At 36.4% G+C, this 991,900-nt stretch overlaps 2 protein-coding genes, 1 non-coding gene and 5 pseudogenes across 17 annotated transcripts; 5 read left to right on the top strand and 3 right to left on the bottom strand.

Moving 5' to 3' along the window:
* Positions 1-4,464: 4,464 nt before the first annotated feature.
* Positions 4,465-4,650, bottom strand: LOC140497959 (U2 spliceosomal RNA). The gene has a single exon (XR_011964955.1). It is a non-coding gene; the product is annotated as a U2 spliceosomal RNA (small nuclear RNA).
* A 988-nt stretch (positions 4,651-5,638) lies between these two features.
* LOC140533962 (protein SYS1 homolog pseudogene) lies at positions 5,639-5,977 on the top strand (annotated as a pseudogene).
* A 14,809-nt stretch (positions 5,978-20,786) lies between these two features.
* On the top strand, positions 20,787-601,023 carry CCDC91 (coiled-coil domain containing 91). Of its 15 annotated transcripts, XM_072654443.1 has the most exons (15): positions 21,379-21,483; positions 75,552-75,662; positions 125,323-125,366; positions 131,381-131,523; positions 140,666-140,744; positions 234,884-235,053; positions 236,826-237,029; positions 249,123-249,227; positions 300,256-300,333; positions 336,718-336,825; positions 387,896-387,988; positions 388,082-388,150; positions 394,423-394,599; positions 453,403-453,516; positions 600,687-601,023. In XM_072654443.1, the coding sequence occupies exons 6-15, from the start codon at positions 234,910-234,912 to the stop codon at positions 600,840-600,842; spliced, it is 1,248 nt and encodes a 415-aa protein (XP_072510544.1). In that variant the 5' UTR covers positions 21,379-21,483; positions 75,552-75,662; positions 125,323-125,366; positions 131,381-131,523; positions 140,666-140,744; positions 234,884-234,909; the 3' UTR covers positions 600,843-601,023. The 15 variants fall into 15 exon arrangements, with proteins under 15 accessions (XP_072510538.1, XP_072510542.1, XP_072510545.1 ...); XM_072654444.1 differs by lacking the exons at positions 21,379-21,483; positions 75,552-75,662 and adding an exon at positions 20,881-20,927; XM_072654436.1 differs by lacking the exon at positions 131,381-131,523 and having other exon boundaries at positions 21,261-21,483.
* On the bottom strand, positions 21,173-77,358 carry LOC140531963 (cyclin-dependent kinase 11B-like; annotated as a pseudogene).
* Positions 313,919-315,040, top strand: LOC140533961 (putative olfactory receptor 5AK3; annotated as a pseudogene).
* LOC140533958 (probable RNA-binding protein 19 pseudogene) lies at positions 339,895-342,733 on the top strand (annotated as a pseudogene).
* A 119,735-nt stretch (positions 601,024-720,758) lies between the features above and the next one.
* LOC140531367 (large ribosomal subunit protein uL3 pseudogene) lies at positions 720,759-722,003 on the bottom strand (annotated as a pseudogene).
* A 40,636-nt stretch (positions 722,004-762,639) lies between these two features.
* On the top strand, positions 762,640-763,110 carry LOC140531366 (large ribosomal subunit protein uL23-like). Its single transcript, XM_072650335.1, has one exon. It carries the CDS (start codon positions 762,640-762,642, stop codon positions 763,108-763,110), a length of 471 nt encoding a protein of 156 aa, XP_072506436.1.
* The last annotated feature ends 228,790 nt before the right edge of the window (positions 763,111-991,900 follow it).

Raw genomic sequence — 991,900 nt, 5'->3', positions numbered from 1 at the left:
GAGGAGAAGTAGACTGGTGACCTGCACAGCCCTCCGTCACTCAAAAACAAAGTCAAGTGCAAGTCATGTCATTATTTCTCTGATGGCATAACCTTCTTCAGCAATGAAAGACGAACACACACATACACATATAGTTCCTGGATTTGTCTTGTTAGGTAGAGTCCCAATTATTTTACATTATCTACAGTTATCTTAAAGGAAATTTCTCTTCCTATCTCTTCCTGCTGGATTTTGTTGATAATATATAAAAATCCGGATGATTTATCATTGGTTTATTTTACATGCTTCAACTTTGCTAAAGTCATTAATTATTTCACCTAGTTTTTATTGTTAATTCTCTGGAATTCTCGAAGTATACCATCCTATTGTCTGCTTGTCTTCTTTTGGCACATTGATGATAAAGGCTTCCAAGGTGTCGTAAACTTTTTCTTTGATCTCATCAGGGTTTCTCATAGTGGAAGCATACACACCAATGACAGTGGCATGTCACTTTTCTGCAAGTGGCAACCTCACTGTCATGAGTCCATTATTCACTTCTTTTGGGAGGTATACAAGCTTGTTGATCAGATTTGATTGATTGTGAAACCTATACCAGTTTCATGGTGCTCCTCATCATGGTGACCACACCAGGAAAATGTCCATCCAGCTCTGATTTAAGTCAAGCGAGCCTTCATTTGACAGCATTATTTCACTCAGGGCTGCTATTTGGATGTGATACCTACTGAATTCTCTCAAAATATGAGGTGTTCCTGTTTTAGGTCTACTGGATTTTGTGTTGTCCATAAGTAAGTAGACATTCCATGTACCAATGTTAAGTAGAGTCATCTTTGCAAAAGTTTTTGTAAATTTTTTTATGTGTGTTCCAACTACAGGGTGTGAACTGCCTGCCTGCCCCAGTAACACACCAGGGCTAGGTTACATTTTTTTAGGGCAAATTTTTTAGCTCTTTTCTTGCCCTAGGAGGTAAGCAGTTTGGTTCTTAAAAAGGCGGTTCAGATGTCCAGGGGGTTGCCAAATTCCACTGCTGCTTCAGTACATTGAGAATATGACCCTATGCCCTGGGCCAACTGTGTGCAGGGTTGTGACCCTGTGTTCCCAATGTATTTTCACCTTCTACTTCATCACTAGCCCATTGCCATAGAACTTCAAAGTAGATAAAACAGTAACACAAGAAAATAATAAAATAATAAAATGGTAAATGGTAAAATAGTATGAGTGATGCCTTTTGACTTGCACGTAAATTTGATTTTTGTTGAGTTGAGTTGAGCTAAATTGTCAGTCTCACTCTCTCTTCCAGAATCATTGGAGTCCAGTGGCAAGACAAATGTCAAGATGATTGGTAATGGCTCGGGATACAATAGAGGACCTCAGTAACTTTGATGTCTGATCAAATTCTAAGCACTTCACAGTGCCTGCTTCCACCACCTTCATGGTCTGTTGGAAAAAAAATGTTCACATCTGCCTATTCCACCAGGGAAGTCTTCATATGCATGGAATAGACATTCCCCTCACTCAGCAATGAGAACTGTCAGTTACTCTCGACCTGGTTTAGCTCATCTGCTGAGATGGTTTACTGGGGTGTTGCCACTGTGTATGTTGTTGTTTCTTGGAGACACAGGTGAGAACTGGGTGTCAGGTAGACACCAAAGGTAGATAAAAAGCCCTGGAAAGTGCTCAGCAAGCCCTCACACCAAAGGTGCTAGTCCTCCCTGAAACACTACAGGATGATTAGCTCATTCATTCAAGATCACACAGCAAGTGGTGGAATCTTACCAATAAAATACAGAGATGCATTGTACTATGCTGATACTGTTGGACTTGGAATCAGGGAGACCTAAGATACTTGTATTTTCAATGACCCTGAACCAATAATTTAACCTCTTCATGTCTCAGTTTCTTTGACTGTAACATGAGAATAATAAGAACCCTTCCCACATAAGAGTGTTGAGAGGATAAAAAATGAAACCTTAAAGTGCTATGTAAGTGTGAGCTCCTAATAATAGTGATATCATCATCATCATCATCATCATCATCATCATCGTCATCATAATAGTATTGCCTTTCAAGGTCTAACCCATCTCTCTTACCATGTCAAAGACAGACCAATGGCAAAGTAGGGGAATTCTAGCCAAGATGATGTACTGTAGGACATTAAGACCACAATGTTCACTGTGAAAGCCTTCCAAGAACCCTGAAATGCTGATAGATTGGGATCTGGTGATTCAAACGATTTAGTATCTTAGTCCATGTGATTTGACTTTTTCTAAGATTCAAAGAAATAGATAGAAAGACATAGGGCTGCAGGTATGTCCTAGTAAAAATGGTTGTTATGATCTACTTGACAAGGAGGACTGCAGCATTAGTGATGATCCTTCAAGTGATGTCACCACAAGAAAGTAAGGTACACCAGAAAAAATAAGAAATTCCAATATCCAAGCTAATAGAAATGTTAAAGTACAGATGGTGACTACCACTAGTCTGGGCAAATCACAATGGTACATCAAATGAACTGAAGAAGTGGATACCTTAATTTTGTGCAGAAACAATATTAAAACAAAATTAGAAACAAATTTTCCCCCTTTTATAGACAAGGGCTTCACAGTATTTTTTGTCAGCTATCTTCAGCTCCACATCATATAATTAATTGCTAACTAGAACAGGGCAATTGTAAGGAACAATTTCATCTTAAACTTAGAATAGATAAATATGATATGACAGTGACAAGGCACTAAATATGAAGATGGAAATATTGGTGTTTTTAAATCATTGAGAGTTGTTACTTAGCAAAACTCCATAAACCATAATCATTATTACACAACAAAAGAGATGACAAAACACCACCACTCTATCAAATTATTTTAAAAAGGAGATGCATATACTTAGATTGACATTTTGGATAGTGTCTTTTGAGTTTAAATTCATGAATCCAGATAGCAAATGAATTATATAAAAAAGATTAATTTTTAAAAGACGCTGTTTACTCTGACAATGATGAATGAATTCATTCTCCCACATTTGACAGAAAGCTTAGATACATTTCAGTATCTGGACAATTGTTTATGTAGCAGGTGTTGTCACAGTAAAAACTACAAAAGTTAGAACTATCAAGAAGTAATCCAAAGGACAGATATCAAAGGACACCATGGCTGAAATAACCTAAGTGAACTATTGAAGATCTGTGGAAAGATTTTGGAAGATTATGTCAATATCTAGCTATCATGTAGGGGAGAAAATTTGAATGTCATATCATCCAAATTAAAGTCTACAAAAAAGAAAGATGTGCAACTTAATCTAGAAAATAAATTAAACAGTTTTGATAGCCTCTCCCATAGTTACTACATTTTGAAGAACTAATGGAATCCCAAGAAAGTTTCAGTCAACAAGCATTTATTAAATAATGTTAAGTGTGTCAGACTTTAAATGCCAACAGAAGATTTTATTGTTGATCTGGATGTAATCAGGAGCCATTAGAAGGGAATAAAATAGGGTGGAAGATTAACTGTCATTCTGGAGATGACATGACCATGATGGAAAAAAAGAAAAACTGTGAGAACGTAGAGATAAACGACTATGAGAATGTATATCCTGAGAGAACTCAATTTTATCTTTTTTTTAGGGAAGAACGTGGAGAGAATTGTTAAGAAAAGACTCACTTGATGTTTGAGGAGAAATAAATGGTGGAACTATGTTTCCAGAATTGAGAAGTAAGCTGCTGCAAGTGATGGTTAAAAGTGACTTAACTATGATCTTTCTCACAGCTGATGACAGTAAATAATTTCTCACAGTAAATAATTATTAAGTGTTTGTTTTATTGTTTGCTACACTGTTAATAACAGTATAACCAGTGACCTTGATGTTTCTTTAAGTCTAGTAGGTTAGAAGGCTTGATATAGAGAGATGAACTTATGGGGGAAAAGTTTCCTCAATTTATTAAATGAATAATATTTTATAAACTGAGTGGAACTAAGAGTTAATCATTAAGTTAATAAACAAGATGTTACATTTTAGTAATATGCAAATATCAAAACATACTTCTTGATTGCCTTAAACTACAGGTAGAAAATTAATAAGGAAAACGGGATAGTATGCAGGAATTACCAACCCACCTTAGCTATATGTGTGCAGTGGCCTGCTTGTGTGGGGACTCATATATAGGATATTTGCATTTTTTATGTGTACTTTCTCTGTTACTAAAACCCCACTGATAAGATAAATGCAAAGTGTTTGATAGTGCTATTGATAAATAATAATGTTCATTTGCTTGTTTTAATATTTTATTAATGCATATGAGTTACTTTGCTGTTTAGTCCTGTCTGACTCTTTGTGATTGCATTTGGGATTTTCTTTGCAAATATAAAGAAGTGGTTTGCCATTTCCTTCTCCATCTCATTTTACACATGAGGAAATCGAGGCAAACAGGGTTAAGTGACTTGCCCAGTGTCACGCATCTAGTAACTGTCTGAGGCTGGATTGAACTCGGGGAGATAAGTCTTCCTGACTCCAGGCTCAGCATTCTCTTCACTGTGCCACCTAACTGCCTTCCAAAAAAAAATCCCTGTTCCAAAAATTCATTTAATATATTGTCCTTGGATAGAGAATGTATCAAATATTAAACTGATGAGAACACATACTACACATAATCCATTATTTCATTGTTCATTACTGTATATATTGTATTTCTTGATTTGCTTAGAATTATGTTTGTTAAATACAATTTTATAGAACTATGAGAGACAGCCAAAAGTTAAGTTTCCACAGAGTTACTAGTTGATGAAGTCACAGAGAATGTCAGATAATAAGAAAGCTAGCAGATCACAGGTAGACTCAACTAATTAGGAGACAGACAGTGGCCTTCAGAAAGTCAGAAAATTTTTTATAAGAAGGTCCAGGCCTGGAACCAGCCTGAACCAGTCAAGGGATATGACCTAGAATAACCTGGAGGAAGTTTTTCTTCACTGCACTTGCTTAATGAACTTCATGTATGTAAGCAGACACACCCCACATAAAATTACCCCTCCATTTTCTGATCATGGGTCCTATGACAAAGTATGTTTGGGAAAGGGGATCACATCAAGGCTGGTTACGTGATGTAGAGAAGATGGCGACCTAATGGAGAATGGACTAATCCATCTCCAAGTGGGAGGATCTGTCTTGAACTAATGATATGTAGCTCATCTCACTTCTGTACTCAGTGCTCTTCCTTCCTAAGGATGGGGTTGAGCCTGCTTTTGGTTAAAGGTATTCAATTCCTCCGACCTCTACTGTAATAAATGTTCCTTGACACCTTATTAGGGTCAAGCATGTCTCTAAGAGTACCATTCTTTGATAAAGTGAATTTATTATACTTAATAAATGTTTTGACATTTTAGAACTAGAAACTCATAGGGATCTCTTTCTTTTAAGAGTTAAACCAGAAGCGTTAGCTCTCTTTCCCTACTGGGGCTGGGACACGAAGGATGCTTCCAGTGATCTGCGCCACTCTCAAAGCTACATGGTGACACCAGCCAAGCTACTGGTCCCACAGTCCGAAGCCGGCTGACAGCCCCTTGGGCCCCGCCCCCCACACTTCCCCTTCCCATGGCCTGGACACACGTGGAGACCACTGCGGGAGAGAGGCGGCAGAGGCGCTGAAGCTGGAGGCTGGACCTCTGGAGCCCTGGCCATGGCCTGCCAGTTCCGCAGCTACGTGTGCAACCCTATCCTCATCGTCTCCCAGATCATCCTCATGCAGAACGTGTACTATGACTCTCTGGGTCTGTGGTTGGCACTGGTGGACAGCCTGGTACAGAGAAGCCCCACTCTGGACCAGATGTTCAGATCCTGGGCTTCTCTACTCCTCCTGGCCATCTCTCCTTGATGGCCTTCATCCTCAGTGCCCTTACCTGTGCCCCTGGTTTGTTATACTTCATCCGTTGAGGGAAACAGTGCTTGGACTTCACTGTCACAGTTCATTTCTTCCACCTCCTGGGATGCTGAATCTACAGTTGCCATTTCCCTTCATCACTGACCTGGTGGCTGGTGCATGCTGTTTGCATTGCCCTCATGGCTGTGATTGGGGAGTACCTCTGTATGAGGACAGAGCTCAAAGAGATCCCCCTTAACTCTGCTCCCAAATCCAATGTCTAGGAGATTGGCTTCTGGGGCCACGCATACCCTCTAGTCTTTTTGCTGGCACTGAGAGGGACTTGGCCAATGTGAAGTTGACAATGGTGTGAGAGAAGCAGGTTCCACCAGTCAGTCAGGAGCAGCCAACTGGCATATGCTGAGGCAATGATGTCTGCAGGGAAGAAATGCATTGGGAAGAGAACCTTTCTTATGGGCAAAGGCAGTGAAAGGAGAAAGCAAAAATTGGAGATGTCTCACTTTTTCCACTATTCTTGTCATTTAAAAAAAAAAATCAAGAAACTCTGATTGGAGAAAATCACCTGCCTGGCTATTCACTCTGCCAGCTTGAGAGAGTTATAACTTCTCCAGTTTTGCTGGACCAAATTAGTTCAGTTTGGGGTAATACGTATTTCAGTGGATGGAGAGGTCATAAAAATGGTACAGTTATCAAGGCCATGATGGAGGCATGGAATGCAAGTGAAATCCAAAGCCTGCTACCCTGAGACACACATACTAACCAGCGACCTTCCTTTGGCTCCCTCTTGTCTGTCTTATCCCTTGCCCCTGGTGACTATGAGAGGCAGCTCCTAGGACCCCTAGAAAGCACAGACTGGCAGTTACTCCCTCCTTTCCTTGGAACTATAGTACAGATGGGAATACAAAGTTACTTCGTGATGGGACAAGCCCAGTGTTCCACCCATCCAGGGTTTTTCTCTTGCCAGTTGGGGATGATGTGTGTAGGAGGAGAAGGAGGTAGTACTTCACTCTGGAGATGCTCCTTTGGGAAAGGATTTCTAGTTGGAGTGACTGACACCTCCTTGACTTCCTTTGCACATAAATACAGTATTTTCCAGTTCTGCTTGTGTTGACTTTGTGTTACTGTGATAAGCTATTGGGAAGAGTATCTCACAAAAGGACAGACTTCTTGTTTCCTGGGTTGAAGGAACAACCTTTCCATTGTACTAGCAGAACAGTATGGTAGAGTGGAAAGGGCACACGAGCTGGAATGAGAAGGATTCTAGTTCTGGTTGGGAAATGTGACAGAGGGCTATTCTCTTCCCCTCTTGTAAGCCTCAGTTTCCTTATTTGTAAAATAGGGATAATAATACTGGTCCAACCTGACTCACTGAGCTGTTGTGCTGACTGCATTTTGTAATGCCTTAAAGTGCTATCAAAATAAGAGTTATTAATAAATTTGCAAAGAACCAGTAACACAGAGAACCAAAATAAGGATATTTAGAGATACTGAAAGAAAGCTCAAAGAATTAGCTCATAGTAAGCTCAGTTAGTATTCTGAAATAAGTTACACTGAGTTGGAAAATGGCACTTGAGAAATAATTTATATACTTTCTTCTGAGGAGAAATTGATCAGAAGAGTGAAATACTTTATGAGAAAGAGAGGATTGATTGAAAGGAGAATGGATGGCATTCTAAAATTAGAAAAACATATCTTTATGAGAAAAACTAGAACCAAGTCCCTTGTAAAAGGAGAGATAGCTCAAATGTGGGAGACTTGAGAGCTATATCCCATGAATTAAATAGGGATACAATACTTATGTACTAAGCAAAACAGTATATATCATTGCAAAGGGATTTTTTTTTAACTTTTATTTTAGACTCAAACACCAGAAGACAAACATAGAACAGAGAAAACAAACAAAAACACATCAAATATTGGAATTTAAATACAAAGTAAGAAAGGGATAAAAAAGTATGTCATGTACATAGCACAGCATAAGAGAGGATTCAAAATATGTAATAATAAATTTTCATTTCAAGAAAACCTGTGTGATAAATACTACATGTTGTGTTAAGAGCTATCCATCTTTTCTTTGTTTCTTTGTTAGTTTTGTTCTTGGCTATGCATTTTTTTTTTACTTTGTTCTTTTTTCCCCTTTCCTACTCCCCCAGAAGGTCACAATTAAGTGTGGATAGATTTCTCTATATGTACATACAAATATAAACATATACTTTCCCAAACAAATTCTACTCCTGATCTTTGTTTTTATGTTTCTGCATATCTCCTGTTTCCTATCCCTCTGGCTTCTTCTACTTTACTTTGACCCACTGCCTTGACCTCCTATTACTTGTCTATCCCCTCTCCCCAACAGGGATCTCTCTCCTATGCTCCCATTCCCATAAATCTAAACATTCTTCAATAGCCCCCAATCACTTATTCCCTCACCCTCCCCTCTAGAGATCCCTCCCTTATCCTCCCATTCCCATTGATCTATACCCCCCCTTTACCCATTCACTTACCTTCCCTTCTAAGGATCCCTCCCTTGCCTTTTCTCCCTCCCTTTCCCCTTACCTTTTTATTTATTTATTTTGAATTTAGGAAACTTATACTCATTCATATATATATATATATATATATATATATGTATATATATATATATATATATATATATGTATGTATGTATGTATGTATGTTGTTCCATCTTAAAACCATTGCTGATGACAATAGGTTACCAGAACTATCAGCTCTCTTCTCCCATCTAATTCCTCTATGTTAATGCTACCTGTTATACCTTATCTTTACAAAATGATTACTCTTTTTAGCTGTTCCTAAATGGTTTCAGTTTTTAAATTCATATCATACTCAGGTTTATGCCAATATTTTTTTATGAGCTACCCAATTATTAATAAGAATCTTAGACATACATTTTATCTAACTACCCAAATAATGGGAAAGGTCTTATGAGTTACAAATGTCATCTTCCCATGTAGGCATGTAAACAGTTTAACAATTTGTCTCTTATGATTTCCCTTTCCTGTTTTCCTGTTTATGTTTCTCTTGAGTCTTGTATTTGAAAGTCAGATTTTCTATTCAGAATTAGCCAAATGGAAAAGGAGGTCCAAAATCTCACTTAAGAAAATAATTCCTTAAAAATTAGAATGAAGCAAATGGAAGTTAATGTGGCTAATGACTTTATGAGAAACCAAGAAAGTATAAAACAATTCAAAGTATAGAATGATATAGTAATAATACATTTTATTAAGTACATAGTATATAGTACATATAATAGTACATAGTTTAAATAATTTTTATTCTTTTGGTTCTGTTTTATACTTTGAATTGTACTATTATCTGTTTTACTATATTTTATTTATTTGAAAAAATATTTCTCCATTACATTTTTTTTACCTTATAATCCATTTTTAATGATTTCCTTGTATTTCTTCTGGATTTTTATATTAAATTTTCCCTAGGTTCAATCTTCTTATTTACAAATACCTGAATATGTTTCAACTCAATGAATGTCCATTTTAAAAATTCAGGATTAAACTGTATCTTTTGTATTTTAAAAAATACTAATTTATTTATTTTAGTCAACTTTCATTTCCATAAGATTTTGAGTTCCAAATTTTCTCCCCATCTCTCCCCTCCTCCCAACCCCATGATGACTTGCATTCTGATTACCTATTCCCTCAGTCTGTCCTCCCCTCTCTCATCCCACTCTTCTCTTATGCCCCTCCCTCTCACTTTCTTGTATGGCAAGATAGATTTCTATCTTCCATTGCTTATACATCTTATTTCCCAGTTGCACATAAAAACAGTTTTTAACATTTGTTTTCAAAATTTTGGGTTTCAGGTTTCCTTCTTTCTTCCTCATTCATTCTCATTACGAAGGCAAGCAATTCAATATAGGTTACACATGTGTATTTGTGCAAAACACTTCCATAATAGTCATGTGAAAGAACATATTTTCCTTCATCCTATGCAGGCCCCCATTTATTCTATTCTCTCTTATGACCCACTTTTCAAAAATGTTTGCTTCCTACTACCCCCTCCTCCAATTTATCCTCCCTTCTTTCATCCTCACCTCCTTCTTACCTCTGTCCCCTTACTTTTTTGTAGGGTAACATACTCAATTGGGTCTGTATGTAATTCATTCCTTAAGCCAAATACAAAGAGATTAAGGTTCACTCATACCCTCTCAAGCCCCCCCCCCTACTTCCATTCCATTGTAAAAGCTTTTTCTTGCCTCTTTTATGTGAGACATTTTACCCCATTCTATCTCTCCCTTTCTTCTTCTCCCAATATATTCCTCTCTCATCCCTTACATTTTTTAGATATTATCCCTTCATATTCGACTCACTCTGTGCCCTCTGTCAACTACTTGCTAAAGGAGACCCAAAGAATGCTGAAGAAAATATCGCTTTAAAAAATAGACTAACGCAAATGGCAAAAGAGATCCATACATGCATGTGTGTGTATATATATATATATATATATATGTATATATATATATATATATATATATATATATATATATATATATACATATATATATATATATATATATATGTATATATACTTTCTCCTTGACCTGAGAACTCTGCAATTTGGCTACAACATTCCTAAGAGTTTTTTTTTCAGATCTCTTTCAGGTGGTGATTGGTGGATTCTTTCAATATTTATTTTACCCTCTGGTTCTATAATATCAGGGCAGTTTTCATTGACTTTTTTGGATCTCTTCTGCCATTTGGGTTAGTCTATTTTTTAAAGTGATATTTTCTTCAGCATTCTTTGGGTCTCCTTTAGCAAGCAGTTGACTCATTTTTCATGATTTTCTTGTATCACTCCCATTTCTCTTCCCAATTTTTGCTCTACTTCTCTTACTTGATTTTCAGAATCCTTTTTGCACTCTTCCATGGCCGGAGATCAATTCATAGTTTTCTTGGAGGCTTTGGACGGAGGAGTTTTGACTTTGTTTTCTTCTGTTTGCATGCTTTGGTCTTCTTTGCACCAAGTAAAATTCTATAGTCTGATTATTTTTTCTGGTTTTTGGTCATTTCTCCAGTCACTTGACTTTTGAGCTCTTTGTCAAGGTAGTTCTCTGCTTCCAGTGGGGGTGGGGGGTGTACTGTCAGCTACTTGATCCTCCCCAATCTGTGGACCTAGAGCTCCAGAAACAGTGGTTGCAGCTGCTCCTGCTGCTGCTGTGGCTGCTGTGGGTTTCTCAGTCCTCTGCACCCTCTGCCACCCTGGGGCTGGGGCTGGATCACTCCATTCTCCTGCAATGGTCCCATGGGTTTTTCCTGCTGACCTTCCAATTTATCCTCAGTGTTTTGGGGTCATGAAGTCTGGGAACCATGACAGGTGTGAGAGATTCATTTTCCCCAAGGCCTGTTCAGGTCCCCTCTGTGCACTCACGGCTCACACTGAACTGTGCTCTGCTCCTAGTGTGGCAAGATAGCAACTTACTGGAGAATGTCCAGACTGTCTTGGACTGAAGATATGCTTCACTCCCTCATTCTGTAGATTCTACAGCTCCAGAATTTGTTTAGAGCCATTTTTTACAGGTATTTGGCTAGGCTTGGCAGGAGTGCTCTAAAAACTCCCTGCTGTTACTCCATCATCTTGGATTCCTTGATAATTTCTTGAAAGATGATATCTAAGCTCCTTTTTTGATCCTGACTTTCAGAGAGTCCAATAATTTTTAAAATGTCTCTCCAAATCTATTTACAGGTCAGTTTTTCTTCCAATGAGATATTTCATGTTGTCTTTTATTTTTTCATTCCTTTGGTTATGCTTTGTACTTTCTTGGTTTCTCATAAAGTCATTAGCTTTCATTTGCTCCATTCTAATTTTAAATGAATTATTTTCTTAAGTGAGCTTTTGGACCTCCTTTTCCATTTGGCCAATTACACCTTTTACAGCATTCTTCTCCTCATTGGCTTTTTGGACTTCTTTTGCCATTTGGGTTAGACAATTTTTAAGGTATTATTTGCTTCAATATTTTTGGAGGTGTCTTCTTTAGCAAGCTGTTAACTCATTTTTCATGATTTTCTTTCGTCACTCTTATTTCTCTTCCCAATTTTTCCTCTACTTCTCTTACTTGCCTTTCAAAATTCTTTTTAGCTCTTCTATGACTTGAGACCAATTCATATATTTTCCTGGAGGCTTTAGATGAAGGAACTTTAACTTTGTTGTCTTCTTCTGATTGTATGTTTTGATCTTTTTCACCAAAGTGAGATTCTATAGTTTGAATTTTTTGTGGGGTCTATTCATTTTCCCAGTCAAATACTTGACTTTGTTACTCTGCTTCCAATGGGGAAGGGGTGATGTACTGTCCCAAACTTTAGGGGTTTTGTGCATCTCTTTTCAGAGCTACTTCTAGGGGTCTGCAAATTTTCAGTTCTTCCAAGGTGGTATGATCAAAGGAGAGGTGTTTACTCCTTTCCTGGCATGTGCTCTGGTCTATGAGTGACCACAAGCACTCTTTTTTTGTCTTGGAACTATGAGGATTCCTTCTCAACTGCACCACAAGCTCCACCACACCAGTGCTCCTCCTCACTCCAGGATCACCACTTAGTACTGTGACACAGATTCAAGTAGGTCAACACAAGAGAATCCTGCATCAACACCAGCTAAGAGATCCATCTAATTGCTCTCTGATCAGCTGCTAGATTTCCACACCATCTGTGGGTCCAGAGCCCCAGAAGCTGTTGCTGCTATTGCTGCTGCCACTGAAGCTACCACCTTGTCAGCTGCCCTGTGCTGGGGCCAGGATTTTGTTTCTATTTCATTCAGGTCTAACAGAGTTTTCCCAATGACCTTTTATGCTATCTTTGGCGTTTGTGGGCTGAAAGGTCTGGAAACCCCCACAGCTGCCAGTCCCCTGAGGTTTTCCAGCCCCATCTATCCCAGCACTGCCCACAGTGGACTGTGTTCCACTCCCAGCCCAGTGTGACAGACCCTTCCTGTTTATCTTCCAAGAAGTCTTGAGCTGGAGACTTGTTTCACTCTGTCATTCTGGGAGTCTACATCTCCAGAATTTGTTTAGAGTCATTTTCATAGGCATTTGGAGGGGTTTGGGGGAGAGCTCAAGCAAGTCCCTGCTTTTACTCCACCAACTTGGCTCCCCTCTCCCCTTCTCAATTACATTTTAAACCAATTCAGGCTGTACTTGAGAGTGTTGTAGGCTTTCAAGGTATGTGTTTGATACCTTCATTTTAAAATATTGTGAACTCAATGAATTGTATAAAACAAAGGACTGAAGAAAGATGAAAATAGTTGTATATTAAATATTCTTCATATATTAAAAAATTGTCAGGTTTATTGTATGATTCAGTACATTTAATTATTAGACTTTGTTCTAATTTGCATAAATCTACATGTGTGCTTTATGCAAAGTAGCCATAGCTTGTGTTACTAAAAAAACATCTACAACCATTTATAAAAAAAAGAGAAAAAACTCAACAACCCAATATATTGGCAGAAGAGCAAAAATACATTCTAAAAAGTTCCTGAAGCATAAAGAACAACTTATTTTAAAATTATTATTATTGTTGAATATGTGCCCAAATTGTCATAATGTCTAAATTTCCATATTTGACAATTACAAAGCCTTTGGATTGGTCATGTATTCATATCTTATTTAAATATGGCAAGTGTATAAAATCAACACAAACAGTGAGAACACTGGAGTCTTTGAGGTCTACATGGAAATCTGTTCTCTATTTACAACATACTGCCTGCATAATAGAAGTGAAGAATAATTTTTTAATAAAATGTGACACTTTCCAGGAAGATTGGTCGAGTCTTAAATCCACACTTTTCTTAAGTGGTATTGAATATTGTTTCCAAGTTAAAGAAAGAGTCTAACCACATATCTTAATTACTTGAAGTACACAATGACACGAAGCTATATGGCCCCACTGACAAACATTGGACTGTTTAAATGCATAGAATCTTTCTCTTATGATATCAAAATGTCATCTGGAATCTATAAGTATAACATCAATTAATTAATAGCTATAACCTGTAGGTATAACATTAATGTATAACAAAGAAAGACAGAGACTAATGAATTCATGAGAGTGAATGTGGAGGGCACAATGAACAAATGGATGACAGCAATACCTCTGTATTCAAGGAGAAGGCTGTGGTTAAATATGTTTAAAGACTTACAGGTATTCTAAAATAAGAACTGAATGGGAAGAACATATTTGAAGCAGTACCATTTAATACACAGCTTAAGAATTTTAAAATAGACCACAAAACATTTGGAAAGAGTCTAAACAAAATCCATAAATACTTTTTCTCAATGACCATTAAACCATCATGACCAAAACAGAGGTAGTGATTCAAATGAATCTTTGCTCAATATCGTTTCCCTAACATGGCTAATTAAATCTCTATTAACTGATAGATGATCTGTAAATGTTTCATTTCTGAACCTGAAGCACTAGGTCAGCCTAAGTCAGGCCTGGTCTGCAATACCCCCACAATCATTCCCTTTGGCTCTGATCTTTATTAAGTCTCAATTTAGTATTTTCTTCCCAATCTCTGTATTATTTGATGCTATTAATCACTTCTTTGAATTTTCATGTTACTGCTCTACTTTGGTTTCTCTTGGTAGTCTCTTTCTCAGTCTCTTTTTCTGGCTTATCATATGTACAATTCTTTCTTAATCTGAAAAAAAAATCCCCTTCTTTAGATCCTTCTCTTTACATCCAGTTCACAGTCACTTTCCTAACAAAAGCTGCATATACTCATAATTTCTAAATTCTGTTTTGTTATTTCTCAATCCCTTCCATTCTGGCATCTGACCTTATGTCTCAACTCAAACATCTTCCTCCAAAATTACAAATTATCTCTCATTTTTCAGATCCAGTTTGCTTTCCTCAATTCCCATTCTTTCCAATTTTTGCAGCATTAAAAAAAAGTTGATCACTTTCTTCTTGATACTCTCTTCTTTAGGTTTCATGATATTTTTTCTACCTTGGTTTCTCTTACTTATTGGAGTACTCTTTCTCAGATTGTTAGTTACGGACACCATCTATATTTCAAGCTGGATGACCCACAGGCATCTCAATTTCACAATGTCCATACTGCATTCTTTACTTTTCTCTTCCATACCATCCCTACTTCTAGCCTTATCTTTCTCTTCCCAAGGCACCACAATCCTTTTAGTAACATAGATTTAAAGTAAAAAAAGTGTCCTTGCCTTCTCATTCTTCCTTACTCCAAACATAAAATTAGTTGCCAAATCTTTTTCTTTCTTCCCCAATATCTCTTGCTTTTTCTCTTCCTCCCTTTGTTTGGTATTTATTTAGTTTCTTATTTTTCCCAGTGATGTGTAAAAACAATTTTTAACATTTATTTTTAAAACTTTGAGTTCCACATTCTCTCTTTTCCTAACTCCATCCTTGGACTGAGAAGGCAAGCAATTTGATATAGGTTATACATGTGCAGTCATGCAAAAAATACGCATAATAGTCATGTTGTGAAAGAAAACAAACAAACAGAAACTCAAGAAAAATAAAGTTTTAAAAAAAGTATACTTCAATCTGTATGCAGACACCACCAGTCGTTTCTCTGGGGATGGATAGCCATTTTTCATCATAAGTCCTTCAGAATTGTCTTGGATCATTGTATTGCTGAGAATAGCTGTCATTTATGCCTAATCATCTTATAAAGTTGCTTTTACTTTGTACACCGTGCATTTCACTTGGCATCAGCCCATGCAAGTCTTTCCAGGTTTCTCTGAGAGCATCCAGCTCCTCATTTCTTATAGGACAATAGTATTCCATCATAATTGCCAGCCATTTCCCAATTAATGGGCATCACCTCAATTTCTATTTTTTTACCCCAGAAAAGAGCTGCTATACATATTTTTTTTACATATAAGTCCTTTTCCTTTTTATTTTTTTAAATCTCTTTTGTGATACAGACCTAGTAATGGTATTGCTAGGTCAAAGGGTATTCCTGGTTTTATAGCCTTTGGGCATAGTTCCAAATTGCTCTACAGAATGATTGAATCAGTTCACAACTCTACCAACAGTGCACTAATGTCTCATTTTCCACCACATCCTCTCCAACACCTTTGTCATTTACCTTTCTGTCCTGTTAGATAATCTAATAGGTCTGAGGTAGTATCTCGGAATTGTTTTAGTTCAAATTTCTCTATTCAATAGTGAGTGAGAATATTTTTTCATATAGATAGCATTGGTTACTTCATCTGAAAACTGATCAAATTTTTTGATCATTTATCAATTGGCGAATGAATCTTATTTTTATAAATTTAACTCAGTTTTCTATATGCTTGAGAAATGAGGCCTTTATCAGAGAAACTTGCTTCAAATATTTTTTTCACAGTTGCTATTGCTAACTATATTTCCTTCTAGCCTATTCCCTCCACTCCATTTATTTTATTCTCTCCTTTCACCTTGTCCCTCCTCAAGTGTTTTGCTCCTGACTCCCCCTTCCCCCCAAATTCCCTCCCTTCTATCACCACCTTCCCCTTTCTCTTATCCCCTTTTCCTCCTACTTTCCTGTAGTGTAAGATAGATTTCTATACCCAATTGAGTGGTTATATTATTTTATTTTTGGGCCAATTATAATAAAAATATGTGTAAGGTCAAGTAAAGTAGGATCTTTTGGCTTTTGTTTCACTAAAATTGCCTCCGAATAATGTGATTAAGGAGGATCTTTCCCACTCATTTTAAGCTTTGGGAAGATTTGTAGGAAAGTTCACACCTTTTGTTAATGATGCACTGGTTCTCAAGGGATGTGATGCCCTCTGACTCTAAAACGTTTATAAAGACTCTGAGGCATGGTTTTATTTTGGGGTTTACTGACTGCAAGTGTTTGGCCAGATGAGGACTCTGGGAAGCTGCTAAGAAGCCCCTCAGCTTTGGAAAGCCAGATGTCGGTGCTTCCCTCTGTGGTAACTATGGTCAGACAGTTGGACCTGTCAGTTGAATTGTGATGTATGTATTGATCATGGTTAGGCAGAGGAAGTCATGTCTGTTGATCTTTGATTTCTCTGTATTTTCTTTGAAGTTCAAGGTGCTGACTCCCTGAACTAGGTGAATGATATATGTACTTGGTTAAAGGAATGCTACATGTGCTTGATTAAAGTGATTGCTAACCCCTCAAAAACTGCCTTTCCTTTCATGAATGCAGATCTAAGAACCTGTGATAGCAGGCCCCCTCTGTGTATGTTAGGGTGTTTACTAATACAATATGGTTCACTCATTCCCATTCAACTCCTCCCTCTTCCCCTCCACTATAAAAGCTTTTTCTTGCCCCTTTTCTGTGAGATAATTTACCCCATTCTACCTCTCCTTTTCTCTTTCTTCTAGTGTATTTCTCTCACCCCTTAACTTTATTTTTTAATTATCATCCCTTCATATTGAACTCACACCTCTAACCTCTGTCTATATATACACACTTTCTAGCTTCTGTTCTCTTCTTTGCTAACATGGGTCCTACTCTAGTTCAGGTCCTCATTATTTCTCATCTAAATTATTACCATTCTTAAAATTGATCTCCATGAAATGAGTAACTCTTCTCTCTCATCCATCCTCCACACAGCTGCCAAAGTAATTTTCCTTAAATGTAGGTCTGATGATGTCAATCCACATCTCAATAAATTCCAGATCGAATATAAGCTCATTGATTAGCTTCACTCTTTAGTCCAGTCAAACTGCTCTTCTTACTGTTCTTCATACAAGATACTCTCTCTTTGATCTTTGTGGTTTTGCATTACTGTCCTCTCATGTCTGAATTGCACTCTTACTTCACTAGAATTCTTTATTTCCTTCAAAATTATGTTCATTTATCCATAAAGTTTGTATTTATTTATATATGCTTGTTTGTATATGTTTTCTCCTTGTATGTGCAAACTCTTTGAGATGAGGGACTGTTTTGTTTTTCCTTTTTATACTCCCAGCACTTAGCGTAATGCCTGGCATATAATAGGCACTTAAACAATTCCATTTGGAGGTGGAATTGAGGAGACTTGGCAACTAATTGCAAATGAGGAGGAAAGGAGAGGAAATAGCTGAGGATGACTCTGAAGTTACTTTCGTTCTCCTCCTACGTCTCCCTACTCTGTCTCATTCTCCTTTCCTGGCTGAAATTATAGTCCTAAAATGTGGGTGTCAGGTTCTGTTCTAGACTCTCTTCTCCTTTCCCTTTACACTTTTTTGGTGACTTCATCAGGCCTATTGGACTTAACTATCATATCTAAGCAGATAAATCACCAGTATTTGTATACAACCCCCATCTCTTTCCTGAACTTTAGTCCCTAAACTACAATTACACACCTTAAACTCATGTCTAAAACTAAACATTGTCTTTCCTAACAAACTCTGCCCTTTTCCAAAGTTCTTGGTTTCTGTTGAAGGCACCATTATCCTTCTATTGTCTCAGGTTCATCTCAGCATTATCCTGCATTTTCCACTCTTCCTCCCCCCACAATATCCAGTCATTTGCCAAATCTTGTCATTTCTGTCTTCACAGATCATTGGCATATGATTCCTTCACTCCACTCACACAGCTGTCACTTTAGATCAGGTCTTTGTTATTCCTCTTTTCAATTATTTTGACAGCCTCCTAAGTGATCTCTCTGCCTTAAGTCTCTTTCCACTTGAGTTTATTCCACTGCTGCCAGGATAATTTTTCTTATGTGCAAATCTAACCACATATGATTCTCCCAATCAAGCAGTCCTATTGCTACTAGAACAAAATATAATCTTCTCTGTTTAATTTTCAAGCACACACCTGACATCAACATATCTTTCCAGACTCAATAATCCTTTTCCCAAACTCTTCAATCCAGCTGCAGACTTTCACACATGAGACTTCCATTTCCCACCTCCGAGAGAGAGAAAGAAAGAGAGAGAGAGAGAGAGAGAGAGAGAGAGAGAGAGAGAGAGAGAGAGAGAGAGAGAGACTGAGATGGATTACACGTATGATTCAGTGATCCCATCATGTCCCTGGACAAATTTGAAATTTTAGAGATTGTTGAAAATGGACCTCTTCTGTCTGTGATTGTTCTTTTTCTTCTGGTTTGAGGTGAGATCTTGCTCCCAGCTGAAGAGCTAATTAATTTTGTGTATTATTTGGTATGTTCTAATATATATCATATCTGTTTGCTGTTTTGCTTGGGAAAATGGAGTTATTTCATTTTCACTATTTTTGATGGTTTCTTGTTTCACCTTGAGTTTCGTGGGATGGAGCTATGTTGATAAATGAAAGCTAAATTCTACTCTTTTTGAGAGTGAATAGGGAATCAGCTTTTGTTCTGAACTATCACCTCCTAGACTAACAATATTCAAAGAATGGTGGTGGTCAAAGATATAATTCTAGGCCTATATGCTTCTCATAGGCTTGAGGAATGAGCACTCAGTTGTGGCTGCCCTTCCTGGGTCTATCTGTTCTTTCCCCCAGCTAGCACACTAGTAGCACATATATGTGCTTACCTCTCCAGACACTGGTCAGATCTCAAGATCATATGTATCCATGCTATCCATGAACTATGCTTATACACACACACACATGTTCTTGTCTTCCCTATTAAGTTTCTTGTGAGTAGGGATTATTTCATTCTGTATATACCCACCCTACCACAGTGCGTGGCACATAGTTGGAACTTTTTTCTGGTATATGTATAATAATGAGGATTCACTTGAGAGTTGATAATGTAAATTTGCAGTGGATCCAGGTAGAAAAATTGTGACATCTTCCAAAGACATTAAGAAGTACCTGGACATGGTGATGAGTGTTGCCAGGACAACGAGACAAGAGATTGAAGAATCAAGGAAAACATGAAATTGAATTTATTAATTAACAAGAGTTGAGCTTATGAAGGGAGGAAACTGAAGCCAGAATAGAAGAAAAGAAGGGTAGAGTGTCTGGAAGTAGTAGTGAGGATAAATATTGGGTTTCAGAGGATAAATGGAAAGCTGGAAAGATATATTTTCTAGTAATATAAAGACATTTCAGAGTTTTTGAGAGGTGGAATATTTGAGATTAACAAAGATATCAAAGGTATGACAATACCTTTTTGTTTCTGAGGTGGATAAAGGTTTGGACCTTTGGAAGCGCGACTGATAACCTGTGAAGCAAGACTACTTGATGTGGCATCAACATATCAAGTGAAGTCCTCAAATATAAAAGCAAGAGCTGAACTCCTTGACAAAGAAATGATGATGATCTGGGAGTCAGTATCCAAGAGTCAATCCTGAAGGGTGAGGAGAGGTTATTCCGTGAAAGGTAGTAGAGAGAATGGGAAAGGAATAAACATTTATCCAGTGCCTCCTATGTTCGACCATGCGCTTTTACAAATAGTATCTTATCTGAGTCTCACAATAACCCTGCAAGATGTGTTACTACTTTACAGAAGAGGAAACTGAGGCAAACGGAGGTTAAATGACTTGCTTAGGGTTTCACAGCTAGTGTTTGAGGTTAGATCTGAGCTGCCTGGGGGAGGGTCAGAAAGTGAAGTAACAACTTCATCTGACAGATGAGGAAACTGAGTCATAGAGTGATCTCATTGGTATGAGTAACCAAGCTCAGGCTCCAACTCAAGTCTTGGAAAGGATTTCAAGTCAAGTTTCCCAGACACTTGGACCGCACTGCCTCTCACTGGGTGGCACTGGAGAATTTTATGAAGTCTGCAATAAAGGAAAAGAATAAAAATGGCCCAAAACAGTTGTTCAGTTTGAACGGAAGGGAGCCAGTGAAGAAAAAGGAAAAGATCCAAGGGGCAACATGGTAGTCAATAAGGGAGGTGATTATTCAGATACCTTGAGGTACAGCAAACACCCCCCCTCCCCCCAAAGCTGTGGTCTGGAGGGCAGGGAAGGACCTGCTGAAGCCCTGACCTACTGGCATCACGTGGCGCTCCAACCTCGTGGAGGTTCAAAAACATGGGGGAGGGGTTCTCGGGCCGGGATTCCCCACAGCCAGGAATAAAGATGACCAGGTTGCACATGTGAAAGGAATCCTGGGAAAAGAGGGCCTCTAGGCCAGGGAGAAGGAGGATGGCCTGCGGAACAAGATGGGAAGATGATGGAGAGTGAGGAGGGACAGGACAGAGGAGAAGGGAGGGGAGAGGCAGGAGGAGAAGGGAGGGGAGGGGCAGCAGGAGAAGGGAGGGGAGGGGCAGGAGGAGAAGGGAGGGGAGGGGCAGCAGGAGAAGGGAGGGGAGGGGCAGGAGGAGAAGGGAGGGGAGGGGCAGCAGGAGAAGGGAGGGGAGGGGCAGCAGGAGAAGGGAGGGGAGGGGCAGCAGGAGAAGGGAGGGGAGGGGCAGCAGGAGAGCACCTAAAAGTCCGTGAGCGCGGAGGGTGGAGTTTCAACCTGAAAGCCACGTGACATGCATCCGCCGTAAATGACGGCTTCTGCGGAGGGCGGGGCTTGCAGGGAAATCAACTTCCGGGAGGCAGAGGTTGGCTCGAGGACCTTCTCACCCCCCCCCCCCCCAAACCCCGACCTGGGGAACCAGTGGGAGACAGCTCCGCCTCGAGGGGCCCAGATTGGGTGCGTGTGGAGGCCGGGGGAGGGCCCGGGGTGGGGGGCTGAGCGGCCCAGACGCCTGTGACTGCGGCGGCAGCGCTCGCGGCAGCTGGGAGCAGGTAAAGAGACACTAAGCCCAGCCCTGGGCGTTCCACGGGTCTCGGAAGTGAGGGGCGAGGCGGGGCCCAGGCTCGCCGCCGCAGGGGCGGGTGGGAGAGGACCCGGTGCGCGGCCGGGCTGGCCCCTCCCTGAAGCTGGGAGGGTGAAGGGGGCGTGCCCACGTCTCCCTCTCACATTCGCTCCCCCCTAATCATGGTCGCGGTCTGCCCGGCGCTGCGGCTGGCTGGGTGACCCCCGAAACGCGGGAGAGTCGCGCCCCAGGACGCCGGGCGGCCCTGCCCCTTGGTTCCGGGGCTCTGCCCGATCTCATTCACACTCACTGTGGACCCGGCGCAGCACGCTGCCTTTCAGGGCTGATGCGGAAGGCCGTGTCCTTCCAGCCTTCGGCTAGTTCATAAAGTGTCACTTCAAAGTTCCCCACCCCACAATAAAAACGCTTTTCCATTGGCCAGAAGCCCTGGACGTTTTGGAAATTAATCCAGTTTTTGGTTTCGATTTAAAGACTGGTGACTATTAAAAGCAGCACTTAATGTCGTTGGGCAGGAGGGTGTAGCTGCCCATGTTTCTCTTAGGAGAATGAGGGCAGAGCCTGATTTCCTGCAGGGTAACGTCCTGGCCACCGCTCTGGGTTGAGTCAGCGGCCTCATGCTGAGGGACGAGGTTCCTCCTCTTCCTTCTTTCCCCCTTCCCCCTCTCCGCTATGCTGATAAAGAGCCGACCTTCCTTTCCAAATATTTATTCAGGCTGTAGTTGGATGGTGGCCTTTGGAAACAAGTTTGAAGTCTTTGGGGTGGGCTGACATTTCATCTGAGAGACTTAGGGCAAAAGGCAGAATGTTTAATTGGGTAAGCTGATAGGTCTTGACAGCTAACTTCATTGAATATTCCTTGTTGCCTGTGAGCCAGACACCAGTTTATTCCTTTGCTAGATGTTACTTCTGTTTTGTGCAAAGTCTTTATCTTGCACCTGTTTTGAAGCTAGAGCCAGTTGTGCCGATAGAGAGAGCCTCCATATGGTGCCACCTGTAGCAAAGTTTAACGTCTTTGATACAAGCCAGGAGTTTGTGTTGTGGGCTGAGAAATTCTATGATGAACGTGTTTCCTGGCAACAATATAAGCCAAGTGGAATACACACAACAGCAGTAGAAAGTGATGAAAAGTTATAACATATTTTTTCCTTTTTTAAAGGAAAAAAAGAACTTTGAGAAGTCAATTCAAAACTAATAAACCTTTTTTTTTTTTGGGTGTGTATTTATGATTTTAGACAAAGGAAAATGGGAAACGCATCATGGTGTCCATGGCAGCAGTACTAGACTTGGATTTGAATACCGCTTTAGATACTGTCTGGGTGTCCCTGAACAAGTCACTTATCCTCTTGGCCTTCAGTTATCCTATCTGCAAAATGAAGAGGCTGGATTCAGTGACTTTGGAGGTCCCTTCCAACTCTAAATCTGTTATTCTATATTGTTCCTTCATATTGTTTTTTTCCCTCATTTCATGTAACTTAGAAAAAGTAGCTAACTTAGAATTTGCCCCATATAAACCCTTGATTTTGCATTTTAGGATTTAGGTCTGGACATGTTAGAAATTAGTCCATTTTCCTCATTTTACAGATGAATTCTAGAGAGTCTAAATCTCTTGCCCAAGTTTAACCTGAGTTGAGATCCAACTAGCTTTAGATCTAGGTTTTCTAACAGAAGAACCAGTGCTTTTCTCAATATGCTAAAATGCCTGTGATATATGTTGGCACATGTAAAATTTTGAAAATATGTAGGATTATGGCATTTTTACTATGATTAAAGGACTGATGGTCATTTTTAGTTTTTCATGAATTGTCATTTTCAAATAAAAATTCTCACTGGATGGCCATTGTACTAGTGATGTGCCTTTCAATACTTAAGTAGGTTGGTCCTTGGAAGTCAGAATTAGTCTGTTGCCAGGGTTATCCTTGAAATCTTTCCAGTATGGTAAAACCTGCCAGAGCTCATACTTTGTTGGCATCACCATGAAGTATCTGATATCATCATGATGTAATGGTATAATAGAAATAGGGCTTTGTGTAAAGTTGAACAGGAGAAAGATAATAGATTGAATAGTCTTTGGGAAATTTCAAAGCTGCTGTAAAGACTTCAAGTTTCCCATGAAAGCAAAGGCCTGTCTTTTTAATACCAGCACTGAATTGTTACCCTTGATATACTTTGAAGAATAAAAAATAAATATCACTCAGAAGGCAATGGACAGGCAAATGATTGGTGTGTGCTGGCTGTAGTATATGACCTTTGAGAAATTGTGGAGGAGAATAGGAATGATATAGAAGGAAGAGAAGATGGGCTGGTCACATGGTAAGAACAAGGGATGATGAGTGGTTAGTATTACACTGGCATCCTCTTGATGTCAAGGCAACTCTAAGAAGGCCTCCAGTACATTAATCCATCCCCTGGGATAATGATGTAGGGAAGGACTTGGATAAGAGTCACCCAGGATGAGTAGGCATGGATAGATTTGTGGTATACGTATTTGGAGAAAAGGGGAAAGGAATAAACATTTATATAGCCTCCCAGGAACTGGTACCAGGGAACTTGGGAATTGTTGAGTGTCTCATGAAATCTTAGAATTATTTAATTTTCATTTCTCTAATTATTATTAATTTCTTCCTTTGAAAATTACCTATCTGTAGTTTTGGCCATTTATCTTTTTGAAAATGTATCTTGTTTTTATAAATTTGAATTAGTTCCTTGTATCTTTATAATTATATATATATATTCTTATATGCTGTTATCATATGAGATAACATGTAAAGTACTTTGTAATCCTTAAAGCATCATATAAATGCTAGTTGCTGTTATTATTTTTATATTTTGGATATAAGACCTTTAGCAGAGAGATTTTTTTCCAAATATTTTTCTAGTTAACCTGATTCCTTCCTATTTCTAACTCCATTGGTTTTGTTTGTGCAAAAATTTTATATTTTATATATTCAGAATTCTTAATTTTATGTTCTGTGATCCTCTTTATATCTTATTTGGTTATTAAATCTTATCCCATCCATAATTCTGAAAGCTATTTTCTTCCTTCTTTTAAATAATTAACTTTAATCATATTAAATGTGGGCCTTTAATCTCCAAGTCATGGAACTTAGCTTGGTTTATGACTTGAAATATTCATGAACACCTAACTTCATCCATAATGTGATTAAGTTTTCCTAGTTGTTTTTCTTCTTACCCCAGGGGTTGGGTCTTTGGGGTTATTGAGCACTCTGCTACTACATTTGTTTTCTTCTGTATCTTGTATTTCTAATCTCTTCCCTTGATCAACCTCTCTCTTTTTAAACTAGTATCATAGCATAGCTTTAGATTAGGTATTGCTAGGTTAGCTTCTTTTTTGCTTTTTTGTCCCCCATTATTTCCCCTGAGATTCTTGACTTTGTTTCTCCAAAAATTTACTATTATTTTTTTCTGGCTCTGTATAGTAAATAATCTTTTGCACAGCTAGGTGGCATAATGCCAGGTCTGGAGACAGGAATCTCCCTGAGTTCAAATGTGACCACAGTTATTAGTTTTGTGACTCTGGGCAAGTCACTTAACCCTGTTTGCCTTAGTTCCATATCTACAGATGAACTGGAGAAGGAATTGGCAGACCACTTGAGGATCTTTGCCAAGAAGACCCCAAATGGGGTCACAGAGTCACGCAACTGAAAATAACTGAATAACAACAATCTTTTGGTAGTTTGATTGCAAGAACATTTATTAGAATAATTTAGACAGTATTGTAATTTTTATTATACTGTCATATCTACTATGAGTGATTAACATTTCTTCATTTATTTGGTTGTTGTTCTTTGTTGTCGAAGAGGACCAAAATGACATCACCATTGTAAAGTGAAATTTCAGTGTGTCTGACTGTAACTGATCAGACCAATACAAGCTCGAAATGCTCTACCACAGGTTGGGCACAGATGCTTTGTGCTGCCTCAATTTTGCTTTGCTCAAAGAGCAAAGCACCTTTTTTTATGTGGGCGTGCCATGCTGAGCAGTCCTGTGCCAGTGTCTCCCATGTTGCACAGTCAAATCCAAAGTTCATGAGAGAGACCTTGAGAGTGTCCTTGTATTGTTTCTTCTGGCCACCATGTGATTGCCTGCCCCATGCAAGTTCTCCATAAAATAGCCTTTTTGGCAAGCGTACTTTTTGCATTTGAACAATATGGCCAGCCCTTTGGAATTGTGCTCTCTGAAGCATAGTTTGAATACTTGACAGTTCAGCTTGAGCAAGGATTTCAGTGTCTGGTACCTTATCCTGCCAGGTGATCCTCAGAATCTTCTTAAGACAGTTCAAATGGAAGTGATTCAGTTTCCTGGCATGGTGCTGGTAAACTGTCCATGTTTCACAAGGATATAACAATGAGGTCAGCACAATGGCTCTGTAGACCTTCAATTTGGTAGTCAGTCTAATACCTCTTCTCTCCCAAACCTTTCTTTGGAGCCTCCCAAACACTGACCTGGCTCTGGCAATGCATGCATCAACCTGTGTTGCACAGAAAGGACCAGTACCTTTGGTGTGATGGCTGCCAAGCCCTTTTCAGGGCTCTTTTCACCTTTGGTGTCCACCTGTTCCACCTAATTCTCACCTGTGGCTCCAAGAAGCTGCTGCATGCACAGTGGCCACACCCTGGTAAACCGTTTAGGCAGATGGCCCAAACCAGGTGGAAGGTAACCAAAGGTTCTCAAATCCATTGGTGAGTTAGAGGGGTGTGTACCCCAAGCATGTGAAGACTTCATCTGGTAGAATGGGCAAATGAATACAGTTTGTTCATATATTTAGGTCTGTATGTAAAGAATGTTTTATGGTTGTATTAATATGGTTTCTGTGTATGTTCTGGTAGGGAGACTTCCAAATATTTCATACATTCTTTATCTATTTTGAACGAAATTTATCAGTCTGTTTTCTTTCTGCTGGGTTTGTTGGTAATATAAAGAAATACTGATGATTTGTGTGTATTTATTGTATATCCTGCAAGCTTGTTGAATTGTTTGGCTAATTTTTATTTGATTGACGAATTAGAGTTGTTTTAGTAGATCATATTATCTACAAAAAGTAATACTTTTTCTTCTTTTTTTGTGTTTCCTCTTTTGATTTGTTTTCTCTTTCATATTACTGTGACTAGCATTTCTACAACTAGATCAAAAAACAGTGGTGATAATTGATATCCTTGTTTTAGCACTGGCTTTATTATGTGTAATATAGGTTCTTGGTTTTTACTTACCATGTTAAAGTAAGATCCATTGCTTCCTAGGTTTTCTAATTTTTTTTTTTTTAGGTACAGAAATGTGTATTGGATGTCATCAAAAGTTTTTTTTAGCATTTATTGTTATAATTGATTTTTTAAAAAATTATTTTTGTCATGTTCTTGTATGTTTATAGTTTTCCTATATTGTGCCAACACTGCATTCTTGGTATAGATTTAACCTTGTCTTAGTATATACTATTTTTAATATGTTTTTCTATAGCTTTTTTACCAATGTTTTACGTAATATTTTGCCATTATTGTATATAAGTCTATAGTTTTACTTTTATTGTCTCTTCCTGATTTAAGTATTAAGTATCCTGATATAAGCCCTTTCCTTCCTTCCTTCCTTCCTTCTTTCCTTCCTTCCTTCCTTCCTTCCTTCCTTCCTTCCTTCCTTCCTTCCTTCCTTCCTTCCTTCCTTCCTCCTTCCCTTCCCTTCAATCTCTCTGTTTCACCCTCCCTGCCTTCTTTCCATTTATCTAATATTGGAATTAAAAGATCTTTGAATCTAGGTGCTAGTCTAATTCTGTTACCTGCTATGGTATGTAACTCCTTGTGAATTTTGCTCTACACTGGTTTGCCTCTCCTTAGAGCTTTTGCAGAAATTTGGTAGTCATTTTGTGTAATCCTGTATTAGACAAAACAATTTATAGTTGCTACTCTTTTGTACACTTTATCATTGTTTCTTTTGATTCTTTTTCAGAACCTTCCTGCAGTGTTTCGCGCTCTCTCTCTCTCTCTCTCTCTCTGTGTAATTTGTCATTCAAAGATGCTTTTATTTTCCCATACTTCCATGGGTTAACATGTAAAGTGTGATTTTCTACCTAACTGTATGTGGAAACTTTAACTGTTACTTATTGAGCCTATTTTTACCGGTTTATTTCTGTATTACACTCTTTTGAATATTGTATATACTTAACAGTTATTTATTTTCTAGGCCTAAAGATTAATAGTAATGCTCAAAATTAATTTGCTAAGCACATTTTAAAATAAAACTAGCATGGCAGAGAGTAGTTTAGTATCAGGGTTTTAATGTGTGAGAGACAATGTGAGACTTATGGTTATTTTAAAAAATTATAAATATATTTTGTTTTTATATCACCTTTATTTCCATATATATGCATGTATATGTATATGTGAATATTTGTATATCTAACAACAACAATACACATGTGTATTTCTAATTTCCACCAAGAGAGCCATTCCCTTTAACAAAAAATAAGAAAAAAGGAGGAAAAAATACAGTTGAATTAAACCAAGAAACAAGTGAAGCAGACACTTGCACAAAGTTGTTGGCCTCACTCACTCTTTCCTCCAGAATCATCACAGTTCAGTGGCAGGATAGAATTACGATGAATGGTGATGATGGCTCAAGATGCAGTAGATGGCCTTGGTGTCTTCAATGCCTAACCAAGCTCTAAGCACTCTGCAGAACCTGCTCTAGCTGCCTTCATGGCAGTTGGAACAGATAGTTCTCATCTACCCATGCCACCAGGAAAAGTCTTCACATGCTTGAGGTAGACAACTTCCTAACAAACAGGTTTGACACCCCTTGTTTACCTTAAGCCTGGTTTAGCCCATCTGCTAAAATGGTTTATTGGACTTTGGCTGCTGCGCATTCTAAAGCTTCTCTGAGCTACAGGTGAGAGTTTAGTGGAACAGTTGGACACCAAAGGAAGAAAGCAGCCCTAAAAAGGGCTCTTAAGCTTCACACTAGAGGTACTAGTCTTTCCTGAACACCCTACACCCCAGTGCTGAGAAAAAGGTATCTATCTCCATTCAACTTTCTCCAGAGGTCTATCATATCTAACTTTTCTAAAATTTGATTCACCTCCTTAGATTCTTTCTTGTTTATTTTGTGGTTAGATTTATCTAGTTCTTAGAGGGGAAGATTGAGGTCCCCTACTTGTTTTCTGTTTTTTCTTGTAACTCACTTAAGTTCTCCTTTAAGAGTTTGGATGCTAAACAATTTGGTGCATATATATTTAATATTAATATTACTTCATTGTCTATTTCATTGTCATTTTAGCAAGGTGTGGTTTCCTGCCTCAAGTCTTTCAGTTAGATCTGTTTTTGCTTTTGCTTTGTCTGAGATCAGGATTGTTACCCCTGCTTTTTTTTAAATTTTAACTGAAGCATAATATATTCTGCTGCAGCCTTTTACCTTTACCCTGTGTGTGTGTCTGCTTCAAATGTGTTTCTTGTAAATGACATATTGTAGGATTCTGATTTTTAATCCACTCTGCTATGTGATTCTTTTTTTATGGGAGAGTACATCTCACTTGTATTCACAGTTATGATTACTGTATCTTTCCCTCCATCCTATTTCTCTTCCCCCTTTATACTTTTCTCTCTCCTTTCACCCTTTCCATCCTCACCATTGTTTTTCTTCTCACCTCTGACTCCCTCAGTCTTCCCTTCCTTCTATCAGCTCCTCTACCTTTTCCTTTTCCTACTACTTCTTCCCTTCCTTCTATCCACCCTCTCCCTTTTCTTTCTCTTTTCCATTCCAATTTCCATATGTGGAAAGATAAATTTCTATACCCAATTGAGTGTGAATGTTATTTCTTCTTTGAGCCAAATCCAAAGAGAGTAAGGTTTAAACAGTGCTCACCCTATTCTCTTCTCTTTCTACTGTAATAGGTCTTTTTCTGCCTCTCCCTGTGATATAATTTATTCTATTTTGCCTCTCCTTTTCTCTTCTATATGATCGTTTTTCACCCCATAATTTTCTTAATGTCATCATATCGGAATCAACTTAATGCCCTCTGTCTCTGTTTTTACCCCTCTGTCTATATCCTCTGTCTATGTTTATACCCCTCCTCACTGCTTTAATAAAGATATAGTTCTCAAGAGTTACAAGTATCATCTTCCCATGTAGGGTTGTAAACAGTTTAACTTTATTGAAACACTTGCTTTTTTTCTCCTTTCCTGTTTATTTTTTTGTGCTTCTCTTGATTCTTGTATTTGAAGATGAAATTTTATATTCAGCTCTCATCTTTTCAGAAGGAATGATCGAAAGTCCCCAATTTCATTGAATGTCCATTGTTTCCCCTGAAAGATTATGCACTATTTTGCTGGATTGTTGATTCTTGGTTGTACTTCAAGTGCTTTGCCTTCCAGAATATCATATTCCAAGCCCTATACTAATCCTTTAGTATAGAAGGTGCTAAGTCCTGTGTAATCCTGATCGTGGTTCCATGATATTTTAATTGTTTCTTTATGGCTGCTTGCAGTATTTTCTTCTTGACCTGTTAATTCTGGAATTTGACTATAATATTCCTTTTATTTTGGGATTTCTTTCAGGAGGTGATTAGTGGATTCTTTCAATGACTGTTTTACCCTCTCTAGGATATCATGGCAGTTTTCCTTGATAATTTATTGAAAGATGCTGTCCAGGCTCTTTTTTTGATCTTGGCTTTCATGTAGTCCATTAATTCTTTTTTTTTTAAATTTATTTATTTTTAGTTTTCAACATTCATTTCCACAAAATTTTGAATTCCAAATTTTCTCCCCATCTCTCCCCTCCCTCCACCCAAAAATGCCGAGCATTCTAATTACCCCTACCACCAATCTTCTCTCCCTTCTAACATCCCTCCCTTCCCTTATCCCCATCTTCTCTTTTGTCCCGTAGAGCAAAATAAATTTCTATACCCCATTACCTGTATTTCTTATTTCCCAGTTGTATGCGAGAACAATACTCAGCAGTTATTTCTAAAACTTTGAGTACCAACTTCTCTTCCTTCCTCTCTCCCCATCCATCCCCACTGGGAAGGCAAGCAATTCAATATAGGGTATATATGTGTAGTTTTGAAAATGACTTCCATAATAGTCATGTTGTGTAAGACTAACTGTATTTCCCTCCATCCTATCCTGCCCTCCATTTATTCTGTTCTCTCTTTTGACCTTGTCCCTCCCCAAGAGTGTTGACTCCTAATTGCTTCCTCCTCCCATTACCCTCCCTTTCATCATCCCCCCCCCCCACCCTGCTTATCCTCTTCTCTCCCACTTTCCTGTATTGTAAGATAGGTTTTCATACCAAAATGAATGTGCATTATATTCCTTCCTTGAGAGTAAGTTTCACGTTTTCCCTCTCACTTCCCCACTTTTTCCCTCCATTGAAAAGTCTTTTTCTTGCCTCTTTTATGAAATAATTTGCCTCATTCCATTTCTCCCTCTCTCCTCCCAATATATTCCTCTCTTACCCCTTAATTTTATTTTTTTAGATATGATCCCTTCCTATTCAACTCACCCTGTGCTCTCTCTCTCTCTCTGTTTGTGTGTGTGTACGTGTGTATGTGTGTGTGTGTGTGTGTGTGTGTGTGTGTGTGTGTGTGTGTGTATGTGTAATCCCACCAACTACCCAGGTACTGAAAAGGTTTCAAGAATTACAAAAATTGTCTTTCCATGTAGGAATGTAAACATTTCAAACTTTAGTAAGTCCCTTATGACTTATCTTTCCTATTCATGTTTTCATGGTTCTCTTGATTCTTGTGTTTGAAAGTCAGATTTTCTATTCAGCTCTGGCCTTTTCATCAAGAATTCTTGAAAGTCCCCTATTTCATTGAAAGACCATTTTTTCCCCTGAAGTATTATACTCAGTTTTGCTGGGTAGGTGATTCTTGGTTTTAGTCCTGGTTCCTTTCGCTTCTGGAATATCATATTCCATGTCCTTAGATCGCTTAATGTAGAAGCTGCTAGATCTTGTGTTATCCTGATTGTATTTCCACAATACTCAAATTGTTTCTTTCTAGCTGCTTGCAATATTTTCTCCTTGACCTGGTAACTCTGGAATTTGGCCACAATGTTCCTAGGAGTTTCTCTTTTTGGATGTCTTTCAGGAGGTGATCGGTGGATTCTTTCAGTAGTTATTTTGCCCTCTAGTTCTAGAATATCAGGGCAGTTTTCCTTGATAATTTCATGAAAAATGATGTCTAGGCTCTTTTTTTGGTCATGGCTTTCAGGTAGTCCCATAATTTTTAAATTGTCTCTCCTCGATCTATTTTCCAGGTCAGTTGTTTTTCCAGTGAGATATTTCACATTATCTTCCATTTTTTCATTCTTTTGGTTTTGTTTTGTGATTTCTTAATTTCTCATAAAGTCATTAGCCTCCCTCTGTACCATTCTAATTTTTAAAGAACTATTTTCTTCAGTGAGCTTTTGAACCTCCTTTTCCATTTGACTAATTCTGCCTTTTAAAGCATTCTTTTCCTCATTGGCTTTTTGAATCTCTTTTGCCAATTGAGTTAGCCTAGTTTTCAAGGTGTTATTTTCTTCAGCATTTTTTGGGGTCTCCTTTAGCAAGTTGTTGACTTGCTTTTCATGATTTTCTTGCATTTCTCTCACGTCTCTTCCCAGTTTTTCCTCCACCTCTCTTACTTGATTTTCAAATTCCTTTTTGAGCTGTTCCATGGCCTGAATATTTATTTTGGATGTTTGGGATACAGAAGCCTTGACTTCTATGTCTTTCCCTGATGGTAAGTATTGTTCTTCCTCATCCAAAAGGATGGGTGAAGATATCTGTTCACCAAGAAAGTAACCTTCTATAGTCTTATCCCCCCCCCCCTTTTTTGGGCATTTTCCCAACCAGTTACTTGACTTTTGGGTCTTTTGTGAAGAGTAAGGTATACTCTAGGGATGTGTAAGATCTCAGTTCCTCCATGGTGGCACAGTGAAGCGTGTACACTGGTCTGGGAGCAACAAGAAACTTTTGTGCCTAGAATTTGTGAGTAGTAAAGTTTCCTCTCCAAAACAACCTGGTCTCCAGTTCCACCAAGACAGCACTGGGGGCTGAGATTCAGATAAGCTGCTCAATTCCCCCAGGGGCATTCATCAGGAGCAGGGCTGCCATTCAGTGTGAGATAAAGACCAGCTGCTCAATTCCCCCAGGAGCATTAGGTTGGGACAGGGCTGCCACACAGGGCTGAGGTATAGATCAGCTGCTTAATTCCCCCAGGGGCTTAACGATCCAACAATGAATGCGGGCTGCTGTGGGAGCTGCTGCCATGCTATGCAGCCTCTGCCACTGCCGCCACCTGAGGCTGGAGTTATGGGAAGACCCTGCCCCCTTCTTGGCCAGCTGAAAAATCCCTCTCACTGACCTTTGGTATCTGTGGTTTGAGGGATCTGCAAACCGCTGCTACTGCTGCTGGGGATTCTGCCCCACAGGCCTGCTCAAGTCATCCTCCTGGCACCATGTCATACATCCAAGGCTGGGCTGGGTTGGGCTCTGCTCTGAGTCTGGTAAGACAGACTTTTCAGGTCACCCTGGGGTGGAAAACTCCTCCACTCCGTTGTTCTGTGGCTTCTTGCTGCTCTAATTTGTTGAGTTTTTCTTTACAGGTATTTTATGGGCTGTAGGGGAAGACCTAGTGTATGTGTATCTTTCTCCTCTCTCATCTAGTCCATTAATTCTTAAATTATCCCTCTTGGATCTGTTTTTCAGGTCAATTTTTCCAGTGATATGTTTTACATTTTCTTCTATTTTTTTTGTTATTTTTGATTTTATTTGACTGATTCTTTATGTCTCACAGAGTCATTAGCTTTCACTTAACCAATTTTAATTTTCAAGGAATTATTTTTTTTAGTTAGCTTTTGTATCTCCTTCTCCATTTGGCCAATTCTTCTCTTAAAAAGAGTTATTTCCTTCAGTGTATTTTTTTTTCAATTTTGCTCAATTCTGTTTTTTTATTGAATTGTTTTCTCAAGTCTGTTTTTGTCCTTTTTCCAAACTGTTGATTCTCTCTTTCATGCCTCTCGTTTCTTTCCCCAGTTTTTCATCTCTCTTATTTGACCTTTAAAATCCTTGAGCTATTCCAAGAATGCTTTTTGGCTTTGTGACCAATTCATATTACCCTTTAAGGTTTTTCACGTAGGCATTATGACAATGTTGTCCTCTTCTGAGTTTGTGTTTTGATTTTCCTTGTCACTATAATAGTTTTCTATGGTCAAGGTTCTTTTTTCCTTCTTGCTAATTTTTTTTCACTTATTTAATGGCTTTTAAAGTTGAGCTCTGCCCTTGGGGCAGAGGGTACACTGTCCCAACCTTCTTGTGCTGGTGGCTTGAGACCTGGTCACTGGCTGTGTGCACTGGGGCCTCAGGTGCTGGTGGCTTGCTCACTCCACTGGGACTGGAGGTCTCAAAGCTGGGCTGCCGGACCACTGGACTGCTGAGCCAGGACTGAGGAACCTCTGTTGCCGATCTGTGTTGTGACTAAGAATCTCCTGCTGGCTTGTCTGTACACTGTCTGTGCTGGTCTTTGTTCCTCTTTTACCCAAGTGAGATAGACCTTTCCTGAAGTCCTTCTAAGTTATCTTAAACTGAAAAATTGTTTCCTTCCATCTATCTGTAGAGTCTTTCCCTCCAGAATCCATTTAGAGGCTTGATTTAATGTTGTTCCTGAGGGAAACTGGGGAGAGCTCAGGCAACTTCCTTTCTCTACCATCTTGGCTGTACCCTTTACCCATCCACTCCCTTTCCCCCACCTCTGCAATCCAGTATTTAGTTTTTGACTGTTTGCTCTTTACAATTGTGTAGTTGTAGTATTGAAGAGCTTTATGCCTGACCAAACATTGAGCATTCACCCCTCAGCTTGCTGTTTCACTTGTTATCATATTTACTCTTTATGTTTGGATATATCTCATTAATTCTTAACATTTTCAACCCTTTTCTCATTAATTATTCAATATTCTCTGAACTCTTGGCCTAGTTCACAAGTTATTTAGTTAGTAAACTGTATACTCATCTGCTTATATCTCTCTCTGTAGCAGAACCCTTAATCTTCCAAACTTAATCATCAAAGTTACTGCCTATCCAGTTTGTTTACAGTGTTCCAAATAATGAAACAAAGACATAAAAATTACTGTGTTTCAACTGTGAGAAAAATCACTACCAGAGCACCTCTCATCATTAATTTAACTACTGCTTTCTCCTAAATTCTAGAATACAGTGCCATATTCTGATTTCTTAGAATAGCTGCCAAAAACATTGTCTTTATAATGTTTCTTCATAATAAAAAAGTTAGCTTGGTGAGCTACTGGAATTCAGGAAAGAGGTTCTCCTCATGCTCTCTTTCTCTCTAAATCTTCATCACTCACTCTTTAGCCATTTCAGATAAACAGTTTTTATAGACAAAAGTTAAATGACTAATCTCTCATGAGTCTCTCATAAAGATAGATATGATAACGATAGAAGTAATGTTATCTGTAATCTCTGTGGGGAGAGACTACTGAAAGTGTTGTTAAAGTGTGTATTGTACATATTATTTTCCTTTTGTCAGTTTCTATCATTTCATAAAAGAGCTGATGGTGATTTTAACAGATAGTATTGATCGTAAAGATTGGGACAGCTGATTAGTGGTATCTGCTTTCCTGATTGGTACGACCCTGGCCTGGATTGCCATATCATGATGTTCACTTCATTTATAGCTCAGCTTGATCTCTGGACTTTTCCACCTCAACAACCCCCTCTTCGCCTTCTCTACTTCCTCATTTATATTTTATCTTCCTCGTTAAAATGTAAGAGTGCTTTGCACATAATAGATTCTTTTTTTAATAAAATGTTTTATTTTTCTCCAATTACATGTAAAAACAATTTTTAACATAATAAAAAAAAAAATTTGAGTTCCAAATTCTCTCCCTCTGTCCCTCTACTCCTTGAGAAGGAAAGCAGTTTATTATAGGTTATACATGCGCAGTCATACAAAACATGTATCCATGTAAGTCATGTTGTGAAAGAAAACCATAAAAAAAATTAAAGAAAAAGTGTGCTTCTATCTGCATTTAGACTCCATCAATTCTTTCTCTCGATTTGGATAGCATTTTTCATCATAAGTCCTTCAGAATTGTCTTGGATCATTGTATTGCTGAGAATAGCTAAGTCATTCAGAGTTGATCAGTACACAGTATTGCTGTTACTGTATACAACATTCTCTTGGTTCTGCTCATTTCACATTGTATCACTTCACATAAATCTAGGTTTTTCTGAGAGCATTCTGTTCATTATTTCTTATAGCACAATAATATTCCATCACAATCATATACAGTGGCTTGTTCAGCCATTCCGAAGTTGATGGGCATCCTATCAGTTTCCAGTTCATTTGCTACCATTAAAAGAGCTGCCATAAATATTTTTATATATATAGGTTTTTTCCTTTTTTTTTTTTTTGTATCTCTTTGATATATAGATCTAGTAGTAGTATTGTGCGGTCAAAGGGTTTTATAGTCCTTTGGGCATGGTTCCAAAACACTCTACAGAATGACTGAATCTGCAAGCTCTGGTGTACTAATTATCCTCTTTGTCCTGGGACTGAGACTCAGGACTGTGACCTAGATACAAGTATGGGCAGCGAAACAGAATTCTGCCCTAGATACTAGCATAGGGGACCCCTGTGATCTCCTTCTGACTAGTTGGCTCATTTTGCCATCTGTGTGCTGAGAAGTCAGGAAATTGCCACTTCCGCCACCAATTCAGTTGCCCCCAAGGCCTACTGCTGGTTTGCTTGGGTGTGGCCTGTGCTAAACTGTGCTTCACTCTTAACTTTGGTACAACAAACCTATCTTGGTTGTCTTGCACAGAAAATTGTTTCACCCTGTCCTTTTGTGGATTTTGTCATTCCAGAACTTGTTTAGAGACAGTATTTAAAGTTTTTTGGAGGGACTTTGGGGAGAGCTCAGGAGAGTCCCTGCTTTTTCTCTGGCATCCTAGCTCTGCCCCTAGTACATTTTTTTAAAATAAGTTTTTATTGATATCTTCTGTTTCTGATATCTTCATAACATCCCATTGTACCAATGTGATATTCACAGCGCCTATAAATATACCAGCACAGTTCTGAATTGCAAAATATAAGACTCCCCACATGGAAGACAGAACCCAAACCACCAGAACCAAAAACATCAGAAAGCTGGATCTCAACACCAGAAAACCAAATACATCATAGCAACAAAGAAATCTCTACACAATAACAATGCAGGGGGCACTACTGTCTCCAAGCCTTCCCTCTGTAAGTCTTCCCTCAAACCAGCTCCCTTAAACAAATTGCAAACAGGCTCCCTTAAACAAAATCACAAACGATCTTTCCCACTCAAGCTAGTTGCTGCCTGCTTTCTCTTTCTCAGCTCTGACTCACTTCCTGATCCACCCCTTCCTGCTTCACCTGTTCAGCAAACTCCTCCCACTACAGGCTCCATGTGACTCAGACTTCTGTGTGACCCAGGTAGGTCACATGGGCCTATTAATGGATGGGAAAGATTTTCCCATTTAAATTACCAATACACCCATGTATTCCTCTCCCTCATGCTTCCTAAGAGGCATCTCATAGAAAGGGAAAAAAAATCAGTACAACTGATAAATACATCGAAAAGGTCCAGAAGTATGTACAATGTATAACACCTGTGTACCTCCTGCTTCATTGAAGTAGTATGTTGGATGTGTCTTCTTCATTTGCATCCCACTTTATAATTTTGTTTTATTTACTTTTGATTGTTTTTGGTTTGTTCTTTACATTTACATTATTGTAGTCTCTGTATGTATCAATTGTTTTCTTGTCTCTACTTACTTTGCTTTGTTTCAGTTCTTATTGATCTCTCCATACTTCACTGTATTAATCACACGTATCATTTCTTACAGCACAGCACATTCCATTAATTCATGTACCACACTTTGTTTAGCCATTCTCCAATTAATTGGTATCTGTTTTGTTCCCAATTTTTAGCTATCACAAAGAGTGCTGCTTTTGAATGTATGGGAACTTTTTTCTTATCAATGGTTTTCTTGGGGTATGAACCCAGCAATGGAGTCTCTGCTTCAAAGCTTATGGATATTTTAGTTACAATTTGCATAATCCCAAATTGATCTCCAAAATGGTTGGAGCTCCTCCAACAATTTGTTAGTATGCCTATCTTCCCACAACCCTTCTCATGTAAAGTGTTGCAATTTGCAGGGTGTGAGGTTAAACATCAGGGTTGTTTTGATTTGCATTTCTCTTATTATCAGCGATTCGAAATATTTTTTTTATGTGGTTATGAATACTTTGCAGTTCTTTTGAGAACTGTTTTTTCAAATCCTTTGAACATTTATCTTTTAGGGAAGGCTGTATTTAATGTGGTGTAGGGTATGTTCAGGTTTCAGCTGAAACAGGCTATGTGGAATGCTTAGAGCTTGATTAGACATTGAAGATGCCAAGGTCATCCACTACATCTTGACTCATCACCAGTTGTCTTGATTCTGTCTCTGGAGGAGAGAGTGAGGCTAACTACCTCTGCTTCACTCAAATCGAATTTATGCACAAATTAAAAGACATCACCCATACAATTTCCGCATTTTCTTAAACCTGTCTCAAAATCCTATAGCAATAGGCAAATGATGAAGCAGTAAGTGTGTATACTCTAAGACCTGTAGTCACAATCCTTCACACAGGTGGCCCAGGCTACAGGTATTCTCACTGGAAGCAGCAGTGAGATTTGGCAGCACCCTGGATGTCTGAGCAGCCTTTTAAGGATTGTACTGCTCACCTCTTAGTATGACAAAGAGCTGGAAAAGGTATCCTAAAAATTGTCTGCTTATCCAACCCCAACCTGATTACTGTGGCAGGTGGGTATCCCACCTTGTGGTTGAAATACAAAAAATGGTACACAAAAATCTGCAAAGATGATTCCACTCACCACCAGCACATGAAATGTGTGCACATAGATAACTATAAACAGCACAAAATCAAAATCCACTCGATTTGAAAAATGAACAGCTTTTGTTACAAGAGAACTCAGCATGTATCACATTCAAATAGCATCTAGCAGTGAAACAAGGCTGACAAGTGAAGGCCAGCTCACAGAGGTTAGCACTGGACACATGCTTTTCTGGAGTGGCTGCAGTGAAGGGGAGTTCTGTAAAATCGGTGTAGGTATTGCATTCAGAACTAATCTAGTTGATAAGCTTGTCTGCCTACCAAAAGGTGTGATGACAGATTTGTGACAGTGCGATTGCTACTTGTAAGAAAGCATCATACCACCATCATCAGTGCCTATGCTCCCACCATGACAAACCCTGATGAGGTCAAAGAAAAATTTTATGAAGACCTGGAGACCCTTATCATCAATGTGCCAAAAGAGGACAAGCTTATAATTCTGGATGACTTTAGTGCTTAAGGAGGCTCAGACTACCAGATATGGCAGGGAGTCTTTGGGAGGAATGGAGTTGGAAACAGCAACAGCAATGGTCACATATGTATCTCATGACCTTCTAATTACTGTCTTCTGTTTGCCTAAATGTGGATATGCCTCGGCAACAAACATTGGCATTTAATAGACTCTGATTGTAAGAAGAAGAGACAGATAAGGATATGAGAGTGATGAAGACAGTGTGTGGTACAGAGTGCTGGACTGATCATAGACTTATCCTCTCCAAGCTAAACAGCCTTCAACTATCCTTTTGGTCAAGTTCTCATTGTGGAGTTCTCATTTTTTATTTCATGGCTTCTTAATTTCCCCATCACTTTTGTATTTCCTGTATATTTCACTGTCATTTATGAAGATCTGGAGACCCTTATCATCAGTGTGCCAAAAGAGTACAAGATTATAATTCTGGGTGACTTTAATGCTTGAGGAGGCTCAGACTATCAGATATGGCAAGGAGTCCTTGGGAGCAATGGAGTTGGGAACAGCAACGGCAGTGGTCACTTATTACTCAAGACTTGTGCAACTCATGACCTTCTTATAACTGTCTTCTGTTTACCTAAATGTGAATGCACCCCAGAAACAAACATTGGCATTCAATAAACTCTTTGACTGTAAGGAGAAGAGACAGAAAGGATATGAGAGTGATGAAGGCAGTGTGTGGTCCTGTATTCTCTAATAGTCTTCAAGCTAAATTTTCATATCCAACAAAAGTGGCAGCTTCAAGGCAAAATAACTACCAGAAGAACTAATGTCAACAGCTTAGAGCTCTTCTCTGAGTGGAAACAGTTTGTTGCCAAATAGGAGGGGAAATTGAGCCAACATACCTTGGCAACAGTGGAGCAGAAAAGAAGTGGGCAGCTTTCAGAGATTTTGTATATAGCACTGCATTTGCTCATCTGGGTCTGAGCACTCACAAACATCAAGGCTGGGATGACAGAAATGGTGGGGAAATTAAGAAGCTGCTAAATGAAACATGAGAACTCCACAGGATTTACCAAAAGGATAGTTCATCCATCTCTAAGAAGGCAGCATTTAATTCTGTTAGAAGTGAAGCACAAGCAAAGCTTAGAGAGATGCAGGATTCTTGGCTCAGTAAGAAGGCAGATAAAATTCAGTTTTATGCTGATACTAATAATCTTAAGCACTTTTATGGTGCCCTGAAGGCTATTTATGGGCCAAAGACCTGTGGTGCATTTCAACTAAGTGCTGATGGGAACCACATTGATTACTGATAAGGACATGATCCTAGAAAGATGGGCTCAACACTTCCATAATGTTCTCAACAGACCATCATCAGTCAGTGTTGAAGCCATTATTGACTGTTTACCTTAGGTTGAAGTCAGTACCTCCCTAGCTGAAGTTCTAACTGAAGAAGAGGTTTTGAATGCCATTAGGCATTTTTGTGTGGCAGAGCACCTGGTGTTCTTTCTAGTCCAGATGAGATTTACAAGATTGGGGGGTCCATTGCTCATACAAAAATTGACTGCAATTTTGTAGGTTATATAGCAAGAGGAGGTTATCCCCCAGGAGTTTAAGGATGCCTCCTTTGTCAATCTCTGTAAAAGTAAAGGGAATAGATTGTCCTGTGATAATCATGGGGGGCAGGAATCTCTCTCTTAGTCATTGCTGGCAAGATTCTTGCCAAAGTCCTCCTTAATAGCCTGATCCTTCACCTGAAAGAAGATCATCTATCTGAGAACCAGTGTGACTTCAGAAAGGGCCAGGAAACAGTCGATATGGTGTTTGATGCCTAACAAGAGCAGAACAGAGGTCTGTACACATTTGTTGATCTGACCAAAGCCTTTGATATTGTCAGTTGTAAAGGCTTATGAAAAGTTATGTCAAGATTTGGTTGCCCAGAGAAGTTCATCAACATTATGCATCAATTTCATGATAGCATACTTGCCTGCATTCTAGATAACGGACAATGCTGTCATGTTTTCCCAGTCACCAGTGGAGTGAAACAAGTCTGCTTTCTTCCATGCTTTTTTAGCATGTTGTTTTCAGTGATGTTGTCAAATCCTTTCAATAAGGATGAACATGGCATGAAGGTCAGCTACTACACTGATGGTAAATTCTTCAACTTGGAAAGGCTACAAGCCAGGACCACAGTGGAGGAAATATTGGTGCATGGTTTTCTGTTTGCAGATGGTTGTGCACCCAGTGCAGCTTCTGAAGCTGAGATGCAACAAGGTATGGGTCTGTCCTCTGCTGCTTGTGTTAATTTTGGCCTAACAGTTAGCACCAAGAAAACACAGGTGCTCCATCAGCCACCATCACACTATCCATTCATGGAACCATCAGTTATAGCAAATAGAAAAGCTCTGAATACTGTGGATAAGTTCGCTTATCTTGGTAGTATACTTTCTGGGGATGTACATATTGATAATGAGATTGACACATGCTGTGCCAGAGCTAACTCCCAAGGAAAGTGTGGGAGAGAAGAGATTTTAAACTGTCATACTGAAGGTCTACAAAGCTGTTGTGCTGACCTTTTGTATGCCTGTGAAACCTAGACAGTATACTGACTCCATGCCAGGAAATTGAATTGCTGCCGTTTGAATTGTCTTAGGAATATTCTGAAGATCCCTTGGCAGGATAAGATACCAGACACTGAGGCCCTTATTCAGGCTAAACTTAAAAGCATTCAAACTTTGCTTCAAAGATCACAGCTCTTTGTGGTTATGGGTCAGCCAGATTCTTCAAGTGTACAATATATGCTTGCCAAAAAGACTTCTTATGGAAAATTCACACATGGTAAGTGTTGATATGTTGGTCAGAAGAAGAGATACAAGGACACACTCAAGGTCTTTCTTAAGAATTTTGGAATTGATTGTGTGACGTGGGAGATACTAGCACAGGACCACTCAGCATGGTGAGCCCATATTAGAGAAGGTGTTATGCTCTATAGGCAAAGCAGAATTGAAGTAGTTCAAAATAAATGTGAGATGCACAAACTTAGAGAATCCACCCCAAATGTTCACACTGACTACTTATCTACAAGGGTCTCAGTTGCACAAGCCTAGTACAGACTGTCTGGCTCTGCTCTTGACTTCCAAGGGCATATAGGAAGTCCAGCTTAGGATGCAAACAACAAACTGTGTCAGCAGGTGGGGTGGGTTGGGTTTCATCTTTGACACATTCAGGGCATCCTGGATGCTCTGGGAAAATATGGCAACTCAAAAAGACAAGTTCGAAGGATTTCTTAACAGTCCTTAACATCAGGAAGCTCCATCAGGGTGCTTATGCTGTGTAGCTGAAGGGTATCTCTGGTATGGTAAATAGAAAACTTCACTTGCCATTTGTTATACATCGGCACGGAACAAATTCATTTGTTTACTATTGAAGAAAAAATTCCTTGACCCAAAAGCCAAAACTGGTTAAGTAGAAATAGATGGAAATTTTTGGGACAAGTCTTAGAAGTCATGATGAAGAAGAGGAAGGCTCAATACATTGTGCTGTGTTACTTAGATTTTGTGAGAGCAGATTTCAAAAGATACAAAGAAAGGATAGGTAGGATGCAGTGGCCTAAAGTTCCCAACTCAGTTCATTCTCTGGACTGCTCATTCTTCTCAGTAGTAGCCTTGTGATGCTTCTCCCCTAGTACCTACTTTCCTGATTGATGAGTTTCTGACCCAAATTGCCATTTCATGTGGGTTATGTCCTATGCTCACTTTAATGCCAAATAACTCTTTCTCCTGACTGTTCCTATTCAGCACTTCCTCTCCACCTTCCCCACTTTCCTCTCAATTTATATAACCCTATTAGAATGTAAGAATGCTTTGCACATAGTAGATTCTTAACATATTTTTAAAAATTTGTATTGTAGTAAGCTACTTCTCTGTGATAATGTAACTAAATGTCAGAGAGAGAGTTCACACCCAGATCCCAGAGACTTGACTCCAAGTCTAGTGTTCTTTCTGCTCTGCCATCCTATTGTAGTTTTACTTTTGAAAAGACAAGAAAGCCTAATTTGAATTATAGGTGAATGATGTGAAGAACAAAAATAAGCTTTACTATTTTAAAACTGTAGCATAGTTTTAGTATCTACCGAATAACTTGTTTACCTTCCTAGGGGATATGGATTTAAGTTTTTACATAGTTCATTCCAATAGGCAATTTATGTGAAATTGACATTCATCTTACCTTGAGAATGTCAAATATATTTTTTTCTTAGTAGGTTTTCTTGAGAAGAGATTGACCTTTTTCTTTCCTTCAGCCATCTGTGCCAACCAGAGGCCATATGTATTTCCTTCATAAAGCAGGTCAAGGTAGTGAAGGGACTAATTGCTTGTTGTGTTTAGCCCTGTGGTAAAAGGGTGGGCAATACATAATCATTTCAAGTTACTTTAATTTTAACCTTGCAGTAATAGCTGGCATATTATAAGATTCCATAAGACCTTGTGTGGCAGTTCCATGGACTGATGGTACTGTGATATTGCTTAAGATCCTTGAATCTTTTTGGCTAGTGTAGGCATGACCTTACATGAACAGCACCATAAAACTGCATATGCACACATCAATAAAAAATAATGAGAGGTGACATTGAGTAAAGGTGAGATTAGGATTCATTATTTTAATTGTGAATTTAATAAATATTACTTATAATATGATTATACCTTTTATGTACAGTTTGCTCAAATTACTTGTGAGAGACAGTAATAGAAAACTGTTGAAAGCTCCATCACATTAAATGGACCACCTTGATTCAAAAGAATCTATTAAAGGAATTACTAATTGTTTTCCATTCTGTTTTACATCTGTTATTGTGTGGGAAGAAAATGGACTTAAAGTTGGTACTAGTTTTCATAGGATAGTTGGATATTTTAATTTTTTCATGGATATTTGTAATGAGGGAATGAGGCATAGTGAATAGTTACAGTTTTGGAACCAGGAAGACCACCCTGAGAATGGAGGAGAAAAGCCAGATATCTTTAAGAACCACTGGAATGATAGAATCTTGGTCTAGAGTATTATTTCTTTTCTCTCTTCCTCCCATACTTTCTCCCTCTTTTTTCCCTTTCTTTCTTTCCTACTTTCCTCTCATCCTTACTTTCTTACTCCCTCCCTCTCTCCCTTTTTTCCTCTCTTCTCTCTTTCCTCCCTTCTTTCCCTTCCTTCCAAGATACAGGGTACAATTGTAGGAATGCGTGAAGTTTTTTCTTTCTTTTTTTCTTCCATTTAATGTTCATTCCTGATGGCAGTAGACTATGGTATTTATAGTAACAGCACCTTCCAAGGAATTAAAGGACATTTTCCTCCCATGGATAGATAGACCTTTATGAAGATCCAGTGTCTTGGTTGGACATTATGTACAGGGTGTGAGTCGTTCTAGGTAGAACTTGCTGGTGAACAGACAAACAACATTATATTAATGCTTCATAGAAATCCAGAATAATCTCATTTATCAATTAAAGATGTGTTTATTGTTGTTCTTTAGTTGTTTCAATTGTGTCTGAACCTTCCTGACCCTATTTAGAGTTTTCTTGGGAAAGACAATGGAGTGCTTTGCCATTTCTCTTTCCTGCTTATTTTGCAGATGAGGAAACTGAGGCAAATAGGGTTAAGTGACTTGCCAAAAGCCACATAGCTAATAAATTTTTGAGGCTGTATTTAAACTCATGAAGACGAGTCTTCTTGACTCCAGACTGGACTCTTAGCTGCCCAAAGATATGGGTCAACTGGAAGACTAGCCCACAATATCAATTTTGATGCCTCTGAAGAGTCAGGATGTGGTAGGCAGGAGAAATGCTATTCATTCTCCAAAACCTTGAAGATTTCTTTTACAGTAGGTCCTATAAAATGGGAGCCTCTATCACTAATAATAGAGGGATATCAGATTTGGGAATAAATTTCTTTTTTTAAATTAGCTTAATTATTTGTTTTCAGTTTTCCACAATCACTTTCATATATCCTAGATTTTCCCCCCCTCCCTCAATTCTCCTTTCCCAGAATGGCATGCAATCTTATATAGATTCTACACATGCATTCTTACTAAATTCATTTTCTCCTTAGTCATGCTGCATAGAAAAATTAAAATGAATGGGAGAAACCATAAAAAGAAAAGAAAACAAAACATTACACAAGAGAAAATTGTCTGTTTCATTCTGTGATCCAATTCCATAGTTCTTTCTCTGGATGGGGAGGTTTTTTGCCTCAAGAGTCCATTGGAGATTTTTTAGGTCCTTGCATTGCTGTGAAGGACTAAGTTGACCAGAAAAATTCTTTGCACACTGTGGTTGTTGCCGTGTACAAAGTTCTCCTGGTTTTGCTCCTTTCACTCAGCATTAATTCATGTAAGTCCTTCCAGGCCTTTCTGAAGTCTTCCTGTTCATCATTTCTTATAACACAGTAGTATTCCATTATATTCATATACCACAACTTGTTCAGCCATTCCCCAGTTGATGGGCATCCCCTTGATTTCCAGTTCTTGGCCACTACAAGGAGAGCTTCTATAAATATTTTTGTACATGTGGGACCCTTTCCCATTTTTATGATCTCTTTGGAATACAGTTCTAGAAGCAGTATTGCTGGGTCAAAGAGTATGCACATTTTTGTAGCCCTTTGGTCATAGCTCCAAATTGCTCTCCAGAATGGTTGGATCAGCTCACAGCTCGACTAACAATGAATTAGTGTTCCACCTCTCCCACATCCTGTCCAGCATTTATCATCTTCCTGTTTTGTCATGTTAGCCAATGTGATAGGTGTGATGTGATACCTCAGAGTTGTTTTGATTTGCATCTTAAATTTCCTGAAAAGTTCTGGAAATTATAACAGTATCTACTTTCTTACAAGGAAAAACTTCATTCTGTTCTGAAGCAAATAATTATGAGTATAGTTAAAGAAGAATATACTCTTTGACCCTGTAATTAGACCTATATGCCAGAGAAATCAGAGAAAGAAGAACAGGACTCCTTTATAGAAAAATATTTATGTTAGCTCTTTTTCTGTTAGCCAAAACTTGGCAACTAAGGGATTTTACCTACATGTTGGAGAATGGTTAAACACGTAGTGGCATATGAATGTGATGGAATATTATTGTGCCACAAGAAATGACTAAGTGATTACTTTTGGACGAAACCAATAATACCTCTGAATTGATGCAGAGTAAAGTGACTAGAAATAGAACAATCTATATGACAACAACATTATAGAGAAAAGTAACTTTAAAACTCTTATTGAGTCTAGAGGACTCAAGATAAGAGACTTCACTCACCTCTAGCCAGAGAGGTGCCTTTTAACCAAAGATGATGGACTTAAAAAGGTAGAATGAAATATATGTGTTTGGATATGACCAACATGAGAATTTGTTTTGTTGGACTTTGTATATTTGTTAGGAGAGTTTTATTTTTTTAATTTTTAATTATTTAATTTTTAATGTATTTTAAAATTTATTTTATTTTTCAAATTTAATTTATAATTTGATTTATTTAGTAAGGGGAAGTATGAGGGAGAGACAGTAAATGCCTGTTAAAAAGTTTCTTTCAAAAGAAAAATAATAGCATATAATCAAAAGAAAAGAACTAAATTGTTTCATAAAATTTGAGTCTGAAAATCATGAAGTGATCTTTTACAGGTATGTTTAGACATGACTTTATTCAACTCTGATCCTAAAAAGGTGGAGTAAAAAGTCTTTCTGGAATAACCAACTTTATGTATTATAATTTCACATTATTTAGGATATAACAGCTAGGTTCATGGTTTGATGAGTGAAAAATTGTTGAGGCCAAGAAGCTGAACAGTGGGAAAAATGGGTTTTGGGAGGATTCCATCACTGCTTTTACACTTACCCTAAACTTTGCAGCACCTATAATGTATATGTGTGTGTGTGTGTATGTATATATATGTATACATATATATGTATGTATGTGTACATACACATGTATATACACATATATACATATATATATATATATGTATATACGTATATGTCCACCTACAATTCAGTTAACATTTGGAAGTACTAGACAGTGCTCCTTGTAGGAAATTATTAGCATTTTCCCTTTGGTCAACTATTTTGATAATATTCCCATTAATGCCTTTTCCAGAATGAAAATGAGATCGCAAATAATGGATTTGCTAGATCTAAATAGTTTTTTAAATTATTTGTTTTAAGTTTTCTATAGTCATTTCCATAAGTCTTAGATTTTCTTCCCCTTCTTCCACCCTCCCTCCCCAAGATGGCATGCAGTCTTATATGGGTTCTACATATACATTCTTTTTAACTACATTTTCACGTTAGTCATGTTGCATAGAAGAATTAAAATGAATGGGACAAACTATGAGAAAAACCAAACCAAACCAAAACATAACACAAGAGAAAATAGCCTACTTCATTCTTCATTCCAATTCCGTAGTTTTTTCTCTGAATATGGATGGCATATTGCCTTGAGGCTTTGCCTCAAAAGTCCTTTGGGAGTATTTTAGGTCCTTGCATTGCTGTGAAGGGCTAGGTCTACCAGAAACATTCCTTGCACACTGTGGCTGATACTGTGTACATTGTTCTCCTAATTCTGCTCCTTTCACTTGGCATTAGTTCATATAAGTCCTTGCAGGCCTCTCTGAAGTTTTCCTGTTCATTATTTCTTATAGCACAATAATATTACATTATATTTATATACCACAACTTGTTCAGCCATTCCCTAATTGATGGGTATCCCCTCAATTTCCAGTTCTTGGCCACCACAAAGAGAGCTGCTCACACCTATCAGATTGGCAAACGTGACAAAACAGGAAGATGATAAATGTTGGAGATGTGGGAGAGTTGGAACACTAATTCATTGTTGATGGAGCTGTGAGCTGATCCAACAATTCTGGAGAACAATTTGGAACTATGCCCAAAGGGCTACAAAATTGTGCATACCCTTTGGCCCAGTAGTATCACTTCTAAGATTGTATCCCAAAGAGATTATAAAAATGGGAAAGGGTCCCACATGTATAAAAATATTTTTTAGCAGATCTAAATAGTTTTAAGAGATTCCATTTTACATTTTAAGTTCCACAGTGTTAACATTAATAATAGGACATCACTTTTTGTTCATATCTTATGTAGTATACTGTATAATAATATAACATTGAAAAGATTCATTATTTGGTCTTTTTTTCTTCATTATATTTTATTTTTAGTTTGTAAAGCACAAAGAAGGCCTTTGCTGGCAATATTTTTCTTTATTCTCCCTTAAAAATTTTTTTTTTCACTTTTCAACATTCACTTCCACATAGTTTTGAATGTCAAATTATCTCCCCACCTCCCCTCATCCCAGGACAACATGTATTTGGATTACCCTTTCCTCCAATCTGTCCTCCCTCTATCACCCCCTCCCCATCCCCTTCCTTTCTATTTTCCTGTAGGGCAAGATAGATTTCTATATCCCTTTGCCTATATATCTTATTTCCTAGTTGCATGTAAAAACAGTTTTTAACATTCAATTTGAGTTCCGTATTCTTTCCCTTCCCCCCTCCTCACCCACCCTCCCTGAGAAGGCAGTCAATTTGACATAGGTTATATGTGTGTAGTCATGCAAAACACTTCCATAACAGTTATGGTGTGAAAGACTAACTATACCCTCTATCCTGTCCTGCCATCTATTCCGTCCTCTCCTTTGACTTGTCCCTCTACCAAAGTGTTTGCTTCTGATTACCCCTTTCCCCAATCTGTTGTCCCTCCTATTTTCCCCTCTCCCTTATCCCCTTCCTCCCTGCTTTCCTGTAGGGTAAGATAAACTTCAGTACTCAATTGAATGTGTATGTTATTCCCTCCTGATGGCAAATCTCATTAAAAGAAGAGTCACTTATTCCCTCTTACCTTCTCTTTCTTTCCTTCAATTGTAAAAACTCTTTCTTGCTTCTTTTATGTGAGATGATTTACTACATTCTACCTTTCCCTTTCTCTTTTTCCTAGTACATTCCTCTCAACACGTAATTTTCTTTTTTAGATATCATCCCTTCATATTTAGCTCACTCTCTGTCCTCTGTTTGTCTCTCTATGTACATACACACATACATGCATATATTCCCTCTAATTTTCCTAATACTGAGAGAGGTTGCATGAGTTACAAATATAATTTTTCCATGTAGGAATGTAAACAGTTCAACTTTAATAAATCCCTTATGCCTTCTCTTTCCTGTTTACCTTTTCATGCTTCTCTTGATTCTTGTATTTTAAAGTCATATTTTCTATTCAGCTCTGGTCTTTTCAATAAGAATGTGTAGAAGTCCTCTATTTTATTGAAGTTCCATCTTTTTCCCTGAAGTATCATACTGAGTTTTTCTGGGTAGGTGATTTTTAGTTTTAATCCTATCTCCTTTGACCTGTGGAATATCATATTCCAAGTCATCTGATCCTTTAATGTAAAAGCTGCTAAATCTTGTGTTATCCTGATTGTGTTTCCACAGGACTTGAATTGTTTCTTTCTGTCTGCTTGTAATATTTTCTCCTTGATCTGGGAACTCTGGAATTCAGCTACAATAATCCTAGGAGTTTTCCATTTAGGATCTCTTTCAGGAGGTGATCAGTAGATTCTTTCCATTTTTGTTTTACTCTCTGGTTATAGAATATCAGGGCAGTTTTCCTTGATAGTTTCTTGAAAGATGATATCTATGCTCTTTTTTTTTTGATCATGTCTTTCAGGTAGTCCAGTAATTTTAAAAGTATCTCTCCTGGTTATATTTTCCTGGTCAATTGTTTTTCCAGTGAGATTCTTCACATTGTCTTCTATTTTTTCATTCTTTTGGTTTTGTTTCATAATTTCTTGATTTCTCATCAAGTTATTAGCTTTCATTTGCTTCATTCTAAATTTGAAGGAATTATTTTCTTTAGTGAGCTTTTGGACCTCTTTTTCCATTTAGCCCATTCTGCTTTTTAAGGCATTCTCCTCATTGGCTTTTTGGATCTCTTTTACCGTTTGGGTTAGTTTAATTTTAAAGGTATTATTTTCTTCAGCATTTTTTTGGGGGGGGTTTCCTTTAGCAAGCTGTTGACTTATTTTTCATGATTTTCTTGTATCACCTCATTTTTCTTCTCCGTTTTTCCTCTACTTCCTTATTTGGATTTTCAGAATCTTTTTTGAGCCCTTCCTGGCCTGAGACCTATTTATATTTTTCTTGGAGGCTTTATATGTAGGAGCTTTGGCTTTGTTGTCTTCTTCTGGTTGTATATTTTGGTCTTCTTCATCACCAATGATGTAAGAAAATACCTCTTCACCAAGAAAGTAAGAATCTGTAGTCTGTTTCTTTATCTTCTGTTTGCTTATTTTCCCAGGCAATTACTTGACTTTTGAGGTCTTTGTTAAGTTAGGGGCTCCAGAAGCAGTTGCAGTTTCTGCAGTGGCTGCTGCCACCTTGGGGCTGGGGCTGGATCACACTCCCCTCTCAGCCAGATGAGAGACCCTTCCCACTGACCTTCAAAGCTTTCTTATATTTGTGGGTTGAGAAGTTTGGAAACTTCAGGCACCGCCAGTGATTCAGTCCCCTAAGGCCTGTTCCAGCTCCATCCATACTGGCAGCCCATGCTGAACTGCACTCCTGTCCCAGCCTGGGGTGACCAATCCTTCTAACCGACTTTGAGATTGTCTTGGACTGGAAATTTGCTTCAGTCTGTCATTTTGTGGCTTCTGCTGCTCTAGAATTTGTTTAGACTCATTTTTTACAGATTTTTTTGAGGAGTTTGGGTGGGGACAGCTCTAGTTGGTCCCTGCTTCTACTCCACCATCTTGGCTCTGCCCCCCCAGCACTAACTCTTTTTAAAACTGATACTGAGTTGACTTTTAAGCTTCCCTCTTCTCTTAAAAACTGTTCATTCTTCTTAAAAATTAGATATTGCTGTATAAACACTGATAAAACAAATACCTTTGCTGGCATTCATACACTTTCCCATAAAAAGGTCAAGACTCTGAAATAAAGTTCTTTGTATTCTTTGGAAGCCTCCATGTGCTAATTGAAGAATCTCCCTCTGTTTTATTTTATGTTGTAGATTTAAAGTGTTTTCCTTTCCTTTTTAATTCATTATTTTAAAATGTTCCTCAGGAAATTTAGTGGTCTTGCCCCTATTTCCATTTGTCCAGAAAGTTGTGTCTTAGGAGAATAACGAAATTATATATACTGGAATTCTTTTGGGGAAAATGGAGCTTACTTAGTTGTCCCTGTTGCAAATACATGGGAGTGACTAGGAGAGGTCTATTCAGGGTATCTTTTCTTCTTTGCTCAAAGCCTCCTTGTCAAGCCCTGCTCAGGTAAGACTGCTGAGGTGAGATTTTGAGTCTTGACAGTTTACCCATAAAGCCAGAGATGACAGGGAGAGAAGGGATGATCATTATAGTTTTCAAAAAGTCTTTAAGGATTGTTTGCTTTTCTTTTCCAGAAAGATAGCCTGTTGGTTCATGGGCTATGCAGGAATAGAGCCTGCAGTGACTTCCAAACTCTTTAGAACTTCTTAAGGATACAGACACAGACACACACATACACACACGCACGCACATGCACACACACAAGCACAAATGTATATGCTTTGGGTGTATGTGGATCCCATGGATAGCTACCCTTCATAGGTATATGGGGTAGTTTTTTAAAGGATCTTTTTCAAACCCCTTCATGCCTCAGATTTCCTCATCACTAAAGTGAAGAGATTGAACTTGATCTCTAAAAATCCTTCTAGCACTAACTTTGGTGGGATCAAGGCTTTAAAGAGAAATGACTGGCTGAACCTCCTGTGCAGTCTTTGTCTTGGATTTGTGACAAATGCAACTAAGCATCCAAAGGGGGAAAAAAAAACACCTCATAGCTTACTGTTTCAGGAAGAGGTCAGAATTAATATATTCTAAAATGTCCAGCCAGGGAGAGATCAAGAGATAGAATTACCTCCCACTGATCATATAGGAAGGTTAATTAATCCTCAGGAAAATACCTTGTTATTTTTGAAGATTTCTGAATTTGGCTTTTCAGGCACATAGTAGGGCAATGTCTTTCTTTTGTTCAGGCCCAGATATGGGAGCAAAGACAGGGGCATTTAAAAAATTCTGTTTGAAATTAGCAAACTTGGAACAGTGTGTATGGCTGCAAAAGAACATTGTATATGATATTACTTTGCAGGAAATAATGATAATGTCATTGAAGTGAAGACACAAGGGTCCTTTCTCTTTGCCTCTATAATGCGAAGGTGGTGATTTTTTCAAGGTTCATAGCATTAATGGGTGTGGAAATATGGAAATAATAATTGCTCAAATATATATCCATTAAGATTGTAAAATGTAGAAATGAGTGGCAGTATTTTAAGGGAACGTTTGCTCAAATGTCTTTCTGAGCTACTTTTGCTAAGGATTTTAAGAGTGCTATTAAATTGAGTGAGGCGACAAAAAATTCTCTGCAAGAGCCTTGAGTGGAGATATTTTTGGCATTATCCAATAAAGATGACATTTATTAGAGAATGAATGAGAAAATTCAGTGAACACTGTGTTCCATACCAATGGAACTAATGTGATATGTTGTATTTGGTCTTATTGTTTGTTACTTAAGAATTTTAAATGGAACTTTGGTTTTGTAAGCGTAGAGAAGTACTCAGTGACTTCCTGCAACTTCCAGTCTTAGAATGTGCCCTAGGAGCACTTAGAGAATCAGTGACTTGCTTATACAGACAGTTCTCATTTTATATAAATTTGCATTACACAAATTCAACTTTATATAAAGAATTCTGAAAGAAGTTGGCATCCCTTAAACTACTTATTCTAACTTTACTATACAGCAAATTCTCTCTCTTAGCTTCTCCCCCTCAGCTCGGCACTCTGCAGCCTTTCACCCACTCCTCCCCTCAAAAAAAAAAAGACCTCCAAGTGAAAACAGAGGAAAAGACCACCACTGGCACAGGATTATAGACTTGGCTTGAAATCACCAGGGCCTAGAGAGAAGATCTTTGCTCTGTTGTGCCCATCCACTCCCCTGCATGTCTAGCACCCACATGTCTGTCTTCTGTTCATCTGTGCTTGAGTACTGGGTGTCTGTCCTTGACCCTTATGTGTTGCCTGTCCTCTCCTGTCTGTGTGCACCCCTGCTTATTTCTCTTCCTGCTCTTGCTTTTCTTTCTCTGTCCCTTAGATATTCTTGAAGTGTGTGCTGGTTCTGTGTGAACCCCCACTCTCCACAGACCTGTGACCCCATCCCTCTTCTCCTTTCTTTTTGTTTCCCTCCTTCTTTCTTTTTGCATCTCCTAGGCCACATTCACATTAGGCAAAGCAAACTTTCTTTGGTTAAAGGCCTGCAGACTGGTGCAGTCATGCATGTAAAGCAAGAACTGTCTTTAATCACACAGCCATGTGGGTCATAGGTGGGGCTTGAACCTAGAGCTTCTTGATTCTGAGGCCAGTTCATTATCTGCTGTGTCATGCTGTCTGTTTGTATACCAATTATAGAAACAATGACAGTGAGAATAAGAATATCATCTTAACATTTTATTCATCAAGAGGAGTAGATTTCTAGTTAATGACTGAAATATCTCCATTCCACAACATATACCAGAGCTAGTTTGATGAAGAAATGAATCATATAAGGAAAGCGATAAAGAAATTGGAGATGAAAGAAATAATTATTTGAGACCTTGACCATTTGGATGAAGTCAGTTTGCAATGTCATAGAAATCAGAGTGTTGGGGAACTGTTTATGGCTACCAGATTGGTTTTTCCTAGTTGACAATGAAATATCAGAAGACTAGACTGTTAACTTAACAAAATACAGACAATAGGATTAGATCATTGTATGTGTATCTTAAAATGACAAGTTTAAGTCCAAAGAAATAGTTATGTGGTAATTGCCCTTAAAACTTGGAGACATCTCTGCTTTTGGTTTAAGATAGGAAGTGGAGAGTTTTAAGTCAAAATTTATTTTAGAACTCATGTCTTTTGGTTTTTGTTTTCATGATTCAAAGCCTTTAGGAATCTATATAGACTTTTCTTAAGTGTTTGCTAAATCATATGTGATTCAAATATTTGCTTCTCAGTGCTTGAATTCTCTTTCTGGTTACTTGTAGTATTTTATCTTTGACCCAGAACCTCTGAAATTTGTTTATAATGTTCCTGAGAGTTTTTTTGTTTTTGGGTGGGGATGGGGCAAGATTTTCAGGAGTTTATTGGGGAATTCTTTCAATTTCTAGTTTACCTTCTGGGTCTAAGCTATTGGGACAATTTTCCTTTATAATTACTTGAAAAAATTATGTCTGGGCCTTTTTGTTTGATCATTTCAGGGAGTGTAATAATTCATTAATTGTCTCTCCTTGTTCTGTTTCTAGGTCATTTGTTTTCCAATGAGAGGTTTCATATCCCGTCCCTCCTCCCCTTTTTCATTATTTTCATTTTGTTTTATTGTTCCTTGATGATGTTTCATGAAGTCATTAGCTTCCTATGTCCAATTCTAATTTTAAAACAATTATTTTTGTCAGGGAGCTATTGTGCTTTCCCCCCCGTATGTCCGATTCTGCTTTTTAAAGAGTTCTTTTCTTCAGTGAATTTTTGTGCTTCTTTTTACCATTGACCATTAGGTCAATTCTATTTTTTACGATGTTATCTTCTGCATTATTTTATGCCTCTTTTACAAAGCTGTTAATTCTTTTTCCACAATTTTCTTGAATCACTGTAATTTCTTTCCCCAATTTTTCCTTTGCCACTCATTTCTTTCTTTAATTCTCCTAGGAATTCTTGTTGAGCTTGTATCCACCTAGCATTTTTCCTTTGCTTGTAGCTGATTTTAAGTGTTGTCTTTTTCTGAGTTTATGTCTTAATCTTCCCTACTGCACTGGTAGCTTTTTATGGTTGAGTTCTTTTTTTGTTGTTTGCTCATTTTCCCATCCTATTTCTTGACTTTAAGCTTTATGTTAAAGCTGGGCTCTGTTTACCTTGGGCTGGATAGGCAGTATCCCAATCTCCAAGTTTTTTGTGTTGCTGTTTTCAGAGATAGTTCTGGGTGTCTGCAAATTTCTGATACTTCCAGGGTGCTGTGATCCAGGGAGAAATATAGTCACTATTCTCCTGGTCTTCATTTTGGTCTTTATCCAGGAAGCACTATTGTTGCTTTCTCAGGGTACTGATTATTGTATTCTTCTAGAATCTCAGTTCCTACTCAGGCTGGGCCTTGCATGTTTTCATTGCATCCAAAGCAATCTGATTCAGGGTGAAACCTAAGCACTGCTCTTGTCTGAGCTCTGCAAGTTGCTGACCTGAACTGAGTTTGAGCAACATAACTGTGTGCTCCCTGTTTGGAGTTTCAGTGAAAACTCAGGAAAACCTGATTTTATATTCAGTATCAGACACTTACTGACTTTGGGACTCTGGGCAAATCACTTAACCTCTGCTTACCTCAGTTTCCTCATTTGTAAAATTGGACATGCTTTTCAGGGTTGTTGGGGGACCAAATAAAATAAAGTAGTTAGCATAGTATTTGTCATGTAGTGACCACTATACAAATGTTATTATTTTTATTCTTTAGTAGACTACTGCTAGACTCAGGCACCTTCAGTCAGCTGAATGTTATGTAGGTTCAGAGTGAAAGACTGTAAGTTTCTCTTTGGTCTAGTTAAGGCCTGGATTTGAGATTCATTTTTGCTTCTGAGATTTAGAGCCATATAGCTACTGCTTGCTTTTATATTTGTTCCTTATCCATTACAGAGTTTTTAGCCTAAAACTATTGCTTGCCCTGACCCCCATTACTCCCCCCACCTGATCTCCAAACATAGGTCTCGTCTTCATTTACACTGGATCTGTGACCCAGCAGTGGATAGTTATTGACAATGCTACCAGTTGGCATATTTTCCTGCTCCCTGCATAAGATCAGGCCCCTTTATTCCAGATCTAGGGTCACTTCTTACCTTAATGTAAAACGAGGAGGCAGGCTCTTGTTCATTCATTGTGTTGGAAGTCTCCATGTAATATGCTTCTGGATCGATATGGTTTCAAGAGTCTATAGATCTCTCCATGTAAGCAAACCGGGGCTTGAAAATTGACTCACTGATTTTCTTATTACATTTATCAAGTAGATGTTTTGAGTTTATTTTCTAGATCTTTGTGACATATTGTGAGTGATAGCTTGGGTGTCCTTCTCTGCTGTCTTGGCTGGTCTTTCTGCCTCTCCCATCCTTTTAAAAAAAATCCACTTGATTGGATCATTACCACTGTTCTCATCCAAATCTTTCCCTCTCTTTTTGGCTAAACTCAATGAAAAAGCCATCTACAGAAGCTGCCTCCACTTTTTCTCCTCTAACTTGCTTTTGACTTCATTATTCTACTGAAACCGCTATCTCCAAAATTACAAATGATCTTGTAAATGATCTTGTAAATCTAATGGTCTTTTCTCAATCCTCATCCTTGAACTCTTGGCAATTTATGAAACTTAACCACTCTGTCCTCCTGGATACTCTCTTTTCTATTCTGTTTCTATTCCTATGTGTTTTTCTCTTCTCCATTTGTGTGTGTGTGTGTCTCTCTCTCTGACAAAAGAGCCTAAAATGTTGAATAACATTATATCCATGGAACAAAATAAGCATTTTCATAATACAGTACAATAAAAAAGATGATTGTATATGAAACTATAATCTGCCATGTACAACTTACTATTCCCTCTAAAAATACAAGGAAGTTATCATGTAAATTTCTTTTTTTTCTCTCCTCCACCCACCATTTATCTTGATGGGTCTTCATCTGCTGCTACCTTTCTAAATACATTCTTAGTCTGCTTTTATGGATATTCATCCAGGTCATCTCTATTCCATATAGGTATTCCCTCAGGGTCTGCCCTGAACCCTTTTCTCTTCTTTTATACTATCAAATTTGGTGATTTTATTTTCTTTCATGCATTCACTTATCATTTCTAAGCAGAGGATTCCTACATCTCTTTCACTAATCTTACTCTCTTTTATGAATTTTTCCTTCACCAGTTGCCCATTAGACATTTCAGTCTATCTGTCCTATAACTATCTCAGACTGATCATTTTCAGAACAAAACTCATTATCTTTCCCCCACAAACCTCTTTTTTCCCCATATTTTTGAGGTTGCTAACATTCTCTCAGTTAATAGCTTTAGTTTTATTCTCTCCTCCTCCATCTCACTCACTCCACATATCTAATCTGTTGTCAGTTCTAGCTTCTGCCTTCATAACATCTTTTGTATATGTCCCTTTTTTTCTACTCATCTAGTCACTATCACCTAGCTTTCTGGTTGGTTTCTACCCCAAATCTTTCTCTATTCACTCTAATGCATTCCCCACTCAACTTTTAAGTGATTTCCCTAAAGCAGCCTGACCACACCACCTGTTTTCTCCTCCTCATCCCAATAAATTGCAGTGACTCCTTGTTACCTCCAGGATCAATATAAAATGTGCTCTTTGGTATTTAAAGCCCTTCATAACTTCATAGCTTTCTATCTTCTAAGACTTCTTACACTTTATTCCCCTCCACATTGATTCAGTGACACTGACCTTCTTGTTGACCTTTGAATTTGACACTTTTTGTCTCTTCACTAATGCTCCTCTATGCCTGGAATATTCTCCCTCCTCACCTTTGCTCCCTGGCTTCCCTGATCTTCAAAACTTAGCTCAAATCTCCCCTTTGCAGGAAGCCTTTCATGGTCACAGCCTCTGTTGCTTTACTTCTTTTTCTTTTGTCTCCGTTTGTCACCATTCTCTCTCCTTTCCCCCAAAGTCCCTCATGCTTTTCATGTTAAATTTCCTTCATGTATGCTGATATGCAAATCTTGTATATATATAATTATTAGCATGTGGTCACTTCTGTTAGATCATATGCTTTTTGAGGGTAGAAATTGCCTTTCTTTGTATTCTCAGCCCTTCACACAGCGTAAATATTTAAAAAATACTTGTTGATTGAATATACTAATATATGTGAATGTGTATGTATATGTGCACATATATACACACGTGTTTATATTTGATTTTTTTTTTTAAAAAGAGAAGTTTGCACATGGAATAGTTGTGAAAAACCATAGGGTTTCCTCTTTTGCAGAAACAGTTTTTATGGAAAAGAATAGATGTTTGGATACTTTCAGCATCTAAATCTTGTTAATTACCACAAATTCTTTCCATTGTGATTGTATAACTATGCTGAGGTCTGGAAACATCCAAATCATCTTAGAGTTCTCTTTCATTGGGCTCCTCCTAAAATGTCTTTTCTCTGCCTCTATTGTTGGAGAATGTGGCCAGCAAAGTCTGGGTTAGTTCTCCATCTTGAAAATGTATAAACCCTCTCTAAGCAGAGTGAATCTTCATCTACTTTGTAATTTAGTAACTGACAGGCCCTGGTAGTTTATTAAAATAGTGTCTCCCTTGAAAAGTCACAACACAAAATGTAGCCCAAGTTTTTCTGGCTCTAAAATCTTTGCCATCTTTTTGGGAACCTGTGTGTAATTGATAGTCTTTTGGCTTACTACATCCTTGTAACAGAAATTACCAATGGAAATGCTGCTGATTGGCCAATCCCAGAGAGGCCTAAGTTAGGGAAAACTGAAGTTTTTGTTTTTTATAGTGTCACTTGTTCTTGTCCACATTTAAAATAAGCTAGTGGAAAGAGGGGAAAAGATAATGCTATTTTGGTAACTTTGCAACCAAGAGACTAGAATTGTTATGTTTATTTTATTTTTTGAGTCACTAAGGAAAGATAATGAAAAATCATTGTAGGACCTTTTTATTTTCTACCTCTCCTTATGTCATTTCACAGTATTAGAGAGCCAGAGTTCAGTATTATGTTTATACTTGATATATTTTAAAAGGTGGGTAGATTTGAAGGAGTGCAGCATTTTCCCTATTAAATTGTATATGCTTCTTAAGCTGTAAAACAAATTATTTTGATAAATTTAAAAAAAATGAAAAAAATGTTTTTGTTCACTTCTCTATATTTGCATTATGGGAAAAATGCAGTCACATTAAAATAAGTTCTACCATCCAGGAGAGTTAGCAGACTGTTTCCTTGAAGTAAATTTTGGTCTTTCAATGGGGAAAAAATATGATTCCCCAGGATAGAAAAAAAAAAAGATTAGAAGGTTTAAGGCATCTGATATTTGGGAATTCTCTATTAAAATATGAATATTCTTAGAGAGGTAACTGTTAAGATCATTACACACCACTGGCACCTAAATTATTGAATTGATTTAATAGATCATCCAGTCCAACTGTTGTAGGCTAAGTTAGTTTTGATAGTCAACAAGCATTTTTAAGGCTTATTGGGTCCCAAGCACTGTGTTAAGGACTGGTGTGACAAAGAAAGGCAGAAACAATGCCCTTTACAAAAGGAGCACACATTCTACCCAGGAGAAGAGGTGCAAATGACTGTACATACAAGATAAATAGTAGATGGAAGGTATGCCTGATAGAATGCACTAGCAGGTGACCTCTTGTAGAAGTAGGAATTTGAGCTTAATTTTTTGCAGGAAAACAAAGGACAGATGAGAAAGGAGAATATTTCAGGCCTGGAGAGCAGCTGATACTATGATACAGAGTTAGGAGAAAGTGTCCTGCATGGGGACCAGCAAATAGGTCAGTGAACCTGGATCACAGAATACATGGAATAGTGTTAGAAGATTGAAAAGGTAGGAAGGGCCAGATTATGGTGGGCTTTGATCACTACATAGAGAACACACACACATATGTGTACGCACACATATGTATATACACACGCACGTGCAACACACACGCATGTATGTGTATGTATATCTATATCTACCTGTCTGTGTATTTGTCTTTCTATGATTCTAGAGGTAATAGGGAGCCAGTAGAGTCTTACAGAGGACCTTTGCTGCCTGTAGATAATGAGTCTTCATTCTCTTTCATTCTACTCCCCGGGGCTAACCTTTTCCAGTTTATAGAAGATCATTCCTAACAACAATGTATCAGAGAGCTACTCAGTGATGGCCACCTACCCTCTTGTTTATGGAAAATTCTTCCTCTTTGAAGGGACTCAGAGAGAGACTTGTCCATCATTTGCTGGTCTCTATGATTGAGCAGCCTAACCCCCTGAGAGAACATAGACTTGCAGTCGAACCCCTAGTGATGTAATAACCCTCCTGAACTCATTTGTCTAGTTATATCCTCCTTTTTTCAATGATCCTGAATGCCAGGTTATCTTTATATAAACCTGTTCTACATCCTGCACCACCTACTCTCTTATTCTCATCTTCTTCACATTCTCCCTTCTCTAGTGTCATACTCTTAAGCCACCCACTTTTTTCCTGCACTCCACAGAATATACATACCTTAGTAACAGATTTTCTTCTTTTCTTAATAGTATTTTCTTTTTTTCCTAATTACATGTCGATATTTTTTAGCATTCATTTAAAAATTTTTCTGTTTTTTCCCCATCTTTGTTTAGTATTTTCATTTTCCCCAGTTACATGTAAAAACAATTTTTAACATTCATTTAAAACTTTTGAGTTTTAATTCTCTCTCCCTCCCCCAGCCCTCTCTCTCTTCACCCCACCCCCAACCTCTTTTATTGAGAAGGCAAGGAATTCGATATAGTTCATACATGTGTAGTCATGCAAAACATTTTCTAACAATCATATTGTGAAAGAAAACATAGACCAAAAAAAAAAAACCCTCAAGAAAAAAAAAAAAGCAAAAAAAAAAAAGTAGTAGGCTTCAATCTATATTCAGATACCGGCACTTCTTTCTCAGGGAATGGATAGCATTTTTCATCATAAGTCCCTCAGAGTTGTCTTGGATTATTGTGTTCCTGAGAATAGCTATCATTCACAGATTCATTTTTATTAGATTTTGAGTTCCATATTTTTTCTCCCTTTCTCCCTCTTCCTTACGGTAGGCAATTTCATAAAGATCATACATGTATTATCACTTAAAACTTTTTTATTAGTCACAGTTATGAAAGAAGAAACATCAAAAGAAAAAAACATGAAAAAAATAAAGTAATTGAAAAAAGTATGCTTCAATCTACATTTACAAGCCATCTGTTCTGTGTCTGAATGTGGATAGCATTTTTCTTTGTGAGTCCTTTGTACTTGTCTTGCTTACCTGTTGAAATCCTAGCTATTTTTTATTCTTGGTGTAATACCACTTCCTTGAGGTAGCTGTTAGGGGAATTTTTTATTTTCTCTTTCATAAGTCATTCCTTCTGGATTTTCTAGTTAACGATAAGTCTACTTTAATAGTAACCTCACTTCAACAAAGGCTTTCCCATGGGACATAAAAATTTATGCAAGAGCCACCATGAGGAATCAGTCTAATGTAGTTAACAAGCTTGTATGCCTCCCAAAAGGAGTGAACTACAGGCTCGTGACCGTGAGATTGCCACTTGTAGGAAGTGCTATGACAAGGTCAAATAAAAATTTGATGAAAACCTGGAGACCTTCATTACCAGTGTGCCAAAGGAGGACAAACATTTTTCTTTTTTAAGATTAAATATTTTTTCACAATTGTATGTAAAACAGTTTTAATATTTTTTTCACATTTTGAGTTCCAAATTCTTTCCCTCTCTCCCCTCTCCCCTCATTGAGAAGCTCACCAATATATATATATATAGTCATTTCAATGCAAGTCATTCTGTGAAAGAAAACACAGACAAAAAACCCCCAAGAAAAGTACAGAAAAAGTATCTTTGATCTGCAGTCAGGCTCTACCAATTCTTTCTTTGGAGAGGGTGAGCACCTTTCATCGTAAGTTGTATCGAATTGTCTTGGATCATTGTATTGCTGAAAATAGCTCAGTTATTCGTAGGAGATCATCATACAATATTGCTTTTAATGTGTGTAGTGTTCTCCTGGTTCTGCTCATTTCACTTTGTATTAGTTCATGAAATCTTTCCATGTTTTTCGGAGAGCATCCTACACGTCATTTCTTAAAGCACAGTAGTGTTGCATCATAATCATATACAACAACTTGTTCAACCATTTCCAAATTTATGGAAAGCCCTTCAATTTCCAATTCTTTGTCACCACTAAGAAGTACTAAAAATATTCTTCTACACAGAGGTCTTTTTCCTTACCATTTTTTATCTCTTTGAGATACAGGCTTTGTAATGGTATTTCTTAGTTAAAGGGTATGCATGGTTTTATAGCCCTTTGGGCATAGTTCCAAATTGCTTTCCAGAATGGTTGAATCAGCATGTAACTTTACCAATAGAACATTAGTGGTTTAATTTTCCCACATCACTTCCAAAACTTATTATTTTTCTTTTCTGTCATATTATCCAATCTGACAGGTGTGAGGTAGTAGCTCAGAGTTCTTTTAATTTGCGTTTCTCTAGTGATTTAGAGCATCTTTTTTTATATGACTGTATGACTAAAAGATAGCTTTTATTACTTTCTCTGTAGTTCCAGACAAATGCCTGTTTATATCCTTTGACCATTTATCATTTGAGGACTAACTCTTATTTTTATACATTTGACTCAGTTTTCAATATGTTTGAAAAATGAAGTCTTTATTGGAGAAACTCATTGTAAAAGTTATTTTTCACAGTAATGATTACCAACTATGTATTTCCTTCCATCCTATTTTCCCTCTATTTACTCTACTCTTTCTCCTTTTATCCTGCCCATTCTCAAAAGTGTTTTGCTTCTAAGTTTTATCTCCACCAAACTGCCCTCTCATCTATCAGCCTCTCCATGACCACCCCGTTATCCTTTTCTCTTCTTACTTTCTTGTATGGTAAGAATGTTTTCTACACACAACTAAGTATGTGTCTTATTCCCTCATTGAGCCAACTCTGAGGAGAATAAGGTTCACGTGCTCCCCTTCAAGCTTCCCCTTTTTTTCCTTCCACTGTGAAATCTCTTTCATGACCTCTTTTATGTCAGATGATTTATCCCATTCTACCTCTCCCTTTCCACTTTTCCCAGTGCATTCTTTTTTTCTTATCCCTTAACTTCAGTTTTTTTAGATAATCATACCATCGCATTCAACTCACATCTCTTTTCTATCTATGTATGCTCCACATAAGTTTTAGGAGTTATAAATATAATTTTACCATATAGGAAAATAAGCAGTTTAACCTTATTGAATCCCTTATGATTCCTCTTTCCTTTTTACCTTTTTATGCTTCTCTTGAGTCTTGTATTTGAAAGTCAGATTTTCTCTTCAGCTCTGATCTTTTCATCAGGAATGTTTGAAAGACCTCTGATTTGTTGAATGACCATTTTTCTTTCCTACTGAAGTGGAAAAGTTTTTGCTAGGTAGGTGATTCTTGGTTGTAATCTTTGCCCTCCAAAATTACATATTTCAAGTCCTCTGATCCTTTAAATGTAGAAGTTGCTAAATATTGTGTTATCCTGTCATCCCATGATATTTGAATTTTTTTTATTTTTGATTGCTTGCTGCTACATTTTCTCTTTGATCTGGGAGGTTTGGAATTTGGCTGTAATATTCCTTGGAGTTTTCATTATAGAATCTCTTTCAGGAAGTGATTGGTGGTTTTTTTTTTAATTTGTGTATTACCTACTGGTTCTAGGATACCAGGGTAGTTTTCCTTGATAATTTATTAAAAGATAATGTCTAACCTTTTTTTTTTTTGATCATGACTTTCAGGTAGTTCAGTAATTCTTAAATTTTTTTTGCTGGATCTATTTTCTAGGTCACTTGTTTTTCCAATGAGATATTTCACATTTTCTTCTATTTTTTCATTCTTTTGATTCTGTTTGGTTGTTTCTTGGTGGCTCATGTAATCATTAGATTTCACTGTCCTAATTTTAACTTTTTTTTAAGGAAATGTTTTCTTCAGTGAGCTTTTGTTCCTTCTTTTCCATTTGGCCAGTTCTGCTTTTTTAGGTGTTCTTCCCTTCCATGAATTTTTGTATATCTTTTTCCATTTAGCCAGTTTTGCTTTTCAAGGCATTCTTTTCTTCATTGCATTTTTAAAATCTCTTTTACTATTTGGTGTATTCTGTTTTTTTAGATGTTATTTTCTTCAAAAGTTTTTTGGTACTGTATTTTTTTTTAAGGTGTTATTTTCTTCAGTATTTTTTGGTACCTCCTTTACTAAGCTGCTTACTCTATTTTCATGATTTTCTTGCATCACTCTCATTTCTTTTCCTCTACCTCTCTTACTTGATTTTTAAAATCCTTTTTGAGCTCTTCTATGATCTGAGACCATATTTTTCTTCATATTCATACTTTTCTTTAGTGCTTTGAATGTGGGGATTTGGACTTTGCTGCCTCCTTTCAGTGTTTGTTTTGATCTTCCCGTCACCATGGTAACTTTCTTTGCTCAAATATTTTTTCTGTTGTTAGCTCTTTTTCTACCTTATTTTTTGACCACTAAAGAAGGGCTCTGCTTTCCAAGTATTTTGCCCTCTGGTTTTTGGACTTCTGGGCAGTTTTCCTTGATGATTTCTTGGAAGATATTGTCCAGGCTCTTTTTTCCGTCATGGCTTTCTGGTCCAGGTTCTTTTTTCATCATGACTTTCTGGTAGACCAATAATTCTTAGATTTTCTCTCCTGATCTATTTTCCATGTCAGTTGTTTTTCCAGTTAGATATTTTACATTTTCTTTTATCTTTTCACTCTTTACATTCTGTTTGACTGATTCTTGATGTCTCATAGAGTCATTAGCTTCTACTTGCTGGATTCTAACTTTTATCAAATTGTTTTCTTCAATTAACCTTTGCATCTCCTTTTCCATCTGCCGTATTGTTCCTTTTATGGAATTTTTTTCTCCAGTTCCATAATTCTTTTTCCATTTTTCCAGTTTTCCCAGTTGTTTTGTGCTTCCTTTTCTATTAATCCAATTTTCCTTTTAAATTATTGTTATTTCTTTTTTCATATTTTCAAAATGATTGCCCAGTTTTTCTTCTACTTCCCTAATTTGGCTTTTAAAATCTTTCTTGAGCTCTTCAAAGATGCTCTTTGGGCTTGATAGCAGTTCATATTCCCTTCTGAAGTTTCAGATGGGAATGCAGTCTCAATGCTACCCTCTTTGGTATTTGTGTTTTGGTCCTTGTCCCCATAGAAAGATTCTGTGGTCTTATTTTCTCTGGTTTGCTTCTTGCTCATGATGATTGCCCGTTTCCTGGCTTTTAAAGTGAATCTCTGCTTCTAGGGCACAGGAGGCACTGTCCTGCTGTTCTTGTGTTTAGAACTTGAGGCTTTGTGTGTTGTGACCTCTGGTTCTTTCAGCTAGAGGCTAGAATGCTGTAGCTTACCTGGTGTTGAGCTGGCTGATGTGCCAAAGCAGAGGCCAGGTGAAGTCTTTCTGAGATTCCCAGGAGTTACCTTGGAGCCAGCTGTGTTAAGTGTGTGGAAGGGGTGGTCTGGCTACAGGAGTTCTCCTTTCCTGAGCACAGGTAGACTCAATGAACTAGTGATTTGCACTAGTGTCTTCCCTATTCCTCTGACTATGCTGAGGCACACCTGGGGTCCTGGTGTTGGGCTCCACCTCCCTGGGACTCAAGATCTCCTCCTGGTTTGCTGAGTTATGGCTATCCGGGACAGTTCTGGTCCTGCACTTGTCACCTTCAGCCACAGCAAGAGGGACTTCCCTTTGCAATTTTCCTAGATTCACAGGCTGAGAGACTGTTTGTCCCTTCGACTGATCCCACTATTCCAGGATTTTTCCTGGGGAAATATTTTATATATTTTTCAAGGTCAACAAGGGGAGGGGTAGAGCATTTACCAATAACTCCTCCATCTTGGCTCCAGGAAGTTCAAGTAGGTGACTTACAGACATTTAATCTGCGGGCTGATAATCTCAGGAGTGGCTGCTGTAGTAACCTGGGGTTCTGCAGTTCTGTCTCACTCACTTCCACTGGACTCCTGTCCTGGGCTAATATACCTGAGATTCTGCAATGCAGCCACTGCTTCAGACCTCTTGGGGCTTCCTGGTTGGCCCTACCACTGAGGGGTCTGCGCTGGCTCCTCCAGCCCCGTGCATCAGATCCTTCTCATTGACCTTCCAATCTGTTCTGGGCTGGAAATCTGTCTGTCTCCTGTTGGATTCTGCCCCTCCAAAATCCATTCAGATTCTCTTTTTTAGAGGTACCTGAAGGAGTTTGTCATAGAGATTAGGTGAGTAGTTGCTCTCACTCTGCCTTCTTGACTCTGCCCCCTCACGAAATTTAAATCTTATGTGACCAGAGAAATCACTTTAGGAAGTTTACAATTTATTGGTTTCTTAAGTTTGCGCCCTATGGAAAGTCCAGTTAAAAGGTAAACTGGCAAGTGCATGCTAAAATATTTTGTTTGCCTTCAAAAGACCCACTAAATTTTAACTCACAGACAGCATTTCCAGTTTATTTATCACTACTCATATACAAACCCCAAATTTACAACATAAAAACTGCTGTTAAAATTTTTTCAGCAATAGTAAGTCTGTGGAAATTTGTTCCCATTTTCTTTTAAACCTTTTTTCTCCAAATCTCCAAGATTCAGCTATTAAAATAGTTTTAAGCTATTAAAATTTAAAACTGTACTAAGACTTTTGAGACATGCTGTGTTTTTAACCTCTAAAAATGTATTGGATTCATGTATACCAAAATCAGTCATTCAGTCTAGTGCCCTATACTACATTACAAGGTTTTTTTCACAGTCAGTGAAACCGTGAACTGAACAATTGTTGGCATTAATTTGTAAGACAATCGTTAATGCAGTAGGATACTAAAATTACTATACTTGATGCTCAGTTGTTTAGAAGAATTAGAGAATATGAACCCATTCAATTATGAAAACCTGCCTTAAGAAATAAACATTTTGGTCATAAAGGATCACTATTGGTAGTCACTAAATTTCAGTTAGAAGAGACTTAGAGTCTAGTTCAGCCTGCACCTGGGCAAAAATTTCATTGACATTAGGCCTGAGAAGTGGTCATTCAACCTTTTCTTAAATATTCCTTGCTATTCAGTTGTTTTAGTAATATCCAACTCTTTCTTACCGTATTTGGGGTTTTCTTGGCAATGATACTTGAGAGGTTTGCCATTTACTTCTCCAGATCAGTTTTTTCAGATGAGGAACTGAGGTAGATAGGGTTAAATAAGTTGCCTAGCAACTAGTGTTTGAGCCTAGATTTGAATTCAAGAAGATGAGTCTTACTGACTTTATTCTATCTACTGTGCCACCTAGCTGCCTATTCCTACTGATAAGGAAACTTGTACCTCCCTAGATAGCCTTTTACAGTTTTGGAGAGTTATATCTTTAGAAAGTTTTTTTCCTAACATCAAACCTAAATATATGTCTTTGCAGCTTCCACTCACTGTTACTAGTTTTGTTCAGCTCTTGCCAAATAACCACTTTGAATTACTCTCCCCATCCTCCCCCCATCTATCTCCTCTTCTTCTACTGTTGAACTGCTGCATGGATCTAAAGTTACTAGACCATGCAACAAAGTCTGCTACAGTTTTATGTTATATAATCTCATTTATTATAGCTTAATAATATTCCATTACATTCAAAACAGTAACAGAGAATATAATTTGAGGTCTAGGAGTGTTATAAACCTTTATCCCTACCTTTTTCATCATTTACCTTGATATTCTAGATATCTTTTCTTCCAAATTAATTTTATTTTTATTTTAATAAGTTCTCCAAAGTGTCCCCTTTTTAACACTAAGGTTGTAAATTGTCTTTGGTAATATTGTCATTCTTATTATATTGGCGTAGCCTATTCATGAGTATTAAATATTCCTCCAGCTATTTAAGCTTTGTTTTCTTAAGGATCATTTTAAATTGAATTTATGCAAGTCTTTTGTGTGCTTTGGTAGATCTATCCTTAGATATTTTAGGACTTTTATAGTTTTTTAGAATGAGATTCCCCTTTCTGTTACTGTCTTTTGGAATTTGTTATTTTATAGAAGCATAGTTGTTCTCCTGAGGTTTTATTTTGTAGTCTGAAACTTTGATGAAGCTTTTAATTTTATCAGTGTTTTTGCTGATTCCCTAAGATTTTTTTAAGCATAGTCATATCAGAAAATATTGATAGTTTTATCTCCTCTTTACATATTTTTATGCTTTTAATTTCTTGTTCTTCTCTTATTGCTATTGCTAGGATTTTCAGAACTAGTGTGGAAAGTGGGCATCTTTGAAAAGGTTCTGTTGTGTATCCCCATTGTATATAATGCTTACTTTAAATTTGAGATAGATGCTATTGATGATATTTAAAAAGTCCCTCTCCCTCTTTGCCCACATTTTGTAGAATTTTTAACAGAAATGATTGCTGTACCATGGCAAAGGCTTTTTTTTTTTGGTATCTGTTGATACAATCATATGGTTTTGGATGTTTTGGTTTTTAATATCATTAATTATGTTCATACTATTAATATCTACCACCCAATCAAAATCCTGGTAGTGGTTGTCAACAGACACCCCCCACCCCCACCCTCAGGTCATTCCCCTTACTTTCTCAATGAGTTCATTGCCTTGAGTACAATTTTTATCTCCTCCCCAACTTCTGCCCTCATAGGAGGATACTTCAACATACATTTATTCTCCCTCAGATACCTTAACCACATGATACTTTAGCCTATTCACCTCCCATGATCTCAGCCACACACAAAACTATTCATAACCTTGATCTTGCTATTATCCACAAATAGGTAATACCACCACAGTGTTCAAGAATTCTGAAAACCTCTTAGTTGACCATAATCATAAACCAATTCAATGTTCCACTAGTTTCCTTTCTTGAATCCATAAGCCCCATATCATATCGTCAGTTATGCCAAATCCAAACCTCAGCTTTGGATCATTCCCACCATTTGTTTTCTTTCTTCACTGTTGGTGAATTTAAGGTGAAGAAAAATCACTCAACCATTCTGACTGGATCCTCACTGCTGTTAGACAATCCTACTATACTTCTTTTGTCAACTCATTAACTGTGATGGCTATTCCATAACTTTTAATACCTCCTCAAATCTCCCATAGTTCCTCCTCTCCCTACTCTCTCAGCTGAGAACCTTGCCTCATATTTTAGAGAAAAAAAATTGAGGTCATTTGCATTGAACTCCTTCTTCTTTCTTCTTTCTCATCTTTTATCACTCATGTGATTTCCCACTGTCTCTCACACCTCGCATCCAAACTATAGCCAAAGCCTGTTGATTTCACTTTGACAGCATCTCTCAAATATGTCCCCTTCTCTTCTCTAACATTGCCTCCACTCTGGTGCAGATATTTATCACCTCACATTGAAATTATCGAATAGCCTGTAGGTGGTTCTGCTTGTCTGAAGTTTTTTCACACCCAACTCTGTCCTTCACTCAGCCACTTAAGTGATTTTCCTAAAGATCTGGCCTAATCGTGTTACCCCTCCTACTCACTAAACTTCAGTGGCTTTCTATTGCTTTTGGGATCAGATTCAGAATATTCTGTTTGACATTCAAAGCCCTTCATAACCTTGCCCCCTCCTATCTTTCCAGTCTTCTTATACTTTCTTGACACCTACATTTTGATATAGTGACATTTGCCTCATGACTGTTCCACAAGGAAGACATTCTATCTCTGTGCCCCCTGCATTTTTCCTAACTGCTCCCCATGCCTGAAATACTCTTCTTCCTTTATCTGACTGCTGACTTCCCTAGCTCCCTTTAAGGCCCAGCTAAAATCCCATGTTTTATAGGAAGTCTTGTCCAATTTTCTCTCAGCTATTTCTTATTTAGCTTGTATATAGCTTACTTTTTGTATATTTGTTTACTTGTTTTCTCCCCCACTAGATTATAAGCTCCTTGGAGGCAGATACTTTTTTAACCTCTTTTTATGCTCCCAATGCTTAGCACAATGCTCTTTACACATAGTAGGTGCTTAATAATTGTTTTTGATTGATTGATTGATAGTATAACCACTTAATTTTATAGGTGAGGAAAAATGACACCCATAGTGGTTTCACCATAATGATCATAATGCTCTTTCCATTGTATTTCCTTTCTGCCTTTTCCTTCTTTGAAAAGGATTGAAAAGGCTATTTTTAGACAAATGGAAATTCTTTACATCTGTCTTTTGTTTTGTTTTGTGTCATTTCCTAACTCAGATTGTTCAGCCTTTAGGACATCAAATGGGTAGCCTCTGCCCATTTAATTAACAAAGACTATGGAATTGTACTTAACAGATCATTATTGGCATATTGTTGTAAAAGAATATACCATTTCATAACTTGACTTTTGGAACCATCTATTTTTCTCTCTTTTAAAAATATTTCATATCCATAGAGAAACTAGAAAGAAACTTTTAAAAATACTTTTTGTCAAAAGTTATATCATATAGCCATAATCTGGTAGCCTGCTTTCTAATAATGTGTCATAAAAAATAAACTTGTTCATACATAAAGTAAAACAAATGTTTAAATGTCTTAAGTACTTAAAGGCAGTATTTATTTTTTCAAAAAACACTCTTTTGATGTATGTTATCATTAGATCCTAAGGAAGAACACACAGGTCTATATTTAACCAGGTTATACTGTAAATGAGTATGAACCATCTGGAGTAAGGAAAGGTGATGAAGGATAGAATGGGGGTGGTAACTTTATTACAGTAGAATTTACTGTGTAGTTCTTTCTTATTAATCCACTTCTTGTTTCCTCGTTATGTTTGAGTTACAGAACTGCATAATGAAAAAGAGAGAAAGAGACATGGATAGGAAGAAAAAATGCTCAAGAATGTGCACAGTTGGAATTAGTTTTATTCATTTGACAAACTTCTGCTGCCATTCAGAATCCCAGTGATAGACATTCAGCCTGCGATGTGAGCTGGTTTTTTGTTAAGTGGACCAAGTATGAATTTCATCCTCCTAAAGGCAGTTGTGAAAACTGAAGTTGACATTTTTTAAAGTAAAAAAAATAAACAAAACCAAAAACTTCTTTTCATTTCACTTTGTTGCTTAAGTTACATGTGCTGTTTTTTGATGCAGCAATATACACCAATGGAAAATAGTTGTTTGTTGGCAGAAATGAGTCATTCTGTTACCTGTGACATATATTGAAGAAGAGTAACTAGTTTTCTTTAATAAGAAAACTTAATGGTATAGGTATCTGGTAGAAAAAATGAGGGAAGAGGCATTCTAATTATTTCTGTAGAGAACCTTTAAATCCATATTTTTGATAAGAAATACATACCAAGTTCAAGAATTTTAAAAAATTGACATTTGGGAGTATCCTGTAGTACTGTAATGATTTTTGTTATACTTTGGTGCTGGAAGTAAATGAAAATGAATTTGAAAAAAAAAGGGGAGAGGCAGTGTGGCATAGTATGGATAGAGGGCCAGCTGAGGAGTCAGAAAGACTATACTTCAAATTTTCCTTCTTACATATGTGTGATTATGGGCAAGTAACTTAACCTTTGCAGCAGGGGGATATACATTGGGAATGGCCTCCATCTATGAAATCACAGGTCTGGTTTCCCCGTCTCTCTCGTAAAAAAGTCAAGATAAATTATTCCTTGAACAAAGTAAGCATAGAGATTTTTTCTCTCTCCTTATAGTTGCTTTTTGGATATTGGTAGCAGCTTTCCAAATGTCACCAAGAGGAACTCCTTTCAGATGTTGATTTTATTGTACATTTCCAGTGGTTCTTCTCTTTAAGCTACTCTTCCCAAATTGGTAAAGTATGGTTATTGGGAATGACTCATTAACTTGCTTGTGAACTTTTATTCTGTTGCATAACTTTAGGCAATAAAATTATGATTCTTTTTAGTCATTTTCTTTCCTTTGTGTGTATAAAAATGTTTATTAGAAACTGTGGGAATGACACATAGTTTTTTTGTTAGTGCCCTAGGGAGTGAATAGCATTTATTCTTGGTTATTTGAATGTTTTACATATTTGAGTATTTTACATATAATTTTTTGAATAGTAGTAGCATGAAAACTATGCATTGCATGCTTCAAAGTGCTTTTGTATTGCAGTTGTAACATAATTTTATTGTTTAATTTCATGTCTTTATTTGGGAGAAGCATAGCAGAGTTGATATTTCTGAAATTGGAGATAAGTAAGATCTAGGTTTAAATCATATCTCATACTATCTTTGGGACCATGGGGAAGCCGCTTTTACCTCAAGAGCCTTAGTTTTTTTAATCTATAAAGTTAATATTAGAGTCACCCTGCTGAGTACTGGGGATATAATAGTCTATGTACTCAAGCAATTAATATTCTGCTGTCACTTAGAATTTTTGTATTTAGTTTTTTCTTTTATATATGAACTCTACCTTGATTGATAACCAAAACCACTTGATTACAGCTTGAAAATTTTAGTAGTCGTTGATATTTTATTTATTTATTTCTTTTTTTAAAAAAATCTTTATTTATTTAACTTTTAACATTCATTTTCACAAAATTTTAGGTTCCAAATTTTCTCCCCTTTTGTCCTCTCCCCCCACCCCAAAACACCGAGCGTTCTAATTGCCCCTGTCTGCCAATCTGCCCTCTCTTCCCTTTCTGCCCTTATCTCCATCCTGTACTCCTTTACCTGTATTTCTTATTTCCTAGTGGCAAGAACAGTACTCAACAGTTGTTCCTAAAACTTTGAGTTCCAACTTCTCTTCCTCCCTCCCTCCCCACCCCTTGCCTTTGGAAGGCAAGCAATTCAATATAGGCCAAATCTGTGTAGTTTTGCAAATGACTTCCATAATAGTAGTGTTGTGTAAGAACTAATTATATTTCCCTCCCTCCTATCCTGCCCCCCATTACTTCTGTTCTCTTTTGATCCTGTCCCTCCCCATGAGTGTCAACCTCAAATTGCTCCCTCCTCCCCATGTCCTCCCTTCCATCATCCCCCCCACCCTGCTTATCCCCTTATCCCCCACTTTCCTGTATTGTAAGATAGGTTTTCATACCAAAATGAGTGTGTATTTTATTCCTTCCTTTAGTGGAATGTGATGAGAGTAAACTTCATGTTTTTCTCTCACCTCCCCTCTTTACCCCTCCACTAATAAGTCTTTTGCTTGCCTCTTTTATGAGAGATAATTTGCCCCATTCCATTTCTCCCTTTCTCCTCCCAATATATTTCTCTCTCACTGCTTGATTTCATTTTTTTAAGATATGATCCCATCCTCTTCAATTCACTCTGTGCACTCTGTCTCTATGTGTGTGCACGTGTGCGTGTGCATGCGTGTGTGTAATCCCACCCAGTACCCAGATACTGAATAGTTTCAAGAGTTACAAATATTGTCTTTCCATGTAGGGATGTAAGCAGTTCTTTTATAAGTTCTTTTATAAGATTTTTTAAGTCCCTTATGACTTCTCTTTGCTGTTTATCTTCTCATGCTTCTCTTCATTCTTGTGTTTGAAAGTCAAATTTTCTTTTCAGCTCTGGTCTTTTCATCAAGAATGCTTGAAAGTCCTCTATTTCATTGAAAGACCAATTTTTCCCCTGAAGTATTATACTCAGTTTTGCTGGGTAGGTGATTCTTGGTTTTAGTCCTAGTTCCTTTGACTTCTGGAATATCCTACTCCATGCCCTTCGATCCCTTAATGTAGAAGCTGCTAGATCTTGTGTTATCCTGATTGTATTTCCACAATACTTGAATTGCTTCTTTCTAGCTGCTTGCAATATTTTCTCCTTGACCTGGGAACTCTGGAATTTGGCCACAATGTTCCTAGGAGTTTCTCTTTTTGGATCTCTTTCAGGCGGTGTTCTGTGGATTCCTTGAGTATTTATTTTGCCCTCTGGTTCTAGAATCTCAGGGCAGTTTTCCTTGATAATTTCATGAAAGATGATGTCTAGGCTCTTTTTTTGATCATGGCTTTCAGGTAGGCCCATAATTTTTAAATTGTCTCTCCTGGATCTATTTTCCAGGTCAGTTGTTTTTCCAATGAGATCCTTCACATTATCTTCCATTTTTTCATTCTTTTGGTTTTGTTTTGTGATTTCTTGGTTTCTCATAAAGTCATTAGCCTCCATCTGTTCCATTCTAATTTTGAAAGAAGTGTTTTCTTCAGTGAGCTTTTGAGTCTCCTTTTCCATTTGCCTAATTCTGCTTTTGAAAGCATTCTTCTCCTCATTGGCTTTTTGACGCTTTTTTGCCAATTGAGTTAGCCTATTTTTCAAGGTGTTATTTTCTTCAGCATTTTTTTGGGTCTCCTTTAGCAGGGTGTTTACTTGTTTTTCATGCTTTGCTTGCATGTCACTCATTTCTCTTCCCAGTTTTTCCTTCACCTCTCTAACTTGATTTTCTAAATGCTTTTTGAGCTCTTCCATGGCCTGAGCCCATTGAGTGGGCTGGGATACAGAGGCCTTGACTTCTGTGTGTTTCCCTGATGGTAAGCATTGTTCTTCCTCATCAGAAAGGAAGGGAGGAAATGCCTGTTCACCAAGAAAGTAACCTTCTATAGTCTTATTTTTTTTCCCTTTTCTAGGCATTTTCCCAGCCAGTGACTTGACCTCTGAATATTCTCCTCATACCCACCTCGCCTCCTGATCCTCCCAGCCAGCGCTTGGGGTCTGAGATTCAAATGCTGCTTCCCAGCCTCAGGGCTTCTGCGGGGGCGGGGCTGCCATTCAGTGTGAGATTAAGTTCAGGTGCTCAGGTGGGGGCAGGGCCGCCTCACGGGCTCAGTTCCCTCAGGGGGTTTATGCAAAGACCTTCAACAATGGATCCAGGCTCCTGCCTGCTTGGGGAGCCCTGGTCTGCTCCTACCTCCACTGCTGCCTCCCGAGGGGGCCTGAGTTATGGGGGCACCCCACACCCCTCTCAACCTGCCAAAGAGACCCTCTCCCCGACCCCTGTCACCTGTGGGTGGAGGGACCCATTCGGCCGCTGGAGATTCTGTCCCTGAAGCCTGCTCGGATCCGCTCCTTTCCATGCCGGGCCGCCGAGGCAGGGTTGGGCTCTGTTCTGGGTCCGGGGTGCGAGGGACCTTTTGCGAGAGGTTTTCAGGCTCTCTGGAGCAGAAATCTCCTTCACTCCGTTGTTCTGTGGCTTCTGTTGCTCCAGAATTCGCCAGTGGTTCTTTTTTTACAGATATTTTATGGGCATTGGGTTCGGAAGTAGCGTATGTGCGTCTTTCTACTCCGCCATCTTGGCTCTGTCCCCTATTCATTGATATTTTAAAGAAAACAAATTATTTGGAAATTAATCTTATACATAGATAGACAACACTGATTTAGAATTATAATGTATGATGTATTATTATATCTACCTTGTTGAAATATTTTCCTATTGTTGCCAATTCAGTCCTCTGGAACAAGAAAACCAAGTCCAGTCTTTCTTCTACAGAGTGACCTTGAAAAGTCACCTTCCACATAAAAACATCTGTTTTGACTTCCCTAAATTATATCTTCTCCAGGCTAAACATTCCCAGTTCTTTGAATATATCTTCATTATGCCTGGTTCCTAGGCCCTTTACCATCCTAATTTTCTTTAGCCTAGCTATAACGTGGCAGCCAGAATGGAATATAATATTCTGGATGTCTGATTAGACCAGAGTATAGTGGACCTCAGAGCTGTAACTTTGTGTTGAGACTTAGGGAGTGGGGGGGTGGGGGGAGGGGTGAGATTGAGACAAACTATAGAGAAAGTGTTAAAACTTGATGTACAGGGCCCTTTGGAGGTAGGGATAGAGACTCCAGTATATTTCTGTAAAAGAAAACCGTGGGCATTGACACTAGGACACCATTCAGGATAGGAAACAAAGTGGAGCAAATACCTGCAAAACCTGCTATGGATATGGTAGGGCATGGAAATCCAACCATTGTTCTTTATGTTTCTCTGTGTTGTCAGTGATCAAGCACAGATGAACCAGGAAAGCAGGTGGCTTGTTTCCCTACGAAGTCTGTTCACTCTGAAACCGACTGGAAGTGGAAAAGGAGTAAGCAGCAGAAGGAGAGCAAGGTAGAAGGGATAAGGCAAATGTCTGCAGGTAGTATTCAGGGGCTTGGTGAAGAGCAGGGATACTTTCATGGCATGAAACTGGCAGCATTTATTAAATATTTATTTACTATGTTCCAGGCACTCTGCTAAGTGCTGGGGATGCAAATGCAAGCAAGAAGAAAGGCAGGCCTGCTTCTAAGGAACTTACATTTTCATGCATGTTCTACTTTAGTCTTAGCTTATAACCTTTTCAAGTTAAATAATTTGTCATCAGTGTGGTAGCTGACCTTGATGTCATTTATCCTCATTGAAGGCATCTAATAACATTACCGAAAGCATCATGCTAAAAAGTATGGGAGCAAGCACACAGCATGACTTCACTCCATTGGTGACTGAGAAAGAGTGTCAATCGTCCATTATCCAGAACCTGGACTAGAATGCTATAATAAAATTGACATGCAAGACTGATTTTTTACTTCTCTTTTCACTGACAATATTTGGGTGCTGAGCTTTCAGGATGTCATTTATTTCCTTGAGGGAGATAATTTAGAAGCCTTCTTTCTCCTTTTTTATTTTCAACCATTTCAGAGACAGTTTCATCAGTCTTTATATCCTTTAATTTGTATACCACAGCAAATGAGCCTTCTTCATTTCACGTTCAGGCTCTTATCTTCTCTGGGACTCTGACAACCCTGAAGGGCAGGGTTTTTGGGGAACTCCTGCTTCAGCTCAGTGAAAGATGACGCTGGAAAATTGGGATGTAATCTCCTTTTACCATGGGGTTGAATTGCATCATACCCTCTCCCACTTCTCTCTGTCTCCTAAATCTCAGTCAAACCTTGACTCTGTAATAATTAACATATTGTTTCCATCCTCTTGCTCTTCCTCCTCACTCATTTCTTCTTCACTCCCTTCTTTAGCAGACTGCTCAGATACTTCCTCAGAATTACTTCTGTTTTCCTCCTCTGCCTCTTGTGATTCCTAACTCCGGTTCTCTTCTTCCTCCTCAGAGCCAGATCCTCATTCTGCTGATGAGGACTCAGCCAAGCTAGTCTTCCTCTTGCTGTTGTGGCTATCTTGTAAATCAGAAAGGAAATCCCTCTCTTCCAGTTTCTCCCCTTTGATTGGCTTCCTGTCATTCCCTACCAGAAACTCTTCTCACTTTTTGCTCTTTGTACCTCTCAGAGGTCTCTCCTATTCCTTTTGTTCCCTTCCTCCTTCTGATGCTCCAGCATTTTCCATGCTAGTTCTCTCTTTAGCTCAAGCTGTTGAAGATGAACCCTCTCGCTCCTAGAATGTTCTGAAGCCATCTCCTTCCTTGTCTGCCTTTCCATTTCTACCAAGCTTTATCCTGCTCCTCTCAATCCATTTTTCATGCTCATGTTCTCCTTCTCTTCTGCTTCAGTCTGCTGAATGACTATGATGCCCACTTTTCTCTTTCCTTTTCTCATCTTTTCTGTGATGAGCTTTTTTTGTTATGTGACATTTGCTGGGGTGGTTTGATGGTCAAGGAATCACCTTCTTCACCTCTATATTCTGTAGAATCTGTCTTCCTATAATGTGAATTCCTGATTGTTATCTCTGTGTGGTGATCTCTCAACTTCCCCTCTTCAAGCTGCTGCTTACCCAGAGACTGGGAAAAGTAGCATTGAGTGCAGGAGTAGTATGTTACTTCTAGTTTGACATGACCTGGTGATGTCAGATTCAAACTTTTCATTTTAGCTTTTTAAAAAATTTTAATTTATTTATTTGGTTTTAGTTTTCAACGTTCACTTCCACAAGAATTTGAGTTCCAAATTTTCTCCCCATCTCTCCCTTCCCCCCACCCCATAACATCTTGCATTCTGATTAATTCTTCCCTTCATCTACCCTCCCTTCTATCATACCCTTTCCTTCCTTTATCCCTATCTCCTCTATTTTCTTGTAGGGCAAGATAAATTTCTATACCCCATTACTTGCTTATCTTATTTCCCAGTTGCATGGAAAATCAGTTTTTAACATTTGTTTTACCTTTGAGTTCCAACTTCTCTCACTTCTTCCCTCCCCACTTACCCTCACTAAGAAGGCAAGCAGTTTGATATGTTATACATGTGTAGTTATGCAAAACACTTCCATCACAGTCATGTTGTGAAAGACAAACTATATTTCTTTCCCTCCATCTTATCCTGTGCCCCTCATTTATTTTATTCTCTCTTTTGACCCTATCCCTCCTCAAAAGTGTATACTTCTAATTACCCCCTCCTTCCATTTGCCCATCCTTCTATCATCCCTCCCCACACCCTGCTTATCGCCTTGTCCCCTACTTTCCTGTAGTGTGAGAGATTTTCATAACAAATTGAGTGTGTATAATGAGATGAGAGTAAGGTTCACTTTTTCCATCTCAACTTCCCCCTCTTCCCCTCCATTTAAAAAACTTTGTCTTGCCTCTTTTATGTGAGAAATAATTTGCCTCATTCTATTTCTCCCTTTCTCCTCTCAATTTATTCCTCTCTCACCCCTTAATTTTATTTTTTTAGATACCATCCCTTCCTATTCAACTCACCCTGTGCCCTCTGTCTATATGTATATAATTCCTTCAACTACCCTAATGCTGAGAAATGTCTCAAGTGTTACAAATATTATCTTTTTATGTAGGAATGTAAACTGTTCAATTTTATCAAGTCCCTTATGATTTCTCTTTCCTGTTTACCTTTTCATGCTTCTCTTAATTCTTGTGTTTAAAAGTCAGATTTTCTATTCAGCTCTGATCATTTCATCAAGAATGCTCGAAAGTCCTCTATTTTGTTGAATGACCATTCCCCTCCCCCCTGAAGTATTATACTCAGTTTTTCTGGGTAGGTGATTCTAGCTCCTTTGACCTCTGGAATATATTCCAAACTCTCTGATCCCTTAATGTTGAAGCTGCTAGATCTTGTTTTATCCTGATTGTATTTCCACAGTACTCGAATTGTTTGTTTCTGGATACTTGCAGTATTTTCTCCTTGATCTGGGAACTCTGGAATTTGGCTCCAATATTCCTCAGAGTTTTCCTTTTAGCATCTCTTTCAGGAGGTGATTGGTGGATTCTTTCAATATTTATTTTACATTCTGGTTGTAGAATATCAGGGCAGTTTTCCTTGATAAGTTCTTAAAAGGTGATGTGTCTTGCTGATTATTGATATAGCACATTTGAAATTTATTTCCTTCTTAACCTCATAGCCATTGTTGAGTATTCTTGTAAACACTATAGCATTGTGATATATCTTTCCATTGTCTTTTTGAATGGCACAGCAAGATATTGCAGTCATGTGAATAATCAAGATCATCTGATGCTAGTTTATGTGAATTGCTATAACAATTCCAGAGCTTTTTTTTTTTTAAGATTTAGAATATCATGTTTTTATCATGTGGCCCATCATAAAGAATCTAAGAATCTGCATGTAGCATGCTAGTATAACCCACTATAACTTGCATAGAAGTTGGTATACCAGAGTTGAGCAATTGAGACAATGTCTGTGCTTTCATGAAACTTCCAGTCTGGTAAAGGATATAACATATACAAAAAAAAAGAGATAACATATACAAAAGAATAGCTGTATCTGATGGTAGACTATAAAAGTGTAGTAAGGCAAATTATTTTATTTTAGAAATACATTTTATTGGTTTATTGGTTCATTTTGTTTTTACATCATCCAAATTTCTCCTTGTATCTTTTCTCTCTGTTTCAAGAGCTGTCCTTTATGACATAGACTTCTTTTTTAAACAAAAAAGAAAGACAGGAAGACTTAAAATCAGCAAAATTGTGAAAAACAATCTGATAGTATATGCAGTCTTCCTTATATGTGAACATTCCTCTTCCTTTTATCTTTTCAGAGGAGTAGGGAGAAGTGTAATGCACTTGATGTATTATATTAGAAGTAGTATGTTGTGGCCTTGAAGTGAGGAAGACTCAGCTTTAAGTCCAGTCACTGACATATACTGGCTTTGGGATTCTGGGCAAGTCAAGAAACTCTAAGAATTTAAGCTGGAGAGAAGATACTAAGCTTTTATATTCTCTCTAAATGTTAAATATGCATATGTATGTGCATATATATATACACATATATATGTATATGTATATATATGTATATGTATATATATGTGTGTGTGTATGTGTGTAAATATGTTTTCTTCATTCGAATAATCTTTGAAAATAAGGAAATGTTCCTATTTTTGTCTTTGTATTTCTAATGCTCAACATAGAGTCAGCCTATAAGGTACTTAATAAATGCTTGCTGATTGATCTGCATTGGTAGTGGAATTTCCTCTCCTGGGAGCTCCCTGTACTGATAAAATGACAGGTTGGGTCAAATAATAACTACAAAGTACTTGGTACTTTAGAGGAGAAGAGTTTATTTTCAGTTGGGGATAGGTTATAGAATGAAGAAAGGCTTGGAGTGGGGAGATTGGGGATTTGAACTGGGTACTGAAAGAAGGAAATAGCATTTTGTACTTCAGTTTCCTCATCTTTAAAATGGGAATGATAATGCCTAAATTAAAATGTTGTAAGAATCAAATGAAATAATAAATGCAAAGCACTATATGAATCTTATTTTTAATAAAATGTTTATGGATCTGTGAAATAGCACCACTGATTATAGTAAAACTCTTCCTGAAAGCAATTTAAAATTATGCTAAGAAAGTTATTGAAATGTCTATACTCCCTTGGCCCAGAGACTAAAATCCTAGATGTATGTGATAGGACCAGGTTCCACCATTTTTGCGCAACAGGAATTAGTTTTCCTTAAAGGGTAACAAAGCAAAATATACCTTCCTCCCTCTTTTTTCTAAAAACTGAATTGGGGATTGTGTTACGGAAAACTACATATGCTGTTGGTTTTGGCTGATAGGGTTAGTTTAATTGAATTTTTTTTTCCTTTTTTTTTCTTTCTTTGTTATAAGGGAATATAGTCCTCTAGGTTGGATGTGGAGACAGTTATACTGCAAAATGAAGGTGATAAAAATAAGAGATATAAATAATTTTAAAAAATAATCCTTAACTGCTTTTAAAACTTTGGTGCCATGTCCTTCCCTACGTGACTTCTTTCCCCATTCTTTCAGTTATTATGGATCAATATTTTGCATAATTTTGAAAATATTTTGTTTACTTATACATGTAGAGGCTGTGTCTCTCTATGTTCCTCATGCCTGTAATGCACCTCCTCCTTACGTCCATTTCCTCGTTTCCATGTACTCATTTAAGATCCAGCTCAAATCCCAACTTCTATAAGGGTCCTTTCTTCCTCCTCTGTACACATCCTCTTAACTTCTACCCCTTCATGCACACACACTGCTTGCGCCTTCCCTCTGTGGTTACCTTTCATTTACTTTGTATATATCAAGTAAGTACATAGTTATTTGCATGTTATCTCTTCAATTAGAATGTGAGCTTCTTTAGGTCAAGGATCTTTTCTTCGTCTTTTTTGTATTACTATTTGCACAATAGTAACCACTTAATAATTGCTTATTAACTGACAACACTGATCACTGAGAAGCAATGCAGAATGAAGTAAATTTTTGGACATGGTTATCATGGGAATTTGTTTTGCTTGACTATATATTTGTCACAAGTTTGTCTTATTTTTTAAAGAAAGTGGGGGATTGGTAGGGGATATAGTTTGAATTTCAAAAAAAAAAAAAAAGAAAAAAAGGAGAGAATAGAAATAAAACCAAACGGAATCATAGAAAAGCAGGACAGTTTTGAAAGTGCATGTTGAATTTATTATATACTTTAAATGAAATCCAACCATTACATAATAGTAATTCCATTTTATGTACAATTCTCACTGTCTATTCCACAATGTGTATAGAAATGGTCAAGTTATTTGGTGTTTGTTAAATTTAAATGAAAAAAATTAATGAGGACATTAAACATGAGGTCCCTCAGCTTCTGTCTTTTCCACCATCTTCTCTATATTTCGCCTACTCTCTTCTTTTTCATGATAATATGCGCATAGCAGGTGCTTGCTGACTGACTGACTGATTGATATTTATGCTTGTATACTTAACTTCATGTAGTTCCACCTCTTTTGGGATCCTACTCTCTGTAAATTCCATCTCTTTCAACCATCTTCAATTTTTATTTCTCAACAGGCTGCATTTGAATGTCTACAAACTCAGATTTGCCTATTGTATGTACAACAAAACAAAACAAATGCAAATACTTACCTATGTCTGAGTCTTTGCCCTCTCATCTCTTCTTCTGTGTTGGAGAAAAAAAACTGAAACCCCTGTAATTCATAGTTTATATTCAGTATTTTTTTAAATCATTTTTTTTAACTCTGCAGTTTTGCTTTTGTCCTCAGCATACTTTTTAAGTTTAGTTTTTTAAAATCAAATGAACACGTCATGTATACTGTAGAGCAGTAAAAGATTGTATATGAAATTGTGAATCTCTCTTCACATCTTGCTTTTCATTTGAAGTGTAAATTTAACTGTTACTTTCTAAGTTGCTCTGCTTTCTGTGATTTCTTCCAGATTGCTTTTTTTTTGGTCTTTTCTATGACTTTACAAAAAATGCTTTCATGACTTTCTTTTCTTTATTTTTGGAGCACTATCCCTATTTGTCTTTTTTCTGTCCCCAATTCACAGCTGTCAAAAAAAGAAAAAGAAAACCCGTATAACAAATATGCATAGCCAAGCGAAACAAATTCCCATAATACATGTGTCCAAAAATATATGTCTTATTCTGTGGCTTGAATCCATCAGCTCTCTGTCAGAAGGGAGGTATCACCATGGGTCTTCTGGAATCATCTTTGGATATTACATTGGTCAGATTTCTTAAGTATTTCAAAGTTGTTTGTCTTTACAATGTTGTCATTATGTAATTGTTTTCCTGATTCTATTTACTTTACTTTGTTTCTGATCTTCTCAGGTTTCTCTGAATCCATAAATCATCCCTTTCAAAATTTCTGATGGTTTAATAGTATTTCATTAGTTCATTTACCATAATTTATTCAGTCATTCTTCAACTGATGGGCACCCCATAATTTCTAGTTCTTTGACCCTCTTCAAAAGAGCTACTATAAACATTTTTGTACAAAATAATCGTTTTCTTTCTTTGATCTCTTTGCTTTTCTTTAATTTCTTTCAATTAACAAATATCTATTTTCTCTTCCACCCCCCACTGGAAAAAAAAGAAAAGAAACCCTTGTGATAAATGTACATAGTAAATAAAATCATATTTCTGAATTGTCTAGGTTCTAAAATATATATCCCATTCTGTACCCTGAATGTATTTGTCATGAGGATGGCATGTTGGAATTGTGGTTGGTTGTTGCACTGATCAGAATTTTTAAGTATTGTTTTTTTCAAAATATCAGGATATTTAGCTGGTGCATCTTCATCTACACTGGCTACTCTAGCCATTTTTAAATTATGCAATTAAACTAGAATTTTAAAGTGATCAAGCCAAGTAATGCTTGCAAGTAAAGTTCTATACTCTCCATTTCCATTTTCTTTCACTGCTTTAAATAAACTTGAAACTTTTTCTGAATGACTGCTCTTCTAAGAGGAAATCATTTGTGATTATAATCATCAGTCTATGCTATTGTTATTTGTGAGAATAAACCCCCAAGATTTGAAGTAGCTTTATAAAGAAATTTATTAAGTCATTTGGTAGAGGCACCCACGGCGCTTAAATCCTACTTACACAGGTAAGCAATTTGCTCAGAGAACAACTGCATCAAAACGCACATTAAGGTGGGCGCATCACAAGTTCTGGGTATGGTAACCCAAAACAAGAATGAGACTGATAGGAACATAACCAAGAGAATACCTAGAGTGGGGATTGTATCTAGAACAACAGGACCACTGCCAATGTTAGAACTGCAGAGAAGTCAAAAAGGATGAGGATTAAAAAAAAGGCCATTAGATTTGAAAATTAAGAGGTCATTGGTAGCTTTGACCTTTTACCTAATGAGGAATACTACTTGGTCTTTTAAATTTGAATGTCCTCATTATGAATACTAAAAATAATAGGTTTAACCAGAAGTTTTTACTTTCTTGAAAGTTTTTTTTCTAATTCCCATTGATCTAAAGACCATTCTATATACCCCTTTAACTATTCCTTCACCCTCCCCTCTAAAGAACCCTCCCTTGTCGTCTCTCCCTCCCTATCTGCTTACTGTTTTATTTCTTTTGAATTTAAAAGACTTTTATATTCTTCTAAATATATATGTATTGTTTCCTCTTAAACTTATTCCCAATGAAAGCAGGTTACAAGAACTACCAGTTCTCCTCCCCCATTTATTCCTCGGTATTGATTCTTCCTCTTGTAACTCATTTGTATAAAATAATGGTTCTTTTTAGCTGTTCCTAAATGGTTTTATTTTTTAAATTCATATCATACCAGGTTTACCTCAATCTTTTTTTCTTTGTTTTCTTTTTCTTTGTTTTCTTTGTTTCTTTCAGAGTAGAAGAGGATTTGTACCTCCCTCATTCTGGACAGGATACCTTTTTTTTTCTAATTTATTTTCAGTTTTCAGTATTCACTTCCACAAAATTTTGAATTTCAAATTTTCTCCCATATTCCCCCTTTCCCCACCCCAGGGTGTATTCTGATTACCCTATCCTCCAATCTGTCCTCCCTCCTATCACCCCCTCCCGTGTGTGTGTGTGTGTGTGTGTGTGTGTGTGTATGTATGTGTATTCCTTCCAACTATCCTAATATTGAGAAAGGTCTCATGAGTTACAAATATCATTTTTCCATGTAGGAATGTAAACAGTTCAACTTTAATAAGTCCCTTATGGTTTCTCTTTCCAGTTTATCTTTTCATGCTTCTCTTGATTCTTATATTTGAAAGTCAAATTTTTTATTCAGCTCTGGTCTTTTCAACAAGAATACATAGAAGTCCTCTATTTCTTGAAGTTTCATTTTTCCCCCTGAAACATTATACTCAGTTTTGCTGGGTAGGTGATTCTTGGTTTTAAACCTAGCTCTTTGATCGTCTGAAATATTATATTCCAAGATCTATGATCCCTTGGTGTAGAAGCTACTAAATGTTGTGTTATCCTGATTGTATTAACACAGTACTTGAATTGTTTCTTTATGGCTGCTTGTAATATTTTCTTATTGACCTAAGAACTCTGGAATTTCTCTCCAACATTCCTAGGAGTTTTCCTGTTGGAATCTCTTTCAGGATTTGATTGGTGGTCTTTTTCCATTTCTGTTTTACCCTCTGATTCTAGAATATCAGGGCAGTTTTCCTTGATAATTTCTTAAAGATTATGTCTAGGCTCTTTTTTGATCATAGCTTTCAAGTAGTCCAATAGTTTTATAATTATCTCTTCTGGATTCATTTTCCAGGTCAGTTGTTTTTCCAGTGAGATACTTCACATTGTCCTCCAATTTTTCACTTTCATTTTTGTTTTATAATTTCTTGATTTCTCATAAAGTAATTAGCTTCCATTTGCTCCATTCTAATTTTGAAGGAAGTAGTTTCTTCAGTGAGCTTTTAGACCTCCTTTTCCATCTGGCCAATACTGCTTTTTAAGGCACTCTTCTGCTCATTGGCTTTTTGGACCTCTTTTGCATTTGAGTTCATCTAATTTTAAAGCTGTTATTTTCTTCTTTTAAAAATTATTTTATTTGTTTTCAGTGTTCTACAATCACTGCCATATATCTTAGATTTTCCCCTCCCTCCCCCTTCTTACCCCCCCCTCCACTCCCTCCCTGAGACAGCATACAATTTTATATAGGTTCTACATATACACCTATTAAATACATTTTCAGCTTAGTCATGTTGCATTAAGGTTGAATTAAGATGAATGGGAGAAATCATAAAACAAAACAAAACACAATATAAAAGAAAATGGTCTGCTTCATTCTGGGATTGAATTCCATAGTTCTTTCTCTGGATGTGGAAGGCATTTTGCCTCAGGAGACTTGCAATGAAGTACTAAGTCTACCAGAAAAATTCCTCACACACTGTGGTTGTTGTTGTGGACAAAGTTCTCCTGGTTCTGCTCCTTTCACTCAACATCAGTTCATACAAGTCTTTCCAGGCCTCTCCAAAGTCTTCCTGTTTATTATTTCTTATAGCAAAATAATATTCCATTATATTCATATACCAAAATTTATTCAGCCATTCCCTGATTGATGGGCATCCACTTGATTTCCAGTTTTTGACCACCACAAAGAGAGCTACTATAAATATTTTTGTACCCTTTCCCATTTTTATAATCTCTTGGGAAGCAGTATTGCTGGATCAAAAGGTATGCACATTTTTGTAGCCCTTGGGGCATAGTTCCAAGTTGCTCTCCAGAATGGTTGGATCAGCTTACAAGCTGTTCCTTCAGCATTTTTGGGGGTTTCCTTTAGCAAGTTATTGACTCATTTTTTTCATGATTTTCTTGTATCACTTTTACTTCTCTTCCCAACTTTTCCTCTACTTTTCTTACTTGATTTTCAAAATCCTTTTTGAGCTCTTCTGTGGCCTGAGACCAATTCATATTTTTCTTGGAGGCTTTGGATGCAGGAGCTTTGACTTTACTGCCTTTTTCTGGTTGTATGTTTTGATCTTCCTTGTCACCAATGATATAAGAAAGTACCTCATCACTGAGAATGTAAGAATCTATAGTCTGTTTCTTTTTCTCATGTTACCTCATTTTCCCAGACAATTAACTGACTTTTGAGCTCTTTGTTAAGTGGAATGCCCCAGAAATGGCTGCAGCTTCAACAGCGGCTCTCCATATTCTGTGGGGCTGGGGCTAGGGCTGGAGAGAAGCCATGCTTCCCTCTCAGGTGAGAGACTCTTCCCACTGACCTTCGAAGCTGTCTTTGTTGTTTGTGGATTGAGAAGTCTGGAAACTGCCGCAGCCACCAGTGGTTCAGTTCCCTAAAGTCTGCTCTAGTTCTGTCCGCACTGGCATGGCCCATGCTGAACTGTACTCTGTTCCCAGCCTACTGTGATAAATCCTTCCCATAGACCTTCCAGATTGTCTTGGACTGGATATTTGCTTCATCCATCATTTTGTGGCTTTTGCTGCTCTAGAATTTGTTTAGAGTCATCTTTTACAGGTTTTTTTGAAGGGTTTGGGGGGAGAGCTCTAGCAGGTCCCTGCTTCTAATTTGCCACCTTGGCTCCACCCCCACCCCAATATTTCTAATGAGCTACATAATTATTAATAGGAATCTTAGATATTCATTTTGCATTTTACATATATGAAAAGGAAACACTAGGTCTTGTGTGATTCTAGTTATGACACCATCATATTTAAATTGTTTTATTTTTGTTTTTAATATTTTATCCTTGAGCTGAGCAGTTTCTGATTTGACTATAATACTCCTATGAGTTTAGCTCATAGGATCTCTTTTAAGTGGTGATTGATAGATTTTTTTTCTATTTCTACTCCCCCCCCCCTTATTGTAATGCTTCATGACAATTTTCTTTAATTATTCCTTGTATGTTGTATCAAGATTCTTTTTTTGATCATAGCTTTTAGGTAGTCAGATTATTTTTATATTTTCTCTTCTTCTATTCTGCAGATTATTTGTTTTGCTTATAAGATGTTTCACTTTCTCTTTTATTTTTTTCAGTATTCATATTTTGTTTAATTATTTCCTGGTCTCTCATAATTTTGCTATCTTCTCCTTGCCCAATTCTGATTTTCAAAGAATCATTTTCCTCCTTAAGATTCTGGTTGACTTTACTTTCATTATCTTCCTGTTTTTATTGGCTTATTCTTACTAATTTACTTATTAGTTTTTCCTCCATTTCTGTCATTTTATTTTTAAAATCTTTATAAAGATCTTTTATGAACTTTTTTTGAGTAGGTGACCATTTGATGCTATTCTGTGGGAGTTTCTTTACTTTACTATTACTCTTATGAAGATGCACCCTGGTCTTCTCTATTCCCATAATAGCTTTCAGTGGCTGAATTTTTTCTCCTTTATGCATTTTTTTTGGCAATTACTTTAATTTTTGTAATCATCTCTAGCCCTAGGTTATGGGAAATGGTGCCTCTAGCCCAGATCTTCAGTTCTCCCCTGTAACCTGAAACCAAAGCCAAACCTCCAGTCTCTTGTAAGTGTCCACAGCCAGGGGCATTCTGCCTCATTGCTTCTGCACTCGCCTGGTGTGTGCTTTTCCCTTCTCTACTGCTACTCTTCACAGCACATCTGTGTCTGGAGTTCCTTGGTAGGTAAGGTTCCCTTGATCTTCCAGTGCTTAGATGCCCAGCTCTCCTCACTGTCCTGGGGGTATAAGGTCCTGTGGCTGGAGCTGAGGCAGCCACTCAAACCACTGCCTCTTGTACAATATTATGAACCTCTGTCCATAGCTCTTCAGTCACTCTTTCTACTAGATTCAATCCATTAAATCTATTTATCACCTCTACTTCATGTTCAAAAGGGATGTTACTTATGTAATGCACATACAGTCAGAAGATTTTCCCTACCTTCTTCAGTCTAAATCTACATTTTGCTATAAGAAGCTCATGATTTGAGCTGCAGTAAGCTCCAGGTCTTGTTTTAACTGACTATAAAGAGCTTCTCCACTTTTGGTTGCAAAGTACATAATCAGACTCCATATTAACCACCTGGTGTTGTCCATGTGTAGAGTTGCCTTTTGAGTTGTTGAAAAAGACTTTGTTATGACCACAGTGTTATCCTGACAAAACTCTATTAGTCTCTGTCCTACTTCATTTTGTACTACAAGGTCAAGCTTGCTTGTTATTCCAATTATCTTTTGATTTCTTACCTTAGCATTCAATCCTCTATGATTAATGTGACATCTTTTTTTGGTGTTATTTCTAGAAGATGTTGTAGGTCTTCAAAGTACTGATCAACTTTGGTCTCTTCAGTACCAGTGGTTGGAGTATAAACTTGTATTACTGTTATGTAGAACAGTGTGCCTTAGATTTGAAGAGATACCATTATATCATTTTTGACATTATACCTAGTATTGTTTTTCTTGCTTTTATTGATTAGGAGGGCTACTCCAGCTCTTTTTTTAAAAAAAAATTAATTAATTTTAGATTTTCAACATTGAGTTTTACAAGATCTTGCATTTAAAATTTTTGTTCTCTCCTCTCATTACTCTGCAAGATGGTCTGCAATATGATATAGGCTAAACATGTACAATAATAGTACATGCATTTTTTCCACATTAGTCATGTTTTGAAAGAAGAATCGGAACAAAAGAGAAAAATCATGAGGAATAAAAAAAAGAAAGCGTGCTTTGATGTGCATTCAGACTCCATAGTTCTTTCTCTGGAGGTAGATAGCATTTTCCACTGTGAGACTTTTGGAATTGTCTTAGATCATTGCATTGCTGAGAAGAGCTAAGTCTATCAAAGTTGGTCGTCGCACAGTGTTGCTATTACTGTGTGCAATGTTTTCTTGGTTCTGCTCACTTCACTCAGCATCAGTTAATGTAAGTCTTACCAGATTTTTCTGAAATCTTCCTGCTCATCCTTTTTCATGGAGCAATAGTATTCCATTACATCCATATGCTACAACTTGTTCAGCCATTCCATAAGTGATGGGCTTCCCTTCAATTTCCAGTTCTTTGCCACTGCAAAAAAGAATTGCTATAAATATTTTTGTACATATGAGTCCTTTTCCCAATCTCTCTGGGATACAGACCTGGTATTGGTATTGCTGGATCAAAGGGTATGCACAATTTTATAGCCCTTTGGGAGTAGTTCCAAATTGCTCTCCAGAACGGTTGGATCAGTTCCCATCTCCATCAGCAGTGCTTTAGTACCCCAATTTTCCCACATCTCCAACATTTGTCATTTTTCTTTTCTGTCATATTAAGCAAACTGATAGGTGTGAGGTGGTACCTCAGAGTTGTTTTAATTTGCATTTCTATAATCATTGGTGATTTAGGAGCATTTTTTCATATGACATAGATAGCCATAATTTCTTTACCTGAAAATTGCCTGTTCATATCCTTTGACTTTTTATTAATTGAGGAATGATTTGGATTATTATAAATTTGACTCACTTCTTTATATATTTGAGAAATGAGGCCTTAATCAGAGATACTGGCTATAAAAATTGTATCCCAGTTTTCTGTTTCCCTTCAAATCTTGGTTGCATTGGCTTTGTTTGTGCAAACTTCTCCATTTTTTATAAGGGATTCTTGACTGCAGTAGGATATGTAATGATCACCTGAATTTAATTTACCCAATTCCCATCCATTTAAATTCATTGACATCTAAGATGTTGCTATTTAAACTTTTCATCTCCTGTTGGACAACATCTAATTAGCTTGGTTCATAAGTCTTAGATTCTGGGTTCCTTTGCAGTATTGATCTTGGCAGGTTTTTACATTTCTTTAATCACCAGACATATCTATAGCTTAGTTTCCTTTTGACTTTCACACAGCTGCTTCATTCATTCTGAACCTACTTGTTGCAGAATTTCCCTCTGCTGTTCCCTTAGTAACATGTTGGACACCTTCCATCCTGAGGAGCTCATCTTTTGGAGTCATATCTTTTATCATTTTAATACTGTCCATTGATACTTTATTTATTTAACATACGCAAAGTTCATCATGTGAAATATCAGGCTGGATGAATCAAAAGCTTGAGAAATTTCAACAATCTCAGATATGCAGCTCTGATGGCAGAAAGTGATGAGGAATTAAGAATTAGCTTCTTGATTAGAGAGAAAGAAGAGAATGTACAAGTTTGGTTGAAGCTTAACATTATAAAAACCAAGAACATGGCAATTGGTTGGTCCTATCATTTTCTGGCAAACAGAGGGAGAAGAAATGGAAGCTGTATAAGATTTTATATTCTTGGGCTCAAAGATCACTACAGACAGTGACTGCAACCATGACATGAAAAGACACTTGATCCTTGGAAAGAAAGCCATGGCAAATCTGGGCAGTGTACTAAAAAGCAGAGATATCACCTTGCCAACGCAGATCTGTATAATCAAAGCTCTGTTTTTTTCCAGTAGTAATGTATGCCTATGAGAGTTGGACTATAAGAAAAACGTAGTGCCACAGAATTGTCACTTTCAAATTGTAGTGATGGAGAAGACTTTTGAGAGTCCCTTCAACAGCAAGGAAATCAAATCAGCCAACACTTAAAGAAATTAATTCAAACTGCTCATTGGCAAGACAAATGCTAGAGCTGAAGCTTAAATGCTTTGACCACGTAAGGAGAGGATGGAACTCATTGGCAAAGACCCTGATGTTGGGAAAACAAAAGGAGAAGGAGATGGTAGAGAGTGAGATGTATAGATAGTATCATAGAAACAACAAACATGGGGGGAGGAGCCAGGATGATGGAGTAGAAAGACACACATATGCTAGCTCCGAAACCCACAGCCCATAAAATACCTGTAAAGAAGAACTCCCAACAAATTTGGGAGCAGCAGAAGCCATAGAACAATGGAGTGGAGGAGATTTCTGTTCCAGAGAGCCCTGAAAAACCGATGCGAAAGGTCTGTTGTGCACCAGACCCAGAGCCGAGCCCAGCCCTGCCTTGGCCACGCGGCACTGAGAGGAGCAGATCCCAGCAGGCTTCAAGGACTGAATCTCCAGCAGCCATGCAGGTCCCTCCATCCACAGGTGCCGAAGGTTGGTGAGAGGGTCTCTTTGGCTGGTTGAGAGGGGAGTGGGGTGTCCCCATAACTCGGGCCCCAGCAGGAGGGAGCAGCAGAGGCTGCAGCAGAGGCAGCAGGGGACAGGGGCTCCCAAAGCAGGTGGGAGCTCAGATCCATTGTTGAAGGTCTCTGCATAAACCCCCTGAGGGAAGTGAGCCCCATGTTGCGGCCCTGCCCCCACCTGAGCACCTGAACTTTATCTCACACTGAATAGCAGCCCTGCCCCCGCCCAAAGCCCTGAGGCTGGGAAGCAACATTTGAATCTCAGACCCCAAGCCCTGGCTGGGCAAATCTGGAGGCGAGGTGGGGGTGGAGAGGACACTCAGAAGTCAAGTCACTGGCTGGGAAAATGCCCAGAAAAGGGAAAAAAAATAAGACCATAGAAGGCGACTTTCTTGGTGAACAGGTATCTCCTCCCTTCTTTTCAGATGAGGAAAAACAGTGCTTACCATCAGGGAAAGACACAGAAGTCAAGGCTTCTGTATCCCAGACATCCAGAATAAATATTCCATGGGCTCAGGCCGTGGAAGAGCTCAAAAAGGATTTTGAAAATCAAGTTAGAGAGGTGAAGGGAAAACTGGGAAGAGAAATGAGAGAGATGCAAGAAAAGCATAAAAAGCAGGTCAACACCTTGCTAAAGGAGACCCAAAAAATGCTGAAGAAAATAACACCTTGAAAAATAGGCTAACTCAATTGGCAAAAGAGGTTCAAAAAGCCAATGAGGAGAAGAATGCTTTCAAAAGCAGAATTAGCCAAATGGAAAAGGAAGTTCAAAAGCTCACTGAAGAAAATAGTTCTTTCAAAATTAGAATGGAGCAGATGGAAGCTATTGACTTTATGAGAAACCAAGAAATCACAAAACAAAACCAAAAGAATGAAAAAAATGGAAGATAATGTGAAATATCTCATTGGAAAAACAACGGACCTGGAAAATAGATCCAGGAGAGACAATTTAAAAATTATGGGACCACCTGAAAGCCATGATCAAAAAAAAGAGCCTAGACATCATCTTTCATGAAATTATCAAGGAAAACTGACCTGAGATTCTAGAACCACAGGGCAAAATAAGTATCCAAGGAATCCACAGATCACTGCCTGAAAGAGATCCAAAAAGAGAAACTCCTAGGAACATTGTGGCCAAATTCCAGAGTTCCCAGGTCAAGGAGAAAATATTGCAAGCAGCTAGAAAGAAACAATTCAAGTATTGTGGAAATACAATCAGGATAACACAAGATCTAGCAGCTTCTACATTAAGGGATTGAAGGGTGTGGAATATGATATTCCAGAAGTCAAAGGAACTAGGACTAAAACCAAGAATCACCTACCCAGCAAAACTGAGTATAATACTTCAGGGGAAAAAATAGCCTTTCAATGAAATTGGGGCTTTCAAGCATTCTTGATGAAAAGACCAGAGCTGAAAAGAAAATTTGACTTTCATATACAAGAATGAAGAGAAGCATGACAAGGTAAACAGCAAAGAGAAGTCATAAGGGACTTTACTAAAGTTGAACTGTTTACATTCCTACATGGAAAGACAATATTTGTAACTCTTGAAACTTTTCAGTATTTGGGTAGTTGGTGGATTACATAGACACACACACACAGACACACACACACAGACACACAAACACACACACAGAGAGCACAGAGTGAATGGAATATGATGGGATTATATTTAAAAAAAAATGAAATTAAGCAGTGAGAGAAATATATTGGGAGGAGAAAGGGAGAAATGGAATGGGGCAAATTATCTCTCATAAAAGAGGCAAGCAAAAGACTTTTCAGTGGAGGGAAAAAGAGGGGAGGTGAGAGAAAAACATGAAGTTTCCTGTCATCACATTCCACTAAAGGAAGGAATAAAATGCACACTCATTTTGGTATGAAAACCTATCTTACAATACAGGAAAGTGGGGGATAAGGGGATAAGCAGGGTGAGGGGGATGATGGAAGGGAGGGCAATGGGAGGAGGGAGCAATCTGAAGTCAACACTCTTGGGGCAGGACAGGATCAAAAGAGAATAGAAGCAATGGGGGGCAGGATAGGATGGAGGGAAATATAGTTAGTTTTATACAACATGACTATCATGGAAGTCATTTGCAAAACTACACAGATATGGCCTGTACTGAATTGCTTGCCTTCCCAAAAAGAATGGGTGGGGAGGGAGGGATGAAGAGAAGTTGGAACTCAAAGTTTTAGGAACAACTGTCTAGTACTGTTCTTGCTTCTGGGAAATAAGAAATACAGGTAATGGGGTGTAGAAAGTTATCTGGCCCTACAGGACAAAAGAGAAGATGGGGACAAGGGAAGGGAGGGATGATAGAAGAGAGGGCAGATTGGTGATAGGGGCAATCAGAATGCTTGGTGTTTTGGGGTGGGGGGAGGGGACAAATGGGGAGAAAATTTGGAACCCAAAATTTTGTGAAAATGAATGTTAAAAGTTAAATAAATAAATTAAAAATAAATAAAAAAAAGAAACAACAAACATGGTCTTGGACAGACTTTCTTGAATATTGGAGAAGTTTCTGGTGTCCATGGCATTATGAAGAATCAGACACTAGCAAAGAAATCAATAATAGCAGTCATAAAATTTAAGAATTACATAGATAGAGAGACTGGGGGGCAGAGCCAAGATGGTGGAATAAAAGGATGGATTTGTAGAAGCTCTCTCCTCACAGCCCGTAAAACACCTGTAAAAATGACTCTAAACAAATTCTAGAGCAATAGAAGCCACACAACGACAGAGTGAAAGATATTTCCAGCTCAAGACAGCCTGGAAGGCTGACAGGAAAGTCTATCGCACCAGGCTCAGAGTAGAGCACAGGCCAACCTTGACTACGCCATGCAACAGGGACAGGACCGGAGCAGGCTGGGGCATAGGATCCTGGGTATCAGTTGTGGTTCCCAGATCCTCACAAATGACAAAGACAACTTCATAGGTCAATGAGAAAGCTCTTTCACCTGGGTGAGAAGGGAGCAGGATCCTGCCCTAACCCCATCCCCAGGCAGCAGCAGTGTCCATTTTTGGAGCCCTTGGCCCAAAGACCCTGGGGGAATTGAGCACCTGATCTGGATCTCAGCCCTGAATGATGGTCTTGGGGTGAGGAGGAACATTGGCCTGGTGGAGCTGGTGGAGGCTCTGGAGAGGCAATTCTGCTTGCAGATCCTGGACAGATAAGAATGCCTGCGGTTGCTCACACAGCAGAGTGCAGGCCATGAGAGGAGTAAATGCCTCTCCTTTGATTATGTCACCTTGGAGGAACTGAGAACTTACATGTCTCTAGAGTATACCCTCCTCTTGACAAAGGACTCAGAAGTCAAATAACTGACTGAAAAAAGTGCCTCCAAAAGGGAAAAAAAATAAGACTATATAAGATTACTTTCTTGGTGAACAGGTATTTTCTTCCAACCTTTCAAATGAGGAAGAACAATGCATATCATCAGAGGAAGACTTCAAAGTCAAGGCTTCTGTATCCAAAACCTCCAAAATAAATATGCAGTGGTCTCAGGCTATGAAGAAGCTCAAGAATTACATAGGTATTTCATGTTCACTAATGGGGGAGGACATAATGGCAGGATGTCAAGATTCCATTCTTTGAGTTTTCTAGGAGAATTCAAAATGATAAATAACAGCTTCTGACAGACCACTCTTTGATTCACCCTGACTGATCAAGTGTGTGGTTCATTCTACATAGAATTAAATATTTTAGAGTATTTCATGATCTAGCCCATACTGAAGAATCTGTCTATGAAAATAGTGAAATGATTTGTGAAAATCATTAGTCAGTATAACCATCATTTGTTCATAAAGTATTTAGTGTGATCCTTTTAGTTGACAGTTTTAAAATAGTTTTTATTGTTAGTGTTTTATGCAAAAAAATCATATATATTTAAGAAAGAACTTGTCTATACTGTTCGACTGTCAGTTCTGAAGACCAGTTTCTCCTCATGTTTTAGACCGAAAGTCATGAAAGGGGAAACCAATTGAAAGGGCATAGGGCAAAAGCAATCAAAAAGTGTGATTGTCAAAAATGCATAGTGAGGCCAATGTATTATGTCCAGGTTCAGTTTTACTCCATAGTATGTATAGGTCAACAGTGCTTTTTACTTTTTTTCTTTTATGAAATGGGGAAAACTAGTACAGATCAGTCTTATGGAATCATTGTGAAGAATAATTAGTTTTAAAAATAGTGTGCATAAAATTTCAATTGCTGTAGACAAGTGTAATACTGAAGTTTGGTGGGAATCCAATTTTCAAAATCATTTTAGAGGAAGCAACAAAGTAACCATTGGCACTGATTAATTTGGAAGTGGCTCTGTATTATGAGTTCTCTTTTTCTGGTAATAGGTTAATAATGTGCATGTGGATTATGTCATTGTTCAACCAAGTGCTACAGTTAATAGAAACAGCTTCAGTTTCATGTGATTATCTGGCAGAGATATCTTTCTTTTGAACACGGACAAGGTCATAAGAGGATCTTGGTCAATTGAAGAGGAGTAGGGCAAGTGATGCTTTGTATTAAGGACTAGTGCAAAATGTGTGTAGAGATAAATGGTAGTAGTATTCTGTTGTATACTCCTTGTCAGTAGTATGTTGAAGTTGATCTTGTATGTAAAATTATAGCATTCTGGGACTATATCTTCTCAGCTCATATCTTAATAAGTTATGTGTGTGTATTTTATATTCTGTTCCTAGATATATTGCCTAAGCTATTTGGAGCTTACAGCTACAGCCAAATTTTTCTCCCCCTGAAGCTTATGTAATTTACTATTCTAGTTTGTTATGTTTAGTTGAGAAATGACTAAGAAGGCTATTCTGGATTGGACAGCTGGATAGAGGTGCATGATAGTAAATTATACTTGGGAAGAAACCCATAACTTGTTTCGCTGTAGTTGTGAGTTAAACACCAACTCTGTTTATCAGAACAGATATGACAGTCTTATAGACTGATCTCATAGACAGTCTTTTAAGGTGAAAATTTTCTTTTTTTATATTATACTGAAATGTACCTGCTCTGTCCAGTTATTAAAATTTGAAAAGCACAATCTGATTAAAAGATTTACTATTGTTGAAAAGAGCAATTACTATCTCCTTTTCTCTTTCATTTTTTCAATACAGTTAACCTCATATTTGTGGGGAAAACATTTTTGAGTAACTTAAAAACCCCAGCATTTTGTTAGTCAGTAAATCCTAATCATGGTTTACAGATAATGATTATTTGCTTTCGCATATTAAAGCAAGAGCTATCCATGTTTGCTTATTCTTCAGTTTGTTCTTCATGGTCTTTTTTTTATTTCATCCTCTAGTTTGATAATGAGATTTATAACAGTAGTGAGAGTTCTAAAATATTCTTACTGACAATTATCAGGTTATTGGTATTGGGTACTGGTGTTTCAGGAGTGCTTGAGAAATAAAGAAAGTAAAAAATTTTTACTTTGTTGGTTTCTTAGATATATAGAATGAGAAGATACATCTCATGAATTTCCCCTATGAATTGCTGCTCCATTGGATCTAGCAGTTTTCTTTAATGGTTTCCTAACTTTTTTTTTTCCTAACAGTGGTTTTCTGACTTTCTGTAGTAGTATCTTTTTCTTACAAAAAACTGTGCCTGCCTACCATTTTCATAAAAGTTATACAAAATAATTATCTTTAGACATGTTGTTTCTGCTGTCCTTTAAATACCATACTTGCTTCTACCAACTGCTGTAGCTATAATCATATTATTCTTTTACCCTTAGCTAAACTCTTTAGAAAGCCATCTGTGCTAGGTGCTTCTATTTCTTCCCCAATCACTTGTTTTTAAACACTCTTCAGTCTTACTTCCTGGTCTCCTCATTTAATTGAAACTACTCTTGCCAAAGTTATCAATGACCTCTAAATTACTAAATCTAAAGGTCTTTTCTCAGATAGTTAAATGGTGCAGTGGATAGAGTGCTACACCTGTAATTAGGAAGATGGGAGTTCAAATATAGCCTCAGACACTTATTGCCTGTGTGACCCTGGGCAGGTCACTAACCCTTTTGTATCAGTTTCCTCATCTGAAAAATAAGCTGGAAAAGAAAGTGACAAACCACTCCAATATCTTTGCCAAGAAAATCCCAAATGGCATCATCTTGAGTCAGACACAATTGAAAGGACTGAACAGCAAAAAATGGCCTTTTCTTAGTGCTCAACCTTCTGAACCTCTTGTAGCATTTCATAGTATTACTATCTCCTCCTGAATTGTCTTTCTTCTGTAGGGTGTATGACATTTCCCTTTTCCTGTTCTTTTAACCACCTGTTTCATGTCCTCTTTAATGGCTCCTTTGCTTGATTATACCCACTAACTCTGGGAATTCCATAAGGCTTTATCCTTGAGCTCTTTTCTCTATTTCTTCTGTAAAGATTTTAATAAATTTTTTATTAATGTTTTCTTTTTTACATCATTAGACTTTTCCCAAGTATCCTCATTCCCTTCCAGAAAGTCATCCCATATGATAAAAAATATTTTTAAAGGTAAGAAAACAAAGAAAAATGTAAAGAAGAGGAAAAATCAGCACAAGTTTTCAGTACTTCAAAATGAAAACATGTATAATATTGATATCTGTGGCTCTCCAACCAACACAAAGGGTTGAGTTGGGGATGTTTTTCCATTCACATTGTAGTTATTGTGTATGCTGTTTTCTTCACTCATTAATTTACTCTACATCAGTTCATGTAGATCTTTCCATGCTTTGTATTCATCACATACTTAATTTCTTTTTTTAAAATTAGTAGTATTTTATTTTTTCCCATTTACATGTCAAGAAAATTGTTTACCATTTATTTTTACAAGATTTTGAGTTCCAATTTTTTCTCCCTCCCTCCATCACACTCCACTTTCTGAAGATGGTAGGCAGTTTGATGTAGGTTGTATATGTGTTATCATGTAAAAAAAATTCCATATTAGTCACAGTTGTGAAAGAAGAAAAAAATCAAAAGAAAAAAATGTAAGAAAGAATAAAATAAGTGAAAAAAACATGCTTTGATCTACATTCAGAGTCTGTCAGTTCTTTATCTGTATATGGATATAATTTTCCTTTGTGAATGCTTTGTACTTGTCTTGGAACATTGTGTTGCTGAGAGCAGCAGAGTCATTCATAGTTGATCATCTCACAGTGTTACTGATACTGTGCATAGTGTTTTCCTGCTTCTGCTCATTTCACTTTCCAAGTCTTTCCAGGTTTTCCTGAAGTGTGCCTGTTCATCTTTTCTTATTGTACAATAGTATTCCATTACATACATGGATCACAACTTATGCAGCCATTCCCCATTCAGTTTCCAGTATTTTGCCACCATGAAAAGGGCTGCTATAAATATTTTTGCTTATGGAGTTCCATTTCCCTTTTTTATGACCACTTTGGAATACAAACCTAATAATAGTATTGTTGTATCAAAGGATATACACAGTTTGGTTGCCCTTGGGCATAGTTCCAAATTGTTCTTCAGAATGGTTGGATCAGGTTACAGCTCCACCAACGGTGCATCAGTGCCCCAATTTTCCCACCTCCTCTCCAACATTTAAATATTAGCCAATGTGATAGGTATGAGGTGGTACCTCAGAGTTGTTTTAATGTGTATTTCTCTAATCAGAAGTGATTTAAAGCACCTCTTCATATGCCTGTAGATAGCTTTGATTTCTTCATCTGAAAACTATGTGTTCATATATATTTGAGAAATAAGGCCTTCATCAGGTAGACTTGCTGTAAAGATTGTTTCTCAGCCTTCTACTTTCCTTCTACTCTTGGTTGCATTGGTTTTGTTTATACAAAAGCCTTTTAATTTAATGTAATCAAAATTATCTCTTTTTACATTTTGTAATGCTTTCTATTTCTTGTTAGGTGATGAATTCTTCCCCTACTCAGAGATCTGACAGGTAGACTGTTCCTTGTCATTCTAATTTGCTTATCATGTTGCTGCTTATGTTTAAATCATGCACCCATTTTGACCTTATGTTGGTATAAGGTGTGAGATATTGGTCTGTACCTAGTCTTTGTCCTATTGTTTTCCAGTTTTCCCAGTAGTTTTTGTCAAATAGTGAGTTCTCACTCCAAAGGCAGGGGTCTTTGGTTTTATCAAACATTAGGTTACTGTGGTCATTGGCTACTTTGTCTTGTGTAACTAATCTATTCCACTGGTCCACCACTCTGTTTCTTAGCCAGTACCAGATAGTTTTGATGATTAATGCTTAATAATATAGTTTGAGATCTGGTATTGCTAGGCCATGATCCTTTGTATTTCTTTTTTCATTAATTCCTTTGATATTCTGGATCTTTTGTTTTTCCAGATGAATTTTGTTGTTATTTTTTTTAGGCTTGTAGCACCAATGCTATATTCACAGTGCCTACAGTGGCCTTGAATATCTCAGTGTGATTCTGAATTGTGAAATACCACAGACTCTCCACATGGAAGGCAGAACTAAACATTTATTCAGATACCAGAAAGCCAAATCCAACATAATAACAAAATTCTATATACGTTAACAATGCAGAGAACACCACCATCCCCAAGCCTTCCCCCTGCTAGGCTTCCCCCTGCTAGGCTTCCCCCTGCTAGGCTTCCCCCTGCTAGGCTTCCCCCTGCTAGGCTTCCCCCTGCTAGGCTTCCCACAAACCAGGTCCATTAAACAAATAGCAAGCAGGTTCTCTTAAAATCACAAACAAGTTTTTTCACTCACACTAGCCAGTAGCCTGCTTCCTTCCTAGCTCTGACTTCTCTGATCAGATTTTCTCTCAGCTCGGCTCTAGATCTGCCTCTTCCTGTTCCACCCTTCCTGTTCCACACATTCAGCAAACTCCTCCCACCACAGGCTCCGTGGTACTCAGACTCGTGTGACTTAGGCTTCCATGTGACTCATGCAGGCCACATGGGCCTATTAATGAATATGAAAAATCTCCCCATTAAACTTACCATTACCTGTGACCGCACAATCTTTTGTATTAATTACATAGGTCAGTGGGGCAACTGGTATCAACAGAACTGTAACAGGGATGACAGAAAATAAATATATAAAATATTATCTTAGACAACTGATGTCAGCAGAACTTTAAAATGATATAACAGGGATCCCACAAAATAAGCACATAAAATATAATCAGGGTGGGACTTCAGCACAAGCACCCCATCATTCCTCCTCGAATGGGGTCCAGAATATTGGGGTAAGGGGTGAAGGTCTCTTCTTCCATAGCTACTTTCTGCTAAGTTTGGATGTAGAGCTGTCCTTGCCCCAAGAGGTCCCATTTGAGGGGTCAGTTCTTTAACTGGCATCCAGAGCTTGGTCCACACTAGGTTCAGGGGTGACACATCATTGTTGTGGACAGGGGATGACATCTGACTTAAGTAATCAGGTAGGCATCTGCAGATGCAAGGTACCCAAAAAACAAATCTGACAAACAGGGTGAACAGACAAAAAGCCAAAAGGAAACAAGGAGACGGTAACCAGAAGCAGGGTAGATATAGGGTCAGCCATGCTTCTGGAGTCCATGAACCCATTATTATAACCTCATTCACTATTGTTTACTGTTTTCCAACTTGCAGTCCTGGGATCATCATTCTGGTTAGAGGTACACTCTTTTTGCTCTGAGCTGGGGCTTGGCCAACCCGCCATTCTCCCTGCAGGTGTTACAAACCTGCATATAATGTTTCAGGAAGATCTGTAGGGGCAGTTTCCACTTCTCTGCTCATTCTAAAATCAAGCGTCTTTCTTCAATACATTTTATGTAGTTCATTAGTTGGTATGCCATCTATTCTAAAATCTACCCCTGCTCTCAATAGAGCAGTAAACAATTCTTTTTTTGTCAGTCTATTCTCACTTTGAATCCGTTGACTATTTACTCCTCTCTCTCAAGGAAATTTATCTTTTTCACTGATTCTCACCATCCAAGGTACCAACGATTCTCCTATCCCAACTCAAAATATCTGTAACCTCCTGCTGAGTAAAATCCTCAATTACCTTCCCAAACACTGTGGGGGCCCTGATTCTCCTCCTCCCACACATCCTCCTGGCCTGTGTTTAGGCCTGCGTCAAGCCCACCTGTGCAAGGGCTGCATTCACTTTCCTGTTGTTGACTTTTAGCCTCCTGTGAGCCAAACCAACAATAGCTTTTTCTCCTGTGACCTGACCCCCTCCAGTTTGTTCTGCTAAAGGAGAGTTTGAATGCTGCAGCATAGAAAGCCTCTCATGCAAGCTAGCCAACTCCATTTCCATCTTAGCCTTCTCCTTCAGCAGTTTGTTTCTGCTTTTATATATAATTTGATAGCTTATTAGTAAGGACTAGCCTCTCCTACACACCCTTGCCATTTCTTTCCCTGGCTCTATTCTTGTTCCCTGAAAACATCTTTCTAAGTCTCTGGGTTCTCCCTTCTGTAACCTTGGTTCCCAGTTTTCACAAAGTCCTGTGCCTGTAGTCCATTCTCTTGCTAGGGAGGAAAAAGGCAAATTTTCCCACCCTGGGACATCTATTTCTTCCTCTGTCTCCTCTGCTCTCCAAAATAATTTTTTGGTTCTTTGATTGGTATGTATGGTCCTGAATAAGTAAATTAGTTCAGGTAGAATTGTCATTTTTATTACCCATGAGTAATGGATATTTTTCCATTTGTTTAGTTCTTATTATATTTGTGTGAAAAGCATTTTGTAATTATATTCATATAGTTCTTGGATTTCTTTGGATTTGTAATTATGTTCATATAGTTCTTGGATTTGTCTGGACAGGTAGACTCAAATAGTTTTACATTATTTACAGGCATTTTAAATGGAGTTTCTCTTTTTATCTCTTGCTGCTGGGCTTTGTTGGTCACATAAAGAAATATTGATGATTTATGTGAATTTATCTTATATTCTGCAACTTTGCTAACGTTGTTAATTTTTTCAAGTAGGTTTTTAGTTGATTCTCTAGGGTTCTCTAACTATACCATCATATCATCTGCAAAGAGTGATGGTTTTGTTTCTTCATTGCTTATTCTAATTCCTTCATTTTTTCTTCATTTATTGGTATAGGTAACATAGCTAACATTGAATAATAGTGGTGATAATGAACCTCCTTGCATTACCCTTGATTTTGTTGGGAAGGCTGCTAGCTTAGCCCCATTCCATATAATGCTTGCTGATGGTTTTGGATAGATCCTGCTTATGTTTTTAAGAAACATTCCCTTTATTCCTGTGTAATCGTGTGTGTGTGTGTGTGTGTGTGTGTGTGTGTGTGTGTGTGTGTATGTGTGTTTTAATAGTGCTGCATTTTGTCAAAAGTTTTTTCAGCATAACTGTCTGATTTCTGTTGGTTTTGTTATTGACATGGTCCATTAGATAGTTTTCCTAATACTGAACCAAAGGTCTGTCTTATCCAATGTTTCTAATATCTTATCTACCTTCTTATTTTCTTTCTTTATTTTTATTTTCATTGGATTTATCAAGTTCTGAGAAGCAAGAGTTGAGGTCTCTCACTAGTAGAGTTTTGCTGTTTTTTCTTCCTGTAACTCACTTAACTTCTCCTTTAAGAATTTGGATACTATATCACTTGATGCACATATGTTTAGTATTAATATTGCTTCATTGTCTATGTTACCTTTTACCAAGATGTAGTTTCCATCCTTATCTCTTTTATTGAGGTCTATTTTTGCTTTTACTTTGTCTGATATCAGGATTGTTAACCTGGCTTTATTTTTTTTTTTTTTACTTCATCTGAAGCATAATAGATTCTGGTCCAGTCTCTTATATATACTCTGTGTCTTTCTGCTTCAGGGGTGTTTCTTGTAAGTAGTATATTGTAGGATTCTGGTTTTTGGTCCACTTTTCTATCTACTTCAGTTTTATGAGAGAGTTCATCCTATTCACAGTTATGATAACTACCTGTGTATTTCCCTCCATCCTATTTTTCCTCCGGTTTGTCCTCTCCTTTCGCGCTTTTCTTCCTCACTGGTGTTTTGCTGCTTTCTACCCATTCCTCCCGTCTGCCTTTCCTTCTCTCAGTCCACCCTGTCCCAACCTTTTATTTGATGTCCTCTGCTATTTCCCTGATGAGTTAGATAGATTTATGTATTCAGTTGACTGTGTATATTTTAAAATCTTTGAGCCAATACTGATGAAAATAAGGTTCAAACGATGCTCATCGCTCTTCTATTATAAGTCTTTCTTGCCTCTTCATGTGAAATAATTTATCTCATTCTACCTCTCCCTTCCTTCTGTACCCCTTGTATTCTTCTTTCTCTTCCCTTAAATTCTTTTGTGTCATTCCCTCAAATTCACCATATACCTATGGCGTTTGTCTATCTATATTACTTCTAGCTGTACTATTAGTGATACATGTTCCATAACCTCTGATCCTTAAATATTGCTGCTGCTAAGTCCTGTGTAATCCTGATTGTGACTCTTCAATGTATTTGAATTGTTTCTTTCTGGCAACTTGTAGAATTATTTTCCTTGACCTGATAGTTCTGAAATTTGACTATAATGTTCCTTGTTTTTATTTCAGGATCTTTTTCCTAAGGTGATTGGTGAATTCTTTCAGTGTCTATTTTGCCCTGTGATTCCTGGACACCAGGGTAATTTTCTTTGATAATTTCTTGAGAGAGGTGGTCTAAGTCTGCATTTTCATTATGGTTTTCAGGTGATCCAATGATTCTGATGTTGTTTCTCCTACACAAATCCAGATTTTTTCCACCATGAATTATTTTACATTTACATTTTACATTTCTCTTCCCAATTTTTGCTCTACTTACTTGATTTTCAAAATCTTTTTTGAGGTCTTCCATGGCCTGTGACCAATTCATATTTTTCTTGGAGGTTTTGGATGTAGGAGCTCTGACTTTGTTATCTTCTTCTCTTTGTATATTTTGGTCTTCCTTGTCACCAAAGTAAGATTCTGTAGTCTGATACTTTTTCTGGTTTTGGTTCATTTTCCCAGCTGTTTACTTGATTTTTGAGTTCTTTTGTGAAGGTAGTTCTCTGCTTCCCATGGGGGTGGAGGGATGTGCTGTCAGCTGCTTGATTCCCCCCTCCCCAATCGGGGTGTAGAGCTCCAGAATCAGCTGCTGCTCCTTCCCCTGCTGCTGCTGTGGCTGCTGTGGGTTCCTCCACCTTCTACCCCCTCTGCCTCCCTGGGGCCCAGCCACTCTACTGCCTCACACAGGTCTGACCTTCCAATTTGTCCATTGTGTTTTGAGGTTGTGAAGTTTGGAAACTGCCACAGATGGCAGAGACCTCCCTCTCCTCACGCCCCCCCCCCCCCCCATCCTCACCGTCACCTGCTCAGCTCCTGTCTGTGCCCATGGGGCCCACCCTGGACTGGGCTCTGCTCTCAGCATAGTGGCATAGACGCTTCCTGTTGACCTTCTAGGCTATCATGTGCTGGAGATTTGCTTCACATCATCATTTGTGGCTTTTGCAGCTCCAGAATTTTATTTTTTTATAGGTATGTGGCTGGGCTTGTGGGGAGAGCTCTGGCAAGTCTCTGCCTCTACTCTGCCATCTTCTTGTCTTTCCATTCTTAAGATCATGAAAATATATGGACAAAATAATTCTGGACAGATCTTGTCTGACGATGATGTAGTTCAGGGAGGAAACGTATTATCTTCTTATATTTGAACATAAACAGTTTTTCCTTGCTGGTTCCTTTTCATTTGTGGTAGCGTGTGTGTGTGTGTGTGTGTGTGTGTGTGTGTGTGTGTGTGTGTGTATCTGTGTCTGTCTGTGTTGTGGGTAGCTTTTTTATGTATCTCTGAACTTGTGTTTGAACTTCAGCATTTCATCATAGCTCTTGTCTTTTAATAGGGAATGCTCAGAAGTTTTCCATTTCATTAAAGATCCTTTTTCCCCCTGTACACAATTTTTCTGAGTACAAGTCATTTTTGTATATATTTTTTGCCTTATATACTTTGCCTTCTGGGACATGTATTTCAACCTCACTGCTCTTTTATACTGGTACCTATTAAGTCATTTGTATTATTGACTTTGACTTCTCAATGCCTGATTTTTTTTTCGTTCTGGCTACTTGCAACTTTTTTTTTTCTTTGAGCTGAAATCTCTGAATTTCATTTTGGGGTTTCTTTTAGGATGTTACTGGTACCTTTGTCTTTCTACTTTGGTTCCTTGGTTCTATGACATCTGGGCATTTTTTCTTTTAATATTTCTTGATGTATAATGTTTAGGTTCCTTTTTATCACAGTGTTCACAAGACACAGTGATTCTTACATTTTTTCTCCTTGATCTGTTTTCCAGGTCATTTGTTTTTTGCTATGAGATACTTTACATTTTCTTCATTTTTCAGACTTTTAACTTAGTTTTCATATTTCTTTTATCTCATGGAGTGATTAGTATCCATTTTGTCCTTTCCAATTTTTAGGCAGCTCTTTTGTTTGGATAAAGTTTTGTATTTCTTCCAAGTTGTTACTTCTTTTTCCAGTTCATTCTTCCTTAGCTCTCATTTCTTTGCTATTTATTCCCTTTAGGGCTCTCATTTTATCTATAAAATCATCTTTAAATATTTTTTTTAAAACCCTGGCTTTATTTTTCTGAGAAATTTTAGTTGTTTGTGGTCTCGCTGTTTTTTTTTTTTTTGAGGCTTTTTTTGGGTAGATGTTTTGGAGTCCTCCTTTGTTGGGTTTGTGGCTTGAACATCCTTGTTACTATCATAGCTTTTATGGTAGGATTCTTTTTTTGTTTGCCCATTCCTCAAGCATACTTCCTGCTTTTGGACTTTATCTTATTGCAGGGCTCTGAGCACTTCTGGTGGGAATGTCTAGCCAGGAGAGGGGAACCTGCAGGCTTGATGCCACATGTGACCTTCTAGGTCCTCAAGTGTGGTCTTTTGACTATGTCTAAGTTTACAGAACAAATCCTTTTTTTAAAAGGGGATTTGTTCTGCGAAGTTTGAGTAGGTAGGTTGATCCTGATGCAGATTGGGGAGTGGGAGTTGTTGAGAACTGTGGTTTTTTTTTTTCTTTTGATCTCAGGAACATCTGATGCTGGAGACCTGCAAGCTTTCAGTGTTCCTAAAGTGGTCCAAAGGCTAATTGCTCCTCCTTCCACCTTCTCAACCCTGCAGTTTCTCAGATTTGAGTCTCAGTGACAGTAGGTTACTTTTGGATTCAACCATTATCAGACAGCTTGCATGATTCTACTCGTTTGCTTACAGAACTGAAGACTTCCTTTCTGTCTGGGATCCTGTTTTTCTTATTCATCTACAAGTTTCAGACTAGGTTAGAGACTGGAAGTGAGACCTCATTTTATTCCAAGGGTCTAAGATACCCTGTCAATGCTTAGATAAGAGCAAATCTATTTAGGTAAGTTTGGATTCAGTCAGAGGGCTGCTACTTGACAACCTAGAGGACCACATGTGGCCTCTAGGCCTCAGGTTCTCCGCCCCTGACTTGGAGGCTAATTTCCTATCTTGCTTCTCTATTGGTACAGCGCTTAGGACCATCAGCTGTTCCATACACTGGAATGGAAGGGATTGATACCCTAAATTGCAGGTCCTCTCTTAATTACATCCTGGATCTGTTACTTTGAGTTAAGTAGTGCCTGACAAAACTGCCACTTGGCATCTCTTCCTTTTGTTGGGCCCTCTTATAGGTCTGGGACCTACTTTTGTCCTGATACAAAGCTTCTTCCTTCTGCTGCAGTGTTCCAAGCTGCAGGCTCCTGACTCAGCTCCATGTCTAGTGTCTAAATACTTTTCTCTCTGTATCTCTTTGATGATGTGGGTGAGAAGTATGATGCACTGTGACTTTTTCTTGCATTTCCCTATCAGGATTTGGTCGGGTGCATTTTCTAGTTTTGTTTGGAGGAATTTTAGGGTCGAGCTCACTGAACTGCTTCCTGAAACTCTGCAGTCTTCATTTTTCTCTTCCAAACCTCATGACATTCAATGCATACCAACTAAAATTTGATCTTATTTGCTCATTAAGTAATTGCTGTACATCACTATCAATTAGAGTGAATTCAACATACTGTATTAATACCACTTGTTGACTTTTTAACTTTTCATCAAAATATTGATGTATTTTATGTCAGAGTTATAATAAAAACTATTAAATAATTTTGATCATTGCTTCATATTGGATTCTGAGAGGGAGATGTCTTTTGCTTCTAAGCTGGGAAAGGGTCAACCTACAATTTGCCTTGCTTTGAAAAGCAAAAGAGTTTGTATATAATTATTCTTATGTTATTGCATCATTTGTTACATTAATGTATGTAATTATATACAAGCTCTTCCTACCTTTACTTTAATTGGTGATGACTGATAATGTTGTTTGGTTAAGTTGCTATGGAAAATTAAAAAGGAGCTAGGGGAGCTAATTTCTTCTTGTAAAGATTTAATAAAACAAAAATGTTATACACTTTCTCTAGCAAAATAGATATACCCTAATAGAGGGCTGCATTTAGATTTGGATTTACAGGGGCACTAATAGAAATAGTCTTGTGTTAAGGAGTTCAGAGGGTGTTGTTGCTTTCTTGATCTTACCTCCTTAGGCAATGTTATTTGGTTGCCATAGGAAATATAAATGCTGGAATTCTGTTACCCTGTTGACTTTTTTATGGGCCCATTTGGAATACTTAGGTTGAATTACATTTATTTTGAGAGAAATAAAAAATTAACCTCTCCCCAATTTTTTTTCTTTTTCTTCCCACAATTTTTTTTAAGGTTGATCAGTTTTGGATTTTAATTCCATCTTTAGGTCACAAAATTTAGGTTCCTAAAGAGTATATGTATTAATATAATACTGAATATTTCTTGAAAGAACTTCACTGAGCACATGGGAATCACATATTAGAACATGAAATTTTTCCTTTATAACTTTTGTTTAAAGCAGTAAAAACTTTTGGTTAACATCTATTAATAAGTGTTACATTTCTTTGAAGTTTAGCAGTACTAGCACATGATAAGTGCCTGGTGAATATTTATTAAGTGATAGGTAAGTTATATCAAGGACTACCTTGGGAAGTGGTTAGTGTCAAATGACCCTGAATTCTATAGCTAATAACTTCTTCTGGCTATACCCCCTACATTCCTTTACAGAGATGGGTGAGCATGTGCATGCTTACACACACACACACACACACACACACACACACTCACACACACACATACACACACACACACACACACATACACACATGCAACTAGGACTAATAGAGCTATTTTTTAAGTAACCAGAGAATTATTCATTGTGAGGAGGTATTATTTCAGCTTAAAAAATTAGAAACAAGAAGATTATGAGAAAATGTCAGAGTAGGTCAGAGAATTCCAAACTCTCCAGATTTCCCCAACAAACAAGACAAAATAATATCTTAGGGTGAATGTAGAGCAGTAAAAATAAACAAGAGTTGAGGCAGCGCAGTGGTCCTCCTGGGACAACTGGGAGATGATCAGAAGAAAAATTCCATTAAGGAGGTTTGGTCCCTTTGAAGAGTAAGCACCTCTAGGCTACCTCCCCTGAAACAGCAAGCAACTGGACCTGAGGCTAGCTGGGTTGAGAAGTAATCTTGGCCCCAGTAACAAGAACTTTTACTTCAGGAACAATGTTAGGACTATGCATCAGGGAAGATTAAAGGAAACTGATAAGGAATACCAGACCCAGCTGTGCTGCCAGAATGTCCCTTGGCAAGAAGGAACCAGCACATGCCTACTGGGCCTGCTGCTGGCTGTGGGCAGTTACAGGAGGGTAAGTGAACTTGGTTTCAGTTCCAGGCCAGAGGGGAAAACTGAAGGACTATCTGAGGTCAGAGGCAACATCCCCAACACCCCAGGATTAGAAGTGATTCTAATAATAAGACTAAAATAAAAAAGATGGGCAGACAAAGAAGAAAGAATCCAACCATAGGAAGTTACTGAGAATAGAGAAGACCAGGGTTCATCTTCAGAGGAGGATACTGAAGGAAAAAAGACTCTCCTGACCCAGAGAGTAAAGTTAAATGGTCAACTGCCCAAAAAGAATTTATAGAACTTTAAAAAGACTTAAAAAATCAAACAAGAGAGATTGAGGAAATTTTTTTAAAAAATAAGAACAAAACAAGAAAAATAATAAGACTGTGAAAATAGAGTCAGCCAGTTAGAAAAGGAGATTAAGAATCTTAAAGAAGAAAATGCCTCCTTGAAAATTAATATTGGGGGATTCAAAGAGCCAAGATGTCAGAGTGATCAGTAATTGCTGTCTCCCTTCCCTTCTTGACCTTGACCAGTGCAGAAATTATTTCCCTAGAAAAAACCTGGAACAGTGGGAACAGCAGAAGGGGTAAACAGACTCTCAGCACAGGAGGCTGGAAAGATTGCTAAGGAGGGTTCCTCTTGCTATGGCCAAAGGTGACCAGTGCAGGATCAGAGCTGTCCTAGACAGTCCCACCTCAACAAACTGGGTGAAGATCCTGAACCCCAGCAGGGTGAAGCCAGCAACTGCTAACACCAGGACTGCAGATGTACCTCAGCACCCCAGTGGAATTGGGAAGATATTAGTACAGAAAGCTGAGCTTGTCTACGTTCTAGGTCAGCAAAAGAACCTCTAGTATCCAGACCACCCCTCCTTGACACGTAATGAGCTACCTCGAGTGTAACTGCAGGGACACCCAAAAAAGACCTAACTGGCTATTGCTTTCAAACACCAGCCAGCTCAGCATCAGGTAGGCTGCAGCTTTAATTTCTAGCTGAAAGAACTAGAGACTAAGACATAAAAAGCCTCTAGTTTTAGGTACAAGAACTGTGGGACAGAGCTCCCTGTGCCACAGATGCCGAGATCTACCTTAAAAGCCAGGAAAAGGTTTATTATGAGTAAAAAGCAAAGCAGAAAAGAAAAGACCATAGAATCTTTTTATGGGGACAAGAACCAAAACGCAAATACCAAAGAGGTCAGCATTGATATTTGTACTCCCATCTGAAACTTCAGAAGGGAATATGAACTGGTCAGAAGAACAAAGAGCCTTCTTGGAACAGCTCTGGAATGATTTTAAAACCCAAATTAGAGAAATAGAAGAAAAATGGACCAATAATTTTAAACATATGAAAAAGGATTTCACTGAAGAGAACAGCTCCTTTAAAAGGAAAATTGGACAAACGGAAAAGGAAATATAAAACCGAACTGGTGAAAATAACTCCTTAAAAGGAACAGTTGGATAAATGGGAAAGGAGATGCAAAAGTTAACAGAAGAAAACAATTTGATAGAAATTGGAATTGGGCAAGAAGAAGTTAATGACTTTATGAGACATCAAGACTTAATCAAACAGAATCTAAAGAATGAAAAGACAGAAGAAAATGTAAAATATTTAATTAGAAAAACAACTGACCAGGAAAATAGATCCAGGAGAGAAAATCTAAGCATTACTGGGCTACCAGAAAGCCATGATGAAAAAAAAAGCCTGGACAATATCATCCAAGAAATCATCAAGGAAAATTGGCCAGAAGTCCTACATCCAGAGGGCAAAACAGTCATTAAAAGAATCCACTGTTCACCTCCTGAAAGGGACCCCAAACTAAAAAACACCAAGGAATATCATTTCCAAATTCCAGAACTATCAAGTGAAGGAGAAAATACTGCAGGCAGCCAGAGAGAAACAGTTCAAATATTGAGGAGTTAGGGTCCAGATCACACAGGACCTTGTAGCTTCTACATTAAAAGAATGAAGGAATTGGAATATGGTATTCTGTAAGACAAAGGAGCTGGAACTACACCCAAGGATTAATTACCCATCAAAGTTGAGCATAATATTTCAGGCAAGGAGATGGACATTCAATGAAATAAGGGATTTGGAGACCTTCCTGTTGAAAAGACCAGTACTCAACAGAAAATTTGATCTTTAAGCACAGGTCTCAAGAGAGGCATAAAAAGGTAAACGGAGAAAAAAAAAAAACAAACAACTTGTTCCATAATATGGGCAAACGGTTTACATATCTGTAATGGAAGATAATACTTGTTAATCTTGAGAATTGTATATTTATTATGAAATGTAAAAGGGATATACATAGAGGGAGTGGGTATAAAGTAAATGATGTGATAACAAATGTGATTTAAGGGTGTGAAGGGATTGTAAAGGAAGATGTGAAAAGGAGGAGGCAGAAAAAAAATAAATTCCATCACAGGAAGAGGGACAAAAATATATTACAGTAGAGGAAAAGAGGGGAGGGAGATGAATATTGTTTGAGAGGTACTCTAATCTGATTGGATTCAAGGAGGGTACAACAAACTCAGTTAAGTATAGAAATACAGCTAGGTCTATCAGCATTAGGAGGGGAAGGGGAAAAGAAAAAGAGGGTGGCTAAAAGGGAAGGAAGAAGTAGTAAGGGTAAAGGGGATTAAAAGGGAGGGGGTCTGAAAGAAGGGAGAGAAGACTGAGGGAGGCTGTGGTCGAAAATTAAAATGCTATTGGAGAGGGGAAGGGAGAAGGGAGAACTAAAAGCTTAAACAAGGGGAAAAGGGATGGAGGGGAAGACAAAAATAGTAATCATAACTGTGAATGTGAATAGGGTGAACTCTCCCATAAAACGGAGATGGGTAACAGAATGGATTAAAAACCACAATCCAACAATATGTTGCTTACAAGATAAACATTTGAAAAGGGGAGATGCACATAGGGTAATGATAAAAGGCTGGAGCAGAATTTATTGCGCTTCAACTGATGTAAAAAAAGCAGGGGTAGCAATCCTAATCTCAGACAAAGCAAAAGCAGAAATAAATCTAATCAAAAGAGATAAGGAAGGAAACTATATCCTGCTAAAAGGTACCATAGACAATGAAGCAATCTCGTTACTAAGCATGTATGCCCCAAGTGGTTTAGCAACCAGATTCTTGGAGGAGAAGTTAAGGGAGTTACAGGAACAAATAGACAGCAAAACTATACTAATGGGAGACCTCAACCTCCCCCTCTCTGAACTTGATAAATCTAACCTTAAAATAAACAAGAAGTTAAGGAGGTGAATAGGACTCTAGATAAGGTAGATATGGTAGATCTGTGGAGAAAATTAAATGGGGATAGAAAGGAATACACATTTTCTCAGCGGTACCTGGCACATATACAAAAATTGACCATGTACTAGGCCAGAAAAACCTCACAATTCAGTGCCAAAAGGCAGAGATAGTCAATGCATCCTTCTCAGATCATAATGCAATAAAACTTGTATGTAATCAAAGACCATGGAAACATAAACCAAAAACTAATTGGAAACTAAACAGTCTAATCCTAAAAAATGAGTGGGTTAAGCAACAAATTGTAGAAACAATCAGCAAGTTCATTCAAGAGAATGACAATAATGAGACAATCAACCAAATTTTATGGAATACTACAAAAGCAGTTGTTAGGGGAAGTTTTATATCTTTGAGTGCCTACATGAATAAAATAAAGAGGAGATCAATAAACTGGGCATGCAGCTGAAAAACCTCGAAAAAGAACAAATTGAAAATCCCCAAGTAAATACCAAATTAGAAATACTGAAAACCAAAGGAGAGATTAATAAAATTAAAATTAAGAAAACTACTGAACTAATAAATAAAACTAGGAGTTGGTTTTATGAAAAAAAAACAATAAAATTGATAAACCTTTGGTCAATTTGATTAAAAAAAGAAAGAAGAAAACAAAATTACCAACATCAAAAATGAAAAGGGTGAATCCACCTCCAGTGAGGAGGAAATTAAAGCAATAATAAGAAATTACTTTGCTCAACTGTATGCCCATAAATTCGACAATCTAAATGAGGTGAATGATTATTTTAAAAGATACAAAATGCCCAGATTAACAGAAGAGGAAATTGAATACTTAAATAATCCCATCTCAGAAAAAGAAAATTGAACAAGTCATCAATGTACTCCCTAGGAAAAAAAATCTCCAGGACCAGATGGATTCACAAGTGAATTCTATCAAACATTTAAAGAACAGTTAATTCAAATACTATATAGACTATTTGGGAAAATTGGGAAAGAAGGAATCCTCCCAGATTCTTTTTATGACACAAATATGGTTTTGATACCTAAACCAGAAAGAGACAAAACAGAGAAAGAAAGTTATAGACCATTTTCTCTAATGAATATAAATGCAAAAATTTCAAATAAGATTTTAGCAAAAAGAATACAGCAACTAATCATGAGAATAGTGCATTATGATCATATAGAATTTATACCAGGAATGCAGGGATGGTACATTATTAGGAAAACTATTAACATTATTGATCATATCAACAGCAAAACTAACAGAAATCATGTGATTATCTCAGTAGATGCTGAAAAAGCTTTTGACAAAATACAGCATCCATTCATATTAAAAGCACTGGAGAACATAGGAATAAATGGAACTTTCCATAAAATGATAAGCAGCATCTATCTAAAATCTTCAGCAAGCATTATATGCAATGAGGATAAGCTAGATCTCCAGTAAGATCAGGGATGAAACAAGGATTTCTATTATCACCACTCTTACTCAATATGGTACTAGAAATATTAGCTGTAGCAATTAGAGAAATAAATTGAAGGAATTAGAATGGGCAAAGAAAAAATTAAGTTATAACTCTTTGCAGATGATATGATATGATATACTTAGAGAATCCCAGAGATTCAAGGAAAAAACTACCTGAAATAATAAAGAACTTTGGCAAAGTTGTGGATTACAAAATAAACCCACATAGATCTTCCACATTTCTATATACTACTAACAAAGCCCATCAGCAAGAGATGAAGACATCCCATTTAGAGTTACGGTAGACACTGTAAAATATTTGGGAGTCTACCTGCCAAAACAAAACCAGGGACTGTATGAACACAATTCCAAAACACTTTTCACACAAATAATGTCAGGTCTAAGTGGGTAGAAAAACATCAGTTGCTCGTGAGAGGGCTGAGCCAATATAATAAAAATGACAATTCTACCTAAAATAATTTACTTATTCAGTACCATAACAATCAAACTATCAGATAATTATTTTGTAGAGGTAGAAAAAATAATATCGGAATTCATTTGGAAGAACAAAAGGTCCAGAATATCAAGGAAACTACTGAAAAGAAATGCTAGGGAAGGTGGCCTAGCTCTATGAAATCTCAAATTGTGTTATAAAGCAACAGTTATCAAAACTACTTGGTACTGGCTAAGAAACATAAGGGTAGAACAGTGGAATCCTTTAGGTACCCAAGGCACAGTCGTGAATGAATGTAGCAATCTGCTGTTTGATAAACCCATGAACCCCAGCTTCTGGAATAAGAACTCATAGTTCGACAAAAATTGCTGGGAAAACTGGATAACAGTATGGCAGAGACTAGGCATAGACCAATACCTGACACCATGCACAAGAATAAAGTCCAGATGATCCAGGTATAAAGACTGATACTATAAACAAATTGATGGAGCAAGGAATAGTGTATTTATCAGATTTATGGAGAAGGGAAGAATTAATGACTAAACAGGAGATCGAAAACATTATGAAGTGTAAAATGAATAATTTTGATTACATTAAACTGAAAAGCTTTTGCACAACCAAACCCAATGCAACCAAGATCAGGAGGGAAGCAAAAAACTGGGAAAGAATTTTTGCAACTAGTGTCGGGTAAAGTCTGATAAAGAATACAAGTCATTCCCCAGTTGATGAATGTTCAAAGGATATGAACTGGCATTTTCCAGAGGAAGAAATCAAAGCTATCTATAGTTATATGAAAAAATGCTCTAAATCGCTATTGATTAGAGAGATGCAAATCAAAGCAATTCTGAGGTACCACAACACACCTATCAGATTCGGTAACATGACAAAACAGAATGATAAATGATGAAGAAGATGTAGGAGATTTGGAACACTAATTCATTGTTGGTGAAACTGTGAGCTGATCCAGCCATTCTGGAGAGCAATTTGGAACTATGCCTAAAAGGCTACAAAAATATACATACCCTTTGACCCTGCAATATTGCTTCTAGGACTGTATCCCCAAGACATTGTAAAAATGGGAAAGGATTGCACATGTACAAAAATGTTTATAGCAGCACCCTTTGTAGTGGCCAAAACCTGCAAATCAAGGGGATGCCTATCAATTGGGGAATGGCTGAATAAATTATACTATATGAGTGTAATGGAATACTATTGTGGTGTAAGAAATGATGAACAGGAGAACTTCAGAGACGTCTGCAAAGACTTACATGAACTGATGCTGAGTGAAAGGAGCAGAGTCAGGAGAACTTTATACGCTGCAATAACCACAGTGTGTGAGGATTTTTTTCTGGTAGACTTAGAACTTCATTGCAATGCAAGGACTTAAAAAATTCCCAATGGTCTCTTGAGGCAAAATGCCTTCCACACTCAGAGAAAGAACTATGGAATTCGATCGCGGAATGTAGCACATCATTTTCTTTTGTATTATGTTTTGATCTGTGTTATGATTTCTCCCATTCATTTTATGCAATATGAATAAGGTGAAAATGTATTTAATAGGAATATATGTATAGAACCTATATAAAATTGTATGCCAACTCAGGGAAGGAGGGGGAAAATTTTAAGTTATATGGAAGTGATTGTAGAACACTGAAAATGAATGTAAAGGAAAATTAATGTTGGGCCAGAGGGAGCCAGCAAAGTTATACCAAGAATTAATAAAACAAACTATATAGAATAAAAAAAATAGAACAGTGTGAAACATCCCATAAGAAAAACAACTGATTTCGCAAACAAATCAAGAAAACATAAGAGTAATTAGACTATCTGAAAGCTGTGATAAAAAAAAAAATCTTGATACATTGACATAAGGCATGATTAGTGAAAGCTGTACTGAAACATTAAAACAAGAGGGGAACATAGAAATAGAAAAAAAAAACACTAATCACTTCCAGAAAGGTATTGTATGAGGAAACCTATAAGAATATCATAGTTAAGGTAGACACTATAAAATACTTAGGAGTTTACCTGCCAAAACAAACCCAGGGATTATATGAACACAATTACAAGACACTTTTTGCACAAATAAAGTCAGATTTAAGTAAGTGGAAAAACATCAGTTGCTCATGGGTAGGGCCGTGCTAATATAATAAAAATGACAATTCTACCTAAATTAATTTACTTATTTAGTGCCATACCAATTAAACTATCAGATAATTACTTTCTAGAGCTGGATAAAATAATATCAAAATTCATTTGGAAGAACAAAAGGTCCAGAATATCAAAAGGACTAATGAAAAGAAATGCTTGGGAAGGTGGCCTAGCGCTACCAGACCTCAGATTGTACTATAAAGCAGCAATTATCAAAACCACTTGGTATTGGCTAAGAAACAGAGAGGTAGACAAGTGGAATAGACTTGGCACTCAAGACACAGTAGGCAAGGAATACAGCAACCTCCTGTTTGATAAACCCAAGGACCCCAGCTTCTGGGATAAGAACTCACTGTTTGACAAAAATTGCTGGGAAAACTGGATAACAGTGTGGCGGAAATTAGGCATAGACCCATACCTGACACCGTACACAAGAATAAAGTCCAAATGGGTACATGATTTAGGTATAAAGATTGATACCATGAATAAACTGGAGAAGCAAGGAATAGTGTATTTATCAGATCTGTGGAGAAGGGAAGAATTTTGTACTAAAGAAGAGATAGAAAGCATTATGAAATGCAAAATGGATAATTTTGATTACATTAAACTGAAAAGTTTTTGCACAACCAAACCCAATGCAACCAAAATTCGGAGGGATGTAGTAAATTGGGAAAGAATTTTTACGGCTAAGCTCAGGGATAAAGGCCTCATTTCTAGAATATGTAGAGAACTGACTCAAATGTATAATCATACAAGTCATTCCCCAATTGATAAATGGTCAAAGGATATGAACAGGCAGTTTTCAGAAGAAGAAATTAAAGATATCTATAATCATATGAAAAAATGCTCTAAATCACTTTTGGTTAGAGAGATGCAAATCAAAACAACTTTGAGGCACCACATCACACCTATAAGATTGGCAAACATGAGAGAACAAGAAAATGATAAATGCTGGAGAGGATGTGGGAGAGTTGGAACACTAATTCATTGTTGGTGGAGCTGCGAGTGCATCCAACCATTCTGGAGAGCAATTTGGAACTATGCCCAAAGGGCTACAAAAATGTGCATACCCTTTGACCCAGCAATATCACTACTAGGACTATATCCCCAAGAGATCATAAAAATGGGAAAGGGTCCCACATGTACAAAAATATTTATAGCAGCACTCTCTGTAGTTGCCAAAAACTGGAAGTCAAGGGAATGCCCATCAATTGGGGAATGGTTGAATAAATTATGGTATATGAATGTAATGGAGTACTATTGCACCATAAGAAATGATGAACAAGAAGACTTCAGAGAGGCCTGGAAGGACCTATATGATCTGATGCTGAGTGAAAGGAGCAGAACCAGGAGAACTTTGTGCACAGCAACAACCACAGTGTGCGACAGTTTTTTCTGGTAGACTTGGAATTTCGTAATAATGCAAGAACTTATTAAAAAAAATAAAATCCCAGTGGTGGATTTCTAAGGCAAAATGCCTTCCACACTCAGAGAAAGAAATATGGAAGTCATTTGCAGAATGAAGCAGATCATGTTTGTGTGTATGTGTGTTTTTGTGTATCATGTTTTGATTTGTTGTATGATTTCTTCCATTTATTTTAGTTCGACTACATAACATGACTATAGTGAAAATGTACTCAATAGGAAAGTATATGTAGAACCTATACAGAACTGTATGCGGTCGTGGGGGGGAGGGGGGTAGTGGGGGGTAGGTGTGGGGGGGATAAAATCTTAATTTTATGGCAGCGATTGTAAACCATTAAAAAAAAAGAAGAAAAAAAGAATATCATAGTTACATTCCCAAATTCCCAGGGGTCAAGAAAAAAATGTTTTGAGAAACAAGAAAAATTTAAATTTAATTTTAATATGGTAGTGCCACAATTAGAATCACAGAAGCACTACCAGTGGTGACACTGAAAGACTGCAGGGCTTGGAACACTCTATATTGAAGAACAAAAAAAAAAACAAAACTGGGATTGGGGCTGAAAATATCAAAATTAAACTTAATCCTGAAATAGACATTTAATGCATTGCCAGTCTTTCAGAGTTTTGTTAAAAACAACACAATTGAACTTAACAGAAGATTTGACATAGAAGAGCTTATATTTGACATATCAGTCATATATATTTAACATATAAGGTACATATCAAAGACTAATTACAAGGGAATCAGTAAGCACAGACTGTTTACTTCTTATATGAGGAAATATAAAAAATGTCTTAAGATTGTTATTAGTAATTAGGTAGTTCAAAAGAAAGATTGACGTACACCTGAGTATGATAGGATTCTGAAAAGAAACCATCTAGGAAAAGGTAAAAAGAGTAATTATTTTATACAAGAATTGACACAGAGGAATTAGATGGGGAAAGAGGGCTGGTAGTTCTGTAACCCACTCTTATCAGAAATGGGTTTAAGAAGGAACAATACATATATGTTTTGAAGGGTATAAAAGTCTTCTAAATTCAGAAGCAAAGAAAAGAATAAGGAAATGGGGGAGAGGATAGGGAAGGAATTTTTAGAGGAGAGGATAAAGGAATAGGATAAGGGGAATGTAGATGGGTGTTTAATAGGAATGGGAGGACAAGGGAAGAATCTTTGTAGAGGGTGTAGATTAAGTAATAGGAGGGCAAGGTTGCTGTTAGAAGTAAAGTAGAGGAGTCAGGAGGGATAGAGAATAAGAGATACACAAACAAAAAAAAGGAGTAAAATTTATTAGGGGAGAAATGGATAGTAACCATGATCTGAGATAAAGTAAAAGCTAAAATAGATTTAATCAAAAAAGAAATGTAAAGAAACAGCACTATATGTCAACCATATTAATCAATAATGTTTTAGACTGTGCAAGTAGATAGTATGAGGTTAGACTATTGGTGTGGTGTAGGAAATGAGTACTTGATGGACTTAGAAAAATGTAGAAAGACTTGGACTTCTGAAGGAAAAGGTTATCCACCCTCAAAGAAACAAAGAACAAATGAGTATAGTATAGTCTTGCTCAGAAATACATGAATGTATATGTCTATACATGAATATGAGTATAGTTTTTTTACGTGTATGTATGTGTATATTACATGTTACATGTATGTGTATATTTGTATATATGTATATGTGTACATACATATATATATATAAATATATTTGCTCTTAATTATAGCCTTCTTGGGGGAGGGAGGAAAGAAGGGGGAAAAGAATAAAGTAAAAAATGCGAAGAGAACAAAAGAAAATTTACAAGGAAGCAAAGAAAAGATGGACAGCTCTGAACACAGCAACATAGTATTTATTACATAAGCTTTCTTGAAATGGAAAGTTCTGGTATATTTTGAATCCTCTCATGTTTTGCTATGCATGTAGCAAAGCTTTTTTCTTATTTTGCATTTGTTTTAATATTTAAGTTTATAATATTTTTTCTTTCGTGTATTTAAATTTCAATATTTAAATTTAAAATGAAAAAAAGTTGGAAAAAATTAGAGACAACAAAACATTACGGCATAAGTTTAATGCTTCTTGCGCATCCTAGTCCTTTAGATATATAATGTCAGTTGTTATGTCCCCAGTAAGTTTTTTCTTCTCTAGAATCAGTTCTTTTATGATTGGATTTGTAATGCTCTTCCCGTTCTATTTTCCCTGCTCTAGATGTACTATAAAAACTAATAGTATTCTTTCTAAAATGCGACACAGTTCTCCAGTCCAGGATGGAATTATCTCTTTCATTATCATTTAGATAACTTTCATCCTATTTTAATACAGCCTTAGATTACATTGACATTTATTACACCCTGTAAGACACCAAGTATATTTACATACAGATTTTTAGTCATCCTTCTCTTGTTCTCTAGTTATAGGGTTAATTGAGAGGCCCTGTAGGTAGTGGAAAGAATTTAGGATTTGGAATTAGAGTAAATGGGTTCATGTCTTGACTCTGTAGTTTCCTTGTCTGTACAATGAGAGTTTAGACTAAATGATCACCCAGGTCTCTTCTAACCTTAAATCTTTGATCCTATGGGCCCATGATTTTTAAACCTATTTTTGGTGTTCCTCTTATAGTTTGTCATATTTCAGTATCGAAATTTTAGACCTGTCATTCATAGATGCCTGAGCTGGTGTTCTAGATCTGGAAGCTGTATTTTCTTTTCTTTTTTATGTTTTTATCCTGTTTTCATCTATCTGTCTGTCTCTCTATTTCTCTGTCTGCTTATGTTTAAGGTCTTTGAGTTTTCTTTTACCTGTAATCTTTGGTAATTTCAGTCTGTCTCTCTCCCCTTCCCCCCCAATTTTCCTCTTGAGGAAAATTTTCCACAGTTTTCCCTCACTTTCTGTGTCCCCTCTCAGGGTGATTTCTTTCAGGATTGGATATCACAATGTCTTAGCCTCTTCTCACAGTGTGTCTCACCAGCCTAGATCCCCAAGGGACTTTTAGGTGATAACAGGCACCCTGTCCCTCACCTCCCAACCCCGTATTATTCCATCCCTCTCCTTTTTCACAGTTCTGTAGCTCAGCAGCAGCAGTTCAGAACTTTACAATGCTGATGCTACAGGGTTGTCTACCATGTTGGGGCTGTCTACCATGATGCTGCCTGTCTGTTCTGCCACCCTTTCCCCTTCTGCTTCTGAAGGGCTACAGCAGTCCCAACAAACTTCTGTAGCCTAGAGCTAGGGTTTTCATAGCACTGGGAAGCAAGAGTGGGACCTGGGGTGTGGGAGTTTTGTTGCAAGCCCTTATGTTGGGTGTTTGAGTCTGCTAGTAAAACCTCTCTGCTGGTAGTATGGGAGGTGGGGGAGGGGTATTAAGTTTAGGGAGATGTGAATTCCTTTTTTTTTTTTTTAACCTTCTTTTGAATTCTGGGTCTCCTGGATGATAGAGACAGCTGAAGTTGCTTTATCTTTGATGCATAATTTCTGTTTTGGAGAGGTTTGAGAGCTTGTGAGGATCAGAGAAAATGCCTGGTCTTCCATCTTGTTGGTCCTATGACCTTGATGTTCTACTACCTGACCTTTCAATATTCCCTAATAATCTAATACTTTTTAAGCTTAGGTGTGTTAAACATGTAAGATCACTGTATTTATAGTTTTTTCTAAATCTTGGTTTATTAAGTGTACATACACACACATATGCATATAAATCCTTTATTTATTCAGGGAAATGATGACGTGACTTGCAGCTGACTTTGATTTCAGTGAGGGAGGGCTATGTAAGGTCACCAGCCTCACTTTCTCCTCCAGAGCTATCTGGGTCCAATGGCTAGATATTTCTCTGAATGACTGGAGATGGTCCAGAAAGTAATGGGAGACCCTGGTCCTTTTAGGCTAAGGCCTTTTCAGGTATTCACTTTGAGTGAGGTTATACCCATTCAGTGAATAAGTCTCTTTAAGAAGTGAGTGAAGGGATGGCCACTTTGATTAGGAAAAAAAGAAAAATCAAGCTGGGAGGGCAAAATCCTCAGGATTGCTGTTCCAAAGACAAACAAGTTACCATTGACATTCACTTGAATCCGAGAGGGACCAAAATACAGCCATTAAGTGTAGCTTGGGCAGGAGCCTATTGTGGTCCAATCTATGAGCTTCATAATGAATTGAGTTTAAGGTTTTGTGAAAGAAGGAAGGAAGGAAAGAAGGAAGAAAAAGAAGGAAAGAAAGAAAGAGAAAGAAATGTAGCTAGTATACCCCAAGTTAACTGGACAGCTTCTGGCCCTCAAAATTTACCTTCCTTCAGAGAGAAACCTGTGAGTAGACCAAGCTGCCTGAATGGGGACTTAGGCAGTTGGATAACTCAGCTTGACCTCTTCTTGTCCCTGTCCCTCTCCTCCTCTCCAAAGTTTTTACTTTGGTAAATGGTTTTTACACCATTTCCATGCATTCTCTGTGTTGTTGATATTTTTTTTTAATGGTACAGTAAAATTTAGTTATCTTCCTGTACCGCAGTTTATCTAGTTATTCATTCAACTGATGGTTATCTTCTTCATTTCCAGTTCTTTAGTACTTATCTTTGGTGCATAATTTCTGTTTTGGAAAGGTTTGAGAGACTGTGGGAATTGGAGAAAATTTTTGCATCTATGAGACCTTTCTTTTCTTTCCTTGGGATATATGTATAAGAAAAGTAATTTTGACCATACGTAATTTATACATTGTGCACTAACTTTAGAATCTACCTTTTTGTACGATAAAACCCTACTGTAATGTGTAACATGGATATTTTAAAGAAATTTTAAGTGAATCTTTTAATAAAGTTATTGACAACATATTTTAGTTTCTTCAGAGCCTTGTATTGCGCTGGTATGAGCACTGTATTTGGAGTCAAAGGACCAGAGTTCAAGTCTGCTGCCACTCCTGTGACCTGTTAAATAAGCTGGGAGGGAACTGACCTTATTTGCATATTTTTCACTCTAAGTCCATCGTCTTATGATGCATATGCACTGATGATAATCAAAAACCCGTACAGTATTTCAGATCTAAAACATATGGAGATTATTCCTTTACTTTTTTTTTGATAATAGTCACAACATAATAATGTTTTCAAGTATCTAAATACATATTTGTTTTGTGTCCAAAGCAGGGTTGATGTCTGTGAACTTTATAAAATTTTTTTTCTGTAAATATCTTTCAATATAATTGGTTTCTTTTATAAAACTACATATTCAAAAACATCATTCTGAGAAGGGGCCCATAGGCCTCCGACTGCCAGAGGAGATCCATGACAAAAAATGTTAAGTATCTTCACTCTGAAGATTCCTTTGAAGGAGTTACTAAGAAAGAAGACATAAATATTTGAATTTTAGTATACAAATGTTGTTATCATATGGAAAATATTAGTGATTACTAATATGTTCTTTTAGTAGGGCTAAATTTGTCCTGCTCAGATGATGGCATTGTATTTTTATTTCACAGCCAAGTGAGCTGGAACAATTACCACCCATCCGTGTTGTTGTTTTTTTTTTCCTTGTGGGTATTTTACAAATCACTTATTGAAGTGTGAATTAACAAAACACATAGAAACATTACAATAAAAATTCCATTCTGTTGAAACTGTATTAATTTGAGTGCAGCATTCATGGAAACCAAAAATAGTTATTTTAATTGTCTCTGGAGATTTATGGGATGGATACATGTGGAAAAGACAAGTTGGACTTTTCTGTTTTGGCTTGGTTATATGTCACTATTCATATCAATTTTCTGCCGTAATTTATTCATAAAATTTAATCACATACAGATTTCTCTTTGCTCGCAACTCAAAATTAATGTGAATTCCATTTCAAACTAACTCCTATAAAAAGTTTCTGAAAGTCTGGTTTATATATATTTTTAAAGTGCTATATGAGGATGATTTGCTTGGCTTTAAGTTTTTGGAGACGTACTTTTTTCTCTCATCAGATTGTTAAGTTTTGGGTAATAGTGACAATGATGGTATCATATCATATCTCACTTTGATGCTGTTCCCTGAAGTAATGGGTAACTGTCTGCATACTTCATTTTTGCAACATTTAGTATCATATTTCTGTGAAAAGAAAAGAGACCCTGAAATTCATCTAATTTAACAATCAAAAAATAACTCCCATGGCAAAATGTGTTTCTCATGACTTTTCATTTTATGCCCTTTAGCATTTTGGGAACCCTAAATTACAATTATAAATAGGGAATAGAAGTATGATTTCATTGGTATAACGGGCACCTGCTGAAACTTTTCTTGATTGATGCAAGTTGGCATCATCTCATCTTAAAGAAGCACTGAGAGTTTAGTGACTTGCCCCAAATGACAAAGCCTGTGTCTGTCAAAGGTGGAACTTGAACCTAGTTCTTCCTTACGTCAAGGACAGCTTTTTATCTTCTATGCCACACTGCCTTTTGTAATTAATGTTAATTTAAACATGCACCCAAAACATGGAAAGAGGAGTATCTACTCTCTGATTACTTATACGAGGATTCTATAGAAATAACTTGTGGGATCAGTGCTTTTCTGACTTACTTGTTTGATTTTTTTGAACCTTACAAGGAAGTTGTGCAGAATAACTTGCATTGAGTGTATTTTAGATGGTATTAGGTATTTCACAGTTTATTGGTGCAGACTCTGAGATCACTACTGTTTAAGATAGTGCCCATTTTTAATAGCTGGAGGGACAAGTTGGCTGAAATTGGCTACTTCATCACTTGTGGGTACCAGCTTGTGGGTATCAATCAACTCTACATTAGGCCAAATTCATGGACTAGCAGCAGTTATCTACCACTTTGTGCTTTTTCCCATTTTCTTGGTCACATGTAAATAGGTACCCTTCTCAATATTTCAAGTGTTCCTTAATTCCTTAGATGAAAGTCTCTTCTGTCAGATATTTAACTTAAGTGTAGTACCAGTTACTTTTTTTTAATCGCTTTTAATGCTACACTTAGGATAAGCAAAAGCATCTCCTATCTGTCTGCCTATCTATTGGCATATATTTAACAGGAACACCCATGAAGAGAAGAATTTGGGGGCATTTTTAGGTATTTCTCTTACCCTACTTTCCCATGAGTTAGTCTTTCATGTCTTGATTTATCTTGATCAGCCTAGTAACTTGCTCCATATTTTTCCAAAGATGCAAAGCAGTTTCAGCTAAAAATACACATATCAAAATCTTCCAAAAATTGTGGCCTCAGCTCAAAAATGCTGATCAATTTTGAAAAACTAAATCAACTCCGGCCATGAAACATAGGGAAGAACCTTTTGTGGTGAGGACATATTTCCAAAAATTTACCACAGCCCTGTTCTTAGCTGGGGTTTGTGCTGATGTTGCCAGACAACTGAGGAATAGATGCAAAAAGCAGGAAGCATTATTGAATTGAATTCCAGCGCCAATTTGAGAAAAGCAAATTAAAATGTAAAATAATATTTTTTCCACTCTTGAGTGCTCAACATAAAACTTCAAAATACATGACTGCTGAAGAAGTTACAGAAAAGCCTAATCCTGCCAGGAAGTTAAAGACTATTGTCTTTTTCTTTTAAAATTAAAAAATTTACATTAATCCTGGTGAAGACGAAATTGCTTACTGTCATCACAGATAGTTACAAGTTGTAAATCAAAATATGTTTATACTCTTGTAAGTAAATTAGAAATATTTTGTTTTACTGTATTCTGTTGTTTTCTAGGTACCACTTGAAAAATGGATGATGATGATTTTGGTGGCTTTGAGGTATGTAATATTCTTGATTTTATTACTTGGAGATATATATGTATATACACATATATATATATTAAACCAATATAGCTTTTATCTATAGGTAGATTTATTTTATTAATGTATTATTTAGCATTTTAAGTTAGTTCATTTTTTGATTATTTATGTTTAGTTTTGGAATATGAGGCCAAAGTCAAAGAAAATTCATTCTAAAAAAAAAAAAAATCCAAACCAAACAATTCTTTGCAACAACTAACCAATTAATTATCATTCAACATTTTGTCTTTCACGTAGGAAAGGCTTAGGCAGAGCTATAATTAAGTGCTATCAGTGGATCAATTATAAAATAGCTTTCTGAGAAATTGTTAGCAGATGGTTTTATTGGGCTACATCTCCATTAGGAAATACTTGTGAGATGACAAATAGGTGTTGAAGATCCTGCCACATGTTTGTATGGTTTATACCTGCAATGAGATATTTTAGTATATTAAATACAAGGCCTTTTTGTGGTTTAAAGAACTAATTAGTGTGCTTGTGTTGTTAGGTTATTTTCAGGTTTTGGTTTGATGTTCTGTAAATGGAAAGTATTAGCTGAGGAGGCAGTTTTTCCCTTAATGTTTTTCATTGTGTTTTCATTTTTTGAAATATTTTATAACTCACTTATTTTTATGATGCCAGTGTAGTCTTGGAGAAAATTTCTTGATTAGGATATAGAACACCTGAATTTTAGTCCAGGTACCATCAGTGAATAAACTATGTGCTTTTTCTGCAAACTCATGAACTTAGGAATTTTGGTTAAAAAGGGAATTTACAAAATAGGGAGTATAATTTCCAGGATTGATTTGTGAAATAAGATAGTATTCATGAAGTGCTCTGAATACTTTGAAAGGAAGATGTAAGGTATTATTATAGTAATAATAAAAAATTTTCCTATAGCAACTATCAAGTTGTAGATATGAAAAACTTTGAACTATCTTATATGTTGCTCTTCATTCATTAATAATATTGTTAATACATTTGGAAACCTGACTTATTCATCAAATTTTTGTCTTCAAATTCTGAATCTTACTGAATACAACAAAGCTAGTCTGACATAGAAAAATAAAGACAAACCCTCAATGTTGTGTTTCTTTGAGTGATTTATTTATTTTTTAAATTAAAATGAAATGAAACTTTTCAAATGATCAATTCTTTCCATTTTGAGGAAATAAATTATGTTTAAAATATCATCCCATATGATTTATTATTTGGAAGTTGTCATTTATTTGAAGGTTTGGTCCCAGAATTGTGTTCTTTTATTGAAACTATGCTTGCTATATTATATCAACAGAAAAACAAATTGGTTAGTTCTTTTCTTGAGCAAACCATTTCCAATTCCATATTTTACTCCAGTGGTCTCCAAACGTTTTCTCTTGTAAGTCCCATCGATACAAAATGTTTGAGGACACCTTCAGTGTATATACATTATTTAGTTGTAAATTGTATTTGTCCTACTGAAGTAACATGTTATATACATTATGAAACATACTTGAAATAAATTTTAAAAAATAAATATTTAAAAAGTAATTTTGATTTTATTTATTGGTGGCACAAATATCTTTTGCTGTTACTCAAATCATTAATGACATTTTTCCCAAGTACAAATGATTTAATATGCCTTTTGAAAATTTTGATTTAATTCTTTATAATTCATCATTGATTAGTCATCCATTAAAGTTCATTTCTAAGTTCACTTTATTTTAATGCTTGGTTTTTATAACTATTGTATTCAGTTCAATAGTTCATGTTTTAGATTGGAATGAGATAAGAGAGTTGTGAAACATCTAAAAGTTAATAAAAGGAAGTTTATTCAGTCATTACAAGGGAAGGATATTAAACAAGAATATATTGGTTCAGTTGAGCATAGCCCCCTGCTTCTATGTTGCCAATGCTGGTCTGATAATCAGAAGCTTAAGAGAACTGCTAACACCTTGTGACCTGACTTTTTTCTACTCAGACTATTTGGATGTAATCAATAATTGCTTGATGTGTAGTTTCACGAGCCATTTAAGTCATGAGGACAGTTTCATGTTTATTTAAAGAAAACCAACCTAGCATTCATGGTGCCTGCAGGGCCTTAGGTTGTGCTCTTGCTAAACCTGTTCCGTAGTGGCCAGGTTTCTTCTAGATAGCTTTCTACTACTTAACAGGCTTTTGTATGGTTACAGCATAACTCTGATCTTGTGATCTCCCTGGTACAGGCAGCACTAGAGAAGGAAAAGAAAGACTAAAATAGAAAGGTCATGCCTAGAATCCCCCTCCCCTCTTTAAAACAAAACAAATATAACAGCCTCCTGAAGGAATGCCATAATATATGAAGAGAACAAAGACCTGAAATTCCAGCCTTGTCTGCACTCTTCAGGACTGAGTCTCAGATCTTCATGATCTAGTGATGCCATGTCTTTTTTAGTTTTCATTGATTCTCCTGATGCAAAGTGGTAATGGGCAGAAATAGACCATGAACATTGAGATTACAGTACAAATGACACTTTATGCGTAGTCTCCAATCAGCATCATGAGACTGAGCCATTTTCATTAAGACACCCAAGGGGTGAATTACCCTCTTGAATGTATCCTGTCTCAGGACCTAGATCAGTACTGAGACTTGTCCTGTATCACCAGTCATTTAGCATCAAAAAGTTTTTGCCACGATTTACCTAAAAATGATCTGCATTCCTACTGACCTTTAAAAAGTGGAACAGTTACTAGAGACTTGGTCAAGGCAGCTAGCCCTTAGGAGTGACACTGGCAGAGTTTATCAAATTACAGGAAGGGTTTCTTATTCTCTACTCCCCATGACAACATGCAGTGGTTGAGGGTCTGGTTGCCGGTGGAAAAAGTTATCAAGAGGAGTTGAAAGAGAGGGAATTAGCCCTGGAATACAGATAAGAGGTAAGCAGAGATTCTGAGCCTGGTGAGGAATAGTATGTGCATACAAGAAGAGAAAGTACCTCAGGTTCCTGCATCACCAGGGCTGTGAGTTGTTTTGGGCACAAGTGTTCCCAAAGAATGCACCTCTCAACAAGTGTGTACCTGTAATTCCTATTGGTACTGTATTTTGGTGAGAGTATGCTTCAGGTTTATGCATAGATTGTTTTTTTTTTTTTTTACTATGGTTCATGATCTGCCATTTCAGGAAATACCTTTGCTTTTATTTAATTGTGCTAACTTGATGATGATTGGAAGCAAGCCAATTGTGGAGCATTATGAATTTTAGTTTTAGAAGTACATACATACAGTGTCCCTTAATCCTGGCAGACATCTCTTAGGTAAACCAGCCTACAATTTAGGAGGCAGTCCTAGAGCTGCTACATTATTTTTATATATCCTCTTCTCTATTATGCACTTTCCTTACCTGCATCCATATATTCATATATTGGGGCGGGGGGGGGGGGGGCGGAAACTGGTTGTGAACACTGAGGAATAATCAGTTTCTATCTTGTTTATAACAGTGATAGACCCCAGCAGGGCCAAATGGGCAAATACCTCTATGTGAACTCTTATGGTATAATTTTTTGCAGTTTTATAACTTTCATCTCACCAATATTAAAAACAATACCATTATTGTTCCTTATTTCCCTAACACCCATTCGTTGCCACTGGAAATAGAAAACTTGATTTTGTATCTTTTTTAGGACTCCTGCCCTATTACAAAAACTAATAGGCCCAATTTTCTAAGCAAGTAAAAGTCATTAGAAAAAGTAGAAGAAGGAGATGGGAGTAGGGAAAAGAGGAGCCCTTAATGATCAAGGGAAGGGCAATACCAGGAAAAACAAAACAAAACAAGGCCTTCACACTTCATTCATGTGCAGAACTTTGTTTTTCTTTTTTCAAATGTAAAATTAAGGGAATTTGAAGATGTTCTCTGCCCCTTAATAGGCCCATGTGACCTGCTTTGAGTTTTGACCCAGCCCACAATTTAAGTCATATGGAACCCATGATGGAAGGAGCTTTCTGAGTTGGTGAAGCAGGAAGAATGTAGCAGGAAGAGAGAGTGGAGTGGAGCTGAGAGAGAGAGAGAGAGAGAGAGAGAGAGAGAGAGAGAGAGAGAGAGAGAGAGAGAGAGGCAGAGCAGAGCAGAGCAGAACAGTTAGTGTGAGTGAGAGAGGGCATGATTTTGCCTGAAAGCTTGTTTGTAGGGAGGCCTGATGGAGGGAAGATGTGGGGATGGCTGTACTCCCTGCACTGATACTGTGTATAGATTTTCATGTTACCATGATGGATTTGGCTTTCTGGTATTTGAATAAATATCTTGGTTTCATCCTCGAGGAAGAGAGTTTATATTTTGAGAATTTACCCTGGAAATATACATGCATATCTATAGCACCTGCTGTGGGTATCACATTGGTGCTACACCACATGAGACATATCTCCTTAGGACCTTGCCATTATAAACCAACCTTATGTTTATGCTTCTTGGACAAATCAGTCAAATCAAATTTGACTTAATAAACATTTACTAAATACCTATTATGTACAGGCATTCTGCTAAGAATGCAAAGAAAGGCAAAAACCAGTTCTTGCTCTCAAAGAGCTCACAGTCAAATGGAGGAAGAGAACATGCAAAGATCTACTTACAAACAAGATGTGGACATGATACATTGCAGATAATTCCAGAGCATTAAGGTGCTTTAGGAAAGCTTTTTGCAGAAGGTAAGATTGTAATTGAGATCTGGAGGTAGTTAGGGAGACTAAAATGAGGAGGTTGACCATATCAGGCATGGGGAGACAGTGAATGAAATGCCTTGAGACTGGAGATGGAGTATCTTGTGTGAGAGACAGCAGAGGCCAGTGTCACTTTATCATGTGGAGGGGAATAAGATTAAAGAGGACTGGAAAGGCATTAAAGAGCCAAACTATTAAGGGCTTAAAAAGTCATTAGTAGGAAACTATTAGAGTTTATTGAATGTGGGGGGGTGGGGACAAATGAGAAGGACGTGGTAAGATCTGTGCTTTAGGAAGTTCATCCTGTGGAGGATGAACTGGAGTGGGTGGTGCGGTGAAGTGACTGATATCTCCTCCAGACTTACTAAAAGCATTGGAAAAAGAAAGTTCCTGGATATCTTCTTATGTAATTTTGAAATATAGATGCAGCATAATTTTGTGGATAGAGCAGGCATAGGGAACTTGTGGCCTTGAGGTCACCAGTGGCCCTCTGTATCCTCAAGTGTGGCGCTTTGACTGAATCCAGGCATCAAAGAACAAATCCCCTTAATAAAAGGCCACACAGGTTCCTCACCCCTGGGGTAGAGTGGTGAACATGAAGTCAAGTTCAAATCACAGTTCAAATCATGTCTCTGACTCTTATTATCTGTATAACATTAGTCAAATTACTTTTTACCTCTTTATTTTTTATGTTATACTCCTTTATTTTATATATAGAATTTATTTTTTGTATTTTTGTTATTTTCCCCCAATTACACTTCAAGAAATTTTTAGCATTCATTATTACAAGATTTTGAGTTTCAGATTTTTCTTTCTTCCTCCATACCTTCCCCTCTTTGTAAAATGGTAAGCAGTTTGATATACATTATACATATGATGTCATATAGAACATATTTCTATGTTAGTCACAATTGTCACACAAGAAACAGATCAAAAGGAAAACAAACACACACACAATGAAATAAGTTAAGAAAACGTATGCTCTGGTCTGCATTCTGAGTCTGTCATTTCTTTAACTGAATGTGGATAGCATTGTACTTCATGAGTCTTTTGTACTTGTCTTAGATTATTGAGTTGCTGAGAAGAGCTGAATCATTCATAGTTGATCATCATACAGTGTTGCAGATACTGTGTACAGTGTTTTCCTAGTTTTGCTCATTTCACTTTGTATCAGTTCATACAAGTCTTCCTAGGTTTTTCTGAAATCTGCCTCTTCATCATTTCTTATTGTACAATGGTATTCATTCATATACTATAGCTTCCTCGGTCATTTCCGAGTTGATGGATATCCCCTCAAATTTCCGATTATTTGCCACCACCAAAAGGTCAATGGGAAGCACCTATCATGCTGAGCTGGAAGAAGAGCACAGTCCAACATGGACCTGAGAAGGCTGCTGGGGAACTGAATATCTGACCTGTGGTGGTTTCCAGACTTCAAGACCCCAAAATGCTGAGGACAAATTGAAAGGTCAGTGGAAAAAACCTGTCAGACTTCTGTGAGAGTAGAGTGGTCTGACCCTGATCCTAGGGTGGTAGAGGGGGTGGAAGAGTCCAACAGTCATAGCAGCAGCATGGGCAGAGGCTTCAGCTGTTTCTGGAGCTCTAGGCTTACAGATTGTAGGGGGATCAAGGTGCTCGCATAACTCCCCCTTCCTGCTGCCCCCCCCCCCCATACACTGAAAGCAGACAACTACCTTGATAAAAAGCTCAAAAGTCAAAACTGGGGAAATGAGTCAAACCAGAAAAAGAATCAGACTATAGAATCTTACTTTGGTGACAAGGAAGACCAAAATATATAATCAAAAGAAGATAACAAATTCAATCTCCTACATCCAAAACGTCCAAGGAAAATAAGAATTGGTCTCAGGTCATGGAAGTGCAGAAAAAAGATTTTGAAAATCAAGTAGGAGAAGCAGAGCAAAAACTGGGAAGAGAAATGAGATTGATGCAAGAAAATCATGAAAAAACAATTTAGCTCCTTGCTAAAGGGGAACCAAAAATGCTGAAGAAAATAACACCTTAAAAAGTAGACTAACCCAAATGGCAAAGGAGGAGATCCAAAAAGCCAGTGAAGAGAAGAATGCCTTAAAAAGCAGGATTGGCTAGATGGAAAAGGAGATCCCAAAGCTCACTGAAGAAAGTAATTCCTTAAAGATTAGAATGGAGCAGATGGAAGCTAATGATTTTATGAAAAATCAAGAAATTAAATAAAACCTAAGGAATAAAAAAATAGCAGATGACATGAAATATCTCATTGGAAAAACAACCAACCTGAAAAATAGATCTAGTAAAGACAATTTAAAAATTATGGGACTGCCTGAAAATCATGATAAAAAAAAAAGAGCCTAGACATCATCTTTCAAGAAATTATCACGGAAAACTGCTCTGATATTCCAGTACAAGAGGGTAAAATAGATATTGAAAGAATCCGCCAGTTGCCTCTTGAAAGAAATCCCCAAAGTAAAACTCCTAGGAATATTGTAGCCAAATTCCAGAGCTCTCAATTCAAGGAGAAAATATTGCAGGCAACCAGAAAGAAGCAATTCAAGTATTGCGGAAGCATAATTAGAATAACACAGGATCTAGCAGCTTCTACATTAAGGGATCAGAGGGCTTGGAATATGATAATCCAGAGGTGAAACAAGCTAAGATTAAAACCAAGAATCACCTACCCAACAAAACTAAGTATGATACTTCAGAGGAAAAAATTGTCATTCAGTGAAATAGAGGACTTTCAGGAATTCTTGATGAAAAGACCAGAGCTGAATAGAAAATTTAACTTTCAAACACAAGAATCAAGAGAAACATGGAAAGGTAAACAGGCAAAAGAAATCATAAATGACTTACTAAAGTTGAACTGTTTATATTCCTACATGGAAAGGTAATATTTGTAACTCTTGAGACTTCTCTCAGTATTTGAGTAGTTGGAGGGATTATATACATATAGACAGAGGGCACAGGGTTAGTTGAATATGAAGGGATAATAGCTAAAAAAATAAAATTAATGGGAGAGAGGAAAATACTGGGAGGAGGAGAAATAGAATGGGTAAGTTATCTCTCACATAAAAGAGGCAAGAAAAACCTTTTTTAATGGAGGGGAAGAGGTGGGAGGTGAGAGGGAAAGGATGAACCTTATTCTCATCGGATTTGGCTTATGGAGGGAATGATGTACACATTCAGTTTGGTATGAAAATCTATCTTACACTACAGGAATGCAGGGAAGAAGGGTGTAAGGGGGTTGGGAGGATAATATAAGAGATGGCAAATGGGAGGAGGGGATAATTAGAAGTAAATACTTTTGAGTAGGGATAGGGTCAAAAGAGAGAATGGAATAAATAGGGAGCAGAATAGGATGGTGGGAAATATAATTAGTCTTTCACAACATTACAGTTATGGAAGTGTTTTGCATGACTACATATGTATAACCTATATCAAATTGCTTGCCTTCTCAGTGGGGATGAGTGGGGAGAGAAGTTGGAACTCAAAGTTTTAAAAATGTTATGTTTACTATTGTTTTTACATGTAACTGGGAAATATGATATAAAGACAATGGGGTATAGAACTCTTTCTTGTCCTACAAGAAAATAGAGAGGAAGGGAATAAGAGAAGAGAGGGGTGTGTGAGAACAGAAGGCAGATTGGGAGAAGGGGAAATCAGAATGCATACTGTCTTGGGGTAGGCAGAGGGGAGAGATCGGGAGAAAATTTGAACTCAAAATCTTCTGGAAGTGAATATTGAAAAGTAACAAATTAATTTTAAAAATCTGAAAAAAATGCATTTTGAAGCTATGCCACTTAGTGCATATATGTTTAGTATTGATATTACTTTATTGTCTGGGACCTTTTAGCAGGATGTAGTTTCTTTCCTTATCTCTTTTAATTTGATCTATTTTTGCTTTTGCTTTTTCTGAGATCAGGATTGCTACCCTTGCTTCTTTTTTAACTTTAGTTGAAGCATAATGTATTCTATTCCAATCTTTTGCCTTTATTCAGTATGTGCATTCCCCTGCTTCAGATGTATTTCTTGTAAACGTATTGTAGGATTCTGGATCCTACTTTCTGCTATCTTCTCTGGTCTGCCTTTTCTTCTGTCAGTCTTGCCTGTCCAGCCCTATTATTTGACATCCTTTCCTCCTACTTTCCTGTGGAGTTAGATTTCTGTACTCAACTGACTGTGTACATTATTCCATCTTTGAGCCAATACTGATGAAAGTAAGGTTCACATGATGCTCATTGCTGATTCTCCCATCTTTCCCTCCATTATAATATGTCTTTCTTGCCTCTTCATGTGAAATAATTTACCCTCTTCTATCTCTCGCTTTCTTCTGTACCCAGTGTACTCCTCTTTCTCATTTATTAGTCATTTTTAATGTCATTCCCTTAAATCCACTTTATACCCGTCTCCTCTGTTTATGTATATTCCTTCTAGTTGTACTATTAGTGATACAATTTTTAAGAATTACAAGTATCATCTTCCCATGCAGGAAACCAAAAAGTTCAACTCCATTGAATCATTTAGATTTATTTTCCCCCTTTACCAGGCCTTGACATTGGAGAACAAATTTTTTGTTCATTTCTGATCTTTTTCTTATGAAACTTGTAATCCTTCTATTTCACTCCATGGTCATTTTTTTCTCCTTGAAGCATTATGCTAAATTTTGGTAGATTGATGATTCTTGGTTACAGTCTTAAATTTTTTATCTTCAAGAATACCATGTTTCATGATGTCTGATCCTTTAATGTTGTTGCTGCCAAGTCCTGTGTAATCCTGATTGTGGCTCCCTGATATTTGAATTGTTGCTTTCTGGCCACTTGTCATATTTTTTCCTTGATTGGTAATTTGTAATTTCCTTCATCTGTAATTTTTCTTGACCTGTAATCTGTAATTTTCTTGTTCTGTGATTTGACTATAACGTTTCTTAGATTTTTTATTTTGGGTTCTCTTTTCTGAGTTTATCAGTTGATTCTTTCAGTTCCTATTTTGCCCTCTGGTTTCAGGGTATTAGGGTAGTTTTCCTTGATAATTTCTTGAGTGATACTGTCCTGGTCCTCCTTTTGATTATGGTTTTTAGATAGTCCAGTGAGTCTGATGTTATCTCTCCTATTTTCCATGTCTGTTGTTTTTCCTATGAGGTATTTTACATTTTCTTCTATTCTTTTCATTCTTTTGAATTTGTTTGATTGATTTTTAACCTCTTCTATACTATTTAGCTTCCAGTTCTTGTAACAATGAGCACCCCACGGTACACAGGGGTGCCTGCTATCACAGTTTCTTAGATATGTATACACAAAAGAAAGCAACTTTCAAGGGGTTAATAGCCACTTTAATCAATCACATGTATCATTCACCCAGTTCAAGTGAGTCAACACCCTGAACTTCAAAGAAAATACAGGAAAATCCTGGCTTCCTCTGCCTGAATTCAACAGACAGGTTCAACTGTCTGACCATAGTTACCAGAGTGGGAAGCACTGACTTCTGGGTTTTGAAAGCCAGAGGGCTCCTTTAGCAGCTTCACAGAGTCCTTATCTGGCCAAACAAACACTTTCAGTCACTAAGCCCCAAAGTAAAACCTCAGCTCAGATTATTTATACCTTTTTTAAGCCAGAGAGCATCACAACCCTCTAGGACCCATACCTCATTAACAAAAGGTATGGACCTTCCCACAAATCTTCCCTAAACAAACTCCCCTTAATAGGCAAGCCTGTTAATGGGTGGGGAAGATCTTTAATCATATTAAAATAATTAATAATACAAATACTGTTTCTAGTTAAATAAATTCTTGTTTCTGTACTTTACTGCTAGTAAAAACTCTTGATTGATAAAGGCAGGATTCAATCAGAGACACTTGATTATACTAAAACAAAAACAGCAGAAGATCCTATTTTGTTTGCCATCACAGTTGTCCAGTTCTAACTTTTAGACAGTTGTTTTCCTGTTTTTGTCCTTCCTTTTTTCTCTTTATCCAGTTGTACTTTTTAAGGAATTCTTTTCTTCAGTTAACTTTTGTATCTCCTTTTTTATTTGGCCAATTCTACTTTTTAGACAGTTATGTTCTCTTTCTTGGCCGTTGATTCTTTTTTGATAATTTTATTGCATCATTCTCCTTTCTTTTCCAATTGTTCTTCTACTTCTCTTGCATGATTTATTAAAACAATTTATTTATTTCTAGTTTCTATCATTCACTTCCATAAGTTTTAAATTTTCTCCACTTTCCTTCCCACCCTCCTTCCCAAGAAGGCATGCAATTTCAATAGAGGCTCTAAATATATATTCTTATTCAACATACTTTCACATTAGTCATGTTGTATAGAAGAATTAGAACAAATTGGAGGAACCATGAGAAAGAAAAAACAAAACCAAACAAAGAGAGTAAATAGTATGCTTTGATCTGCATTCAGACTCCATATTTTTTTCTGCATGTGGATGGCATTTTCCATCATGAGTCTTTTGGAGTTGTTTTAGGTCCTTGCATTGCTGCGAAGAGCTATGTCCATCAAAGTCAGACATTGCACAATGTGGCTGTTACTGTGTATAATGTTCTCCTGGTTCTTCTCATTTGACTCAGCATCAGTTCAAGTAAGTCTTTCTAGGTATTTTTGAAATCAACCTGCTCATCATTTCTTTTACCACAACAGTATTCCATTACATTCATATACTACAACTTGTTCAGCCATTCCCCAATTTATGGACATCCCCTCAGTTTCCAGTTCTTGGTCAGCACAAAAAGAGCTGCTGTAAATATTTTTGTATGTGTGGGTACTTTCCCCATTTTTATAATCTCTTTGGAATACAGTCCTAAAAGAGATATTGCTGAGTCGAAGCATATTCACATTTTTAAAGCCCTTTGGGCATAGTTCCAAATTGCTCTTCAGAGTGGTCTGATCAGTTTACACCACCAGCAATGCATTAGTGTTCCAGTTTTTCTACATTTCCAACATTTATAATTTTCTATCTTGTCATGTTAGCCGTCTGATAGGTGTGATGGGGTACCCAAGAGTTGTTTTGATTTGCATTTCTCTAAACAATAGTGATTTAGAGCATTTTTTCACATGATTATACATAGTTTTAATTTCTTCCTCTGAAAACTGCCTGCTTATATCCTTTGATCATTTATAAATTGGGGAATGACTTGAATTCTTATAAATTGGAATCAGTTCTCTATATATTTTAGAAATGAAGCCTTTATCAGAGACACTGGGTATAAAAATTCTTTCCCAGTTTTCTGCTTTCCTCCTAATTTTGGTTGCATTGACTTTGCTTGTACAAAAACTATTCAATTCAGTGTAATCAAAATTATCTACTTTGCATTTCATAGTATTCTGTTATTCTTGTTTGGTCATAAATACCTTTGATCTCCATAAATCTGATAAACAAACTATTCCTTGCTCTCCTAATTTGCTTATAGTATCAAGTTTTTATGTCTAAATCTTTCTTACATGATTTTTTAACTCCCTTCCATGGATTCTTTTTGGGCTTGAGACAACTTCCCATTTTTCTTTGAGGTTTTGCCCTTATGTGTTTTGACATTGTTCTTCTCTTCTGAGCTTGTGTTTTGTTCTTCCCTTTCTATTGTTAGATTCTTTTTTTATTGCCCATTTCTTTTAGCTATTTTCCTTTCTTTTAAATTTGATCTGTCTTCCTGGGGTTTTTGGGGCACTGTCTCAGGCTTCTTGTGTGAGGGGCTGCAGGCTCTGGCCATTTACCTGGTGTGGCACTGAGTTCCCTTGAGACCTATGGGTTAACTCCCATGTCTGGTGCTGCACTGAGTGATAGGGTGGAGGATTTTTGGTGCTGTTGGAGTCTCTAGGTGTCTGGAAGCATGCCTTTTGCTGAGCCAGGATCCTAGTGCTGGTATGTGCTGAGTCAGGTGTTTCTGCATTTCCCCAGCACACGTGAAAGTCTAGCTGATCAAAGTTGCCTGTTTTCATTAAGCTAGCTGAAGCATATGAAGGTTTGGCTTCTGGAGGCTGCCTGATTCCCCAGGGCTGTGGTGAAACATATAGAGATCAAACCACTAGAATCTGCTTGTTTGCCCTGAGTTATCCTGAAGTACATGGTTGTTCTTAGGAACTGGAATCTGCAAGTTCCCCTGGCTATGGTAGTCATGTGATGGGCCTTGTTGGTGTTTTTCTGCTACACTACCCTGGGGCTCAAAAATCTCCTGCTTGTTTGCTAAGGTTGGGCTTTCTACTTTCTTGCTGGGACACTTCCTGTCCTGGATTGTGCTCTCCTTTTGTCCAAGTGAGACAGACCTCCTCTGTCTTCCAAGTTTCTTGGAGGTAAAAGATTGTTTCATCCTGTGCTGGCTTTTCTATTCCAAGATTTGTTTTTGGAGGTGAATATGAGAGAGTTATGACAATTTACTGATTATTCCTCCATCTTGGCTCCTGGAAGAGTCTACATTTATCTCTTTAAATCTCAATTTTTTCATCAGTAAAATGAAGGTTTTGGACTGGATGACCTCTGAGTCACTTTCTGCTCTTAAGTTTGATTCTATGGATGAGAAAACTTAAAACCATATCTCTTTAGATTTCTTTATCATTGTCTCTTCTGATATTATTTTAGAACTTTTCTAGAATATTTGTGTGAAAATCTTTACTTGATCTTTTTATTCCAGCTTACTATGGTCCTTTACCTCTTTTGCCCCTTGTAGTAAAATACCTTGGAAAGGCTGTCTGCGATAGGTGACTTGATTTTTTTTCCTCCTCTTCCTCTCTTCTTAAACCTTTTGAGTTTGGCCTTTGACCTTATTCTACTGAGACTGCTCTCTCCAAAGTTACCTTAGTTGCCAAATACAATGGCCCTTCTCAGTGCTCATTCTTATTGACCTCTACAGTTTTTGACACTGTTGATCACTCTTTCTTGATACTCTCTTCTCTTGGTTTTTAGGAATACCACTCTTTCTCAGTTTTCCTGCCTATCTGACTGCTCCTCAGTATCTTTTGCTGGATTCTTATCCAGATCATGTTCTCTTAACTGTAGGTATCTTACAGGACTCTGTTGTGGGTCCTCTTTTCTTCTGTCTGTATACTACTACTTGGAGATCTCATGAGTTCCCATGTATTTAATTAATCTCTATTATGATAATTCTCCTGTCTACCTATTTTGTCCTATCCTTTTTGCTGACTTTCAGTCTCATACCTCAAACTGCCTTTCACACATCTTAAACTGCATGGCTCCCCTAACCCCAATCTCCACTTTTCCTATTACTGTTGAGGTCTCTAACTTCCTCCCAGTCCCTCGGACTCAAAAAGTAGATTTCATCCTCAACTCCTCCCTATCTTTTACTGCTCCCCCTATCACCACCCACAATCCAATCTATTGCAAAGACCTCTTAATTATACCCCCTTCTCTCCCCTGACACTGCTACCATTTTGGTGTAGGCCTTCATCACCTCATGCCTAGACTATTGCAATAGTCTTCTGGTGGATGCCTCAGGTCTCTCTTCATTCCTGTCCATCCATCATTCCGCCACAAAGTGATTTTCCTGAATCTCATGTCTGACCATGTCAACCTCTACTCATTAAACCCTAGACTATAGCTTCCAAAATCAAATACAAAGTCCTCTGTTTGGTATTCAAAATGTTTCATAACCTAGTCCCCTTCTACCTGTCCAGTCTGGTTGTTTTACTCTCCACAACATATTCTTTAATCAGTGTCATTGATCTTTCTATTCTAAGAAGAAGACACTCCATCTCTTAGCTCTGGGCATTTTCTCTGACTGACCCCCCTGCCTGAAATTCTGCTCTTTCTCAAGTCTACCAGCTGACTTCATTGGGTTTCTTTAAGGCCCAACAAAATCTCATTTTCTACAGGAAGCCTTCCCAACTCCTCTTAATTCTAGTGCCTTCCCTTTGTTAATTGTTTCCTATTTATCTTGTATATAGATTGTATATATTTGTTTGTGTATTGTCTATTTCATTAGATTATGAGCTCGTTGAGGCTAGGGACTATCTTTTGCCTTTTTTTCTATCTCCAGAACTTAGCATAGTGCTTGGCAGATAGTAGGTGCCCAATAAATCTTTATTGATTGATTGAAATCTTGGTTCCTTTTGTTGTTCCTTATTTAGAAGTGACCTGTCTTATGGTGTTAAACTCTTGAGAGAAAGGGTTTGCTGATTATTGTTGGTTGTTGGAATTCTCAGCACGTTCAGATATCATGATATAAGATATCAACACAGATATCATGTCTTTGCAATGAATGAATAGGATCCATCTCTTTAAATTGTTCTCCATGTAGTCTGGAACCAATAAAAAATTCTCATAGATAGTTTTTTGGTTTTTGGATATTGGAGAGAAGAATATATTCTTTTCTTTCATGAATGATTTGTAGTTATAGTTACATGGGGCATTTTGGTTCAAATATCAACTCTATCTAGCTGAAAAGCTAATTCAGGGTTTTAAAGCTGAAAAATTCAGTGGCAGGGAGTGCTAAGGGCAGATAGAATCTGTCAGTAAATGGTCTTAAAAATATCCTTAAGAATTTGAGAGAGTGGTAGAGAATTAGGGTAAAATTTGCATGCTGAAGTGAGATCTTTTGTTTCTTTGTTGTGCCTTAAGTGGAAATTTCTCTTAAAAACTTCCATAATAATCCTCATTTTCTGTTTTAGGCAGCAGAGACCTTTGAGACTGGAAGTGGTGAAACCCACACTACCTCTCCTGCTATTCCATGGGCAGCATTTCCAACAGGTATTGATTTTTAATGATTGGCAACTGTCTTACATTTTCACATATATTCTTATTATTTTTTTTAGTTTTTTCTGTACCTTATTGAGGCACTTATTCTCTGGGTTGGAAATAGGATGTTGAATCCATTCTTTAACTTATTTCTTATGTAACTAATGTGCAGTGTTGCTTGCAGATTGATTCTGAAGATGGTAAAGTAAACATTAAATGCATCTTGAGTTCTATTCACATTCTATAAATGGCCTGAGTTTTAGAAAGCAAATGTACCAAATAATTTTTCACTGTTTATTCACTTTAATGGTAAGAGAATCTCTCTGTTCCTCAGAATAAAAGAGATTCTCCATTGTCAACATAAAAAAACATGAAGTATATTTATTATGAATTTAGAGAAAGACCATTAAAAATATTAAAAATTAGAATTGATAATGAAGATGAAAATGTACTTGTTAAAAATCATATATAAAAATTAATTCCAGTAAGATGGACTAGTTGAAAGATCTAAGGAATGGCAACTAGCTTTCATATACATACTGCTTTGTACTTAGTAGATGAATAGTGGGTGCTATTATTGATATTAATAAATTGTTATTGGTTATTGATAATCTTTACATAGTATTTTAAGACACTTTTGTTCAGCCATCCAAGTCAGCTAAAAGGGAGAAATTGAATGCAGAGATTTTCTTTCCAAGCGTCTTTGCTTAAAATACTTAAAACATCTTATAAATATTAAGGCCTATTTATTCAACAAATATTTATTGAATACCTGTGTTCAAGATACTGTGATTGATTTGGGGAATGTAGCAAATAACATCTGTACCCTCAAAACAAGAGAATAAATGCATCTTAAGTATGGTATAAAGCATCATGTGGTTAGTGTCATAAGAATAATGTGAACACTGTGGAGGAGAAGATCACTTGCAACTGGAGAGATCATGATTGATCAGGGTTTCCTAACAGAAGTGGCATTTGAGGTGGACAATGAATTTTAATGCATTTTAAAAGGCAGATATTGGAGAAGGAGAACCACCTAGGAAGAGTAAAACAAGTTCTCCAGAGTTTGGAGAGATCATGTGTTTAATATGCTCATAATGTTGAGTAGGCAGCTAGGTAGCAGAAAGAATAGAATGTTGACCCTGGAGTCAGGAGTACTGTGACTGTGGGCAAGTCACTTAACTCTGCTTGCCTCAATTTCTTATCTGTAAAATGAATTAGAGAAGGAATTGGCAAACCACTCCAGTATCTTTGACAAAACAACTCCAAAAGTGGTCATGGAGAGTCAGATTTAACTGAATGACTTAACAAGAATGGTAAAAAAGATTGACAGAAGGAGAACAATTGAGCAAGAAAGCTGGAAAAGCATATTGAAGCTGTTTTATATGGAGTCTTGAATGCTAAGCTTACTAGTTTCTACATTATTTGGTAGACAAGAAAGAACCATTAAAGGTTTTTTAATTAGGGAATTAAACTTGTAAAGCTGTACTTGAAAATGAAAAGGAGTGAGAATGTTAAGAGAAAATTTTGAAGAAAGAATCAGTTGGATTTTGTGGCTGATTAAGATGTAAAAAAGAGAAAGAATAAAAAAAGAGCTTATATTTATAGAGGGCTTTAAGGGGTGTGAAGCATTTTACTCATGTTTTCTCACTTAATGCTGACAACAACCAGTTGAGGTAGATAATATTATTATTGCCATTTTTTATGATGTGGAGAACAATGAAAGAAGGTGACTTAATGACAATCACAGAACTAACAAGTATCAGAGGTGGAATTTGAACCCAAATCACCCTGACTTTAAGTCTCTAGAACCATTTACTATGCTACAATGATTAAAGATTTGAAATTTGATTTCTTCTTCTGAAAACTACCTATTAGATCCTGTGAACATTTATCAGTGGCAGAGTGGCTCTATTTTTATAAATTTGTCTCAGCTCTTTATATATTTGAAAAAATGAAATTTTTATCAGAGAAACATGCTCCAGTTTCCCACCTCACCTCCAGTTTCCTGCTTTTCTTCTAATTTTCACTGCAATGGTTTTGCTTATATAGCTTTTTAAAAAATTTTATGGAATCAAAATTATCCATTCTGCCTCTGTGGATCTGTCTCTTGTGTGGAAAATGAACTCTATCACTATTCATAGATGTGGCCTAGTCACTGCCCTCCTTGTATATCCTCTTTTCTTTACCCAGGTAAGACCTCTGCTCTCTTTTGACTACAACCACTGCTTTCTGGCTTGTAACTATGACCTGATCCTGTCCCTAGTGCTAGCACCAGAATCTCTGTTTGACCTTTCAGTCCCTTTATTGTACCTTTGCATTACGCATACATGGTGGTATCACCACTGCTGCTACCATTGCTGCTTCTGCCACTTTTGCCACTGTTGCTGCTTTTGCAACCTTCAAGGCCCACACCTGGTACCACTTCCACTGTGCCACATTCCTAGCCAGCTGCCACTCCAGTGTCAACAGACCTGTCTTTCTGTTCTCCTAAACTTTCCTGGGTTGGAAAAATGATTCACTGTGACTTTTTGTTGGTTATCCTGCTCAGAATTTAGTGTGACAAATATTTTTAAAGTTGTTTAGAGGGATGTGTTGGGAGAACTTGGCAAAAAAGAGTGATCACTTTATTCCATTGTCTTGGCACCACACCCCATGATCTATGATTTCAATAATGTGTGTACTACACCCACCAGACAAATCAAAATCCCTCCATGCTTTAATACACAGTTACATAAATTTCATAAGGGACAAAACCAGATTTATCACCTAGTAGTCAATATTCTAGTGATGAAGCTCCTTTGACATAAGTAGCCTACTAGTTGGATGAGAAATATGTTTAGTATTTTGTTATTCATCTTATATTTGATGTTTTGGTGTTTGATCTTGAGCAGAGTTTTCAAAGATTTCATTTACCTCTCTTCAACAATGGGACATTGTCATAGGACTTTAGTGACATTTGGGAACATGCTAGTAATAATGATAACTTCAGATATTTTAAAAATTTCATTTCTCAAAGTAACCCTACAAGGGATAGAATAAATAGTCCCTTATATCATTGAATCATTGAAGTGAAAGAGATCAATGAATATCCATGAATAAATGATCTAATTGTGAGTGACTATCTTTAACATCCTACACATCCACTTATCATCCTGTTTACCTTCTAGACAAACTCCAGCTTGTTATTATCCATGCTAGATGAAAAGTGCCGCTTAGAACTAGGCATAATCCTTCAGCTGTGATCTGTCCACTGTGGAGGAGAGCAGAAATATCAGTTCACACATTCTGGATGATATGCCTTTCAGTATTGCCTTAGATTCCTTTCTCTCTTCTTCTTTAATGTTTTTATTCTGAGTATCTCAGATTCTCTTAGTTGGATGGGATTTCATAGATCATATAGTCAAATCCAAACCTGTGCAAGAATCACCTCTACAAACCACTTAAGAAGTGGTGATCCATCCTTTGCTTGAAGATCTCCAGTGAGGGGGAACTTTCTACCTCTTGGAGTAATTTGTTTTTTCTTTTTTCTTTTTTTTCACTTTAACCTATACCATTCACAGCATTATACTAGAAACAAAAGAAATAGACCAGAATGGACAAGTCATTGATCCTTTTCCATGGAACTTAAAATATAAAGTCCTAACTTCACTTCCATCTCTCTCTCTCTCTCTGTCTCTCTCTCTCTCTCTCTCTCTCTCTCTCTCTCTCTCTCTCTGTCTCTCTCTCTGTCTCTCTCTCTCTCTCTTCATATAATATGTGTATGTATGCATATGTATATGTAAATCTTTAAAACTGAATAAATATAAGATTAAAATTAAAACATCTACCTCCAAGTCTTCTAGCAGTTGAAGTTCACTTGTCTCAAAAAACCGTTTAGTTTTATAGCAGACATTCTTTTTGCTGGGTTTTAGCAATGAATTCTAAAAATGGAAGGAAAAGAAAATTTCTAAAGGTCACTATGAAAAGTAAGGTACAATAGGTTTATATATAGCCAAAAAGTTTTCAATATATGAAAACATGATTTGATTTCCTCTGTCTGATGGAGAAGTCTGTTTCTCACTCTAGAGTCTGGAAAATGTTTATATAAGAATGATATGAACAGTCTGATTAGTATAATAGTCTAATCACCTCCAGACTAAATTCTGTTAGACAAGATGGAAATCCTAAGCATATAAAGTTGATTCTTTTAATACTAATAAAAGAGAAAAGAAAGCAGCTTTTCTCTGTTATGTTGTCTGCTCTTCTGCCTATTTCCACCTAGGATAATAATTTAAAAAAATATTTTTTTTATATTCAAAAATTTTCTTATAGATCTAAAGCCCAGGAAGAAGCGTAAAAAAACACAACAGACCAATGACATCTCCCCTCCCATCCCCAAGTTACAATCTCCCCTCCCTATTTCTGAAAAGAAAAGCCCTCGTTCTTATAGGAAGAATGTGAGAGTTTTCTTGTCTTTCAAAGCAAAAGCAAAAATAAAATAAAAGACATGAAGAAGGTACCTCATGCTGAAAGGTACCAGAGACAATGAAGTAATATCAATACTAAACATATATGCACCAAATAGTAATAAATTTTTGAAGGAGAATTTGAATGAGGTACAGGAGGAAATAGACAGTAGAACTGTACTAGAGGGGAGTTCAACTTTCCCCTGTCAGAACTCCATAAATCTAACTGAAACAAACAAGAAAGATGTTAAGGAGGTGAATAACATTTTGGAAAAAATTAGATATGATAGATCTCTGGAGAAAATTTGAATGGAATAGAAAGGAATATCCTTTTTTCTCAGCAATACATGACAGTACATACATAAAAATTAACCATGTATTAGGACATAAAAACCTTACTGCCAAATGCAGAAATGGTAGATGCACCCTTTTTAGATTTTAATGCAATAAAATTTTATTCAGTAATTGGCAATGAAAAGATAAATTAAAGTTACTTGGAATCTAATAGTTTTGAAATAAAGATCATAAAAGGCTAGTTCAGTAACAGTGATAATAATGACAAACAGCTAGCATTTATATAGCTCCTGCTATGTGTCAGGCTGCGTGCTAAACATTTTACAGATATTATTTCACTTGATCCTGTGTCAGGCTGCGTGCTAAACATTTTACAGATATTATTTCACTTGATCCACACAACTCTACTGGGAAATACATCCCATTGTTATCCCCATTTTACAGTTGAGGAAACTGAGGCAAATGGCACAAAGTGAATTACTGAAGGTAACACAACTAGCTAGTATCTGCGGCTGGAGATAAATTCAGGTATTCCTGATTGCAGATTTAGTGCTGTATCCACAGTGCCACCTAACTGCCTCCTAGTTTATATAGTTTCTAGTTGAACAACATTTGTGTATAGTTTGGGGTGAATTTGGGAAAACCAATAATTTTTCCAGTGTTATAGTTTATACCTTGAATGTGACTTGGTATGAGTAATATATGAATAAGAGCTCTGACTTTGTTAAGTAGATGTGAAGTTTTTGCCCAGCTTCCCTGGATTTTCTTATATAAGATAAATCTAAAGTAGAGCCAACTGTTTGTATAAAAACAGTACAAAAAAAAAAAAGAATACTAGGATGACTCTTGATTATGTGTTCTTGAACTTACAGCCACTTGCTAGTTCTATTTCTTTAGGTAACTCATCTTGCCTCTCAGAACCTCTGTTTTCTCATATGAGACAGAGAATAATATCTACTACTTCCTCTGCTGTTGTGGGAATCAACTAAGTCAGTAAATAAGAAATATTATGTAAATGTGATGTATCAGGCCATTCAGTATATTCCTTCTGTGCCATCCTATATAGGCAAAATAGTATAGTATTTAGAATTCTGGTCTTGGGTTCAAATTCTACCTCTTACAGTTACTAGCTCTAGGACTCTGGGTCCAAGTCCCTAGAGTCTCCTTGGGATTTGTCTTTGAAGTCATAGGTGGGTTGCTATGCCATTGATAAATGGTATTCCTATTTCTGATTTCCTTTTGCTAATGAAATCACAGACCCTTAGTTGGGTTTTCCCAGGTCTGGATTGGATTTCTAGATTCTTACTCAAAATTGGTTTCTGACAAGGATCAGTCATATATCTTGGTGAGTCTCATCTTACCATAGGCAGTTTTATTAAAGCAGTAGAAATAAATGTGAGCGTAGATATGTCCTGGTAATTCTGTCTCTCAGCTAATAGACTGCTCTGTATCAGTTATATTAAATTAATTGAATTATTTGATATTACATTAAACAAAACTTAAGATCTTTGAGGACAGGGCCATTTTGTTTTTATTTCTGTGTCCTCAGTACCTAGTATGGTACCTGGTGCATGGTAGGCAATATATGATTCTAAACTTCATGTATGACTGCCTGGCAGTCTTAATAGGTTAATGGGAACTGCTGAGGGAGAGGAGGTATCTTCATAGATAATTCCTGCTATATAGTGGTGGGATTTTGTTGTTGTTGTTGTTTTTAACATATAACATTCAGTGACTTCATGGTAATAAAATCAATGTTAAGGAGAATTGAAGTTATTCCTTCAGGCCAGAGAAGGATCACTGAGTCTTAGAAAATCAGATTCTAAACTGTTGGTTTTCCTGGTGGCTTTTAGAATAGAAATGACTCAGAACAGGTACAGACAATAGACTAAGCAGAGTAGAAGTTTCAGATTCTGTCCAACTTAAACCTTTCTCAGGGTTGAAGGTGAGTGGATAGACCTTCTGCTATAATTCCTAGCAGGGTAGAGGTGAGGTGATATTGTTGATACATATAAAGAACTATATTTCATTTTGTGTGACTCATCTAGATAAACAGTTAGATTGTAAAGAAGGTAGTAAGTACTACTACCTAATTACACAGAAAATCAAACTAGCCTATAGTAATAAGTAATCTTTAATTTTAAATCCCATTTTAGAACTTTAATTTGGCAATAGTTCAGTTGGGTGGGATGATATGCAAAAAATGAGATGCCTACTATGTTAATTTTAACATATAAAGTAGTAAATTAATATGGAATCTGAAGATAATTTTGATGATGCAGACATTTAAATATTATAATTAGTATTATTAATCAGTTTGGTTATTGATAAGTGTTAAAATCAATAGTTTTTCTTTTACTAATTGTTTCTTAAAAACTGAATAAAAGTTTGTCAGATAATTTTTTCTTTAAATAGTATTTGTTTTTCAACTATATGTAGAGACAAATTTTAACATTCATTGTTTAAATCAAACTTTGAGTTCCAAATTTTCTCCCTTCCTTACTCCTCTCCCTCCTCTCTAAGATAGTAAGCAATTTGATATAGGTTATATGTATCATGTAAAATATATTTCCATATTAGTCATGTTGTGAAAGAAGAAACAGAACAAAATGAAAAAAAAAAGCTACAAAAAATAAAGTGGAAATGATATCCTTCAATCTGCATTCAGACTCCGTCAGTTCTTTTTTTGGGATATGGATAGCATTTTCCATTCTGAGTCTTATGGAACTGTCATGAATTGTTGTATGACTGAGAAGAGCTAAGTCCATCATAGTTGATTATGGCACAGTATTGCTGTTTCTATATATGATGTTCTCCTGGTTCTGCTCACTTCACTTTGCATCAGTTCATATCAGCTTTCCAGGATTTTCTGAAATCTGCCTTCTGATCATTTCTTCCAGCATGATAGTATTCCATTATATTCATATGCCACAACTTGTTCAGCCATTCCCCAATTGATGGGGACCCCCTCAATTTTCAGTTATTTGCTACTAGAAAAAGGGCTGCTGTAAGTCTTTTTGAACATATAGGTGATCCCTTTCCCTTTTTAAATGACCTCTTTGGAATGCAGACCCACTATTGATATTGCTGGATCCAAGGGTATGCACAGTTTGATTGTCCTTTGGGCATACTTCCAAATTGCTCTCTAGAATGACTAGATCAGTTCACAACTCCCCCAACAGTGTATGAGTGTCCCAGTTTTCCCATATATTCTCCAACAGTCATTTTCCTTTTCTACCAGTTTTTGCTAATCTGATAATTGTGAGGTAGTACTTCAGAGCTGTTTTAATTTGTATTTCTCTAAGCAACGTTGATTTAGAGCATTTTTTTCTTATGACTATAGAGAGCTTTTATTACTTTATCTGAAAATTTCCTGTTCATATCCTTTGACCATTCATCAGTTGGAGAATGACTTGTATTATAAATTTGACTCAGTTGTCAATATGCTTGACAACAGAGGCCTTTATCAGACACTTGCTGTAAAAATCATTTCCCAGATTTTTGCTTTCTTTATAATCTTGGTTTTATTGATTTTGTTGACACAGTTAAATTTCAGAATGATTTCTTGTACACGTTGGGAAGATTTATGCATTCCAGATAACCTGAAGCATGAATTATATATTTCTACAGAATCTCAAATCACTATAAACTCTTAAGTATTCTGTTTTATTTCCTTTGAAATATAAGATGAAATATAAATACGTTTTATATTCTTTTGAAATAAAATAAAATACTTAGAGTTTATAAATATTTCATATGTCTAATATAAATTTAATGCATATTGGATATCCTTCATTTTGATCATTTTACTGGAAGATTTGCTTAATTATATTTTATGAAAATTTTATTTGTATATTTTTCAATTAACCACTTTAACCAGTGTTTGCTCACTTCCCCCAAAGAAAAGCAAAACCATTGTGAAAAATATGCATAATTCAGCTAGAAAATATGTATTTTCACATTGCCATGTAAAAAATATTTCTCATTCTGCATCCTGAGTCTGTCTCTCTTAGGAAGTAGGTAGCATTTTTCATCATCTTCTGGAGTTGTGGTTTGCAACGTGTTGATTAGAGTTTTTGAGGCTGTCAAAGTTGTTTATCTTAACAATGTTCTGTCTTCTTTTGATCAGTTTAGATGAAAGTGAGGTTGAAATGTCACTTTGCTACTCTTCTCCATCTTCCTTTTTTGTATAGTCTTCTATTTGCACACCCAAATTGTGTATGAGTTCATTTTTAAAAAAAATTTTTGCAATTACACGTGAAAACTGTTTTTGTATTTTAAAAACATTTGAGTTCCAAATTCCTTCCTTCCCTAACCTCTCCCCTCTTTGAGAAGGCAAGCAGTTTTAAATTATGCATGTGTATTCATACTAAACATATTTCCGTATTAGCCATATTGCTAAACACGAAAAAACCCACAAGAAAAATAAAGTTTAAAGAAACATGCTTCAATCTGTATTCATACACCATCAGTTCTTTGTCTGAGGATGGATAGCATTTTCCTTCAGAGTTGTCCTGGATCACTTATTGCTGAGAATAAGTAGGACATTCACAGTTGATCATCATACATTATTGCTGTTACTGTGTATGATGTTATCCTGGTTGCTCATTTTTATGTGAGATAATTTCCATCATTCTTCCTACCTCCTATCCATTCTCACAGCATGTTCTGTTTATTGTCTCTTTATTTAAAATCATTAGTTTATTAAAGAAACACTCCTAGGTCCTATCTAAATAGATTTCTATAATTTCTGACCATCTTCAGTTATTAGAATGTGAACAATTCATCGATATTTAGTCACATGATTGCTTGCTCTTATTTACCATTTTATATTTCATTTGACTCCTGTGTCGTTCTATAGGATGATTGTGCACTCAGTGCAGCCTTTGAAACTGAGATGCAACAAAGTGTGGATCATTTCTCTGCTGCTTGTGCTAATTTTGGGCTAACAGTTACCACCAAGTGCTCCATCAGGCGCCACCACACCAGCCATACATGGAGCCATTGGTTATAGCAAATGGAGAAATTTTGAATGCTGTGGTTATGTTTACTTACCTTGGTGTAGTGTACTTTCCAGGGATGTACACATTGATAATGAGGTTGATGCACGCATTGCCAGAGATAGCTCATTGTTTGGGAGGCCCTTGAAGGAAAGTATGGGAGAGAAGAGGTATTAGACTGATTACCAAACTGAAGGTGATTGTTATATGCCTGTGAAATCTGTACAGTAGGCCAGGGCCATGCCAGGAAACTGAATTGCTTCCATCTGAATTGCCTTAAGAAGATTCTGAAAATCACCTGGCAGGATATATCAGACACTGAAGTTCTTACTCGAACTAAACTGCCAAGAATTGACACACTACTTCAGATAGTGCAATTCTGATGGGCTGGCCACACTGTTCAAATGCAGAATTTATACTTGCCCAAAAGACTGTTTTATGGAGAACTAACACAGGGCAAGTGTTCACATGGTGGTCAGAAGAAATGATACAAAGACTTTCTCAAGGTCTCTCTTAAGAACTTTGGAATTGATTGTATGACGTGGCACAGATATTGGCACAGGGCCATTCAGCATGGCATGCCCACATCAGAGAAGGTGCTGTGTGCTCTGTGAGCAAAGCAGAAATTAAACAGCTCAAAGGAAATGCAGAATGTGCGAATTTAGAGTTCCCACCCCAAATGTTCACACAGACTATTTGTGCCCAACCTATGGTAGAGCATTCTGAGCTTGTATTGGTCTGATCAACCACAGTTGGACACTTGACTCTAGCAACGTGATGTCATTTTGGTCCTCTTTGAGAATGAATGACAACAACCAATCAACCAATCATCTTGTATTGTAAAGATTCCATACAACTCTGGTCTTTTCATCATGAGTAATTGGAAGTCCTCTATTTCATTAAAATTCCATTTTCCTTTTGTAGGATTATAGTCAGTTTTGTTAGGTATATAATTCTTTGTTGCAAGCCTGTATTCTTTTCTTTTTTGTAATTTCATAACTCAAGCTTTCTGCTGCTTTATAGTGGTACCTGCAAAGTCTTATGTGATCATGACTCTAGCACCTCAGTTCTTTCACTCTTTTTTGCTTTTTGCAGATGTTTTCTTTGATTCATGAGTTCTGGATTTTGTCTATAATGTTCCTAGAAGTTTTCATTTTGGGATTTCTTTCAAGGAGAGACTGGGGATTCTTTCTACTTCCACTTTGTCCTCTGATTCTAAGAGTTGGATTTCTGTTTATTCTGTGTTTTACTTTGAGACTTTGATTGTAAATGTTTTAGTCTTTCTCCAATAGGTTTGTATCTTGAGTGTCCCTGTGACAAAAATAGCTCCTTACAATGAATTTCTTTGATTATTTGCTCATTCTTCCAGCCTTGCTTCTTGATTTTGGACTTTTGCGTTAGGGCCAGGCTCTGTGGACTCCTCAAACGAATGTCAGGGCCTAGCTTGGTCCAGTTTTGTTTCCTATTGTATCCTACTGCTGCTTTCTTAAGATATTGAGTGTTATTTTATTCCAGGAATTCAGGAACAGCTCATACTTAGTCCTTGCAAGTTACATGAGTTAATTTTCTTTATGCTGAAGTTTTTCAGTTTCATGTAATTGAAATTATCTGTTTTATCTTTTGTAATTGCCTTACCCTTACTGGTTAAAAATACATCTTACTGTGAGAGATATGTAAGCTGCTTCTCTTCCAATTTTTTATTATTTCATATATATTTACATATTTATGTATGTTTTAATAGGATAATATAGTTGTTAATAAGGATGTCTAGGTGACAGAGAAGATAGTGATTGGCCTGAAGGAGGACTCATCTTTCTGAGTTCAGACTTGGCCTTAGGTACTTACTAGCATTGTGATCCTGGGCAAGTCACATACCTGATTTTGCCTCAGTTCCTCATCTATAAAATGAGCTGGAGAAGTAAATGGCAAACCACTCTAATAGCTTTGTGAACATAACCCTAAATGAAGATGGTTTGTGAAGAAAGTCGCATATGAACTGAAATGTGAAACAACAAAAATAGTTATGAATGGTTTTCAAATTTTCTTTTGAGAGCAGTTTGCTTATATTATTTGACTTCTTAACCATTGGTCTGTCAGTGAAATAATCAGTTTATCTTGAATATCAGACCTTATTCAGAGATATTTGATGCAAAATGCCAACACCCTGCCTTTCACCTCTCCTCTACAGCTTCTCTCCTTATTCTGACTTCACTGACATGATTTATGCAAAGAATTTTCTACTTCATATAATCAAAATATCTGTTTAAGATCTAATCTTGCTAGTTGTTTGTTTAAGAATTCTTCCTCATTCTATTTTTCTCAGTTTTTAAAATCATGTGACCGTTAATATTTGTCAGGTATCCATTTGGAATATACTATGGTATATGATATAAATATTTTGTCTAAACCTATTTTTTCCTTTTTTTGATTATGAAAAGAAGACATTTGTTTCCCATGTATTTGCAAGTATATGTAGCAAAAAATGTGTGTACAAATATAAACTATTATGTCATAATAAATTTTGTGTCTCATTCTTTTCTGTGTTAGCATAGTTTCTGCTTGAGATCAAAACACCTCTTAGCTCTGTTTTTTTATTTGAACACATCAGAGTTATTATTTGAAAGTTATTATTTGAAATTTATTAAGTAATTTATTATTCATTATATTATATATGATATATATCATTTATTAAGTATTTATTAAGCCATTAAACATTTAATAAGCACTTACTATATTCCGGGCAGTGTGAAGATTTAAACACAACTACGTTTAGTGAAGTTTTGGAAAAAAATGAGAAAGAACAGCTTTGCTTAGTTTCTTTTTTTTTTTTTCATCAATGTGAAATCTAAATGAAAAAATTGTAGATTTTATATTTTAAAGGAATCTGAAAACATTTTCTAGGTCATTTTATTTATAATAGTCATTAAGAGTAGCCTTAGATAAACCTATTTTGTTGTTTTACTAAATTATTTTCTAGATTTCTCAGTAGTTCTTTTTGAATAGTAATTAATTTGTTTTTGGGTTTATTGAATGTTCGGTAATTGTGTTTGATTATATCTAATTCTTACTCAGTTTGTTTTACTTATTTGCACTTCTATTTTTATTTTAATTAGGAGATAGGGATTGGTCCTGGGATTTGACTTGGATATGGAAGGCTTTGATGAGAAAATGCTCTCTATCAATGCAGGTCTGCATCTTTTTCTGCAATTTATAGTCTTAGAGAGTTTCCTAGAACACTTAGTGGTTGAATCATTTGATTAGTGTCACCCAGCCAACATTTGTCAACTGGGACTTGAACCTAGGTCTTTCTTACTTAAATATCAGTTATCTATCCATTATGCTACCCTTCCTCTCTTCTTAACCACTACCAAATGGCTTTGTTAACAAATCCTCAGTAATATAGTGTGGGGTCTGGAGCTGCTATTTATTTTCCTTTATTCATACCTTTTGAGCCCCCTAATTTCCAGTAGCATTTTAAACCTTAACCAGATTAATTTTATTATATTGAGTAGGATCCTCGATATAGAGCCAGAAAGGAACTTAGTTCAGCCATCTTATTTTATAGATGAGGAAACTAAGACTCAGAGAGGTTGTGTACTTCACAGGGTTTCACAGCTAGTTAATGGTAGAATTTGTATTTGAATCAACTTTTTCTGACTCCAAATTTAGCACATTTTCTACTATTCCAAGCTAACTAGTAAACACCCCTTAGGAGGTATAGCACTGAAGGTGTAAATCAATTTCTATTATATGACCATTTTTTATTATGATGGTCAATCACAAGCAGTGAATAGCTTTCCAATTTTTTAATTCATTGTTGATTTAAGTAGCATTTTGTAATTGTAAATCTGGAGTGTATTTTAGTAGACTGACTCCCAGGTATTTTGTGAATTTTTGTCACTAGACTGCGATGACTCTGAAAGAGGCATTTCCACAACTCTGCCTCACTTAAATCTAATTTCCTCATGAATCAAAAGGTATCACCCATAATGTTTTTTGTCTGTCTCAAACTCCAGTGGCAACAGGCAAGTGATGAAGCAGCAGGTGCGGGTACACTGAGAACTGTAGTCACAACTGTGCACACAAGCAGCCTCGTCCATACTGTCATCTTCAGCACTGGGTTTTGGCAGCCCCCTGCGTTTCTGAGCAGCCTTTTAAGGATTTCACTGTTCAACTCCTGCTGTGAGGAAGGGGCTAAAAATGGTACCCTAAAAATTGTCTGCCTACTCAACCCTGGCCTGTTTACCATTGCAGGCAGGGATCCCATCTTGTTTTTTTATTCTATTTTATTTTATTTATTATTTTGTAATGTTTAACAATCACTGCCATACAATTGAGATTTTATCCCCCCCACACCTACCCCCCACTACCCCCCTCCCTCCCCACGACTGCATACAATTCTGTATAGGTTCTACATATACTTTCCTATTGAGTACATTTTCACTATAGTCATGCTATGTAGTCGGACTAAAATAAATGGAAGAAATCATATAACAAATCAAAACATAATTCACAAAAACATACACATACACAAACATGATCTGCTACATTCTGCGAATGACTTCCATATTTCTTTCTCTGAGTGTGGAAGGCATTTTGCCTTAGAGAACCACCATTGGGATTTTTTTTTTTTTAAGAAGTTCTTGGCGTTATTACGAAATTCCAAGTCTACCAGAAAAAACTCTCGCACACTGTGGTCGTTGCAGTGCACATAGTTCTCCTGGTTCTGCTCCTTTCACTCAGCATCAGGTCATATAAGTCCTTCCAGGCCTCTCTGAAGTCTTCTTGTTCATCATTTCTTATGGCACAATAGTACTCCATTACATTCATATACCATAATTTATTCAGCCATTCCCCAATTGATGGACATCCCCTTGACTTCCAGTTTTTGGCAACTACAAAGAGTGCTGCTATAAATATTTTTGTACATGTGGGACCCTTTCCCATTTTTATGATCTCTTGGGGATACAGTCCTAGTAGTGATATTGCTGGGTCAAAGGGTATGCACATTTTTGTAGCCCTTTGGGCATAGTTCCAAATTGCTCTCCAGAATGGTTGGATGCACTCGCAGCTCCACCAACAATGAATTAGTGTTCCAACTCTCCCACATCCTCTCCAGCATTTATCATTTTCTTGTTCTGTCATGTTTGCCAATCTTATAGGTGTGATGTGGTGCCTCAGAGTTGTTTTGATTTGCATCTCTCTAATCAAAAGTGATTTAGAGCATTTTTTCATATGATTATAGATATCTTTAATTTCTTCTTCTGAAAACATATCTTTTGACCATTTATCAATTGGGGAACCCATCTTGTTTTTGAAGCATAGGAAAATGTAGAAAAACTTCCGTAAATATGGTTCCACTCATTGTTGGCACATGAAATGAGCACACACCCCTAGACAACACAAAATCCAGTAGAACTAAAAGAAGAACAGTTCTTGTTGCCAGAGAACTCAGCAAGTGAAATAAGGCTGGCAAATGAAGGCAAGCTTACTGAAGTCAGAGCTGGATACCTGTTTTTTTGGAGGGGCTGCAGTGAAAAGGAGTGCTATGAAGCCAGTGTAGCTATTGCAGTCAAGACTAATCTAGTCAACAAGCTTGTATACCTAGCAAAAGGAATGAATGACAGACTCATGACAGTGCAGTTGCCACCTTCAGAAAAATGCCAAGCCACAATCATCAGTGCCTATGCTCTCACTATTATGAACCATGATGAGACTAAAGAAAAATTTTATGAAGATTTGGAGATCCTTGTCATCAACATGCCAAAAGAAGAGAAGTTATAATTCTGGGTGCCTTTACTGCTAGAGTAGGCTCAGACTACCAGACTTCGCAGGGAGTCCTGGGGAGGAATGGGATTGGAAACAGCAACAGCAATGGTCACTTACTACTGAAGACTTATGCATCTCATGACCTTCTCACCACTGACATTGTCTGCTGTTTATCTAAACATAATAATCCTTCGTGGATGCATCCTGACAGCAAACATTGGCATTTAATAGACTCTGTGATCATAAGGAGAAGAGACAGATAGGATGTGTGAGTAATAAAGACCAGAGTGCTGGACTGGTCATAGACTTATTCTCTCCAAGCTAAATATTCACATTCAACAAAAGCAGTGGCCCCAAGGCAAAATGACTACCAGAAGAATTAATGCTTAAGTTGGTGCTAACTTGGAGGAAATGTTGAGCCAACTCACAGTTGGCAACAGTGGAGCAGAAAAGGAGTGGGCAACTTTAAGAGATTTGGTGTTCAGCACTGCATTTGCTCATCTGAGTCAGAACACTCGAAACTATGAAGACTGATTTGACAAAAATGATGGGGAACATAAGAAGCTGGTAAATGAAAAATGAGAACTCCACATGATTTACCAAAAGTATCGTTTATTCATCTCTAAGAAGGCAGCATTTAATTCAAAGTAAAGTGTAAGTGAAGATTAGAGAGTTGCAGGATTCTTGATTTAGTTAGAAGGCAGATGAAATTCAGTTTTATGCTGATAATGACAATCCAAAGTGATGTATGATGCCCTGAAGGCTTATTTATCGGCCAAAGATCTATGGAGCATCTCAACTAGTCAGTGCTGATGATGCCACGTTAATTAGTGATAAGGACATGATCCTAGAGAAATGGCCTGAAAACTTCCATAGTGTTCTCAACAGATAATCATCAATCAATATGGAAGTCATTGACTTTTTACCTCAAGTTGAAGTTAATCCCCCTCCGTAGGTGAAGTTGCAAATGAAGAAGAGATTTTAAAGCACCTGATGCTGATTGTCTTCCAGCTGAGCTTTACAAAGATGAGTCCATTGCTCATGCAAAAGCTGATTGCAGTTTTCTAGGTTATATGGCAAGAAGAGGTCATCCTCAATTTTATATCTTTACATGCTTATGTGAATAAAATAGAAAAAGAAAAAAATCAATAAATTGAGCATGCAACTAAGAAATCTAGAAAAAGAACTAATTAAAAATCCCAATTAAATACCAAATTAGAAATTCCCCTAAGAACTGCTTTGGATTCATCCCATAAGTTTTAAATCACCACTTTTTCTTTATGTTACTGACAAAGCCCGGTTACAAGAGATAGAAAGAGAAATTCCATTTAAAATAACTGTAGACAATATAAAATATTTGGGAGTCTACTTGCCAAGACAAATCCAGGAATTATATGAACACAATTACAAACCACCTCAAAGACACCAGCTATTGGTATAAGAGCTCACTATTTGACAAAATCTCCTGGGAAAACTGGAAAAATAGTATGGCAGAAACCTGGCATAGACCAACATCTTATACTGTATACCAAGATAAAGTAAAAATAGGTACAAGAGTTAGATGTAAAGGGTAATGCCATAAGCAAATTATGAAAGCAACGAATAGTTTACCTGTCATATCAGTGGAGAATGGAAGAATTTATGATCAAATGAGATAGAGACCACTATGAAATTCCAAATTGATAGTTTTGATCATATTAAAAAGCTTTTGTACAAGCAAAACCAATACAACCAAGATTAGAAGGAAATCAGAAAGCTGGGAAAAATTTTTTATAGCCAGTGTCTCAGATAAAGGTCTCCTTTCTAAAACATGTAGAGAACTAAGTCATGTATAAGAATACAAGTCATTTCCCAAATGATAAATTGGGAATATCAGTCAATCAATATCAAAGGATATGAACAGGCAGTTTTCAGAGGAAGAGATTGAAGTGAACTGTAGTCATATAGAAAAATGCTCTAAATCACTATTGATTAGAGAAATACAAATTAAAACAACTCTTAGGTACCACCTTACACCTATCAGATTGGCTAACATGACAAAACAGGAAAATGATAAATTTTGGAGAAAATTTGGGAAAATTGGAACACTTCTCCAGTATTGGTCATGTGTACTGATCCAACCATTCTGGATAGCAATGTGAAACTATGCCTAAACGGCTACAAAACTATGCATATCTCTTGATCCAACAATGCTGCTTCTAGATCTATATCGCAAAGAGATAATAAATATGAACCCACATGTGCAAATATATTAATAGCAGTTCTTTTTCTGGTGGCCAAGAATTGGAAATGGAGGGGATGCCCATCAATTGGGGAATGGCTGAACAAGTTGTAGTATATGAATGTAATGGAATACTGTTGTGGTATAAAAAAAGATGAGCAGGCAGATTTCAGAAAAACCTGGAAAGACTTACATAAACTGTTACAGAGTAAACTGAGCAGAAGTCATAGAAAATTTTATACAGTAACAACAACATTCTGTGATGATCAACTTTTGATAGACTTAGTTCTTCTCAGCAATATGATGAATGATCTAAGACATTTCCAAAAGACTCATGATGGAAAATGCCATCCACATCCAGGGAAAGGACTATGGAGTCTGAATGTAAATCAGAGAATACTATTTTCTCTCCCCCTTTTTTCTTTCGTCTTGTTTTTCCCTCTTGTTCTGTTGCTTCTTTCACAACATGACTAATGTGGAAATGTTTAATATGATTGTACATGTATAACGTATATCAGGTTACTTGCTCTCTCGTGGAGAGGTTTGGGGAGGGAGTCAGCAAGAAAAGAATTTGGGACTCAAAATCTAATTATAAAAAGTGAATGTTGAAAGCTGTCTTTACATGTAATTGGAAAAAAACTATGAGGTTGGAAAAATAAATAAAATACACATCAGAGGAAAAATAATTGAAGTAATATTTATCGTTCATTGGTATATAAAGCCAATGTAATAAAACATGACACTTTTACCTTATTAATATCTTTATGTAATGCCATCCCAATTAAATTACTAAAAAAAAAAATCTTACTGAGTTAGAAAAAAACATTTTATTTAGGAGATCATAAGATCGGAAACTTCAAAAAAACTAGGAAAGTAGATGTAAACAATGTAGATTTAGTAGTATCAGAACTTAAATATATTATAATGTGAGAGTATTGTTAAAATTTAAAATAATAATGATTATCTAAAATTAAAATTTTCTTGTATAAATAAACCTTATTAAGCTAAGAATAGAAGGACTTTAGAAAATTGGATAATTTCTCAAATTGTGTTTAATTTTGTTGAAATAGTGCTGTGATGTAGGAAATAATGAGCTGATTGATTTTTAAAAACATGGAAGAACTTGGACTTATGAAGGGAAGATGCTGTCTACCTTCAGAGAAACTGATGACAAGTATAAATATAATATGATCTCGCATACATGTGTCTATATCTGTGTATCTGTGTCTGTATATGTGTATGTTCATAGATACCTATGTATATATGCAGAAGTGTTCCAATTTTCCCACATTTTCTCCAAAATTTATCTTTTTTCCTGTTTTATCATTTTAGCTGTGTGTACACGTATCTACATATGTATACATATATATACATAGATATATATGTATGTGTGTGTGTATATATACATATCTCCATGCTTAATTGTAGCCTTCTTTAATGTGGGAAAGGGAGGAGAAAGGGAAAAAATAAAGTAAAAAGTGCACAATAGAATTTCACAAAAAGAAAACCTACAAAGAAGCAAAGAAAATTGGGTCACCTTTGAAAATAATGTGTAGTATTTACTATATATGCTTTCTTGAAATGGAAATTTGTTGTTTTATATTGAATCCTCTCATATTCTGCTCTATACATGGCACTATTTTTTTCTCTTCTCATTTTCTTTTTCTTTTTTTGTATGTGTTATGATAAAAAAATGAAATATGATAGAATTGGTTGGTTGTTCATTGAAAAAAATCATTCATTTTTATTTATTTATCTATTCATTTATTTACTCATTCATTCATTCATTTATTCTTAGTTTTCAACATTCACTTTTATAAGATTTTGAGTTCTAAATTCTTCCCCTCTCTCTTCTCTGCCCTCTTGCCCAAGATGGCATGCAATTTGATATAGGTTATACATGTGCAATCATCTTAAACATATTTCCACATTAGTCATGTTGTGAAAGAAGAATTGAGCAAAATGAAAACACCATGAGAAAGTAAACATAAAAAGCTAAAGAACAATAACAAAAAAGATATGTGTTTGAGGATGAGAATGGAAGAGGAAAAGAGATCTACTCTTATTCTGCTGTCTTTGCTCCTGTAAGTCCTCCTGTGTCCCCTTTTCTATTTAAGTTTAAAATAAAAAAAATAAGTTTAGCGGCTTTTCCAAAGTATCATGGTTACTCTCTTAGGCCAGCTTTTCATTATTCTGCTCCACATCTAATATTATTAATACTAATTTTTAATTAGTGTTTTAAAAGCATGTATCTTCTTTCCCCAAATATTTTGAAGGCATCTTGACTATAGGGACAATAATATTTTATGCATTTTAAAATTTTCCGACAATGAAGATATTTGTAAAGTACTTGGTATAGTTCCTATCACACAGCAGACATTCATTCCCCCTTCGTTCCCGCATGCCCAACCAAATTCTCTATGCATAGTAGGTGCTAAATGTTCATTACTGATGGTGTTGATAAGGAGACTATCCCTACCAATTGTTTTGATCCCTTCATTTCTTTCAGAATTAAAAAAACATTTCTCCAATTTACAAATTAAAGGAATAATGACTTAAACTCCCTTTTAACAAGACATATTAGTGATTTAGAGCTTGCTTGTAAATAAATTTCCATGATAGCAGTTTAAAACTTTTTTTCCCTCTTGCATCATGCCCATTTCAAACACTATGGAAATAGGATTTTAAAATAAAACTATGTTACCATGGAAAGAACACAACCCTTTATTCTCCTCTTTCATTTTACTGTGCATCAGCAGGAAAAGAAGTCAGGTTCAGAATATTATATTTCTGGGAGCAGTACTAGTAATGTCATTTCTCTCTCCTTTTTCTCCTTTCTCACAATTATAAACATAGTCCAAGGGAGAAAAAGACATTCTAGATTTTGCCAATTTAGTTTCAAGGCAATTTTAGGGTTGACTAGAAGTCATAGTCTATTTTTTTAGCTGAACAAATGAATTAAAAAAAAAGAACACTACAGAAATACCAAACAATGAAAGCCACAATTTGGGTTGGGAAATTTCTTGACCTTGTTTGAAATATAGTCATTAACAGATCTTCACCATTTATAGATCTTTCAGTAATTTTATTTCTGTAGTTTAACTTTTTCATCCAGGAATATCTAATCGTGTTTATTCACTTCTCAAAATCTGTAATTACATTTTGAATTCTGGAGAATTTAGTACCTTACTTGCCCTTTTTAACATTCACTTTCTTGGGTTAAAAGAATTTAGCAGTGCCAACAGTGTCTGTCACATTTACAAATACTTGAATTCCCAGACTTCGGCATTTCTCAGGAACCCTTCTCCTCAGCAAGATTATGACATTTTCATTTCATGAAATCTACAGTAAATAGAGGGGAACATTTATATCAGTGAAATATTTCTAGCAGTTTTTGAGAGCAATTGATAGATATATTTTCACAGGTAATACAGGGTCATGTTTCTATACTGCACTGTGTATATAAGTACAATTTTTGAGCCAAATGATTATTTATTATTTTTTATTGCCTGAAATTCAAGAGGGAAGGAAGAGTTTTGATTGTTCTTTTCCAATATAATTCTCAGTTCATCATAATAGTATATAGACCACAATACAATACATTGGCTAACAAAGGGAAAAACACAAATGGCCTAGATAGAGACTTTGATCCAAGTTATATCCATCAAAACCATTTAAAAAGAGAGCAAACCAAACTGTCTGTCAGATTGGCACAGAAAACAGAGACATCAGAAAGGGTAATGGGAATTGGACCAACAGATGTTGAACCAAATAACTTAGATGTGGTTCCTTTGCATCTGGAGTTATTTGCATACAAAGCCAACAGAAAAGTTCAAACATTTTTCTTAAGACATTGGCAGAAAGAAGCCTGGAAGACAGATGGCTTTTTGATTCGATAGTTCAGTTTTTCCATCCTCCTTTTTCTTGACCAGGAAACCCCAGGACAATAGTTGGTCATCCTATGAATATATCATGATTATCCATGCGAACAGTGATTTTCCATTAAAATCTTTTACATTCTAGAGATTAGATTTTGTCTCAATACACATCAAGTTATTAGGAAGAAATTGCTGATATTGGAATTATAGCTTTCAGAATAATCGGTCTTTATATATTCTAACCATATTTTATTAGTCAAACTAGAAAATTCTATTAATCAAATATATCTTAATGGCCTATAGTTTAGGAGAAACATATTAATAAAGTACACTTTTATTGTATGATTGTACTAGAGAGTGACAATAACAAAGAAATGCTCCTTTTTCTTATTTTTAAAATTTGGATTCAATTTGAATGATTTTCTTTTCAGTACTTTATGTGTATGTAGTAGACCTGTCCTTATCTGAGGATATATCATATTTTAAAATGTAGTATGATGGAAAGAGTGTTGGCCTGTAAGTCAAGGAACCTGCATTTGAGTCCTGAATGTTCTGCTAACTACTTATATAAGGATGGACAAATCAGTTAATCATCTAGGCCTTATTTTTCCCATCTGTAAAAAGATGGTTAGACTGTATATTGTTTCAGCTCTAAATTATGATTTTAGTGTATGATTACATGATGCTTGGTTTTTTCTCCTTCCTTAACCCCTTTCCTACCTTCCCCTACATCCTGTCAGTTGTCAATTTATGTCTATTCTACTTCTATAATGTCTCCTTTTCTCTCCTTCACACAACTTCTGCACTAGTTCACATCCTCATTTCCTGTCTTCTGTCTACTTACAACAATCTCCTAATTCATCTCTTGATGGCTCTCAGATTCCCTTGCCAATCTGTCTTCCACAAAGCTGCTAGATTAATATTCCTAAAATATCGATTGGACCTAATCAGTTTTTAGTGGTTCCCTGTTGCCTTTAGGATAAGATACAGAGTCCTTAGTCTGACATTTAAGAATTTCTACAACTAAGTTCCCAGTTAACCTTTTCAGGCTTATTTCATTACTCCACTACACATATTCTCTGCTCCAATTAAGCCACCCTCCTAATTCTTCACTTTGTATAAACTCTATTTCCTACCTCTTTACCTTTGCACAAATAATTTCCCTTGTCTGGACTTTTTCCTCTGTTTCTTAGAGTAGTGCTTCTTAAATTGTGGGTTGCAACCCCATACGAGGTCGCATAACTGAATGTGGGAGCCCTGAAAAATTTGGCAACAGCAAAAGATTTCTGAATAATCACTGACCAAGAATTAATTAAAAATCCAAACACAAAATAAATCTGAATTGTTTCTGGCAGCATTTGCCCATGTTGCCTCATGCAATTTCATTACAGCCTTGCTTCTGAACATACAATATGTATACTTTGCATCGTGCATGCTGTCATGCCATGTGCCAGCAAACACTGCTAGAAACACCACAGTTCAGATTTGAGACTATTGTATGTTATAAATTGCGGTGTTTTTACTGTACATACAACATCATTACATGAATTTTGGCTTAGGATTAGGACAGAATTTCCAACAATTTCTGAAATGGCCCTAAGCATACTTCTGCCATTTTGTATTTATGCAAAGAAACCTTCTCTGCATTGATAATTATAAAATTAAACATTGATCAACATTGAAAAACATTTAAGATGCTCTACATCCTGCAGTATTAAATATTCCACCAAGATCTAATTCTAAATTTAAAAATAAACACATCCATCTCATTAGTATGCAAATTTTCTTTCATGTTTAATAAATGGGTTAATTATATATATATATAAAATATATACCAAAGAATTCTTTTAAAATAAATTTCTTTATGATTTATTATCAGTAAATGTTGGATTAGTATATTTATTTTATATACCTATATACCTGGGGTTATGTAAAAAATTTCTTGGTTGAAAAGGGGCCATAAGTGGAAAAAGTTTAAGAAACCCTATCTTAATGTCCCTGTCTTCCTTCATCTTTTTTAAAAATTTATTTATTTAACTTTTAACATTCATTTTCACAAAATTTTGGGTTCCAAATTTTCTCCCCATTTCTCCCCTCCCCCCACCCCCAAACGCCAAGCATTCTAATTGCCCCTATCACCAATCTGCCCTCTCTTCTAACATCGCTCCCTTCCCTTGTCCCTATTTTCTCTTTTCACCTGTAGGGCCAGATAACTTTCTATACCCCATTACTTGTATTTCTTATTTCCTAGTAGTAAGAACAATACTCAACAATTGTTCCTAAAACTTTGACTTCCAACTTTTCTTCATCCCTCCCTCCCCACCCATTCCCTTTGGGAAGCAAACAATTCAATATAGGCCATATCTGTGTAGTTTTGCAAATGACTTCCATAATAGTCATGTTGTATAAGACTAACTATATTTCCCTCCATCCTATCCTGCCCCCCATTGCTTCTGTTCTCTCTTTGGATCCTGTCCTTCCCCAAGAGTGTTGACTTGAAATTGCTCCCTCCTCCCACTGCCCTCCTTTCCATCATCTCTCCCACCCTGCTTATCCCCTTCACCCTCACTTTCCTGTATTGTAAGATAGGTTTTCATACCAAAATGAGTGTGCATTTTATTCCTTCCTTTAGTCAAACTGATGAGAGTAAGCTTCATGTTTTTCGGTCACTTCCCCTCTTTTTCCCTCCACTGAAAAGTCTTTTGCTTGCCTCTTTTATGAGAGATAATTTGCCCCATTCCATTTCTCCCTTTCTCCTCCCAATATATTTCTCTCTTACTGCTTAATTTCATTTTTTTTAAGATATGATCTCATCCTATTCAATTCACTCTGTGCTCTGTGTGTGTGTGTGTGTGTGTGTGTGTGTGTGTGTGTGTGTAATCCTACCAACCACCCAGATACTGAAAAGTTTCAGGAGTTACAAATATTGTCTTTTCATGTAGGAATGTAAGCAGTTCAACTTTAGTAAGTCCTTTATGACTTATCTTTGCTGTTTACCTTTTCATGCTTCTTTTCATTCTTGTGTTTGAAAGTCAGATTTTCTTTTCAGCTCTGGTCTTTTCATCAAAGAATGCTTTTAAGTCCTCTATTTCATTGAAATACCATTTTTTCCCCTGAAATATTATACTCAGTTTTGCTGGGTAGGTGATTCTTGGTTTTAGTCGTAGTTCCTTTGACTTCTGGAATATCATATTCCACACCCTTTGATCCCTTAATGTAGAAGCTGCTAGATCTTGTGTTATCCTGATTGTATTTCCACAATACTTGAATTATTTCTTTCTAGCTGCTTGCAATATTTTCTCCTTGACCAGGGAACTCTGAAATTTGGCCACAATGTTTCTAGGAGTTCCTCTTTTTGGATCTCTTTCAGGAGGGGATTGGTGGATTCTTTCAATATTTATTTTTCCCTCTGGTTCTAGAATCTCAGGTCAGTTTTCCTTGATAATTTCATGAAAGATGATGTCTAAGCTCTTTTTTTTTTGATCATGGCTTTCAGGTAGTCCCATAATTTTTAAATTGTCTCTCCTGGATCTATTTTCCAGGTCAATTGTTTTTCCAATGAGATATTTCACATAATCTTCCATTTTGTCATTCTTTTGGTTTTGTTTTATGATTTCTTGGTTTCTCATAAAGTCATTAGCCTCCATCTGTTCCATTCTAATTTTTAAAAAACTATTTTCTTCAGTGAGCTTTTAAAGCTCATTTTCCATTTGACAATTTCTGCTTTTGAAAGCATTCTTCTCCTCATTGGCTTTTTGAACCTCTTTTGCCAATTGACTTAGCCTATTTTTTAAGGTGTTATTTTCTTCAGCATTTTTTTGGGTCTTTTGGCAAGGTGTTGACCTGCTTTTCATGCTTTTCTTGCATCTCTCTCATTTCTCTTCCCAATTTTTCCTTCACCTCTCTAACTTGATTTTCAAAATATTTTTTGGGCTCTTCCATGACCTGAGCCCATTGAATGTTTATTTTGGATGTTTGGGATATGGAAGCCTTGACTTTTATGTCTTTCCCTGATGGTAAGCATTGTTCTTCCTCATCTGAAAGGATGGGAAGAGATATCTGTTCACCACGAAAGTAACCTTCTATAGTCTTATTTTTTTCCCTTTTTTGGGCATTTTCCCAACCAGTTATTTGACTTTTGGGTCCTTTGTCAGGAGTAGGGTATGCTCTGGGAATCTGTGAGATCTCAGTTCCTCCAAGGTGGCACAATCAAGCATGTACTGGTCTGGACACAGAGAGGGATTTTTATTTCCAGAATCTTTGCATATACCTCTCCACAGCCACTTGGCCTCCACTACCCAAGTCAGCACTGGGGGCTGATTTTCAGATAAGCTGGAATGGCAGGGCCACCATTCAGTGTGGGACAAAGACCAGCTTGGCCAGGGCCTCCACCCAGGGCGGAGGCAAGACTCAGCTCTTCAGTGCCCCCAGGGGTTTTTACACTCCATCAGTGGAGCTTCCCTGCGGGCTGCTGTGCAGGCTCTGTGGCCGCTGCCTGCTGCTGGAGCTGTGGGAAAGCCCTTCTACCTTCCTGGCCAGCTGAGTAAACCCCGTCACTGACCTTTGGTGCCTGTGGGCTGAGGGATGTGAGGCCCCGCTACTGCGACTGGAGATTCCGCCCCCAACGTGTCCTCCTCCCAGAGTCTCGTAGTGCTGCGCTGCAGGGCCAAGGCTGGGCTGGGCTCTGTTCCGCGTCTGGTGCAACTGACATTTCCGTGGGCCTTTCAGGTCACCGTGGGCTGGAAATCTCCTCCACTCTGTTGTTCTCTACTTCTACTGCTCCAGAATTTGTTGAGAGTCTCTCTCTACAGGTATTTTATGGGCTGTGGGGAGGACCCTGCGTAAGTGTGTCTTTCTAGTCCACCATCTTGGCTTCGCCCCTCCCTATCTTCCTTCAAAACTAAGCCCAGGGGCCCCCTTTGATAATGATCCCCTCCAGTCTTCCCCTTTTGACATTACTTTTTATAAGCTTGCATTTACTTAAATTTATACAAGCTATATAAATTCATACCAACAGTAAAGGTTAAGGACTGCTTTATTTTGATTTTTTAATCCAGTATATACCATCATGGTTTTCACCCATAGTAAGTTCTTGGTAAATATATCTTGAATTGATTTGGATTACTTTCATTTTTTACTTTAATGTATCACAAATCTCCAAGTTTGAATTTTGTTTCTGCTTTGTTTGCTGTTCGTTCTATTTGCCAGATTTCTTTTCTTTCTAGATATAGTTGCCCTATTTTTTTAAACTTATTTTCTGCCATTCCCTAGTCTTCCTCATCTTATAATCCAATCACTTTTTTACTCCACATGACACACAGCTCTACTCAATTTCTTTCAGCTAGAAGAAAGATGAGATCTGTGTTTGTGCAAGTCTACATATCTGTGCTTACTGGTTTGCCAGGAGAATATTCTTTATATTGGACTGTTTCTCCCTAGTTTTTGAAGTTTAAACTTTTTAAAAAATTTCTTTGTATCACATCTCTTAAGATCATCAATATAAAGGGGAGGGTTGGAATAATAGAAGGACTTTAAAGCCCCCTCTTCATTCTATATTCTATGATTCTGTGATCTTTTAGTACCTGTAATAATACTAATACTAGTTATAGCTTAACTTTATTTAGCTCCTTAGATACATCCTTCAGTACAGTCCTGTGAAATAAGTAGCCTTTCCCCTATTTATAAATTAGTAAATTGACTTTCAGAGCGTTAGTAACTTGCTGTAAGACCTAGATTGTCCTGACTTCTAGGCTAGGATATTTCTACAATATCATACTGGTTGTTATAATGTGTTGGTACCATGATGTTAGGCACCAGCATACTCCAGAGAAGGGTAAGGAACATAAATGCCAAGAATTCAGTTTTATCATATTGAATCAGCCCTTGGGTATATGTTATGCCTTAAGACCCTCATCATGTTGTAATACAGCTCACTGCAGGAAACATTTCTCAGGGATATATTCAACATAGGAGAATACAAACAGAAAGACATAGAAAAGCTACTCATTTAATCAGATTTCCCAGAGCTTTTGCTGGGGTTGATTTTCATTCCCACTTTGCAACACTGCTTCATGTGGAAAGTTCACTTCACTTATCTTTCTTTTCTTCATTACAGTTTCTTCAGCCCTGCTGCAGTATCAACCATGACATTTGGATTTGGCATAGTTAATCTTTTTTTTTCTGTAACAGAAGAGAAAGATTATTTAAAATTAGTCAGCAAATCAACCATTTTCTTGACTGACATTCATAGGAAGCTACACTACTAATTCTATGTTCATAGGTCAGTATATGTCATTTTTATGCATGAAAAGTAGATTGAGAAACCTTACAATACGTTATATGAGTACATAAGAATTTATACACACAGAAAACCCATAATGTGGGCAGATTAGCAGTAGCCTGTTAGGTAAAAATGCTTTTGAGTCATAACATTTTATTTTATAATTTAGAAGGCTTTAAAAAATTGGATTCCTAAGCAGTGTATTACTTGGTTTCATATTTGGTAGAATAAATCTCTAAATCAGGAACTAAAAGTTTGTACCTATTATTAAGGCATTCTATTGAATAAGCCACATAAACTAATTATAGCCATAAAACCACACATAAATTTGTCATAACTGTTATGCCTACACATGCCTTCAACACATTCTGTTTCATATGATTCTGTCAGCCTATCACCAGTATATTGTATAGTTACCTTTCTTGTCAAGTATCACTAAGGTGACAAAATGATCATTTTTGGTCACAAAGCATTATTACAAATATATAAAGCATTTCAGTTATAAAGAATTGTTTTTAAATTCAGACTTGGGAAAAAAAACTTGACTGTGGACTGGGGAGGAAAGTTGGTAAGGTAAATAAGGTAAGGTCTTATAAAACTGGTTAGTTAAGAAAGGGAATATTCCACAAATTTATATAATAAATGACAGAAGTTATTTAAAACATACTTTAAAATGAGAATAGTAGAATGTGGAAGATTAATGAGAAAAACTTTTGTATTTCAGATAGATTTTGAAATTGTCATTTAAACCTTTTCCTGTTTATAGAATGGTCATGAACTACCTATCGTTCTTCATACCTGAAGGATTGTATATGATTTGGTCTGCTGGGGATGGAAGCTCAATTCCATGTGGACAGTCTCGGGCGGGTAAAGGTGGGAACTTCTAAATCTTAGAGTTCTCACGAGGCCCCCCCAGGAAACGACTGGGAATCGAGGTGAACCGAGCTATCTCATGTATTTCCGCCTCTTCCCGTGAGAGACGTGATGGGAGAGAGCTCTCCCCGCCCTCGAGATTGTCCCGGATCTGGGCACACCTAACAGCACGGTATTCAGATGCAAACTATGCGGCTGGAGAGCTTAAGTAGGATCAGGAAAGTCTGAAAGTTCTCTTGGGCGGAGGGGCCACGTGTGAGGACAACAAGGCTCTGCTTTTCCTCTCTCCTCTCTCCCCTCCCCCTCTCTCCCCACTTATACTTCTACTTCCAATCTCTTATTGTAAGATCTTTGCCTCCTTGGGAGATCTTTCTCTCTCCCTCCTAAGGAAGAATTCCCCTGCACTTGTAACTAGACCCTGAAATAAAGCTCAACCCTTGTTCGACTCTGGAACGTCCTTTCTCTCATACGAGCATCTGGTTTGGCCAGCCGAAGACCTCCGATAGAGGTAAGGGAAGACTCGGGTAGCCCACAGGCCTCTAGGCCTGGCATTGGTCTCTCTTTAATCTGAGATCAGGAGAAGAGAAATGGGACTAATCTGAGTCAGTTGATGTGTATGAAAAATATATTTCAGTTTAGGTGACTAACATCGTATTGACAATAGAGTGAAACCAAACATTACGTAAAGATTGGTTTTTAAGATGCCTTTAAGGCAACTAAATCAACGAATTTTTTTCTTCAGTCATTTTCTTTGCATCATATGAATATAGTTAAAGTTAAGCTTAAGAGAATAATGTTACTAACAGTAAAAATGATTCGTTTTTCTAGTCAAAAAGCATTTGTTGAGCCCATATTTTGTGCTCATTGCCCTAAAGTAAGAGCTAGGATTATGACACTATTGTCTTGAATCAAAAGCTTGATCTGGTCAGCTATATGAGTATGGGCAGATCACTTTCCCTTTATTAGTCTCACTTTTTCAGAGTAAAGTGGTAGAACTTTGGGGTGCCTTACAGTTTTAATATTTTATTTAAAAGGAAATCCACTACGAAGTTGTTTTTTGGGTAATCTGTTCTCTAATTTATTATATGTTATGGATTTTAGGGAGACTTTAAATGTCAACTTTTCTTTTAAAGGGCTAATAATAAAAATCATTTATGTGTATTACCAAAAGCATTCCAAATGATACTTACCAGTAATTATTTTACTAGTAAAACTGGGAGTGAGAAATTGATGTTTATTTCATAAAGTTGCAAGCCAAATTACATAGACTATTTCAGAACATCCCTTTCACCCATGTCCCTTCCCCCAAATGCTGAATGAGTTTGCTTTTCATACTTGTCAGATATTGATGGAAGAAATTCGTTACTGTAGTTTTCCTTATTTTTAAGTAACTAAAAATTCCACTTGATCAATAAAATGTAACTAAAAAGCCACAACAGTTTTAAAATCAAATAGTACAAGTGCATTAGAAAATAAAATATTCCTTCTACTTTTCTTTAATTAAAGTAATGAAGCTGTAAAGCTGACAGTAAAATCCTCTAGCATCATGCTGCAGTAGAAAAAGCACTGTACTTGGAGTCAGAGAACCTGGGTTCAGATGTCACTTCTGCCACTGGGCATGCCATTTTGCCTCTTCTGGTCTCAGTTTCCTCTCCTGTGAAGTGAGAAGGTTGGATTAGATAACCTTCCAGATCTATAGCTATGAAACTATGATCTATGATTTTACAAATGATATTCTAATCTGTTTTTGAGGGATTTGGAAAATTGATTTCTTTAAAGAAAGAGAATCAGTCTTTAAAAGATCATTTGGGGACAATTTCTGAGTCATGTAATCAACAAAATGGAGGATTAGGCATTGTCTTAGAGCCCTTTGACCTCTCAAAACTTCTCCCAAACAAGAATTATGTGCCAACGATTAAGCAACTTTAACTGTCTCCATGATTTAGGACACCTTCTGAAAGAAGTTCAGACAAACACACAGATTTTACTGGGCAATCCTCCCCCATCTCTCATGTTTCCTACAGCAAGTCCTTCTGATTAATGATCCAACACATATGCTGGCAACAAAACCCAACCCACACCCAGATCCTCTCTTGTGCTAATGAGATCCCACCTCCAGACTGCAGAAGTTTGCGTTGGTCATCACTGATAGTGTTGTGGCATTACTCTGGGAGTAGATGCTTGCTGAGGCCACAGCATGTACAATTGTCTTTACTGCAAATGACCCTGTAGATAAGTCAGGAACAGATGGAAAGGAACTGGACATGTTTTTTGAAGTAGAGTTGAACACTCCCCACAAACTACAGAAACCAACCCACTAGTACAAGCATGTCACCCCTCTGAACCATCCAGAAAATGAAGAACAGAAGAAGAAGGACAAGTCACTGGAACATACCAGGTATGTGTGGGGTAGTCTATTCTACACTCTGCCACGCCTAAGAGAAGGAACTCAGCATTCAGCTAGGTCCATTTCTGTTACCCAAAAGTAACTTGGGGCAGAGATGTAGGTTGAGGAACTGTGAGTTGCCCAGTGTAGGAGGAGGCTGACGTGCTTTGATATCCATCCCCCAAGGAGACCACCAGCAGAGAAGACACAATCAGAAAGTGAGGATTGTGGAAAATTAGAAGGAAAAAAAAAACCCTAAAATTACCAAAGATTGCAGGAAGAAGAAAACTCAAGACCTTGAACATAAGTAGGTAAATCAACAGGGAAAACATTAACAAAAGAAGAAATATGCTCTTTAGATCTAGTGTACCATTTCAGGTACAGATATGAATAAATATTGAAAAACAAAGTAAGACAATCCAAAACTTGACTCTGGAATATGAGGAGAGTATAGAACCACAACATGCTGTTCCTGAATTGTTCAGAAGAGAAAGGAGAATCATGAGAGTAAAATTTACAAGACGTAAAGTAAAAATAATGGGCAGAATAGAAAAAGTGGAATCTACAATGGCAAGTGTCACCAAAGAAACAGAAAAAAGTGGTTAGAAATTCAGATACACAAAAGTAAAATCCAGGCGAGAAGAGAAGCTAACAGCAACGACAATATTAAACCATGATATAAATATCACCAATAATACAAGAAAACTTCCCTGAATTTTTGAACATAGAAAATCAAATGCCAGTTGAAATGATTCATTAATCATGTGCTGGAAAAACAAAGCAAAATAAAACAAAAACCAAACCCAAGGCAGCAAACTCCAGAACACATAGGGGTTAAATTTGGTAATCCACTGTGAAGAAAAGAGTCTGTACCATTTTGGACAGAACATGGTGACACCCTGCCTACAGGCAAATAAATGTGTTTTGTGGGACTATATAACATAAGGGCATTGTGAATGAAAAGGAGGGGGGGAGAGCAGGTGCATAGAGAGAAATATTTGATGTACTTGGATTAAAATAAGAGCATGTATTGAAGGGGAGGTGTCTCGTGTTCTGAAAAAGAAAAACAAAGTCTGTAGATTAGGGGTAGAGGAAGAGGGGAAAGTTTAGAAAAGTAAAGAAAGGAGAGAGTCCTTGCTTGGGTTATGGGAGGGCTTTTCCCAAAGGAATGATACTTTAAGTGAAGAAAAAATGTTCTGTGAAAGGAGATGGGGACCTTAGTTTAGGTATGGTCTGTGGAATTTGGGATTTGAAAAGACCACTTATTCTACTTTTGAAGGAGGTGGGGTAGGAGTTGGAATTTTTAGGGACCCCATCATCTGGGAGCACATGAACCTAGAAGGCAGATTTTGAAGCAGATGGAGAAAAAAAGGGTAACTAGGAAAAGAATATAGATCAGTGATGAGCTGCATAATCAGGTTGGGGCACGGTCTCTTCTGTTGTCTCCAGGAACTGGCTTTGTTCTAGGAGTGAGGCATCATGGAAAAGGATAATCCACAGAGTAAGTTATACAAGAAAGCAGCAGAAACTGCTGAGGGTGGAGAGCCCATAATGGATACCTTGGAAGTTTTGACTACATGAGGAATACAGGAATTAAAAAAAGATAATTATAGGGTTCATTAATGAGAGAATGAGTGTTTAGAAGAGACAGAAAGGATGAAGAGAGTGAGAGAAGTCCTCCCTGAACAGGGGAAAAAAAAAGAATGATGATATATTTGGAAAATCCTGAGGAATCTACAAAAATACTAATTAAGAAAATATCTTCAGCAAAGTTGCAAGTTACAAAATAAACTCTCAAAAATCTATAGCATTTATATAAAATGACAAAGTGCAAGAAGAAATAATAGAAATGGAAATCCTGTTCTAAATTACTAGAAAATGCATATAAACTGTCTTGCGATCTGCCTATGAAAGTCTACGTAAAACTTATATAGATTCAATTACAGAATGCTCCTTAAGGAAATAAATAATACCTTAAATAGCAGAAGGGATATTCAGTGCTCATAGTAGGCCATGCCAGTACATTAAAAAAAAGATAATATTACCAAAGTAAATTTATACTTTTAATGCACTACCAATGAACGTAGCAAGGATATATTTTAGAGAATTTTATAGTAATAATAATTACATAAATTAAATTAAATATTAACAATAAAGTAGTAAAATTAATTTAGAAAAATAGAGAACCTAGAATAGAAAATAAATTTAAAAAGAACTTGAATATAAAGGGAAATGATCAAAAAATGGGGACAAAGTAGAGAATAGCTTCAAACTGTATTATAAAGCAACAGACGTCGAGACCATCTGGTATTGGTTTAAGAATAGATAGTCAATAGAATAGACAAGATAAAAGAGAATGAGAAAAAATGGAACTAAATAGCCCAGTTCTTGATTAAATAGAAAACTTAAATTACCTAGGGGAAAAAAAACCAAAAAACAAAACTTTCATATTTGATAAAGTTACTGGGAAATCTAGAAACCATTCTGGAAGAAACTAGTTTTAGATCAGTGCCTTATAAGATATCACATAATACATTTTAAATGGATAGATGTTCTTTATATTAAAGATCAGACAAAAGAATTAATGAACAGATCATATACTTCTTACAGTTATGGGTAGGAGATGTATTCTTAATCTAAAAAAAAGATTCTGGCAATTACAAAAGAAAAAAATCTTTGATTATATGAAACTGAAAAGCTTCTTCTGAGACAAAATTAATGCATCTAGCATAAGAAGGAAAGGGGTCTGATAGGAAAAAGTTATGTTTTTCAGCTTAAAATATACATTTAAGTTATTTTCTAATAACAGATAGATTTGTACATATTATAAGCACACTAATGTTGTTATTAATGCTCAGAAGATATTCTCTCCTGGATATGCTTCTAATTTTCCACAATTTTACAACACCATGACAACAGTTTTCTTGCTCTTTAGACTCATTTCTAGGATCTTTCTTCTGGTTGGTGATTTTCTGCCTAGCACCTCAATTTCTTTCTTTTTTTAAAATGTATATATTTAATTTTAATTTTCAACATTCATTTTTATAAGATTTTGAGTTCTAAAATTCCTTCCATCCCCATCCTCTGCCCCCTCCCCAATATGGCAAGCAATCTGGTGTAGGCTATTCATGTACAATCATATTAAACATATTTCTACATTGGTCATGTTGGGAAAGAAGAATCAGAGCAAAAAGGAAAAAAAAAACATGAGAAAGAAAAAAAACAAAACCCCAAACAAAAAAGAGAAAATAGTATGCTTTGATCTGCGTTCAGACTCTATAGGTCTTTCTCTGTATATGGATAGCATTTTCCATCATGAGTCTTTTGGAATTGTCTTAGACCATTGCTTTTCTTAGAAGAGCTAAGTTTAACAAAGTCAGTCATTGCACAGTGTTTCTGTTACTGTGTGTAACATTCTCTTGGTTCTGCTCACTTCACTCAACATTAGTTCATGCAAGTCTTTCCTGGTTTTTCTGAAATTGCCTACTTATTATATCTTATGGAAAAATAGTCTTCCATTACATTCATATACCACAACTTGTCCAGCCATTCCCCAGTCAATGGGCATCCCCTCAATTTCCAGTTCTTTGCCGCTACAGAAATAACTGCTATAAATATTTTTGTACATGCAGGTCCTTTTCCCTTTCTAATAATCTCTTTGGGAAACAGACCTACTAGTGGTATTTCTAGATCAAAGAGTATGCACAGTTTTATAGCTTATTAGGAGTAGTTCCACATTGCTTTCTAAAACGGTTGTTTCTGTTTACAGTTACACCAACAATGTATTTGTGTTCCTGTTTTCCCATATCTTCTCCAACATTTGTCATTTTCCTCTTTTGTGATGTTAGCCAGTTTTAGGGGTGTGAGGTGATATCTCAGAGTTGCATTAATTCACATTTCTCTATTCAGTAGTGATTTAAAGCATTTTCAAATGACTGTAGATAGCTTTAATTTATTTATCTGAAAACTCAGTTCATATCCTTTAACCATTTGTCAACTGGGGAAAGACTCGTATTCTTATAGACTTGATTCAGTTCTCTATATGTTTTAGAAATGAGGCCTTATTCAGAGACACTTCCTGTGAAAATTGTTTCCCAGTTTTCTGCTTCCCTTCTTGAAAGTCTTGGTTGCATTGGCTTTGTGCAGAAAAATTTAACGTAATCAAAATTATGCATTTCATAATGTTCTCTATCTCTTGTTTGGTCATAAATTGTTCCTTTGTCCATGGATCTGAGAAGAAACTATTTTTTGCTCTCTTAGTTTGCTTTTGGATCTGTTGGGTTACATGGAAGCCTGAATCATGTAAGTCTATGGTGGGGGAGCTTGCTGAACTGGGTGGAACAGGAAGAGGTGAAACTAGAGCAGAGCTGAGAGGAAATTGGTCAGAGTAGTTGAAACTGAGGGGAAGAGAGAAAGCAAGCAATGGGTAGTCTGAGTAGGAGAGTTTGGTTGTGATTTTGTTTAAGGGATTTTGTTTGTGATTTGGTTAAGGGAGCTGGTTTGTGGGAAACCTAACAGAGGGAAGGCTTGGGGATGGTGTTGCCCTCTGTATTGTTACTGTGTATAGATTTTTTTGTTACTATGATGGATTTGACTTTCTGGTGTTGGAATTTGGCTTTCTTATGTCTGAATAAATGCTTTGGTTCCATCTTTCATATGGAGAGTCTGTTGTATTTCATGATTCAGAATTGCATGGACATATTCATGGCTGCCTTGGCTCTGAATATTGTGATAGCGCTACAACATCCTGGTCTCATCCCTGATCATATTGGAAATGCTTCTAGCTTATCCCCATTATGCAAAATGCTTGCTGATGGTTTTAGACAGATGTTACATATTGTTTTAAGAAAACCTCTTTTTATTCCTATGCGCTCTAGTGGTTTTAATAGGGATGGGTATATTTTGTCAAAAGCTTTTTTTCTGCATCTATTGAGGTAAACATAATTTCTATTAATTTTCTTATTCATTTGATCAGTTATGCTGATAGTTTTCATAATATTGAAGCAGCTTAGCATTCCTAGTATAAATCCCACCTACTGTGTTGTGCTTTGTGATAGGTTACTGTAATCTCTTTGCTAATATTTATTTTAAAATTTTTCATCTATATTCATTTGGGAAATTGGTCTATAATTTTCCTTCTCTGTTTTGGTTCTAAGTTTAGGTATCAGCACTATATTTGTTTCATAAAAGGAATTGGATAGGACTCCTTTGCCAATTTTCTCAAGTAGTTTATACAGTATTGGAATTAATTATTCTTTAAATGTTTCATAGAATTCACTTGTAAATCCATCTGACCCTGATGTTTTTTTCTTAAGGATTTCAATGATGTCTTTTTCAATTTCTTTTTCTGAAATGTGGTTATTTAAGTATTTCATTTTCTCTTATGTTAATCTGGATAATTTGTGTTTTTGTAAACATTCATGCATTTCCCTTAGATTGTCAGAGTTTTTGGCATATTTTTGGGCAAAATAGATCCTAATCTTTTAGTTTCCTCTTCATTGGTGGGGAATTCACCCTTTTAATTTTTTTGATACTGATGATTTCTTTTCTTCTTTCTTTTTTTACATGAAATTTCCCAAATGTTTATTTTGTGTTTTCATAAAAGCAGCTCTTATTTTTATTTATTAGTTGAGTAGTTTTCTTCATTTCAATTTTATTAATCCCTCCTTTGGTTTTCAGAATTTCTGATTTGGTATTTAATTGAGGATTTTAAAATTTTTCCTAGCCTTTTTTTTTTTTTAGTTGCATACCCAGTTCATTGATCTCCTCTTTCTCTATTTTATTCATGTAAGCATTTAGAGATATAAAATTTCCCTTTAGTACTTCTTTGACTATATTACATAAGTTTTAGAATGTTTTCTAATTATTGGTTTTCTCTTTGATGAAGTAATTGTTTCTATGACTTGTTGTTTAATACAATCATTCTTTAAGATTAGGTTATTTAGTTTCCAATTAATTTTAGTCTATCTTTCCATGGCCCTTTATTACATATAATTTTTATTGCATTATGATCTGAAAAGGTTGCATTTATTTTTTCTCCCTTTCTGCATTGGATTGTTAAGTTTATGCATAAAGCCCTAGTACGTAGTCAATTTTTCTGTAGGTGCCATGCACCCCTGAGAAAAAAGGTATACTCCTTTCTATCTCCATTCAGTTTTCTCCAGAGGTCTCCCACATCTAACTTTTCTAAAATTCTGTTCACCTCCTTAACTTCTTTCTCATTTATTTTTGTAACTAGATTCATCTAGTTCTGAGAGGGGAAGATTGAGATCCCCCGCTAGTATAATTTTGCTATTCCTTTCTGTAACTCATTTAACTTCTCTAAGAATTTTGATGCTATACCACTTAGTGCATATATGCTTAGTATTGATGTTACTTCATTATCTATGGTACTTTTTAGCAGGATGCAATTTCTTTCCTTATCTCTTTTAATTACGTCTATTTTTGCTCATTACTGTGTCTGAGATTAGAATTGCTGCCCCCCCCCCCTTTTTTTAAACTTTAGCTGTAGCATAATGTATTTTGCTCTAGCCTTTTACCTTACTCCATGTTAATCTTGGTTTCAAATGTGTTTCTTGGAAACGACATATTGTGGGATTATGGTGTTAATGCACTGTGTTCTCCTCTTCATTTTTTATTGAAGAGATTGTCCTGTTCACATTTAGTTATTATTACTAGCTATGTCTTTCTCTCTATCCTATTTTCTCCCCCATTTATGCTTTTCTCTCTTCTTTCTCCCTTTCCCTCCTCACCAATATTTTGCTTCTCAATCTGCCCTCCTTTCTATTAGCCCCCATCCCTTTTCTTTCCCTTTTCCCATCCTAATTCCTAAAGGGTAAGACAGATTTTTATGTTCAATTGAGTGTGTATAGTATTTCTTCTTTGAGCCAAATCTGATGAAAGTAAATTTCAGGCAATACTTACATCCTTCCTTTCTTTTTCTCTACTGTAATTGGTCTTTTTACCTCTTCATGTGATGTCATTACCCTTTTTTGCCTCCTCCTCCCAGCACAATCCTTTTTTTTCACCCCTCAATCAATTTTTTTATCTTCACATCAAATTCAGCTTATATCCACATGCTCTGTCCATGTATACCCCTTCTAAATGTCATAATAGGTACAGTTCTCAAGAGTTACAAGGGTCATATTTCCATGTAGGGATATGAACATTTTAACCCTATTGGTTTTTTTCTTTTCCTTTGTATCTTTTTATGCTTTTCTTGTGTTGTGTATTTGAATATCATTTTTTTCCTGCTTAGTGATGGTCTTTTCTTTTCTGTCAGGCAAGTTTGCAGGTCCCCTATTTCATTTAATGTGCATGTATTTCCTTGAAAGATGATGTTCAGTTTTGCTGAATAGTTGACCCTTAGTTGCAGTCCACGCTCCTTTGCCTTCCAGAATATCATATTCTAATCCCTTTGATCCTTTAATGTAGAAGCTGCTAGGTCTTGTTTATTCCTGATTGTGCTTCTACAATATTTAAATGGTTTCTTTCCGGCTGCTTCTAGTATTTTCCTTGGTCTGAGAGTTCTGCTATTTATCTATAATATTCATTGAAACTTACTGTATATAAGCTGAAAGCTCCAGAAGCAGCTGCTATTGCTGATTCAGTCACTCCCAAGATCTGTTCCTTATTTGTTGGTGCTGGGTCTGTGCTGTGGTGGCTTGCACTGGACTGAGCTCCAGTCTCATCCAGGTGCTGTGGTCCTGCTAACCTTCTCAGTTGTTTTTGGCATCTGTGCACTGAGATGTCTGGAAACTGCCACTGTTGTCAGTGATTTAGTCACTCTGACATATGATTTGGCTTTGTTGGACCTTGGTCTTCTCTGGCACAGTCTGTCCTGGACTTTGCTTCTCTCCCACCCTGGTGCAGTAGGACTTTCTTATGACCTTCAAGTTTCCATGGGCTGGAAATTTGTTTCACTCTGTCTTTTTGTGACTTTTGCTGCTCTAGAATTTGTTTAGAGTATTTGGAGGTGTTTGGAGGAGAGCTCAGGTGAGTCCTGGCTTTTGCTTCACCATTTTCTCAAGAAGGATTTTGACATTCACACAAGAGAAGTAGAAGAAAAATTGGGAAAAGAAATGAGAGGTGTACAAGAGAGTCAGCAGCTTGGGAAAGGAAGGACAAAAAGGTCAAACTGATTGAAGAGAACAATTCCTTAAAAAATACAGTTGGCTAAGTGATACAAAACTCAATAAAGGGAACAGCTCCTTACAAAGTTAAAATGGGTCAAATGGAAAAGAAGGCCCAAAAGCTAACTGAAAGAAACAATTTCTTAAAAAATTAGAATTGGGGAAGTGGAAGCTAAAGACTCCATGAGACATCAAGAATAGGTCAAGCAAAATCAAAAGAATGAAAAAAATAGGGGAAAAAGCTTTGGATCAGATTTTCTAAGTGATTGGTATACAAGATACATGAACTGTCTATGTCTGTGTATTAGCTGTTCCTCATTAAATAATATCCTCTCATTTGAGAACTTAAAGGTATATGAACAAATGATTTTCAAAAGACTTGGGGTTTTACTATGTGAAAGAGTGCTCTAAATCATTAATAAACTCAGAAAACAACAAAATCAAAACTGCTACATACAAAGCCTACAAGAAAAATGTGATTTGGTCTCAGGTACCTAAAGTGTTTAAAAAAGGATTTTAAAAATCAATTAAAACAGGTAGAGGAAAAACTGAGGAAAGAAAGAAAGTGATGTAAGACAAAGATGCAGAAATAGTAAACAGCTTGGTAAAGGAAACATCAAAAAATACTGAAGAAAACACCTTAAAAACCAGAAAAGGGTGAATCTCTGGTGGCAGAGCCAAGATGGTGGAGAAAAAACAGGGACTTGTTTGAGCTCTCCCCCAAACACATCCAAAGACCTGTAAAAATGACTCTAAACAAATTCTAGAGCAGGAGAACCCACAGAATGACAGTGAAACAAATTTTCAGCCCAAGACACCCTGTAATTTCAGCAGGAAAGATCTGTTCCACCAGTCTATGTGAAAAGTACAGTCCAGGAGTGTAGGCCACACCAGCACAGACCATGTTGGAGAAGTCATTGGGTCTGAATCACTGACACCTGTGGCATTTTCTAGACTTCTCAACCCCAAAATGCCAAAGACAACTCACAAGATCATTAGGAAATGTCTGTCAGACCTGTGTGAGAGAGGAGCATGGCCTGACCCCAGCCCTGGGGCAGTGGTTACAATGATTGCAGCAACAGCGTCTGCTTATGGAGTTCTCGACCCACAGATGGTGGGGGACCAAGTGGCTCAGCAGAGGGGGTTACCGGGATCTCTTTGCTGGCACTGAGTCTGAATTCTCTTGCTTTGCCAGTACTTTGATCTCGGTAGAAGTCCTGGGTGTCAGTCCTGTGGTGAGGAGGAGTGCTGGCTTGGTGGAGCTTGTGGTGGAAGTGAAGAGGGAATCCTCCAAGGCAGTTCCAAGGCAGAAAAGAGTTCTTCTAGTCACTCATAGACCAGAGTACAGACCAGGAGAGGAGTAAACACCTCCTCTTTGATCATAGCACCTTAGAAGAGCTGAAAATTTACAAGTACCTAGAATTATCTCTGAAAACAGTGGCACAAAATTTCTGAAGCTTACACTGCCCAACCCCTGCCCCTGGAAGAAGAGTTCTGCCCTGATAAAGAGCTAAAACGTCAAGCAGTTAGCTGGGAAAATGAGCAAATAGCATAAAAAAAATACTCTGACTATAGAATCTTACTTTGGTGACAATGAAGATCAATACATACAAGCAGAGGAAGACCACAAAGTCAAAGCTCCAACATCAAAAACCTCCAAGAAAAATATCACTTGGTTGCAGTTCATGGGAGAGCTCAAAAATTTTTTTGATATTCAAATAAGAGAAGTAAAGGAAAGAGAAATGAGAATAATGCAAGAAAATCATGAAAAATGAGTCAACAGCTTGCTAAAGCACACCCCAAAAATTTTGAAGAAAATGACACCTTAAGAAACAAACTAGGGCGGAGCCAAGATGGCGGAGTGAAAGCAACGACTCACCTAAGCTCCTGGAAAAACTCCTTTGGATATCTCTGGGGGGAGAGTCTGACCAGACTTTGGAGGTGTAGAATCCAGTGGGAGACGGACTTTGACAGATTCGGAGCCCAGGCTGGACTGGAAGGTCCACGGGAGGGATCTGTTCCGCGGGGGTAAGACCCCGGCGCACAGCGCAGCGCGGTCGGCGCGGCAGGGCGGAGGCGACCCGAGGGGCCCAAGAGTGGCGGGCGAGACAAGCGGAGCAGGAGATAAGCCAGGCCGAGCCAACGATATCAGCGCAACAGCCTTTGAAATCTTCAACCTAAAGACGGGACTTCAGTGGGTCACTACTTGAACATCCAGAAGCTGGGATGCCGGAGTGATCAGTAAGTGCTCTCCCCTCCCCCCCATGACCGTGAGGGAACCATAAAATTCTTCCCCAGATTGATCCTGGATCAGTGGGAGCAGCAGAAGGGGGCGGGTGGTCTCATAACACCAGAGGCTGGAGAGGTGGCAAAGGGGGATTCTTCCTACCGTGGCGGAGGCTATCTGGAGGGACAGACAACCCAGGGCAGAGAAAAATTCGCACTGAGACCCAAGCAAGCCTCAGCCCGGGAGACGAGCCCCAGGAGGGGCGGGAACACGCATTAGCCTCTAGGCGTGCCCCAGCCCTCCAGGGGAAAGGGAAGACAATAGGGAAGCTGGGATCACCATCCCCCGGACCTTGCCTTTGCCTCAGGCCAGCTGAGGAGATATCCTGAGACCAGACCACCCCTCCCACACACCTATCAAGCTAAACCCAGGGTTGATCTGGGAAACAACAACAACAACAACAACAACAACAAAAAAAGCCTGCTTTTAGCCTAGACAAACATCAACTCAACTTAAAAGATCTGTACCTTCTGACTGAAAGAACCAAAAGCTACAACACTCAGCCAACATCATGAATCGGAAAAAGCAGACGAAAAGTGAAAAAACCATAGAATCTTTCTATGGGGATAAGGACCAAAACACAAACACCAAAGAGGTCAGAGCTGAGTCTGTACTTCCATCTGAAACCTCAGATGGGACTATGAATTTCTCGCAAGCACAACTAGATTACCTGGAACGTCTGAAGAAGGATATAAAAGAAAAACTGGCCAATGATTTTAAAACCATAAAAAAAGAATTCACTGATGAGAACATCAATTTGAAAAAGAAAATTGAAGAAATGGAAAAGGAAGTTCAAAAATTAACTGGAGAGAATAATTCCCTAAAAGGAAGAGTTAATCAAACGGAAAAGGAAACTCAAAACCTAATAGGGAAAATTGATCAGATGGAAAAGGAAACCCAAAACCTAACTGGGAAAATTGGTCGAATGGAAAAAGAAGTACAAAAATTAAATGGAGAAAATAGCTCCTTAAAGGGAAAAATTGGTCAGATGGAAAAGGAGATGCGAAAGCTAACTGAAGAAAACAATACGATCAAGATTAGAATTGGGCAAGTAGAAACTAATGACTCAATGAGGCAACAAGAATCAGTCAAGAAACAAACTAACCCAAATGGCAGAAGAGGTCCAAAAAGCCTAAGTAGAAGAATGCCTTAAAAAGCAGAAGTGGCCAAATGGAAAAGGAAGTTCAAAAGCTCACTGAAGGAAATAATTTCTTCTAAATTAGAATGGAACAAATGAAAGCTACTGACTTTAGGAGAAATCAAGAAATTCTAAAACAAAACCAAAAGAATGAAAAAATAGAAGACAGTGGCAAATATCTCATTTGAAAACCAACTGACCTGGAAAATGGATTCAGGAGAGGTAATATAAAAATTAATGGTCTACCTGAAAGCCATGATCCAAAAAGAACCTACACATCATCTTCCAAAAAGTTTTCAAAGAAAACTGCCCTGATATTCTAGAACCAGAGGTTGAAATAGAAATTGAAAGAATCCACCAATCTCTGCTTGAGATTCCCCAAAGCAAAACTCCTAGGAAAGTTTAACCAAATTCCAGAGTTCCTAGGTCAAGGAGAAAATATTACAAGCATCCAGAAAGAAACAATTTAAGTAGTATAGAAACATAATCAGGATAGCATAAGATTTAGCAGCTTCTACATTAAAGGACAAGGGGCCTAGGAATATGATATTCCAGAGGTTAAAGGAGCTAGGATTAAAACGAAGAATCACCTACCCAGAAAAACTAAATGTAATAATTCATGGGAAAAAATGAATATTAAATGAAATAGAAGGCTTTCAAGCATTCTTGATGAAAAAACCAGAGCTGAAATAAAAAATTTGCCTTTCAAATACAAGAATTAAGAGAAACATGAAAGGTAAACAGGAAAGAGAAATCATAAGGGATTTATTAAAGTTGAACTGTTTACATTCCTACATGGAAAGACGATTTCTATAACTCATGAGAACTTTCTCAATATTAGGATAGTTGGAGAGAATGCAAATATATAGTGTATGTGTGTCTATATACACACATAAATGTGTATATGCACACATATTTACATACATTCATAGACATATACATACACATATACATATACAGAGGGCACAGGGTGAGTTGAATATGAAGGGATGACATCTAAAAATAAAATTAATGAATGAGAGTAATATATTGGGAGGAGAAAGGGAGAATTAGAATGGGGCAAATTATCTCACATAAAAGAGGCAAGACAAAGCTTTTACAATGGAGGGGGAAAGCGGGGAGATGAGAGGGAATTAGTGAATCTGACTCTCATCATTTGGCTTAAGGAGGGAATAACATGTTTTCAATTGGGTATGAAAATCTATCTTGCTCTGTGTGAAAGGGGGCAGTAGGATAAGGGGGGATGGTAGAAGGGAGGACAAATGGAAGGAGGGGGGAAGAGAAGTAAGCACTTTTGAGGAAGGAGGGAGTCAGAGGAAAGTGTAGAATAAGTGGGGGGACAGGATAGGATGGAGAGAAATATAGTTAATGTTTCACAACATGGCTGTTATGGACATATACATGACTGTACATGTATAATCTGTATCAAATTTCTTGCAGTCTTAGTGGGGGTACATGGGAAGAGAATAAGTAAGAGAATGTGAAACTCAGTGAGAAAATGTTAAAAATTGTTTTGATATGCAACTGGTAAATAAGACATATAGGCAATGGGGTATAGAAATCTTTCATGCTGTACAAACAAATAGAAGGGAAGAGGATAAGAGATGCGGGGAGTGTGATAGCAGGGAGGGCAGATTGAGGGAAGGGGTAATCAGAATGTAAGCCATCGGGGTTAGGGGGAGGGGAGAGATAGGAAGAAAATTTGGAAATCAAAATATTGTAGAGGTGAAAGTTGGAAACTAAAAATAAATTTTAAAAAACGTTTTTTTAATTAATTAATTTGTTTTCAGTTTTCTACAGTCACTTCCACATATCTTAGAAATTTCCTCCCCTCATCCCTATCTTCCTACTTTCCTCCCCCCTTCCTCCCTGAGACAGCATTCACTATTATGTAGGTTCTATACATACATTTTTATTAAATATTTTCGCCTTAGTCATGTTGTATGGGAGACTTAAAATGAATAGAAAAAAACCCATGAAAACAAAACATAACACAAGAGAATATGGTCTGCTTCATTCTGTTATTCAATTCCATAGTTCTTTCTGTGAATGTGGAAAGCATTTTGCATTGAGTCCATTGGGAATTTTTTAGGTCCTTGCATTGCAGTGAAAGAACAAGTCTACCAGAAAAAATCCTCACATACTATGGTTGTTGCTCTGTACAAAGTTCTCCCAGTTCTGCTTCTTTTACTCAGCATCAGTTCATATAGGTCCTTCCAGGCCTCTCTGAAGTCTTCCTGTTCATCATTTCTTATAGCACAACAGTATTTCATTATATTCATATACCCCAACTTGTTAGGCCATTCCTCAATTGATGGGCATCCAGTTGATCTCCAGGTCTTAGCCACCACAAAGAGAGCTGCTGTAAATATTTTTGTACATGTGGGACCCTTTCCCATTTTTATGATCTCTTGGGGATACAGTCCTAGACTGCTGGGTCAAAGGATATGCACATTTTTGTAGCCCTTTGCACATAGTTCCATATTGCTCTCCAGAATGGTTGGATCATCTCACAGCTCCACTAGCAATGAATTAGTGTTCCAACTCTCCCAAATCTTCTCCAACATTTATCATCTTCCTGTTTATCACGTCAGCTAATCTGATAGGTGTGATATAGTACCTCATAGTTGTTTCGATTTGCATTTCTCTAATTAATAGTGATTTAGAACATTTTTTCATATGACTATCAATAGCTTTAATTTCTTCCTCTGAAAACTGCCTGTTCATGCCCTTTGACCAGTTTGATCCATTGGGAAGTGACTTGTATTTTTGTAAATTTGACTCAGTTCTCTCTATATATTGCAAATGAGGCCTTTATCATAAATACTAATTGCAAAAATTTTTTTCCCAGTTTTCTGCTTCCTTCCTAATCAAGCTTGCATTGGGTTTGTTTGTGCAAAAACTTTTCAATTTAATGTAATCATAATTTTCCACTTTGTACTTCATAATGTTCTCTATTTCTTGTTTAGTGAACAATTTCTCCATTCTCCACAAATCTGACAAATGCACTATTCCTTGCTCCCCTAATTAGTTTATAGTATCAGTCTTTATACCTAGATCATGTATCCATTTAGACTTTATTCTTGTGTGTGGTGTTAGGCATTGGGCTATGCCCAGTTTCCACCACACTGTTATCCAGTTTTCTCAGCAATTTTTGTCAAACAGTGAGTTCTTATCCCAGAAAGTGGGATCCTTGGGGTTATCAAACAGTATATTGCTATGTTCATTGACTGCTGTGTCTTGAGTGCCTAACCTATTCCTCTGGTCTACCCCTCTATTTCTTAGCCAGTCTCAAGTGGTTTTGATGATTGCTGCTTTATAATACAATTTGAGATTTGGTAGGGCTAGGACAATTTCCCTAGCATTTCTTTTCATTTGTTCCCATAGTATTCTGGACCTTTTGTTCTTCTAGATATATTTTTTCTAGCTCTGGTAGTTTGATTGGTATGGCACTGAATAGGTAAATTAATTTAGGTAGAATTGTCATTTTTATTATATTAGCTTGGCCCATCCACAAGCAACTGATGTTTTTCCACTTGCTGCGATCTGACTTTATTTGTGCAAAAAGTATTTTGTAATTGTGTTCCTATAGTCCTGGGTTTGTTTTGGCATATAGATTTCCAGATATTTCATAGTGTCTACCCTAGCTTTACATGGAATTTCTATTTCTATCTCTTGCTGTTGGACTTTGTTAATAATATATAGAAATGCAGATGACTTATATGGGTTTATTTTGTAATCTGGAAATTTGCCAAAGTTGTTTAAGTAGCTCAAGCTTGTTTCTCTGAGATTCTCTAAGATGATCTGCAAAGAGTGATCACTTAGTTTCTTCTTTGCAGATTCTTATCCCTTCAATTTCTTTTTCTTCTCTTATTGCTAAAACTAACATTTCTAGTACCATATTGAATAACAGTCATGATAATAGATGTCCTTGTTTCACCCTTGATCTTACTGGCAATGAATCCAGCTTATCCCCATTGTACATAACGCTTGCTGATGGTTTTACGTAGATATTGCTTATTATTTTGTGGAAGGCTCCGTTTATTCCTATGCTCTAAAGTGTTTTCAGTAGGAATGGATGTTGCGTTTTGTCAAAGGTTTTTTTCTGCATTTCTTGAGATAATCATATGGTTTCTGTTAGTTTGTTGTTGATATGATCAATGATGCTGAAAGTTTTCATAATATTGAACCAGCCCTGCATTCCTGGTATAAATCCTACCTGAAAATAATGTATTATTCTCATGATAAGTTGCTGCATTCTTTTTGCTAAAACCTTGTTTCAAATTTTTGCATGTATATTCATTAGAGAAATTAGTCTATAATTTTCTTTCTCTGTTTTGGCTCTTCCTGGTTTAGGTATTATAAACATATTTGCATCATAAAAAGAATTTGGTAGGACTCCTTCTCCAGTTTTCCCAAATAGTATTTGAAGTGCCTGTTCTTTAAATGTTTCATCGAATTCACTTGTAATTCAATCTGGCCCTGGATATTTTTTTTGCTGGGGAGTTCACTGGTGACTTGTTCACTTTCTTTTTCTGAGAAGGGTGTTTTTAAGTATTCAATTTCCTCTTCTGTTAATCTGGGCATTTTATATTTTTAAAAGTATTCATCCACCCCATTTAGATTGCTAAATTTATGGGCATATATAGGTGGGCAAAATAATTTCTGATTATTGTTTTAATTTCCTCCTTGTTGAAGGTGAGTTCACCCTTTTCATTTTTAATATTTGCAATTTGATTTTCTTCTTCTTTTTTTATCAAATTGACCAAAGGTTTATCAATTTTATTGGTTTTCCACAAAAGTAACTCAGTTTTGTTTATTAGTTCAATAGTTGTTTTAATTTCAGTTTTATTGATCTCCCCTTTGGTTTTCAGTATTTCCAATTTGGTATTTACATAGGGGTTTTCAGTTTGTTCTTTTTCCAGCTTTTCAGCTGCATACCCATTTCATTGATCTCTTTTTTCTGTTTTATTCATGTAGGCATTCAGTGATATAAAGTTTCCCCTAAGAACTCCTTTTTCAGTATCCCCTAAGTTTTGCTGGGTTGTCTCAGTATTGTCATTCGCTTGAATGAAGTTGTTGATTGTTTATATGATTTGTTGTTTAACCCACTCATTCTTTGGGATTACATTATTTAGTTTCCAATTAATTTTTGGTTTATCTCTCCGTGTCCTTTATTACATATAATTTTCATTGAATTATAATCTGAAAAGGATGCATTGACTGTCTCTGCCTCTCTGAACTGGATTGTGAGGTTTTTGTGCTATGGTCCATCTTCAGTTTTTGTGTATGTGCTATGTACTGCTGAGAAAAAGGTATATCTCTTTCTATTCCCATTCAATTTTCTCCAGAGATCTATCATATCTACCTTATCTAGAGTTTTATTCACCTCCTCTTTCTTGTTTATTTTGAGGTTAGATTTAATTTTTACCCACTCCCTCTATGTATATCCCTTTTATATATGATAATAAATATGCAATTCTCAAGATTAACAAGTATCATCTTCCCTTACAGGGATGTACACAGTTTGCCCATATTGAATAACAGGTTTATTTTTTCCTTTTTTCCTTTTTTGTGCCTCACTTAAGACTTGTGTTTGAAGATTGAATTTTCTGTTAAATTCTAGCCTTTTCATCTGGAAGGCCCCCAAATCCCTTATTTCATCGAATATCCATCTCCTTTCCTGAAATATTATGCTCAATTTTGCTGTGTAATTGGTCCTTGGTTTTAGTCCCTACTTATTTACCTTATAGAATATCATGTTTCAGTCCCTTCAGTCTTTTAATGTGTGATCCTGTGTGATCCTGACTGTCGCTCCTCGATATTTGAATTGTTTCTTTCTGGCTGCCTGGAGTATTTTCTCCTTCACTTGATACTTCTGAAATTTGGCAACAAAATTCTTTGGTGTTTTCCGTTTGGGATCCCTTTCAGGAGGTGAACAGTGGATTTTTTTAATGACTATTTTGCCCTCTGGATGTAAGAACTCTGGGCAGTTTTCTTTGGTGATTTCTTTGAAATTATTGTGCAGGCTCTTTTTTTTTCCATTATGATATTCTATCAGAATAATTATTGTTAAATTTTCTCTATTTGATCTATTTTCCAAGTCAATTGTTTTCCCAATGAGATATTTTACATTTCTTCTGTCTTTTCATTCTTTTGATTCTGTTTGACCGATTCTTGATGTCTTATTGATTCATTAGCTTCTACTTGTCCAATTCTAATTATTATTAAATTGTTTTCTTCAGTTAACTTTTCCATCTCCTTTTCCATCTGTCCAATTGTTTCTTTTAAGAAGTTATTTTCTTCAGTTAATTTTTGTACTTACTTTTCTGTTTGTCCATTTTTCCAAGTTAGGTTTTGTGTTTCCTTTTCCATAAGTCCAATTTTCCTTTTAAGTTCTTCCGTGATTTCTCTTTTTCCATATTTTTAAAATCATTGGCCAGTTTTCTTCTACTTCCCTAATTTAGTTTTTAAAAATCCTTATTGAGCTCTTCCAAGAATTCTCTTTGGGCTTGAGACTAGTTCATATTCCCTTTTGAAGTTTCAGATGGGAATACAGTCTCAATGCTAATCTCTTTGGTGTTTGTGTTTTGATCCTTGTCCCCATAGAAAGATTCTATTGTCTTTTCTGGTTTGCTTCTTGCTCATGATGATCACTCTTTTCCTGGCTTTTAAAGTGGATCTCTGCTTCTGAGGCACAGGGGTCTCCATCCCATGGTTCTTGTGCTTAGAATTTGAGGCTTTGTGTATTGTGGCCTCTGGTTCTTTCAGCTGGAAGCTAGGATGCTATAGATTACCCGTTACAAAAGTTTTTTAAAAGAAAGAGCAAACAGAAGAGGCCAAATGGTAATGAAGCACAAAAATTCAATGAAGGGAAGAGGACCCTAAAAAGCACAATTAACCCAATAGAAAAGATCTACAAAAATTACTGCAGCATTCCTCAAAATGCAGAATTGGCCAAATGGAAAAAGATCATCAAAATTTACTGAAGAGAACTTCTTAAAAATAAGATTTGGTCAAATATAAAAGGTAGTATAAAAGTTCAATAAAGTAAATAATTCTTTAAAAACTAGAATCTGGTAAGTGCAAGGGAATAACTTTTTAACACATGAAGAAAAAATAAAATCAAAAGTGTGACAAATAAAATAAAATATGAAATATCTCATTGGAAAGACAACTGACTTTGAAAATAGATCAAGGAGAGAAAATGTAAGGGTTATTTGACTACTGAAATCCATGATTAGCAAAGAACCTAGACAGCATCTTTTGAGAAATTATGAAAGAAAACTACCCAGATATCCTCGAAGCAGAGAGTAAAATGAAAGTTGGGAGAATCCATCAATCACCTCCTGAAAGAGACCACAACATAAAAACTCCCACGATTATTATAGCCAAATTCCAGAGTTCTCAGGTCCAGGAATAAATATTGCAAGCATCAGTATGTAAAAGAAAAAGGAGAGAGGAAGAGAAAGGAAGGAATTGAATAAAATGGAGGAAAATGTAGTTAGCAATCATAACTCTGAAAATATTAAATATTAAAAATTTAAAAATATTAAAAAAACTGATTTGTAATTGGGGAACATGAAATATTAAAGAAATAACTTTAAAAATTATTTGCATATGATTTGTATTTAAGGCTTGTATATGTGGCAAAGCAATGAAGACGACTGAAATTAGTGATATTTCAAGGTTTGTTTCAACTATTAGAGTTTATTTTTAATATCAGCGTTTGAAATTTATAATTAAAATTTTCAGTCATGTCTCTTAACAGTTTGTGTCTCATTTTATTTGCTGGTGTTATGAATGAAAGTACTTGATGCTAGAATGAAGTATCTAAAATTCTTCCCTAAGTGATTCTTTTAACTGATAAAATAGTTTTGTGATATTTATGAAACTTAAATTTGCTTCAGTTTTGCCTGGTATCACATCAGTATTCTCACGGTTAATTATGAACTTAATTGTACTTAAACACATTGGGCTTTTAAACAATTATTCCTTTTTCTTAGGTCCATGAAATGTATAAACCATAAAATGTCAGTATTTCATAAACTTTAAGCATAATTAATGTCTCCTTGAAAAATTTAGTCATGTAACTTTAAAATTTAACATTTTTGAATGTTATATCTTTAGGAGGAAAAGGCAGTGACATATACAGTAGATCTGGTACTAATATCAGTGCCTGACATTATTTAGTATTTCCTTTCCTAGTACTTATATTGAGTCTTTTGACTTCATTTTATCCCAGTTTGTCTATTTAAGCAATCAGTCTCTTAGCCTTTATTATGCACCCACCATGGCACTATGTGCCAAGCACTGTTCAAATCCTGGGGATACAAAGAGAAAAGAAAAATAAGAAGCCCCTCTGCTCAAAGACAAATAAGCCTTACATTTTCTCTCCTTGATCTATTTTCAAAGTCAGTTGTCTTTCCAATGATTGTATTTTACTTACCTGCTAAGGTTTATAGGAAATTAAATTTTAGAGATATGGTATCAGTTTTCCAAAGGCTAATTGATGCCATATGCCACAAACATACCTTATTAAAAATATTTATGGTTTTTCTAAGGAATATCAACATTTCTCTGTGAGCATATATAGTAGTTTAAAAGTGGGCATTTAAGATTAATGAATATTATAGAAGTGAAATTAAAAAAAATCTTATGTCAAAATATAGCATTATGTGTTTAAGCCATAAATATTGTTTTTCTAAAGTACTGATACATAAAAGTTCTAAAAATATCATAGTAATAAAAATAATTTGTTGTAGTGGTAGGAATGCATATGACATAGCAAGGGGTGTTTGTGTGTTGTGTGTTTATGTATATGTCTATAAGGTGTTTTTTTTTTTGCAAAGTTTTACAGAAAAATAATTCTTTCCTTTAGTATTCTTTAGTTGTAGTACCTTGATTGTGAGAATTAACAGTTCTTTGGTAAATCTTGGTTATTTCAACTCAACAGACATGTATTGTGTACTTAGTATGTTTAAACTGTATTGAGGGGATAAAATATATATGTACCTGAAACATAAAGAGTGCTACAAGTACATGGAAAGGAAAAGTAGAGAAAGATAGTTGGTTGGTTGGTTGTTGTCCTTCATCTTCATCTTCGTCTTTGAAGTGGACCAAAACGACATCACCATGATAAAGTGAAATTTCCATGTGGCCAACTGTGATCAGACCAATATGAACTTGGAATGCTCTACCACAGGTTGGGCACTGATAGTCTATGTGAATAATTGGAGTGAATATCCCAAATTTGCCCATCCTGCATTTACTTTGTGTTATCTCCGTCCTGTTTTGCTCAAAGAGCATGGCACCCTTTCTTATGTGGGCATGCCATGCTGAGTGGTCCTGTGCCAGTGTCTCCCATGTTGCACAGTCAAATCCAAAGTTCTTTAAAGAAACCTTGAGAGTGTCCTTGTATCTCTTGTTTTGGTCACCATGTGATCACCTGCCCCATGCCAGTTCTCCATGAAATATTTTTGGCAAGCGTACACTTTGCATTCAAACAATGTGGCCAGCCCATCAGAGTTGCACTCTCTGAAGCACAGTTTGAATACTTGGCAGTTCAGCTCAAGCAAGGACTACAGGGTCTGGTACCTTATCATGCCAGGTTATCCTCAGAATCTTCCTAAAACAGTTCAAATGGAAGCGATTCAATTTCCTGGCATTGCACTGGTTTCACATGTCCATGTTTCACAAGCATATATCAATGAGGACAGCACAATGGCTCTGTATACCTTCAGTTTGGTAGTCAGTCTAATACCTCTTCCCTCCCAAACCTTTCTTCGGAGCCTCCTGAACACTGAACTAGCTCTGGCAGTGTGTGCATCAACCACATTGTCAATGTATACATCCCTGGAAAGTACACTACCAAGGTAAGTGAACTTATCTACAGCATTCAAAACTTCTCTATTTGTTCTAACTGATGGTTTCATGTATGGATGGTGCGGTAGTGGCTTATGGAGCACCTGTGTTTTTTTGGTGTTAATTATTAGGCCAAAATTAGCACAGACAGCAGAGAATTGATCCATACTTTGTTGCATCTCAGCTTCAGAGGCTGCATTGAGTGCACAATCATCTGCAAACAGAAAATTATACACCAACATTCCCTCCACTGTGGTCTTGACTTGTAGCCTCTTCAAACTGAAGAACTTAGCATCAGTTCAGTAGTTGAACTTGATGCTGTGTTCATCCTTTTTGAAAACATTTGTCAACATGGCTGAAAACATCATGCTAAAATGCATGGGAGCAAATACACAGCCCTGTTTCAATCCATTGGGGACTGGGAAGGCGCGAGAGCATTGTTGATTATTCAGAACCTGGGCAAATATGCCATCATGAAATTGACATACAGTATTGATGAACTTCTCTGCACAACCAAATTTTGACATAATTTTCCATAAGCTGTCATAACTAACAGTGTCAAAGGCCTTGGTCAAATCTAGAAAAGTTGTGTACAGACCTCTGTTCTACTCTGGCATTTCTCTTGGAGTTGTCGGGCAACAGATACCATATCAACTGTTTCTCGGCCCTTTCTGAAGATACACTGGCTCTCAGGTATATGGCCATATTCCAGGTGAAGGATCAGCCTATTAAGGAGGACTCTAGCAAGAATTTTGCCAGCAATGGCTAAGGGAGAGATCCCCCTGTGATTTTCGCAGGACAATCTATTCTCTTTATAAAGATGGACAATGGAGGCATCCTTGAACTCCTGGGGGATAACCTCCTCTTGCCATATAACCTGGAAAATTTCAGTCAGCTTTTGTATGAGCCATGGTCCCCCTACCTAGTAAATCTCAGGTGCAGTAGAATCAGCATCTGGTGCTTTGCCACATGAAGGAGCCTAATGGCCTTCAAAACCTCTTCTTCAGTTGGAAGTTCAGTTAAGGAGGGATTGACTTCAACCTGAGGTAAACAGTCAATTGCCATCATCATTGATTGATGATGGTCTGTTGAGAACGCTATGGAAGTGTTCAGCCCATCTCTCTAGGATCATGTCCTTATCATTGATCAATGTGACTCCATAAGCACTGGGTAGTTGTGATGCACAGTAGGTTTTTCGTCCATAAGTAGCTTTCAGAGAATCGTAAGAGCTCTTTGGATTGTTACTATCAGGATTAATCTGAATTTCATCTGCCTTTTTACTGAGCCAAGAATCCTGCATCTTGTTGAGCTTTGCTTGTACTTTGCTTTTGATGGAATTAAATGCTGCCTTATTAGAGGTGGATGAAGTATCCTTTTGGAAAATCCTGTGGAGTTCTTGTTTTTCATTTAGCAGCTTCTGATTTTCCCCATCATTTTCATCAAACCAGTTTTGGTGTTTGTGAATGTTCTCATCCAGATGACCAAATGCAGTGCTGTACACCAAATCTCTGAAAGCTGCCCACTCCATTTCTGAGAATGCTACAAGTACATGGGAAAGAAAAAGTAGAGAAAGATAAAAGATATGGGAAGACAGGAGGACTTCTGAGACTTTTCTCTGACTTTTCAAGAAAAAATACTGATATAACGTTTGTTAGTATTTTGTTATAAAACATTAAATATATTTTTAATCTTGGCATTATCCTTTATACTTTGCTCTTCCTCACTCCACATCGTCATTTCATTGGCCTGTTATGTTTATGCCTTCACAACATCTCTTGCATCCATTCTCTTCTCTCCGTTGACATGTGTGATGTATGACAAGTTTGATAGACATAATTTCTCAGTTACTAATCATTTTATTAATTATGGCTAGTGAACAGTTAGTAAAAGGATGGTCATTTGGCTTTCTCTCATAAACCAAAGACCCCTCATAGAGGCCTCTTGATGCTTGGAAGTGTAGGTCTTCCTGACAGGCAGAAATCTGTTCTGGTTAGCAATTAATGAGAGAATGAATATTATAATGAGAGGTGCGCCTTTTCTAATGAGCAACTGGGTGACAATGATCATATCATTCATGGATAAAGACTCATTTTAAGCCAATCTACTCCCATCTTGGCAATCTATAAAAGGGATCTGTCCTCCACCTAGTCAGTGAACCATGAAAGATGGTAGGTTAAGTAGTCCACTTAGATTAGATTCTCCTTGTAAGGTCTTCTAGTTGGATGGAGCCCTACCCAAGATCTGAAAGCATGTACTCTGAGGACTTGAGCAATCTAATCTATCAGCAATGTCCTTCAGATGCTAGCTCAATAACCTACTAGGGGCTGATTTCTGAATGAGGAAATAGAAATGGAAAAATCTTAATCTCAGTAATTGGTTATTAATATAAGAAAGAAGTAATCTTTTTTCTCACATGGTCACTGCCTTATTTCAGGCTTCTTGTCACTTCTCATCAGACTGTTTGAATAGCTTCTGTCAAAATATTTTGGACACATCCTGTTTCCCAGAGCTATGACCCAGAAATAGGCTGTGCCCTGAGCTTGGCATAACAACAATCCTTTGCACTCTGGATGATCTCACCCTATGGCAGTGACTAATTCCAGTTGTTCACTTGAGGGATTTATATCCCCTATTTCCTAGGGACTTGAGAGCCAATGTGCTGCAGCCTAAAGCCATTTATCATGTCTTTTGACATGCTCACAAACCCTGTGCTTGTGTGACAGCTAAGTGAATTGAACCAGGTATTGCACTCCTCTTCCTGCCACATGAACTCTGGTTCTGTTTGTGTCTGTGAGACAGTCAACAGTGTCTACACATGAGCCTTCTGTGGGAACAACTACTACTGATTATTTAGTGATCCAACTCACTTATGTATATAAAGCACTGCCTTGCCCCAGCATATTAAGCCCTCCTTCTTTGGGGAGGAGAGGTGGTTTGTGTTCCACTTACCATTTTCAATAATTTCCTCACTTGAAATTAAACTTCTGTTTGTGTCCTGACACTCCTGCCTCTGGGCTGCTTTGTTTGGCTTCAGCCACCCACAGGTTAGAGGCTGATTCCAGTTCCAGATAATACTTTCATTTAAGTATTTTGCTTTCATGGTGCCAATTTGTGCACTAGAGAAGTGATTTCTAGTAGATTGAAAAAATTAAGTGCCAATTTCATATTATGAATAGGATCTAAGTTTCTGAAACTCATATGTTATGTAATAAATGAACTACATTCATAAAAATGTTATAGTAATTTCATTTCAGAGAAAGTTTTTAAAGACTGACATGGAGGTTATTTTGGGTACATGCTTTTTCATGTGGTAGAGTTGTTCATTTATCTGACTTTCTATTAGGTAAATAGGAATTGGGAAGTGAAATCCATAATCTATACTATCCACCTGTACCACCATTCCCTTCTTCTGACCAAGGATGGGGTTGGGGTCATAATCCACTAGATGTTCTGGCTGAACAGACCCCATAATGCTAGTTGAAGCCAAACTTCCCATTTTGAAGAATAGTAATGCCACAGCTGTAAAGTTCCTTTGCTAGTTTGGGCCAAAAGCATGTAAGTTGGATATGAGTTATGAGGCTAAAGGGCCAGAGTCAGAAAGTGCTACCTGAAGTGAAGGCAGTGTTAAAAATAAAGTGAGGAGGATATCAAGAGGTGAAATCCTTGATTATATATCTGGGGCTTAGTAGTGAAGTAAAGTAGACTAAATTAAAAAAAAATAGTTCTCTCAGTATATTTTCCTCAGCAGTCTGTGACCATATACATAATTATATGCCTGTATGTGCTCTATCATTCAGCGTCCTCTGAATTTATATTAGACTGCTAGTTGGTACTGCCACTCTCATAATTCTTCATGGTAATGGAAGCAGTATACAGAGCCTTCAACTTTTGTACCTTTGTACCTTTTGTACCTTTGCCAAATATTTCCACGTTATATTGAAGAGATACAGTAGAACCTCATTTTAACACTACTAATAGGGTTGTGAAGAGTGTAATTTTGTACCTCTGTTGACATACATTTAAAAAAGTCATGTTCTGATGTAACATGGAGTTGTAATAAGAAAAGGATGGGATACCTGTAAAAGAAGTGAAGTTGTGAAATTGCCTCAGACATGTACTGATTAGTGTTTAAAGAAAATGTTATGGAGAGAGCTTGGAAAAAGTTACTCAGGTAAACCAATTATCTCTTTATTATTGGAAAAATAACGATAGTGGAGTTTCATATAGAGTAGTGGTGCATCACATTCCTGGCAGCATAGTTTTATATTACCTTTATCAACTGAGTGATTTGCAACTCTTAATTCCCTCTTCTTTCGTTTTAATCTCTCATCTATTTCTAAAGAAACCCTCTTGCTAATCCTCCACCATATTCTAAAAAGAAAGAAAAAAGCAAAAACCAACATCCTCCACTTGAAACTTTCTTAAAGGAATCAAGGCCTTTATGCATATTTTAAAGTGGATTTCGAATGTTACAGAAGTTTTAGTTATAGTCTAACAATGATTTCCTTACACATTACTATATCCTGTAAAGACTTTTGACTGGACTGCTGTAAATATTCAAACACCCATTGTTCAGATCTCAGTGAAAGATTGATTAAATTATTCAGAACATTATTTAATTTTGCCTACACATTTATTTTTATTTCTATATAAACAGTGTTTTGTAGGTAGAATTGGCAGGGCTTAGCAAATGATTAGATGTAGGGATGAGGAAGAGTGAAAAGATGAAGTTGACTTCTAAAGTTGTGAATCTAGGTTATTGGAAGGATGAATTACCTATGAAAGAACAGAGGAAATTTGGAAGAGTGGTGAGAGAAGTTAATGAATTATGCATCAGACATGTTGAGTTTGAGATGACTATGAGACAAGCAAGTGGAATGAACTGTTTTATTGTTTCTTGATTTCTTATAGACATTAGTTTGCATTTGCTCCATTTTATTTTTTAAGGAATTAACTTTTTTCAGTGAACTTTTGGGCCTCCTTTTCCACTTGGCCAATTCTGCATTCTTCTCCTTATTGACTTTCTGGACCTCTTTTACCATTTGGCAGTCTGTTTTTTTACAGTGTAATTTTCTTCACTATTTTTCATGTCTCCTTTACTAAGCTGTTGACTTGTTTTTCATGATTTTCTTGCATCACTCTCATTTCCTTTCCTAATTTTTCTTCTGCCTCTCTTACTTGATTTTCAAAATCTTGTTTGAGCTCTTCCATGACCTGAGACCTATTCATATTTTCTTGGATTCTTTGTATGTAGGAATTTTGACTTTGTTGTGTTCTTCTGAGTGTGTGTTTTGATCTTCCTTGTCACCATAGTAGCTTTCAGTAGTCAGAGTTTTTTTTCCTGTTGTTTGCTCATTTTTCCAGCTTATTAGTTAACTTTTAAGTCTTTGTTAAAGTAGGGTTCTGCTTCCAGGGTGGAGGGTGTAGTTTCCCAAGTTTTAGGGGTTTTGTACAGCTGTTTTGAAAGATACTTCTAGGGACCTGTAAACTTTCAATTGTAAGGTGGTATGATCTAAGGAGAGATGTGTACTACTTTCCTGGCCTATTCTCTGGTCTGTGAGTGATCACAAGCACTATTTTCTTCCCTGGTTGCTGATCTGTTCTGTGGCTTAGAGCCTACTGCTGGCTTACCTGGACACCACCTACACTGTACCACACTCCCCTTTAATGAAATGAGATAAACCTTTCCTGAATTCCTTATAAATTATCTTGGGCTTGAAAATTGTTACACTTTGTCTTTTTATGATTTTGTCACTTCAGAATTCTTTTAGAGGCTTGAATTAACATTGTTTCCACAGGCAGTTGGGAAGAGCTCAGGCAACTATCTGGCTTCTCTCCGCCATCTTGTCTCCCCATTAGCTTTTCTTGGCAAAGATACTAGAATGTATATTAAGGCAAACAGGTTAAGGGAGTTGTCCCAGGTCACACAGAAAGTAAGTGTTTGAGGCTGAATCTGAACGCAAGTCTTCCTGACTCCAAGTTCAGCACGTTATCTACTGAGCCATTTTGCTTTCCCACAGGTAGAGTAGTCACAAGCAAAACAAACTCTCTTGTCAGAGAGTGAAGTGTGATAGGTGATTAAAAGAAAAGAAAGAGAAAAACCTGTGACTAGAGCAGGACAAGGGAAGTGAAGGAGAGTAAGGGAATAGAGATATGTCATTAAGGTTAAGCAGTTCCTTTTTTGACATCTACTTCTTTGTAAAAATGGATGAGGGGGCCAAGTGAGAAGGAAGTATATTAGAATAAAGGAAGAATAATTAACATCACAGTCATAAACATCAATGGATGAACTCACCCATAAAATGGAAAAGAATTACAAAATGCATTAGAAAGCAGAATCTGATGTGATATTATGTATCTGAAACACGCTGTAAAGATAATGGATTACATGGAATTAAAAGCTGGGGATGAATCAAAATCTGTTATGCTTCATGTGAACTTCCCTCTCCTCCCCTCTCTTTTTTGCTCTCTTTCCCTTTGGTCAAAGTAACAGGGATAACTATCCCTCCCAGACCTCATTTGGAGTTTTGGGTTTAGTTCTGGGTCACAGTTTAAAAAGAACATTGATATGGTGGAGAGAATCCAAAGGAGGGTTACCAGGATGGTGAAAACCCTTAAGTAAGCCATATGAAGATAGGCTGTAAAGGATGGTAAACTTGAAGAGGAGAAAACTTGGGGAATTGTGGAGAGATTGATAAGCTATATTGCATTATTTGATGGGCTCCCATGTGGAAGAGGGAATTAAAATTATTTGGTTGTAGAGGGAAGAGCCAGAAGCAAAGGATGAAATAATAGTTAATAATAATAGCTAAAATTTACTTATTGTTTTAAGGTTTGCAAAGTGATTTGGATGTTATCTCATTTGGTCTTCATAATAACTCCATGATGTATATGCTGTTGTTATTCCCATTTTACAGATAAGGAAACTGAGAGGTAGAGACATTAAGCAACTGAAGCAACTTGCCTAGAAATTGCAAAGAAATAAATTTAGTCTTAATACTAGGGAAAACTAGAATTATTAAAAAGTAGAATGAGCTGCTTTGGGAGTTATGAAGTCCTCCTCCTTATAAGTCCTCAAGCAGAAGTCAGATGACTAATTGTCAGGTATGTTATAATGAGGATTCATTTTTCACTTATGAGATAGATAAGATGACTCTTGAATTCCCTTGCAACTTTCAATTCCTGTCATTTAAAAAAATCTCCTCAGAGGTTAGGTGAGATATTATTGATGACTTTAAAAGTTGCCCAGCAAAGTCCTTACCTTTTATCTCTGAAACTCTCTGAAACTCTCTCTCTGAATCAAATCCAGAGTGAAGTCATGAAAGAATCATGATGTGCTTTTGTAGCGGTAGTGGAATGACCAGAGCACTGGACAACATGAATTCCTCTCTGACCTCCCACTAACTATTTTTTTGACCTTAGACAAATTATAGCTTCTTTGGTCCTTAATTTTTTCCTAATTAATTAATTTATAATAGTTATTTATGAATATATTTTAATATACATACTTATGACTATACATAAATTATTTATAAGTAATTAATAATTATTTACTTTTAGTTTTCAACATTCACTTAAGATTTTGAGTTCCAAATTTTCTCCCCATCTCTCCCTTCCCCCAACCCCAAGATAGCATGCATTCTGATTATCCCTTCCCGCAATGTGCCCTCCCTTCTATTACATCCCCCTTCTCATTTCTTTCTCCTCTGTTTCTTGAAGGAGAAGATAGATTTATATAGCCCATTGTCTGTATGTCTTATTTTCCACTTGCATGTAAAAACAACTTTTAAAAATATAATTTATCTATTTTCAGTTTTCAACATTCACCTCCACAAGATTTTGAATTCCAAATTTTCTCTCCATCTCTCCCTTCCTCCCACCCCAGGACAGCATTCACCCCAACCACACCTTTCCCCAGTCTGCCCTCTCTTCTATCACCCCACTTTTCCAATCCCCCTTCCCTCTATTTTTCTAAAGGACAAAATATATTTCTATACCCTATTGCCTGTACAACTTATTTTGCAGTTACATGCAAAAACAGTTTTTAACATTCATTTTTAAAGCTTTGAATTGCTCATTCTTTCTCTTCCTCCCTCTCTACCCACCATCACTGAGAAGGCAAGTGATTCACAAAACAGTCATGTTGTGAAAGACTAACCACATTTCCTTCTATCCTGTCTTACCCTCCATTTATCCCATTCTCTCTGTTGACTTGTCCCCACACAATAGTGTTTATTTCTAATTATCCCTTTCCCCAATTTGCTGTCCATTTTATTATTTTCCCTCTCTTATCCCCTTCCCACCTGCTTTCCTCTGGGGTAAAATAGATTTCCATACTCAGTTAAGTGTGTGTTTTTCCCTCCTTAGGCCAAATTCCATGAGAGTTAGTTTCACTTATTCCTTTTCATCTCTTCCCTCTTCTCGTTGATTGTAAAAGCTCTTTCTTGCCTCTTTTATGTGAGATGATTTGCTTCATTCTACCACTCTTTCTCTCCTAGCACATTCCTCTCAACAATAAATTTTATTTTTTAAGTATTCTCTCTTCATATTCAGCTCAGCCTGTGCCTTCTGTCTCTGTCTGTCTATGTATGTATATGCACATACACATATACATACACATTTACATGCCTACACATATATAATATACACACATATATGTGCATGTGTGTATATATATATATATATACATATATATATATATGTGAGTGCATATTTATGTGTATATGTGTGTGTGTATGAGTGTGTGTATTTCCTCTAACTACCCTAATACTAGACAAGATCTCAGGAGTTACAAGCTAACTCCTTTGACCTCTGCAATATCATGTTCCAAGACTTCTAATGCCTTAGTGTAGAAGCTGCTAAATCCTCTGTTATCCTGATTGTATTTCCACAGTACTTGAATTGATTCTTTCTGGCTGCTTCTAATGTTTTCTTCTTGATCCGCAAACTCTGGAATTTGGCTACAATATTCCTAAGAGTTTTCATTTTAGGGTCTTTTTCAGGAGGTGATCAGAGAATTCTTTCGATTTCTATTTTACCCTCTGGTTCTAGAATATTAGGACAACTTTCCTGGATAATTTCTTGGAAGATGATGTGTAAGTTTTATTTTTTTATCATGGTTTTCAGATAGACCACTAATCTTTAAATTATCTCTCCTGGATTTATTTTCCAAGTCAGTTGTTTTTCCAATGCGATATTTTGCTTTGTCTTCTATTTTTTTCATTCTTTTGGTTTTATTTTTGTGTTTTTTGATTTCTCATAAAGTCATGAGCTTCCATTTCCTCCATTCTAATTTTGAAAGAATTATTTTCTTCAGTTAGCTTTTGGACCTCCTTTTCCATTTGGCTAATTCATTTTTTAAGGCATTTTCCTCATTAGATTTTTGAACTTCTTTTGCTATTTGGATTAATCTATTTTTTGAGGTGTTCTTTTCTGCAGCATTTTTGGGGATCTCCTTTACGAAGCTGTTGATTTGTTTTTCATGACTTTCTTGCATCATTCTCATTTCTTTTCCCAATTTTTCCTATACTTCTCTTACTTGATTTTCAGCATCTTTTTTGACCTCTTCCACGTCCCAAGACCAATTCATTTCTTTTTGGAGGCTTTGGATGTAAGACCTTCAACTTTGTTTTCTTCTTCTGTTTGTATGTTTTGATCTTCCTTTTCACCAAACTAAGATTTGATAGTCTGATTTTTTCCCCTAATTTTTCCTAATTTCCCCAACAAATTTTGTGCCTTTTGAACTCTTTGTCAAGGTATTTCTCTACTTCCAGTGGAGGTGAGGGAGTATATTGTGAACCACTGGATCCCTCCAGAATTTATGGGCCTAGAGGTGCAGCTGCCAGTGCTTCTATGGCTGTCATGGGCTACTCAACCCCCTCTGCTGCCCTAGAGGTGGGACCAGACCACTCCACTCTCTCACATAACTCCCACAGGATTTCTTCCACTGTCCTTTCAAAGTTGTCCTCAGCATTTTGGAGTTGAAAAGTCTGGAAACTATCACAACTACCACAGATTTAGTTCCCCAAGTTCTACTTAGACCCAGCTGGCATGACCCACACTGGACTGTGCTACACACCCAACACAATGCAACTGATGTTTCCCATTGACCTTCCAGGATGTCTTAGGCTGAAGATTTGTTTCACACCATAATTCTATGGGTTCTGCAGCTCCAGAATTTGTTTAGAGGCATTTTTCACAGGTATTTGAAGGTTTTCGGGGAGAGCTCAAAGAAGTCCCTGCTTTTATTCAACCATCTTGGCTCCACCTCTGGGCCTTAATTTCTTTATTTATGAAGGGAGATTAGACTAGATGATTCCTTATAATGGCTCTTACAGATGTCACTTTTAGTGATTTGTAGCTTTGAACTCTTTACTCTTAAAATGGGACATTGTTTTTAGAATTTCCCGAGCTAGCAACTTAATTCCCTAGGGGTATGAAATCTTTTATTTTTCATGGAAGATTATATTCATAGTGACTTCAGTTCCTTTCTACCAGCACAATCAGATCACAAATCTTAATTTCATATTGTGTGTCCTTTTTGATGTTAATATAGTCATCTGTAATTGTATGAGTACACCATGTTATATATTCTTGATAATGTTTAGTTATAAATGAAGTAACTTTACTTTTTTAACCCAATCCAACTCTTCCATGTTATTCCTTCTTCTCCCCAATTTAATACAAAAATTCATCCTAGGATTAAAATATTACTTTTTCTTAGAGGTAAAACTGTATTTTACAGTATATTTATTTATAAGAATTTAAATAGTACTGTAAGAATGACTTCATTTCACTTGTTGTGTGTATGTGTGTGTTTGTCCTTCGTTGCCAAAGAAGACCATGAGATCAGAGAAATAATGACATAACCTGCACTTGACTTTGGTTTTTTTTGAGTGAGGGAGGGCTGTGCAGGTCACCAACCTCACTTCTCCTCCAAAGCCATCTGAATCCAGTGACCATATATTCATCAGGATGACTGGAGATGATCCAGGATGAGGCAGTTGGGGTTAAGTGACTTGCCCAAGGTCACACAGCTAGTGAGTGTCAAGTGTCTGAGGTGAGATTTGACCTCAGGTCCTCCTGACTCGTGCACTGGAGCTCTATTCACTGTACCTCGTAACTGCCCCTCATCATTTCACTTAAGGCAAAAACTAAGTAAATATTACTTAAACTTTATTTAAAGGCAAAAGTAGTCATTGTGGGAAACTAATGAGCTGAATGGGTCACACTACTCAAAAGAAATTTTTTCTTTCTTAACTGTATACCGTTGCTGACCTTAAAATATTAGTATTTGCTAATGAAAATTATGATTTCATTTCTTATTGTACAAATAGTAAAGTTATCTCACAATATTTAACTCACTAGTATGAAATTAATGTTCAAAATTTTAGATTGCAATTGATACTTACCTGTATGGAAACACTTAGACATTTTTAGACTTTATTGCATAACTTTATTTCTTCCCTTCCTGGCCCCCTCATCCCAAAAGTATAGGGTATAATAGAATTAGAAGAACATTCTCTGTTTTGCAAGTTGGATTGAAATTGTGGTATTTTATTAGCTGAACTGCAAAAGTATGCAGTCTGATCTTTTATGGTTAATTGCTCAACATCTCATAAATGTATATTATTTATTACAGCACAGAAAATTGTTTTGTTTCAAGTTGCCTTATTTAAGACAATTGTTTGTCTGGTGTGGAAATATTTTTAAAAGTTGATTATTGTCCCTTGAGTTCTCTGGGTGGCCGAAACATTAATAAAATGGCACCATGTTTATTTCTTCTAACTTCTATTTTGTAATGGACATTGGCACTCTCATCAAAAGATCCAGCAGAGCTACTTTTTAATAGACTTCATCTGTTAGCAAGGTTTCTGTAGAAGATATAAAAAAGTGTAAATAAAATACATATATTTAATCCTTAATTTTTCTAGAATACTTCATGAAATAACATTAAGTATTTCAAGAATCTGGTTGATTTTGTGTTTTTTTTTGTTTTTTTTGCTGGTATTCCTTCTTCCGCTAATGCTGATTGCAACTACTCTTTAACTTTGTTGATAGTTGCTCTGGCTTGATATTGGTTAGAACTTGTTCTCTGCTGGCAATCATCTGTACAAAGCAGGGAGGCATCAGGAACAGGACTTTCATCGAAGTTATAAATTGAAAATTCACTATTTACCCTGTATTGTGTTTCACTGAATTTGTAATAGTGAATACGATTTATCCTTTTGCAAGCATGTACACATAAGACGAATGTGGAGTAATGATAAGTAATTCAAGTAATATTTTCATTTCTATCTCTAAATAGGTGTGTGTTCCTGTTCAGGCATTTCAGTTGTGTACAACTTTTTGTGACTCCATTTTGGGTCTTTCTGACAAAGGTACTGGAGTGATTTGCCATTTCCTTCACCAACTCATTTCATAGGTGAACTGAGGCAAACAGGGTTGGTTAAGTGACTTGCTCAGGATCACACAGATAGTAAGTATCTGAAGTCAGATTTGAACCCAAGAAGATGAATCTGCCTGATACTGTTCTATTTGTGTTCTTTGGTAATTTTTTTTCTTTTTTAATTATTGATTAATTTATTTTTAGTTTTCAACATTCATTTCCACAAGCTTATGAGTTCCAAATTTTCCACCTCCTTCCCTCCCCCAAACACAAGATAGCTTACATTTTGATTACTCTTTCCCCCAATCTGCCCTCCCTTTTATCACACCCCTGCATTCTATTATCCCCATCCCCTCTATTTTCCTGTAGGACGGGACAGATTTCTATGCCCCATTGCCTGTTATGTCTTATTTCCCAGTTGCATGTAAAAATAATTTTTAACCTTCATTTTTAAAATTTTGAGTTCCAACTTCTCTCCTTTTTTCCCTCCTTACCCATACACAATGAGAAGGCAAGCAATTAAATATAAGTTATATATGTGTAGTCATGCATGTAGTCACTTCCATAACACTCATGTTGTGAACGACTATTTCCCTCTATCCTAGACTACTCCCCATTTATTCTATTCTGTCTTTTGACCCTGTCCCTCCTCAAATGTATTTACTTTTAATTATCCCATCCTTCCATTTGCCATACCTTGTATCATCCCCCAACCTTACTCCCTTTCCCCCTACTTTTCTGTAGTTTAAGATAGATTTTCATATCAAATTGAATGTGCGTGGTTATTCCCTCCTTAAGCCAAATGTAATGAGAATAAGCTTCACTCTCTCTCACATCGCCCCTCTTCCGCTACATTGAAAAACTTTTTTTCCTTTTATGGGAGAGAGAAATTCCCCCATCTGTTTCTCCCTTTCTCCCTCTCCGAATATATTCCTTTGTCACCCCTTAATTTTATATTTTTTAGTTATCATCCCTTCATATTCAACTCACCCTGTGCCCTCTATCTGTATGTATCTTATCCTTCCAACCACCCTAATAGTGAGAAAAGTCTCAAGAATTACAAATATGATTTTTCCATGTTTACGTTTGTAAACATGTCAACATTAGTAAGTCCCCTATGATTTCTCTTTCCTGTTGACCTTTTCATGCTTCTCTTGATTCTTGTGTTTGAAAGCCAAATTTTCTGTTCATTTGTGTTCTTTTCATCAAGAATGCTTGAAAGTCCTCTATTACATTGAATGACCATTTTCCCCCCTGAAGTATTATACTCCCTTTTGCTGGGTAGATGATTCTTGTTTTTAATCCTAACTCCTTTGACCTCTGGAATATCATAGTTCAAGCCCTGTGATCCCTTAATGGTGAAGCTGCTAGATCTTGTGTTATCCTGATTGTATTTCCGTTTCTTTCTGGCTACTTGCAATATTTTCTCCTTGATCTAGGAGCTCTGGAATTTGGCTACAATATTCCTAGGTGTTTTCCTTTTTGAATCTCTTTCAGAGGGTGATTGGTGGATTCTTTCGATATTTATTTTACTCTCTGGTTGTAGAATATCAGGGCAGTTTTCCTTGATCATTTCTTTTTTTTTTTTTTGTATTTTATTTCTTTTCAGTGTTCCACAATCAGTGCCATATAACCTAGATTTTTCCCTACCTCCCCTCCTTCTCTCCTCTTCCCCCCTCTCTCCTCGAGATGGCATACAGTTTTATATAGGTTCTACACATACGTTTCTATTAAATACATTTTCACCATAGTCATGTTGCATAGAAGAATTAAAATGAATGGGAGAAATCATATAACAAACCAAAACATAATACAACATAAAATGTTCTGCTACGTTCTGTGATTGAATTCCGTAGTTCTTTCTCTGGATGTGGAAGGCATTTTGCCTTAAAAGACCATTGGGAATTTTTTAAGTCCTTGCATTTCAATGAAGTTCTAAGTCTACCAGTAAATATCCTTGCACACTGTGGTTGCTGCTATGTGCAAAGTTCTCCTGGTTCAACTCCTGTCGCACAGCATCAGATCATATAAGTCTTTCCAGGTCTCTTTGAAGTCTTCCTCTTCATCATTTCTTATAGCACAATAGTATTCCATTACATTCGTATACCATAATTTATTCAGCCATTCCCCAACTGATGGCCATCCCCTTGATTTGCAGTTTTTGGTTACCACAAAGACTGCTGCTGTAAATATTTTTGTAGATGTGGGATCCTTTCCCATTTTTATGATCTCTTCAGGATACAGTCCTTGAAGTGGTATTTCTGGGTCAAAAGGTATGCACATTTTTGTAGTTCTTTGGGCATAGTTCCAAATTGCTCTCCAGAATGGTTGGATCAGCTCACAGCTCCACCAACAACTCTCTCACATCTTCTCCAATGTTTATCATCTTCCTATTTTGTCATGTTAGCCAATCTGATAGGTGTGATGTGGTATCTCAGAGTTGTTTTGATTTGCATCTCTCTAATCAATAGTGATTTAGAATATTTTTTCATATGACTACAGATATCTTTAATTTCTTCCTCTGAAAAGCACCTGTTTATATCCTTTGAGCATTTATCAATTGGAAATGACTTGTATGCTTGTACATTTGCCTCAGTTCTCTATATATTTGAGAAATGAGGCCTTTATCACAGATACTAGTTGCAAAAATTCTTTCCCAGTTTTCTGCTTCTCCCCTAGTCTTGGTTCCATTGGGTTTGGTTGTGCAAAAACTTTTCAATTTAATGTAATCAAAATTATCCATTTTGCACTTCAAAATGTTTTCTATCTCTTTTTTAGCCAAAAATTCTTCCCTTCTCCATGAATCTAATACTATACTATTCCGTGCTCCACTAATTTGTTTATAGTATCAATCTTTATACCTCAATCATGTACCCATTTGGATTTTATTCTTGTATGTGGTGTTAGGCACTGTTCTTTGCCTAGTTTCCGCCACACTGTAATCTAGTTTTCTCAGCTGGAGTCCTTGGGGTTATCAAACAGTAGATTGCCACATTCATTGACTACTGTGTCTTGAGTACCTAGCATATTCCACTGGTTTACCCTTCTGTATCTTAGCTAGTACCTAGTGGTTTTCATAATTGCTGCTTTATAATACAATTTGAGATCTGGTAGGGCTGGGCCACATTCCGTAGCATTTCTTTTCGTTATTTCCCTTGATATTCTGAACTTTTTGTTCTTCCAGTTTAATTTTGGTATTACTTTTTCCAGCTCTAGAAAATAATTATCTGATAGTGTGACTGGTATTACACTAAGTATGTAAATTAATTTAGGGAGAATTGTCATTTTTATTATATTGACTTGGCCTACCCATGAGCAACTGATGTTTTTCCACTTACTTAGATCTCACTTTGTTTGTGGGAAAAGTTTCCAGACATTGTGTTCATATAGTCCCTGGATTTGTTTTGGCAGGTAGACTCCCTAATATTTTATAGTGTCTACCCTAGCTTTAAATAGGATATCTCTTTCTATCTCTTGCTGTTGGGCTTTGTTAATAATATAAAAATGCAAAAGATTTGTGTGAGTTTATTTTGTAACCTACAACTTTGCCAAAGTTGTTTATTATTTCAAGTAGTTTTTTGCTTGGTTCTCTGGGATTCTCTAAGTATATCATCATATCAACTGCAAAGAATGATAATTTAGTTTCTTCTTTGCATCTTCTAAATCCTTCAGTTTCTTTTTCTTCTCTTATTGCTACAACTTAAATTTCTAGTACCATACTAAATAACAGTCATGATAATGGACATCCTTGTTTTACCCCTGATCTTATTGGAAATGCATCTAGCTTATCTCCATTGCATATAATGCTTGCTGAAGGTTTTAGGTAGATAGCACTTATTATTTTATGGAAAGTTCCATTTATTCCTATGCTCTCCACTGTTTTTAATAGGAATGGGTGTTGTATTTTGTCAAAAGCTTTTTCTGCATCTATTGAGATAATCATATGGTTTCTGTTAGTTTTGTTGTTGATATGATCAGTAATGTTAATAGTTTTCCTAATATTGAACCAGCCTTGCATTCCTGGTATGAATCCTACCTGATCATAATGTATTATTCTCTTGATAAGTTGCTGTATTCTTTTTGGTAAAATATTATTTAAAATTTTTGCGTCTATATTCATTAGAGAAATTGGTCTATAATTTTCTTTCTCTGTTTTTTCTCTCCATGGTTTAGGTATCAAATCCATATTTGTATCATAAAAAAAATTTGAGAGGACTCCTTCTTCCTCAGTTTTCCCAAATAGTCTATATAGATTGGAATTAACTGTTCCTTAAATGTTGATAGAATTCACTTGTAAATCCATCTGGCCCTGGAGATTTTTTCTGAGGAGTTCATTGATGTCTTGTTCAATTTCTTTTTCTGAGATGGGATTATTTAAATGTTGAACTTCCTCTTCTGTTAATCTGGGCAATTTATATTTTTTAAAACAATCATCCATCTCATTTGGATTGTTGAATTTATGGGAAAACAATTGGGCAAAGTAATTTCTAATTATTGTTTTAGTTTCCTCCTCACTGAATGTGGGTTCACCCCTTTTATTTTTGATATTGTTAATTTGGTTTTGTTCTTTCTTTTTTTTAATCAAATTGACCAAAGGTTTATAATTTTATTGATTTTTCCATAAAACCAACTCTTAGTTTTATTTATTAGTTCAATAGTTTTCTTAATTTCAGTTTCATTAATCTCTCCTTTGGTTTTCAGTGTTTCTAATTTGGTATTTACTTGAAGATTTTCAGTTTGTTCTTTTTCTACCTTTTCAGCTGTATGCCCAAATCACTGATCTCATCTTTCTCTATTTTATTCATGTAGGCATTCAAAGGTATAGAACTTCCCCTAAGAACTGCTTTTGCTGTATATCCCATAAGATTTGGTAGGTTGTCTCATTATTGTCATTCTCTTGAATGAAGTTGTTGATTGTTTCTATGATTTGTTATTTAACTCACTTCTTCTTTCGGATTAGATTATTTACTTTCCAATTAATTTTTCGTCTGCCTTTCCATGACCTTTTATTACATATAATTTTTATTGCGTTATGATCTGAGAAGGATGCATTGACTATCTCTGCCTTTCTGCACTGAATTGTGAGATTTTTGTGCCCTAGTACATGGTCAGTTTTTATACATGTACCATGTACTGCTGAGAAAAATGTATATTCCTTTCTGTCCCCATTCAGTTTTCTCCAGAGATCTATCATATCTACCTTATCCAGAGTTGTATTGACCTCCTTAAGTTCCTTCTTGTTTATTTTAAGGTTAGATTTATCAAGTTCAGAGAGGGGCAGGTTGATATCCCCCACTATTATAGTTTTGCTATCTATTTCTTCCTGTAACTCCTTTAACTTCTTCTCTGTGAATTTAGATGCTATACCACTTGGAGCATTTCTGTTTAGTAATGATATTGCTTTGTTGTCTATGATACCTTTTAGCAGGATATCATTTCCTTCCTTTTCTCTTTTGATTAGATCTGTTTCTCCTTTTGCTTTGTCTGAGATTAGGATTGCTACCCCTGCTTTTCTCACATCAGCCGAACACAATATGTTCTGCTGCAACCTTTTACCTTTACCCTGTGTGTATCCCCCCATTTCAAATGTGTTTCTTGTAAACAATATGTTGTTGGATTTTGGTTTTTAATGCATTCTGCTCTCTCCCTTTTATGGAAGCGTTCATCTCATTCACATTCACAGTTATGATTGCTATCTGTGTCTTTCCCTCCATCCTCTTTCCTGCTGATTGTGCTTTTAGTTCTCCCTTCTCCTCCACAATAGTTTCAATTTTTGACCAACACCTCCCTCAGTCTTCCCTTCCTTCTTTCATCCCCCCTCCCTTTTACTCCACTTTTCCCTTACTACTTCTTCCCTCCCTTTTAGTCTCCCCTCCCCTTTCTTTACCCTTTCCCCTCCTTCTGCCTATAGAGCTAGTTAGATTTGTATAGTTAATTAAGTTTATTGTTCCCTCCTTGAACCAAATCAGATGAGAGTACCTCTAAAACATTGCTCATCTTCCTCCCTTCTTTACCTCTACTGTAATATTATTTTGTACTTCTTCCTGTGATGTAATTTACCATTTTGTGCTTTCCCCTTTTCACATCTCCTTCTACAATCCCTTTGCATGCTTAAATCAAATTTTTATCATCACTTCATTTACTTCACACCTGCACCCTCTATCTATGTATATTCCTTTTATATTTCATAATAGATATACAATTCTCAAGATTAACAAGTATCATTTTCCTTTATGGGGATGTAAACAGTTTGCCCAAATTGAGTAACAAGTTTTTCTTTTCCCCTGTTTACTTTTTTATGCCTCTCTTGAGGCATGTGTTAGAAGATTGAATTTCCTATTAAGTTCTGGCCTTTTTATCAGGAAGGTTTGGAAATCCCTTATATCATTGAATGTCCATCTCCTTGCCTGAAATGTTATGCTGAACTTTCCTGGGTATTGACCCTTGGTTATACTCCTAGCTCCTTTGCCTTATGGAATATCATATTCCAATTCCTTCGATCTTTTAATGTAGAAGCTGCAAAGTCCTGTTTGATCCTGACTGTAGCTCCTCCTGGAGATTTGCTTCATTCCTTCATTCTGTGGGTTCTGCAGCTCCAGAATTTCTTTAGAATTGTTTGTTTATAGGTAGTTGACTGTTTATGGGGAAGATAGCTATAGAAAGTACCTGCTTTTTCTCTCTCATCTTGGTTCCACCCTCATTCTTGGGTAATTTAACCACTCTCGGCTTCATTTTACTTAATTGTAAAACTCATTAGATCTCTGAGGTCCTTTTTAGTTTTAACATTGTGTGATATTCGTAGTTCCATGTTAATGGTTGAATTTCATTTATTATGACTAGGCATGTCTTCTGTTTGAGGTGCTGCCATTTTTTTCTTTGGTTAAAAAGGTATCATGTATACCACTTTTTATTCTGTTAGCTATGTATGTATGTTGTTATCTTTCTTGATGTATAATTATGATGAAACTTTTCTATGTTTACTGTTGGGAAATTTAAACAGGTATGATATTTGGTGGCCATTGTTGGTGCTTCTAGCCTCTTGTCCTATCAGACTGTGAAAAATACCACCTGGAGAACAAATTTTAAAGTTTGTGCCATTTTTAGAATTATTCCTGCCTTTACCTTATGGACCAAGGTGTCATGACCGTGCACATATTAACTCTGATAATACATGCATTCATACATTTCTCAGCCATTTTTTTTCAGTGAATTGTGAAACAACTACTACCATCACCACCAACAGCAGACCAAATTGCAACTATTGAAAAACAATTATGATAATAGATGCAGATTATATATATACATGTGTGTATATATATGCACATACATATGTATGTATATATATATATATACACATACATATTTACATATACATACACCCATATGTATACATACATGCATACATATGTAGGCATATACTTTCCCCAGCAAATTCTACTTCTGATCTTTGTTTTATGTGTGTACATTTCTTTTGGTTCCTATCCCTCTTAACTCCTCTACTTTACTTGAACCTACTATCTTGTCCCTCCTATTATTTAACCTACTCCCACCACCAGGATCCCTTCCTTATCCTCCCATTCCCATAAAGCTACACCCTTTGACCTATTCCCTCACCCTCCCCTCTAAGAATCCCTCCCTTTCCTCCTCCCCCATTATCCCCTTAGTATTTTATTTCTTTCTGAATTTAGAAGACTTTTATATTCTTCTGGTATATGTGTACTGTTCCTCCTTGAACCTATTCCTGATGAAAGTAGGTTTCCAGAACTAACAGCCCTCCTACCCCATATAATTCCTCTGTGCTTGTTCTTCCTCTTGTACCTCATTTGTATAAAATAATTAGTCTTTTTAGCTGTTCCTAACTGTTTTACATTTTAAAGTTATATTGTACTCAGTTCTGCCCAAATCTTTCTTGTGAACTCTCCAATTACTAATAACAATCTTAGACATACATTTTGTATACATAAAAAGTAAACTGTCCTTATTTAATCCCTTGTAATTAGTATTTGGTATGTACCTTATATTCCTCTTGACTGTTGTATGTCAAATCTTCTATTAAATTCAATTTCTTTTTCTTAACAAAGTCCTGAAAGTTCATTAAATGTCCATTTTTTTCTTCCCATTCAGGAATATGCTTAACTTTTCTGGGTATGATATTTTTGGTTAGAACCACAGTTCTTTTGCTTTTCATTGTGTTGTGTTCCAAGACTCACAGTCTTTTAGTATTGGTGCTGCTAAGTCTCCTGTGACTCTAATTGGCGCACTGCCATATTTAAATTGTTTTTCTTTCTTGTTGTTCCTAATAAGATCCTAATAGGAAAGAGATCATAAGATCTCTTTCAGGTGGTAATGGGCAGATTTTTTTTTCTAGTTCTTCTTTCCCCTCTTGTTCTGATGTTTCAGGACAATTTTCTTTAATTATTTCTTGTATTATTGTATCAAGATTCTTTTTTTGATTACAGCTTCCAGGAAGTCAGATTATTTTTATGTTTTCTCTTCTTGATCTTTTTTTCCAGCTCAGTTGTTTTCCTTATGAGAAGTTTCACGTTCTCTTTTATTTTTCATTATTTGTATTTTCTTTTATTATTTCTTGATCTCTTATAACTTAGTTAACTTCTTCTTTTTCCAGTTCTGATTTTCAAGGAGTTATTTTCTTCCCTAAGATTCTGTATCTCCTTTTGTAATTGGGTGACTTTGCTTTCATAATCTTGTTTCTCTTATATTGTTCTTTTCTCTTTCTTGGTTTTTCCTCAGTCTCATTTGATATTTAAAGTTCTTTTTGAGCACGTGATCATTTGATTTTAATCTTTGGAGTAGAAGAGAGTTTCTTTGCTTCAGTGTCCTCCTTTGAAGGACCTCAGTCTTCTCTATTACCACAGTAACTCTTTGTGGTTGAATTCTTTCTCATTTGCCTGTGCATTTTTTTTTAAATTTGTACTTGCTTAATTTTTATTATCACCACTAGTTCTTGGGTATGGGGGATGGTGCATCTGTCCTCATATTTCACCTATGACCTGGAACTGGAACAGAGACTTTCAGCCTCCTATAGGTGCCCACAACCAATAACATCCTCACCCTATTGCTACTGTAATCATTGTGTGTGTGTGCTGGTTCCTTTTCACCCCTGCCATGTCCCCGCAGTGCAGTTGGGTGTGAAGTTCTTTATCAGCACAGGTTTCCTAGATCTTCCCCAACTAAGGTGGTCAGATGCCCAACTCCTTTCACTGTCTTGGGGGTAAAAGTTCCTGTGGCTCTGGCCAAGGCAGCTCTCAACCCAGGTGATCTCAGGACTTGCTGCTTGTTGTTTAAGTGGAACTAGGAGCTAATCTGGAGGTATTTATTCTTTACAGGGATCAAATCTCTTCCTGGGACTTTTCTTTAGATTTTTCTGATTGTCCCAGGATGACCTCTGTTCTTCCCCTACTCTCATTAATTTTTACTACTCTATATTTGCCCTGAGGTGCTATTTCATCTCTTTTGTGGGGGAAAATAGAGCTTGGAATTTTCTGACCTACTCCACCATCTCCCCGGAATCCTCTCTCTCTCTCTCTCTCCCTTGCAACTTACTTTCATGATTAATTGTAAAATCAGTAGAGGAGCTTTGAACAAACTTGGCTTAACTTCATTAAATTTAGTTCTGTGCTTTTGATTTTCTTCTGTACATTTTTGGTTATGGTTATTGGTTTAAAAAAAAATCTAAATTTATCATTTCTCAAAATGACAAGTGTGAAAGAATGGAGGGAAAGGGAAACTTTTTAATGAAGAGAATGTGTTTCTGGAAGATAACTAAAATAAATGTGACCTGCAAATTTCATCAAATGGAAAGAACATCAAAAGCCCCTTTTCAGGAAAATGACTTCTTATTTCCTATTTTCTTATGTCAAGCTATCCCTTATATTTAGATTGAATTAGAATTAATTTCATTATCCCATGATCCATGTCTTCTGTTAAACGTAGTTAAAATTTCAGATTTCATCAGAAGTTTTTCTTACTTAATCCAATCTAGGGTCTCTAAACTGTTTTGGTCATGAATCCCTATCAATATAAATAATTTTATGTATGCAAATACACACATATGTGTCTATAAATTGTGTAGCCACTGTCATTTATGTATTACAAACACGTATTTTAAAATACACAAAATAATACATTTTCAACATAATAAAGATGAAATAATTAGTTTTTCTTATTTATTAACTTAATTGATGAATAATATCATATTGATTTCACATTTTGGAAACAAGTACGATTGAATATTTTTCATTTTGGGGGAAAATTTCCACATATGATTAGGGAAGATTTATAAAAAATAATTACTTATTAGTAAATATTCAGTTATATTTATTTATCATTATAGTCATCTAAACATATGCATTTCTTTTAAAATGCTTTTTAATTGAAAAATATAAAATAAAAAAATTAGATAAATTGTAACAGTCAATGAATATAACTTTTCAGCAAGTGACTGAATTTTCTCTGTGACTGAATTTTCATTAAAGTGAATTGTTTTTTATTTCAAATAAACAAAAAGCTTTTGATATAAACACATTTTTTTCCTTCATGTAGTTTAATAGATTTTTGAGTCCTGCTTCTTTTGTTTTTGAATCATTGGGTTGATGAAAGGGGAAGAAAAGAACATTTCTTTGTGTAAGAAAAAATGATAAAATGTACTTGTGAAGAAAGCATTCTTGTAGAAAAAAAAAGTGAGGAGAGATACAAACTGTTCTAATGACTGGAGAGAGAACTTCACCTCAGTTGAATATCCTGAGATGATTTCTTTGAGGAAGGAAAGAGCAGTGACTTGTGAAAATATCTGTAAAAGACTGGTCCAACAATTAATTTACATGTGACTTTTTAAAAGAATTCTAATGCTTCAAAACTAACAATATTATAAATCTTTTTAAAAATCAGAACTATGTAAAGATTATATTAAGGACTCCTGGGTTCATACTTTTCAGAAAGGTGCTTTTGTGAATTTTACTTTCTAAGGAAAAAATGAGCAACTACCAAAAATCTCTGATTTGAGGCTTTAGAGGCAGTTAAAAAGCCAGCAGGACTGGGTTTAAAGAGCCAGTAAAAGAAACAGCTTTGAAAACAAGATGTAAGCTAAGATAGGCAGAAGACATAGAAAAAGACATAGGAAAAAAGACATTTTTAATGAAATAGCTACTAATCTAGCTGCAAATTTGCTGAATGGAGGAGTTATTGCTTTGCTTCTTGACTGGAGAAAGACTGGACTAGCTGCTCTAAGTTCATTGGCTGCAAGTAAATTCAGATGATTTATGAAGGGCTTTTAAGCTTTTTGCTCTTTGATGCCATCTAATGCTTGAGAGGGAGAAATCTCTCAAAGGTGTTGTTTTGCTCTCGTTACTTTCTTTTTGGCATGGAGAAACTAAGGGGAAAAGACAGATTTTGTATCTTTTGCTATAAGGAGGCTTCGAGCTGATTGGACAAAGCAGAATCCCTTGGTTTTTGCCGACCTGAAGAAATCTGGCTTAAGGAACAGCTTGTACCTGAAAGAGTGTAACACTTTTTTTTTTCAGTGCCTTATTGAGTATGATTGTAAACAAAAAGATTTTGTCAATGCTTCATCTTCTTGAGAAAAGAGGAGATTGACCTATTTTTCAGTCAGTCAACAGTTAATTGAATGGATACAACATGCAAGCAACCATATACAAATAAGATATAGGGGATAAATTGGAGAATCATAGAGGAAATGCACTTGCATTAAGAGGGATAAGGAAAGGCTTCTTGCAGATTTTAGTGGAATTCTAGTTTAAACTTGAAGCTGGGAAGCTGAGAGGCAGAGAAGAGGAGGAAGACAGTTCCAGGTATGGGGACAGCCAGTGAAAATTCATTGAATCCAAAAGAATAATGAAGAATAACATAAGGTGCCCAAGATAAAGAAGAATCATGGATACTCCTAATATGTAGGTCTAGTGGTTTGTGATTATAGTAATACCATTTATGGTACCAGCAAAATTTTAAATGAAAAAGTAATGAGATGTTAATTTTGTTAACATGTTAAATATTAATTTTCAGATGTGGCAGAAGAGCCTACTAGAAATATCCTATATTCAAGTGAAGAAACTGAGTCCAGTATCTGTAGAGCAGATGACAGATCAGAGCTTATCATGTAAATCTGAGAGTCAGATGAATTAGATAGTAATTGAAGCTTTGTCGATAGATAAGCTCTCCGAGGGGCATACTATATTATATGTGAGGGAAAAGACCAATAACTGAACCTTGGACCAGAGAAATATGATGAGATGATGATGATGATGATGATGATGATGATGATGATTCTCGTCTCTTTTGATTGGTGTTCAGATAAAAATGTCATGAGACAAGTTTCTATTTTAATTGAGTATTGCATAGAAGGAAAAAATAACTTTGGGAATAAATGATAGGAAATAATATAGCTTTGGAAAATAGAATAAAAACATTGGAATGTCAGCTTATCTTCTGTAGGCTCATTGAAAGCATCTTTGGGTCATCCCCATGAGTAAGAAGGAAAACAGTGAGGATGATGTGGTACCACCTCATCTTGTTTCCACTCGATTTGTTTTTTTTCTTTTGGTCTTTATGAGACCTTTTCATTGTATGACATTTGCAAATTGTAAGTATTCTATATAGTGACAGCTAATAAAAATGTTTTCTAAATGGTTTATGAAGCAAGTCTTCTTCTTCTAGGCAATTGTGGGCAACAATTCTATCTATAATGAACTGAGTTAGAAATCTTCCTCAGCTTATCTGTATAGCTTACCTATTTGAGCTTAGCAGTTCGCTTAGACTCTCACAGTCTTAGTTTCCTCATGTGAAAAATGGGGTTGATAATAGTACCTGCCTCCCAGGGTTGTTGTAAGCATCAAGATAACATATCTAAAGTGATTTGTAAATCTTAAAGTATTAGCTCTAAATGCCTAGCTATTCTTGCTATTGTTGTTGTGGTGGTTGTTAATGATACTTGAAGGCATATTGGGGGTTGTATTTGTAGTAGGGAAATTTGTTGTGTTAATTCATCAGGTATAACAAACTTCTCATGTATTATCCTAGTTACCATATCATATCTTTCTCAGTATCTGGTAGATGTTAATTTTTGCAATATGCATTGATATATTGCATTATTTACTCTGTTGTACAATCTGCATTGATTAATAAGTCCATGCTTATTAAGGATAACCACCAAATTTCTGATGGAAATGATCTGACTCTGAATCACTGTTGTAGTCCTGTCCATTTCTATAAAGAAATCTTAATGACTTTATCTTTTGTTTGATACATCTTCTTTGTGAAGCTGTTGGTTGAGTTAATGTGGATGTCATTTCTGAATTTTCTTTCAGTTTGGCTTATGGAATTTAAGCCATTTCATGTGTTTTGTTTGGAAATATATCACTTCTAGTTACATTTGCTAAATCAAATGGTATAGACTCATTGTCAGCCATTTCCTATTCCTATGTAAAGTGAGCTGTATTTCTTTCAAAAGTATTTCTGGAAATTTTTAATCAATTTAACATGTGCTTTGAGAGTATCTATCAATCCTCTTAATCCTGTTTGACTGGGAAATATCAATTGTTTAATAGTTGCCTTAGAGTGATAAGCCCTGTGTTTTATTAACATTGTGTAGGTTTTTATTTGAACTCATTCTAAATCACTTGTCCTCTATTTTCCTATACCAAAAGTATATACTAATACTGTTAGACTGCTTACTTTTGCCTTAGCCTATGCAATATATAGGTTAAGGAAAACGTATATCATCTAATTAAGGAAATTCACTGAAGAACAAAGCCAGGAGAGGAAATCAAAATCAAACTTTACTCTTCCAAAAGTAAGATTCATACTGAGCATACACACATATACATGTATACTAAGTGCTCAGTAAACAAATGCAAACAAAAAGACAGTGTCTGCCCTCTGGGAGTTTAAATTCTAGGGGAAGAAGATGACTCCCATAAAGGAACTGAAAAGCTTGGTATAGGTAGGGGGAGAGAAGAAGGTAACCAGGGCAGGGACATGATTTTAAAGTCCAGAAAGTCAAGAGAAGGCAGAGGAGGGGAATGAAAGCAAGCCTGCCTGGGCTTTTCTACAAAATGGAAGCTCTAAGAGGACTTTGCTATTGGAGAAGGGTGGTAGGCCTTGCAGAGGAATATTCCGTAGAGAGAAAGACAAAGGGGTGATAGAATGTTTCAGGTTGAGGAGGCCCTAAATGCTGAGGTAAAGTTTAGGATGTGGTAGGTATAGTTTCAAAGTCCAGAAAATGAAGAACAAAGCCAGGAGACGAAAGGAATTTTAAGAATCACACATCATGAGCAGGAAAGGATGGCATTTTGAGTTAGCAGAAAGTATTCACTTTGATGAAATCATCAATCCATCAAAATACTGAAGTAGGTTTGGTAGTATGTATTCCCTAATACAGGAGTCAAAAATGAAATAGTATTCCTAAAATAAAATGGTGAAAATATTACCCCAAGTTTTTGAGATAATTATATATACTTAAATTTTAGATGATTCAAAGGATAATTAATGGATGAACCTAAGTCTGTAATAACTTCTAATCAAACCCTAACTGGGGTAACTAGGAGGCACAAGTGATAGGACACTGGCTTTGGAGTCAGTAAGACCTCAGTTCAAATATGGCCTCAGACACTTACTACTCAGTCACTTACCCCCATTTGCCTCAGTTTCTTCATCTGTAAAAAGAGCCAGAGAAGGAAATGGTAAACCACTCCAGTATCTTTGTCAAAAAAATGCCAAATGGGCTTCGAGGAGCCAAGATGGTGGAGTAGAAAGATACACATATGCTAGCTCCCAACTCACAGCCCATAAAATACCTCTAAAGAAGGACTCCCAACAAAATCTGGAGCAGCAGAAGCCACAGAACAATAGAGTGGAGGAGATTTCTGTTCCAGAGAGACCTGAAAAACCAACACCAAAGGTCTGTCACGCCCCGGACCCAGAGCGGAGCCCAGCCCTGCCTTGGCTGCTCAGCACCAAGAGGAGCAGATCTGAGCATGGAATCTCCAGCAGCTGCGCAGGTCCCTCCACCCACAGGCACCAAAGGTCAGTGAGAGAATCTTTTTGTCTTGCCAAGAGGGGAGCTGGGTGTCCCCATAACTCAGGCCCCCTCAGGAGGCAGCAGTAGAGGCGGCAGCAGATAGGGGCTCCCAAAGCAGGCAGGAGCTCAGATCCATTGTTGAAGGTCTCTGCATAAACCCCCTGAGTGAACTAAGCCCCGTGTGGCAGCCCTGCCCCTACCTGAACACCTGAATTTAATCTCACACTCCCGGCTCCACCAAAAGGCCTGAGACTGGGAAGCAGCATTTGAATCTCAGCCCCCAAGCACTAGCTGGGTGGATCTGGAAGCCAGATGGGTGTGGAGAGGAAACTCAGAGATCAAGTAACTGGCTGGGAAAATGCCCAGAAAAGGGAAAAAAAATAAGACTATAGAAGGTTACTTTCTTGGTGAACAGATATCTCCTCCCATCCTTTCTGATGAGGAAGAACAATGCTTACCATCAGGGAAAGACATAAAAGTCAAGGCCTCTGTATCCCAAACATCCAAAATAAATATTCAGTGGGGTCAGGCCATGGAAGAGCTCAAAAAGGATTTTGAAAATCAAGTTAGAGAGGTGAAGGAAAAACTGGGAAGAGAAATGAGAGAGATGCAAGAAAAGCATGAAAAGCAGGTCAACACCTTGATAAAGGAGACCCAAAAAAATGCTGAAGAAAATAACATCTTGAAAAATAGGCTAACTCAATTGGCAAAAGAGGTTCAAAAAGCCAATGAGGAGAAGAATGCTTTAAAAAGCAGAAATTGTCAAATAGAAAATGAGGTTCAAAAGCTCACTGAAGAAAATAGTTTTTTAAAAATTAGAATGGAACAGATGGAGGCTAATGACTTTATGAGAAACCAAGAAATCACAAAACAAAACCAAAAGAATGAAAAAATGGAAGATTATGTGAAATATCTCATTGGAAAAACAACTGACCTGGAAAATAGGTCCAGGAGAGACAATTTAAAAATTATGGGCCTACCTGAAAGCCATGATCAAAAGAAGAGCCTAGACATCATCTTTCATGAAATTATCAAGGAAAACTTCCCTGATATTCTAGAACCAGAGGGCAAAATAAGTATTCAGGGAATCCACCGATCACCTCCTGAAAGAGATCCCAAAAGAGAAACTCCTAGGAACACTGTGGCCAAATTCCAGAATTCCTTGGTCAAGGAGAAAACATTGCAAGCAGCTAGAAAGAAACAGTTTGAGTATTGTGGAAATACAATGAGGATAACACAAGATCTAGCAGCTTCTACATTAAGGGATTGAAGGGTATGGAATATGATATTCCAGAAGTCAAAGGAACTAGGACTAAAACCAAGAATCACCTACCCAGCAAAACTGAGTATAATACTTCAGGGGAAATAATGGTCTTTCAATGAAATCGAGGACTTTCAGGCATTCTTGATGAAAAGACCAGAGCTGAAAAGAAAATTTGACCTTCAAACACAAGAATGAAGAGAAGCATGAAAAGGTGAACAGCAAAGAGAAATCATAAGGGACTTACTAAAGTTGAACTGTTTACATTCCTATATGGAAAGACAATATTTGTAACTCTTGAAACTTTTCAGTATCTGGGTAGTGGGTGGGATCACCCACAGACACACACACACACACAGAGCACAGAGTGAATTGAATAGGATGGGATCATATCTTAAAAAATGAAATTAAGTTGTGTGAGAGAAATATATTGGGAGGAGAAAGGGAGAAATGGAATGGGGCAAATTATCTCTCATAAAAGAGGCAAGCAAAAGACTTTTTAGTGGAGGGAAAAAGGGAAGGTGAGAGAAAAATATGAAGTTTACTCATCACATTCGACTAAAGGAAGGAATAAAATCCACATTCATTTTGGTATGAAAACCTATCTTACGATACAGGAAAGTGGGGGAGAAGGGGATAAGCAGAGTGGGGGGGATGATGGAAGGCAATGGGAGGAGGGAGCAATTTGAAGTCAACACTCTTTGGGAGGGACAGGATCAAAAGAGAGAATAGAAGCAATGGGGGGCAGGATAGGATGGAGGGAAATATGGTTAGTCTTACACAACACGACTGTTATGGAAATCATTTGCAAAACTGCACAGATATGGCCTGTATTGAATTGGTTGCCTTCCCAAAGGGAATGGGTGGGGAGGGAGGGAGGAAAAGAAGTTGGAACTCAAAGTTTTAGGAACAATTGTTGAGTACTGTTCTTGCTACTAGGAAGTAAGAAATACGGGTAATGGAGTATAGAAAGTTACCTTTCCCTACAGGATAAAAGAAAAGATGGGGACAAGGGAAGGGAGGGATGATAGAAGAGAGGACAGATTGGTGATAGGGGCAATTAGAATGCTCGATGTTTTGGTATCAGGTGGAGGGGATAAATGTGGAGAAAATTTGGAACCCAAAATTTTGTGAAAATGAATGTTAAAAGTTAAATAAATAAATTTAAAAAAAAGAAAGAAAATGCCAAGTGGGGTCATGAAGAGTTGGACATGACTGAAAACAGTTGAACAATACGCAAGTAATATAGCAAGGGTATTTAACAAGGATATAGTAACACTTAGTTTTGGTAGATGTACACCTTGGTCTCCATATATAAATGCATCTGGTCCACAAGGCAGGGTGTGGTGACTCACATGGTTTCAAGATACCTACCAAGTTTGAAGGCTAGTAATCCAATGTGAATGGGACTTTTATGTCCTTAAGTGATTGAAATTCCTTCCTTTTCCAGTCAAGTCTTGGCTTTGTTGACTTTGGGGGAAAAATCTGACCTAATCATATGGAAGATGGGGAAGGGATAATCTTGGTATGTATTGATCTTAACATATACTACCACCAAAGTAGCAAGGTTCTAAAGAATCCTCTAGAATGTAGATGTCAAACATGCCCTGTGACTGTGGCTCACAATACAGAGTACTTCTTATTGTAGCTCAAACCATACATCAAATGTAATTGGGGAATATTTAACAAAATAAATAACACAATAAAATGGATATATTAAAATTTAAAACTAAAAATCATAAAATTTTCTTTGAATTTTATAGTATGTATAATTTTATTATTTGCAAATCACAATCTGATTTGGTGAAAAAATTCAGAAAATAGCTTATTATAAAGAACTTTCTTATTTTTAGTTTAGATATTTTGATATGTATTTTAAAAATTAAAGATATATTAGATATTTATAAGAGATATTTTGATATTTGAAGGGGCATTGGTAAAAGTAGAAATGCCACTTTTCCTTTGCATTGTTAACTGTTATTACGATGTATTGTTGATTATATACTACCGTTTGACTTAAGTGCCTTGTAGCACACTAAACACTTAAGCCATGCCCTCCATTTCTTTGCATAGGTAAGGATCCTCTTGTGCAGTATTGAAGTATATAAGGGTGAGGCAGTTTTCACTTTTATGTTAAAGTTTCACTCATGTTAGTGAAGCAATCTTCTGGAAACTGAGCAGATGAGAAAATTAGAGAAACCAAAAGTGTAAGCATGGAATGGCACTTCCTCTTCTCTAATTGCTGTTTTCCTCATGGTATGTTCTGCCTCTCTTGTACCATAGGAAGTGTCTATTGTATTTTGAAATTCTCTACCTAATGGAGGAAGATATTGCACCTACATAAGTACATTCTGCCTTTGAAGTTCTTAGAGGCACAATTTTGGTGCAGTTGATCTATAGTTTTGATCCGTGAACTACTGAGGTTCATTTTTGCATTAAATGGAATGGAGGACATGATATTGTGCTGTTTTCACATTTGAGTCTACTTTAGGCAAAAGGGTTAAGAGAAAAAAGAATTTTATTGCATTTTATGTAAGAAGAAAATTGTAAATTTATTTGTAGCTAGAAGTATAAAATTATAAATTATTTATTTTTAAACTTATTTACTTTAATATTTATTTTATAAGAAGTATATACATCATGTCATATCCTAAGATCAGCAAGATAAGATTCGTATTAAGAAGAACATAGAATTTTTCAGACTAGATGGTAACTAGATTATTTCTTTATGGAAGTTAAAACAATATGTGTTCATTTTATAGACACAACATTAGTGTCCCCAGGTAATATTGGTTCAAATATCACCATGAAATACACTCTTCTAAGTATTATTGATACATAGGTAAAAGAGAAAAACAGAAGTTAAGAAATTTGAAATCTGCATTTCCAAAACAGCAAAAGGTTTTTACAAAAATTCACAAAAGCAAGGAGAGGGTGGTCAAAGTTAGGTATGTCTTTTTAGAACTGTTAGCTAAACATTAAAAGTGGTTTAGAGAAGAGGAGTTTGTGAAAGAGTGTATGGTGAAAGCCATTGAAATTATTTGTTCTGAAAGAGTTAAAACCTTTTAAATAATATTTTATCACAAAATGATGCTTAAGAAAGAATTAATGAAATCACTGCTGACTTCAGGGAAAAACTTAAAGTTGGGAAATTAGTTTTTTTGATTGTTGTCAATGAAAGTGTAGGTATTAGTGGACTAGCTCAAGTAATTGGAGTTATTCATGTATGTGACAAAAATCTTAGTATGAATGAAGAAATGCTTAATATTCTTTCTCTTAATGTCATGACACAGGTGAAGATATTTTTAAGGAAAAATATAGAGTTTTAGAAGAGTCTAACCTTCCATTATCAAAACTAGTATTTGTGACTACAGACAGGACAATTCAGTAGCAGTGATAGGGGAGAAAAGTGAAATTGTACCAAAATTATTGGCTGAGCAGCATGAAATTACTCTTGATGGTAAAATTTCATCATTAACACTGCATTGTGCACCAAGGAACTGTCTTCTTCAAAAGTAGTGAAAAATGTAGTGTGTATTAAGTTTGTTAAGAAAACAGGACTTTTTGAAGATTGAATCAATGATGATTTTCCTCTCTTAGAAACTGAAAGTGAGTACTTTATTGTATAGAAGTTCATTGGCTTTTATTTCATATATAGTTTTGAAATGATTTTGGTAACTTTGTTATGAAATCAAAATGTTTTTAGAAATGAGAGCTACAAAAACAGCTTAATAATAAGAATTGGTTTCAGGATTTGGCATTCATTGTAGATATGAGGTATTTAAATGAGTTAACTTTAAATTTCAGAGTTGAAATCAGGTTGTATGACAACTTGGTGTTTTGGAAAGGAAGTTAAAATTGTGATTTGACTCACTTTTTTTTTTTTTTTTTTTTTTTACTTTCCTATTGAGTATATTTTCACTATAGTCATGCTATGTAGTCAGACTAAGATAAATGAAAGAAATCGTATAACAAATCAGAACATGATACACAAACACATACACATACACAAACATGATCTGCTACAATATGTGAGTGACTTCCATATTTCTCTCTCTGAGTGTGGCAGGCATTTTGCCTTGAGATCCTCCATTGGGATTTTTTTTTTTTTTTTTGGTAAGAAGTTCTTGTGTTATTACAAAAATCTAAGTCTACCAGAAAAAACTCTCACACACTGTGGTTGTTGCTGTGCATAAAGTTCTCCTGGTTCTGCTCCTTTCACTCAGCATCAGGTCATATAAGTCCTTCCAGGCCTCTCTGAATTGACTCACTTTTTTACAGCTAAAATTATCAAGAATCATTTAGTTTTTGTAATTTCAGCAATTTAACCTCAAATATTTAGGAATTCCTGTTTGAATTTAAAATATTTCATTTGAAGGATTCAGAAATGTATAATGAAGGTAGTATTCCATATTTTTATTTAATCAATAAACATTAAACACCTACTGTGTGCCAAACACTGTGCTAAGTGCTTACTTGGCAAGACATTTTGTTGAAATGCACATTTGGAGATTGCTATTTTGCCAGGTTGGGACAGGTTGAGAGATGCTTGGATTAGGTGGGTGCCTGAAAAGGAACTAAGAGCTTAGCTGGACAGGAATTACTACTTTATTGATAGTTAAGATAATCATATAATACTATGTCCAGCATAAAATGGTTTGTCTGTATTAGCAATGGACCTATTCCCTAGTCTTTGCTCTTTTTGTAATGACTACAACCTGGTTGTTTATTTAACACATGGCATGTCTGATGGATACTGACATGCCAACAGACAACTGTATGTGGTGGGAGGCATAGACAAAATTCCTCCATTGGTCCTCACGTCAAAGGAGTGATTGTCCAAGTCCTGTGCTCTCCGAGCTCAAACCACTTGGCTAGCCCCATAGTTACTTCATAGGAATTAATATGCTATGTGATCTTCTTTGCCTAATCATCCCTCAAAGATCTCTCATATATCAGTCATGCATATTAGAGCGCAGTGCACTGGGAAGACTTACCAGGACCCCCATATCCTAAGATATCTCCTATTACTAGATTAGTGGCTGCTGAAGTCCAGTTATGTATGACTGTCCTGTAACAGATGGAACCATTGGCAAACCAGGCAAATTGGCAATCTACAGGAGTCACGTCTTTATAGAGAGGGGCCCGTTATGCTAGTGTGGAGACAGGAGTGTGGGGCTTGAACTGGAGACTTCAATCTCTGGTATAGTTGCCACCTGTTTGTGAAGAACATTAACACCAGAAGGACCTAGTTAAGTGTGATTTTGGATGCACTATTTCTGTTTAACAATACAAGTTTTTTGAATGTTGCCTAGAATTTTTGGAGGTATAATTTTGTATCATGCAATTCTGGAAAAAAGAGTGTTTTTCTGACTCTGTGTTGTTTGTCCAGTAGAAAGTAGGGCCCAGGCAATTAACTACTTTTCAGAAGTGTTATATTGAATGGATGCTTTGGGAAACTTGGAGTTCTAGATTCCAGATAGTCACTTACTCTAGTCACCACTTGGTGCCTGAAAAAGGCTCTATTTAGTCTTGTTTTTTATGGATAGAGACTTCCCCAAAAGATTTACCCTATAGGGTTATAAGGGCCTAATGAGAGAGGTGGGGCAGCTTGTTTTAGATTTTCCAGGGTTTCCAGGGTAGAGTCTGTTCTGAGTTACAAATGAAAAAAAAGTAGACTTCCAGGTGACTTAGTAAATCAGGCCCATTAGGATACCTTCCTAAGAAATACAGGTTTTCTAAACCTGAAGAGTATAATAAATGTCTTGGCTTATCATGAGGCCAAAACTTGACTGAGTGGTCTGGACCCTGGATTTTCTTAGGGTTTATTTCATATCATTTGTCCTTTATCAGGGTAACCATCTGATCTGCCACTGTTTTGGCTTGGTGAAAATAATGCCAAATGTCAATGTTCCCAGGAAGGGAGGCCTCTTTAGGGTTTATAAACACCATAATGTGTATGAGGGAGATTTCAGGTGTCCTGGGGAAAGACCATAAAAGAGCACTGGATTCTTACACTTTGCCAGGTGAGATCAAAATGCTCCTGACTATTTTCAGGAATAGAGAATAAAGCTTTGGTGAGGTCAATCACTACGTACCCCTCACACTGGAACTGAATTAACTGACTGGTCCATGACATTAATGAGGTCAGGAACAACTATGGTGATGGCCGTGAGACTTTGCCTCCCTCATAGAGGCAAATGGTAGTGCAATGGATAGAGCACTGCTCCTGGAATCAGGAAGACATATCTGACCATACATACTCTATATGACTTTGAGCGTCATTTAACCTGTTTGCCTCAGTTTCCTGAACTGTAAAATGAGGATAATAGTAGCATCTAATCTACAGGGTTGCCTTGAGCATCAAATCAAATGATATCTGTAAAAGTGATTAGCAGAGAGTTTGGCACATAGTAGATGCTATTTAAATGCTTATTTCCTTTCTTCATTTTTCCACCTCTACAGCACAATTAATTGCCTAGCACCATCTGCCTTCCTTATGGACAATAGAAGGGTGTTGTAAGGGAAGTTGCTCTGAAGAAGTGTAATATAACTTCCTTCATTTCCATCACTAAAGAAGAAATATTTGTCCCCTTGAGATGTTTTGTGTTAATTGCATGGAATGTTTCAGATAATGCCAGGGGTTTTCATTTGTCCCTAATCCCAGACATATGGTCATTACTGAAAAGGACTAGATGAATATTTACTCCTTCTTTCCATGGTTTGCCTTCTATAGCATCCTCTTAATTGTTTCAAATGGGGCAGGAGTTTCAGAAGATGCCTTAACCTTTGGTGGAGTTTTACCAACACTCATTCTGGCCATCAGATACTTTATTCAGTGTTTTAGGGTCCATATCCACAGCTCTTTCTCAGAGAAGGTTGTCCTCTGCGATAGGATATTGGGCTTTGTGACTCTTCTTCCCATTCCCAGAGCACTTATTCTCACTGATCACAGTATTTGTCCAAGCCACTGCTGTTCCGACTTTTTGCTCCTATTTTACCAGTTAATCAGCCCACACCTATATATTGTGTGACATGAGTGATTGATAGCATTTTGAACGGGGTTCTACTCAGAGGGTGGGATCTGATTGTCCCTGAGGCAAGATGATCATTTCTTGTTTTCTACTGTAGGAAATCACTCTACTCCTAAGAGCAATAATAAGACCAATTTAGGGTTTTTAAAAAGTATTTATTTATTTTTAGTTTCCAACATTCACTTCCATAAGATTTTGAGTTTTAAATTTTCTTCCCCTTCCTGCCCTCTCCCAACCCCAAGATGACTATGTAGTCTTATATAGGGTCTACATATACATTCATATTAAATATATTTTCACATTAGTCATATTTTAAAGTAAAATATAATCAATGGGAGGAAACATGAGAAAGAAGAAACAAAAGAAAATAACAGCAAAAAAAAAAAAAAAAAAAAAGAGCTAATAGTAGGCTGTGATCTACATTCAGTTTCCATAGTTCTTTCTCTGAATGTGAATAGCATTTTTCTTCACAAGTCTTTTGGAATTGTTTTAGATCCTTGCATTGATGAGAAGAGCTAAATCCGTCAATGTTAGTCATCACACAATGTGGCTATTAATGTGTACCATGTTCTCCTGATTCTACTCACTTCACTCAGCATCATATAAGTGCAGGTTTTCTTGAGGTCTTCCTGCTCATCATTTCTTAAAGTACAATAGTATTCCATTACATTCATATACCCCAATTTATTCAGCTATTCCTCAATTGCTAGGCACCCCTTCAAATTCTAGTTCTTGGATACCACAAAAAACTGCTATAAATATTTTTGTACATGTGGGTCCTTTTCCCATTTTTATGATCTGTTTGGGATATAGATGTAAAAGTGGTATTGTTGAGTCAAAGTGTATGCACATTTTTGTAGTCCTTTGGGCATAATTCCAGATTGTTCTCCAGAATGGTTGAATCAGGTCAAAACTCCACGAAAAGTGCATGAGTGTTCCAATTTTCCCACATCTTCTCAAAAGCTTATCATTTTCCTGTTTTTGTCTTGTTAGCCAATCTGATAGGTGTGAATGTGGTACTTTAGAGTTGCTTTGTTTTGCATTTCTCTTATCAGTAATGATTGAGCCTTTTTTTCATTTGACTATAAATAAATTAATTTTTTCATCTGAAAATTGCTTTTGGCTATTCATCAGTTTGGGGGTGACTTTTATTCTTATAAAATTTGACCCAGTTCTCTAAGTATTTTAGAAATGAGGAGTTTATCAGTGACACTTTCTATAAAAATGGTTTTCCCAGCTTTCTGCTTCCCTTCTAATCTTGGTTGCATTGGCTTTGTGCAAATCTTTTCAATTTAATCTAATCATAATTATCAATTTTGCATTCCCTAATGTTATATATCTCTTGTTTGGTCAAAAATTCTTCCCTTCTCCATAAATCTTGACAGGAAAACTGGTCTCTTAGTTTGCTTATAATATCAGTCTTTATATCTAAATTATTTACCCTTTTTGACTTTATCTTGGCATAGCTAAAAGATGTTGGTCTATGCCTAGTTTCTGCCATACTATGTTCCAGTTTTCCTAGCAGTTTTTGGAGTCTTTGGGTTTCTTACACAGTAGATTATTTTAGTCATGGACTATTGTGTCTTGTGTACTTAAACTGTTCCACTGATCTATCACTCTATTTCTTAGCCAGTTTTGATGATTGGTGTTTTATAGCACAATATAAGATCTGCTATGGTAGGGTCACCTTCCCTTGCATTTCTTGTCATTATTTCCCTTGATATTCTGGACCTTTTATTCTTTCAGGTGAATTTTTTTTCTAGCTCTAAAATATTTTTTGGTAGTTTGATTGTTATGGCACTGAATAAGTTCATTTAGGGTGAATTATCATTTTTTAAATTTTACTTTATTCTTGTTTTCAATATTCATTTTCACAAGATTTTGAGTTGCAAATTTTCTCTCCTTCTCTCTCCTCCCCCCATCCCAAGACACCGTGCATTCTGAATACTGCTTCCTCCAATCTGCCCTCCTTTCTATCACACCCCTCCCTTCCCTCATCCCCATTTTCTCTCTTTTCTTGTAAGGCAAGATAGATTTCTATACACCATTACCTGTATTTCTTATTTCCAAGCTGTATGCAAAAACAATTCTCAGCAATTGATCCTAAAACTTTGAGTTCCAACTTCTCTCCCTTCCTCCCTCCCCATTCATCCCCACTGTGAAGGCAAGCAATTCAGTATATGATGTACATGTGTAATTATGCAAAAGACTTCTGTAATAGTCATGATGTGAAAGATTAACTGTATTTCCCACTATCCTATCCTGTCCCCCATTTATTCTATTCTCTCTTTAGACCTTGTCTGTTCCCAAAAGTGTTTGCTTCTAATTGCTCCCTCCTCCCATTTGCCCTCCCTTCTGTCATCCCCCTACACCCCACTTATCCCCTCGATCATGCTTTCCTGTAGTGTAAGATAGGTTTTCATACCAGACTGAGTGTGCATACTATTCTGTCCTCAAATCAAATGTGATGAGAGTAAGCTTCACTTTTTCCCTCTATTTCCCCTCTTTCCCCCTCCATTGAAAAAGGTTTTTCTTGCCTGTTTAATGAGAGATAATTTGTCCCATTCCATTTCTCCCTTTCTCCTCCCAATATATTTCTCTCTCATCCCTTAATTTTATTTTATTTTAGATCTCATCCCTTCCTATTCAACTCACCCCATGTACTATTTCTATATGTTTGTGTGTGTGTGTGTGTGTGTGTGTGTGTATGTGTATAATCCCTCTAACTACTCAAATACTGAGAAAATTTTCAAGAGCTACAAATATTATCTTTCCACGTAGGAATGGAAACAGTTGAACTTTAGTAAATCCCTTGTGATTTCTCTTTCCTGTTTACCTTTTCATGCTTCTTTTGATTCTTATGTTTGAAAGTCAAATTTTCTATTCAGCTCTAGTTTTTTCATCAAGAATGCTTGGAAGTCCTGTACTTCATTGAATGACCATTTTTTCCCCTGAAGAATTATACTCAGTTTTGCTGGGTAGATGATTCTTGGTTTAATCCTAACTCGTTTGACTTCTGGAATATCATATTCCAAGCCCTTCAATCCCCTAATGTAAGAAGCTGCCAGATCCTGTGTTATCCTGATTCTGTTTCCACAATACTCAAGTTATTTCTTTTCTGGCTGCTTGCAATATTTTCTGTTTGATTTGGGAACTCTGTAATTTAGCTACAATATTCCTAGGAGTTTTTGTTTTCGGATCTCTTTCTGGAGGTAATCAGTGGATTCTTTCAATATTTATTTTACCCTCTGGTTCTAGAATATCAGGGCAGTTTTCCTTGATAATTTAATGAAAGATGATGTCTAGCCTCTTTTTTTGAACATGGTTTTCAGGTAGTCCCATAATTTTTAAATTGTCTCTACTGAATCTATTTTCCAGGTCAGTTGTTTTTCCAATGCGATCTTTCACATTATTTTCTATTTTTTCATTCTTTTGGTTTTGTTTTGTAAGTTCTTGGTTTCTCATAAACTCATTAGCTTCTATCTGCTCCATTCTAATTTTTAAGGAAGGACTTTGTTCAGTGAGCTTTTGAACCTCATTTTCCATTTGGCTAATTCTGCTTTTTAAAGCATTCTTCTCTTCATTGATTTTTTGGGCCTCTTTTGCTATTTGTTAGTCTATTTTTAAAGGTATTATTTTCTTCAGCATCTTTTTGGGTCTCCTTTAGCAAGCTGTTGACTCGCTTTTCAGGATTTTCTTGTATCACTCCGATTTCTCTTCCCAATTTTTCCTCCACCTCTCTTACTTGATTTTCAAAATCTTTTTTGAACTCTTCCATGACCTGAGACCATTGCAAATTTATTTTGGAGGTTTTGGATGAAGAAGCCTTGACTTTGATGTCTTCCTCATCCAACAGGATGGAGGAAAATACCTGTTCACCAAGAAAGTAACCTTAGTCTTATTTTCTTTTCCTTTTTTGGGCATTTTCCTAGCCAGTTACTTGACTTTTGAGTTCTTTGTAAGTGGAGGGTAAACTTTAGGGGCCTGTAAGTTCTCAGTTCCTCCAAGATGCCACAATCAAGGAAGAAGAGTTTACTCCTTTCCTGTCCTGTGCTCTGGTCTGGGAGCAACCACAGGCTTTTCTGCCCAGGATATGAAAGCAGGGTTTCCTCTCCACAACTGTCTCCCACTCCACCATGCCAGTACCCCCTCTTCACCCCAGGACTGCCACTCTGGGCTGAGATCCAGATCAGTGACTCACTTTCCCCAAGGTCTTTAGGCCAAGAGCTCCAAAAATGGACACTGTGCTGCAGTGATTTCTGCTTCTCTGGTCCTGATTCTGGGCCTGGACCCTGCTCCCTTCTCACCTAGGTGAAGCAGTTTTCTCACTGACCTTTGAAGCTCTCTTTGACGTTTGTGAGTTGAGAGATCTGGGAACCACAGCTGCTGCCCGGGATTCCACACCCTGCTCTGGTCCTGTCCATGCCACACCATGGTCAAGGCTGGGCTTCATTCTGTGGACTGCACTTTGCTCCGAACCCAGTGCAATAAACCTTTCCTGTTGGCCTTCCAGGCTGTCTTGACCTGGAAATCTCTTTCATTCTGTCGTTTTGTGGCTTCTGCTGCTCTAGAATTTGTTTAGAGTCATTTAGTTACAGGTATTTTATGGGGAGCAGGTCTGTCCTTTTACTCTGCTATCTTGGCTCTGCCCTGTGAATTGTCATTTTTATTAAATTATCTCAGCCTTCTATGAACAATAGATATTTTTCCAGTTATTTAGATCTAATTTTGTGTGAAAAGTGTTTTGTAATTGTGTTCAAATAGTTCCTGAGTTTGTCTTGGCAAGTAGACTTGCAAATATTTTATAATGTCTATAGTAGCTTTAAATGGAATTTCTCTTTCTATCTCTTGCTGTTGGGATTTTTTAGTAATATGTAGAAATGCCTACAATTTGTGTGGGTTTATTATATATCCTTTAACTTTGCTGAATTTCTTTATTTCAAGTAGTTTTTTACTGAATTCTCTAAAATTCTCTAAGTATACCTTCATATCATCTGCAAAGAATGATAGCTTTGTTTCTTCTTTGCTTATTCTAATTCCTTCTATTCTTTTTATTCTCTTATTGCTAATGCTAACATTTCTAGTACAGTATTGCACAACAGTGTTGATAATGGACATCCTAATCTCACCCCTCCCCATTTTATTGGAAATGCTTCTAGCTCACTCCCATTACATATAATGCTTGCTGATGGTTTTAGATAATTGCTACCTATCATGTTAAGGAAGACTCCATTTATTCCTGTACTCTCTAGTGTTTTTCATAGGAATAGGTGTTGTGTTATGTCAAGAACTTTTTCTGCCTCTATTGAGATAATCATATGATTTCTGTTAGTTTTGTTGTTGATATGGTCAATTATGCTGATAGTTTTCCTAATATTGAACCACCCCAGCATTCCTGGTATTAATCCCACCTGGTCATAGTATATTATAAGTTGCTGTAATCTCTTTGCCAGTATTTTATTTAAAGTTTTTGCATCCATGTTGATTAGGAAAATTGGTGTATAATTTTCTTTCTCTGTTTTGGTTCTTCCTGGTTTAGATATCAGCACCATATTTATATCATAAAAAGAATTTGATATGACTCCCTTTTTACCTGTTTTCCCAAATAATTTCTATAGTATTGCAGTTAATAATTTAAATAAATAATAAATTAATAATTCAAAGAATTTATGATGGATTTTATATTATTAATCCTCATTAACTACATTTTAATACTGTTATTCATTCTGAACTTTCAAGTATGTTTTTGTTAAGAGCATTTGTTACATGTATCAGAAAATAATCCTTTTAAATATGTTTGAAGTTATGCCTTGTTTTTTGTAATTCTTAAATGTTATTTTTATTAGTGTCTGGAGTCCACATCCCTCCACCTATGTCTCCTGAGAGTCTTCTAGAGCAGTCTTTATCTTCAGCTTGTCTTATCTCTTCTAAGCCCATCATTTCATCACAGGATAGTGCACTGGTTGCTCCACAAACCACCAACAATATTATAAGTCGAGCCGCATGTAAAGATCAGGTAAGGATCTTGATTTTTAATAGAAATCTATGTTATTACCTAAACATTGTGTGTGTGTGTGTGTGTGTGTGTGTGTGTGTGTGTGTGTGTGTGTGTGTGTGTGTATGTGTATGTATTCCATTATCAAATTAGAGATAATCTAGCTTTCCCAGCCAGCTGTTTGTTGGTTTAGCTGGATAGTAGTTAGTTTGTTTTTCAAAGAAAACGACTGTTTTTGTATTGGCAACAAGGTGGTAATGTGGATAGAGCACCAGGTCTGGAGTTAGGAAGACCTGAGTTCATATCTAGTCTAAGACACTAGCAGTGTGATTCTAGCCAAGTTGCTTAATCATGTTTGCCTCAATTTCCTTGTCTGTAAAATGAATGAGCATCTGGGTAGTGCAGTGGACAGACTACTTGCACTGAAGTTATGAGGAGAAGAGGGCCCAGGGCAGAAATAACTGCCTTAACCCTCTTGGGCCTCAGTGTGTCCTTTATAAAATAAGAAGCAATATCTTCACTACTAAGAATAGTGTTGTAAGGATAATATGAAATCATGAGGGCAAAATATGCTTTTTGATTCTTGTCATTTCACCACTTTGAATTTGAAGCTGCCTAAAGAGTTAGGTAGCAAATCACTCTACTGTCTTTGCAAAGAAAACCCTCACACAGAGTCGCATATAACTGAACCAACTGAACAACAAAAGCAACAGATTTTTTGTGGCAGTTATCCTATTTCAAAATCACATTCATTAAAGTTGAACCAATCACAAAACTATAGTAAGCTAAAAGTATTACTTAAGTATTAGAGCATCATTATTTTATAGGAAAAGATGATCTTTTGACAGTGGACCCAATCTGAAGATTAGAGGTAGATGGCATTTCATTTAATGAGCCTGGCCTCAGATTTAGGAAGACAGGGTTCAAGTTTTGTCTCTCAGCACGTACCCTGGAGAAATCATTTAACTTATCAGTTTTCCAAGGTACTTTCTAAGATTGTAGATTTATGAGTGAGCTGTAAAAATGCAGATATTAGTATAGAAAGTTTCCTAACGGATAGTTCTTTCTCCAGTTAAAAAAAATCATGCAATTTTTGTTGAGTTTATTAATTTTCATGTGTATTTAAGAATGATGTTTAAAATTTAGCTTCTTAACAGATGAGAATTTCAAGTATTAAAAAAGAACTCAACAGTTCTTAATGTTCAGCTTCATAGAAATTGAGTCAAAATGTAAATTTATCTTTTTCCAAGATTGTTATAGGATGTACTTAATGCTTAGTGTTGTGAACATTGAATAGGAAACTAAAGGAATCCAAATGAAAAAGCACATGAGACTAATATGAATTTTCAGAGTCTTATAGAAGGTCTGAGAGCATCTCTTTTCTGTCTCTAGAAGCTGGGAATCACTTTGAAACACATACATAGTGAACTTTCAGAGTCTGATTCATTTAGCTCCAAAGAAGTACATAGAGATATTTTTGGAAACTCCTAAGAACTCCAGTTGTTTTTGGATCAAAATGTGGCCAATTAAATAATAAAATGTATTTTGCCGTGCCTTGAAAAGAATTTTTTTTTTTGGTTTGGTTTGGTTTTTTTGATGTATTGTAAACCAAATAAGAAATACTTTGGAGGAAATTTTGTCCCATTCTAAAAGACAAGTTTATTGTACTATTTTTAGGGTTGTATCAATTTACTTAAAGGGTTCCAAATGTGGTTTCTAGTGCTTTGAGTTGTTTTTATTTATTGGTACATTGTAAGCTGTTCTCCTTTGGTTTTTTTTCCCATGTGAATTAGGTTCAGCAATCAACAAATACTATTGATCCTTCAGTTTTTCCATTGGATTTAACTGATGAAAAAACTAATGAAACAATTTCACTTGTGGATGATTCTGCAGAGGATCACAAAGCTATTGAGTTAAACATGGAACTTCAACAAAAAGTTACAAGCTTGGAGGTTAAACTTAAGGCTTCTGAAGAAGAAAAACAGAGAATTAAAAAGGTATGATGGAATTTCCTTGTAGAAGTTTTTGAAACTTAATCAAAAGAGCCTTACCATGATTAAAAACTTATCAGAGAAAACTAATATTGTAATTCCATGAACATGTTTTTACGCACTGAAATGAATCTAGTACCAGGGAAAGACTTTAATAAGTATTTTGCAGTGTGAGAAGAGCTCATTTAGAATCTGTACATATTAAGTTTTACTAAGTTGTGCTTGAACTCTTAGCTTTGGAATTCATTATGTGATATATGTAACTATATATAATTTTATATATGTATATATGTAAATATACGTATAAATATATATGTATATGTGCATGCATTTATATATTATTATATTGTTTATATTAGTATGTAGTTATGTATTGTTATATACACATTCATATATACACACATAAACTAGAGATATACATATAGATCTGTATGTGTGTATATATATCTGTATGTATATATGTGTACATATATACATATGCAATATATATTGGTGGTGTGTAGAAATGTTTAAGAAAAATAGGTGTGAACCTTGCTGCTCAAGTCCTTTTCAGGGCTGCTTTCTAATTTTGGTGACCACCTGATTCATCCAACTCTTATGTGTGGCTCCAAGAAGCTGTAGCATAAACAGTGGCCACGCTCCAGCAAAATGTTTTGGCAGACAGGCTAAACCAGGTTGAGGGTAAGCAAGAGATCTCAAAGCCATTGGTGAGTTAGGAGGGTGTCTTTCCAAAGCATGTAAAGACTTCCCCCAGTGGAATGAGTGGTTGAGAACATTTTGTTCCAACCTCCCTGAAGGTTACAGAAGCAGATGCAGTGAGATGCTTAAAGCCTGGTTAGAACTTGAAGACACCAAAGTTAACCAATCTATACCCCAAGCCACCATAAGTCATCTTTACTTTTGTCTTGATGCTGGACTCTCTGGATGACTCTGGAAGGGAGCTTGATGACTTCAAAACTCTACCTCAAATCTAATTTATGCACCAGTAAAAAAATTTCACCTATGCCAATTAACCATTTTTACCTATGTCAAAATCCTGAGATGACTGGCAAGTGATGAAGTGGCAGGTGCAGATACACTGGGAGCTTTACACAGGTAGTGTAGGCCTTGGGGTCATATTTTCACTGGACTGAAGCAGCAGTGGCTTTTCTCAGCCCCTTGAGTGTCTGAGCAGCCTTTTTAAAGGACTGAACTGTGTAGGTCTTAGCATGAGGAAGGGGCTAGAAAAGATGCCCTAAAAATTGTCTTCTTCACCCTATAATAGGTAGGGATCCTGCCTTGTGGTAAAAACACACAAAAAAATGTATAAAAACTTTTATGAAGATGATTCCACTCATCATTGGCAAGTGGAATATGTGTACACTTTTAGACAACATGAAATCCAATAGGACTATAAGATGAACAGCTCTTGTTATGAGAGAAATTAATTACATCCAAATAGTAGCCCTGAGTGTAAAAAGGCTGGCAAATTAAGGCCAGCTTATGAAAATCAGAGCTGGATACACATTTTTCTAGACTGGTGGCAGTGACAGGAAAAAATGTGAAGCTGTGTCGGTTTTGCAATCAAAAACAAATATAGTCAAAAAGTTTGCATGCCACCCAAAGTGAGTGAATGGCAGGCTTATGACAATGCAATTACCCCTTGCAGGAAAATGACATGCCTCCATCATCAGTGCCTATGCTGCCACCATGATGAACCCTGATGAGGTCAAAAAAAATTTTATGAAGACCAAGAGACCCTTATAATCAACATTCCAAAAGAAAATAATCTTGTAATTCTGACTGACTGATTCCAGAGTAGACATAGACTGTCGGACATGGCAGGGAAATCTTATGAGGAATGGAGTTGGAAACAGTAACAGCAGTGGTCACTTACTACTGAAGACTTATGTACCTCATGACCTTATCACCAGCACTTTCTTCTATTTACTTGAATTCAATAAAACTTTGTGGATGCACCCTTACAGTAAACATTTGTATTCAGTAGATATTGTCATTGGAAGGAGAATAGATGTAGATGATGTATGGCACAGAGTGCTAGGTTGATCCTAGACTTATCCTCTCCAAGCTAAACATTCCATTCAACAAAAGCAATGTCCTCAAGGCAAGATGACTGCGAGAAGACTTAATGTCACCAGACTATAGTGCTTTTTTAAACTGGAGCAATAATAGTTTGATGAAAATGGTGGGGAAATTCAGAAGCTACTAAACAAAAAATGAGAACTCCACAGAGTTCTAAACTCCACAGTTTACCAGCAGGATAGTTCATCTGTCTCTAAAAGGTAGAGTGCTATCAAAAGTAAAGTGCAAGCAAAGCTTAGAGAGAAGTAGGATTCTTGGATCAGTGAACAGGCAGATAAAAGTTTATTTTACGCTGATACTAACTAACAGTCCAAAATGCTTTTATGATATCCTGAAGGCTATTTATGGACCAGAGACCTATGGTGCATCTGAATTCATCACTATTGATGGAGCCACATAGATTAGTGATAAGGACATGATCCTGGAGAGATAGGCTGAATACTAACATAGTGTTCTGAGCAGACTATCATCAACCATTACTGAAGCCATTGAGCATATATACCTCAGGTTGAAGTCAGTCTCTCTCTAACTTAAAACTGAAGAAGAGGTTTTGAATGCCATTAGACTCCTCTCCTGTGGCAAAGTTCCTGGCACATATTCCATTCTAGCAGAGATTTATAAGTCGTGGGGTCCACTGCTTATGCAAAATCTGACTGAAATCTTCTGAGTTATGTGGAAAGAGGAGGTTAATCCCCAGGAATTCAAAGATTATCCATCTCTGTAAATGAAAGGAAGGTGTTTGCTCCCTGTAATGTAGATAAAGATCTTCTCCCACCCATTAACAGGCCTCAAGTGAAGCCCTTCAAGGGAAGATTGATTAGGGTAGGCATGGTTTGTAGGAAGGCCCATACCTTTTGTTAATTAATGAGGCACTGGATCAGAAGGGTCTTGATGCCATCAACCTCTGAGAAGTGAATATATGCTCTGAGGTGAAGTTTTACTTTGGGGGCTTACTCTTTGGAAGAAAGTTCCTGGGCCAGATGAGACTGTGGGTAGCCATTAAAGAGCCTTCCCTGCACTCCAGCTTTGAAAACCCAGATGTTGATGCTTCTTTCTCTGGTAACTGTGCATGTATGTAATGGTCAGACAGTTGGATCTGTTTGTTGATCTGTGATGTATGTATTGCTTATGGTCAGACAGTTAAAAGCCCTGTCTGTTGGTTTTTATTTCTCTTCTTGTATTTTCTCTGTTGCTGAATGTAATTAAAGAAGACTATTGAGTTGCTTTCCTTTTAGAAAAGCAGATCTAAGAACCTGTGTAGCAGGCCCTACTGTGTATGCTGGGGTACTTGCTATTACACTGCCTGACAAGGTAGGGGTAGACTCCCAAATATTTTATAGTGTCTACCCTAGCTTTAAATGGAATTTCTCTTTCTATCTCTTGCTGTTGAGCTTTGTTAGTAATATATAGAAATGCACGAGATTTGAGTGAGTTTATTTTGTAGCCTGCAACTCTTCCAAAGTTGTTTATTATTTCAAGAAGTTTTTTACTTGAATCTCTGAGATTCTCTAAGTATATCATCATGTCATCTGCAAGGAGAGATAACTTAGTTTCTTCTTTGCCTATTCTAATTCCTTCCATTTTTTTTCTTCTCTTATTGCTACAGCTAACATTTCTAGTACTATTGAATAATAGTAGTGTTAATGGACATCCTTATTTCACCCCTGATCTTATTGGGATTGCTTATCTCCATTGCATATAATGCTTGCTGAAGGTTTTAGGTAGAGACTGCTTATTATTTTATGGAAAGCTCCATTTATTCCTATGCTCTCCAGTGTTTTCTAAAGGAATGGGTGTTGTATTTTGTCAAAAGCTTTTTCTGCATCTGTTGAGATAATCATGTGGTTTGTTAGTTTGTTGTTGACATGGTCAATAATGCTAATAGTTTTCCTAATGTTGAACCAATCCTGCATTCCTGGTATAAATTCTACCTGATCATAATGTATTATTCTCTTGATAAGCTGCTGTATTCTTTTTGCTAAAATCTTATTTAAAATTTTTGCACCTATATTCATTAGACAAATTGGTCTATAATTTTCATTCTCTGTTTTTTCTCTTCCTAGTTTAGGTATCAAAACCATATTTATATCATAAAAAGAATTGGAGATGATGCCTTCCCCAATTTTCCCAAATAGTCTACATAGTATTGTAATTAACTATTCTTTAAATGTTTGATAGAATTCACTTGTAAATCCATCTGACCCTGGAGATTTTTTCCTAGGGAGTTCATTGATGGCTTGTTCAATTTCTTTTTCTGAGATGGGGTTATTTAAGTGTTTAACTTCCTCTTCTCTTAATCTGGGCCATTTATATTTTTTTAAAATACTCATCCATCTCATTTAGATTGTCGAATTTGTGGGCATGCAGTTGGGCACAATAATTTCTAATTATTGTTTTAAGTTCCTCCTCATTGCGGGTGAGTTCGCCCTTTTCAATTTTTGATATTGGTAATTTGGTTTTCTTTCTTTTTTTAATCAAATTGACCAAATGTTTATCAATTTTATTCGTTTTTTCATAAAACCAACTCAGTTTTGTTTATTAGTTCAATAGTTTTCTTAATTTCAATTTTATTAATCTCTCCTTTGGTTTCAGTATTTCTAATTTGGTGTTCACTTGGGGATTTTCAATTTGTTCTTTTTTGAGGCTTTTCAGGTGCATGCCCAATTCATTGATCTCCTCTTTCTATATTTTATTTGTGTAGGCATTCAAAGATATAAAACTTACCTTAACAAATGCTTTTGCAGAGGTTGTCTCATTATTGTTATTCTCTTGGATGAAGTTATTGATTATTTCTATGATTTGTTGTTTAACTCACTCCTTTAGGATTAGATTATTTAGTTTCCAATTAATTTTTAGTCTATCATTCCATGGACTTTTATTACATAAAATTTTTATTGCATCATGATCTGAGAAGGATGAATTCACTATCTCTGCATTTCTGCATTGGATTGTGAGGTTTTTATGCCCTGGTACGTGGACAATTTTTGTATGTATGCCAGGTGCTGCTGAGAAAAAGGTATATTCCTTCTATCTCCATTCAATTTTCTCCAGAGATTTATCTTAACTATTTTATCCAGAGTTTTATTCACCTCTTTAACTTCTTTCTTGTTTATTTTGAGGTTAGACTTATCAAGTTCAGAGAAGGGGAGGTTGAGGTCTCCCTAGTATAGTTTAGCTATCTATTTTTTCTTGTAACTCCCTTGACTTCTCCTATAAGAATTTGGATGCCATACCACTTGAAGCATATACATTTAGTAATGATATTGCTTCATTGTCTATGGTGCCTTTTAGCATGATATAGTTTCCTTATCTCTTTTGATTAGATCTATTTCTAGTTTTGCTTTATCTGAGATTACAATTGCTACCCCTGCTTTTCTTACATCAGCTGAAGCACAGTATGTTCTGCTGCAACCTTTTATCTTTACCCTGTGTTTATCCCCCCCAATTCAAATATGTTTCTTGTAAACATCATATTGTTGGATTATGGTTTTTAATTCATTCTGCTATCTGTCTCCCTTTTATGGGAGAGTTCATCCCATTCACATTCACAGTTATGATTACTATCTGTGTTGTTCCATCCATCCTCTTTCTCACCATTTATGCTTTTAGTTATCCCTTCTCCCTTCCCCTCCACAAAAGAGTTTTAATTCCCCTCTCTCAGTCTTCTCTTCCTTCTTTCAACCCCCTTGCCTTTTACTCTCCTTTTCCTTTATTACTTCTTCACTCCCTTTTAGCCTCCCCTCCCTTCTTTCCCCCTTCCCCTCCTACTGCCTATAGAGCTCTTAAGATTTATATACTTGTTTGTTGTTCCCTCCTTGAACCAAATCAGAAGAGAGTACCTCTCAAACAATGCTCACCTCCCTCCCCTTTCCCTCCGCTGCAATATAATTTTATCCCTCTTCCTGTCATGTAATTTAACATTTTCTGCCTCTCCCTTTTCACATTTCCTTTTACAATCCCTTCACACCCTTAAATCACATTTTTATCATCACATCACGGTTAACAAGTATCATCTTCCCTTATAGGGATATAAACAATTTGTCCATATTGAGTAACAAGATTTTCTTTTCCTCGGTTTACCTTTATTTTTTAAATTAATTTTATTTATTTTCAGTATTCCACAATCTCTACCATATAACTTAGATTTCTTTTTCCCTCCCTCCCCCTACTTCTCCCTCTGTCCCCAAGACAGCATACAATTTTACCTAGATTCTACACATACATTCCTATTAAATACATTTTCACCACAGTTGTGCTGCATAGAAGAATTGAAATGAATTGGAGAAATCATATAACAAACCAAAACGTAATACAGAAAAAAAATGATCGGTTGCATTCTGCAATTGAATTCTATAATTCTTTCTCTGGATTTGGAAGGCATTTTGCCTTAAAAGATCATTGCAATTTTTTTTTTAAGACATTGCATTGCAATGAAGTTCCAAGTCTACCAGAAAAAAACTTGCCCATACTATGGTTGTTGCAGTGCACAGAGTTATCCTGGTTCTGCTCCTTTTACACAGCATCAGATCATGTAAGTCTTTCCAGACCTCTCTGAAGTCTTCCTGTTCATCATTTCTTCTAGTGCAATACTATTCCATTTCATTCATATAACATAACTTAATCAACCATTCCCCAATTGATGGGTATCCTCTTGATTTCCAGTTCTTGGCCACCACAAAGAGTGCTGCTATAAATATTTTTGTACATGTGAGACTCTTTCCCATTTTTATGATCTCTTGAGAATACAGTCCTAGAAGTAGTATTGCTGGGTCAAAGGGTATACATATTTTTGTAGGTATTTGGGCATAGTTCCAAACTGCCCTTCAGAATGGTTGGATCAGCTCACAGCTCCAGCAGAAATGAATTAGTGTTCTGACTGTCCCGCTCCAACATTTATCATCCTCATGTTCTGTCATGTTTGCCAATCTGACAGGTGTGATGTGGTCCGTCAGAGTTGTTTTGATTTGCGTCCAGTAATGATTTAGAGCATTTTTTTCATGACTGTAGTTTTCTTTAATTTCTTCCTCTGAAAACTGCCTGTTCATATCCTTTGACCATGTATCAATTGGGGAATCACTTATATTTTTGTGCATTTGACTCAGTTCTCTATATGTTCTAAACATGAGGCCTTTATCACAGACAGTAGCTGCAAAAAGTTTTTCCCCAGTTTTCTGTATCCCTCTGAATCTTGGTTGCATTGGGTTTGATTGTGCAAAAACTTTTCAGTTTAATGTAATCAGAATTATCCATCTTGCACTTCATAATGCTTTCTATCTCTTCTTTCATCAAAAATTCTTCCCTTCTCCATAAATCTGATGCACTATTCCTTGCTCCACCAATTTGTCCATAGTATCAATCTTTATACCTAGATTGTGTACCCATTTGGACTTTATTCTTGTGTACAGTGTCAGGCATTGGTCTATGCCTAGTTTCTGCCATGCTGCTATCCAGTTTTTCCAGCAATTTTTGTTGAACATTGAGTTCTTATCCCAGAAGCTGGGGTCCTTGGATTTACCAAACAGTATATTGCTGTGTCTTGAGTACCTAGCATATTCTACTTTTCTACCCTTGTGTTTCTCAGCCAATACCAAGTGGTTTTGGTAATTGCTGCTTTATAATACAATTTGAGATCTGGTAGTACTAGGCCACTTTCCCTAGCATTTCTTTTCATTAGTCCCCTTGACATTCTGGACCTCTTGTTTTTCCAGATGAATTTTGATATTATTTTTTCTAGCTCTAGAAAATAATTGTCTGATACTTTGATTGGTATGGCACTGAAAAAGTAAATTAATTTAGCTAAAATTGCCATTTTTATTATATTGGCTTGGCCTACCTGTGAACAACTGATGTTTTTCCATTTACTTAGATCTGACTGTATTTGTGTGAAAAGTGTCTTGTAATTGTGTTCATATAGTCCCTGGGTTTGTTTTGGCAGGTAAACTCCCAAATATTTTATAGTGTCTACCCTAGCTTTAAATAGGATTTCTCTTTCTATCTTTTGCTGTTTGGCTTTGTTCCCAATATATAGAAATGCAGAAGATTTGTGTGGGTTTATTTTGTGACCTGCAACTTTGCCACATTGTTTATTATTTCAAGTGTTTTTTTTCCTTTGATCTCTGGGATTCTAAAAGTATATCATCATATCATCTGCAAAGAGTGATAACTTAATTTCTTCTTTGCCCATTCTAATTCCTTCAGTTTCTCTATCTTCTCTAATACCACAGCTAACATTTTTAGTACCATGTTGAATAATAGTGGTGATAATGGACATCCTTGTTTCACCCCTGATCTTATTGGAAATGCATCTAGCTTATCTCCATTGCATATAATGCTTGCTGAAGGTTTTAGGTAGATACTGTTTATTATTTTGTGGAAAGTTCCCTTTATTGCTATTATCTCCAGTGTTTTTAACAGGAATGGAAGTTGTATTTTGTCAAAAGCTTTTTCTGCATCTATTGAGATAATCGTGTAGTTTCTGTTAGTTTTGTTGTTGACATGATCAGTGATGTTAATAGTTTTCCTAATTTTGAACCAGCCTTGCATTCCTGATATAAATCCTACCTGATCATAGTGTATTATTCTCTTGATAAGTTGCTGTATTCTTTTTGCTAAAATCTTATTTAAAATTTTTGCATCTATATTCATTAGAGAAATTGGTCTTTAATTTTCTTTCTGTGTTTTGTCTCTTTCTGGTTTAGGTATCAAAACCATATTTGTATCATAAAAAGAATTCAGGAGTATTCCTTATTCCTCAGTTTTCACAAATAGTCTATATAATATTGGAATTAACTATTCTTTAAATGTTTGATAGAATTCACTTGTAAATCTTTCTTTTTCTGAGATGGAGTTGTTTAAGTATTCAACTTCCTGTTCTGTTAATCTGGGCAATATATATTTTTTAAAATAATCATCCATCTCATTTAGATTGTCGAATTTATGGGCATGAAGTTGGGCAAAGTAATTTCTAATTATCCTTTTAATTTCCTCCTCATTGGAAGTGAGTTCACCCTATTCATTTTTGATGTTGGTAATTTGGTTTTCTTCTTTTTTTAATCAAATTGATCAAAGTTTATCAATTTTATTATTTTTTTCATATAACCAACTACTTGTTTTATTTACTAGCTCAATAGTTTTCTCAATTTCAGTTTTATTTATCTCTCCTTTGGTTTTCATGGTTTCTAATTTTGTACTTTCTTGGGGATTTTCAGTTTGTTCTTTTTCTAGCTTTTTTATCTGCATGCTCAAGTCATTGGTCTCCTCTTTCTTTGTTTTATTCATGTGGGTATTCAAAGGTATAGACTTTTCCCTAAGAACTGATTTTGCAGTATCCTATAAGATTTGCTAGGTTGTCTCATTATTGTCATTCTCTTGAATGAAGTTGTTGATTGTTTCTGTGATTTGTTGTTTAACCGACTCCTTCTTTAGGATTATATTACTTAGTTTCCAATTTGATTTATCTTTCCATTGCCTTTTTTTACATATAATTTTTATTGCATTATGATCTGAAAAGGATGCATTGACTTTCTCTGCCTTTCTTCTCTGGATTGTAAGGTTTTTATGTCCTAGAACATGGTCAATTTTTTGCCCAAGAACATGGTCCACCATGTGCTGCTGAGAAAAACATATGTTCCTTTCTATCCCCATTCAGTTTTCTCCAGAAATCTATCATATCTACTTTATCCAGAGTTTTCTTCACCTCCTTAACTTCTTTCTTGTTTATTTTAAGGTTAGATTTATCAAGTTCAGAAACGGGAAGTTTGAGGTGCCCCACTAGTTTATCTTTGCTGTCTTCTTCTTCCTGTAACTCCCCCACCCTCTCCTCTAAGAATTTGGATGCTATACCACTTGGAGCATACATGTTTAGTAATGATATTGCTTCATTGTCTGTGGTGGCTTTTAGCAGGATATAGTTTCCTTCCTTATCTCTTTTTATTAGATCTATTTCTGCTTTTGCTTTGTCTGACATTAGTATTACTACCTTTGCTTTTCTTACATCAGCTGAAGCACAATATATTCTGCTCCAACCTTTTACCTTTACCCTGTGTGTGTCCCCACATTTCAAATGTGTTTCTTGTAAACAGCATATTGTTGGGTTTTGGCTTTTAATCCACTCTCCTCTCTGTCTCTGTTTTATGGTAGAGTTCATTCAATTCACATTCACAGTTATGATTACAATCTGTGTCTTTCCCTCCATCCTCTTTCCCACTGTTTATGCTTTTAGTTCTCCTGTCTCCCTTCCCCTCCTCAATAGAGTTTTAATTTTTGACCACTACCTCCCACAGTCTTCCCTTCCTTCTTTCAGCCCCCTCTCTTTTACTCCTCTTTATCCTTACTACTTCTTCCTTCCCTTTTAGCTTCCCCTTCCCTTTCTTCCCCTTTCCCCTCCTACTGCCTATAGAGCTCTTAGATTTTATATACTTACGTTTGTTGTTCCCTCCTTGAACCAAATCAGATAAGAGTACCTCTCAAAGAATACTCATCTCCGTCCCCTCTTTCCCTCTACTATAATATAATTTTGTACTTCTTCCTGCGTTGTAATTTATTGTTTTCTGCTTCCTCCTTTTCACATCTCCTTGGTGTACTTGAATCACAGTTTTATCATCACATCATTTACTTTATACCTATTCCTTCTCTCTATGGATATCCCTTTTATACTTCTTAATAGATGTACAATGCTCAAGATTAACAAGTATCATCTTCGCTTATAGGGAGGTTAACAGTTTGCCCAAATTGAGTAACAAGTTTTTCTTTTCCCCTGTTTACCTTTTTATGCTTCTCTTGAGACGTGCATTTGAAGACTGAATTTTCTATTGAGTTCTGGCGTTTTTATCAGGAAAATCTGGAAATTTCTTATTTCATTGAATGTCCATCTGCTTGCCTGAAATATTATGCTCCATTTTGCTGGGTAACTGATCATTGCCTGTAGTCCTAGCTCCTTTGTCTTACAGAATATCGTATTCCAATTCCTTCAGTCTTTTAATGTAGAAGCTGCGAGGTCCTTGTGATGCTTACTGTAGCTCCTTGATAGTTGAAGGGTTTCTTTGTGGCTACCTGTAATATTTTCTCCTTCAGTTGGTAGTCCTGGAATTTGGCAACAATATTTCTTGGTGTTTTTAGTTTGGGATCCCTGTTGAGAGGTGAACGGTGGATTCTTTTGATGACTGTTTCACCCTTTGGATCTTGAACTTCTGGGTAGTTTTCCTTGATGATTTCTTGGAAGATATTCCATAATCTCCTCCCGGTTCACTGAGGTGGAGCTGTCTGGGACAGCTCCAGGCCTGCACTGTTCCCCTTCCACCACCACAGGAGGATCCTCTTTATCAATTTTCCTAGCCTCATGTGCTAAGAGACTGTTTTCCCCTTCTTCTGATCCCACTGATCCAGCATTTTTCTAGGGAAATATTTTATGGTTTTTTCAAGATCAACAAGGGGAAGGGGAAAGAGCAGTTACTGATCACTCTGCCATTTTGTTTCCTGGAAGTTCAAGTAGGTGACTTACAGACATTTAATCTGAGGGCTGATAGTCTCAGGAGCAGTCACTGCAGATACCTGGGGCTCCTCAGTTCTCACTCACTTGATTCTGCTGGACTCTCATCCTGGGCTGTTGTTCCCGAGATTCTGCAGTGCTGCTGCTGCCTCAAACCTCCCTGGGGTTTCCTGCTCTTCCCTGCTGAGGTGGGGACATGCTGTGCTATGCACACTGTGTTCCTCCACCCCCGTGAAACAAAACCTTCCTGTCAACTTTCCAGTCTGTCCTGGGCTGTGAACCCGCCACAGTCTATCTCCTATTGGATTCTGCCCCTCCAACATTTGGTCAGTTTCTCTTTTTAGAGGTATCTGAAGGAGTTTGTCTAAGAGCTTAGGTGAGTTATTGCTCTTAGTCTGCCATCTTGCCTCCACCCCTCCTGAACTCCAGAATTCTTGACTAAATTCTATAATATTTGGCTAAAAAATAGCTTAAATTTAATTTTGACTGTCTCCACTGTAAAATATGGTCTCTTTGCTTTTTTTCTTTAGGATTTAGCAACATTGGTGGAAAAGCATAGAACCCTAGAAAAAGATTTCCTAAAAGAAAAAGAAGATGAAGCAGTTTTTCTCCAGGATAAATACAAAATGCTTCAGGTAAACTCACTTTTTAATATTTAAAATATAATAATTTTAAGGAAATGATTTGAGATGTCAATTTAAAAGGTGTTTAGTAAATACTGAGAGTGAATGGATTTCTATCAATAAATATTCATAAATTGTTAAAATGGAAATTTAAAACACTGAATGTAGCATGAACTCTGGTTATCCATTAGACTAGAGTCTAAGACTTTATTGATCCAAAGATGCATGCAATTTGCTAGAAGAGATGCTATTCTGATTTAGGAATATAAGGGTATTCGCATTGTTTGATGCACTCAGTCGTTATTCAACAAGCATTTATTAAATTTAATAAATATTTATTAAATATGCCAATGATTTTTCTAAGCCCTGATGATGCAAAACCAAAAATAAATAATAGAGGAAAACACAATGTATATATAAAATAAAATATTTATACAAAGCAATTTTGGTAAATGATCACTAGAAACTGCGGGTGTGGGGAATGGTGTATCAGAATATGATTCTTGTGGTGATTGGTGGGTAGGGGACATAGTGAATAGAATGCCAAGCACCGACTGGGTAAGTCACGTAACCTGTCAGCCTCCATTTCCTCCATGTGTAAAATGGGGATAATACCACCTACTTAATAATGTTGCTATGAGATTCAAATGAGATGAAGCCCTTTGTGAACCTTAACGTTCTCTGTAAATATTAGCTATTATTATTGATACTTGAACTGGGCTTTGGAGGAAGGTAGGGATTCTATATGGTGGACATAAGGAAAAAAATATATTCCAAGCCTTTGCTGAGGCACAAAAATGGCGCAGAATTTTCATTCTATCCCTATTTTCTTCCCTGCAACCTACAAACATTTTCAAATACATCTATATTAGACATATATATATACATACATAAGATTTAGATTACAGAACAATTTCCCTAATGAATATAGAAGCAAATATTTTAAATAAAATATTTGCAAAGAGATTACAACTGCTTATCTCAAGGATAGCACACTATCACCAGGATAGGATTTATACCAGGAATGAAGGCTAGCAAAAATCATATATTATCTCAGTAGATGCCGAAAAAGCTTTTGACAAAATACGGCTTACATTCCTTTTAAAAAACAATAGATGGCATAGAAATAAATGGAGTCTTCCTTAAAATGATAAGTAGGAGCTGTCTAAAAACATCAGCAAGCATATATCTAATGGGGATAAGCTAGAAGCTCTTTCAGTAAGATTTGGGGTGAAACTTGGATATCCTGATTATTACCACTTCATTCAATATTGTACTAGAAATGTCAGCTTTAGCAATAAGAGAAGGAAAAGGAGTTAATGAAATTAGAACAGGCAAAAAACGAAACCAACCTATATTACTAGTAAATCCCAACATCAAGAGAGAGAAAGAGAAATTCTATTTAATGTTACTGTAGATATTGTAAACTATTTGAGAGTCTACCTGCCAAAATAAACTCAGGAACTTTATGAACACAATTATAAAACACTTCTCATACAAATAAAGTCAGCTCTAAATAATTGCTATAAATATATTGCTCATCAGTAGGCCAAAGTAATATAATAATAATGGTAATGCTACCTAAATATTAATAATTAATATTATAATTATTAATTAATAATTGCATATGCATATTCACTTTTACCAATCAACTTACTGAAATATTACTTTATAGTGTTAGAAAAAATAATAAAATTCATCTGGAAGAGCCAAAGGTCCAGAATATGAAGGGAAACAGTGAAAAGAAATTCAACGGAAAGTGTCCTAGCCATAGCAGATCTTAAATTTTATTATTAGGCAGAAATCAGCAAAACTACTTGGTACCAGCTAAGAAATAGAGTGATGTATCAGTGGAATAGATTAAGTACGTAAGACATAGTAGTCAGTGACTATAGTAAATTGTTCTTTGATAAATCCAAAGACTCCAACTTCTGGGATAGAACTTACTATTTGACAAAAACTGCTGGGAAAGCTGGAAAATAACATGGCAGAAACTGGGCATAGACCAGGGTCTTTTACCCTACACCAAGATAAAGCCAAAATGGAAACATGATTTAGATATAAAGGCTGATATTATAAGCAAACTAGGAGAGCACAGAATAGTTTTCCTGTCAGATTTATGGAGAAGGGAAGAATTTATGACCAGACAAGGGATAGAGACCATATCAAATCTAGGGAGAAGGGAAGAATCTGTGACCAATTAAAAGATAAAGAACATTGTGAAGTACGAAGTGGATGATTTTGATTACATTAAATTGAAAATTGTTTTGTACAAACAAAGCCAGTGCAGTCAAAATTAGAAGAGAAGCAGAAACTGGGAAACAGTTTTTATAGTCAGTGTCTGACAAAGGCCTCATTTCTGAGATGTATAGAGAACTAAGTCATATTCATAACAGTACAAGTCATTCCCCAATTGATAAATGGTCAAATGATATGAACAGGCAATTTTCAGATGAAGAAATTATAGTCATGAAAAATACTCTAAATCACTCTTAATTAGATAAATGCAAATCAAAGCAACTCTGAGGTACCACTTCACGCCCATCAAATTGGCTAACATGACAAAATAGGAAAATGAAAAATTTTGGAGAAGATATGGGAAAAATGGATCACTAATGGATTGTTGGTGGAGTTGTGAGATAATCCAACCATTCTGGAGAGCAATTTCGAACTATGCTCAAAGGGTCATAAAACTCTGCATACCCTTTGACCAGCAATACCACTTCTAGATCTGTATCATAAAGAAATCATAAAAATGGAAAAAGGACCCTCATCTACAAAAATATTTATAGTAGCTCTTTTTGTGGTGGACAAGAATTGGAAATTGAGGAGATGCCCATCAGTTGTGGAATGGGTGAACAAGCTGCAGTGTAGTAAAGTAATGGAACACTATTGTGCTATAAGAAATGATGAGCAGGCTGATTTCAGAAAAACCAGGACTTATGTGAACTTAAGCTGAGTGAAATAAGCAGAAGCCATAAAGAATTGTATCCTGTAACAGCCACATTGTACAATGATTAACTTTGATAGGCTTAGCTCTAATGATCTAAGATAACTCCAAAAGACCCATGATGGAAAATTCTGTCCACATCCAGCGAAAGAAATATGGAGTTCAAATGCAGATTGAAGTATATGCTTTGCTCTCTCTTTTTGTTGTTGTTGTTTTGTTTCTTCTTTCTTGTGGTTCGTCCCATTCATCCTCATTCTTCTTTACGAGCTGACTAGTGTGAAAACATGTTTAATATGAATGTATATGTATAGCCCATATCAGATTGCATGCTGTCTTGGGTAGGGAGTAATGTAGGGAAGGGGAGAAAATTTGAAACACCAAATCTTATGGAAGTGAATGTTGAAAACCAAAAATGAATAAATAAAGAAATTTTAAAAAAGATTAGTTTAACAGAATCCAAGAAAGGGAAAGATTGGCCAAAAGGGAGAATAAGTTCACCTGATTCTTTACCCAAGTTGGCTTGTATAGTAAATGACCTTTATACATATCTGTCCTCATCTTTAAAATTCTTGTCTGTGTCTCTGATTAACTCCATCTACTCTCCTATTATGAAAAATTTCCATTCCCAGTCACATCTCACTTTCACAGTTTTTTATCACAGACACTGGCTGTAAAAATTGTTTCCCACCTTTCTGCTTCCCTTCTTATCTTAGTTGCATTGGCTTTGTTTGTACAAAACCTTTTCAATTTAATGTAACCAAAATCATCAATTTCGCATTTCATAATGTTCTTTATCTCTTGATTGGTCATTAATTCTTCCCTTCTCCATTTCTATTCCCAGTCTCAGTCCCAGTTGCTATGGTATATGTTGGGACTGGAAGCTCAATTCCATGTGGACAGTCTCAGGCGGGTAAAAGTGGGACTTCTAAATCTTAGAGTCTTACGAGGCCCTCCATGAACAGTGGGGGTTCGAGAAGGTCAGACTGAGCTAGCTCGGCTAGCTCGGGTATTTCCGCCTCTCCCCTGGAGATACGTGATGGGTGGAGTCTCCCTGCCCTCGAGGTCGTCCCGGATTGGAGCACACCTAGTTACCTAACAGCACGGTATTGAGATGCAAACTGTGTGGCTGAAGATTAAGTAGGATTGAGGAAGCCAGAAAGCTCTCTCTTAGCACGTGTGGAGCCAAAGAGAAAAGTAGGGCTCCGCTTCTTTTCTTTCCTCTCTCCCCTCCCCCTCTCTCCCCGCTTGTACTTCTACTTCCAATCCCTTAAGCTTAGCCTCCTTAGGAAATCTCCCCCTCTTCCTCCTAAGGAAGATCCCCCTGCATTTGTAACCCGGACCCTGAAATAAAGCTCAACCCCTGTTCGACTCTGGAACGTCCTTTCTCTCATACGTTTATCCGGTTTGGCCAACCGAAGACCTGGGACAGGTAAGGAAGACTCGGGTAGCCCAATACAGGCCTCTAGGCTTGGCAGGTATATATGCATTTATGTTTAGATTTGTTGCTGTTCCTTTGTTCCTCATAACAAATTACATTCAGTGTGAAAAAAAAAGAAATTATGCTTGTTTTGTAAAACAAACTGATATGAAAGACAGGATGGGTAGAAACAATCTAAGTATTATAGGTCAACAAGCAAAAAAACCTCAGCACCATAATGCAAGAAATAATACAAGAGAACTGCTTAGAATACCCCAAACAGAAAACGAAATATCAGTTGAAAGAATTAATAGATTGCCAACAGGAAAAAAAACAAAACAAAACCTCAAAGCTGAAAACAGAAAAAAAAAAAATTAATTTCATAATTTAATTTAGAAGCAGCAAGTTCTAGAAAGTATCAGGAGAAAGACCTTCACATATAATTAAAGGAAACACAAATAACACAAGACAGTTCTATACTCACCAGAAAATGAAGGAAGAATGGAATAATGCTGCATTCCAGGGTGACCTACCCTGCATATATGAGCTTGTTCATAAATGGAAAAAGATTGATATTCAGTAATAAAGAGGCATTTGGAACATTCATAAAAAGAAAACCAGCCCTGAAGACATTATTTACTTCTTTAACATTCCAGACAACAGAAATGTAGTAGGGGTGTACTAATGCAGAAACCAGGAGGAGCAGGGCCGAAGCAGGCCTCGGGGGTGGAATCCTCAGCAGCAGGGGAGGTTCACAGATCCCTCAAACTACAGGCCCCAAAGGCAGCTTCAAAGGTCAATGAGAGGGCTTTTCCAACGTGGCAAGAAGGGAACAGGGTTCTCCCCTAGCCCTGGCCCCAGGCAGCAGTGGTGCTGGGCAGCAGTAGCAGGCAGGACCCAGCTCCCATTGTTGGAGTCCTCAGCTTAAGGCTGGAATTAAGGGGGAATTGAGCAGCTGATCCTAATCTCACACTGAGTGGCAGCCTGGCCCTCCAGCTAAAGCCCCTGGAGGAATTGAGAAGCTGATCTGAATCTCAGCCCTGAGCACTGTTCTGGGGTAAGGAGGAGTGCTGGTGTGGCAGAGCTGGAGACCACTGAGGAGTAAACTCCTCTCCATTGATTGTGCCACCTTGGAGAAACTGAGATCTTACAGGTCCCCAGAATATATGCTACTCTTGATAAAGGAACCAAAAGTCAAGTAATTGGTTGGGAAAATGCCCCAAAAAGGGAAAAAAATAAGACTATAGAAGGTTACTTTCTTGGTCAACAGGTATTTTCTGCCATCCTTTCAGATGAGGAAGAACAGTGTTTACTATCAGGGGAAGACATAAAAGTTATGACTTCTGAATCCTAAACCTCCAAAATAAATATGCAGTGGTCCCAGGGCATGGAAGAGCTAAAGAAAGGATTTTGAAAGTCAAATAAGAGACATGGAAGAAAAATTAGGAAGAGAAATGAGAGAGATGCAAGAAAATCATGAAAAGCAAGTCAACAACTTGCTGAAGGAGACCCAAAAAATTGCTGAAGAAAATAACACCTCTAAAATAGGCTAACTCAATTGGCAAAAGAAGTTCAAAAAGCCAATGAGAGGAAGAATGCTTTAAAAAGCAGAATTAACCAAATGGAAAAGGAGGTTCAAAGCTCACTGAAGAAAATAGTTCTTTAAAAATTAGAATGGAACAGATGGAAGCTAGTGACTTTATGAGAAACCAAGAAATTACAAAACAAAACCAAAAGAATGAAAAAATGGAAGATAATGTGAAATATCTCATTAGAAGATAAATTTTTCATGGCAAATTGAGTGTGCCTGTTATTCCCTCCTTAAGCCAAATGAAATTACTGTAAGGTTCACTCTTTTCCTCTCACTTCCTCCCTCTTCCTCTCCATTAAAAAGGCTTTTTCTTACCTCTTTTATGTGCAAAAATTTGCCCCATTCTTTTTCTCCCTTTTTCCTCCCAATATATTCCTCTCTCACCCCTTAATTTTATTTTTTTAGATATCATCCATACCTATTCAACTCAACCTGTGCTCTTTGTGTATTGACACACACACACACACACACACATAAAATCCCTCCAACTACCATACTCTAGCTCTTTGCCCACAGCCCATAAAATACCTGTAAAAAATGACTCTCAACAAATTCTAGAGCAGCAGAAGCCCCAGAATGACAGAGTAAAAGAGATTTCCAGCCCAAGATAGCCTGGAAGGCTGACAGGAAAGGCTTGTCTATCATGTGGGGCATGGAGCAGAGCCCAGCCTTGGCCACACAGCACCAGAAGGAACAGGACCAGAACAGGCCTTGTGGGTGGAATACCCAGCAGCTGCAGGGTTTCTGAGGTCCCTTAACCCACAAATGCTAAAGGCAGCTTGAAAGGTCAGTGAGAAAGCTTTCTCACCTTGGTGACAAGGGAGCAGCCCTAACCCTGGCCCCAGGCGGCAGAGATAGCAGCAGCAGTGACTGCGGCAGCATCCATTTGTGGAACCCTCAGCCTAAAGCCCTTGGGGGAATTGAGCGGCTGATCTGAATCTCAACTCTGAGTATGGCCTGGTCCAGGAGTGAGGAGGAGCGCTGGCCTGGCAGACTGGAGGCCATTGTGGAGAGGGAATTCTACTACTCACAGATTCTGGGCAGAAAAGTTTTTGATTGCTTCCAGAGCAGTGTGCAGGCTAGGAGAGGAGTAAAGTCCTCTTCCTTGATTGTGTCACCTTGGAGGAACTGAGAACTTACAGGTCCCCAGAGTATACCCTCAACTTGACAAAGGACTCAAAAGTGAAATAACTGGCTGGGAAAATGCCCCAAAAGGGGGAAAAATAAGGCTATAGAAGGTTATTTTCTTGGTGAAGAGGTATTTTCTTCCATCCTTTCAAATGAGGAAGAAGAATGCATACCTTCAGAGTAAGTCAAGGTTTCCAAAACCTCCAAAATAAATATGCAGTGGTCTCAGGCCATGGAAGATCTCAAAGAGGATTTTGAAAATCAAGTAAGAGAGGTGGAGGATCCTGTTTTCCAGTCCTTGGTCTCAGTGTTGTTGTTGTTGTTTGTTTGTTTTTGGAGAGGCAATCATAGGAAAAATTGGTAAGAGAAATGAGAACAATGCGCAAAAATCATGAAAGCGAGTCAACAGCTTGCTGAAGGAGACTCAATAAAATGCTGAAGAAAATAACACCTTTAAAAATAGGCTAACTCAATTGACAAAAGAGGTCCAAAAAGCCAATGAGAGGAAGAATAATTTAAAAAAAGCAGAATTAATCAAATGGAAAGGGAGTTTCAAAAGCTCACTGAAGAAAATAGTTCTTTAAAAGGTAGAATAGAAGGTAATGATTTTATAAGAAATCAAGAAATTACAAAACAAAACCTAAAGAATGAAAAAAATAGAAGATAATGTGAAATATCTCATTGGAAAAACAACTGACTTGGAAAATAGATCCAGTAGAGATAATTTAAAAATTATTGGTCTACCTGAAAGCCATGATCAAAAAAAGAACCTAGATATCATCTTTCATAAAATTATTAAGGAGAACTGCCCTGATATTCTAGAACCAAAGGGCAAAATAAATATTGAAAGAGTCCACCAATCACTTGTGACCCCTCCAGTGCTTCTTATGTGGGCAGAGCCAAGATGGCTGAATAGACTTTCAAATACAACACTCAAGAGAAGCATGAAAAAATAAGGTAAATAGGGATGAAAAATCATAAGAGACTTATTAAAGTTGAACTTTTTACATTCCTATATGGAAAGATGATATTTGTTGTAATTCATGAGAGCTTTCTCAGTGTTAGTGTCATTGGAGGGAATACACACCTCTCACACACACACACACACATGCGTACACACATATGCACACACACATAGAAAGCACAGGGTGATTTAAAAAAATAAAATTAAAGGGTGAGTGAGGAGTATACTCAGAGAGGGTAAAAGGGACAGGTAGAAGAGGGTATATTATCTCACATAAAAGAGGCAAGAAAAGCCTGTGTGGGAGAGGAGGGGGAAAGTGAGAGGGAATGAGTGAACCTTGCTCTCATTGGATTTGGTTCAAGGAGGGAATAACATGCTTACTCAGTTGAGTAGCCTACAGGAAAGTAGGGGAGAAGGGAATAAGAGAGGGGGAGATAATAGAAGAGAGGACAGATTAGGTGAAGTGGTAATTAGAAGCAAACACTTTTGAGGAGGGTCAAGGTCCAAAGAGAGAATACAATAAATGGGAGGTGAGATAGGATAAAGGAAAATATAGTTAGTCTTTCCCAACATGACTATTATGGAAGTATTTTGCATGACTACACATTTATAACCTATATCAAATTACTTGTCTTCTCAGTGGAGGGGGGAAGAGGAAGAGAGAGAATGTGGAACTCAAAGTTTTAAAAAAGTAATGTTAAAAGTTGCTTTTACTTGCAACTGGAAAATAAAATATAGATGCAATGGAGTTTAGAAATCTATCTTGCCCTACAGGAAAATAGAAAGAAAATGTCACAAGAAAAGAGGGTTGGTGGTGATAGATGGGAGGATAGATTGGGAGAAGGGATATTCAGAATTCATGAAGTCCCAGGATGGGGGAGTGGAGAGATGGGGAGAAAATTTGGAACTAAAAAATATTGTAGAAGTGAATGTTGAAAACTAAAATATTATTTAATTTGGATTTGTCTAAAATATTTAACTGGAAAAATTCATTGAAAGAAGATAAAAGAAAACATTTCAGTATGAATATCTGAGTAGAAATTAAAGATAAAAGAGGTAAAAGAGACACTTCTTTCAAAAAAGCTTCCAGAAATTTAAATTCATAACATGTTCAAATTAGGAGATAGACAAGGGGAAAAGAAGGGAAGGGAAAGGAGAAGGAAAGAAGGGGATCTCATGGACTGAGGTAATGGTGTGCTTAAGTGGAAATTCTTCTTTACTTTAACTCACTCCTTAGGAGAGTGACTTTTCTATCAAACTTAGTTCTAGAAAGTGAAAGTTGGGTACTCATACTTCACACCATTATAACTGCAAATCTCATATTATTTCTAGAAGTAACTTTATTTTGAATACCAGAATTTTTACTGTTTAATATCATTCTCTCCAATTTGTCCTAACATTGCCAAACCATCAGATCAGTTTTTTTGATCAAAATCCTTTTCTATGGAGAAGAAAAAAAAAGCTCCCCTCCTTTACCTCTTTTTTTAAAGTAACAATTGTTTATTTTTCTGTTTTAATAGTCTTTCATTTTTCCTCCTTACATGTCAAGAAAATTTTTAGTATTCAGTTTTACACGATTATGACTTCTAAATTTTACTTCCTCTGAAAAAGGCAGGGAGTTTGATACAGATTTTACATGTGCTGTCACGTTAAAAAAAGATTTACATATTAATCACAAATGTGAAAGAAGAAATAGAAGAAAAAAAAAACATGAGAAAGAATAAAGTAAGTTAAAAAAAAAGATTTGATTTGCATTCATAGTCCATCAGTTCTTTACGTTGAAATAGATAATTTTTTCTTTCGTTAGTCTTGAATCATTGTGTTGCTGAGAGGAGCTGAGTCATTCATAGTTGAATATCATGTAGTGTTGTTCATATGTGTACAATTTTTTCCTGGTTCTGCTCATTTCAGTTTGCATCAGTTCATGACAAGTTTTTTCCAGGTTTTTCTGAATGTTCAATAGCATTCTATTACATTCATATACTACAGTTTGTTCAACCATTCCCCAGATGATGGGCATCGTCTCAATTTCCAATATTTTGGCACCACAAAAAGGGCTGGTATAAATATTTTTATCATCTCTTTGGGATACAGACCTTGTAGTGATATTGTTGGATCAAAGGGTATGCATAGCTTTATTGCTCTTTGAGCATAGTTCCAACTTGCTCTCCAGAGGGGAGGCAGAGCCAAGATGGCAGAGTAGAAAGATGCACATACACTAGCTCTTACCCCACAGCCCATAAAATACCTGTAAAGAAGAACTCTCAGCAAATTCTAAAGCAGCAGAAACCACAGAACAATGGAGTGGAGGAGATTTCTAGCCCAGAGTGACCTGAAAGACCGTCAGGAAAGGTCTGCCGCACTGGATGCGGAGCAGAGCACAGCCCATCTTTGCCCACCAAAAGGAGCAGAACCGAGCAGGGTTCAGGGACAGAATCTCCATTGGCAGCGCAAATCCCTCAACCCACAGGCACCAAAGGTCAGTGAGAGGGTCTTTTTGGCTGGCCAAGAAGGGAGCATGGTGTCCCCATAACTCGGGCCTCCTCAGGTGGCAACAGTGGAGGCAGCAGCGAATTAGGGCTCCCAGAGCAGGCAGTGGCCCACATCCATTGTTGAAGGTCTCATGGTAAACCCTCTGAGGGAACTGAGCCCTGTGTGGCAGCCCTGCCCCCACCTGAGCAGCTGATCTTAATCTCACACTGAATAGTGGCCCTGGCCCTGCCTAAAGCCCCTGAAGGGTTGGAGCAGCTCATCTGAATCTCAGCCCTCAGTACTGGCTTGGAGGAACTGGAGGCTAGGTGGTTGTGGGGTGGAAACTCAGAAGTCAAGTAACTGGCTGGGAAAATGCCCCCAAAAAGGGAAAAAATAATAAGACCATAGAAGGTTACTTTCTTGGTGAACAGGTGTCTCCCCTCATCCTTTTGGATGAGGAAGAAAAAAGCACACTGTCAGAAGAAGTCAAGGCCTCTGCCTCTAGGGCCTCCAAAGGGAACTTACACTGGGCTCAGGCAATAGAAGAGCTTAAAAAAACAAGTTAGCAGCTTACTAAAGGAGAACCAAAAAAATGCTGAGGAAAATTACAGCTTTAAAAAGAGTCTAACTCAACTGGAAAAAGAGGTCCAAAAAGCCAGTGAGGAGAAGGAGGCTTTAAAAAGCACAATTAGCCAAATGGAGGAGAAGGTTCAAAAGCTCACTGATCAAAATAATTCATTGGAAGAGAGAATTGAGTTCAGGGAAATGAATGACGATGAGATAAACCAAGCGGTTAATAAACAAACCCCAAAGTTTGAAAAAATGGAAGAAAATGTGAAACATCTCATTGGAAAAACAACTGACCTGGAATGTAGATTGAGGAGAAACAATTTAAAAATTATGGGACTACCTGAAAGCCATGATCAAAAAAAAGAGCCTAGACATTATCTTCCATGAAATTATCAAGGAAAACTGCCCTGATATTCTAGAACCAGAGTACAAAATAAATATTGAAAGAATCCACCCATTGCCTCCTGAAAGAACAGAGAAATTCCTAGGAATATTGTGGCCAAATTTCAGAGTTCCCAGATCAAGGAGGAAATACTGTAAGCAGCTAGAAAGAAACAATTTGAGTATTGTGGAAATACAATCAGGATAACACAGGATCTGGCAGCTTCAACATTAAGGGATCAAAGGGCTTGGAATGGGATATTCCAGAGGTCAAAGGAACTGGGATTGAAACCAAGAATCACCTACCCAGCAAATCTGAGTATAATACTTCAAGGGAATAAATGGTCATTCAGTGATAAAGAGGACTTTCAATCATTCATATTGAGGAAAAGACCAGATCTGTATAGAAAATTTGACTTTACAATACAAGAATCAAGAGAAGTATGAAAAGGTAAACAGGAAAGAAAAATAATAACAGAGCATACAAGGAGTGTTGAATCAGAAGAGGTGATATTAACAGAAAAATAAAATAAAGTAAAAATTAAGGGATGAGGGAAGAAAATAGTGGAAAGAGAAAGGAAGAAATGAAATGGGGCAGGCTATAACTCATAAAAGAGATAAGAAAAATCTTGTTCAATGGAGGAGAAAAGGGAGAAGGGAAGAGGGTAAAAATGAAGCTACTCTCTCCACATGTGGCTGAAGGAGAGAATAACATGCTCACCAAATTTGATATGAAAATTTATATCACACAACAGGAAAGTAGGGGAGGAGGCGACAAGCAGGGTGAGGGGAATGATAGAAAGGAGGGCAAATGGGAGAAGGGAGTTACTAGAAATAAACACTTTCGAGAAGGGACAAAGTCAATTGTGGGGAGAAAAATAAGGGGGGATAGAATAGGACAGAGGGCAATATAATTAGTATTACCCAACACGATTATTATGGAAGTCTTTTGCAAAACGACACATATTTAGTCTGTAGTGAATTGCTTGCCTTGTCAGTGGGGTTGGGGAGGGAGAGGGGGAGGGAGAGAAGTTGGAATTCAAAGTATTAACAACAAATGTTGAGAATTTTTATTGCATATAATCGGGAAATAAGAAATACAGGGAATGGGGTATAGAAATTTCTCTTGCCCTACAAGAAAAGAGAGAAGATGGGGATAAGGGAAGGGTGAGGTGTGATAGAAAGGAGGGTACATTGAGGGAAGGAGTAATCAGAATGCAAGGTATTAGGAAGCGGGGGAGGGGAGTGATGGAGAGAAAAATTGGACATGTTACAAAGTAAGGTAAAAGCAATTAGTTTTAAAACAATTGACTGAATTAATTACTGAGGATAAATCAATGACATCCTTAGTTTGGGGAAAAGAATTTACGTCTAAATTTCCTAGAGGAAAGTAACCTCGGATAAGATTTGGCATTGATGGAAAAGTTAAGGTTTTAATGGTAAATTTAATTTTATAATTGCTATTTAATCAGGAACTAGAAAATGTATAGAAAGGCATGTAAGCCACTTAAGACATGCCTCACAAGATATTCCTTAGCCAAAGTGAAATTATAATCATATTTAAAACCTGGTTATTAGGACTTGCCATTTTTGGTTGCTATGGGACTATTAAGTGACTTCTTCTGAGTCGAACTCCAGGTATGGGTAGCAAGAAAGGCAGTCTGAGCCTCCAATCCATGATGCCAGTAAGCCTATGAGATGCTGGTGTGAACTGCAAAAGGTGATCTCATGGGAAGGGTGGGAGAGTGGCTCTTCAGCCTGGGCTGACGTAGGATTCTTCTGACTCAATTTCCCCACTGACACCTGGCAGACTTTAAGCCTGACTGAATGCACGTTGACAGTCTACTCCCACCTAGAATTGACATGAAGTTGGGGAGATAGTGATTCCCTGCAATGTCCCTACTCTTAGTGTCAATTACCTATAGTCAAAAGGTTTGTAAGCTTAATACCAGATCTATTAAATTATAGATTGTTGGTAGGGGAACATCCGAGGTTAAGTCTGAAATTAAGCAATTAGGCATAGGACTTTAGAACAACAAGAATAAGTTAGGGTCCTTTAATTCTTAGTAATACTGTGGAGACAAGTCAAGAGCTTGTGAGGTTAGCAACATAAATATTATTTGTGTCTCAGTTGGTTAATGTTTGAAAAAAATTCTTTTGTGGTCCATATTGTAAATGCTTTAAAAAGAAGTATCACCTGACCAAAAGTTTGAATTGTTTTATCAGTTATAAACTGTGTTAAAAAATGAAAAAAAAAAACCCAAAAATATACAAGTTGCTCACCAGAATGGTTGAATCTGTTCACAACTCCACCAGCAGTGCCTGTGTCCCAGTTTTCCATATCCTCTACAAACATTTATCATTTTAGTTTTTTGTCATATGAGCCAATGTGTAAGATGCTACCCCAGAGTTTTAATTTGCATTTCTCTAATCAAAAGTCATTTAGAGTACTTCTTCATATACCTATATGTAACTTTGATTTCTTCATCTGAAAACTGCCTGTTCATACCTTTGGTCATTTATCAGTTGGGAATTAACTATGTTCTTGTAAATTTAACTCTATTTTCTATATATTTGAGAAATGTGTGTGTGTGTGTGTGTGTGTGTGTGTGTGTGTGTGTGTGTGTGTGTGTGTATTCATCCTTCATTGCCAAGGAAGACCATGCCATCAGAAAAATGATGACATGACTTGCACTTCACTTTGTTTTGAGTGAGGGAGGTCTGTGCAGGTCACCAGCCTCACTTCTCCTCCAGAGCCATCTGAATCCAGTGACCATATATTCATCAGGATGACTGGTGATGACCCAAGATGAGGCATTTGGACTTAAATGACTTGCCCAAGGTCACACAGCTAGTGAGTGTCAAGTGTCTGAGGTGAGATTTGAAGTCAGGTCCTCCTGACTCCTGCACTATTGCTCTATCCACTGCACCACCTAGCCGCCCTTTTGAGAAATGAATCCTTTATCAGAGACACTGTCTGTAAAGATTGTTTCCCATTATTCTAGGTTCCTTCTAATCTTGGTTACATTGGGTTTGTCTAAAAGCTTTTTAATATAATATAATCAAAATGATATATGTTACATTTTGCAATTCTCTCTCTCACTTGCTCATGAATTTTTCCTCTCCTCATAGATGTGAGAGGTAGACTTTTCCTCGCTATTCTAATTTGCTTTTGGTGTCATCTTTGTGTGTAAATCATGTGAAAGGTCTGTTATTCTAACTTTTCTTATTTATTGTTTACCTCCTTAGTTTCTTTCTTTTTGATTTTTTAGTTGGATTTATTGACTTATGAGCGGGGGCAGTTGAGATCCTCCAGTAGTGTAGTTCACTCTCCATTTCTTTTTTTCTTAGGGAGTTCATTGATGGCTTGTTCAATTTCATTTTCTGAACTGGGGTTATTTAAATATTTTATTACCTCTTCTGTTAATCTGTGCAATTATTTTTTTAATTTACTCTTCCTTGGTATAAATTCAGCCTTTTCATTTTTGATACTGGTAATTTGGTTTTCTTCTTTTTTAAAAAAATCAAAGTAACCAAAGGTTTATCTATTTCTTTGTTTTTTTCCATAAAACCAGCTTAGTTTTATTTTTTATTTCATAGTTTTTTTCATTTCACCCACACCCTGGGTTTATGTATATCCCTTTTAAATGGCATAATAACAACATTATTTCATTTCAGTTTTGTTAATCTTTCCTTTAGTTTTCAGAATTTCTAATTTGGCATTTAATTGGGGATTTCAGATTTGTTCTTTTGATCTCCTCTTTCTCTTTTTTATTCGTGTAACTATTTTTCTTTGGAGGGGGAAGGCAAGGCAGTGGAGTTAAGAGACTTACTTGCTAGTATATTCATGTAAGTATTGAGAGATATAAAACTTCCCCTAAGGACCACTTTCACTGCATATCATTAATTTTCAGATGTCATTTTATAATTGTCATTCTCTTTGCTGAAGTTATTGTTTCTATGATTTATTGTTTGACCCATTCATTCTTTAATATTATATTATTTTTGTTTTCAATTAATTTTTAGTCTAACTTTCTATTTCCTTTTATTGCATCATCATCTGAAAAGGATGTATTTAATATTTCTAGCTTTTTTCATTGGATTGTGAGGTTTTATGCCCTAATACATCACCAATTTTTGTGTCAGAACCATGTACCATTGAGAAAAAGATATATTCCTTTCTATACCATACCTAACTTTTCTAAAATTCTTTTCACCTCCTTAACTTCTTTCTTGTTTATTTTGTGACTTGATCTGTCTAGTTCTGAGAGGGGAAGTTTGAGCTCCCCTCCGTAGTATAGTTTTGCTGTCTATTTCTTCCTGCAACTCTACACCAGGGTTTAAACATTTTTTGTCACTCACAACCCGTTTACCACTAAATTTCAGTTCTAAACACAATCAGTTGAAAATAGAAATCCATCTTTCCTGACAGGAAAGTAGGAGGGGATAAGTAAAGGAGCGGATTGGTAAAGGGAAGGGAAACTGAGAGAAAAGTGGGGAGACCAGGGAAGGTGGTAAGTAGAATCAAAACATTGTTTTGGAGAGAAAGGGTGAAAGGAGAGAAAGGACAAACAGGAGGAACATTAGGATGGAGGGAATTGCACAGGTAGTAGTCATAACTGTGAATGCACATGGATGTCAGAATGGATCAAAAAACAGAATCATACAGTATGCTGTTTACAAGAAAATACTAGAAGCAGGAAGCAACATATAGAATAACTTGAAGCAGAGAGTGACATACAGAATAAAGATGAGAGGCTGGAGAAGAACCTACTACAGCTTAAGTAATAGAGCAGGGATAGCAATTCTGATCTCAGATAAAGCAAAAATAGAAACTGCATCTTGCTGAAAGTTACCATAGACAATGAAGCAATATCAATATTAAACATATGCAAAAGTGGTGTAATATCCATGTTTTTAATGGTGATTTTATGTGAGTTATAGGTTTATGACCAAATGAGATAGAGAGCATTACAGCATGTAAAATACATCATTTTGATTTTATTAAGTTTTTGCAAGTTTCCTCATCTTTATTTTTAATATATAACTTTTTTATTTTTAGATTTCAACATTCACAGAAGTGTTTTGAATTTTCCCCTGCTCATTCTTTCCTTCCCCCTCCCCAAGACAGCATGCGGTCTGATACAGGCTGTATTTATACATTTAAACATATTTTCACTTTAGTCATGATGTAAAGAAGAATTAGAACAAATGGGAGGAACCACAAGTAAGAAAAAACAACACAAAACAAGCAACAGAAGAACAGGGGAGCAAAGAGTATGCTTCCATCTACATTCAGACTCCAAAGTTCTTTCTCTGGATGTGAGTGACATTTTCCATCATGAATCTTCTGCAGCTGTCTTAGATCCTTGCATTGCTGAGAAAAACTAAGTCTATCAAGTTCAGTAATCACACAGTGTAGCTGTTACTATGTATAGTGTTCTCCTGGCTCTACTCCCCTCACTCAGGATCAGTTCAGAAGTATTTCCAAGTCTTTCTGAAGTCCACATGCTCATCATTTCTTATAGCACAACAGTATTCCATTACGTTCATATACCACAACTTGTTCAGGTATTATATTCAATTTCCAGTTCTTTGTCACCACAAAAAGAGCTGTGATAAATATTTTTGTACATGTGGGTCCTTTTTCCATTTTAGTGATCTCTTTGGAATACATACCTAGGAATGGTATCACTGGGTCAAAGTTTCATTATATTAAATCGTAAATCTTTTGCATAAAAACCAAAAACAATGCTGGCAAGCATACAAGAATGCAAGTCATTCCCCAGTTAATAAATGGTCAAAGGATATGATCAGGCAGTTTTCTTAGGAAGAAATTAAAACTATCTATAGTCATATGAAAAATGCTGTATATCACCACTGATTAGAGAGATACAAATTGAAACAACTCTTAGGTACCACATCACACCTATCAGATTGGCTAACATGATAAAACTGGAAGATGATAAATGTTGGAGAAGATGTGGGAGAGTTGGAACACTAATTGATTGTTGGTTCAGTTGTGAAATGATCCAACCATTCTGGAGACCAATTTGGAACTGTGCCTGAAAGGCTATAAAAATTGCATCCCCTTTGACCTGGGAATACCACTTCTAGGGCTATATCCCAAAGAAACCATAAAAATGGGAAAAAAGACCCATGTGTACAAAGATATTTATAGCAGCTCTTTCTGTGGTAACCAAGAATTGGAAATTGAGGGAATGTCCATCAATTGGGGTATGGCTGAACAAGTTGTGGTATATGAATGTAATGGAATATTCTTGTACTATAAGAAATGACAAAAAGGCGGAGTTCAGAAAAACCTGGAAAAACTTATGTGAACTGATGCTGAGTGAGGTGAGCAGAGCCAGGAAGACATTATACACAATAATAGCCACAGTGTGTGAGGATTGTTTTTGATGGACTTAGCCCTTCACAGTAATGCAAGGACCTAAAACATTTCCAAAACACTCATGATGTAAAATGCCATCCAGAGAAAGAACTATGGAGTTAGAACACATGAAGCGAACTATTTTCACCTTTGTTATGTTTTGTTTTTCTCATAGTTTCTCTCATGTGTTTTAATTCTTCTATCCAACACGACTAATGTGAAAATGTGTTAAATAGAAATGTATGTATAGAACCCATATAAAATTGCATACCATCTTGGGGAGGGAGGTACAGGAAGGAGGAGAAAATTTGGAAGTTATGGAAGTAATTGTTGAAAACTGAAAAATAAATTAATAAATTTGGAATAAATGAATGAATGAATGAATATAAAAAATGCAACCAAGTTTAGTAGGAAAGCAGAAAGCTGGGAAATGATCTTACAGCAAATATCTCTGATACAAATGAGATCTCTGATCTCATTTCACAAATATATACAGAACTGAGTCAAATTTATTAGAATATGTCATTCTCCAATTGATAAATGGCCAGAGGATATGAACAGGCAGTTTTCAGATGAAATCAAAGCTATTTATAGGCTTATAAAGAAGTGTTCTAAATCACTTTTAATCAGAGAAATGCAAATTAAAACAGTTCTGTGTTACCACCTCACATCTGTCAGATTGGCTAATATGACAAAAAAAAGGAAGATGATAAATGTTGGAGAAGGATGTGGGAAAGTTGCAACATCAATGCATTGTTGGTGGAGTTATATACTGATTCAATCATTCTGGAAAGCACATTGGAATTATGCTAAAAGGGCAACCTAACTGTGCATATACTTTCACCCAGCATACTACAACTAGGTCTTTTTCACAATGTTATCATAAGAAAGAGAAAAGCACCTCTATAAAAATATTTATATCAGTTCTTTTTGTGGTGACAAAATATTGGAAATTGAGGGGATACCCATCATTTGGAGAATGGCATAAGTTGTGGCATATGAATTTAATGGAGCATGATTGTGCAGTTTCAGGTTTCAGGAAAACCTGGAAAGACTTGTACAGCCTAATGCAATGTGAAATGTGCAGAACCAGGAAAATATTGTACATAGTATCCGCAACATTGCGTGATCAACTCAGCTCTTCTCAGCAACAGAGTGATCCAAGAAAAGTGTAAAGAACTCATGAAGGAAAATGCTGTCCACATCCTGATAAAGAACTGATGAACTCTGAATGTAGATTGAAGCATATTTTTTTCACTTCATTCTTTTTTTTCCCTTTTGATATGTTTCTTCTTTCGCAACTGTGACTAATATGGAATTATGTTTACCATTATAAAACATTCATAATGTGTATCAATTTGCTTATTTTTGGAAGAGGGGAGGGGAAGAAGGTAGAAAAATTTTGAATTCAAAATCTTGTAAAAAATGAATGCTAAAAATTGTCTTAACATGTAATTGGTAATAGTGAAGAAAAAGTTTATATACCATAGTGGATGTAGGCTGTGGAGTCAGGAAGATTTATGTTTACAAATTACTTTTGAACATGTTAGCTATGTAAAATGTCGTTTAATGTCTCTATGACCCCAGATACCTCTCCTAGGTTAAAAATTACAGATACAATGAAGAACTCCATTTGTGGATAGAGTTTCTACATCTACATTTTAGAAGATCATAGAGCTGGAAGGGACTTTAGAATTCACCTAGTCTAAGACTTACACACACACACATACACACACACACACATACATGTGCACATGCACACACATGCACACATTTTTATTCATTTATTTATCTGTAAACCTAGGTGATGAATTGGATACAGTGTTGTGCCTGGAGTCAGGAAGAAATGAGTTCAAATCCTGCCTCTGATAGTTAATAGTATTGTGATTCGGAGCAAGTCACTTGTTGTTTGTTTGCCTCAGTTTCATCATCTCTCAAATGAGTGTCTTTATTAAATAATCTCTGAGATCCCTTCCACCCTCGATCTAGATCAGTAATTCTTAAACTCTGGATCGTGATCCAGAATTTAAGAAGCACTGGAGGGGGTCACAAGTGGAAAAAGTTTAAGAAGCTTATACTCATGCCAATACAACCACCAAAGCTACGTTTGAGGTCCCACACTCCATCTTACTGCAAAACATTTGAAGCTGTAAATGCTGCCATGGACTTCCCATTACTTCCCTCCATTCCACTTGTCACAGGAGTCATATTGCATCTGTGAAGTGGGCTTATTCCTTGTTTCCCTTTCCCTTGGGCCTTCTCCAGTGTTGATCCTATTCCTCCTTGACATGAGATGGTTCTTCCAAGGTGACTTGCCAAGAGTCACCTAGTCACCTATCAGAGGTAGGATTTGTGGCCATGTCTAATAGAAACCAAGCCCAATGTACTACCCACTATCACTCACTGCCTTTATAAATTATATGTAAGTAAGCTTAGTAAATTGTGGGATGGTAACATAACAGAATATTGTGATATCATAAAAATTATAGACTTTCATGAAGCAGTACAAAGTGTGGTCAGGAGAACCAGCAAACAAAGAACCAACAAACAAACCCCAAAGCAGTAGATCTTCAGACAAACCTGAAAAGGGCATGAAACATAGGTTTTTTTGTTTGTCTGTTTGTTTATTCATCTGGTTTATTCATTTTTATATGCTAAGCAAGAGTATGTTATTTTGTATATTTACTTGACAATTTTTTTGTTAGTGATTATTAGGGCATAATTTTTTAAAGTAAAATTATATGTGTAGTCTCCAAAAAAAAAAAAAAAAAGTATGGATCAATTCTTTGCTGCTTGTGCTAATTTTGGCCTAATAATTAACGCCAAGAAAACATAGGTGCTCTGTCAGCCACCACCACACCATCCATACATGAAATCATCAGTTACAGCAATGGAAAAGTTTAGAATGCTGTGGATAAGTTCTCTTTAACCATTTATTAGTCGGGGAATGACTTGTATTCTTATAAATTTGGCTCAGTTCTTTAAATATTTTACAAATAAGGCCTTTATCAGAGACACTGTCTGTAAAAATTGTTTCCCACCTTTCTACTTTACTTCTAACCTTGATTGCATTGGCTTTAGTCAAAAACTTTTTAATTAATCTTACCTAAATTATCCATATTACGTTTCATAATGTTCTTTATCTACTGTTTGGTCATAAATTTTTCCCATCTTTATAGATCTGACAGGGAAACTATTACTTGTTCTCCTAATTTTCTTATGGTGTCACCCTTTATGTCTAAATCATATGCCCATTTTGATCTTATCCTCATATACAGTGTAAGATATTGGTCTATGCCTAGTTTCTGCTATACTATTTTCCAGTTTTTCCAGCAGTTTTTATCAAATAGTGAGTTCTTATCCCAGAAGCTGGTATCTTTGGTTTTATCAAGTAGGAGATTACTATAGTCATTAACTTGTGTGCTGAACCTGTTCCCCACTGATCACTCTATTTCTTAGTGGAGTATTAAAATAGTTTTTATGATTGCTGCTTTATAGTACAGTTTTAGGTCTGCTACAGCTAGGCTACCTTCCCTTCCATTTCTTTTCATTAATTACCTTGCTATTCTGTGTCTTTTGTTTTTCCAGATGATTTCTGCTGTTGTTTTTGTCTAGCTCTCTAAAATATTTTTGGTAGTTTGATTTGTGTGGCACTGCATAAGTAAATTGATTTACATAGAATGGTCATTTTTATCATGTTAGCTTGGCCTACCTATGAGCAGTTGTTATTCTCCCAGTTATTTAGATCTGACTTTATTTGAGTGAAAAGTATTTTCACTCAAATAAATTTTGTAATTGTATTCATATCGTTCCTGGGTTTACCTTGGCCAGTAGATATTGTCTACAGTTATTTTAAATGGAATTTCTCTAGCTTCTGCTGCTGGTCTTTGTTAGTAATACATAGAAATTCTGATAATCTATGTGGGTTTACTTCATAGCCTACAATTTTGCTGAAGTGGTCAATTATTTCAAGTAGTTTTTTAGTTTATTCTGTAAGTATACTATTATATAACCTGCAAAGAGTGATAGCTTTGTTTTCTCATTGCCTATTCTAATTCCTTCAATTTCTTTTTCTTCTCTTATTGCTAAAGCTAACATTTCTAGTACAATATTGTACAACAGTGGTGATAATGGACATTCTTCTTTTACCGCGATCATATTGGAAATGCTACTAGCTTATCTCCATTATATATCCTGCTTGCTGATGGTTTTAGATAGATGCTACCTGTCATGTTAAGGAAGACTCCACTTATTCCTGTACTCTCTAGTGTTTTTTATAGGAATGGGTGTTGTATTTTTTGAAAATTTTTTCTGCATCTATTGAGATAATCATGATTTCTGTTAGTTTTGTTGTTGATATGATCATTTATGCTGATAATTTTCCTAATATTGAATCAGTCCTGCATTCCTGGTATAAATCCTAAGTGATCATAGTGTATTACCCTTGAGATAAGTAGCTGTAGTCTCTGTTAATATTTTATTAAAAAATTTTGGATAAATATTCATTAAGGAAATTGGTCTATAAATTTCTTTCTCAGTTTTGACTCTTCCTGGTTTTGGTATCATTACAATATTTGTATCATAAAAAGAATGTAGCTTATTTTCTTTCTTGACTTATTTTTCCAAATGGCTTATATAGTATTGGAATAAAGAGAGAGAGAGGTTGAGATACCCCAGTAATATAGTTCTGCTATCTGTTTTTTCCTGTAACTCCCCTAACATCTCCTCTAAAAATATGTATGCTATACCACCACTTGGTGCATATAGATTTAGTAATTATATTACTTCATAGTCTATTCTACCTTTTAGTAGGATGTAGTTTCCTTCCTTCTCTCTTTTAATTAGATCTATTTTTCCTTTCGCTACCTCTGCTTTTTTTTTACTTCAGCTGAAGCACAATATATTATGCTGTGGCCTTTTATCTTTACTCTGTGTGTATGTATCTCTCCACTTCAAATGCATTTCTTGTAAATAACACATTCTAAGATTATAGTTTTTAATCTACTCTGGTATCTACTTCCATTTTATGAGAGAGTTAACCTTTTCACATTCACAATTATGATTACTATCTGTGCCTTTCCCTCTATCCTATTTATTTTTTCGCTCTTCTTTCTCTCCTCACTAGTGTTTTGCTTCTGAATACCAACTCCCTCATTCTGCCTTTTTATCCGTCCTTTTCTTTCCCCTTTCCCCCTCTTGTTTCCTATTTGGTAAGATAGATTTCTATACCCAAATTATTGTGGATATTATTCTTTCTTTGAGCCAAATTATTCTACCATCTTGGCTCCTGGAAGACAGAAGGACCTAGAATAAAATCTTTAACCTTTTTAAAAAAATTTTCAGATGATTTTTAAACTTTCTTTAGAATATAAAGAAAAGTTTTTATGTATACTTTAAAAGAATCTTCTGCTAAAAACTAGATTATAACTTCAATAATAAATTCAGGTTCCATTTTTGTATGGTTTGCAACCATATATTGATAATAATTCTAATATGGGTAAATAATTTTCATTATAATGCACTTCATTACAAAATGAAATTTATTAGTTGGCCCTATCTTGACCCCCATTTAAAATGATTAGTTGTGGATGCACCAGAAGCACTTCATCTTAAGACATTCTACTGTCTAATTACCTTGTAACTACTTTCCAGGGCACCACTTTCCTCTCTGTCTTCCAAGCTTACAACCTTGATGTCATTCTCTGCCACTCATATTCAGTCTGTTAGCAAGGGTCAATTTTTCCTTTATACCATCTCTCATATACTCCTCCTTCTCTCCTCTGATGTTGATACCACACTGATATAAACCTTCTTCTCCTTATGCCTGGATTATTATAATAGCACACTGGTTGGTCTGCCTACCACAAGTTTCTTCCCACTCCAGTCTGTTCTCCACTCAGCCGTCAAAGTGATCTTCCTAAATGCAGGTCTGACCGTGTCACTACCTATCTGCAATACCTCCTCCCCCCAGTAAGTTCCTTCGACACCTTATCACCTCCAGGATTAAATATAAAATCCTCTGTTTGGTGTTCAAAGATATTCATAAATCAGGCCTACTTGTCTTCACTTTTCTAGTCTCCTCTTTTCCCCCTTGTACTCTTTGATCTAGTGACATTAACCTCCTTATTATTCTTGAACAACCTATTTCTGAATTGTGGGCATTTTTATGCCTGTCCTTTGTTCACTGAATGCTCTTTTTATTAATTTCTGCCTTCTAACTTTCCCGGTTTCATTCACAGTACCAGCATAAATCATACCTTCCACAAGAAACCTTTCTCAATCCTTTCCTCTGTGTTTCCTATATATAGCATGTTTGTAACTAGTTGTTAACATAGCATTTTCTTTATTAGATTGTGAGCTCCTGGAGATCAGTGACTGTGTTTTACTTTTCTTTGTATGCCTAGTGTTTAGCACTGTGATTGCCACATATTATGCACTTAGTAAATATTTATTGTGTACTGTATTAGGTGACCCAAAGTCTGGATCCTGTTGACAACATTGAAACAAGACTTAAAACATAAGGATATTGTACTAAGCTGTTTCTTGCTAAAATAAGAAATGAGTGAGAGTTGGGAGTGAGGGGAGGGAGGATTATTGGGGAGGGAATGTGACTGTTTGTTTAATTTCAGAAAGGGAATAAGGTTTACATTTTCTGTTCCCATGGCATTGGACCCTAGAATTCTGAAGCAGAAATGGAGTTCTTTGGGTTGATTGGCTGGTTTAGTTGATATAATTTCTTATATGTTTTGTCTAACTCTGGATGGTAGAATTAGATGATTCAGTTTAAGCGTGAGAACTGTTCCCCTCTGCTTTTATTTTGATTTACCACATAACTCTGTTAAAAAGTGATTTTAGGATTTTAGTTAAAGAATTGCTATTACAAAGATTTTCCATTTCCATAGCTCTTTTTAAGAAGAGAAAGTTTTCCTTTTTTACCCTAACTATATAATTGATGTGGTGTGATCTTTCCTTTGAAACATAGATTCACATTTTATGTCTTTTTTTCCCTTCTCCAATTTTGGTCACTAAGCTATTCTTTCAAGTGAAATTAAAGGTTATTCTTCTTTGTGAACTTCATTTGGTGAGCTCTTATTTAGGAAATGACTTTGTAGTTTGTTTATTTCATTTTCATTTGCCTCTTTCTGTCAACAGCCTTCTGATGGTGGCAAAAAAATCATGAGTAAGGAATGTTTTGATTTAGAGAAATGTTTTCACTTTTAGTGATATTTAATATAAAGACCTTTGTTTTCATTTTCACTTTTAAGTTTCCATATCAGTTCTGGAGTAAATAAAATACTTTATTTCAGATCATGATGACTAAGCAGATTGACTATAAAGAAATTTATTTTCCCTCTCAAATTGCATTGTGGAGCAGAATTTTTCATGACTCCTTAGTCACATTATTTTAATTCTTTTCTGTTGATATTAGTATAGGGATCTCATCATAGGTGCACAAATAACTCCAAACACAATAGACTACAAAAGCCTTAACATGAGTACACAGGAAAAACAAATTAATTATAGCTGGAGGTTGTTGGATGGAGTAGAATCAATGAATATTTAGCTAGAGAGATTTGACCTAATTAAAAAGAAGAGTGAAATTGTGTTAAAAGGGAAGAGGCTGGCAACAAGCATTTAGTAAGCATTTACTATGGGTTAGGCATTGTGATAAGGCTTGGAGATACAACTATAAACAGTAAGAGAGTCCTTGCCCTCAACATGCTTAAACTTCAAAGGTAACTAGTTAATTGGGGAAGAGAGGAAGCTGAGGGACACAGTGGATTGAGTGCTGGCCTGGAGTCAGGAAAACCCTTAATGAGCTCACATCAGGCCTCAGACACATATTAGCTGTGTGACCCTGGAAAACTTACTTGACCTTGTTTGCCTCAGTTTCTTATCTGTAAAATGAATAGGAAAAGGAAATGGCAAGCCACTCCAGTATATTTGCCAAGAAAACCCCAAAATGGTGTCATGAAGAGTCACCATGACTGAAATGATTGAACAAAAATTTGGGAAATAAAAAAATAAAAGGGAGCTTAGAAAGGAGAAGCAGAAGATACCCATGGAGAGGGTTGGTGGTGAAATCTTGAGAGTATAGCTGGGAGAGTAGTAAACCATGGCTGGGCTCACTAAGCTTGTCTCCAGAATGAAGGACTGAACTCATCAGTGGGAGAAGAGGGTCATTCCAAGATGAAAAGGCAGCTCAGTTTTGGTGGTAAAGTCTGGAGATTCAGGAGCACAGACTGGAGGAGACTGTATTGTATTTTGGAAAGACTATTCTAGAAAGAGGAAACAGCATTATGAACAAAGTATGGTGGTAGGAAAGTAGCTGTCCTGTTGGTGAATAAGAAATAAACTTCTTTGGTTGGAGAATGGAATGCAAGAAAAAGTAATATGAGATAGAATGATGGACAGTTATTTTGATATAAGCTAACAGTATAACATGGTAACCAAAAAAAAACAATGCTAGTCTAGGTTGCTTGAAGATATAGATAGTGTCTGGAATGAGGAAGGTGATAATTTTACTCTGCTCTACTCTGTTCTTTTCTGTGTGCAACATTTTCGGAAGATACTGACAAGCTAGGATACATCCAGAAGAAAGGGACTGAGATGGTGAGATCAGAGATTTTTGTCTTAAGAAGACTGGTTAAAGAAACTGAGGACATTTAACCTGAAAAGAAAAAAAACTTAGTGAAGACATGGCCACTGACTTCAGGTATCTAACAGAATAGTAGGATTTGTATAGTGCTTTAAAATTCACAAAATACTTTCTGTGTTTTATCTCATTTCATCCTTAAAACTCTATAAAAAAGTCAACAAAAAGGACTTAGTCTTGTTCTACTTGGCCTTAAAAACAAAAACTAGTAGCTAAAGGGGTTGACATTACAGAGGCAACAAATTCAGGCTTAATATAAGGAAAAAATTCTCAACTAGAACTGTCCAAAATTGGAATAGATTAACCTTTGGAGGGACTTTTCCATTGCGGGCATAAGACACTGGATGAACACTTGGCAGTGTTGTGAGTGGTATTCCTGTTCTGGCATGAGTGATGGTCTCTGCAATTCTTTCCAATTCTGAGGGTTTTTTGTTTTTTGTTTTTTTGATTTTAGGACCTTTCTGTCATTATCCTCTCTATGAGATAACAACTTAAGAGAAATACACACACCCACACACCCACACACACACCAACTTCACCTGGTAAGTAGAATTTAATAGAAGGTATAATTTTATTTTCAGATTTCAAAATCTTTAATTCTTCTGAATGTACCTCTTATAGGAAATGAAACTCCAATCATAATTAACACTATTATCCTTTACATCTTTAGTACATAGAGACAAATCTTTATTTACAGAATTGATTTTGTGAAATCAGTTATATCTTATTCTTGTGATGGTGATGAGAAGTCCATCATTGCTGTTTTTTCTTTTACTTGCAGATATTATAGAGTTTGAGATACAAGTTAAAGTGTTGTTTTTAAATAATATTTTAACATTTAATACATTTTAATTTGTTATGTATTTTTAATGTTCTTTAAAATACTTTTAAATTTCAGATTCTCTCCCATCCACTGAGAAGGCAAGCAGTATGCCAATTATACATGTTGAAATCATGAAAAACATATTTCCATATTAGCCTTGTTGCCAAAAAAAGCAAGAAAAATTAAGTGAAAAATTTTCACTCAAGAGTTCTTCCTCTGGAGGTTGTTAGTGTTTTTCATCAATCCTTCACAACTGTCTTTCATCATTGTATTGATTAGAGTAGTTGTCTTTCGTAGCTATCATCATTATGATATTGCTACTGTATACAGTGATTTCCTGATTCTGTTCACTTCTCTACATGAGTTCATATAGTTCTTCTCATGTTTTTTCTGAAACCACCCCCCCTGTCATTTCATATATAGCACAATAGTGTTCCATCACAATCATGTGTCACAAATTACTTGTTCAGGTATTCCTCAATTAGTGGGCATCCCTTCAATTTCTATTTTTTACCACCACAAAAAAGAGCTACTATAGATATTTTTGTAAACCCCTTTTTCTTTGATTTCTTTGGGATATAGACTTAGTAGTGGTGGATGAAAGGATATGCACAGTTATATAGCCCTTTGTACATAGTTTCAAATAGTTCTCCAGAATAGTTGGATCAGTTCAAACTCCATCAGCAGTTCATGAGTGTACCTATTTTCCATCATCTCCTCCAGGTTTGTCATTTCTGATAAGTGTGAGATGGTACCTCAAATTATTTTAATTTCCATTTCCCTTAGCAATAATGATTTAGAGATTTTTTTTTTCATATATCTTTAGGTAACTTTGATTTCTCTTTCTGGACTGTCCATATCCTTTGACCATTTATCAGTTAGGGAATGACTCCTTTTTATAAATTTGACTCCATTCCCTACATATTTGAAGAATGAAGCCTTTATCAAAGAACTTGCAATTATTTTTTTATATTCATTGCTGTGATACATTTTATCAAAATGGAGTTTCTTTGAATATCTCTTTTAATTAAATTTTTCTGGAGAACTCTGGTGGGGGCAGGGCCACCACACAGGACTCAGTTCCCTCAGGGGATTTATGCGGAGACCTTCAACAATGGATCTGGGCTCCTGCCTGCTTGGGGAGCCCCTGTCCACCGCCACCCCCGCTGCTGCCTCCCGAGGGGGCCAGAGTTATGGAGACACCCCGCTCCCCTCCCAGCAAGCCAAAAAGACTCTCTCACTCACCCCCGCTCTCGTGGGTGGAGGGATCTGCGCGGCTGCTGGAGATTCTGTCCCTGAAGCCTGCTCGGATCTGATCCTCTTGGTGCCTTGCAGCCAAGGCAGGGCTGGGCTGGGCTCCGGGTCTGGGGTGCAACAGACCTTTCCTCGGTTTTTCAGGGCTCTCTGAAACAGAAATTTCGTCCGCTCTGTTGTTGTCTGGCTTCTGCTGCTCCAGAATTTGTTGGGAGTTCTTTGTTACAGATATTTTATGGGCTGTGGGTTCGGAGCTAGCATATGTGTATCTTTCTACTCTGCCATCTTGGCTCCTCCCCCGAGCTTGGCATCAAAATTCTTAAAGGAGAAGTTAAGTGAGTTACAGGGGTAACTACATAGCCCAAATATACTAGTGGTGGACCTCAACTGTCTAGTTTCAGAAGTTGGTAAATTCAACCAAATAAATCAAGAAATAAACTAAGGAGGAACAATCAGATCTTAGAAAAGTTAAATATGACTGTCCTTTGGAATATGTTGAATGGAAATAGAAAATAATATGTCTTTTTCTCAGCAGTACATCCATACTTGACCATGTATGACAGCATAAAAACCTCACAATCAAATACTGACAGAAATATTGAATGTATTCTTTTTGGATCATGATGCAGTAAAAATTAAACTTCAGAATAAATAATCTAAAGCTTAAAAATAAGTTGTTCAAAGAACAAATCTTAGAAACAGTGAATAATTTCATCAAAGAGAATGACAACAATGAGACATCATACCAGAATATATGAGGTCCAGTCAAAGCAATCTTAGAGGAAAATCTATATATCTCAATTTTTACCCGTAAAATATAGAAGCAACAGATCAGTGAACTTCCAACTAATTGAACACCAAATTGGAAATCTTGAAAACCAAAGGTGAGATTAATAAGAGTGAAAGTAAGTAAACTATTGCATTAATAAATAAAATTAGAATCTGGTTTTAAGGGAAAAAACCCAATAAGATAGATAAAACATTGGTCAATTTGATTAGGAAAAAAAACTATCTAATGTCATAAATGAAATAATAAAGAATTAAATCTTTTTTGGGGGGTTTTCTTTTTTTGTTAAATTGTAGAACAATAAATCCGATAATCTGAGCAAAATTGATGAAAATATAAATTATCCATGTTAACAGATGAGAAAGTAGTATGCCTACATAACCCCATCTTAGAAAAAGAAACTGAACAAGTGATCAATGCACTTCCTAAGAAAAATTTCCCCGGGGTATTATGGGTTTACAAGTGAATTCTACCAAACATTTAAAAAATAATAAATCTCACTATTATGTAGACTCTTTGGAAAAATAGGCAAAGTACTACTCAATTGTTTATATAATGTAAATAAGATGCTGATATCTAAACCAGGGAGGGCTAAAACAGAGAAAGAAAACTATAGACCAATTTCCCTGATGAATATTGATGCAAAAAATTTAAATAAAATTCTAGGAAAGAGATTCTAGCAATATCTCAGAAGGACCATATACTATGACCAGGTGTGATTTATACCAGGGATGCAGTGTTAGCTCAGTACTGGAAAAACTGCCAATGTAATTGACCATATGGAATGTCAGTGCAAAACTCATAGCAGCCACTATGAATATGCACATGTATTTCCATAGCAAATTTGCAAAATGTAAAGATGAAACCAAGATATTTATTCAGAATACCAGAAAGTCAAATCCACCATAGCAACAAAGAAGTTTATACAGACCAATCAAGGGAGCACTGATATCCCCAAGCCTTTCCTCTGTTAAGTCTCCCCACAAACAAGCTCTTCTGGTCAAAATTCCTCCCTCTCTCACTCATGCTAGGTGCTTTGCCTCAGCTGTGCCTTGCTCTCTTTCAGCTTTATATTGCTCTCTCTTCCTGCTCTACCCTTCCCTTTTGGCAAGCTCCTCCTACCATGCTATGTAACTCAGGCTACATGAGTTTCAAGCTATGGACAGCACCAAAACTCAAAGCTGGTCACAGCTTTGATAGATCTATTAAGGGGCAGGGAAAGTGGCAGAACCAGGATGGTAGACTAAAAGCAGGGATCTGCTTGAACTCTTTCACCAAATCCCTACAAATATCTGTAAAAAATGACTCTAAAAAAGTTCTAAAACTGCAGAACTCACAAAGTGATGAAGTGAGGGCAATTGCGAGCCCATTCATGACAGTCTAGAAGGTCAACAGGAAGTGCATGAGGCAATGGCCTGTAAGTGGAGTATAGTCTGGCATTGGTTTCACTGGCACAGATGGGGCTGGAACAGGCCTCAGGAGACTGGCAGCTGTCACAATTTTCATAGTTCTCAACCCACAAATACCAAAGAAAGCATAGAAGGTCAGTGGGAAAACTCTGGGACCTAAGTAGGGGAGGTGTGCAGTCCTACTGGGGCAAAGAAGACAGCGATACCAGCAGCAGCAGTAGTAGCTTCCCACACCCTGGGCCCACAGATGGTGGGGTATAGAGCAGCTGATACAAAACCTCTACAGCCTGGGACAGTACCCACACCCCTACTCTCACATCACAGGAAACAGAGTCCTACCTAGACTAAGAGTTAGAAAGTCAAGTATTTGGCAGGGAAGATGAGCCAACAGCAGGGGAAAAAAAAAAACTCATGCTACAGAATATTACATTAGTGACAAAGAAGACCAAAACATGCAATCAGAAGACAACAAAATTAAAGCTCCTGCATCCAAAGACTCCAAGAAATTATGATTTGGTCACTGGCAATGGAAGAGTTGAAAAAAGGATTTTGAAAATCAAGAGAAGTAGAGGAAAAATTGGGAAGAGAAATGAGTGATGCAAGAAAGTCATGAAAAATGAATCAACAGCCTGCCAAAGGAGACCCAAAATCAGACTGAAGAAAAAAAAAAACTCTTTAAAAAATAGACTAACCCAAATGGCAAAAGAGGTCCAAAAAGCTAATGAGGAGAAGAATGCCCAAAAGAGCAGGATTGGCCAATTGGAAAAGGAGGTCCAAAAGCTCACTGAAGAAAATAAGTCCTTCAAAATTAGAATGCAGCAAATGGAAGCTAATGACTTCATGAGAAATCAAGAAAATATAAACCAGAACCAAAAGAGTGACAAAATAGCAGACAGTGTGAGATATTTCATTGGAAAAGCTACTGACCTGGAAAATGGATACAGGAAAGAGAATTTTAAACTTATTTGACTGCCAGAAAGCCATGATCAATAAAAGAGCCGAGATATCATTTTTCAAAAAATTGTCAAGGAAAACTGCCATGATATTCTAGAATCAGTGGGTAAAATAGAAATGGAAATAATCTACTGATCGCCTCCAGAAAGAGATCCCAAAGGGAAAAACTTCTAGTAATATTGTAGCCAAATTGCAGAATTCCCAGGTCAAGGCAAAAATATTGCAAACATCCAGAAGGAAACAATTCAAGTATTGTGGAAATACAATCAAGATAACACATGATGTAACAGGTTCTATATTAAGGGATTGAGGTGCTTGATTCTGGAGGTCAGAGGACCTGGGATTAAAACCAGGAATCACCTATTCAGCAAAACTGAGTATCATACTCCAGGGGAAAAAATAGAATTTCAATGAAATAGAGAACTTTTAAGCATTTTTGTTGAAAAGACCAGAGCTGAATAGACAAGTTGACTTTCAAACACAAGAATCAAGAGAAGCATGAACAGGTAAATGCAAAAGAGAAATCATAAGGGACTTATTAAAGTTAAACTGTTTGCATTCCTACATTGAAAAATGATATTTGTAACTCATGAGATCTTGCTTACTATTAGAATAGTTGGAGGAAATTTAGAGAGAGAGAGAGAGAGAGAGAGAGAGAGAGAGCGCAAAAGGTGAGTTGAATGTGAAGGTACAATATCTAAAAAATAAAATTAAAGGGTGAGAGAGGAATATATTGGGAGAATGAGAAAGGGAGAGATAGAATGGGGTAAATTATCTCACGTAAAAGAGGCAAGAAAAAGGTTTCACAATGGATGACTGGGGAGGTGAGAGGAAATGAATGAACCTTATTTTCATCAGATTGGTTTAAAGAGGGAATAACACACTCAATTGGGTATCTAACCTACAGAAAAGTAAGGGGAAAGGGGATAAATGCTAGAAGGGAGGACAGATTGGAGAAGGGGATAATCAGAAGGAAACACGTTTGAAAAAGGGTAGAGTCAAAGATGAAAATAGAATTATTGGGGGCAGGAGAGGATGAAGGGAGATATAGATAGTCTTTCACAACATGATTATTATGGAAGTGTTTTACATAACTACACATGTATAATCTGTATTGAATTGCTTGCCATTTCAGTGAGGGTGGGTGGGGAGGGAAGAAGGAAGTGAATTTGGAAGTCAACAGTTTTAAAAACAGATGTTAAAAATTGTTTTTACATGTGACTGGGAAACTGGATATACAGGTAATGGAGTAGAGAAATCTATCTTATCCTACAAGAGTGTAAGAGAGGAGGACATGAGAAGGGGTGGTCATAAAAGGGAGGGCAGACTATGGGAATAGGTAATCAGGATGCATGCCATAAGGGGTAAGGGGGAGGAGAGAGATGGAGAGGAAATTTGGAACTCAAAGCCTCAAAACTCAAGTAAATGAATGTTTAAAATTAAAAATTAATTATTTTTTTAAAAGGGGCAGGAAAGATCTTCAAAGTTCCATAACATTACACCATATCAATAACAAAATGAAAAGAAATCATATGGTTGTCTCAATAGATGCTGAAAAATCTTTTGACAAAATTCAGAGCACTCATTCCTATTAAAAACACTATAGAGCATAGGAACAAATGGAGTTTTCCTTAAAATGATAAGGAGGGTCTGTCTAAAACCATCAGCAAGCATTATCTGAAATGGTGATAAGCTAGAAACACTCCCAGTAAGATCAGGGAGAAACCAAAGATGTTCATTATCACCACTATTATTCAATATTGTACTAGCAATGTTAGCTATAGCAATGAGAGAAGAAACAGAAATGGAAGGAAATAGAATAGGCAGTGAGAAATCAAAGCTGTCACTCTTTGCAGATGATATGATGTATACTTAGAGAAGGCTAAAGAATCTACTAAAGAGTAGTGAAATAAGTAACAACTTTAATAAAGTTGCAGGATACAAAATAAACCCGCAGAATTCATTAGCATTTGTATATATGACCCACAAAGTCAACAGCAAAAAATTGCATTTAAAATAACTGTGAACAATTTAAAATTCTTGGGAGTCCACCTGCCAAGACAAACCCAGGAACTGTATGAATACAAGGTCACATCTAAACAATTGGAAAAATTTCACTGGCTCCTGGGTAGGCTGAGCCAATGTAATAAAAGTGAAAATTCAACCTAAACTATTTTACTTTCTCACTGCCATACCAATGAAACTACCAAAAATTATTTGATAGAGGTAGAAAAAAATAGCACAACTCATCTGGAAGAAAAAAAGGCCAGTAATATTCAGGAAATTAATGAAAAAATGCGAAGCAAAGTGGCCTAACAATACCAGATCTCAAAATATTATAAAGCAGTAATCACCAAAACTATTTTGTATTGTCTCAGAAATAGAGTGGTGGATCATTGAAATAGATGAGGTACACAAGACATAGTAGTCAATTACTATAGTATTCTACTGTTTAATAAACCCAAGGACCCCAGCTTCTAGGATAAAAATTCACTATTTGACAAAAACTGGTAGAAAATTGGAAAACAGTATGGTAAAATCTAGACATAAATCAATATCTTAAAACAGTAAACCAAGAAAAGATTAAAATGGATATGTGATTTTGCCATAAAGTGTGTTACCATATGCAAATAAGGAGAGCAAGGAATAGTTTACCTGTCAGATCTATGGAAAGGGAAGGATTTGTGACCAAAGAATAGAGTACATTATGAAATATAAATAGATAATTTTTATTATATTAAATTTAAAAGCTTTTGCACAAACAAACCACTGCAAACAAGAAAAGCAGAAAGCTGAAAAACTTCTTTATGGCAAGTGTCTCTGACACATCCTTGTTCCTCAAGTAGATAAAAAACTGAGTTAAGTTCATAAGAATACAACCCATTCTCCAAATGGTCTAAGAATATGACCACACAGTTTTCAGATAAAGAAATCAAAGCTATCTGTATTCATATGAAGAGATGCTCTAAATCACTATTGATTAGTGAAATGCAAATTAAAATAATTCTAAGATACCACCTATCCGATTGACTACATGATAGAAAAGGGAAATGATATATAAATGATATATGTTGGAGACATTGTGGGAAATTGACACACTCATGCACTGTTGGTAGAGTTGTGAACTGATCTGACCATTCTGTGGGGAAATTTGGAACTATACCCAAAGGGCAACCAAACTTTCCTTTCCCTTCAGTCCAGCAGTACCAGTAATAGGGGTCTTTATCCCACAGAGATTATAAAAAAGGGGAAAGGACCTATATGAACAAAATATTCATAGCAGCCCTTTTTGTGATTGAAAATAATTAGAAATTGATGGAATGCCTCTCAATTGGGGAATGACTGAACAAGGTATGCCATATGAATGTAATGGAATACTGTTATGCATTAAGCAATGATGAGCAGGTAAATTTCAGAAAAATCTGGAAAGACTTGTGTGAATTGATGCAAAGTGAAATGAGTAGGAGGAAAGCATTGTCCACAATAAAACCAACATTGTGTGATGATCAGCTGTGACCCAAGACAATAACAGGGGACACATGACTGATTACATTATATGTTTACAACTGTCAGTGAACCTTTGTTGTTGTTGTTGTGTCATTTCAGTGGTAGCTCACTCTTTCTGACCCCATTTGGGGTTTTCTTTGAAAAGATACTAGAATCTTTTGTCATTTCCTTCTCTAGTTTATTTTATAGATGAGTAACTGAGAAAAACAGGGTTATCCTAGGGTTACACAGCTAGTAAGTGTCTGAGGCTAGATTTGAACTCAGGAAGATGAGTATTTCTGCCTTCAGGCTTGGCACTCTATCTACTGTGCCACCTACCTGTCCTAGCTACCTCTTTAAGGCAGCTTCAAGTTCAGTATGGTGAAATGATTCTTTCAAATAGCAGTTTTTGCCCTTTTTATTTCACATTATCCTTAAAACACCTCTGTGGTAATGGAGAAGTATTGTTGCCATTTTATAAATGATACACTGAAACTCTTCCGATACTAGACTCTCTTCTCTTCATAATACCTGAATACTCAGACAAGGAGCTTGAGGGGCACATGGAAACAAGAATACCCTCAACTATGGCCTGAACCAGATTAAAATCTAATTTAAAATGTTTAACAAAATAAATAAAAATGCAGGTAAACATAGACTTACATTTTAAAATAAATCAATATGCATCCCTCAGGGTTCTTTATGCACAGTCTTAGTTAACTTGGTTCTATTTGAGTTTGATACCACTTCTCTGTACTACTTCACTTAGTAATCTCATTAGCTCCATGAATTTGAATTTGATGTTTATGGTAATAATTCTTTTTTTTTTATTACTTTGTTTTCAGCGTTCTACAATCAATTCCATATATCTTAGATTCTTCTTCCTCCCTCCCTGAGATGGCATACAATTTTACATAGGTTCTGCACATACATTTCTATTAAATACATTCTCACCTTAGTCAATTTGTGTAGAATTAAAATGAATGGGAGAAATCATAAACCAAAACATAATACAAAAGAAAATGATCTGCTGCATTCTGTGATTGAATTCCATAGTTCTTTCTCAGGATGTGGAAAGCATTTTGCATTAAGAGACCATTAGGAATTTTTTAAGTCCTTGCATTGCAATGAAGTTCTACGTCTACCAGAAAAAATCCTCACACACTGTGGTTGTTGTATATAGAATTCCCCTCATTCTGCTCCTTTCCCTCACCATCAGTTCATATAAGTCTTTCCAGGCCTCTCTGAAGTCTTCCTGTTCATCATTTCTTATAGCACAATAGTATTCCATTATATTCATATACCACAATATACCAAAATTTCCCTCATTGATAGGCATCCCCTTGGTTTCCAATTTTTGACCACCACAAAGAGTACTGCTATAAATATTTTTGTACATGTGGAACCCTTTCCTATTTTTATGAACTCTTGGGGATACAGTCCTGAAAGAGGTATTGCTGGGTCAAAGGGTATGCACATTTTTGTAGCCCTTTGGGCATAGTTCCAAATTGCTCTCCAGAATGGTTGGATCAGCTCATACCTCCACCAATAATAGAGTAATGTACCAACTCTCCCACATCTTCTCCAACATTAATCACCATCCTGTTTTGTCATGTTAGCCAATCTGATAGGTGTGATGTGATATCTCAGAGTTGTTTTGATTTACTTCTCTCTAATCAACAGTAATTTAGAGCATTTTTTTCATATGACTATAGATGGCTTTGATTTCTTCCTCTGAAAGGTGCCTGTGACCATTTATCAATTGGGAAATGACTTATATTCTTGTACAATTTGACTCAGTTCTCTATATATTTTAGAAATGAGGCCTTTATCACAGACACTAGCTGCAAAAATTCTTTCCCAGTTTTCTGCTTCCCTCCTAATCTTGGTTGCATTGGGATTGGTTGTGCAAAAACTTTGCAGTTTAATGTAATCAAAATTATCCATCTTGCACTTCATAATGCTTTCTATCTCTTCTGCAGTCAAAAATTCCTCCCTGCTCCATAAATCTGATAAATACACTATTCCTTGCTCCACTTATTTGTTTATAGTATTCACCTTTATACCTAGATCATGTACCCATTTGGACTTTATTCTTGTGTACAATGTCAGGCATTGGTGTATGCCTAGTTTCCACCACATTGTTATCCAGTTTTCCCAGCAATTTTTGTCGAACAGTGAGTGCTTATCCTCACTAGGGTCCTTGGGTTTATCAAAGAGTAGATTGCTATATTTATTGCTACTGTTTCTTGGGTACCTAACCTATTCCATTGGTTTACCCTTCTGTTTCTTAGCCAGTTCCAAGTAGTTTTGATGATTGCTGATTTATAATACAATTTGAGGTCTGGTAGAGCTAGGCCACCTTCCCTAGCATTTCTTTTCATTAGTTTCCTTGATGTTCTGGACCTTTTTTTTCTTCCAGATGAATTTTGATATTTTTTCTAGCTCTAGAAAAGAATTATCTGTTAGTTTGATTTGTATGGCACTGAATAAGTAAATTAATTTAGGGAGAATTGTCATTTTTATTATATTGCCTTGGCTCACCCACGAGCAACTGATGTTTTTCCACTTACTTAGATCAGACTTTGTTTGTGCTAAAAGTGTTCTGTAATTGTGTTCATATAGTCCCTGGACTTGTTTTGGCAGGTAGACTCCCAAATATTTTATAGTATCTACTCTAGCTTTAAATGGAATTTCTCTTTCTCTCTCTTGCTGTTGGGCTGGTGATAAATAGAAATACAAAAGATGTGTATGGGTTTATTTTGTAACCTGCAACTATGCTAAAGTTGTTTAATATTTCAAATAGTTTTTTCTTGATTCTCTGGGTTTCTCTAAGTATATTATTATATCATCTACAAAGAGTGATAACTTAATTTCTTCTTTGCCTGTTCATATTCCTTCAATTTCTTTTTTCTTCTCTTATTGCTACAGCTAACATTTCTAGTACTTTATTGAATAATGGATAATGATAATGGACATCCGTGTTTCACTCTTGATCTTATTGGAAATGCATCTAGCTTTACCCCATTGCATATAAAGCTTGCTGAAGGTTTTAGGTTGATACTGCTTGTTATTTTATGGAAAGTTCCATTTTTTCCTAAGATCTCCAGTGTTTTCAATAGGAATGGGTGTTGTATTTTGTCAAATTTTTTTTCTTCATCTGTTGAGATAATCATTTGATTTCTGTTGGTTTTGTTGTTGATATGATCAATAATGTTAATAGTTTTCTTAATATTGAACCAGCCCTGCATTCCTGGTATAAATCCTACTTGATCATAATGTATTATTCTCATGATAAGTTGCTGTATTATTTTTGCTAATATCTCATTTAAATTATTATTTAAAATTTTTGCATATATATTCATTAGAAAAATTGGTCTATAATTTTCTTTCTCTGTTTTGACTCTTCCTGGTTTAGGTATTAAAACCATATTTGTATCATGAAAAGAATTTGGGAGGACACCTTCCCCAATTTTCCCAAGTAGCCTGTATAGTATTGGAATTAACTGTTGTTTAAATGTTTGATGGAATTCACTTGTGAATCCATCTGGCCTTGGAGATTTTTTTCCTAGGGAGTCCACTGATGACTTGTTCAATTTCTTTTTCTGAGATGGGGTTATTTAAGTATTCAACCTCCTCTTCTGTTTATCTGGGCAATTTATGTCTTTTAAAATAATCATCCATCTCATTTAGATGGTCAAATTTCTCGGCATACAGTTGGGCAAAGTAATTTCTTATTACTGTTTTAATTTCCTCCTCATTGGAGGACAGTTCACCCTTTTCATTTTTGATATTGGTAGTTTGGTTTTCTTTTTTTTAATCAAATTGACCAAGGTTTATCAATTTTATTGGTTTTTTCATAACACCAATTCCTAGTTTTATTTATTAGTTCAGTAGTTTTCTTAATTTCAATTTTATTAATCTCTCCTTTGGTTTTCCATATTTCTAATTTGGTATTTACTTGAGGATTTTCACTTTGTTGTTTTTCAGCTGCATGCCCAATTTATTGATCTCCTCTTTCTCTATTTTATTCAAGTAGGCACTCAAAGATATAAAACTTCCCCTAAGAACTACTTTTGCAGTATACCATTTATTGTAGTTTTCTTTCATGAAATTGTTCATTGTTTCTGTAATTTGATGTTTAGCCCACTCATTCTTTAGGATTAGATTATTTAGTTTTCTATTAGTTTTTGGTTTATGTTTTCCTGGCCTTTGATTACATGTAAGTTTTATTGCATTATGGTCTGAAAAAGATGCATTGACTACCTCTGCCTTTCTGCACTGGATTGTGAGTTTTTTATGGCCCAGTGCATGGTCAATTTTTGTATATATTCCATGTATCACTGAGAAAAAGGTGTATTACTTTCTATCCCCATTCAGTTTTCTCCAGAGATCAATCATATCTACCTTATCCAGAGTTCTATTCACCTCCTTAACTTCTTTCTTGTTTATTTTGAGATTAGATTTATCAAGTTCAGAGAGGGGCAGTTTGAGGTCCCCCACTAGTATAGTTTTGCTGTCTATTTCTTCTTGTAACTCCCTTAACTTCTCCTTTAAGAATGTGGATGCTATACCACTTGGAGCATGTGTTTAGTAATGAAATTGCTTTGTTGTCTCTGGTGCCTTTTAGCACAATATAGTTTCCTTCCTTATCTCTTTTTATTGGATCTATTTCTACTTTTGCTTTGTCTGAGATTAGGATTGCTACCCCTGCTTTTTTTTTTTTTACATCAGCTATTCTGCTCCAAGCTTTTACCTTTACCCTATGTGTATCTCCCCATTTCAAATATGTTTGTTTTAAACAATATATTGTTGGATTTTGGTTTTTAATCCATTCTGTTATTCATCTCTGTTTTATAGGAAAGTTCATCCTATTCATATTCACAGTTATGATTACTATCTGTGTCTTTCCCTCCATCCCCTTTCCCCTTGTTTATACTTTCAGTTATCCCTTTTCCCTTCCCCTCCACAATAGAGTTGTAATTTTTGACTGCAGCCTCCCTCAGTCTTCCCTCCCTTCCTCCAGCCCCGCCTTTTAATCCCCTTCTCTCTTACTACTTCTTACCTCCCTTTTAGCCTCCCCTCCCTTTTCTTTACCCACTTCCTCTGCTGCTGCCTATAGACCTAATTGTATTTCTATACTTAACTGAGTTTGTTTTACCCTCCTTGAATCCAATCAGAGGAGAGTACCTCTCAAACACTGCTCATCTCCCTCCCCTCTTTCTCTCTACTGTGATGTATTTTTGTGGCTCTTGTTGTGATGGAATTTATTTTTTTCTTCCTCCTCCTTTTCACATCTCCCATTGCAATCCCTTCATACCCTTAAATCACATTTGTTATCATCACATCATTTAATTTATACCCACTTCCTCTATCTATGTGTATCCCTTTTACATTTCATAATAAATACACAATTCTCAAAATGTAAACAGTTTGCCTATATTGTGTAACAAGTTGTTTTTTTTTTTCCTGTTTACCTTCTTATGCCTCTCTTGAGACCTGCGTTTGAAGATGAAATTTTCTGTTGAGTCCTGGCCTTTTTGATCAGTAAGGTCTGGAAATCCCTTATTTCATTGAATGTCCATCCCCTTGCCTGAAATATTACGCTCAACTTTGCTGGTATCTTCCTGATTCCATTGGGGTGGTGAAGTATGCCTGGGGTCCTGGTGTTGGCAGTTGTTGGCTTCACCCCCCCACCCCCGGCATTCAGGATCTTCTCCCTGTTTGTTGAGGTAGGGCTGTCTGGGACAGCTTTTATCCTGCACTGTTTGCCTTCAGCCACAGCAAGAGGAACCCTCCTTAGCGATCTTTATAGCCTCATGGGATGAGAGTCTGTTTATCCCTTCTGCTGTTCACACTTTTTCAGAATTTTTCTCAGGGAGATAGTTTCTGGGCTCGTCAAGGTCAACAGGGGGAGTGAGATAGCAATTACCAATCACTGCCATCTTGGCTCCTGCAACCAGAAAAACTAAGCTAATAATTCTTTAAAATATCTAGCCTTAATCTCTCTGTTAACCCTCCAGTATTGCATCTCCTGGTACCTATCAGACATCTCAGACTATATGTCCTATAGATATCTTAAACTCAGTATGACCAAAACAGAACTCTTTACCTTTCATCCTAAAACTCTCCTTTTCAAAATCCCCTATTACTGTGATTGGCATCACCAAACTCCTTGTCCCACAGACTCTAAAGCTGTATATCATCCTTGACTCCTCACTATCTTTCATTCCCCAGTATCAAATCTATTGCCAAAGCCTTGTCAATTTCATTTTTGCAACATCTCTTGAATAATCCCCCTTCTGATATTACCACCACCTCATCACCTCACACTTGGACTATTGCAATAGTCAACTGGTTGATCTTCCTTTGGGTCTCCCCATTTGGGTCTATCCTTCAGTTAGTCACCAAAGTGATTTTTCATAAACCAGAAGCTCAACTATTTTGCCCTCTACTCAATAAACTCCAGTGGCTCCCTGTCACCTCCAGAATCAAATGCAAAACCATTTGCTTGGCATTCAAGGCCCTTCATAATGTACTCCTCCCACCTTTCCCAGATTTCTGTAACCTTATCTCCTGCCCCCACCCCCGACAGAGACTGATCCAGTGACACCAACCTCCTTGTTTTTCCCTTTGTTCCACTGCTCAGCTCTGTGCATTTTCTCTGTTTTCCATGCTATGAGACATATGTCTCCCTGACTCCCTCCTATCTCTGACTGCAGGAAGTTTTTCCCAATGTCTCTTAATTTTAGAACCTTCCCTCTGTGCCTATTAGTGTTATCCTGTGTATGTTTTATTTAGTTATTTGTTTGTATATTGTCCCTCCCATTAGATTTTGAACTCTTTGAAGGCAGGTACTATCTTTTGCCTTTCTTTGTATCCCCAGAACATAGCACAGTCCTTGTCACATAGCAGGTACTTTATAAATCCTTATTTACTGACTGCTTATGATACAAAAATATTAAAATACCATTACTTTCTTATATCATAATTTTTTCAGTGATTCCCTCATTTGTGGGCACTCTCTGGTTTCCATCTTTTTTTAACTTCAATAAATTACTTCTTTGAATATTTTTGTACTTATAGATTTTTCCTTCTTTCTTTTATTTCTTTGAGCTGTGTGCCTATTAGTATTGTTATTTTTTTAAATGGTATCTGTAGTTCAGTTGCTTTTTGGATATAGTTCCAAATTACTTTCCAGAATAGCTATATCTTATACCTTATATTTTCTTTTTTCTTTTGTTCAGGGCCTGGGGCTGCTTTCAAAGACATGATCTTTTCCTTTTAAGGGTCCAGGTCCCATCATCCCATCAGCAAAGTGATTATTTGTTTGAGTGCTGAATTGTCATGACAATAATTCACTAAAATACATTTGCTATATTTTTTGTGTTCTGATTGACACATTATGATATGTGGACCTACCTTGTCATGTAGTTTTAAAAACATCCACATGCCAAAAACCCCAGGGCATGCCATTAGGATAGCAAGGCAGTTACATGTCTTTAGTATAGACTACTAAAAGAGGTTGAATCATTGGAAGATGAAAATTGCATTAAATGTTTTAGTAGTTACACATTCTCCTCTCCTGCTGGAATACATTACACCACAAATATGAAACAAGTCTTAAGTATTAATGTAATGAGCAGCTGCAGTTTAGAGAAAATGGTGGGGAAGTGAAGTACTGAATTGTGTCATTACTTCTCTAGGAATATCCAAAGTCTAGTAAAAGCAAAACTTCCCCTTTGAGAAAGGAGATATAATAAAGATCTAAAAAAACCCAAAAAAACCTCTAAATAACATCCTTACTCAACTATCTCACTTATTTCCTACATGTGGCATTCCTTCTACTTCTGAACCTTTGCACAGGCTGTTTGTTATGCCTGCATGTACTCCCTCCTCTTCAGAACATCCCCAGTTTTATGCAAGCCTCAGTTCACATGCCTCTTCCCCCATGAGGTCTACTTTTGATCCTCCTACTTATTAGTGTCTCTCCCCAACTACTATGTTGTCTTCTCCTTTTTTTGTTTTTACTTACTGATGTTATATTATTTTTCCCCCAGTGAAAGAAACTACTTGCTTCTTGAGGGTAAGGACTATTTCCTTTTTGTTTTATATTAGCAGTACCTAGCACAGTACCTAGCATGTGAATTCTCTCTGTCTCTGTCTATCCATCTCTCTCACACCACACACACACACACACATACACAAGCACATGCACTAGTTAATGTCTAAAACTGTTTAGCAAGCTTGAGATATTAAACAACTTTTCCAAGTTACACAGGTGGTAAGTGGCTGAGGCAGAATTTAAACCCAAATTTTCCTGACTCTAATTGCTGCACTTGCTCTATTAATGCTTGCTGAATAAATGAATGAATGGTAGAGGATAGGATTGCCTTTGAAGTTAATGGGTTTTCCTTCCGTGGTGGTCTTCAGTGGAAGGTCTATAAACACTCAGAGTGGTTTGCAGAGTGAATTTTTGTTTAGGTATAGACCTCATTAGGTGACCTTTGAGGTCCTTTTGAGGTCAGGGAACCATAATGTCGAGGTTTGGAGTGCGTGGGACCCCAAAATACCGACACCCCAGGTCCTGCCTGAATAAATTCCACCCAAGTCATCTTTTAGGCAAAGGAAAACAAAGTTTATTTAAGATCTGCCAGATTGGGTTGACTGTTAAGAAGCCTAAGCATTTGTGATGCTTGTATTGACAAGCAGGTCAGATTGAATCTCAGCTAGATTGAATCTGAGTTCCTTCAGGGGGACCAGATGGAACTTATATACATAAGGACTGTGGGAATGATCTGGGGAGTGGTCCAGTAGTCTGAGTTGTTGGGAGCAGGGGTTTAGGGAAGCTCTTGAGGAGGATCTTGATGGGACTGGGGTGACTAGAGGTCAGGACCAAGAGAGTGGGATTTCGATATGATCTAGGGTGGGAAACCACTGGAGACATTTGGGATGCCACAGACAATGAAAAACTAGGCTGGGAAGCAGGCTGGGCAATTCAGGGGAAACAGACTGTGGAAGACTTATAGAATCTAGGATGGGAAGCTGCCAGAGGCAATTGCCCACCCTAGTTTTTCATTGACTTCTCGTTCAGGCCATCTTCAGCACAGCATCTCAGCATCTTCTTCCCTTTATCTTCTTGTAGAAGTCCAGATGTCCACTCTCCTACAAAACTGATCTTAATACAATATTAGATTTCCATTCCTAGTGTTTATAACCTTATCACTCTTGCAGAATCAAAATTGGAACTTTGGCCAGTTGTCATATTTAAGAAATTCATATTAGATCCCAACTTTTACATTTTATATTAATTCACTATTCATTTTCCCCATCAAGAGGATGAGATTTCACTAAGGAATTGATAACAAGCTCTAGTACATATGCAAATACAATAATTAATCACTTTTAGTTCAGTATATATCACATCATAAAATAATTCCATCTTCTGGTCATGTGATGCCACTTTTAAAGCCTTTACAATAAACCACAAACCATTTTTTGTTTAACATTAACCAACCAAAATAAATATAATAACTGCATGCCAACCTCAAAGGCCCTTAACCTGATTGTCTCCATAATATTACTAAAAATTAAAAGACCCTAAGTTATTGTTGTTGGTCTAAAATTCTAAGCCTAATAAATTAATTTTAGATTTAACCTCGGATGTTCCCCTACCAACAACCGATTATTTAATAGATTTGGTATTTTGCTTATGAAACTTTTGATTATAGGAAATTGCCAGTAAGAGTAGGGACATTTCAGGGAAACAACATCTCCCTAACTTCATGTCAATTCCAGGCAAGAGTTGATTGTCCCCTGACATTCAGCCAGGCTCAAAGTCTGCCAGGTGTCAGTGGGGAAATTGAGTCAGGAGAATACTACCTCAGCTCAGGCTGAACAGCCGTTCTCCCAATCTTCCCATGAGATCACCCTTTTGCATCTCATACCACCATCTCACAGGCTCACTGGCATCATGAATCAGTGGCTCAAACTATCTTTCTTACTTTTCACATGTGAAGTTAGACTCAGAAGATCAGTCAGTAATAACCCCATAAAATCTTAAAACAGTAAGCTCCAATAATCAGTTTTAGATATGTCTATAATTTCACATTGACTGTGGAACATCTTTTCAAGCAAATCTGAAGTAGCTTGCATGCCTTTCCATACATGTTCTAGTTCCTGATTAAATAATAATCATAAAATCAAATTTACCATTAAAGTCATAAGTTATTGCTCTAATAGATTTACATAAGTTTCCCAAGCTTCTCTAACCATGCTTAGCCTAAAAGAATGAGCTACACTTATAATAAGTTCAAACACTAACTTCAACTGATGTTCATGAAATGAATTCAAATCCAAACAGAAACATTTAACTTTTCCATCAATGCAAAATATTATCAGCGTTTACGTGCCTATTGGAAACATAGACTGAAATTCTTTTCCCCAAACTAAAATGTCTCTGATTTAGTCTCAGTAATTAATTCAGTCAGTTGTATTTACCCAATTGGTCTTTGTAACATGTAATGACCTTATTCCAAACCCCAAAGGAATTTTAGTACCATTTATCTAACGGGTTTGGAAAACCTCACCTTGAAAGCTTCTTGGATTTCCCTACTTGAACCTGCTTTCTTGAGGCCCATAAGCTTTCCCTGTCATTGTGCTCTATCAACCCAATTCTTCAGGCTACTTGCCACTCCCATCAAGACCATCCCTGGAATCCCCAGACCACCTGGGGCCACCCTGGACTTCTTCCCCAGAGTTGCTCTGTAGGTAAGATATATCTTGTTTTAGCATTACAAATGCTCAGATTCCCTAAAAGTCCACTCAGTATTGAGAAATCTCAACAAACTTTGACCTTCTTTGGTTGAAAGAAAGCTTGGGTTGAATTCTTTTGAGCAGGACCCAGTGTGTCACTGTTTTTGGGTCCCAAGTACCCCGAACCTCAATAATACCATACAATTAAATCTCAGTCTTGGTATGTGGAACAGTGATTCAACATCACATTTATACTTTGGTTTCCTTTGCTTTGTCTAATCATTCCCGTAATATTCAGAAAGAATGTTCTATTTCATGGATTTTATCTTTCACAAACTATACCCGATTTACCCAATTAATTAAAAACAGCAAGGTTCCACTACTTGCATTGTGCTTACATCTTAAATGATCTGCTTTGATTATAGAAACATACTATGTAGATGAATAGCAAGGACCTAATTAGATATCATCTCCACCTTATAACCAGACTCAGAAATACCAAGGGAGAAAACATTCCTTTTCAAAGGAACACAGTGGGGATACTGAGCCAGAAGGATCCCATTCCAGGCTGAAGACACAATTGTCCCCTGAGGCAAACTTTTGCCTGTAAAGTCACATTCCTCTCTGAGTAGTAGACCAAAATTTGTAATGGTCCCAGAGGCTTTGCATAGATAGCGGGTTTCACTAATCAAAAATGTTACTAGGTCTTACATCTTAAATCTGAAATTTGTCCTAAAAGCCAATTACTATAGATCATTTCTACATATTTTCAAATTCTCACCAAAGCAGGTTCCTTCTTTAGGAACTCCATTACTCAAACAAGCTCCTTAGAGCTGTTGTGGCTGTACTTTTTGACTAGCCTGAGGTCCTTTCCACACATACACACACAGGATACTATCTTTAGGTTTTAGCATTAAAACTATAAACAGCAAAGGCACAATTTTGGTAAATGATAACCAAATTGTTTTAGCTGTAAACACGAAAAACAAACTTCAGATTACATCAATTGCATTTCAATATCATATAAAAATTATTGAAAGAAGGATGGACTGTCTTATCAAGTATAGGCAGTGACTAGCTGGCTTCTTTATCTTGACCTATCGCCCTTCACCATCTCCTCCAGGCTATGGCTATGTGCTGAACCTGGATACTTCCAGGCTGTAGCTACTGCCCCTTCTATACAGTCAGGATCCAAATTTGTTTACTTTTTAATAGCTTCTATTAGCTGGTCTTGAAAAAAAGGCAGGGTTTTCCTTTTCTCCCTGAGTAATTTCCCCAATTTTTTGAAAATTTGCTTGCTTTTGAAGTGCAGTTCTTAGGCCTTCTAATAGGCCAATTATCATATGATCTCACTTTCTCCTATCCTCACTCTTCTGATAATCACATCCTGGGTTACTAGTGGGAACAGAAACTGTTCTAGGGGGATATTTTATGGTGTCATTGCTAGCCAAATGATCCCCAAACTTTTGGGCTTGCTCCCAGATTCTCCTCTTCTCCTCAGTGGTACAACAGGTTGAGAAGAGGGCATGTAGATCAGCCCAAGGAAGCTCAAATTGTAGGAATATGTCCCTAAAAACTCAGTAAACTTAGTGAGGTCTTCTGAATATCTCCCCAGTTTCTCTTTAACCTGAATGAGGTCTGAGATGGAAAACTGTACATGCATTCTAATTGTCCCACTAGGTGAGGCAGGCACTTCCCTCAGGGGAAAAAGCCCTAAAGGTGCTGTGGGGATGGGGGCTTGGTTAGAGAAATAGGAAGTCCCACTGAAATTCCAAAGTGAACTTGCAATTTTAAACACACTGTTCTGTGTCAGATACATTGACCCAATTCAAACCTAAAGTACACATTTTAACTTTGAGATCTCATCAAATCAAAACTCAGCTTTTCACTACAGACTGCCTAAGACTCCCTCCTTCTTTCTTTTCACATTCTAAACCTTGGCCAGGTTTAAGAATGCAGAAGGAAAGTGGGTTTTTTTATCTTTCTCTTCTCTCTCTCCCACCCTGCTCAATCCTCTGAAACTGCTCCTGGTGGGGGTGAGAGAAAGGAAAGATAATGGGAAACCTTACTGGCTGCATTTACAACTTTACACCACAAACATGAAATATTTTACAAACACACAGACAAGATGTAACAAAACATGGTGACATCAGTTTGTATTTGAATTCTGACCTGGTCAAAAACTTGTGGTTTCTAGCCAATTTAAAGATTAAATTCCTCCTTAATACGTTCACTCCAATTTCCAGGACAAACAAGAACCTAGAGGTCCTTTCTCTATCCTGACACCAGATGGCTTAGGAAAGTGCTGGTCACCGTTGGGGCTAATGTTGCTGGGCCCCAGCAACCCCCATAGTTCTTTTGACCTGAGAGCATATCACATCCTCCCAGTATCCCTACAGGCTCTCCTTGCCGCCATTGCTCAAATTCCTGATATTCTGTCCAAGTTCTCTCATTAGCTTAGGGCCAACCAGAAAACTTCCAGACAGGAAAATGACCAACACAGAGTTTGCCATGCACCTGAACTTCCAGTTCATCAGTAAAAGATCGATTCAGAGTGGAAGTTCCCGAGGTAACCTGATCTTTTCCCAGTATACTGGCTCATCTGGTCCACCAGCAAATTTTGCTCCCCAAATCTTCTTAACTCCCTGCCCATGGTCCAATGTCGAGTGCTTGAACTGGAGTAGATCTAACTTACAGGGACTGTAAAAACAAAAACAAAACAAAACAAAAAAAAGACAAACCTTTTTTACACAGAGTGCTCATCTCGTAGATTTTATCTCCCTCCAAGGCAGTGAGTTGGATGCCCCACATTGGGTGCCATATTGTTAGAGACACACTTGACACACAAAAAGGTACCAAGGAAAATTATTTAAAATGGAGTTCAGAGGAAGGAAGGCCTTCTACATTCCTTCCCTGGAAGGAACTAGTAGCTTCCAGCATGGCTACCAGAAGTCTACAACAAATTCAGGATAAGCCCGGTTTCTTATAGAATTCCAAACTTTGAATCTCACAGGACACTGTCTACTGGCCATGTGACTTCATGTTCTCCTCTGATAGGTTTTGCCTCAAACAGCTCATTGAGCATGTGCAGTAGTTTGACCTTCCAACCTGACTGTGCTAGGTCATAACTCTGATCACTGGGAAACTGTGGAAACAGAATTTACTTGTTTCCCACATGATTGAATTATTTCAATTACCAAAGCTACCTATGATAGATAAGGTATTTTCATTGCATGACCTATGATGTCTGTCCTTTCTGTAAGTTTTTGTTCTTACATGACTCAAGCCCTTTGTTTATATATTTTTCTTCCCTTCATTTTTGAGGATAATACCACTACCTGATGGGGTTTGAAATTTAAAAGATCAGAACTAAATGAATAGTTTTTTTGTTAATGCCATGCTAAAATGTGGAACATTGTGTGTTCATGTAATACATTTTTTACCACTATATATATATTCGTGTCATTTCCTTCCATTAGATTATAAACTCCAGAAGGATTCAGATCTCTAATCTCTCCCTTATACTTAGTATAGTAGGTCCTTAATAAACATTTGTTGAATGTATGCGTATTGTTGAATAAATGCTCTTTGTTGTGTTACCTGGCAGCCTATCTCAATTTTTGAATCTACCTCTAAGTCTCCTAATGTTACAGGATATTTTCTTAATACCACATATTTCTGATTGCTACAAGAATGGCCAGCCCCTACTTTTTACAGCTATGCCACATTTTTTTCAAGTTGTGCTTTAATGATCATTTATATTTTAAATCCTTCATCTCAGTTCTGAAGTAGAGTTACCCCTACTTCACATGACCTTGCAGAGCTTGTTAAACCCCCTTTTAGATGTTGATTAATGACATCTGCATATGAAGGGTATTGGAAGGTACAGTGTGCTTAGGCAAAGGTCCAGCTCCCTGCTTATTAGGGTTGTGCCTTTTTGTTTGTCCCTGGTAACTCATCTATGTGGGAGAATTTAAAAGAGATTTAGAGTTTAAAACTGGAAAGCCCTGAACTACTTAGTAGTTAGGGGTCAATCAGCCCTTATAGTTTAGCTTTCAGCAAAGGAAATTTGGGAAGTATGTTGACTGCTATTCTTAAACTAGAGTGAGACATCTGATAGAGACTCAGGAAATCCAAAGAAAAGATTAAACTAAAGATCATTATTTTGCTGGTAGGGATCTGAGTTTTGTTCTAAAGATTTTGTCATCTGGGACTTAGAATCTCTTACTAGGAAGATGAGAGTTCTCAGTAACCAAAACTGTTTCTTCAAGGGAGCAAGATTAGAGAAGTTGTTGTTGTTGTTGTTGTTGTTGTTGTTTTTTCTGACTAAAGATTTTCTGACTTTTCCAAATGAGCAAAAAAAGCATAAAGGCCCCTAAATCAAGGAGTTCTTAATCTGAGATTCCTTGAACCCTAAGGTGCCTGAAGATAACTTTCATAGGTGTCTGTGAACTTAGATGAGAAAAAAATAATCTTAATTTTCATTAATTTTTGGTTTCCTTTGTAATATTATGGGGTTTTTTTCTTTCTACATTTTAAAACATTATTGTAAAAAGGATTCTGACAGAGATGGTATCTGAACCCTCAAAAGGAAAAGACCATGTCTTTGAGATCTGAACCACAAATCATGCATTTAGCTAATTTGATGATTTGTTAAAGACTAAAGTGTCAGAAGTATCTGATTTGTTCATACAGAGTTGTTGTTCAGTTGTACCCAACTCTTTATGATCCTTTTTGGAGTTTTCTTGGTAAAGACACTGGAGTGGTTTACTGTTTCTTCTGCAACTCATTTTACAAAAGAGGAACGTGAAGCAAACAGGGTTTAGTGACTTGCCAAGGGTCACACAGCTAGTAAGGGTCTGAGGCTGGGATTTGAACTCTGGAAGAAGAGTGTTCCTGATACCAGGCGTGGCATTCTATGCACAGAGTCACCTAGTTGCCCACAGACTGAATATTCAATGAATAATTTAATTTAATAATGGTACTCTAAAAAGAAACCAAAAGAAAAAAAAAAAGAAGCCAAAAGTTAAAACTCTTCTTCTTTTTTTTCAGGAAAAACATAAACACCAGCTGGAAGATATGAGAAAAGCTGGGCATGAGACTCTGAGCATTATTACAGAGGAATATAAGGTAAAGGTTATAAGCTTGCAGAATTCTTATTAATGGGGATTGTTTGAATACATACATACATACATATATATATATACACACACATATACTTAACTTCGAAATAACAAAATGAATTCATATATTTATACGTGCACTTAGCACAATGCCTGGCACATAACAGGTTCTTTATATATCCTTGTCTTCTTTATATGAAAATAATATTACCATTATTATAGCCATAAAATTTTGTTTTTTATTCTGTGTTTGCATATCCTTTTCCCTTTGTATAATAATAATCATATTCTTTTGGTTCTGCTTTGATCTGAACATATTGCCACTATATTTGTATACATACATACATATAGTTTAGTCATTTCAATTGTGTCCAATTCTTTACAACTCCATTTAGGGTTTTTTTGGCAAAGATATTGTAGTAATTTGCCATTTTTTTCTCCAATTTGTTTTACAGATGAGGAAACTGAGGCAAACAAAATTAAGTGGCTTGCTCATGGTCACACAGATAGTAAATGTCTGAGGTTGAATTTGAGCTCCCTGACTCTAGGCCTGGCACTCTATCCACTGTGCCACCTAGCTGACCTCATTACCTAACTACTTTGCATTTATTTATATTTACTCCCTTTAAATTTATTCTTTTGGTCTTTATATATGGACTTCTCTGCACCATAGATTATGTGATCCATTCTTTGTACATTTTTTCCCATAGAACCTAGCATGATTCTTGTCATAGATAAGGCAAGTAAAATACTTGTTAATATATTGATTGATGTTTAACTCAGGCATTTATAAATAATGCATTTGCAAATGTGAGTGGGTATGCATATAAAGATGTATGTTTGTATATATACACATGTATATATGTGTGTATATTTTTACACATATGTACAAATATGTTTATGCATGTTTGCATGTCTGTTGGGAAAGTGATCAGCATGGCCTCTCAGCACACTAAAAAATTCTTTGAGATTATATTAATACTAAGAGATAATTTAAGAATTATTGGACTACTTGAAAGCCATTATCAAAAAAAAAAAAAGATCCTGGACAACATCTTTAAGGAAATTATCAAGGAAAACTGCCCTGATATCCTGGAACTAGAAGGTAAAATGGTAAGTGAAAGAATCTGCCAATCACCTCCTGATAGAGATCCCATAATGATAATTTGAAAGAATATGATAGCCAAATTCTAGAATTCTCAGGTCAAGGAGAAATTACTGCAAGTGGTCAGAAAGAATTCACACATCAAGGAACCACAATCAGGATTACACAGAACTTTGCAGCTTCTATATTAAAGTATCAGAAGACTTGGAATATGATATTCTGAAAAGCAAAAGAACTTGGATTACAACCAAGAACCAAGTACCCAGCAAAGTTGACCATAATTTTTCAAGGGAAAAAATGGATATTCAATGAAATAGGTGACTTTCAAGGTTTTTTGTTAAAAAGAACAGAGATAAATAGAAAATTCAGCATTCAAATATCACTTAAGAGAAGCATAAAAAAGACTAATAGGAAAGAAAAAAATGTTATTCAAAAAGGTTAAACTGCTCACATCTTTATATGGGAAGATAATACTTGTGTCTCTTAAGAACTATCTTTATTAGGGAAGTTGAAAGGCTATGTGTGGACAGAGGATACAGATAGAAGTTGACTGTGATATGAAGATATAAAAGAATTGGGGGCTGAAAAACAGGATTTTACTAGGAGAAGAGGAAAGGGGAAGGCAGAATGGAGTAATTTATATCACATAAAGGGGCATAAAATAACACTTATGGTGGAGGCAAAGAAGGGAGGGGGCTGAGCATTGTTGAACTTTGCTCTCATCATATTTGTATTGAAGAGGGAATAACATGCAAATGCATGGGTGTAGAAATCTATCTTACCTTTTAAGAAAGTAGAAGGGAAGAGAGAAAGCGATGGTGGATGATAGGGAGCACAGACTGAGGGAGGAGGTAGTCAAAAGCAAAACACTGGTGAGGAAGGACAGGGTGAAAGGAGAAAAAGAAAATTATGAACAGGGGAAAAATAAAATGGACAGAAATAGAGACTTAGGAATCACAACTATGAATATGAATGGGATGAACTCTCCTATGAAATGGAAGCAGATTGAAAAGTGGATTAAAACCAGAATCCTACAATATGTTGTTTATAACATGATGAAATAAAAGTTACATGTATTAAAGGGCCATAGAGTGGTGGTGCCAAGATGGGTCAAGTGAAAACAGGGACTTGCTTGAGCTCTCCCCCCAACCTCTCCAACTTCCTGTAAAAAAATTACTTTAAATAAATTCTAGAGCAGCAGAACCCACAAAAAAAGAGTGAAAAAAAATTCTAGCCCAACACAACCTAGATGGTCAAAGGAAAAGTTCTCTTGTGCAAATCTGGTAGAAGAGCACAGTCCAGCATGGATTGTCCTGGCATAAACTGAGCCTCATCAAATCTGGAGCAGACCTTGAGACTGAATCATTGGCAGTTATGGCAATTTCCAGAGATCTTAACCCACAAATGCCAGACTACTTAGAAAGTCAGTGGGAAATATCTGTTTGACCAGCATGAAAAAGGAGCACGAACTATCTTTGCCCCATCATAGCCCTAGGGTACTGACAGCAGCAGCAACAGCAATGGCAGCTGCTTCCAGAGCACTTAACCCACAGATAGGGGATTGAACAGTTGATCAGAAGATGATTACAGGGATCTCTTTGCTGGAAGTGAGGCACTACTCTCCTTTGTTCATACTTTGATCTGGTTTCAGCACTGGTATAACAGAGTTTTTGACAGCAGTAGAGAGGGCACCTTCCTCACAGTTCAAGGGTAGAAAAGATTGCTTATGATCTCTCATTGACCAGAGCACAGGTCAAGAGAGAAGTAAACACCTCTCCTTAGATCATATTACCTTGGAAGAACTGAAAACTTAGAGATCCCTAAAGGTATCTCTGAAAACATCTGGACAAGACCCCTAAAGCTTGGGACACTACACCTTCCACACTATAAGCAGAGTTCTGCTTAAACAAAGAGTTAAAAAGTCAAGTATTTGATTTGGAAGATGAACAAATAGCTGAAAAAGAAAACTCAGACTGTAGAATCTTACTTTGGTGACAAGGAAGACCAAAAAATACAACAAAAAGACAAAAAAGTCAAAGTTCCTACATCCAAAACCTCCAAGAAAAATATGAATTGGTCTCAGGCCATGGAAGAACTCAAAAAGGATTTTGAAAATCAAGTAAGAGAAGTGGAGGAAAAATTGGGAAGAGAAATGAGTGGTGCAAAAAAAAAAATCATGAAAAACGAGTCAATAGCTTGCTAAAGGAGACCCAAAACATAGTGAAGAAAATAACATCTTAAAAATAGACTAACCCAAATGGCAAATGAGGTCCAAAAAGCCAATGAGGAGAAAAATGCTTTAAAAAGAAGTATTGGCTAATGGAAAAGGAGATAGATCCAAAAGCTCACCACAGAAAATTAATCCTTCAAAATTAGAATGCAGCAAATAAAAGCTAATGACTTAAGAGAAATCAAGAAATTATATAAGAAAAGCAAAACAATGACAAAATGGAAGACAATGTGAAATATCTCATTAGAATAACAACTGACCTGGAAAATAGATGCAGGAAAGATAATTTAAAAATTACTGAACTGCCTGAAATTCAGGATAAAACAAAGAGCCTAGCCATCATCTTTCAAGAAATTATTAAGGAAAACTGCCCAGATATTCTAGAAGCAGAGGGGAAATTAGGAATGGAAGAATCCACCAATCACCTCCTGAAAGACATCCCAAAATGAAAACTCCCAGAATATGACAGCCAAATTCCTGAGTTCTCAGGTCAAGGAGAAAATATTGCAAGCCATCAGAAAGACACAATTCAAGTATTGTTCAATCACAGTCAGGATAAAACAAGATTTAGGAGTTAGAGAGTTTGGAATATGATATTCGGGAGGTCAAAGGAGCTATGGTTAAAACCAAGAATCAACTACCAAGGAAAACTGAGTGTAATCAATGGGGGGGAGGGGGATTGACATTCATTGAGACAGAGGAATTTAATGCATTCTTGAGAAACCCTAGATAAACATAAAAATTGATTTTCCAAATAAATACCTCAGGAGAAGCATGAAAAGATAAACAGGAAAGAGAAATAAATAAGGGACTTATTAGAGTTGAACTGTTTACATACCTACATGGAAAGATGAAATTTGTAACTCATGAGACCTTTCTCAGTGTTGGGGTAGTTGGAGAAAATATAAAACTTAAAGGTTAAGAGAGTAATGTACCAGTAGAAGCAGAACGGAAAAGGTAGAATGAGGTGAATTATCTCACATAAAAAGGCAAGAAAAAGCTTTTACACTGTATGGGAAGAGGGCAGATTTGAAGTAAGTAGTGAATAACACATATACTTAATTGTGTATGGAAACCTGTCTTACCCTATGGAAAAGAAGGGGGGAAGGAAATAAGATGCAGAAGGATGACAGAAGGAAGGATAGATTGGTAGAAGGAGGAGGTAATCAGAAGAAAAAACTTTTGAGGATGGACAGAGTCAAAGGAAAGAATAGAAAAAAGTGGGGGTAGTGGGATAAGATTGAGAAAAATACAGTTAGTCTTTCACAGCATTACTGTCATTGAAGTGTTTTGCTTGACACATAACCCACATTGAAATACTTGCGTGCTCAGTTGAGGTGGGTAGGGATGGAGTAAGGAAGATAATTTAGAACTCAATTTTATTTTTGAAAAGCAAATGTTAAAAAATTGTTTTTACAAGGGGCAGAGCCAAGATGGCAGAATAGAAAGACACATCTACACTAGCTCTTCCCCCACAGCCCATAAAATACCCCTAAAAAATGACTCTAAACAAATTCTAGAGCAGTAGAAGCTGCAAAACGACAGAGTGAAAGAGATTTCCAGCTCAAGGCAACCTGGAAGGCCAACAGGAAAGGTCTATCACATGAGGTGAGGAGCAGAGCTCTGCATATGGAGCCCAGCTGAGTCTTGGCTGCATAAAACCAGCAGGAAGAGGATGTGAACAGGCCTTGGGGGCAGAATCTGTGGCAGCAGCTGTGGTTCCCAGATCCCTCAACCCAAAAATGCCAAAGACAGTTTCAAAGATTGGTGAGAAAGTTTTTTCACCTGGGTAAGAAGGAGCTGGGAATAAACTCCTCTCCCTTGATTGTGCCACCTTGGAGGAACTGAGAACTTACAGGTCCCTACAATATACCCTACTCTTCACAAAGGACTCAAAAGTCAAGAAAGTGGCTGGGAAAATGCCCAGAAAAGGGGAAAAAAGTAAGGTTGCTTTCTTAGTGAACAGGTATTTTCTTCCATCCTTTCAGATGAGTAAGAACAATGCATACTATCAGAGGAAGACATAAAAGTCAAGGCTTCTGCATCCAAAACTTCCAAAATACATATGCAATGGTCTCAGGCCATGGAAGAGCCCTAAAAGGATTTTGAAAATCAAGTAAGAGAGGTAGAGGAAAAACTGGGAAGAGTGATGCAAGAAAATCATGAAAAGTGAGTCAATAGCTTGCTAAAGGAGACCCAAAAAAATACTGAAGAAAATAATATGTTTAAAAATAGAGTAACTCAAATAGCAAAAGAGGCCCAAAAAACTAATGAAGAGAAGAATGCTTCAAAAAGCAGAATTATCTGATTAGAAAAGGAGGTTCAAAAGCTCATTGAAGAAAATAGTTCTTTAAAAATTACAATGGAATAAACTGTTATTTAAATGTTTGATAGAATTCACTTGTAAATCCTTCTGGCCCTGGAGATTTTTTCTAGGGAGTTGATTGGTGGCTTGTTCAATTTCTTTTTCGGAGATGGGGTTATTTAAGTATTCAAATTCCTCTTATGTTAATCTGGGCAATTTATGTTTTTTTAAAAATAATCATCCATCTCATTTAGATTGTTGAAGTTATAGGCATACAGTTGGGCAAAGTAATTTTTAATTATTGTTTTAATTTTCTCCTTGTTGGAGGTGAGTTCACCCTTTTCATTTTTGATGTTGGTAATTTGGTTTTCTTCTTTATTTCTTTTTAATCAAATTGAATAAAAGTTTATCCATTTTATTAGTTTTATCATAAAACCAACTCATAGTTTTATTTATTAGCTCAGTAGTTTTCGTAATTTCAATTTTGTTAATCTCCCTTTGGTTTTCAGTATTTCTACTTTGACATTTATTTGGGGATTTTCAATTTGTTCTTTTTCAGTTGCATGCCCAATTTATTGACCTCCTCTTTCTCTATTTTATTCATGGAGGTATTCAGAGGTATAAAACTTCCCCTAAGAACTGCTTTTGCAGGATTCCCTAAGATTTCGTAGGTTGTCTCATTATTGCCATTCTCTTGAATGAAGTTGTCAATTGTTTCTATGATGTGTTGTTTAACCCACTCATTCTTTAGGATTAGATTATTTAGTTTCCAATTAATTTTTGTTCCATCATTCCATGGCCTTTTATTATATATAATTTTTATTGCACTATGATCTGAGAAGGATGCATTCACTATCTCTGCCATTGTGCACTGAGTTGTGAGGTTTTTATGCTCTAGTACATGGTCAATTTTTGTATATGTGCCATGGACCACTGAGAAAAAAGTATATTCCTTCCTATCCTCATTCAATTTTCTCCAGAGATCAATCATATCTACCTTATCCAGAGTTTTATTAGCCTCCTTAACTTCTTTCTTGCTTATTTTGAGGTTAGATTTATCAAGTTCAGAGATGGGGAGTTTGAGGTCTCCCACTAGTTTATTTTTGCTGTCTATTTCTTCCTGTAACTCCCCCAACCTCTCCTCTAAGAATTTGGATGCTATACCACTTGGAGCATACATGTTAAGTAAAGATATTGCTTCATTGTCTATGGTGCCTTTTAATAGGAAATAGTTTCCTTCCTTATCTCTTTTGATTAGATCTATTTCTGCTTTTGCATTGTCTGAGATTAGGAATGCTACCCCTGCTTTTTTTTATATTAGATGAATTCTGCTCCAACTTTTTACCTTTACCCTATGTGTATCCCCCCATTTCAAATGTGTTTCTCATAAACAGCATATTGTTAGATTATGGTTTTTAATCCATTCTGCTAGCCATCTCTGTTTTAAGGGAGAGTTCATCCCATTTACATTCACAGTTATGATTACTATCTGGGTCTTTCCCTCCATCCCCTGTCCCCTTGTTTATGCTTTTAATTCTCCCTTCCCCTCCATAATAGTTTTAATTTTTGATCACCACCTCCCACAATCTTCCCTTCCTTCTTTCAACCCCCCTCCTTTTTGCTTCCCTTTACCCTTACTATGTCTTCCCTCCCTAGGAAAATATCTCCACGGTCAGATGGATTTACAAGTAAATTCTACCAAACATTTAAAGAAAAATTAATTCCAATGCTGTATAGAGTATTTGAGAAAAGTGGGAAAGAAGGAGTCCTCCCAAATTCTTTTTATGATACAAATGTGGTTTTGATACCTAAACCAGGAAGAACCAAAACAGAGATAGAAAGTTATACACCAATTTCTCAAATGAATATAGATGCAAAAATTTTAAATAACATTTTAGGCAAAAGAATACAGCAACTTATCGCAAGAATAATACATTGTGATCAGGTAGGATTTATACCAGGAATGCAGTGCTGGTTCAATATTAGGAAAACTATTAGCATTATTGATCATATCAACAAAAAAACTAACAGAAACCGAGTGATTATCTCAGTAGATGCAGAAAAAGCTTTTGACAAAATACAACACCCATTCCTACTGAAAACACTGGAGAACATAGGAATAAATGGGACTTTCCATAAAATAATAAGCACTATCTACCTAAAACCTTCAGCTAGCATTATGTGCAATGGAGATAAGCTGCATGCATTCCAATAAGATCAAGTATGAAAGAAGGATGTCCATTATCACCACTATTTTTCAATATGGTAGTAGAAATGTTCTCTGTAGCAATGAGAGAAGAAAAATCAATTGAAGGAATTTGAATAGGCAAAGAAAAAACCAAGTTATCACTTTTTGCAGATGATATGATGATATATTTAGAGAATCCCAGAGAATCAACTAAAAAATTACTAGAAAGAATAAACTACTTTGGTTAAATTGCAGGTTGCAAAATAAACCCATGTAAATCTTGTACATTTCTATATATTAATAACAAAACCCAACAGCAAGAGATAGATAGAGAAATCCCACTTAAAGCTAGGATAGATACTATAAAATATTTGAGAATATACCTGCCAAAATTGTATGAACACAATTACAGAACACTTTTAGCACAAATAAAGTCAGATCTAAGTAAGTGGAAGAACATCAATTGCTAATGGGTAGGCTGAGCCAATATAATAAAAATGACAATTCTCCCTAAATTAATTTACTTATTCAGTGCCATACCAATCAAACTAACAGGTAATTCTTTTCTAGAGCTAGAAAAAATACAATCACAATTCATCTGGAAAAACAAAAGGTCCAAATTATCAAGGGAACTAAAGAAAAGAAATGCTAAGAAAGATGGCCTAGCTCTACCAGATCTCAAATTGTATTATAAAACAGCAATTGTCAAAACCACTTGGTACTGGCTAAGATGCAGAATGGTAGACCAGTGGAATAGGTTAAGTAATCAAGACATAGTAGTCAGTGAATATAGCAATCTACTGTTTGATAAACTTAAGAACTCCAGCTTCTGGAATAAGAACTCATTGTTCTACAAAAATTTCTGGAAAAAATTGGATAATAGTGGGGTGGAAACTAGACATAGACCAATGCCTGACACTGTATACAAGAGTAAAATCCAAATGGGTGCATGATCTAGGTATGCAGATTGATAGTATAAACAAATTAGTGGAGCAAGAGTAGTGTATTTATCAGATTTATGGAGAAGGGAAGAATTTTTGGCTAAACAAGAGACAGAAAACATTATAAAGTTCAAAATGGATAATTTTGATTTCATTTAAATTAAAAAGTTTTTGCACAACCAAACCCAATGCAACCAAGACTGGGAGGGAAGCAGAAAACTGGGAAAAAAATTTTGCAACTAGTGTCTATGATAAAGGCCTCATTTCTAAAATATATAGAGAACTGAGTCAAATGTACAAGAAACAAGTCATTCCCCAATTGATAAATGGTCAAAGTATATGAACTGGCAGTTTTCAGAGGAAGAAATCAAAGTTGTCTATAGTCATATGAAAAAATTCTCTAAATTATTGTTGATTAGAGAGATGCACATCAGAACAACTCTGAGATACCACATCACATCTATCATATTGGCTAACATGACAAAACAAGAAGATGATAAACATTGGAGAAGATGTGGGAGAGTTGGAACACTAATTCATAGTTGGTGGCAATGTGAGCTGATCCAATCATTTTGGAGAGCAATTTAGAACTGTCCAAAGGGTTACAAAAATGTGCATACCCTTTGGCCCAGCAATACCTCTTCTAGGACTGTATCCCCAAGAGATTATAAAAATGGAATAGTGTCCCACTTTTACAAAAGTATTTATTGCAGCTGTCTTTGTGGTAGCCAAAACTTGGAAATCAAGTGAATGCCCATCAATTGGGGACTGACTGAATAAATTGTGTTATGTGAATGTAATGGAATACTGTTTTTCTATAAGAAATGATGAACACGAAGTCTTGAGAGAGGCCTGAAAAGACTTATATGAACTGATGCTGAGTGAAAGGAGCAGAACTGAGAGAACTTTGTACACAGCAAAAACCACAGTATGTGAGGAATTTTTCTGGTACTTCTTTGCAATGCAAGACCTTAAGAAATTCCCAATGGTCTCTTAAGGCAAAATGCCTTCCACATCTGGAGCAAGAACTATGGAATTCAATCATAGAATGAAACAGATCATTTTCTTTTGTATTATGTTTTTTTTTTATTTAACTTTTAACATTCATTTTCACAAAATTTTGGGTTACAAATTTTCTCCCCTTTTATCCCCCCCGCCCCAAACACCAAGCATTCTAATTGCCCCTATGACCAATTTGCTCTCTCTTCTATCATCCCTCTCTGCCCTTGTCTCCATCTTCTCTTTTGTCCTGTAGGGCCAGATAGCTTTCTGTACCCCTTTACCTGTATTTCTTATTTCCTAGTGGCAAGAACATTACTCGACAGTTGTTCCTAACACTTTGAGTTCCAACTTCTTTACCTCCCTCCCTCCCCACCCCTTCCCTTTGGAAGGCAAGCAATTCAATATAGGCCAAATCTGTGTAGTTTTGCAAATGACTTCCATAATAGTTGTGTTGTATAGGACTAACTATATTTCCCTCCATCCTATCCTGTCCCCCATTACTTCTATTCTCTTTTGATCCTGTCCCTCCCCATGAGTGTTGACCTCAAATTGCTCCGTCCTCCCCATATCCCCCCATCCATCATCCCCCCCACCCTGCTTATCCCCTTATCCCCCACTTTCCTGTATTGTAAGATAGGTTTTCATACCAAAATGAGTGTGCATTTTATTCTTTCCTTTAGTGGAATGTGATGAGAGTAGACTTCATGTTTTTCTCTCATCTCCCCTCTTTATCCCTCCACTAATGAGTCTTTAGTGTGCCTCTTTTATGAGAGATAATTTGCCCCATTCAATTTCTCCCTTTCTCCTCCCAATATCTTTCTCTCTCACTGCTTGATTTCATTTTTTTTTAAGATATGATCCCATCCTCTTCAATTCACTCTGTGCACTCTGTCTCTATGTATGTGTGCATGTGTGCATGTGTGTGTGTGTGTGTGTGTGTAATCCCACCCAGTACCCAGATACTGAAATGTTTCAAGAGTTACAAATATTGTCTTTCCATGTAGGAATGTAAACAGTTCAACTTTAGTAAGTCCCTTATGACTTCTCTTTGCTGTTCAACTTTTCATGGTTCTCTTCATTCTTGTGTTTGAAAGTCAAATTTTCTTTTCAACTCTGGTCTTTTCATCAAGAATGCTTGAAAGTCCTCTATTTCATTAAAAGACCAATTTTTCCCCTGAAGTATTATACTCAGTTTTGCTGGGTAGGTGATTCTTGGTTTTAGTCCTAGTTCCTTTGACTTCTGGAATATCATATTCCATGCCCTTCGATCCCTTAATGTAGAGGCTGCTAGATCTTGTGTTATCCTGATTGTATTTCCACAATACTTGAATTGTTTCTTTCTAGCTGCTTGCAATATTTTCTCCTTGACCTGGGAACTCTGGAATTTGGCCACAATGTTCCTAGGAGTTTCTCTTTCTGGATCTCTTTCAGGCAGTGTTCTGTGGATTCCTTGAATATTTATTTTGCCTTCTGGTTCTAGAATCTCAGGGCAGTTTTCCTTGATAATTTCATGAAAGATGATGTCTAGGCTCTTCTTTTGATCATGGCTTTCAGGTAGTCCCATAATTTTTAAATTGTCTCTCCTGGATCTATTTTCCAGGTCAGTTGTTTTTCCAATGAGATATTTCACATTATCTTCCATTTTTCCATTCTTCTGGCTTTGTTCTGTGATTTCTTGCTTTGTCATAAAGTCCTTAGCCTCCATCTGTTCCATCCTAATTTTGAAAGAACTATTTTCTTCAGTGAGGTTTTGAATCTCCTTTTCCATCTGAGTAATTCTGCTTTTGAAAGCATTCTTCTTCTCATTGGCTTTTTGAACCTCTTTTGCCAATTGAGTTAGGCTAGTTTTCAGGGTGTTATTTTCTTCAACATTTTTTTGGGTCTCCTTTAGCAGGGAGCTGATTTGCTGTTCATGCTTTGACTTCATGTCTCTCATTACTCTTCCCAGCTTTTCCTCCACCTCTCTAACTTGATTTTCAAAATTCTTTTTGAGCTCTTCCATGGCCTGAGCCCATTGGGTGGGCTGGGACACAGAAGCCTTGATTTCTGTGTCTTTGCCTGATGGCAAGCATTGTTCTTCCTCATCAGAAAGGAAGGGAGGAAATGCCTGTTCACCAAGAAAGCAACCTTCTATAGTCTTATTTCTTTTCCCTTTTCTGGGCATTTTCCCTGCCAGTGACTTGACCTCTGAATATTTTCCTCACACCCACCTCGCCTCCTGATCCTCCCAGCCAGCGTTTGGGGTCTGAGATTCAAATGCTGCTTCCAGCCTCAGGGCTTTTGGCGGGGGCAGGGCTGCTATTTCAGTGTGAGATTAAGTTCAGATGGTCAGGGCTGCCTCTCAGGCTCAGTTCCCTCAGGGAATTTATGCACAGACCTTGAACAATGGATCCAGGCTCCTGCCTGCTTGGGGAGCCCCGGTCTGCCGCTGCCCCTCAGCTTCTGTCTCCCGAGGGGGCCCGAGCCATGGGGGCACCCCACTCCCCCCTCGACCCGCCAAAGAGACTCTCTCACCAACCCCCGTCACCTGTGGGTGGAGGGACTTGTGCGGCCGCTGGAGATCCCGTCCCTGAAGCCTGCTCGGATCTGTTCCTCTCGGTGCCGCGGCCGCGGCAGGTCTGGGCTGGGCTCCGCGTCTGCAGCGCGACGGACCTTTTGCGAGAGGTTTGCAGGTCCCTCTGTGGGTGGAGGGACCTGCGTGGCCGTTGGAGATCCCGTCCCTGAAGCCCGCTCGGATCTTTTCCGCGGCACGGCTGTACTCAGCTCCCAGTCCCAGCGCCCAGTCCGCGGCATGAAGGACCTTTTGTGAGAGGTTTGCAGGTCTCTCTGGAACAGAAATCTCCCTCACTCCAATGTTCTGTGGCATCTGGGTGCAGAATTCGCCGTGAGTTACTTCTTTGTAGATGTTCTATGGGTTGTGGGTTCGGAGCTATGTGTATGTGCGTCTTTCTACTCCGCCATCTTGGCTTCGCCCCCTGTATTATGTTTTCATTTGTTTTATGATTTCTCCTATTCGTTTTAATTCTTCTATTCAACATGACTAAGGTGAAAATGTATTTAATAGGAATGCATGTGTAGAACCTCTTTAAAACTGTATGCCATCTCAGGGAGGGAGTGGGGAAGTAAGGGTTAAGGGAGGGAGGGCAGGAAAAAAATCTAAGGTATATGGAAGTGATTGTGGAACACTGAAAACAAATAAAATGATAAAAAAGATAAAAAAAAGTTGGAAACTTGAGTATGAAAAAAATTATAATGGAGCAGATGGAAACTAATGACTTCATGAGAAACCAAGAAATTACAAAACAAAACCAAAGGAATGAAAAAATAGAAGAAAATGTGAAATATCTCATTTGAAAAACAACTGACCTGGAAAATAGATCCAGGAGAGACAACATAAAAATTATGGGACTACCTGAAAGCCATGATCAAAAAAATAGCCTAGATATCATCTTTCATGAAATTACAATGGAAAACTGCCCAGATATTTTAGAACTGGAAGGCAGAATAAATATTTAAAAATCCACTGTTCACCTCCTGAATGAGATCCAAAAAGAAAAACTCCTACGAATATTGTAGCCAAATTTCAGAGTTTGCAGATCAAAGACAAAATATTGCAAGCAGCCAGAAAGAAACAATTCGAGTATTGTGGAAAATCAGGATAACACAAGATCTATCAGCTTCTACATTAAGGGATCAAGAACTTGGAATATTTTATTCCAGAAGGCAAAGGAACTAGGATTAAAACCAAGAATCACCTACCCAGCAAAACTGAATATAATACTTCAAGGGAAAAAAAATGGTCATTCAGTGAAGTAGAAGACTTTCAAGCATTCTTGATGAAAACACCAAAGCTGAATTGAAAATTTGACTTTCAAACACAAGAATCAAGAGAAGCATGAAGAGATGATATGAGAAACATAAAACAAGGAAATGACACCATAGTGACTGAGTTCATGCTATGGGGATTTACACTATGCCATGAAGTGAAGTATATCCTCTTCTTTGTGTTTCTGGTCATCTATGGGGCATCTCTATTGGGAAATAACAGTATGATTCTGCTCATCAAGTGTCATTCCCTCCTTCACATTCCCATGTACTTTTTCCTCCAACACCTGGCTTTTGTTGACCTATGTTATACTGCTGTGATCACTCCCAAGATGTTATTGAACTTTTTTGTTTCCAACAAATCCATTTCTTTCTCAGGGTGTCTACTGCAATTGTTGGTTTATGCTATATTATCCACAGTCAAATGTTACCTCCTTTCTGCTATGGCCATAGATCATTACATGGCCATCTGCAACCCATTACACTATGCAGTGGTCATATCCTTTAGGGTCTGCATCCAGTTACTCACAAGATTCTATTTCATGGCATCCCTGAATGCCTGCATACACAGAGATTTTGCCTTTTCACTGTCCTTCTGCAATTTCAACACTATCAATCCTTTTGTGATGTGCCCCTAATCTTGCCCCTTTCCTGTTCTGGTATTGATATCATTGTCATGTTGTTCATAGTCTTTGTGGGTTTTAATCTGCTGAGCACACTGCTGGTTGTGTTCTCTTCCATTTACATCCCGGCTACCATCTTGAGGATGCCTTCTGCCTCAGGAAGGCACAAAACTTTCTCTACTTGTGCCTCCCATCTGACAGCTGTCATCATTTTCTGTGGGACTCTGTCTTACATGTATTTACAACCTTCTTCCAGTGAATCCCAGGAGAATGTAAGGTGGCTTCTGTGTTTTATGGTGTTATGATACCTATGTTGAACCCCCTGATCTACAGTCTTCAGAATAAAGAAGTGAAAGAGGCCCCAGAAAAATTGTTTTTACATACACCTGGGAAATAAAATATACTAGCAGGGGGGTATAGAAATCTTACTGTACAGGAAAATAGATGGGAGAGGGAATAAGAGGAGGGGGGTTGATAAAGGGAGGCTAGATTTTGTGGAGGTAACTAGAATGCATGATGTCATGGAGTGGGGGAAGGGGAGAGATGCAGAGAAAATTTGGAATTTAGAGTCTTGTGGAAGGAAATGTTAAAAGGTTAAATAAATACATAATTTGAAATGTGGGGAAAAAATAAAAGGACATGGAAAGTTATACTAAAAATTGATTGGAACTAAATAATGTAATTTTAAAGAATGAGTGGCTTAAATATCAAATTATAGAAACAATAATTTCGTTGAAGAGAATTAACCTCATGAGACAATATATCAAATTTAGGGGATGCTGGGAAAACAGTTCTTAGGGAAAATTTTATATTTCTAAATATATCATTTAAATAGAGGAAGAGGAGATTGATTAATTGGACATGCAACTAAAAAAGCTGGAAAATGAAAAAAAAAAATTCCACAATTTAGGTTCAAATTGGAAATCATAAAAACTGAAAGTATGAAAACTATTGAACCAATAAATGAAACTGGGAGCTGGTTTTATGAAAAAAACCAAACAACCAAGAATACTTGCTGATTTGAGTAAAAAAAAAGATAGAAGAAAAGCAAATATCCAGTATAAAAGAAACATGATATGAAGAATAATTTAAAACAATTTTGAGGAGTTATTTTGCTCAAATATTTGGCAATAAATCTGATAATATAAACAAAATTGATGAATATTTATGAAAAATATGAATTAGCCAGGTTAACAGATGAGGAAATAGAATGCCTAAATAATCCCATCTTGAAAAACTTGATTGAACAAACCGTTGATGAACTGGATTCACATGTGAATTCTACTAAACATTTAAAGAACAATTAATCTCAGTACTATATAATATAGAAAAATAGACGAAGTAGACCTATCAAAATCCTTTTATGATGCAAATATGGTGCTGATAACCTAAACTACGAAGAGCTAAAACAGAGGAAGAAATGATAAACCAATTTCCCCAATGAATATTGATTCAAAAATTTTAAATAAAACATTAGCAGAGACATTACAGCAATTAATCACTAAGATAATACACTATGACCAGGTGGAATGTGTGTTAGGAATGCAGAATTGGTTGAATATTGGAAAACCCATCAGCATAATTGACCACATCATTGACAAAACCAACAGAAATCATATGATTATCTCAATAGATGTTGAAACATCTTTGAAAAAATATATTACCCATTCCTCTTAAAAACACTAGAGATCATAGGAAAAAAATGAAGCATTCCTTAAAATGATAAGTAATATCTATCTAAATCTATCAACAACGTTTATCTGAAATAGAGATAAGCTAGAAGTATTCCTAGTAAGGTTAGGGGTGAATCAAATATATCTATTATCATCACTGTTATTTAATAAGAAATGTTAACTATAGCAATAGGAAAAGAAAAAGAAATTGAAGAAATTCGAATAGGCAACGAGGAAACAACTATCACTCTTTGCAGATGATAAGATGGAATACTTAGAGAATCCCAGAGTATCAACAAAAATGTAACAGTGTTTCAAGGTACAAAATAAACCCACATAAATCATCAGCATTTCTATATATAAACAACATAGCTCAGCAGTAAGAGATAGAAAAATTTAATTAAAATGACTGTAGATAATATAAAATATTTGAGAGTCTGCCTGCTGAGAGAAATCCAAGAGCTATATGAACACAATTACAAAACATTTTTTACACATATAAAGTCAGACCTAAACAAATGGGAAAATATCATTTGTTCATTTGGAGGCCAAGTTAACATAATAAAAATGACATTTCTCCCTAAATGAATTTACTTATTAATTGCCATACCTAAGAAACTACCAAAAATTATTTCATAGAGTTAGAAAAATTAAGAGACAACTCCTGTAAGAGAATGTTGTATCTCCACAGATAACATGTTCTCACAAGTGAAGTAATATGTGAATTCTTAGGAGAAACTGGCACCTAAAAGGGGACCCACAAAAGAAATTTCATGGCTAATCAGAAAGGAAGGGATCATGGGAAGTGCAAAGTGTACAATTAAACTATGTGATTTAGAACACAGAGTAGTATCTGTCACGTGGCACTGCTTCTATTCATATTACTATCTCTGTGAATTAATAGTTCTGAGCAAGGCGCAACAGGAAAACAAAAGGAATGTTGGGGGAAGATCTTTAAAAGCATTAACAAGATACCACCCCATACCTATCACATTGGCTACTATGACAGAAAAGGAAAATGGTAAATGTTGGAGGGAATGTGGGAAAATTGGGATACTTATGTACTTTTGGTAGAATTGTGAACTAATCCAGTCATTCTGGACAGCAATTTGGAACTGTGTCCAAAAAGCCACAAATATTTGACCTAGTTATACCTCTACTAAGTCTGTATCCCAAAGAGATTTGGAAAAAAAGGAAAAAGACCAACAAAAATATAGTAGCTTTTTTTTTGTGGAGGCAAAGAATTAATAGTTGAGGGATGCCTATAATTTGGGGAATAGTTGAACAAATTGTAGTATATGATTGAGATGGAATAGTATTGTACTATGAGAAATGACTAGCAGAATACCTTCACAAAAACCTGGAAAGACTTATATGACCTGATGCAATGTGAAGTGAGCAGAATCAAGAGAACATTGTACATAGTAACAGCAATGTTGTATGATGATCTCTTGTAAGTGACTTAGCCATTTCAGCAATACAGTGATCTAAAACTGTCCCGAAGGACTCATGATGGAAAGTACTATCCACCTCCAGAGAAAGAAGTGATTGACTTTATTTTTTCATGTTTTTTTGTCTGTGTTTTTTTTCATAGCATGACCAATGTGAAAACATTTTGTGTGATTGAACATGTATAACCTGTATCAAATTTCTTGCCATCTTAGGAAGGGGGAATTGGTGAGAGAAGGGCAAGGATGTGGAATTCAAAATTTTAAAGAAACAAATAATAAAAATTGTTTTTACATGTAATTCGCAAAAACAAAGTATTAAAATAAAATAAAATCAGTAAGAAGAATTGTCCAGAAAGGAGCTCAAACATAATACTTCAGAAGATTTAACTCCCTGAGAAGCACAAAGAGATCAAATAAGAAATAAATAGGTTACATAGCAGGGAATAAAATCAGAATACTCAGGAAGAAAATTGAATTAATCATCAGGATAAATCAAAGAAAATACTCTTTCAAAATTCTTCTGGGAGAAAACTAGGAAATAAATCTTGGAATGGAGAAGAAAGAGGCAGAATTTTGAACTTAGCACCTAAATGAAAGCAGAAAAAGAAAAGTGAAACTGAAATAGATAACTAATAAAATAAGTCAGTATGTTAAATATCACCCTTCCTTCTCCAATTAAGGGAGGAGTTGATTAAGAGGAGTAGTGAGGAGGAAACAGACTACAAGATTAGAGTTACATTACAACAATTTAAACAAAAATAACTGTAGAGACAAGGTAATCATTTAAAGGAGAAAGAAGAAAATATTTATTTAACAAAACAATATTAGAGACAAGTGGAGGAAGACATAAGCCCATTTTTCATAACTTTATATTGAATGAATTAAATAATTCAATGAAATGAAAGAATGAGTTTATATTAAAAAACAAAAATCTGCAATCTATTGCTTATAGAAAATATCTAAAAAGCAAATGAACACATAGAATCAAAAGACTAAAACTGTGTATCAGGTGAACCTACAAAGAAAAAATTACAATCTTTCTATTAACAAAAAAAATTACATTATGCATAAAAATATAGAAAATGAACCAATGTCAAACATGTCTATCAAAATAACATACTATCTAAATTTATAAAGGAAAAATTAACTGGATTGTGAATAGATATGTTAGTAAGAGACTTTAATATTCCCTTCTCAGAACTGGAGTAAAGAAAATCAAGATAAAAAGAAAACTATTTGATCACTGGAGAATTTAGAGATAAAAGATTTATGGAACCTTCCAAATGGACCATAAAAGCATATGGTTATTTCTTAGTGTCATATAGCACTTGTCGAAAAACAAGTCATGTATTAGGGCCAAGAGAGATGATAAACATATGTAAAAATCAGAAATTTTAATCACTTCCTTTATAGATTAATCTAGCCTGGACCTAATTTATTCTAGTTCCTTGGTAGATTAGGCTCTATATTCTTGTTCAATCTTCGTTTTCAAAGAGGATCAATGACATGTCAAGGGTGATGTCTTGACTTGTGCATGAATTAAGTGATGCATAGCTGGGCAGAATCTTCAGGCTCCTTCTCTCCACCAGAATTATCAAAGTCAGAAAGGATTCAATGGGTGATCTTGATTTTTCTACAGAAAGGTCTTTCCCAGGTCTCAGTTTGTCTGAGGCCATACACTTTCAATGACTAAGGACTTAGGTAGGAGTAGAGAGAAAAAATTCCCTAATTTACCCGTATAATGATATAAATCTGAGGGTTTCTGTTCAGAATAGAAAACATTTGCTATTTATACTCATTCTAAGCCATAGAAGCCTAAAGGACTGTGGAGGCTTGGGTTGTGGCTATTATTTGTCATTCAACGAAATTCAGAGTGATTTGAGTTTAAAAACTAAATATTGGAATAAAATGATATACTCATAAGTCATTCAGTAGTTAACTAATAGAGATTTACTTAGCTGAAGCAAGAAAAGGGGGCCAATAAGTGATACAGTGGATAGAATACTAGGTCTGGAGTCAAAAAGACTTATCTTCTTGAGTTCAAATCTGGCCCCAGACATTTACTAGCTGTGTAACCCTGGATAAATTATTTAACTCTGTTTGCCTCATCTCTCAAATGAGTTTGAGAGGGAAACCACTCTGTTACCTTTGCCAAGAAAACCCAAAATGTGACCATGAAGAGTCAGGCATGACTGAAACAACTGAACAACAACAAGCAAGTGAAGTTCCTTTGTGTGAGTTAACCATTGAGTTACTCATCAAAATGAGGTATCTAAGTGCTTAGCATAGGGCTGGACACATAGTAAGCCCTTTATTTCCTTCAACCAGCTGAGCATCTTAGTGCCTGTTTGGATCCTTGTGGCAGCTTTATACTCATGGAATGAGTAAGTAGCATCAACCAAGTCTCCAGGAATATCTCAATACTCTATAAGAAAAAACTAGTCTAACTTACATGGGGGAAGGGTTAGAATATTACTCCTACAACACAGATTATGATGCTATTAAACACAAGTCAATACAGTGAGTGAAAGCATGTACACAAAACTAAATGTAATATTGCTATTGAAATTGCTAAATAAGAAGTGGATCAAAGAACAAATTGTAAAGTACTTCACGACTAAGGGAAAGACAATGATAATGATGAGACATCATACTAAATTTCTGAGGTACAAGTAAAGCAATTCACAGGGGGACATGTATCCCTATAATTATACATAAATAAAATGAAAAAAAAAACATTCTTGTGAAATGTGTGATTTTAAAAATAATCGAAAAATAAGCCCAGAATAAGCACAAAAGCAGAAGTCTTGAAATTTGATACTGATTATACAAAAAATATATGCCAAGTACTTAAAAGATAATGTGGAGTGTAAATGCTAGCAACTTTGAGGGATTAAGATAGACTCTATGTTGGAGACGTTATGTTATTAAAACCAGGCATTTAAGCAAATTAACAGGCATAGCATAATATCTCATTGTCCTCTGTGGTCTTCTCTAGTTCTTACATCTATGATACTCTAATATATAAAAACAGATGAACAAAGATCTCTCAAATTTTAACGTATGTCCACTATGCTATATCATAATATTTAATAGAGATAAAGACTGATACTGGATTTGTAATTTCATTGGCATAGGAAATTCCTGGAAATTCTCTATTGGTGAAGTTTGACACCTTCTCTGAAATTTAGAGAGTTGCTTAGAGCGCTGAGATCTTAACTACCTTGCTCAGCATCATCTAGCCAATATGTGTCAGAGGCAAGACCTGAGTCCATGCCTTCCTGGATTTGAAATTAGCTTTCTGTCTTCTATGCCATCCTGCCATAGTATTAAGTAGCAACTTAGAAATATTTAAAAGACTTGAATTAATGGTGAAAAGATCTGGATTAAAATTCTACCTCTGCTACTGCCTATGTGACCATGGGCAAATTAACTTCTGAGCCTCAGTTACCCTATCAATAAAATTAAAGAGTTGAACTACCTTGTGATAGGTCCCTTTCAACTCTAGATCTATGATTCTTTAATCCTATAAAATTCCTCCCATAATAGAAGATAAGGAATAATTTCTCCATACAGTGGATAACAAAAATGAGGCATAGAAAAATGTTATGTTAAGCCCCAAACACATGCATTCAGATATAGGAAGAGTTGAGAATAAAAGGCAACTGAGCTCTTGGGAGTTCTGTTTCAGGAATCTATTCAACAAAGTACATTGACCCCTTTGGAAGAACATACAGTCTTCTGTTTCAACTAGTTTCTTTACATGTTCTCTGATTTCAGAACTTTAAAGATGATAGTATGTCTGATTGATTAATTGATTTGGAGCTTTAACCATACTTGGGATATTATGAGCAAATGTTCCTAATCCACATTCTATTTCTTCCCATAAAAGGTGAAAAAAAGATGTAGGATTTTTTTTTCCATCATAAGAAGCAATGTTGTGGCATCTGAGGGGAATGGCCTATCCATATGGCAATTTTTCAAAACATTGAAGCAATTGGATATGAGGCATGAAGAACCTATTGCTACACTTAATTTTAGAAACAGCTTAATTTTAATTTGTTGCTCATGGCACAAAAGAAATTTTTATTGGGAAAAGTTTGTGGTGTTTGAAGCAGCAACTCTTATGTTACTAGAATCTCTTAACAACAAGGCCAGAAGGAACTCTTCCTTCTATTCTGAAGATTTTTTTTTGGCTTCTTCAGATTCAAAAGCGCTTTATATCATGGTTAGACTACACTGATTTTCCCATGTTTAGGTATACACCCATAATTTGACATTTTTCCTTTTGAATTTTGAAGTGTCCCTGTGCTATAATTCAAACACATTCAAAAATCTGAGGATCCATGAAGCCTCAAGTTACTGAGATTTTTAACAATATAAATTTTCCCTAGCCTCCACATGACCTCTCTTGTTTCTAATTAAGAAAAAAAAAGACAAATCTCTGAATCTTAATTTCAGTGTCCCTGAGATTTTATATGACCACTGCTCTCCTGTTGCCTGACGAATAATAGGACCAAATCCATCAGCACCTCTCCCCAGATATCTGAGAGTTTAGCTGTTAAGAAACATGAACTTTCTTCTGAAGGGTTGAGCTCACAGTATCTGCAGATCTCCATGCTTCTGCCTACTTATACAGCAGTAGACTGTGAAGTAGGACTCAAAGTCAGATCTTTTCTGCAGTTAATAAAAGCACAAAGGACAGGGCACATTCTTCTCTGAAATAATAATTTGTACTCTATGACCTTTTCTGTACTGCTTTAAAAATGCACTTCTCAATCATTGGCTTTAATTGCATTGCGTCTTTTGCATACTTATGGGAATTTTGTATAATTTCTGAAATCTGTTTGCTAAAATAGCCCAATGAAAATGTTCTCCTTCCCCATGTTCTTTGTCTTCTCTTTTCTGTACCACATTTGTACCTCAGTTGTTTTAGTGGCATATTGTTCAGAGACTTTTTTAACAAAAAAAGAAATCACAGATTTCAGTTTTTCCTTCTGAACTGTAAGCTAACAAAGCTATAAATTAAAATTCTTCTGATCCTGAAATTAATGAAAGATTATTTTTAATGGCCAAAAATGTTATTGAAGATTAAGTCACCTTGGTAGCCAGGACAAAGTTCCAGACCCAGATACAATTATCTGCTATAATTTTGAATATAAATTCTTCATTTTCTTAGTCTTTGTGTTTTGCCAGTCATCATAAAAGAGAGAATGGGAATATTGTGGAAGAGCTTAATGTTAATGGAAAAGGTATACTAGAGCACGGACTGTTTGTAGCTGCAGTACTATGTTTTCTCAAAATGGTAAGAAAAGGCACAGCTAGTGGCTAGTTTTTTATTTGCATTAACTTTCCTACCTCTGAATGCTTTTTTCTAGACACTCAGTGAATCACCACTCTTATAGTTCGTAGGGCCCACATGCCAAAACATAGCACATTTGTTGTAATTCTCTAATTTATTTGTATATGACACAAATGAACCTATTCAGCTCTCATCAAGGGAGATGTTCCATCACCTTTTAATTGCATGTGATAACCTGGAAGAACACTTGAAAACTGTTTAATGGTGGTTATGCACTAAATCGATAAAATAAATTTATCTTGTTGAAGAGTATATGGGTTCCTGGCTAGAGTACTTGATTGAAGCAGAAATGAAAGGATATGGTTGAGTACAAATTATATTTCTGACTTTAGTGTTGCATTTGTAGAGAATTATGGGCAAATTGGTACTAAGTTTCTCTATTCTTAAAACTCATATGCTTCTTGTTTGAAAAGCATTTTGTAGATGACAGGTTCACCATGCTGACTAACACTGAGAATAGTGCAGTGGAAAAGGGTGGGGTCAGGATTGTGAGGATAGGAATTAGAATCAGAAAACCTAGATACCAGTCCTATCTCTGTCACTAACTGCATGAATTTAGACAAATTAACCTCTTTGAGACTCCATTTCCTCCTCTGTAAAATGGAAGAATTAGATTAACATCTATGAATCTTTTGAATTCTAAAGCTGGTAATCTATGATTTTTAAAAATAGATATGTGCTTATGTATTTTGTTTTTGTATGACCTAGATTTTTCCCCCTGTATCCTTCCCTCTAACTCCTGCAAGATAGATATATCTGGCTCTATTGGCTTCACTTTGTCTTTCCATGATTTTCGGAGTTCATCAAATTCATAATTTGTTATAGAATGGTACTACTGAATGATATTTATATATCATAATTTGTTTAATCATTCCTCAATCAGTGGATACCCGATCTATTTTTCCCTCAGTTCTTTGCTACCACAAAAAGTTGTCCTATAAGTATTTAATTTTATGTGCAACCTTTCTTTTTGTCAGTGACGTCCTTGGGGTATGTCATTAGCAGTGGAATCTCTAGGTCATTTTATATAAACATTTTAGTAAATTTATTTGCATCATTCCAAATTGCTTTCAAGAATTGTTTTTATTAGTTCATAGGTTGGATTGTGTACCTGTCTTTCCACAACCACTCTAACATTGACTGTTCTCATCTTTTGTCATATTTGACAATTTGTTGGGTGCTTCTTGGAGTTGTTTTGATTAACATTTCTCTTAATAATGAGTATTCTTGCCATATGATTGTTAATGCTTGCAATTTCTTCCTTTGAGAGCTTTGTATCCTTTGCCACTTAGCTATTTGGTAATTGCTTTCGGTCTTATATATTTCTGCCAGTTCTCTGTATGTCTAGATTATCAAACTCTTATGAGAGATATTAGATGAAAATATTTTCCTAGTCATTCTCTTCCTTTTTTATCCTAGGTGTGTTGATTTTGTTCCTGCAAAAGTTTTTAACTCTCATGTAAGCAAAATTATCTGTTTTGTCTTTTGTAATTGCCTCTATCCCTTGTTTGGTTGTGTATACTTTCCCAAACCAAGCTGGGAAATGTATATAATCTTCTTTTCTAATTTTTATCATATGATCTTTGAAATTCTGATCATATCTCCATTTGAATTTATTGTGAAATACGGTGAAAGATAAACTAGGTCTAATTTCTTCCAGATTTCATTCCAGTCTTCACAGTAGTTCTTAATCAAATAGAGTTCATTCCTGAGTAATTTATGTTTTCAAGGATTATTGAGTTCACTTAGTTCTGATACTTCTTCAAAATTTCTGATCCCTTTATCTGTTTTTATACTTTTTAACAGATATCAAAATGTTTTAGTTATTACTGCTATATAACTATATAGTTTTATGTCTGGTAATGACATTCTACCTTGATTCTAACCTTTGTTCCCCCTATTATTTCTCTTGAAATTCTTTTATTCCTCCAAATGAATTTTATCATTATTTTAGCTTGCTCTGTAATGTATGCCTTTAGAAGTTTGATTCTGTAGAATTTAATTTGGAAATTAACATTGCTAACATTGTCATCTTTATTATATTGGCTTGAGGTAACTTTCCTGTCATTTTTTTAAAAATTGTGTTGGCATGGCATAGCTCTTACGTTGAATTTTCTGCCAGCTATTTGCTAGGTATTTAAGTGGATTTTTATTTTTTTAAGGACTATTTTTTAATTGAATCTATACAGATTTTGTGTATACTGTGGTAAGCTAACTCCCAAAATCTTGTGCATTTTATAATTATTTTGAACTTTCTTTCATATCTATAAATGACTCAGATTTTTTCTTGTTCTTATAAAAGAATGCTATTTATTCTGTTTGTTTATTATAGTCTTCAACTCTCTTGAAATCATTATCACAGTTTATTGTTTGTTGTTGTTGATTCCCTGTAATTGCCTATGAACCATCATGTCTCTGTAAGTAGAGATACTTTTATTGCCTTTTTGCTTTTTCCCTCATGTTTATTTGTATTGTTAGAGACTGTTGTCTTTTTGACATTACTAGAATTTCTATATGAAGTAATAACAGGGAAAGAGGATATCCTTACTTCTTTACCATATTTATTGGGAAAGTTTTTGTGGTATAGTCATTCCATATTATACATGCTATTGGTTTTAAATTGGTACTGTTTATAATTCAAAAAAATAACAAGTAGCACTCATAGTATTTTCATGTTTGCAGAGTGCTTTGCAATTGTTATCTTATTTTTTCCTCACAACAACCCTGGGAAATAGTTGTTATTATAACCCCCATTTTACAGATGAGGAAACTGAGGTGGACAGACATTAAATGACTTGCTCACACAGCTAATAATCATGGAGACAAGTGGAAAAATCCAAGAGATTGAGTTTCTGGGTAATCAGTAATCAATTTATTAATTATGCTAGCTGATAATCAATAAATTGATGGTCAGTAGTTGTTCTTGGTAACCAAAGAAAAAAACATGGAGATCATTGAATGCTTAAATACCTTTGGAAATGGAGGTGTCCCTGACAGGTAAAAATCAGACCTAATTGATGAAGAATTAATGAAGGGGTAGAGATATTAATTAATAGGTGGGCTGAAGGCCCTCAAAACTTTTTGTTGAGGACATGACTTGATCATGAGACTCTTTAGCAACCTTCAGCAATCTAGACAAAGGAATTCATGTCTATCCCAACTACTCTGGTTGGTTTTCTCCTTCGTAAACTGGATTACTCTAGATTCCATTGGAGGAGTACAAAGACTTAGGCTTAATGCTTCAAGGTGGCAGCTCACCTAGATTAGATTCTGGGTACACTCAAAACAGAAATATGATCGTCTAGTTCATTTGAGTCCTACCCAAGATAGAGGAACATGTTTCCAGAGGATCTGGGTGATCTCAACAACCTAATCTTGCAGAGACTGGCCAACTGACCTACAGGGTCTGGTCCTTGAATAAGGAAATAAAGGGAAAAAAAACCTGAATCCTAATTTAATTAATTGGTTATTAATATAATAGAAAAATAAACACTTCTCTCGGTGTCTGAGCCTGTATTTGAACTCAGGTTTTCTTAACTCCAAGAATATTTACAACTATATGCCCTTTTATAAAAGCCTTTATTTAGTATTTTACTTTTCCCCAGTTACATGTAAAAACAATTTTTAACATTCATTTCTAAAACATTGAGTTCCAAATTCTGTTTCTTCCTCCCTCCCCACCACACTCTTTCCATTGAGAAGGCAAGGAATTCCATGTAGATTATACATGTGTACTCTACATGCCTTTTTATGATTAAAAAATCCCTGTATGACTATACATTGTACATTTTTATTTAATTTTTTTAGTATAAAAGAATGTTGTAGTTGGTCAGAAGCCTTTTCTATTTCTATTGAGATATTGTGTAGTTTTGAATGTTTTATTTTTAATAGAATTATATTGACTGTTGTTTTTCCTAATGTTAAACATTCCTGAATAACTGATATAGAATCACTTTGGATAATCTACTGCCTTTTTTTAATATAAGTTGTTTTATTAATGTCATGTTTTTTTGCATCATCATACTTATCTCCAATACTCTTACTGGTCCCACTCCCTGACAGCCTTCATATATAAAAATATTTTTTTTTAAAGAGGAGGCAGTAAGGAATGGGAATGAATATTTGTAAAGTGCATACTATGTGACAAGTACTGTGCCAAGGTATTCGCTTTTCAAATAGTATTTTATATGATCCTTACAACAACCCTAGGAGGTAGGTGTTATCATTGTGCCAATTTTACAGTTGAGGAATATGAGACAAACAGAGATTAAGTGGCTTTCCCAAGGTCAGACAACTGTTAAGTGTATGAGGCCATATTGCAACTCAGATCTTCCTGACTCAAGCAGACAAATTGTTTTCTGCTTGAGAAGATTTTATTTTTAAATTTAAATCAATTCTTCTTAATGATATTAGTCTGTAGTTTTCTTTGCTTCATCTTTACCTAATTTAGGTAATACAGGAGTAAAAGTGCAATATATTTATTTCAGGTAATGCTCCATTTCTTTTGGATTCTATGATGCATTGTTGGATAACTGGGTATAGTAGGTTTTGATAATTATTTTTATTTCTTTACTGTTTTGTGATTTTACCTCAATTGTTTTTTCATTTTACTGATATGATTTTCTAACATATTCTTTTTTGTTCTATTTTATAATATTTGTTTTCCAATCACACATAAAGTCAAGTTTTAACATTAATTTTCTAAAAATTTTCAATTCCAAATTTTTTGTTCTTTTCCATGTTGCCCCTTTCTAAGATGGTAAGCAGTTTGATATAGTCTGTATATATGTGCAATCATGTGAAACATAATTCCATATAAATCATATTGTGAAAAAAGAAATGGATCAAAAGAAAAAAATGGGAAAGAAAATAAAAATAATATACTTCGATATGCATTCAGACTCCATTCCTTCTTTCTGTAGATATGAATGGCATTTTTCATCACGAGTCTTTTGGAATTATCTTGGATGATTGTATTGCTGGGAAAAGCTAAGTCATTCTTAGTTGTTCATTACACAGTGTTGCTGTTACTGTGTGCAATCTTTGCCTGGTTGTGCTCTTTGTGTCAGGCCAAGTAAATTTTTCAAGGCTTTTTTGAAATCCATCTGCTCATCATTTCGTTTTTATTTTTGAAATTAATTAATTTATTTTTAGTTTTCAACATTCATTTTCACAAGATTTTGAGTCCCAAATTTTCTCTCCCTTTGTCCCCTCCTACCTCCCCAACATGATGTGCAGTCTAATATAGACTCTACATATACATTCATATTAAACATATTTTCCATATTAGTCATGTTGTAAAGAAGAATTAGAACCAATGTGAGGAACCACAAGAAAGAAGAAACAAAAAAAAGAAAAAAAGAGAGAGAGCTAATAGAATGCTTTGATCTGCATTGAGACTCCATAGTTCTTTTTCTGGGTGGGGATAGGATTTTCTGTTATGAGTCTTTTGGAGTTGTAGATCCTTGCCTTCCTGAGAAGAGCTAAGTCTATCAAAGTTAGTCATTGCACAGTATTGCTTTTACTGTGTACAGTGTTATCCTGGTTCTGCTCAATTCACTCAATATCAGTTCACAGAAGTCTTTCCAGGTTTTTTCTGAAATCTTCCTGCTTGTTATTTTTTATATCACAACAGTATTTGCTAACATTAATATACCAACCACTACTTGTTTAGCCATTCCCCAATTGATGGGCATCCCCTCAATTTCCAATTCTTGGCCACCACTGAAAAAACTGCTATAAGTATTTTTGTACACGTGGGTCCTTGCCCCATTCCTTATGATCTTTCTGGGATACTGATCTAGAAATGGTATTGCTGGGTCAAAAGTTATGCACAGTTATAGTCCTTTGTTCATAGTTCAAAGTTGCTCTCCAGCAATGGTTGGAACGATTCACAACTCCACCAACAATGCATTAAGTATTCCAGTATTCAGTGTTTTCCCCAACATTTTTCATTTTCCTTTTTTGTCATACTAGCCTATCTGATACGTATAATGTGGTTTCCCAGAGATGTTTTGATTTGCATTTCTCTAATCAATAGTGATTTATAGCATTTTCATATGTCTATAGATAACTTTAATTTCTTCCTCTGAAAAGTGTCTATTCTGGAATTTGGCTACATTATTCCTTAGTGTTTCAATTTGGGATCTCTTTCAGAAAATGATGGGTAGATTCTTTGGATGACCAATATGGATGAACCAGTTCTCTGGTTCTAGTACCTCAGGGCAGTTTTACTTGATGATTTCTTTAAAGATGCTGTCCAGGGTATTTTCTTGATCATGGCTTTCAGGTAAATCAATAATACTTAAAAATATCTCTCCTGGATCTATTTTCCAAGTTATTTTTCCAGTAAGATTTTTTCTTTTATTTTTTCTTTCTTTTGATTTTGAGTGATTTTTGATGTCTCACAGAATTATTAGCTTCTGCTTGCCCAATTGTAATTTCTACCAAATCGTTTTCTTTCGTTAGTTTTTGTACCTCCTTTTCCATTTTGCCAATTGTATTTTTAAAGTTATTATTTTCTATAGTCAATTTTTGTCCTTTTCCAAGCTGTTGACTCTTTCATACCTCTCTTTTATTTTCCTAATTCTTCTTCTACTTCTCTTATTTGCCTTTAAAATCCTTCTTGAATTCTTCTAAGAAACCTTTTTAGGCTTGAGCCCAGTTCATATTCCCCTTTGAGATTTCAGAGGTGAGTTTTTGTCCTCTTCTAAATAAAAGTTTTCATCTTCCCTGTTACCATAATAATTCTCTAAGGACGGTGTCTTTTGTTGTTGCTTTTTGCTCATGGTGCTTGCCTTTATCCTGACTTTTTACAAATTTTACTTATTTTTCTTTTTCAACATTCACTTACACAAGATTTTGAGTTCCAAATTTTCTCCCCATCTCTTCCCTCTCCCACCCCAAGACATCATGCATTCTGATTATCCCTTTCCCCAAGTTACCCTACCTTCTATCACCCCCCCTCCCTTTTTCTTAACACCTTCCCTTCTATTTTCTTGTAGGGCAAGGTAGATTTCTATAGCTCATTGCCTGTATGTCTTATTTCCCAGTTGCATGTAAAACAATTTTTTAACATTAAAAAAAAAACAAACAACACTTTGGGTTTCAAATTCTTTCCCTTCTTCCTTCCCTTCCCCATCCTCATTGAGAAGGCAAGCACTTAAATATAGGTTATACATGTGTATTCATGTTGTGAAAGATTAACTATATTAACTATATTTCCTTCCATCCTATCCTACCCCCACCTATTCTATTTTCTCCTCTGACCCTGTCCCTTTTTCAAAAGTGTTTGTTTCTGACTGTCCCTCCCCAAATCTGCCCTCACTTGTATTATCCCCCTCTCCATCACCTTCTGCCACCCCTCCTTTGCTATAGGCTAAGATAACCAATTGAGTTGTTCCCTCCTTAAGCCAATTCTTATGAGAGTAAGGTTCACTCATTTCTTGTCACCTCTCCCCTCTTTTCCTCCATTGTGAAACTTTTTTCTTGCCTCTTTTATGTGAGATAATTTACCCCATTCTGTCTCTCCCTTTCTCCTTCTCCAAATATATTCCTCTCTCACCCCTTAATTTTATTTTTTAGATATCATCCCTTCATATTCAACTCACCCTGTCTCCCTTCCTCCCTCCCCCCCCATCTCTCTCCCTCCCTCCCTCTCTCTCTCTCTTTCTCTCTCCTTCAACTACTGTAATACTGAGAAATGTCTCATGAGTTAGAAATATTATATTTCTATGTAGGAATATAAACAGTTCAACTTTAATAAGTCCCTTAAGGTTTCTCTTTCCTGTTTACCTTTTCATGCTTCTCTTGATTCATGTATTTGAAAGACAGATTTTCTATTCTGCTCTAGTCTTTTCAACAAGAATGCTTGAAAGTCCTCTATTTGATTAAAATTCCATTTTTCCCCCTGAAGTATTATACTCAGTTTCACTGAATAGGTGATTCTTGGTTTTAATCCAATCTCCTTTAACTTCTGGAATAGCATATTCCAAGCCCTCTGATCCCTTAATGTAGAAGCTGCTAAGTCCTGTGTTATTCTGATTGTGTTTCCACAATACCTGAATTGTTTCTTTCTGGCTGCTTGTAATATTTTCTCTTTGACCTAGGAACTCTGAAATTTGGCTATCATACTGCTAGGATTTTTCCTTTGGGTCTCTTTTGGGAGGTGATTGATGGATTCTTTCCATTTCTGTTCTACTCCCTGATTGTAGAACATCAGGGCAGTTTTCCTTGATAATTTCTTTAGAAATGATGTCTAGGTTCTTTTTTTTTTTTTTTTTTTGAGGTTTCTAGGCTTTCAGGTTGTTCGATAATTTTTAAATTAGCTCTCTTCAATCAATTTTCCAGGTCAGCTATTTTTCCAGTGAGACGTTTCACATTGTCTTCTATTTTTTTATTCTTTTGGTTTTGTTTTATAATTTCTTTATTTCTCATAAAGTCATTATCTTCCTCTTGCTCCATTCTAATTTTTAAAGAATTATTTCCTTCAGTGAGCTTTTGAACCTCTTTTTCCATTTGGCCCATTCTGCTTTTTAAGGCATTCTTCTCCTCATTGGCTTTTTGGACCCCTTTGACCATTTGGTTTAGTTTAATTTTAAAGGTGTTGTTTTCTTCAGCATTTTGGGGGGGGTTCCTGTTGATTCTCTTTTCATAATTTTCTTGCATTACTCTCATTTTTCTTCCCAATTTTTGCTCTACTTCCCTTACTTGATTTTCAAAATCCTTTTTGGGCTCCTCCATGGCCTGAGACCAACTCATACTTTTCTTGGAAGCTTTGGACATGGGAGTTTTGATTTTATTGTGTTCTTCTGTTTGCAAATTTTGATCTTTTTTGTCACCAAAGTAAAATTCTATAGTCTGTTTCTTTTTCTGGGTATTTATTTACTCATTTCCCCAGCCATGTACTTGACTTTGGAGCTCTTTGTGAATATAGTTCTCTACTTCCAGTGGGAGTGGGGTGGAGGTGTCCTGTTTGCCACTCAATCTCCCCACAATCTGTGGGCCTAAAGTTCCAGAAATAGCCACTACCACTTCCTCTGCTTCTACTATTGCAGCTGCCATAGGCTCCTCCACCCCTTCTGTCACCCTGGGCCTAGGGTCGGACCACTCTACTCTCTTTAACTGGTCTTATAGGTGTTTTTCACTGACCTTTCAATTTGTCCTCAGTGTTTTGTGAAGTCTGGAAACTGCTACCAGTGCCAGTGATCCATTCCCCTTTCCCCTCCCCAGGCCTACTCAGGTCCTATCTGTTCCCACATGGCTCATACCAGACTGTAATCTGTTCCTGGCCCAGCATAATAGGAGCTTCCCATCAACTTTCCAGGCTGTCTTGGGCTAGAGATTTGCTTCACTATGTCATTCTGTGGGTTCTGTGGCTCCAGAATTTGTTTAGATTCATTTTTTACAGTTATTTGGCTGGATTTTGAGGGATAGCTCTAGCAACCCCTGCTTTTACCCCACCAGCTTGCCCCCATCCCAATTCTATTTTTATTGTATTATTTTCTTCATTTTTTTTTTTTGCTTCTTTTGCCAAGTCCTTGAGTTACTTTTCACAACCTTCTTGCATCACTTTCATTTCCTTTCCCACTTTTTTCTCTGCCTCTCTCATTTGATTTTTCAAATCCTTTTTTAACTCTTCCAGGAATTTATATTGGGTTTGTATCCGATTCAGTTTTTTCTTTCACATTGTACTTGTAGCTGCTTTGACATTGCTGTTTTCTTATAGTTTTCTGTCTTGATCTTCCTTGTCAACATTGTAACTTGTTATTGTCAGGTCCTATTTTTTTTGTATTTTGTTTTGTTTTTGCTTCAGGCCTTTCTTGCTACTGTTTTCAGAGCTAGGTATTCCACTTTGTGGGTTTTTGGTGTTTCCAAACGTATATGGTCTAAGGATGGGTGTGGTCTCTTCTCTACTGGCCTATTTTCTTATCCTTACCCAGGAATGGATCTTGTTCCCCTGTTGCTTCCAGTGCTGACATTTCTTCTCATCCTGGAACTTTGATCAGATTCACCACTCTCCTGCAGTCACAACAATTAGTACTCCCTTCTCTCTTGGAACATTTCCCTGTGAGCAACAATACTCTCTCCTCTTTGCCCTGGAATTTGGACTTTACCGCTTGCATCCCTGTTGCCACAAATGCTGTCTCTTCCTTTTGGCCTGGAACTATAACCCAGAATTATGTATAGGCAATGCAACAGATTCCTTAACCCAGTTCCCGCAAAAGGTTCCCTCAAAGCTCCTTCTGACCACTTATCTGGAGTCCCCTACCTTTTGTGAGTGACAGTTCCTGATGCTGCCATTAATGCAGCCACCTCCAAAGCCTGCTGCTGGTTCCATTATGCAGTCTGCAAGGTCTACTCTGTGCTTTTGGGGCAGACCACCACACCACTGAAACACAACTTTCCTGTTTACCTCCTAATTTGTCTTTGTTTTATCCAACCTTTTGTTGGCTCTTCTGCTCAAGAATTTAATTTGTTTTAGAATGGTTTAAATGGAAATTTGGGAGAGTTCTGCTGAGTGCATCTCTACTACAACCATTTTGACTCTACCTCCAATCTATACACACATCTTTTTAAAAGCAATTGATTTGAATTAGAAATTCTTTGTTATGTAAAGAATTTTGTCTTCTAAATGTGCTTATAACAGTGTTCATTTTAATGTTTAAAATCATAATAAAAATTAATTCAAATAAGGAATAATAAAGTTGTATGCTTACCAAAACAAACAAACAAGTAAATAAAGAGGTGGATATTATAGAACTCGACATTAAAGCAACAAGTTAATGTCTCCATTCCACATGACTCTGTATTTCTATAATAAGTAAATTCATTCCAGTTATTATGAATTATTAGTTAGAGATACTAATCATGGAAACTAGCCCAACTTTTTAGGAAGGTATGCTAGTAAGTTTTAGATTTATAAATTGAGCTTTATTTTTCTTTACACAGAGAAATAATGTTGTTCTGAAGCAATTGAATCCAAACCCTGGTGAACCATCTTGCAGTTTTGGTCAATTGACTTTGATAAAGGCAAGATGAAAGATTATGAATGGGTTAAACACATTATATTATGTTACATTACGTTATATGTCATATCATAATATGACATAATATAATATAATATAACAATTATATTATCTTTGAGGTCGGAGATCATGTCTTACTTTTCATGTATTTCTGTCAGGATATATGACAAAATATTTTGTTCGGAGTGATCACTCAATAAATGTCAATTGAGTGTAGGGGGACAGCCAAATTTCATTGTCATATTTGTGAAATTGAATCGAGCTCTTTCTATCAGCCAAAATTTAGTGGTTCCATGTAAAGTTCTTAATGAGTATATTTCCTTAATATTTAGTTCTTACTAGAGTCTATATCTATGTGTCTGACAAATAAATGCCATTCCTAAAGGCATACCTATTTTCAAATACTGTATTCAAATATTGTATGCACATAAACACCCTGAATGAAATTCAAAGAAATAGACAAAGTTGAATGAGCAGTGTAAAGGTTAAATCATTAACACTGTCAAATACAAAGACAACTAAACTGCTGTAAGAGAAACTCCATAGTTTTGTTTTGTTTTGCTTTGTTTTATTTTAAAGCTGTTGCACAACAAAAGTTAATCAAAAGTTTGAGTGTTTGATTTTGGAGACTCTTAAGGTCTTAGATCTAGAGCTGGAAAATGGCCTTAGAGGTTATCTCACTGAAACTTCTCCCCTTACAGATAAGGAAAGTGAGTCCCAAAAAGGTTAAGTTACTTACCCAATGTCACATAGGTAGTTAAAATTGGAGGCTGGTTTTGAATCCACATTGTCTGACTTTACAGTCAGTTCCCTTTTCTGTACTACCTATCCCTTTATAAAACTGTAGAATCTTAAATTTAGAGTTTTGGAAGGGACCTTAGATGTCATGGAGTCCAACCCCCCCCCCTTTTTTTTACCTAAGATAAAATTAGACAATGAGTAGTTATAGCTAGTTAAGCATCTAAATTCAGACTGGACCTCAGACATTCCTCAGACCAGCTGCCTTGATAGTGATGAATAGTGAGACAACCTTTAGATTAAAACTTAAAATGCTTTGTTATTCAGTCATGTCCAAAACTTCATAAACCTAGTTGTGATTTACTTGGGAAAAATACTGGAGTGGTTTGCCATTTCCTTCTCCAGCTCATTTATAGATGCATAATCTAAGGTAAACAGGGTTAAGTTACTTGCTGAGGGTCACATTGCTAGTAAGTGTCTGAGGTCAGATTTGAACTTGGGAAGGTGGGTCTTCTTGACCCCAACCTGTCACAGTATCCACTCTGCTTACTAACTGCTCTAAAATACTTCCTACACTTTAATTAATCTTTACTCAAAGTTTCATTTTTCTTATGCTTTTTCCCTCTGCAATTTTAAATTGACAGTTGTAGAATTACCAAGTCAACAATGTCAGAAAGACTCAAGTTTGCAAAAGAAAGTTAATTCCTTGCAAAATAAGAGACTGGTTTAGAAATTATGAAGATAATTGCCTTTCCTCCCCCCATTTGAGAGTGCATCTTAATGTGTCTTGATTCCCACTGAGCAAATCTATTTTCAAAACAGAGATAATTTAGGATTTGGCCCATTTTCCATGTCTGCTCAAATATTCCAAGATCTGTTTTCTATAAGACATATGTCTGTTTCAGCTTATTTTTGTGATTATGAGTAGTTTATTACCCAGATATGCTTTTAAAAATAGCATATTTTCTATTGTACATGTATATGTTCAGCACATATTTTGAAATGGAATATATAGATATGACTATATACATGTACACATGTATTCATATATTTCTATAAGCATACATGCATATATGAACATGCATACATATGTGCAATATAACATTGGGAACACAATGTGAATAATACACATTTGGGGGAGGGGAACAAGAAGATAAGATTTTATCTGAATTGAGGAAGTAGGCGGATGCAGCATCTGGAAAGGCTAATTTGATTCTTTTGGTTCACTGTTGTTGTTTCTAACATAGCAGATTGATGTTTTAACCTTTACACTGCTCACTCACATCTGTCTTATTTCCCTGATTTTATTATTTATTTTGTGATTAGTGTCTTGATGTTCTTACTTGTGCTCTTTGATTTCTGTGTCTTAAGATCAGGGGTGTGAACTTCCTGGGGGGTAATTTTTTTTTTTTTTAATGTTTAAAATTGCTCAGAGTTTCCATCTGCTTTTACTTGATCTGTGGTCTTGAAGATCATGCTTGGCCCATGGGATATTACAGTGTGCCGAGAGGATGTGGAGTTTTGTCAGCCAGTGAAATATGTCTGGATTTTTTTTTTTTTAGCAACTTTCATATGCTTCTCATCCTGTGTGGTCCCCACAAAACTGAATTTATATTTTACCAAACTGCTTGCCCTCTTTATCTTCCTCTATGGCTTAGTCTTTTCTAAAGGGAAGGTGTTTGAAGAGGGCATATGAGCCAACAAATTATAATCCTGGCTCCAAGAGCATTTATAGCCAAGAAAGTTAAAGGAATGTTACATGCTTCAGAATATTAAAATATCTCTGTTTTAGGTGCCCTGAATCTATGATTTCTGATATGCACAAATGTTATAATTAATTTTCAGGGTGTCAGAATTTTCTGATACCAGCTGGAGACTTCAGATGTCTACACTGTTCAAATTCCTTTTTGCTTGTTTTCAGGCATTGCTGCAGACTACAGTTAAGCAGCAAGAAGAATCTATTGAAAAACAGTATATCTCTGCTATTGAAAAACAAGCTCGCAAGTGTGAGGAGTTGCTTAATGCTCAGGTAATAAAAATTCATAGCCTCATATGCACACATTGTTATTCTCCTAGATCTCTCTTCTCCTCCCCTCAGCACTCCTACCCCAACCCCAACACACATATTCTTGAGCCTGTGTAAATTTATAGGCTTCTGTTTTCATGACACTTTCTTAGGTGTTTTTCATTTTTTTTATTTGAAAAAATAAGTTCTGAGTTAAATTGTGTACTTTTGATGATGTACTTACAGTAATACCAACATTCTATATAATATATGTGAGGCAAAATATAGTATATGATGATCTTGATTGCTAACTTTTGCTATTTGCTAAATTGCATAAAGAGCACATGGGGAGAAAAGTTAAGAAAACTAAGGTGATTTTTAGCATTTTTCCTTTTACATAGGACTATATTTAGAATTTATTTAGAATTATTAAGGATAGAAATGCTTTCATTTTGGGGCTTCTGATTCTCAGTTATGTTATTTTTTGTATATAGTTGCATAATTTTCATCTGAAAGGCTTTTTCCTTGGCTTAATATTTTATGAAGCTTAAAGTTCCAACTGACTATACATTTATTATATAAGCTACACAGCTTTTATGAATATGTAATAATTATTTGTAACATAATAGGAATTCTCACAACAGTTTGGACAAAAGTGACTTGATAGATGAAAATTGTCACTGTGAACAGAGTGACTTCTTTTTAGTATATAGTCTTAAAGAACAAACAAAAGATGTCTGTGAACACTTGGAGTTTCTCAAAGATTGGTTGGACCTGGTCATATTTAATATTGTCATAACATTTCCATGAGTAATCTGAAAGAGGGAGCACACAACAAAATCTCTTTTGAAGATGGCGTTCACTTCTTGGATGGTAAAGTGCCAACCTTACGGGGATAAACTCTACAAATATTTAGCAAGCCTGTATGAATGGACAGGGAAATAACAGATGAGCTACAGTCCAGACAAGAATATGGTTAAGGCTGTAATTGATAGTGTGTCATTATTTCTGTAGTTTGTGCAAGTTACCATGTAATTATAAGGTGTGTTTTGAATGTGATCTTCCCTAAGGCCCAATGATTTTTGAGCCTGTTAATGGAAAATGTTTGGGGGCAACCATCTCCACAGTACGCCTGGATTAAGTGTGTCTATAAATGGCTTAGAATTAGAATAATGGAATTATAGGTCTTTGAGTTTAGAAGAAACCTTAGAAATCATCCTTCCTAACCCATTCCTAATAAGTTAATCCAATTCAACTAGATAATATCAAACAAGGATTAGTTGAAATACTAAGAATATTTAACCTAAGAAGAAAAATCTAAGAGAGGAAATACTATTCCTCTCTTCTGATATTTGCAGTAAGGCAATATGGAAAAGAGATTTGATATTTTGCATAGTCAGTAAGGTTATAACTAGAACCAATGGGTATATTAATTATTATTTGTGGTAGTGGTAGTAGTAGTAGTAGTAGCAGTAGTAGTAATGGTAGTAGAAGTATTCACTAACGGGAAGAACATGTGTATGACCAAGGCAATATTCACGCATTGGTGGTGACAGCGTAGTTCTCAATCACCAAGTATAAAAGACTCTCCATATAGAAGGCAGAAGAAAAGAATATTTATTTAAACACCAGAAAGCCAAATCCCAGAGCTAGAAAGCAAAATCCATCATGGTGATCAAGAAGTTAAGAAACATGATCTCAGCAGGGAGCAAAGCCATTCTCAAACCTCCCCTCCCTCAGCCAGGGCCTTCTCTCTATCAACTGTCATGCTGTGTCAGTTGGCTTGTGTCAGTTGGCCTTTGTTCTTTCCCCTTTGACCTGACCCCACTTATTTCCTCCTGGTTCTGCTCCATACTTCCTGTTCTGCCTCTTCAGCAAGCTCCTCCTACCACATGGGACTTAGGCTTCCAGGTGATTTAAGCAGATCATATGGGCCTATTAATTAATGAGAAAGATCTTTCCATTTAAATTACTATAACAACATACTAACATTCAAAATTGTTTGCAAATTGCTTGCCTTAGGAATTAGTGAATTATCTTTCATTGGAGGTTGTCATGGAAGCTGGATAACCTCTGGCTAGGAATGTTGTAGAGAAAGTTCTGATTATTGCAGGCTTCTGTTTACTGGAATTTGAATTGAATTGTATAGAGAAGTTAATCTTTAATTTGAAATAGAATTCCATGAATTCTTTTTAATTTTGTCTACCAATTAGACTTTGAGCTTCTTGAGATGAAAGACTGACTTTTGTATTCCTGTTGCTTAGCATAGTGTACCTAGTAAATACTTAAATGAATGATTGCTAAAACCTTCCTGTTTTAATCAGCATTCTGAGGAAAATAATAATCGGGCAAAAATTAGTAAAAACAGTGATGTACTATAACTAGGTCCCACTGATTGTTAAATTTTCAGTGTGAACATTATATCTAGGAAATTAGCAAATGCTACAAAATTTCTTGTTTTGTTGATTGCCTAGACTTAAAAAGTAGAGAACATGTTAATAATGTAGATTTAACTTAACAGTGTATTATGTGCACATATTTTTTCCTCTGGAGAGCCAGTTAAAAATTTCCAGCAAACTTGAGTAGTATTAATAATAGTACTTAAGTAATAGTAATAAAAGTATTAATAATTAACATTCATTTAGCATTTAGTATGTGCCACGAACTATACTGAGTGCTTTACAAATATTACAGTATTACTCTATTGAACCTCACAATAAGCCTGCAAGGTTGATGCTATTATTACCCCCATTTTACAGGTCAAGAAAATGAAGGAAAAGGAGGTTTTATGATTTGTCCAGTGTCACAGAGCTTCTAAGGATCTGCAGTTATATTTGAACTCAGGTTCTACCTGACTCCAACTTCAGCATTCTATCTATGGTACTTACCATATAATAACCAAGATAAATTCCAAATGGATACATGACTTAGGTAACAAAGGTGAAATCATAGACAAACTAAAATAACAAGGAAGAAATTATCTTTAGAAAGTTCATGACCAACTAAGTGATAGAGATAATCACAGAAGATAAAATAGATAATTTTGATTATATAAAATATTAAACTACTAGGAAAACTGGAAAATAACTGCTGGGGAAAACTGGAAAATAGTATGGCAAAAATTGGGCATAGACCAATATTTTACATCATATACAAAAACAAAGTCAAAATGGGTACAAGATTTAAATATAATGGCTACTACTGTAAGCAAATTGGGAGAGCAAGGAATAGTTTACCTGTCAGATTTATGGAGAATGGAAGAATTTATAACCAAGTCACTTGGAGACCCATCTAAGCCCTGAGCTGGGAGCAACACTCCCAGGAAGCCACTCAGCCAGAGAAACCTGAAAAAAATCTCGTGACCTCAGAAACTCAGAAGGACAAAAAGAAGAAGAAAAAGGCAATGGGAGAATTGGAAAAGCTGAAGAATGCTGAGTTTCAGGAATTCCTAATGGTTCATCAGAAGCAAACACAAGTGGCCACTGGGACAAATGATACTGTGTGAGTGGAACCAAAGAAATGAAGGCCAAGAGGGATGATAACTACCTGAACTTTGATTCTGACTTGGGGAAGGAGAGTGAAAAAGAAATAGATGATGAAGACTATGAAAAGGAATGCCCTGCAGTGAAGGCAGCAGAACAGAAGGAGCTTTCTGACATACACTACCTGAAATCTAAGGTGGTGAGAGTAGACTCCTCTTGGAGGAGGAGGAGGAGAGTGAAAATTAGTCCTGTGAAGAGGCAGGCAGCAACGAAGAGGAGTGGCTGATACCGGGCACCAGAAGCTCTGAGAGTGACAGAGAGAAAGGGGCTGGCCTGGGAGAAGGGGCAGCTGGGGGCAAGAGGCCCCTGGCAGCCAGGGGGAAGGTAACAAAACCAACCACCCAGTCTAAGCCTACCAAGTGCTTATGTGGTAAAACTGCATGGAGCACCATTTAATGTCACTGAGCAAAATGTTAGAGAATTCCTGGTGCCCCTGAAGCCCATGGCCTTCCACATTATAAGAAATACTCACGGGAGCAGAATAGATTATGTCTTTCTTGATTTTAGCAGCAAAGGGGATGTGGAGAAAGCCTTGAAACACAACAAAAATAAATGGGCAGCAGCTACATTGAAGTGTTCAGGGAGAAGGGGACCCATGTGATCCCAAAGCACCAGAAGGAGAACAAGAAGGAGTGTCAGGGCCAAGAACTCAAGGAGGGCAAGGAGGAGAACTGGCTTACTCCAGGAGGCTCTTTGTGAGGAATCTGCCATATACCAGCATTGAGGAGGGTCACAGGAAGATATTTGCCAAATATGGATCCCTGTCCAAAGTCCATTATCCCATAGATTCTCTGATCAAGAAACTGCAAGGGTTTGCATTCATCACATAAATGTTTCTTGAGCACGCAGTGAAAGCCTATGCAGGAGGGGGACAGGGTTGGATGCTCCACGTGTTGTTGATACTCCACCATTGAGAAGGAAACCAGTGAAAGCTCAGATGCCAACTTTTCTTTCTAGAAGAAGAAAAAGGTATTGAAGGACAAAGCCAGCAGCTCTGGCTTGCACAACTGGAATACATTGTTTATGGAGACAAATGCCATGTCTGAAGCTGTAGCACAGAAGTACAGTGCCATGAAAAGCCAAGTGTTTGACCATGAGATCAAAGGCAATGTGGCTGTGCAAGTGGCCATGGGAGAGACTGAGCTGGTCCAGGAGGTGCAGCGGTTCCTATTTGAGAATTATGTGAACTTGGATTCCTTCAGCCAGACCACCAGAGAGAGGAACAAGTCTGTGATTTTAGTGAATAACCTACCTGTGAGGTCACGGGCCTCTCAGCTGCAGGAGATTTTCAACCACTATGGCAACCTGGGCTGCATGCTGCTTGTCTGAGGCGGGCAACACAGCCATTGTGGAATACTTGGAGCTTCTGGAAGCCCAGAGAGGCTTCACCAGTGTGGCCTATTCCAAGTTCCATGATGTTCCCTTGTATTTGGAATGGGCACCAATGGGTATCTTCTCTAGCCATCCCCTCAGAAGAAAGAACAGGGAGATAAACCTGGAGGGGAAAAGGCTGCTCAGACTGAGGCTGAACCTGAGGGTGAAGCTACAGAAAACACAGCAGCCCCAGAAGGAAAACCACATGCCCCTGTCAAGGAAGAAGATGAAGAAGAGGAAAGTCTTCCTGGGTGTACTTTGTTCATCAAAAACTTCAATTTCTCCACAACAGAGGAGACACTGAAAGAAGTTTTCTCCGAAGTTGGAACGTTAAAGAGCTGTACTATTTCCAAAAAAAGAACAAAGCAGGTGTTTTGGATTTGTATTTGTGAAGAACAAGAAGCCAAAGCAAGCCCAGAAAGCCCTCAGACAGGTTCAGGGCTACATGGTGGACTATCCCAAGCTAGAAGTGAAGATTTCGGAGAAGGACATCAAGCCAGCTATGACATCATAGCTGGGCAGAAACAGATGACTGGAAAACAGAAGACATCTAAGATCTTAATCCACAACATTCCATTGCAGGCCAACATGCAGGAAACCTGAGAGCTGTTGAGCACCTTCGGGAAGCTGATGACAGTCCATTTGCCAAAGAATATGACAGGACAGACCCCTACTGAGGGTTTGGCATTGTGGATTTATTAACCAAACAGGATGCCAAGAGAGCTTTCAATGCCCTGTGCCATAGTACCTATTTGTATGGCTGAAGACTGGTCCTAGAGTGGGCAGACACAGAAGAGATGGTCCAAGCCTTGAGACAAAAGATAGCTCAGCATTTTCATGATTCCCTAAAAGTGGTCGGTGGTGGGGAAGAGATCTTGAAGCAAGTGAAGGAAGGTGAGAAGGAAAACAGTGAGTAGTAGACAGTTCAGATGCACTCTGGCAGAGAGAGGTACAAAACTGGGCCTCCTCAGCAAGGCTCAGGAAAGAGCTGGCTTCTAGCCCTGGCTTGTTTGAAATGGAGAGGAGGACACACTCACCTGGTACCATCCAAATTTAGCCTTTTCTGGCCTCCAAATAAGTGTCCAACAGTGCAGACACAGATGTGGAACACCAAGTTTTCTCAATCCAAGAAACACATCTTCCCCACCACAACCCCCTGTATTGCCAAGGCAATATTCACAGCACTGATGGTGACTATGAATATGCCAGCATAGTTCTCAATCTCCAAATATAAAAGACTCTTCATGTAGAAGGCAGAAGAAAAACATTTATTTAAGCACCAGAAAGCCAAATCCCAGAACCAGAAAGCAAAATCCATCATGGTAACTAAGAAGTTAATAAACATGATCACAGCAGAGGGCAAAACCATTTTCAAACCTCCTCCCTCAGTCAGGACCTTCTCACCATCAACTGTCACAGTGTGTCAATTGATCTGTGGCAGTTGACCTGTGTCAGCTGGTCTGTGTTCTTTCCCCTCTGACCTTACCCCACTCACTCACTTCCTCCCAGTTCTGCTCCACCCTTCCTGTTCCACCTCTTCAGCAAGTTTCTCCCACCACATGTGACCCAGGCATCCAGGTGATTTAAGCAGATCATATGGGCCTATTAATTAATAAGAAAGATCTTTTCATTTAAATTACTATTACATTTATTCCAGGCATAAAAAGTCTGTTAGCAAGAAGAGCAAGATGAGATTTTGAAATTCGCATTTGGGGGTATAACCCTTTAAACCATGTCATTAGCCCTATCTGCTGAACAGTAAGACTCAAACCCTGAAGAATTCTCTCTCATATTAAAAAATAAACAAGGGGCAAAGCCAAGATGGCGGAATGGAAAGACAGCAGATACGCTAGCTCTGAACCCACAGCCCATAAAATATCTGTAAAAAAGATTCTGGAGCAACAAATTCTGGAGCAGCAGAAGCCACAGAACAACGGAGCGTAAGAGATTTCTGTTCCAGACAGACCTGACGCGAAAGGTCCGTCGCGCCCTGGACCAGAAGCCCAGCCCAGCCTTGACATGGCTGTGCAGCACCGAGAGGAGCAGATCCGGGTGGGCTTCAGGGACAGAATCTCCAGCGGCCACGCAGGTCCCTCCACCCACAGGTGACGAGGGTTGGTGAGAGAGTCTCTTTGGTGGGTCAAGAGGGGCCCCCTCGGGAGGCAGTGGCTGGGGCGGGAACAGATCCGGGCTCCCCAAGCAGGCAGGAGCTAGGATCCATTGTTGAAGGTCTCTGCATAAACCCCCTGAGGGAACTGAGCCCTGTGAGGCGGCCCTGCCCCTACCTGAGCACCTGAACTTGATCTCACACTGAATAGCAGCCCTGCCCCCGCATAAAGCCCTGAGGCTGGGAAGCTGCATGTGAATCTCAGATCCCAAGCACTGGCTGGGAGGATCCGGAGGTGAAGTGGGTGTAGAAAGAATATTCAGAAGTCTAGTCACTGGTGGGGAAAATGCCCAGAAAAGGGAAAAGAAATAAGACTATAGAAGGTTACTTTCTTGATGAACAGGCATTTCCTCCCTTCCTTTCTGATGAGGAAAAACAATGCTTACCATCAGGGAAAGACACAGAAGTCAAGACTTCTGTATCCCAGCCAACTCAATGGGCTCAGGCCATGGAAGAGCTCAAAAAGGATTTTGAAAATCAAGTTAGAGAGGTGGAGAAAAAACTGCGAAGACAAATGAGAGACATGCAGGTAAAGCATGAACAGCAGGTCAGTACCCTGCTAAAGGAGACCCCAAAAAATGCTGAAGAAAATAACACCTTGAAAAATAGGCTAACTCAATTGGCAAAACAGGTAAAAAGCCAATGAGGAGAAGAATGCTTTCAAAAGCAGAGTTAACCAAATGGAAAAGGAGATTCAAAAGCTCACTGAAGAAAATAGTTCTTTCAAAATTAGGATGGAACAGATGGAGGCTAATGACTTTATGAGAAACCAAGAAATCACAAAACAAAACCAAAAGAATGAAAAAATGGAAGATAATGTGAAATATCTCATTGGAAAAACAACTGACCTGGAGAATAGATCTAGGAGAGACAATTTAAAAATTATGGGCCTACCTGAAAGCCAGGATCAAAAAAAGAGCCTAGACATCATCTTTCATGAAATTATCAAGGAAAACTGCCCTGAGATTCTAGAACCAGAGGGCAAAATAAGTATTCAAGGAATCCACAGAACACCGCCTGAAAGAGATCCAAAAAGAGAAACTCCTAGGAACATTGTGGCCAAATTCCAGAGTTCCCAGGTCAAGGAGAAAGTATTGCAAGCAGCTAGAAAGAAACAATTCAAGTATTGTGGAAATACAATCAGGATAACACAAGATCTAGCAGCTTCTACATTAAGGGATCGAAGGGCATGGAATAGGGTATTCCAGAAGTCAAAGGAACTAGGACTAAAACCAAGAATCACCTACCCAGCAAAATTGAGTATAATACTTCAGGGGAAAAATTGGTCTTTCAATGAAATTGAGGACTTTCAAGCATTCTTGATGAAAAGACCAGAGCTGAGAAGAAAATTTGACTTTCAAACACAGGAATGAAGAGAAGCATGAAAAGGTAAACAGCAAAGAGAAGTCTTAAGGGACTTGCTGAAGTTGAACTGGTTAAATTCCTACATGGAAAGACAATATTTGTAACTCTTGAAACTATTCGGTATCTGGGTACTAGGTGGGATTACACACACACACACATGCACACGCACATGCACACACACATAGAGACAGAGTGCACAGAGTGAATTGAAGAGGATGGGCTCATATCTTAAAAAAATGAAATCAAGCAGTGAGAGAGAAATATATTGGGAGGAGAAAGGGAGAAATGGAATGGGGCAAACTATCTCTCATAAAAGAGGCAAGCAAAAGACTTTTTAGTGGAGGGAAAAAGAGGGGAGGTGAGAGAAAAACATGAAGTTTCCTCTCATCACATTCCACTAAAGGAAGGAATAAAATGCACACTCATTTTGGTATGAAAACCTATCTTACAATACAGGAAAGTGGGGATTAAGGGGATAAGCAGAGTGGCGGGGATGATGGAAGGGAGGGCATGGGGAGGAGGGAGCACTTTGAGGTCAACACTCATGAGGAGGGATAGGATCAAAAGACAGAATAGAAGTAATGGGGGACAGGATAGGGGGAGGGAAATATAGTTAGTCTTATACAACACGACTATTATGGAAGTCATTTGCAAAACTACACAGATTTGGCCTATATTGAATTGCTTGCCTTCCAAAGGGAAGGGGTGGGGAGGGGGGGAGGAAGAGAAGTTGGAACTCAAAGTTTTAGGAACAACTGTCGAGTACTGTTCTTGCTGCTAGGAAATAAAAAATACAGGTAAAGGGGTATTGAAAGTTATTTGGCGTTATAGGACAAAAGAAAAGATGGAGACAAGGGCAGAGAGGGATGATAGAAGAGAGAGCAGATTGGTGATAAGGGTAATTAGAATGCTCGGTGTTTTGGGGTTGGAGGAGGGGACAAAAGGGGAGAAAAATTTGGAGCCCAAAATTTTGTGAAAATGAATGTTAAAAGTTAAATAAATAAATTAAAATAAAAAAAAAATAAACACATCAAGTATGCGGTGCTGGATTTGGAGTCAGGAAGACTTGGGCCCAAATCCCACGCCTAACACTAGCTTTGTGACCCTGGGCAAGTCACTGCAGATCAGTTTCTTCATCTGTAAGATGGGACTATAAACAATGCCTACCTCACAAGTTTCTTGTGAGGATCAAAGAGGAGAATATATATATAAAGATTTTTGTAAATCTTTTGAAGTTCTAACTAAATTTCTGTTTGACATTTAATAACAAAAATAGATAAGAAAAGAAACTCAAAATAGGCACTATTGTTGGAAGTATAAAATGATCCATCCATTCTTCAAAGCAATTAAAAAGTATGCCTAAAAAGGCACTAAACTAATACTCTTTTATCCAAGACCATGACTTCTGTACATTTATCCCCAGAGGTCAAAGAAAAGAAAAATACTGATGTTACAAAAATATTTATACCAGCTCTTTTCATAGCAACAAGAACCTGGAAACCTATGAGGTGTCCAACATTTGGAAAATGACTCAACAAAGTATCTTACATCAATGTAATTGAATATTATTGGGCAATGAGAGATTGAGAAATGGTCAGATAGATGAAGGAAAATCTCTATGAAGTGATGCAGAATGAAGTGAGCAGAACCAGGAGGATAATTTATGTGATGAAAATATTTAAAAACAACAATTTTAAAATACTTAAGAACTCTGATCAATGCAATGACAAACCATGACTCCAGAGAGCCAAAGATAAATCTTGTTGCCCACCTCCTGCCAAAGAGAAAATGGACTTAAAATGCAGAACGCAAACTACGTGTTTAGACATGGTCAATTTGCTTCACTTAACTATGTCAAATCAACTCAAACCAACAGTAATTTATTGTGCTGGGCACTCTGCAAAACATTAGGGATACAAAGAAAGGCAAAAATAGTCCCTTCTCTCAAAGAATTCTTAGTCTAATTAGGGAGACCACATCCAAATAGTTATGTACAAGTAAGATAGTATTCATTTTTTAATCATGTCCAACTTTTTGTGACCCCATTTGGGATTTTCTTGGCATACATACTAGAATGGCTTACTGTTTCCTTCTCCAGCTCATTTTACAGATGAAGAAACTGATATAAACAGGGTTAAGTGACTTGTTCAGGATTACACCCTTAGTAAGTGTCTGAGATCACATTTGAATGCAGGAAGAGCAGTGTATCCACTGTGCTACCTAATCTCAGAAGGAAGGCTGCTAGCCTTAAATAGGATCAGAGAAGGCTTCTTGAAGAAAGCCGAGTTCTATCATGGACCTGAAGAAACCCAGAAAAGCTAGGAAGTGGAGTTGAGGAGGAAGAGAATTCTAGGCATGGGGGATAACCAGTAAAAATGCAGTTAGGATATATATTGTCATGTGGGAAGAACAGCAAGCAAGCCAGTGTCACTAGATCTCAGAATATGTGGGGTTTAAGGGGCAGGAGTATAAGAAGATTTGAAAAGTGGGACTGGGCCAGGCTATAAAGGGTTCTGGTCATCATAAAAGTTTATATTTGATACTGACAATTATAGGAAACCACCAGAATTTATTAAATTAGGGGAGAAGAAAGCCAGCCCCATTCTTAACGAAGATCAGTTTGACAGCTGAGTGGAGAGAGACTTGAAACCAATTATAAAGCTATGGCAGTAGTCCAGGTATGAGGTGATAAGGTCCCATGTCAGGGTTATTTCAGTGTCAACAAAGAGATACTTAAACTCACTTTTATATATGCTGAGCATAAGATGTGTAGTTTTGAGATGTCCAATACACAGTATATTTGTTACAAGTATTTTATTTTTATTTTGTGTCACCTGGAGCAGGGAATACAAGGAAAGGAAAGGAAATGATTGTTAACTTGAAAAATTATAACATCACTTTTTAAAAGGAAAAAAATAACTAACTTTGGGAAAGATTAAGAATCTGCCAAAACCTTCTTTAACTACAAACAGATTCTTCTCAATTGGGAGCACTGCCCATGTGAATAATGCAAATGTTTTCTTCCTGAAGTCAGAAATTTAAACCTGAACCCATATCTCTAATAGGTTAAATGATATAAGAAATAAAAAAGATATCTTTCATTTATTCATTCATTCAACGAGCATTTGTTAAGAGCCTACTACATGCCAGCCACCAATTCTAGTCCGCATGATACAAAGACAAAAAAGAAACAGTCTCTGACCTCAAGGAACGGTAATTCTATTGGGGGAACTAATATGAACACAAATAGCTGAATAAAAATAATATATGTAATTTCACTGGGGAATAAACACTTGGAATTTTCATCCAATAAGATCCCCATTATTCTTTTGCTTAAACTTACATCTATTCAATTTAAGTCAACACAATTTATTCAGTGCTTACTCTATGCAAGTAACTATGCTAGGCTATGGAAACAGACAAATAAAATGTCCTTTCTCAGTAGCCTTATATTCAACTTCTGGGTTATATTTTTTTTTTTCAGACAGGAATATGTGTGCAAAATTATTGAGACAGGAGATAGAATGTTAGATTAGGGAGGACTTCTGGAATTCAGAATGGTGGAGTAAGTAGGAAATTGCCTTAATTCTACTATATTTACCTCCAAAACAATCATAGGATAGTGCTTCCAAACAAATCCTCAAAAAGCAGAACCAGCAAAAAGACAGGGTGAAACAACCTTTAGCCCAAGAAACTTGGAAGATGTGTAGGAAAAATCTGTCCCAAGTTAAAGGGGAATCCAGTCCAGGACAGGAAGCATCCCAGTAAGCCAGCAGCAAGACCTTACTTAGGAGGTCCAGAGCCTAAGTGTGGTGGAGAAGGCAAGTGCCACACTAGCCAGGAAATGGGAAGATGCCAGTGCTGGAACCCCCCAAGTGCCTCAGCATAACTAGGTGAACAAGCATATGCCAGCACCATAATCTACCACTTGCTTTAGTGTAGACCTGGGCAAATAGGCAGATGCCAGTGCCAGAACACAAAATGGGCAGACACCAGCCCTGAGACCCCAGCACAGCACCAGGCAAGCTGCCAGATCCATTATGGCCTTATGGCCTTTTGTAGTGCTGACTACCCTTAACCCCATATCCTCATAGTAGCTCTAGAAACCCTTGTGGGCCTCAAGACATCAGTGTAATATGAGGTAAACAACCAGGGCAATGGAATACTGTTGCACAGGCAGAGTTCAGAAAAACCTGGAAGACTTACATGAACTGATGCTGAGTGCAGGGAACAGAATGAGGAGAACATTGTACACAGTTACAGCAACATTGTGTGATGACTAACTTTGATAGACTTGGCTCTTCTCAGCAATGTCAGGTTCGAAGACAACTCCAAAAGGCTCATGATAGAAAATGCTATCCACATAGAGAGAAAGAATTAGAGTCTGAATGCAGATTGAAGCATAATGTTTGCTCTCTCTCTTTTTTGTTTTGTTTCTTCTTTCTCATGGTTCATTCCATTGGTTATAATTCTTCTTTACAACATGACTAATGTGAAAATATGTTCAACATGGATGTATATGTAGAACCTGTATAACATTGCATTCTGTCTTAGGGAGGGAGGGAGAGAAGAGAGGGAATGAAAATATAAAACTCAAAAGCTTGTGGAACTGAATGTTATAAACTAAAAATAAATAAATAATCTTTTAAAAAATGTTAAGGTTTTTGCACAAGCTAAATCAATGAAATTACAATAAAAAGGAAAGCAAGTAACGGGAGGAAAATATTTGTAAAAAGTTTTTTTTTTTCCTGATAAAGGTCTTCTTTCCAAGATATATAAGAAACTGTTCCAAATTCCTAAGAACTAAAATTATTTCCTAATAATTACACAGGCACAAGCAACTTAAGACAATGCCCTTTAACTCCAGGAGCAGAGCTCAAATTTCAAAGTAAGGAAAAAGACTGGAAAAGTAGAGAACGAAACATTAAGAAGAAAAGAATCTGACCATAAAAAGTTATTAGGGTGACAGGAAAGACAAACTCAGAAGAGGACAACAATGTCTAAACACCTGTGGGCAAAAGCCCAAAGAAAAGTGCTGAAAAAGTAATTAAAAAATCAAACAAGAGAGAAGAAAAATTGGGAAAAGAAAGGAGAGTAATGCCAGAGAATTATGAAAAAAGAGTCAACATCTTTGAAAAAGAAAAAAAACTTATAAAGTATAATTGACCAAAAGTAAAAAGGAGTATAAAAACTGGCTGAAGAAAATAATTCCTTAAAAAGTACAATTGTGTGAGTGTAAACTAATGACTCTAGGCTATATCAAGAATCAATCAAACAAAATCAAAAGAGTGAAAAACTGGAAGAATATAAAATATCTCACTGGAGAAACAACTAACCAGGAAAAATGGATCCAGGAGAGTTAATGTAAGAATGATTGGATTACCTGAATATCATCATCAAAAGGAAGATCTGAACATCATACTCCAAGAACTTATTGAAGAAAACTATTCTGATACCCTAGAACCAGAGGGCAAAATAGGCTTTGAAAGAATCCGCTGATCATCTCAAGAAAGAGATCCCACAAATAAGATTCTAAGAAACATTATAGCCAAATTTAAGAACTATCAGGTCAAGGAAAAAATATGAAAAGCAGACAGAAAGAAACTACTTAAATATTGTGGAGGCACAATACAATTACAGAGGACTTAGCAGCTGTGACATTAAAGGATCAGAAGTCATGTAAAGTGATATTCCACAAGTGGAAACAGCTAGGACTAAAACAAAAAAATCATCTACCTGGAAAAATTATACATAATACTTCAAGGGAAAAACAGACCTCCTATAGCTCTCCCCCAAACCCCATAAAATACCTGTAAAACATAACTCTAAACAGATTCTACAGCAGGAGAAACCATGAAACAACAGAGTGAAAGAGCTTTCCAGCCTAAGACAGCCTGGAAGGCTGACATGAAAGGTCTATCACACCAGGCTCAGAGTGGAATGTAACCCAAATTTGGCCCAGCTGCAAGGCAGAGACAGGAATGGGGTAAGCATCAGGGTGCGGAATCATGGGTTGCAGCTGCAGTTCCCAGGTTTCTCAACCTGGCCAAAGACAACTTCAAAGCTCAGTGGGAAAGCTCTTTTATCTGGGTGAGAAAGGAGCAGGGTCTGGCCCTAGCCCCGGGCCCAGGGTGTTGGCAGCACTGTGGCACAGCATCCATTTTTGGAGCTCTCAGCCTAAAGACCCTGGGGGAATGGAGCTCCTGATCTGGATCTCAGTCCTGAGTGGCGACCCTGGGATAAGGAGGAACACTGGTATGGTGGAGCTGGTAGAAGCTCTAGAAAGAGAATTCTGCTCACAGATCCTGGGCAGAAAAACTTGTGGTTGCTTCCAGACCTCTTCCCTGATTGTGCCACCTTGGAGGAACTGAGAACTTACAGGTCCCTAAAGTATACCTTCCACTTGACAAGGGATTCAAAAATGAAGTAACAGGCTGGGAAAATACTCCCAAAAGGGAAAAAAAATAAGACTATAGAAGGTTACATTCTTGGTGAACAGGTATTTTTTTCCATCCTTTCAGATGAGGAAGAGCAAAGCATAACATCAGAGGAAGACATAAAAGTCAAGGCTTCTGCATTCAAAACCTCCAAAAAATATATGACGTGGTCTCAGGCCATGTAAGAGCTCAAAAATGATTTTGAAAATCCAGTAAGAGAAGTGGAGGAAAAATTGGGAAGATAATGAAAGTGATGCAAGAAAATCATGAAAAGTGAGTCAATAGCATGCTAAAGGAGACCCCCAAAAATGCTAAGAAAATAATACTTTAAAAATAGACTAACCCAAATGACAAAAGAAGTCCAAAGAGCCAGTGAGGAGAAGAATGTTTTAAAAAGCAGAATTAGTCAAATGGAAAAGGAGGTTCAAAAGCTCACTGAAGAAAATAGTTATTTAAAAATTAGCATGGAGCAGATGGAAACTAATGACTTTATGAGAAACCAAGAAATTACAAAGCAAAACCAAAAGAATGAAAAAAAAAAAAAGAAGACAATGTGAAATATCTCATTGGAAAACAAATGACCTGGAAAATAGATCCAGGAGATTCAGTTTAAAAGTTATGGGACTGAAAGCCATGATCAAGAAAAGAGCCACGATGTCATCTTTCATGAAATTATCAAGAAAAACTGCCCTGACATTGTAGAATTAGAGGGTAAAATAAATATTCAAAGAATCCATCGATCACCTCCTGAAAGAGATCTGAAAAGAGAAACTCCTAGGAATATTGTAGCCAAATTCCAGAGTTCCCAGGTCAAGGAGAAAATATTGCAAGTGGGCAGAAAGAAACAATTTGACTATTGTGGAAATAAAATCAGGACAACACAAGATCTAGCAGCTTCTACTTTAAGGGATTGAAGGGCTTGGAATATAATATTCCTGAAGTCAAAGGAACTAGAATTAAAACCAAGAATCACCTACCCAGCAGAACTGAGTATGATACTTCAGGGGAAAAATGGTCATTCAATGAAATAGAGGACTTTCAAGCATTCTTGATGAAAAGACCAAAGCTGAATAGAAAATTTGTCTTTCAAACACAAGAATCAAGAGAAGCATGAAAAGGTAAACAGGAAAGAGAAATCCTAAGGGACTTACTAAGTTGAACTGTTTACATTTCTCCGTGGAAAGATAATATTTGCAACTCTTGAAACTTTTCTCAGTATTTGGGTAGTTGGAGGGATTATATATGTATATATAGATATAGGGCACAGGGTGAGTTGAATAGGAAGAAGGGATGGTATCTAAAAAAATGAAATAAAGGGGTGAGAGGGGAACATATTGGGAGGAGAAGGGGAGAAATGGAATGGGGCAAAATATCTCTCATAAAAGAGGCAAGAAAAACCTTTTTCAATGGAGGGGCAGCGGGGAGGTGAGAGTGAAAAAGTGAAGCTTACTCTCATCACATTTGTCTTAAGGAGGGAACATCATGCATGCTCAATTTGTTATGAAAATCTATCTTACACTACAGGCAAGTAGGGGAGAAGGGGATAAGAGGGGTGGGGAATGATAGAAGGGAGGTCATATGGGAGGAGGGAGTAATTAGAAGTAAACATTTTAGGGGAGAGACAAGGTCAAAAGACAATAGAATAAATGGGGGACAGGATAGGATGGAGGGAAATATAGTTAGTCTTTCACAACATGACTGATATGGACATCTTTTACAAAACTACACATATATAACCTATATTGAATTGCTTGCCTTCTCAGTGGGGATGAGTGAGAAGGGAAGAAGGGAAGGAAGTTGGAACTCAGAGTTTTAGGAATAAATGTTTAGAATTGATTTTACATGCAACTGGGAAATAAAAAATCTATTTTGCCCTGTAAGAAAAGAGAGAAGATAGGGATAAGGGAAGGGAGGGAACGTTTCATATAACAGCAGATTTTTGTGTTGTAATGATTGTATTTCCTGAATTTTTTTCCTCTTTTAAACAGTTCTTATGAGATCAATCTTTTATATGTTGTATATACATGCATACCTATGTGAGTGTTTATGTGTACGTGTGTGTGTGTGTGTGTGTGTGTGTGTGTATGCATACATGAATGAGAGGGAAATATATAGGGGAAATATAGATAATGTAAAAATAAAAGGTATCAAAATATATTTTAAATATATGTTTTAAAAGAAACAAATGAAGGGAATGTAAAATCTGACATGTTGTGTATGTCAGAAACACTCAAGGTCATTCTCAGATCCTGTCATATAATTCATAGTCTTAATTGTTTTTAATTCCAAAAGAATGTAAAAATTATTTAATCTATTTTTTCATCCATTGTGATTGTTTCCCATCTAAATATTACATGAAAGTAATAGAACAGATTTTTTTATTAATTCCTGAAAGAAATTTCAATAAGTTAAGACCAAATGGGGTCAACGATCTCATTAAATATTTTATTTTGAATATTATTAGTCTCTTCTTTAATTTCCAGGTATTCTCTTTTGCATTTTCAATTGGGTTTTTTTATTTGTTTGCCCAGTTCGTTGATCTGTACTTTCTCTCTTTTATTGATATAAACTTATATAGATTTACTTTTGCCCTAGATGCTACCTTGACTGGATTCCAAAAACTTTTATTGTTATCTCATTTTTATCTTTTAATAAAATTATTGATTGTTTTGGTGATTTATCTTTGACTTGTGTGTTCTTTAAGATTGAGTTATTTAATTTCCAGTTTTAAATTTAGTTATTTTTACATATAAGGTCCAATACTGAATATAATTTATTGCATTGTGGTCAGAAAATTTAAAAGAGGGATAAATAAAATGGTTTTTCTCTATCAAGGAGTGGAGGGAGAGGGGGGAGAAAATTTTTTTTTTGTTTAATGAAAAAATTAAATTTAAAAAATACTTAAGATTTGTCAGTCTCTTTCAAGATGGTGGGATCCCCAAGTCCACATTCAACTATAATTAAAAATTATGTTAGATAACTAGATCTTTTTTTTTTTGAGGACTTTCAACAAGTTCAGAGTCCACACTAATTTGATAAGTGGGTACTTACTTTGATTCATCTTCTAATTTCTGTCATAATTCAATACTCTTCTTGAAGTAGCTGTCCTAGTAATTTAGTCCCTTGTTAGCTTGTGGAAGTCTTTCCACAACTATTTCCCAACGTGGTTTTAGTTCTAGAGAGTGGTTGATGTTGATGTCCAGCTTTTACAAACCAAATGATTGGTTTGGTTTAAACTGGAACCTTGTTAAAGCAGTGGTCAGGTTGTACTTAAGAGTTATTTAATTAGTTACTCAATAGTGTTCATGTACAGTTTTTAGGTGACCACTGCCACTTTTTTTCATCACAGTTCAAAAACTTACAAACTGCTTGTCATTTATCTGAATTCCCAGTATTGCTTAAATATCCATTCCAACTCAGTTAATAAGTATCATCTTCTGCTATTCAATTTATTGGTTACAGAGTTCCATGCAAGGGGTTTCTTTTGATCACTAATATCAATACATTGTAAATGTTTTGTCAACTCAAGGAGTATATTACCATATTTTTTGTTTTTTTATTAGAAAAATAGTTTTGTTCCATCCCAGTCTCTTTCAACAGATATTTTCATACTGCAGGTTACTTACAGGGTGCTTGCTTATTTTTTTTATTTAATTAATTCATTTACATATAACTAATAGTCCCAAGCATGAGTACTTTTATAATTTTCATCAAATGTTACAATAACTATTCCCATATTTAATGGAATTAATGTGGTTAAAAACTTTACTCTTACATGATCACCCACATTTTGTTGACTTTTATAAAATGCAGGGAACATAAATAGAAGCAGACTGAGGACAAAAAGTGCAGGGGCACAGAGAAATAACAAGTGAAGGAAGAAACCATTAGCTCATTCTTCTAAAGATAGCAATACCTTAATAATGTAGACATTCACTGTTTTAATTATGAATTTATTTTTATCTTTGTTTATTTTTATTTTATTTTTTATTATCTTTTAATTATTGATTTATATTCTTAACATCTCCACATGTGATTTATTGAAATGGAATAATTGATGAGATTATGCAATATTCAAGGGATTTCATTCTCCCTGTCACTGTTAACAAATTTCCAATATGGTCCTTAGGTTTAAAGTCAAATAATAGAGAAGTGGAATTAATAGTGTGATCAGCTAGAAGTATCATGTCAAATATTTATTAAACTCCACTTTTTCCAGAGGTGGAGAAATTTCCTCACAATTAAAATGAAAATAATATTTTCACTATCTACCCAAAGCTGTAGTGAGGAAAACTATTTTGTAACCTGTAAGGCACTATTTAAATATGAAGTAATAGTAGGAAGAATAGCAATTGTAGCAGTAGTTTTGCAATAGTGTGATGTACTTTGATACAATTTCTGAATGAAACCTTATTTTTTTAAAATTGTCACATTTTCTATATACTGTGTAATTAAGGGTATTTGATACCTTCCTTATGCTGTAAATACCAGAAATAGCAATGGGCCCTTATGGTTATTAATATCTTTTCTTCTATAATGTGACATGAAACTAGAAGAGAGCATTAAGTGAGTTCCTAGTATATTAAAGGAAGGCTGAGACCTAGCAATTACTCTCTTTAATATAGATAATTCCATAAAATTATATTCACACACTTAGCAGAATTTTTTAAGGGACTTAATTTCCCACTATTTGGCTATGTTTGCATGATGCAGATGACAAAAAAAAAAATTATCTCAGTTGAAAATTAGTAGATTTGATTTTTCACCCAAGAGAGACAAAATATTCAGCTGCTTGACCAGCTTTCACCTAACTTGTTGTTTTAATTCAATATAATAAACATTCATTAATCACCTACTATGTGCCAGGCAGTATGCTAAGCATCCTTCTTTTCTCTGTGTATTTTTAAATGCTTCATTATTTCTATTTTCTTCATTTTTTTTTCTTTTCTTCATCACTATTAATCCCTTTTTCCTTCACTCTATCCCCTATCCAAATTCATATATCCTCAAACAAAACTCCCCCTTGGAACTAATAAGTATGCTTAAGCAAAGCAAATTCCCGTATTATCCATATCCAGAAATGTTTGTCTCATTCTGTATATTTACACCAACACCTCTGTGAGGAGATAGGTAACACGATTAATATCTGCCCTCTGGAATCATCAGTCATTGTGTAACTCAGAGTTTGACAGTTTGTCATAAAACAGGATTCATTTTTACAATGTTATTAGAGTAAAAGTTGTTTTCTTGATTCTTCTTATATCAGTTTACTTCAGTTCTTTCAAGTCTTCAAAGTCTTCTCTAAAATTGTCTTTTTGTTCATTTTTAACAGCATAATAATGTTCCTTTGCATTCTTATACTAAAATTTGTTCAGCTATTCCTCAGTTGATGCTTGACCCCCTTAGTTTCCAGTTGTTTACTACTAAAAAAAATCTGATAGAAATAGATATGTATGAATACCTATATCTATATCTATATATATATATACATACACACATATGTATATTATATAAACAGATATTTCCCATTTTTTTTATCTCTTTGGGGTATTGACCTGTGCTGTTATTCCTTGATCAAAGGGTATGCTTTAGTAACTTTTAAAATCATCTTTTAAAAAATTATATTTGGATATTGCAAAAACCAAAGGACAAGTTTCCCCTTTTTAAATTACATGCTGAAGAATGAAAAAAAACCCTTTCGTTTCTTTTTGAAAATATTATTTTCCCCAATTACCTGGAAAAATTTAAAGTTTGGAGTTCCAAATTCTAGCCCTTATTCCTTCCTCTCACCCCTCTCTGAGACAGTAAACAATCTGGTGTAGGTTATACATATGCAGTCATTTAAACTTTTTTTTCCTATTAGTCATTTTGTGGAAGAAAACTCAGAAAGAAGAGAAGATGAAGAAGACCAAGAAAAAGAAGGAGGAGGGAGAGACAGAAAGTGGGGGGTGGGGGTGAGGGAAGAAAATAATAGTATGCTTCGATCTGTATTCAGATTCCTTCAGTTCTTTCTCTAGAGGCAGACAGTATTTTTCATCATCATTCCTTTGGGATGGTCTTGGATCATTGTATTGCCGAAAATAGCTATGTCATTCACAGTGATTCATCATACAAAATTGCTATTACTGTGTACAATGTTCTCTTGGTTCTGCTCACTTCGGCCTGTATCAGTTCGTAGAAGTCTCTCCAGGTTTTTCTGAAATAATCCTGCTCACCACTTTTTATGGCACAATGATATTCCATTATAGTCATGTTCAGCCATTCCCTAACTGAGGGGCATCTCCTCAATTTTCACTTCTTTGCCACTACAAAAAGAGCTCCTGTGAATATTTTTGTACGCATAGGTCCTTTCCATTTTGTTTTTATCGTTTTGTGATACAAACTTAATAGTGATATTGCTGGGTCAAAGGGTCTGCACAGTTTTACTGCCCTTTGGTCATAGGTTCAAATTGCTCTCCAGAATGATCAGTTCACAACTCCATCAACAATGCATTAGTGTCTCAGTTTTCCAAATCACCTCCAACATTGCTCATTTTCTTTTTCTCTCATATTAACCAATCTGTTAGGTGTGGGATTGTACCTTACAGACATTTTAATTTTGCATTTCTCTAATCAATAGTGATTTGGGGCATTTTTGTCATGATTATAGATAGCTTTGATTTCTTCATCTGAAAAGTGCCTATTCATGTTGTTTGAGCATTTATCAATCCGGAAATGAGTTATTATAAATTTGACTTAGTTCTCTGCATTTTTGAGAAATGAGACCTTTAGTAGAGAAAATTGCTACAATTTTTTTTCACATTTATGATTACTATGTATTTCTCTCCATCCTATTTCCCCCATTTATCCTTCTCTGTCTCTCTCTAACTCTCTCTCTCTCTGTCTTTCTCTTTTTCTCTTTCTGTGTCTCTCTATCTCTGTCTCATTCTCACTCACTCTCCCCCCATTCAACTTGCCTTTCCTCAAAAGTGTTTTCCTCCTGACTACCTCCTCCCCAAGTCAACACTCTTTTCTATCAGGAACCCTTCTTCTATCATCCCCTTTCCCTCTGAGTTTCTCATAGGGAAAGATAGATTTCTGTTTTTCAAGGTGTTATTTTCTTCAGCATATTTTTGGGTCTCCTTTAGCAGGGTGTGGACCTGCTTTTCATGCTTTTCTTTCATCTCTCTCATTTCTCTTCCCAGTTTTTCCTCCACCTCTCTAACTTGATTTTCAAAATCCTTTTTGAGGTCTTCCATGGCCTGAGTCCATTGGGTGGGCTGGGATACAGAAGCCTTGACTGCTGTGTCTTTCCCTGATGGTAAGCATTGTTCTTCCTCATCAGAAAGGAAGGGAGGAATTATCTGTTCACCAAGAAAGTAACCTTCTATAGTCTTATTTTTTTTTTTCCCTTTTCTGGGCATTTTCCCAGCCAGTGACTTGACTTCTGAATGTCCTCTTCACACCCACTTCGCCTCCAGATCCACCCAGCCAGCACTTGGGGTCTGAGATTCAGATGCTGCTTCCCAGCCTCAGGGCTTTATGCGGGGGCAGGGCTGCTATTCAGTGTGAGATCAAGTTCAGGTGCTCAGGTGGGGGCAGGGCCGCCTCATAGGGCTCAGTTCCCTCAGGGGGTTTATGCAGAGACCTTCAACAATGGATCCTAGCTCCTGCCTGCTTGGGGAGCCCTGGTCTGCTCCCGCCTCCACTGCTGCCTCCCGAGGGGTCCTGAGTTATGGGGGCACCCCACTCCCTTCTTGGCAAGCCGAGAAGACCCTCTCACCAACCTTTGGGGCCCGTGGGTGGAGGGACCTGCGTGGCCGCTGGAGATTTTGTCCCTGAAGCCTGCTGGGATCCACTCCTCTCAGTGCCGTACGGCCAAGGCAGGGCTGGGCTCTGCTCCTGTCTGGTGTGGGACGGACCTTTTGTGAAAGGTTTTCAGGGCTCTCTGGAACAGAAATCTCCTCCACTCCATTGTTCTGTGACTTCTGCTGCTCCAGAATTTGTTGGGAGTTCTTCTTTACAGATATTTTATGGGCTGTGGGTTCGGAGCTAGCATATGTGTGTCTTTCTACTCCGCCATTTTGGCTCCACCCCCCCAAAAGATAGATTTGTGTACCTAATTGAGGATGTGTTATCTCCTTTTTGAGCCAATTCCAATGAGAGCAAGTTCAACTGCTCCCTCCAACTTCCTCCATCTTCCACTCCTCTGTAAAAGGTTTTTTATTACCTTTTATGTAAAATAATTTATCTCATTCTATGTCTGTCTTTCCCATTCTCCTAACACATTCCTCTCTCACTTATCAATTTTACTTTTTTAGACATCATCCCAAAATAGACAACTCACAACTGTGCCCTCTATTTACATTCCTTCTGACTGCCCCAATAATGATAAAGTTCATAGAAGTTACAAGTATCATTTTCCTGTGTTGCAATGTAAACAATTTAACCTTATTGAATTTCTTATGATTTCTCTGTCCTGTTTACCTTTTTATGCTTCTCTCGAGTCTTGTATCTAAAAGTCATATTTCCTATTTACCTCTGGTATTTTCATCAGGTATTCTTAGAAGTCCTCCATTTCAATAAATATTTATTTCTCCTCCTGAAGAATTATATTATGTATATTTTACTGGTTAGTTGATTCTTGCTTGTAATCCTAGGCCCTTTGCCCTCTGGAGAATCATATTCAAAGGTGTTTGATCCACTAATGTAGAAGTTGCTAAATTTTGTGTGATCCTGACTATGGCTTCACAACCAGGTGTAGCGCCAATACCATATTTACAGTGCCTTTGGTAGCCATGAATATCTCAGTGCAATTCTGAATCATGAAATATAACAGATTCTCCACGTGGAAGACAGAACCAAAACATTTATTCAGATACCAGAAAACCAAATCCATCATAGAAACAAAAATCTATACACAATAACAACACAGAGGACAACACCATCCCCAAGTATTCCCCCTCCTAGGCTTCCCACAAACCAGTTCCACTAAACTAATCACAAGCAGGTCCTTCTTAAATAAAATCACAAACAAGCTTTTTCACTCATGCTAGCCAACAGCCTCCTTGCCTGCATGCTTCCTAGCTCTGACTGCTCTCTGACCAATTTTCTCTCAACTCTGCTCTAGCTCTGCCTCTTGCTGTTCCACTCTTCCTGCTCTACCATTTAGCAAGCTCCTCCCACCACATGTTCTATGTGCCTCAGACTTCCATGTGACCCAGGCAGGTCACACAGGCCTATTAATGAATGAGAAAGAACTTTACATTTAAATTACTATTACGTGTGGCCCCAAGATCTTTCATATTCATTATGTAGCTAAGGTTGGTGGGGCAACTGGTATCAATAGAACTTTAACAGGGATAACAGAAGAATAAGCATATAAAACAATGTCTTAGGCAACTGGAGTCAACAGAACTTTACAATATAACAGGGATCACACAAAATAAGCATATAAAACAATATCTTAGGGTAGAGCTTGAGCACAAATACCCCATCACTCCGCCCTTGAATGCATGGGGCCCAAAATCTTGAAGTAAGGGATGAAGGTCTCTTCTTCTATAACTACTTCCTGCTGAGATTGGACATAAAACTGCCCCTGCCCCAAAAGAACCCTTTTGAGGGATCAGTTCTTTAGCTGGCACACAGAGCTTGGTCTATGCCAGGTCCAGGGGTGCCACATTGTAGTCATGGACATAGGGTAACATCTGACTTAAGTAATCAGGCATCTACAGGTGAAGGTTATGAAGCCTGCAGAAAACAAATCTGATAAACAAGGTGAACAGACAAAAAGCCAAAAAGAAATAAGGAGACAATAACCTGAAGCAGTGTAGATACAGGATCAGCCATTACTCTGGAGTCCTTGAACTCATTATCATAGCCTCATTCACTGTTGCTTATTGTTTTCTAAGTTGCAGTTTTGGGATCATCATTTCTGGCTAGAAGATACTTTTTAATTAATTAATTTTAGTTTTCAACATTCACTTCCACAAGATTTTACGTTCCAAATTTTCTCCCCATTATTCCCCTCCACTCACCTGAAGATATCATTCATTCTTATTGCCACTTCCCCCAATCTACCCTCTCTTCTATCACACCTCTCCCTTCTCTCATGCCCTTCCTCTATTTTCTTGTAGGGCAAGATACATTCCTATACCCCATTGCCTATATGTCTTATTTTCCAGTTGCACGTAAAAATAATTTTTAACATTTATTTTTAAAACTTTGAATACCAATTTCACTCCCTCCCTCCCCACCCATCCCCACTGAGAAGACAAACAATTTGATTTAGGTTATACACATATAGTCATGCAAAACATTTCCATAACAGTCATGATGTGAAATATTATATTTCCCTCCATCCTATCCTGCCCCCCATTTATTCTATTCTCTTTTTTGACCCCATCCCTACACAGAAGTGTTTACTTCTAATTACCCTACCTCCTATTTGCCTCCCTTCTATCATCTCACCCAGCTACTGCTTATCCCCTCCCCCCTACTTTTGTGTAGTGTAAGATAGATTTTCATACCAAATTGAGTGTGCATTTTATTCTTCCTTACACCAAATCCAGTGACAGTAAGATTCACTCTTACCCTCTCACTTTTACCCCTTCTCAATTTAAAAAGTTTTTTCTTCCCTTTTTTATGTAAGAGATAATTTACCCCCATCTATTTCTCTCCCTTATTCTCTAACTACCAATAAATTCCTCTCTCACCTCTTAATTTTATTTTTTTAGATATCATCCCTTCATATGCAACTCACTTGTGCCTTGTCTAAATGTATAAATACCTCCAACTATCCTAATATTGAGAAAAGTCTCAAGAGTTACAAATATGATCTTTCCATGTAAGAATGTAAACAGCTCAACTTTAGTAAGTCCCTTATGATTTTTCTTTCCTGTTTACCTGTTCATGCTTCTCTTGATTCTTATGTTTGAAAGTCAGATTTTTTCTTCAGCTCTGGTCTTTTCATCAAGATTGCTTGAAAGTCCTCTATTTCACTGAAGGACCATTTTTCCTCTGAAGTATTATACTCAGTTTTGCTGAGTAGGTAATTCTTGGTTTCAGTCCTCGCTCCTTTGACCTCTGGAATATCATATTCCAAGCCCTTCGATCCCTCAATGTAGAAGCTGCTAGATCTTGTGTTATCCTGATTGTGTTTCACAATATTCAAAATGTTTCTTTCTGGCTGCTTGCAATATTTCCTTCGTAACCTGGGAGATCTTGAATTTGACTATAATATTCTTAGGAATTTTTCTTTTTGGATGTCTTTCAGAAGGTGATCAGTGGATTCTTTCAGTTGGGGTGGGGTAGTGTACATTCAACCACTCTATCCCCCACAATCTGTGGGCCTAGAACTCTAGAAAAAGACACTGCCTCTGCCCCTCCTGTGGCTGCCATGGGCTCCTCTACCCCCTTTGTCCCCGTTGGCCTCCAGTCAGACCACTCTACTCTTTCACATGGGTCCCAGAGATTTTTTTTCCACTGCCTTATAATTTGTCCTTGGCATTTTGGGGTTGTGACGTCTAGAAACTGCCACAGGTACCAGAGATTCAGTCTCCCTGAGACCTGCTAAGGTCTATTTCTGCCAGTGCAGCCCACACACTGTTCTGAACAGAACTGTGCTCTCTTTCCAGCATGGTGCGATAGATACTTCCTTTTGACCTTCCAGGCTGTCTTGGGCTGGATATTTGCTTCACAGCATCATTCTGTGGGTTCTTCAGCTCCAGAATTTGTTTAGAGTCATTTTTTACAGATATTTGGCTGGGCTTGGAAGGAGAGCTCTTGGAACTCTCTGCTTTTACTCCACTATCTTGGTGCTCCCCACCTCCCCATACTTTCTTTAGTCTGAGCTGGGGCATCCCTGCAAGTGTGAATCACTTGGATACAATGTTTCAGAAGAATATGTAAGGGCAGTTCCCACTTCCCTGCTCAGTCTAAAATCAAGCTTATGTCCTCAATACATTTTATATAGTTCATTAGTTGGAATGTCATATATTCTTTTAAAATTTACCCTTGCTCTCAATATAGAGCAGTAAACAATTTTTTTTCCTGTCATTGTATTCTGACTTCGAATTTGCTGTCTATTTACTCTTCTCTCTTGAGGAAATTTATCTTTTTCACTGATTCTCACCATCCAAGGTACCAGCAATTCTCCCAACCTTTGGGTGAACCAACTCAAAATCTCTGTGACCTTCTGCTGAGTAAAATCCTCAATTACTTCCCCCAAAACAGTGAGGGGCCCTTTCTCCTGCTTTATTCTTAGTACTGATTGATCCTCAGCCTCCTTATTTGTTTCATTCTCCTCCCACACATCCTCCTGACTTGTGTTTAGGCACAAATTAAGCCCTGCCTGTGCCCGGGCTGCATTCATTTTCCTATTGTTAACTTTTCACCTCCTGTGAGATAAGCCAACAATTGCTTTCTTTCCTACCACCTGACACCCTCCAGCTTGCTCTGCTAAAAGGAGAGTTTGAATGCTGCCACACAAAAAACCTCTTATGCAAACCAGTCAACAACTCCCTTTCCATCTGAGCTCTCTCTTCTAGTAGCTTGTCTCTGCTTTTACATATAATTCAATAGCTTGTTAGCAATGTTCACCCTTTCCTACACAACCCTGCCATCTTTCCCTGGTTCAATTCCCTTGTAATAGCTTTTCCCATCATAAGCTGCATGTGACTCAGACTTCTAGGTGACCCAGGCATGTCACATGGGCCTATTAATGAATGAGAAAGATCTCCCCATTTAAATTACCATTATACCTATGTGCTCTGGAATTTAAGTATAATAATCTTGGGCATTTTCATTTTGAGAACTCTCAGGAAGTAATCAGTGGATTTTTTCAATTTCTATTTTACCCCCTTGTTCTTTGATAGCAGCATAGTTTTCCATAATAATCTCTTGTAATATGATATCCAGGCTTTTTTTCACAATCATGGCTTTCAGATAATCAATAATTCCTAAATTATCTTTCCTAGATCTATTTTCCATGTCAGTTCTTTTTCCAATGTGTATTTCACATTTTCTTCTATTTTTCTTTGTTCTTTGACTTTGTTTTGTTGTTTCTTGATGTCTCATGAGACAATTCTGATTCTGGTTATTTCCCTTTGCATCAGGTCATATTACCCAGCATTCCATGAAATCCCCTCTCATTTCCTTTCTAGATTTTTCTGAACTCATGTGTTTGTATTCCAAACTTCCTACTCAACTCAGGTCTTTCCATCAAAATTTCTTCAAAATCTCCTATTGTGTTAAATGTCAATTTTTTTCCCCATATAGGAGCATACCAGATTGTGCAGGGTAGCTTATTCTTGGTTGTAAGCACATCTCTTTTGCCTTTCTAAATATTGAATTCCAAGATTTCCTTCCAGTTATTGTTGAAGGTGCCAGATCTTGCGTGATCCTAACTGTAATTCCTTGACACTTAAACTGCTTCATTTTGAATTCTTGTATATTTTCTCTGTGACATAGGAGTTCTGAATTTTAACTGACATTCCTGGGAGTTTTTACTTGGGGATTTATTAGAGGAGATTACCTATGGATTCTTTCTATATTTATTATGCCTCCTGGTTCTAATAAAGCTGGGCAATTCTCTTTGATTTTTCTTGAAATATAGTATCCAAGCTTTTTACTATATCATTGTTTTCAGGGAACCAAATAATTTTTATATTATATCTTCTTGACCAGTTTTCCAAGTCACTTGTTTTTGTTGCCAGATATCTTACATTTCCTTCTTCCAGTTTTTCAGTCTTTTCATTTTGTTTTACTATTTCTTGCTGTTTATGGAGTTATTGATTTCTATTTAATCTATTATTGTTTTCAAGGACTCTACTTCTTGCATAAGGGCTACCATTTTCTCTTCTAAGCTATCAGTTCTACTTCTAATTCTTTCTTTCAGGTCTTTTATCTCATTTTTTATTTCTTCCTTCATTTCTTCTAGGCATTCACTCAGGGCAGCTAGGTGGTCCAGTGGATAGAGCACCAGTGCAGGAGTCAGGAGAACCTGAGTTCAAATCTTACCTCAGACACGACACTCACTAGCTGTGTGACCTTAGGCAAGTCACTTAATCTCAATTGCCTCATCCTAGGTCATCTCCAGTCATCCTGATGAATATCTGGTCACTGGATTCAGAAGGCTCTGGAGGAGGAATGAGGCTGGTGACGTGCACAGCCCTCTCTCACTCAAAACAAAGTCAAGTGCAAGTCATGTCATTATTTCTCTGATGGCATGGTCTTCGGCAACGAAGGACGAACACACATAGGAATTCATATAGTGCCTATGGAAAATCTATTTTTTTCCTTTGCATCTATGTTTAGAGTTATGAAATTGCCTTCTTCTTTAGGAAGATCTCTAGATTTGATCCTGGTTGATGTTTTCATCTTTAATGTATCTGTCTCCCTAGATTTAGCTTCTGAATTGAGTCTTTGTGCTAGGGCCAGGCTATGTCCCGTGATAATTTTCAGGGTGTCTTGACTAACCATGCAGGGTCTTACCAACTTCAGTTCCCTGAGTTCTTGCACTGACTTCCACATCCTGGAATTAGGCCTCTCTGGATTTTTGAGGTTTAGAGCTGAAACCTCAGCACTCTAGTGCTTCCAAGCTCTCTACCCCAGGGATTTTAAAGGAAAAAAAGTGCTTTTGCAGGCTATAGAGTACATGAACCCCTTGGTTAGACTGGGAGATGTAAACCCTAGTTTGGTTTCCAGGCACCTGTTTTCAATTTCCTTCAATCTCTCTCTCTCTCTCTCTCTCTCTCTCTCTCTCTCTCTCTCTCTCTCTCTCTCTCTCTCTCTCTCTCTCTCTCTCTGTCTCTCTCTCTCTCTCTCTCTCTCTGTCTCTCTCTCTGTCTCTCTCTCTCTCTCTCTGTCTCTCTCTCTGTCTCTCTCTCTGTCTCTGTCTCTCTCTCTCTCTCTCTCTGTCTCTGTCTCTGCAGTTCACAGGTGGAAGAAATCACTGATTTTTCCTTTCTCACTAGATCTCAGCTTAGAGAGGACTTCATGCATTGTTGGAGTAGATATGCAGGAGATAGGTGGTCTGCCTTTAGGATAAAATTTCAGATAGCTAACTTGTTGGAAATGTTGGAGAAGGAATTCTTGTCCAGAAATGAGCTGGCTTGGATGACCTCTTTGAAATATGAGACTCTTTAACTACTCCAAAGGAGTGACCTCACGCAGTTCCTCTCCTCTCTAATGTAAAAGGAATTCCTGTTAGCATATTCAGTTCCCTCTAGGATTTGGGACAGGGATTATCTGAGAGGAGGAAATGGTATAATCATCACAAGATGGAAAACTGGAATTTATCTCACTGCCTTCCTTAGATCAGGTAGGTGTCTCCCTCTTGGCTTTTTCTTTCATCACTTTCATTAATTCTTCCCATTTTTCCTTTGTTTCTCTGTTATTTAAATCCTTTTTTTTTGAGCTCTTCCAGGGATTGAAACCAATTCACATTTTTCACATTGAGGCTTTGCAGATAGCTACTTTGTTTTCATTTTCTTCTTCTGAATTTGTGTTTTAATCTTCCGTCTCAACACAGTCACTTTTTATGGTCAGATTCTTTTTTTGTTGTTTGCTCATTTTTTCACCCTATTTCTTGACTTTTAACTTTGTATGAAAATTGGGCTCCACTCCCAGGATGAAGAGGGTATTGTTCTAAACTTCAGCTTTTTGTGCAGCTGTTTTCAAAGTTATTTCTGCGAGTTTGAAAGTGTTCAATTCTTCCTTGTTGGTACAATATAAGGTACTCTGATCTGTGAAGAATTGTAAGCTTTCATGTGCTAGCTAGTATTCCTCCTTTCCTTGGGATCATGACCAAGGATTGTGACCTAGATATACACACACACATGCACACACACACACACGTACGTGTATAGAGCTTGCTTCTTTCAAATATTGAATAAATATAATATCTAACTTTAAAAGTTGCCATGCTCATCCAATTTTTGGGCCTTTCTTCTGTTCCTTTCAAAGCATTAAAAAAAAAAGAAAGAAAAAAAGAAAAAATACTCCATTTCCCATCAGCTATACTGCTTTTGGACTTCTCTGGTTCATTCCATCATGCCTTTCTTTCCTCAGGAAACCCATCAATAGGAAATCACATTATGCCTCAAGATTGAATCTGCCTCGTACTTACATCTTAAATTCTTTCCCTCAGACTGAATCATCACACAAAGGACAGAGACATAGGTTCCAGAGCCTGTGTTTACACAGTAAGTTCAGGATGGTTTCCTCCCCTTTTCCTACCATTTACACTATTGGGGAACTTCTCCATATCTTTCTGCTGCCTGTGATATAAATTTTCCTCATTTCCATCTTGAAGAATTCTTCATTTCTTTCTAGAAGCAACTCAAGTACCACTTCTAAACAAAGCTTTCCCTAGTCCTCCTAACTACAAATGCCCTTCCTCCCTAAGTACCATATGTTTATTTTATTTTTTTCTGAATATTCTTGTACATATAAATGTTGTCTCCATTGATAACATGTAAGCTACTTGGTAGAACAAGGTCTTTGTATTCATACCACTTTACAGTGCTTGGTACATAAACAGGTGTTTAAGAAATGTTTGTTTATTGCTTGAGTTACTCCAAGTCCAACACTCTAGCCCCTAAACGATGCTGCCCCTGAAAGTGTATAGTACTCAAAAATATCCAGATAATCACCTCTAATAATTGTTTAGTACTTGAACTTTCTGGCAACCGAAAGGAAAAGTTAACATTAAACTTATTTTTTAGTTATTTTTCAACAATTTGAACCTTATGAAATTGCAATAAATTCATGACCACATACCTGAATTCAAACTGCCATGATTCTTTAGACAAAAACATAATATATGAAAATTCTATCCAGTTGTGATTGTGATTAGATCTGTTTACAGTATCTTTTGTGACTCACATTCCAGGAAAGTAGATCTATTTTTATTTTTATTTTATTTTACAGGAATCAAGTAAAACCACAGGATCTCTGTATTTATATTTGAGTCTGCATCAAGTGCTTTTCATTTGGAAGAACTATTTGCAGAGAAAAAAATATAATAACCATGTTTTTTGTTTTGTTTTTGGTCACATTTCAAAAGCTCTCTCTCTTAGTAAGCCATTCTATAAGAATGGCTCTCAACTCAAAAAATTGCACTTTTTATCCTTCATAAAATTTACCAAGGCTGTGTAGCATAATGGATAGAGAGCTGGCCTTGGAGCCAGAAAGGCCAGGATTCCAATCCCATCTCTGACACATATTGGCTGTATCAACCTAGACAATGCACTCCACTTCTCAGTACTCTAGGCAAACTCTCCAAGACGATATTTTCAGACAAAGCACCTACTTAAATGGGTAGAGGAATTTCCTTATCTGGAAATTCCCTATATCAAACGTATTCCAAACTTATACTTTACTACAATATTCTATTATATTGGTGTATGGATTTTTTTAAAAAGAAGGAAATAAAATGTATTTCATAAGTTATATGTGTGTACTTTTCTCTCTATGCATGTATATATGTATGCATATACATCTCTCTGTATATATACATACATATATATACACACATATACATGTAAGTTTAAATATACGTATATGCATACATGCCAAGTTGGAGGGCAAGAGTCATTTTACATCTATTTGTAAGTTAGAACACAAACTGTGACTGATTTTTCAAATTGAATAATAGTCTAAATTTGTTGTTAAGCTAGTTGTTGCCTGAACATAACTTTAAGCATTAAGATTAATATTATCATTTCTCTTACTAGAATAATTATTGCTTACTGGTACTTCATTTCCACTAGAGAAATTTTCTGCTGCCTTATTTGGGCATGGAGATTCCCAAAGTGTAATGAGACTCTGTATCTGTATGCATGTATGTATGTATGCACGTATATCTGTCTGTGTGTATGTATACATATACATATACCTGCAGGAAATGAAAACTGAGATAAAACTTATGAAAAGACTTTGACCATTTGTGTGCCAAAACCACTTCAGGAAGGTTTGTCACCCAAAGTGATAGAGTTGGTTTTGTTTTGCTTGTTTTTTGTCTAAGAAGAAAATACAGAGATCCCTCTGTAGGGGTCTGGGGAGTAGATGTGAGTGGAGGGGAAGAACAAAGAATGTCAGTTTCATGTTGTAGAGGTGAATTTTGAGCTATGTGAAAACCTAATGTTGAGACATCCAATATCTCAGATCAAATATAAAATTCTGATGGGAAGTTTAATAGGAATAATAAGGGAAGGAAACATAGAGACAAGAAATGTGCATATCTTAAAGACCCTTTTCATATACTGCTTAAGCAAATAAATAAAACTCTTATTCTTATAACTATTTCTTTGCTCATGGTTGAAATTTTCTCCTACTGATAATAAATAAAAAACAAATTACATAAACAAACAAATTTGGACAACAGTAGCTTCCAAATACCTTAAACTTATTATAGATGTACCTTTTCTAATAAAAATCATCTTAATGTATGTGTATGCTTTTATTCTCAACTCTGTTTTAATCACATTTCTTTTAAAATCATGTGTGTGTGTGTGTGTGTGTGTGTGTGTGTGTGTGTGTGTGTGTGTGTGTGTGTGTGTGTGTTTAATTCCTGGGAAGTTACTTAGCTCTGAAAAAGAAAACTCGTTGGTCTAAGGTTAACACTACAGTGAAATTAACTCTTCTGTATTTATCTAACTTAAATATGAGAGAATGTGCTTTCTTGGGTTGTATGGAAAGCTGTTACAACATTTGTGAGGCTATATCAACTCTTGGATGTTTAAGATAAGAAAGCAATCTTTTATGGTAATAAAAATAATAATCAACATTTTATTTTAATGTTTGATTATTAATAATAAACAATTTATTAATTAAAATATTTGTCCTACATTATATATATGTTATTATCATATATATTATATTATATTAACATATGTTATTATCACAAAAGATAAATAGGACAAAAATGCCTATACTGTCTAGGTTTCGGGGGCAGAGATGAGGGGGAAGAAAGAGCTAAGAACTTAGCTCAGTGTCTATATACCATCATCCCAAAGGTAGCTAGACTGAAGTCCCAAAAGGAATTTCAGAAGGTCACTCCAGCGTATGCTTCAGACCTGTCAAACTCAGATGTTCCTATCCCTACCTAAAGGGAAAACAAACACAGAGAGCAAGGACTTGAAGTTCATTTATGGGATCATGTGACCTCAGAGATTTTGAAGATTCCATGACTTCTCTACTTACAACATTGTTTCTTAGTGGACACTGAATAAAGAAGTTTCCAAAGGAAATAAAGACAGCAAGTAGCTAAAGTCAGGATCCTTTCATCATCAGTGCCTCCATAGCCAATTCAAGAGCCTTTTCTACACATGACTAATTGACAGGAACCTGTTTCAGAACATCTACATAATCTCACCAAGATACTTTCCCTGTTTATCATTATAAGTCTCCCAGGAACAAGCTCCCAACCTCTGTGCCTGAAGAGGTGACATATTAAGCCAAATCTCCATTACAAGTTGATCAACAAACATACTGTAGTTCCTAATTTATTTTACTATAAGCAAACTCATTGGGCTAACATCTGCTTTTTTTTTTTTTTTTTTTGCTTTGTGCTATCCTGAAGCATATGGAGGTTTAACTGCTTGAGATTGCCTATTTGCCCAGGGGTAGAAGTGGAGCTCTGACCATAAGAGGTTACATATTTGTCTCAGACTAAATTGTTGCACATGGAGAGTCCTGGTGTTGGTATTTTACTTCTGCACCACACTGGGGCTCCGAATCTTGGACCAACTAAGTTTTGACAGCACTTTCATTGCCTTTTTTTTAAGTAGAAAAACTAGCCTAACCTGAATGGATGAGATGTTGCTTCAATCCAAGGGACTTTGTTTCAGAGAACTAACATCTGAATTGACATGCTTCTTTCCTCTGGTGGCTATCCAGGTTCCTTATGTACTTTGCTAGCCCTGAAGATTTTACAGTCTTCTCAGCCCCTACTTCCCCTAAGATGAAAAAAAATCAACAACAAAAATACAAATAATAATATAATACATCACATGACTACATATTTATCATCCAATGAATGATGTACACATTAAATAATACAAAATTTCAGAGTAAAGAGAAATGAGATCTATGTTTGAGCCAGGAGGGACTTAATAAAAGAAGTTTCATTTCAGCAAGGTCCTGGAAGATGAGGGCAAGAGAGAATGACACTTTTCCAATTACTTCAACAAAACTATAAAGGTAGAAAAGTACAAAGGGCACCAGAGGAGGCCAGCACAGTGAATAAATGGGTTTGGCTTGAGGAGAAAGTGCATTTGAGAGAGATATTATGGGAAAAGGTAGTTTAGCTTGAATTAATTGTGCTTACTCTATTCTTTTATTTGTTTTTCAGTGTTCCATAATCACTACCATACAACCTAGATGTTTTCTTTCCCTCCCTCCTCCTCCCTTCCCCTCACCTCCTCCTCCCTCCCCAAGATGGCATACAATTTTATATGGGTTCTACATATACACTCCTATTAAATACATTTTCACCATACTCATGTTGTATAGAAGAATTAAAATGAATGAGAGAAATCATATAACAAACCAAAACGTAATAAAAAAGAAAATGATCTGCTACAATCTGCGATTGAATTCCATAGTTCTTTTTCTGGATGTGGAAGGCATTTTACCTTAAAAGACCAATGGAATTTTTTTAAGTCCTTGCATTGCAATGAAGTTCTAAGTCTACCAGAAAAAGTTCTCACACACTGTGGTTGTTGCTCTATACAAAGTTCTCCTGGTTTTGCTCCTTTCACTCAGCATCAGATCATGTGTCTTTCCAGGCCCCTCTGAAGTCTTCCTAGTCATTATTTCTTATAGCACAATAGTATTCCATTACATTCATATACCATAATTTATTCAGCCATTCTCCAATTGATGGACATTCCCTTGATTTCCAGTTTTTGGCCACTACAAAGAGAACTGCTATAAATATTTTTGTACATGTGGGACCCTTTCCTATTTTTATGATCTCTTGAGGATACAGTCCTAGAAGCGGTATTGCTGGGTCAAAGGGTGTGCACATTTTTGTACCCCTTTGGACATAGTTCCAAATTGATCTCCAGAATGGTTGAATCAGCTCACAGCTCCACCAGCAATGAATTAGTGTCCTAATACTCCCACATCTTCTCCAACATTTACCATCTTCCTGTTCTGTCATGTTAGCCAATCTGATAGGTGTGATGTGATATCTCAGAGTTACTTTGGTTTGCATCTCTCTAATCAATAGTGATTTAGAGCATTTTTTCATATGTCTATAGATATCTTTAATTTCTTCCTCTGAAAACTACTTGATAATAATATCCTTTGACCATTTATCAATTGGGGAATGACTTGAATTCTTATATATTTGACTCAGTTCTCTATATGTTTTGGAAATGAGGCCTTTATCACAGACATTAGTTGCAAAAATTGTTTCCCAGTTTTCTGCTTCCCTCCTTATCTTGGTTGCATTGAATTTGGTTTTGCAAAAACTTTTCAGTTTAATGTAATCAAAATTATCCATTTTGCATTTCATAATGCTTTCTATCTCCTCTGTAGTCAAAAATTCTTCCCTTCTCCATAAATCTGATTAATACACTATTCCTTTCTCCATTAATTTGTTTGTAGTATCAATCTTTATACGTAGATCATATACGCATTTAGACTTTATTCTTGTGTACAGTGTCAGGCATTGTTCTATGCCTAGTTTCCACGACACTTTTATCCAGTTTTCCCAGCAATTTCTGTCAAACAGTGAGTTCTTATCCCAGAAGCTGAGGTCCTTGGGTTTATCAAACAGTAGATTGCTATATTCATTGCCTACTGTATTTTGAGTACCTAGTCTATTCCACTTGTCTACCCTTCTGTTTCTCAGCCAGTACCAAGTGGTTTTGATAATTGCTGCTTTATAATACAATCTGAGATCTCGTAGATCTAGTCCACCTTCCCTAGCATTTCTTTTCATTAGTTCACTTGCTATTCTGGACCTTTTGTTCTTCCAGGTGAGTTTTGATATTATTTTTTTCCAGCTCTAGAAAATAATTATGATAGTTTGATTGTCATAGCACTAAATAAGTAAATTAATTTAGGTAGAATTGTCATTTTTATTATGCTGGTTCAGCCTACCAATGAGCAACTAATGTTTTTCCACAACTGATGTATTTCCACTTATAGCACAATAGTATTCCATTACATTGTGACTTTAGATTTGACTTTATTTGTGCTGAAAGTGTCTTGTAATCATGTTCATATAGTCCCTGGATTTGTTTTGACAGGTAGACTCCCAAATATTTTATAGCATCTACCCTAGCTTTAAATGGGATTTCTCTTTCTATCTCTTGCTATTGGACTTTGTTAGTAATGTATAGAAATATGGAAGATTTGTGTGAGTTTGTTTTGTAACCTGCAACTTTGCCAAAGTTGTTTATTATTTCAAGTAGTTTTTTACTTGAATCTCAGATTCTGTAAGTAAATCATCATATCATCTGCAAAGAGTGATAATTTAGTTTCTTCTTTGCCTATTCTAATTTCTTCAATTCCTTTATCTTTTCTGCTTGCTACAATTAGCATTTCTAGTACCATATTGAATAATAGTGGTGATAATGGACATCCTTGTTTCACCCCTGATCTTACTGGAAATGCATCTAGCTTATCCCCATTGGATATAATGCTTGCTGAAGGTTTTAGGTAGAGACTGCTTATTATTTTATGGAAAGTTCCCTTTATTCCTATGCTCTCTGGTGGTTTTAATCGGAAGGAGTGTTATATTTTATGAAAAGCTTTTTCTACATCTATTGAGATAATCATGTGGTTTCTGTTAGGTTTTTGTTGATATTATCAATAATGTTCATAGTTTTCCTAATATTGAACCAGCCCTGAATTCCTGGTATGAATCCTACCTGCTCATAATGTATTATTTTCATGATAAGTTGCTGTAATCTTTTTGCTAAAATCTTATTTAAAATTTTTGCATCTATATTCATTAGTGAAAGTAGTCTATAATTTTCTTTCTCTGTTTTTTCTCTCCCTGGTTTAGGTATCAAACCCATATTTGTGTCATAAAAAAAAATGTGGGAGGACTCCTTCCCCAATTTTCACAAATAGTGTATATAGTATTGAAATTAACTTTTCTTTAAATGTTTACTTACTCTATTCCACACAAGGAAAAACCATTCTCTTAAGTGCTAACTACACTCAGTAATGACCTCTCTCAAATGGTACAAACTAGGTGTATGTGCTTAAAATTTAATGTTTTCACTGAGAGTGGGTGGAGCCAAGATGTCAGCACAGAAGCAGGGACCTGCTACAAGTCTCCTCCCAAAGCCCTCAAAAAAACTGTAAAAATGACAACAAATATTAGAGCAGAATAAGCCACAAAAGAGAGACTGAAGCAAATTTCCAGCATAAGCCAATCTGGAAGACTTGACAGGAAGAGTCTATCGCACCAGGCTAGGAGTATAGCGCAGTTCAGCATGGGTCATGCTAGTCATGGAAATAACTGGAGTAGGCCTTAGGGGAATGAATCACTGATGGCTGCTGTGAATTCCAGAATTCTCAACCCAGAAATGCCAAACACAGCTTCAAAGGTCCATGGGAAGGATCTTTCACCTGGCTGAGAGGGGAGCATGGTCTGGCTCCAGCCCCAAACCAAGGGTGACAGCAGTCACTGCTGAAGCAGAGGCTGCTTATGAGCCCTACACTTAACAAACAGCTTAAAAGTCAAGTAATTTGCTGAAAAAATGAGCAAGAGGGGAGAGGAAAGGAAAAGATTATAGATTCTTACTTTCTTGGTAAAGGTATTTTCTTATGTCATTGGTGATGAGGAAGGTCAAAACACACAACCAGAAGAAGACAACAAAGCCTGCATCCAAAATCTCCAAGAAAAATGTGAATTAGTCTGAGGTCATGGGAGAGCTCTAAAAGAATTTCAAAAATCAAGAAACAGAAGTAGAGGAAAAATTGGGAAGAGAAATGAGAGTGATGCAAGAATATCATGAGAAACAGGTAAAAAACATGCTAAAGGAAACCTAAGCACATGCTGAAGAAAATAGCAACTTTAAAATTCGACTAACCCACATGGCAAAAGAGGTCCAAAAAGCCAGTGAGGAGAAGAATACCTTAAAAAGCAGAATGGGCCAAATGGAAAAGGAGATCTAAAAGCTCATTGAAGAAAATAATTCTTTCAAAATTAGAAAGGAGCAAATAGAAGGTAATGACTTTATGAGAAATCAAGAAAATATAAAACAAAAACAAAGAAAGAAAAAATAGAAGACAACATGAAGCATCTCATTAGAAAAACAACTGGCTTGAAAAATTGATCCAGGATAGATGATTTTAAAATTAATGGACTACATGAAAGCCATGATCCAAAAAAGAGCCTCGACATCATCTTTCAAGAAATTATCAAGGAGGTCTAGCTCTTCCCCCACCCATAGCCCATAAAATACCTGTAAAAAATGACTCTAAAAAAATGCAAGAGCAGCAGAAGCCACAAAACAACACAGAGAAAGAGATTTCCAGCTCAAGACATCATGATAGGCCGACAGGAAAGGTCTGTCGCACCAGGTTCAGAGCAGAGCCCCACTCATCCCTGTCCGCACCACACCACAGGGATAAGACTGGAGCAGGTTTCAGTGTGTGGAATCACAGGCAGCAGCTACAGTTCTCAGATTTCTTAACCCACAAATGCTAAAGACAACTTCAAAGGACAGTGAGAAAGCACTTTCAGCTAGGTGAGAAGGCAACAAGGTCTGGCCCCAGGCCTAGGGCAACAGTGGCAACTGGAGTAGCAGCATCCATTTTAGGAGCCCTTCACCTGAAGACCCTGGGGGAATCGACCTCCTGATTTGGGTCACAGCCCTTAGTGGAGGTCCTGGGGTGAGGAGGACTGGTACTGGCCTGGTATAGGCTCTGGAGAGGGAATTCTACTCACAGATCCTGAGCAGAAAAGCTTGTGGTTGCTTCCAGACCAGAGTGCAGGCCAGGATTGCACATTTATTGTGCCACCTTGGAAGATCTGAGAACTTACAGGTCTCTAGAGAATACCTTCCACTTGACAAAGGACTCAAAAGTCAAGAACTGACTGTGAAAATGACCATAAAAGGGAAAAAAATAAGATTATAGAAGGTTACTTTCTTGGTGAACAGGAATTTTCTTCCATCTTTTCAGATGAGGAAGAACAAAGTATACCATCATAGGAAGACATAGAAGTCAAGGCTTATGCATCCAAAACCTCTAAAATAAACATGCAATGATCTCAGGTGATGGAAGAGCTCAGAAAGGATTTTGAAAATAAAGTAAAAGAGGTGGAGGAAAAATTGAGAAGAGAAATGACAATGATGCAAGAAAATCATGAAAAGAAAACCAAAAGCTTCCTAAAGGAAACTCAAAAAATACTGAAGAAAATATCACTTTGAAAACAGACTAACCCAAATGGCAAAAGAGGTCCAAAAAGCCAATGAGGAGATGAATGCTTTAAAAAGCAAAATTAGCCAAATGGAAAAGGAAGTTCAAAAGCTCACTGAAGAAAACAGTTCTTTAAAAATTAGAATGGAGCAGATAGAAGCTAATGGCTTTATAGGAAACCAAGAAATTACAAAACAAAAGCAAAAGAATAAAAAATAGAAGACAATGTGAAATATCTCATTGGAAAAACAACTGACCTGGAAAATAGATCTAGGAGAGGCAATTTAAAAATTATGGGACTACCTGAAAGCCATGATCAAAAGAAGAGCCTAGACATCATCTTTCATGAAATTATCAAGGAAAACTGCCCGGATATTCTAGAACCAGAGGTTAAAATAAATATTGAAAGAATCCACCAATAACCTCCTGAAAGAGATCCAAAGAGAAAAACTACTGTGAATATTGTAGGCAAATTCCAGAGTTCCCAGATCAAGAAGAAAATATTGCAAGCAGGCAGAAAGAAACAATTTGTCTGTTGTGGAAATACAGTCAGATAACACAAGATCTAGCTGCTTCTAAATTAAGGAATCAAAGGATTTGGAATATGATATTCCAAAAGTCAAAGGAACTAGGACTAAAACCAAGAATCACCTACCCAGCAAAGGTGAGTATAGTACTTCAGGGGAAAAAATGGTCATTCAGTGAAATAGAGGACTTTCAAGCATTCTTGATAAGAAGACCAGAGCTGAATAGAAAATTTGACTTTCAAATTCAAGAATCAAGAGAAACATCAAGAGGTAAACAGGAAAGAGAAATCATAAGGTTCTTACTAAAGTTGAACTGTTCACATTCCTACATGGAAAGATATTTATAACTCTTAAAACTTTCCTCAGTATTTGGGTAATTGGAGGGATTATATACATACATACATACATACATACATACATACATACATACATATATATATATATATATATATATATATACACAAATACATATATATACATATACATATATATAGACAGAGGACACAGGATGAGTTTAATCAGAAGGGATATTATGTAAAAAACCTAAAATTAAGGGGTGAGAGAGGAATATATTGGGAGAAGAAAGGAAGAAATGGAATGGGACAAATTATCTCTCCTAAAAGGGGCAAGCAAAAGCTTTTTCAATGGAGGGGAAAACGGGGGAGGTGTGAGGGAAAAAGTGAAGCTTACTTTCATCACATTTGGCTTAAGGAGGGAACAACGTGAGCACTCAATCTGCTATGAAAATCTGTCTTACACCACAGGAAACTAGGAGAGAAGGGAATAAGTGGGGTGGGTGGTATGATAGAAGGGAGGGCAAATGGGAGGAGGGAGTAATTAGAAGTAAACCCTTTTGGGAAGGGACAAGGTCAAAAGAGATAATAGAATAAATGGGGGCAGGATTAGATAGAGGGAAATATAGGTATTCTTTCACAACATGACTATTATGGAAGTCTTTTGCAAAACGGCACATTTATCCTATATTGAATTGCTTACCTTCTTAATGGGGATGGGTGGTGAAGGAGGAAGGGAGGGAAGATGGAACTCAAAATTTTAGGAACGAATGTTGAGAATTAGTTTTGTATACAGCTGGGAATGAGAAATACAGGTAATGGGGTATAGAAATCTGTCTTGCCCTACAAGAAAAGAGAGAAGATGGGGATAAGGGAAGAAAGCAGTGTAATGAAAGGCAAGGTAGATTGGGGAAGGGGCAATCAAAATTCATAGTGTCTTGAAGTGGGGGGAGGGGACAGATAGAGCAAAAATTTGGAACTCAAAATCTTGTGGAAATGAATGTTGAAAACTAAAAATAAATAAATAAATATTTTAAAAAAGAAATTAAAACGGAAAACTGCCCTGCTATTCTACAACCAGAGGGTAAAACAGAAATGGAAAGAATCAACTGATCACCTCCTGAAAGAGATCCCAAAAGGAAAACTCCTAGGAATTTTGTATCCAAATTCCACAGTTCCCAGGTCAAGGAGAAAATATTATAAGCAGCCAGAAATAAACAATTCAAATATTGTGGAAACACAATCAGGATAAGACAAGATTTCACAATTTCTACAATAAGGAATCAGAGGTCTTGGAATATGATTTTCCAGAGGTCAAAGGAGATAAGATTTGAACCAAGAATTACCTACACAGCAAAACAGAGTATCATACTTCAGGGCAAAAATGGAACTTCAATAAAATAGAGGACTTTGGAGCATTCTTGTTGAAAAGACCAGAGCTGAGTAGAAAATTTGACTTTTAAAAACAAAAATCAAGAGAAGCATGAAAAGGGAAACAAGAAAGAGAAATCATAATGGTCTTACCAACATTTAACTATTTATATTCCCACATGGAAAGATGGTATTTGTAACTCATGTGATCTTTCTCAGTGTTAGGATGGTTGAAGGGAATATGTGTGTGTGTGCATGTATTTAAATGTATATTTAATGTATATATACATATATGTGTGTGTATGTCTATGTGTGGAAAGAGAGGGGGCGGGCACAAGGTGAACTGAATATGAAGGATGATATAAGGGAGAGACAGAATGTAGTAATTCATCTCACATAAGAGACAAGAAAGAGCTTTTACAATGGAGGGGAAGAAGAGGAAGATGAGAGAGAATAAGTGAGCCATCCTTTCATCAGATTTGGCTTTAAGAGGGAATCTCACACACACACACACACACACACACACACACACACACACACTCAACTGATTATGGAAGTTTATCTTACCCTACAGGAAAGCAGGAGAGAAGGGGGATAGCAGAAGGGATGGCAGATTAAGGAAGGGGGTAATTAAAAGGAAACACTTTGGTAGAAGGATAGGTCAAAGGAGAGAATAGAATAGAGGGCAGGACAGGATAGAGACAAAACAGAGTTAGTCTTTTACAATATGACTGTTATGGAAGTGTTTTTTTATGCCTATACATGTATAACCTGTAAACTATATCTCAATGAAGGTATATGGGGAGGGAGGAAGGGAGAGAATGTTGAATTCAAAACTTTAAAACTGAATGTTAAAAATTGTTTTTACATGAACTATGAAATAAGATATATATAGGCAATGGGATATACAAATCTGTCTTCCCGTACAGGAAAATAGAAGGGAAGGGTTGGGTTTGATAGAAGGGAGGGCAAATTGGAGGAAAGTGTAATCAGAATACATCCTGTCCTACGGTGGAGAGAGTGGGGAGACTGGGAGAAAATTTGAAATTCAAAACTTTGTAGAAGTGAATGTTCAAAAGTGAAAATAAATAAATTTAAATCTAATGCTTATTCAAGAAACCTTGTTGCATTTTTTTAATTAATTTATTTAACTTTTAACATTCATTTTCACAAAATTTTGGGTTCCACATTTTCTCCCCTTTTGTCCCCTCCCCCCACCCCAAAACACCGAGTGTTCTAATTGCCCCTGTCTGCCAATCTGCCCTCCCTGCCTCCCCACCCCTTCCCTTTGGAAGGCAAGCAATTCAATATAGGCCAGATCTGTGTAGTTTTGCAAATGACTTCCATAACAGTAGTGTCATGTAAGAATTATATTTCCCTCCATCCTATCCTGTCCCGCATTACTTCTGTTCTCTCTTTTGATCCTGACCCTCCCCATGAGTGTTGATCTCAAATTGCTCCCTCCTCCCCGTGCCCTCCCTTCCATCATCCCCCCCACCCTGCTTATCCCCTCATCCCCCACTTTCCTGTATTGTAAGATAGGTTTTCATACCAAAATGAGTGTGCATTTTATTCCTTCCTTTAGTGGAATGTGATGAGAGTAAACTTCATGTTTTTCTCTCACCTCCCCTCTTTACCCCTCCACTAATAAGTCTTTTGCTTGCCTCTTTTATGAGAGATAATTTGCCCCATTCCATTTCTCCCTTTCTCCTCCCAATATATTTCTCTCTCACTGCTTGATTTCATTTTTTTAAGATATGAGCCCATCCTCTTCAATTCACTCTGTGCACTCTGTCTCTATGTGTGTGCACGTGTGTGTGTGTAATCCCACCCAGTACCCAGATACTGAAATGTTTTAAGAGTTACAAATATTGTCTTTCCATGTAGGGATGTAAGCAGTTCTTTTATAAGTTCTTGTATAAGACTTTTATAAGTCCCTTATGACTTCTCTTTGCTGTTTATCTTCTCATGCTTCTCTTCATTCTTGTGTTTGAGAGTCAAATTTTCTTTTCAGCTCTGGTCTTTTCATCAAGAATGCTTGAAAGTCCTCTATTTCATTGAAAGACCAATTTTTCCCCTGAAGTATTATACTCAGTTTTGCTGGGTAGGTGATTCTTGGTTTTAGTCCTAGTTCCTTTGACTTCTGGAATATCCTATTCCATGCCCTTCGATCCCTTAATGTAGAAGCTGCTAGATCTTGTGTTATCCTGATTTTATTTGCACAATACTTGAATTGTTGCTTTCTAGCTGCTTGCAATATTTTCTCCTTGATCTGGGAACTCTGGAATTTGGCCACAATGTTCCTAGGAGTTTCTCTTTTGGGATCTCTTTCAGGCGGTGATCTGTGGATTCCTTGAATACTTATTTTGCCCTCTGGTTCTAGAATCTCAGGTCAGTTTTCCTTGATAATTTCATGAAAGATGATGTCTAGGCTCTTTTTTTGATCCTGGCTTTCAGGTAGGCCCATAATTTTTAAATTGTCTCTCCTGGATCTATTCTCCAGGTCAGTTGTTTTTCCAATGAGATATTTCACATTATCTTCCATTTTTTCATTCTTTTGGTTTTGTTTTGTGATTTCTTGGTTTCTCATAAAGTCATTAGCCTCCATCTGTTCCATTCTAATTTTGAAAGAATTATTTTCTTCAGTGAGCTTTTGAATCTCCTTTTCCATCTGGCTAATTCTGCTTTTGAAAGCATTCTTCTCCTCATTGGCTTCTTGAACCTGTTTTGCCAATTGAGTTAGCCTATTTTTCAAAGTGTTATTTTCTTCAGGATTTTTTTGGGTCACCTTTAGCAGGGAGCTGATCTGCTGTTCATGCTTTGACTGCATGTCTCTCATTTCTCTTCCAGCTTTTCTTCCACCTCTCTAACTTGATTTTCTATGAGCCCTTCTATGGCCTGAGCCCATTGAGTGGGCTGGGTTATAGAGGCCTTGACTTCTGTGTCTTTCCCTGATCGTAAGCATTGTTCTTCCTCATCAGAAAGGAAGGGAGGAAATGCCTGTTCCCCAAGAAAGTAACCTTCTATACTCTTATTTCTTTTCCCTTTTCTAGGCATTTTCCCAGCCAGTAATTTGACTTCTGAATATTCTCTTCACACCCACTTTGCCTCTGGATCCTCCCAGCCAGCGGTGGGGGTTTGAGATTCAAATGCTGCTTGCCCGCCTCAGGGCTTTTGGCAGGGGCAGGGCTGCTATTCAGTGTGTGATTAAGTTCAGGTGCTCAGGTTGGGGCAGGGCTGCCTCACGGGCTCAATACCCTCAGGGGGTTTCTGCAGAGACCTTCAACAATGGATTGGGCTCCTGCCTGCTTGGGGAGCCCCGGTCTGCTCCCATCTCTGCTGTTGCCTCCCGAGGGGGCCTGAGTTATGGGGGTACCCCACTCCCCTCTCGACCCGCCAAAGAGACCCTCTCACCGACCCCTGTCACCTGTGGGTGGAGGGACCCTCGTGGCCGCTGGAGATTCCGTCCCTGAAGCCCGCTCAGATCTTTTCTTCTCGGTGCCGCGGCTGCGGCAGGGCTATACTCAGCTCCCAGTCCCGGCGCCCAGTCCGCGGCATGAAGGACCTTTTGCGAGAGGTTTGCAGGTCTCTCTGGAACAGAAATCTCCCTCGCTCCAATGTTCTGTGGCCTCTGGGTGCAAAATTCACTGTGAGTTACTTCTTTGTAGATGTTCTATGGGTTGTGAGTTCGGAGCTATGTGTATGTGCATCTTTCTACTCCGCCATCTTGGCTCCGCCCCCCCTGCATTTTTATTATTATTAGTATGTCCCTCGCACAGTGCTACACTTTGAATAATATCAAAGAAGTCTTAAGAAATAGCCCATGCTCTGAAGAACTCACTGCAAATTTGTTGGGGAAGTAAGATTTAGACACAAAACTAGATAAATGCAGCACTTAATGTTGGTTGGTTGGTGGTTGTCCTTCATCTTCAAAGAGGATGAAAATGACATTACCATTGTAAAGTGAAATTTCAGTGTGTCTGACTGTGACTGATCAGACCAATATGAGCTCAGAATGCTCTGCCACAGCTTGGGCACAGATAGTCTGTTTGAATTTTTGCAGTGGATATCCCAAATTTGTGCAACCTGCGTTTACTTTGTGTTGCCTCAATTCTGCTTTGCTCTAAGAGCACAGCACCTTTTCTTATGTGGGCATGCCATGCTGGGTAGTCCTGTGCCAGTGTCTCCCATGTTGCACAGTCATATCCAGAGTTCTTGAGAGAGACCTTGAGAGTGTCCTTGTATTGTTTCTTCTGGCCACCATGTGATCACCTGCCCCATGCAAGTTCTCCATAAAAATCTTTTTGGTAAGCGTACACTTTGCATTTGAACGGTGTGGCCAGCCCATTGGAGTTGCACTCTCTGAAACATAGTTTGAATACATGGCAGTTCAGCTCAAGCAAGGACTTCAGTGTCTGGTACCTTATCATGCCAGGTGATCCTCAGAATCTTCCTAAGACAGTTCAAATGGAAGCGATTCAGTTTCCTGGCATTGCACTGGTAGACTGTCCATGTTTCACAAGTATGTAACAATGAGGTCAGCACAATGGCTCTGTATACCTTCAGTTTGATGGTCAGTCTAATACCTCTTCTCCCCAAACCTTTCTTCAGAGCCTCCTAAACATTGAGCTAGCTCTGGCAATGTGTGCATCAACCTCATTGTCAATGTGTACATCCCTGGAAAGTACACTACCAAGGTAAGTGAACTTATCCATAGCATTAAAAACTTCTCTGTTTGTTCTAACTGATGGTTCCATGTATGGATGGTGTGGTAGTGGCTGATGGAGCACTTGTGTTTTTTTGGTGTTAATTATTAGGCCAAAATTAGCACAGACATCAGAGAATTGATCCATACTTTGTTGCATCTCAGCTTCAGAGGCTGCATTGAGTGCACAATCATCTGCAAACAGAAGATCATGTACTAACACTCCCTCCACTTTGCCCTTGGCTTGTAACCTTTTCACATTGAAGAATTTGCCATCAGTATGGTAGTTGACCTTGATGCCGTGTTCATCCTCATTGAAAGTATTTGTCAAAGTGACTGCAAACATCATGCTAAAAAGCATGGGAGCAGGCACACAGCCCTGTTTCACTCCATTGGTGACTGGAAAGGCACGAGAACTTTGTCCATTATCCAGAACCTGGGCAAACATGCCATCATGAAATTGACAAATAATGCTGATGAACTTCTCTGAGCAACCAAATTTTGACATAATTTTCCATAAGCCCTCACAACTAACAGTGTCAAAGGCCTTGGTCAGATCCACAAACGTTGTGTACAGACCTCTGTTCTGCTCCTGGCATTTCTCCTGGAGTTGTCAGGCAGCAAACACCATATCAACTGTTCCTCTGCCCTTTCTGAAGCCACACTGGCTCTCAAGTATATTGCCATCTTCCAGGTGAAGGATCAGCCTATTAAGGAGGACTCTAGCAAGAATTTTGCCAGCAATGACTAAGAGAGAGATCCCCCTGTGATTGTCACAAGACAATGTTTTCCCTTTACCCTTATAGAGATGGACAATGGAGGCATCCTTGAATTCCTGAGGGACAACTTCCTCTTGCCATATAACCTGGTAAATTTCAATCAGCTTTTGTATGAGCAATAGTCCCCTTACCTTGTAAATCTCAGCTGGAATAGAATCAGTATCAGGTGCTTTGCCACATGTAAGGAGCCTAATGGCCCTCAAAACCTCTTCTTCAGTTGGAAGTTCATCTAAGGAGGGATAACTTCAACTTGAGGTAAACAGTCAGTGGCCTCAGCATTGACTGATGATGGAAAACACTATGGAAGTGCTGAGCTCATCTTTCTAGGATCATGTCCTTCTCTCTAATCCATGTGCCTCCATTAGCACTGAGTAGTTGTGATGCACCATAAGTTTTTGGTCCATAAATAGCTTTCAGGGAATCATGAAAGTGCTTTGGAGTGTTACTATCAGCATAAAACTGAATTTCATCTGCCTTCTTCCTGAGCCAGAAATCCTACATCTCTCTAAGCTTTGCTTGTACTTTGCTTTTAATGGAATTAAATGTTGCCTTCTTAGAGGTGGATAAACTCTCCTGCTGGTAAATCCTGTGTAGCTCACGTTTTTCTTTTAACAGCTTCTGAATTTCCCCATCATTTTCATCAAACCAGTCTTGGTGTTTGTGAGTGTTCTGACCCAAATGAGCAAGTACACCAAATCTCTGAGAGCTGCCCACTTCTTTTCTGCTCCACTGTTGCCAACTGTACGTTTGCTCAACTTTCCCTCCAAGTCAGCAGCAAACTGTTCATGCTTAGAGAAGAGCTCTTATTTGTTGACATTAATTCTTCTGATAGTCATTTTGCCGTGAGGGTGGCACTTTTGATAAATGCTAATATTTGGCTAGGAAAGGATAAGGCTATGATCAGTCCAACAATTGCCTTTGTCACTCTCACATCTTGTCTGTCTCTTCTCCTTTCAACTGCATAATCTATTAGATGCCAGTGTTTGCTGTGAGGGTGCATCCATGAGGTTTTATTGCATTTAGGTACACAGAAAATAGTGTTGGTGATGAGAAGGTCATGTGATGCACAAGTTTTCAGCAATAAGTGACCATTTCTGTTGCTGTTTCCAACTCCATTCCTTCCTAGGACTCCCTGCCAAGTCTAGTAGTCTGAGCCTACTCTAGCATTAAAGTCACCCAGAATTATAAGCTTGTCCTCTTTTGGCATATTGATGATAAGGGTCTGTAGGTCTTCATAATGTAACCAAATGATAAATTAGGTGGTTTCAACAAGAAAAAATTAAAAGAATTAAGAAAAGATTAATAATGCCTGAACTGGCTAATTTGGGGATGTAGTTGAACCTTGACTAATAGAATTTAGCTATGCAGAAAATCATGAGGAAAGGAGTATTCTTAAACTAGAACTTACAAAGTAACACTATGCAGGAGGGAATGAGTATGGCATATCAATTTGAGCTTGTTACACAGGGAAAAGTTCTGGGTTTGAATTCAAAGAACATGATTTAGCAACCTAGTGTGGCCACTCGCTACCTGTGTAGTGATGAAATGAAGAGTTTGGCTTCCAAGATCCTTTGTAGATGTAAATATATAGCCATGTGATTGCTAGTGAGAGGACAATCATGGGAATATTAGGCATATGTAGTCCCTTAAAGAGCAGTTTTGGTACCTGGGGCAAATCCAGTTAGAGAGAGTGCAGCAAATAGCTACTCTGATTCAGGGACAGTATTGTTGGGAGAAAGAGTTGCCATGATATGTCGGACATACCTCCATCTTATCCCTAGCCTCTAGAAATAAGCAAAAGCCAGGCAATGATTGGGGTATTCCAATTCCCTAACATAGAAGTAACATGGCCTTGTATTCCCTAGCACATTGGAATGAAAGCTAATACTCTTGACTCTGTGTACTCTACTACTGAGTGGCATTGGATGTTAAGATAGTATTCTCTTGTTTGGTTTAATTTAATGTGTCCATGGTTAAAAAAATGCTGCAGAAACTATAATTAATTGAATATTTATTTCTAGTCAGCAGTATTTTCTACTGTGGATGAAAATTACATCATTTAAGGATGATATTTGCCCTTCAAGTATTTTATCTATCAATAGTATTTAACCATTTCTTTTGCTGTAAGCTAAAAATCGGTGTCCATTCCAGTTATTTATCTTTCCTAGTTTGATTTGAAAATCAAATTCCTATTCTGTCCCCATTTTATTCATCTCCTTTCAATTTTCAGTTGTTCCCTTTCAGAGGATCTCTTATCATATACTTTAGTTTGATGAGGCACCAAGAAATATACCTTACAGTACTTAAGGAACATATTTAATATGGTGATTGTGGTGGTTTTTGTGGAAGACTTTGACTGTTAAAATTGTATTTAGATAGACTTCACAATATATACCTATATTTATGTTTTATTATTATTAGTATGTCCCTAGCACAGTGCTAGACATTGAAGAATATCAAAGAAGTCTTAAGAAATAGCCCATGCTCCGAAGAACTCACTGCAAATTTGTTGGGGAAGTAAGGATTTAGACACAAAACTAGATAAGTGCAGCACTTAATGTTGCTTGGTTGGTTGTTGTCCTTCTTCTTCAAAGAGGACCAAAATGTACTTTACCATTGTAAAGTGAAATTTTAGTGTGTCTGACTGTGGTTGATCAGACCAATACAAGCTAGGAATGCTCTACCACAGGTTGGGCAAAGATAGTCCTTATGAATAATTGGAGTGGATATCTCATATACCAAGTCATTAACTACAACAACATTATTAATACCTAACATTTATGTAGTTCTTACTGTGTGCCAGGCACTTTACTGATTATTTCATTTGATCACTCAGCAATTCTGGGAAGGTGATATTCTTAGCTACATTTTACATATGAGGAAACTAAGACAAACAAAAGTTATGTGACTTACCCAGAGTCACACAGCTAGGAAGTGTGTGAGGCCCTATTGGAACTCAGGTGTCTTCCTGATTTCAGATCCACTGCTCTATCTATTTCACCACTCAGCAACCTCATTATATGTCAGGTTAGAAATACTCATTAAATATCTGTTACTAGACATTGTGCTATGTCTTGACAGTTGGAGTTCAGCAGCTCTGCTCATTTCTTTTAGATTACTTGTGTCATTTTCATAATAATTTAATTATCTTTCCTTAAAGCACCAGAGGCTTTTGGATATGCTTGATGCAGAGAAGGAACATTTAACAGAAAAACTAAAAGAAGCTTTGACTCAGCAGTCTCACGCTCAGAGGGTAAGATTCCAAGTACTATCTATTTGGAAAAAATAGGTCTCATTTCCTCAGATAATAAGTTTAATATCTATTGAACTATTTTACACTTTGCAGGAAATAATGGGAAAATGTTTGGAGGAAGAAATGCGAAAAAGTAAAGACGCATTAGCAACTGCAACAAAGGTATTGCTATATATAATTGGTGTCTTTATAAGTGAGTGACATTTAAGAAAGACGAATTATTTTGTTGTCAGTCTGTTGTTATAATAGCTTCATGTTAGAAAGAAGATCTTCCCCCTCATTCCTCCATTATGTTTATTTTAATTCACCAAATATTTAAATGTCTATGTGCAAGGTCCTGTGCTTAAAAAATTCAAAGGCATTTTTTTAAAATCCTTCGTCTCAAGATCTTTCTACTGAGGTATATAACATGGAAACAGAGAAGGAAATATAAGATAAGTTGAGGAGGGAGAGTAACCTAATAACTAGGCTATCAAGACTTTGGATATAATGTGGCACTTGAAATTAATCTGGAAGGGAAACTAAGAATTCTCAGATGGATTCAGTTGAATAGTCAGACTGAAAAAACAGTCATGAATAGTTCAGTGTGGATATGGAGCCAATATGGCAGAGAAGGGATAGGTATTCACCTTGGCTTTACCCCAGGCCTCTCCAGATACCTTTAGGTAATGCCTTAGAACAAATTCTGGAGCAGTGGAGCCCACAGAAGGAGTGAGGCACTTTTCCAGTTTAAAACAATTTGTAGGGTCTATGGGGAAGGTCTGTTGTGCCTGGGTGAGAGTAGAACCCTGTCCAGTCCAGTAGAGCAGGCTCCAAACAACCAGGAGACAGCCTTGGGAGTGACTGAATCAGTGGCAGCAATGGTGGTTTCTGGAACTCTGATATCACAGATGGTAAGGGGTAAGAAGAAGATTAGAGAGGTCACTTTGCTGGTACCAGGAGCAGGACTTGTATTTACAAACAAGCATTGCATATACTTGGATCTGAGTTATAGTCATGGGTCTCAGTCCGAGGTTAAGAAGGAGTGGTAGCATACCAGAGATTGCCACAGCAAGGGAGAGTGAACACTCTTTACAGTTCCTGTGTAGAAAGAGTGCTTGTGGTCACTCACTGATCTGTGCACAGAATAGGAGAATGGGAAACACACCTCTCTACATCATACCAACTTGGAAGAACTGAAAACTTACAGGTCCCCAGAATTACCTCAGAAAACAGCTCCACAAAAAACCCTGAAGCTTGGGACAGTGCCACCTGCACTTGAGAAGCAGAGCCCAACTTTAGCTTAGAAGAAAAAGTCAAGAAATAGGGTAAAAAATAAACAAACAACAGAAAAAGAACCTGACTATAGAAAATTGCTATGGTGACAGAGAGGATCAAAACACAAACTCAGAAGGCAACAAAGCCCAAACTCCTGCATCCAAAGCCTCAAATAAAAATTTGAATTTGAGTCAGGCCATGGAAGAACTCAAAAAAAAAAAAAAATCAAGAGAGGTAGAGGGAAAATTGGGAAGACTAGTGAGAGCGATACAAGAAAATCATGGAAAATGAGTCAGTAGCTTGGTAAAGGAGGCACACAAAAATAATGAAGACAGCAGCATCTTAAAAAACAGGATAAGCCACGTGGTAAAAGATGCACAGAAATCTAATGAAGAAAAATATTTTTCAGAAAGTAGAATTGGAAAAAGGAGGACACGCTTGGAAAAGGGCAATCACAATGCACACTATCACAAGGCAAGGGGAAGAGAAAGATGGGGAGAAAATTTGCAACTCAGGGGGAGGAGCCAAGATGGCTGAGTAGAAAGAGACACATATCCTAGCTCCGAACCCACAGCCCATAAAATACCTGTAAAGAAGAACTCCCAACAAATTCTGGAGCAGCAGAAGCCACAGAACAATGGAGTGGAGAAGATTTCTGTTCCAGAGAGACCTGAAACACCGACACGAAAGGTCCATCACGCACCAGACCTGAGCAGAGCCCAGCCCTGCCTTGGCCACACAGCACCAAGAGGAGCAGATCCCAGCAGGCTTCAGGGGAAGAATCTCCAGGGGCCACACAGGTCCCTCCACCCACAGGCACCAAAGGTCAGTGAGAGTCTTTTCAGCTTTCTGAGAGGGGAGTGGGGTGTCTCCATAACTCAGACCCTCTCGGGAGGCAGCAGTGGAGGCAGCAGTGGACAGAGGCTCCCCAAGCAGCAGGAGCTTGGATCCATTGTTGAAGGTCTCCTCATAAACCCCCTGAGGGAACTGAGCCACATGTGGCAGCCCTGCCCCCACCTGAGCACCTGAACTTAATCTCACACTGAATAGCAGCCCTGCCCCCACCAAAGCCCTAAGGCTGGGAAGCAGCATTTGAATCTCAGACCCCAAGTGCTGGCTGGGCAGATCTGGAGGCAAGGTGGGGGTGGAGAGGACCCTCAGAAGTCAAGTCACTGGCTGGGAAAATGCCCAGAAAAGGGAAAAAAAATAAGACTACAGAAGGTTACTTTCTTGGTGAACAGGTATTTCCTCCCTTCCTTTCGAATGAGGAAGAGCAATGCTTACCATCAGGGAAAGACATAGAAATCAAAGCTTCTGTACCCCAGCCCACCCAACGGGCTCAGGCCATGGAAGACCTCGAAAAGGATTTTGAAAATCAAGTTAGAGAGGTGGAGGAAAAACTTGGAAGAGAAATGAGAGAGATGCAAGTAAAGCATGAAAAGCAGGTCAACACCTTGATAAAGGAGACCCAAAAAAATGCTGAAGAAAATAACACCTTGAAAAATAGGCTAACTCAATTGGCAAAAGAGGTTCAAAAAGCCAATGAGGAGAAGAATGCTTTCATAAGCAGAATTAGCCAAATGGAAAAGGAGGTTCAAAAGCTCACTGAAGAAAATAGTTCTTTCAAAATTAGAATGGAACAGATGGAGGCTAATGACTTTATGAGAAACCAAGAAATCACAAAACAAAACCAAAAGAATGAAAAAATGGAAGATAATGTGAAATATCTCATTGGAAAAACAGCTGACCTGGAAAATAGATCCAGGAGAGACAATTTAAAAATTATGGGACTACCTGAAAGTTATGAACAAAAAAAGAGCCTAGACATCATCTTTCATGAAGTTATCAAGGAAAACTTCCCTGATTTTCTAGAACCAGAGAGCAAAATAAGTATCCAAGGAATCCACTGATCACCTCCTGAAAGAGATCCAAAAAGAAACTCCTAGGAACATTGTGGCCAAATTCCAGAGTTCCCTGGCCAAGGAGAAAATATTGCAAGCAGCTAGAAAGCAACAATTCAAGTATTGTGGAAATACAATCAGGATAACACAAGATCTGGCAGCTTCTACATTAAGGGATCGAAGGGCATGGAATAGGATATTCCAGAAGTCAAAGGAACTAGGACTAAAACCAAGAATCACCTACCCAGCAAAACTGAGTATAATACTTCAGGGGAAAAATTGGTTTTTCAATGAAATCAAGGCCTTTCAAGCATTCTTGATGAGAAGACCAGAGCTGAGAAGAAAATTTGACTTTCAGACACAGGAATGAAGATAAGCATGAAAAGGTAAACAGCACAGAGAAGTCATAAGGGACTTACTAAGGTTGAACTGTTTACATTCCTACATGGAAAGACAATATTTGTAACTCTTGAAACTTTTCAGTATTTGGGTAGTTGGTGGATTACATACACACACACACACACACACGCACACACAGACACACACACAGAGAGACAGAGAACACAGAGTGAATGGAATAGGATGGGATCATATCTTTAAAAAAAATGAAATTAAGCAGTGAGAGAGAAATATATTGGGAGGAGAAAGGGAGAAATGGAATGGGGCAAATTATCTCTCATAAAAGAGGCAAGCAAAAGACTTTTTAGTGGAGGGAAAAAGAGGGGAGGTGAGAGAAAAACATGAATTTTCCTTTCATCACATTCCACTAAAGGAAGGAATAAAATGCACACTCATTTTGGTATGAAAACCTATCTTACAATACAAGAAAGTGAGGGTGAAGGGGATAAGCAGGGTGGGGGAGGTGATGGAAGGGAGGGAAATGGGAGTAGGGAGCAATTTGAAGTCAACACTCTTGGGGGGGGGGACAGGATCAAAAGAGAGAATAGAAGCAATGGGGGGAAGGATAGGATGGAGGGAAATATAGTTAGTCTTATACAACACGACTATTATGGAAGTCATTTGCAAAACCACACGGATATGGCCTGTATTGAATTGCTTGACTTCCCAAAGGGAATGGGTGGGAAGGGAGAGTTGAAGAGAAGCTGGAACTCACAGTTTTAGGAACAACTGTCGAGTACTGTTCTTGCTACCAGGAAATAAGAAATAAAGGTAATGGGGTATAGAAAGTTATCTGGCCCTACAGGACAAAAGAGAAGAAAGGGACAAGGGAAGGGAGGGATGATAAAAGAGAGGGCAGATTGGTGATAGGGGGCAATTAGAATGCTCGGTGTTTTGAGGTGGGGGGAAGGGACAAATGGGGAGAAAATTTGGAACCCAAAGTTTTGTGAAAATGAATGTTGAAAGTTAAATAAATAAATTTTAAAAGGCAAAAAAAAGAAAAAAAGAAAATTTGCAACTCAGAATCCTGTAGAAAGGAATCTTGAAAACTAAAAATAAATAAATAAATAGTGATCTTAAAAATATTTTAAAAACAACAAAAAATGGAATTGGCCAAATGGAAAAGGAAGTACAAAAACTCAATGAAGAAAATAATTCCTTAAATTTTAATATTGGGCAAGTGGAAGCTAGTGACTATATGAGACCTCAAGAAACAACAAAATAAAATCAAAAGTATGAAAAAATACAAGACAGAATGTAATATCTCATTGGATAAAACAAATGACCTGGAAAAGTAGATCCAGGAAAGATAATTTAAGAATTATTAAACTACCTGAACGCCACGATCAAATAAAAAAGAGCCTTCTTTCAAGAAATTACCAACAAAAACTGCCCTAATGTTCAGGAAACAGAGGGTAAAATAGAAATTGATGGAAACCACTGATCACCTCTTGAAAGATTCCAAAATGAAAACTCCCAGAAACATTATAGCCAAATTCCAGAGCTCCCAGGTCAAGGAGAGAATATTTCAAGTGGCCAAAAAGAAAAAAAAAATCTAATATTGTGGAGCCACAGTCAGAATAACGCAAGATTTAACGATTTGTACCTTAAAGGATCTTAGACTTTGGACCCAGCAAAAAAGAGTACAGTCTTTTAGAGGGAAAATAAACATTCAGTGAGAAAGAAGACTTTCAAGCACTCATGATGAAAGGACCAGAGCTGAATAAAAATTTGACTTTCAAACACAAGACTAACAAGAAGCATAACAATGAAAGATAAATTATAGGAGATTCAGTAAGGTGAAACTCTATATTTCTACATGAGAAAATGATACTTGTAACTCTGAAAAACTTATTATTAGGGCAGTTAAAAAGAGTATGTACATACAGAGTGCACAGGTATGAGTTGAATATGATGGGGTGATTATCTAAAAAAAATTAAAGTTAAAGGATGAGAAAGAAGAATGCACTCGGAGAAGGGAAAAAGCAGAGGTAGAATGGGGCAAATTATCTCACATTAAAGAGGTCATAAACACAATATTCATAGTACGTACCTACAGTGATGTAAATGGTAAGAGCAATAACCATAAAACAGCATAAAATGTATGTTGTAAAACTGCAAAGAATGAGCATGACCCCAAGAGGAGAGTTGAGGAGACACCTTTGTGGAGGTTAGGGTCTGTGGATGCATATATTGAGTATGTTTTTGGGGTTTTCTCAGTATTAGTTGGTTTTGCTGATTTTTTCTCATTCCTTTTTTTTGGTTTTCTTTTTCGTAGAAAATATTCATTATATGAGTTGCCTCTCTCAGATTTGGAGGAAGAGGGATACTAGAATATATTTTATTATGTAAAAACAATGCAATATCAATAAAATTTTATTGTAAAAGTTTTTTCTATTGTGAGCTATTTTGTACTGGGCTCTTGCTCTCTCACCTGAAATTAAAAAGAATTGAGACTAAGGGATTCAGAAATGAAGATGTGCAAAATCTTATGTTTAATTCAGGGCTGATGCTATAGCATTTTGTGAATAGAATTCTTATGCTGTCACTTTTCCTTTCCCCTTCACACATTCAAACTGGTTTTGTTATGTTTTCTGCTGCCATTGAGCATTTATGAGTCCAGATCCACTGAAAGAAGTTTTATTAATGGAGATATATCTTAAAAATCCCAGGAAGTGTGTTGAATATACTTATGCAATGAATATAGATATGATACTGCAGTGATGGTTATAGACGCAATTATGCAATTTTAGTTTTATAAAGCATGTACATAAAACTAATAAGAATAGAGTCTGTGATAATGTTCTCATTCAGTAAAAAAGCTATCTTCAAATTATTATTGTTTTTGATACCATTTCTTTCATTATTGTTTCAAAGATTGAGAAAGAGACAATGAAGGATGCTATTTTAAAAGCAGTAGAAGAAGAAAGAAAAAACTGGGAAAAAGTTCATGCAGAAGAGAAGCAAATATGGAAAGCTGAGTATGATAAAGATCAAGAAAAAATATCTCAGGCAATCCAAGAAGCTTTACAGGAACAAAGAAAAATAAGTCAGGTCAGTAGATAACTTCATGAAAATATAGCTTTTTCTTCTTTTTTTCTTATTTATTTCAGTTAGGATTACTTTGCCATCTTTTAAAATCATATCAATTGAAATGATACTTTTACTATTCATTCAGTCAGTCATACCTGACTCTTCGTGACCCAAGGATCATATAGAGCATCAGGCCTAGATAGAGTGCCAGACTCCTCTTCCTGAGTTCAAATCCAGCCTCAGATATTTACTAGCTGTGTGACCTTGGGCAAGTCACTGAACCCTGTTTACCTGAGTTTCCTCATTTTGAGAAGGAAAGGGCAAATATCTCTAATTCTTTTCCAAGAAAACCTCAAAAGGAGGTCACAAAAGTTGGACACAATTGAATGACTTTATTATTTAAAGGTAAATATATAATATAACTTTCATGCTATAAGAATGGTAGCTAGGCAATACATTTCCCCCCTTTTTGCCTATCTTGTAGTTTCTAATCAGTTTCTAAGTTTATTATGAACATCAACAAATTCTGTTGATCTCCTACTACAAGGCAATTGATTGGGTTCATTTTCTTTATTTATTAGAATATTTTGCTAAATAAGTCATTAATTCTGTCTATTTCAGGCCAGACCTGTCTTAGACCAGGCCTTGTGATTCAAACTCAATGGATAATTTACACAGAGCTCCTTCTAGACCATAAAAAATAATGAATAAATTGGAGATAACCAGCAGAGGGAAGATACTAGCATTAAGAGAAACCAGGAAAAGATTTTTGAAGAAGATAGGACTTGAAGGCAGCCAAGAAAACCAGGAGACAGAGATGAGGAGGGAAAGAATTCCATACATAAAGAATAGCCAATGACAACGCAGACTAAGGAGGTAGAGTGTCGTTCTATAAACAGCAAGAAGGCTGGTGTCTCTGGATTACAGAGTATGTAGGTAAGGGGAGGGAAGGTATAAGAGAAGAAAATCAGGAAGGAAATAGGTTTATATTTGATCCAAAAGGAGATAAGAAGCTATAGGAGTTTATTTAATAGCGGATTGACATGATCATTTCTGTGTTTTAGGAAAATCAATTTGACAGCTTATAGATGTTTTGGAGAGAGACCTGTATCAGGAAACCAACCAGGAAGCTATTGCAATAGTCCAGGCTTAGGGTGATGAGGACCAGAACCAGAGTGATACAAGTGTGAGAGTGATAGAAGGCATATGTGAGAAAGATGTTACTTCCCACAAACTACACTCTCCTTCCCCATAGAAGGCCTCCCTTGTAACAGTTAAGGGTAATGGAGCAAAATAACTTTACTCATTTTCTTTGTCTGAAAATACATGTCTCACCTGTACTTCTACTTCATTACTTCTCTGCCAAGAAGTGAAGGATGTTTCATCAGTATTCTTCTGGAGTCATGATTGGTCATTGCACTGACCAGAGTTCCTAAGTCTTTCAAAATTAGTTTCCTTTACAATATTATTGCCATTGTTACTAACTTATTACGTTATTATTCATTAACAAAATTTTGAAGTTTCGCTTATAGTTTCACATATCATCCTCCTTTTTTGCTTTCTGTTATATATTTTAAATGTTCATATTAATCAAAATTATCATAAAAGAAAAAATGTACATGTGTGTAGGTACATATATATGTATGTACATTTAAGAGGGACTCAGACTAAAATGTTTTTATTACAATTTCTATATATATTCTGGCATTCTGGGAAGATGGAAAAAACAAAAATGACTACAGAATTTTGAGCCTGATTAATTGGGAAGCTGGTGATGGAAGTGATAGATGTAGGGAAGATAGGAGGAAGAGGTTTAGAGAAAAGATAAGTTTAATTTTAGATTTATTGTGTTTGAATTATTTGGGACATTCTGGTGGAAATGTGTGATGCAAATTGGAAATATAAGTTGGAATCCAAGGAAAAATATGGACCAGAGATTCTGATATGAGTCATTTCACATTAAGGTGATAGTTTAAGTTGTGGGAATGGATATGATATCTAAGGGGTAATATTTCTAGGGGAAAAAGAAAAAAGATTGGATAGTGCGTCCTTTCCCTTGATCCAAAAGTACCTTCAAGTAGAGTAATCTTGGAGTTGAACCTCTAATTGAATAAAATTTTTCTTCCTATTAGTCTAGTAAATGAAAATAGTGCCATGACTATTTGGATTTGGAGTCAAGGATATACATACTTATATTTATATGACCTTGAATATCATTAACTTAGCTGCATCTTAGTCTTTTCATCTGTAAAATAAGGAGGTTGGATAAGACAGCCTCTAAGGTATCTTCTAGTTCAAAATCTATAATCTCATAACTGATATGTAAAATTAAACTGAAATTCTTACCAAAAAGATTTGTCCATTTATTTGAATCATTGGATTCATTAGTAAAGTGGTTCGGTGACAGAATTCTGTTATGCTTTTCGTTTCTTCAATAGGTCTTTCCACCTTTCAAGCCCTGCTTATAAATTGATCTTAATTAATATAGTTCTAATTATTTTATTCTCTTTCTCAAAAAAGATTTACTAACTGCCTATGTAACCTATCAAATAAAACTCTTTATTCTGGTATTCAGGGCTTTCCACTATCCAGCTGCACTTTACCTTTTCAGTTTTTACCACATTCATTACAGATTCAAAGAATTGGGCCATCAAAGGTCATCTAAGTCTACCAATTGAAGCATTGTAACATAGTAGAAAGAATACCTGGACTCTGAAGTCAGAAGGCCCTGGTACCGGTAAAGAAGGCCCTAACTCTGCTCATTATTATCCTTAATTCACAGCAGAAGTCAGTTATCTTCTCTAGGTGTCAGTTTCCTGATCTAATAAGGCAGGTTGTACTAAATTATCGTAAAGTCCTATTCCAGCTCTTAACTATTTGAATATCTCTGACAAGTAGTTATCTAGCCTGTCTTTGAAGACCCTTTCATCCATGATAAGGAATTTACTAAGGCAATCCATTCTTTCCACTTTTAGATCAACTCTAATTATTTGAAACTTTGGGTTAACATTGAACTGAAATTTGCTGCTAAGTCCTCTCTTCCTCCCCACCTCACTCCTAGTTATGCCTTCTATGTCCAAGACAAACAAATTTAATTCTTAGTTTTATCATCTATAGCACCTATAGCACTGTGTATAGTAAATGTTGATTGTATTTGTTGACAGGCCTATTGAATAAATGTATGTGTGCATTATAATCATTAATTTTATTGTCTGAATTGACTACTAATGGTTCATTACCTCCTGTGAAAATTCATTACTGAAAACTTTTCCTCTCATTTGATATTATTTGTTGTCGGTTTTCTGGGAAAGCAAAAGAACCAGCCTCCAGATGAGCACTCTTCCCTCCATGAAACAGAACAAAACAGATTATTACCTACCCTTTCTTGAGTCCACTGGTCAAAGAAAATTCATCAAATTCTTATGGTCTATATAGCATCTATAAGATCTTAGGGAATCTTTCTGGGCAGCCACATGTACTTAGTAATTGATGGTATAAGACTTATTTTATAAATTCAACAAATAACATGTCTTTATACTTACATCTACTTTTACTGTATCTGATACTCTGAAAAATCCATGACTACTGAGCATAGCCTAATTCCAGTAGTCCTTGCTTGTTGGTAGTACGTAGTTGGCAGTCTTAAAATAGTACTGAAATCCCTCAATATTTACTATGGTTGACTGTCTTATATTTCCACATAAAGGCTGTAAAGTATATATGTAGTTTTAAAAATACTTTGATATGGAATGCATTCCATATTAAATTTAGTATGTACTAGTATTTATGTATGTACTTTAGTAGGTACTAAATTCAAATTTAGTAGCATTAACCTTTTTCATTACTTTAATCTTTGATGATAGCATCTGATCAAGCTTGACCTTAATTCCTTTATGGCATAATTTTTCCCAGTTTGTATAGGTTAACTTGGATTTTTCTAGAGCTGTGTTGTAATAAATATCAGTTTTTTGAATCATATGCTTGTTTTGATGGTGTAGAAAAAACCCTCCTATTCCTCTTGGACATCTCATATAAACATTAAAATAAATTGGAGATATTATGGCTGAGGCCTCCCAACTTTGACGAAGATGGATCAGGTAGATTCCTTCACTGAGAAAATGTAAGGCATGTTGCAAAGCTGGGGAGGATATAAGATATTAGTAAGTCCAACTGACTGTTTGTTTCTTTGCAGGAGAGTATGCCAGAGTTTTCTATTTTCAGACATAGTGTCCAGGTGGACACTAGGATTTATACAAGAAACTTTTGTATTCAAAAGACCTTGATAGTCATTGTGTGGGGGGGGGGAGGGGCGTCTGTTTGTCTGCATGTGTGTAGAAATGCAGTTTGAGGTCAGAATGAGTCCATTTTGCAACATTTAAATGGAGCACTGATTTAAGTGATTGCAAAGCTTGTCTTGAATTTGAAAAATGGAGTTGGAGCCTGTGCTCCAACTGAAACTTGCTATGCAGACTTAAAGTATGATTTCAGAACTTTGGGATTTCTGAGACAATGGTGGTACTAAGGTATTCATTTTAAAGTTCAGTCCAAACTAATCATATATGGCCTATTAGGAGTATTCAGGTAGACAAATAGTTATAGTGTAATGATTTTCTAGATGATATATTGCAAATTTGACTGTGATGTTAAATTACAAATTAGACACAAATTTAAATTTTGTATTTGAAGACAACCAAAAACTTCAAAGAATATTAGACAGGAATCAAGATGATTAAAGCTTAAGTGTGAAGTTTGTTTAGTCCTATTGAATGTATACTTGTTTTTGTTGCTTTTTTAATCTGACCTGTGATACCTTTGGTATAGGGAAGTTCCAGTGAGGAATTTCTGCTACCAATGCAGAGAAGTAATTTCTCTGCAATTTAGTCATAGAAAATTTTGAAGGCATGGCAGGAAACTACTAGAAGATTAAATAATTTACCTAGTGTTTTACAAATAGTATGTGTAAGAGGCAGAACTTGAACCTAAATCTTCTTGCCTCCAAAGCTTGCTCTCTAACTGCTACTCCACATTGCCTCTCTGTGTTAATTTGTATTGGATAGGGGCACGAGAACAAAAGGTAAATGCTAAATTCCAACACTAATCTGTAATTGTTTTCTTTGCCAAACAACTATGCGTTTTTTTTCCCTCATACTCAGAGTCCTAGAATCTGGATCCTAGAATCCAGTTTAATTTACAATTCGTGAAACAAAGCAAAGATCATTGCCTTTAGATGAATGGATTGCTAGATGAACAATATATATGCTGCTACAAAAACTTATCCGCCTTTTATACATCTTTGTTTTCTCCCTTTTTCCTTTACTGTTGAGCTTCTTAAACTCATATCCAAAACAGAGATCATTATCTTTTCCCCAAAACTCATCCCTCTTCTGAACTCCCCAATTACATATTATAATATTAATATACTAATATTCCCCATTATATTATTATAATATATTATCATTATTACGCCACTATTCTGTAAGGTTTAACCTCACCGTCATACTTGACCCTTCCCTCTCATTCATCCCACATTTCTAATCAGTAGTCAGACATTTCTGTTTCTTTCTCCATAGTATCTTTGTTCATAGGCCCTATTCTGTACTCAATCTGTCATTCAATCAAGAATTTATTACTTCAGGCTCCTATAACCTCTTACCTGGACTAGTATAAGAGCCTCCTAATTGGTCTCCCTGCTTCAAGTCTGCTCACTCAAATCTGTCTTCCACATAGTGCCAAAGTAATTTTTCCTAAAGCTCAGATCTGTGTCTGATCACAACCCCTCCCACTCCAGTAAATTCCTGTGCTTACTCTTACCTCTAGATTGAAATATAAACTATTTGGCATTAAAAATTCTTTACAACCTAGCATACCTTTCCAGTCTTCTGTGTAAACATTATTTGCCTCGGAGCATTAAGCAATCCATACTGACATACTTTCTTGTTCCTCACATGATACTTAGTCTCCAATACCCTTTCTAACCCTTCTAACCCTTTCTGCAGTGGCTCCATACCTGGCATATTCTTCCTGTCCCATCTCCATTTTTTTGTCAATTTAATTTCCTTCAAGATTTAGATAAAGTGTGACAGACCAAGATGATGGAGTAGAAGGACAAACCTGTAGAAGCTCTTCCCCCACAGCCCATATAATACTATAAAAAATGACTCTACAAAATTCTAGAGCAGCAGAAGCCACAAAATGACAGAATGAAAGAGATTTCCAGCCCAAGGCATCCTGGAAGGCCAACATGAAAGATCTGTCATGCCGGGCTCTAAGCAGAGTGAAATTCATGGAGCCTGACCCAGCATGGACAGGACCAGAGCAGGCTTCAGGGCACCACAGGCAACACCTGTGGTTCCCAGATTTCTCAACCTACAAATGCCAAAAGCAACTTCAAAGGTCAGTGAGAAAGTTCTTTCACCTGGGTAAGAGGGGAGCAGGGTCCTGCCCTAGACCCAGGTGCAGGGCAGCAGAAGTTACGGCAACAGAAGTCACTGTGGCAGAGCATCTATTTTTGGAGCCCTTGGCATAAAGAACCTGGGGTAATCGAGCTGCTGATCTGGATCACAGCCCTCATTGGCAGTCCTGGGGTGAGGAGGAGTACTGACTGATGTGGTGGAGCTACTGGAGGCTCGAGAAAGGGAATTTTGCTCACAGATCCTGGGCAAAAAAGCTTGTGGTTGCTCCCAGAGAAGAGTGCAGGCCAGGAGAGGAGAAAACTTCTCTCCTTTGATTATGCTACTTTGGAGGAACTGAGAACTTACAGGTCCCTAGAGTATACACTCCTCTTTACAAAGGACTCAAAAGTCAAGTAACTGGCTGGGAAAATGTCCAAAAAAGGGGAAAAAATATAAGACTACAGAAAGTTACTTTCTTGGTGAACAGATATTTTCTTCCATCTTTTTGATGAAGAACAATACATACCATCAGGGGAAGACATAAAAGTCAAGGCTTCTTCATCCAAAACCTCCAAAATAAATATGCAATGGTCTCAGGCCATGGAAGAGCCCAAAAAGGATTTTGAAAATCTAGTAGAGAGGTGGAGGAAAAATTGGGAAGAGAAATGAGAGTGCTGCAAGAAAATTATGAAAAGTGAGCCTGTTAAAGGGAATCCCAAAAATGCTGAAGAAAGTAACACCTTTAAAAATAGACTAACTCAAATGGCAAAGGGGGCCCAAAAAGCCAATGAGGAGAAGAATGCTTTAAAAAGCAAAATTAACCAAATGGAAAAGGAAGTTAAGAAGCTCACCAAAGAAAATAGTTCTTTAAAAATTAGAATGGAGCAGATGGAAGCTAATGACAAAACCAGAAGAACAAAAAAAATGGAAGACAATGTGAAATATCTCATTGGAAAAACAACTGACCTGGAAAATAGATCCAGGAGACACAATTTAAAAATTATGGGACTATCTGAAAGCCATGACCAAAAAACGAACCTAGACATCATCTTTCATGAAATTATTAAGGAAAACTGCCCCTGATATTTTAGAACCAGGGGGTAAAATAAATATTGAAAAAATCCACCAATCACCTCCTGAAAGAGATCCGAAAAGAAAAACTCCTAGCAAATTTTCTTACTACTTTGGCTACTATTGTAACCAAATTACAGAGTTCCCAGGTCAAGGAGAAAATATTGCAAGCAGCTAGAAAGAAAGAGTTTGAGCATGATGGAAATACAATTAGGATAACACAAGATCTAGCAGCTTCTACATTAAGGGATTGAAGGGCTTCAAATATGATATTCCAGAAGTTAAAGGAACTAGGATTAAAACCAAGAATCACCTACCCAGAAAAACTAAGTATAATACTTCAGGGAAAAAATGGTTATTCAGTGAAGTGGAGGACTTTCAAGCATTCTTAATGAAAACACCAGAGCTGAATTGAAAATTTGACTTTCAAACACAAGAATTAAAAGAAGTATGAAAAGGTAAACAGGAAAGAGAAATCATAAGGGACTTACTAAAGTTGAACTGTTTACATTCCTACATGAAAAAATAATATTTGTAACTCTTAAAACTTTTCTCAGTATTTGGGTAGTTGGAGGGATTATACACACACACACACACACACACACACACAAACACACATAGACATACATATAGACAGAGGGCATAGGGACAGTTGAATAGGAAGGGATGATATCTAAAAAATAAAATTAAGGGGTGAGAGAGGAATATATTGGAAGTAGAAAGGGAGAAATGCAGTGGGGCAAATTATCTCTCATAAAACAGGCAAGAACATGGTTTTTCAATGGAGAAGGAAAGAGGGGAAGTGAGAGGGAAAAAGTGAAACTAATTCTCATTACATTAGGCTTAAGGAGGGAATAACATACATACTCAATTTGGTATGAAAACCTATCTTACATTATAGGAAAATAGAGGAGAAGGGGATAAGTGAGGTGGGGGCATGATAGAAGGGAGGGCAAATGGGAGGAGGGAGTAATTAGAAGTAAACCCTTTCGGGGAGGGGCAAGGTCTAAAGGGAGAATAGAATAAATAGGGGGCAGGATAGGATGGAGCAAAATATAGTTATTCTTTCACAACATGACTATTATGAAAGTCTTTAGCAAAGCTACACATATATAGTTTATATTGAATTGCTTGCCTTCTCAGTGGAGCTGGGTGGGGAGGGAGAAAGGGAGAGAAGTTGTAGCTCAAAATTTTAGAAATGAATGTTGAGAATTGTTTTTGCATGCAACTTGGAAATAAGAAATACAAATAATGGATTATAGAAATCTATCTTGCCCTGCAAGAAAAGCAAGAAGATGGAGATAAGAGAAGGGGGGTCAGATTGGGGTAAGGAGTAGTCAGAATGAACGGTGTTTTGGTGTGGGGAAGGGGAGACATCGAGAAAAATTTGGAACTCAAAATCTTGTGGAAATGAGTTTTGAAAACTAAAACTAAATAAATTTAAAAAAAAAGAAATTCCTCAACCAAAAAAAAAAGACTTAGATAAAGTATTGCCTTCTATAAGAATCTTCTCTAGTCTCTTAGCCACTAGTGTTTTCCCCTCTGTAATTATCTTGAATCTACTTTGTTAAAGTTTTGGGCAGTCAGGTGACACAATGGATAGGTGCCAGGCCTCGATTCAGGAAGACTCTTCTCCTTGAATTCAAATTTGGCCTCAGACACTAGCAGTGTGAACCTGGGCAAATCTTTTACCCCTGTTTGCCTCAGTTTCCTCATCTGTAAAATGAGCTAGAGAAAGAAATGGCAAACTGCTAGTATCTTAACCAAGAAAACACCAGATGGGGTCACAAAGAGTCAAACACAGTTGAAAATGACTGATCAACAACAAAATCTACTGTATATCAGTCTAGTATATATCTACATACCTGTTGGCCCTACAATTAGAGTATAAGCACCTTGTAAACAAGTAACCCTTTGCCTTCTGTCTTTGCATCCCCAGAACTTAGCATAATGCCTAGTTCATAGTAAATTTTTAATAAATTTTCAATAGATGCTTGCCAATTTGACAGACTTCCGGCCCATTTTTAATAGAAGAATCTAACGGAAGGTAGCCAAATCTGAAATAGTGTAACATTTTCTCTTTTTGATTGGTATTTAGTTAATTTGGGGTAAAGTAGATGCATCATAAAGGAAGTAGAAGCAGGAGACTATTTGCTAGTTTGTCCCTAGGAATAGGGTCTATCTGCAAACCACAGTGTTTTGCACATAATAAATACTTAATAAAAGTCTTTTACATTCATTCAGTAAATTTGAGAAATAATAATGACTATATATTTTTTAAATTTATTGATGTTTTCTATTTCTTACATCACTATAATACCCTGTATATCTGTCCCTGTTCCCCTCTACAAGAAGCATCCCCTATGACAAGTAGTATATTTTTGGAGAGGAAATAAAAGCACAACTGATTGATATATTGAGGAAGTCGAAAGACATACAATGTGTGACACTTGTGGACCTCTCACCCCCATTGAAAGAGTAGGTTTGGGATATCTTCATATATCTTCATTTGAGTTACACTTAATCTTTATAATTTTGTTATATTTGTTTTTAATTTTTTGGTATGTCATTGTTTGTTCCATCTAAATTGTTGTAGTTAATATGCATATTATTTTCTGATACCTGCTGGCTCTTGCATCAGTTCACATAGAGCTTCCCATGCTCTCTCCAATTATTAAATATCATTTCTTATAACACAGAAGTATACCATTACATTCATATTCACAATTTGCTTAGCCTTGCCACAATTAATGGGTGATTATTTTGTTTCCAGTTCTTAGCCATCCCCAAAATTGCTGCTATAGATATTTTGGAGTATATGGAGACATGTTTTTCTTATCAATGGCTTCTTTGTGGTATAATCCCAGTAATGGAGTCTTTGGTTGAAAGGGTATAGATATTTTAGTCACTTTATTTGCATAAATCCAAATTGCTTTTTAAAATGTTTGTACCATTTTACGGCTCCACCAACAATGTGCCTATGTTCCCACACCCCCTCCAACATTGACTGTTGCCATTTTTGTCATTTTTACCTATTTTCAGCATATGATGTGAAATCTCAAAGTTTTTTTGATTTGCATTTCTCTTGATATTAGTGATTTGTAACATTTTTCATGTGTTTGTGAACACATTGGAGTTCTTCTTTTGAAAACTATTAGTTCAAATCCTTTTACCATTTGTTTTGTTTTTGTTCTTAACCATTTTTACTGTTGTGGAATAGCTATTAGTCATATTTTGACATAAAGATTTTTCCCATTCACCCACTTCCCTTCTTATGATAGAGGCAATAATGTTGTCTGTGCAAAAGTTTTTCAGTTTTAAGTAATCGAAATTATCTGTTTTATCTTTTGTAATTGCCTCTATGTCTCATTTGGATACGACTCCATCTCTGACACATAGTTGTGAGAGGTACATGTCCCGTTTCTCTTCCATTGTTTTACTATTATATTTAAATTTTAGATCATGTATCCAATGCCATGTATAGTGTAATGTGAAGTTTGGCTTCAAGTATAATTTGTGTTATACTGCTTTCAAGTTTTCATAGCAGTTTTTATCAAAAAGGGAGTTTTTCCTTAGGTAACTTGTTTTCTGTTTTATCAAACATGGGTTATTTAGTTCTATTGTTTCCAAATCTCCCTTATTTAGTCTGTTTCATTTATCTGGATCTCTATTCTTTAATCAACGCTAGCTGGTTTTGATGATTGTACCCTTATAATATGGTTTCAGATCTAGAAGTACTATTCCTCTTTTGCCCTTACTTTTTTTCATTATTTCCCTTGATATTCTAGATCTTTTGCTTTTTCAAAAAAAAATTATTAGTTTTTGAACTAATAACAAGGTCCATAAAGTATCCTCTTGATAATTTGATTGGTATGGCATTAAAACTATGAAATAATTTTGTAGTAGTGTCATTTTTATTATATTGGCATGGCCTAGCGTTGAGGACTGAATATTTAGTTCAGTCTAGCTATTTAGGCTGTTCTTTAATTTTTTAAGAAGTGCTTTCTAAATGAATCTGTAAAAGTATTTTGTGTGCTTTTGGAAGGTGATCCCCAAATATTTAATGCATTTTGTAGTTATTTGGAATGGAGTTTCCGCTTTTATTATTGCTTCTTAAGTTTTATTATTATTATGTAGAAATGATACAGATTTTTAAAAATATTTTTTAATTTTTAATTTATGGAACCAAAGAAAAATTTCCATAACATAGTGTAATAAAAACAATAATTACACATAAAACTAAAAAATCTATTATGTACAACATGCTATTCTTTTTAAATATGTAATAAAGTTATCATGTATTATTTTGCATTTTTTCCTCCCACCCACCCTAGAGATGGTTACCATTAGACACAAATATGTGTGTATGTATATGAAAAATCATTTTATACATGCTTCTATTTATCACTTCTTTCTCTAGATGTAGAGAGCCTCTTCCTTCATATGCCCTTTGTAGTTAATTTGGGTATTTTTAATAACATTCATTCAAAGTTGTTCTTAAAACAATATTGCTGTTACAGCCTTCTAATGGTTCTGTTTATTTCACTCTTCATTATTTCTGCAAGTCTATCCATGATTTTTTAATTAATTTTATTTATTTTTAGTGTTCTACAATCACAACTATATAACTTAGATTTTTTTCTCCTACCTACCCCACACCTCCCTGCTCCCTCCCCGAGATGACATACAATTCTATATAGGATCTACACATACATTCCTAATAAATACATTTTCACTATAGTCGTGCTGTGCAGAAGAACTAAAATGAATGGGAGAAATCATATAACAAACCAAAACATAATACATACACGCAAAAAAATGATCTGCTACATTCTGGGATTGACTTCCATAATGCTTTCTCTGGATGTGGAGGGCATTTTGCCTTAGAAGACCATTGGGAATTTTTTTTAAGTCCTTGCTTTGCTATGAAGTTTGAAGTCTACCAGAAAAAAACTCGCACATTGTGGTCATTGCTGTGCACAAAGTTCTCCTGGTTCTGTTCCTTTCGCTCAACATCTGATCATATAAGTCTTTCCAGGCCTCTGAAGTCTTCTTGTTCATCATTTCTTATAGTGCAATAGTATTCCATTACATTCATATACCATAATTTATTCAGTCATTCCCTAATTGATGGGCCTCCCCTTGATTTCAGGTTTTTGGCCACTACAAAGAGTGTTGCTATAAATATTTTTGTACATGTGGGCACTTTCCCATTTTTATGATCTCTTGGGGATACAGTCCTAGAAGCAATCTTGCTGGGTCAAAGGGTATGCACATTTTTGTAGCCCTTTGAGCATAGTTCCAAATTGCTCTCCAGAATGGTTGGATCAGCTCACAGCTCCACCAAAAATGAATTAGTGTTCCAACTCTCCCACATCTTCTCCAACATTTATCATCCAACTGTTGTGTCATGTTAGCCAATCTGACAGGTGTGATGTGATATCTCAGAGTTGCTTAATATTCCTTAGAAAGAATTAAGAACTTCTCAGAAGTTATTACCTAATAAATAATCTGTAATATAATTACTTTCATCTAAGAATCTTAGAGTAATTTATTTCATATTCTTTTTTTTATTATTTTTAATGTTTAACAATCACTGCCATACAATTGAGATTTTATCCCCCCCACACCTACCCTCCACTACCCCCCTCCCTCCCCATGACTGCATACAATTCTGTATAGATTCTACATATACTTTCCTGTTGAGTATATTTTCACTATAGTCATGCTATGTAGTCAGACTAAAATAAATGAAAGAAATCATATAACAAATCAGAACATGATACACAAACACATACACATACACAAACATGATCTGCTACATTTTGTGAGTGACTTCCATATTTCTTTCTCTGAGTGTGGAAGGCATTTTGCCTTGAGAACCACCTTTGGGATTTTTTTTTTATAAGAAGTTTTTGCGTTATTACAAAATTCCTTTATTTCATATTCTTTAATAAATGTGACCATCACTTTGTGGGAATACAAATTGGAAAAAACCAGTACATTATCTTAATTTTTCTGATGAATCAAATGAGATTCAGTGAGATTGTAGTATTTATATCAAATTGTATAAATGGTAGAGCCTGAAGTACACCTTGTCCCCAGGATCCTGTCAATAAGAATCTAAAATCTTTTATTAAATATTTTACTGTTTTCACCCTTGAGGGCATTGTGAGCTTTGGATCTTAATAGGACTGTAATTGATAATTAATTCCCTCTGTAAAATCTCTTTAGGAATATTACTAAAGCATTAAGTATTGGGAAAGTTGATTGTAGATTATAAATTCTCAAAAATAAAACTGATCATTATATGTCTGTTTTTACTGATTAGAATTACATTCAGTGAAAATCCTCCAAGTTAATATTAAGTCAAGTCTAGCCAAAGAGGAGCTTTCAAATAAATCATAGGCAGATTTAACATTATATATCTTTTAGATGGAATATCTCAAAGTGATAATTGACTGTTGCTTTTAAATAGTTAAAGTAAGCTGATGTGTGACATGAAAAGAAACTCTCATAATCTTCATTTTACTTTAAAACCACTCAAGAACAATGTATTGTATTTCCGTGTTTATTTTCTCAAACCTCATAGTATCCTCTGTGTCATAGACTGTTGGAACATTTTCCTTATATTTTTTTTTTTTTATTTCCTTCAAGGTTTATTCATAAGTGCCTAAACTCATTTACTAAATCTTTCCTTATGTTGTTGCTGTTTTTTTTGTTGTTGTTGTTGATTTATCTGTAGGTTCATGGTCTTTTGAGATTTTTCTTCTCCTGGAATCTTTTATACTTTCAGTTCTACCCTTCCCCTTATTTTCTTTATTGTTAACTTCTGACTCCCTCCCCTTTGATTGTGGTTTCCTTGGAAGCTGGATCTAAAAGTATCTCAGCCTCCTCCCACACTGGGCTATTCACTATTCACCAGCCTAGGAATCTGCTCCAGCTGACTTTCATGTGGTCAGAATCAGCCCCACCTGGATGCTGTGCTCTTCCCCCAGGTTTTGGAGAGTGTTCACCTACTTTGCATATGCAGTGTCCTATCCTCATGACCTGTCCCACTACATATATTCCTTAGTTTTCTGGCTTAACATCACCAGTTCAAAGCCTATTGGCACCAACCATTTAGAACCCACTTTTCCTGACACTAGCAGAGATTGCTTTCCCCTGAACTAGTGTTGGTACTTCAAGTGTTGAGCCCCCAGCAGACTTTTGCTCCTAAGGGACGTGGCCAAACTGAATACTAAAGTCCAAGGAAACTAGCCTAGAGCCAGGACTCTACAGTATCAGAAAGGGATGGGGAGACAGAGTTTTAGGTGTTGGGCTTTGATGTACGCCTATGTCATGTTGTTGGGTATGCTAGTGCAGCCTCACTAGTGTGGGATGTGGGGGTGCTCAGTGAGCTCAGGGTCAGTGAATATCATATCCTGGGGTTTTTTAACCTTCTTTTAGATTGCAAGTATCCCAGAACATGGAAGCAGTTAAGTTGCTTTATCTTTGGCATATCATTTCTCTTTTGGAGATGTTTGAAAGTTTATGGAAATCTGAGAAAATGTCTAGTCCACTATCTTCTTGCTCCCATCTAGAAAAATTTTAGTATTTCCTAAGGAAAATGAAAGCAAACTGACAAAGACTACAATTAGGAAACCTGCTTTATATGGAGAAATGATAATGAAAACTATTAGGTATAAAATGCTGTACAAAAAGTGTCTATATGCCTTTATATGTATGTGTGTGTATGTCACATTTCTATATATGTTTGGAAAATAATGTGTACTAAACAGGGCAGCTAGGTGGCTCAGTGGATAGAGTACCAGGTCTAGAGTCAGGAAGACCTGAGTCAGATATGGCCTCAGACACTTATTATCTGTGTGACCCATAACAAGTCACTTAACTCTGTCTGCCTCAGTTTCCTTTTCTATAAAATGAGCTGGAGAAGGAAATGACAAGCCATTCTGGTATCTTTGCCAAAAAAAAACTGAAATGTAGTCACAGATTCATACATGACTGAAATTACTTAAGTAAATCATTTCACCTCTCAAGTCTTACTCACTGGCACTACATAATTCACAAGGTTGTGAGAAAAATACTTGACAAACCATAAATTAGTGCCTAAATGGAAGCTACTATTATGTTCTTTATCTGATTTTTAGCATGTATGTTTTTGTATTTATTCTTATTTACTAATCCAATGAAAATTTTAAAATTACCTGTAAGTAATTTAAAATCAGAAAGGGCTTTTGAGATTATTTAATTGTTTTTCCTCATTTTACCAATGCTTAAACTAAGGCCTTAAGAAATGAAGTGATATGTGGCTAGGAGAAAACTTGAAAATATTAGTTTCAATAGTTGCTCTCTATGTTATTTAGTTGTCATGTAGTCCTTTGTTGTTGAAGAAGAGACCATGCCATCAGAGAAATGATGATGTGACTTGCACTTGATTGTGTTTTAAGTGAGGGAGGGTTGTGCAAGGTCACTACCCTCACTTCTCCTGCAGAGCCATTTGAATCTATCCATCCATCAGGATGAGTGGAGATGGCCCAAGATGTCATCATTTTTCTGATAGCATGGTCTTCTTCAGCAATGAAAGAGCAATACAGCAATCTGTAAGTAGAAACAGCTGTCTGAATGGGGACCCAGCTAGGTGGGTAACTCAGCTCTTCCTCTCCTTTCTGTCTCCCCCTTCCCTCCCCTTCCTTCTACTCTCCAAAGGAAGATTCCTTTCCTTTCCTTTCCTTTCCTTTCCTTTCCTTTCCTTTCCTTTCCTTTCCTTTCCTTTCCTTCCCTTCCCTTCCCTTCCCTTCCCTTCCCTTCCTTTCCCTTTCTTTTCTTTCATTTCCCTTCCTTTTCCTTCCTTTTTCATAATCTTAAATATTCTGCACTCTGAAGCCCATAGATTGTAAAACAGGGCTGTTTTCTGGACCCTCCTGGCTTAAGACTTATTAATGGTAACTGATGCTGCTTCCCTCCCAGGCTGATGTAGATATTATTTAGTAATATCAACATTGTCACTGGACAATCATTGTAGAACATGGTTACATTTTTAAAGAGAAATTGCAATTTATCAATCCAGTCACTGTTACCTTTGGCATAATTTTAAATCACAGAACACTTAACAAAATCCTAATTATGGAAAAAATACCTAATGCATGTATTTAGGATCTGATCTGATAGGAAGAAGATGAAGAGAACCAAGTGACAATGAAATTATGGGGGAAGTATCTGGAAATCAATGGGCAAAGAGAAACAAGATGAATAATTAGAGCTAATTAAGTAATTGGATTTCTGCTTGTATATTGGCTTCTATTTGAATTACGCCATGGAAGAAGTTTGCTCACAATTTAACATAAGCACAGGTGAATTTAGGCATAATTAAATTAAGCTTCCCTCAGGAGTCCTTAGTGACCTCCAACACATCAAATAGATGTGGTAGTCAGAAGTTAAACCATCAGGGCTACCCAAGAAAGAAAACAAAGGATTTTAATTCAAGAAGGTATTGAGGAGGACAGGAAAATTTTGTAGTGACCAGCCAAGAACCATGATGTTTACATTTATTCCAAAAGCATATGGTACCTTTAAAAAAATTTATACCTAATAAAAAGATGATGAAGTAGGCAAATCTTGTTCACGTATTAAAATGTCAGATTACATTGCTGTGAGATTGTGAGATTAGAAAAATTCCCTAGCATTTAAATAATTAACTATTATTTTTATTCATAGATTCCATTCAGGGTTGGGGCTTTCTATAGTTAAAATTATTAAAGTAGGGGATAGAATTCCACACACCCCTATTACATATATAATGTTTAAAGGATCCACAGACAACAAACCAATATCATTTTCAAGTTTCTGAAACATTAGAACATCATTTGAATTGATAAATGAAAATTTAACTAAACTATAAAGAATGCATACATACTAATTATGAGGTTTGAATTTCCTATCTCAGAGATATACAAGATTTTTTGAAATAAAGATATAGAACAAAATAATTTGAACAAAAAAATGTTAAGTTTGAAGACATGACATCTGAATGGGACTATAAAATAATATTCATTTTTCTCAACAGCACATAGTATTTTGTTTTTGATATCTTTTTCTGTTTATTTATTTATTTTTAGTTTTCAGCATTCATTTCCACAAAATTTTGAGTTCCAAATTTTCTCCCCTTCTCTCCCCTCTCCCCACCCCAAAATGCCATGCATTCTGATTACCCCTTTCCCCAAACTGCCCTCCCTTCTATCACACTCCTCCCTTCCTTTATCCACAACTTTTATCTTGTGGGGCAAGATAAATTTCTATACCCCATTACCTATATTTCTTATTTTCCGGTTGCATGAAAAACATTTTTCAACATTCATTCCTAAAACTTTGAGTTCGAACTTCTCTCCCTTCCTCCCTCCCCACTCAACCCCATTGAGAAGGCAAGCAATTCAATATAGGCTATGTATGTGTAGTTTGCAAACGACTTCCATAATAGTCATGTTGTGAAAGACTAACTATATTTCCCAATATCCTTTCTTGCCCCCCATTTATTCTATTCTCTCTTTTGACCCTATCCCTCCCCAAAAGTGTTTACTTCTAATTTCTCCCTCCTCCCATTTACCTTCCCTTCTATCATCCCCTGCACCCCACTTATCCCCCTTTCCCTTACTTTCCTGTAGTGGAAGATAGATTTTCATACCAAACTGAGTGTGCATGTTGTTCCCTCCTTAAGCCAAATGCGATGAGAATAAGCTTCACTTTATCCCTGTCACCTCTTCCCTTTTCCTCTCTATTGAAAAAGCTTTTTCTTCCCTCTTTTATAAGAGATAATTTACCCCATTCTATTTCTCCCTTTCTCCTCCCAATATATTCCTCTCTCAACCCTTAATTTCTTTTAGATATCATCCCTTCCAATTCACCCTGTGTTCTCTGTCTGTATGTGTGTGTGTCTGTGTGTGTGTGTGTGTGTGTGTGTGTGTGTGTGGAGAAACCCTCCAACTACCCAAATACTGAGAAAAGTTTCAAGAGTTACAAATATTATCTTTCCATATAGGAATATAAACAGTTCAACTTTGGTAAGTCTCTTAGGAGTTCTCTTTCCTGTTTACATTTTCATACTTCTCTTGATTCTTGTGTTTAAAAGTCACATTTTCTATTCAGCTCTGGTCTTTTCATCAAGAATGTTTAAAAGTCCTCCTCTATTTCATTGAATGATCATTTCTCCCCTGAAGTATTATACTCAGTTTTGATGGGTAGGTGATTCTTGGTTTTAGTCCTAGTTCCTTTGACCTCTGGAATATCATATTATAAGCCCTTCGATCCCTTAATGTGAAAGCTGCTAGATCTTGTGTTATCCTGATCGTATTTTCTCAGTACTGAAATTGTTTCTTTCTGGCTGCTTGCAATATTTCTCCTTTACCTAGGAACTCTGGAATTTGGCTACAATATTCCTAGGAGTTTCTTTTTTCAGATCTCTTTCAGGAAGTGACTGGTAGATTCTTTCAACATTTATTTTGCCCTCTGGTTCTAGAATATCAGGGCAGTTTTCCTTGATAATTTCATAAAAGGTGATGTCTGTGCTTTTTTTTTCATGGCTTTCAGGTAGTCCCATAATTTTTAAATTGTCTCTCCTAGATCTATTTTCCAGGTCAGTTGTTTTTCTAATGAGATATTTCACATTATCTTCTATTTTTTTCATTCTTTTGTTTTTGTTTTGTAATTTCTTGGTTTCTCATAAAGTCATTAGCTTCCATCTGTTCCATTCTAATTTTTATAGAATTATTTTCTTCAGTGAGCTTTTGAACCTCCTTTTCCATTTGGCTAATTCTGCTTTTTAAAGCATTCTTCTCCTTGTTGGCTTTTTGGACCTCTTTTACCAATTCAATTAGCCTATTTTTCAAGGTGTTATTTTCTTCAGCATTTTTTTTTTGGTTCTCTTTTAGCAAGCTGTTGACTTGCTTTTCATGGTTTTCTTGCATTGCTCAAGTTTCTCTTCCCATTTTTTCCTCCACCTCTCTTACTTGATCTTCAAAATCCTTTTTGAACTCTTCCGTGGCCTGAGACCATTGCATATTTATTTTGGAGGTTTTGGATGCAGAAGCCTTGACTTTTAGGTCTTTCTCTGATGGTATGCATTGTTCTTCCTCATGTGAAAGGGTGGAAGAAAATACTGGTTCAAAAGGAAAGTAGCTTTCTATGACCTTATTTTTTCCCTCTTTTGGGCATTTTCCCAGCCAGTTATTTGACTTTTGAGTCCTTTGTCAGGAGGAGAGTATACTCTGGGAACTTGTAAGTTCTCAGTTCCTCCAAGGTGTCAAGGGACAGGAGTTTATTCCTCTCCTCACCTGCGCTCTTGTCTGTGAACAACCACAAGCACTCTATTCTGCCCAGGATCTGCCAATAGAGTTCCCTGTCCAGAGCCTCCACCACCTCCACTGCCAGTGCTCCTTTTCACCCTATGGCCTCCACCCAGAGCTGAGATCCAGATCAGAGACTCAATTCCCCCAAGGTCATTAGGCAGAGGGTTCCAAAGATGGATGCTGCCATTGTAGTTGCTGCTGCCAGTAGGGCCAGACTACATTCCCTTCTCACCCAGGTGAGAGAGCTTTCTCATTGACTTTTGAAGCTGTCTTTGGTGTTTGTGGGTTGAGGACTCTGGAAAGCACAGGTGTTGCCAGAGTCACTTGAGGCCTGCTCCAACCCTGTTCCTACTTGTGTTGCATGGCCAAGATTGGGCTGCTCTCTGCTCTACACGCTCCGTGTGATAGACCTTTCCTATTCACTTTCCAGGCTGCCTTGGGCTGGAAATCTCTTTAACTCTGTAGTTTTGTGGCTTATACTGCTCTAGGATTTCTTTAGAGTAATTTTTTACAGGTATTTTGTGGACTAATGGGGGGGGGGTCAGGAGCTTCTACAATCCGTCTTTCTATTCTGCCATCTTGGCACTGCTCTTCCATATGATATCTTTTAAAAAATAAGCCAAGTGTGTCAGTACTGAAGAAATGTAATTTAAGTGAAAAAAGTAGAAATAGTAAACACACATTTTACATAAGATGATAAAATAGTAATACCAGAAATACAAACAAAGGAAAAAACTCAGTAGCGACTTAATGATATTTTGACTAATGAGCAGATTAAAAAACAATCATAGAAACAATTTCTGTAATCAAAAGGGTTATCGTGATTTGATAACATGCCAACATTTCTGGGGTGCAATTAATTAGAAAAAAGTAATGTATCAGAGATTATGCATTAATGATATAGATAAAGAGAAGATTCATCAATTGCAGAATCACTTTGAGAATTAGAAAAAAAATAAGCCAAAGACAAGCAAAAAGAAGATTTTTGAAAAATTAATAGATAAATTAAAAAGTAAAATGACCATAGTTTGTTGATAAACAAAACTAATACCAGGTTCTTTGAAACCACTATAACAAAATCAATAGAAGCTTGGTTACTCAGACAAAAGAAAGGGAGAAAAATCAAGTTTAAACAATAAAAACTGAACATAGTATAATAACAAGGAAAAAATCAAAACTTGGTATATCCAATTATATGCCAAAAAACTGAGAAAATATGAAAAGTAGAGGAACAAGTACAAATATACAAAATTCTGAAATGAACATTACACAATTTAGCCTAACTGTAAAGGAACTGCTAAAGGAAAAAATTCCCTGATCCAACTGAATCTTTAAAGATAAATGTAATACTTATCCACAAATGAGATAGAAAAATCTCATTTCTCCAAAATGAAAAAGAAAAGCCACTTTTGTGAAATTTGTATAGACCTAAAACAAGGTATCTACTTAAGAGTAATTTACTGAAAGAAAGCAAAGGAAGAGAATTTATATCAGTATAAATAATTAACATTGCAAGTGTTAGAGAATGATACCCCGTAATGGTTCGATATTAGGAAAATAATTAGGATAATCATATTTAAAGCAAAAATACCTAAAACTGTTTCATCATATCAGGAATGTAGAAAAAGTCTTTAAAAAACAATTGCATTTATTTATCCTTTAAAAAAACTCTACAAAATACATAGAAAATCTTTTTATTTTAGTACTACAAAAATGTTTAATCTAAAACCAATGGCTACTATTATATGCAATGCTCAAACACTAGAAACTTTTACAGTAAATCCAGGAGTAAAGCAAAAGCTCTTCTTATCCCTAATATTATTTGACATACAATAAGGTAACAGATAAAAATTAAAGACATGAAGAAAGGCAAAGAGGAGACAAAACTATCCATGATGGCATGATACTATATTTATATAACCTCAGAAACTCAGCACAGAGATTAATTGAATTAACAGTTTCACCAAAGTAACAAGACATAAAATAAACACGTAGTAATCTCCAACATTCTTATATAACTGTACTGTAGACCAGGATTAAATAATAAAATAAAGAATTAATATTCAAAATAACTTTTAAAAATATGCAAATACCTGAGAGTTACTCTGCCAAGGCACATAAAATATATAGTTATATAATTAGAAAAGATTTGTTATAAAGATAAAGAATTTAATTGGGGAACTGTTTAGTGGATTTGCTGACCTATATCCATATAAAAAAAGATTTTATCTAATTTTTACACAGTGCTAAACCAATTAAACTATTTTGAGATGATAAAAATAAAATTCATTTTGAGTTACAGAATTTCAAAGAAAGTATTTAGAAGTGCAAAAGAAGGGGATAATGTTGAGGTTTAAATGTGCTGGCACCCTGAAATAGCAACACCTAGGTCCCATCCCAATGAATTCTACCCAAGCTTTCTCTCAGACTAAGACAAAGTTTATTAAAGATCTCCATATTGTCCAGACTCTTAAGGAATCACAGCACTGACTAGACTCTTAAGGAATCTGAGCATTTGTCTTGCTAATGCAAACTGGCCAGATTGAATCATGAGCACCTTGATGGAGGCCACAATGGATCTTATATACAGAAAGACCATGGGAGGGATTTAGGATTGCCCAAGTGCCCTTGGATACATGTTATACCTGAGTGAAGATAAGAAGAGCATCATGCTGGAGGAGGGTGAGGAAATCCTCATGGGTGACGTGGGGCAGACCCTACGCCACCTTTGTCAAGATGCTTCCAGACAAGGCCTGCCACCATACCCTTTATAATGCTACCTATTAGACCAAAGAGAGCAAAAAGGAGAACTCAGTGTTCATCTTCTGGGCTTCTGAATATGCCCCCCTCAAGAGCAAAATGAGCTATTCAGGCTCCAAGGATGTGGTCAAGAAAAAACTGACAGGAATCGAACATGAATTACAAGCTAACTGTTATGAGAAAGGGAAGGACCCCTGTACCCTGGCCAAATAACAAGGGGGGGCGGGTGGCAATGCAGTGATTTCCCTGGAAGGGAAGCCACTGTGAGTCTTCCACCTCCGGAGACCCTGCTGGGGCTGCCTAAGTCTAGTGGGAGAGCAGGCTGCCCCCATCCCTGCCAGACCACAGATCTGGAGGGATCCTAACAACGGGTAGCAGTCACATCACCCATTTGTCCAAACCCCTGACCTCTCCCACTTCACCCCGATAGCTCTGGCCTTCCCAAACTGCCTTTGATATTCCCATTCATCTTGAGTTGTAGCAGACCAAGCCCCACCCCCACCCCCGACAACCAGATGGGAGAGAGGCCATTTTTTTAACTGACACTCCCAGTTTTCCCATTTCCCCAGTGCTGCCAACTTCTAATCACAATAGTCCTTTGTGGTTGTTTAGTTTTGTGTATAAATAGAATGTTTGTGGAGACCACCTCCCCCACACAGCCAACTCCCCTCCCCCCAGTTATTCATGTGGCCAGTAAAAGGAAAGTTCAGTTTTTTTTTGTTTTGTTTTTTTATTAAATTTATGTATTTAACTTTTAACATTCATTTTCACAAAATTTTGGGTTACAAATTTTCTCCCCTTTTATCCCCTCCCCCCCCAAACACCAAGCATTCTAATTGCCCCTATGACCAATCTGCTCTCTCTTCTATCATCCCTCTCTGCCCTTGTCTCCATCTTCTCTTTTGTCCTGTAGGGCCAGATAGCTTTCTATACCCCTTTACGTGTATTTCTTATTTCCTGGTGGCAAGAACATTACTCGACAGTTGATCCTAACACTTTGAGTTCCAACTTCTTTACCTCCCTCCCTCTCCACCCCTTCCCTTTGGAAGGCAAGCAATTCAATATAGGCCAAATCTGTGTAGTTTTACAAATGACTTCCATAATAGTTGTGTTGTATAGGACTAACTATATTTGCCTCCATCCTGTCCCCCATTACTTCTATTCTCTTTTGATCCTATCCCTCCCCATGAGTGTCGACCTCAAATTGCTCCCCACTCCCCATGCCCTCCCTTCTATCATCCCCCCCACCCTGCTTGTCCCCTTATCCCCCACTTTCCTGTATTGTGAGATAGGTTTTCCTACCAAAATGAGTGTGCATTTTATTCTTTCCTTTAGTGGAATGTGATGAGAGTAGACTTCATGTTTTTCTCTCACCTCCCCTCTTTATCCCTCCACTAATGAGTCTTTTGCTTGCCTCTTTTATGAGAGATAATTTGCCCCATTCAATTTCTGCCTTTCTCCTCCCAATATATTTCTCTGTCACTGCTTGATTTCATTTTTTTAAGATATGATCCCATCCTCTTCAATTCACTCTGTGCACTCTGTCTCTATGTATGTGTGCGTGTGTGCATGTGTGTGTGTGTAATCCCACCCAGTACCCAGATATTGAAATGTTTCAAGAGTTACAAATATTGTCTTTCCATGTAGGAATGTAAACAGTTCAGCTTTAGTAAGTCCCTTATGACTTCTCTTTGCTGTTCACCTTTTCATGGTTCTCTTCATTCTTGTGTTTGAAAGTCAAATTTTCTTTTCACCTCTGGTCTTTTCATCAAGAATACTTGAAAATGGAGCCAAGATGGTGGAGTAGAAAGACGCACATACACATAGCTCCGAACCCACAACTCACAGAACAGCGAGAGGGGACCAACCCACGGTGAATTCTGCACCCAGACGCCACGGAATATTGGAGCGAGGGAGATTTCTGTTCCAGAGAGACCTGTAAACCTCTCGCGGGGGTCCTTTGCGCTGTGGACTGGGCGCCGGGACTGGGAGCTGAGTGCAGCCCTGCAGCGGCCGTGACACCGTGAGGAAAAGATCCAAACGGGCTACGGGGACGAGATATCCTGCGGCCATGAGGGTCCCTCCACCCACATAGGGACCTGCAAACTTCTCGCAAAAGGTCCGTCGTGCTGCAGACGCGGAGCCCAGCCCGGACCTGCGGCGGCTTCGGCTCCGAGAGGTACAGATCCGAGCAGGCTTTAGGGATGGGATCTCCAGCAGCAGCACAAGCTCCCCCACCTACAGGTGACGAGGGTCGGTGAGAGAGTCTCTTTGGCGGGTCGAGAGGGGAGTGGGGTGCCGCCATGGCTCGGGCCCCCCCCAGGAGATAGAAGCTGAGAGGCGGCTGCAGACAGGGGCTCCCCAAGTGGGCGGGAGCCTGGATCCATTGTCGAAGGTCTGTGCATAAACCCCCTGAGGGAACTGGGCCTGAGAGGCGGCCCTGCCTCGACCTGACCATCTGAACTTAATTCTCACACTGAATAGCAGCCCTGCCCCCGCCAAAAGCCCTAAGGCGGGAAGCAGCATTTGAATCTCAGTCCCCAAACGCTGGCTGGGAGGACCAGGAGGCGAGGTGGGTGTGAGGAGAATATTCAGAGGTCAAGCCACTGGCTGGGGAGAATGCCCAGAAAAGGGAAAAGAAATAAAACTATTGAAGGATACTTTCTTGGTGAACAGGCATTTCCTCCCTTCCTTTCTGATGAGGAAGAACAATGCTTACCATCAGGCAAAGACACAGAAATCAAGGATTCTGTGTCCCAGCCCACCCAATGGGCTCAGGCCATGGAAGAACTCAAAAAGAATTTTGAAAGTCAAGTTGGAGAGGTGGAGGAAAAACTGGGAACAGAAATGAGAGGGATGAAAGAGAAGCATGAAAGGCAGATGAGCTCCCTGCTAAAGGAGAACCAAAAAAATGTTGAAGAAATTAACACCTTGAAAACTAGCCTAACTCAATTGGCAAAAGAGGTTCAAAAGGCCAATGAGGAGAAGAAGGCTTTCAAAAGCAGAATTAGCCAGATGGAAAAAGAGATTCAAAAGCTCACTGAAGAAAATAGATCTTTCAAAACTGGAATGGTACAGATGGACGGTAAGGACTTTATGAGAAAGACAGATATCACAGAACATAGCGTGAAGATTCGAAAAATGGAAGATAATGTGAAATATCTTATTGGAAAAGCAACTGACCTGGAAAATAGAATCAGGAGAGACAATGTAAAAATTCTGGGACTACCTGAAAACCATGATCAAGAGAAGAGCCTAGACATCATCTTCCTTGAAATTATCAAGGAAAACTGCCCTGAGATTCTAGAACCAGAGGGCAAAATAAATATTCAAGGAATCCGCAGAACACCGCATGAAAGAGATCCAAAAAGAGAAACTCCTAGGAACATTGTGGCCAAATTCCAGAACTCCCAGGTGAAAGAGAAAATATTGCAAGCAGCTAGAAAGAAACAATTCAAGTATTGTGGAAATACAATCAGGATAACACAAGATCTAGCACCCTCTACATTAAGGGATCGAAGGGAATGGAATAGGATATTCCAGAAGTCAAAGGAACTAGGACTAAAACCAAGAATCACCTACCCAGCAAAACTGAGTATAATACTTCAGGAGAAAAAATGGTCTTTCAATGAAATAGAGGATTTTCAAATTTTCTTGATGAAAAGACCAGAGCTGAAAAGAAAATTTGACTTTCTAACACAAGAATGAAGAGATCCATGAAAAGGTGAACAGCAAAGAGAAGTCATAAGGGACTTACTAAAGTTGAAGTGTTTACATTCCTACATGGAAAGACAATATTTGTAACTCTTGAAACTTTTCAGTATTTGGGTAGTTGGTGGATTACATACACACACACACATGCACACATACATAGAGACAGAGTGCACAGAGTGAATTGAAGAGAATGGGATCATATCTTAAAAAAAAATGAAATCAAGCAGTGAGAGAGAAATATTGGGAGGAGAAAGGGAGAAGTTGAATGGGGCAAATTATCTCTCATAAAAGAGGCAAGCAAAAGACTTATTAGTGGAGGGATAAAGAGGGGAGGCAAGAGAAAAACATGAGGTCTACTCTCATCACATTCCACTAAAGGAAAGAATAAAATGCACACTCATTTTGATAGGAAAACCTATCTCATAATATAGGAGAGTGGGGGACAGGGGCACAAGCAGGGTGGGGGGGGAGGATGGAGAGGAGGGCATGGGGGGGAGAATGCAATCCGAGGTCGACACTCATGGGGAGGGAAAGGATCATAAGAGAATAGAAGTAATGGGGGTCAGGATAGGATGGAGGGAAATATAATTAGTCCTATACAACACAACTAGTATGGAAATCTTTTGCAAAACTACACAGATTTGGCCTATATTGAATTGCTTGCCTTCCAAAGGGAAGGGGTGGGGAGGGAGGGAGCTAAAGAAGTTGGAACTCAAAGTGTTAGGATCAAATGTAATGTTCTTACCACTGGGAAATAAGAAATACAGGTTAAGGGGTCAAGAAAGCTATCTGGCCCTACAGGTCAAAAGAGAAGACGGAGACAAGGGCAGAGAGGGAGGATAGAAGAGAGAGCAGATTGGTCACAGGGGCAATTAGAATGCTTGGGTTTGAGGGGGGAGGGGATAAAAGGGGAGAAAATTTGTAACCCAAAATGTTGTGAAAATAAATGTTAAAAGTTAAATAAAAAAAAAAAAAAGAATACTTGAAAATCCTCTATTTCATTGAAAGAACAATTTTTCCCCTGAAGTATTATACTCAGTTTTGCTGGGTAGGTGATTCTTGGTTTTAGTCCTAGTTCCTTTGACTTGTGGAATATCCTATTCCATGCCCTTCGATCCCTTAATGTAGAGGGTTCTAGATCTTGTGTTATCCTGATTGTATTTCCACAATACTTGAATTGTTTCTTTCTAGCTGCTTGCAATATTTTCTCCTTGACCTGGGAACTCCGGAATTTGGCCACAATGTTCCTAGGAGTTTCTCTTTTTGGATCTCTTTCATGCGGTGTTCTGCGGATTCCTTGAATATTTATTTTGCCCTCTGGTTCTAGAATCTCAGGGCAGTTTTCCTTGATAATTTCATGAAAGATGATGTCTAGGCTCTATCTCTCTAACTTGATTTTCAAAATTCTTTTTGAGCTCTTCCATGGCCTGAGCCCATTGGCCGGGCTGGGACACAGAAGCCTTGATTTCTGTGTCTTTGCCTGATGGTAAGCATTGTTCTTCCTCATCAGAAAGGAAGGGAGGAAATGCCTGTTCACCAAGAAAGTAGCCTTCTATAGTCTTATTTCTTTTCCCTTTTCTGGGCATTTTCCCAGCCAGTGACTTGACCTCTGAATATTCTCCTCACACCCACCTCACCTCCTGATCCTCCCAGCCAGCGTTTGGGGTCTGAGATTCAAATGCTGCTTCCAGCCTTAGGGCTTTTGGCAGGGGCAGGGCTGCTATTCAGTGTGAGATTAAGTTCAGATGGTCAGGTCGGGGCAGGGCCGCCTCTCAGGCTCAGTTCCCTCAGGGCGTTTATGCACAGACCTTCCACAATGGATCCAGGCTCCTGCCCCCTTGGGGAGCTCCGGTCTGCAGCCGCCTCTCAGCTTCTACCTCCCGGGGGGGGGGGCCTGAGTTATGGGGGCACCCCACTCCCCTCTCGACCCGCCAAAGAGACTCTCTCACCGACCCCCGTCACCTGTGGGTGGAGGGACTTGTGCGGCCGCTGGAGATCCTGTCCCTGAAGCCTGCTCGGATCTTTTCCTCTCGGTGCTGTGGCCGCAACAGGGCTGCACTCAGCTCCCAGTCCCGGCGCCCAGTCCGCAGCGCGAAGAACCCCCCGCGAGAGGTTTGCAGGTCTCTCTGGAACAGAAATCTCCCTCGCTCCAATGTTCCGTGGCCTCTGGGTGCAGAATTCGCCGTGAGTTACTTCCCTGTAGCCATTCTATGGGTTGTGGGTTCGGAGCTATGTGTATGTGCGTCTTTCTACTCCGCCATCTTGGCTTCGCCCCCCGAAAGTTCAGTTTTTAAAAAGACAAATAAAGAAAAGGTGAGCTGAAGAAAGAAAGAAACAAACAAACAAACAAAGAAAAGAACTTCTTAAAAATTAGAATTAAACAAGTGGAAGCTAATGGCTTCATGAGTCTTTAAGAAACAACAACAAAAGTAAGTAGAAAGAACAGATAAAAGAAAATTGAAAAACAACCAATCTGAATATCAGTTGTGGAGAGATAACATAAGAATAATTGAATTGTCTTTTGAAATCCATTATTTAAAAAAAGAGAGCCTAGATATCACATTTCATGAAATTAACAAGGAAAATTGCCCTGATATTTTAGATCCCGAGGGTAAAATGAAAATTGAAAGAACCTATTGATCATCACCTGAAGGAAATCCCAAAATGAAAACTCCCAGGAGTATTATAGACAAATTCCAGAGCCCCAACATGAAGGAGAAAATATTACAAGCTGCCAGAAAGACGCAATTCAAACACCATGAAACAACAGTCAGGATCACCCAAGATTTAGCAGCTTCCATGTTAAAGGAGCTAAGGCCTTGGAATATGATATTCTAGACGGCAAAGGACCTAGAATCACAACCAAGAATCAACTACCCAGCAAAACTGAGCCTAATCCTTCAGGGGAAATGTGGACAGTTAAAGAAAAGATCAGAGGTGAATAGAAAGTATGACATTGAAACACAATACTCAAGCCTCAGTGGGCCTGAATAGACCTCAACATTAAACTTTTTGCATTTCTTTTCTTTTTTTTTGTTTAGTATTTTATTTTTCCCATTACATGTGAAAACAATTTTAATAATTGTTTTTAAAACTTGGAGTTCTAAATTCTCTTCCTCCCTCCCTCTATACCCCACCCACAAATTGAGAAGGCAACCAATTCAAAATAAGTTATATATGTATATACATGTGAAACATTTCTATAATAGTTATGCTATGAAAGAAAACACAGACAAAAAACTCAAGAAAAATAAAGTTAAAAACTGTATGCCTCAATCTCTATTCAGACACCATAATTTCTTTTTAAATTTTTTTAACTTTAGATTTAAATACTGAAACATAAATATACAGTACAGAAAAGAAAAAGCAACACATTATAAACTTAAGTATTGAAACTTAAATACAAAACAAGAAAAGAATAAAGCATTTCATGCACACAGCAAAATTTAAGAGGATTCAAAATATATAGTAATAAATTTCCATTTCAAGAAAGCCTATATAATAATAAAAAACTATGCACTATGTTGAGAGCTGTTCATCATTTCTTTGCTTACGTCTAAGTTTTCTTTTTTTCTCTGCTGTGCATTTTTTTTTCCTTTTTTCTTTTTCCCCCTTCCCCTCCTTCCAGAATGCTACAATTATGTAAGCATGGATATATTTAGATATAGATATATACATACACATAGGCATATACTTTCCCTAACAAATTCTACTCCTGATTTTTGTTTTTATGTTTATGTATATCTCTTATTTCCTAGCCCTCCTGTCTCCTCTACTTTACTCCTAGCAACTACCTTGCCCTTCTGTTACTTTACCTACCCTCCTTCCAAGGATCCCTCTCTTATCCTCCCATTCCCATTAATCTAATCTAAACATCCTTATATACCCCCCTTGAACTTTTACCTCCCTCTCTCTTCTAGAGATCCCTCCCTTATCCTCTTACCTCTCCCTATTCCCCTTAGTCTTTTATTTCTTTTTCAAAGTAGTAGACTTTTATGCTCTTCTAGATATATATTATTCCCTCTTGAACCTATTTCTGATGTAAGTAGGTTTCCAGAACTATCAGCCCTCTTTCCCTGTTCAGTTCCTTTTGTGTTGGTTTTTCCTCTTGCACCTAATTAGTATAAGATAATGACTCTTTTTAGCTGTTCCTAAATGTCTTTATTTTTTTCAAGCTCTAATAGAGCTATATCTCCTGAAATAAATCTACCCCTGTAATATTTTATCCTTGAACTGGGGGTTTCAGAATTTGACTCTAACTTCTTGCATTTAGGTTTTCCTTGTAGGATCTCTTTCAAGTGATGATCAGTGGATTTTTTTTATTTCTACTTTCCCCTCTTATTTTACTGCTTCAGGACATTTTTCTTTAATTAGTTCTTGTATTTTTGTTATGAAGATTTTTTTTTTATCATAGCTTTCAGGTAATCTGACTATTCATGTTTTCTCTTCTCGATCTGTTTTCCAGATCAGTTATTTTTCTTATGCGACATTTCACATTCTCTTCTATTTTTTTCATTTTTTCATTTTGTTTTATTATTTCCTGATCTCTTATAACTTGACTTGCCCAATTCAGATTTTCAAGGAGTTGTTTTCTTCCTTAAGATCTTGGATCTCCTTTTCTAATTGGCCAATTTTCTTTTCATAATCTTTTTATTGGACTGTTCTTATTTAAAATAATTTTTAAATTCTTCTATGAAATCTTTTGGACAGGTGACCATATGACATTATTCTTTAGGGCAGAAGAAGGCTTCTTTGCTTTAGTATGCTTCTTTGAATACAGATCCCAGTCTTCTCTATTCCCATAGTAGTTTTCTATGGTTGAATTCTTTCTCCCTTGCACGTGCATTTCTTTTTTAGTTTGTACAGTTTCATTTTTGTAATCACCTCTAGTTGTAGGGGATGGGAGAAGATGCCTCTGGCCTCAGACCCTCCTTCAGTTCTCTTCTATGTCCTTGAACAAAAACCAAGGCCTCCAGCCTCCTGTAAGTGCCTACAAACAGTGGCATCCCTGCCCCAGTGCTTCTGTATCACCAGTATGTGCTAGTTCCTTCTCATCACTGACAAAAATCTCAGTGCAGCTTGGTCCAATGTTTGTTGTCAGTAGAGGTTCCCCTGATCTTGCCCAGCTCAGATGCCCAACTCCCTTCACTGTCCTTGGAGTAACACAAGTTCCTGTGTTTGGGGCTCAGGCAGCCTTCCAATTGAACTAACCCCAGGGCCTGGCTCTAGTTGTTTAAGCGAACCCAACCTGCAAGTTTTTAATGTTCACATGGACCAAACCTCCTCCTCTGATTTTTCTTTATATCTCCAATTATTCCAGGAAGACCCCTGTACTTCCCATATTCATATTTAGTTTTGCTGTTCTATGTTCACTTTGAGTTATTGTTTCATTTCCTTTATGGGGGCAAGTCTTGAGAGTTCAGAGTTTTCTGGCTTTTTCAGCCATTTACCCAGAATCCTCTCCATCAGTTCTTTCTCTGGGGATGGATACCATTTTTTCATCATAAGTCCTTCAGAATTGTCTTGGATCATTGTACTGCTGAGAATAGTTATGACATTCATAGCTGATCATCTTGCAGTATTTATGGTACTTTGTACACAGTACATGTCACTTTGCATCAGTTCATGTAAGGCCAGATTTTTTCTGAGAGAATCCTGCTTATCATTTCTTATAGTACAATAATATTTCATCATAATTACATACCATACTATCTTTAGCCATTATCCTATTACGCATCTACTCATTTTCAATTCTTTACCCCCAGAAAAGAGTTACTATAAATAGTTTTGTACATATATGTCCTTTTTGGGGATACAAATCTAGTAGTGGTATTGCTAGGTCAAAGGCTATGCCAGGTTTTAGAGCCCTATGGGCATATTTCCAAATTTCGCTACAGAAAGGTTGAATCAGTTCACAACTCCACTGAAAGTACTTTAATGTCTCATTTTCCCTACATCCTCTCCAACATTTGTCATTTTCCTTTTCTGTCTTATTAGCCAATTTAATAGGTATGAGATAATACCTCAGAATTATTTTAATTTGCATTTTTCCAGTCAGTACTAAGTTAGGGTATTTTTTCATATGGCTATAGAGAACTTTGATTATTTCATCTGAAAACTGATCATATCTTTTGATCATTTATCAATGGGGAATGGCTTTTATTTTTATAAATTTGATTCAATACTCTATATATTTTGAGAAATGAGGCCTTTAAGGGGGCAGAGCCAAGATGGTGAACTCCATTGAATGGGAAGATAATATCTGTCATTCTTAACAACTATACCACTCATAGTACAGCTAGAAGGATTATACATAGATAGAGGATATGAGTCTAAGGTAAAATTGAGGGAATGACAAAAAAACTAAGGGATGATACAGAGGAATACATTGGGCTCAGAAGGAAGGGAGAAGTAGAATAGGGTAAATTATTTCACATGAAGAGGTATGAAAAGTTTATTACAGTGGAAGAAAAGATGAGAGGATGGGCTGTGGGCATTGCTTGAACCTTACTTTTCTTAATATTTGTAGTGGGAGGGGAGAAAAGTAAGTAAAGGGGGTAGAGACTGACAGTAGAGAGGGGAGACCAGGGAAGGTGGTAGACAGAAGCAAAATACTGGTGAGAAGGGAAAACAAGAAAGAGAACAAACAAGAGAGAATATGGATGGAGGAAAATGCACAATTAGTAATCATAACTGAATGGGATGAACTCTGTCATAAAACAGAAGCAGATAGTATAATGGCTCAAAAAAATAGAATCCTTTAATATGTTATTTATGAGAAGCACACTTGAAGTAGAGAAACACACATAAAGTAAAGGTAAGAGGCTGGAGCAGAATCTATTATACTTCAGTTGAAGTAAAAAAAAAAAGCAAAGGTAGCAATCTTTACTTGAGACAAAGTAAAAGCAAAAGTAGGTGCAATTAAAAATATCTAAGGTATCATAGACAATGAAGTAATATCAATGCATAACATACATGATTTAGACATAAAGGGTGACACCATAAACAGATTAGAAGAGTAAGGAATAGTTTCCCTGTCACATCTATGGAAAAAGGAGAATGCATGATGAAATAAGAAATAGAGGGTAGTGCAAAATGTAAAATAGATTATTTTATATTAAATTTAAAAGCTTTTACACAAACAAAAACATTGCAACCAAAATTAGAAGAAAACCAGAAAACTTGGAAACAATCTTTAAAGCAAGTGTCTCTGACAAAGATTTCATTTCTTAAATATATAGAGCACTGAGTCAAATTTATAAGAAAACAAGCCATTCCCCAGGTGATAAATGATCAAAGATATGAACAAGAAGTTTTCAGCTGAAGAAATCAAACCTATCTCTAGGCAAATGAGTAAGTGCTCTAAATCATTTTTGATTACAGAAATGCAAATTAAAACAATTCTGAGATATCACCTCATGGTAAAGGTTGGAGAAGATATGGGAAAATTGAGATGCTAATCTGCCATACATGGAGTTGTAAATTGATCAGCTATTCTGTGGTGCCATTTGGAATGATGCCCAAAGGACAACCAAACTGTACATGACCCAGCAATACCACTACTAGGTCTGTATACTAAAGAGATCATGAAGAAGAGAAAAAAATCTGTATTTGCAAAAAATATTTATAGCACTCTTTTTTGTGGTGGCAAAATATTGGAAATTGAAGGGATGCCTATTAGTTGGGGAATGGCTGAACAAGCTGTGGTCTGTGAATGTAATGGAATACTATTGTGCAATGAGAAATGATGAACAGACATATTTCCGAAAAATACTTGTACAAACTGATGCAAAGTGAAATGAGCAGAACCAGGAAAACATTGTACGCAGTATCAGCAACATTATGTGATGTGGCACTTGACTCTTCTCAGCAATACAATGATCTAAGACAAGTACAAAGGACTCATGAAAGAAAACGCTATCCACATCCAGATAAAGAATTGATGGACTCTGAATGCAAATCAAAGCATACTTTTTCACTTACTTTGTTCTATTTTGTTTTTTTTGTTGTTGTTGTTCCTTTTCATCTGTTTCATCTTTAACAACTGTGATTAATATGGAAATGCTTTGCATGATAGCACATGTATAATGTTTGTCAAATTGCCTGCCATTTTCAGAAGAGGGGAGGGGAGGGAGGGAAAAAAATTGGAACTCAAAATCTTGTAAAAAATAAATGTTAAAAATTGTCTTGACATGTAATTTGGGGAAAAAATCAAATATTATTTTAAAAATGAAAGCAGTTGTGAAAGCAAGAATTCAAGTACTGACAAGCCATAGTAAGGATCACACACTGTTTAGTGGTCTCCACTGTAAGAAAGCAAGAAGTTGAATAAAATATTACAGAAGACAAAGGATATAGGCAGCCAAGAATTATTTACTCAGAAAAATTTAATATAATGCTTGTGGTGGGAAGCAGGGAAAAAGGATGGTGGTGGATGGATATTTGATCAAACAAAGGACTTCCAAACATTCCAGCTAAAGAACAGAGCTGTGTAGAAACTTTAAAGTTCAAACACTAGAGTTAAGAAAAACATAAAATGCAAAAATCAACAACAGTAGTAAAGTATTAAACCAAGACAAACTGCTTATGTTTTTTACATGGGGGAATGATATATGTGTCCCCTCTGAACTCTATCATCATCTCAGATCATCAAGGAAGTCTGGTTATACAGAAGTCATAGAAATGATGGGTTATCCCTTGATCTTAAAACAAGAATGGAAAAGGTGAGGAACAATAACACATTGGAGGAGGAGAAAAAAGGTTATAGAAAATTATCTTGCATAATCAGGGTGAACCAGTAGGTACCTATAAAAACAAGTAGGGGGAAGAAGCTGACACTTGAACCTCACTTTCGCTTTCATCTGAGCGGTTCAGAAGAGGAAAGGAGAGAGAGAGAGAAAGAGAGAGAGAGAGAGAGAGAGAGTTGGGTAGACAGTTGCATTTCACTCAACAGGGGAATAGGAGGGAAAGAGGAAGGGGAGGTTAAATGAGGTATTATTCCTAAGAAAAATAGACCCTAAGCATGCATTGAAATAGCTCTTTTTGAGGTAGGAAAATATGGGAATTAGAAGGAGTGCCAATTAATTGGAAAATGGCTAAACAAGCTAAAGCATATAAATGTGTTTGAGTGCCCTTGTGCTGTGGGAGATAGTTTCAGAAACGTGGGAAGATTTATGTGAATGGATGCCTAGTGAAGTGAACAGAATTGGGATGCGAGGGAAGTGTATACAAAGAACAAAATCAGTAATTACAAACAACCAAAAGAATTAGAAACTCTGATCATACAATGATTCCACAGGATTATGATGATACATGCTACCTGCCTCTTTATAGAAAGATGAAGGACTAAGTGCAGAATGAGACACACACACACATCTGTACTCATATGTTCATTATGTATGTTGAAGGACATCAAGAAGGAGGGAAAGAAGACAAATTTTCACTAACTGACAAAAATAGTGCTTTCCACTTCAAGATTATCTTGTTTCTCTTTATATGTGTCTTTTATATACCTATACATGTTCATGTTGTGTCCCATGTTGGAATGTAAGCTTCTTGAGAGGACTATTTCCATTTTTGTCCTCCTGCACTTAGGACAATATCTATGCTATATTAGATAATAAATGTCTGATGATTATTTATTGGTGGTAAAAATGACAAGAAGAACCTTGTAGGCCCAGACTATTTCAGTTTTTCTTTGTATCACCAGCACCTATTACAGTGCCTCACACATTGTAACCAAGTAACAAAAACTTGTTGATTGATTAGCAAAGAGTCTTGTTTATTTCCACTGGGTTCCACTGTGTGTTTGTCATTGCCTTTGGTTCCTTACCCTTTAATTTTTGGAGTACATATCCTTTCCTCCTCTGTTTTTTTTCTTTTTTGTGTTTATTTATGTATTTATTTTAAGTTTTCAACATTCATTTCCACAAAATTTTGAGTTCCAAATTTTCTCCCCATGTCTCCCCTCCCCCCACCTCAAATGCTGTGCATTCTGGTCACCACTTCCCCCAATCTGCTGTCCCTTTTAACACACCTGTCCCTTCTCTTATCACTATCTTCTTTCTTTTCTTGTAGGGCAAGATAGATTTCTGTGCCCCATTACCTGTATTTCTTATTTCCAGTTGTACGCAAAACTAATTCTCAACATTTGTTCCTAAAATTTTGAGTTCCATCTTCCCTCCCTTCCTCCCTCACCACCCATCCCATTGAGAAGGCAAACAATTCAATATAGGATAAATGTTCAGTTTTGCAAAAGACTTCCATAATAGGCATGTTGTGAAAGAATACCTATATTTCCCTCTATCCTATCCCCATTTATTCTATTCTCTCTTTTGACTTTGTCCCTCCCCAAAAGTATTTATTTCTAATTATATACCTCCTCTCATTCGCCCTCGCTTCTATCATCCCCCACACACCCCATTTATCTCCTTCTCCCCTACTTTCCTGTAGCGTAAGACAGATTTTCATACCAAAGTGAGTGTGCATGTTATTCCCTCCTTAAGTCAAATGTGATGAGATTAAGTTTCACTTTTTCCTCTCACCTCCCCTTTTTCCCCTCCATTGAAAAAGCTTTTTCTTGCCTTTTTATGAGAGATAATTTGCCCCACTCCATTTCTCCCTTTCTCCTCCCAATATATTCCTCTCTCACCCCTTAATTTTATTTATTTAGATTTCATCCTTTCCTATTCAACTCACCCTGTTCCCTCTGTCTATATATACATATATATGTGTGTATGTGTGTGTGTGTCTGTGTGTATAATCCCTCCAACTACTTAAATACTGAGAAAAGTTTCAAGAGTTACAAATATTATCTTTCCATGTAGAAATGTAAATAGTTCAGCTATAATAAGTCCCCTATGATTTCTCTTTCCTGTTTACGTTTTCATGCTTCTCTTGATTCTTGTGTTTGAAAGTCAGATTTTCTATTCAGCTCTGGTCTTTTCATCAAGAATGCTTGAAAGTCCTCTATTTCATTGACTGACCATTTTTTCCCTTGAAGTATTATACTCAGTTTTTCTGGGCAGGTGATTCTTGCTTTTAGTCTTAGTTTCTTTGACTTCTGGAATATCGTATTCCAAGTCCTTCAGTCCCTTAATGTAGAAGTCTCCATATCATGTGTTATTCTGATTGTATTTCCACAATACTCAAATTGTTTCTTTCTGGCTGCTTGTAATATTTTCTCCTTGACCTAGGAACTCTGGAATTTGGTACAATATTCCTCAGAGTTTTCTTTTCAGATCTCTTTTAGGAGCTGATTGGTGAAATCTTTCAATATTTATTTTACCTTCTGGTTCCAGAATATCAGGGCAGTTTTCCTTGATAATTTCATGAAAGATGATGTCTAGGCTTTTTTTTTATTATAGATATCAAGCAGTCCCATAATTTTTAAATTATCTCTCCTGGATCTGTTTTCCAGGTCAGCTGCTTTTCCAGTGAGATATTTCACATTGTCTTCGATTTTTTCATTCTTTTGGTTTTGTTTTGTAATTTCTTCGTTTCTCATACAGTCATTAGCTTCCATCTGTTCCATTCTAATCTTTAAAGAACTATTTTCTTCAGTGAGCTTTTGAACCTCCTTTTCCATTGGGCTAATTCTCTTTTTAAAAGCATTTTCCTCCTCATTGGCTTTTTGGACCTCTTTTTACCAATTGAGATAGGCTATTTTTAAAGGTGCTATTTTCTTCAGCATTTTGGGGGGTCTCCTTTAGCAAGCTGTTGACTTGCTTTTCATGGCTTTCTTGCATTGCTCAAATTTCTCTTCCCAATTTTTCCTCCACCTCTCTTACTTAATCTTCAAAATCCTTTTTGAACTTTTCCATGGCCTGAGACCATTGCATATTTATTTTGGAGATTTTGGGTGCAGAAGCCTTGACTTTTAGATCTTCCTCTGATGGTACGCATTGTTCTTCCTCATGCAAAAGGAGGGAAGAAAATACCTGTTCACCAAGAAAGTAGCCTTCTGTAGTCTTATTTTTCCCTTTTTTTTGACATTTTCCTAGCCAATTACTTGACTTTTTAGTCCTTTGTCAAGAGGAGGGTATGCTCTGTGGGCCTGTAAGTTCTCAGTTCCTCTAAGGTGGCACAATGAAGGGAAAGGAGTTTACTCCTCTCCTAATCTGCACTCTGGTCTGGGATCAACCACAAGCACTGTGTTGTGTCCAGGATCTGCGTGCAGGATTTCCTCTCCAGAGCTTCCATCAGGTCCACTGCCAGCACTCTTCCTCAATCCAGGAGAGACACTCAGAGCTGAGATCCAGATCAGAGATTCAGTTCCCCCAGGGTCTTTAAGTAGAGGGCTCCAATAATGGATGCTGCCACTGCAGTGGTTGCTGCTGGTGGGTCAAGACTGTGTTTTCTTCTCACTTAAGTGAAAGAGCTTTCTCACTGACCTTTGAAGCTGTCTTTGGTGTTTGTGTGTTAAGCAATCTGGGAACTGCTGTTGCTAGTGGCACCCTGAAGCCTATTCTAAGTCCTGTCCCTGCTGCACCACATGGCCCACACTGGGCTGCATTCCTCTCCTTGCCCTCTGTGATAGACCTTTCTTATCAGCTTTCTATGCTATCTTGGGCTGGAAATCTCTTTCAATCTGTCGTTTTGTGGCTTCTGCTTATCTAGAATTTGTTTAGAGTCATTTTTTGCCGGTGTTTTATGGGCTATGTGTGGGAGCTTCTACAGGTCTGTCTTTCTACTCCACCATCTTGGCTCTGCCTTCTTTCATCCTTTAGCAATACCTTCCCTTGATTGATTTGTATTAAGATCAATTGTCAAGTGTTGAATTAAATTGGCTATCTATGTCAAAAAAATGAAAATGGCTATTTTGAAAACATGTAACCTATACATAAATATATTAAAAATATTACTCTATAATGAAAAATGTGTCCCATGAAAATACAAGTGGTTTCTTGGGACTGTCAGACACTAAGAAGTTTGCTTTATTAAAAGTTATCTGCAGAGCTTTGGTAGAAATAACAGAAGATGGTGGTAATTCTATAGAAATGCCAAGAATAGGAATCCTCCAACACAAAAAGAAAATTTCAGTCCCAACCATTTGTTTCTTGATATCTTCAGTCACAACAAAACACAATATCATTTTATTTGCAAAATTCTAATCTCCTTAAAACAGTTCATAGTCAACTCCCTTTACTTACCTTTCTGCAGGCACAAGTTTCCATAAACTTTCAATCAGAGAATCACTTTCTACCATGACTTATGAACACTTCTAATATTTATAAATAATTTATTATTAATCTGTTTGCTGCCTTCCCTTCCTTTGCAAAATTTACTTTGATTTTTAAAGATGCTTTTTGCTATGTTAATAAAAATTTGAATTGCCAGAAAATAATTTCAGTTAATAACATTTTAAAAAACAACTTAGATCCCAATTCTTCTAATCTGATTCCTAACTTATTTACAAATAAGCACATAACCTGTAGTGATGATAGAATATTTCTTTTCTAGAATCAAAGAAAAGTACATTTGAACTAATTCTCTTTGAAATAAGATTTTGAAAAATGATCACTTTTTCATTCCACAAAGACATCCAGAAGGTTTAGGAAACCACTTTTGTGAAGGGAGGCTCTAAGTATTTGGGGGATAGCCGTCAACATAAATAAACAAGTGGTTAAAGAGAACAATGAAACACTTATTTCACATCTCCTAGGAGATATATGTGTATAGACTCACATATATTCACAACTCCTATAATTAGTCATCTCCAGGGAGAAATAAGTACCAATTTCCTGCTTGAATCCATAAGAGTTTATCTAATAACCTCTATCCACTCTGTCATTAATTTGTTAAATAGCTTGTTCCTGAGTACAATGGATTTAATTGTGTCTAGGTTTGACCAATTGGAAAGATCCTTGCTCATTCGTATTTCTTCTCTGATGAGAAAATCCTGCAAAAATCATAACTGAGTCATTTTTCTTACTTAGGTCTGCATAGCGAGACAGACTGAGAGGTCTGGGGACAGGATTTGGATGGGAACATACCATGCAGAAACACTCCATTACACAGGGAGAGGTTGTATGATGAGACAAGAAGAAGTTAGACTATATGCAGGTTGAAGGAACAGGTACCAACTGATACCTGGAACCCACTACCCAAACTGAGTCACAGATCTAGGACAGAGTGAGAAGATATGTCCCTGGGGGTTGTATTCCTGAGTAGAGAAGGCATAGACAATAAGTAAAAAAAAGGGACAAATTCAGAAGTAAACGGCAGTGGTATGATTCATACTCCAGGAACATAAGTACCATTTCCAGCTTCTAGCCCAATCACAAGTCTAATGAAAAATAATCAGGGCAGGAACCTCAGATCAAAGCGGCCTCTTCAGTTATGTAACTCTGAACCAGAAGAGCTTCTGGCTGGCAGTAACTGAATGGGGCAGCAGACTAATGTTGCTCAGACTCAAAACCATGACAGGAACTTGCAGAGGATGAAATGATCAAACTTTACTTTGGAGCAGACAAGTTTGGGAGCTTCAAAAGCTTGTAGGTCCTCTGCCAGAGCTGTCCTTGATTCTGGAATAATGTCACAATTAATATTAAAAAAAAAGCAGGACCAACTTAGACCTTGCCTCCAGAAATGTGACAGAGCTTACTCCTAATATCAAGTCCAAAATTAGGAAGTGGGTTGAAAGAATGAAAAAAAAAATTCCCACTAAAAGTAGCTATTCTGAGGATAGGGATGCTCAAGAAACAAATAGAAACAAATGCAAAAGAAGAGAAGAAATAAAGCTGCAGAGGAAAACAGATTGGGCACAAATTCAGTGAGAGTTCCTGAAAGAGATGAAGCAAGGGTTTTTAATAAATTTTAAATTTATTTACAAATGAAATGAGAGTGAGAGAGGAAAAAAATGGAAAAGAAATGAGACTTGTGGGGAAAGAATTGGAAAGGGAATTAGCAGATTAACCCAAGAGATACTTTATCCAAGCAAAAGCTTCCTCAAAATTGCAGTAGACAAAATAGAAGCCAGTGACTTCATGAGACAACAAGAAACATTAAAACAAAGTCAAAAGATTGAAAAAAAATTAGAAGAAGTTGTAAGGCAAAATCAATTAGCCTGGAAAACAGATCAAGGGGGAAAAATAAGAGTCATTGGATACCTTTATGCTATGTCTGAAAGCAGCCAAGACATCATATAAGGAAATGTGCCAAGATTTTGTAGAGCCAGAGAGCAAAGTGGAAATAGAAAGACTCTACCAATGACCTTCTGAAAGAAACCCCAAATGAAAACTCCTAGGGACATCATAACCAAAATTCAGAGCTCCAGGTCAAAGAAAAATGCTCAAAAGCAGCCAGAAAGAAAGAACTAAATCACTAAGGAGTAAGCCACACTTGAGATCACACATGGTTTACCAGCTACCATCATGCTGCAAGAGCAGAGAACTTGGAATACAATATTTCAGAAAGCAAAGAATAACTCATCTAGCAAAACTGAGTACAAGGAAGAAGTAGTACCCATGAGGAAATAGAGGACTTCTTAAGTATTTCTTATGAAAAGACCAGAGTTGTGCAGAAATTTTGAAGTTCAAAGACATGATAGTTGAAATAATGAAATGTAATCAGGAACAATGATAAGGGACTACAGGTAAACCGCTTAAATTCAAAAATAAGGAAATGATACTTGTATCTCCTCTGACCCCTATCATCATCAGGGGGAAGAGAGGGAATTTAATTAAACAGAAAGACTGAAAGTGGTTTTGTTATATGTCTTGATGATTATAAGAGAAGATTGTAAAGAAAGGGGAAGAAGAATTCACAGATTAAGGAGAAAGGAAAAAATATTAGGGAAAATTATTTCACATAATCAGAGTATACAAGTGGACATTTATACAAACAAGAGGGAAAGTTGAGTGAGAATTTCAACTTCACTCTCATCTAAACTGGTCAAAGGAAGGAAAAATATACACACAGTATAATGTACACACAGTGGATACAGAAATATAAATCACTCAATAGAGAAATAATAAAGAAAGAGAAGGTTAGTTCTAAGTAAAAACAAACTTTAAGGATGTACAAAAATATTTATAGTACTTTTTAGAGCTACAAAAAATGAAATCAGAGAGTGTACATATAAATTGAGGAATGGCTGAACAAGTTATTGTATATAAATGTAATGAGATACTATTGTACTATAAAAAATAATGAAGCAGATGGCTTCAGAAAAACCTGGGAAGACCTATATAAGCTGATGGTGACTGAAGCGAACAGAATCAGAACACTTAATTCAATGACAACAATATGCTAAAGACAAATAACTTTTAAAGGAATAGAAACTCTGATCAGTGCTTCCATTGGACTAGTGATGAAATATACTTCTACCCCCTGACAGAAAAAAGGAAGATTCAGAATACAGAATGAGATACATTTTTTTTTTTTTTGCACATGGCCAAGAGATATTTGTTCTACTTGACTATACATATTTCTACTAGGGGCTTTATTTTTCTTTTGTTCTCATTTGAGGGAAGGAGAGGGATTGAGGGATGATGAGTAGGCAAATTTTTTTTTATCCAAATATGTTTGTGTGTATATTATGCATATATATATATATATATACACGTATAAGTTTTTTAAAAAGTGGATGCTAATTTTCAGTTATTCTTCTTATTTTCTTTTACACTATTATACTGAGTGAGTTTCCTCCCTTTAAAATGATTGTTAGACTTCATTATCTGTGAGGATCATTATAGTTCTAATATTCCAAAACTTGATTATTCTAATGTTTATTTATAGTTACTTAACATTTCTTTGATTTCAGGAAATATAAAATTGTTTCTTTTGGCACAAAAATCACCACCGTTAATCATGAAATAGTAAATTATTTCACATTTTGATACAACATCCATGGTGTTTTTGTTATAATGAATATATTTATGGAAATCAGATCCTATTCTATAAGAGCTAGAGATACAATATGTGATGGTAGGTCTCTCTATTATGGATTTTCAAATAAAGATCAGCATAAAAATAGATATGTCAAACTTGTTAAATCCTCACATGACAAAAAGCTAGGAAGTATCCAGGATCCAAAAATATCTTAACAAGGTAGAATGCTGTCAAATCTAATAAGATAAAATTTCACTGAGACAAATGTAAAGTCCTAAACCTTGGTTTAAGGAATCAACCGTACAAATACAGGCTGAGGGAGGTGTGACTAGGTAATAGTTTGTATAAGAAATAGTTTAAGGTTTTAGAAGACTTCAAGTTCAGTATTAGTCAACAATCTAACATAGCGATAAAAAAAAAACAAAACTAGTATGTTCTCAGGCTACATTAAGAGACAAATATTGCCCAGTATGAAGGAGGTGATTGTCCCATTCTAGTTTCCTCTCTTCAGACCGCATCTAGATTTACTGTGTAGACACAATAATTGGGTTCTGGGAGAAGTTTGAACAACTGTAATTGTTTCCAGAAGAGAATGGCCATGTTAGTAAGAGAACAAGAGACCACATTATATGAGGGTCTGTTGAAAGCTGGGCGAAGGGGAAACATAATAGCAATTTTTAAGTATGTCTAGAGTTGTTTCATAGAAGAGTGCTTAGACTGTTTTGTTTGGCCTCAGGAGCAGTGGGTCAAAGTTGCGGTTGTAGATTAGTCTAGAATTGTTGAACTATGAAATAGGTTCTTTTGAGCAGTAATTATTGGATAGAAGCCTTCAAGTAGAAGCTGGATGATCATTTCTTGGAATAGATGGTCACAAGTCTTTATATATGACTATTCTTCCACATTTCTTTTTTGTAACACTGAATAATTAATATATGTATAGGCAGATTTATGATACTTGTATTATTCATAATTATCAGAGTTAAAATATCTTATACCCTTCCTTAGGGTAAAAGGAAGTTAAAAGTCATTCAGTTGTCACTTATGCCTGTCTGAATGTTTACCAAGTTACATTCTTGTTTTTTTAAAAAACATGTTCCCTTCTCCCCATGCCCTCTAACCCCCATGGATATAGGCAAGTAGAGCACTTAACTGACTTGACAAGCATGAGCTCTTTACCCAATATTAATTAGCAAGAGAAAATCAAATTATTTTTAAATAAATTTGCTTTTAAAACTGATTCTTCAAAATAGTTTATATTTTGTTGTTTCTGAGTGTTAATTGTCTAAAACTCTACTTTTTGCAAAATCTAGTACTCAGTTTGTGAACCTTGTTTTATATGTGTTCCTATATACAAATATTTTACCTAATTTCATTTGTCCCCACAGAATTTCCATTTGTTAAGCTGCTGAATTTCATTGGTATTTTTCGTTAGTTGCCACCTATGTTTTTGCCTCTTCATTTGCCACATAATATCTTTGTTGTTGTTTTTAAATATCCTGGCGTGAAGCTAAGCAAATAAGCTTGTTAAAGATAGAACTGTATTGTTTATATCTTTGACATTCCAAAGCAGGGATATATGTGTTTTGTTTTCTGCATCTGTTAGATGCCCTGCTTTATTACATCTGTATTTCATTTTGAGGAAACTATTATGAGTTCTTGGACAGGCTTCTTCCATTGTAATGTTAAGTACAATTTTGGGGGCCTTTTGTGGGGGGAAGACTTAGTTGGCATACATATTCAGTTTTGTGAACAGAATTTGTCTATATGTATTTTTTTATTCCTTCTTTGCATCTTCCTGCCAGGACTATTTTATAAAGAAAACCATTGTTTCCAGTTTTCCTTTTTGCTTAAAAACAATCAAATGTTGGAGCTATTATAAGAGAGAATATACCACCTTCTTTATAACTATGAATGCAGAACACTTGTTAGGGTGAAAGAATTACATTTGTAAGTTATATTTATTTCTTGAGATTCAGACTAAGGTCTAAATTTGTGTGAACAACATTTAGATTTTAGTTTTTATCAAAACTCAACCACAGTATCTTAGCTACAAATACTCGGTACAAATATTTATAAATTGTAAAAGGTATATTCATTATTTATAAATAATTTTTTGTATCATTTCACTGGATATTAAAATAAATGTTAGTTACTCTTTTTCCCTTCCAAATGAGACCATTGTATAGCTAGACACTTTTAGGAGTGGGATTTCTTATATTTATAACTAGTTGAATAACTCTGTCACATCATCTATATTTATTACATCTATCATAACTTTGAAAAGATAAAAATGTCTTTTAAAAAACTAGAAATAAAATGATGGATTTCTAACCAAATTGCTCTTTAGAATTTCTCCTAACTCCATTGTACATGAATTAAATAGCTCCCATTCATGAAAGGACTATAGATTTTGAAAAGGAATCAAGTATTCTCATTTTTCTATATGCTTATTATATACCATATATCCACAAAATCCTATTCTGATGCCTCATTATGGTGTAAAAGTCACACTAGATTCTCAAAGGCTATAACAGAGGAGTTTAAGTTCTGGCAGATTCCATCACAATGAAAAGACTTCAAGTCCGGTCTCCAAAATAAACTACTTTTTCTTTCCAAGGATCAGCCTAGCTAACTATGGAGAGATACAGTTGGCTGGCCACTTGGTAATAAATTTTTTCACACCCCATGGGACAAAGAAAATTACCAAATGATCCTCAGTCTTGTGTGCCTCCCTTCCACTTCAGCAATGACAGTGATAAGAGAGGTCAAAAGGAGAATAGAAGATACTAAGATGACTTTTAAACCATCTGTAAACATGACTTTAACTGTTGTGATTTTAAATGGGAAATCCTTGAACAATAAGATGTATTACTAGAATAACCAAATCTTGTGGTGCCTGGAATTTAACAAAGGGCAAGCAGAGGTAATTATCCAAACAAGATATCCTTTATTGGCAGGGACATGCAACCTGGTAATATATTGTGCTCAGTAGTGTTCGATTCTTTGTGACCCCGTGGTCTATGTGACCATAGCACATCAGGCCTGTATATATATTTTCTACTATCTCTTGAAGTCTCCAGCTTCATGTTCATTGTTTCCATGACACTATATAACCCACATATATAGTTATATGTAACTATATGTGTGTGGCACACACACATATAGGTGTGTGTGTGTGTGTGTGTATGTGTGTGTATAAAACTCTGCCACCTCCTTTTCTTTTTACCTTCAATCTTTCCCAACATCAGGGACTTTTCCAATGAGTTCCATCTTCTCATTATGTAGCCAAAGTATTTGAACTTCATCTTTAATATTTGACCTTCTAGTAAATAGACCAAATTAATTTCTTTAAGTATTAACTTATTTGATCTTGCTGTCCAAGAGACTCTCAAAAGTCTTCTCCAGATCCACAGTTTGGAAGCCTTGATTCTACAGCACTCAGCTTTCCTTATAGTTCAACTCTCATACCTATACCTTGCTCCTGGAAAAACCATACCTTTGACTATATGGACCTTTGTTGGCAACATGATGTCTCTGCTTTTTAGTATAATGTCCAGATTTGCCATAGTTTTCCTTCCAAGCAGCAAGTGTCATTTAATTTCATGGCTACATTCACCATCTGCAGTGATGTTTGAGTCCAAGAATAGAAAATTTGACAGTTCTTTTTCTTCTCACCCTGTTTTCTAGGAAACAATGGAACCAGTTACCAAGATCTTATTTTTGTGGTTGTTGTTGTTAAGCTTCAAGTCAGCTTTTACCCTCTCTTCTTTCACCCTCGTCAAGAGGCTTCTTCATTCTTCACTTTCTGCCATCAGAGTGATATTATCTACACATCTAAGATTGTTGATATATCTCCTGATAACCTTAATTCCAGATTTTGTTTCATCCAGCCTAGCATTTCACATTATATACTTTGCATGTAAATAAAGTGACAATGCACAGCTTTGTAATATTCGTTTTGCAAACAAAAACAATAATTTTGCTCCACATCGGGTTCTAAATTTTGCTTCTTGGCCTGAATACAAGTTCCTATGTAAGATAATCTGGTACTCAGATCTTTGAGGATCTGCCTCATTTTGTCATGTTCCACAGTCAAAGGCTACAGTATAGCCAATGAAGCAAGAGTAGATCTTTTTTATGGAATTCCATAATCCAATGGCAATTTAGTTGCAATTCAGTATCTCGTTCCTCTGCCCCTTCAAAAGCCAACCTGCAATACTGTACAAGAGGCACCAACAAAAGCATTCAAAAGAAAAAGAAGAGCATGAAAGCAAAATAACTCCCTGATGAGGCTTTACAAATAGCTGAGGAAAGAAGGGAAAGGAGAAAAGAAAATATATACCCAAATGAATATAGAATTCTAAAGAATATCAAAGAGAGATTGAAAAAGGTTCCCTTAAATAAGTAGTGCAAATAAATAGAAAACAACAGATTGGGAAAGATGAGATCTTTTTAAGAAAATTAGAGATATCAAGGGAAAGTTTCACGAACAATGGCCATATAAAGGACAAAAAATGGTAGGGATTTAATGGAAGCAGAAGAGATTAAAAAGAGGTGGCAAGAAAATACAAAAGAACTATACAAGAAAGATCATAACATCACCAACCACAATGGTGTGGTTACTGATCTAGAGCAAGACATCCTGGAGAATGAAGCTAAGTGGGCCTTAGGAAGCATTGCTAACAATAAAACTAGTGAAAGTGATGGGAATCTAGCTGAGCTATTTAAAACCCTAAAAGGTGATGCTGTTAAATTGCTGTACTCAATATGCAAGCAAATTTGGAAAACACAACAGTAATTGTTGGACTGGAAAAGATCCATTTACATCCCAATTCTAAGGAAGGGCAATGCCAAGAAATATTCAAGTTACTGAATAATTATACTAATTTCACATCTCAGAAAGGTTATGCTTAAGATTCTGCAAGCTAGGCTTAAGCAATATGTGAATCATGAATGAAGAGCTGACTGGTTTTTGAAAAGGCAGAGGAACTAGACACCAGCCTGGTAGTACATTTGACTTTCCTACATTTTGTACTAGGAATGAGAGCTGAATGAGAGTTCCTCTCTTATTTTTATCTTTTAAACAAAAGTAAGGGTCCCTGCCCAGGTAGATGACTTGGGGGCTGGAAGTAAATTGCATTCTTTAACTAAAATGTATTGGAAGAGGTTTGTCTTTGAGCTAATGCAAGAAATTACTTTTTGAAGGGAATATTACAAATTGATATTAATAACTTAATAACCAAATGATGCATCATTAAAATTAATTTACTTAATATTGACATTTTGGTTTAAATGAAGCAAAAAAGTGAAGTTTTAGCTAAATACAAGGATGCTTCACAAATTCTCCTTCTAAAAAATGAAAGAAGTTAGTAGAGATCATATTTTCATGCATACAAAGTCTAAAAGAAGCTTCTTTTAAGGAGCATGGTAATCATAATCATCTCATATTATAGATCACATACACTGTGTCTTGGGAGGAATCATAGCATCATAGAAAGAATGTTGGCTTGGGTCAGATGACTTGGGCTCAAATCTCACCTCTGATACTGACAACCTTTGTAATCTGAGTAAGTCATTTAACTACTATGCCTCAATTCCTTCACATATAAAATGAAGATAGTCTCTGTAAGGTCCAGAATTCCATTGACTGGGGATCTCTGTGGTTCCCAGGTATCCATGGAGTATTCTTTTTATGCCAAAGGAAGAGGCCATGGAAGTCGAGATTGATTATAGATGTCAGTATCTTGAGTTTTGCCTCAGTGTCTAAGTTATGATTTAGTATCTAATTTATGATTAATAACCTAGTCACTATGTTTGGGCTTCCACCTTTCAGAGTTTTAAGTTCTTATGGTTTTTTACTTATTATATTTTTAGGGCTTTCTTCCAATTTGACCCCTACAGCCTCTAAGGTCACTTTGAGTTCTAGATCTATGTTTCCATGACTTAAACTAAACAAGATGTAGTACAAGCTATAGTTGCAGGGTATAGGGTAAAGTGTCTATACATAAAATCATAGAAACATGAAATATTTTATAGGACTGGTAACTATGAATTTTTCACCTTGGCTTTGCATTGTTATTGCTTTGAGTTATTTTCTTCAGTGAATTTTTACACAACTTTTTTCCATTTGGCTAATTCTGGTTTTTAAGGCACTCTTCTCTTCATTGTATTTTTGTGCCTTGTTTAACATTTTGCCTATTTTTTAAGTATTAAGGTATTTTAAATATTATCTTCTTCAGAATTTTTGAGCTTCCTTTACCAAACTACTAGTCCTTTTTAAAATTGTTACTATTTTCTGGTACCATGCTCATTTCTTTTCTTAATTTTTCTTCTACCTTTCTTAGTTGGTTTTTGAAATTCTTTTTCAGCCCTTCCAGAAATTCTTTTTGGGACCTGAGACCAATTCACATTTTTCTTTGAGTCTTTCGATGTAGCAATTTTGACTTTATTGTCTTATTCTGAGTTTGTATTTTGATCTTCCCTGTCATGGCAATAACTTTCCTTTTTGTTTTTGTTTAGGGTTTCTTTTTTTATGTTTTTTTTCTTTTTAATATTTTTTCTGATTACATGCAAAAATAGTTTTCAATGTTCATATTTATAAGATTTTAACTTCCAGATTTTTCTCTCTCCCTTTCTTCCCTCCCCTCTCCCCAAGATAGCAAACAATCTGATATCTGTTATACATGTACAATCATGTTAAATATATCTCCACATTAGTCATGTTGTAAAAGAAGAATCAGAACAAAAGGGAAAGAACAATGAGAAAGAAGAGAACAAATATAAGTGAAAATAGTATGCTTCAATATACATTCAGACTCCATAGTACTTTCTCTGGATGTGGAGAGCATTTTCCATCATGAGTCTTTTGGAATTGTCTTGGATCATTGTATTGCTGAAAAGAACTAAGTCTATCAGTTGATCATCACACAATGTTGTTATTTACTGTGTACAGTGTTCTCCTGGTTCTGCTCACTTCAGTGAGCATCAGTTCATTTAAGTCTTTTCCAGATTTTTCTGAAATCTGCTTACTTATCATTTCTTATAGCACGATAGTATTTCATTACCTTCCTATACCACAACTTGTTTAGCTATTCCCCAATTGAGAGGCATCCCCTAAATTTCCAATTCTTTGCCTCAACAGAAAAAGAGCTTCTCCAAGTATTTTTGTACATGTGGGCCCTTTACTGATTTTTGTGATTTCTTTGGGATACAGATCTAGAAGTGGTATTGCTGCGTCAAAGGGTAAGCACACTTTCGTAGACTTTTGTGCATTGTTCCAAATTCCTCTCCAGAATGAATTCATTTACAAATCCACCAACAATGCATTAGTGTTCCAATTTTCCCACATCTTCTCCAACATTTATCATTTTCTTGTTTTGTCATTTTAACCAATCTGATAAGTGCAAGGTGGTAAACTCAGAGTCATTTTGATTTGCATTTCTCTATTCAGTAGGGATTTACAGCATTTTTTTATATGCCTATATATAGCTTTAATTTTCTCCATCTGAAAACTGTCTGTTTATATCCTTTGACCATTTGTTAATTGGGTAATGACTTGTATTCTTAAAAATTTGACTCAGTTCTCTATATATTTGAGACGCTGACTGTAAAGATTGTTTCCCAGCTTTCTGCTTTCCTTCTAATCTTGGTCCCATTAGCTTTGTATAAAACCTTTTTAATTTAATATAAGCAAAATTATCCATTTTGCATATCATAATGTTCTCTATGTCTTATCTGGTCATAAATTCTCCCTTTCTCTATAGATCTGACAGGTAAACTATTCGTTGCTGTCCTAATTTGCTTATATTTTCACCATTTATGTCTAAAACATGTAGCCATTTTTAATTTATCGTGGTATAGGGTGTAAGATGTTACTCCATGCCGAGTTTCTGCCATACTATTTTCTATTTTTCCCAGCAGTTTTTGTCATATAGTGAGTTCTTATCCCAGAAGCTGCAATCTTTGGGTTTATCAGACAATAAATTACTATAGTTATTTATTACTATGTATTGTGTACCTAACTTATTCCATTGATCCACTGCTCTATTTCATAACTAGTAGCTAATTGTTTTGATCATTGCTGCTTTATAATATAGTTTTAGATCTAGTGTGACTAGGCCATCTTCCTATACATTTTTTTCATTAATTCCCTTGATCATTCTTCACCTTTTGTTCTTGGAAATGAATTTTGTTATTTTTTTCTAGCTCTATAAAATAATTTTTGGTAGTGTGATATTGCCAATTAAATAAATTAGTATGGCAAATTAACTAAATTAGTTTAGTTTGTAGTAACTTTCTATTGTCAGGATCTTTTTGCTCCCTTGTGATTTAGTGGTCCTGGTCTCTTTGCTGTTTCTTTAACAAGATGTTTCTCCATGCATTTTCATTTTTGGCTCATTTCTTTTTTTCTATTTCTTTGCTTTTAATTTTATATTAAAGTTGGGTTCTGGTCCTAGAGTGGAGATGGCACTGTTCCAAGCTTTAGGGTTTTTGTATAGCTCTTCTCAGAACTAAGCTAGTTCTGGGGGTTTGTAAACTTTTGATTCTTCCAAGGTGGTATGATCTTAGAAGAACTATATTTACTATTCTTCTGGCCCCTGCTCTGCTCTCTGATCAACCACAAGCACTCTATTCTGCTCTGGAATTGTGACCTAGGGAAAGTGGGACACAAGTGTGGCCACAAGCTTTGATGTGCTAGAGCTCCTCTTCACCCTGGGACTGCAACTCAGAACTACTACTCATATTCAAGTATGGGTAATGTAACAGAATCCTGCACCCAATACCATCAAAAGAACCCCTGTAATCTCTTTCTGACCATTGTCTGACCCCCTTACTGTCTGTGGTCTGAGATCTCCGGAAGTAGCCACTGCTACTGTTGATTCAATTGCCTCCAAGACCTGCTGCCAGTTTCCTTTGGTATGGCCTATAGTGGAGCAGACTGTGCTGGATTGCACTCCACTTTCACCCTAGTCTGATAGACCTTTCCCACTAACCTTCTAAGTTGTCTTGGGCCAGAAAATTCTTTTACACATTCTTTGGTGGGTTTTGCTGCTCCAACATTTGTTTTGAAGTGACATTTAAGGTTGTTTGGAGGGAAATTTGGGAGAGCTTAGATGAGTCCTTGTCTTTTCTCCTCCATCTTGGCTCTGCCACCTCCATTAAATACCATGTTAAATGTTATTTCATATTATTAAACATGAAGGTACTATAATATTTAATACCATTAAGTAATATTAATGTAAGTAGTATTAAATAATAGCATTAAATATAATTATACTTAATGGTATTAATTACTACAGATTAAATGGCTGGCACTGTACTAATTGCAAGAATGTTATCCCTGCCCTTAAGGAGCACAAAGTCTAATGGGGGAGATTTCCAGTAAATCACTGTTCTTACAAGATAATTACAGTATAAATGGAGGAAATTTCAAATGAAAGGCACTAATAGTTGCAACATGTAGGGCATAATTGGAAAGATTTGCTACAGAAGGTAGAATCTGAATTGAGTCTTAAAGGAATCCAGGAAAAGCAGGAAGCAAAGGTAAGTATGTAGAAGAACATTATTCATTTCCCATGACCTGTTCCTCTACTCTAATTCAGATACCTGCAGAAATGGTCATACTCTTAATCTTACTATGACCCACAAGTATTTTACTCCCATGTTGATGAATTCTTAAATTATATTATTTGATCTAATCTGTTGTCTTTCCACCTCTCACTACTTAACAACAAACCTGATTCACATACAAACTTCAATTCCTCCACCATACAATTGTTTCTTAGGGCAGCAGCTCAGGACTAGCTAGCTACTCTTGCCTCCTTGACCCATAATGATCCCATGGGAAGCCAGTTCAAAGTAATACCATATTTTTCTCTCAAATTCAAGACCCTTCTCCCTTATCCTATTGCCAGTCTAACTCTCTCAAGACTCAATCTTCAATTACTCTCACAATCTTAATTATTTACAGTCTTTATTCCTATTCATTGCTGCTAAATGAAACTGGAAAAAATTATAAAACTATAAGTTTTTATTACATAATCACAACTGGGCCCTCACTGTAGCAAAGCAATCCTTTTACATTACCCTTATTGATTTAATATCTCACCACAATGAATTTTCCAAACCTTTTGGTCATTTTCAAATTTTATATGGCTTTTCCTCCACCCTTCCTCATGAGAAACTTTCCCTTATATTTGACTGAAAATATTGAAGCCATTTGCCTTTTTTCCCCTCCTCATCTCACATCAGTCATATGTTTCCTCCCATCATCTCCTTCTTTAACCCTATCTGACATGAAAGAGTGGTCCATCTTCTTGCCAGGACAAACTCGTCTACATACATAGGTGATCTCATTCCATCCCATCTTCAACAGCAGATTTTACCTTCTGTCATGTGGAAGTCTATCTTACCAGACAGGAAAGTAGGAAGGGATGGAAATAAAAGAAATGGGGAGCTAATAGAAGGGAGATGAGTTGAGGGATGGGGGGTAAAAGTCAGACACAAAACACTTGAAAATGGACAGGATAAAAGGAGAGAGAGTGTAGGACAAATGGTGAAATAGAATTGAGGGAAATACATAGGTGGTAATCATTACTGTGAAGAAAAAAATTTACAATGAGTTTGTCTGATGAAGATTTCATTTCTCAAACATAGAGAAAACTTAAGTCAAATTTATAGAAATAGAAGCCATTCTTCAATTGATAAATTGTCAAAACAAGCAGTTTTTCAGACAAAGTAAAGTACATAGGCTTCAGATAAGCCTATTTATAGTCATATGAAAAATAATGCTCTAAATCAGTACTGATGAGAGAAATGCAAATTAAAAGTCTACTCTGAGCTACTAGCTCACACTTGTCAGATTGGCTAATATGATAGAAAAGGAAAATGATGAATGTTGGAAGGGATGTGTGAAAATAGAACACTAATTTTCTATTGGTGAAGTCATACATTGATTCAACCATTCTGGAGAGCAGTTTGGAGATATGCCCAAAGGGCTATAAAACCATGCATCCCCTTTGATGAAACAATGCTAGGACTATCTACTAGGACTATCCCAAATACATAAAAAACAAAAGAAAAGACTTGAAAATTGAGGGAATTTCACCAATTGGGGAAAGGCTAAACATGTTCTTTTATATGATTGTGATGGATACTATTATGGTTTAAGAAATGATTAGTAGTCTTCTTTCAGAAAAACATGGACTTACATGAACTGATGCAAAGTGAAATGAGCCAGAACCAGAAGAACACATAGTAATACCAATATTGTATGATGATCTACTATGAGAAACTTAGCGATTCTCAGCAATACAATGATCTAACACAATTCTGTAGGTCTTATGATGAAAGGTGCTGTCCATCTCCAGAGAAAGAAGTTGTAGAGCCTGACTGCAGATCAAAGATAATTGTCTTTATTTTTTCCCTTGGGGTTTTTTGTCTATTTTCTTTCACAGAATGACTTACACAGAAATATATTTTGCATGACTACATGTGTTTTAGCTTACATCAAATTGCTTGCCTTCTAAGTGAGGGAGGGCAAAGGATGGGGGGAGAGAATTTGGAACTCAAAATTTGAAAAAAATGAATATTAAAATTATTTTTACATGTAACTGGGGGAAAATAAAATATTAAATAAATCAACTCTAGCCTTTCAGTACTTTTGGCCAGTCTTCATGCACGGCATCCTTTGTTGCTGCTTCTGAAGCTGCTCACTTTTTGTCCTTGACCCAGACTCATCCAGTTTCCCAATGTAGCATAACTCCCAGCTAGTTCGTGCAAGTGACAAGATAGAGTCCATCTCTTCCTGGACTAGGCATACTGCTTTTTTCACACGCAATTACAAATTCCAGCAGCCTGGAAAACTAGTCCCTGAAGACCATCCTCTATCTACAGAGATTTTATCTTCTATGCTATATTCCTATCCAGGATTTGGAATTTTCCAACCCTTTGCAGAATGAACTGCAGTACATTTGGCATCTGAAATAATGTAGTATAACATTAAAATATACATTGGCACTGAATACAGCAAGAATTATACAAATCTTATCCACCTAACTACACCTGATTATTATCAGATAAGTTTAGAGTTAATATAGTTGTTAGAACATTTTTTTGTTGTTGGAAGAATGCTTACAAGTTGAGAATCTTATGTTGACACTACAAAGCACAGGAAGACAATCAATCACTAAAATAGCAAATGAAAGACTAGTTTTTAAAAAAACTGAATCTGTGATGGACTTCCTTTACTTCCCCCCCCCAAAAAAACTCAACAACAAACAAAACTTTCTTTATTACATTTAGAAAACTGAATTCTGGCATATTCCTTAAGGGTCACTAAGATGCCATGTAGGATGGAAATAGTTCCTTAACCTTAAAGTGGATTTTTAAGTTATATGAACACTATATATGATAAGTAACATCAGTAGATGCTATTTCACTTTTTTTCTCCATTCAGTTTGGTATCTAAAGCCTTTCAAAATTTGTCCCCAATATATTTTTCCAGCCCTAGTATACATTACTCGCCTCTCTGCCCTCAATGGTCCATTCAAAATGACCTTCCTAATATTCCTCCACATGATTATCTCTCATGTCTAGGAGGTACTCCCTCCTCATTGATACCTTTTCTAATATTTTTTCCCCTTTAAGACTCAGTTCCAACATCATCTTCTACATAAAGTCTTTTTTTTTTAACTCCTTTTTTAATTTTTATTTATTTATTTAACTTTTAACATTCATTTTCACAAAATTTTGGGTTTCAAATTTTCTCCCCATTTGTCCCCTCCCCCACCCCAAAACACCAAGGATTCTAATTGCCCCTGTCACCAATCTGCCCTCTCTTCTATCATCCCTCTCTGCCCTTGTCCCCATCTTCTCTTTTGTCCTGTAGGGCCAAATAACTATCTATACCCCTTTACCTATATTTCTTATTTCCTAGTAGCAAGAACAGTACACAACAGTTGTTCCTAAAACTTTGAGTTCCAACTTCTCTTCATCCCTCCCTCCCCACCCCTTCCCTTTGGAAGGCAAGCAATTCAATATAGGCCATATCTGTGTAGTTTTGCAAATGACTTCCATAATAGTCATGTTGTATAAGACTATATTTCCCTCCATCCTATCCTGCCCCCCCCATTGCTTCTATTCTCTCTTTTGATCCTGTCCCTCCCCATGAGTGCTGACCTCAAATTGCTCCCTCCTCCCCATGCCCTCCCTTCCATCATTCCACCCCACCCTGCTTATCCCCTTATCCCCCACTTTCCTGTATTGTAAGATAGGTTTTCATACCAAAATGAGTGTGCATTTTATTCCTTCCTTTAGTGGAATGTGATGAGTAAACTTCATTTTTTTCTCTCACTTCCCCTCTTTTTCCCTCCACTAAAAAGTCTTTTGCTTACCTCTTTTATGAGAGATAATTTACCCCATTCCATTTCTCCCTTTCTCCTCCCAATATATTTCTCTCTCACTGCTTAATTTCACTTTTTTAAGATATGATCCCATCCTGTTCAATTCACTCTGTGCACTCTGTGTGATGTGTGCGTGTGCATGTGTGTGTGTGTGTGTGTGTGTGTAATCCCACCCACTACCCAGATACTGAAAAGTTTCAAGAGTTACAAATATTGTCTTTCCATGTAGGAATGTAAACAGTTCAACTTTACTAAGTCCCTTATGACTTCTCTTTGCTGTTTACCTTTTCATGCTTCTTTTCATTCTTGTGTTTGAAAGTCAAATTTTCTTTTCAGCTCTGGTCTTTTCATCAAGAATGCTTGGAAATCCTCTGTTTCATTGAAAAACCCTTTTTTTCCCCTGAAGTATTATACTCAGAGTTGCTGGGTAGGTGATTCTTGGTTTTAGTCCTAGTTCCTTTGACTTCTGGAATATCATATTCCATGCCCTTCGATCCCTTAATGTAGAGGCTGCTAGATCTTGTGTTATCCTGATTGTATTTCCACAATACTTGAATTGTTTCTTTCTAGCTGCTTGCAATATTTTCTCCTTGGCCAGGGAACTCTGGAATTTGGCCACAATGTTCCTAGGAGTTTCTCTTTTTGGATCTCTTTCAGGCGGTGATCTGTGGATTCCTTGAATACTTATTTTGCCCTCTGGTTCTAGAGTCTCCGGGCAGTTTTCCTTGATAATTTCATGAAAGATGATGTCTAGGCTCTTTTTTAGATCATGACTTTCAGGTAGTCCCATAATTTTTAAATTGTCTCTCCTGGATCTATTTTCCAGGTCAGTTGTTTTTCCAATGAGATATTTCACATTATCTTCCATTTTGTCATTCTTTTGGTTTTGTTTTGTGATTTCTTGGTTTCTCATAAAGTCATTAGCCTCCATCTGTTCCATTCTAATTTTGAAAGAACTGTTTTCTTCAGTGAGCTTTTGAACCTCCTTTTCCATTTGGCTGATTCTGCTTTTGAAAGCATTCTTCTCCTCATTGGCTTTTTGAACCTCTTTTGCCAATTGAGTTAGCCTATTTTTCAAGGTGTTATTTTCTTCAGCATTTTTTGGGTCTCCTTTAGCAAGGTGTTGACCTGCTTTTCATGCTTTACTTGCATCTCTCTCATTTCTCTTCCAAGTTTTTCCTCTACCTGTCTAAGTTGATTTTCAAAATCCTTTTTGAAGTCTTCCATGGCCTGAGCCCATTGGGTGGGCTGGCTGGGATACAGAAGCCTTGATTTCTATGTCTTTCCCTGATGGTAAGCATTGTTCTTCCTCATTCAAAGGGGAGGGAGGAAATACCTGTTCACCAAGAAAGTAACCTTCTACAGTCTTTTTTTTTTCCCCTTTTCTGGGCATTTTCCCAGCCAATGACTTGACTTCTGAGGGTCCTCTCCACCCCCACCTCGCCTCGAGATCTGCCCAGCCAGCACTTAGTGTCTGAGATTCAAATGCTGCTTCCCATCCTTAGGGCTTTGGTGGGGGCGGGGCTGCTATTCAGTGTAAGATTAAGTTCAGGTGCTCAGGTTGGGGCAGGGCTGCCACACGTGGCTCAGTCCCCTCAGGGGGTTTGTGAGGAGACCTTCAACAATGAATCCAAGCTCCTGCCTGCTTGAGGAGCCCTTGTCCGCTGCTGCCTCCACTGCTGCCTTCCGAGGGGGCCTGAGTTATGGAGACACCCCACTCCCCTCTCAGCAAGCTGAAAAGACTCTCTCACTAACCTTTGGGGCCTGTGGGTGGAGGGACCCGTGCGGCCACTGGAGATCCCATCCCTGAAGTCTGCTGGGATCTGCTCCTCTCGGTGCCTTGTGGCCAAGGCAGGGCTGGGCTGGGCTCCAGGTCTGGGATGCGACGGACCTTTCACGTCAGTTTTTCAAGGCTCTCTGAAACAGAAATCTCCTCCGCTCTGTTGTTCTGTGGCTTCTGCTGCTCCAGAATTTGTTGGGAGTTGTTTTTTACAGGTAATTTTTGGGCTGTGGGTTTCAGAGCTAGCATATGTGAATCTTTCTACTCCGCCATCTTGGCTCCTCTCTACATAAAGTCTTTATTATCCACCCTACCCCCAGCTCCTCGTATCTTCCTCCAAAAATTATCTCTAACTTACATATTCTATTGTACATATTCTATTCATGCAAATTTATGTACATGTCTTGTCCCTTAGAATGGAATCTCTTTGAGGGCAAGGACTCTTATGTTTGTATCCCTAGCACCTAGAATATACTAGGAACTTAATAAATGCTTATTGATTGATGGATGGATGGGTAAATTCCCCACAGGAAATACTCAAGGCAGCAATGGCAGAGGAACAGAAGCGAAGTGAAAGGGCTGTGGAAGAAGCTGTGAGAAGAACAAGAGAAGAACTGATGGAGTATGTAAAGGAACAGAAGAGGGTAAGTAAGCAATATTCTGTGATAATCGTGCCTAGAAGTTTAGATTTGTACTTCCACAGTATAATCATTTTTAAAATTGGCTTTCATAAGGAATTCAAATATTTGCCCACATATTGGAAAATAAATGATATTATTTTTACTGCCTGTTACTCTAACCTAGAAAATTTCTACTAGGATGATTGTTCTAAGGATGATACATTCTAAGTGTCAGGTCTATAAATACAAATTCTTTCAAAAGTCAATAGAAGTATAATTGTCAGAGTGAAAGTCAGTAAACATGCATTGAGTCCATAGTATATCAGGCATTTGTGCTAAGCACTAATTATTGAGTGATTTAGGTATCCTACTCCTAAAATTAATTATCATTATTGTTTGAAGTCCCAGAGAAATCATGGTAGCTTGTTAAGCTTTTGCTGAATTTGTCAAGCTTTTTCTATAATTTCTATAGTTATTCTCTGAAATATAGCATTTCTAAAACAATTATGATTTCTCTTTTTGACTTGGTTCTCATAACTCTAGTTTTTGTATTGTTCTTGTCAGATAGCAGTCTTCAGGTGTTCGCTTGCTGTATTTCTTTATCCAAAATGTGACTCAAAACATTCCCACAGAGTATCTGCATACCTATAATATAGCTTTCAAAATGAAGCGTTTGATACTTAGTTTTATATGGAATGGGATATATTACTATTGGCAAATGTATACTCAAACTTAGCTTTCTTTCCTGTGTATGTACTGACCAATTGTTAAGATCATTTTGAAAAGGAATATACTATTCCCCAAATAAAATACAACAGCATTTAGTTTATTCAGAATTTAATTATCAAGTCATGTTCTAATCTATATTCTCATCTATGGAAACAAGACTTTTGAGTCAGAAACTGCACCTGTATGAAAATTTGGCACACAGCAGCCAAACCTAATTGGTGACCAAGCAGAATTAATAAGTGGAAAATGTATAACATCATCCTTTGTTTTACTAGTGACTGATAGAGCTGCAAGTATGGTGGAGAACTAGTGAAAACTTGTGTTACCACATCAATGTTTGTTAGTTCACCAAGGATTAGAATTAGATATGCTGCAAATGGAATGTCATTCATCCATACCTAGAATTCAGTTTCTATAACAGAGGACATATTTACAAAGGAAAAAATTGTTAGTAACCTCTCTAGGTAAATTAGCCACCCACAAAGCATTCTGTGTGGAATTAACCATTGTGCATCTCACCTCAAAGCATTTTAAAAGTAATTCTACTCAAATTGATTTCTTGATAGAACATGTAACCTCTTAAGTAGAAAATCTGAACCAAAAATAATCAAATGTGTACTCATGAAATTGTGTGTTCTCAAGAAACACTTGTATCTCTGAGTATAAAAGACTATTTTAAATAAGATGGTTTAAACTCAGTACTACAATAATGGCATCATGTGTACTTTTTACAGTGACATACATAAGCTCCACAAAGAACAAATTTAAACTTGAGATAAATGGAATCATTCTTTTTGAAGGAATATCTTCTAAATATATGTGTTTTTAAAACTAATTTGATATTTTAAAGCAAACTCTGGATAGCAGACAATATGATTTTTTTAAAAATCCAAGTATTATTTAAAAGCAATAAAATTTGTATTATTTCCTTATCAAAGAAAAAAGATGCCTTCCACAAAGGCGTAGTCTAAAATGGGGGTGATAAATGCCTTTGTTTAGAGGGTAACTGCTCACTTATAGCAGGTTAATTTAATTTTCCATGGGACAGATAATTTGCAGCTCAACAAGTTCACCAATATACATTAATAGTGTTCTGATACCTGCAAAAGTCACCTTTTTTCAGGCAAGTGAATGTGAGTTTCCCTCAGAGGAGCTTTGTCCTATGAAGCTTAAATACATTAGATAATACAAATAACACCTTTCTTAGAAATTCTTACAAATATATTGGAAAAATTTTAGAGCATTATTTTTTGGCCTGAGGTAAGATGTTTATCAAATGGATGTTTAAAATATTTTTTTTCCTTTAAAGTTGACAGTGCAAATTCTAAAAGTTTACTAAGCTACTATTTCACAAAATTCACAAATTTTGAAACCTCCATTAACTGATTTTATTCTCTTCAGAAGACAATTTTTTATTTCCTCTTGGGATAAATGCCCAGTTTGGTGTTTGAATGTTGTTATATTAGCATATATTATAGAATAATTTTGTAAAGTAATTAGCATGTATTATAGAGTAATTTTGATATTTGACTTTCAATAGCTCTACAAATAGTAGCTGTACTAAGCTATTATCTGATCAAAAATAATGTATAATTAAAACACAATAATTATGAATCCATTATTTTAAATATTTTTGCATTTTAGATACTTTATAATTTTTCTTTCTAAAAATTATTTTAGTATCAGGTTAATTTTTGTGAATAGACTTGGACTTGAAAGGTATTCACAATAAATAGGACATTGTGAGATTCATAAGATAATACAGAGAAGAAACAAAAGTTTGTATTCAATTCATAAACTCTTGCATTTTTTCAGACGACAAAATTAGAGCAGAAAAATAGATTTCCATTTACATTAGGACAAACGTTTCCCAGAACATTTTTTTCCTTTCTTTCCTCCAAATATTTTTAGAATATTTAAACAGTGGGCAGCATGGCAAAATGTATAGCGAGCTGACCTTGATGCCAAATTAATAATGAATATGTGACCCTGGGCAAGTCAATCACTCAGTCAATCAACACATTGAAAGAAAATACTAATAAAAAATCTAAAGTAATTTATTTCTTAAATATTCAAGTCATGTTTCTTAAAACACTAGGAAAGCAGGAGTGAAACCAAGAATCATTATACAGTAGTAGGGAGTAGAAGTAGTAGTAGTAGTAGTAGTAGTAGTAGTAGTAGTAGTAGTAGTAGTAGTAGTAGTAGTAGTAGTAGTAGTAGTAGAAGTAGTAGTAGTAGTATATAGAAAATAACAAGTTTTTAAAATTAATTTCCAATTGACCATGCTGATCTGTCATAAAATTATTTTTCTCTTAGGTTTTAAAAATGCGATTATAGTTTCACTGATCTTATGGGAATCATTAATTGCCAGTTGAGTCTATTTTATTAGATATGCATGTGTCTCCTGTAAAAATGTGATTATTCCCATCTAGTTAAGTAGTAGTATAATTTTAGACTGTGCAGTCTTAGTAGGCCATATTTGCATTTTAAAACTGGATTAAAAGTAGGTTATTATGACTTTAATAAAGATATTGATGGCATGCTTATCAAATTTATATACAAATGGTATAAAGTAATGTCAGAATGAAGACACTAACATTAAGGGGAACTGGGAAGGGCTTCTTATGGAAGATTGGACTTAAGCTGAGACTTGAAGGAAACTAAGAAGTAAAGACAACAAGAGAGAGCATCTCAAGAATAGAAGACACCCAACAAAAATAGATGAGTCTCTCATAAAAGGAATCAAGGAGGTCAGCATAAACTGGATCTCAGTGTGCATGGAGGGAAGCAAAGTATAAGAAGACTATAAAGATGAGATGTGGCCAGGTTATGGAGGCCTTTAAAAACCAGGCAGAGGATTTTATATTTGATAGGGAGCCACTAGGGTTTATTTAATAGGGTGATGACATGGTCAGATCTGCACTTTAGGAAAATCATTTTGATAGCAGAATAGGAGGTAGTCTGAAGTGGGGAGAGGCAAGGGGCAAGTAGACCAAACTATTATTCAATAGCAGGTAGTAGTAGTCTATTTCAGTAGCCCAGACAAGAGGTGATCAGAGCCTGTGCTAGTGGCAAAGTCAGAGGAGAGAAAAGGGCTTATAACAAGAGACACTGCTATGACAGGACTTGGCAACTGGAATATGAATGATGAGAGCAAAGAGTCAAGGATGACACCTACTTTGCAAGATGAGTTGAACAGAATAGCGGTATCCTTGAGAGTAAATTAGAGAAGAGAATTTGGAGAAAAAGATAATGGGCTGTTTAGGCCATGTAAGATACCTGTGGAAAATCTAATCCAAGGTGGTCAACAGGCATTTAGAGATACAAAACTAGAGGCTAACAGAGATATTATACTGGATAAACAGAACTGAGAATCATCTGGAGAGAGATGATAATTGAATCCATAAGAACCAAAGAAATCATCACATGAAGTAATTTAGAGGGAAAACATAAGAGGGCCTAGGACCTTCTGTGATTAATTAGCGTGACCTGGATGAGTATCCATCAAAGTAGATTGTGAATGAGTAGTCAGACAGGTAGGAGGAAAACAGGAGAAGAAGAGTGTCATGAAAACCTATAAAAAAATCAAGAGAAGAGGGTGATCAGTGTCCAGTACTGCACAGAGTTCAAAAAGAATAAGGATTGAAAAAAGGCCATTAAGTTTAGCAAGTAGATAATTGGTAACTTTGAAGGGAGCAATTTCTGAAGAATAATGAGATCAGAAAACAAACTAAAGAGGGTGAAGAAAAGAGTGAGATGAGAATAAATAGAGACACTGACTATAATAAATACTTCAAGGAGTTTAAACATGAAAAAGGGAGAATATGATGATGACTACAAGAGAATTGGAGAGCCATGAGCATATTTGTAGGATATAAGAAAGCATCTAGTAAACAGAGATATTGAAGAAAAATTAGAGAATGAGGATGATAGAGAATATACTGGAAAAGACTGAATAGAATGGGACTAATCATGTACATAGAGAGATTTACCTTAACAAGGAGAAGGGATACCACCTTCACAGAGTTGAAGGAGGAGACAGTGGAGGAAGATGGATAAGTTATATGAGATGAGGAGGAGAGGATAAAAGAGAGTTCAGAGCAAAGAGCCTCAGTTTTATTCAGAGATGTGAGGAGGGATGAAAAAGTTTGGAAGAGCTTTTGTGGTAAGAGGGATATTGAATCAAATAGAGACCTATAAAGAGATTACCTTAGTGCAATAAAAGTCCAGTTAATATTCTGTAATATAAATTTATACTGGATAGTCAGCAAAATTTTGTCATTTTTCTCCAGTTTCATTCAGCAGCCTACAAATAGGAATGAAGGCAGCAGATGGTGGATATAATCCAGGACTGAGGGTCTGCAGGAAAAGATTAGTGATAGAATAAGGGGCTAAGGAACTTCAGAGAAGAGGACAATATTGAGTTCAACTAGTTTACCATAAGGTAAAAATGGGTAAGAAAGGAGAGTGCAGGATTGATACCTTGAAAAAGAACTCAGGGCAAAATTAATTCAAATAACCCCAGGTTTACTCCATACTTTCTTGGATCACAACAGCCCTAACAAGTGTTGTTAAAGTTGGCTAGAATGTTAGCCTAAGCTATACTATTACTACTAATAATCCTGACCCATAACAGCTTCCTAAAAGAATTATCAAAAATAATGATCAGAAAGCTGGTCTAGCTCAACCAAATCTCAAATTGTATTATAAAGCAGCAGTTATCAAAATCACTTGGTACTGGCTAAGAAACAGAAGGGTAGAATATGCTAGGTATTCAAGACACAGTAGTCAATGAATGTAGCAATCTATTGTTAGATAAACCCAAGGACCCCAGCTTCTGGGATGAGAACTCACTGTTTGGCAAAAATTGCTGGGAAAACTGGATAAAAGTGTGGCAGAAACTAGGTGTATACCAATGCCTGAACACCGTACACAAGAATAAAGTCGAAATGGTTACATGATCTAGGTGTAAAGATTGATACTATAAAAAAATTAGTGGAGTAAGGAATAGTGTATTTATCAGATTTATGGAGAAGGGAAGAATTGTTGACTAAAGAAGAGACAGAAAGCATTATGAAGTACAAGATGGATAATTTTGATTACATTAAGCTGAAAAGTTTTTGCACAACCAAATCCAATGCAATCAAGATTAGGAGGGAAGCAGAAAACTGGGAAAGAATTTTTGCAACTAATGTCTGTGATAAAGGCCTCACAAGATATACACAAATGTACAAGAATTCAAGTCATTCCCCAATTGATAAATGGTCAAAGGATATGAACAGGCAGTTTTCAGAGGAAGAAATTAAAGATACCTGTAATCATATGAAAAAAATGCTGTAAATCGCTTTTGATTAGAGAGATGCAAATCAAAACAACTCTGAGATATCACATCACACCTGTCAGATTGGCTAACATGACAGAGCAGTTGGATGATAAATGTTGGAGAAGATGTGGGAGAGTTGGAACACTAATTCATTTTTGGTGGAGCTGTGAGCTGATCCAACCATTCTGAAGATCAATTTGGAACTATGCCCAAAGGGCTACAAAAATGTGCATATCCTTTGACCCAGCAATACCGCTTCTAGGACTATATCCCCAAGAGATCATAAAAATGTGAAAAGGTCCCACATATACAAAAATATTTATAGCAGCCCTCTTTGTGGCCAAAAACTGGAAATCAAGGGGATGCCCATCATTTGGGGAATGGCTGAATAAATTATGGTATATGAATGTAATGAAATACTATTGTGGTATGAACAGAAAGACTTCAGAGAGGCCTGGAAAGACTTGTATAATCTGATGCTGAGAGAAAGGAGCAGAACCAGGTGAACTTTGTGCTCGGCAATGACCACAGTGTGCGAGAGTTTTTTTCTGGTAGATTCATTGAAATGCAAGGACTTAAAAAAAAATTCCCAATGGTCTTTTAAGGCAAAATGCCTTCTACATCCAGAGAAAGAACTATAGAATTCAATTGCAGAATGTAGCAGATCATTTTTTTTGTCTTACATTTTTGTTTGTTGTATGATTTCTCCCATTCATTTCAATTCTTCTACACAACATGACTATAGTGAAAATATATTTAATAGGAATGTACATATAGAACCTATATAAAATTGTATGTCATCTCAGGGAGTATGGGGGAGGTAGGGAGGAGGGAGGGGAAAAGTAATCTAAGTTATATGATAGTGATTGTAGAACACCGAAAACTAATAAAATTAATATAAAAAAGAGAGGATTCAAAAAACAGAGCAACAAATTTCCATTTCCAGAAAGCCTATTTAATAAATACTGCATGTTATCTTTTAAAAAAACAAAAAAAAATGATAACACTTAAGATTTAATATTGTCATCTCCCATTTCCTTGTTGAAGAAATTGAGGCCCATTGAGATTGAGTGATTTGTTAATAAATGTCTAAAGCAGTATTTCTATTTTGACCCATTCTTTTTGTTGCACTTAACAGAATTTTATTTTTCCAATTATGGTAAAGATATTTTTGTTTGTTTTTTTTAAAAATTTAGACTCAAACACCAGAGCTCAAATACAGAATAGAGAAAAGAAAAAGAAACATAAATTTAAATGTTGAAACTTAAATACAAAGTAAGAAAGGAAAAAAGAGCATGTCATGTACACAGCAGAACATAAGAGAGGATTCAAAATATATAGCAGTAAATTTTCATTTCAAGAAAGGCTGTGAAATACTGCACATTTTCTTGAGAGCTGTCCATCTTTTCTTCTTTGTAAGTTTTCTTTTACTCTCTGGTGTCCACTTTTTGCTTTGTTCTTTTTCCCTTTCCCCCCTTCCAAAAGCTACAATTAAGTGCAGATATATTTATGGACAGAGATTTATACATAAACATGCACATATAGACACGTATGTACTATAACTATATACTTTTTCTAACAAATTCTACATTTGATTTTTGTTTTTATGTTTATACATATCTCTTACTTCCTCTATCCCTCCTACCTCCTCTAATTTACTTCTACCTGCTACCTTATACTCCTATAATTTAGCCTCCCCCTTCCAAGGATCCCTCTCCTATCCTCCCATTCCCATAAATCTAAAACACTCTTCTAAACCCCCCATTAACCTTTTCCCTCACCTTCCCTTCTAAAGATCCCTCCATTATTCTACCAACATCGCTCCCTTATCCTCCCATTCTCATTGATCTTGGCATACTTCTATACCTTCTTTTAACCTATTCCCTCACCCTCTACTCTAGAGATCCCTCCCCATTCACTTACCATTTTGTTTCTTCTGAATTTTGAAGACTTTTACACTTTTCTAGATATAGATATGTATATATGTATATAGATAGATACAGATATTTAGATATAGATATATTCTTCCCTCTTAAACCCATTCCTTATGAAAGTAAGTTACTAGTAGCACCAGTCCCCTGCCCTAAAATCTAATTCTTCTGTGTATGTCCTTCTTCTGGCATGTCATTTGTATAAGATAATTACTCATTTTAAACGTTTCTAGCTGGTTTTACTTTTTAAAGTCATATCATATTCAGGTCTACTCCAATCTTTCTTACAAACTACCCAGTTGTTAATGACAATTTTATATTTTACATACAGAAAAGGTAAATGGTCTCTCTTTATTGAATCCCTTGTAATCAGTCTTTCGTATGTACCTTATGTTTCTCTTGACTCTTGTGTGTCAAATCTTCTATTAAGTTCAGAGGTTTTTGGTTTTCTTAACAAAGTCCTGAAAGTCTGGCAGTTGATCAAATGTCCATTTTTTTGATCAGGATTATGATTAACTCTGGTGGATATGGTATTTTTGGTGGGAACCCCAGTTCTTTTGTTCTTTGACATATAGTGTTTCAAGATCTGCAGTCCTTTAGTGTCCCTCTTTTTAGGTCTTGTGTGATTCTAATTGTGACAAAATAGAGATAATTTAAGAATTTTAAAGATTGTTTTCAACATTCAATTTTGTAAGATTTTGAGTTCTGAATTTTTCTCCCTTCCTCCCCAAGACAGCAAGAAATCTGACATAGGTTATACACAGCCTTGTTAAATCTATTTCCATATTAGTCATGTTGTGAAAGAAGAATACAGATTAAATGGAAAAACCATGAGAAAGAAAAAACACAAAAAAATGAAATTAGTACATTTTAATCTGCATTCAGTCTCCATAGTTCTTTCTCTAGATGTGGATAGCATTTTCCATCATGAGTCTTTTGGAATTGTCTTGGTTCATTGTGTTGTTAAGAGTCAAGTCTATCATAGTTGTTCATTACACAATGTTGTTATTACTGTGTAGTGTTCTCCTGGGTATGATCACTTCAGTCAGCATCAGTTCATCTAAGTCTTTCCATTCTTTCCATTTTCCATTTCAGTCTTTCTGAAATCATCATGCACATCATTTCTTATAGAACAATAGTATTCCATTACATTCATGTACCACAACTTGTTCAGTCATTCCCCAATTGATGGGCACCCCCTCAATTTCTAATTCTTTGTCACCAAAAAAAAAGAACACCTATAAATTTTTTTTTTGTATGTATTCATCTTTTCCCCTTTTTAATGATCTCTTTGGGATACAGACTTAGAAGTGATATTGCTGGATCAAAGTATTTGCACTTTTGTAGCCCTTGTGAATAGTTTTAAATTACTCCAGAATAGTTGAATCACTTCACAGCTCTACCAACAGGGCACTAGTGTTCCAATTTTCCCACATCTTCTCCAAAATTTGTTGTTTTCCTTTTCTGTCATATTAGCCAATCTGATAGGTGTGAAGTTGACCCACTCTTTTTGAAACCAAGTTTGGCACAGACTCACTACTGTTCTGTGCTATCTTAAGACACAGCCCTCTTTACTCAAGGTCTCCAAGTTTAGACTTGATGAGCACTTGTCAGTAATGTTTTATAGGGAATTCCTAATTAGGTTTGAGACTTAGAGAGTGTGTCTTTAGAGGCATATGGAAACTCTGAGATTCTGTGATTCTAGAAGGTTTTGAAAAAAATTATCTCAAGATTCCAATTAAACAAATACAAGGATCCCACATGTACAAAAAATATTTATTGCAGTTCTCTTTATGGTGACCAAGAACTGGAAATCAAGGGGATACCCCTTATTTGGGGAATGGCTAGACAAGTTGTGGAACATGGTTATAATGGAATACTATTGTCCTGTAAGAAATGATGAAGAAGTGTACTTCAGAAAAACTTGGAAGGACTTATATATACTGATGCTGAGTAAAGCAAGCATTACCATGAGAACATTATACACAATAACAGCCATAGATTGCAAGTACTGATTTTGATACTTAGCCCTTCTTAGTAATGCAAAGACCTAAAACATTTTCAAAGGACTTATGATGCAAAGTGCCATCCACATCCAGAAAAAGCACTATGGAGTTGGAATGCAGAATGAAGCAGACTATTTCTTTCTACTATGTTTTGTTTTGTTTTGTTTTTCTCATAGTTTCTCCCATTCATTATGATTCTTCTATACAACATGAGTAATGTGAAATGTATTTATTCGGAACGTATGTGTAGAGCCTGTATTAGATTACATGCTATCTTGGAGAGGGAGGTTGAAGTAAGAGGGAGAAAATTCAAAACTTATGGAAGTGAATGGTGAAAACTGAAAACAAATAAATTAATAAATCTGGGGGAAAAATTCTCTGAAAAAAGTAATCAGGGGGCAGAGTCAAGGTGACAGAGTAGAAAGACACACCTACTCTAGCTCTTACCCCATATCCCATAAAATACCTGTAAAAAATTACTCTAAACAAATTCTAGAGTAGCAGAAGCCACAAAATGACAGAGTGAAAGAAATTTCCAGCCCAAGATAACCTGAAAGGCTGAGAAGAAAGGTCTATTACATGGGGTGCAGAGCAGAGCAGAGCCCATGCAGCCCACTCCAGCCTTGGCCATGAGGCACCAGCAAGAATAGGACTCGAACAGGATTCAGAGATGGAATCCACAGCAGCAGCTGTGGTTCTCAGATCCCTCAACCCACAAATACCAAAGACAGCTTCAAAAGTCAATAAGAAAGTTTTTTCACCTGGGTGAGAAGGAAGCAAGGTCCTCCCTTAGACCCAGCCCCAGACGGTGGGGGTAGCAGCAGCATCCATTTTTGGAGCCCTCAGCCTAAATCCCTTGGGGGGAATTGAGCAGCTGATCTGGGTCTCGGCTCTGAGTGATGGCCCTGGGGTGAGGAAGAGTGATGGTTGGCATGGTGGAGCTGGTGGAGGCTCTGAAAAGGAAATTCAACTTGCCCATCCTGGGCAGAAAAGCTTTGGTAACTCCCAAACTAGAGGCTAGGGAAGGACAAGAGGAAGCTCCTGTCCCTTAATTGTGCTACCTTGGAGGAACTAAGAACTTACTGGTCCCTAGAGTATATGCTCCACTTGACATAGGACCCAAAAATCAAATAAGTGGCTGGGAAAATACCCCAAAAAGGGAGAAAAAATAAGACTATAAAAAGTTACTTTCTTGGTGAATAGGTATTTTCTTCCATCCTTTCATATGAGAAAGAACAATGCTTACCATCAGAGGAAGACATAAAAGTCAAGGCTTCCGCATCCAAAACCTACAAAATAAATATGCAATAGTCTCAGGCCATGGAAGAGCTCAAAAAGGGTTTTGAAACTCAAGTAAGAGAGGTGGAGGAAAAGTTGAGAAGAGAAATGAGAGCAGCACAAGCAAATCATGAAAAGCAAGTCAACAGCTTGCAAAAGAGAACTAAAAAAATGTTGAAGATAATAACACCTTTAAAAATAGGCTAATTCCGTTGGCAAAATTGGTCCAAAAAGACAATGAGGAGAAGAATCCTTTAAAAAGCAGAATAACTCAAATGGAAAAGGAAGTTCAGAAGCTCACTGAAGAAAATAGTTTCTTAAAAATTAGAATGGAGCAGATGGAAGCTAATGACTTTATGAGAAACCAAGAAATTACAAAACAAAACCAAAAGAAGAAAAAAATAGAAGATAATGTAAAATATCTCATTGGAAAAACAACTGACCTGGAAAATAGATCCAGGAGAGACAATTTTTAAATTATGGGACTACCTGAAAGCCATGATCAAAAAAAAGAGCCTAGACATCATCTTTCATGAAATTATCAAGGAAAACTGCCCTGATATTGTAGAACCAGAGGGCAAAATAAATATTGAAAGAATCCACCGATCACCTCCTGAAAGAGATCCAAAAAGAGAAACCCCTAGGAATATTGTAGCCAAATTCCAGAGTTCCCAGACCAAGGAAAAAGTATTGCAAGCAGCTAAACAGAAACAATTCGAGTATTGTGGAAATACAATCAAGATAACACAGTATCTGATAGCTTCTATATTAATGGATCAAAAGGCCTGGAATATGACATTCCAGAAGTCAAAGGAAGGAGAATTAAAACTGAGAATCACCTACTCAGTAAAAGTGAGTATAATACTTCAGGGGAAAAAATAGTTATTCAGTGAAATAGAGGGCTTTCAAGCATTGTTGATGAAAAAACAGAGCTGAATAGAAAATTTGACTTTTTTTTTGGTCAGTTTTATTTTTATTTTTTTTTAATTTTTTTAATGTTTATTTATTTATTTTTAGTTTTCAATATTCATTTCCACAAAATTTTGAGTTCCAAATTTTCTCCCAATCTCTCCCCTTTCCCCTTCCCATAACTCTGTGCATTCTGATTACCCCTTCCCTCAATATGCCCACCCTTCTATCACACTCCTCCCTTCCCTTATTCCCATCTTCTCTCTTTCCTTGTATGGAACATAGATTTCCATACCCCATTACCTGTATTTTCTATTTCTGAGTTGTATGCAAAAACAACAAAAACATTCATTCCTAAAACTTTCAGTTCCAACGTCTCTCCCTCCCCGCCCATCCCCACTGAGAAGGTGAGCAATTCAGTATAGCCTATACATGTGTAGTTATGCAAAAGACTTCCATAATAGTCATGTTGTGTAACACTAACTATATTTCCCTCCATCCTGTCTTGCCCACCATTTATTCTGTTCTCTCTTTTGACCTTGTCCCTCCCCAAAAGTGTTTACTTCTAATTACTCGCTCCTTCCATTAGCCCTCCCCTCTATCATTTCCCCCCTACCCCACTTGTCCCCTTCTCCCATACTTTCCTGTAGTGTAAGATGGATTTTCATACCAAATTTAGTGAGCATGTTATTCCCTCCATAAGCAAAATGTGAAGAGAGTAAGCTTCACTTTTTCCCTCTCACCTCCTCCCTTTTCTCCTCCATTGGAAAACCTTTTTCTTACCTCTTTTATGAGAGATAATTTACCCCATCCCACTTCTCCCATTCTCCTCCCAATATATTCCTTTCTCTACCATTAATTTTATTTTTTTAGATATCATCTGTTCTTATTCAACTCACCCTGTGCTCTGTGTGTGTGTGTGTGTGTGTGTGTGTGTGTGTGTGTGTATAATCCATTAACTACCCAAATTTTTTTTTAACTTTATTTATTTATTTTTTAATTTATTTATTTAACTTCTAACATTCGTTTTCACAAAATTTTGGGTTCCAAATTTTCTCCCCATTTGTCCCCTCCCCCCATCCCAAAACACCAAGCATTCTAATTGCCCCTATCACCAATCTGCCCTCTTTTCTATCATCCCTCCCTTCCCTTGTCCCTATTTTCTCTTTTGTCCTGTAGGGCCAGATAACTTTCTATATCCCTTTACCTGTATTTCTTATTTCCTAGTAGCAAGAACAGAACTCGACAGTTGTTCCTAAAACTTTGAGTTCCAACTTCTCTTCATCCCTCCCTCCCCACCCCTTCCCTTTGGAAGGCAAGCAATTCAGTATAGGCCATATCTGTATAGTTTTGCAAATGACTTCCATAATAGTCATGTTGTGTGAGACTAACTATATTTTCCTTCATCCTACCCTGCCCCCCCATTGCTTCTATTCTCTCTTTTGATCCTGTCCCTCCCCAAGAGTGTTGACTTCTAATTGCTCGCTTCCCCCGTTGCCCTCCCTTCCATCATCCCCCCCCACCATGCTTAGCCCCTTCTCCCCCTCTTTCCTGTATTGTAAGATAGGTTTTCATACCAAAATGAATTTGTGTTTTATTCCTTCCTTTAGTGGAATGTGATGAGAGTAAGCTTCATGTTTTTCTCTCACCTGCCCTCTTTTTCCCTCCACTAAAAGTCTTTTGCTTGCCTCTTTTATGAGAGATGATTTGCCCCATTCCATTTCTTCCTTTCTCCTCCCAATATATTTCTCTCTCACCGTTTAATTTCATTTTTTTAAGATATGATCCCATCCTATTCAATTCACTCTGTGCTCTCTGTCTGTGTGTGTGTGTGTGTGTGTGTGTGTGTGTAATCCCACCCACTACCCAGATACTGAAAAGTTTCAAGAGTTACAAATATTTTCTTTCCATGTAGGAATGTGAACAATTCAACTTTAATAAGTCCCTTATGACTTCTCTTTGCTGATTACCTTTTCATGCTTCTCTTCATTCTTGTGTTTGAAAGTCAAATTTTCTTTTCAGCTCTGGTCTTTTCATCAAGAATGCTTGAAAGTCCTCGATTTCATTGAATGACCATTTTTTCCCTTGAAGTATTATACTCAGTTTTGCTGGGTAGGTGATTCTTGGTCTTAGTCCTAGTTCCTTTGACTTCTGAAATATCATATTCCACGCCCTTCGATCCCTTAATGTAGAAGCTGCTAGATCTTGTGTTATCCTGATTGTATTTCCACAATACTTGAATTGTTTCTTTCTAGATGCTTGCAATATTTTCTCCTTGGCCAGGGAACTCTGGAATTTGGCCACAATGTTCCTAGGAGTTTCTCTTTTTGGATCTCTTTCAGGCGGTGATCTGTGGATTCCTTGAATACTTATTTTGCCCTCTAGTTCTAGAATATCAGGGCAGTTTTCCAAATGGAAAAGGAGGTTCAAACGCTCACTGAAGAATATAGTTCTTTCAAAATTAGAACTACCCAAATATTGAGAAAAGTGTCCAGAATTACAGATATTATCTTTTCATGTAGGCATATAAACAGTTAAACTTTAGAAAATCCCTTATGATTTCTCTTTCCTGTTTACCTTTTTATGCTTCTGTTGATTCTTGTGTTTTAAAGTCAAATTTTCTATTCAGTTTTGGTCTTTTCATCAAGAATGCTTGCAAGTCCTCTATTTCATTGATTGACTCTTTCCCCTGAAGTATTTTACTCAGTTTTGCTGAGTAGATGATTCTTGTTTTTAATCTTAGTTCCTTTGACTTCTGGAATACCCTATGCCAAGCCCTTTGGCTCTTAATGTAGAAGCTGCTAGGTCTTGTGTTATACTGATTGTATATCCACAATACTCGAATTGTTTCTTTCTAGCTGCTTGCAATATTTTCTCCTTCACCTGGGAACTCTGAAATTTGGCTATAATATTCCTAAGAGTTTCTCTTTTTGGATCTCTTTCAGGAGGTAATCGGTGGATTCTTTCAATATTTATTTTGCCCTCAGGTTCTAGAACATCAGGGTAGTTTTCCTTGATAATTTCATGAGAGATGATGTCTAAGCTCTTATCTGATCATGGCTTTCAGGTAGTTCCATAATTTTAAAATTGTCTCTCCTGGATCTATTTTCCAGGTCAGTTGTTTTTCCAATGAGATATTTCACATTATCTTCTATTTCCTTCTTTTGGTTTTGTTTTGTAATTTCTTGGTTTCTCATAAAGTCATTAGCTTCCATCTGCTCCATTCTAATTTTTAAGAAACTATTTTCTTCAGTGAGCTTTGACCCACCTTTTCCATTTGGCTAACTCTGTTTTTGAAAGCATTTTTCTCCTTGTTGTCTTTTTGGACCTCTTTTGCCAACTGAGTTAGCCTCTTTTTAAAGGTATTATTTTCTTCAGCATTTTTTGGGTCTCCTTTAGCCAGCTGTTGTTTCAGTGTTCATGATTTTCTTGCATTGTTCTCATTTCTTTTCTCAATTTTTCCTCCACCTCTCTTACTTGAGTTTCAAGATCCTTTTTAGCTCTTCCGTGGCCCGAGACCATTGTATAATTGTTTTGGAATCCTTGACTTCCTCTGATGGTAAGCATTGTTCTTCGTTATCGGAAACGATGGGAGAAAATACCTGTTCACCAAGAATATAACTTTCTATAGTCTCATTTTTCTCCTTTTTTGGGCATTTTTCCAGCCAGTTACTTGACTTTTGAGTCCTTTGTCAAGGGTAGGGTATACTCAACCTGTAAGATCTCAGTTCCTCCAAGGTGGCACAATCAAGGGAGAGGAGTTTACTCCTCTCCTGGCCTGTGCACTCATCTGGGAGCAACCAAACCCAATGCGCCAAGATTAGGAGGGAAGCAGAAAACTGGGAAAGAACTTTTTCAAGTAGTATCTGTGATCCAAGAATACTGCTTCTAGGACTGTATCCCCAAGAGATCATAAAAATGGGAAAGGGTCACACATGTACAAAAATATTTATAGTAACTCTCTTTGTAGTGGCTAAAAACTGGAAATTGAGGGGATGCTTATCAATACGGGAATGGCTGAATAAACTGTGGGATATGAATGCAATGGAATATTATTGTGCTATAAGAAATAATGAACAAGAAGACTTCAGAGAGGCCTGGAAAGACTTATGTGAACTGATGCTGAGTGAAAGGACAAGAGCCAGGAGAACTTTGTACACAGCAGCAACCACAGTGTGTGAGGAATTTTTCTGGTAGACTTGGAACTTCATTGCAGTACAAGGACTTAAAAAGTTCCCAGAGGTTTGTTAAGGCAAAATGCCTTCCACATCCAGTAAAAGAACTATGGAATTCAATCGCAGAATGAAGCAGGTCATTTTCTTTTGTATTATGTTTTGGTTTGTTTTATGATTTCTCTCATTCATTTTAATTCTTCTATGCAACATGACTAAGGTGAAAATGTATTTAATAGGAATGTATGTGTAGAACTATGTAAAATTATATGCTGTCTCAGGGAGGGAGTGGGGAAGTAGAGGGGATCAAGGGAGAGGGAGGGGAAAAATCTAAATTATATGGAAGTGATTGTAGAACACTGAAAACAAATAAAATCAAAAGAAATTTGAAGCCGGAAGACCTATTAGAAAGCTATTGAAATAATCTAAGTGAAAGGTGATGCAGATTTATTAAGTCTTTCCTTAATGACCTCTACTTAATTAGTATAGCAAAGAGCTTATATTCTAATGGGGAGGACAAGTACATGTAATTTTAACATATAGTATATATAGCATTCGTTTAGTTTTATTAAGTTTGGGAAGTCTGTTGTTCAGTCATTTCTTTTGGTTTTGTCCAACTCTTCCTACCCCATTTGAGGTTTTCTTGGCAAAGATTCTGGAATAGTTTGCTGTTTCCTTCTCTAGGTAATTTTACAGATAAGGAAACTGAGGCAAACGGGGTTGTGATTTTCCCAGGGTCACACAGCTAGTAAGTGTCTTAAATCTGGCAATTTAAGCTCAGGAAGAGGAGTGTTCCTGACTCCAGGTCCAACAGTCTATCCATTGTGCCACCTCTCTGTACTTTCGGAAATCTGTTCCACTGTAATATTTGTCATATCAGCAGTAGAGGAGGAATTATTAATACTACTTCCTTTTACTGGGCATTGTGGCACACATCTGAAATCCCTCCTATTGGGGATGTTAAGGCTGGTAGATCTCTTGAGGTCAAGGAATTCTGACTTGTACTAAGAGCTGATTGGGTGTCTGTAATGTCTGGTACCACATTGTGATGGGGATGGAGATGGAGAGGAATCAAGTTTTCTAAGGAGGGATCAACCAGCTCAGGTCAGAAATGGAACAGGTCAAAGCTTCCATGCTGATCAGTTGTGAGATCAGTTCCATGAGTGGCCCTTTACTTCTGTTCTGGGCAGTATAGCGAGTCCCAACCTCAAAAATAAAAGTAAAAACCTTGCTTTTATGTTGAATGAATAAATGAGAAAGCATTTATTAAGTGCTTACTCTGTGCCAAGCACTTGCTAAGTTCTGAGGATGAAAATATTAAAAAAAAAAAAAAGAACCTTCAAAGAATTTAAATTCTCATAGGGGAAAATAATAACAAAAAGGGGAGTGGTGGCCAGAAAGGGATATTTTGCACCAAAAAGTTACAAGAATGTGATTGGGGTGGTAGAGTAGATGGTTGGTGAAGAGGTGGAGGGGGAGACAGTAGAGTTGGGAGTGAAGAGACAGATCTTTGCCAGACCTTGTTAGTTTCAAATCCCATTAAATTCTTTCATTCACCAAAGACAACTCTTTCCCTCCCAAGCTCCAGGATCTTGGTCATTTTCTCTTTTTTCAGACATAGCATTTTCAAAGACAAAACTACACACACACACACACACACACACACACACACACACAAACACACAAACACACACACACACACACCTCAGCTACTCAATAGCAGCTAGTCTCTGTTGAGAATTCACTATGTGCCCAACTCTATTTTCAACTTTCAACCTTTGAAAAATTGTTTATCCTAATTCTTTATTCAACAAATACCTGTTAATTTCCTGCTATGTTTGAGGCACATTAGGATCATCAGTTTAGAACTAGTTTGAGCTCTACTGGTAAATAGATAAAAGAGTATTTTTTTCTCTAAGGAGTTTGCCATCATTGTAATGTAACAGTTAAAATTCCTGAATAGCTGTGCTAAAGAAGAATTCATATTTATTACCAGATTGGTTATCAGTAATAATATGTTAGATATTACCTTGAACTTTAATTGATTTTAGATAAAGCAGACCAGGCATTTACATCTTTTCAGACAGCCCTTGGGAAGGATAATTTGAGATTTAATGATCTATGGCCCTTGGATTAGAACAAAGTGTTCCAGCTCATCCCACAAATTGAGGTTAATATACTTAAGTGAGTTATGAGAGAGGAAGTGTGAATAACATCTAGCAAGTGACAACTACTCACAGCTAAGTAGTAATTCCTAAAAAATAAAACCTTATCCAAATGTAATAAAAGATGTGTTTTTTTCCTCTTAAGAATCAGAACTTTGGCCAGTATTTTCCAATTCACTTAGAGCAGAGCAACACAGTTCTACTCTCTCCTTAATAATATAGGATTATTCAAATTTCCATCTCTAGAAGAATATTAAAATACTTTTTAAAAGAAAACTATTTTTGAAGACTTTGGAATCAAATTATCATATGCTGTTAATTTTTAAAGAACTCAATCCTTTATATTACAAATCAGTTATCTGAAAAACACCTCCAACTTTGCCATTTTTTTCATTGCTCAAAAAAATTAGAAAAAATATGGGAACTGGGTTCCTTAAAAGATAATCAAGCTAGATGATTTGAAGCAGTGCTCACTTGTTTAGCCAGTAGTCTACAAGCAGAAATACATGAACTGGTTTTGAAGGGCATACTTTTTCCAAGTACTTGTAGGGACTTGATCAAGTCACTCATTTACTCATAAACAAACATTTGTTGAATACCTATTATGTGCAAAGCAGTATGATAACAACTTAGACAAGGAATTGAATATTGCAAACCTCATTGTCTTTTCTGTTCTAATTTTCTTACCAGTGGAAGTAATATCTTCTCAGAACTGCTATTCTAGATTATGAGCTATTAGGAAATGGTATAAAAATGTCAGTAAAACAGAGACATGAAGTCTGGACCAAACTAATTTTATATGTATGCATGCATGCATGCATGTATACATGTATATTTATGTATACAAATATAAATACGTATGTGTGTATATGTATGTATGTGTGTATATTCTACAATTCTCAAGACATCTGAAAGACAGAAAGACACTTAATGACCAGAAAAAATACAGACATAATTACTGGTTGGAAAAGGGCAACTTAGAAGATATCAATAATTATGGTTTTCTCATCTCTATAAAATCTTCATGAGAACTTTTACATATACATCAAGGCATTCATTAAAAAAATTAGAACAGAACAGACAGGCTTTTGCAAACAGTATTCTATAGTAGACCACATCTTTAAAGTCACAGATCTGAAAACAAAAAAAAAAGGTACAGAGTATACAAGATCCCACTATGTTTGTTGTTAGTTGATTTTTAAAAAGCATTAGTTTTTCCCATTTGACCATTAATCTTTTGAATGACAATGGATATAATTTTAAAAACTGCAGTATTAAAGAATTAGACACAGTCAGCATATAATTGATAAATAGAAAGATTGGGAAGACTTACCACTTGTAGGGAATTCTTCTACCATTTACACTCTCAGTGGGATATCCTCTATGACAGCAGTAAAAATGATAAGCCAAGTTTCCCTATTTCATCCCCTACTTGTTACTTATAACTGGAGTGTCATTGAACAAATATTTCTGTTGTTTTATCTTTAAATAATCATGAAATCTGAAAACAGTACCTTCTTGGGAAAAGTCAAGGATATGAAGAATTCCTGTTTTCTAGACAATGACATGTGGTTGAAAGAATGACTTGTAGTGCTCATCCATCATTACATGTTCCTTGAACACATGGTCAATAAAATAAACCCAGAATTAAATAGAAGAAAGAAGGCAGAATAGATTATATTTGGGAAGATTTATAGGTTGTTCAGTAACCAATAGTTTACCCAATAATATTTTGTAGAGGGCTCTGAACTTTCAGAAATTTTCAGGCAACTCTCCATTTTCCATCAGCACCTCAACTTGTTTTTGACTCCATGGAACATCATTGCCTCCATAGGGACCCTCTTCCTAACACCCCTATTTTTCACCTTTTTGTATGTTGCCTTCCTTCATTGGATTGTAACTCCTTGACGGCAAAGACTGTCTTTCTTATCTTTCTTTTCTTATCCTCAGTGCTTAGCATAGTACCTGATACATAGTAGGCACTTAGTAAAAGTTTATTTAATTTAATTGAAAGTAACCTCAATTTTCTCCGTGAAAAAACTTACCCTAAATCCATTAATCACTACCTGAAGAATGTACCACAAGAAAAACCTACAGGAATATCATAGTAAAATTGTGAAATACCCTGTTCAAGGAGAAAATATTATGAGCAACAACAGCAACAAAAAAAAAAAAAACAATTTAAATACAGTGGTACCACAATTAGAATTACACAAGACCAAGCAGGAGTGATGCTAAGAGACTTCTGGTCTTGGAACACTAGGTAGAAGAGCAAAAGAATTGGCGTTACTACCAGAAATATCATACCCAGCAAAGTTAAGCATAATCCTGAATCACAAAATAAAATGGGCATTTAATTAATGGCCAGACTTTCAGGATTTAAAGAAAAAACCTGGAACTTTCTAGAAGATTTGACAAATAAGACCGAAGAGAAATATAAGGTACATATCAAAACCTAATTACAAAGCACTCAGTAAAGGCATACTGTTTACTTTTTATATGAACAAATGTAAAACGTATGTGTAAGATTGTTATTAGTAATTGGGTAGTTAAAAAAAAAAAAGATTAGGGTAGACCTGAGTAGGATATTATTCTAAAAAGTAAAACCATTTAGGAAAAGGTTAAAAAGAGTAGTTATCTTTTATGAATGGCATGCAAGGGGAAGAATCAACAAAGAGGAATTAGATGGGGAAGGAGGACTGGTAGTTTTGAAAACCCACTTTCATTGGGAACAATGCATATGTATCTAGAAGGGAATAAAAGTCTTCTAAATTCAGAAAGAAATAAAAGGCTAAGGGGTTAGGGATAGGGGAGAGGTTTTAGAGGGGAGAGTGAGGGAATATGATAAGGGTGTAATAGAAGGGTGTTTAGATTAATGGAGATGGAAGGATAAGGAATGGATCTCTTGGAAGGGGGCTAGGGTAAATAATAGAAGGATAAGGTAGTGGGGAGAAGTAACATAGAGCAATCAGGAGGGATAGGAAATAAGAGATACATAGAATTATAAAGTAAAAATTAGGAATATAATTTGTTAGGGAAAAAAGCGGGGGTAGTCATGATGATCTCAGACAAAGTTAAAGCTGAAATAGATCTAATCAAAAGAGAAAAATAGGGAAACTACACTATATATCAGCCATATTAATCAATTTTGTTTTAGATTATTTAAAATAAATAGTATAAGGTTAGAATATTGGTGTGGTATAGGAAAAATATGGAATGACTTGCACTTATGAAGGAAGAGGTTATCCATCCTCAGAGAAATGAGAGACAAATAAGTATAGTATGGTCTTACCTGGATGTATATGAATGTATATGTCTGTATATGAGTGTGATTATAGATATGTAAGTATATATATATATATATATATGCATATATATGTAAGTTTATGTGTATATGTATGTGGACATATCTTTGTATATGTGTATATACATGTTTGTTTGCATGTGTGTATGTATATGCATGTGTGTGTGTCCATGCTTAATTGCAGCCTTCTTGGGTGAGGGGACAGGGGAACAACAAAGAAAAAAGAACAAAGTAAAAAGTTTATAGTGGAGAACAAAAGAGAACTTTCAAGGAAGCAAAGAAAAAACGAACATCTCTGAACACAATGCATAATATTTATTATATAGGCTTTCTTGAAATGGAAATTTATTACTATAAATTTTGAATCATCCATTATATTCTGTTGTGCACATGGCAGTGCTTTTTTTCTTTTCTTACTTTGTACTTGAATTTTAATAATTAAGCTAATATGTTTCTGTTATTATGTATTTAAGTTTCTGTATTTAAGTTGAAAATAAATTAATTTTTTGAAAAAGAAAATACCCCTAAGTTTCTCCATGAAAAATAATTACCACTATTCTTCTGGTAATGCTATATGTCTACAAATATTAAAAAATATGAGTCATCCAAAGGTTATATGTTAGATGTAAATAAGCTTTAACTTTTTAGAGTGACAAAATATATGTGCAAAGGAACACAAATATATCGTATGTAGTTTGAAAAGGCAGAACAAAAGTTTAGCATGGTATAACAGGTATATAATACACTATTATATACAATTATATAAATACACTGTTATATTCATATCCATCTAACATGAAGAGGCCTAGCAGAAGAGCCCCAGTATATTGGTGTACCCCTAATAGAGAATTTATGAGGAAATATTACACAGAATGAGAAGACCTGGAGGGGTTGTGACTTGCACAATGGAGGAAATGGAAGTAAACACATTGTTAAAATCACAGATCCATTAAAATAAGGAAGACTAAAGGCTAATTTTTTCCCTCACACAGCAGTAGCAGTAGTAGCCTTCAAATTACATTGTCAGTAATGGGAAAGTATAAATATATACATTCTACACATAAATATTTCATTCCACTCTGACATTTAGGTCCACTCTCCTCTTAATTTAATTCGAACTGCAATGCTTTTTCTTCTGTGCATTGTCATTTAATTTTATGTCATCAAAATTGTTTCTCTCTTGTGATCCTTTATAGCTTTTCTTTCATTAAAAGTTTCCCATATCCATATCTGTGAAAGGTATCACCTTCTTACTTTCAGAGAAAACTGGGAAAGCATATGTAAACATATGCAGAGTGTAATGAGCAGAACCAAGAAAACAATTTATACAATGGCAAGAAAATTGTGTAGAGAATGAACTTTGGACTTTTGGACTTTGATCAACACAATGACCAACTATGATTCCAGAGAAGTCATAATGATATAGTTAGCTTCTGATGGGTAATGAACTTATTTCAAGACAGCCTGGGAACTTGATTGATAATACATGTTTGTAACAGAGGATCTTGTTTTGTTTTCTTGCTTTCTTAATGGGGGGAGAAAACAAGAGATGGGAGGGAGAAGAGGCTGATCTTCATTTTTAAAAATAATAAAAAATAAACAAAAGAAAGATGTTGCCCTCCCTTTTCTAATTTGTTTATGGTATGACTACAAACATACATGCATGTATAAATGTATAGAATACATATGCATGTGTATACATGGGCATATATAAAAATACATATATGTGTATATGTATGTGTAGAAACACATATGTGAGTCTGTATGTAATGTCCATTTGAAGCTTATTGTATCATGCAGTATAAGATGTTCTAAATATTATTTCTGCCAGACTGCTTTTGGATTAATTTGTTTTTAAATTTATCTTTGATCTCATGAATTTAGGAGGTTTTCTTTGACACTGGGAGTATTACAGTGGAGAACTATAATTGTCCACCTTATATTCCTTGTCTTCACCATGTGACCCAAATATTCATCTCTTCTTATCATAATATGTCCTTGATAACATCCTTATTCCTATTATTCTTTAAAGCTCCTCATTAGTTGTATGTTGCAACCTACTCACACCCATTTTGTGCCTCTCCATTGCTCTATGTGCATTATTCATCAATAATTCCTCAGAGACTCTTGTATTGCATATTTAGCTGCCATACACTAACATTAAGGGAGTGTTGGAATTTAAAAGATAGAACTTTGTTTCCATGGGAAGTTTGGAGTAATTAAAGGAATTTTGCCACGTTTAGAAGGCAATTCAGCCTACTCTCCTCTTCGTTCCCAGGACCAACTTGTTAATCTTTACTTTCTCAGATATATATATATACACACACGTATATATGCTGATTTTTTAAAAAACCTATAGGTTTTCCATAAGAATGCATATAACAATCTGGAGAATAGATATGTTATCCACTTGTTCTTTCCTGTGTGAATGATTCTGCCAAACTCTTTTGAATGGTTTGGTCCCATAGGCAGCTTTTCAGGGGTCCATGGCTTTATGCAATACAATGTCATCTATAAACTAGAGCAGGGGTGAGGAACCTATATCCTCGAGGTCACATGTGTCCCTCAAGGTCCTAAAGTGTGGCCCTTTGCCTGAATCCAAACTTCACTGAACAAATCTCCTTAATAAAAAGATTTCTTGTGGACCTAGAGAGACAGGTGTCTCTTGCAGGTGCAGGCTGTCCACTCCTGGACTAGAGGATCTCATCCACAGAGAAACTTTCTTCACCTTGTACTCTGCAATGGATGAACTCTATTGCAATGGCAAATACCTTTAATAAGCATACGTATCCCTTTTATACCTTGTCTGAGAATTGTAAGAGGTTCATTGAATAGTGTTATAATTTTGATAAATGAATGGAAGATAAGTTATTGTGAAGGAGTTTTTATAGTAAAGGTTACTATAACAAATTGTTCTCACCATCAAGGACAGTGGACCTGAAAGCAGACAGATTGGACCAAGTCTATGTAGTAGAGATCCTTACTGAAGCAAATAGAGAGGGCACCAATGTCCACATAAGAGAAGGATAGTCAAAGGTCTTTAAAAAAAAAGTCTTCGTCCTTCTTACTATCCTAAAAAGGTAACTGAGAAAACATCAACAACTGTTAACCTATATACTTACTCTCCTATTTCTACAATATTTTTTTAATCTAAGTCATCTACATGTACCAAATGGATCCTTGTTAAGGGTGTTAGTAGGAAATAAATAGTCTTTTGCAAGCATTACTTAACAATGGATCATAGGTTTACAATTTTACTATTGACTAAAGAGATATAGGGATTATAAAATCTTAAGAGCATTTGATCCATTAGGGCAAAATATTTTCTTAAAGTCTTATTCCATGTGCCAGGCACATTCTAATGTCTCAGAAAAATGGGAGATTTTGTTTCTCAAGTTTTAACTTTATATTTATAATTAAATTTGATTAATTTAAAAACAAGCTTAGTTAAGTTTTAATCACTGTAGTATAGTGAATAGGACAGTGTTTGGTACACAATAAGCTCTTGAATGCTTTCTCATGTATCCATGAGTGGATACATATAATGCTGTTTATGACCGAGCATTCAATAAATATTCACCTTATCTTTTGTAAAAGTTCCCTGGGTACATATCCCAATGAAAAGTGCTGCATCTAGGCTATATAAATTATATATAAAGCACATATGGTTCCCCTGTTTAATATGATTAGATACAGACTTCAGAAATATACCAATAAAGGCTATTTGTATGTAAAAGTTTAAATGTTCTGGCATTGCTGCAGCAGTATAGCTTGAGTGATTTGGAACCCATTTTTTTATTGGTATGCCCCAAATTAGATTGATGAATTCCTGAATTGATGTCTGCAAATAGACTTGATGCATGCATTAGATTGAAGACTTTAAGGTGCTACATATCACCTACACCTGAAGAACCAAAAATTAATGAACAAATGTTTTTTTTCTCTAACCCTATAGTTCTGAAGTAGCAACATATGTGCCTTTATGCAATCCAGCCAGTTAAAACCAATGTTTATAAATAAAAATTCTTAGTTCCCTTTCTTCATTTCCCTTTATGTTCTTCAATGTTCATGGTCCTGGAATTAAGGGATACTAGTATACAGATTAATACCAAACCTCCTTCAAATCATACTTCCACTAGTAACATAAAAAAGTACCAACACATGAGAATTATTTGAAATCCTTTATAATGCATCCAAATAGTCATCATTATTAAAAGCAAGTTTTTATATGACAAACTACAAAACTGACTCATGATCTTAACATTTTTAGTTTGGAAACCATTCTCTCCATTAAATTATAAAAATATATTTGTCTGAAAAAAGTAAAAATTTAACCATCCTTTAATTCTTCTTTCATAATGTGGAATCAGGCAATGAAGACCTTGCTAGGTCTACTGCATTGAACTTTTATAGTTGTCTTCAACAGCTCTTAAAACCTAAAGTTTCAAAGTGTACAGCAAAAAAAGAAAGACATGTTCCTATTTGTGATGCACTACACAATGACTTTTGCAGTATATTGTGAAGTTCCCAGTGCAGCATAAAATTTTGTGAACCAAAAGGTCAGACTGCATCTTACACATAGTAGACCCTCACCAAGTGTTTTTTTGAATTGATGAATAATCAAATGCTTAACTTAGTTTCTCCCATATCATTAGAAATATTTGGAGGTACCTTAAGATTCTTAGTTAGCAATATTCTGTTGTCATTTCACCTCTTAGAACTTCAGGTCCTCATCCATTGTGATAAAAATGAACACTAGATGATTTTGTTCTTTTTTTGTATTTAATAGTATTTTGTTACTTTGGGGACAAGGAAGACCAAAACATACAACTCAGTCATTATTAGGAAGTTTTAAAAAATTCTTTACAAAAATGCTAACTGTACATAATAGATTTGTGGTTTTACATAACACCCTGTTACAATAATTACATCATTTTAAACCTGTGGGGAACAATATAATAGCACTTGTGTTCCCTTCTTTGGTTTTATGAGTTTTATTTTAACCAATAAAAATACCTAGAACTGAGACATAGTGTCTTATTCAAGCAACAGCGAGGAGACCACTGAAGGAGTAGATCAAAGAGTACATGGGGGTGAAGTGGAGTATAAATTATAAAAATACTGGAAAACTAAGAGGGAGTAGTTTATGAAGGGCTTTGAATGCCAGAAGATTTTATGTTTGATCCTGGAGCTGATGGGCTAACACTGGAGTTTATTAAGTGGAGGTGGGGGGGGGGGGGAAGGCAGTGACATGGTAGGACTTGCCCTTTAGGATAATCACTTTAGTAACTAAGTAAAAGATGAGCTGAAGTGAGGAGAGACTTGTGGCAGACAGAAAAACCAGTAGGCTCTTACAATAGTCCAGATATGAGGAAATGAAGGCCTGCACCAGGATAGTAGCAGAATCAGAGGACAGAAAGGGACATATTTGAAAAATGACACAAAGAAAATTCACAAGCCTAGGCAAGAGATTAGGGAATTTGTGATAGTGAGTAGTTAAAAATGATGCCTAGGCTATGTCCCTGGGGGAACTGGAAGGATGGTGTTATACTTTACAGTAATAGGGAAATTTGGAACAGAGAAGAGTTTGAGGAACCTTACAATTGAACTTCATTCAGTAAGACTGTAAGAGGATTTGGATTGTGATATTAGACATAGTCAAAACATTATAAAATATATTTCTTTATGTTTCCATTGTATTCCATTTATCAATAAATTTTGTATATATTCAGTAATTTAATGTTTAATTATAAATAAGTAAAAGCAATTGGGAAAGGAATTTTCTACATTTCATTAAATAATTTTTTAATATTTAATGAGATGGAATGAGGACTTTGGCTAATTGAGTAATGAGATAGAGGTGATCATTTTGTTCATGAGAAACAAATGATCGCAACATGCACCCTGGTTAGGAATAGATTTCAGGAAGATAAAAGTTGAATATATAGCAATGAGTGAAAGGGCAGCCTAAGTTCAGATGACCTACTTTGTGGTGCTTGTCAGACTTCAGACACCATTAAAGTTGATCCAAGTGGGGGGTCTCAGTCTCTTGCCATAGGTGCTCTATTAAAGTTTGCCATAGCCCCCAGTATTAAGATATATTAAAAAAAACAACTTTGGGGGAGGGGACAGAGCTAAGATGACAGAGGAAAAGCAGGGACTTGCTTGAGCTCTCCCTAAAACCCCTCCAAATATCTCTAAAAATTACACTAAATAAATTCTAGAGCAGCAGAGCCCAAGATGTCAGAGTGAAAATGTCAGAGTGAAACAAATCGCCAGCCCAAGACAACCTGAAAGGTTGACAAGAAAGGTCTGTTGCACCAATCTGAGAGAAAAATGCAGTACAGCATGTGATATGTCCACACAGACTGGCCAGAGCAGGCCTTAGTGCACTGAATCACTGGCAACTGTGGTGTTTTCCAGACTGTACTTTCCTCACAGTTCCAAGGCAGGAAAGAGTACCTGTCATTACTCATAGACCAGAGCACAGGCCAGGAGAGGAGTAAGCACCTCTCCTTTGATCATACAACTGTGGAAGAGCTGGAAATTTACAGGACCCTAGAAGTATCTCTGAAAACAGCTACACAAAAACCCTAAAGTATAGGATAGACCCCCACATCCCCACACTGGAAGCAGAGTCCGATCTTGAAAAAGAGCTCAGCAGTCAAGTAGTTCACTGAGAAAATGAGCAAATGGTGGGAAAATAAGAATCAGACTATAGAATCTTACTTTGGTGACAAGGAGGACCAAAACGTATAACCAGAAGACAACAAAGTCAAAACTCCTACATCCAAAGCCTCCAAAAAAAAATATGAATTGGTCTCAGGCCATGGAAGAACTCAAAAAGGATTTTGAAAATCAAGTAAGAGAAGTAGAGCAAAAACGGGGAAGAGAAATGAAAGTGATGCAAGAAAATCATGAAAAACGAGTCAACAGCTTGCTAAAGGAGATCCAGAAAAATACTGAAGAAAATATCACCTTAAAAATAGAATAACCCAAATGGCAAAAGAGGTCCAAGAAGCCAATGAGGAGAATGCTTTAAAAAGCAGAATTGGGCAAATGGAAAAGGAGATCAAAAAGCTCACTGAAGAAAATAATTGCTTAAAAAATGGAATGGAGCAAATGGAAGTTAATGACTTAATGAGAAATCAAGAAATAAAAAAAAAAGAATAAAAAAAAAAGGAAGACAATGTGAAGTATCTCATTGGATAAACAGTTGACTTGGAAAGTGGTATCAGAAGAGATAATTTAACAATTATTGGACTACCTGAAGACCATGATCAAAAAGGTAGCCTAGGCATCATTGTTGAAGAAAGTATCAAGGCAAACTTTCCTGATATTCTAGCACTAGAGGGCAAAATAGATGTTGAAAGAATCCACTGACCACCTACTGAAATAAATCCCAAAAGGAAACTCCTAGAAACATTGTAGCCAAATTCCAGAGTTCCTAGGTCAGGGAGAAAATATTACAAGTAGCCCCAAATGAACAATTTGCATATTGTGGAAGCACAATCATGTGACACAAGATTTAGCAGGAGAGGTAGGCATGAATCAATCAACAAACATTTTATTAAGTACCTACTGTGGGCCAGACATCAACTAGTGTAGATAATGGGGATATAAAGACAAATGTTTCTACCATTGATCAATTTATAATCTCGTAATGGGAGACAACATGTATATATTTAAGTATATGTGCATATATTTGTATATAAACCTCGTGCGTGTGTGTGTGTATGTGTGTGTGTGTGTGTGTGTGTGTGAGTGTGTGTGTGTGTGTGTGTGTGTGTGTGTGTGTGTGTGTGTGTGTGTGTAATTTGCGAGATAACTTTTGGGAAAAGGCACTAGCTCCTGGAGAATCATTATAGAAGGTGGTGTCTGAACAGAGCTTTAAATGAAACTAGAGCTTCAAAGAAGCAGAAATAAAGAGGAACCAGTCATGAAAAAAACATGAAGAAGGACAATTTCTTTGAATTCGAGTGTATATAAAGGACAGCTGGGTGGTGCATAGAATAGAGTGCCTGACCTGGAGTCAGGAAGACTCATCTTCATGAGTTCAAATCTTGCCTCAGACACTTACTAATTGTGTGATCCTGGACAAGTCACTCAACCCTATTTTCCTGAGTTTCCTCATATTTTAATTTTTTTTTTATTTACAGTTTTCAGCGTTTACTTTCACAGAATTTTGAATTTCAAATTTTCTCCCCATCTCCACCTTTCCCCCACCACAGGACAGCGTATATTCTGATTACTCTTTCCTTCAATCTGCCCTCTCTTCTATCACCCCACCACTCATTGCATTCCATTTTATTTTCCTGTGGGACAAGATAGATTTCTATACCCCATTGCCTATATATCTTATTTCCTAATTGAATGTAAAAACAGTTTTTAACATTCATTTTTAAAGCTTTGAGTTCCACATCCTCTCCCTTTCCTCCTCCCCATCCACCCTCATTGAGAAAGCAAGCAATTTGATAAAGGTTATACATATGTCATCATGAGAAACACTTCCACAACACTCATGTTATGAAATATTGTATTTCCCTCTATCCTGTCTCGCCCTCCATTTCTCCCTTCCATTCTACCCATCCACCCTCATTGAGAAGGCAAGCAATTTGACAAAGTTTACACATGTGTAGTCATGAAAAACACTTCCATAACAGTCATGCTGCAAAGGCTAACTATTTTTCCCTCTATCCTGTCCTGCCCTCCATTTATTCTATTCTCTCCTTTGATGTGTTCCTCTACAAAATGTTTTCTTCCAATTACCCTTTCCCCCAATCTGTCATCCCTTCTATTATCCCCCTTCTGTTATTCCCTTCCTCCCTACTTTCCTATATGGTAAGATAAACTTCCATAACCAATTGAGTATGTATGTGATTCCCTCCTGAAGCCAAAACTAATGAAAGTTAAGCTCACTTATTCCCTCTCCTCTTCCCCTTCTTCCCCTCCATTGGAAAATCTCTTTATTGGTTCTTTTATGTGAGATGATTTGCTACATTCTTCTTTTCCCTTTCTCTTTCTCCTAATACATTCCTCTCAACATTTAATCGTCTTTTTTAGATATTATCCCTTCACATTTTGCTAATCCTGTCCCTTTTCTCTCTCTCTCTCTCCATATATATAAAATACATGTATGTCTGTATATATAAACTTACACACATATAAACATATATGCATGTGTGTATATACATATGTGTGTACGTGTATATATACATATATGTGTATATGCATATGTGTACATATGTGTGTATACATATATGTACATGTATATGTATATGTGTGTGTAACTATCCTCATATATATATGAGGATAGTTGGAAAGAATACATACATACATACATGTATGTATGTATTCTTTCCAACTATCCTAATGCTGAGAAAGGTCTCAGGAGTTACAAATATCATCTTTCCATGTAGGAATATAAACAGTTGAACTTTAATAAGTTCCTTATGGTTTGTCTTTCCTGTTTACCTTTTCATGCTTTTCTTGATTCTTGTAGCTGAAAGTGAAACTTTCTATTCTGCTCTGATCTTTTCAAGAAGAATTCTTGGAAGTGCCCTATTTCATTGAAGTTACATTTTCTCCCCTGAAGTATTATACCCAGTTTTACAGGGTAGGTGATTCTTGGTTTTAATCCTATCTCTTTTGACCTCTGAAGTATCATATTCTAAGACCTCTGATTCCTTAGTGTAAAAGCTTCTAAAACTTGTGTTATCCTGATTGTGTTTCCATGGTACTTGAATTGTTTCTTTTTGGTTGCTTGTAATATTTTTCTCCTTGACCTGAGAACTCTGGAATTTGGCCACAATATTCCTAGGAGTTTTCCTTTGGTGATCTCTTTCAGGAGGCAATCAGTGGATTCTCTCAATATCTATTTTACTCTCTGGTTCTAGAATATTAAGGCAGTTTTCCTTTATAATTTCTTGAACAATGATGTCTAAGCTCTTTTTTTTGAAATCATGGCTTACAGGTAGTCCAATAATTTTTAAATTATCTCTCCTGGATCCATTTTCCAGGTCAGTTATTTTTTCAGTGAGATACTTCACATTGTCTTCTATTTTAAAATCTTTTGACTTTGTTTTATAATTTCTTGATTTCTCATGAAGTCCTTAGCTTCCATTTGCTCCATTCTAGTTTTTAAGGAATTATTTTCTTCATTGAGCTTTTGGACCTCTTTTTCTATTTGGCTCATTCTGCTTTTTAAGGCATTCTTCTCCTTACTGACTTTTTGGACCTCTTTTGCCATGTGGGTTATTCTATTTTTAAGGTGATATTTTCTTCAGTATTTTTCTGGATCTCCTTTAGCAAGCTGTTAACTTGTTTTTCATAATTTTCTTACATCACTCTCATTTCTCTTCCTAATTTTTTCTCTACTTCTCTTACTTGATTTTCAAGATCCTTATTGAGCTCTTCCATGACGTGAGATGAACACATATTTTTCTTGGAGACATTGAATAGCTTTGCTGTCTTTTTCTGGTTATATGTTTTGATCTTCCTTGTCACCAATGACATAATTAAATATCTCTTCACCAAAAGAGTAAGAATCTATGGTCCATTTCTTTTTCCCCTGTTTTCTCATTTTCCCAGACAATTACTTGACTTTTGAGCTCTTTGTTCAGTGGAAGGCTCCAGAAGCAGCCTCTGTTTCAGCAGTGGTGAGGACTTTTCCCATTGATCTTTAAAGCTGTCTTTGGTGTTTGTGGGTTGATAGGTCTGGAAACAGCAACACCTTCCAGCAATTTAGTCCTCTGAGGTCTGATGCTACTCCATCTGTGCTAGTGCGACCCATGCCAAACTGTGCTTGGCTCCCAGCATAATGTCATAGTCCCTTACTGTCAATCTTGTCTATTTTCTTGTTCTGTAAATTGGCTTCAGTCTGTCATTTTGTGACTTCTGATGCTCTAGAATTTGTTTAGAGTCATTTTTTACAGATTTTTGGAGGGTTTGGGGCGGGGGAGAGCTCTAGTAGCTCCCTGCTTCTGCTCCACTATCTTGGCTTCACCCTCAGTTTTCTCAACTTTAAAATGACTGGAAAAAGAAATGGAAAACCAGCCCAACAACAACAAATCTGTAAAGGAGATTATGCTTATACTGATACAAATATAGAATGTGGCCAGATTGTGAAAGTCTTTAAATGAAAGAGGATTTGTATTTTTACCACAGATAATAGGGAATAGGTTTTTTTTGTTTTTAAGCAGGAGGGTGATATGGTCTGATATTCATTTAAAGAAATCATTTTGGTAGCTGTTTTTAATTTAGAAAAATCACTTGCTGGATGGTTTGGGGAAGGGAAAGAACTGAAACAAGGAAACCAATTAGAAGTCATCTGTAGTACACACACACACACACGCACACACACACACACACAAAAGCAGTAATCCTGGTGAATAATGATGACGTGATGAGGTGATGCCCATGTGAGAGGAGAGAAGATGAAAGAAATGTTATAGAGATAAAAACGGTTTGGTAGGTGTTTATATGTGTGAGGTAAGTGAGGAGTCAAAAATGACACTGAGGTTATGAGCCTAACTAAAGAGAAGAAGGTAACAGAAATAAGTATGGTTGGAAGAGGAGTAAGTTTGAATGAAAATATAATATATTCTGTTCAAATGTTGCAATTGAGATACATATGGGACATCTCATTCAGAATGTTCATCAATTTGTAATATGTGACTGGGGCTGAGATATAACCTATAGGAATGAAGGACTTGTGAACTGATGAAAAGTGAATATCCACCTCAGTGAGCTGACAGATCCATCTGAATATTTAATATTTAATAAGTTAGTTCTAACATTTAATACTCTTTTCTTCACTTTACACATGCTGCTCTACTGAATTTCAACTCCACAGAGCAAAATTTTCTTCTCAGGATGAACTCATAACCTATTCTCATCACCATGCTGTTGACTCAAAACTTAATTGACACCACCTTTCTCAACCTCCTTTATCCTCTGACTGGAGGACTGGAGGGCAGAGTGCCAAACTCTTCTCAATGCTGTCCTTTAGAGAAGGAAAAACTGGACTTTCAGATTAGTCCGTTTTACACCTGCTGCTCTGCTTGGTTTCAGCTTTTTTGAACAAGATGCCTTCACTCTCAGGACTTCCTGATGTCCCATTACCCCTCCCTTCCTGTCTCCTTTGTATGTTGTTTCCCCCTTTAGATTGTAAACTTCTTAAAGACAGGCACTGTCTTTTTATCTATTGTATCCCCAGCATTGAGCACAGTATTTAGCACATAGTAGGTGCTTAGTAAATGTTTATTGGATTGGATAGACAAGAAGTTCTTCTGACCTTGAAATTAGACCTGTAATCCCCCAAAGAATGCATATGATCCTAAAGCTCTTCTCAGCTGTTTCTTATGATTGTTCTCATTCTGCATCCTTTCTTTGATTTTACTTACTTTCCCCATCACTTATGGCTTCCAGTGAAACCTCATACTTTCTCCATCATCCTACCATGCTGTTCCTCTACCTGTACTCTGCCTTTACTTTGCAGTTTTTCCTTACATTTATTTCCTACTTACCCTAAAATAAGACTACTACTATTTAATTTTTTAGCAAAAACTAGTTAGTTATTCATTAAAACCTTTATAAAGGGAAGCATTAATTGAAATTGATCAAAGACACTTTCTTAGAAGAGGTGGTTATTCATTAGACTTAATATCTTCTCCATTCATGAGTTGTATGGACATCTCTTAGTCATGGTTGTTCTTGTTGGCACTGTTGTGACCAACGATCTAGAAAAGTTGAGGAAATATGTTTGTCTTGTAATTCTTCAGACTTATCCTTCAGAGCTAGGTCATATAGTAAGCATTCAAAGAGGAACAGCCACTGCAGTGCTAGTCAAGTTCAGATTAGTCATCTTGTACAGGATAGGAGAACAGTTAATACCTAACATTTATATAGCACTTATTTGTGTCACACACTGTGCTAAGCACTTTACAATTATTCCCTCACTTGATCCTCACCACAGCCCTAGGAGGTAGGTGGTGTTATTATACCCATCTTACAGATGAGGAAACTGAGGCAATGGCTAAGTAAGTTGTCCAGAGTCCCACAGTAAGTGTCTGAGGCCAGATTTAAATTCAGGTCATCTTGACTCCAGGTTCAGCAATCTGTTTCTAAGTTTATTTTTGAGGTAAATGTACGTAATACTTTCCTGACTTAATGAATGTACCCCACTTCCACCTTCCTTTTTTTTTTTTTTCCAGTGTAAAGCATCTTAGTATAGTTAAAAGATTGCTAGATTTGAGGTCAGGAGACTTGGATTCAAATTCTAGTTATAAAACATATTAACTATATGACCTGGAATAAGGGACTTACCTCTCTGAATTTCATCTTTATGAAATGGAATAAAAAATACTTATAATACCTGACTCACTGGCATATTATGATAAAAAGTACTTTTAATACTACACACACACACACATACACATACACATACACATATATCATTATCATTAACATATATTATAATTATCACTTCATGGGGTTATCTTTAAGAAAATTTTTAATATTCTTTTTTCTTTTTTTTAATTAATTTTATTTATTTTCAGTGTTCTACAATCACTAGTATATAACTTAGATTTTTTCCTCTCCCTCACCCCTACTTTTCCCCTCCCTCCCCAAGATGGCATACAATTTTATATAGGTTCTACAATACACTCCTATTAAATACATTTTCACTATGGTCATGCTGTGTAGAAGAATTAAAATGAATGGACAAACAATAACAATAACAAACAATAACAAACCAAAACATAATACAAAAGAAAATGATCTGCTATATTCTGCAATTGAATTCTGTAGTTCTTTCTCTGGATGTGGAATGCATTTTTTCTTAAAAGACCATTGGGAATTTTTTTAAATCCTTGCATTGCAGTGAAGTTCCAAGTCTACCAGAAAAAACTCTTGCACACTGTGGTTGTTGCTGTGCACAAAGTTCTCCTGGTTCTGCTCCTTTCACTCAGCATCAGATCATATAAGTCTTTCCAGGCCTCTCTGAAGTCTTCCTGCTCATCATTTTTTTATAGCACAATAGTGTTCCATTACATTCATTTACCATAATATATTCAGCCATTTCCCAGTTGATGGACATCCCCTTGATTTTCAGTTTTTGGCCACCACAGAGAGTGCTGCTATAAATATTTTTGTACATGTAGGACCCTTTCCCATTTTTATGATCTCTTGGGGATACAGTCCTAGAAGTAATATTGCTGGGTCAAAGGGTATGCATATTTTTGTAACCCTTTGGGCATAGTTCCAAATTGCTCTCCAGAATGGTTAGATCAACTCACAGCTACACCAATAATGAATTTGTGTTCCAACTCTCCCACATCCTCTCCAATATTTATCATCTTCTTGTTCTGTCATGTTAACCAATCTGATAGGTGTGATGTGGTACCTCAGAGTTGTTTTGATTTACATCTCTCTAATCAATAGTGATTTAGAGCATTTTTTTCATATGACTATAGATATCTTTAATTTCTTCCTCTGAAAATTGCCTGTTCATATCCTTTGACCATTTGTCAATTGGGGAATGACTTGTATTTTTGTACATTTGACTCAGTTCTCTGTGTATTTTAGAAATAAGGCCTTTATCACAGACACTAGTTGCAAAAATTCTTTCCCAGTTTTCTGCATCCCTCCAAACCTTGGCTGCATTGGGTTTGGTTGTGTAAAAACTTTTCAGTTTAAAGTAATCAAAATTATCCGTCTTGTACTTCATAATGCTTTCTATCTCTTCTTTAGTCAAAAAATCTTCCCTTCTCCATAAATCTGATAAATACACTATTCTTTGCTCCACCAATTTGGCCGTGGTATCAATCTTTATACCTAGATCATGTACCCATTTGAACTTTTTTCTTGTATACATTGTCACCCATTGGTGATGCCTAGCTTCTTTCACACTGTTATCAAGTTTTCCCAGCAATTTTTGTCTAACAGTGAGTTCTTATCCCAGAAGCTGGGGTCCTTGGGTTTATCAAACAGTAGGTTGATTTTTAATATTCTTTATAAAAATGTTAATTGCATTTAGTATATTCATAGGTTTATGTACATAATACCCTGTTATAGTAATTAGATCATTTTAAGCCAGAGTGTGGAAAGAGGCAATATAATGACATTTGTTTCCTTCCTCTTTGGCTCTCTGAGGTCTGTTTTAGAGGACAAGTTTTGAATTCAGTCAAAATCACTCTGAGCTCCCAGTTAGGGAAATTCCTAACACCTAGAGAAGTTGGGCTCTCTGCCTAATCTTACCTTCATATTTATCTCTAGTTTGCTTTTTGTCAGAAAATTCTACTTACCGGAAACATTTAGGTTACAAAACAGCAGATTGTGTTATATTGTCTGTGAATAGACAGGCATCAGGAGAAGTTGAGGAAAGAGCTGATCTTTTCTTATGACTTCCTTCAGCCTGAGTCCTTCTCTCCAAGGTTCCTGCAGAGCCAGTGGTTCCTCTTTTTATCTCCCTTCCCTATTATAGCTCAGTCTTTCCTTGCCTCCTCAAAGGTGTGCTGAATATGCTTGCTCCAATAACTCAAATATATATCCTGAGTCTCTAACCCCCTTCTTTCTGAGATAGCTTCTTTTTTATACAAATTACTTAGGCATGATTCATTCTCTCACACAATGTTTTTGATTGATTCAAGGAGGTGTACAGGAATGAAATGAGAACTATGGTCAAGGAATACATTAACCAATCTTGAATTCAGAGGACTAATAATGAAGCATGCCTCTCTTTGTTCAGCAGATAGGTGGTAGACTATAGGTGTGGATTTTGACATATTTAAAAGATATGGTCAATGGGGTGGGGTCTTTTGTTTTGTTTTGCTTAACTGTATTTCATTGTTGCAAAAAAAGATTCTTTCTGGAAGGAGAGGGTCACTTGTAGTCACTGCAATGTTAACAAAAAGCAAAAGCATGTTTCTAATAAACTTAGAGTATTCCAAATGAGGTGAGAATGAGAGGTAGGAATGTAGTAGCCTACTTAGAAGGAAGATTGTACCATGTTGAATTCTTTTGCAATGTTCTAATTACTTCTTCTAAAGGAGAAAAAGAATATGGAATGTTTTTTTCTATTTATCTTAATTGAACACAGAGCCCTTAGAAAATCATACTTTAACAAGTACCCAGGAATTCATCATTTTCTCTGAAAGTCTTACTAATAATGCATGGTTACAAGCCTGTATTTTTGAATTCTATGCTAACAGTGAAAAAACCCTCATAGACTGACTCAAGCATGACATATCTCTCATATCTGAGCACCAGCATAGGCTTATCACCAGAAAATAAGTTACCATGTCATTTTTAATCATGATAGCTAATGAAATGGACAAAAATATAAAATGGCCTCCAGTACTGTTGGGTTCCCTTGAGGTTCTACTATGAGGATAGCAAAGGGGTGGAAAGGGAATCCCAAATTCTAAAAATCAGAAAGGATATTTTTCCAATTAATTCAATTCATACTTTTCTTAAAAGTGCATACTGTCAGCAAAGACTTATGGGAAGTGAACTAGATAAAAAAAGTCAAACCACCATGCTACCTACAGAAAAAAAAGAATTTAATTCTGCGATCTCAGTTGAAAGCCCAATAAGTTGACGCAGCAAAATAGCTATATTACTACACTCATTGTAAATGACACTTTTAAATCCTGCCTTTAACAACTCATTAGCTCTGTGATCATAAAGCTTTTTCAGCCTCAGTTTTCCCATCTGCAAAATGAGAGAATTGGATTAGATAACTTTTGAGGTCCCTTTGATCTCTAAATCTATAAGCCCATGAACTTATGATTCCCAAGAAGTTATGGCTAAATTGAAGTTTCTCCTTGGAAAGGTGGATGATTTTATCATGTTCCCCTAGGCAAAATCATGGGGCAATTGGTTATTTTTCCTCTCAATTCTTAGGACAAAAGTAAACAATAGACTTCCATGAAGATAATTGCAATTAATGTGAGAAAATCTTCTGTAGATAATGAAAGACATTTTATGACAAAAAAAGCTTTAAATACTTTAAAGTGCTTTAAATGAAAATGCTTTTAACTAATTAATTTAAAAGTAGCATTTTATTTTCATATTTAAGAACTTGAAGTCAAAGTCACAGTAAAGGATATAAAATGTTAGAAAACGTATTTCATATTAATTGCCAATAAGCTGAGTCAATATAGTAGTGTTGTAAATATAGCAATATATTGAAATATTTTAATTATTTAATATTTTAACAAAATATTACAAAATGACTATTCTAACTAAATTCATTTACTTATTCAGTGCCATAACAAACTACCAATAATTATATTATAGAACTACCAAGAAATAATAACAAAATTCATGTAGAAGAACAGAAATCCAAGAATAACAAGGTAATGAATGAAAAAAAATGTGAAGGAAGATAGCCTAGCAGTAGCAATCTCAAATAGTATTACAAAGCAGTAATCATCAAAACAATCTGACTCTGATTAAGAAATGGAGTGGTGGATCAGTGGAATAGATGAGGTACACAATACATAGTTGAAAATGACCATAGTAATCTCATATTTGATATAAATGTAGATATTCAAGCTTGTGGAGTATGAACTCAGCATTTGATAAAAATTGCCAGAAAATCTGGAAAGCAGTTTGACAGAAACTAGGTATAGACTAACATTTCATATGGTATACCAAGATAAGATCAAAATAGGTACATGATTTAGAAATAAAGGGTGGTATCATAAGCAAATTAGGGGAGCATATAATATTTAATTGTCAGATCTATGGATAAGGGAAGAAAACAAGAGAGAGAAAACATTACAGGAAGTAAAAAGAATAATTTTGATAAGTTAAATTTAAAAGTTTTGCACATACACACACACAAACACACAAAAAACCAATACAGCCAAGATTAGAAGGAAAGCAGAAAACTGAGGGAAAAATATTTACAGTAAGTTTCCCTGATAAAGGGGTGGAGGCAAGATGGCAGAATGAGAGCAACAACTCACCTGAGCTCTTAGACAAACTCCTTCAGATACCTCTAAAAAGAGAATCTGACCAAATTTGGAGGTGCAGAATCCAATAGGAGACAGACTGTGGCAAATTCAAAGCCCAGGATAGACTGGAAGGTCCATGGGAAGGGTCTGTTCTATGGAGGTAAGCCCACAGCGCAGCTCATCCAGCACAGCAGAGTGGGAAAGCCCTGGGGAAACCTGAGACAGCAGTAGGCGGAACTAGTGGAACAGCAGCCCAGAGTGAGAAACCAACAGAGCCAAGCGAGTGAGAGCCAATGAGCACCAGATATCAGCAACAGCAGCTCCTGAGACTTTCAGCTTGCAGATTCAACATCTGTAAGTCACCTACTTGAACTTCCAGGAGCCAGGATGGCAGAGTGGTCAGTAAATGCTCTCTCCTCCCCCCTTGATGACCTTGAAAGAACCATAAAATATTTCCCCAGAAAAATCCTGGATCAGCAGGAACAGTAGAGGAGGCAAATAGTCTCATAACACCTGAGGCTAGGAAAATAGCTAAGGGGGATTCCTCCTAATGTGGCAGAGGTGAACTCGAAGGAGAGGAGCCCCAGGAGGGGTGGAAACTCACAGTAGGATCTACGCATGCCTCAGCACTCCAGGGGAAACAGGAAGATAATAAGGCAGCTGGGATCACCATCCTCTGAGCTTGCCTTTGCCTCAGTTCAGCTGAGGAGATCTCTCATGATCAGACCACCCCTCCCCCACACTTAACAAGCTAACCCCAGGGCAGATCAGGGAAACACAAAACAAAAAGATAAAAAGACACTTGCTCTTAGCTTTTTCACACAAGTCAGCTCAACACTAAGTTCTGCAGTTTCTAACTGAAAGAACCAGAAGCCACAACACACAATCACCATCATGAACAAGAAAAAGCAAAACAAACATGAAAAAACCATTCTTACTATGGGGACAAGGACCAAAACAAATACCAAAGAGGTCAGTAGTAAGACTGTACTTCCATCTGAAACTTCAGAAGGGACTACAAACTGCTTGCATGCACAAACAGCTTTCCTGGAACAGTTGAAGAAGGAAATTAGAAGAAAAACTGGCCAATGATGTTAAAAGTATGAAAAAAGAATTCAATGAAGAGAACATCTCTTTAAAAAGGAAAATTGAACAAATGGAAAAGGAAGTACAAAAATTAACTGGAGAAAATAATTCTTTAAAAGGAACAGTTGGACAGATGGAAAAGGAAGTACAAAAATTAAGGAAAATTGCCCAGAAGTACTAGATCCAGAGTGCAAAATAGTCATCAAAAGAATCCACCGTTCACCTCCCGAAAGGGATCCCAAACTCAAAACCCCAAAAAATATCGTTGCCAAATTCCAGAACTATCAAGTGAAGGAGAAAATACTACAGGTGGCCAGAAAGAAACCATTCAAATATCAAGGAGCTACAGTCAGGATCACACAGGACCTTGCAGCTTCTACATTAAAAGATCAAAGGAATTGGAATCCAATATTCTGTAAGGCAAAGGAGATGGGACTACAACCAAGGATCAACTACCCAGCAAAGTTCAGCATAACATGTCAGGCAAGGAGATGGTCATTCAATGAAGTAAGGGATTTCCAGACCTTCCTGACAAAAACTCCAGAACTTATTAGAAAATTCGATCTTCAAATGCAGGTCTCAAGAGAGGCTTAAAAAGGTAAATGGGATGGGGCGGGGGGAAACTTGTTACTCAATTTGGGCAGACTGTTTACCTCCCTATAAGGGAAGATGATATCTGTTAATCTTGAGAATTGTACATCTATTATGAAATATAAAAAGGATATGCATAGAGGGAATGGGTAAAAAGTAAATGATGTCATGTTAAAAATATAATTTAAGCATGTAAAAGGATTGTAACAGGAGGTGTGAAAAGGAGGAAGCAGAAAATGGTAAATTACATCACAGGAAGAAATACAAAATTATAGTAGAGGGAAAGAGGGGAGGGAGATGAGCATTGTTTGGGAGGTACTGTCATCTGATTTGGTTCAAGGAGGGAACAATAAATGTAAGTATATAATTTTAACTAGCTCTATAGGCAGTAGGAGGGGAAGGGGGAAGAAAGGGGAGAAAAATCTAAAAGGAGGGGAGAAACAGTAAGGGTAAAGAGGAGCAAAAGGGAGGGGGGCTAAAAGAAGGAAGGGAAGGCTGCAGGAGGTGGTGGTGAAAAGTGAAAGTTTCTCACATAAAGATCTCATTTATCAAATATATAGAAAGCTGAGTCAAATTTATAAAAAAACAAGAGAGCCTATATTAGCAAGCACCCTGACACACCCAGAATGGCCTACTGGCACAGGTTTTTAGTTCTGTTTTTCTAAAAGGAAAGCAACTTTAAAAGGGTCAACAATTTTCTTTCATTAGATGTCCCAACAGAGAAAATACAAGCAAAGAAATAAAGACCAACACATAGGGCTTCTAACTGCCTGACCATAAGTAATACATACATCATAGATCAACAGAGAGATCCAGCTTCTGACTATTACATACATACATAGTTACCAGAGAGAGAAGCACCAACATCTGGGTTTTCAAAGGCACAGGGCTCCTTAGCAGCTACCCAGAGTCTCATCTGGCCAAAGGAATACTTCCAATGAGTAAGTCCCAAAGCAAAACCTCACTTCAGAGTGCACTTTTCAGAGCTAGAGGCATCATGATCCTTGTGAAGCAGTGCTGAATTTGAAATTAACAAAAGGAGTGGGCCTTCCTACAACAGATCTCCCCTAATCAAGCTTCCCTTAATGGGCAAGGAAGATCTTTACATTACCATAATTAACATTACAGAGTCATTCCACAATTGATAAATTGTCAAAGGATATGAGCAGGCAGTTTTCAGAACAAACCAAAACTGTCTACAGTGATAAGAAAAAATGGTCTGAATCACTATTGCTTATAGAAATGCAAATTAAAACAACTATGACATACCAACCAAATTGGCCAACATGGCAGAAAAGGAAAATGATAAATGTTGGAGGCAATGTGAGAAAAATGGAGCACTTAATGCATTGTTGGAGTTGTGAACTGATCCAACCATTCTGGAGAGTAATTATATCCAATACTACTCTGTAACCCAAAGAGATAAAAATTTAGGTGCAAAAATATTTGTAGTGGCTTTTTTAGTGGTAACAAAGAATTAGAAATTGAGGGAATCAGTTGAGGTATGGTTAAACAAGTTGTAGTATATGATTGTGATAGAATATATTGTACTATAAGAAATGACAAACAGGTTGAGTTCAGAAAAACTTAAGAAAATGTACATGAACTGATGCAAATTAAATAAGCAGAATCAGGAGAATGTAGTACACAGTTATAGCAATATTGTACAATGATCAACTGTGAATAAGCTTGTTATTTTCAGCACTGTTATGATTCAAGATAATTCCAAAGAACTTATGATGAAAATGATATTCACTTCTAGTGAAAAAAAAAGTGGTGTCTGAATGCAGATTAAAGCATGCTTTAAAAAAAACTTTATTCTTCTACTGTTTTTTCTTATGTGTTTCTAATGTGTTTTCTTTAGCAATATAGCTAATATGGAAGTATATTTTGCTTGACTGAACATCCCTAATCTCTATCAAGTTGCTTATGCCTTGTCAAAGGGAGGTGAGGGCCAGGAAGGAGAGAATTTGAAATTCATAATTTAAAAAATAAATGTTAAATTGTTTTTACAAGTAATTGGACAAAATATGAAAACTTTTAAAAAGAAAATATATTTCAGGATCAAGAAACAAAATATTTAAAGAATACTCAAAATCTTCACCAGTGTAATTAAGCTTTAAAAAATGTTTTTTGTGAATTGGAACACTAATGCACTATTGGTGGAGTTGTGAACTGATCCAACCATTTTGGAAAGCAGTTTGGAACTATGCCCAAAGGGCTATAAAAATGTGCATACCCTTTGACCTAACAATACCACTTCTAAGGTTGTATCTCAAAGAGATCATGCAAATGGGAAAAGGACCCACATGTACAAAAACATTTATAGCAACTCTTTTTGTGATGGCAAAGAACTGGAAATTGAGGGGATGCTCATCAGTTGGGAAATGGCTGAACAAGCTGTGGTATATGAACTTAATGGAATACTGTTGTATTATAAGAAATGATGAACAGGTGGACTTCAGAAAAACCTGGAAGGACTTGTATGAACTGATGCTGCTTAAGGGGAGCAGAAGGAGAACACTGTACACAGTTACACTGTGTGATGACTAACTTTGATAGACTTGGCTCTTCTCAGCAATGTAAAGTTCTAGGACAACTCCAAAAGACTCATAATGGAAAATGCTATCCACATCCAGATAAAGAATTACAGAGTCTGAATGCAGATCATAGCATAATATTTGCTCTCTCTCTTTTTTTTTTTGCTTTGTTTTGTTTCATTTCTTCTTTCTAGTGGTTCATCCCATTGGTTATAATTCTTCTTTACAGCATGACAAATGTGAAAATATGTTTAATATAAATGTATATGTAGAGCCTATATTAGATTGTATGCTATCTTGGGGCGGAGGTAGGGGAGATGGAGGAGGAGAAAATTTAAAACTCAAAAGTTTGTAGAACTGAATGTTGTAAACTACAAATAAATTAATTAAAATATTTTCTATGAAAATGAGGTTTAAGTATTTCAACGTGGTAAGCATTAAATGTTCTCATAATGCAAAATCTTAACAGACAAAAAATGTATCAAGCTGTTTATGCCATATCCATCATTTCATCGTCAAATATTTAGTGTACAATCAAAAGAAAGCTGTGAAGTAAAGGTCAAAATTAATACAAAATCAGAATGGATAATGATAAATGACACTGCATTTAATTATAGCAGTTCCAGTCTGACCTGTTTAAATAAACTGTCAGCTTCAACAAATGGCAGAGAGGAGAGAAAACATTCCAAAAGTTTAGTTGGTATAGAACATCTATTTAAATTCATCCACACTGAGGAAAACTAAAAACCCTGAAACCCTTTCAGTTAGAAAACAGTTAATCTCCTTGCTAAGCAGAGAGATATCACAACCATGGCAAGTTTGCTTCAAATTATAAGCTCATTTTGAAAAATTATGGAATATGATAAGGGGAAACTATGAAGAAGACATGGAACTCCCAAAGACCTTGAATGAGTTTCAGCTAAATCAAATAATCCAGAGAGCAGATGAAACTGAAAGAAGAATAATAGTCACTACATGGGACAAATCTGCTGTCATTTTTGTAGAGATCTTATTTAAGGAGTATCTTTTGGTATCTCACAGTTAGTTTTGAGGCCCATCTCAACTTTAATCAATAAATACAATTAAAGTTGCATTTAGCTTTACTGAGTCAATTTTTTTTTAAATGAGCTTGTGGTTCATTTGCCTTATTCATCCTCTCATCCCAAATTCTAGGATAATCAAGGGATATATATCCTGATATTTTCACATTAATTGCAAAATTGCAACTTCTTTCTCACTAATTAAACAATTGACTCTGCATTCTCACCTGTCACATGCAACACTAATGCATTGTTGATGGATTTGTGAACTGATCCCACCATTCTGGAGAGCAATTTGGAGCTACGTCCAAAGGGCTATAACTATGCAAACCCTTTGATCTGGCAATATCACTTCTAGGTCTGCATTCCAAAGAAATTATAAAAAAAGAGAAAAGCACCCCCCACATGTACAAAAATATTTATAGCAGCTCCTTTTGTCATGGCAAATGATTGGAAATTGAGGGGATTCGCATTCATTTGGGAATGGCTGAACAAGCTGTGGTTTTGAATGATACACTGAGCACTAGCATCAAGTGAAATATAAATCAGAAGATAACATTCACTTTAAGTATTTGTCAATGTCATGGAAGATGTCCTAAATATTATGTTAATGAGCTAATAGCTCATTTCCTTTTCAATTCTTAGTTTCTAAGAGAATAAAGCAAAATTATAAATTGCCCAGATTAACGGAAGAGGAAATAAAATACTTACATAACCCCATTTCAGAAAAAGAAATTGAAAAAATGAACTCCCAAAGATAAAATCTTTAGGGCCAGATGGATTAACAAGTGAATCCTATCAAACATTTAAAGAGTGTATAATAAAATAAGAATTCCCTGTTGATGATTCTCCATATGGTATTTGCAGATTAGCTCCTTTAAGCATGACAAGGTTTCTCAGTGAATAACTATGCAAAAAGTGCTAATCATTCACACTATGACCAGGTAGGATTTATACCAGCAGTGCAGGGCTGGTTCAATATTAGGACAAACTTGTCATAAAAAAATGCTCTAAGTCACTATTGGTTAGAAGAATAGGACATGTGAGATTAGAGGACACAAATTTGTAGTGGATTGTATTAGCCTGATTGTATGCCTTCCTCCAGTGTCATTCTGCAGCAAAGGAGGACAAGGGGCAGGTGATAGGAGTAATTCAAATTTGGGGTTTGTGGATCAAGGAATTCTAGAGTAGAACTGATTAACTAAGGAGTCTAAATTGGGAAGATGGAGACTGTAGCCACCAGAGCAGTGATAATGGCCTAGGAAAGTATTGAGATGTAAAGAAATTGGAAGTCTTGAGGCGGAAGAAAGAAATTCATCAAGGAGGAAAGCATAGGAAGGAGTGCCATTGTAAGATGTAATTAGATAAAATAATTTTAGAGTTCTGGGTTAAGACGGTCAAATACATGTAGGTGATGGTAACATCAAGGGTGTGACCATCCCTGGGTGGAGCTGAGATAGAGTGCAAGTTGAGGAAGTTGAGGAACTGGGTGTTTAGAGTTTGAGGAAACATTAACATGAATGTGTGCCAAAGTGTTTTAGTATAGGATCAGGAGTTGAGGTGGGGAGGAGAAACTTAGCCATGCCCTTAAGTCAAAGAAAACAGGGAGACTGTCTTAGGGGCAAGAAGATAATGGCCTCCAGTGTATGGGTGTATACAAAATAAATATGTGGTAATTTGTGGGTAGTAGAGATGAGATTAAGAAAGGCCTCACGTCTAAAGTGGTAGTTCAGTTGAGCTTTGGAGGAAATTTGTGATTTTAAGAGATGAACCTGAAAAAGTACATTCCTGACATCAAGGACACCCTCTACAATATCATGGAAATGGGAAATGGAAAGTGGAATGTTTATATAAGAATACAAGAAGGGCAATAAATAAGTACACAAAGGGAAATAATGTGGCATAAGCCAGGAAAGGTGGTTTAAAGCCAGATAGTGATAGTCTTTAAATGTCAAACCAAAGAGTTGATTTTATCCTAGAGATAATACAGAGACAGCAGTGCTTCTTAAGCAGGAGAGTGACATAGACTTGTACCTTGAAATTTTCTCTTAGTAATATAGTGATATTTTACCATGTCTCCAGTGTTGATCTGCTCAGTGCTCTAGTTACCTTTAGTATCTTTCCAGTAATGGAGAATAGGACATGTGACAGATTGAACCTGACTTAAATAAATACATGATTCTGCTTTTTTCCCTGAGAAGAATTTAATGAAAACTGTCTAGTATATTGATAATCAGAGAAATGTCTGTCTCTATCAGCACAAATATATAAAACCACTAAAATGACATTTATCAATTGACAATATATGATCCTTTAAAGTAAATCTTAATTTTTCTTTGTTATAAATGAGGGCTCGGTTCCAGAAATGACAAGACTCAGAACAAAAGGCATTTATGAAAGCTTTGTATTTTTTTTTTTTGGTTTGTTTTTTGTAGGTCTTCTCAACTCTTGAGAGAGAGAGAGAGAGAGAGAGAGAGAGATTGTTGGTCGTTCCTTTGCCCACCTCAACAAATACATTCATTCTAAGTCTAATACCTAATCAAGGAGGCATAGAGGCTTGGGACAGACCTATTATTAGTATTCTGGCCAGAAACTGAGTGTTTGCCCTTCCTACAATGAAATCTCTGGGGTGGTAAATTATGCCATGTTTTGCCTCAATTCTTACCTATCCCTTCATCATTGAATGAGTATGGCCTCCAACAAACTGAGACCTTGGAAAGACCTTAATTTAGGAAAGCAAAAGTCACCCATTGCATCTTGAGCCATTGCCAGTTATCTTGACCTTTGTCTTGCCACTGGTCTACCTTATTCAAATCCAATTCCCAAGCAGACAGGATATTACACTCTTGATGTTATTGATCCGCTTCAAGAATGAAGGACATTGTAGGACACTGGCACTTCTAACTGCTGCTACCCACGAAAAAGATCAAAGGACACACTGTTCTCTGGGTTTTCATCTTTTCTTTCTCTGTACAATTTTGCTTGGTGAGCTCATTAGTTCTCATGGATTCAAGTTTCATCTCCATCCAGATGGATGATGGATGATTCTCAGATCTATTTCTTATCTCTGATTTCTCACTTAACCTCCAGTCACATCTCCAACTCCCTATTAAACTACATATCCCATACATACCTTAAATTTAACATGTCTAATACTGAACTCATTATTTTTCCCCAGACCCCTTTCTTTTCATAATATATTGTTGAGGACTTCACTATCCTCCCAGACATACAAGCTCTCATATTAGGTATCATCCTCAGCTCACCCCATGTCAAATCTATTTCCAAATCCTATTGATTTTATCATCCTTGAATGTGCCCTTCTCTCCTCTGACATTGCCACCTTGGTGTGGATCTTCAGAACTTCACACTTGAATTATTCTAATAGCCTTCAGATTGGTGTCCCTGCCTCAAGTCTCTTCCCATTTCAGCCCTTTCTCCAAATTTCCCTAAAGCAAGGGCCTCACCACCCCTATTCAATATGCTGTAGTGGTTCCCTATTACTTCCTTACCTTCAGAATCAAATACAAAATTCTGTTTGAAGTTTAGAGCCCTTCATAACCTCCTCCAGTTCCTCTACACACTTTTCCAGTTTTCTCACACTACACCCCACCAATGTGCTCTATGATTAATTGATAACAGTCCTCCTTACTGTTCCTCAAAGAAAACACTCCATCTCCAGACTCTGGGCACTTTCACCAGTTATTCTCAGTGCCTGGTATGTTCTCCCTTCTCATCTCTACCTCCTGATTCTTGGCACAAGGTGGAATGAGTTTTATTTTTTAGCTTTTTCTTGTTTGTTTCTGAGATAAATCATATTTTTCTCTTTAGTTACTTCTGTGTATAAGATCTAAAACTCAGGATAACTAGTTTTGAAGGACCATAAAGTATACATTTCTTAGAGTTTTTCCCATTCTAATTTTGCCTTGTTTTACTTCACATTCTGTGTTTTAAACTGACTTAGAACCCAAAAGGGTGCCATTACAATTCTTGTTCCCAAGTGTTTAGTTTGGCATCTGATGCAAGGTCTCAATTGCAAATTAAAGTGCCAGTGGCTATGGCTGTAAAACAAAATGTGGGCAAACTTGAGATTTAATTTCAGAAAGAGTGTTTATATTTTCCCAAGGGCCACATTAATGAGAGTCCCAACCCTAAATATTACCACCAACACTTTTTGACAATCTGATTTTCTCTGTTTTTTAAAGCACAAGATCACCTCACGTTTTTCTTTAAGTATTCCCTCTCCCCTCTTCCCCATTGTCCTTCAGACTTGGGGGAAAAGTTCAAACAATAATGTTCCATTATGAGCTTTTCTTGGATTTTTTGTGTGTTTAAAGAAAGAAAAACATTTTTTACAAAGCTCCATGAAAGATTTTTGTACAGAGAATTTCTTGAATGTAAAAATTGCTTCACTGCACAAGTTTCTTCGTTAAGTACTTCAACTAGTTTCCTTTAAGTTTTATCATTGAAAACTCATCCTCTTCAGAACATCAGAAAGAACTTCATACAGTTCTGACTCAGTTTGACTAGACACTAGAAACCTCTAGGTTTCTAGATTGATTTGCCCACTTGGCCCAATTCATGATAAGGACTCAGGTCAGTGCGAGAATCTCAGGGGTATAAAGGTCAGAGAAAGGTCTATAGTTCAGTTTCCTGCTCATTCAGCAGGGTCTGTTTTGTAGCCGTAATGGGATTAGAGAAACATTTGTATTGAGGCTTTAGGAACATTTTCACACCGCTCTTTTACTCCACTCAAAGACCAGAATAAATCCAAAGGATTAAGCATGGGATTTATATAGAGTTGTAGGAAAATGAGTGGATACACCTGGCTTTCTCTTTTTTCTCTCTGCTGAGCAAGATATCCATAACCACATAGAGAGAAAGGTAAGGATAGATTTTGCAATGTGATATAATATGATGCCTTCTTGAATAAACAGAAATCATCCTATCTCATAGTGATTTTTTGAGAGGAAAAACAAGGCCATTTTTCTAAATGGTATATTGGAAAGCTAACCACTGGAAAAATGACTAGCCAAAACAAATATAACAGATAGCAAATGACAATTTGTTGGATAACACAGTAAGATAATGAATACACGTATAATCCTAAATAGATAACAAACAGAAGTCAAAACAGACTTCTTTTAAGTAGTTGATTATTATTTATAGCCACTAATAGCCTTGTTTGTATAATTAGCCTGTGTGGAGAGAATTTTGATAAGGAGAAAAGACATGTTTCTTGTCCACATAGAGCCAGAAAGTCAGAGAAGAAAACAGTGGACTAAGTAAACAAACAGTTGTTTAAGCAAGCAGAGTTGTTTACTCTAAAAGATCTCTTAGAAAAGTTCTCTTTGAGCAAAAATGAGTTTTACAGTAGTTTTTGAGGATGTTTGACTTTGAGACATATTACCCATTCTGATAGATCAACCTAAGGCAGGGACTATAGAGATATAGAATGTAGAAGTATAGAAATAATATAATATTGGAACATTCACAAGTGTTAAATTTGCAAGAAATTAAAATATCGCAGAACCACACAAACTCAGAACTCAAAAGGAATTTTGGAAGTCAAATTTTCCAACCCATGCCTAAACAGCATTCTATAATATGCCCAGTGGGAAGTTATCCCTTCCTGAAAGCCCCAAGTGGTAATGTGCCTGCTTTATATCGGAAAGCCTATTCAACCTCAGGAAGATATTTGTCTTAAAGCTATTTTTTTAAATCAATCTGAAATCTGCTTGTATTCACCTGTTACTTCCAATTCTTCCCTCTACAGCAGGCCTGTACAACCTGCAGCCTGTGAAAATATCTGCTCTACATACAAAGGACGTTTTCCACTACATTTTTTGCAGGCTGCCCAAAATCCTTCAGCATATGGCAAGTGGCCCTTGCTGTAAGTGGCCTGTGGGCCTGCTCTACAGCCAAGTAGAAAAAATCTGATCCCTCTTTTACACAATAGCCTTTCACATATTTGAAGATAACTATCATGTTTTTCCAAATCTTGCAAACAAAACCCTTAGGAGAGAAAAGAAACAAACAAAAATAATTTTAAAAAAACCTATGCCCACTATTTTTCTGTGTACTTCAGAAGTGCTCTCTTCTTTGGAACAGGCTTTTAGGATAGCACTCCTGGTTTTCTTCCTACCTATCTGACTACTTCTCTATCTCCTTTGCTGTATCCACCTCCAGATCATGCCTTCTATCCAAAGGTGTCCCTCAGGTTTCTGTCTACTTTTCTTTCTATACTGCTTTACTTGATCTCATCTCTCTTCTGAAACTCTCCTCTGAAACCTTCCAGGTTGGCATATGTGTAGAAAACAAAGGGTTTGTTCCTCTCTACAGAAGCTAATACTATTGAGTAGGTAAGGCAGTTGATTGAATCTTTAGAGGCTTTTTTTTTCTTTTTCTATTTTTTTTCCATATGGCTGTCTATTGACCTCCAAAAGGCTTTGTTGGTTAATTAAATTTTACTTTTCTGGGCGTTCTGTTTCTGAGTTTCTTCAATCACATGTGCACAAATAAAGTCATTCAATAATTTTTCAGTAACAGCGTAACAATTTTGTAAATATTAACCACCAAATCCCAGGAAGGTTCTTTAGTCTATAAGATTACAAAATATTTATATGTGGTAATAAAGAAACCAAGTGCCTCAACTACTTAAATAAAACAGTTTCATCTTTAGAAAAAAGCAGTGAGAGCTTGCCTTGCAAACAAAACCCTGAGGAGAAAAAAGAAACAAAAATAGTTTTTAAAAAACCTATGCCTACTATTTTTCTGTGCATGTGACAGCTTCAGAAGTGCTTTCTTCTTTGGAACAGTGTTTACATCTTTTTGTGGCAGATAGGACCACATACTTAAAAGAAGCTCTACAAATCCAAAACTTCAGTCAACAATTTCAGATTGATTTCCTCCAACCAAAAGACCACCTTCATCAAGTTCTCCTCATGCCCTTCTAGTTTCTTCCCAAAGACACTGATGTCATTAAAGTACACCCACACTTCCAGGCAATTTTTGTCTCCAATTATTTTCTCCATCAGAGAAATACCACTGTCATTATTCCTTTTCTGCAGTTATTCACTTTAACTGCTTATTAAATGCACATGACTATGTAGTACATGACAGAGTTGACAAAGGAGTTTGCACCAACATATTTCTAAATAATGAAAAATATACATTTCTTTTATGATATTTTATCATGGCTTCTATTTCTAATTGTATTATTTTAAAATATTTTCATTATCTCAATTCAGGTTCCTTCTTCTGTAAAATCAGTTTCTTGTTTTCATGTAGTGGAATTGTGCCCATCTTCTTTGCATTCAAAAATCCAAAAATAAATGAGATGTGAGATCTTTGTTGTTGTTTTTTAAAGATCTCAATTGCAATTTGAAATTTGTTCATTCCTTTGTCCTTCTGTGGTTTATCTGCAAGTCAGAAACAAGAGGCCATCTATCAAAAAAGTCACCTTCAGAATCATTTTTATTTGGTCCTGTTGATTATTTAATTTACTAGGAAGACCTATATTGAATAGTGATATTATTATTATTACTGTTATAAAGGTATTTCTGCTGTCTGTTAACCCCTCAGATTGAAAGGTGAGGATAGAAGTGTCTTTCTTTGTCTTCTCTTGCCAATTGTTGTTTTGGGAGTGCTGAGTTTAACATTAGATATACTTTCCCCTTCCACCCCCAAGAAAGATGTATATGTTTTCATCACATAATTTCACAGGGATTTGAGTAAGCAAGATCTTAAAAACATATTATAGGTATAATGGGAACCAGATTTTCAATGTTCTCTTTTTTGTTTCTTTCTTCCCCCCTCAGGATTTTATTTGCAAGGTGTGTCCTCATTGGCTTTTCCAAGGATTGAGCTATTTTATTTGTGTAGTTGAGGCATTTGGTCTCTTTGTTATCAGATATAAATATGTTGTAATCAGTTTCTAATCAACTGTCATAATGTATTAGGAAACAAATATTATTTTTTCATGGCTTCTACATTTTTCTCCCATATTTTATTTTTCTCATTGTTTAAGACCTAAACTTCTCCTAATTTAGCCTCAGTTATTTATTTTTCTACTCAGTTTAATTTTTAAAAAGATAACCTCCCTACAAGTATTATTTTCATTAAATCATCATATTCTGTTACAAATTAATACATAGTAACTGAGTCTGACAGTCTAGGTTTATAAATGAGAGCCAAAAACTCTGGAATTCTAAATCAGACTTCACTACTGATTTGTAGACATAAGAACTTGTCAATGTTTTATTTCCCTCATCTGTAACACTAAGGATAATGATTCTAATTTATCAGTGCCTATATTCACACTTGTGTCTCTCTTAAAACATGTTAGAAGAACCTCTTGAACAGAATGAAGGAAACCTTATCCCTGAGAAAACTAGTCTCCCCAATACCTAAAAACAATAGCAATTAAAATTTAATAGCTGATATTCATAGAATGCTTTATAGTTTCCAAAGCATTTTATATCCATTATTTCATTTGATCTTCATAACAAACTTGTGAGATAGTTGCTGCAGGTATACCTATCTCCACTTTATAGATGAGGACCTGAGACTAAGAATGGTTAAGTGACTTTCTGAGTCACACAGCTAGCATGTATCAAGGACTAATTTTAAAGTACAGTTACATGCCAGTAAGAAAACAGTAAATGACTTAAATATCAGTCACTATAAAATACCTTTCTTTTCTATAAGAAAAATGTCCTTTGACGTTAATGCAGATGATTTTGTGATAACTTCACTTGTATTGTCATCCTGGGTACTTGTGATTCTAAGAATCAGAAAATACTGAGTTGAATAATTTTATCCAATATTCTTCCCTCAGGCAAGTAAATATCTGCATTTTCTGAAAACATGAGATTGTTATAGTTTATAATGACATTTGATTCTAGAGGATCGTATTTATCAGAGACATATATAAGCAGGTTTAAGTGTGCTAGTGAGTCTAACAGATAATTGACAACCATGGTGTGTTGTGATAGTTTTAAACTCACATAACAATCCAGTATAAAATCTATTGTTTTTTAAGCTTTCTAACAAATCAAACAAATTCTTAAATATCTACAATGTCTGAGACACTATGCTAAGTCCTGAGGGAGATAAAAAGGTAACTAAAATTCCATCCCTATGTCTAATTCACTTCAATTCCTGAAACTAAATGTCCTTTAGCACTTAGCATATGTAAGATACTATAGTAGATACTGAAGATTTAACCCTGAAAAATCATATAATTCTTATACTCAAGGAATATGTGGTATAGTGGGGAGGAAGGAAAAGGGAAAATGTTTTATAGTTAATTATAATAGAAATTCAAATAATAACAATTCAGTTCAGTTCAATAACATTTATTGTGTGTCAAATACCACGTTTAAGCACTAGGGATGCTAAGAAAATCAAACAAAAATTCCTGCCCTCAAAGAGCCCACAATCTAATGGGAAAGAACATGCAGATATATACAAAGCAAGCAACATACAGGAAAAATGGGGGAAAAAATGAAAAAGGAGATCTTCTACTAGAATTAAGAGGGGTTAGGGAAGGCTTCCTGTCGAAGGTAAGATTTTAATTGGAACTTAAAGGAAGCCAGGGAAGTCAGTAGTCAGAGCAAAGGAGGGAGAATATTCCAGGCAAGAGGGACAGTCAGAGAGAATACCCAGAGCCAAGTGATGAAGTTTCTTGTTCTTTGGAACAGCCAAGAGGCCAGTGTCACTGTATTAAAGAATAAGTATCTAAAAGTAATATGAAGGAAAACTGAAAATGTAGGAGGGGGCTAGGTTATGAAGGGCTTTAAATGCCAGACAGAGCATTTTGTATTTGTTTCTTGAGGTAATAGGCAGCTATTGAAGTTTATTTAGTAGATGAGTGATATGATCAGAGCTGTATTTTAGAAAAATCACTTTAGTGGCTGAATGGAAAATGGTTTGGAGTGTAGAGAAACTTGAAGCATACAGACCCACCAGCAGGCTATTTTTTTAGTCCTGGCATGAGGTTATTAGAACTTGCACTAAAATGGTGGCAATGTCAGAGATAGGGGAGCATATCTGAGAAAGATTGCAGAGGTGAAATAGAAAAGTTTTGGCAATAGCTTGGATATGGGAGGAATAGGGAGAGATAGTGAGGCATCTAGGATTATGAGCCTGAGAGAATGGACTGGGAGAGATTGTTCCCTCCTACAGTATCACGGAAGGAAGAATGGGGGAAGGGTTAGGGAGAAAGATAGTGAGTTCAGTTTTGGACATATTGAATTTAAGATGTCTACTGGACATCCAGTTTGAGATGTCTGAAAGGCAGTTAGAAATGCTAGATTGGAAGTCAGAAGAGAGAGATTGGAACAGTATAGTCAAGTCTAGGATTTAGCAGCAAAAAAGAAGATAACTAACATTTGATTTGGCAATTAGGAGATTATTAGAAATTTTGGAGAGATCGCTTTTGGTGAAATGATAACTTCAGAAGCCAGATTGTAAGGGGTTAAGAAGAGAGAGAAGAGACAGTAGAAGCACCTATTGTGTACTGCTTTTTTGAGGAATTTCACCATAAAGGGTGGGAGAAAAATAGAACAGTGGCAAACAGGGATGGAAGAATAAAGTGAGGATTTTTTTTTCAGGATAGTGGAGATTTCAGCATGTTTGTAGGCAATAGGAAATGAGCCAACAGAGAGGGAGAGATTGCTAATAAATGAAAGAGTGAGGATGACAGAGCAAGAAATCTGTTAGAGAAGATGAAATGGAAGGGGATCTCTTGGTTATCCTAGGTAAGGAGTAAGACCATGTGAAATAGGGATGGAGGAAGAAAGTGGCACAAGGCATCTCTACATAATAGGAGACAAGGAAGAGGGGAGATCAAGTTCACAGTGAATGGCCTCACTTTTTTTTTCTCTGAAATATGAGGTAAAGTTCTCTGCTGAGAGAGACTGACAGAATCACAGAGGAGAGGGAACAATTTTATTTGGGTTAATGTGGAAGGAGAATAAGAAAAGATTTCGTAGGGAAGGAGAAAACTGACCTGGACTTTGAAGGAAAGGGAAAATTTCAGCATGCAGATATATGGCAAGAGTCTATTCTAGGCATGGAGCACAGAGGCAGAAGAGAACCAGATGAAATCACAGAACAATAAATAGTATAGTTTAATAGGAATATAGAGAGCATGAAAAAGAATGATATGAAGTAGAACAGATGAGTTAAAGCTAGATCATGAAGGGCTTTTGAATGTTAGAATAAGTTTTTTTTTTTTATTTTAGAAAAAGAAGTTTTTAGGGACTAAAGAGCCACTGAAGAGGCTTATTTGATTGTAAGGTCTATGAAAATAGAAATTATATTTAATCAAACCTTGTATATCTCCTAGCACAGTGTTCCACACACATTAGACATGTAATTAATAAATGTATAAAACTAGGTTGGATTTGTTGAAGGAATATATAATTTAAGATCAAATAGCCCATATTTTTTGGAGGAGGAGTAGAATTTTAGGTGGGGAAATAGAACGATGAAAAGATGTACACTGGCAAGTTTATAGTGAAATTTGTTAGAAAATGATATTCCTGTTTAAGATTATAAAAAATCTTCAATATTGGAAGATTATTCAGAAGGTGTACATATATATTTCATCTATATATTCTTCAAGAAGAAAGTTTGAAGTCATCAAATATGCATGGGAAATAGTAAACACTTTCACTTAAAAAAAATTGCTGTACCAGGAAATGACTAGTTGCTAATGGGAGTTATTTTATTTATTATTTAAATTTATTTATTTTTAGTTTTCGATATTCAAGTGAATATTCTATATTTTCACATTAGTCATGTTGTAAAGAAAAATTAGGACCAATGGGAGAAACTGTAAGAATTAAGAAAGAGAGAGAGAGAGGGAAGGAGAGGGAGAGAGAGAGAGAGAGAGACAGAGAGAAAGAGAGAGAGAGAGAGAGAGAGAGAGAGAGAGAGAGAGAGAGGCAGAAAGGGCAAATAGTATGCTTCAATCTGCAGTCAGACTCCATAGTTCTTTTTCTGGATGTAGATAGCATTTTCCATCATGAAGTCTTTTGGAGTTATCCTAGATTCTTGCATTCCTGAGAAGAGATAAGTCTCTCAAAGTTATTCTTTGCAAAATGTTGTTATTACTATATACAATGATCTCCTGGTTCTTTTAATTTCACTAAACATCTGTTCATGTAAGTCCAGGTTTTTCTGAAGTCCACTTATTCATCATTTCTTATGAAACAATAGTATCCCATTACATTCATTTATCACAACTTATTCAGCCACTCCCCAATTGATGGACATCCCTTCAATTTCCAATTCTTTGCTATAAAAATAGCTCCTATAAATATTTTTGTACATGTGGGTTATTTTTCCATTCTTATGATCTCTTTGGGATAGACCTAGAAGTGGTATTGCTGAGTCAAAGGGTATGCACAGATTTATAGCCCTTTGGCCATAGTTCCAAATTGCTCTCCAGAATGGTTGGATCAGCTCATAACTCCATCAACAATGCATTAGTGTTCCAATTTTCCCACATCTTTTACAACAGCTATCATTTTCCTGTTTTGTCATGTTAGCTAATCTGATAGGTGAGATGTGGTATCTCAGAGTTGTTTTGATTTGCATTTCTCTAATCAATAGTGACTTATTTTTTATATGACTAGTTTGTTCTAATATTGAACCAGCCCTGCACTGCTGGTATAAATCCTACCTGGTCATAGTGTATTATTCTTGTGATAAGTTACTGTAATCTCTTTCCTGATATTTCATTTAAATTTTTGCCTCTGTGTTCATAAGGGAAATTGGTCTATAATTTTCTTCTCCGTTTTGGCTCTTCCTGGTTTAGGTATCGGCACTATATTTGTATCATAAAAATAATTTGGTAGGTCTCCTTCATCTGTTTTCCCAAATTGTCTATATAGAATTGGAATTAATTATTCTTTAAATGTTCAATAGAATTCACTTGTTAATCCATTTGGCCTTGAAGATTTTATCTTTGGGAGCTCATTTGTTCAATTTCTTTTTCTGAAATGGGGTTATTTGGGTATGTTATTTCCTCTTCTCTTAATCTAGGCAATTTATATTTTTAAATATTCATCCATTTCACAAAGATTGTCAAATTTATTGGCACATAACTGGCAAAATTGTTCCTACTTATTCTTTTAATTTCCTCTTGATTGAAGTTGAATTCGCCTATTTCATTTATTTATTCTGCTAGTTTGGTTTTCTTCTTTCTTCTTTTTTAATCAAATTAACCAAAGTTCTATCTAATTTATTGTTTGTTTTTCATAAAACCAACTCATAATTTTATTTATTCAGTAGTTTTCTTCATTTCAATTTTATTAACCTCTCCTTTGGCTTTCACAATTTCTAATTTGCTATTTAATTGGAGATTTTTCATTTGTTCTTTTTCCAGATTTTTTCAACTGGAATTTAAAAAAATTTTTTTAACATACATGCCCAATTCATTGATCTCCTTTTTCTCTATTTTCTTCATGTAAGCATTGAGAGGTAGAAAATTTCCCTTAAGGACCACTTTGGCAGCTTCACATAAGTTTCGGTTTGCTGTGTCATTATTGCTATTCTCTTGTAAGAAGTTACTGACTGTTTCTATGATTTATTGTTTGACCCAGTGATTCTTTAGGAATAGATTATTTAGTTTCCAGTAAATGTTTATTCTATCATTCCCTGGCCTTTTTTTTACATGGAATTTTTATTGCATCATGATCTGAAAAGGATATATTTAATATTTCTGCCTTTCCACATTGGATTGTGAGGTTTTTATGCCCTAATACGCAGTTTTTGTGTAGGTGCCATGTAACACCAAGAAAAAGTTATATTCCTTTCTATCCCTGTTCAATTTTCTCCAGAGGTCTACCATATGTAAATTTTTTAAAACTCTATTCATTTCTTTGATTTTTCTTCTTGTTTATTTTGTGGTTGGATTTCTCTAGTTATGAGAAGAGAAGGCTGAGGTCACCCACTAGTAGAGTTTTCTGTCGCTTCTTCCTATAACTCCCTTAATTTCTCCTCTAAGAATTTAGGTATCATACCAGTTGGTGCATGTATGATGGATGGTGTATGAAAGATATTATTTCATTGTCTATGGTGCTGTTTAGCAGGATATAGTCTTCTCCCTTATCTCTTTGATTAGATCTATTTTTCCTTTTGCTTTGTCTGAGATTAAGATTGCTACCCCTGCTTTTTTTTTTTTTTTTACTCCAGCTGAAGTGTAATATATTTTGCTCCAACCTTTTACTTTTAGCCTGTGTATATCTCCCAGTTTCAAATGTGTTTCTTGTAAACAACATATTATTGGATTATGGTTGGATTATGGTTTTTGATCCATTCTGCTATCTGCCTCCATTTTATGGGAGAGTTCATCCCATTCACATTCAAATGGTTACTATCTGTGTCTTTCTCTCCATCCTTCCCCCCCCCCCCATTTTATCCTTTTATTTCTCCTTTCCCCTCCTCCAGAGTTTTACTTTTGACCACCTCCTCCATCTATCTTCCCTCCCTTCTGTCAACCCCCTCTCTTTATTTCTGCTCTCCCTTACTACTTCTTCCTTTCCTTTTAAAATCCCCCCTTTTTTTATCTTTCCCCTTTCCCCTCCTACTGTTTGTAGGGCAATTTAGATTTCTATACTTAACTGAGTAAGTTGTTCCCTCCTTGAATCCACACTGATGAAAGTAAAGCTCAAACAATATTCACCTCTCTCCCCTCTTTCCTCTACTATAATTTGATTTTCTTCCTTTCCTCTGATGTGATTTATCTTTTTCTGCCTCCTCTTTTTCTCTTCTCCAGTTACAATCTCTTCATACCCCTTAATTACATTTTTTATCATCACATCAGTTAATTTATGCCCACTCCCTCTATCTATGTGTATCCCTTTTAAATGTCATAATAAATATACAATTCTCAAGATTAACACGTATCATCCACCCATATAGGAATGTAAATAGTTTGCCCATATCCAATAAGAAGATTTTTTCTTTTTTTTTTATTACCTGTTCACTTTTTTGTGCCTCTTGTATTTGAAGATGAAATTTTTGATTGAGTTCTGGCCTTTTCATCGGGAAGGTATGGAAATCCCTTATTTCATTGAATGTCCCTGTCCTTTCCTGGAAGACTATGCTCAATTTTGCTTGGTAATTGACCCTTGGTTGTAGTCCAAGCTTCTTTGCCTTAGGGAATTTCATATTCCAATGCCTCTAATCTTTTAATGTGGAAGCTGCAAGGTCCTGTGTGATCCTAACTGTAGTTTTTTGATATTTGGATTGTTTCTTTCTGGCTGTTTACAATATTTTCTCATTGACTTAATAGTTCTGGAATTTGGCAACAAAATTCCATGGTGTTTTCAATTGGGGATCTCTTTCAAGAGGTTGCTGATGAATTCTTTTGATAACTATTTTGACCTCTGGATCTGAGACCTCAGGCCAGTTTTCCTTGATGATATTTTGGAAGATATTGTCCAAGCTCTTTTTTTTATCATGGCTTTGTGGTACATAAATAATTCTTAGATTTTCTCTCCTGGATCTATTTTTCAAGTCAGTTGTTTTTCCAATGAAATATTTTACATTTTCTTCTATTTTTCCATTCTTTAGATTTTGTTTGACTGATTCTTAATGTCTCATAGAGTCATTAGCTTTTACTTGCCAGTTCTGATTTTTAATCATTTTCTTTCTTCAGTTAGCTTTTGTACTTTCTTTTCTATTTGTCCAATTTTCCCAGATAAGTTTTGTGCTTTTGGCCAATTTGGCCAATTTTACTTTTTAACAGAATTATTAATTTATTTATTTTTAGCTTTCGACATTCACTTCCACACTATTTTGAGTTCCAAATTTTCTCACCATGTCTCCCCTCCCCCCACCTTAAGACAATATATATTCTGATTTCCTCTTATCCCACTCTGCCCTCTCTTCTATCATACTCCTCCCTTTTCTTATCCCCTTCCCCTCTATTTTCCAGTGGGATAAGATAGATTTCTATACCCCTTTGCTTGTATGTCTTATTTTCCAATTGCAAACAAAAACAATTTTTAACATGCATTTTTAAAATTTTGAGTTCGAACTTCTCTCCCTCCCTCCCTACATCCATCCTTACCCTCTCCCATTGAGAAGATAAGCAATTTGATATGTTACACATGCATAGTCATGCAAAATACTTACATAAAGTCATGTTGTAAAAGACTAACTATATTTCCCTCCATTCTATCCTGTCCCCCATTTTTTCTATTCTCTTTTTTCACCATTTCTGTCCTCAAAAGTGTTACTTTTAATTACCCCTTCCTCGCATTTGCCCTCCCTTCTATCATACTCCTCTACCTCTACTTAATCCCTTCCCTGCTACCTTCCTGTAGTGTAAGAGATTTTCATACCAAATAGAGTGTGTATATTATTCCCTCTGTAAGCCAAATCTGATGACAGTAAGGTTCACTCTTTCCCTCTGACCTCCCCCCTTTTCCCCTCCATTGAAAAAGCTTTTTCTTGCCTCTCTTATGTGAGAGATAATTTACCCCATTGTATTTCTCCCTTTCTCCTACTCCAATTGTATTCCTCTCTCACCCCTTAATTTTATTTTTGTAGATATCATCCCTTCATATTCAACTCATCCTGTGCCCTCTGTCTCTATATATAATCCCTCTAACTAACCTAATACTGAGAAAAGTCTCATGAGTTACAAATATGATCTTTCCATGTGGGAATATAAACAGTTCAACTTTAGTAAGTCCCTTATGGTTTCTCTTTCCTGTTTACTTTTTCATGCTTCTCTTGAATCTTGTATTTGAAAGTCAGATTTTCTATTCAACTCTGGTCTTTTCATCAAGAATGCTTGAAAGTCCTCTATTTCATGGAATGACCAATTTTTCCCCTAAAGTATTATACTCATTTTTTTGGGTAGGTAATTCTTGGTTTTATTCCTCATTTCTTTGACTTCTGGAATATCATATTCCACGCCCTTCGATCCCTTAATGTAGAAGCTGCTAGATCTTGTGTTATCCTGATTGCATTTCCACAGTTCTCAAACTGTTTCTTTCTGGCTGCTTGCAATATTTTCTCCTTCATCTGGGAGCCCTGGAATTTGGCTACAATATTCCTAGGAATTTTCCTTTTGGGATCTCTTTCAGGAGCAATCAGTGAATTCTTTCAATACCTATTTTATCCTCTGTTTCTCAAATATCAGGGCAGTTCTCCTTGATATTTTCTTGAAAGATTATATGTATACTCTTTTTATGATCATGGCTTTCAGTTAGTCCAATAATTTTTAAATTGTCTCTCCTGAATCTATTTTCTAGGTCAGTTATTTTTTCAATGAAATATGTCACATTGTCTGTTATTTTTGATTCCTTTGATTTTGTTTTGTAATTTTCTGATTTTTCATAAAGTCATTAGCTTCCATTTGCTGCGTCCTAGTCTTTAAAGAATTAGTTTCTTTTTTCCTACTTTTTCATTTTATCATTTTTTAAAATTATTCTGTATTTATTTTCAGTTTTCTACAATCACTTCCATTTCTTAGATTTTTTTCCTCCTCCCTGCACCCTCCCTCCCTCAGACTGCATGAAACCTTATATGGGTTGTACACATATATTCTTATTATGTGCATTTTCATATTAGTTATGTTGCATAGAAGAATTAAAATGAATGGAAGAAACTATGAGAAAAAGCTAAACAATACATAACACAAGAGAAAATATTCTGCTTCGTTCTGTATTCCACTTTCATAGTTCTTTCTCTGGATGTGGATGGTATTTTGCCTCAAGAGTCCTTTTGGAATGTTTTAGGTTCTTGCATTGAAGTTAAGGGCTAGATCTACCAGAAAAATTCCTCATACATTGTAGTTGTTACTGTATACAGTGATCTCCTGGTTCTGCTCCTTTTTTTAAGCATCAGTTCGTGTAAGTCCTTCTAGGCCTCTCTGAAGTCTTCCTGTTCATCATTTCTTAGAGCCCAATAGTATTTCATTTCGCTCATATACCACAGCTTGTTCTACCATTCCCCAGTTGATGGAGATCACCTCAATTTCCAGTTCTTGGCCACCACAAAGAGAGCTGCTATAAATATTTTTGTACATGTGGGACTGTTTCCCATTTTTATGATTTCTTTTGGATACAGTTCTAGAAGCAATATTTCTGGGTCAAGGGGTATGCACATTTCTGTAGCCCTTTGTTCACAGTTCCAGATTGCTCTCTAGAATGGTTGAATGAACTCACAGCTGCACCAGCAATGAGTTAGTATTCTAACTTTCCCACATCTTCTCCAACATTTAACATCTTTCTGTTTTGTCATATTTAGGAATTGCTTTCTGCTTGCAATATATTCTCCTTGATCTGGGAACTCTGGAATTTGGCCACAATGTTCCTAGGAGTTTCTCTTTTTTGATCTCTTTCAGGCAGTGATCTGTGGATTCCTTGAATACTTATTTTGCCCTCTGGTTCTAGAATCTCAGGGCAGTTTTCCATGATAAATTCATGAAAGATGATGTCTAGGCTCTTTTTTTTGATCATGGCTTTCAGGTAGGCCCATAATTTTTAAATTGTCTCTCCTGGATCTATTCTCCAGGTCAGTTGTTTTTCCAGTGAGATATTTCACATTATCTTCCATTTTTTCATTCTTTTGGTTTTGTTTTGTGATTTCTTGGTTTCTCATAAAGTCATTAGTCTCCATCTGTTCCATTCTAATTTTGAAAGAACTATTTTCTTCAGTGAGCTTTTGAATCTCCTTTTCCATTTGGCTAATTCTGCTTTTGAAAGCATTCTTCTCCTCATTGGCTTTTTGAACCTCTTTTGCCAATTGAGTTAGCCTGTTTTTCAAGGTGTTATTTTCTTCAGCATTTTTTTGGGTCTCCTTTAGCAGGGTGTTTACTTGTTTTTCGTGCTTTGCTTGCATGTCACTCATTTCTCTTCCCAGTTTTTCCTTCACCTCTGTAACTTGATTTTCAAAATCCTTTTTAGCTCTTCCATGGCCTGAGCCCATTGGGTAGGCTGGGATACAGAAGCCTTGACTTCTGTCTCTTTCCCTGATGGTAAGCATTGTTCTTCCTCATCAGAAAGGAAGGGAGGAAATGCCTGTTCCCCAAGAAAGTAACCTTCTATAGTCTTGGGTTTTTTCCCTTTTCTAGGCATTTTCCCAGCCAGTGGCTTCTCTTCACACCCACTTCGCCTCCAGATCCGCCCAGCCAGCACTTGGGGTCTGAGATTCAAATGCTGCTTCCCAGCCTCAGGGCTTTGGCGGGGGCAGGGCTGCTATTCAGTGTGAGATTAAGTTCAGGTGCTCAGGTGGGGGCAGGGCCGCCTAACAGGGCTCAGTTCCCTCAGGGGGTTTATGCAGAGACCTTCAACAATGGATCTGGGCTCCTGCCTGCTTGGGAAGCCCCAGTCTGCTGCCGCCTCCACTGCTGCCTCCCGAGGGGGCCTGAGTTATGGGGGCACCCCACTCCCCTCTCGACCCACCAAAGAGACCCTCTCACCGACCCTTGTCACCTGTGGGTGGGGGGACCCGCATGGCCGCTGGAGATTCCATCCCTGAAGCCTGCTTGGATCCGCTCCTTTCAGTGCCTGCGCTGCCAAGGCAGGGTTGGGCTCTGCTCTGGGTCCAGGGTGCGAGGGACCTTTTGCGAGAGGTTTTCAGGCTCTCTGGAGCAGAAATCTCCTCTGCTCCCTTGTTCTGTGGCTTCTGCTGCTCCAGAATTCGCCGGGAGTTCTTTTTTTACAGATATTTTATGGGCACTGGGTTTGGAGCTAGCGTACGTGCGTCTTTCTACTCCGCCATCTTGGCTCTGCCCTGTAGGAATTGCTTTCTTCTGTGAGTTTTTGGACCTCCTTTCTAGCTGGCAAATTCTGCTTTTTAAGGCATTTTTCTCCTGTTTGAGTTTTTTGATCTCTTTTGCCATTTGGCTTAGTCTATTTTTAAGGTGTTATTTTCTTCAGCATTTTTTAGTAAGCAGTTGACTGGTTTTTCATGATTTTCTTGCATCACTCTCATTTCTCTTCTCAGTTTTTCCTCCACTTCTCTTGTTTGATTTTCAAAATCCTTTTTGAACCCTTCCATGGTCTGAGACCAATTCATATTTTTCTTGGTGGCTTTGGATGGAGGAGCTTTGACTTTGTTACCTATTTTCTGTTTATATATTTTGGTCTTCCTTGTCACCAAAGTAAGATTCTATGGTTTGGTTCTTTTTCTGGTTTTTATTCATTTCCCCAGCCATTATCTTAACTTTTGAGCTCATTGTCAAGGTAGTTATCTTCACTGCCCCTGCTGCTGTGCTGACATGTTTGAGAATCCACACTGCTTCTTCTGCTTCAGTCTGCTGGGCCATTCCTGCTTTGCTCCACTATGGTGGAGTCTGTACTGTTGCAGCCTGTGCACTTTGTGCACTCCCACCCCCATGTATCAGATTCTTCCCATCGATCTTTTGGATATCTGTCACACTCTGTCTCCTAGTGGATTCTACCACTCTAAAATTTGTTCAGAATCACTTTTTAGAGGTATTTGAAGGAATTTGTGACAGAGCTCAGGTTCATCTCTGCTTTCACTCTGCCATCTCATCTCCACTACCAGGATCTTATATCTTTTTAACTCTTTCTTAAAGTAAGGTTTTTCTACTAGAGTGGAGGGCTTGCTGTCCCAAGCTTCACGCATTTTTTGCAGCTGTGTTCAAAGATACTTCTACGGATCTGTATGTTTTCAGTTCTTCCAAGGTGGTATGATCTAAGGAGAGATGTTTACTCCTCTCCTGGCCTGTGTTCTAGTCTGTGAATGCCCTTTTCTTCCCTGAAACTACAAGGAGGATCTCCCCTTCCCTGGTGCCACAAGCTGTGCTGTGCTAGTTGCTCTCCCTCGCCTCAGGAATGCCACTCAGGACTGTGACACAGATCCAAATATGAGCAAAGCAACAGAGTCCTGCCTCAGTACCAGCAAAGAGACCCCTGTAATTTCCTTCTGACTAGTTGCTTGATGCTGAAAGCTCCAGAAGTAAACACGACTGCTTCCACTGCTAGTCATTCCTAAGGCCTGCTCCTGATTTATTTTGACTAAGGTTGTGCTGGCGTGACCTGCACTAGAATGAACTCAATTCTCATCCAGGTGAGAGAGACCTTTTCTGCTGACCTTCTAAGTTGTTTTTGGTATCTGTGGGCTGAGAGGTCCAGAAAGTGCCACTGTTGCCAGTGATTTAGTTACTCTGAGACTTACTCTGGGTTTGCTGAAGCCAGGTGCCACAGACCTTTGCTACTGACTTTTCCACATTTCTTATGATGGAAATTTGTTTCACTCCATGTTTTCATGAGTACTGTTGCTCTTGAATTTGTTTAGTCATTTTTAAAGGCATTTGGAAGGGTTTGGAGAAGAGCTCAGTCAATTCTCTGCCTTTTCTCCTCTATATTGGCTCCACCCCCAAATAGTGAGTTCTTATCTGAAAAGTCTTTGGGTTTATTAAACACTAGGTTCCCATGGTCATTGAGTACTGTGTCTTTTACACCTAATATATTGCAATGATCTACTGCTCTCTTTCTTACACAATAACAGATAGCTTTGATGATTACTGTTTTATAATATAGTTTGAGATCTGGTATTGCAAGGCCACCTTCTTTTGTATTCTCTTGTTTTTTCAAATGAATTTTGTTACTCTTTTTTTCTTATCTCCATAAAAATAATTCTTTGGAATAAGTAAATTAACTTAGTCCTGCTGTTTGTTAGTAGTATATAGAAATGCTAATGATTTTTGTGGGTATATTTTATGTCATACTACTTTACTGAAGTTTCTCAAATATCCTTTTTTTTTTTTTACTCAGGATAATACTTAGCGTTGCAAAGTATGATATTTTCAGCCAGAGCCCCAGTTCTTTTCCTCTTCAATATATTGTGTTCTAAGATCTGTGATCCTTTAACATCTCTGCTTCTAGATCTTGTGTAATTCCAATTGTGGCACCATCATATTTAAATTGTTTTAATCTTGATGCTTTTAATATCTTATACTTGAGCTGGGTGTTTAGGAATTTGACTATGATGTTCCTATGAATTTTCTTCATATGATTTATTTTAAGTGGTGATCAATTGATTTTTTTCTGTTTCTACTCCCCCACCTTCCTCTAATGCTTCAGGACAATTTTCTTTAATTATTTCTTGTATTATTGTATCAAGATTATTTTTTTGATCATAACTTTTCGTTAGGCTGATTATTTTTATATTTTCTCTTCTTCACCTATTCTCCAAATCTGTTGGTTTTCTTATAAGACGTTTCACTTTCTCTTCTGTTTTTTTCAATATTCATATTTTGTTTAATTATTTCTTGATCTCTTAACAATTTCACTGGCTTCACTTTGCCCAATTCTAATTCTCAAGGTATCATTTTCTTCCTTAAGTTGTGAATCTCCTCTTCTAATTGGTTGGCTTCCCTTTTTCCTTCTTGTTTTTCTTGGATAATTCTTTTTTAGTTCAATTTTTACTCCATCTCTGTCATTTTATTTTTAAAGTTTGTTAAGATCTTCTATAAATTCTTTTTAGACAGATGACCATTCGATGTTATTCTTTGGGAGTTTCTTTACTTCATTATCCTCCTCTGAAGATGAACCCCAGTCATCTCTATTCCCATAATAGCTTTCTATGGTTGGAGTCTTTTTCCTTTCTGCATTTTTTAGGGTAATAGTTTAACTTTTGTAATCATCTCTAACCCTAGGGTATGGGATATGGTGCCTCTTGCCCCAGATCTTCAGTTCTCCCCTCGAGCCTGGAACCAAAGCTAAACCTCAAATCTCCTGTGAGTGCCCACAACCAGAGAGTTTCTGCCCCACTGCTTCTGCACTCACTGGGCTTGTGCTGGTTTCTTCTTGCCACCCCCCACCTCCCCAGGGCTCTTTGCAGCACAGCTGTGTCTGGCATTCCTTATCAGCAGACTTTCCCTCAATCTTCTTGGGCTCAAAGGCCCAACCCCTTTCAGTATCCCAGGGGAAAAGTTCCTGTGGCTGGAGCCAAGGTAGTCTCTCAAACCAACTAATCCTAGGATTTACCCCTTGTTGTTAAAACCAAACCTAGTCTAGAGGTGTTTACTCTTCAGTGGGACCAAACCTTGTCCTGGAATTTTTCTTCTGATCTTCTCAAATTGTCCCAGGAAGACCCTGATTGTGCCCTTATTCTTCCTTATTTCCACCCAGACTTTGTACACCCTAAGGTGCTCTTTTAACTCATTTGTGGTGAGAAATCTTGAGAGTTTGGAATTTTCTGACCTACTCCACCACCTTCCCAGAATTCTCTCAAGAAATCTTCCAGTTAATAAAATGTATAAGGATGTGAACATGCAATTTTCCAATTAAAAAATCAAAATCATTTCTTATCATATGAAAAAAAATGCTCTGAATCATTTTTATTGATTAGACAAATACAAATTAAGACAACCTTGAGGCATCATTTTACACCTACCAAATTGACTAAATGATTGAAGGGGAAAGTGACAAATGTTGGAAGGGATGTGGAAAAATTGGGATACTAATTCATTGTTGGTAGAATTGTGAACTGATTTAACCATTTTGGAGAGCAATTTGGAATTATGCCCAAAGAGTTATTAAACTGCCTATACCCTTTGACCTAGAAATACCTCTACTGATCTATTTCCAAAGATGATTAAGGCAAAAGGGAAAAAAAATCCATGTGTTCCAAAATGTTTATAACAACTCTCTTTGTAATTACAAAAAACTAGAAATTACAGGGATATACATCAATTGGGGAATGACTGAACAAGTTGTTATATATATATGTGTGTGTGTGTGTGTGTGTGTGTGTGTGTGTATATGTATATGTATATGTATGTATGTATGTATTGATAGAATAGTACCGTGCTATAAGAAATGATGAGCTTCATGATCTTAGAAAAACATAAAAGTACTTGCAGGAAATAATGAGGAAGGAAATAAGCAGAACCAGAAGAATATTATATACTATAACAGAAATATTGTTTTAAGAATGGCTTAAAGTGAATAAATCCTTTTGACTATTATAAATACCCAAATTAACTACAAAGAATCTATGAAGAAAGATGCTTTCTGCCTCCAGAGAAATAGCTGATAAATAGAAATATGTGTAGAATAATTTTACTTGTGTGTGTGTGTTTATACATACATACATATATATGAATATATATATATACCTATGTGTCTAATGGTAGCCATCTTTGTGGAGGGGGGGGAGGATGGAGAAGAAAGAAAAGGAAAAAAAGAAATTTACATAACTTTATTACATATCTAAAAGGAATAGCAGGTTATATATAATAGATTTACACTTTCACATTCAATCATCTTTTTTGTTAGACTATATTTATGTTATGGAAATGATCATTTTATTCCATAAGTAAAATTGTAAATTTCTTGTAAATTAGAAAAAAAAGCCTTTCCTTGATAGTCATTAAGTAGATTTGTCTCTATTAATAAATATTTATTAAGCTAGTATTATTTGCCACGCACTATGCTAAATGCTAAAGAAAGAGGCAAAAAATAGTATCCTCCCTCAAGGGAGAGACAACATGCAAAGGAATATATTCAAAACAAGCTATATACGAGATAAATAGGAAATAATTTACAAAGAGAAGGTTCCAGAATTAAAAGGATTTGAGTAGGTTTCTAGTAAAAGAAGGGATTTCATTTGGGAGTAGGGAAAGTATTCTAGGCATAAGAGTCAGCCAGAGAAAATGACCACAGCCAAAAGGTGTAGTTTCTTGTTTGAGAAAAAGCAAAGAGATTAATGTTACTGAATTGAAGAGTACCTGATTCTGAGTAAGGTATAATAAGACTGAAAAGTTAAGAGGATGCTAGGTTATGAAGGGCTTTGAATACCAAACAGAGAGTTTTCTGTTTGATCCTAGAGGCAATAGGGAGCCAGTGGATTTTACTGAGTAGCAGGAGTGATATGGTCAGACCTGTACTTTAGGAAAATCAAGTTAGTAGCTAAATGGATGACAGATTGAAGTGGGGAGAGAATCAAGGCAGGCAGCACTACCAGCTTGCCAGTGTAGTACTCCAAGCATGAGGTGATATGGACCTGTGCTAGGGTAGTGGCAACATCAGATGAGAGACAGGGACATATTCAAGACATGTTGATAGGTCGTGGCAAAGAATTAAATTTTAAATATGGATGGTGAAAAACAGTGAAAAATTAAGAATGATTCCTACTTTGTGAGCCTGAGGGACTAGAAGTTTGGTGTTGCTCTACATAAGAAATGTAGAAATTTGGAAGGGTTCAGGAGGAAAAATAATGAGTTCTATTTTAGACAGTTTGAGTTTTAGATGCCTACTGGACATCTAGTTTAAGATGTCTGGAAAACACATGGAGATGTGAAATTGGAGGTCATTAGAGAGTTTGGGGCAGTATAGGTAAATTTGAGAGTCATTAAATCCATGGGAGTGGGTGAGATCACCAAGCGAAGTAATATAGCAAGAGAAGACAAGAAGGTCCAGGACAGAAATCTGAATGACACCTACAGTTGGTAAGCTAAGATCCCTTCCAACTCTTGATATTTTATGTTTCTATCTGGAAAAATGAAACTGTTAGTCTCTTTTGAGACACTTTAGCAAGAATAGCTTCAGTGAAAATGTGTTGGTTCCAGGTGTTTAGGTATTTCACTTTTTGAGGGAAGCATTTCATTCTGCACACTCATAACTATTTCAACAGGTGTTGTTGCCATTTTTAGTTGCATAACACAACCAATTTTAGCTTCCATAATTGAAAGCAAACCTCCCTCCCTTGTTTATAAGAAGAAATATAGTTACTGTTCTCTTACATTTCTGGGTCCAGCTGGGAGGCAACAAGGATTTTGAGAGGCCTGACATCGTGTTTTCTTGCTTACTTCCCTAAGTGGAACAAATCTGTTTTAAAGATGTGCCAGACAGATGGTCTTATTATTTTTTTTAAGACTCCAGTGGTCAAGTGCAGACTATAAAATTCTGAAAGATGAAGAAGGATAGTATTATTTATTTTGGTAGAAGACTATTCACACCAAGTACCATTTCATTAAATAGCTGTGTCCCAATTTTGCATACTAATAGTTTCCTAGTAAGAATTAGGTATGCATCAAAACTAAGAAGTAACTTATTCTTATGTACTCAGTGTTATCAGTAATTGAAATGTCCAAATGGAAAGAAATCAGTGTCCAAACTTTATGGGGAATACAAAATTAAATTTATACACATATACCATATGTGTGTATATGTGTGTATCATGTGCATCATTCATTTCTTTTAATTCATTATCAACAAAGAAAGAAGTAGTCTATTGTTTTCTCATCTTGTCCTGAGATTTAAAGTTTCTTTGAGTTGATAATGTGTTGTAATTATATGAAAAATGAATTATGTAAAATAAATTATATTTAAATTAGTCAATTGATCTTACAATCCTGCTGAATTTTCTTAGGTTAGTCATATTGTTTAATATGGCCAGAAAATATCTAGAATTCACTGTCATAAAGGAGAAGATAATTGTATGGTGGACCTTTTCAAATATAGGGCTTGTCAGCACTGTAACTCCATTTAGGGAATATTCTGATAATTAGGACACTTTTCCTAATATCATTTGATTCTTTCCTCTTGAGACCAAACAGAACAAGTTTGATTTGTCCTCCATATATGGGCTCTTCAAACACTTAAAGAAGAAAGCTGAATATTATCTTCTGTAGGCTAAACATATCTAATTCATTCAACAAATCCTCAAATGATATGGACTCAAGACCCTTCATCCTAGTAGCTTTCTTCTGGACAGTTGACAGTCTTTCAGTGTCTTTCTTAAACCATAACACTCAGAACTGAACACAGTATCCAGATGAGATCTGATGAAGACATAGTAACATGAGATTATCACCTCTCTAGTCCTAGAAACTGTGCATCTCTTAGTGCAGCTCAAGCTTACATTAGCTTCTTTGGCTACTGCATCATCATACTTACTCATGTTGAGCTTGCATTTCACTAAAATTTCTTAATTTTTTTCAGAACAACTTCTGCCTAATCATGTTTTCTCTGTGTTGTACTGGTGCAATGGATTTTTCAAACTCAACTAATTTTACATTTATCTCTACATAATTTCATCAATCTAAATTCATGCTCTAACCTGTCCAATTTCTTTTGGATTCTGACACTATCCTCCAAGCTTCATTTCATCCACAGATTTCATAAGCATGTTCTCTATGCCTCTATCTAAGTCATTGGTTAAAAAATGTTTACTAGCACAGTGCTGAGCACAGATCCCTAAGACACTCCTCTGGAAACTTCCTGCCATTTTGACTTTGAAACATTGACAACCACTATTTGAGTCTGATCATGCAATCAGTCCTAAATCCATATAATTATGTTATCTTTTAGTCCACATCTTTCTATCTTCTCCACAAAAATAATAAGAGATATGTCATCAAAAGCTTTGCTCAACTCAGTAGATTTGGCTTAGAAATGTTTATGTATCTGAGACAGGTTTTGAACTCAGGTGTTCCTGACTCCAGGTCCAGCCACTTTTAAGATACCTGTTCAAAATCTGAAAATTCAATTTAGAAAAAAAAAGTCAAGGAGAGAACATGCAACAAATGATCCAAAGAGCCAAAGAAGCATTCTAGGCTTTAGACTTTTATTTATTAATGATTTTTTAAAAATTCCTCAAAAGCCCTGTGGAAAAAAAGGCATTAGACTTGGGATATAAGTCCTATAATATAATTAAATATTTTTAATTGTTTCATATTTGAGTAGTAGTCATAGTGGCCTACTGTCTTTAATGAGAATATTGTAAGAACTAATGGAATCATGTCATCACATATTTAGAGTCTGAAAAGACTCTAGAGGCCATCATCTCCCCATTTTACAAATAATGTTAAATTAAGATCCAAAGAGATAAAGTGATTTGTCCCAGACTATCAGGAGGTGGCAGGGCCAAGATTCAAATCCAGATCATTTGGATCCAAATCTGTCCCTCTTTCCATTGTGGATTCCTCTCCTTACACCTCTTAGAGAGCCCAATAATACACTTTTCTATTGGTGGAAAACTTAATAATTTCTCTGTATCCCTTATGGCCGAGCAGAATAGCTCCTGATCACTGTAAGTCAATAAATATACTATAGGGAGAATTATTATATTCTTCAAAAGAATATGAATATGTATTCCCACCTGAAAGCTTTGCCCCATCCCACCTGCCTCTTTCTACCCAAAACTTGTAGCCTTAATTTTTAAAAATCACCTTTGAAAGTTTTAATCCCAACAGAATTTGTCAATGAATTATAAATGAATACAAAAAGTTTGAATCCCAATGACCTAGAATTTTTAGTTGGCTAAATTTCAAATATACAGCCAATGCAAAACCAACTTTAGTTACCACTTCACTGTACATCCCTGTGGTTCGTTTGCTAGTTCTTTGCTTGTGTGAGCAAATAGGATTGGATTTAATATGGCAAAACTGTATGCATATCTTCTTACAAGAAGTACATTCATAGCATTTCTTACTAAAAATCATGGCTGGTGTGTAACCTGCACCAAAAGAGGAAATATCCACCTCAAATTCATTGACAGATGGCTTCATATGAGAGTCTATAATTTATATTGGTTTATCCTTCCCGTATGATTTACTGTAGAGCCTTAAAACTAGTGTCAGCCTTCTGTTTCACAATGGAAGTGATTCAGGATAAAAACAAAGATGATTCAGGAAGAGAATCTTTTTACCCTAAGACTGCTTAACTGCTTAAAAAATATAACCCTCTATTCTTTAGTTCCTGCCACTAAGATCTTTATGCCAATTATTCATTTATTCTCCAGGAGCATCTGTAATTCATCTTGTGCACACTGGGAAGTTACACTGCTTCTTTATATGTTGACATTTTAGAACTATCTAAATAATAAGATAGACTTGAAAAGTACTTTAAAGTTGAAAAGTACATTCATAGGGTAAATCGGAAATGTGGACTTTGAACAGAAAAGCTTCATGGCAAATGAATGATGGCCTGTGAATGTTCTGGTGAAGAGGTTAGGTCTGAGTTCTCTGAAGTTCAGGGTTGAGGTGACTGGCACAACCCTAGTTCAAACCACTTTTGAGAATATATTGGATCCTTGAGAGTAGTGTTATTCTAGACATGTATTTTATGGAACATAACTGCCTAAAAAGTGGTTCAAAGTCTCTCCTTGAGGTTGATTTACAATATTGATTTTGTTATATTCTCTGAGAAGGTGGATTTGATGACTAAATTTTAGCTCTTTTGAGCAAGTGTTCTTTAACTTTTTTGTGCCATGGACCCTTTGGCAATTCAGTTACACCTTTGGATCTCTTCTCATAATAATGTTATTAAATGCACAAAATGAAATACATCAGATTACAAAGGAAAACCAAGGGTAGTGAAAATAAAGATGTATTTTTTCCCCATATAAAATTAATGAGCCATCTGAAATCTCTCCACAGACTAGTTGAAGGCCTAATAGATCCCAAGTTAAGAACACCTGCAATACAGAAAAACTCTTGTAACACAAATGTATTTATATGAAAAGAATATCCTAATGTAAAAACTGTTAATGGTAGAGGACTAAGTCATAAAAGATGAAATATGAAAGCCTTCATTAGTGTAGAAGACACTATGTCTCAAGTGTGGTAATAATGTAACTATGTGATCAACATAGAATGTCGAGTGGAATTTGTAAATACAGAAGAAAAACATTATTTGATATAAACACTTATTTTTAAACATTAAGATGTTAAAGTGTCCCCTCAAAATATCATTACTCTATAACTGAGTGTTATCTCTTTGCCCATGGTATTCTGGTGGTTAACCTAATGGAATAACTAATAGCTAACACAAAACACTTCAAAATTTGAAGAGGTCTTTGCATACTTTGTCTCATTTCACCCTCATGACAACCCTGTGAGATGACTTTCAGATATTTATTCAAGCTTTACAGGTGAGGAAGCCAAGGCTCTGAGAAGTTAACTAATTTGCCAATAATCACACAATTAATACAGGTTAGAGACAGAATTTGAACCCTCCTCTCCTTTCACTCCAAGTCACTCTTTCCGCTACACTGCCCCACAGAACCATGCCATTATAAACATTTTCATGTGTTAGGATAAAAATAGGAAATTGAACAGCTCCTTCATTCTACATATGAGTGAATATTTGGGGGTCTGAGGGAAAGACAGACAAGATTTATATAGTACCTACTATATGCTAAGTGGTTATCTCATTTGAAGCAATTTTTTTTCCCTCGGATTTTTCTGCATTATAATTGGCATTTGGCTTCAGAGACCTTTCAGAGTATCTCAAGAAGAAAAAGTAGAGTTATGTTTATGATACTGCAGAGAAGAGTTTCTAACCTATCAGTTGTCACAATAAAAGTGAATTTGTAGTACAATCATGAGCCTATAATAGTATTCTTAAATATAGGCATCTATACCAACTTTGCAGATATCAGCCTATCATCATGAATTCGATATGTTTTTGAAAGTTTGGGAGGCCATGTTATCTATGTGATGTTGGGTAAATTGCTTAACTTCTCTGAAGTCTCAGTTTTCTCACCTGAAATAATGAGGATTTTGGTCTATAGTATTTCTAAGGAATTTTCCAGATCTAAGATTCATATGTACATAGTGTATGTGTGTGTTTGTGTATGTATTCTCAAGCCTCTAGATATTGCTGCTACTTAAGAATAAGGTTTTCCTCTCCCCATCAAATTTCACCCTTATTTCCAGTCTTCTCTAGTGCTGACCCTTCATTGCACTCCAGCCCATCTTTCCCCTGTTCCTTACATAGTATGCTCACTCCTATCTATAAGCTTTTGTTCATATTCATTCTCTTCTCTAGATTTTTTCCTTCTTGTCCCTTTTATCTGTCTAAATTCTATCCACTTTTCAAGACTCAGCTTAAGTCTCATCTACATGGAATCTTTCCTCTCTATCCCTTCTCTGAATTCTAGTTGCATTTAGAGTCAGTGTGATAGGTTTGACACAATTTATCTTCTCCATCCACTTATCCCTACTGGCATTGCCACCACCATAGGTAAGATCCACATAGCCTCTTGCCTCATCTAATGCATATTAGCCTCCTAATCAGTCTCCTTGCCTCAGTGCTCTCCCCCTTTCCAATCTGTCCTCCATACAGCTGTCAAAGTGAAATCTCTAAAGCATACATCTGACCATTTCATTGCCATGTTTAAAAAACTGCAGTGGTTTCCTATCATCTGAATGATGAAATATGAACTCCTCTGACATTTAAAGCCATTCACCACTTGACTCAAACCCTAATTTCTGTGTTTAACAAACATTCATCCTTCATTTGTCACCTACTCTGTTTTCTTTTTTTAAATTTATTTGTTTTCAGTTTTCAACAATCACTTCCATAAGTCTTAATTTTCCCCCTCCCTCCTTCTTCCCTCTCTGAGATGACTTGCAGTCTTCTACACGTATATTCCTACTAAACACATTTTTCCATTAGTCATGTTGTGTAGAAGAATTAAAATGAATGGGAGAAACCATGAGAAAAACCAAAACAAAACAAAACATAACAGAAGAGAAAACAGAAAAAATAGAAAATAGTCTGCTTCATTCTACATTCCGATTCCATATTTCTTTCTCTGGATGTGGATGGTATTTTGCCTTGAGTCCTTTGGGAATGTTTTAGGTCCTTGCATTGCTGTGAAGGGCTAAGTCTGTCAGTGGCTGTTACTGTGTACAACGTTCTCCTGTTTCCCCAGTTGATAAATGGTCAAAGAATATGAACAGACAATTTTCAGAGGAAGAAATTAAAGCTATCTATAGTCACATGAAAAAAAATGCTCTAAATCACTATTGATTAGAGAGATGCAAATCAAAACAACTCTGAGGTACCACATCACACCTATAAGATTGGCTAATATGACAAAACAGGAAGATGATAAATATTGGAGAAGATGTGATAGAGTTGGAACACTAATTCATTGTTGGTGGAGCTGTGAGCTGGTCCAACCATTCTGGAGAGCAATTTAGAACTATGCCCAAAGGGCTACAAAAATATACATACCTTTGACCCAGCAATATTGCTTTTAGGACTATATCCCAGGGAGATCAAAAAAGTAGGAAAAGGTCCCACATGTACAAAAATATTTATGGCAGCTCTCTTTGTGGTGGCCAAGAACTGGAAGAGGGGATGCCTATCAATTGAGGAACAGCTGAGCAAGTTGTGATATATGAATGTAATGGAATACTATTGTGCCATAGGAAATGATGAACAGGAAGACTTCAGAGAGGCCTGGAAGGACTTATATGAACTGATGCTGAGTGAAATGAGCAGAACCAGGAGAACATTGTACACATTAACAGCCACCCACTCTCTTTTCAAGCCAAGTTGCTCCTCTTCATACCCAACATTTTACCTATTGTTTCCATGCCTTTTTATAGGTTAGACTGGAGTCCAGAGCAAATGTCTTATACTTCTTTTCTTTCTTAGAAATAGGAATAGTAAAGATCCATAGCATCTTATATAGCATCTTTCTAATGCTATAACTTATGAACCCCCACCAGTGTGCATCCTTAAAAACATGATCAATTGTTATCAGTTAGCCAGAAAGAATCAATTAGCTTTTAGACATAGATATTTACTAAGGTATTATAGTAACAATAGGTGGTACAAAGTATGACACATACTTTCCTACCAGGAGAAATTGGGCATAAGCTTAGGTAGCGTATATGAGAAAGGTATAAATCAAAGCTCACAGTGACTGAAATACTTTTCTCCCTTTCATGAGGGTACTCATGAAGTATCCTTGAAGTCTGGTGTCACTCTTCTTTCCACCTTTCCTTAGTGTCTCTAGAGATTTCCAAATACAGAGTACTGCCGCCAGCTACTACTACTCCAGGGACAATGCTAGGACACTGACGAGAATCCAGATCACAAGGAACAGGAAGAAGTTGGGGAACAGACAGAAACTCTCCTCTTCCCTCAGCAAGTGATTTTCTCTTGAGAGCTTGAATGGAACTGCTGTCTTCTCTAAGCTGCCAAATGTTTAAATTCTACATTCCAAACTGAATTGCTATTTATACAAAACCTACAGTGTATAATTGAGTTGCTTCCAATCCCTATACACTGCCTCTAACACCTACTTAAAATGCCTTTAATTAGTTGATTCACTGGAATTGTCTAGGCCTTGTTCACATCTAGCTTATACTTTTGATTGATTCATTCAAGAAGTTGAGGGGACCTTCATCATTCTGCTTGAAATAAGTAATATAGTAAAGAAACAACAATCATCACACAGCAAAGTTTATTTGTAGTTTGAAAACAAATATTTTTTCTTATGAATGTTGTTATATGGAAAATGGTATAGCAACTACAGTTATTGCTCCACATCATCAATTTTGGACTTTCTTCTGTCCTTGGGTCCTAATTGGGTGGTGTTGTTTAAAACTTTTTCAGTCATGTCCCAATTTTTGTGACTCCTTTTGGTTTTGGTTTTTGGGGTTTTTTTGCAAAGATACTGGAGTGGTTTGCCATTTCCTTTTCCAGCTCATTGTACAAATCATGAAACTGTAGCAAACAGGGTTAAGGGACTTGCCCAGGGTCACACAGCTAGTATCTGAGACCAGATTTCAATTCAAAAAGAGGAGTCTTCCTGAATCTAATCCCAGCCATCTTGCTGAATACAGAAGCCCTATTATCTATCTATCCTATGTGTGTGTGTATACATATATGTGTATGTGTAATTGTATATTATAAATTATATCATAGTATAAAATTATATGATATATGTTGTAATTATATACATGCATACATATATATGTATATAATTAAACTGAGTATTTGCCAGATATCCATTTATGTTCAGGATCTTTCATGGCATGTTAAAAATATGTACAAAGATAATTTATAAGCATGACATCAATATATCAGTAGTTATATGCTCATTTCTTTCATGTCTCATTGTATATCATGCTAGAAAATCAGTCAGCCAGTAAGCATTTCTTAAGAGCTTACTATGTGCCAAGTGCCAATCTCTGTGCTGAATACTGAGGTTACAAAAAAGGCATGATAGTCCCTGGCCTCAGGGAGCTTGTAATCAATAAGCAAACAAATATGTAAAAGCAAACTGTGTGCAGGGTAAATAGGAAATAATTAAAAGAAAAAAGTTACTAAAATTAAGAAATATTGGGGGAAAAAGGTTAGGAATTTCTTCCTGGAGAAGATGGGATTTTAGTTGAGACTAAAAGACACTGGGGAAACCAACAGGGAGAGATGAAGAAGGATAACATTCCAGGCATGAAAGACACCCAGAATGTCCTAAAGCTGAGAGACAGTGTGTCTTGTTTGAGAAACATCAAAGAGACCAAGTGTCATCAAATCCATGTGGTAGGGAGTAAAGTGTAAGAACACTGGGAAGGTAATAGAAAACTACTAGAGTTCATTGAATGGGGGATGAGATTGTTGGACTTGAGACTATTATGCTAAAGCACAAAAATATTGAAAGCCCAATTAATGCATGTGTAATGTCATATTGAATGTTTCTTCTTTATATATGACATTTTGCATAGCAGAATTTTGGGGTAGGGGACAGGGAGAAAGGATTCTTAACCAATATCTTCATAAAGGAAATAATTCTACTCTGAAAATGTTTTTTGATTGACTTTGAAATTCTTCATTTGATATGCATTACTTAATTACCCTTCCCATTGTGGTATAGCAAGTGAAATGCTAAAGCACAGAGAGTTTGCTTCATTTTACTTTTTTTTGCTGTTACTTTTTGTAGCACCCTATATGGCAGCAGCACCCTACACCTTTCTCTTTCTCCATAGACTGGCTCATTCATTTTACCTTATTCACTTAGACAGGTCAAAGTGGTATCTCCAGAGGAGCAGCTGACCACACATAACCTTATCTATGCAGCTACAAGTCTTTCTCTCAGAGTGCTAGGGATAACCCTGGTATGTGGGGAGGAGGAGGAATATATTCCCTACCATTGTACCTCTTCTGCCTCTACCATTTTTCTTCCCATTTGCACAAAATTAGTCACAATGATACCATTTACTGTTAAAGATGAAACATTTACTAAACAAAAGGCAAATGCAGGAATAATCATAACTTTTATTCAGGAGAAGGAAAAAAAGTGGAAATAATCACAACCTTTACTCAATAGACATCAAGTGCAAAAATAATAAAAATATGAAAGTCTATCCATAAACTTGGGTCATACTCTCTAGCAATGCACACAGTATCCATATATTTTCAAAAACCTGGCAGGGGCATACATAAGTAGGGAAACATAGATCACAGCTCTGGATGACAAGATTTAAGGTCCTTGGTAAGAAAATGTTATACTCTTTTGATGTGGGAAGTCTGCTTTATCCAGTCAATTCTTAGCAAAGCTATGCCTATTCTCATAGCTTGTTTCTCCCTCTTGAAGCTCAAATCAGAGAACACAGCAACATGGGAAAATCCCTGAGCATTTTCCCCTTTCTCAGTCTGTGAATTAGAGTTAGATTAGAATTCTGCCTTTCTGCAACCAAGCAGCTCTTAGCAAAGCAATGTTTCTCTTTCAGTCAGCACAACTCCCAGCAGAGCAGCTGCAAAGCCTACCTGTCAACTTTCATAAGCTCCTGTCAAGCCCTATATTGCATTTTATATAAGCAACTCTTGCTATCCTCTTGTTATCCCATCTCCTCTGCCTCTCACTCTTCTAGAGCTCAGCTTCATTTCTCACTTCTGTCTTCAACAAGTGCTCTCCTATCCTATCCTCTTCTCCTTATCTTTGGTTTCTAATCATCTAAATCAAGACTTCCCCATAAAAAAGAACCTGTCTCTACATCTCTAATTTATGATTTAAAACACAAAAATTCTACCCTCTTAACATCTGTGACAGAGATCTATAATCTATAATTTTCCATAGGCCTCAAACAACTATCTTATTTAAAGTTTTTCAGAACCTTCAAAATTCTAAGAACAGTCACATGCAAATGAATTAATGGCTCACAATGTATTACAGCCATCTGTACTATATTCATTATTCTACCTTCAAACAGGTCTTTTCACTACATTTATCTGAGGGGCAACTTTCTGTCAGGGAAACCTGTGTCTCTCCTCTACGTTTTATCTAAGCTCTTTCTTCTTTAGCTGATTTTATTTGTGTTTCTTACATAAATGTTTCTTTCTCTGCCCTTTCAGCAGTAGAATGTCCAAATGAAAGGGATCATACTTTACATTTGATTTTTTTGCTTTGGGCATACTGGTAAAAGTATAAGTGCAAATGTAACATAATAACAGGTGGATAAAGACCAGCCGAGCAGGGATCTCTCTTTTCACTAAATGGTTATGAAATTTAAAGTCTGAAAGAATCAGTGGATTTCTACTGGGCCCCTGTAGGAGCCAACAAACTAAAACCATAAAAGGATGATTAAAATCAAAGAAAATGAAAGCAAAAAGATTTATAGAGTTCAGGCCCCCAAATTTCAACTTTTTTCAGGAATCCCTAACAACTGTGTGACAGCTGAAGCAACACAAAATGAAGATGAAAACAAAGTATTTTACAGCTACCCCATCACTAAAGAAAAATAAACATCAAATATGAAAATATGACACCAATACTCAGTAAAAAATTTGACAGTGTTGTGTCACAAGGACTAATCTTTGACGCACTTTGAAATGAAAAGCCACAAATACAGAATTAAACCCCACATTACAAGGGAAAATTGTGGAACAATTTGCCAAAGTCTGTATTGCCTCAATAAAAGATAATAAGGTCATGCATAATAAAATAGAAACTGTTGAAATTCAGGTACATGCCAAGAACATCATTCTGATGGACTGGCTACAACAAAAGAAATCCAACCCCTTTTTAAGAGAAAGGTCCCAAACATTCTACCTCATAGACATGCTCTTATATGCCATACATAGAATGACCCACAAAATTAGATACTCAGTTTTGTTATGCCCAGATATATATCTTCCCCTTTGAAGGGTTTGCATTCCACCTTAGACGTGCTCGGAACTTTGAGCTTGCATTTGTTTAATGCAAGTTTTTCCAAGTTTTGTCTTCTCACAATTCCATGGAGAAATGAAGAAAGATATGAAATGAGCCTTAGCAGATGCCTAAACCCAGTGCCATTAGGGTCATCATCTTTATAGATTTTAATTTCAGAGTGATTCCAAACATACGCAAGGAAGGTAATTGATATGTTTTATTAAAATATTCATCAAAATTTTCCTATCCTTTTGGCTTTTAATTTTTAAAATGGCAACATATGAATTATGGACTCAAAACTTCAACTTGGTTTGTTGGTTAAATAAATATCCTGGCAGCAATTATTGGTCAAATGCTTGGAACCTCTTTACAAACTGTTGAATTTATTCTAAAATTTCCAAACTTCATTACCTAGTATCTAAAAATCAGCATTCTAGCAGTTCTCTCAAAACTCCTTTTTTAAAGGAAATGTCATAATGATTCTTCTGGATTTCAATAATGTTCAAGGAAATATTTTAGGAAATTAAAACTAGTAATTGGTTATGGTCAGATTCCCAACTATCCATAAGTATCTACACAGATATTCTGTACACTTTTGGAAGTCACCATATCTACCAGGCTCACCATATATGACCAGATACCAAATTACACAGTGTTCTGCAAAGTAGGATGTGGCATTGGATAATTCTGATAATTTTCACTTCTAACTGGTTTAGTCAAAGCCAAGTAGAAGTGTAATCTTGAGATTCCTTTAAGCCAAAATATTATTTAAGCTTTTAAAATCACTTACATTTCAACCGATTCAACATTGAATACCTTGCTATATCATTTGAAATTTTTTTAAAAAACCATGAAATTTTAGCCCTGTGTCTCATTTTTGAGCTGACACTAAAGTATATAATGAGCGAACCTAACTAGACTATTATGTTACTATTATTTCTCAACTGATCTTGTTATCTTACCACCCAAACTAACTCCTCCTAATTTCCTTATTTTTGCTGGTGGTACTAACATTTTCTCAGATTCAAAACCTCAGCATCATTTTTAATTGCTTTCTTTCTCTGGTCCTGCGCATTCATCCAGACATTCACCATCCTGCCAGTTTGGCCTCTATTGTATCTCATGTTCATTCTTCTCTTTGTATTTCTCTTGCTGCGACTCTAGTTTATGTCCCCATTGCTTCTCACTTGAACCACAGCCATAGCCTCCTAAATGGCGATGAAATGTTTTCCTTCCTCACCTCCACCTCTTACCATCCCTGACTTCTGACAAGGCTCAGCTTAAGCATCACCCTCTGCAGGAGGCCTTCTTGGTCCCCTCCTGACTAGTTGAGCCTTCTTTTTTATTCTGTATGTGTCTTGTAGGTGTTTTAACCTACATTTTGTCTCCCTAGTTAGTATGTAAGTTCATTAAGGTCAGGGACTGGTTTTGGTTTTTTTTTTCGTGTTTTTACTTTAATTGCCAGCCCTCATGCTTAGGCATAGTTCCTGACACATCATGAGCATTTAATAAATAATTGTTCATTTGGTTGATTAAACAGAATCCCTGTGACAAGATTAATCTTCCTAATCAGAATTCTGATTATGTAATTCAAAATCTTCAAAGTTTAGCATGCAACTACCCTGGGCAGGGGGCTGAGAAAATGTTGTACTCTTCAGTGCATAAAAACTAAAGTTTGCATTCTTTGGTCTGACATTCAAGGACTCCTGCACTCTGGGTCTAATTTACCTTTCCATCCTCATCTCCCACTACCACATTTATATGCCTTATATAAGGTCAGGTATGCTGTTTGTTCTTCCCTGACCATGGTCCAAGCTTTCAAGCCTATATTCCTATATTCACACCATTCCCTCTGTACATCTACTTGCCAAAAATCCTCTCTATTCCCCAAGGTCCAACTAAAATGTTACAAAATTATTCTCTCCCTACTCTGAACTCTTCTTGTACTTTATTCGTATCTCTCATTCAGTATTATCATGTTATGTTCATACCTTATTTAACCTACTCAGTTTTAAAGTCTTTAAGGGCAGGAACCATGTCTTCTTCATTTTTGTATCCCTCATAGGACCTAGCATAGTTAGTTCCCTGCTTATGTTAGGTGCTCAAATTTAAAAAAAAAAAATTAATTATGACCTAGAGGGATAGCTGTTTTTTAAAAAAAGTCTGCACCAGGTTAAAAATATAAAAACTCAAAGAATGCTAGATTTGGAAGGAACTTTTCAACATAAGTGGATTTTCAAACGTTTTGGTGATTTTCATAGCCTATTATAAATGCCCATATGAACCCTCCTGTAAACTTTTCCATTGTAATCTCAGTATTGTCTTCTAACTATCCACACTTCTGAAGGCAGAAAAGTTACACAAATACACACACACACACACACACACACACACTTTTATGTGGCAGGTGTTGTAGATGACTTCTTTCTCTAGTTATTATAACCTTACTTTTTTTTTCTTAGTAGTACTCTGAGCAATTGAGAAAACTACCTGTTTTTACACACTATGTTGTGTATATTGTGAACTCTGTTATATAGCATGGCAATAGGATATTCTGTTGGGGACTGGACAAGAGCTTCTTTAACATCTCCTTGTTTTCATAGAAGGGGATAGAGGACTATCCTTAGAGCATGAAGATGTGGGTTCTAGTTCCAAATCTAACAAATTGCTGATTTGTAAGCCTGAGCAAGTCAATTCCTTAGTGCTCTAGGCAACACTTTAAGAATGTTGCAGAAAAGGGGCCAACATCCTTTGGTAGAGGGAGTTTCCTCATCCTAGAGTTCCCTAGTTGATAACTACACCTAATACTCACCCCTCTGTCTGTTACTTGAGTCTTATATCACTTTATTAATTCTCATCATAGATTCTGCACCTCTCCAACAAGGGGAAGGAGATAACATTGTATTTGTCTAATAAAAAATCGCTTATTAAAAGTTCACATTATAAACTTATACTTTACTTGTCTTTATTATCATTTAAAGTAGCCAAATCAGATATAGTCATAATTTTAATTCAGTGTAATGCATTATTCAAAGCACTAGAAATTAAATTCCTAGTTTTTCTCCTCATAATAATAGGCATAATGCATTTCTTCTCAAGTTTATTTCAAATGTTCTAAATGACATTTTTTTTTCTTTTTAAACATAATCCATAGCTTGATCAAGTGATCCGCCAGAGAAGTCTGTCAACTTTGGAACTGTTTCTCTCTTGTGCCCAGAAACAATTGAGTTCTTTAATTTCTGAAGAACCAGCTTCAACAGAAGGAGAAGAACAAGACAAGCTGACCAACACTGAGAGTGGCTAGATCATTTGGGCCTCTAATTTACATTCTGTGAATTACAAAGATGGTTTTCTTTTCTTTTCTTTTCTTTTTAAAATCTTAGAAATTATAGTACTGGTTTAAGAATAAGACAAAACAATACTTAGAAGAATGTCAGGTGATCTAATTTGTTTTGTTTTGTTTTCTCATTTGCTTTCATTTCAAGCATAATACAACCTGAAAAAGTAATTGAAAAATACCACATGATCAAAACCTACACTTATGTTGCAAATTTTATAGCCTCCCGTGGCCTGTTATTGGCGAATTTGGCAAAGGTAATGAATATCGTAACTTATTGCCTCAATATGGTTTTTTACAAGATGTCTGCATGTGATCGTAGAATTTATTTCTTCTTTTAGCATAGAAGGAGGCCCAAGTTTCAGTATTATTTAGTTACCTCCTTGGAGTTTGGATATAAAGATCTGAGTTTTCCTGGCCATTTTTTCAGGTGTTTATAATACTTTTTGCCAGTGAACAGAAAGTGAATCACAGGAGGTGAAAAGAAAAATTTAAAGTATTTTATATTAAGTTTACTATCCTGTTGAAATACATGCTGAAAGGAAGGAACATAATGTGTGTGTGTGTATAAATGTGTGTGGCATATATACGTATATATGGATATATATGTGTATATACATATATACACATATATATATATATGTTCTTCAAAATTAACAGTGAAATTACTTTCTTATGAGAACTGAACCTTGTGCTTGATCTAATGAAAGAAGGTTCATTTTAGTCCTTGAGATCCCTGTTCTAAGATTTCAGGTTCTAATAGAGACAGTAGGAATAGTTTCCCCAAAATTCTGAATGTGCTTGATTTATGATAAGTACCTCAAACAATAAATTTGTGCCTCTGTTGATGGGTATTTTTCAATTTCACATAAAAGATTGATTTTTTTCTGCCATTGAAACTTTCATAAATGTTTTCTCTTACTATATCTGTGATGCTTCAACTTTCCTATCTCCTGCTCTTTCTTAAAGCAATAAAAATATCTACCCAAAATGAAGTTATATGATTAATTTCACCATGTATTTATATATTTCTAGCCAGAGCCTCCAGGGTATGTTTGTATGATGTTTATTTTAAATGATTAAAAAACTACTCAGGTTTCCTTTTGCAAATTCAAGTAAAGACCTGAGTATAACTGATGAGCCTGAAGGCCAAACGAATTTCACATTCACATCCATCCATCTATCATATCCCAGGAAAGAGTATCAGGGGACACTCCATTATAATCTACTGGTTTCTGGACTACCATATTCTTTGTGCTCATGTAAATTAGAGAAGTGTTTGGGGCTGCAGTCACTTAGTTTTTCTTCTCTTTTTCTCTATCGTAGTGTCCTTTTTTAATTGCTCCACACTAGTTTAGAAAGAAGTAAACTGGAAAAAGTTTACTGAGGACAAGACAGCAGTAGTGTGCTGGCACATAATGGAAACTGGCAATAGAGGGAGGGGTAGAGGACTCTTTCCTTTTTTACTGAGGACTCCATTCTTTTAAAAAGGTAGTCAGTGTCCAGAGTGACCTAAAGAACATTTTCCATCTGCTCTAGCAGAAGCACTGCTTGCCAGACTGAGTTTTTATTGGATATACCCCCAGGTCCCAGAGGCTTACTGCTCTGAAATGTGAACTTTTTCACAGTTCCTCATACAATTGCAGTCAAAATTGGATTATGGCAATATCCTTCCCACAAATCTATCTGTGAGTATTGTTCAGATGCATCAGCTGGGCATAGAATGGGACTTAAGTTAGTTAGCCAGAACTGATTTACATCAGTACTCTCAAATTTGAATCAGCAGCCCATCTAACTTTCAGAGACATTCAAGTTATTGGCTAAGTTCTGAGTAGTTTAGTTTAGGTTAAGAGAATTATGAACAGTTCCATTGCCTACTTCTCAAGGGAATGGTTAAAGCATTGCAGTAGATAAAAGGCAGAAATTTTATCCTGAAAATTTTTTGTGTGAGAATTATTAGCTATAATCAGTCAAACCATCAGAAAATCTGACTTCATAGCTCAGTTCTGAAACCATGTGGGACCACAGGCAAGTTGCTCAACTTTCTTTAGCCCTGGGTTTCTCATCTCTAAAATGGAGATAATTATACTTCCCATACCAACTCAAAGAATAATTGTTAAGTACTTTGTAAATCTTATAACACTCTACTGGTTATGCCAAACTTTAGTTCAGTGGGTAGAGTGCCGGACCTGGAGTCAGAAAAATCTGAGTTCAAATCTGGCCTCATCATACTAACAGTATGATCTTGGGCAAGTCACTTCTCTTCAGTTTGCCTCATTTTCCACATCTGTAAAATAGGAGTTATAACAGCACCTACCTTCCAGGTTTGTTGTGAGGATCCAATGAGATGATAATTATGAAGTGCTTAGCACAGTGCCGGGTACATAGTGAGTACTATGTAAGTATATACAATATAATTGGTAGCTCTTTTGCTATTACTATTATTTGATTTATATTTTGACTTCTTCCATAACTCATTTGAACTTTATCCTTAAGCCAGGTCTAACAGCATATAAAAAAATAGGAAATTGTTATGGGAGACTTAAGGTGAAAAAAGCTCTATTCTTTTTGGCTGATATTTGCTGTTCTCTCTATGTGGAATTCTGTCTCCCACCTCTATGCTTTTGCAGAGGCTTATGCTTATACCTAGGATCTTCTCCCTCTTTACCTCTAATGTTAATATTCCTCAATGCTTAGCTCAGGTGCCAGCTCCCACAAAAACATTTCTTGATCCCTCTCCACAATTTTTAGTGCTTTCCTAAGCACCACCCCATGATTTTGTGTTTATTTTCTATATGTACTTTTAATTATCACAACATACATTTTTTCCCTCAAATAGAATATAAGTTACTTGAGGACAGAGAGTTTCATTTTTGTCTTTTTGTATCCACTGCCATGCACAAAACCAATGCTTAATTAATGTTGATTGGATTGAATTGATAGAACCACTGAGAATGCCAAGTAGTAAACATTTCTGTAGATAGTAGCATCGATATGATAGAACTGACCAAGTCCACCTCCTTGTCTTCTGTAGAGAAAATCTCCGGAAAATCCATTTTCTGAAGCCATTCAGGTTGTGATTTTAACCCCATCAAAATTGGTACAACAGCCTTTTCTATCTATAATAAACTAACTTCCTTTTATTTTACATCAAGTCCTCTTTTGTTCTTCCCATTTTCTGGAATCCATTAAAACCTGTTCTCCACCATTCCACTCCACCCTACTCTATGCCTGCTAAATGAGAATGCATGCCTGACCAGTACTGATTGCACCTTCCCTTATATCCTTGTCCCAATTCTTCCACTCCACTCCCCCCATCACTGGTCCCAGTCGGAGAGAACTTCTTTCCTTCTTCCCATTGAAATTTCTCTAATTCTCCACCTACTACTATTACTCAGAAACTTCATATCCTGTGAGGATTACACTATCCAGATTTATCACCCATTCCAGATCATGATATCCATTGTCTCCTTTGTTAATAAGATTAATACCTGGTATATATTCTAATCTCCACCCAATTGTTACCCCAACTTCAACATACATGTTCATTTTCCTCAGTTTCTTAATCTACTCAGCTCCCATAATCTACTCCTTTAATGTATCTCAGATACATGCAAGGATGGTTTTACCCTTGATCTTGCCATCACCTACACAGGTTCTTCTTGATTCCTCAAGAGCTCTGAAACTTCTTATTCTCATCAGAATATTTCTCCTATCTTTCTCTATGCTTTATGATGCCTAAACCTGTCATTCTCCTTATAACCTTAATTCCCTCCATACCTATTTAATCATACCTAATCTGACTATATTCTCCTCTCCACTCAATCTCAACCCCAGGCCAAAACAGTTAAACACTATACCATCCTCTACTCTAAAATTTTTTATTTTCGTTTTCTATTGCCATTCACACATTATCAAACATCAACATCATGTTTTATCCTTATCTCTTACACACAATGCTGAAAAAGTCACAAAATCGTGTTAACTGGGTCCATGATAATATTATTATATTATCTGTTCTTAAGTGGGCCCTCACTGCAGGAAGATTATCTTCCTCCATAACTAAGTCTATATCCCACTCTTCTTGGCTTTTCTAAACTGTCTCTTCTTTCCTCAAGCTTATCACAGAATCCTTTCCTTGGACTGTCTATTAAAAGGACTTCCCCTTAAACTTAAAGGGGGATATTCACTGAAAACTCCTTTTTCTTTCCTTCTTCATTATCACATCCCCTTGACATCGTTGCTCATTTTCTATCTTTACTATAATCTCTGAAGAATAAGAACACTTATATTTTGCCAAAACCAACCTTTCTACACAACTGCTTGATCCCATCCCCTCCAGTCTTCTCAAGCATGATTACTGTCATCCCCATTCTCTTTAATCTTCATTCTTTTCTAATGTACTCATCTCTTTCTCTGAAATCTATGTTTTTCTCCTTCCCATCTCAGATAAATTCCTTGAGAAGTTATCAATGCTCAATTCCTACTATTCCTTTCCTCTCAGTCTTTTCTAAATTCAGTGCCTAACAGCATTTAATCTCATCATTCAAAAGTTTTTGTTGTTCAGTTGTTTCAGTCATGTCTGACTCTTCATAACCTGAAACTAGAGTGGTTTGTCATTTCCTTTTCCAACTCTTTTTTGTAGATGAAAAACTGAGGCAAGTAAAGTTAGATAATTTGCCCAGGGTCACATAGTCAGCAAATATTTGAAGCCAGATTTGAACTAAGAAAGAGGAGTCTTGCAGACTTTAAGCACAGTACTCTATCCACTGTGCCACCTAGCTGCCTTTTTATTCAACATTACCATTGATATTTTAACGACTCAATTTAATGCTTTAATTACCAAATCTAATATGCCTTTGCTCAGTCATCCTCAATTTTTGTCCACCATTTAACACTGATGACAACCTTCTGAATATTCTCTCCTTTCTATTGTTTGTTCGTTTGTTTGTTTTGAGGTATTTCTCTCTCTTAGTTCTCCTCTTATAGTATTACTTCTTTTGACTAACTTTTTTGGATCTTCATCCATGTCATGCTGAGAAATCATCGGTGACTCCAGATCTCTCTCTCTCTCTCTTCTCTCTCTCTCTCTCTCTCTCTCTCTCTCTCTCTCTCTCTCTCTCTCTCTCTCTCTCTCTCTCTCTCTCTCTCTCCTCTCTCTCTCAGCAGATGAGTCCAATATCTATATACTATGCCTTAGTGTCTTTCCTGATCTTCACACTACCTCACCAGTTGCTAATTGGACATTGCAAACTGTATGTCCTATAGACATCTCAAATTCAATATATTTAAAACTAAACTCATTTATTCCTCAAAAAAAAAAAAAAAACAACAAAAAACTCATCCACCTACCTTTCCTCTAAACTTATTTTTTATTGTTGAGGACACCACCATCCTTCTAGCAACTCAGTCTTGCAGTCTAGATGTCATCCTCAACTCATCATATTATCAATTCACCTCACATATCCTCACATATACCAAATCTTGCTTTATATCATTTACTAGTCTTTATATCATCTCTCATATGTGTTTCTTTCTCACTCTTTACATAGCCACTACCCTAGTTCTGGCCCTCATCATCTCTTGCCTAGACTGTTGCAATAGCATCCTAATTGGTCCCCTTGTCTTGATTCTCTCTTATGATTCTTTCCTCACACAGCTTCCAATTCCTTAAAGTTTCAACCTGATCATATCACTCCACCACTCAATAAGTTCCTTTTGTTCCTTGTAATCGCAAAGATCAAATATTAACTCTTCTGGTGGCATTCCAAGCTCTTTACAACCTGTATTCTTCCTACCTTTCTAGCGTTCTTACAAATTACTCCTCTTTATTTACTCTACAATTCTCCCATACTGTTTATTTGCTGGTCTTCACACATGACTTGCCATCTCTCTTTTCCATCCCTTTGCCTACAATCTACCCCCCTCTCAAATGAGTCAGCTGAAAAACTTTTTTCTGTAAAAGACCTTTCCTAGCCCCACTCCACCTTATCAATTGCCTGTGACTTTCCTTCTGAGGTTACCTTGTTCCTACTTTATATGTACTGTTGTAGCCCAAACCTGGCTCAGGCCAGTTCAGGTATGAGATTAAAATGAAATTAATTACTTTTATTTCATTTTAAGAAAAAAGGGAGAGTGATTTACTGTGATTTCATTGGTATAAGGAACTCCTGGGGGAGGACACTTCTCTCAATGGAAGCTGGTGACTTTTCTGCAACATATAGGCCTAGAGATATGACTAGGAATTAAATGACTTATCTAGTGCCACATAGTCAGTGTTTCTGGCTACAAGCCAGCTCTAAATCCCCCTGGAATATGTTTAATGACAGTTTAATTGATTCCAAAGGGGTCAACTAACAGTAGCCTAAGGAACAAATTGAGCCTGCTTGTTTTTTTATATGGCCTACAAGTCATTGTTGTTGTTTGTCCTCCATTTTCAAAGAGGAGTATGACATCAGGGATTAAAAACTATTCATAGCTTGTGGGTCATACAAAATTAAGTGGTGGGCCAACCCCCAACTATAATATAGATACTGCACTGGGGGATGAAAGCAAGATGGCTGAGTGAAAGCAGGGACTCACTTGAGCTCTTCCACACATTCCAGATATCTCTAAAAAAATGAATCTGAACAAATTTTACAGTGGCAAAATCCACTAGGAGACAAAGTGTGGCAGATTTCCAGCACAGGACAGCCTAGAAGGTTGACAGGAGGAATCTGTTGCACAGGCTGGGGGAGCATAGTCAAACATATCCATAATAGAGCTGGAATGGCCTGGCAGACCGAATCAAAAGTGACAGTGCAGTGGCAGTATGGATTCCTGGATTCTCGAGTCTCTCAGAACAGAACAGAAGTCCAGCGGAACTGAATGGGAGAGAAGTGCAGGGCGAGAAGTGCAGGGCCCATAGTAGCAGCTGCAGGGGCAATTAGCCCACAGACTAAATGTTTGAAAGTCACCTACTTCTGGGAGTCCAGATGGTGGAGTAAACTGTATGTAAGTGCTCTCACTCTCCCTTTGTTGACCTCAAAAAACCTAGACAATATTGCCCAGGAAAAATCCTAGAATAATGGATCCAGAAGAAGGAATAAACAGTCTTTTAGCTCAGGAGGTTAGGGAGACCACCGGAAAGGGTCCCTCTTGCTGTGGCTGAAAGGGACCAATCCAGGACCAGAAGTGTCCCAGCAAACACCACCTCAGCGGATCAGCAGAAGAGCCTGAGCCCCAGAGAGATAGGGATGGTAAGCGCCAACACCAGGACCCCAGGAGTGACTTAGCACAGCCAGGGGAAATGGGCAGGCACACCAGCACCGACAGAAGTTCACCAGCCCAGAGCCAGCCTGTGCTCTAGCCCAGCCCCAGGGGAGAAGGAGAACTCCTGCAGCCAGACCACCCCTCCACACCGCACACCAGGAGCTTCAGTATAACCCTAGGGAAACTCAGAAAGACTTTACCTGTCCTCAGCCTTGGCACACACCAGCCAGCTCAGTACCAGGTAAGTTGTAGTATTATATAACTTCTAAGTGGAAGAGGCCACAACACAAAGCCAGAAACCAGGCCCCAAACTCCCAGCATAAGAAACATGGGACACAGTCCCTTGTGCCCCAGAAACAGAGGTCCACTTTAAAAGCCAAGAAAAAGGCAATCACCTTGAGCAAGAAACATATCAGAGAAGCAAAGACTCTTACTACAGGAACAGGGAAGATCAAAATACAAATGTAGAAGAGTATAGTATTGATACTATACTCACGTCTGAAACCTCAAAAGGGAATATGAACTGGTCTTAAGCCCAAAGAGAGAGCATTCTTGGAAGAGCTCCAGAAGGATTTTAAAAGCCAAATTGGAGAGATAGAAGAAAAATTGTCAAATGATTTTAAAAATACAATTGACAAGATGGATACTACACGGATTCAAATAGACTTGCCATTCATCATCTTTATACAGAAGAATATTTGATCATCATGTAGGGCTGTAGCTGTAGCTGTAAGATATCCATCAAATCTAAGGAGCACTGACTCCTGGGGAGTAGGTTATCTAGCCACTGTAATTCCCTTTGGAGAAGAATAAGCTGTCAACAGCTAGTTCCCTAGGTTAGTCCAATCTCATGTATATACATACATGTTTCCTTGCCATTAGAATGTAAGCTCTTTAAGGTCAGGGACTGTTTTCCTGTTTTGCTTTGTATTTCCAACCCTCAGTTCAGTGTCTAGTATATCACAAGTACTTTAAAAATACTGGTTGATTAACTGATAAACCAAAAACAAGCTGTAGTTGTCAAACACAGCAAAACCACAAATGCCTACAAGTATGAGGAAATAGTACTACGTTCTGGAATGTTATAAATCATTGAAAATCTAGATAGTGAAGTTTAACATAGCCTCACACAGCACTGATCTCTTTTAAAGCTAAGAGTAATCTACAAGGTTTGCTTTTGAAATGAAAACCAGAATGCAGTAGCCTCTTCAGCTAAAATTATTTACTACACTGTCAGGTTCCTTTTAATTTGTACTTTACTATTTATGGTTAAAGCAGCATATATCACAACCAGCAGGTCACTATTATGTAGACTAGTTTTCCCCTAAAAGACAATGGAGTTTTCCTCAAGATTTAATTGGTCCAAGAAATTAAGCCTAGAACCATGGATACTGCTTCCTAGTCACTAAAGACATAAATGCCAAAACCCTGAGTAGTCAGGGCTTCTCAGATTTCACAGGTCATGAAAGTCAACATGCCCTTCTGATCAAAAATGCTTCCATGGCAAATATAGAGGCAAAGAGAACCACAGGGCTGTGTCTTTGCTGAATTTCCTTTCCATTCTCTTGTTAAGTTATTTCTTTGGTTAAATGTCTTATGTTTTGTGAGTGTCTTATTTTGTTCCATTCCCACGTCTTCTCAACTACTGGAGTGGGTTGAGTTAGGCCTGATCTAGAACACTCCTTCCCATCCCTTTTCTCTCTTTTTAATCCTATGAATTTCATAAAATTAGAACAGGAAGCATTGCACATTTTCAAGGACTGACAAAAGCAAAGAACATCCTGTTCATTGTAAATAAAAATAAGTTGACATTACCTAGACTCTATTATTTTTATGTTTAAAATGTAATAAAATGGATACTTGTGTAAGTACTTATAAAACATTTACAAAAGTCTAAAAGAAAATGTCAGGAACAAGGCACATATCCTCTATTTTTCTGTTTACACACAAATGAAGGCCCCTGCTACTACATCTCTAATAGATTCTGTTACCAAGAAGAAGAAAACTCATCTTCTCTACATCCACATAGTAGATTTTAGAGGTCTAGTTAACCCCCTCATTTTACAGATTGGAAAACAGGCTCAGAAAAGTTGTGTTGTGTCTTCTTCAACATTACACCGGCAATAAGTTACAAAACAGATTTAAACCCAGAAGCGTCTGATTCCAAAAACAAGCATGCCACTTGTTAATGTTAACACATGTTAGTCATCTTTATCAGGATTAAAGTAAGTGTGTGACAACAGTACATGAGCCTCTGACAAAAATATGGTTAGAATTAATTGAGGTTCCCTTTTCAAAACTTCACCTTATAATTGAGAAATCAAGATTCTTGTGTGAGAAGGAATGTTATTGATTGTAGAGGATCTCAGTTCTCCCACGTATACTGCAACAACAATTTTAAAAGGGCATAAGACTGAGTAATGGCCAATCAATACAAAAAGAGACAATAGTAAGGTATACCATCTATTCCAGGACTGCACAACAACAGTTGTGCAACAACAATGACACAGGGAAATAGAGATAAAGAAGATATTCAATGAGCAATGAAAGTCTACAGTACTCCTTTTCCAAAGGTGCAAATCTGGAATGATTGAATGGGGAAGTTAAAGATGGAGAGGGGGTCGATCAGAAACTAGCAGCACTCTGATAATTTATGCAAAAACAGAGGCAGTACTTAGGTCTGATAGCCCCAGTCTAAAGCACTCTTACCTAACATATTGCACAGGGACAAGATGACCTAAGTGTTCTGACAAAGGACGATCCATAGACATGTGAAACTTGCCAGTGCTCTTAGCAAAGACACACCAGAACAATTGGAAGCCAGTGGCAGGAGCCTAGGAAGGTAAGGTAAGAGCCAAAGAGTGCCCAACTACCCTATTCAAGTGTAAGATGGGGCAGAGGCTAGCCTTGAAACAAAGTATTAAATTAGAAACTGAAGTTAGAGATACAATCACACAAGATACAAAGCATTATAATAGATATTGTGGGTCAAGAGATACCTAAGAAGTAAATTAAAAAAAAAGAGTGTAATTCCATGGCTGCTACAAACAGAGTCAGGTGGGGGGTGGGAAAAGGGGGAGAGGGTTGGTGGGGAAGATTTGCTAAGAGGAATGTAAGGATACCTGGAAGAAATAAGGTAGTAAATTAAATTAAATTTAAAATTAAAATTGGAAATAATAAATTGGAATAAATTAAAATTAAAATTGGAGTAATAAATTAAAAAGCTCTAGAAGAAAGAAATGGAAAGCAAATAAATAGCTTAGCACAAAAATTGGAAACTTTTACACAGACAACAGATTCCCTTAAAATTAGAAGAGAGCTCACAGTTCAGTAATTCCATGAGAAAATAAGAAATGTTAAGAACAGAATATTTTTCAAAATAGAATGTTAGAATAATTGATCTGGAAAACAGGTCAAGGAAAGATAATTAAGAAGTGATCAAACTCCTTAAAACCATGACCAAAACAACACCCAGTATACCATATTTTAACTTATCAATACTGTGAATCACATCTGAAGGTAAAAAAAAAAAAGGCCACCAAAAAGTTATTTTTATAGGTTTACTTTCAGAGAGGGCTTAAGGGAGGGAGTGTAGATGGTATAAAAACAAAAATATTTCAACAAAAAATTATTATAAAAAATAATCTACCAATTGTCTCCAGAAAGAAATCACATAAGGAAAAATTCAGGAATGTCTCACTCAAAATCCAGAACTTCCAAGTCAAAGAAAAAGTGCTACAAGTGTCTATGAGAAAAAAAAATTAAGTATTAAGGAACATAGAATCACATAAGAAGCAGCAACTACTATCTTAGAGAGATAATCCTGGAAATCTATACCCAAAAAGGCAAAAATAAAAAGGGTTTACCAAGAATAACTAATCTTTCAATACATGAGTTCAATATTAGTCAAGGGAATAGACTTATAGTGAAACAGTAAATTTTTTTAACATTCCTGATTAGAAGACCAGAGCTGAGGAGCAACTTTGAAATATAAATATGGGAATCAAGTAAGAACTAATATTTGATCAATTTAAAAGGACTAAATCATAAGGAGGTATTTATATTCCAAAAGGAAAAGATTTATTTTATTGTTTTGAGAGAATTCTAATATCTTCAGTGGTTAAAAAGATAATTGAATAAAAAATACAGAGGATCTGGGAATGGACTTTTATTCTGTTTTGATGTTAATAGAAGAAAGAAAAGGAAAAGAAAAAGGACAACATTGGAAAGAAATGAGGAAAGGGATGGGACCTATTTCCCATAATTGGGTTATGTGAGGAGCATAGGAAAATGGAGGAATGGATGACTGAAGCAGGCATTATATGAACCTAACTCTTACCTGAATCATACAAAGGATTGAATATACTCATAAATACACAAAGGAGAGGGACACGGAGACAAAGATAGAGAAGGAGAGAGAGAGAGAGAGAGAGAGAGAGAGAGAACACTAAAAGGGAGAGAAAATAATCACAAGTAAAAGAAACTTTAGCTTTGAAGAGTGGATCATAAAGGAAGTATAAATAAAAGAAAGACACAGAGCCAATGATTGGGGATATTGGCAACAGAAAAGAGAAGAGAGTGAAGCAGAGAGTAGAGTGGAAACAGATTCTTTCAGTTATAGATCACTAGCATTTATCACGTTCCTTCTCTTTCACCATCTCTTTTCTAAAAAGGATACAAAAAAGGGACAAAAAAAGAAGATATGATGCAGCGAAATACCAGTTAAAATGATTATTATTAACATGAATAGGTTAAGTCATTCATAAAATGGAACAATATAGAAGAATGGTTTAAGAAGCAAAATAAGACTTTAATAAGAAACATAAAGAATTCACACAAAGTTAAAATGAGGGCCTACATCAGAATTTATTAAATTTCAGATGAAGTTTTAAAAGGGCAGCATTCATAATCTTAGAAAAGTCAACAATAAAAATAGAGTAAGAAACCAGAGATAATGAATAGCATTTAACTAAATATCAATAATTAAATATGCACTAAATACAATAGCATCTAAGGACCTAAAGGAAAAGTTAATCAAATTGAAGGAAAAAATTGTAATAGTTTAGAATATAATTGTATCCTTTTCAAACATTAACAAATGTAACAAAAAGATAAATAAGCAAGAAGGAAAGAAACAATAGAATTTTGGGAAACTTAGGTATGATAAATCTCTGGAGATTTTTCGGTGGGAATACTAAGGAGTATGCATATATCTGAGTGTTCATGAAACCTTTAAAAAACTGTCCTTACTTGACAGCATAAAAATCTGAGCAAGTACAGAATAAAGCAATAAAAGGCCTTTGAATAATGGATCCAAGCTTAAGTGAAAACTCAGTAGTTTAATCCTAAAGAATTGGTAGGTCAAAGGAAAAGTAGAAAAAGTCATCAAAAAGTAATACAAAGAGTCATCATGCCATAACATCTATCATGCAGCCAAACCAGAGCTCAGGGTAAAATATTTATTTCTCAACACCTTCATCAACAAAAGGAAAAAACAGCAATGAATTGATCATAAAACTAAAAAAAAAGTAGACAAAAAACAAATCAAAGAACCTTAACTAAATACAAATGTAGAAATCCTAAATACCAAAAAGATAATAAAATTAACAAAAACATTAAAAAATAAATAAATGAAGCTAAGATCTTGTGTGGGGGTGAAAGAACTAATAAAATAAATTATTGATTAACCAGATATTTTAAAAGAAAGAGGAAAGCAAAATTTCCAACATAAAATATGAAAAGGAAAATTCACAACAAATGAAAAGGAAATAATTAGATATTGTGCCCAAATATGTGCTAACAAAACTGATAAATGAAATGGATAAATACTTACAAAAATCTAAAATACTCCCATTAACAGAATAAGAAATGGAAGACTCAAATAACTGAATCTTATATGAAGAAATTAAATAAGCCATAAATTAATTTCCAAAGACAAAAATATCTAGGACCAGATGGAATTAGAGGTGAATCAAAGAAAAACTAATTTCAATATTGTGCAAATAGTTTGCAAAAACAGGGGAAAAAAGTAGTACTGACAAATTAGTTTTATGATAGAAAGGTGGTCTTGATAAGTAAACCAAGGAAAGAAAGAGTGGGGAAGAAAGACTGCAGAACAATATCCCTAGCAAACATTAATGTAAAAAAATATTAAATAAAGTACTAGCAAAGAGGTTAGCAACATAATAGCTCAATATAAAGAAAACTAAACATATTGATTTTATTTATTTTTTTATTTTTTTTTATTTTTATTAATTTATTAATTTAACTTTTAACATTCATTTTAACAAAATTTTGGGTTCCAAATTTTCTCCCCTTTTATCCCCTCCCCCCCCCAAACACCAAGCATTCTAATTGCCCCTATGACGAATCTGCTCTCTCTTCTATCATCCCTCTCTGCCCTTGTCTCCGTCTTCTCTTTTGTCCTGTAGGGCCAGATAACTTTCTATACCCCTTTACCTGTATTTCTTATTTCCTAGTGGTAAGAACATTTCAGTTGATCCTAACACTTTGAGTTCCAACTTCTTTACCTCCCTCCCTCCCCACCCCTTCCCTTTGGAAGGCAAGCAATTCAATATAGGCCAAATCTGTGTAGTTTTGCAAATGACTTCCATAATAGTTGTGTTGTATAGGACTAACTATATTTCCCTCCATCCTATCCTGTCCCCCATTACTTCTATTCTCTTTTGATCCTGTCCCTCCCCATGAGTGTTGACCTCAAATTGCTCCGTCCTCCCCATATCCCCCCATCCATCATCCCCCCCACCCTGCTTATCCCCTTATCCCCCACTTTCCTGTATTGTAAGATAGGTTTTCATGCCAAAATGAGTGTGCATTTTATTCCTTCCTTTAGTGGAATGTGATGAGAGTAAGCTTCATGTTTTTCTCTCACCTCCTCTCTTTATCCCTCCACTAATAAGTCTTTAGCTTGCCTCTTTTATGAGAGATAATTTGCCCCATTCCATTTCTCCCCTTCTCCTCCCAATATATTTCTCTCTCACTGCTTGATTTCATTTTTTTAAGATATGATCCCATCCTCTTCAGTTCCCTCTGTGCACTCTGTCTCTATGTGTGTGTGCGTGTGTGCATGTGTGTGTGTGTAATCCCACCCAGTACCCAGATACTGAAAAGTTTCAAGAGTTACAAATATTGTCTTTCCATGTAGGAATGTAAACAGTTCAACTTTAGTAAGTCCCTTATGACTTCTCTTTGCTGTTCACCTTTTCATGGTTCTCTTCATTCTTGTGTTTGAAAGTCAAATTTTCTTTTCAGCTCTGGTCTTTTCATCAAGAATGCTTGAAAGTCCTCTATTTCATTGAAAGACCAATTTTTCCCCTGAAGTATTATACTCAGTTTTGCTGGGTAGGTGATTCTTGGTTTTAGTCCTAGTTCCTTTGACTTCTGGAATATCCTATTCCATGCCCTTCGATCCCTTAATGTAGAAGCTGCTAGATCTTGTGTTATCCTGATTGTATTTCCACAATACTTGAATTGTTTCTTTCTAGCTGCTTGCAATATTTTCTCCTTGACCTGGGAACTCTGGAATTTGGCCACAATGTTCCTAGGAGTTTCTCCTTTTGGATCTCTTTCAGGCGGTGTTCTGTGGATTCCTTGAATATTTATTTTGCCCTCTGGTTCTAGAATCTCAGGGCAGTTTTCCTTGATAATTTCATGAAAGATGATGTCTAGGCTCTTTTTTTGATCATGGCTTTCAGGTAGTCCCATAATTTTTAAATTGTCTCTCCTGGATCTATTCTCCAGGTCAGTTGTTTTTCCAATGAGATATTTCACATTATCTTCCATTTTTTCATTCTTTTGGTTTTGTTTTGTGATTTCTTGCTTTCTCATAAAGTCATTAGCTTCCATCTGTTCCATTCTAATTTTGAAAGAACTATTTTCTTCAGTGAGCTTTTGAATCTCCTTTTCCATTTGGCTAATTCTGCTTTTGAAAGCATTCTTCTCCTCATTGGCTTTTTGAACCTCTTTTGCCAATTGAGTTAGCCTATTTTTCAAGGTGTTATTCAAGGTGTTATTTTCTTCAGCATTCTTCAGCATTTTTTTAGCAGGGTGCTGACCTGCTGTTCATTCTTTGACTGCATGTCTCTCATTTCTCTTCCCGGTTTTTCCTCCACCTCTCTAACTTGATTTTCAAAATCCTTTTTGAGCTCTTCCATGGCCTGAGCCCATTGAGTGGGCTGGGATATAGAAGCCTTGACTTCTGTGTCTTTGCCTGATGGTAAGCATTGTTCTTCCTCATCAGAAAGGAAGGGAGGAAATGCCTGTTCACCAAGAAAGTAACCTTCTATAGTCTTATTTCTTTTCCCTTTTCTGGGCATTTTCCCAGCCAGTGACTTGACCTCTGAATATTCTCCTCACACCCACCTCACCTCCTGATCCTCCCAGCCAGCGTTTGGGGTCTGAGATTCAAATGCTGCTTCCAGCCTCAGGGCTTTTGGTGGGGGCAGGGCTCCTATTCAGTGTGAGATTAAGTTCAGGTGCTCAGGTCAGGGCAGGGCTGCCTCACAGGCTCCGTTCCCTCAGGGGCTTTATGCAGAGACCTTCAACAATGGATCCAGGCTTCTGCCTGCTTTGGGAGCCCCTGTCTGCTCCCACCTCCGCTTCTGTCTCCCAAGAGGGCCTGAATTATGGGGGCACCCCACTCCCCTCTCGACCCGCCAAAGAGACCCTCTCACCGACCCCTGTCACCTGTGGGTGGAGGGACCCACGCAGCTGCTGGAAACTCCGTCCCTGAAGCCTGCTCAGATCTGCTCCTCTTGGTGCCGTGGCAGTGGCAGGGCTGTACTTGGCTCCCAGTCTGTGGCGCAAAGGACCTTTTGCGAGAGGTTTGCAGGTTCCTCTGGAACAGAAATCTCCTTCGCTCCAATGTTCTGTGGCCTCTGGTCCTGCAGAATTCGCAGTGAGTTGCTATTTACAGATGTTCTATGGGTTGTGGGTTCGGAGCTATGTGTATGTGCGTCTTTCTACTCCGCCATCTTGCCTCCGCCCCGCTATTGATTTTATTAATAACAAAAAATAACAAATTCACATGATTATATCATTAGACATAGATAAAGCTTTGGATAAAATTCAACACCCATTTCTGTTTTTTTAAACTATTATCATTTAAAAACATAGGAAAAAAATCAGCTTTTCTTATCATGGTAAGTAATATTTATCTAAACGCAGAACCAGCATTTTACATGGTAATAAATACCTTTCCAAAAAGAACAGGATTCTTAAATGTTCTTTATCAACACTGTTACTTTACATAGTGCTAAAAATGCTACTTATAGCAATGTGAGGGTATCGAGCGTTCAGGGAAGATTAGTACCTCTGGTGTGAGGGCTGCTGAGTGCTTTTTAGGGCTGCTTTTCACTTTGGTGTCCATCTGATGCACCCAGCTATCACCTTTGGCTCTAAGAAGCTATGGCATGCACAGTGGTCATACCCTAGTAAGCCATGTGGGCAGACAGGTTAAACAGGTTTCAGGGTAACTGAAGGGTCTCAAACATATCAATGAATTGATGGGGTGGGCAGTCTACTCCAAGCATGTGAAGATTTCCTCCAGTGGAATGGACATTCAAAAACAATTTGTTCCAACATCCATGAAGGCAGCTGAAGCAGGCACTGCACAGCTCTTGGAGTTTGGTTGGACATCAAAGACACCAAGGTCATCCACTGCATCCTGAGTCATCTCCAGTAGTCTTGACTTTGTCTTGTCACTGGACCCTGATGACTCTGGAAGAGAGAAGGTCAATGACTTTTCACAACTCTACCTCACTTAAATCCAATTTGTACTCAAGATCAAAGATGTTGCCCTTAACATTTTAACATTTTTACCTACCTCAAAATCCTGCAATGAAGCAACAGGTTTGGATACATTGGGAGCTGGAATCACAACCTTTCATGCAGGCAGCCCAAGCCATAGGATCATCTTCCCCACTAATTTGAAGCAGCAGTAGTATTCCACAGCTCTCGGTGTCTAAAGAACATTTTTAAGGACCACACTGCTCACTTCCTGGCATGAGGAAAGGGCTAGAAAAAGTGCCCTAAAAGCTGTCTGCTTCCCCCAGACCTGGCCTGCTTGCCACAGTTACCAGAAGGCAATGTCCATAGGCTAGAGTGCTTCTTCAAGCATGAACAGTTCATTGTTGACTTGGAGGTAAAACTAAGCCAATATATGATTGGCAACACATGGTAGAGCAGAAAAAGAATGGGTAGCCTTCAGACATTTGTTGTACAACATTGTTTTAACTCATCTGGGCCTGAACACTAGTAAATATCAAGACTGGTTTGATGAAAATGTTGGGGAAATTCAGAAGCTGCTAAACAAAAATGCTTGCCCAGGTTCAGGATAATGAATAATAATACTCTGATGCTTTTCCAGTCGTCAATAGAATGAAGCAAGGTTGTGTGCTTGTTTCCGTGCTTTTTAGCATGATATTTTCAATGATGTTGTAGGATGCCTCAAATGAGAATGAAAATGGTATCGAGGTCAGCTGGCACACTGACAGTTAATTATTTAGGTTGAAAAGGCTACAAGTCAACACTAAAGGGAAGAGTTGGTGTATTACTTTTCGTTCACAGATAGGTGCAGCCTCTAAGACTGAGATGCAGCAAAGTATGGATTGATTCTATGCTGCTTGTGCTAATTTTGGCCTAACAATTAAGAGCAAGAATACAGAGGTTCTCCACCAGCCAGCACCACACTATCCCTATGGAGAACCTTTGGTTATAGTAAATGGAGAAATTTTGAATTCTGTGAATAAGTTCACTCACCTTGGCAATAATACGTTAGGGATGTACACAGAGATGATTGGGTTGACACAATCATTGTCAGAAGTTAGCTTGGTGTTTGGGAGGTTCTGAAGAAAAATGTGGGAGACAAGTATTAGGCTGCCTACTAAACTGAAAATTTACAGAACCATTTTCCTGACCTCATTGTAGTATGCCTCTAAAATCTGTACAGTATACCTAGCAGTATACCAGTACTATGCCAGGAAACCAAATCACTTCTATTTGAATTGTCTTAGAAAGAGTCTAAAGATCACCTGACAATATAAGGAATTGGACATTGAGGTCTTTTCTCAACTTGAACTGCTAAGTATTTAAACTCTACTGCAACTTCTCTGGGCTATCTTTGTTGTTCGAATACATTTGTCTAAAAGATTATTTTATGGAGAATTCACAGAAAGTAAGTGCTCACATGGAGGTTAGAATTGATTCAAGGACACTCAATTCAGGAATCACTCAATGTCTCTCTGAAGAACTTTGGAATCAGTTGTGAGACATGGGAGACACTGGTAATGTACTGCCCAGCATAGCATGCCTGCTTCAAAGGAAGTACTGTATTCTATGACCAAAGCAGAATTGCAAAAGAAACATGAGATATGCAAATTTAGAGATATCTCCACTTTAAATGTTCATGTGGACTAATTGTGCCCAATCCGTGGTAGATCTTTTGAGCTTGTTTTGGTCTGATCAACCACAGTTGGATATGCTGTACCTTGACCCCAACATAATAAGGTCATTTTGGTCCTCTTCAAGAGCAAAGGATAAAACTGTAGCTATATGACAGGAAAAGGAAATTAAATAAGCATAAGCTAAGAGATAAATTAGGAGGCAGAGATGAGAAAGCAGAGGGTTCCAGTGTGAGGGATAATCAGTGAAAATGCCCAAAGTCAGGAAATGGAATGTCATGTACAAGGTACAGCAAATAGACCAGTATCTACGGATATCAGAATACGTGGAAGAATATAAAGTATAGCAGACTGGAAAGGTAGGAAGGGGCCAATCTGCAGAGGACTTTATAAGTCAAAGAGACTTTATATTTCATACTGGAGGCAATAGGGAGCCAGTACAGCCATATGCAGGGTGACATATTTAGTCCTGCACTTAAGGAAGATCACTTTGACATCTGAGTGGAGGATGCACTAGAGAGGAAAGACACTTGAGGCAAAGTGACCAACCAGCAGGCTATTATGACAATCCAGGTGTGAGGTGATGAAAACCTATAGCCAGGTAGTTACAGTACCAGGGGAAAGAAGGGAGTATATACAAGTGATATTACAAGGTAGAATTTACTAGACTTGACAATTAATTGGATGTAGGGGATAAAAGAGAGTGAAAAGTTGAGAATGACATGTACATTAAGAGCTTTCTTTATTGGGGAAGCGCCGTATCTTATTCACAAATTACATTGTACTGTACTTCACAAAACTATATAGCCTCTTCTGTGAAATGCGTAGTAATTCCAAGGGAAGTGCTCTAACCATCCTTAATTGAAAAAGAATTTGTATGTAAAATGCTTGCGACCCACATTGTGATAAGTATTGTATGTATGGATGGATATGTTTATGTATGTATGTATATATGCATTTCTATATATGTATTCATGCATAAGTATGTATATATAAATTTTATATTTTAAATATATGTAAGTATAAGAGATTCCCACCCCAATTAGTCACAGAAGGCCTAAACAACTAGGTTAGATTACTCAATCAAAAACATAAATTAGGTATGACTGTGTTAAAAAATAGCTACTAATAATAGATAGCACTTACATAGTACTTTGGAGTTTGTAAAACATTTGACTTATTTTATTTCATTTGATACAATAGCTTTGTGAAGAAAATATTGTTATCCCCATTGAATGTCTTGCCCTGGGGAATATAGTCAGTGCTTTGGGAAGGTTTTCAACTCAGGTATTCCTAACTCCACATACAGCGCTCAGTTCATTGTGCTACCTAGTTTCCTTAATTTGGGAGGAAATTTGCTCCAATCCTTTGATGAATATAGATGATTACACATAAGAAATGTCTTGGAATTGGTTGAAAGAATCATATGCACCCTTGTGGCAAGCACTAAACTAGTTCAAAATCACGTGGTCTAGCTGCAGGCCTCTTAAGTGGCAGGTGAATCCATCAGTGGAGGACTGCTGAGAGCAAATTGCCTTTGGAAAGAGAGAAGTGTATTTATTCTCCTTCCCCTCTCATTGGCCAGATAACAAATTTGCTGTTTTTGAAAGGTTAGAAGAGCTCCCAGTGGCATAGTAGTATCTCTAGAACAGTAGTGGGTGATGGTAGAGTTTACATCAGGAGCAGAGAAACACATCAAGGACAAATCAAGCACACTAAGCAAAGGCAGCTTCAGCAACTGTGACTCTCCAGGGATGAAGAGAATTCCAGGCTGTGGATTCTACAGAGACTCCTCCCCTCAGAGCACAACAGTTAGAAAAACTTCATGAGGACTGCACTAAGGAAAAAAAAAATTTCCATTGATTAGGAGCTGAGTTACTCCTTTACCACATGGTTTCCTTACATGTGTTTATCACTACCATTTTATTATAAATTTTAGATCCCTAGGTATCTTGTGTGGGCAAAGGAAGAATGTACCCCTAGTTTAGATGGAAGAATATTAAAAATATTGCCAGTGGTTATGAAGGCTTTGCAAGAAACTGAAGGACCTCAGGATGTTTTCCTCATTGTTGCCTTTTAAAAGCAAGAAATACAAAAGAGAAGAAAATTAATTTGGGAAGCTAATATCTGGTTAAGAAAGTGGTGGTTGAGAATGGAATTCAGATCCTATAGGCAAGACAGTTTCTTAATCAGAGATGAAGTACACCTAGAAAGGCTAGTAAGAGTACATTTGCCATTTGCATTGCAAAACTAATTAAAATGCCTTTAAATTAAGAAAGATGGGGGAGAGAAAACTTATTTATATCGTTAGATATTATTAAAATTGACTACAAAGAACAGCAATATAACTCGGTTTATATCTTAAGAGATCAGAGAAATGGGAAAAAAAATTAGACCTCTCTGTATGAAAAATGGTAATTGTAGTAGTTTGTGTATATGTGTTTCTGTGTGTGTAGTGGCAGGTGATGGTGGTGGTAGCAGCACAAAATTGGAAGTTCAGGAGACACCAATTGGGGAATGGCTGAACAAATTGAAGTCTCACTGTTATAAGGCAATCCTTTTACACCTTCCTAATTACCTCATTATGCCAGTCAACAGTGATTCTTCCTAACTTTTTCATCCCTTAAACATTCCATGGCTTCCCTTCCCACACCCTCTTAGATGTTACTTCATATCTTTTTTTAATTTTTTTTTGTTATTTCATATTTTACTGAAAAAAAATGAGGCCATTTGCTGAGACCTCCCTTTTCTCCTGTCTTCATATCACATCACCCAGATGCCTTGTCTCTATTTCTGCTTTTACTTCTGACTCAAAATTAGATGGCCTTTCTCCTTGCCATGTCAACCACTCTACATGCATGACTGACCCTGTGTCATCCCATCCCATCTTCTCTAATCTATGATCCTTACTCTCTCCCTTATCTTCAGTCTCTCTGTGTTTACTGGTTGCTTCCCTGCTGCCTACAAGTATTTCCATGTCTCTCTTATCCTCAAAAAACCTTCACTGGATCCATCCATTTCTACTAGGTATTGTCTCATACCTCTCCCCACTTTCAGGGCTAAACTCCTTGAGGCCATCTATAATAGATGCCTTCACTTTCTTTCCTTTCTGTTTTCTTAACTCTCTGTAGTTTGACTTCTTATCTAATCATTGAGCTGAATGGGAAATCAACAAACAACACAATCGATTCAACTGAGTGATCTGAATCTTTTGAAAAAATAACTTATTTTTTATTATGAATATTAATGATGAATATTAATATCAATCACTCCACTTTCCTCCAAAAAAATCCGTCAATCCCCAATATAAGAACAAAAAGTAAACTCTCTCTCGTGTCAAATGCATGTTTTTGAGCAAAACAAATTTATTCATTGGCCATGTCCAAAAATGTATATTTCATTCTCCATCATACAATCATTTCTGCGTTAGGAGGTAGATAGCTTCTTAATTTTTTTAGTATCTTCTGTTTTTGTTTTGTTTTTACATTACCAAAATTCACTACAGTATTATTCCCCATCAGCCCTCCTGGAGAACCATTCCATTCAACAAGTAATATTTCTAAAGAAAAAAGAGAAAAGTCAGCAAAATTGATCAATACACTTGAAAAAATCTAAACAATGTGTCACACCCACATACTTTGCACCTCTGCAAAAGAGTGGGTAGAATTTCTTTTCTTCTCATATCTCTTTTTTGGAGCTATGTTTGTTCTTTATAATGTTGCAATATCCATTTTTGATTTTTTGTGTTATTTTTATTTACATTTTGTAGTCATTCACCAAATTGTTTCTTATTCATGTACCACAATTTGTTTAGTCATTTCCCATTTAATGAATGTCTACTTTGTTTCCAGTTCTTTGTTAGTACAAAAAAAAAAGTGCTACTGTAAAAATGTTGGTGTCTATCAAGAGCTTTCTTGTATCAGTGACCTCCTTGGGATATGGATCTAGTAGTAGGATCTCTGGGTCAAAGCATATGGACGTTTTAGTCACTACTTGCATAATTCTGAATTGCTTTCAAAATTGATTATATTGATTCACAATTCCATCAACAATGTACCAGTATGCCTATCTAACCAAAACCCTGCCAACACTGGCTATTTACATCTTTTGTCATCTTTGACAGTTGGCTGAATGTGTGGTGAAATCTTAGAGTTGTTTTGAACATCATTTAACTTATTATTAGTTATTTAAAGCATTTTTGTAGTGTTATTGTTCATGTTCTTTGACCACTTAACTAATGGGGAATGCACACACACATTCGTGTGTGTGTGTGTGTGTGTGTGTGTGTGTGTGTGTATGTGTGTGTGTGTGCAGGGCAACCAGGTGGTACAGTGGAAAGAGAGCCAGGCCTGGATCCAGGAAGACCTGAGGTCAAATTCATCCTCAGACATTTAGTAGCTGTGTGACCCTCAACAAGCTAGTTAACCCTATTTGCCCAAGGTACCTCCTCTATAAAACAAGCTAAAGAAGGAAGTGGCAAAACACTCCAACATCTTTGCCAAGAAAGTCCCTCAAAATGGGGTGACAGAGTTGGACATGATTGAAAATGCCTAAATAACAACAACAAAAGGATGTGTATGTCTAGATTGGTAGGTAGATAGATATTAGTTGTCTTTTCTGAGAAATTTGGTACACAGATGTTTTTTCATTCAACCATCATCAATTTTGTTTGTGCAGAAACTTTTCAATTTCATGTAATCAAAATTGTTTATTATAATTTTTGTTATTGCCTCCATCTCTTTTTGGGTTGTGCTGCCTTGCCAGAGCCTGTGGGTTGGTAGAAAGGGGGTACTGAGTGAGTCCATTCAGAATTAAGGATTGATCTTCTCCACTGTTAATTTATCACGTTGTCACCTCATTAGACTTCTTGGTGCATTGGCTGCCAGAGACAGCTGCAATTACTTTACCACTTAAGCATAGTTCTTAATTTTGGAAGTTCTGAGAGTTTTTGGTGATTGAAGAAAATGTTTATTCCTCCATCTTCTTGGTCATGTGACCTGGAATGACTAACCTTATTTTTTTTAAACAATAACCATTAACACTAACAGTACAAATTACACCTTAAGATGATTATCAGAAATGGCATGTCACATCATGTCTTAAACATTTGCCCATTGAGTAACTTCATTATGATTATCTGGGACATCTGCTCAGTGTTGTTTTTACCTGCAGTAGATTTGGCCCCTTAATCTCTTGATCCTCCTTTTCCCCCTCCAATTTCAGAGAAAAACTGCTGAATTATTGTCTGCTATAAGGAGTGGTGACAAATTCAGATCTGAAATAGACCACAGTCATATGAGATCAGATTAAGGATTTGGCCTGAATTCAAACCAAAAGCAGAGAGAAAGAGGAAACTACTTTCTTATAAATAAGAGCCACCCAGTATGAAAGCTCTACAAACACGTAAATAGTACTCTAGTCCCCTGTACCACAGAGCCTGATTTTTCATGTTATCTTTGCCAGCTAATTTAGCTGAGTTCCACTGGCAGTGTTGTTTTTGTGAACTCCTGAGGACAATTTGAGCACAGCTCTGCATGTAATGTCAAATCCACTTTAGGCTTGACAGATGGTAAAATGGCAAACTCCATCTACATAAAGACTGCTTGAGTTGGAAGTCCCCTCCAAAGATTATTGAAAATAGCACCTCTAGCCAGATGTTTGTATTTGAATTACAAAAACATGTCCAGGCAGAGATACTCTGCACTACTATGGAACTTTGTCCATTCCATAGTCTAGCGTACGTTTCACATAGTTCTACAAAATTCCTTCTTCAAGGATCTCAAACCCATTTTAAAGGCTATTCTAATATGATCACTTATACTTCTGTTAGTTAGGATAAGTTCATTTCCAGGTACTTGAATGCTTCCATCCTTCAGTATATCACATGTCACTGATGTGAGTGCAGAAAGTAACCTATTTCTTCTCCTTCTAGGCATTTTTTGTTGGTATCCTGCCCTGGTAGAGAGGGAGAATCATCAGATTAGGAACCTCCCCCCACCTTTTTTCTTTAACTCATTTGATTTATTCTATTTCCTTTGAAACCATAGTGATTTCTGGGTGAGAGAGAAGACTCCCCTTCCTCTGAGTACTGCTTCAGCTGTATTCCATTATTTGGGGCAGGTTACCTCACTGTTATATTCATAAAATATGTCACTATTATATTCATGATATTAATGTTAATTAATATATTAATATTATACAATATTAATTAATAATATCAATTAATGTATAGTATGTTAATATAATTACATATTCTATAATATTAAATAATTAACATATTATATTCATAAAAATTATTTGTTTCTATGATTTGTTCTGTGACCAACTCATTATTCAGGATGTCAGTCAATTAGTCAGTCAACAAATATTCATTAAGTCCTTGCCATTTACTAGGCTCTATATTAAATTCTAGGGGTACAAATAAAAGCAAAATATAGTACCTGTACTCAAGGAGCACACATTCTAATGAGGGACACAGTATGTAAATTTACTAGCTGCTATGAATACACAAATATATGTAATATAAACATGTATGTGTTTATATACACATACAAATACATATGCGTATATGTGTATGTATATATTTTATGTAAGTATTCTGAAATAGTAATTTATTTACTGATATGGTACAAGAAAGGCTTTCTGTTAAGGTAGAATTTAAACTGATCCTTAAAAGAAGGCAGAGAGGCTGAAAGGTAGCAGATTCTGGGCATGGAGGAGAGCTAGTACAAAGGCAGGAAAATGGACGATAGAGGGTTATGTTCAAGGAGAGAAGCCAGAAAACTTTTAAATGCCTTATAGAGAACTTTATAATTGATCCTAAATATAAGAAAGAGCCACTGGAGCTAAATGAGCAGAGGGCTGACATGATCAGACTTGCCTTACAGGAAAATCACCTTGGCAGCTAAGAGAAGGGTGGTTTTGAGTTAGAGGTTAATGCAGTAGTCTGGATGAGAAGGGATAAGGACCTAACCTTAGTATGCAACTATGTGAGTAGAGAGAAGGGGATACATATTGTGAAAGTAGAAATGATAAGACTCAGTGATAGGCTGGATATATAGGGTAAATGGGAAGTTGAAGAAGACACCAAAATTGTGAGCCTAAGTGACTTTGAGGATGGGAGTGTTCTTGTTAATAATGAAGAAGTTAGAAAGACAGGAGAATTGGGGTAGAGGAATGATAATGACTTGTCTTTTGGATGTACTGAATTTGAGATACTTACATCTGGTTTGATATATTCAAGAGGCAGTTGTGCTTCCAAACTGTGAGTTCAGTCTGTCAGTAAGTGCCAGGTGATGTGCTCAGCACTGCAGATACAGAAAAAGCAAAAGATGTTCCCTTGGATTGCAAGTTCTACATCCTGTCCATGGAGTTTACAATCAAATGGGGGAAAACGACACAGCAAAGGAAGCTGAAAATCAGGAGTGGGGAAAGGTACCCAACTCCAGGACATGATGGAAGAATCCAGAGGCATGCGACATGGTAGCAAATGAAAAACAGGATTATTACAGCTAGCTAGTCCCCTTCAAATAAGTGATCTTTTTTTTCTGTGTGACTCTGGGGAATGCTGAAAAGCAGTTTCAGTGGTGTAAGTTAGAAACCAGATTTCAAGGGATTGAGGAATGAATGAGAGGATAGAAGGGGAGGCAGTGAAGTTTTCTAGGAGTTTGACTTTAGAACAGAGGTGAGGTACAGAATGATAGATTCAGGCAATGGTAGGGTCTACTGAAGGATTTTTTGCATATAGGGGAATAGAGGGAATAAAAGGGAATAGAGAAGGAACCTGTAGATCAAGAGAAACTGACGTTTCAAGAGAGACAGGGACTAATTGAGGATGAAATCTCCTGGAGAACGTGGAAGGAGATGGGACCAAGTGCACATATTAAGGGCTCAGCAATTAAGGTTTAAGGGAACTGCTTGCCACTCAAAAGACTTTCTCAGCAGGAGGCCAAAGGTGCATATGTTCTAAAAGAACTTGTCTCTGCTTCAGCATCCTGACAGCTACAAAAGAGTGATCCTGCTTGTCAGGAGAACAGATGGCAGAGAAGTATGTTTTCTCAGCAGGTGATGCATGATGTAGACTTTTCTAAAGATACAATAACATCAAAACTTGCCATCCAAAATTGTGAGTTGCCATATTCACATGATTTTCCTTATGTATATGTGTCTCTGCTATGTTTTGGTGTGTGCATATGCTTTCCCAAGGACACTGGATTTGTTGGTGGGACAGTGTAACTTAACTTTATGGATAGACTGTCATAATTGCTTATTTATGTGCTCTTGCTGTCTATTGAGTAAATGTTATTGCTATTTTCACTTTTCTTTTACTGTTTAATATATGTTTCATGTTTAAGAGTAAATGATAATATAACTGACTGATTTTTCAAAACTGAGAAGTTCATGGTTAGGAGTTCAGGAACCACAATCACCAGTGGTAAAAATGTATTCTTCTGACTACCCCTAGAAGAATTAACCCCTTGGACCCTAAGATAGATTTTGAATTGTGACTTTGTGGTCATGGACATAGCTGGTCTCCATCATGGGGGTAAAAACAACTATTTCTGTTTGAGGGCAGGTTGGATTGAGTGAGTCAGGCAAGATAGATAAGGATGTGGTTGCCTGTCACATATTAGGTCTACAGGTAAAAATGGCACCAGGAGAGGGTTGGTGCAATGCTTGGAATACAAGGGAAAGTCAAGAAATTATTAGCTGTTTTAATTTGGGCAGAGGGTGAGAGGTACAAGAGACATCCGGATAATTAAAGTCCTTTATCTCTACTATAATATGCCTCTGTGTTAGATTTGAAATTTATTGCTTGGCTTTCTCATCTATTTCTTTTTTCTGTTTGGTATTTTGTAGTTTTTGATGATAACATTGCTTCTGCTTTTGCTTCTATTGTTATTTACCCAGATATTTTCCACCATTCTTCCCCACTCTGGTTTCTGAATTTCCTTGCATAGCTACATCATCTTGGTATGCTATGCTATTCTATCCACTCATTTTACTTAATCTGATCCATTTGAATAAAGTATACCCAGCCATAGATGTTCCTGTCCCTAACATCCTCACAGAGATATCTATGAGATCAGATTGTTTAAGTATTGCATCTGTGTTCCATTGACATCATGAGCAACCAGTGTGTTTAAGAAGACTATAATCAGCTCAATTTTCAGTGATTCACAGCCCAGGATAAAGGCCCTCTGTGGTTCCGGGTCAAGATAGGTTTATGGGAGCCTTCACAGGGATTAAGGCAATGGAGACACTTTTTGTGAACCCAAATAAAAGTAGATTTATTTGGTCAAGAGAAGGATGGCGAAAAGTCTCCAGAAAAAAAGTTTTTTAGGTGCAACCACTGTAGAATGAGAGTTAAAGAACTTGTTGAATACATAATTGGAAAATATCCACCAACCTACTCTGAAGCTTCAGCTGCAGTACAGAAGGCAATTGCCCAGATGTCCATTCAGGAAAAGAAGTAAAATGCAGTCCATCTGATTTTTGTTAATTTTGTACAAATAAATTACGTAAATCTGTTTTTAAAAAGAACTTAAAAGTTATTCTAAAAAGTAGAAACAGAGACACTACATATAACTCCTTTTATTTGTCAATTATGGTCTTCATACACCAAGTAAGGGAAGGGAATAAGCATTTATCATTTATTAAGTACCTGCTACATGTCAGGCACTATGCTAAGTACTTTACAAATATTATCACACTTGATACTCACAACAACCTACAAGGTAGGTTCTATTATTGTTCTATTGTTTTACAGATGATGAAACAGGCAGAAGTTAAATTGCTTGCCCAGGGTCACACAGTTAGTAAGTATCTGATGGGAGATTTGAAATCTGGTCTTCCTCACTCCAGACTCAGAGTGCTAGCCACTGTGTCACCTAGCTGCCTAAGGAGAGACAAAATAGAGAGAAAGAAATATATTGTAATTTCTTAAATGAATATTAAGAAAACTTGAAATAGTTTTAGGGAGACTGCAGAAATACGTGCAGAAAACAATTTACTTTGTTCATGTTGGATTTTTATCAGAGATGATAATTGAATTCATGAGAGCTATTAAAATCACCAAATGAAATAGTTCAGAAGAAGAGAAGAGAACCCAAAGCAGAATCCTGGGGGACACTTATCATTTGTGGGTATGACGTACTGGATGATCCAGTAAAGGAGACTCAAGAATGTTCAGACAGATATAAAGAGAAGCAAGAGACAGTAGTGTCACTCAGACCTAGAAAGAAGAGAATACCAAGGAGAACAGGATGACTGACAATATCAGAAGCTGAAAAGAAGTCAAGAAGGATAAGGATTGAGAAATCGCCATCATATTTGGCAATTAAGACATCATTGGTTACTTTGGAGAGAGCAGGTTTCAATTGAATGAGGTCAGAATCTAGCCTGTTAAAAAATTAAAGGAGGGGAAGGGGAAGGGGGGGAGTGGAAGCACCAATTGCCTTCTTAAGGCATTTAATTATAAAATGGAAAAGAGATGTAAGCCAATAACCAGAATAGATGGATGGATGATGGAAGGGTTTTATTTGGTTTGGTTTGGTTGTTGAGTAGTCAGTAGAAAATGAATGACTCGATGTAAATGAAAAGGTGGAGATGACCGGGTAGTCTGCTGGAGAAGAAAGACTAGCATAGGATCACAGGCATGTAGAAGTATTTGTCCTGGCAAGGGGCACTGCCTCTTCATTTTCCTTAGAAGTAAAAAAAAGAAAGAGAGAGGGGAAGGCATTTAGGTGCCATCGATGTAAGATGAAGAGAGAAAAGGGAACTCTCAGCAAATAACATCAGCTTTTACAGTGAAATAGGAGGTAAGGTTCTTAGCTAAGATGAAGGGGTGAGGGAAGCCATGAGAGATTAGAAGAGGGCACACAAGTTTTGGGAAAGGTGCAGTTGTAAATGACTATTTGAGAATATGCTCCAAATCACTAATATTAAAAGCAATAAAAATTCTAAACAATCTCTTCAGATTCCTGACGAGAGATGAAGTACATCTTTTAAAAAGCTGATAAATCTATTTGCTGAAAGTCTTGAAAATTTAATTAAAAGGGTTTTAACTAAAAAGGATAGGAGAGAGATTGTATATTGTATATACCTCAAGTTAGAAACCATTGAGGCTAACTACAAAGAAGAGAGAAGAATAACTGGAAAGGGGCTGAGGAAGGGAAAACAGATGTGCTTTTGGCATAGGAGTTAAGGGTACTATAGTCCACCTAAGCAGAAAGAGAAAATAACTGAGGTATCTGAAAACACCTGACAAGTCTGGTACAGAGGCATAATACATTAATTATAAGGAACTATTAAGGCAATAATGTGAGAGACAGCAAAGAGTTAAGTTTCCACAGAGTTAGTAGTTGATGAAGTCACTGAGAATAAGTCAGATAATAAGAAAGCTAGAAGACCGAAGGTGGACTCAACCAATCAGGAGACAGACAGTGGCCTTCAGAAAATCACAAAGTTCTTGATAAAGGGAAATCTGCCTAAACTAGTAGGGGAACATGACCTACAATAGCCAGGAGGAAGCTTTTCTTCTCTGTGCTTGCTTAATGAACCTCAGGCATATAAGCAGTCACACCTCACATAAAATTATCCCTCTATTTTCTGATCATGGGATCTATGACAAGGGAGGGGTACATACTTATATATGCTTTGGGGAAAATGTATGGTGGGCATGTCAGAAGGGGAACAAACCAATCCATTCTCTGATGGGAGAATCTGTCCTCAACTAATAGTATAAGAATGCTCTTGCTTCTGTATCCAATACTCTTTCCTCCTGAAAAGAGGGGTAAGGTCTGCTTTGGCCACAGAGTTCAATTCCTCTGAACTCTTGTAATAAATGTTGCTTGATACCTTTCAGTATAAAGTGTGTTTCTAACAATAGTAATTAAGAGATAGAATTAAGGGAAATAGTAATAAGGGAATAATCATCCAGACTTCTGATGAAGCTCTTTCTCTCATAAAATCAGGTAGCTAATAACCTCTTTACATGTATTTATTCTATACGTACTTATATATGTAGATGTCTCTCCCATTAGAAAGTAAGCTCGGGGTGGGGGGGGGGGGGAGGAGCCAAGATGGCAGAGTAGAAAGATACACATATGCTAGCTCCAAACCCACAGCCCATAAATTACCTGTAAAGAAGAACCCCCAACAAATTCGGGAGCAGCAGAAGCCACAGAACAATGGAGTGGAGGAGATTTGTGTTCCAGAGAGACCTGAAAAACCAACACCAAAGGTCCATTGCACACTGGACCTGGAGCGGAGCCCAGCCCTGCCTTGACTGCAAGGCACCAAGAGGAGCAGATCTAAGCAGGCTTCAGGGATGGAATCTCCAACAGCCGCGCAGGTCCCTCCATCCACAGGCAACAAAGGTCAGTGACAGAGTCTTTTCAGGTCACTGAGAGGGGAGTGGGGTGTCCCCATAACTCAGGCTCCCTCGGGAGGCAACCACAGAGGAGGCAGTAGAGAAGGGCTCCCAAAGCAGGCAGGAGCTCAGATCCATTGTTGAAAGTCTCTGCATAAACCCCCTGAGGGAACTGAGCCCCCTGTGGCGGCCCTGCTCTGACCTGAGCAGCTGAATTTAATCTCACACTGAATAGCAGCCCTGCCCTGCCCAAAGCCCTGAGGCTGGGAAGCAGCATTTGAATCTCAGACCCCAAGTGCTGGCTGGGCGGATCTGGAGGTGTGATGGGTGTGGAGAGGACACTCAGAAGTCAAGTAACTGGCTGGGAAAATGCCCAGAAAAGTGGGGGGGGGGGCGGGAATAAGACCATAGAAGCTTACTTTCTTGGTGAACAGATATCTCCTCCCTTCCTTTCTGATGAGGAAGAACAATGCTTACCAACAGGGAAAGAAGTAAAAATCAAGGCTTCTGTATCCCAAACATCCAAAATAAATATTCAGTGGGCTCAGGTCATGGAAGAACTCAAAAAGGATTTTGAAAATCAAGTTAGAGAGGTAGAGGAAAAACTGGGTAGAGAAATGAGAGAGATGCAAGACAAGCATGAAAAGCAGGTCAACACCTTGCTAAAGGAGACCCAAAAAAATGCTGAAGAAAATAACACCTTGAAAAATAGGCTAACTCAATTGGCAAAAAAGGGTCAAAAAGCCAATTAGGAGAAGAATGCTTTAAAAAGCAGAGTTAGCCAAATGGAAAAGGAGGCTCAAAAGCTCACTGAAGAAAATAGTTCTTTCAAAATTAGAATGGAACAGAAACCAAGAAATCACAAAACAAAACCAAAAGAATGAAAAAATGGAAGATTATGTGAAATATCTCATTGGAAAAAACAACTAACCTGGAGAATAGATCTAGGAAAGACAATTTAAAAATTATGGGATTACCTGAAAGCCATGATCAAAAGAAGAGCCTAGACATCATGTTTCATGAAATTATCAAGGAAAACTGCCCTGAGATTCTAGAACCAGAGGGCAAAATAAGTATTCAAGGAATCCACAGATCATCTCCTGAAAGAGATCCAAAAAGAGAAACTCCTAGAACATTGTGGCCAAATCCCAGAGTTCCCTGGTCAAGAAGAAAATATTGCAAGCAGCTAGAAAGAAACAATTCAAGTATTGTGGAAACACAATCAGGATAACACAAGATCTAGCAGCTTCTACATTAAGGGATCAAAGGGTGTGGAATAGGATATTCCAGAAGTCAAAGGAACTAGGACTAAAACCAAGAATCACCTACCCAGCAAAACTGAGTATAATACTTCAGGGGAAAAAATGATCTTTCAATGAAATAGAGGACTTTCAAGCATTGTTGATGAAAAGACCAGAGCTGAAAAAAAAGTTTGACTTTCAAACACAAGAATGAAGAGAAGCATGAAAAGGTAAACAACAAAGAGAAGTCATAAGGGACTTACTAAAGTTGAACTGTTTACATTCCTACATGGAAAGAAAATATTTGTAACTCTTGAAACTTTTCAGTATCTGGGTAGTGGGTGGGATTACACACACACACACACACACACACACACACGCACACACACACACGCACACACGCACACACACATACAGAGACAAAGAGCACAAAGTGAATTGAACAGATGGGATCATATCTTAAAAAAATGAAATTAAGCCGTGAGAGAGAAATATATTGGGAGGAGAAAGGGAGAAATGGAATGGGGCAAATTATCTCTCATAAAAGAGGCAAGCAAAAGACTTTTTAGTGAAGGGAAAAAGAGGGGAGGTGAGAGAAAAACATGAAGTTTCCTCTCATTACATTCCACTAAAGGAAGGAATAAAATGCACACTCATTTTGGTATGAAAACCTATCTTACAATACAGGAAAGAGAGGGAGAAGGGGATAAGCAGGGTGGGGGGGATGATGGAAGGGAGGGCAATGAGAGGAGGGAGCAGTTTGAAGTCAACACTCTTGGGGAGGGACAGGATCAAAAGAGAGAATAGAAGCAATGGGGGCAGGTTAGGATGGAGGGAAATATAGTTAGTCTTACACAACATGACTATTATGGAAGTCATTTGCAAAACTACACAGATATGGCCTATATTGAATTGCTTGCCTTCCAAAGGGAATGGGTGGGGAGGGAGGGATGAAGAGAAGTTAGAACTGAAAGTTTTGGGAACAACTGTCAAGTTCTGTTCTTGCTACTAGGAAATAAGAAATACACATAAAGGGGTATAGAAAGTTATCTGGCCCTACAGGACAAAAGAGAAGATGGGGACAAGGGAAGGATGGGATGATAGAAGAGAGGGCAGATTCATGATAGGGGCAATTAGAATGCTTGGTGTTTTGGGGTGAGGGAGGGGATAAATGTGGAGAAAATTTGGAACCCAAAATTTTGTGAAAATGAATGTTAAACGTTAAATAAATAAATTTTTAAAAAATCATAGAAAGTAAGCTTCTTGAGAATAGGATTTATTTCATTCTTTATATTCTTAATCCAGTGCCTAGCAAGTAGTAAGTGCTTAATAAATTCTTGTTATAAATTAATTTTTTTTGTATAATTCCAAACTGCTACCCAGTTCCAATTCACAGCTTTACCAAGAGTGTATTAATGTCTCTCTCTTCCTACAGTCCTTTCAATAGTAACTATTTGCTGTAGTTCTTTTTAACTCTGTCAATTGGTAAAATGTGAGGTGGTATTCAAGTTGCTTTACTTGTTATTTCTTTTATTATTAGTGGTTTGGAGCATATTTTCACATGGTTGTTTATATGTAATAGGTATTTATGTATAATAGGCCAATGGAGTGGTACTGCTCCAGAATCCGGTTGCTACACAACTCTCTTATGATTCTAGGAGTAGCCCCCAGGGGTTGTGGTGTCCTTAACACCATTGGCTCAAGTCTCCACTCTGGGTATGTTCCCCTCATTATTAGCCTAAATAAAAAAATATTAATAAAGTGAATAAATAGCACTACAGCTCCATTTAACCATTTAATATCCTTCTTTGACCATTACCCGAACACTCATCTTTATGTTCCCTTCCCTTTGGTCTTGGTTTGCTCATGTGAATTTATCTTCTTAATATTTCTAAGTGTCTCAACTGCTTTTCTTTGTAGTTAGTTTTAACAATATCTAACTTAGTGTATATACATAGGCAATCTCTCTCACCCATCCTTTTTAATTTAAAGGCATTTTAATCAGTTTTGGCAAATACACCCTTACTAGACTTTTTAGTTGGACTTCATCTCTGTTTAAGAATCTGTCATTCCTATAAGATCTGACTTCCATTCTCAAACACTACCTTCTTAGCCAGATATTAACTTCCCAAATTAATTTAGTTCTTTCTTGTATTTCTTGCTTTCAAAAGGCAAAGAAGGTGAGGAAAACATAGCCTGCAGTCCTGTGGTCTTCAGTTTCTTGCTAAGCCTTCATAACCATTGGCAATATTTTTAATAGTCCTCCATCTAAACTAGGGATTCATTCTTACTTTACCCATACAAGATCCCTGGAGAGAGCGGGCTAAAATTTATAGTAATATAGTAATGAAAAACACATGTAAGGAATACATGTTGTAAAGGAGTAACTCAGCTCCTAATCAATGGAAATGTTTTTTTGCTTAGTGCAGCCCTCATGAAGTTTTTCTACCTCTATTAGGCTCTGAAGGGAGAAACCTATATGGAATCCACCGCCTGGACTTCTCTTCATCCCTGGAGAGTCACAGTTGCTGAAGCTGCTTTTCCTTAGTGTGCTTGATTTGTCCTTGATATTTTTCTCTGCTGCTGCTGTAAACTCTAGCATCACCCACTATTGTTCTAGAGACACTACTATGCCACTGGGAACTACAGCTCTTCTGACCTTTCAAAAGCAGCAAATTTGTTATCTGGTCAATGAGAGGGGAAGGAGAATAAATATACTCTTCTCTTTCCAAAGGCAATTTGCTCTCAGCAGTCCTTCATTGATGGATTCACCTGCCACTTAAGTGGCCTGCAGTTAGACCATGTGATTTTCAACTGACTTAATGCTTGCCACAAGGATGTGTCTGATTCTTTCAACCAATCACAAGACATTTCCTGTGTGTAATCATCTGTATTCATCAAAAGACTGAAGCAAATTTCCTCCCAAATTAAGGAAAGTAGGCAGCACAATGAACTGAGTGTTGTATGTGGAGTTAGGAATACCTGAGTTGAAAACCTTCCCAAAGCACTGGCTATATTCCCCAGGGCAAAACACTTAACCTCTCTTAACCTTACTTTCCTCATCTATAATTGGGGATAACAATATTTCCTTCACAAAACTATTGTGAGGATCAAAAGAGATAAAATAAATAAAATGTTTTACAAACTCTATAGTACTATATAAGTGCTATCATTAGTAACTATTTTTTAAGACAGTCACACCTAATTTATGCATTTGATTGAGTAATCTAATCTAGCTGTTCAGGCCTTCTGTGACTATGTTGGGTGGAAATATACTCACACTCTTATACTTAATCATATTTAAAATATAAAATTTATATATATACATGCATGAATACATATATAGACATGCATAAATACATACATACATACATATATATATATATATATATATATATATATATATATATACACATACATACATACACTACTTATCACAATGTGAGCCACAAGCATTTTTCATCCAAATTCTTTTTCATTTAAGGGTGATTGGAGCACTTCCTTTGGAATTACTATGAATTTCACCAAAGAGGCTCTGTAGTTTTATGAAGCACAGTACAATATAATTTGTAAATAAGACACTGTAAAAGGCATCTTTCATGAAACTGGCTAACCCTCAGGTTTTTGTCTCCCTATTTTATTTCTCTTAATGTTAACGTTCATTGTGTTATCAAAAAATTATCCTTATAGTCACATCTGTCAGAATCTTGTATAGTTTTAACATATTCATGAGATTTATTTGTTTGAAAAATTGTTTTGATGTTTAATTTTATTTTACTGAGTTAACTTTTAAAAAATCAATACACAAAAGATTCCTATAGTTTGTATACCTTTCACTCAGTTGTATGACCAAAAGAGAGGTGGATTGCCCCAATTAATCTTTTGTGAAAGTCTTTTTATTCCTCTTAGGGATATCCTTGATATGCACAAAGATTTTTCTTGTAAGGATGGTATGGAGATCACGAAGAAACCATCTATATTCAGTAAATGCTGATGATTTTCTGGTTATTTTTTTCTTTTTAATTGAAAACAGGATCTGTAATCCTTTCTGTTATTTTGCGACCTCTCCCTTTTTGAGATATCTTGAAAACCAATCCCTGATTATCTTTAAAATTGTTACCTTGACCAAAATGTCAGAGGAAAGGCAGGGACTCACCGACCTTTCCCAACTTGCCCTTCCAATAACTTTAAAACAATGTCTCAAAATGAATTTTGGAGCAGCAAAAGCAACAAAGGGACCAGATGAAACAATATTCCAGCCCAAGATAACTTAGAAGGTCAACAGGAAATAGCTCAGTGCAGTATGAGGAAAGCACAGTTCAGCAGAATGGTGCCTGACAATCCAGCAATGAAGTCCTGAGTCCCATTCAAGCCAGTAACCTGGTGTAAGCCAGCAGCAATACTCTGGGACCCCTGCAGAAGGAAGCCAGAAAGCAGACCATGCCCAGGTCTTACTGATGAAGGTCAGGAAAGGTGCAGGAACCACTAGAGATTCCTGGCAACCGAGTCTGGAAAGAATTTACTGGACTCAAGCAATCCTAACTCAAATAAGCAAAAAAGTTTATTATTATTCTTTTCAGCAGGCAAGAGTTCTCAAGGAACCTGCAATTTAAAGGAGTTATAGATAAAGTTTATATAGATTATTCTACATTAAGTTATGTGCCAAATATGCTAACTAGGTGTTTTGGGGTGGGATTAGTGAGTGGTTACTTCTTAAAGGAACATGCATTTTTGATATCTACTGCTCAGGTATTTTACCCAAAATTCATCAGGAAATAGCGCAAGGGGGAGGGCTACATGAAGGTGTGGCTTTAGATCTGGTCACTAAATCAACCAACAGTCATAGCTGACCAGGGAAAATTAGGCTACCCTCATTAATGTCTTGTTAGAGAAGATAAATGAAAAGGAGTACACATACATCTAAGTATAGGATACTTATGATTGGTCAGTGAGAAGTAAATGTCATTATGACCCAGGGCACAGCCAGTTCAGTCAGTACACAGCTGGCTCTAAATGATAAATTCTATAGATGCAGCTGGCTACTGTGGTAGGAAGGGAGATAAAGGTTCCTGCTGGGGCAGGCTGTCCTTGAGCTGGAGGGAGACTGGCTGAGATAGTGTTTTGAGGCTAGAAAAAAATGTGATTTTTAAAGAGACATGTGATTTTAGAATTGGGGTCCAAGCACATGCACCCAAGCACCCCACTAGCTAAGCCTATTAGAAACAGTCCTCTTACACTGTGGCTGTTACTGTGCATAATGTTCTCCTGGTTCTGCTCATTTCACTCAACATGAGTACATATAAGTCTTTCCCTGGTTTTTCTGAAGTCCTCCTATTCATCACTTCTTATGTAACAATAGTATTCCATTACATTGATATAATACATCTTGTTCAGGCACTCCCCAATTGATGGGTATCCCCTCAAATTCTAGTTCTTGGCCATCATAAAAAGAGCTGTTATAAATATTTTTGTGCATGTGGGTCCTTTTCCCATTTTTATAATCTCTTCAAGATACAGCTCTAGAAACAGTATTGCTGGGTCAAATGGTATGCACATTTTTGTAGTGCCAAATTGCTCTCTAGAATGGTTGGATAAGCTCACAGCTCCACCAACAATGAATTAATGTCCCAGCTCTCCCACATTTTCTCCAACATTTTTCGTCTTCCTGAATTAGACAAATATAATGAAAAAATGAACACTAAATTAAGGAGAGAAATATAATTTTAGAAATGTTAGATATGATAGACCTCTGGAGAAAACTGAATAGGAATAGAAAGGAATATAGTTTATTTTCACTGGTTCATACCAAAAAAATGACCTTTTGTTAGGTCATAAAAACCTCACAACCAAATCCAGAAAAGCAGAAATATTAAATGCATTCTTTCCAGATCATAATGCAAAAAAGTGCATTCATTAAAGGGTCGTGTAGACATAAATCAAAAATTAATTAGACACTAAATAATCAAATCCTAAAATATGAGTGATCAAAGAACAAATTGTAGAAACAATAAATAATTTCATTAAAGAGAGTGATAACCATGAGACAATGTACCAAAATTGTGGGATATAGCCAAAACAATACATAGGGAAAATTTTAAATACTTTAATCTTCAAATACTTACAATCAATAAAACAGAGAAAGATCCAATAAATTAATTGGGCATGCAGTTAAACAAAAATAGGAAAACAAGAAATTTAAAATCCCTAATTAAACACCAAGTTAGAAATCCTGAAAGTCAAAGGACATATTAATAAAACTGAGAGTAAGAAAACCATTGAACTAATAAATAAAACTAGGAACTGGTTTAATGAAAAAATTAGATAAACTCTGGGTTAATTTTATTTTTAAAAGAAAGAAGAAAACCATATTATTAGTATCAAAAAATGATAAAAGGTTAATCCAATCACCAGTGAGGAAGAAATTAAAGCAATTTTGAGGCTCTATTCTGTCCAATTAAATCCAATAAATCTAATGATCTAACTTAAATGGATGGATATTTACCAGGAATGCAGGACAGTATTAGAAAAATCGCAGCATAATTATATCAATAACAAAATCAACAAAAATCATATCATTATATCAAAAATGAAGAAAAAGCTTTTGCCAAAATACAACATGCATTACTAGACTAAAAATATGTAGGAATAGAGATTTCTTTAAAATGGTAAGTAGTATTTATCTTAAATGTACAGTAAGTATTCTGTTACAAGGATAATCTAGAATTCTTCCCAGTAAGATCAGAGGTGATGCAGGGATATCCATTATCACCATTATTATTCAACATAGTACCAGATAAACTAGACATAGTAATAAGAGAAGAAATAGGAATTAAAGCAATTGGTATAAGCCAGGAGGACATAAAACTGTCATTTTAAGATGATATGATGGTCTACTTGGAGAATCCCAGAGAATCAACTAAAAAAACCAGTTGAAATAATTAGCAGCTTCAGCAAAGTTGCAAGATATAAAATAAACTTATGTAAATCATCATTACCAAGAAAATCTAGCAACAAAAGAAAAAAATTCCTTTTAAAATAACTATAGACAAATATAAAGTGAGAGTCTGACTGCCAAGACAAAGCCAAAAACTACATAAGCAAACATTACAAAATAATTTCACACAAATAAAGTCAGATCTAAACAATTGGTAAAATATTAGTAGGTTGGTAAAAACAATTGATAAAAAAATTGGCCCATGGGTAGTTTGAGACAACATAAAAATGACAGGTCTATCAAAATTATTTTACTTATTCAGTGTTATACCAATGAAACTACCCCCAAAATTTATAGGGCTAGAAAAAAAGGAATAACAAAATCCACATGGAAGAACAAAATGTCAAGAATATCAAGGGAATTAATGAAGAAACAATGTGAAGGAAGGCATCCTGGCTCTGTCAGATCTCAAACTACATTACAAAGCACTAATTATCAAGACAATCTGGTACTGGCTACAAGAAACAGAATGGTGGATTAGTGGAATAGACTAGGTATACAGTACACAGTAGGAAATGACTATATTAATCTTGTACTTGATAAAGATTGATCCAAACTGTTGAGACCACAACTTATTATTTGTCAAATTTTGCTGGAAACCTGGAAAGCAAATTGGCAGAAATAAGGCATAGACTTCATATCATATAACAAGGTTAAAATGGGTATATAATTTTGACATAAAAGCTGATATCATAAGCAAATTCAGGCAGGATAGAATGCTTTACTTGTCAGATCTATGGTGTGTAATGATAATTTAAATGGAGAGATCTTTCCCATTCATTAATAGGCCCATGTGACCTGTCTGGGTCACATGGAAGCCTGAGTCAAGTGGAGCCTGTGGCAGAAGGAGCTTGCTGAATGGGTGGAACAGAAAGGGTGGAACAGGAAGAGGTGGAGCTAGAGCAGAGCTGAGAAGAAGTTAGTCATGAGAGCAGTCAGGAGTGAACTAAGCAGGAAAGCCTGTATCTGGTTGGGAGTGTGAGAAGGGCATTTTGTTTAAGGGAAGCTTGTTTGTGATTTATTTAAGGGATCTGGTTTGTGGGAAACCTAGCAGGGGGAAGGCTTGGGGCTAGTATTGTTCTCTGCATTGCTATTGTGCATAGATTTTTGTTACTATGATGGATTTGACTTTTTGGTGTTTCAATAAATGTTTTGGTTCTGTTTTCTATGTGGAGAGTATGTTGTATTTCAAGATTCAGAAATGAACCAAGATATTCATGCATATCACGTTGGTGATGAGCATGCTTTCAGGAAAATCTGGAAAGACTTACATGAATAGGGCAAAGTGAAGTAAGCAACAGTAAGTAAGCAGTAACAGCAACATTATGTGATGATTAATTGTGAATAGCTCAGCTATTCTCAGCTATGCAAAGATCCAAGACAATTCTGAAGCACCTTTGATGATAAAATGCTATCTACCTCCAGAGAAAGAATTGATGGAATCTGAAGGTAGATCAAAACATACTGTTGTTGTGTTTTGTTTTTGTCAAATTTCTGTATTTTGGGTTTTTTTTTCTTTCCAAATAAGACTAATATGGAAATATATTCTGCATGACTATATATGTATAACTTATGAAATTGTTTATCTTCTCAATGAAGGGGAAGGGATGGGAGTGTGGGAGATAAATTGGAACTCAAAATTGTAAAAATATAGATTAAAATTGTTTTTACATGCAATTAAAAAATACTAAAACTTTAATAAAAGTAAAATAAAATTGTTACCTCCAGCATAGATATTTTTCTCGATATGTTATTATTTTTCACTCTTTCTAACCTCATCTTGTTAAGTGTTGGTGATTTGTCCAAATGTGGGAGTCCCAATATTGCTTGCTTAAGAATAGATCTGTTCCCTTCATCTCCGGGTTTCATCTGTAAATCTATTTTGGATGATTTTACTGGGTTGTGCCTCATAATATGTTTTCTTTTTTCTTAACTGCTTTTTACTTTTTTGCGGAGGCTAGTGTGCTCAGTTTTTCATATTTCTCCATAGTTTTTCAAATTCAAACTTATTTTCTAAAGTAATGTTATTCTTGGCTGCCATGTCTGATTCATTGGTAAAGTAAATAACTATTTTCAAGGGAAGAGAAGAGAAGGAAACAAGCATGTATTAAGCACCCATTACGTTTCAGTTATTGTGATAAGTGCTTTACAAATGGTCTTTCATTTGAAAAATGCAAAATCTTCCCATCTCCTTCCTTCATTTGACTTTGGTATTTACTTTGACCTTTTCTCCAAACAGCTGGTAGTCTGGCTAACCTCACAGAGTTGATTTTGAAATGAATGACAATCTTTAGCCAGTGATAGATAAACAGACAGTGGTCTCTTAAGATATAATTATTTTCATTTAGTACTTGCCACAGCCAATAGCTACCATATCTTTTCTTGAATAAAATGTTTAAGAAGTTCAGGGGTCAGGCTTCTGTATATTTTATAAATTTTTGGTTCTTACACTGTTCAGTTCTGAAAATCTATCATAAGTTTCACCTATGTTCTCTGTTCCCATGCTTGCATAAACATAGAGTGACTTCTATTTATAAAATTTCCCCATTTCTTCATCTTCTGCAATGGATTTGTAAAGTAAAATTGCAAAAAGTAAATTGCAAATATCTGTTTACTTCCATTCATTGTGAACATTGTCAGATCAGATTACTTATGTACAGGTGACTCCTCTCTAGAGATTTATGAATATATATAGTCACCTTTGGATGAGAAGATGTGGACAGTTGGAAGAAGTGCCCACATTGGTGAAATCACTGATCCATTTTAGTATCCAACTAAATGAATATTTACCATTAACAAATAAAAATTGTCATTTTTGCCTCAGTTTACCTTTATTTCTCATGGAACATGACCAAGATGAGAGGTCTCAGTTTTCCCAAATTAGCTTTTACAAAGATCAAACCTGAGGCAATTGAAATGTTATCAAATACTGTAGAATATGCTGCAAGCATCTTGTCTTTAGACAGAATGTGAGAAAATTGAAACACTAATGCATTGTTCTGACCTAATCAAACCATAAGCAATTTGGAACTATGCCCAAAGGGCTCTAAAACCATGCATATCCTCTGCAGTAATACTGCTATTATTTGACCTAGTAATACCACTCTCTCAAACGTGATCAAAACCAAAAAGGAAAAGGACCTATATATATATATACAAAAATATTTATGGCAACTCTTTTCTGGTGGGAAAGAATTGGAAATTGAGAGGATGCCCACCAGTTGGGGAATGGCTGAACAAGTTGTGGTATATAATTGTTATGGAATACTATTGTGCTCTAAGAAGTTATGAGCCAGATGATCTCAGAAAAACCTAAAAAGACTAACATGAAATGATGCAGAGAAATGAGGAGAACCAGGAGAATGTAACCACTCACATCAATAATGTAAGATGATCAGCTATGAAGGATTTAGCTATTCTCAATGATCCAAGACATCTCTGAAGCACTTATAATGAAAAACTCTATCCATTCCTAGAGAGAAAAAAAAACAGATTATAAATACAAATTGAAACATACTTTTTGACTTTATTTTTCTTGGTTTTTTTGGTTCTATGTTTTCTTTTACAACATGACTGGGATAGAAATATGTTTTGCATGATGACACACATATAACCTATAACAAATGGCTTATTTTCTTACTGAGGGAGGGTGGGGATGAGGGAATTTGGAACTCAGAATTTTATTTTTTTTAATATAACATTATTTATTTATTTTCAGTTTTCAACATTCACTTCCAAAAAATTTTGAATTCCAAATTTTCTTCACAATTCTCCCCTCCCCCCCCACAAGACAGTGTGCATCCCAACCACCTCTTTCCCAAATCTTCCCTCCCTTCTATCACTCCCCGCTTCTCCTATTCTTCTCCCCTCTATTTTCCTGTAGGGTAAGATAGATTTCTATACCCCATTGCTTGTACAATTTATTTCCCAGTTTCATGCAAAAACAATTTTCCACATTCATTTTTAAAGCTTCTCTCCCTTCCTCCCTCCCTCCCTACCCTCATTGAGAAAGCAAGCAAATCAATATAGTTCATACATGGGTAGCCATGCAAAACACTTCCATAACAATCATGTTGAGAAAGACTAACCACATTTCCCTGTATCCTATCCTGCCTTCCATTTATTCCATTCTCTCTCTTGACCTGTTCCCCCACAATAGTGTTTGCTTCTGATTACCCCTTTCCACAATTTGCGATATCCCTTCTGTTATCCTCCCTCTCCTGTCCCCCTCCCCCCTGCCTTCTTTCAGGGTTAGATAAATTTCCATACCCAATTGAATGTGTGTTATACCCTCCTTAAGCTAAATCTGATGAGAGTAAGGCTCACTTATTCCCTCTCACCTCCCCTGTCTTCCCCTCCATTGTAAAAGTTCTTTCTTGACTCTTTTATGTGAGATTATTTAATACTTTCTACCTCTCCCTTTCTCTTTCTTCCAGGATATTCCTCTCAACACTTAATTTTATTTTTTACATATTCTCCATTCATATTCATCATACCCTGTGCCCTGTGTCTACACACACACACACACACACACACACACACACACACACATACACAAATACCTAACATATATAATATACACATACATACATATACACACATACATACACACATATGTGTTTGTGTGTTCCTTTTAATTACCCTAATACTCAGAAAGGTCTCATGAGTTACAAAAATCATCTTTCCATGTTGGAATGTAAATAGTTCAACTTTAATGAGTCCTCTATGGCTTCTCTTTCCTGTTTACCTTTCCATGTTTCTCTTCATTTTTGTATTTGAAAGTCAAATTTTCTGTTCAGTTCTGTTCTTTTCAACAAGAATGCTTGGAAGTCCTCTATTTCACTGAAATCCCATTTTTTCCCTGAAATATTATTCAGTTTTTCTGACTGGTGATTCTTGATTTTAATCCTAGTTCCATTGACCTCTGGAATATCACATTTTAAGCCCTACTTTCCTTTAATGTAGAAGCTGCTAAATCCTGTGTTATTCTGATTGTGCTTCCACAATACTTGAGTTCTTTCTTTCTGACTGCTTGTAATATTTTCTCCCGGACCTGGGAACTCTGGAATTTGGCCACAATATTCCTAGGAGGTTTCTTTTAGGGATGTCTTTCAGGAGGTGATCAGTGTATTCTTTCCATTTGTATTTTACCCTCTGGTTCTTGAATATCAGGGCAGCTTTCCTTGAAAATTTCTTGAAAGATGATTTCTTGGCTCTTCTTTTGATTATGGTTTTCAAGTAGTCCAACAATTTTTAAATTATCTCCCCTGGATCTATTTCTAGGTTAGTTATTTTTCCAATGAGATAGTTCACGCTGTCTTCTATTTTTTTTCCATTTTTTGGTGTTGTTTTATAATTTCTTGATTTCTTAAAGAGTTATTAGCTTCCATTTACTCCATTCTAATTTTTAATGAATTATATTCTTCATTGAGCTTTTGGATCTCCTTTTCCATTTGTTCAATTCTGCTTTTTAAGACATTTTTCTCCTCATTGGTTTTTTGGACCTCTTTTGTCATTTGAGTTGGTCTGTTTTTAATGGTATTATTTTCTTCAGCATTTTTGGGGTCTCCTTTAGCAAGCTGATGACTCATTTTTCATGATTTTCTCGCATCACTTTCATTTCTTTTCCCAATTTTTCCTCAAATTCTCTTACTTGATTTTCCAAATCTTTTTTGAGGTCTTCCATGGTCTGAGACCATTTCTTTTTTCTCTTGGAGGCTTTGTGGAAGTCTTGACCTTTCTGTCTTCCTCTGGTTGTATGTTTTGATCTTCCTACAGTTGCATGCTTTAGTCTTCCTTGTCATAAAAAAACCTTTTTCTCCAAGAAAGCAATCTTCCAGAGTCTTATTTTTCCCCCTTTTGGGTCATCTTCCCCTCCTATTGCTTGACTTTTGAACTCTTTGTTAAGTGGAGTGTGTTTTGCCCCAAGTTTTGGGGGTTTTGTGCAACTGTTTTTGGAGCTGTTGCTAGGGACCTGTAAATTCTCACTTCCTCCAAAGTGGTATGATCAAAAGAGATGTTTCCTGCTTTCCTGGCCTGCACTCTGGTTTGTGAACAACCACAAGCATTCTTTTCTGCCCTGGAACTTTAAGTAGGATTCCTTCTCCTCAGCCACCACCACCTCTGCCATACCAGTGCTCCTCCTCACCCCAAGACCACCACCCAGGACTGTAACCCAGATCAGCAGCTCAATTCCTCCACTGAGAACTCCAGGAGTAGCTGCTACCACCCTGATGCTGGGGCTGGATCATATTCCTCTCTCACCCAGGTGAGAGAGCTTTCCACTGACCTTTGAAGCTGTCTTTGGTGTTTGTGGGTTGAGAAGTCTGGAAACCACTACAACTGTCCATGACTCAGTACCCTGAAGCCTACTCCAGTTCCTTCTGGGCTGGCACAGCCACTGGGCTATGTTCCATTCCAAACCTGGTATAATACACCCTTCCTGTCCACCTTCTAAATTGACTTGGGCTAGAAACCTGTTTTACTCTGTCATTTTGTGGCTTCTGCTGCTCTAGAGTCATTCTTTACAGGCATTTTGAGGAGTTTGGGGGGAAACCTCAGGCAGATCCCTGCTTCTACTCTGCCATCTTGACTCTACCCCAAAAAATCAGAATTAAAAAATATATATATTTAAAAATTGTTTTTACACATAATTGGATAAAAATAAAATACTAAATAAAACAATTCCTGAGAAAGAAAAAGAAACTCAAATTTCTTGTCTTCTCAGTGCTCTGAGACTAGATACATTTCCAATACCAAAGCTGCAGTAACAGGAATGTTCTCAGAGAGTGTCTTCTGTCAGAAATATCTTGGCCTCTGAGTGTTTTGTGACTAGAAGTGTTTCTACAGAGAGTAAGATTATTATTGCTGAAATATCCTTAGAATATCTCCTGCAACAAAGATCTTATCTTCTGAGTGTTATAAAGTTATGCAGACATATTTTTTTCTCCCACTTACTGGAAGTGAACTATTTCAAATTGTGCACATTTACTAAATGCATTAATGTTAGGTTGACTTTTCCCCCTTCTTTTAAACCTCTCCCCACGCACACACACAGAATCCCCAGAGATCAGTCAGGCAAGGGTGATCAAGGAGAGAATGAGGTGGAGAAAAGTGATAAGGGGTATATAAAGGGCATGTGGACCTAGAGTTGCCATGTTCCCATCTCCTGAATCCAGAGAACAGGGAACTCAACCACCCATCTCTGCCTCTGCTAGACATAGGAAGTAGTAAACCTGTAGGAGGGTAGGAGAAATTGTTATATTTTTAGATTGAAAGTATATCCATTATGGAAGCAGAGCCAAGATGGTGGAGAGAAGTCAGGAAGTTGCCTGAGTTCCCCCCAGTTTCCTTCAGAAACAATATTAAATCATGCCTCTAAAAGGGTTCTAAAGCAACAGATCCTACAAAATGACAGAGTAAAACAATTTTCCAGCTTAGGATAACTTAGAAGGACTTCAGGAAAGGTCTATCTCATTTGGGTAAAAGGGGAGTACAGGCCAGCACAACAGTGTCCCAGTAAGCCAGCAAGAGACTCATAGTCATAGCAGAGACCGGCAAATAAGACTTCTCTATCCTGGCTCAGCAGGCCAGTGACACAGCAGGCCAACTGTGAAGTTTTCAGACCATCCAGGAAGGCAAATTGCCAGCCCCAGTACCCAAGAAACAACTGGAGCAATGAGTCCATGCTACCCCAGCACAGGGAGAAATTGCCAGCACCTGAAGTCCCATCACATAATGTCAATGAACAGGCCCCTGGCCCAAGCACAAGAAGCATGAGACAGTGCCCCCTATGCCCTGAGAGCAGAGCTCAACTTTAAAAAACTTGAAATAGGCTTGAAAATGATCAAGAAACAAAAAGGAACCCTGACCATAGAAAGCTGTTATGGCAACAGAGAAGATCAAAACACAAATTCAGAAGGGAACAATATCAAAATGCCTATATGTGAAACCACAAAAGGGAATATGAATTGTTCTCAAACCCAAAAAAACCTTCTTAGAACAACTCAAAATGAATTTTATAAGTCAAATGAGAGTGGTAGAAGAAAAATTGGGAAAAGAAATGAGAAATATGCAAGATAGAGTCAACAGCTTGGAAAAGGAAGGACAAAAATTTACTGAAGAAAATGTTTTCTTAAAAAATACAATTGGCCAAATAGGGTAAAAAAAATTCACTAAAGAAAACAACTCCTTAAGAAAATAGAATTGGCCAAACAGAAAAGAAGACATAAAAGCTAACTGAAGAAAATAAGTCATTAAAAAATTAGAATTGGGCAAGTGGAAGCTAATGACGTCATGAGGCATCAAGAATTAATTTTAAAAAAAACTACATGAATGAAAAAATAGATGAAAATATAAAATATCTCACTGGAAAAACAACTGACCAGGAAAATAAATCCAGGAAAGATAATTTAAGAATTATTCAGTGACCTGAAAGCCATGATCAAAAAAAAAAAAAAATAGCCTGGATAGCATCGTTCAAGTAATTATCAAGGAAAACTGTCATGAGGTCCTAGAACCAGAGGGTAAAATATTCATTGAAAGAATCCACCAGTCACTTCCTGAAAGAGGTCCCAAAATGAAAACTCAAAGGAATATTATAGCCAAATTCCAGAATTTTCAGATCAAGGAGAAAATAACACAAACAACCAGAAAGAATTAAACTATCAAGGATCCACAGTCAGGATTACACAGGACTTTACAGCTTCAGGAGGTTTGGAATATAATATTCCAGAAGACAAAGGAGTTTTGATTACAATCAAGAATCAACTACCCAGAAAAACTGAGCATAATCTTTCAGGAGAAGGACTGGCATTCAATGAAATAGGAGACTTTCAAACTTTCCTCATAAAAAAAAAAAAAGTTGAACAGAAAATTCAGTCTTCAAATACAACTCAAGAGAAGCATAAAAAGGCAAAATAAACATGTTATTAAATAATGTTGAACTGTTTACATCCCTATATGGGAAGAGGGCACTTGTAAATCTTGAGAATTATATTGCTGTAAGTACCCTAGATAATAAAGTAAATGCAATACTAAATACATATGCACCAAGTAGTATAGAATCAATTCTCAGAGAAGTCAAGTGAGTTTCAGGAAGAAATAGAAAGCAAAACTATACTAGTGGGGGGCCTCAAATTCCCCCTCTCAGAACTAAATAAATCTAACCACAAAATAAACAAGAAATAAATTAAGTTGTTGAATAGAATTTTAGAAAAGTTAAATATGGTAGACCTCAGGAGAAAACTGAATGAGAACAAAAAGGAATATAGTTTTTTCTCAGTGGTACATGGCACTTACAGAAAAACTGGCCATGTATTAGGGCATAAAAACCTCACAATGCAAAGCAGACAGGCAGAAATATTAAGTGCATTCTTTTCAGATCATGATGCAATAAAAATTAATGAAGGGCCATGGAAACATGGATTGAAAAATAATTGGAAACTAGATAATCTAAAGATGTCAGTTATTGGGTCTCTGATATGAGTGAGTCAAACAAAAACCCAGAGAAACAATCAATAATTTTATCCAAGAGAATTACAATAATGAGACAAAATTTATGAGATGCAGCCAAAGCACTATATAGGAGAAATTTTATACCTCTAAATGCTTACATGAATAAATTAGAGAAAGAACAGATCAATGAATTGGTCATGCAATTAAAAAGGCTAGAAAAAGAACAAATTAAAAATCCCCAATTAAATACCAAATTAGAAATTCTGAAAATCAAAAGAGAGATTAATAAAATTGAAAGAAAGAAAACCATCGAAGTAATAAATAAATAAATAAAACTGAGAGCTGGTTCTATGAAAAATAAACATTAAAACAAATCTGTGGTTAATTTGATATAAAAGAAAGAAGAAAAGCAAGAAAAGGGTCCAGTCAAGATGGTAAATGGAGTAAAGACAAAAAATAACCTAAGCTCTTCCTCAAACCTCTCCAAAGACCTATAAAAATGAATCTAAACAAATTCTAGAGCATCAGAACCCACAAAAAGACATAGTAAAATAAATTTTAAGCCTAAGACAAACTGGAAGGTTGACAGGAAATGTCTGTCACACCTGACTGAGAGAGGAGAACCACTCAACACAGGCTTCACCAGCACAGACTAGGCCACAGCAAACCCAGCAGGTCTCAGGGGAAAGAATTACTGGCAGCTATGGCAATTTCCAGATTTCTCAACTCACATATGCCAAAGAACACCCAAAATATCAATAGGAAAGGTATGTCAGACCTGGGTGAGAGAAATTCAGTCCAGTCCAGGCTGCAGCATAGCCCTAGCCCCAGCAAATGCAGAACAGATATTGGGAGTGACTGAATCATCAGTGACTGTGGCTGCAGGTGCTTCTGGAGCTCTCAGTTAGGGGAATGAACAACTGTTCAGAAGGAGATTACAAGGGTTTCTTTGCTGGCACTGAGTCTTGATTCTCTTGCTTTACTCATACTTGATCTGTGTCATAGTCTTGGGTAGCAGTCCTGGGGTGAGGAAGATCACTGACATAGCAGAACTTGCAGCAGCAATGAAGCAGGAACCCTCCTCACAATTTCAATATAGAAAATAGTGCTCATGCTAACTCACAGACCAGAGCTCAGACCAGGAGAGGAGCAAAAACTTCCTCTTACATCATACAATATTGGAAAAACTGAAAAGTTACAAGTCCCTACAGCTGCACAAAAACCCTGCAGCTTAGGACAGTGTGCTATCCACACTGGAAGCAGAGCCCTACATTAACAAAGAGTTAAAAGGTCAAGTAATAGGCTGGGGAAATGAACAAATTGCATAAAAACTTAGATTATAACAGCTTAATTTGGTGACAAGGAAGATCAAAACATGCACTCCGAAGGAGACAACAAAGTCAAAGCTCCTACATCCAAATCATCCAAGAGGAGTATGAATTGTTGCAGGTCATGGAAGACCTCAAAAAGGATTTTGAAAATCAAGTAAGAGAAGTAGAGGAAAACACAGGAAGAAAAATGAGAGTGATGCAAAAAGAATCATGAACAATGAGTCAACAGCTTGCTAAAGGAGACCCCAAAAAATGCTGAAGAAAATAACACCTTAAAAATTAGACTAGATCAAATGGCAAAAAAGGTCTAGAAAGGTAATGAGGAGGAAAAACTCCTTAAAAAGCAGAATTGACCAAATGGAAAAAGAGGTCAAAAACTCAGTGAAGAAAATACTTCCTTAAGAATTAGAATGGAGCAAATGGAAGCTACTGATTTTATGATAATTAAAGAAGTTATAAATCAAAACCAAAAGAATGAAAATCTAGAAGACAATGTGAAATATCTCATTGGAAAAACGAATGACCTAGAAAACAGAATCAGGAAAGATAATTTAAAAATTATTGGACCACCTGAAGGTCATGATTAGAAAAGGAGCCTAGATATAATCTTTCAAGAAATTATCAAGAAAAACTGCCCTGATATTCTAGAACCTGAGGGGGAAATGGAAATTGAAAGAACCCACTGATCATCTCCTGAAAGAGATCCACAAACCCCTGGTAATATTATAGCCAAATTCCAATATTCCCAGGTCAAGGAAAAATTATTGCAAGCAGCAAGAAAGAAAAAAATTCAAGTATGATGGAAACACAATCAGAATAATAGGGGATTTGGCAGCTTCTACATTAAGGGATAGAAGGGCTTGGAATATGATATTGTGGAAGTCAAAGGAGCTAGGATTAAAATCAAGAATCACCTACCCAACAAAACCAAGTGTAATATATGATGGGAAAATTTCAACATTAAATGAGGTAGAGAAATTTAATGTATTATTAAGAAAAGAACAAAGCTAAATAGAAATTTTGACTTTTAAATTCAAGACTCAAGAGAAGCATGCAAAGGTAAACCAGAAAGAGAAAATCATAAGGTACTTATTAAAGCTGAACTATATATGTTCCTACATGGAAAGGTTATATTTGTAACTTGAGACCTTTCTTATTATTAGTGTAGTTGGAGGGATTATAAATACACAGAGGGCACAGGTATGAGTTGAATAAGAAGGGATGATATCTAAAAAATAAGAACAAGGGATGTGAGAGAAATGTAATGGGAGAAGGAGAAGCAGAGAGGTGGGGGGTAAATTATCTCACAGAAAAGTGGCAAGATAAAGCTTTTACAATACAGGAGAAGAATGGAGAGGTGAGAGGGAATGAGTGAACTTTATTCTCATTGGATTTAGCTTAAGGACAGAAAATCATATGCACGGTTGGGTATGAAAATCTATCTTACCATACAGAAAAGTAGGGAGGAAGGGAATAAAAATTAGGTGATAGAAAAGATGGCAGATTGGGACAGGGGGTAACAAGAAGGAAATACTTTTGTGGAAGCACAGGCTAAGAGGAAAAAATAGAATAACCTGGGGGAGGGCAGGATCAGATGGAGGGAAATATAGTTAGTCTTTCACAACATAACTATTATGGAAGCGTTTTGCATGACTACATGTGTATAACCTATATTGAATTGCTTGCCTTCTCAATGATGGTGGGTGAGGATGGAGGAAGGGAGAGAATTTGGAACAACTCAAAGTTTTAAAAATGGGTGTTAAAATTATTTTTACATATAACTAGGAAATAAGATAAACAGGCATTGGGGTGTAGAAATCTATCTTGCCCTACAGGAAAATAGAAGAGGAAAGGAATAAGAGGAGGACTGTATGTGTGATAAAAGGGATGGCAGATTGGAGAAATGAGTATTCAGAAGCAAAACCCTTTTGAAGAGGGACAGGGTGAAAAGACAGTGAAAACAGAATAAACAAGATGGGGTAATAGGAAGGAAGAATATACAGTTAACAATAATAGCTGTGAAAACAAAATTTTGAAGCAAGTTTCTCTGGGAAAAGCCTAATTTCTCTAAAGTATAGAGAGCTGTCAAATTTATAAAAATAAGAACCATTTCTCAATTGATAAAGGATCAAAAGGTATGATCAGTTTTCAGATGAAGTAATTAAAGCTTTCAATAGCCATATTAAAAATTATTCTAAGTCACTATTGATTGGAGACATGCACATTGAAATAATTCTGAGGTATTATCTCATACCTATTAGATTAGATAATAGGACAGAAAAGGTAAATGACAAATGTGGGAGAGGATGTGGGAAAAATGAGACATTAATGTACTTTTATCAGAGTTGTGAATTGATTAAACCATTCTATAGAGCAAATTGGAACTATACCAAAAGGTCTGTAGAGCCATGCATATCTTTAGCTTCCATATCCATAGCAACACCACTACTAGATTTGTATCCTAAAAGAGATAAAAAACAAAAAGAAAATAAAAGAAGAAAACCATATTACCAGTATCAAAAATGAAAAGAGTGAATTCACCACCAATGAAGATGAAATTAAAGCAATAATTAGGAGCTATTTTGCCCAACTGCATACCAATAAAATTAACAATCTAACTGAAATAGATGAATATTTACAAAAATATGAATTGCACAAATTCACAGAAGAGGAAATAAAATATTTAAATGACTTCATTTTTTAAAAAAAGAAATTGAACAAGCTATCAATGAACTCCCTAAGAATAAATTTCCAGGGAAGATAGATTTATAGGTGAATTCTACAAAACATATACAGAACAATTAATTCAAATACTGTGTCAACAATTCAGAAAAATGAGCAAAGAAAGAGTTCTACCAAATTCCTTTTATGATGCAAATATGGTGCTGGTGCCTAAACCAGAAAGAGCAAAAACAAAAAAAGAAGAACATAGACCCCTTTTCCTAATGAATATTGATGCAAATTTTTAAAATAAAATGTTAGCAAACAGATTACAGAAATAATGAGGACATTATACTATGATCAGGTGGCATTTATACCAGAAATGTAGGGCTGGTTCAATATTAGGAAAACAGTCAGCATAATTGATCATATTAACAAAAAATTTTAAAAATCACATAATTATCATAATAGATGCTGAAAAGGTTTTTTTTTTTAAACAAAATACAGTAACCATTCCTATTAAAAACGCTAAAAAGGGGGGGGAGGCAGAGCCAAGATGGTGGAGTAGAAAGAGGCACATATGCTAGCTCTTCCCCCACAGCCCATAAAATACCTGTAAGCAAAGACTCTCAACAAATTCTAGAGCAGCAGAAGCCATAGAACAACAGAGTGGAGGAGATTTCCACCCCAGGGTGACCTGAAAGACCAGTGGGAAATGTCTGTTGTGCCAGATGCAGAGAGGAGCCCAGCCCAGCCTTGGCTGCACAGCACTGCTCTGGGAGGAGGACAAGAGCTGGCCTTGAGGATGGAATCCCCAGTCACAGTAGCAGTGGTTCGGGGATCCTTCAAGCTACAGGTGCCAAAGGTCAGTGAGAGGGTTTTTTCAGCTGGCAGAGAAAGGAGAAGGGCCTTCTCATAGCTCCGGCCTCAGGCAGCAGCAGCAGAGGCCACATTGGGTGGGTGGCAGCAGCTTCCACAGCAGCCCCTACAGCAGCCCCCATCTGTTGCTGGATCGTAAAACCCCTGGGGGCACTGAGCAGCTGATTCTTACCCTAGCCCTGTGTAGCAGCCCTGCCCCCACCTAATACTCCTAAGAGATTTGAGCAGCTGGTCTTTATCTCACACTGAATGGTGGCCCTGCCCCTGCAGCTTATCTGAATCTCAGCCCACAGTGGTGGCTTGACTGAACTCAATTACTCAGATCCTGGGCACAAAAATTTCTGCTTGCTCCCAGACCAGTGTACACACTTCACTGTGCCACCTTGGAGGAGCTGAGATCTTACAGACACACAGAGTATACCCTACTCTTGACAAAGGACCCAAAAGTCAAGTAACTGGTCAGGAAAATGCCCAAAAAAGGGGGAAAAAAAATCAGACTATAGAAGGTTGCTTTCTTGGTGAACAGATATGTTGTCCCATCCTTTCTGATGAGGAAGAACAATGCTTACCATCAGGTAAAGACATAAAAGTCAAGGCTTCTGTATCCCAAACATCTAATATAAATATTCAATTGGCTCAGGCCATGGAAGAGCTCGAAAAGGATTTTGAAAATCAAGTTAGAGAGGTGGAGGAAAAATTGAGAAGAGAAATGGAGACATGCAAGAAAATCATGAAAAGCTGGTCAGCAGCTTCCTAAAGGAGACCCACAAAAATGTTGAAGAAAATAACACCTTTAAAAATAGTCTAACTCAACTGGCAAAAGAAATTCACAAAGTCAATGAGGAGAAGAATGCTTTAAAAAGCAGAATTAGCTAAATGGAAAAGGAGGTTCAAAAGCTCACTGAAGAAAATAGTTCTTTAAAAGTTAGAATGGAACAGATGGAGGCTAATGACTTTATAAGAAACCAAGAAATCACAAAACAAAACCAAAAGAATGAAAAAATGGAACTTTATGTGAAATATCTCATTGGGAAAACAACTGACCTGGAAAATAGATCCAGGAGAGACAATTTAAAAATTATGGGACTACCTGAAAGCCATGATCAAAAAAAGAGCCTAGACATCATCTTTCATGAAATTATCAAGGAAAACTGCCCTGAGATTCTAGAGCCAGGGGGCAAAATAAATATCGAAAGAATCCACCAATCACCTCCTGAAAGAGATCCAAAAAAAGAAACTCCTGGGAACATTGTACCCAAATTCCAGAGTTCCCTGGTCAAGGAGAAAATATTGCAAGCAGTTAGAAAGAAACAATTCAAGTATTGTGGAAATACAGTCAAGATAATACAAGATCTAGCAGCTTCTACATTAAGGGATCAAAGGGTATGGAAGAGGATATTCCAGAAGTCAAAGGAACTAGAACTAAAACCAAGAATCACCTACCCAGCAAAACTGAGTTTAACACTTCAGGGCAAAAAATGGTTTTTTCAATGAAATAGAGGACTTTCAAGCATTCTTGATGAAAAGACCAGAGCTGAAAAGAAAATTTGACTTTCAAACACAAAAATCAAGAGAAGCATGAAAAGGTAAAAAGCCAAGAGAAATCATAAGGGACTTACTAAAGTTGAACTGTTTACATTCCTACATGGAAGGACAATATTTATAACTCTTGAAACTTTTTTCATTATCTGGGTAGTTTGTGGGATTACACACACACACACACACACACACACACACACAGAGCACAGGATGAGTTGAATAGGATGAGATCAGATCTTAAAAAAATGAAGGGGTGAGAGAGGAATATATTGGGAGGAGAAAGGGAGAAATGGAATGGGACAACTTATCTCTCATAAAAGAGGCAAGTAAAAGACTTTTCAGTGGAGGAAAAAAGGGGGGAGGTGAGAGAAAAAACATGAAGTTTACTCTCATCACGTTCAACTCAAGGAAGGAATAAAATTCACACTCATTTTTGTATGAAAACCTATCTTACAATACAGGAAAGTAGGGGGGAAAGGGATAAGCAGGGTGGGGGGGATGATGGAAGGGAGGGCAAATAGGAAGAGGGAGTAATTAAAAGTCAACACTCTTGGGGAGGGACAAGGTCAAAAGAGAGAATAGAAGTAATGGGGGGCAGGATAGGATGGAGGGAAATATAGTTAGTCTTACACAACATGACTATTATGGAAGTCATTTGAAAAACTACACAGTATTGAATTGCTTTCCTTCCCAATGGGGATGGGTGGGGAGGGAGGGAGGAAGAAAAGTTGGAATTCAAAGTTTTAGGAACAACTGTTGAGTATTGTTCTTACATACAGTTAGGAAATAAGAAATACAGGTAATAGGGTATAGAAATTTATCTTGCCCTACAGGACAAAAGAGAAGATGGGGATAAGGGAAGGGAGGGACGTGAGAAGGGAGGGCAGATTGGTGATAGGGGTAATTAGAATGTTTGACGTTTCAGGGCGGGGGGAGAGGAGAAATGGGGAGAAAATTTGGAACTCAAAATTTTGTGGAAATAAATGTTGAAAACTTAAATATATAAATCAATGCAGAACTAACCACAAAAAAAAAATCTCTAAAAAGTACAGTAATAAATAGAGCTTTCCTTAAAATGATAAGTACTGTCTAAAACTATCAGCAAGCATTATCTGTAATAGAGATAAGCTAGGCTAGAAACTGTCCCAATAAGATTAGAGTGGAAAAAAAGGTTGCCCCTTATCACCACAACTATTCAGTATTGTACTAGAAATGTTAGCTTTAACAATGAGAAGAAAAAAAAATGGAAGGAATTAGAACAGGCAATAAGAAAACAAAACTATCCCTTTTTACAGATGATATAATGGTATACTTAGGAAATCCTGGAAAATCAACAAAAAACACCTTGAAATAATGAACAACTTTAGCAAAGTTGCAGGCTATGAAATAAACCCATATAAATCATCTGTATTTCTATATATTGCTTGCAAAGCCCAGCAGCAAGAGACAGAAAGAGAAATTTCACTTAAATAACCATAGACAATATAAAATACTTGGGAGTCTATCTGTGAAGACAAACCCAGCAACTATATGAACACAATTACATAACACTTTTTCAAGCAAAGTCAGATTTAAACAATTAAAAAATATCTATTACTCATGGGTAGGCTGAGCTACTATAATAAAAATGACAATTCTACCTAAATTAATTAATTTATTTAGCATCATATCAATAAAACTACCAAAAATTTTTATCGAGTTAGAGAATATAATAGCGAGGTTCAACTGGAAGAACGAAAGTTAAAAATTAATGAAAAAATGCAAACGATGGTAGTCTAGCCATACCAGATCTAAAACTATTTTATAAAGTAGCAGACATCAAAATTATTTAGTACTGGCCAAGAAATAGAGTGGTGGATCAGTGCAATAGGTTAGGTTAACAATTCACAGTAATCAATGACTGCAGTAATTTGCTGTTTAACAAACCCAAAGACCACAGCTTCTGGGATAAGAAGTCACTATTCGACAACAGCTGCTGGAAAAACTGCAAAACAATATGGCAGAAATGAGGCATAGATGAACATCTCGCACCATATATCAAGGTAAGGTCAATTAGGAGAGTATCAAATTTAGGAACAAATTAGCAAGCAAATTAGGAGAGCAATGAATAGTTTACCAGTCATTTCTATGAAGAAGGGAAGAATTTATGAACAAATAAGAGATAGAGAACATTGTGATACAGAAAATGAATAATTTTGATTACATTAAATTAAAAGATTTTGCATAAACAAAGCCAATATAACCAAGATTAGAAAGAAAACAGAAAGCTGGGAAACATTTTTTTTTAAGTCAATGTAGGCCTCATTTTAAAAATATATAAAGAACATGATCAAAATTATAAGAATACAAATCATTCCCCAATTGATAAATGCTCAAAGGATATGAATAGATAGTTTTCAGATGAAGAAATTAAAGTTAACTATAGTCATATGAAAAAACTCTCTAAATCACTATTGATTAGAGAAATGAAAATTAAAACACCTCTGACGTACCATATCACACTTATCAAATTGGCTAAAAAAACATAAAAGGTAAATGCTAAATGTTGGAGATGTGGAAAAATTGGAGCACTAATTGTGTTGGTGGAGTTGTGAACTGATTGTGAACTGATCCAGTGATACAAGAGAGCAATTTGGAACTATGTACAAAATGCCACCAAACTGTGCATATGCTTTCATCCAGCAACACCTCTTGGTCTGAATCCAAGAGATAATGAAAAAGTGGAAAGGATTCACATGTATAAAAATATCTATAGCAGCTCTTTTTGTGATGGAAAAGAAATGAAAATTGAAGGGTTGCCCATCAGTTGAAGAACTGTTAAACATGCTGTGGCATATGAATGTAATGGAATGCTATTGTGCTATAAGAAATCAAGAGTAGGCAGATTTCAGAAAAACCTGGAAAGACTTACATGAACTGATGCTGAGTTAAACGAACAGAACCAGGAGAGCATGGTACCCAGTAACAGTAGCATTATGCAATGATCAACTATGAGAAACAGCTCTTCTCAGCAATACAATTATCCAAGGCAATTCCAAAAGTCATATTTTTTGAAAGACTCAAGTCTTTTGAAAATGCTGTTAACATCCAGAGAAAGAACCACAGAGTTTGAATGGAGATTGAAGCATACTATTTTCAATTTCTTTTGCTTTTTTCTTTCTTGTGGGTTTTCCCCTTTGTTCTGATTCTTCTTTCACAACATGATTAATGTGTAAATATGATTGTACATACATAACTTATAACAAAAAATGTATGTCTGTCACTCTTGTAGAGTTGCCTAGCTAGGATTAATGTTCAATCTGTTCTCAATCGAAATTGACATATAACTACCTGGAACTGCTGTTGGAAGCAGAAAGGCTCAGAAAAGGCAATTAGGCCCTGAATCATGAGAAAAAAATAAGTTTTTACAGTGTTTTAAAGTAAATTCCTATTTACTTTCAAAATGCCGTTTAAGTCTTTATCAGTATTTTGTCACAATTTGCTTTTTCTCTTTTCTGCTGATTCTTTTGTCTTGCTATGAATCACCTGAAAAATGAGTAAAATTAAATTAGCTAAGAGTCTGATTATATGCTTGAAAAATAATAAACTAGATATTTTAAATTTTTTTCTCATATTTTTTCTTTGATACTTCCTTGATGATTTCCCTCTGCACATCATTAATATTTAGGCATGCTCATGTCCCACGTTTGAGAACTTCAACTCTTGTTTTCATGTCAGGCATGGCAACAGGAGCTTTTTACTGGAATTTTACTTAAAGTAACTTCTTGTGTTTATATGTCTGAAATTTTTTAAACCTCAAAATTACATCCCGTACTTAAATCTTCTTTGTGTGGTTGGGGAAAAGCAGGAAGGAGGAGAGCAAGCAAAAGGAGGGAGGGAGAATGGGATCAGGAATGAGAGACAGAGATAGAGAGACAGACACAGAGAGACAGAGGGACACAAAGAGACAAAGACAAACAGAGACAGAGAGAGATCCTTTCCACAGACTCAGGAGATCACAGAAGTCAGAAGTTGACAGGGACCTCAACAGCCATGTGGCTCGATCCGTAGCTAAAAAGAATCCTCATTATAAATAACACACCTGACAAGCAGTTAGTTAAGAATCTTGTTGATGATTTCCAGTGACAGGAATCCACCCCCTCTTGAAGTTGTTCATTTTTTTTTAACAACTCTAATTGTTACACAGTTGTGGTTTCTTCCCCCCTGATCTCAAGCCTAAATCTGCTTTGCAGCTTGTACCCATTTCTGCCCCTTGGGGTCGAACAACAATGTTTGACCTTTCAAATACTTGAAGACAGCTCTTATGCTCCCCTTGAGCCTTCTTAAACTACCTATTTAACAAAGTGATGGGGCTGGAATAATAAATAATAAAATGGCTTGAGCTATTTTTAGGGACACATGTTCCTCCATGTAACCAAGGAGAGCTCTGCCAAAGGGACTGAGAGGTCTCCTCTTTAGACTGAAAGGAAAAGGTCAAAGATAGTTTCTCTCTCTCTCTCTCTCTCTCTCTCTCTCTCTCTCTCTCTCTCTCTCTCTCTCTCTCTCTCTCTCTCTCTCTCTCTCTCTCTTCCTCTCTGTCTCTCTCCCTCTCTCCCTCCCTCTCTCTCTCTCTCTCTCTCTCTCTGCCTGTCTCCCTCCTTGCTCCCAGTCTCCTTTTGAATATGTGACTTGGTACTTCTTGAATTTCCAGATAGGGATGGAATTTCTCTTTTCCTCCCCAATAGCAGCTATGACAGCCACATTTAATAGCAACTAAACAACATTCTTGAAATTGAAATTGTAGTATTTTCAGCTAGCTGATGAACTTGAGAGTTCGGAACTTAAGAGTTTAGGTGCCAACTAACAGTGGCGGGAAGTTCTTCCTGCAACTATATGACTTTTTGGACGAGCCTCTGACTAGATCACTTGGAAAGCTGAAAGCCCCAGTTAAGATCTGGCTGGGGAGAAAACAGAACATGAATTGCTGCTCAGTCTATGATGAAAGGCAAATTTGTTCATCAGTCCTATTTGTCTCCAATGTGTCTTTATCTCCCAAGAGAGTATAATAGAGAGGATGGGTAGCATATGTTTTTGTACATATTGGTGGGCTTTGAGTCCTTTGAGGATCTCATGTGTTTGTCAATTTTGTTTGTGAGGCTTCTGTGAACCTTTTGCATGCCTGAGTTCCATTCTTTGGCATATCCTGGATGTAAAATGTGAGTTAAATTACTGTTTTGTGTTGTAAATATCTATTAATATGTCAACATGTGCTTTAAGTATTTTTGTGGTGAAGCATATAAATTGTTTTTCCATATCTTGGATCTCATTAGTACAAATGAGTTAATATTTTAAAGGACTTAATACAGTGTCTGTTACATAATAGATGCTTAAGAAATGCTTATTCCCTTCCCTTTCTCCTTGTACACTTAATATTCTAGAGTGACACATACTAATCCCTTTGGAGTAGAATGTGAGCCAAATTAAAGCTTTCAGAAAATTTCCTCAACGTTCTTTTCTGGGGTGAGGGGCATAATAGGCAGAGACCATATGAAATCTTATGAAATCACACATACATATCTACATATATTCATATATATATATATTTACACACACACATATATACATACATACAGGTAGATAGATAGATGATCTTATACATACATACACACATACACACATATAACATTCTATATGATGTTTTTATAACATATTCTATATATTATTTATATAGAATAGAAATATATAATATAAGTAATATATTAATAACACTATATATAACATATGTAGCATGCTATATATGTGTATATATGTATATTATGTATGTGTGCGTGTGCATGTGCACACACACACATATGTGTGTGTATGTATACGATCAGATCTGTGATTTCCAGTGAGGAAATTCCTTCCACCAATTTATATTTACAATTTTTCACAGTTTATGTTATTAGAGAGCTACCTCAGGCAGTAAGAGCTTGAATGACTTTGCCCATGGTCACACAGGCAATATTTTTCATAAGCAAGATTTAAACCCAGGTTTTCCATACACCAGAGCTAATTCTCTTGCTAATGCTATAGGCTGATTCTCTGATACATCCTGAACTCAACATACCCAAAAGAGAACTCATTACCCTTACCCCATTTCTGTCTTTGTATGTGCCTGTATGTAAGTTGCTAAATTTTTCATTCGATCTTTCATTCATTCTTCATATTCTAAAATTCCAAAATTCAAATAATTTAGTAATCAGTATCAATATAGCCCATGTGACACAATCCCATACATAATAAGAAATGGCTTCCGGATCACACTGAAAGTTTGTATCCAATTTTTGCTTTCTAATCTCTAGTAGTTTTCTTTTGAAATTATCTTTTCAAATGTTTCCCTCTTATTACTTACCTGTGTATTACTGTGCCTTTATGAATTTGTAAAATCTGATCCTAAGTCAGTCAACAGTCATTTATTAAGCACCTACTGTGTGCCAGGTACTATGCTAAGCACTAGAAATGTAAAAAAAAAAAAAAGGCAAAAAAGTCTCCCTGCTTTCAAAGAGTTCAGAGTCTAATGGGGAAGACAATATGCACCAAAGATATGTAGAAAATATATTGGAAGTCTAGGGGAAACTGATATTAAGGATCATTGGGAAAGGTTTCATATAGCAAGTGGTGATGGGGTTCAGACTCTAGGAACTTCCTTGAACTCTCCTTGAATCTCCCCACTTGGCCTGACTTTTCACACTCAAATCTGTGACCATTGTCTGTTACCTCTTGATTGTCCCACTTGCTTCCCACCTAGGTGCTCCATTGTCTGATGTCTCCTGATTGCCTCCAGCTGTTTCCAGCCTTTGATCCTCCTTGGATTCCCTCCTTGGACTTCTCCTCAAGACCCTCCCTAGACCTCTCCTCCCATCACCCTGGACTGCCAGAGCACCCCCCCAGATCGCTCCTATAGTCTTTTCTGTATTTAGTTCCATCTTGCCTCCATGAAGGCGCTCAGATTCAATCCAACTCAGACTCTGTCTAGCTGAGATTCGATCTGGCCCGCTTGTGAATACAGGTGTTACAAAAGCTTAGGTTCCTTAAGAGCCAACCCAATTTGGAGAATCTTTAATAAACTTTTTCTTTGGCTTTAAGAAGGCTTGAGTCGAATTCATTCAAGCACCCCTCGGACTGTGGGTATTTTGGGGTCCCCAGCACCTCTAAACCTCATCATTTAGACTTTAGTTATAGGAAGTCAGAGAAGCTAGGAGTTAGAAATGAGAAAGCAGAGAATTCCTGTTACAGGTAGGAGTCAGTGAAAGTGCCAGGAGTCAGGACATAGTATATTTCTAGCTTAAGGAGCAGCAAAGAGATCAGTGTTACTGAATGGCAGTGTATGTAGAGGGAAGTAAGAATACTGGAAAGGTAGGAACAGGTAAGATAATGAAGAGCTTTAACAACTAAACAGAGGATTTTGTATTTGATAATGGAGATAATAGGAAACTATTAATTATTGCATAGGAGGGTAATATTCACAAACCTAAATTTTAGGAAGGTTATTTTGACAGCTGAGTGGAAGATGGACTAGAAAGGGGACAAACTTAAAGCAGAGATACCAATCAGAGGCCTCTTGCAATAGTATGGATATGAGGGGATGAGGTCCTGGACAAAGAGTATAGCAGTTAGGGGAGAGACAGGGCCATATGTGACAAATATTATACAAGTAAAATTGACAGAATTTGAAAACTGATTAGATATTGGGCACCAAAGAGAATGAAAAGATGACTGAGAGGATGGTGGTTCTTTTGACACTATTAGGGAAGTTAGGAAGAAGAAAGAATTTTTGGGAAAGATAATGTTGAGTTTAAGATGTCTATGGGTCATTCATAGATGTCTAAAATTTGAAGATGAGGAACCTCAAAGTGAAGAGAGAGATTAGGGCTGGATAAATAGATCTGAGATTCATTAACATAAAAGTGCTCATTGAATGCCTAGAAACTGATGAGATCGCAGAATAAAATAATAGAGAGGGAGAATACAAGTGGACCAGAACAATACCTAAGGGATATCCACCATTAGTTGGTAAGATGACTAAGATGAAAATCTAGCAAGAAGAGAAGAAACAAACAGGTAGAAAGAGAACTGAGAAAGAGAAGGGTCGTGAAAAACTAGAGAGAAGACGGTATCAAAAATGTGGTGATCAGCTCTATCAAAGTCTCCAGAAGACTGAGAATTTAGAAAAAGCCATTAGATTGCACAATTAAGAGATCATTAGTATCTTTGGAAAAGATGGGAATGAATGGATCAAATGAAGGCTTTTTGAGGATGAGAGAAATATGGGCATGCTTATAAGGAGTAGAGAAGCAACCAAACAGGAAATGATGGAAGATTCATGACAGAGTAGAGATGATAGTGCTGGAAATCTATTGGAAATGAAAGGACAGTGGGATTCTGCCTTTTTTTCTATGTGGTTTGAGATGAACAATGTCTATTCAAATAGGTCTCTAATCTTTTCCTTTGGTGGTGCCAGTGATAACAATCACAACCCATCTATGCCTTTGTGTCTTGTGTGACTCTTATCCATATTCTTCCCAAAGTTTGCCACAAGACATCTCACACACAATGCCTTCCTCTTGTCATATAACTAGCTCATTTTTTCTATTTTATTCTATTTTACATATTTTATTTTAGTTTAAATAATATTTTATTTCTACATTATATAATTATATAATAAAGATTATATAATTCCTTGATTATGTCATTTACTCCTATTCTTCTTTGGAATTTTTTTGGAATTTTTTTTCACTGTGGAGGTTATGTGTTGGAACTAACAATATGTGCCTCTTCAGAGACAGTTGTGTTTCATTGTTATATAAAAATGCCAGTAAATATTAGTATTGAAAAGATGGAGTAAACTTGGGTCAATAAAGATATTTTGAAATTTCTTGAAATGTTCCCCCAATAGAATTTATGTGTATGTCTTTTCCTCCCTTTCCTCCCTGTTGAATTCCTGTCCATACTAAAGCCCAACTCAATCAGTTGATCGCCAAGTGAGCTCACCACCATAAGGGGTCTTTGGCATTTGAGAGTACTGCTGACCCCTTTTTATTAATAAAAATGCTAGCCCTATGACCCTAAGAAAGTCACTTAATCCTGTTTGCCTCCATTTCCTTATCTATAAAATGAGTTGGAGAAAGAAATGGCAAGTCATTCCAGCATCTTTGTCAAGAAAACACAGTCAGACACAATTGAACTAAAACACTAGGTCAGATAGGTGGTGCAGTGAATACAGGGCCGGTCCTGGATTCATAGACTCATCTCCACTCCAGTATCTTTACCCCAAAATAGTCACAAATGGTGTCACATAGTCAGACATGACTGAACAAGTATGAACTATGCTAGATGATCTTTGCCCAGTCACATTCTTAACTTCAGACACTTCTACTGCCCTGACACTCTGATCTGGGAAGTTTGTTTAACCTACTACGTGGCCTGATACATATATAGGTACTCTGTATTTCCTATATGTGGTTCCATTGAAGGGAAATGATAACAACTCCTTTATTTTTTGCCTTTCTTTAGAGCCATACTTGAAAATGTTTCCCAAACAAATATTTTAATAACCAAGTACTTTTTATTTTTATTTTTTAAGGCACTTTTTGGAAGATGAGATCAAAAGCAAATTTTGGAAAGGACATCATAAAAATAAACTCTGAGAATCAGGAATTCCGTGGAAAGAAAGAATATGAATGTCAAAACATAGTTTTAAAAAGAAAATTTTTGCCAAGTGTGAAAAAGCATAATAATTTCTCACATTCTTTCTCTCTCTCTCTCTCTCTCTCTCTCTCTCTCTCTCTCTCTCTCTCTCTCTCTCTCTCTCTCTCTCTCTCTCTCTCTTACCCTCACACACACACACACACACACACACACACATTTTGGACCAGATTTTTTTTTTCATTCACATAGGGAAATGCGTTTGAGGAATTTCCCTCTACCAATGCAAAGCAATATGTGCTTTACAATTTATAATATTAAATAGTTGCCTGGGGTGAGGTTACTTGTCCAGGGTCATACAGTCTGTACTATGTCAGAAGCAAGTTGTGAACTCAGGTCTTCCTGACCCCAAGGCCAAATCTCTAACCACAATGCCCCATTGCTTCTTATTATATTTATATAGCATTTTACAAGATGCTACCCTTCTAACAATGATATAAAGTAGTTAGGGAAATCTAATTTTCATTTTATAAATGAGAAAACTAAATCTTAGAGAGGTTGAATGATATGCCTGAGGCCAAATACTTGAACCAAGATATTATAACTCCAAGTCAAGTACCCTTTCAAATTCCCAGTGCAGCTTCTCAAAGGCACCTGTGCATAGGCAATTATCTATGACTATACAGAAAAACTAGAAATGGAAAAAATGGGGGAGGGGTATCCACAGGAGTGGGAAGTGGGTTAGGTAACAGGGCCAGTTTTGGCATCAGGAACTAACCTTATGTACACAATTTTTTGGACCACTGAAGTTAAGCACCATTATCTTGTTTTGTAGTTTGGAAATTTGAGTCATAGAGAAGTTAAGCCAATTGCCAAAGGTCACCCAGTTAGCCAATGGCAGAATCAGGAATGAACCAGTGCCTCCAAAGTCCTGTCCTTTTTCCAGTTAATTCTACCCCCTTTCCTTTATGTTTATAGACTTCAAACTAGTTTTGAGTCCACAGAAGGATTTCATATCTGTCCAAGTTAATTTGGATTAATGCGAACAGTACTTTGGGCAACCACGTGAGTATTTTGGGGCATGTTTTTTTTTTTTTTCTGAAATAATTGCAACCTGCTGTACTTTAAATTACAGTGACTTTTAGGAAGCTCTAGACATGAATTTCAGTATTTTCTCCCTTTGTGTGTTCAGCACTCAAATTCTAAACTTGTATTAGGTTAGAGTTTACTACAAATATAGCTGCTTGCTAATAAAGTGCTACAACCAAAGTGCGGTGATAGACGATCATAGACGTAGGTACAAATAAGGATTAGCTGCAAATTCATCCAGTTATGCCTTAGAAGAAAATACTACATAGCAGCATTCTCCAAAACATTTGGAATTAATTTCCAGAAACAGAACAATGTGGTCTGAGCAAAAGTCATAATTTTGATTACCATGTACCATCTGCATGTTACACAACTTCATAAATGTTCCAGACAAACAGATGAGGAGAGGGAAGCAGCTTTGCTGCACACTGTGATTTACATAGTAACACAGATTCCTGCTGCTTGACCAAATTATTTCATCAAGTTCTAGTTAAGAAAAAGGTATAGGTGGTATGGAATCTTTATTCTGCTACATGCAGAGAAAACACATGGTCATTTTTTGTCATAGATGCCTTTATCAGATGAAAATACTGATAAATTCAATTTAAGCCAAGCATGGGGAAAGATGAAGCTGCAGGCATGGGAAAAACATCAGTACATCTGAACATCCCTACTTATGCCACTTCTGTGGATGCCACTGTTTTAGGAATAACAAGATTTTCAAATGGCAATGCAAGTCTGGGCAGGTCACAAAGGAGACATTCTACAGAGGAGCCAAGAGACAGAATAATCCTTTATCAGTGATGTCACTGCTATCACGACTAATAATAATGTTGGTCACTGGGTACTATGTACAACCAGGTTAAGCCTGTGGTCTATAGGCCAAATTCTGTCTGCAAACTCCTAATGTAGGAATTATATTAAAATGTAATTGGGAAATGTTTTTAAAAATAAAGAAAATACAACATAATTAAATGTTTTTTTTGTTACATTTGAATTTCAATCTGTTTTCCTCCCTCCCAATCCGACCCTGTACTAGAGAAAGCCAACATTTAACAGAGATACATATATGAAACTATATATATATATATATATATATATATATATATATATATAGTTCCTTGTATCAGTTCTTTCCCTGGAGGTGAATAGCATCTCCTTTGTATGTCCTTTGTAATTGTTTTGAATATCCATAACTCAAAATATCTATCAGTCAAATGTACTCCTTGAACAATCTTCCTGTTACTATATACGATGTTCTCTTGTTTCTGATCTTTACACTCTTTATTATTTCATGCAGTCTTTCCATGATTTCCTAAAATCAACCTGCTCATTATTTCTTACATTCCATCACAGTCCTATACCACAATCTATTTAGCCATTTCCAGGGACATCCCCTCAATTTTCAGTTCTTGCCATCACAAAGAGAGCTGATATAAATATTTTAGAACATATAAGCTCTTTTCCTTTTTCCTTAATCACCTTGGGAAACAGACCTAATAGTGGTAGTCGTACTGCTGGGTCAAAGGGGAGACACAATTTTTTAAATCTTTGGGCATATTTCTTGCTTGCTTTCCAAAGTGTTTGGATCAGTTCACAGTTCCACCAACAGTGTATTAGTATCCCATATCCCCTTCAACATTTGCCATTTTCCTCTTCTGTCATATTAGCCAATATGGTTGGTATGAGATAGTATCTCAAAGTTGCTTTAATTTGCATTTCTCTAGTCAATAATGACAGCTAGGTGGTACAGTGGATAGAGTGTTGGGCCTAGAGTCAGGAAAACCTGAGCTCAAATCTGGCCTCAGGTATTTACTAGCTGTGTGACTGTGTCCAAGTCACTTAACCTCTGTTTGTCTTAATCCACTCAAAAGAAAATGGCAAATCACTCCAGTATCTTTGCCAAGAAAATCCCAAATGAGGTCACAAAGAGTCAGGCATGATTGAAATGCTTGAACAATAACAAATCAGTAAGCAGAGAATTTTACATATACCTTTGATTTCTTCTTACAAAAACTGCCTGTTCATATCCTTTGACCATTTATCAACTGGGCAATGACTCATATTCTGATAAATTTGACAAAGTTCTCTATATATCTGAGATATGAAACCTTTATCCAAGAAAGTATGTATAAAAATTTCCCACCAATTTTCTGCTTTCCTTCTAATATTGGCTGTAGCCAAAGATTTAATATATCATTAATAATATATCATTTTCATATAATGCTAATTTGTGGTTTTCTAATTCTTCATGCAGCCTGAAGGGATCAGCTTCTATTTGATAACATTGGTGTACAGGACACTATGGGTACCTTATGGGGATACAAAGAGATCAAAGCATGATAATTAAACATTCTGGGTCTATTTTCAATTTAAAAATAGAAAATTCATTTTCTTCTGTTTATTATGGGGTTTGGAGCAAGAGTCTCTGCTTAATTTTTATTTTTATACTAATTTCCTGATCTGTCAACTTTATTCTCCCCTTTAAAAAGAAAATCAAATAAAACTGATCAACTAACAGTCTGTCTCTCCATATACATGACATTCTATTCTTGTAGTCCTCAACAAGAAAGTGAAATTTTAAAAATTTACCATTTTTATTATCTTTTGCTTTACATCCCAATCTCCTTTCTAATATATTCCTCTCCTTTTCCCTCTGTAGTAATTCATGTCTAGTAACAAATAATTTTCTTTTTAATTATAGAAACAGTTCAAAAAACAAATCAACATATCAGCCAAGGAATAAGCAATGTCCCGCACCCATGGTCTCCTGTCACAAATAAGGGAGGGACACAGATTTTCTTATTTCCTCTTCAAGACCAACCTTGGTCATTATAATCATTCTGTGTTTGGTGTTGGGGTTGTTATTATTGTTTTCTACTGTTTTTCAAGAAAGTATGCTTTTAACAAAGCTTTATAAAAGGAGAATCTTTTAACAAATTGCATACCTTAATTTGGGATCACCATAGGTTTTGAAGACATCTTTTGTTCTAAGGAGGCTTGTCATAGAGCCAAAGTATGCTCTTAAAAAGATATGATACTAGGAAGCACATACTAGATGCCAAAGGAATGTTATTGTAATTAAACAAATGCTGTGCAAATTCACAGGAGGAGACTTATTAAAGGCTGGAGTGAGTGAGGAAGTCATCACTGAACTTGAAGGAAGGGTGGGACTTAGATATCTGGAAAGATGAGGGGAGGACATTCCAGGGAGGGGAAATTATGTGAAAAAAGGCAGAAGCCAAAATGACATAGAGAGTTCAGAAAAGAATGAGCAGAGACCAATTTGGCTTGAGTACAGTGCTCCTAATATGTACATACCACATTCTTCTTGGCATTCTTCATCACAGCTGCAACAGAAAAGGGAGATGATATTAGGGTTAAGAGGGGTCATTGATTTAGTATTTGTTGACTAGTAAATTTTCTGCCTTGGCGGAGTAATAACAATGTGATCTTTCATGTACAAAGATGATGTTACTGACTTGTCATTGCACTTGGAATAGGTTCCCCAGGAGTAGCAATAGATTTATACTCATGCATCTGGGCACATAAAATATTTTACAAATGAAGCAACAGGTCCAGGGAGGTTAAGTGATATGACCAAGTTAGTACTGCAAAGCCAAGAGCTGGGAAAAAGTGAATCGCAAAGCCAGAATAAGAATTGGAATTGCGTTGATCCCAGTTAGAGTATGGTGAAAAGAAAGCTGGTTTGGGAGTCAGAGATGCATTGGGAGACAGGGACAGATTAGGTAGGCCTGGATTTAAATTTTGGCTCTTCTAGTGACTTTCTGAGTGACTCTGGGCACTTGCTTTTTGTGAGACTCAGTCTCCTCGTTTGTAAAATAGGGGTCAAAATCAATGATCTCTAAAGACCCAATGCTACAGTCCCATGATTTTAGAATTAGAAAGGACTTCAGGATATTATCTGATCCATTTCCCTAGTGTTCAGATGGTAATGTCATTATTGCCATTTGTATCCTTATATTACAAATTAAGTGCCCAAGAGGCAGACATATAAATAACAGGGAGGTACTAGAACCTAGGGCTTCTCATTCCATGGTACAGTGTCATCAGCCTTCTAAGCCTGTCCATTCTCCTGCTCATCCTTTTCTATTGTTGTTTATAAGAAGACACACTTGGACTCCCTGACTCCAACATTTCCCCTCTCCAATCCATCCTATATACCCATGCTACCTTAACTATGTATCAACCAATCTTTTCACTTAGAAAGATAATATTATCAAGGTTTTCATATTATTCACTTGGGGTGATTTTTTCATAAATATTTATCTAGATGTTTTTCAGTTATGCTATACAGGCTTTCCCTAATTGCCAGCATAATCATATTGCCAGTCTTTCAAAAAGTTTCCTCAAAACCATTTACACTGTATGCAACTAAAATAGAATGTCTGTTTGAATCATGTGTGCATGAGCCAACTCCTGCCCAACATTCATCATTACTTAACCACTTTGAATTTTGTTCATAAGTTTGAGTTAATGATTTCTTTGATCTTTTTGTGCCTTTTTCCTGTGTACATCAACAGCACCCCTTTTCATATTTGGAGTCCCTAAAATAGGTTTACCAAGTTAAAGATATTCTGTGGGTCTAGATAAATTTATTAATGTCCTGTCCCTTTACCCCTCTCTATGTTCTTACCTCTTTCTCTAGTTAGCTAGAGGAAGCAATTAGGTTGAAATGAAGACATTCAACCAAATAGCATTGTAAGAAAAGTTGAAGCAAACTATCTAGCCTGTTTCCCCTCCATCAAACAAAACAAAAGAAAAATAGGACACCTACTTACACAAACTGATATGCCATATGTGGAAATGGTGGTTATGCATAAAGATGATACATTAGGGTCGCACAGATATAGACCTTGTGTGACCAAGTCACACCTATGGAAGGATAATCCCTATGTCCAGACTTCAGGATTTCTGATATCTTATCTCAGTCAAAGACCATTCCTTTGGATTCACATTAAAGATTGAGCAGTACACAGTCTCTGCTGGATATTGCTTCCTGTTAGTCAGTCAATAAGCATTTATCAAGTGACTACTATGTGCCAGGCACTGTGCTAAATACTGGGAATACAAAAAGAGGAAAGTGATGATACTTGCCCTCCCTCAAGGAGCTCACCATCTAGTGGAAGAAACAAGAAGCAAACAGGTAAAGGAAAAATAGGAAACTGTTAAAAGAGAGAAACGCAAGAATTAAGAGGGGTTGGGAAAGGTTTCCTACCTAAGAAGAAATTTTAGTGGAAACTTAAAGGAAGTCAGCAAAATTAGTAGGTAGAGATAAAGAGGTAGATTTTTCCAGGCATGGGTGATAGCCAGAGACAATTCCCAGAATGGAGAGATGGAGTGTCTCCTTTATTGAACATCTGGAAGGCCAGTTCACTGACTGGAAAAATATGTAGCAGGTGAAATAAGACTGGAAAGGAGGTAAGATTCTGAAGGACTTATGAAGAGACAAACAGAGGATTTTGTACTTGTTCTTGGAGGTAATGGGAAGCCACTGGAGTTTATTGAGTAATTACATGGTTGGAACTGTGCTTTAAGAAAATCACTTTTGGGGGCAGAGCCAAGATGGCAGACTAGAAAGACACACTTATGCAGGGTCCTCCCCACAGCCCATAAAATACCTGTAGAGAGGTACTCTCAACAAATTTTGGAGCAGCAGAAGTGGAGAACAACAGAGTGGAGGAGATTTCCAGGGCATGGTGACCTGAAAGGCCCACAGAAACATCAGTTGTGCCAGACATGGAGCCAAGCGCAGAGCCCAGCCCAGTCTTGGCCAAGCAGCATGGCATGATGAGACTTTGGGAGGAGGCCACGTCAGGGGCAGAATCTCCAGTTGCAGTAGCAGGTCCTCAGATCCCTTGGCCCACAGGTGCCAAAGGTCAGTGACGGGGTTTTATCAGCAGGCCAGGAAGGGAGAAGGGCCTTCCCATAGCTCCAGCAGCAGGCAGTGGCTACAGAGGCTGCACAGCATACAGACCGCTCCATTGTAGGAGTGTAAAAACCCCTGAGGGCATTGAAGAGCTGAGTCTTACCTCAGCCCTGGGTGGAGGCCCTGGCCCAGCCTGTCTTTGTCTCACACTGAATGGCAGCCCTGCCCATCCAGCTTATCTGAAAATCAGCCCCCAGTGCTGACTTGGGAACTGGAGGCCAGGTGGCTGTGGAGAGGTAACTGCTAAAATTCTGGGCATAAAAATCCCTCTCTGAGTCCAGACCAGTACACGCTTGATTATGCCACCTTGGAGGAACTGAGATCTCACAGATTCCCAGAGTATACCCTACTCTTGACAGAGGACCCAAAAATCAAGTACCTGGTTGGGAAAATGCCCAAAAAGGGGAAAAAAAATAAGACCATAGAAGGCTACTTTCTTGGTGAACAGATATCTCCTCCCATCCTTTTGGATGAGGAAGAACAATGCTTACCATCAGGGAAAGACATAAAAGTCAAGGCTTCTATCCCAAACATCCAAAATAAATATTCAATGGGCTCAGGCTATGCAAGAGCTCAAAAAGGATTTTGAAAATCAAGTTAGAGAGGTGGAGGAAAAACTGGGAAGAGAAATGAGAGAGATGTAACAAAAGCATAAAAAGCAGGTCAACACCTTGCTAAAGGAGACCCAAAAAAATGCTGAAGAAAATAATACCTTGAAATATAGGCTAACTCAATTGGCAAAAGAGGGTCAAAAAAGCCAATGAGGAGAAGAATGCTTTAAAAAGCAGAGTTAGCCAAATGGAAAAGGAGGCTCAAAAGCTCACTGAAGAAAATAGTTCTTTCAAAATTACAATGGAACAGATGGAGGCTAAGGACTTTATGAGAAACCAAGAACTCACAAAACAAAACCAAAAGAATGAAAAAATGGAAGATAATGTGAAATATCTCATTGGAAAAACAACTGACCTGGAAAATAGATCCAGGAGAGACAATTTAAAAATTATGGGACTACCTGAAAGCCATGATCAAAAAAAAGAGCATAGACATCATCTTTCATGAAATTATCAAGGAAAACTGCCCTGAGATTCTAGAACCAGAGGGCAAAATAAATATTGAAAGAATCCACCAATCACCTCCTGAAAGAGATCCAAAAAGAGAAACTCCTAGGAACATTGAGGCCAAATTCCAGAGTTCCCTGGTCAAGGAGAAAATATTGCAAGCAGCTAGAAATAAACAATTCAAGTACTGTGGAAATACAATCAGGATAACACAAGATCTAGCAGCTTCTACATTAAGGGATCAAAGGGTGTGGAACAGGATATTCCAGAAGTCAGAGGAACTAGGACTAAATCCAAGAATCACTACCCAGCAAAACTGAGTATAATACTTCAGGGGAAAATATGGTCTTTCAATGAAATAGGGGACTTTCAAGAATTCTTGATGAAAAGACCAGAGCTGAAAAGAAAATTTGACTTTCAGACACAAGAATGAAGAGAAGCATGAAAAGGTAAATAGCAAAGAGAAGTCATAAGGGACTTACTAAAGTTGAACGGTTTACATTCCTACATGGAAAGATAATATTTGTAACTCTTGAAACTTTTCAGTGTCTGGGTACTTTGTGGGGTAACACACACACACACACACACACACACACACACACACAGAGACAAAGAGCACAGAGTGAATTGAATAGGATGGGATCATATCCTAAAAAAATGAAATTAAACAATGAGAGAGAAATATATTGGGAGAAGAAAGGGAGAAATGGAATGGGGCAAATTATCTCTCATAAAAGAGGCAAGTAAAAGACTTTTCAGTGGAGGGAAAAAGAGGGGAGGTGAGAGAGAAGTTTCCTCTCATCACATTCCACTAAAGGAAGGAATAAAATGCACACTCATTTTAGTATGAAAACCTATCTTACAATACAGGAAAGAGGGGGAGAAGAAAATAAGCAGGGTGGGGGGGATGATGGAAGGGAGGGCAACAGGAGGAGGGAGCAATTTGAAGTCAACACTCATGGGGAGGCACAGGATCCAAAGAGAGAACAGAAGCAATGGGGGGCAGGTTAGGATGGAGGGAAATATAGTTAGTCTTACACAACCACGACTATTATGGAAGTCATTTGCAAAACTACACAGATATGGCCTATATTGAATTGCTTGCCTTTCCAAAGGGAATGGGTGGGGAGGGAGGGATGACGAGAAGTTGGAAGTCAAAGTTTTAGGAACAACTGTCAAGTATTGTTTTTACTACTAGAAAATAAGAAATACAGGTAATGGGGTGTAGAAAGTTACCTGGCCCTACAGGACAAAAGAGAAGATGGGGACAAGGGAAGGGAGGGATGTTAGAAGAGAGGGCAGATCAGTGATAGGGGAAATTAGAATGTTCGAAGTTTTGGGGCGGGGGAGGGGAGAAATGGGGAGAAAATTTGGAACCCAAAATTTTGTGAAAATGACTGTTAAAGGTTAAATAAATAAATTTTTTGAAAAAGAAAGAGGCATCTGAGAAATGGTTAATAAAGACTTTTCATATCATAAAAAAAAGAAAGAGGCATTTGACAAATGGTTAATAAAGACTTTTCACATCATAAGAGAAAAAAAAGAAAAGAAAATCAGTTTTGTGGCTGAATAGAGAATGAATTGGAATGGGAAGAAATTTGGGGTAGACAGTCTGTGAAGTAATGATGGCCTGGACTAGAAGGGTGACAATGTCAAGTAGAGAAGGGGCATGTTCCAAAGATGCTGCAGAAATGAAATCAATAGGCCTTGGCAACAGATTGGACATTGAGTGTGAGGGGGGAGAGGGAGAGAAAACAGTGGTGAGAAATAGTGAAGAGTTGAGGATGACACCTAAGTTTTAAGCCTGAGTGATTGGGAGGATGGTGTTGCCCTCTATTGTACTAGGGATGGTTGAGAGGGGGATGTGTATGGAGATAATTAGTTCTATTTTGGACATGTTGACCCTAAGATGTCCATTAGACATCTAATTTGAGATTTATGGAAATCTTGTATGTCAGGAGAGAGTTTAGAGCCTATAGGTAAATTTGAAGAATCATCCTTGTAGAGATGGTAATTAAATCAGTGGGAGCAGATGAAACTATCAAATGAAGTAGTATAGAAGGGGAGGAGAAGATAGCCCAGGATAGAATCCTGTGAAATACTGATGGTGAAAGGGCATAATCTGGATGAGAAGCCAGCAAAGAAAAATGAGATGATGTCATCAGGTAGATAGAAGAACCAGGAAAGAATGGTGTCCTAAAAACCTGGAGAGAGGATGGATACCTCCTACCAACTTCTGTTTACCTCTAGTTAGAGAGAGATTAGTAGCTCCAGGGGTGGGGAACCTGAGGCTTCCAGGCCACATGTGACCTTCTAGGTCCTCGGGTACAGCCTTTTGACTGAGTCCAAGTTTTACAGAACAAATCCTGTTCTGTGAAGTTTGAATTCAGTTAAAGCATAGTAGCTAAGATTAAGCTTGTTCTTTTCTAATCTGTGATAGGACCACAATCTACCAGATTTCCTCTCTGATTTCTCCCTCTTCCACACTAAAAAAAAACCAAAAACAACAACAGCAACACATAGATTAGGCTAGTTTTTCTCTGAAATCAACAAAGTTGTTCCAAGGCCTTGACTGGTCCTCAGGACCACAGCTCCAGTAGTACCTCCTTTGGCAAAGCTTCTTGATAACCTCTGGATTTAGTGATATGGGTATGAAAAGATATGAAAAGATCCACCATGTGGGGTCAAGGTCTATCAGACTTGGATTAGCTGTTGCAAGATGTTATGAATCACCACAATCTGCTCAACATGTTTTCATATAGAGATGAGTGGGGCCAATTCTCCCAAAGCTAAGTACTTGAGTGACCTTATTGAAAATAATTTCTGTGCTAAGCCTAAGCAAATCCACTTTTGTTAACTGTAGAATGACCTGAGTGCTTCATTTTATTCCAACACAGAACCTTAAGAGTTACCAATTCTCAGGCCTGTCTTTAACAAATCTCTACCTATAGGAAGAGATCATAGCCTCATGTTCTAGATGACTATACCACTGGGGGCAAGACGTATCTAAGATCTCTTCTGGTTTAGCGTTTCACCTAGAGCAAAATGTAAGGTCAGGATTCAGAGTCATTTATTATGCACATCTGTATAATGCCTCATTACTTTAGTCTTTCTTTGGCTTAGCAAAATGTATTGCTATTTCCCAATATCTACTTGAAAGTAGATTGGTCCCCAAGAATACTGCTGAAAAAGGTCCTGAATATACTTGTAAAATCTTTTTTTTTCTTTCTGAATATTTGTTTTCCTATGATGACAAGGAATATCTTGCTGAACTAGAAGTCAGAATGCTTAAATTCACAAGATTGATGCTAATGAGTTCTGTGACCTTGAACAAATGTCACCTCACTAGAAACCAATTTCCTCTCCTATAAAATTTTGGCTTCCAAATGCTCTGTTCCCAAAAGTAAGGGTAGTGGTCAAACAGGGAGTTGTCTCAGTCCTATTTTTCAACTGTTGGTCAGAGTACTAGTTGTACAAATCATTTCAATTCTTTGATCCTCAACATTAAACCTCATGCAAAATGGAATGTAACTGAGTACATAAGTTCCTTTTCATTTTCAAATTTTACAACCCTAAGAATATGTTTATATTCTACATAACAAATCTATTATTTCTATAACTATTTATATGTCACTTGAACATTTATCCACTTTAGCTGCTGATAAAAGTTCAAGAAGTCCGTATCATAAAATATTATTTTTTGACTCACCCAGAATCAGATTATCCCAAAGAGCAACCAGCATCAATCATGCTGGGCTTTGACATTGTGGGAATTTGTCCAGTTACTTCAAAGAGTTTTCTTCAGTCCTATGTAAGTCAAGTTAACAAGCATTTATTAAATGTTTATTATATTCCAGGTACTGTTATAAGCACTAGAATATAAATATAAACAGAAAGATAGACCTTGCTTTCAAGACGCTTACATTATAGTGGAGAAGGAACCTGTAAATGTAAAAGGAAGCTGAAAATGGGACTGGAAGGGAGGAGCAATTAGGAGAAAGTCTGGAGAGTTAAGTGTGCAGCCTGGGGAGAAATGAAGACATACTTGTCCTTGGTGTCCTCCTTAAAAATGGAGGTTCTGGAAAGAACCAGTCAATCAGAGGGTGAGGCTACAGAGGCTAAAGATACTTCCATTGTGAGATATAGCCCAGGTTTTGAATGAGCTTCCAGGGTGAAGAGGTTTCTCTAGCATGCTACAGAAAGTCCTGTGGAGAGTCAAGAAAGTAACCAAGTTCCCAGCCCAAAGGCCCCATGACATACACAAAAGGATAGGGTTAGGGCAGGGGTGGAGAACCTGCATCCTCGAGGCCACATGTGGTCCTCTAGGTCCTCAAATGTGGCCCTTTGAATTCAAATTTCTGTTCTATTAAGTTTGGATTCAATCAAAGGGCAGCACTTGAGGACTTAGAGGGTCACATGTGACCTTGAGGGTGCAGGTTCCCCAGCCGTGGGTTAGGAAATAGACTTGTAATTTCATTCATATAGGGAACTTCTAAGTAAGGAAGCTCATTCTACCAATGCAAGTTGATCTTCTGTGCACCTTCTAGTCATGGAGAGCTACATAGAGATTAAGTGACTTACAGAGGGTGAAAGAGTCAGTATAAGTGAGAAGCAGGATGTGAACTCATGTCATCCTGTTTCTATGATCTACTATTATTTTTAAAATTAATGAAACAGAAGAAAAACTTGGAAGTAGTCAATATGTGCCCCCAACTCCTATTCTAACTACACAGAGTCACTGAGGTCTAGGGAATACTGAGATTTGGGGACTTAGAAAGACCACAGAAATATTGTAGGATACTTTATCTCTTAGAAAACTTATCCTTCATAAATTGCATCTGACCTAAAACTCTTGTAGATTCCTGGGAATGAATGATACAAAAGGAAACAGGTGGAATAAGGACTCAGGACTGGCAAGAGGCTTATGGTGTAGTGCATGAAGCATCATTTGTTTTGTTTGTTAGAGGAAGAAAACTTTAAAGCTCGTTCAATATCCAAGGACAAGTGAAAAATTTTTTTTTATCACTTTTCCTTATTATGGAATTTAAACATGAACAAATAACTAGAGAAACGTCTTCTCAGCCTATAATAGTTAACTCTCCAGTTTCTGCTCAGAAATTTCTGTTTGATTTCATTAAACATGACACTTTCTAGCTGTGTAACCCTGAACAAGCCCCTTCATTTGCCTCAGTTTCCTTATCTGTAAAATGGCGATATCATATAATAACACTTACTTCTCAGGGTTGTAGTGAGGGTCAAATGAGATAATAATTAGCATAGTTCTTGACATGTCATAAGTGCTATACAAATGTTAGATATTAATATTTTAAGTCACTTTCTATAGACTTTATAACAGCTTCTCCTTCTAAGGGACTTATAAAATAATGTAAGGAAATGTATATATATAGCTATGATATGAGGAATATGATATGACATAAAAGAGTTCTAGATACTGCATGCTTGAGGGAGGGGAGATAATTCTTAGTTGATAGACGGAGACAAGAGAGAAATTCATGGAAGAGGTAGCATCTGTGGGAGATTTAGTCCAAAGAGGAGAGTCAGGCTTCTTTCATATTTGTTGGCTCATGCCTTCCACAATGGAGATTTGAAGAAAATATCTTAAATAAAGTTTAGGTATGGCATGTGTCTAGTAACTCCCCTAAAAGAGATGCACTAGAACCCTCTGGAGAGGGATTCAATGTATGAAATAGCTATTAGGTTAGGACAGAAGTTGCTGGTTATTTCTTCCTCCTTCCCCTCCTCCCCAACAATGGAAATATTGAAGACACAGAAAGTCTCATAAGTGCACATTAAAATTCTTAAAATCCATCACTGATTTTTCTCTCTTGGGAGGTAAAGACAATTTTGTAGAATTGTAGATCAGATATTTCACTTTCACCTCAGAACTGTCTGTTGAGAAACCTACAAGGTCTGGATGTCCTAGTCAGTCAGAGCCTGGCTTGGCCTTTCTTAGTCCTCTATTCGCCTTCAGAATCTCTTTGGAAGTGGTGTCTTCTCCTACGAGAAGTGGTACTTTTGCAGCAGTCACCTCCTGCTGGGCAGCTAGCATCTCAAGCTCAAGGTTAGCTGGGCAACCAGCATCCTTAAGCCAGCATCTTAAGCTCAGAAGGTCATTGGCAAGGTTAGAAATATACATTTCTCAGGATCTATGTTTGGTGATCTGAGCTCAGAGAAAGAAACTCAAAACAGAAGAGGCAGCCAAGGACTTGAGATCTTGTCTCAGGCACACTTAAGAATTTAACATTGGTCTTGAAGAAAAGGAGGAACTTCAACAAATAGAAATAGGGGAATGAAGGGCTTGCAAAGATGAAATAGTAAATTTCATAGTGTCACATTTTAAGAAATGTACCAGTATATTGGTAAAGGAACAAAGTAGAATAAATAAGAAGGTGAGGGGGCCTTGGGACCATGCCATTGATAAAAAATATTAAAAAACACAAAACCACCAACAAATCTCTGAGGTATTCCATGAAAGGCTTTGCTTCAAGTTGACACTGAGCCATTAATCTCTTTGGGTCTAGCTATCCAACAAATTTCTGAAATATGAAGGAAGAAGTCTTAGAATTGTATGAAACTATGCTATCATCTGGCTCACATCTTTTGATCTTGTTTACAGGGATAGCATGAAAGAATGTGACAGGCTGAAATCTAGAGAAATAATTTCTACCACAATTCTCCTGATCTATCAGGGACTAACAACCCTGATCTTTTTAGAGATGTTTTAGCAAATTCCACTAAAAAAACATGCTTATTAAAAACAACAACCATGATTCATTCTCCATGTACTCTCTGAAAAAAAAGAACAGATCTGAGATTCCAAAGGCTTTCTCAATACTTAAACCCTAGCAATTTACAAGGTCTGAAATAAACATAAACTTTCATTCATACTGATCTTTGAATCTAAGCAGCTTTGGTATTTTATGAGATGAAGAAGGAAAATGTACCACTCCAATGGGAAAAGCAGTCATTACAATAAAAAAGGAATTGTTGTTATGATTTACTGAAGCCCTACCTTAGAGTCATCTTTATCTCTAAACCAGTTCAGTCTCTGATGTGGTATAACTTCCAAGGATGTTTGCCAAGTGAACACAACTCCCCACCCTTCTTCCTCCCCACCCTGCCCCTAGGAAAAGCAGCCTAAACAGATGTTAGGGAACATTCAGTTTGTTGCCTTTGTATTTAAAAAGGGCTGTGTGATTCCATTGTACTCCACTATCAGGGCAGACATTCCAAGAGCAGGAGTCATCATCTGAGTCACTTTGAAGTGACTGTTTGGGTTAAAAGTCTATGGTTCAACTCCAGTCTTGACTAGGTTTTCCTATGATTCCAGATGGGATAAAGATCTTCCATTTATTTAATGAGTGGCACTCTGACCATGTGATTCCCTTTCCCAGTCAACTCCATTGCCTTCCTATTACCTCCAGATTAAAATATAGACTTATCTGTTTAGCTTTTAAAGCCCTTTACTAATAGGTCCTAACATATCTTTACAGTCTCATTATGTATTGCTCCCTCTCTCACATTCTCTCTGCCTTCCAGCCAAATAAGTTCCTTACACAGGACTGCTTTAAGCCAAATCTATCTGAGTCTTTTCTGTTTCCACTAACTGCTAGTAACCTTCTTCCCAAACTACCTTGCATTTAATTTTGTAGTACAGTGGATAGAGCCACTTTGAGTTAGGAAGATCTAAATTGAAATAAGGCCTCAGACACTTACTAGTTGTGTGATCCTGGGCAAGTCACTTGACTTTGGTTTACCTCATTTTCCTCCTCAGTAAAATGGATATATTAACGGCACCTATCTCCTAGGGTCATTGTGAGAATATGAAATCATATCTGTAAGGTGTTTTGCAAAGCATAAAACACTATATAAATACCAATATTATTTTTTTAAATGATTTTCCCTAGGCTAAATTTTGAATCTTGTCCATGAAATAAAACATGTAAACTCAGGGAGGTAGAAGGGTATCTGCTAAGAGTTTAAAGGCAAGAGCATTCAATGGGTATTGGTGATAATATAGCAAATAGGAAAGGCAATTGCATTCCAATGAAACCACTTGGCTAGTGACTCAAGATTAGTAACACTGGAGGCCTCTGAGTCTCCAGTTGGTTAATTAATTAATTGAATGACAGTGCTTTTCTGTAAGTTCTAGAAACAAGGCATCCATCCATGTAAAATCAGCCTTTACCACTGTCACACAGGCATTTAATGAGGGCCCACTAGTATTGCACTAGCTACTAATGGTGGTGAAACAGGCCTAAGAGAAAAAGCCATCTTCCATCCTTGCAAACTCTTAGTGTACATGAAACAAAACGTGATCCAATACAAATTATTGATATAGATAAGGAGTTCAACTTGGATAGGAAAAATTTATTATCTTACTATTATCTTACTGTTCTTACTAACCTCTAACTGAAATTTGGTGTCTATGTATTTTTTAAAGCCTTATTCTAAAAAGGGTTCCATAGGCTTCACCAATCTGTCCAATGGGTCAATGGCACAAAAAATGTTAAGGTGCCTTGATGTAAGAAGATTGTAAATGTTATAGGAGTTCATAAAAGATGAAGATCAGTTAATTGTCAGGAAATACTTCACTGAGTAAGATGATTTGTGTCAAACTAGACTCCAAGTGTAATAATGGATCCTATTCTGAACCTCAGTACAGGTATCAAGTCAGAAGCATCTGTTTCACATGCTAACTTAGCACACCAGCTCACGGGCCCCCTGTACCAGCTGATTACACTACTAACATTTTCCAGTATTGATAGAAAAGTTTAACTTCTAAAAAAATCTCCCTGGGAACCAGAAAGCTTGGGTTGGCGCTCTAGCTCTGATGTTCTCCATGTGATTATGGGTAAGTGGCTTCACTTTCTGAGCATCCTCCTCCTTATCTGTAATGTGGAGGTAATAATACTGGCATTATCTAGAATAGTAAAAGAAAATGCTTTGGAAACCTTAACTACATGTAAATGATATTGTTGTTATCTATGTGACTAGGACTTGTCAAAGCTCCTGTTTTAGTCACATCATCATTATCCATTACTTATCATCTTTATCATCATTATTATTATGACCTTGGACAAGTCACTTAGGCTATCTAGATGCCATTTGAGGAGTGGCAGCTCTTGTGTTGGTCACCCCAGCTGATTAGTCATCTTTTGTGTTGTAGGAATATACTGACCTGCGCTTGGCAGGCAGGACCCTCAGTGCAAATATCCTCACTTCCTTGGTTGAAGTGAAGGTCTAGGTTGATTATACTGATTGTAGTCAACATTATTGTTGGAAAGTAGCCAACTGCTTGGATTATCTATGTCTCCCAAATCAAATCTAAAACCTTCAGTCAATCAGGCAAGACTACTTCTCTCCGATTTAATGGCAATGCAAGATTTTTGTCTTTTTTGTTTGTTTTTGCCATTGTTTAAATGTTCTGGTCCTCCTCACTTCACTCCATATCAGTTTGCATTCCTCAGGTGTTGGGAATGGGTCTAATCAAGGAGAAGAAGAACAACTTCACCAAGGGAAGTTTACTATCTAAGATTGCAAGTGCTGGAAGTCAAAGGTGCTTGAGACATTGGTTACCTCATGTGTCTTCAGTTCAGGGGATTCAGGTTTGACCTTGCCTCTCGTGATTCTGTTTATGTATAGAGATGGTATTCCTGCTTTACAACACTCAGATGAAGAGCTCCTTTACTCTTGTGGCATATATTCAAGTGTGTTGAATTTCAGCAGTAACTTGTCTGACTCTCTGCAAGAGTTGGATAACCTTAAATCATATCATGGTCTGAAAGAGGGGCAGGGCTCAAGTGTATAATCCAAGGCTTGATTCCCTTTCCATTTATCCAAATTGCTGGCAAAACAGAAATCAGGGAAAGTGTGTCTATCTAACTATCTATCTATCTATCTATCTATCTATCTATCTATCTATCTATCTATCTATCTATCAGTCTATCCATCTGTCATCTATGTATCTGTATATATACATATATGCACTCATATACAGATATGCATATATGCACATATGTATGTGCATGTGTGAATATATGTATATATGTGTGTATGTGTGTGTATGTATATATCTATTAAAGTGCAGCTATGTGGCATAATAGACAGAGACCTAGGACTGAAGTCAGAAAGACATCTTCTTGAATGCCCTCAGGAAGTAGCTGTGTATCCCTGGGCAAGTCATTTAACCCTGTTTGTCTCAGTTTCCTCATCTGTGTAATGAATTGGAGAAGAAATAATAAACCACTACAATGTCTTTGTCAAGAAAACCCCAAAAGTGATGACAAATAGCTGGACATGACTGAAAATGACTTAACAACAACAAAAATCTATCTATCATATATATTGTCTCTGATTTCTGTTTTGCTATTCACTTGGATCAAAGAAAGTATGTATGCATGTATATATATGCATACATGTATATATGCATGTCTATACATAGACATTGGTTGTTGTCCTTTGTTTTTGAAGAGGACCAAAATGACATCACCGTGATAAAGTGAAGTTTCAGTCCAACTGTGGCTGATCAGACCAATACAAGTTCAGAATTCTCTACTACAGGTTGGGCACAGATAGCCAGCGTGAATATTTGGGGTGGATACTCCAAATTTGGGCATCCTATGTTTACTTTGTGCTATCTCAATTCTGCTTTGCTTGTACAGCACAGTGCCCTTTCTGATGTGGGCATGCCATGCTGAGCAGTCCTGTGCCAGTGTCTCCTGTGTTGCACAGTCAAATCCAAAGTTCTTGAGAGAGACCTTGAGAGTGTCCTTGTAGTGCTTCTTCTGACCATCATGTGATCTACCCCACGTGAGCTCTCCATAAAAATAGTCTTTCTGGCAAGCATACCTTTTGTATTCAAACAACATGGCCAACCCATCAGAGTTGTGCTCTCTGAAACATAGTTTGAATACTTGGAAGTTCAGCTTGAGCAAGGAATTCATTGTCTGGTACCTCATCCTGCCAGGCGATGCTCAGAATCTTCCTAAGACAGTTCAAATGGAAGCAATTCAGTTTCTTGGTATGGAGTTGGCAAGTTTTTTATTACAATACCTATTGAGTTCTCTTGCAACAAGGGCAGTTCTTCTCTCAAGTCTACTGGATTTGTGTTGTGTATAGATATGCCAACATTCCATGTGCTGATAGTGAGTGGAATCATTTTTGCAGATGTTTGCACATTTTGTACAATTTTTTTGTGTTTCAGCCACATAGTAGGATTCCTGCCTGCCGTGGAAATCAGGCCAGGGTTGCGTAAGCAGACAATGTTTAGGGTACCTTTTCTAGACCTCTTTTTCACACCAGGAGTTGACCAGTGTGATTCTTAAAGGGCTGCTCAAATACAGAAGGGGCTGTTGAGCCCCACTGCTGCTTTCAGTGAGAAAAAACCCTATGGCCTGAGCTGCCTGTGTGCTGGGTTGTGACTACAACTCCCAGTGTATCTGCACCTGATGCTTCATCACTTGACTGTTGCCACAGACTATGAGGCATAATAGTAAAATGATATGGGTAATGTCTTTTGATTCATGAGTAAATTGGATTTAAAAGAGAATTCCATGAAGCTGTCAGCCTCTCTCCTCCAGAGTCATCATAGTTCAGTGGTAGGACAGAGCCAAGACGGCTGGACACGTGGCATCTGTGGGGTCTGACCAAGCTCTAAGTGCTCCACATCTCCTGCTTTACCTGCCTTCAAGGCCATTAGAACAAATTGTTCTCAACTGCCCATTCCACCAGAGGAAATCTTCACATACTTGGGGCAGACATCCCCCTAACTCACCAATGAGTCTGAGATCCTTTGGTTACTCTCAACCTGGTTTGGACCATCTGCCAAAAAAATTTACCTGTGTGAGCCCACTGTGCATGCTGCAGCATCTTGGAGCCCCAGGTGAGAGGTGGGTGGAACAGATGAACACCAAAGATGGAAAGAGCCCAAAAAAGGCTTGGCAGCCATCACAACAAAGGTACTGGTCCCCCCTGAACACACCCTATACCCCAAGTATATATACACATATATTCATATATGTAGGTGCACACATGTATAGTTTCTCTGATCTTTTTATTTCATTCTGAAGGCAATAGAGAGCCACTAGATATTTTGAGTAGCAAGGTGACATAATTAAAGCTAAGCTTTAGAAAAATCATGTTAGTGATTTAATGGAGGATGAACTGGAATAGTGAGAGCCCAACCAGCATACTATTACAGGAGTATTCATGTGCCAGCAGAGCTATGGTTCCTGGAGGCTATTTGAATTTGCTAGTAGAGGTTTGCTGATGACGAGACCCATACCCCTAATCAGACTTGGATTCTTGCCTTTGAAACTGGCTATTGTTGAGAAGCTCAAAAATGTATATATATATATATATATATATATATATACGTGTGTGTGTGTGTGTGTGTGTGTTGAGAAAAATACGTACATTGTATGGACTGATAATAATCCATTGACTTATTTAGGTCAATGACAAGTTGGATGACTACAAATGTCACCAAAACTGTGAAACTTGCCCTGGTTGAGTACAAAGAAAAACATTACCAACCTGTGCTCCTTATAGGGAGGTAATAAGTACCAGCAGTTTCTGTTATGTGAGGAGAACTCAGAATGGATGTTTTGATTAGAAGCTTTGATTTTATGAAGAATATAGAGACTAGAGAGAGGTTAGGTAATTATGGGATGATGAACCTGAAAATGAGGGTCTAGAGTAATCACAAAAAGAGCATGAAAATGAGAAAAAGAAAAAACATCCTTTCTGGAAAGAGGTACTAAAATGAAATTAAGAAAAAAATAGGACTAGTTAAAGGAAAGGAGATGGAGAATCTACTTGACTGAGAGAAAAAAAGGAGAGGGAAGGGGAAATTATATAACTAGATAAAAGCAGAGAAGAAAAAAAGGTGAGATCAAAATATGTCCAGTGTTCAGAGATATGACCTCTATATAAAGAAACCCCAAAGTGTGTGTGTGTGTGTGTGTGTGTGTGTGTGTGTGTGTGTGTGTATCAGATGAAGGAAAAATCACAGCTTGATAAAACCAATATTAGGCACAAATGGAAGAAAATGTAAACCTAAGTTTCGTAGCTGGAAATGTGAACATATTGAGTAATTCAATAAAAAAGAAAAATATAAGAAAGATAAATAAGAAAATAAAATCCTAATTTGTTGCTTACAGCAGTCATAATAAAAAACATTCTCTGACAAGGGCTTGGGATCCAAGATATATAAGCTACATCTATGACCATGTCTATCTATCTATCTATCTATCTATCTATCTATCTATCTATCTATCTATCTATCTATCTATCTATCTATCTATGTATGTATCTATCTATCTATCTATCTATCTATCTATCTATCTATCTATCTATCTCTATCTTCCATTCCCCAATTGGTAAGTAGTCAAGAGATATGAGCAAACAGTTTTCAAAAAAAGAATCTCAAAGTATTCAAAACAACATGGAAGAATGCTCAAAGTTACTAACAATAAGAGAAATACAAATTAAACCAATCCTGGAGTTTCACCTCACACCCTGCAAATTGGCAAAAATTATTCCTAAATGGGAATACTCAGTGTTGGAGAGGGTGTGGAATGATAGGTACACTAATATATTTTTGGTGTAGCTATTAAATGACACAACCATTTTGGAAAACAATTTGGTACTATGCAAATAAATTGACTAAAATGTCCATACCCTTTGAACTTTCCTGGGCTTTTACCATAAGGAAGCTATCAATATAAATAAGGTATCCATATAAATCAAAACATTTATAACAGCACTTTTTGTGATTGTAAAGAATTAGAAACAGTAGATGTTCTTTGATTGGGGAATTACTAAATAAATTGTGGTATATGAATTTAATGGAATATTACTGTGCTGTAAGAAATTATGTTGTATGATGAATATAGAAAAGTTTGAAAAGATTTACATGAATTAATGCAGCATGTAGAAATCAGAAGAGAATACTATATACAGTAATTATAAAAATATCAAAAGAAAGAATAATTACACACCAAAAAATCAAAAGTGAATGTTTCAAAATTATAAAGATCAAAGATGAATTAGATGAAAGCACACCCCTAATTCACCTCTTGGTGGAGATGGGATGCCCACAAGTGTTACACACTGCACAGTTCTGGACTTTTTCAATGTTTTAATCATTTTTGCTGATTTTCCCCTCTTCTTTAAAAAATACTATTTTTTATGTAGAATTGTTTTCCAGAAGATGAAGGAAGAGAGGGAATTTGGGGTAATTATAGCAATGTATATATATTTTTAAAAAATAAAGGTATAAAATTCCAAAGATGAAAGTTCTATTGAACTCTGCCCTGGTCATTGTGTTCAGTTCTGTGCACCCTATTTTCCATAGAACATTGACAAGTTAGAATGTCCAGAGGAAGTCATCCAAGATGGTAAAGATTCTCAACACCACGCTAAATAAGAATTTCTGAAAGAAACTTTGGACTTAAGTCAAAAGATTTAGGAGAGACATGATAGCTATCTTCAGTTTTTGAAAGATGGAATATATTTGTTCTGCTTGGCTCCAGTGGACTTTTGGATATCATGCCAAACAATTTTCTATATTGGAAAGAAATTTTATAGTAGGAAAATGAGTAGAAGTTTCAGAGAGACAGCTCTGAGTTCAAATGGGGGGGGGGGGGGGAGGAGAGAAACAATGTCCAAAAAACCCTTAATAATTACAGCCATCCAAAATTTGAAATGGGCTACTTTGGGAGATACTGAAATTCCCTCAGTGATGACCACTTGCTAGACATATTGTAGAAGGGATTTTTCTACATATACAGGTTGATCTAGCAAGACTTCTAGATTCCTTCCTATTCTGAGAATCTGTGATTCCAAGATTCTGTGGCTCAGCTAATTTTATCATGGGAAAGAGTTAACTAAATCAGTTTCCAGAGTACACAATGGCAAATTGAGAGGGCTTAGCCAAAATTTGCCTCCTGCTACTTTGTCATCAATCTGCCTCATGATATACCCTACTTTGGGTAAAGGATTCAAAGAGTATTAGTCCCAGATGGTAAAGTAAGGAAGGTGAGATGAAAATATGTCCAGCATTCAGAGATATGACCTCTATATAATGATAAACTTTTTGCAGTGGATGTAAAACTATACCTTAAGAGTATAAGTGATCATAGAAGCCTTCCAGTACAATCTTCTCATTTTAAAAATGAGGAAACTGAAGACCACAGAAGTTAAGTGACTTGCCCAGGGACACAGAAGCAGCAACATCAAAGGTAAGTTTTGAATATAGTGCTTCTGATTCCAGAGTTAGCACTTTTCCTGCTATGTTATGTCCCTGAAGCTAAGTGAATGGTGTTTTGGTAATGGGTAAATGGAGCTATGGGCAAATGGAGCACCCAGTTATGTCAGGGGTAAGGTAGAGCAATGTAAAAAATGCCAGGGTGTTCCACTCTACTTTTAGACTGCCTATTCATCACATGTCAAAGTCAACTGAAACTTGATGTCCAGCAAATTGTGCAGATTCCACCAAAATCAGGATATGTTCAAAATAAAAAGTCAGAAGTTCCTGGAGTCATTTTAATCTCTTGAGAAAATAACAAGCCATTCATAGGTCCAATGGTTTTCCAGAACTAAGGACCAATAAGAAACTATATAATCCATTTCTCTAAAGTTGGAGAAATGACCCATCATTCTGATGATGTCTGTGAATCTTTTTAAATTCATGCTAACCGTAAACCAGGAGTAAAGTGGCACAAGATAAAATTAGAGCAAACTCCGAGATTTTTTATGGGACCACTTACCATACTTGTAGTCCTCTATCCATGACACTATGCACATAGAATTATACAATATCCTGCATTTTACAAAACTAGTCAATAGGAAGCAATAGTTTACTAAGTAGAACTAAGTTTTGAATTTGGTCCTTTGATACCAATTTCAAGGCTTTTGCCTCTATACTGTATTGGTACTTAAGACTAAGAACTAAGGAGTTCTAGGAAGCCAACGAAAGCCAGGTAAGGGACCTAGCCATAGCCTTGTACATTTGGTCATCTGATACAAAGCTGTATCATGCCTTTGAAGATTTAGGGTGCTATATAATCCCCAGATGTAACTGAGAGAAAAGGAGAGACTAGGAAGCATAGCATCCTCAGAGATTCTAAACTTCTTTGAGAAAGATGAAAATCCTGGTGTTTGCTTAATGTAGTTATGGGAAACAGCCTAATCCAAGGAAATTAATCTTTTAGGAAATGATACATCATGCCCAAGTTTTGTATATCCCAAATAATTATTGGTAATATAATACAATTACATAGTGGTAGATTCAAAGCTGCTGAAGCATGGGGCATCCAGTGACAGAGGAGCTGGGGATTTCTGTATTTTAGAGTCACAGGAAATAGTTCCCTATTGATGGTCAAGGAGTAATTGGGATCTAGAGTGGGAGGCTGTAGTCACTGGATTTAAGGGAGTTATGCACATTTTTTCAAAATCTTTTTCTTTTTCTCTTATTTAATATTTTACTTTTCCCTAGTTACAAGTGAAAATAATTTTAACATTTATTTTTAAAACTTTGAGTTGCAAATTCTCTCCCTCCATTTCCTCCCTCCTCATTGAGAAGGCAAACAATTTGAAAGAGGCTATACATGTACAGTCTTACAAAATATATTTGTGTATTAATCATGTTGTGGGAATAAAACAAAACAGACCTAAAAAAATAAAAAGTTTAAAAAAGTGTACTTCAATCTTCATTCAGAATCCATTAATTATTTCTCTGGAGATGCATAGTATTTTTCATCAAAAGTACTTAGTAATTGCCATGGATCATTGTATTGCTTAGAATATCTCAGTCATCGCAACTGATCATTGTATAACTTTGCTTTTTTTTTGTTTGTTTGTTTTACACAGGTTCACCATTCTCCTGGTTCTTCTCACTTCATTTTGCATCAGGTCAGGTAAGTGTTTCCAAGTTTTCCTGAAGACATTTTGCTCATCATTTCTTATAGCATTTTTTTTTCACAGTTATGATAGCTGTGCCTATTTCTCCCTATTTCTCCTACTTTTTCCTTTACTTCTCCTCTGTTCATCCTCAAAAGTGTTTTGCTTCTCACTACCATCTCCCCCAATCTTCTTTCCCTTCAATCAGTCTCCATTTCTCTTATCCTGTTCCCCTCCTACTTTTCTATAGGATAAGGAAGATTTCTATACTCAACTGAGTGTACATGTAATTTCTTCTTTGACCCAAGTTCAGGTCCAAGAGCTTCTGCCTACCTCCTCCCTACTGTAAAAGTTCTTTTACTCCTCTTTTATGTGAGATAATTTTCCCTATTCTATCTATCCTTTTCCATTTTTCCCAGTGAATTCTTCTTTCTCACTACTTAAGTTTATTTTTTACATCATTCCATAATATTCAACTCACACTCATGCCTTCTATCTAAACAGACTCCTTCTAACTGCCCTAATAGTGATAAAAGTTCTTAGGAGTTACAAGTATCATCTTCCCAAGTAGGAATGTAAACAGTTTAACTTTGTTGAATTCCTTATGATTTCTCTTTCCTGTTTACCTTTTTAATGCTTCTCTTGAGTCTTCTGTTTGAATGTTGAAAATTTCTTTTCAGTTCTTGTCTTTTCATCAGGAATACTTAAAAGTTTCATTGAATGTGCATTTCCCCCCCAAAGGATTATACTCAGTTTTGCTGGGTAGGCAATTCTTGATTGTAATCATAAGTCATTTGCCTTACAGAATATCATATTCCAAGCTCTCTGATTCTTTATGTAGAAATTGTTAAATCTTGTGTCATCCTCTCTGTAGCTTCATGACATTCTAGCTGCTTGCAGTGCTTTCTCCTTGGCCTGGGAGCTCTGGAATTTGGCTATAATATACCTGGAATTTTTCATTTTTGTAACTCAGGAGGTGATTTGTGGATTCTTTCAATTTCTATTTTATCCAATGGTTCTGGAATATCTAGGGGTTTTTCTTGACAGTTTCTTGAAATACGATGCTTAGGCTCTTTATTTTGATCATGGCTTTCTGGTAGTCCAATAATTCATAAACTGTCTCTCCTGTCAATTGTTTTTCCAATGACATGTTTCACATTGTTATCTATTTTTTCATTCATGTGATTTTGTTTTATTGTTTCTTCATGTCTCATAGAGTCATTAACATCCACTTGACCAATCCTAACTTTTAAAGAATAATTTTCTTCAGTTAGCTTTTGTACCTCCTTTATGATCTGGCCAATTGAATTTGTAAGGTGTTCTTCTCTTCATTGGATTTTTGTACTTCTTTTAGCATCTGGCCTTTTCTATTTTTTTCAGATGTTACTTTCTTGAGTATTTGTTTTTGTTCCTCTTTCACCAAGTGGTCATTTTTTTTCATGATTTTTCTTGCAGCAGTGTTATCTCTTTTTCCAGTTTTTCCTCCTCCTTTCTTACTTGATTTTTAAAGTTCTTTTTGAGCTCTTGTAGGATCTGAGATCCATTCACATTTGAGGCTTTGGATGCCAGAATTTTGATTTTCTTGTCTTCTTCTGAGTTTGTGTTTTGATCTTTCCTGTCATCATAGCAGCTTTGTGTGGTCAGGAACTTTTATTGTTTGCTCATTTTCTCCAGTCTATTTCTTGACATTTAGTTTTATATTAAAATTGTGCTCTGCTCCTGGTATGAAAAGTATACTCTCCCAGGCTTTAGGTTTTTTGTGCTTCTGTTTTCTGAGATAGTTCTGTGGGTATGTAAGCTTTAGGTTCTTCCAGGGTGATATGAGCTAAGGGAAACTGTGTTTACTCTTTTGCTAGACTGTGCTCTGCTCTGTGAGTGACCCCAATCACTCTCTTATACCTGGAATTGTGAACAGAGTCCCCACTCCTGAAGCACTTCTAGTGCTCCTCTTAACCCTAGGACTACAATCTGGAACTGCAGCCCAGCTCTAAGTATGGACAATGCAATAGAGTCCTGCATCCAGTGCCAGCCAAGGTACTCTGCAATGTCCTTCTGGGCAGTTTTCTGAACCCCTTACCATCTGTGGTCTGAAAACTTCAGAACCAGTTGCTCTACACAGCGTATTCAGTTGCCCCCAAGCCCTGCTGCTGATTTCCTATGATATGGCCTGTACAGGTGCAAGCTGTGCTGTAGTGTGCTCTAAAGTCACCCCCATGCCATAGACCTTTTTGGCAGATCTTCTAATTTGTCTTGGTCTAGAAAATTTTTTTCATCCCATCCTTCTGTGGGTTCTGTCTCTTCAGAATTTGTTTTGAGGCATTATTTAAAATTGTTAAGAGGGGAATTAGGGCCAGCTCATGTGAATCCCTTCCTTTTCTCTACCTTCTTGGCTGCACCCTCCTAAATCTTTTTCAGAATCAAATTATTGTAATTGTTATTGTAATTGCAGTTTGTTTCATAATCCTCGCATTTACATAGTTATAATAATTGTGTGAGCTGTTTTGCTGGTTCTGTTTGATTTACTTTTCATTATTTTCTTTTTATAACCTGGTCCTAAGCACCTAAACACCCAAGCACAGTGTTTGGCACATAGTAGATCATTAATAAATTCTTATTGATTTGATTGGTTTATATTAATCTTCTCATGATTCATGGATTTTTTATTTGTTTTTTTTTATAACAGTACAATTTGGTAATATTCTATTGGATTCAGGTGCCAGATTTTGCTTAACCATTTCTCAGTTTATGAACACCTACTTTGTTTTCAATTCTTTGCAACTGCAAAAGTGTTTAGAATTACTTTAAACGGACATCTGTTACCATATTAGAAATGAATCATGGGTTCTGAAGTGAATGGTTTTGCTGAACAAAACAAGATAAAGATGGATCTTTTTAATCTTTGCTCTTCTGCATTATGCAGGAAGAATTTTAAGCTCATACCATCCCTTTTCAGGAGGGATCCTCTACACTGATAGCTCTGGAATTTATTCAATCTTTTATGGCTTACATAGTGACAGTAACATCATAACTATGATAATATGCTTCAAGAAGTTGAATGCATTTACACAGTCTATTTCACTGATGAAATACTGTATCATTTGCTGCTAAAACCAGCATTTCTCACATTCTTTCCATTATCCTACATGAGTAATGCAATATACATTGGAAAAGTAAAAGAGTAAACACTTTTGTGATAGCCTGAATTTTTCCAATGGAATTTTAAACAATTTGACAGTTAACTCTTGTTAAAAAAAAAAAGTGGCATAAAATGAATGCTTCTTAACCAAAAAAAAACAACAAAAAACAAAAAACCTCAGGAAATATTATGTGTTGCTTGTAGCCACACAGGAACAAGGTTTCTGATTCTTAGAGTGGAGTGTGATTTATTTGAAATTCTAATAATCATCTTTCTTTTCTTTCCAGTATTGGAGCACCTGTATATATCTCTGCCAACTTACACAAATGTCTCTGTAATAATCTTTTTTCTTTAAATCCAAACATTAATGCACAAAGTTTCAGCAGCTCCCTGCCTCAGATAAAGACAAATAAATGTATACTATGCTTTTCCTTAAACAAGGGCAGCCTTATGTTAACAAAGAAGGAGAAAGTTTTATATATTTGAGATGAATTAAAACATGTATACCACTTTCCAGTACCAGTACCAGTGCCCGTCAAAGACATCATAGTTCATTCCATTTGCATTGTTTATGACTGATATCACCCAACAATAAACTTTGGAGATTCCATCCCATTTCTGTAAATCAGAATCTGATTTTTTTTTAATCCAGATGAGAGAATTATGCCATATTCTGCCTTTGAACTACTACCTCAAATGAACAAAATTGGAGCAGAGGAATTCCCACTAGGAATTGAAGTGTCATAGACATTTATCCAAAAGGGATAGTTACACTCTTCCCCCAGCTACTGTCCTTTCAAATAGACAATAGCATTTAAGAGCCAATGACATACATTATTTAGAGGAGACTTGGAGTCACCAAGACCTGTTGTGTCTCTTACACATACTTGTGGTTTGACCATGGACAAGTCATTTAACTTCTCAGTGTCTTTGGGTAATTCTCCAGTGTAAAGTCATGTAATCCAATTCTCCAACTAGATGGAGTTTTTACATTGGAAGTTCTTCATAGTAATGAAATTTTACATGTAGACCAAAAAAATGATTTATAAAAATTCAGAGCCCAAAAGTGTTTAACATACTGAACCTGTGAAACTTAATGGAATTGTCATGATTCAGAAGATAGAGAGATAGATAAATAGATAAATAGATAGATAGATAGATAGATAGATAGTATTTCTAAAATATCATTCCCTTGATAAAAAAATTTGTATCTTGAACAAAATAAAAAGTCCTCAGGTATTTAAGGCCTTCTACAATTTTTTTCCAATTTAACTGTCTAATATTTTTATTATTTGACTTTTCAAAATCTCTTTTCCAGTTAAGCTGTTCACTTAAATTCATATTCCATGTCTCCCTCATGCATTCTTCCAAGAGGTCCCTGAAATGTACTGCTTCGCTATCTTCCTTCCTCAAAATCCTTATTTTCCTTCAAGTTTTATTAAATTTCCATCTCTTTTGTGAAGTCCCCAATCCAATCAATCAGTCAAATCAGCTGGCCTACTATGTGCCAGAACCTGAAAATACAAAGACAAAAACAAAAATGGAAGGCATCACTGTTCTCAGAGACCATTCTGTAGGGAATAGTTCTCACCAGTATTAATTTTTCCTTTCCAGATTCTCATTTATTTTCTAATCTATCTGTGAACTACATTGCTCACCTGCACTTTGCCTCCTCTTCACTCTTACAATACTAGCAGAATGTAAATTACGTGAAGTAAGCTGAGATTTTTTTGTTTTGTTTTGTTTTTTATTACTGACATTTACCATAATGCTTTGTACATCATAGATACTTAACAAATGTTTGTGGAATTGAGCTGAAGCTGGGGAAAGAGTGATTATTATCCTATTGCCTTTTCATTTTACTCACACCTGTGTTCTCATTTTTTCTAATAAGTCTGAGCACAGGTTCCCCATGCGTGCCTCAAAGGTGTGTTTATGCCTTCAGTCTTGCAGAGATGCAAAATGCTCTAATATTCTAATGAATCGAATGAATGTGGCTATTCTGTCCAGTTTTTCAGATTATACCCTGTCTATGCTTGCCTATACTTCACCATTACAATGAAGCTAGAATACAGCTAGATATGGATGGAGTATGTGGGCTGCCCATTTATCCAGTCATGCATTTTCCAGTGACATCTTTTATGCCACTTCTGTATAATTTTTCATTTATAGTCTACTCACACCGGCCACATACCTGTCTATTGTCCTTTGGGAATCCTTAGTATTCTATAGAATATGATGATATTATATATAATTATATAGGATTTTATAGTCAATAGAAGTGCATAGAATACTATAGTATTCCATATGCAATAGGGAAGATTTAAGGAGCCCTCAGGGGATTTCTTCCATGTTGCTGGGCAAATGCACTATGACTTCATAGCTGATGGACACTGGTTCTACCTCAGAATTGAAGGACTTGTGCTTTGGAATAATGCAACAATTCCTTATCAGTCCCCATGACTGAGAAAAACATCAAAATTGATTGGCAACTTTGTCATGAAGAGTTACCTCTTCAAAAGGCTATAAAAGGGGAAGAGAAAGATCCCACTTCCCTTTCTCCCTCTCTCTTTTGAATACATATTCTATGGATTCTTGAATTCCAGCTGGAGGAGGGGATTGAAATTTGGTGACTATGAGCATATGGCAGGAAAAAAACAACAACATGTACCTGACTAGCCTTTAGAAAGCACTTCAAATCCTAACATTCATTTTCTGTTTGGAATTTACTTCCCTGAGTTCAGGTATTGAACACTGATCCCATGAAACACAAGTTTCTAGATCTGGTGATAACCTCACAAACTTGAAAGCCAAGAAATTTCCAAGTTGGTTTTCATTGTCCAAAGAGAAGTAATTTCAGCAACTATATCTCTTCTTGGAGGAGAAGACTTTTAACGTTAGGAGGAAACTTCAACTGAAAGACAAGAAAACCTAAGGTTTATTCAGGCTAGCTAGAAGAACCATATTTGTGAGTTACACAGATAGTATGGTTCTGAGGTGAAAATGAAATATCTATTTAGCAGTCTCACAAAATCCCTTTGCCTTTCAGAATAGTATATCAGGTATGGAATACTGTTTCATGTTTTCAGTATTAGATAATGCTTGATTATGAGATTTGTGCTTTAAGCATTTATTTTATAGTAGAAGAAATTAATGTCATATATTTTTGTGTGAGTTCTGTCATTAAACCCTAACCCTAATCCTAAAAAAGACATGTAAAATAATCTTTTAGGCAAGTATACTTTTGGCATTCCAACAATGTGACCAATGTATCAGAGATGCTCTCTTTCCAATAAAGTTTGAATATTTGGCAGCTCAACTCAAGAAACTACTTCAATCTTTCCAGGTAAGCCTCAGAATTTTCCTAAGACAATTCAAATGGAAGCAATTCAAAATTCAGGCAAAGACACTGGTAGATTATCCAGGTTTCATAGGCATACAACACTGAAATCAGGACAGTGGCTCTGTAGATCTTCACTTTTGTAGGCAGCCTAAAACCTCTTCTTTTCCACACTTTTTTTCAAGACAGAATAGGTTATTTTATTTTTTTTGGTAAGTAATATTTTATTTTTTTGAAATTACATATAAACATAGTTTTCAACATTCAAAATCTTAAATAAGATTTTGAGTACCAAATTTTTTTCCTTTCCTCCTCCCAATCTACCCTTCCCAAGATGGCAAGCAATCTGATAGAGACTTTACAGATTATTAAACAATCATTAAACATATTTCCACATTAATCATGTTGTGAGAGAAGAATTAGAACAAAAGGGGAAAACTATGAGAAAGAGAAAGAAAAATAACATGCTTGCATCTGCATTCAGACTTTATAGTTTTATCTTTTAAGGTGGTTAGCATTTTCCATCATTAGTCTTTTGGAATTGTCTTAGATCATTGTATTGTTGAGAAGAGCTAAGTCTTTCCAAACTGGTCATTGCGTAACGTTGCTGTTAATATATACAGCTTTCTCCTGGTTCTGCTCACTTAGTGCTAGTTCATGTAAGTCTTTTCAAGTTTTTCTTGTTTTAATTAAATTATTTGTTTTAATTAAATTATTTTGTTTGCTTTTGGTGTTCAACAATGACTTCTCTATATCTTAGATTTTTTTCCCCTCTCTCTCCTTCTCTCCCCTCCCTCTTCACTCTCTCCCTCAGATGGTGTACAGTCTGATATAGGTTCTACATGTACATTCTTATTAAATACATGTTGCATAGGAAAATTAAAATGAATGGGAGAAACCATAAAACAAAACAAAACATAATACAAAAGAAAATGGTCTGCTTTTATCTGCAATTCAATTCCATAGTTCTTTCTCTGAATGTGGGAGGCATTTTGCCTCAAGAGTCCATTGGGAATTATTTAAGTCCTTGCATTGCAATGAAGTACTAAATCTACCAGAAAAATTCCTCGCACACTATTGCTGTTTCTGTATACAAAATTCTCCTAGTTCTGCTCCTTTCACTCAGCATCATTTCATGGAAGTTTTTCCAGGTGTCTCTGAAATCTCCCTGTTCATCGTTTCTCATAGCACAAAAATATTACAATACATTCATATAACACAACTTGTTCAGCCATTCCCCAATTGATGGGCATCCCCTTGATTTCCAGTTTTTGACCACCACAAAGAGAGCTGCTATAAATATTCTTGTACATGTGAGACCCTTTCCCATTTTTATGATCTCTTTGGGATAGAGTCTCAGAAATGATATTCCTGGGTCAAAGGGTATGCAGATGTTTGTAGCCCTTTGAGCTTAGTTCCAAATTACTCTCCAGAATGGCTGGATCATCCCACAGCTCCACCAACAATGAATTAGTGTTCCAACTCTCCCATGTCTTCTCCAGCATTTATCATCATCCTGTTTTGTTATGTTAGCTAATCTGATAGGTGTGATGTGGTACCTCAGAGTTCTTTTGATTTGCATCTCTCTAATCAATAGTGATTTAGAGCATTTTTTCATATAATTATAGCTAGCTTTAATTTCTTCCTCTGAAAACTCCCTGTTCATATCCTTTGACCATTTATCAATTGGGGAATGACCTGTATTCTTGTATATTTGACTCAGTTCTCTATATATTTTAGAAATGAGGTCTTCATCAGCTCATCATTTCTTATAACACATTCATATGCCACAATTTGTTCAGCCATTCCTCAATTAATAGACATTCCCTAAATTTTTAATTCTTTGCTACCACAAAAAGAGCTGTTACGAATATTTTTGTACATGTAGTTCCTTTTTCCTTTTTTATGATTTTTTTGGGATATTGATCTTGTGATGGTCTTGCTGGATCAAAGGGAATGCATAGTTTGATTGCCCTTTGTTTACCACATTTTCTGACCCTCCCAAATGTTGAGCTAGCTCTGGTACTGCATGTATCAGTCTCTTCATCTGTGTATTCATCCCTGGAAAGTATACTGCCAAGGCAAGTGAACTTATTCACAGCATTCAAAATTTCTCCATTTGCTATAACTGATGGTTCTACATAGGGATTGTGTGGTGCTATCTGGTAGAGAACCGCTGTTTTCTTGTAGTTGATTGTCAAGCCAAAATTAGCAAAAGCAGCAGAGAATCAATCCATAATTTGGTACATCCCAACCTCCACTTTAGTCTTGGCTTGTAGCCTTTTCAAGTTAAATAATTTGCTGTCAGTGTGGTAGCTGACCTTGATGCCTTTTTGGTCCTGGGTGAAGATATCTGACAACTTTGCTGAAAGCATACATCATGCTAAAATGCATGGGAACAAGCACACAACCCTGCTTCACTATAATAGTGACTGGGAAAGCATGAGAACATTGTCCATTATCCAGAATCCTGCAAGCATGCCATCATGAAACTGATGTACAATAGTGATGAACTCTGGACAATCACATTTTGCCATGATCTTCCACAAGCCCCTTGAAACAATTGGCAGTATCAAAGGATTTGGTCAGATTGATGAACATTGTATACAGACCTCTGTTGTTAAAAGAAGGTGCAGAAGTCTTCAGTAGTAAGTCACCATTACTGTTGCTATTTCCAGCTACATTCCTCCCAAGGACTCCCTGCCATGTCTGATAGTCTGTGCTTATTCTAAAGTACAAGTCACCCAGAATTATAAGCATATCCTCTTTCAGCAAATTGATGTTGAAGGTCTCCAGGTCTCCATAAAATTTGTCCTTGACCATGTCAAGGTTCAATATAGAGGGAAGGTATACACTGATGATGTGCATGGTGCTTTCCTGCAAATGATAACCACATTATTATGAATCTGTCATTCATTCCTTTGAGGAGGCATGTAAGTGTATCGACTAGATTAGATCTTATTGCAAAACTTTCACCAGTTTCACAGTGGTCCTGACTGCTGCACCACTCCAGAAAAAAATATGTATATGGCTCTGACTTTGAGAAGCTGGACTTTATTTGCCAGCCTTGTTTCCCTAAAGTGATTGCTATAGTATGAGTGACCAGAAGCATTCTTTTCTGCCCTGGAACTGTGAGGAGGGTCCCTACTCCACTGCGGCCTCAAGCTCTATTGTGCTAGTGATCCTCCTCACTCTGGGACTGTCACCCAGGACTGTGACCCAGATACAAGTATGGGCAAAGCAACAGAATCCTGCCTCCATACTAGCAAAGAAAACCCTGAAATCTCCTTCTGACCAATTGTTCCACCCACTTACCATATATGAGCTGAAAGCTCTGGAAATAGCTACTGCCACTGGTAATTGAGTGGCTCCTATGTCCTACTCCTGATTTTCTGGGACCAGGACTGTACTGGTATGGACTGAACTGGACTGTTCTCCACTCTCACTCAGGTGTGACAGACCTTTTCTGCTGACATTTCAAGTTGTCTTGGGCTAGAAAATTGTTTCACTCTGTCTTTTTGCGGCTTCTGCCACTCTAGAATTTGTTCAGAGTCTTTGTTTAAAGATATTGGAGGGGTTTGGTGGAGTACTCAGATGAGTCTCTACCTTCATGCTGCCATTTTGACTTCACCTTTATTTTTTTCATTCATTTGATTTTATTTTATTAGGTTTTTTAATGTTTCATAGTCATTATTTTCCTCTTGTTCAATTATAATTTTTAAGGAATTATTTTCTTCAGTGGAGTTTTGTACCTCTGTTTCCATTGGCCAATATTACCTTTATTTTTTTTTTAATCAGTGTCTCTTATTGATTTTGCTTCTTTTTCTTTTTATTAATTAATTCATTTTGAGTTTTCAGCATTCATTTCCACAAGATTTTGAGTTCAAAATTTTCTCTTTATCTCTCCCCTCCCCCACTCCAAGATGGCATGCATTCTGATTACTTCTTCCCCGAATCTGCTCTCTCTTCTATTGCCCTCTCCCTACCTCTTATTCCCTTCTCTTCCCTATTTCCTAGTAGGGTAAGATAGTTTCTATACCCAATTGAGTGTGTGTGTTATTCCCTCCTTAAGTCAAATCCAATGGGAGTAAGGTTCACTCATTCACTCTCACCTCCTCTCGCTTCCTTTCCACTATAAAAGCTTTTCTTGCGTCTTTTATGTGAGATAATCTACTCCATTCTACCTCTCCCTTTCTCCTTCTCTCAGTACATTTCTCACTCACCCTTTAATTTTATTTTTTAGATATCATTCCTTCCTATGCAACTCAACTTACCCTGTGCCCTTTGTCTATACATATACATATATATGTATGTATGTATGTATAGATGTGTGTATATATATCTATACATACATGCATACATTATATATATATATATATATATATATATATGCATGTATACACATATATTCCCTCCAACTACCCTAAAACTGAGGAAGGTCTCATGAGTTACAAAAATCACCAGTCCATGTAAGAATGTAAACAGCTCAACGGATTACTCTTTCCTATTTATCTTCCCATGCTTATCTTGAGCTTTGTATTTGAAAGTCAAATTTTCTATTCTGCTCTTTCATCATGAATGCTTGAGAGTGCTCTATTTCATTGAATGTCAATTTTTTCCCCTGAAGGCGTAAACTCAGCTTTGTTGGGTAGGTGATTCTTGGTTTTAATCCTAGCTCCTGTAACCTCTGGAATATCATATTCCAAGTCCTCTGACCTTAATGTAGAAGCTGCTAAATCTTGCACTATTCTGAATGTGTTTCCACAGTACTTGAATTGTTTCTTTCTGGCTTTTACAATATTTTATCCTTGAGCTGGGAACTCTGGGATTTGGTTACAATATTCCTAGGAGATTTTCTTTTGAGATCTCTTTCAGGGAGTGGTCAGTGGATTCTTTCAATTTCTACTTTACCTTCTGGTTCTACAGTTTCAGGGAAGTTTTCCTTAATAATTTCTCAAAAGATGATATCTAGGCTCTTTTTTGATAATGGCTTTCAGGTAGTCCAACAATTTAAAAGTTATCTCACCTGCATTTATTTTCCAGGTCAGCTGCTTTTCCAGTGAGATATTTCACATTGTCTTCTTTTTTTTTTTCATTCTTTTGTTTTGTTTCATAATTTCTTGATTTCTTACAGTCTTTTGCTTCATTTCATTTTTAAAGAATTATTTTCTTCAGTGACCTTTTGTACCTTCTTTTCTATTTGGCCAATTCTGCTTTTTAAGACATTGTTCTCCTCACTGACTTTTTGGACTTCTTTTGCCATTTGGATTATTCTGTTTTTTAAGGTAATATTTTCTTTACTATTTTTGGGTATCCTGTAGCAAGCTGTTGACTTGTTTTCCATAATTTTCCTGCATCACTCTCATTTCTCTTCCCAATTTTTGCTCTACTTCTCTTACTTGATTTTCAAAATCCTTTTTGAGCTCTTCCATGAACTGTGACCAATCCATATTTTTCTTGGAGCTTTGGATGTGAGAGATTTGATTTTGTTGTCTTCTTTTGGTTATATGTTTTGATCTTCTTTGTCACCAAATTAAGATTATGTTTTTTAGTTTTAAGACATTAATATTACAAAAAGATAAATCAAATAGCTGTTTGAAGACTGTGCTATGATTAAATAAAAACTCTTGGTTTTTAAAATTAAAATAAAGGAAAGTGAAAGTTCTTTGGTTTTTCATCTAACAGGCTAAAGGTGAGTTACTGCAGAATTGAGGCACTGATTTGAGTCACTGAAATTGAGATGAAGAACCTGACAAAATAAGTCAAGAATCTTTGAAGAAAACTTAGCAGAAGGGATGTGATAAATGAAACTCTGTGAAGAAATCAGCTAGATGCAAAACAGCTAGCAAGAGGCTTCAGCTGCTAGTCCCTGACTGCCTACAGAAAAAACTCATTCTCATTAAAAGACTTTATAAATGCCAGCTACTATATGAGAGAGATGAAGTCTCTCAATAGTGCTTGTTGCTGTCTGCTGTCCTTTCTGGTTGTGAGAGATAAGTAAAAAGGGGAATTACAATCTTTGCAACTAATATGCTGTTGAATTAGCAATATGATAGCTAATTGGAGGAGAAATAATTTCAGTGAGTGAGGAGCTGTCTGGGTTTATCTGCATTGCTCAGAGGGACCCAGTTTGATGAACTTTCCAGTTTTTTGACTTAAAGGTAACTTCTAGCCAATATGATGGTATTATACTTTTCCAAACACCTTTTGAAGATGACTGCAATTTGTAAGAACTTGTTAATACATTAACAAATTTGAGAATGGGAGAGATTTGCCCAATAGGGGAATGGTAAAAGAGGACCAGAAAAAGAACAGTGAACAAAGAAGCAGCTTCAAGTAGTGAAGATGTTCTTGAATGGATCAATAACATGAAGGCCTTTAGTTCAGAATTGTAAGTAATCCTGTGCATTTAGGTTTTCTTCAATCATGTTTCCAAGTTGAATTTCTGTGTATTTATACTTACCCTACTAATACTGGGTACATTCGTGGGAGAGTATGACCCAGGATTTTACATAGACTTGATGTCTTGATTATTTCTGCTATTGAATGTGTTATATTGATTACTGTTGCAAAATAGTTTTGTTTAAAATCTAATGGTGTTATTATGGTGAGTAGTTAATTTTATGGAAGCAAATAGAAACATACCAGTGAGGACTCAAAAGCTATAATATCAAGAGGAATATCTTCCTCCAACATGGGGTTACCTAAGAATCTTGAGAGAATTTGAATATAACCACATAACCTTATAGTATTACCTTAAAGTTTTGGACTTCCCCTGGAAAAGAAGCAAAGTTGGGGTTGCTAGAGAGACCCTTGAATACTCTGGTGAATTCTAACTTCATTTATTGGAACCCATGCATTCCTTCAGCTTTATAATGTTATTCTAAGAGTTTGGACTTCATACTTAAGGGAAAAGAAATTTGGAGTTTCTATGCTGGTAACTGATTTCTCCTGAGATCTTCCCTACTTTAATAACTCACAGTAGTAACAGAGGGCAAAGTCCAGATTTTTTCTTAGTTACTTCCTGTCCTTTTAGCTCTGGGGCCATATGTTTGATTTTTTTTTTTCTCCAAAAGGCTAGGACTACCTTGAAACTTCCCCTTCTCTCTCTAGACAGCTCTGTCTTAGAATTTTGAACACTCTGTGCTCTCAGTAGAAGTCTGGATACCTGAACTCCCTATGAATTTGTCATGTCCCGGATGACAAATCCTTTTTGGGAGCCACATGGTTGAGCAATCTCACCACTGACTCTTTCCTTTTTAATATATTCGTTTTACTTATTTTTAATGTTCTACAATCACTACCATAAAACTTAGATTTTTTTTTTCCTCCTGTCTACCCCCCACGATCCCCCTCTCTCCCCAAGATGGCATACAATTCTATATAGGATCTATACATACATTCCTATTGAATACATTTTCATTATAGTCATGCTGTGAGGAAGAACTAAAATAAATGGGAGAAATCATATAACAAACCAAAACAACATAATACACTCATGCACATGCACACACACACACACACACACACACACACACACACACACACACAAATGATCTGCTACATTCTGCGATTGAATTCCATAGTTCTTTCTCTGAATGTGGAAGGCATTTTGCCTTAGAAGTCCATTGGGAATTTTTTTTAATGTCCTTGCATTGCTATGAAGATCCAAGTCTACTGGAAAAAACTCTCACACACTGTGGTTGTTGCTGTGCACAAAGTTCTCCTGGTTCTGCTCCTTTCGCTCAGCATCAGATCATACACCTTTCCAGGCCTCTCTGAAGTCTTCTTGTTCATCATTTCTTATGGCACAATAGTATTCCATTACATTCATATAGCATAATTTACTCAGCCATTCCCCAATCGATGGGCATCCTCTTGATTTCCAGTTTTTGGCCACTACAAAGAATGCTGTTATAAATATTTTTGTACATGAGGGACCTTTTCCTATTTTTTTGATCTCTTGGGGATACAGTCTTAGAAGCAGTATTGCTCGGTCAAAGGGTAGGCACATTTTTGTAGCCCTTTGGACATAGTTCCAAATTGCTCTCCAGAATGGTTGGATGAGCTCACAGCTCCACCAACAATGAATTAGTGTCCCAACTCTCCCACATCTTCTCCAACATGTACCATCCTCCTGTTGTGTCATGTTAGCCAACCTGATAGGTGTGATATGGTATCTCAGAGTTACTTTCATTTGCATCTCTCTAATCAATAGAGATGTAGAGCATTTTTTCATATGGCTATAGATATCTTTAATTTCATCCTGTGAAAAATGCTTGATAATATCCTTTGACCATTTATCAATTGGGGAATGACTTGTATTGTTGTACATTTAACTCAGTTCTCTATATATTCTAGAAATGAGGCCTTTATCCCAAGATTAGCTGTAAAAATTCTTACCCAAGTTTTTGTGCCCTAGTACATGGTCACTTTTTGCATATGTGCCATGTACTGCTGAGAAAAAGGTATATTCCTTTCTATTCCCATTGAATTTTCTCCAGAGATCTATCATATCTACCTTATCCAGAGTTTTATTTACCTCCTTAACCTCTTTCTTGTTTATTTTGAGGTTAGATTTATCAAGTTCAGAGAAGGGGAGGTTGAGGTTCCTCACTAGCATAGTTTTGCTGTCAATTTCTTCCTTCAACTCCCCCAACCTCTCCTCTAAGAATTTGGATGCTATACCACTTGGAGCATACATGTTTAATAATGATATTGCTTCATTGTCTATGGTGCCTTTTACCAGGATATAGTTTCCTTCCTTATCTCTTTTGATTAGATCTATTTCTGCTTTGGCTTTGTCTGATATTAGGATTGCTACTCCTGCTTTTCTTACATCAGCTGAAGCACAATATATTCTGCCCCAACCTTTGACCTTTACCCTGTGTGTATCTCCCCATTTCAGATGTGTTTCTTGTAAACAAGATATTGCTGGATTATGGCTTTTAATCCATTCTGCTATCTGCCTCTGTTTTATGGGAGAATTCATTCAATTCACATTCACAGTTATGATTACAACCTGTGTATTTCCCTCCATACTCTTTCCCATCATTTGTGCTTTTAGCTCTCCAGTCTCCCTTCCCCTCCTCATTAGTTTTCACTTTTCACCACCACCTCCTGCAGCCTTCCCTTCCTTCTTTTAGCCCCCCCTCCCTTTTACTTCCCTTTATTCTTAATGCTTCTTCTCTCCCTTTTAGCTTCCTCTCCCCTTTCTTCCCCCTTCCCCTCCTATTGCCTATAGAGCTAGTTGGAATTATATACTTAAGTTTATTGTTCCCTCCTTGAACCAAATCAGATGAAAGTACATCTCAAACAATGCTCATCTCCCTCCCCTGTTTCCCTCTACTATAGTTTTGTACCTCTTCCTGTGATGTAATTTACTATTTTATGTTTCCTCCTTTTCACACCTCCTGTTATAATCCCTTCTTATGTTTAAATCATATTATTTACATGACATCATTTGCTTTATACCCGTTCCCTCTCTCTATATATATCCCTTTTATATTTCATAATAGGTGTACAATTCTCAAGATTAACAGGTATCATCTTCCCTTATGGGGAGGTAAACTGTTTGCTCAAATTGAGTAACAAGTTTTTGTTGTTGCTTCACCCTCCCCCCCCCCCCATTTACCTTTTTATGCCTCTCTTGAGACCTGTGTTTGAAGATCAAATTTTCTATTAAGTTCTGGCATTTTTGTCAGGAAGGTCTGGAGATCCCTTACTTCACTGAAGGACCATCTTCTTGCCTGAAATGTTATGCTGAACTTTGCTGGGTAGTTGATCCTTGATTGTAGTCCCATCTCCTTTGCCTTATGGAATATCGAATTCCAATTCCTTCGATCTTTTAATGTAGAAGCTGCGAGGTCCTGTGTGATCCTGACTATTGCTCCTTGATATTTGAATGGTTTCTTTCTGGCCACCTGTAGTATTTTCTCCTTCACTTGATAATTCTGGAATTTGGCAACGATATTTCTTGAGGTTTTGAGTTTGGAATCTCTTTTGAAAGGTGAACAGTGTATTCTTTTGATGACATTTTGCCCTCTGTATCTAGCACTTCTGGGCAGTTTTCCTTGATGATTTCTTGGAAGATATTGTCCAGATTCTTTTTTTTCATTGTGGCTTTCTGGCAGGCCAATAATTCTTAAATTTTCTCTCCTGGAACTATTTTCCAGGTCAGTTGTTTTTCCAATTAGATATTTTGCATTTTCTTCTATCTTTTCATTCTTTAGATTTTGTTTGACTGATTCTTGCTGTCTCATAGAGTCATTAGTTTCTACTTGCCCAATTCTAATTTTTATCAAATTGTTTTCTTCACTTTACTTTTGCCTCTCCTTTTCCATCTGTCCAATTGTTCCTTTTAAGGAGTTATTTTCTCCAGTTAATTTTTGTACTTCCTTTTCCATTTGTCCAATTTTCCCAGTTAGGTTTTTTGCTTCCTTTTCCATCTGTCCAATTGTTCCTTTAAAGGAGTTATTTTCTCCAGTTAATTTTTGTACTTCCTTTTCCATTTGTTCAATTTTCCTTTTTAAAGAAATGTTTTCATCAGTGAATTCTTTTTCATACTTTTAAAGTCATTGGCCAGTTTTTCTTCTATTTTCTTTTTCAGCTGTTCCAGGAGAGCTGTTTGGGCATGCAAGCAGTTCATAGTCCCTTCTGAAGTTTCAGATGGAAGTACAGTCTCTCTACTGACCTCTTTGGTGTTTGTGTTTTTGTCTTTGTCCCCATAGAAAGATTCTATGGTTTTTTTGTGATTGTTTTGCTTTTTCTTGTTCATGATGGTGATTGTGTGTTGTGGCTTCTGATTCTTTCGGTTAGAAGCAGCAGAACTTGGTGTTGAGCTGACTTGTGTGAAAAGGCTAAGAGCAAGTGTCTTTTTTATCTTTTTGTTTTGTGTTTCCCCAATCTGCCCTGGGGTTAGCTTGTTAAGTGTGGGGGAGGGGTGGTCTGGTCAGGGGAGATCTCCTCAGCTGAGATGAGGCAAAGGCAAGCTCAGGGAATGGTGATCCCAGCTGCCCTATTGTCTTCCAGTTTCTCCTGGAGTGCTGAGGCTCCCCTGGGTCCTAGTGTGAGTTTCCACCCCTCTTGGGGTTCCTCTCCTAGTGCTGAGGCTTGCCTGGGTCCTAGTGTGAGTTTCCACTGCCCTAGGTCCCCTATCCTTCAGGTTCACCTCTGCCACAGTAGGAGGAATCCCCCTTAGCTATTTTCCTAGCCTCAGGTGTTATGAGACTATTTACCCCCTCTGCTGTTCCCACTGATCCAGAATTTTTCTGGGGAAATATTTTATGGTTCTTTCAAAGTCATCAAGGGGAGAGGAGAGAGCATTTAGTGATCATGCCACCATCCTGGCTCCCGGAAGTTCAGGTAGGTGACTTATAGACATTTAATCTGCAGGCTGAAAGTCTCAGGAGCTGCTGTGGCTAATATCTGGAGCTCAGCAGCTGTCACTTGCTCAGCTCTGCTGGTCTCTCACCCTGGGCTGCCACTCTGCTGGTTTTGCCTTCTGCTGTCTCAGGTTTCCCTGGGGCCCTCCCATTCCACTGCACTGGACATGCTGTGCTGTGCGCTATGGGCTCATCCCCCACAGAATGGATTCTTCCTGTCGACCTTCCAGTCTGTCCTGGTCTGTGAATCTGCCACAGTCTGTCTCCTATTATATTCTTCACCTTCAAAATTTGGTCAGATTCTCTTTTTAGAGGTATCTGAAGGAGTTTGTCTAAGAGCTTAGGTGAGTTGTTGCTCTCACTCCACCATCTTGGCTCTGTCCCCCCACCACTGACCCTTAATTGCTACTTTTTGACCCATGTGCATGCAAGGTGCAACTACTGACTGCTTTTGCCTCTTCCAGGCTGTCATTGACTCTTGTGAGACAAGCTATGCATTTGCACAAACTTTATTCCTCCATCCCAGGACTACCACTCCTAGTTCTTCTGTGATGTTCTATTTCTTTCTCTAAGCATCTTCTTCCTCAGAGAAGACTTTTTGCTCCCTTTTATAATTACTCAGTTTAAACTGGAGTCTCTAATCCAATATAGCCTAATCCAATCAAATCATTCCTAGATATTTGAGTTCCACCACTCATGCTCAATAAAGTGTGAATGAGTTTATAAATACCCTAGGCCTAGGAGCTGTCCTTCCTCTTTTTCAATGAATTGCTATTATTCAGTTCCATATTCTCTTTAAGGAGAGAAAATCAAAGTCCACTCAAATACACTCCATCCTTTATGCCCATCAAATTAATATGGCTTCCTGATTGATTCATTTTTGCTGGTATGATATTAATTAACTTTGAAATTTAGTCCTACAGTATGTCCCCCAAATCTTAGTTCAATTTTAAGCTATTAAAATTAAATGCCCAATATGAACCTTGGGATGTTCTCATTGTTGTAATGTAATCTACTTTACATTTGTCCAACATGTTTGTGGTATTTGATGGCTTAACCATTTATTTTTATTTTATTGTAAAATGATTTAATTCCTTTAAGAATTGAAATTGTCAAATGTGCTATTCAGTTAGAGAGGGAATCTCAGACCTGATTTAGTGGAAATGAGGGGATAAATGAAGAAAAAGAAATAAAAGAGAACGCTGAGGGGAAAGAATTTGGAAAAGAGGGGAAAAGCGGATAAAGGGCAACCAAAACAAAGAAAAACTGGTAGCTCTAGAAGATAGATGGCACAAAACAGGAAAGAGAAGTTTTTTAAAAAAAAAATTGAGAATTTAAAAGAACTGAGTGAGAAATTATTATTCCAAATTAAATATAAAGGAAGGACAAATATGGTATTTAATTCATAGACTATTTATTTTGCTGCTAAGAATAAGTTTCAAGAGAACCAAACCTATGTGTAGTCTGAAGCAATCAGGAGCTAGGACCAAGTTAAACAAAGCAAGTAGTTCAACATCTATTCATTTGAGAAGTATTTATTAATTGTTTACCTTGTATAGAATACTAACTAGCACAGATTTTGAAGGAGGGCATAAAATTAGACAAAACATGATCCTTTTAATTAAATTATAATCTAATAAATGTGTTAAGCACAAATACAAGTAACTGTAGTGCAAAATTGCATGTTTAATACATTGTACTAAGTGTACTTATAGTAGAAGAGTACTTATAGAAGAAAGTGCCTCATTTAGTCCAAGGGGAAATATCCATATGGACAGACTTGATGGAGAAGTTTGAGTTGGGTTTTAAAAGATGAGTAGAAGTTCAACAGATAAAATGGAACATGAAGCCTCATAGGAGCACAGAGAGAGCTAGAAGAGACCTTAGAAATCCTCAAGTCTACCCTACTACATTTTACTGATAAGGAAAGTGAGGCATGGAGATGTTATGGGATGTGCCCAGGATCACATAGTTGGTAAGAATTTGAAGTCAAATTTGAAGGTTTATCTCCTGACTGTAAGTCCAGGGTTCTATTCACAATGACACTTCACCTCTCAAGATATTCTAAACTTGGGGATAATGAGAACGAAAGAAAGTGGCTGATGAAAGTCCTAGGCATTTTCAGTGAGAAGATAGCAGAATAGTTTGTCTAGAAAGTACAGAATATTAAGGGGAGCAATATGAAATAAAGCCGAAAAGGCAGGAGAGCCTCAGATTTTGGAGGCCTAGAAAAAGGAGATTCAATGGTATTTGATAGAAAATATAAAGTCAATGATGAATTTTATACAGAGAAATGATATAAACAGATCTATGCATAAGAAAAATTATTCAAGAAATGGTCAGAAGGTAGATTAGAGCAGGGAGAGGGCAGAGACCTACTAGCAATCTATAAAAGCAAATTAAAATAAGAGGATAATAAAAGTAATTTCATTTTGATTATCTTTCATTTTTATTTTATTATTTATTTTTGATATTTTTTTCTTTTTAAATTTTGAATTCTGGATTCTCTCCATCCTTCTCCAATTCTCCCACACATTGAGAAGACAAACAGTATATCAGTTACACAAATCAAATCATGCAAAGCATAATCTCATAAAAGACATATAAAAAAGATAAAAAAACAAATTGAAAAAATTATACTTTAATTTGTACTCATAGTTCATCAGTTCTCTGTCTGTTTGTGGTCAGCATTTTCTTTCTTCATAATCAATCCTTTGAAATTGTCTTGGATCACTGTATTAATTCAAGTAGTCAAGTCTTTCACAGTTGATCATCTTTATGACACTGCTGTTACTGTGCACAACGATCTTCTGGTTCTGCTCCTTTCACTTTGCATCAGTCCAAATAGATTTTGCCATTTTTTTCTGAAATCAACCCCCCATCACTTCTTATAGCACAATAGTAGTCTATCTCAGTCATCTTCTACAATTTGTTCATGAGCATCCCCCAACTTTTAAATTCTTTGCCATCATGAAAAAGAGCTGTTTTAAATATTTTTGTACATATAGATCCTTTTCCTTTTTCCTTGATGTCTTTGGAGTACAGTTCTAGTAGTGATATTACTGGATCAAAGGGTACGCACAGTTTTATAACCCACTGGGCATAATTCCAAACTACTCTCCAGAATGACTGGACCAGTTCACTACTCCCCCAACAATTCATTAATGTACCTATTTTCCCTTATCTCTTCCAGCATTTGTCATTTCTGATAGGTGTGAGGTGGTACCTCTGAGCTGTTTTAATTTGTTTTTCTCTAATCAATAGTGATTTTGAGCATTTTTATATGACTATTGATAATTTTGATTTCTTATGAAAAATGCCTATTCATATCTTTTGACCATTTATCAAATGGGAAAAAGGCTTTTATTTTTCTAAATTTGACTCACTTTCATATATATATATATAAATAAAATATATATGTATATATTATGAAATATATATATGAGAAATAAGGGGTTTACCAGGGAAATTTGTTATTTTTCAATATTACTTCATTGTTTATGGTGCTTTTTAGCAAAAGGTAGTTTCCTTCAATTAGGTCTAAATCTGTCTGTGATTATGATTACTAGAACTGACTTCTTCATTTCAGCTGAAGCATAATTGATTCTGTTCCAGCACTTCATGTCAATTTTGTGTGTCTGTGTCCTAAGTGTCCCTCTGTATACAACATATACAATTTTTTTCTTTTTGATATATGTTATATGGGAATGTATTTTGTATGATTTCACATATGTAATTGATGTATTGTTTGCCTTCTCAGTGTGTGGGAGGATTGGAAATGAGGGAGAGAATCTGAAAGTTGAAATTATATATATATACACACATACATACATACATACATATATACATATACACACATATACATACATACACACATATATACATATATATGATATGTGTGTGTATATATGTGCATATATATATATACACACATATGCAGCATACAGCTATTTTCTGGTTCATTCTACTATCTGCTTGCATTCCATGGGTTAGTTCATCCCATTTACATCCACAACTATGATCACTAATGTTGCATTCCTTTCACCCTATTTCTCTCTCTTTAGCCTTCTTTCTCTCTCTTTTTATCCTGTCCCTCCTCAACAGTCTGTCTTTCTTCCAAACACTGCCTCCTCCAACCCACCCTCACTTTTATCATCTCCTCTTATACCTGTTATCCTATTCCCCTCCCATCTCTCTGTTGGGTAAAATAGATTTCTATACCCAACTGAGTGTATCTATATATTCTTCCCTCTGAATCAATTCTGATGACAGTGAGGTTCAATTGCCTGCTACTCCCTCCAATTTTCCCCTTCACTATAAAAGCTTTCTTATGTACCTCCTTTATGCAAGAAAAATTGACCCATTCTACCTCTCCCTCTCCTGTCTTCCAGTGCATTCCTCTTTATCACTCTTACATTCTTTCCCACAGATCATCCCAACATAATTGACTCACACCTATGTCCTCGGTCTTTGATGACTCTTTCTAACTGCTCTAATAATAGTAAAATTCTCAGGAGTTACATTATTATCTTCTCATATAGAAATATTAACAGTTACCTCCCCTGAGTCCTTTAGGATTACTCTTTCATGTTTATTTTTTTATGCTTCTCTTGAGTCTTCTGTTTGAATGTCAAATTTTCCACTCAGTTCTGGTCTTTTCTTGGTTTTAATTGTAGCTCCTTCACCCTCTGGAATATCATATTCCAAGCCTTCTGCTGCTTTAACATAGAAACTGCTAAATCTTGTGTGATGCTTACTGTGCCTCCACAATATCTGAATTGTTTCTTTCAGGTTCTTGAAGTATTTTCTTCTTGACACGGGAGCTCCAAAATTTGGCCTTAATAGTCCTGGGAGTTTTCATCCTGGTATTTCTTTCAAGTGATTTGTCGATTCTTTCAATTTTGATTTTACCCTGTAGATCTAAGATCAGGATAGTTTTCCTCTATAATTTCTTGAAATATGATAGACATGCTCTCTTCTATAAAAAATATATATTTTTTTAATTTTCAACATTCATTTCCACAAGATTTTGAGTGCCAAATTTTCTCCCCATCTCTCCCCTCCACCCACCCTAAGACAGCATGCATTCTGATTGCTCCTTCCCCCAATCTGCCCTCCTTTCTGTCACACCCCTCCCTTCTCTTATCCCCTTACCCTCTATTTTCTTGTAGAGCTAGGCAGATTTCTATACCTCATTGCCTGTATGTCTTATTTCCCAGTTGCATGTAAAAACAAATTTTAAAATCTATTGATAAATGTTAAAATCTGGTCATATTAACTATACTCATATCATCATGGCTTTGGAGAGTTGATAAATTGGACCTCTACACCTAATTAAAACTTGAGCAGGGGATGAGGGCATATGAATTTCACATTTATATTTTATTTCCAACACTAGCACCTTTTAGATCTACTTATTTCTGGGTGATCAGAAATGTTAAATGGCTGATAGGGTTATAAGACCAGAGATCTGAGCCATAGCCCTGTCCTTCCTCATTAAATGTTTAAAAGCTTAAAGTAGTTTTCATTCAGAAGCTTTGCTTCTAGGCTAAATGCCCCCCACCCTGCCTTGAAGTGGCTGCTTCTGGAGCTTCTTCTCTGCTATTAGGGGATAATTGCTTAACATTTTCTAAAGGTAATTAACCTTGCCTTTGAAACGAAAAAAATCCCTAAATTGAAGAGTATGATGAAAGTCATCCTTTCAAGTAATTTAGGCTCATCAGCCAATACCAGCCATTAGACACATCAATCTCTCTAGCTCAAAAGCACTGCAAGAGAATAAGCAATTGCAATATTTTCAAGCGAAAAAAAAATCCCTGAGGTTTTGTGTTGTCAGTCTCAATCTCTTCAGCACAGTCTTGTATAAGCAGCAGCCAGGAGAAAGCAATTCTGAGGCTTACTACAATCCATGAAAGGTGAAGAAATGATTATAGAGAGCCATAGCCCAACTCTGTGGGGTGAAACTTCTGACAAGATTAATGTCCACTGATTGGCTGGCCTTCCAGCTAGCAGTAAATTGTGAATAACCAAATCCTGTCAGATGTGATTGAATACCTGATGTAGTTAGATGACCAAATCAGAAAGATGTTTTCTGGCATCTTTATGTATCTACAAGTATTATCTGTGTTAAAGATTTCGTATCTTGGGGAGAAGGGGAGAAACAAACACAATCCTTGGCAAGAGAGAGAGATTTGAGTCATGTGGTCCAATTTTACCATGAGCACTTACCATAGTAATAGCACTCACTCTTTTGATATTAAGGAGTTAAACAATACTTCACACTTCATAGACTCTAGGATTTGAAAGAATGATTTCAAATCAATTGTTCCATTCATCTGCCTCCAGACAGGATTATAGCTAAACTGGCTGTGACTGAAAGATCTCTAGTATTTTTTTTTCCCTTTGTTTTTCCCATATCACCAAATTAGAGACTATCTCCCCAAATAAGCATCTTATTTCAAGGGTTGTTAGGATTTTTGTGCCAGCAAGCAACTTTGTTTGTTGCTCCTGTTTCAAGTCTGACCTTCAAACTTGACCCGTAACAAAATAGGAAAAGAGAAATCCCAGTCCTTCCTGCTCTATGGGCTGGGTGGGAAGTAAATGAACTACAGGGCTTTTATCAAAAGCCTGTGTTAAGGCTTCAGGGCTACCCTGAACCCGGTGCTGAAAAGTAGAGAGAGCCAGCCAGTGAACTGTCTGCCGCCATAAGAGTCCCATGCTTCAATCACAGAAAATAACAAGAGAATCCCCAAACCAGAAATATCCAGGCTCAATTCATGACTATCTTATTCCTATTTGAGACACCAGAGCTGAATGAATTTTATTCATTTATTTTAAACTTAAACACCAAAACAATAAGCATTTCCAAATATATAATAGAATTTAAAAAGAAGATAGTATATGAAACCCTGACTCTCCATTTCAAGTCACTTGATTTTTTAAAATTATGTAATGCATTCTACACATTGCTTTCAAAACCATCCTGTGTGTCTGTGACTCCTTCCAAATTTTCTTCTATTTTCTTTCACATCATTTTTAAAAATGTTTCAATGGCCCAATTTTTTGCCATCACTATCACTAACCCCTTTTTTTCCTCCTCTTACTCTCCCCACTCCAATTAAAAAAGAGAAGAAAAAAAGATACTTAGGGAGGCTGTGGTAGCCCTTTTCAAGACTTTAAAGACAGTACTGCATGAAAAGAATTTAAGTAGTTCTGCCTAGTCACAGAAGATAGAACGAGGATGAAAGGATGACATTTGCAAAGAGGAAGATTCTGGCTCAATGTAAGAAAAAGCTTCCTAATAATTACAACTATTCAAAAGTAGAATGAAGTGACTCAGAAAACAATAACCTCCTTCTAATTAAAGTTCTTTCTATTTTATAGATGACATGGAGGACATGGCCAAGTTTCTTCACCTATGTACTGTGAAGTATCCAGTGACACCTCACTATATACTTCACTATATCCAGTGAAATTGTCTTTCATATAATAATTTTCAAGAACTGATCAAGTGGTTAAGAACCAAACTTAGCCTGAGTGCATGCCTTGTCCATACCTAGTTCATGCCTCTCATTGATTGAATGTTGTTCTCATCTGACAAAGGTATTAAGGCAAAGCATCTTTCAAGTAGAATTGGCTGACTCACAATTCATACATTAGGATAGAACAGATTTATACTTGGGATCTTTTGGTATGATTTTTATATTTTGAAGAATTGCTCATTTGTTTCTCTTTCCAAATACATACACAGAGGTGTGTGTGTGTGTGTGTGTGTGTGTGTGTGTGTGTGTGTGTGTGTGTGTGTATGTATGTGTATGTATATGTATACCTCTGTAGGTGCATACGTATATATATGTGTGTATATAGGCATATATATGTATATCAGCTATCTTTGCTAAAAAATGATCTACTGAACCTAACATTCAATATATAATGTAGCAAGTCAAAAATTTTCAAGTGGTTTTCTCTTAGAAATAAGTACCCAGCAGGATACTGAAGCATTTAGTCACTAGGTCATTATTTTTGGTGGAGAGAGCCTCTTGAAATGCAGGTTGCTGTCAATGGCTGCTAAGAACTGTTGAAATCCAAATCTCTGATGTTTCATTTTCTCCCGGGGCAGAGGATTGGAACAAGACAGTTTGTTGTATTAGAGAAGGCTCTCTCATCAGGCATTCCCAAGTAATTAGGAACAAAGGAGTTATTGGAATGTCTTTGTTTTTCCAGAGTTGGGGTAAAAAATGCATTTTAAATAGGTACTTTCCTCTAAGCATGCCTGGTCTTGAGCTCAATTCATCCATGACACAGTTTTAACCCTTTATTTAGTTGAATTCAGAATACCTCCTGGACTCATTCTAATGTAGAAAATGAAGTGGGGTGGTGGTGACAAGATATTAATTTATAATGAAGTAAAATCATCTTGAAAAATATTTTGGCTATATTAGTGCCCAGGTAAGGAAACAAAGTAAGGAGGTGGCATCACATGGCAGAAAGAACATAATGATGTAAAATGAATTAGAGTCAAATGTTAGCTCCTCTCGAAATTACTATGTATTCATGGGCCTTAGTTTCCTTATCTGTTAAATGAGGTATGGGACTTAATGATTGGTATTTACTTCCATGCTCTAAATTCTATGATTTTGTAAGGTTTTCAAAATCCTATTGCTGTGAGAACTAGAGGAGGTAAATTAGACTATATATAGACCAGGGCTATCAAACTCAAATAGAAAGAGGGGCTACTAATCTGTGCTTTAGAAAGCTACACATTACCATTATCTATATTTTATTGTATTGTTATTGATTTTATTAAGTATATCCCAATTACATTTTATCTGATCTGGGCAGCACTCTGGGGTGTTGAGGACTCCATCTTGTGTTTCCCTCCTCTGATTGTAGATGATTATTGTGATAAAAATGTAAGGTGACATTGCATAGTGCCCAGGTGTCAAATACATGGCCCATAATGCTCTTGAGTGCTGCTCAGACCAGATTAAAATATAATTAGGAAATAATTAACAAAATCAATAGCCATACAATAAAACATCGATATTGTTAGTATGTGGTTTTCTAAGTCACTATGTGGCAGCAGAGATCCTAATATACAGTTTAGTGGAACCTGGTTTTTTTGAGTTTGACACCAGTAGTGCAGTGGATGGACAGTTAGCCCTGCAGAAAGAATGACCTACGTTCAAGGCTCCTTACCCTTACAAGTGTACACTGGCTGTGTTAACTTGCAAGTCCCTAAACTTTTCAGTGTCCTACATAACTCTTATACTATAAGTTTCAGGGTAGCTGCTAATTTCATTATTAGAAGAATTATCCACACTGACAGAGAAATCACATATATTTTAAAAGATGATTTTATTTGACATTCTCACACTCTACCCCTTTGCAGAGGTGGGAGACCCACAAGGGTTACATATATTAATTTTTCCTCTTTATTTTCTTTTATTGTCTTAAAATATTGTGTGTTATGTGGGATAACTCTCAGGAAGGGGAAGTAGAAGGTATATTGGGAGAAAATATTGTGATATAAATAACAAATTACAACAATAAAACATTTTAAATGAAAATTTTAAAATAATTTTAAAATAAAAAAATTACTTCACCACTGTAGAGAGATCCTAGATGAGGAAATTACCTTTAGCAATGACATTTGTTAACTTATAAAATTTATATTCTCTAAGTTCCCTGTGATAATGAGAGATCAAAAGACTTGCCCAGGTTCACACAGTCTGTAATGCGTCCAAGAAGCTGCTGGAACCTAGACCATTTTAAATAGAGTCCAGCTCTCTATCTGATGGATTCAGCTGCTGCTTCTCTTAAAGCTTAGTGTCTTTATCATGAAGCAACTCAAAGCTCTTCAGATCACTTTCTTTATAAGATGTCTAGCAGGCAGAAGACTGGTAAATGCTACTATTAATCAACATTTTACTAAGCTACTATGAGCTAAGTACTGTGCTAAGAACTAGGAGAGAGGACAAAAAGAGGTAAAAGACAGTCCATGCCATCAAGGAATTTACAATTTAATGAGAAAGAAACACTGAAAATAAAAATATACAGTAAGCTATATTTAGTGTTTCTTTCTCATTAAAATAGGAAATAACAGAAGGAAGGCAGTAGAATTAAGGGTTTTGAGACAGGCTTCTTGTAGAAGAGAGGATTTTAGTTTGGTCTGAAAGGAAGCCAGGGAGGTCAATAGGGTGGAGAAGGGAGAGTATTCCAGGAATGGGGGACAGCTAAAGAAAATGCCCTGTTGGAGTTGAAGTGTCTAGTTTGTGGAATAGCCAAGAGGCCAGTGTCACTATATCAGAGATATAATAAGAGTGGAAAGGTAGGAAAGTTTTAAGTTATGAAGGACTTTAAATGCCAATAGAGCATTTTGTATTTGATCCTGGAGGCATGAAGGAACCACTGAAGTTTACTGAGTTGAGGGTATGGAGAGGTTGATGTGATTGGGGTTGCACTTTAAGAAAATCACTTGAATGGCTGGATAGAGGACAGATTTACATGGGGAGAGATTTGAGGAAGACTTAACAGATGGAATATTTCATATTTAGCAAATGAAAAAATGAAGATCTAGGGCTAACTAATTTAATAAAGTTTGCGAAGTAAATAATTTGACAGAATCAGGAACAGAAAAAAACTCTCAATTTTACACATGTCTAATGATACTAACTACTAACTTTTATAGATATCTAAGATCTGCAAAGCTTTTTTCATACAATGTTTCATTAGACTTTCAGGACAATCTTATGAGAGAAATAGTACAGGAAGGGATAAGCTGGAAGCAGCTAATATTGGCTTCTGAGAGCAGATTGTTAAATTTTCAGTGTGAACATTTACACCTTGGAAATTGACAAAATTTCTAAATCAGGGTTTGATTTATTTTTTTGTCGATTGTGTAGACTTAAGTACATTATGGAGAAAATGTTAATAATACAGATTAAACTTAAAAGTATGTAATGTATACATTTTTATTTTTAGAAAACCAGTTATTAAACATTTACCAGCACGTTTCTGAGTATAGGTATAATTATCAGGATAGTACAGATAAGGAAATGGAGACTCTTAGATCCAAGTGTGTTGGTAGATATTCCAGGACTGTACTCTTTCCCCTCAACCACACAATATCAGTATCTTCTATGGATCTACATAGTAATCATAGCACGTACAGCAGCTACATGATATATGCATTCCTTTTGTTTGGGTCGAACTAGCTAATACTGCAAATATCTTTTTGCTTCATCATAAGAACTACATTATGCAGCAAATGGGCTGGAGGAGGTAGGTAGTGAACAGAGGCTCAAATGAGAAAGTGGATATAAAACATGTTGTAAAATTAAAGGCATTATATAAATGCCAGTTATTATTATTAACCTTTATTCACCAGGCTTACAGTTAGGTGATAACTTCATTATTTGAGTCTTCTATTGCACTCCTGAATTCAAGCAATGTTTATAGAGTAATATAGGAGTATGTTGGTAACTGTTAAACAGCTGGGTACGTAAAAAATGAACATGTTTTAAAATTGAGTCTTCACAATTAATACTTTCTTAAATCTAGACAATCAACAAAACAATAAAACAATCCTTGGTAATTAAATGCCTTCCTTGAAAATATATTAATATACTCTTGAACCAAAAGCATACCAGTAGCAGTGAGATTTTTAATACAGGAAGCTGATTATCCAGGAGTCTGAGAGGACAAGAACTGCTCCATTAGTTCAAGGATCAGTAGAAAGCCCCTTCTTTTCCTAGATGTGATAACCTTAGTTTCTTCAGGTAATAATCTCAGTGTTTTTGTAAAATCAGTATGAGATTGAACTAGATGGTTTTTAAGTTCCTAAATCTGAGTTATCATCAAGTTTTAGGTGATTTTTCCTGAGGATTCAATATAGCTAATGGTTAGAGTCTCTCCAAAAGGGAGAAGAGAGGTGTTAGTGTACATGTATATGTAGATCAAGTATATGTAAATGTAGATCAAGTATGAAATAACCAGCTATTTTTCCCCACATAAAAAAAAGAATATTTAAAAACCTCATAAGTGTGACAAAAGAATTAACCATGGTGGAATCACTGATAACTTCTGACATACTGTCCCAGGAGAATGAACCTTAAAATATCATTAACATTTTTTCCAATTACATGAAAAAAACAATAACATTCATTTTTTAAATTTTGAGTTCCAAAAATTTTCTCTTTCCTTTATCACCTTTCTCTGACACAGCTAACAACTTAGAGCTAAAAGTGATTGCCATTGAAATAACATGAACTGTGTTTGAATAGGCAGAAAATTGCTGCTACAGTGTATAATGTTATCCTGGTTCTGCTCACTTCATTCTGCATCAGTTCATGTAAGTCTTTCCAGGTTGTGCATCTGCTTTTTCATCATTTCTTATAGCACAATAGTATTTCATTATAATCATATACCACTTGTTCAGTCATTTCCCAATTGATGGATGTCCTCTCAATTTCCAATGCTTTTGCCGCCACAAAATGAGTTGCTGTAAACATTTTTGTATAAATGGGCTTTTTTTCCTTTTCTTTTTTATCTTTGGGATACAGACCTAATAGTAGTATTGCTGGGTCAAAGATTATGCCAGATTTATAGTCCTTTGGACATAGTTCCAATTTTTTTCCCCAGAATGATTGGATCAATTCACAATTCCATCAATAATCATTAGTGTCTCAATTTTCCCACATCCCCTTCAATACTTATCATTTTTTTCTTTTTTGTCATATTAGTCATTCCGATAGGTGTGAGGTGGTATCTCAGAGTTGTTTTAATCTGCATTTTTCTGATCAATAGTGATTTAGAGCATTGTATATATATATATATATATATACATAGATAGATAGATAGATAGATAGATAGATAGATAGATAGATAGATAGATAGATAGATAGATAGATAGATAGATAGTTTGATTTCTTCATCTGGAAACTACCTGTTCATATCCTTTTACCATTTATCAATTTGTAAGCAATGAATATTCCTATGAATTGGACTCAGTTCTTTATTTATTTGAGAAATGAGACACTTATCAGAGACACTTGTTGCAAATTATTTCCCCAGCTTCCTTCTCTCCTTAAAACCTTGACTATATTGCTCTTGCTGATGCAAAAGCTTTTTAATTTAATATAATCAAAATTATCCATTTTACATCTTATAATGCTCTCTGTCTCTTGTTTGGTAATAAATGGTTCATTTATCCATAGATATGACAGGTAAACCATTCCATGCTTTCCTAATTTGCTTACAGTATTGCCCTTTATGTCTAAATTATTTACCCATTGTGACCTTAATTTGATGTGTGGTGTGACAGGTTGGTCTATACCTAATTTCTGCCAAACTGCTTTCCAGTTTTACAAGCAGTTTTTGTCAAATAGTGAGTTCTTGTCACAAAATGCTAAATTACTGTTGGTCATTTACTACTTTGTATTATTATGTACCTAATCTAGTTCATTGATTCTCCACTCTATTTCTTAGCCAATACTAGATTATTTTGATGATTACCACTTTATAATACAGTTTGAGATCTGGTATGGTTAAGGAACCTTTCTTCACATTTTCCCTCCATTAATTCCCTTGATATTCTTGACCTTTTGTTTTTCAAGATGAATTTGGTATTATTTTTTCTAGATTTTTAAGACAATTTTTTGGTAGTTTGATTGGTTTGGCACTGAATAAATAAATCAGTTTAGTTAGAATTCTTATTTATTCTGCCTACCCATGAACAATTAATATTCTTTCCAGTTCTTCAGATCTGACTTTATTTGTGTGTTTTGTAATTGTGATTATATGTCTTTGGTTTGTGTGTATTTTATATTGTCTGCATTTATTTTAAATGTAATTTCTCTTTCTTTCTCTTGTTGCTGAAATTCGTTATTAGTATACAGAAATGCTGGTGATTTGTTTGGCATTATTTTGTATATTTCAACTTTGCTAAAGTTAATAATTTCAAGTAGTTTTTTTTAGTTGATTCTCTAGGATTTTCTAAGTATACTATCATATCATCTGCGAAGAGTGATAGTTTTGTTTCCTCATTGCCTAATTTAATTCTTTTAATTTCTTTTTCTTCTCTTATTGCTATAACTAACATTTCTAGTACAATATCAATTGAGATGGTAATGGAGATCCTTACTCCATCCCTGATTGTATTGGAAAAACCTCTAGCTTATTCTCATTACAGATAGTGGTTGCTGATGGTTTCAGACAGATACTGATGTTTTTGTTGATGTTCAGTCATTCAGTAGGGTCCAACTCTTCATGAACCCATGGACCATAGCATACCAGGCCTTTCTATACTCCACAATCTCTCAAAGTCATTCCAAGTTTATGTTTATGTTTTCCATGAATCTATCTACCCATCTAAGTCTCTGCCACCTCTTTTTCCTTTAGCCTTCAATCTTTCCCAACCTCAGGGTATTTTTCAATGAGTTCCTCTCATTAGGTGGCCAAAGTACTTAAATTCTAGCTCTAGTGTGCATTCCAGTGAAAATTCTGAATTAATTTCTTTAAGTATTAACTGATTTCATATCCTTGCTGTCCAAGGGACTCCCAAAAGTTATCTCCAGCACCACAATTTATAAGGGTTGATTCTGTGGTATTCAGCTTTCCTTATAGTTAAACTCTCATAGCCGTACATTGTTGGAAAAAGCATAGCTTGGATTGTAAGGACTTTTGTTGACAAAGTGTTTTTATGATGATCTGAAGGCTATTTATGGGCCAAAGGCCTATGGTGCATCACAACTACTCAGTGCTGATGGAATCACGTTGACCAATGATAAGGACATGATTCTGGAGAGATGGGCTGGACACTTCCACAGAGTTCTCAACAGACTATCATCAATCAATCAGTGCTTGAAGCTACTGTCCATATACTTCAGGTTGAAGTCAATCCCTCTAGCTGAACTTCCAACTAAAGAAGAGGTTTTGAACACCTTTAGGTTGTGCATGGGGAGAAAGCTGTGTCAGGGTAAGGAAAACTGCATCAAAATTGCTGTCCTATTACATACCTTTCTTTTATGTCAAAGACCCAGTGTTTTTCTAGAAGACCTTCACCATTTAATTTACTAGGCAGTCCTCCAGTGATGAGCAGTGCTAAAAGAGGAAAAAGGAGAAATAGGTAAAAATGTAAAATAAATAGATATATAAAAACAGAAGTCAAAATTCCTAAGCCTTACCTTCTTCCTTCAGAAAGACTAAATCTCACAGGTTGTTCCATGTGATGGATGATTACTACATATTTGAAGTTAATAGCTAGTCTTCTAAATCAAAGTGGTGATGATGAACCAGAGCAGCACCAGGAGCACCAGTGTTGTGCACAAATGACGACATCTCCAGTGTAATTATAGATATCCTCTGGTGTGAGGTGATGGTGATGAGTAAGAATAGCTCCAGGAACATTAGAGCCTCTGCAGGGATACTTCTGACATAATCAATAATCCTTCATCCTGCATCCAAATCATCATTAGTAATATGACTAAGAGATTATATTCCCCTTGTTCACAAAGTATATCAGTCTAAATGGACATGAAGGCTCGTTCCGTATTATCACTCAGCATTCCCTAGCCCACATGCCAAAATTCCTCTTTCAGAAGGGAATTTAATATCAGGGGAATGTTACAAAATCTTTAACCTCTTAGAGGCCTCTCCAAGGAAAGGCTTCTTCCTCAGTGGCTTAATAAGGATCCTCCCTCACCCTCATCCAGTGACTCAAATTTACCACCAATCAACTAAGGAATCTCCTTTCTTCCAGGTTAGACATGCACCACAATTTTATAGTAACAATTTTATCTCTTTCATGCTATTTGAAAGAAAGATGCCTCCTAACAATCATCCTTTGGTCCTCCAAGTCTTTTTTTGGGGGGGAAAGAGTTCCTTGAACTATCTCAAAGGAAAGGAAATATGCCAGTTGAGGGGGACCTGAGCTACTTCTCCAGGATGTATGGAGCCCTGTGAGAGGGGAAGTACCTTTAGGCTAAAGAAGGACCAGAAAGGATCAGCTAGTAGTATGTTCAAAAGAAATTCATTCTTATCACGCAAATTTTCCTAGAGACTGGATTTAAGAGCCTTGCTCCTTTTGGGAGATGCATCAGTTTGTCACAGACATGGCATTTGGAAAGCCAGACACTTGAAAAGGCAGTCTGATGCACAACGATGCAAGTGATCATCTATAGGGGACCTTGAAATGGGGGAGTTTCATTTTGCCAGTTTTATCCTTAGTGAGGGAAATCATATAGTCTTATGCCCAGCACAGCATGTTATCACCATCAAAATGTTCAAATTGACACTGGACCTGTTCCTCTCTGCTACTTTTGTAACAGCTTCAGTCTAATTTTTTTAGCATATGTCTTCAATATGTCTCCTTTTTAGCATATGTCTTCCTAGAATGGGAATCATCTGCTAAATTCCTCCATTCATTCTGATCCCAAAGTACAGAGTCTTTGATTGCCCAGTTTTGTGCATAGCCTTTTACCAGATTAGTCACTTTTGAAGTCCGTTTGTGTATGCCTCTCTTGTAGCATATGGAACCATTGGATAACTAGGTAAAATAGTGCTTATTACTCAGAAGCCAGATCCTTACAGATTGGAGACCAGTAGGCCTGCAGTGATCTGCAGGTTCTGGACTAGAGACCTTAATCTCTGATATAGTTACTACCAGTTTGTGAAGGGTATTAACACTAGAAATACCAAAGCAAGTTCTACTGATCTTGTTAGAGGGACCGTTTTGCATCATACAATACATAATAGGTAACCCTGGAGAAAAGGTGGTGGTGTGACTCCATGTCATTTGTACTGTAGCAAATAGGGCCCCACAAGAGGCAAACAAATACTTTTCTTTTCTTTGTTTTTTTTCTATTTTAAAAAATTTGTATATTTATTTTTAGTTTTCAACATTCACTTCCACAAGATTTTGAGTTCCAAATTCTCTCCCTATCTCTTCCCTCAACCCACCCCAAAACAGCATGCATTCTGATTATCACTTCCCTCAATCTCTCCTCCTCTCTATCATACCCCTCCCTTCTCTTATCCCTATCCCTTCTATAGGGCAATATAGATTTCTGTACCCCATTGCCTGTATATCTTATTTCCCAGTTGCATGTAAATATAGTTTTCAACATTCCAGACAAATACTTTTCAAAAGTAGTATAATGAATGACTACTCTGGGAAAGTTGAATCTACAGATGCCTAACTGGCTTATTTGGCCAAACCAAGGTGTATACCAAAGGTTTCACTTAGTTTGGTTTTTACTGACAGAGACCTCCAAAAACATGATCTTATGGACCCCAAGGTAAGAGATTACTGGACAGCCTACTTCACATTGTCTAGGCCTCTAGGGCTATAGCCTATTCTGGGTTCCAGTTGAAATATACTGACTTGTGGATGTCTCAGTAAATGGGGGTCATCAGGTTATCCAGACATGGAATGTGGGTTTTCCATACTCTAAAGATTCCAATAAGTATTTGTTCTTCCTTCTTAGACTGTGGGGGAGCTAGTGTCAAAAGCTTCTTCTGGGCTTTTTTCAACCACTCTGTTCCTCAGCATTTTACTGAGTGGGCTGGACCCTGAAATTTCTTAAGATTGATTTCTCACCTGTTCTCTCACATGGAACATCATCTGTTCTAAGGCCCCTGTCCCTGTGGCCTCATCAAGCCCAAGCAACATTATTTCATCAATATAATAGTATACACCAATATCTTTAAGAAGGGAAATCTCTTTCATTTCTCTGATCACCATAATGTGTCAGTATGAAGGGTAGGATGGGGAAAGATGGTCAAAGTATGTTGAACTTCTTCCCAGTTGAAAGCAAACTGTTTCTAACTAGTGCGAACCACAGAAGTAGAGGGGGAAAGAAGCGACAAGATTGGTAATCCTATACTAATCGCTCTGGGCTTTGGCTACATAGTCTACAACATTGATAAGGTAAGAAATAACTGCAGAGATAAATCTGATGACATTGTCCAGCTTCCTAAAATCTATCACAAGCTTCTCGGAATCTTTTGCCCTTCCTTACAGACAGCAGAGTTGTAAGGAGATGTGGTATGACAAAATACTCCAACTTCCTTCATCTTTGTCATTAGAGAAAATATGTCTTTCATCTCCCTAGGGACCCAATGTTATATGATATTAGCTACATAGAGTAGTTCATGTAACTTTAAGGATTTTCATTTGACCCTACCCACAGTAACACCCCTAGAGATTAATAAAAAGGTACACATAGATAATGAGCCCATAACACCCTTTCCTCCATGAATTGCCCTCTGTAGACTCTCTTGAGTGATCCAAATGAGGCAGGGCTTTGAGGAGACATTAAGCTCTGGTAGAGGTGAAGGGCCACTAGGGTCCATAGTTTTACAAGTACATCCATGGACTTCATGAAGTCCAGGGATACTTCCTAAATTTCTCCCAGCACATCAGAATTTGTTATGTGTACCCATTTAAACCACAGCTAGCCTTAATGGCTAGTCTTAAATGTAAATGGAAGGGGAAGTTCCTTATGTTGGAAATCTTTTCAATCAACTTTGATGGATTTAGATTTGCTGAAAGGCCCATCAAATATTTCTATCACTTATCTGAAACTTCTTGCATCATCTAAGTTAGACATCTAAGTTACAGAGTATTACATTCTAAAAAGTCACAGCAGAAATGTATATGTTACCTGGGTATAACATGCCTTCTCTAATTAAAACAGTAGTAACAGATTGAGTTCCTTCCCAGATAACATAATATTTCATTCATGGGAAGATGAAATGTAGGGCAAGTATTAGTAGGGGTAGTAGGATCCAAAAAGGAGAGGTCTCTGTTAGGAAAGGCAAGCTTAGAGTGACAGGGAAAGGGAGGAGTGAAAGGGTACCAAAAGAAAGAATACTACCAAATACCAGATTTGTCTACATCCAAATTCTGTGAAGGATCATATCCAAACCTATAATGCAGGATTTTTAAATTTTTAATCAATAGGGCTTCCAAAATGACTATTAGAGTGAAAAATGCATAATATAAATGGCCGAATGAGTTTTGTGTATGGAGTCAGGAAGACCTGAGTTCAAATCAGATACTTACAAGCTGTGTAACCCTGGACAAATCACTTAACCTGTTAATATAGTAAGATATATGAATTCCATGATATGATATATGATTTTAGCTACTACTACTACTGTTATTATTACTATTATTATAATTATTACTATTATTTATGGCTAGGAATGAGTGTCCCATAACAAATAGCATCCCTTAAGTATATTGTAGAAGAAGCTAGGTGGCTCAGTGAATAGAGTACTGCACCTGGAGTCAGGAAGACCTATGTACAAATGCAGGCTCAACACTTATTAGCTGTATGATCCTGGGCAAGTCACTTCAGTTTGCCTTAATCCACTGGAGAAGGAAAAATGGCAAACCACTCCAGTGTATTTGCAAGAAATCATCATAAAGTATCACGAAGAGTCAGAAACAATTGAACCAAAATAACTAGGTCATAGCCCTAGTTAACTATCTTCATAAGACCTGTAGCCAAATCAGGGGGGACAGAGAGAGAGAGAGGGAGAGAGGGAGATACCTTAAAATTAGGTGACATTTCCCTCTCAGTCAGTCAATCACTTATAGGCCATAGATTAAGAATTAAAAGTGTTTGCCACTGGAATGACATGAATAGGCAGAAGAAACTTGGCACCCTTCAGGAATCAACTAAAAATTATCCAGTATGTTGAGAAGGGATGGATTTTTTATAAACTAGAGCAAATGTGGCTTTCTAGTACCACTGCTTGTGTTAATTGCAGGGGGTGGGGGAAGAAAAGGCCTTGTTTAGGTCTCCTTTACCCCTTTTTCTTTTCCCTTGAGAATGCCCTTGCAAGCTTCAAAAGGTCTTGGGGATTTGGCGTTTGTCATCTTCCTAGAATCATACCTGCAGGACAGCAGCAATTACAAGTAGTATCTGCATTAAGAGACAAGGACAGGCCTAGACTCATGGTTCAAAAAGGGATCCAACAACAACAAAAAAAACTACACTATTCCTAAGGCAAACTTCTTCCATTAATGGAAGAAAATGTTTTCCAACAACTGAATGTGTCGCCTCTCTATCTTTTAATCTTGAATTCACTTTTTTCTAGAATTTGGATGTACAATTATTGGAGATTTAGCCCAATTTCCAGGGGCCTCAGTTATTTTAGCAAGGCTGTCCAGACCCTCTCTCTCTCTCTCTCTCTCTCTCTCTCTCTCTCTTTTTCTCTCTCTCTCCATTCATTCCCCCCTCCTCCATTCAAATTTGTAAGAAAAACAGCCATTTCACAATTAATAAATAGTCACAGGACATAAACTCTGAGCCTCATACTATAGAATAGGTCTGTACAACATATGGCGGCAGGCCATTTGCCAACCGTCAAAGAATTTCTGGTGGCCCATGAAAAATGTAAAATTGTCACTGCATATCTCCTGTTTATCATGTGATTTGCAGCAACCAACCACCATCAGTCTGCCTCTAGTCCAACCTATTTGCAGCCAGAAGAAATTTAGCCTCAATTTGATTGTATTCCCCAAGGCATTTTGACAGTATCTGCCACTTTCCAAAGACTTATCAAGCAAATAATTAGAGACATGTACAATCTGAAAGTGTTGGTATACTTTAATGACATCATTGCTTTTAGGAAAAAACTGGAAGAACATGAAGAGAAAATGATAAAGGGATAGACAAAAATGGTCTGAAACTTTCAATTGTTAAATTCCCATTTTACAGGGCCTCTATCAAGCATATGGGGCATATGGTATCTCAACAAGGTGTGGATACTAAACTGGACAAGATAGAAGTGCTTCTAATTTGTATTAGAGTGTAATCCTTATTTGGTCAATTGTCATTGTTCATTCATATTTGTAGTTGTATGTTTCTCTAAACTCGTGTTTAAACTTCAGAGTTTTTACACATCTTTGACTTTCCATTGTTAATGTGTGGAAATCCTTTATTTCATTATAGATCCATTTTCTTTCTGTAGTATTATTCTCAGCTTCGTTGAGTAAATTATTCTTGAGTATAAGCCTATCTCCTTTGCCATCTGGAATATCATATTCCAAGTTCTTTTATTGTGGTGGCTGCTAAATCATGTGTGATCCTTACTGTGGCTCCTTAGTATTTTAATTATTTCTTTCTGGTTGCTTGCATTATATTTTCTTTGACCTGAGAGCTCTGGATTTTGGCTTTGACATTTCTAGGAGTTTCTATTTTGTTGTTTCTTTTAGGAGCTGACCAGGGAATTCTCGGTTTTTTTTTTTTTCCACTTTGGCTTCTGGTTCTAAGAGATCTGAAGAGTTTTCTTTTAAGATTTCTAGAAATATAATATTTCGGCTTTTTTTTTTTTTTGAGCAGTTTTGTGGCTCAGTGGATAAAGTACTGTGCTTGGAGTCAGGAAGACCCAAATTAAAATCTAGCCTCAGACAGTTAACTAGCTGTGTGACCCTAGATGAGCTATTTAACCTCCATTTGCCTTAATCCCCTGGAGAAGGAAATGGTAAACCACTCCAGTTTCTTTGCCAAGAAACTCTCATGGGCAGCACCTTCCATGGGGTCATAAAGAGTCAGACATGACTGAACAAGTGAACAACTATGCTTTAAATTTTGTTGCTATGGTGGTTGCTGTTTATAATGTTCAAATAGTCCAATGATTCTTAAATTTTCTTAATTTGTTTTCTGAATCAGTTTTTGCTATGAGATACCATATATTTTCTCCTTTTTTTAGTCTTTTGATTTTATTTTAATTTTTTTTGTCTCATGGGTTCATTAGATTCTATGTGTTTCATTCTAATTTTCAGGGAGTGTGTTGCTTGGGCAAGTTTTTGTATTTCTTCTATCAAGTTGTTAATTTTCTTTTCAATTCTTTATTCCATAGCTCTCATTTCTTTTCCATTTTTTCTCAATCATTATTATTTCATTTATGAAAACACTTTAAAACTCCTTTTAAAAAATTCTTGCTTCATCTCTTCCAGGGATTTGAGTTTGTGTCCAAGCTAAGGTTTTTTTTTGTTTTCCTGCATTGTTGCATTTGTGTGTCTTAGGCATCCTTGACACCTTAATAGCTCATTATGGCAGGGTTGTTTTCTATGTTTGGTCATTCTTTTAGTCTACTTCCTGATTTCAGATATGATGTTAGGGTTGAGCTCTGTCACACTTTTTGAAGAAAGGTCTAGCTTGGTTCTGTTGCTTTTTATAGGGAGTATTGAATGTAGTTCTATTCCAGGATCTTGGGGACAGGTTGAGAACTTGCAGGCTTTCGGTGCTCCCTGAGTGGTTTAATCCAAGGCAAAATCTAATTGCTTCCTCCTTGGTCTGAACTCTCCAAGTGGCTAGCCTGAGTTTCAGTCAAAGCAACAGTAAAATGTTGCTTGACTTAGCTCCTTTCAGCCAGCCAGAACATTCTGCTGGTTCAGAGTTATAACAGGCTCCTTTCTGGTCTTTAATTCCTGACTTTGTCATTCTTTTATAGTGTAGGCTGAAAATAAGATCTAATCAAAATGCGACTGTTTGTTCCTGAAACTTTTTCATTTCTTTCTATACCAACTAGGTCCTCCTTACCTAAAAATTCCACCTCTCCCTTGTCTCTGAACAGATCCCCTTCTCAGTCTTCCCTGGATCTCTAACATAGAAGCTTCCCCTTGGCACCTGTCCCTATCAGGAGACTCCATTATGCCTCTGAGAGTGATCCATATGGGGTTTAGGACCTTCTCTTGCCCTGGTGTACAACCATTTCCTGCATGTTGCAAAGTTCCAGCTGTGATACAATCCTATCCCAACAAAGTCCCCAGTGTCAGTAAACATTTCTGTATTTCTTTCTATGTTGACCAGGGCTAGACAAAGTATCACTGTGATTTTTTTCTGAATTTTGCCATTAGGTTTCATCCTGGTAATTTTTCTATATCTGTTTGGAAGAATTATAGATGGGAGCTCACCTACATTGCTTCCTGCTACTTATATAGTCTTAGCTCTAGATCTAAGGGCTTTTTCTAGGAGTTAGTAGACATTTTCACAAATACAAATAATGCTTCTATTATTAAACAGTGAATGATTTCACAGATGCTTGCAAGCTGGAAGATAACCAGAAGGCGGCAAGACAACCTAATTTGTATTGAAACTCACCAAGCCCTTGGATCTTGATAGATAGATGTGAACATGCACAAAGACTTGCTCAAGCGCCTCATATGAGCACCATTGTTGGATTATGCAGAAAAATTCCCAAAATACATACAAATGGATTTTTAATAGAGAAGTCTGAATGATTCTGACTGTGAAAATTAGAACAAGGTAGAATCTTTGGAATGGAGACACAGGAGATGAGATAAATCTACAAAGGCAGGAGCAAACATATAACGAATCTGACTCTCATCAGAACTAAGAAAAGGAAAACTAAACTATGCATAGACACATGCACACTTCTACGTGGGCACATGCATGTGTATACAAAACATTAAAATCATCAGAGAAGCTGGTAGGGACAGAAAGACTGATGAGAGGTGTTTAATAGGAGGACAAAGTTGAAAATGTAAGAGTCACAAGGAAAGCAAACCAGCTATAGAGGACAGATTGTGATAAGTGGATTAAGAAGAGAAAATAAGAGTAAGGCTCATTAATTTTGATATGGATTGGGTAAAGAGATAAGGTCAAAAGAGTAGGACCAGAATAATTGAATCATATATCAGTAGTGTTAATAACAGTTCCTTTTTTTTACTACCTTGTTTTTCTTTGTATGGTGTGTGTGTGTGTGTGTGTGTGTGTGTGTGTGTGTGTGTGGTGTTTAAAGAAAGATAAGAATCGTTATGATTGAAAGAAACACATAATAACAATTCTGAATGGAGTGAACTCACCCTTAAAAAAGGAAGGGGATGATAGGATTAAACCAGACTGTAATAATGTTTATTAAAAAAGCACACACATATTGAAAACAAAGATTCATATAAAGTTTAGATGAAGGGGTAGGATAGAATTTCTTATGCCTCAGCTGAATTTTTTAAAGCAAGTATGAAGACAATGACCTCAGATAAAGCAATAGTGAAAATGGACAAAGTGAAAAGAAATTAACAGGAAATTTGTGTTATGTTTAAAATCACCATAATGAAACATCAGTACCAAGTATACATGCGTTCAGTAAAATCCAAATAGCCAAAGGAAAAGCTAATAGAACTATAGGAAGATATATACCACAAAGCAATAATTATTGAGCACTCTACTGCATCTCATAGATTTAGACAAATGTAACCAAAAGGTAAACAAGACTCTGGGAGAACAAATTTCAGTAGTTCAACACAGACTATTTGTTTAATCATTTGATTCTTCCAATATAGTGGTTTCAAAACTACACTGATTGGGGTATACCATGAATTTTCTTTCTCTCATATGAGACACCATCCAATCTAGAGCCTCTGTTGTTGTGATCTCATTCTGCTCAGTCAATATTACTTCATCATTGTAGTAATGGGTGTCATCGCCCTCAGGAATTAGGGCATCTTTCTGGTCTCTGCCCACTTAAAACAGGTAAACGTGAAGAAGAATCATAAATGTATACCAAAATCCTTTTAAGTAAAATGTAAACCTCCCAACTAGGCTCATCCACCAATATAGAGAGGAAGAAAAAATAACTTGGTGAAAGCAATAACCTTATATAACTCATCTGAGCTTGGGCTACCTGATCTACCATGTTGACCATGGAAGGATACATGAATAAGTATAACAATTATATTCAGTTTCTGATAATCTATTGTAAGTTACCATATTATCATCCAACTTCTGCACTAGTTGCATAAGGTTAATTTAAAGGTAGTTTACATAGCAATGTATTCTAGCTGCCTCCTCCCACATCTTTGTGGGGCATGCAATATATTGAAAAGTGAGTGGAAAGAGAAGCAGGGGAGTCAAGGAACATTGATAGCTTTTCTATAACTAACATTTTTTTCAGAACTCAAATCCATTCTACTGTATTTAGTCTTATGTTTTTTCTCATTTACATACTCTCCTCTTCCTCTGAAAAGACAAGAAAAATAACCAAGAAAACATGCTTTCACTAACAGTCAATCCCTTTAAATCTTTTTCTTATGTGAAACTGTGGCTCCATTGTTTACAGAGGCCTTCTTAAGAAAAACATACTTTCTCCTAGCTGGAGCAGATGGAGGGTTAAATTAAAGGAAGCTTTAATTAAATGGCATTATTGCATAGTCATTAGAGGGCTAGACTTGGGAATAGGAAAGGCTTCGATTCAGATCCTTCCTTTTCCAGTACTGACTATATGATCTTTGGCAATCTGGAATCTCTGAGCCTTAGTTTTCTCATTTGTAAAGATGAAGGAAATGATGCCTGTAGTATCTACCTCACAGAGCTGTGGTAAAACTCAAATGAGAAAATGTTTACAAAGGGCTTCATAAATTTTAAAATGATGATGTTGGTGATGGCTGTCCTAGCAGCTGATTGCTGGACCTGGAAATAGCAGGAAAGGGGAAAACTAGTTAGCAATCATTTTCTCTGCCAACATTACTTGTATCCCCTCACTCCCTCTCCATTTCCTGGCTGGTTGTGCAAGGGTTTTTTTGGGGGGGAGGGGTTGAAGTTATTAATTTTTGTTGTAAATTTCCCTGTTTTCTTAAACTCTAGGTATACATGAACACTGCTAAAAAGTGTTGTAGTAGCTGCCAGGTCATTTTCCCCCCTAGAATCTAAAGTTCCTAAAGTAGAGATCTGAAAGAAAAGAAAATCCTAAATATGTTACTCAACATAGTCTTGCCTCTAAACAACACTTCTCATGAACTGTAGGAATTAAGGAAGGAAAATATTTAAGATGGTCTACATTTCAATTATATATGTTAGTGGTCTTTAGTAAATTCAGATAATAATACCATAGTTGAATGAAAGTTTTGAAGGATGGCAAAAGACTGTGACACAGATGCTCAAATCATTCTCTACCTCATCAGCACCCAATAAAGCAAAAATGTGAGAGAAAATATAGGCGAGATAATAGAGAAGGATTTAGAGCAGGAAGGGAATTTAGAAATCATATAGTCCAATCTTCTCCTTTTACAGATCAAGAAACTGAGGTCCAGAGGGCTTAAAAGTCACTAAGTTCAAGGTAATGAGTAGGACTTCTCACCTGGCATTTTTTTTGCAGTAATATGTAGTCCTGTATTCATTGATACATACAATATTCCATGTTGCATGTCATTATTAACCATGTTAAAAAAAAATAAGAGAACACAGAGAAGGAAAGCAATTTCCCCAAGGCCACACAGTAAGATAGTGACCAAGTCAGACTTGAATATGAAATCCCTTACTTCATATCCAAAATGTAGTTCTCACTAAGCCATGCAGTTTCCCTTTGAAAATATTTACAAACACTGTAAGGCTATTTTTTCTTGATTTAATAAAACATGTAGTCACTGTTATTTATACTAGCCTCTTGGAAACTCTGGGAATGAGTTAGTTTCCTTGCAAATACTTTTTTATTCATCATGTGCCCACAGTGGTTTGTTATTTTAGGGCTGCTCATGAATGCTGGGCTGCTGGCATTGTTTTCTGAATTAAGCCATTTAAAAAAGGAAGAAAAGAGAGTTGTTAATTATTTCCTTATAGCCCCATATGTCTATATATGTATACTTATATAATAAATATAGGTATATGCATATTCATTGTCATATGTGTGTATAGTGTATGCATGTATATATATGTACGTATATGTGTAGGTACATGGTGGCAGAGTGAGGGAGGCAATGGTGAGAAACAAGACTCTAGTGAGGAGGGAAAGGGAGAAAAAAGAGAGAAAAGCATTTTTAAGTTATTAATACTTGAAACATTTTGTTGTTTGAATATTGAAATATTCCAATACTTGAAATAAGTTGTTAAATAATTTAACAAAGTTGCAGGACATAAAATAAAACTATATACCTTATAAGCATTTCAATATATTACCAACAAATTCCTTCTGAAACAGATGGAAAGAGAGATTTCATTTAAAATAACTATAGACAATATAAAATACTTGGGATCTCCCTGTCAAGACAAACCCAGCAACTATATGAATGTGATTACAAAACACTTCTCACAAGCATAAAGTCAGCTCTAAACAATTGGAAAAAATATAAATTGCTCATGGCTGAGCCAATAAAATAAAAATGACAGGTATACCTAAATTAATTTACTTATTCAGTGCCATAGCAATCAAATTACCCAAAAACTATTTTGGATAGAAATTATTTTAGATAGAAAAATAATAACAAAATTCATCTGGAAGAAAAACAGTCAAGAATATCAAGGAAATCAATGAAAAACAAAATGAAGATAAGTGGCCTAGCTGTACCACATTTCAAATTGTATTATAAAACAGCAATCATGAAAACTATCTGGCACTGCTAAGAAATAGAGCAGTGGATAAGTAGTATAGATTAGATACACAATAAATTGTAGTAAATGTCCTACTAAATAAATCTAGTATTTAAAAAATCCTATAATCCAAGATTTGGGGACAAAAACTGATAGGAAAACTGGAAAACAATATGACACAAACCAGGTATGGATCAACATCTCACACCTAGATAAGGTCAAAATGAGTATATGATTTAGATACAAAGAGTGATACCATAAGCAGATTAGGAGAGAATGGAGTAATTTACCTGTCAGCACTATGGATAAGGGAAGAGAATTTAGCATATAGCATATAGTTAGCATTACAAAATGTAAAATGCATAATTTTGATTATATAAAATTAAAAAGTTTTTGTACAAACAAAACCAAGACAATCAAAATTAGAAGGAAAGCAGAAAAGTGGGGGAAAAATTTTACAAAGTATCCCTGATGAAGGCCTCATCTCTCAAATCTATAGAAAAAATGAGTCAAATTTAAAAAAATACAAGTCATTCCCCAATTGAAAAATGGTCAAAGATATGAAATTGAATTTTTCAGATAAAGAAATCAAAGCTTTCTGTAAACATATGGAAAAAATGCTCTATATCACTATGATAAGAGAAATTGACTCTGAGGTGTCACTTCATACCCACCAGATTGATTAGTATAACACAAAAGAAAAATGACAAATGTTGGAAGGAATGTGAGAAAATTGGTGTATTAAAACATTGTTGGTGGAGTAGTGAGTTGATCCCACAATTCTTGAGAGCAATTTAAAACTGTGCCCAAAGGGCTACAAAACTGTGCATACCCTTAACCCAGTGATACCACTACTGGGTTTGTAGTCCAAAGAGATGAAAAAAGGGGAAAGAACCTATTTGTACAAAAATATTTATAATAGCTCTTTTTGTGGTGGCTAAGAATTGAAAATTGAAGGGTTGCCCATCAATTGGGAAATAACTGAATAAGTTATGGTATATGATTTGTCATAGAATGTTATTGTGCTATAATGACAAGCAGAAAGATTCCCCAAAAACCTAGAGACTTACATGAACTGATACGGAGTGAAGTGAGCAGAGCCAGGAGGATATTGTACGCAGGAACAATGATGTATGATGAACAACTATGAATGACTTAGCCATTCTCAGCAATACAATGATCAAAGATGATTCCCAAAACCTCATGATGATAAATACTACTGCCTTCAGAGAAAGAACTGATGTTGCTTGAATGCATATGATTTGAAGCATACTAGTTTTCACTTTCTTTTTTGTTTGTGTTTTTTTCACAAAATGATTAATATGGAAATGTCTTATATGATTGCACATGTATAACCTATATCAGATTGCTTATTATTTCAGGGAACGAAGGGGGAAGAAAGGCTAGAATTTGGAAATCAATTTTTTTTAAAAAAAGAATGTTTAAAATTGCTTTCACATGTAATTCAGGGAAAGTAAAATATTATTTTAAAAACTGTATGAGATACTTATGTCATACTAAACAAAATATAATCCTTAAATGATATATTTTTCCAGTCTCATTGAAACTGTGTTCTAAGCTCCTTCTCTAAACCAATTAACCAACAAATATTTAATTAGCATTCATAATATGCCTGGTGGCAAATTGCCTCTTCCCACAAGAAGAAGGGACATGATATATGCCTATGTGAAAAAATTAGTGACTGGGACAAAAATAAGGATGCCTTACACTAGGCATTTTCAACCATTTATTTCATCGCTCTTGTCATTCAGCCCTGTCTAATGATTAATTGTCATTAATTTTTGCAATTCTGTCCATATGACTCAGGAAGTAGTAGAAGTGAAATAGTGAGAGAGGTTATTCCTGATATAAACAATTCCTAATATAAATAATGTTTAAAACTCTTTGTGGCTGGATGCCAGTAAACAGGCCCCACTATCTTTCCCATCTTCCATCCCCACAAGCCAAGGCATGACTGTCCATCCTTCCTACTTCCACACTTATGCCTTGGGCTACCAGTTTGTTTTTCTTTTTATCCTTTCCATATAAATTACTGTGTAGCCAGCTTCTGAATTCTCTACTGTTGGTTCCTTCAAACTACATTCAAACTTTTTACTTTTATCCTGGTTAAATTGCATCTCATTAGATTCAGTTTACTGATTGAACCTTTCTTTCGGGTTCTGATTCTAATCTCCAATAAATTAGGGATTATTAAGTCAGTTAAACATTTATTAAATACCTACTATTAACATTTATTAAATACCTACTATTAATGAGGCACTGTGCTTAGTACAAAAAGGCAAAATTCAGTCTCTCCCTTCAAGAAGCTCACAACATAGTAGGGAGACAAGAAGTGAACAGACATGTACAAACAACTATATACAAGATAAATAGGAAATAATTAAGAGAGAGAGAAGGCACTTGAACTAGGAGTGGTTGGGAAAGACTTCCTTATGAAAAACTGGGATTTAGATGGGACTTAAAAGAAGTCAGAGAAGCCAGAAGACAGAGGTGAGGAGGGAGAGCATTCCAGAAAAAATCCCTAGAGTCAAGAGATAGAGTGTTTGTGGAACAGCAAGTAGACCAATATCAATGGATGAAACACATGGCAGGGGAGTAAGGTATAAAAAGACTAGAAAGGTGGCATGGATTATAAAGGGCTTGGAACACCAAACAGAGGATTTTGTAATTGATCCTAGAGGCAAGAGGGACCCACCAAAGATTATTGAGTGGGGTGTGATATGATCAGACCTGGGTTTTAGTAAAGTTACATTGGCAGATAAATGGAGTCTGGATTTGAGTGAGGAGAAAGTTGAGGAAAGCAAACTCACGAGTAAACTGTTGCAGTAATCTAGGCATGAGGTGATGAGTGTTCACAGTAGAGTGGTCAAAGTGTCAGAGAAGAGAAGAAATTGTATTTGAGAGATGTTGTAAAGGTGAAATTGATAATCTGGTGAATGATTGGATATAGAAGTGGTGAGAGTTAGTGAGGAGTCGAGGGTGACACCTAGGTTGTGAAACTGAGGGATGAGGAAGATAGTCTTTCCCTCTACAACAACAGAGAAATTAGGAAAGGTGGATTTCAGGGGAAAGATAATTAGTTCTCTTTTGAATATATTGAGTTTAAGATGTCTACTGGACATTTAGTCAGAAATGTCTAAAATGCAACTAGAGATGGGAGAGTGGAAGTTAATGATGAGTTTAGGTAAGATAGGTAGATTTGGGAATCATCAGCATAGAGAAGGTAATTAAATTCATGGAAGCTAATGAGACCATCAAGATCACATAGAGGTAGAAGAGAAGAGAGTACAGGACAGAATCCTGTGGGGTACCTATAATTAGAAGGCATGATTTGGATGAGGATCCAGCAAAGGATATGGAGGAGTAGTTAGATAAATAGGAGGAAAATCAGGAAGGAATGATATCTTGAAAACCTAGAGAGAAGAGTGTATCAAAGAGAAAAGAGTGACCAGAAGTGTTAAAGTCCATGGAGAGGACCAAGAATGAGAACTGAGAAAAAAATCAGAATTAGCAAGTAAGATACCATGAATAAGTTAGAAGAGAGTAGCATTAGTGGAATGATGGATTGGAAGTCAGATTATAAGGGGTTAAGAAGAGAGCAAGAAGAGAGAAAGTGAAGACAACCATTGTAGATGCTGTTTCTCAAGGAGATTAGCCACAAAGAGATATGACAATATTTAGTAGGGATGGAAGAATTACGTGAAGGTTTTTTGAGAACGGGACAGATACGGACATGTTTGTAGACTGTAGAGAAGGAGTCAGCAATAGACAGGGAGAGATTAATATATAAATGACAGAATGGGGATTCAATCTACTGGAGAAAATGGGGTAGAATGGGATCGCTTGAGTTAACCTTGGTAAGAGTAAGGCCACCTCAGTCAAGAATTGGAAATTGAGGGGATGTCCATCAACTGCGGAATGACTGAACAAGTTGAGTACATGAATGTAATGGAAGACTATTGTGCTCTAAGACATGATGAACAGGAGAACTTCGGAGAGGCCTAGAAGGACTTATATGAACTGATGCTGAGTGAAAGGAGCAGAACCTCAACAACATTGTTTCTGGTAGACCTAGCCCTTCACAGCAATGCAAGGACCTAAAATATTCCCCAAAGACTCTTGAGGCAAAATGTCACCCACATCCAGAGGAAGAACTGTGGAACTGAAACCCAGAATGAAGTAGAATGTTTTCTTTGGTGTTATGTTTTGTTTTGGTTTGTTTTTTTCTCATGATTTCTCCCATTCATTTTAATTCTTCTATGCAACATGACTAATGTGAAAATGTGATTAATAAGAATGTATATGTAGAACCCATATAAGACTGCATGCTGTCTCAGAGAGTGAGGGAGTAGGGAGGGGGAGAAAAATCTAAGACTTATGGAAGTGATAGAAAATTGAAAACAAATAATTTTTTTAAAAAAAGAGTAAGGCTGCCTCTTCATGCAAGACAGGGATGAAGGAGGAGATAGTAGCAGAGGTCATATAAATGATATGTTATAAAGAAGAGAAGAGAAGAGTTTATAGGGACTAGCCTCAATTTCTTCAGTAAAATGAGGCAAACTTCCCAGCTGAGAGGATTGGGAGAGGGGAAACCATGGAAGGTTAGAAGGGATGAAAACATTTGAAAAAGCTGCTTTGGAGAGTGGAATACTGACATGATAAAAAGTGTATGGTAGGATTGTCTCACAGTAATGAAGGCCCAATTGAGATTGTAAAGTATCAATTTGTAATTAACTCAATTTAGAAGGGTTGCATTATTTTCTTCACCTTTATTCAACAGCAATGTGTATAGGAATGAAGTCCATAAATGATGAGAATAATCCAATTTGAGGTTTGGTAGGATAAAATTGGCAATCTAACAAACAGGCTAGGGACTCAAGAGAAGAGAGCAGTATAGAGATGACCAAGGGTTCAAAATGGAAAAAAGAAAGAGTCGCAAGTGCAGGAATGATTGGCTTGGGAAAGGACTGAAAGGCTGAGGGGTTGAAGATCACAGCATGGACAAGGCAAGGCAGAGGGAGAGGTGGAAAGCTAATAGATTATCATCAGAAAAGGAGATTTCAAAATCCTTGAATATGGGGGTGGCACATTTGTAAGTGATGGCAAGGTCAGATAGGAGATCCTGTTTCACTACTCCTCTTTCCTCCAAAGGCATGAGATTAGACAAACACTGCACAGTAGGAGGTGGAAGTTCCACTTTCCACTAATTTTCCTCTCTCTTTTCTCTTAAGGAACAGGCACAGTAGGAGATGAAAGACGTGAGTTCAAAGGTCAAGTTGCTGATCTTTACACTGGAGGTTTTCCACATTTCATTTGGGACATTAGGGCTGGCAGTAGGGGATAGGAGGTGCCTCACGCTGGCACAGATCTAAGTTGTTTCACAGACCTCTAGCAACCTTCCCTCAAGGGACATGTCAAGCAGAAGACAGAAGGCTCTGTCAAATGAGGGTCCTGTTCCTTTTCTAAGCTGGGCACAGCAGGAAGCATAAGTCTTCTGACTCAAGGAGAAGTTCCTTTGCAGCTGTTATAAATAATTGTTTAAAATGATCAAAATTACATTTAAATTCAGTTATTTGTCTCTAGGACTTTAAAAAAATTAAATAATATCAGTTCATGATAGATAATAACCACATAACCAATTTGGAGAGAAAATTCATTGGAGCAGCTAAAGTAGTAAAAACAAAGGCAACAGAGATTTTTTTAAAAAAATGGAAATACAGACAAAAAGTAATAAGTCCAGTTCCAGAAAATAAAATCTGTTATTAATATTTACTATTAAAGGAGGCTTATATGTTTGATTTTGCAATAATTTTGAGTTTTGAACTGCATAATTTGATGTTGTCTTTATAAATGACATGGAATTATTTAGGCTAAGTTGCTCTAGTGACTATAAATACGTAAGCAATGACAGACAGCCTATACTTTTCCACTGTCCGGACTCATTCTGACCCTATGTCAAATATATAAACCATTGTGGCTCCTGATTGGACAAGGCTCCCAGTTGCCTGCAGTGGCTGTGCACCAACACCTGTTTCTGGGGTTGCCATTACAATTTGTGGTCCCAATTAGGAAACTCCCCGACCTGAGTCTGGTATTGATAAATTATCCAGGGAATTTCCCCCTCACATCTGGGGCTGATTAAGAATGCCATATCTGGCATTAATTACCTGTTCTCAACTAAACCTGTTTTTAAGGTATAAAACCTCCCTGGTCAGACCCCACTCTGAGCATGTACTCCCACCGAGTGTCTCATGTGACTGACCCTGGCTTTTTGCATGGCTGAATCTCTATATTATGATACTGTGTGTGTGTGTGTGTGTGTGTGTGTGTGTGTGTGTGTGTGTGTGTGTGTGTGCGCGCGTGTGCTTTCTTTTTGCTTGTTTGTTGCTGGTTGTGAAGTATTAATTTTGTGTAAATCCTCAAACCTGGATCTTTGCTTTCATTCAAGCTTTGAGGCCACACAAGCCAGCAGCTTTTATTGCGATGTGCTGGTTTATATAGCCCCTATTCAAAATGAAACCTAATAAACTGAAAATTTGTCTTGGAAAGGTGCAAGTTGTCAAGATAAGAAAATTTACTCAAAGAAAATTAGATGTTTTTTAATGAACAAAATAATGTTTTCGAAAACCATATTTTACTTGCTTTATGTAAGATTGTTTATAGAATGGCTAAGTATAAAAAACTTTATTTGATAGGTGAAATGTTCATTCTACCTTCTACTATTGATATAGTTGGAATGATGCTTGATAAATCATTTACAAAGAATGTCTGAATGCATCTACTTGCAAATAACAATTGGAAGCGATCAGTGAGAACTCTCAGAGTGACCAAATCCATCGAAATTTATTGAGCTCCAGTAAAGAATTACAAAGAAGTTGTAGCAAAGATGGAGATGTGAAAGATTCCAGTCAACCCCACTTCCTCTGGAAAACATGACAGCAAAGATGAAAAAGAGAACTGGATGAAACAAAGAACCAGTAAAATCAAAAGGAAAGCCCCTAGGACTGTACAAACACACACACACACACACACACATCCATACATATCTACATTTGTAAAACTGGGGAAAGAAATTTACCTCACTTACAGTTGCTTTGAGGGTCAAATGAGATGAAGTACTGTATAATTTGTTCATTGTCTTATTTATAAAAGGTTTTATTACTTTGTGGATAACTACCACATTTAAAAATGTTTTATCCCATGACTCACATATAAATTAAAATACTGTTTTGTAGTGGAGAAAGAAATGGAAAGCCCTGTATCAGTGAATGTAAGAGCTCCAATAGCTCATCCAAATTATGAAAAACAGGTGGGTAAGGGAATGGATTTGCCAGGAAAAGGTGACTCAAATGCTGCCTGGAGCAAATTCTCAGGTGCACAGAGAAGACAATGAAATCACATTAGACCTCCTAGTTAACTCCCTCAGGGACATAAGAAGGAATGTATCATGACAAAGTGAAAGCCATTATCTTTAGCTAAGGTTCTTGGCAAGCCTCAGAAAAATTATTTTCAGTGTGCTTGGTACTCAAGTGGCCAAGCAAATGTTCTCTAATTTAAACTATCTTCCAAGAGTAAGTGTCTAGAAGAGATAGCAAGAGGACAATTTACTAAAGATTGGAAAGAGTGAAGGACATATTCAGAACACTGGTATAGTCAATACAATAAAAGCCTGGTTAGTAGCTGGAAGTAATGGTAGAGATGGAGGTGATGGGGATCATTATAGTTGTGATACTGTAGACTGGTAAAAATTGGTAGCCTTTTGTAGGCTGGGTCTCATGGTGGTTCTGTTCTTGGATAGGCACCCCTACTATGTGATCTACTTTTGTTTTCATTAGGAAGCCTGCGTGTTGAAGTCTCATGTATTAATATTTCTCCTAGGTCAGAAAATTTGCCAGTCCATCAAATTTGTCTTGGAGACAGCACTTACCTACAAATCAGACAGGGATTTTCTATAGCTAAGAGAGTTCCCTAGAGCTTTGGGGACTGGCTCTGATCCTTCACAGTCAGAATAAAAGACCTGTCCGTGGAAAACTGCCCTTAGCACCTGAATGACAGTTGTGGGGTTATGTATGCATATTAATGAGTTGGTGTAAGCCATCTGGCACAGATTGGTCATATCCATTCAGGCTTCAACCTTTTTTGGGATTCATCTGGTAGGGTAGGATAAAGGGAATAAACCTAGTTTGGATGATAGGGGGCTGTAAATTTTATACACAGGCATAGCAGAAGTGTAAGGAGCAGGTGAAGAGATACTGAGTTTGGGTCTACATAGATACCTGATTAAGTAAGCTGGAGGCAGGGTCAGGAGAGGTCAGGAGGTCAGGGGTCAAGATAGAGTGGAATGGGGACCATATGTCTTCCCTAAATTTGACAAGCTGATAGATGTTGGGAAGTTTGGAGACAGAAAACAAGATTGGACAACAAAAAAATGATATAAGTGGTCATCAGGTTGAAGTAGCTTGACAACTAAAACCGGAAGTTGGAGGTCACAGCTAGGACGTCTCCAAAGAGCTCAAGCCTGTGATACCTCTTACCAGGTTGGTGGCAGTAATCTTCTGTCTTCTTGGTTCCATTCTCTTTCTATTCTAATCTACCTTATATACCTCCTGTTATACAGAGCTTCCAAATGCACTTCAGTGGTTCCTCATTGTCTAAGAAATATTTGCCCAAACCACATCATCTCATATTCAAGGTTAACAACAATATGATTCCAAACTGCCGCATTAGAAGCAATTGAATTACTAATCATTAAACAAAACTTATCCTGACCTTTTTAACCTCCATGCATTGATTTATGCCTCGACCTTTTTAGTTACACCTAGCTATGGAGATAGTGTCATCAGCAGTGACAGTAGAATATGAATGACAGCAATATTTAGTCTTACGTGCAGTGGAAAATTCCATTTATTTAGATTAAAGGAAGAAAATAAACATTTAGAAGCAATGGATGTTGATCATTCTGGAAATTTGGTCCATAACTACTGCTTGCTTCACATGATCATGAGCAAATACGAATGTCAGGTTTTCCTCTTCATTATTATTAGTGGATGGGCAACTTCAGTTGTGAGTCAATGTATTCAGATTGGGAGAGAACATTCTTTTCACGGCATGCTTATGGCAGAACAGGCACACCTTGTCCCCTCAAGATTGGTAGCCAAAAAGGTTTGCCAAAAAGCTTTTCTAAAGGAAACTTGAGAAACTCAGTAAGAGAGAGAATAAACAGAGCCAATGGAACCTGAAAAGAGGGCACCTATTCCCAAGTTAGATAAAGATCTTATAGGGAAAACAGAAGACTACTTTAATTTTGGAAATGTTACTTGTTCTGTGCATAGAGACAAACATCTTTGCATATTGGTACGGAGACAAATAGGCTATATAATGACCATAACGACAACAACCAACCCCATCAAAGATTAACCCCAAACCAGGGATATGCTGGTAAATTTTTAACAACTAGCTCTACCCCCCCCATAAAAAAACAGCACACATGAGGCACTTTTAAGTTGATTCTGCATTATGTTAACACATTTCCTCCATCAATCATTTTCTTAAGTCTAGACAATCAATAGAACAAATCAAGCCATGGTTTGTAGCATTTGATGATTTCTGAAAATTTAACACTCAGATCTAATGAGCTGGTTCATGTTGGCTTCAGCACATCCCTACATAATTCATATTATAAAAGAACCAGTAGGGGAAACAGCAATAGCAAAGTGAGGCAGATTGATAGCTCTAGTGAAGATCTGGAAGGAAACCTTAACACCGGCCAGTTGGGGGTCTAGTAATAACCCTGAGTGGTTTATCACTCTGGCCATCGTAATGGTACTATTACCATGAATCTAAGAAATAGATGGGGTGGCATGGGGTGACATACTGGTCCTAATTGATGCCATCATCATGATAAATTTGACATGGGTTAGAGGAACAAATAGAGCTCCTTTATGTTCTGGTGCTATATTAAGGCAAGATATATCAGAACAAATCAGAAAAACCAGTATTTCATTTGGTAGAAGCGCTTCAGAGCAGATGATACTGACTACTAAAGTGGGTAAACCACAAGGGCTCATAAAATAGAATGAAGACACGAACCCTTTCATTATGTACTATATCATAACAACACTGGGAACAGATCTCACCAGTTATAAGCAAACAAGGCTTCATGCTTTTCTTTTAATGATACTCTTAGCCCCAAGAGATGCAACTACGAATTATCAATGCTCTAGGGTAGGAGGGCATGCAAAATACCTTCATCTCTAAATCTAGATTAGAAAAATTAAGAGAAGAAATTGTGAAGTTATTCAAATTTGAAGAAGGAAAAGTTGGAAACTATGAAGTCATTGAAAAACCTCCACTTAGAAATTATGCACAATAACAAAAGCAATGACAAACATAACTAATATCTCAAATCATTTTGAAAAGGAGATGAACATAACTTAGACTAGAATTCTGAAAGCTCTTTTATGAATTTGATGGCATTAATTCAACTAGCATAACATTATACAGAGGTAGCGTACTTTGAAAAAGACTTGTGCCTGTTATAACCATCATTAGTTAGCATTCCCCTCCAGCATTTGATGGGAAGTGGGCACTTCTAATCAATTCAGCTAATAGTTATTCATTAATCTGCCTAAAGCCTCTTTAAAATTTATACAGTCTTCATAAGTTACAATTATGTTTTTGCCTCATTTCAGCAGCCATGGGTTATGTGTGTACTAGAAAAAAAATAGAATATAATAGACCCAAATCTAGTAGAGAGGCTAAGTACTTGATGTTCATATGTATAAGAGGTGACATTTTCATAGTTCAGGCTTGATTTGAGGTACTTTGTATAGTGTCTAAAGCAGGTGCCTTACAAATATCTCATTTGATCTTTGGCACAACCATGGGTGGAGGAAGGTGTTATTATTGTGATTGTTCCCATTTTACAGTGGAGGAAACCAAGAGAAATAGAGGCTAAATGATTTTTCCTAACTCACATAGCTGCTAAAGTTTGAGGATGGATTTGAACTCAGATCTTCCTGATTCCAGACCCAGCTATTTTTATTCAGTACCACTTAGCTACTTCGATGAACAGTTGACAAAAAAGAGGTTTATTTTAACACAGCAAGGACATGCTACAAGAACACAGTGACACTTTATCTTCAGGTAGACTTGGCCTCCCTTTCTGACTCACAAAAATGCATCTCATCAGCACGTTGTCAGGATATAGTGGTCATAGGTAGTCACCAAGTCTGAGATGTCCATACTCCATGTGGCTGGGATTTTTTGTGCCTTTAGATTACTAGGAAGTTACATAAGAGAAGTGAAGAACAATCAATTCCCAAGAACACTTGTGTCTTATTTTACAGAAAACTCCCATCCTGCTGCAGGAAAAATGGATACATGGCCTTCTTCAATGTTGAGAATGAAGGAGAAACTATGGTGGCGTATCTCAACATTTCTCTGTTTGAAATACATCACCAGTACAATAATTTCAAGAGCAACTGGGATGAAAAACATGATGTTTTTACGGAGACAATTTAATCCCCTACGCTACATGGTTCTGCCTATGGTTCTCCAACTGTGGGTGTCCTTCAAGGCGGAGTCCTAGACCCTACTTTCTTTTCTCTCTATTATCTCCCACTTAACAAGTTCCTTAGCTCCCAAGGACTGAATCATCATTTTTACACTGATGATTGCCAGATCTATTTATTAAGTCCCAATATTTCTTCTGATCTTTAGTACCACATCACCAAATACTTATTTAATATTGTGAACTAGATGTCCTATAGGCAGCTTAAAGTCAACAAGTCCAAAGCAGAACTCATTATATTTTCCTCCAAATTCAATTCTCTTCCCAAATCTCATCTTACAGTTGAAGGCAATATCATCTTTTCAGTTGTGAATTTTGATATGATCTTTGACTCCTCTCTTGCACTCATTACACAAAGCAAAACTTGCAATTTCTTTCTGTACAATTACTCTCATATATTTCTCTGTCTTGCCACTCACAAGACCACCACCCTAGTTTGGGCTGTTATCATCTCTTGTCTGGACCATTACATTACATTGTCACGGAAAATAATATTCTAGTTGGATTCTCTTAGTCAACTCTCTCCCTATTCCAATACATCCTCCATAAGTTTGCCAGAATGAACTTTCTTAATCTTTAGTTTGACCATGTGACACCATGCATTACCCCAATAAGTTCAAATAGCTTCCTATTATTTGCTGTTTGACATTCAGTTGGTATATAGATGGATACATAGGTAGATATAATAATGTATAATAGGTAGATAGGAAGAGCTTTTGTAAAGTAATTTGTCAGGCAACACCAGATGTAATATTGACCTATGAAATTTCAGGAGCAACATTTTACATTTGTAACATAGCATTTGATGCTACTTCCCCAACTATCATTTGCCCTGGCATATTGGGTCCCCACAGCTCAATATTTTTCCCTCAAAAATCTATCAATCTTATCCCTAAGGAACTGTGAGTTCTAATTTTGTTGCTTGAGGTTCTTTCCATGGTTTCTCCACCACACCAATATAAATTAACCACTTAACATCAACTAGCTTTTATAAGAAGATGTGGTTACAACCACAGGTGTAAGTAGCAGGGTTGATCTTAGCAAGAAGAGCTATCTTTTCATAAGAGACTGAAACTAATGAGAAATGGTGGTAGTGTTTTATTGCTTAGCTGTTCTGGTAAGCAAGGTTGTCAAGGCTGTCACTTTTGCTGGCCCCAACCTTGGGATGGCTAGGCTACTTCTCCTAAGACATTTCCTTTGCTCCTTCCCATGGGTGTAATTTTCCAACCATTCCCTTGTCTCATCTCCTGTAAAAAAGTTGTTTTCCTTTCAAGTCAGGGTACAGGATGCTCCCACATCTCAGTAGTAGTCAGCTAGTCACAGATTCCTCCAACCAAACTGCTGACTCATTGCCTGGAGAGAAAGATGACACTTTACCTCTATTATCTGTTCTGGGAAATTAGAAAATGAATCAATAATTCTTTTTTTTTATAATAGTGAGTCTCCCAGACCAAAAAATACATTGGCAAAATATGCCGCAACTGTTTAATCTATTCTTATCTCCTCTCATTCACTCCCTTATTATCTGCTGCATTTGCACAATGACACATGTAGTTAACTATGAAATGGTTAACCATGTTTCTCATAATAACTGGTTTAAATACAAGGAAGCAGAAAAGTAAATAAACTCTTAAAAATAGAGATAACTTTCAGGAAATAGGGATATCCTCTCCCAGAAGAAAGAGGAAATAAAGGGCAAAAAGCAGGGAGAGAGAGGTATAACTTTTTGTGAGAATATAGTCTAAAGAGGATGGGGTGGAGGATGGTTCAGTGGCATAGTCCATTCTAACATCCCTAATCTTTGATTTACTGTTTTTATAGTCTGTAATAAGGATGCCATGGAGTACGGAGTGTTCAGGGAGGAGTAGCACCTCTGGTGTCAGGGCTTGCTGAGCCCTGTTCAGAGTTGCTTTCTACCTTTGGTGTCCACCTGCCACCAATTCTCAACTGGCTCCAAGAAGCTGTAGCATGCCAGCAGCCACACCCTAGTAAAGAATTTCAACAGACAGGCTAAACCAGGTCACCATTGGGCCACAAGCTCATTGATTAGTTGGGGGAGCGTCTACTCCAAGCATGTGAAGACTTCCCTCAGAAGAAGGAACAGCTAAACATTTGTTCCAATGGATATGGACAGTGGAAGCAGGCATTATGGAATTTTTAGAGCTTGGTTAGATATTGAAGACACCAAGGTCACCCACTGCATCTTGAGCCATTAACAGTCATCTTGACTTTTGTCTTGCAACTGGATTCTGATGACTCTTGAAGAGAGAATGAGGCTTATAACTTTGTGTAACTATGCCTCACTTAAATCCAACTCACACGCAAGTCAAGACATCGCTCCATGGTATCATTGCTCTTCTTTAAAAATGAAAGATGAATAACAACAGCAAGAAGGATGTCGTGGCTGCCAATGTCCTGTCTCTTGCTACCTCAATCTCCAGCTATATGCCTTGTCAAAGTGACTTTGAGGGAAATCTTTCTTCTATGTGCTTACTACTCAGCCCTAAAGTTGTTGTTTGTTGGGTTTTTTTTCACCAAACTACTCCTATGATGTGATTTCTTTTCCCAAAATCTCTTAAGATGATAGATACCATCTTATCTGTCAATGTCCAATCTTCATCAGCCACTGAGACAGGGCAGTTCCCCAGAGATCATGAATGAAAATACTAGTTGATTTCTTCCCTGACAAACAGGCATCTAACAGTATCCTGATCTCCTTGGGAGCACTAATGAACACTATACACATATCAAAATTATGTAAACTTCCTTGAAAGATATAACAGAGAGAAGCTTGATCAATGATCCTTTTCTTATTACTACCAAACTGTAAAAGAGGAAGCAAACACAGGCTTTCCCAAAGTGTTTATTACTGTGTTGGAAGAGATCAAACTCAGCATGCAAGAAAAAGAGTTAAGTCCTTATATATAGAAGGTATATGTTTTTATATGATACTGTGCTTACAAGAAGCCTCAGAACATCGTCTTACATCTTTGACAAGATGCATATCCACATTAAAAAGCCAGGTATTACCATTCACCCAGGAAAAAAACCAAGAGGATGAAGACAAAGAGGGTGCATAGTATACTGGAAAGAGCAATTGATTTTGCATAAGAGGAACTGGATTTAAATGTCACTTGAGTGACTAGCACCAATGTGATATTCATAGTTGCCTACTGCAGCCACGAATATCCCTGTGCAATTCTGAATTGCAAAATACAATAAACTCTCCACATGGAAGACAGAACCAAAACATTTATTCAGACACCAGAAAGCCAAATCCATCATAATCTATACATAATAACAATGCAGAGGACAACACCATCCCCAAGCCTTCCCTTTGCCAGGTTTCCCACAAACCAGTTCCATTAAACAAATCACAAACAAGCTCTTTCACTCATATTAACCAGCTACCTGATTGCTTGCATCCTTCCTAGCTCTGACTGTTCTCATGACTAACTTCCTTTCTGCTCTGCTCTGTCTCTGCCACCTATTCCACTTGTTCAGCAAAATCCCACCACAGGCTCAACGTGACTCAGACTTTCATGTGACCCAGAGAGGGTAACATGGAAATTAATGAATGGGAAAGATATTCCCATTTAAATTACCATCACAGTGACCTTAGAAAAGTCACATAACTTCTTTGGATCTCAGTCTCCTAATCTATAAAATGAAGGTATTTCACTAGATGAACTCTTAGCTCCTTTCCAGTACTAAATCTATAACTCTATGACTTACTAACATCTACCATTATGGCATGCATAGGTAGACAACCTTGCCCATCTGTATTGGTCAGACATTTCAAGTGGACAATGATTTGGGCTTGGACTTAATAAGGCTGAACTGCTTTTGTGAAATTGCAAGATTATTTTAATGGCTTCAAATTCTTCCTTTAATCAAGGCCTACCTTTTTAACACTAACATTCTACCCAAGGTGTTGTACAGCTATGTGTCATAGAAACTGTAGTCTCTGAGACTTTGAGTTATCATTCAAAGAGAAATGAATATGGCAAGCTATATCACATTACTGACCAAGAACTATAAAGAACAACAATAAAAGATGCCACCAAAGAAATGTATGGTTCCCAAAAGAAGATAAGGTGATGATATAGACCGAATGAGGACTGTCCTGTGAATTCTCTGTGTGTTCTTCTGGTAGCCTAGAAACTTAAAGAGAAAGTGAGTAATGCCCTTAAATGTTGGATGGACTTCTTTGTTGAACTTATGGGAGGAAATGGACAAAAGTCACAGAGGAAGGGCACATATAACTGAGTTGTGATGGGAGGTAATATAGGATCATTGGATTATCAGTCTAGAACTGGAATGGAACTCAGAGCCCATCTAGTACAACACATTCATTTTACAGAGGAAGAAATAGAGACCCAGGAAGGTCAAGTCATTTTCTCAAGGCCACCTGGGTCATAAGAGTGACAAAATCACTGATCTATTTACATTTATATCTAGCTTAGTGTATTGCACATGGGAGGTATTTAATATATGTTTATTGAATTCAATTGATCATAATAGTGTTGAAGCTTCTTCAATGATTTTATTATTTCAATAATTTCTGATTTGTATTATTTTCCCTGACTTGTTTCCTTAGGTCACATTGAGAGAGAGAGAGAGAGAGAAACTGTCATACCTATCCCTGTATCAACTGGGCCACTCATAGTGAACTTCTTTTGTCAAAGGTAATCTTGTTTTTGGTTAATCATATTTTTGAGATACACTAGAAGGAGGAAAAAAACCAAAATGAAAATGACAAGATTCATATTTGGGCAGAAGAAGGAGAAGCAAGCAATAATGTTGCCATTATGATACCATAAAAAAAAACCACTTGGATTTTGCATACACTATATTTTCTTCCTGTCAAAATGTATGTTTTTTTTTTCTTTCACAGGGATGAAGAGGGAATTTTTTTCTTTGTATACTGCATGTGGGTGTAATGGGTAAATGTTAGCTTTGTGCCCTGTTTGGGTCCATTAAAAGTTATACACCATGATGATATATAAACAAGAGGTGAGCAACTATCCATGGCCAAGGGAGGTTTAAAGGAGCACAGGGAAATGGCACATTATATGCCAAAATATAATTTGGGAATTTTAATTGCCATATTACACTTTAGAGAAATTTAATACCTCCCTAAAAAGTGATCATTTCGATCACAGATAATGTCGGACTTTTTAAATGTGTTGGTTTATTTTACTGAAATGTTTCCTCTTTTCCTCTTTGTTATAAGGAATGTCTCCCTGGGAAGGATAAAGAAATGGATATGTTGGGAAATGTAGGTGATGAAAAAATAAAAACTGTCTATAAAATTGTCTTAAGGAAATACTAAGGGATAGATTTGTTGAAAAAATTAATTATATTAAGAAAAAGAAGGAATGACTAGTTCATTTTGGTTGGTTAGTACCTTAAAAGATTGGGGGCCCAGGGTTAGCCATTTGCAACAAAGTGCTCTAATATTTTTCTAAGAGCAAAAGCACTTTTCATTTGCCTGCCCCAGTGTAGCTCCTTGAAGTGAGAGCCAAGTGTGGTAAGGCAGTCCTGGAAGAACTGGCAAGCCCCAGAGGACATCAAGCCCCTAAGTGCATGTTGTTTGTTGAAGAGCAGGTCTGGCCACTGGGGGTGAGAGGTGGGGAGGTAAAGGTGTTCTGTTTTGGGGTCAGAGAAGGAAATATTTTTTCAGAACAATTTAAAAGAAGAACATCAAGAAAACAACTGTTTGGTTCAGCCCTGATGTCTGCTTTAATGATGTATTTGGGATTAATTTACTATAATGCTCCTAAAGAGACAGAGATCATGAAGTCAATAGAATTTTAAATTTAAAATACCCTTCTTGGTTAGTATTAACATGTCTTTGAAAACTAGGTATAGCACATTCTGATTCTTCCCCTCCCCCACTATGAGGCTACCAGAAAATTTTATTTGGTTGTTAAGTTGTTTTTGTGTGAAACCATTGGGGCCACAGTAGGTACCTTTCTCGTGTTTATGAGACTTAACAAATTTATTTATCTAGAGGTTATTTTTAGGTAAAAATTCCATTTTGTCACAGCCGTGAGGCACTCTAAGCTTGAAATTTGAGACTCATCATTGAGCAAATCAACTTGTAAATGCTGTGGAACCTTGCTCTGTATTTATTTTGAAAGCTTGGTATGATCCTCCCCCACTCTCCACACTCTTCCATCAGAAACATCCTGAAGAATGAATGTCAAATAGTCATAAACTGGAAGCTGAAAATATAGGGAACCAGTTGGCTAATCAAAATAAATCAATGGATCTTCGCTCAAGTCTCAATGTGTAACTGGCAGAAATTTCAGTACAATTGACTGACACTTGTGTAAACCTCCCTTCCTCCCTCTCTCCAGCTCCAAGCTGCTGAACACTTTCTCCCCCTTGCTGGTTCAGCTCTGTTTACAATCTGTGCCAAGGCTCCCTGATTATGCCTTAGACTTAGGGCTTCTCAATTTCAAAGCTATGCATACCTTTACTACCAAGCTATGCATACCTTATTTTTTTTAAACCAACACCACTTTCCAGATGGATCTAATCTCTTAGGACCTTTCTTAAAAAATTGTTTTTCTGTTGTCCCCTATCTATGCCTACATTTGCACTTCTTTTCCTTCTATTCTAAGTACGTGGAGTTGTGTATTTATTTGAGATCATTGCTTTCTTGTCCTCTCAGTCTTCTAAAACTGTTCCATCTAATAATCTTGGAGTTCAAAAGATCATCAAGTTCTTTCTCGAAGTTGAGCACCTCTTATGCCACTGCAAAAGACATTCAGTTCGACAAACATTTAAATACCACATGTGCCAGATAGTGACAAATATTCTAGACACTGTTCTAGGTACTGGGAATATAAAGATTTGAAAACCAGCATAATTCCTTCTGTCATGGAACTTACAGTATAAATCTAAGAGGGAGGAATAAGACAAATACACAAATAAGTATGGTACTTAATAGCCTTTGTTAAAGACAAAGGGAAAGTCCAGAAAAGTGTTTTAAGAAGTGTAAGAAAAAATGCATTTTAGCTGAGAAAATTAAGGAAGATTTCACGAAGTAGCACCTAATCATTGAGATTTGAGAGATTTCAGTAGCCAGAGGTGGGGGGTGAGGGGGAAAGTGTTTCACGTCTGGGAGTGGGCAGGATGCATAGATAAACAGTGGTAGAAGAAATGACATGAAAAACAGAGAACACTCAGTAGCAGTCCAGTTTACTTCCTGTGAAGAGGAAGATATTTCAGTGGGTTAAGAAAGTAGGATGGCACCATCTTGTAGAGGGTCTCAAATGCCAAATTAAGCTTGTATCATATTCTCTAGGGCAGAATGATAAATTGATTTTTGTTGAAAATTTTCTGCATGGTTGAAATTAGAGAGAATTCACTTAGTTTGATGTTTTCATATTGTGTATGGTGTAGAATAGATAAAACGTGGCATCTGTTTAAAACTTAAGCTCTTTGACTATTATGACCTCTTATTTGATGGTCGTATTGTGTATCATTCAATTAAATGAATCTCAGAAAAGAAGTTTGCCTGCTTTGCTGAATTGAATTAGCTGAATAGACAAATTATTAACAAATAACTATCATTTACAAGTTTATAATATACTCCAGGACATAAACAGAGATTGTTCAAAAATAATCACTGATTCACAGAATTTAAGAATTGGAAGGGACCTCAGTCCATCTGTTCTAGTCCATACACACACACACACACACACACACACACACACACACTCACACACACACACACGCACGTGTGTGTGTGTGTGTGTGTATGGTATCCCCACAGTAACATAACCCTATCTTGTATTTGTGAAGCTGATTTTTTTCTACCCATTTTAAGACTTTATATTTAATTCCATCTTATTAGATTTAGACCAGTGCTATTGTCTGTCAGAATCACTTTGGATCCCAACTCTGTTAAACAGCATGCATGCTATCACTTCCAGTTTCACTTCGTATGCAAATGTGATAGGCATATTATCTAGGCCTTCATCCAAAAATATTAGCTAGTAGGATTAAAACATCGATCCCTGGGGTATTCCAATGGAGACCTCTTCCCACTTCAATATTACTTTTTGAGTTCAGTCATTGAATCAGTTCTCAGTTCATGTAACAGAACTGTTGCTTCCTCCATATCTCTACCATACAATTAAAACCAGCTACCCCAGGTATACTCTTGATCTCGGCAGACAGGAAGACAAGAGTGGAGACACAGTAAGAGGTTAAATAAGCTTACTTTACTCTAGTCCAGTCTTCTCAAAGGGAATTTGCTGATAATGGGAGCATCAACTCCTACAGCTTCTTTGCAAGTCTTCTTGCAGGGGCCAGTGAGAATATAGCAGGAGCTACAACTCCTACACGTCTCTCTAAGCCTCAGTGGGGTCCACTGAGGCAAACATAAATTCCCCCCAAGCCTTGATGGGGGGCAATCAAGGCAGATACATGCATTCCTCTATGCATTACCCAAATCCCTACTTAATGACCAGTGGCCACTTGATTTATAGGGTAAAGAAAGCATTTTGCCATGATTAAACTCAGGTTAATGTTACTAATATTGTCATTCAACACAAGTATAGTAAATATTACATTATGTCATCCCAAATCTCATGGTGAGGTTGCAGTAGGATTGTTTGTCACTATGATTCTAAGAATTATTATCTTGAATCCTGGGAGCTATTATAGGAGTTAATATCTAAAAAAGAGGAATAAAATTCACCTCCTTATAATGTGATATTACTAAATAATTGTTTTTTTTAATATGAACATAAAAAGTAGCAGGCTAGAAAGAGAGATTGAGGAAAGTTATGAAGTTTAAATGTCTAACAAAGGCGTTTGTATTTGATGCTAGTGGCAATAGGAAGGCACTAGAATTTATTGAGTAAGTGGTGATATGGTACGATTCACACCGTAGGAAAATAACTTTGCCAGCTGCGTGTCGGACGTATCAGAGTCAAGAGAGATTTGAGATGGGAAGTCCAATTAGGCCATTGCAATAATTGGTCTAAGAGGTGATGAGGGCCTGAGCTACAGTGGTGGCTGTATGGGTGGTAAATGGAATTGTATTTGGAAGAGATTGTGAGAGAGAAATGACATGCGTTGGTAAATTCTTGGATACTTGAGTGAATAGAAGTGAGGAGTTGAAGATGATCCTGAGTTTACAAACTTCAGTGACAGAAAAGACAGTAGTAGCCTTGACTGAAATAAGGAAGTTCAAAAAAGAGAATGTAATGAAGTTTGTGTTGCAAATCACCATCTATCTATACCTGATCATTCTACTTAAAATTAAAAGCTATGGGTAAGGTTCTTCCCAAGAGTTCTGAGCCTGCATTTTAGGGGTATCTTCCAAAATCATTAGTGATATGAGGGACAGGGAGAAAGTAAATGACTTTTTCCAATTTTAACTGTGCAACTATAACTGTAGGTGTTTGCAATCCCTCTATGCCAGGTCTGTGGTCTATTTCCTAAATTCTCCAACTGTTTCCTCACTTTGTCTGCACTTTGTAGTGTACTCTCACAACAATGTCAATTTGATTTTTTCTTCCACTGATTTTCTCCTAAGTTCTCTCCTCCATCAATCACTGAACAAGGATTTATTAAGTGTCTACTATGATCTATGCATTGTTCTAAATGCTGGGGATATAAATTGAATGAGTTTATATTCTAATTAGGGTTTTAATACATTTTAAATATATATATATATGTGTGTGTGTGTGTGTGTGTGTGTGTGTGTGTGTGTACATGTATGCAGCAAAAGCAAAAAATTAAGAAATATAAATATATACAAAGAAATTAAATAAAAGATAATTTGTGAGGGAGGACATGGGGCAAGTAGATGAAGTGTCCAAAAAGGCATCCTGCAGAAGATGGTTGCCTGAGTTGCATCTGAAATCTTAATCTTAAGTTTCTGAGGTGGAAGCAAAGAAGCATGGGAGATGGCCAATGTAAAATCATAGGGTACTGAATGTCATGTGTGAGGGACAGAGAGAAGACCAGTTTATCTAGACTGAAGAACATGGACAGGGGGATAATGTCCAACAAGGCTAGAAAAATAAGTTGTGGATAGGAAATATAAAAGGATTTTATTTTAGGGTGCTCTTTTAAAGTAAGATTTTTTAACTCTTCTGTTATTATTATAGTTATCTCAAGTATCCTTTCCCCACTCTCTCATCCTATATGATGATTACTATTTTTCAGAGAGGAAGAAAATCAGCACAACTGATCAGTACATTGTGTTCATCCTTCGTTGCCTAAGAAGGCCATGTCACCAGAGAAATAATGACATGACTTGCACTTGACTGTGTTTTGAGTGAGAAAGGGCTATGCAGGTCACCAGCCTCACTTGTCCTCCAGAGCCATCTGAATCCCATGACCAGATAATCGTCAGGATGACTAGAGATGACCCAAGATGAGGCAATTGGGGTTAAGTGACTTGCCCAAGGTCACATAGCTAGTGAGGGTCAAGTGTCTGAGGTGAGATTTGAACTCAGGTCCTCCTGACTCCTGCACTGGTGCTTTATCCACTGTACCACCTACTTGCCTTGATCAATACACTAAAAATTATTAAAACATACACAGTGCGTAATACTTGCAGACTTTCCATGGTTGTGGGTTGAAGATGATCCTGAGTTTACAAACTTCAGTGACAGAAAAGATGGTAGTAGCCTTGACTGAAATAAGGAAGTTCAAAAAAGAGAATGTAATGAAGTTTGTGTTGCAAATCACCATCTATCTATACCTGATCATTCTACTTAAAATTAAAAGATATGGGTAAGGTTCCTCCCAAGAGATCTGAGCCTGCATTTTAAGGGTACCTTCCAAAATCATTCTTATATATTCTTATACTAGCCATGCTTCATCCTTACAGTTTTGTTAAATTTACTCTTGATTTTTGGGGTGTACATTTATTCTTTCCACTTATATTCCAGTTACTGTGTATTGCATTTTCTTGACTCTGCTAACTTCATTGTAGTATAGTTACCTCCCTCTAAGTGAGTACCTGGAAAAGCCTTAGCCTAAAAAGGCCAAAATTTCCCATTGCATCCTGGGGCATCTCCAGTCATCCTGATGAATATTTGGTCACTGGATTCAGATGTATCAGAAGGAGAAAGTGAGGCTGATGATCTTGCACAGCCCTCCCTTACTCATAACAAAGTCAAGTGCAAGTCATATCAACATTTCTTTGATGTCATGGTTTTCTTCAAAAACAAAGGAGAAACACAACTAGAACAGTTCATATGGATCTTCCAAGTTTCTCTTTATTCATCACACACTTCCTTGCTTATATCAGAATACTTTTCCATTACATTAATACACCACAATTTGTTTATGCATTCTACAGTTGATGAGTACCTTCTTTGTTTCCAATTCTTAATTATCACAAAAAGGGCTGCTATAAATATTGTGGAGTAGATGGGGACAGTCTTCTTATCAATGACTTTCTTGGGGCATAATCCTAGTAATGGTGTCTCTGTTTCAAAAGGCATGGATATTTTAATCACTTTATTTGAATAATTCTAAAGTGGTTGTAAAATGGCTACGCAATTTCACAACTTCACTAACAATGCGCTTATCATTTTATAACCCCTCCAACGTTAACCATTGCTATTTTTGTCAATTTGTGGGGTGTGAGGTAAAACCTCAAAATTGTTTTTATTTGCATTTCTGTTATTATTAAGGACATTCCTTTATGTGATTGTGAATACTTTGCAATTCTTCTTTTGAGAACTCTTTGTTCATATCCTTTGACTACTTATTTTTGGGGTATGTCTATTAGTTGTGTGTGTGTGTGTGTGTGTGTGTGTGTGTGTGTGTGTGTTTGGGAGAAAGTGGACTTTAAATAGGAAAATGAATATAACTTTGCGTGCATTCAGTTTTAAGATTTCATTGGGAAATCCAGTTTGAAATATCCTGTATATGAGACTAAACCCCAGGAGAGAGTCTGAGGCTAGACATTTGAGAGCCATCTTCATAGAGATGATAGTTAAATTTCTGAACTACTGAAAGAAGGTATAGAGGGAGAAGAGAGAGAGCTCAGAACAGAACCATGCTTCCCCTATTTGTTTTCTGTATTTCCTCATATGAATATATATATCCTTGACATGTATATTACTGTATTATTCTTGCCTGGTGTATGTGTGTGTGGCGGTGGTGGTGGTGTTGACCATGATTGATATCAACCTGTCAATGGGTGGGAAATTTAGAACTTGACTGCTTAGCCACACTTGACGATATCACAATTTATATACTAATAGCCAATTATCTTAAAAAAATTTTTTTTTAAAATTGGGAGCTCATCTTATCTCATCTCCCCTCCCTTCCCATAAGAATAGTTTATTATTGTGCTATATTTCTTCATTAGCAAATATTAAGCTCTTATTAATATCATGAGATCATATAATTTTAGGTCTCTTTATAGACCTATAATAGGTCTGTTTTAGAACTTGAAAGCTCTTTAGAGGTTATCTAGTCCAAATTCTTCATTTTACATATGAGGAAACAAAGGTGACGACTGAGAAGTGAAGTATCTTGCCCAACATAACCCAAATTGACCAGTGTTTGAACTGTGTCCTCAGACTACAAATCTTGTACTCTTTCCACTTCGCCTTCCTAGAATTCTTTATAACTTAGATTCTTTTCCAAAGAAGATTATTTGAATCATTACGATTTCGTCACTTGTCTCTCTTGATTTTTATGATGCTAAATCCTCCTAATTTTTAATGGTAACTAAAATTTCCTTTTCTCTTTTAAATCCTTGCTTAAGCTTTGATTGTCAAATAAGGAAGGACATCTTAAATACCTTCTATGACGATGCAAAAATAAAATCTTGGATTCATTCAAAGAATATTTGACTGGAACAAATATTTGGAACAACATCTGAAATGTTAATAGATGTTTCTGCTGTTAGATAATGTATATTCTAGTGCCTGTGTATTCTTGAGAACTTGCTCTTTGTCAAAGACTTCTATCTATGATACTTTTATTGTATAAACATAATAATAATACAGCTCAATAGTAACAGAACATCAATGTCTGGAAACTTGGAAAATTTTGAGTCTCATTATCTGGCTGAAAACAAGCCTGAAGCTGATTAATTTGGTTTACTGATTATAAATGCCAATTACTGAGACTTATCAGAGTATACAGTTCACTGGACTTGGAATTGCAGAATAAAATGCATGAATATTTTCTACAGAAAATGAGCATTGCATAATATTTCATAGTCTGAATAAGACACTTGTAGTGAAAAATTATGTTGTATCATTTATTTCTAGTTGTTTTGAAGGGGCTCAGCCTTCAGTCTCATGTCTAATCATACATAAGAAGTAATTTAATCCAACTGAATTCATACCCTTTTCATGCTTTTTTGCTTAATTCTACATCTGTGCAAGTGTTTAAATAAATGTATTCAGGTACCTAGAAAAATGGATGTAATTGAAGAATTCTTAGTATCCTTCTATTTCTCAGTCAACACAGAAAATATTTTTAAATTGAAAAGGGATAAAAATGACGAGAATATTGGAGACCAGTTTTTAGAAAGCAGTTATCTGCTCTGCTGGCTAAACTGATAATTCTGGGGCCAACTTGGAGGTGACGTCACTATGTAGTGGTTTGGGGAAGGTGTTAAGAGATGTCTTTCTCTTTATGGTTCTTTTTGTCCTTTATCATCATCATTCATCAAGTTTTTCTAGATCAAATATAACATTTTCCATCTTTTTTTTTTTTTCTGGCCTTGTGGTCTGGTACTACTCAACAGCAGCAACCTGTTGATCCTGGACTGTTAACTACTACTGGCTGGCGCACACGGCTGCAGAGTGACTCAACTGTGGCAGACAGATGGAATTGTTTCCAATGTACACCTAAGGAGACCCTCAGTAAAGCAAACATTGATTTTGGAGTGGTGGTTTTTTTTTCTTCATTCCTGCTTATATCCAGGAACCTATAAATAGAATCCCTATATTCTGGCACTGCACCCCTACTAATTTAACCCATTTTAAAGCTGAGAGATAAACTTCATGTCTTAGTAGACATTGTAGGAAGCCCAAACCTTTGCCCAGGAGCCAACCATAATGGTGGTGCTATAGATGACTAATAATGAGTACAGCCTCAGATGTAGAGCTGAAGTTCATGGGTGGCCTGTTTCCTACTGGTTCACTGGGTTCATCCTGCCTCAGTGGACCAACTCCAAGTGTTATAAATCATATAGATGTGAGCTTTTACCTGATGTAACTTGTTTGCTCTATTTATTTGGAAAATTTCAGTAACTATACTCCCAAAAGCCTTTGCTGTTGAACTTCCCATAACTGAAGCTTACTCAAGAATGTTTAGTCTTAACAGCATGTGGTTTCCTTTAGGGATTCCTGAACCACATTTTGAAGAGAGACATTCTGGTACTGAAGTATGGTAAATTTACTTCCAGGTAACCTGGGACTACCTCAGAATATCTGTGTCTTCTGCTGAAAGACAGAGTGGGTGGCAGGGGCAAGGTAGACCCTCTCTCTCACACACATAGGTGCAATTTGAATAGTTAGGGATTGAGGATGCGGCAGCACAACTAGTTTTAAGATGGAATTTTAGACAGTGATTTGTAATAATTATTTTAACCAGAAAGTATATGATTTAAATGCCCAATCTAGAACACTCTCAGTTTATTAAAAATGTATTAACAGCTTAAGCAGAGAATTCCAAAGTGAATACTTAGATATGAATAAAATCATTCATTTGAACCAGTAATATGCATTTGAATCCAAGGTCTCCTAAGCCAAAATGTCAGAAAGGGCTCCATTATTCCTTGTTAATTTCTATGCAGATCATGGGCTAAAAGAGGGGGCTTCTCTTCTTTCTGGGTGTTCTTATACTTTCAGAGGTTTCTTGGGCAACATTCATATTAGATTCCTTTAAAACTAAAAAAATTATCTTGTAAGGGGTTTTTTGGCACTATAATGGAATGGTCATTTCAGTGACCTAAGAAGGGAATACATTTTCCTATATATGCAATTTTAAGTATATTTGTGTGTATATAATTATAACTGCATATATACATACTGTATAGATGTGTACTTATATGTGTATGTGTGTTTGTGTATGTTTATAGTGTGTGGGTATGTATGGACACATCTGCGCACATGTGCATGAGTATACACTTAAATGTTAAGCTCTGGCTCTAGAGTCAGATGACCTGGTTTTAAATCCTGTCTAATACCTACTTGCTCTGTGACCCTAAACATGAGGGTCACTTAACCATTTTGTTTTCTCTGCCAAACAATCTTGAGTGATCTTACTGTATGGATGAGAGATGATTTCTTATAAAAGGTCTCCTAAAGAAGCATTCTGTTTTATTGAATCAACCGAATGATGAAAACAATTCAATCTTACATTCTCTATATCTTTCAGCTAATTATGAAATTGCAAAGACAGATCTTGTTGGATATTGCATGTAACAGTTGTCTTGTTCCCTACTAATACCCTGATTTTATTAATTCATGACTCTCAAAAATATTTTATATAGATAGGAGAATAGGCTGGTACTTAGGGATACTCCATCACATTTTTTCAGTATCAATAAGGTCCAAGATTCTTCTCATGCCTTTGTTATTGTTTTTCCCTTAGATACCTTGTTTATTAGTCCTTCTATGTCCTCAGAATTATATAACTTACAGAATGCATATATTTAATATTTACTCACTCTAACACAGTTACTTTATACATTTTGTTATCTCTAGTGCCAATTTTATCATATGTAATTTTTCTAAAATTCTTTTCAAAACTTTAACTTACTAATTTTCTGCTGGATTTTTTGGATCTTAAAAGGGTATAATAAAGCCCCCAACAATTTTTGTTTTATTTCTCACTGTCCCTGTACTTGGATTAGCTTTCCTTTTAAGTTCTTTTAAATACTCATTTGCTATACCATTCAGTGCATTTATATCAATCAAGTAATCAGCATATATTATGTGCCTACTATGTAATCATGCTAGGCAATGTTGAGGCAAAGACAATGATGAAAAAAGTGTCTGTCCTCAGGGAATTTATCATCTGTCTAGGAAAACAGCACATATGCATATATATATATGTATGTGTGTGTATATATGTATATATATATATGTATTTGCAACACTCTGCCCAGGTGTGTGTCCTGATGTACATAGGTATATACATGCATGCATGCATATATGTGTGTGTGAGACAGTCAGAGAGATGCAGAGAGACTGAGAAAGACACACAAACAGAGAGAAAAATGCACAGAGAAAAAGAGTTATGGAGAGACAGGGAGAGATACAGATGGAGACAGAAGGACACTGACAGAGAAAGAAATAGATACAAAACAAAAAGACAGAAATAGAGAGGCAGAGAAATAAACAGAGAGATGAAAAAAGAGAGAAAATGACAGAGAAACACAAGGGGAAAACAGGAGAGAAGAAAGGATGGGAAAGAAGGCATATACTGAATTCTGAATAGGAGAGCCATAGGCACAAGACCTGTCATTTCCAGCAAGTCTGTCTGGAGGTGAGAAAAGGTAAGAAGTTCTCCCTTACTTTCTGCCTTTTAGTCAAAGCCTGTATATCAGTTTGTTAAATAGTATGGCAGAAGATACTGTATCAGTAAGCACCCCAACATACACAGAGGGACCTGCTACCACAGGTTCTTAGATCTGCATTCATAAAAGGAAAGCAACTTTCAAGGGGTTAACAATTATTTTAATCAAGCACAGGTATCAGAGAAATTCAAAATCAAAATTTCAGAGAAAATACAGAGAAATCAAAAAGTCAACAGACATGCTTCCAAAATGTCTGACCATTACATACACACACAATGACCAGACAGGGAAACATCAACTTCTTGGTTTGGGGGGTGGGGGGGATGGCAGTGGGGGACGGCTCCTTAGTGGCTTCCCAGAGTCTAACTGGCCAAAGAAACACTTCCAGTCAGTAAGCCCCAAAGTAAAAACCTCACCCTCAGAGTATTTATACACTTTTTAGAGCCAGAGGGCATAACCCTCTGACCCAGTGCCTCAACAGAAAAAAAGAAAAGGTACTTGGGACCCTCCTACAAAACAACTCCCCTGATCAAGCTTCCCATAATGGGCAAGCCTATCAATGGGTGGGAAAGATCCTCCTTAATCACGTTATTCAATCAAAGGCACTTTTAGTAAAACAAAAACAGCAAAAGATTCTATTTTACTTGCCATAACAGATACTCTTAGCCATATATGGGTGGAGCTTTTTACTCCACTTAATAATACTGTTTTCCCAATTACATGTATAGATACTTATCAACGTTCACTTCTATCAAATTTTGAGTTCCAAATTTTTCCTCCCTTCTCTCCCCTCTCCCCAAGATGGCAAGCAATGTTATATAGGCTATACATGTAAAATCATTTTAAACATATCTCCACATTAGTCATGTTGTGAAAGAAGAATCAGAACAAAAGGAAAAAAACATAAGAAAGAAAAAAAAGAAAATAGTATGCTTCGATCTGCATTCAGACTCCATAGTTCTTTTCTCTGGATGTGGAAAGCATTTTCCATCATGACTCTCAGAATTATCTTGGATCATTGTATTGCTGAAAAGAATTAAGTCTATCAAAGTTTATCATCACACAACATTACTATTGCCATGTGCAATGTTGTCCTGGTTCTGCTCACTTTATTCAACATCTGATCTTTCCATAAGTCTTTCCAGGTTTTTCTGAAATCTGCCTGTTCATCATTTTTTATAGAACAATAGTATTTCATTACACACATATACAACAACTTATTTAGCCGTTTCTCAATTGATGGGTATTCCCTCATTTTTCAATATTTTGACACTACAAAAAGAACTACTATAAATATTTTTGTACATATGAGTTCTTTCCCCTTTTTTATGATCTCTTTGCAATATAGACCTAGAAGTGGTATTGCTGGATGAAAAGGTATGTACAGTATTACAGCCCTTTGGGTGTAGTTCCAAATTGCTTTCCAGATTGGTTGGGTCAGTTCACAATTAAAACAAAAATGCATTAGTGTTCCAGTTTTCCCACATTTTCTTCAACATTTATCATTTTCCTTTTTTGTCTTATTAGTCAATCTGATAGGTGTTCGGTGATATCTTAGAGTTACTGAATTTGCATTTCACTAATCAGTAGAGATTTAGAGCATTTTTTTCATATGACTATGGATAGCTTTAATTTCTTCATCTGAAAGCTGCCTGTTCATATCTTTTGACCATTTATTGATTGTAGAATGACTTATATTCTTGCAAATTTGACTCAGTTCTCTATGTATTTTAGAAATAGGTCTTTATCAGAGGCACTGAATGTAAAAATTGTTTCCCAGCTTTCTGTTTTCTTTCTAATCTTGGTTGTATTGGCTTTGCTTGTGCAAAAACTTTTAAAATTTAATGTAATCAAAATTATTCATTTTACATTTCATAATGTTCTTCATCTCTTCAAATTCTTCACTTCTCCATAGATCTAATAGTAAACTATTCTTTGCTTTCCTAATTTGCTTATGCTATCACCCTTTATGTCTAAATCACGTACCCATTTTGACCTTATCTTGGTATACAGTGTTAAGTTGTTGATCTACTAACTCTAAGACTCTAAGACAAAGGTGCGACATCTTTACAAAAATCATCTCCTAAGTTTTTGAAATAATCTAAAGTAATATTTTCTCATATTATTAAAGAACAACAATAATAACAGAAAATATTTATTGTTTGTCATATTGCAGCCTATATACTGCCTGATCTCAGGGATCTTACATTCTAATGGAGGAGACAACATGTATGAAGATAAATAAATACATATATACATATATATGCATATTCATATATATATATACATACATACATACTATAATATACACAAAGATATCCAGAGGTATGTATATATATGCATATACATATATACATACATATTATAATATACATACAGATATTGAGATGTATGTGTGTGTATATACACATAAACATATATGTATGTATATGTAAAGTGGAGTGTGTATGTATATGAGAGAGAGAGAGAGAGAGAGAGAAACAGAAGGCTATTGTTCTGCTCTGGATAATGTACGATTCCTGAAATGCCAAGTGTATATCTGGGACAATGCTAGTGAAATTTTAAGTGTTTGTTGCTTTGGGATAACAAAATAAATCTTGGGTAGCCACTTGTCCCTCCATTCCACTATGACTGAAGTGAAAGGACTTCATTAAAACTGTGTCAAAGTGCATTGGACACTAAACTTATTCAGAAGACCTTGAATGTAATAGCACTGACCTTTCACTATCTCTTCCCATTTGCTGATTGTTTGATTAGACACATTAAACTTTTATTAAGCATCTACCATTTTCCAGGTACTGAGCTAAGTGCATGGGACACAAAGAAAGGTTAAAAACAAACAAAAGAAAGCAGTAAAACTCCTTGCCTTACAATTTAACTGGGAGTTGTACAGGCAATTTCACTGTTGAATGGAGATGATTATTGGGAAATTCTTGCTTACAATAACTTTCAAATGACTATATTCCAATAAGCTATCCGCAGGATAATAAATTGGAAATAATCAACAGAGGAAATTGAGAGGGAACAAGAAAGCATTCTTATAAAAAGTGGTATTTTAGCTCAGATTTGAAAGAAGCCAAGTAATTAAGGAGAGATAACATTAGAAGCATGTAGGATAACCATTGAAAATGCCTGGAGTTGGGATATGGAGTGTCTTGTTCAAGCAACAACAAAGAGACAGGTGTCACTGATCTGCAATCTGTAATCATGTATCAAGGAAGGGTGGAAAAGTGGAGAGGAGGCAGGTTATAAAGGACTTGAAACACCAAAGAGATGATTTTATATTGATTCCAAGAGATCTGCTGGATTTTACTGAATGGAAGCGGTGAGGTAGGGAGGGGGAGGTAACCTGCTCAGATCTGCACTTTAGGAAGATCATTTTGACAGTTGAGTGTAGGATGAACTGGAATGAGGAGAGACTTGATACAAGGAGACCAATCAACAATGAGATGTGAGGCAAGGAGCATGAGGGCCTTTGCCAGGGTGGTGGCAGTGTCAAAGGAGAGAAGGGAGGATATTCAAGAGATGTTTTTAAGGTAAAATCAGCAAGTCTTAGAAATAGATTGGATATGTGGGTGAGAGTAAGAAACTGAAGATAACACCTAGGTTGGGATCCTGGGGTGCTGGAAGGATGGCGGTACCCTCAACAGTAATAGAAGAGTTTGGAGGAGGAAGCCTTTCCCTGGAAGGGGAGGGGAAGAGCTGGTGACATTTCCCAGTCTAATGGAAATGCAGAACTGCTATATCACAGCACGTAGATGAGAAGCTAAGTGGGGGCTTTAAGATCCTAGCTATGTTACTGAGAATAGGAAACTAAACATTGAAGCAAGATAGATGTGTCCAGCCTTGAAGACAACCTCACGAGTCCCAGAGATCTGTGTTAGTTCAGTCCACAAAATATTTCTCACTTTGATGTTTTAACCATCCACCTCTCTGGATAGTATACTGTTAGTTACAAGCTGTGATTGTTATTTAAGTTTCTGTTTAAACATATGTATATATGTGTATATATATATATATATATGTATATGTGTGTGTATTTGTGAGTTTCTTATGGTAAACAGTTTTTTGATATGGAGAAAATAAACAGATGTTCTATACTTAATTTACATGGTACATTGTATAGCTTTCTATTTCATTTTGTGGAGACTGTAGACATTAGAATGAAGATATGAGTGTTTTTCCCCCCAGAACTCCAGAGTAGAGGAACAAAGAGTCAGGGAATTCAAGGAAAAAAGCCTCAACCCTCTCTCTAGAGGTCAGGGCTTCCAGCTCTGACCTCAGTCGTCTAGCATGTAGTCAGAGGCATTTTAGTGCCTCAGGGAATGGAGGAATCCTGCCGTCATTATCCTTAGCAACAGTCATTCTTGTTATACATACAAAGTCTGAGCAGTCTTTTAAGAATCCCACTGCTCACCTCCTGGTGTGAAGAAGGGAGCTAGAAGAGGTGCCCTAAGTATTGTCTGCTTACCCAGTCCTGGCATGATTACCGCAGCAGGTGGGGAATCTCACTATGTGGCCGAAACACAAAAAAATGTACAAAATGTACAAAAAACGTCTGCAAAAATGATTCCACTCACCATCGGCACATGGAATGTGCACACACTTATATACAACACAAAATGCAGTAGACCTGAAAGACAAACTGCTTCTGTTGCTAGAGAACTCAACTAGTATTCCATCCAAATAGAAACCCTGAGGGAAACAAGGCTGGCAAATGAAGGGCAGCTTACTGAAATTGGAGCTGGATAAACATTTTTCTGGAGAGGTCACAGTGAAGGGGAGCACCATAAAGCTGGAATAGGTTTTGCAATCAAAACTAATCTAGTCAGCAAGCTGGTATGCCTGCCAAAGGGAATGAATGACAGGTTCATGACAATGCAATTGCCACTTGCATGAAAACACCATGCCACTATCATCAGTGCCTATGCTCCCACCAAGAGGTCAAAGAAAAGTTTTGTGAAGACCTAGAGATCCTTATCATCAATGTGCCAAAAGAGGACAAGCTTATAATTCTGGCTCACTTTAATGCTAGAGGATGCTCAGACTACCAGACTTGGCAGGGAGTCCAAGGAAGGAATGGAGTTGGAAACAGCAAGAGCAAGGGTCATTTACTGCTAAAGACATGTGCATTACATGACTTTCTCATCACCAATACTGTTTTCTGTTTACCTAAATGCAATAAAACTTCATGGATGCACCCTCACAGCAAACATTGGCGTTGAATAGACTATGTGATTGTATGGAGAAGAGACAGAGAAGATGTGAGAATGAAAAAGGCAATGTGTGATGCAGAGTGCTGGACTGATCATAGACTTATCCTTTCCAAGCTAAATATTTACAGTCATCAAAAATGCCGCCCTCCAGGCAAAATGACTACCAGAAGAATTAATGTCAACAAATTAGAGCTGTTCTCTGAGTGTGAACCATTTGTTGTTAGCTTGGAATGAAAAGTTGAGTCAACACACAGTTGACAACAGTGGAGCAGAAAAGGAGTGGGCAGCTTTCAGAGATCTGTTGGACAGCACTGCATTTGCTCATCTGGGTTGGAACACTTGCAAACACCATGACTGGTTTGATGAAAATGATGGGAAATCCAGAAGCTGCTAAATGAAAAACAAGAGCTCCACAGGATTTACCAGCAGGATAGTTCATCCATCTCTAAGAAGGCAGCATTTAATTCCATCAAAAGTAAAGTACAAGCAAAACTTAGAGATGCAGAATTCCTGGCACAGTAAGATGAAATTCAGTTTAATCATGATAGTAACCATCCAAAGAGATTTTATGATTCCCTGAAAGCTATTTATGGACCAAAATCCTATGGTACATCACAACTTCTCAGTGCTGATGGAGCCACATTGATTAGTGATAAGGACATGATCCTAGAGACATGGGTTGAACACTTCCAATGTGTTCTCAACAGACCATCATCAATCAATGCTGAGGCCATTAACCTTTTATGTCAGGTTGAAGTCAATCCCTTTTTAGCTGAACTTGCAACTGAAGAAGAGGTTTTGAGTGCTATGAGCCACCTGATACTTACAAGGTAGGGGGACCATTGCTTATATGAAAGCTGACTGAAATATTCCAGGTTACATAGTAAGAGGAAGTTGTCCCCCAGGAGTCCAAGGATGCTTCCATTGTCTATCTCTATAAAGGTAAAGAGAATAGATTGTTCTGTAACAATCACAGGAGAGTCTTTCTCTAGTCATTGCTGTCAATATTCTTGCTAGAGTCCTCCTTAATAGGCTGATCCTTCATCTGGAATATGATCATATACCTGAGAACCAGTGAGGCTTCAGAAAGGGCCGAAGAACAGTCAATATGGTGTTTGCTGTCCAACTGAAGGAAAAATGCCAGAAGCAAAACAGAAGTCTGTGCACAATATTTGTAGATCTGACCAAGGCCTTTGACACTATAGTCGTGAGGGCTTATGGAAAATTATGTCAAAATGTGGTTGCCCAGAGAAGTTCATCAGCATTACCCATCGATTTCATGATGGCATGTTTACATTGGTTCTGGATAGTGGACAATGCTCTTGTGTCTTCCCAGTCATTGGTGGAGTGAACACAGGGTTGTGTGCTTGCTCCCATGCTTTTTAGCATGATTTTCTCAGCCATGTAGTCAAATACTTTCAATGAGAATGAACATGGTGTCAAGGTCTATTACTGTACTGATGGTAAGTTCTACAATTTGAAAAGGCTACAAGCCAAGACCAAAGTGGAGGGAATGTTGGTCATGATTTTCTGTTTGCAGATGATTGAGCACTCAGTGGAGTTTCTGAAACTGAGATACAACAAAATATTGATCAATTCTCTGCTGCCTGTGCTAATTTTGCCTTAATAATCAACACCAAGAAAACATAGATGCTTCATTAGCCAGCACCACAGCATCCATACATGGAAACACTGGTTACAACAAATGGAAAAGTTTTGAATGCTGTGAATAAGGTCACTTACCTTGGTAGTATACTTTCCAGGGATGTACACATTGACAATGAGGTTGACACACACATTGCCAGAACTAGCTCAGTGTTTGGGAGGCTCCGAAGAAAAGTATGGGAGAGAAGAGGTATTAGACTGACCAACACACTGAAGGTCTACAGAGCCACTGTGCTGACCTCATTGTTGCATGCCTGTGAAACATGGACAGTCCACCAGCATCATGCCAGGAAACTTAATCACTTCCGTTTGAACTCTCTTAGGAAGATCACCTGGCAGGCTAAGGTATCAGACACGAAAGTCCTTGCTTGAACTAAACTGCCAAACATTCAAACTGTGCTTCAGAGAGCACAAGTCTGAAGGGCTGGCCACATTGTTCGAATGCAAAGAGTACACTTGCCAAAAAGACTATTTTATGGAGAACTTGCATGGGACAGGTGATCACATGGTGGCCAGAAGAAGTGATACAAAGGTCACTCTTAAGGTCTCTCTCAAGAACTTTGAATTTGATTGTGGGACATGGGAGACACTGGCACAGGATCACTTAGCATAGGGTGCCCACATCAGAAAAGGTGCTGTGCTCTATGAACAAAGCAGAATTAACACAGCACAAAGAAAATGCAGGACATGCAAATTTGGAGTAACCACCCCAAATGTTCACATGGACTATCTGTGCCCAGTCTGTGGTAGAGAATTCCAAGCTCTTGTTGGTCTTATTAGCCACAGTCATACACACTAAAACTTCACTTTATCATGGTGATGTCATTTTTGCCCTCTTCGAAAATGAAGGACAACAACCAATATACAAAGTCAATACAAAATAATTCCCTACCAACTGGAGATGGTCAGGGAAGCCTTAGTATAAAATACGGCATTTGAGCTAAATTTTGAAAAGAGTTAAGGATTCCAAAACATGGAGGCAAAAAGGGAGGTCATTCTAGACCTGGAGAACAGTCTGTGCAAAGAAATGGGAGTAAGAGGACAAAACTTGTTCATAAGAAATAGAAAACAGCTTACTTTGGTTTATTTGTCTGTAATGTGGATTGTAGAAGGAGGCAGTGTGTCAAGTGAATCTAGAAAGATCAGCAGGAGCCAGATTGTGAATGCAAAAGAGTTTTTTGTTTGATTCTAGAGGCATTTGGGTGCCACTGATACATCTTGATGAGTGATTTAAATTAGACTTTCCAAAATTAAGACAATGTTTTAATCTCCTTATTTTAGAAGGTTATCTGAAATTCTTCTTGTTTGAGGTGGCAGTAGAGGATATTTGAGAGAAGCGCTATAGTGGACTCTGAACAATGTGTATAAAGGGTGTATGAGGAATTGACTCTCCCCATTTCTTTTCAATCAATAGATAATAATGATAGCTAACATTTATATAGCACTTTCAGGCTTGCAAAGAACTATATTTATTATATAAAGGTATACTACATATATATATATGTGCATGTGTGTATATCTATTCATATATGTTGTTCAGTCATTTCAGTTGTATCCAATTGTTAATGATCCCATTTTGAGATTTTCTTGGCCAAGATACTGGAATGATTTTCCATTTCTTTCTCCAGCTCATTTTTACAGATGAAGAAACAGGTTAAGTGACTTGCCCAGGGTCACGCAGTTACTAAGTGTCTGAGGTCAGATTTGAACTCATGAAGATGAGTCTTTCTGACTGGACCCACAAGCACCCCAACACTGTTATTATTTTCATTTTATAGGTGAGTAAACTGCTACTGAGGAAGGTTAAGGGACTTCCAGGTGATATAACTATTACTATCTGAGTTACCTTTCAAACTTGATTGCCAGTCTAGCACTATACCACAGTGCCTCTAGTCAGGAGGGTGGGATTAAATGCTAAGGACAAATGGAAAATAAGAGGAAATGTTTGCAGAGTTTGGGACTTCTTAAGGTTCTCTCTAAGGAAACTCAGAGTGATGGGGAAATGCTGAAAGTGGGTATTACTTCCTGCAGGGTTTTCCCTTGGCCAGGGGTAATCACAGCTTGACCAGGCCTGTCAGCCACATTCAGATCTGAACTAGCTCTTACTTAATTCTGCCTATTTCTATCTGCTCTAGGTCTGTATTGCTCCAAGTCTCCATGAGGCACTAGATCATTCCCTTGGATCTGTGTCAGCTCTTCCTTTGCTGCTTCCTGAGGCAGCTGTTCAGTAATGCCAACAGGCTTTCCTCCCCACCCACACTGCAGCGGCTTGGAAGGAATGAAATGGAATTTGGAGTGGAGCATCTTACTTAGAAGAAAAGAAGACATGGTAGAAAAGGCATCTTTCTTCATACAACTGAGACAACAGAACTATAGCTCTCTAACCCACACTGAAAATCTCATCGTTGTCCCTTAAGTTCCTTGGTATCCTTGAACTCATATGGGGAGGATGATAGAGTTTGGAAATCTTATCGCACTTTCCATGGTTCTAAGGTTAGAAAGACTTCCATCAGGGGCAACGCCATGAAGTATGTATACACATGCAGTGACTGGCCTCTTACTAAAAGAGAAGGGTTCCTTTTGAGAAGACACAGCAGTCCCTTCCTGGTCTTGACTAAAATTGTTGCTCTGAGGAGGAACAACTGCCCATAATGGGACCTGAACTGTGTATCATTTGTTAGAACAGAGTTGCAGAGCTCTAGTGTTATTTTGTTACCACTACTGGCACTTGACTTTTTCCCATCCCCCACTCCCACTCCATGCACAGGTTGTTGTGGCTTCCTGTGCTTGGAAACTGCTAGGACCCTCTTAGGCTGGCACCAGGTGCTGCAGGGCAGAGTTTTACTGGCCCTAGCTAATCCATCATAGTTTTGCCCTGATCCATCTGGTCCTGTCTCTAGCCCATGTTGTAGCTTTAGGCCTTCCTGTGGGACTGCTACTTTGCCCATTATCAGCAATTTCCTTGCCAGAAGGCTCTGTCTTCATTTTTGAGACTTCCCAGAGACAGTTATTTCATTTTGAGCAACCCCTGGCCAGGTTATGACTCCTGCCTTTACCCCTCTGACTTCCTAGGGAGTCCTAGATTCAGATCCCTGATCCCTGATGTCCCTTTCCTTTGAGGGCCCAACTGCAATCTTCTTATTCCTGAGTCTTTCCAGAATGCTCTGTGTCAGCCCTAGCTCTATGCCTCAGGACTCTAACTTCTATAGTGCTTCAGAGGCTGTGCACTCACAGACATATCTTGAGTTGCCAGCTCTTGCCTCCAGTTCAGAAAGCCCCAGGCAGTAGCTTCACATACTCCTGGCTGTTGTAAGATGGACTTTCTGAGTCTCATGGAACTGAATATCACTGCTTGCCATCAGGTTTGACGGTGAAGGTGGGCCAGAACAGTCCAGTCATCTCCTTCTTTCAATGGACTTCTTTTTAGTCATTGATAATTAGCCAGAACTCCATTTTTAATGGTTGGTCTTCTCCTATCCCATCATACTCTACCCGTCACGGTAATTCTGAACCCACAAGTATTGTAGAAACTCCATTCTCCTTATCCTACTGCATATTCTTTTTCTCCCCTCTCCCTCAACTTAATCCCCCCAAATCTACCCCAGCTCTATCTTTCTCTTCCACTGTGCTCTCTAGAATGCCTACTTCCACAATTAAGAAACCTCTTTCATCTTAACTCTTTCCTTTTCTTACTCCCTTCATCATTTACTCTCTGAGAACTGAGTCCCTCCTAATAATACGGGATCCCTGGCTACTTTTTCCCGAACTGATTCCACTTCTATTCAAACCCCCAACTCATTGGTCTCAGTGGGAGAGTTTTAATATTCCTTTAGTCAATCAATCAATAAGTATTTATTAAGGATCAATTTTGTACTAAAAACTGGGGATAGAAAAAGAGGCAAAGGGTAGTCCTGATCTCAAGGAGCTCACAATCAAATGGAGAAGGTAAAAAAAAAGCAAAGAAACTATGTACAGGATAAATAGGAAATAATTTAAAAAGAGGGGGTACTAGAATTGAGAAGAATTGGGAAAGGTTTATTACAGAAGTTAGAATTTTATTTGGGACTTGATACCAGGAAAGCCAGTAGGTAGTGGTGAGGAGGGAGAGAATTCTGGGCATGTGAGATAGTCAGAGAAAATGACTGGAGACAAAAGATGGAGCATCTTGTTTGTGGAACAGAAAAGAGAGATGTGTCACTGAATCAATGTGTATGTAACAGGGAGTAAGTTGTAAGAAGACTGAAAAGGTAAGAGGGGATTAGGCAGAGTCTTTCCATCTCAACTTCTGTCTTCATACTAGAGGACTTTTAATACTCCCTCAAACAGCCTAACCATCCAGTTCCTTAACATATTTAGCTCCCATTCTCCAACTTACCTCAGCAGTACACAGAGATGATCATTCATTTGATCTTACAACGTTTTATAAGTATTCTACTTCTGTGAAATCAATTTATTTGATAATAATTTTTATCATTCTACCTTTCCTCTGCTTTGCAATTTTTTAAATTTTTTTTATCTATCAGATTTATGGATAGGTGAACAATTTATGACTAAAAAAGTGAGAGAGAATAGTATGAGGTACCTTACAACTTTTAACACTGTTCCTTATCCTCATTATGTCCCCCAATCTTTTCAACTCTCAGTTTCTTAGACCATTACCCTAAATTTGGCTACACACTTCTCTTTTCTCCAGCTTGACCTCTTGGTGAACTAATTCAACTCCACACTACCTTCATCTCTTGAGTCCTATCTGACCACTCAGCCTATTGTCAATCATGCCTTTCTAAGTCTCAGGCTTTGATTACTTCCACCATCCACTATTTTTAATCGTAATTCATACTACTGTATGAAGATGGAAAAAATCATGCTGACTGGGTCCACTACAACTCTACTGTTAAGTAATCTTAACAGGATCCTCACTGCCATAAGACAATTTTTTTATACCTCACTAATAGATTCATTATCTCATCAATGACAGTAGTTTTTGTAATTTTCCCCCCCATTAACTCCTCAAACCTCCATTGGATCTCCTTTTCCTCTTCTTTTACAGGGAAAAAAATGAAACCATTCACCAGGACCTCCCTCTTCTCTCTTCCTTCTGATCTCAGACTCCACTATATTCTACTTCACTGAAGTCTTACAAACAAAGGTAGCCTTTCTCCTTGTGATGTAAAAGTGCAGAAGTGATCCCATTTTTTCCTATCCTCTTCAGCAGATTCCAGCCTCACTCTCACTAAACTTCAATCTTTTCTGTTTATTGGCTTCTTCCTTGCTTTCTACAAACATAACTAAGTCCCCTGTCCTAAGAAAAAAAAAAGACCAAAACAAACAAACAAATGAGTAACTCACTCGATCCATCTATTTCCCACTAGTTATTATCCTATTTGTTTCCTCTTTCTATGGCTAACATCTTTGAGAAAGCTGCCATCTTAGGCTCTTAGGTAAATAAGTCTCTGTAGATGGAATTGATCAGGTTATGGAAAAGCCAGAATTATTAGCAATTGCAGTTGCAGAGGAAGCATCCACAGACAAAGGTGGAAAGATAATTATTTAAAGAAACTACTACTAACCCTAGCTCTTACAAAAAAAGCAAAATTGTAGAAATATATGCTATGTATTTACTGACACATAGAGGTTGGATGGAGGAAACAGCAGCTGCTACTTTTCCCTCCTAATTGCTTACAACAGCCTTTGTCCCACTTAGTGCCATGGAGGAAAACCATGCAAAAAGGAAGGGAAGGAGAAAAGAACCGAAGGAAGGGCATAGTAATTCTTTTGTATGCTAACTCAGTTCTAGCTTACTACCTCCCCAGACTTTTACTTTCTTTAGCTCTACTCCTCAATAACTATCAGTCCTCATGGTGAGAAGTAGGCTCACCAATGGTGAACCTGAATCAGGCAAGGAATGGTATTCATCTTCTGAATGACTTCCTAGGGAAAGCAAATATGGGTATATTCCAAAGACTGATCATTCATTAGCCAGTCTCCCCCCTGCTACTCACCACATACTGTTATATCATATTCAATTGAATTAGTTCCTATACATTCAAACATTTGTTTTATGTGGAGATATTTCTTTCATCACTTCTTTTAACTAAGAAATTCAATTACTAATGAAAAATGCTCACCTCCAGAGGCTAATTTTATATATATAGATATAGATATAACTGGAAATGGAGGAATCTCAGATACAAAAATTAAAAAGGTAGAAAATTAAATGTTTTTCACTTTTAAAAGAACTCATTCAAATCTAGGATATTTTGCTTTTGTTTTATTTTTTTCAATCAACCTTAATCCATCACATGCTGCCACTTACACTGTTGGAGCTGGGTTAGGTAATTATGAATTCATTTATAGAATGCATAAAATAATACCAACCCTTTCAATTTGTTATTAGTTGATTAAAGTTACTGAAAGTTTTTTGTAAATCTAAAATATACTGTGCATATATGCTAAGAAGTAGTCAAAGCATCCTTCAGGAAATGTGATAAAATAATTTATTTTAAATGACAGAAAGGATATTTTAATGCTTACTCTTTCAAAAATGAAATTGAATTTGAATTGAAAATGGAGAGGCTGAATGTCATTTGATATTTCAAAATGACATTCAATTCTATAGACATTTTGTTCTTTAAAAAAGAAAATATCGCTGGACTTAAATTCCTGTCTTTTATCAACAGTTGATTCTGTCTTTTATACAATGTGTGCAATGGTCTGGATAAATATTCAAAATATAGCTAAAATATGCAATGAAATTCTATCATTACTAACTTCCAGATCAGAACACACAGAGACTTTGTATAAGAAATAATCTAATTTTCAGAATTATGGAATCTGAAACTATTCTGACATGTTTATATCTTGCAATGGAATTATTAGATGAGAAGAGAGATGTCATTAAATAAAACCCTACTATTTATATTTATATACTCAGTCTGGTTTCAGAATTGAATTTTCTTCTCATGTTTTCCTTTCCACAATTTTGTCTCATTTCTGTGTTTACATTCCGTTACTCTCTTTCAGCAGCATACCCAAAACAATGAACTTATTGTCCCTTTTGTCTAGGTAGAATATTCAAGTGAATTATAGATCTAGTACTAAATTGTTTCTGGAATATCCAAAAGGTATTTCAAGGTTTTATGAAAAAAATACTTAATGACTTAAGAACATTTTTCATCTCTATGCTCAGTTATCATATCAATAAAATGAGAAAAATTTTAGAATATGAATTTATTCTATTTAAAAAAGAATACATAAGGAAGATAGCATTATAATAGTCTATCTAAATGAATTATAATGTGAATCTACAGTAGAAGAACGTACTTGTTCAGCATAGTGATACACTGAATGTGGTTAAGGACCAGCTTATCTAAATCTAGAGAGTCTTAGCTTCAATTTGGCTACAGACTGGTAAATATTTTTACCATAGACATTCACCCTTTGTCTGTGGTCCCCATTTATAATCATTTATGATGCAATTTGCTTTGCTAGGCATTGGGGAAAACACAGTGACAAATAAAATAAAATTAAATTAGTGACTTCTGGTGCCAAAATGGTGGAATGAGGAAAGAACCCTTAGAAGTCCTTCCAAATTCCCCTCTAAACAGCTAGAAAACCACTTCAGAATTTATTTGGAGCAGGGAAGCACCTTACCAGCCCAGCTGGAAAGGTCTGTCTCATTGGGGTGGAAGGGGAGAAAGATTCAAGAGTAGCAGTAGGAGCAGCCAGCTTTACAAAAGGGGACCTGCATCATGACTCCAAACCTGGTGCAATCTACCAGCAAGGCCCCTTTCTCCTAAAAACCAGCAGCCCCCTAAGCCAGAAGCCTCCTAGGCAAGTGAACAGTGTGTGTAGGTATCAAGGCCTCACCCCAATAACCCCACCCTCAGCACAAGCCCCTAAGAAGACCTTGACCCCATTGCTAACCAGTAGTGAAACCCTGTCCCAGGGCTGACAAAGAATAAGACTCCAGCCCCTGGGGTCTTCCAGCAGAAAGACTCTGTTACCATAGTAACCCAATAGTAAGACCCCCTATCCCTGGCACAGGTCAGCAGCTACACTCCACATACAAGGGAGGCTAACAAGGACATTCCATCCCCCAGTACAAGGCAGAAGGGAAGTCTACCCTCCAGAGAAAGCAAATAGCTGAGCCCTGAAGCCCAGTGAAAATAAGTAGTAAGATTCAGAGCCCTAAGATTACAAACTTGGGACAGTACAGAACCAGAGCCTAACTCTCAGATAAAAATACCAAGTAAAAAAAAAGGAGAAAAAACAAAGTCAACAACCAGAAAGAGCTTGACTATAGAAAGTTATTACAGTGATAAGAAAGTTCAAAGTATAAATTTAGTAGAGGATAACAGAGTCAAAATAACTACATGTGAAACCTCAAAGAAAAATGTGATTTGGTCTCAGGCCCAAAAGAATTCCTGAAGAGTTTAAAAAATATTTTAAAAAGCAAATTGAAGAAGTAGAAGGAAAATTGGGAAAAGAAATGAGAAAAATGCAAGAGAAACATGAAAAAAGAGTCAATAGCATGAAAAAAGATATAAAAAATATTTACCAAGGAAAAGAACTTCCTAAAAAATAGAATTAGTCAAATAGAAAAGGAAGTATAAAAGTTCATTGAAGAAAATAATTCCTTAAAAATTAGAACTGAACAAGTGGAAACTAACAAATCTAAGAGACATCAAGATATGATAAAATACAAAATCAAAAAAATAAAATAATTATAAAAATTGTGAAATTTCTTATTGGTAGAACAACTGATATAGAAAATATGTCCAGAAGAGATAATGTAAGAATTATTAGACTATGATCAGAAGCCAGGAGAAAAAAAATTATATCTCTAGTTGCTGACATCAATAACACAGAGAAAAAGCAGATCAATGAGTGGGGTAAGCAACTAAAAAAAATCTAGAAAAAGAATAAATTAAAAATCTCCAATTAAAGACCAAATTGTAAACCCTAAAAATCAAAGGAGAGATTAATAAAACTGAAAGTAAGAAAATGAATTAATAAATAAAACTAAAAGGTGATTTTATGAGAAAAAGCAATAAAATAGATCAACTATTGGTTAATTTGATTTAAAAAAGGAAAAGTAAAGAAAACCAAATTACTAATATAAAAAATGAAAGAAGTGAATTTACCACCAAATGATGAGGAAATTAAGACAATTGTTGCAAGTTATTTTGTGCAACTACATGCCAATAAATTTCACAATCTAAATGAAATGGATGAATATCTACAAAAGTATAAATTACACAAGTGAGCAGAAGAAAAAAATACTTAAATAACCCAATATTAAAAAAAGGAATTAAACAAGTCATCAATAAACTTCCTTAGAAAAAATCCCCAGAACCAAATGGATTCACAAGTGAATTTTACCAAACATTTGAAGAACAATTAATGCCAATACTATAAAAAATTATTTGGAAAAATAGACTAATAAGAAATCCTACCAAACTCCTTTTATGATGCAAATGTGGTGATAATACCCAAACCAGGAAGAGGCAAAACAAAAAAAGAAAAATGATCAACCAATTTTTCTAATGAATACGGATACAAAAATTTTAAGTAAAATGCTAGCAAAGAAATTACAATGAGATATTACAAGGAACATACACTACAACCATGCGGGATTGATGGGACTGGTTCAATGTTAGAAAAACTATCAGGATAATTGACAATGTCTATAACAAAATTAACAGAAATCATACGATTCTCTCAATAGATATAGAAAAAGCATTTGACAAAATACAACACCCATTCCTATTAAAAACACTAGAAAGTAGAGCAATAAACAGAGTTTACCTTAAAATGATAAGTAATACTTATCTAAAACCACTAGCAAGTATTGCTTTTAATGGGGATAACCTAGAAGAAGGGAATACTCCAAAAGAAATACCAGGTAACTTCATAATAACTTCAAGGAAAACTCAAAGGGCAAAAATGGATTTTCCACAAGGGCTATATTAGTAACTAGAAGAGATGAAGTGAAAGATTTAAAAAATGAAATAATGGCCTTGAAGAAAAGATTTAGAAAGAGAATAATTATATTAGAAGAGAAAGCACTAAACTTTACCCAAAAAGTAGATTCTCTGAAAATGAGAAAAGATAAAACAGAAACCAATGACAAGAGAACAAGAAATATGAGAAGAAAATCTGATAAAAAATAAGCTATTTGATATCCAGAATAAATGACCTAGAAAATGGATCAAGGGGAGATGACGAATCATTAGAAATTGGAAAAATCCATAACTTTCTTTTAAGAAAATCTTTTTTAATGTTTATTTATTTATGTTTAGTTTTCAACATTCATTTCCACAAAATTTTGAGTTCCAAATTTTCTCCCCATCTCTCTCCTCCCCTTACCCCACAGTGCCTTGCATTCTGATTACACCTTCCCTCAATATGCCCTCCCTTCTATCATATCCCTCCCTTCCTTTATCCCCTTCTTCTCTCTTTTCTTGTAGGGAAAGATAGGTTTCTATACCCCATTACCTGTATTTCTTATTTCCCAGTTGTATGCAAAAATAATTCTCAACACTCATTCCTAATACTTTGAATTCCAGCTTCTCTCCCTTCTTCCCTCCCCATACATCCCCACTGAGAAGTCAAGCAATTCAATATAGGCTGTATATGTGTAGTTTTGCAAAAGATTTCTATAATGGTCATGATGTATAAGACTAACTATATTTGTTTAGACCTTGTCCCTTTCCAAAAGTGTTTACTTCTGATTACACCCTTCTCCCATTTGCCCTTCCTTCCATCATTCCCCTCACTCTACTTGTTTCCTTCTCCCCTACCCTTTTGTAGTGCAAGATGTACTTTCATAACAAACTGAGTGAGCATGTCATTCTCTCAAGTCAAATGTGAAAAAAGTAAGCTTCCCTTTTTTCCTTCTCATATCTTCCCTTTTCTCCTCCACTGAAGAAGCTTTGTCTTACCTCTTTGATGGGTGATAATTTACCCAATTCAATTTCTCCCTTTCTCCTCCCAATATATTCCTCTCTCACTCCTCAATTTTATTTTATTTTTTTAGGTATCATCCCTTCTTATTCAACTCACCCTATGTTCTCTGTGTGTGTGTGTGTGTGTGTGTGTGTGTGTGTGTGTGTGTGTGTGTGTGTATAATCCCTCCAACTACCCAAATACTGAGAAAAGTCTCTAGAGTTACAAGTATTATCTTTCCATGTAGGAATGGAAACACTTCAACTTTAGAAAGTCCTTTAGATTTTCTTTTTCCTGTTTACCTTTTCATGCTTCTCTTGATCCTTGTGTTTGAAAGTCAAATTTTCTATTCAGTTCATGTCTTTTCATCAAGAATTCTTGAAAGTTCTCTCTTGAATTGAATGACCATTTTCCCCCCAGAAGTATTATACTCAGTTTTCTTGGGAAGGTGATTCTAGGTTTTAATCCCAGTTCCTTTGACTTCTGTAATATCCTATTCTAAACCCTTTGATCTCTTAATGTATAAGCTTCAAGATCCTGTGTTATACTGATTGTATTTCCACAATACTCAAATTGTTCCTTTCTGGCTGCTTGCAATATTTTCTCCTTGACCTGGGAATTCTGGAATTTGGCTACAATATTCCTAGGAGTTTCTCTTTTTGGATCTCTTTCAGGAGATGATGTGCAAATTCTTTCAATATTTATTTTGCCCTGTGGTTCTAGAATATCAGGGCAGTTTTCCTTGATAATTTCATGAAAGATGATGTCTAGGCTCTTTTTTTGATCATGGCTTTCAGGTAGTTCCATAGTTTTTAAGTTGTCTCTCCTGCATTTATTTTCCAGGTCAGTTGTTTTTCCATTTAGATATTTCACATTATCTCCTATTTTTTCCATTATCTTGGTTTTGTTTTATAATTTCTTGGTCTCTCATAAAGTCATTAGCTTCCATCTGTTCCATTCTAATTTTTTTTTCATTGTGAAAAATTTATTGAGAATCCACCAGCTCCAAATTGGTCTGGAAACATCAGGCAGCTTCTTCTTTTACGACTCAGTCCTTTTTGAGTGGTCCCATGAAAGCTTTTTTCTCCTCCACAGTCTGGAACTGACCGTGGCCAAGTTTGGATATGGTGTCAATAAACTTCAGGTCAATCTCCTCCAGGGCACAACGTTTGGTCTGTACCAGCAGAGACTTTCGCAGAGTGAGGACACGTTTCTTGGTCCCAACGACACAGCCTTTCAGCATGATAAAGTCATTGGCCACTTCACCGTAGTGGACAAAGCCTCCCAGAGGATTGATGCTCTTGTCGGACAGATCATAATCTGTGGATGCATTGGTTTTGATCAGTTTGCCATCCTTGATCTGGAAACCCTGGCCAATCTTGTAGATCTTTTTGTTGATCTCAGTGCGATGGTGGTAGCCCTTCTGACCAGCTCGAGCCACAGAGAAGGCTACCCGGGCAGGATGCCAACCTCCAATACATGCCACCTTACACAGTCCTCGGTGGGTTTTTCAGGGCAGTTTCTTGGTGTGCCAGCAGCTAGTGACACCTTTGTAACCCTTGCCCTTTGCCACCCCAATGACATCAATCATCTCGTCTTGCCCAAACATGGTGGACACGGGCACCTGCTGCTCCAGCTTCTCACGGGCCCAGTCCAGTTTCTCAGCCGCTACCACCATTCACCTGGATCTCCATCAGGTGAGATTTCTTCTGCCTCAGAGGGAGCAGGCGCATCTGGGTGTGGGCAATGACGCGGATCACCTGGCAATACTTCTTCATGCTGCTCGAGTCTTTCTCCAGCTGCTTTTTGCCATCCTCATGTTGCCACTTTTTGCAATACTTGGTGAAGGCCTTCTTCTTGGACTTATGCCAATTCTTATAGAACCGCCTCTTACACTCATCGCTGATGTGCTTGGCAAAGATGGTTTTAAAGCTACACAGGCCTCGTGGGGTTTGCACATAGCCCACGATGCCCACAATGACCATGGGGGGTGTCTCCACGATCGTCACAGCCTCGACCACTTCCTTCTTATTGACCTTTGAGCCGGGCCTGTCCACCTCTTGAACAATATGGGTCATGTAATGCCTTGTAGCCCAGAAAGGCAATCAGATGGATGGGCTTGGAGGGGTCATCTTTGGGGAAGCTCTTAACCTTCCCCCGGTGCCTGCTGCTTCTCTTTCGAGGAAGGAAGCCCAGAGAGCCATGTCTGGGAGCAGAGAACTTCCGGTGGGACATGCTGCTGTTGAAGCACCTGCGGCGGCCACCGAGGCGAGTTTGGAGAGCTCCATTCTAATTTTTAAAGAACTATTTTCTTCAGTGAGATTTTGAACTTCCTTTTCCATTTGGCTAATTGTGTTTTTAAAGCATTCTTCTCCTCATTGACTTTTTGGACCTCTTTTGCCAGGTGAGTTAGCCAATTTTTAAATGTGTTATTTTCTTCAGCATTTTTGGGGTCTCCTTTAGCAAGTTACTAACTGGCTTGTCATGATTTCCTTGCATCACTCTCATTTCTCTTCCCAATTTTTCCTCCACCTCTCTTACTTGATTTTCAAAATCCTTTTTGAGCTCTTCCATGGCCTGAGACCATTGTGCATTTATTTTGGAGGTTTTGGATGCAGCCTTGACTTCTTCTGATGTTATTCTTTGTTCTTCCTTATATGAAAGGATGGAAGAAAATACCTGTTCACCAAGAAAGTAACCTTCTATAGTCTTATTTTTTTCTCCATTTTTTGGCATTTTTCCAGTCAGTTACTTGACTTTTGAGACCTTTGTTGAGAGGAGGGTATATTCTGGGGACCTATTAGTTCCTCGAAGGTGGCACAATCAAGGGAGAGGTGCTTCCTTCTCTCCTGACCTGCACACTGATTTGGCAGCAACCAAAAACTTTTCTGCCCAGAATCTGTAATTGAATTCCCTCACCACAACCACCTCCAGCTCCACTTCCAGTGCTCTTCCTACCTCTGGGTGGAGCTCAGAACTGAGAATCAGATCAGTGACTCAATTCCCACAGAGGCTTTAGGCAGAGGTCTCCCAGGGTTGCCACTCAGGGCTGAGATTTGATCAGCCCTTCAGTTCTCCTAGGGGCTCTATCTGGAGGGCTCCAAAAATGGCAGCTGCTGCTGCAGTGCCTTCTGCTAGAGGTTCAGACCACACTCCCCTCTCCTGGTTGAAGGAGCCCTCCCGCTGACCTTTGAAGCTATCTGTGCCATTTGTGCATTGTGGAATCTGGGAACTATTGCCAGGGGTGCCTTGAATCCACTTCTGGGTCCTGTCCCTGCTGCTCCATGCTGGTCTGTGCTCTACATATTGGTCTCATTTCAAAAATATCTTGACAATATACTTCAAGAAGTCATGAAAGTACCTAGATATATAAGAACCAGGGGGCAAAATCAAATTGGAAATAATACATCAATTGTCTCCTAAAAGGAACCTCAAAAAGAAAAATCTCAGGAATTTCATGGTCATAATTCAAGTCACCAAAAAAAAAAAATACTACAAGCATACTAAAAGAAACAGTTCAAGTGTGAAGGAACTACAGTCAGGATGACACAAGACTTGTCACCTTCTACTATAAACAAAAAAACCCCTAAATCTTGAAACACAATATTTCAAAAGGCAAATGATATCTTTACAACCAAGAATAAATTATTCTGAAAAGGTAAGCATAATTCAATGATGTTGGGGTGGGGAATGAATAGGGAATAAAAGAAATTTAATTTTTAGAGTACTTTTAAGCATTTCTGATAAAGAAAAAGGTTCAGAACTGAATAGCAACTTTGGAAAGTTAAAGCAAAAATCCTTTGAAACCTAAAAATATGAACTTTCTTACACTCTAAAATTGATTCCTTGAAAATCTATAGTGGGAGCAAAATTTTTAAAAAGAAAAGGTCTGGAGTGGGTTGAATTCAAAGGCATGCTGGAGCTAATTCATACAGTTCATAAGAGCTGATTATTACATCTTCAGTGTTGGCATGTACATGTCAGAACAAATGCTACAAATCAAGGCTTGATTATTTTGTTGATTGCCTATACTTAAGAAAGTGAAGATGGGGCAGAGCCAAGATGGCAGAGTGAAAGCAGGGACTTACTTGATATCTCACCCAACTCCCTCCAAATACTTGTAAAAATGACTATAAACAAATTCTAAAGCTACAGAATCCACACAGTGATGGAGTGAAACAAATCTCCAGCCCAAGACAACCTGGAAGGTTCACAAGAAGGGTATATTGAATGAAGCTGGGAGTGGAACACAGTCTGGGCCAGCACAGACAAGGCTGAAGCATACCTGAGGGGACTGAATTGCTGGGAGCAGGGGCAGTTTCCAAATTTCTCAACCCATAAATGGCAAAGACAGCATAAAAGGTCAATGGGAAAACTCTGGGAGCTGGGTGGAAGAATAGGCCCAGCTAGGGTCCAGCTGATGTCCAACTCCAGCCCCAGGGTAGAGGAGATGAGGGCAGCAGTGGCAGCAACAGCACCAGCAGTGGTTGCATTCAGAGCTCCGGGCCCACAGATGGTGGGGGATCAAGCAGTTGATACAAAACCCCTGAAGCCTGGGACACTACACTCACCCTCACCCCCATCCCCAATTGAAGCAGAGTCCTACCTTGACAAAACATTAAAAGTCAAGTATTTGGCTGAGAAGATGAGCAAACAGTGTAAAAAAAGTTAGACAATCAAATCTTACTTTGGTGACAAAGAAGATCAAAACATACAACCAGAAGAAGACAATAAAGTCAAACTCCTACATCCAAAGCCTCCAGGAAAAATATGAATTGATCTCAGGCCATGGAAGAGCTCAAAAAGTTTTTTGAAAATCAAATAAGAAAAGTAGAGGAAAAATTTGGAAGAGACCCCCCCCCCCAAAAAAAAAATCCTAAAGAAAATATCACCTTAAAAATTAGAGTAATCTAAATGGCAAAAGAGGCCCAAAAAGCCAATGGGTAGATGAATGCTTAAAAGCAGAACTGGCCAAATGGAAAAGGAGGTACAAAAGCTCACTGAAGAAAATAATTCCTTCAAAATTAGAATGGAGCAGAAGGAAAGTAATGACTTTATGAGAAATCCAGAAATTATAAACCAGAACCAAAAGAAAGAAAAAATAGAAGACAATGTGAAATATCTCATTGGAAAAAACACTGACCTGGAAAATAGACCCAGGAAAGATAGTATAAAAATTGTTGGACTAACTGAAAGCTATGATCACAAAAAGAGCCTAGGCCACCTTTCAAGAAATTATCAAGGAAAACTGCACTGATATTCTAGAACTAGAGGGCAAAATAGAAGTTGAAAGAATCCCCTGAACTCCTCTTGAAAGAGATCCTAAAAGGAAAAATTTCTAGGAATATTGCAGTCAAATTCCAGATTTCGGAGGTCAAAGAGAAAATATTGTGAGCAGCCAGGAGCTGAAACAATTTGAGCATTGTGGAAATACAATCAGGATAAAACAAGATCTAGCAGCTTCTGCATTAAGGGGAAAAGGGGTTAGAAAGACAAAATTCAGGGGGTCAGAGGAGCTAGGATTAAAATCAAGAATCATCTACCCAGCTAAACTGAGTATAATACTTCAGGCAAAAAAAATGGACATTTAATGAAATCATGAAAGACCAGAACTAAATAGAAAATTTGACTTTCAAACAGAAGAATCAAGAGAAGCATGACAAGGTAAACAGGAAAGAGAAATAATAAGGGACTTATTAAAGTTGAACTGTTTACATTCCTACATGGAAAGATGATATTTGGAATTCATGAGACTTTTCTCAGTATTAGGATAGTTGGAGGAAAAAGAGAAAGAGAGAGAGAGAAACAGAAAGAAACACAGCAAGAGAGAGAGTGTGATGGCACATGGAGAATATGAAGGGATGATATCTAAAAATAAAATTAAGGGGTGAGAGAGGAATATATTGGGAGCAGGAGAAAGGGAGAGACAAACAAGGTAAATTATCTCTCATAAGAAGGCAAGAAAATTTCATTTTCACAATGAAAGGGAAGAGGGGGCAGATGAGAAGAAATGAGTGAACCTCACTCTCATCGATTTGGCTTAAGGAGAGAATAACACACTCAACTGGGTATCTTACCCTATAGGAAGGTAAAGGGGAAAGGGACAAGGGCAGGGGGGATGATAGAAGGGAGGGCACGTTGGGGGAGGGAGTAGTCGGAAGCAAACACTTTTGAAAAGTGACAGGGTTAAAAGAGAAAATAGATTAAGTGGAGTTGGGATAGGATGGAGAGAAATATAGTTAGTCTTTCACAATATGACTATTATGGAAGGTTTTGCTTAACTACACATGTATAACCTATGTTGAATTATTTGCCTTCTCAGTGAGGGTGGGTGGGAAGGGAAGAAGGGAGAGAATTTGAAGTTCAAAGTTTTAAAACAAATGTTAAAAATTGTTTCTACATGCAGCTGGGAAATAAGATATATAGGCAATAGGGTATGGAAATCTATTTTGCTCTATAAGAAAGTAAGGAGGAAAGGGATAAGAGAGAGGGTGACAGAAGGAAGGGCAGAATGAGGGAATGCCATCAGCGTGCATGCCATCTGGGAGGGTGGAGTGGAGAGATGGGGAGAAAATTTGTAACTCAAAATCTTATGGAAATGAATATAGAAAATTAAAAATTAATTAACTGTTTTTAGAAAAGAAGTGAAGAAAATATTATTGATTCAGAGCTTTCCAAAGGTATTTGGTCTACTACCCCCTTTTCAAAAAAAAATTACTCAGTATACTCTTGGATTAGATAAGGTTAGCCTTATTTTTATTTTGTGGCCCCCAATTGCACCCAAGGCTACTACTGCCCTCTCTGGATCATTCCAGTGCCCCCCATGGGGCTGTATCACACCCTTTGGGAACCTATATGTGTAGATTAAACTTAAAATTTTTTCCTGTATACCACTTTTTTAAGAGAGCTTGTTGTTAAACATTTATCAGTACACTACTACCCAAGACTCTCCTCTCTCCATGTTTGTCACATCTCAAGACCTTCTCCCCTTTCAACTGAGGAAAATTACCTTTCTTGGCAGCCTGTACTGATGACACAGAGATACACTTTCCTCCTTATTCTAGAAAGGACTAGTGAGGAATGTTGCATAAATTGTTCCAAGTTTTATTTAGCTGTTTTTCTTTATTAGAAAAGGGGGTTTTATGAGAAATATACATAATATTATATCATGAAATGATTGTGGTGCAAAAAGCAAAAACAAAAATCACTGAAGCAAAACCAAATCGCCAAACATTTTCAGTTCCTTCCACTTATTCTCACAAGCCATCATTTCCAGGCCCCTCACCATCCTACCCTCCTCTCATCCAAACGGCATTCCACCCAAGGCTACATTGAAACACCTATAGGGCCCCACCCAGATCTGACACTAAAACAGAACTCCCTTACTTGAAGTTGTCTATAAACCTTCCTATCAACGTTTCCCCTCTCTTACTTTTTTCTCTCCTAGCCAAACATTCACTCTACCATCTCCACTCTTGCCAGAGGGAACACAGAATTATCACTCTACTCGGATTCTTGGGTACTATTCCCTTCCTAATGATAGTGAGGTACACTCAAATCTACCTATCCTGCCCTAACCTCTCTGACAATATTTAATCTTTTGTCTCCGAATGTCTGAGAAATCTCAAACAGGATGCTCAATAGATATCTTAAAGGCACTATAACTACCATATCCAACATCATCCTCCTGGTTCCCCAGGTTGATAACCTGTGTGTCATCTCAACTCTTCATTATTACTCTTCACAAATCTAGCTCTTTCTGCATTTGTAACATGTCCCTTATGTGCCACTTTCTCTCCTCTGATGCTGTCACCACTTTTTTTATAATTATTTATTTTTAGTTTGTAACTTTCACTTTTGTAAGATTTGGAGTTTTAAATTTTCTCTCTATTCTTACCCTCCCCACTCCCCAAGATGGCAAACAATTTGACATAGGCTATACATGAACAATCATATTAAATATATTTCCATACTGATCTTACTGTAAAGAAGAATTTGAACCAAAGAGAAAAACCATAAGGATGATAAAACAGAGAAAGAAAGGGGGAGGGGAGAGAAAGACAGAGAGATGGGGGGGGGGAAGGGAGGGAGGGAGAGTATGCTTCAATTTGCATTCAGAAGTCATAGTTCTTTCTCTAGATGTAGATACCTTTTTCCATCATGAGTCTGGGAATTTTCTTAGATCTTGTCATTGCTGATAAGAATTAAGTCTATCAAAGCTGGTCATGCAACAACATTGCTGTTGCTGTGTACAATGTTCTTCTGGTTCTTTTCATTTCACTCAGCATCATTTCATGAAAGTGTTTCCAGGTTTTTCTGAAGCCTGCCTGCTCAGTATTTTTTATGGAACAACAGTACTACAGTACATTGATATACCACAGCTTGCTCAACCATTCCCCAATTGATGGGCATCCCCTCAATTTCCAATACATTGCTACCACAAAAAGAGCTGCTATAACTATTTTTGTACTTGTGACTTCTTTTCCCATTTTTATTACCTTTTTGGGATACAGACCTAGAAGTCACATTGCTAGATCAAAGGGTAGCCATATTTTTATAGCCCTTTGGGAAAAATTCCAAATTGCTCTCCAAAATGGTTAGATCAATCACAACTACACCAACAATGCGTTAGTGTTCCAATTTTCCCACATCTCCAACACTTCTCATTTGGTCATGTTAGTGAATTTCATAATGTGATGTGGTGCCTTAGAGTTGTTTTCATTTGCATTCCTCTAATCAATAGCAATTTGGAGCATTTTTTCATATGACTATAGATGGCTTTAATTTCTTCATTTGAAAATTGCTTGTTTATAACCTTCAATTATTTATCAATAGTAGAATGATTTGAATTCTTATAAATTTGACTCAAATCCCTATATATTTTGGACACGAGGCCTTTATCAGTGACACTGGCTGCCACCGTTCTGACTCAGGTCCTTATTACCTCATACATGGGATCTGCCAGCTTCAAATTTCTTCTCATTCCATTCCATCTTCTACTCATCAATCAAAGTGATTTTCCTAGAGCACAGGTCTGATGATGTTACTCCCCTATTCAATAAACACCATTGATTTCCTATCACTTCCAGGAACAAATACAAAATATTCTTTAACATTCAAATTTATAATTTAGTCCTTCATAATTTAGTCTCCTCTTACTTTTCCAGTCTTCTTATACCTTAGTCCCTGTCATGTACTATTCCAACCAGTGACTGACTCCAGCCTCCTTGTTGTTCCAGAAATAAGACACTCTCTCAGATTCAGGCATTTTCTCTAGCTGTTGACCTTGTCCAGAAGGCTCTCCTGCCTCCTCATTTCTACTCCTGATTTCCCTGGCTTCCTTTAAGTCTCAACTAAAATCCTGCCTTTTATAGGAAGCCTTTCTCAACTCCTCCTAATTCTAATGTCTTCCCTGTTTGTCCCATATAGAACTTGTTTGCACATATTTGTTTACTTCTTGTCTCACCCATTAGATTTTGAGTTCCATGAGGGCAGCAACTATCATTTGACTTTTTTTGTATCCTCTAAGCACAGTCCTTGACATTTGGTAGGTGTTCAGTAAATCTCAGTTGATTGATTGACTCTCCTTCCTATCCTGTGGGCAAGTACACTTAGAATCTCTAGTCCTTTCAATATACCTCGTAGCTGAACTCTTTTATAGGAATTCCCTAATTTGAATGTGAGCTCCTTACAAGCAGATACTGCCTTCTTTTTCTCTGTTTATGTTCTCATTGCTCTGCACAGCAAAAGGAAAGGAATGGGGACTACACTTATAATTTCCTTAAAAGAGGGAACTCCTGAGTTTAAAAAAAAAAGGAATCTCTCAAGGAGGCAGAGCCAAGATGGCAGAGTAAAGGCAGGAACTCACCTGAACTCTCCCACACACCCCTCCAAATACTTTAAAAGTGACTCTACACAAATCCTAGAGCTGCAGAACCCACAAAAAGATGGACTGAAGTAAACTTCCAGACCAAGATAACTTGAAAGGTCAGCAGGAAAGGTCTTTTGCACCACAGTGAGAGAGGAGTGCAGTTCAACATAGGCCACACCAGTGTAGACTGGGCCCTAGAAAAGCTAGAGCAGGTCTTGGGGCCACCGAATCACTTGCAGCAATGGCAGTTTCCAGACCTCTTGGTACACGGATGCCAAAGACAACTTAGAAGATCAGTAAAAAAAAAAAAAAAAAAAAAGTCCATTGCACTTGGGTGAGAGTGGAGCACTGTCCAAGACAGACTGTGCCAGCACAGCCCCAGACCCAGTAAACCAGAAGTAGGCCTTGGAAGTGATTCAATCAGCAGTGGCAGTGGCAATGTCAGTGGCAGTGGAAGCAGCTGCTTCCAGAGCTCTCAGCCCACAGATAGTAAGGAGGTCAAACAACTGGTCAGAAGGAGACTACAGGGGTCTTTTAGCTCACACTGAGGCAGGACTCTGTTGCTTTGCCCATTCTCAGATCCAGATCCTGAGTGACAGTCCCAGGTTGAGGAGGAGCATGAACATAGCAGAGCTTGCAGTCCTGGGGGGTGGGAAGGAGGCTCTCCTCATAGTCCCAGGGCAGAAAAGAGTGCTTGTTGTCTGTCACAGACAAGAGCATAGGCCAGAAGAGAAGCAAACACCTCTACCGAGATCATACATCTTAGAAAAACCGAAAACTTATAGGTCCCCAGAAGTATCTGTGAAAACAGCTGCACAAAACCTCTGTAACTTGAAACAGTGTGCCCTCCACCCTGGAAGCAGAACCCTACTTTAACAGAGTTAAAAGTCAAGTAATAATCAGGGGAAATGAGCAAACAGCAGAAAAACACTCATACTATGGTGACCAGAAAAATATAAACACACCCTCAGAAGAGGACAACAAAGTCAAAGCTCCTGCATCCAAAATCTCAAAAAAAACCCAATGAATTGGTCTCAGGCCATGGAAGAGTTCAAAAAGGATTTTGAAAATTAAGTAAGAGAGGTAAAGGAAAAATTGGGAAGAGAAATGAGAGTAATGCGAAACATCATTAAAAACGAGTCAACAGTTTGGAAAAGAAGACACAAAAAATAGTTAAGAAATTATTCTTAGATCTGCTTACCCAGGTCTATCCTCTCTGTTGACCTCTAGTCTCACATATGCAATTGCTTTTCTGACAACTCATACTAGATGGTCAGTAGACATCAAAAGAAAAAAAATAGGCTAAATGGTAAAAGAGGTCCAAAATACCAATGAGGAGAAGAATTCCTTAACAAACAGAATTGACCAAATGAAAAGGGAGGTCCAAACGCTCATTGAAGAAAATAATTCTTTAAAAATTAGAATGAAAGCCAATGACTTTATCAGAAATCAAGAGACAATAAAATAAAATGGAAAGAATGAAAAATAGAAAACAAGGTGAAATATTTCATTGGAAAAACAACTGAACTGGAAAATAGATCCAGGAAAGATAGTTTAAAAATTATTGGACTACCTAAAAGCCATGATTTAAAAAAATAGCCTAGATATCATCCTTTAAGAAATTATCAAGGAAAACTGCCCTGATATTTTAGAATCAGAAGGGAAAATAGAAATGGAAAGAATTCATTGATCAAGTCTTGAAAGATATCCCAAAATGAAAACTCCCAGGGCTATTACAGTCAAATTGCAAAGCTCCCAGATCAAGGAAAAAGTATTGCAAGAAACAGAAATAAACAGTTCAAGTATTATGGATCTTCAGTCAGGATAATACAGGGTTTAGCAGTTTCTACATTAAATGATTGAAGGGTTTCGAATATGACATTCAAAAGGTAAAGAAACTAAAATTACAACCAAAAATAACCTACCCAGCAAAACTGAGTACAATTCTTCAGGAGGAAAAATGAATATTCACTGAGATAGAGGACTTTCTTGATGAAAAGACCAGAGGTGAATAGAAAATTTGATTCTCAAATACAAGACTCAAGAGAAGCATAAAAATGTAAAGAGGAAAGGGAAATCATAAGGGACTTTAAAAGGTTAAACTGTTTACATTCCTATGTGGGAAGATGACTTTTGTAACTCATAAGATCTTTCTCCTTATTAGACTAGCTAGAAGAGGCATAGGTAGACAGAGAGCATAGGTGTGAGTTGAATATGAAGGGATGATATCTAAAAAATAAAATTTTGTAATGAGAGAGGAATGTATGGGGAGAATGAGAAAAGAAGAGGTAGAAGAGGGTAAATTATCCCTCATAAAAGAGGCAAGAAAAACTTTTATAGTGGAGGGTAATGGGGGGGGACATGCAGGGGAGTGGGTAAACCTTACTCCCATTAGCAGTAGCTCAAAGAGAGAATAACATACACACTCAATTGGGTATAGAAATTTATCTTACTTAACCTACAGGAAAGTAGGAGGGGAAGGGGATAAGAGAAGGGGAGTGATAATAGAAAAAAGGGCAGATTGGGGGAGGGGTAGTAAGAAGCAAAACACTTGAGGAGGGACAGGGTGAAAGGAGAGAGAAATTAGAATAAATGGGAAGAATAAGATGGAGGGCAATAGAGTTAGCAATAGTATTTGTGAAAAAAATTTAAATAAATTTATCTGATAAAGGTCTCATTACTCAAACATATAGAGAAATAAGTCAAATTTATAAAAATAAGAGTCATTCTTCAACTGATAAATGATCAAAAGATATGCTCAGTTTTCAGATGAAGTAATCAAAACTATGTGTAGTCATATATAAAATATTCTAACTTACTATTGATTGGAGAATTGTAAATTAAAGCAACTCTGAGGTACTATCTCATGCCTATTAGATTGACTAATAGGACAGAAAAGGTAAATGACAAATGTTGGAGGGACGTTGAGAAAAATGAAATTGTAGTGTTCTGTTGATGGAGTTGTAAATTGATTCAACCTTTCTGTAGATCCATTTGGAACTGTGCCTGAAGGTCTATAAAACCACGAACACTCTTTGCCCCAGCAATACCACTACTATATCTGTATGCCCAAAGAGATAAACAAAAAGGAAAAGGTATTATATGTATAAAAATATTGATAGCAGCTTTTTTCTGGGGGTAAAGAATTAGAAGTTAAGGGGATGCCCATCAATTGGGGAATGGCTGAACAAGTCATGGTGTATGACTACAATGGAATATTATTATACTATAAGAAATAATGAGCAGGATGCTCTCAGAAAATCCTGGAAGGACTTGCATGAATTAATGCAAATTGAAACATACAGTGTACAAAGTAAGAACAATACTGTAAGATGATTAGCCTTGAATGACTTAGTTATTCTCAGCAATGCAATGATCCCAGGCAACTCTGAAGCACTTGTGATGAAAACAGCTCTCCATTCCCAGATAAAGAACTGTTGATGTCTGAATACAGACTGAAGCATACTTTCTTTTACTTGAGTTTATTTTCTTGTCTATGTTTTCTTTCACAGCATGACTACTGGGAATAGGTTTTGCATGACTATGCATGTATAACCCGTATGGAATTTCTTGTTTTCTCATTTGGGAGGGGTGAAGAAATGGAGAGAACTTGGAACTCAAAGTTTTAAAAACTTAAAAATTGTTTTTACATGCAATTTGGGAAAAATAAAATACCAAATAAAATCCTATAAAATAAAAATTTTAAAATGGATGCTAAAAAGTAACTGTCAAGGCAAAGCAGTACTTTTACTGCAACTTTCAGTCTTAGAGAGTTGTCCAGATTACTGAAATACTAAGTAACATGACCCAGATCACATAACCATTATGGGTCAGAGGCAGGGCCTGAATCCAAATCTTCCTTGACTTTAAGGTCAATTTTCTATCCACTATGTTATGATGCTTCTTGGCATGTATTATGTTTATATGCCAATATATAAATAAATAATTAAAGCAATTTTTGAATAATATACTTATGTAATTGTGTATTAAAATAAATAATTTAATAATCAATAATATATTAATGAATGATTTCAAATAAATAATGAATTATTTTAATAAATAATAAATAATTTTTCATCATTCATTAATTTATTCTTGCATATCAATGTCCTTACTAAAATATTTTACCCAGAACTGACTGTAATATTCCAGATGTTTTCTGATGAGGCCCAGTACAGTGGAATTATCACTTCTCTCATCCTAGACTCTATATTTCTCTAAATTTAACTAATGATTGCAAAATTTCTTTTTTCTTTGGTTTACAATTAATTCATATGGAGCTTACAATCCACTAAAATGTAGGAACTTTGTCTATGTTTACCCTCCATCTTGCATTTGTGAAATTAATTTTTTTCACCATAAGCACAGGACTTCACATATATGAGAAAAATAAATAGCAGATTGATTGTAAGTGTTCCAGGGTCACAAGGGTACAAAGTGTCTGAAGCTGAATTCAAACTCAGGTCCATCTACATGGTAAGTGCATTATTGAGTTAGAAGACCAAAATGCTATGTAAGATCTGAGGTCATTCAAGCCTTAAAGATTACCAAGTCCAAGTTCCTTATTATCCAAATTAGAGAGTTGAGCTTGGGAGAAGTTAAATGACATAATGTGTCAGGCTGAGCATGAAGACAAGTCAACCATGTCTCCTGTCGAATGGTCCAGTGCTTTCCCCAAATTACACTTTGGAATTCAAGAGAAACATCTGGAATATTTCTCTTTTTGTAAACATGCATTTTTGTGATGTTAAGTTTCTTTGAGATTATAACATCTATAGACTTTATATACTTATGGAGCTTAACAAATAAAAGGTCACAAGTTTGGTAGGAATGGGAAAGTGATTTTTTTTTTCCACAGCGGCCTTTTGTCATTTCTCTTCCCTGCAGAAAAGGAGAAAGCAGATAAAATTAGCATATGTGATTCACATAATGGTTAAATGATACTCTATGTCTTCTAGGAAATAATCTCAAAAAGAAGGTGCTAATATTAAGGCAAGATGGGAGGATAGTTTGGAAAAGCTTCTTGCATGAAGTGGGATCCGTGACTCTCAAAGGAACTAACCAAGAACATTAGAGAATTGCCTCCTTTTGTTCTTAGTAAAATTTTGTAAACCACACAAAGACATTCAAAATAATTCAATTGATTTTAAGAGCTACACTGCATTTTTTAAAGAGTAAAACTATTCTAACAATTCTTTTAATCTTCTTCTACATCCTCTGTTAACTAAAAACTACAACCCCCCCCCCCAAAAAAAAAACAGAAAAGAAAAGAAAATGTCCTTAGGGATCACTACAGTGGCTGTTAAGTGACTTTGCCCTCTGTTCCTTACCAGGACCAGCTAACATAGTCTTTTCCACCTAGAGATTTAGGCAGAACACAGGGTGCCCTGCACAATTATAAGGTACTTCCACTGATCTGTGGATAGTACCTTAAAAGTTATCAAACAATGGTGGTTGCAAAGTTCCTTTCTTTTCCCTCCCCAATTCTGTTCACCTATTATTTATCCTTTTATTTCTTGGACCTTCTATTTCCTGTTAATGACTCTTAGATTTTTTTTCTTGTCTGCAGTATCACTGTAGCTTCCACCTTGCTCTTGCTGTCCTTAGATAAATCTGAATAGTAACAAATGGACTCAGTTTACACCCTGCAGCCTCAGATAGGAAATGCCCCATTCTGTGATCAACCTAGAAATTCACTTTCTCCTTTATCTACTTGCTATTAATAAATGGATGAATAAGTGAATGAAGAAAGCATTTAGTAAGTGCTTATTACGAGCAAAGCACATTGCTAAGCTCTGGTAACACAAACATAACATAATCCCTGCTTTCTATATATCATTCTCTAAAAATAAAATTAGATAAAGCAGGTTTTAATGCAACAAAAATATCTTTTAAAAAACCACATTATTTTTAAACACAGTACTCAATTCTATTCTCTCAATACTTCAAAACTTTTTTTAAAAATGTATTGTCATGAATATTTCTTCTACAAATGTAGATCATGGACTTTGTCAGCCTTAATAGCTGGTCTTAATGAGTTACTCAGATCTGCATTCTTACTGATGGACTGACTTCTTTGTATTCAGCTAAATTATCTTCAGTTGATATAGGCAGAGTAACTCATTCAAATTCTTTGGAAATAAGCTCCACCAGAGCTTATCTATCAACCAGCCGCAGAATCACTTTCATGCCCCCTAGAACTTTAGTGGAAGACTTAATTATAGAAATTAATCACATTTATATATCATGTTACATCTTACAAAGTACTTTTCTCATAGCAACCTGATGAAATAAGTAGTGCAAGTACTATCATCTCCACTTTATAGATAAGAAAATTGAGGCTCAGAGAGGATAAATTATTTACCACTTTGCACAATAAGTGGCAAAACCAAGATTCAGCCTTGCCTCTCCTGATCCAAAGCAGGTGTTCTATCATACCATGTTGCCCCAGTATATATAGAAAGGAGAGAATGATAAAAATTAACTCACTATTTCTTGATGCTCTATTGACATATAATCAGAGCATTTGTATTTCACTGAAAAGCCATACTTTAAAAATAAGTTTGAATGTGTCTACCCCTAGAGAAGTAAAATTAGACTTGAAAGATTATCTTCATTGGCTATGTACTATTGTCACCATCTTTGTGGAAATCACTAAATAAATAGGATACATGGGTGTGTATAGAAACAGACCCTTGCCTCCAAGGATCCTACTATGTAGTTGAGTAGCAAATAGTTATAATATACAGAAATGTGTAATAATATGATAAGGCTTAAAACAGAGAAATATTTCAGTCTTGGAATGGGGTCAGAGAGAAGGAATCAGGAAAGGAATCATGAATGAACTGACATTTGACTAGGATCTTGGAGGATTAGTAGTAATATCAAGAGAAATAATATTTGTAAAGTGCCTAGCATAGTGTCTGTCGCATAGTAGGTACTACATAAGTGCTTATTTCCTTTGTCTCATTATGCTTATCTAAAAGAGTTAGGAAGAATTCTGACTTTTGTGGTGAGTAGGTATATATGTGCCTTACTTGCTGAAATCAATGAAGGAAAGAAGAAATCATTACTTTTACCCACAAAAGTCTGACCACATATTCACAGCAGAGATTATTTTTTCTGTAAGTCAGTATTTTTTTATAATGTTCTAGTAGCAATCACAGTTATAATGGTAATCAAAGAGAGACCTAAATTAGGAATTTTCATGTGTTGCATTTCTCTCCTATGCCACTAGTGCAAGCTACAAGTTTCTCCCTACATTCTCCGTTTTGTAGCAATGGTATAATGTAGAATATTTGACTTTAATCCTAAATCCACTTCTGAAAAATTGCATGGCATCAAGCATTCTTTTAAATACTCTGGGCTTGTTTCCTCATCTGTAAAAATCAATGATACTGCAACTGGATCTCTGATCTCACTCATTGGGATGTTCCTTCCAAATGTAGGTTGTAACCTATCCATGTGTGTTCATTCATCCTGTGTGATTCTTGTTCATGACTTCCCATAAGGTTATCCCAAAAGGTCTACTATATCTACTGGAGGCTTTTCTATTATTCTCCTGATATGGCAAGGATAGAAATCAAACATGTGGGCTGTCTTTTTGTCTTTGGTTTCTTTGGAGTTCATGAATATTATTTTATTGATTCACTAGCCCCACATGGCTTTGACCAAGTGTTTGACCTTTTTCTTGTGGGTCTGAGGTCTTGTCATCACCCATCAGAGAAGTTTCATTTTTTGTTAGAGCTCCTTTACCACATGCTTGTTCTCATCTATAGTGCTAGCCAGCACCTACAGTGAAGTGAATTCCTCTGACCATCTAGAAGATTGTGTTCAGAATCACAAGAATGCTTTATTTGAGTAAAGTTGTGAAGACCATGAGGCTGGATTTCAGCATATTCTTCAAGTCACATATGGAAGAATTGTTAACACAATAACTGAACCACACATGAAAGTTGGAAAGACTTGGCAATGATTTAGAATTTCCTGCAAATGTATTTCTGGATTTGGAAGATCAGCACTGATCTCTCTATCCAATTCATACTGCTTGGAGTGCTAGTCTTAGACCACACTTTCCTCATAGCAACCTGACAAGGTTGGCTGCTTGCTCCAGAAGTTCTGGAAAAGCAATTGCTATTTTGTTGTTGAGAGCCTTAGTCACTGTTCCAGTCTTTCTATTTATTTCCATTTCATTGACTATACCACTTGGACTAGTTTGAGTGAAGCCTACCCCAAAATCAAATCTTTCACCATCCTGGATGCTGTCCTCTGGACATTCTCCAACTTATCAATATTCTTTTTTATTTGTGGTACTCAGAACTGAACATGTTATTCCAAATTTGATCTGACTCAGATCAAATGGTCTCTCTTCCATCAAAGTGGCAATTACCTTTTGTAAGCCTTCAACTCCCTGTTTCATACTTTCACTGATATTTATTCAGATAACCTTGATATAAAGTTATCTCTGTTGTAATAATCAAAGAATCTTCAATCATTTTGATGTATGAATTTCCCAACTTCTTGTTGAGAAAAGAAAAATTTAAGGTTGTATTTTGTTCTACCAAGTCAAATTATTTTTATAGTCAAGAAATAATATCTGTGATCTATTTTGTGTCCTCTGCATTTTAAAATCAACAAGTGAGAAATATTTACTTATTAAGTGACTCTTATGTGCCAGGCACTATCCTAGTCACTGGTGATATAAAAAGAAAAGTGAAGATTCTTTGCTCACAATAAGTTTACATTTCACAGTGGGATACAACATATTCACAGATAACCAGATAAAAGATAGGTACAAAGTAAATGGAAATATCTAGGTGGTACAGTGGATAGAATGTCAAGCCCAGAATCAGGAAGATTCACCTTCCTGAGTTCAAATCTGACCACAGACATTTACTAGTTGTGTGACACTGAGCAAGTCATATAACCTTGTTTGCCTCAGTTTCCTCATCTGTAAAACAAGCTGGAGAGAAAATGGCAAACTACTCCAGGATTTGCAGAGAAAACCCCAAATGGAGTCATAAAGTGTTGGACACAACTGTAGCTCCAAAACAATATTCACAGCACCTATGGTGGCCATGAATATCCTGATGCAATTCTGAATTATGAAATAAAACAGACTCTCCATATGGAAGACAGAAAGAAAACATTTATTCAGATACCAGAAAGCCAAATCTATCATACTAACAAAAATCTACACACAATAACAATGCAGAAAACACCATCCACAAGCCTTCCCCCTGTTAGGCTGCCAACAAACCAGGTCCCTTAAACAAATTACAAATGGGCTTCCCTTAGACAAATGCCCTTTTCATACTCACAGCCAGCTGTGGACTTGCCTGCATCCTTCAGCTCTGATTCTTTTCTCCAAATTTCCTCTCAGTTCTGCTCCAGCTCCACCTCTTCCTGCTCCTCCTATTCAGCAAGCTTCTTCCACCACAGGCTCCATGTGACTCAGACTCATATTGCTCAGGCTTCCATATGACCCAGACAGGTCACATGGGTCTATTAAAGGATGGGAAAGATCTTCTCATTGTGAAATAAAATTATATTAACAGTAAGCAAAAATACATTTTCAATATAGCAACTAAAATGACTAAACAACATCGAAGTAACAAAGTAACAAGAAGCACCAACAACTGAGAGAATCAGGTAAAATCTCTTGAAGGAGGTAGCACATGATTTGTTCTTTTAATAGAGGCAGAGCTTCCAAGAAAAAGTGCGGGGGAAGAACATTCTAGGCTAGGGGGAGAGTTTGTGCAAAGTAGGATAATGCCTTGCATAAAAACAGCAAGTAAGCTAGAGAGAGGGTGATGTGTCAGTGAAAGTCAATGAAAGTTTTTAAATGTCAGACAGAAAGGGTTGAATTTTTTGCTCAAAGCAATGGAGAATCACTGAAGCTTAATGAGAAGGGGAGTGACATGTTAAAATATACTTCTTAGGAATATCAATTTACAGACTCTCTAGAGGACAGATTGAAAAAGGGAGAGCTTGGAGATCAGTAGCACAAGTGGAATATGCAATAAGCTTAATTCATGCCAGGCTGGCATCTCAAGTTTGATTCTGAGAAAAAAATTATACTCTTGTGGAGCTTTTAGTTAAGATGTGAAGGTTTATTTAGCCATAGCATAGGAAGGATACTCAACAAGGATACATCCATGATCCAGTTGAGTGCAGGCTTCCTACTGGTCAAGGAGTTAGAACTCCTCATGCCCATGAGATTTATTTTTACTCAGGAAACTGCATCAATAGCCTGAGTCTTAGTCTTCTGAGTCAACAATTCATAAAGTTTCAATGTCTTCTAAGCGAAAAAATAATCTTACCTCTGTATGGGGTATATTAGGAAAAAGTAGGTCGGGTTAGCTTGTATAGTCTTTAACTAATATGGGCCCTATAACAGACTCCTTTGCAATAGCATTGATAAGAGGGGATGAGGTTCTGAATTTCTCCCATTTTTGTTCTTTAATGTCTTTTCTACTTCTATAAACATTAGGAATTGTGGTCTTAGGGTCGAAGTGTTGTGACTTTGCTATCTTTGAGTGCAAAAAATAGTTTCCTATAACATTTTTTGCAGATATTTTCCATTGTTTCCCTGTTTTGCACATTCCTTTCATTTTTCATCCTTAAATGCCCTTGGGATGACTTTATTTAATTAGGTCATTCATCAATTTTTTTTATTAGTTTTACTTCCATTTCCCCCCTTCATTTTATGATGCAATATTCCTCAAAATTTGGCATCTTTGTTCTCCATAAGTACTTATGCATTTATATCCTAAACTAATATTGTCTTTTGCTTCCATCTCTCTCCACTTCACAAATAAGTCAAATGTCTGCTGATATAGGTGTTTCTTAGGATTTCTGTTATAATTGATTTATATTGGTTAGACTTTTGTATGAACTTGTTGTAATTTGGCTCTATACCCTAGCTTTGACCTCTTTGGTCAAAATGACTTTTGGCCATTTACAGCAGCAGCAGCAGCTCTGGTTATTTCAGTTGAACACTATATTCTCTTCTCATTTTATTCTTATTTAAAATAAATTTTGATGTGTTTTGTTAGTATATCATTCAAATGTTTAAAAATACCCTTTGCCCTCTGAGAGAATCATCCATTGTAACAAAGAATACCGTATTTCACTGCATAATTATCACCACCATATAATTGTTTCATCCTGTTTTTTTATTTCAGTCCAAAAATTCATTTATAACCTTTCATCATGCAATCATTGCATGGTATAATTCTGTTCATCACACCATTTAAAATGTAAACAGAGTAGCAATGTATTCACCAGTGGCATATGGATATGCATTTATCTCTAACACATTTTGAGCCATGGGCATAGAATTCTCAGTGCACATGCATTGTCAGTATTCAGTTTTAACAACCATAAAATAAAGCTCCAAAACAAATCCTGAAAGAACAGAATGAGCAAAAAGAAAGGGTAAAATAATCTTTTAGCAAAAGAAACTTGGAGGATCAGCAAGAATAGTTCATCTTACTCAGGTGAAAGGGGAGCACAGTACAGGATAGAAAACTTTCCGGAAAGTCAGCAGCAAATCCCAGGTCAGTAAATCAGCAGGAAATCCTGAGCCCCAGTGAGATGAAGCAGGCTAATGCCAACATCAGGAATCCCTATGTGCCATAGCATAGGAAGGGGAACCAGCAAACTCCAGAATGCATTTTCAGCAGTCTCTGGGAAATAGGCAAATGCCTACCCTACCAGTGTCTAAGCCAGCAATGCCCACCACACTTCAGTGTAACCTGGGATAAACAGACTGCAGTGGCCTAACCACCATATGCTTCAATGTAGCCACAGAAAATGCAGAAATACCCCACTGGGCCTCAGCATACAACAGACACTACCACTAGGACCTTAGCTCAGCACTAGGTAAGCTGCCAGACAGCTAAGGTCTCCAGAAGCACCAGTCAACCCCCACAACATCCCCACAGTGCAGCACCAGACATAAGGGTCACCTATGGGCTTCAGGACAATATCAGTGCAGTACCAGGTAAACAGCCAGGGCTTGCACCCACTAGCAAAAGAAGCCAAAGACAGTACTCCTACTACCTTGGGCACACAGGGTAAGAAGTGCAGGTAAAAGAAAGAAAAAAGCCCCTTCCCCTCAAAAAGGTAAGCAGAAGATAACAACAACAAAAAAAGAATTGAACCTTAGAAAGGTATGGCAACAGAGAAGACAGAGGCACAAATGACAAAGAAAAATGGAAAGTGGTCTCAAGCCCAGAAAGACTTCATGGAAGAACTCAAAAAGAAGAGCTTAAAAATCATATAAGAGAAAGAGGAAAATTGGGAAAAGAGAGTTATGCAAAAGAATAATGAAAAAAGAGTCAACAGTTTGGAAAACACTTAAAAAGTAGAATTGGCCAAATGGAAAAGGAGATAATGAAAAAATACTCTCAGTCACTAAAATGTGAAAAGGCCCCACATGTATTAATCAATATTTATACCATCTCTTTTTGTGGTGGCCAAGAACTGGAAATCGAGGGGATGCCCATCAATTGGTGAATGGCTAAACAAGTTATATGAATGTAATGGAATACTACTGTGCTATAAGAAATGATGAACAGGCAGACTTCAGAAAACCTGGAAAGACTTATATGAACTGATACTAAGTGAAATGAGCAGAATCAAGACAATACACAGTAACAGTCACATTGTGTGAGGATGGTTTCTGATAGATTTAGCCCTTCACAGCAACGCAAGAACCTAAAAATTCCCAAAGGACTCCTGAGGCAAAATGCCATCCACATCTAGAAAAAGAACTATGGAATCAGAACGCAGAATGAAGAACTGTGCATACCCTTTGATCGAGCATTTCCATGACTAGGTTTGTATCCCAAAGACATAATTTAAAAAGGGAAAAGGACCTACATGTGCAAAAAATTTATTGAAACCAATCCATTGGGAAATGGCTGAACAAGCTATGTTTTAGGAATGGAATAGAATGATATTGTGCAATAAGAAATGATGAACAGAAAGATTTCAGAAAAACCTGAAAGACTTATACAAACTGATGTGAATGAAATGAGTAAAACCAGGAAAACACTGTACGCAGTGTCAGCGACATCAGGTGATGCTCAGCTATGAATGACTTAACTCTTCTCAACCACACAATGATCCAAGACAAGTACAAAGGACTCATGAAGGAAAATGCTATCCATATCCAGATAGAGAATGGATGGACTCAGAATGCATATTTTTTCATTTACTTTATTTTTCCTCATAATTTTATTTCCTTTTGATCTGTTTCCTCTTCTCCAACTGTGATGAATATGGTAATATGTTTTCATGATAAGCACTTATATAAACTATATAAAACCTCCTACCATTTTTAGAAGTGTGGAGGGGAGGGAGGGTGGAAAAAATGGAAATTCAAAATCTTGCCAAAATGAATGCTAAGAATTTTCTTGATATGTAATTGGAGGGAAATGAAATACTACTTAAATGAAAAAAAGAAAAATATTTAAAATAAATAAAATTCCTTCTTCCATCAAGGTACTGCTCAGGGGGAGGAGGAGGAGGAGGAGGAGAAGGAGGAGGAGGAGGAGGAGGAGGAGGAGGAGGAGGAGGAGGAGGAGGAGGAGGAGGAGGAAGAAGAAGAAGAAGAAGAAGAAGAAGAAGAAGAAGAAGAAGAGGAAAAAGAAGAAGAAAGCTTATAAACAAAATTTACAGCAAATATCTCTGATGAAGGTCTCATTGCTAAAATATATAGAAAACTGAAACAAATTTATAGGAATACAAGGTATTCCCCATTTCATAAATAGCCAAAGGATATGAATAAGTAATTTTTAGATGAAGAAATTAAAGCTATCTATAGGCATATAAAGAAGTGTTCTAAATCACTTTTGATTGCAAAGACGCAAATTAAAACTCCTCTGAGGTACAATCTCTTACCTATCAGATTAGCTAACATGATAAAATAGGAAAATGACACATGTTGGAGAGCATGTTGGAAAATTGGGACACTAATGGGTGTTTGGTTGAGTTATGTACTGATGTAGCCATTCTGGAGAGCAATTTGGAACTATACCCAAAGGTCTATAAAACTGTGTATACTCTTTGATCCAGCAATATTACTGCTAGGTCTTTATCCCAAAGACTTCACACAAAAAGAGAAAAGAACTTACATATGCAAAAATATTTATAGCAATCCTTTAAATGGTGGCAAAATATTGGAAACTGAGGGAATGCCCTTCAATTGGGAAATGTCTGAATAAGCTGTGGTATATAAATGTAATGTAATGTGATAGTGCAATAAGAAATGATGAAGAGAGAGATTTCAGAAAAATCTGGAAAGATTTGTACAAACTGATGTCAAGTGAAATGATCAGAACCAGGAAAACATTGTACATGGTATCAATGACATTTTGTAATGATCAATTATAAATGACTTAGCTCTTCTCAGCAACACGATGATTTAAGACAAAAATAGAGGACTCATGATGGAAAATGCTATGCTCATACAAACAAAGAAGAGATAAACTCTGAATGCAGATCAAAGCATGCTTTTTTCAGTTTATTTTTGTCATGATTTTTTCCTTTTGATCCTTTTCTTCTTTCACAAGTGACTAATATGGAAATATGTTTTATGTAATTGAACATATATAACCTATACCAAATTGCCCAACATTTTTGTAAGATGGAAGGGTTGGGAGGGGGAAAAATGTGGAATTCAAAATCTTATAGAAATGAAAATTAGAACATTTCTTGACATATAATGGGAAAAATGTGCTCAAATTTTTTAAAATCAATTTAAATAAAATGTTAAATAAAACTCACATTCATTCAAAAATGAAATAATTTAGAGTCTGTGGGGCCTTTGTTATTAACCTTCTTTGAGCATATTCCTCACAGTAGAAAATGTGGTTCAAAAGAGCATGGATATTTTGTTCATTTTCTCAGTGTAATTCCAAATTTCATTCCAGAATATTTGAAACACTTCACAGCTCCAATACTCATGCTCATGTTTTTGTCTTTCTTCAACCCCTCCAAATATGACTATTCCTGTCTTTTGCTTTGTTGGCAAATTTTCTTCTAGTTTGGTACTTATTTGCTTTTTGCTCTAAAGATGTTCTGACAGCTAATTGAAGAATGCCACTCAAATCAGTGGTGAATTATTTACTATTATTGAAATGTATTCAATTTAATTTGAGGGCTGTTATTTAGTGCTTATCAAGCCTAGTGTCTAGTGGTTCTTTTCTCAAAAATCTTCATGTGATATAAACATGGGGCTCCTGTGTATTTTATAAATTTTAGTTGAATTTCTCTTATTCCAAATTCCTATTCCTTATTTTCCATTATGTTTCTCCCCATTCACTCTTATTCTTACACCTAAATCGAAGTCACTGAGTCTCAAAGGAAATGATTGTTTATTTTGAAATGTTCTATTGAGTTATACCTTCTAAAACTTCTGCCTCTTGGTCTTAATAGGAACTAATAGGACATATCTAATCCCTATCCCATTTGACGACCTTTAACTATTTGATTCATGTGCCCCATAACTGAAAAGAAGTCTTCTCTTCTTGAAACTAAAATCTCCAATTACTTCAACCTCTTCATCCTTTGCAATATATACTGATGTCTAAGACACATTTTTTAAGGACATGATTTTTATTGGACATTTGTAAGACTCATTTTACATTATTACAAACACTTTACAATAAAAAAAGCTTAAAAAGTACATTTTCCTGGACTTGTCATTTTACAGTTTAAGCAAAAGAAGATGGTATCTAAATATGGTCACCTAAAAAATGGTCGTTTTCCGAGTATCAAAGCAGAATATGTATTGACTCATTTCATCAAAATATACTGCACACATATGAATAGATACTTATTGATAAATATTTTCACAATTAACCAATATAGCAATCTACCTCTTTCGGTCTGTCTGTGTGTTTCTTTCCACAGATTGAATCAATCTTCAAGAGGAAGCAAATTTTCACGATGATGTTTTCAAAAATATTTATCCTAACCATTGCAGTGTAAGATGACCAAATGTCCCATAAAGTGATTCATGTTGCTTTTAAATACATGATAAACACCAATTTCTCCAATTACTTTGTTTGATTCTACAAGAATAATCCCTGAGCTATCTTTTCATTAGCTACACTTTTTTTTCTCCTGGCTCTGGTTATAGAAAATGCATCAAGACGGTTACAGTTCAGTTTCTTCAGTAACATGCCCATGCAGCCACTGGACAAGTGGAGCTCAAAAGTTGATAGGTCATATTAAGTTTTAATATGGACCAAGCAACGGACTGTATGTATATCATCCTTCCCAAGAGGTTGTCTTCTAGGTAATGAACTTTTGCAGCATCCAAACTCGCTATAGCATTAAGGGACTGCAATCTGCATCAATAAAAGGAGCACTCACACTGAAAATATTGAAAGCATGCTACATTTAGATTTCTCTGCAGCTGAAGTTTGCTCAGAGCCACCAGAATGCCATAATGATCCCATACTTCATGCCAGTTTCACAATGCAAGAAGTATAGAGTGCAAAGGATCAAAAAGTGAGAGTTCATTTCAGGCAATAATCACTGTTTTTCAATGCCTTTTAATAAAGGTTTCTTTTTTACTACATTCTCCCAGTACATTAGGTAAGAAGTGAATATTACTTTCTGTTTCTCAGAAACTTAAGTAAAATGAGGCTAAGTCAATTCCCAAATGATCAGTGACTAAATGGAGGCCTTGACATTCTTGGCCTTTAGTCTGGGATTTCTGCCCTGGTTATTGTGCTGTAGGCTTCAGATTGGTCTGGAAGGTCGAATGGAGACCCTAGAAGCTGGGGTCCAAGACACAGCTGCTTCTTGCTTCAGAAGTTGTTCCTAGATGAACGGAGATGATATTTTTGCCTTCATTACTTATACCTTCCCTTCCATCCCCATCACCATTTCACATAGCTTAGACATGCTCAGGTACCTGGGTTGAAATAAACCCAAACTGCTCAATTTGTGTACCTTTTCTAAAATAATCAATGATGAACACACACCATATTAATCAATTAATTTCATTTGAGCTGTCCTTCCTTATACAGAATGCTCTATGCCTTCATTTAGGAAGGGGGTCCAGTTGGAATAATTGGCAGCTTATTTTTGAATAAGGATAAAAGGATACCTTGAGCAGAAACCTCCTGCTGGAGGCCAGTCTGACAGAGAGGTCATCTTAGTTGCATATGGCTGAAGAATGGCTACTCCTGCTGCTGATTGGACCTATTTTTAGCAAAAAGAAGAAAGTTTTCATTCTAAAAATTATTTTAATTTCTACCCAAAGAGGCAAATTGTATGGGTCAGGGGAGAAATAGCAGCAAAAAACAAAAATGCCAACAGCTCATGAGCCATGTGTCATGTAAAAGGAAAACTGATGAAATTACTTCTCTTGGTACTGACAGTCTTGTCTTGGCAACAACTTCAGCTCTAATAGCTGAAGGCTAAAAGAATCATTTTCATTGTGTAGCTTATAATGATAATGTAAATTTCACTTAAGTACACATGATTATAGAAAATTGCATAGAATTGCAACAGACTTTGTCATGCGCTATTTATGGAGAGACATGGCTTTTCCAGTTTCTACCCCCCAAAAAAAGTAAATGAGAAAAACCCTAATTTTGATGCCAGGATTGAAAAAATGGCTAAGGCATCTTGCTAAAATGTGTTAACACATGCACATACACACACACATACACACACACACACACACACACACACACACACACACACACACTGTAGCAGAAGGTCACCTCTTATATCTTCTTGCTATTTTAGAGTATTTTTCTGAATCTAGATTCATAGCCAGAAACAATTCTTGTTATTACATTATCAGTAGTAAAATGGCTCTGTGTGTGTATCTTCTAATGCTTCAATGGATCTGTCATCTTATCAATTAGAGTATTCCCTCCAATGACTGAAATGCAAGAAAATCACTGTGATGTTTGCTTTTTTTAATTTCTGGGAGTACAGGTCCAGGAAGTTAAAAAGACATGTTTGGAGGCCAACTTTTTCCACATGCTGGCAGCTTTAGGTATCTTCTTGTTTAGTTGTGTTCAACTCTTAATGACCCCATTTGGGATTCTTGGCAACAGTACTTTGCCATCATCTTCTCCAGTTCATTTTACAGATGAGGAAACTGAGGCAAACAGGATTACATGATTTATCCAGGGTCACCCAGTTAGGAAGTATCTGAGGCCAGATTTGAACTCTGGTTTTCCCGAGTCCAGGTCCAGTGTTCTATTTACTGAGACACCTAGCTGGCCTGGGTATTCCTGTTAGTCTTCATTTGCCCCTTCTCTCCCATTCCTGCCATCTTGATCTCTATTTCTCATTCTGGAGTGTTTCTATAGATAGGCAGCATCAAGAACTCAGAGGTCTCTCCCACAATTAAGTTTTCTTCCTACACAGAATCATAGGTTTGTCTTTCAAGGAATTGCCAAACCTACCCATGGTGAGAGAGGGATAAATATCATAGTATAAAACATGCAGAAAGATAAAAGTTATGAGGTACACTGTAAAAAAAAGATGCAGTAACTGATAGGATAAAAAAACTTTACCAATATAGCCAGCACATTCATTTCAGCATATGTATATATAAACACTCACTTCATATAATTATTCCATAATGAACCGGTAACTTCCATATCAGGACTAACTAACCATATAGTTATATACATATATTTCTTCCAGTTTATGTGACAAAAAGACTTGGATTTCTTAAAAGATTATGGGCTTTTTCAGTGAAACTTCTAAACTGTATCCATGCTATTCATACTACAGGAAATAGTGGGACCAAAGAGGTTGTAACTTTTTCAACATTTTGACATTTAGGCAGCATGTATCTCCAGGCACGCGCATACATGTATTTGTTTCTAGGTCTGTTAATTTCATAAAACCATTCATTGAATACAGTGGCATATATTTTGCTTACATAAATGGAAACAATTTTTCCCACTACTTGGTCACAATAAATCTTCAAAAACTCCCTAAATTGTAGAAGCAAAAATGAATATGAAGGAAGGAAAAATGGTATCAATAGCCTTAGGTGAATCGGACATGGCGCTTTGTGAATTCTTTCCCTTTCTAAGAATTTTCAGTCACTGGTTAGGATCCTGGTGCCTGAAATTTTCAAGTTCTTGGTAATACTCATTTTTAAAAATAGTTAAACAGTGTAAAAGTAAGTATATATTCAAATTTTATGTAGAATAGATTTTCTTGGCATTCTAGAGAAAATCTTCTGGGATACTCAGATTGACTTGTTTGGGAAATGAATGAACAATGAAAGTAATAAATTGCCATTTAAAAAATGTTAGGAAGATGTCATTTGTACTTAATGATAAATGGAAGACAGAGTAAAATTCAAAACAAAAATTTTTGAGCCAGACATCAAATCAATACTTTGATATCTGCTTCAGAATGCTTCCGATTTTGTGTAAATTTATATTTCTTTTCATCAAAATTCTTAGAAAACTATAAATAAGTCCTCTATTCCAGGAAAGGTGAATAGGACTTGGGACCTGGAGTCAAGAAGACCTGGGCCTCCGATATTTAGTAGCTGTGTGACCCTGGACATGTTATTTAACTGCTGTCTGCCTCAGTTTTCTCATCTGAAAAGTAGATACTAATAACATTTCACAGGATTGTTGGGAGTATCAAATGAGATGATATTCATAAAGTACTTACCATAATGCCTAGCACATAGTAGGTACTTAATAAATTCTTATTCTCTTCTTTTTAGCAAAATGGATCTAAGAAGGATTATGTGGGGTGGTTAGGTGTTAAAGCGGATAGGAAGGCTCCTCTTCTGGAGTTCAAATCTAGACTCAGACATTTACTAGCTGTGTGATCCTGGGCAAATCACTTAACCCTGTTTACCTCAGTTCCTCATTTGTAAGATGAGCTGGAGAAGGAAATGGAAAACCACTCCAGTATCTTTGCCAAGAAAAGCCCAAATGGGGTCATGAAAAGTCAGACATGACTGAACAACAGCAGAAAAGGTTTATCCATCCTGCTCAAGTGTACTCAGAACTTAGTCAGATACACGTGACTTCTCCTGAACTGTGGCTCATCTGTCATTGCTGGTGGTTCCCTAACTAATCATAAGCAACCCAGTTTTCTCAACAGGTTTATTGCCAAACTACAAAGAGATACAAAACTGGTAGAGATTCCTTAGTCACACTCTTAGGATGTGCACAAACTCTTGATTTGTATTTCCCTTCCACTGGAAAGAACACACAGGGAATCACACAACTCACACAAAGGGTTCCAAAAGAATGTAAGTGTATCACCATGAGATAAGGATAGGGAATGGATCTGTGACTTCATTCAGGAACTCTTCAGGAAACTCCCTCTAGGCAGACATCTCTAAAACTTCTATTTCAAGAGTTGCCTAAAGCACTGAGATATTAAGGGACTTGTCACATAATTAATATGTGTCAGAGGTGAGACTTGAACTTTCTGGCCCTGAAGTTAGCTTTCAAACAGTTATGACATACATGCCATCTTCCTACCACTATGGAAAGTGACCATAAACACTAGTTCTGGACCTCCTCCCACATCACTATGTCTATAGAACATTGGAATGATGCTCTCACATGCTTTGCCTAAGTATAACTAGTAAGGACCTGTACCAGTAGTTGATATAATAATAATAGCAATAATAATAATGGACAACATTTCAGTAGCACTTAGTAGGTGCTAGGCACTATTCTGAGCACTTTACAGTTATTATCTCATTTGATCCTTACAATAACCCTGTGAAGTAGGTGCTATTATTATCCCTGTTTTAAAGGTGAGGAAACTGAGGCAAACAGGGGTTAAATGGCTGTCCAGATTTACATCGCTAGTAACTGTTTGAGGCTGGATTTGGATTCAGGTCTTCCTAACTAAGTTCAGGGCTCAATTTTCTCTGCCATCTAGCTGCCCCTAATAAATGTTTTATATTCATTTCCTGTGATAGGAACTTTTACCTTGATGATAAAGGTATCCCTTCAATGTTATTAAGTACATTCTTGAATTTTTAAACAAAATATTCAAAGCATTTTACATGGTCCAGGAATGAGCTTCAAGGGATATTATAAGAATTGAAATTTGCAAATAAAAATTTCTATATATGTCCATTACCACAGAGGAAAATGTAACAAATGCAGAGCCATCAACTGAAAGTAATGTTTATAGTCCCAGGGCTCAGCTTTGTCAGAGGATTAACCATCTATGAGTTGAGAATGGGAAGGCAAGGTCATAGGATCAAAGATTTGTAGCCAGAAGGAACAATTAAGTCCTACCCACTCATTTTGCAGGGAAACAAACAAGCACAGAAAGATTAAGTAACTTGCTTTTGGTCACACAGCTAATAAGTGTCTATAGGGGAATTTGATCCCAGGCCTTCTTGACTTCAAGCCTGGGGCACTACCTCTTACACAATGCTATCTCTCAGGTCTTGACAAGCCTTGCAATTAGGTGAGTTCAGGGCAGGTTGAATGTCTGGATCCAAAAAGTAACTTAATGGTTCAATTTGAATTTGGAAGGAAGTATCCAGTGGAACCTTCAGGGATTTTTTTGTCCCTTTTCTATTTAACATTTTTATTAGTTACTTATATAAACACATAGAGTTCTTACCAAGTTTTCATATGACATAAAGATGGGAGGAATGGCTAACAAAATGAATGATAGTTACTATTCAAAATAGAATTTGGCAGATTGTAATATGGGGCCAAATATAATAAGATGAAAATTAGGAGAGAAATTCTTAGTTAAAAACAATCAACTTCATACATACAAGATGGGGGCTAGACATTAGCTCATCTGAAAAATACGTGATGAGCCACTAGTGTGACGTGACAGCCAAGAAAACTAATGCCATTTTCAGTTGTATTAAGGCCTAGAGAGGTGATAGCTCTTCATCCTCTGCTCTGGACAGATCATATCTGATATAATGCGTTCAGTTCTGAGCATCATATTTTTAGTAATGGCATTGACAAAACTTAAGAGCATTCAAAGGTGGGTAACCAGGATGGTTGGTGAAGATAGTGAAGAGTCTTAAGATTACATTTTATATGAATTACTTAAAATACCTAGGAATCTTTAGATTGGAGAAGAGAAGACTTGATTGGGGTTATAAAAGTTGTCTTCAAATATTTAAGATTGTTCCATGGAGAAGGATTGGCATTCTATACAACAACAAAGCTAGAATCAATGCATAGAAGTTGAAAGATTGAAACTACCATGTATTCACAACTACCTTGCATACTATTCTCTCTTTGTATTAAGTTTGTAAATTCATTCCAAGTAGGGATTATTTCACTATTTGTATTCTTAGTATCTAGCACAGTCCTGACTTTGTGGTTGTTCTTCAGTTGGGTCCAACTTTTCATGACCCTATTTCTGGTTTCCTTGGCAAAGATACTATAGTGGTTTACCATTTCCTTCTCCAACTAATTTTAAAGATGAGGAAACTAAGGCAAATAGAGATTAAGTGGCTTGGTCAGTGTCTGAGGCCAGATTTGAACTCATAAAGAGGAGTCTTCTTAACTTCTAGGCCTGGAACTCTATCCTCTGCACCACCTAGCTACCCCGTATCTCAGTACCTGACGCAAATGCTTAATAAGTGTTGATTGATTGAGATATGAATTGAACTACAATGGGCTCTAAAGTCCCTTCCAATTTGGATAGTTCGTGATTCTGTGACAGCTGCCCTGGTGGCCATTCTGCACATCAGCCAGGTGTGGTGAAGTCTTGTTCTCTAGTTTTCTTGACCATGTTCTTATAATTGTATTACCAACCAGCACTTTGCACAGCACCTAACACATAGGAAGAGTTTATAAATCCTTTATATATCTCAATGAGAGTTGAAAGTTACTTTTTGTTATCTGTTGAATTCTGTAGATGGAGTTGATATACACCTTTTCCTATGATTAGTGTTAATATTTCAAAACCATGCCACAAGTGGGTGCTCAGCTGCCAATACCTTAAAAGAAGGCTCATTGTTGTTGAAAACAAAATCTTTTTTACCTTGAGAGGGTTACTTTTTGGATAAAATTGCTTTATGTGGGTGGGAAGTTTCCAGTGTTGTTTCCTGTCCAGACTGCTTTGGGAATAAATAAAATCTGAAGAGTTGCCCTTGTGCCAACACTTTCTGCTTCAAGTCAAAACTCTTTACAATAGGGCCAGATGAGAGGAAATTGCAATGCCTGGTGCAGCAAAAGGATGCCTTTTTATGTATATATTTAATTAATTAATGTTTTTCCTTCTCTGGGGACTGGTCAAGATCATTCCCAGACAAATAAGGCTTTGACTGTTGGAGTTGGCCTAATCTGCTGTTTTGAAGGTGCGACAATTTTATTCCTAAAATGAAAGAGACAGGCTTCATAAGCCAGAATGCACAAGGGAAATCCACTTTCCTTGAAAAGTTTGGCACCTTCTTAACTTGGCACTAACACAGTTCTACAAAAGGTCTATTTTCCATTTCCACACTGAATCAGAATAACTTGAAAGGGAGTAACATGATTGGTCCTATGTGTAAGAAGGGAGCTGGGGTCATCAGGAGAAAAGTAGTATGGTACCATTGCTGTATATTGTCAGTGTATTGATATTACCATGTACTTCCTCTAAATCTGGTCAGGTTCATAATATCATTTATTTTTTTAAACTAAGGACTAAAATATCTTAATAGTTTAAAACTTATATTCTAAGTTAGAGATATTATAGGAGAAGATTCAGTGTAAAAACAATGTGTAACTTTCCTACTAATCCAAAGAAGTTGGAAAGTTGCTGCTAGTCAACATTAAGCCAGAAAATTGATCTTAGCATTTACAAAGGGGAAAGGGTGAATTCTTTCATTTTCAAAAAGTTCACATTATTTAGATTGAGAGGCTTTCCTGATCCTAGATTCTTTGGGGAATTATCTCATGTAATTAGATAAGAAAATTAACAAAACAACTTAGTTTGTCTCTTCACTGTTTCCAAAGCTTTTGACATACTTTACTTCAACTACTCTGAAAAAAATTTTAAGAACTGACATTAACTTTTAATGACTATTTAATTATTATTGAACTCCAACAAACTTAAAATGTCTCTGTGTGTGTGTGAACAATTCAGAGGTAATGATCTATTTCTGTAATTGTAACAGTTTAGATAACTTCTCATACACAGATTTTGGATATTGTTACTCTATCTCAGAGAGACAGAGAGAGAGAGAGAGAGACAGAGAGAGACGAGAGAGAGAGAGAGACAGAGAGACAGAGAGAGACAGAGAGAGAGAGAGAGAGAGAGACAGAGAGAGAGAGAGAGAGAGAGAGAGAGAGAGAGAGAGAGAGAGAGAGAGAGAGAGAGAGAGAGAGAGAGAGAGAGAGAGAGAGAGAACAGAATACTGGAAAGATGTATTTGGAAGTTTAACTGATAGATGACTGATGGTGAGGTACAGAAAGAAAAAAAACGTAATCTCTTTCCCAAGAAACTAAGACCAAATTTGAAAAAGACTGATGACACATTTTGAGAAAATTGAATTGAACTCATCTTGTGAAAAACATAAATGGTGGAGAAAATATTCTAACAAGAACTACATTTCCAGCCTCTACAGAAGAGTCAACAGATACAGTTGATGGTTAGGAGCAGAGGTTTGCTGGAACAAGCTTGAACCAACCATGTAGAGATAATTGGTAAATTATCAGTGTGAGTACTTACACTTTGGAAATCAGCAAATGCTACAAAACAGACTGATTTGTTATTTGTTGAATGTGCAGATGTAAGAACATGATGGTAAAATGTTAATTATGCAGATTAAACTTCAAACTGTTTCATGAGTCCTTTTTTTTCTTCAGAAAATCAGTTAAACATTTAATAGGGCATCACTAATTAGAGGTGACTCTGGCTATGATGTTTTTCATAACTAGTACATTCTCAAAATACATTCCTTAATATTGTTTGTTACACTGTTAAATTGAATAGGTAGCAACATTGATATTTATTTAAGTAAATATGACTAAGAAGTTTGAGTTTAAGAGAGATGAGATGAAGATAAAATAAATATATAGGAAAGGACCTTTCTCTAGTTTATTGACAAACTTAATAGTATCAAAACTAATTGCTAAGTTAATGAAGGCAATTGTAAATTTTGTTAATTTATGAGGAAATATCAGAACATTTCCATTGATTGTCTGAGACCTTTGATAGATAATTAACAAAAGAAACAATCCTGTAGCAGTTAAAGAAAGGGCTAGTCACTTCACGTACGCTACTTGTGAGGTCCTCAATCCTCTACTACAATAGTATACAATGCAAAGTAATGTTATATATCCACAAAATATGATGTATGTATAGTATAGTACAGTACAGCATAATGCAATGAAATGTTATATATGCACATAAAATATGTACGTATGTATATATTTTATATATGCCATATAAATATGTATACACACATACATACATGCATGGTATGTATATATGTACACTATATGTATATGCATGAGTACTGTATCAAAATGGAAAAATGTTCATAAAATCAGAAACATTTGAAAGAAAATCCTATCTCTGACACATACCTTCTTTGTGATTTTGGGCAAATTAAACTCTCAGTCCCTCAGGCAGTTCTTCAAGACTAGTTGATGATATACATCAGAGGGATGAATTTCCACACCAGGAAGTTTCTTAGATCAATAAAATCAAACATCTAGAAGACTCTCTCCACCTCAGTGTATATGCATATGTGAATACAAATAAAATTAGATACCAGTAGTTAAGACCAATGTCATTTTCAGCCTATCCTGAAATTTTAGAAACCTCAAAAATACATTTTATAGGTTCTTAGATCCATTACAATGGACACTGACATTTTGGAGAAGTTGGGCAGCTGTGTGGTATATAGCACATAAGGGACTGGACTTGCAATGGGGAAGATGAGTTCACATTTGGCCTCAGACACTTGCCAGCTGTGTGGTCCTGGGCAAGTCACTTAACCTCTCTGTGACTCAATTTCTTTATCTGTAAATTGAAAATAAAAATATCATCTATTTCTCAATGTCCTTAAGAGAATAAAAAGAAATAAACATGTGAAAGCACTTTGCAAACTATAAATGCTAGCTACTTTTGTTGCTGTTATTAATAATATTATTAACAGTATTAACAGAAGCAACTTCCTTCTTCATGATTATTTAAACTGTCCTGTTTCAGAAAGATTAATTCCATTTAAATGACAGAATGTCTAAAATATTTGAGTCAACTTACCATGAAGAACACAAGAACTATATTAATACAGCTACAAAGACATTCTTTATGCAAGTAAAGAAAAATTTGAGTAATTGGAGCAATATTAATTGCTCATGGATAGCAGCTCATAGATAATAGAATTACCAACATAATCTTGTTTGGCTCAACACTGTATCCAAAGGACTTTGGCATACTTTATTTGAAAATTCTATGAGAGTTGACATTAACTTTTCATAATTATTTAACTCCAAGTCAATATAATAAAGAATTACAATACTACCTATATTAATTTACTTAATCAGTATTTAATCGGTATCAATTAAACTACGGAAGACATTATACTGTATATCAGCCCCAGTATTCACACTTCATCAAACCCCTCTTTCCCTGCAGTCCCCCTCTCTCAGAACCTCCACTGAAGGAGGGTACTCGGGTTAACCATTTCTTTATTTACCACTGAGCTGCACTCTTTTGGATTATTCTATGATGTCTCTGACACAAGTTCCTTTTCCCACCTCCTTTGGGCTTTCTTTTGTAAATTTGTGTCTTGCCTTCTCCCATTATACTGCAAGTTGCTTGACAGCAGGGAATTTCTAATTTTTCATATTTGTATCTGAAGAGCTTAATGTAGTTCCAAGAATATTTAGTAAATGTTTAATAAACATTTAGTGCTTAGAAAAGTTTTACTGACTAACTAGAAAAAAATAACAAAATTCATCTAGTGGAAAAAAAATGTAATGAGAAATAAAGAAAAAATGTGGAAAGGAAGAAGTCACAACAGTACTAGATAACAAATCATGCTATAAAGTAGTAAGCACCAAAGAATTTGGGACTGATTAAGAAATAGAGAGATTTTTTTAATACATAATTTATTTACTTTTCAGTTTACAACATTCACTTCCACAAGATTTTGAATTTCAAATTTTCTCCCCATCTCTCCCCTTCCCCACCCCAGGTCAGCATGCACCCCATCCACTCCATCCCCCAATCTGTCCTCCCTTCTATCACTCTCTCTTTCTCTTATCTCACTCCTCCCTATTTTCCTGTAGGGCAAGATAGATTTCTATACCCCACTGCCTGTACATCTTATTTCCCAATTGCATACAAAAACAACTTTTAACATTCATTGTTAAAGCTTTGAGTTCTACATTCTCTCCCTTTCCATCCACCCTCATTGGGAAAGCAAGCAATTCAATTTAGGTCATACATGTGTAGCTATGCAAAACACTTCCATAACAGTCATGTTGTGATAGACTAAACACATTTCCCTCTATCCTGTCCTGCCCTCCATTTATTTCATTCTCTCCCTTGACCTGTCCCCCCACAATAGTGTTTGCTTCTTATTACCCCTATCCCAATCTGTCAGTCTATTATCCTTCCTCTCTTGTCCTCTTCCTCCTTGCCTTCCTGCAGAGTAAGATAAACTTCCATATCCAATTGAGTGTATGTCATTCCCTCTTCAAGCCAAATCCAATGAGAGTAAGGCTCACTTATTCCCTTTCACCTCCCCCCTCTTCCTCTCCATTGTAAATGCTCTTTCTTGCTTCTCTTCTATGAGATGATGTGCAACATTCTATTTTTCCCTCTCTCTCTCTCTCCCAGGACATTCCTCTCAACAGTTAATTATATTTCTTAGGTATTCTCCCTTCATGTTCAGCTAACTCTGTGCCCCCTGTCTATACACACAGACACACACACACAAATACATACATACATACAAACACATATACATATACACACATGCGTATACATACCTACACATATACATGATCCACACATATATATGTACATATATGTATGTGTGTGTGTATATATATGTGTATACATATAAACACTCTAACTACCATAATATTGAAAAAGGTCTCATGAATTACAAATACCATCTTTCCATGTAGAAATGTAAACAGGTCAACTTTAATGAGTCCCTTATCACTTTGCTTTCCTGTTTGCATTTTCATGTTTCTCTTGATTCTTGTATTTGACAGTAAAGTTATCTATTCAACTCTGGTCTTTTCAAAAAGCATGCTCAGAAATCCTCTGCTTCATTTAAATTTCATTTTTACCCTCAAGTATTATACTCAATTTTTCTAGGTAGGTGATACTTTGTTTTAATCCTACTTCCTTTGACCTCCGGAATATCATATTCCAAGCCCTCTGATCCCTTAGTGTAGAAACTGCTAAATCCTTTGTTATCCTGATTGTATTTCCATAACACTTGAATTGTTTCTTTCTAGCTGACTGTAGTATTTTCTCCTTGATCTGGGAACTCTGAAATTTGGTGACAATGTTCCTAGGAGTTTTCCTTTGGGGATCTTTTTCAGGAGGCAATCAGGGATTCTTTCCATTTCTATTTTACCCTCTGGTTATAGAATATCAGTGAAGCTTTCCTTGATAATTTCTCGAAAGATTATGTCTTGGTTCTTTTTTTTTAAATCATGGTTCTGAAGAAGACCAATAATTTTAAAATTGTCTCTCCTGGTTCTATTCTCCAAATCAATGACTTTTTCAATGAGATAATTCACATTGTCTTCTATTTTTTCATTCTTTTGATACTGGTTTAAAATTTCTTGATTTCTCATAAAATCGTTAGCTTCCATTTGCTCCATTCTAGTTTTTAAGAAATTTCTTTCTTCAGTGAGCTTTTGTGACTCCTTTTCATTTTGGCCAATTCTGCTTTTTTTTATTGTTTTATATAAAAATATAAAATCTAAAAATCTAAAAGATCTTAAAAATCTAAAAAGATTAAAAATCTAAAAAGATTTTGACATTCATTTCCACAAAATTATGAGTTCCAATTTTTTCCCCATCTCTCCCCTCCCCCCACCCCATCATACCTTGCATTCTGATTACCTGTTCCCCCACCTATCACACCCCACCCTTCCTTTATTCCCATCTTCTCTCTTTTTTTGTAGTGTAAGATACATTTCCATACCCCATTACCTGTATTTCTTATTTCCCAGTTATATGGAATAATAATTTTCAACACTCATTTCTAATACTTTTAATTGGAACTTCTCTCTCTCCCTCCCTCCCTATTCATCCCCACTGACAAAGCAAACAATTCAATACAGGCTATATATGTGTCGTTTTGCAAAAGACTTCCATAATAGTCATGTTGTGTAAGACTAACTATATTGCCCTCCATCTTACCCTGTTCCCCCATTTCTTTTCTATTCTCTCATTTGACCTTGTCCCTTACCAAAAGTGTTTACTTCTAGTTGCTCACTTCTCCAATTTGCCCTCCCTTCTATCAACCCCCCTCACTCCACTCGTGCCCTTCTCCTCTACTTTCCTGTAGTGTAAGATTTAGTGAACATGTTATTGCTTCCTTAAGCCATATGTGAAGAGGGTAAGCTTCACTTTTCCCCTCTCATCTCCTCCCTTTTCTCCTCCACTGAACAAGATTTTTATTATCTCTTTTATGGGTTATAGCCTGTCCCATTCTGTTTCTTCCTTCCTCCTCCCAATATTTTCCCCTCTCACCCTTTAATTTAATTTTATTTTTTTATGGATACCATTTCTTCTGTTACAACTTAAACTGTACTGTGTGTGTGTGTGTGTGTGTGTGTGTGTGTGCGCAATCCCTCCAACTACCCAAATACTGAGAAAAGTTTCAATAGTTACAAATATGATCTTTCCATGTAGGATTGTAAACAGTTCAACTTTGGTAAGTCCCTTAGGATTTCTCTTTCCTGTTTACATTTTCATGCTTCTCTTGACTCTTGTGTTTGAAAGTCAAATTTTATATTCAGCTCTGGTGTTTTCATCAAGAATGCTTGAAAGTCCTCTATTTCATTGAATGACCATTTTCCCCCAAAGTATTATACTGAGTTTTGCTGGGTAGGTGATTCTTGGTTTTAATTCTATTTCCTTTGGCTTCTGGAATATCATATTCCAAGCCCTTCAACCCCTTAAGGGAGAAGCTGCTAGATCTTGTGTTTTCCTGATGGCATTTCCACAATACTCAAATTCTTTCTTCCTAGCTGCTTGCAATATTTTCTCCTTGACCTGAGAATTCTGAAATTTGGCTACAATATTCTTAGGAGCTTTTCTTTTTGGATCTCTTTCAGGAGGTGATCAATGGATTCTTTCAATATATATTTATCTTCTGGTTTTAGAATATCAGGGCAGTTTTCCTTAATAATTTCATGAAAGATGATGTGTAAGCTCTTTTTTTGGTCATGGCTTTCAGGTAGTCCCATAAGTTTTAAATTGTCTCTCCTGGATCTATATTCCAGGTCAGTTGTTTTTTCAATGAGATATTTCACATTGTCTTCTATTTTTTCATTCTTTTGGTTTAGTTTTGTCATTTCTTGGTTTCTCTTAAACTGATTAGCTTCCATCTGCTCCATTCCAATTTTTAAAGAACTATTTTCTTCAGTGAGCTTTTGAAACTCCTTTTCCATTTGGCTAATTCAACTTTTTAAAGCATTCTTCTCCTCATGGACTTTTTGGACCTCTTTTGCCATTTGAGTTAGTCTGTTTTTAAGGGTATCATTTTCTTTAGCACTTTTTTGGGTTTCCTTTAGGATGATGTTGATTTATTTTTCTTGATTTTCTTGCATCTCTCTCATTTCTCTTGCCAATTTTTCCTCCATTTCTCTTACTTGATTTTAAAAATTCTTTTTGAGCTCTTCCATGACCTGAGACTATTATATATTTATTTTCAAAGTTTTGGATGCAGAAGCCTTGACTTTTATGTCTTCCTCTAATGGTATGCATTGTTCTTCCTCATCTGAAAGGATGAAAGAGAATACCTGTTCACCAAGAAAGTAACCTTCTATAGTCTTATTTTTTTTTTCATTTTTTGGACATTTTCCCAGTCAGTTACTTGATCTTTGAGTCCTTTGTCAAGAGGAGGGTATACTCTGGGCACCTGTAAGTTCTCAGTTCCTCCAAGGTCACACCATCAAGAGATAGAAGTTTACTCCTCTCCTGGCCTGCTCTTTGGTCTGTGAGCTACCACAGGCTTTTCTGCCCAGGATCTACAAGTAGAATTCCCTGTCCAGATCCTCCACCAGTTCCACCATGCTGACACCCTTCCTCATTCAAGGACCGCCACTCAGGGCTGAGCTTCAGATCAGGGACTCAATTCCCCCAGGGTCTTTAGGTGGAGTGCTCCAAAAATGGACACTGCTGCTGCCACTACAGTGGCTGCTAATAGCAGGACCTGACCAGGTTCCCTTCTTACCCAAGTGAAAAAGCTTTCTCATTGACCTTTGAAGCTGTCTTTGTTGTTTGTGGGTTGAGAAATCTGGGAATCACAGCTTCTGCTGGAGATTCTAGCCCCTGAGGCCTGCTCTGGTCCTGCCCCTGCCATGCCATTTGACTAAGTCTGGGCTGTGCACCTCTCTGTGCCCCAGTGCGATAGACCTTTCCTGGCAGCCTTTCTGGCTGTCTTGGGCTGGAAATCTTTCACTCTGTCGTTTTGTGGCTTCTGCTGCTCTAGAATTTGTTTAGAGTCATTTTTACAGGTATTTTATGGGCTATGTAGAAGAGCTTTTATAGGTCAATCCTTCTACTCTGCTATCTTGGTCCCACCCCTGAGTTAGTCTCTTTTTAAAGTTGTTATTTTGTTCAGTATTTTGGGGGGTCTACTTTAGCAAGCTGTTGACTTGTTTTTCATTATTTTCTTGCATTGCTCTCATTTCTCTTACCAAGTTTTCCTCTACTTCTCTTACTTGATAGTCAAAATCCTTTTGAGCTCTTCCATGTGACATTAGTGAAGCACTTCCAGGAGCCAAGATGGCAGAGTAAGTAGGACATTCCTATAATTTTCCTACACTCACCTCCCAAAAAAACCCCATAAAATAGAGCCACAAAAAAAATCCTGGAAGAACAGAAGCAGAAAAAAAGACAGCAAGGAACAATATTTTAGCCTGAGAAACTTGGAAGATTTGCAACAAAGGTTCATCCAATTTCTGTGAAAGGGGAGAACAGTCCAAGATGAGAAGCATCCCAGCAAGCCAACAACAAGGTCCACCTCAGCAAACCAGCAGGAGATCCTGAGCCCCAGTGTGGTGTTGCAGGCAAATAGCCCCAGGACCCCACACATGCTTTTGCATAGCCAGGGGAACCAAACAGCTCAGAGAAACATTATGTCCTTCAGTGTGGCCCCAGGAAAATAGGCATCCTCCAGCAGCCAGACCTCCATGTGTTTTGGACAAACATGTAGACAACAACCCTATGGGTACCTAAACAAACAGGAAGCCACCAACTAGCGCCAGGCCCACCATGCTTAAGCATAGTCTTGGGTAAAGAGTCAGCCTCAAGAGACCAGACTGTGACCTGCTTTAATGAAGCCCCAGGAAAACATAAAAATAGCCCACTCAGCACGCACCAGATACTACTGCTAGGACTTCAGCTCAGCACCATGTAAGCTGCCAGACTCCTATGGCCTCCAGCAGCTGCAGCCAACTCCCATCACAGCCCCTCAACACAACACCAGACGTCAGGGTCCCCCATAGGACTCAGGGACCTCAGGGCAGCATCAGCACAACACCAGGTAAATAGCCAGGGCCTGCAGTAACTGATATAAGGGCCCCTTCCACTCTGGGAGCAGAGCTCAAATTTAAAAGAAAGGAAAAGACCACTCAAAAAGATGGGCAAAAAACAACAACAAAAGAATTGGAACACAGAAAGTTATTCTGGTGACAAGGAAGACCAAGATACAAACTCAGAAAAGGACAAAAATGTCAAAAAACTTATGAGCAAAAAAATCAACAGAATGTGGTCTCAAGCCCAGAGAGAAATTATGGAAGAGTTCAAAAAGGAACTTAGCTTTCCCCCAAGATGGCAACAAAGGTGAAGAAGGAAGCCGTTGTCCCCCCCAAGACAGAAGCCAAGTCCAAGGCCTTGACGGCCAAGAAAGCGGTGTTGAAGGGTGTCCATAGCCACAAAAACAAGAAGATCCAAACATCCCCCACCTTCGAGAGACCCAAGATACTAAAACTAAGAAGGCAGCCCAAATACTCTCGGAAAAGTGCCCCTTGGAGAAACAAGCTTGATCACTATGCCATTATTAAGTTTCCCTTGACCACTGAGTCTACTCTGAAGAAGACTGAGGACAACAATACCCTAGTTTTCATTGTGGATGTCAAAGCCAACAAGTATCAGATCAAGCAGGCAGTAAAGAAGCTGTATGACATTGATGTGGCCAAGGTCAACACACTGATCTGGCCTGATCAAGAGAAGAAAGTTTATGTCCCTCTTGCTCCAGACTATGACACTTTAGATGTTGCCAACAAAATTGGAATCATCTAAACTGTGTCCAACTGTCTCACTGCACCTACAATAAAACATTTTCCCTGAAAAAAAGGAACTTAAAAATCAAATAAGAGAGTCAGAAGAAAAATTGGAAAAAGAAATGAGAGTGATGCCAGAGAATTATGAAAAAAGAGTCAAGAACTTGGAAAACTGTTCAAAAAGTAGAATTGGCCAAATGGAAAAAGAGATACAAAAATCCGCTGAAGAAAACACCTTAAAGAGTACAATTGGCCAAATGGAAAAGTACAGAAACTAATAGAGGAAAACAATAGCTTAAAAGTTACAATTGGGCAAGTGGAAGCTAAGGACTCTATACAATATCATGAATCAATCAAAGAAATTCAAAAGAATGAAAAAAATAGAAGAAAGTCTAAAACAAATGACCTACAAAGTAGATCCAGGAGAGACAATATCAAAATTACTGGATTACTTGAAAGCCATCATCCAAAAGAGGACCTGGACAACATCTTTCAAGAAATTATCAAGGAAAATTGCCTTGATATCCTGGAACTAGAGGGCATAATAGGCAATGAAAAAAATCCTTGGATCACCTCAGGTAAGAGATCACATAATAAAAGCCCTAAGGAACATTATAGTCAAATTTCAGAACTCTCAGGTCAAGGAAAAAATACAGCAAGTGGTAAAAAAGAAACAATTGAAATATTGGAGAGTCACAATCAGAATTTCACCAGATTTGGTAGTTGTGATATTAAAGGACCAGAGATCATGTGACTTGATATTCTGTAAGGCAAAGGAACTAGTACTACAACTAAGAATGACTTACATGGCAAAACTGAGCATAATACTTCAAAGGAAAAAAATGATCATTCAATGAAATAGAGGGATTTCAAACTTTCATGAGAAGACCAGAACTAAACCAAAAATTGGACCTCATTATCAAGACCCAAGAGAAGCATAATGAGGTAAAGAGGGAAAAGAAAACACAAGTGATTCAATAGAGCTAAACTAGTTACTTCCTACACAGGAAGATGATACTTGTAATCATTAAAAATTGTATCACTGACAGTAGAGACAGAAGTAATATACATAGATAAGTTGTACAGGTATAAGAGTTTATTTAAGATACTTTCATTTTTCATCTTTCATAAAACCTCACTGGAATTGGTCATGAAAATATCTTATATTCATGATTACTTTGATGTCCCCCCAAATTAATTGTAAATATTTAAACATTTAATGTCTTAACATTTTGATCAATTCTTTCTTTTACTCATGTTCTTTACCAAGACAACCATTAGACTGATAGCTTTTTAACGATTTCTCCATGATCTGTTCCTCACAAGTGGTCCAACAACATATTAGGGAACATATGGTAACAACATCTCTCTTCTAAATGGAAAACTTAAGAACATCATTTTTCTATTGTCTGGAAACATCAAAGAAAAGTGGTAGCAGACTTGGGCTGGTCAGAAATGTGATTACACTGATATTTTCTGGATTAGATTTTGAAAATATGGAAAAATGAGGCATAAAGTAGGGTAGAATTCCCCTTGTAATACCTTAAATAAACTAATAAAACACCTTAAAATGGAGCAAATTCAACAGTAACTAGGAGAAAGAAATTGAGAGAATAAAAATTGAAAGAACTGAAAGAATAAAAACTGTGGCCCAGTCTGGTTCTCCCAGAAGTTTATGCCTGGTTATCTACCACTTGTAACATTCCAAAGGTTTTTGGACCCCTTCTTCTAAGGGCAGAGTAGAGCTTGTTAATCAGATCAGTACTGGGACTAAAAAAGGATAATTACAGAGAAGAGTCCAAAGGAGAAAATTTTGATGTCCAGCAGTCCAGCAGTGCTATAATGACTACTACTATATACTGCATAGTAGCAAACAGCCAGTAGAAAGATATAGAGAGACATAGAGCATTTGAACACAAAAATGGTGAATTTGTCTCAGAAGTGGTCTAAAGAACTCGTGCCCCAAACCATTCTTCTTTTTCTTTCTAATTTTTTTAAAATTCTGACTCTAAATCTATACTCTGATAAAAAAAAAAAACAAACATTTCCATATACATAGCAGGACATAAAAAGATTATTTTATATAAAATGGCAGCTCCACATTTCATCACACTCACTTTTGAAACATATATAATACATTCTTCACATTATTTCCTAAACTGCCCTGCTTGTCTGTGATTATTTCTATCTTTTATCCTCTTCTGTGTGTTTTTTAAATGTTATATCGAGATTTTTTTTATCATGCTAACCTTTTCCCTGATAATCCTTTTATACCATATATTATATACAAGAGAAAAAAAAGAGATCCCCTTGTAATAAATAAGCATAGTAAAGCAAAATGTCACTACAGTGTCCATGTCAAAAAATTTATGTCTCTTTGGTGTGTTAATAGCCTGTCAGGAAGCTAGCAAAATATGTCATCATAGGTACGCAGGAGATATGATTTGTCATTGCCTTTATAACAATCTTATGTGTTGGGATTGGAAGCTCAAATCCGTGTGGACGGTCTCGGGCAGGTAAAAGTGGGACTTCTAAATCTTAGAGTCTTACGAGGCCCTCCATGAACAGCGGGGATTCGAGAAGGTCAGACTGAGCTAGCTCGGCTAGCTCGGGTATTTTCGCCTCTCCCCGGGAGATACGTGATGGGTGGAGTCTCCCTGCCCTCGAGATGGTCCTGGATCTGGGCACACTATTGTTATCTAACAGCACGGTGTTTAGATGCAAACTGTGCAGCTGAAGGTTAAGTAGGATTGAGGAAGCCTGAAAGCTCTCTTAGCACGTAAGGAGCCAAGAGGACAGTAGGCTCCGCTTTCTTCTTTCCTCTCTCCCCTCCCCCTCTCTCCCCGCTTGTACTTCTATTTCCAAGCCCTTAAGATCCTAACCTCCTTAGGAAATCTCCCCCTCTTCCTCCTAAGGAAGACCCCCCTGCACTTGTAACTAGACCCTGTAATAAAGCTCAACCCTTGTTCGACTCTGAAACGTCCTTTCTCTCATATGTGCATCTGGTTTTGGCCAGCCGAAGACCTCGGGAGGTGAGGTAAGAAAGACTCGGGTAGCCCAAACAGGCCTCTAGGCCTGGCACTTATGTCTTTTGATGTTTTTCTTTACCATGTTGCTGTCCTTACATAAATCATTCTTCTGGTTTTGAATTCATTCTGCATCAGTTCACACTAGCTGAGATTTTCTGAAATAATTTTTCATTATTTTTGAAGCAAAATAATAGTCCATTATATTCATATGCCATAATTTATTCAGCTCTTCTCTAATTATGTAAGGAATTCACTTAGATCCTAGGGTGCTTTTGATTGTTGTTTTTTTTCCCCCATTTCCTTTTTAATCCTCCCTTTAGGATCCAGAAGTTTGGTTTTTTCCTTCCTTATCTTTTGTTATTCAGTTGATTCAATCTTGTTATGACTCTTTGTAACCCTATTTGTGGTTTTCTTAGCAAATATACTAGAGTGATTTTCCATTTTCTTCTCCAGCTCATTTTACAGAAAAGAAACTGAGGCAAACAGGGTTAGTAAGTGTCTGAGGACAAATTTGAACTCAGGTCTTACTGACTCCAGGTCTAGCACTTAATCCACCGTGCCATCTAACTTATGACTGTTCCCTCCCTTGTATTATCCTCCTTCCTATTCCTTTGCTCACACTATTGTTTCCTTGTGTGATACACACACACACACACACACATCTGTATATGTGTGTATATGTATGTATATATACATATACATACATCTACATATATATACATATACATATACACACACACATACATAGTCTCTATTGTTCACTCCCCCCTTTGTTTCAGGGAAGAGTGAAGATCATCTGATGCTTTCTGCTGCTATTACTTACTTCATGTTTGTATAGTATTTTTCTTGCAAACTATGGTTAAATGAAATAATAAATGCTGTACTCCTCTTCCTCCTTTCTACGCTACTATATTCCTTGTAACCTCCTTTCTCTTTTTCCTCTTAAAAACTTCAGAACAGTACCCCTCCTAGGACAATATTTTTCTTATGTAACTTCCCCAGTATCTTTCAAACATTTCATTACATTTCTGAAGAGGTCTTTGTTTCTTCTCCTTCTATTAGAATGCTAGCATTATATCATTATACAATTGAATTGCTAAAATACATTTACCTTTCTGACATTCTCTGCACCTATGTTTGAATTTCTGAGTTCCTAATCAACCCTAATTTTTTCATTAGAAATACTGGAAGGAACTCTGTTGTATTAAAGGTTTATTTTCTCTATGAGAAGAAATCTTTTTATTTAGTTCTCATATTTCTTGCTGTTTCAGAGACATTGTGTTTTGTTGTCTAGTACAGTTTTCAAGGACTTCATCTCTTGGGTGAGATTTAATAATTTATCTTCTAAATTGCTTACTTACCTTCCAATTCTTTCCTCCAGACACATTACTATTCATATACTTCTTGTGGAAAGTCCATTTTCCCTTTGAGTATCTGTTTTAAGTTATTATGAAATTACTCTCTTGTTCTTTTGGGAATCTCTCGATTTGTAATCATCTTTATGCCAATTTCTTTCATCTCTCTAGTCTTAGTGTCTAAATTGGGGCTTTACAAAAGGCTCAGGTTATGCTCATCTGTCCTAGGTGAGATGATCAGCTCTTCTTAATCTTGCCTTGGGTCATCTGAGTTCTTGCTCTGATTTTTACCTCCTGGGATTAGAATTTCTTGCTGCAACCCCTCCCCTTAGGAACATTGGGGTTCACACACCGTCTCTTCAAGCCCTCCATCACATCTCAAATCAGAGTATTAAGAATTCTTTGGCCTGAGCTATTCTTCTCTGAGCACTGTGGTACCCAGTTTTAGCACCGGTCATAGCAAGTTGATGTTCCTTTAAGCTTCCATGGTCATCCATCTGGGTCTTTCTGACCATCTCAGGGTATCTAACCACTCTGAGACTTTTTTCATGGGAGTCTTCTATTCTTTCAGACTCTGGGTAAAGATTCTTGCAGAGGCTACACTTGTTCCACCTGTGATTGCACTGGGAGGGCATCTTGTGTTGGCATTACCCGTTAGCATTTTATCAACTTTTTGTGCAATTCTGGTGTTGGATCCAATCTTATTGGATGTCTTGATAATTATTTAATGTGGTGCAATTCCCAATTTTTAGCTTGAGTGGGTATATGGGAATGAAATGGTCTGCCTCCCATTCAGACAGCAATCTTAGCAGGAAGTCCTCAAATCCTGCTTGATCAGCCCCTATGGGCTTAACCTAGGAACTGAAGAAAATTAATCTCAGAAATGAAGGTGATAGAAGGTGAAGCCAAAATGACAGATTAATAGCCAAAACCTCTCAAAACTCCCCTCCTCATAACTTTAAAATAACACATCAAATCTAATTCTGGAATTATATAGCCAACAAAAGATGGAGGTGACATATGTTTCCAGCCCAAGACACCATGAACGTCAAGAGGAAAAGTCTGTGACACAGCAAGGAGTGGAGAGTAAGGGGAGGGTTGGACTGGAGCACACACCACACCAGTGGCGGATCTTAGAGGTAGCAGTAGCAGCAGAGTTCTTAGTACAGATGTAGTAAGGAAATCTGACAATTCATCAGAAAGATTAAAGGGGAACTTTTACTGGTACTAGGGACAGCACTTGGCACTGTTTGGCCACTTCATTGCCTGTATGCAATTCTGGGGCATAGTTCCATGGTGGTGAAGAGAGCTTGTGATCACTCCCATGGCAGCAGGATCCCTGGTCACAGTTTCAATGCCCAAAGTAGTGCTGGTACTTACAAGCTGCAAGGAAGCAGGGGCCTTTCCTAGACAAAGACCAGGAGAAGAGTGACCACACCTCTCTCGGGATCATACAACCTTGGGTGCACTGAAAATTTATTGATGATGTCTAGGCTTTTTTTTTTTATCATGGCTCTCAGGTACTCCCATCATTTTTAAATTGTCTCTCCTGGATCTATTTTCCAGGTCAATTGTTTTTCCATTGAGATATTTCACATTTTCTGCTATATTTTCATTCATTTGGTTTTGTTTTATAATTTCTTAATTGTTCATAAAATCATTAGCTTCCATCTGCTCCATTCTAATCTTTAAGGAATTATTTTCTTCAGTGTGCTTTTGGATCTCCTTTTCCATCTGGCCAATTTTGCTTTTTAGGTCATTCTTCTCTTGATTGGCTTTTTGGATATCTTTTGTCATTTGAGTTAGTCTATTTTTTACAGTGTTATTTTCTTCAGCATTTTTTGTGTCTCCTTTAGCAAGCAGCTGACTCAGTTTTCATAATTTTCTTGCATCACTCTCATTCCTCTTCCCAATTTTTGCTCCACTTCTCTTACTTGCTTTTCAAAATCCTTTTTGAACTCTTCCATGATCTGTGACCAGTTCATATTTTTCTTGGAGGCTTTGGATGGAGAAGTTTTGACTTTGTTGTCTTCTGTTTACGTTTTGGTATTCCTTTTCACCAAAGTAAGATTCTATAGCCTAATTCTTTTTCCGGTTTTTGCTTATTTCCCCAAACATTTACTTGACTTTTGAGATCTTTGTCAAGGTAGACCTCTGCTTCCAGTGGGGTGGGGGCTATACTGTTAGTTCCTCAATTTCCCCACAATCTGTGGGTCTACAGCTACAGAAACAGTCACTGCTGCTGCTCCTGCTGTTGCTGAGGCTACTTGAGGTTCCTCTGCTCCCTTCCCCCTCCACCACTCTGGGACTGGGGCTGGACTTTTCCACTCTCCCATACTGGTCCCACAGACTTTTTCCACTGACCTTCCAATTTGTCCTCAGCGTTTTGGGTTCGTGAAGTCTGGAAACTGCTATAGGTGTCTGAGATTCAGTCCCTCCATGGCCTGCTCAGGTCCTGTCTCTGCCATGGCCCAAGATGTACTGTACCCTGTCAACACCATAGAATATTAGACACTTTCCTGTGATCTTCCAGGCTGTCTTGGGCTGGAGATTTGCTTCACTGTATCATTCTGTTGGTTCTGCTGCTCCAGAATTTATTTAGAGTCATTTTTTACCAGTATTTGGTTGGACTTGGGGACAGCACTCTAGAAAGTACCTACTGTTATTCTGCCATCTTGGCACCACCCCTCTGATTTGCTTTTCTTTCCCTTCTATTTTAAAATTAAAACTCAAAGTAAGAAATCAACAAGCTTGATGAATCAAGAATTGGACCTAGGTGTATATGTTCTATATATACAATGGGATAAATCACAAAATCAACTTTTATAAATTTAAATGTGAATCAATTCAATTCTTCAATTAAAACACAAAGAAAATGGAAAAAATTAAAAAACATTATTTTTGTGTACAAGAAATATATTTAAAAGATATAGATACCTACTTGATGACAATGAAGATACAGACATGTGGTTCAAGCAACTTTAAAAAAGTAGGAGTTACAATCTTGATTTTATTAATTTTAATAACTGATGTTATCAGAAGAGTCACCAAAGGAACAACATTATGCTTAAAGAACCAGGAAACACAAAAATAATAACATCATTAAACATATATGCATGAAATGGTTTGGCATGCTAATTTCTTTTTAAAGTAGTATGTGAGTTGTAAAACAAGATCAATAGTAATATAATTATAGTAGGAGAATTCAATATCCCTTCCTCTCAGCTATAGACATTCTCTCTGGCCCCATGTCTGGAATGCTTTCCCTCTCTTGCTTCACCTATTGACCTCCCAGACTTCCTTTATGTCCCAACTAAAATCACACCTTCTACAGAAAGACTTTCCCAGCCTATCTTAATTCCAATGCCTCCCCTCTGTTGACTATTTCCTATTTATCCGGTGTCCAGTTTGCTTTGTATATATTTGTTTGCATGTTGTCTCTTCCATTAGGTTGTAGGTCCTTGAGGGTAGGTACTATCGTGTGCTTCTTTTGTATCTCTAACACTTCATCACAGTAGCTGACACATTTGTTGTCATGGCATCGTTGTGTCCAATTCCATGGAGTTGTGTCCAACTTCAAATGCCCCATTTGGGATTTTCTTGGCAAAGATAGTGGAGTGGTTTGTCATTTTCTTCTCTAGCTCATTTTACATATGTGGAAACTGAAGCAAACAGGCTTAGGTGACTTGTCTAGGCTCACATAGCTAGCAAGTGTCTGAAGATGGATTTGAACTCAGGAAGATGAATCTTCCTGACTACAGGGCTGAACTTCATCTACTGTGCTACCCTGTCTGACACACAGTAGGCACTTAATAAATGTGTATTAATTGATGAATACATATTTAACATATGCATATAATATATAATTTGTGTATATGTTACAGAGCACATATACTTATGAAGCTACATAGAAATAAAATTTATGTTTGAATTATATACACAAATATATACTTATGTGTGTGTGTGTGTGTGTGTGTGTGTGTGTGTGTGTAGTGGATGGGGAAACATTATTTCCAAACAGAAAAACAAACTTCATGGATTTGTGGAATTTCTGAGTTTAAAGGGCCCTTGGAGGTCATCTAGTCTAATAAGCATCTGTTTCCTCTAAAACACACCAACAAGCAGAACATTTGCAGGAGCCAGTTTTCTTCACTGTTCTACTTCTCTGGTCATCTCTATTTTCACACCAATCAGGATTTTTAAAAATCCTTTCTATTTCTGTAAAATTGATTAAAGCACAACACTGGAATTTGATATTTGATTCCTACATACCAAACATTCACTTCCTTCTTAAGATAGAACAAAATTCTGGGCACTAATAAACCAGTCACTCAAATAGATGAGCCAAGTGTTTTGGTTAAAATAAGAATGTAGTTGAGCATTTTCCTCACACTGAAACTGAACCTGAATTTTATTTGAGGTTCAAGAAGTTGAGTTAACTTCCCCCTTTTAATTTTTGAGCATCTCTGCCCTTCCTGCTTTCAGTTGGGAGCAGAAACCAAAATACCACAAGAAAAGCAATTCTTGTATTTCCAGCCCTTCAAAGCCAAAGAGTTGCTGCCAATTTCATGACCCCCCCCCCAATTTCTAGCTCCAGAGTTTCTTATATTTGATTAAATGTTGGATAAATTTGCCTCAAAAACTGAATAATCAAGAGAGGTATTGTAGGAAAACCTTGAAAATGCTTCAATGAAGTGAGTAGTAAGCAAGATGACATCAAATGTTGTATTTCTGCAAGTTCATCCATGTTAACTGTTCCAATACTTTTGTTGACTGACATTAAAAAACCGAACAATTTCCTAACATTGCAAAGAAAAATTTGAGTCTTAGATGACATACTAATTGTAAGTGAATTTTGATATTTTACAAACTGTTCTACAGGGGGATATTATTACCTTTTAACTATTTTAAATTTATGATTTCAGAGCTACTTTAAAACAACTTTTTTTTTTTACAACATTAGAGATACATGGGAAATAACCTTTTGTGGTATTATAATGTTCCTCAGTCTTGCATTTTCATACATTTCTACTGTTTCCTGAATATAGTTATAATTGTAGAGGTTTAGAAATAGACTTTTTTACTTCTCCTATCTTCGGTGTATTTAAGTGAACTTGAGAAGAAGTTGAGCTAAATGAAATACAATTAACTAAGTCTAGACTAAGTGTGGTCATTTGAATGGAAGGAAACAAGCATTTATGAAGCACCTCCTATGTGCTATTAGGTCCTGCGTGAAATGTTTTACAAATATTTTTTCATTTGATCCTTACAACCCTGGGAAGTAAGTGCTGTTCTCATTCCCATTTTACTACTTAAAAAACTCAGGCAGATAGAGGTTAAGTGGCTTGCCCAAGGTCACAATGCTAGTGTCTGAGACTGGATTTGAACTCAGATCTTTCTGACTTTAGGTTGTCTTTCCATTGTATCACCTAGCTGCCTCTGGAGGTCATTTCTTTCTAAATACCAGACAACTACTCTTGAGGATTTTTGTGATTTATTCAGTATCTTTTAGTTGTAAAAAATAATTTTTAAAATGTGCAACAAAGAACCTTTTCTATAAATAGAAGTGAAGACAGTTCCAGTCTCTGAAGCCCATAATCACCTCAACAACGTTACAAAGCCAAAGCTACATGAGGACAAAGAATTTGTTTATCCTCCAGAGTACAGTGCTGAATTCATAGTTAGTGTATATCACTGTTCTATTACTCTGGGCTTGGAAAATACTCAAAAGCAAAAAGGGGAGATTTCTCTATCAAAGATAATGTCCCTAGATCTCAGATTTACCTCACTTTCTTTTATTCTCTATTGCTATTTCTTCTTATCACCCTGTTCACTATTGGTCACGGATTTAGAGATGGAAGTGATCTTAGAGACCATTTAGTCCAATACTCGTTTTATAAATAAGGAAACTGAGACACAAAAAGGTTAAATGACTTGTCAGTGTTCACATAAAAAATGCACATGAGATAAAGATGGGATGTGAACCCAAGCCACAAGACTCCAAATTCATGGTTCTTTCTACAACACCAAATACTCTCTATTTAGACCAAAATATCAAAATAACTTGCTTTTAAGATGATGTGAGTCAATTTCAGGGGGAAAAATTCTATTGTTAAGGTAAAACACAAGTATAATATCACTATTGTTTAAGAGAGGTTGAAAGCACTAAAGAGTCTCTTCTGGGTGCTCTACTTTATTGCTTCTTTTCAACTTAAAAGAATTTTCTTCAAATCAGTCACTAACTTTAATCTTGATGGATTAATAAATTTAAGTTTTTTGATCAAGATATTGATCAAAAGACCAGAGTTTATGGCCATACCTTCTTCTCTGTGACTTACACATGCTTAATGTGTTGACTTGAAATGTTCACGTCATTAGGCTCATGGTTATAGAACACACATTTTGAAATATATACTGGAGTATACATATTTGAAATATATACTATTGGCATAATTCCTTCATACTATGTTCATCTGCGAGTTTTGTCCATCACCACCATCACTTGCCAAATCATCTGTCCTTATTACCCAGTAATTTTAATGGTTCATATCAGGAGAAAAGTATATTCTTGGTATAGAAAGCAGGGGGACATAAGCTTTAATTCATAACATTTGAGGTTACAATTGTCCTGAACTATTCAAACTTTTTGTCGTCTTTGTCAATTCACTGGATACGAGGTGAAATCTCAGTTTTTTGTTTCAATTTGAATTCCTATTATTGTTAATGATTTAGAGTGGTATTTCGTATGGTTTTAATTGTTTGCAGTTCTTTTAAGAACTGTTTATTCATTGTATTTGGCCACATATTTACTGGAAAATGGCTTGTGGTCTTCTGAATTTCTGATAACTTCCAACATATCTTAGATTTTTATCATATGATAAATGTATGTGTATATCTATATGTATATGTGTAAATATGTACATATGTGTATATATATAATTTTTATTTATTATTTGGAACTTAATATATATATATAATGAGCATTTCTGTGTACTATAAATAATTTTTATTTATTATTTGGAACTTTATATATATGTATATATATATATGTAACAAGCATTCCTCTTTACAAAGGAGAACAGAAAATGTGAATCACAACAAAATGTGGCACGTCTTCAAAGTGATGGGAGTACTGGATCATTTTACTTGTCTCTTGACAATTAGAATCAAGCATGGATTGCCTTAAGATTGGAAAAGGAGTATGATAAGGTTGTATATTGGCATTGCATTTATTTAACTTATATGCAGAATGTATTATGTGAAATGCCAGGCTGGACAAATAGAAATCTAGAATTAAAGTTTCTGGGAGAAATATCAACAATCTCAGATATGCAGATGATTCTACTCTGATGGCAGAAACTGAAGAATTAAAAAGCCTCTTGATTAGGGTGAAAGAGGAAAAGGGTAAAAGCTGTTTTGAAGTTTAACATTAAAAAAGTCCCTAAGATCTTGGCAACTGGCCCCATCACTTCCTGGCAAGTAAAAGGAGAAGAAATGAAAACCTTGTCAGATTTTATATTCATGGGCTCTAAGATCACTGCAGGTGTCAACTGCAACCATGAAATTAAAAGTTGCTTGCTCCTTGGAAGGAACCCTATGGCAATCTGGACAACATACTAAAAAGCAGAGACATCACCTTTCAACAAAGGTCCACATAATCAAAGCTATGGTTTTTTCCAGTAGCAATGTATGACTGTGAGACTTTAAGGAAAGCTAAGGGCACAGGATCAAAGCTTTCAAATTGTGGTACTAGAAATAACTTCTGAGAATCTCTTGGAAAGCAAGGAGATCAAATTAGTCAATACTTAAAGAAATTAATTCAGACTATTCACTGGAAGGTCAAATGCCAAAGCTGAAGCTGAAATATTTTTGCCACATAATGAGAAAGCAAGACTCATTGGAAAAGACCCTGAAAGACTGAAGGCAAAAGGAGAGAGGATATTAGAGGATGAGAGGGATAGCTAGCATCATAGAAGCAATGAACATGAACTTTGACATACTTCAAGAGGTAGTAGAGGATAGGAGGACCTGGTGTGCTATGGTCTATGGGGTCACAAAGAGTCACTGGACTGAGCAACAACAAACAACTTGAGGCCTGGCCCCATTCAAAAGGCAATGAGTTTTCATCCCCTTTCCTATTCCTTATGTGTCTGCAAAGGAAAGAAGGAAACAAAGAAGACTTTATTATGTGTTTACTATGTGCCAAACACTGTTCTAAAAATTTTACAAATCATATCTCCTTTAATCCTAATAACAATTTTGAGAAATAGGTGATACTTTACTTTTATAATTCTTATTTTATTTTTGAAGAAACTGAGATAGAAGGAGAGTAAATGACTTATCTGAGGTTACCCAGGTACTAAACAGTAAGGCTAGATTTAAACTCATATCTTCTAACTCCAGGCTCAGAACTCTACTTTATTATCTAGTTACAGAGTTGGGAAGGGTCAATGTTTTCATTTTGTTGAGGGCCAGATATTGAGCAGGAAATGATGATGGTGTCAACTTATTTGAAATAGACTCCTCAAAATGGACCCTAGACCCAAACTTACAAGCCAGTGTTTGTTCTTGCCAGGATTATGAAATGCTGGTGTATAAGGGATACTGAGGAAGTTATTTAGGCACTGGATTCTCTCTAAAGATTCAGCTGTTATTACTCTACACCTGCTACATAAGACCTTTTTGGATTTAAGAAAGTTAAACATTTCTGGACAAAGTGACTTTGTTCTGATGGTTCCTGGGCCTAAAACTCCATATAGTTTAAATTTAAAATTTTCAATTTCAAATAGAAAATTTTGGAAGCATCTCACAGAAAGCCCTTCAAATGTGAAGGAAATGAAATTCAAACAATACAAGATTATTCTACAGGCACAAAAATTTATAGAAAGGAGTGGCATAGGAAATTGTCAAAAGCAAATGAAGTTAAACTGCAACTCGGTATTAAATACTCTGCAAACATGTACCCATCATCAACAAAAAGATGGATGTTTTACAAAACAGAAATATTTGAGACATTTTGCTCCATCAGTATTACTGGAATATTGCCCAAACTCCCAACAACAGAAAAGTGATTAAGTACGGATATCAAGAAAAAGATCAGTAACAAAATACATTAACTTGTGGATATATAGGGTTTTTTTTATCTTTGAAGAAAAAAAGTTTGATCTTCCAGTCAAAAAGAAAGATCTAAGATGAACCATCAGGGACAATAATTTAAGCAGATTTAAAGAATAAAAAGAAGGTAGAAGGACTAGAGCAACAAAAAATAAATCTTATATTATTGGTGAATCAATGTCAGAGTGGGAGGTTGAGTAAATGAGAAGAGAGATGGAGGACAAAAAAGAATGGATGATGCATATTGACTATATCTAGGGGTGACTGGAAGATGATCTGTATAGTCTTCCAGCAAGAAATGGTGTGGTGGTGGTGGGGGAATTAGGAGAATGGAAAACATAGCACACCACTGAGATTGGGATGAGTAACAAACTGAAGACTGTTCCCATGGAGGATGAAGTGTGTGCCTGGAGGGAACAGTAGCATTTGCTGGTAGGTTTATTGGTTAAGATTGTTTATATATTAGGAAGGCACTTTTTTAGAGAGTGTTGTACCTCTTGCCTTAAAAGAAGTTATATATGAGTTCTTAAAAATATCTGACACACACGTTTTGTAAGCTGGGATGACATGGCCATTAGGAAAGAAACTGATCATGGAGAGAACCAGTTAGTAGGGTTGGGCTAAATAATTTGAGACACTGGATAACTTCTATGTAGTGTTTCCCTCTAACATTGTTTCACTCATGAACTAATATTTCTAAGAGAGAAGAACAACAAGAAAATAAAGAAATGATGGGGCAAAATCTACAAGGGCAATGACATAGAATTTTCTAGGAAGGAAATCAAATGTACCACTTTAGGCACACTCTAAAGATATACCTTTTGTATACAAAGTATGTGAAATGAACAAATAAGGTTATAGTCAACAGATTCAAAGACAAAATTTCAAAATAGATTGGAAGGGAAAAAATTAATAAATAGAAAAAATAAAAACTTCTTGATGGAAGGAAGAACAAAAATGGTCAAATAGAAGACAGTGTATCTCAGTTCTGTTCTCCATTTCCCACTCCAAACTTCTCCGAAAAGGTCTACACAACTTACTGGACTAAATCATGATAGAGAAATTCAAGAAAAACTTATAGTATGTGGCTTTTCCAGGTCAGATTGGCATAGAGAGACATAAAGAAAGGTCTGAAGATGCTAGGGAAGAAGGTCTGGCCAGGAGCCCACTGTGTACAGCATTCCAGTGTAGAAAGAGGCTGTGTACCAGAGCAAGATGAGTCCCCATACCCATGTCACGCTACCATGTGCAGGGTACAGCAACAAGTGGCAAAAGTCACCTTTATCACCCACTACTCAGTTCCAAGTTAGAAAAACAGGGAGACCTGCACCTAGGATAGCATTCCACAGTAAGGAGTGCTTGAAGACCCTAGAAAATATACCAAAAGGACTAGTTCAGAAGTAAGCTGCAGCTGTGTAGTTTGGATCCTAGGAATAAAATGGAATTTCAGTTCCAGCCTTAAGCTCTATCTGAAACCCTTTGGGCTAGGAATCAATCACAGATTATAGGGGAGCCTACACTTCTGTCATTCTGAACAAGTAAAACTTTCTGGCTGGTTGATAGTATCTGACTTCAGTAAGGGTTTACTGTTCTTCAAACCTAAACCCAGGTCAGGAACTGGCAGAGCTCAGACCAGGAGACCACCAATTTGACTCTGCCCTGGATCAGACAACACTGGAATATTGAAAACTTTTGGATTCCCAGTCTGAGCTGTTCCTGCTATCTTGGAATAAATACCACCAAAAAGCAGCAATAGAAGAAACCAAGATCTTTCCTCAAAAAGTATACAGAACCCAGCCCTAAGAATAAGCAAGTTAGGACCCCAAAAGAGATTTCAGGAGGAAAACTTACAGAAATGTCATAGTCAAGTTTCAAAGCTCCTAGGTTAAAGAGAAAATATTGGAAGCAACAAGAAAAAAAAGGAAACAATTTAGATAGCATGGAGCTACAATAAAGATTGTACCTAGCAGCTACTATGTTGAAGGACTCTAGATCTTGAAATACTATATTTCATAGAGCAAAAGAGCTGGGTTATGCCAAAGTTAACCTACCCAGCAAAGTTAAGTATAATCCTGAATTTTAAAAATGGACGTATTTTAATGACCTCAAAGACTTTCAGGTATTTGTGACAAAAAGGGCAGAACTTAAGTGAAAATTTGATAAATGACATCTAGGAGAAACACAAAGTAACATTAAGAACCAATTATAAAGAACTCAATAAGCTCAACTGTTTACCTCTCACATATGAAAATATTATTAGTTCTGTTGTTATTGTCATTTTTATTTGAGTAGTTTGAAAGAAAGGCTTGAACTGAGCTGAGTATGATGGGAGTGACTCTAAAAAATAAAACTGTATAGGGAGAGATAAAAAAGAAGCACTTATACAAATCAGGCAAAAAAAGAAAAATTGATATAGAAATACCTGGGGGGCGAGGAGGTCACGTAGTGCTGAAATCTTGCTCTCATCAAGAACGGATTAAAGAGAGAACAACATACATATACATACATACAGAGAGAGAAAGAGAGAGAGAGAGAGAGAGAGAGAGAGAGAGAGAGAGAGAGAGAGAGAGAGAGAGAGACAGAGACAGAGAGACAGAGAGACAGAGAGAGACAGAGAGAGAGAGAGAGAACTCCTCTGCTGGGAAAACTGGATAATAGTACAGCAGAAACTAGGCATTGACCTACATCTCACACTGTATACCAAAATGAAGTCAGAATGGGTACACAATTTAGATATAAAGTCTGATACTATAAGAAAATTAAGAGAGCAAAAATAGTTTACCTGTCAAATTTATGGAGAATGGAGGAACTTATGACCAAATAAAAGATAGAGAACATTAAGAAATGCAAAATGGATCATTTTGATTACATTAAATTGAAAAATTTTTGGACAAACAAAGTCAATGCAACCAAGATTAGGAGAGAAGCAGAAAACTGGGAAATAATGTTTACAATCAATGTCTCTGATAAAGGTCTCATTTCTAAAACAGATAGAGAACAGAATCAAATTTGTAAGAATACAAGCCATTCTCCAATTGATAAATGGTCAAAGTATATGAACAGGCAGTTTTCTGATGAAGAAACTAAAGCTTTCTATAGCCATATGAAAAAAATGCTCTAAATCACTATTGATTAGAGAGATGTAAATCAAAATAACTCTGAGGCACCACATCACACCTATCATGACAAAACAAGAAAATGATAGCTGTTGGAGAAGATGTGGGAAAATTGGAATATTAATTCATTGTTGGTGGAGTTGTGAACGGATCCAACTATTTTGGAGAGCAATTTGGAACTATGCCCAAAGGGCTATAAAATGTGCATATCCTTTCACCCAGCAATATCCCTTCTAAGTCTTTATCCCAAAGAGATCATAAAAATGGGAAAAGGATCCACATGCACAAAAATATAGCAGCTTTTTTGTGGTAACCAAGAACTGGACATTGAGGGGATGGCCATCAACTGGGGAGTGGCTGAACAAGTTGTAGTATATGAATGTAATGGAGTATTATTGTGCTATAAGAAATGACAAACAGTGGGACTTCAGAAAATCCTGGAAAGACTTATATAAATTTATGCTGAGTGAAGTGAGCAGAACCAGGAGAACATTGTGTGATGACTGACTTTGATAGACTTAACTCTTCTCTGCAATGCAAAGACCCAAAACAACTTCAAAAGACTCATGACAGAAAATATCATTTACATCTAGAGAAAAAACACTATGGAGTCTGAATGCAAATTAAAGTATACTATTCGTTCTCTTTTTTAATTTATTTTGTTTTGTTTTCTTTCTCATGGTTCCTTCCATTTGCTTTAATTCTTCTATACAACATGACTAATGTGAAAATATGTTTAATAAGAATGATATGTAGAGCCTATATCAGATTTCATGCCGTCTTGGGGAATGAGAGGGGAAGGAAACAGAGAAAATATAAAACTTATGGAAGTGAATGTTGACAACTAAAAAGAAAAAAAAGGTTTAAAAGGAAAAAAATAAGAGGGCAACTGAATAGGGTGGGGGGAGATGATAATAGAGGGATTCTTGGAGGCATGGATAGATTAAGAAATAGGAGGGCAATATAGTGAGGAGAAGTAAAGCAGAGGAGTAAGGAGGGATAAGAATAGGGTTAGAAGGATAGTGAGGAAAAATAGTAAGGAGGAAAATATAAAACAAATAATTATAACTTAAAATGTTAATGGGGTGAATTTACCCATAACATGGAAACTGATAGCAGATTAAAAATTTGAATACAACAATATGTTGCTTTCAGGAAATGTCATTAAAAAGAGAGACACACAAAAACCGAAAACACAGGTGAGGAGCAGAGTTTATTATATTAAAAAGCAGACATAGTAATCATGATTTCAGACAAAATTAAAGCTATAATAGATTTAATCAAAAGAGAAAGATAGGGAAACTGCACTATATTTCAGTCATATTATTCAATATTGTTTTACACCATTTAAAATAACTAGTTAGTACAAAATATCTGAGAATGTACCCGTCAAAACAAACACAAGAACTATGAGCATAAAACACTTTTTATACAAATAAAGTTAGATCAAATAATTGAAATAATATTTATTATTCATTGGTAGGTAAAACTAATATAATAAAAATGATGATTTTACTTAACTAATCTATTTATGTAATGTCACCCCAATTAAACTACTAAAAAGTTATCTTACAGTGTTAGAAAAAATATAAAAAAGTTCATTTAGAAGAACTAAAGGGCAGGAACTTCAAAGAAACCAGGGGAAAGATGTAAATGAAGTCGATCCAGTAGTATCATACGTTAAACCATATTACAAGGTGAGAGCATTGTTGAAGTATAAAATGGATACTTTTGGTTATTTTCAAATTAAAAATTTCTTGTATAAATAAAACCTATACACCAACAAATAGAAGGAATGCAGAAAATTGGGGAAAACTTCCATAGACAGTCTCTCAGACAGAATGGGATTGGGTTGGAATATTGTTATGGTATAGGAAATGATGAGCTAGTTGATTAGAAAAACATGGAAAGACTAGGACTAATGAATTAAGTTCTATCCACCTTCAGAGGAATAGATGACAAGGAGGAATCATAGTATGGTCTTAAAAATATGTGTATGAGTATATATGTGTATATACGTTCATGTTTATAGATACCCGTATATGTATGTATGTATATCTCTGAATTTAATGGTAGTGTTCTTGGAGGGAGAGAGAAAGTAAAGCAAAAAGTACACAATAGAGAACAAAAGAAAGCCTACAAGGAAACAAAGAAAAGCTGGACACCTTCAAAAACTGTGTGTGGCACTTTAGGTTTTCTTGAAAAAGAAATTTATTACTCTACATCTAATGCTTTCATGTTCTACTATATACTTGGCTTTTTTTTTTCTTATTTTGTACTTAAGTTTAAAATAAATTTAAAACACTTTAAAGAAATTTCAGCCTGAAAGAAAAGCATACCTTGGACATAAATTGAACTAGAATTCCTTGAAGAAATGGAAGACGAAGTATTAAAAAAAGAATTAATGTTTTATAAATTAAATGAGAATACTTGAGGTAAAACTGGAAATAGAAATGGGAGCTGTGAAAGGAAGATTTGGAAAGTGAATTAATGGATTGGTACAAAATCTTAACCAAGAAATAAATGCTGTGAAGATCAGAATGGACCAAACAGAAGCCAGCAACTTAATGAGATAACAATAAACATTAAAACAAAGTCAAAAGATTATAAAAATAGTAGAATGGATTCTAATGCATACAAAAATAAAACTCAACAATCTATTATGGAAAAGAAACATCTAAAAAAAAAGATACATGTAGAATCAAAATGGAAAGCAATAAAATAATTATTTTCCTTTAGGTGAATTAAATAGAAGTAGGACTTGCAATCATGTTTTCAAAGCAAAATGAAAAAAAAATCCTAGTTTTCAGTAAAGTTAAATAATGAAATTATATTATATTTAAGAGAATCACAATTAGTCATTATTGTTCAACATACATACACCAAATGGCATAGGTTTTAAATTCATAAAATAAAAACTAATTGAATTGCAAAAGAAGGTATAGATTATAGATGAATAGACAGGGGAAGGTCACAGAACTATAGATAAAACTAGGGGATAAGATTTTTGTTTCTTCTACAAGGCAAATCTTTCATGTGAATATTTTCCCAGATAAATCTTGAAGACTCTTTGAGTTCATAGTAATACAACTAGTTCCTTTAACCTCAAAAGATCAAGGTTCTTTTTTATTCAGACCACATGACCCCTTTAGTTTCTGTTCATATCTGTGGTCTCAACACATAGTTTTGTCATATCATCAGTAAGTTTCCAATGATCCACACCTTTCCACTTTAGATCTGGGTAACTTGGAAGCTTTCTAAGATAGCTCTACTGATGGAAAAGACCCCAGACTTAAAGTTTATTTGCATATGAATCTTTTCATTGGGAGTGGGGTTGGTTAATCAATGCTCTCTAAATTAAGTATTTCATTTTGTGCAAAGAATGTACAAAAACTTGAACCAGAGAAGTGAAATAACTTCCCCATAGCCACTCAGAGAAGAAATGACTTTTACCTTGATTAAAATTAAAAGGAATTTATTATAAATACATCAAGGTAGCAATAAGTTAACAGGCTGATCACTGAGGATCAACAATGGCTTCAAGATGGGGTCAACTTTACTGCAGACTTTCTTAATGAGATGTACGATTCAGATACATTAATATCAGCAGAAGAAGTTGGACCCTTGCAACTCAGTTTTCAATGTGGCCCATTCTACTTTTTAAGGCATTCTTCTCCTCATTGGCTTTTTGGACCTCTTTTGCCATTTGGGTTAGTCTAATTTTAAAGTTATTATTTTCTTCAGAAATTTAACAAACAGTTGACTCTTTTTTCATGATTTTCTTGCTTTCTTGCATCTCTCTTATTTCTCTTTCCAAGTTTTCCTCTACTTATCTTACTTAATTTTCAAAATCCTTTTTGAGCTCTTCCATGGCCTAAGAACAATTCATATTTTTCTTTGAGGCTTTGAATGCAGGAGCTTTGGCTTTGTTGTCTTCTGGCTGTATGTTTTGTTCTTCCTTGTCACCAACGATGTAAGAAAATACCTCTTCACCAAGAAAGTAAGAATCTGTAGTCTATTTCTTTTCCACCTGTTTGCTCATTTTCACAACCAATTACTTGACTTTTGAGCTCTTTCTTAAATGGAGGGCTCCAGAAGCAGCCTCTACTTCAACAGTGACTGCAGCCATCCTGGGACTGGGGCCCAGGCTGGGACATACTCCCCTTTCAGCCAGGTGAGAGACCTTTCTCACTGACCTTTGAAGATGTCTCAACGTTTGTGGGGTGAGAAGTTAAGAATCCACAGCATACACCAGTGATTCAGTCCCCTAAGGTCTACTCCTGCTCCATTCACACCAGCATGACCCAGGTCAAATTGCACTCCACTCCCAGTCTGGTGCAATAGACTTTTCCTGTCAACCTTTCAGATTGTTGTAGGTTAGAAATTTGCTTCAGTCTGTCATTTTGTGGATTCTGCTGCTCTAGAACTTGTTTAGAGTCATTTTTTCAGGTTTTTTGACAGGTTTGGGGGAGAGATGTAGCAGGTCCCTACTTCTACTCCACCATCTTGACTCCACCTATTCTTCTGTCTTTCTTTTCATCAAATTAACCCATGGCTTATCTGTCTTATTGATTTTTTTTCATAAAACCAGCTTCTAGATTTATTTATTAGCTTCTAGATTTATTTTCAGTCTGATGAATCTCACCCTTGATTGTCAGGAATTTCACATTAGTCCTCAATTGGAGATTTTTAATTTTGTCTTTTTCTAGTTTTTTTAGTCACATGCCCAGTTCATTGATCTCTTCTTTTTCTCTTTGGTGGTCTAAGAATTTTTTAAAAATATAATTTTCCCTTAAGTACTGCTTTGGCTGTATGCAATGAATTTTGTTATGTTATCTCATTATTGTCATTCTCTCTAATGAAATTGTTGATCATTCTATGATTTGTTCTTTGACCCACTTATTCTTTGGGATTAGATTATAAACTTCTTATGAATTTTTAATCTGTCTTCCAACTGTCCTTTGTTGATTATAATATTTATTGCATTATGATCCAAGAAGACTACATTTAATATTTCTACCCCTTTTATTTGATTTTGAGGGTTTTATGCCATATTACATGGTCAATTTTTATTTAGATGCCATGTGCTGCTGAGAAAAGGTATAGTCCTTTCTGTTTCAATTCGGTTTTCTCCAAAGGTCTGTCATATCTAGCTTTTCCAACATTCTATTTACCTTCTTAGTTTCTCTCTTTTATGGTTTCATTTATCAAGTTCTGAGGGGTAACAGTTGAGGTCCTCCACTAGTATAATTTTACTGTCAATTTCTTCCTGTAATTCACTTAACTTCTCTTTTAAGAATTGGATGTTAGAAGTGGAGCCAAGATGTTGGAGTAAAGTCAGGGAGTCACCTGAGCTCTCCTCCAAACCACTCCAAGTATCTTTAAAGAATGAATCCAAACAAATTCTAAAGCAACAGAACACCCCCCCCCCCCCAAAAAAAGATGGAGTGAAACAAATTTCCAGCCCAAGACAGCTTGGAAGGTCAAGAGGAAAGGTCTGTTGCACCAGGGTGAGAGACGAGTACAGTACAGCGCAGCAGATCTGGGCCCATAAAACCTGGACAAGGCTTCAGAATGACTGAATCAGTGGAAGCATGGCAGTTTCTAGATCTCTCAGCCCATAGATGCCAAAGAAGACTTAGGAGGTCAGCAGGAAAGGTCTATCACACCTGGGATAGAGTGGAGTGTAACCCTGAGCAGGCCATGCCAGCACAACCCCATGAATAATAGGCCTTGGAAATGACTGCATCATCAGTAGCAACAATAGCAGCTGCTTCTGGAGCTCTCAGTCTTCAGATGGTAAGAGGGTCAAACACCTGGTAAGAAGGAGATTGCAGAAGTCTTTTTGCTAGTACTGAGGCAGAATTCTGTTTCTTTGCCCATACTTGAAACTGAGTCCCCATTCTGGGGAGCAGTACCAGGGCAAGAAGGAGCATGAGTATAGCTCTGCTATGGCACATTGGAGAGGGAAAACCTCATCACAATTTCAGGGCAGAAAAGATACTTGTGGTCATTCACAAACCAGAGCACAGGCCAAGAGAGAAGTAAACACCTCTCCATAGATCATATCACCTTGGAAGAACTAAAAACATACAGATCCATAGAAGAATCTCTGAAAACAACTACACAAATTCTTTGTAACTTGAGACAGTGTGTCCTCCCCCCTGAAAGCAGAGCCCTACTTTAACAAAGAGTTAAAAGTCAAGCAATAGGCTGGGAAAATGAGCAAACAATGGAAAAAAACTTTGACCACAAAAAGTACTATGCTGACAAAGAAGATAAAAACATACACTCAGAAAAACCCAACAAAGTAAAAACTTTTACATCCAAAAACTCCAAGAAAAGTATGAATTGGTCTCATGTCATGGAAGAGCTTAAAAAGATTTTGAAAATCTAGTGAGAAGTAGAGGAAATATTGGGAAGAAGTGTGAGAATGATGCAAGAAAATCATGAAAAATGAGTCAATAGCTTGGTAAAGAAGACATACAAAAATACTGGAGAAAATAACACCTTAAAAAACAGAGTAGGGTAAATGTGAGAAGAGGAGAATGCCTTAAAAAGCAGAATAGACCAAATGGAAAAGGAGATCCAAAAGCTCACTGAAAAAAATAATTCCTTAAAAATTGGAATGGAGCAGTTGGAAGTTAATGACTTTATGAGAAATCAAGAAGCAATAAAACAAAACCAAAAGAGTGAAAAAACAGAATGAAATGTGAAATATCTCATTTGAAAAACAACTGACCTGGAAAACAGATACAAGAGAGATCATTTTAAAAAATATTGAACTATCAGAAAGCCATGATCAAAAAAAGAGCCTACACATCACCCTTCAAGAAATTATCAAGGAAAACCATCCTGATATTCTAGAATTAAAGAGTAAAATAGAAATGGAAAGAATACACCAAGCACCTCGTGAAAGAGATCCGGAAACGAAAACTCCCAGAAATATTACAGACAAATTCAAAAGTCTCCCAGATCAAGGATAAAATATTGCAATCAGCTGGAAAGAAATAATTCAAGTATCATTGAGCCACCATCAGGCTAACATAAGATTTAGTAGCTTCTACATTAAAGGACTGGAAGGCTTAGAATATGATATTCCAAGGCAAAGGAATTAGGATTACAACCAAGAATCCTATACCCAGAAAAACTGAATATAACTCTTCAGGGGGTTATTCAATAACATAGAGGACTTCCAAACATTCTTGATGAAAAGATCATAGCTGAATAGAAAATTGGATTTCAAATACAAGTCTCAAGAAAAATGTAATCAGGAAAGCAAAGTCATAAGAGATTTGATAAGGTTAAACTGTTTACATTCTTGCATAGGAAGATGAAATTTGTAACTCGTAACTCATTATTAGGGTACTTAGAAGGAATATAGATATAGAGCAAAGGGATGAGTTGAATCTGAAGGGGTGATATCTAAGAAACTAAAATTGAGGAGTGAAAGAGTAATGTATGGGGAGAAAGAAAAAGGGAGAGGTAGAATGGGGTAAATTATCTCACAGAAAAGAGGTTGAAAAAGCTTTTGCATTGGAGAGGAAGAGGGGAGAGGTGAGAGGGACTAAGTGAACCTTAATCTCATCCAAATTGGCACAGAGGAGATAGATAAATGCACAATAAATTGGGTATAGAAGTCTATCTTACCCCACAGGAAAGTAGGAGGGGAAGGGATTGGGGGGGAAGGTGATAGAAAGGAAGGCATATTGGGACAAAAGATAATCAGAAGTAAAACGTTTTTGAGGATGGACAATATGAAAGGAGAGATAGAATAGAATAAGTGGAGGAGGAAGGAATAGAATAAAGGGAAATAAAGTTAATAGTAAAAAATTCTCTGATGAGGGCCTCATTTTTCAAGCATATAAAGAACTGAGTCAAATTTATATAAAAAAGAGTCATTCTCCAATTGATGAATGATGAAAAGATATGATAAGTTTTCAGATGAAGTCATCAAAGCTATCTATAGCCATATGGAAAAATGTTCTAAATCAGTATTGATTGGAGAAATGAGAATTAAAACAATTCTGAGGTATTACCTCATACCTAATAGATTGGTTAATAGGACAGAAAAGGTAAATGACAAATACTGGAGGGGATGTGGGAAAGGTGAGACATTGATGACCTGTTGGTGGAGTTGTGAACTGATTCAATCATTCCGTAGAGCAATTTGGAACTATGTCCAAAGGGCTATAAAACCCTTTGTCCTAGCTATCATACACTACTTTGTTTGTATCCCAAAACAGATTAAAAGACTAAAAGGAAAATGACCTATATACATCAAAATATTTATAACGGCTCTTTTCCGGGGTCAAAGAATTGGAAATTGAGGGGATTCCCATCAATTGAGAAATGGCTGAACAACTTGTGGCACATGATTGTGAAGGAATACTATTATACTATAAAAAATGATAAGTATATTGATCTCAGAAAAGCCAGGAAAGACTTGCATGGGCTAATGCAAAGTGAAATGTACTATGTACAAAGTAACAGAAATATTGTAAGATGATTAGCTGAGAATGACTTAGCTATTCTCAGCAATACAGTGTTTCAAGACAACTCTGAAGGTCTTATGATGAAAAATGCTATCCATCCCCAGAGAAAGAACTGATGGTGTCTGAATACAGATTTGAAGCATACTTTATTTTTGAGGGGAGTTTTTTTTTATCTACATTTGCTGTCACAACATGATTGTTATGGAAATGTTCTGCAAGACTACACACGTATAACATATATAGAATTGCTTGTCTTCTTGATGAGAGGGGGTGGAAAGGGAGAGAATTTGGAACTCAAAGTATAAAAAAATTTATATGTAACTGGGGATAAATAAAATACTAAATAAAAGTAAAAACAAAGAATTTGGGTACTATATCACCTGGTGCATATATTTTTAGTATTGATATTGCTTCATTGTTTATGTTTTAGCAAGATGTATTTTTCTTACTTATCCCTTTTAATTAGGTTTGTGTTTGCTTTTACTTTGTCTTAGATCAGGATTGTTACCTCTGCTGTTTTTCATTTTAGTTGAGGTATAATAGATTCTTCTCCAACCACTTACCACTATTTTGTATGTGGCTCTCTGCTTCAAGTGTGTTTCCTGTAAACAATATATTGTATGACTATTGTTTTTGATCCACTCTACTATTCACTTCCATTTTATAAGAGAGTTCATCCCATTCACATTCAGTTATGATTGCTACCTCTATATTCCCTCCATCCTCTTCTTATTCTTTGTCCTCTTTGTCCTTTCACCCTTTCCCTCATCACCAGTGTTTTGCTTGTCTATCACCTCCCCTGATCTGCCCTCCCTTCTGTCAGTCCCCACTCCCCTTTACTTAATCTCCTCCCCTCTTAATTCCCTATTGATTAAGATAGATTTCTGTATTCAACTGATTGTATATATTATTCCCTCTTCGAGCCAATGCTGATGAAAGATTCAAGTGATTCTCATTGCTCCTCCAACTTCCTCTCCACTCTAATAGGTCTTTCTTACCTCTTCATGTGAGATAATTTTCCCCATTCTATGTCTCCATTCATTCTGCACCCATTTTACTTTTCTTTCTCATCCATTTTCATGTCATTCCCTCAAATATATCTTACATCCTTACCCTCTTTCTATGGTTATTCCTTCTATCTGTACTGTTTAACACTACAGTCTTTAAGAGTTTTAAGTATCATTTTCCCATGTATGGATCTAAACAGTTTAGCTCTATTGAATCCCCTCTGTTTTCCTCCCTTTTTGCTTGTTTATGATTCTCATGGGTCTTTATATTGGAGGTCAATTTTTTGGTTTGGTTCTGGTCTTCTCCTTATGAAGATTTGAAATACTTCTATTTTGTTGAATGATCATTTTTTTTCCTCTTGATGCATTATTCTTAATTTTATCAGGTGATTCTGGGTTGTAGTCCTAGTTTTTTGCTCTGAATATATCTGCCATTTTCTACTTACTAAAATATGGTAATTTGGAAATAATCAAGCAACCTAATGGGGAGATTCCCATGTATTTTGTTATTCAACTAATGAAGTGAAAAAGGACTTGAGAATATTTCTCTAGTCTTTACTAAAACAAAACAAAGCAAAAGATTTGCAAGCCATTTTATTTCTTATATTCTTTAGAGGGTAATACGTATATGTTAATGATATTCCATAAACTGATTCAAGCATTTAGATTATGCAAGGTAAATAATCCAATAGTCTGCAGAATTGCCAAGAAAAAGAAGAAATGATCTGAATGTAAATCCAGAGAGCTCATGTTTTGGCCACCAGGGCAGATCTAAAACTTAAATCTATCCATTTGTTTAGTTTTTGCCTTGGATTTTTTTTATTGTTCAGTTGGATAAAGGAAAAGCTACTATTAATTTCCTAGTAGAGCAGGGTTTTTTTTCAAGTTTCTTTTATGAAAATGAGGGAGCATTTAGTGCAATAGAAGATTTTTTTCCACCGTGAGTTTTGTACTGAGAAATAGTCTTTTAATAAAATAAATTAAATGACTTCATAAACATGTAATATTCTTTGTTTTCTCTGCATAAGTATCTTTAGCAAGAATTTTTCTGGTTTCCTTATATGAGAAGAAATGAATTAAATAATTTACTGTTTGCTAAAAAAAGCCCCAATGAAAGGACTTGCACAATGGGCTCTCTACAACATCTTTGCAAGTATTAAAAGCAACTGGTTTTCATATAAAATTTTTCAAAGATATCCTATTGAACACTTAAAGAACCCAGTAAACAGTGCTCTTGAAGCTCAACTGTATAAAAACAAAAAAGATGACTAGCCTTTGCCAAAGAAATTGCCGTATAAAGTGTGCTTTTAAAGTTAAGACTGCTCCAGATTACTAATAATAAGAAATGCAGATCAAACAAGTCAGCTTTCCAATACATTGTAAAAAACACCAAAATACAAAAATAGTCAATATTAGATTTCTGGGGAAATGGGCACAATATTGCCCTTTTGGTTGAGTTACAAATTTTTCCAGTCATTCCAGGAAGCAATTTGGAATTCTACTAAAAATTGACTAAAATATTTATAATACAGTCTATTTATAGTAATACTTTTTGCTACTGAAATAGCAAAGAATTGGTGACAAAATAGCTGCTCCCCAATAGGGGAATGGCTAAACAAGTTGCAGTATATGATCATAATGGAACACTATTGTGTCTTGAGACATAATATGAAGAATATAGAATGAGAAGCATATTGAGCAGTCCTGGGCCACTGTCTCCCATGTCGCACAGTCAAATCCAAAGTTCTTCAGAGAGACCTTGAGAGTATTCTTGTATCACTTCTTCGGAACACTGTGTGGTCACCTGCCCCATGTGAGTTCTCCATAAAATAGTCTTTTTGGCAAGCGTACATTTTGCATTTGAACAACATGGCCAATGTACTTGGAGACTTCTGTTACCAATTTATTGTTATTTTTAAAAAGTACTCTAAAAATATTTTTTGTTTGTAAGACCTTTCTTATTGTCACCTTCAGGGTTATACAGTGGATCTCTGCGTTAAAATATATGGACATTTAGCCACTTTCTTGGCATAACTCAAAACTGCATAACTATGAGTAAGTCACTTCACTTCTCTGTACCTCAATTCCTTCCCCCCTTTTTTTTTTTTGCAGATGTGAGCGACTCATCTGAGATAAAACTTCTACAGATGTGGAACACGACATATAACACTAAACTCTGTTAATGAATTGGCTTGTTTTTTTCTCCTATTCATTTTTTGTTGTGAGGAATGGCTCACTAGAAAGGGGAAAGGATATATTGGGAAATGTGGTTGATTAAAAGAAACAAGTTATATCAATAACATTCTTTTTAAATAAATATTAATATATTCCAAATTTGTCCTTAAAAATTGCATTGAAATGTTTTCACGTATACCATTCTATGACTATTATAACAGTCAATTGTAACAAGCATTAGGATCACTGTGACATAATCTTAGCTTTTTTTAGGCCATTTAGAGCAATCAGATCTGAGTAAGAACTTCCTTTTCAGTATTTCAGTTAACCAATCAATCAACAGGATCACAAATTGCAAATCTGAAGGTTCCTTATAGGCAACTAGTTGAAGCCCTTAATTTTTTCAGCTGAGAAAACTGAGTCACATAGAGTAACTGATTTGTCTAAGGTCACATAGGTAGTACTTGCATTAATGTTTCTGAATAATTTTGTCATAAGTAAAATTTAATAACAACACAAAATTCTATTCATGCATTTAGTCTTTTTCACTTGTCTTAACGGTTAACTATTTATATTTTTTTAAAAAAAAAATAGAAGTGATATTACATTTATATCTGCTAGAATTTGAAATCTTATCCACATAAAAAAATGTTTGATGCTGATTAGGAAATCTTATTGCAAAATCAAATGAGATAATGTACCTAAAGTTATGTTTATTTTTAAGGTATGATTTAAATATGAGTTGTTACTATAATTTGTAGTTTGGTCATTTTTCAGTTGTATCCAACTCTTTGTGAATCCTTTGGGATTTTCTTGGCAAAGATGCTGGAGTGGTTTGCCACTTCCTTCTCTTGCTCATTTTATGGATGAGGAAACTAAAGCAAATAGGGTTAAGGAACTTGCCCAGGGTCACACAGTTATTAAGCATCTGAGGTCAGATATTAATTTTTGACTTCAGGTCTAGCATTCTCTTCATTGTGCCACCTAGCTGTTCATGATTATCATTACATGATTAAGACAGAGACAGAAAGTCATATGAGGAGTGTAACAGGTGGCAGCATGTTTACCAATAGTGATTTGTGCATAAGAATTGACATACAAAACATGATTAATGGTTGTCCCCCCAAAAGGGGGCATATTGGCACAGAATCAGTGTGAAGTGTAAACAATAGATGGGCTGAATGTTGCCCCAGCATCTGCAAAATATTAAATGAACCAGAAGAAAGTCTGTATGTGAACTGGATAGAATGAGATAGCAAAGATGGGTTGTAATCTGTATCACTGGAGGGAGTACTTGCATCAAAGACATCCTAAATTATTTGAAACATTAAAGAGTTGGAAGATACTTTCCTCTGATTTAGAGCTCTAAGTGTTCTTTCAACTAACCTCTATATGCTGGCAATTTATGAACTATAGATCAGACAAGCAAGCCACTTTTTACATGCAGCTTTCCTTTGCTGCACAACTACTTGGCATACTCTATATATAGCTAGGTCCTGATCAGTGTGAATAATGAATACTGCATTATTCAAATTTGCACTGAATATTTCCACTGACTTAAAACCAATTACCACATTTTACTAAATATGTCTAAACACCCATCCCTTGTTTTTTTTATTATTATTTTCAGTTGTTTCTAAGACTCATTTTGATGGATATTTATACTATGTACTTTAGTGGATTTGGTGTGTTGCACAAAGCCTATTTGCCATTGTACCATTTCTGCATTTTTCTTTTCGAGGGGAAACCTTTAAATTATATCCTCGAAAATACTGACTGACCTGAATACATGCATTAAAACATAGCATGATTAAATATTTTATTAGGAATTCAAAAGCCAAAGTAATATGGTTGAAAATCTAAGGACTGAAGATCTTTGCAAACAGAGGTGTTCCTTATAGCTCAAAGCAATGAGATATTCCTTAAACCTAGGTTTAAAAAAAGTTATTGCAATGAAATGAATATTCTTGGTCAAAATCTGCATTTATAGAATGATTCTGTTAAAGTGATGCTTTTCTCCTCTGAGTTGTCAGAAATGTGTTTTGAGAAGGTGTTAAGAAGGTATCATTTTAAATTATTTGGCAACTGTCAAAAGTATTCTCAAATAATTTGGACTGGCGTCTAAAAGGGAGTGTTTTCTTCTGTGTAGGTAAGCATGGAAAAATAAATGAAAAGCTTAACAGTAATACCACAGAGTATATCTTCGAGCCCACATCAGAGACAAGAAAGAACTGCTAAGATGGGGGGAAAAATCCAGTATGGATGTTGCTGACTGTGATTTTTGTAATGTGTTTGAATGGTTTGGAGTTGTAGAACAAGGCTGCAGTTGTCAGGGTATGAGGTCCTGCTGCTTAAGAGGTGTCAAATTATTACTCCTCAGCTGGAAGAAACAGCATTTTGGTGCCAGGAGCCTGTAGACTTTGGCACATGTCTTATCCACTCCTGGCACGTGTGACTTGCACTGTGAAGGAATTTTTGGTGGTGTTTAAAAAACAATTTTCTGATTTCTGATTTAAAGACAGGGGTGTGTTGTACATTCTGTCACCAAATATTAAAAACACCACTGGTGGGGTGGGGAGAATAATGAAGGATGGTAATGAGATACAGAGCTTTTCATCTCTGGGTGGCATATGAAGTGATCCCAGGTTTGTGGCATAATCAAAATCTCTTGCTCTCAAGATGGTTGGAGCACCAATAAGATTGTATTCTCATATTACTTATTATGGACAAGTGTACAGATTCTGGAAAACCCATATGATTGGATCATGGATTTGGAGTTAAGAAAGTTTTCACAGATCATTTTGTCCAACCTCCTCATTTTAAAGAGAAGAAACTAACTCCCACAGTGTGGAAGTGACTTGCCCAAGGTCACGTAGCTGTTAACATTTGATCTAGAGGTTTTCATCCAAACCCACCTTTCACCTCTTCCCCAGTCAAATTTATTCTTTTTCATCATGTCCCTAACAATCCCTCCACTCTAGCTGTCTCAGTCACCACATTGTTCCCCAAATAAACAATTTCTCCCAACCCTAAGCTTTTGCTATTGCTATTCACAGTCCCACTCACCCCTTTACCTTTCCTCCTGCCATAAACACCAGACTTTTCCTTTCTCTCCAAATCTTATTCATATTTGAACGTGCAGATCATCACTCACTTCCATGGATCTTTATTTAAGCAGCTGTCTCCAACCATGTGGGTCTCTCTCTAATTCCTCTAGCATTTATTGCCTATACCTCCCTTCTTGTTACTTAAAATCATACCTTATCTTATTGTTTGATGTGCACTTGCAGAATCATAAGCAAACTACTGTACCTAAGTCAGTTATTTTATTTTTGTTCTCAGCCAAAATATTCACTTATGTTTATGAGAACCCCAAAGTATCCATAGAGTTAAAATTTTTATTTCAAATATAATTAAAATGCTACATTTCCTACTCCAGAGACCTACTACAGAGATGGTGCCCAACACCATCCCCACTTTTGGAGGAATTTGTAGCTATCTAAAGTAACGCTATGCCTAAATGGACACTATTAGGAAGAAAATGGGTTACTTGAGTTTTAGAAGAGCTTTGTCAAAATCTGCTAGAATTTTATTTAAGTGAAACTGATTTGGCTCGATTCTAAGGGATTTCCTTCCCAAAAAGGGTAGTGGAAGGATCCTCAATGTACTATGTCAATTAGATGAAAAAGGAGCTATCTATTTTCTCCACACAAAAGACGATGTTAAAAGCATTGATAAAATTCTTAAGATTTCGTAACTTATAACTACTGTTATAAGCTGAGACTTTTAACACTAAAGCAAGAAGCATTTTGTGTGATGACTCAATTGTCATTTTACTTTTGGCTGAGCTCAAAAATACAATTTTTTCAAATATTATTTTTAAAAGAATTGAAAAAAATATGACATCTTGAACATCGATGATTTCCTTACATCTAATAGTAAGACACAAAAGTCTTTCTCCATTGGTTTGTCTTGAAATAAAGGGGTCATCCTGAAGTATTAAAGGCTATGCCTACAGAGTATAAACTCTGACACTGATGTTTCTGTGATGGAAAAACTGAGAGTATGGATTTAGTGCCCATCTTTTTATATTGCCCAAGGAATAGCCTAGCTAACTGTAGAGAAGCTCATTTTGTTTAGGCTAACCACTAGAGAATGAATTATTTGGCCACAGTGACCTAAGAAGCAAACAAAACTATGGAATGATCTATGCTGTGTGACCTTCTTTTGCCTCCATAGTGTTGGTAGCAGAAAGAGGAGAGAAAAGCTGAGAAAAATCACATCATTTTAAAGACTATCCATAAACATTAATATTGAGAGTATAAATTTGAGGCTTAATTAACATATTAACAGAGGAACTGGATCATAGCAATTACATTTTTAATACAGATGAAAATAGAAGATATGAGCAAATTTCAGCTATGGATAATAACTCACACATTCTCCTTGCAGAGAGAAATAAAGGAGTTGGTAGATATGGTTTTATTGTTCAGCCAATGGTAATAAGTGATAGTGATTTCAACTTATGGCGATGAATATAAGCAAAAAAAATTACCATGTCATGGATATCCTTTACATCTCTTGTGGATCATGAGGAGGTAGAGAAATTCTGTGAAAAACTCATGAATACCTTCCAAAATGGAACAGTATATATTCTAAAACTCAGTGACTTCAAGGTAAAGGTAAACATAAAGGAAGCCAGTGAAAAACATGGCTCAGGATCAAGAAACATAAAATGGTGCAATTTGTAGACCACACAGATACATTGCACCTTTGTAGAAGAGAATTTGATGTTAAGCAGTAAACAGTATCTCAAAGAAAAAAAGAGAGAATTGTCTAAACTAAGAATTAGCCCATTACATTCATTATTATCCACCCTGAAAGGTAAAGACTACCTTTCAGAAATTCAGAAAAATAATTTCACTTTGACTTCAATCGTACCTTGTCTGAGCACAACAGAAAGCCAAGATCTCTTGCCCAGCCAGGACATGACTTTGGCTTTCGTTACTTCAGCTATAAGATGATTTAGTGGTTGTCATTTTCTCCTCTGAGAAGTTTTGTGCAATTAAGGAAATAACTTCCTACTGGGCAACTGACTTTCAGCACTGGAACTTAATGACCCTGAAGGTAGCCACTAATCCATGATGTCCATTCTGACGGTCATTAGTGACTGGGCTGTGTTCAGAGAAGAAAGATATCAGATTCACTGTGCTTATGGCTACCATTGCCAAGGGAAGGAGAGAACAATCTACTACCCATCCTTCTGGAAATGCAAGAGAGAACACTGGAAGCTATTGACAAATTACAATGCCTAAGAGGGCTGAGTCTTCACTATTATAGAACACTAAGTGGGGCAGGGGGAGAGGAGAGGTTCCTGGAAAAGAGTTCACTCTCTTGACATTCGTCAACCAATTACCTTTAAAACATATTGCAGTCATGGTGAGGCATAAGAAACAATCAAAATTTTCCATGATATCCCACTAAAATCCATTTACTTCAGTAAGAACATATTCAGCTCCCTTGGAGGGGTTCTTCTCATCAGTTTTGTTATATTGTCCCTTTAGTTACATATTATGCCATCCCAGCAAGTCACACAGGGATACTTTTGGCACATTTATCTATATTTCTGATTATGGATAATTTGGAGGAGGCTTGCATTTCCTTTTTGTGACTTTCCTAGTGTTTGAACTAAAGAGTGTCAACAGAATCCACATGGTAGAGTTAATTTAATATACTTTAATGACATTTTTTGTTTTTCCATGATCTAGATCTCCCAGTATGACCTCATTAGCAAGCAATCTCTTATGATGAGAGAGACAGAGACAGACAGACAGAGAGAGAGAGGGAGGAAAGAAAAACAGTTCAGGCAAGTACAATACCTGAAAAGGTTTGGCAGTGTATATATATATATATATATATATATATATATATATATATATATATATATATATATATATATATATATATATATATATATATATATATATATATATATATATATGTATATACACACACACACACACGTATGTATATGTATACATATATATATAGTGTTCTATATCAATACTACTCTACATTTGAAAAGATAGGAGAAAATATGACTTCTCATGTGAGTTCTTGTGTATTATAATTTTGTAGGATTAGGTTCTGATTTTTTAATATTCTTTCCAATTACATTTGTCTATTCATTGTGTATATAGTGTTCCTGATTTTTTATCTTCACTTTCTATCAGTGTGTATTGCCCTTCTAATGAGTTTTTGTATTCAATATATTCATTGATCCTTATAGCACAATCATATTCCATTGCATTCATGATTCACACTTTGTTTAATTATTTCTGTATTTACTTGTTTTCCACTATTTTTCTACCATACAAAGTGCTGTTATAAACATTTTGGCTTATAGGGAGCCTTTCTTTGTTATACTGACCTCTTCACAGTATGTGTCTAACAATAAATTCTCTGGGTCAAAGTGTGTAGCTATTTTAGTCACTACATTTTTTTAATTTTTAAAAACAGAAATGGGTGTTGTAGTTTATCAAAAACATTTTTTCTGCTTCTATTGATAAAATCAAATAGTATTCCTTGATTATGTTGTTAATGTGGTTAATGAAATTAATAATTTTCCTAATATTAAACCAACCTTGGAATCCTGTTATAAGCCTGATCTGGTCATAGTGTATATAATCTTTGATATATTGCTTCAGCTTCTTTACTATTATTTTTTTTATAATTTTTGCATCAATTTTTATGAGGGATATTGAGTCACCAAATCTTCAGACTTAAGCTGTTTAGTCTCCAGTTGATTTTTAATATTTTAACAGTCATTTATTTAACATAATTTTATTGCATTGTGACCCATAAAGAGTATGTAAAAGATTTATGCTTTTCTGAATTTGTTTGTGAGACTTTTATGTCCTTAGATATGACCAATTTTTGTAAATATATCACACAGATGAGAAATATGTGTAGCCCTTGATATTTCCATTCAATAAGCACTGGAGGTTTTTCATATATATTTTTTTTCGAAAATTCTCTTAAGGTATTATGGAAGAGCCTTTTAGCCACTCTATTATACATGTGCTAAAACGTGATGAAAAATTCTTGAATATGTCAGAAGTGCTATCATTTTTGATGTGACTCTGATATTCCCAGTGCTACTACCATTCTATTAATATTATATTATTATAATTAATGTTATATTAGACTTCTGGAACATTCATTGATATCGATGTTAATAATTCATTGTTTTTATTTAGAGAGCATTATAATCTTATCTTTTGACCACTTATTAATTGGGGAATGACTTTTGATAATATATTTCTATTAGTTTTCTATAGACCTTGCCTATCAGACACTTGTCAGAGATATCTGACACAAAAATGCTTTTATCCCTCTATGACCCTAGAGACAGTGTTCTGAGGGGACTCCTGTTTCTTCTATTTCTATTAGAATATAGAAATTTTATATATTACCTTCTAGCTACTCAAGTATATTTATTCTTTTAAGTTTTATTTGAATTGCAAACAGTCCTATATTTGTATTTCAAAGCAATTACTCTTTCCTCCCCCCACTTTCCATCAGCAACACTTAGAAATACTCTACTGTATTAAAGGTTCATTCCTTACCCTACCACCACCACGATCTCCTATACTGATCTTTTTCTGGATATGTTATTCTTTGCTATAAGTCTTTATCTCATTTATTTTATTAATATTGGATACTAAGTTATCTTCTCACTTATGGTGGTAAGTGCCAGATCCTTGTATGATCCTGATCATGCATCCTTGGTAAATGAACTCTTTATTTTTGGCTGCTTCCAGTAATTTTCTTTGACCTACAAGCTTTACAATTTTTCCCCAGATGCTTCTGTGAATTTTTATTCTGGGGTGTACTTCAGAAAATGATTGCTGAACCATTTCTTTTTTACTTTGCTTTCTGGCTATACTAAATTTGAGAAGTTTTGATTCATGATTTCTTGAAATATAACACCTAGCCTAATTGTCATTGTTTTTCAGTCATAATAGACAATTTTTAGACTATCTTTTCTTCATCTTTTTTCCAGGTCATTTTTTTTAAATAAGAGATTGCTAGGGAAAAGGAACTACTTGCACAAAAATATTTATAGCAAAGTATTGGAATTATGGCAAAGAATTAGAAATTGAGGGGATGCCCATCAATTGGGGAATGGATAAACAAGCTGTGCTATATGATTATGATGGAACACTTTTGCTTTATATGAAATAATAAGCACAATGGTTTCAGAAAAACATGGGAAGACATATGAACTGATGCAAAATGAAGTGAGCAGAATGAGGAAAACGTTGTACATAGTAGCAGCAATACTGTAACGCTGTAGACCCAGCTGCCTGAATGGGGACCTAGCTAGCTAGGTAACTCAATTCTTCCTCTCTTATCAGTCTCCCCCTTCCCTTCCTTCTCCTATCCAAAGGAACGTAAATTTGGATGGCTAGAAGATGCCCAGTTCACTTGGAGTTTATTAGCTAGGTCCTCTCCTCTCCCCTCCCCTTCCCTCTCCTCCTCTCCTCTCTTCTCTTCTTTCCCAAAACATTAAACCTACTGCACTCTGAAGCCCACAGATTGTATCACACTAGACTCCTGCCCAAGCTTTACTTAATGGCTGTTTTCTGGACCCTCTTGGCTTAAGAGTGATTATCAATAGTAACTGTTGCTGTTTCCCTCCCAGCCCGATGTCTTTCTTTTTCTTGGTCTCATTAAAGGGGCCATCGCCTGACTACTTCTTAAATAGGTCTATTCACTGAATGAGTGTTACCTCACCCTAAGTGAGTACCTGAATAGGTCTTGGCCTAAAGGGGACAAGGTCTCCCACTGCATCCTGGGCCATCTCCAGGCATCCTGATGAATATCTGGTCCCTGGATCCAGATGGCTCAGGAGAAGAAACTGAGTCTGGTGACCTTGCCCAGCCCTCCCTCACTGAAAACAAAGTCAAGTGAAAGTCATGACATCATTTCTCTGATGGCATGGTTTTCTTCAGCAATGAAGGATGAACCCAACAACAATACCATAATGATATAAACCATGAAAGACTTAGCTTCTCTGATCAAGACAATGATCCAAGATAATTCCAAAGAACCCATGATGAAAAATGCTATTCATAGCCGGAGAGAGAAATGATGAATTCTGAGTGCAGATTGAAACATAACTTTAAAACCTTTAAAAAAAATTTCATTTTAATTATGTTTTCTTTTGTAACAGCTAACATGGAGATATATTTTGCATAATTTTGCATATTTTTGCATGTATAATTGATATATTGCTTTCCTTTTCAATGGATAAGGGAGGAGTGGGAGACAGAGAGAAAATTTGGAGCTCAGAATTTTAAAAACTGGCTGTTAACATGTTCACATGTAACTGGGAAATATTTAATGAAATAAAAATACATTTTAAAAACAGAAAAATAAGAGATATCTTACATTTTAAGATATTTTTCAGGCTTTTGATTTCATTCTAGTATTTGTTATCTTTTCATGAAGTTATTGATCTGTCAGAACTAAACTGTTTTTCAAGGAGTCTGTATTTTGAGTAATATGATTTTGTACCTCTCTTAAGCTGTTAACTCTTTTTCCAATTTTCTCTGCTAGAGTTTTCACTTCTTTTCTCAGCTTTTATTCTATAGTTCTTATTTCATTTATATTATCATTACAAAATCCTTGCTTCATTTTTTTCTTAGAAATTTCATCAGTTGTGGCATCAAATCTGTGATTTTTTTTGAGACATTGTTTATGCATGATATGGAGTCATTCTCTTCTCTTAAATGTGTGTCTTAAGCATCCTTGGCTGCATTATATTCCTTTATTATTAGTGTTTTCTTATGCTTACTCTTTTTTTTACATCAAGAATGTTAAAAAAGGATAAATGATTAAAGAATTAAAGGGGAAAGTAGAATAAGTGCATTTTATCAGTCCAGATTAGCACAAAGAGACAACCAGAAACCTGCCAACACTAGGAAAGTGGTCTAGTCATAAAATTCCACCAGGAAGAAAATGGTATGAAAATATTCCCTCCCTAAGCCAGGGAAGCCTGCAGCCTGCAATTGTGTGATGCAAGAAAGGAGAATGGAAATGGAAATACTGAACAGAGGTCCAGACAAGGTCACATGGCATCTGTATTTGTGTCATTCTGACTCCAAACAAGATAGCCAAGTTTGAATTATCAGAAGCTATCTGAATTATCAGGTTGTCCCTTTTACATACTGACAAGAGGCCACCTGAGCTGACTAGTTTATGAACTAAACCAAACTGGCCCTGTACCTTCTCATCACCTTGGTATTTCACCACCCTAGGTAGTTTATTCCAGTACTCCATAATCTGGAGCCTCTCCTGAGGTTCTTAAAACACAGTGCCTAATTCTGATCTTCCATGTAATATAGATCTATACCATAGGAAGTCTCACCATTTCTTTAGGAGATGCTAGCCACAATACCAAGTCTCTGTTCATGAAATAAGTCTAGATAAATGAGCAAACATAGGAAAACACTGACAATAAAGAAATAACATGGAGCCAGAGATGTTCATGACACAAACTCAGAAGACTAGAGAAATCAAATTTGGTGCTAAAGAAATCATTGGTAGGTCCCAAGTAAATACCCTTAAGATAGTGGACTAAATGTTCCCTCTATCCCTTCTATTTCTCAAAAATCTACCCAAAGGAATTATGCATCAGAAGTAGCACAGTTATGGAAGAATTCATGAGGCAAATAATAGAGAATTCTGAATAGATAAAACCTTTTGAATGAAAGTCCAGTCAAACAGGACTAAAGTATCTTCCACTAGCCTTCATACTCCCTATTGTTATTTAATCATTTTTCAGTCATGTCTGATTCTTCATGACCACTTTTGGGGTTTTATTGCCAAAGACACTGGAGTAGTTTGCTTTTTCTTTGTCCAGGTCACTTTGCAAATGAGGAAAATGAGGCAAACAAGGTTGAGTGACTTGCCCAGTTTCACATATCTAGTAAGTGGCTGCATTTGAACTCAGGAAGATGAATCTTTCTGACTCCAGGCTCTTTTCACAGTGCCACCTAACTGCCTTCATACTCCCAGAAGAAACTACAAATTAGCAAAGATTGACTGAAGAGCCCTATCTGCAGCAACATCTTTTGTTGCTGATGTACAGTCATCCAGTAATGTCTGAATCTTTCTTCACTTTCTGCCATAAGAGTAGTATCATCTGCGTATCTGAGATCATTGTTATTTCTCCCAGCTACCTTAATTATGGCTTTTGATTTGTTCAGCCTGGCATTTCATATGATATAGTCTTTGTGATCGCATTGATTATAGCATACCTAGCTTGCAGAATCGTTTTTTTTCTTTTTTTGTTTACTATTCCACATTACATGTAAATTAATTACATGTAAAAACAATTTTTAACATTTGTTTTTAAAACGTTAAGTTCCAAACTCTCTCTCTTCCTCCCTTCCCATTGAGAAGGCAAGCAACTCAATATAGGTTCATATATATATATATATATATATATATATAGTCATGCAAAATACATTTTCATATTAGTCATGTTGTGAAAGGAAACATAGGCAAAAAATTCAAGAAAAATAAAGTAAACAATAGTTTCAATCTGTATTCAGATACCATCAGTTATTTGTTGGACACGGATGACATTTGTCATCATAAATCCTTCAGAATTATCTTAGATTACTGTATTGCTGAGAATAGCTAAGTCATTCACAGCTGATCTCATGTTGCAATACTGCTGTTACTTTGTACACAGCATATGTCACTCTGCAGCAGTTTCTTCAGTCTTTCTAAGTTGTTTTTTTTTTTTCTGAGAGCATACTGCTCTTCATTTCTTAGAGCACAATAATATTCCATCACAATCACATACCACAATTTGTTCAGCCATTCCCCAGCTGATGAATATCCCCTCAATTTCCAATTGTTTGTCACCAGAAAAGTACTGCTACAAACACATACATACAGGTAATTTTCCTTTCTGTTTTTTTTTTTAATCTCTTTTTGCACATAGACCTAGTAATAGTATTGCTGGGTCCTGTAAAGGTATGCATGGTTTTATAACCCTTTGGGCATAGTTCCAAATTGTTATAGTGAATGGTTGAATTGGTTCACAATTCCACCAACAGTGCATTGATGTTTCATTTTTCCCACATCCCTTCCAACAGTTGCCATTTTCCTTTTCTGTCCCATTAACCAATCTAATAGGTATGAGGTAATGCCTCAAAATAGTTTTAATTCCCATTTCTCCAATCAATACTGATTTAGAACATTTTTCATATGGCTATAGATAGCTTTGATTACTTCATCTGAAAACTGATCACATCTTTTGATTATTTATCAATTGGAGAATGCCTCTTATTTTTTGTAAATTTGACTGTTTTTTATGTTTGAGAAATGAGGCCTTTGTCAGACAAATTTGCTTCAAATTACTTTTTTCACAGTTATGATTGCTAATAGATTTTGCCTGCATCCTCTTTCCCCCTCTGCTTATTCTCTCTCCTTTTATCCTGTCCCTCTTCAAAAGTGTTTTGCTTTTGACTATCACTTTCCCTAAACTACCCTCCCTTCTTACCCCCCCATCCCCTTCTCTTCCTACTTTCCTGTCGAAAGTAGAACATAAAAGATAGTAGTCCATATTCTACCCAGACAGCTATATATGACTAATATTGAGTGTTTATGTTAATCCCTCTTTGAACCATTCTGATGAAAGTAAAGTTCACTCACCTCCCTCATCTTCCCCTTCCCTCTAAAAGCTTTTTCTTGCCTCTTTTATGGGAGATAGCTTGCCCTGTTCTACCTTTCCCTTCCCCCTAGTGCATTCTTTCTCGTGCCTTAATTTTACTTTTTAGATATCACCCCTTTATAATCAATTCTCCCCTATGACCTCTGTCTCTATATACTACTTCTAACTGTCCTAACAATAAGAAAACTCTTAGGAGGTACAAATATCATCTTCCTATGTAGGAATGGGAAGTTTTATTAAGTCTCTTGATTTCTCTTTCCTGTTTTCTTGTATTTGAAAGTCAAATTTTCTATTTAGTTCTGGTCTTCTAGTCATGAATATTTGAAAGTTCTCTATTGCATTGAATGCTTCTCTCTGCTCCTCCCCTCCCCAACTGCAGTCTTGAAAGATGATGTCTAATAGCTTTTTTGTAAGGGTTTTTTTTAAGGTTCTTCTGTGAGATCCATAATTCTTAAATTGTCTCAGTACATTGTGTCTTAGGTCAGTGTCTTTTCTTTCTTTAGTAATTATGTGGTCTTTTAATATTGTTGCCTCTTGCTTCTGTGCTGCCAAATTTCCCTATATTTCAGTATTTTTTGCATTCTAAAACACTTGGGCTCTCATCTGTTTCTTTTGAGAAGCTCTTCACTACAAGATTGTTTTTTTTTCTAATCTGATAGTTTTTCAAATATGGCCTGGGAGCTATAAAGTTGGACATTTTTACATTCCTAATTTCCTTTCCCATGGATTTTATTTCTCATTTGAATCATTCTGGAATGTCTTATTCCATGTTCTCCTGGGATTGCATAGTATTCTGTATTTAATCTGTTAATAGTTGAGGTCTTTGTAATGACTTTGAGGTTTTAGTACTAATTCTTCCTTCAAGTTTTAAGATCATTTCATTTGCCTTTTTTGCTGTTGTCCTTCATATCTTTAGTATTCTTCTTCTTGAGATTCTTGGTGTTTTAACACTTTCTCTTATATTCCCTTTTTACTCTTGCTCATTTTCTTATTGATGTAGCTCCAAAGCACAACTGAAAACCTAACTCAGACTTCTCTCACATTAAAGAAATTTGATCATTTTCCCTGAATAATTTCTGGGGAGATAAGCCCCTCATTTTTGGTCCACTTTCTTTCAGTTCCTGTGAATTCACTCCTATTGGATCCTTAGCCATATTCCTCCCTTGGGTCTCATTCTCCCTTTCTGTGGCTGGTCTATATCAACATGTGCCATTTTTTGCATAGTTGAAGGACAAAGACGATGTCTATGGGGGTGGAGAGGACTTAGCTTTTTAATATTCAGATTAACAAAACAATTGTGCCAGTGGCGATTTAAGAATTATGCATCTCCCAGAAGAACCTTACAAATAAAAACTCTAGATACCATGATGAAGGAAATAATACAAGATTACTGTCCCAAACTCCTGAATACAGAATGAAAAGTAGCAGTTGAAAAAATTCACAGAACTTCTATGGGAAAAATAAACAAAGAAACAAAGAGTATGCTTCAAAATTTAAGACATTATATTTAACAGTACAGTGACAAACAATAAATACTGCAAATGACCTGAGGTACTTCCAAATATGAAAGAACACCATAAGATTATTCTGTACCCACAAGAAACTGCAGAAGGAAATGCAATAGTATATTCCAAAGGACAAAAGAGCTTAATCTGTAAATCAAAATGGTATACACTGAAAGTTTGAATCTGATTATTAATGAAGAAATGAAGAAAAAGAGAGATGTTTAAAAGAGACAAGCAGAACATTTGCTGCAAATAAGAAGAATATGAGAATGACAAATAAATAATAAATAGAATTACCAAGAAAATAACAAGCAATGAAATGAATTACTTCATATTTACTTTTTGTAATGCAAAGAGAAAATACTTTTATGTGTGCAGTTAAAAATACAAAGAGGGATCATTGAGAGCTAGAGAAGTAGACAAAGGGATAAAAATATAAGTAGAATTTCAAAATATAGAAGTGAAAGTGGAGGAACAGTAACAAAGCACATGGATCAAATCCTAAAATTCCCTTCTAGATGAATTGAAGTATTCTGAGAAACAAAATTGAAAAGAGGGTGCACAAAAGGAGAGAGAAAGGGTAAGGATGGATGGGATTTTTAAAAGGTCTAGAATCCTGCTTCCATGTTTTTTACATGTGTAGATATAAAAGATTTTATGGGTGGCACAGCTACACTATTTTCTACAAGTAGAGCTTAGTTTTTAATATTATCATAATAATGATATCTATCAATATTTAATATTTCAAGGTGTAGAAGTATGGACACTTAGGACAAGATTCATAATTGACAATAGCAGATATAAATCCATATTTCAAATAATTTTAGTAATTTTTATCAACTTCTTGTCTTCTGATTAGATTATTATTGCTTTTACCTCATAATAAGCTTAGGAAGAGTTCTCAGTAGCAGGAGAAAATCAGTTCTTCCATTTTATTATTGTTCACTTGTGCTTATGTGATTATCTTTAATCTATGGTATATATTACTTCTTTTATTACTTGTCCATTTTGTGAGGATTCATTTAGTTAAAACTAGACAATAGAAACTATAAATTTACTTCATCAGGCTCAGTTACATTGCAGTGCATTGCATTATACTGAAATTGAACAAATGAATCAGGGTACAAAATTGACTTCTGTATGTTGAATCCCCATTCTTCCCTCCAGATACTTTAACATACTTTGTGACTTCTTAATCTTCATATTTTATATTAGTAAAACTTATTTTTTATTTTTTCATTCACAGAAAATACGAATACACATAAGAAAATACATTCTAGGTTTTTTTTCCTTATTCCAATGGGTTATCTTGAACAAATGCTATTGTATGCATACTTTCATGAGAGACTAGTGCCCTAAGGAATGATATAGCATAAATTTCAACCCTTCTTTATTACAAAAAAAGATGAGCTCTGCATTATGTCTTAACGCAGTCTTCAAATTGTGTACTCTCTGCTATGCTTGTGAATTATCACCAAATGAAGGTCCATATATTAGAAGACTCTTGTCATGTGAAATTCTTACTTTCATTAGGGGAAAGAAACAAAGAAACATTACATCTGAATTATGAATGAGAAAAAAAATACGCAGATAGAAAATAGATCATGGTATGAGTAACAGACATTTTTGAAGTCAATAGTTGTCTTCATCAGATTTTCATTTGCATATTTCTTGCTGTCAAATTAATTGTGCTGGTAGTTAGGCAAAGATATAAGCAATGTCTAACAATTCTAATTCTAATTGTTTTTTCAAGATAATTAAACAGGAAAGGTCATTGAAGGAAGACATTAGGCAAAGGAGGCAAAAAACTCTATTTTTCTACAAAAAAACATTATTTTAGAAAGGAAGCCTTAATGAAAGAATAGAACCTACTCTTCAGAAAGAAGATTGCTGATAAGTGACTAGACAACAGAAAGAACTAGAAATCAAGATTCTTGGAGTTTCCAATTCCTGGTCATGTTCTTTATTTAATGTTTCCAGTTCCCACCTTTTCACTTACAGGTAGAGAACTTATTCCCTTTTTTCTTTTAAAAAATCTAGTTTGTTGCTATTGGGCAGCTTGTATTTATAATATAATATGTATTATGTTATATTATGTATGTGTATGTATAGGAATTGAAATAGAACTTAGTACAATTGAGATCTCTGAAAAATAACTTGTCTTAGATTAGAGCAGGATGAAAGTAACAGAAAAATATGAAGTCTGGGCTTGACTCAACTTAATCCTCCACATATCTGATGAATGTTTGATGAGCAGATCAGATGTTCAAATTAAGTCTGGCTCCAGTAGAGTGAGCCCTTGGGAAAGGGGGAAAACAAGACTGCTAAAGAAAAGTTCGACTGGTCCAGATTTGAAAACTGAACAAGTTAAAACTTCTGTGCCAATAAGTATTGGAATTAGAGCTGTTAGTGGCCACTGTCCTTTTAACCTGAACATGATACAGATTAGTTCTTTTAAAAAATTTTATTGATTGGCTTATGTAGCTCAAAGCAAGTGTCTAATAGGAAAAGTTCCCTTCTCTTTGAATATGCATTCCCAGAGTGAGGCTTATTTAAATATTGTCAATATGTTTCTATGTGCATAGAAAAACCTTAAAGTAATGTATGTGTGTTATTATTACTATTGTTAAAAATTTTGATTCATCCTCATTAATAGTGATGAATAGTGAGGAAGAGAGTATCTTAACTAATTATTATTTATGTATCATGTCTATGTCATGCTTTAACTATTATAAAGCATTGTTCCTATAATAGCCCTACGAGTTATTAATAGTCCTCTAATTAGACATTAGGACACTACAGCTGAGAAATATTAAGAAACATGACCAAGGTTATACAACTAGCAATTACCAGTACCAAGACTTTGGTCACTTCCTAGCACACCATGATGTAGCCAAAACAGAAGTCAACTAAGAACCCAGTGAAAAACAGAATAAGGATAGGACTTTGTATTCCAGGATAAAATGGAGATGAGGACTAAAAAAAAGGACAGCAGAAATGAATTAGTTTAAAGTTAGTATTCTAAGTAACTAAAGTTAGTATTCTGTGAGAGTCCAGCATAGGATTATGTTGGACTAGTAAAAAATCTGAGGTCAGAAACTCCACAAACAGAGACAGAGAGAGAGAGAGAGAGAGACAGACAGACAGACAGACAGACAGAGAGAGAGACAGAGACAGAGAGATGAATGGAAAAAACACTGCTTATACTAGACACAGTATAAAGGGCTAGTGGTATAAATAAAAGAAAACAAGGCTGCCACTACCCTTACAGAGCTCACATTCCAATAATTCTCATGTGTTAGTGTTCAAGGTGGGGCAGGAGAGGGAGTTGAGGAGAAGGCTGCTTGTAAGGAGGGGAAGAAGTCTAAAAAGTTGATCCATGAGAGATGTAATCATGGGTGGTATCTTTCATGAAGTAGTAGTGTCTGGGCCACACAGAGCAAAGTTCAGGACATGAAGTCTCAGAATGAAGATATCTCCAGAGTAGGAAGGCTATTGACAATGAAATGGCTAAGTCTTGAGAGCAGATTGAGCTCAGACTGAAGTGAGCAAGACTGTGGTTCCTCATGAAAGGATGGACCAACATTTTAGAGAGTTGTTTTTTCTGTAACGAGGTCAGAAAACTTAAGAATATGTACATTCACAATGAGGAAAAGAGTTTAGAGGGAAGTTGTAATCTGCATTAGAGGCAGATGGTGGAAAAACAATTTTCTCCAACTAACTGTTCAGCAGAAACACATCTGAATAGAGAATGAATTAGACTCTTATTTTTCAGCAATGATAACCAGCACCAAAGGCAGTGACACCTTCTAGTTGTACTTTTTATTAACTCTGCCCTATGATGGCCTAAATGGACATAATTTATATCACATAACTATACACATATATAGTGTATGGCTCTTTTTTACATCATAAATATGCCTTCTCCTACTTTGTTAGTGGAAGCTGAATTAACACACTCAGAGCTCCCCTTTCTGGTTCTGATGACTACATGGACATTTGGGTGCTTCTGGACATGCGCCAGAAAGAGTTGGCATTTTCGTATGTTATGGGAAGCCATGAGAGGTTTCTTAGTCCTCCTCTGATGTCAATGGCAGGGGGCAAGATTCTGTAAGAAAAGCAAGCTTCAGAAAGAATTAGCATTATGAAATTCCGAGACACAGTGAATGGTGAAGAACGTTGGTATGGTAATGGGATATGATCTCTGACGCCCAAAACCAGGAGGCAGAGATGAATGGTAAGAGTTAACTGGTGCTTGTAGAATGATTATCACTCCAGTCACAAACTTGCTCTAGACTTCATCTCCAAGAGCTCCTATTTCCTGACATGACAAGGCTAGATTAGTGTCAGGAGTGAAATAATCAGCAGTATCATTTCCACTGTTTCCTTCAGCTGTGTTGTCTCAAGAGCTCTTTAATGTCATCTCATTGATAAAAAGCATAATTAATTTGATAACCAACTAATAACTGATGACAGCAACAGGTTGGGAAACAGTGACATGGGTGGAGTGTTTGCCGTCCTATTCCTCTTCTCATTAGATCTGCTTTGGATTGGTAGAGGCTTCATACTTATCCCATTTGTGGGATTTTTCCCTAATGGCCCAAAGCTCCTGGGCTATTGAATAGCAGCAGCCTGTTTCGGGCTATCTTGGAATCATAGATTACCATTTTTGTAATTTTTCTCATAAATCTTAACTATGAACTTTGAATTTCTGACAGTAGCCTATGGCCTCATAACCATTCTCTTAGGGTCTAAGGCCTTCTCATAAATCTTAACTACGAACTTTGAATTTCTGACAGTAGCCTATGGCCTCATAACCATTCTCTTAGGGTCTAAGGCCTTTGGGGGAACATGTGGTGTCCATTATAATATTATTACACCTTAAAAAATCCTATGAAGATTTATGCTTTTTAGTAGATAGGTCATAGAAGAAAGAAGAGGGAAAAAAAGGTCTACAATGCTCTGGCTTGAATTTATTTGGAGCAAATAGGTGTTCTCCCATTAGACTGCTGATAATAGAGATCAAAAAGAGTTTTAAAACTTCTCTAATAAACTCCTTCTTTTACAGATGTGAAAACATAGAAGTATAGCAACTTGCCTAAGGTCACAAAGAGAGGAGCAAAAATGGGGACTGAACATTGATCTTCTAATTCCAAATTGTGCATTCTTCCCGCAGATGCCATGTTACCATAGCGGCAGCTAGGTGGTGCAGTGGATAGAGCACCAGTGCAGGAGTCAGGAGGACCTGAGTTCAAATCTCACCTCAGACACTTGACACTCACTTAGCTGTGTGACCTTGGGCAAGTCAACTTAACCCCAGTTGCCTCATCCTGGGTCATCTCCAGTCATCCTGATGAGTATCAGTTCACATCAGATTCAGATGACTCTGGAGGAGAAGTGAGGCTGGTGACCTGCACAGCCCTCCCTCACTCAAAACAAAGTCAAGTGCAAGTCATGTCATCACTTCTCTGATGGCATGGTCTTTTTTGGCAATGAAGGATGAGCATACATACATCCATACATACATGTTGCCATATCCTTACTTATTGTAGGTTTCAATTCCTTATGAAACATTTTTATTTTTCCTATTTTTCTAAAGAAAATATAATATGGCCTTGACGGGAAGAATAGAAATAAAACTAGAGTTCTAATTTCTCTCCCTGTAACCTTATCATTCTAACCTAAAACTAAAAGACATCCCTTCTAAGCAGTTAAGAAATTTATCTTTTTTCATCTTCCTCATATTGGAAAAGTCTCCCCCATTTTTTTCTGTTTTTCTTTATAAGAAAAGCATTTCTAAGAATCCCTGGTTCACTCTGGGCTTTAAATTTTTTGCACTACCATTGCAGGATAAGTACTACTGTGGGTCTGTGATCTTATCCCTGTGAGCCCTCACTCCAACAACACTTACTAAAATAGCTGTGCTTTTCTGTCTTGTGTGACACCTTTTGTCAATAAATCTGTCTTAGGAGGTTCATATAACGTGATTGGAATCCTCCTGTTTTCTTGATATTGTGTAGATACTACTAGAACATATATGCTGTCCATATATTGCTCTCAATACATGACCAGCCTACCTGAACAGCCCCTCTTCCCTCCACCCTGATCATATGCTTTCTAATAACATCCTTTATACTGCTTCCCAATAATTTCTCAATTGTTTGCCCCTACCAACCATGTGCTTCTTCATTGACCTTTAGGTAAACTTCAACTTTTTTAAGGAAAAAAATAAATTTTTATAAAGGACTACAGGATTTCATGACTCAGGACTTATTGTAAGAAGGGATTATGAACTGTGAAACTTCTTAAAGGCAACCCAGACTATTCACCTCCTTCTGTGCAATTTTGGGCCCAGTTCATTGGATATGAGTAGTGTCTAGCAGAGATATACTAATGGCTATGTTCCAATGTACTGTGAGAAAGAGGAAGGGGAAAGGAATAAGCATGCATATAGTACCTACTATTTATCAGGCACTATAATAAGCTTTTTTTGTTTTTACGAATACTGTTTCATTTGATCCTCACAACTGAGATTGGTGCTTTTATTATTGTCATTTAACAACTGAAGAAACTGAGGCTAACAGATTTGAGTGACTCTCCCAGGGTCACACATCTAGTAAGTGTATAAGGGCGCATTTAAACTCAGATCTTCCTGACTTCAATCCCAATACTCTATCCACCATGTCACCAGTCATCTCTATGGGTTGTTCATCCAAAGCTATGAACATAATCAACTTTTCCATTTTTGGTTCAGGTTGACCATGTATCAGCTTTGGGGTTGACTCTTGGGTGTGTGGTAATGCAGTGCTGAAAGACCATGTCATTTTAGTGTGTGGTGGCAAAGTCTGAGTGGTGCATTTCTCTCTGACAGCAGTGAGAAATGGAGTTGTATATCAGTTCAAATGAAAAATGACTTCTAATTACCCTCTTGCTTTGACACTTGAGATAGCATCATATAATTCTAAGGTTTTCAGTGAAAGAGGAGGGCTATCTCTTACGACCTCAGCATTATGTATCATGGCCATGTGGAAACTTGCCCAGGGAAACTCAACTAGGTGAGCTTGAATTTTGGCCCCTAGACATCCTTTCCACTTTTCTGTTTCCATTTTCTTTCCACTTCTTACTCTTAGGTGAAAGATTATCTATCCCAAGATGGATAGTAGAGGGGTCCTAGGGAGAATGGAGGCTCTGAGTTCCTTAGTAACACTGGGTTCAAGCTGACAGTGGAGTTTCCAAGAAACCTCCATCATTCTTGGAAAGGCCACTGATAAGAGGACTGGTCAAGTTCTGACTATTTTACCAGTAGTTTTGTATTGGGAGTTATTAGACAGTACAGAGACCAAAATAAATGTGAAGAGCATAATTAGAAGTACTCAACACTTCTCTATATTCTACTGAACTTTCATTATCTGGCTCCCCATAGATTATAATCCTAGTTAATCCTGTTTCAGGGTTTGTCAAAAGTATAGTTGTGAGTCTTTGTAATTCTAGCATTTGTGAGGGTATATGGGTGTGTGTCTACATGTGTACAGGAATAAAATATATGTTTCATAACTGATTTGCATTACTTACATAAGTTATACATGTACAATTATGCAAAAAATTTCATCTAAGTTATTTTGTACAAGAGGACTAGAAGAAAAGAAAAAATCAAAGAAAGAAGGTAAAAAGTTGTTTGTATTCAAACAATAACAGTTCTTTCTCTAGAGGCAGACAGTATGTTGCATAACAAAACTTTTAGGATTGTCTCAGATCATTGCATTGGTGAGAATAGCTAAGTCATTCACAGTTCTTCATTACACAATTGCTGTTACTGTGTACAGCATTCTCCTGGTTTTATTCACTTCACCATGCATCAGTTCATGTAAGTCTTCCCAGGTTTTTCTGAAAACATCCTGCTTGACATTTCTTATAACACAGTAATATTTCATTACAATCATATACCCACAGCCTTTTTAGCCATTCTCCAATTGATGAGAATCCCTTTGATTTCTAATTCTAGCAGACACCACAGAAAAAGCCGCTGTGAATATTTTCATACAGATGGGTTCTTTTTTCTTTTTTGATATCTTTAGGATATAGACCTAGCAGTGATATTGGCTGGATCAAAGGGTATGCACAGTTTTATAGTTCCAAATTGGGTATAGTTCCAAATTGCTTTCCACAATGGTTAGATTAGTTCACAAATGCACATTAATGTCTCTTCTAAGGTGGTACCTTAGTGTTGAAACATCTTTTAAACCAATAGTATGATCCTGAAATGACTATTCTCTTCTTCTGGGGTCAGGCAAATGAGAGTTGTTGGTGAAGTATTTTGAGTCACAAGGAGATGATCAAATTTATAACAACAAACTGACATTCAAAATGAACAATTTAATTTTCATGACCTCTCAGACTTTTCCAAGATAAGAATGATATACAAGATAAAGTAACAGTAGCTATATTCACAGATTAAGATTCTAAGAATTCTAAAGAAGTAACAATCTGATGAACTAATATCAGAGAAGGCCAACTCAGTCACTCAGACCCCTAATCCCTAGCATCTCCCACATTTTATCTGGTCTGCACGATAGAACCCACAGGATTATGGTCTGGGATCCACATAGGTATTCACTTGCTTAATTGTTCTCACTCCAACCATCTGAGGTACTAAGCAATGAAATTCAACTCTTTCCCAAACCCTATACATATACACACTATGCAGAGAAAGTGTAGGAAAATAGAACATTGTTGTACCTGGGGCAGAATCATCCTTGCTATAATAAACAGCAAAAGAGAAAAATTGTAATCCACAGTGGTAAATCTCAACAAAGAAGCAAAAGGGAGGAGGAAGGCAGGGCCAAGATGGCAGAGGAAGGGACTCCCTTGAACTTTCCTTCAATCCCCAGCAAATATCTTTATAAATGACTTTAAATAAATGGCTTTACCCATAAACAGAGTGAAATTATTTTCCAGTCCAAGAAAACTTAGAAGGTTGGCAGGAAAGGTCTATTGCACCATATTCAGAGAGGAGCGCAGTCCAGCACAGGCTGTGCCAGCATAGCCCCAGCCCTAGCAAACCAGAAGCAGGCCTTGGGAGTCACTGAATCAGCAGTTGCAGTGGCTGCTTCAAATAACTGGTCAGAAGGAGATTACAGGGGTCTCTTTGCTAGTACTGAGGTAGGACTGTTGCTTTACCAATACTTGCATCTGAGTTGCAGTCCTGGTTGGCCATCCTAGGGTAAGGAGGAGCACTAACACAACAGAACTTGAAGTCACTATGGAAGGGGGACCCTCCTTACAATTCCATGCAGAAAAGTGTGCTTATGGTCACTCACAGACCAGAATACAAACCAGGAGAGGAGTAAACACCTCTCCTTAGATCATACTACTTTGGAATAACTGCAAACTTATGTGTCCCTAGAAAAATTTCTGAAAACAGCTGCATAAAACCCCTGAAGCTTGGGACAGTGCACCTTCCACCCTGAAAGCAGAACCCTTGTTTAACAGAGTTAAAAATCAAGTAATAGGTTAGAAAAATGAGAAAACAACAGAAAAAAATTCTGACCAGAGAATGTTAATATGGTGACAAGGAAGATCAAAAACCATACTCAGAAGAAGATAACAAAGGCAAAGCTAAAAAAATATGAATTGGTCTCAGATAATGGAAAATTCAAAAAGGATTTTGAAAATCAAGGAAGAGAGATAGAGAAGAGAAAAGAGAGTGATGCAAGAAAATCATGAAAAATGATTCAACAGCTTGGTAAAGGAGAAACAAAAAATATTGAAGAAAATACATCTTAAAAAAAACCACATTAGGCCAATTAGTAAATTTCAATAAGGAGAAAAAAGCCTTAAAAAGCAGAATTGGCCAAATGGGAAAAGAAGCACAAAAATTCAATGAAGAAAATAATTCCTTAAAAAGTTCAATTGGTTAAATAGAAAAGGAGATACAAAGCTCACTGAAGAAAATAATTTCCTTAAATGGAGAATATGGAAGCCAATGACATTATGAGAAATCAAAAAGCAATCAAACAAAAAAATAGAAGTCAATGTGAAATGTCTCACTGGAAAAACGACTGATCTGGAAAACTGATCCAGGAGAGATAATTTTAAAATTATTGGACTACCTGAAAGGCATGATAAAAAAGAGCCTAGACATGATCTTTCAAAAAATTATAAAGGAAAACTTCATTGCTGTTATAGAACTAAAGGGTAAAATCAAAATGGAAAAAATCTACTGGCCACCTCCTGAAAGAGGACCCAAAATGAAAAGACGTAGGAAAATTACAGCCAAATTCTAGAGCTCCAAAGTGAAGAAAAGAATATTTTAAGCATCCAGAAAGAAACAATTCAAGTATCATGGAACTACAGTCAGGATAACACAAGATTTAGCAGCTTCTACATTAAAGGACTGAAAAGGTCAAAGGAACTATGATTACAACCAACAATCACCTACTCAGCAAAACTGAAAATAAATCCTTCAGGGAAAGAATGGATCTTCAATGAGATAGAGGACTTTCTTGAGGAAAAGGCCAGAGCTGAACAGAAAATGTGACTTTCAAATACAAAACTAAAGAGAAGCATAAAAAGGAAAACAGGAAAGGGAAATCATAAGGGACTAAATAAGGTTTAACTGCTTACATTCCTACATAGGAAGATAATATTTTTAACTCATAAGACCTTTCTCATTGTTAGGATTGTTAGAAGTAGTATACGTAGACAGAGGGCACAGGCATGAGTTGAATATAAAGGGATGACATCTAAAACATAAAGCATGAGAGAGGAATGCACTTGGAGAAAGAAAGAGGTAGAATGGGGCAGACTAGCCCACATTAAAGTGCAAAGAAAAAACTATTATATTGGAGGGGAAGAAAGAGGAGGTGAGGGGAAGTTAGTGAACTCTCATCAAAATCGGCTCAGAGGGAATAATATGTACACTGAATTGGATATAGAAATCTATCTTATACTATAGGAAAGTAGGAAGGGAAAGGAATAAGAGAAGGGGATTAATTGAAGGGAGGGCAGATTGAGGGAAGCAGTAATCAGAAGCAAAACACTTTTGAAGATGGACATGGTGAAAGGAGAGAGAGAAATACAGTGAGAAACTGTGAAAAGATTGTTTCTCTGATAAAGGCCTCATTTCTCAAACATATAGAGAACTGAGTAAAATTTATAAAAATAATAGTCATTCCCCAATTGATAAATGATTAAAATATATAATGTTTTCAGATGAGGTAATCAAAGTTATCTATAGCCAGATGAAAAAAAGCTCCAATTCACATTTGACTGGAAAAATGCAAATTAAAACAATTCTGAGGTAGTACCTCATATTTATCAGATTGACTAATAAGACAGAAAAGGAATATGACCTCTATGTACCAAAATATTGATAGCACCTATTTACAAAGAATTTGAAATTGAGAGGATGCCTATCAACTGGGGGATGGATGAACAAACTATGGTATGTGATTGTGATGGAATACTATTGTGCTATAAGAAGTGATGAGCAGGATGTTCTCAGAAAAACCTGGAAAGATTTACATGAGCTGATGCAATGTGAAATATACTTACTGTGTACAAAGGAACAGCAATGTTGTAAAATGATCAGCTCTGAATGACTTAGATATTCTCAGCAATACAAGAATCTAAGACAACTTTGAAGGTCTTATGATGAAAACTGTGACAACTCAGATTGAAGCATACTTTTTTTACTTTATTTTTCTTGAGGGGATTGTTCTATTTTTTCTTTCACAACATGACTATTATGAAAAATTTTTGCATGACTACAGATGTATAACCAGTATTGAATTGCTTGCCTTCTCAGTGAGGAATGGGACAGGGGGGAAGAAGGGAGCTCAAAATTTTAAGAACAAACATTAAAAATTGTTTTTGTGTGTAACTGGGGGAAAATAAAATATTACATAAATGAAAAAAATTGTGAGTAATCAAAAAAAATGAAATGAAACAAACAAAAAGAAACAAAGAGAGAACACCATATTGGGAATGGAAATTCCCTGATGTTAAAGACAATACAGAACATAATTAAGAAGCAATAACATTTTAAAAAATGATCCATAAGTGAACCAAACATTAATTTTGAAGATAAGATGTATGCGGAAGATATCTTAAATATTATATGTCACTCAGGAGAATGTATCAAAGTTAAAAAACCGAAACACCATAATTCAAGAAATAATACAAGACAATTTTGTTGAATTTCTGGACCCCCCAAAAAAGTGTCAAAAGAAAGAATACACAAATCACTTCTGGAAAATATAAAGCCAGAAATTTAGAAGTACAAAGTTCTATCCTCCTTCATTGCTTATTTTGAGAATAAAAAAAAGTCCGTCATAATAACAATCCAATGCTTCTTACAAAAGATTGCTTTGGGAATGATTGCTCCTTGAGAACCAGATAGAACTTCATTAATAAGAGCATGCAAGTAACCATGAAAATGGGTAAGATCATTCATTTAGATGACAAATATTTTTTCACACTGCAATCTAGTCAGACAGAATTTAACTCTTTGAACTTGAAATAAGTAGAGAAAAAGTTTCAGTATGTTTTCTTCAACATAGAAGTCTTAGATTTGATTCAGAAACTTAAAAAAAAAACCTCACACAGTAGTATTTTTCATTAAGATGAAACCATGAAAAGGAGAAAATTGTATTCCCATGTCCTGTACCAAGTATTATTCCACATATGACATTAAATACTCTTTATTTACTACTATTGAACATGTAGTATGGGTACATATTGCTCTTTTTAGATTGAATACTTCTCCATTTAGATGACATAACTTTAGTCATTGCTTTTAAACCAAGTTGAGTAGCAAGGTTTTTTTTTTACCTCTTGAGCTAAAGTTTTTACATGATCAAATGCATTTCCAGATTTTATATCTTAAAAAATACACACTGCTATTATAGTATTCATATTCCCCATGTTCCCAAGGCTATCTTTCTCAGAATGGTGATATTATTATGATAAGTTAGTATTTTAAAACCACCTAATGTGTAGTACTTTGGCACTTTGTAAAGCCCTTGGTAAGTAATAAGGAAAAAAAGCAATCCAAAATGTATGCTCTCTCAGTTGTACCATCTTAAAATCTAACTGTAAGAGACAAGAAAAAAATGCACTAATTACATTATATAACTTAGTGTTTAAAATTATATAAGTGCTATAGAACTTCAGATAAGCTCAATATTGGCTGCCATAGGTTAGATGTATTTTAGAAGATGGCAAAGAGAATTTAATTCAGTTAGACCTTGAAGCATTGTTATGAGTTAGCTTACTTGAAAAGAAGGGAAAAGGAATTCAAAATCAAAATGGTAGGAATAAGCATTGAGTATATGAGGAAAGTCAAGAAATTGATCTGATGTAAGTAGAGACTTGATATTGATTAAATAATGGGAGATACAGTTAAGGGTAAAGTAGAAATACACTATAGGTACTAGAGCTCCAGCACCAAAGTAAAATTAACTGCAAAATTTAGAGATAATTTCAGAAAATAAGAAGAAATAACATTCATGTAGTAGTTTACTTTTTGTGAAATATTTTATGTAATTTCTCTTATTCAAGCCTCACAGTAACTCTGAGTTATATATTATTATACCTCCAGTATATAATATTATACTTCCATATTACACCTCCAGGAAAATGAGACTGGGAGTGGTAAAGTGACTAGCCCAGGATCACGTAGCTAGGAAGTGTTTGAGTTAGGATTCAAACTCCATTGACCTAACTTCAAATTCAGCACACTAACTCCATTCTGACACCTAGTTGCTGTTCCCTGAAATTAAGCTAAAATGTGTCATTATAAAATGAATTGAATTTAAATAATGCTTGGTATTTAAATATGGCTTATTTGTGAGGTTTATGATATTTACAAACCTAACAACTGGGTGGGCTGGTCAAACCTACATCTAAATCTGTGATTATCTATGATCTTCAAAAGATGTATATCCTTATCTCGTTCCCTGATCCTATTCCTCTTCTAAACCTCCCTATGTGCAGTGGTCATATCAAAAGAAAGAAAGATCAATCCAAGTGATTGTATAAAGGAAGAATTTTCTGGCTGCCTGGCTTAAAGACTGACTAGGTAGAAGGATAGAGAAGACAGAAGAATGAGACATAATTAAGACCTGGCATCTAGACAACCTGAAGAATGGTGCTGCTATCAAAAGGTATATCATATACTATTTTATTTTACTCCATAAAATGATTTGTGATCCCAAGTGAAAGTAATATAATTATATTGCCTGCTTAGGAAAAATATTGAAAGAAAGAAAATACCCTACAAAAACATTTTTTGGCATTTCTAGCAAAAACTGATATTAATTGATTTCCTGAGTATGTAGTGTTGATATTCAAATAAATTTGATCTATGAATATTTAAATTCAAAACGTGAAGGCTTCCTTTCTCACTTTTTTTCTGATACGATTTTTTTTTGACTTGAACTATGATTACGTTGGTGTGCAAAGCTTCCTTTACCAATGCAAACTGGCACCTCCTCTGAATATGGGCTCACATGAAGTATACTGATTTAGTCATTAAGACTTTTAGAAGAATGGATGGAGAGGAGGTACATGCTTATTTGTTTACTGTCCAATCAGTACAGGTGAAGACTTCTGTAGTGTTCAGGTAGGACAGGTGAGGCTTCAAGCTGTCTCATATCTAATTCAAAGTGTGAGGATGGGGGAGTTCCCCTAGTTGCAATATTGAACTCCCAGGGTGATGTCAGCAGATAGACTGGTCTAACAGATGTTCAAGAAGAGTCAAAGAGTATCTATCCTATTCACTTTCCCTACCGTTATACAGGAGATGTAGGCTAGTGGCAGGTGGAGAGCTTCTCCCACTCCCCAACCGAGCCAGAGAACAGGAAAGGTGATGGAAGTCAGTGAAGACAGCTATTAAGGCTATCCCCTAGGGTATAAGCCAAAAGCCCCTGCATGGTCAATATATCTATGATTCTCCTCCCCAAGATACCCTTTAAGCACTGGGTTCTGGGTTAAGGTCAAGGGCACAGTAAACAATTCTAAAATGAGGGTTTGTGGTGGCTTCTTGCCTCAAGTTGAGTAAATCTTGGAGTGACTGCAGCTTAAAGTTTTTTGGGTTCTGATAAACTGTTGCTGATGTCCTCCAAATTTCTGGGGTTCTCTGAGGTTCATGGGCCCAAGGAAGGGGCTCTGCTTGCCCAGATCTAAAGTTGGTGCTGCCAAAAGAATATGTGACTTTTGTGGTGTTGCACAGTAACATACTGGTATGTATTAAGGGACTTAAACCAAGGTTTTCCTGCCTTTGAGCCCAGCTCTATGCACTATGCCAGGCTGCCTCTATGATTTATGATTACAATTTGTTAATTTTGTCTTTCATATAAAATTCACCTCCTGGAGGAAGTGTAGAGCTAAAAATACCCACACTCATCACCCAGGACAACAGGAAAAGCCAATGGTATTTCAATTAAGAAGCCCAATAGAAAGGAACTTGGCCCATCATGAAAAAACTAATTTTAAAAAATATATCTCATGTCACCTCTCTCTTGATAAGTTACTTTAGCTGCTAGAATTGCACAATGAATATTTTTCTTTAGAGCATCATACATTTACAACAACACCTCAGTAATCAAAAGCTAAAAGGCCATGGAGGAGTTCGATGGTGTCTTACTGGGCCACCAACCCTTCACAGCATTATCGCAAGACTGTGTTCCACTTACAATCAGGTCGTCTTAATCTTTGGGTAAACATAACCTGGCTGGCCTCCATTTCCAACACTCTTTTCAAAAGTCAACATGAACACAAACGTAAAGACTAAAATAAATAAAAATTCTTCACATAGAACAAGAGTCTCATTGTCTAGCTTGGCAAATTTACCTGAGGCTGTTTTCTTTTTTTGATCCTTAATTGAAAAATTGAGCCTCCAGCAGCCAAAACATACAGTGAAGCTAAAGGCATTGGCATCATCAAGAAACTGGCACTTGGGGCTGCAGCAGGGAGTTTTTGTGCCATGTGTCTGATTTTGATTTATTTCTGTCATAAAAAGCAAATAGGTGTAGCATCAGATTGAGATTTGTTCCCAACCTAAACGCCTCCAGTGGCCTCTTAAACTTGTAACAACTCATGTTAGGAAAATGGAACTGTCTTGACAGAGTTCACTCCTAGTTACAAAGAAGTGGTTCCTTCTGTTTGTTTTCTTTAGGGAGCAAAAGGAGGGGAACTGATGATAGTGGGAGGAGGTAGGGAAAAGAGGTGGAATCTCTCATGCTGCCCTCCCCCAAAACAAATAATTTGGAGTTTTATGTCTGCAGATGTGTGGATGTGTCTGTGGGCACAAACACTCAAAAAAAATCATTTAACTTTCCATCATGCCTGCTCTTCTTTACATTTTTCATGAGGCTGTGGGAGTTCCAGTGGGGCAGGTTTCCTGGTGGCCGGACCCTGCCAACACCTGTCAAAAAATCCATGATGGTTTATGGCAACTTATGGGACTAGGGAGAAAGAGGAGGGAGGAAGGGGGACTCAAAAGGCCCTCCCAAGAAGTAACCAACTGAATGAGTAACTTCGTAAAACTCCCTTAGTGTGTTAATACTTAAAAACATACAACTGAAAATCAACCCTCTGCTCCTCCAGAGAATTGTAATGAGTATTTGGGCTGAAAACCTTGCTATGCCAGCTCCCAGGGCAGATACAGAAATTTATTTTATCTTTTTAAAATCATTCATTTTTTAAAAAGAGGTTTTGGGGGGTTTTTTTTGACAAGGGAAAAGAAAGTTGCAGTGGAAAGACTTATGATCACTTGCTGTGCCTCAACTGCTATTTGTCTTTGTGCAAACACATAACAGATATCAGCCAATAAGTATTTATTAGGTACCTACTATGTGCCAGGTCCTATCATACCGGATATGTGTGAACATATTTCTTACAGAGCAGTATAGGAATAAGACGTACTTATCTCCAGAAGAATTCATGAACTTGTCTCTAGATATTCACTTGGTCTATCTTAAACATAATGCTCCATAAGCATTGTGGAATGGGTGGACTGGCAGAACAGTTGCATAGTCATAGAGGGTCACAGTTTGAGTGGAGCAAAAGGAAAAAAAAAGTACCACAGAAAGCGATATGAATTTTATGTTTAATAGCAGTGTGATAAGGTGTAAGAAGCACTCGATATGAAGCCTGAAGGTCTGGGTTCAAATTCCTGCTGTACCAGTCAAAAATTGTATGATTTTCAACTATTTGGGCCTCAGAGTTCTCTTTTGTGAAATGAGGTAGTGTCAGAAGAAAAGATAACTACGAGTAATATAGGAAGTTTTATGAATGGAGGCTGAGTGAAGTAAGTGGCTTCAGGAAAATAAATATAGCCAATGATGACAACTTAACTGAAAAGAAAATGAAGCTAACCACAATATAAATGTAATGACTATGGATAATGACTTGGATATAAAAAAGAGCAGAGACGAGAAAATGTATCTTCTCTATTGGAAAAGTGGGGGACACTGAGTATGAAATGCTGCGTATGTTTCCATATGTGTTTGATGAATCAGTTGGTTTGGCCTAACTGCTTTAATCCTTTGTTACAAAGAAGGTTTATTTCAGAGAGAGGTGACATCTATAGAATTGACTGTGACATACAAATAAAAATCATTACTAAGTCTATGAAATAAAATGATGTGAAATGATTGAATTAGATGACCTTAAATGATTTTTTCCTGATCTGTAGCAATGATCCTTTTGGAGCACTTGCTCAGTTATTCTCACTACGTTTACATTCATAGTTTGAATCCTAAAGAGCAGCTACACTCTAGTGCACCCTGAGGATTTCTACAATGAATGACTCATGAAGTCCCACAAGTCTTCTTCCCATTAACAATTGGTCGTACTATTCCAGTAAAATTGGTGACAGAGTGAATGGTCATAAAATCTCACTAATGTACTCCAGCAAAGACTTAAAAAGATCATTATTATCAAATAATCCAAAAAGATATTATAGCAAGTGCGTTTTCTCTAGCCAAGTCTATTCAAAGAAGAGAAAACAGCACTGAGTAGAGGTCATACCACAAAAGCCATTGTGAAGGACAACAAACAAGACAATTATGATTTTACTAAAAAAAAAAACAAACCTGGAATATGATTTTCCTTTAGTAATTATTATGGCACTTTAAAGAGTATGGCAATATAAACTTCAGTTTAAGAAAGCCATCATGGTCACAGGAACAAAAAATAACTGAAGTAGTAGTTGTAGTATTTCATTCTTAACATACTAAGAGTTCATAAAAAAGAGTTGCTACTAAAATATATGTTTTCAAGATGATTGAATGACAAAAAATGTTCAAAGTATCCATTTTTTAAAAGTTATTTTTACAAACTCTTCAATGTGAAACTTTTAAAACTGTACTTGTGGTTTATTAAAAGAAAAAAAGAGTAAGATACATACCGAAGTTCTGGGATGCAACACTTCAGATTTACACAGTTGATATAATTAAATCCTGAAGTAGTGATGACAAAAAATTCCATTAGAGTTGTTCCATTTCTAATGTCTGACTTTAGCAATTCGCTACTAGAAACCAAGAATTCTCCAAGGACAACCTGAGCCTACAACACTCTTCCTGAAAGCACAGATCTAAGAAGGATCAGATAAGATAGATCCAGGGTGATCAGAGACCTGAGGCTGCATGACTTGCAACAATGGCATGACGTCTCAGAGCTCTCATGAGAGTGATGATCTGTTGGTGTGACCTCAGATGTAGCCTAGGAGCCTGTAGTTGTGAGTTGTGCTGTGTCACTAAGGTCTCAAGCATAAAAGGGGAATTAGAATGTCCAAAGTAATGCTGAAGACAATCTCAAATTCTACAGTACTACAGCATAAGAATATTCAGAGTATTCAAGATCCAACACTTTAATACCCTATAATACTGATACTTGCCAGCACTCTGAATGCAGATATATCAGAGAAGTAGAAGCTAGCAGCCTGAACCTTGGTAACTAAGATTAGATCCATGTAATGTTAATTACAAGCGTTAAAGATCTTCCCCATCCATTAATGGGCCTGCCCATTAAGAGAAGTCTGATTAGGGGTTACGTATTTTGTAGAAAGACCCACACCTTTAGTTAATTTCTCATGAGGCACTGGTTCTCAAGTGTTGTGATGCCCACTGGTTCTGAAAAGTGTATATATACTATGGGGTGAGGTTTTTTGCCGGGCTTACTCATTGAAAGTGCTTATTTGATCAGATGAGACACTGGGTAACCACTAACGAGATCCCTGGCTTTGAAAATCCAGCCTTGGTGCTTCTCTCTAATAACTATGTATTGTTTATAGTCAGACCGTTCCAAATCCTGTCTCTTGGTCTTTATTTCTCTGTCTTTTCTCTGACGTTCAGGGTGCAGACTTTTTCCCCTAAATTAAGTCAATGATACATGAGTTTGATTAAAGTTGCTTTCCTTTTAGAAAAGCAGATCAAAGAGCCAGCACAGCAAGCCCTCTCATGTATGTTGGGGTCCTTGCTGATACAATTCAACATTGCCAAATCACTCCCATCAAAGAGTACTGCACAGTGTGGAGACTGGGCCTGGAATAAAGTTTCAAATATGGAAATGAGACTAGAGACACTGGGAAATAGAAGGAAATACCAACCACTATCAAGAAATTGTATAGTTCTAAAGCAGGCTAAGAATCCAACCCAGAAGAAAAACTCCACAACAGCAATCAGAGCTTCAAAGGAAAAGTAAAATGACTTGGCTGTAAAGCTCATAGAGTAACTGAAAAAAATGAATCAAGAAATGGAAAATATAATTCTAAATGAGATCTATGGAGAAAAGGATTGGAAAGAGAATAAACAGATTAGGACAAAATGTAAGCCTTATCTGAGAAATGAACTTCCTGAAAATTGTTGTTATTCAGTTGTTCAGTAGTAGCCAACTCTGTGTGACCTTAAGAACAATTTTTTCCATGGGGTTTTCTTGGCAAAGATACTAAAGTGATTTGTCATTTCCTTCTTCACTGGATCATTATGTTGCCATTGTTGTTAGATCTCTCAACTACCACCTGTCCATCTTGGGTAACCCTGCATGTCATAGTTCAGTTTCATTACCTATGGCAAGGCCCTCTGCCATAACAAGACAGTTATCCAGGAGAGACTTTTTTTAGGCAAACAGGAGTTGATTGAATTGCCCCAAATCACAGTTAGTAAGTATCTGAGGCCAGATTTGAACTCAGGTCTTCCTACTCAAGAATTAGCATTCTATTCACTTTGTACCTTAGCCACTCTTGAAAATTAGAATGGACTAAATAGAAAGCAACGACTCTGACAGACAACGATATATGCTAAAATAAAATTTTTAAAGAAAAAAGACAATAAAATTACACATATTTTGTCAAAAATGACTGACCTAAAAAAACAGGTAAAGGAGAGATAATCCAAGAAAAATCGGGCTACCTGAAAAGAAAGACCAAAAAGAAAAATGCCAAGATACTGTATTTCAAGATGGTGGAGTGATCAGTAATGGTTATCTCCCTTCCCTTGCTTACCTTGAAGAGCCCAGAGAATATCTCTCCATGATAAATCTTGGAACAGTGAGAGGAGCAGAAAGGGTAAACAGTGTCTTAGCCTTTAAGGCAAGGCAAATCGCTAAGGAGACTCTTTCTTGCTGTGAGTGAAAGGGGACCAGAGCAGTACTGGAGCCGTCCCAGACAGCCCCACCTCAGCAAACTGGGAGAAGATCCTGAACCCCAGGGCTGTGAAGCACACAACCACCAATACCAGGACCCAGGCATGCCTCAGCACCCCATAGGAATTGGGAAGACCCCAGTGCAGATGGGATCACCAGCCACTGAGCTTGCCTATGCTCTAGCTCAGCAGAGGAGACCTCCTGTGGCCAGACCACCTCTCCTCACACTTAATGCAGCTAGCTACAAAGTAACTCCCGGGAAAACCTAAAAAGACTTCACTGGCCTCTGCTTTCCAACACCAGCTAGCTCAGCATCAAGTAAGCTGCAGCATTTTAGCTTCTAGCTGAAAGAAATAGAGGCCAAAACACAGAAAGCCTCAAGTTTGAAGCACAAGAACTGTAGGACAGATCCCCCTGTACCCCAAAAACAGAGATCTACTTTAAAAGTCAGAAAAAGATAATCATCATGAGTAAAAAGCAAAGCAGAAAAGAAAAGACCGTAGAATCTTTCTATGGGGACAAGGACCAAAACAGGAATACCATAGAGGTCAGAATTGAGACTATACTCCCATCTAAAAGGTCAGAAGGGAATATGAACTGGTGTGAAGCATAAAGAGCATTCTTGGAAGAGCTCAGCAAGGATTTTAAAAGACAAATTAGATAAGTAGGATAAAAACTGACCAATGATTTTAAAAATATGAAAAAAGAAATCACAGAAGAATTTATAAGGCAAATTGAACAAATGGAAAAGGAAGTAAGAAACCTAACTGGAGGAAATAACTCCTTAAAAGGAACAATTGTACAGATGGGAAAGAAGATGAAAAAGTTAACAAAAGAAAACAATTTGATAAAAATTGGAATCAAGCAAGAAGAAGTTAATGACTTCATGAGACATCAAGACTCAGTCAAACAGAATCTAAAGAATGAAAAGAGAGAAGAAAATGTAAAATATCTAATTGGAGGAACAACTGACCTGGAAAATAGATCCAGGAGAGAAAATCTAAGAATTACTGTTCTTCCAGAAAGCCATGATGCAAAAAAAGAGCCTGAACAATATCTTCAACGAAATCCTCAAGGAAAATTGTCCAGAAGTTCTAGATCCAGAGGTCAAAATAGTCATCAAAAGAACCCATCATTCACCTCCTGAAAGGGATTCTAAACTAAAAACACCAAGGAATATCATTGCCAAATTCCAGAACTATCAAGTGAAGGAGAAAATACTGCAGGGAGTCAGAAAGATACAATTCAGATATGAAGTAGCTACAGTCAAGATCACACAGGACCTTGCAGCTTCTACATTAAAAGATCAGAGGGATTGGAATATGATATTCTGTAAGGCAAAGGAGCTGGAACTACAACCAAGGATCAATTACCCGGCAAAGTTGAGCATGATACTTTAGGCAAGGAGATGGACATTCAATGAAATAAGGAATTTCTAGATCTTACTTATGAAAAAGCCTGAGCTCAATAGAAAATTCACTCTTCAAATGCAGGTCTCAAGAGAGGTATAAAATGGTAAACAGGGGGAAAAATAACTTATTATTCAATATGAGAAAACTTTACATCCCTATAAGGCAAAATATTGTTAATCTTGAGAACTGCATATTTATTACAATATATAAGAGGGATATACATAGATAGAGGGAGTGGCATAAAGCAAATGATGTTATGATAAAAATGTGATTTAAGAGTGTGAAGGGATTATAATGGGAGATGCGAAAAGGAGGAGTCAGAAAAAGATAAATTATATCACATGGGGAGGTACAAAAATATATTACAGTAGAGAGAAAGAAGGAAGGGAGATGAGCATTTTTTGAAAGTTACTCTCATCAGACTTGGTTCAAGGAGGGAACAACAAACTCAGTGAAGCATAGAAATAAAACTAGCTCTATAGGCAGTAGAAGGGGAAGCGGGAAAGAAAAGAGAGAGGAGGCTAAAAGGGAGGGAATAAGTAGTAAGGGACAAGGGAATTAAAAGAAGAGGGGGCTGAAAGAATGGAGAGAAGACCGAGAGAGGTGGTGGTCAAAAAGTAAAACTTTATTGTGGAGGGGAAGGGAGAAGGGAGAACTAAAAGCATAAATGGGGGGAAAGGGGATGGAGGGAAAGACACAGATAGTAATCATAACTGTAAATGTAAATGGGATGAACTCTCCCATAAAACAGAGATGGATAGCAGAATGAATTAAAAACCATATTACAACAATATGTTGTTTTCAAGAAACACATTTGAAATGGGGACATACACACAGGGTAAAAGTGAAAGGTTGGAGCAGAATATATTGTGTTTCATCTCATATAAAAAAGGCAGGGGTAACAATCCTAATCTCAGACAAAGTAAAAGCAGAAATAGATCTCATCAAAAGAGGCACCATACACAACAAAGCAATTTCCTTACTAAACATATTTGCTCCAAGTGGTATAGCATCCAAATTCTTAGAGGAGAAGTTAAGGGAGTTAAAGGAAGAAATGGACAGCAAAACTGTACCTCCCCCTCTCTGAACTTGATAAATCTAACTTCAAAATAAACAAGAAGGAAGAAAAACTCTTAATAAGGCAGATATGGTAGCTCTCTGGAGAAAACTGAATGGGGATAGAAAGGAATATACCTTTTTCTCAGGGGTATATGGAACATATACAAAAATTGACCATGTGCTAGGTCATAAAAACCTCCCAATCCAGTGGACAAAGGCAGAGATAGTCAATGAATCCCTCTCAGATCATGATGCAATAAAAAGTATATGTAAACAAAAGCCATGGAAATATAAACAAAAAATTAATTGGAGACTAAACAATCTAATCCTAAAGAATGAGTGGGTTAAACAACAAATTATAGAAAAAAAATCTGGGCAGAGTCAAGATGGCAGAGTAGAAAAATAAACCTGTGGAAGTTCCCCTCCATAACCCATAAAATACCTGTAAAAAATGTCTCTAAACAAATTCTAGAGCAGCAGAAGCCACAAAACGACAGAGCAAAAGAGATTTCCAGCTCAAGACAGCCTACTAGGACAACAGGAAAGGTGTATCATACCAGGTACAGAGAGGTGTGCAACCTGGCCTTGGCCATGATGCGCCAGGGACTGGACCAGAACAGCTATCAGGGATTGGAATCTCCAGCAGCAGTTGCGGTTCCCAGATTGTTCAACCCACAAACTCCAAAAACAGATTCAAGGGTCAGTAAGAAATCTCTTTTACTTGGCTGTGAAGGGAACGGGTTCTGGCTCCAAAGGCAGCAGAAACTGAAGTGGCAATGTAGTGTCCATTTTTAAAGCTCTTAGCCTAAAGCTTATGGGGGAATTGAGCCACTGATCTGGATCTCAGCCCTAAGTAGCAGCCCTGAGGTGAGGAAGAGCACTAGCTGTTGGAGCTAGTGGAGGCTGTTGTGCAGAGGGAACCATACTCGCAGATCCTGGGGAAAAGAGTGCTTGTAGTTGCACTCAGATCAGAGCTCAGGCCAGGAGAGGAGCACACTCCTCTCCCATGATTGTGCTACCTTGGAGGAACTGAGAACTTACAGGTCCTCAGAGTATACCCTCTTCTTGACAAAGTACTCAAAAGTCAAATAACTGGTTGAGAAAAGACCTAAAGAAAAGGGGAAAAAATAATACTATAGGAAGTTACTTTCTTGGTGAACAGGTATTTTCTTTCATCCTTTCAGATGAGGAAGAACAATGCATACCATCAGAGAAAGAACTAAAATCAAGACTTCTGAATACAGAACGTCCAAAATAAATATGCAATGGTCTCAGGCCATGGAAGAACTCAAAAAGGATTTTGAAAATCAAGTAAGACAAGTGGAGGAAAAACTGGGAAGAGAAATGAGAGCAATGCAAGAAAATCACGAAAAGCAAGTTAACAGCTTGCTAAAAGAGACCCAAAAAATGCTGAAGGAAGTAACACCTTTAAAAATAGGCTAACTCAATTGGTAAAACAGGTCCAGAAAGTCAATGAAGAGAAGAATGCTTTAAAAAGCAGAATTAGCCAAATGGAAAAGGAGGTTCAAAAGCTCACTGAAGAAAATAGTTCCTTAAAAATTAGAATGGAGCAGATGGAAGCTAATGACTTTATGAGAAACCAAGAAATTACAAAACAAAGGCAAAAGAAAGAAAAATTGTAGACAATATGAAATATCTCATTGGAAAAACAACTGACCTGGAAAATAGATCCAGGAGATTCAGTTTAAAAATTATGGGACTATCTGAAAGCCATGATCAAAAAAAAGATCCTAGACATCATCTTTCATGAAATTATCAGGGGAAATGGCCCTGATATTCTAGAACCAAAGAGTAAAATAAATATTGAAAGAATTTACCAATCACCTCCTGAAAATAAAAGAGAAAAGAGAAAAAAAGAAAAAGAGAAATTCTGAGGAATATTGTAGTCAAATTTCAGAGTTCCTAGGTCTAGGAGAAAATATTACAAGCAGTAGAAAGAAACAATTTGAGTATTGTGGAAATACAATCAGGATAACACAGGATCTGGCAGCTTCTACATTAAGGGATCAAAGGGCTTGGAATATGATATTCCAAAAGTCAAAGGAACTAGGATTAAAACCAAGAGTCACCTATCCAGCAAAATTGAGTATAATACTTCAGGGGGGAAAAGGCCATTTAATTAAATAGAGGACTTTCAAGCATTCTTGATGAAAACACCAGAGCTGAATTGAAAATTTGACTTTCAAACACAAGAATCAAGAGAAGCATGAAAGGGTAAACAAGAAAGAGCTACTATTAGGGATTTACTTAAGTTGAATTGTTCACATTCCTACATGGAACATTCATATTCGTAACTCTTGAAACTTTTCTCAGTATTTGGGTACTTGGAGGGATTATACATAGATAAGTAGATAGATATATAGATAGATAGATAGAGAGAGAGAGAGAGACAGACAGACAGACAGACAGACAGACAGACAGACAGACAGAGACAGAGACAGAGACAGAGACAGAGATATAGAGATAGAGATAGATAGAGAACAGAGGGTGAGTTGAATAAGAAGGGATGATATCTACAAAAATAAAATCAAGGGGTGAGAAAGGAATATATTGGGAGGAGAAAGAGAGAAATGCAATGGGTTGAAAGAGACAAGAAAGCCCTTTTTCAATTGAGGGTAACTGGGGGAGGTGAGAAGGGAAAAGTGAGACTTACTCTCATTACATTTGGCTTAAGGAAGGAATAACATGAACACTCAATTTGGTATGAAAATCTATCTTACATACAGTAAAGTAGGAGAAAAGGGGATAAGTGGGGTGGGGGGATGATAGAAGGGGAGGCAAATGAGAGGAAGGAGTAATTAGAAATAAACACTTTTGGGGAGGGACAAGGTCAAAAGTGAAAATAGAATAAATAGTGGGCTAGATAGGATGGAGGGAAATATAGTTAGTTTTACACAACATGACTATTATGGAGGTCTTTTGCAAAACTACACATATATAGCCTATATTGAATTGTTTGCCTTCTCAGTGGGGATGGGTGAGGAGGGAGGAAGGGAGAGAAGTTAGAACTCAAAGTTTTAGGAATCAGTGCTGAGAACTGTCTTTGCATGCAACCTAGAAATAAGAAATACAGGCAGTGAAGTATAGAAGTCAATCTTGAAGAGAGAAGATGGGGATAAGGGAAGGGGGGGGGGAATGTGATAGAAGGGAGGGTAGATTGGAGGAAGGGGCAATCAGAATGCATAGTGTTTGGGGTGGGGGGAGGGAAGAGATGGGGAGAAAGTTTGGAACTCATAATTTTCTGAAAATGACCGCTGAAAACTAAAACCAAATAAATAAACATAAAAAAGAAAAAGAGAAAAGAAAAAATCAACAACTTCATTCAAGAGAATGACAATAATGAGACAACTTACCAAATCTTATGCGACACTGACAAAGTGATTCTTAGTGGAAGTATTATATTTTTGAATGCCTCCATGAATAAAATAGAGAAAGAGGAGATCAAAGAATTGGGCATGCAACTGAAAAAATCAGAAAAAGCACAAATTGAAAATCCCCAAGTAAATATCAAATTAGACATACTGAAAACCAAAGGAGAGATTAATAAAATTGAAATTATGAAAACTATTGAACTAAAAAATAAAACTGAGAGTTGGTTTTATGAAAAAAAACAAGAAAACTGATAAACTTTTGGTCAATCTGACTAAAAAATAAAAGAAAGAAGAAAACAAAATTACCAATATCAAAAAGGGAAAAGGGTGAACTAACCTCCAATGAGGAAGAAATTAAAACAATAATTAGAAATTACTTTGACCAACTGTATGCCCATAAATTCTACAATCTAAATGAGATGGATGATTGTTTTTAAAAATATATACTGCCCAGATTAACAGAACAGGAATTTGAATACTTAAATAACTCCATCTCAGAAAAAGAAATTGAAGAAGCCATCTATGAAGTCCCAGGAAAAAATCTCCAGGGTCAGATGAATTTATGAGTGAATTCTACTAAACATTTAAAGAACAGTTCATTCTAATACTATGTAGACTATTTGGGAAAATTGGGGAAGAAGGAGTCTTCTCAAATTCTTTTTTATGGTACAAATATAGCTCTGATACCTAAACCAGGAAGAGCCCAAACAGAGAAAGAAAATTATAGACTAATTTCGCCAATGAATATAGATGCAAAAATTTTAAACAACATTTTAGCAAAAAGAATACAGCAACTTATCATGAGAATAATATATTTGTTGGGATTGGAAGCTCAATTCCGTGTGGACGGTCTCGGGCGGGTAAAAGTGGGACTTCTAAATCTTAGAGTCTTACGAGGCCCTCCATGAACAGTGGGGATTCGAGAAGGTCAGACTGAGCTAGCTCGGCTAGCTCGGGTATTTCCGCCTCTCCCCGGGAGATACGTGATGGGTGGAGTCTCCCTGCCCTCGAGATTGTCCCGGATTGGAGCACACCTAGTTACCTAACAGCACGGTATTGAGATGCAAACTGTGCGGCTGAAGGTTAAGTAGGATTGAGGAAGCCCAAAAAGCTCTCTTAGCACGTAAGGAGCCAAGAGGACAGTAGGCTCCGCTTCTCTTCTCTTCTCTCTCCCCTCCCCCTCTCTCCCCGCTTGTACTTCTACTTCCAATCCCTTAAGCTTAGCCTCCTTAGGAAATCTCCCCCTCTTCCTCCTAAGGAAGACCCCCCTGCACTTGTAACTAGACCCTGAAATAAAGCTCAACCCTTGTTCGACTCTGGAACGTCCTTTCTCTCATATGTGCATCCGGTTTTGGCCAACCGAAGACCTCGGAGGTGAGGTAAGAAAGACTCGGGTAGCCCACACAGGCCTCTAGGCCTGGCATATATTATGATCATGTAGGATTTATACCAGGAATGCAGCTCTGGTTTAATATTAGGAAAACTATTTGCATTGTTGATAGTATCAACAAAAAACTAAAAGAAACCAAGTGATTATCTCAATAGATGTAGAAAAAGCTTTTGACAAAATACAACACCCATTCCTATTGAAAAGGCTGGAAAGCATAAGTATAAATAGAACTTTCCACAAAATAATAAGTAGTATCTACTTAAAACCATCAGCAAGCATTATATGCAATACATATAATCTAGATGCATTTCCAATAAGATCAGGGGTGAAAAAAGGATGTCCATTATCACCACTATTATTCAATATGGTATTAGAAATGGTAGCTATAGCAATAACAGAAGAAAAAGAAATTGAAGGAATTAGAATAGACAAAGAAGAAACTAAGTGATGACTCTTTGCAAATGATATGATGATATACTTAGAGAATCCCAGAGAATCAAATAAAAACCTACTTGAAATAATAAACAACGTTGGCAAAATTGCAGGTTACAAAATAAACTCAGATAAATCATCTGCATTTCTATGGATTACTACTAAAGTCCAAAAGCAAGAGGTAGAAGAGAAATCCTGTTTAAAGCTATGGTAGACACTATAAAATATCTGGAAGTCTACCTGCCAAAACAAACCCAGGAACTAAATGAACACAATTACAAAACATTTTTCATACAAATAAAGTTAGATCTAAATAAGTGGAAAAACATCAGTTGCTTGTGGGTAGGCTGAGCTAACATAATAAAAATAACAATTCTGCCAAAATTAACTTACTTATTCAGTGCCATACCAATCAAACTACCAGATAATCATTTTTTAGAGTTAGAAAAAATAATATCAAAATTCACCTGGAAGACCAAGAAGTGCAGAATATCAAGAAAACTAATGAAGAGAAATGTTTGGGAAGGTGGCCTAGCCCTTCCAGATGTCAAATATTATTATAAAGCAGTAATCATTAATAGCACTTAGTACTGGCTAAGAAACAGATGGGGTAGACCAGTGGAATAGAATAGGTACTCAAGACACAGTAGTCAACGAATACAGCAATCTACTGTTTGATAAACCCAAGAACTGACAAAAACTGTTGGGAAAACTAGATAACAGTGTGGTGGAAGATGGGCATAGACCAATGCCTGACACAGTACACAAGAATAAAGTCCAAATGGATGCATGATCTAGGTATAAAAATTGATACTATAAACAAATTAGGAGAGCAAGGAATAATGCATTTGTCAGATTTATGGAGAATGGAAAAATTTATGAGCAAACAAGAGACAGAGAACATTATGAAGTACAAAATGGATAATTTTCATTACATTACATTGAAAAGTTTTTGCACAAATAAACTCAATGCAACCAAGATTAGGAGGGAAGCAGAAAATGGGGAAAGAATTTTTGCAACTAGTGTCTGTGATAAAGGCGTCATTTCCAAAATATATAGAGAACTGAGTCAAATGTACAAGAATACAAGTCATTTCCCAATTGATAAATGGTCAAAGGGTATGAACAGGCACTTTTTGGAGTAAGAAATCAAAACTATCTATAATCATATGAAAAAATGTTCTAAATCACTATTGATTTAGAGAGATGTAAATCAAAACAACTCTGAGGTACCACATCACACCTATCAGATTGGGCAACATGACAAAAGAAGAAGATGACAAATGTTAGAGAAGATGTGGGAGAGCTGTGAGCTGATCCAACCATTTTGGAGAGCAATTTGGAACTATGCCCAAAGGGCTACAAAAATGTGCATATCCTCTGACCCAAGAAAATCATTTGTGGGACTCTATCCCAAAGAGATCATAAAAATGAGAAAGGGTCCCACATGTACAAAAATACTTACAGCAGCTCTCTTTGTGGTGGCCAAAAACTGGAAATCAAGGGGATGTATATCATTGGGGAATGGCTGAACAAGTTGTGGTATATATATGTAATGGAAAACTATTTTCCTATGAGAAATAATGAACAGGAAGAGTTCAGAGAGGCTTGGAAAAGCTTATATGAACTGATGCTGAGTGAAATGAGCAGAAACAGGAGAACTTTGTACATAGTAACCACCACAGTGTGTGATGATTTATCCTGGTAGACTTAATACTTCATTGTAGCACAAGAACTTAAAAAGTTTCCAATGGACTCTTGAGGTAAAAGGTCTTCCACATCCAGAGAAAGAACTATGGAACTGGATCACAGATAGAAGCAGACCATTTGTATTATGCTTTGCTTTGTTTCATGGTTTCTCTCACTCATTTTAATTCTTCTATGTAACATGCATTTAATAGGAATGTACGTGTAGAACCTATATGATTGTATGCCATCTCAGGGAGACAGTAGGGAGGGAGGGGCAAAATCTAAGATATGTGGAACTGATTGTCAAACACTGAAAAGAAATAAAATAATTTAAGAAAAAAGAAAAAAATTATAAATGAAAACTATTCAAATCTTTTAGAACAAGAGGGTAAAATAGAAATAATTCAGTGAATATCTCCTGAGGAAAATTCCAAAAGAAAAACTCATAAGTGTTATATGCAACATCCAGAGATGTAAGGTCAAAGAAAAAGTAATACAAGCATCCTAAAAGAGTTTAATTACTGTGGGACCACAGTCAAGTTCATATAAAACCTAATAGCTACAATAGTCAAAGGAAGAAGTGTTTTTGGAATGCCATGCTAACAAAGGTAAAAGATAAAACCTTTCAGCTCAAAATCTACAAAATCAAGTATAATCTGGTGCAATAGTTGAGTACAGGGACACGGATGGACCTTTAATGGAAAAGATCATTTTAATTATCATAAGGCTACACAAGGTTGAAAAAAGTGGAAGTCCTGCACATTATATTGAAAGGAGCAACTTCAGAAGTAAGATGCTATGTGATTCAGACCAGATGAACAGACCTGGGTCTCAATTTCAGCTTTCTCCCAAACTGATACCTGTAGAGGAATAACCAGCACAAGAAGCAAAGATGTAAGCAAATCTTGCAGTTCTGTCACTGACTCAGCAGAACTTCCCAGTTGGTTAATAAGGTCAAGAGTAACAGTCAATTGTTACTCAGGCTCAAATCTAGGTTAGGAACTGATAGAGATTAACAGTGGCTTAGCAATCAGACTTTGTGGTACTTCAGACTACTTAGGGAACACTGAAAACGTGTGGATCTTCTCATCCTGAGCTGTCCCTGAGATCCGAGAATAACACAACACTTTACTACCTCAAGAAAACAGTAGCAATACTAACTAAGAATTTCACTCCAGAGGTAATTCCCTCTGTAACATCAAGTTCAAAGTCAAGAAGTGAGCGAGAAGGATGAACAGATAAAAAAAGAATTTCACCATAAAAAAAGTTACGGTGATAGAGATCCTCACGACTCAGACCCAGAAGAGAATGACTTCAAAACATCTATAAAGAAAGCCTCAAAGAAAAGCACAGCTGGGGCACAAATGTAACTAAAATTCCTGGAAGACATGAATCAAAGATTAAAAAGGGTTAAAGATGTTTTTTGTTAATACAATGGGAGGGTTAAAGGAAAATATTGGCAAAGAAATGAGAGCAATGAAAGAAAGAATTGGAAAGGAAATTAACAACTTGGCACAAGAAGTACAAAACTTTGCCCAGGCAACAAATTCTTTGAAAATTAGAATGTACAAAAGAGAAAATAATGACTCCAGAAGACAACAATAAGTACTGAAATAAAATCAAAAGCTTGAAAGATAGAAGAAAATCTAGGCAACTCATAACCAAACAACTAACTTACACAACAGATTGAGGAGGAAAACAATCAAAATAACTGGGCTGTCTGAATGCCATGAAGAAGAAGACATTAACCATTATAGTTCAAGAAATCCTAAAAGAAAACTTCCCAGATACCTTAGACCCAGAGAAAAAAAAGGAAATAAAAAGAACCTATTGGTCACTTCCTGAAGGAAAACCTAAAATGGAAATTCCCAGAAACATTAAAGTCATAATCCAGAGCCTCCAGTTAAAAGAAAAAAAAATGCTGCAACTAACTAGAAAGAAAGAAATCAAGTACCAAGGAGTCACAGTCATAATTATACAAGATTTAGGATCCACCACTGTGGATGTGCAGAACTTAGAATAAAATATTAAGGAAGGCAAAGGAGAGAAGTTTCAGATAAGAATATTTTATCCAGAAAACTTGAGTATAATCAAGTGGAAAATGGATCCTTAATGAAGTACAGGACTTCCAAGCATTTTTGATAAAAAGATCAGAGCTGTGTAGAAACTCTTTTTTTCAAATGTTTATTTATTTATTTTTAGGTTTCAATATTCATTTCCACAAAAACATGAGTTCCACATTTTCTCCCCTTCATTCCCCTCTCTCACCCTGTAATGCCTTGCATTCTGATTACCCCTTCCCTCAATATGCCCTCCCTTCTATCACATCCCTCCCTTGCCTTATCTCCATCTTCTCTCATATATATGTGTGTGTGTGTATGTGTGTGTGTGTGTGTGTGTGTGTGCAATCCCTCCAACTACCCAAATACTGAAAAAAGTCTCAAGAGTTACAAATATTATCTTTCCATGTAGGAATGTAAACAGTTCAACATTAGTAAGTCCATTATGATTTCTCTTTCCTGTTTACCTTTTCATGTTTCTCTTGATTCTTGTGTTTGAAAGTCAAATTTTCTTTTCAGCTCTGGTGTTTTCATCAAGAATGCTTGAAAGTGTTCTATTTCATTGAATGACCACTTTTCCCCCTAAAGTATTATACTCAGTTTTTCTCAATAGGTGTTTCTTGGTTTTAATCCTAGTCCCTTTAACTTTTGGAATATCATATTCCAAGCCTTTCAATCCATTAATGTAGAAGCTGCCAGATCCCGTATTACCCTGAATGTATTTCCACAATACTCAAATTGTTTCTTTCTAGCTGCTTGCAATATTTTCTCCTTAATATGGGAACTCTGGAATTTGACTACAATATTCCTAGGAGTTTCTCTTTTTGGATCTCTTTTAGGAGGTGATCAGTGGATTCTTTCAATATTTATTTTACCTGGTGGTTCGAGAATGTCAAGATAGTTTTCCTTGATAATTTCATGAAAGATGATGTCTAGGGTCTCTTTTTGATCATGGCTTTCAGGTAGTCCCACAATTTTTAAATTGTCTCTCCTGGATCTATTTTCCAGGTCAGTTGTTTTTCCAATGAGGTACTTCACATTATCTTCTATTTTTTCATTCTTTTGGTTTTGTTTTGTAATTTCTTGGTTTCTTTTAAAGTTATTAGCTTCCACCTGCTGTTGTAATTTTTAAAGAACTATTTTCTTCCATGAATTTTTGAAACTCCTTTTCCATGTGGTTAATTCTGCTCTTTAAAGCTTTCTTCTCCTCATTGGCTTTTTGTGCTTCTTTTGACATTTGAGTTAGTCTATTTTTTAAGGTGCTAATCTCTTCAGCATGTTTTTGTGTCTCCTTTAGTAAGCTATTGACTTGCTTTTCATGGTTTTCTTTCACGGCTCTCATTGCTCTTCCCAATTTTTCCTCTACCTCTCTTACTTGATTTTCAAAATCCTTTTTGAGCTCTTCCATGACCTGAGTCCATTGCATATTTTTTTGGAGGTTTTGCATGCAGAAGTCTTGACTTTTCGGTCTTCCTCTGAAGACCTAAATTGTTCCTGCTTAGGATGGAAGAAAATAAATGCTCACCTAGAAAGTAACTTTCTATTTTCTTATTCTTTTTTCCTTTTTGGTCATTTTCCCAACCAGTTACTTGACTTTTGAGGTTTTTGTCAGGGCCAATCTCAGGGCTGATGTTCAATCAGCCTCTCAATTCCCCTAGGAGCTCTAGGTGGAGGGCTCCAAAAATGGAAACTGCAGCTGCAGTGGCTGCTATTGGGGTCCAGACCATGCTCCCCTCTCCTGTGTGACTGAGCCCTCCCACTGACCTTTGAAGCTGTCTGTGGCATTTGTGGATTGAGCAACCTGTGAACTGCTGCTGCTGGTGGTTCCCTGAAGTCTATTCAGGATCCTGTCCCTACCACTTTGGGCTGCACTGCCTGTATTCTGCACTTCCTGGGCTGTGCCTTGCGCCTTTGTAGAAACTTTACAGTTCAAACACAGAAGTTAAATGAAATATTTAAAAGTATGAACAAATAATTGTAATCAAGGCCAAACTGCTTACTATCAATTATGGGAAGGTGATTCATGGGCCCCCTCCATCATTAGGGATCATAGAGAGAGTGTCTAATTAAACAAGACCTGGAAGGGGTTCTGTTATGTCTTCATGATCTTGAGAGAAGAATGAAAAGAAGATAAAACAAATATACTAAAGTTGGGAAAAAGGAAGAGAAGTCTTGAGCTAATTATCTCACATAATCACAAGGAAACATCTACAAACAAGGAAAGGGAGCTGACATTTGAACTCACTCTCAAGTCTACTGGTCAAAGGAGAAAAGAATCTACATACACACAGAGAGGAATATGGAAATAAATTTCACTCAACATAGATGCAGGAGGAATAGGGTGAAATGGAGAATGAAAAGGAAGGTAAATTAAAGGACAAATTGGTTTTAAGCAAGAGAAACTCTAAGGATATACAAAAATATTTATAGCTCTTGTTAATAGATGAATGGTTGAACAAGGTATAGTATATGTATGTAATGGAATATCATTGATTGCACTGTAAAAAATAATGGAAATGATTTCAGAGGAACCTGGGAAACCTTGTGTGAAGTGAGGCAACATGATGGAAAGGGGATGAGGAGAACAATTCATATAATGAAAACAATATGGTAAAAACTAACAATATTGAAATAATTGGGGATTTGCATAATTAATGAATGAAATGGCCAACGTGGAAATTTGTTTTTCTTAACTATGCGAGTTTGTAACAGGGCTTTTGTTTTTCTTTCCATCTCAACTAGGGGTGGGAAGGAGAGTAGGTAGATTTTTTCTGATTGAAAAATACGTGTAATTTTTTAAAATAATATTCTCCTGAAAAAAGAAATAATGAAAATATAGTAATGTATTCCAAAGTAATAAAGAAAAGTTAGTAAATGTCACTGAAGATGGCACTAGCAGTATACTATAGAGAATTATTATCAAAACTATTTGACATTTTTTTTGAAAACAGGAAAACATCAATGTGATAAATTAGAAACATAAGACCCAGAAGCAAAAATAAATAAATAGTAGATAGATAGATAGATAGATAGATAGATAGATAGATAGATAGGTAAATAGTGGAAAAGTTTATTTAAAAAAATCTTAAAGACCCTAACTATTGGGAGAAGACTCTCCATTCAACAGAAGTGTATGGGAGAACTGGAAATAAGGCAGGCATGGCTTAAGTTTGTAACCAACAATTCACACCATATATCACAGTGAGCACTAAATATGTATGTGTGTGTGTATATGTGTGTGCATATGTGTGTGTCTCAGGTATAAAAAGTAATATCTCAAACACATTTGAGGAATTAAGAAGAAGACACTTTTCCCAACTACCAACAGGTTAGGTAGCAAGTGATTGAAAAGATAATAGCAAATAAAATGAACAATTTTGATTATACAAAATTAGAAAGGTTTTGCTCAAAACAATTCAATTCAGTGAATATCAGAAGGGAAACAGGTAACTGGTAAAACCTTTGCAATACATTTTTTCTGATAGAAGCCTGATATACAAAATAAATACAGAATTTATTCATATATACATATATATATAATACATATATGTGTGTGTATGCCATTCCCTAAGAGGTAATCAGAGAATATTAAGTAGTTCTCAAAAGTCAAAGATTAAAAAAAGAAGAAAATTACATTATTTGGACAAGAATTCAATTATTCTAGTGAAATGTTAGTGGAGCTCTATAAACTGGTCCAGCTATTCTGGAAAGGAATTAGAAATTCTTCTCTAAAAGTCTGCTAAACTGTGCATGTCCTTAGACTTACCATACTTCTGCTCCCAAAGAACTAAAAAAAAAAAAAAAAGAGGGAAAGGTCTCATTTGTACAAATATCTTCACAGAAAAACTTCTTGTTGTAGCAAAGAAACTAAAACAAAGGAGCTACTCTTTAATGGTGGAAGGTCTGAATAAATTATAGTACATAAATATAATGAAATATTTTTGTCTTATAAGATGTGACCAAAGGGAAAGTTTATAAAAAAGAACTGGAATGGGTTGTATGAACTGAGGCAGAGTGACGTGTCAGACTTGGAGAAAAATTTATATGACTCTGACATTACAATAATCAACTCTGAAAGATTTATGAATGCTCTTCTATGCAAGGACTAACCATGGTTTCAAATAAAAATAATAATTAGATATAAGATGAAACATGCTTTCTACTCAAGAGAGGTAATGGACTTGAAATGAAAAATACTTATATTTTGCAGACATGGCTAAGATGTGAATTCCTTTTTGTTGACTCTATTAATTATAAGAAAGGGTTTTAAAATTTACATTGTGGACAAAAAAATGGAAGAGTAGTAGATTTTAAGCATAGTGAGCCAAAAGAAACAAAAAAGTTATGAGTATCAATAAAGCATTAAAAATTTACATAAAATACAACAGAAGGTTCAGAGGAATTGACATATATGATAGCTTTGGAACTAACACACTAAATGTGTATTAACTAACACTGTTGTTGATATTTCCCAAGTACAGAGCAACTAAAAATAAAAATTTTAAAACAAAGGAATCACTAGGGAAATAAAAAGAAGTGGAAAATAAGGAGACCTCGTAATGGCAAAAACCTAACATACTACAAAGTAGTCATCACAAAAATTCTTTGAAAACAATTTCAAACTATACTTCCAAAGTCACTAAAATATACATACCTTTTGACACTAATTCCTCTGGCAGACTTACACCTCTAAATAAATCAAAGAAAAAAAGTGTAAAAAAATTTATGTTGAATATCTCTGATTAGGGTATGGTATCCAACATATGTAGACAATCAATTACTAGAAATATTTAAGACCAAATCTCAATCCCTAATAGATAAATGGCAAAAGAATATGCACCAACAGCTTTCATAAGAAGAATGGCAAACTATTAAAACTGCATAGATGAATTCTCACCTACTAATAAGGGAAACACTAATTGAAACAATGCTGAGGTTTCACCTCACACCCAACCAATTGGCCAAGATAAAATTTCTCAGAGATTATACTGGTAGGTATATATGTCAAAGATACTATTTACAAAAAGAACGGCTTCATATGCATCAAAATAATTATAGGAGTATTTTATGTGATAGCAAATAAGTGGGAACTAAGGGGGTGTGTGTGTTTATCCTTTGTTGCCGAAAAAGACCATACCATCAGAGAAATGATGACATGACTTGCACTTGACTTTGTTTTGAGTGAGGGAGGTCTGTGCAGGTCACCAGCCTCACTTCTCCTACAGAGTCATCTGAATCCAGCGACCAGATATTCATCAGGATGACTGGAGATGATCCAGGATGAGGCAATTGGAGTTAAGTGACTTGCCCAAGGTCACACAGCTAGTGAGTATCAAGTGTCTGAGGTAAGATTTGAACTCAGGTCCTCCCCACTCCTGCACTGGTGCTCTATCCACTGCACCAACAAGCTTCCCCTGGAAACTAAGTAAATATCCACAGACAGGGGAATGACTCAACAAATTGTGGTATATCAATGTAACGCAATATCATTTAATTATTTATTTAATGTTCTTAAGAAATTATAAGAATGATACAGAGAAGTATGGAAAAATATGAACTGATGAAAATTAAAGTAAGCAAAGCCTGGAAAGCAACATTCATAATGACTGTAGCAATGCAAATGGGAAGAAAAACAACCATAATCAAAACTGAATGTAGTAAAATTATAAAAGAGAATGACTTTCGCTTCAAATAAGAGATATAAGAAAGGTCCTCTTCCCTTCCTCCTCTGCAGATAGGTGGAAAGGAGAGGAATGTGGTGGTCCACAGGTGTGAAAAATTACATACAATATCAGTTTGGGGAATTTATTGATAAATTTTGCTGAACTTTTTTTTTCTTTGTTTCCATTTAAATTTTTTTTGACATTTTTGCTTTCTGAGAGGCATAGGGAAGAGATGAAGGGGGAATTTGAGTGATTTAAAAAATACCAATAAAAATGTTTTTAAAAATGAGAGAAAGCAACCATATAAAAATTTGTACAGCATATTTTTCATTGTAGTATAGAACTAGAAATAAAATGAATGCCCATCAGTTGGAAAATGGTTGAATAAATTATGATATAAAAAGGTAATAGAAAGAATACTTATATGAGCAAGTTAAGTGAGCAGAACCCAAAAAACAACTTAAACATTAACCACAACATTGTAAGGAGAGCAGCTAGAAGACCTGACTTTCATTCTGACTTCAGCCACTTACCGGTTGTGTGACCCTGGGCATGTCACTGTTTGCCTCAGTTTTCTCATCTGTAAAATGAGTTGAAGAAGGAAATGGCAAACTACTCCAGTATCTTTTCCAAGATTATCCAAAATGGGGTCACACAGAGTTGTACTTTACAAAAAGTGACAGAAGAAGATTGTAAAAGAAACAAAAACCAACCTCAAATAACTTCAATTTACTAATCAGTGCAAAAATCAAACACTATTGCATCCCTTTTACCTCCTTTCTATTACTCACACCTGATGCTCCATCTCTGATTTCCTTCCATGGTTGGAATTTTCTCTCATCATCTCCATCTACTGGCTTCCCTGGCTTCCTACAGGTTCCAACTAAAATCTCATCTGCAAGGCTTTTCCTACTGCTATCCCTTTTAGTGCCTTCCCTCTAAGATTATCTCAATTTTTATTGTATATTTCTTGTTCATACATGGTTTTCTGCATGTTGTCTTCCCCCACTAGACTGCGAGCTTCTAGAGAACAGGGACTATTTTTTGTATATCTTTGTCTGTCAATGCTTAGTAGAATGACTGACACATAATTAGGTGCTTAATCAATCTTTGTTGAGTTGATCTAACTTGACTCTTGAGAACTGGTGTTGAAATATATTACCTATCACCTGAAAAGAGAAAAGTCACTTGGAGGGCAGATTTAAGATATTCTGTTTTGGACATGTGGGTCTGAACTCCTAATGCCCTATCAACACTTCTCCTTATCATTTGATAAAAGAATCTTGTTAAAGCATAGTAAGAATAATAGTTACAAAAATATTTCCTCTCCCCTGGCACCCACTCTCCCACAAATATATGTATCATCTCTGAGAAAAGTTGGGTCAAAGTTAGAGTAACACAATAGTGAAACAGTATGTGGATACCTATTCTCATTTCAAAGAGGACTAACACTGGGGTCATAGGCTCTGCTCTTTTTTTTACATTTTGACTCGAGTTCTATGAACCTTGAAGTTTCATCCTCTCTCAGGTGCCTATTTTTCAGTATCTATGCCTGATAGAGGGATATGTCTCTACTTTCTCCTTGAATGTAAAGCCTCTTACTCGTTAAGTTATCTCCAATGACATGGTGGGAGGCTAGAAAAGTCTCCCTCCTTTCCTGCTCAACTAGTATAGATGAAGGGATGTCTCCTTAAATGCCTCTTACTCTGAGCTACTCTACTTCGGGATCCTCAGGACTTAGATGTTTAAAGCCCCTAGAGTCAAATTACTTTTTTAAAATTTTGTTAGAGTAAAATTTTGACATATCATAACAATATAAAAGCATCTCTATAGTCAGTTTAATACCTCACTAATACATTAAAGTTTCATTCTGGCCTTTCTGTGATTACATCAACTGAATTGAAGCATAGATGTATCTTATTTACTCATTAAAACATTCACAAATATCACTACTTTCTGTCACCACAGGTTCTTCTTTTTGTCATGATTGTCTGATGATTCTCAAGTATATTTTCTCTAACTACTCTCTATGTCAGTTGTTTTTGAAGTTAGAAAAATGCCTTAGTGACACTCTTCCTAAACATCAGCAGTGCTTAGGAAGGGAGGAAATCACACCTTCCTCTTCCTAGTTTTTCATACCTTGCTTTTAAAAAATTGTTATGAGTCCAAAAGTGGAATGACTAATTTGATAATATGTTTAGTATATGAGTATATTCATATACCCATATATGTATGTGCCTTATACAGTGGTGAGATCATTAATTTGAGCAATATATATGTAAGAAGATTTGCCTTGAGTATGTCCAGATCTCCTAACATGATGCCACTCTGAATCCCCTACCACACAGGTGGTAGCCATATCTTTTGATTGTCTGTATAGCCAGAAAGGCTGCATCTTTAAAAGTGGTCAGACTGAGATGGTCATTCTTTCTGGTTCACTATCAGAGTTGATATCAGAGTTGACAATATTGTCAATGCTCTTTTCTGATTCCATATTTTTTCTGCAAATTTTTTCTTGTTCCATCCAGAGGATGAATATCACAGTTTACCCAGAGCACCAGTACAGTAATGTGAATCAGTAAGAGGGAAAGGACTTCCTTCTTCTGGTCTCTCTTTTTTACTGCTGAGTCTTTGTTTTCCTTCTGTGTTGCTTGTCCTTCTTAGTTTTAGATCCTGGTGATAATTTCCACTGGATCGAACAGTTTGGGCCACTGTGATCTTGAATCTAGAATTCCAGACAGCACATTGCAACTAACCACCCAGGGAAAATACAGAAAATAGCTAGAGGAAAATTACATTTTTCTTCAGGTACTTGAGGCTATTTTTTCAGTCTTTTGATTCTTAATTTAAGAAAAGTACTCCTTAAATTCTTCTCTTTTCTCCCCATTTGCTCATTTCCCTGTTTAGTTGAAGGTATTTCTACACCACACTCTACCAGTTTCTACCCACCTTTGACCAATTCTGATGAAATATTTGAGTGACACCAGTTATGGCCAACTTATTCTTTCTTGTCTGAATAGTGTTCTACTTATGCACACCAATTACAGTGAATTCTCCTACCCTACTTTACCCAGAATATCCTTTTTTTCATCCATTTCTTTTATTTCATTAAGATAATCAAAACATAACAAAACAACATCCTCCATCTTAGCCCTCTCTATAACCCCTGATGACATTAGAGCTCTGCGAGAACATTTGTAATATCTGTCACTTACAATGAATGTAAACACTTCATCTTTGTATTTTCCTTCTGCTGACTCAACTCATTTATTTTTTAATATTTCTTTTGGCTTTGTGTTCATTTTAAAGTTTCTACTTAGCTTTTATCTTTCCATCAAGAATATGAGGAAGTTCTGTATTTCATTAAAAGATACTTTTTCACGTATAGTATTATACTTAGTTTTCTGAGCAAGTTATTCTTGATTATATGTAGGTATGTGTATATACACATATATGTATAATTTATTAGTGTTTTTGATTATCATATTTCAACATGCCATCTCTTTCATTACTTGTGTGAACCTAACTGTGGTTCTTTAGTACTTGAACTCTTTTATTTTTCTGGCTCCTTGTAGTATTTTTTTCTTTAACTTGGAAGTTCTGACCTTTTGACTATGAAGTTACTAGTAGTTTTCATTTAGGGTTTTTTTTTAGGATATGATATGAAGAATTTTTGTCTATTTACATTTTGCCCCTACTCTAATACATATATGTGATTATGTTCCATGATATTTTGAAATATGTTATACAAGTTCTTCTTTTTGTCATGATTGTCTTATGATTCTCAAGTATATTTTCTCGAACTATTCTCTATGTCAGTTGTTTATGAAGTTAGAAAAATGTCTTAGGTTTTCTTCCATTTTTCTAGTCTTTTGATTCTTAATTAAAAATTTATTTCTTGTTGTCTCATGAAGTCACTAATTTCTTTTTGGTTCATTCCAATTCTCAGGGAGTTTGTAGTTTGGGTAAGTATTCGTGTCAATTCTCTTTAATCTTTCTGTCAGAGCTTTCATTTCTTCTCCAGTAATTATTACACTATTTTAATTTTATTTATAATATCATTTTAAACTCTTTCTATCTCTTATTTCATTTCCAGAAATTCTAACTAACCTCATGATTAAGCTGTATTTTTATTTGAAATTTTGCTTGTAAATAATGTAGAGTTATTATTTTCTTCTGGGCTTATTTCTTGTGCTTCCTTGGCTCTATAATGGGTTTTTATCCCTGGTGTTTTCTTTGTTCTCTCTTCTTCACATATTTCCTGAAGTGGCATTTTATATTAGGGCCCTATATTAGTCATTTTGTGAAAGAAAACTCAAACAAAAAAAGAAAGTAAGTAAGAAAGTGAAAAATAGTATGCTTCACTCTGTATTCAAACAATGTGAGTTCTTTCTCTGAAGGCAGATAGTATTTTTTCATCATGAGTCCTTGGATCATTCTGTGCTGAGAATAGCTAAATCATTCACAACTGTTCATCATACATTGCTGTTCCTGTATACAATGTTCTCTTAGTTCTCCTCACTTCACTCTGTCTCAGTTCATGTAAGTTTTTTCAAGGATTTTCAGAAACCATCCTGCTTGTCATTATAGCACAATAATATTCTATGATAATCGAATCATACCATAACTTCTTCAGCCATTTCAAAACTGATGGGCAACCCTTCATTTTTCAATTCTTAGCCATCGTAAAAAGAACTGCTATAAATGTTTTTGTACAAATACATACTTTACCCTTTTTGAAAAAACTCTTTGGGATACAGACCCAGTAGTGGTATTGTTGGGTCAAGGGTATGCAGTTTTATATAGCCCTTTGGACATAGTTCCAAATGGCTCTCAAGAATTGTGGGATCAATTCACAACTCCACCAACAATGCATTAGTATACCAGTTTTCCCACATGCCCTTTAGTATTTGTCATTTTTCTTTCATGCCATATTAGTCAATCTGATGAGTATAAGTATCACCTTATACTCATATAGAAATTTAAAGCATTTCTATATTAATTTAGATAGCTTTGTATTATTTATCTGAAAATTGCATGTTCATATCCTTTAACCACTTACCAGTTGAGCAATGACTTGCATTATTTTAAATTTGACTCATTTCTCTACATGAGAAATGAGGCCCTCATCAGGAATACTTTTCTCCCAGTTTTCTGCTTTCTTTCTAATTTTGGCTCCCTTGGTTTTGTTCGTACAAAAACTTTTTGATTTTATATAATCAAAATTATGCATTTCGCATTTTGTAATGTTCTCTTTCCTTAACCATACTACTGACAGTTAAATTATTCCATGCTCTACTAATTTGCTTCTGTGTCTAAATAATATGCTTATTTTGACCTTATGAGATGTTGATATATACCTAGTTTCTGTAATTTTGGTTTTCATTTTTCCCAGCAGTTTTTCTCAAATAATGAACTTTTGTCCCCAAACCTTGGATCTTAGGGTTTTTTTTAAATACTACATTATTTAATAGGTCATTTACTACAATATGTTGTATACCTAATCTATACCACTAATCCACCACTCTGTTTCTTAGCCAGTGCCCTTTTTGTCCTCTTTGAAGGCATCTGACAACATCACTGAAAACATCATTTTAAAAGGCATGGGAACAAGCACATCGCCCTCCTTCACTCCATTGGCCCAAGATCAGCAATGATTATCTAGAATGCATACAAACATGCCGTTGTGAAACTGACATATGATACTGATGATTTCTCCAGAAAAATCATCCAAGGAAAGTGCTCACATGGAGATCAGAAAAAGAAAAAATAGTACTGTGGTTCATGAGCAAAGCAGAATTGCAGTAGCTCAAAAGAAACATGAGATGCCTTTTACAAGCTGTTTGTGCCCAACTTGTGGTAGAGCCTTGCAGCTCATATTAGTCTGACCAACCACAGTGGGATACAATGTATAGTGGCCCTGACATAATGCTGTTATTTTGGTCCTTGCTGAGCACCAGGGAAAGCAATTGACCAGCTTAGTCCTTTTCAGGTTGATGGAAGGCTCTGAAGCTTAAGAACAACATAGTGGTAGAGAGTTGGGTTGTACTGTTCTCTTTTACTCTGCTCTCTTTTCTACTCTTAAGCCTATAAAATTTCCCCCTTTTTCTTTTTTATAATATTTTTGTTTAGAAAATATTTTATTTTCCACAATTACATATTAAGAAAAAATTTTAGTATTCATTTTTACAAAATTTTGAGTATCAGATTTTTCTTCCTCTTCCCATCTTCTGAAAATGCTAGGCAGTTTGATATCATTTATAAATGTGCTATCATGTAAAACATTTTCATACTCATCACAGTTGGTGAAGATGAAAAAGATCAAAAGGGAATAAAACCACTAGAAAGAAGTGAAGTGAAAAAAGTGAAGTGAAAAAGTAAGTGAAAAGTAAGTGAAAAAAAAAAACCTACTTTAATCGGCATCCTGAATCCATCAGTTCTTTACCTGAACATGGATAACATTTTCCTTTGTAAGTTCTTTGTACTTGTCTTGGATCATTGTGTTGTTAAGAAGAGCTGAGTCATTCATTGCTGATCATCACACAATATTACTGATACTGTGTACTATGGTTTTGTGTTTCTGCCCATTTCACTTTGTATCAGTTTGTATAAAATTTTCCAAATTTTTCTTAAACCTTTTCATCATTTGTTATTGCACAATAATATTTCATTACATTCTTATTCTACAGTTTCTTCAGCCATTCCTCAATCGATGAGCATTCCCTCAATTTCCAATATTTTACTGTGATGAAAAGGACAGCTATGAATATTTTAGCACATGTAGGTACTTTTCCCTTTTTTATCATCTCTTTGGGATACAGACCTAGTAGTAGTATTGCTGGATCAAAAGGTATGCACAGTGTGGTTACCATAGCTCCAAATTACTCTCCAGAGTGGTAGGATCAGTTCACAATTACACCAATAATGCCCTGATTTTCCCACATCCTCTCCAATATTTATCATTTTTCTTTTTTTGTCATATTCACCAATCTATTAGGTGTTAGGTGGTACCTCAGACTTGTTTTAATTTGCATCTCTCTAATCAAAAGTGATTTAGAGCACTTCTTCGTATGCTTATAGAGAGCTTTGATTTCTTCATCTGAAAGCTGCCTTTGACCATTTATTAATTGGGGAATGGCTTATATTCTTATAAATTTGACTCAGTTCTCTATATATTTCAGAAATGAGCCTTTTATCAGAGACAATTTCCCAACTTTCTGCTTTCCTTCTAATCTGTTATATTGATTATGTTTGTATAAAAGTTTTTCAATTTAATATGATCAAAATTATGTATTCTACATTTTGTGTCTCTCTCTGTCTCTGTGTCTGTCTCTCTCTGTGTCTGTCTCTCTCTGTCCCTCTGTCTCTCTGTCTCTTCCTCTCTCTCTTGCTTTTATTTGATCATGAATCCTTCCCCTCCCCAGACATCTGACAGGTAGACTATTCCCTGCTTTTTTAATCTGATCACTTCACTGTCTATGATACCTTTTAGCAAGATGTAGTTTCCTTGTTTATCTCTTTTAAATATGTTTATTTTTGCTTTTACTTTGTCTAAGATCAGTATTTCTACTGCTGATATTTTTACTTCAGCTGAAGCAGAATAGATTCTGCCTCAGCTCTTTACCTTTATTCTGAGTGTGTCTCTTTGCTTCAGATGCGTTTCTTGTAAGAAACATATTATAGGATTCTGGATTTTTATCTACTCTGGTATCTGCTTCTTTGTAGGAGAGTTCATTCCATTCACTTTCTCAGTTATGATTACTACCTGTGTATTTCGCTCCATCCTATTATTCTTTCTATTTGTCCTCTCTCTCCTTTCACATTTTTTCACTTCACCAGAGTTTTGCTTCTCTCTACTACTTCACCTGATCTGCTCCCTCTTATATCAGTGTCCTCCCGCCCCACTTTACTTATTCTCCTTCTCTTCAAGTTCCCTGTCAGGTAAGAGTGATTACTATATTCATTTAATTGTGTATATTTTTCCCTCTTAGAGCCAATATTGATGTAATATTTAAGTGATGCCCATCTCTCACCCTCCCATCTTCCTCTCCACTGTGTAGGTCTTTCTTGCCTCTTTATGTGAGATAATTTACCCCCATTCTACTTCTCCCTTCCTTTTGTACCCTTCATACTCCTTTTTCTCGTTCCTTAATGTTTTATGTCATTCCCTCAAATTTCACTTATACTTGTATACTCTGTCTATTCTTATTATGTGTACTGTTAGTGATAGAACTTTTAAATTACAAATATCATCTTCCCATGTAGTGATATAAACAGTTTAGCTCTATTGAATCCCTTATGTTTTCTTTTGGCTTTTATCTGTTTATGCTTCTCTTAAATTTTGATATCAGAGGCATACCTGGCTTCTTAGCATGGTTTTGGTATAGCCTTGAATGAAAACATAAAGTCTATTAGTAAAGATATTCTTTCTTCCAATCTTCATTCTCTAATCTTTACCTGTGGCTATTGTTTTTTCCTCATAATGATAGTAGCTTTTAAAAAATACTGATTTTCTCATTGTTCTTTTAATATCAAGACACCTAAATATCACATTAGAGTTATCAATAGCAACCTCCCCATTGGAAGCTCCCTGTGGAGGTCTTGTTTTCTGAGAATTCATTAGACTCTTTTTCAACGTTAGTTGTTGAAAATTCTTGGAATTTTTATTCCATTTTCAGTTGTATTTTTCTTTGTACTTTTGCTCAACTTATCCTGATTGATTGCGGCTTTCAATGATCCTGGAAACACTTGTCTTCCACATACAAATAATTGTTGCTATATTTCTAACAGTCGATATGTGGCTTTTAAAAATACAACTTCATGTTCCCTCAGAATAATATTCATTCTTAAAAAATACAGAATTAAAAACATAAAAAGAGAGTAGAAACTCTATGTGTTGACAGAAAAATAGCACTACTGTCCCACAAAAAAAGTGGCAAAACTGATTTCACCTGGTCAGTGTCAAATGTTCTTAGTGAGCCTAATATCTACAGAAGCGCATATGCCAACTATTGCTATCACAAAATGAAACCACATCTAACCTACTGCTTTTCCTGACAATTTCCATACCACTAGAAACATATATCCTTGTATTCATTGATACAACATTCATTGTATTTTGTGTTCATCCAGACCTGTGACTTCATTGCTGTCAGGAACTTCTGGTGTGTAAATTCTCTCCATTGACACAAATTGTAACCTGGAATCTCGGAGAGCTGCCTGGAACGCTGAGAGGCTAAATGACTTGTTCATGATCACACAGTCAATATAGGCAAGAGGCAGGATTGGAATGCAATTTCTCCTCACTCCAAAGTCCACCCTTTTTGCCATATTGTTTCTCACTTACTGCAGTAAGAAAGAGTTCTAGATTTGGAGTCAGCTTACCAGTGTCCAACTGAAAGGTCTGACGCTTATTATCCATGTTACCTAAGCAAGTCATTTAAATTCTCTGAGGCTTAGTTTCCTCATCTGCAAAATAAGAAGGATGAATTTTATAGGCTTTAAGGACCTTTACAGTTTCCTAACAGATACACATGGATATGTTGTAATCTGCGTATTTTGAGGAGAAAATCACATAGATAAAATCATAAGAAGAACACTGGAACATTAGAGCATGTGTTAGAAATAGTATTTTGTAGTCAGAAGTCTTAGAACTGGACTTTTGAGAAACCTGATTTCAAATCTTTTCTCTAACATTTGCTTTGTGGCCATGAGCAAGTCACAATCCATTTTATCATTTGTAAGATAGGTTTTCAGTACCTGCCTAATAGAATTGTGAAGATCAGATGCAATGAAGAATGTCTGGTTCTTTACAAACCTTAAACTGCTATGTCAATATTCAGTAGTGTTATTATTAGTAGTGGTGCTGGTTATGTATTAACTGATATTAAGTCCAGAAATGTTTCCTGAAAAATACGAAGCACTGTAGTTCTAGTGCTTAGAAGCAAAGCTGGAAAGTCCACAAAGAGCTTTCCTGGTGGTATTGTAGTTTGCTGCTAAGGATCCTGCTCAGAACCAGAAAGTGAAAGGGATAACAAAAATGAGAAAAAGATTTGTACAAGTGTCACCCAAACTTTTCTCAGAATTTAGAAACAAGTGGCGGATTAATCCCTTCGCCCTTAAATTTTGCTTGATGACTTTGATCAGTTCTTTTAGCATATTGGAATGTGCTTGTGTGACTCTGCTCATGACAACTATTATACATTTCTTTTCTAATATATTGAGCATCCTTAACAGATGTGGTCAGGATAATGCATTGAAGACCGAATTGTGGAAGTTGTTGCATGGGACTGAAGGTTCTGTTCCACGTTTTTACCCTGTACCCACACATACTTTGAATATCAGTTTGCTGACTGGCTCTGAATTTCCAGGCAGCAATTTATACTGTTTGCCAATGCGTGAAATTCAAACTTTAGTTTTCCCTGATGTCAGATTAGCAAGAACACCTTCACAGTGAGCTTTTAAAATAAAGCACCTATTCCTAGTGGTTACCTCATCTTTAAATGCTTGTTAGAGCTATAAAAGGAATTTGTGAAAAAGCGTGCAAGAAAGTATTAGCCCAAAGTCTCCAGTTATCTACTGCTTGTTTAAATCAGAAGTTGTAGATCTGGATCCATTTTTTCTGTTTCAAACTTATAACTAATACTAAAAGAGGCACCTTCTGTGCAAAAGATGGTATTCACTTGATATCCTTTGAATAAGATTTAGAAGTTTTATATTGTGGGTAGAGGGTGGAGAAGTCATCGAGAAAAATTTCTAGACAGCAAAGGTACCTTGACTTTGCCTGCTACAGTATGAAGTCATTTTGCAATATGTGTCAAAGAGCACAACATAAGCATTATGAAGCTCAGAGTCTATTTTTAGAGAGGAGAGGGAATTGCAAACAAAACAAAACAAAGACTGAGACCGTACATGGTACCTCATGTTATTGAGGCTGAACAATAAAGCAAACAAAATAAAATTCAGGCTCATTTGCCATACAAATAGGGTCACCAAGGGTATAATGATCTGATTATATTGTATGTGCACACTGAGTCTGAAGGCGTCTCATAAAAGCATAGCTACCAGCACTATGTAAGCGGCACTTCTATTTTACACACTATAATAACATTTATTTTATTTTTCAGAAAAGTTATGGTAGTTATTCAGGTGAAGCAAATTGAGCCTGTGGATACTGAGGCTGCAATTGTGTATCTAAGACAGAAAAAATATATATTTAAAGGTACCCTTTCTTGTCCACTGTGTTTGCTCACATATTTTATATTTAACGTACTGATCTCATGTGGTTGTTGTTAGAGCAATGCCCCCAAGTACTGCCAGGATTTTAAATACTGGTTTGTGTTAGTTCAATCTGCTCAAACTAATGTTCACAACCTTCAAGTCCTCATGACAAGCTTTCTCAAGAGGTCAAGCCATTTTACTGTCGTTTACATGTCGTTTACACAGCAGTAGTGAAAATGAGTAAAACAATAATGAGGATGGTAAAGGTTAAAATATTTATACTATCGTAAGCTTTGCAAAGCATTTTACTTATGCTACCTAATTTGGACAATTTACTTTAAGTTAAAAAGCAAGGTAAATGAAGAAAATGTACTAATAGCAAGCATTCTCAGTGCCCATTAACCAAGATAAAACACCAAACCTCACCTCCCAAATTTCTAGAGATATAAAATGCTAGTCTAATCCAGTTCTCACCCTTCCATCTAATGTTTGGCTTCCCGGGACAGGCAGAACCTTTGTGGGATACAAAGCCTTGGCAGATTCCAGTGGAATCCTACCAGTAATGCCTTACATAAAGTGCCATCTAAAATTTAATCATTACATACCTGTGGATTCTTATTGTCTGGTTTGTTGAAATTCTTTGCCTGCAGGAATGTTAAAGACTTTCTTACACTTACCCAAACAAAACAGCCATAGATTTCATAGTAATTCTTTGGTATTATACAAAGCCATGACCACTTGAATGTATTGCTGTTAAAAACAAACAAACAATCACAATTTCCCCCATCATCATGCCCAAGAATCACCCTCCCTTTTTTAACAGAAAAATACATTCAAGAGTACATGCCTGTGCCTAATACTGCGAATAATATTAAAGTATTTTAGAAAACAACTATTCCTACTTTACTGAGAGCATATTCTTATTAATATTACATATATATTTAATAGTATTTTTCCAATTATATGTAAAGACAATTTTTAGCATTCATTTTTAAAAGATTTTGAATTCCAAATTTTTCTCCCTCCTTACCTCCCCTCCTCTCTCTTCCTTAATTAGTAAGAAATTTGATATAATTTATACATTTGCAATCATGGAAAATATTTCCATATTAGTCACAGGTATGAAAAAAAAGAAATGGAAAGAAGGAAAAAAAAACATGAAAAAGATAAAGTAAGTGAAAATAGTATGGTTTGATATAAATTCAGTCCATCAATTCTTTATCTAGATGTAGATGACAATTTCCATCATGAGTCCTTTGTAAATGTCTTACTTAGATCATCGTATTGCTTAGAACAGGTAAGTCATTCATAAGTTGATCATCACACAGTGTTGCTGTTACTGTTTACTGGTTCTGCTCATTTCACTTTGCATAAGCTCAAAAAAGTCTTTCCAGGTTTTTCTGAAATCTTCTTAAAATTGCTTATTAAACAATAGTCTTCCATCCCAATTGATGTGCGTGCCCTCAATTTCCAATATTTTGCCACTGTAATAAAGACTTCTATAATTTTCTTCGCACATGTAGGTAATTTTGCCTATTTTATGATATCTTTGGCATATAAACCTAGTAGTGGTATAGATGGTTCAAAGGGTTTGGACAGTTTGGTTACCCTGTAGGCATATTTTCAAATTGCTCACCAGAATGGTTGAATGAGTTCACAACTTCAACAACAGTGCATTAGTGTTCCAATTTCCCACATCTCCAACAATTATCTTTTTTTCTTTTTAAAAATTATTTTATTTTATTAAGTATTTCCAAATTGAATGTAATAAATTGATAATAATTATTTTGAGTTTCAAACTTCCTCTGTCCTGCCCCTCCCCTCTCCTTCAGTAGGTAAGTAATTTTATTTCCTTTATTCATGTGAGATAATACAAAACATATTACCATATTGGCCATGCTGCAAACGAAAACACAAAATAAAACAATAAAAATAAAGTTTTAAAAAAGGATGCTTCAATCTACATTTTGAGTTCATCAGTTCTCTCTCTCTGGAGGTGCATAGCATTCTTCATCATAGGTCCTTCAGAAGTGTCTTGGATCATTGTCTTGATCAGAGTAGCTAAGTCTTTCACAGTTGATCATCCTTACAATATTGCTGTTACTATATACAATGTTCTTCTCCTTTTGCTCACTTCACTTTGCATCAGTTCATATAAGTCTTTAGGGGTTTTTCTAAACCATCCTCTTTGTCATTTCTTATAGCACAATAGTATCCATCACAATCATAAATGACAACTTGTTCAGCCATTCCCCAATTTATGAGCATCCCCTCAATTTCCAATCCTTTGACATCACAAAAAAGAGTTGCTATAAATATTTTTGTGCATATAAGTCCCTTTTCCTTTTCTTTGATCTCTGGGGTAAAGACATAATAGTGTTATTACTGGGAGAAATGGCATGCACAGTTTATAGCTATTTGGGCCTAGTTCCAAATGGTTTTGCAGAATGGTTGGACTAGCTCACAACTCTACCAATAGTGCATTAATGTTCCAATTTTTCCACATCCCCTGCAGCATTTGTCATTTTCCTGACCTTCAATTCTTTCTTTTTAATTTATAAGGGTTTTTTTCATTATTTAAAACTATTTATTTAAGTTTTCAACATTCATTTCCACAAAATTTTGGGTTCCAAATTTTCTTCCCATTTCTCCCTTCCCCCGCCCCCAAAACGCCAAGCATTCTAATCACCCCTATCACCAATCTGCCCTCCCTTCTAACATTCCTCACTTCCTTTATCCCCTTCATCTCTTTTGTCCTGTAGGGCAAGATAACTTTCTATACCCTATTACCTGTATTTTCATTTCCTAGTTGTATGCAAGAATAATACTCAACAGTTGTTCCTAAAACTTTGAATTCCAACTTCTCTTCCTCTCTCCCTCCCCACCCATCCCCTTTGAGAAGGCAAGCAATTCAATATAGGCCATATCTGTGTAGTTTTGCAAATAACTTCCATAATGGTCATGTTGTGTAAGACTAACTATATTTCCCTCCATCCTAACCTGGCCCCCATTGCTTCTGTTCTGTCTTTGGATCCTGTCCCTCCCCAAGAGTTTTGACTTCAAATTGCTCCCTCCTCCCACTGCCCTCCCTTCCATCATTCCCCCCACCCTGCTTATCCCCTTCTCCCCCTCTTTCCTGTATTGTAACATAGGTTTTCATACCAAAATGAGTGTGCATTTTATTCCTTCCTTTAGTTGAATGCGATGAGAGTGAGCTTCATTGTTTTTCTCCCACCTCCCCACTTTTTCCCTTCACTAAAAAGTCTTTTACTTGCTTCTTTTATGAAAGATGATTTGCTGCCATTCAGTGTGAGACAAAGACCAGCTCCCTCAGGACCTCTACACAGGGCCAAGGTAATAAATTAGCTCCTCAGTGCCCCCGGTTGTTTTTATGATCCAACAATGGATGCAGGCATCTGTACAGGCTGCTGTGGGAACTGCTGCTGCCTGCCCGATGTGGCCTCTGTGGCTGCCTGAAGCCAGAGCTATGGAAAGGTCCTTCTCCCTTCCTGGCCAGCCGAAAAAACTCTGTCACTGATCTTTGGCGCTTGTGGGTTGAGGGATCTGTGAACACTGCTGCTGCGACTGGAGATTCTGCCGCTGAGGTATTCTCCCGGAGCCACAGCACGCCGTGTGGCCAAGGCTGGGCTGGGCTCCACTCCACATCTGGTGCAACAGACATTTCCCGTGGATCTTTCAGGTCATCCTGGGCTGGGAATATCCTCCACTCTGTTGTTCTCCACTTCTGCTGCTCCAGAATTTGTTGAGAGTCCCTCTCTATAGGTATTTTATGGGCTATGTGGGAAGAGCCTGCATATGTGTGTCTTTCTACTCTGTCATCTAGGCTCTGCCCCCTCCAACAATTACCTTTTTGCTTTTTTGTCATACTAGCCAATCTGATATGTGTGAGGTGGTACTTCAGAGTTGATCTAATTTTCATTTCCCTAATCAAAAGTGATTTAGAACATTTCTTCATAGTTAATTTTGATTTCTTCATCTGAAAACTGCCTATTCATATCCTTTGACCATTTATCAATTCAGGCATAGCCTGTATTCTTATAAATTTGAATCAATTTTATATATATATGTATATATGTATGTATGTATATATGTATATGAGAAATGAGGCCTTTATCAGAGATAGTTATAAAGATTGTTACTCAGATTTCTGTTTGCCTTCTAATCTTGGTTGCATTGGTTTTGTTTGTGCAAAGCCTTTTAAATTTAATATAATCAAAATTATGTATTTTGCATTTCATAATGTTCTCTATCTCTAGTTTGGTCATAAATTCTTTTATTCTCCATAGATCTGACAGGTAAACTATTCCTGGCTCTCCTAATCTGCTCAGAGTCTCACCCTTTATGTCCAAATCATGTACCCATTTTTACTTAACTTGGTACAGGATATAAGATGTTGGTCTTTGCCCAGTTTTTCCCATACTATTTTCTAGTTTTCCCAACATGTTTTGTCAAATAATGAGTTCTTATGCCAGAAGCTGGAGTCTTTGGGCTTATCAAAGAGTAGATTGTTATAGTCATCGACTACTGTGTCTTGTGTACCTAACCTATTCCACTGATCCACCACTCTATTTCTTAGCCAGTCCCAAGTATATTTGATGATTACTACTTTATGACATAGTTTTAGATCTGGTAAGGTTAGGCAAATTTCCTTACATTTTTTCTCATTATTTCCCTTGATATTCCAGACCTTTTGTTCTTCCAGATGAATTTCGTTATTATTTTTCTAACTTTATAAGATAATTTTGGGTAGTTTGATTGTTATGGCACTAAATAAGTAAATAAACTTAGGTAGAATTGTCTTATGTATTATATTAGCTCAGCCTACCCATGAGTAACTGATAGATAGTTTTTCAATCACTTAGATCTGACTGCATTTGTATGCAAAGTGTTTTGTAATTGTGTTCCTATAGTTTCTGAATTTGTCTTGGCAAGTAGACTCCCAAATATTTTATGTTGTCTACAGTTAGTTTAAATAGTAATTCTCTTTCTGTCTCTTGCTGCTGGACTAGAAATACCAACGGTTTTGTGGGTTGAGTTTGTGTCCTACAACTATGATAAAATTTGTAATTATTTCAAATAGTTTTTTAGTTGATTCTTTAGGATTTCCTAAGTATACTGTCATATCATCTGCAAAAAGTGATAGCTTTATTTTTTTCACTATGTATTCTAATTCTTTCATTGTTTTTCTTTTTTTACTCCTAAAGCTAACATTTCTAGTACAATATTGAATAACAATGGTGATAATGGGCTTTTCTTTAAAAAATATTAACCAACAGCTTATCTATCTTACTGTTTTTTTCATAAAACCTAGTTTTATTTATTAGCTCAATAGTTTTCCTACTTGCAATTTTGTTACTCTCACTTTTAGTTTTCAGGATTTCCAATCTGAAGCTCAATTGGGGATTTTTAATTTGTTCTTTTTCCAGTGTTTTGTTTTTTTTTTAAGTTTCATTCCCAGTTCAGTGATTGGCTCTTTCCCTATTTGGTTGATGTAAGAATTTAGAGAAATTAAATTTCCACTAAATACTGTTTTGACTGCATCCCACAAATTCTGGTATGTTGTCTCATCATTGTCACTCTCTTTAATGAAATTATTGATTGTTTCTATGATTCGTTCTTTGACCCACTTATTCATTAGGATTAGATTATTTAGTTTCCAACTAATTTTTAATCTCTCTTTCCATTGCCCTTTGTTGAATGTAATTTTTATTGCATTATGATCCAAAAAGAATACATTTAATATTTCTGTCTTTCTGCATTTGATTTTGAGGTTTTTATGCCCTAACACATGGCCAATTTTGGTGTCAGTATTATGTAATCTTGAGAAAAATAGTATATCCTTTTCTCTGTTTATATCTAACTTTCCTAAATTCTATTCACCTTCTTCATTTCTTTCTTCATTTTTTGGTTGGGTTAATCAAGTTCTTAGAATGGGAGGTTGAGGTCCCTTACTAGTATAGTTTTGCTGTCTCTATTTCTTTCTGTAACTCACTTAACTTCTCCTTTAAGGGTTTGGTGCATGTATGTTTAGTATTGATACCACATTGTCTATGGTACTTTTTAGCAAGATGTAGCTTCCTTTCTTATCTCTTTTAATTAGGTTTGCTTTTGTTTTTGCTTTGTCTGAGATCAGGATTGCTACTCCTGTTTTTATAAGACGGAAGCATAATAGGTTCTGTTCCAGTCCCTTACCTTTGCTTTGTATGTGTCTCTCTGCTTCAAGTGTGTTTCTTGTAAACAACATAGGGTAGGATTCTGGTGTTTGAGCCATTTCCCTATCCTCTTCCATTTTATGGGAGAGTTCTTCCCATTCATATTCAATTATGATTACTACGTGTCTAGTTCCCTCTACCCTATTCTTTCTCTTGTCTGTCTTCTCTCTCTTTTCACCCTTTCCCTCCTCACCAGTGCTTTACTTCTGTCTACTATCTTGCTGTACAGTCCCCAACACCCCCTTTACTTAATCTTCTCCCCCTGACTTCCCTGTTTGATAAAATTGATTTCTATAGTCAACTCATTGTGTATATTACTTACTCCTTCTTTGAGCCAATTCTGATGAGTAATGTTCAAGCTATTGTTTGTAAGGCTGGGCCATGTTTCTTTGCATTTTTTTTTCAATATTTCCCTTGATATTTTGATACTTTTCTTCTTCCAGATGAATTTTGCTACTATTTTTTCAAACTCTATAAAATAATTTTGGGTATGGCCCTAAATTGGTATGGCACTAAATAAGTAAATTAGTTTAGGCAGAATTGTCATCTTATTACATCAGCTTGACCTACTCATGAGCAACTGATAGGGTTATAGGCTCTAGGTGTCTGGCAACTTAGCTAATGCTGAGCCAGGGTATGGGTGCTGTTGTCTCCCCATTCACTGAAAGCTGTCATGGATCCTGGGTACTGGTGTCTGCCCTTGTGCTTAGATGCATGGGGAGTTCTGACACTGTTATCTCCTTATTTGCCCAGGGATGCACTGAAGTTCAACATGGTCGTGGTGCTAGCATCTGCCTGTTTGCCTGGCTGAGTTGGGTTATGGTGTTCCTGGTGCTGGCATCTGCTCATTTACCCACTGTCTACCCGCTCATCTTCCCCTTCACTGTAATAGGGCTTTCATACGTCTTCATGTGAAATAATTTACCTGTTTCTATCTCTCCCTTCCTTCTGAATCCAACATAATCCTTTTTCTCATCCCTTATATATTTACCCTCTGTCTATGTATATTCTTTCAAGCTGCACTATTAGTGATACAGATCTTAAGAATTGCCAATATCATTTTCCCATGTAGGGATGTAAACACTTTAGCCCTATTGAATCCCTTATGTTTTCTTTTTCATTTTTATACTTCTCCTGAGTCTTGATGTTGGAGATCAAATTCTTTGTTCAGCTCTGGTCTTCTTATGAAAGTTTGAAATCCTATTTAATTGAATGATAATTTTTTTCCTTTAAAGTATTATATGTTCAATGTTGCTGAGTAGGTGAATCTTGGTTGTATTTCTGATTCCTTTGCCTTCTGGAATATCATGTTTCATGATCTTTGATCTTTTAATGTTGCAATTGCTAAGTCCTCTATAATTCTGATTGTGGTTTCCTGATATTTGAATTGCTTCTTTCTGGTTACATGCATTATTTTTCCCTTGTTCTAAAATTTGGCTATAATGTTCCTTGGAGTTTTCATTTTGGGATCTCTTCCTTGAGATGATTGGTGTATTCTTTCAATATTTATTTTACTTCCTGGTTCCAAGATACTAGAATAGTTTTCTTTGATAATTTCTTGGAAAATTACGTCCAGGTCCTTCTTTGGATTGTGGAGTTCAGGTAGTCCAGTGATTCTTACGTTATCTCTAATGAATCTATTTTCCAGGTTAGTTGTTTACCCAATGAAATATTTTACATTTTTCTTCTAGTTTTTCATTATTTTGATTTTGTTGATTAATTCTTGGTGTTTCATAGAGTCATTAGCTTCTCTTTTCCCAATTCTAATTATTGAGGAATTATTTTCTCAATTAGCTTTTGTACCTCCTTTTCTATTTGGCCAATTTCACTTTTTAAGCTGTTTTCTTTTTCCAACTTGATGACTCTTTTTTCATAATTTTCTTTCACCACTGTCATTTTTTCCCCACTTTTTCTTCTATGTCTCTTATTTGATTTTTAAACTGCTTTTAGAGCTCTTCCATGATTTTGGGGGGGCTTGAAACCAATTCCTATTTTTCTTTGGGGCTTTGTCATAGATTTTTAACATTATTTTCCTCTTCTGCATATGTGTCTTGATCTTCCCTAACACCATAATAACTCTCTATGATGAGATTCTTTTTTGTTGACTTTTTTCCTGCCTTTTTCCTTACTTTTAAATTTGAGCTCTGTTCCTGGGGTGGAAAGGGGACTGTCATAAACTTCTTCTGTCAAGTGCTGTAGGCCCTGGCTATTTGTCTGGCACTGTACTATTGTTGTCTGAAGCCCACAGGGAACCCAAAGGTCTGGGGCAGCACTGAGGGGGTGGAGGGAGGGGTAGCTGATGCTGCTATAAGCTCTAGGTGTCTGGCAACTTAGCTAGTACTGAGCCAGGATCTGGGTGCTATTGTCTGCTTATTTACTGAGGCCTGTGGTGGATCCTGGGTACTGATGTCTGCCCTTGGCTGAGGCCCATGGGGAGTTCTGGCACTGGTGTCTTCCTCTTTGCCTAGGGCTACACTGAAGCTCATCATGGTGCTAGCATCTACCTGTTTGCCTGGCTATGCTGGGTTATGGTGTTCCTGGTGTTTGTGTCTGCCCATTTGTTTAGATACATGTAGGGTCACATGTGTTTACCTATTTGACCAGGGCTCCATTGAAGCATGTGGTGGTCCCAGCACTGGTATGGTGCTGGTGTCTATCTGTTTGCTTAGTCGCCCCTGTGATACAGGTTTGCTAAGGTATGTGGGTTTGTCCCTGACTGGCATGTGCCTATTTGTTTGGGGCTACTCTGAAGCATGTGATAGATCCCCAAGAGAGTGTCTGCCTGGTCACCTGGCTATATTGAGGCATATGGGGGATCCTGTTGGTTGACATTTGCTTGCTCTGCTAAACTGGATCTCATAACCTCCTGCTGGCTTGCCTGGATGCTTTCTGTCCTGCATTTCACTCCCTTTTATGCCCCAATATACATAATCAATATTTATAAGGATGCTATGCACAGCTGAACGTTATATTAATTTTATTTCTATTCCCTGGTAATAACCAGAGATCTAGCATCTCTAGTTTTGCTAAAATTCTAGTTAAGTCCTTAAATTACTTCTTGTTTATCTTTTAGTTTTGGTTTGTGTAGGTCTCAAAGAGGTACCCTTAAGGTTATTTTAGTGGGTTTTTTTTGTTTCCCCCTCCAATTAGATTGACTTTACCATTATGTATTTAGGCTCTATGCTTTTTAGATGTATTTATATTAAATATTGCTACATATTCATATAGTTTCCCTGTTTTTCTTCTTCTTGCTTATATTCACTGTAGTCTTATCTTAAGCATTATAGATTTTTGCTCCAGTCATGAATCTGTGATTCACTCTGTTAATCTTTGTGTTTATTAGAAATAGCATATTAGCAGATTCTGCTTTCTGATTCATTCTGCTATCCTTTTCCATTTTATGGGCAAATTCATCCAATTCACATTAACAGTTATATTATTCATTGTTATTTATCTCCATCCTGTCCTCTTTGTGCTATTTTTCATAGCTCTCAGCTCTCGTATTACAAGTAAGAACTCCTCAGAAATCTTATCCCATCTTAAATAGCCCTACTTTTCCTAATACACTTAAAATTAAAATAACTTTTTACTTTAGTTTTCTTGTCAACCTTATCTCAATGAGTTTTAGTACTCTTGGGTTGTCTTAACAGAATGTGTCATTTATTATTATTATTATTATTATTATTGTTGTTTTTGTTGTTGTTGTTGTTATTACTATCCTGCTGTTCTACCTTCCATTTACTTTACATGGATTTTAAAGTTTTAAATTGAATGATGAGATCTCTGTGCTTTCACATAATTTTCTTTTAACACTTCCTTTGTTCCCATTCAAATTCTTTCTTGTATATTCATTATTTCTTATGTTGTGAGCTTCACATTACTTCTGGGTTTCTTTCCCTCAATATAGTTTAAAAGCATGAGATTCTACTATATCTAACCTTTCTTTGAATCATTTAAAAGGTATTCTCCCAGAATCTAAACAGAAAACCAGACTCCTGCTTTTCTCATTTTTGTGTCACAAATTCTAAGATAGAATGGCCACTTCAACATAAAATTCCAATTATTTCTGCCCATGAAATCAGATCTTTCTTGTTGGTAAAACTTGATTGAAAATAGTTATTCCTTTGAAAACAGTTAAAACCTTTGAAAAGATCTAATTATTATTAAGACAAGTAAAGAAATTATCGGGTTCTCTGCCTTACACAGAGAGTTATAGCAAATATTAGGCTGCTCCATTTCTCCATCACTACTATATTATGCTTTGTGTCCAATTTATCTATTTTCTTTTCTGTCTAGGTAGTCTCCAATACTTGTTGATGAAAATATAGTTCTTTTGTTCCTTCCATTCTTCCTTATCAAAATTCACCCACCCTCCAATTCATGAATTTCCTCAAATATTTTTTTTTTTAAATATAGCTTGCTTTATTTATCCTGGAATTAATCATTCTTTGAATGATCAATAGGATTTGTGTATAAATCCTTCTCATCCTGATCCCTCTATGGGAAGTTCATTTTTGGCTTACTCAATTTATTTTTCATGTTAGATTATTTAAAGTTTATATTTCTTGTGATGTCTATGATTTTCAGCAATGATATTTTGGTCTTTATTTTTTTAAAAAACGTGTGTCTTCTATAACTTTTTCGGTTACATAACAAAGTAATTGATCTTTTTTTCTTTCTCACTTTTGTTAATAAATTATTCATAGATATGTTTCCCCCTTTAGAATTTCTTTTGTCTATAACCTCAAATATTTGATATATTATCTAATTGTCATCTTTGATGAATCTGTTGTTTCTATGATTTTAATCCATCTATTCTTTATGTTTAAGCCATTTAACATATAATTATTTTTCACTTCTCCTGCAGTGACAACTTATTGAATGGGACTTTATTCTAGTGTTGTCAATAAAGGACAGATTGATTTCTAGCTTTCTACATTTGTTCATGAGGTTTTTAAGTCTTAAAATATGGTTAATTTTTGTAATGGTACCATGAAGTGATGAGCAAGATATATACTCCTTATATTCCCATTCAGTAGTCAACAGATTTATCTCATCTAAGTTTTCTAAACTTTGATTCAGGTACTTAGTCTCTTTGTATTGATTTTTAATTTAGATTTGTCTGGTTCTGATGGAGGCAAATTGAAATGTCAAACTGCTATATTTGTATTATCTATTTCTTCCTGTAATCATTTAACTTTTCTTTAAAGTATTTAGGTCCTCTGCCATTCAGTACATACATGTGAAATATTTGTAGTAATTTATTGTCAATGGTACATTATGAAAGAATAATAACTGCCTATTTCTCCTATTAACAGATGACCCCTATGTTCATAAAGAGATCTAAAATTAAACAATCTGATACACCAGTTAAAAGCATGTATTGTCTTAGAAAAGTCTTGCATGGAAGAGAAGATCCTACAAGGGAGCAGAGAGGGACAATTCTCAGCTGCTCAAAGGGGAGTGAGAAAAGAGGGAGATATAGTTTCTACAGGCTTTTGGGCAGGGAGAACATGTTAAGAGAGAGGAGATCTGTAGATATAATAAGCCAGGCAGCAGGATATTTAGAAAGTCCTGAGCAAGGTCTTGATTCTCCAACTTCTGTTCAAGGTTGCCCTTGAAGAGATCAAATCTGGTCCTTTGATTTTTGGCAGCTACAGGCATCTCCAAATTCAGCTAGAGTTCAGTCACCAAAGATCAGTGGTATGTCAAGCAGTTTTGGGTTTCAGAGGCCTTTCTGACTGGCTAGTTGTTGTGTAACTCCATTGTCCTGCTCTACTCTTATGAAGAAAAGTTCTAACATATAGTATAGTGATTACAGAGTTCATGTGAACCCTCTTCATTAGCCAAGTCTATTTTTGTTTTATCTTGTCTGAGATCAGGATTGCCACTTTTGTGGGGGTTTTTTTTTTTTTTTTGGCTTAGCTGAAGCATAAAAGATCTTGCTCTAGCCCCTTATTTAAACTTTTTCCTGAATCTTAATGAGTGAAGGGCATTTCTTACAAACAACATATTTCTGGGTTCTACTTTCTGCTACCCTCTTCTGTCTCATGTGTTCATTACATTTATATGAAATCATCACTATGAATTATGTGTTTCCTGTCATGCCATTTTGTTTGAAATTGTACTAACTACTATGTATCTCAGAGTTTTCAGTATAAACTTTTCTTTATTCTAAAGGTGCACTGTGCATTCTTTTCATTGGCAGTTTTGTTTCTGCATTCATAATGTTAAATTTTATTGTAATTTTTTTGAATTGTAGTGTTAAGATATTTTCATCTATCATGTTTTTTGGAGACTTGTAGTCCTTAAGTTGTCTATATACATCCTGTCTTCAAGATGATCCTTAAATAGAGATCATATTTTCTCTTAATATTATTACTTTTTGCTATTCTTCATCCAGGTTGTCCTTTGCTTCTATTTATTTGTTTTGTTAATCATTGTTTTCTCTTTTGTTTCTTTGGTGAGACTTGTCAATGTGGATTTGAGCTTTTCTATTCTACTGATTATTTCTACATAAATTCTGCTTTCCTGATTCTTATTTTTCTTTTGAACCATTTGGAAACCTGCTGCTGTGGCTGCATGTTCTCTTAGCAATTCAAAGATATCTTTAGTGTACATCTTTGAATTTATTCCCTAGGGTATGATTTTTTCCTCTCCCTTTTCTTTCTTATTTTAATACTTTTCACTTTTTCAAAATATTCCCTAGCCTTTATCTCATTTATAGTTGTAGCTACCATATTTTGTGGGGTACTGATTGCTCATTAGTCATAATAGGTTTAGGAAAGTTTATTCATAAATTCTTTAAATTATGGCTCTTTTTTTTTACACACTTCAATGATTCTTAAATTTTTTCTCCTTAACCTTTGTTTCAGGTCAGTTGACTCTGATAAGAGATAACTTACATTTTCTTGGGTTTTTTTAAGTCTTTTGATTTTTTCTTAATATTTCTTGTTGTCTCATGTACCCATTAACTTTTGTTTGATCCAATCTTATTTTCAGGAAGTATGTAACTTGGATAAGATTTTGTACCTCTTTAACCTATTTGTTGTTTCTGATTTTCATTCTTTCTTCTAGAGGTCTCATTTCTTTCCAGTTCTTTCCTCAAAACCATCATTTATTATATTTAAATACTCTTGCTTCATTTCTTCCAAGAATTTCTCTTGACCTTGTGGTCCAATTGTATTTTTCTTTGAGGTTTTGTTTACAAATACTGTGGAGTTATTCTCTTCTGATTTTGTATCTTGCTTTATAATAACTCTTTCTCATTGGCATCTTTTTTTTGTTTACTCATTCTTTTAGTCAAATTCCTAATTGTACTTGGTGTTAGTGATAGACATTTTGCACTTCTGCACAAAACATCAGGACCTTGTTTATTGCTGATTCTCTGATGTCCTGCTCCTGCTTTTTCTAAATGCTAAGTTCTGTGTTTTTGAATGATTTCTGAGGTGGTTCAGAACAGAGAACTTTGAACATTAAGACTGCCCTAAAGCACAATCTGATAACTGCCTTCCTAGGCTGAGCTGTGCAGCCCCTCATGAACAATCTGGATCTGAGCAACACAACTGCAGATGTGGTCTTTGTTGAAGTTCTAGTAAACAGTTACTGGTTCTAGCTCCTATCAGGTGATAGTGCCTTTTCATTAGTACAAAAGAATAGAGATAGTAGATGAAGTGTTATATATAAAGAACAACAAGAAGGTTGGTGCTGCTAGACCATAGATTGCAAGAAAGTGTATAACATGTAAGAAGACTGGAAAAACAGGAAGTGATCATATTGCCAAGAGCTTTCAACAACAAATGAAGAACTTGTCCAAGATCATGTAGGTAGCAAATGGCTCTGCTAGCATTCAAATCTTGTTCTTCTTCCTGTAAATCCAATGTTCTTTCTACTGCACAATGGTGTTTCTCTGGCCATAGTACTGGCTAGCTTAATGACTTTCAGTGGCTCTCCATTGCCTATAGGATGAAATACAAATTACTGGCTTAGTATTTAAAGGATTCCATAATCAGCCTCCCATCTATCTATTCATACTTTATATTATTTCTTGTTGTTGTGCTTGTCCTTCATTCTCAAAGAGGACCATGACATCAAGATGGTGACATGACTTGCAGTTGACTTTGATTTCAGTATTATTTGTATTGGCACAAGCTATATTCCAGGCAAATTGGTCGGCTGGCTTTTTCTCTAACTCAACCTTTTATCTGTCTCCCTGTCTTTGAATATGACTCTTATTTGTTCTCTTATTTCAAATTAAGTGAAGAAAATTACCTCTTCAGTGGCTTTCATCAGCCGGCATAGGATACCATCTCCTATGCCATTAATGAGTAAGTAGCATTCATCTTTGCAGAGTTTTCCAGTGTACAAAAAGTAAAGTATTCATCTTAGCAATGAAGGACAAGATCATTGAAGAAAGAGCCAGTTCTTCAGTTGAGAGATCTACCATTCTTGTTTGTGATGGTAAGAAAGGCACAAAAATGTTCACAAAACCTGGCACATCCTCAATAGGCATCTGGGACAGGATCATTTCACCCAGAAAAGTGTCTTCTGTGTCAATCTAGTAATCATGTGCACTAACCAAAAGCGATTTTTGGCTCTGACTTTTATTTAAGGAGTGAGGAAGAAAGAGGAAGAAAAAAATTAACTTTGGTATTTTTTTCTATTTTGTAAAAAGAGAATTTCTATATTCCTGGACATTGTAAATTCTTAAGGAGTACAAAGTTCTAATTATCAGGACAGAAAATCAGTCATTTAATAAATATTTTAAAAATCTAAAAAGGTTGAAAATTCATGATCCTGTGAGCCAGGACACAAGTTTGAGCTTACCTTCTATGGTCTGGCACCTTCTTTCTCCTGGCAATAAATTTGGCCTGTATATACTGATTCAAGAGAGAGGCCTGAGTTTGATTAACTGAGCATTTATGAATAACATCCTCAGAGAATTTCAGGACATATCCAGCTTCAGGCCACAGTGGCAATGGAACAATGTGGCTGTTTGACTATGCTGTTCTATATAATAGAAGGTTCCAAAAGGTCATAACTCTCCCAAACTATAGCAGTCATCATCTATCTTGCAAAACTCACCCAAGTCAATTTGAAATTTCTGAAATTTTCATTTTGCTTGTTCTTGTCTGATTTGACAGTTTCAGTAGACAACACCAAAGTCAACCTAATTTGGGGTTGCTTTCTTTAATAGGTTATGATTAACTGACATGTTGACTTTAGGATATCATCAGAGTGAAAAAGCTTCTCCTTGTAGAGTAAGAAAAAGATAAAATTGATTTTCCAAGTTTTCAAGGACAATTACTAACTTTAAATAATAGAGAAGGGGGGAAATCCCCAATAATTACTTCCAGCTGATATGCTTCCTATTTGAATCTCCCTGTGGGAGAGATTCTGTCTGTGGACCATTTGGGTTCTTAGCGTGTCAGCTGTGGTAACATGTGGGCCACACCCATAGTGAGTGCAGCTACTGAATGAGGGAACTCCACTAATTGTTCAAACCCACACTAGGGTCTGGCTGCCAGTTGGTAGACACAGCTGAGTGGAAATAACAAATCAAGTGAGAACTGAATTTTTTTTCTTCCCTTCAACACAGAGCAAGACCACCAAAAGGAGAATTAATCAACCTTTCCTGTGTTAATTGAGAACACTGGATGCCATTATTCAAGGGGAAATCTTTTTGCTTCAAGTCATGCTTCTCACTTACATCTGGTTCAAGTCTAGAGGAATGGTTGCTGGTTTGTCCTGGGAATTATAAGAGTAGGAGATGCTATTATGGCATAGTGCACTACTTTATAGGGTGATTCCATTGCACCTTAAGTAACAAACTACACAGTGAATTTCAGATGCATTTAATTATGAAGGATGTGTTTGACTTTCTCTGCAGGAGAGAAAAAGAATCCCAAATATACTGTACTGCCCTGGGAAATAAGGATATATTCTGTTCTATGAGTCATATAAGATATAATCACTGTCTTTGCTACACTGTAAAATCATATTTGATATCTGCAGTAGGGTATGGAAGAAAGTCATATATTTTGTCTCTATATTAAAAGGGGCATATTTCCCTTTTCTTATTTTTGTGGGAGAAAAAGACACCAAAAGGGTTATCTCCATACTAGCATTTTTTCCAAATTGTTCCCAGAAAGGACATACAAATTTTAGCAAAAGACTTATGAAGTTACTTCAACTAATAGATACCTAAAGTAGCAATCTCCATTATACTATTCCCCTAAAGTGGTTAAGTAGATTTTAATTGATCATCTCTAGTTGTGGAGAGCTTAATATCTACTGAGAAAGTTCATTCTGCTTTCAGAGAGCACTAATTGTTAAGAATTGCTTGTTTCTGTATAACAGGGTCCCAATTAGTACAAAAAAAAATGAATCCTGTGAAATAGTTCCACTATTTGAATTCATGCTGCATATTTCCATTGGATTGGAACCTAACACTATATTTTACAAAAGTATAATTTAAAATAGTATGAATTTGAATATATGTGAGCACTTCAGGGAATTTATTGTTCACATCAGTTGGTTCTTAGCTAAATCTTCCCATCTTTCTCTTTCATGTGACAGTGAGGATTATAGAATCACAAAATTTTAGAGTTAGAAGGTATCTCAGAAACCCTCTTTTTCAATCCATGCATGAACAAGAGTCCTCTATAATACACAAATGTGGCTATCCAGCCTTTGTTTAAGGACATCAAGTAAGGGGGAAACCAACCACCTCCCAAGTCAGCCAATTTCATTTCTGGCTAGGTCTTATTGTTACAAAGTTTTCCCTTTAATCAAGTGTAAACTTGCATATTTACAACTCTCATTTATTGGGAAGTTTTACCTTCTGGGACCAGGAAGAACAAGTCTGGCCCTATTCCATATCCCATCCCTTCAAGTATTTGAAAATAGCTATAATTCCTTCTTCAACCATGCTCTTCTGTAAGTTATCTTGGAGTGATACTTGAGGATCTTCACCCTGCTAATCTTCTTCCCCTAAATACAAGATCACTCAATTTTAGAATCACAGAATTTGAATCTGTGGTCATCTATACCAATCCTGGCTTTAACATACTTGACCAGTTAGAAGTCCATTCAATTTTGAGACAGTTTTCATTCTTAGGGAAATTTTGCCCAAGATCAAAGCTCAGTTTGCTTCTTTGCAATTTCCATTCATTGCTCCTGGTTCTGATGTCTAGCACCAAACTCAACAAGTCTAATCAATATTTCATGTAACAGCCTTTCAAATATCTGAAAACAGTTATCATGTATACCTTGAGTCTTCTCTGTATTATGCTAAATATTTCCCACTCCTTCTTTGATTGACACTTATATAACTTAATTTACTTCCCCTATTTGGTTACCCTTCTCTGGAAAGACAACCTCAAATTTGAGACAAGGTTTTGTGAGGTCACAGGCACTTCCCAATCCTAGCAGGCAAACCTTAATGCCAACTAAGATCACATTTGCTATTTTGGCTGCCATATCATATCACTAACATTGAACTTGTGATCCACTAAAACTTCCAGATCCTTTTCAAAGAAATTGTTGAATTAGGTTTCCCACATCTTGTACCTGTTAGGTTATATTTTTTATCTCTAATTATAAGATTTAGATTTCTTCCCAGTTACAACTTACATCCTCTCCCTAATGAATTTCTTATTATTAGATTCATTCCACTGCTTTACCTTGGGATCCTGAGTCCCTTATCTACTACCTTAGCTAATCCTCACAGCTCTCTTTAATCTGCAACTTTGATGAGCATGCTATCAATACTCTTATTCAAGTCATTGATAAATATGACCACAGATCTCAAGAGTACTCTATACAAGCCCTCCTTTCATATTAACTTTGAAACATTAAAAACCATCCTTTAAGCATTGAATTCATTATTCCACTGAATCTATCTAGTCCATATTTATCTATCCTGTTCATAAAAATAGCACTAGATACTTCATTAAAAGTTTTGATGAAATCTTAGCAAACTATGTTAACATTGTTCCCCTTATCTGTCAGATTAATAACCCTGGGGGAGGAGGAAATGAGATTAGTTTTATATGATCTTCCTTTGGTGATAATATCTTGGTTCTTGGAAATCACTTGTTCCATTTCTAGATGTACATCAACCATCTAGGAATCTAAAAAGTTTCTTAGGAATTGACATCAAAATTAATGACCTATATTTTGTGTCTTCTGTTTTCTTTCCATTTTTCAAAATTGGAACAATATTTACCTTTATCTCCTCTTGTTGTACATTTCCTATTTGCCACGGTCTTTCAAGTATTATAACAAGAACTTAGCAATAACATTTTCTAGTTTTTTCAATATCAGAGGATATGCTTCACATGGGCCAGGTAACTCATATTACTCCTCCTTTAATTATCCTGTGCATATCATTAAATTTGTTCAGTCATTTCCAATGAAAATGTCAGTACTCTTGGCAGAAAACATGGAAGCAAAATAAGGCAAGGATACCCTTTGCCTTCTCTCTGTTTTCAGTTATCATCATCTTAACCATCCCAAACACTGGTACTATCCCTTCATTGATCCTCTTTTTTCTCTCAGAATAGCTCCTCCAACCCCTTTGTGTTTTCAAAACAACTCTTTTTAAACATTAGTGAGGCATAAAACATGGTGATGTATGTTAATCAAAGTATTCAGCACTGTGATCAGTCATGGAGGAGAACCAATGATTCATATTAATGAGGTACTACTTGTGTGGGATAAGATTCTCCAGATTCTCCTGTCAGAAAATAGCACTAAGCCTTAGAAAAGTTCAGAACTTCCTTTCAGAGATCTGAAAATACTTACTGTAACCAGAAAACTTTGATTCAACCATCTGCACAGTAAAGACTAAATGGACGAAGTATGTCTCATCCTCAGATTATAACATACAGTAAAATAGGTAAGATTTTTATAGATTTTTCTCATCACTATTCGTATCTGGAAAGGTCAGTACTAATGGACAATGAGTTGAGCCTGAATTGAACAGGAGAAGGAGAACAGGTTAAATTGCCTTTGGGAAATAGAAAAGTTCCCATAATGAACTGAAGCTCCCTTTAGGAAAGAAAAAAAGACAGTTTCAAAAAGTACTACTAATATGCTGGATGATAGCAAGATAATGTAACACAATAGTTTCCATGGAATTAAAAATGAATATCACACAAAGAGCAACAAGAAAGGAGAATACCAGTAATGGGCAAGATACATATGACCATGTTTGCAATATTGTTATGTCATATAATCAGTACTATAATATATAACCAATGAGAAACTTCAAAGAAAAAGTATGAAAAATCATAAAATTGTAGATCTAAAACTAGAAGGGACCTCAAAATTCTTCTTTGCCATCCCTCCTTTTACACATGAGAATTTGAGACAGAAAATTTAAGTAACTTGCTCCAATTCACACATGAGTTGAGTGGAAAAGCCAGGATTTGAACTCAGGTTGCCTGACTCTAAACATAGCATTCTTTCATGATATCATTCTGCCTTTCAGTATGTCATGGAGGAAATGACTTCAAGAATGACAGCAAGAAAAGTTGGGCATTGATCAAATTGGTTGTAGATAACAAGAAGAGTCATCCACTACTATCCTATGGATTTCAAGAGAAAGCCTCCACCTTGTTCCCTTGTAGAGAACCTATGGAAGAAGATAGAAAAGAGGCACACAGGATATGTAAACATGTATTAATTATAACAGGTATCATTTCAGGGAACTTCCAAATTGATGAGGTTAAAAATTCACTTTTATATATAAGGAGGTATTTACCTTTCCTACTCTGATTAGAGAACAGTTCATAAGTCTGCTCTTCAGACAGTTATGATGAATAACGTAATTGAGTGCCAAAGGCCTTATCCATTTGGAGTGACATAACAAACCATAGGTGGTTCTCCAGAATGGCAGACAAGGCAGAGTCTATACCAAAGCTACATCAAACAATGCTGGTCGCTAAGCCAGGAGGAATGATGGTTCACTGAATTCTGGTTCTCTCTCTCTCTTTCCATCTGTCTGATTGCTAGGAATGTTAGAACCTCCCCAGTAGACTTTCCACTGAGGGGCAGTACTTCTCCCTAATCTGGCAACACGGTAGCTCTGGGCACATGGTAAATAAAGTAGAGTCTCTACTAGGCCAGCTGAATCTGGCTTTGGACCTCTACCTATCTTTTCTGCTTTATATTTCTCAGATAAACTCTATAGCCTTGAGGGATGTATCAAAGATTCCATAAGTCATAGTTTTTTGTTCCCTCAGTCAGAACTGACTGGTAGGAAGAATTTTTGCATCAGAGAAGATTATGGCCATCAATAAAATGATTTCAACATCTGTTTTGATTTGCCAAAAGACATGGACCTGGAAGAAGTTATTTAAATGGTACAAAGTAAAAGTGAAGGCAAATGCTAACTCAGCAGTCCCAAAAAATGCTCAATGTTTGAGTATTTTAAGTCTTGTTCTCTTGAGAGAGTATAATAGTCATAAGGTACTCCCTGCTTAAGGCCTGTCTGATGTGTGAGTGGAGAGAGAAAGAAAATAAATAGCTATCCTATATCTGTTTTTACATTAACTGTATATGTGTATCTCTTTTTGGGGGAGAGTAGTTATAAGTGCTTTACTCTAGGGATCCTGGCAATAAAGAGACAGAGAACTCAAGAATATAGCCTTCTGACTCCTCTTTTATGTGGCTAGGTTTCCCTAGGACTGATAATGGCCTGCATACATGGATCCAGAGATAAAAGGGGCCCCTTAGGGGTGAGACAGAAGATGAATGTCTCAATCCCTCTTGCCCAACCCTGATCCTTACTGTTAAAGAGTTATTTGAGTTAGATAAATAACAAGTAATTGCAGCAAATACCAAGCATTTCTAACTACTATTATTAGATCCCAGCTTTCCTCAACTGTCTCAACACATCACTTCTCTTTATTCCCAATTAATCTTTCTGAGTCCTCAACTTTGAAAGTTGAGACAAGGAGACCTAAATAATTCAAGGGTTTAGTAGAAACTCCTTGGGAAAGTTGTGTCAGAATCTCAACATTTCTTTCTCCAGAATCTCACCTCAGTATGGGTGTCATAATGGGCTAGCAAAAATTCTTTCTATGTAATCTTTGTACACTAATCACAGCTCTTCACCACTGCTCTCTTAGTCTCTAGTTACCTTGTCCCTCTGTCGGTTCACTCTTTCCTATCTGCTATTATGTGGCTGTCATTATTTTCCACTTCTCTCCATCCCTGATTCATTGCACTATCCTGCATCTCCATCTTTTGTAAGCCCGTGTATTGTCTGCCCCATGAGATTTCTGTTCTGTTTACTGAGTTCGTGCAGAGACATTTCTGAAGACTAGAGAGGTTCTTGCCCCATGATCAAGGTGTTTGAACCTAAAGCATTTTGGAGACATAGTTTTTGCCTAGGTCTTAAATACCAAAAACCAAAAAGGAGAAAATGTATCCCGGAATTTTAAAAGAGATTAGAAATAAGAAGAGAAAGAATAGCATAAAACTCTATCCTCTGGGTTTCATAGTTTCAAGAGTAGTTGACATTTACTTTTCCATATTCATGGTCACATTTAGCTGGCAAGCAAGATGCAGGGAGAAGTGGATTACTGTAATCCGAGTGAGATGGAATAGTTGAATTTTAATTCATAAAATCTCTGAACTAATTGGGCTCCTTTGAGGTTGAGGGGAATGCAAAATGTCCATTCTTCTGGCTTATACTCCATGCTGCAGCATTAACTTATTCCTTTTTTTGTGAGAATCTTTCCCTTTCCCTCCCCTCCCATTGCCCACTGACTGGGTGAGCAGGAAGCTGGGAGGGGAAGACAAAAATGGTTTCTCTTTCAGCCAGCCAAGATTATGTAACTCAGCTTTGGTCATCGCCCCAAGGGTGTGACCAATGGAGTTGGCAAGTAAAGAAATGACTTTCAAGGGTTCAATTTTTAAATTTCAAATAAATACATTCTTGTCATCATATGCTGGGGAAGTTTTAAAATTTTTAATAACTTGGGATCATAACAAGTATTTTATAACTTTAACTTGCTCACACTGTAAGTAAAAAAACCTAACTTCTCCTTTATCTTCCTGTGTCTGTCAGTTCATTGTGAGCAGCAGGTCATTACATTCTTTATACTTATATCTCAGTTCCTACCATACTGTCAATCATGTGTTAAGTGCTTAATAATTGATTATTCAATTTTTTAATCTTTTAAGTGAAAAATGTTGATACAGATACTGTCAGAAATGTCTTTCTTTTTTTTATCCTATGATTGTTCTTAAGATGAGACACACATTCTAAGATATTAGTAATAAGGAGTAATGTTAATAATAAAGACTAACATGGGGGGGGGCAATTGAACAATATTGATTTTCTGAATAAATTGAGTGTTCCGATTTTTTGTTAAACATTATAGGTCCTAAGATTTAGAACTATAATTGACTTCAGAAACTACCAAGTTGAACCCCTTTATTTTACATATGAGGAAACTGATGCCCAAATGGCTTTTACAAAGTTATACAGAATGTAAATAGTAGAGCAGGGATTACAGTAGTCAAAATTGAGTTGCGTAAAAACAATAGACAAAGTGATTATAAAGAGGTGAGAGATAAATGAATTGGGGAGGTTTTACAAGTTATAATTTTTCTCAAACCAGTCATTGATTGACCTAAATCTAGGGCAATAGTCAAAAATTGGTCAGTAGTAATGAAGATATGAAGATTTTCAGGAATCTGAGAGATATGAATTTTAGAATTCATTCTTAGATGAATCATAGAAGAGCAAGGAGGAGAAAATAAGCATGAACCTTTTGCTGAAGGCGATCCATAAAATCTCAAAATACAAGTCCTATATAAATTTTTCCTATGATGCTTCAGTATTTTTCCAGATCTTTTGTGGTAATTTCCTTGGGAAGATTTTTTCTTTATCCTTTTTAGTTGTTCTAATTTTATTTTATTTGGGTTTTTTTCGATGAACACAAAAGAGCAAGGCTGAAGTTCAATATTTTACTCAACAATCTTCCTGGAAATGTCATGTTTTTCAAGAAAGCATCTTAGTAAGTCCTCAGTAGAATGTTTCCAGAAGGCATAAAATTCAGTTTTCTTCATGGTACTGGTCAAATTGCTTATCAGTTTCTGGTAATTATACTCCGTCTCTGGTCAGTAATTTAACATCTCTGTATTTTAAGACATTATCCAAAAGTTTAAAGACCATTTCCAGATATCATTTTCTAAACTATCTGGTATTTTTCCAAATTATTTTTACTCTTGTGTTCCTTGCCTTCAAAGGGCAACAGTGAGAAAAAGGCAAACTGTGCCCCCTTTAGTCTTTGGTTTCTTGTCTCAGATACACACACACACACACACACACACACACACACACACACACGTATATATACATATACACATACGTATGTATGTATTTACATATTTATACACATATATGTATATATGTGTGTGCATATGCATGTATATATATGAATGCATGTATATGTACACATATCTCTGTGTATTGTATAGCACACATGTGCACATATATATGAGAGTTTATCGTATACTATTATATTAATTAGTAATTATTAATATGTGATCCACCCTTTCCACTTCTATTTTCTGTTAAGGCCCAACTCCTAAAAAAGGTCAGTCTCTGGAGGGCATGACTAAATGATGAGATTGTTCCTAACCCTCAAGGCACATGCTCATTAACTTTGGGTAGGACCCCACCCAACTGGGAGACCTAAATTCTGTTTAAAGCATAAACAGAACCCAATCTGGGTGAGCCTTTGCCTGGAGGAGGAATTCTCTGTTTTTGATCCCCTATATTAGAGTTCTTGGCAATCCAGACCATGAAGGAGAAAACTTGCTACAGAGAGTCTATATGGAGATGGCTTCCCCTGCCCAGATTCCATAAAGCTGTTGAGTCTCATGATCAAACCATATTTTCATCAGGTAGAGAAAAAGACTTTTCCCCATCTCTTTATTAAATGTCCTCTTGTCAGGAGGGTCACCTTTCAGAAGGGATTTAAGGCATGTCAAAGTCTCCTTTAATATCTTTGATTACCAAGAGAAAGCACTGACCACTAATTTATTGATTGCTGCCTAGTCCAGTTAATAAATTGATTAATTATCCAGAAACTTTGTCTCTTGGGAGTCTTCATTCATTTCACGTATAATACAATAAATATATACAGAGATGCATATATATATATATATATATGTATATATATATATATACATATATATATACACATATATGTGTGCATGCGCACATATGTATGTCTGTGTATATTTACATAGTTATATGCACACATACATATTCCGTTATGATTATTAATATTGTTTATGCTTACTGTTGACCTTCATTTCCTCCAACTCTTGTCCCATTGCCTATTGTTGATCACACCTTCCTGCCCACCACCCTGAACTGCTTCCACCATCTGCCTCATTTGCTCCTGTCCATGTACTACTGACTAGTACTGGAGAAAAGCACAAAATGGTACTGATTGATTCAACCATACATTTATGTTAAATAATCCTAACTGGACCCTCATTATAGCAACGTAATACTTCTGTGCCTCCTTAACTATTACAATCACCACAGCAACTATTTCAAAACTTTTAACCCTTTCTCCAGCCACCCATCACATGCACTCTTAAACTCTCTTCTAATTTACCTCATATGTCCTGGGCAATTTTTTCCCTCTATGTTACCTTTGTTGGTAATTTGACCAACTACAGTGATTTCACTTATCATGTCTATTTAGATGACTTTTATTCTTATATTTTGTTTATTTGTTTATTTTTAGTTTTCAACATTCACTTCCACAAGATTTTGAGTTACAAATTTTCTCCCCATGTCTCCCTCCACCCACCCCAAGACAGCATGAATTCTAATTTATTCTCCTCTCTCTTTTGATCCTGTCGCTCCTCAAGAATGTTTACTGCTAATTACCTCTTCCTCCTATTTCCCCTTCCTTCTATCATCCCTCCACTCCCTGCTTATCCCCTTCCCCCCTACTTTCTTGTAGTGTAAGATAGATTTTCATACCAAATTGAGTGTGAATGTTATTCCCTCCTTAAGCCAAATGCAATGAGAGTAAGTCTCCTTCTTTCACCCTAATACTGAGAAAATTCTCAAGAATTACAAATATTGTCTTTCTGTGTAGGAATATAAACAGTTCAACTTTAGTAAGTCCCTTATGATTTCTCTTTCCTGTTTACTTTTTCATGCTTTTCTTGATTCATATGGGTGAAAGTCAAATTTTCTATTCAGCTCTGGTCTTTTCATCAAGAATGCTTGAAAATCTTATTTCATTAAATGACCATTTTCCCCCTGAAGTATTATACTCAGTTTTGCTAGGTAGGTGATTCTTGGTTTTAATCCTAACTCCTTTGGCCTCTGTAATATCATATTCCAGACACTATGATCTCTTAAGATAGAAGCTGCTGGATCTTGTGTTAATCTGATTATGTTTCCACAATACTTGAATTGCTTCTTTTTGCCTGCTTGCAACATTTTCTCCTTGGCCTGGGAGCTCTGGAATTTGGCTACAATATTCCTAGAAGTTTTCCTTTTGGGATCTCTTTCAGGAGACAATAAGTGAATTCTTTTAATATCTATTTTACCCTCTGGTTCTAGAATATCAGGGCAATTTTCCTTTATAATTTCTTGAAAGGTGATGTCTGTCTATGCTCCTGTTTTGATCATGGTTTTCAGGCAATCCAATAATTTTTAATTGTCTCTCCTAGATCTATTTTCCAGGTCAGTTGTTTTTCCAATGAGATATTTCACATTGTCTGCTGTTTTTTCATTCATTTGGTTTTGTTTTATAATTTCTTGATTTTTCATAAAGTGATTAGTTTCCATATGCTCCATTCTAATCTTTAAAGTATTAGTTTTGTCAGTGAGTTTTTGAACCTTCTTTTCCATCTGGTTAATTCTGCTCTTTAAGACATTGTTCTCCTTTTTGGATCTCTTTTGTCATTTGGGTTAGTTTTTTTTTTTAAGTTGTTATTTTCTTCAGCATTTTTGGATCCCATAGCCAGCAATTGACTTGGTTTTCATGATTTTCTTGCATCACTCTCATTTCTCTTCCCAATTTTTCTTCTGCTTCTCTTACTTGGTTTTCAAAATCCTTTTTGAGTTCTTCCATGGCCTGAGATCAATTCATATTTTTCTTGGAGGCTTTGGATGTAGGAACTTTGAATTTATTCTCTTCTTCTGCTTGTATATTTTGGTCTTCCTTGTCACCAAAGTAAGATTTTATCTGATTTTTTTTCTGCTTTTGTTGATTTCCTCTGCCATTTACTTCACCTTTAAGTTCTTTATCAAGATAGTTTTTGGCTTCCAGTGGGTATCAGATGCTCAATCCCCCCACAATCTGTGTGCCTAGAGCTACAGAAACAGCCACTGCCACTGCCCCTTCTGCTATTATAGCTGCGGCTTTTCCTCCACCCCTTCCGCCACCCAAGTGCTGGACCACTCTACTCTTTCACTGAGGTCTCACAGGTTTTTTCCATCGACTTTCTAATTTGTCCTCACCATTTTGGTGTTGTGAAGTCTGGAAACTGCCACAGGTGACAGTGATTCAGTTCCCCCCCCCAATCCCCCTGCAAGGCCTGCTCAGGTCCTGTATGTGCTGCTCAGGTCCTGTATGTGCTGCCTCAGCCCACACTGGATTGAGCTCTGCTCCCAATGCAGTATGATAGATGCTTCCTGTCAACCTTCCAGGTTGTCTTGGGCTGGAGATTTGCTTCACTCTGTCATTCTGGGGGTTCTGCAGTTTGAGAATTTGTTTAGAGTCAGTTTGAACAAGCATTTTGCTGCATTTGGGGGGAGAACTCTAGAATGTCCTGCTTTTTCTCTGCCATCGTGGCTCCACCCCCTTTGATGATTTTTAGATTTGTAGTCTTTCTTCTTAGTTCCAATCTAGAATTGCCAACTACATTTCATACTTTTTAACTAGGTCTGATGCAGGCATCCCAAACTCATTATGTCCAAAATAGAACTGATCATCTTCCCCCTAAGACACTTTCTAGTTCCAGATTTTCCTATTATTGCCAAGGATACTATCATTCTCCTAGTCACCCAGGTCCCAAACATTAATGCCATGCTTTACTCTTCACTTACTCCTACTTCTCATATTCAATTATCCAACTTGTTTTTAAACCTTGTCATTTTAATTTTTGTATCACACGATCAACAAAAGACTAGACATTTTCTGCTAACATCACTAGATTAAAAAAAAACCCAAATGGAATTATGCTGTGGAAGCATTATACTTGCAGCTAAATACAAAGGGTAAAAGGCAAGAATTCTAACAAAGTAAGCAGTCTTATGAATTAACAGTGGAGAATGGTAATCCATAATACCCTCATTCAACACTCCTCCCCACTCCACACTCTCTCAGAGCAATCCAACATAAAGACTTGAGTTTTAGAACTCATTGAAGGATTTTCTTCCTGCTGTAGAGACTACCAATATGCCCTCCCCTAGCATTCTATTCTAACAAATAGTGGCTATCTATTATAGGGATCTGAGGTAAAGAGGAAGGTATCTGACAGGGGGATTGAGTGGATTCTAATTGTGTGTGGTAACCCTGAGGTTAGGGAAAAACAAGAGAACATAAAGTACATCCAGCATTTACCTTGCACTCCTCCATCCCTGAAAAATTTAGCAAACACGAATTCAACCAAGCCAAAGAAATAAAGGACTGAGGGAACTGGGATAAGGAGCCTGAAATAAAAGGAAATGATATCCAGATAAGATCAGTGTTCAGAAAGACTAGTTGGAACAGAGACTAAAGCTGGATATGATAGTAGGTTGAGATAGTCTTGTGGCCCAGCCCCAGTGGCAAAACCATTAGAAAGGAGATTCACAAAGTGAACTAGAGGGAATAATAAGTGGGAGAGGAGACCAAATATTTCAAAAGAAAGAAAATTCAATTAAAAACTTAGAGTTCACACAGATAAAACAACAGAGAAGTTACTAAAATTAGGAGGGAAACACATTGCAAAATATTCAAAAGATTACAAATGGCTCTAAATAAATCTCAGAAGACAAGGGAAATTGAACCAACGCTTGATGAAATAAGAATCTCATGAATTCCCAAGAGAGCATGGAACCATTGCAGAATATTTCAAAATGTTTCAAAAGATAAAATGAGAGTCTCTGACAAAGTACAGTACCCGCTTATATTGAAAACACTACAAAGAATTGGCATCATGGTATCTTTTCTTGATCACATAAAAATGTATCTAAAAACTGAAAATAATCACCTTTAGCAATGGAGATAGACTAGAAGCATTCTGAATAAAAATGAATAAAGTAAATACTACATTGTTTTTAAAATGCCAACAACAGCAATAAGATACTGTAGGGTCTGGAATTCCCCTGCACAGTGATATTCATGCTACCACCACCCCCGGATGGATGGGGGGATGGCAAGGAGAAGCAAGACCCACATTGAAGAAAGAGGCCATGAGTTTCAGTACAATTTCAAGAGAAGTTTACTAGTTATAATGGGGGCAGTCTGGGGCAGCAACTAGATGAATGATGGATCTCTGCCAAGAGCTTAATAATCTTCAGTCTGGGGTTGTGTCCAGATGATTCAGTGGATCCCCACAAAGACACCAAAAAAGCCCTGTGGTAATTATAGAAATCAACAAAAGTAGGAGGAGCTATAAAGCATCATTACATGTGTCATTGCGGTTTAGCTGTTTTGATTTACTGCTTAATACTGGGCTTCATTCCCAGAAACCTGGGTATCAAAGCCAATGCTGCTGGGTTGATGTTCAGATATACAAGGTCTTATGTTGGTTACTGTGGCCTTGTTGTGGCTTTCACCAATCAGGACCCCACAGACATGAAAAATAAATTAAAGGCCTAGGCAAAAAGGAGAAAGAACTATTCCTATATACTGATGAAATTAGAAAATCTTAAGGAATCAGCAAAGACATTAAATGAAATCACTAATAGGTTCAGCAAAGTTATAGGCTACAAAACAGACCCACTAGAATCAATAACATTTATGATACATATGATGACAAAATCCAAGAGCAAATGAAAAAAGGAAAATCCTACTCAAAGTAACAACAAAATGAACAAATTATTTGAATGTCATCTACCAAGGTATATTTTATACCCAAGCATTACTTTTAAGAAAACGAATTTGAGATTCCTGCTCAAAGCAGAGATTTCAATTGGAGCTCTATTCCTCCCTGAGAAGTGTCCTGGAAGGACATCAAAGGAAAGGGCAACATTCACTGTTTACTTCCACTTTCTCAACCAAGAAGAGATGATTAAAAACTCCCAAAGACAAAACTGAAGAAAGAAGTGAGAAAGTTATTGAAGTGGGAGAGAAGGAGGGAGAACTGAAGAAAGAGGAGGAATCAAGAAACCAGCATAGAGATGATGAAGCTTTAGTCTCAGGCTCCATGTTGACCACAGGTACTATCATAACAGTCTCAAGTAACCCAGAGAACAGTGGGAGTGAACAGAATGCTGATGAAGAACTCACTCTGCTTTCTTGGCCCCCTCAGTTTCTCCCAGGACTTCATGAAGACAATAAAGATGCCATTCTGGGTGATGTCTACCAGACCTGTCTACCGGAGTGACAGCACTGATATTAGTGATAGGGATGATTCTGATGAAAGCAATGAAAAGCATGACAGCAGGAGTGACCCCAGTGACAATCAAAACCATGATGATCTTGCCAGTGATGTCACCAGCAATGACCATGTCAAAGTTCAAGAACAAGGAATGCTCCCTGGTGACTTCCACCTTCACAACATGCCAGATGAGTTAGAAGACACATACACAAATGCTATAGAGAAAAGTGCAAGAGCTGTAGAAGTAGAAGAGGAAGAGGAAGAAGAGCACAAAGAGAGTGAAGCAAGAAGTCAATGGAAAGATCAGGAAGCCCCACTGCCAGGCTCTACTGCAGAGGATGGAGACACTATGTCTACTTCAACTGACCCAGAGAGTGATGAACATGAAAGGAGTTTTGAGGAAGAATTTTCTGTGGCTCCTTTGTCTCCCTCATTTGTCCCAGGACAATTAGATGATTCTGAAGATGACTTTACACCTCCCAGCCACCCACCTGGCTACCAGGAGTCATTCTTTGGATGTATGAGGCCAGGAAGGTGTCCCAGCAGCTTTTGGCCTTTTGATCTTTCCCTTTGTAGGTTGAGCTGAGGCACTGGAAGTGCCATTTTCCAGTGCCACTAGAAAACCCCAGACAGCCAATGTGCATTCAAACTCAAGAACCTGCCAGTGAGCAGAGATAATGCAAGGGGAGGATGGGGCATTTCCTGATTCTCTCCCTCTTTCCTTCAGGCTTTTCTTTCTCTCCAGTGGCTAGTTGGACATAAGGGAAGTCTTTGCACTAGGGAAGCCAGTATAGTATAGTGCACCTGCCTACCCTCTCCCTTCTTGAGGCAACTTCTAAGACTACTAAAACTCCCATCTCACATCTTGGCAGATATGGGAGCTTTGGGGCTTTATATTGGTGTTATTTTGTTGTTGTTGTTGTGTGTGTGTGTGTGTGTGTGTGTGTGTGTGTGTGTGTGTGTGTGTTGGTCATTTGTGCTGACTTCTCATCCCCTTCTACTCCCTGAAGAAAAATTCCTTTGTAATCTGACATGGCTCTCTGGGAAGGGATGGAGGAAGAATGTGGGGAAATGATTCTGGTGACAGAGACAAACATTTCAATCAAATTTATTTTTAAAAAATTTGAGCAAAGTCTTTTAAATATAAAAATAGAGGACAAAATAAATTTGAGAAAAGAAGTTGAATATCTAGAAAATGCTAGCTAATGATCTATTATTTTCATTTTCAAAAGGATTGAAGAGGAAATAACATATGTGTCTGGAAGATCGTAGATGTCTTCTGAATATGCAGAGAGGTGAGAAAACTGGAGGAGAGGTTGGGGAAGGGATTTTTAGAGGGGTCTGTGGTTTGGGATTTGGAAGGGTGGGGGAGAGGATGGGGAACTTTCAGAAGAGAATGTAGATTGAGATGTGGGTGAGGAGACAGGATGAAGAGAGTCTTGAAAGGGCAGATGAAGTGAGAGGCAAGACAGTGGAGGAAGAAGATAACTGATAGGATAAAAAGAGAGGCTGGGAAAGAAAATAGTTAAAATAAGATGGAGGGAAATTCATAGATAGTGATTATAATTTTGAATGCGAAAAGGATATCTATAGCAGCTCTTTTTGTGGTGGCAAAGAACTGAAAATTGAAGGGATGCCCATCAATTGGGGAATGGCTGAACAAGTTTTGGTGTATGACTATGATGGAATACTACTGTGCTATGAAAAATGGTGAGCTCAATGATATTAGAAAGACATGGAAAGACTTGGACCAAAATATGAAGAGTGAAGTGAGCAGAATCAAGAGAATATTGTATACAGTAGCTACAATATTGTTTTAAGAAAGACTTTGAGTGACTAAGTCATTTTGACTATTATAAATACACAAATTAAAAATAAAGGAAGATACTGTATCTAGAGACAGAAGTAATAAATAGGAGTATGGATAGAATAATTTTACGTGATATACCTATTTGTGTCTAATGGTAGCCATTTCTAGGGAGAAGGAAACAGGAAGAACAAAAAAGTAAAAAAAGAAATTTATGTGACAACTTTGTTATATATTTTGGAGAGTTGTACATGGTAGATTTGCAATGATTTGCAATCATCTCTTTTATTGTACTGTGTTATGGAAAGGCTTGTTTTGTTCCATAAAGTGAAAATAAAATAAATGTTTATAAAAATATTGGACAAGACTATTGTTTTTTGAGATTTCCACCTTTTCTAAAAATCTCCCAGGAATAAAAGAGAGGTAAGCACCGAGTGATTTCAAAATTGAAGTGGAGAGATGAGGGAAGGAAGGGATTATATTGTCCTTAAAATTGGGCTGTCACAGGTGACAAACAATCAGAAACATAGATCACAATGGGAAGGGGATAGAAGGTTATGAACCATAACCTTATATGGGCCAGGATTTTTAAAAAACCTATAACAAGAATGAAATAAATTGAAAAAAAAAGTGGAACTAGACAGAGAAGGAGAGGAGGGATATTTGAGCTAGAGTGTCAAGGAAGGCATCACTGATAAAGCTACTGTGAGTGGTAACAAAAAAATGGGGGAAATGAGCAAATAACCTAGAAAAGAATGATGCAATGAATAAATCTCATGAGTGAAGGAAAGCAACTTATCATCATGAATGGAAATGAAATACATAAAGTAGAGAGGAAGTAAAGAAAGCTATAAGAAACTACTATATATGACACAACTTAAAGGAAATAGATGATAATCTACAAAAGTATAATATACTAAAATTAACAAGACAAGAAATAGATATCTTAAACTTATCTGAGAGAAAAATTAAGCAAACCATAAAAGACTTACTTATGGTTAGGGATTGGGAAAGGGAGAGGCCTATCCAGATAGGTTTATAATTAAGTGTATAAAATAAAACAAAGTCAAGTGCAAAATAAATAAATAAAGAGGTGCATAAATCATTTAAAGACCATTGACGTTTATTGCATGGAAAAATTCTTTCAAAATAGTGAAAGAATGTATGTTACCAAACTTTGTATAAAAAAGCAATCCTGATATCCAGTCCATTTAGTTATAATAGAGAAAGAGAACCATAGACTGATTTTAATTATGAATACTGATATAATTTAAAATTAAATCTTAGCAAAGTATCAAAAAATCCACTATATGTTGAATTTATTACAAGAATGTAAGTATAATTCAAATTGAGGGAAATTATTAGGGAAATTATTTCTATCAGTTAATGATAGAAGCAAAAAACAAATATGATTATAGCAATAGAAACAATAATCTTTAATAAAATTCAGCACTTACGTTACAAACTCTAAGAATTATGTTTATATAAGAACCCTTTTTAAAGACAATTAATTGTATATTTCTACAATTCAAGAACTAAAATTATTTTTAACAGAGAAAAATGGAAAACATTCTCATGATAAGAAGGGAAGCATAATGATGTCCTATCTCTCATTTTTTTTCAATTATCTAGCTTATTTTTCCTTTCTGCCATCCACCCAACTCTACCTCACCCCCTACCTCAACTCCAGGACTTGAAAACAAAAGAAAATCTTTGAAGCAAATAAGCACAGTAAAGCAAAACAAATTTCTATATTTGCCTTATCCAGAAATTCATATCTCATTCTGCACAATAGTCCATAACCTCATAGTCATGAGGTAGGTAGTATTCTTCATCATCAGTCCTCTGGTGTCATGCTTAATCATTGCACTGAACAGAATTCTTAGGTTTCAGAACTGTACATTTTCATAATACTGCTAGCAGGTATAAATTGTTCTAATTCTGCCCAATTCATTTTGCATTATTTCCTAAAATTTTTTTTTAACTGTTTGTTACAAATGATAGGTTGCAGCACAGGAGAGCAGGGTGATTATATGTAGAAAGAAAAATAAAATCTAAAAAAACCATCAATATGTTTAAAAGAGGAATTAAGGTAGAGATCTAGAATTATGGTCCTTACAAATAGAAATAATAACTTTAGCTACAATATTTAGAGTAACAGAAATTCAGAAATTGAAATATCTTGGCACCTATTTAGTCTAACCACTTCATTTCACCAAAACTCATTCTCCAAACCCATTTCCAAAGAAGGCCACTGAGCTAGCAAATTTATAACAATTAACATATAGGCCACAGTTTTTCCATTGTATTAGGTCATACACTCAAGACTACCGTGATTTCTCCCTATACTACTTCTCTGTCTAGTCTGCTACTACTCTATTTATACTTTCTATTCTATCCAGGCTGGGCTAAAATGTGTGCTGAAAGCCAATAAACATTTATCTTTCCATTTCTTACACTGGGAATGTCTTTTCTCATCCTTTCCATTTAGATGAAACATGTCCATCCCCTCCTTCCACGATCCTTTCCATTACCATATGTTGTCTTTACTACTTATTTAGCATTAAATACATAGCACTTGGTGCTGTTAATTTATTTACGTCTTCCTTGGATGGTAAGGGCCATATTCTATAGCTTTGTATCTGCTATAATGCCTCACATAGTGTGGTAGACATTAAATATTTTTTAATGAATGAATAGAAAAAGGATGAACATGAATTTTAATTGAGTCATTGGTAGAAGAGGACCATTCAGGATTGTCCTTTTATTTTTCTTAGAAGGGGTAGGTGTCATACAAAAAGGTGTTCAGTCAAAGCTTCAACAACAGTTCCAAGCTTTGCTGTATTGTTTGTCCCTACAGCAATACTACAAATTGTCATCATGATGACAATGATATTATTACAATTATATTATTATTTTTCAGTACCTACTTGTTGTGCAACATGTAAAACCTGACACCATACTCACAGGAAGGAAGCTAACATCCAAATAGATATTCCAAAGGTTAGAAAAAAGTGAGTTTCTCACACATCCACATTTGAACAAAATCAAGAAAATGACTTTTCAATGTGTGTATAGAAAATAATTGTTTTCCAAGCTGACTTGACATGTACAATATCAAGAAGGAAAACATTATTCTTTTAGACTGACTGTTAAAGGCATTTATGTTTGGTTCTTGGGACATAACTTCATTCTGTGCTGTTTTTTCCTTCTGACAGTGTAATGAACCAAACTTGGGGGAAGTGAAAGCTGAGAATGACACCAACGCATTTTTCTCTTTTTTAAATTTTTTTTAATTAATGGAACAAAAGAAGCATTTCCATAACATAGTACAATAAAAAAGGTGATTACATATGAAACTACAAATCTATTTACAACTTGCTATTCCTTTAAAACATACAGCAAAATTGTCATGCAAATTTCTTTTTTTCTTTCCTCCTCGACCTAGAGATGGTTACCATTAGACAATACACATACACATACAGGCATATATATGCACATATATGTATACATATATATGTAAAATTATTCTATACATACTTCTATTTATCAGTTCCTTCTCTGGATAAAGATAGCATCTTTCTTCATATGTCCTTTGTTGTTAATCTGGGCATTTATAATAGATTAAAAAACTTTCACTCAAAGCCTTTCTTTAAAAAGTATTGCTGTTAACTGCAAACAATGTTTCTTGCTTTTGCTCATTTCACTTTTCATAATTTCATGCAAATCTTTCCATGCTTTTTTTATTTTTATTTGACATTCATTTTAACAAAATTTTGGGTTACAAATTTTCTCCTCTTTTATCCTCTCCCCGCCAAACGCCAAGCATTCTAATTGCCCCTATCACCAATCTGCTCTCTCTTCTATCATCCCTCTCTGCCCTTGTCTCCGTCTTCTCTTTTGTTCTGTAGGGCCAGATAACTTTCTATACCCCTTTACCTGTATTTCTTATTTCCTAGTGGCAAGAACATTACTCGACAGTTGATCCTAACACTTTGAGTTCCAACTTCTTTACCTCCCTCCCTCTCCACCCCTTCCCTTTGGTAGGCAAGCAATTCAATATAGGCCAAATCTGTGTAGTTTTGCAAATGACTTCCATAATAGTTGTGTTGTATAAGACTAACTATATTTCCCTCCATCCTATCCTGTCCCCCATTACTTCTATTCTCTTTTGATCCTATCCCTCCCCATGAGTGTCGACCTCAAATTGCTCCCTCCTCCCCATGCCCTCCCTTCCATCCTCCCCCCCACCCTGCTTATCCCCTTATCCCCCACTTTCCTGTATTGTAAGATAGGTTTTCATACCAAAATGAGTGTGCATTTTATTTTTTCCTTTAGTGGAATGTGATGAGAGTAAACTTCATGTTTTTCTCTCACCTCCCCTCTTTATCCCTCCACTAAGAAGTCTTTTGCTTGCCTCTTTTATGAGAGATAATTTGCCCCACCCATTTCTCCCTTTCTCCTCCCAATATATTTCTCTCTCACTGCTTGATTTCATTTTTTTAAGATATGAGCCCATCCTCTTCAATTCACTCTGTGCACTCTGTCTCTATGTGTGTGTGCGTGTGTGCATGTGTGTGTGTGTAATCCCACCCAGTACCCAGATACTGAAAAGTTTCAAGAGTTACAAATATTGTCTTTCCATGTAGGAATGTAAACAGTTCAACTTTAATAAGTCCCTTATGACTTCTCTTTGCTGTTCACCTTTTCATGGTTCTCTTCATTCTTGTGTTTGAAAGTCAAATTTTCTTTTCAGCTCTGGTCTTTTCATCAAGAATGCTTGAGAGTCCTCTATTTCATTGAATTCCCATTTTTCCCCTGAAGTATTATACTCAGTTTTGCTGGGTAGGTGATTCTTGGTTTTAATCCTAGTTCGTTTGACTTCTGGAATATCATATTCCAAGGCCTTCCGTCCCTTAATGTAGAAGCTGCTAGATCTTATGTTATCCTGATTGTATTTCCACAATACTTGAATTGTTTCTTTCTAGCTGCTTGCAATATTTTCTCCTTGACCTGGGAACTCTGGAATTTGGCCACAATGTTCCTAGGAGTTTCTCTTTCTGGATCTCTTTCAGGCGGTGTTCTGTGGATTCCTTGAATATTTAATTTGCCCTCTGGTTCTAGAATCTCAGGGCAGTTTTCCTTGATAATTTCATGAAAGATGATGTCTAGGCTCTTTTTTTGATCATGGCTTTCAGGTAGGCCCATAATTTTTAAATTGTCTCTCTTGGATCTATTTTCCAGATCAGTTGTTTTTCTAATGAGATATTTCACATTATCTTCCATTTTTTCATTCTTTTGGTTTTGTTTTGTGATTTCTTGGTTTCTCATAAAGTCATTAGCCTCCATCTGTTCCATTCTAATTTTGAAAGAACTATTTTCTTCAGTGAGCTTTTGAATCTCCTTTTCCATTTGGCTAATTCTGCTTTTGAAAGCATTCTTCTCCTCGTTGGCTTTTCGAACCTCTTTTGCCAATTGAGTTAGCCTATTTTTCAAGGTGTTATTTTCTTCGGCATTTTTTGGGTCTCCTTTAGCAGGGTGCTGACCTGCTGTTCATGCTTTGACTTCATGTCTCTCATTTCTCTTCCCAGCTTTTCCTCCACCTCTCTAACTTGATTTTCAAAATTCCTTTTGAGCTCTTCCATGGCCTGAGCCCATTGGGTGAGCTGGGATACAGAAGTCTTGACTTCTGTGTCTTTGCCTGATGGTAAGCATTGTTCTTCCTCATCAGAAAGGAAGGGAGGAAATGCCTGTTCACCAAGAAAGTATCCTTCTATAGTCTTATTTCTTTTCCCTTTTCTGGGCATTCTCCCCAGCCAGTGACTTGACCTCTGAATATTCTCCTTACACCCACTTCGCCTCCTGATCCTCCCAGCCAGCTTTTGGGGTCTGAGATTCAAATGCTGCTCCCCAGCCTCGGGGCTTCGGCAGGGGCAGGGCTGCTATTCAGTGTGAGATTAAGTTCAGGTGCTGAGGTCAGGGCAGGGCTGCCTCTCAGGCTCAGTTCCCTCAGGGGGTTTATGCACAGACCTTCAACAATGGATCCAGGCTCCTGCCTGCTTGGGGAGCCCTGGTCTGCCACTGCCTCAGCTTCTGCCTTCCAAGGGGGCCTGAGTTATGGGGGCACCCCACTCCCCTCTCAACCCACCAAAGAGACCCTCTCACCGACCCCCGTCACCTGTCGGTGGAGGGACCTGCGCGGCCGGTGGAGATCCCGTCCCTGAAGCTTGCTCAGATCTGTTCCTCTCAGTGCCGCAACCGTGGCAGGGCTGGGCTGGGCTCCGCGTCCGCAGCACGACAGACCTTTTGCGAGAGGTTTGCAGGTCCCTCTGGAACAGAAATCTCCTTTGCTCCACTGTTCTGTGGCCTCTACTACTCCAGAATTCACTGTGAGTTATTTTATACAGATGTTCTATGGGTTGTGGGTTCGGAGCTATGTGTATGTGTGTCTTTCTACTCTGCCATCTTGGCTCCGCCCCTCCATGCTTTTTTTAAAAAATCATTGAGCTCATCATTTATTGTAGCACATCAGTATTCCATCACAAACATGTATCTCAACTTGTTCAGTTATTCCCCAACTGATGGGCATCCTTGCAGTTTTCAGTTCTTTGCCACCACAAAGAAAGGTGCTATGAACATTTTAGAATATATGGGTTATTTTCCTTTTTCCGTAATTATCTTTGGAAATAGATCAAATAGTGGTATTGCTAGGTCAAAGTTTTCATTATTATGTGTTTTTATCATTTAAAGACCTCAAAATGCATGCAGGTCCCAGTTTAGGAGGGTAATATTTCCCATTAAACATTTGATATAATAAGCCATCTGTGCCGTGAGTTCTCCAGCCTATATTCGCACCCAGCATTATCTCATATCTCTTTGAAATGTTAAATTTTGCAAATAGTACAAGGAGAATGAGCAAGAATTAAGTGTAGAGACAAGCAGTAGATGTGAAGTTCTGATTCTCAAGAGGGAACACGTTCTCAGTTCTAGTTCCTGATCATCAGAAGCTTGCAGGGGAAATAACCAGGGTAGCAATCCCAGATGGAAAGGATCCTTCAGTTCTGTTGTTTACATATTGGTAACAATGCATTGGTAAGGTTAAATTCACAAGTATTTATTAAGCAATTACTATATGTCAGACACTGTTCTAAGCATTGATGATACAAAGAAAAATAATATAGCCCTGTCCTCAAGGAACTTATATTCAGCTGGGGTAGAATTTACGTGTAACATGTACACAAACAAAAGTTCCAAAAAATACAGTCATTTGGTGAGAGAGCTACCTGGGGAAAACAGGAAGAAACTAGTATAGGAGATAGATATGAGCAGAGACTTGAAGGGAGCTTCCAAAGTTGTTGAAAAGAAAGAGATATAATGTATCTGGCAGCAACAAATTGACAGCAAAAAATTGGTCAATTTATCTAAAGTATAGAGTACATGATGAATAGTAATATGAAATTAAACTGAAAAGATTATGAAAGGCTTTAAATATCAGAAAAGTCTGTATAGTATTTTATCTTATAGGAAATAGGGAGCCAGTGAAACTTTTTGAGTAGGGGAGTGGTGTATTCAAACTTATGTTTTAGGAATATCGATTTGGAAGCTTCATGGAGGATGGATTGAAGAGGAGACTGAAGGAGGTAACATATTTAGAAAACTATTGCAATAGCTCAAGCAAGTAGTGGGTATGTACTTCAGATGATATCTATATAAATGAAGAAAAGGATAAAGATATGAGAACGGTTCTTGATGTAGAAACAACCCAACTTGATACGTGGATGAGGAAGATTGATGATAGTGCCTTTGATAGAAATAGGAAAGTTATGAAGAGAGGAAAGTTGTGAATAAATTTCATTTTGGATGTGCTGAATTCATGATATCTATAAGATACATAGGGGTAAATGTCCAGCAGGCATCTGGTGATACTGGACTAGAAGTCAGGACAAAGAAGGGTTAGATAATGGAGATTTTTTAATCATCCCTATAGAGATATTTGAATCCATGGAAGTTGATGAGATCCGAAAAAGAAAGTGTAGAAGGAGAAGAGAAGAAGACCATGGACAAAAACTTGGGTTATACTCAATTATAGTGGATGAGATATGGAAAATACACTAAAGGAGTCTAAGAAGGACAGGCATAAGAACACAGAACAGAGATAAAGCCAAAGCCCCACTTCCATGGCTTATCATGTTCTCTCTAAAATGCTACAGTCCCTGCCCATCATATTCTTATTCAGAGTTCATGACCTAGTTCAAATGTCATCTTCTCCATGAAACCTGCCTTCACTTAACTGTAAGGCTGAGATTAAAGATCTTCCACACCCATTAATGGTCCTGCCCATTGAAGGGAATTTGATTAGGGGAGACTTACAGGAAGGCTCACACCTTTTGTTAATGAGGCACTGGTTCTCAAGGATTGTGATACCCTGTGGCTCTGAAAAATGTATAAATACTCTGAGGTGAGGGGCTTACTCATTGGAAGAATTTATTTGTCCAGATAAGACCCTGGGTAGCTGCTAAAGAGCCTCCTGGCTTTGAAAACTGAGGTGTTAACGCTTCTCTCTCTGGTAACTATGTATGTATGGTCAGACAATTTTCTGTCCGTTGATCTGTGATGTATGTATTGCTTATGGTGGAAGCCCTGTCTATTGATTATTATTTCTTTGTATTTTCTCTGAAGTTCAGGGTGCTGACTTTTCCCCCTGAACTAAGTGAAAGATATATGTGCTGGATTAAAGTGATTGTTGACTCCTCAAAAATTGCCTTTCCTTTTAGAAAAGCAGATCTAAGAACCTGTACAGCAGGCCCTCCTGTGCATTCCAGGGTGCTTGCTCTTACACCCAGAGTATTTCTCTCCTTAGAACACTTATTGCATGTGGCAGAGGTTTCTGAAACGATTTCATTTCATGACATCCTTAGTGTCTCAGTAATTTTTTCATGGCATGATCAGGCCAAAAGAAATTCCTAACAGTTCTGTTTATTAGTTAGGTTCAAACAACCTAAAAAGTATTCATATCCTAACAACGTGGTACTCATTTAAAAAAATACAGATGAAAGAAAAATAATATTTTTATTTCATTGTTTAAATCCCACAACTTCTTACTAATAGCTTTGTGTGTCTTAGTTCCTTTACAACATCTCAAACTTTGCAGTTTGGATACCAACACTCTAATTTCCTATTCCTTATTGATTGTTTTATGGTATTTGTCTTTTATCATAACAGCTGCCAAAATTCAAACCTTAAAAAAACATGACATTACAGTTTTAGAAGTACAAAAAGTTACTTGCATAGTCAAAAGCACACAAAAACATATCATTGTCGAACATCATCCAAAGAAATATAGCTAGGTTTGATGTTGAAACTAAGCCACCTTTAACTAGTAGTTCCCACAGTATCTGACATGTATCAAGCATTTCTGCATCCCTCAGAAATGTAAATTATCCAGTGGTACACTTGTGAGTTTGCTCAGCATCATAGAACAGTGTTCAGTTTGGAAAACGGAAGCTCTATAATATTCCTATGACTTTTATTGTATATGTCAGCATTATATAGTACAGGTATTTATATAGCTAATTCAGAGGCTGAATGGATACTGAACTATCAGTCAGAAAAACTTGAGTTTGAATCCTGCCTCAGACATTTACTGGGATTGATGTTGTAAGAGAGAGTGTAGAGTTGAGGACAGTACTGAGGGTGTGAATCTGAGTGACTAGAAAAATGACAGTGGCTACCACAGGAATCAGGAAGTTTAGAAAAAGATACTTAATCAAAACAGATAAACTACAAAACTTCATGGAGTCCCAAGTGAAGATGGAACTAACAAAAAAATCTCAAAATGGTTTTAAAAAATGAAATCCGTAAAAGAACAAATTAGCAAACAAAAAATATAAAAATGAGGAAGGAAAAAATATCAAAATGTATTTCCTTCGAAGCTGAAATTTAATTCTTTTAAAATGCAGATTAGAAATACTGTTTACATAGTAAAGAATTGTTTACATACTTAAGAATTTTCCAAAGAAGCAGAAGGGAGAGTAACAAATTTGGAAAATAAGAATACTGAAACAGAAGTAATTATCCCCACTTGTTTGTAGTCGAGGACAAACAAAAGGCAGCATTATTAAAAGAACACTTGATTTTTATATGGGTTAAAACCCCTGACCTTGAAGGTGGGATATACAGAAACATCTTAAGGATCATCAGTCTACCAGAAGAGCATTATATGTTAAAAAAAGAAAAAAAACAAACCTTGAATAATGTAATGCAAAAAATAATTCAGAAAAACTGCCCCAAACTTCTGGATATAGAAAACAAAGCACCACTTAAAAAATAGATATTTTCCATTAAATTTTTTAAAAAAGCTTATTTCAAACTCCAAAACATCATGTTTAATCATAATTATTAAACTTGCCAATTCCAATTACAAAAAACAAATTCTGCAAGTGCCTTTGAGAAAGACCTTCAAATATGAAACAAAAGACATTATAATAGCAGAAACCTTTTATGCCATCACTCAAAACTGCCAAAGGGAAGGGAATAGCAATTCTGAAAAGCAAAGGAGACTACATGCAAATTTAAATGACATATCCTGCAAACCTTTGACTAAAAGTCAATTTTTAAAAAAATGGATGCAACAAATGAGTGGCATTTGAGGCATTCCTGCCCCCTCCCCCCAAACATCTAAATAAAACAACAAAATCCTGGAAGTCTGGCAATTCATTGAACATCTTTTTTTTTTCATATAGGATTATGTTTAACTTTACTGGGTATGATATTTTTGGCTGCATCCCCAGTTCTTTTGCTCTACAATATACGGGTTCCACAATCTGGAGTCTTTCAGTGTTGCTGCTGGTAGGTATTGTGTGATTCTAATTGTGGCACCTCCATATTTGAATTATTTTTTTCTTATTGCTTTTAATATTTTTTCCTTGAGCTGAGGATTTGTGAATTTAATTATGATATTTCTGTAGATTTCCCTCACAGGACCTTTTTCAAGTGGTGATCAGTAGATTTTTTTCTATTTCTACTTTCCCCTCTTGTTCTAATGCTTCAAAACAATTTTCTTTAATGATGTCTTGTATTTTTGTAGCAAGATTCTTTTTTAATCATAGCTTTCAGGAATTCTGATTATTCTTAGGTTTTCTCTTCTTGATCTATTCTCCAGATCAGTTGTTTCTCTTATGAGATGTTTCACATTCTCTTCTATTTTTTTCTTCATATTTTGTTTTATCCTTTCTTGGTCTCTCATAACTTCGGTGATTTCCCTTCACCCAATTCTAATTTTCAAAGACTTGTTTAAGATCCTGGATCTCCTTTTCCAGTTGGTTAACTTTCTTTTCATAATTTTCTTGTTTTTCTTGTATTGTTCTTATTTTTTTAATTTTTCCTCTATCTCTCTCATTTGAGTTTTAAAGGTTTTTTCTAAGTTCTTCTGTGAATTCTTTTTGGGCAGGTGACCATTTGACATTACTCCTTGAGGAAGGTTTTTTGTTTCAGTATGCTTCTCTGGAGATGAACCCCAGGCTTTTCTATTCCCATAGTAACTTTCTATAGTTGGGTTCTTTCTCTTTTGCCTGATCATTTAAAAGAAAAATTGCAGCAGCTTATTATCTCCTTCAATTCTCCTCTCTGGTTTTGAACCAAAACCAAGCACTCCACCTTCCTGTAAGTGGCCAGAGCTAGCAGCATCTCTACCACTGGTTCTGCACTCAGCAGACAGGTACTGGTTTCTTCTCATCTAGGGTCATGTCTCAGAAACTATAATGGTAACTATGAGTGTTTAAAGATCTGCCCCACCCATTAATGGTCCTGCCCATTAAGGAAAGCTTGATTTGGGGAGGCCCACAGCTTTTGTTAATTTTCTAATGAGGCACTGGTTCTCAGGGTTTGTGATACCCTCTGGCTCTAAAAAATGTATAAATACTCTGAGGTGAGGTTTTACTTTGGAGCTTACTCATTGGATGTGTTTGTTTGGCCAGACAAGACTCTGGGCAATTGCTAAGGAAAACCCAGCTTTGAAAACCCAGATGTTGGCGCTTCTCTCTCTGATAACTATGTATATATGATCAGACAGTTATCTGTTGATCTGTCAGGCAGTTCGAAGTCCTGTCTGTTGATTTGATTTCTCCGTATTTTCTCTGAAGTTCAAGGTGCTGACTTTTTCCCTGAACTAAGTGAATGCTATATGTGCTTGATTAAAGTGATTGTTGGCCCCTCAAAAGTTGCTTTCCTTTTAGAAAAGCAGACCAAAGAACCTGTGACAGTAGGCCCTCCTGTCCATGTCAAGGTGCTTGCTTTTATAGCAGCACAGCTGGGTTCGAAGTCCCTAATTTGCAGTTTCCCTCAGTTTTCCCCTACTCAGAACCTCAACTCCACACACTGGGGGTGGTGGTGATGAAAATTCCTGTGGCTGGGGCAGACAGAGGCCATCTCCCCACCCAGCTAGCCCCAGGGTTTGCTGCTTCCTTTTTCAGTGGAACTAGCCTGGAGGTGTTTATCCTTCACTGGGAGCAAACCACAGTCTTGGAATTTTTCTTAGGATCTTCTTTGATTGTCCCAGGAGGACTGCTGTTCTGCCCCAATTCTTGTTTATTTTTACTGCTCTACAATTCATCCTGAGGTGCTATTTAGTCTTGTTTGAGGGCAAAATCTGAAGAGCATGGAATTTTCTGAACTACTCTACCATATTCTCAGACTCCTCCCATAGTCATCTCCTTCATGAACTACTGAATTAGCTTTTATTCCCCATTTACTCAAACTGACAGTGATTTTTCTAAAATGAGATGTGATAATGCCATTCCCCAACACCCTTGCCCCTACTTAATAATTTCTAATGGCTCTCTTTTACCTCCAAGATCAAATATGTTGTCTTCTGTTTAGCCTGTAAAGCCCTTCACAACCTGGCTCCTTCCTATCTCTTTATTTCTCATACACTTTCCTCTCTACCACATTTTACAATCTAGCTACACTGGCCTCCTTGTTCTTTAGCCATGATCCTCCATCTTCCCTTTTCATGTCTTTTTATTGACTGTCCCTCATACCTCAAATGATCTCCCTCTTTACCTCTGCATCTTAGTTTCCTTGTCTTCCATCAAAACTCAGTTCAAATCTCATCTTCTGCAAGAGTCCTTTCCCAAAGCTTTCAGTTGCTAGTAAAGTCCTTCTGAGATTACCTTCCATGGATTTTATCTTTATCTTGTATGTCCATGAGTATTTGAATCTTGTCTCCCTCACTAGAAGGTGAACTCCTTCAGATAAAAGACAGTGATTTTGTCTCACCACAGTCTCTGACAAATTTTATACTCTTAACAAATGTCTTTTTTTATGACAAATATATCCAGAAGAGATTGATAATTTTTTTTTAAATGTGGTTCATGTGTTCAAGGTTTCTCAATCTAGTAAAGAATACCCACACACATGTTAAAAACACTTAAAGAAAGAAAGCAACAGGTCATAATGAAAAGAACCCTGAACATGGGAATCAACTTATCTGAGTTCTAAGCCCAATTTTGTCAATATATAACTGCATAACTTTGAGAAAATCATTTATTCTCTCTAGATTTCAGTTTTCTGTACTATAAAATAAAGAATTTGACTTAGACTCTTTCTAAGGTCCTATCAGATCTAAAATTTAATGAGTGTAACCTGTAACAGGAGTGGTAGGGGCATTTTTATTGGCCCCTAGTGGGCCACATGCTCAGAGCCCTTGTAGAAGGAAATTCATGATCAGTAATTCCTACTTGATGTGTTTCTGTGACTGGGGATGGTGTCTGAGATGATTGGTGACTAAGTCTACAGCAGTCATCCTCCTTAGTAATCTATAAAAGGGAGCAAAGAGAAAATCTTCTCCCTAGTTTGATCCACTTGCTTGGTACTCTGTCAGTCTCTTCCTTGAACTTGTAAAGGGAGTGGTGAGGTCTCTTTCCCACTCTTCAACAACCATGGTGGCTATTGACACATGTCTATGAGAGTTGGGCACATTATGAGTTTAGGAGTTCCTAAGTTGGTTGCTTTAAAAGGAGGTGATTTCTTCAATAGCCTCTCAGACAAGGACATCATGGTTAGAAGGATTTTGCAGCTGAGAGGACTAAAGGACTAAAAAAGTAAAGAGTCATGCTGACCAGAAGGTCTGAGCTTTGTGAGATGCTCAGAAAGTACACATTTGAAGCAAAAATGAAATGTCTGTTTAACAGTCCTACCAAGTCCTATTTAGCTCCCCAGAGAGGTAAGTGATGGGTGGCTATATTATGTTTAATCATTAGTTAATGCTCTCTTATGAGTCTTTCTTTTCTGTGAAATGAATAAAAGAATAAAAAGAATTTATTAAGCTTTTATAAATGGTAGGGATACAAATGCAAAAGCAAAAAAGTTGTAAGTGACTTGCACTTGAATGGAGGAGGTAACACAAAAGAGGATGAACTACTAAGTCACAGAATTAAACAGAAAAATGGGTCAGTCAACTGACATGCCTTTTCAAGTGGTAATAATAAAGTTGAGTGGAATACAAGAGGAAAAGGGGGTAGGTGAGATTGGGGTGGGGTTAAGGAGAAGGGAGGAGAGAAGGTTTAAGGTTGAATTAGAGTAGGGCAGGAAATTGCTGGAGTAAAGATGCAGTTGCATGGTCCCAGGGAATTACTGGTCTACTACTGTCTTTGTCCTCTTCAATGCACCTCCACAGAGCTGCCAGTGATATTAATAAAGCAAATGTCTAAACAGTCACCTTGAGTGGTTCCTCATTGCCTCTAAAATAAGATACAAAGTCCTCTATTTGGTATTTAAATCTGGATCCAACTTATTTTCCTAGTTTAATTCCATATTATAACTTTCTATACTATAATACACGTTGCATGAGCAAAACTTATTTACCATTACTTGTGCTAACTAGTACTTATTCTAAAACTAATTAGACACACCTATCAATTTATTGTTCAATCATTTTTAGTCATGTCTTGACGGGGGTCGGTCCTAGGCGCCTGGGCAGATAGGGGCCTCCCCGGGAGTGGCAGCCCACCAATCCGAGGGAGACACGGCTCCCATAGAGGAGTTGTGACCCCACGGGATTGGTTGGGTAGGCTGGATCCAATCGGGTGGTAGGCCTCGCCCTCGGGGCGGGTTAGGATGGCAGCCTGGAAGAACCTCCCTATATAAGACAACGCCCTGAACTGCTCGGGGGACTCCTCCATGCAATAAAGCTATGAACCTCCTGCGCATTGCCTGATTATTGCCTGCCGCCGTGTCCCCCGGGGTAGGTCCGGAGACGTCTGAAGCGGTGCCCACCGAAGGGAGATTCTCACTCAAAGGTCCCGGGGACAGACCCGGGGCAATGTCTGACTCTTCCTGATCTCATTCTTAGCAAAAAAAAAAGATGTTGCAGTGGTTTGCCATTTCCATTCTTCAGTTCATTTTTCCAATGAGGAAACTGAGGCAAACAGAGTTAAATAACTTGCCCTAGATCACACAACTTAGCAAATGTCTGAGGCCAGATTTGAACTCAAGTATTCCTGACTCTGGGCCTGGTGTTCTATCCACTATACCACCTAGCTGTCCCATATCTATCAATGTCAGTAATCAAGATTTATTTTTTTTAATTAATTTATTTTTATTTTTCAACATTCACTTCTATAATTTTTTAAATTTCCCCTCCTCCATCCTCACACCCTCCCCAAGATGGTGTGCAGTCTGATAAAGGGTTTACATATACATTCTTATTAAATGTATTTTCACATTAGTCATGTTATACAGATGAATTAAAACAAATGGGCGGAACCATGAGAAAGAAAAAGGGAAAAAAAAAAACAAATAGTATGCTTCAATCTGCATTCAGACTCCATATCTCCCTTTCCAGATGTGGATGGCACTTTTCTTCATGAATCTTTCAGAATTGTTTTTAGGTCCTTGCATTACTGAGAAGGGTCAAGTCTATCAAAACCAGTCATCTCACACTGTGGCTGTTACCTTATACAATCCTCTCCTGATTCTGCCCACTTCACTTAGCATTAGTTCATATATCTTTCCAGGTTTTTCTGAAGTCCATCTGATCATCATTTCTTATAGCACAATAGTATTCCATTAAATTCATATACCACAATTTGTTTAGCCACTCCCAAGTGGTGGGCATCCCTTCAATTTCCAGTTCTTGGCCACCACAAAAAGAACTACTATAAATATTTTTGTACATGTGAGTCCTTTTCCTATTTTTATGATCTCTTTTGGATACAGCACCAGAAGTGGTATTGCTAGATCAAAGGGTATGCCACTTTTATAGCCCTTTGGACATAGTTCCAAATTTCTCTCCAAAATATTTGGATCAATTCACAACACCAACTATGTCTTAGTGTTCCAATTTTCCCACATCTTCTCCAACACTAATCTTTTCCTGTTTTGTTGTGTTAGCAAATCTGACAGATGTGATATGGTACCTCAGAGTAGTTTTGATTTGCATTTCTCTAATCAATAGTGATTTCAAGCATTTTTATATGACTATAGAGAGCTTTGATTTCTTCCTCTGAAAACTGCCTGTTCATATCCTTTGATAATTTATCAATTGGGGAATGACTTGCATTCTTATAAATTTGACTCAATTCTCTATATATTTTAGAAATGAGGCCTTTATCAGAGACATTGGTTACAAAAATTCTTTCCTAGTTTTCTGCTTCCCTTCAAATCTTGGTTTTATTGTCATTGTTTTTGTAAAAACTTTTCAACTTCATGTAATCAAAATTATCCATTTTGCATTTCATAATGTTCTCTATCTCTTGTTTGGTCATAAATTTCTCCATTCTTCATGTGTCTGACAGATAAATTATTCCTTGCTCTCCTAATTTGCTTTTAGATTTAAATCATATACTCATATGGAATTTATTTTGGTATATGGTGTAAGGCATTGGTTTATGCCCAGTTTCTGCCACACTATTTTCCAGTTTTCCCAATAGTTTTTCTCAATAGTGTCTTCTTATCCTAGAACCTGGGGTCTTTGGGTTTATCAAACAGTAGATTACTTTAGTCATTGAGTACCATGTCTAATGTACCTAATCTATTCCACTGATTCGCCCCTCTGTTTCTTAGCCAGTGTCAAGTAGTTTTGATGGTTCCTCCTTTATAATAGAATTTAAGATCTGGTATGGCTAGGCTACCTTCCCTAGTATTTTTTTTTCATTATTTCCCATGATATTCTGAACATTTTGTTCTTCAGATGAATTTTGTTTATTATTTTTCTGGTTCTATAAAATAATTTTTGGTTATTTGATTGGTATAGCACTAAATAAGAAAATTAATTTAGGTAAAATTTTCTATTTTATCGTATTAGTTTAGCCTACCCATGAGCAATTGATGTTTTTCCAGTTATTTAGAACTGACTTTATTTGTGTAAAAGGTGTTTTTTTAATTGTGTTCATATAGTTTCTGGGTTTGTTTTGGCAAATAGACTGCCAAATATCTTATAATGTCTATAGTAACTGTAAACGGGATTTCTCTTTCTATCTCTTGCTATTGGACTTTTTTAGTGATATATATGAATGCCAATGATTTATTATTTATTTACTTATAAATAAATAAGCTCATTATTTATTTATCTTGCAACTTTGCTAGAGTTTATTATTTCAAGTAGTTTTTCATTTGATTCTCTAGGATTCTCTAAGTATAATCATCATTTCATCTGCAGAGAGTGATAACTTAGTGTCTTCTTTGCTTAGCCTAATTCCTTCAATTTCATTTTTTTCTCTCATTGCTAAAGCAAATGCTTCTAGTTCCAAATTATATAACAGTAGGGATAACAGATATCCTTGTTTCACTCCCACTGTTATTGGAAAGGTTTCTAGCTTATCGTCATTACATATAATGCTTGCTGATGGCTTTAGGTAGATGATATTTTGTGTGTGTTCATCCTTCATTGCTGAAGGATACCATGCCATCAGAGAAATAATGACATGACTTGCACTTGACATAGTTTTTGAGTGAGGGAGGGCTGAGATGATACTTATCACTTTAAGGGAGGCTCCATGTATTCCTATGTGCTTTAGTGTTTTTTAATGGGAATGGTTGTTGTATTTTGTCAAAGTTTTTCTGCATCTGTTGAGAAAATCATATGGTTTATATTAATTTTGTTGTTGATATGATCAATTAAGCTGATAGTTTTCCTAATATTCAACCAGCCCTGCATTCCTGACATAAATCCTACCTGAATAAAATATATTGTTGTCATGATAAGTTGCTGTAATCTTTTTGCTAATACTTTATTTAAAATTTTTGCATCTATATTCATTAGGGAAATTGGTCTATGATTTTCTTTCTCTCTTTTGACTCTTCTTAGTTTAGGTATCAGTATCATATTTGTGCCATAAAAAAAAATTTGATAGGACTCCTTTGCCTATTTTCCCAAATAGTTTATATAGTAATAGAATTAATCATTCTTTAAATGTTTCATAAAATTTGCTTGGAAATCCATTTGTCCCTCAAGATCTTTTCCTAGGGAGTTCATTGATGGTCTGCTCAATTTCTTTTTCTGAGATGGGGTTATTTAAATATTTTTCTTCCTTTTTTATTAATCTGGGCAATTTGTGTTTTTGTAAATATTTGTCCTTTTCACTAAGATTGCAAAGCTTTTGGCTTAAAGTTGGGTAAAATAGTTTCTAATTATTGTTTTAATTTCTTCTTCATTGGAGGTGAATTTATCCTTTTCATTTTTGATACTAGTAATTTTTTCTTCTTTCTTTTTTTTAATCAAGTTAATCAAAATTTTATCTATTTTATTGGGTTTTTTTTTCCAAAAAATTCTTAGTTTTTTAGTTTTTAGTTTTATTTATTGCTGCTGGCTTGCCTGAATCCCTGCACTGGTTCCCTTAAGTCCTTTAATAAGAGGGACCTTTCCTGTTAATTCTCCCAGCTAAAAAACTAATGCACTCAACTTTCTGTTGGCTCTACTGTTCCAGGATTTTTCTGGGGTCAGTATTTTCTGAGTTTTTCAAGGTCAGTAAAGGACAGTAAAGTGATTAGCTGCTTAATCTCCCATCTTGACTCCTGAAAGTCCAGTAATCAAACTTTATTAATCAAATGCATATAAGCATTAGTTTATTACTCAATGAGATGGTAGAATCTTTAACCCCTCTAAGAACAAACCCCCATTCTGATTTTTCAGGCTTCCCAATAAGCATCTCATACTGGTACTCAGTGATAAGTTTCCATTTCTGCCTACTCAGAGGCCATATGTCTTCCTCTGAGTTTCTTGGCAAGTCTACAAATCAGTCATGACTCCATAAGTCATTCTGGATGACTAGCCTCCAGAAAGCACCCAAAATACTTAATTCTCAAGTCTCAGATGAACTCATCCACAAAATGGAAGTAGACAGCAAAATAGAACAGAAAATAAATCCAAATATATGACACAGAAAGACACACAATTAAAATAAAGGGGCTAGAACAGAATCTATTGTGTTTCAGTTGAAATAGAAAATCAGGAGTATCTATCATGATCTCAAACAAAGCAAAAGCAAAAATAGACTTAATTAAAAGAAATAATCAGAGAAACTACATTTTGCTTAAAAGAACCACAAAAAGGGAGAAATGTATCACCAAACAAGTGATAACACCATGAAAAGAAAAATAGACAACTTTTTTACATTAAATTATAATGCAGTCAAGATTAGAAGGAAAGCAGAAAACTGGGAAAAATTTTACTGAAAGTTTCTCAAATATATAAAGAACTAAGTCAAATTTATAAAAACAAATTAGTCATTTCCCATTTGATAAATGATCAAAGGATAGGAACAGGAAGCTTTCAGATGAAGAAACTAAACCTATCTCTACTTATGAAAAATGCCTCAAATTACTGTTGATTAGAGAAATGCAAATTAAAACAACCCTAAGGCACCACTTCTCGCCTATCTGATTGGCTAATAAGACTGAAAAGAAAATGATAAATATTAGAGAAGATGTGTGAAAATTGGGATACTAATGCACTTGTGCGCTGACCCAACCATTCTGGAGAACAATTTGGAACTATGCCAAAAAAGCTATAAAACCATACACATCCTTTGACCCAGCAATAGTGCCACTAGGTTTGTAGTCCAAAAAAGTTTAAAAAAAAAAAACAGGAAAGGACCTATATGTGGTAACAAAGAATTGGAAATTGAGGGGATACCTTTCAGTTGGGGAATGGCTGAAGAAGCTGTGATATATCATTGTGATGGGATACTATTGTGCTATAAGAAATAATGAGCAGACAGATTTCAGAAAAAGCTGGAAAGACTTACATGAACTAATGCAAAGTGAAGTGAGCAGAACCAGGAGAACATTGTACACAGTAACAGCAATATTGTATGATGATCAGCTGTAAATGACTTAGGTCTTTTCAGCAACGCAAAGATTTAAGACATTTCTGAAGGATCTATGATGAAAAATGCCATCCACCTCCAGAGGAAGAACTGATAGAAACTGAATGAGTATGAAAGCATGCTGTTTGTTTTGTACTTTATTTTTCTTGACCTTTTGTCTGTTTTCTTTCCCAGTATGACTAATATGGAAATATGTTTTGCATAACTACAAGTCATCATCAATTTGTTTGCTCCTCAATGAGGGGGGAAGGGAGGGAGTATGTGAGAGAATTTGAAACTCAAAATTATAAAAAAAACCCAAAGATTACAAATTATTTTCACACATTGTTGGGGGAAAATTCCTATCATAAAAAGGAACCATAGACAATGAATTAATACCAATAGTAAACATATATGTGCATGAAATATAGTAGTAACCAAATTATTAGAGAAGTTAAATGAGTTACAGGAGGAAATAGATAGTAAAACCATACTCATGGTGTACCTCAAATTACCCATAAGACCCTAAGAAATCTAATTATAAAATAAAAAAGAAATAAGGGGATGAATTACATTTTAGGAGAGTTACAGATGATTTAGCCCTTTTTTGTGATAGCAAACAACTGGAAATAAAAAAGAAAGTGCCTGTCAATTGGGGAATGATTGAACAAATCATTATATAGGAATGTAATGTAATATGATCAGGTCATTTGAATTTATGACAAGACAGTTCTGGAAAGAACTGATGTAGAGTGAAATGACTATAACCAGAAAAGCAATTTGTGTAACAAAAACAGCACTGTTAAAGACAAACAACATAAAAAGACCTAAGAACTTTGATCAATGAGAAGGAAGGAGAAAAAGGAATAAATGAAGCTAATGGCCTTGGATTTTAAATAGAATAACTGCACATCTATATTAAGCTCTCTGGTCACAACAGGAGGAATTGAATTGCTTCTCCTCCATTCCCTCACCTACAACGCTTTCTTGATTAATTTCTGCCCATTTACAACTTACAAACAACTTTCAAGCCTCATCTTCCCAGACCAATCTCTTTTTTCTAGCTCCTCTGATTTTTCCAACAGCTCTTAAATATGACTCATGTATAGCTTAACTGTGTATTAGTGAGTTGGCTTTATATGTTGTTTTTGATTTTCCATGTACGGTTAGTGATTTAAACTTTCTATCTTCATTAAACTATAAACTCTTTTATGGCACATATTATGTCATGTTTATTTTGCAAACTCTATGTCATAAAATGTAACTTCAGTGAATATACCAAGTGCTAAATACCTGTTGTTCAAAAATATTCTTTTATTGACTGTATTGGAGCAAACCTTGACATGGAGCAACATTCTCTGCATTTCAAAGTTATCAAGTGTTCAGTTCACAAAGGTTTATATCAATTAAAACAAGCAAAAGAAAAAATATATACTCTAGTCATTGGAGAGTCTCACTTTACATTTATCAAAACAGGAAATACTGTCAAGATGTTATCTCTTTCATGAACTTTCCTCACAGTTGAGTATTGTGCAGAGATCTCTAAATACCCATTACTGATCATCATCCACACTATATTTTTACCCCTCTCTGTTAAAGTTTAGGTCAGCTAAGGACACAATTTTGTCTTGCCATCACACCCTAAATGATTAATGAATAGTTTTTTTTGTTTGTGGTCTACATATTTAAGAAATGAATTATATGATGCTTTTTCTAACTTCAATTGGTTAGCTCATTTGCTAATTATGTTAAAATATTTTATTTGTTTTCCTCAAAACAGTGACCTGGGTAGGAGATAAAGTTGGGTCCTCCTTTGCTTTGTCAACTGTTTTAGAAATTACTTCTTAGACCCAAAATTATTCATTTCATATCCTGAAAAACAATGCTTGCTGTTCTATTTTTCAAAGGCAGGTGGCAATATGTGGTATGTTAAGAAATTTGAGATCTGACCACACCCTCAAACCCCCCATTGATATGGTTAACCTACCTTTATTCATCAGAATGGGCAAGTGTCCACAGTGATGGAGTTCTATTAGTATCTTCAGAGGCAGCAAAAGAAGGGTGGAGGGAGTGAAGATAGAGACTGATGGAGATATTGACGGAAAAGAAGGGGGTGGGAAAGAGTGGAGACAGAGAAGAAAGGTGGGAAGGTGGGAAGGGAGAAAGATGGAAAGGAGGAAAGGAAGGAGCGACTTGTCTCTGAAAGCATTTTACAAATTTCTTTCCTTCCCACTTTTACTAAACATCTTCACAAATATGGCAGTGATAGAAAGGATCTTACTACCAGCAAAAATATAGTTCACAATTGTCTGGCATGTAAGTATAAAATTTTGTGCTGACAGTTACCTAAAATGTAACTCAAAAAATTTGTCCCAAAGTTTTTTGGTTTTTTCTACAAAACACATAAATATTGCAAATATGCAATTTATACATTAAATTATGGCTTCATAACCCTGGCACAGTAGATTTGTAGCTTCAATAATCTAACGTTCAGCTCTGATATTGTGGTTTTAGACGACTTTCTGTCTGTAAGTATGAACTGAGGCCAGAGTTTAATAGAATTATTTCCACTGATTTAAGTATCCAATTTCACTGCAACTGAAAAGAATAATGTTTGATTGTCATTATATTATGACAAGTAGTTATATCTTTACAAATTATCTTCCTCTTTAAATGTGATTTGAACAACTGTATGAAATAGTTGTACTATTTGTACAATTTGGGATTGGGATTTGGCATACTGTAAAAGAGGGGATTAACTGAATCTAGTATTACTAGGAAATGAATTATGTAAGATATATTATTGACTGACAAAAGGACCCTTGTGCCGCATGTATGTTAAGTTCTAGAACTGCCACTTGTCTGTATGGTGCAGTAGACCAGTCAGTACACTGTTACAGCACAAATGTATTCAAATACCTATTTTAGCTTGTTGGATGTCAGCAATTTTTTAAAGATTGTAGACTAAATGAGTACATCCAAGCTCTGCAGTTGCTTCAAATCTAACAACATTCCATAACACATCGCTCATACTCACTCAAACTTCAGCTGGAAACAGTCTTATTTTCTACTTACTACCTATTGAAATTTAATGTTTAAGCAATTTTTAATTTATGTTTTTCACATTATCTTGCAGTTTTTTACAATTAGTTGGGGGAAATGAGATACTCAATTAAAGGGCTTTGTGTTTTCTGCTTACTTTCTTTACATATTCTAACGTTTACACACATTGTAGCAAGGAAAGGACTTTGTGCTCCAGGAATGGTCCCAAATCTGAACATTATTTCTACCAAGGTTGCATATTAGCATTTTTATTTCCTTATCTGAACTTTTTTGTTTCATTTTTTAAATAAACATTCAAAATTTGGGGGGCTTTGTTTTTGTTTCCATTTTCAGGTCATTTAAATTCTATAATATTTCATTTGCTATGAGAAGAATTGTTATCTACTAACTATACTAAATACTCTTAAGCACTTCCAGTGAAGAAAGTTAAGTTTGCTTATCCTAAAAAAGGTAAAATAATGTCTGAAAGCTACAAGTACCAGTTTTACAGCTCTAGACTACACTGCAATAAAAATAGAAGAATTAAAAATGGTCTGAGCTATATAGTTTTGGGGTTTGGTTTTGACAGCTGATAGCTCTACTTTGTAATTATTTTTGATGCAGAAAATACATCAGAAAATTAACCTTATATGGCACAAACCAAATACATGATGGTGGGTGGTGATATTGTACAATGAATTTCTACATTTAAAGAGCTAAGAGGTTAGGTTTTGAATGGTATATCAATGTCTACCTTGTATACATGCATATAAGGCACATGCACATACATGCTATGTTCTATGGAAGGTTGTGCATATTGATTTACCAGTATGGTATGCTATAGAGTATGAGAGAAATAAAAGTTACATTTTTGGGATCACATTAAAACTTCAAACCAAGACAGGGATCTTATTAAAGATCTTTTAGAAAAAATATAAACCCTGTCACTTAAGATATTTAGATATGTGTAGAATGTATCTCAATTTTAAGAAAGTGACCTAGAGGGTTAATTTTGAAAACTGACACATTTTCAGATTTAAAATACACTCATTTTGTACAGAATACAATGTTAAATCTGTTGTATGTAATAAATACCATACAGTTTCAAAACAAGATAATTCTCTATCTTTATCCAGTTTTTTTTTTCATCCAGAAACCTGGAACATCATGTTTTATAACCTGCAGTATCACAACAGGATAACACTGACCTTTCTTCTTGTACATACAGATTGGACCTTTCTTCACTGTTATGTGGACACTTTCTATGTTAGTTTTGATGCACAATTCTTTGAATTCTTTTATACAAACTAGAATGTATGTGTCAGAATTCCTGTCACTGCAAAGTAGTAACTACAAACCTATTTTTAAATAAATAGAAAACTGGTTTTTCTGAGTTAAAAAAATTGTACTGAGGTTTTAAAAGTTAATGATGCTAAATGATTTCACTTTGACTTCTGCAAAGTTATAACAAACATACAAATCATAACATTTTTATTGATAATATTAATAATTTTTCATTTTCCTTGTTATTTAATCAATGTTAGGAATTCTCAGTTGAGGAAACTCCCTACCAATGTAGATAGATAAATAGTTTCCAAGGGAATGGAGAGATAAAGTGACTTTATAAAGTGACTTACTCATACAAACAGTCAGTTTGTATCAAAAGCAGAACTTGAACGAGTCTTCCTGACTCCTATGTCAGCTTTCTATTTACTACCTTGCCCTGCCTCTCCAAAGTTTATTGCATTTATTACGTGTTTGGAACATTCTGAAGTTGCTTGTTTATAGATGGGAGGAGTTAAAAAGTACAAATGAATATGTCCAGCTAAAAGTATTCCTCTAAATATTCTGATTTGATTGTAAACAAGAGATCTTCTTATGGTGGCATGTATCATGTGTTTGCATAAGTAAACAAAGTGCATGATTGCCTTATTATCTGCTCTTTTTCTGAGTTTACTGAGGAAAGAAAATCTTTGCCAAAACTAAAAACAAAAAACACAGAACCGTATCTTTGAATCAGAGAGTCCTTTGTTTTGCAAAGATAATTAGAAACCATCTCTGGAGATAAATGTGTATCATAACACCTTCTTGAAGGCAATGGTCAGTTACCAGTACCGTATTATCTCTGTGTTTCTTATTTCTGGAGAGCATTACTCTGAAGTTTTTGTGAAGAGTCTCATAAAGTACAATTTATAGCCTCACTTGTTTCCTGAGAATTAAATTTTTTATCAGGATCAGACTATAAATAAAACAATGAAATCGTATCTTTCTTCAAAGGGAGCTTTTGTACCTACTCCAACTCCCAAGGCAGCAAAGAAGAGTAAATGAAGTAAGGAACTTGGGGATTGCTTGTAGAAATGCCCTGTCAAATGCTTCAAACTTCCTTTATTTAAGGTCTCTAATTGAATTTCATTTGCTGAAACTCAGTGCCACGTCTGAAGGCAAACTTCAGATCTGTTGCTTGCCAGTTCTATTTATATGTCTATGAAGTAGATCATTGTAATGAATACAGATGGGCAATAAGTACAAAGTTATTGCATGATTTTTCAAAATTTTATGATTGCCTTTCCTACTTCCTCTTAGAATAATGGCTCCTCTGTGCAACCTGCAGACCATTCACTCTATCTTTAGTGTTGTTGTTTTTTTCTACCACTTCAGCAGATCTTAATTTATTAAAGACACACCAGAAGTAGTGTGTAAACACTCCACAGAATGAAATTTATTTTTAAGATGTGGACAACTCGAACCAGCATTAAATTACTTCTGAGATCACTTGTAAATGCAAGTACATGTGTTGTTTTTTTTTCTCTCTCCTTTCTGCCTTCTCAACGCTTTCCCTCCCCTCCTCCTCCCAGTTTGGCAGCAACCTGGACTTGGTACTTAGAACGGAAACTGGCCTGCAGCAAACTGGACACAGAGAATGTCAGTTTGCTGAGGGGAATGGGCAACAAGAAGGAGGAGTTTCTGTACAGTCAGAGTTTTTAGACCAGGCTCCAGCAAAGATTGAAACCTGCACATTCTGAGCAAACAAGCGCTGCTTTACAAGAGGAAGTGTGCTCGTGGCTGCTTCTTTGGCATATATTGGATTAGCTTGGGAGGGTGATACTGAGCTCTCTTCCACTGAAATGTTACTGAGCACTTTCATCTAGGAAAATGATTCTTTGACAAACTCCTACTTGCTCAAAAGTCCTTTCCTTGTATAAGCTCTGTGTACCCTTAAGGTAATGAACAATTTCAACATTCAATGCCCCTTTGGGAATTTTACATAGATGAGTGCCTAGGGACAAATGGGTGACTGCAGCACATTCTTTGGAGTAGAGCAATCCAATACACAGTCCTAGCAGATTAAAATGTAATTGGGAAATGTAAATAAATAAAAACACAAAAATCTAGGTAATATTCATATATGGTTTTCTAAGTCAATACGTGACCCACAGGAATCCTTATGTATGGTTTAGTGACCCACATTACTGTATGAGTTGAACACCACTACTATTTAGGTAAGGTCATTTTATTTCTGACCTCTTCAACTGCAATTAAGGTGGTCACACCTCCCACTGTTTCTAGTGTGGAGAATATCATATTCCATCTGAAGTCTTTCTCCTTTAATTTGCAAAGTCTCTGTCTTTGCAGACCTTCAGATTTTGCCAAAGTTTCACTGGTAGAATACCAATATATTTGCATATATTTTATAAGGGTGTTCAGGTGCTCAGGGAAAACTAGTAACTCTGGTGTGAGGGTGGCGGAGCACTTTTCAAGGTGTCTTTCCGCCTTTGGTGTCTAGCTGCCACCCAACTGTTACCTGTGGTTCCAAGAAACTGCAGCATGCTCAGTTAGCTATAACATACAGCATAAAAATAACACCAAGAAAATAGAAGTTCTCCACCAGTCAGCACTGCACCATCCATATCTGGAATGATCAGTTACAGCAAATGGAGAAAGATAGAATGCTATAGATAAATTCACTCACCTTGACAGTATATTTTCAAGGGATATACACACAGATGATGAGGTTGACGCATGCATTGCCAGAGCTAGGTTAGCTTTTGAGAGGCTCCAAGGAAAAGTACGGTGAAAGAAGAGGTAGTGGATCGCCTACCAAAATGAAGGCATATAAAGCCATTGTGCTGACCTCATTGTCGTATACCTGTGAAACCTAGACAACATGCTACTGTCAAGCTAGGAAACTGAATTGCTGCCATTTGGATTGCATTAGGAAGAGGGCCTTTCTCAAGCTGAGCTGTCAAGTATTCAAATTCTACTTCAGAGAACACACCTCTGATGGATTGGTCTAGCTGTTCAAATGCCAAAAGTACATTTCCCTAAAAAACAATTTTTTAGTGAACTCACACAAGGCAAGCACTCACACAGACTTGTATGAACTGAGGTAGAGTGAAGTGAACAGAAGGATGAGAACAGTTTAAGCAATAATAACAATACCATAAAGACAAACTTCTTTGAAAAACTTAGGAACTGTGATCAACACAATGACAAACCAAGATTTCCAGAGGACTCATGATAAAATGTGCTAACAGCTTCCTGATAGAAAGGTGATGGACTCAGATTAGAGACTGAAGCTTTACTATTCATATATGCAATAGATTTGGTTTTTTTGCTTTGAGAAAGGAATCCCCAAAATGAGATTAGTGGGGAGTTGGGATGGGTAGGAGAGAAAGAAGATAGATTTTCCTTTTTTAAAATTAATTTAAAAACCAAACAAGGTATTTTAAAAAAGAACCAGAATAAAAGACATTATTAAACAAACAAATGAATAGATTAGATAGTTAGATACATAGATGATAGATAGATAGATAGATAGATAGATAGATAGATAGATAGATAGATAGATAGATAGATAGATAGTTTGTGGATTGGTCATATGGCAAGAGCAAGGTAGATAACTCAATGATCTGTCTATACTTGCATTTTCACGAAAAATGGAGAAACTTCCCCAGGATTTGGGGTTAACCTCCTGAGGTAAACTTGTAGGATGTGAGGGCCCCAAAATATTGTATAGAAAGTTGAAATGGTTTATGTATAAAGTCTAGCTAAAATTCACTAGACTTTTATTTATTAAAAGTTACTCATTGCTGTTCAGAAATAAAATAACTTAAATTCTAGTGCTGTGAGTGTTGTCTTCCTGACAACATAGCATGGGAATGTCATTGTGTAGCTTGACACCACTTGTAACATGTGCTTACATTGCCTCAATACACACACATACACACACACACACACACACACACACACACACACACACACACACACACACACAATATGAGGTAGTAAAATTCCAATACAGGAAAGATTTCACTTAGGACCCTTCAGAACCTAGCTCCTTCTTATATTTCCAGACATCTTACAATGTGTTGCAGTTCAGTTATTTTTTCATTGTGTCCAACTTTTCATGATCTCATTTGGGGTTTTCTTAGCAAAGATATTGAAATGGTTTGTTATTTCCTTTTCTACATCTTACACCTTACTCCCCAATCATATAATCTTCAATTCTATGACACTGGCTTCCTTGCTGTTTTATGTACAAGGCACTCTATTTATTGACTCTGGCCATTTTCTTTCTCCATTCCTGGAATATTCCCCTTATTGCCTTCTCTGCCTTTAAAATCTCACTTTCTACAGGAAACCTTTCTGAACCCCTATTAAATTCCATGCCTTCCATCTGCTAATTATTTTCCATTTATCCTTTACATACTGTTATTTCTCCCATTGTATTGTAAGCTCCTTAAGGGCAAGAAAGTGTCTGGCCTCAGACATTTACTGGTATGTGACTCTGGGCAAGTCGCTTAACCTTGTTTGTTTCAGTTTCCTCATCTGTAAAATGAGCTTGAGAAAGACATGGCAAACCACTCCCTTAGCTTTGCCAAGAAAATCCTAAATAGGGTCACAAAGAGCCAGATAGGACTGAAACAGCTGGACAACAACAGAATCCAAGGGCATGAGATTGCAGGAACAGAATGAAAGGTCAGGAAAAGGATGAGTTTTAGGTTCCTTTCATGAAAAAATTGTTATGTAAGCATCTCAGCTAAATAAGCAGTTTTGTAAAGGTCATAGAGGACATGGGCTTTATTAATGAACTTTGTAAAGGCCAGACAGAATGCTTCCGTCATAAATAAACTTTGACCTACACTCTTTCCAAGCAGAAAGGGAGAGATGGCAGCTTGGAGTCTCGCTATTTGTCTCTGAAACTAACCCCACCCAGCTTGGCTGCCACCATCAGCAGCAACCTTTTCCAACACTGAAATCCTGACTTGTTCGCCCAATAAATAATGACTTTTGAAAAACTTCAGATGACTAATTTCATTGCATTGGAACTCCAAAACTGAACTTAAAAAAAATAAGACATAAACCTCTCTTTTAATTCTTTCTCTTTAATTTTGGCTAGAGTGGTCCTTCCCTATATGGAATTTTTCCATGTATAAGAACAGGATATGTCCTGTTCACATTTTCCCTCTCATCTGATGATATGGAACTACTCAACTCATAAACAGGACTTAGAGAAACAGAGGTCAAACCATGGGCACCCTGAGTGGTTGTGAGTATACAAGTGTGGAAAAAGTGGGAAAATCCACAAGCATGTGGCTTTTAACCATCTACCCCACAAACTGAATGTATAAGTACATTCATAAGTACATCAGTCAGGGTTTGCTATTTAAAATGATATAGTTTTTCCTTCTTTCCTTAGTGTGTTTGGCCAAGGAAACATCTCTTCCTATTAGACATCTCCAATAATCAGGCTGCAGAGGTCCTTAATCTTTTGTTAAGGTTACCACTGCATTCTCTTTTGAGCGACAAGTCTCCCCACAGTACAATCTGCACTTGTTCCCTCAACCTTCATTTCTGGTTCCCATCTACCACTTGAATCACAACCTAGTGGTTCAGAATTGTAGGAATAGTCTCTTCTACCCTAGTGATATGACAAACCTTTTCTTCAAAATTGCCCTTGTCCTAATAGAGGAGCCTATATGATAAAGGGAAAAATAAAGAAGTTAGCATCCTAAAGTGACCCTATAACACAACTCTAAATACATCAATGCTGCTTTAACCTTGGAAAATCATCTCTAATTTACTTTTCATCCTTTAATCTAGTGATTACTTGGTTATTATTCCAACCGGAATATCCATAAGAATACAAATTGGGGGAAGAGGGGGAAGAAGAAACAATAAAGCAGGGTCAAACAGAAGAGAAGGGAATAAAACAGATGAAAAGTTCTTTCACACAATGATCAGCAACACCATTACAAAGACCTCTCCTAGGCTCTCCAACTCATTTTACAGATGAAGAAACTGAGGCAAACAGGCCTAAGTGATTTACCCAGGGTCTCATAACTAGTAAGTGTCTGAGGCTAGATTTGAACTCAAGAAGACGAATCTTCCTGGCTCCAGGCCCAGCATTCTATACACTATACCATCTTGAGCTTTGGATTCTATAGTCATGGAGTTTTAAAGCTTCATTTTACCAGTTAGGATACCAAGGCCAAAAAGTGACTAATTCAGATATTTGCCCATAGTCACAAAGCTAGTTGGTGGTTGGACCCAGGTCTGATGTTCCTTCCCTTGTGTCATGCTGTCTTTTTTGGACAAGGATGTAACTTTGGCTGCTCCCCTGAGAGTTAAGAACCAATTTTGGTACAAAATAGTATATTTATGCATTGTTCAAGAGAACAAAATTATATTTACTTAGCCATAGAGGGGAAGGGTATTCAAGAAGGATAAGCACTGAGTTGATTCAGCTGAGAGAAACTCCTTGGCCTCTAAATTACATATCATGGCTGGCCAGCCCATCATTAGAGAATGACCTGAGTTCTTCATATCACTTTGAAATCAGGTGAACAAGAAGGGATGTCAAGGACCCAAGCCTTTAGTCTTCTAAACCAATGAAGTCTCAAGGATGGTTTCCATAAGGTGAAGAAAAATCTAATGTAAATTGCACGAGTTCAGGGGAAAGGACTCTCGGTGCCAGAGCCAGGGTCTTTGTCTTCAGCATCTTACATGCAAGAAAGCCAAATGCCCCGCTTCTCTTTCCAGGACAGAAGAATACAGCAGCAGCAGGGCTTGACCTGGCAGCTTAGCTTGTGTGCTTTCTAACTGATGGTAGAAGGGCTAGAGTTAGAGTGATTTAGAAGGAAACCTCTCTCTGTAGTCATGTTTCATATAGATGTAATGGTGTACTGGATTCCTCTCAAAAGAGCTGATAACATTTTCAATAAACATTTTGCACCTTAGAAATTAACCAGCACTACAAATCAGTTTGATTTATTCTTTTGTTGTTTTCCAGACTTAAGAAAAGATGGAGGAAATGTTAAATGTTAATAACACAGATTGAACTGGGAAGAGAGGAGGGTATACTTTTGTGGGGAGCTAATTTTTATAAATGCTGTTTAAATGTATATAGATGTGACACTAAATATCCATATGTTTCTCACCCAAAAAAGCCTCAAACCCTCTTCTCCTTCCCAAGTGTGAGGTGGGGGTATGTTGCCAGGGGCAGCAGTGGATGAGGGCACAAATTTTCTCAGTGCTCACAGGGGACAGCATAGGTGGAATCTGGAGTTTTTCTGGACTTTGGTCAGTAGAGTTGGTTTGTTGGAATAGTGTTTCAATGTGTTATATGTTCAATGTTTAAAGAAAAGTTATTCATTAGTGAAAATATAAGAAAAGAAATCAGAAAAAATAAGGTTGTTGCCTTTGACGTTGTCTTATACTAATTTACTGAGCTTTAGTGCCCTTCCTAAGGAGAAAGAAGCTCTTTCAATCGTGTGAATCACAGATCACTAAAAGGTCCAGGAGTGGAGATATAAATTCTCTCTTAGAAGGAAGGTGCTGTCCTAACTCCTCAAGTGTCAGAATCATTGAAGAAAAGGTTAAAAGACAGAGAGGAAAAAAAGAGAGCAAGAATGGATTGAGAAAGTTCGTTCAGAACCAACCTCCCTGATCCTGAGAAGAGAATCTAGACCTTCCTGAAAAAAGCTGTTTCTGCAATTATTTGCTGAGATTAACTCCCCCCCCCCAAAAAAAAGGTTTCACAAGTTCAATTTGAGGATGCTGTTTTGCTTTGACTCAAATTAGCCAGAAGGAAAACAGAAGAAAACAAAGTAAACCATGTCCTTTTTGTGTCCCCTTTTATAGTTCTAACCATACTCTTTCTTTTGCTTACACTAATGACAATTAAAAAAAATACTCTTACAGATCATAGCTTCTGGACTTCTAAACATCATGTATATGCAATCCTTTGCACTCTGTAGTAATGTATACAAATCCTCAAGACACAGTCTCATGCAATGGTGAACATTAGAGTTTTCTGTATTTGTATTTATCCCCCTATTTGACTATGAGCTCTGTCAGAGTGAGGCTTTGCTTTCTCACCTAAGCTTTATATCTCATCTAGCACCTAGTAAGTGCTTAATTAATATGTTCATTGAGTGGATCAATGAAAAAACAAATGACAATCATTTAGTTTAGAGGAGTCAGCCAATTGACCAGGTCGTTAATAAAGTTCATTTTCTGAAAGAATCATACTCTTTGTCATCGTTGTTAATCCCAATAAAACACTATAAATTAGTTATCTCAAGGCATCAACCATTTATATTAACACTAACTTAATAAATTTCTGAAGCCCTGGATAAATCTATCTCAAGCCAATTGTATACTTTTTATTTTAGAGAATTATACTAGAATTGTTTCTAGTATAAAGGTGAACTCAACACCATTTATACTTTGCTTTCAGTATCTATAAAAAAAGGGCAAAGATTGTTACTGTATTGGTAGAAGAGCCAATCACCTTGCAACAAAGGGCTTAGTTTCATCTATGCAGGACTTTTTCCATACCCATTCCTCTGTGTGAAAATATACAAAGGATTAGAGTTGAAAAACTGGGGAACCCCTAATCAGTTATCAGCTTCAGAGTTTAATATGAGGAGGCATTGGGAATTTCATCATATAGACTAGAAGATGGTCACTGACTGAGAAAAGCAGAAATATTTATACCAGGAAGTTGAGTCAAAATAAAGGACAGCCTGAATTCATTAGCTAACTGGGGGATCCTGTTCTGTGTCCTGACAAACACAGGTCAAAAACATATTCTAATGGAGAAAAATTTTTTTTTTCTAACCAGGACCCTGGCACTTTTCTCTTAGGAAGCTCATTTATGGCCTGTTCAATTTCTTTTTCTCTTTCTTTTGTTTGTTTGTTTTTTAAATTATTTCTTTATTTTTAGTTTTCAACATTCACTTCCACAAGATTTTGAGTTCCCAATTTTCTCCCCATCTCTCTCCTCCCCCCACCCCAAAACACCATGCATTCTGATTACCCCTTCCCCCACTCTGACCTCCCTTCTGTCACATCTCTCCTTTCCCTTATCTCCATCTTCTCTCTTTTCTTGTAGGGCAAGATAAATTTCTATACCCCATTGTATTTCTTATTTCCCAGTTGCATACAAAAATAATTCTCAACATTCATTCCTAAAACTTTGAGTTCCAACTTCTCTCCCTTCCTCTATCCCCACCCATCCTCACTGAGAAGGCAAGCAATTCACTATAGCTTATGTATGTTCAGTTTTGCAAAAAGACTTCCATAATAGTCCTGTTGTGAAAGACTATATTTCCCTCCATTTTATCCTGCTTCACATTTATTCTATTCTCTCTTTTGATGTTGTCTCTCCCCTAGAGTGTTTATTTCTAAGTATTCCCTCATTCCATTTGCCCTCCCTTCTATCATACCCCTACTCCACTATTCCCTTCTCCCCTATTTTCCTATAGGGTAAGATAGATTTTTCATACCAAATTGAGTGTGCATGTTATTCCCTTCTTAAGTGAAATCTGATGAGAATAGGATTCACTTTTTCCCTCTTACCTCCCCCCTTTTCCCCTTCATTGAAAAAGTTCTTTCTTGCCTCTTTCATGAGCGATAACCTGCCCTATTCCATTTCTCTCTTTCTCCTCCCAATACATTCCTCTCTCACCCCTTAATTTATTTTTTAGATATCATTCCTTCGTAATCAACTCACACTGTGTGTTCTGTCTATATATGTGTGTGTAATCCTTCCAACTACCCAAATACTGAGAAAAGCTTCAAGAGTTACAAATATTATATTTCCAAATAAGAATGTAAACAGTTCAACTTTAGTAAGTCCTTTATGATTTCTCTTTCATGTTTACCTTTCCATGCTTCTTGTGATTCTTGTGTTTGAAAGTCAAATTTTCTATTCAGCTCTGGTCTTTTCATCAAGAATGCTTGAAAGTCCTCTATTTCATTGAATTCCCATTTTTCCCCTGAAGTATTACACTCAGTTTTGCTGGGTAGGTGATTCTTGGTTTTAATCCTAGTTCCTTTGACTTCTGGAATATCATATTCCAAGGCCTTCCATCCCTTAATGTAGAAGCTGCTAGATCTTGTGTTATCCTGATTGTATTTCCACAATACTCAAATTGTTTCTTTCTGGCTGCTTGCAATATTTTCTCCTTGACTTGGGAACTCTGGAATTTGGCTACAATATTCCTAGGAGTGTTTTTTTTCCAGATCTCTTTCAGGAGGCAATTGGTGGATTCTTTCAATATTTATTTCACCCTCAGGTTCTAGAATATCAGGGCAGTTTTCCTTGATAATTTCATGAAAGATGATGTCTAAGTTTTTTTTTGATCATGGCTTTCAGATAGTCCCATCATTTTTAAATTGTCTCTCCTGGATCTATTTTCCAGGTCAGTTGTTTTTCCAATGAGATATTTCACATTGTCTGCTATTTTTTCTTTCTTTTGGTTTTCTTTTGTGATTTCTTCATTTCTCATAAAGTCTTTAGCTTCCATCTGCTCCATTCTAATTTTTAAAGAACTATTTTCTTCAGTGAGCTTTTGAACCTCCTTTTCCATTTGGCTAATTTGGTTTTTTAAAGCATTCTTCTCTTTGGACCTCTTTTCCCATTTGGGTTAGTCTATTTTTAAAGGTGTTATTTTCTTCAGCATTTCTGAGGTCTCCTTTAACAAGCTATTGACTCACTTTTCATGATTTTCTTGCATCACTCTCATTTCTCTTCCCAATTTTTCCTCCACCTCTCTTATTTCATTTTGAAACTCCTTTTTGAGTTCTTCCATGGCCTGAGACCATTGCATATTTATTTCAGAGGTTTTGGATGTAGAAGTCTTGACTTTTATGTGTTTCTCTAGTGGCATGCATTGTTTTTTCTCATCCAAAAAGGATGGAAGAAAATACCTGTTCACCAAGAAAATAACCTGTCTATAATCTCATTTTTTCCCCCTTTTTCGGGCATTTTCCCAGCCAGTTACTTGATTTTTGAGTCCTTTGTCAAGAGGAGGATATACTCTAGGGACCTGTAAGTTCTCAGTTCCTCCAACGCGACACAATCAAGGGAGAGGATTTTACTCCTCTCCTGGCCTGTGCACTGGTTTGGGAGCAATCAACAGCTTTTCTTCGCAGGATCTGTGAGTAGAATTCCCTCTCCAGAGCCTTCACCCACTCCACCATGCCAGCACTCCTCCTCACCCCAGGGCTGCCCCTCATGGCTGAGATGCAGATCAGCTGCTCAATTCCCCCAGAGTCCTTAGGCCAACATCTCCAGAAATGTACACTGCAGCTGCCTGGGCCTGAGGCCAGACTGTATTACCTTCTCACCCAGGTGAAAGTGCTTTCTCACTGACTTTTAAAGCTGTCTTTGGCATTTGTGTGATGAGAGATCTGGGAACCACAGCTGCTACCAGAAATTTCACCCCCAAGGCCTGCTCCAGTACTGTTCCTGCCATGCAACAAAAGCTGGGCTGTGTTCTACCCAGGGCCTGGAGTGATAGACCTTTCCTGTAGGCCTTCCAGGCTTCATTGAATTGGAAATCTCTTTCACCCTAACATTTTGTGGTTTCTGCTACTCTAGAATTTGTTTAGAGTCATTTTTTTTTACAGGTACTTTATGGGCTGTGGAGGAAGAGCTACAGCAGGTCTGTCCTTCTACTCTGCCATCTTGACTCCTCTCCTCAATTTGTTTTTCTAAAATAGGTTTATTTAGATATTCTATTTCCTCTTCTGTTAATCTAGACAATTTATATTTTTGTAAGTGTTCTTCTATTTTACTTAATTTGTCAAATTTTTTGGCATAAAATTGGGAAAAATAACACCTTATAGTTGTTTTAATTTCATCTTCATTGATGATATAGTCACCCCTTTCATTTTTAATACTAGTGATTTAGTTTTCTTCTCTCTTTTAAATCAAAGTAACCATTTTATCTATTTTTCCATATGACAAACTCAGATTTATTTCAATGATTTTTACTCTGTATTTCATTAATGTCACCTTTAATTTTTAGAATTTCCAATTTAGTATTTAATGGGAGATTTTTAATTTGTTCTTTTTCTAGTTTTTTTTTTTGCATACTCAATTCATTAATCTGTTTTTTCTCTTTTATATTGATGTATGCTGTTAGAGATACAGTTTTTCCTCTAATCACTGCTTTTGCTCTATCCCATAGGTTTTGATGTGTTGTCTCAATATTGTCATTCTCTTTAATGAAATCGTTAACTGCTATTATAATTTTTTCTTTAACCCATTCATTCTTTGAGATTAGATTGTTCAATCTACAAATAGTTGTTAATCTATGTTTCCTTGGCCCCTTTTTAAATATAATTTTATTGTATTATGATCTGAAAATGATACTTTTAATATTTCTGCTTTTAACTATAAAATTTTATGCACTAATATGTGGCTAGTCTTTGCAAAGGTACCATGAACTGCTCAGAAAAAGGTATATTCTTTTCTGCTTTCATTCAGTTCTCTCTAGATAGCTATCATATTTAATTTATCTAAAAATCCATTCTTTTCCTTAACTACTTTCTTCTTTATTTTTTGGTTAGATTTATCTAGTTTCCAGAAGGGAAGATTAAAGTCTCCTACTTTTATAGTACTACTATCTATCTCTACCTGTAATTCATTTAACTTTCCTTTTAAAAAATTAGATGCTATAGTATTTGGTCCATATAGGTGCATTGTGGACATTATTTAATTGTCTATGGTTTATCAAAATATAGTTACCCTGTAATTAAACATATTTTAGCCACAACCTTGTCTAAGATCATAATTGTTTCCCCTTCCTTTTTTGCATCAGCTGAAGCATAATAAATTCTATTCTAATCCTCAATTTTAATTTTCTGTTTATCTCTCATATTTAAATGTATTTCTTGTAAGGAACTTATTGTTGGAGTCTGCTTTGTTGGTGAAATTGTGAAATGATCCAATCAATTTGGAGGGCAATCTGAAATTATGCTCTTAGTTATTAAACTCCCTAGACCCTTTGACCCAACAATTATTTGATCTATTTCCAAAGATGATTAGGGAAAAAGAACCTCTATGTTCTATAATGTTTATAGCAACTCTCTTCGTGGTGGCAAAGAACTGTAAATTGCAGGGATGCCCATCAATTGAGGAATGGCTGAACAAGGCATGGGATAAGATTACGATGGAATACTACTTTACTATAAGAATGATGACATCAATGACTTTAGAAAAAACATGGAAAGACTTCTATAAAATAATGAAGAATGAAATTAACAAAACCAAAAAAAATCTGTACCCTAATAGCAAAGAATAACCTTTGAATGAATAAGTTATTTTGTCTATGAAGGACATGTGAAGAAAGATGTTATCTACATCCAGAGAAAGAAATGAAAAATACAAGTATGTATGCAGTAATTTTCCACATGTACTACCACCTATTTCTGTCTAATGGTAGCCATCTCTAAGGCAGGGATGGGAAAGGCAAGGAAAAAAAAGAAAAAGAAATCTACATGATAATTTTGTTTTGTATTTGAAAGGAATAGCAAGTTGTGTATAACAGATTTATAGTTTCATGTACAATCATCTTTTTATTGCATTATGTTATGAAAATACTTGTTTTATTCCATAAGTTAAAAATTAAATTAAAAAAGAAGACTTCACAAGATAAAAAAAAAAACCCTCAGAAAAGCATTTTTTCTTGTTTTAATTTAAGGCTGTTATGATGCTGGAAGCAAGAGTGGCTATTTTTTTTTTTTCCTAAAAGAGCCTTTAAAAAGTTTATGGCCTTGAGTCTAAAGAGCACTGCAGAGATAATAGTATAGATAATGATGTCAGAATAAGAAGCTGAAAACAGATATCTCAATGAGGATATAACTGTCAGGATCGCCCCCCCCCCCCCCCCCCCCCCGAGACTGTGAATCTAGCAGTTGGCAGTTGCTGATGTCTTCTTAATCATCTCTGTGGGTAAAAGTATCATTAATGATACTTTTCATTTTTTGGTGTAGGGAAAAAAAATATAGGGTCCAGAATTATCTAATTATGAAGGTACAGACAGTAGTCTGTACTTCATGAGAACTGAAATTTCCCTCAGCCCTTAATGAGCTTGATCTAAATCTAAAGATGGCAAGATCCAATACAAACTTTTTCATCTTTCTATTTCACACTATTTCTATTTTTTATATGGAAAATCTGGGGCAGGAAGGAATTGAATGAACAATTTGGAGTCAAGTCTAAGCTCTCTCTACTCTTTGTTTAGTTATCCATCAGCTAGATCTAGGTTCTGAAGCTTCCTTTCCTTAATCTCTCCACCCCTCTGCAAAAGGGTTCCATTCTTCATTTTCCTGAAGTTGTTAGTTTACAGGTGGGAGAAAGGTGAGAGAGGCTGATCCTTCACATCAGACTAAAGGAAGTAATGATGAGAAAAGCTATGACTCAGGCTCCATCTCGAACTTCTTGCCACCATTACTTTGATGAAAGTATATTACTTATCCTGATAAAGATTACAGAATCAAGCCTGATACATCAAACACAGCTCCAGTTTTAACTAGCTAGTCTTTCCTGAAACAGAAACTTATCTTTTTTATCTGTAAAATTTCATTGCCCCCATTCTGTTTATGTAGTCAAATTGATAACTGGGGCTCATTGACTTATTGGTAAGAGTTTAATGTAGCCTGTGCTCCCAGCATAATAAACCGAAAATTTTCCTCTTGTCTATTGTGGTGGCTTATTGGCTAGGTTGGTTAGGACCTTAGAGAATTCATGCAGCAATTATTTTCTGTGCTACCTTATTGGCAGTGATTTGTTAGGAGCCCAATAAAATTCATGCAACATAGAATTTGGTATTTGTCCTGAATAGGAGCATAACGAAAATCCAGTATATACTCCTGGAAGTTATAATTATATAAAATAGGGTAATTAGTTCTACAAATAGAGCACAAATTTAAATAATGAAACTCCTTCATTGGACTTATTATTCACACCAATTAGTGTGAATAATTAATACCTGGTTGTACTCTTCGAAGACAGGTAGGTGGCTCAGTATATATAACACTGGGCCTTGAATCAGAAAGATCTGGGTTCAAATGAGGTCTCTCACACTCACTAACTGTGTGACCCTGGGCATGTCACTTAACTGCTGCCTGCCTTAATTCACTGAAGAAGTAAATAGAAAATCACTCCTGTATTTTTGCCAAGACAACTTCATGGACAGTATAGGTCAGATATGACTGAATAACTTAACAAGTTGTACTATTGGATGTCTACAGGTCAAATTAACCAAAAAGAAAAAAAGTAAAGACTTAGTTTGAGAGAGTCATGAGCTCTACAAAATTGTAGGGTCTATACCCAATCAAAGAGATTCTATTAAACACAAAAGGCAATTTGTCTTAGCCGTTAGTTCACCTAGTTTCATCATGCCTTTGAACACTAGTTTCCTCTGTTTTCTGTACTTTATTGTTTTTTTTGGGGGGGGGGTTGGTTTTCACTTAATACCTACATTCCTAGTTAGACTCACTTAAATTGTGGTATTTGACTATGTTGTCTGTCCCCCTCAGATTCCCCAACCTTGGTAATTACCCATGGATTTAGTGATAACCAGTAATGACATACCACTGCAGTTCTGGTTCAACTAGGATGTGCATGGAACTAAAACAAGTATTTATTGAACCATGGTTATGTATGCTAAATGCTACTAGATGTTGCTGAGCATGGTGAAGAGAAGACATAATGCAGGCCCCAGTGAACTCACAATTTACTGATTGGCAAAGGTCATGTAAGCAAGGAAACTAGAAACCAATATTCTGGCTATGTGGCCCTAGGAAAGTCACTTAACCTCTCACTGTCCTCTGCAGTTCTCTAAGACCAGAAATTGCAGATCTGTATTGCTAGAGGTATTTTAAACTAGGTAATTCCCCATACCAATGAAATTATAGGTCCAGTCTCTAGCCTAGCCTGGGAATAACAGTACCACCTTCTACTTCCATCGTTTATTACATGTAAGAAGTACTTTCATATTAATTATCTTATTAGACCTCTGCAGCAACCTTGCTAAGAAGGTTACAGATAGGTGGTGCAAGGCCAGGGCCAGGCCTGGAGTCAAGAAGACTTGAATTTAAATCTGGCCACAGTTACTTAATAGCAATATGAGCCTGGACAAGTCATTCAACCTCTGTTTGCCTTCCTTTTCTCAACTGTACAATGGGAATTAATAATATTACCTACCTCTTAGAGTTATAAGGCTCAAATGAGATCATATTTGTAAAAGCACTTGAAACAGTACCTGGCTCATAGTAAACACCATATAAATGTTGGCTGTTGTTGTTATTATATCAATCCCATTTTCATCATACAGATTATAAGTGGCAGAACCCTAAGTAGAACACAGATCTATTGACATTCAGTCATTTTTCTCTGTATGTCATTCAACTGCACCCTACTACTTCTACAAAGCCATCTTGCCCTCTCTCTTGTGTGACAGGAGCTCAAGGAATGAAGAGATGAAAGTAGAAAGAAACAGTCAAAGAAGACTTCAAGATTAGGCAAGACTTAAAGAATAGGAAGGAATTGGTACAGTAGAAAAAAAATTAAATTAAGATTCTGAGAACCTAGTTTCAAATCCTGGCAGCGCTACTTTCTACCTGGGTAATTTTGGCAAGTCACTTCCCCTACCTAAACTTGTTTCCTCATTTGTATAATGAAGGTGTTAGGACCAGACCAACTATCCAGAGACTCCTGAGGGTCCTCAACACTCTCTGGGGGAGGGTCTCTGAACTAAAAATATTTTCATAATAACATTAAGGCATTTTAATTTCTAACATAATAAATACAGACAAATGTAACCCACAAAAGAAAAGTTCTTTGAGTGGAGGTCCTCAATAATTTTTAAAAGTGTTAAGGAGTCACAAGGCCAAAAAGTTTGAGAACCACAGATCTAAATATATATGATCCTATGATTTGAGTAGGTTGAGAGGAAAGAGTACTCCAGAAAGATAGGGGTGAGTATAATCTGCTCAAGAGACAATAAGGAGATCAGCCTGCCTGGGAACAGAATATGTGCTGGCTGGTTTTCACCTACCATTTTGGTAAAGTAGGAGTAAAAACAGCATCTGCTTCATAGATTGCTGTAAAGCTCACGTGGGATCAAATGAGTTAATAAATATGATTAGTGACTGTTATTAGGGTGATGGTATTATTTTCCAGACTTATTTCTTATAACTTTCTTTCACACACTCCTCGTTCCAGCCAAGGTTCTGCTAAACTTGACATATCATCTTTTCCATTTATAGAATGTACTCCCTAATCACATCAACATTTTAGAATCATGAAACATGCTCACTCCTCACCTTTAGCTTCTTTAAAAGCTCAGATCAAATGCTTTGAAACCCCTATTTCACTCAGTTACTTGTTCTCTCTCCTTCCTGAACTTATTTTGTTGTTCATCCTTCATTTTCTAAAAAGACCAGTGATGTCACCGGTGATTGCATGTGAGCTGGATTTAAGTGAAGCAAAGTTGTTCAAAGTCATTAACCTTATACACTTTTCCAGAGTCACTGAAGTCCAGTGGCAGGACAAGTCCGGATAACTGGCAATGGCCCAGGATACAGCGGATGTCGTTGGTGTCTTTGATGTCTATCCAAGTTCTGAATGCTGAGGATCTTCCTCAGCTGCCTTCATGGCCACTGGAACAAATTATTCTGATCTGCTTGTTCTTTGGGAGGAAGTTTTCACATGCTTGGGATGGACATCCCACAATTCCTCAATGGATTTTACACCTGCTGGTTACCTGTAACCTGTTTTAGCTCATATGTCAAGACAGTTACACTGAAATATGGCTGCTGCACATGCTGCAGATTCTTGGAGCCACAGGTGAAAGTTATTAGAGGTTGACACAATAACTAGCATTTACATTGGGTTTGGTAAGCTGCCTCTCATTTGATCTTTACAACAATCCTACCGAGGCAAGTTCTATTGTTATCCCCATTTCTCAGTAGAAGAAATTGAGGAAAACAGAGGCTAAGTGGCCTGCCCAAGGTCACACAGCTACTACGTGTCTGAGACTGGATTTGAACTCAGTTCGTCTTGACTCCAGGCCAAGTATTCTATCCATTGTAACATCTAACTGGCTTATCACTTTGTAGGGATTCAGCTTTGGGTGGAATTGTGGCAAGGCAACCAGCCATGGCTGGAAAAGGGTGGTTGGGGCTGGGATGCATGGAAGGTGCCTTGGTGAGACCAAGGCAAGTCCTGTGGAGCAGTGGATGGCCCAAAAGGTTGTTTGCCTAAAGAGTGCAATTTTTTTTTTTTGTATTTGCTACTATGGAGGTTTGTTGTATCTACTTGCCACTCTCCCCCCCCCCCAAATATAATATGTTCCTTAATGTCAGAGACTGATCTGAGCACCCAGCACCAAAAACAGACATTTAGTAAATGTTTGTTGACTTGAATTGTACATTTAAATAGTGGTAAGAAATATAGTTGAATAGATACAATGGAACCAAATTAGGGAGAGCTTTAGAAGTTGACCATCTGGACTCAATGCTAAAAATGGAGAAGGGGGATGGTGATATTGATGATGATAAGTGATTATTTTTCTATTATATTAATAATCAATTATTAAATTGAAATTCAGGCTTTTCTTTTGCTATATCCTCATTCAGGGACCAACCCCTACAGGTCAGTCAGTCAACTCAGACATTGATGATACATGAGCTTGCCCCAATTCCTCTGTGAATAAGCTCCACAATCTTGGGTGGGATGGATGGGATCCCACCCAACTAGAAGACCGAACAGAATCTAATCTAGGTGACATAACTTACTCCATTTTGTTCTATAGTTACCATTTTACTTTGTATTGCTTCAGCAGTACTGCAGGGTGGCTTTTTTAAAAGTTTCCTTTCTGCCTCCAGTTGTAGTAAAAGGTTTTATTTTATAAAGAAGTTTGTGTCTTTTCTCTGTCTTGCCTGGTAGTTGATGTTTGATCTGGTTCAAATATAACAGGGACATATCCTTTCTTTTGTAACAAATGATAAGCATCCTCTTTGGTTGTTTCATTCCAGTCTAGCTGCTCTGTAAAAGCTTATCTCCTTACTCATCTTTCTGGCTTACACAGCTTTAAAAAAAGAGCATATATAAAGGTCACCTGCCCAATTATATTACACACACACACACACACACACACACACACACACACACACACACACACACACACACACACACACACCCCACTGGAGTGTGTCACACTCAGTGAATCACCTACAATTTTTTCTGTCTCTCTACGTCTTTTGTGTTGGCTTATGGGCAATAGCTAGTTAAAACCTAAAGAGAATTCCTGCAACAATAACTAGGTATGTAGTGTAACTTTTGGGGTTACTCCCAAAATATAAATGAAGAGGGATATAATTCTCTTTAACAAGCAGAACAATTAATGGTTTCAGGCCTGCCTCCCTCTCCTCTCTCCAACCCCTGCCAAAAACCATCTAAAAAATGAATCTGGGATCCAGAGATCATCCTTAAATACCTTTTCCCTTACTCCTATACCAAAGGTTCTACCCAAGAACGTTGGGTGGGGTGAATTTTTTAAAAATAGTTTGGGATTTTATTTACCTACAAGCCAAAACTGTGTAAAAAATGCCCGATAGTTTCACTGAAGGAATTGGCTTTATGAAAATGCACATAAAATATGAGCACTTCACTCACATTCTTGCCAGGCAAGAGTGATTGATAGTGGAATGCCAGACAAAGTAATTAGGCTGTACAGACAATAGCTATTATTCAAAGGCTTAACACATAGCAACTTGCATACTACCAAGACTGAATTGTTAAGAATGCTTTTACTACTGACTTGGGGAATCAGCTAAATGGACTTCACAGTGTGATCTTCTGCAGGTGCAAATGAGGTGTAATTATTTAATCTCAGAAAAGCCCAGCAATTTAAATGAGCTTAATATGTTGTCTCTTTCTCTCCCTCTCCTGATACATAATTTACCATAATACAGAAGTGCCCTCTAACGTTGCTTAAGGTAAGGAAAGTCAGCTCAGGGTGGGAGAAATCTGGCCCCTGATACCTGCAGGTGTATTTTTCTTGGGAAGCAATATTGTTAAGGAAACAAAAGTTTTGTTTCATTTAGTTTGGCAAGTTAAAAATGCAATCCTAAGGGAAGACTTTATTTAGAAACCAAATAATTATTTCTTCCTCATTCCCTTGAATATTTCATGGGGAAAAGAAATCCTTAAATGTTCATAAGTTTGCAATTTTTTTGTTTTTTTAAATGTAATTTTCCTATCCAAATATAGACCTCTCTATAGATTGATTTCTTTTTTAATTTGACCCTTTTCAGCTCCACAAGTAACCTCAATTCAGTCTGTGTATTATAGTTTTAAAATATTTAGAAATGAATGAACATGCCTTTTTAAAAAAAATCTTAAATTCTGAATATAGCCTTTTTAGAGAATCAGATTTTTTTTCTATCAATTTCAATATGCAAGTCTTCATTCTTCCTTCTTCATAGAAAAAGATGTCTCTCAATGTATTATTTTGGTACTCAAACAAATGTTTGCTTTGATGTTATTTTATTTCATTTAATTCATTTGATCTTATTTATAGAATAATTCTTGTGCTTGATTAATTGCTGTAGAAAAGGGTAGAATCATGCTGTGAAGTGAACAGAAAAAATTGTCCATCCTAAGGTTACATGGGGATGGAATCTCAGATATGGCAGAAAAATTTTCCTTTTTTTGATGTAGGCAAACTGAAATAAAAAATTTAATATGATTTACTGGTGGTATATAAACATTTCAGACTTGAATAATCCTAGTTGTGATATAGTCTGGAATCTCCAAAAACATTTTGTTGAATTAGTCTTTGGGCCTGGATATGAGACTGTGAAAGGTATGAGCATCATGCAGATCTTGGGATCCTTGGCAAGATGCCACGAGTAGAGAAAAAGGCACTGTACAGAAAGATTTATAAGCTTTACTTACATCGGTACTGTACAAAACTATGTTCTGTCAAATTTATTTTACAGGTCAGGCTTTTCTAGACTTACTGATCTGTACCCATCCACTCTGGTAGGAGTGTAATTTAGATGGCTTATTTTTACTAGAATTTATTTCTTCTTTAAATTTATTAATCACTTCCTGCATGCTAAGCACAAGGGAACAAGAGGGGAATATTTTTTTTAAAAAGTAAATAAAATGAACTTTCTTCCATCATGATGCTTTGCAATGTATTAATCAGCAATTATTTATTAACTTGTAAGCATGTGCAAAGAACTGCGCTAAGTACTGGGGATATAAAGACAAAACAGTCCTGCCTTCAAGGAGCACACATTCTAGTGAGGAAATAACTGGGTAAATACAAGATCTATAAAAAGTAAATAGAAGGCAATCTCAGAGGGAAGTCAGTAGCCAGAAGGGCATGGCAAAGGCCTTTTGCAGAAGGTATTTGAACTGAATCTTAAAGGAGCCTAGGAGGTAAAGGTTAAGTAGAACGTCACATGAATTCAGAACAGCCAGTGAAGATGAACAGAGAGGGGCAATGGGATATCATCTTTGAGGGATTATATTACACTGAAAAAAATGTTTTTACAAAGGTCAGGGTAAAAAGTGATTTTAATGTCAGCCAAAGGACTTTATATTTGATCCTGCAATTAGCAATAGCGGGTCATTTGTATTTACTGAACAGGGGAATGACATGTTCTTTACAGTAGTTGAGTAGAGAGTGGACTAGGGTGGGAAAGATTAGAAGGTTCTTACAATATTCCAGGTGAGGTGATTAGGACCTTAGCTTGGGTGGTGGCTATATGAATGAAGGGGAGACATATCCAATAGATGTTATAAAGAGGACAAAAAACCAACTAATTTAGAAATTCAATGGATATGTGGGGTGAGTTAGCAAGAAAAACCAATAATGACTCCTGAGGTTGTGAAACCTGCTTCACTGGAAGTACGGTGGCAACCTGGACAGTACTAGGGAAGGCAAAAGGTGGGCTTTGGGGAAAAGACGATGAGTTCTTAGACCTGTTAAATTTGAGATGCATACAGAATATCCAAAATGAAATGTTTAACAAGCATTTGGTGACAAGAAACTAGAGTGCAGAAAAGAGAATGGGAATGATAACTGAATTCATGGCAACTGATGAAATCACCATGTATAACAATATAAAAGGAATAGAGGATTGATTCTTGGGGAAACCTCCAGGGCATGACATGAATGATAACTCAGCAAAAGATACTGAGGAGTGATCAGTCCAATAGAAAGAAAACAAAAGAGAGACAGAAGAGTCATGAAAATTCAGAGAAGAATTTCCAGAAGGAGTTCAACCGTATCAAATGCTTCAGAGAACTCAAGAAAAATCAGTGCTAAGAAGAGCCCATTAGATTTGGCAATTAGGGGATGATTAACAACTTTGAAGACAATACTATCAATTGAATTATGAAATCAGAAGCCAGACAGCAGAGAGTTAAGAAGAGAATGAGAAGAGAGAATGTGGCTATTCCTATTTAGTTGACTTTTTCAAAGAGTTTAGCTGAGAAGGGATATGGGATGTAGAGATATTTAGAGAGAGTATGGGGATGTTAGTGGAGACAATCTCCTGGAGAAGGGTATGGCGTCAATGGTATATGTAGATTGTTTGGGTGTGGCAAGCAGCAAGACCACTTTACGATCAGAGACCAGAGTGAAGGAGGGATGATGTTAGAGAGATGTGAGAGGAGGGAAAGGAGTGAAGAGAGATATTAATGAATAGTTTCAATTTTATCAGTGAAGTATGAACTGAGATCCTGAGGGACAGCATGGCATGAGAAGCTTGAAGGAAGAAGAAAAAGTTTGATACAGCTATGAAGCAAAATGAAGGAATCAATTAGAAAAGAGTAATACTATTTCCTTGCTGAAATGAAGGTACAATTTAGATTAGTTAGCATAAATTTATAAAGGACCTAGTCATCTTCATGATTTTCTCAATTCTATTTGCTAGCGCAAGAACACAGGAGGTGGATAAAAGAAGTGATTGATGATTCAGATTTAGCAAGGCATAATTGGTAAGAGAGGAAGACAGCAAAGGATTCAAGAATAGGGAATAGTGTTGAGTTTAACTGGTTCACCAGGAGACAATAATTGAAAAGGAAGGGAATATGGTTAGAGTACAGGTGAGGGAATGAAATAATAATGAGAGACTAAAGGACTTAAGGTCACAGTGAAAATTAAGAGTAGGTATAAGAGGAGTGAGAATGATGCAAAGATGAAAAGAATCAAATCAGAGAAAGTCAGAGTTCATCCTCATGGAAGTGGAAAACAAGATCAATGGCAAGATTAAGAATCTGAACAACCCAGTACATTGCTGAAGTAGAGCACAGAAATAAGTCATGGAAATTTAGTGGATAAGTTGAATGTGGAACTGGGAAGGAGTTAAGGTAGAGATGAAAACTATGAGCCAGACACTGAACTCATTGAGAAAGGAGGGTGAATGTCATGAGGTTCAGTAGGTAATAAATACCAAAATTTGTATAGGGTGATAAATTTGAATCAAATGAACCTCAAAGAAGGAGAGATTTCTGAGTGATGGCAGTATAGGGAGAGCCTGGAAATTATTTGACTCTGGAAGATGTCTTCCTGATTCTAACCACTAAGTCACTTAGCTACCCTAACATAGAGGCTATAATGACATATTAAAAAGATTATACACTGTGATCAGGGGGAATTTATACTAGAAATTTAGGACTAGTTCTACATTAGGGGAACAATTATCTCCTCCCTCTTCAAATCCTTCCATTTTTCAAGCTTTCCCATTGCTCTCAGGGCACCCAACCATCTTCAACTCTTCACACACTCACTTCATGTGAACAATCTGTTGCCAAGTCTTATCATTTTACCTTCACAACACAATTTCATATAGCTCATCTTCTTTCCATTCACACAGCAATAACTTTGGTGCAAGCCTTCATCATGCCTTGACTAGATTATCACAGTATCCTTTGGGCTAGTGTTCCTGCCTCATATCTTTTCCCCATTCCAATCCATTCATCTCTCAGCTACCAAAAGAATTTTCCTAAAATGTAAGTCTAACTATATCACTCTCCTATTCAATCAACTACAGTGGTTCCCTATTACCTCCAAGATAAAATACAGTGTCCTTTGTATACAGTGTCTGGCACTTAGTAATTAATAAACACTTATTGACTGACTAACTAGAAGACCACATTAATAAGAAAAAAATGAAATCACATGATAACATCAATAGATGCAGAAATAAAGCTTTTGAAAAATACAATACATATTTATGTTAAGTACATTAAAACCATGAGAATAAATTATTCTTAATATGCTAAAAATGTATCATAAGAGCTAGTATGTATTGTATTATATATGTGTGCATATATATGCATATATGTACATATATATGAAGGAATACTAAAGAACTCACTAACATCAGAGCAAAAGGAAACGTCCACTGCCATAACTATTATTTAATTTGGTTCATGAAATATGTTATTGCAATGAGGCAATATAAATAAAGCTTTGGCAAAGAAGAAATGAAACTATTAATATTTGTCAATAATAAAATGATTTACTTGGAGAATTCTAGACAACAAAAACTCATTGGAATAAAACAATAGGATATAAAATAAATCTATAAAATTATTAGTATGTGTGTACATTAATAATGAAATCCAGCAGGAATAGAGGGAAAAAAAGAAATTCCATTCAAAATAATTACAAAATACATAAAACATCTGGGAATGCACTTACTATGAACATAGCTAGAAAACTCAACAAATATATAGGAAGATAAATAATTTGATATTTATTACTTGCTGATAGAATATGGAAAAATAAGAAAAATGATGATTCATTTATTTACTTTGATATACAGATCTACAAATACCAATCAAATCACCAAAAATTACTGTATAATTTCTAGTCATTACTTTGTAAAATTATAATTTATAGAACTTAAAATAGTAACAAAATTTATTTGATGGAACAGAGAGTCAAGAATCTGAAAGAGAAAAAAAGGTATGAAGGTAATCTATCAGAACCAAATCTCAGATTATACTATAAAATAGTAGTCATCAAAACTCTTTTGTACTGGTTTAAAAATTAAAATGTGATCAGTGGAACTGATTAAGTATACAAGACCCAGAAAAAATCTAATAGCTTTGTCTTAGATGAACTCTCAAATATTTTGCTAATTACTGGGATAAGGATTCCCACTCAACCAAATATGCTAGGAAAATTGGAAGTTATTCTGGCAGAATATCTATCAGACCATAAACCTCAAAAAGCTTCAAATGGATATATGACCTGAATACAAAAGGTAATATCATAAGCAAATTAAAGCAGAAGGAAAGAAATTACCTTTCACAACTCTCCTTAAGGGGGAGAATTCTTAACTAGACATGGCCTGGGGATGATCATAAAAATAAAATTTCAATTATGTAAAACTGAAAAGCTTTTGATAAAGAGTAGTATCTAGTAAGCCACCTAGGTGCCCCAGAGTGGTGGGGGAGAGTTGCTCTAGAGACTCCTGAGATCAATCAATCTTTCCCTAGCTCAGTTGATGAAATTATAAAATATTAAAAGCCATTAAGAGAAATGATAAAGTATGAAGTGTAAAGCATTTACACTTTATTACCCCTTTACTCTCTCCTCATATTCTCTAGAGTCTAGGTGTACATGAATTTTCCACAAATATATACAGCTTTAGTGGGAAGAGTGGACACACACAAGGAATACACTAGAAGAGAGACACACACCCAGAGAACACACCTACACCTCACACCTTTTGTACTTTATGGCCCTGATTGTCCCTTTTCCTCTTGTGGTGATCTCATGGTATCTCCCTTCCCCGCCCCTCCCCAAGTACAGAATTTCTGTGGTATAGGTCACTCGCTTGAACTCTCTGACGTCGTTTCTCTCCTCAGTTCAATTCCTGAGAGACAGGGCTATTTTATTTCTCCTTAGGTCTTATACTTCGACTGATTGCCTGGACAGTGCTTCTTAAAAGACTGAAACTTCAACTAATGAAAATCTAAGTGCTCTCCAGTGTCATCAAGTTTGGTCAAGACCTTCTTCATATTCCAGAAAGAAATAACAAGATATAAGTATCCATGATCAATTTAAGACTTAAGCACTTCATTGGCTCTGTTAACCGGCCTTTTACTTTTGGTAATTTCTTCAGTTATATGGAGAAATAACTAGTTAAAAGAATGGATTAAAAGTCTCCTGATTAACTCTCTCTCCCAACCCTACTACACAAGGAAAATCAGAATTAGGGAAAAAAACATTTAAATGAGAAAAAAACATTTTACAGCAAATTTATCTAATTTAAGTAACAATTAAGCTATAAAGGGAATACAAATTTATAAGAACAAGAGTCAAATAAATTAACACTCAAAAGATAATAATAGGATATAATAATAATAACTCCTATGTACATAGTGTTATCAGGCTTGCAAAATTCTTTACATGTATCATTTGATCCTCACAGCACTATTAGGTTGGTTTGTTAAAACTGTATCTTGTTCTGGTCCCTCTGACTACCACCACCCCCTTTCTAGTCATCTTAGAAAGTTTCTAAGTAGCCAGTATAAAGTAACTATAGCAGGAAGTAAAATTACAAAGGGGAATCTAGAAGTTATATACTACAAACAGCCCTAAAGATCAAAGAAGCATAATATGCACATTATATCATGTATTAACCAAAATTTGCATCCTGGTAATATGTGTTAAATAAGGGGAAGTCATTTAGACTTTGTTGTCAGGGTCCTTTGGTCCTATGATATGTGTGGAATGAATATTAATTGGTAAGGATGACTCGTATACTCATTGGACACGTTGCAGAAGGACATTATCCAGGAATTCCTTCAAAAATACCTGCATAAGTTCTTTTTGTGATAGCAAAAAATTGAAAACTAAGAGGATGCTCACAGAGGAATGACTGAACAAGTTAAGGTATATGATTAAGTTGGAATATTGTTGAGTTGTAAGAAATAAAGACCTCATTTCTCAAATATATAGCAGAGTCAAATTTATAAGAATATGAATCATTCTCCAATTGATAGACAGTCAAAGGATATGGACAGTTAGTTTTCAGACAAAGAAATTAAAGATATCTATAGTCATATAAAGATGCTCTAAATCCCTATTGATTAGGGAAAGACAAAACAACTCTGAGATACCACCTCATACCTATCTGATTGACTAAAATAACAGGGAAAAAATGACAAATGTTACAGGGGAGATAGGGAAATAGCAATACTAATGCACTGTTGGTGGAGTTGTGAACTGATCCTACCATTCTAGAAAGCAATTTGGAACTATGCCTAAAAGGTTATAAAACCGTACATACCCTTTGAGTAGGTTTGTATTCCAAAGAGGTTTTAAAAGCAAAAAGAAAAAGGAAAAGGACAATATTCCCACAAATATCTATAGCAGTTCTTTTTTACTGTGGCAAACAATTGATAATTTAGGGATGCTTATCAATTGTAATGTGGCTGTGTAGTCTGTTGCAGTATATGATAATGATGCAATATTTATTGTACTATGAGAAATGGCAAGCAGGATGCTTTCAGAAAAACCAGGAAATACTTACATGAATTGATACAATGTAAAGTGAGTAGAACCCAAAGAACACTGTACACAGAAACAACAGTATGATATGATGATTGCCTGTGAATGACTTAGCTATTCTCAGCAATAATTGCATTGATCTAAGACAACGCTAATGATCTAAGACAACTCCAGAGGACTCATGATGAAAAAATTCTATTTACCTCCAGAGAAAGGACTGGTGGAGTTTGAATGCAGATCAAAGTACACGTTTTTGGTTTTTTTTAAACTTTCTTTTTCTTTCTTTCTTTTTTTTTTAGTTTATGTTTTCTATCACCATGGCTAATACGAAAATATGTTTTCATGACTGCATATGTACATATAACAAATTGCTTGTCATCTCAATGAAGGGAGGAGGGGAAGAAGGGATACAGAGGATTTAGAAACACAAAAATTTTTTAAATGAATGTTCAAAATTGAAATATTTTCCATTTTTTTAGATGATGCAGGGGTGATTTTAGAGAAACATGAGAAGGTTTATATGAATTGATGCCAAGTGAAGTAAGCAGAAGCAGGAGAACATTGCACATAGTAAGCAATATTGTAATGATAATCAACTGTGAAAGACTTAAGTATAATAATCAATAAAATTATCCATGACGATTTCAGGGGACTCATGATGAGAAATGGTAACCTCTACCCTCTCAGAAATAGAACCAGTAAACTCTGAATAATAACTAAAGCATTTTTCCACATTCTTTACTTTTGTTTTTTCCCACACAATATGCTAATGGGAAAACATGTTTTTCATGATTCCATATGTATGATGGACATCATATTTCCTACCTTCTCAATGGACTGAAGAGGAGGAAGAGGGAGAGAGAGCTTAGAACTGAAAATTTAAAAAATTACCTGAATAGAATTTCTAAAACAGGAGTATCAAACTCAAAAATAAGTGGGGGACCACTAAATTGTAAAGATCCTTGCAGGTTGCATATTGATTTAACTTTAAAATGAATTATTACCTACATATTACTGGAGGTTTTTGTTAAATATTTCCCAATTCAATTGCACTATAGAGTATGATGAGTCACATGTATTTCTTGACTCCTCTGCTCTAAGAAACATTAAGCCAATCTAAGTAATTCCTTTAAAAAGTAAGCATATTGATGCTAAACAACCTCAAGCTAGTCTTTCTTTTTTTTAAAATAACTATCTAGCTAATTTCCCTGTTATGACAGTAGAGGAAGATATTTCTTTTTTATCTACAAAACTGAAAATAGTTTTGAAACAGAGTACATGTCTTTCCAAAAGTAATGTGGCGGTTAGTGTGAAAGTCATATCACTTAACCTTCATGCAAACATTCTTTATTTTTAATTTTTTTCATTCTTATCTTTTTTTGGTTCTGAGACCCAGATTCTCTCCCACACTCATCCACTGAGAAGGCAAACAATATAAAATCAATTATACCTGTGAAATCATGTAAAGCATTTCCATATTAACCATACTGAAAAAAAGTGTGAAAATTATACTTCAATTTGTGCTTTGAGTCCATCATTTCTCCCTCTGAGATTGAACAGTATTTTCTCATCTCAAGTCCTTTGGAATTGTCTTGGATCACAGTATTGACCAGAGTAGCCAAGTCTTTCACAGTTTATCATCATTAAAACATTGCTATTATTGTATACAACATAATCCCAGTTCTCCTTACTTCACTTTTCATCAGTTCATATAAGTCTTGTGGGTATTTTTTTTCCTGAAACCATACCCCTCTTAATTTCTTATAACAGAATAGTACGCCATTACAATCATACACCATATGAACAACTTATTCAGCCATTCCCCGATTGATGAACACCCCTTCAATCTCCACTTTTTTCACCACACAAAAAGAGCTGATCTAAATATATTTTGTACATACAAATCATTTTTCTTTTTCTTTAATCTCTTCAAACTACTACAAAACCTAGTAGTGATCACTTCTTTGTGATTTGCTAAATCAGAGTATGCAGCTTTATAGCCCTTTGGAAATAGTTCTAAATTGTTCTCCAGAATGGTTGCTCTACCAAAAACAATCTATTGCCCTACTTTCCTTCATATCCTTCAGCATTTGTCATTTCTGATAGGTCTGAAAGTGTAGAGGGTTATTTTAATTTGCCTATCTCTAATCAATAGTGATTTAGAACATTTTTTCATGGATTATAGATAGCTTTGATTTCTTCTTCTGAAAACTGCCTGTTCATATCATTTGACTGCCTATCAATTGAGAAATGGCTCTTGATTTTATACATTTGACTTGGTTCCCTGTATGTTTGAGAAATTAAGTCTTTCTCAGAGAAATAAACTATAAATGTTTTTTTCATATTACTTCACTGTCTATGTTACTTTCAACAAAATGTAATTTACTTGATTATTCCTTCAATTTGGTCTAATTATCTTTTTGCTTTCTCAGAGATCATGATTGTCACTCTTGCCCTCTGCAATGCAGTCAACACATACGGTTCTATGCTAGCCCTTCATTTTAACTCTATATGTGTCTTTTCCATCCCAAGTATGTCTCTTGTACACAATATATTCTTAGGTTCCTATTTCCAATCTATTCTGCTATCTCCTTCTATTCTATGGGTTAGTCCATCTCCTTCACATTCACTGTTATGGTCACTAACTGTGAATTTCCCACTATCCCATTTTCTTCTGTTTTCCTTCTCTATTTTTATTCTGTTCCTCCTCAAAAGACTGTTTTGTTTCTGATCACTGCATCCCCCAATCCACCCTCCCTCTTATCACTCAACTCCATACCTCCTATCCAATTCCCCTTCTATCTCCCTAATTGGGTAAAATAGATTTCTATAACCAATTGAGTGTACGTATATGTGCGTGTGTGTGTGTGTGTACATATGTGTATATATATGTATATATATACATATATTCTTCCCTCTTTGAACCAATTCTGATGAGAATGAGGTTTGTATTGCTTCCTGCAACTTTCCCCATTTCCCCTTACACTGTAAAAACTCTATCTTGCACACCTACTTTATGTGAGAAATTTTGTCTCATTATACCACTCCCTGACCCCTTCACCCAGTACATCTTTTTCTCCCTCTATATTCTCTTTCTGGAGATCATCTCAAGGTAATCAACTCATGCTCATACTCTCTGTCTATGTAAACTCCTTTTCATTGCCCTAACAATGATAAAGTTCTTATAAGTGTTATAAGTGTGGGTATATGTGTGTATCCTCTTCCCATACAGGAATATAAATAATTTAACTCTGTTGAGTCCTTTATGATTACTCATTGATGTTTATCTTTTTATGCTTTTCTTGAATTTTATGTTTCAAGGCCAAATTTTCAATTCAGTTCTGGTCTTTTCATCAGGAATGATTGGAAGTTCTCTATTTCATTAAATATTCATTTTTCTCCCTGAAGGATTATACTCAGTTTTGCTGAGTAGGTGATTCTTGGTTGAAATCCTAGTTCCTTTGCCTTCAGGATTATCACATTACAAGTCCTATGCTCATTTACCATGGAAGTTGCTAAATATTTTGTGATCCTGATTAATCCACAGTGTATGAATTGCTTCTTTTTGGCTGCTTGTAGTATTTTCTCCTTGACCAAGCAACTCTGCAATTTGGACATAATATTCCTGTTAGTTTTTATTTTGGAATCATTTCCAGAAGGAGATCTGTGGATTCTTTCAATTCCTATACTGGTTCTTAGATATCTGGAGAGTTTTCCTTAATAATTTCTTGGAATGTGATGTCCAGATTATTTTTTAAATAATATTTCATTTTTCAAAGGTACATGTAAAGGCTGTTTTAAACACTTTTTTTAGTTCCAGATTTTCTTCCTCTCCCCCTCACTTCCTCCATCTGTGAGAGGGTAGGCAATATGATATAGGTTACTCATGTTCAATCATGCAAAATATATTACCATATTAGTTTTGTGAAAGAAGACACACATGGAAAAAATATGAAAAAAATACATAAAATGAAAAAGAGTATGTTTGAATTTGCATCCAGACTCCATTAGTTCTTTCTCTGGAGGAGGATAGCATTTTTCATCATGAATCCTTTGGAATTGTCTTGGATAATTGTATTGATCATAGTAGCCAAGTCTTTTGAAATTGATTATTATACAGTATTGTTATGTACAATGTTCTGGTTCTGCTCACTTAACTTTGCACCAGTTTACGTAAGTCTTTCCAGGCTTTTCTGAAATCTGACTGCTCATAATTTCTTAAAGCACAGTAAAATTTCATTAGAATCATATACCACAATTTATTCAGCCATCCCTCAATTGATGGGAGTCCTTTCCATTTCTAATTTTTTCCATCACAAATATTTTTGTAAAAATAATTCCATCCTCCCCCACCCCCTCTTCAAATCTCTTAAGGATAGAGATTTAGAAGTGGCATTGCTAAATCAAAGAATATGTACAGTTTTATAGCCCAGTGGGCATAGTTCAAAATTATTTTCCAGAATAGCTAGATCAGTTCACAATTCCACTAACAGAGCATTAAAGTCCCAATCTTACTACATCTCTTCCAATATTTATTATTTTCACTTTCTGCAATATTACCCAATCTGATACCTGAGGTAGCATCTCAGAGTTGTTTTAATTTGTATTTCTCCAATCATTAGTGACTTAGAACATTTTATATAACTATTGATAGCTTTGATTTCTATATACTAAAAATGCGTATCTTATATTTTGACCATTCATCAACTAAGGAATGACTTGTATTCTGATAAATTTAAATCTCTTCTTCATATATTTGAAAAATTAGACCTTTGTCAGAGACTTTTGCTGTTAAACAAACTGTTTCCCAGCTTTCCACTTCTTTCTAACCTTGTTAGAATTAGTTTTGCCTGTGAAAATTCTTTGTATTTAGAGGGGCAGAGTCAAGATGGTAGCGTAGAAAGATGGACCTGCTCTAGCTCTGTCCCCATAACCCATAAAATATCTGTAAAAAAATGACTAAACAAATTCTAGAGCAGCAGAAGCCACAAAATGACAGAGTGAAAGAGAATTCCAGCCTGAGACAGCCTGGAAGGCTGACAGGAAAGGACTATTGCACAAGGTTCAGAGCAGAGCCCAGTCCAGCCTTGGCCATGCAGCACAGCATGGACAGGACTGAAGCAGACTTCAGGGCCCAGAATCATAGGTAGCAGTTGCAGTTCCCAGATTTCCCAATCCACAAATGCCAAAGACAGCTTCAAAAGTCAGTAAGCAAGCTCTTTCACCTGGGTGAAAGGGGAGTACCTTCTGGCCCCAGCCCTGGTCCCAGGGCAGTGGCAGCCACTTTGGCAGCATCATCCACTTTTGAAGCCCTTGACCTAAAGACCCTGGGGTAATTGAGCAGCTTATCTGGGTCTCAGTTCTGAGTGGCAGTCCTGGGGTGAGGAAGAGCACTGGCATGGTTGAGCTGGTGGAGGCTCTGGAGAAAGAATCCTACTCACAGATTCTGGGCAGAAAAGAATGCTTGTGGTTGCTCACAGATCAGAGTGTATGCCAGGAGAGGAGGAAACTCCTTTCCCTTGATCGCGCCACCTTGGAAGAACTGAGAACTTACAGGTCCCTAGAGTATGCCCTCAACTTGAAAAAAAGACTCAAAAGTAAAGTAATTGGCTGGGAAAATGCCTAAAAAAGGGAGAAAAAACTATAGAAGGTTACTTTCTTGGTGAACAGGTATTTTTTTCCATCCTCTCAGATGAGGAAGAACAAAGCATACCATCAGAGGAAGACATGAAAGTCAAGGCTTCTACATCTAAAACCTCCAAAAAAAATATTCAGTGATCTCAGGCCATGGAAGAGCTCAAAAAGGATTTTGAAAATCAAGTAAAAGAGGTGAAGGAAAATATTTTATAATTTAATATAATCAAAATTGTCCATTTTACATCTTTGTAATGCTTTTTATCTCTTCTTTGGTCATAAATTCTCCCCTTCTTCATAGATCTGACAAGTAAGTTGTGTCTTGCTTTCCTATTTTGCTTATGGCATCACCCTTTGTATCTAAAAATTCTGTCCATTTTGGTCTTATCTTGGTATAGGAGATAAGATGTTAGTCTATATCTTTTTTTTCTACATCTATTTCACAATTTTCTCAGAAGTTTTTCTCAAGTAATGAATTCTTGTCAGAAAAGCTGGAGTCTTTGGTTTATCAAACACAAAATTGCTATGGTCATTTAATACTGTGTCTTGTGTACTTAAACTATCCCACTGATCCACCACTGTATTTCTTAACCAGCATCAAATAGTTTTCATGATTATTGCTTTATAATATCAGTTTAAATCTGGTATGGGTAGGCCAATTTCCTTTGCATTTTTTCATTAATTCCCTTCATTCTTGAGATTTTGGTTTTCCAGCAAATTTTTGTCATGATTTTTTCCACCTCTACAAAATAATTTTGGTAGTTTTATTGGTTTGTCACTGAATAAGTAAATTAATTTAGATAGAATTGTCATTCTTATTATATTAGCTCAGTCTACCCATGAGCAATTGATAGCTTTCCAATTGTTTAGAACTACTTAATTTGGGTGAAAAATCTTTTGTAATTGTGTTCATTATCTTACCAGGTAGAATTTCAAATATTTCACATTTCTACAGTTATTTTAAATTATATTTAAATTTCTACAGTTATTTTATTTTAAATGGAATTTCTCATTCTACCTCTTACTGCTGGACTTTGTTAGGAATATATAGAAGTACTGATGTGTATGGGGGTTTATTTTATATCCTGTAACTTTGCTAAAGTTGTTAATTGTTTCAAGTAATTTTTTAGTTGATGCTGACTTGTTTTGTTTCCTCATTGCTTATTCTAATTCCTTCAATTACTTTTTCTTCTCTTATTGCTAAAACTAACATTTCTAGTACAATATTGAATGATAGTGATGATAATAGGTATCCTTGCTTCACCCCTGATCTTACTGGAAAGGATTTAACTTATCCCTATTACAGATAATGCTTACTGGTGGTTTTAAATAGATAGTGCCTATCATTTTCAGAAATTATGCCTTTCATTCCTATGCTCTCTACTGTTTTTCATAGGAATGGATGCTATATTTTGTCAAAAGCTTTTTTTGCATCTATTGATATAGTTATATGATTTCTGTTGGTTTTGTTATTGCTACGGTCAACTATGCTGATAGTCTGCCTGATACTGAAGCAACCCCGCATTCCTGATATAAATCCCACCTGGTCATAGTGTATGATCCTTGATATTGCTATAATATTCTTGATAGATTTTTTTTATTTCAAATTTTTGCATTGATATTCATTAGGGAAATTGATCTATAGTTTTCTTTCTGTTTTTAGCTCTTCCTGGTTTAGGTATCAACACTATATTTGTGTCATAAAAGGAATTTTGTAGGACTCCTTCACCTATTTTTCCAAATAGCTTATATAGTATTGGAATTCATTTTTCTTTAAGTGTCTGGTAGAATTCTCTTGTGAACTTATCTAGCCCTGAAGATTGTTTTCTTAGGGGGTTCATTGATGGCTTGTTTAATTTCTTTTTCAAAACTTGGGTTGTGTTCTATTTCTTCTTCTGTTAATCTGGGCAATTTGTATTTTTATAAATATTCAACTATTTCACTTAGATTGTCAAATTTATTGCCATATAATTGCGTAAAATAGCTCCCAATTATTCCTTTAATTTCCTCTTCATTGGTGGTGAATTCATCCTTTTCATTTTTATACTAGTAAATATTTTTTCTTCCCTTTCAAAAAAAGTTAACCAATGGTTTATTTATTTTTTCTATACAACTAGCTCTTTATTTTATTAGTTCAATGGTTTTCTTACTTTCAATTTTATTAATCTCTCCTTTGATTTTCAAAATTTCCAATTTGGTGTTCAATTGGAGATTTTTAACTTGTTCTTTTCCTAAAGTTTTTAACTTTAGGAAAATTCCTCCAATTCCTCGCTCTGCTCTTTCTTTATTTCATTGATCTCTATTTAGAGCTATAAATTTTCCCATTACTGGTTTGACTGCATCCCACAAATTTGAGTATGTTTTCTCATTATCATTCTATTTGATGAAAATATTGATTTTCTATAATTTGTTCCTTGACCTACTCGCTCTTTAGGATTAGATTATTTTGTTTCCAAATAATTTTTTATTTATCTTTCCATGGCCCTTTCTTAAATGTAATTCTTATTACATCATGATCTGAAAAGTATACATTTAGTATTTCTGCCTTTCTGCATTTGATTGTGAGGTTTTATGCCATAATGTATGGTCAATTTTGTGTAGGTGCCATGTACTACTGAGAAAAAGGTACATTTTTTGTATTCCCATTCAGATTTCTCCAGATATCTACCATATCTAACTTTTCTAAAATTTTATTCATCTCCTTAACTTCTTTCCTATTTATTTTGTGATTAGATATTTCTAATTCTAATGGGGAAAGTTCAAGTTACCTACTAATATAGTTTTTCTATTTATGTCCTTCAGTAACTCAGTGAACTTCTTTGGAAATTTAGATGCTATACTATTTAGTGAATATTATGCCTACCATTGCTATTACTTCTTTGTCTATGGGTACCTTTTAACAAGATGTAATTTCCTTCCTTGTCTCTTTTAGATATATTTTTGCTTTTGCTTTGTCTGAGATTATGATTACTACCCTTGCTTTTTTTTTTCAACTTTAGTTGAAGCATAATAGATTCTGCTCCTTTTACTTTTACTCTGTATGTATCTCTCTACTTCAGGTATATTTCTGTTTTTCAATCCACTTTACCATCCACTTCCATTTAATGGAAAAGTTCATCTCATTCACATTCACAGTTATGATTACTAATTGCGTATTTTTCTCCCGCCTAGTTTTCACCTGTTTATATTTTTCTCTCTCCTTTCACCTTGTCCCTTCCCATCAATATTTTGCTTCTCATTTCCCACAATCTGCCCTCCCTTACATCAGTTCTCCTCCCTTTTCTTGTTTTCCTCCCTTCCAAGTTCCCTAATGAGTAAGATATATTGCTATACCCAACTGAGCACCTACATTATTCTTTCTTTTGAGCCAAATGTGATGAGAGTAAGGTTCAAGCAATGTTCATTTCCCTCCCTTTTTTCCTTCCACTGCAATAGGACTCTCTCACCTCTTCATATGATATAATTTACCACATTCTACCTCTCCCCTTTCTCTTGTCCTAGTGGAATCCTCTTCCTCACCCTTTATTTTATATCATTCCATCAAAGTCAACTTATACCCCCATCCTCAGTTTAAGTATACACCTTCTAACTGCCCTAATGGAGATGCAGTTCTTAAGAGTTATAAGTCTCACCTTCCTGTGTATGTATATAGACGATTTAACCTCATTCAACAACTTGTGGGGGGGGTTTCCTTTCCTGATTACCTTTTTCTGGTTGTTTGGTTTTTTATTGGGTTTTTTTTTGGTTTTGTATTTGAAAATTGAATTTTCTCCTCAGTTCTGGTCTTTTCATCTGGAATGATTGAAAGTCCCCTATTTCATTGAATATACATTTTATTTTTATAAGATTTGCTCAGTTTTGCTGAGTACTTGATTCTTAATTGTAATCTAAGCTCCTATGCATTCCAGAATGTCATATTCCAAGCCCTCCAATCCTTTAATGTGGAAGCTGCTAAATACTGTGTAATCCTGACTGTAGCTCCTCCATTTTTGATAGTTTTTCTTTCTGACTGCTTGCAATATTTTCTCCTTGACCTGAGAGTTCTGGAATCTTGCTATAATATTCCTAGGAGTTTTCATTTTGGGATCTCTTTGAAGAGGTGATTGATAGATTCTTTCAATTACTATTTTACCCTCTAATTCTAGGATATCAGAGAAGTTTTCCTGGATAATTTTTTTAATGTATTGTCCTAGGTCTTTTAGCCCAATAATTCTTATCTCTCCTGGACCTGTTTTCCAGTCCACTTGTTTTTCCAATGAAGTATTTCACATTTTCTTCTATTTTTTTTCTTTCTTTGGATTTTTATATTAATTTTTGATATCTCTTCAAGTCATTACCTTCCAGTTGCCCAATTCTAATTTTTCAGTAATTATTACCTTCAGTTAGCTTTCATACCTCCTTTTCCATCTGACCAATTCTGGTTTTTAAGGTGTTATTTTTCAAGTATTTTTGTGCCTCATTTACCAAGCTGTTGACTCTCTTTTATAAGTTGTTTTTTTCATCACTCTTGTTTCTTTCCCCAATTTTTCCTCTGTCTCTCCTATTTGATTTTCAAAATTCTGTTTGAGCTATTCCAAGAATTATTTTTTGAAGCTTTAATCAATTGACATTTTTCTTTGCAGTTTTGCATGCAGCTGTTTTGACTTCATTGTCTTCTTCTGAGATTGTGTCTTGATCTTCCCTGTCCCCAAAGTAACTTTCTATGATCAACTTCTTTTGTTGTTTACCCATTTTTCAGCCTATTTCTTCACACTGAACTTTATGTTTAAGTTGGACTCTGCCCACTTAGGGAGAAGGGAGACACTATTCCAAGCTTCAGAGTTTCTCATGCTGCTATTTTCAGAACTAATTCTGGGAGTCTCCAAGTTTTTCTTGCTTCTAAGGTGGTGTGATCCTGGAAGAGGTGTGGTCACTGCTCTCCTCATCTGCACTCTGGCCTTTACTCAGGAAAAGTCCCTGGTCCCCTATAGCCACAAGTACTAGTGCTCCTCTTGGTCCTGTAATTGTGATCAGTTCCCCTATTCTCTTGCAAGGTAGTGCTCCTCTTGATCCTGAAACTGGGGTCACCATGACCCCTGATGCCTTGTGATTAATTACGTGTTCCTCTCTCCCCTGCAACTGCAACCCAGAACTGATTATGGGAAATAGAATTGGCAAACAGTACTAGCTGCATACAGTGCCAGCAGAGGGTCCTTTGTAATCTCCTTCTGGACAGATGTCCAACCCCCTTACTATCTGTGGGCTGAAAGTTCCAGAAATTGCTCTGCTAAATTCAGTTGCCTACAAGGTCTGTTGCTGTCTTGTGCTGGGCATGGCCTGCTACTGGCTGCCTTGTGCAGAGACCTGAGGCTCATTGCTGGCTCACAGGGGGCCATGTGTGTTGGACCACATTTCCATCTGCTAACCTTCTAAGTTTTCTTGGGCAGGAACATTGTTCACCCTATCCTTTTGTTTGTTTTGCTGCAGAACTCATTTTGAGGTGTTATTTTAAAATTGTTTGGGGATGAATTCAAGAGAGGTTGTGAGTCTTTTATCTGCCACCTTGACTCTGCCTCCAGAAATCTCTTTTTAGAATCAAGAGGGCCCTCACTCGTTGTTCTTGCCATTAGCATCTATGAGTATATATCCCATGAAAGCTATACACTTTAGGTTAGAGGAGATTGAAACCTCATGTGTTATGTCAAAAAAATTCATAATCCATATTATTGAGAAAAACTCAAAAATATCTAGGACTATTTTTCTGAAGTCTGCTATGACTACATGGAGAAATTTCAAAGTTTAAAAATAATTTGTTTCATTTAAATGAGTTTTCTTTTTCTCATTCCCTCTTCCCTTCCCCACTTTCTTCTTTCCAGTCAGTTCCAAATGCAATCTGAGGGAAAACTGTCTCATTTATTTGCAAGTAAGTTATAAATCATACTATTCTCAGAAATGACTCTCCATCCATATTAGGCTTCCTTTCACAGGACACTTTGATCTGTCTCACATTCACAACTCTAAGTATTGTTTTGCCTGGCTGTCTCTATCTAGTAAAAAGTTCAATTGCTCTTTCTCACACTTCTGAATGTCAGAAGAAAAAACAACAACCCATCACCCCTTTCTCCTCAGTCATTATCATAGTTTGAGGAGGGAATCTCTTTTTTTAATAGGTTGAAGATATACCAAGTTTCAAAGATCTCTTACATCTTGACTCAAAGAAGCTTAATATTTACATCTATTTGGAGATATCTTGATCTTAATATCTTCTCTTAATTACTACCCTCTTTCCAAAGTGATGAATTACTGGGAAAGGGATCATTCCAGTACATGGTATTTATCTACTTCTTAACATATAGGTAGAAGTTAGTATCCTTTAAAAAAAATTCTTCCAAATTTCAATTATTATTTGATGGCTAAAGAAACAATAAGTATATTGAACAGTGAGATCTAATGTGTGTCTAGGGCATTTTAAAATGTTGAAAGAAATAAAATGCACAGATCTCTTGGGGTCTTGCCACAAAGTGTTTAAAAAGCTGTTTTTAATAGCAAAGCAATATAAACAGATGTGTGCACTAGAGAGTAATGAGGTACTTTGTAAAATACTAAAAAGAATTTCAAAAGAAAAGAAACAGAATGGTAAGGGTGAATATTTTTGGATAAATACCAAAAGGAAACTATCAAAGTCTCAGTTAGATTTTGGAGGTGTGTGGTGGTTTTTACGATAAGTCAATCAAATCACATCTGGTCACCACTCTTCAGGGACTTTAAGAGAATCTTTTTATTTGACCCAGAAGATGAAAAGCTCTTAGAAATTAGATGAATGTGACAAGATGATGGCTTTGTCCACTATGTAATGCATTAAAAAAAAACTTTTTGGGGTTTTCTCTTTTCTTTGATTGTAAGGCACCCTCCTATTCCCTGCCCTTAGTATTAATCATGGTTTTCCTAAACTCTGGCTAATCTCTACCTAGTATGTAATCTTAATTTATTTTTTATTATGCTTAGCATATGCCTCAACCACAAGATGATAAGTGATAATAAATAAAGCTGGGGTCACAATCCAGAGCATGAGCCTATCTAACAATGTATACTAGGATTATGATTTTTAATCCACTTTGTTATCTACTTCCATTTTATGGGAGAGTTCATTCCATTCACATCCACAGTTATGATTACTTTCTGTCTTTTTCTCCATACTATACCCTCCATTTATTCTTTTCACTCTCCTTTCTTCTTTTCCCTCCTCACTAGAGTTTTGCTATTGACCACCACCTCCCTCAATCTACCCTCTCTTCTATCAGCCCTATTATTTCTTCCCTCCCTTCTAACCACCCTCTCCCTTTTCTTTTTTCTCTTTCCCCTCTTAATTCCTATAAGCTAAGTTAGATTTCTATACCTAACTGATTTATTATTCCTTCTTTGAGACAAATCAGATGAGAGTAAGGTTCAAACAATGCTCATATCTTTTCCTCCTTTCTCTCTAATGTGATAGGTCTTTGTGCTTCTTCATGCATTGTAATTTACCCTTGTGTGCCTCACCCTTTCCTCTTTTCCCAGTAAAATCCCTGTTCACCACTTAATTAGATTTTTTATCATCACATCAAAGTCAACTCATACCCATGCCCCCTGTCTATCTATACACCTTTTAAATGTCATAATAGCAATAATGTCCTCAGGAGTTACAAGTGTCATCTTTCCTTGTAGGGACATAAACATTTTGCCCTTATTAATAACATGATGTTGGATTTTTTTCCTTGTTTCCCTTTTTTTTGTCTCTCTTGGGTCTTATATTTGAAGATCAAATTTTCTGTTGAGCTCTGCTCTTTTCATCAGGAAGTTTTGGAAGTCCCCTAATTTTTTAAATGTCCATCTCCTTCCCTGAAAGATTATGCTCAATTTTTCTGAGTAGTTCATTCTTGGTTGTAATCCAAGCTCCTTTGCCTTATGAAATATGGGTATTTTATGCCTTCTGATCTTTTAATGTAGAAGCTACAAGGGCATGCACAATCCTGACTGGTTTCATGACATTTAAATTGTTTCTTTCTGGCTGCTTGCAACATTTTCATTTTGACCTTATAACTTTGGAATTTGACTACAATATTCCTTGGTGTTTTCAATTTGGGATCTCTTTCTGGTGATTGGTGGATTCTTTCTACATCTATTTTACCCTCTGATTCTAGAACCTCAGGGAAGTTTTCCTTGATTTCTTGAAAGATACTATCCAGGATCTTTTTTTCATCATGGTTTTCAGGTAGATCAATAATTTTTAAATTGTCTCTCCTGTATCTATTTTCCAGGTCAGTTGTTCTACCAATAAGTTATTTTATGTTTTATTCTATTTTTCATTCTTTTGTTTTTGCTTGACTGATTTTTGATGCTTCATAGAGTCATCAGATTCCACTTGCCAAATTCTAATTTTTAATAAATTGTTTCTTTCTTCAAGACACAGCTCAAAGCCCATCTTCCTCATAAAGACTTTCTTAATAGTCTTTAACTACTTTTTTATTTATATTTATTTGCGTTTATTCTCTTTACATTTATCCTATATATGTATTTATTATCTCCCATGATTACACTTTAAGTTTCTTGAAGTAAGAATTTAGTTGTATCACTAGTACTTAGCATTCTACCTGGATAGATGTTCAACATGTTCTTGTTGAGAGAGGGAGAGCTATAATAGCAGAACAATAGGAAGCAGTACAACCAAGATCCTCTCCACAAAACTCTTCCAAATGTATCTTTAAAATGTACTAGATTGACTTCTGACAGAGGAATTCAGGGGAGAAACATTTAAACGAGTCAGTTTGTCCAGTCCAGTTTAGCATAGGAGGATAGAGAAGGCTGTAGGACCTGGGTTGGGCCAGGGACATGCCATGTATAGAACACTCCACTGCCCAGGGAGAAGCTGGGCACTGGGACAAGAGGAGATCCTAGATTCATCCCAGTGCACTACTGCATCAATACCAAGACTTCCCAAGAGAGAAAGGTGCAAACTGGAAGCTTTGTTGCCCCCTATCCAGTTTTAGGTTATAGATACAAGCCTGACTAAAAAGATCTGTGCACAAGAGTAGCTTTCTGGGTAGATAAGCCCTGGACAAAGTATGGAGAAAGAAGGAAATTCAGAAACAAGCATCATTAGTGTAGCACAAAGTTGAGGAACAGAGCAGTATCTCGGATTAAACATCCAGTTTAGCTTGCAGAGGAATAACCAACCAGGCATCCCAGACCAAAAGGATATCACTGAACCAACAGTGTTTTCTCTGTTGAGAACAACTAAGTCCAGCAGCACTGTACTCTTGCTATGACACAAACCCAGGTCAAACTGAGATCAGAGGGACAGCAATCAGATTTTGTCCTGGATCAGATCCTTTTAGGAGCACTGAAAGCTTGCAGATCCCAGCCTGTCCCCAAAATCCTAGAGTAACACATAGTCAAAATCTCGAGAAAGCAGTAACAGTACCAGACCAGATGTTCTCTCCTGAAATGTAACTGAGTTGCCATGAAGTACAAAGTCAAGAAGTATGCTGGAAGAATGAGCAAACAAAAAAGAATCCCACCAGGAAGAGCTATTTTATGATGGCATAAAAACTTAAGACAAAAAACCAGAAGAGAATTTCTCCAAAACTATAAGCAAAGCCTCAAAGAAAAACACCAACTTGGGCTCAAAATCAACTAAAATTACTTGAAGAGATGAAGCAAGAGTTTTCTTTTTAAAGAGTTAAAATGTTTTTTATAAATTGATTGAGAGTCTGGGAGAAAAAAATAAAAAAGAACTGAGAGTCATGGAAGAGAGAATTGGAAAGGGAATTAACAGGTTGGCAGAAGAGGTATAAAACCTTGCCCAACAACAAAATCCATGAAAATTAGAACAGACCAAACAAAAGCTAATGACTTCACTAGGCAATAAAAAATAGTAAAACAGAGTCAAAAGCCTAAAAAATAGAAACTATATCATAACAAAACAACAGACCTGAAAAACAGATCTAGGAGAAAAAAATTAAGAATAATTGGACCATATGATTGCTATGATTTAAAAAAAACAGTCTAGGCATCCCATTTCAAGAAATCTTAAAACTACTCAGATCTCTTAGAATCAAAAAGAAAGTGGAATAGATGAATCCACTGGTAACCTCCTGAAAGAAACCCCAAAATGAAAACTCCCAGAAATATCATAACCAAAATTCAGACCTTCAAGGTCAAAGAAAAACAGTATAAACAAATTCAAGCACTGAGTAACCACTGTAATCATCACACACGATTTAGCCATTACCACTATAAAGAAGTGGAGATCTTGGAATATAATATTCCAGAAGCAAAAGATCTAAATTTACAGCTAAGAATTATTTACCCAGAATAAATGAACACAATCCTTTGTTGTTTGGTTGTGTCTGACTCTTTGTGATCATATTTGGGGTTTTCTTGGCAAAGATACTATAGTAGTTTGCCATTTCCTCCTCAACTCATTTTATAAATGAGAAAACTAAGACAAAGTTAAGTGACTTGCCCAGGGTAACAGAGCTACTAAGTGTCTCAGGTCATATCTGAACTCAGATAGAAGCTGCACTCTATCCACTATGCCACCTATCTACATCTGAGTATAATCCTACAGGGAGAAAACAGACCCTTAAAGAGGAGGACTTGCATGCAATCCTCATGAAAAGACTACTAGAGTCGACTGGGGGACAGCGAGCATGTTTCAAATGCTGCTGTTTTATAAAGCATTCATCCTTTTGATTGATGAATAGGATCATATTTGCAGCACCCCTCATTTTGGGTTGTATAGATCATCAAAATGTACTGAGTTTCATTCCCTTCTGAGGTTTCCAGTGGATGTAGAATAGTCACGTGTTATCAAATTCCCTTTTGTTTTTACTTGAAGGTCTTTTTCCTGGTTGTTTGTATAATTTATTGTTTATAATTGAAATTGTTAAATTTAATTGTGTGTCTTGAAGTTTGCAACATAGGTCCCCCCTTTTTTGGAAGGGGGGGTCCATGTATTAAATGATATAACTGAAATGTGTTTTCTGTATTCAGAAGTTCTAGGCAGTTTTCTTATATTCCTTTTTACAGTATTTTGTGCTCAGTTTTTGATTTGTCAGGTTCTTTGGCAAGGCACATGATGCTTCATCTTCTCCACGAGTCTTGTCTGTGAGAGCAATGTGTTTTGCTTGTATAGTGATCATGTGTCCTTTCATGTTGTTGCTTTTTGCTTTTCTTTTTCCAGATTATCCTTCATCTCTGTGTATTTCTGTTTCCAATCAGTTGTTCCCACTATTGCTACTTTATTGCTTTCTTTTTGCCACTGTGGATTCAAGTTTTGTTTTGTTTCTATTTTGCTAAATATTTCTTCTGTACAGTCATAAATTCTACCAATTGTTCCCTTTTAATTTTTTTTTAGTATTGCAATTTCTCTCTTGAATCATTGAGAACATCCTGAAGTGGTTTTATGCTCTCTTGAGAATTCGCAGGTTTCTGTTTCATCAAATGTTAATTTAATTTCCTTTGTTTTGAAGTTTTTATTTGGCAGTGTTTGCATACATTTAGATATATTAGTAATCATCTTCTTTTCAGTCTGAGTAAAACCAGAGAAGCTGTTTGTAGTATAACATCAGCACTGAGGATGGTAGATTGACTTGCATATCTATTAATCACTTTGAAGTTATTTTTGTACTCAGTGCCTTTTGTTTTATTTTTTCCTGGATCAGACCTCAGTGGCTAATTACCCCAATTACTATTTTAATTGATTGATCAGAGCCCTAGAAGACTGACTACTTCTACCCTTAGGTCTCAAAAGGGAAAACTGAAGGGTTAGCGTTTTTTCTAGTACTGCCTTTTATGAGTCCCCAGTGGTGTGCTCTTTATTTGTTATTCAGTTGATATCAATTTGCTAGAGTGAATTTTTGTTAGCAGTACGTACTGGAGACAAAGTATAGTATACATAGTTAGTATAACCATGCTCCTCCAATGCCTGTGACGCATTCTTTCACAAATACATGCGGAGTCTGGGGGAAGCAGAGCCAAGAAGGCCAAAGAGCAGGAAGAAGTTCAGCTAAGCTCCCTAACACAAGTCACTTTTCAAAGATGTAGAAACTCAAAAAATGAAGTCCTGATTAGAAAATTGAAGAAAAAATCACAGTGAGTCATATATCCAACCAAGGTCAGAATAAAGAGACAGACAAAGAAGTCTTCAGACACTGGAAATGATAACTGGCCAGGTACTTGTTACATAGGAACTGAAAAAGCAAGTAGGCAAGGAGTCAGAACATTGTGACCTGTGAGTTAAATCTGGCTCTTCTATAATAATAATTTGAAATTTTAAAATAAAGCTTTATTGTATTTTCAAATATAAAAATACATTCTTTACTCACAGAGCATACAAAAATGGGTGGCAAGCCAAATTTTGCCTTTAGGCTATAGCTTGCCAAACCCCTGGCCTGGGCTATGAACTAGGGCAAGAATAGGTCCTAAACCTATATATTACCCACCAACCCCTATCTTATGCAGGGTTTAGGAACAGGTGCCAGCTGGCACCTCTCTTGTTCACTTCTCATTTCTGGGTAGTGCATTAGGGCAGATGGAGAAGGAAGCTTGCACCTAATGGTGCAAGGTAAGGAGATTTTGAAGGCCCTACACAATATACTGAAAAAACAATATTATTGCTGAAATCTCCTTCTCTGATATACTTAATACCAGAAGGTTGTTTAATTATTTTGAATAATTCCACTACATTTAATCCTCTGATTTCATCTAATGGCTAGAAAGATTTCATTGTTCATGCCTGATTTATATCTTTCATTAATTGTATAACTTATTAAATAATGCTCTAAAAAGTCACTAAAGTATTGATAACTAACAGTTTGAGGGTACTAGATAACCAAAATTACTCATTTTTTATATTTTTCAATTTTAAACAGAACATCCGTTCTTGCCTTATAACATGAATCCATAAAGCTTGTTCAAGATCTTTTTGAACTATAGGGCCATAGGCTAAAACTTGCTTGCTGACCTAAGAAATCCCAAATAATCAAACATAAGAGCTTTAATTCCTTTTCTTTCATGTGTATGTGATGGATTGGCACTGCCTTAAGAAGGGAAGAGACAATTCTCCTGTCCAATAGTTTCTTGAATATGTTCTCCAAGAACCTTTACCTAATAAGGATGGATTACTTTTTGACTCATGGGTTAACCATTCATGAATCAATTTGGGTCAACACAGTTGACCACACAGCTGACTCTTCCACTCTTTATTCATCTCCTGCACAGAGGTGCCCAGGCCCTGAGGTTCTTTGCCATCTCATAAGATCTCTATATTCTAGGGAAATAATTCAGGACCCCTTCAAATTAAAGATTCTTTATTTCTAATGATATGTCTTCTCATTATCACAGTATGTGTCCATCTGGAAGAAAGAGAACTATTTAGCTAACATGTAACCATCTTGATTCCCTGGATAAAGGTAAAAGGGAATCTTCATTGAATTTCTGCAGAATAAAGGGACAGTCCCTAAGTAGAGACTTCTAAAAAGGCAGAGACTTATCACCATTCCCTTGAAGGGTTTTGAAAGGAGGTCTTCTGGGACCAAGAAACAGTGAAACAGTGAGAGGGTGACAATGCACAGTGAATTTCAGTATCAACTCAGATCTTGGGTTTATGCTTGCTATCTTGTGACAGATGATCCTGACTGGTGAGGGTTATCAGTTCCTCTGAAAGAACTTTTCTTATTGATGGTAATCACCCTGATATTGCTAGTGCTGTTCCTATTCATTATAGTTGCTTTTCAGGAGAGGAATCACTGTAAATGGTCCCTGATTTATATAACCCATTGCATCCCCACCAATAAATAGCTTATGTTCTTATTATCTCCTTCCAAAGACTGACTTCCCAAGTCAATGTAGACAAGTTTCAAAGATCTGTTAGTGCATAAGTAGGATGAATAAGTAGTACTTTTCTCTTTCAGCAAAGCACACATATCTCACACTTCCTAGTGACTTCTACAGCCATCATATTCATATTTATGAATATACATAAATCTGGCATTTTTTGTATTAAGATTTCTTGAACTATAATGTCCAGACTCTTTTATTGGTTGTGTCACAGATTTTTCTCCTCAACATGTTTTTCAAGTCAGCTGTTTTTGCTGTCAGATACTTTCCATTTTTTTCTAGCTTTCTAAACTTTTAAAATATTTCTTGTTGCCTCATAGAGGCATTAGATTTTATTTGATCCATCTGGATGAAATCTGTTGCTTGGGCAAGGTCTTATTCCTCTTGTGACAAGCTGTTAATTCCCTTTTCAATTCTTTCTTCCATAACTCTCGTTTCTTTTCCAATTGTTTCCCCCTTAAGAGCTCTCATTCTATTTATAAAAATATTTTTAACAATTTTTTAAACTCTTGCTTCATCTCTTTCAGGAATTCTAGATGAGTTTGTGCCTTAGTTGTGTTTTTCTCTGAGACAATGCTTGTAGATATTTTGGAATCATACTTCTTTGCATTTGTGTCTCATCCTTCCATTATGGTGGGGTCTTTTTTTTATTTGACACTTGTTCTAGCCTACTTCCTGACTTCATACTTGATATTACAGGTAGGATCTGTGGCATTTCTGGATGGAATATCTACTCTGGTCTTCTTGCTGCTTCTTGGGAACAGAGTGTTGTGTTACTCCTGGATTTCAGGGACAGGCTGGGATGTGGGGGAACTTACAAGTTCTCAGCGCTCTCAAAGTGGTCCAATCCAAAGCAAAGTCTGATTGCACACACACACACACACACACACACACACACACACACACACACCGAACACACACAAAACTAACGACAACAACAAAAAGTTAAGGAGGTGAATAGAATTTTAGAAAAATTAGATATGAAAAATCTCTGGAGAAAAAAGAATAGCGATAGAAAGCATTAAACCTTTTTCTCAGTGGTACACATCACCTACAGAAAAAAACTGACCATATATTAGGGCATAAAAGTCTCACAATCCAATGCAGAAAGACAGAAATGTTAAATGCATCTTTTCCAGATCATGATGTAATAAAAATTACATATAATAAAGCATCATGGAAAGAGGGACCAAATGATAATTGGAAACTAAATAATCTAATCCTAAAGAATGAATGGATTAAACAACAAATCATAGAAACAATCGATAACTTCATCTAAGAAAATGATAGCAATCAGACAACATACCAAAACTTATGGGATATAGCCAAAGTAGGTCTTAGGGAAAATTCAATATTTCTAAATGCTTACATGAATAACACAGAGAAAGGGGAGATCAATGAAGTAGGCATAAAAAGCTAGAAAAAAAAATTAAAAGTCCTCAATTAAATACACCAATTAAATGAGAAATTAGGAAAATCAAAGGATAGATTAATAAAACTGAAATTAAGAAAACTATTGAACTAATAAAACTAAGACCTGGTTTTATGAAAAAATAGTAAAATATATAAACTTGTCATTAATTTGATTTTTTAAAAAAGAAAGAAAAAAACCAAATTACCAGTATCAAATATGAGTAGGGCAAATTCACAACCAATGAAGAGGAAATTGAAACCATAATCATGAGCTATTTTGCCCAACTAGATGCCAATAAATTTGACAATCTAAGTTAAATGAATGAATATTTTAAAAAATATAAATTGCTCAAATTAACAGAGGATACAGAACATCTAAATAACTCCATTTTAGAAAAAGAAATTGAACAAGCCATGAATGAACTCCCTAAGAAAACATCTCTAGTGCCAAATGGATTTAAAAGTGAATTCTACTAATCACTTAGTAGTTTAAAGAATTTAAAGAATAGTCAATTCCAATACTATTTGAATTATTTGGAAAAATAAGCAAAGAAAGAGTTCTATCAGATTCTTTGTATGATACCAATATGGTGCTGATACTGAAACCTGGAAAAGCCAAAAACAGGGAAAGAAAATTGTAGAACTATTTGACTAAAGAAAATAGATGCAAAAATTTTAAATAAAATATTAAAGAGATTACAACAATTTATCATGAGCAAAATACCAGCTGGAATTTATACCAGGAATGCAGGGCTGTTTCAATATTAGAAGGACTATCGGTATAACTGACAGTGTCAATAACGAAAATAATAGAAATCATATGATTATTCAATAGATGCAGAAAAAGCTTTTAACAAAATACAGCACCCATTTATATTTTAAAAAACAATAGAGAGTATAGGAAAAAAATGGAACTTTCCTTAAAATGATAAATAGGATCTATCTAATATCATCAACCAGCATTATGTGTAATGGGGATAAACTAGAAGCATTCCCAGTAAGATCAGGGGCGAAACAAGGATGTCCACTATCACCACTGTTATTCAATATTGTATTGGAAATGCTAGTTTTAGCAATAAAAGAAGAAAAAGAAATGGAAGAAATTCAAATACAGAATGAGAAAACAAGACTATCACTCTTTACGTATGATATGATGGTACACTTGGAGAATCCTACAGAATCAATTCAAATGCTACTTGAAATGCTACTTTGCATTAGCAAAGTTGAAGCATATAAAATAAACCCACATAAATCATTGGCATTTTTATATATTACTAACAAATCCAACAGCAAGAGACAGAAAAAGAAATTCCATTTAAAATTCCTAGACATTATAAAATATCTGGGAGTCTACCTGCCAAAAACAAACCCAGGAATTATATAAACACAATAAAACACTTTTCACTTTTCGCACCTAAATAATTGAAAAATATCAGTTGTCTGTGGGCAGGCCAAGCTAACATAATAAAAATGATTATTCTACATAAATTAATTTATTCGGTACCATAACAATCAAACTACCAAAAATTATTTTGTAAAGCTAGAAAAAACAATAACAAAATTCATCTGGAAGAACAAAAGGTCTAGAATATCTAGGGAAATAATAAAAAGAAATGCAAGGGAAGATGGCCTAGCTGTACCATACCTTAAATTGTACTATAAAACAGTAATCATCAAAACTGGCTAAGAAATAGAGTAGTGGATCAGTGAAATAGGTAAGACACACAAGACACACTATTCAATGACTATAGTGATCTACTGTTTCATAAACCCAAAGACTCTAACTTCCAGGAAAAGACCTCACTATTTGACAAAAATTCTGGGAAAACTGGAAAATGGTATGTCAGAAACTAGGTGTAGACCAAAATTTTACACTTTATACCTAGATAGGTACATGATTTAGCCATAAGGGGTGATACCATAAGCAAATTCAGGGAGCAAGGAATATTTTACCTGTCAGATCTATTGAGAGGGGAAGAATTTAGGATCAAACAAGAGATCAAGAACTTTGTGAAATGCAAAATGGATAATTTTGATTACATTAAATTTAAAAGGTTTTGCACAAACAAATCCAAGGCAACCAAGATTAGAAGGAAATCAGAAAGCTGAGAAATAATTTTTACTGCCAGTGTCTCTGATAAAGGCCTCATTTCTAAAATATATAGAGAACTGAATGTAGTGCCAATGCAATATTCACAGCACCCACGGAGGCCATGAATATGCCGGCAACGTTCTGAATTGCAAAATACAACAGACTCTCCACATGGAAGACAGAACCAAAACATTTGTTCAGACACCAGAAAGTGAAATCCCAGCACCAGAAAGCCAAATCCATCATAGTGACAAAGAAATCTATACACAGAAACAATGCAGAGAGCTACACCATCTGTTAGGCTTCCCACAAACCAGCTCCCTTAAACAAAATCACAAATTCTTCAACTCACACTAGCCAGCTGCATGTTTTCTCTCTCTCCCTCAGTTCTGACTGCTCTGACTAACTTTCTCTCAGGTCTGCTCTAGTTCATCTTTTCCTCTTTCACCCTTTCCTGTTCAACCCCTTCCTGTTCCATGTGGCTTAGACTCATATGATTTAAGCAGATTACATGGGCCTATTAATGGATGGGAAAGATCTGCCCTTTAGCAAAAATACATTAACCCATTATGTAAAAATACGTTAATAATACACTGAGTCAAATTTATAAGAACACAAGTCATTCCCCCAATTGATAAATGATCATAGGATATGAACAGGCAATTTTCTGATGAAGAAATTAAAGCCATCTATAGTCGTATGAAAAAATGCTCTAAATCGCTATTCATCAAAGAAATGCAAATTAAAACAACTCTGAGGTGCCATCTCATACCTATCAGATTGAAAAATATGATAAAAAAGGAAAATGATAAATGCTGGAGAAGATGTGGGAAAATTGGAACACTAATGCATTGTTGGTAAAGTTGTGAACGAATCCAGCTGCTCTGGAGAGCAATTTGGAACTATGCCCAAAGGTCTATAAAACTGTGCTTACCCTTTGATTCAGCAATACCAAAAAGGAATATTAAGTTTAAAATAATGTTTTTATTACATGGTCCTTATTACATGTGTTATTAGCAACTATGGAGACAATATGGTGTAGTGAAGAGAGAGTTGACCTCAGAGTCACTACATCATGGGTTCAAATGCTGCCTCTGACTCCTATTTGGCAAGTTGACTAATTTCTCAGTACCTTGGTCTGTATCTCAAAGAGATCATTCAAAAAGAAAAAGGACCCACATATACAAAAATACGTATAGCAGCTCTTTCTGTGGTGGCCAAGAATTGGAAATTGAAGGGATACCCATTAAATGGGGAATGGCTCAAAAAGTCGTATTATATTTAATGTTAATTTAATGGAGTACTATTGTGCTATGAGAAATGATGAGCAGATTTTGGGAAAACCTGGAAAGACTTACATGAATTGATTTTGAGTGAAGTGAGCATAGCCAAGAGAACATTGTTACAGCCACATTGTGCAGTGACTAACTTTGATAGACTTATCTCTTCTCAGCAATACAATGGTATAAGACAATTCCAACAGATTCATGATGGAAAATGCTATCCACATACAGAGAAAGAACTGTGGAGTCTGAATGCAGAACACGGCATACTATTTTCTCTTTTTCTTTCTTTCTCATGGTTTTTCCCTTTCTCTCTGTTTCTTCTTTCACAAGAGTAATGTAGAAATATGTTTAATATAATTATACATGTCTAGCCTATATGATACTGCTTGCCATTTTGGGGAGGAGAGAAAGGAGAGAGGGAAGGAGAAAAAAATTTGAAACTCAAAATCTTATAAAAGTGAATGTTGAAAACTATCTTTATGCATAATTGGAAAAAAATAAAATACTATTAAGTGGTAAAAAGCATTTAAAAATAAGCAGCAGGTAAACATAGTCCAGTTTTCCAGTCACTCAGGGCTAAGTTCAAACAATTCAATATGATTTTCTCATAATTCCCACAATTGAATAAAATTTTCTCACAACACCAAAATTGGACTAGACCCATAACCTGGCTATCTCCAGAACTGAGTCACAGGATGGAGTCAATGTGATTCACTCTTTTCCCACCACCACTTCAGTTCTAATTCCCCCATTACTCTGCAGTATCTGAAGACCTGTTCTGAGTTAGGCTGGACATACAGTTCTGTGCCAAGCAAGGCTGGACAAAGGACACACTGTGACTTTTTCTGGCTTTCCCCATCAGGATTTGATCTGGTGCATTGTCTAGATGGGTTAGAAGGAATTTGTGGTGAGGAATGCACTGCATTGTTTCTCATTTCTCCACCATCTTCTATATCTTTGACTTTTAAAGTCCAAATTTTGGCTCTCCAGAAATATATCTTTCACCTAAAGATGTTGCTAAAAAAAAATTAACTATTTAGGCCACTATGTGATTTTTACTTTAACTCCCTGGGCCTCAGTTTCATTATTTGTAAAATTAAAGGATTGGATTGGATCAAATCTGAAATTTCTTTCACCTCAAATTTATGATTTGTGTTAAAGACCTTAACTTGAAAAGGTCAATGTCCCCCAGTGCATCCTGGGTCATCTCCAGTTATCCTGATCCATATGTGTCCACTGGACCCTGAGGCTCCAGAGGAAAAAATGAGGTTGGTGACTTTGCACAGCCCTCTATCATTTAAATCCAATTCCCTTGGATGTCATGACATCACCTCCCAGATGTCATTCTCCACTTCCAGAACAAAGGACAAACAGCAACAGCATGCATGGTGTTATGTACTTTAATATTGTTTTCCATTCTCATGGAACCAATTAATGATGTATGGTGCAGAGAAAGAATGATGTAGAAGATAGGTAGGTGATCTAGAAGCCAAGAAAACCTGGGTTCAAGTAAGTCGTGCCTCTGCTACATATTGACTATGTGATCCTGGGGAAATTATATAATCTCTCATCATTCCAGGCAATTTTGTAAGACTATGAACTGTATATCAGTTGATAATTTGTATTGGTCCAGTGAGCTCCTCCCCTGGAGTTACTTATACCAAGGAAATTATAAATCTGGTTAAGACCAAAAAAAAAAGGAAAGAAAGAAAAGGAAGGAAAGAAGGAAGAGACAGAGAGAGAGAGAGAGAAAAGAGGGAGAGCGAAGTTGCAAAGTAGATCATACCCTTCAGTTACATTCTGGTAGTACATTTAAAAATCAAAATAACCAGCAGCTGAACAATAATTTAGAAAGAGAAAAAGAGTTTGTTTTAAATTTCAGATACTTTGGATACACCCTGACACTTTTTTCTTGATTTTTGATTTGGTTCTTGATTTTGTGATAGAATTATGAATCTTTACCCTCCCATCCAGTTAAACTGCTTCTATATAACACCGACTAATTTAGTAAATGCAAATTTATCTCTAGTTAAAATTTATAATTTCCACTTTTCCTTTACATAACCTTACATGATGGTCCTGGGAGAAGATCTGTTCTCAAAATGATTCCATCAGGGCCCTGGACTTGGAAATAATGTTGAAATAGGTCTTATGATATTTGGCCATTGGAATAATTGGCAAGTGGAATTTCCTGTTCCTGATTGATCTTCATGAGAAATTCAGTTGTTAATTTAAGTTGGATCAACTTTTTGGTCAGTATCATAAGTATAGCACATCATCTATTTGAAAGCAATCTTCTGTTGAAGATCAAATAACAAAGGGAATATTAAGTAAGTTTGAAATACTGTTTTTATTACATTGTCCTATTTACACATGTTACTACCAACTGTGGAGGCAATATATTATAGTGAATAGAGAGCTGACTTCAGAAAGCAGTGGGTTCAAATGCTGCTTCTGACATCAATTTGGCAAATTGACTAATTTTCCAGTATACTTGGCCATTCTTTAAGATCGCATGAATGTGCTATGGGGGAAGGTCTATACTCACATCAATGAAATCACAAGTTTGGAGCCATATACATATGTGTATGTATATATACATATATGTTTACATATATACATACTTACACACAGGCACATATATGTAAGTATGTATATATGTTTATATATACATACTTACACACAGGCACATATATGTAATACACATACATGTGTGTATATACATATGTTAGTATCAATAGATACTTTTACCTTCTATGCTCATTTCATTTGGCTAGTACCATTCAGAAAAACCTGTTTTTTTATTTCTCCATAGATTTCTAACAGCCGATACATTAATAGGAAAGAAAGGATTTTGTTGTCAGAAGATCTAAATATTAAACTCTGCTGCTTGATTTCTATAGGATTTTTGGTCTGACCTGCTGTGGATCTCAGTTTCCATATACTAAATACAAGGGGGATGCATTAGATGGCCTCTACGATTCTTGTTAGGTTGATATCCTTGTATTTTCTTTCAACTCACTAAATCCACCCCACATCTGTGGTTCATTTTTTGGGTGGAGTGTGAGGAGGAAGGCGGAGTTGGAATTGTTATTTCATTGGAAAGGGAAACTCCAGGTGTAGAAGCAACCTCCACAAGTGCAGATCAACAACTCCTTTATAACTTAGACTCTAAGAGAATTGTCTTGGGGCCCTGAAAGATTGAGTTACTTACCAGGGGCATACTCAGCCTTTAAGTATGAAAGAAGCAGGACTGAAACCTCAGGCTTTTTGTTGCCAAAGCTGGTCCTCTATCTATTATTTCATGCTGCTTTTCACATACTCACTTTACTTTTATTTCATGGAATTAAATTGAATTTGTCTAACGAATTGAAAGTATTTAATGAAGAATATGCAAAGTCCCTCAACAAATTAAGTAAAAATGATTTTTCTTCAGCTTTCTTTTCCATTATGATTTTTTCTTCTTCCCTCTGAGACTTCTGCTGACAAGTGACCATAGCAACCTGTTAAATATTTATGAACTCTCTTTGTGAATGAAATAATAGCAAAATTGTTCATTTGTACTTTCAGCCAACTAAAGCATCCCTCTCCCAGATACCATGGTATGAATCCTCTGCCTATGTTTAACCCTGCACCCCTCAAGATTTCTTAAGATCATGTTGTTGTTGTTTTTAATTTTTAATTTTAATTTTGAATTGTGATTTCAGAGTAATTTTGTTAAAATAATGGATGATATGTAATAATACATCTAATATGAAAGCATTGAGTAGGTGAAAATAATTCCTCTATCTAACTTGTAGAAAACCAGTCCATTTCCTTTCATAATTGAACACCATGAAAATAGAACAGTCTATAATAACAATGATAGTGATAATAAGCTACATTTTGTGGTTTCAATTTGCAAAAGCTTTTAATTTTTTTTTAACTTGACAAATATCAGTTAATACAAACATTTCTATGTACAAAGAATAGATAAGGAGAGTTTAATATGAAACTATAAATCTCTCCTACGTATAGCTTGCTTTCTTTTTTAAAGGAAATAATTATGTCAACACAGTTTCAAAGTTATAATACTTTTCTTTTACAAATCTTTTTCTTCCCAAGAGATCTGTGAGCCTGGAGGCAAAAGTATAACTAATTCCAGTTTTATACCTGAAGAAAACAGGATTCAGAGAGGTTAAATGGATTGTCCAAGCTAAGTCTAAGACTCAAACTAAAGTTTGAGAATAGTGTTTTTTGTATTATGTGATGTCACTCTTTACATATGTATGAGGGGAAACAATTGATTTTGACCTCCAGCCCCTTTTGACTAAATTACAAGGGATGGTGAAAAATAGAGACAATGAAGTGTTGATAAAATTACAAAATATAAGGGATAGAAGACAGAGATAGGAGATATTAAAATCTGAAATGAAGTATAAAGAAGTATTCTCACTTTGTCACTCCTTTACAAAGAATGAAAAAATTCTTCAATAAAACCAGATGAAATTAAGGGTGGCTGTCCATTGGATGGTTAGGTGATAAGTTATTCCTCTGGTAGCTTTTGAAAAGTTAGACTTTGCTTACCATGTTTCAGTTCATATATGACTCCGTACTGATTTGCATTTATCAAATTTATGTTTTTTTCAGTACAGTAATATTCCATGGCATTCATATAGCACAACTTGTTTTGCCATTCCCCGATTGATGGTATCTATTTTCTAGTTCTTTACTACCAAAAATGCTGCTATAAACATTTTGATGTGTATAGGATCTTTCTTATTTGTCATTAACCTCCTCAAGAAATAAGCCTAATAATGATAATGTCAAAGAATATGGACATTTTCATCACTTTCTTCACATACTTCAAATTGTTTTCTGTAATGGTTGGACCAATTTGTTTTTGTTATTCAGTTGTTTCATTCCTGTATGACTCTTCATGACCCCATTTGGGGTTTTCTTGGTAAACATATTGTAGTGGTTTGCCATTTCTTTCTCCAACTCACTTTACGGAAGAGAAAACTGAGGCAAAGAAGGTCAAGCCACTTGCCCAGGATTACACAGAAAATGTGTCTGAAGCAATATTTGAACTCAGGAAGATGAGTCTTCTTGACTCCAGGGCCAGCACTCCATCCGCTGAACCACCTATCTGCCTAGTGTGGACCAATTTATCTTGCCAAACAATACATTAGTGTGCCCATTCTTCCACAACTATTCCAACACCATTTCTATCTTGTGTTGTCTTTGACAGTTTTCCATGTGTGATGAGAATCTCAGAGTTGTTTTGATTTGCACGTCTATTTTTTACTAATGATTTGGAGCATGTTTTTATATGATTGTTATGTTTGCAATTCTTTTGAGAACAGTCTGTCCATATACATTGTGTACTTATCTGTTCAGAAATGACTTTTGGACTTAGATATTTCCGTCAATCTTCTATCCATATCCTGGATATCAGAACATTATCAGAGATATTTTATACAAATGTTCCCCCTCACCCAGTAAATCAATTCCCTTCTCATTGTAGTTTTTTATTTTCTTTTTTAAATTATTTATTTCATATTCATTTTTATGTTATTGGTTCCAAATTTTATCCCTACCTTTACTCCTCTCCCATCCATTGAAAAGATAAGCAGTAAGATACCCACTATACTTGTGAAATCATACAAAACATACTTCCATATTAGCCATGTTGCAAAAATTTAAAAGGCCAGAAAAATAAAATGGAAAAAAATGCTTTAATCTGAACTCAGAGTTCAACAGTTCTCTCTTTGGAAGAGGATGGAATTTTTCACTATGAGTCCTTTGAAATGATCTTGGATCATTTTATTTGTCAGTATAAAGCCTTTCACAGTTGATTATCATTACAATATTGCTGCTAACATATGCAACGTTATAATTCTGCTTATTTTACTTTGCATCAGTCCATATAAGTGTTTCCAGATTACTGAAACCATCCATTTTCTTCATTTCTAATATCACAATAATATTCCATGAAAATCATATATCACAACTTGTTCAGCCATTCCCTAATTGATGGGCATTCCCTCAACTTCTAAATCTTTGCTGCCACAAAAAGAGCTGCTATAAATATTTTTGTACATATGAATCTTTTTTCCTTTCCTTAGATATCTCTGGCATACACACCTATTAGTGGTCTTACTAGGGGAAGGGCACGAAAAGTTTTATAGCCTTTGAGAATAGTGCCAAATTACTCTCCAAAATAGTTGGACCAGTTCACAAATCTACTAATAGTACATTAGAGTCACTATTTTTTCTACATCACCAACAGCATTTGTCTTTTTACTTTTCTGTTATGTTAGCTAATCTGACAGGTGGGAGGTAGTATCTCACAGTTCTTTTAATTTGCATTTCTCTAATCAATAAAACATTTTCCCACGTGACTGTTGTTAACTTTGATTTTTCTCTCCTAAAGATTGCCTGTTCATATCCTTTGAACTTTAATCAATTAGGAAATGCTCTTATTTATAAATTTGAATCAGCTCCTGTAATGGTAATTTAAATGGGAAGATCTTTCCCATTCATTAATAAGCCCATGTAACCTGCTTAAATCACATGGAAGCCTAAGTCAAATGTGCTGGGAAGAACTTGCTAAATGGGTGGAACAGGAAGGATGGAGAAGAACTTAGAGGAAGTTATTGACAGAATTTAGGGCAGAGGGAGAGGACACAGGCAAGCAGACAGTTAGGTTAATGTGTATTTGTTTGTGGGAAGGTCCTGGGTGGGGAGAGTAGAGACTTGGGAGTGGCTTTGTCCTCTGCAGTGATAATGTGTATTGACTTCTTGGTTACTATGATGAATTTTGCTTTCCGGGTATGGGATTTGGCTTTCTGGTGTTTGAATAAATGTTCTTCTTCTGCCTTTTCTATGGAGAGTCTGTTATACCTTGCAGTTGAGAACTATTCTGGCATATTCATAGTCACCACCAGTGCTGTGATTATTGCCTTGGGAATAGTGCTCCTCATATATTTGGTAAATTAGACCTTTATCAGAGGAACATTTTAACAAAAATTTCATCTCCTACTTTCCTGCTTTCCTTCTAAATGTGGCTGCACTGGTCTTGTTTGTGCAAAACCTTTTTAATTGAATGTAATCAAAATAATCCATTTTACTTCCTGCGATCCTGCCTCTCATTTGGTCATGAACTCTTGACTCCTTTTTCCGAGCAGTTCTTGTTAAATAAGGAATTGTTCATAGGCAATCTATGTTTTGGGATTTATCAAATATATGATTATTGAGTTGAATTGTTTATTTGCCTTGTTTCATTGTTCTGTTTTTTCTCTTTTAAAAGTTAATACAGAACAGATCTGATGATTACTTGTTTATATCATAGTTTGAAATATGGAACTACTACTATTTTCCCCTTTATCCTTAACTTTTAAAAATTATTTACCATGATATATTAAATCTGTTGTTCCTTCAACTGAATTTTCTTACTATCATGTAAAACTTTGCTATAATGTATCCCTTTGATAAATGGTATAATACTAAATTTGTAAATTATCTTGGCAGGTATTGTTATTTTTATGCACTTTCATTTGTCCTACTTCTTTAAATTCCATTTACGCCTTCATCTCTCCTGATGTTATTTTTATGATCCCTCTGAGTTTTCTTTTGTTTTTTCCTGTAGGTGAATTATTTTTTTCTTTTTAAAAAATAACCCTAGTGAGGAGCCAAGATGGTGTAAACTGTAAGTGTTATTCCCCCTTATTGACCTTGAAAATACCCAGAGACTATTACCCCAGGAAAAATCCTGGAATAGTGGAGCCATAGAAGGAGTAGAGTTGTCTTCTGTCTTGGGAGGCTTGGGAGATCACCAGGAAGGGTCCCTCCTGCTGTGGCTGAAAGGGGACAGGGCAGGACTGGAAGCATCCAGCAAGCTCCACTTCAGTGGACAAGCAGGAGATACTGAGTCCCAGGTGGGGATTGGACCTGGCAAGCACCAACACCAGGACAAGACACATGTCTTCACACAACCAGGGGAATCAGCAGAAACAAAGGCAGACCATTGGTCACCAGCAGCTATGTGTTACGTGCAGCCCTAGGGGAGGAGGATACCTCTAGTGGCCAGACTACTCCTCCCCCACACCTCAGGCTACAAACTTTAGTGTAATCCCAGGGAAACTCAGAAAGACTTCACCTAGTCTCAGCTTTGGCACACCCTAGATAGTTCCAGCTCAGCACCAGGTAAGCTGTAGCATTATGTAGCTTCTGGGTGACAGAACCAGAGGCACACAAAGCTAATAACCAGGCCCCTAGCCACAAGCACAAGAACCATGGCACAGAGCCCACATGCCCCAGAAGCAGAGATCCACCTTAAAAGCCAGGGAAAAAGGCAATCACAATGAATAAGAAGCAAACTAGAAAAGTAGGAGTCTTACTATGGTGAAAGGGAAAAACAAAATACAAATTCAGAAGACAGTGTTGACACTATACCCACATCTGAAACCTCAAAGAAGGAATATGAACTCATCTCAAGCCCAAAAATCATTGTTGGAAGAGCTCAAGGAGGATTATAAAAGCCAAATGAAAGGCAGAATAAAAATTGACCAATTCTTTAAAAATAAAATGGACAAAATGGGGGAAAATCACTGAAGAAAAGAAATATTTAAAAAGTAAAATTGGTCAAATGGATAAGGAAGTATGAAACCTAACTGGAGAAAATGATTCCTTGAAAAGTAAAATTGCCAAATTGATAAGGAGATACAAAAGTTAACTGAAGAAAACAATTGGTTAAAAATTACAATTGAAAAAGTAGAAGCTGCTTCTATGAGGCATCAAGAATGAGTCAAACAAAATCTAAAGAATGAAAAAAATACGATAAAACATGAACTATCTCATTGGAAAAACAATTGACCTGGAAAATGGATCCAGGAGAGATAATTTACAAGATAATCTACCAGATAATTTACCAGATAATCTACCAGAAAACCATGATGAAAAGAAAGAGCCTGGAAAGTATCTTCCAAGAAACCATCAAGAGAGGGGGCAGAGTCAAGATGACATAGTAGAAAGATACATATACACTAGCTCTTCCCTCACAGTCCATAAAATACCCGTAAGAAATGACTCTCAACAAATTCTAGAGCAGCAGAAGTCACAGAACAACCGAGTGAACGAGATTTCCAGCCAAAAGTAACCTGTAAGGCTGACAGGAAAGGTCTATTCCACTGGACACTGAGTAGAACAGAGCCCAACCCTGGCCACACAGCACCAGGAGGAACAGGATGGGAACAGGCCTCCAGGGCAGAATTCCCAGCAAGGAGGGTCTCAGATCCCTCAACCCACAAGTGCCAAAGAAAGCTTCAAAGGTCAGTAAGATGGCTTTCCCAACTGGGTGGGAGGGGACCAGGGTCCCTCCCAGCACTGACCCCAGGTTGTGGCAGTAGCGTTGGCAGCAGCAGGGGTGGCAGCAGCAGGGTGCATCCATTTGTGCAGCCCTCAGCCTAAAGCCCATAGGGTAATTGAGCACCTGATATGAATCTCAGCCTAAGCACGATCCTGGGGGAGGAGGAGCACTAGGACCTTCCTTTTGACAAAGTATTCAGAAGTCAAGTAACTGGCTGGGAAAATGCCCCAAAAAGGGAAAAAAAATAAGACCATAGAAGGTTACTTTCTCAGTGAACAGGTATTTCCTTCCATCTTTTCAGATGAGGAAGAACAATGCATACTGTCAGAGGAAGTCAAAGTTTCTGCATCCAGTACCTCCAAAATGAATATACAATGGGCTCAGAGCATGGAAGAGCTTGAAAAGCAAGTCAACAGCTTGCTAAAGGAGACCCCAAAAAATGCTGAGGAAAATAACACCTTTAAAAATAGGCTAACTAAATTGGAAAAAGAGGTCCAAAAAGTCAATGAGGAGAAGGCTTTAAAAAAGCAGAATTAGCAAAATGGAAAAGGAGGTTCAAAAGCTCATAGAAGAAAATAGTTCTTTAAAAATGAGAGTAGAGTTCAGGGAAGCTAATGATTACATGATAAATCAAGAAGTTAAAAAACAAAACCAAAGGAATAAAAAAATAGAAGATAATGTGAAATATCTCATTGGAAAAACAACCAACCTGAAAAATAGATCCAAGGTCAAATGAGAGACTAGAATAAATGGGGGACAGGATGTGTATTTGTCCTTCGTTGCCAAAGAAGACCATGCCATCAGAGAAATGATGACATGACTTGCACTTGACTTTGTTTTGAGTGAGGGAGGCCTGTGCAGGTCACCAGCCTCACTTCTCCTCCAGAGCCATCTGAATCCAGAGATCTGATATTCCTCAGGATGACTGGAGATGGCGCAGGATGCACTGGGAGACCTTGGGTCCTTTAGGCCAAGGTCTTTGCAGGCACTCACTTAGGGTGAGGCAATGCCCATGTTATTTAGTTATACAAAAATTGAATATTCTGCTTGTATGTATGTATATATGTATGTGTTTGTCAGAATGCTTAGAATGCCTCGTCTTTTGTTACAGTCAAACTATTTTCATTGATAATAGGCTAAGTTATACAGGATATATCATTTTGGTTTACAGCTTGGGTGCCTTTGCTTTTTTAGAATATGCTATTCCATTCCTTTCTGTGCTTTTTCTTTGGTACAGATTCATCTTATGCTATTCAAATTTTCTTTCCTTGAAAGTCTTTCTCCTGGACATTTGTAGAATTCGGTGTTTCCCAAATGAATTATCATATTTAACTTCTATATTTTTTCTGAATTTGAAGCATTGAAACATTCCTTAAAGTGATCTATTTTGATTAGTGTTCTATTTTTTGTTTTGAGAAGTTCTCAGAAGTTTGTGAAATTTCCTGCATCATTGTTATTTAAATTTTTTTTTTACTTGATCACATTCTTCTGGATGACCTACATTATAATCCCTAGGTTATCTCTGTAAATTCTATTTTTGAGGTCACTGACTTATTGACTTCACTGTATACAAACCATGCACTTTTTGTTAACGTTGTTGGCTTTTGTCTATCTCCCACTAGATTTTCTACTACTTTGGTAATTTTGTTTTCTAAATCTGTTAACTTTGTTTTTATGTCTTTGGAGAAACTTTATGTCCTATATTCATTTTAATTCTAGTCTATTAATTGATTTTTTTTTTACTTTGCTACTTCACTGAGAGCTACAACTTCATACATATATCCATTCCATATTTTTTTCTCCAATTGATTTCATTTTTTCTAGAGCAATTCTGTAATTTATTTTTACTATTTCATGATCCCTTAGGTTTCCACAAGATTTAGTGATTCTTTAGGCTTTGGTTTGCTTTTTTTTGGCTTCTAATATTTCAGAGACCTTTGTAATTTCTTTGAGGACTTAGAATTCATTTCTCCCCTAATTTTAGAGAGGTTCCTTTCTGTTACTTTATCTCTGGCTTTTTTTGTTTTCTATGTCTTTAAATCTTTGGTGTTTTAGTCTTTTCTCTTGATATTGCTCCATTGCTCATTTTAGACAAAAACAAATTGCTGCCCATTTTCTGGTGAGTTAGATTATAAAGCTGCATTAGGGAATTCCTGAGCTCCAAAATCCAAAAATCCTCTTGGAGAGTAATTTATCCTACATAGGTTCATTTAATTGAAAGTCAGTAAATCATGAGGCAAGGTTCGAAGACAAAAAAGTTTAATTAGCATTAGCTATTGGGCAGTTAACAAATGACCACAAACTCCATAGAAAAGAGGGAGATACACACACCTATGGGATTTTATACATTTTTTGGGCAGGTGTTAAAATAGTCAATCAGGTAAGGCTATTCAACCATTTTCTGGATTTGGAATGTTGAGTAATAGAAGCAACTTATCAGGTGATTTCAGGGGGATGGGAGATTAATTTTGAAGTAATCTTGGTTTTGCCCAAGATCAGATGTGTTCTTGGTAGAGGTATTTCTCTGTAATTGATCTCATCAGACCACCATATTGTTAATGTGGTTAAATTCTAAGGTAGCAGAGTCCCTATTTTGAGATTAAATTAGACTGAGAATCTGTATTTTTTCAGTTCTGGGTCCTGTAATGCTACTGTTTCTAGGGAGATGTTTTTCCCTGAAACTGACAGCATAGATTTTTGTTGTCATGATGGTTGTATTGTTTTCAAATTTCCTCACAGCTGCTTCAGCTTTTTCCAAAGTTGAGAGAATTTAGATTTCACTGCCCTTGGTCCTGTCTCTTAATATACGTTAGGGGGACAATACTGGCCCCATCTGGATTTGACTTTCCTTTCCTTTTAACCTGATATAACTGACTGTTCTTTCCTTATCTCTCATGCTTTCTTTCTCTAGAGGGGATTGAATTATCAAACTCTGTGTTTTTCAGGGCTGAGGTTTCCAGAAGCAGGTTGTATTCCAGACAGAGTCACTGAAATATTAGAGATCCCTAAACTAGGGAACCCGTTAGGCAACAGACCACTTACTCCTTACCTCACACAGGTAGGCAGGATAAATATCTGTTGGGATCAAGTTTATTTATTGTTGGGATCAAGTCACAGATGAGATATGCCAGCTTTTAAAATGTCTGAAGTAAGAGGGAATCTTAATGTAGTCCCTAGGCAGAAGCCTGAATGTCATTTTCTGCTAGTTTGTGTGTTGTTGCTGGGTGCTATCAGGATAACAGGTGCCAGAAGTGGGGAGAGTGGGGTGATTGCTTGCTGGTGATTCTCTCCTTTTCCCTTTGAATTCATCTGAAAATGCTTTTAATTTGTCCACAGAATTCCTTTTTTTTTTTCCCTAATTGTAAGAACTGAAGAAATTGTTTAGTGTACCATGTTAGTTGGATGACAGAAGCCCTGGTTGAGTGCTAAAGGTAAATCTAACAATGAGGCTTGTGAGCTATATACTTTTAGAAGTGTACACTAACAAAGTATTTTCAACCTGAGGTAGTTATCCTTTTTGGACCCAACTTATGATAACAAATAGGGAAAGGGTGGCCTAGAAGAAATAATGTTTATAGTAAAATCACCAGCAAGTTATTCAGGTTTATTTGTACTATTGAAAAATTAAAGTTTTCCCACAAATATGCAAATTTCCTGTTTTTTTTTAATTTAAAACAAACAAAAGATAATCCAGATCTGATTAATTAAAAATCCAGTCTTGGATTCTGGATGTTTGAATTAATAAAGTTTTATGTTTCAGGTATTTGACATTTGAAATATCTAACGAAATTGACTATAACACTCTTCTCAGAACAATTTTGGCTGAATTATATTAACTAGAATTAATAGAATGTTTTACATCAAAAGTATAGATTAATTGGTATTAGAATGAAAATTGATAACATAATTAACCATCAACTGCCACTTGAAGTCAAACTGTTTTTTAGCTAGAATCAAGACTTTACAAAGTGGTTTCCATTTACAAACTCTTTCATCTCGTGCAAATTATATAGTTGGTAAAGCAAAATAACATCAAGGAGGAGCATAAACAGTTTAAGAAACAATAGAAATTTCCTGTCAGAAAGCCACAGTCACACAGTAAACATTGCTGTGCAGACCTGTCATTTAAAGAAACAGTATTTTTAAAAATTCTTCTGGTGTTCTTGCAATTACGAAAGCACTCTGTGAACCAGAAATGATTTTGTAGAGAGCTATTCAGTACATAACAAAATCAAAATTATTTTAAGCAGGGCTGGAGGGAGAGGAGAAAATTATACTACCTATTTTATTTTACTACTGTGACTAATGAAAGAGAACTATTGAAGTTTTAAAAATTGCCCTAATAACTTCGGGGGATTTTTTGGAACATCTTTCAAAAGCCAATCTTTCCACTGGATTGGCCAATGAGTATTAGGTAACTACTGGTATAGAAAGTTCTAAGGAAAACGTTTCAGAATTATTTCATGAAATAAAAGGAGCTGGAATCAATCATACATAAATATGATCACCTGGGTCTTTGAATAAAATCAGATTACAGTAATTGCTTCAAAATGGCTTTAAAGGTATTAGTAAAAGCTAATGGTCTAATATATAAAGAGTGTGCTAAATGCTGAAAGAGATCTGTCAGACCTCCTGAAACTCTCCATTTACAAAATGCTAATGGGCATTTAGGCATATAATTAAGTATTTGAAGCATACACACTTTGGTACCTACCTTTGAAACTTGGCCCTGAGGCACTAAGATAGCAGTTAGTAGCAAAGTATATTAAAAACTGGGGAGGGGGAAATTTCCTTTGGTGCATAGATTAATTACACCTTGTAGATGTAAAAATTACCTATTTTATAGTTTCCATATCCTGTGAAACTCCCAAAAGTCTCACTTTATAATGTTCAGATTATCAGAGACTCTGACTAGTGTTTTGAATGAAGCAATGAGTTCCTATGTAGTATACAAGATCTCTAGATAAATTGCAAATTAGGAGATTAGACTATATCATTTAGTAGGCTGAATTTTGCTTGGCCAGCCAGGTTAGTAAATCCCACCAAGACCGAATCCACCGTTTTTCTGCCTTCTGACAAACTAGATAACTAGGAGTAGAAATGGAGACAGATACAATTTAATAGATTCACTAAAAACATTATAAGAATTTCAACGAAGGTTTTATGGTTTTGATGAGATTTGTATTTTCAAAAGTGAAATAAAGTAATCAGTGTTTTATTGTTTTCTTCTTTCTATCATGAGTGAGCAATAATAATCAGTTGCCTTAATTGAACTCAGGTTCTTTATCTTTGGAGGGGATACAGTACTCCACTGTACTTACGACTTCATAATTAGAGTGCTTTTGTTTGTGGTAATAGAGACATTTAGCAAGAATAAGAAAGACAATCAAAAGGTGGAATATTGTTTTATTATAAGATATCAAAAAAGATATTTTATTCTCTTTAGAGAGCAGAAAGGTTGAAGGAGTTTGGCTAAAGACCATCCAAATGATAACAGTAAAGATGTCAGGCTATGCTTCTACACCTTTGTAGAAAATTCTGCCAGGTCACCAAATTGTTTGGGCTTATTTTCCCTGGGAACTTTTCAATTTTCACTGTAGCAGACTTTTATTATGCCCCTTTGACTTGCCCAAGGTCATTCTTTAGGAGAGGCAAAATCAAACTTAGTCATATGACTCCCAAGAATTACTTTCGGAGAAGCAGAGGCTTTGTTTTCCACCTTGTTTTTCCTTTACTTATTCCCACCTCCTTCATATTGTCAGCACTCCAGCCAAACTGAGCTACTACTTAATGTTCTCTCTTCTCCAAGTGCTATCTTCAGTGATGGTGCTTTTGTTCACATTCTCCGCCATGCTTAGAATAGACACTTGCTTCTTGGTCACCTTTTCTATCTGCTGAAGTCTTTCTTTTCCTCTAAAGTTCAACTCTGGTACTACTTCATCCATGATGACTTCCGCCCCAACTTAGATGAAGGTGATCTGTCTCTCTCCACTAAGTCTCTCCTCTGGCCAAAGCAGTGGGGGTGGAAGTAAGTAAAGGAAAAACAAGGTGGAAACCAAAGCCTCTGCTTCTCCTCAAGTAATTCTTGGGAATAAGAAGACTAAGTTTGATTTTGCTTCTGCTATGGTATGACCTCGGGCAAGTCAAAGGAGCATGATATCGTCAAAAGAGGGTTGGATTTGGGTCAGAAAGACCTAGGTTTAATTCTTGCCTCTGACATTTAGTAACTGTAAGAGCCTAGTCAAGTCATTTAATTTCTCAGTCTCTTCATCAACAAATAAAATTGGACTCAATGTCCTCTGAGATCCTTGCTAGCTTTAAGTCTATGATCCTATAATCTCTCTTAGGTTTACAGGAAATTTTTTTTGTACACAGAAGCTGCCTTTCATTTGTTCACTTAGCAGGTTTTTATTAGATGCCTTAGATGTTTCAAAAACTGTGTTGAGCATTGGAGATGCAAAGACAAATAGATGGTGTCTTCCCCCAATAGAATCTATGTCAAGCTATTATGAGCATCATATGAGATAACATGTCAAGAACTCTGAAAACCTAGGTGCTATGTAGTTGTTGCTTTGAATATTAGCTACTTTCTAGGAATAAGTGGGTAGGATGCATATTTATACAGGTAAATAAATGAACAAAAATATGCACAGAGAAAAAGCAAAATAATTTCTTTAAGTAAGAGCCCTAATAACTGTGGGATACAGAAAAGGCTTTGGGTAGGAAGTAGAGGTTGAACTGAGCTTGGTAGGGAGATGGGGATTTGAAGCCTGACTGTTTATCACTGAACATACATCTTTATTTTCCCAGCTTCAGTCATTAATATTTCCTCTGAATCCTCTAAGCTTGACCCCAATTTGCATAATTGTATTGATCCAGAATATAACAGCTTTTGTATTTATTTCTTTTTGAAATAAAACAGAATAAGTTATACATATAAATGTCTGAGATCATAATAAAGATTTTTTTGTCTTTTGACTCTCCTCAGGCTCTCCCTAACCTTTCCTAAGTTAAATGTTTTCCTCCAGGCCACCAGTCTGTCAGTGTGTCCTAGGAGATTTAAGAAGTCTGAAAAAGTATCTATTACCATGAGGTTACAGGGATAGTGATATCTTGGAGATGACATTAAGAAATCTGACATACAAAAGCAGGTGCAGAAGATTGCATCTGTGGTGACATGGAGACTGGGCTACAACAAACCCAAAGCTAGGGAATTGCAGATAGGGAGATGCATGCCAAATTCAATCAAGAGCAGCTGCTGAGGGAGCTATGTGGGTGGTGAGAGGGTCTGGACTGATTCTGTGCTGCAGTTCAGAACTATCAAAATGGGCAGTGCCAAAGATCTGCAGCACCAGGGCAATGAAAACTGGAGGAGGAACAGAATTGATCTTGTAACCATTTTTCTACCTCCTCCTCTTCTGTTTCTTTGGTTCTTTTCTGATTGACAAGGTATGCAAGTTTATTTGTTCCTTATCTATTAATAACAGCTACCAATTTATATAGTACTTACGCTGTGTCAGGCATTGGGCTAAGAACTTCACAATTATAATCTTCTGTTACTTTCAACTTTTTTATTTAACTATATTGAATTCCATTGACCATAAAATGTTTCATTTTATGCTAATCAATAGAAAAATGATTAATGATTGTTCTTTGATCAAGGGAAATGGGATGTTGGTTCAAACTGAATTTAGAAGCTTGGAGTTAATTTAGAAGAGTCGTTCAAGCTAGAGAGATTCATTTTAGAATATATAAGCTTGGGAATGACTTTGGAATTCAAATACCCCCAGAAATAAAATCATTAACTGGTATAACAAAAACAAAATCAAACAAACAAAAGTCAGTAGGCTACAAATCAATAAAGACTGACATTTTCATTCCTTGTATGTTTTTCTTTCCATATCCCCCATATCCCCCATTGAGTTGCCCATGAAACAGAATGACTTTCTAAGGAAACATCATCACAGAATCAGAAGGTCCATTTGATCAAGTGGACGATTCACAGCTTATCCTACCTACCTCCTCAGGACCACTTAGTACATACATATGTCGCCTTTTTTTATGTGAGTGTGTGTTCTGTTTATCCCAATAAATCATAAATCTCTGAATTTCACACCTCTCATGTCTAACATCTAGTACAATGGATTTAGTGCAGAGTTTCTTAAACTTTTTCCACTAGTGGGTCCCCCCAGTGGTTCTTAAACTGTGGGTCACAACCCCATATGAGGTCACAACAGCATATTATGTGCTTAATGGATGTTAATTAATTATACTTATGTGTACTCACGCTTTTTGTAAAGGCAAATGATCACTTCTCCATAGATGCAAGTATTACATCTGACTTGGAAAAGAAATGGTGGGTTACTAAAAGTGACAACTTTTTATAGTAGTAGTTGACCTTTTACAAATTAGAGAGGTTAGAATCTTTTAAATCTGTAATGTGTTTTAGTTTTATTCAACTGCATTATTCTTTGAGTGTCTTTATGTCCTCAGATCAAATCCTCTGCTTTTAATAAGATTACACAATTTCTTTGATGAGAATTATTTTCATATACTACATAGATATATAGATGGATGTACATGTATGAGTATTTGGAGTCTTCTAAAATGGAATGCCAAATAAAACTCCTAAAGACTACTGAGGTTCTAGGGGTGAGGTCAGTGATGAATTATCAAAATCTTGGAACATGATTAAGTCTGGTGATCTGAGGTAGAAAAGGCTTCATCATTCATTGAACTCAAGTTCACTCAGTCACTGTTATCAGCACACAGGTTAACTGGAATTTAGTGGATAGGCCAAAGAATGAAGATTTTAGACAGGAAGGTATATAACTTTGCTTCTGGTTGTCAAACAAAAATCATGACAAAATGTCTAAGATCTTCAGAAAACAATGGCCCTAGAAACAAGATAAGCACTACTGAGACAGAATATGTTGGGTTTGGCATTTGGCTGGTGAATATAATTTAGACAAACCAAATACATAGAGAAAGTAGGGTCCAGGGAAAGAGTAAAATTTCCAGGGGCCTGAAACCAAATATACTTGTAAGAGAGTCAATGAAAGTAATAAGATTAGTGCAAAATGTATTAACCTAATCTTTGGAGGCCAAGAAATGCCCTTCTCTCCTAAGGTGCTAGAAATCTGAGCACAACTACTGGAAACCAACCTGTTATAGAACTAGAAAGAAAGACCTTGGGGCCTATACTCAAAAATAAGATTTGGAAGGCTGATTTTAAAAGGAATTGAATCTCCCATCAGATTTGAGATCTGAAGCTGGTGCCAACCCAAAGCTGCCTCAGAGTAGAAGGTTGGGCATCTTTGTTTAGATTTTACCCCAGACAGGCATGCCAGTGAATGTAATCTGTGGCCAGACTTTAGGACTGCTTTAGTACAGACTTTAACAAACTGTACTCTGTAAACATGTCCATTTTTATGCTCCTATTTTCCTGGGGGATTTTTGGGGTTACTCAAGGGATTGTTATCTCATTTCTTGATGAAAGTTAAGTAGTAAATGAAACAAAACAAAAATCAAATTTCTAAAAACCTTGGAGAATTTTGGCCTTGAAATTGAAATTTTTTTAAAAGTTATTTTGGGGGTAGATCTTAAAGTAACAAAAATTTCCTACCCCAGTTATTGTTCTCATAACCCCATAAGAAAGGATTGGATCATTTCAAGGGCACAATCTAGTCCAGCTTCTAATTTCATTCTATTCCCAGCATCATGCTCTTAATAAAATTAAATTCAGTCCTATGCTTCCCTTGCTTGAATTTCATAGGCCCCTGTTGCTATTGACTATATAAGGATGACCCCTAGTTCAAATTACTTACTTACAATTGCCCTGAGATAGGTTCCACATCCAGTACAATGGATCATCAAAGACTGAGTGTTCAGATAAACAAATACTTGACTAAAAACATACTAGGTAACTCCTAGGTAAAAGCAAGGAGATAATAAGTCTGAAAGAAGATTCTGTAGGATCTCAAAATCCATCCTTTCATACTCCACACCTAAAAGACCCACAGCTGGGATTCAGCTTAATCCAGTTGGGAGAAAAGTTAACTCAAAATGTCCCAGGTCTTCATCAAATCTGTATCCTTCCTATCCCCATGTCCCAGACAACCATATGAATTCTAGAAGTTCTGAGCAAAGGTCCCATAGGTAACCAAAATTTTTGGAACTTTGGAGCTAGAAGCAGTAGCCACAAGAGTGGGGAGGGGACTAAGCAGCAGCCTTGAGATGGATATGCACACAAAGTGACTTTGTAAGTATTTCATTGTCTGGAGAGATTGCAGGGTAGCAGCAAATGGAACCATTCCCCAGAGATGCCACATCCTTTGAGGAACCAGCCCAGGAAAGTGACTCATTTATCACTGATGCCATGATCCACAATGAACTTCATGAGGACTCCACAAAAGAAGAAAAGGATTTCCATTAACTAGGAGAGATATTTACTTTTTTTCAATCCTGACTTTGTATCTCCAACAATTAACTCAGTGCCTGGTGAATAGTAAGTAATAAATGCTTATTGCATTCTTGCTTGCTTGGTTAGTTGGTTATGCTAACCACCAGAAAAAGGGAAGGAGGAGAGGAGTAACTGCAATACACATGAAAGGATAGTATAATAAATGTGTATAATAGTGCATAATAAGAAATATAAAAATAACAATGTATGATAAAGAAAAGTCAGGGAATTCTCCTGATTAGGAAGACCCCTAGTTTGATCATGAGGAAATTATAACTACTTAGGAAAAGAAACTTAAGAAAACTAGGTAACAAAGTGGTATCTAGGGACAAAATGAAGTTTGGAAAGCTACTATCTTACCCTCTGCAGTCAGATAGCATATTACAATTGGATTCTTGGTTGAGTTAATTAATGGCTTCCTCACAAATCACCAATCAATGCATTAAAAATGTCTGAAGATGTGCAATGTATAACATCTATGGACCTTCTGCTTATCCATTTTGTGAATGTCCTCTCATATTTGTTCACTCATGGCATGCTTCATCTGTATAATTTTGTTAATTCACTTTTGCTTTGTGCATGGGTTTGTAGGGTTATATATGTCTGTATGTGTGTGTGGGGGGGGTATTTTGATTTACATAGTTGTCACTGTATATTTTTTCTTGGCTTTGCTTACTTCATTTTCTACATCAGTTAATATATATCTTATCACGTTTCTCTGTATGCATACATTTATCATTACTTACATCACAAAATACACCATTACATTTTGGTAGCACAGTTTGTTCAGACACTCCCCAAGTGATGACCACTTTATTTCCAACTATTTGTTATCACATAAAAAAAACTTCTATAAATATTTTGGTGTATCTATGATAAAAAAAAAAAGAGCCTAGATAACATTTTTCATGAAATTATCAAGGAAAACTGCCCTGATATTCTAGAACCAGAGGGTAAAATAAATAAATTCACCTCCTGAAAGGGATCCAAAAAGAAAAACTCCTAAGAATATTGTAGCCAAATTCCAGAGTTCCCAGGTCAAGGAGAAAATATTGCAAGCAGTCAGAAAGAAACAATTTGAGTATTGTGGAAATACAATCAGGATAACACAAGATCTGGAAGTTCTACATTAAGGGATCAAAGGGCTTGGAATATGATACTCCAGAAGTCATAGGAACTAGAATTAAAACCAAGAATCACCTACCTGGCAAAACTGAGTATAATACTTAGGGGAAAAAAATGATCATTCAATGAAATAGAGGACTTCCAAGCATTCTTGATGAAAAGACCAGAGCTGAATAGAAAATTTGACTTTCAAACACAAGAAACAAGAGAAGCATGAAAAGATAAACAAGAAAGAAAAATCATAAGGGACTTACTAAAGTTGAGCTGTTTACATTCCTACATGGAAAGATCATATTTATAACTCTTGAAGCTTTTCTCAGTATTTAAGTAGTTTGAGGGATTACACACACACACACACACACACACACACACATGTGTGTATGTATGTATGTATGTATGTATGTATGTATGTATGTATGTATGTATGTATAGACAGAGGGAACAAGGCGAGTTGAATAGGAAGGGATGATATTTAAAAAAATAAAATTAAGGGGTGAGAGAGTAATATATTGGGAGAAGGGATACATGGAATGGAACAAATGATCTCTCATAAAAGAGGCAAGAAAAAGTGTTTTCAATGGAGGGGAAAAGTGGGAAGGTGACAAGGAAAAAGTGAAGCTTATTCTCATCACATTTGACTTAAAGAGGGAATAATGTACACACTCAATTTGGCATGACAGTTTATCTTACACTATGGGAAAGTAGAGGAGAAAGGGACAAATGGGGTATGGGGGAATCATAGAAGGGAGGACTAATGGGAGGAGGGAGTGATTAGAAGTAACACTTGTGGAGAGGGACAAGACCAAAAGATAGAACAGAATAAATGGGGGGCAGGATAGGATGGAGGAAAATATAGTTAGTCTTTCACAACATGACTATTCTGGAAGTCTTTTACAAAACTGCACATATATAGCCTCTATTGAATTGCATGACTTCTCAGTGGGGATGAGAGGGAAGGGAAGGGAGGGAGGGAAGTTGAAACTCAAAGTTTTAGGAACTAATGTTGAGAATTGCTTTTGCATGCACCTGGAAAATAAGAAATACAGGTAATGGGGTATAGAAATCTATGTTGCCCTACAAGAAAAGAGAGAAGATAAGGATAAGGGAAGGGAGGGGTGTGATAGAAGGGAGGGCAGATTGAGGGAAGGGATAATCAAAATGCACAGTGTTTGGAGGTGGGGGGAGAGGAGAGATGGGGAGAAAATTTGGAACTCAAAATCTTGTGAAAATGAATGTTGAAAACTAAAAATAAATTAATTATTTAAATAAATTAAAAATATTTTGGTGCATATGGGGACTTTCTACTTATCAAAAGCTCCCTTGGAGTATAAGCCTATTGATGGAATCTCTGGGTCAAAAAGTATGAATGCTTTAGTCATTCATTTGCATAATTCTAAATTTCTTTCCAAAATGGTTTTATAATACCACCAATAGTGTATTGGTATGCCCACTTTTTCACAACCTGTCCAATGTTAAATATTTCCATTTTTGTCATTGCCAATTTTCAGGGAGTGAAATGAAATCTGAGGATTGTTTTGATAAGAATTTCCCTTATTAGTTATTTGAAGCATTCTTTCATGGGGTTATATAAACTTTGTAATTCTTTTGAGAACTGTTCATATCCTTTGACCACTTACTTATTTTTCTATCTCTCTATCCAAATAAATTACATATATATGTATATGTATACATGTATATGTATGTATGTATGTATGTGTTCATATATACATATAGGTATGTATATAGATATCTTTGATACCAAATCTTTATCAGATAATTTCCCTCCATAGAACCACTTCCCTTCTTTATCCTAAATATATTAATTTTGTCTGTGCAGAAACTTTTCAATTTCATGTAACAAAAGTTATCTATTTTATTTTTTCTAATTGGATCTATCTCATGAATACAGACCTAGTAGTGTACCTAGTAAGTATTTCTAGGTCAAAGCATATGCAGGGTTTTATAGCCCTTTGGCCATAGTTCCAAATTACTCTATAGAATGACCGGATGTGGTCACAACTCCACCAACATTACATTAATGCCTCATTTTTCCCTCATCTGCTCCAACATTTCTTATTTTCATTTTCAGTCCTATTAGACAATATAATAGGTATGAAGTAGTACCTCAGAATTGTTTCAATTCACCTCTCTCCAATCATTAGTGAGATACAGCATTTTTTCACATGGCTATAGATAGCTTTGATTACTTCATCTGAAAACTTTTCATTTCTCTTCATCATTTATCGATTGGGGAATAGCTTTTATTTTTATAAATCTAACTCACTTCTCTCTGTGTTTGAGAAATGAGGCCTCCTTTATCAGAGAAAAATGTTTCAAAAATTTTTTTCACAGTTACTATTGCTAACTGCTTTCCCCTCCATCCTATTCATCCTCCCCATTTATTCTATTCTCTATCTCCTTTCACCCTATCCCTCCTCAAAATGTTTTACTTCTGACTACTACCTCCCCCAATCTGCCTTCCCTTCTGTAACCACCGCCTTCTTTTATCCCTTTCCCCTCTTACTTTCCTGTAGTGTAAGATAGATTTCTATACCCAAATGAGTATGTATGTTATTCCCTCTTTGAGCTAATTCTAATGACAGTAAGGTTCATTCACTCCTGCTCACCTCATTCAGCTTCCCCTTTACTTTAAAAGCTTTTCCTTGCCTCTTTTATGTGAGAAAATTTACCCCATTCTACCTCCCCCTTTCCCTTTCTCCCAGTACATTACTCTTTCCTACCCTTTAATTTTATTTCTTTTAGATATCCCTTCATCTTCAGCTCACACCTATGCCCTCTGTCCAGATACACTCCTTGTAACTGCCCTAATGATGAGAAAGTTCTTATGGGTTACAAGTATCGTCTTCCCATACAGGAATGTAAATAGTGTAACTTTATTACATTCCTTATGATTTTCCTTCCCTGTTTACCTTTTTATGTTTCTTTTAAGTCTTGTATCTGAATGTTAAGTTTTCTGTTCAGCTATGGTCTTTTCATTAAAAATGCTTGAAACTCCTCTATTTCATTGACTATCTATGCTTTTCCCATTATACTCAGTTTTTCTGCATAGGTGATTGTTACTGAAAATCTTAGACCCTCTGCCCTCCGGAATATCATATTCTAAGTTCTCTGAGCCTTTAAAGTAAAAGCTGCTTACTTTTGTGTTATCCTGACTGTGGCTCCACAACAGTTGAATTGTTTCTTTCTGGCATCTTGCAATGTTTTCTCCTTGACCTGCAAATTCTAGAATTTGGCTATAATATTCCTGAGAATTTTCATTTTGGGGTCTCTTTCAGGAGGTGGTTAGTGAATTCTTTTGATTTCTACTTTACCCTCTGGTTCCAAAGATCAAGGAAGTTTTCTTTGATATTTCTTGAGAGATGATGTCTAGGCTCTTTTTTTGATCATTGTTTTTAGGCAGTCTAATTATTATCTCTCCTGGCTCTGTTTTCCCAAGTAGTTGTTTTTCCAATGCATCCTAAACCTTGCTGAAGAAGCCCTCATTACAACACTTGCAATTTATATTCATTTATAGTATGATACTAAATTTCAATGTGAATTTAACAATCTGATGATTCCAATGTATATAATTGCAAAGGCTTCTACCAAAAGTTTTTCTTGATACCTTCAGCCAACACTGATATGTTCACTCTCTGACCAACTGCCCTACCTAAGAAATCTTAGATTTATTTATACATTTCTAACCTCTCTGATGGCCTGAAGTCCCATATTTCAAAATACCTATTAGATATCTCAGACTGGATATCCCATAATAATTTTAAGATCAATGTATTCAAAAATGAACTTATTATCTTTCCCCAAAACCTTCCACTCTTCCTAACGTCCTTATTACTATTCATGAACTAGGTGTCATCTTTGACTCCTCATTTGGTCTTATCTATTATATTCAATCAGATAACAAGCACTGCAGATTTTATTTTTACAACATCTTTTGTATAAGTCTCTTTCTCTCTTCTAATATTGACACCACCCTGGTGCCTCATATCTAAAATATTGCAAGGGCCGACTAGTTGGTCCCCCTACCTAAAGTCTTTGCCCTATCTGGTCTCTTCTAAAATTAAAATCTTTACTACTTTTCCCTTTTGCTATTTTTTTCTTAGCTTCTTTCACATAATATGTAATTTTGGTTGGAGAAATAATTAGAGGAGGAAAAGGAATGTGTCACTCTCAGGCCAATTGGACACTAAACAATTAGCTTAACCATTTCATGTGATTATAGAATTAGTTGTAGTTATCTAAGAGAACGGTGACTATGAGAAAATGAATATGAAAAATGTCAGAGAAAAGATAAGTAGGTGATAATGGAAAGAAATATGTCAAAACAATGGGATATAAGTATTATGAGGTAAGTAGGCAAAAGGTGAGTAAACCTTCACCATGATTTACATACTACAGAAATTACCCTAGATAATCCTGTAAGAAAGAACAAAGGGCTCAAACTATGGGGTAGTTAAATGCCCAAACCAATAAGGAATTCAAAGGGAATTACATAACACTCTAGCAACTCTAACATTACCAGCAGCAGCAGCTATCATTATCACTACTCACCCTTGTTCAGTATTTTACCATTTCAAAACAACTCTGCTTGTCAAAACCCTGTGAAGTTCTCTGTACAGGTATTACTATCCCAGTTTAACAGAAGAGGAAAGAGATGTCTACCTGTGACATATCCATGCTCCCTTAACTAGTAGTCTTTTAACCAGTTATTCTACTATAGTTCCAACACCCTGGGTACCTCCCAAGCCACATTTTGGAAGCAAATCTGAGAATGGAGAAAATATCAATATCAAATCTTTATACCTCAAAGATAGGAAAACACTTAAGTATTTAAATGTTCACAGGGTATGGGGGAAATGTGTGGTTTTCCTACCTCTAAGCAGTAGATCCAAAAGCAAGTGCTCAAATATCTTTTATCCTACTGTTTGACCCTTGATAGAAGTAATACTCACACTAAGCTGGTTGTGAAGCAAAGACATAAGCCCCCAAAGAACAGTTGACTCTCCATAATTGGCCACTATGGGGAGGGAAGAAAATGTTTAATTGCAATAGATGCCACTACTGCCATAACATCCTGTGCCCTATGTTCTTGCAAATGCCATAGTTTTATCTCCCTATGGCTATGTCTTCTTGAAGAGAATGAGAATGGAGAAAGGTTGGAGGTCACAAAAAAGACACAGTGATTGGTGATCATCTATGCCTCTCCTCCCTCTAAAATTCATGTGGCTTAACAAGAAGCCTTTCCTTCCCTATACATGGTTGGCATGAGTCCACATGGGAGGTATCAAACCTCGCTCACCATCAGGGTAAAGAGGAAAAGACTGGTATCAGGAACTATATCTCTGTGATGGGATAGAAGGTGGTACAGAGAGAACACCAAAAAAGTCAAACAAAAAGAAATCACGTCTTCCATCCTTAGGGCCTTGAAACAAGTGATAAAACAGGCTAATTAATATCTAATTAAAAAGAATATTTAATTAAAATGACAATTTTTTGCCCTATAATCTGCCCTATGATATTCTGTGGTGAACTTTTCTTCAAGCCCTATAATCATCCCAGCATCACCTTAAGTAAGTCTTTGTACCATGTTCTCCACCACCACCACCAGTGTCCTGTCCCCTGCCTCTTTCATCTCCTGAACCCCAAGCATTAAATTTCCTCTTGCAATGTTGGTTGTATTCCAGATTTTTTTTATCTCTCCTTATTTTCCTTGAGAAGTTCACTGTGATCCTGATCAGCATTCCTAGGCTATATGTTTATTTCTTCTGGCATTTTAGAGAATTCTCCCCTTATTGTTATAATGTTTCATATTGAAAAATTGGTCAGAAGGAGAAATGTAATGATATTTTCAAAGGAATGCATGATTAGAGAAAAGACAGGCTTGTCACAGTGAGAGAAAAAGATGTGTTCTACTGGTATCTTCTTGATTCCAAGAGATCTTGAGGAAGGATTGTAACACATTAAGTAGGACTCATTTACCCCCACTGCATGGAAGATTTGTGAGAGGATATGGACAAGAATTACCCAAAATAGAAAAGCATAGGTGGAATGTGATTAGCATCCCTGAAAGGAGAAAATACATCATGAATTCACAGATGCATTGATGCATCAACGTAATGATACTGGAATTCAACTATAATGTGTCTAGGAGAGTTGAATTTTTAAATCTTCTTTGCTCTGGTGGTACAGTGCTTATTTATTGTTGCTTGATCTTTTTCCATTGACAGATGGGTGGTGCAAGGGATAGAGTATTGAACTTGAGTCAGGAGGACCTGAGTTCAAATCCTGCCATATTTTTGTTCATCCATCATACTCAAAGAGGACCAATGGCATCCCAGTGGGATCAAGGTACAGTGTGTTTAACTGTAGCTGGTCAGTCTAATAGGAGCTCATTAGACTACCACACAGCTTGGGCACAAATAGGGCATTTGAATATTTAGCGTAGAGATTTCTCTAGATTTGTACATATTACATTTCCTTTGTGCTACTGTAGTTCTGTTTTGCTCATAGAGCACTGTGCCTTCTTTAATGCAGGCACATCATGCTGGGTGGTTCTGTGCCAGAATCTCTCATATCTGAAAATACCAAAGTTCTTCAGAGAGACCTTGTCTTTCTACTGCCTCTTCCGCTTAGCGTCCAGCTGGGTCCAGTGCTGTCCAAATGGAAGTCACTTGGGACAGAGACATAGACTGGTGAACCCTGAATTGCCCAGCATGGGAGACAGCTGAAAAACTTTGAGATCCAGACCCCCAAGAAAACCACCATCAGGTGGTAATTGGAAAGTGGGCAAGAGGGGAAAAAGAAGGTGGGGGGAGACTGAAATTACCAAAGATCTCAGGGAGAAGAAAATCCAAAACCTTGAATATAAATATGGAAGTCATCAGGGAAAACACTAACAACAGAAGGAACTATGACCTCTGGATCTAGTAAATGAGTTCAGGCGTCTATGAATAAATACTGCAAAACAAAGGAACATGATCCAACATTTGATAAGACATAGAACCTTGTATAATGTGAGAACAGAGAACTATAGCCCACTGTTCCTGAAGCATTCAAAAGAGAAATGAGAATTATGAGAGAAGAATTTATGGCCTGCACAAGAATAATGGGCAGACAGGAAACAAATGGAATCCATGACGGCAAATGTCACCAAGGAAACAAAAAGAGAATGATAGATTGGGAATGCAAATACAGAAAAGCAAATGACAATGTAAAAGAGAAGGGGAAAAAACCAAAAACACTAAAAGAAAATAGATTCACTGTCTAACCAAAACATAATGTTCTCACAGACAGGATGAATTGACACAAGCTAAGGATCCGGGTCTCCCAAAAAAATGACAAGATGAAAAACCTGAATGATAAAATGCAAGAAATGATACAAGAAAACTGCCTAGAACTTCTGAACACAGAAAATGAAATATCAATTGAAATAATAAAAACAGATCACCTCCAGAAAAAAACCCAAGGCTGCAAATTCCAAGACACATGGTAGTTAAATTTAATAATTCAATACAGAAACAACAAATTCTGCAAGAGAAAAACCTTCAAATACAAAGGAAATGAAAAGACTATTCTGCATCCACCAGAAAATGCAGAAGGGAATTGAAAAATGTGTTCCAAAGAGCAACGGAGCTCAGGATATACCCCAGGGTGACTTACTTCCAAATCTGAGTTTGACCACAAATGAAAAAAGATGGATATTAAATAACAAAGATATGTTTGAAACATTCTTAGAAAGAAAACCAGAACTGAAGAAATTATTTGCTTCTCAAACACTGTAGACAACAGATACAGGTGAGATGAATAAATTCAGCAGCCTTGGACAGCAATAGCAATAGCAACTTGGAGCCAACAGACAGTGCAGTAAGAGATAGTTGCTAAATATACACCAAAAAAAGCAGTATTGAAATTGGAAGTTTGGTTGCAATTATGGCAAATAGGCAGTCGTGGAGCATCATGGACAACCTGGAAACACCCTGCCTGGAGGTGAATCCATTTTTTTTTTGTTTTGGTGTGTGTGTGTGTGTGTGTGTGTGTGTGTGTGTGTGAGAGACAGAGAGAGAGAGAGAGAGAAGGAGAAAGATAGAGACAGAAACAGACAGAGACACAGAGAGACAGAGAGATTATATCATGACATGGGAAGTTATATGAAAGAGGAGAGGGAATTGTGTGATCTAACTAGCTAGCATCAAATCTAGGCAATTGACAATCTAGGACTAGGTGTGAGAGG

Source organism: Notamacropus eugenii, chromosome 3 (genome assembly GCF_028372415.1).
Source record: "Notamacropus eugenii isolate mMacEug1 chromosome 3, mMacEug1.pri_v2, whole genome shotgun sequence".
NCBI lineage: Eukaryota > Metazoa > Chordata > Mammalia > Diprotodontia > Macropodidae > Notamacropus > Notamacropus eugenii.
The sequence above is the reverse complement of the archived record's forward strand: the minus strand, read 5'-3'. Positions and strand labels throughout refer to the sequence as shown.

Bases quoted from the DNA above. Each gene is read 5' to 3' on its own strand.
- CCDC91 (XM_072654433.1), top strand. From the start codon at position 125,341: ATGATGATGATTTTGGTGGCTTTGAG. The intron at 387,989-388,081 runs GTAAGATTCCAA...TACACTTTGCAG, and splicing joins AGCAGTCTCACGCTCAGAGG to GAAATAATGGGAAAATGTTT. The intron at 453,517-538,589 runs GTAAGTAAGCAA...CATAATCCATAG, and splicing joins ATGTAAAGGAACAGAAGAGG to CTTGATCAAGTGATCCGCCA.
- LOC140531366 (XM_072650335.1), top strand. From the start codon at position 762,640: ATGGCAACAAAGGTGAAGAAGGAAGCCGTTGTCCCCCCCAAGACAGAA.